Source organism: Diabrotica virgifera, chromosome 10 (genome assembly GCF_917563875.1).
Source record: "Diabrotica virgifera virgifera chromosome 10, PGI_DIABVI_V3a".
Lineage (NCBI taxonomy): Eukaryota > Metazoa > Arthropoda > Insecta > Coleoptera > Chrysomelidae > Diabrotica > Diabrotica virgifera.
Window position 1 is genome coordinate 148,706,293 of NC_065452.1, and position 1,025,358 is coordinate 149,731,650.

A 1,025,358-nucleotide genomic window follows, 5' to 3' on the forward strand; every position below is an offset into this window, starting at 1 on the left:
AGTGACAAAGAAGGATAAAATTAGAAATATGTATATTAGGGGAAGTCTAGGTGTGGCACCAATTGATGCCAAAATGAGAGAGCATATGTTAAGATGGTTTGGTCATGTTCAACGTCGAGACGTTAATCACCCAATACGAAGAATAGTTGAAGTGCAGATTCCTGGAAGGAGTAGGAAAGGAAGACCAAAGAAAACCTGGGGGGAGACGATAAGGCAGGACATGTTGGTAAAGGGGATTGACATTGATATTTATGATCCAAGATAGAATTGTGTGGAGAAATGCAATTAGGGAAGCCGACCCCGCATAGGGATAAGGCAAAGAGAATCATGATGATCTATTCGCTCATCTAAATGCAGTGAAGGCGGCCTCTGTTGTAAAAAAAAGTTTTTTACAACACAGGGGACAACCGTACAAAAAGGGAATACCACCCTTAATTGTCATGGTGAAAACTACAGAGTTGGATACCTGTTTTAAACTTTAGGTAGGTACTGTCCAGTGATATGGACACTCCCATATCACTGGTACTCTCGAAGGTACTATGCAATGACGGACATCATTGGTACTAATAGATACTATAAATAAATTTGCAGACGATGAGATAGGTAAATTTTAATTTGGTTTAGAGATAGGGGTCAGTTATGAATCAGATTTTTATACTAAAGTAAGGACGCCAAATAAGGCCACATTAAATGTCTGTAATATTGTATTTAGCAACAATGTGTGGGTATATACATTGTCTAACATGTTACCTACCGAATTTAAGAATACAATAATATCTAAATAAATATTAAATTATAGCATTATAGTTATAGCATAGCTATAGCGAATATACGATGATAATGATGATGTAGTCGATTTTCCTTACCTTTGCCTTGGAGTTTTCAGACATGATGTTCTTCTTCTAGCAGGACCACGTTTACCTTGCATCTTTCCCCGAATGATCAGATGTAAAAATCATATTTTTCAGGGTGTCCTGAAAATAGTGTGGTCGAAGTATTCCAGTTTGCGTTTCTTTTTAAGTACACTTGCGAGCAAAAAAAATCGGGTCACTCGATGAATTATACACGTTAGATGTTTCGAAGTTCCTAAGCCTGTTGTCCGATTTGAGTGATTTGTTAGTGCGTTATAGCCTTATTATTGAAGAAAATCGACGTAATAATATTTCTGCTAGACAGGTATTATAAATGTCATTTTATACCGGGTGTAACAATCATACTGTGTTTTTTCCTTAAAGTTCGGAACACCCTGTGGAATATTCTAGCATATTATGTAAAATATTGGAATTAAAACTCAATTGTAGCCTTAGGCTTTATTAACATTTTTTTTTTGATTAATTTGCTTTTGTTGGATAATAAAAAAGTTAGGTACGTTAACATCAGCCATGATCTTCATCAATAAATCCTCATTTTCTGCTTAGTTTAATAAACAAGCCTAAAGTAGGCTATGAGAAATTAACAATTTAATGGATGTCAAATTGTTAACAAGTCAAAAAGTGTCTGGTTTGTTGTGAAAATTAGTTTCAATTTCAATCAAAAGAAAAAAGTTTCAATTAAATCCGTTTTTTTTGTTGTTTGGTGGAAATGGAACGCGCTACAAGGAATTTGACCGCGATGAGTGTGTTCAAGCAGTGATCTTACATAGCGAAGAACTTATAGCTACCATGCTATATAGGCTCCTCATATTGGTAACAATTTTTTGCTAATTCACGATAATTCAAGACCTCACGGTCACGAACTGTAACCGAATATTTATAACAGGTAAATCTTCGGACTTTGAATTGGCAATCGCATAGTCCAGATCTTAACCCCATCAAACATTTGTGTGACATAATTGGCAGAAGACTACGACAGCGATTGCCACGTCCTAGAACCTTACAAGAGGTAGAAACAGTAGCTCTCGAGATTTGGAATGATATTGATCAAAACCAAATTGCAAATATACCTCATTTGTAATATAAAAGTACCATTATCTCTTTCATTATCAAACATAAGCGCATGAATCAAAAAACAAAATGTTAATAAAGCCTAAGACTACAATTGAGTTTTAATTTAAATATTTTATATATGCTAGAATACTTCACATAGGGTGTTCCGAACTTTAAGAAAAAATCACAATATGACATACTGTGATTTAGTATAACATCCTAAAAAAATCACGTAAATCGGACAAGTTGAGGAAATTCGAGACATCTAAAGTCTACAATTCATCTAGTGACCCGATTTTTTTCTCGCAAGTCAGCAAGTGTAGGGGAGAGTTGGACAAAACTGGGTGCCAGTCCAAAAACCGTCTGTATTTTGTGCTATGTTAGAGTATCAAACTTTTGCTGCAGATTGAAATATGTATTCTCAAATGACTTTAAGTTGGATATACCAATGTCAACTTTTATAAATATTCTTAAATTTTTAGTTTTTTTTTATTCTTATGAAAATATTGCAAAATACCCGGTTTTGTCCAACCGGTATGATAAAACCGGGTAGTAACTTAATTACCATATAAAAAGACTAATGGGCAGAAAATAAAATATTTATTGAAAGTATGACAGTAAAATATAAATATGTGAACAAAAATCGAAAATCTATGAACAGAAGTCACAAAGAAAAACTTCATCTAACATCATCATAGACACTATATACAGGCTTCATAAGCCCATTTGGTGCAAGACATACATTTTATCCAGCCTTCATTCACCTTAGAATTTTGAAAATAGTTTATTGTAATATATACACGCATCGTCATTATTATCTTCTTCCTCCAAAGTCTCAGAATCTGCAATCGGCAATTTTGGAACCAATTTTGTTTTTGGTGCCTTTTTACTACGTTTTTTCCTTTTTTTGTCCAGTTTGAGAGGACACTTTTTTTACCAGTTTGTTTACTCCAACTTTGAGAGGCTTTTTTGTATACCATCCTATGTTCTATAGCACTTTAACTATTGCATTTTGCATGCTTTCTTGATCTCATGACTGACGAGTAGTTTTTCTTTTCTATTGTTACACCATGTTGTATTAACTAAAAGCAAAAGAACCACTGCAGAAACTGGAAGTATCAACAGGTCTGATAAAATCAGATACCCGGTTTTGTCGATTTTCGGACTACCTGGTTTTGTTAGGCATTAAATATTATTTAAATTTTTAAGTTATGAAATGAAGGGCTTAATGTGAAACAATGACAAGACACACATGAGTTCAAAAAGAGTCATGATTCTTGGTTAAAGTATAATAGTATAACAAGCCACTAACAAATTATCTCAGCCCTTCGTTAATAGATGGCCCGATAAATCTATGGTCACACCTATTGCATAGGCCTAGTTTGTTCTAGTATCTACTCGACATAATGTCAAGCCACATCAAAATGGCGAACATGGGCGGAAGCGTTTCGGATAATTATTGAGTTCTGACGATTCTAGAAAGAAAAATAGCAAAGTTGACTTGACATTCGATAACAGTGACCGTGACCCTGACTATGTACAATCTAGAAGTGACACAGGTAGCGATCCAGCGATATGTAATTTTTTCCTAAATGTGGCTTGTCACATAATTACCATTCAAGATTAATGTAGTGGCTTGTTATATTATTGCATTTGGTTGTAGGATAATGAACAAAGTCCGTCAATAAAAACCAAACACACCCGTCAAAAATTCCAACAAGTTGATGGAGACAAAGAAATAAACACTATTTTAACACCATCCCGAACTCAGTCAATAATAGAAAATTCTGAATCTACATATATCTAACATTTGGGTATTTAAATTGTTAATTGAATAATGTAACAAGCCACATTTTTTTAAATAAAGGCTGTTTTTTCTCGAGTTTCAAGTAATTTGATTAATATTGTTGTCAACTATAGTCCCATAGGGCATGATGCATCGAAATATCTAAACTAAAACAATAAAAGTTGTTACTGGATTTTTTAATATTATTTTTAAAATTCAAAGTCAAATATCTCCCTTTTACCTTTTTGAGGATTGTATCATTGTTTCAAATTAAGCCCTTCAAATAATATTCAAAATTCTTGGCCAAATTAAAGGTAATATATACTAGGTTATATGTATTAAATTTTGAAATGGCCATTAGTTATTCAGTAGGGGAAAAACAACTATAAACTTACCCTAAAAATCGAGTTTGCTGCATCAAAAAACAGGTGCAGGTGAGGTCTTACTGCTCCGGCACAGATTACTCAAATGAAGTAGAAATGAATACACGCAACTGTTGACGGTTTAGGGACACTAATTTTAACATTGTCTGATAGATATCAGCAGTCAGTTAGAAGAATTAAGGGGTACCCGCGGTTTTATCAACCTACCCGGTTTTATCTAACTCTTCCCTACTGTTAAGGATTCTGCTACAATATGACTAATTTAACGAGCAAAAGAAGTCTTACAGTTTTTGTTAAAAATCCCGTAATTTACCTACTCAGGGATGTAGCATGGAACTAAAGGCTAACTTATAAGTTGTTAGTCTTATGTTAATTAAAATGATCAAAAATCATCATGTTCTAAGTATGAACATATTACTATAGTGGCTCTATTTGGTCTGAATCCATTTTAATAATCACCAATTATATTCTCCGAGTATTCCAACAATCGATTGTAGATTATACCAAAAAATAATTTTGTATATTACATTTAGCAATGTAATTGGCCTATAAATCTGGCATTCCCTCTTATCTTCTTTTTTATATATTGGCTATATAAGACCAACACTGTCCATTCCTCCGGCATTTGCTCCTTACTCCTTATTAATGTTATTATAGACAATGAATTCTTCCCCAGAATTCAGATCCTCCATGCATTAGTAATTTTGCTGAAATTCCGTCCATTCCTGGCGCTTTATTTTTTTTTAGTTTCTTTATTATTTAAACGAGTTCTTCATAACTCGGATTTTCAATGTACTGCTTCGCCGTATAATATATTGTCTCGGTTTGATCATTTTAGTTGTCTGCATTTAGGTTTTCTAAGTATTCTTTCAATCTCATTATAATTTTTTGCTTCTCTGTTGGGAGTTTTCCGTCATTGTCTTAGCATATTGTCAATTTTGGTCTAAATGGCTGTGTGCTTTCTTTTATAGAACTTTCTACTTTCTCGTCTGTTGTTATGCTCTAGAATTTCTTGTACTTGTTTTTTCAAAGCCTCTCTTTTTTTTCTTCTGAATATTCTAGTTGCCTGTATTCTCTTTTCGTTATAAATCTCCCTGCTATTTCTTGTGTTTCTTTAAGTTTTTGAGCCTAGCTTGCCCCTTATCCTCTACTCTACTGCAGTTCTGCATTCATCATCATACAATTCCGCATTTCTTTGCCTATTGTCTCTTCCGACAGTTTCCTCTGCAGACTCCATTACTATTGTTGTTTCACAATTCGCATTTACAATATTTTATAAAATTTTAATAATAATACCCAATTAACATATCAGAAAGCTTTAATTTTTATTTAATCCTGAGAATAGACTGAGTTTATTTAAGTAAAATTAATTCTGAACATAAGATCATTAATGGTAAACACTTTCTTTAACAACAAAATTACTGAACACTTTTTTATAACTAAATCTACTAAACTAATCAGTTTCTTTAAATAATAAAATTTTTAAATAATTACAATGAAAAAATTTTTAAATAATTATAATGGATGCACTTTTAGTGATACAAGAATTCAAGCATTTTTTTTAATATTCCATTAGTATGAATAGAAATTTATAACAAAAAATTGCAGGTTTTGCCTAGTTCAAAAATCAAAATGTTATTGATGTGTATTTTTCGGAAGCCTTTATAAATTTTAGGGATTATTTGTACGGTAAAGTACCCCGCACAAATCTTATAGAAATTAGGTCCCAGTGGATTTTGTTCATACTTTGGGAAAATTCTCTTTGAAGCATCCTGATAAAAAGTTCTGATCGGCACAACTCAATCGGAAAAACAAACAAACTCGGAAAATTATAAGAATTACTGAGTATTCCAATTCCCTGAGTTATTGGTTATCTGCCAACATGTAGAAGTTTGAATCCAGGAAAAGTAATAGTAGTCTAGGAATGGCGACCTTTACTTTGACCTTGACCTTCAACGGACGTCATCTTCTAGAGTTTCGAGGGTTTTCGATTTACATTTACCAATACTTTTTATGTAAATAATATACTCTATACTCTTCATTTGTAACGATAAAATCATTAGTTTTCGAGACATTTGAAGTTAATGAAACGATACACAATACATTAATCAAAATAACTGTGCTGTTTCATAATTAACCTCAAATATCTCGAAAACTAATGACTTTATCGCTACCAATCAGGAGAATACAATTTACATAGAAAGTATTGGAGAATCGAAAAATTGCGTTAAAATAGTAATTCCTCCAGTGGCGTAGAATTTGGGAAGGGTCAACCATTCACTATCCCCTGTGGTACGCCTCTGGTAGTAGCTAGAAACGTTTATTTATCACAATTTAATAGGGTGTATAGCAGCCACACTTTCCGCAAGTATGATAAGGATACATCAAATAGTTTTAAAGTACTGGGTAAAAATAGTTTTTAAATAAAACACCCTGTAACTCAGTAAGGAGCCATATTTTATTTAAGTGTTTTGGGTTAAATCTTAATATTTTGAGGTCTAGAATCTACAACTCAGAGATTGGACATTCTTAATGATACACCCTGTAGAGGGTGCTAGCTCATACTTAATTATTTGTCTCCGATGAAAAATTATGAAGTATATAGCTATGAAATTATTTTACAAAAGTAATATTCTCTCATATATGTATGTTTTTAAGATAAACAATAATAATTCATTTATTTACAAAAACAAAACATTATCATACCACATTTTTCTTTATCCATTGTCTATCCCAGTGTGTGTATGGTCTCTTTTAAAATGGGTTTCTTAGAAAATTAATTGTTTTGTTTTTTAATATCTATTCAAATTTGTTTTTATATCATAAGCATCTATAATATAAACTTTGTGTTTTTGTATCACTTAAGTGTACCTTAGTCAAATGTAGCTCCAGACTGTTTAATCTTTCAAGTTTTAGTTCTAATACACTCATCATAGTGCAAACGATATTTCAAATTTTATGAGGTACAGTAGAGCGTCGATAATACGAACTAATTGGTACAGGGGTAGTTCGGATTATCGAACATATTTATGTTCAAAATACGTACAAAGCTCATAAACACAGTACATATTGTACATTGTATATACGTTTTAGTTACAAGAAATAAAACACCTGCATAATAAACAAATATATTGTATGTATTTCTGCATAAACAAAACAAAAATCCGCAGTCATATTTTGCCCATATTGTCATATTATATCCAAAATTCGGTCCGCGATCATATTTTTTAATTTTATAATTTTTTTTGCGTTCGGGTTATTAGGGTTCGGATTATCGACGAGCTACTGTATATTATAATAAGTTGAATACTTACAATTTGACTTGAGAGGATCTGGTCAGTCTCAAATTATTGCCCAAAAAATTCACCATAGAAAATTTAAAATATTTTTCAAAAATACTAACTTGTTGAATACACGTGGTACTTATGTACCTATGCTGTATGCAACATGCACAATTTAACTGCCAAAGACAAGGAGAAGGAAAACTAATAAACATGCATTTAAAAATAAAAACATCAATTTGGGGACAGTAAAATTGTTAACATGATGGTAGGAGAAACAAGATTTATATACACAAAAGGCTGCCATTTACACAGTGGCCATAATTGGCAAATACCAGGACAGATTCACTCCAGGAAAATCAAGAATTTACCACATTCATTCAATAAGACAGATCCTCCGGAAGACATTAGAATTTATCATTGAAACCCTTCACCTATTTGTTGACTGAGAAGCAGCAATGGCAGCTTCAAGGGAACAATACCTACTATACCAATCAATGCGTAAGTTTGATATAGCAGAAGAACTTATTCAGGAACGATAATGTCTAATTTAAAAGCAAGTGTAAGGACGCAGGGAAACAATTCTAGAATTTTTGAGACAAAAAGGATGGACTTATACAAGGGGACATATTATTATGATGACGTGCTTCCTATTTAATATTTCCTACGAAAAGGCAGTCCAAGACATGTAAATTAGAGACAACAGTACTATTGACAATAGATCAATACAAATCGTAGCATACATTGATGATATTGACATTATAATTGGGCATAACAAGCAAGATGTTGAGCAATATTTGAAACAAGTCAATTTAGTCATCAACAAAGACAAAAGCAAATAGGTACATGTTGGATTTTAAAGATCCTTTAGCAAAAAAGAAACAGAAAACAGTCTACTATCAACCAATTGTTTAAACAAGTATCGAAATTAAAAGAACAATAAACCTTACAAATAGGATCCTCACAGACTTAAGAATGGTAGCAAAACATGTCAGTCTAGCCATCAACAAAGGTAAAACCAGATACATGTTTTTACTAAGGATTCTATGCCAATTAATGAGCTGAAAACAGTCTTTAGTGTGAAGTGTTGACAGCTTCACATACCTTGGCTCGCTGGTGACTACTACCACCACAACAAGCAAAAAAATTAAAAGACAAATAAATCTTACAAGAACATGGACCACAATGGATTGTTGAGCCAATGATGATGATGATGAAAATTATTGTTAAAGATTCGGGACAAGATGTGACTTTGCAGCAAATTCGATTTTGTTATAGAAATAGTCTTCAAACATTTTTATTAGAACGAGATAATCAATAACACATATTTTAATACAGTAAAACCTCAATATAACGGACCTCTATTTAACGGACTTCAGATATAACAGACAAAAAAATCCTGCCAAATATGAAAAAAAGTCCCTGTATTTCCCAAAACGTCGCCAAAGAATTTCAATAAAATTTGTATTGTAGCATAATGCGGACATATTTCTAATTATAAAAAAAACGTAAACTTCAAAAGTGCATACAAAACTTAAAATAAACGTTTTTTTTTTATTTATTTTAAACCTATTTTTATACAATGGACTTTCGGCTATAATGGTCACCCCTTCCCCCAATTAGTCCGTTATATCGAAGTTTTACTGTACTTATACAGTATGTCCCTGTAAGTTGTATCCATATGGAAAACTTTTTTATTATTAATTTTACGAAAAAAAGTTATTCTTTATAAAAAGCTCTGCATAGTCCAAAACCTAAGATTTAACCATCAAATATCAAATTTTTTGAATATTATACGAGGTATGTCAAAAAGTTTGAATTTCACTCAAGAGTAAAGTAGCTTTATTTTTCACAATATTGAAAATTGCTATTATGAAAAGTTGTTTGGAATTAAAAACTGTATTCTAGTATGCAATTACATCCTTCTAATTGAAAATTTTTTTTTTGAAAAATTATGGATAACTGACATTATTTTCAGTTATTTTAATTCAAATAACTCTTTTATTAATAATTTTACGAAAAAAGTGATTCTTAATAAAAAATTCTGCATGGTGTAAAATCTAAAATACAACCATCTTTTGTCAAATAAACTTTATCAATTTTATACGAGGTATGTCAAAAAGTATGAATTTCACTCAAGAGTAAAGTAGCTTTATTTTTCGTAATATTGGAAATTGCTATTATGAAAAGTTGTTTGGAATTAAAAACTATATTCTAATATGCAATTACATCTATTTTTTCAGTTATTTCAATTCTGATAACTCTTTTATTATTAATTTTACGAAAAAAACTGATTCTTAATAAAAAGTTCTGGATGGTAAAACTTAAAATACAACCATCTTATATCAAATTTTATCAATTTTATACGAGGTATGTAAAAAAAGATAAATTTAGATCAAAAGTAAAGTACCTTTATAGTTCAGAATATTTCAATTGGAAGGATGTAATTACATACTGAAACGTAATTTTTAATTCTAAATAGTGATGGGAATAATCGAATTAATCTAATAATCGAAAGACGGCTACTCGAGTGATTCTAATAATCGAGTTATCATTCGAATTATGCATCACTCGTATACTATTAATATCTGACGGTCATTTTCTGAACTCGAAACTTGAGAACTCAAGGTCATCGTTACATGATGAACATGCAGAACATGTGAATACAAATATTCGAATGTTTTATTTTCATTCGAATGAATTACTCATCACTCCTCTGGCATCTCCCCTCTCTTCCCATTCAAAAGTCAAATCGGATATTCGAATAAGCTGATTTTCTGAATACAATGTTCGAGTAGTTTGAGTGATCTAATAATTCGAGTGATCTTGTTCAAGTTCTCGAGATATCTCGAGTTATTTCAATAATCGAATGGTCGATTATTTTTCATTCGAATTATCCCATCACTAATTCACTATAATTTCTAAATAACTTTTCATAATAACAATTTTCGATATTGTGAAAAATAAACGTATTTTACTCTTGAGTGAAATTCATATTTTTTGACATACCTCGTATAAAATTGATAAAGTTTATTTGACAAAAGATGGTTGTATTTTAGATTTTACACCATGCAGAATTTTTTATTAAGAATCACTTTTTTCGTAAAATTATTAATAAAAGAGTTATTTGAATTAAAATAACTGAAAATAATGTCAGTTATCCATAATTTTTCAAAAAAAAAAATTTTCAATTAGAAGGATGTAATTGCATACTAGAATACAGTTTTTAATTCCAAACAACTTTTCATAATAGCAATTTTCAATATTGTGAAAAATAAAGCTACTTTACTCTTGAGTGAAATTCAAACTTTTTGACATACCTCGTATAATATTCAAAAAATTTGATATTTGATGGTTAAATCTTAGGTTTTGGACCATGCAGAGCTTTTTATAAAGAATTACTTTTTTTCGTAAAATTAATAATAAAAAAGTTTTCCATATGGATACAACTTACAGGGACATACTGTATATAAATAATAAATATAATTAGGTACAATTGTAAAAAAAATTGATTTGTTCTAATTTTGACACAGTTAAATGATGTAAACAAATAAATGTAATGTAATTACGAGTGGATTTTGTCCAATGCTGATGTATTTGTTTAAATGATTTAATTGGATCAATTATTTCATAAAGAATAACCAAATACAAAATTTTCAGGCATGCTTTAAATTTTATAAATAGTACGATGTAACTGGTGTATTTGTTTAAATAATAATTTAAGTGCATCAATTATTTCATGAAAAATAACCAAATACAAATTTTTCAGGCATGTTTTAAATTCAATAAATAGCATGATGTCACTCTTACTTAATACTATGCTTTTAAACATTTTTATGTTGTAATTTAATATGTTTCAACTGCGTTTAGCAAAACTTTATGTGTGTAGACGAAACTTTTCAGAACATTTTTTATATAAAAAATATTTATTTTATGAATCAATTTAACAAAGTAGGTACTTTCTAATATCTAAGTAAACATTACCAGATAATAGACTAAGAGCTGAGATAGGTGAAATTTGCTTATCATTTTAGGCACCATAAGCCAAGCCGCACACCAAAGAAACATGAAACGAAAAACATGAAACGAAAAACATGTTTCATGAAAAGAAAACACTGCTAAAAAAATCTCAAAGTCCGCCTACTAATGAAACGAGTGTGATTCATGCTCATGACACATTTTTATTTTCGGAGAGTTTCATAAATGGCCGGACGTATATTTGTTTAGCAGTGGTTTATTTCCATGAAACGTAATTTACGTTTCATGTTTCTTTGATGTGCGGCCAGGCTAAGAGTCTAAAGCTTAAATAGTAGAACCTAAAAGAAAACATATGTGATTAAAAGATAATACTCAGCACAAATTAAACCCACCACCCTCTTCCCCCTCTGACCCTCATCAAAAATGTAATTTTTCGTTTTAATTTTTTTTTCGATGGGATGCAATCAGTATTAAAATTTCAAAAATTTACATGCATACAATCTTTTACAAAACATGTCTATTTTTTATGGATCCATAGGTTGAGTGTACACAAACCCAAATTTTTTTTTGGAAAAAACCATATATTTTTTTTAACCTTCCGTTACTCGCGCCAACTTTTTGTGATCGAATACTCGCGCACGGTGCAGAAGACCGGGTCCAAAAATATGGGTCAGCAATATTTGAAAAAAAATTTTTTTGCAAAGTTTTGTACAATTATATTATTTAATGAATATATGATCATATAATTGTGTAAATATGCGTTTGTATCAACATTATATTACTTTAACAAAAAGTAACTTTGTTAATCATCATTTTCATACGTTTCCTCGTCAGTCGATACTTCCTCAAATAATTTTAATAATCTTTGCTTCTCCTTCTCGTAATCCATATCTAAATATAAATAAACAAATATATAAACATTAAAAATAAGAAAAAAACCTTAAATTACCTGACTAATTAAAACTTACTACTTTTAATTACTTGACTAATTAATAGGTCTTGCCTAATAATAAAAGTACAATACACTTTTTTACACTGCACGTGGACTTCACACACAGTTGACTGATGACTGAAGAGGTATAATATGCAGCAGCAATTGAAAATATGCACTAAAATCAGAGTTACAGGCAGTTATTTAGAGGCCCGGTCTCATACACCGTGTGCGAGTAACGGAGGGTTAAGATGGCTCTGCAGGTCTAATTTTTTTACTTTGTGTATTTTATTAACACTATATTTCTAATTTTTCAGATTTTTACGGAAGGTGCTACCTTCAAAAATCCAAAAAACTGTTTTTAGGGGGTTTGAACATTGTATCTTCCATTTTTGAATGCTCTAAAAATCTCAGTTACTTCAATTTACATATTATAACTTATAAAAAAACCTTGATTTGATCTATTTGGAGTCTATAAAATAGGGAAAATCCCCAATAACCCCCTAAAAACAGTTTATCAGATAGCAAACCTTGTGCAAAAATCTGAAAAAAAAACTAGAAATGTAGTGTTTTTATTTCCAAAAAAAAAAAATTTATATGTAATTTTTTGAAATTTTAAAATTGATTGCATCCCACCTAAAAAAAAAATAAAAACGAAAAATTATGTTTTTGATGAGGGTCGGAGGGGGAAGGGGTGGTGGTTTAAATTTGCGCATAGTATTATCATTTAAAGTACTAGTACACTTTAGAAGACCAAAAATAAGCATTTTTTCAAGATTTTTTTTCTCAGAACCTTTATTAAAAATGAATATAAAACTTTTCACATATTAATATCTAACTCTTAGAGAATACAAAAAATATATCTTTTTTCATTTAAGCATGTACACTAATATTGTAGAAGGTGCCAAAATCAAGGCCTAGAAAAAAAGTAGTTCCGATGGCAGACAGTTAATCTCAGGATTGGGATCTCTAAAACAAAAAAATTGTATTGCATTTGAAAAAGAAAGGTTTCTTACGTGACAATTTACCACCATTAGTGAAAAATTTTTGTGAAAAAATCGCCTGTTTTTCTTCAGTTTCTCATGGTTAAAAAATATTTATTATTTGTTCAAATTGTGGTAAATTGTCACGTAAGAAACATTATCTCTTTCAAATGCAGTACGATTTTTTTGTTTGATATCCCAATCCTGAGATTAACTGTCCGCCATCATTTTTCGAGGCTTCGACTTTTGCGCCCTCTACAATATTAGTGTACGTGCATAAATGAAAAAAGATATATTTTTTGTACTCTCTAAACTCTAAGAGTTGGATAATAATATGTAAAAAGTTTTATGTTCATTTTTAACCCTCGTAACGCGGTGCGGGGTGCACGTGCACCCCAGACCTCGTTTTTCTCACCTATCTTTTTTAATAATTTTTTTTGATTTTTGTCAATTTTTTTATTCGTATTAAATTCAATTCTAAACGTATTCCACCCATTACAGCATTTAAAACCCTTTGTGTTTATGTGTTTACGTGCTTTTTTGAAAAAATGACTTTTGTGTGCAAATGATGAAAACATCGTATCCTGAATTGGATGTTTCTGATGTTCCACCTGGAGCTAACAGAGCTACGGGACAAGGTCGGTGTTACTTATGTCAGAAAAAAAAGACGGAAAGTCCCGGCATAATTACTGTATTGTGTGTAAAAACTTTGTGTTACTCATTCTGTGAAAAATTTCATGTGTTTGTCTTGCGACGATAATATTTTTTTTTACGAAAAAATGAGTACTTTTTTTGTAAAATTATGTTTTGTACGATAATAAATAAGTCCTAATTATCTTTCAAATTAATTTCCACGACGTTCACATATAAAAAATGGATATACAGATGGGGTGCACATGCACCCCGCACCGTTGCTTATGTAAGAATCTAAGCACAGCCTTACGAGAGTTAATAAGATTCAAAGATTCAAAAATTTATTGACTACGTTTACAAAAAAAAATTTTTTGAATTGTAGCAAGTCAATTTGATATATATAAAATACATGAGATAATGTGTACATATATACAATATAACATATAGAAATATAAATACATTCACGCACATTTACAAAATATGACATCGGAAAACATAGTGAGTAATATTCATGTCCATGATACTGCTTTAAAATGATCGAAATATTCACTAACAGAGTAAAAAGCAAATCTCACTAGATATTTTTTCAGAATGACTTTAAATTTATTGATTGTAAGGTTTTTAAAATCTATAGGTAGGACATTATATATGTTAAAATCAATTGAGTTTTTTTGTGATTTACTCAAACGATATTTGACTGTTCTGATATTATTTGCACCTCTTGTGCTGTAATTATGAAAGTCAGACTGTTTAACTAAAGTATCTGCAGTTTTGTGTGTTTCCACGAGAACATTGTATAGCCATAGTGTTGGCAAGGGCATTATTTTATATTTAATAAATAATGGTTTGCAAGATTCCAAGTAACCAACTTTTGCAATTATTCTAATTGCTTTTTTTTGCAATTTAAATATTGTTAGTGCATTGCAAGAGTTTCCCCACAAAATAACGCCATAGCTTAAAAACGAATGGAAGAGAGAAAAATAAATTGTTCTTAAGGTATCAACACTTGTAACAAGTTTTAGTTGTCTAAGTAAAAATAAAGTACTGGAAAGTTTGCCTTTCGAGATGGTCAATATGGTTATACCAAGTCAGTGTGTTGTCAATTGTCATGCCCAGCAATTTTACAGTATTTTTTTCCACATGAGCATCGAATGGATTAGTTGAAATGAATAAATTTTGAGTTTTGGTGTCATTTAGTCTAAGTTTATTTGCTGCGAACCATGATTGAGCATTTGAATTTATGTTCCTAGAATTGGTTTCTAAAAGAGAACGATTTCTGCCAGAAAAAATAAAAGTAGTGTCATCTGCAAATAGTACTGTTTTACATGGAGCCATAAAATTGGGCAAGTCATTAACATATATAATAAATAATAGAGGGCCCAAAACAGAACCTTGTGGAACTCCATGCTTAAATTCAGAGAGACAATTTCCGTATCTGACTGCTTGGTATCTATCACTTAGATAAGATTTAATTTGTTCTAGAGGAGTACCTCTGATGCCGTAAAAGTGCAGTTTTTTTAGTAAAATTTCATGAGAAACACAGTCGAAGGCCTTTGAAAGATCACACAACGTTACAGCAGTTTGGTTATGCTTCTCCAGGCCATCCACTATGCCACTCATCACATCTAAGAGTGCATGAGTTGTCGAACGATCCTTTCTAAACCCATATTGTGAACTGGTAAGCAAGTTATTGGTTTCAAAGTACGATATTATGCGTTGTTTCAGAATTTTTTCTATTATTTTACTGAATATGGAAACGATAGAAAATAGAGGTTCTGAGAAAAATATTCTTGAAAAAAATGATTATTTTTGGTTTTCTAAAGTGTACTAGTAAAATCACATAGAACTTAAAAAAATTAAAAAAATTGAATTCTGAGAATGAGTGAGGTTATCCTTTAATTTATTTATCCCATCCATAAGTGAAAAGTTTGATGTGCCACTGTCGATGTATGTGTCACTAAAAAGTGATGGCATAGTGCTCATATGTTTTCTTTTTGGTTCTACTTTTTAAGTTATAGACTCTTATGGTGCCTAAAATGATTAGCAAATTTTACCTATCCTGAATCTTAGTGTATAAAAATCAATAAAAAATGTACATTACTTCTTTACATGTAAATTTTTCTTAAATCTGTTGGAGAAGTTATCATATTACACTGAGGGCACAATTTTTTGACTCCTAAAGTTTGTAACCAACATTCCTCACAATGTACATGCCAGCAACAAACCGAAATCACTGGTGTTCTATACCTTTCCATACATATTAAACACTTAAACACTTCTTCTTTATTTGACACTCTACTCTCCAATTCTGCGATTCTATTTTTCAAAACTTCTAAAATAGGATCTCCATTGGCTTCTACGATTTCTGGATGGGTTCTATGTGGGGCACACTTTTTAGGTTCGACCCCAGTCACAGCAGTACGCAGAGCTTGGTTTTCGGAATTTTCACATGGAAGTATCACATCTGTTTCAGAATACTCAGGAGATCCGTACATTTGGTGGTCATCAACATCAACATTTAATTCTTCATCATCATCGACCATATTAATTGTTGTTCCTAAACTCGAAACGCCTCCTTCTAATAAACTGGTTGCACGGATACGAGACTGTCCAGCCCAATCATATTCTTCAAAGGCTTCCACATCGATATTTTCATCACTTTCACTACTTGCTTCGGATCTTCTAAGACACATTTCAACATGTAATGTTAAATCTTCTTGTACGTCTTGGTTGCACACAGGACAAGTTTCTTCATGTTTTCTTTTCCTGGTTTTCGTTCTTTGCCTACTTTGTCTATTTAATCGTATTTTTTGGAATGTATCCCAATTTTTATCAGAATTCTTTTCTGAGGAATCATTTGAAGAACTGGGGGTGTTTTTTCCATTTAGTTTAACTTTGGTTCCCTGTAGTTTGTTTAGTTTTTCAATTTCGGAATTTAAGTGTAAATTGGCTTCTGAATCTCGTATAGTCACACTGCAGACAGGACAGTAAGTGGGGTAATTTAGTCTTTTTTTAAATCTACAACTCCTAACCTCATCTTCACTTTGACAACTGCTACCTGGGGCAATATCATTGTCTTTAGGAAAACTCATCTTGATTTCAATAAATATGTAGTTAATCACATCCAAATAATGTCTCTGAACGTATTTAATGTACCATTTTTTCATAAGAACCAGATAATACTCAGATGTTTCTTGAATTTTAAGTAAACAACTATGATAGTAGGATTAGTAGGTATTATTCTCTTGGATGTTTTAATGATTTTCTTTAATGAAGATTTGAATTATTCTGTTCCAAATTTAGAAACGTGTTAAAAAATGGGTTGTTTAATCAAATTTGTTAATTAGTACCGGGTTTGAATGGTTCCAATTGTTTCATTTTAAAAACAAAACTTCAGCTTTTCAAACAAAATTAGACATCAATAACAAACATTTTGACTGACGTTTGACGTTAATCGAAGGTGACATGAAACACAGAACACGGAATTATGTGTCATATTTCGATGATAGATTTTTTCGATACCGAGATTCTATGTATTACGTCATTAGTTGAATTTGCCACTGAATAATAATATATAATGAGAAAATCATAATATTAAAAAAGAGAATTTAATCAAATGTTTGATTACTAATTGTAGTAAACGAGACGATTACATTATTTATTATTTCAAGAATAAATTGATGTGACGTTCTGCTTGTTGCCTATATTTAGGGGACAGTACACACATTGACATATTAAGCGTAGACTCGGCATACTCACCAAAAAAGCGTAACTTGGAAACAGCATGAAAACAGTCGATCGGTGGTCTATCTATCTCTTTTAACCAAGCGATACCGCGCATGTGGCTGACAAAGATGGCTAGACCACTCAATCCAATGTCGATGTTACACCTCGATGCATTGAGTGGCATATCTCTAGAGTCTAGCCAAGTCTATCCTTAACATGTCTCTGAGAACACACCCGTAAAATAAACAGAAAAAATTGTATGTTGGCACTCCCATGTTCGTCTCTAACGTCAACCAAACCCCTGTAGAAAGAATGAAGCACTACAACTAGCTCGCCAACATAATAAATAAAAAAATTACCAAAAACCAAGAGATAAGAGCGCGCATCAGAAAACCTAGATCCACCCTCAACCGAATGGGGCTTTCTTCAAGAACCACAACCTCTTTCTTGGTATAAAAGTAAGAATTTTGCGATGCTACGTCTTCTCTATCCTTTTTTATGGTGTTGAATTAGAATTGTGGACCTTGAACGAAGATATGTGCAGAAAATTGGAAGCATTTGAGATGTGCTATATCGGAGAATATGTACTTAAAATCCCATGGACTGACCGAGTCACAAATGTGGAGGTCCCCAGAAGAATGAAGAAAAACCGAGAGGTACTGACCACCATCAAATCTCGAAAGTTACAATACTTCGGACATATTAAGCAAAATGAATCCAGATATGCTATCCTGCAAGGAAAAATATTTGGAAAGCGTAGTCCAGGAAAAAGAAGAACATCCTGGCTGAAGAGCCTCAGAACCTGGTTCAACACAGCATCTGTGTAGTTTTCGCTACTGCAGATAAGATAAAGATTGCCATGATGATCGCCAACATTCGTCACGGAGACATCATTCAACATCAAGAACAATATGTTCGTCTCTGGACCGAAGAATTTTGTAGCTGATGCTCTCTCTGTTTATTATACGGAATAATGCTTTTAGAAAAGCTTCTCCTCAACCGAATTAGTCACAAGATACTAGAAAATGTCCCCATTGAACAAACTGACTTCCGCCCTCATCGAAGCTGTACGGACCAAGTGCTGTCATTAACAACTTTTATAGAAGCTAGTTTTCAAAAGAAACAAAAGACAGCAACAGTATTTATAGATCTAACAGCAGCATATGATACTGTTTGGAGACAGGGATTAATATATAAACTGGCCCGTATTATCCCCTGCAGAAAGATAATTAACCTCATTGACAACATGCTGACAAACAGAGCCTTCCAGGTTATAAAGAGAAAGGAGACGAGTAGACAGATGAAACTTAACAATAGTCTTCCACAGGGTTTTGTCCTTTCCCCTTTACTTTTCAGCCTCTATATTGCTGACATGCCTGAAACCGAATCTCGGAAGTTTGAATATGCTGACGACTGGACCCTTGCAATTGCAACAAGCCACCAATCTTTAGAAACTACAGAAATCACTCTCACGAATGACTTATCCATCCTCAGCGAATACCTTAAGAAATGGAGACTACAACCAAGTACTACAAAAACTTAAGTATCAGCTTTTCATCTCAACAACAAGCTGGCAAACAGAGAATTGCGAGTGTATTTTAATAACAAGCTGTTAAAACACAATAAATACCCGAAATAAATTGGGGTTACTCTAGACAGAACGCTCACATTCAGAGAACACCTGACGAAAACAGCAGCAAAATTGAAAACACGCAACAATATAATACAGAAACTCTGCGGCACTACATGGGGGTCCACAGCATCAACTTTAAGATCCTCTGCTCTTGGCCTGATATATCCGATGGCAGAATACTGTGCACCAGTGTGGCTAAATAGCAGGCATACCCACCTGGTCGACACCCAACTAAACCGTGCTATGCGTATGACAACAGGCACAATTAAGCCCACCCCTACAATGTGGCTACCTACCCTTAGTAATATAGCACCACCCAACCTACGTCGCGAACATGCATTGGTTAAAGAATATAACAAAATCATGGACAGTCGCCAGCTTCTAGTCCACAACGACATCCCCGATATTCTTGGAAACCGTCTCCGATCCATGTTACCCCCTCTACAATCTGCTCAAGCGCTGCAGCAATCCAACTTTGACTTAAATACCCGATGAAGAGAAGATTGGGAAAGTAGGACAGATCCGCATAACCATAGTCTACCGGACATCATAGGAAAACCTGGCGAATTTGAACGTCCCCATAAGATTTGGGCAACCCTTAATCGAATTCGAACAAACTGTGGAAGATGCGCCGACTCCCTCTACAGATGGGGTAAACTCCCCTCGCCTTCTTGTGACTGCGGCACTGCAAGACAGACGATCAGTCACATTGTTCAGGGCTGCCCACGCAGAGCATACACAGGCGATCCTATAGACTGTGTAATGGCAACCGAAGGGTCAATCGAATATATAAAAAACTGGACATCTGTTTGTGATGCATTGTATAATGTATAAATCTAAATATATTCTGTGATGTACTTAAGCTATACGCTAAATAAATAAATCTCCGTTTATTTTCCGGTCAACCTGGAACCCCTATTAGTGAGCTACTGTTATGTTTCGTCAGTCTGTCAAGTTCGTCTCGACTTTCCCATACCAGCCTTATAAGAACCCCATGGCTGTTTCGCAATCTGTAAATATGATCGATTTCGGTCCGAAAGTCCTCTGCTCTTGTAAAGTTAATCGTTTCCGAGTTATAAACAATTTAAAACTGAAAAAAAATCAAAAAATGACGATTTTCTTGGTTAAAAAACACAAGTAAAAAATATTATTTTTGAAACTATAAAATGCCTAAATTAAAGTTGAAAGCTTGTTGTATCAGCTAGCGATAAGTGATTTGGTCTTATTTCATTTTAAAATATCGTTTTTTAGTTGTTAATGCAACCCGATCGGCCGTTCCCTTATATGCGCTTCATTAACAATTAAAAAAACAATGTTTTAGAATAAAACGTACCAAAAATTCTTATTGGGATCTGATAGAAGAAGGTTTGAGCTTGAATTTAGGTACTTCGTAATTTTTGAAAATTATTTTTTTTACTTGTGTTTTTGAACATTAAAAATGTCATTTTTTGATTTTTTTTTCAGTTTTAAATTGTTTATAACTCGGAAAAAATTAACTATAGAGGAAAATGACAAAATACCTTTTTTGTCCCCAATGATCCAAATAACCTAAAATAATATCTGCTGGGCCGAAAAAAATTTATTTTTAAAATTTGCTTAAAATTTTTTTATAATAAATGTAGCAATAACTCCAAAATTATGGCATTTAGGTATAGGGAATATAACATGAAAAATAATTTGTATTTCTTAGGGACTTCAAAACGCAAAAATATACAGGATGTTCTATTTAAAATAAGAAAGTTCATTAGATTTCCAGAAAAACGGAAGATTTGACAACAATGTAATTACCACTGTAATATCGGTCTCATTAGAAGACCTTTACCCACCAAAATCTATAAGAATCGTTCAGGCGAGAAATTACCGTGTTTCCATACTTTATCGCTACCCTCTATAAGAATAAAAGTATATGACATGCACTATCAATAAAACATCAGACAAAGCAGCTAGGGGTAAATAATTCAAAAGATTTTCAGAAGAAATTGATACACAAGAAAAAACCAGAAATATTAGAAGACATAAATAAAACATGGAAAGGAATAAAAAGCTGGATACATTCAGCGGAAAAAGAATGTCTACTGCGTAAAACTCAAAAGAACAAACAGTGGATATCAGGGGAAAGGGGAAACTTTAGAATTAGTGAAAAGAAGAAGAGTTATGATACAATATACCACAAAAACAGGAAACAACACTCAAGAAATAGCGGAGATAAGCGGGAAAATCAAATGTATGTGCATCAAAGATAAAAACAACAATATAAATAACGTATGTAAAGAACTGGACCCCCGTTGAGCTCCCCCCCACTTGAAAAAATAATTAAACAAATAGCGCTGATTTTTCATATTCCGCACATTAAAAATGTTGAGCTCGTTACACTGGGGGATAACCTTCACCGAAATCGAAGGTAATAGTTGATTTTTACCTTCAGTGACTGCACTATACAAAAGAAATTGAAATTTAATGATCTAAATGCGCGTATTTTGCGAGCTCATAGATTATTAAACGATATGTAGTCGCCAAATAATTAATTTATCTCTCTTAAGCCGGGAAGATGGAGTGGTTTTCTTGCGAAGGGGTTGTAGCTCAATAATCGAAATGCGCGTGATTCAAGAGTTTATTCTTAGAGTATATACCCTATTCAACTTATATCCGCGATACGATATATTTTAATTTTTCTCAGCATTTTTTCAAGATTAACCAATTAAAGGGTTGTTGGGGGTGAAGGGGATGGGCTCAAAAATCAAAACTAAATCACTTCGAAAGCCCATAAATAGCTCGTAATTCTGCCGCAAAGATCGATTCAATATCCCTATTTTTAAGTAGTGGGGGGCTGACTCAGCCCCCTACTAAAATATTAAATTCCTGCCCAGTGTAACGAGCTCAAAATTCTTAATGTGCAGAATATGAAAGCTCATAAATAACTCATAAATCAGTGATATTTTTTATTTAATTTTGGCAAGTGGGGGCCAGCTCAACAGGGGTAAGAACTGGAGCAACTTGCTAACCGCCATGAAAGTCATATGAAGCCATCTCCCTCACACAGAATCGCAGCCAATGGAGAAATAGAGCCAGTTGAAATAGAGTATCTATCACGTATCACCACTCCCTGACAAAAGCTCAAGGGATGAGGAAGAGGACAGGAATAAATAATATATAGGTATTTGTTTATATTATATAAAAATATTTATTAAAAAAATAAATTAACATAAATAAAAATAAATACAAATAAATAAATAAATAAATATGTGAAATAAATTATTTAAAACTAAAAGAGATGATCTAATATAAATATATTAGGCATTAGAATAAAAAAGAATATAATTTGACAGTCTTCTTATTTTGACTTTGTACATCATATTTTATAATATACCGGGTGTCCACTTATATTTTCCCCCATTTTAACTGCCTATAACTTCTAAACGGCTCAAGATAGAAATATGCGGTTTTCGCTGAAATGTTTTATTTTAGTAAAAGTTTTGTCTGAATTGATTGAATTTTTATATCGCTTTCAAATACGTAAAACAAAATGGAGGATTGAAAAAAACGTTGTTGACTTTTTTTTAATGGAACACCCAGTATATTTTTTTGTAAATTGATAGAAAGGTCATTCACCTATCCAGCGAAATAAAGTTTTTCAAAATCGGTTGTCAAATCACTGAGTAATTAATTTTTAAATTGAGAGGTGCAACATGGATATATCACATAACATAATATTAATTATGTGATTTCCACATTGCATCTCTCATTTTAAAAATGAATTGCTCAGTCATTTGACAACCGATTTTAAAAAATTTTATATCGCTGAATAGGTAAATGAACATTTTTTTCAAGTTTTTAGGTAAATGATCATTTTTTATATCGCTTTTAAATACAAAATGGCGGAATTTAAAAAAAAAACGTTGTTGACTTTTTTTATTAAAACACCCAGTATATTTTTTTGTAACTTGAAAAAACGGTCATTTACCTATCCAGCAATATAAAATTTTTTAAAATCGGTTATCAAATGGCTGAGCAATTAATTTTTAAAATGAGAGATGCAATGTGGAAATCACATAACATAATATCAATTTGCTTATAATATTATTTAGGTATGTGATATCCACGCTACACCTCTCATTTTAAAAATTAATTACTCAGTGATTTGACAACCGATTTTGAAAAACTTTATATCGCTGGATAGGCGAATGACCTTTCTTTCAATTTACAAAAAAAATATACTGGGTGTTCTATTTAAAAAAAGTCAACAACGTTTTTTTTTCAAAAATCCGCCATTTTTTTTTCGTATTTGAAAGCGATATAAAAAATTCAATCAATTCAGACAAAACTTTTACTAAAATAAAACATTTCAGCGAGAACTCCATATTTCTATCTTGCCCCGTTTAGAAGTTATAGGCAGTTAAAATGGGGGAAAATATAAGTGGACACCCGGTATATTTAAGAATATTAAGAATACCTATAATAAATACTTCAAAGCTTAATGAAACAAATACAACATAAACAAAAAAGTGTAAATAAGGAAGAGGTAAATAGAATTATGTATCCAATTACTAAAGGAGCTGGAATCAGCTCACATTTAATGGACAACACCTGGCTTAGTCCAACAATAATTAAATAATAAATTGATATGTATCGTTTTCTGTTATTGGCGCCTTAAGAAAGTCTTGCTTCTTCCGATTCTTCGCCTGCAAAGGTATCAACAACACCATCCACCACTTCATCAAACACTTCCGTTGATTCTTTAGGTTGTGGTGAAGTCATAACCGTAACTTTCTTTGTTTGAGTGGTTGTGTTTTCTGTTGAGTCAGATATTTCATCTTCTATAGCATCTTCGACCATATCAGCAATAGGATCTTCACTTTCTTCCGAAGACAATTCCTGAACTTTAGTAACTGGAACAATTGTCTGGGACGTTTTAATACTATCAGTAATGCCAGTTCTGATTTTTGGACTAGTAGCTTCAGTTTTTTGTTCTTCTGTCGTTGGAATAGGTGTATCTGGTGGTAGACTGGTAGATATGATTGGATTTACAGAAACATTTACATTTGTATCAGAAGTAATTTCTGTGGAGGGTTGGTTTTGTGGCATCGGTGCGTTCGTAGTCGGTTTAGAAGATTCGGTAACAGGTTTGGTTGTTCTTCTATGATGTGGGATTTTTGTAGCTTTTTTAACAGGTCCCACAGGTTTTTTCGTAATTACAGTTTTGGGTGTTGTGACGGTTTGTTGTAGCTGAGGTTTTGATTTTCTGCGTATCGGTTTCTTTTCAACTGGTTTATGTATAGGTTTTCTTGTATTCCTTCTTAAGGGCTTTGGCGTGGTGGTGGTGGAAACTTTATTTTTATTACTGGAACTTGATGAATCATCTTCCCCTTGGAAGTATTCGCCAATAAAATCATCATCAAAAACACTGTAATCTACGGAATCACCATCACTGTCATCATCGTCATCTCCGTCAAATCCAAAGTCATCATCGTCGTCGTCATCGTCGTCATCATCGTCATCGTCGTCGTCGTCATCATCGTCATCATTGTCATTGTCAACTGGAGGTAGTGGTTGAGGTGGTTCCAACCTTAAACCGTTTGGTCCAAATCGAAAGCAAGAAACTCGGATTGCTGCTTCGACGTCATTAAGGGCTCGAAGTTCCAGGCCTAAGCAAGCATTGAATTCCTCTCCTTGACGACCGATGTTGTAAACCCGACCACAGAATTTTGAAATGCCGCCTGGCAAAGGCATGCAAATAGGAGGAGGTTTTCTTCCTAAAAAGTAAAGAGTATTTCTATTACCTATGCTTAAATCAAGAAAAATATATGAATTTACAAGAGTAATTAACGCTAACCGAAAGAGCTAAAAGATAAATCGAAGACCCTAAACTTTTTTAGCGTCTAAAGAGTTTTTCCGAATGCAATTATTGTGAACCTGTATAGCTCTAGGAAATAGGATTTCTCTCTGAACTGTAACAATTCCGGTCTGAAAATTTTTCTAATTTACTATATTAATTGTGAAATAAGCCACAATTTAAGTGGAAATTAAGTTTATTGACGTTTCCACTTCCGTTGAAACGTCGTTCTTCTTCCGTCGTTTTTCCTTTATCGAAATACAAAATATTAATAAATTAAACAAGTAAATTTGTATTTATGCAATGCATAGATACAAATGTACTGCTTGAGTTTGAAAATATATAATAAAATATCTAACAATAGCACGGGCAAAATACCTAAGCGTGAGCCACGTTCGTTATTCACTAGTAATGTCAACCCGCCTTTAGGCTGTTTTGAACATACATTTTTAAAAAATTTACAAAGGCGTACAGGAAAACGGATTGTGGCGTAGACGCTATAATTTTGAGCTTTACCCAAATAGCACGGAACAGGGTGTATTAAGTCTTTTAAGGATGCTTTAAAACTGTAGAATAAAACTAAAATTAAAACCGATTAGTTTTTAAGTAAACCTTAAGGTTGCAATAAAACCGCTTTCAGCATAAAAGGGCCCACACTGAATGAGGTCAATAAAACCAAAAATAAAAACCTTCTTAAAACTTTGTTTTTTTAAGCAACTGGTTTTAAAGCTGCTACGAAGGTGCTTTTCAACACAATGGTAAAAGACACTTTAAGTGCAGGCAGTTTTATAGCAAACTTAAAAAGGTTTCTTAAATGGAGACTTTTAAAGACAATTTACCATATTAAATGATTTTTTAAACCCATGTACTCCATATAGGCCAACAAATTTTTACATGTGTATTATTTTACAACCATAAAATAATAAAAAGTACTTGGTTATTTCGGACTGTCAAGGTAGAAAAACACTTGCGCACCCAACTTTATTGATAATGTTAACAAAAATAGGTCTAAATAACTCACGCGCCCTAAAATTTCTGACTTTGGGCGATTAAAAAATAATAATAATAAAACAATTTACATTCGAAAAATATTAATTTTAAAGAAAAATAATTTTATCTACAATTTTAATGTTTTAATGTTAAAATAAATTGAATTTATGTCCGTAAGTCGCTTATTTATCATTTTTATGTAAGCCTTATATTGTAATCTATCATGGCTTTTAGCATCTTCAGAAAGCAATATGGCCGAAAACCAAATAAAACTATTTAGTCTATCGACAGAGAATTGTTAAGATCAAATGGTTTTATTTTATACCTTTCCTAGAGAATATTTCCTACAAAAAAGCAAGGTTGCCTTGGAATTAAAACCGTTTAGTTTTAATGCTGCTGTCAATAATGCCACTCGGTTTTAATGTGAATCTAACCTTAAAATCGAGGCGTCGTTGTGCTGTGTGTGTTGTATTCTTTGAAAAATAAGCCGTAATGACCAGTTCGTTTATATTTTAAATACTTGCGACTTATTTCTGCCATACTAACTGTACTTTTTTACAACACACTACACCACTGTTTCGCTCTAAAACAAATGGTCGACCATTTTGGACATGAAGGTAAGGAAGAGGGGATGATATTAGTTTTATTGTTTCTAATAAGAAGCATAGTTTAATCTTTACGATAACCAAATTGATTCAGTTAATAGCGTTTGGTTTTAATATAGCCTAATAATTGCTTTTAAGAAAGTAACTTTAAAGAAAACTAAAAAAAATAGTTTTAAGGCATATGATTTACTGACATAATAGTATTGAGATCAAGTAGTATTAATAATAGCTTTTATTAGCCATAGTAGGAGAATCTTTGAAACTGCAATAAAACTAAAAGGTCACAAATTATAATCTAATAAAACCACACAGTCCGAAAGTTCTTCATAAAACTGATTAGTTTTAAAGTGAACTGAGAATAAACCATTTTAAAACTACAATAAACAAATTATCTATTAAGATTAATTAGTCTTATTTGATATTCTTATTATATACTTTAAAACTAGTGACAAATGCTTAACAGTTTTAAAGTTCTGGCAGTATATCTACAAGGTAACTTTAAAACCATTATCTTCTTATTTACCGCAATAAAACCTTTATAAACCTTAAATAAAAATAAAATGTTTTTATTGTGGTACTTGGGTACCGCCTTTATCGTGAGCGTATGTGTTGGTAGGTTTACCCAAATAAACAGGCTGCTGTGGCTGGGCCACTTAAAGAGAATGAATGAGATGGAGTCGTCAAAACACATTTATAAGCAAAGGCCAGAAGGAGTGAGGAGAAGAGGCAGGCCGAGAGCACGATTTAAGGACCAGGTGGAAGACGACTTACGTGAAGCTGATTCTGGAACAGAATCTTGGCTCTACAACCATGGGTTGTAGAGCCAAGGATGATGATGATACTTTTAGTGTGACCAACTCCAACTCAGTCGAATCCGGGACAAGGCTGAAAAAAATACCTGAAAACCGGGACTTTTCAATGGAAATCGGGCCATTGTTTTTTTCAGGAGACGATAATTCAAATACTTCTTCTTCTTATTCTCATTGTCCTTATGCCCAATAAGAGCGTCGGACTTTGCTATCACCTATCTTTTACCCATTTTTTCCACGCCTTCCGGTCTCCTGTCATTTCCTTCATCTGTTGCGCTGTTTTCCCTCTCTTGGTCCCGATTTCTTAGATTTGTTCCATCCACCCCTTTGTAGGTCTGCCCCTTTTTCTTTTCCCTTGTCTTTTCGCATCTGTCACCTTCTTTACTAGTCTGTTCTCGTTCATTCTAGTTATATGTCCAAATCAATTCAGTTTTCTTTTTTCAATTTTTATTTTGTATTGGTTCCTGTCTTAGCACGTTTCTGATATTTTCGTTCCTTTCCCTGTCCATCTTCGTCTTTCCAGCTATTTTTCTCAGCTGCTTCATTTCTACTGCATTTATGGCACTTTCATGTCTTTTAGTTGTAACCCATGTCTCGCTTGCATATAGAAGAGTTGGTACATACTGTGATTGTATTATATACATTTATTTTTGATTTCCCTTTTTCCCAGTATCGTATTATTAATCGCATAATATATTTTCGCAGCTTTCTTTGTCCTATTTGCAATTTCTACGTCTAGCTTTCCGTCTTTCGATAAAAATTAAAATTAAATTAAAATACAGAAACGAAAAAAAGTCAACCGTTTTAGTTTTTGTAGAACTATAATACCACGATATAAAATGCATGCGTTTTGGATGTGGTATTAGTATTACACTCTAGAAATTGTCGACTTTTTTTTGTCCCACCGATTCAATTAGATGTGAATTCTTAGAAGAATAACGTATTCAAAATTTCAAAATAGAATTTTGCCAAAACGTTGAAAATTCGGATGAACCGGAAGACATGTCCGGTTGTCCGGGACGCCGGGACACGACTTTGTATTTCGGGCCATGTCCCGGATTTTTCGGACTAGTTGGTCACATATAACTGTTGTAAAAAAATGCATAATAACTACCTCTTAAAACCCACAAAATTGCATTACAATGCAATTTTTGCAGTTTCTAGTTGCCAATAGTTTCAGAAAAATCGTAAAAAATGTGTATTTTTTTCAACGCCCTGTATCTTGAAGAAACCGGACGGCGTTACAAAAATTTTTTACTGAGCAAACCCCAATTATTTTTCAGTTTTTTACCTATCCTAGAGACGGTGCTAGCTTTTTTAAAACACCCTGTATATCATACAAGATGAGGCAGATAAAGGGCCTATTAGAAATATCTCGAGAACTAAAGGTAAGAGAATCATGAAAATTGGAATACAGGGGTTTTGAGGTATGAACTATTTAATGAAAATATTTTGGTCTCTTTGCTACTTCCGGTTATACCGGAAGTTGATTGTAACTTCGTTTTTTTAAATGGGACACCCTGTATATTTTTACATTTTTGGATTCTGCTCCATGTCTTCTTTCTTAAAATATGAGGTTTTGTAATATTAACAAAAGGTAGTTTAAAAGATAATTACGGTTTTTTATAAATTTTGTAGCAAACTTCACACCCTGCAAAATTGTACTGATTTGATATCAAAAACTCCATTTATGTTCAAGTGATTTTTAATATAGTCTATTATTAAAAATTAATAATATTTTCGAAATGTTTAATTTTAGTATACAGGGTTGGTCGAAACTCGGAATGAGTATTTTCTGAGTTTTCTTAAATAGAACACCCTGTATTTTTGTACTGTAATGAAATCATATTTTATAGTACGTTTTTATATTTCTTAAGCATTCTCTATACCTAACTGCTTTAATTTGTAAGTTATTTGTAGTTCTTTAAGCCCAACATTAATTGCAACAAAAATTACGTGAAATATTAGGTTTGCCGTGAAAATATTCAATCATAAATAATTTTTCGAAAATAAACACATATTAATCTCGAGTGACCCTTAAGTTATTAATACTGGTTGATATATCAAAATACCTACGTAGTTAAGATTGTTGGTGTGTTTAATATTAATAAAAACATACAATATTCTCTCTAGTTGCCTATGATTTTTACACTAAATATTCTTAAACATTTGCTTTGCTTAAACATTCTACTATTTTTGAAGTTCCATTTGCTTTGCTACCATTACTAATATGAATTTTTCTAATGAGGAACTGATTCCGATGTTTTTTGTTCTAGGAGAGTAGAACAAATAAAAATGTGCTACTAGCAATAAGAATTTATCATCAGCAATTAAATGATAGATGACAACCAAAAAGAAAAACTTTTTAAAATGTACTAGAGCGGTTTCAACGAACTGGACATTTAGATTACGAGAAATCTGATCGAACAAAAACTATTGTAAATGATTAAAATTTAAAATGAATTAAATATTAGTATGGACGTTCTCGTAATCTAAGTATCTAGTACGTTGAAACTATTCTAGTAAACTTTGAAACGTTTCTCTTCTTTGTTGTCGTCTATCAGAGAGTTGCAGTTGCAGATGATAAATTCTTGTTGCTAGTAGTACATTTTTGTTATACTCTTCTAGAACAAAAACTTTACTAGTCAGTTCCCCATTACAAAAATTTATATTAGTAATGGTAACAAAGCAACTGGAACTATAAAAATAATACAATGTCTAATATTTAATCAAGTTTAGTGTCAAAGCCATAGCCAACTAGGTAGAATATGGTTTGTTTTTATTAATATTTTATGCACCAACAATCTTAAAAACGTAGGCATTTTGGTATCTCATTAAATATTAATAAATTAAGGATCATTCTAGATTAACATGTATTTATTTTCAAAAAATTATTTATGATTGATTATTTTCATCGCAAACCTAATAAAATTTCACGTAATTTTTGTTGCAGTTAATGTTTGGCTTAACACGTTCAGTGCCACATGTATCCAACATGGATACACGCGTCACACTGATTTAGTGGACGCGGGTATCCAATGTGGATGCACATGTATTTTTGTATTTTGAGCCGTGTACATCCGCACCAGATACACACTACACACCGTCTAAATATCTTTATGGGTGCTTGTAAGTAGTGGCCTACGAAATCCAAAATCCTGGTTGGCCTGCAGGTACTGCGATGATTTTTGCCTAGACATATTTTTAAACAAAATAAAGGGAAATGAAACAATTTATTTATTTTATACAGAAAAAATATATATATAATAAAACATTTGTGGGTTAAAAAACAAATTTAAAGATAGTATTTTTCGATAAAATGAACGAAATGAAACTGTTTCTAGATACATAAAAACATGTGGCCGGATACATGTGGCCGTGTGTATCCAATGAGGATACATACTAAAAATGACGTCATATAACAATTAAATCATGTTTTTACAGGTTTTTCTTAAAACTTTCTTAAAAAGCATACTAAGACCATGTTTTATATTTGTTTTCTTCATTTTGACAACTTCGGCCTGTGGAACCCTATTTTTGTGTTACCATGGTGGCACTCAATGTGTTAAAGAACTACGAATAACTTACAAATTAAAGCAGTTAGGTATACGGAATGCTTAAGAAATAAATAAAAAAGTACTATAAAATATCATTTCATTACAATACTAAAATATAGAGTGTTCCATTTAAGAAAACTCAGAAAATACTCATTCCGAGTTTTGACCAACCCTGTATATTAAAATTAAACATTTCGCTATATTATTAATTTTTAATAATAATAGACTATATTAAAAATCACTTGAACATAAATGGAGTTTTTGATATCAAATCAGTACAATTCTGCAGGGTGTGAAGTTTGCTACAAAATTTATAAAAAAAACCGTCATTATCTTTTAAGCTACCCTGTATAATATTACAAAACCTCATATTTTAAGCAAGAAGACATCGAGCAGAATCCAAAAATGTAAAAATATACAGGGTATCCTATTAAAAAAAACGACGTTATAATCAACTTCCGGTATAACCGGAAGTAGCAAAGAAACCAAAATATTTCCATTAAATAGTTCATATCTCAAAACCCTTGTACTCCAATTTTCATGATTCTCTTACCTTTAGTTCTCGAGATATTCCTAATAGGCCCTTTATCTGCCTCACCCTATATACAGTATTAAAAATGAAAAGATACTAGAACAAAACTATTATTTAAAAACATCATTGTAAAGTTTTAAGATTAAGAAAAACAAGGATTCTGTCGATTTCGATGTAGATACGCCTCTGGCCTCGGTACTGATAAAGTACTGGGAGATAAACACAGATTCACGTTCATTACCATAGCACAGATATAACAGGTGGATGCACTCGAGAATTAAACCACAAAACAAGTTGAAGAAATGACCTTCACCTTGTTAACCCACACGATCTTCTTTGAACTTAAGTTGAAGATGAAGATGCAAGACAAAAAATGGGAAAGTCAATTAACGCATAAAAACTCTGGTGAATCCTCTTTATGTAAATTTTTCAGAGGTCAATCAGCTAAATAAACATGGTATCAAAAAAAGTTATATTTGAGGAATGTACCATATTTATATTTAATAAAAAGAAGTAGTGTTAAAAAATGCACATTACTTTTAGTATAGAAATGTATGCAAAATTCATTTTTGTATAAATTTAGTAATACTAAATTTGCTAAAAAAAATTAAATGTTGGCGTTTCGAATTGTACCGTTACGAATTGTGGCGTTACGAATATGTATAGTTACGAAGTGTCGCCGTAAGAACTGACGCCGTTACGAATTGTCCGTTACCATTTGTCGGGTTACGAACACTCGCGTTACGAGATGTCATGGAATCATGTTTTAATCAACTATTTTTAATGGGAATAAGCCACAATTTTACCAAAAAAATGATTTTATTAACGTTTCGAAGCCCAAATCGGGGTTCGTTGTTCAAATACAAAATACTATTAAAATAAACAAAAATGTTGTTGCTAAGTAAAAAAATTTTTCTAATAATTTATTTAATCTGACTCATTTATATTGCCAATTCAAACGTATATTATACATTTTAAAGTAGTAGACTTTAAAATGATATCGCCAATATTTATGAGTTCCTTTGCTGGGACGACTTTACTAAAAGATAGTTCATTCGATTACATGAAATCAATCCCAACTCAAGAATATCCGTCACAAAAAAATCATAGCATGTGATCTGTCTTTAAAAAGACAACCAAATGCAACGATGACAGTAAAATTCTCGCGTTAGAGATTCCATAGTAAATCACGAGGGAAAACCAGGAAAAAACCTCGTGATACTATCCCGACATCGTAAGTATTTGGTCTTACATTTAATTTACTTTCAAAAAACTAATACCAAATTCTGATTTTAATATGTTTAAATTATAAATAATATTAATAATAAATAGATATAAAATAAGTAATACTAAAATATAAAATTTGTACTAACTCGATAAGTTATTGACTTACTAATCGTGGTATTTTCTTTCTATTGACTTCCTCTTTCAGTATGGGTAACCACATCCTACTGCATTCTACCGAGGAATTTGCGACACAATTGGTTTCATTTAGCATAATTAAAGCCGCTTCTTTGATTTTTCTCTTTTTACTATCTGATTCTTTCAGGACTATACTTGAATCTCTCCACTGAACTCTTTGTTCATTATCTCACGCGTTTTGACATATTTGAGATCTATCAAATTCTCTATTTTTAATGTAAGACTGATGTTCACTTATTCTAACGTTTAATGGTCTTGATGTTTCACCTAAATAAAATTGTTCGCATTCACAAGGTATTGTATAAATGAAATTCTTTGTTCTTTCTTGTTCATTGTTAGGTTTAGTTTTAGATAGAATAGATCTCAATGTGTTTGTTGCTTTGAATGTTGTTGAAATGTTGAATTTATTTCCAATTGTTTTAAGTTTCTCGGATAGTCCTTTTATAAATGGTATTGATATTTTCCTCGTATTATTTCTTGTGAATGTTGTAGGATCCCGTTCTAAGTTGTCTTAAATATGTCAACACGCATGGGATAATGAACATAGAGTTCAGTGGAGAGATTCAAGTATAGTCCTGAAAAAATCAGATAGTAAAAAGAGAAAAATCAAAGAAGCGGCTCTAATTATGCTAAATGAAACCAATTGTGTCGCAAATTCCTCGGTAGAATGCAGTAGGATGTGGTTACCCATACTGAAAGAGGAAGTCAATAGAAAGAAAATACCACGATTAGTAAGTCAATAACATATCGAGTTAGTACAAATTTTATATTTTAGTATTACTTATTGTATATCTATGTATTATTAATATTATTTATAATTTAAACATATTAAAATCAGAATTTGGTATTAGTTTTTTGAAAGTAAATTAAATGTAAGACCAAATACTTACGATGTCGGGATAGTATCACGAGGTTTTTTCCTGGTTTTCCCTCGTGATTTACTATGGAATCTCTAACGCGAGAATTTTACTGTCATCGTTGAATTTGGTTGTCTTTTTAAAGACAGATCACATGCTATGATTTTTTTGTGACGGATATTCTTGAGTTGGGATTGATTTCATGTAATCGAATGAACTATCTTTTAGTAAAGCCGTCCCAGGAACGCAACTCATAAATATTGGCGATTGTATAATATACGTCTGAATTGCCAATATAAATGAGTCAGATTAAATAAATTATTAGAAGAATTTTTTTACTTAGCAACAACATTTTTGTTTATTTTAGTAGTATTTTGTATTTTGAAAACGAAACCCGATTTGGGCTTCGAAACGTTAATAAAATAATTTTTTGGTAAAATTGTGGCTTATTCCCATTAAAAATAGTTGATTATAAAAATGCCACAAGAAAATAGCTTCAGAACAACATCATGTTTTAAATACTGTCACTTACCTTTGATGGTCGTATTGGTTAAAACTCGATCATTAAAGCTCATAGAAATTGCGAGTTGATCGCCTTGTAAGTACTGAAGTACTGCACATCCTGGACCTTTAAGATTGAGCAATTTGAGATTAAAATCTCTGCAACAGTTACACATTTGTTTGGCACATGTACAAAATCTGTTTGGTGGATTTTGTTGTACCGGCTGTTGAGCCTGGGCTACAACAGTTTGAGATACATTTTGGTTTTGTCTAGTTCGGGTTATTTTTGTTCCATAATGGACCACTTTCTTTTTTGCTTTTATGGATTTATTATCTAAAAATATAATGATTCTTCAATAACTGTAATACATAATATGATTAGATGAATAAAAGAAATCTAAATCAAGAAAATAAGAGTAACAAGAAAGTAGAGATTGGAGAAAAAAGTGTTTGGATATACGTGTGTCAGGTGAAAGCAATGACGTATTGATAACTACAGCAGAAAGATATTGCGTAGTTTCGGTTTGATGAGGAATGTCACCAAAAAAGTCAACTGAAGCACCTTCCAAGAAACAAATGGCTACAGAGTGCCGAACAGGAACAACTGGACCAATATAGAAAAGAAAAACAAGAAGCATTGATACTCTATAGAAGAAAAAAGAACACATGGATCTCTGAACAAATGCAAGAATTAGAAACGAATAATAAAGATAACAAGAAATTGTTCGAATACATAAAACAACAATACAGCACCAAAAACTGTCACAAAAATAACCAAAAATGATTAGGAAAATCATTTCACGGACCTATACAAAAACAACAACAAGGCAGATTCAGAGGATGAGGATATAAGAAATAACAGAGATGAAGAGGAAGGCGCACCTACTTATCAGGAATTCATGGAGGTACTAAAACAACTAAAAGTAAACAAAACGCCAGGGCCAGATGAAATGAACAACGAACTGATCATCAACGGAGGAGAGGAGCTCACGAAGCGAATGCACAAATTAATGGTTACAATAATTTGGAAGGACGAAAGCATGCCCATAGAATGGAAAAACGGACATATCGCACCAATCTTTAAGAAAGGAGATCCAACTAAGTGCTGCAACTACAGAGCAATTATGCTACTAAATACAACGTATAAGATATTGACCACAATTATAAGAACCCGACTAAATCAATACACAGAAAAAATTGTAGGACCATACCAACAGGACTTTAGAAAAGGAAGATCAACAATAGATGCAATACACGTACTAACACAAACAATTGAAAAAGCTATGAACATGACATAGAATTACACATACTATTCATCGACTTCCAACAGGCCTTCGACAGCATATACAGACAACAATTATTAAAGGAAATGAAAAAAATTGAGATACCGGCAAAATTAATAAGACTAACTAGAATGGCAATGAAATACTCAACAGCAAAAGTTAAAACAAATGAGGGAGGGAGATACAAACGACATCAAAATAGAATTTGTGGTAAGACAAGGAGACAGTCTGTCAACGACACTATTTAATATCGCTCTAGAAGGAGTAATTAGGGACACAGGCCTGAAAAAGACATATTCAAAGCTCAACACAGATCATAGGATATGCGGATGACCTAGGACTGGTAGCACGAGATAAAAAAGACTAGAAGAGGCACTTTTAACCCTGGTAAGAGAAGCAAAGACGATCAGATAGCAAATCAATCAGAATAAAACAAAATACCTTTACAGAAATAAAGATAGGTGAAAATACATTCCAGAGAGTAGATTGCTTCAAATACCTGGGGGTGATGGTGGACGGCAAAAACGGAAGGAGTATAGAGATAAACGAAAGGATTAAAGCAGGTAATAGAGTATATTGGAAATATCACCGACTACTCAAGGACAAAAACCTGAGCAAAAAAACAAAATCAAAAATAAATACAGCAGCAATTAGACTAGTGATAGCCTATGGAGCAGAAGTACCTTACAAAAAAAGACGAAAAAAAGTTAAGAATAATTGAGAGAAAAATTATGAGAAGAATACATGGCCCAGTGAAGACAGAAACAGGGGAATATAGAAAGCTGATGAACCATGAAATAATAAATATAACTGAAGGAGAAGATATTTATAGTAAAATTCATTAAAGCACAAAGGCTTAGATGGTTTGGGCAAACACAAAGTAGAGGGGTAGAAGAACTGATCAGGAAGATAATGAACTGGAGACCAGTAACAAATAGACCAAGAGGAAGACCAAAAATAAGATGGGAAGATCAACTGCTAGACGATATATCAAAGATGGAAATTGCAAACTGGAGAGAAAATATTCAGGACCGGAGTGAGTGGAAGAAGATAGTAAAGAAGGTAAAAAAACATCACAACCTATGAACGACGACCTAAAGAAAATTGTGGACTAATCCACCGCGTGAAATGGATTAAAAGAGCTCATAGTATTTGAGCGACCTATACTCTAACAAGAGGGAACAGTCCATACCTATATACAGGGTGATCAACTTCTGTGACAAAGTCCAATATATCTGTTATTATACAATATATGAAAAAAAGTTGTCAATAAAAGTTATAGACACCTTTAATGTACACATTTTAAAATTAGTGAGAAATATACAGGGTCCTCCATAACACGGTGCCAAACCAAAGTTATGTTTTTTTAAATAGAACACCCTGTATTTTATTTAAAATCTGGTTTCTCTACATTTTTCTGATTCTAGAAATATAACACTTGTCTAGGGTTATACTGAGTGTTTCAAAGTTACGAGCACTTTTATTAAAAAATCATACTGATTTGATCGCCCTGTATGTTTCTGACAGTGTAATATAAACTTATTTTTTTAACGCTTTTGACTGTAAATATTAAAGTAGTTTTGCAACAATGTACAATTTTTTTTATAACTACACAAATTGTATACAGGGTAAGTCAAAATGTAAATACAAGATTTTCTTCATAATTTTAAATGGAACACCCTGTATTTTATATTATTATCGAAAAGTTCTATCACTATACTTACATATCTTTTAAATATTCCCTATACCTAAAGTTATTAGTTTTCGAGATATTTTAGTTTTATTGATGATAACAACATGTATTACTTAGTTATTAATAACAATACTTTAATTTATTAAAATTTATTAAAAAACTAAATTAAATAAAAAAATGTTCAACGTACTTCTTATGTTATAAAAGGTGTTCAAAATGACCTCCCATAACGTCTACACAAGCCTGGAGACGAGTTTAGAAAAACCTACTGATGTTTTTAAGAATTTGTTGTGTGACACTTTAAAAGGCGTTTTGAATCCTTATTTTCATATCGTCAACTATTGTTGGAGGTGCCCTATACACTACGTCTTTAATATAACCCCAAAAAAAGAAGTCACCTTCGTTTAATTCTGGTGATCTGGGTGGCCAGTGAACTGGCCCATCTCTTCCTATCCATCTTTCAGGAAATAATTCATCGAGTTCACCGTTGACAAGTGCGTTTTGGTGAGAAGGGGCTCCGTCGTGAAGGTACCACATATGTTGGCGGATGTTTAATGGTACATTTTCAAGTTAGAATAGGTAAATGATTCACTAGAAAATTTAAATAAACCTCACCATTTACCGATTCCTCAAAGAAAAAAGGAACTATAACGTAATTGCCTATGCTTCCACCCCAAACATTTAAGGACCATCTCATTTGACTATGTGTCTGAGCACAGTGCGGATTGGTTGTGGAATAATAATGAAAATTGTGTCTGTTTACACTACCATTTTTGTGGAATGTTGCCTCGTCTCCAAAAAAAAAGGACAAAGTCAAAAAAATCTCTTAGTATAAATATTTGTTTTTGTGACCATTGACAAAATTGTACTCTTCGTTCGAAATCATCCCCAACAAGTTCCTGATGTAATTGTATATGATATGGGTGCATGTTGTTTTTCTTAAGTATGTTTTAGATAGATGCATAACTTATATCTTGCTCTCTTGTAATATTTTGAATACTTGTATGAGGATTTTCTGTAACAGGCAGTAAAATATTTAATTCATTTTCATCCGTAATAATGATTTTTGTTTTTTCTTTTGCTTCATAAACAGAACCAGTACGATTAAACCTGTCTAATAAGTTGTCAAATGCTCTCTTATTTGGTTGTTGACGCTATGGACACCGTTCCTTATAAATTATTGTGGCAACTAATGAGTTTTTGAAACACTCTCCTAAAATCCGTATCATGTCTGTCATTTCTTCACGACTAAAATGCATTGTTAGGTAACAATTATAACAATATGGCAAACAATTATAATCAATAACAAAAGTAAAAACGTACAGATAATTAAAACCTTACATCTGACAGTTCTTGTGTCAATTACTTCAAAGCCACCTTAAACAAGAACTTGCAGCAATTTATAGTTCCCATTTCTTCGCGGAAAATTAATATCATTTTGTTAGTAAATATAAAATTGTCGTTATTGTATAGAATTTACCATAAAATTGGAGAAAAAATGAAATGCAGTCTAATTTTAATTATCATTAACAAACTCATTGGAGGTTTCTAATATTAAGGGTAATTAATTTAGTGTAATAAACGTATCTATGAGTTAACAACAATAAAACTAAAATATCTCGAAAACTAATAACTTTAGGTATAGGGAATATTTAAAAGATATGCAAGTATAATGAAAGAACTTTTCGATGGTAATATAAAATACAGGGTGTTCCATTTAAAAATGTGAAGAAAATATTTTATTTGCATTTTGACTTACCCTGTATACAATTTGTGTAGTGATAAAAAAATTGTACGTTGTTGCAAAACTACTTTAATACTGACAGTCAACAACAGTAAAAAAATAAGTTTATATTATACTGTTAGAATCATACAGGGCGATCAAATCAGTATGATTTTTTGATAAAAGTGCTCATAACTTTAAAACAAGTATAATCCTATACAGGTGTCATATCTTTTTAATCAGAAAAATGTAGAAAAACCAGATTTTGAATAAAGTGTTTCATTTAAAAAAACATAACTTTAGTTTGGCACCGTGTTATGGAGGACCCTGCATATTTCTCACTAATTTTAAAATGTGTACATTAAAGGTGTCTATAACTTTTATTAACAACTTTTTTCATATATTTTATAATAACAGATATATTGGACTTTGTCACAGAAGTTGATCACCCTGTATAATGGACCACTTTCTTTTTTGCTTTTATGGATTTATTATCTAAAAATATAATGATTCTTCAATAACTGTAATAATATAATAATAAAATATGATCAGATGAATAAAAGAAATCTAAATCAAGAAAATAAGGGTAACAAGAAAGTAGAAATTTTGAGAAAAAAGTGTTTGGATATACGTGCCGAAGTGTCAGGTGAAAGCAATGACGTATTGATAACTACAGCAGAAAGATATTGCGTTAACATTAAAAACTTTGAATGATTTGAATATATAAGTATGATAAGTGGTAAGATTCAAGAAGAGAAGAAAATCAATGGAATAATCTTAATGAGTTCTCGAACAGCGTGTTAACGAACAGCTGTCAGAGGAAATTGAAATGAAACGTGGGTTGAGACAGGGATGCGTGTTGTCGCCAATTCTTTTTAATGCCTACTCGGAAGAGATCTTAAAACTTCTCTTGAAGGTGAAACAGCTAAAATAAAGGTAAATGGAGTTTTCATGAACAATATTAGATATGCGGATGACACTGTAATCTTAGCCGAAAATATTAGGGATCGTCAGAAGCTGCTGACCAGAATGCGGAGTTTGGACAAAAATACGGTCTAACAATGAACTTGAAGAAGACAAAATTTATGAGAATATCGCAACCTCAAAGAAATAACGAGAATCTCTTCATAAATGGAACCAATGTCGAACGAGTAGATCAATATGCATATCTTGGAACAATGATCAACTCCACAGGTGATTACTTCCAGGAAACCAAAATCAGAACAGAAAAGGCTAGAGCAAATTTTAACAAAATGAGAGAAAAGTGCTCTGCACAAGAGATTTGAAGTTAGAGCTAAGAGTTTAGTTGGCTAGGTGCTACGTTTTCTCGACTTTGTTTTATGGAATGGAAGCTTGGACCTTGAATGCGACATTAATGAAAAAACTAGAATCATTCGAGCTGTGGGTGTGCTGAATAATTCTGAAAATATCGTGGAACACGTCACAAACAAAGAGGTTTTGACAAAGATGAATAAAGAAATGGAAATCTTAAAAATTAAGATTAATTTATTTAATACCGTCAAAACAAAAAAATTAAAATAGGTATCCAGAGGTGTAACCAGGATGATCCTAAGGGGGGTTACAACTACTTGATGGTCTCTGGGGGGTATGAAATTAGTAATGGTGTTAAGCGTATAGAGCTCAAAGTACATCCAAATAGGAGTTATAACCCCCAAAACCCCCCTGGTTACGCCTATGTAGATATCTCGGACATATTACACGTGGAGAGAGATAAGACTTGCTCCAATTGATTATGCAGGGAAAGACTCAAGGAAAAAGAAGCATAGGGAGACGCAGAATATCGTGGCTGCGCAACCTGAGAGAATGGTACAGATGTACATCAAATTAACTTTTCAGAGCAGCCGTCTCTAAAGTCCGAATAGCTATGATGATTGCCCACCTCCGTCGCGGAGATGTCACCTAAAGAAGAACCTTGTACCCTGCCGTACTGCTCCCTCATAGGTCGATCAGATGCCCGCATATTCCAATCTAAGCGCCAGATTCACATTTAGAATTTTATACTGACGCGTTAGCCTTTTTGTTTTTCCGATGGCCTGGGCTGGGCTTGAACGCACATACCTCACGGCGAAGTGAAGTGTGGGCCAGCCGCTAGTCGCACTGAGCTATCCGATCGACATCGGACTTTGTGAATAAGAAGAATGAGTTCTCAAAAATCTTTAGTACATATGAATATACATATAGAGAAACAAAAACATTATGTAAGTAATCCATTCGTCAGAGATATGACCTCTAACAACGCGACGAAACAGCTGAATTTTGCTGAAAATGTCAATTTACGACATTCAGATTCTTAGTAAATTGTTGTTTTCGTGTCCCCCCGTACGAGAGGTGGTTTTAGGGGAAGCCCGGTGGCAAACTTTTTGCATCTTTTTTCTTCTTCTTCTTCTTTTATATAGGCAGTACTGCCTGTTTTTCTTCAACGGTGCCTTTCATTCTGCCCCTAAATTGTCATTCCATATTTTCCTTGGGCGTCCTATACTTCTCCTGCCTAACGGTGACTTATCCCTGGCTATTCTTACTATCCTTGATTCAGACATCCTGCTTATGTGCTCATTCCACTCTTCTTTTCTGTTCTTTACCCAGGTATTTATATTGTCTACCCCACATATGCGTCTGATTTCCTCACTTCTTACCCTATCCTGTAGTCCTTTTCCAGCAATCCTTCTTAAGATCTTCATTTCGTTGGTTTCCAGATGTCTTCGTGTTTTGCTTGTATCTGGTCTTGTTTCGGCCGTGTAAGTCATAACTGGACTAATAACTGACTTAAACAGTGATGAGCGCGCTAATAACCGGCAAAATAGCGCAAAAGATGGAAAAGATATTACATTGCGAAACAAAGAGAGATGAAACTAGTGGAGGTGGAAATGATCGTTATAAACGTAGAAATTAACATTACATTACATAGCTTCCCACCTTTGGACGTCTGTGACAGTAGTATTTTATAAAATTCTACTATCAGAGTGACAGTTCTCATACTCCTTTGATACGTCTAAAGGTGGGAAACTATGTAATGTAATGTTAATTTATACGTTTATAAAGATCATTTCCGTCTCCACTAGTTTCATTTCTTTTTGTTTTGCAATGTATTATGTTTTCCATCTTTTGCGCTATTTTGCCGGTTATTAGCGCGCTCATCACTGTATATTCGGGCCTTTGTTTCCATTATTAGGTGTTTGTTTTTTCAAATTGTGTCATTTAGGCATTCGGCTATTCTATGGGCTTTAATTATTTGGTTTTTTACCTCTTCTTCGATATTTTTGTCGGCTAATTAATTCCCAGGTATTTGAAAGTCACTTGTATAATTTGATTGTCTAACTCCAATTTGCATCTTATTGTTTGTTTTTTGGGCTAATATTTTTATACATATTCATTTCTTTTGCGTTAATGTTGAACTCGTGCAGTAATCTTTGTAGGTCGTCCTCGCACTCTGGTACTAACACAGTGTCATCAGCGTAACAGAGTATTTTTATCTCTCTATTGCCCATTTTGTACCCTCTTTTTTTTCACTTGTTTTATTATTGCATCCAACATTATGTTAAACAGTGGAGGGCTTAGTGAATCTCCTAGCCTGATTCCTGTGTTTGTTTCTTTTTTAAGATCCCAAAATTAACATTCTCAGCAAAGTCAGCTTGCTCGTATGATTTTTAGAGATTCAGTGGCAGACATGTCAAAGTAATCTGAATGAACAGAGAACAGTTTAAAAGAACAAATAGATAAATAATAAACATATAGAAGAATAAACAATTATTTAGAAAATATTATTAAAATTCCTATAAAATGTTACATCGAAAAAAACAATGAAACAAAAAGTTGCAGTGGAAAGAAGAAGTGGAAATAAAATAGATCAAGATAGAATAATAAAATAAGAGCAGTAAATATGCGTAGCTTAAGAGTGTTATATAAATTACCAAAGAAATAAAGAAGAAATATTAGTTAAACATAAAATAAATAATATAAAAACTCTTTACCTACTGCTGCAGATGCAGCAAATGCTACCAATATAAATATCAGCAACAATTCGAATATAAACGATAGCTTCATCGTTTATATATTTTTGAATGAAATACCTATAAAAAGATTAGATTTGTTATATAAGAATTAATACACATTTCTATATACATACTGCGAGGCATAAGTTAGGGCGTTAGGGGATATAGAAAATGATGCTCATTTTCATAGTTGATTTTTTCGTAAACAGATTAAAGAATTGCGCTATTTTTTTATTATTTTACATTTTTCTTTAGTATGTACACAGTTGGGTAAAGTTCTTTTTTGTACTTATACCGACTGGAAGAAAAGAAATGTTTTTCTTATGTCAAGTTTGGGCAGCCTGTAGGGAGGACGAGGTAGAAATGTGAGTATACATTAGAATCGTATTGTAGTTTTATGCTTTGTGAATATTTTGCTTTTTTAATGTCAATGCTATCTTTAAAAACAAAGAAAATAGACGGTTTTGTAGTTTAACATGTATTTTAACCGAAACAAGAGTCTGAGACACCCTGTAGGCAGAAAAAGATACAAAGATTTTATACATACATCGATATTAAGTTGTAGTCTCATATTTTGTGAACATTTTATTTTTTTAATTTCTCTGATATCTTTAATAACAAAGAAAGTAAAAGGTTTTACTCTTTAATATGTGTTTTAACTGACGACATGCGATACGTGAGAAGGCCATGTCTTATCATACCATTAAGATGAAATTATTTCCTATATATAGTGCGAAAGAAACAGAGTGTTCAAAAAAATCTGAATAATGTACCTCTCGATATTTAAAGAACCCACACGTAGACACCAAATACGTACTTACTCTCAAGAAAATTCCACCCCAAAACAACACAGAGCCTCCATTAAACAATCTCGTCTCTCTTATGTTGCGCTGTGCATACCGCTTATCTGGTCGACAAATAACTCTTACATGTATCGATAAGAACTGTTTACGTTATATGCCTTTTTGTTTTTAAAGTTTTGTTAACTGTTTATTGTTAATTTAGTTTTGTTTCAGTTAAAACACATGTTAAAGAGTAAAACCACATATTATCTTTGTTTCTAAAGATATCAGGGACATTCAAAAAACAAAATGTTCACAAAACATAAGACTACAATACGATTCCGATGTACCTATACTCACATTTGTACCTCGTCCTCCCTACAGGATGTCTCAAACTTAACATAAGAAAAAACAATTTTGTTCTTCCACCCGGCCCGGCATAATAGTCCAGGGCTCATCTGTTTTGAGATGGACGTTGAGAGGTGACTCAAATTTTTTTGCAGAAATTGCTTGAAAATAACTTAAATAATAATATGTGAGTTATCCTCCCACTCAAAATGGTCCGGAACATTGTTTAAATAATCAGAATGTCAAAATATGAAGGAAAAATTCGATTTTTTTATTGGTTTTTTTATTCTAACTTTAAAACTGTTCATTTCTGAGAAAAGTTTTACTAACATAAAAGTTGCGTAATTAAATTTCCTACAATATAGAATTGGTTAAAAATTTAAAAAATAGTCACCCTTGTTGCAAAATAGCAATACTTGCGAAAAAACCATACCAAAACAAGTATTCGCATTTTACGTTTTTCAACCATTTATGCTACACTTAGGACCTTCATATTTTACCCAATAAAACTTTATGATATCATAAAACAACACTGTAAATTTCATTAATATCGGTTTAATAGATTTTGCAAAATAAATTTTGCAATCCAGCTTTCGCAAAAAAAGTTCATTTTTTAAAAATGTTGCAGGACTGAAAATACAGCAGATAGTAAGTTGAATTTGTTTTTGCTTATAGAGGTGTACTGTACTTTTCATTTGCAATTTGCAAAATTAAAATCGAATAATTACCACGGCGTCAGGAAATTTTTTAAATAAACATTAATTTTTGGTGCTACGCGCAGGACAGCGGTGTTCGAATCACACAAGTTGATTTCCACCAAAATTTCTTCTAATCTTTATCTAATATATTATTTTCTTACTCTATATTTTGTTGTATTTTAATATTTTAATTCCAAAAAAATCAAACTAATTTTATTATTGTTTGGAAATATTGTTTAAACAATTGCATATGTTTAAAAATAATAAACTTTTATTCTCTAAGTTAAAATATACGAACAAAGAAAGTTTTTGCTAAAAAAAGTGTTATTTTAAAGGATAAAGTATGTGTTTTTATTTTGCAATTAACAAATCTATTTATTTATATCGAAATGTAATAAAAATTAAAATGTATCAATCATTATTAAAGGTCATTGAAATGCCCAATCAGAGCAAACTATCCGCTGTCCTGCGCGTAGCACCAATAATTAATGTTTATTTAAAAGAATTCCTGACGCCGTGGCAGTTAGTCGATTTTAATTTTGCAAATTGTAAATAAAAGGTACAGTACACTTCTATAAGCAAAAAAAAATTCAACTTGCTATCTGCTTTATTTTCAGTCCTGTAACATTTTGAAAAAACGAGTTTTTTTTGCGAAAGCTGGATTGCAAAATTTATTTTGCAAAATTTATTGAACTGATCTTAATGAAATTTACAGTATTGTTTTAGTGTATCATAAAGTTTTTCTGAGTGAAATATGAAGGTCCTAAGTTTAGCATAAATGGTTGAAAAAACGTAAAATGCGAATACTTGTTTTTGTATAGTTTTTTCGCAATTATTGCTATTTTTCAACAAGGGTGACTATTTTTTAAATTCATAACCAATTCTATTTTGTAGGAAATTTAATTATGCAACTTTTATGTCAGTACAACTTTTCTCGGAAATGAATACTTTTAAAGTTATAATCAAAAAACCAAGAAAAAAATCGAATTTTTCCTTCATTTTTTGACATTTTGATTATTTAAACAATGTTCCGGACCTTTTTGAGAGGGAGGATAACTCAAATATTATTATTTGAGTTATTTTCAAGCAATTTCTGCAAAAAAATTTGAGTCACCTCTCAACGTCCAAATGTACTAATATTTTTACAGATCCGCCCTGGTCTATAAGTATAAAAAAGAGGTTTGAGTAAACCTTTGCACAACTGTGCAAATACTAAAGAAAAATCTAAAATAATATAAAAGAATTAGCGGAATCAGTTAATCTGTTCATGAAAAAATCAACTATGAAAATGGGCATAATTTTCTATATCCCTAACTTATGTTTTATACTTATATTTTGATCGCAGACATTCAATAAAGATGCAACTGAGCTAGTTTTTTAAACAAAAAATATTATTTACTTTAAAAACGACTTTTAAACAAGAATTTTACCTAAGATTACGAATTTTATTATAATAATATATGTAATCGTGGCCTTCGTTTATACGTCAGGATGGTCAAGGATTTTGGGTCAGAGAAAGTGAGTGTTGTTAAGAAAGTCCACTCTTTAGAAAAATGTGTACAACGGACAACGTGCTGTGTAGATAATATACACATATTTATATATAGTAAACCTGTGTCGACGGCTACCTGTCAAAAGCAGCCACCTGTACTAACGGCCAGTTTCAAAATTTACCAAACCAATGATATTCCCTTATTTTTGACCTGGTAATCCTGGTATTAACGGCCACTTTTTTAATACGGACACGGCCAAGTAATCTCAAATTTTTAAAGCCCACATCATAGAAATTTACCTAATTATCGGTTAGTTAATATCGGTTAAAATATTTTTGTCTATTTGTTGATGGAAATACACAATACTATTACCTATCGTATCTATCTAATAAAAATATTACCCTAAACCTTAAAATCAGATTAAGACGCTGTTACATATTCTCCACATTGCTGTATGGCATGGAGAGATGGACCCTTACAGAGACACTAATTGGAGGCCTTTGGAATGTGAATATATCGACGAAATAGTTTTACATCGAATGAAAAAGAGCACAGAAATAACAGAAACAATAAAAATTCGAAAGTTACAATATTTCGGCCATGTAATGAGACCTCCAGAGATATATAACCTTCTACATCTCATAATACAGGTCAAGATCACCGGAAGAAGTGGCCCAGGCCGAAGAAGAACATCCTTGCTCAGAAAACTCCTGCTTGAGCTGGTGAAGACAGTTATTATTGCTAATATGATCGCCAATGTTCGATAATCGGACAGAGTACTGAAAGAAGAAGAAAATCTACGTAAAAAGGGATAAAATAACCTGTATGATTAAAGTCTGTGATCGAAAGGTTCCTAAGGTGCTATATTAATATGATGAAAAATATAATCGCCGAAAGTGAAAAGTATGGTTTAAGTATAACTTATAACTTATATAACTTATCTCATGCTGCTATTTGGAAAAATTTAAAGCTAAAAAATATCCCGCAAAAAATAATTTCCATCATAAAGTCACTGTATACCGAGGCGAAATGTAGCATGACACACAATAGTAACGAATTCAACATACTTACTGGAGTCAGACAGGGATGCGTGCCTTCTCCGTTTCTTTTTAACATAGCTGTAGATGTTCTTTCCAAACTAGACTGCCTCTATACTCCACTTAGGAGTGAAGAATCTTGGAACGCGCATATAGATGTGATCCCGGTGAGGGACTCTGTCTCTGCCCCAAATAAGTTCAATGACCCCAATCAGGTTCGATGCTGTCTTGATACAAGAGCCCTAGGTATACCAGGACCAAATAAATGCAGTAGATAGCAACTTCCGGTTTGACCGGAAGTATTAGAAAGCTATACGTATTTTAGTTATGTAGCTCAGAGACAATTCCACGAAAAAATCTGATTATTTTCATAGAGAAGAAACTTGTCTACATTTTTATGGTTTGTTGGCAGTTTTGGTTGTAGTGGTGGTCTTTTTATTTTACTTTTCAGATCTATTTTTTCATTTTATGGAAATAGTTTATATTAAATGATGGTAATTTAACCGGTAGGTAGGTCTATTAATTAATATAGTCGTACCTTGGATTAAACCAGAAATTTAATAGACGGTTAAATGTTAAACTATAGCACATACCTACCCGTTTTCTTTGTGCATAGTAGGAACAACAGATTACACTGTTGTGACCCCGGAGCTACACCAGGGCTATTAAGGAATGAATTGAAGAGGAAAGAAGGGAATTAAAGAAGAAATATCCCAGATTGAAGTCCGAAAAAACAGCAGAAATATCCGTAAAAATTCAGAACGACAAAAATTTCTTTATAAAACAAACTAGAATAATTTTAAAAAAAATACGCAACACAAAAATAAACAGACAAAATTTTTCTCAATGGAATTAATTAGCATCACTTACAGTTATTTTGCTGTGAGCTAGTACAAATAATAAATAATAAAAATATAAACTGTTAGCTTGTAAAACAGCGTATTTTAAATGGTTTACTTACTAAAAAGTTAAGAACTCCAGTCAGTATTCCAGTGAAATCGCACTTCTTAGTAAAACTACACCACAAGACTGTTCAATAACCGTGAAAATATTGAAGAGTTCTTGGAGATCGGAGGGGGACCAAATGTCGGTCATTGGGTAGGCTATTCGTATAAACTTATACTATACACGTCCTTCCGTTATATGTGCTGTTTTAATTCATAACACAGCTACCTCACGAAACGCCTAAAGTGGAGCATAAGTTGGACAACTGATTTTTTTTAAATATATTCACTTTCCCCTGGAAACTTATAAATATGCTGAATATATCTGTGCCTTTCAAAAAACTTATACAGGGTGTCCAGAAACTCTCTGTCTGAGATTTTTCAGATAATTTTAAGACAGTTTACCCCAATTTACCTAGTGCTTATTAACCAGTGATGTACATCACTGTCCCTAAAGGAGCTATAGCTCTTTTAGTCCAGGGCGGATCTGTTTTGAGATGGACGTTGAGAGGTGACTCAAATTTTTTTGCAGAAATTGCTTGAAAATAAATCAAATAATAATATTTGAGTTATCCTCCCTCTCAAAAAGGTCCGGAACATTGTTTAAATAATCAAAATGTCAAGAATTGAAGGAAAAATTCGATTTTTTTCTTCGTTTTTTGATTATAACTTTAAAAGTATTCATTTCCGAGAAAAGTTGTACTGACATAAAAGTTGCGTAATTCAATTTACTACAATATAGAATTGGTTAAAAATTTAAAAAATAGTTATCCTAGTTGCAAAATAGCAATAATTGCGAAAAAAACATACAAAAACAAGTATTCGCATTTTACGTTTTTCAACCATTTATGCTACACTTAGGACCTTCATATTTTACCCAGAAAAACTTCATGATACAGTAAAATAATACTGTAAATTTCATTAAGATCGGTTCAATAGATTTTGCAAAATAAATTTTGCAATAAAGCTTTCGCAAAAAAAATTCATTTTTTCAAAATATTACAGGACTGAAAATAAAGCATACAGCAAGTTGAATTTTTTTTTGCTTATAGAAGTGTACTGTACCTTTCATTTGCAATTTTCAAAATTAAAATCAATTAATTACCACGGCGTCAGAAAATTTTTGAAATAAACAATAATTTTTGGTGCTACGCGCAGGACAGCGGTGTTCGATTCACACAGGTTGATTTCCACCAAAATTTCTTCCAATCTTTATCTAATATATTATTTTCTTACTCTATATTTTGTTGTATTTTAATTTTTTAATTCCACAAAAATCAAACTAATTTTATTATTGTTTGTGAAATATTGTTTAAACAATTGGATATGTTTAAAAATAATAAACTTTTATTATTTAAGTTAAAATATATGAACAAAGAAAGTTTTTGCTAATAAAAGTGTTATTTCAAAGGATAGAGTATGTGTTTTTATTTTGCAATAAACAAATTTATTTATTTATATCGAAATGTCATAAAAATTAAAATGGATCAATTATTATCAAAGGTCATTGGAATGCCCAATCAGAGCAACCTATCCGCTGTCCTGCGCGTAGCACCAATAATTAATGTTTATTTAAAAAAATTCCTGAGGCCGTGGTGTTAAACGATTTTAATTTTACAAAATTGCAAATGAAAGGTACAGTACACTTCTATTTGTAAAAAAATTTTCAACTTGCTATCTGCTTTATTTTCAGTCCTGTAACATTTTGAAAAAATGAATTTTTTTTACGAAAGCTGGATTGCAAAATTTATTTTGCAAAATCTATTCAACCGATCTTAATAAAATTTACAGTATTGTTTTACTGTATCATAAAATTTTTCAGGGTGAAATATGAAGGTCCTAAGTGTAGCATAAATGGTTGAAAAACGTAAAATGCGAATACTTGTTTTTGCAGGTTTTTTTCACAATTATTGCTATTTTGCAACAAGGGTGACTATTTCTTAAATTTTTAGCCAATTCTACATTGTAGGAAATTTAATTACGCAACTTTTATGTCAGTACAACTTTTCTCGGAAATGAATACTTTTAAAGTTATAATCAAAAAACCAAGAAAAAAATCGAATTTTTCCTTAATTTTTTGACATTTTGATTATTTAAACAATGTTCCGGACCTTTTTGAGAGGGAGGATAACTCAAATATCATTATTTGATTTATTTTCAAGCAATTTCTGCAAAAAAATTTGAGTCACCTCTCAACGTCCAAATGTACTAATATTTTTACAGATGCGCCCTGGTCTATATACTATACACGTCCTTCCGTTATATGTGCTGTTTTAATTCATAACACAGCTACCTCACGAAACGCCTAAAGTGGAGCATAAGTTGGACAACTGATTTTTTTTAAATATATTCACTTTCCCCTGGAAACTTATAAATATGCTGAATATATCTGTGCCTTTCAAAAAACTTATACAGGGTGTCCAGAAACTCTCTGTCTGAGATTTTTCAGATAATTTTAAGACAGTTTACCCCAATTTACCTAGTGGTTATTAACCAGTGATGTACATCACTGTTCCTAAAGGAGCTATAGCTCTTTAAAGATGGCGCCTTGTACCTATATTAGTTTTTTTTAAACACCTCCAAAACGCTTCTGTTTAGAAAAACGAAAACTGATATGCCTATTTATCTTCCAGAAATGAACCGATTTTTAAGCATTTTTGATAGTGCATTATTAAATTGTGAGGTATTCTAGTACTAAATGGTGGTTCGAACCGAGTCAATCTTACTTTACGCCGACGATACTGCACTGCTCACTGCAGGTACTGCACGAGGCACGCTGAGGCACCCCTCTGTCTTCGATAGGGCCCAAACACTACTAAACAAGGTCGTTAAATGGTGCAATAAATGGAGAGTCACCCTCAACCCAGCCAAAACTCAAATGATAGCCTTCAGACACCCTCATAGTTCTAGAAACGAAAGCGCCAGAATAACCCTCCAAGGAGAGGCTCTTGAATATCGCCCGTCGGTGGTCTACTTGGGAGTCCATTTTAGCAGGACGCTCAACTGGAACACTGACATTCAACACACCTTAAACAAGGTAAGAAACAGAGCTCAACTCCTTGGAGCATTATCTGGAACGTTTGGAGGCACATCTAGCAAGACTCTCCTACACACCTATAAAACCTACATAAGGCCCATTATCGACTACAGGGCGCTCCTCTATGCCTCGCTAAATCAAATATATACCAATAAAATCCTCGGATGCGAACGTAGAATTCTTAGAAAGTGCCTCAGGAGGCACTGGAGATATCCGTCGGTATTGGTACACCCACTCGCAAAAATGCCCCCTATCAACGAGAGAATACGTTCTCTCAGCAACAAATACGTCATTCGTACGATTAATGGTAACAAACACAGAGCAAAATATGTCCTAACTACCCCCTTGCAATCGGCAAGGTCACATACTCACCGGGATCCCCAAAAACAAAGTTCCATTCCCTCCGGCCAATCTTCTACAATTGGCCAGAAACGAACTACCCGATGAGTACTACGAAATTCTAGAACAAACTCCCTTAATGTATCGCAGATAACTAAGCTGCATCCCCACACGCTGATCTAAGAGCCGTTCCTCTATGGTGACAGATTTGGAACCTCCTTGACTGACTGGTCGCTTTACTGGGCTACGGCAACTTCTATCTTTCGCTTGTACAGCTTCTGTGCTAAAACCACCTTCTAACCCCATCCACTGGCAACTTTGCCTCTCCACACATCACCTAACATTCAAAAGCTTACTCAATCTCCCCACACTCCTGAAAAAAAGGATCCTTCACCCTGAAGAGGCTTAAGCCTAAACGGGGTATAAACGAAGAGTTTTCATTCATTCACTAAATGGTACCTACTCTTATTTTAAGTCGGCAGGATACACAGTTTTCTAGAAAAATCGATTTGAAATTTTTTTGTTTTTTGAATTTGAAATAAAATTAAAAAATGGTGTATTTTACCGACTTTTAAGAGTAAATTTTAGTACTAGATACCTCACAATTTAAAAACAGTGTCAATAATGCTTAAGACATATTTCAGCCATATAAGAGGTCTTCGTTATAATCTGCTGCGTTTGATTATAAGAGGGTAACATAATAGTATGTATTTGACTTTTGTAGATCTTGAGAAGGCATATGACACAGTCCCGCTAAATAAACTATGGGAAGTCCTGGGCACATCAAACATACATCAAACATTGGTTAGTGCTCTCAAAGATCTATATTACGGTTCAAACTCCCAAATGAAATTCGGAAACCTCTTAGCTGAAAAATTTGCAGTTACTAAGGGTCTTAGACAGGGATGTTGTATCTCTCCGACTCTGTTTAAGATTTATATCTCTGCGGCTCTGAAACAATGGAAAAGGAAAGTCAAAGGAATGGGTATACAATTGAACGATCAGGATTGCATATATACTTTACAGTTTGCAGATGATCAGGTGGTGATCTCAAATAACAAAGACGACATGGAATATATGCTTAGAAAACTGATTGAAGAGTACCATAATAATGGGGATTAAATATCAATTTAGAAAAGACAAAATACCTCTCAATTGGCGCTGAAGCAGAACAACTCGATATCGAAGACAATCAAAAAATAAATCCATGTGACGAATATAAATACCTGGCCATCATCTTCGACCGTAGTGGAAAAGACGAACGAGAAATAGAACATCGCATCATACAAGCACGAAGAGCTATAGCATGTCTAAACGGAGTTCTATGGAGTCAAGAAATATCAAAGAAAAGAAAATGGAACATATGAGACAATCGTTAAAACTAGTACTTTATGGAGCCGAGACATGGAGAATAACCGAGAAATATAAGAAAAAGATCCAAGCCACGGAAATGGATGCCATCAGAAGATCGATGGGAATATCAAGAGACGAAAGAATAAGGAATGAAGTAATAAAACAACAAATGGCTGTAAAGAGCACTATAGTTGAGGATATTGAGAGAAAACAGCTCATATGATATGGGCATGGGGGACGAAAGATTGCCTAAAAAAACTATGATGTGGCAACCCCCAGAGAAGAAAAAACGACGAAGACCACCACAGAGCTGGAATCTGGGAGTTAGGAAAGCGATTAGCGCTCGAAATCTAAATGAAGCCCGAATTATAAAACTTGGCCCTTAATATAGTTATTTTGACATGTTTATGCACTTTTGGATGAATTTTTCTATTGTAGACTTTTTTCCTGCCGTCATCCTGAACGTAATGCAAATAGTTGCAAGTCGATAGGTGCTGAAAACTGATTTATTCCGGTACTTTTTCCGGTACTTAATCTTTTTCTACGGTACTTTTTACCGGTACTTAATCTTTGTCAAAGTGGTGTGCATAGTGAAAGGGAAAAAGCTAGTTTAAGAAACCTCAATAAAGAAATAAAACGAAGATGCAAGGCAGATAAAAACAGTACTATCAAAGCATACGCAAAGAAATAGATACATGATCAGAATAATCAGCCGAGATTTAGAAAAATACGCTACTTAACAAGAGACTTCAAAACCAGAACTTGGGCCATTGAAGACAACACTGGAACTCTGAGAACAAACAGAGAAGATATAGCAGAGACATAGTGATCATATTGCAGAGACCTATATAAAGATGATCAACGCCAAGAAGCTGTTCCAAATCCTTAACAAAGTGGAAGAAGAACCTGATATACTTGAAAATGAAGTAAGACTGGCGATCAGTAAGCTCAAATACAATAAAGCACGTGGTTCAGATATTATAATAACAGCAGAAATGCTTAAAACCACAGAGGAAACTGGCGTAAAATTACTTCATCTACTCTGTAACCAAATATGGCATTCTAAACAATGGCCTGAAGACTGGACAAAAGATACAATAACGACAATTCATAAAAAAAGGCAGCTTCCATAAATGCGACAATTATAGAAATATTTCTCTTATATCACATGCTAGTAAAATAATGCTACTATAATCAATGAGAGACTAAAAACATTCCTTCAAAGAGAAATTCCACAAGAGCAAACTGGATTTACCAAAGGTAGAGGGACTCGGGAACACCTGTTGAATATAAGACAGATAATCGAAAAATCTAGGGAATTCAATATTCCACTGTACATATGCTTTATAGATTATCGTAAGGCGTTCGACAGTGAAACGAAATAAGAAGGCGGACTACCCCAGCTAATTGAAATAATATTCGAAAATATTACCTCAATCATCCAAGATAGCCATCGCTACACCCTTGCTTAGCTCAGTATCTCAGGTGTGTGTTCGTCTTGTTCTAATCTTAGATATGAACTATGAAGATTCAGAATGAAAGCAAACAAAACAATATTTTAACCAATCATGTTTATTGTTCATAAAAATATGACTTATTAATTGCATTAACAAATATATTCAAATTCTTGCCAAAAACTAACAATTTGTAGATTATAGGTACTTATGGCTTTTGGTATTCGGTTCGATGTTAACTTCTTGACACTTATGGCGAATACTAAAAGAAGTAGGCGTACCACAACACCTTATTTCGCTTATAACTGAACTATACGAACACACTACTGGATCAGTTAAAGAGCTTGACACACTTTCAAATGAATTTCATCCAGAACGGGGTGTCAGGCAGGGATGTATACTATCTCCACAATAATTCAATATGTATGTGGAGCATATTATGAGAAGAGCACTTGAAGGATGGGAAAAAGGCATGTCAATAAATGGTCATAAAATAAACAACCTACGTTTCGCAGATGACACAGTTTCTTGCAAATAGTCAAGCAGAGCTGATTGATCTTATACGACTGGTTGAAAACGAAAGTCAAATATTTGGTCTGCAATTAAACATATCAAAGACAAAGATCATGATAGTGGATAGACTACATAACAATCATCCACACATAACCGCAATTGATCGTTTTGAGGTTGTGAGCTCATACTTATATCTGGGATCATTAATCACAAACACAGGGCCACTACAGGAAGAAATAAAACGTAGATGTGATCTAGCAAAAGTCGCCACAGCGAAAATGACCACAATATGGAAGGACTGTCAAATCTCAAGAGCGTTAAAGATGAGGTTGATCAACTGCTTAATATTCCCAATAGTGACCTACGGATGTGAATCTTGGACCCTAAGAAATTCGGAAAGAAGAAAGATAGACGCCACTGAAATGTTCTCTTGGAGACGAATGCTACGAATTCCTTGGACCGACCATAGGACAAATAATTCAATTTTAAGAGAGCTAAAAGTTGACCAACGACTCTCCAGTAAAGTCCATCTCCAACAATTAAAATACTTTGGACACGTTATGAGGGCAAACACAGAAAGCATGGAAAGACTCATTATACAAGGAAAGGTGGAAGGCCGAAGATCACGAGGAAGATCCCCAACAAGATGGATCAATCAAATTACAGGAATATGCAAAAGACCTATGCATGAGTTAAAAGAAATGACCAGAGACAGAGATCTTTGGAGACGGACAAGGACAATACACGCCATCACGTCGACCACTACACTCCCTCCGGGTGGTGAGGATTGAAGAGAGAGATAATAAATATCTTACACTTTTTGACGTTAAATTCCTTTTTTGAAATTACATACTTACACAGACCAGGACATTTAGCACAAAACAAATAAATTTTTAAATACAGCACCGAGAGACTTGCAACTTTTTGCTTTGTGTTTAGGATGATGCCAGGAAAAAAGTTTACTATACAATAATAGGTGAAAATGCATAGTTGCATTTTAAAGTGCATCAAATGCATCTAAAAGTGCATAGACATGTCAATATATATACACTCAGGTGCAAAAAAATCGATCCACTGAAAATTTGGTCATTTTTGATGTCTCGAATTTTCTAAACCTGTTGCCCGATTTAAGTGATTTTTAGCCTTATTCATTAACAATATCGCTGTAATATTGCGTGTATACGGGTAATATGATTTGTCATAATACCCGTTTGCGCGCTACTGGTGAATATTAAATTCTTAATTGTATGTCAAATAATGTGCAATAACTACGTCATAAAACCCACCAAATTTGATTTCCATATCTCAACTGGTTTTAAAGCAATAAATAAATCAGTTTGTAAAAAAAATTGAACATCCCATATCTCGGAAACAAAGCTTTTCCGGCCATATGATTATAAAGCAAACTGTCATTATTTTCATGTGTAAAATTACCCCTTAAAGTTTGTCGCACTTATTTCGAAACACTCTGTACTGATGACGAACATGGCCAGTTGTTAAAGTACCTAATTTTTTTATTATCCAACATAAGCGAATGAATCTAAAAACAGAATGTTAAGAAAACCTGAGGCTATAGTTGGTTTTTAATTTCAGTATTTTATAAACGCTAGAATAGTCTACTGGGTGATGCTAACTTTGAGAAAAAACACAGTTTGATTCGTACACCCGGTATACAATGGCAGTTTACCTGTCTAGTAACAATATTATTATAGCGATATTGTTAATGAATAAGGATATAACATGGTAAAAAAATCACTTAAATCGGCAAACAGGTTTAGGAAATTCGAGACATCAAAAATGACAAAATTTTCAGTGGATCGATTTTTTTGCACCCGAATGTATTTTCAAAAAGAAAACCTTTTTACCACATAGTGGTGTAAGGCGACAATACATTACATTATGTTACATTATAATACAATACAAAAACAACTTAATCTTAAATTTAACTAATAACTGTACATTTATATTATGTACAAATTTGACCCATTCCTTCTTATTTCGAGCAAGCGTCCTTGCTTCTATTCACGTTGTTCCCCTTTTCTCGATTATTTTGCCTAGTGCTCTATTCCATGTTTGTCGTGGTCTACCTTTCTTCGTTCTTCTTTGCGTTTTTGCCTGCCAAATGTCTTACCGGTTTTGTCTGATCCATTCTCTGAAGATGACCCCACCAACTGAGTTGCCTTCTCTCTATAAATTCTAACGTTGACTCGATTTCAAATCTTCTCTTATTTGAGTGTTCCGTAGTCTATCTCTTTTGGTAACTCCTCGAACTCGTCTAACGTATTTCATTTCTACTGCCTGTATTTTACTCTTTTGTCGTTCTGTTAGTACCCATGACTCGCAACCAAAGGTTAATACAGGTCTATATATTGACTTGGAACACATTAATTTTTGTTTTTCGTGTTATTTTTTTTATTTATGAATTTATTGCTCATTACATGGTATGGGTTCATTGTTTTTTGAATGTAATTATTAATTTCTGTTTCCTGTCTTCCGTTGTCTTCTAATTCTACTCCTAAGTATTGGAATGTTCGTGCTTGTTCTATATTTACTTCTTCTACTTTTATGTTTATCTTTTCTTCTTCTTCTTCTTTTTCCCCCATGACCATAACTTTTGTTTTATTTTTATTAATTTTCATTCCATATTTTTTTAGTGTTTCATTCCATATTTCTATATTTCTTTGAAGTTATTTCTCATTTTCGGCCAATATGATAACGTCATCGGCGAATGCTCCTTCTGAAATGTCTACTCTTCTTAAATTTCTATAACCAACATGCATTTTTTCACTTTTACTTTACATTCTTTAATTATCTCATCCATGTAAATTATAAACAGTGTTGGACTTAATCCTCCTCCTTGTCTCAGTCCCTCGTTCGTAGTAAATGGTTTTGATGTTCTGTTTTGGCTGATGATATAATTCACATTGTTGTTGTAAATGTTCCTACCCTTATGTTACCTACCCTTATCATTTTGTTACTTATACCTCTCTTCTCTAATATTTCCCATAATACCGTGTCAAAAGCATTTTCAAGATCTATGTAAGCCATATACATTTTTTTCTCCTGTTGATGATATTTTTCTATTATTTGCTTGATTGTAAATATATTATCCTGGGTGCTTCTGACTTTTCTGAAACCGCTTTGTGATTCCTCTAGTGTGCTGTCAATTTTTCCGATTATTTTTTTGTTAAGTATTTTTTCGTATATTTGTAATGTCAAAGTAAGTGTATTAAGGGCCAGATTTTGTTACTCGGGTTTTTGGGGTCGCTGAAGATGAATACGCCATCAGAACCGACTACCTGAGCACCTGGTACCCAGGGCCACTGCTAAGGTACGTCATCTGAAGTTTTGAGTGTTTTCGGCACTAAATTGATGCACATAGATTACTCGGGGATTTTTGGGGTCGCTAAACAAGAAAACGCAATCAGAACCGACCGCCCGGTACACCTGGTGCCCAAAAACACTCCAAACTCCAGAAGATAGCATGCCTTAGCAGTGACCTTGGGAACCAGGTGGTCCGGGGGACCGGGGGTCGGATCTGATGGCGTATTCGTATCCAGCGACCCCAAAAACCTCCCGAGTAATAAAATCTGGCCCTTAATATACTTATTTTGACATGTTTATGCACTTTTGGATGCATTTTAAAATGCAATTATGCATTTCCACCCATTTTTCTATAGTAGATTTTTTTCCTGACATCATCCAGAACACAATGCAAAATGTTGCAAGTCTCTAGGTGCTACATTTAAAAATGGATTTATTTCGGTGCTTTTAGAGCCAAATGACCCGGTTTAACAAAAGAATAAGATGATTTTTATTTACTTGCAGAATAGATGACTAAAATACTAGTTCTTTTAATGAATCACCCTTGTCTCATTATAGAAATTATCAGTAAGGTACTTTAAGCAAAAATAAGAAATAGTTTAGTTCAGTTTAACTTACCCAAAGGCGCGGTGCGCTTCGCGCGGCGGTTGAAATCAAAAAATGTATACGGGGTGTTCGGTTAGTGGTTCTTATACATCGTTTTCTATAGTAGTTATTTCATGGTATATTGTCTATTAATATTTTACAGGTTTAGTAAATGTTAAAAACTTTTTTAAGTTATATTTAAAGTTCTGGCATTTTTGTTTTCTAAAATTTTGCTCTAAACTTTGATTAATGAATATTTTTGCTTTTTTAAAGTCTTTTTCAATACTTTGTTTAGTCCTCTTCTTCGATATTTTTTCCTTCGTAAGCCTCGCTTTGTTTCCTTCTCTTTGTGCAGTAAGAGTTATTTGTTTAGGAATGTATACAGAAGTTACTACGGATTCTAAACGAGGAACTCTGGCATTTGTAATTGGTTAATTGTGCAATGGTGATGCAGAATATTCTTCAGACGAATTGGTAAGTTTGCACAAAAATATAAAACCATTATTTTGTTGTGATTGTATACAGGGTGAGTCATGAGGAACTGTACATACTCCTACCTCGTATAGAGGCTCCTATGGGGAATAACAAATGACCATTAAAAAGTGTCTGCTCCCATTGTTTAATAATATACAGGGCGAGTTTCGCATTTTGACAGAAATTTGTATTCGCCATAATTTTTGAACGGTCAGATCGATGTGTCTCTTATTTTGGTCAATCGTTACACTATTATCACCTTATCAACTGATTTATTCAAACTAGAAAAAAATCAGGTCCGGCTTCAAAAAAATTAGTTCGTTTGGGTCTTAAAAAAAAATTCACCCTGTATACGCTTTTTGAAAACTATAATATGAATTGTATAAATTAGACAAATAAGCAATTACATTGACATATTTATTTTTTCCCAACATGATTACTTAATTTTTTATAAAAAAAATCAAATTTGACTATGAATTAAAAGGTTGGTAAAGTGAACCATAGATTTAAAAAAATAACTTTTATTACAAAAATTAATTTTTTTTTGAACAAATATTTAATTTATGTTACCACCCAATCAACTGATTTATACAAACTAGAAAAAAATCAGGCCCGGATTTAAAAAATTAGTTCATTTTAGTCTTAGAAAAAATTTCACCCTGTATACGCTTTTTGAAAACTCTAATATGAATTTTACAAATTAGATAAGTAGGCAATTAAAATGGCGTATTTATTTTTTCCCCACATGATTACTTAATTTTTTATAAAAAAATCAAATTTGACTATGAATAATTAAAAGTTTGGTAAAGTGAACCATATTTACTAGAAACCAGATTTAAAAAAAATAACTTTTATTAAAAAAATTAATTTTTTTGTGAACAAATATTTAATTTATGTTACCACCCAATCACCTGATTTATTCAAACTAGAAAAAAAGTCAGACCCGGATTTAAAAAATTAGTTCGTTTTGGTCTTAGAAAAAATTTCACCCTGTATACGCTTTTTGAAAACTCTAGTATGAATTTTACAAACTAGACAAATAGGCAATTAAATGGCGTATTTATTTTTTCCCCACACGATTACTTATTTTTTTATTAAAAAATCAAATTTGTTAAAATCGGAATTTTACCATAAAAATAAAAAAAATTTAAACAACGTTTTTCTTAAAATTAAAATCTTCACCATTTTTTTTCTATACCACGTCTAGATCTAAAACCCATAACACTTTTCTTTGGACTCTATAGTTTAACATAGACGTGATCAAATAGATAAATTCTAAAATGAGACTTAGATAGATAAATTCTAACTTTTATGAGAAGAAGACTGAAAGTCTGCAACAATTTTCATAGTCTTCACAATGGTAAGAGATATGTGCTGTAAACATTTCAGAAAAAAAAATATTAAACTGGAACAGAGTTGTAGCGAGTTAAACCGTGATTTCATTTTTTTTTTCATTTTTAGGTTAAAATTCCGATTTTGACAAATTTGATTTTTTAGTAAAAAATTAAGTAATCGTGTGGGGAACAAAGAAATATGCCATTTTAATTGCCTATTTGTCTAATTTCTAAAATTCATATTAGAAATTTCAGAAAGCGTATACAGGGTGAAATTTTTTCTAAGATCAAAACGAATTAATTTTTTAAATCCGGACCTGATTTTTTTCTAGTTTGAATAAATCAGTTGATTAGGTGGTAACATAAATTAAAAATTTGTTAAAAAAAATTAATTTTTGTAATAAAAGTTTTTTTTTTAAATCTATGGTTCACTTTACCAAACTTTTAATTCATAGTCAAATTTGATTTTTTTATAAAAAATTAAGTAATCGTGTGGGGAAAAAATAAATATGTCATTTTAATTGCTTATTTGTCTAATTTGTAAAATTCATATTATAGTTTTCCAAAAGCGTATACAGGGTGAAATTTTTTTTAAGACCCAAACGAACTAATTTTTTTGAAGCCGGACTTGATTTCTTTCCAGTTTGAATAAATCAGTTGATTAGGTGGTAATAGTGTAACGATTGACCAAAATAAGAGACACATCGATCTGACCGTTCAACAATTATGACGAATACAAATTTCTGTCAAAAAAGAATTTGTCTGATACAAATTTCTGACTTTTATACTACAATCACAAAGAACATAGAACGAAAAATGACGATTTTCAAGACTCAAAAATACAAGTAAAAAACATTATTTTTGTAATCATCGAGTACCTAAATTCCAGTTCAAACATTCTTCTATCAGGTTCCGATAAGAATTTTTACATGTTTTATTCTAAAATATATTTTTATTATTGTTAATGAGGAAGATTCCTTATGGGAAGACGGGCGATCGAGCTGCAGTAACAACTAAAAAACAATGTTTTAAAATGAAATAAATCCAAAATACTTATCAAAAACTGATAAAATAAGGTCTGAGCTTGAATTTAGGTACTTCGCGTAATTTCAAAAATTGAATTTTTCATCATCTTCCTTAGTCTCGGCATCCGTTATGGCTTGCAAATTGTAGAAGCCTCGGAGGTGTTACCAGAGAAGGTTCCATTGTTTTCAGTCTGGTAGGATGTAGAGTTAAGTAGCATTTTTGGATGTTGTTTTATGTGCTATTAAATTGAAAACATAGATTTTTTTTATTGAATTTTTTATTTATGCCTTTGAGCCTTGAAAATCGTCATCTTTAGTTCTTTTTTCAGTTTTAAACTGTTTATAACTCGAAAACCATCAAGTTACGAGAAAAATTACAAATGACCTTTTTTGTTTAGAATGATCCAAAAAATCTGAAATATTATCTGCCGGGTCCAATTTTTTTTATTTATAAAAAGTCATTTTTACACACCCCTTACTATAATTTTTTAAATACAATTTGTAACAACTCGACGGTAAAAATTAGATATCTTTTGATCAACGTGTCCTCCGTTATAATAAACTGGTTAGATCTATGAGTTGCTCCAAAAGTTTAAAATGGTAGATCATTACTGAGCAGTATTTTTTAAGATTTGATCCCTTTTTATATAATATAGAAATATAGTCTTAGGATTTATATCTATAGCATTTTGTAATTTGGTAGACCATGGTGTTAGATTTATACATGAAAAATAGTTGTTCTTCTTCTGCTATTTCCCTATTATTTTCCGGGACAAATATGTGCCGAAAATTGGAAGCATTTGAGATGTGGCTATATCGGAGAATTCTTAAAATCCCGGACTGACCGGGTCACAAATGAAGAGGTCCTTAGAAGAATGGGGAAGAACCGAGAGGTACTAACCACCATCAATTCTCGAAAGCTGGAATACTTTGGACACATTATGCGAAATGAATCCAGATATTCCCTCCTACAAGGAAAAAATTTATTTGGAAAGCATGAAACCATGAAGAAGAAGAACATCCTGGTTAAAGAACCTCAGAACCTGGTTTAACACAACACCTGTGCAGCTTTTCCGGTTGCTGCAGATAAAATAAAGATTGCCATGATAATCGCCAACATTCGTCGCGGATAGGCACATCAAAAAGATTTTCTGTGAAACAATTTTTTTTATAAAATCATACAGAAGTAAAAACTTCGTTTGTACAATGGTATAAAAAAAAAGTTTATTAAAAACTATTAAAAGTCATCCAAAACGATTTGCAAAACGTTTTCAATCTATATCAGATCATCTTCAGTGCGTTCTGCCTAGTACATGGAACTAGCAACCTTATGAAATAATTGGTAACATCGAGAAATATGGTTTACATGATAACTATATAATATTTATAGCGACTCCAAGTCGATGTTAAAGGATTAAATGTTTTAGGAGTGATCAAAGGGCAACATGGTTCCCTGCTCGATAAAAAATCGTGGTTCTTGCCAGTTCAATGGACGGACACAGACCAACAAACTAGTTACCCAAGACTGTTTGTTGGTCTCAAAATCAGACCAAACTGAGTATATATTGTGCTTATATTTCAGACATTTGGTTGACGTATTATGTTATTAATTATTTGGTTTCAGATCGAGTTACCTTTGTTTGTTATTTGACATATTTGTATATTAGAGTATTAGGTTCCCCAAACTGTTGTATCTATGCTGTTGTATCTATGGTAAGTTATTTGCGTGCACAAGGTAAGCAGGCCTAGAAAATTAGGGTTTTATATTTTATTATTGGTTTGATATTTATTTTGTAATATTACTTGCTTGTTTCCCAAATATTTGATTATTTATTCGCTTTATTCCATTTGTTCGGTTAATTTAGGTCATCGTTTCGGTATTTATCTTAGCTTCATTTCTATAACTTTTATTAATTAATTTTGCTTAATTCATCATTGTATTTTCTCTTCGTCAGGCTTGTGCCTATTTATTTATATTACTTTTAATATTTGTCGGTTTTAATTTAGTTGTACGTAGCGGGCGTACTATAACAATTTGGTAGAAATCTCATGTGAGTTGTACCCTATATGTAAGTAAGAGGTACTTATATAATTTTGTAACAGGTACCATTATTGTTGTTATCTTGAATATAACATGTTAAAGTATAACGTATGTCATTTTAGAGTCACATAATATTAAATTTGGTTAAACTCACAGATTGTCAAAAATGTAGTAGTTATTTTTAATAAATATTTACTTATGTTGTATATCATTTATTTTTATTATTCCTTTATGTTCATTATTACTGATTTAATATATTTAATATTTGACAGCAGTGTAAGATACCTGAGAGAGTGATCGAAGATCATTTTCTTGGCGCCCATGATTTGTTAGTTTTATTTAATTTGTTCTTCTTTAGCAATTATTCTCCTTTATATATTTTCAGTACATTATTCTTATTTTATTATTTCACCTTTCAGTCATCATTGCTATCTACTTTGAGCTACTGTTCTTCGACAGGCATGCAAACGAGCCGTATCCATCCTTGAGTGTCAAGTTGTTCTCTTGCATCTCTTGCTAGCCAATTCTATTTAGTTTGCCTCTGTCTCTTCCCACTTCTACGTCTATCCCTTTTAATCCCCCTTTCTTCAGTACTACTGTAAAGTAGTATTTTTCCTACTTCAGCCTCTCCAGCGAGAAGCTATTTTCTGTTTATTTTCATTTTACTTCCCCTTTCTTCCACTACACTATCTTATCACTATTTATATATATCTAGCTTACAGTTACTTTCTTTTTCCTTACTTCTGTTGGAGTTTATCACTCTCTTTACTTTCACTCCAACAGAAGTTCTTCTTTTTTTTTGTTTCACTGACCAAGACAAGTTTGTTTGTTGGTCTGTGTCCATTGAACTGGCAAGAACCACGATTTTTTATCGAGCAGGGAACCATGTTGCCCTTTGAGCACTCCTAACACATTTAATCCTTTAACATCGATTTGGAGTCGCTATAAATATTATATAGTTATCATGTAAACCATATTTCTCGATGTTACCAATTTCATAAGGTTGCTAGTTCCATGTACTAGCAGAACGCACTGAAGATAATCTGATATAGATTGAAAACGTTTTGCAAATCCTTTTGGATGACTTTTAATAGTTTTTAATAAACTTTTTTTATACCATTGTACAAACAAAGTTTTTACTTCTGTATGATTTTTTAATTATGGTATACAGCCAGCTACTGGATATTTTCCCATTGATTTTGTTTTAATTTTTTTTATCTTTGACTCTGATTTATTTTATTATTTAGTTAAGCGACCCATATTCAATAAAAGATAAAATACTTTTTTTTTCAGTATAAATGGTACAAATTCGTCGGTAAGTAGGGAATAAGCTAAGGATATGGCCATCTTAACTTTTCTCTAATCTTTTTTTTTATTTATTAGTTTATTAACCACACAGAGTGTATGTCTTATTACATGTTTAAAAATATAAATCTATAATTATCTATACAGGGTGTTTCATTAATAATTGTCCATATCGTAACTGGAGAAACCTTAGCACTAAATACGAAGATTTAACCCAAAAAACTTAAATAAAATATTCTTCCTTACCGAGATACAGAGTGTTTTATTACAAATGTTCTAAAATGATTTTAGCCCATTGTTAAAGCACCTTTTAATATTTTTTGTTCAAACTTGATACACAGTCTACACATGCTAGGATACTTTAACTAGTGTTAAAAGATAGTTTTCCACTGTTACCAGAGGCGTGTCGTAGGGATAATATACTTCATTTTCGCCCCTTTTCCCCCCTCACAATCTATGTTTTTTTAATTCCTTGTTACTTTTTACATAAATATCATCCTTTTGTCTCATTGCGATAAAGTAAGTAGTTTTCAAGTTATTTGCGTTTGAAGATAATGGATTCCATAAGACTATGTATTTTAAACTACATTCAATAAAATTATGTGTCTAAAATACATAATTTTATTCAACCCATTACATTAAAACGCAAATAACTTGAAAACTACTTACTCTATCGCATTGCGACAAAAGGATGATATTTACATAAAAAGTAACGTATAATCAAAAAACATGCTGAAATGACTATTACGACAGTAGCGTAGATTGTAAGGGGAGAAAGGGGCGAAAAGGAAGTATACCTACAGCATGCCTCTGGTAACAGCGGAAAACTATCTTTTAACACTAGTTAAAGTATCCTCACATGTGTAAATTGTGTGTCAAGTTTGAACAAAAATATTAAATGGTGCTTTAACAATGGGCTAAAATCCTTTTAGAACATTTGCAATAAAACCCTCTGTATCTCGGTAAGGAAGAATATTTTATTTAAGTGTTTTGGGTTAAATCTTCGTATTTTGTGTTAAGGTTTCTCCAGTTACGGTATGGACAATTGTTAATGGAACACCCTGTATATTGTTAAACAGATGACTTTCTCAAGGACATAAAAAATTACAAATTATTTTATTATTATCATTTCCAGCATTGTAGAGGTTTGAATAGTTTTTTATATAGAGGTATTTTAAATTGGACTATTGAACATGGACTATAAGAACAATTTTTCCTGAGCTACAACTTTGCTTCTACTGGGTCGATAGACTTAAGTTTTTTCATTTTTTTTATAAGCTACATTTTTGCTAAGCATATTTTTTCGATCAAATACTTACTTGTTGAGGTATTTGTCAAAAACCGCCTAAAAAAGTGTTTTTTTTTTGTTGAATAATAAACATTTTCACTCTCAAATAGCTCGAAAAGTAGGTATTGACTTGACCACTTCCGTGGTTACACTTAAAATTACACGGTATCGCCGTATTTCACGTTCATTTACTGGGCTATAACACATATAAGTTTTGTTATACAAGTCGCATTTAGTAACTTTTTAAAATAAATTTAAATAAAGTCGCATTTAAAATAAACATAACCCCTAAAGGGGGCCCCATTTCCAATTCTGCGGGGAGGCCCGGCGGAGTTTGTTACGCCACTGAGCAAAATGTAGTGTGTACAGTGTTGAGTCTTCGTTTAGCTGTACCTCCATGCCAGAACATGATTCCCGCCATTTATTCAAGTATTCATTTTCATAGATTTTAAACAGTGTTGGTGATAAGATGCATCCCTGTCGTAGTCTCTTATTCACCATGAAGCTATCGGATAATCTGTTGTTGATTTTTTACGTTTGATTGGGTGTTGTAATAGAATTTTTGCACTGCATTTATTAAAGTTAAATATAGGGGATTTTTCCAGGAGTTGCCATAATTTACATAGTGGCACGGTATCATATGTCTTAGGTTAGATCGACGAATAGTAGATGTATTTCTCTGCCTCTGGCTGCTTTCTTTTCGTGGAGTTGGTTGAGCGTGAAAATATGGTCGATGCAGGATCTTCCTGCTCGGAATCCTGCTTGTTGTTCGATCTCTAGAGCTGCAGATTCATTTTCTATTAGAGTTTTCAAAGTTTATCCATATAATCTGCTAAAGGTGCTGGTTGCAGTAATACAGCGATAGTTATTTGCAGTCTTCCTTGTTATCCTTTTTATGTATAACGGTTATCAACCCTTTTTTCTAATTTTTTGGTATGTTTTAGTTTGCTTAGTTATTGAAAATTAAGGTTATTGATTTAGTCAATTTTGCAGTTCCATTTTTTATAAGTTCCTCTGGGCTTCCCTCAGGATCACACGCTTTTTTATTTTTTGGTGATTTTATCATTCTCTCAACGAATTCGTCATTTAATTCTAACTCTTGCCAATTTAAATTGTAGTGCTTAGGTGATTTATTTATGTATTCCTGTCTTTTCTTGAAGTTCTTCTTTGTAGCGGGTTTTCCACTTCTTTAAATCGATAATTTAAATATTTGTATTATTTCTGTTTATCACTTATTATTTCGAATGAACCTTCAAGTAAATTTGACTTAGTATCAATTTATAAAACTTTGTTTGATACAAGGACCAATTTACATCGTTTAAATTATTTAACAGCTTAAGTGCATTGACAAGGGGATATCTTGTTGCAACAAGATTGTGAGGTATAGTTGATTCGCTAATCTGAGACACAACTGTCTACACTACAATCACAATAAAGATGCACTAGAAATAAACAAACACGAGGAGCACTACTAAATCATGATTCGGGAGTGCTCCTAGAACAGGGGCGTCATTTGCCCCCCCCCCTCCTGACCCTGAAAATGACTGAAATTTACAAAAAATACATCAATTTCATCATTACATCATACCTATATAATATAATGTATACAGGGTGTAACAAAAATACAGGTCATAAATTTAATCACATATTCTGGGACCAAAAATAGTTCGATTGAACCTAACTTACCTTAGTACAAATGTGCACATAAAAAAAGTTACAGCCCTTTGAAGTTACAAAATAAAAATCGATTTTTTCCAATATATCGAAAACTATTTGAGATATTTTATTGAAAATGGACATGTGGTATTTTTATGGCAGTAGTATCTTAAGAAAAAATTATAGTGAATTTTAGACACCCCATAAAAGTTTTATGGGGGTTTTGTTCCTTTAAACCCCCCCAAACTTTTGTGTACGTTCCAATTTAATTATTATTGTAGTACTATCAGTTAAACACAATGTTTTAAAAACTTTTTTGCCTCTTAGTACTTTTTCGAAAAGTCGAGTTTTTATCGAGATATTTTGAATATTTTTCAAATCCACCACATATTTGTATATGTTTAAGTACGATTATGGAGACTTGGTAATAATATGAAAATTTATTTACGATTTACATTTTTAGGTATATTTTGAACCATATTAAAAAAGAAGCCACATCTCGATAAAAGGTGCCTTATCGTAAAAATACAAAGAGGCAAAAAAGTTTTAAAAACACTGTGTTTAACTAATGGTATCGCAGTAATAGTTTAATTGGAACGTACACAAACATTTGGGGGGTTTAAAGGAACAAAACCCCCATAAAATGTTTATGTAAACCTATTAAAAAAGAAGCCACAACTCGATAAAAACTGCCTGATCAAAAAAATACTAAGAGCCAAAAAAGTTTTAAAAATATTGAATTTAACTAATGATACCACAATAATAATTTAATTGGAACGTACACAAAAGTTTGGGGGGGTTTAAGGGAACAAAACCCCCATAAAATGTTTATGGGGTGCACAAATTTCACTATAATTTTTCTTTAAAATGTTCCTGCCATAAGATTGCCACTTGTCCATTTTCGTTAAAAAATCTCTAATAGTTTTCGATATATTTGAAAAAATCGATTTTCATTTTGTAACTTCAAAGGGCTGTAACTTTTTTTATGTGCATATTAGTACTAAGATAAGTTAGGTTCATTCGAACTATTTTTATTCCCAGAATATGTGATTTAATTTATGACCTGTATTTTTGTTACACCCTGCAGATAATGCTTGCATGCCCCCCCCCAATCAAAATTTGAAATGTTGTTTATTTATTTCTATATATGTAGTGCATTTTTATTGTGATTGTAGTGTATACAGTTATTTTGTCTCAGATTAGCAAATCGACTATAGATATATTGAACATTAACGAAGATCGTGTCCGACGAGGAGCAATATTGAATGTAATGAGTGAAAGTATATTATGTGGACTGTTAATCTTATTATTAAATACTTTGTATATAAACATATGACCATAGCGTAGGCGCAAAATTTTGAGCCAAGGCTTTTTAAATGCATTCATTTTTTTTCGAATCCTGAAAAAACTAATACATTTTTTAAAAATTTAAAAGCAGAATGAAAGATTACATTTATTACCAAGGGCCGAAAGTCCTTTAGAATAAACAGAGTTTTTGTTGAATGAGATATTTGAAATTAAAAATCCCACTCAAATTTTTTCTTTTTTTCACCCCTGTAACTTATTAAAATAAACATTATAGAAGTTTTCAGGGACTTTCGGCCCACGGTAATGATGTAATCTTTCATTCTGCGTTTAAATTTTTCAAAGATACTTATTAGTTTTCTCAGGCTTCGAAAAAAATGAATGCATTTAAAAAGAATTGGCCCGAAAGTTTGCGCCTACGCTCTTAAGTCCTTTCTTTGTCCTAAAGAGAATGTTTTAAATTCATTTCTTATGTGTGCCGACCTAACAAAATTGTAATCAGGCCATTTTTTGTATATTTTAAAATACAAATATTGCAGAACTTTATTTTATATATACATTATATTATACAGTGTGTCTGCGTAACTTGGAACCATCTGGGAAACTTTTTTAATATCAATTCTACGAAAAAAAGTTATTTCTGATAAAGTGCTCTGCATAGTCTAAAACCTAAGACGCAATCATCATATATCAAATTTTATCAATAGTATACGAGGTATGTCAAAAAATATGAATTTCGCTCGGGAGTAAAGTGCCTTTATATTTCACAATATCGAAAAGTGTCACTGAGAAAAGTTGTTTGTAATTAAAAATTATGTTATAATCTGCATTTACACTCTTCTAATTGAAAATTTTTTTTTTGAAAATTTTGCTCAAATCACGGACACTCAACATCGTTTTTATTAATGACAGTTATTATTAAATTTACGAAAAAAAAGTTATTCTTTATAAAACGTTCTGCATAGTCTAACTAACAACTAAGATAAAATTATAAGATATTGAATTTTGTCAATTTTATACGAGGTATGTCAAGAAATATTAATTTCGCTGAAGAGTAAAGTACCTTTATTTTTCACAATATTGAAATTTGTTATGATAAAAAGTTGTTCAGAATTAAAAACTATGTTTCAATATGCAATTGCATACTTCTAGTTGAAATATTGTGAACTATAAGGGTATTTTACTCTTAAGCGAAATTCATATTTTTATGACATACTTCGTATAAAATTGAAAAAAATTGATATCTTATGATTGCATCTTAGTTTTTTGACTATTCAGACTTTTTATAGAGAATAACTTTTTTCGCAAAATTAATAATATCGGAGTTATCTTAAATAGAAATGATGTTAGTACGGGTATCCGTAATTTGAGGAAAATTTTTAAATTTTTTCTTTCAATTAGAAGAGTGTATATACATATTATAACATAATTTTTAATTACAAAAACCTTTTTTTAACAACAATTTTTGATATTGTGAAATATAAAGGCACTTTACTCTTGAGCGAAATTCATATTTTTAGACATAGTACCTCGTATATTATTGATAAAATTTGATATCTGATGATTGCATCTTAGGTTTTAGACTATGCAGAGCACTTTATGAAGAATAACTTTTTTTCGTAAAGTTGATATTAAAAAATTTTCCCATATGGTTCCAAGTTACGCAGAAACACTGTATACAGGGTGTCACAAAAGTAGCGGAACGGTCGAATATTTCGCGAAATGAACATCGGATCGAAAAACTGAAAAATACGTTTTCAATAATTTTAAGGCCCGGTCTTTTCATCTCCGAATAAATATTTATTAGGAAGTTTATCCATCCGGCAGATTACATGTAAATCTGTCAAATAAACCTCCGAATAACTTTTATTCGGAGATGAAAAGACCGGGCCTAAAAAATCTATCGTATGACACCCAGCACGACCCCCCCCACTCCATTCCCTGGAGGTGGGGTGGGGTGTAACTTAAAAATCTTAAATGGAAACCCCCAGTTTTATAGTAGATTTGGATTTCTTACGTAAAAGTAAGCAACTTTTATTCGAGACATTTTTTTGAATTGTGGATAGATGGAGCTATAATCGGAAAAAGCGATTTATTGTGATACCGTCGGTAAATTATAGAAACGGTCTGATATCTCTAGAAACCACTTCCAAATGAAAAACCAAAAAACGCGTGTTTAATATTTTTCAAAAACCTATCGAACGAAACCAAACATGACCCTCCACCCCACCTCCAGGGTGTAAAGTGGAGGGTCATGTGTGGTGTCATTTGATAGGTTTTTGAAAGATATTAAACAAGTGTTTTTTGGTTTTTAATTTGGAAGTGTATTTCTCGAGATGTCAGACCATTTCTATAATTTACCTACGGTATCACAATAAATCGCTTTTTCAGATTATAGCTCCATCTATCCACAATTCAAAAAAATATCTTGAATAAAAGTTGCTTACTTTTAGGTAAGGATTATAGCTCCATCTATCCACAATTCGAAAAAATATCTTGAATAACAGTTGCTTAGTTTTACGTAAGGGTCATAGCTCAATCTATTCACAATTCGAAAAAATATCTCCAATAACAGTTGATTACTTTTACGTAAGGAATCCAAATCTGCAATAAAAACTGGGGATTTCCATTTAAGATTTTAAAGTTACTCTACCTCCAGGGAATGGAGTGGGGGTCATGTTTGGTGTCATTCGATAGATTTTTGAAAATTATTGAACAGGTATTTTTCAGTTTTTCGATCCGATGTTCATTTCGCGAAATATTCAACCGTTCTACTATTTTGGGATACCTAAGATATGAAACTTAAAGCTTAAATCAATATCGATAAAAGAATTAATATTAAAATTAAACTCACCAGGCTTCCGGATTGAACTGCATCGATATTTACAGGGCCGAGCTTTCAGCCTCCTTTCTGACATCATTTTCAGGGCTTCCGAAGTCTCAGTCTCCTGAGGCTCCATACACTACACTCACTAGTCACTACAATGTATGCGTTATCAAATAGATCTAGTTTCGATCTACTTTCCATTTTTTTGAAGTTATTTTTCTTTAGACACGAGGGTGAATTTTCACATTACCTGGCGCATGCGCACACCGACAGTATGTTGTTAGTTGCTAAATCATCCAATTTATATATGTATCAGCGCAACTACGGTTTGAAAATAATATATTAGTGTTTTTAGTAAATATATTTATTACAATTTTTGTGTCTTTGGATTTGTCTTCCTTGAGAGTAAGATAATAAGTATTTTAAACATTTTTATATTTAATACTTCACTTGATCTATTTGTCACCGTCGTTTGTAATTACGTCCCAGAAGCCGTAAAAACAAAACCCTGATGGGTTATTGGTAGAGCATTCGACTACATAACGCGAAGGTCCCGGGTTCAAATCCTGACACGGACGATTGTTATCCTTTTTTTTTAATTTTTGGTGTCGTATTAATGAAACATTTTTGAAAGTGGTAATATCAAAATTAGTTTATTAATTAAATAAAATACAAATAAACATTTAAGTATATTTATTTCGTTGAAATCATATAATAGAAGTATAACTTCTTACGTGCGTACAAAGTACACACATTCTTTTTTTGTTTCAAATCGGCCATTAATGCTCAATTTGGTTCTGACAAGTCTATGATCGCTGGTACACGACAATTAGACCGAACTCATTGGACCGAAAAGCACTTACCGAAACCTCACTAGACCGAAATGGTACATAAATTAAAAATATTGCAGTAAATTATGCTAAGATTTATATGCAGAAGGCCCACAAGCCAGAAAAAATAAAGAGATTCCGCTGACAGATTAAAACGCCTCGTCGGTAACTTTGATGTTCATGGTAACATACTTAATTACTTAAGGGGGATGGCACATAATTTTAATTTTTAGTGTTATACATAATAAATAAAAAAATAAACCAAAAACAAATAAAAACAAAAAATAAACAAAAAACAAAGCAAAAAATAACCTCTAAACTTGTCAGTACTTTGTGCTGCCAGTCCTAAGCATGGATAAAGGCAGGTTGATGTTACCCTTGCTCAGATTACAATTCTGTTTGAGCACCCTGTATTATGTACCTAATACTTTTCGGTCTAGTGAAGTTTCGGTAAACTGATTTTCGGTTTAATTTCGGCCTCTTTACAGTAAACCATGATCACTACAAGTTGAGAAGCGGTTCAGTACTCTAACATCTTTAGTGATGTTTTTTTGCGTTGTAAATATGTAATCAATTTCGTTTTTAGTATTTCCATTGGGGCTTATCCATGTCCATCTTCTTTGTGGTTTTTTGTTAAAAAACGAGTTCATAGCAAAAAGTTGTCTCTCCTCCGGGTAGTTCATTAGTGTATGTACCCTATTATTTCTTTCGTCGTATCCATATTCTCCCATTCTGTGTTCTACTTGCTTCTTCTTCTCCTTAATTTAGCGTTGAAGTCTCCAATTATTAGCGTCGATTTTTTAACGTTAAATTAGAAGTTTTCAACGTCTTCATCATTATAGATGCTTGTTGGTGTGTATACCTACCTGTATAACTTTTAAAGACGTTTTTAATTTAAGCATAATGTAGGCAATTAATTTAAGCGTGATGTAATTTTCCAGTATGCCATCTCAAATTCCTAGTGTTTTATGTCTGTTACCTCTTTGAATGAAAATTTTGTCTGTTCCTTTGTCGTCTACCAGAATAGAAGCTTCTTGATTCTAATATAGACGTTGTAAAAGTCACAGATCTTTATCATATATTACGATTGTTTCTAGATACTCGAAGAGCCTATCATGTTGGACCCTATCAAATGCCTTCTCAAAACCTATAAACCAGACGTAAATTGGTTTCTGAACTTCCATCGATATTTGAAGTAATATTAGCATTGAGAACAAAGCTTCCCTTGTTCCCAATCCTTCTCTGCAACCGAAGTGTATAAAAGCATGTTTTACCAATAATATTGGCAGATTTTATAGATAAGTAAAGTATGGATAAGTGGCAGTATGGATTAGTAAATCTAGTTAGTGAACAAGTTATCGGAGAGGCCTTAAAATCAATATTACAAAGACAAAGTGGATGGCAGTTGAAAAGGTTAATATACATAGATCAAGGTCTGCTTTTTCTTCATGGAAAGGAGATATAGCGGGTTAACTATTTTAATGTACCTTGACAGCTGGTTAAAGGGACGATTCCGAACAAGACCGCAAACTGCAAACCGCAGACCGCAGCGACAGACCTACTGGTTCATATGCTTTCTTATGAGCTGTATGTCGAGTAGAGCGGCACTGTCGCCGCCGCACGCAAAACGTCGCCACCGCAGACCGCAGTACTGCACCAGAACCAGAACCAGTAGTGTCGCCGACCGCAGAGCGACAACACATATTTTCGCTGTTTCCAAATTGACTGAAAAGTGAAAAGAATTGAATTTCTTTTGAAAATGAGTATTTTAAATGAAGAAGAAGAGCATTTAATTAATTTTGTAGCAAAATATTCAGTTATTTCCGACGCAAGCTTCCTTAAAATTGTCTACTTTTAAATAGAGACCTAGTTGACTTCCTTTTTCTTTTATAACGCAAAAGTAAAAGATCGTCGTCTTCTTCTTCTTTTATCAAAAGATATAACATTAATTCATCGTTGTTCATTGCGTCTGACATTCTACTTATACGACTTTTAATATTATACTATTATAGATTCCCATCGTGCAATGCTGTGTCGCTATTATGTAGATGCAGTGCAGTTCTGCTCGGAATTTGTCTGACCGCAGACGACACTGTCGCTGCAGTCTGCGGTTTGCGGTCTGCAGTCTGCAGCCACTTTCGGAATCATACCTTAAATGTAAATTGTAACTCTGATGAAGAGATAATAAGTAGGATCATTTACATAAGGCTTTTATGACCTGGAAATTAGTTTTACGTAACAGAAACATGTCGATGAATATTCGCATGAAGGTCCATGAAATGTTATGAGTGGTATATTCCATTGTATGGTTGTGAGACACGGACGTTTAAGCATTCGAATTGTGATGCTATCGATTACTCCTAATAGTCCAAGAGGCAGCGCTGAAAAATTTCTCTGAATTTACTAAAGCTAGTTATTTCACAGTTGATTACTGTGCTGGTGTAGAGAAACATACTGCGGTCGGGCAAGCGAAACGTAGAACAGGTGGTACTGACAGCTTGTTAAAGTTGCTTACCTGCGGAGGTAATTAAATCCATTTACTAAGGCTGAATATCAGTACGCACAATCTAAATTGAATATAACTAAAAGTTATTATAGTCGGTCAGCGGTATGACGGGACAGAGCCAGTCGGTCGGCCCCAGTGAATGTACAGGGTTATTCACTATATTTTGACCCCCTCTAAACTGCTTTATTTACAGAATTAGAAAAAAATGTAAAATACAAAACTTATTCAATTTTCAAATTATGATTTTTTGAATGAAGTAAAGAAACACAGACTTACTTACAATCATTTAATGTACTTCGACGACCGGTTTCAATCTATACAATATACAGATCATCTTCAGGTCGGCGTTACAATCCTCCATCTGTCTAAACACTGTCAAAGTTCCCTCTCAAAGATCAAACACAAAAACCAAGTTTGAGATTTTTTAAAAATAAAAATCGGTTATGTGAATTTTACAAATGTAGTGCTACTCCCTATCAAATTTTAAACCACTTGTTGTCTTGTCTGTGTAATGATAATCGTATGTGTTTTGTTTTTATTTATTTATTTATTTTAAATTTCTCAATGTAAGTGCCTACACCCTGTAATTATTAATTTATTATTTTCTGAACATACACTATCATACAATAGCTTAAACAAACCCCATCCTTTCTCAGATCACCTTTAATAATCTCCAATTTTTCAACCAATATTTTGATTTGACATTCTCTTTATCTAATTAATTTTCTTATATTTCTCTACATTTCATAGATGTCCTAGTGTTAGGCACCTACAAAGATACAAACTGACATCCCTTAGTCCTTTGACTGGGAACAACAAAAACTTGCAACTTATTCTTATTTGTCTTTTTCCTTACTTCGACCTTTGCCCATAGCTCAAAAACATCTAAGAGCAAAGACCTTTACAATCGTACAAGTGCTTACAATAAGTAAATTTACACCTTAGCTGCATTTATGAACATTCCCATCCGAACGTTGTCTTTCTCATAACTAATACATCTGTCTCTGTTTCACATCACACATCTGCCTTCAGGATCCATTCCAATTCACTGTGTTTTGACCTACGAAGCATGTCCGCTTACCCAGTCCCTCACCTAGCTATCCTATTAGCATAATCTGAACGTTTAAACATGTTATCGATGAACTTACAAAGCATCCCTTGTAACGGCATGTAAGTAGATCAAAATTATAAGGGATTTTAATATTTTTTTTAAATTTAATTTAATTTAACAAATAGTCATAAACCGCATACATCTATGTGCGTATGCGTTCTTATGAGTACCTTATATGAGTTCTTATATGTGTGCATACGTATGTATCAGTTTGTTGTTCTGAAGTGTCAACATTTACATACCTCTCAAAATTTTTGGCTTTCTATTTGCATTTTGATACAACCAGACAATGCTCTAACTTTGGCTTTCTTTAATTGTAGCATTTAATCACTTGTAACGCCGACTTGAAGATGATCTGTATATTGTAGAGATCGAAACCGGTCGTCGAAGTAAATTAAATGATTGAGTAAGTCTGTGTTTCTTTATTTCATTTAAAATGAACTCACATATGCAACCCATTCAACATTATGATTTTTTGATATATACAGTATGGCCCTGTAAGTTGTATCCATATGGAAAACGTTTTTATTATTAATTTTACGAAAAAAGTTATTCATTATAAAAAGCTCTGCATGGTCCAAAACCTAAGATTTAACCATCAAATATCAAATTTTTTGAATATTATACGAGGTATGTCAAAAAGTTTGAATTTCACTCAAGAGTAAAGTAGCTTTATTTTTCACAATATTGAAAATTGCTATTATGAAAAGTTGTTTGGAATTAAAAACTGTATTCTAGTATGCAATTACATCCTTCTAATTGAATTTTTTTTTTGAAAAATTATGAATAACTATCATTATTTTCAGTTATTTTAATTCAGATAACTCTTTTATTTTTAATTTTACGAAAAAAGTGATTCCTAATAAAAATTTCTGCATGGTCTAAAATCTAAAATACAACCATTTTTTGTCAAATTTTATCAATTTTATACGAGGTATGTCAAACAATATGAATTTCGCTCAAGAGTAAAATACGTTTATTTTTCACAATATCGAAAAGAAAAGTTATTTAGAATTAAAAACTATGTTTCAGTATGTAATTACATCCTTCTAATTGAAATATTCTTAACTATAAAGGTACTTTACTTTTGATCTAAATTTATCTTTTTTCACATACCTCGTATAAAATTGATAAAATTTGATATAAGATGGTTGTATTTTAAGTTTTAGACCATCCAGAACTTTTTATTAAGAATCACTTTTTTTCGTAAAATTAATCATAAAAGAGTTATCAGAATTGAAATAACTGAAAAAATAATGATAGTTATCCATAATTTCTCAAAAAAAAAAATTCAATTAGAAGGATGTAATTGCATATTAGAATATAGTTTTTAATTCCAAACAACTTTTCGTAATAGCAATTTCCAATATTACGAAAAATAAAGCTACTTTACTCTTGAGTGAAATTCAAACTTTTTGACATACCTCGTATAATATTCAAAAAATTTGATATTTGATGGTTAAATCTTAGGTTTTGGAACATGCAGAGCTTTTTATAAAGAATAACTTTTTTTCGTAAAATTAATAATAAAAAAGTTTTCCATATGGATACAACTTACAGGGACATACTGTATATCGTACTAGTGACGTCAACTATCTGGGTGTGATGACATAATCAACTATTTTTTTAAATGAGAATAGGGGTCGTGTGCTAGCCCATTTGAAAGGTTATTCAATTCCCTATTCAGTAATATAAACATTAACATGATTGTTTATACAGGGTGTCCAAAGAAATTTTTTTAATTAAATTAATTGTTTAATTAATAATTAAAAAAACATTTTTGGACGCCCTGTATAAATAATGATCTTAATGTTTATATTACTGCATAGAGAATTGAATAACCCTTCAAATGAGCTAGCACACGACCCCTATTCTCAGATGGATGACGTCACTAGTGCGATATAAATGTCAAAAAATCATAATTTAAAAATTGAATAAGTTTTGTATTTTACATTTTTTTTCTAATTCTGTAAATAAAGCAGTTTACAAGGGGGTCAAAATATAGTGAATAACCCTGTACATTCACTGGGGCCGACCGACCGGCTCTGTCCCGTCATACAGCTGACCGACTATAATAACTTTTATTTATATTCAATTTAGATTGTGTGTACTGATTTTCAGCCTTAGTAAATGGATTTAATTACCTCCGCAGGTAAGCAACTTTGACAAGCTGTCAGTACCATCTGTTCTATGTTTCGCTTGACCGACCGCAGTATGTTTCTCTACACAATCACGGTAATCAACTGTGAAAAAACTAGCTTTAGTAAATTCAGAGAGATTTTCTGGCGCTGCCTCTCCGTCTATAAAGATATCGTGGGTTCCGCACACTTCCAATGAAGATGTTCTTCAAATTATGAATTTGGCTTATAATACAAGGAAGGGTGGAGGGAAAGAGATGGATTGGTTGAAAGAAACTTTCATGGCTGCGTAATATTGGACAATGGTGTGGTTAAACAGTAGAAGAATTATTTCACGCAGCAGCCGATAGAGTAAGGATTCAGGAAATTGTAGACATGAAGACGACCAACGTTTGAATACGTACATGGTACCTAAACAAGGAGAAGAAGATGGATAAGTAATAAAAGCATAGCATTAAAAATATATGCAGATGTGTTTATTTATATTCATCCTTAATAAAATATACTAGGTATATATGCTCTAAGACTAATAAATGTGTATTAAATTTTATAAAATAATATAAATTGGATAAATACTACACCGAAATATGCAATCATTTATAAAACTTTAAGTGTACATAGCTCTTGGTATTTTATTTCTGAGAACTAAAGCGCTCTCTGCTGAAATAATAGGCAAAGCATTTTCATAATGGAAATCGATGAGATGACTGATGCTGTTGAATATTCTATCTTTCGTCCTTACCTGAAAACAAAAAAAATTAATTATTAAAATTATTTACACTGCCCCGCAAAATTAAACGAATACTATCATAATCAATGGTGCTACAGCTCTATAAAAGAGCTCGACCTTCCAAAGTCTATTACGCCAGTCATTTCTATCCATTGTCAACTGTTGCCAGTTTGCTGCACCTATTTTTTTAACCATCCTCATCTACCCACCCTTCCATCTGAGTTTTGGCCTACCCCTATTTCTACTTCCCACATGTTGTGACATAAGGATTCTTCTAGGAGGGTTGTTCTGCTGTGATCTTGCTAGATGTCCTGCCCATCTTAGTCTTCCTATTTTTATAAGAAATATTACGTATTTACCACCAAATATATGTTTATATATGTGGTATATCTCGTAGTTGTACACCATGTTCACAGATGCCACCGAATATTCCTCTCAGGGTCCTTCGTTCAAATATAAGCCAAAGGTTTTCATCTGCCTTAGAGATGGTCCATGTCTCCGATCCATATGTCAACACTGGTTGTATAAAGGTTTTGTATATGGTTATTTTTGTTATTTGGGTTAAGTTTCTACTTCTCATATGTATCAGCATCATCATCATTGGATCGACAGCCCTTTCTGGGTCTTGGCCTGTTCCAGGATTCTTCTCCACTCTGATCTGTTTCGTGCTTTTTTTCTCCACTTTTTTATTTTTAAGGTATACTTTAGGTAAACTAATCATAGAAAAAGTTAAGGTATACTTTAATAAATAAATTATTTTCAATAAATAATTATCTATATAGTAAAAATAATTTATTTATTAAAGTGTGCTTTAACTTTTTTATGATCATTAATGATACTATGATTAAAAAAATAGATTTTGGAAAAAAACATATATCTTTTCAAGAATTGTTAAACAAATTAGACTGTTTATTAATTAATCAATTTATAAACAAATTGCATTTTTGTAATGTGCGTAGAAATTACAAACAAATTAAAAAAAGAAAGATCAAAATCCATCGAGTTGATCCGGAGATACAGAAAATTGTATTACATAGTTTGAAATCGCTTTTTCGGTATTTTAACTCGGTAGATTTGTATGTTCCCCCTAGTAATCGTTTGAACTACATTTTTAAAAAATCGTGGAGGGTGCTGTGAAGGTACAATGTTTGATGTGGTGCAAATTTTTTAAGAAAAAATACAAACCCCATTATTTAAAATATCATTAATGAGATTCCTTAATTATTATAAACAAAATAGCTGTGAATTAACAAAAACACATGGCTTACTTTGTCCCAAATGAACCCAGGCAAATTTTTTTATGTGAAAATTCGTGTTAAAATTTTCGTTGAAAATTTCGGTAAAATGTTTTCGAATATATAAAAAGATTGTTTCTACGGACAACATTTTTAAAGTTATTCTAAATGTTTATAAACTACAAAATTTCAAAAATTTGGCATTAGGATTTTTGGCTATATTAATTTTTTATCCTTTTTTAATACATTTTGACACAATCACTCTTCTACTTTTATTTGGCATACTCAGAATTGCACTATATTCATTATTTTCTGTCATATTATTGCAAAATAAAAGTCTCTGGGATAAACAAATAGAATAACTCTTAAACTAATTAATGGATCGGTCTCAAATTTTGAGGGTTTTTTCCCCAATGCCCAACTTTAAGTGAAACACTAAAGTTCTAATGTAGTTTTAGTAAAAGTTATTAACAAATAACGAGTTTCACTTATTTTGCAGTTTCCGTAGCAACAAATTAACTTTTTAACTTTCAAAAATCGGCATTTTAAAGGGTTTTCAATGTTCTAAAAAATTAAATTTTGTAATTTTATGTCAACTATTTAGTTTTTGAATGGGGTGCAAAAAATCGAAAAAATCGCGATTTTTGCACTAAATTGTTAATAATTATAAACGGACGTGAACTCTAGGCAGAAAACAGGTAGGTTTTCATCCTATTATAGGTCTACCATAACTAAAAAAGTAGTCAGCTACCTGGATCTTTGAGTGTCCCGAGAAAATCTTTATTGCCCTGGACTATTAGCCAACAAGAACCAAGCACCTCACAACTGGCGGGGTTTTCGATCGCAGCGCATATTTGAAACAGCTGTTGTAAAATAACGAGAAGAGACAGTGACTTCGCGCTGGACAGCTACTGAACGGAGCCGCGCTAGCCCCGCCCCTAGCGGCTACAGATCAAAACGTAACGAAATTTCTGAATATCCCTCGTATGTCCACCATTGGACAAGCGAATATTGAATGGTGATGTATGTTTTTTACAGTAATCGAACAGTATACTTACTATTCCCTGTGGATCTATCAAAAGCAGATGTTTTTTATTGTTATCTTGCATTCCTGAAAGAACAAACTGCCTTTCTAAGGTATTCGTTGATTCTCTGACGAGAAAATCGCCATCTTTTTGAAGTAAAGTTTCTGCTTCTGCTCGGTTAATTTGTCCGTGAAACCATATTTCATTTTCTAGTTGACTAAATTGATCTTGGCTTTTTTCGTAGGCTGAACTCGATGTATGGGTAAATGGTTCTAAAAAACACATTTTAGTTAATAATTATGCGCGTAAATTATGGAAACATCAAGACATCTTTGACAGCCCGTAAGATATAGTAACAAAATGTTGGTTATGTATATTAGATGGGCCAGCGATTTAAAATTTTATATTATTCTGAAGCTATTTATTTGTGGTATTTTGTAATTAATTATTCTAATTGGGAATAACTAATAATGTGGCTAATGAGCCACAATTTAACTTGAAAAAATAATTTTATTAACGTTTTGACTTCCACTTCGGACGTCGTTGTCAAAATACAAAATATTAATAAATTAAACAAAAATGTTGTTGCTTAGTAAAACATCCTTCTAATAATTTAATTTAATCTGACTGATTTATATCGGCAATTCAGACATATATTGTACATTTTAAAGTAGAACAGTTTAAAATGATATTGCCAATTTTTATGAGTTGCATTCCTGGGACGACTTTATTGAAAGATAGTTCATTCGATAACATGAAATCAACTTTAACTCAAGAATATCCGTCACAAAAAAATCATAACATATGATCTGTCTTTAAAAAGACAGTAACATGCAACGGTGACAGTAAAATTTTCGTATTAGTGATTCCATAGTAAATCACGAGAAAAAATCAGGAAAAAACTTCGTGATATTATCCCGACATTGTAAGTATTAGGTCTTACATTTAATTTACTCTCAAAACTAACACCAAATTCTGACTTTATATGTGTTATTTTAAATTATAAATAATATTGTTAATTAGTTTTTTTTTCTTATTTACAATATACAATTGTCCTAGTTATACGTTCTTTTTAATTTATCTTTAGCTTTAGTGGAATTATATGTCAGCTCATTTTTCTTATTAGTACCTTTGCCATCTACAGTTTTTCTTTTGAGGCACAATATTAATATTTCAATATTAAAGCAAGAGTTCTTCTATTTACGATCCTGCACCTGTGTTTATACATCTCTAATTCAAGATCTTTTCAAGATATTTGGACACTTGGTTAACTCAATTGTTAACACAAGTTAACAAGTTGTTTAACCAATCAACTTGTGTTAACTTTTAACCAACTTGTTAACCAAGTTTTTGTAACTCAATTGTTAACACAAGTTGTTTGGTTAAACAACTTGTTAACTTCTGTTAACAACTGAGATAACCAAGTGTCCAAATACCTAAATAAAGTAAAGCTTAAACCATGTGAATACAATTTGTATTCTTTTTTTTTATTCAAATACTTACGCATATCAAAAACATCCCTTTCTCTAACAACCATGACACTATCATTGACATAATCATGGTGGGATCCCTCTGGAATGATGTCAGCATTTAAATCTATGAGATTTGGACTCTGAACCGGTGGTAGTGTTGTGAACGGCGGTACCAGAGAGGGTAAAGGGGGAACTGGTGGAGGTTCACACACATCTGGAGGAACCTTTCCGGGTAAATCGTTGTAATAATCTTTGTCGGCATCTCCACCTGTAGAACCTGAGTAGTGGCCCATTGTAGCACCTAAACTAAAGCAAAATATAATATAAATACAAGTCGAATCAATATGTATTCACATACAAGTGATATGTGAATAATAGAAAAACTTCCAAGAAGTGTGCAATAAAGTACATCCATAGAGAATTAAGTGTAAGATCAAAATGGAGGCCTTCGTCAAATGGAAAATAAGTACTACATAACTATACTATATTAATAACGAAAATAAGGAAATCTGTATGAAGAATAAGGAAGTATCACAATTAATATTTGGTGGAATAAATAACAGTAACACAATTAATATATGGTGCAATCCCATTATTGTCAATATAACTTTGCAATCTTCTGTTTATAAATAGCACCAATCTCATGTTATATTAAGCAAGTTCCTCCCATGCCTACTCAATTGCTTCCCATAGTTCAATTCTATTCCGTCACCTATGGTTTATGTCATTTAATTTTTTTGTCAACTCTCCCACACAGTTTCGATGGGAGAAAGTTCTGGACTCTGGAAAGGCCACGGAAGAACATTAACATGAGTTTCTTCCAACCATTCTCGAACAATTCTACTCATATGCACCGGGCAATTGTCATGTTGGAAGATGAAGTTGTTATTGAGGAATCTGTGGATCACTGATGCCAATATTATTTTCTCAAGAATATGTTTGTACTATATTCCTGTCAATTTTTCTTCTATATGAGAACAAACGACTGAGCCTCCAGCACTTATCCATCCCCATACGTTGACCGAGAATCCTCCACTATTTTTTAAATGAAAAGTATACTGTTCATCAAATCTATAATTCCTCGGCCTATAAACTCTTATTTGACCATTGCTATATCCAACAAAAATCCAACGTTAGACCAAGTTGTCTTCACGGTTTATGAATGTATTACAAAATGCAACTCGTCTTCTCTTGTGATCCTCTGTGAAAAACTTGCTTTAATCCATCTTCGTGCATTGTGAAAGCTGTCTGGAAAAGCTGTCTCTTCGCTAGCTTTTCAAGCTGTGACAAAAGGATCTTCTCTCAGTTAATTTACTAACACCTCATCTTATTGGTCTATGGAGATCTGCTCTCTTGAACCACCCAACGGTGCTATAGAGTGAAAATGATCCCATCTCTGTTTGTTTTCCATATGTACATATTGTTCACGTTCAAGTCTGCACCTACTAGCCTTAGTGACCAACCATATTCGAGTATGGCAATTTCTCTTGTTTTTTTGCACGTCATTCGAATGCATCTAGGCATTTTTGACGCATTTAATATGTAGCTTTTTATTTTATTTTTCAATCAAGAAATTTTTGACAATATCAGCAAATCTGTACGACACTGCGATTTTACAGTAATACAATGTAAAAATCAAGGTGTAAACCATTCAGTGACCGTAGCTGTAAATATATTATTATTATATACTTATTACTACAGCTATTCTTACCCTAAAGGAGTTTTATTCGCAAATTGTTGGAACCTCAACTCAAAAGCTTCACCAATAGTTGATATAACATCTTTTGCTAGACCTCCTCCACATTCCAATACATAACAAGCTCTCACCTCATTTGGATCTTTGGCTATATATCCTACAAAGTCTAGCGCATCCTAAAATAGAAAATATAAAACTGAAGACAGAGATCAAAAGAAGATGGAATCATTCAATGGTTTGTACTGTGTAATTTTCGAATGGTTTATTAAAGAAAATTACTTGATAAATATCAACATTCTAAATGAGTGACTCCATAGAAATTTGGGTAATCCTTAATCCCTTGAGCAACAATAGAATTGATGACTGTATACAAAAATCATTAAGTATATATATATGACAATACAACACCGCAAATAAAAACAGAAGGGAAAACAGAAAAGATAAAACTACAGAGAGGGGTTACACAAGGAGATTCTATCTCACTCAAACTATTTACTTTAGCTCTAGAAGGTATGTTTCGAACTTTGGAATGGGCAAATAAAGGAGTGACAATAGACGGCGAAAACCTGAACCATCTGAGGTTTGCCGATGATGTTGCGCTAATAGGAAAAGACAGAAGAATTACAGGAAATGCTATTATACCTAAATACAAAATCAAAAGAAATAAGATTAAAAATAAATCTAGCAAAAACTAAATATCTAACCAACGAACCTCTAGATGTAACTGAGGATATAACTCTTAAACAATAATGATATAGAAAAGGTTGAGTGGTATATACAGGGTGTCCAGAAACTCTACCGACAAACGAAGACAGAAAATTCCTCAGATAATTTTATGATATTTTAACCTAATTCACTTATTCCGAAAATGCTTCCTAAGGGAGCTAGAGCTCTTTGAAGATGGCGTCTTGTAATTAGTTTTTCTTAAATAACTCCAGAACTCTTCTATTAAGAAAAACGAAAATTGGTACACATATTTATCTTCCAGAGGTAAATTGACTCCATACATTGCGAATTTCTAGTACCGGTCATAGGCGTCCATTTTGGGTAGGGCAACAGTCAGTTTATCGCATAACTTTTTTATCTTTAATTTTTAAGCATTTTTGACTCTGGATTATTAAATTGTGAAGTATTCTACAACTAAAAGGTACTCTTGTTTTAGGTCGATAGGATACACCGTTTTCTAGAAAAATCGATTTGAAAATTTTTCTCTTTTTGAATTTCCAAAAAAAATTCAAAAATAAAAACTATTTAGAAATCCGAAAACTGGTATTGTCGAAGCGAAGATCGGTGGAATATGCGCATTTTATCAATGAAATTCGATATTTTTAACATATTCCAGAAGCCGCTATAGATAAAATGTTTTAACGACATATTAATCATTCATAATTACTCAACGGATATTACTACAGTTAAAATAATTAAGACGATAACCGGACAACATTGATTTAATGAGTAAAATTTAGTTTTTTTTTATTTTAATGACAAAAAAAGCAAGCCCATTAGCAGAACCCAATTAAAAATTATTTTGCACATCATATTTGAAATATTATTTGGTTGAAAAATCTCATTTTTGTTGGCAAAAAAAATATATTAATTTGTCTGGACTAAATTACAGTTATGTTTTTTTTGTTACTATCAACATTTACACAGTGTTGCCAAACTGAATTTTGTTATTTTGGGTGTAAATTTTTTCCACGGATCTCCGAGGGTACTATACGTTTATTTATATTTCAGAGATAAATCGATTTCATTAACTGCGAATTTCTAGTATGGGTCACATGCATCCGTTTTGGGTAGGTCGCATAACATTTATGCGGTATTTTATCGCATAACATTATTGTCTTTAATTTTTAAGCATTTTTGACTCCAGATTATTAAGTTATGAAGTATTCTAGTACTAAAAGTTACTCTTGCTTTGAGTTGGTAAAATACACCGTTTTTTTTTTTGAAATTTTTTTTCAATTTTTATTCAAATTCAAAAAACGAAAAATTTTCAAATCGATTTTTCTAGAAAACCGTGTGTCCTACCGACTTAAACCAAGAGTACCTTTTAGTACTAGAATACCTCACAATGTAATAATCCAGTGTCAAAAATGCCCAAAATTTAAATACAAAAAAGTTATGTGATAAAATTACCGTTGCCCTACCCAAAACGGACGCCTATGATCGGTACTAGAAATTGGCAATAGATGGAATCGATTTATCTCTGGAAGATAAATATACGGACCAATTTTCGTTTTTCTAAATTGAAGCGTTCTGGAGGAATTTAAGAAAAACTAATTACAAGACGCCATCTTCAAAGAGCTCTAGCTCCTTTAGGAAGCATTTTCGGACTAGTGAGCTAAATTGTCTTAAAATTATCTGAAGAATCTCCTGTCTTCGTTTGTCGGTAGCGTTTCTGGACACCCTGTATACTTAGGACAAACAATCGAACTGTGAAAGCTTAACCTAAAGGCTTAAATAGAAGATGTTCTTTGATATGGGCAGTATTTGGTCGATTACAAAAATAGTATTCAAATCAAACTTGCCAAATACTTTAGTACTAATCAGTATAACGTATTGCCAGTTCTGACACATGGAACTGAAACATAGACTCTAACATCAGCGTAGTACACAAACTTCAGGTGACTCAGAGAGCTATAGAACGCAGAATACTCAATATTAAGCTCAGTGATCGCAAATTCCAATGAAGAGGTTAGAAGACGATCAAAAGTAACAGATGTGATCCAAAAGATTGCCATGTTAAAATGTATATGACGTACGGTATAGAACTATGGAGTTGTGCCAGCAAATCAAACACAAAAATTATCCAAAGAACTCAATCAAAAATTCTACGCACCATCGCAAATGCCCCGTGGTACATTTCCAACCAAACCCTTCATACAGACCTAAACACTCCGTTAGTCAGAACAGTAATTCAAGAACGAGCCAACAGACACCACGAGAAATTGGAAGGCCACCCCAACCAATTAATATTACCATTACTGCACCCACTAAATAACAGAAGATTGCGAAGATTATGGCCCATAGATCTTCGCTGAAACTGAGGTGAAACCGCTGGGTGATGTACCTCATAACGCCATTTTAGTGTACAATACTACATTGATATAAGTTATTGTACTTGTTATCAAATTAACTCATAGAATATGTAATTCTGATTGTTAATAAATGCTTACAAAAAAAAATGTTAAAATGGAACTGGGAACGACACATCGGAAGAATTTAGACCACCGTTGGATGAAGCGACCAAGAAGAAGTGAGAGAAGTAGAGGCAGACCTCATACCAGATGGACTGATGACATCAAGCGAATAACTGGCCACGAATGGATGAATGGGCACACCTAAATGGGTTACATCCGAAGATGGATGGAATATCTGTTGATGATGATGATGATGATGATGATGAGTGGAAGCACTTGAAAGTAACATAATTGTTCAAACTACTAGAAGAAAAAATAGAAGTGTAATTGAAGTAGAGACTGCTTTTTTATGCATTTGTATAAGCATCAATTTCAATAAAAAAAGTACTCACTTTTTCTCCTCCAGATGCAAATGATATTCTAGGCATTTCATGACAAGCTATTATTTGATTAGTTTCTATACATGTAAGTGTTAACTTTATACTAGACACGTTTAAGTTAACATACATGCCAGCATAATTCAAATTAGGCACTTCTACTATTGCTTTTAAAACCTTTTTATCCACTTTTCGTTTCTTATCTATATTCTTTAACTTTGAGTATTCACAAACTCTGTTGATACATTCCCTGAAATTGGAAAATAATTAATTAATATACAGGGTGTTTGGTAAAGAATGGGCCATAGCTTAACCTTAGATTCCTGAGCTTAAAATAGGTCGATTTAAGCTAACTTACCTTAGTACAAAAGTTGATAATAACCGAAATACAGGGTGTCAAAGTTAAACATTTATTTTATTTATTTTTGAATATTTCCTGACAGGCATGGGACAACAACACAAAATTTGGTAAGTGGTGCTGGTATTGTAAAATCTACTAAATTATGTTAAACAAACGTTTCTGGCTACTACCAGAGGCGTACGACGGGGGAACGTGAATGGTTCACCCTTCCCAAATTCTACGCCACTGGCGAAATTGCTATTTTAGTGCAATTTTTTATTCTCCAATACTTTATATGTAAAAAACATACTCTTCATTCGTAACGATAAAGCCATTAGTTTTCGAGATATTTGAAGCTAAAAACGAAGGAGCATAATACACTGCGGTGCAAAAAAATCGATCCACTAAAAATTTGGTCAATTTTGATTGTTTCGAATTTCCTAAACCTGTTGTCCGATTTAAGTGATTTTTTACCACGTTATAGCCTTATTCATTGACAATATCTCTGTAATAATATTGTTGCTAGACAGTCAAACTATCATTGTATACTGGGTGTACGAACAGGGCCCCCGCAAGGCTGATTGGCGCCCGCGTGCGGGACATATTTTAGCGCCCTTAAATCTACTATACAGGGTGAGTGGGGAGGAACGCACCAAACTTTAAGACTGTATAATATACGTAGAAATAATAAAAAATAACTCATATGTTGTTATTCGATTTTCATTTGTTTCCGAGATACGGGGTGTTAAAATTTTTCTTACAAACTGACGATCTATTTATTGCTCTAAAACCGGTTGAGGTGTGCAAATGAAATTTGGTGGGTTTTAAGACATAGTTGGTGCACATGTTTTGACACACAATTAAGAATTTTATATTCACCATTGGCGCGCGTACGGGTAATAGTCTAAAATTTTTGAAACAAAAAAAAAATAGTACGCCACTGAGACATTTCAAATTAAAAATTATTTTTTAATTCCCTGTTCAATTTCTGCAAACAATCCATCTTCATGTTTGTTCATACGACGCGACGCTTCGTTTTCGTGCAAAAAATAAAATATCTTCATTCTTCATTTATATAGAAACTTCTTCGAAAACTTTGTAAGCGTTAAGATGTTTTATTTTTTGCATGAAAACGAAGCGTCGCATGAAAAAAAGGGAAAATAGATTTTTTGTCACAAATTGAACGAGGAATTCAAAAAGATTTTTAATTTGAAATATTTCAGTGGCGTACCATTTTTATCTTTAAAAAATTTCAGACTATTACCCGTATGCGGGCAAATGGTGAATATAAAATTCTTAATTGTATGTCAAAACATGCTCAATAACTATGTCTTAAAACCCACAAATCGTCAGTTTGTAGACAAATTTTAACACCCCGTATCTCGGAAACGAATGAAAATCGAATAACAACATAAGAGTTATTTTTTATTATTTTTACGTATATTATACAGTCTTAGAGTTTGGTGCGTTCCTCTCCACTCACCCTGTATAAAACTAATAAATATTTTTGAAAAATTTAAACCCAGAATGAAAGAATACGTTATTACTGAGGCCGAAAGTCCTGAAAACTTCTATACTGTTTGTTTTAATAAGTTACAGGGGTGAAAATAAAAGAGAATATTTAGTGTGATTTTTAATAACTGCAAACATTTAATTCAAAAGAAACTTTTTATTTCTTTTAAGGGACTGTCGGTCCTCGGCAATAACATTATCGTTCATTCTGCGTTTAAATTTTTAAAAAATACTTATTAGTTTTCTCAGGATTCGAAAAAAATGAATACATTGAAAATTTTAACAGGCGACATTTTGCGCCTTCCCTTAAATTTTTTGCAACATTAATGAAGCACCTTGCATATTAAATTAAAATATTCATTTAACTAAATAAACAATAATATTTTGTCACTTCAAAGTCTCCAAACAAATTTTATACAGGATGTCTACATAACTAGGAACCATATGGGAAACTGTTTTATTATTAATTTTACGAGAAAAAAGTTATTCTTCATAAAAAGTTCTGCATTGTCTAGAACTCAGAATGCAACTATCAAATAACAAATGTGATGAATCTTATTTATACGAGGTATGTCAAAAAATATGAATTTCGGTCAAGAGCAAAGTACGTTTAGTTTTCACAATATTGAAAAGTTATTATGAAAAGTTGTTTAGCATTAAAAACTATGTTTCTATATGCAATTACATCCTTCTAATTGAAATATATTGTGATCCAGAAAGGCACTTTACTTTTGATCAAAACTCATATTTTTTTACATATATCTCATATAAAATTGAAAAAAAAATTAATAGGATTTGATTGTTGTATCTTAGATTTTAGACCATGCAAAGCTTTTTAGAAAAAACTTTTTATCGTACATTAATTGTACTTTTCAACAACGCCCTTTTCATTTATTAGAAATAATATGATAAGTCTTTTATTATTAATAATTAGCCCTTTTCAGTTATTCCAAATAATGTGATAACTCTTTTATTATTATTAATTAATTAATCAATAACAATAAAAGAGTTATCGCATTATTCGTAATAAATGAAAAGGGCGTTGGGTATCTGTAATTTGAGAAAAAAAAATTAAATTAAAAGGATGTAATTGCATATCAAAACATAGCTTTTAATTAATTCCAAACAACTTTTCATAATAATAATTTTCGATATTGTGAAATATAAGGTACTCTTGATCGAAATTCATATTTTTGATACTCATAAGATTGACACAATTTTATATTTGGTTGCATTTTAGTTTTTTGACTATGCAAAGCATTTTATGAAGAATACATTTTTTCCCTAAAACTAATAATAAAAAAGTTTCCCATATGGTTCCAAGTTACGCAGACACAATGTCTTAATAATTTTCTTTTTTTTTTCAAAATAAATTGTAAATTGTGGATTTTATTAGAGGAAACCCGATTATAACGATTTAAAATGAATTATTATTATTCTATGCAATGATTATGTTACTTACCATTTTCACAATTAATTTAATTTCCACGCCACTTAAAACAACAACAAATAAAAAAGATTGTCCAATATATTTTACACGAAAACAAAAGTTTAAAATCAGGGCAGAACAAACCCAACGGATATTGCAATAATAGTCGTAGGTAATTATTAACACCAATATAAAATAAAATTTTAAACGTTTCACTGCAGGAAACCACCCGTTCACCAGTAACAGTAAATAATGTTTGTGCCTAATAAACGGATAGACTAGAAGGGAAAAGATACTCAAGTCAAATACATAATCATAATTCATAGGGTATTTATTGTTTACTTAAGGGTAATTATCCTAGATTCGAGTAAAATATTCACTTTATACGAGTAAAACTGCTTGATCCAGCAAGTTGTGTTTTTGTTGTAGTAAAACTGCTAAGTTGCGTTTTATGGGTGTTAATTTATGTTTCTACTCGTCAAGGAGTATGATTTGATGTTTATTTCACTATTTTGAGTGTCACTTTAGTTTACAACATACAATCGATTGGATGGTATCCCAAGCGTAATTCAATCTACTTCAAAGAAAAAAATTAGGAAGGAACAACAAAATGTAATATATGTATTTTTGACGGAGTAAGTTCAACATTTCAGGACGGGAATAATATTTTTTTCAGTAATAACACAATATTTGATTTTTGGGATTTCTCTAGCTGTTCATGAAATAATTAAAATTGTATATAAAAAATGATTATCTCATTTAAAATAAATATTTCTTATTTACCAAACCTTCGGTTTGGCGCCCCTTTGGGGTTACTCCCGCGTGCGCCGCACGCGATGCACGCCCGGTTACTGGGGCCCTGTGTACGAATCAAACTGTGTTTTTTTCTCAAAGTTCGCATCACCCTGTGGACTATTCTGGCATTTATAAAATACTGAAATCAAAACCCAACCACAGTATATAGAGGTTCCACAGTAAAACCACTTCTTTGTCGGCGCTTTGATCTCAAGAAGTAATACCGGCAGTACGCAATTGGTAATTCACCAGTGATGGATGCGGGTTTTCCCTGTTAAAATCCGTACGTTTCTATGCGACTAGCAATGCGAGAACATTGCGCGGTCGCCATGCGCGACTGAAGATTTTACTTCCAATTTTTCGAAGAGTGGTTCTACTGTCCCTCTTTATACTGTGCTAGCATTACCAGGTGTCCCGATTTGAGCGGGACGTCCCGATTTTCAGGGGTCTACGGACGCGTACCGATTTGTACCTGCTCGGGACACTAAATGTCCCGATTTTCACCCACGAAAACCAATTTCAGAAGGACTTGCAGTGAATTTTATAAGTATGTATGTTATAAAAACAAGGCAAAATCGAATGAAAATATAATTTTAATAAAAAATAAATAATTTACTTAATGTACGATTTTTGTTTGTAATTTCGTCTGATTATTATTATTATGTAGGATTAAATACAGATTATAGAAACACCTTGTAGTCCAGTAAATGAACGGAAAATACGGCGATACCGTGTAATTTTCGGGATCAACTCCGAATTGCATGAAAATTTGGGCGGGTTGTGCCGTTGGTTGCTTTTACTTGGGGGATGACAGTCACCCCTAGTTGGGGGTGAAAAACCGCACGTTTAAAATAAGTCCGGAGATGGATAAATTTACTAATTCTAAGCAATTTTAGTTCTATAGAATTTTAACTTAGTTAATACTTTTCGAGTTATTTACGATTGAAAATGTTTATTTTTCGACAAAAATATCACGTTTTTAGGCGATTTTCACAAATAGCTCAAAAAGTAAATATTTGATCGAAAAAAATATTCTTAGCAAAAATTTAACGTAATATAAAAAAATGAAAAAAAATTGTGAACTCGTAAAGTCTATAGACCCAGACCCAGCAAAAGCAAAGTTGTAGCTCATGAAAAATACGTTCTTATTCGTCAAATTCCAAATCAAATATTTCAACGTGAAATAACCAAGAAATGAAGCACTTTTCGGGAAAAACCAATTAAAACTTTTTTAATAAAGCTTTATTTTTATAAATAAAATAAATTTCGACCACGAGTCAGGATTCTGTTAACCGAGATACTATAGTATCAAGCGGCGCCGCTAGGAGGAGCTTCTCCAACAATGCGTCTCAGAATACTTTAAGAACACTTGGTCATTTTGTACTCTAAACCGAGTAAAGCATGAAAAAGAAAAAGAAAATAATCGTTTTCGTTTTGATTCAATTCGAGTCTCTTGCCATCCTCTGACACGGTGTTTCTGGATCTTTATCCTTTATCAAAGAGGCTATTGCAAGTAGACTGAATTGAATCAACTCGAGACGAAGAAGAACTGCATCTATTAAAATATCTGCAGTATATTGTGGTTAGACTGTCCTCTAACGGGGAATGACAAAATAAATAAAATAAATTTCGACCACGAGTCAGGATTCTGTTAACCGAGATACTATAGTATCAAGCGGCGCCGCTAGGAGGAGCTTCTCCAACAATGCGTCTCAGAATACTTTAAGAACACTTGGTCATTTTGTACTCTAAACCGAGTAAAGCATGAAAAAGAAAATAATCGTTTTCGTTTTGATTCAATTCGAGTCTCTTGCCATCCTCTGACACGGTGTTTCTGGATCTTTATCCTTTATCAAAGAGGCTATTGCAAGTAGACTGAATTGAATCAACTCGAGACGAAGAAGAACTGCATCTATTAAAATATCTGCAGTATATTGTGGTTAGACTCGGTTTAGAGTACAAAATGACCAAGTGTTCTTAAAGTATTCTGAAACGCATTGTTGGAGAAGCTCCTCCTAGCGGCTCCGCTTGATACTATAGTATCTCGGTTAACAGAATCCTGACTCGTGGTCGAAATTTATTTTATTTATTTTGTCATTCCCCGTTAGAGGACAGTCTAACCACAATATACTGCAGATATTTTAATAGATGCAGTTCTTCTTCGTCTCGAGTTGATTCAATTCAGTCTACTTGCAATAGCCTCTTTGATAAAGGATAAAGATCCAGAAACACCGTGTCAGAGGATGGCAAGAGACTCGAATTGAATCAAAACGAAAACGATCATTTTCTTTTTCATGCTTTACTCGGTTTAGAGTACAAAATGACCAAATGTTCTTAAAGTATTCTGAGACGCATTGTTGGAGAAGCTCCTCCTAGCGGCGCCGCTTGATACTATAGTATCTCGGTTAACAGAATCCTGACTCGTGGTCGAAATTTATTTTATTTATTTTGTCATTCCCCGTTAGAGGACAGTCTAACCACAATATACTGCAGATATTTTAATAGATGCAGTTCTTCTTCGTCTCGAGTTGATTCAATTCAGTCTACTTGCAATAGCCTCTTTGATAAAGGATAAAGATCCAGAAACACCGTGTCAGAGGATGGCAAGAGACTCGAATTGAATCAAAACGAAAACAATTATTTTCTTTTTCTTTTTCATGCTTTACTCGGTTTAGAGTACAAAATGACCAAGTGTTCTTAAAGTATTCTGAGACGCATTGTTGGAGAAGCTCCTCCTAGCGGCGCCGCTTGATACTATAGTATCTCGGTTAACAGAATCCTGACTCGTGGTCGAAATTTATTTTATTTATTTTGTCATTCCCCGTTAGAGGACAGTCTAACCACAATATACTGCAGATATTTTAATAGACGCAGTTCTTCTTCGTCTCGAGTTGATTCAATTCAGTCTACTTGCAATAGCCTCTTTGATAAAGGATAAAGATCCAGAAACACCGTGTCAGAGGATGGCAAGAGACTCGAATTGAATCAAAACGAAAACGATTATTTTCTTTTTCTTTTTCATGCTTTACTCGGTTTAGAGTACAAAATGACCAAGTGTTCTTAAAGTATTCTGAGACGCATTGTTGGAGAAGCTCCTCCTAGCGGCGCCGCTTGATACTATAGTATCTCGGTTAACAGAATCCTGACTCGTGGTCGAAATTTATTTTATTTATTTTGTCATTCCCCGTTAGAGGACAGTCTAACCACAATATACTGCAGATATTTTAATAGATGCAGTTCTTCTTCGTCTCGAGTTGATTCAATTCAGTCTACTTGCAATAGCCTCTTTGATAAAGGATAAAGATCCAGAAACACCGTGTCAGAGGATGGCAAGAGACTCGAATTGAATCAAAACGAAAACGATTATTTTCTTTTTCATGCTTTACTCGGTTTAGAGTACAAAATGACCAAGTGTTCTTAAAGTATTCTGAGACGCATTGTTGGAGAAGTTCCTCCTAGCGGCGCCGCTTGAAACTATAGTATCTCGGTTAACAGAATCCTGACTCGTGGTCGAAATTTATTTTATTTATTTTGTCATTCCCCGTTAGAGGACAGTCTAACCACAATATACTGCAGATATTTTAATAGATGCAGTTCTTCTTCGTCTCGAGTTGATTCAATTCAGTCTACTTGCAATAGCCTCTTTGATAAAGGATAAAGATCCAGAAACACCGTGTCAGAGGATGGCAAGAGACTCGAATTGAATCAAAACGAAAACGATTATTTTCTTTTTCTCTTTATTTTTATGTTTTAAAAAAGTTTCTAGCATCAAAACTAAGCGAGTTATGCTCAAAATCAAGTTGACTCCTTTTTTTTTTTGATAAAAAAATCGTAAAAATCTCCCCTACTTAGCACCCCAAATGAAATTAATCGTTACCGCTTTACAAACAATTTACTTTACTTATGTATTTTTTGCATGATTGAAACGGCCTAACTAAAACTCACATCACGAGTGTATGCAAAATACGAACAGCCATATTTTAACCAATTTTTGTCTTACAGAAAAACAGAATGAATCTATCATATTTATAAAAGCAAAACCTACCTACTTTTTACTCCTTGAGATTTTTAGTATCCCTAATACTTTTTAAGTTATTTTGAAAAAAGGGCATTTTCCAATATTTTAGGAAAATTTTTTTTTACTATAAATCCAATTTTTTTCAAAACTAAGCACTCCTAACCGGTAAACCTTACAAATCGTATAAACAATACACATATAAAGTAAATGGTAAAGCGGTAATGATTAATTTTATTTACGTTGCCTAAATAGGGGGAGATTTTCACGATTTTTTTTTACTAAAAAGAGGAGCCAACTTTATTTTGAGCGTAACTCGCTTAGTTTTAATGCTAGAGACTTTTATATAAAACAAAATTAAAGATTTTTTTAAATACTTTAAAAAATTTTAATAGGTTTTGTCCGAAAATTACTTAATTTTTTAGTTATCTCAAGTTGAAAAATTCGATTTGGAATTTGACGAATAAGAACGTATTTTTGATGAGCTAGGTACAACTTTGCTTTTACTGGTTTTATAGACTTTCTAACATACAATTTTTTTTGTTTTTTTAAAAGATTCATTTTTGCTAAGAATATTTTTTTCGATAAAATTACTCGAAAAGTATTGACTTAGTTTAAAAATTATATAGAATAAAAGTTTTTCTAAAGTTAGTCAGTTGATCCATTTTGGGACTTAGTTTAAACGCGCGTTTTTTACCGCCGAGAAGAGGTAACTGTAACTGTCACCCCCCAAGTAAAAGCAACCAACGGTACAAGTTTAACTTTGAAGTAGACAGTGAGTAGAACCTAAAACCAGATTTTCATGCAGTTCGGAGTTGAGTCTGAAAATTACACTCCAAAACGGTCATTTACTGGGCTATTGTTGTTTATTTGTCCCGATCTACAACCCTAAATCCCAATTTGTTTTTGCTTATGTACCGATTAAAAACAAATCGGACCTGGCAACAGTAACTGTGACCCAACTATAGCCTCAGGTTTTCTTAACATTTTGTCTTTCGATTCATTCGCTTATGTTGGATAATAAAAAAGTTAGGTACTTTAACAACTGGCCATGTTCATCATCAGTACAGGGTGTTTCTAAAATATTTGCGCAAAACTTTAAGGGGTTATTGTACATGAGAAAATAATGACAATTTGCTTTATAATCATATGTCCGCAAACACTTCGTTTTCAATTGTTTTTTATAAACTGATGATTTACTTATTGCTTTAAAACCAGTTGAGATGTGCAACTCAAATTCGGTGGGTTTTAAGACGTAGTTATTGCACACTTTTTGACATACAATTAAAAATTTAATATTCACCAGTGGCGCGCAAACGGGAATTATGACCTATAATATTACACGTAAGCACGCCAATGGTGAATATAAAATTCTTAATTGTATGTCAAAAAATGTGCAATAACTACGTTTTAAAACCCACCGAATTTGATCTGCATATCTCAACTGGTTTTAAAGCAATAAATAAATCGTCAGTTTGTAAAAAAAATTTGAACGTCCCGTATCTCGGAAACGAAGCGTGTGCGGACATATGATTGTAAAGCAAATTGTCATTATTTTCTCATGTAAAATTACCCCTTAAAGTTTGTCACACTTATTTAGAAACACCCTGTACTGATGACGAACATGGCCAGTTGTTAAAGTACCTAACTTTTTTATTATTCAACATAAGCGAATGAATCGAAAGACAAAATTTTTATTTTTTTTTTATTTATTTATTGGTACACATCACAAACACCAGTCATAAACAAAAAAAAATGTTACAATGGTAATCACAGGTGATGGCAACTTACAAACTAACAAACAAAACAACAGACTAACAATAACAAAAGAAAATACATATATATATATATATATATATATATATATATATATATATATTATATATATATAGTTAGATTTTAATTTCAGTATTTTATAAATGCTAGAATAGTCCACAGGGTGATGCGAATTTTGAGAAAAAAAACACAGTTTGATTCGTACACCCGGTATACAATGACAGATTAACTGTCTAGCAACAATATTATTACATCGATATTGTCAATGGGTAAGGCTATAATGTGGTAAAAAATCACTTAAGTCGGACAACAGGTTTAGGAAATTCAAAACATCAAAAATGACCAAATTTTTAGTGGATCGATTTTTCTGCATCGCAGTGTACATTAACCAAAATAAGTGTGCCTTTTCATTTTTAACTTCAAATATGTCGAAAACTCATGACTTTATCGTTACGAATGAGGAGTATATTATTTGCATAAAAAGTATTGGAGAATCTAAAAATTATGCTAAAATAGCAGTTTTATCAGTGGCGTAGAATTTGGGAAGGGGAGCGTTCAAGTATTACGTAACGCGATTTTTTAAAATTTTTGACCACCCCTCCCCCCCTACGTAACGCACTGTAATGGACGTTTAACTATTACGTAACGCAATTTTCGAAAATTTTTGACCCCCCCCCAACCTGCGTTACGTAATACTTGAACGGTCCCAAGGATCAACCATTCACTTTCCCTGTGGTACGCCTCTGGTAGTAGCCAGAAACGATTATTCAACATAATTTAGTAGGGTGTACAGTGCCTACACTTTCTGCCAAGTATCACACGGATATGTCAAAATATTTTAAAGTATTCTTTTTTTTTAATAATTTATTCTTTATTTAAAACTTTAAGAACTATGTGTGCCCGATACTATAAAACAATTTGACATATCATTATGGTACTTGGCAGAAAGTGTAGGTACTGTACATCCTACTAAATTATGTTAAATAATCGTTTGTGGTTAATACCAGAGGCGTACGACAGGGGAAAGTGAATGGTTGACCCTTCCCACATTCTACGCCACTGATGAAACTGCTACTTGAGCATAATTTTTAGATTCTCCAATACGTTTTATGCAAATAATATAATCGTCATTCTTAACGATAAAATCATGAGTTTTCGAGATATTTAAAGTTAAAAATGAAAAGGAACACTTCTTAGTTTGATTAATGTATTATGCTCCTTCGTTTTTAGCTTCAAATATCTCGAAAACTAATGGCTTTATCGTTACGAATGAAGAGTATGTTTTTTACATAAAAAGTATTGGACAATCAAAAAATTGCACTAAAATAGCAATTCCGCCAGTGGCGTAGAATTTGGGAAAGGTCAAACATTCATGTTCCCCCGTCGTACGCCTCTGGTAGTAGCCAGAAACGTTTGTTTAACATAATTTAGTAGAGTGTACAATACCAGCACCACTTACCAAATTTCGTGTTGTTGGCCCATGCCTGTCAGGAAATATTCAAAAATAAATAAAATAAAAGTTTAACTTTCACACCCTGTATTTAGATTATTATCAACTTTTGTACTAAGGTAAGTTAGCTTAAATCGACCTATTTTAATCTCAGGAATCTAAGGTTAACCTATGGCCCATTCTTTACCAAACGAAGACCGGAGGCGTATTTCCGTTTGCGTGTTCATTTCACGACAACGCAGTTTTCAAATAGACACGGAAACGGCAAGATCTATTTGATTCCGAACAAGTGTTGACTTAAAACAGCTAACCCTCGAACTACGTACGAGTTTGTACCGTAACATGCGGCGTTGGGATGCTACAGACCAGTGCGCAGTACTAAGTATATTCGTTTCACGTGTTGTTTATTAATTTGCATTTGTAATTTCAAATAAATGTATTTGTGTTTTATACTACCTACTTCAAAATTTAAAAAAATTTACGCCATTGTTTACAAATTCACTCTTTACTACCATTATCTCCTATATACCAATTTTATGCAAAATTACATATTTAACCAAAAAAAATTCATTCGTTGGATCTGGGGAAATAAAACATAATTTCGTAAGATCAAAGTTTCCTTTCTTTTTGTTTATAAATTTTCAAAAAACTCGAAATTACCTAGTACTAAAATATCCTAACTTAAAAAACTATTATGATACGTATACATTTTTTTGCAATGCACAATTAATGGTACTTTAATGTTATATTAAAAACACGCACATAAAATCACAAATAGGTCCGTTGCATCGGAATAGCAAAGTTCTAACTGCCTACAGTGCCATTTTTAGTTATGACTGTTTAAAGTTTCTATGTTATGTATTTATTTTACTATTGTCGCCACTTGTATGTGTTAACAATTTAAATTTTTTTAAAAATTAATATATTTTTATTAACAGAAAAAGGTTACTTCAATAGTTAATACAAAGGAGTTCTGATTTGAGAAATGAATTAAACTTATTTAATCAAGTTGTTACTTACTTCCACATATACCCTTGTTTAACAATTAGTATATAATAAAACAACGTCAAGTTATTTAATAGTCTTATTGTCAACTTATAAACACTTTTAGTTCTTGTAGATAGGGCCTTGTGTACTTAGTTGACTGTTTTTTTTTATTTCAGTTAGAACCTTGTTAACTTATCAACATTTAAAATTCTCTCAGATAGAACCCTGTAACTTACGTATTTCAGCCACCTGTTAATATATGTTGGTGCTAGTATCATATTAAGGTGAACAACATAAAATACAACCAAGTTACATAAAAATGAATGTGTGTGTACTCTGTACGCACGTAAGAAGTTATACTTCTATTATATGATTTCTTAAAAATAAATATACTTTAAACAGATTGTTTTAATTTTTTAAACACCAAACTAATTTTGTGCTTACCGCTTTCAAAAAAATAAAAAAAAAAAGTATAGGATTGCACTGGATTCGAACTCAAGACCTCTCGATCTCTGGCCGAATGCTATACCAAATACGCTACGACGACTGTGTCTGTATCCGTTCGGACGTACCTAATGACAATTCACGGTAACAAACAGACAAGGTATAAGTATAATAAATATACAATAAAATGTTTTAATAATACTCATCTTACTCCTGAGGAAGACAAATCCAAAGACACAAAAATTATAATAAATATATTTACTAAAAACACTAATATATTCTTTTCACACCTTTTCTTGCTCTGATATCAGTGTTGCCAATCGGATTTCTCTAGATTATCCGATGATCGCTCGAAAAATATCCGATTTGTCACGAAAAGGTACGCTAGGTCAAAAATTATTCTGTTATTAAAATCAATGTTGCCAATGTTATTCTTTTAGTCCCCTTAACAACCATCAAATAAAAAAATCCGTTGTTCGTACGCCAATCAGTTGATTGTAATCAATTATCATTATGATAATTAACATAATTGATAATTGATTAATTAATCAATTAATCTCATAATTGTAATCAATTATGTTTTCAGCAACCCAATCAAAGTTGACATTGACAGTAATTAAATATTTGATAATGATCAGTTGATTCCATTTCTGATTAGCGTTCGAACAACCGGCCCTTTAATCTACTGGATTCTCTATTTCACAGTTTAAACATTTTCGTTTATAGATGAAAATCTCGTATCCTAGCTGATTATTACCTAATTCATGTATTTAAATACTATTTACTTACTATTATTATATTATTCGTATTTTGTATTATCGTAAGTGTTAAATTCTAAATAAATAAATAAATCTAAATATTTCATTATTTGGATCGTTATATTAATTTGTTATAATTATTTAAGTAAAAAAAACACTTTTAAATATTATTTTATTAAAACGTACGTAAAACTACCTAAAACTAGGTATTGGAAAAATAAATAATAAATAAATCAATACAAAATAAACTACAGGTACATTAATAGCATAGGCGCAAAATTTCTGGTCAATGCTTTTAAAATGCATTATTTTTTCGAGTCCTGAGAAAACTAATAAGTATTATTTAAAAATTTAAACGCAGAATGAAAGATTACATTATTACCGAGGGCCAAAAGTCCCTGAAGACTTCTATAATTTTTATTCTAATATGTTACAGGGGTAAAAGGAAAAGAGAATATTAAGTGTGATTTTCAATTTCAATATCTCATTCAAAAGAAACATTTTGTTTATTCTAAGGGACTTTCAGCCCTCGGTAATAATCTAATCTTTCATTCTGCGTTCAAATTTTTCAAAAATATTTATTAGTTTTCTCAGGATTCGAAAAAAATTAATACGTTTAAAGATTATTAGTCCGAAATTTTGTGCCTACGCTCTTTTAACAACTAAATATTTATTACAACTAAAACAATAGAAATGTATTTGACAGTCTTGTAGTTATTAAGGTAACAAAGTTAGTATCCATAATACCCGTGGTGCGTTCAACTCTTAATGCCCGACTAAATAATTCTTATAGGCAAAAAATTTGAAGGATTTTTGAGTTAATTAGTAGATATCTAGATATTCTATCTAATCAGCCCTAAACATCCATCCTTGGATATAGGCCTCCTCTTCCTTCTTCCATGCCTCTCTATCTTGGGCAATTTGCATCCATTTTGACCCAGTGTGTTTCTTCAGGTCATCTGACCATCGCATTTGTGGCCTTCCCCTTTTTCGTTTGTGGTTCCATGGTCTCCAATGTATTACCATCTTAGTCCATCTTTCATCCTTCTGCCGTAGGGTGTGTCCGGCGAACTTCCATTTAAGCTTTGCTACTTGAGTAGAGACGTCTTTCACTTTTGTTTTGTTACGGATCCATTCGTTTCTTTTCCTGTCTGATAATTTAATGTTCAGCATTTGTCTTTCCATGGCTCTTTCTGTCTTGAATTGGCTAGATATTACTAGTTTCAAATAAGTAGATTTTTCTACAACCACTATTCCAAATGCATTTTTCTGCACAATTTTATGTTAACAAACTTAATATTTTCTCACAGAATAACTGACAGTAGTGTGCAGAAAAGTGACGTTTCTGTGCCGGAAAGTTCTTTTCTGCAGAGTACCATTACATTCCCCAAAAAAATCATAAATATAATTAGGTAAGTATATGTTTTGATGAAATGGTTTTGTTTAAGATATTAGATTTGATAGAACTTTACAAAAAAGAACTAGATTTAACTACATCTCATGTCCGAGAAATCTGGAAACGTTTACTTAAGCACTGCACTACATAAAATACAAATAAAACTAAATCGTGCGTGAATTAGCTTTCATAAGTTTAAAGACTAAAAACTAAAAACTCATAAATAACATCGGACGGCAGACGGTTTTTGAAATGTGAATTGGATTAGTATGCCTTAAGTAGATGCACTTGTGCATTTAAATTCTAAACAAAAGAATCGGCACATGTCCCTTTTGTTAAAAGATGAAAAGTATCGGATGTCACTAACATTCATCCAGTATAGACTATTTATAAAAATTTGGCTGTAACCAAACAAAATTAATGTGTTGTTGGTTTTAGTAATATATGGATGAGAAAGTTTTAGTCGATGGTAGATACACTGAAAAATATCCGCAAATATCCGATTTATTTAAAGATACGAAGAAGATACGACAACTCTCAAAAAGGTACGCAAATCGGATAATTATCCGCCGATTGGCAACACTGTCTGATATATTTATACATAACTAGAAAGATTTAGCAACTAAACGCCATACTGTCTGTGTGCGCATGCGCGCAGTATTACGAAATTTTATTCTCAATCGCGCCTAAAGAAGTATAACTTCAAAAATTTCAGTTTAGACAAAAATTGCAGATAGAACCTTGTCATTCTGACACAACGGGTGTTACACTGTCACGTTTTTTATCCTATTTCGACTGTTTACCACAAATAATTCCTATCTGCAGAATCACAAATTGTTCAACTAAAACTAAAAGATGTTTTTAATAGAACGTTAAAGTATTATTGTGCATTGGAAAAAAAAATGTATACGTATCATAATAGGTTTTAGAGATAGTATTTTGGTACTACTTTGAGTTTTTTGAAAATTTATAAAGAAAAAGGAAGGAAACTTTGATATTACGAAATTATGTTTTAGTTCCCCAGATCCAACGAATGAAAATGTTTTGGTTAAATATGTCATTTTGCATAACATTGGTATACAGGGTGTTTCATTAATAATTGTCCATATAGTAACTGGAGAAACCTTAGCACAAAATACGAAGATTTAACCTAAATCACTTAAATAAAATGTGGTTCCTTACCGAGTTACAGGGTGTTTTATCTAAAAATTTAAAAATTATTTTTGCTCAGCATTTTGAAACTATTCGACGTATCACTACAATACTTGGCAGAAAGTGCAACTACTAGACACCCTACTAGATTATGATAAACAAACTTTTCTAGCTACTACCAGAGGCGTACGACAGGGGATGGTGAATGGTTGACCCTTCTCAAATTGTACGCCACTGGAGGAATTACTATTTTAGTACCATTTTTAGATTTTCCAATACTTTCTACGTAAATAATATACTCTTTAGTGGTAACGATAAAGTCATTAGTTTTCGAGATATTTGAAGTTAAATATGAAACAACACAGTTATTTTGATTATTTTATGATATGATTCATATGATTGAAATTTAAAAATTATTTGTACCCAGTACTTTAAAACTATTTGGCGTATCCAAACTTGGCAGAAAATACAGGTACTGTGAATCGTACTAAATTAAGATAAATTACCGTTTCTAGCTACTACCAGAGGCGTACGACAAGGGATAGTGGCTGGTTGACCCTTCCCAAATTCTACGCCACTGACGAAATTGCTATTTTAGTGTAATTTTTTTATTTTGCAATACTTTTTATGAAAATAATTTACACTTCATTCGTAACGATAAAATGATTAGTTTTCGAGATATTTGAAATTAAAAGTGAAGCGACACAATACATTAATCAAAATAACCGTGTCGTTTCATTTTTAACTTCAAAAATCTCGAAAACTAATGACTTAATCGTTACGAATGAAGAGTATATTATTTGCATAGAAAGTATTGGAGAATACAAAAATTAAACTAAAATAGCAATTTTGCCAGTGGCGTAGAATTTGGAAAGGGTCAACCATTCACTTTCCCCCGTCGTACGCCTCTGGTAATAGGCAGAAACTTTTGTTTAACATAATTTAGTAGCTTGTACAGTATCTATACTACCTATCAAGTATGAAAAGGATACGTCGAATAGTTTTAAAATGCTGAACAAAAATAGTTTTTAAATTTTTAGATAAAACACCCTGTAACTCAGTAAGGAACCACATTTTATTTAAGTGTTTTAGGTTAAATCTTCGTATTTTGTGCTAAAGTTTCTCCAGTTATTATATGGACAATTATTAATGAAACACCCTGTATAGGAGATTTTGGTAGTAAAGAGTGGATTTGTAAATAATGGCGTAACATTTTTTAAATTTTGAAGTATGTAGTATAAAACGCAAATATGTTTAAAAATGTATAAACATTTTCAATTTCAAATATATTTATTTGAAAGTGCTTTTTTTACAAATGCAAATTGATAATAAACACATGAAACGAATAGAGGTAGTACCAACTGCGCACTGGTATGGTGGTATGTAGCATCCCAACGCCGTATGTTTCGGTACAAACCCGTGCGTAGTTCTGGGGTTAGCTCTTTCAAATCAACACTTGTTTGGACCCAAATATGTCTTGCCGTTTCCGTGTCTATTTCAAAACCGAGATGTCGTGAAATTAACACGCAAACGGAAATACGCAGACCGGAGATTCCTCAGATAATTTTAAGACAATTTAACCCAATTCACCTAGTCCGAAAATGCTTCCTAACGGAGCTAAAGCTCTTTGAAGATGGCGCCTTTTAATTAGTTTTTTTTTTAAATATCTCCAGAACGCTTCTATTTAGAAAAACGAAAACAAGTACACATATTTATCTTCCAGAGATAAATCGATTCCATCAATTGTTAATTTCTAGTACAGGTCATAGGCGTCCGTTTTGGGTAGGGCAACGGTTATTTTATCGCATAACTTTTTTGTCTTTAACTTTTAAGTATTTTTGATACTAGCTTTTTAAATTGTGAGGTATTTTAGTACTAAATGGTACTCTTGCTTTAAGTCGTTTTAATTAAAAAAATTTTGTTTTTTGAATTTGACAATATTAAAAAAAACGATGTATTTTACCGACTTTAAGCAAGAGTGCCTTTTAATATTCGAAAGTTAATAAAAGTTGATAAAAAGGTTATGCGATAAAATAACTGTTGACCTATGCAGCTTTCCTATTGGAGCCCAATAGGAAAGAGAAGAAGAGGTAGACCCCGAAGATCATGGAGGATGAAGTGGACGAGGCCATGAAAAAACGAGGCCTTAGAGACGGAGGATGGCAGAACAGAAAGGACTGAAGACTTTGGCTGAAAGAAGGAAGGCAGCGAGAGCTGTAAAAAATCCTTATATAGATAGACCTACCCAAGAAACCTAGAAAAACGAGGTTCAGAAATGGCTGATAAAGAATTATCAAAATAAATGGAGAACCACTCAAGGGCAAATCCAGACTAAAAAAATAATCAAGAATATTAATAAAAACTCTCGAACAGTTTGATGAACCTCAATAAACGAGAGATCAAAACGGTCACTGAAATGGTGACTGGACATTGCCGTTTAAGAAATCACCTATACAAACTAGGTAAGGTGAATGAACCATGGTGCAGAAAGTGCGAAATGGAAGAAGAAACTGCCATATACATACTATGCTATTGCAGTGTGCTAGGTGATGTAAGGCAGGACTTCACTGGTCAAATGAGGTCTGAACCAGAAGAGATCCTAAAACTATCAATAAGAAAACTGTTGGCCTTCGTTGAGGCCACAGGACTTATTAAAGTTTAAGGAGAAGAACAGGGTTTGGTACAAGTGCCAGAGACTAACGAGTCTCGCCTGAGTTAAGAAGAAGAAGAAGACCTACCCAAAATGGACGCCTATGACTGGTACTAGAAATTCGCATTTGATGGAATCGATTCATCTCTGGAAGATAAATAAATCGCATTCTTTAGGAATTAAAAAAAAAATAACAAGCCATCTTCAAAGAGCTCTAGCTCCCTTAGGAACCATTTTCGGACGAGCTGAATTAGGTTAAATTGTCTTAGAATTATCTGAGGAATCTCCGGTCTTCATTTATCAGGAGAATTTCTGGACACCCTGTATATATGAAATACAGTGTGGCCTATCATATATGTGTCAGTGTCTGTACGGAAAACAACTTATTATCCAAAGATTTTTGAAGTTATTCTTCTTTAGGTGCGATTGAAAGTAAAATTTCATAAATCTGCGCGCATGCGCACACAGACAGTATGTAGTTCATTGCTAATCTTCCAAGATAGGTATGTATGTATCTGTATCAGCGCAAATAAGTCATTAAAAGAATTTATATTAGTGTTTTTAGTAAATGTATTATTTATTATAATTTTTGGATTTGTCTTCCTCTGTAGTAAAATAATAAAATATTATGTAGGTATAACATTTTTATGTCACTGTGTTGTGTAATTATATCCGAAACTTACGTGTCACTTACAAGAAGCCCGCTGGCGTAGTTGGTAGAGCGTTGGATCAGAGATCGGAAGGTCGCGGGTTCCAATCCTGAACGATTCATATTTTTTTTAATTTTTGGTTGTTTTAATAAAAAATTTTTGAAAGTGGTAGATAAGAAAGTTAGTTTAATATTTAAATAAAATACAAATAACCTGTTATTTTTACTTAGTTGTTTTTTACTTAGTTTTACTTAGTATATTTACTTCGTTGAAATTATATAATAGAAGAATAACTTCTTATGTGCGTACAAAGTACACACACATATTCTTTTTTCTTCCTAGAATTATACAAAGCCACTAACACTACAATTAAAAAATAATGTGAATTATACAGAGTGCTCCAAAAAGATTGGTGTACAGGTAATATAAGAAAAAATATATATAGTTGGTTCGCTAATCTCAGGCACAACTGTCTAGCAATATTAGTAATTATTTTTTGTGAAGTTAGTTACATTTTGACAGACTAGACATACCTGGGAATTACTATACAACCAAGCACACAAGTTCATAGATAATAAATAATAAAATAAAATATAAAACTTCCGCCAATCAATAATTATTTATTTACACCATAATATAATGTATTCATAACAAATAAGAAAATTATTTATTGTACAAAATAAAAATATTTTAAGAAAATAAATTCCGCAAAATTACACAATATGTCAATCAAAAAAAGTTAAGATAACATGTCAAATACCACTATTTACAATAATTCTTTTTTAATGAAAGAGTAAGTTTATTTGACTGTAAATCGTGTGAGGTAGGAATTTTGTGTTGTATGTTTCCTACTCTGAATATGTCAAAACGCGTCTCGGTTGAGCAAACGGAGTATGCCCCTATTTTGGAGCACCCTGTATATTTCAGAATGACAGAACAAAAAGGGACAAACACTCAAACAGAAGAATGGTGTTTTTAAATTTACTTATTAACCGTTGGGTTTAGATATAGCGAAAACTTATAAGGAATGAAAGATAATTTAAATGTCTTTCAGTATAAAGTATAAGGTATAGAATATAGGGTGTACCATTAAAATAAGAGTATTATTCAATATCACATGTAGGCCAAATTCAACTAAAATAATAAAACACCCTGTGTAATAAAATGATCAAAATTTAAATATTATTGTTGGCTTAGTATCTTGGCTAGGTATATAGCCAGTGTTGATGTGTTATAGATTATAGATAATAAGGACATACTTGACTGTAATTATTGTTAAAGCTTACAAATTACCAGATAGGTATAGAAAACTCTAATACTCTATAGTTTGAAAGCTAAGTAAATTTCTCAAACGACAGATTCATAAAATACAGGGTGTTCCATTTAAAATAAGTATGTTATTACAGCTTTAACGTGCTAATAGAACAATCTAATATTTTGACCTTCTGTAAAAACTTTTGGTATAATAAATATCTTATTTAATGGGACAAATAGTATTTCATTAAGGCCCAAAAACAAAGTTGTCACTAATTCTTAGAATGGTAGATTTTTTTTTAATCTTACATTTTTAGAAAAATCAAAATAAATCAAAACATCCTGTATTTACTTATAAGTATATCTTATTTTATAAAAATATAACTTTGATATACCACTCTTTTTAGGAGCACCCTTTATAATTCACATTATTTTTAAATTGTATTGTTAAGTCCTGTATATTTGTATGAAGAAAAAAACTTTGAATATTAACACGTTAAGCCCCGGCATGAATTTTTTTTGTGAGATCTGTGGACTGGCAATTAATTTTAATAGTGCTGTGAGAGACACAGTAAGGTCACGCAGTCCGCCAAGATCACAGCGCTGTGAGACAGATGCTGTCTCATGGAGGGCTTAATGTGTTAAGTTGTTTTCCATACCAAGACCTACCAGTATGGGACAAACAAATATTTAAAAAATACTTACTTTGCAACACCAGATCTTGTTTTGAAATTCAATTTCTTCATGGAAACTTTAACCTCCAAACACCCCACATACTAAAGCAGAAATCTACTATCAGTAAATATATTTTACTCAAAAATCAGATAAAATAATGATATTGCATTTTATAAATTATTGAAAGTAACTTGGAATATTCTAATCATGTTCCCAATAGGTTGACAACAAAATACCATATGATAATAAAATTAAGGGAAAATGCTAAAATAAAAAGTATTTGTCTTTCTAAAAACTCCTTTTTCTTTCAGGGGTATAGGAGCAGTTCATATTTTTATTTCTGTTATAACCATTCTTCCAGTTTTTCTCGTCTACTCGTCTACAGAACTATATAAATAAAATTTTAATCATACAAACTAGGAACATTAAATAACAAACATTAAAAAAAATGTACAAAACACAAGGATATCAAGTTATCACACACAGTTTTTAAGCTGAGCTTTAAATTCATTTGGAAAACTATAACAATCTAAACCTTCTGAAACCTAGGTGTTCTGGACATGAAGGAGTTGTGTCCGTAGTTAGTGCGATGGGGTCTAATGTAAAAAGGTTGATTTAGCCTTGTTTGTCTACTGGGAACATGGAGGCTAATTTTCTCCAATAGTTGAGGACCAAAATTATTGGAACATAGTATATTGTAAAACATTGTGAGATCCTTATACATGCATCGGATATGGAGAGAGGTTTTGTTGACAGACTTTTCTATATTAGAATAGTTAATTTCATCAACCCTCTGGTTTTGTTTAAATGCAACAAATCTTAATAACTTGTGCTGAACTCTATCGATAGCTAGAATATGGGTTTTATAGTGTGGAGACCAAACACATGAACAGTAATCTAGGTGAGGTCTCACAAGTGAACAATACAATATTTTTATGGATGGGATATTTAGAAAGTCTTTAGCACAACGTTTGATAAACCCTAAAAGTTGAAGTGATTTTAACATTTTAAAGTTTTAACATTAAGTTCCATTCCGTTGCTATCACACCAATAGCTCAACCGATCCAAGTAAGATTGTAATTTTTGATAGTCACCATCATTCTCGATTTTCAAATATAATTTTAAATTGTCAACAAACATTAGGAAAAAAGCAAAGTGGAAACAGGAGGTAATATCATTAACATAGATATTGAATAGAAGGGGTCCCAGATGTGACCCTTGTGGCACTCCTGAAGGTACCTTAATTTCAAATGATTGAAAACCCTGAACATGTACTATAGGTTTGTTCTAACGTGAACTTTTGTACGGTCCAGAAACCGTCACAATGATCACCGTCGTGTGCAGTACCATGAAACGCATTATTTCGTTCCCATAGAACGTTAATTATCTAGTAACGAAACGGTAATCTGACGGTTCTTGGTCGTGTTGGAACAAATCTTATTTGTATTCTTTCAGATAGGTAGGATAATAACCATTCTAAAAGTTCACCCTGGATACCCAGATCTCTCAACTTATTGATTAAAATCTTAAATTATTGAACTGAAATTGAACTTGAATTGAACTCTCATCAGATTAATAAAAATGACTATGGATGGATCTCGAGCTAAAGTAACAAGAGAAGAAGTTAGTGCAAAATCAATTGCAATAGAAAACCAGGAGTGTGTCAAGGCAATTCCCTGTCAGCCACACTATTGACCATTCCAGGTCACATGACTTTGACAGCGTCGCTGAGGGGCAAATATTGTGTTTTCAGTGCTATTTTCTCGTTTTATTATAAAAATTCTGTGGTTTTAACTACAAAAATGTCAATTGGATATTATAACACCTTCACAGGGTATGCAAAAACCCGGCATAATCAGAAAAAATATTCTTGACCCACAATTCCTGTCGTTCTGTTGACAGTGCATTTAAAATGACTCGATCTTGAAATGCGGCCGGTATTCTAAACAAATTCACTTATCTCGTACTTTGTTTACTTTTATCTCGTATTTAAATGTACTTTGTTTACAATATGTTTGCCCCTCAACCACTGTCAAATGACGTCAGTCTATTTAACATACAAGTAGAAGGAACAGTCAAGGCCAGCGGAATTACAGGAACTATAGCCCCCTCCTCAACACAAATAATCAGTACCGGCGCTAGGGTATAAGGCGCCCGCCTGCCAAACTAGCATAGGCGCCCTTCCGTTTCTTTTAAATTAGTATTTTGTATAGCACCAGCAGAAAAAATGCTCATTTTGGCACCCCCCAAACAGGGGCGCCCGCCTGCAGTGCATCCCTTGCAGGCCCGTTATCGCCGGCCCTGCAAATAATTGCATATTCAGATGATTTAGTTCTTATGGGAAGAGACAAGGAAAGATTAAAAGAAGCAGTAACAATCCTGGCAAAAGAAGCATGGAAAAGAGGTCTAGAAATTAACGAAGGAAAAACAAAATATGTACTCTGCTCTAGAAGAGAAGATAACAAAACAAAACAAATCAAGATAGAAAACTACAGTTTTGAAAGAGTTCAACAATTTAAATATTTGGGAATAATAATTGTAAATGGCAAAAATAAGAAAAGTGAAGAAGTAAAGTAGCAAATACTAGCAGGCAACAAAACATACTGGAGATATCATAGGCTAATGAAGGACAAGAACTCATCCAGAAATACGAAACTGAAAATATACAGAGTTGCAATCAGACCAGTAGTTACTTACGCAGCTGAGACAATGTACCTCACAGATAAAGATGACGAAAAATTAATATTATATGAACGGAAAATCCTCAGAATTATGGTTCCTATAAGAATGGTAAACAGAGAAATGAGAAGAAGAATGAACCATAAACTAAGAGACGTGATGAAGGGAGAAAAATGGAGACTGAGATGGCTAGGACACATAGAGAGAAGGAAAAACGACCTACTGATTAAGAAGGTCAAGAGATGGAAGCCAGAAACTGCAAGACCAAGGAAAAGACCTAGAGAGAGATGGGAGTACCAGATCATGAGTAACATCAAAATCCTGAAAGTGAGAAACTGGAGGGAACTATGCACATATCGAAATAAGTGAAAGAAAATTGTAACAAAAGCCAAGTCATACAACAAACTTTGACAATACTACACAAGAAGAATGGAGTGATTTACCACAATAAGTGAAACAGAGAGCTCTTAGGCAGGCCGCACATCAAAGAAACATGAAATGTAAATTACGTTTCATGGAAATAAACCACTGCTAAACAAATATATGTCCGGCCATTTATGAAACTCTCCGAAAATAAAAATGTGTCATGAGCATGAATCACACTCGTTTCATTAGTAGGCGGACTTTGAGATTTGTTTAGCAGTGTTTTCTTTTCATGAAACATGTTTTTCGTTTCATGTTTCATGTTTTTCGTTTCATGTTTCTTTGGTGTGCGGCTTGGCTAAGGCAGACATCAAAGAAACATGAAACGTAAATTACGTTTCATGGAAATAGAACACTGCTAAAAAAATATATGTCTGGCCATTTATGAAACTCTCAGAAAATAAAAATGTATCATGAGCATGAATCACACTCATTTCATTGGTAGGAGGACTTTGAGATTTGTTTAGCAGTGTTTTATTTTCATGAAACATGTTTCACGCTTTATGTTTCATGTTTTTCGTTTCATATTTCTTTGGTGTGCGGCTTGCCTAAGTAAGAGCATCAAACATCCCATCGGGAATGAAAAGCCTTGATGGTGATAATGATGATAATACATCAAATTTAGAAATAAATATTGAAAATTACCTTGACAGTATAAGTAGCCCCTTCAGTTGCAAGAAGCTTTTCAGAATGAATCCAGCCACCAGATGGTTTTATATTAAATGCAGACATCTTTTGTATTGTTTATGATTTGGTACAATTTCATATTTTGTTAAATCTTGTGAATCATAATTGATAAGCACTTAAACTCAATTAATTAATTAAAGTTCTTCCAGGAAGTCATCAATTTCCAGAGATTCCATATCGGAATACTTCAACATCTGAAACTTCTCAGTTTCATACAGAAGGAAGATATTAAAATTTAAATAGTTATTCAAATTAAATCGTAAGATAAGATCGTAAGATAAGATCGTAAGATAAGCAAAATTCACAACAATTGAAATTAAAAATTACTTGAATGAAAGATTCTCTGTGTTTATTTGATTTAGCTGTCACTGTCACTGTGTCACTGTCACTAGTTGGTGTGAAGTGTGAAGTTAGTATCATGGTGTGAAGTTAGCAGACAATGTTTACACTAATCATTTTATTAACATAGGCGTAGATCCGTATTGATTGGGGGGTATTAAAACACACACGTAGAGTAATTTAAAATAAAAATAAAAAATATATAATAATTTTTTCTCTGGAAGCAGTATATCGTACACCTGTCAATTTTAATGAAAAAATAATATATAAAGTAAAATGGAGTTTTAGTATTAAAAATAGAATGAAATGAACAAGTTAAAATTAAAGTAAAACAATGAAATACTAGTTGTGTAAATATTTAACAACAAAATTAGTAAAGATAGTCCTGTTCAAGCGTTAACAGACTTTCTACACCTTCAGTGTTCTAAAAATGCACAGATTTATTTCGAACTTAAGGTCTATAAAGAAGTGATAGCTTCGGAATAGTTATAATAGTTTTGTTGTTATTTATTTGACCATAAAACTAATTTCAACTAAGTAGTACACCCTACAAACTATAAAAAATTGTTTAGTTTTATAATAACCTCTAGAAACAATTCTTAAAATCTCACATAGGATTTTATTAAAAAAAGGTAATTTTGTTTAATTATTTTAGGTAGACCATTTGTTCCCCCACAGTTGAAGACGTATTACATCCATGTGTTTTCGTGGAGGTTTGGATTAGTTTCGAGTATCACCAACTCCATCTCCATCCTACAAATTTATTTGGTGATAAATTTGTAGGCTGGGCTGGATTTGGTGATTTTCAAAAATAATCCAAACCGTCACGAAAAGACCATGGACGGACTGCATCTCCAACTGTAGAGCAAACAAACAATCTAACTGCATCTTGGAACCCAACAACAATTGTTGTTGGGTTAAATATGTCCGATTTGTCACAATTTAACAAACCGGTTTTTCAACAAATAGCTCGAACATTCGATAACTAACGCCTCCTGTTGACAAATAGACAAAGTTTTGCCGTACATTTATTACCGCTGTTGGCATAACTCAAGGTTAGTAAATATACAGGTTGTCTGGTAACTTACACCAATGAGAGTCGAGAATCTAATGGCGTTAATGACGTCACTGAGAATACTACATTTACATTAATTCTCTTTACTCGTTGAAATGGACTCGGAAAGTAGCAATGATTGAAAATATATTAATTTATGTATTTGTAAAAAAAAAACGTTTGGACTTTTAATGACTATTTATTTCATTCGATCTTTAAAAAACGTAGGAGATATTGCAGAGTTACAGAAATCGTTGTAATTGCAACTAAATATATTGTGAACGTAGTATGACTACTACCTAATTAAATTAGAAGTAGATTCTCTCTTGTGTGTATATGTAACTACAAAGCATGCAAGTGTACTATATTAATAATGAGTTGAATACAATTTATTTTTTTTTTTAATTACACTCGCGATCATAAAAAGCGGGTCACTCGATGAGTTATTCAAGTTATATGTCTCCAATTTTCTAAACCTGTTGTCCGATTTGAGTATTTGAGTGATTTTTTTAGCATGTTATAGCCTTATTCTTTAGCAATATCGCTATAATAATATTGTTGCTAGACCGGTAAATTATCATTGTATACCGGGTGTAACAATCATACTGTGTTTATTCCTAAAAGTTCGGAACACCCTGTAAAATGTTTTAGCATAGATAAAATATTGAAATTAAAACTCAATTGTAGCCTTAGGCTCTCTTAACATTTTCTTTTTTGATTTATTTGTTTATGTTGGATAATAAAAGAGTTATGCACGTTAATAACTAGCCATGTTCTTCATCAATACAGGGTGTTTCTAAATAAGTGCGACAAACTTTAAGGGGTAATTCTGTATGAAAAAATAATGACAGTTTGCTTTATAAACATATGTCCGCAAATGCTTCGTTTCCGAGATACGGGATGTTGAAATTTTTTTTACAAACTGACGATTTATTTATTGCTCTAAAACCAATAGAGATATGCAAATGAAATTTGGTAGGTTTTAAGAGGCAGTTATTGTGGATTTTTTGACATACAATTAATAATTCTGTATTTACCATTGGCGTGCATACGGGTATAAGCACTTTAGATACATCCCGTATGCACGTCAATGGTGAATATAAAATTCTTAATTGTATGTCAAAAAATGCGCCATAACTACCTCTTAACATCTACCAACTTTCATTTGCATATTTCAACCGGTTTTAGAGCAATAAATAAATCGTCAGTTTGTAAGAAAAAATTGAACATCCCGTATCTCGAAACTGAAGAATTTGCAGTCATACGTTTATAAAGCAAACGGTCATTATTTTTTCATGCAGAATTGCCCCTTAAAATTTGTCGCACTTATTTAGAAACACCCTGTATTGATGAAGAACATGGTTAGTTGTTAAGGTGCCTAACTTTTTTATTATCCAACGTAAACAAATAAATCAAAAAATAAAATGTTAAGAAAGCCTAAGGCTACAATCGAGTTTTAATTTCAATATCTTATCTATGCTAAAACATTAAACGGGGTGTTCCACACTTTGAGGAATAAAAACAGTATGATTGTTACACCCTGTATACAATGACAATTTACCTATCTAGCAACAATATTATTATGGCGATATTGTTAAAGAATAAGGCTATAACATACTAAAAAAATCACCCAAATCGGACAACAGGTTTAGAAAATTCGAGACATCTAACTTGAATAATTCATCGAGTGACCCGCTTTTTATGATCGCAAGTGTATTTTGAGTCAATAATTTTGTACCCTATAGTTGTATTGCTCTTTCTACATTTACTTCCCCGTTTAGGTTTATTCTTATAAAAGGCTATAGCGGGATAAGATGGTCAAAAATGCCCCCGCACCGATCAGCCCCGCTACTTATGTTTTCGATAAAGGATATAAAATTATGCCCTCACGCAAATTTTTAGCTTCCCAGAGGTCCTAAAACGTCTTAAATCAAGAAAATAAGAATTTTTAGGTCTTATGTTTTTGTGAGCGCCATGTTACTTTAAAAAATCTGAAAAAATTCAAGAGGTTGTATCTTTTGAATACAAAACAACCTAATTTTTTTCAGATTTTTGTAAAAAAAAATGAGCCCAGGAAAAATTTTTGAAGTTTTCGAAAAATTTTTAGGTTATGATAATATGATTTGGCCAACTTTTAAATAGTATTTTTTGTGTACTTTTTGCCGTTCTTTTAAATGGCAAAGGCAGAATTTTTAATATCTGAGCGGAAAGAACGAAAAAATCGAAAAAACCGTTTTTGGCTGTCTTGAGATGCATCTCGGGACAGCCAATTTTAGGATTTAGGATCCTGACTACAACAATTGAAAAGAAAAAACTAAAATTGTGAATTTTGTCATAAAATTTGGTATGTGGGGTTATAATAATATTTGGAACAACTTTTCCAAATAACTTTTATCGATATCTGTAACGCGAAGCAAATCGAATCGCATATCGAAAATTCACTCTGTGGATTCGCAGTAGGCCGCGTTTAAAATTTAAAGTTCAGTTGACTATTTTAAAAATTGTGAACCATCAACCTGTATGACGGTGCAAAATTTCAAATCTGTATACAGGGTGCGCCAAACCTCTGGTTTTCTTTGATTACGGCTAAATTATGGGATATACAAAAAAATGTTTTTAACAAAATTAATGTATATCGAAGCCGTCTATAATTTAAAATTATTTTCGAATATACAGGGTGAGTCAGAACGACGGTACGAACCAAAGTTGTGTTTTTTAAATGGAACACCCTATATATTAAATCATTTTTAAATTTATTTTTTTTAAATATTAAGAATTTATATAAGGTATTATAGGCCTAAAGTTAACAATTTTCGAAATATGTACACTTTTATTGAGAAAAATGGTAATATTCAAAGGGCTGTGAATTAGGCTCTCAAGATAATAAAAATTTAAATGATACGCCAAAGTTTTTTTAGTATACTGTTATTTTTAAATAAATTAACATATTTGACATATAGCCATAGAGTATACAGTGTGATCACTATTTGCAAATACAAAATTTTCTCATTTTTTTTAAATGGGACACCCTGTATATGAGTATTGCCTTTTGTAGTAAATATTACAACCTTTCTTTTGGTATAAGGTTGTATGCATCTAGAATGTTTTATTTTGTAGATATTTTTAAAAAACTATAGATTTTACGTTTTTGCTGATTTTTTATTAAAACATTTTTTTGCAAAAAAAAATAATTATAATCTTGTTTTAGAAACATACATTAAAATATCAAATATGAAAATAAAAACGTAATTAAAGATTAAAATAATTTGTATACTAGTACGATTCAATTGAATTTAATAACTTAAAATTATTTTACAAAAAATATTTTACCATACTAATGAATGCATAAATTAGTTACTAAATTAAATAAACAACCAAATTTGATATCTACCCTAGAAATTTTTCTACCCTAATAACTTTATTGTACCCAAATTTGTTAGTTAAATTGTATATCAGTTTTTAACTTTTTAATTTACCTACATCTTGAGCACGTATAAAGTATGTTTTGAAACAAATGAACGTTATAGAAGTATATTATGACGTAAATAGTATCTACATATATTATGTAGTTGTGTCACAAAAGCTGGTAATAATTTCTAATGGTTCCGCCCAAAACAAATGTCATATCCACCAATTATTGTTCGGTTGAAAAATTGAAATTTAAAATATAAAAAATTGTTACAAAAATTTCAACTACAAAAGTATTACCAGATTTTGTGACACCAGTTAATACTATTTATATTAATAAATAATTTGGTTGATACATTTAACATTCATTTGTTTCAAAGCCTACAATTATGTTCTCAAGATGTAAGTAAATTTATGAGGTAGGTAAATTAAAAGTTTAACTGATCTTACTCGTAAATACAATATACTAATTAACAATTAATTTGGTACAGGAAAGTTTCTGTGGTAGAAAAATTTCTAGGGTAGATATCAAATTTGGTTGTTTATTTAATTTAGTAACTAATTTATGCATTCATTAGTATGGTAAAATATTTTTTGTAAAATAATTAATAAAGTATATAATTAAAAATAAAGTTATTAAATTCAATTGAATTGTACTAGTATGCGATTTATTTTAATCTTTAATTACGTTTTTATTTTCATATTTGATATTTTAATGTATGTTTCTAAAACCAGATTATAATTATTTTTTTTGCAAAAAAATTTTAACGTAAAACGTAAAATATATAGTTTTTTTAAATATCTACAAAACGAAAAATGCTAGGTACATACAACCTCATACCAAAAGAAAGGTTGTAATATTTACTACAAAAGGCAATACTCATATACAGGGCGTCCCATTTAAAAAAAATGAGAAAATTTTGTATTTGCAAAGAGTGATCACACTGTATACTCTATGGCTATATGTCAAATATGTTAATTTATTTAAAAATAACAGTATACTAAAAAAACTTTGGGATATCATTTAAATTTTTATTACCTTGAAAGCCTAATTCACAGCCCTTTGAATATTACCATTTTCTCAATAAAAGTGGAAATATTTCGAAAATTGTTAACTTATTTAGGCCTATAATACCTTATACAAATTCTTAATATTTTTAAAGAATATATTCAAAAATTATTTAATATATAGGGTGTTCCATTAAAAAAAAACACAACTTTGGTTCGTACCGTCGTTCTGACCCACCCTGTATAATCGAAAATAATTTTAAATTATAGACGGTTTCGATATACATTAATTTTGTTAAAAACATTTTTTTTGTATATCCCATAATTTAGCCGTAATCAAAGAAAACCAGAGGTTTGGCGCACCCTGTATATTTTGATAGCCGAAACATAGGGGTGTCTTCATCTTAAATGCAACACACTGTATCTTATCAATTCGATAATTTATTGCAACTAATATAGTCGTATTTTTTATAGATTCAAAATATACAATGAGAATACTGACAATTCACTAATTTAATCATAAAAAGTTCAAATTGATTGCATTGAAATATTGAACCAATTAATGCGTCTTAATAATAATATTATTATAATTATTATAATAAAAGTGAATTTTATGTATAAAAACCCTCAAGTATCTCGGAAACGACTTGCACGTTTTTCATAGGTTTTGGTGGGTAGGGGTTTTCTAATGCAGCCGATATTACATTGATAATTACATTGTTGTCAGATTTTCCTTTTTTCTGGAAATTTAATGAACTTTCTTATTTCAAATAGAACACCCTGTATATTTTTTGCGTTTCGAAGTCTTTAAGATATACTGATTATTTTTTGTGTTATATTCTCTATACCTAAATGCCATAGTTTCGGAGTTATTGCTACATTTATTTAAAAACAAATTTAAAGAAATTATAAAAATCAATTTTTTCGGCCCGTGTAGACATTGTTTTACGTTTTTTGGATCATTGGGAACAAAAAAAGGTATTTTGTAACTTTTCTCTAAAGTTAATCGTTTTCGAGTTATAAACAATTTAAAACTGAAAAAAATCGAATAATGACGATTTTCAAGGTTCAAAAACAAAAATAAAAAACATTATATTTGAAACAGCGGAGTACCCAAAACCCTTCTTCCAGGGGCTCGCTATAAAATTTTTTGGCACGTTTTATTCTAAAACATTTTAACCTTGAAAATCGTAATTATTCGATTTCTTTTCAGTTTTAAATTATTTATAACTCGAAAACGATTAACTTTAAAGAAAAATTACAAGAGAACTTTTTTGTTCCCAATGGTCCAAAGAACGTAAAATAATGTCTACGCAGGCCGAAAAAATTGATTTTTATAATTTGTTTAAAAAGTTTTTTTAAATAAATGTAGCAATAACTCCGAAATTATGGCCTTTAGGTATAGGGAATATAACATGGAAAATAATCAGTATTTCTTAAGGACTTCAAAACGCAAAAATATACAGGGTGTTCTATTTGAAATAAGAAAGTTAATTAGATTTTCAGAAAAACGGAAGATTTGACCACAATGTAAGTATTACTATAATATCGGCCACATTAGAAAACCCCAACCCATCACAATCCATAAAAATCGTGCAAGCCATTTCCGAGATAATTGAGGGTTTCCGTACATAAAACTCACTCTGTATATTATATTATATTATTACACATAATTATATACACATTATTAATACACATTAATTATTAGTACACATTAATAATTGGTTCCATACTTCAATGCAATCAATTTGAACTTTTTATTATAAAATTAGTGAATTGAATCTATAAAAAATAAGACTATATTAGTTGCAATAAATTATCAAATTGATAAGATACATTGTGTCGCATTTAAGATGAAGACACTCCTATGTTTCGGCTATAAAAATATATACATATTTGAAATTTTGCACAGTCATACAGAGTGATGGTTCACAATTTTTAAAATAGTCAACTGAACTTTAAATTTTAAACGCGGCCTACTACAAACAGGGTGAATTTTCGATATGCGATTCGATTTGCTTCGCGTTACAGATATCGATAAAGGTTATTTGGAAAAGTTGTTCCACATATTATTATAACCCCACATACCAAATTTTATGACAAAATTCACAATTTTAGTTTTTTTTCAGTTGTTGTAGTCAGGATCCTAAATCCTAAAATTGGCTGTCCCGAGATGCATCTCGAGACAGCCAAAAACTGTTTTTTCGATTTTTTCGTTCTTTCTGCTCAGATATTAAAAATTCGACATCTGCCATTTAAAAGAACGGCAAAAAGTACACAAAAAAATACTATTTAAAAGTTGGCCAAATCATATTATCATAACCTAAAAATTTTTTTTAAATTTCAAAAAATTTTCCTGGGCTCATTTTTCATTATAAAAATCTTAAAAAAATTAGGTTGTTTTGTATTCAAAAGATACAACCTCTTGAATTTTTTCAGAATTTTTAAAGTAAAATTGCGCTCACAAAAAAATAAAACCTAAAAATTCTTCTTTTCTCGATTTAAGACGTTTTAGGACCTCTGGGAAGCTAAAAATTTGCATGAGGGCATAATTTTATATCCTTTATCGAAAACATAAGTAGCGGGGCTGATAGGTGCGGGGGCATTTTTGACCAACTTATCCCGCTATAGCCTTTGCCGTATCTTTTTTTATTTTCTCTTGATGTGTATCAATCTTTAATCCAGTCACTAAAGTATTGTTTCTGTTCGATTCCTTTTCGAGCCTTTCGAATCTATTTTCTACCTCATTTAGACGTTGCTTTGCTTTTTCTAATTTCTCTTTATTTTCAGCTCTGACTTTGTTAATTATATTATCTATTTTCTTTTCTCATAGCAAGTATGCATCTCCTACGTCTTTCCATCACTCTCAGATTCTTTTCTCTTTCGACTAGTAGGGGATCTTATTGTTTTCTTACTCTTGTTTTCTAAGTCTTTATGAAATGCTGATTAATTTTTATATACAGGGTGATTGATTAGTGTGAGGAAGCTCAGTAGATCTGTTATAGTAAAAATTACAAAAAAAAGTTATTAACAAAAATTGTAGGCAGCTTTAAACTCCACATTTTAAAATTAGTTACAATCTTACAGGGTGTTGTGGCAGACCAAACTTATGTTTTTTTTAAATGGAACACCCTGTATTTTATTTTAAATTTGAAATCTGCTTCACTTTCACATCACAACAATGTAAAGTTTTATTATGTTATACCGGGTACTTAAAAAGTTATAGCCATATTACCTGAAAATCGTATCAAGTTTAACTCCCTGTATAATTAAAAAGGAGTATAGGAACATTGATCTATTGCAACCATAGTTTTTTAATAATTGTTAAAAATTATAAAACATATTCGTTTTCATAATATTCGTTAAATCAAATACAGGGTAAGTCAAAATGCAAGTACATTATTTTCTTGGTAATTTTAAATAGAATACCCTGTATTTTATATCACTATCGAAAAGTACTAATATCATACTTCAAATTTTATAATGTACTCCCTATACCTAAAGTTATCAGTTTTCTAGATATTTTTATTTTTCCATCAAAGTATTAATTTAGTAGATATTTTAACATGTACCAATAATTATTGTGAGTTGGCCATGATTGATTTGTCAGAAACTGACAGTTTGACATTATTGTTTATTAATTCAGTAAAGAAATAACGACACAGAAAAGCAAACAATTTATTTTAAATAAAATTTATAATAAATAACCGACGGAAAATAAAAAAAAAATAACATCACAAAAAAATAAAAAACAACAGTAATTTTAACTTATCTTACTTAAGTAAGGTGTTCAAAATGACCTCCCAAAACATCTATGCATACTTGAAAGCGGTCATTGAAAGAGTTGCTTACATTGCTAAGCATTTGTAAAGAAATATTTTGAAATACAATTCGGATTCTATTTTTCATATCATCTCTTGTTGTTGGAGGTATTTTATATACTTCGTTCTTAATGTAACCCCAAAAAAAATGAGTCCACTTTATTGAACTCTGGTGATCTTGGGGGCCACCTTACCGGTCCATCCATTCCGATCCATCTTTCACCAAACTGATCATTAATTTCACCACATACTAATTCGTTGTGGTGCCCAGGAGCACCGTCATGTAGAAACCAAATTTGTTCACGTATATTAAGTGGAACCTCTTCTAATAATATCGGTAACTGATTTACGATAAAATCTAAATAAATCTCACCATTTAAATTATCTTCAAAAAAATATGGTCCTACTACATGGTTACCGACGATACCTCCCCACACATTTAGAGACTATCTTGTTTGACTATGTGTTACTATGTGGTATGGATTACTTGTTGAATAGTAGTGAAAGTTATGCCTATTAACAGAACCGTTTCGATGGAATGTAGTTTCATCACCAAATAAGACATAATCAAAAAAATCTCTCTGCTCATTAATTTTTTCTAAGGCCCATTCTCAAAATACTATTCGCTTCTGAAAATCATCATTTAATTCTTGGTGCTTTTGAATGTGATAAGGGTGCATCTTGTTTTTAGATAGAATGTTTTGAACGGAGTAGTAACTAAGTTCTTGTTCATTGGAAATACTCCTTATACTTGTGTGTGGGTTTTCTGTAACTGCCATCAACACACTAATTTCGTTTTCCTCTGTCACACTAGTTTTTGTTCGTTCATGTTTTTCATAATTCACTGAACCAGTGCGGTTCAATTGATCTTTCAATTTTTCAAATGTATCTTGTCTAGGTTGCCGTCTTATATGGAAACCGTTATTGATAAATTCTAGCTGATAGTAATAAATTTTTATTGTATTCCCCCAAAATCCAGATCTTATCTACCATTTCATCAGTAGTAAAATTCATTATTGCTAAGTTAAATTGAATTAATTACTGAATTATAAGTAATAATTGTTGCTAATTTACGGTGTACCCCAATACTGAATTAATAAACAATAATGTCAAACTGTCAGTTTCTGACAAATCAATCATGGCCAACTCACAATAATTATTGGTAAACGTTAAAATATCTACCAAATTAATACTTTGATGGAAAAATAAAAATATCTAGAAAACTGATAACTTTAGGTATAGGGAGTACTTTATAAAATTTGAAGTACTATATTAGTACTTTTCGATAGTGATATAAAATACAGGGTGTTCTATTTAAAATTACCAAGAAAATAATGTACTTGCATTTTGACTTACCCTGTATTTGATTTAACGAATAGTATTGTAACAAAATAATTATTGACCTACCCTCGTATACCAGCTCCCGTCTCGGGACAGACAGAACACTATCGATGTTTCGAGATACGCCGATGCAGCGCCGATGACGTGCAAGCGGTCACATGGACATAGCTGGAGATATATAGATATTTCTGGAATATCTGTATCGCATATATAAATAGGACATATTTGTAAATAGAGTTTAGTCTTAAGCTAAAGTTTGTAAAGTAAACTTGTATAAATAAAAATAAAGTCGTATATAAATTACGAACCGCTGGTTTTATTGTAATTAGAAGTAATTACACAGTAAATAACCGCTACAGTGGTGTCAGGTGTGGGGTGTAAATAAATGAAAAGTGAAAAAAAGACTTTTGAACTTTATTCGTCGGGAATAATCGGAGTGCGTTAATTGTTCGGTATTCGGAAAGACTTTTGAACTTTATTCGTCGGGAATAATTGAAGTGCGTTGATTGTTCGGTATTCGGAAAGACTTAGACATTTTGAAAAGTACGTGTGTGCCGACCAAAGATGTTGCTACAAGAACTGACCATAAAACAGCTCCGTGAACAATTAGAAGAGTACGAATTAGACAGCAGTGGGTGCAAGATAGTCCTACAAGCACGACTCAAGGATGTCCTCACGAAGAACGGAGATGACCCAGAGACGTTCCACTTCCAGTCAACAGAACAAGTAATCTTATCGAAATTAAAAACTGTTTCTGAAACGATCAATGAAACTTCTAGAAAAAGCGACGATAAATTCGAAAATGTTGCTAAAAGATTCGATGAGACTTCTCAAATAATTAAAGACGTATGTAGTCAAAACAATGAGAAGTTCGAAACCATTTCTCAAAAGATCGATGAAACTTCTATAAAGAACAACGAGAAACTTGAAGAAGTTAGTAGAAAAAGCGACGAGAAATTCGATAGCAAGGCCGAAAGTTTTAGATGAAGCACTTGCTATTGCCTTGGAACACGAAGCAGCTAGCCAAGCTTCACGAAACAATCGAGTAATAACCGTGGAAAAAGGCGAAAAGAGAAAAGATGAACGTTTGGTGGAAATGGTACGGAGGGTGATTCGTGACACGATGCCGAAGAGACGCATGAAGAGGGCTGGAAGAGTTGGTTCAAATACAGATGCTTCCTCGATACGGCCATGCAGTGAAAGTTGTAATCACCGGCTTAAAGTAGATGAACAGCTTTGCCCTGTGAGACGAACTACCGTCGTTAATGAGCAATGGCAGCCACAACAGTTACAAGAAGCCCAAGAAGACGATCCATGTATAAAAAGAGTATTGGATTGGATGCGTCGAGGTGAGAGACCTAGTTGGCAAAACATTAGTGCATGTAGTCCGGAAGTCAAGGCCTACTGGAGCCAATGGAATTGCCTGATACTAAAAGATGATCTTCTGTACAGAACCTTTGAGAACGATGATGGTACAGAATCTAAGCTTCAGTTGATTGTACCTAAAAGTAAAGTGTCAGAAGTATTGCGTCAGTTGCATGACGGTACATCAGGTGGACACTTTGGTATTACGAAGACTCTGCAAAAGGTTCGAGAACGGTTCTATTGGGTGAACTGTAAAGATGATGTAAGAAGATGGTGCCAGAAATGTGAACTGTGTGCATCCGGTAATGGTCCAGTTGGTAAAAAGAGAGCACCCATGAGACAGTACAATGTTGGCAGTCCTATGGAAAGAGTAGCAATCGACATTGCAGGTCCATTTCCAGAAACTGATGCTGGAAATAAATACATCCTGGTAGCCATGGATTATTTTACGAAATGGACCGAGGCCTATGCATTACCAAATCAAGAAGCTGCTACCGTTGCAGAGGTACTTGTTAAAGAATTCTTCAGCCGATTTGGTGTTGCCTTGGAGATCCACTCCGACCAAGGGCGAAACTTTGAGTCAGCTCTTTTACAAAACGTTTGTAAATTGATTGGTGTCAATAAGACCAGAACAACACCCCTGCATCCTCAATCAGATGGGATGGTCGAGAGGATGAACCGAACGATGGGTAAACACTTGTCCAAAGTTGTATCTGAACATCAGCGAGATTGGGACCAACACATTCATTTATTCCTGATGGCCTACCGCTCGGCCGTGAATGAAACTACAGGTCAAACACCAACCTGCCTGATGTTGGGTCGTGAAGTTCGTTTGCCCTGCGACCTAGAGTTTGGCTGCAGACCTTCCGAGGAATATGTTGCAGGCGAAGAATACGTAGACCGCCTGAAGTTACGAATGAACAACATTCATGAACTTGCCCGACAACACATCCAGATAGCCAGTGACAGAATGAAAGATCAATATGATTCTCGCTGCAAGAATGAAAGCTTCGAAGTAGGTGATCTTGTCTGGCTTTATAATCCACAACGTCGTCGAGGCCTGTGTCCTAAACTGCAAAGACAATGGGAAGGTCCGTATGAAGTTAAGAAGAAAATAAATGACGTAATATACAGAATTAAGAAGTTACCAAACGGTAAACCAAAAGTTATTCACATAAATCGTCTTGCACCATATGCTGGCTCCAATGAAACAGAGGAAGCCCGAGTCCTCCAACAGGAGATGAAAGATGGACCACAGCCAAGTTTTAAGGAATTTATGTCAAATTACGCAGAAAGAAAGAGTGCTAGATTCGGCGTGACCACAGAAGTTCAGCAAGATCTGTTTGGTGTTCCAGAAAACGTCTCTCTGGCCCACTGTGTTGCCCAAGACCTCGAGATGACTAAAGGAATATCGTCCGTATTCAATAGAAAGTTCGGCCGCCTGGACGAGTTAAGGAATCAACAACCTAAAATTGGAAGAGTATTGCGATTGGAAGATGGTCCTCGATCTTTGCTGTATATAGTGACCAGGAAGTCTTATACGGACACGCCAAGCTACGAGAACATATGGCGTGCTCTAACTAATTTGAAGAAAATGGTCTGTAATTATGACATCAAAGATTTGGCTTTACCAAAAATTGGCCATGCAGTAGAAAATCTGGATTGGAAGATTGTGAGAAGCATGCTGGAAGTGATCTTCAGAGAAACTGGCGTACGGATTACTGTGTGTTGCATGAACCCGAAGATGTCATACCCTTCAAAGACAGTAGACTGTTACTTCTTTTCTAGGGGTGTATGCAGAGCTGGAGAATCCTGTAGATTCCGCCATCCTGGGCCATCTAGAGTTGCTGATCGGGACGCTCAGATCTTAAGAGGGGAGCAGTGTAACAAAATAATTATTGACCTACCCTCGTATACCAGCTCCCGTCTCGGGACAGACAGAACACTATCGATGTTTCGAGATACGCCGATGCAGCGCCGATGACGTGCAAGCGGTCACATGGACATAGCTGGAGATATATAGATATTTCTGGAATATCTGTATCGCATATATAAATAGGACATATTTGTAAATAGAGTTTAGTCTTAAGCTAAAGTTTGTAAAGTAAACTTGTATAAATAAAAATAAAGTCGTATATAAATAACGAACCGCTGGTTTTATTGTAATTAGAAGTAATTACACAGTAAATAACCGCTACAGTATGAAAACGAATATGTTTTATAATTTTTAACAATTATTAAAAAACTATGGTTGCAATAGATCAATGTTCCTATACTCCTTTTTAATTATACATGGAGTTAAACTTGATACGATTTTCAGGTAATATTGGCTATAACTTTTTAAGTACCCGGTATAACATAATAAAACTTTACATTGTTGTGATGGTAAAGTGAAGCAGATTTTAAATTTAAAATAAAATACAGGGTGTTCCATTTAAAAAAACATAAGTTTGGTCTGTCACCATCTTATGGAACACCCTGTAAGGTTGTAGCTAATTTTAAAATGTGGAGTTTAAAGCTGCCTACAATTTTTGTCAATAACTTTTTTTTGTAATTTTTACTATAACAGATATACTGAGTTTCCTCATACTAATCAATCACCCTGTATATTCCATATACCTAAATGTCATAATTTCGGAGTTATTGCTACATTTATTAAAAATATGTTTGATTAAATTATAAAAATCAATTTTTTCGGCCCGGGTAGACATTATTTTAGGTTCTTTGAATCATTGGGAACAAAAAAAATAATTTTTAATTTTCCTCTAAAGTTAATCGTTTCCGAGTTATCAACAATTTAAAACTGAAAAAATTCGAAAAATGACGATTTTCTAGGTTCAAAAACACAAGTAAGCAATATTATTTTTGAAACTGCGAAGTGCCTACATTCAAGCTCAAACCTTATTTTAATTACTACCGGTAAGTAATTTGGTTTTGTTTCATTTTGAAACATTGTTTTTAAGTTGTTAATGGAGCCCGATCGCTTGTCCTCTCATATGCTCTTCATTAACAATTAAAAAAACAATGTTTTAAAATAAAAAGTGTCAAAAATTCTTATGAGGAACTGGTAGAAGGTTTGATGTTGAATTTAGGTGTTTCGTAATTTCACAAAATTATTATTTTTTACTTGTTTTTGAACTTTGAAAATCGTCATTTTTCGATTTTTTTCAGTTTTCCATTGTTTTTAACTCGGAAACTGTTAACTTTAGAGAAAAATTACAAAAGACCTGTTTTATTCCCAATGATCCAAAAAAACCTAAAAGAATGTCTATCCGGGCCGAAAAAATTAATTTTTATAATTTGTTCAAAAAATTTTTTTAATAAATGTAGCAATAACTCCGAAACTATGGCATTTAGGTATAGAGAATATAACATGAAAAATAATCACTATTTCTCATGAACTTCAAAACGCAAAAAATATACAGGGTGTTCCATTTGAAATAAGAAAGTTCATTAGATTTCCAGAAAAACGGAAGATTTGACAACAATGTAATTATCACTATAATATCGGCCGCATTAGAAGACCCTTAAGCACCAAAATCTATAAAAATCGTTTTAGCGGTTTTCGATAAATTACCGTGTTTCCATACTTTGTCGCTACCCTGTATATCTTTAGCTTTGTTTTTCTCGATACATATTTGGATTTTATCAGTGGTCTTCTTAGGCTTCCCATCTTTGTATTTCTTGCCAATCTAGCACTCAGTTCCCATTCTTCCTAACCTCACTCATCTATAACCCCCAGATACGTAAAATGGTCCACTCTCTCGAAATAATATTCCCTTGCTTCATTAAATATGAAAGTAAACTGTCCCTCTTCTTTATGCTCTGTATTTCCGAGTATGACTTTGACTTTTCATGGTTTGTTTCTAGATCAAAATAAAGGGTCATTCAGTGAAATGGTACGATTTGGCAACGCTGCTGACAATAAAATAGAGGAGCCGCGGGCTTGCGACCGACGTAAACGTTGTGAATCTCGAAAGTGGGAAGTTTAGTTGTTTAGTTATCATGGATAACTATTAACTGGTCGGGTGAATAACGCTCATTTGCTGTGACAGCTTATTACAAAAGTGGTGAAAGTTTTGTACGAAGATCCCTGCGACAACTCACGTGAAATAAATTTCGCACCGCTTCAATATTCTGTGGTGTGCGAGCAGTTCTGACACTGCACTTTTTTTGTGATGTTGGTTGAACCACTACTTTCAAAGTTCCTAATCCAAGTCTCAATAGCCAGTGGCGGCTCGTGGCTTTAGGGACAGGGTCGGCAAGGTTTTGTCTCCTCAGATAGGTATGCCATCTAATTAAAAGGCTTCGATTTCATAGATTTTTGGTTTTTGTTGGTAGGAGTTTTGGTTGCCTATCGGCTAATATTCCATAGCTTCTTATTACAAGAAAATCTTCAATCTGGGGACGGCTTGCCGAAAACACACAATCGCAATCGGGTGCACAGAAATCACTTAACGTATGGGATCGATCGAATTCTTTTAAAAACAATGAATAAAATTTAGTCTGTATTATCTCACAGAAACGAATATCATCAATTCTGATTAAATTAAATATTTAAAAAAATCTATAATGTGTCCATAAATGTGTGGGTCGGCACTGCCGACCCTGACAAGCCGCCACTGTCAATAGCCATGTTAGACGGAACTGCAGCACGGGGCGGAAAATAGAAGCGTAAACTAAACGCTCGTTGTACACGTACCAAACTTTCACCATTTTTGTAATAAGCTTTCACAGCAAATGGACGTTGTTCACCCGACCACTTATCCATGATAACTAAACTTTCCACTTTCTAGATTCACAACGTTTACGTCGCAAGCCCGCGGCTCCTCTATTTTATCGTCAGCAGCGTTGCCAAATCGTACCGCTTCACTGAATCACCCTTTATTTTACCTTTTTCTAATCTTTTCATAACATTTCTTAAGTCTTGTTTTCGCTAGAACAATAAAGGCCGCGTCCCACCATCAAATAATTTGATCAAACTGGTTTGAGGAAACTGAAAGTGACAGTTAGTGACGTCACATCCTGAGTGTTCATTGTGGATAATAATAAAAAATTTTAATTTTAAATAAAGTACAAACAAGTTAGACAACTCAATACAAAAAATTTGATCAAACTAGACTGATAGTGAGAGCACAGATTTTTAGAATTTCAAAAAACTGCAATTGTGACGTTACTTTGACGTACTTCCGGAGTTTGCTCAAACTGCTTGATCAAATTATTTGATGGTGAGACGCGGCCTTAAGATCACCAGCGAAGGCCAGACATTGATGCTCATTGTTGAAGATGGATCCGGTCATTTTAACTTGGCTTTTTCTGGTTATTGTTTCTAACACGAAGTTAAAAAGCACCGTGGATAACGGATCTCCTTGCCTAAGACCTTTGTTCACTTCAATTCATCCCATGAGAATCCTCTCCACACTACATGATTTCGTGTGCTATTCAAAGTCGTTCTTATTAACCTAATCAATTTTGCGAGTGTGCCCAAGGCAGTGCCGTTTTATCCATTGGGCCGAGCACCCAGGGGCCCGTTGGGACCCTTCCTTTTATTAACAAATTAAAGTCCGCTAAATAATCGAGGACCATATTTTTTTAAATAGAGAAAGAGACTACGAAATACCTGCGATTTCGATATGGTCTGATTTTAAGAGTGATAAATAATAACTGTGACAAAGATGTTTTAGCTTTTAAACCAAAGAGCGATTCCTTAGAAAATTGTAAAAAATGTATGAAGCTGGAGACAAAGCTTATTATAGAAGATTAAATGAAAGCAACTTTTGAGTAAAACACAATGGAGGCAAAGAGAAGTGTTAAAGCTGTTTATTGTTATCCGTGCAAATTATTTTCAATTGAAAAAAATAGTTTAACTGAGTTTGGATATATTTTACCCACTGGAAATATTTGAATAGTTTACTCAAATCTCACGAAGAAAGTAAATTTCATCTGAACTCTATGTTCAGATCATCAGTTAAATTGGAGTTATAGACGCTGGCTTGAAAGAGCAAGTAAAACGCGAAGCTGACTATTGAGTAAAGGTCCTAAGAAGAGTTGTTGTCACCATTAAATTACTTGCTTCTCAAGGACTAGCTTTTCGTTGATCCCATGAGAATTTAACGAGTCGTCATAAGGGAAATTACTTAAATTGTCTTGTATACTTTGCTTTTGACAACTTCTTAGCTCAGCCAGGGCCCCCGCAAGCCTGATTGGCGCCAGCGTGTGGGACATATTTTAGCGCCCTTTAAATCTACTATATGTATAAAACTAATAAATATTTTTAAAAGATTTAAACCCAGAATGAAAGACTACATTATTACTGAGGCCGAAAGTCCCTGCAAACTTCTATAATGTTTGTTTTAATAAGTTACAGGGATGAAAATAAAAGAGAAAATTTAGCGTGATTTTTAATAATTGCAAACATTTAATTCAAAAGAAACTTTTTATTTATTTTAAGGGACTGTCGGCCATCGGCAATAACGTTATCGTTCATTCTGCGTTTAAACTTTTTTAAAATACTTATTAGTTTTCTCAGGATTCGAAAAAAAATGAATACATTTAAAACACATTGAAAATTTTGACAGCTGACATTTTGCGCCATTCCCCTTAAATTTTTTGCAACATTAATGAAGCACCCCACATATTAAATTAAAAATATACATTTAAGTAAATAAACAATAATATTTTGTCATTTCAAAGTTTCCAAACAAATTTTATACAGGGTGTCTACATAACTAGGAACCATATGGGAAACTGTTTTATTATTATTTTTACGAGAAAAAGTTATTCTTCATAAAAAGTTCTGTATTGACTAAAACTCAGAATGCAACCATCAAAAATATCAAATCTTATGAATCTTATACGAGGTATGTCAAAAAATATGAATTTCGGTCAAGAGCAAAGTACGTTTAGTTTTCACAATATTGAAAAGTGATGAAAATTTGTTCAGCATTAAAAACTATGTTTCTATATGCAATTACATCATTCTAATTGAAATGTATTGTGATCTAGAAAGGCACTTTACTTTTGATCGAAACTCATATTTTTTTACATATTATATCTCATATAAAATTGAAAAAAATTGATAGGATTTGATGGTTGCATCTTAGATTTTAGACCATGCAAACCTTTTTAGAAAAAACTTTTTATCTTACATTCATTGTACTTTTCAACAACGCCCTTTTCATTTATTAGAAATAATGTCATGAGTCTTTTATTATTAATAATTAGCCCTTTTCAGTTATTACAAATAATGTGATAACTCTTTTATTATTATTAAATAATTAATCAATAACAATAAAAGAGTTATCGGCATTATTCGTAATAAATGAAAAGGGCGTTGGGTATCCTGTAGTTTGAGAAAAAAAATTTCAATTAAAAGGATGTAATTGCATATTTATTAAAACATAGTTTTTAATTAATTCCGAACAACTTTTCATAATAATAATTTTCGATATTGTAAAATATAATAGTCCAGAAAGCCACTGCGCATCCGCTAGGAAAAATATTCTAATTCGGATTTTTTGCACAATCTTACTCAAAAAGGACTCCTTTTAACAAATTTGCATGTTGCCAGGACCAAAAGGTGGTCAAAAAATTTTTAAACGTTTTTTTTTGTTTTTTTCCTAAAATTATTTTTTTTTGCATGGAAAAAAGTTTTTTTTGGTTTTTTGGATCATTCCAAACAGAAAAGGGCTTTAGTGACTTTTCCCTAAAAATGATAGTTTTTGACATATAAGCGATTAAAAATTGAAAAATTGCGAAATCGGCCATTTTTAACCCTCAAAAACTATGTGAAAAACTGAAAATTTAAATGTTGCCAAAGTAGGTAGATACTCTTTAAACATCGATTGATAAAATCCCGAAGAGTTTTTTGCAATACAATATTCAGAACTCCTTTGTTTTTTAATTTCTAATCACGCGTGCGCGACACCGTTACATGTGTATACAGTATGGTGCAAATGAAAGGATTAAATTCGTTATTTTGTAAACCGGCGACTTTAAGTAAAAAACCCGAAACAGGTCGATTTTTATTTTTAAGTTATGATATTGTGGCATGTATGGTATACTAGTGACGTCATTCGTCTGGGCGTGATGACGTAATCGATGATTTTTTTAAATGAGAATAGGGGTCGTGTGGTAGCTCATCTGAAAGGTTCTTCAATTCTCTATTCAGTAGTGTAAACATTTATATAATTATTTATACAGGGTATTCAAAAAATTTTTATTAAATTAAATTATTTGACAAAAAAAGAAGTAGAGGGACACCCTGTATAAATAATTATATAAACGTTTATATTACCGAATAGAAAATTGAAGACCCTTTCAAATGAGCTAGCACACGACCCCTATTCTCATTTAAAAAAATCATCGATTACGTCATCACGCCCAGATGGATGACGTCATTAGTATACCATATATGCCACAATATCGTAACTTAAAAATAAAAATCGACCTGTTTCGGGATGTTTCCCTAAAGTCGCCGGTTTACGAAATAACGAATTTATTCCTTTCATTTGCACCATACTGTCGATGGAAAATAGTGTCGCGCACGCTTGATTAGCAATTTAAAAACAAAGGAGTTTTGAATATTGTATTGCAAAAAACTCTTTGGGATTTCATCAATCGATGTTTAAAGAGTATCTACCTACTTTGGCAACATTTAAGTTTTCAGTTTTTCACATAGTTTTTGAGGGTTAAAAATGGCCGATTTCGCAATTTTTAATCGCTTATATGTCAAAAACTATCATTTTTAGAGAAAAGTCCCTAAAGACCTTTTCTGTTTGGAATGATCCAAAAAACCAAAAAAAACTTTTTTCCATGCAAAAAAAATAATTTTAGGAAAAAAACAAAAAAAAAACGTTGAAAAAATTTTTGACCACCTTTTGGTCCTGGCAACATGCAAATTTGTTAAAAGGAGTCCTTTTTGAGTAAGATTGTGCAAAAAATCCGAATTAGAATATTTTTCCTAGCGGATGCGCAGTGGCTTTCTGGACTATAAGGTACCTACTCTTGATCGAAATTCATATTTTTGATACTGATAAGATTAACACAATTTTATATTTGGTTGCATTTTAGTTTTTAGACTACCTATGCAAAACATTTGATGAAGAATAAATTTTTTCCGTAAAATTAATAATAAAAAAGTTTCCCATATGGTTCCAAGTTACGAAGACACAATTTCTTAATTATTTTCTTTTTTTTTCAAAATAAATTGTAAATTGTGGATTTTATTAGAGGAAACCCGATTATAACTATTTAGAATAAATTATTATTCTATGCAATGATTATGATACTTACCATTTTCACAATTAATTTAATTTCCACGCCACTTAAAACAACAACAAATAAAAAAGATTGTCCAATATTTTTTACACGAAAACAAAAGTTTAAAAGCAGGGCAGAACAAACCCAACGGATATTGCAATAATAGTCGTAGGTAAACCTTTCACTGCAGGAAACCACCCGTTCACCAGTAACAGTAAATAATATTTGTGCCTAATAAACGCATAGACGAGAAGGGAAAAGATACTCAAGTCAAATACATAATCATAATTCATAGAGTATTTGTTTACTTAAAGGTAATTATCATAAATTCGAGTAAAAGATTCACTTTATACGAGTAAAACTGTTTGATCCAGCAAGTTGTGTTTTTGTTGGAGCAAAACTGCTAAGTTGGGTTTTATGGGTGTTAATTTATGTTTCTACTCGTCAAGGAGTGTGATTTGATGTTTATTTCACTATTTCGTGTGTCGCTTTAGTTTACAACATAAAACCGATTGGATGGTATGCCAAGCGTAATTCAATCTACTTCAAAGAAAAAAATAGGAAGGAACAACAAAATGTAATATATTTTTGACGGAGTAAGTTCAAAATTTCAGGACGGGAATAATTAGTTTTTCAGTAAGAACACAATATTTGATTTTTGAGATTTCTCTAGCTGCTCATGAAATAATTAAAATTGTATATAAAAAATGATTATCTCATTTAAAATAAATATTTCTTATTTAACAAACCTTCGGTTTGGCGCCCCTTTGGGGTTACGCCCGCGTGCGCCGCACGCGTTGCACGCCCGGTTACGGGGGCCCTGAGCTCAGACTCTGACCAAACTGTTGATGAAACCAAAGATTGAAATTATTCATTTTATAACGTTATGCCAAAATTTGAATAAACATTTGAAAATTTGGTGTCATCCAGGATGTCACAACAGGATATCCAACAACTTTTGCCAATTTTTATCTTTACTTCAAGTTTATTTGACGATACCAATATCTAATGCGTCAGGCGAGCGGTCTTTTTTGGCTTTAAAAAGATACATATATTATTCAAGGTCAAAGGGTCAAGAAAAAAGGTGAGCTAATTTTTGTCTTATATATTTTTTAGAATGTTTTTTGTTTGTCATGTGTTGTCCTGTAGAACTTTCTGTTTTTTTATATCTTTAAATGTATTTTTTGGAATATTTTTTACGTTTGCTATTTTTCTCGTTTGTTTTAAAAATCTTTTTTAAAATTTTAAAAAATGTATGGGTTTTACAATAAACGTTTATAGTTAATACATGTGTTTTTTTGTTAAAAAAATTCACCAAGAATAGCAATGAAGGGGGCCCCTAAATCTCTAGTGCCCAGGGCCCGAAATTAGGTTAAACCGGCACTGGTCCAATGAGCTCAGTGCTTCATACATTTTATTCCTTATTATATCATACGCTTGTTTAAAATCTAGGAACAAAGCATGAAGGAGTACCCTCTGTTCATAGCACGTAGTCTGGATTTCTTTTAGTGTAAAAATCTGATCGGTCACTGATCTATTAACTCTAAAACCGGCCTGATATTCACCTAGTTTATCTTCAGCAAATCTGTTCAGTCTCTCTCTCTCTTAGCATCCTGGCTAAACCCTTGTAACTAGTATCCAACAGAGCAAGACCTCTGTAATTTTCACATGCCAATCTATCTCAGGATGTACATCCTTTTTTGTAGTTCTTCCCCTCAATTCTTTCTCATTTCCGCAGCTATTTCTCCTGGTCTTTTGTTATTTTTTAGCCCACTGATTATACTTTTAATCTCTCCTTCACTAGTTTGTTTTTTTAACAAAGAGAAGTGATTCAAATTTACCGCGCTGTATTGCTTGTTTGTAATTGGTCAAACCGCCGGCAAGTTTACTCCACTGTTATAACATTTTGACACTAATGACATTTATCAAATTTTGACACTAGTGACATTTCATAGGTTAATTAAGGTATATCGGCGATTTTTGTGTTTTCTGTGTTATTCCTTTAATTTTTGTATTGTTAGTCTGCTTTTTATATAAAAAGCAGTTGTTTTTGGAACTCTTTAGCGACGTATTAATTTAATATAATATTTATGGATTACCGTTGAGGGCCGACTAGATCAACCAAAAAAGATGTACTTGGTTATTATTCTAGTGACTTTCTTGGGTGTGAATCTGTCTTTTTAGTTTACTCCTCCTGGTTAAAAAATAAACTACAGACAGTTATATTATTATGCCATCATCCTCTATAAAGAAATTTTTATTCTCACCTGTAATTTGCCTATTCAGTAGGTCACTAAAATATCTCTCACATATAGGGCTTTTCATTCACAGTCATTTGTTTCGAGCTTCTGTCATGTGTCGTCTAATATTAATATATCTACGTCATATGTCTTTGGTTTGTATCATTGGTATATACCAATAACGTATGATATTAGACGACATAAGACAGAAGCTCGAAACAAATGACAATCGATGAAAAGCCCTATACCCATCACTGCTTCTTTTTCACTCGTAGGTGCTCCATCTTCTTTTTTCATGTATAAATTGTAATTCTGGTATTCAGTTTTATTCAGTTCAGTCAGAATCTTTCTATTTTATCCAAATATCTGTACACATAGGCAACGTCGCAAACAGGTTTGACACAGTTCGATGTCCTGGATCGGAGATGTTAGCTATCGATTTTATTTCGATACTAACCTTCTTTGATAATGGAGTTCAATAATTTTCTAATTTATTTTGTCTCTTTTTATCACTGTTGCCATTTAACTTATAAATCACTTCTGCCGAACTATTGACTGTTACAAGTCACAGTTTTTGGAGTTGTTTATTAGCCCGATCAAAGAACAATCTTGACCCAAATAAAATAAAGGAAGGATGAAAATTTGGGAATAGATAGATGCAATTGTCTATTATTATATGTATTTTTTTTCCTTAGCTAGAAATGAAATATTCGATTTGAAATTTGACGAAGAAGAACCTACTTTTCATTAGCTACAAGTCTGCTTCTACTAGCTATACAGACTTCATGAATACACGATTTTTTTCACTTTTTTATAAGATATTTACTAACAATATTTTTTTCGATAAAATACTTACTTTTTGAGTTATTTGCGAAAAACGGTCCAAAAACATATTTTTTTTTTTTGTTAAAAATGAACATATTCATTCGCAAATAACTCGAAAAGTATCGACTTAGTGAGAAAACTCTATAGAACAAAACTAGCTTAGGATTAGTCATTTTATCCAATTCCGGACTTATTTTGAATGTATATTTTTTCACCCCCAATTTTTGTAAAATGGAGGGGATGTAGAATTGTAACTTTTTCTTATATAATAATAGATAATTTCAACTACCTATTCCCCAATTTTCATTCTTTATTTTTGAAGTTATACTTTACGTTATTCTTTAGGCGCGATGGGCAGTGAAATTTAATATGCGCGAATTCATCAAAAACCTTGATCCCCGACGCATTATACCTTTGCTCTGATTGGGTGTTCAAATGACATGACAATAATTGTTCAATATGGAGGTTATGGATAAACAAATATTGTATAGGTATATTAGTTTTTATTGTTGTGAGGACACAGACAAAAGCAAGTTTATAATTGTAATAACTTTTTAAATAGTTTTTAAAAGCAACAGGTACGTACTTAATTGTAAATGTTTCAGTATTGTAATAAAAAATTACATAGGTACTTACCTATTTGGAAAATGTATGTACCTATCTAGTAGGTAATGCTTTGCTTTACATAATTTGATTACCAACAAAATTTCTACCACTCTTCATCTAATATACCTAATGTTTTCTTACTCTATGTTTTGTTTTATTTTAATATTTTAATTCGCTTTGTGAATACACACACACAAATAAAACTAATTTGATTAAATTCAGAACTGTCAAACAGTAAAACGTTCAGTTAGCCTATCTTCCCACATGAACGTATAAGTCATTGGCTTCTTTATGTATGAATAGAAAACAAAAAAGTTGTGACTGGCTAATTGACACCCACGTCTATGCCATAACAAAAAAAAAGTCGGGTGACGGGTGTGTAAGTGGATTTCAAATCTAAGCACGCGGGTTCGAATCCCAATGCAAGTTTTTATTTTGTTATACATTTTATGATTGTGAATATATTTGTTATATAATTTTTTTCAGAAAATGTATATTTAGTTAAAATTTTTGCCAACAATTATTGTTCAGAAATCATTTCTTTGTGGCATTTTTCAATGTGTTTGTGTGTGTTTTATTCTTTTAATTTTTGGTATTGTTTTAATAAAAATGTTTGGAAAGTAGTAAGTATTAAAATTAATTTAATATTTAAATAAAATATAAATAAACTGTTTAAAGTACATGGAATCATATAATAGAAGTATAACTTCTTACGTGCGTACAAAGTACACACATTCTTTGTTTTTGAGGTTTTCGTAAAGTTTTGTGTTCTTTGATCGGACTATAAAGACGGTTATAGATTGCCACAAGGTTTTGCAAATAATAGACAAAGTAAATATCAAAACATATTTATCTATTTGTATGTACATTACTTTATACAAGTGAGATAACGGCCACTCACTATATTTTACAATATAAATAGGGCCTCCTCAATAATTAAAAATATACAATTAACTTATAAAACATTTGGTAATTCAAAATGCAATTACTTTGAAAAATTATTGAACGAACACAGTTACATCTAAAATTAATACATTCAAATAAAATAGTCTCAATAATTTTTCAACAATGAGGTTATTAGCGATTCCATGTTCACTCACTCAACTTTTTAAAATATATGTTTTAATCAATAATAAAATATAATTTAAACAATTTAAATTAATTCACATCCATATAAATAAACTATATCCTATCATTCTAGGGATAAAAATTCATGATACACGAATGTCTTTTCGAACTCAGTCACATCTGGCTATATTAATTTTACACAAATATTCCAAGTAAAATATTGAGATCTGCATGTGTATGTTTGGTGTGATAAGTCCAATTAATCAAAACAACCCTTCTGTGTAGCGCATGCGCCGTAGAAACGCCAAGCGTTTCCCTTGATAAACCTCTTAATTCCAATGCTGTGATTTTAGAACTTTTTAAAACCATTTTAATACACTAACTCAAACTCAAAAATATATCATTAACAAATATGATCAATTAATTCTACGTAGATGACAGGAGAGAATGCGAGGAATTTCACAACACAAGAATAAGTTTTGAAAAATAATAACGGTGAATATAATGCCATTATTTATTAAATTAAGGAAGAGAGAACAGATTTGATTCTAAGAATTCTGGGATACATACAAAATATCGACATAGCATCTTTATAGATTATAGCAATCCTTGTGATCTAATAAATTGAGTGAAGATTCTCGCTGGAATGCTGAAATTTATACAATAGCAACAATGTCAAGTATCAAGGGGAATGTAGCACGCACTGAAAGATTCAAGATTCTTAGTTATAAGTACAAATACCGGGTGTCCCCGAAAATAGTGCGTTCCTTTAAGGTATGAATATAATACACAATTTATAACAAAAAAGTCCTATAACATTTTTTTCTAAAGTTAACCGTTTCCAAGAAAAAAATTACATTGTTCTCCATATAAGTGAATTTTTATTTTCATAAATTTTAATGACATGGCAACGTAGTCTAGAAGAACTTGTTGTGACTGTGGAAATTTAACCTAAAAACCCCTTGTTTATTTACTATTTGAGGTGTGATTCTTGGGGTTGTTCACAGGGTAGGTACCTACCTGTAAAATAATGGATATGGGTTTGGTTGATATTTACATTATTTTACCTACCATATGCAACTGACCTACAAACCTACTTTTTTAATCTGTAGATTTTTGAGTTGCGCTTTGTTGCCATACTTCAATTTGCATATCGTCGGCTTACTGCCAAAACCAACCAACTCCACTTTAAAAGTTTTGGGAAATCTACCTTTTAAACTTTAATTTGAAATTGAAAATCGACTGAATTTAAAAAAATTATTTAATAACTGAAAAATATGTTTGTCATACTTTTCAATTGTTAAATCATTATTTAAATTCAGACGATTTTTCATTTTAAATTAAAGTTTAAAGGTAGGTTTCTCAAAACTTTTAAAAATGGAGTTGGTTGGTTTTGGCAGTAAGCCGACGATATCAGAATGTATTTTCGTTTTTTGGTCAAACGGATGATGAATTTAGAAAAAAAATTTATAAGACTTTTTTGCTCTACATTGTGCCTTCTACCTATACCTTTAAGGAACGCACTATTTTCGGGGACAACCTGTATAGGTATACTATAAATAAAATATCTATACAGGGTGTTTGGTAAAGAATGGGCCATAGCTTAACCTTAGATTCCTGAGGTTAAAATAGGTCGATTTAAGCTAACTTACCTTAGTACAAAAGTTGATAATAACCGAAATACAGGGTGTCAAAGTTTAACTTTTATTTTATTTATTTTTGAATATTTCCTGACAGGCATGGGACAACAACACGAAATTTGGTAAGTGGTGCTTGTATTGTACAATCTACTAAATTATGTTAAACAAACGTTTCTGGCTATTACCAGAGGCGTACGACGGGGGAACGGCAATGGTTGACCCTTCCCAAATTCTACGGTACTGGCGGAATTGCTATTTTAGTGCAATTTTTTGATTGTCCAATACTTTCTATGTAAAAAAACATACTTCTCATTCGTAAGGATAAAGCCATTAGTTTTCGAGATATTTGAAGCTAAAAACGAAGGAGCATAATACATTAATCAAAATAAGTGTGCCTTTTCATTTTTAACTTCAAATATCTCGAAAACTAATGATTTTATCGTTAGGAATGAAGAGTATATTATTTGCATAGAAAATATTGGAGAACCTAAAAATTATGCTAAAATAGCAGTTTCATCAGGGGCGTACAATTTGGGAAGGGTCAACAATCCTTTTTCCCCTGTCGTACGCCTCTGGTAGTAGCCAGAAACGATTATTAAACATAATTTAGTAGGGTGTACAGTGCCTACACTTTCTGCCAAGTATCACACGGATATGTTAAATTATTTTAAAGTATTCTTTTTTTTTATTTATTCTTCATTTAAAACTTTAAGAATTATGTGTGGCCGGTACCATAAAACTATTTGACATATCCTTATGGTACTTGGCAGAAAGTGTAGGTACTGTACACCCTACTAAATTATGTTAAATAATCGTTTGTGGTTAATACCAGAGGCGTACGACAGAGGAAAATGAATGGTTGACCCTTACCAAATTCTACGCCACTGATGAAACTGCTGTTTGAGCATAATTTTTAGATTTTCCAATACTTTCTATGCAAATAATATACTCTTTATTCGTAACGATAAAGTCATTAGTTTTCGAGATATTTGAAGTTAAAAATGAAAAGACACACTTAATTTGATTAATGTATTATGCTCCTTCGTTTTGAGCTTCAAATATCTCGAAAACTAATGGCTTTATCGTTACGAATGAAGAGTAGTAGGTTATTTACATAGAAAGTATAATAAAAAAATTGCACTAAAATAGAAATTTCGCCAGTGGCGTAGAATTTGGGAAGGGTCAACCATTCACGTTCCCCCGTCGTACGCCTCTGATAGTAGCCAGAAACGTTTGTTTAACATAATTTAGTAGGGTGTACAGTACCAGCACCACTTAACAAATTTCGTGTTGTTGTCCCATGCCTGTCAGGCAACATTCAAAAATAAATAAAATGAAAGTTTAACTTTGACACCCTGTATTTCGGTTATTATCAACTTTTGTACTAAGGTAAGTTAGCTTAAATCGACTTATTTTAACCTCAGAAATCTGAGGTTAAGCTATCATTCCTTACCAAACACCCTGTATAGGAAAAATTCATAAAATTAGCACAGTTGAAGCTGATTGTGCATTACAATTGAAAAACCTCTATACTTGATATATGTGTGCTTACTGAAAATTATCGGCAATGTGAATTCTTAACATTTACTCACTCATCTAGAATGGAGTCAAAAGCATTTGGATCGTATTTGAATGGAGAAAAACTAGTATTGTCCACAGAAATGGATATACGCGCTTCGCGCTCCCTGCAACTGCTCCAATGGATACGGCACGCGCTCCTCTACATATAAACCGCCACCGCATCAGTTGCAGGAGCGCGAACATAGTTGCTACATGCCTTAAGATTCTTCCTTAAAAAATGCCGTTAATATGTCAAAAAGAAGAAAGACTATATTATTATCAATTAATATTCGTTTACTAACGCTAGATAGTCACATTTTATTGCAGAAAAATTAGAATCCCTGGACTGAAAACTATTTGAACATTGTGCATATCGCCCAGACTTTCCCACTTGTGTGTACCACATATTTGAGTAATTAAATAAGATTAAATTAATTTCAATAAATTCAGAACTAGGACATCTGAGCTCGCATTTTAACACATTATTTTGCAAAACCGATTAATTTATAATTTTCTCGATTATATTGTATTTTCTACGTTTCATTATCACATTTGTGTTTATAACTATAAATAGCAAGCACCACGTATTTAGTAGCCTTTTCTATTCATATCTGCCGAAGAACATTCTTAAAATAAAATCAACAAAAATGGTACAATTTTCATTGCAGAGCAATTAATAGAAATTAATAGATAATTATAGTGAGTTTACATGAAATGGCACTACAACTTAAGTAAAACTATTGCTGGCGTCTGTCGTATCTATATCCCCCACGATCGGGTGGTCGCCAATCGCCCAATGGAAATCGATCCCTAGGAGGAAAGGGCTGCTCAGGTGCATAGCCCTGTCCTTGATTATAATTTGGAGGATAATAACCACCCCCCATTCCCATAGGTTGCCCTCCGGGCATTGGAGGCATTATTTCTCTGCCACGAGGATATTGTCTCCAATCATTATTCTTTTCTGGGGAGCTGAAATCAATAAAAAAATTAATATCACTTACAATGTCACCTAATTTTAAATTATTTATAAGTAAAAACATTTACAGGGGGTATGGTTTGAAATTAACTTTTTTGTTGTTTTAAATGAAAGTGCATAACTTCATGAATACTCTCTGAAAATTTCAGATAGATCGAAGTAAAATTAATAACATAATAATTATTTAACATACAGCATGTTAAATATCCCTATCTCCGACTCGCTTTGCCGCGGCTTCGCGCTAGCACACGAGCGTAGTGAGAAACATTCAATAACTGTTCCCCTTCTCTTTTGTGGATTACTCCGCGATTCAAAAACATATTCCGGTGTGCATCATTTTACGATTTGACAGACAAATCAGTACACGAAGACGACGTTGTCAAAACTTTAAACGCGTTTTTGTACAAAACTATTTTTTCCAAGGCGGTGGAAATTGGAACTCAAAAACTACTCAACCGATCCACCTGAAATTGTGTACAGATATTCTTTAGACATTTCGCCAGGTAACGCTATTTGTTTTTATGCTTATTTTTTGTTTAGCAATAATAAATAATGTTGATTTTCACCCCTTTTGTTACGAAGAATTTCATTTTTTTGACTCCCCGAGTGATACCCATGAACTAAAAAAATCATTAAAAATAAAAAAAAATTGAAAGCACTCGTGGGAGTGCCGACAGAAGTGAAAACTTTTCATACTATATAAATTACGAGCTCAATGCTTTTTCCCCATCCAAAAAGAAGTGCTATACCTATATCATATACGCGATGCATATGCCCTATGCTATTTATGTATACATACACATAATTTATATACGTAAAAAATTTATTTCAGCGAAGTGATGACGGTCAAATTCAATATTTTTCCCCATCCAAGAAGTGCACAACGTCCCTAAAGAAATTTTCATTTCAAAAATTTATTTAGTCGAAGCGATGACGGTCGCTAATTTAATACTTTTCCCCATCCAAAAAGTGCACAACGTCCCTCAAGAAGTTTTCACTTTAAATATTTATTTCGTCGAAGCGATGATGGTCGCGATGACAGTCGCTAATTTAATACTTTTTCCACCTACCTCTACCGAAAGTATACTTTTCCGGACCTGATTGTAGGGAGCAAAGTTGTACTTTTCCTCCCTAGGGAGAAAAAGTAGAAGTGACGTCATGGTATTTGATTCATGAAATATAACTTATTGACGCCCTGTACAATATCTATTTTCTATTACGTAAGTATCTATACATTTTAACGTTTATTTATAATACACCCTGTATTTTGCAGAATGGTAAAAAACAGTAATTGTTATTTTGATTTAACAATGTTTACATTAATAATTTGACTTATATTTGACAGTTGACAGTTATATTGTACCTACTTGTTAGTTTTAATAAATTTTGTTGGTTAGTTACATAAATAAATTAAATAAAAATGAAAAATAATTTGTTATTAATTTGAGGAAGGTGGAAAAACCATATGTATAACATGGGAATAAAGTGCCTTTGCCTCCCTTTTCGATTACTTAAACGTAAACTTCATTCTCGGGAGGAAAAGTAGCACTTTCTTCCTTTGTTATACAAATAGCTATTTCCCATCCAAAAAGTGCACAACGTCCCTAAAGAAGTTTTCACTTCAAAAATTTATTTCGTCGAAGCGATGACGGTCGCGATGACAGTCCCTTATTCAATACTTTTCCCCATCCAAAAAGTGCACAACGTCCCTAAAGGAATTTTCACTTCAAAAATTTATTTCGTCGAAGCGATAACGCTCGCTAATTTAATAATTTTTCCTCATCCAAAAAGTGCACAACGTCCCTCAAGAAGTTTTCACTTCAAAAATGTATTTCATCGAAGCGATGACGGTCGCTAATTTAATACTTTTTTCCATCGAAAAAGTGCACAACGTCCCTAAAGAAATTTTCACTTCAAAAATTTATTTCGTTGAAGCGATGACGGTTGCTAATTTAATACTTTTTCCCCATCCAAAAAGTGCACAGCGACCCTCAAGAAGTTTTCACTTCAAAAAATTATTTTTTCGAAGCGATGACGGTCGCAATGACGGTCGCCAATTTAATACTTTTTCCCATCCAAAAAGTGCACAATGCCCCTAAAGTAGTTTTCACTTCAATACATATACGTACAAAATTTATTTCGCGGAAGAGATGACGGTCGCGATGACGGTCGCAAAATAAATCCTTTTTCTCCATCCAAAAATAGGTTTTACATTTATTTTAAATTTAAATACTTCTGTACAATTTATATATACATACAAATAATATATAGCATAAGCGATGACGGTCGCGAATTCAATGCTTTCTCCCCTATCCAAAAATCGCACAACGTCCCTAAAGAAGTTTTCACTTCAAAAAAACTCGACAGGGTTACCTCGAAAAACTCATAATCTAATAAAATCTTTTTGAATTTTTTGTTTCGCATAATCCAGTGACGAATAATCCATTTTTTTTGGAACTGTGTAAAAATTTACCACTTTGGCCTATTTTTCAATTTCCTCGATTTTTTTAATATACTTTGAATTGTACTTCATATTCTTATTTAATTTAAAAATAAAACAATTGTGCCATAAAAAAATCACAAAAGTGTGCTTGAAATGTTTATTTCAAACCATACCCCCCTTAAGGTACTAGCACACTTTAGAAGACCAAAAATAAGCATTCTTTCAAGAATTTTTTTGTCAGAACCTTTATTAAAAATGAACATAACACTTTTTACAAATTAATATCTAACTCTTAGAGAATACAAAAAATATATCTTTCCGATGGCGGACAGTTAATTTCAGGATTGGGATATCTGAAACAAAAAAATCTTACGGCATTTGAAAATAGAAGGTTTCTTACGTGACAATTTACCACCGTTAGTGAAAAATTCCGCAAAAAAAAGATTTTATGAAAATTTTAAAACTTTTTTGTGAAAAAATCGCCCGTTTTCTTCAGTTTTTCATTGTTAAATATTTATTTTTTATTTTTTGGTCAAATTGTGGTAAATTGTCACGTAAGAAACCTTCCTCTTTCAAATGCAGTACGATTTTGTTGTTTCAGATATCCCAATCCTGAGATTAACTGTCTGCCATCATTTTTCGAGGCCTCGACTTTTGCGCCCTCTACAATATTAGTGTACGTGCATAAATGAAAAAGGATATATTTTTTGTACTCTCTAAGAGTTAGATATTAATATGTAAAAAGTGTTATGTTCATTTTTAATAAACGTTGTTAATAAAATTCTTGAAAAAAAAATTATTTTTGGTCTTCTAAAGTGTACTAGTACCTTAACAAAATATACATCCTCGTCGATAAAGAAGTTAACCTTGATCACAAACCATATCGATAATCTAAAAACATAGGAAGAGTAAATTGAAGAACTATTTAGCGATGAACGACAAGTAAAAGAAATATAAAATTGTACTACAGGCATCACAATAACAATGAAGAATTAGAGAATACAATAAAAATATCCAAAAACAGAAAAGCTGCGGGACAAGATGAAGTACCAACAGAAATACTTAGAATGCTTGTAAATAAAGGGAAACATTCAGTTCTGAGTCTTTACGAAGTACACGAAACAAGAAACAGACTAAGAAAATAATCAAGAATATTGATAAAAAAACTCTAGGACAATATGATGAACCTCGGCAAACAATAAAATGGTTCACCGAAATAGTGACTGGATATTGTCGTTTAAGAAAATACATACAAAATAGGTAATATGAAAAATGCAAAATGGAAGGAGAGACTGCCATATACATCCTATGCAATTTCAATGTGTGAAATGATATGAGGCAGGAATGTACTGGTTAATTGAGGACTGGACCAGAAGAGATCATAAACTACCAATAAGGAAACTGTTGGTCTTCGTTGAAGCCACAGACTTTATTTCCTATCCCTCTTTACATCTTAAATCCATCACAAGTTCATACTAAGAAATTGTCTTCATCTTACCCTTTATCATATCGTTGATAATCCCGGTCTCTATGAAACCCTGCACCTCTATGATAGTCTTGTTGCCTCTTATGGTCACCAGAAAACCTTTCTTGTTGACCACCACTCCATCTATCCTGTGGGGCGTGTTGATCATGCCTATAATTTCCAGGTTTTCTATGTCTATTAAAACGGTATTCTTGATCATCCTCGCTCGTTTCATCTCTACTTCTTTTTTTCTCCTTTGCCCGTCGTTCTTTCCTAAAAAATGCATCAATTAAAATCAAGTATGACGATGAATTAATTATATCTATATCATGAATACTTTTGAAAAGATCCAAATGATCTCAGATGCTAATCAAATTAATTTTATTTAGACCAGGGCGCATGTGTAAAAATATTAGTACATTTGGATGTGGAGAGGTGACTCATATTTTTTTGCAGAAATTGTTTGAAAATAACTCATATAATAATATTTTCGTTATCCTTCCACTCAAAAACGCCCGGAACATTGTTTATAAATAATTAAAATGTCAAAAAATGAACGAAAAATTCGATTTTTTCTTCGTTTTTTGATTATAACTTTAAAAGTATTCATTTCCGAGAAAAGTTGCACTGACATAAAAGTTGCTTAATTAAATTTCCTACAATATAGGATTAGTTAAAATTTTTAAAAATTGTCACCCTTGTTGCAAAATAGCAATAATTGCTAAAAAAAAACTATAAAAAAACAAGTATTTGCATTTTAAGTTTTTCAACCATTTATGCTACACTTAGGACCTTCATATTTCACCCAGAAAGACTTCATGATATAGTAAAACAATACTATAAATTTCGGTAGGATCAGATTAATAGATTTTGCAATCCAGCTTTCGCAAAAAAAATTCATTTTTTCAAAATGTTGCAGGACTGAAAATAAAGCAGACAGCAAGTTGAATTTTTTTTTACATGTACATAGAAGAATACTGTACCTTTTATTTGCAATTTACAAATTTAAAATGGGTTAACTACCACGGCGCCGGCGTCAGGAATTTTTTTAAATAAACATTCATTTTTGGTGCTACGCGCAGGACAGCGGATACGTTTGCTCTGATTGGACATTCCAATGACCTTTGATAATAATTAATAAATTTTAATTTTTAGTACATTTCGATATAAATAAATAAATTTATTTATTGCAAAATAAAAACACATACTCTGTCCTTTGAAATAACACTTTTTTTAAGCAAAAACTTTCTTTGTTCGTATATTTTAACTTAAGAGAATAAAAGTTTATTATTTTTAAACATATGCAATTGTTTAAACAATATTTCACAAACAATAATCAAATTAGTTTGATTTTTGTGGAATTAAAATATGTATTAAAATACAACAAAATATAGAGTAAGAAAATAATATATTAGATAAAGATTGGAAGGAATTTTGGTGGAAATCAACTTGTGTGAATCGAACACGGCTGTCCTGCGCGTAGCACCAAAAATTAATGTTTATTTAACAAAATTCCTGACGCCGTAGTAGTTAACCGATTTTAATTTTGCAAATTGAAAATGAAAAGTACAGTATTCTTCTATATCGACGGTCTAATTCTAATACCCCGTATCTGCAAAAAATCTGAAACAGTTATCCATCTATACACAATACCTCAATCTAAACAAAAAATTCTAAGAACCTCTAATATAGGTCTTCTAATACCCCGTAACTGAATATCTATAAAATTGATAAGAAATTCCCCGTATCATAATAATTTGTTTAAGTCGATACGGGATATTATTACAGCAATATCCCGATACGGGAAATTGCTGTAATTTTTTACGAATATTTTTAAAGATACGGGGTATTGCCAAAAACAGAAAAAACCTCCTACTGTAAAAAACCTCTTTTGTCAGATACGGTCTATTAGAATTAGACCGTCGATATGTAAAATAATTTTAACTTGCTATCTGGTTTATTTTCAGTCCTGCAACATTTTGAAAAAATGATTTTTTTTGCGAAAGCTGGATTGCAAAATTTATTTTGCAAAATATGTTAAACCGATCTTAATGAAATTTACAGTATTGTTTTATTATATCATAAAGTTTTTCTAGGTAAAATATGAAGGTCCTAAGTATAGCATAAATGGTTGAAAACCGTAAAATGCGAATACTTATTATTTTATGGTTTTTTCGCAATTATTTCTAATTTGCCACAAGGTTAAGAATTTTTAAAAAATTTAACCAATCCTATATTGTGGGAAATTGAATTACGCAACTTTTATGTCAGTGCAACTTTTCTCTGAAGTGAATACATTTAAAGTTATAATCAAAAAACGAAGAAAAAATCGAATTTTTCCTTAATTTTTGACATTTTGATTATTTAAACAATGTTCCGGACCTTTTTGAGTGGGAGGATAACTCAATTATTATTAAATGAGTTAATTCCAATCAGTTTTTACAAAAAAATATGAGTCACCTCTCAACGTCCATCTCAAAACAGATGCGCCCTGGACTAATTGGCAATAGAAAAGATGATATTATGGCATAATGACATATACGTATACTCTAATAAGCTATCTAAGAGACACATTACTATTATTTAGCTGAGAGGGGTGCTATTGTTGTAGATGTGAAATTCCATAAACATGGGATCTACCTGTGTTATGGAAGGATCCCTTGTTTATATAATTTCACACCTCCAACAATAGCATCCTGTTGAACTGAATATTAATGAGTATCTTAGATAGATGATAATACTATAAAATAAACTACAGAAGATGAAGTTACAGCAACATGAAAAAATCTATAAAATATAAATGATACTTACTTTTCAGAACGATGTTTTTTCGGCGATTCTTCACTATCACTATCATGTTTTCTTTTGTGTTCTTTTGCGTCTTTCTTTTCCGTCCTTGGTATTTTAATTTTTTTAACTTTATCAGCGCTAGTAGATGCAGTCTCCTAAAAATATGAATTAACAATAATTATCGTATGTTTTTAAATCTATATATTCTCAAACTTACTTCTCTTTCCTTTTCTAAATGCTCTGCTCTTTTCTCCGCCTTTTTCTCCTTTTTAGTCTCTATTTTGTCCGTTTTCTTACAAGCTTTCTTGTATAATTTGTACAGTTTTTTAGCATCGTACTCCGTGAACTTTGATACAAAATACCACAGGTTGCTGAAAAAAAAATACATTTCAATATTAAAACAATGTTCATATATAAACCTACAATTTAGATAATAGTCCCCGAAAATAGTGCGTTCCTTTAAGGTATTGATATAATACACAATTTAGAAAAAAAAAGCCCTATAACATTTTTTTCTAAAGTTAATCGTTTCCAAGAAAAAAATTACATTGTTCTCCATATAAGTGAATTTTTATTTTCATAAATTTTAATGACATGACAACGTAGCCTAGAAGAACTTGCTGTGACTGTGGAAATTTAACCTAGTAACCCCTTGTTTATTTACTTTGAGGTGTGATTTTTGGGGTTGTTGACATCGTAGGTACTGTGACACTATTTAGTCCGCTCACGAATTGGCCTATTTCTTCCCGAAGCTTCTCGGCGTTACGAGACAATACCATTCCTATCCACGGCGTTCGGAGACGACCGCTGCCGAAGTATATATAGAACCGAGATTCGAGCACAGGCCAGTCATTCATTCATCGAAGCGCGTCGTGTAATTTAATGTATTCGAATCGAAGATATGAAATGTATTTATTAGTTATCGGAATTATTATGTTTAGTTAATTAAATCATAAATTTGAGTTTGTAAATAAATTAGATGTGTTAGTTGGTGTTATTTGTAATTATTAAATAAATAAGCGATGTAAATAAAATAATATAAGTAAGTCTTCCTTTATTTAAATTAGTGCCTAAAAATATAAATAAATAAAATAGTAGAGTCCACCGCGTCAAAAAAGACAATTACATCACAGTACCTACCTGCAAAATAATGGATATGGGTTTGGTTGATATTTACATTATTTTACCGACCAGATGCAACTGACCTACAAACCTAATTTTTTAATCTTTAGATTTTTGAGTTGCGCGTTGTTGCCAGACTTAATTTGCATATCAAAATGTATTTTCGTTTTTTGGTCAAACGGCAGAATTTAGTATAAGACTTTTTTGCTCTACATTGTGCCTTCTACCTATACCTTTAAGGAACGCACTATTTTCGGGGACACCCATACTTTTTCTCAGAGGCTTCTTTCAGTGCATCACAGTTTTTCGATTTCTTTAACATTTCTTGTCTAACTCATTAAATTGGAAGTGACGAAAAAAAGGTACGTCCGTGATTATACTCATTTATAACATTTATTCTAGTTGTTTTTTTTTTCGTGGTTTGTGACGCACTGAAAAAGGCATCTGAGAAGCACACATATAGCATGCAGCACAAAACTAATAGAACAAATATTTTCAACAGAGGATCCGTTGGAGGATCCTTGAAATGATGAAAAATTGATTTTCAACAGAGCAATGTTGCCGATTTTAGCGCTTCCTTCACTGTGGTATATCTAATTAGACAGTAATCGCTCTATGTATTGTTGAGGTTTCCATATTTTTCAAAAATAAAACAGAAAATATTAAGACAAAAATCAAATCACCGACCAACAGAAATCGCAACACCCTCTATATTATACTATTTAAGCATTAGATTTAGGAAGTGTTTTTCGGAATTAGTGAATCGTATTCGGTTTAAAGACATTCCCCGAAGAGAATAAAACAATATATTGGTTTTTCTACCGCTTAGTTAAATAGACATTTGTAAACATTCAACGTTAAACTTTCTATTGTACGGCATAACACGAAACGATGAAAAGATTATACAAAAGAATAGTTTTAGGAAATGGTCGTTGGAGAATACGTAATTATCCTTTTTTCCGTAGAAATTAAAAATGTTAATTTGTCTTAATTAAGAATTTCTTACGAATTATTTGATGGTAGAAAGCTGGGTTCTTTGAGAGGACAGTAAAATTGGTGTGGATAGAGATACCTGCTGATGGGATGAGACAGAACGAGGTGGGAGATTTGAGGTTGATACGAGTTTTGCCATGAGAGAAAAGATTTATTGTGAACTGAATACCGGAAGAGGACACTACAGGGTCTGCGGAGACGATGGTGCTAACTTGCCAAGTTTTAGAAAAAAGTATATGTTGTAAAAAGTTGTATTTGTGTGTGGTGGAAGGAGTTCCAACTGTGGTAGCAGATAGAAGAAATAACGGACATGCTGTAAGTAATAAGCAGATGTATCGTTTTATACTGGACCTAGTCGATTAGTTAAGGTATCCTTGTGTCTGGAGAGAAAGGGTTTTATTCATGTAGTCAAGATTTGGAGCAGAGGAATTGGCAGAAGTATTCGGAGAAACTGAAAAGTACGAGCAAGGTGGACAGGACACAATCAAAGGAGAGTGAGAGGAAGTCATCAATTTTGGAGACAAAGGTTAGTTTCGTCATTTTAGTAAACAGAGACTATCAATCACGACCACCTATTTAGATTAAATTAGAGTTATTCATTTTGTTGGTTTTATGGAGAATTAAAATAAATGATAATTTATTGTGAAGCACTAAAATTAACATATATTTAATTTGGATATAAGTTTAATTAATTTGAATTGATAATTTTGGATGTATGATTTGATGGATGTTTGAAATTTTATTATGCTAATCATTGTATATGGTACATGCTTATCCAAAATTTTTACTTTTAATATTTGATTTATTTAAAAATATAACTTTTGCTTTATAATTTCATAAATTTGTTGTACATTTATTTTCTTATTGTCTATCCCTTTTCCTCAAAGGCAACTAGCAAAAAATACTTTGAAGCCACGTTTGTTTTTTGATGAGTAAAAGAGCCCTGAGATATCATATTAATTTTAATTTTATTTAATTTCTTACATTTGAGCAAACCACAACAGTATATATTTTAAATTAATGTGACAATAAGTTTGTAAGTCTTCGTTAAAACAAATAAAATATTCTTACCTTCTCCACTCCTTGATCTTCTCTGGATCGGTGTATTTTAAAAGGCAGGTGTTAATCTGCTCGCCAATTTGAAGTAAACAGTCTCGTGTATGCTGGACTTGTTCCGCCTCGGGCAAAGATTCGTCAGGATTGTCCAACGCTTTCAAAGCTTTTTTGACTGGTCTCATTTTTTCTTTACATTCATTAAATATCAAAGGGTCTAGATCACCCAAAACGTTTAAGGCAACAGGTTCATTTGTAGAGAAATGCATTGGACCAGACGTCTTTTTCTCTTTTTTCTTATCCTTCTTTTTTTCCTTTTTCTCGGGCGAGGATTCTTCTTTATCCTCCTTTTCTTTTTTCACTTCTTTCTTTACCTTTTTAACAACCGGAGCTACTGATACTGTAACTGGAGCGGAACTTGGTAATGATGAAACATCATTTGAGCTTTCATCGTCATCAATAATTTCCTTAGTAAGAACTTTTTGTTCTTTTTTCCTCTGTCTTTTTGGTTTTTGAACCCCCTTCTTTAGATCTAATTGCTTTTTCATAATCTTTAATAAGTATTCTGCTCTTGATAAAAGATGTTTAGCCTGCGGCTTTTTATCTTCATTATTAAGGAAAATTTTATCACCAATGCCTAATAATGGATCCAATTTTATTTGCTCCCATGAGCCAAGACCATAGTGATAAATTCCTTTCAATAACTTAGTGTCCTCTTCCATACCCCAGTCCACATCAAAGTGAGACGACTTCGTTTTTACATCAAAAACCCAACGTAATCGTTCATTTGGATCAGCTGGAATGACTTCATCTAATGGTTCTAACTCTTCCTCACAAGCCATCATCGTTTTGGCATTTACAGACACTCCTCCAATTTTAAACGATGGTCCTCTTTTGCGACCTTTGGGTTCGTCTTGAGTGTTAGACTCTGTATTTTCTTTAGCTTGTTCATTCATAAATGCCCTGCACCTCTCATGAAGAAGTTCTCCCAATTTCCGTAACTCAGCTAATGGTTTTTCTTGCAATTCAGCATCACAAGCAACTGCCTCTAATCGCTTTAAGGGTCCACTAAATTTCTTATAACTTTTTATAAACCTTCTAATCTGAAAAGCAAAGAAATATTTCGTTATTAACTTATAAACTCAATATAACTCGCTTAATGAAGACAAAACATTTGCTTTTATCGTTTATAGATTGATCGCTCTGACTATTATTGTACAATAAGTTTGATGAGTCGCGCACTGGAAATCCTGCTAAAAGTGATTCATAAATTCATAATAGAATATGCAGGAAACTAGATATATACATCAGCGATTCACAATTTGGATTCTGCAAAGGCCTAGGAACAAGACACTATTCGTACTTAACGTCCTATCGCAAAGATGTCGAGATATGAATCAAGAACTGTACGTGTGTTTTATAGACTATAATAACGCTTTTGATAGGGTAAGACATGACCAACTGATTAAAGTATTAGAAAAAAGAAGATTATACCTCAGAGATATAAGAATAATTTCAAACTTATACTATCGCCAAGAAGCAGTAGTGAGAATAGAAGACATAACATCAGAAGAAATAGAAATACAAAGAGGTGTTTGACAAGGGTGTATACCGTCACCAATATTATTTATACAGTCCCGAAAAGATTGGTCATAAATTCTACCACAGATTCTGGGGTCAAAAATAGGTTGATTGAACCTCACTTACCTATATACAATACTACACACAAAAAAAGTTACAGCCCTTTGAAGTTACAAAATGAAAATCTATTTTTTTTTCATATATCGAAAACTAGAGATTTTTTTATTGAAAATGGACATGTGGCATTCTCATGGCAGCAACATCTTAAAAAAAAATTAAAGTGAAATTTGTGCACCCCATAAAAATTTTATGGGGGTTTTGTTCCCTTAAAACCCCCCAAACTATTGTGTACATTCCAATTAAATTATTATTAGTTAAACATAATGTTTTTAAAACTTTTCTGCCTCTTAGTACTTTTTCGATAAGTCAGTGTTTATCGAGATATGTATTTTGAATATTTTTCGAATCCAATATTTGTATATGGTTAAGTACGATTATAGACACCTGTTAATAATCTGAAAATGTATTTATAATTTACATTTTATGTGTATGTATTTTGAAAAAGAAGCCACATCTCGATAAAAGGTGACTTATCAAAAAAAGACTAAGAGGCAAAAAAGTTTTAAAAACACTGTGTTTAACTAATGGTACCACAATAATAGTTTATTTGGAACATACACATACATTTGGGGGGTCAAAGGAACAAAACTCCCATAAAATTGTTATGTAAATATATTAAAAAAGAAGGTTTTGCCTAAGAGGCAAAAAAGTTTTAAAAACGCTCTAATGATACCACAGTAATGAATTTATTTCTAACGTACACAAAAGTTTGGGAGGGGGGGGGGGGGTTAAAGAAACAAAACCCCCATAAAATTTTTATGGGGTGGTCAAATTTCACTATAATTTTGTTTTAAAATGTTCCTGCCATAAGAATGATACATGTCCATTTTCAATAAATAATTTCTAATAACAGTTTTCGATATATTGAAAAAAATCGATTTTCATTTTGTAACTTCAAAGGGCTGTAACTTTTTTATGATCACATTTGTACTAAGATAAGTTAGGTTCAATCGAACTATTTTTGACCCCAGAATGTGTGGTATAATTTATGACCAATCTTTTCGGGACACCCTGTATATTCAGACACATATTAAGTAAGGCAATGGATGAACAAAACGTAGGCTTAGAATTAATGGCATGATCATAAATAGGCTGGAACACCACCCTAAAATACGCTGATTCGTAGTTCTTTTAGACTGACGAATCATATAAAGACCTGCAGATACTGCTTAACAAAGTGAACGCAGTAAGTGAAGAATATGGACGATCGCGTAACATAAGCAAAACGAAATATGTATATGATATTAGAGAGATTTTGCACCTCTTATTTTGCAATTCCGTTATGGTTATCGTTATACTACGTCTGCGCAGTAGCGAATATATGATCCGTTATCGTTATTAAACATAAGGGATTCCGTAATTTACGGAGGTTTAAAGTAGTGCTTATTGTTATCGTTATAGTAATGGTTAAATTGCTTTGTTGCCAGAATGTAAAAAAATCAGTAAAATTACATTTACATAGATTCTAATTTTGATTACGATATGTTTAAATAACGATAACGATGACACGAAAAACCTACTTGACAGGCTGCAAAAACTCTGCTTTTTAACGTTGCCGTAATCGTTATGCTTAATAAAGTTAACAATAGCGGAGCCAAAATCAGCGGTTATTATAAGAGGTGCAAAATCTCTCTAATAACAAAGACAACTCGGGACATTCGTGAGATATATGTACAGAATCAGCCTATTGAAAGAGTCTTCTTCTTCTTGTGCCACTCCTATCGGAGATTGGAAATCATCAAGGCTATCCTGACCTTGTTTACAGCTGACCTAAAAAGTTCATTAGTGGTGCAGCCAAACCACTCTCTCAAATTCCGCAACCATGACATTCTTCTACGGCCTGGATTCCGTTTTCCTTCTATTTTTCCTTGCAATATATTTTGAAGTAATGCGTATTTATGTCCTCATCATCAGGTGACCCAGACATTCGAGTTTTCTTCGTTTTATCGTTAACAAAATTTCTGGGTCTTTTCCTATCCTTCGTAATACTTCAAGGTTTGTGACTCTTTCAACCCAACTTATCTTCAGCATTTGACGTAGCACCACATCTCGAAACTTTCAATATTTTTTATGTTGTTCTGTTTGAGAGTCCATGCCTATACACCATATAATAGCGTGTTAAATACGTAGCCTCTTAGCATTCTTAAGGTCGCGTCATATTATAATGCACGTCGCGTTTTCGGCACGTAGCGTTTGCAGACCGGCAATCGGACTGCCCATTCACATTATCATACATAGAACGTTTACGCTGGTTTCAGTTTGGTGCGGTGCAGATGTGTTTATTGTCACAACACATGTTTACATGACAAATTGCCTCGAAAACTACTTTTTAAATTAGACCGGGCAGTATCGTCGCCCCGGCTAGCGAAATTATTCCGATTCGATATTTTTAAACAAACTTACTCAAAAAGAAGTCCTTATAACATATCCACAGGGTGCCGGGCGGTACCGTGGTCGAAAAATTGTTTAAACATTTTTTTTAAACAAATTCACAAAAATATTTTTTTCATTTCGAGCAATATTTTTTTAGATAAACTGGGTCATTCTGGGCAAAAAAGGTATCTTGTCATTTTTCTCTAAAATTGATTGTTGTCGAGTTACATGCGATTAAAAATTTGAAAAATGCGAAAAGGCCATTTTCAAGGCTTAATAACTCGGTTAAAAGTATTATTATGAATTTCAATAAGTGACCAAATCAAGTTTCAAACCCCTTCTTGAAGGTCCCAAAGAGATTTTTGTCATTATCTTACTACAAAGCTGTTATTTTTAGTTATTAACAATTAGCGCTATAGTCCAACTGTATCGTCGCCCCCGTTAGCGAAACTATTTCGATTAGATTTTTTTGCACAAACTTACTCAAACAGAGTCCTTATAACAAACACATCCACAGGGTGCCGGGCGGTGCCCTTGTCAAAAAATTGTTTTAACAATTCTTATTAAACAAATTCACAAAAATAATTTTTTCATTACGAACGATTTTTTTTTTAGATAATTTGGGTTATTCTTAGCAAAAAACGTATCTTGCAAAAATGCGGAAATGGCCATATAACTCGACAACAATCAATTTTAGAGAAAAATCACAAGAGACGTTTTTTGCCCAGAATAACTCAAATTATTATTAATTTGGGTTTAATTAAATTATTAATAAAAAATTATTTTTGTGAATTTGTTTAACAAAAATTGTTTAAACAATTTTTAGACCACGGCACCGCCCGGAACCCTGTTGATGTGTTATAAGGACCTCTTTTTGAGTAAGTTTGTGCAAAAAAATCTAATTTCGCTAACGAGGGCGACGATACAGTTGGACTATAGCGGTAATTGTTAATAGTTAAACAGCTTTGTAATAAAATAATGACAAAAATCTCTTCAGGACCTTGAAGAAGTTGTTTGAAACTTGATTTGGTCACTTATTGAAATTCATAATAATAATTTTTAATCGAGTTATTAAGCCTTGAAAATAGCCATTTTCGCAATTTTAGAGAAAAATTACAAGAAACCTTTTTTGCTCAGAATTACCCAAATTATCTAAAAAAAAATATTGCTCGAACGAAAAAATATTTTTGTGAATTTGTTTAAAAAAGATTGTTTAAACAATTTTTCGACCACGGCACCGTCTGGCACCCTGTGGATGTGTTATAAGAACCTCTCTTTGAGTAAATTTGTGCAAAAAATCGAATAGGAATAATTTCGCTAGCGAGGGCGACGATACTGACCGGTCTAAATACTCTGTATCAAATTCAAAGAAATACCTAAATAAACAACGAGGGGAAAACGACCCGTAGCTGTCAACATCCGAAAAATATTGTTTTCGAATGAACCGAACGCAGACGTAACGTGTCTTATACGCTACGTTACGTGTCTTATACGCACAATATGAATGGTTCAATTTAAAAACCATTAAATTATATTTTTCGCAAACGAAACGCTACGTGCCGAAAACGTGACGTGCATTATAAAATGATGCGACCTTTAATCGTAGAGGGATGCTTATATCTCTGTTGCAGAAGAATTTTCTCATCTTTATGAAGGTGGCCCTGGCAATTTCGATCCATTTTTTTATTTCATTGTTTTGGTCTCCAGTTTCGTTTAATAAAGTTCCCAAGTATTTGTAATTTGATACTTTTTCAATTTGAATGCCGTTTATGCTAATATGTACTGGTTGTGTCATGTTTTTACTGAAGACCATATACTTGGTTTTTTTTATATTGATGTTTATGCCATAATTGTTGCAAGCAATATTTATGTTTGTAAGAAATCGTTGTAATTCTTCTACTGTTCTTGAAACTAGTACAGTGTCGTCCGCATATCGAATATTATTTACAACCTCTCCATTGATTACGATTCCTTCGTTTGCTTGCAGAAGGGCTTCCTGGCAGATGCTTTCACTATATACATTAAATAGCAGTGGTGACAAAATGGATCCCTGTCGTACTCCTCTACGTATTTCTATTGCTTGTGATGTCTCATTTTCTATTTTGATGTTAGCTTTCTGATTCCAATATAAATTGAGAATTATTGTCAGATCTTTATTATCTATGTCTTTTCTTTCAAGAATGTCTCTTAGCTTATCGTGGCGTACTCTGTTAAACGCTTTTTCAAAATCGATAAAACATGCAAGTACTTCTTGATTAACGTCTAGGCATCTTTGTGTAAGAACATTCAAACCGATGAGAGCTTCTCGAGTACCTAGTCCTTTTATCTTATCTTTAGTAGATGGCTCATTAAAGATATTGTTCGAGGTTCTGAACATTCTTTTGCAATGAATTTCTTTGGTAGTGTAACGAATGTAGACAACAGCCACTCTTACAATACCAGTATTGTATACTGTGTTAAATAAGTGCAATATTATACCTATTGATTCATCATTCAAGAGCTTTAGGAATTCAGTAGGAAGCTCATAAGGTCCATTTGCCTTTCCAGTTTTGCAATTTCTAAGTGCCATTTCTACTTCACATTTTAGGATTTCAGGTCCCGTTTCATCATTTACCTGGACAATGTCATTTCTGTTGTCCTCAAACAATTCTCTTATGTATTCACTCCATCTATTAATTTTCTCTGTTAAATCTATAATAATATTTCCGTCTTTGTTCTTAAGCAAACTTATTTGATGTCTTCTTTGGGTTCATGTAATTTCTTTTACTTTTTTGTGTATATTAAATGTGTCATACTTTCTTTCATAGTCTCCCATTTCTACACATTGTTCTTTAATCCATGATTCTTTGGCCTTCTTTACTCTTTGCTTTATGCTCTTATCAACCTCTCTGTATTTTTCTGCATTATTCTTCATTTTACGTCTTTCATACATTAGTTCTAGTATGTCTGGTGTAATCCACACCTTCTGTTTCTTTGCAGATTTGGTTAGGTGTTTCTTTTCCGCAGTTCTTATTATAGTGTTTATCATACTTAAGTTTTTCATCTATGTTGTCTGTTCTGCGGATTTGACTTTCTGCTACACTGAGGCTGGTGTTTATTTCTTCTCGCAATGTTTGTCGTAGGTGTTCACTTTTAAGATGACTTAAGTCTAACGCTGGGATGATGGTTTTTCTCATTTTCTTTGGTCTAGCTTCTAACACAGATACTATTGGATTAGGATCCGAACCGATATCAGTTCCAGGGTAAGTTTTAGTAGATTTCACAGCATTACGGTATCTTTTTGTCACAATTAGGTATGTAATCTATTTGGTTTCTGATTGAAAGAGTAAGAGAATTCAAATATCTAGGTAGAACCGTTAATGGAAGCAATGACAGCTCTCAAGAAATACAAATCGGAATCGAACAGGCCAGAAGCACATTTACTCGAATGAAGAGGCTTCTCTGCGCTGTCGAGACTTACATCTTGAGTTAAAAATACGACTGCTGAGGTGTTATGTGCTATCCGTACTATACAAAGGGATGCTAGCGTGGACACTGAAGAAAATTGACGTAAGGAGACTGGAGGCATTCGAGATGTGGATGTACCGAAGAATGCTGAAGATCTCATGGATATACTGATAGAATGAATAATCAACGTAGGGGTAATGAGACGTATACATAAGGAAAGAGAAGTGTTTCTGTATTTCAAACAATTAGGAGAAGAAAACAGATATATGGGACATGTGATGAGAAGTACCCCAGGCTGTGGGTGAAAAATAGGTCGATTTCAGGATATAATTCAGGAATTTTTGAAACCTATCAGGTGTTGTAAAGGACGATGCCAGGAATAACTTCTACTAAAATGTAACCAAAAATATTGTGCGCTTTTTTTTATTGCGATTTTCATTTGTTAAATTTGCAATTTTTAATGATTTTTAATTTTGCAGCTTAGGATATTGATTTTAGAGAAAAACTTTTTAACAGAAAGTTGTAGTAAATTAAAAAACCTACAATTTGAGGTACGGTAAGTTTAATTTGGTTAATTGGTTATTGCAAAACAGCCTGCGAAAAGTCCAAAATGGCCGTCTTTTAAAATTGCATTATTTATTGTACAAATAATTTTTTTTATTTTTTAAAGCTTTAAAATGAAGATCTTTCAATTCCAAACATAAAAAAAAAATTGTAAAGCCAGATTAACGAATATGTTGCTTAGATATTATAAATTGTTTATCCCAAGAGGTCAAATGTCGAAGGCTATAACTTTTTGAAAAAAAAATCGTAGAGAGTTGGTGAAACATCTAATCTCCTTCTAAAGAGTTATATTTTCATATTCTGATGTAAATAAATGCGTAAAACATTTTTAAACCTCTAAGTTTTGGGTTTGAAAATAAGGGGGCAAATTTCGTGATAAACATTTAGAGCTGAAGCGGCCCTGTACATCCTGTGAGTTTTTAACTTAGATTATTGTTGCTGAAGATAAACAGAAGATTTATAAAAAAAATAAAAAATTTCTACGACCAACTGAAGCCGAGATAATTTTTGGGTTTGAAAATAAGGGGGCAAATTTCATTATAAACATTTAGAGCTGAAGCGGCCCTGTACATCCTATGAGTTTCTAACTTACAGATTATTGTTGCTGAAGACAAAACGAAGATTTATAAAAAAATAAAAATTTTCTACAACCAACTGAAGCCGAGATAATTGTTTTTTTTTTCTTAAGTCGTAGTGCCTTTATTTATAACAATTAAGAAATTATTTTACAGTCCTTGACTAAAGAAAGACTTATATTATCGTAAAATAAAAATTATTATAAAATATAATTACATTTAATTATTAAAAATTATTTTTAAAATCGGTGCTTTTGCGAGCGACCAAATTTTGCAAATCGCCCGGCTCGCTTCAAATCCGCGCCGTCGGAAAATTTTTACGTAACTTGTATTAAATTATGACAGAAAACAATTTAATAATATTACCATTATAATATACAGTCTATTTATCACTGTATTTGTTTTTCTTGATAAACTTTTATATGTGAAATTTCATTTCTGAAGAAATAATATTATAAAAATGATACATATATATGAAATATATAACTATATTTTTAATTTTTTCATTGTTATATAAATATAATAATAATAATGTTACTTCTTACTATAATATACAATATAAAACTTTTTCTTCTTGTAGTGACTATTCTTTTTGGATTTCACATATAAAAGTTTATCAAGAAAAACAAATACAGTGGTAAATAGACTGTATATTATAATGGTAATATTATTAAATTGTTTTCTGTCAAAATTTAATACAAGTTACGTAAAAATTTTCCGAGCGCGCGGATTTGAAGCCAGCCGGGTGATTTGCAAAATGCGGCCGCTCGCAAAAGCACCGATTGTAAAAATAATTTTTGATAATTAAATGTAATTATATTTTATAATAATTTTTATTTTAAGATAATATAAGTCCTTCTTTAGTCAATGACTGTAAAATAATTTCTTAATTGTTATAAATAAAGGCACTACGATTTAAGAAAAAAAAAACAATTATCTCGGCTTCAGTTGGTTATAGAAAATTTTAATTTTTTATAAATCTTCGTTTCGTCTTCAGCAACAATAATCTGTAAGTTAGAAACTCATAGGATATACAGGGCCGCTTCAGCTCTAAATGTTTATAACTAAATTTGCCCCCTTACTTTCAAACCCAAAAATTATCTCGGCTTCAGTTGGTCGTAGAAATTTTTTATTTTTTTATAAATCTTCATTTCATCTTCAGCAACAATAATCTGTAAGTTAAAAACTCATAGGATGTACAGGGCCGCTTCAGCTCTAAATGTTTATAACGAAATTTGCCCCCTTATTTTCAGACCCAAAAATTAGAGGTTTAAAAATGTTTTACGCATTTATTTACATCAGAATATGAAAATATAACTCTTTAGAAGGAGATTGGATGTTTCACCAACTCTCTACGATTTTTTTTTTCAAAAAGTTATAGCCTTCGACATTTGACCTCTTGGGATAAACAATTTATAATATCTAAGCAGCAAATTCGTTAATCTGGCTTTACAATTTTTGTTTATGTTTGGAATTGACAGATCTTCATTTTAAAGCTTTAAAAAATAAAACAAATTATTTGTACAATAAATAATGCAATTGTAATAAACGGCCATTTTGGACCTTTCGCAGGCCGTTTTGCAATAACCAATTAACGAAATTAAACTTACCATAGCTCAAATTGTAGGTTTTTTAATTTACTACAACTTTCTATTAAAAAGTTTTTCTCTAAAATCAATATCCTAAGCTACAAAATTAAAAATCATTAAAAATTGCAAATTTAACAAATGAAAATCGCAATAAAAAAAAGCGCACAATATTTTTGGTTACATTTTAGTAGAAGTTATTCCTGGCATCGTCCTTTACAACACCTAATAGGTTTCAAAAATTCCTGAATTATATCACGTTTTTCACCCACAGCCTGGGGTAAAGAGATAAACATCTAATACCGGTCATTAGGCAAGGAAAAATCCAGGGGAAAAGATCCATAGAAAGGACACATGGCTGAAGAACCTTAGGGAATCGTTTGGTAAAACTTCGATATCTTTTGATCGGAGTGTCCTATCGACAAAAATCAAAATGCGTTTTTGAGAAGGTGAAGAGTACAGTTTCGTATGCATTTTTGCATTTTGTCGTAAATGAATTTACTTTCTATAAAGCTGTTTAATAAATAAACGGTGCGCGAATTTTGTCAATTATTTATGATTCTCGTGAGATGAGTAAAATTCATTTAGTGATATATTAGTAAAATATAAATCAACCTACCTCAGCATCAGTGAAGTTCTTGAACTTTTCTCTGGGGTTTGCTGGTGGCCTTCCTCGTTTTTTAGGTTTTTCCTCGTCAGTGTCATCATCGCCACTGGAACCTCCCGATTCATCTCCATCTTTCTTCGTTTTCTTCCTACCTTTGCCTTCTTCCCCGTCACTTTCAGATTGATTAATCTGTTGAAGAGTTTTTCGACTTCGCGGAGGAAGATAAAGATCTTCCATTTCCTTGTTCTTTTCCTCTTCCTCTGCCTTGATACGAAGTTTTTCTGGAATAATTTCATCCCAGTCTTTACTTTCATCGTCGTTAACAACATTGTTGACTGGTGAGGGCTCGGCATCTTCGTCAAAAGCGGCGAAACTTGCTACTTTAAATGCCGAAAGTAGTTCATCTCCAACCAATGAAGGAGCTTCATCTCTGGTCTCAGCTCGTCGAAGAATTTCGTCAATATCACACTATAATAAAAAAAATATTTACTACCAAATTATTACATATACAATATGTCCCCGAAAATAGTGCGTTCCTTTAAGGTATGGATATAATACACAATTTAGAACAAAAAAGTCCTATAACATTTTTTTCTAAGTTAACCGTTTCCAAGAAAAAAATTACATTGTTATCCATATAAGTGAATTTTTATTTTCATAAATTTGAATGACATGACAACGTAGCCTAGAAGAACTTGCTGTGACTGTGGAAATTTAACCTAGTAACCCCTTGTTTATTTACTTTGAGGTGTGATTTTTGGGGTTGTTGACATCGTAGGTACCTACCTGCAAAATAATGGATATGGGTTTGGTTGATATTTACATAATTTAACCTACCAGATGCAACTGAAATACAAACCTACTTCTTTAATCTTTATTGAGTTGCACGTTGTTGCCAGACTTCAATTTGCAGACCAAAATGTATTTTCGTTTTTTTGGTCAAACGGATCAATTTAGAAAAAAATGTTATAAGACTTTTTTATTCTACATTGTGCCTTCTACCTTTACCTTTAAGGAACGCACTATTTTCGGGGACACCCTGTATAAATATATAGGTACTAAGATTTCCACAGTTCTCACTGTATTCCTTCACTCGTATGGAGAGGCCACGAGGTAGTCCTTTTTAAAAACTAAAATAAAAAAAACTTACGTTTGGTTCCTCATCGTCATCTTCATCTTTAAATAATTCCTCAGCTCCAAATTTCAAAATCGCCGTCAGATCTTCTTTGTTAAACGGATTATTATTAGAAGACCCCTTTTTGTCCAAAACGGTTCTTCCCGTCGTGTCCATTCTCTGAATTACAAGATGATCCAGTACCATTTTTTGTTTTGCCCTTTCTACAATTTCTTCCTCTACAGATCTAGCAGTAACTAACCTAAAGTAAAAGATACGTATTTTAGTTTCTCATAAAGTTTACTTACAAAAAGCATATATGACAGTCTTCCCTCGGCAAACTATGGTCACAGAATAACTAACCATACAGAAGCGAAACTCAGGCCCAAAATGGTAACATAATTTTCATGCTCATGTGTCAACGTAACTGGTATAACCTCACTTTTAGACTGACAGTGACAGTTGTTTTTAGTTAAATTTTATATTGATATATGTTTTATTTTATAGTTTATTTATATTTTATAGTTAAATTTTATATTTCAAAATTAATTAATAACTACTTGTCAAAAATATCACATCATTTGAATTGGTCTATTCCTTAGAACATCAAGTTCCGTTCTGTAACTAGGGCCCAAGGTCAAATATTTCGGTTCCCACACAATCAATGGAAACGACAGTCAGTTTCGCTTCTGTATGGTTAGTTATTCTGTGCTATGGTCAACCCTACAGCAAACCATCATGATCTTATCAAAGCAATCCAAAGTCTGTATAATGGAACAATTGCAAAAATTAAAACTTGATCAAAGATGTCTGAGAGATTTAAGGTCACGAAAGGACTGAAGCAGGGTTGCTGTATATCGCCTACCCTTTTCAAAATTTATCTGGAACAAGCACTCAAGCTGTGGAAAAGAAAATGTAATGGCATGGGAATCCCTCTCAATGACGAGACCACATTATATTTCGTTGATGGATGCGTGGGACTAGCAATCTCATCATCATACTAGTGATGTTGATAAAGTAACTATTCGTTACAAAGTACTCGTTACTTACGAATACCTAAAGTAACGATTACTATACAGAGAGGCAAATCGTTACTTTGATTACTTCGTACCAATCGTATCAGAGCGAGTACCTATTTGAGTATTGTATCTACAATCGGTTGATATCGGAATCGGACCGGTATTCCACGAGTGTTCGGTATCAGTACAGTTAACTAAAATTTTATCTATGAAGAGCGAAGGCTATGAAGAGTTTTACAGGATTACAGGGCGCTGAGAAGTAGCTGAAACAACAGAGGTAGGTAAATCATAAAAATACGATTTGTCGAGGTAGATAATTCACAGAGGTTTGTTCCTTTGAAAATAAACATGCAACACATTAGATTTTAATAATAAATACACACTATTCTTACCAGGCCTAGAAAAAAAATACCTAGCTTAGATTGACCGGAAAAAATGTAGAAATGATAATATTTCTAGACTATGATCATCAACTTTAATTTTACATGTAGGTATGGCATTGTTTTTATTAGACCACGGCATTTAACACTAATAACACAGGAATAAATCTATTTTTAAATATTATACTAGGTACCTAGAGACTTGCAATTTTTTGCATTGTATGTATTTAGGATTAGACTGACGTCTGGAAAAAAGTCTACAGGAGAAAAATGGGTGGAAATGCCTAATTAATAATTGCAGGGAAAGGAACGAAAACGTCAGCAACGTGCTAAGTCAGGAACCAAGAAAAAAATTGAAAAAAGAAAACTGAATAGGTTTGGACATATAACTAGGATGAACGAGAACGGACTAGTAAAGAAGGTGACAGATGCCAAAAGACATGGGAAAAGAAGAAGGGACAGACCTAGAAAGCGGTGGATGGAACAAATCGAGGAAATCGGGACAAAGAGAGGTAAAACAGTGCAACAGATGAAGGAAATGGCAGGAGACCGAAAGGCGTGGAAGAAATGGGTAAAAGATGGATAGGTGATAACGAAGTCCGACGCTCTTATAGGGCATAAGGACAACGAGAAGAAGAAGAATTATCCCAATATCTCTTTTCTTGTAAGAGCTGTACCATTTTTTGTAAATAAAAACACTGATGGACTCATAAAATAGAGGTTGGACTGATAAGATTGGAATGGCCCGCATGCAGCCCAGATCTCAATCCTATTGAGAATTTATGGAATTACTTAAAAGGTCATCGTATTTTTGTAAATAAAAACACTGATGGACTCATAAAATAGAGGTTGGACTGATAAGAGTGGAATGGCCCGCATGCAGCCCAGATCTCAATCCTATTGAGAATTTATGGAATTACTTAAAAGGTCATCCCAGGCATCCAGAAAATTTGGTACAGCTATGGGCTTGGTAGAGGAATATCGGGCTATTCCCCAGGCTAGGATAACACATATTTATTCGATGCCAAACAGATTGCGAGCAGTCGTTGCTGCCAGAGGTGGACATACCTACCAACTATTGAATTGTTTTGTTTTTTTTTTGTTAAAAGAACCTTCAAAGCAGTGTTTTTATTTACAGATCTTACAAGAAAAGAGATATTCGGATAATTCAAAAACGAAAACCTTAGTGATATCTCCAGGATAATACAAAATGAGTATGAATCAAAATCAGCCCTCCAATTTTTCCACAGAATTTTTAAAGTTGGAGAAAATACAACGCTTCCATTCGCCCCCGTATAATGCCATCTAAGCAAAAAAATGTTGTTACCGGAATAGTAAACAATACAAATACATGTACCTACAAAAATCTTGAAAATCGGAGTACAAATAAGAAAGTTATAGATTGTCAAACTTAATCAAAATTTTTGGGTGGCGGAATTTTGTGCCGGTGAGTGTATAATAATTGTTCAAATTTGAAAAAAGAATGAGGAATGCATTTTACGCTTACCTATAAATGTTGACTTGGTTCTTTTGACCGATCCTATGAGCTCTTGCCTGCGCTTGAAGATCGTTTTGAGGATTCCAGTCCGAATCAAAAATTATCACAGTATCAGCAGTAGCTAAATTAATGCCCAAGCCCCCTGCGCGAGTTGAAAGAAGGAAGCAAAAATCTTGAGACCCTTCAGCATTGAAATGATCTAAGGCTTGACGTCGCAGCTCTCCCTTGATGCCACCATCTAGCCTCTGAAACGGGAAATGTCGAAGCTGCAAATATTCGGCAAGAATGTCCAACATCCGGACCATCTGCGAGAAGATTAGTACTCTATGGCCAGTATTGCGCAAACGGATAAGCAATTTATCCAGAAGCACTAATTTTCCCGAACCTCTGAGAAGTTGCTGCAGAACGTCGTGTTGATTGTATTGTGTTTCAATATCTGGGGGCTTGATCAAAGACGAATGGTTACAACATTTCTTCAGTTCTATCACAATATTTAAGAAGGTTGTTGTGGATCCTTTGACTCCTCTTCTCAAGGCATTATAATTTTTTGTTAATATCCACTTATAGTATTGTTTCTGGATAGACGTCATCTCTACCCTAAGAATTTGTTCTACTTTAGCGGGGAGAGATTTTTCTACATCTTTCTTTACCCGTCTTAAAATAAACGGTTCAAGTTGTTTGTGGAGTTTGGTATAGTTTGTGGAGTTTGTGGTGTTTTCGTGTTCTCTTTTGAATTCGTCCCATGTTTCAAACCTACAATTCAAAAATGCCAATAAAGTTAAATTCGATAAATTTCAGTCTCTTGTATAGTACTACCAACTTTCTAAGATCCTATTGAGCGGGGTGCTATTGTTTCGAGGTGTGAAATTCCATAAACAAGCGATCTACCAGTTTTATGAAATGATCCCTTGCTTATATAATTTCACACCTCAAACAATAGCATCACGGTGAACTGAATATTAATGAGTCTCTTAGATAGATGGTAATACTGTAACAATATCCAAATAAAAGCACTTACTTAGCGGGCATGATAAAATGTAGCAGCGCCCAAAGTTCTTTTAAACTATTTTGTAAAGGAGTACCAGTAATAAGAAGCCTGTGGTTAGTGTCAAATTCCATTAAAGCTTTGTACAACAAAGAATCATCGTTTTTCAACCTGTAAAATATTAAAAATAAATATATTGTTTTTAAAAAAAAGCTTTTCAGGTCATAATAATGAAAAAATCTCCAATGTAATAAAAGTTATACTGAAACGATGGCATCCCCTTATTTAAATTTTCCGGAAGCAAAAAGAGCATCAGTTGTAACCTAAGGTTGCAAAAAAAACAAATTTGATGACAGAAAACCAAGTTAAGGGAGACAGTAATAGCAATAGTCACCAAAATAACAAACGATGAAGTGGTTAAACACTTCAAAAAATCAGGAAAGCAAAACAGTTGGATCAGATGATATTTGTGGATAGTATGTAGTGATTGTAGTGGCAGGAACAAGTTTGCTTACAGGTTTATTTAATATAAATATGGAATTGGGACATGTCAGACGAATGGAGAAGCGTATATTAGTACCTGTTTCCAAAAACAAGGTAGATATACAACAATGTTCAAACTACACGGTCACAAAACTACGTACAATCCGACAAACGATAGCTAGCTGGCTGGTGACCTTGAGCGAAAATACACAACGATAAATACACTTGTCGGATTGAACTTAGTCACACCATAAAAATATGGGTGAGAATAGATGGAAACATGAAGAAATTGAAATATCTGATAATCAGTTTGACTTTATGGAAGGCAGATAACAACAGATGCAATTTTCATTATTTATGAAGCAATTCATGAAAAAATGCAGGAATAAAGAAACAAACGTTCACACGTATTCATTGCTCTTAAGATAATGTAGAGCAAGTTTCAATTTGTGTAAAAAGTAAATTTTTGGCATCAAATTGTTGTTTTGGACGCGCCATATGTGTAAAATATACTATATTTCAATGGGTTTATCAAAATCAAAATCGTGTTATAATATGATATATTTACCTGTGAGCTTCATCTACTAGTAACACAGCCCAGCTGAGACTTCCTAAAAATGCTTTATCCTTCAAAACAATTTCATACGTTGTGAGAATTGCATTGAACTTTAGCCTTTTTGACCCTTCAAAGCACCATTCATATTGGCGAATCTACGACAAATATACCATATATTAAATATTATAATAAAACCATTATCCTCGAAATTCAATAGGATTGTCAGAATATCGTTTCAAAATCTTCGAATATTCTCAATTAATTTCTATATTTTATGACGCAATAATTGATAAGTATGCAATTTATTTAATTTGAAATAAGTAAACTTACGTGCATAGAAATCGGCCCACTTAAAAATTTGGTCATTTTTGATGACTCGTATTTCCTAAACCTGTTGGCCGATTTAAGTGATTTCTTGAACATGTTATAGCCTGGTTCTTTAACAATACCACTGTAATAATATTGTTACTAAACAGATAAATTTTCATTGTAGACCGGGTGTACCAATCAAACTGTGTTTTTTTTTCTCAAAGTTCGCATCACCCTGTGGAATATTCTAGCATATATAGAACACTGAAATTAAAACCAAACTATAGCCTCAGGTTTTCTTAACATTCTGTTTTTTTATTCATTCGTTTATGTTGGATAATAAAAAAGTTAGGTACTTTAACAACTAGACATGTTCTTCATCAATAGGCGGTGTTTCTAAATAAGTGCGACAAACTTTAAGGGGTAATTCTGCATGAAAAAAATAATGACAGTTGGTTTGATAAACGTTTGTCCGCAAATGTTTCGTTTCCGAGATAGGGGATGTTGAATTTTTTCTTACAAACTGACGATTTATTTATTGCTTTAAAACCAGTTGAGATATGCAAATGAAATTTGATAGGTTTTAAGAGATATTTATTGCGGATTTTTTGGCATAAAATTAAGAATTCAATATTCACCATTGGCGCGCATACGGGTAATATGACCGATCATATTACCCGCATGTACGCCAATGGTGAATATTAAATTCTTAATTTTATGTCAAAAAATCCGCAATAACTATCTCTTAAAACCTACCAAATTTCATTTGCATATCTCAACTACTTTTTGCAATAAATGCAAGCATTTGCGTGCATACGTTTATAAAGCAAACTGTCATTATTTTATCATGCAGAATTACCCCTTGAAGTTTGCCGTACTTATTTAAAAACACCCTGTATTGACGAAAAACAGGGGTAGTTGTTAAAGTACTTAACCTTTTTATTATCCAACATAAACGAATGAATCAAAAAACAGAATGTTAAAAAAACCTGAGGCTATAGTTGGGTTTTAATTTCAGTATTTAATAAGTGCTAGAATATTCCACAGGGTGATATGAACTTTGAGAAAAAACAGTTTGATTGGTACACCCGGTATTATACAATGAAAATTTAACTGGTTGGCAACAATATTATTACAGTGGTATTGCTAAAGAATCAGGCTATAACATGTTCAAAAAATGACTTAAATCGGCCAACAGGTTTAGAAAATATGAGACATCAAAAATTACCAAATTTTTAAGTGGGCCGATTTCTATGCACGTAAGTTTAGTATCCCTTTGAAGTGAGGGTTCTTGCGCGACTCTGCCAAGGGTGAGTGGTGGTAGAATAAGTTTTGAGCCCGCCAGGTTTTGACGTTGGAACTTAAAATTTGAGCGCGCTGAAAAATGTGTAGTATCTCCGGTTCCGAAAAATATTCTGCGTCATAAATCATAGGTATTCATTTAAAAAATCTACGAAAATTTCAACTATTAATATTTATAAACAAAAGAGACAACTTTAACTTGCTTCTATGTAAATGGTTCTTTTTTTGAGAAATGTGAGTTTTCAACCAGTTTTTCGGTCCGCCTGATTAGCAGAATGTACCATAAACAATTAAAAAGTTATTCTATTTGTTTATTAGCAAAACCATCACTTTTTGAAGTTATAATTCTTTAGGCGCGTTGGGAGTAGATTTATATGTGCGCCAATTCATCAAAAGTCTTGCTCCTGGGCTAATATGTGTGTAGCGGAACACACCTCATGAGAGGAATTGTCGACTTCAGCTGTCACTTGTCTGGAGGCCGGCAACTGGTATTTAGATAATGGATTATAATGGTAAATTAATAAATAATTAATAAAGTACAATAATGTTGGTTTCATTTAAATAACATTAGAAACCACATTATAACATGGCGCAGTCAGACTAGTCGCTGGCAAATAAGTAATCAGTTATTAAATAAGCGGCAAATTAAGTAATTATGAGTGATGATAGGGGCGTTGCTCCAATGGACATGAGTGGCAATGTTGCTGAAAATTGGAAGATTTGGAGGTCCAGGTTTGAAAACTACCTTATTGCTAGTGAAATGAGCAAGAAAGATGAGGCTATACAATGTGCCCAGGTTCTGCACTACATTGGTGAGGAAGCCTTTCGAATATACACAACATTTGTGTTTGAAGATGAAAAAAAAAATTACAACCTTTATTAGATAAATTTGAGAGTCATTTTTTTGCCAAAAGAAACACCTAGTTGTAGTAGTAATGAGATCAAATATATTGAAATGCCAATTGAGGTTGAACATTCTAGTGAAAACTGTGTAACAGATGATATTATTGAATGTAATAGGCCACAAGCAACAACCTCAAATCGTAAAAATGAAACTCTTCTGGAAAGTGAGAATATTAGTGTAAATTCGGATCCAGAACAGGACAGTGATGAAAGTGAATATGACGAGTGTATTACCATAGTTGTTAATAAAAACAACTCATCTGATTCAGATTCAGACTTGGAGAGAAAAATTATAAAGAAAGTCAATGTTACGACTTCTGGTCGCATGTCAAGTCCTCCTCCAAATTTGAATAGTTTTAAGTAAGTTTAAGTTTTTGTAATGTTATATTTAATGCTTTTAGAAAGGGAGATGTAGTAATATGTGTGTAGCGGAGCATACCTCATGAGAGGAATTGTCGACTTCAGCTGTCTGGAGGCCGGCAACTGGTATTTAGATAACGGATTATAATGGTAAATTAATAAATAATTAATAAAGTACAATAATGTTGGTTTCATTTAAATAACATTAGAAACCACATTATAACATAGGCGCAGCTGAAACGTTATACATGCTTCGATTGGGTATTACAATGACCTGTCAATAATTGTTAAATATGTCGGTTATGGGTAAAGAAATGTTGTGTATATGTATTAGTTTTTATTGTTGTGAGGACAGAGACAAAAGAAAGTTTATATTTGTAGTGACTTTTTAAATAGTTTTTAAAAGCAACAGGTACGTAATTGTAAATGTTTCAGTATTGTAATAAATTGTAGAATGTACCTATTTAGTAAGTAATGCTTTGAATTACATAATTTGATTACCAACAAAATTTCTACCTTCTTCATCTAATATATTGTTTTCTTACTCTATGTTTTGTTGTATTTTAATATTTTAATTCCACAAAAATCAAACTAATTTGATTAAATTCAAAACTGTCAAAAAGTTTAAAACGTTCAGTTGGTCCATATTCCCACATGACAAGTGGTCTAAGTGGCTAAATTCTAAGGTGCTGATTTTAAACCATACAACCCTAATATACGCAGGTTCGATCCCCAATGCAAATTTTTATTTTTATTTATACATTTTATGATTGTAAGTATACTTATTATACAGGGTGTCCCGAAAAGATTGGTCATAAATCATATCACAGATTCTGGGGTCAAAAATAGGTTGATTTAACCTAACTTACCTTAGTACAAATGTGCACATAAAAAAAGTTACAGCCCTTTGAAGTTACAAAATGAAAATAAATTTTTTCCCATATATCGAAAACTGTTAGAGATTTCTTATTAAAAATGGGCATGTGGCATTATTATAGCAAGAATATCTTAAAAAAAATTATAGTGAAATTTGTGCACCCCATAAAAATTTTATGAGGGTTTTGTTCCCTTAAACCCCCCCAAACTTTTATGTACGTTCCAGTTAAATTATTGTGCTACCATTAGTTAAACATACTGTTTTTAAAACTTTTTTGCCTTCTAGTACTTTCTCGAAAAGCCAGTGTTTATCGAGATATTTTGAATATTTGTCGAATCCACCACATATTTGTATATGGTTAAGTACGATTATAGAGACCTGTTAATAATCTAAAAATTTATTTATAATTTACATTTTTAGGTATATTTTGGAAAAAAAAGAAGCTACATCTCGATAAAAGGTGACTTATGAAAAAAAACTAAGAGGCAGAAGTTTTAAAAACACTGTGCTTAACTAATGGTACCACAATAATATTTTAATTGGAACGTACACAAACATTTGGGGGGTTTAAAGGTACAAAACCCCCACAAAATTTTCACGTAAATATATTGAAAAAGAAGCCGCATCTCGATAAAAACTTGCTTATCGAAAAAATACAAGGAGGCAAAAAAGTTTTAAAAATGTTGTATTTAACTAATGGTACCACAATAATGAATTAATTGGAACGCACACAAAAGTTTGGGGGGGGGGGGTTAAGGGAACAAAATCCCCATAAATTTTTATGGGGTGGACAAATTTCACTATAATTTTGTTTTAAGATGTTCCTGCCACAAGAATTATACATGTCCATTTTCAATAAAAAATCTCTAATAGTTTTCGATATATTGAAAAAAATCTATTTTCATTTTGTAACTTCAAAGGGCTGTAACTTTTTTTATGAGCACATTTGTACTAAGGTAAGTTAGGTTCAATCGAACTATTTTTGACCCCAGAATGTGTGATATAATTTATGACCAATCTTTTCGGGACACCCTGTATAATTTTTTATTATACAAATTTTTGCCAACAATTATTGTTCAGAAACCATTCTCTGTGGCATTTTTCAATGTGTTTGTGTGTGTTTTATTCTTTTATTTTTTTAATTTTTGGTATTGTTTTAATAAAAATTTGTGGAAAGTAGTAAGTATTAAAATTACTTTAATGTCTAAATAAAATCTAAATAAACTGTTTAAAGTAATATAATACAAGAAATAAAATAATATAAGAAATCATATAATAGAAGTACAAATTCTTACGTGCGTACAAAGTACACATATTCTTTTTTTTTATATTTTTTTGTTGGGTCTGCATAATTTTGAAAATTAATAGTTTTAAAAAAATGGAGAAATCTTACCGTATCTCTGGACTGAACATCTCCCAAGTATGTGACAAAGTTCAAGTCGGGTGCCCACTGTGTCATTTCCCTCTGCCACGACGTCATTGTAGAAAGGGGCACAACACACAAAAATGGTCCGTGGAGGTGGTGCGTATTGAAGAGATAGTATAGAAAGCAAATTGTCTGAACAAAAAAGTATACCCATTAGAAAATCTAAAACACGCAACTTGTATATAGCTTAATCATTTTACCTGAATCGTTTTACCGAGCCCCATCTCGTCTGCTAATATAACAGAGTTTTCTTTTGACCAGGAATGTATCATCCAGTTGAGACCATGTATTTGGTAATCACGCAGTATCAAAGTCTATAAATAAAAATCATTATAACTTATCAGGTATATTGAACACTAAAAAGAACTAATAGTCTAGGTACCAGCTAGCATATATACATATTATTAACTATAATTTGCATCGAGAGGTTCGCGTGCGTACCTTTACGCTGCGAGCCGATGTTGCGCCCCAGGGCGCGCTATTAAAACATCGATATCTTGGTCAAAAATAAACCTACGAACATTTTTCCAATCTCAAAGTGTTCCTTTTAAGTTCTTCTATCATTACTGTTAGTTCAAGTAAAAATGGTTATTGCTCAAAGTACCCCGCACAAACCTTATGGAAATTAGGTCCCAGTGGATTTCGTTTATACTTTGGGAAAATACTCTTTGAAGCATCCTGATAAAAAGTTCTCATGGACACAACTCAATCGTATGAAGGATTTTCAAGATATAGAGGCAAAAACTTGCCAGATAACCAGTAACTCAGGGAATTTTAATACCCAGTAAATCTTATAATTTTCCGAGTTTGTTCCTCTATCTCTCGAAAATCCTTCATACGATTGAGTTGTGCCAATGAGAACTTTTTATCAGGATGCTTCCCCAAAGTATGAACGAAATCCACTGGGACCTAATTTCCATAAGGTTTGTGCGGGGTACTTTGCTTAAAACCCTTATAAACAAATTAATTTTTTAAAAGAAAATTACAACTTCAAACGGGTATAACTTTAACACAAATAAAGAAAAAGTAATTTAACAAATGTTGGAAAGTACATAAATTCAGCTTTAAAATGAAACTTTGTACAGCTCATTTGAATGCGTAGAAGTCGAGTTACGATCGAAAAGGCGAATACTTACACTTACTAGCAAAAAAATCGGGTCACGCGATGAATACACGTTAGATGTCTCGAATTTCCTAAACCTGTTTTCCGATTTGAGTGATTTTTTAGTATGTTATAGTCTTATTATTTAAGAAAATCGATGTAATAATATTGTTGCTAGACAGGTAAATGTCATTTTATAATGGGTATAACAATCATACTGTTTTTTTCTTAAAGTTCGGAACACCTTGTGGAATATTCTAGCAAATAAAAAATATTGAAATTAAAACTGAATTGTAGCCTTGGGCTTTATTAACATTTTCTTTTTTGATTCATTTGCTTATGTTGGATAATAAAAAAGTTAGGTACGTTAACAACTACCCATGTTTTTCATCAATAAATCCTCATTTTCTGCTTAGTTTAATAACCAAGCCTAAAGTAGGCTATGAGACATTAACAATTTAATGGATGTCAAATTGTTAACAGTCAGAAAGACTCGGGTTTGTTGTGAAAACCAGCAGATTTATTATTTAAAGTTTCAGTTAAGCCCGTTTTTTTTGTCGTTTGGTGGAAATGGAATACGCTACAAGGAATAGGGAACTTGCACTAAAAATTTTTTTTGCATAAAACTGTTAATTTATGTTTTAAAATGTTATATTCAAAATATTACGTCTTAACAATGAATAGTGTACGTACATCTAATCAAAGTTCCGCACCTAAAATTTCCGTTTTAAACAACTTCAAAAGCGAGACCTGGGGTCTGACGTCACAGGTCACATGCCACTCGTATCGTTTGGCCGTTTGGGGTGGGCTATTGTATTTAATGCAGTTTGTCCATAGATAAATAATATAGTTGAAATATCTTGTTTTACTCTGTGGCAAAAATGATTTTTTCTGTGACAGGCAAAATATTAACATTTTATTTCTGTTGACATGTATCAAAAAGTTCTTTTTTATGAAATTACTTTTGTCGTTTCTTGTGTTGAAGAACAAAGAAGAAACAAGTAACTTAAAAATAAACAAAACTTTTAGTAATAAAAGTAAGAGTAACTAAAAAGTATTGGTGCTACTATAGTATGCGGTCTACCGTCGGGTTTCTACTATAGCTTGCGGTCTACCGAGGGATGCGGTGTAAGTATAAGCTGAGATGATAAAGATATTAACTTGTAAAATTACAATAATGATTCTTCTTATTTATGCGTATTATTAACTTTGTAAAGAAGGATTTTGTTGGCTATGTACACGTTCTATCGGTACGTCTGCTAATCACCATAATCTTTTCTCAGAAGGCTTTGAACGCAATAATGAAAGGCTCCAGTAGGTACTAATAAACATTACAATAAAATATAATCTTTATTATAATGCCAATTACACCGTAATCTTTTCCAGGATATACGAAATCCTTCGATTAGAGGTAGGTAGATCAAACCCACGGGGTAAACCGTATACTATAATATAATGGTACCAAACTATTGTTATAAACGGTTTAAACATGCTTATTAATAACTCTTACTGATTTGCCTTGACACCTCGCATTTCTCCAATAGAATAGCTTTCACTACTTTTTATAAAAGTTGCCAAGACGAAGACATCAACGGTAGGTAAGTTAGTCAGATTGACCTTTTGAAAAACCCTTGTCCGTCATATTATGCGTTTTAAACTCTTTACAAAGTAGCACTCAACTTTATCAATTTCAGTTTAAAACTAAGCTGATTGGGGAACTACTTATTACAATATATAAGATGAACATAAATAATACCTAGGAATTTTCCATTAAAGACGATTAAAATGTAATATACCCGTGATACCTACCCTAATCGCGTTGTTTCCGACTAGCTAGCCCGATTGACCGTGGCCCGTGACGTCGAACCAATAGAAGGACGTTCAAGAGCCTCCTAAGATATTCGAATTTTATAGCATTTTCAAAGCGTCATAATTAGCGTATGGGTTAAAAATATGTTTTTTCGCATGCAAGCGTTTTAAGATCATGTTACCTTATGTTTTTTAATATCATTTTAATATTTAAAAATTTATGCAAGTTCCCTATTTGACCCGCGATGAGTGTGTTCAAGCAGTGATCTTACATAGCGAAGGACTTAACTACGATTATATCGGCTCCTTATATTGTTTTTTTGCTAATGCACGATAATGCAAAACCTCACGTTCACGAACTGTAACCGAATATTTACAACAGGTCAGTGGCGTAGCGTAGTGGGGGCGGCCCTTTTTAGGGGGCGGCAAAATTTAACAATAAATAATAAAAATATTTTGTAAATATTTGAACCATTTTATATTTTTATCGCAACTACAAATTCGGACCGATTGAAAGGAGCACGTAATTTTTCATTATTTATTTTATGACGAATTAGGGGAATTCCTTTTCTTTGAATGATATTTTGTAGCGACTGGCAACAACGTCTATAGGTACTGATTTTTGGGATTTCCCCGTTTATGACCAACAATCAGCACAACTTTTTTCGGCACTTTAGAACGCTGCTATTCTTTTTTTTTTCTCATGGACACATCGTTGGGAAGTTCTGATAGCAACTACAGGCAAAAGAAGAATTCAAGACACGCGGTGGAGTGCCAGAGGCGATGCCGTAAATGTGACATGGCATCATTACAAAAACATTCTAGTCACTTTGGAAAAACTGACAGAGGCAGGTGAAAGCTTAAACACTAGGACATATGCAGGTGCTTTACTAGTTTCGATGCAGTCATTTTCCTTTCTTTGTTTTTTGGGCCTGTGGCAACCGGTGCTACGTGAAGTGAATGATGCACAAAAATATTTACAAACAAGGGGACTTGACATAAGATTGTGCGCTCAGAAAGTAAGTGCTTTGCAGATGATATTGACAGATAAAAGAAAGGAATGGACAAATGGCGCTGTAGGTTATGCAAAAATATGTGTGAAGAACTTGGAATTTCCATAAAACTTCGGAGGCGCATAACAAGAAAGCATATTTTTGATGAAGAAACTAGAGGCGCTAAATTGTCTCGTTAAAATGAGTTGGGACGAAAGCTGTTTTCTTCGTTAGATAGAGTTATTGTAGAAATTCGTGAGCGTTTTCAATAGCAACAGAATTTAACGGATAAGTTTGTTTATCTAACGGCGGCTATATTATTAGATCCAGGCAACACTGAATGTAGAAATGTAGACTACGCATCTGACGAAATTAACGAGCAGGGTTTCAAGTTATAAAAACTTCGACTGCGGACTTTCGTTGCTGCTACAGGCAACGAAATTGATGAATGCAGACTCACTTGAATTATTTAAATTTATTGTTAAATCCAAGCTGGACGATACTCTGCCCAATATTTTAATAATATTCCGAATATTTTTCACAGTTGCTATAAGCAATGCCAGCTGTGAGAGGGGTTTTCAAAATTGAAATTGATTAAAAATTATTTAAGATCGACAATGAGTACTAACTAATTTGGCTATTTTGTCTATTTAGCAAGAGGTGTGTGATGCGATAGACATTGACGGTGCAAGACTTGACTTGACCTTTGCTCTTAAAAAAAAGGAGACGTATAAATTTTTAATTGAAGACGGAAGTTTTGTTTTTAATTCTAACAAATACTAATATTACTTCTCAATAAAGATAAAAATATAACATTATAGTATCGTTCTAGTTTTAATTAAAAATTGATTTTATTTAATTGTGTCGATCGTCAAGGTGTACTTAATCTTAAGTGATAAGTACCTAAGTTATACCAATCTATCTAATTGGTTAAAGTAAAGAATTTTTGTATTAATAAACGTGATTGTAAAACCTAGATAGACTTTTTAATTTAAAATCCAACCTGTATAATGCAAAATAATGATGACTGTTCTCGCCAAAAAGTTCTCTATAATTAATGTATGTAATGTATAGTATACAATAAATTAAAATACCTAAATAAGAGGGCGGCATAATTGTCTTCCGCCCCGGGCGGCCGACACTCACGCTACGCCACTGCAACAGGTACATCTTTGAGCTTTGAATTGGCCATCGCATAGTCCAGATCTTAACCCCATCAAACATTTGTGTGACATAATTGGCAGAAGACTACGACAGCGATTGCCACGTCCTAGAACCTTACAAGAGGTAGAAACAGTAGCTCTCGAGATTTGGAATGATATTGATCAAAACCAAATAGCATACCTCATTTGTAATATAAAATAGGTACATAGGTATCTCTTTTATTATCGAACATAAGCGAATGAATTAAAAAAAATGTTAAGAAAGCCTAAGACTACAATTGAATTTTAATTTAAATATTTTATATATCAGGGGTGGCCAAACTGTGGCTCGCGAGTCACATGTGGCTCTTTGAAGGATTATTTGTGGCTCTCAATAAATGTACAATGACTAAGTGTGGACTTTGACAAGGAGACCCCTTATCACCGTTGCTAGTCAATTTGTCCTTAGAATATGTAACAAGTAAAATATCATCTGATTTGACAAAGGGATTTGCGAATCGCTGATTAAAACTATTGTTTGCGTTTGCTGATGATCTAGGTGCAGTCGCTCATTCTACAAGAGACGCGAGAGAGGTGTTTTCACAGGAAGATACAGGTAGTCCGGGCCTTCGAATAAATGAAGAGAAGACGAAATACATGCTAGTAACCAAAAATCCAAGACCAAAAGTTAGGCAGAACATAACTATCAATGACCACAACTTCGAAGAAGTAAAAGAGTTTAAATATCTACGGGCGATAATCGCAGATGACAACCGCATATAAAAAGAGGTCTCCGTAAGGATAGCTGCGGGGAAAAGAGCATTATACTCCCTATCATCATTATTAAGATTTAAGTTACTAACAAGAAAATCTAAATTAAGACTGTACAAGCCAATTATTCGCCCCATGGTTACACATATGGAAGTGAAATATGGTTTCAACATCAGCGGGAAATAAATATGCTACTGGTTTTTAAAAGGAAAGTTCTCAGAATCATATTGAAAAGCCCCCAAAGAGATGAATTGGCAGGAGAGTGGAGAAGGCGCCGCAAAGCTGAATTGGTGACTGTGGATGGTACTGAAAACATTTTTAGACATATAAAAGCTAAGATAAGATGGGCAGGTTGTGTGGTAAGATTAGAGGAAGATAAAGTGACAACGTTTAGCAATGACAGCAAAGTGATAAAGACAACGTTTTTTGAGAGACGGTAGAAGATCAGTAGGCCGTCCTAGAAAAAAATGGAAGGATGATGAAGAATCGAAATATTCTGAAATAGTAAAGGCTGCTTGTAGAATTATTTACATATTTGAAATGACATGTGAACCATTTTATTTACTTTAAAATTCGTGAAATCCAAAAACTGAGAAAAATTGAATACTTTTCTTACACTTTTTAAATAATTGTTTAATTGCGGCTCGCGAGAAATTTCAAATTTTGAAAAATGGCTCGGGCTATCATGGAGCTTGGCCACCCCTGTTATATATGCTAGAATGGGGCCGTTAAAGTATTACGTAACGCAGGCGAGGGGGGGTCAAAAATCTTCAAAAATTGAGTTACGCAATAGTTAAACGCCCATTAGAGTGCGTTACGTAGGGGAGAGGGAGGGGTCAAAAATCTTCAAAAATCGCGTTATGTAATACTTGAACGGTCCCAATATTCCATAGAGTGTTCCGAACTTTAAAGAAACAACACAGTATGATTGTTACACCCGGTATAAAATGACATTTATCTGTCTAGCAACAATATTGTTACATCGACTTTCTTAAATAATAAGGCTATAACATACTAAAAAATCACTAAAATGGGACAAGGGACACTCAATGGAACGTCGGTCATTCATCGAATGACCCAATTTTTTTGCTCGCAAGTGTATTATGCAACCATATTGCACCAATTTTACATCAGAATTGTAAAGGCCATTGTGATCTAGGCTGGTTCCTAGAGTATAAATATTAGATACATTGAATAATAAAATACCTAACAAATATTTAAAACTGTAAATGATAGTTGTATTCGTTACCTGTTCTTTGCCCATCATATATTCAGGCTGGGTCTTGACTTCGTGGAATTTGGGTCTATGTTTGAGTACTTTACAGTGTCTCGTTGGGGTCATACTTGATTGCTCCCTAGCTTCGAATTCATTTATTTGGTCAGGCCATTTTCGTTGAATTAGAACTGAATCTTCCCAAGTCGATTCAGCATATGGAAGACTTTGCCATTTAATATAATAATCTTTACCCCCATCAGGCTTATTGTACTTTGCTGAAATATTTTCAAATATAAATTATGAAAAATAAGAGACTTTCAAACAAGTTTTCTGTTCAAATGAATTATATGAGGACATATTAAACATAAAAGGGACTAGTTGAAAGACTGATAAATTTGTGGAGACTTGAATGAATCAAGGAAGTGAAAAAATAGTAACTGTAAAAAGCAGCTAAGCGCTTATGGTCAATACCAGATAAAAAAGTACCTCTACTTGACGTCATGTGCATCAGCATTTATATACTACTCCAGGGTAATAAGCTAGAAACAGACCATGTTCGGGACACTCAAAGATCCAGGTAGCTGAATACTTTTTTAGTTATTGTAGACCTATAGGAAGAAAACCTACCTGTTTCCTGCACAGAGTTCGCGTCCGTTTTTTAATTATTAATAATTTAGTGCAAAAATCGCGTTTTTTCGATTTTTTACACCCCATTCAAAAGCTAAATAGTTGACATAAAATTACAAAATTTAATTTTTAGAACATTAAAAAACCTTCAAAATGCCGATTTTTGAAAGTTAAAAAGTTAATTTGTTGCTACGCAAACTGCAAAATAAGTGAAAATCGTTATTTGTTAATAGCTTTTACTAAAACTACTTTAGAGCTTTAGTATTTCACCTTAAGTTGGTTATTGGGGTACTTAACAAACCCTCAGAATTTTAGACCGATTAATTAATTAGTTTAAGAGTTATTCTAATTGTTTATCCCAGACACCTTTATTTTACAATAACATAAGACAGAAAATAATAAAGATAATATTATATAATAAAGATAATAAAGGAAAATTCTGCGTATGCCAAATAAAAGTAGAAAACTGTTACTATCAAAATGTACTAAAAAACGATAAAAAATGATCTAATATAGTCAAATATCCTTATGAAAAATTTGTGAAATTTTGTAGTTTAACATTTAGAATAACTTTAAAAATATTGTCCGTAGAAAAAATCATTTTCCATATTAGAAAAGCTGGTATTTTACTCGAATTTTTAAAAATGTAGTTCAATTGGTGACTAGTCGTGGTAAGTGAAGGGGGAGCTGGGAGCCGACAAATGCACGAGTTCAAAAACTAAAAAAGGCAACTTAAAACTACTATCATTTTCCATATCTTGGGATCTATTTAATATATTTTGATCGTTCTTTTTTTAATTTCTATGTAATTTTTCTGTACATTACAAATATGCAATTTGTCTAGACACTTATTAATAATTAATAAACGGTCTAACTTGTTTAAACAATTTTTGAAAAAATCATTTTTTCCCAAAAATCCATGATTTTAATCATACTATCCCTATTAATCATAGAAAAAGTTAAGGTATACTTTAATAAATAAATTATCTTCAATAAATAATTATCTAATAAAAAGCATTTATTTATTAAAGTGTACTTTAACTTTTTCTATGATCATTAATGATACTATGATTAAAAAAATAGATTTTTGTAAAAAAAATATTTTTTCAAGAATTGTTTAAACAAATTAGACTGTTTATTAATTAATAAATTTATAAACAGATTGCATATTTGTAACGTACGTAGAAATTACCTACAAATTAAAAAAAGAAAGATCAAAATCCATTGAGTTGACCCGGAGATATAGAAAATTATATTAGTTTGAAATTGCTTTTTCGGTATTAACTCGCTGGATTTGTATGTTCCCCCTAGAAATCGTTTGCACGTATAATGTTTGTGCAAATTTTTTAAGAAGGAAATACAAATCCCATTCTTTAAAATGGCATTAATGAGATTCCTTAATTATTATAAACAAATTAGCTGTGAATTAAAAAAAAACATATGGCTAACTTTGTCGCAAATGAGCCCAGGCTAAATTGTTTTAATAGAAAATTCGTGTTAAAATGCCATCTTTTCGAATATATAAAAATATTGTTTCTACGGACAACATTTTTAAAGTTATTCTAAATGTTTATAAACTACAAAATTTTAAAAATTTGGAATTAGGATTTTTGACTATATTAATTATTATTTTATCTTTTTTTTAATACATTTTGATACTATCACTCTTCTACTTTCATTTGGCATACTCAGAATTGCTCTATTTTCATTATTTTCTGTCTTATCTTATTGCAAAATAAAGGTCTCTGTGATAAACAAATAGAATAACTCTTAACTCATTAATGGATCGGTCTCAAATTTTGAGGGTTTGTTAAGTACCCCAATACCCAACTTTGGGTGAAACACTAAAGTTCTAAGATAGTTTTAGTAAAAGTTATTAACAAATAACGATTTTCACTTATTTTGCAGTTTGCGTAGCAACAAATTAACTTTTTAACTTTCAAAAATCGACATTTTGAAGATTTTTAATGTTCTAAAAAATTGAATTTTGTAATTTTATGTCAACTATGTAGCTTTTGAATGGAATGAAAAAAATCGAAAAAATCGCGATTTTTGCACTAAATTGTTATATATATAATCTTTAGACCTTCTACCCTCTCGGGTGTAGGTATCACTAAATTGTTAATAATTAAAAAACGGACGCGAACTCTAGGCAGGAAACAGGTAGGTTTTCTTCCAATAGGTCTACAATAACTAAAAAAGTAGGATCTTTGAGTGTCCCGAGAAAATCCTTATTACCCTGGACTGTACAGTGATGAGCGCGCTAATAATCGGCAAAATAACGCAAAAGATGGAAAACATAATAACATTGGCAAGTAAAAAGAGATGAAACTAGTAGAAGTGGGAATTACCGATAGAAACGTATAAATTAACATTACATTACATAGTTTCCCACCTTTAGAAGTATCGGAGGAGTATGACAACTGTCACTGTAACAGGAGAATTTTATAAAATATTCCTGTCACAGACGTCTAAAGGTGGGAAACTATGTAATGTAATGTTAATTTATACGTTTATATCGATAATTTCCACCTCTACTAGTTTCATCTCTTTTTATTCCACAATGTATTATGTTTTTGATCTTTTGCGTTATTTTGCCGGGTATTAGTTACTGTATAATCTTATTATACAGTAGGTTATTACTGTATTATCATGTAAGCGTATGCACTATGTCCTCCGTACAACCCCCAAACAGAAAAAACAGGGAAAAAACGGCCACACAAACGTTACAAACAGATTAAAACGTTTTTCACGGCGTGGGTGTATCACCCAACCGTCATGGTCGAAGAGAAATAGCAGTCAGTTATTTCAGTCTGTAAATAGCCACAAAAAGAGTTTGAAAGAACGGCAAAAATAGGTTAGAGTGAAATTATGGTTTAAATACATAGTTCTATTTTATGATTTTATTAGTGACTTACCTATTATCCTCTCGACCTCGTTGAAACTCTTCAAAAGATCCTGAGATAACTCCATTTGACATTCATAATATTCCACATCCTCAGGAGTAGAATATTTAAGCCACTGTTGAATTTCGACTTCTTTTTTGATATAATTTTCCAATTTTTTCATCCCCTTTACTTTCTGTTCTCGTAAACTTTTGTCTGATTCCCATGTGTTGTGAATATGAGCCCAATCTTTCCATTTGATTAGATACTGATCTTCTGTACTATCTAAATCCTTTTCATCAACTCCTTCATTCGGATCACCATTTTCTTCTACATAGTAGACTGTAGTAATGTTTCCGGTAACTAAAAAATCATGTTACAGGTATTGTACTTAAAAATAAGATGTACTGTTACTACAACGAATCTTTGCACAAACGTAATGATTGATTTGCAAACAAGTTAAAAAATAATCAAAACATTAAGTGAAGCGTATGTCGACATGTACTATCAATGTCATTATTAGAAAATGGCTATTATTCCGGTGGGCGTATTTTATAAGTTATTTCATTGAAGTGTTTGATCTTTTTTCACTATTGAGGAGATTGATGGACTCAACATTAAACAGCTTGAACATCATTCCGGCTATTACTAATATACATAGGCGTAGCGTGACCTAATAATTTGGGGGGGCACGGGGTCTACGGGGGGGGAGTGGTGGTCCCGTGGAAACTTTTTTGAAAACTACCACTTAAGAACTAAAGTAAAGTATATGTGTATTTTTGTTAAACATTGGTTTTAATCAATTTTTACTATATTGATGGATTGTAAAAAGACTCAATTTCAAAATATACAAGTTTATTCTATTCTAGACATAACTGCATGGACATTTATAACACAAAAACAAATTTGTGTACAAGACAAAGTTTTAAGGTGAACAGAACTACAGTAATGGTTTTCAACGAACCAATTTTCGTTAGTTCTAATGAAGCATTAGCCTCCTATCGGCTAGATTTGAAAATCTGTCAACTAACAGATCTAGTTTTTTATCTTTCATGTATTCAGACGTCAATTCTTGCTCAATAGACATCAGGGCAAGCCCACTTAAGCGGTCTTCTGTCATGGTGCTTCGAAGAAATGTCTTTAGCCTTCGTAGTGTAGAAAACGATCTTTCTGCGCTTGCTGTTGTGATAGGCCACGAAAGTGATATTTCTAGTAGCTGCCAAACATCTGGTGCACTGGCTTAAAGATCATTCTCAATAAAAAAATCAGCCAACTCTTGGAACGTTACTCTTGTGGTTGCTTTGTCTGTTTTGACAAAATTGTTCTTTGCATAACAGTGAAAAAACTTAAGATGTGCAGAGAAACTTAAAGACAAGTTATAAAACTTTTGGATTGCCATAACAGCGTTGTTGTCAATTTCGGTCCAATTAAATAGTAACTGGGCAATGCAGTTGATTTTATCATAATCGTTCTTGGAAAAACGAGATTGCAAGTTTACAATTACTGTGTCTAAAGCAGCAAAGTAAATGTCAGTCTTGAACATCTGTTCAGGTGATTGATGAAATGCAGCATCTGAAAAGCTACTACTAGCTTCAAGTTTTTTCGGAATCTTCCGTTTGCGTGGTAGTGAAGGCCTTTCAACTGACAAACCTTTCATACCATATTTGTTACACTGTTCTTCTGACTCATTCCACATCTGAATAAAGCCATCATAATTTCTGTCCAGTTTTAAACAGTCAATGACTGATTCAACTTTTGCAAAAACCTTAGAAATGTCAAGAGATTCACTCTGCAGTTCTTTGGAGAGTATATCAGTCTGACTCAAAACGCTGTGCAATAGTTTTAAACTGAATACAAATTCAAATGTGCTGATTTGTTTGGCTAGACCATCAGCTTCGGCTGCAATTTTACGATTTGATACATCGTTTGCAATAACTTCCAAAGTTTCGTACACTTCAGGGAGCTGCTCTAGAATTACATGGATTGCTTTGTGTCGAACTGTCCATCTAGTTCGAGACAAGCTCACCAGTCTTTTCATTTTTGTTTCTCCGCTTTGCTTACATATTGATTCAAATATTGAAAACCTGTTAGCTGATGCATTAATTAAGTTATACAGGTTATTTACTATGGATAAGCAATTCCGAAGCTGTCTTATTTCTTCACAAAATCTCTGAACAGCCAGATCAAGCAAGTGGGCATGGCAGTGTGTGTACAAAGCTTTAGGCTCTTCTTCTTGGAACCTTGAGGCAACACCTTTGAATTTGCCGCTCATGTTACTAGCTCCATCATATGCCTGGCCGTGCATTTTATTTAAGCTTATACCCAACTGCTGCAGATACTGTTTAATAGTGTGATGTAAATTTTCACCAGTAGTGTCTGACACATCAACGAAGCCCAAAAACCTTTCATTCATTTTAATGTGTCCATCTATTTTAGTAATGTATCGAATGCAAATGCTAAGCTGTTCACGGGTTGAAATATCCGTAGTTTCATCACAAATAATTGAGTAGGCCAAAGCCTCACTCACCTCTTGGACAATTTGTTGAAGCATTTCACTTTTTATGCAATCTATTATCTCATTTTGTACCTGGGCACTTTTGTATGAATGGACTGGGGATTTCATTAATGTTTGGATTCCTTCCTCCATTTCAGTAGATCTCAGTTCTAGCAGTTCTATAAAGTTCCCCCTGTTAAATGAAGCAGTACTCTCATCATGTCCTCTTAAGGCAAGATTCTGTTTTCCAAGGAATAGGATGTTTTCAATTATGAATTTTAAATACCTCCTATTCATCTCAACCATTTTAGTATGTGCCGAGGACAACGAATCTGCTACCGTGCTTCCTGCTTTTCTATACTCATTGAGAAACTGTTTAGATTTTTGATGCATTTCACTCTTCTCATGTTTCCTGAATTTTTCCAAAGCTTTCTTCCAATTGTTCATGCCCAGTTTAGTGAATGACTCCTCCCCGCGACCAGACTTATGTTGACAAAATAGTCGGCATGGGTAACAAAATGCAGCGTCTGTAATGGGGCTATATTCGACCCAATTAAATTCACTGTACCAGGATTCTTTGAACTGCCTCGATTTGGATTGAATCTTGCTTACCTTAAAACAATCAACAGGCTGAAATGCTCCTTTTGCAATATCTGCACTTTGTACTCCCAATGAAGGATCTCTACTTTCGCCCTGGAATGTAGCATCACGATCTGGGCGTAAACAAGATGGCGATTCATCACCAACACTACCTCCAGTGCTACTTCCCGCTAAATGTCTATCTTCATTTACACTTTCACTTGAATTTCCAAGTTTTTTAAAGAATGTTAGTACAGAGGACTGTTTCTTAGACATGATAACAAACGAACATCCGCAAAAATTACACAAACAATAGCAGCTCAGCTAGTAACAATAAGCTTATTGAACGAATAAAACGTGGCGACCACCTACACAACACAACACACGCGCACTGAGCTGGTATGATATCCCTCCGCCAGGCGTCGGCTGGGCTCGGGTGCATTCGATCGGCTGCTCCAGCTCGGGCGCAACCGCACTTGTAAATTTAGTTGTAACACGCGCATACTTTACACACACAGAATCAAATTAGATGCATACAGAAAAATAGACTAACGGGGGATCTATATTAGTTATTCATTCGTAACTTTTAGTGTATACATATACGTAATTTAAAGATAATTTATATTATTTTTTTCTTTTTTTGCATAATGTTGGGGGGGCACGTGCCCCCCCGTGCCCCCCCGGCCCGACGCCACTGCTAATATAAGGATAAATATAGAACGGTAATAAATGAATTAAAAAATATACATAAACAGTAATCTCGAAAATATTACTTGTCTCGTTAGCTTAAAAATAAATAACTACCGGAAGTAATCAAACTAAGAGAGCAACAGTTATTCGTTCTAACAATTTATGTTTGAAAATAAAAATTACAATGAAATGTACAACCCAAGACTATAATAATAATAAAAATATATAAAATATAAATAAACCCAGTTTCTCAAAGTTGTGAGCATGGACTACAACTTGTACGTGAGGTTTGGATTTTTTTTGTTCTTTTTAACACTGTTTTTTTTATAGAAAAGTACAAATTGCAACACTTTTTACAACAATTTACAACTTTAAAATACAAAGATGGAAACTTTTGACAAATTAAAATTAAAATTAGTAGAAAAAAAGAATTTTATCTAACATTTCAGTTCCTTACTTTTTTTTTACTTTTTACAACATACAACAATTGCAAATTTCAACAATTTTACAACTTTAAAATAAAAATATGGAATCTTTTGACAGATTAAAACTAGTAAAACACAAAATTATTTATCATTTCAGCTCATTACTACCTATTCATTAATTCATGTAATGTATGTCTGTTACCATGGATCCACTTTTTAACTCTTTTTTTAAAATTCTTTATAATTGTGTATTACTTTAATGGTAGAAGGTAGGTTATTGAAAATTTTTGGTCCCAAAAAATCAACGCAACGTTGGCCGATTGTTTTTTCTTTTTTTGGTACTAATGTCGTTAAATTTCTATTTCTGGTTTGGTATGTATAGTGGGTACAATCCAGAAATGATTTCTCGCTGTGTAAATACAACAAAGATTTGTAGGAATACAACTGGTTCAGATCCATGAAATGACTGTCTGTAAATAATTGGTCCACGGAAGACCTAATATTCTATATATTACTCTAATAATCCAATTTTGTATAATGTTTAGATTTTTAAGGTGAGCATTGTAGGCTCCACCCCAACCAATAATCCCATAGGCCAATTGTGATTGTACTAGAGATAAGTATAAAGTCTTCAAGTGGTGAACATCCAGGAAGTGGCGAAGATATTTAAATTTTTGATAATAATCCTCGTATTTTTGGACTACATATTTTATATATTGATCCCATTTTAGGTGCCTATCTATTGTGACGAATTTCTAACTGAGGCCGGCCCTGCCCTTAGCAGTCAACAAACAACGGCGACACGTCATCGACGAGTAATGTCTCCGCTAATCCAGAATTTTCCCGATGATAGGCGGAGACCTGCCTCCGGCGTTACAAATGTTCTCGAAGCAGAGCCGTATCTATATAAGCGGATGATTTTTAAGCAGCAGGCAGTCAGTTACTAATTTCGACGCGATATTATATTGTTACGTTTTTGTGAACGGGTTTGAAATGTATTTATTAGTTATTATTATGTTTAGTTAATTAAATCATAAATTTGAGTTTGTAAATAAATTAGATGTGTTAGTTGGTGTTATTTTTGTAAGTATTAAAATAAATAAGTGATGTAAATAAAATAATATAAGTAAGTCTTCCTTTATTTAAATTAAACTTAGTGTCTAAAGATATAAATAAATAAAATAGTAGAGTCAATCGCGTAACACTATTATAATGCCAAGGTACTTAATGCTTTCTGCATCTGGAATTTTTGTATGGTTGTCAATTTCCAGTTGGTTGAAGCATGGCAAATATTTAGTTTTTTCAAAAGTTAACTGGTTATGTTGAAACCTTTTTTTTATTTTTACAAAGTCTATTTCGACATTTCTCTTCAAATTTCCCCAGTTGTTACTGCTGTATCATCAGCGAAACTTACGATTTGGCCTAAGGTCTGTAATGCAAGTAAGGTGTTTATGTAGACAGTGAACAGAAGCGGCCCCAAAACCGTTCCCTGAGGGACTCCGTAAGTCACAGATCTGGTCCCGCTCATTTTACCGTCCACAGTTACCTGTTGCTGTCTGTCACTTAAGTAGTTCTCTAACAAATTTAATGCCACACCTCTTATGCCGTGATTATTTAGTTTGTTTAACAATATCTTCAGTAGTAAGAAGAATAAAAAATGATCACTGGGAACGTTTTTCGAAAGAAATGGAACATGATTTTTATGGTCTCCAAAAGGAAATATGGCGCTTTATAAGAGGTCAAAGAACGGAGGTAAAGGAACTAATAGAACCAAAACACATAGATAGAAAAGGATACATGGATTGACTATCTAAAAAAACTCTATGCAGAGGAAGAACAAATGATGCTAGAACCGGAAATACCAGAAATTACCACAAATGAAGATGTTAATATAAGTGCACAGGAAGTACGAAAAACACTCGAAAAGCTGAAGAACAGAAAAGCTGCAGGTAAGGATGGAATACCAAACGAATTACTGAAATATTGTGGAGCAGCAATGACAGAACAATTAACAACATTAATTAACAAAATCATAAAACACAATAAAATACCGGAAGAATGGAGAACGAGCGAACTAATTCTACTATTCAAAAAAGGAGATAAAAAGCAACCAGAAAACTACAGAGGTATCAACTTGTTAAATACTACCCTAAAACTTACAACTAAAATCTTACAAGACATAATGAATCAGAGGATAAGTTTGGCAGATGAACAGCAGGGTTTTCGTGCTGGAAGATCGTGTACAGATGCAATATTCGTCATAAAGCAAATTACTGAGAAATCACTAGAGTATAATAGACCAGCATTTCTATGTCTGATTGACTTAAAGAAAGCATTTGACAGAGTAAGACTCAGAGATGTAATCCATCTTCTGTATAATATCATAAATACTGCATATAATAAAAACTATTGAAAACATCTACCAAAACAACAAAATGGAAGTCAGAATAGATGGACAACTTACAGAACCTATAGATATAGGCAGCGGAATAAGACAGGGAGACTCATTGAGTCCTATGCTTTTCAATTTAATCATGGATGAAATCATCAAAACCGTCAACAAAGGAAGAGGATATAGAATGGGAAACAAAGAAGTAAAAATACTCTGCTACGCAGACGACGCAATATTGATAGCCCAAGATGAAGATAGTCTGCAAAGATTAGTCCACAGATTTAACATAAGAGCAAACGAATTCAATATGACAATTTCATCTCAGAAAACCAAAACAATAGTAATCAGTAAAGAACCAATCAGATGCAAAATAGAGATTGATGGTATTAGTATTGAACAAGTAATGGAAGTAAAATACCTTGGAATTACATTGTCAAGTTACGGAGACCTAGACAAAGAAGTGAAAAATCAAGTACAAAAAGCAAATAGATTGGTAGGATGCCTTAATAACACTATATGGCGAAACCGACATATTAACACTGAGATGAAGTCAAGAATTTATTAAGCCAGTGTAAGACCAATAATGACATATGCATCAGTAACAAGACCCGATACAGCCTACAGCCACAACACAAAGACTACTGGAAACGGCAGAGATGAGAGTACTGAGAATAATTACAGGAAATACACTGAGAGATCGAAAGAGGAGCGAAGATATTAGAAGACAATGTAACGTACAGTGTATAAACTAAACCAATGGACACTAAATAGAAAAAAACAATGGAATAACCACATAAGTAGAATGGGGGAGACACGTGTGGTCAAAATAGCACGAGATAAATCACCAATCGGTAGAAGAAGTATAAGAAGAACAATATCTTGTGGTTTACAGTGTCAAATGCTTTAGAAATATCTACAAATATACATAAGGAAGCTTTTTTGTTGTCTAAAGAATTATGAACATTTTTGGTCAATTTACCAATTATTGCCTCTTCTGTAGCCCGTCCCTCTCTAAATCCATATTGATTTTCAGATAATATCTGTTAAGATAAAGACTAAAAGATTAAATAAGAAAAGTTACAGTTTTAAACACAACAAATGCGTTAATGTTACTGTAAATAATCAACGTCAACATTATTAGTAAATAATGTATCAAAGACATGCCGTATCGCTTATCTTCGTTTAATTTATTGTGATTTATAATATGGACAAGCGGCTTAATTTTACAATACTAATTTCTGTGAGTAAGAAAGAGATCTATATAGTATAAAAAGTAATTCGTGAATAATTTCATGCAAGTGCAAAGATCTGTTGGAACAAATGTAAATATTTCCTACCTCCAATTTTTCCTCTTCTCGTTGCCAAAATTCTTTCTATTGTTTCACATTTTTCTTCCGGGACAGGTTCTACCGGTTCATTATTATCAACTTCTAGCAAATCCTCGGAATCCGTTTTCTCATCCTCACTTTCTTCCTTGTAACTAACTGTAGTAGCCTTCCTTCTGGACACAGCTCTCCTACTATCCTCATCGCTTTCGTCGCTCGTTTCCTCATCTTCTGAACTGTATTGGCTTCTTTTCTTGGACTTTTTCTTTTTTATCACAGTCGTTCGCGCTCTGGCACCTACGCGTTTACTAGGTGGGGGGCGTTCTTTTACTTCTGGTTCAGACTCTGACGAACTAGCGTCATTGTATTTCCAATCTTCAGCACTTTTGTTGCTTTTATCACTCGAAGCCCTATCACTGTCTTTACTCTGAAGTCTTTCCGGCTCTCTTCGCGACCTAACTGATCGTCTGATGCTAGAGGGATCCGAACTCCTATCAGACTGAAATAAAAAGGACACATTACAAATATTTTGTCATCGATTTTCTGTCTAGGACTTGTGACTAAATTAAACTACGAATTGGCACTTGGAACATCGCATCGTGGAACAAAAGGGAACATGAAGTCGTGCAGGAATTGGAGCTCCATAACATTGATATATGTGCCCTGAATGAAACAAAAAAGAAAGGGAAAGGAAATGTCAATAAGAACAAATTTATGTTCCTGTACAGCGGAGTAGATAAAAACAAACGAGCACATGCAGGAGTAGGCCTCTTAATGCATAATAAATATAGCAGCACCATTCAAGAAATAAGATACATCAACGAACACATGATGCTGGTTTGCCTTAAACTTCACCACACGACACTTAATATTATCCCCGTATATGCCCCAGATAAGAACAAAAACAAGGAAGAAAAAGATGATTTTTATGGACAGCTCCAAGATCTACTGGACACCACAATATCCGGTAGTAAAACAATAATTCTCGGCGACTGAAACGCCAGAGTCGGCAACATACCTGTGGCTGGAGTTACACAAAGATTTAACGAAGAAACGCTCAACGACAACGGAGAAAGACTCCTAGAACTTTGTTTATTGAATAACCTCCGAATTAACAACACATACTTTGACCATCCAATACAGCATAAGATCACCTGGTCAGATACAAGAGGACGTAACTCTATGATTGACTACATTATAACAAACAGACAAATACACCCCAGGGATATAATAGATGTGCGCACTCTATCGTCCGCCAATGTAGGATCCGATCATGGCCTGGTACTAGGGAAAATAAATATAGAAATCAACACACAACGCAAGCGAAATACAAAAGTCGAAGAAAAGTTAAACATAAAAAGCTTAGAAGACGAAGGGACACAAAACTTGTATAGAAACAGACTAACAGAAAAGCTAAACAGACATAACCTAGAGACTAAAAAGGATATAGAAGAAACCTGGAAAATTATTAGAAAAAGTATTCTACAAGCAGCAGAAGAAGCTTTAGGTAAAAGAAAAGTCAACAGAAATAAACGGGAATACAAAACTCCATGGTACGACGAAAGGGTGAAAGCACTACTAGCAAATCAAAAGAAACAAGCTTTCCTAACCTACAAAAGAGTGAAGACACCGGAGGCACGAGACGACTACGTGACAATCAGGAATAGAGTAAACCAAGAAATAGATAACATCAAAAAAGAACACTGGGAGAAATTTACCAAAGATATGGAATACGACCTCTATGGATCCCAGAAAAAAGTGTGGAAGATGATAAGGAGACAAAAAACAGAAATGAATGAATTTGTACGGATAGATAACGTTACAGAGACACAATGAACTGAGCATTTTACGAAATTATATGGAGAAGGAGAAGAAGAGAACAGAGAAATAAACATTAATGAAACACACGGTAGAGTAAAGAGCTACAAGAACGAATAAAAAAAATTAAAAAATAGAAAAGCACCTGGTCCTGATAAGATAAATAATGAACTGCTAAAATATGGAGGAAGAACACTACTCAAATGGCTCCTAAAATTATTTGTCGATAGGTATAATAAATATCGGAGTAGTACCAGCGGAATGCGGAATGGAAGGAAAGTCTCCTGCTACCGTAACTCAAAAAGGGAGACTCGAAAAATCCTGAAAATTATAGAGGCATTAGTCTGATGAACAGCACATTAAAATTGTTGACGGCAGTCATAAAAGATAAAATCGAGGAAAAAGCGAACAAGGCAGATGAACAACAAGGCTTCCGGAAGAACCGCAACACAATAGATGCAATTTTTATTATCAGGCAAATAGTAGAAAAGTCTATTGAATATGGAAAACCAGCATGCATGTGCTTTGTAGATTTAAAAAGTGCTTTTGACAGGGTGAGGCGAAATGATATCTCAAATTTATTACAAGCTGAACAAATAGACCACCAGATAATAAGGCTAATTAATGACAAGAACAATAGTTCAAGTAATGAAGCTTAAAATAGGACAAAACCTCGCAATTTTTACAGAATGGATCGATTTGCTTGAAAATTGATGAATAAGTAGAGGATAGTCCAAGGATCAAAATCTATATCATGCCGAAAGGCGCTTTTACCAGGGGAGTGGTAGCCACCCCATCTCGGGGGTGGAAATTTTTTATTATATTTTGACCGCAAAAGTTGGTAAAAACATTCATTCTAAGCAAAAAACGTTCTATACATTTTTTTGATAAAATTAATAGTTTTCGATTTATTCGCTATCGAAAGTGTTAGTTTTATATCGAAAAAATCAATGTTTTTAATAAGTTTTCTGCTAATAACTCCAAAAGTTTTCGTTTTATCAAAACAACTTTATTTATCAAAAATGTACCTTTTGAACAAATAAACAAACTCGTTTTTTTGATTTTCTTTAAGACCAATAGTAATCGAGCTATACTTTATTATATGTTAGCCTTCTTCGTCAAATGCTAAATATTGTAGTTTCAAAGTCAAAAGACGGGAAAACTATGCATTTTCGAGGATAACTTGTTTAAACTAATTTAAAGTATTTAAAAATATCTATCTCCACAAATAAAAAAAAGTCTCTAGCTCAAAAATTAAGTGACATAATGAACAGAAGCTCAGTTCCTATTTTTTTCAGCGCAAATGTGATCGGGAGCAACCCCCTAATCACCACCCTAATTAAAATTAGTTATTGACCTTATTTGATCTTCTCTATTTATATATATTACTAATAGGTTTTAGAAGTCTGACCGGCTTAGAATAATTAGTTTTTAAAAAAATGGAGTTAAAAGTGAATAACGAATTTTTGTAATTTGAAAAAAAAATGGCTTTTCTTCAGAATAGAAAGATTACCATCAGACATACGAAAAAATGTTTAACTATAAAATTGTACCTTATTTAATTCCCAAGAAGCTGTATTGCAAAAAAATTTTGTGCGGCAAAAATTGAGTGAGCTATTGACAATTAAAACTTGTAATAACATGCAAAAACCACTTTTACCAACTCTTTCAAAGTCACCTCTTTTTGCGGCTGAGGATTTCAAAAAAACTTAATATTAATTGGCTTATAGATCTTATGAAAACTTACAAAATTCTTTTTTATCAGACTTTTTAAGATTAAAAATAAAAAAGTTACGATTAAAAAATCAATATATTTTTTTGAAAAAAAAAAAGGGAAAATCCCATTGGAAGCATTAACAATATAAGGTAGCGGTGTTTTTAGTCATTGGTCTTATTCATTCTTCTTTATTTATGTATTATTAGTAGATTCTAGAAGTCTGACTGGCTTAGAATGATTAGTTTTTAAAAACTGGAGTTAAAAGCGAATAACGAATTTTTGTAGTTTGGTAAAAAATGCTATTTTCTTCAGAATAGAAAGATTGGCATCAGATATGTTTAAATATGAAATTGTAGGGTATTTAATTTCGAAGAACTTGGTTTCAAAAAATTTTTTCTACGGCGAAAATTGAGTAAATTGTAAATGAGTATACCATCGAACAACATTGATTTTTTAGATATAAAACTAAAACTTTTGATAGCGAATAAATCGAAAACTGTTAATTTTATCAAAAAAATGTATAGAACATTTTTTGCTTAGGATGAACGTTTTTATCAACTTTTGCGGTCAAAATATAATAAAAAATTTCCACCCCACAGATGGGGTGGCAACCACCCCCATAGCAAAAGCGCCTTTCGGCAGCATATAGATTTTGATCCTTGGACTATGCACTACTTATTATCAAATTTTCAAGCAAATCGATCCGTTCTGTAAAAATTGCGAGGTGAAAAGCTTCGGTTTCTGGACTACAACAATACCAGAGTTATAATGTCAACAGGAGAAACAGAACGCATAGAACTAAAAGGAGGAATCCGCCAAGGAGACTCGCTCAGCCCATTGTTATTCAATATGGTGATGAATCAAATAATTCACGAAGAAAGAAAACGGCATGGATACCACATGGGAGCGCATAAAATCACGATACTATGCTATGCCGATGATGCAGGACTAATTGCTAATAACGAGGATGACCTACAAAGGCAGCTCCACACTTTCAATATCACAGCAAATAAACTTAATATGAGAATATCAGTAGAAAAAACTAAATATACAGGGTGTCCAGAAACTCTACCGACAAACGAAGACAGGAGATTCCTCAGATAATTTTAGGACAATTTAACCCAATTCACCTAGTCCGAAAATGCTTCCTAAGGAAACTAGAGCTCTTTGAAGATGGCGTCATGTAATTAGTTTTTCTTAAATACCTCCAGAACGCCTCTATCTAGAAAAACGAAAATTGGTGTACATATTTACTTTCCAGAAATGAATCGATTCCATCCATTACGAATTTCAAGTACCGGTCATAGGCGTCCTTTTTGGGTAGGGCAACGGTTATTTTATCGCCTAACTTTTTTGTCTTTAATTTTTAAGCATTTTTGACTCTGAATTATTAAATTGTGAAGTATTCTAGTACAGTCAAACCCGCTTATTAGAATACCTCTTAAAGGGATATCCCGGTTTAAGGAATAGAAATTTGCGGTCCGGAAACGTTTCTACTAGCGACCAATGATCGGTTATTAGAATATCCCGGTTATAGGAATACTTTTGATTGGCACGAAGGTTATTCCAATAAGCGGGTTCGACTGTACTAAAAGATACTCTTGCTTTAAGTCGATAGGATACACCGTTTTCTAGAAAAATCGATTTGAAAATTTTTCGTTCTTTGAATTTCAAAAAAGAAGATTCAAAAAAAATTATTTAGAAAGATGAAAACTGGTACATTTATTTATATTCCACAGATTATTTGATTTCATTAATGGCGAATTTCTAGTTCCGGTCATAGGCGTCCGTTTTGGGTAGGTCAACAGTCATTTTATAGCACAACTTTATTATCTTTAATTTTTAAGTATTTTTGAGACTAGATTATTCAATTATGAGATATTCGAGTACTAAAAGTTACTCTTGCTTTAAGTTGGTAAAATACATCGTTTTTTTTTAATTTTTTCAACTTTTTTTTTCAAATTCCCAAAACCAAAAACTTTCAAATCGATTTTTCTAGAAAACGGTGTGTCCTGCCGACTTAAAGTAAGAGTACCTTTTAGTACTAGAATACCTCACAATTTAATAATCCAGTATCAAAAATGCTTAAAAGTTAAAGACAAAAAAGTTATGCGATAAAATAACCGTTGCCCTACCCAAAACGGACGCCTATGACCGGTACTAGAAATTCGCAATGTATGGAATCGACTCATTTCTGGAAAGTAAATATGTATACAAATTTTCGTTTTTCTAAATAGAAGCGTTCTAGATGTATTTAAGAAAAACTAATTACATGGCGCCATCTTCAAAGAGCTCTAGCTCCCGTAGAAGCATTTTCGGACTAGGTGAATTGGATTAAATTGTCCTAAAATTATCTGAGTAATCTCCTGTCTTCGTTTGTCGGTAGAGTTTCTGGACACCCTGTATAGTGATAAGTAAAGAGCCGCGTAGATGCAAGTTAGAAATAGACGGCAAAATTGTAGAACAAGTAATGAAATTCAATTACCTAGGAGTAGATATCACTAGTGACAGGAATATAAGAACAGAGACCACAACACAAGCAACAAAAGCGGCAAGAGTAAGTGGTTGCCTCCGAGAAACCATATGGACAAACAAATATCTGACCACGGAAAGCAAAATAAAAGTATACAAAACAACAGTAAGACCTATCCTAACATATGCAGCGGAGACAAGGACCGATACAAGAAAGACGAAACAACAAATCAACTATATCGAAATGAAAGTATTAAGATCAATAGCGGGCATATCATTAAGAGACAGACAAAGCAACAGAAGTACACGAGAACGTTGCAAAATTCAAAATATTAACAGGTGGATAAAAACAAGAAAGAAAAACTGGAACGAACATTTAAACCGAATGGAACCAGATAGATTAGCGAACATCTGTAAAAACAACAAGCCGTATAGCAGAAGACCCGTTGGAAGACCGCCGAAAAGGTGGAAAGACAATGTACAGTCAACAACAATTGAAACAGAATAAGAGGTAGACAAACAGGAGTAATCCTAGTCGCGCGAAGAAGAAGGACTTGTGACAGAAAGTAGACTAACACCTTTTGTACAAAATTACATAGGGGAATACCAAGCCAGATTCGGAAAACATATAGACTATAGATCAGATTTTTACTCTAAGGCAGCTACTAGAAAAAGGATGGTAATTCAATAGAACTATCCATAATCTCTTCATAGATTTTGGACAAGCGTACGACAGCATTAAAAGGGATCAGACGTGGAATGCAATAGCAGGTAGATCCACAGTACGAATAGGTAACAAACTCTCAGAATGGTTTGAAATAAGCAGTGGCCTGAAACAAGGAGATGCGCTGTCATATCTCCTTTTTAATATAATCCTGGAGAAAGTAGTAAGAACATCACACTAGAAAAGAACTACTGACAGCAAATGGATCAAAATTACTACTAACATACGCGGATGACATTTGAAATTGTGGAAAACTACAGTCACCTAGGCTACGTGAAGGAGACTTTCAATAAATTAAAGGTAGAGGCAAAAAAACTGGTCTAAGGGTCTATGAAGAAAAAACCAAATATTTATACATTAGACTCATACAACAATAGGGCAAAATGTTACACTAGACCCATACAACTTTGAAAGAGTAGAAAGTTTTAAATATCTCAGAGCGACAATCACTGCAAATAACGATATCACGGAAAAGATAAAAGGGAGAATCCAGACAGCAAATAATAGTGTGTAGCCTTCACAACACTGTTAAATATAAGAGACTAATCATCATCATCAATGGTGCTACAGCCCTATGAAAGAGCCTCGACCTTCCCAAGTCTATTACGCCAGTCAGTCCTATCCATTGCCAACCGTTGCCAGTTTGCTGCGCCTATTTTTCTCCCATCCTCATCTACACCATCCTTCCATCTAAGTTTTGGCGTACCCCTATTTCTACTTCCCACAGGTTGTGACATAAGGATTCTTCTAGGAGGGTTGTTATGCTGTGATCTTGCTAGATGTCCTGCCCATCTTAGTCCTCCTATTCTTATAAGAGATACTACGTCTTTACCACCAAATATATGTTTATATCTGTGGTATACCTCGTAGTTGTACCTCCTCCTCCAAATACCATTTTCACAGATGCCACCGAATATTCCTCTCAGAATCCTTCGTTCAAATATAAGCAGAAGGTTTTCATCTGCCTTGGAGATGGTTCATGTCTCCAATCCATATGTCAACACTGATTGTATAAGGGTTTTGTATATGGTTATTTTTGTTTTTTGGCTTAAGTTTCTGCTTCTCATGTCTACTCAGTCCAAAATAGCATTTGTTCGCTAGGATTATCCTTCGCTTGATTTCTTCCGTCATGACGTTCTCCTTGGTGATCAGGGAGCCTAAGTATGTACTAAGAGACTAATACTAAATAAAAAATCAGGGTATATAAGACAGTGATTAGACCGGTGCTCCTGTATAGATGTGTGACGTGGACGCTGACAAAGGCAATGGAAAGAAAACTCTGGTATTTTGAGAGAAAAATCCTCAGAAGAATCTTTGGACTGTATCAGGACCCGAGTACTAACCAATACCGAATGAGAATAAATGCTGAGGTCAAACAGATGTATAGGGCTAGCGACGTAGTTCAAGAGATTAAATCACAATGTCTAAGATGGACAGGCCATGTCCATAGAATCCCTAATAACCGCCTTGCCATGCTAATCTGGGAGGAAGTCCCGATAGAAAGAAGGCCCTTAGGACGTGGAGAGATAGCATATGGTCAGATTTAAGAACAATAAGGCTACCCACTGATCCAACTATCATGGACGTACGTTCGAGATGGAAGCGAGTTGTGCAGTCAGCCAAGACCCACCCCGAGTTGTAGTGCTAGGGGAAGAATAAGAAGAGATGATAATTATTCGACAACCTGGTGTGAGCTTTATGTTAAGAAGATTGACACAACAGAACTGATGAATGGATTTTAAACTCCCTGTGAAAAAGCTTTTATGAAGAGCACATCAATTTTGGACCCGCGTTGAGTTGCCCCCCCCCCCTCCCACTTGCAAAAATTAAAACAAATAGCCCTGATTTATGAGCTTTCATATTCCGCAAACTAAAAATTTTGAGCTCGTTCCACTGAGCAGGAATTTAATACTTTAGTGGGGGGGGGGCTGAGTCAGCCCTCCCCCCACTACTTAAAAATAGGAATATTGAATCGGTTTTTGCGGCAGAATTACGAGCTATTTATGAGCTCTTGAAATTATATAGTTTCGATTTTTGAGCTCATCCCCTTCACCCCCAAACAACCCTTTATTGATTTAACTTAAGAGAAAAATGCTGAGAAAACTTAAAATATATCGTATTGCGGATGTAATTCCTATAGCTTATATACTCTAAGAATAAACTATTAAATCACGTGCATTTCGATTATTGAGCTACAACCCCTTCGCAAGAAAACCACCCTATCTTCCCGGCTTAAGAGAAAGTTGTACTTAAATGCTTAAATTAATTATTTGGCGACTACATATCATTTAATAATTTATAAGCTTCCAAATTACGCGCATTTAGATCAGTAAATTGCAATTTATTTTGTATAGTGCAGTCACTGAAGGTAAATATCAACTATTACCATCAACTTCGGTGAACCTTCATCGATTTTCACGAAAATTGGTCAGTGGTTAGAGGATACCTCAAGAAACAAAGGTGACATGGTACCATCTTGCGTCTTTACCCTGAGGGTGGATACCACCCCTTCTCGGGGGTGAAAATTATTTTATAAAAAATAACTGCACAAATCTATAAAAGAACAAATTATAAGCAAAATTTATTATATAAAGTTATTAAAATAGGTCAATACTTTTTAAGTTATTAAAGATCAAAAATTTTAATTATTCGTGAAAAAAATGCATGTTTCGAAGCGGTTTTTCGTAAATCACTGAAAAACTAAGTTTTTACAAAAAAGTTAATAGTAGTTTAATTCGTATAGCTTATATTCTAAGAATTCTAAGAATAAATACAACCCCTTCGCAAGAAAACCATCCCATATTCCCGGCTTAAGAGAGAGTTGTACTTAAAATAATTTAAATTAATTATTTGGCGACTAGATATCGTTTAATAATTTATGAGCTCGCAAAATATACGCATCTCAATTATTGAATTGCCAGTTTCTTTCTATAGTGCAGTCACTGAAGGTAAAAATCAACTATGACCTTCAATTTCGGTAAATCTCCATTCATTTTCACGAAAATTGGTGAGCGGATTTTGATGCTATAAACTTTTTCTGGAGCTCATTTTTGATAGGTATTTCTAAGTACTTTGAGAAGTATTTAGTACCTAAGTGTTATAAAATGCATCTCTTTCCCGTTATTTAAGCTTGAATCCTTAGATTTGAACAGTCGCAGAAAAAAATATACATTTATTTACCAATAACTTACTTTAAATTAACATTAAAGGGTTTTTCAAGTAAGCAATTTATTATATTTTTTATTAGCTTCAATTTTAGTGATGAAAACTGTTTTGTAAAAACTTACAGTTTTTGACTTATTTATGAAAAATCGCTTTAAAGCATGCATTTTCTTTCACAAAAATTGGATCTTTAATAACTCAAAAAGTATTGATTTATTAATAACCATTATATAACAAATTTTGCTTACAATTTGTCCCTCTCTCGATTTGTGGGGTTATTTTTAATAAAGCAATTTTCACCCAAGAGAAGGGGTGACATATACCCCAGGCTAAAACCGCAAGTTGTTATTGTCAATTCGTGAAAATGAATGGAGATTTACCGAAATCGAAGGTTATAGTTGATTTTTACCTTCAGTGACTGCACTATAGAAAGAAAATGGCAATCCAATAATTGAAATGCGTATATTTTGCGAGCTCATAAATTATTAAACGGTATGTAGTCGCCAAATAATTAATTTAAATTATTTTAAGTACAACTCCCTCTTAAGCCGGGAATATGGGATAGTTTTCTTGCGAAGGGGTTGTAGCTCTATAATCGAAAGGCGCGTGATTTAAGAGTTTATTCTCAGAATATAAGCTATACGAATTAAACTACATACTATTAACTTTTTTGTAAAAACTTACAGTTTTTCAGTGATTTACGAAAAATCGCTTCAAAACATGCATTTTTTTTCACGAATAATTAAAATCTTTGATCTTTAATAACTTAAAAAGTATTGACTTATTTTAATAACTTTATATAATAAATTTTGCTTTTAATTTGTTCTTTTATTGATTTGTGCAGTTATTTTTTATAAAATAATTTTCACCCCAGAGAAGGGGCGGTATCCACCCTCAGGGTAAAGGCGCAAGGTGGTACCATGTTACCTTTGTTTCTTGACGTATCCTCTAACCCCTGACCAATTTTCGTTAAAATCGATGAAGGTTCACCGACATTGAAGGTAATCGTTGATTTTTACCTTCAGTGACGGCACTATACAAAATAAATTGCAATTTACTGATCTAAATGCACGTAATTTGAAAGCTTATAAATTATTAAATGATATGTAGTCGCCAAATAATTAATTTAGTGCATTTTAAGTACAACTTTCTCTTATGCCGGGAAGATAGGGTGGTTTTCTTGCGAAGGGGTTGTAGCTCAATAATCGAAATGCACGTGATTTAATAGTATATCCTTAGAGTATATAAGCTATAGGAATTATATCCGCAATACGATATATTTTAAGTTTTCTCAGCATTTTTCTCTTAAGTTAAATCAATTAAAGGGTTGTTTGGGGGTGAAGGGGATGAGCTCAAAAATCGAAACTATATAATTTCAAGAGCTCATAAATAGCTCGTAATTCTGCCGCAAAAACCGATTCAATATTCCTATTTTTAAGTATTAAATTCCTGCTCAGTGGAACGAGCTCAAAATTTTTAGTTTGCGGAATATGAAAGCTCATAAATAGCTCATAAATCAGGGCTATTTGTTTTTTGATTTTTGCAAGTGGGGGCTGCGGGGGCAGCTCAACACGGGTCAATTTTGGAGTGAGGTTTAATGAAAGGATAGGGTTTGGTATAAAGCATCCGCAAACAAGTGCCCAAGGGCGAATATAGAATAGAGCATTAATGTTTCGAAGAGCTAATTGATTCGCTGATTGCATATTACTATCACAGTATAAAGAGGGATAGTAAAACCACTTCTCTGCCGGCACTTTGATTTCAAGAAGTAATACCGGCAGTACGCAATTGATAATTCACCAGTGGTGGATGCGGGTTTTCCCTGTTAAAACCCGTACGTTTTTACGCGACTAGCAATGCGAGAGTGGGGCAAAAGCGACTGCCAACATTGCGCGGTCGCCATGCGCGACTAAAGATTTTACTTCTAATTTTTCGAAGAGTGGTTCTACTATCCCTCTTTATACTGTGTTACTATCAACATTGAAGGACTTACACTTAAATCTTTGGTAGTATCGAATTTACTCGAACTATCTGGACTAGCAGGAGGTATAGAGTTTGAATCTTGGCTACACCCGTTACTTTCTTCAAGTACTTCTTCTCCGTCACTTTTACTACTACTTTTATTGGCCGATCCATTTTCTACAGTTTCTTCGCCTGTATCGGAACCGTCCGAAGAAGAACTACCAGAAGCGCTGAAAAGAAAAATGTTTACAATTGCAATTCCTAAAAAGAAAACAAACCGTATGTATGTAATGGTCCCAAATCTTTTTTAAGTGGTCTGATTTACTGATTTTTTTAAAACGAACAAAAATTGCAGCGAGATTGTTCTTTTCCAATTTATTAAAATGCAACCAAACTTATATTGTGTATTTTATTCTTGTATTATATTTCATAGGTATCGATGTAATAAATTTTTTCTTATTGGAGATCCATTGAATCTCAAATATAGATATGTGCGCCGCAAATATCGAAATGCAGAATACAGAGAAACATCAAAAATATATAGAACAACTTGAACAAACCTTGAACTCTGAAATAGTTTACAATGATATAGAAGAGCTGTGGGAAACGACTGCCGAAATAATAACCAAGACTGCCGACAAGATCTTTGGAAGGAGTAGGCAGAAGAGGGCAAAAAGATGGTATGACGAGGAATGTCGGAAACAGCTGGAAAAAAGACAAATCGTAAGGAAGACATGGATACAACTACAAACAGACAAAATTAAAAAGGAATACGACGACTGCCGAAAAGAAACAAGAAAGAAACCCAAAAGGCGTTAAATAAGCTGAAAAATCACAAAGCGCCGGGTACGGACGAGATACCAGCAGAACTTCTGAAATATGGTGGAGACGCACTACATCGCCAAATCCACCACTTAATAACACAAATTTGGTTAGAAGAAAGGATACCAGCAAGATGGAAGGAAAACATCATAGTGCCCATCTACAAAAAAGGGGACAAAACAAAATGCGCAAATTATAGAGGAATTTCACTCCTAAACACGGCATATAAAATCCTCTCAAACATCATTCTTAGTAGACTAACCCCCTATGCTGAAAATGTCCTAGGACAATATCAAGCCGGTTTTAGGGCAAACAGATCCACAATAGATCAACTATTCACGCTTAGACAGCTTCTAGAAAAGGGATGGGAGTATAACAGACCCATACACAATCTCTTCATAGACTTTCGACAGGTATATGATAGCGTAGAAAGAAGCCAAGTATGGAATGCCATGGCGGAGTTGTCAATACCAAAGAAACTCATTCGGATGACTAAAGTATGTATGGAGGGTGGAATATCAAAAGTACGTGTAAATAATAAACTGTCTAACAGATTTGAAATCAACAGTGGACTCAAACAGGGTGTGCATTATCTCCACTACTTTTTAACCTTTTATTAGAGAAAGCCATGAGGTCGGCCGAAATAAAAACAGAACTGCTATCGGTTCAAGGTCCCAAGTTATTACTGGCTTATGCAGATGACATTGATCTCATTGGAGACTCCATATTATCCACGTATCCACTTTCAACAAGGTGGAAGGAGCAACAAGCGAAGTAGGGCTGAGGATTAATGAAGAGAAGACGAAATATATGTGTATAAATAGAACGACACGAAGAGACAGGATAGGACAAAATGTGACGGTCAACACCTTCAATTTCGAAAGAGTACAACGTTTTAAGTATCTGGGGCCGTAATCACAGGTGACAACGATGTTACTGAAGAAACAAAAGACAGAATCCAATCAACAAATCGCTGTCTATTCGCACTGGATAAGCTTATAAAATCAAAAAATCTTACAAGAAGTTCCAAGATCAAAATGTATAAATCCATCGTCAGACCAGTACTAAAATATGGATGCGAAACGTGGACCATGACCAAATCAAACGAAGAAAAGCTCAGACGTTTTGAACGAAAAATAGAAAAATTTTCGGACCTCACCACGACATTAACACAAACCAGTATAGGATCAGAACCAACATCGAATTAAAAGCACTTTACAATGACACCGATATTGTCCAAGAAATTAAATCACAGCGACTAAGATGGGCAGGCCACGTGCACGGACTTCATAACGAAAGACTTGTAAAACTGGTATGGGAGGAGATTCCTACAGGCAAAAGACCATTTGGACGTCCCAGAATGCGATGGAGAGATAACATCCAAGCAGATCTCCGGAAAATGAACATTCTATTTGACCCTAGGTTGATGGAAGACCGAAGAAATTGGAAGAAAGTTGTACAGTCAGCCAGGACCCACCCAGGGTTGTAGCCCTACAGGATGATGATGATGATGATGATGATAGAGCTGAAATTGAATCGGAATTGCGAACAGAGATGGAATGCTCATAAATCCTATTTTGGATTCTATGGTTTGTTTGGCCTATGTAAGATCGGAGGCAGTCTGATGAAAAGGAATTTCATAAACTCTGTGTTGTTCATTTGGATAGTTGTCTTAGGCTGCTCGGACAAGAGATGAAAGTTTTTGTTGGAGGGTAAATGGGTGCCTGGGCTTGGAATTAGAAACTAAACTGAAGATAATAATTGTTAATTATTATTGTTGCTATATTGCTGCAATAATGCTAATTATTGTTATTTACTGTTTGTAATGTACTTTTAATGTACTCTTTACTTATACACAAAACTCAACTGTAATGTAGCCATACGCTAAATAAATAAAGAAATGATGATAAATCACCAGACTAAGACGGTTCTAATGAAAATTAGTTATATTTGTTAAAATATATGTGAACAGAAGAAAGTGTTGATATAAAACCAATAACATATATATGTAGTTACAATCTGCATTCTAACAAAACCATGGCAGTACCGCCACAAAATGACTAATCACAACAAAAAATATCAACATAGTGGTATGTACACAGGAGTTGAATGCACCTCTATACTAAATTTGATAATGCACCTGAATGAAAAAATTAGATTGTAAACAAACAATTCTTTATAGTACGTTGTTTGAAGGTAAAATATTGCAAAACCTCTAAATTTTAAAGAACTGCTTGGATTGACATGAAATTTGGCATAAGGGAAAGTGGGGGAATGGTGCGCGGCGGGTAATCGTGCGCTGCATTGTATTTTAAATTCCGTGGAAGATTTTACGAACTCAAACAGTCCTACACCTTTCAACCGATCTCATGAACAGTTTACGCGATTATCTTCATTCGACCATTGCACGTGGACTAAGTCAGATCCGATTATTGAAAATTGCAAGAATTCTTCTAGTCTTTCTGCTCCAAAAAATAGGAGGGTAAGTCCTTAGGCTTTATTCAATTTCTTTGGACTTATTATGATTTAAATCATGTTGTTTAACGTGTATTTTAGTGCATCTGTTGGTTTATATGATTGAGTAGTTTTCCGTTTGTGATGATGATTAGTATTTAGGGCACAAAGGGGTAATAGTGCGCAGGAGTGCGCACGATTACCCCGCTTAGGCCGTACAGCTGTGTTTCAGGTGAAGTAGAAAAATAATTAAGAGAATGTTGTGTTAACGCTTGCTAAATTATTTTATGGCTAACATAAAGAACTTAGATGATTGATATTCAGGTATGCTGAAGAAAATAATATTCTAAATAATTTTAATAAAGAGAAGAAGTTAGCTAGCAAAGATTCGCTTTATGTGTTTACAAAAAGGAGTCCTGATATAACATTAAGACAACAATTACAAGCACACCAATGAAGACAAAATTGGAGGAAGCCCATGACAAGAAATGATTAATGGACGAGAATCTTAAGAGAAAGGAGGAACAGAAAGCAGCAAGAAAGACAACTGCTGAAGAGGTTTTGATAAAGAATCGCCAGATATCTTGACAGACAGAGAAAAGAAAAAACAAAAAAAGGCAAACAAAAAAGAAGACAGTGCAGAAAGAGCTAACACCTGAGTCGTCTGATGTAACAAACGGTTATTTGTCAGATATTATCATTATCGATGAAGACGAATTAGATGATGTTGAATGATCATTCCACCACCATTAGAAAAACCAGCTGCACGTAACGAGACATGCTCTATTTGTGGGGAAAGAGGGGAAAAAGGATTATGATATACATGTGTGTTATGTGCCTCGGGGAATCACGCAGAATGTACAGGACAGCTGTAAATACCCCAGAAAATTCTTATTTCTTCATAATATTTTTATACTTTTGAAAGAAGTGTTTTTATTACATTAATTTTAAATTAATGTTTTTCTTCTAACATTAATTTAGTGCGTACCATTTCCCAATCTGTGCGCATGATTACCCTCATGGGTGGGGAATCGTGCGCAAAGGCACTTCTTTTCTTTTTTTAATATTATGCTTTTGCACTTTGTATTTCTCTAAAACCTATTTTACATATTCAAAGTAGAATAGTTAGGGCTTACTCTAACGTACTGGATGTTATGATAGATTGAAAGAATTTACAACAGAATCGATTTCTGCTTAAGTGCGCACCATTCCCCCACTTTCCCTTACACATAGCTAATATGTCAAAGAAAAAAAGTGATACTGTGCCGATGTGTGCTTTTGCTCTAGGGGTGAGTTTCAGCCGCTTTTGGGGGTGAAAAATATATGTTCGAAAAGGGTCCGGAAATGGACAAAATGCCTAATTCCAAGAAACTTTTGTTCTATAGAATTTTTTCACCAAGTTAATACTTTTCGAGTTATTTGTGAGTGAATATGTTAATTTTTCTACAAAATAACTACGTTTTCAAACGGTTTTTCGCAAATAACTCAAAAAGTAAATATTTGGTGGAAAAAAAATTCTTATCAAAAATATAGCACGTAAAAAAGTGAAAAACTTGGTGTATATATTAGGTCACTGTATCTAGTAGAAGCAGAGTTATAGCTAATGAAAAATAGGTTCACATTCGTCAAATTCCAAATCGTATATTTTAACGTGCCATAACCAAAAAACGAAGCACTTTCTTGGGGAAAACTCATTTTAACTTTTTTAAAGTGTTTAAAAGCATGCTTATTTTTGTTTTTTAAAAAAAAATTTAGCATCAAAAGTAAACAAGTTACGCTCAAAATAAAGTTGGTCCTTTTTTTGGTGAGAAATCGGGAAAATCACCCCCTAATTAGCATTTCAAATGAACTTAATTGTTATCACTTCACAAGTTTTTTACTCGCGTATGTATTGATCAGACGGTCTGTAAGTTTCATCGGTTCAAAGTCCTTATTTTTGAAAGAGTTTTGTAGTTAAAAGGGCTTGAACGAGTCACTTATCACGAGTGTATGCAAATTTAGAAACACCGAATCTTGACCAATTCTTGTCTTACAGAAAAACAAAAAATACAAAATATTCAGAAAAGTAAAGCAGACTTTTTTTATTGTTTAAGACTTTTGGTATCTCTAATAATTTTAAGTTATTTAGAAAAAAAAGCACTTTTTCAAAATTAAAATTTTTAAAAATTTTACTTTAAAACCAATTTTTTTTCAAAAATAAGCACTTTGAATCGATGAAACTTACAGATCATATAAACACAACATCAGTAAAGTAACTTGTGAAGCGGTAACGATTAATTTCATTTAAGTTGATAATTGGGGGGTGATCTTCCCGATTTTTTTTTGCCAAAACAAAAGGGACCAACTTTATTTTGAGCGTAACCTGCTTACATTTGATGCTAGAAATTTTTTTTATAAAAACATAAATAAAGATTTTTTTTAAACACTTTAAAAAAGTTGTAACGTGTTTTCCCCAAGAATGCTTCATTATCTGGATATTTCACATTGAATTATTCCATTTGGAATTTTTCGAATATGAACCTATTTTTCATTAGCTATAACTCTGCTTTTGCTAGGTATAGAGACCTAATATATACACCTTTTTTTTCACTTTTTTATAGGCTATAGTTTTGCTAATAATATTTTTTTCGACAAAATGCTTACGTTTTAAGTTATTTGCGAAAAACCGTCTAAAAACGTGGTTATTTTGTTGAAAAATGAACATATTCACTTGCAAATAACTCGAAAAGTATTGATTTGGTGAAAAAACCCTATAGAACAAAAGTTGCTTAAAATTAGTCAGTTTATCCATTTCGGAACTTATCTTGAACACATATTTTTTCACCCCCGAGATGTGGTGAAACTCACCCCCAGGGCAAAAGCACACATCGGCACCATATCACTTTTTTTCTATGACATGTTAGCTATGCGTATGTCAAATTTCATGTCAATCCAAGCGGTTCTTTAAAATTTACAGCAAAAACCGTGAAAGAATGGACTATAATGAGTTTATTTACTATGTTTGACATGAGTTTAATGACTATTGAAGATAAAATACATCTGTTTTGTTTTATAATAAATCTTATTAGCCCGATCAAAGATCAATCTCGCCCAAAAAAAATAAAGGAAGGATGAAAATTTGGGAATAGGCAGTTGAAATTGTCTATTATCCTATATAAGAAAAGTTTACAATTCTACATCCCCTCCATTTTACAAAAATGGAGGGGAATACCCCCTCTCGAAGGTGAAGAATATACATTTAAAATAAGACCGGAATTAGATAAAATGACTAATTCTAAACAACTTTTGTTCTATAGAGTTTTTTCGCTAAGTCAATACTTTTCGAGTTATTTGCTAGTGAATATGTTCATTTTTAACAAAAAAAAATGTTTTTGGACGGTTTTTCGGAGATAACTCAAAAAGTAAGTATTTTATCGAAAAAATATTCTTAGCAAAAATATAGCCTATAAAAAATTGAAAAAAATGGTGTATGCATGAGGTCTGTACACCCAGTAGAAGCAGATTTGTAGCTAATGAAAAGTAGGTCCTTCTTCGTCAAATTCCAAATCGAATATTTCAATGTGAAATAACCCAAAAACGGAGCACTTTTCGGGAAAAATTCATTTCAACTTTTTTAAAGTGTTTAAAAAGGTTTATTTTTGTTTTTTAAAAAAACTTCTAACATTAAAAGTAAGTGAGTTACGCTCAAAATATTGTTGGTCTCTTTTATTTTTTGATAAAAAAAAATCACGAAAATCATCCCCTAATTAGCATCACAAATAAATTTTATCATTACCACTTGACAAGTTACTCTGCTTATGTATTATTTATATGATCTGTAAGTTTCATCGGTTCAAAGTGCTTATTTTTGAAAAAGCTTTAGTTAAAATGGCTTAGACTAGTAACTAATCACGAGTTTAGGCAATGTTTGAACAGCCATAACATAACCAATTTTTTTCTAACAAGAAAACAAAAAATAAAAAATATTCAGAAAAGTAAAACGAACATTTTATTACTCTTTGAGATTTTTGGTATTACTAATATTTTTTAGTTTAATTCCATAAAAAATTCCATTTTTTTCAAAATTAAAAAAAATGTTTTATTTTAAACCCAATTTTATTCAAAAATGAGCACTTTAAACCAATGACACTTATAGAAAATATAAACAATACATAAGTAAAGTTTAACTTTTGAAGCGGTAACGATTAATTTTATTTGAGTAGTTAATTGGGGGTGATTTTCGTGATTTTTTTAGAAAAAAATAAAAAAGGCCACAAAATTTTGAGCGTAACTCACTTACTTTTAATGTTAGAAGTTTTTTTTTTTTTAAAACATGAATAAACCGTTTTTTTAAACACTTTAAAAAGTTGTAATGAATTTTCCCCGAAAAGAGCTCCGTTTTTGGGTTATTTCAAATTGAAATACAGTCGAACCCGCTTATTAGAGTACCGCTTATAGGAATATCCCGGTTTAAGGAATATAATTTTTAGGTCCCGAAACATTCCCATTTACTCCTTAATAAATTTAACCGCTTATAGGAATGCTTATAGGAATACGTTTTAGTAAAAGAATATCGTTTTATCGAATAATTTTAAGTTACCAAAAACTTTCTAGGTACAATTTCCTACAAATTTATGTTTTCTGGTTTATAGGACCTGTCGTTAATATATTTTATTACTTACTTTATCATGGACACCAATTCTACCTTCCGCCAAACATTTACCGATCATAAAGTAGGTACCTACTTTTTAAATTGTGTAAATATTCTTATTGCTCACCCACCATCCACGTCGTTGTCTGTTTAGATTTTTAGAAACAGTTTGAAGTCATAACCGCTTATAAGATAAAAACCGCTTTATAATATGTATTATAAGAAGGTTTCTGGAGGGTAAAACCAATGTCAATTTTTTATTTATTATATTTTAGAGAAAACAAATAGTCTCAGATTACCGATTATTTTTCCAGAAAAAAGTAAGTCTGTTGTATGTATTGATGTTAATAAGAAGATATTATGTATTCCATACCTATATCTACATATTGCATACTTTTCATACTTATTTGTGTAGGTATGCATGAACAGATAATGTAGTTTGGTGTTTTAATAAAATAAGTAATAGTTACTCTAGGTACTGTATTATTGACATAAAAAGAAATAAAACCATATACATAATATATGTACATAACGTATGTATGTACATGTACATACATACTAGGTATAATGTACCTACATGTACATACATAGTATGTACATGTACAAAGTGTGTTGTACTATTATGACGTATATTCGGTACATTTATTTCTGCTAGCCACCACTGATCGGTTATTAGAATATCCCGGTTATAGGAATATTTTTGCTTGGCACGAAGGCTATTCTAGTAAGCGGGTTCGACTGTATTCGATTTGGAATTTGACGAAGAAGAACCTACTTTTCATTAGCTACAACTCTGCATCTACTGGGTCTACAGACCTTATGCATACACCATTTTTTTCAGTTTTTTATAAGCAATATTTTTGCTAAGAATATTTTTATTTCGCTAAAATACTTACTTTTTGAGTTATCTGCGAAAAACCGTCCAAAAACATGTTTTTTGTTGAAAATGAACATATTCACTCGCAAATAACTCGAAAAGTATTAACTTAGTGAAAAAACTCTATAGAACAAAAGTTACTTACTTAGAATTAGTCATTTTATATAAATTCAAACTTATTTTGAACGTATATTTTTTCATCCCTGAGAAAATATTTTTCACCCCGTATTTTCCAATTTTTGTAAAATGAAGGGGGTGTAGAATTGTAAACTTTTTCTTATATAATAATAGACAATTTCAACTACAGTTCACCAAATATAGCTGAAATGTGAAATTCCCATTGCCTGCGCTAACAATGAAGTAAGAAGGCACATACAAAATACAAACGGTCTGGACCGTTAGTGCGAGTGCGAGGTCCGTCGTTTGACGAATGCGCATCATGATCGCCACGCGTTTTCAGACTTTCAGCTATATTTGGTGAACTGTACCTGTTCCCAAATTTTCATCCTTCCTTTATTTTTTTTGGAGGTTTTCGTAAAATTTTGTGTTCCCCTGATCGGGCTATATAGTCAAGGTTAATATACAACAACTGTGTTCCATGCTGAAGTTTTTGCTTTGGTGGCTTGCATTGATGAAATCAGATAACCATGCAGCTATTTTGGGTGTAAAGAACCCACTCATCAAATCAAAACTGGTGAGGAACTGCAAAGATCTTCTCAAAAAGCTGGCAAAACATAATAAAGCGTCTTTAACCCTTTAACGCCCAACCTTATGTAGGTTCCATGTATGCCCAAGGGTGGGTAAAAAATGTCCACCTCGAAAATGGCTAATATATTTGATAGTTGTTACACATGTTAGAAATGGATTAAACTTAAGAATATTATGCTTAGTAAACACAGTATCTTCTAAAATATAAACGATGTGCAAACCTTACAACAAAATTAGGATGTACATGAAAATTAAAATATAAATAAAAGCCAGTAATTCAGATTTGTTGACTTTATCCACATTCTCCCTTTCAACCTCCTTAGTGGCGAATAATTATGTCGATTATGTAAATATACCTCGATAATTATGTGGATTATGTTTCTGCCATTGAGAATTTATATAGAAACATTTAGTAATAAGTTTTACCAAGGGTGGATATTTTGTACCCACCCAAATTTAATTTAAAGATATTACTTTTATTTTCAAAAATATCAGTAGAACCAAATTAACATTCGATAAAGGGCTGTCTTTTTAACAATAAACTATTTTTGAAAAATTTTGGAAGACGTAATAAATATTATTATGTTACAAGGGAATACGCATTAGGTGGACTTTTTTTACCCACCCTTGGGAGTTTAAGGGCTAATATGGGTGTCAGGTCATGAAGGGATGCATGGAGATGAACGAGCAGATCTGTTGACAAAACAGGACTAGAGAGAATCCTTTGTACACCCAGAACCATTCTGTGGCGTCACTAAAGATGCTGCAACAACGAGATTCATAAGAAATCATCACAAGAAATGAAGAGTCACTCAAGAGTAAATCGAGACTAAAAAAATAATCAAGAATATTGATAAAAAAACTCTCGAACAATTTGATGAACCTCAATAAACAAGAAATTAAAATGGTCACCAAAATGGTGACTAGACATTGCCATTTAAGAAAACACCTAATAGAGATTTAAAACTTCCGGAAAAATTGGGTGCAGGAAAAAAACCTGTTCTTTCCGAAAAAAAAAAAACAGGAAAAAATGGAAAATATGGAAAAATTGGACATTATTTGTTACAATATATGTACTAAACAAATTCTGCATCCTGTATCAAAATCGATAAATTTAGTAGAATTCGATAGATCCATATTATCAGAAGTGCCTTTTGTCTGTAAGTAGGTATATAAAAGACACAATATAAAAAAATATTCCCCAACAAGTTAACCAGACTTATTCTCTTATCGAAAGCTTGTGGTAGGGGAGCCCAAGCAGGGATTTTTGCAGTTACTCGAGCGCGTCAGATTATCATATGGGGAGAAACCTGGTGCCCTGCAGATGTACCTCTACCATATATTAGCTCTTAACACAGGGGAGTTCGTTAATGGGGGCCCGAAAAAAATCTATCCTTAAAAATACTCGAAATTGTCAGATTAAGATAAGGTAAGTTAAGTACATGCAAAAGAGTGTATTAGTGTATATTTAAAAAATCTGACGACTTGAGCGGGGCGTAGGGAAATGGGTGAGTTAAAAAGTTTCACAAAAAAAGCGAATAATTCGCGAAATGAACGTTAGATCGAAAAACTAAAAAATATGTGTTCAATATTTTCCAAAAATCTATCGAATGATACCAAACATGACCCCCACGGAGAGGGGTAAATTTAAAATTTTAATGGAAAATTAAATCAAAAATGGAAAGTCCTCACTAAAATGGAAAACTTTACTTAACTTTTTTTGGTTTTAGGACCTACTCTTCACAACCCAATAGGTCCCCAAAGCGCTCGAGTGACTGCACATTTAGCATACTTCGCTCCCCTACTATTGCTAAAATATGTATGTCGAAAAACGCTACGAATTTTGTTCTAAGCTGATTCACTTTGCAGCCTCTTGATGCTCGCTTTAAAGAAGAATAATTGAATGAAGACCAACTAATGGAAGCCATAGACTTCATTTCTGAAATGGCTTGTTCACTAAGGTCCGGTCTTTTCACCTCCGAATAACTAGTTATCGGGAAGTTTATTTGACAGATTTATATGTAATCTGCCGGATAAACTTCCCGATAACTATTTATTCGGAGGTGAAAAGACTGGGCCTAAACCTAGATGTAGGGAAGGTAGTGGTAAATCTAGCCCAATTTAGAACAAAAACTGGATTTTTTAGTCGAAATTATTTGGATAGTGCAAATATGTAGTACTAATCCCGTTATATGGTAGCAAGGTTTATGTACATCGCAGCCACTTATGCCAATTGCCTCCCGAATTTCAAATGGACCTCCATCTTCCGCCTCTTCAGAAAGAAACTGGTCTTTACACGGCCTCATATTATATATGTTACAGTTCAAGTTGATTCTCAGTTAGAGTCGACTCCAACTAGTTGGAGTCAACTCCAACTGAAACGAGCAGTACAAGTTGATTTTAAAAATTTAAATCAACTTGTACTAGTTGGAGTTGACTCTTCCTGGATCGATTCAGTAAATGTTGATTATACGAGAATCTCAAGTGCATTTTTGATGAGTGTGCGTTTCTTTGTCTTGACCGTTTTAACTACTTATTAGTAGAGTATGTAAGGTCGTCCCCGTTAGGTTAATTATTCTGATTCGATTTTTTGCATAAACTTACTCAAAGAAATACATCCTTATAACAAATACACAGGGTGTCACGCGGTACCGCTGTCGAAAAATTGTTTAACCAATTTTTGTTAAATTCAAAAAAATAATTTTTATCTACTTTATCTCATATTATGTAAGTAAAGGTTTTATTGTGTGAAAATTGTAAATATAGATAGTAGTACATGAAGGGCTTAAAGTGTGTCTGAAGTAACAATGTATTTTAAATGGCTTTTAATTTTTCGCACTGTTTTTTAGCACACTTTCATATAATTAAACATCCTTAACTTTCGCCTTCGGGAGGAAATCAGACTCGCCCTTGCAACGGCAACTGAAATGCTCACAAAACAGCGACCACGGAAGCAAAGATAGATGACAGAGGAAATATTGGATTTAATGGATAAAAGAAGAAAATTCAAACAGCACAAAGCAATGTATATATATATATATATATATATACATATATATATATATATATATATATATATATATATATATATATATATATATATATATATAACGTTCTACGACGTCTTCCGATTCCCAATCGCCATTGCTCTCGATCGTAGCACATGTCTTCATTCAAGCTTCCTTCTATCCAGCTTTTCCTAGGTCTTCCTCTCTTCCGCCGTCCTTTTGGTGCCCATCGTAGCTCTTGCTTGGGTAATCTGTCTTCTTCCATACGTTGTACGTGGCCAAACCATCTTAGTTGCTTTGTTTTTATATCGTCCATTATTGTATGCTTTACATCCATTATCTCCAATATTCTTGTATTTCTGATTTTTTGTATTCTTGATATACCAGCAGATCTCCAGAAGTCCATTTCAGTTGTTCTGAGCATATTTTCGGATTTTTCTTTAAGTGGCCAAACTTCGCTGCTGTATGTTATAATGTCTTAACAATGCTGTTATAGATGTTACGTTTATTTTCTTTGGAGATACTTTGGTCCCATAGGATTTTGTTCAATAATGCGATAGCTTTTCTTCCTTGTGTGCACCTTTCTTGGATATTCTTGTCCAACGTTCCATCTTGTGTAATTGTAAGACCCAAGTATTTATATTCCTGACAGTGATTAATAGTTATTTCATTTTCCAACGCTAGATCCTGTATACCTCCAACGCACATATATTCCGCACAAAGCAATGTACAAAGCTTTAAATAGAACCATTAAACAAAAAATAAAAATTGCAAAAGAAAAATGGATAACAGAACAATGTGAAGAAATCGAAAACTTATATAAAAAAACATGATGACTTCCATCCTTATAAGAAACTCAGGAATTCACAAGCACGACATATTCACAAGGACTAAATAATCTAATCAACGCAGAAGGCAAACTGATTTCAAGCCCTGAAGAACAAATAAACATGTGGGAAGACTAACGACGAAGCTCTTCCAATACTGAAGTTCGAACTGGAATATGCTCTACGTCAACTAAAAAACAACAAATCTGTAGGAAAAGATGAAAAACCAGCTAAGCTGTTGAAGTTAATCAACGAGAAATCTTAGACCTTCTTCTTGGACTATTTAATAATGTTTACAATACAGGGACTATCCCTAAAATATGGCTTGAATCAGTCTTCATACCACTACCTAAAAAGAAGAAAGCCAAATTATGCCAGGACTTCCGCCTTATAAGTCTATTAAATAACATTCTAAAGCTTTTCTTGCGTATCATACAGAATAGAATATACAGTAGAGTCTCGGTTATCCGCCCTTCATTTATCCGCCTTTCCGTTTTATCCGCCGCTCCATTTAAATAATATTTTTTTTTCAAATTTTTATAACTTTGAAAATATTAAAGAATGAGTAAAAATTTTTTAAGATGAGATAAAATAAGCCGAGCATTCCGAGCAACAAGAAGAAAGAGCTGTCGATATTATGATGCTACAAGATGGCGAGTATTGGCAGCAACAAAACGAGATACATCAGCAAGGCAGATGAAAATCGCTAGTTTTTTTCGTTCATCCTAAATCATTCTATCTACAATGTCCAATGTCAGTCAAAATTAAACTGATTCTCTTCTTCTTTTTCTTGTGCCACTCCTATCGGAGACTGGAAATCATCAAGGGCTCAACTTGTGTTTCATTTAACGCTCCTTATTATCCGCCATTTTTGCTTATTCGCCCTTCCGTCGGCCTGCTTATGGCGGATAACCGAGATTCTACTGTATTATAAAAAATGTGATGAGGTCACCGGTCAAGAACAATTTGGCTTCAGGAAAGGTATGGGGACACGAGAAGCAATATTCTGTCTTCAAACTCTGGCACAAAGATAAGCAAGCAGACCTTTTTATCTGTTTCATAGATTTTGAAAAAGCGTTCGATAGGGTGACGCACAAGACCTTGATAGAAAGATTGAACAACATCGGAGTCGACAAAAGAGATTCTAAAATTATAGAGGCTATTTATTGGAATCAGACAGCAATCATAAAGACCAATGGTAATACGTCAAGGCCAATTGAAATACAACGAGGTGTTAGACAGGGTTGTGAGCTATCACCCATACTTTTAACGTCTACTCTTAGGTAATATTTGAGAACTCTTTATCGCACTCTTCAGAAAGAATCAGGATAAACGGTCAGAGAGTAAATAACATCCGCTATGCAGATGACACAGTATTAATGACTGATTCGGACCATAGTCTGCAGATACTGTTGGACAGGGATACTGAGAGTTGTGAAAAAATGGGAATGAAGATCAATACTGCGAAAACCAAAGTTATAAAAATATCAAGGAACAAAAATTTACCTCTTCCAATAAATATGTGAAACACCAACAGCTTGAATACGTAAGCCAGTACAAATATCTTGATTGCTGGTACAACAATCAACTTGATTATAAACAAGAAGTCAAGAGCGAAAATACAGGTAGCCCGACAGGGGTTTATCAAAATGAAAAGCTTATTTTGTAACAGTAGCATTAATATCAGCCTTAGATGTCGTTTTCTGCATTACTATGTGTGGTCAATACTTTTGTATGGAACGGAGGCCTGGACACAACACAATACTGATGAACAAGTTGGACGCCTTTGAACTCTGGCTTTATAGAAGTGACTTGAAAATACCTTGGACAACCCACACCACCAACGAATATGTTCTGAGGAGAATAGGTACAGGTAGGGAACTGCTAAAAATCATTAAAGTCAGAAAAGTTAGCTACCTGGGACACATAACGAGAAACGAAAAGTACCGCCTCACGCAACTGATCATCCAGGGTAAAATTGAAGGAAAACGGGGTCCCGGTAGGCGCCAGATTTCATGGCTTAGAAATATCAGAGACTGGACCAGCCTTGATTCAACATCTTTGTTTAGAGCCGCATTGTGCTGCAGTGTAGTCGCTAACCTCCACTAAAGGAGAAAGCACCACAAGAAGAAGAACTTTCGCCTTGTCATGGTGATGACATGTGAGCAATAAATTACAAAAAAAGTGTTTTTGTGGTTTGACAGAAGTTTGAATTTTTAAATGTCAAAATGGTGCAATGGTGTATCTCACTCGCACTCACATTGGTAGCTGCGTCAATATGCTCCTAGCGCTCATTGTTAATAATTAAAAGTAACCGCTTAGTTTAGTAATAAAATAATAACAAAAATTTCTTTAGTATCTTGTAGGGGGGTCGTTAAAATTTTATTTGGTGACTTTCGAACTTTCTCGTGACTTTCAGTGACTTTCTCGTCACTTTCGGTGACTAATAGGTATAATTTTTAACTGAGTTATTAAGCCTTGAAAATGGTCATTTTCGTATTTTGAAATAAATATAACAATAAACAAGTATGAACAATAAATTTTACAGAAAAATCACAAAAGACCTCTTTTGACCTTGCTCCGAATGACCCAAATGATGTAAAGAAAATTGTCCTAAATGAATTTTTTTTGAGTTTGTTTAAAAAAGTTGTTTAAACAATTTTTCGACCACAGTACCATCTGACACCCTGTGGATTCGTTATAAGGACCTCTTTTTGAGTAAGTTTGTGCAAAAAAATCGAACTGGAATAATTTACCTATCGGAGGCGACGATACAGCCTAGAATATAAATATCACAATTTGAATATAATTATTTCCAGTAACATTTAATTTCTAGAATGATGACGTCATCTACGTTTTTTTAAAATGAGAATAGGGGTCATGTGATAGCTCATTTGAAAGGTAATTCAATTTTCTATTCAGTAATATAAACATTAACATTATTATTTATACAGGGTGTCCAAAAAATATTTTTTTTGAATTAAATTTTTTGACAAAAAGAAGAATGTGTGTAATTTATTTAACTCATAATACATTTTACTCCTATCAGAAAACAGGAAATAATGTGTATTTGACAAATAAAAATATTGTTTTTTGCTTAAATTCAGTATTAAAGCAGCCACCCACCTTCCTCTTGACAGTTTGAACATTTAATTTAAGCTAAAAGCAATGATTATTTTTCAAATAAACATTTTATTCTGTTTTATGAGAGCAGTAAAATGTATTTTGAATTAAATAAATTACTTGCATTCTTCTTTTTATGTCAGTAAATTTAATCAAAAAAATAAAAAAATTTGGGCACCCTATATAAAAAATTATGTTATTAGTTATATTATTGAATAGAGAATTGAATTACCTTTCAAATGAGCTATCAAAAGACCCCTATTGCCATTTAAAAAATCATCGATGACGTCATCATGCCCAGGTGGGTGACATCACTACTATGGTATATATGCCAAAAAGTCGTAATTTAAAAATAAAAATTGACCTGTTTCGGGATTTTTTCTAAAATCGTCCGTTCTCGAGAAAATGAATTTATTCCAACCTTTACGTGCTCACTGTATATTATGAAAGTCAGAAACTACAAAAAATCAAAGATTAAAGCTACCTCTATAAGATCCTGAAGAAATTTTTGTCATTATTTCATTAATAAGATATTATTTCTAATTATCAACAATGAGCGCTAAGCGCGTATTGAGGCGGCCGTCAATGTGAGTGCGAGTGAGATTCACCATTGGACGGCCCAAATGGTGCATCTCTTTAGCACTCACCATTGACGGCCGCCTAATACGCTCTTAGCGCTCATTGTTAATAATTAAAGATAAAGCTTAGTAATAAAATAGTGACAAAAATTTCTGCTGGATCTTGTACAGGGGGCTATAAACTTTGATTTGGTCACTTTCTGACTTTCATAATAATGGCTTTTAACCGAGTTATTAAGCCTTGAAAAATGGCTATTTTTGCATTTTTCAAATTTTAAATCGCGTATAACTCGACAACAATCAATTTTAGAGAAAAATCACAAAATACCTTTTTTTGCTCAGAATGATCTAAAAAAATTGTTCGAAGTGAAAAAATTATTTTTGTGAATTGGTCTAAAAAAAATTGTTTAAACAATTTATCGATCAAGGTACTGCCTGGCACCCAGTAGATTTGTTATAAGGACCTCTTTTTGAGTAAGTTTGTGCAAAAAATTCGAATCGGAGCAATTTCACTAACGGGGACGACGATACAGCCTAGACTAATTTGAACATATTCAGTAACATTAATTTAATTTCTAGAATCGGCTGTTTGTGTGAATCAGAATCAACTTTTACTAAATGGCATTGGGAAGAGTATACTTTTCCTAGTTGGAGTCTACTTTTACTAGTAAATGTTGAATATAAATCTTCATTTTATATTTATAATCAACTTTTACTGAAACCAGCCGTTAGAGTCGACTCCAACTAGTTGGAGTCAACTCCAACTGGATAATCAACTTGAACTGTAACATATACAAGCAAAAAAATATGTTATCACAGGATAAAATTTATAAGTTGTTGCTATTCATTTAAATTTGGTTATAAACGAAAAACAGATATTTATTTACGATACTAGACCAGATCCACTTTTAAAAGAGACTGACAAAAATCATGTTGTGTTATTCGTTCAGGATGGTGAAGCGGAGATCGAGTCTGAATCAGATGCTTGGTCTGAAGATTCAGATTCAGATAAAAATGTACCACTGAGCAATTTGGTTAAATAATGTGCTTTCTAGCTTTGAAGTTTCGGTTTTTATACTTACAATAAAGTCTCTTAGTTTAAGTACACTCAAGTCTTAATTAAAAAATATTTTCAAATTTTCCCATTTTTTTCAATTTTTCCAATGGTTTGGAAAAAACCTGTTTTTCCCAATTTTTCCCGTTTTTTTCCGATATGTTAATTCTCCACACCTATACAAATTAGGTAAGGTCAATGAACCATGGTGCAGAAAATGCGAAATGGAAGAAGAGACTCATACACATCATAGTATGACATTGTAATGTGAAGTCAGGCTAGAATTTCCTGGTCAATTGAGGATTGAACCAAAAGAGATCCTAAAACTACAAATAAGGAAACTGTTGGCCTTCATTGAGGCCCCAGGACCCATTAGATTAGAGTTTAATGGAAAAAACAAGGTACGGTACAAAGCTCTTACAACCAAGTGCCAGAGTTTTCCAAATTCAATCATGTTTTTTATTGCCATTTTTAGAAAATTAAGTTTATAAAATATCTGGTAATGTGGAACGGTGACAGATAGATGATGCACAATCTAAATAAACGATAAAATGTAAACTTTTTATGCCTGTCCATCAAAAATAAATTGAGAAGTTAATATTTCAAAATTAGTGAAAGTTTTATTGCGCTGATAATTTGAAGTTACATACTTTCAGAGTGGAAAATTACCAAATGTATATTTTGACAAGAAAAAAAAACCAATCAAAATTCTAGAGAATAAAAAAATTGGGAATATTTTTGACGATAGTATTTTCTGAGAATGACCTACCAAAAGTGCAAAAACCAACACAAAATCTAAGATTTTATTGAATATTAATTAAAACTATCTTAATAATAATTTATGCTTCATCTTTGGGGACAAATAAAAAAACACAATATTCTCATTTTCTCAAAAAATAAAAACTTACAAACTTAAACAAAATGAACATTAATTTGAGTCATAAAAAATTACTCATGAGCCCAAAGTATATGGGTCTTCTTCACAGTTGACGTGCTATGCTAAAGCTACCTAATGTGCTGGAAGTTGTTAAAGCATCTGAAAATCCCTTTCCCCTAGTAATAAAACTTTCTAAATTTCTAAAATAATTTCCAAATTATCGTCTATAGTTCTGAATATCATAGATCATAACTCACTATCAATTTTTAAGTAAAATATCTGTCCATCAATAAAACACAACCTCAACCTCGAACACGACAAATTTTTGGGTGAACTAGTATTTTTTTAATTATCTCTAATATATCCTTCACCCTTAAAGGATGAATCTGCAGTACTTGTTATGAGTATTATTATACGGTACACGACAATTAGACCGAAAGCAGTAGACCGAACTCATTAGACCGAAAAGCACTTTACTGAAACCTCACTACACCGAATAGCATTAGACTGAAATGGTAAATAAATTTAAAAAGTTTGCAGTAAATTATGCTAAGATTTTGCATATGTGTTTATTGTATTTTTTTTGTATTATTTTATATATAGACTGTGTAAATTGTTACTCTGTGCAGTCTGATATGAAATAATTTTCATCCGTTAAACAAATTAGTGAAGGTAAAAATAAATTAAGGGCAGAGTGACGTTAACACCATTTTAACTATTTATAATAACCATCCAAATAACATTTAGTTGTAATTGCATTAGTCTTATCTCTTTTACTGCGACAAATAAAAAGAACTGCTTTTCGGTCTTCTGCTGTTCGGTCTAGTAAGGTTTCGGTAAAGTGCTTTTCGGTCTAATGAGTTCGGTCTACTGCTTTCGGTCTAATGATTTCGGTCTCTTTACAGTAAACCTTATTATACTCATTTCCACTTTCCAGTCGTTTAAAGCAGTTTTAATACCATTGGGACATTTTAAACACTATTATAATGTTTCAGATTTGATTACAAAATAGGGCGTCTACGATGTGCTTATACGTATTTCGAATTCAACTTTTTTTGATCAGAGCACCTGAGTAGAAGCACTGGATCAAATCTTTTCATTCTTTCAGTTTAATTATTAAAATAATTACAAAGGATGCAACCGGCACCATCTATGAATCGTTCCTGCCTCATTTTGACGTACTATGATGATTCTTGTAGTTTGCATACTTACTAGCACAAAATTTACAAGTATAAACTACTATCCTTTCAACTTTTTTCAAATCAAGATGATTTCACACATTACTTTTTGGTTTGGTTATTTTTGCCAATTTACCTAGTAAAATGAGGCTACTTTGTGACACTTTTTTAGGTTTTGTGATGATGTAGTATGTACATACACTTTAGGTTTATTATAATTTTAAAAATACCAACTGAAAGCTCAATCTTTCCTCGTATGTTCAGTGAAAACTATAATGCGCTATATGTTATAGAAATCAAGAAACTGTCAAATTTCTGCGATATTTATATGCCATTCTAACTGGCACAAAGAAAAACCCGTACATTTTGCACATACAATATTTTAGTATTAGATTCAAGCAACATATTGTATTAAAATATAAAACTTTGGTAGAAATATCTTCTAAAAAAGTCAAAGTTTACACGCCAAACTAAAATCACCTGTTTTGACGATGATCAAATCAGCTGTGGCATGACGAGCGAAGTTGCACTAAGAACTTTGGATATTGTTCCCTAGATAGCGCACATAGTCTACTATTGAAACAAAACATTTTAACTATTCCAGCATTTCTAATGGCTCGGCCAAGTTAAAAAGTTTAACTTTAGAGGCCACTGTCACAAAGTAACCACATGTGTCACAAAGTAGCCTCACTTTACGGTATTTAATAAAGGAAAATAATTATTACACTGTCAATCGCTTGTTGTGATGCTTGCACATTATGAAACGATAATATTAACAAATAAAAACCACATTGCAAATTCCCCAGTCTGTTTTATTCGATAACAGTTGTTTCCGATGTAAACCATACTGCTTAAAGCATTTTTAGAAAATTACCAACGAGAATTTTCTCCCTGAGAAAATTCTTTGACTATTGTCGTCTTACATCATTACCTTTGATAATTATTTGTTCATAACGGTCCCTCAGTCACTGCTAGCAAATATATAATGGATACAAAAAAAAAAAAGAATGAAACAAGAAAACATATTTATATGTCTTCTACAACTCACTACACCCATACCTCGCTTTACGGCCTAGATACGTTCCACGAAACATGGCCGCAAAGCGAAATGCCGTATAACGAATCAATTATTCTAATACAAATTCATAAAAATTTAATGGGATCGGTTCAAAATTTGTTAAATATGTTACATGGTTTGTCGTTAAAAATGCATTTTATCTGTTTATTTTATTTAAATCAAAAATGTATACAAAAAAGCACATACACTGGTATATAAAATAATAATAGATTCCAAAACCAAAAATAATCTACAAACTCCAAGCTTTCTTGTTGTATCTCCATATAACGGGTAAATGATTTTTATTTAGTCCTGTAATAGGCCTTGGATTTTCGGACCAATATATTAGAAGTGGTTTTAGTGTAAAATCACTAGTGGCATTTGCACCAACTCGACACATTCGAAAGGAAAGTACTTAGGAGAATACTAGGACCTGTGAGGGAAAACGGAATCTTCAGGAAGTCGATACAACGAGCTTTATCAACTTTATAAGGAAACGCCCCTGTCAGACTTCATTAGAATACAAAGATTGCAGTGGGCCGGACATGTGATAAGAATGGGAGAGGATAGGCTACCAAAATGAGCACTGATAGCTAGAATGCAAGGAAAGAGACTGGTTGGGAAGCCATGAAAGCGCTGGGAAAACACAGTAAACAGCGACGCACAAGCCCTTTTAGGAGTCCGTGTATGGAGAAGAGCAGCCACAGACAGGCAAGGGTGGAGGCAAAAAATAAAGGAGGCCAAGGCTCAATTTGGGCTGTAGTGCCGTAGAAGAAGAAGATTTGCACCAAGTAGCAAAGTTAATCGTTCTTTAGACCATTTATAACCAGGGGCAGATTTTTAGGTTTTTGAAATGTACGTGCAATCAGGCATTTGCTTCCAATAAATTCCTGTTTCGTCTACGTTAAACACTTGTTCAGGTTTATAACCACGTTTTTCAATAATCCCCTTTAAAATGTTGATATTATATTCCTTAGATGCGTCCTCATCTCGTTTTATTTTCAAATTATGTATAAACCAGTTAAAATAGAAAAGAGTGTGCATCGAGATTGCGTTTGCTCGAGAATGACAACATAAGGCCGTTATAGCGGAACATTTTAGGCCGTAAATCGAAACCGTGCCGTAATTGAACAGGGCCGTTATAGCGAAATGCCGTATACAGAGCGGCCGTATAGCGAGGTATGGGTGTAGTTTTAAAATTTAATATTGTCTGCTGTAAAAGCATATTTATAATAATGTCAACATGTCTTGAAATTAGATTTATTTTACTTTACTTAACAAACCTAGAGAGAGAGACATACTTTATTGATACAATGTACCAAAAGGCCATCGACCGAAGTCTTTCAGCCATATATAACAAACCTAAATTTTTACTTTATTAAATATCATTCACCATCATCACAGTGCTACAATCCTTAGGCTGTCCGACCATGAAGCTACTAAAAAGAAACTAAAGTAGTTGGAAACTACAATCACCAACTGGTTACCAACTATAAATCACACACTACGCAACTGAAAATTAATAAAAACTAGTCACTTCTCGATTAAAGCTTTGTAATTAAATACAGTGTTTAAATTTTAAACCTTTATTAAATATTATTGATTGTTATTCTCGCATTAAAAATGTCTAGTGATTCAAGTGATAAAGATCCTTTATTATTATAACAGAAGACACAAAAAGGTCAGAATTATCCATTCAACATATAGTCATATAGGCACAGATGTTTTTCCACCTCTTGTACTAATTTTATATTCAACGCCTATTCTGCCACTTTCGTCATATCGTGTGGTAATTTTAACTAATAAAATAATATTAAAACAAACTAGAAACTAGTCCCTAAGCAACATGCACGTCCAATCGCAGACTGATCACTAACGCATTACAGACCAGTTATTCAGCCCTATTCTGTAACTTTTAACAAATCGAATAGAAATGACCAAGTCGAATCGTAATTACCCAAAATCGGAATGTTTGATATCTATCGCGTCATTTTTGTGTTTGGATCGGTATTCTGTAACTCATATCGTAATCGGAATCTCTGACTTCTATTTCACGCGGTTCTGAGGAGGTGGCAGCCGCGCAGTAACCAGCGAAATTGTGTTCTGTGACCTATTTTGTTACTTGAGATATGACACCGTTGCCATTTCCTCAATGTTTTCATACTTTCTTCATACTATCCTCAAAGTTTTGAGAAGTAAATAAAATATTCGTGTAAATACTGGATGCAAAAAGCTTAAAAGAGGATAAATGGTTTTAAATTAAAGTTAATTAAAATTGATATAAAAAAGAAGATAAACTGATAAATAAAAAAGATAAGTGAAGATAAGAAGTATAAATGCTTTTAAATCAAAGATATTTAAATTGATGTTATTAATTCATTATTATTAATAAATTATTTAAAATTGATATTACTAATAATATGCAATCTTTAAGATTCGATTTCAGTTGAAATAACTGCTAAACAACTTTTCCCAAAAATGGCATCTTTTCTATAATTTGTTCAGGCTATGAGCGTTGACTGATAAATATACAAGTATACTGGTATAATATTTATTTATCAAGCTATTCTTGTGGATTATACCATTGATTGCAATTGTACAAGAAATATACGAACAAAATATGGCAACAATGTGAATGGGAAACACTCAGACGCCAAGTAGCAAATAAATAAGGTTAGGTCCAATTATTCATACTCGTACAACATGTCTAAATGAAATATATATAGTTCTCTAAACAAATAACACCACAGACTAAAAATTAAGCAGCTAAAAAAAGGTACAAATACTATAAATAATTATAAATAAGTAGTATGTAATTAATTATTTTTATATATAAAATATAAACGTCAAAACAAAACAAAATGCGCTTGCGTCAACCAGAATTCCGATAATCGGAATCTCATCTCGACAGGGTAAATGCTGTCGAAGTGATTTCTATTCACATTACGATTGTAGAGATTCCGAAGTAGTTATGGAATACGGATTTGGACTATTTCTATTCGACTTGGTCACTTCTATTCGATTTTACTGACTTCTATCATCGAAATGAGTTACAGAATAGGTATGATTAACTAGTGGCACTGTGTGCAGATACTCATTAAAATACATGGACAGCAAGGAATAGTGAGTTTTTGTGCACACAAATACGTAAACGTAACATATATTTTTGACATATACTCATGCGCATTAATGGTTGAGCTAACGATACGTATTACCTAAAGTAACGCTCATGTACGTTAGGACGCATCCCTATCGAAACGAAAGTTACCGAATGCACAAGAGGATCTTGCCAGATTACCTACCAAATCAACATTTCATCAGCGGACCGCCCGTGTATTGTATAAACATTTAAGGTTATATTGATTTAGTCTATTTGAGTAAATTATTCTTTGTTTGTTATTGGAAATTGGCACTTCATAATAGATTAAAGGGGGTATGGTTTGAAATCAACATCTCACACAGCACATTTTTGTAAATTTTTTTCAAAGCTATGGTAGAATTATTTTATTTTTAAATTAAATAAACATATTAAGTACAATTACAAGAATATTTAAGAAAAAATTCAATCCAAAATATTAAAAAATAAGCCATTGGTGACAAATTTTGGCAGGCAGCTCAAAAAAAAATGGATTTTGCGGTGGACATCAGAACTCTTCACTGGATCATACGAAACAAAAAATTCAAAAAGATTTAATTAGCTTATTGAGTTTCACGAGGTAACAACGTCGAGTTTTTTTATTTTTAATGATTTTTGAATTTTTGGTAACACTCAGAAGCCAAAAATACGAAATTTTTGATAAAAATGTGAACACCAACAGATTTATTATTGTTGAACAAAAATTAAGCATAAAACGAAAAATATCTCGACTTTGTTACCTCACGAAATGTCTAAATAAAATCTAAGCAAAATTTCAGGCAGATCGGTCAAGTAGTTTTTCAGTTACAATGTCCACAGCATTTGAAAAAGCAGCTTTGAGAAAAATGCGTTTAAAGTTTTGACAACTGCATCTTCATCTTCTTATTTGTCTGAAAAATCGTAAGTGATGAACATTGGAATATATTTTTTGAATTGCGGAGTAATCTACAAAAGAGAAGGCGAACAGTTGTTTAACGTTTCTCACTACGCTCAAGCGTGCTGGCGCGAAGCTGCGGCAAAGTGGGTCGAAGGTAGGGATATTCAACACTCTGTATCTCGGGTAATTTTACTCCGATCAATCTGAAATTTTCAGAGAGTATTCTTGGAAGTGTGCACTTTTATTTGAAATAATAAAAAAATTAAATATTTCAAACCATACCCCCCCCCTTAAAATTTGATTGTTTTTGAAGATATTCTTCTTTAGCGGCGAATCGATGAGGGTAAAATTTGATTAATCCGCGCGCATGCGCACACCGACAGTATGGTATTAGTTGTTATACGGGCTCTGATTGGGTGTTGAAATTTTGAAATTATCTGTCAATAATTGTTCAATATGGAGGTTATCGGTAAACAAAAATATTGTATAATATTAGTTTTTATTGATGTGTGGACAGAAATAAAATCAAATTTATAATTATAGTGACTTTTTAAATAGTTTTGAAAAGCCGCAGGTACGTAATTCTAAATGTTTCAGTTGGAAATACCTAATAGTTTCAATACCTATCTATTTGGAAAATGTAAACAAAATAATGTAGTTACCTATTAGTAGGCAATGCTTTAATTTACATAATCTTATTACGAACAAACTTTCTACAAATCTTCATCTCATATATCGTTTTCTTACTCTATATTTTGCTGTATTTTATTTCGACAAAAATCAAACTAATAATTTTATTAAATTCATATAAATTTATGGTGTAAACGTTTAGTTTGTGTATATTCCCACATGACGTATACGAGAGTTTGGTGCAGTTTGAAATGGCGTCAACTTTCGTACGGCGCGGTAGACTTGAAGTGGGTTCAAGCCCCAAGCAAGTTATTATTTTTTTATTTTTTCTTTATAGATTTTATGATTGTAAGTATATTATTATATAATTTTTGAAGATATTCTTCTTTTTTGAAAGTGGTAGATAAGAAAGTTAGTTTGATTTTTAAATAAAATAAGTACAAATAACCTTTTAAGTATATTTACTTCGTTTAAATTACCTATTATATAATAGAAGAATATCTTATTACGTGCGTACAAAGTACACACATTCTTTTTTTAAGTTGTCTATTAATAAAGCAAAACAAATAAATCTTGTATTTAAGAAATACAGTGATCACCACAATAAATAGATAAACAAATGACCCAATTTCAGTAAAATTTTCAAATAAATATGAACAAATTATTTACATTTTACTGGAATTCTGATGTAAGTACAATTTTACAACTAAAAAGTAGGTATAAACAAAAATAAAAAATTTAAAACTACGGAAAAATAATATTTTTATATTTAAATAGAAGCAATTAAAACCATACAATTTTATCATTCACATGTATCTTTTTTTACATTTGTATATTAATTGTATATTGTGTGAACATTGTTTTATTTTTTTAATGTCAACGGAATTTAAAAATGACTTTACGTTACGTTAGTGCTTTATGTATAGGGAGATACGTTACGTTAGGCAGTTACAAAAACTCCCTAATAAGCAACTGACTGGTAACTTAAGTATACAACTGGTTTCCTTTTAGTAACTTCATGTGAGGGTGGCCTTAGAAAACCTTGACCTACTCAATCTACACTATTTAGAATTTAGATAATTGTTATAAAGTGTGTATTTGGATTCCGAGCAGTAAAGACGTACCATATCGCTCTCGAGATCCAAGTTCCAAGTTTTTGTGCCGGTCTCGGCTATCGGCCGGGACTAGTTTATGGTAATTAGTGAAATAATAATTAAAAAACGATTTGAGTGATTAATTCTAAATTACTATTTATGTGATTAATTTTTAACTCAGTGGCGTACTATATTAAGGAAATGTACCACCAAAATCAAGTGCCAAATGGGGGGTTGTATAATGTGCCCCAAATATATACACAGCCTCAACAACCTCCAGTAATATCGCCCCCATTTTATGGATTCCCGAGCAGCCAACAGACAACAAACCAATATATCCCGCCTACTCCATTCCCAAACAATAATCACCAATATAACCAAAACCTCCCTGCACCTCAAATGGATCAACCAAATACATCAAATGCTTCCCAATACATCCTCAGTGGAGAGGAACTTGTCATGGAAAACTCAAGCGATGAAGACGACGAAACCATAGAAAATGTCCATGATTGGCAAACAGTCAAAAAAATTACAAAAAAAAGAAAAGCAAACCCCAAAGATGATAACACAACAACAATGCAAGTGAGTACAAACAACAGATTTGAACCATTAGAAAACCTAACTGATAATAATAACACACCAGTAACACCTAAACCTCCACCTATATTTATTTATGGGGTAAATGATATCAAAAAGATGACTGAAAACCTATCGACAGTCATTAAAGCAGAAGACTACCAGTCGAAAGCTCTCCCAAATGACACAATAAAAATAAACACAAAAACTATTGAGTCATACAGAAAACTTATACAGCATTTAAATAGTAGCAAAATAGTTCACCACACATACCAAGCAAAACAAGATAGAGCTTATAGGGTAGTTATAAGAAATTTACACCACTCGATGCCAGTTGAAGAAATAAAAAGTGAACTAGCTAAATCAGGGCATACTGTCCGTAATATCATTAACGTATTACACAGAGTCAATAAATCACCACTGTCAATGTTCTATGTGGACCTAGAACCGAAAGAAAACAACAAACACATCTATACACTGGATTCTATCGGCAATATGAAAGTCAGCTTTGAACCTCCTCACAGAAAGAAAAATATAACACAGTGTCAGCGCTGTCAACGTTATGGACACACAAAAGCGTATTGTACAAGACCTTACGCATGCGTGAAATGTGGAGGAAGTCATCCGACGCCAGAATGTACAAAACCCAGAAATACACCAGCAAAATGTGCCCTGTGTAACGGAGAACACACTGCAAACTATAAAGGCTGCGTAATTTACAAGGACTTGCAAAATGTAAGAAATAATAGACAACGCGGAAATCAGTCAACCCATAATAATCAGAACCCACATCAAAATGTTAACCCAGCACCAACTTCACAGTATCAGAGTCAACAATCACAGTACCAACAACAGAATGGAACCCAATCCTATGCCCAAGCAGTAAGAGCAGGAAATCAAGTAGCTGACATAGGGTCTCAGATGAACTTATTCTTAAACGAATTTAAAGCAATGTTCACCCAACTAATGAATCAAAACAGCATGATCCTTACCACGCTAACAACATTAATTAATAAAATTCATTAGATCTGTTCGAATAGCCGAATGGAACGCAAATGGTTTAGCAAACCATAAAGCAGAAGTAATCCAATTCCTAGAGGACAACATAATAGACATCCTCTTTGTATCCGAAACGCATTTCACAGAAAGAAGCGTAATTAAAATACCTCAATACTCAGTCTACCACACTAGTCACCCAGATGGAACAGCCCATGGAGGATCTGCAATAATTATAAGGAACAATATACAACATCATCAAATGCTGGAACATAAAACAGATAAGCTACAAGCAACAATACTTAATATAAATGCCAGGCCTTGGAACTTCGAAATTGCTGCAATATATAGCCCTCCTAGACATAGAATCACAACTGAAGAATACGAAGAACTATTCAACAAGCTAGGTAACAAATTCATTGTTGGAGGTGATTGGAATGCTAAGCATACGAATTGGGGTTCACGACTCATTACACCAAAAGGCAGAAGCCTACTAGATGCCATCAACAACACAAACTGCACCTACTTATCGACGGGACAACCAACGTACTGGCCGTCCGATACAAATAGACTACCAGATCTACTCGACTTCTTTATCCTAAAAGGAATTGCAGCAAACTACACAAACATAGAAGCAAGTTGGGATCTCTCGTCTGACCACACACCAATCCTAGCAACAATCAGCACCCACATAATCAAACGACCTGAAATACCCAAGTTGACTTCCCCTAAAACTAATTGGTGTGAATTCAAGTACCAGCTTGACACGAATATAAATCTTGGAATCAGACTCAAAGAAAAAGATGACATAGATAAGGCTATAAACCACTTCACCTGTCAAATTCAGCAAGCTGCATATCGAGCTACACCATCAACTCCAAAGCAAGAAAACAAAAATACCACTTCGAATTATATTAGACAACTAATAGTCGAAAAACGAAGAGCAAGAGGTAGATGGCAAAGAAGCCGCAACATTAATGACAAACACGAATATAAACGATTAACCAGACAATTAAAAACAGCGCTAAATGAAGCACGCAATGCCACATTTGAACACTACATTAGTACCTTGTCTAAAGAAGATCACTCAATATGGAAGGCAACAAAACACTTAAAGAGACCTACAGAACACAACTCGCCAATTAAGAAAGATGATGGTACTTGGGGAAGATCAGACGAGGAAAAAGCTTCAGCATTTGCAGAATACTTAGCTGGTATTTTTAAAGAACACCAAGTAGAGAATAATGATGATGGAAACTTAATAAGAGACTTCCTGGATAGTGCTTGCCCTATGACGCTTCCAATAACACCATTCAATACATCAGAAGTTAAACTAGAAATAGAAAAATGCAATAACCACAAAGCACCTGGATTTGACCTAATAACAGGATTAATACTGAAACATCTTCCGAGAAGAGCATTGGTCATGCTAACTACAATATACAATAGTGCAATCAGACTGACATATTTCCCAATCACATGGAAATTTGCGCAAATAATAATGATTCACAAACCGGGTAAACCTCCAAATAAAACATCATCCTATCGGCCAATCAGCTTGTTGCCGATAATGTCTAAGATCTTCGAAAGACTACTACTTGGTAGACTGAAGAATGACATTAACCTAGATGTAGAAATACCCACACACCAGTTTGGTTTTAGAGAGAGACACTCCACAACACAACAGACTCATAGAATTATAACAAAAATCCTTACTGCTATTGAGGAAAAAAAATATTGCACAGCGGCATTCTTAGATGTAGAAAAGGCATTTGATAGAGTATGGCATACTGGACTTTTATACAAACTCAAATGTATTCTTCCAACCCCCTACTACCTAATCATGAAATCCTACATTGAAGATCGTTACTTCCAAGTAAAATATAACACAGCAACTTCCACATATTTTCCCATTAAATCAGGTGTACCACAGGGTAGTGTCCTGGGCCCTCTCCTTTACCTATTATTTACCGCAGATATCCCAACCACTGAAACAACCCAAATCTCAACATTCGCTGATGACACCACCATAATCGCTGTCAATGAGGACCCTATTATCGCGTCTGCACAACTGCAAAACCACCTTGACCAATTGGGAACATGGCTCAACAAATGGAAGGTGAAAGTAAATGAAACGAAGTCAACCCAAGTTACATTTACAAACCGAAGAGATGTATGCCCAACAATAACACTAAATGATACACAATTACCAGTCAGCACACAAGTCAAATATTTGGGACTAACCCTTGACAAAAGATTAACATGGAAGCCGCACATCCAAGCCAAGAAAACCCAGATCAACATCAAAATACGACAAATGAGCTGGCTTATTGGTCGAAAATCAAAACTCAATATTGAAAATAAACTGCTCCTGTATAAAACTATGATAAAACCAATTTGGACCTATGGTGTTCAACTCTGGGGATGCTCAAAGCCATCAAATATCAAGATAATACAAAGAGTCCAATCAAAAATATTGAGGATGATATTCAACGCACCCTGGTATGTAAGCAATAAAACCCTACACGAGGACTCAGCTACACCCTTGGTAGAGGAAGAAATTCCAAGGATCACAAAGAGCTACCTTGATGGACTGAGAAGTCATCCAAATGATGAAGCAAGACTGCTGAACACTCCTCCCGAATTCGCAAGACGACTGAAGAAACTATGGCCAACAGATTTAATAAATTAAATATATACATATTGTGATCAAATGTAAAAAATTATAATAGGAGGGTTGCCACAGGGCAGCTTCTCCCTCATGTATTTAACATTCAAACTATTTGCTTATAGCTTCGATGAAGCAGATTGTAAATGAAAATATGTAATAAAAAAAAAAGATAATTGTTATAAATTTTGGGTACTGATATTTATGAAATCAGGTGTAACATGTCATTCATATATTTATAATGAGAATCAATAGTCTTTAAAGTTATATCACTTACCTTCCAGAGTTGTTACTGGAATCACTTTTGCTCTCATTTTCTGAACCGGAACCAGAAGCTGAATTTTCCGACTCTGAGCCTTCCATCTGTATGAGGAAAAATAAGTTTATGAGAGTGACTTCGATAGAAAAATATCAAATACAAAAAGGTCCCTACAGAAAAACCAAAATACTATAAAAACGTTAACATTGAATTAAAAAACTTCTGTTGTAATTGATATAAATGTTTAATTAAAAATCCAAATGGTTAATGGATTACGATATTAGTTCAGGAACGAACATTTTCAGACTTATCAGTCCACTTTGAAGTCACCTTCATATTTCTATCACCCATACATTAACCCTTAAACGCCCAAGGGTGGGTAAAAAATGTCCACCTAATGCGTATTCCCTTGTAACATATTTATTACATTTTTAAAATTTTTTTAAAAATTATTTATTGTTAAAAAGATATCCCTTTATCGAATGTTAATTTGGTTCTACCGATATTTTTGAAAATAAAAGTAGCATCTTGAGTTAAATATGGGTGGGCATAAAAAGTACACCCTTGGTAAAACTTGTTCCTAAAGGTTTCTATATAATTTCTCGTTGGTAGGAAGACAATCCATATAATTATCGATGTATAATTACATAATATACATAATTATCCGCCAATGAGGAGGCTGAAAGGAAGAATGTGGAGAAAGTCGACAAATCTGAATTATTGGCTTTTACTTGTATGTTAATTTTGATGTACATTGTAATTTTGTTGTAAGGTTTGTAAATTGTTTATATTAATATTTTAGAAGATGCTGTGTTTATTAAGCATAGGATTCTTAAGTTTAATCCATTTCCAACACCTCTCAATAAATATATTAGCTATTTTCGAGGTGGACATTTTTTACCCACCCTTGGGCGTACATGGAACCTAAAAAAGGTTGGGCGTTTAAGGGTTAAAGTGAAGGTATCAATGTTTAAGAAATTTAATATGGCCGCTTTATCATCCATAAATACTTGTAGTATGTTAACAAGTTGTAAATTAGTCATTATTGAACTTAATGTAAACAGTTGCATATTAGTACAGTTAAAATAATTAGACAATAAATATGAATAAAGAAAAAATAAACTTTTTTTTCTACTTTTAATGACAAAAGAATAGAGGTCATTGGCAAAACCAAATTCAAAATTATTCTGCACATTATATTTGAAGCATCATTTGGTTAGAACGTCTCATTTTTGTTGTAAAAAAATATATTAATTTGTCTGGACTAAAGGTGGTATTTGTTTGAATTATACCCACGCACCGTAGGTCCAGGAGTCAACTGTACTTTCTAATAACTGCAAAACCAAACATTGGATGAGTTTAAATTATAGACTGCATACTTAAAAGTATTAAATTAATTGACATAAAGTTATGAAAATGGATATAGCTATATGGGAACATGATGTGTCCCTACTCAAAATAGCAATTACAGCTGTCTTGGAATGCAATAGCCTGCCAACTTATATCCATTTTCATTAACTTATGTCGTTTAGTTTAATATTTTTAAGTATGTAGTCTACAATTTCCAACCACCATTTGGTTTTGCAGTTATTAGCGCAAGTACCTCAAAGTTCACAGAAGATAGACTGATAAGTTTGAAAGCGTTCCTTCTGGACAACTATTGTAATTCATTTGGTTTTTTAATTTGATTTTTAATTAAATACTAAGTTGTTTATTTCAATGTTAAGGTTTTTTTAACTAAATCGTATACAGACAGATCAGCTGCCCCAAGTAGAAACACTGTATATCCATGTTTTTCAAAATCACTTTTATTGCATTTTTGGATTTAGGGTGTTGTTATCTACCATTTACCAAGGAAAAAAATAAAAAATGAGTAGAACCGCAATTTACATTGCTATGAAACACATTACAGTGGAACCTCATTTATCCGTCTCTTCATTAACCATCACCTCTGTTAACCGTCAGGGCACATACACACGTTGTATTGACTACATAAGCAAAAATTTAAATGTAAAGAAATAAAAAAAAAGTTAATTTGATTTGTGATGAGGACACAAACGGCTGCTATCCATTGCTGACAGAGAGAGAGAGAGAGAGAGAAAATTTATTGTTTCTAAAAATGAGTTAACATTTATAAAACACGTGGTATAGTACAAACACAGTACAAGATACATTAAATACTAACTATAAAACTTCCATAATAAAAAAAAATAAAAAAAGCCATCAAATAGCGCAACTGTCCTCAAAAAATTCCTCGATACTATAGTAACACTTAGATAATAAAAACTTCTTGATTGCTCTTCGGAATACAAAAATATTGCTTGAGGATCTTATGTTGAGTGGTAGGTGATTAAACACTTTCTTTCCAGTGTAAATAAATGATTTTTTAATTAGTGTAGAAGAGGGAATTGGAAGTGGAATAACGTAAGTTAGACGAGTGTTATAAAGGGAATCTGTCCGAATATCCTCTTTATGTTTCTTAAAAATTAAGCATGCTAATTCAACGATATATATGCAGGGAAGTGTCAAGATACCATGTTTCCGGAACAGAGGCCTGCATGATGTACCAAACTTGACCCTGCATAAATATCTAAGTGCTCTCTTTTGTAGCATAAAGATTCTACTGAAATGATGAAGAGAACAGCTACCCCAAAAGGCAATACCGTATCTCAAATTAGATTCAATCAGGGCCACATAAACACTTTTTGCAATCTTGAAATCCAAATGGTGTGCAACTGATTTGACAGCAAAGCAACCCGATGATATCTTTTTGCTTAAATATACAGTGTGTTGCTCAAACTTAAGTTTATTGTCAATATAGAGACCTAAAAATTTGTTAACAGTATCAGAACAAATGCCTTCATTACCCAGAGTAATATTGTTTAGATCATTCTTAAAAGAAATTAATTTGGTTTTTGAAAAATTAAATGTCAAATGATTAGCTTTGCACCACTCTAAGATTTTTAGCATATCACTACTAATAATCTTGTTCAGTACCTTAGAGTCCTTGTTTTGCCATAAAATTGTGGTATCGTCTGCAAATATAGTAAACTGGCCATTAATATCGAGGTTAATTATGTCATTAAAATAGATCAAGAAAAAGATAGGACCCAAGACAGAGCCTTGAGGTACGCCACAATTAATAAAGATATTACTAGAATAGCGCTCATTGATTGATACAGACTGGCATCTGTCTTCCAAGTATGAACTGAACCACTTTAGAGTAGTGCCTCTAAAACCATATCTTTCCAGTTTATTTAAAAGTATTTTGTGATTGACACAGTCAAAGGCTTTAGATAGATCACAGAAAACTGCAGCAGCAACGTAATCGTTATTTAAGTCTAAGTATAGCTTTTCCATGAATTCGAAGATGGCATCATATGTACTTTTCAATGACTGGAAACCGAATTGGCAAGAAGAAAGTAAATAGTGTTTTTGTAAGAACGTCATCATTCGGATTTTGACCAATTTTTCTACAATCTTTGAAAGCGATGGTAACAAAGAGATAGGACGATAATTAGCAGGTAAATCGTGGTCACCACCTTTATATAAAGGAATAACCTTAGCACATTTTAAACAATCGCTAAAGTGACCTGTTGAAAAAGATGTGTTAATTGCGTCCGCTATGGTCAGGAACATGATCAGGAAGATGGGATAATACCTTAGATGGGATATCATCCCAAACAGATAAAGAAATCGTTGAAATGGCAACAAAGGCGGACCAAACAGATTCAGAAACTGACACAGACTTGGAATTTGACTGTAGATATGTTGATGAACCTATTGTAGCTGACAAAGATTTGCGTAAATAATCTAGAGAAGCTGCATCGCACATGCAATAATTCATCGAGTGTTATTCTCAACAAGAAGAAGCCAATAAAGTAGATTGCATGATCTTATGCCGACTAAGAAATTCAGCTGTCGCAAAATGTGAAGCAACAGCCAAACAAACAAAGATTTCAGAATATTTTAAATTGATTCGATTGTACGAACAGAAATCCCTCTTATATTGTGAAACAAAACATACAAATGAAATTTGAGAGTTGTACCGTGAATTTTTAATTTTTTTTAATGTTCTATTAACCGTCTTTTCGATTATCCGTCATACCCTTGGTCCGGTGCCCTGACGGATAATAGAGGTTCTACTGTATATCCCATTCCATCTTCACTTCATCACTTTACGTTTTCTACTCTGGTGAACATTTTTCGACTTGGCGCTTACAGTGTTTCTACTTGAGACAGCCAAGATATTAGGAACTATCCTGAATCAACCCAAATACTATAGTTTACACCTCAGAAAAAAAAACAAATTCCTTTTGATGACAAAACACCCAAAAAATGTACTTGCTTTTAACTATAACAACAATTTTTAGACCATTTCAGACATACTTTTCAATGTTACTAACTAAAATCACATTACGGGGACCATGTTTAATACCCGAAACTTACAAGTGAACCATTAAGAATAAAGATCAATAATACTAGCTCATTCCTTTATCCATACTATTAAATTAAAAATAGGTCTCCACAGAGAACTCAAAAGAGTTCCCCTTAAAAACAAAACACACAAAAATATACCACAATAAAATACAATTTAATAAATCCTACTCAAATGTCGAACAACTTTTAATGATAATTGCCCAAAAATGTACGAGCTTTCAACTATAACAACCAACAAATAACCATTTCAGACATTCTTTTCAATTTTACTAATCAAAATGATATCAGGGGGGCATCACATTTTAATACCTGAAACTTATAGTGAATCATTACGAATAAGGAACAATAACTCCTTCCTTTACCCTTGCTATTAAATTAAAAATAGGTTCCCATAGAGAGCAAAAAATTGATTCCCTTAAAACAAAACAAACCCACACAAAAATATAACACTTTTGTTAAATTTTATAAATCCTACGAATATATCGGAACAACTTTTGATGATAATTACCCAAAAAAAGTACTTGATTTCAACTATAACAACTCGCAAAAAACAGTTTTAGATCACTTCGGACATTCTTTTTAATTAACTGATTCCCTTTAAAACAAAAACCCACACAAAAATATACCACTTTTGGTAAATTTTATAAATCCTACGAATATATCGTAACAACTTTTGATGATAATTATCCAAAAAAAGTACTTGATTTCAACTATAACAACTCACAAAAAACAGTTTTAGATCACTTCGGACATTCTTTTTAATTTTACAACTAAAATGACATCACAGGTGGCATCGTAATTAAATATTCAAATGTCGAACAACTTTTGATGATAATTGCCCAAAAAATGTACTTCATTTCAACTGTAACAACCCACAAAAATCATTTTTTGACCATATTAGACATTCTTTTTAATTATTAATTAAAATGACATCACAGGGGGGCATCATATTTCTCTGAATATACAAGAGGAGCATTATGAATCGAGAAAAAAGAACCTTACTCCTTCCTTTATCCTTAATATTACATTCAAAATATGTTCCCATAGAGAACACAAAACAGTTTGCTCTTAAAACCAAAACATATCCACATCAAAATATACCAATTTTATTAAATTTTTATAAATCCTACCCGAATAATAACCAATTTTTGAGAATAAATATCCAAAATACATATTTCCTTTCAACTAAAACATACCACAAAAGATATTTTTGACCATCTTACACATTTTTTCAATTATACTAATTAAACTATCACAGGGGGGCATCACGTTACATACTCTAAACACACATCTAAACCATTATCAACAGTAAAAATTGATACCTGATACATACCTTGACCATTTACACTAAAATCTGAGTCAACAATGTATAAATATGCCCCCTACACAACCCCCCATAATTTAAGAATAAACTAAATGTGATGATTATGAAAAGATTTATTCAGCTAACATTCTAAAAATAAAATTAGTGATGCCGTAATGTACATTTTTTCTTAATTTCGATAAATAGGGTGAGGGGACCACAATGAATTATCTACCCCCCTAACAAGAATTAAAACAAAAAATAAATCTGGGCTATTATGAAAAAGTTTACTCCTTAAAAGGCTTGAAAATACAAGACGAAGGACACAAAATGATTTCCTACTGTACATTTTTGCTATTTATGGGATTAAAAGGGTAAGGGGGTTACAAAAAATTGTTACAACATAAAGTAAACTCTTATTTACAAACAATATTAGTACCTACCCCCCTCATAGTTTACCTCATTACATAATACGTACAACAGATGCCATGTGTTAACAGGAAAATATGTGGTAGAAGCCCATTTAAACAACCCCCCCAACGACAATTAAAAGCAAAAAATTGATCTGGTTATTATGAAAAGGTTTACTCTTTAAAAGGCTTGAAAATCCAAGTACACAAAATGACTTCCTAATGTACATTTTTGCTATTTATTGAATGAAAAGGGTTAGGGGTTTACAACAAATTGTTATAACATAAGTAAACTCTCATTTAGACACAAGATTAGACCTACTCTACTCATAGTTTACTTGATTACATAATACCTACAGCAGATCCTATGGGTTAACAAAGAAACTATGTACCAAATGACCCCCAAACAACCCCCTAAACCTAAAATATGAGCAAAAGTAATCCTGGTGGTGTTGAGAAGGTTTCCTCTGTACCAAGGCCTAAAATCCAACATAAATTGTACATAATACGATACCCTCGTGTATGTAAACATGTATAACATCAATAAAGGTAGTAGCATCAAAAGATAGAGTTAACTTTAGGCCAAAATTACTCAAAAGGGTCCACTTTAAAAATTCAAATTTTCGGCATGAGGGGATGAACAAAGGATCAATTAATGGAAATCTATTGAGAAAAGGTTGGAACACAGTGCCCTAATACCCCAAACAATCAAAAGAACTTAGTAAACAAATATAATCAAAGAAATTGAAAAGAATATGTTACATGTAATACGAACCACGCCCTTGAGTTCACATTGAGATCTTGCCTAAAGGACAACCCCAAACATAAGAAGATATTAATTTACACAAAAAGAAGTAAATAATTTAATATTTAATAGGTTAACTTACCTCTTGTATTTTGTTGCTGAATTTTTCTGATTTTTAGACTTTTCTGCTAAAAAATTACTTTTAAAACAATTGAATAAATAGTATAAACATCCCTCGATGTCACCATAACGTTAAAACAACTAAATATTTACCCAAAGTTAGTTAAAACCACTTTTGAATTTTATACTCGAATCATTCAATTGCACCGTAAGCCGCCATTTTGTACTCACGAAGAAAAGAAATTTAATATTTTAGTTCACCGTAAAAATATGTATGTCTATTTAGTCACAAATTAATTTAAAAATTGTTAAACTTAGGTTAGAATACCTTAATTCACCAATGTATAGGGTTAAGTTTATTATTTGACGGATCACAAATCAACGCAAATGTAATTCGTAGCCATGTTTTAATTTTTGCTGAAACGACACAACGTACGGGAATGCGCAACGTTAGCAAAGTGGTGGGGGGACGAGATGGTGACGATATTCCATGGCCGTAGAGATAAGTGTGCTTACGGTACAAATTTCCGTAATATGAGAAATACTACACAGAGGGAGACGTAGACAGTTGCCGACCAATCAGAAAAAGGTATAACTTGACATCCGTTTCCGCCAAAAATTGTACAAAATTTAAAATATATTCTACGATGAATAATAAATTAAAATATTAGACTAGTATCAGTTTCAAACTAAACAATCATAAAAACTAAGAATTTGATGAGTTATTTTCTATAAAAATTTATAAGATCATTTAAATGTTTTCTTTTAGTTTTATTCACAAATTGCTGACTGCACCATAATAATACACGACATGGACTCAAATCATAATCCACGAAATGGAGTCCATGATGAAAACTTTTAACTGTGAAGTATAGGCAGTTTACAGGATTTACTGTAAATGTTGTTAACGGAAAAGAAAAGGGTAGATTATTAGTTTATATAAAATATATTAGTCTATTAAATAATAACTGGTTAAAATGAAGTAAATAATCGTGAGTTATAAGATGGAATCCCTTTGACGGAAAAATGTTATTTATGGCTGCCACAAGATCGAGTGTTTCCAAATTAGGGAAATATAAAACAAGAAAATTAAGAGGGAAAATGAAAAACCTACAGAACGAGATCATTATATAATTGAATGCTGTTATGACAATACATAACTGATCAATGTTTATTTTACATTTCTTAATAGCTGACTGTATTGTAGAATCTTATCGACACACTGTAAAATCTTGACTCTGGTGAGGTTCGAACTCACAGTCTCTGCATTAAGAACACAGCGCTTTATCCAATTAAGCCACAGAGCCGTTAAGATTTGGTATCGAAGATGCTACAATCGTTCATGTAGTTTAAAATTAGTTTCATTATGCAAAACATAACAGCATGTAGCTAAAAAAGAGACAAATCTCATTGGAACATCAGTTTAAATAATAGCAGAATTTGAAATCTTCGAATGTAAGATGTCTTTTTGCAAAATATGATAACATTGAGTTGTTCACGTGCAGAATAAACAGTATACAAAGATTTAAAAAAGTATGTATTGAAGTCATAAAAATGTTCTAAATAGCAATGATTTCGATGGGAAAAAAGTGAAAAAGAATGTATTAATGATACAAAGACTAGTTGCTGATAAGGCATCAACAAGAATTGTTCCGTACTATCAAGATTTTGAATTGGTTGATTAGTGATGAATTTCATAAAGGTAGCTAGACAAGATCAAAAAGAGCAGTATGGTTTTGATTTACAAAAGTGAAATAGAATGTACCGATATTATATAAACTGTATTTGCTGACAGGCATCAACAAAAACTGTTCGGTACTATCAAGATTTTGAAATTTGGTTGGCGTAGCCTATAAAAACTACATTTACTGACAAGGGATCAACAAGAAATGTTCGGTACTATCAAGATTTTAAAACTTCGTTGTTGAAGTAGCCTTAGTGATGAGTTTCATAAATATCGACCAACAAGATCAAAGAGAGCAGCAAGATTTCAATCAGAAATGTGAAAAAGAATGTATAGATAGATGATATAAAAACTGCATTTGTTGAAATGTTTCAGCAAAAAGAATTGTTTTATCCTGGTACTACCTGAAGAACTGGTACTATCAAGCAAGATCAGAAAGGGCAGCAAGATTTCAATTAAAAAAATTGAAATACGATGTATCGAGAATAGAAAACTAATTTGTTGACAAGGCTTCAACAAGAAGAACTTTTCAGTACTATCAAGATTTTGAAAATTTGGTTGGAGTAGCCCTAGTGAAAAATTTCATAAAGATCGACCAGCAAGATCAAATTGACAAGAGATCAAAGGAACTGTTCGGTACTATCAAGATTTTGAAATTTGGTTGGAAGTAGCTGTTTAGGCAATACGTAAAGTATCCTTAACAATAGTAACCTATACTTATTGTACGGTTATAGAGTATATTCCCATAGGTAAGCTGGTTAAGAGTAGATAACGATTTTTCATATGTAATTTAAAGTATTATCTGCATAAATGGCACAAAGAATATTTGCTACGAGAGGTATATGGTTCAAAATGCATACAGTATCACGACTAATAAGTTATGTTCACATACATGTAGAGTACTTACAGTTTTATTCCTTGATGACGTGTCACATCAGAGCTCTGATTGAATTCCATAATCCATTTGGTTCATTTGTAAGGCACTCACTAATACGCTAAATAAATCATCGTCGATAATACTGAGCAGATTGAATTATCTGAGCGGTATAAAACGATAGCAAAAAAAACCGGTAAAATGCGGCCTTTTTACGAATAGCGGGAGCGTCGATAGATTAGAGATGATTCTCGTTAGGAAGCTTTTGACGATCTGCCCCGGCGAGGGGTTCAAATGCGAGTCTCAACAATAACCTGGAGTTTCCAGAAAGGTTACATAAATACTACTTGAATTTTAAGTAATCAGTAGTACAGGGGCGTAACTAATTATTTTAGTGAGCCGTGTATAATATATTTATTGTACATATTGCCGGGGGCGACAGGCGAGAGAGATGGCCTATATCACCTCGAAGAGAGGGGATTGGCAAAGATGTGCACAACGATAAGAAATGTTTGAAGAAATTAGAGTTTATATACACAAGGGGTAACAACGATAAAATGGAGGAAAACGATAAGTTTTCCCCCTAGGGATAGATTTTAATCTTCCAGGGGAATCACAGCGATTTTCGTAATACCACGAAGAAAATCACCGTGAGTAGTGTGAATCTTGACAGTACGAACTAGACCATCCTTACCAGGCAATACATCTATTACCCTGGCAGTTGGCCATAAGAGTGGAGGAGTACCATCCTCCTTCAACAGAACCAAATCCCCGATCTTGACAGGGTCAGTAGGGTCGGTCCATTTATTTCTTTGCTGCAGGAGGCAAAGATAGTCTTTTTTCCACAATTTCCAAAATTGCTGTTGAATTTTACTAATACGCTGAAAAAGATTCAACCTATTTTCAGGTATCTCTGAAACACTTGGTTCAGGGGGCGCGGTTAAACTTCTTTGAACTAAGAAGTGAGCTGGAGATAGGAAAGCGAAGTCATTGGCGTCAGACGACATCCTAGTGATGGGTCTCGAATTTAGAATAGCCTCGATTTGGCATAATACTGTGTTAAACACTTCAAAGGTGAAGTGGGAATTTCCTATAATTCGATAGAGGTGATACTTCACACTCTTTATTCCTACCTCATGGAGGCCGAATTGATGGGGGTTGCGGGGAACACCCATCTTGAAAGTTATGGAGTTTTGAGTACAGAATTCCTTAATCTGTTCCGAATTATTTTGATTTAAGAAAAAATCATAGAATTCGCGCATTTCATTTTTTGCCCCATGGAAATTTGTGGCATTGTCGCTCCAAATAATACTGGGCGTGGATCTTCTGGCAATAAACCTTTTCAGAGTAAGAATATAGGCTTCTGCGCTTAATCCTGTGACGAGTTCGATATGAACACATTTAGTGCTCATGCAAATGAAATAGGCTACGTATGCTTTGTAAAGCGGTGCCTTCCTCAAATGTGAGGACTTAATTAAGAAGAACCCCCCATAGTCCACTGAGACGACTTGGAAGGGTCTAGTGGGGAGTACACGATCGGGATGCATATCTGCCATCTGTTGAACAGAATTGGGTGTCATGAATCGGAAACAGTTTACACACTTACGAATTAAGCGTTTAATCTGTCTTAATCCGTCAATTGGCCAGTACTTCATTTTGACATACGAAAGTACTGTTTGCGCGCCTGAATGTAATAACTTATGATGAGCTTGAGTCAAGATTAGTTCTACAACTCGACATTTAGAAGGAAGTAGAATGGGGTGTTTTTGATTATACGATATGGGGGCGTGTCGGAGACGTCCTCCCACACGAATCAGCCCATCATTATGTTGTAGGAAGGGGTTGAGTTTACGAATGGCTTTATTGGTCACGAGTTTAGCATTTTTCAATTCAAGAATCTCTTTTTTAAAGTAGATACTTTGGATATACCTGATGATCGCGTGATCAGCGATCTCCATTTCGGGTGGCGTCAATATATCCGTATCTCGTGGAGAGTTATTTATTTTCTTTTTAATATTACTGATGAATCTAAAAAGATAAGCGACAATTCTTTGAATTTTACGAAAAGAAGAAGATTTAGCGAATAGATTTTCAAAGGTGTCGTTGAGTTCGTGATTTGTTGCTATGTTTGAGACAACTAACTTCCTTAATTCAGGAAGATCATCCTGAAAATGAGGAATTTGATGAAGAGAAAAATCGATGGGATTGTCTCTAATAAAGCTAGGTCCGCATAACCAGTCTTCGGTGGTCTGGGGATTATCAAAGACATTTATCCCTCTGGAAGCGGGGTCAGCGATGTTTTCGTGACTTCTGACGAAATGGAAATCACAAGGAAAAGTTTCCAACAAGGAATTGACCTTTTGAATTCTGTTTTGTACAAAAATGTTCCAAATGTGTTTTTTAGAAAGTATCCAAGACAAGGCAATTGTAGAGTCAGCAAAGAGATGAGATGAAGATATACTCAAATTTTTCTTGAAGATGTGAAAAAGTCTATGAGCCAGAGTGACTCCCAACACTATTCCACAAAGTTCCAATTTGGGGATGGTGAGTTTATTTTTTAGCGGAGAAATTTTGTTTTTAGAAGCGATAAGCCGCGACGATACAGAAAAGTCTGAGTATGTCGCTTTGAGATACACACAAGTGCTGTATATTTTTTCCGATGCGTCGGTGAAAATAATTAATTGAACATCAACAACTTTCTTTTGTAAAAGTAAGCATCGAGGTACCTTGACCTCTTCTATAGTTTTGAATGTCGATAAGAGGTTTTGCCAATTTTTCATAATGATGGGTGAGTCAATGGGTTGATCCCAGTCCAATTTCTGGGACCATATTTCCTGTATCAAGAGCTTAGCGTTCACAAGGACAGGGGATAACCATCCTAGCGGGTCATACAAAGTAGCAATGTAGGAGAGAATAGTACGTTTAGTAACAACATTAGCCAATTTGAAGATAGGAGTTTTAAACGAAAAGTGGTCGCGTTCTGAATCCCAGAATATGCCTAAGACTTTATCAGATCCCGTGAGGTTAAGACTGACTTCAGAGACGGGATTTAAATTGTGTTGAGACAGAAATTCTGAAGAACTGCAGTTCCACTTGTGGAGGAGGAAACCATGGGTTTCTAGCAAAGAAGTTAATTGTTCGAAAAGACAACTTAATTCATGAAGACTGTCAGCACCGCTGATCAGGTCATCCATATAGATAGATTCTTGCAGAACACTAGTAGCAAGTTCGTGGGTATGTTTGTTGTTGTCAGCGATGTGCTTGATAACTCTTTGAGCGATAAATGGGCTACTTGGGAGCCCGAAGGGTAATCTTTGAAATTGATAGCACCGTAAAGGCTGCTGAATATTGTCCCTAAAGAGAAAATTTAACAGAAATGTTTCAGTGGGACAAATGGCGATTTGTAGGAACATAGCCTTGATGTCGCCTACTAGTGCGAATTTAAACTGACGAAACTTAGCGAGAATGTCAAAAAGTTCATGTTGGACGACATAACCTTTGTCTATGACGTCACTGAGGGAGATTCCCGTAGACGATTTATTGTTTGGATCGAAAACTATACGAGTGGAAGTAGTAGAGTTGGATTTGAAAACGGGAAAGTGAGGGAGAAAGTAATTAGGTTTACCTGAGTCATTTAGCATTTTTAACGGCACTTGAATTATTTGTCCGTTATTGAGATATTCCGATATAATGTCCTGATATTTTTCCAATAAATCAGGGTTGAGTTGAAAACGTTTCTCGAGACTGAGAAAACGTCTTTTTGCCGAGAGAAACGAATTTCCCATGTCTATATCTTCGATAGGGAGTTTGAGATTGAGTGTGGACTCATATCGTCCATTGGGGAGAACATTAACATGTTTTACAAAATTAATTTCAGCGGGGTGATCATTAATGAGATCGGTGTTCTGAGGAGCGGCTTCTTCCAGCTCCCAGAATTTTTGTAAATGATCGGATAGTTCCTCGTTGGACACTACCGGCTCATTTACGGCGGAAGGAGTGTTATGAGAACAACAAGTAACGAGAGAGTTTGAATAAAATTCCAAAGCCTTTTTAGTATTTTTCGACTTAAGAGCAAAGTCTGGAACTGACCCTGATATCGTGTACCCGAGTAGAGTGCGTTGAAGAACGGGAAGACCTTTTCCCAAACGAATTATTTCAGGTTGAATGATATCGTTATACAGGTCTGCACCGAGCAGGATACCAATTGGGGATGTTACATGGAACATCGGATCACCTAATGGTATCTCTGAGGGTATGTTTAGTTTGCTCGCCGAAATAGAAATTTGAGGAAGCGGATTTGTTATCTTTGGGAGTACAGAGCACGAGATGTCAAAAGGAACGTCGTTAGCGACAGCGAAAATTGTTGTATCTACAATAGATTGAGACGAGGATGAGGTGGAGTTAATTCCATTGATCCGTAATTTTCCATCTCTAGTGGTGAGTGACAGTTCCTTTACGAGGTCAGCACTAATAAATGAAACCTGTGAGGCCGAGTCTAAAAGTGCCTTTGCGAAGACCCTCTTGCCGCTAGGAGCGACAAGATAGACCTGGAGTGTGCTTAATAACACCAAATGATTATCAAGCGAGGCTGCAGATAGAGCCATTGAATGTGGAGTCGAATTTTGAAGATTAACTTCCGTTTCAGGAGCTCTAACATGTGAGGGCCCCTGTTGTGAATTACCCTGTGTATGGGAGTTATTTGAGATAGCGGTTTTATTATGATTATTTGAGTTGTGTTGGCCAACAGCCGCGGAAGGGTTACTATGACCCGTTTTGTCGAAATGGAGCAACGTGTGATGACGAGATTTACAAACTATGCAAGAGAATTTGGATTTACACTGATCGAGCATGTGAGACCCAAGACAATTAATACAAAATTTATTTTGTTTGACAAAACTAAAACGTTCTTTAGAATTCAACTGCTTGAACTGAGGACAAGAGTAGATCGAGTGAGAGTCGTTGCAATAGGAACATTTCTTAGGACCTAAGCGAGGCGAAAGGTTACTGGTAGAAGTGTCTGAGGCTAGGTGTAAAGAGTGTCTGGAAGTAGTAGTCGATTTTGGTTTTGATTGAGATTGAATATTCTCAAGATGAACAACGCGTGTCTCGATTTCCCCTAGAAAATGGACAAAATCAGGGGTAGCTTGGCTACCACCGGATTGGAACTCAAGAGCCCTAATGGTAGGTGCGTCGAGTTTCTGAGTAGCGATATGTATGAGAAGTAAATGCAAGAGATCTGAAGGGGGCCTATTCAAGTTCAATAGGGCCTTGAAATTATTTGACATGACCGTATGAAAATTTCTTAATTGTGAGTGATTTGCGTTTCCAGAAATAGGAGGCGCATCAAGAATTTGAGAGATGAGAGTTTTGATAAGCGATTTAGAGTTGGCGTACCTTTGTGTCAGGTTATCCCGGGCTATTTTGTAATTGTCACCTGTGAGTGGGATATGCTCGAGAAGCGTCAAAGGCTCGGAAGTTAGAAAACTTTTGAGGTAAATGAGTTTTTCCAGATCACTTAATGTAGTATCAGATCCTATTATTGTATCAAAGGTCTCAATGAATGAATTGTATTCAGTAACTAAGCCACTAAATGGTTTTAACTGAATACGAGGGAGGTTTACTGTTCGTTGCCTAGCCATAGACTGTGAGGTTAGAGAAGAATTAGGGTCAAATTGGAGGGAGGGGGTAGCAGTCACATTAGAACTTTCAATGACCTCTAACCTTTCTTCCAATAGAGAAATTGTATCCAAATATTTATCAAAAACCACAGAGGAATCAGTAGAGGGGGTAGGTTCCTCGGGGATCGTCTCCAGCACATTTTGAGCATCGCGGAAAAGTCCGTAAGAATGTTTGAGTTGTGAAATTATTTCACGAATTTTATATTTGTTTAGAGAATTAAGAGTTGTGGGAACCGAATCAGCCAACTTGGTTATATCAAGTTTTGCGGTGAGCCTCTGTCGGTTATATTTTGATCGGTCAGCCATGTTGCGAGAATGTGAGATTAGATAGATTATTTGCAAATGTCTAAACCTATAAATCGATGCGAAAATGAGAGAATATGTACAATATATTATATATTACACGTTTAATAGTGTGAGATTGGCTTAATAGTATCACCCTGTATGAGCGCAGATTAGTATATGAAATGCAAAACTATAAAATTTCAAAATATATGCAATTTTCCAAAATGGGTATTTTTCAGCAAGTGTGAGACACCCTTAACAAGTATTTAAATTAATTAAATTGAAGGAAAAAACAATTATTTATTTTCTATAGTTTTCTAGAAGTGTAAAATGAGCTTAAGCGAAGCTAAATGTAGCAAAAACTTACAATTTATGCAAGAAAACAAAATTATTTTTAATAATTTTTGTAACCTGTGAACCAGGCTTAATCGGATTCAAAATTATAAATTTAATTTAAATCAAAAGGTTGAACAAACAATGTTAAAATTATAACACCCGTACTATCAGCCAAGAAATGAGTACACTTTTTGTATACTATAAACAGAAAAATATATTTACGAAAATAAAATAATGTAATATATGCAAATATTTTTTCATACAAACAAAACGACTCCTTTATTTGAACAAAGCAAGTAGTTTCTGAAATTGCACGTGTAGACCGGGCTTAACAACCTACCAGCTATTGTAGAGACGTGCTGGGTTAAATACTGAGAATTTGAGTGCAGAAAGAGAGGAATATTTTATTTTTGTGCCGGGGCGGCGTGGCTTGGAAATTTCCAAATGCAACAGAAAGACACTATAAATGAAAAACCGTTATTCTCAGAATAGAGATTATCAAAATATGCAAATACGAAGGACCTTGAGGATTTAATTAATAAATAATTAATATGATACGGCTCGATGGAACAGAAATGTTTAGGCAATACGTAAAGTATCCTTAACAATAGTAACCTATACTTATTGTACGGTTATAGAGTATATTCCCATAGGTAAGCTGGTTAAGAGTAGATAACGATTTTTCATATGTAATTTAAAGTATTATCTGCATAAATGGCACAAAGAATATTTGCTACGAGAGGTATATGGTTCAAAATGCATACAGTATCACGACTAATAAGTTATGTTCACATACATGTAGAGTACTTACAGTTTTATTCCTTGATGACGTGTCACATCAGAGCTCTGATTGAATTCCATAATCCATTTGGTTCATTTGTAAGGCACTCACTAATACGCTAAATAAATCATCGTCGATAATACTGAGCAGATTGAATTATCTGAGCGGTATAAAACGATAGCAAAAAAAACCGGTAAAATGCGGCCTTTTTACGAATAGCGGGAGCGTCGATAGATTAGAGATGATTCTCGTTAGGAAGCTTTTGACGATCTGCCCCGGCGAGGGGTTCAAATGCGAGTCTCAACAATAACCTGGAGTTTCCAGAAAGGTTACATAAATACTACTTGAATTTTAAGTAATCAGTAGTACAGGGGCGTAACTAATTATTTTAGTGAGCCGTGTATAATATATTTATTGTACAGTAGCCTTAGTGAAGAGTTTCATAAAGATCGACCAACAAGATCAAGTTGACAAGGCATCAAAGGAAATGTTCGGTACTATCAAGATTTTGAAGTTTGGTTGGAAGTAGCATTAGTGATGAGTTTCACGAAGATCTACAGACAAGATTATAAAAGGCAGCAAAATTTCAATTAATAAAAGTGGAATAGTGTATTGATAATACAAAATCTGCATTTGTTGACAGGGCTTCAATAAGAACTTTTCGGTACTATCAAGATTTTGAAATTTGGTTGGAGTATCTTACAGTCCATTCCGGCGGCATGTACAATACGATAATATATTCGAAAAGATATTTTAATCGAATCCAAGACAGATGCCATGTATGATACGACACTTTATTCCAAAGAAATATGTACTATCCAACCAAATATCTTTAGCCCAGAGTCCTAGTTAGTTTGTGACAAAGGTGAATAATGGAAGTCAAACGAGTTTTTTACGATGTATTAGAACTCAAAACATCGAAAAAGATGAAAAAAAAAGGATTGGGAACATCTGGGAAAATATTATAAAATCATCAAAAGTTACATGTCCACTTTAACCATCTTGTAACTACACTACTTCAAAAATACTAAAGAACTAATTCCAATAAGCATGTAAAATTAACCAGCGGTGATCCAATAAAAAATTATGTATAAACGAGCCGCCAGTACTTAAATGGATGAAAAATTATGTATAAACAAACCATCAAGACAGTACTTAACCTATGTATAAACAAGCCGACAATACTTAAACCAATAAAGAATTATGTATAAACAAAACGACAGTAAACAAATAAAAAGGTATGTATAAACAAACAATGAAAATAGTTTGATAAGAAATGTAAGTAACTAGATCCAAGCGCCACTGAGTCATAGTGGCGATGTGTCACAATCAAGATGCAGTATGAATAAACAAACCAAGACACTTCAATGTTACGAGAAGCACTCCCAAATTATGATTTTCAATGTATGTATATATACATTAGTGGATAGATCACCGATAGACTGCTCTGAGTTACACTATTTTTCTTAGGATGCTTCTCTATTCTTATTATGTCTATGCACGACGGTTTAGGCTGCACCTACATTGGATCCGCATTTCTCCAATCCGACGTCGGATTGAAAACAAACTCAAGGTATTAAAGCGTAGTGCGTAGTATTAAAGCGTAAATCGCTCGATATCGGATCGGGATTCCCACTGCAGTGTAGGCACTACGCTTTAATACCTTGAGTTTGTTTTCAATCCGACGTTGGATCGGAGAAATACGGATCCAATGTAGGTGTTCACTTAGTGACAAAATCAAATAAATTTGGACGTATCCGTTAAAATTTTCGAGCGCGATATACGACCGACTCGACTCATCTAAACGCGTTCACTTAGGACTATGTGTTACTGAGCAATGCGACATTTTTATTGATTCGAACAAAAATTCGAATTCGTACAGTCTAACTGATTGTTAAGCCTCGGTTTCCTGGAAAGCGGCACCGACAAACTGCGAGAGTAACACTGCGATGAGTGACGTCATAAAAAACTGTACCAAGCAAAATAATAGCGGTGAATTCCAAGGATGCGTTTGAAGCCACCGCTTGCTGAGTTTGCACATTCCATTGCCGCAGTGAAGAACCGTGAATTTTTCACCGTAATCTGAGGTAATTCATCGCAGTTTGTCGGTGCCACTTTCGAGGAAACCCAGGCATTAGTGATAGAATTTCATGAAGACGGAAAACCCACAACAAATACAGCAGCATGATTTCCATTAAAAGAAAAGGTATGGACGATATAAAAACTGCATTTGCTGATAAGGCAAGAAGAACTTTTCTCTACTAAAAAGATTTTGAAATTTTTTTGGTACAATTGTACACAAATACCTAAAACCGCGAAGGTCACTCAGGTAGCAAATCAAGGAGAGTGGGCCTCAGTTGAACGCGTTTGTGCACAGAGTAACCATCCATTTAAAATGCATTGTGCACCAAATCAGTGGTTTTGCGGCAATGGCAGATAAAATCGTTGAATAATAGTTTATTTAGAATACATTTAATATTAAAAAAAAACATGAACAGAAAATCTTTTGAAAAAATCAAGACTGTGATTCTCGAATAAAACTCAAAGTTCGACTGCGTTTATCAAAATGCTACGCCTGGTAGACTATTTTTATGCAGTTAAGACGTGGATCCTTAAAACATCAACCATCAATAAATTGGGAGGCCTTTGAAATGTGGATCTACCAGAGAATCCTCAAAATATGGACATCCTCAAACGAAAAAGTGCTGAATAGAATAGGCAAGGAACGTAAACTTTTTAACACAGTGAAAGTTAGAAAAACATCTTACATAGGCCACATATTGAGAAATAATAACTAATAGTGAAAGGAAAAAATCGAGGGAGAAAGTGGACTAGGAAGGAAAAGACTATCGTGGTTTAGAAACACCCAATAATGGACAGAGCTAAATTTAGAACAGCTGAAGATAGAAGAGTTTGCAATAATTTTAGTAGCCAACCTCAATTGAGGAGAGGGCACTTTAAGAAGAATAAACATGAATATTACAAGTGCCGTGGAAAACAGGTCACTAAGTGGAAGGAGAAAGCAGAAGGAAATTTTACTGTGTAACAGGTAATAAATAAAAAACCCAAAACTTTTGAAACCCGATTGATCTGACAACGTCGCGTAGCCCAAGTTTTAAATCGGTCTGGCATTGGCGGTTTCAGATAGTTCTGTCGACCTGTACTTTAATATATGGATATGAAAGATATTTCAAGCAAACCAGAGAAAGATATGAGATATGCGAGCGTATGATGAAATCGCGAGTGCTTAATAGGCAATCCATACGAATGAGTACTGAAAACTATCAAAAAATAAATAAAAAATACAGTCGAACGGAAGATTCACATATTTTTTTCTATAGATTATGAATTAATCATGTAAAAATCTACGTAAAGATTAAATTGAAGTGGATTAATTGAAAAGTAAAATGAAAAAGATGATTTGAATTGAATTTGGAAGATCTGCCACTAAAAGTTTTGGCAGTCATTTCATTAGTATAAAGATGAATTTATTTGATCGAGTTCCATACAACTTTTTTACCCAACCAATTAAACTAACTAAATTAACTAAACCTATTAAAATATGTCCAACACCTGAGAAGACTACTCAGAAGTCATTTTTTACATAAACTAATTTTTTTTAATGATTAGACAAAATAAGATAACTACATCGACAAAGTGATACAACCTAAGATATACTTGAAATCCAGAATTTATTGCATTATGAAATAAACAATGGACAAGTAGCATACCTAAAATAAAACACACATGCACCACCACTGGATTTGTATGAACAGCACATCACCAAACAACAGCTTGATAATATATGTAACTTACAATTTCTAATTATACATCTAGAGCTTTTAACTTAAAAAAAAGGTTATTCTTTATAAAAAGTTCTGCATTTTGTAAAACCTAAAATACAATCATCAAAACATTAACTTTTTTCAGTCCTATACGAGGTTTGTCAAAAAATATGAACACAAAATTCATACTTTTTGACAACTCGCGTATATGACTAAAAAATTTAATACATATCTAATGATTGAATTCTAGGTTTTAGAGAACTTTTTATAAACAATAACTTTTTTCATAAAATTAAAAAAGTTTCCCATAGTGTCCAATCACGTCTGCACCATATGGATTTTTTGGATGGACTTTTTTATTTTTAGTTTATGAAAAAAAGTTAATTCTTTATAGAAAGTTCTGAATGATCTAAAATTTAGGATACAATCATCAAATATTAAATTTTTTCCGTCATATACGCGGTTTGTCAACAAATATGAATTTTATGAAGAGTAACATATTATCCACAATTCATATTTTTTGACAAACCACGTATAGAACTCAAAGCAATTCAAATACATCTGATGATTGTATCCTGGGTTTTGGAGCATTCAGAACTTTTTATAAATAATAATTTTTTTTCATAAAACCAAAAATGGAAAATTTTTCCACATTAATGAAAACTTGTATAAAGCCCTAGAAACAAAAAAAAGCTCCCTATTTGTCACTTATTACACCCTTCACATTATTGTTTTAAGGAGTTTTAATAAACCTGCATTGCTGAAATAAGACTAACTTACAGTAAACTAACACAGCTAAATAACTCACAGTTTGGGAGGTAAATCTGCTGAGCTAAGTCTACTTAATTATACTGACTACCTATCTGAAGCCCTGGAGGAGGGCTTGCAGGTTGATTCAGTGTACACTGACTTCTCTAAAGCCTTTGATAAGATAAACTATGACCTTCTATTACATAATATAAATTACGTTCTTATGGTATTGATGGTCTGGTATTTAGGTGGTTATGTAGTTATTTAGAAAACAGAACTCAACTGATTAGAGTAAATCACTGTTATTCTTATTCCAACATTTTTCCTGTAACTTCAGGTGTTCCCCAAGGTTCACACCTGGGACCGCTACTATTTAATCTATTCATTAATGATATTACCATTTGTTTTTCCCATACAAAAGCTCTCCTTTTCGCTGATGACCTTAAGTGCTTTACAATAATAAGATCTAATGATGATACTCTTGGACTACAATCAGATATTAATAAATTATCCCAGTGGTGTTCTCTTAATGGCATGGAATTAAATGTTGGTAAGTGTTATATTATGCGTTTCTGTAGGAATCACCACTTGCTAACACATGACTATACTATTAACGATCAAGCATTGCAATCATGCACACAAATCAGAGACCTAGGCATAATATTAAACTCTTCACTCAGCTTTAAACACCACATTAGTACTGTTGCCCAAAAGTCTATGAAAATACTTGGTTTCATTAATAGAACATCTCGTGATTTCACAGATATAAATTCAATGAAAATTTTATATTGCTCACTCGTTAGATCTCATCTTGATTTTTGTTCCTCTGTGTGGTCTCCATATTATCTAGTTCATAAAAATAAACTTGATAGAGTTCAGCATACCTTTCTCAGATACGTAGCTTTTAAATAAATTATATATATCGTAGCTACACTGATATTGAATTATTATTGAATATTATTTCATTAGAAACCCGTAGAAAAAGAAAAGATCTGACAATCTTATTTAACATTATTAATGGTAATAGTAGCTGTCCCGATCTGCTGTCAAAAATTAGTCTTTTTGTATCTACTCGGCCAATAAGACAAACCCAAAATTTCACATAAGCTCCCATAGATATACCTATACTTACAACAATTTTTTACCACGAACACTTAGACTTGCGAATTCTTTAAAAATGACTTACTTAAATATATTCTGCAATTCCTTAGATAAGATTTAAAAACCATTTGTTGAACATACAATGTTTATGATATAATTTCTATCAGCAATTTTTAAGCTTAAACTTTGTTTTTTATATCATAATGTTCTTTTTGTTCCTTTAACTTATTAGCTTTGTTATCCAATAGATATTGTAATATTTGTTCTTTGTGTTGCCACTGTTTATGTTTTTGCTTTTGTCTTTGTAATATTTTTTTTTGTAATATTTTCTGAATTGTGCTTGACCGTAAATAAATAAATAAATAAGACATATCGCATGTACAATGATCAATATTAATAAAAATTATTTACAAACCAACAAAGTAGAACCACAAAAAGATTTAATTTTCAAAATAGGGAAAAATCTGAATTTTGTACAAATGTCTCTTCTTTTGGGAGTTTTTCCAGTATATAGTACCAGTTAAGTTATTAGTGTTTATTTTTTGGTAAGTACCTATAACAAATAACCAGTTCAATAAGATAGAGTTGAATGTTCCAATATAATATGAATCTTGTCAAAGTACTTTCGCTCTCAGGGCATCATCAGGGGCATTTCGTCAAAAAAAGAAAGCTATCCAGCACATCCCGGAATGTTATAGACATTTACTTAATAGTACATAATAATATTAATACAAATAAAACACACTGGACAAAGGACAAACAGATTAAAATAATTGAACACGTTTGGAGGTACAATGGTATAATTGGAAGTACAGTAGAGCGTCGATAATCCGAACCCTAGTAATCCGAACGATTGCTAATCCGAACGCAAAAAAAATTAAAATTAAAAAATATGATGGCGGACCGAATTTTTGGATTTAATATGACAATATGGGCAAAATATGACCGCGGATTTTTGTTTTGTTTATGCAGAATATATTTGTCTACTATGCAGGTGTTTTATTCCTTGTAACTAAAATGTATGTACATATGTAAATGTACTATGTTTATGAGCTTTGTATGTATTTTGAACATATGTTCGATAATCCGAACAATTTGATAATCCGAACTACCCCTGTACCAATTAGTTCGGATTATCGACGCTCTACTGTACAATGTACATACCTCCAAACGCTGATAATGTAGTCCTGATTCAATTATTTTAATCTGTTTGTCCTTTGTCCAGTGCGTTATTTGTATTATTATTATCATTTTTAAGTAAATGTCTACGACCTACGATATTCAGGGATATGTTGTACAGTTGAACCCGCTTATTAGAATACCTGTTAAGGGAATATCCCGCTTTAAGGAATAGAAATTTGAGGTCCCGAAACGTTTCTGCTAGCCACCAATGATCGGTTATTAGAATATCTCGGTTATAGGAATACTTTTGCTTGGCACGAAGGCTATTCCAATAAGCGGGTTCGACTGTATTCCTTTTTTTGACAAAATGCCCCTGATGATGCTCTGACATCGAAAGTACTTGGGCAAGATTTAATCACTAACTTTGGTCAATATCTGCCTTTTATTTGTAAAATTCATATAACCAGTTGACAGATCTCGTGAGAATACAAAGTAAGTATGAGTGTATCATACATAGACTGCGAAAGTATCTACGAGTGTATCCACATTTGGTACACATGGTCGTTAAGTGTTAATATGTGGAAACCAAATTATTTTTAAACATGCTGTAGATGTGTATGAGTGAATTGTGTGAACGGAAGAAACACTTAAACAATATATACAGGGTGTTTCATTGGCAAACGGAAATACTTTAATGGTGAATAGAGGTCACCGAGCCAGTTCAAGATATACTACATTTTTTGCCCTACCGACTTGTGTAACCAAGTTAAAGGGTGTTTTATCGATTTTGCCCATTTCTTTCCTAAGCCATAACTTTGGAACCACCCTGTATATTTTTTTTGATATTTGATACACATGTCTCATTCAAAACCCAAACGACCGACATACTAACCATAAGAAAAATCCAGGTCCGGATTAACAAAAAATTATAAAGTAATTTTGACCTTAAAACAACACCCTGTATATTCAAATTTTGAAAATCTGTTCGCATATTTGAAAAGAGCACAAAAAACTAAATTTAATGGTTCGCTTCAATTTTTCGGCCAGACAATTTTATGACTTTAATTTTGAAATTATATTGAATTTTTTAAGAACTCATTGACATTAAAAAGCTGGTATTATTAACTTTTAGTTATAAATAATTAAGGTTAATGAATACTCATTTTAAAAATAATCGATATTTATTTATCACATTGGAACGACCCAATTACTAATTACAAGAAAAGTCCAGGTCCGGATTAACAAAAAAAAATATAAACTAATTGTAACCTTGAAACAACACCCTGTATATTGAAATTTTGAAAATTTGTTTGCATATTTTAAAAGAGAATAAACGACTGCGTTAAAAGGTGCATGTCAACTTTTTGCGCAGATAATTTAATTACGGCAATTTTGAAATCATATTGATTAATTCTATCACGGTGACAAGAAGCTGCCAAAAAAATTACGGTAATTAGAAAATCGATTCGAAATCTGTTAAAACGAGCAAGTAAATGCATCGTCGAACAAAATGACGGACATTTTGGCTTCAAATATTTTTAATTTCTGTTAAATTGTTAAAACGATTTTTTTTATTAGATATAGCTGTTTTTTTAATTCTTTACTAAATCATTAAAATATCCCAATTCTCGCAATTCTAATTTTTAATGATGTGCATACATCTTCAAATCAAGAGAATCCATGAAGCCACCGTGGTAAATAAGTATTAAGTATTTTTAAAATGAGTATTGATCCATTAACATTAAATTATTAAAAGTTAATATTACCTGGTTTTTAATCTCAGAGTTCTTTAAAATTTCAATATAATTTCAAAATTGATTTACCTAATTAAATCATTTGAGCAAAAAATTAAAATAAACCTTTAATCAGAGTTTTTTATGCTCTTTTAAATGCGCAGACAAATTTTCAAAATTTCAATATACAGGGTGTTGTTCAAGGTCAAAATGTCTATTTTTTTGTTAATCCGGACCTGGATTTTTCTTTTCATTAGTAATTGGGTCGTTCTAATGTAGGAAATAATTGATTATTTTTAAAATCATTTTATTCATTAACTTTAATAATTTATAATTAAAAGTTTTTTAATTATAAATGATTTTTAATGTCAGAGTTCTTAAAAAAATCAATATAATTTCAAAATGAAAGTCAAAAAATTGTCTGGCCGAAAAATTAAAGCTAACCAATAAACTTAGTTTTTGTGCTCTTTTCAAATATGCAAACCGATTTTCAAAATTTCAATATACAGGGTGTTGTTTTAAGGTCACAATTACTTAACAATTCTTTGTTAATCCGGACCTGGATTTTTCCAGTGAATAGTATGTCGGTCGTTTGAAATTAGAATGAGACATATGTGTACCAAATATCAAAAAAATATACAAAGTGGTTCTAAAGTTATGACTTAGAAAGGAAATGAGCAAAATCGATAAAACACCCTGGAACTCGGTTATACAAGTCGGTAGGGCAAAAAATGTAGTACAGTAGAGCGTCGATAATCCGAACCCTGGTAATCCGAACGTTCTCTAACCCGAACGCAAAAAAAATTATAAAATTAAAAAATATGACCGAATTCTTGAATTTAATATGACAATATGGGCAAAATATGACCGCGGATTTTTGTTTTGTTTATGCAGAAATGCATGCAATTATTTGTTTATTATGTAGGTGTTTTATTCCTTATAACTAAAACGTATGTACATATGTACTATGTTTATGAGCTTTGTAAGTATTTTGAACATATGTTCGATAACAATTTGATAATCCGAACTACCCCTGTACCAATTAGTTCGGATTATCGACGCTCTACTGTACATCTAGAACCGCCTCGGTGACCTCTATTCACCATTAAAGTATTTCCGTTTCCCAATGAAATACCCTGTATTATGTAGATGATATACAGTTCAGTTTGCAGAAAGTATGGAACTGCAAACATTAAGGACTCACATAACCAAGTTAGTAATTAGATAGCTAGACCTGAATATAAAAGATTTTTTATAAATTATTGTCAGGAAACACCCAAAAATAAATGCTGGTACTAAACAATCAAAAAATTAAAATATTAAGTGCCCACTCATTTTGAACCAAACCTCAGTAACACTGTAAATAGTGGATGGGACCATTCTGTACAGATAAAACAAAGGGTATAAAGGCTGGTGTCTGATCCTAAGACTTTACTCATGACTGACAAAAAAAAATACATATTTAAAATGTGTATAATCAATGGCATACATGTGCGCAGTCCACACACTGGTGAAGGCATCATGTCGTGGCTCACATGTATGTCATCCACACGGAACATGTTACGTTCAAAACAGACAAATCACTCTGCAGCACTACTCTGTGGATCCACAAAGCAGCTTCTCATGATTACACGTAAATTCTTATGTAAATTAAATGTGCCATTCCACACGGATGACAGTGGCTGGCCACAGTCCATTACAAAATCATCGGGGCTACAAAAATCGCCTGTTTCAGCCACTTCCAGTTCCATAATCTAAGAACTTGATCGATATCGACATTCATAAGACTGCTTTGAGCAGCTGTAAATGAAATCAAAAATGGCCAACATCCGGAACTAATAGATACAAGAAGAATTTTAACAAATTATAAAGTTCTGAGTTTTGTTACTATTCTTGGTTTCTACAGTATTGGTTAACAATATACATTTTATTTTTTATTGAAAAAGTTTAGGTATTATCGAACCAATGAATCAAATAATTATTACGAGATCTGGTTCTCTACTCTAGTGGAATGTTCAATTTTTAGTAAGGTTCTGAAACCTTTTTTCTTGAGACATATACAGGGTGTCTGCGTAACTTGGGACCACATGGGAAACTTTTTTAATATCAATTTTACGAAAAAAAGTCATTCTTTATAAAGTGCTCTGCATAGTCTAAAACCTAAGATGCAATCATCAGATATCAAATTTTGTCAACAGTATACGAGGTATGTCAAGAAATATGAATTTCACTCAAGAGCAAACTACCTTTATGTTTCAAAATATCAAAAAAATCTATTATGAAAAGTTATTTGTAATTAAAAACCATATTCAAATATGCAATAACAGCCTTCTACTTGAAAAAAAAAAATTCTGAAATTTTCCTAAATTACCGATTCCGAACATCATTTTTATTTATTAGACATGTAATAATGTTCGGAATCGAAATTTTTTTTTTTCGAGTAGAAGGCTGTTATTGCATATTTGAATATAGTTTTTAATTACAAATAACTTTTCATAATAAAATTTTTTGATATTTTGAAATATAAAGGTAGTTTGCTCTTAAGCGAAATTCATATTTTTTGACATACCTCGTATACTGTTGACAAAATTTGATATCTGATGATTGCATCTTAGGTTTTAGACTATGCAGAGCACTTTATAAAGAATGACTTTTTTTCGTAAAATTGATATTAAAAAAGTTTCCCATATGGTGCAAAGTTACGCAGACACCCTGTATAAGGTAAATACATATTGTGTTCAGATGGAAATAGCCACAGTTGATTGTAATAACAATTACATTTTTACCTAAAATATTTAACGTTTTCAAAATCTTTTTGTAAAAAAATATAATTGTCATTACAAACAATAATTGTGGCTCCTATATGAACATAATATTTAGTTCAATATATACACTAAGTGTCAAAATTATCGCATCACCTTAAAATTGGGACAGTTTTAATGTCTCATATTTCGTAAACCTGTTGTTCGATTTTAGTGATTTTTTAAATATGTTATAGCTTTATTCTTCAAGAATATCGATGTAATAATATTTTTGCTAAACAGATAACTGTCATTGTATACCGGGTGTACAATGATAGTGTTTTTTCCTCAAAGTTTGAACACCCTGTGGAATATTCTAGCGTATATAAAATATTGAAATTAAAACTCGATTGTAACCTTAGGCCATCTAAACATTTTGCTTTTGATTCATTCGCTTATGTTGGATAATAAAAAAGTTAGGTACTTTAACAACTAGCAACGTTCTTCATCAATACAGGGTGTTTCTAAATAAGTGCAACAAACTTTAAGGGGTAATTCTGCATGACAAAATAATGCTTAGTTTCCGAGATACAGGATGTTGAATTCTTACAAATTGACGATTTATTCATTGCTCTACAACCGGTTGAGATATGCAAATGAAATTTGGTAGGTTTTAGGGTCATATTACCCGTATGCACGCCAATGGTGAATATAAAATTATTAATTGTATGCCAAAAAATGCGCAATAACTACCTCTTAAAACCTACCAAACTTCATTTGCATATCTCAACCGGTTTTAGAGCAATTTATAAAGCAAACTGTCATTTTTTTGTCATACAGAATTACCCCTTAAAGTTTGTCACACTTATTTAGAAACACCCTGTATTGATGAAGAACGTTGCTAGTTGTTAAAGTACTTAACTTTTTTATTGTCCAACATAAGAGAATGAATCAAAAAGCAAAATGTTTAGATGGCCGAAGGTTACAGTTGAGTTTTAATTTCAATATTTTATATACGCTAGAATATTCCACAGGGTGTTCCAAACCTTGAGGAAAAAACACACTATCATTGTTACACCCGGTATACAATGACACTTATCTGTTTAGCAACAATATTATTACATCGATATTCTTGAAGAATAAAGCTATAACATTAAAAAAATCACTAAAATCGAACAACAGGTTTAGGAAATATGAGACATTGAAAATGTCCTATTTTTAAGATTGAAAATGTCCCATTTTTAAGGTGATGCGATACTTTTTTGGCGGAGTGTATATATAATGCATCCAACATGGAAATCATTTGTTGAAAATTGTATACAGTAGTGATCGTTGTGACACTCTTACCTCACAGATATAAACCAGAAATCTTCCAAAATTTGTACTTCAAGCTAGGCATATTTGAATAATTTTTGAAAAGAATAACATTTAGGAATGAAAGCAATTATGAGATTTGACACAAAATAAAGTGTGATACTTACCATCATTAATAAAGACAGTGAAAATTGTGAATATCACTATGCATCAAGTGCCTTGAAATCCTTTGTATGTGAGGGGAGGATCACCCCATTCTAAAGAAAAAACTACATAAGTGCTGCTACTACAAAGGATTTTCTGCATAACACTGCCTTCTCCATTTTGAACACAATTTTTATATCTTTCGAAATCCTCTTTCACATTTCCTTCACCCCTCAATTTTAATGACGTTTCATCTGATTTTTTATCAAAATGTAATGAAGGAAAGTAATGACAAGTAAAATATGTCATGCACACTAAGTTTGTGAATTTGAAGGATATAATAAGGCACCAGCGACCTAGTAGAACACTAAGGGTGCGTTCACTACGCAGACCAAAGGATGGTATCCTAGCCCAGAGCATGATATCGTACTCTTCATATTCGTGAATTCTCGCATTTAAAATATTGCATTTATTTTACATAGCGATCGATAATATAGTTTCGATCGCCAGGTAAAATAAATACATTATTTTAAATGCGAGAATTCACGAATATGAAAGTATGATACCATGCTCTAGGCTAGGATACCATCCTTTGATCTCCATAGTAGCACCCTTAGGGTTTGTTCACTACGAGGCACCAAGCCTTACACCGATCAATGTATCGCACCCATGTATCCAATACCAGGTATACTGTCGGCAAACGTACAACAAACACTGAGGGACGACGAAGGGGGACGACAACAACAGATACAAGGCAAGGATACAATCCATTGCTCTCCGTAGTGAAACGACCTTATGATCGGATGTCTGCCAATGGGAAGACCACGAAAGAGGTGGATAGATGAAGAGAGAATCGATGTTAAAGAAATATTAAGGGTGGATAACTGTGGGAGAGCAGCCAGGTAGATACTTAAGAGGCGGATGCTGGGTTCTTGGATCTGGATCCTGGGCGAGGCCAGGACCTGACTTAAGCTGTAGTTCTATAGAAGGGATATAATGGCACCAGTGCAGTGATAAGAAAATGGGCACCATTGATTAAGTGGTGATGTTAATTTTTAGTGTCACACAGCAACCTGCTAGAAGATGCTGGGTGATGCCAGTACCCGACTTAAGCTGTAGTGCTACAGGAGGGAGATAAAGGCACCAGTGCAGTGGTAGGAAAATGGGTACCATTGATTAAGAGGTATGTTAATTTTTAGTGTAGCACAGCATGCTGCTAGAAGTGCTTTGAATATATTGTTTTAAATGTGGATGGCTAAAATGGGCGAATAAGGATTTCTAAATATTTTATATAATAATAGAACGAATAAGTTCATAGCAAAGACAACACTTATAAAAACAGTTGAAAATTAGATAAGGATGAAAAGAGAATAGTGCTAGCAATAAACCAGCACAAGTACATACATGACAATAGGGAAGGACAACACAACTCAGAAAAATATCTAGTAACACAGAACCATAAATTTGAGACTGTATCCACCTTTAGCTACTTGGGAGTAACAATACGGAAAACAGAAAAAGCAACAATAGAGGAAAGAATTCTGGGAGACAAAAAACATACGGAATTAATGGAATGACTAGAAATCTGCTGAGTAGCAAGCCTTTAAGGGCCAGTACTTTATGTCCCAATTCAACCCTGGTTAGCTAACCGAGGTTTAATCGGAAAAGAAAATACCGGCCCTAAGAATAACAGACTTAATAAATACAATTATAATTATTATTATAATTATAGGTAATAATTATAATTGCATTTATGAAGTCTGTTATTCTTAGGGCCGGTATTTTCTGTCCCGATTAGAGTACCGGCCCTAAAGCCGGCCTCAAACGACTCGTGTACTTCGCAAGTACAGAATTATTCACCTACTTGGAAAGTATATGAGTATGCGATTGCAATGACAAACAGGGCACTCACACGACGTTTACAATTTACAAGTATGCGTAAACATTTGGCTTAACGACCTTGACAAATGAATCAGTGGTGTGATTACTAATAAATAGACCAGGCCATTTTGGAAAAAATAAATCGATATTTAAATACAGCACGTAGAAAGTTACAACTTTTTTCATTGTGTTCAGGATGACACCAGTAAAAAAGTCAACAATAGAAAAATGGCTGGAAATGCACAGTTGCATTTTAAAGTGCATGATATGCATCCAAAAGTGCATAAACATGTCAAAATAGGTGTATTAGGGCCAGATTTTGTTACTCGGGGTTTTTGGGGTCGCTGAGGACGAATACGCCATCAGAACTGACCATCGGGGCACCTGGTGTCCAGGTTTACTGCTAAGTAAGGCACGTCATCTAGAGTTTAGAGGGTTTTCGGCACTAAATTTATGCAAACAAGGGGGTCGGTTCTGATGGAGTATTCGTGTTCAGCAGCACCCAAACCCCTGTATAATCCGTTTGGACACCAGGTGCTCTGGGGGTAGGTTCTGATAGCGTAGTCATGTTCGGCGACCTCAAAACCCCGCGAGTAACAAAACTTGGCCCTTAATATGCTTATTTTGACATGTTTATGCACTTTTTAATTCATGTTAAGAACTTTAAAAGCAATTATTAATTAGGCATTTCCACCTTTTTTTCTATTGTAGACTTTTTCCTGACATCATCCTGAACACAATGCAAAACTAGCAAGTCTCTAGGTGGTGTATTTAAAAATCAATTTATTCCGGTGTTTTTAGTGCTAAAGGCACTGGTATAAATGAATAGTTGCAGTAAATGCCAATTATTTATACATTTCGTTTGACCGCCTTTGCAAGTATAGACAAGTATGTACTTCGCAAGTGTGCGAATAATCATGATCCCTTTGACTCAGGTCATTTTTACTAACAGTTGCAAGACGAACGAGTGGTAACAAGTGACAAATAATTGTACGAGTAACCCACTCAGACGACACGGCAAGTATAAGCAAGTAATGATTATTCGCCAAGTACACGAGTCGTTTGAGTCCAGCTTAAGTAAGAGAACGCAGATGAACCTCAAGAAAGAGGAGGATAATCTCCTGAAATTTAAAAGAAATGAGAACGATATTGGGTGCCACAAAGGGTGCATTCAGATGACCTCAGCTGCTGAATGTAAGCACAAAGTAGCATAGTGGTTGTATTCAGCGGCTGAGGTTGTCCGAATATACCCATTGTAACAAGAGAGGGAGAAATAAGAAAGAAAACAAATGCTGAAATTAAAGAAGAATTAAAGGGAGAAAATATAATCAGATACATAAAATCTCTTCGCTTAGAATGGATAGGACATATACAGAGACGTCCATAATTTAACTAGATTTGTTGAGAAGAGGAACTAGCTGGACACCACTATAGCCCATCCTCGCCCAAGAATAGGATTTTGAACGCCATAGCGTTAGCTATAATCCCTAGGAATTGTAATGTTTAATGATAATGATAAAGTTCATATTTCAACATATGCACTGCATTTATCTTAAATTGGATTTTGAAGAGCCACACCCATATTAAAAATATCAGATTATTGGTACTACCTTATACATATTTACACAATTTATATTATTAATCAATGCTACATTTTAATATACAACAAAATCACATCTAATTTCTACACTTACCTCAAAAAAAAACCAGAAATTCTATACAACGTAGAATAATAGTAAATTTCTTACTATCATTGCTGAATGACCTACACTCTACACTACCTAACAAACTAAAATACCATGTAATGTAGATTCTACATGGAATTGGGACTCACCCATACACTATTTAAACAATAAATTTCAACATAATAATTTGGAAAACATAATCTAGATGAAAAATCCGTTCGAAAATATAAAATAAAATAATTCTACATACCTTTCGCCAACCGAAGACCAACCCACAAAGGAAAAGGAAATTGCGAGTTGCGACATATGAAACGTCACAAGTTAAAAATACTTAAGGTATGTTCAGAATATATATATTGAATGCTAAACTCCACAACTTTATTGGAAGCCAGACAAATAAATTACAAAATAGGAAGTATACCACCAATCATAAGGGCTTTAAATCGAGGATTTAAATTACCTTGATTTCAGATTTAAATGGCTTTTCGGTAGATTCCGATTATCATCGAGTCGAATGGGCTACTACAAATCTACTAAAAACCAGTCACGTAGTAAAATTTTCTTTATACAGGGTGTCATAATCGGTCCAATTTATTAAATTTTGGTAAGCTGGATGGCCACGCTACTTGTCCATTGAAAAATGACAATATCTCGAAAACTAATAAATATAGACATAGGGAATAGTGATATAAAATACAGGGTGTTCCATTTAAAATTACTGAGAAAATAATGTACTTGCGTTTTGACTCACCCTGTATTCAATATAAAGAAAATTAGCAATATCAATCATTTATGAAAATTTTCACATTAAGTAAAAAAATATGGCAACCATTGCCGTTGTACTAATTTTTATTTATACAGGGAGTTGAACTTTTGTTACGATTTTCATATAAAATTGGTTATAACTTTGTAAATATCCTGTATAACATACCAAACATTTATATTTTTGTAATGGAGAGTTAAGAAGATTTCGAATATAAAATAAAATACAGGGTGTTCCATTTAAAAAAACATAAGTTTGGTCTGCCACTATATTATCGAACACCCTGTAACATTCTAATTAATTTTGAAATGTGAAGCTCAAAGTTGGCTACAATTTTTGTTATTAACTTTTATTGCTATCTATTACTATAACGATAACGGATCTACGGAGCTTTACCCCACTAATCAATCACCCTGTGTATCATACTTTTAGTGACATCATCTATTTGGGCGTGATGACTTAATCGATGATTTTTTAAATGAGGATAGGGGTCGTGTGCTAGCTCATTTAAAAGGTTATTTGATTTTGTATCCAGTAATACACTCACCGGCATAAAATTCCGTCACCCAAAATGTTTGATTAAGTTTGACAAGTTATAGCTTTATTATTAATTTGTACTCTGATTTTCAAGATTCTTGCATCAGTTTGTAGGTACATGTTTTGATGTCATTTGTAATTATTCCGGTAACAAGATTTTTTTGCTTAGATGGCATTATACGGGGGTGAATGGAAGCGTTTTATTTTCTCCTAGCTTTAAACGATTCTATGGAAAAATTGGAGGGCTGATTTTATTAAATACCCCTTTTTGTATTATCCTGGAGATATCCGTAAGATTTTTTTTTAATTATCTGAACATTTTTTTTCTTGCAAGAGCTGTACAATTTTTTGTAAATAAAAACACTGATTGAGTCATAAACATAATACATATCTAAAATAAGGTTGGATTGATAAGATTAGAATGTCCAGCGTCCAGCCCAGATATCAATCCTATTGAGAATTTATATGGGATGAATTAAAGATAGCTATTCGCCGTCATCCTAGGCCTCCAGAAAATGGGTACAGAGGTACAGAGTTATGGCCCTGGTAGAGGAATATAGGGCTATTCCCCAGACAAGGATAACACATTTTTATTCGATGCCAAACAGATTGCGAACAGTCGTTGCTGCGAGAGGCAGGGGCGTAACAGAGGCCCCCGCAGCGTGAAGCTTGCGGGGGGCCCCGATCGAGCAGGGGCCCCATCTTGTCGTCTGATATTATGTAAAAATCTGTTATAGGTATATGATTTTACTTTGTGGGTTTAAATTTAAAAACGTAAATTTCTAAATAGGCATATTCAGCAAGTGAATCATCTCATATCTAGAAAAATATTTTTCGGTCTCACTAACTTTTATGGGTGGCGACAATAAACTATAATGCTTTGTACGTGACTATTCAAAGATTTGAGAATTGCAATTTGCCTAATTTTAGAACAATATTTCTAAATCTAGAAATGGGTTTTCTGCTTAATCTTTACCTACGTTTTAGTATTTCGATACGATTATCCAGAGGCGTAACAGAGGCGCCTTGCAGGATGAAGCTTACGGGGGCCCCAATATGTCAAGTGCCCCATCTTGTTGTCTAATATATGTAAAAATGTGTTGTTATATTATTTGCATACATACATTTTTTTAAGAAGTGCAGTATTGAAAATGAAGTTGTCCATCCGAATTAATAAAATTGTAGATATATTCGCTGATAGTAGATAGTGCACGAAGAAAGTTGTTCATCTCATAGAATAATACTTATGTAACCATTTAGTAATCTTTGTTCTATTTTATTCTATACCAATAAAGATGAAAAATGTAAGTCGTCATAAACAATGCATGATTACACCAATGCTCAGTAAATCAGAGTTTTGGAGTGAAATTATCAGCGTCGCGACGGACGTATTTGCTTGACAATTTGGATTTAGGTTCTAGTTACACTCCACTTCAAAGTTGGATTTATGCCGTTGGTTGCTTTTACTTCGGGGGTGACACCCCTCATTGGGGTGAAAAACATACGTTTAAAATAATCCCGGATAATAACTTTTGTTCTATAGAGTTTCTTTTTCTATGTTAATACTTTTCAAGTCATTTGCGAGTGAAAATGTTTATTTTTCAACAAAAAAAACAATGTTTTCAGACGGGTTTTTCGTAAATAACTCAAAAAAAGTATTTATCGAATTAAATATTAGATATCGAAGAAATATTTGTAGCAAAAATGTAGCTTATAAGATATAAAAAATGGTGTACTTATTCATGAAGTCTATCGACACAATAAAAGCACAGTTGAAACTCATGAAAAATTATTCTTATTCGTCCAATTCCAAATCGAATATTTCAACCTGAAATAACCAAAACATAAAGCAATTTTCGGGGAAAACTAATTAAAACTTTTTTTAAATGTTTCAAAAAAGCTTTATTTTTATTTCTTTATAAGTTTCTAGCATCAAAACTATACGAATTACGCTCAAAATAAAGTTGGCCCCTTTTTGTTTCGTCAAAAAAATCGTCAAAATCTGCCCCTATTTCGCCCCCAAATAAAATTTATTATAACGCTTTACCATTTACTTTAAATATTTATTGTTTATATGATCTGTAAGTTTGACTGGTTCGAAGTTCTTATTTTTGAAAAAAATTTGATTTCATAGTAAAAACAGTTTTTTTATTTTGGAAAATGCCTTTTTTCGAAATAACTTAAAAAGTATTAGTGATACGAAAAATCTCAAAGAGTAAAGAAATGTAGGTCATGCTTTTATAAATATTTTGGATTTTTTTGTTTTTCTGTAAGACAAAAATTGGTTAAGATATCGCTGTTTAAAATTTGCATATACTCGTGATTAGTGACTCGTTCAAGCCCTTTAACTAGAACCCTTTTAAAAATAAGCACTTTGAACCGGTGAAACTTACAGGTCATATAAAAAAATTAGGTAATTTGTAAGGCGATAATGATTAGTTTCATTTGGGGTGCTAAATAGGGGGAGATTTTCACAATTTTTTTTTACCAAAAAATGGGATTAACTGTGTTTTTAGCGTAACTGGCTTAGTTTTGATGCTAGAAACTTTTGTAAAAAATAAAGCTTATTTTAAACACTTTTAAAAAAAAGTTCTGAGTTTCCCTGAAAAGTATTTCATTTTTTGGTTATTTCACGTTGAAATATTCGATTTGGTATTTGACGAATAAGAAAAACTTTTCAAGAGCTACAACTTTTCTTTTACTGAGTCGATAGACTTCATTTTTGTTAACAATATTCTTTTCGATCGAATACTTACTCTTTGAACTATTTGCGAAACATCGACTAAAAACGTGGTTTCTTTGTTGAACAATAAACATTTTTACTCATAAATAACTCGAAAAGTCTTGACTTGACCACTTCGGTGGTGACACTGAAAATTACACGGTATCGTCATATTTTACGTTGATTTACTGGTCTGTAACACAAAATTATAGGTATTTGTTACACATGTCGCATTTAGTAATTTTTTAAAGGGGGCCCCATTTCCAATTCTGCGGGAGGGCCCCGACGGAGTTTGTTACGCCACTGGCGAGAGGTGGACATACCCGCTATTTAATTGTTTTGTTGTTAATTTTGTTTTGTGTTGTTAATTTTAGTGCATTTGGCATTTGATATTTTTATTTAAATAAATTATCAAAGCAGTGCTTTTATTTACAGCTTTTACAAAAACAGAAATATTCGGATAATTCAAAAAACAAAATCTTAGGGATATCTCCAGGATAATACAAAAAGGAGTATTTAATAAAATCAGCCCTCCAATTTTTCCATAGAATTGTTTAAAGTTAGGAGAAAATATACTTCCATTCAATTCCATTCAATCAATGTAAAAATATACAGGGTGTTCCATTTAAAAAAACATAAGTTTGTGTCACCCTGTCAATACGCACGCCCCTGTACATTTGAAAATATTTTTAAATTATGGTTCTATCAGTGCCCCAACTTTTACCTAAATAACTTTTTTTCGTATCTCTTACGACAAACGAGTAATTGGACTTTGTCACACTAATGCCCCACCCTGTATGTATACCTAACCTGAGTTTTTGTTTGGTTCCAGTACAGTGACCCTGCGCTGTATACACATAGTGTTATAAAGAATGCAACTAAATTTGATAAAATTTCTTTTAGATTCCGTCACTTAGTTACATAGCCACTTAGTTACTTCGTCACTTAGTAACTTTGCATTGCATAACTTCACCTCACCTAATGATGTACCTTTTAGATTGCTAGCCACTCTTTATCCATAGCTGTTTTGATGGATACCTAATACACCATACCTGATTGTACTACAACCAGCATTTTTAACCAGGATTGGATTTATCACCACAGCAGCCCACGAGTTTTTTTGCCGTGTCAAAAGGAACTTTCCTATGGACTTCAACATTTTTAAATAGGGACTGTGAAAGATAAGTTTGTTCAATTATTGATTATTTACTCTTGGTTACTATAGCGGTCATGCTCCTGACCCTTTAAATGAATCACATCATTTACTGCCCCTTTCCGAATTTCATTTTGGAGACGCCCCTGGGAATCGCCCGCGAAACGAAGCGAGAAGAAGGCACCGCGCATGATTTGATAGAATCGAAACAAAATCGATTTTGTCGATCCGATCGGATCGACATGAATCAATTTCATCGAGAAAACGGCAACTAACACGCTGTGTCTAGGTACACGCTAACGTGTACGCAAATAAAAAAGTTAGGTACACGCTTAAACGTCATCAAGTCAATTACGTCATTATTTAGCGTGTACGGTTTTTTGGTACACGCTAATTTGAGCCGCGTGTATGCTAAATATGTATGTATGGTATTAAGTATCTGTGTAAGTATCGCGAATCGCGAGTGTCAGAGTGTGGTTAGAATTTGTCTAATCACGTTATGTTTACACTTTAATATTGATTTGTAAAGAGTTTTTAAATTAACTATGAAGTGTGGACAATTATTTAGTTCTTTTAATGAGTTTAACAACATTCTAAAACAGTATGAAAAAGATAAGGGACAAAAATTCAGAAGTAGCAGAAGTAATAAGATAAAATATACAGGACAATTGATTAGTGTGATAAAGCTCATTAGATCCGCTGCAGTAATAGATAGCAATAAAAGTTAGTAACAAAAATTGTAGCAAACTTTGAGCGCTGTGTCTAGGTACACGCTAACGTGTACGTAAATAAAAAAGTTAGGTACACGCGAATTAAACTTCATCAAGCCAGTGACGTCATTATTTAGCGTGCGCAGTCACTTTATATTTTGGTACACGCTATTTTGATAAGTTTGTTGTTTGTGTGATAGAAAATATTTTTATTAAGGGAAGGGAGAAGGGGAAGGGAAGCAAAACTATTCAGATGTTTCAAATTTATTTGTAATAAAACAATATGTATATAAAAGTATATATTCAGGTTAGCAAAATAAATATTAATTAACATGATATACAAAATACTACTAAAATAATGTTTATACGTAATTTAATACCCGTGTTGAGCTGGCCCCCCCCCACTTGCAAAAATTAAAAAACAAATAGCCCTGATTTATGAGCTATTTATGAGCTCTCATATTCCGCAAACTAAAAATTTTGAGCTCGTTCCACTGAGCAGGAATTTAATACCCTAGTGGGGGGGGCTGAGTCAGCCCCCCCACTACTTAAAAATAGGAATATTGAATCGGTTTTTGCGGCAGAATTACGAGCTATTTATGAGCTCTTGAAATTATATAGTTTCGATTTTTGAGCTCATCCCCTTCACCCCCAAACAACCCTTTAATTGATTTAACTTAAGAGAAAGATGCTGGGAAAACTTAAAATATATCGTAATGCGGATATAATTCATATAGCTTATATACTCTAAGAATAAACTATTAAATCAAGAGCATTTCGATTATTGAGCTACAACCCCTTCGCAAGAAAACCACCCTATCTTCCCGGCTTAAGAGAAAGTTGTACTTAAAATGCATTAAACTAATTATTTGGCGACTACATATCATTTAATAATTTATAAGCTTCCAAATTACGCGCATTTAGATCAGTAAATTGCAATTTATTTTGTATAGTGCAGTCACTGAAGGTAAAAATCAACGATTACCTTCAATTTCGGTGAACCTTTATCGATTTTCACGAAAATTGGTCAGTAGTTAGAGGATACGTCAAGAAACAAAGGTGACATGGTACCACCTTGCGCCTTTACCCTGAGGGTGGATACCGCCCCTTCTCGGGGGTGAAAATTATTTTATAAAAAATAAATGCACAAATCAATAAAAGAACAAATTAAAAGCAAAATTTATTATATAAAGTTAATAAAATAAGTCAATACTTTTTAAGTTATTAAAGATCAAAGATTTTAATTATTTGTGAAAAAAATGCATGTTTTGAAAAGGTTTTTTGTAAATCACTGAAAAACTTTAAGTTTTTACAAAAAAGTTAATAGTAGTTTAATTCGTATAGCTTATATTCTAAGAATAAACTCTTAAATCACGCGTCTTTCGATTATAGAGCTACAACCCCTTCGCAAGAAAACGACCCCATATTCCCGGCTTAAGAGAGAGTTGTTCTTAAAATAATTTAAATTAATTATTTGGCGACTACGACTACATATCGTTTAATAATTTATGAGCTTGCAAAATATACGCATCTCAATTATTGAATTGCCATTTTATTTCTGTAGTGCAGTCACTGAAGGTAAAAATCAACTAGTACCTTCGATTTCGGTAAATCTCCATTCATTTTCACGAAAATTGGTGAGCGGATTTTGATACTATCAACTTTTTCTGCATCTTATTTTTCATAGTTATTTCTAAGTACTTTGACAAGTATTTAGACAAGTGTTATAAAATGCATCTCTTATTTATCTCTATATTTACAAGAAATAATCTCACCTATATTATTAAAATAAAATACCAGAACTTACCAAGCTTGTTAAAGTATTTTATTTAAATAATATCTAAGTAATACTCATAAATTATTCGGAATTCCCAAGTTACAAAAATATGTTATTTTTGCTGTAAAATTTAGTAAGGAAAAGGGATATAAAAAAAGTTATGACAATGTTTTTCTAAATATAGGTACGTGTATTTATTTGTTGTTTCAGATAAAACAGTTATAAACTAATTACTATTTACCTATCTATGCATTTTTCTAACTTTTCTATGATTTGTACACAACGGTACACAACAATAATAAACCATGTTCAGTTTTTTTATTAACACAACACAAAAGTTCTTTCGTTTCGTAACTAAAACAAAACTACACTTTATCAACGAAGGATAAGGAACCAACTTAAATTGAAATTACTAAGAACAAATCGTTAAAGGTAATACAATAAAAAATAAAAACTGTAAACTAATGGAAAATTTTTTCCACTAACTGTCATTACTTTTGACAGAATTGACATTGCCGAGTTAAGCCTCGTTTGATTATTTTATTTATGACATTCAGATATGGCGTTAACATAAATGATTGGTTAAAGTCTTCGTGAGCGAGATAGGCTGTCATTTCTCTTTATTAGCTGACGGTAGTGAAAGTGATGGGGGAAATTCCCCAGTTTGTTCATATAAGATTCCGGGGCATGGACAATGACAAAGACAAAAATGTGAGGTTAAAAATGCTTGAACCAGCGTTAAACCGTCGAATATCGACCGCTCAGCTGAACCCGGGCTTAAACCGAGTTCAAGAATTAGGGATTCCAATGAACTGTCAGTGGTGGCCGGTGGATGGCTAAACTGACATGGCCATAGACATAGTTAAGGGGGGTGGTCATTTCGTATCTAATGTTTACATTGAATATTGACAAATAAAAAGAATATCCTGTTTGGTTTTGTTTTTTTGTTAATTGTGTAGCGAAATTTGTGAAATTGTGATAGCAAATTAAATATGAAGTGGTTTAAACATTGGATACGCCTATGGATGACAGTTTCGCCATCCAGCAGCCATATTATATCACGTGATTTGGAATGCCTAATTAAACTTTGTATGTACAACGCACTTCTTACCCTGAACTCGGTAATGGCGCTGAGCCGGAGTTGAACTTCGATTGTACAACCGGGCCATAGTGTCATACAGCCTTTAGGTTAGATTTTGCCCACACCCGACCATGTTTGAAGTTTCATTGGAATGCCTAATTAAGGTTTCGTGTGTCTATGGCATATCTGTCAGCATGTCAGGTGTCAGTGTCATGTCATGACGTCATGTCCATGGTCCATGTCAGTATTCAAAAAATATGAGTAGGAGATCAGAAGAAGGAATATTTTATCAAAACAAAAATTAAATACCTAGTAATTATTAACACAGTAAAATACCAAAAATGGCATTTAATGCGGATACTGATTTGGAGACAAAAGTTAGAAAATGTAAGTAAGCACGAATTTTAAGTTATTATTATATTTCCAATACTGTTACTGTGTAAAGGAGCATAGGGCATCCAAGAAGCTTCTCTATTGCTGTTTATTTCTGGCAATGGCTGTTCCAGGTTTTCTTCATGCTTTTGTAGTCATCTTCAATCGTGATCCTCCATATTTTGGTCGATCGTCCTCTGCTTCTTTGTCCCATTGCATTCCATTTGAGTGCTTGTTTTGTTGTCTGTATTTTCTTTTCTCAACGTGTGACCCAACCAGTTCCATATTTTTCTCTTAACTGTTGTTCTGATTGGTTCTTGTTTAGTTTTCCTCCAAAATTCTTCATTTATTGTTATGGTGTTGGGCAAATATATCCTCAGAATTTTTCATAGTCATCTATTTACACAAACTTGGACTTTTTTAAATTTCCTTCTGTTATTGTCCATGTCTCACCATATGCCATATCCATATGGTAGTACTGATGTGATGTTACCATTAAATATTATTTTAGTATTTTGGCTAATCTGTGTTGATCTCCATATCGTTGTCCTAATCTGTAAACTGCGTAACTCAATAATTCTCTGAAAATGAGTTGTTACTGCCATCTGTTTCAGAAAGTCCCTTCTTACTTATCGTTTAAAAAAGGATGTACATGCATATTTTACCCAGGTGAGTAAATAGTGACCTCTTCGTATACACCTTATCTCCCTTGCTGACAAATTTAGTATGAAAAATAGGTAACTCCCTAGTTTTATTAGAAATAGCAGATAATACAAGGTACAAATAAAAGGTAAACAAACTAACTATTTTATTTTAACCGAAAAATGTTGATAAGCAAATTCCAACAAGTTTTTCATACCACAGGACCGACCTATCACTGTATATCACACACATATATATATATATATATATATATATATATATATATATATATATATATATATATATATATATATCTATATGTCTAGACCTTGGAGGTAAACTACACTATGCAATTTCGAGCAGCTGTGCAGAGTAGTCTAAATGTTATAAAAATCTGATACCGTAGTTTCGGGTGACTTTGACTCACTTTCGAAGTTTAAATGTAGATTTCAGTTTTTTGGATACATAAAAGTATGTTTCTTTATTTATGGGTATTTGAGTCTATAACTCCTCTTTTAGAAAAATTACACGAAAACACAAAGAAGCGCTTCCTTTATTATAAAAAAAAATTAAAATGTGGTGTGCAAAGTCACCCGCTAGTGTCGGGTGACTTTGTCTCAAGCTACATTTTATATTCATTCTCTGTGATTATTATTGTTTGGGCTAAAGTGACCCTACCAGATGAATCAGAAACAAACATTTTGTTAGGTGAAAAAAAATTTATTTAAATTTCAAACAAAGAAAAACTAAAACTAACATGAAACTTTACATAGGACCCTAGGTTAACAAAAAACATCATTTCTTAACAAAAATTAACAATAAAACGATTTACAAGCTTTTTTTTTTAAATCTGGAAAGAAATATCAGTTATCTCCAAGTTCCAATGGCTCAGTGAAATCAACATTAGCCAAGTGGTAGGATTTTCTTACGGGGACTTCGGGCCATTGCCATAAACTTCTTTCACCCAGTACCATTACTTGCACCCAACCGTAACAGTTATTACTACCTCTTACAAATCCATCGAATTTTCCTGGAAAATGTGTCTGCCGTGTAATATCCATAATTTCTACTACCAGCAGCAACACGTTTGTAATTGGAGGGCATGTAAAAAAATTAAGGTTACTTACGTCGTTAATGCTATAAAGTTAATAAACCCTGCAGTTGTTACAAGGCTAAAAGCAAATTTAAAATCAGCATTTACTTACTTTAATTTAATATAGAAGCAACCAATGACCAAAATCCAACAATCAACAAATTGGGACAAAGTCACCCGAAAACCGTTAAATTTTGTAGCGCCTTGCAAAATAATATCCGACCGTCTTACTGTCTATGTTTAGACTGAAATAACGATGCACAAAGGTTAAGAATTCCCAGATTTTCAATATGCCACTATGCAATTAATCTTACTCTTGGAAGTATTATTGGTTGCCAACCAATTTTTGCAGTCAAAAAATCTTATGTGGAATGACCGAATTTTAGAAATTCGTTTTTTTCGTAACGTAACAAGTATTAGCATAATTTATTAAAATTTTCAAACAGTTCATATGGTACTGATGGTGCGGTTCAATGAAATTTACTTGAAAATTTATTGTACAAATGCACTAGTTACTAAAATATCTTTTTCCCAAAATGAGCCAAAGTCACCCTGGCGGGCCAAAGTCACCCGAAATTACGGTATATCCCATGATTAGGTATAGTACATTCATTGAAGCTTTTTAGCTCATCAGTTTTTTACTATAAACCTATTTACATGAAATTTTGGAATTAGGCTTATCCTATCCTTAACTTTAAAAGTGATATTGACCAGAACTCCGTTTTCACTCTGGGGGTGGTTGACACCCCTTTTTGGTGGTGGAACTTTTTTTACAGATATTGATAGAAGACCTAATTTTAAGTAAAAACTATTGTATAAAGTTTTTTCAAAAACCCCATACTTTTCAAGATATTGGCAATTGAAAATTCGGAACAACAGTTTTTTGCAAATATCTCCAAAAATATGAATTTTAACGATAATATTATACCAAACAAAATTGTAGCAGGTAAAAAAATGAATAAATTGGTTTTTTAAAAAGTGTTCTAAGTGCAGTATGAAGCGAGATATTGAAGATCAAAGCCGTTTTTATTTTGTGTGAAATTAAATCGATGTATTCAATGCCATCTAGCAGAGAGTTAAACTGCTGAGAGTAAACTTTATGCATGCTAATGAGAAAGGATTTTATAGTGCTTAAAATAAGCTTTAAAATTAGCACTGGTAAAAGGCTTTTGTAGGTAAAATGAGTGAGCTGTAATGAAAAATAGAGGAACATCTAATGTTTTTTTTTTAAATCAATGGATTTCATAAGTGCCATTTCCACCAAAATTAAAATTAATTGTATTCCGTCTAGAGTCAACTTTAATATAAAGAGTATGATGGATTTTAGCCGTTTCGCTACTTTGGAACACATATTTTCTGAAAAAATCACGATTTTAAGAAAAAAATTTTTTCAAATTAAAAAAAACACCTTTTTTTCATAATATCTCAACAACAATGAAAGATACGTAAAAAAGTGTAATAATAAAATAAATAGGTTTTTTTTGACAAAAATTTTGTTTTGTTTGTTTTTCCTATCACACAAAAATTGACAAAGATATGATTGGTTAAAGAGCTCACGGTAGCACAACCACAGTCTCTCTCGAGCCCTTTGACCCTTCACCGTTTCAAAATAAAAGGCTTTTCACTACATATTATAATGAAAAAAGTTGTTGGAATGATGTTGATTCTAGACGGAATACGATTAATTTTAATTTTGGTGGAAATGGAAATTATGAAATCCACTGATTTAAAAAAAAAACCATTAGATATTCCTCGTTTTTTCATTACAGCTCACTCATTTTACGTACAAAAGACTTTTAACAGGGCTCATTTTACAGCTTATTTTAGGCACTATAAAATCCTTTCTCATTAGCATGCATAAAACTTATTCGCTCTCTGCTAGATGACATTGAATACATAGATTAAAATCGAAAATCGTGAGAAAATTCTGAATTTTCAATTGCCAATAACTTGAAAAGTATTGGGGTTTTGAAAAAACTTTATACAACATTTTTTGCTTAAAATTAGGTCTTCTATCGATATCTGAGGTTATTTTGAAACAAGAATTTTCCACCACCGAAAAGGGGTGGCAACCACCCCCAGGGTGAAAACGGAGTTCGGGTCAATATCACTTTTGAAGTTACGGGTAAGATAAGCCTAATTCCAAAATCTCATGTAAATCGGTTCATAGTAAAAAATTTTGGAGGTAAAAACCTATTTTATGCTTCAATGACTGCACTAGTATAATTTTCTGAATATCTGAAAGACAATGTGACCATATTTTAATGATAATAGCCAATTTGTACATCATCATCATCATTCTGTTTGCCTTATCCCTATGCGGGGTCGGCTTCCCTAATTGCATTTCTCCACACAATTCTATCTTGGGTCATATCAATGTTAATCCCCTTTACCAACATGTCCTGCCTTATCGTCTCCCCCCAGGTCTTCCTTGGTCTTCCTCTCCTACTCCTTCCAGGAATCTGCACTTTAGCTATTCTTCGTATTGGGTGATTAACGTCTCGACGTTGAACATGACCAAACCATCTTAACCTATGCTCTCTCATTTTGGCATCAATTGGTGCCACACCTAGACTTCCCCTAATATACTCATTTCTAATTTTATCCTTCTTTGTCACTCCACTCATCCATCTAAGCATTCTCATTTCCGCCACATGCATTCGTTCTTCCTCTTTCTTTTTCACTGCCCAACATTCAGTTCCGTGCATCATAGCCGGTCTTATGGCTGTTTTATAGAATTTTCCCTTCAACTTCATTGGAATTTTTCTGTCACATAACACACCACTCGCTTCTTTCCACTTCATCCATCCAGCCCTAATTCTACTGTATGCATCTCCATCTATTTCTCCATTACTCTGTAATACCGATCCTAGGTACTTAAAACTATTGCTTTTCACAATCATTTCACCATCCAAAGATACCATTTTATTTGTAGTAACTCCATCTTTAAATGAACATTCCAAATACTCTGTTTTTGTCCTACTAAGTTTTAAACCTTTTTCCTCCAGAGCTTGTCTCCACTGTTCCAGTTTTTGTTCTAAGTCTCTTTCACTATTTCGTATTAACACTACATCATCAGCATACATTAGGCACCGTGGAATACTACCCTGTAGTTTCGATGTTATCTGGTCCAAAACTAATGAGAATAAATAAGGACTAAGCACCGAGCCTTGGTGCAATCCTACTTCCACCTGAAATTTATCAATCTCTCCCACACCTGTCCTAACACTAGTCGTTACTCCCTCATACATATCTCTCACAATCTTTACATATTCGCCAGGGACTCCTTTCTTATTGAGAGCCCACCACAGAGTCTCTCGAGGAACTCTATCATATGCTTTCTCAAGATCAATGAATACCATATGAGCGTTGGTCTCTTTATTCCTGTATGTTTCCATCAGTTGCCTTACAATGAAAATTGCATCCGTTGTTGATCTGCCCTGCATAAAGCCAAATTGATTATCGGATATTTCGGTTTCTTCACGTATCCGTCTATCAATTACTCTCTCCCATATTTTCATGGTATGGCTAAGTAGTTTTATAGCCCTGTAGTTTGTGCATTGTTGTATGTCTCCCTTGTTTTTGTAGACAGGTACTAATATACTACTTCTCCATTCGTCTGGCATTTGTCCAACTTCCATAATTCTGTTAAGTAGACCTGCTAGCCAACTTATTCCTGTCTCTCCCAATGCTCTCCATACTTCCCCAGGAATATCATCTGGTCCTACTGCTTTTCCTTTCTTTATTTTTTGAAGCGCTTGAGCCACTTCCTCATTTGTTATTCTGGTAACCATTGCTGTTACTGTCTCCGTTAACTCGACAGGCTGTCTGTCAAATTCTTCATTTAATAAACTGTCAAAATACTTTCTCCATCTCTTTTTGTCATCCGTTTCGTGAATTAGTATTTTATTATTTTCATCTCGGATACATCTAATCTGATTAAAATCTCTTGCTTTCTTTGCTCTCTGTTTGGCTATTTTATATATCTTTGCTTCACCTTCCCTGGTATCAAGTTGATCGTATAGGTTTGAATACGCTTCTGCTTTAGCTTTTGCTACTGCTACTTTCGCTTCCTTTTTGGCGACCATATAGTTTTGAAGATCTATATCCGATCTAGTTTCTTGCCACTTTTTATATAATTTTCCCTTCTCTTTAATAGCCAATTTGTACATTCCAACTAATAAAGCAAAACAACACCATGTCGACATAATGTAGTTTACCTCCAAGGTCCAGATATATTCTTATTAAATTATTTCTGGTTTCCAAAGTTTAGGATTTATTTCATTTTCTATTACCATAATTAGTAAACTGAGAAACCATAATTATTACAAATAATTAGCAAAGCAGTTTTCATATTACTACATTTTGAAGTTTTTTTTCACTCTCCTGTAAAATTAGCAAAATGGAGCTTGTCATGTTTTTCCACTGGACCCTTCATATGTTAAAGAGCAGTGGTGACAATATGCAGCCTTGTATTAAACCTACTTCTATTTCTATTTTATGTTATTTTTTGCTCTTTAGTAATACTTGACATGTTGCGTGATGATACATCATTTTGATTATTTTGAGGACCTTAGGCGGTATTCTATTTAGATTTAAGATTTTCGAAATAACTAGGTTTTGTACTATCAAAGGCTTTGGCAAAGTCTATAAAAGTCATTATCAATGCTGCGTTCTTCTCTTTGGTTTCCTCTATGATGATTCTTGCTGTCGAAATTTGTAGATACAGGATCTTCCCCTTCTGAAATCTGCTTGTTCATTTCTGAGAGTTCTATCAATTACATTGTTGTGTCTCTGGTGATAATAAATTCTAATATTTTATTTATGGAACATGTGTGTTATTATTACTTAAGTGAATATATTTTAGCAACAGAAAGAATATCCGAAAATATGCATATAGTAGCTAATGAACCATCCCTAGCATTTTATAGATTGCAGGAACATGTTAGAAAAGCTTTAAATCCCATGGTTGAACGTCGAGTTGATGTTGAAAAGTTACATACTGAACTACAAGGAAGGTGTTATGATATAGAGTATGCTGTGGGGTAAGCAATTTTTGTTAATCACATTCTTCTTGTTATTTTTGCATCATAACCCTGGATGGGTCTTTGCATATCTGGCTATCTTCTTCTATTCAGATCTTTCTTGTGCTCTTCTCCTCCATTGTCTTAAGGCAAAATTACACAGTTCAACCGAATTGGATCACTGTGGTTGAATTGAGCAGAAATAAAAGCAATGCTATTTACATGGTATCTGGAAAGTGAACTAGTCAACACAAATTATTGTTAAACTGTGATAAGACTATCTTCATCTATTTTAGAACCATTCAGTCTTGAAATCTGATCATAAAATGTGGTAATAATTAAATCAAACCACATAGAAACATCAAACTCTGTCAAATTCCTGGGTATCTACAATGACCAATATCTGCAGTGGCATGTAGGTACACTGTACATCTATTGCAATTATGTAAAGAACTGAACTCTACATGTTACTCAATAAGAGGGCTTAACATGTTGAGTACGGTGTGATGCTATATGATGAATTGCTACAACAAGAGCGATCACAGGTACATAAACATATCAACCTGTTTAAAATATCCTGATCCAGAGACTCTATTTGTTATGTACACCAGTGCTCAATGTGTTAAAGAGTACTTACAGCAGGACTCTTCTTATTGTTTATTATTTTAACTTTTACTCTTGGCTAGGACCTTCAAAGCTCCTCTTGGTGGAGTGATACAAATCCACATTTTACGTTGAAATTATATTTTCAACAGTATCACAGAGAAAATAACAGTTTTTTAGTGTAAATGAACAATATTTAATATTTAAAAGTTATTTTTAATTCTAAACATTTTTTTTAACTAATTTTCGATATTGTCTAAAATAAAGATACATACTTTACTTTTGAGTAAACCTGACATCTGATGGTTAGTTGCATGTTAGATTTTGAACCATTCAAAATTATTTATAAAGAATACATTTTTTTCATATACATAATTATATTAAAAAAACTTTCAAATATTCTGCCAAATTAAGTACACACCGTATTTTTAAATTAACTGAAGTATATATTTTTAGAGCCATAAAAGCCATGGGGAATTCTGAAGATAGCTTCAAAAATATCCAAGATAACTTAAAAAATGGAATATTTTTAAAACAACAATTAAAATATGAAGAATCTAGAAGGAAAAAATCGGACACAAGTTCAGTATACAAGCGTCTATCAGCTCACATAACATTAGACTTACCTGAACTACCAGAGTTATCTGATGTTGTGAGAGAAACAGCAAACCGTGTAGAACACATGATGTCCAAGGCAACTCAAAGTTAATCACATATGCTATCAGCTTTCAAATATAGCACTGAGGATATCTATGTAATACCTTTTACAGTCTCAATTTTTATGAGCATAGAACTTTAGTCTTCATATGTACTGTCAAAAGAACTCCATATGTGATGACAAATATTTTAAAACAGATGATTGGATAACTTCTGTTAAAATATTTTGCTTTTCAGATGTTGATTCGAATGAACTGGTAAGGCAGTTAATCCGGCATTGGTCGCTAGATTGGCTTTTACGTGAGTGGTTGCGCGTAAGATTTTGTCTTACATATCCAACTTTTGACTTTTTTTATGAAATAAAATTTTCCAAATATGGTGGTCACTAAATGAGAGAATATCTCACGTGAAGCGCACTGAAACCGTGAGAGAAAATCTCATAGTGACTGATGCTGAGTTAAAAACTAAGTTTTGTCAGTGTCTTATTGTAAAAACAAAAATGTTTCATTTATTTGGCATTATTAAGAGAAACTGACTCTCCTAGAATTTTTAACTTAAACTTAACAACCTTAAAAAGGAACCAATATTTATTTTAATAAATGCAGTAATTAATTAAAAAAGATGTGAGGATCAAATACTCATTAGCCTGATGAGTCACACTTTAAAAATATTCTTAAAAATACTACATCAAAGATTATACAAAAAATGTGAATGGGACATCAGTGATTCTCAGTTTGGGTTTAGGCAAGGTTTGGGAACAAGAGAAGCAATAGTAGCAACACAGGTGTTGGTCCAAAATTGTTACGATCAGAGGAAGGACGTATTCCTGTGCTTTCTAGACTACGAGAAAGCGTTTGATCGTGTCCAACATCACAAGTTAATGCAGATCCTCAAGAAGCTTGATATAGACCAAAAAGACATAAGATGCATTGAAAACTTGTACTGGTATCAGGCAGCACAATTAAAAATAGACAATTCTATATCCAAATCCATACATATAAGAAGGGGTGTTCGGCAGGGATGTGTGCTTTCCCCTCTTTTATTTAACATTTATTCGGAAGCCATATTTCAAGAGTCTTTGGAAGATGCAGAGATGGGAATCAAAGTGAATGGAGTATTAATCAACAACATACGATATGCTGATGATGCTGTCTTAATTTGCGACAACATAGCAGATCTTCAACAACTTGTCCTATAATCGGAGAATACAGTAAGCGAATGGGATTAGAGATTAATACCAAAAAGACCAAATTCATGATCATCTCCAGAAACTTGGATGCATTTGAAAACTCCACCATAACACTGAATACTAAGTCCATTGAGAGAGTGAGCAAATTCAAATACCTAGGAACGTGGCTTTTTGAAGACTGGGCATCGGACAGGGAAGTAAAATGTCGCATTGAGCAAGCTCGACAAGCTTTCGTAAAATTCAGGAAGGTACTGAGCTGCTCAGAGTTCGACTTACTAAATGCTACGTGTGGTCGGTGCTGCTATATGGCATAGAGGGCTGGACACTCAAAACGAGGGATATAAACAGATTAGAAGCCTTCGAAATGTGGCTTTATCGCCGTATCCTAAAGATACCATGGACGGCGAAAGTCACAAATGTGGATGACCTTAAAAGAATCAACCAAGAACGTCAGCTTTTCGAAAACATCAAGAAAAGAAAAACGGCGTATTTGGGTCACATCATGCGAAACGAAAAATACCAGTTCCTTCAACTTATAATCCAGGGTAAAATTGAAGGCAAGAGAGGAATAGGACGCAAGAAAATGTCCTGGCTCCGAAACATAAGGCAATGGACAGGGATTACCGACATACAATCACTGATACACATTGCAAGAAACAGAGAGTTAATGGAAAATGTGATCGCCAACATCCATTAGTGGATTTGCATTTGAAGAAGAAGTAATTAATTTAATTACCATCCCTTCTGTTTCATTGACATAACTTCTTCTTTTTGTGTAGACATAATCGACATTACTGTAAAACTAAATTAAGTTCTAAGGATATTTGAAACCTGGACAACCGAGATAAGGGCAAATTGTGGCAAAAATTCAAAATCCAACCAGACAAATTTGGTTAAGTACACACTGTATACTGTACTTTTAAATCCAATGAAGTATATATATTTAGAGCCATACACCTTGGAAATTTCTGAAGATAGCTTCAAATATATCCAAAATAATTTAAATAATGGAATATTTTAAAACAACAATTAAAACATGAAGAATCTAGAAGGAAAAAATCTGACACAAGTTCAGTAGGTATAAAAGCATCATATAACATTAGAAACAGCAAACTGTGTAAAACACATTATGTTCAAGGCAACTTAAAATTAATGACATAATGCTGTCAGCACATTCATAACCCCCCAAAAATCCAAATTTCAAACAGCAATTCCGAATAGCAACCTAGCGAAGACTAGACAACCTTCTCCACGATCTTTCTAGATGTCTCGATCCTTCCCATCCCCAATAGCCAACCTCCCAGAAAGCTGAACCAACAAGATGGAGGAAAAATTCAAAGTTCTACAAGACAAAAAATTCATCAGTAACTTTTAACGTGTAAGTAAAAACTCCTGTGTGTAATTGGTATAAAATTTAATGAAGAATTATAAATTCTAAAAAATCCAAATGGATTACATTGATTCTTCAAAACGTTTTCGGATTCATTAGTCCACCTTCAGTGAACTCGGTGTCCTTGCTATATAACGATAAAACCAAACAGTGGTTGGATTAAATGTTTAATCTACATTCTAATCCTATCCCCACTATCCAAAATGGGATCGAAACCCTTAGCAACAGGTACCTTCTACACATTTTCGCATCAGCGAAGCATCTTAACTTAGACAACGAACTCCTGATCAGTACTTTGACACCCAAGAAACAGCACCCCTAAAATATCGCAAAAAAAGAGCTTGGCTGTATAGGGACTGTAAAGGGTAGTGGTACAACTAGATAGGGGTGGGATAACTTGGGTTATCTTATGCTTCTTGATCGCTGAAGCAGTAATGGCAGTAACTACAGATCAATAAGCATTTTGTCTTGTATACACAAAACTCAGAGAGTTCAACATGTGACACAATTAATCTAACTTAATGTAATGTATTAATTAAAGAACAATAAAGTTTTCTTTCTTGTAAATCTTTTTTTAACGTTTTTTATTTATTGCAATCAATATAACAATAAACAATATTTCCTTGTGGCATTTTTATGATTAACTATTTATATGGGAAATAAGCCACAATTAAATTGAAAAAATAATTTTATTAACGTTTCGACGCCCAAATCGGGTGTCGTCAAAATACAAAATATTACTAAATAAACAAAAATGGTGTTGCTAAGTAAAAAATTCTTCTAATAATTTATTTAATCCGACTCATTTATATTGGCAATTCAGACATATATTATACATTTTAAAGTAGAAGACTTTAAAATTATATTGCCAATATTTATGAGTTGCGTTCCTGGGACGACTTTACTGAAAGATAGTTCATTCGATTACATGAAATCAACCCCAACTCAAGAATATCCGTCACAGAAAAAGACCATAGCATGTAATCTGTCTTTAAAGAGACAACCAAATGCAACGATGACAGTAAAATTCTCGCGTTAGAGATTCCATAGTAAATCACAAGGGAAAACCAGGAAAAAAGCCTCGTGATATTATCACCACATCGTAAGTATTTGGTCTTACATTTAATATACTCTCAAAGACTAATATCAAATTCTGACTTTAATATGTTTAAATTATAAATAATATTAATATCTAATACATAATATATATATATATATATATATATATATATATATATATATATATATATATATATTACAATAAAAGTAATATTACAATATAAAATATGTACTAACGCGATATGTTATTGACTTACTAATCTTGGTATTTTCTTTCGGTAGAATGCAGTAGGATGTGGTTAACCATACTGAAAGAGGAAGTCAATAGAAAGAAAATACCAAGATTAGTAAGCCAATAACATATCGAGTTAGTACATATTTTATATTATACAGGGTGTAACAAAAATACAGGTCATAAATTAAATCACATATTCTGGGACCAAAAATAGTTCGAATGAACCTAACTTACCTTAGTACAAATATGCACATAAAAAAAGTTATAGCCCTTTGAAGTTACAAAATGAAAATCGATTTTTTCGAATATATCGAAAACTATTAGAGATTTTTTATTGAAAATGGATATGTGGCATTCGTATTGGAGGAGCATCTTAAAGAAAAATTATAGTGAAATTTGTGCTCCCCATAAAAATTTTATGGGGGTTTTGTTCCCTTAAACCCCCCCAAACTTTTCTGTACGTTCCAATTAAATTATTATTGTGGTACCATTAGTTAAATTCAATATTTCTAAAACTTTTTTGGCTTTTAGTGTTTTTCCGATAAGGCAGTTTTTATCGAGTTGCGGCTTCTTTTTTAATATGTTTACATAAAAATTTTATGGGGGTTTTGTTCCTTTAAACCCCCCAAATGTTTGTGTACGCTCTAATTAAAACTATTACTGCGATACCGTTAGTTAAACAAAATGTTTTTAAAACTTTTTTGCCTCTTTGTATTTTTTCGAGAAGGTGACTTTTATCGAGATATGGCTTCTTTTTTAATACGGTTCAAAATATACCTAAAAATGTAAATCATACATAAATTTTCATATTATTACCAAGTCTCCATAATCGTACTTAGCCATATACAAATATGTGGTGGATTTGAAAAATATTCAAAATATCTCGATAAAAACTGACTTTTCGAAAAAGTACTAAGAGCCAAAAAAGTTTTAAAAATATTGTGTTTAAGTAATGGTACTACAATAATAATTTAATTGGAACGTACTCAAAAGTTTGGGGGGTTTAAAGGAAGTAAACCCCCATAAATTTTTTATAGGGTGTTCAAATTTCACTATAATTTTTTCTTAAGATGCTACTCTCATAAGAATGCAATATGTCCATTTTCAATAAAAACTCTTTAAAAGTTTTCGATATATTGGAAAAAATCGATTTTCATTTTGTAACTTCAAAGGGTTGTAACTTTTTTTATATGCACATTTGTACTAAGGTAAGTTAGGTTCAGTCAAACTATGTTTGGTCCCAGAACATGTGATTAGATTTATGACCTGTATTTTCGTTACACCCTGTATATCTATGTATTAGATATTAATATTATTTATAATTTACACATATTCAGAATTTGGTATTAGTCTTTGAGAGTATATTAAATGTAAGACCAAATAATTACGATGTGGGGATAGTATCACGAGGTTTTTTTCTGGTTTTCCCTTGTGATTTACTATGGAATCTCTGACGCGAGAATTTTACTGTCATCGTTGCATTTGCTTGTCTTTTTAAAGACAGATCACATGCTATGATTTTTTTTGTGACGGATATTCTTGAGTTGGGGTTGATTTCATGTAATCGAATGAACTATCTTTCAGTAAAGTCGTCCCAGGAACGCAACTCATAAATATTGGCAATATCATTTTAAAGTCTTCTACTTTAAAATGTATAATATATGTCTGAATTGCCAATATAAATGAGTCGGGTTAAATAAATTATTAGAAGAATTTTTTACTTAGCAACAACATTTTTGTTTATTTAGTAGTATTTTGTATTTTGACAACCACACCCGATTTGGGCGTCGAAACGTTAATAAAATTATTTTTTCAATTTAATTGTGGCTTATTTCCCATATAAATAGTTAATCATAGAAAAAATGACACAGTGGTGAGGATCCTTTACCTATACATATTTAGTTTACATTACCAAATTTCTGACTTTGTTATAAGTGAGTAACTTCTATCTTTTTCCTAGCGGTGGAGAGATCTAGAGCAGTGGTTCCCAACCTTTTTCCCAGTTGTGAATACTATCGCCGCCCCGGTTATGAAGAGATTGTCGTCGTTATTTTTTTAAGTTTTAGATATTCTCATAAATTTTGTCTTTGACGTTCATAAGACCGTATTCTTGTCTAAACCGTATTCCTAAAATGACAGTGTCATCCGCATATATAATGTTGTTAATGGAAACTCCATTTACATTTATTTCAGCTGTTTCACCCTCAAGACCTTTTTTCAAGATCTCTTCCTAGTAGGCATTAAAAAGAATTGGCGACAACACGCATCCCTGTCTCATGTAGTGAAATCCCTATAGTGAACCCTGTAGCATCCCTGTATCTCTTGGTTATGTAGTGAAGATATATGTTGATATATTACTTGGATAACAAAGTGCATGGCAGAATCCCAAGGACGGACATATAAAAGATGGGATAGCGAAGTGGCAGTGAAACCTCACAATTTGCTGAACTTCAAAACATAAAGGTAAGTGGTAGTTTAGGGCATTGTAAGAAGAAAAAGGAGAGAAAGTGAAGGTATAATATATAGTATTAGTTTTATACATTTGCTTGGTATTCTGAATTATAATAAAATATTGTAAATACAAAATACACACATTGAAAAACAATATTTATTGTGTAGCGATATTACAGTTAAAATAAAACTTACAGTTCGATTTATATACGACTATATTTCGACGGCAATCCACATACAAAAAAGCCATAAAGCACTGGGAATAGATAAAATACCGGCAGAACTACTCAAGCAAGGAGGAAGGAATTTGACACAACAGATGTACCAGCTAATACGAGAGATATGGATAGAAGAAGAAATTCCCCAACAATGGAAGAAAAGTATAATCTGCCCTATTCATAAAAAAGGAGACAAACTGTTGTGTCAGAATTATAGAGGCCTCTCTTTACTTTGTTCGAGATACAAAATATTCACAAACATCCTTAATCGAAGACTTCAACCTCTCACGGAAAAAATCATCGGGGAATATCAAGCAGGGTTTAGACAAAATAGATCTACCATTGACCAACTATTTACAGTTAAACAAATACTAGCCAAAGCATGGGAATATGACATGGACGTTTACAATCTCTTTGTAGATTTTAAACAAGCCTATGATTCAATAGATAGAACAATTCTACCTAATATATTGGAAGAATTTGGCATACCATCAAAATTAATACGACTAGTGCAAATGACAATGACAGAAATAGAAGCACAGATATGTATTCAAGGACAGATCACATGCGTTTACGATAACGCAAGGACTGAAACAAGGCAACACGGACTGGCTACAAAGCTTTTTAATCTTATTCTTGAATATGTAATTAGACGGTTGACGGTGAGCGGAAATAACATACTTACAAACAAATCTACCCAATTAGCAGCATACGCAGATGATATAAACATAATCAGCAGAACAATGAATGCAGCGGAAGAAACCTACGTTGAGTTGAAACAGAGTGCAGAAGCAGTAGGGCTAGCAATAAATACAAATAAAACAAAACTACTCATACAAACCAGATCAAATAGACCGGCGCAACAACACTTTGTTGACGATATAGAACATGTGAATAGATTCACGTACCTAGGAATGGATCTGGTTGCAAGCAATGAAGAAGAACCGGAAATAAATAGAAGGCTTGTGCTGGCAAATAAAGCCTATTTCGCGATGGGCCACATATTCAAATCGCGAGACGTACACCGGAAAACAAAACTCCGGGTATATAAAACAATAATCAGGCCCATGGTAAGTTATGGCTGCGAAACATGGGTGTGACACAGAAATCTGCCAATGCATTAGATGTGTTTGAAAGAAAAGTATTGCGTAGGATACTGGGACCAATAAGTGAAAATAACAACTGGCGAATTAGGTATAATAGAGAAATATACGAGCAATATAGCGAACCAACTCTAGCACAATACACTAAACTGCAGAGATTACGGTGGGCAGGGCACGTGGTCCGCATGCATGAGAATAGAATCCCCAGAAAATTGTTGAATGCAAGAATGCAGGGAAGAAGACCTGTTGGAAGACCTTAAAAGAGATGGGAAGACGAAGTCGATGAGGATGCCAGGAACTTCCTGGGAACGCGTTCATGGAAAAGAACAGCGGTAAATCGAAATGATTGGAGAAGCTTGTTGAAGGAGGCCAAGGCTCGATTTGGGCTGTAGTGCCATTGGATGGATTGTAAATACAAAATACACACATTGAAAAACAATATTTATTGTGTAGCGATATTACAGTCAAAATAAAACTTACAGTTCGATTTATATACGACTATATTTTTTATTTACAAGTTTACAGTTCGGAATTCTATCTATAACTCAACTACACCTAAATATGGCCGCGCTTATATACGAATAGGTTATTTTCCAGAAGGTTTGCCCAACTCTAGCCCCCCATGGTCTCGGTGGTCTCGTCTCCAGCCAGCCGCTTCCGGTAACACCTAGAAAGATATCTAGAGTTGCAACTGTTACCGAGGTCGGTCTAAATTATCCTTTTCGCTACAATTGCCTGATTAATTATTGTATTCGAATAAAATTTGGATCAGTATGTATAGCTAAAACATTTGCCAAACAGAGAGTAATGCTACTGGCTCGTATTGTTATCATCATTATTCTCTTTGCCTTATCCCTATGCATTTCTCCACACAATTCTATCTTGGGTCATATTAATGTTAATCCCCTTTACCAACATGTCCTGCCTTATCGTCTCCCCCCCAGGTCTTCTTTGGGCTTCATCTCCTACTCCTTCCAGGAATCTGCACTTCAGCTATTCTTCGTATTGGGTGATTAGCTTCTCGACGTTGAACATGACCAAACCATCTCAACCTATGCTTTCTCACTTTAGCATCAATTGGTGCCATACCTAGACTTCCCCTAATATACTCATTTTTAATTTTATCCTTTTTTGTCACTCCACTCATCCATCTAAGCATTCTCATTTCCGCCACCTGCATTCGTTGTTCATGTTTCTTTTTCATTGCCCAACATTCAGTTCCGTACATCATAGTCGGTCTTATGGCTGTTTTATAGAATTTTCCCTTCAACTTCATTGGAATTTTCCTGTCACACAGCACACCACTCGCTTCCTTCCACTGCATCCATCCAGCCCTAATTCTACTGCATGCATTTCCATCTATTTCTCAATTACTCTGTAATACTGATCCCAGGTACTTAAACTTAAAACTATTGCTTTTTACAATCAGTTCACCGTCCAAAGATACCGTTTTATTTGTAGTAACTCCATCTTTAAATGAACATTGCAAATACTCTGTCTTTGTCCTACCAAGTTTTAAACCTTTTTCCTCCACAGAGCTTGTCTCCACTGTTCCAGTTTTTGTTCTAAGTCTCTTTCACTATTTCCTACTAACACATCATCAGCATTGCTTATAAGCACCATGGAATTGTTACCCTGTAGTTTCGCTGTTATCTGGTCCAAAACTAATGATAATAAATACGGACTAAGCACCGACCCTGGGTGCAATCCTACTTTTACCTGAAATTTAACAGTCTCTCCCACACTAGTCGTTACTCCCTCATACATATCCCTCACAATCTTTACATATTCACCGGGGACTCATATTGAGTGCCCACCACAGAATCTCTCGAGGAACTCTTATGCTTTCTCAAGATCAATGAATACCGTATGAACGTTTGTTTCTTTACTCCTGTATTTTTCCATCAACTGCCTTATAATGAACTGGCTCGTTTTACAGTCTCGTTACTGGCTCGTGATACTGGCTTGTCTTGTTATATGGTGCAGAAATCTACTAACTAAAATTGAAACATTCGAGATATAGATCTTCCACTAATCAGATGTTTCATCTTTATCATCATCAATCAGCCATTCTCGTCCACTGCTGGACATAGGCCTCCCTCAGTTCTTTCCAGTGTTCTCTACACTGGGCCGCTTGTAGCTAGTTTCCCACAACTCTTTTTATGTCGTCGGTCCATCTAGTCGGTGGTCTCCTCGGCTACTTTTATAGTTTCTGTGCCTCCATTCCATGATTCTTCCTGTCCATCTTGTGTTCTAGCTAAGTGCCCTGCCCAGTTCCACTTAAGCGTCGTAGTTATTTCGATGGCGTCTTGAACTACTGATCTTTGCCTGATTTGTTGGTTTGTTATGTGGTCTCGAAGGCTCACGTTCAGCATTGCACGTTCCATGGCTCGTTGTGTAACTCTGAGTTTATTCGCGGATTTTTGCGTCAGGGTTAAAGTCTCTGCTCCATAAGAATTGAACTTTTTAGAATATGTCTTAGTTTGCCAAATGCTGCCCATTTAAGGCCTATTCGCCTTTGTATTTCATGTGTTTGATTCTCTCTGCTTATTTAATCTCGTCTCGTGTACCAGCTATTTGTAAGTAAGTATCTGTTTGTTGTATGGTATTATTGTCAATAGTTATACAGGGTGAGTCTCCAATAACGCGACGGAAGATTACAGCGAAATGGTAAAATATTGGAAAACATTTTTTAATTAGTGGTTTGTAAGTTGATAAAATCTACATTTTAAAATTATTTTGAAATATACTGGGTGTCCCAATAAATGGCGGCGTATCAAAGTTATATTTTTTCTTATGGAACACCCTATATTTTATTGCATTTTTTAATTGTCCGCAAAAAATAAGGTATAGTTTCATAAGGCTTCCCTATACCTATGTACAGAGTGTTCTGAGTTATGGTGACTTTTCTTAAAATGTAAAGTTTTAAAAGAAGGCTTATTCTCAAGAAATTATAAAAAAAATACTTTTACATCTAAATAGTTGGATATTGGTTGAATGTATTCCATGATTGAAAAATATAAACCCAAACTAAACAAAAGACATAAATAGTAACTTATATGCATTAAGTTCCGTATATTTTTCTAACTAGCGTGTTTATTGGGTTGAATTTGTCTATATGTAGTTTTAAGTTTCATGTCAGCTAATACAGGGTGTAACAAAAATACAGGTCATAAATTTAATCACATATTCTGGGACCAAAAATAGTTCGATTGAACCTAACTTACCTTAGTACAAATGTGCACATAAAAAAAGTTACAGCCCTTTGAAGTTACAAAATGAAAATCGATTTTTTACAATATATCGAAAACTATTAGAGATCTTTTATTGAAAATAGACATGTGGCATTCTTATGGTAGTAGTATCTTAAGAAAAAATTATAGTGAAATTTGGACACCCCATAAAATTTTATGGGGGTTTTGTTCCTTTAAACCCCCCCAAACTTTTGTGTACGTTCCAATTTAATTATTATTGTAGTAACATTAGTTAAACACAATATTTTAAAAACTTTTTTGCCTCTTAGTACTTTTTCGAAAAGTCAGTTTTTATCGAGATATTTTGAATATTTGTCAAATCCACCACATATTTGTATATGGCTAAGTACGATTATGGAGACTTGGTAATAATATGAAAATTTATTTATGATTTACATGTTTAGGTATATTTTGAACATATTAAAAAAGAAGTAATATCTCGATAAAAAGTGTCTTCTCAAAAAAATACAAAGAGGCAAAAAAGTTTTAAAAACACTGTGTTTAACTAATGGTACCGCATTAAAAGTTTAATTGAAACATACACAAACATTTGGGGGGTTTAAAGGAACAAAACCCCCATAAAATGTTTATGTAAACATATTAAAAAAGAAGCCGCAACTCGATAAAAGCTACCTTGTCGAAAAAATACTAAGAGGCAAAAAAGTTTTAGAAATATTGAATTTAACTAATGGTACCACAATAATAATTTAATTGGAACGTACACAAAAGTTTGGGGGGGGGGGGTTAAGGGAACAAAACCCCCATAAAATTTTTATGGGGTGCACAAATTTCACTATAATTCTTTTTTAAGATTTTCCTGCCATAAGAATGCCACATGTCCATTTTCACTAAAAAATCTCTAATAGTTTTCGATATATTTAAAAAAATCGATTTTCATTTTGTAACTTCAAAGGGCTGTAACTTTTTTTATGTGCATATTTGTACTAAGGTAAATTAGGTTCATTCGAACTATTTTTGGTCTCAGAATATGTGATTTAATTTATGACCTGTATTTTCGTTACACCCTGTATATTTTCATGTATCACCACTTTTTTTCTTTAATTTTTGACCTTGTTATGGGGAGAAATTTTCCCATTTTCGCTCCCTGTAGATCCACCACTGCAACTATTAAAACCAATCCAAAAAATAATAGAACAAAACAGAATACCCCATCAATGGAGATCAAGCATCTCTTAAAAGAGGGAGACAAATCGGACCCGGAGAATTACAGAGAAATTAACTTATTAAACACAACATTAAAATTAACAACCAAAGTGATAACAAACAAACTAAATGAAATTTTAACATTAGCAGAAGAACAACGAGGTTTTAGGTCGGGAAGATCATGCGCCGACTCTATATTTTTAGTGAGGCAAGTTCAAGAGAAATCATTAGAATACAACAAACCGGCATATTTATGTTTCGTGGACCTCAAGAAAGCATTTGATAGGGTCAAATTAAAGGACATTATCCATTTTTTATACTAAAGAGAGGTACCTCTAGAAATAATTAAAACGATTAAGAATACCTACCAGAACAACACAATAAAAGTAAAAGAAGCAGAAGAACTAAACTGACTCAATTGAAGCTAACAATGGGATAAGTCAGGGGGATTCCATGAGTCCTCTATTGTTCAATCTGATCATGCATGAAATACCAAATGGGAGAAAAACATCTTAAAATAACCTGCTATGCAGACGACGCAATACGAAGATGATTTACAACGTATGCTGCACCAATTTAATATACAGAGAGCGGCTAAATTATGGAATAAGTTCATTTTTAGAAGAGATAATGCCCAGACGCCCAGATGGACGTCATCCATCTGGGCGTGATGACGTAATCGATGATTTTTTTTAAATGGGAATAGGTGCCGTGTGGTAGCTCATTTAAAAGGTTGTTCAATTATCTATTCAGTGATATAAACATTAACATCATTATTGATACAGGGTGGTCAAAAATATGATTTTTGCATTAAATTAATTGACGCAAAAAGAAGAATGTAATAATTTATTTAACTCAAAATACATTTTACTGCTGTCAAAAAATACAAAAAAAATGTTTATTTCACAAATAACATTGATTTTCGCTTAAATTAAGTGTCAAACAGTCTCCCACCTGCCTCTTGCCAAGAGGCTCTTGGCACCTTGAAAAATTAATTTAAACGAAAAGCAACGTTAATTTTGCAAGTAAACATTTTTTTCTATTGTCTGACAGCAGTAAAATGTATTTTGAGTTAAATAAATTACATGCATTCTTCTTTTTGCCCCAAATTCATTTAATTCAAAAATTATTTGTTTAGTCACCCTGTACAAATAATGATATTAATGTTTATATTACTGAATAGACAATTGAACAACCTTTTAAATAAGCTACCGCACGGCACCTATTCCCATTTAAAAAAATCATCGATTACGTCCTTTCAAATGAGCTACCACACGACCTCTATTATTTAAAAAAAATCATCGATTACGTCATCACATCCAGATAGATGACGTCACTAGTATTATATCTATGCCAAAAAATTATAATTTAAAAATAAAAATCAACCTATTTCGGGATTTATCTAATAATTTTAGAGAAAATGAATTTATTTCATAATTTGGCCCCTCTCTGTATATGTATTATATAACCGCTAGAAAATTTAACATGTTAATTTCCCAAAAAATACTTAAACAGCAAATCATCTATACCTCGTCCAATTTACTTAACGTTGCACATCATCCGCGCCATAGCTTGTGACACGATACCAACACGAAATATTTAGGCGGTGGGTGTGTTCTTTTTTAGAATCAAAATGATTCTAAAGGGGAACACACCTACCGCCTAGATATTTCGTGTTGGTATCGTGTCACTGGCTATGGCGCGGATGACGTGCAACGGTAAGTAAATTGGACGAGGTATACTCAGATGTAAATTTAGAGCTGGAGGGTCAGATCATAGAACAAGTCATGGAGTTTAAATATCTAATCTAGGCATCACACTATCTAGCTACGGAAAGCCAGTGGTGGATCTACATATATATTAGGATCTACATATATTTGCCTTGAGGGGGGGGAGGGGGAATTTGCCTTAGGGGAAATTCCAATGAAACACCAACCAAAAGACATATAAAGATAAATCCAAACTAAAAGACATAAATAATAACTTAATATGCATTAAGTTCCCTTAATTTTCCTAAATGGCGTGTTTATTGGTGTGGGTTTGTCTGTCTGTGGTTTAAGTTTCGTGACAGCTAATACCTATATTTCTTTGTTTTAACAATTTTTTTATTTAATTTTGGTCCTTGTTTAGGGGGGAAATTTCCCATTTTTCCGTCCCCGTAGATCCGCCAGTGGCGGCCCGTGAGGTAGTGCCATAGAACCATTGCACTACCTTGCTAACTATGCAGAAACATATTTTTTATCTTAAAAACATTAATGCCTGTTAATTTTTTTTTGTGATTATTTCTGTGTAGCGCAATGCACATCTAACCACCGACTCTGGCCACCCACAGCTGACCGGATCAGGGATGAAGATCATGAAAATCCCGGTGCCGAAAGGTTATAGTGGCTAGTGGCACGTCAGAAAAGAGAAAGATTGTATGAGATGATATATTTCTAGTTTCTTTACGCGTTAGCTTGACGCTATTGTGTTTATTATCTACTACTGTATGGTATATTTGTGTTTATACTCTACTATATTTTTTAATTTGTAATTATTAGTGCGTCGTGGTCGTGGGTGTCGTAGGTATATAAATAATATTTTGATTATTTTCTACGTTTAATTTATTTATTGACAATGAATCAAATTAGTATATTAAAGAACTCTTTTGGTGGTTTTTCGTTAGAAAGAAAAATTCAAAATAAAGAACTCGGTCGGCCTTTACCCGATTTAAAAATTGAAAAACAAAGTGGAAATGGACAAAAACTTCGCTGTCGTAAGTTTAATAAAACTATTTATGATAAAAATAGCTGGTTGTGTGGTTGCGAACAAACTAATAAACTGTTCTGTTTTGTATGCGTTTTGTTTGGAGGTGACGAGATATGCGATGCAGTTTTGTTGCGAATAAAAACAAGGTTTACCTTCTCCGGACATTTAGTTGCTTCTCATTTATTTATGTCAGAGAAGTTTTCTGCTTATAAGGATAAGTTCCCCGAATCATTTCTTAATGAAACATGCACATAATTTTTATTTTTAAACAAAACTTAATTACAAGTATTGTATCAGCGAGACGAATTAAGTACTACCTCTGGGGCTGTTCCGTTATCAGTTTTATTAAATGATGAAGGTTTAAAATTTGGTACATTTGAAGAAACTGTTAAACTTTTAAGTATATTAATAACCATTCCCATGTCAACATCTGAAGCAGAACGTTGTTTTTCAATGCTAAAACGAATTAAGACATTCCTCAGAAATACTATGAAGGAAGAACGACTAAGTGCTTTAGGTATGCTGTATGCAGAAAGACATTTTGTAAATGGCATTGACAATTTTAATAATAAAGTCATTGAAAACTTTGCCACCAAAAAAGAAAGAAGGATGGACTTCACATATCGTAAACTTTAACAGTGATATTAAATAACTTTGTGCGTGTGTGTAAATAATAGAATAGTGTTATTTTTATAATTTTCTAAATAGGCTCTACAGACCAAATCGTAACAACAAACTTCAAGTACATCAGCAGTGGTAGGAAGAATGAAAGATTGACAGCATAGGATTAAAGGACGTGGTGGTCGGATCAGTGCGAGAGACGGAAGCTGATGCGTGATGACGAGCGACTGAGAATCGGGCAAAAGAAGGACATCGGGGAGAAATCATGCCCTAACGGGCGATTCCACCCTGATGCCCTAGTATGAGAGGGGTGGGGTTTAGCTGGTCCCGGCCACATCGGAGTTACGGAGGGCAGGGAGGTCCGATTTAGGGCCAAACTGGTCGACGTGACACTGATGAGGTTTCAGCTCAGGAACCCAGCACTGTTGGAAATGTTTACTTCCGACGTCTGTTTGCAGATTCCCCACCTAGTGATGAAAAAAAAGTACATCAGCAGTAAATACTGGTGGTAAGTTGAGTTTTTTTATTGTTAATTACTTAATTTACGGAACTGTTTTGATAAATTTTGGTCAATTTCTTGGCATCCCAAAAATAGTAATATAAGATAAAAATATCTGCACCTATTTTTTTTATTTCTATTTTATATCCTTTTTGATAATATCGTGAAACCGTCACTAAAAATTTAGGCAGCTGCCCGGATTCTGGCAATACCTTCCTAAAGTTATACGAGCCGCCACTGAGATCCGCCATTGCGGAAAGCTCGAAACAGAAGAGGAAGATCAAGTGAATAAAATAGAATAAAGCAAACAGAGCCGTAGGTTACCTGAATGAAACTGAAACAATATGGAGAAATAAAAATATCGGAAAAGAAATGAAAGGCAGAGTTTACAACACAGTCATTAGACCAATAATGACATTATGCGACCTGATACAGAGAGGACAAAAATAATGCTAGAAACACTGAAACAGCAGAAATGAAAACCCTTAGAACAATCGATGGTAAGACACTATGGGATAGAACTAGAAGTATAGATATACGACGGAGATGCAAGGTGGATAACATTAATAACTGGGTAAGAAACAGAAGAATAGAATGGAACGACCACATAATCAGGATGACAACAAATAGAGTAGTAGGTAAGGACGGCGAGAGACGGTTCCCCAATAGGAAGACGATTAGTGGGAAGACCACGAAAAAGATGGAATGACGACTTACTGGAGACACATTGAACAAATAGGCAGTCATGTCCATGCCTACACAAAAATATGATGACAGTAACGTGGCGCACCAACCGTGCTCTCTTTTATTTTCACTATTACATATTTATTTTTTATCTTTCTTTGCCGACGTAAACTGGTGAAGAGCGCCGCGCCACGGTCCATGGGATCCCGGCTTTACATTGCCGGTAAAAAGAAAAAGCTCCGCCGTTAAGTGCGCACTGAAGAGGTTCCCTATACGAGTAATAGGTGTGTTAAAGAGGTAATGTGTTTGCATGGTACCCAGTTAGTCCAGGAAATTACTACGGGTGATTCCATTTCAAATCACTGAATTTTGGATCAAAAAAACTGTTGGATATCCGATTTGTCTGAAAGTTGGTATGTATTGGGATACACTGCATCTCAGTAATCATCTTATTAAGACAAATTCTTTAATAATTAAATGTCTTTGGTAAAACAAATACGTTTGTTTATAATAAATACGATTGACCTATATTACCACATCAATGCATGCGGTTTGGATACAAGGTCAGTTTGAAATAATAATTAGTATACGTTATTTATAATCTAGTCGATTCAGCAGTTTTAGTATCACTCTCACTTTTTGTTTTAAAAAAAAACAATAAACACGGCAATCCACTTTGAGTTATACTTTCACGGAGAAAAGATTAGTCAATTAGTATTTGAGATCCCAGCGGGCAACATCACATCTATTAAATATTATACCACCAGCTCCTTACCGTTATTAATCCAACGTGCAAATAAATGTATTCACAGTGAGTATTGTTACTTCATCAACCCTTATGGTAGGGGGTAACCACCCCTTAATTATCTGAGGTGGCTCAGAAGCTAGGAGCCACCATAGGTATATAGCATCTGAGGGATGTAGAAATAAAACATTTAAGGTTGAATTGTCTTGTCTTCTTTTTTTTTCTCAAAATGGTATTTTAAGCGATTTTACAGTGATTTGGTATTTATTTAAACAAATTTGCATTTTCTATCATAAAATATTAATAAAAAACATAATATTTTAATAGAAGGGACTCAAAAATGTCATTATATGGCATTATAACAAATTATTTTGATTCAAAAAAAGTTTTTGATCAAATTTTATAGTATAGAAAACGTTAAAATACGTAAAAACGTTAAAATGTAAAAAACGTTAAAAAGTTTTTTACATTTTCCTCCATTCACAAAATAAATCATAATCGATTTGGCTGAAAATTTGCCCACAGATAGCCAAAATATAGGACTTTAAGTGGTTAGAAGGATTTGAATTATATTACAATACCAAAAAAGTTACATGTCATATATAATACAAAAAAAATCATAGTCAAAAATATAGGCATCTACTGTAAGTACAATTAACTCGGAAAATATCAAAGTCACGACAAAAATTGTTAAAAAGAAATTGTAATTGTAAATACGATTTATTTGGAACAATTTCAAATACTTACGATGTCGGGATAGTATCACAGGGTTTTTCCTGGTTTTCCCTTGTGATTTACTATGAGGTCTCTAACGCGAGAATTTTACTGTCGTTGCATTTGGTTGTCTTTTTAAAGACATATCACATGCTATAATTTTTTATGACGGATATTCTTGAGTTGGAGTTAATTTCATGTAATCGAATGAACTATCTTTCAGTAAGTCGTCCCAGGAACGCAACTCATAAATATTGGCAATATCATTTTAAAGTCTTCTACTTTAAAATGTATAATATATGTCTGAATTGCCAATATAAATGAGTGAGATTAAATAAATTATTAGAAGAATTTTTTTTGCTTAGCAACAACACTTTAGTTTATTTTAGTAATATTTTGTATTTTGACAACGGCACCCGATTTGGGCGTCGAAACGTTAATAAAATTATTTTTTTCATTTTAATTGTGGCTTATTTCCCATATAAATAATTAATCATAAAAATGCCACAAGGAAATAGCTTCAGAACAACTTACCATTTTTGTCGAAAAGTTAAAAATGGCGGAGATATTGAGCAAAATGGTTCTCCTTTAAAATCAAGATGGCGGCTAACCTAACGGAGGAATTCATTCGCGATTTAGGCTACTATTATTGACCCCCCTAAAGATTAGAAAAATAAAATTTTGGGCAGCTCGGCATGCAAGGTCAAATCTATTGCTATCTTGACATGCTATGACATGCTATCTTGACTGGACCAATATACTTTTGAGTCTGATATTATTGCATGTAACTTTTTTGGTATTGTAATATAATTCAAATCCTTCTAACCACTTAAAGTCCTATGTTTTTGTTATCTGTGGGCAAATTTTCAGCCAAATCGATTATGACGTATTTTGGAAATGGAGGGAAATGTAAAAAACGGTATTTTAACGTTTTCTTCACTATAAAATTTGATCAGAAACTTGTTTTGAATCAAAATAACTTGGTGTAATGCCATATAATGACAGTTTTGAGTCCCCTATATTAAAATATTATTTTTTTCATTGATACTTTACGATAGAAAATGCAAATTTGTTTAAATAAACACCAAATCACTGTAAAATCGCACAAAATAACATTTTGAGAAAAAAAGAAGAAGACTTTTTGACCTTAAATATCTTATTTTTAAGTCCCGCAGAAGCTATACACCAAGTTTCAGAAAAATCCGAGATCCAAAAGTTTTTGCCTGAGTGATTTGACATGGAATGTACCATTCTAAAACACCCTCATTTGGGTAAATTGTATTATGATTCTATTTTTTTTTCTTTAATCGCTTCGAAATATTATTAGAAATGATAAGTTTTTCACACCTCAAACGGTGGGCTAAATTTTTTTATTAAATAATTTGTGAAAAAAATTAGAAAAATTCAATTATTGTTCTTCATTTCGTTGCTATATCTCGGCAGCTATGCATTTTAGCAAGATTTTGCGAAGACAAAAAGTTTTACAATTAAATTTCCTATTATAAGAAAGAATTGAATGCAAATTTAAAAAAATACTCATTATTATTGCAAAATTAGCAAAAACCATTAAAACAGGGGGTCAAAAATCAATGTTTTTCAATAATCTTTTTCAGATATTTAAAAGCAACGTAGAACCTTCAAAATTTACCCAGGAAAATCTAATTAAAAAAACCCTACACAAATTTTCAGCCCAATCCATCAAGTAGTTTTCTATTGATAAAAATGAGGCAACCGTTCCATTGCTTGGTTAGGCCTTCTTTTCCCTGTCTATATTCTTCTTCTTAGGGTGCCTGTCCGTTCCGAACGTTGGCGATCATTCTGGTTATGATGACTTTGTTAGTTGCTCTACGGAATAGTTGTGTTGAGGTCTTTCTATACCATGCTCTCAGGTTAGCAAGCCAGGATATTCTTCTTCATCCTGGGGCCCTTTTTCCTTCAATTTTACCTTGTAAAATGCACTGGAGTAGCTCGTATCTGCCTTGCTTTCTCATTATATGCCCCAAGTACTTCAGCTTACGGCCCTTCACGATGTTACTAAATCTGCGGTTGTGTTCATCCTCCGTAGTACTTCTTCATTGGTGACTTTGTCTGTCCATGGTATCTTCAGGGTCCTTCTGTACAACCATAGCTCAAAAGCTTGAAGTTTGGATAGAGTTTCCGCCTTCAATGTCCACGTTTCTACTCGTATAGAAGCACTGAGTACACGTAACATTTAAGGAGCCTTATTTTTGTTTTTAGAGTGATGTCATGGCTCTTGAACACAGAGCTCATAGTCAAGAATGCACTCTTTGCCTTTCCTATGCGACATTTAAACTCTTTGAGTATTGTCCCACGACTCATTGATTATAGTTCCCAAATAGTTGTATTGTGAGACACGTTCAATTCTCATTTGGTTCACATACAGATTTACTCCAGTTATGTTTTGCTTGCTGATGATCATTAGCTTGGTTTTGCTGGTGTTTATATCTAGTCCACATGTTCTACTGGTTTCAGTTATGTTATTCATTAAGTTTTGCAGCCCTTCTATGGTATTGGAAAACACTATTGTATCATCTGCATATCGCAGGTTACTAAGCTTGACTCCATTTATTGAGATGCCTTCATCAATATCTTTTAGAGCCTCTTTAAAGATGTGCTCTGAGTTCAGATTGAATATCAGCGGTGAAATTATGCATCCCCGTCTCACTCCCCTTAAGATTTTGACCTGATCTGTATATTCTCCATCTATTCGGATCACTGCTGATTGATTCCAATACAGGTTAGCTATTATTTTCAGGTCTCTTCCGTCAATCCCCGTCCTCTTCAGCACGTCCATCATTTGTTCATGTCGGACTCGATCGAAAGCCTTTTTGTAGTCAATCAGGCATGCAAAAACATCACAGCTGACATCTCTACATTTCTGAAACAACACCTGCACGCTAAATAAAGCCTCCGTCGTACCAACTGCGTTCACAAATCCAAACTGATTGGACGCAATTTGTTCTTCGCATTTTCGGTAAATTCTATTATGGATGACTTTAAAAAACAGCTTGAGAAGATGGCTCATTAGGCTTATGGTCCTATAGTCTTCACAAACTTTTGCTCCTGGTTTTTTGGGCAACGGTACAAAACTCAGATTTGAGCCACTCTGCTGGTATTTTTCCTGCCTTGTATATGTCATTAAATATTTCGGCTATTATTTTTATTTGTGCTCCATCTAATACCTTTAGCAGTTCTGCAGGTGCTTCATCAAATCCCGGTGCATTTCCATCCTTCATTTGTCTGATGCTGTGGTTACTTCTTCTGGTAGGATTTCGGGACCTGAATTATCTTCAATGGTGGGTTCTTTTCCTGTTCTAAGGTCGTGGAAAAGTTTCCCCAAGTATTCTTCCCATGCTTTCTTTTTATCTTCTTTGGTTATGGCAAGATTGCCTTCATCATCTGTTATTTTTCCGCTGCTGCGTTTTCGGAACTTTCCAGCTATTTCCTTCACCTTTCGATGGACATTGAAATTGTCATATCGGCTCTGATACTCCTCTATTTCTTGACATTGTTCTGTTTTTGTTTCTCTTTTGCTTCTCTTATCTTTCTTCTGACTATGGTATGTATTCTTTTATATTCTTTGAGATTTTCTTTGTTCTTTTTTCTCTGATCCATAAGCTCGAGTATTTCATGGTCATCCATGATTTCCGTTTCTCTGTATCTTTCTTCAGGTGTTGTTCTTTTATTTCTCTCACTGTTTGTTGTATGATGGTCAGACTTTCATCTATAGTTCCTGCATTTCTGCATTTTAGCATCTTTGTATCGAGGTTTTCACTCACCTTCAATTGAACATTGGGATCTTTCAGTTTTCTAATATCATACCTCTTCATCGACTTACTTCTAACCCTCTTCATTCTGACTTTGAAATTACCTACAACTGGTACATGATCAGAATTTATGTCTGCCCCCGGGTATGTTTTGACATATGTACAGCTGTTCCTATACCTCTTATTTACTAGTATGTAATCAATCTGATTTCTCACAATCCTTCCCACAGAATCCTGTGGAGATTTCCAGGTGTACAGTTTCCTTGGGTGTAACTATAATCGTCCAATTTATGAAACACACACCATGAAAATATGAGAAAGAGTAATTGATAGACGGATACGTGAAGAAACCGAAATATCCGTTAATCAATTTGGCTCCATGCAGAGCAGATCAACCACAGATGAAATTCACTATAAGCGTCTATAAGGCAGTTGATGGAAATATACGGAAATAAAAAAAACAAACGCTCACATGGTATTCATTGATCTTGAGAAAGCATATGATAGAGTTCCTCGAGAGATTCTGTGGGGGCACTAAATAAGATAAGAAAGGAGCCCCCGGTGAATATGTAAAGATTGTGAGAGATAATGTGTCAGGGGTGGCCAAACTGTGGCTCGCGAGCCACATGTGGCTCTTTGAAGGATTACTTGTGACTCTCAATAAATGTACTTGAATTACTTTTAATTTTTGTGTTGCCAAATGTCTTAAATTACTGACAGCAAATATAAAAGACTAATAATATAAAAGAATATGTAATAAGTAAAATATCATCTCAACTGACAGGAGGATTTAAGAATCCAGGATCAAAACTATTGTTTGCCTTTGCTGATGATATAGGTGCAATCGCTTATTCTACAAGAGACGTGAGAGTGGTGTTTTGACAACTCGAGGAAGAAACAGGTAGTGTGTGCCTTTGAATAAATGAGGAGAAGACGAAATACATGCTAGTAACCAAAAATCCAAGACGAAGAGTTAGGCAGTATATAACAACTATTAATGACCACAACTTCGAAGTAGTAAAAGAGTTTAAATATCTAGGGGGCGGTAATCACAGATGACAACGACATATAAAAAGAGGTCTCAGCAAGGATGGCTGCTTGGAAGAGAGCATTATCCTCCTATTATCATTATTAAGATCTAGCTGCTAAAAAACAATATAAATTAAAACTCTACATCCAATTATTCCCCCAATTGTTACATAAGAAAGTAAAACATTGACTCTACATCAGCGGGAAATAAATAAGCTGCTGGTATTTGAAAGCAAAGTTCTCAAATGATATTTGATGAATGAATGAATGATATTTGTCCCTCAAAGTGATGAATTGACAGGAGAGTGGAGAAGGTGCCGCAAAGGTGAATTGGTGACTGTGTATGGTACTGAAAACATCGTCAGACATATAAAAGCTAAGATAATATAGGCAATTCATGTGGTACATCAGAGGAAGACAGAGTGTTAAAGACAGTGTTTTTTGAGAGACGATAGAAGATCAGTAGGCCGTCCCAGAAACAGATGTAAGGATGATGTAGAATTGGAGTATCCTGAATTAGTAAAGTTTGCTTGTAGAATTATTTGCATATTTCAAACAACGATGTGAACCATTTTATTTCACTTTAAAAATCACGAAATCCAAACAGTGAGAGAGAAATGTAATAATATAATAAACTTTTTTTCACTTTTTAGGTAATTGTTTAACTGCGGCTCGCGAAAAATTTCAAATTTTGACAAATGGCTCGGACTATCAAGGAGCTTGGCCACTCCTGTAATATGTGATATGTATGAGGAAGTAACAACTAGTGTTAGAACAGGTGTGTTACACCTGTCCTGTGTTAGAAAAGGTTCGGTGCTTAGTCCTTATTTTTTTATTCTCATTAGATTTAATTCAGATGACTACAGGGTAACATTCCCTGGTGCTTAATGTATGCTGATGCTGATGATGTGGTTTTGGTGTGAAATATACTGAAGGCGACTTAAAACAAAAACTGGAACAGTGAAGAGCTCTTGAGGAACAAGCTCTTGAGGAAAAAGGTTTAAAACTTAGTAGGGCAAAGACAGAGTATTTGGAACGTTCGTTTAAATATGGAATTACTACAAATAAAATGATATCTTTTCCTTTTGGTGGTGAAATGATTGTGAAAAGTGAGAGTTTTAAATACCTTAGAATCGGTATTTCAGAGTAATGGGGAAATATATTGAGATGCATGCCAGGGGCGGCCCGTCGGGGTAGGCAAGGTAGGCGCCGCCTACCCTCTTCAAATGTACAATAATATAAATTATTAATATAAATTACTTATTTCAAAATTGTAATTTATAAATTTTGACACAATACCTACAATAAAATAGCAAAAATTATCCAAATTATTTTTAAAAATATCCAAAAAATTTTCTCCGTAGTTATAATTATTGTACGCTCCTTTTAGTATCAGTAGTACTGTATAAGATTCTATATTATTCCTTGGTTAGGCACTTGAAAACGTAGCCTGAAATAGAACGACGCCGAAATAGAACACCGAATTGACGTGCGATCTCTCTCTGTTTACGCGAGCAGGCCTGCTGCAGGTCTGCTGGTAGCGACCGTATTCTACGATTTTGAAAATGCGGATAGGCACAGAGTCTTATAGCCGGACCTACAAAATTTTATCAGTTGCTTCTCTTGTGTCTTGTGAAACTGTTTTAAATAATTGTTTTTTGATTTTGGCTGTTATTAGTAGGTTAAGTATTGAATAAAACTAGGTAGGACAATTTAAATTTGTTTATGAAAACTGAATAATAAACAGGTAAATTTGAGATCGGTCTATTGAAGGGCATTTTAATTTTATATTAATTTAGTAAGAATTTACTAACGACAAATAAATCTGTGAATAGTTATTTGTCAGTCGTCCATTATATTTTTATTGTGTTTCAATACAATTTGGATAATTTAAAGTTAAACTGACGAATTGTGTTATTAGATTATATAGATAATTAAAAATTTAAAGCGGGGTTAATTGTTAACTTATCAATTTATTCGAAGAGTAAATTATTATTTGATACATAAATAAAATAAGTAATATTTGACGTTGTTGAAACGTAGGTGTGTTAGTTTTATTGGTGGAAAAACTTTAGTCATCGAATATGAATATTTTAAACGATGTAATATGCAGTTTGATCGAGACGCATTTTTCAAGGCGCCAAAATCAAGAAAGATCAGAAATTATTTCAATGGGCCGGCCTTTACCAAATTTAACAATTTTATCCACAGATAAGACAATCGACCATTTTCGAGATCGTTTAAAACAATATGGTATGAAAATCATAAATGGCTAAGCGGAAGTTATTTTAAAAATTCACTTTTCTGTTGGCCTTGTCTGTTGCTCTCAAATTTGAAGCAAAATGTTTGGGTGAGTCAGGGATATTCAGATTTGAAAAATTTACCAGCTAGTGTAAAAAAAACATGAATCTTCGAAAGAACATTTAAACAATTGCTTAGGTTTAAAACGGTTAGAAAAAAATAAACAAACTATTGACAGTGCTTTAGCTGGACAAATTTCTCTATCTAATAAGATATATAATGAAGAAGTTGAAAAAGATTGAAGAAGTTGAAGATATTGATGTTACAATTCTGTTAGTAAAACAAAAACTTGCATTTCGCGGTCGTGATGAGAGTCATAATTCTTCAAACATGGGTAATTTTAAAGAAATTTTTAATTTAGTAGTTAAACGCGATCAGGAAATCCAGGATCATGTTAAAAAATAGAAGGGGTGTTCACGGGTTTGTCAAAAACAATACAAAATACAAAATGATTTAATAGATTGCCTTGCCGATTACGCAAAAATTAAAATTTCAACAGAAATTAATGAAAGTCAATTTTTTTCTATACTAGCGGACGATACTACTGATATAACCGAAAAATCACAGTGTACTTTAACAATCCGTTTTGTTAACAAAGTTGGTCAGGTAACAGAAAGATGTTTAGGGTTTTTTGATGTTAGCGAGAATAGATCTGCAGACGCTCTATATAGTTTAATTTCAAACGTGCTTGAGCCATATGATTACAAAAATAAATTAATTGCTCAATTTTACGATGGTGCAAGTGTAATGGCTGGCTCTTTAAACGGATTACAATCAAAAATTAAAGTAGATGCTCCAAAAGCAATTTTTACACATTGTTGCGCTCATAGATTACATTTAGTATTGCAAGACGGCTCAAAATGTATTACAAATTGTAGGATATTTTTTGTCGCCTACCCGAAGTATATGTGTAGCCTGCCCGCATACTGAGGTCACGAGCCGCCACTGATGCATGCAATATAATTGGGGTTAGTTTATAATATAGAATCACTGAAGCTGCAAATACATTTCTTCATAAGCCAAGGATTTTTCAAAATATACGCTTTTTCTTTTTAAAACAGTTCCAAATGCGTATTTTAAAAAGTGGAGAACATTTTAAATATTTGTAAATCCATTACATATTTATAAATAGGAAAGTATGATTCACTATGAATGTTTGAATCTGCGAATAACAAGCAAATTCATTTTATGAAATTGTATGACAGCTTTACTGAGAAACAAGAAAGCTTTAAAAACACTTAGTTAAACTAACGTGCTACAATAATAATTTAATTGTTAAGTAAAATGGAGTTAAGCGGTTCTTAGCTCCTAGTGAATTTTTATAGATTGCACAGATTTTGTTACTTTTCTTGAAAAAGATAAAGGTTGTCACTCCATCTTTTGTACGGTCGGCCGATACTTCTACCGACTGGTGATTTTTTATTTCTTGCTATTTTGACTACACGTATCTCCCCCATTCTGCTTAAGTGGTTATTCCAGTCTTTTTTCTATTTACTGTCCATTCGTTTATATACTGTGCGTTACATTTTCTTCTCATGTCCTCTTTCGATCTCTCAGCGTATTTCCTGTAATTCTTCTCAGTACTCTTCTATCTGTGCCGTTTCCAGTAGTCTTTGTGTTCTGGTTGTATCGGGTCTTGTTTTTGATGCGTAGGTCATTATCGGTCTTACACTGGCTTTATAAATTCTTGACTTTCATCATCATCATCATCATCCAGCCCTTTGCGTCTACTGCTGGACATAGGCCTCCCTCATTTTTGTCCATTGTGAGTATCGTGCTCTATTTTGAGCACTTTGCATATAATTTCTAGACATTTTCTTGAGATCGTCAGTCCAACGAGTAGGTGGTCTTCCTCTACTTCTTTTGTCTAATCTCGGCCTCCACTCAAGTAATCTCTTCGTCCATCTCCCATCACTGATTCGGGCGATGTGTCCGGCCCAGTTCCATTTCAGGGTGTCAATTCGGGAAATTACATGGGTAACTCCTGTTCTTCGTCTTAAGTCTTCATTTTTAACTCGGTCACGATATACTCAGCATTGACCTTTCCATTTTCCTCTGGGCTATTTGCAGCATTTTCGAAGTTGTAGCTATCAATGTCAAAGTTTCGGCACCATAAGTCATCACAGGCAACACACGTTGGCCAAATGTTTTAAGTTTTAAAGAAATTGGTATATCGCTTTTAAAGATGTCTTTGAGTTTTCCATGCTAGGTTTATTCTTCTTCGTAGTTCGCATGTTTGGTTGTCTCTTGTGATCTTTATTTCGTGTCCAAGGTATATGTATTTTTCCTCTAGCTCTACTTCGTTGTCTCCAATATTGATATTTCCGCTAGGTATAAGGTTTGCCATGAATTTTGTTTTGGAGATGTTCTACCGTCAATATTCAGGCCTCGCTCTTCCCAGTTAAGTTTTTTACAAGCATATTCTAGTACTTCGGTAAACAGTTTAGGCGATGAGGTATCGCCCTGTCGGACTCCTCTGCCGATTGGGATATGGTCCGTGTTTTTATGTAGTTTCACCGACATAGTTGCGTTCTTGTATGTATTGTAAATTAACCTTGTGTATCGGTAGTCAATGCGGCATGTTTGTAGTGCTTCCAGAGTTTTGTCAAATTCTACCGTATTAAAGGCTTTATGGAAATCTATAAAAGCCAAAACGGCTTGGTCGGTCGATTGTATTCGATAGTCTTTTCTATTGCCGTTTTAATGCTCTGTAGGTGATCATTCGTTCCAAATCCGGTACGAAATCCCGCTTGCTCAATTGGCTGGTAGCAATCAAGTTTGTTCTCAAGACGATTCGTTACTATTCTTGTAAGGAGTTTGTATCAGTGACTAAGAAGGCTTATAGGTCCGTAATTTTCTAATTCATGGGATCTCCTTTTTTTGTGCAATAGAATTACTTCACCCGTGTTGAGATGCCCCCCCCCCCCACTTGCAAAAATTAAAAAACAAATAGCCCTGATTTATGAGCTCTCATATTCCGCAAACTAAAAATTTTGAGCTCGTTCCACTGAGCAGGAATTTGATACTGTAGTGGGGGGGGGCTGAGTCAGCCGCCCCCCCACTACTTAAAAATAGGAATATTGAATTGGTTTTTGCGGTAGAATTACGAGCTATTTATGAGCTCGTGAAATTATATAGTTTCGATTTTTGAGCTCATCCCCTTCACCCCCAAACAACCCTTTAATTGATTTAACTTAAGAAAAAAATGCTGAGAAAACTTAAAATATATCGTATTGCGGATATAATTCCTATAGCGTATATATTCTAAGAGTAAACTATTAAATCACGTGCATTTCGATTATTGAGCTACAACCCCTTCGCAAGAAAACCACCCTATCTTCCCGGCTTAAGAGAAAGTTGTACTTAAAATGCATTAAATTAATTTATTATTAATTAATTATTAATAAATTATTAATTTATTTTGTATAGTGCAGTCACTGAAAGTAAAAATCAACGATTACCTTCAATTTCGATGAACCTGTGGTTAGATTATACCACAAGAAACAAAGGTAACATGGTACCACCTTGCGCCTTTACCCTGAGGGTGGAAATTCGCCCCTTCTCGGGGGTGAAAATAATTTTATAAAAAATAACTGCACAAATCTATAAAAGAACAAATTATAAGCAAAATTTATTATATAAAGTTATTAAAATAAGTCAATACTTTTTAAGTTATTAAAGATCAAAAATTTTAATTATTCGTGAAAAAAATGCATGTTTTGAAGCGGTTTTTCATAAATCACTGAAAAACTGTAAGTTTTTACAAAAAAGTTAATAGTAGTTTTACTCGTATAGCTTATATTCTAAGAATAAACTCTTAAATCACGCGCCTTTCGATTATTGAGCTACAACCCCTTCGCAAGAAAACCATCCCATATTCCCGGCTTAAGAGAGAGTTGTACTTAAAATAATTTATATTAATTATTTGGCGACTAGATATCGTTTAATAATTTATGAGCTCGCAAAATATACGCATCTCAATTATTGAATTGCCATTTTATTTCTATAGTGCAGTCACTGAGGGTAAAAATCAACTATGACCTTCGATTTCGGTAAATCTCCATTCATTTTCACGAAAATTGGTGAGCGGATTTTGATGCTATCAACTTTTTCTGGAGCTCATTTTTGATAGGTATTTCTAAGTACTTTGACAAGTATTTAGTACCTAAGTGTTATAAAATGTATTTCTTTCACGTTATTTAAGATTGAATCCTTAGATTTAAACAGTCGCAGAAAAAAATATACATTTAATTACCAATTACTTACTTTAAATTAACATTAAAGGGTTTTTCAAGTAAGCAATTTATTATATTTTTTATTTGCTTCAATTTTAGTGATGAACACTTTTTTGTAAAAACTTACAGTTTTTGAGTTATTTATGAAAAATCGCTTTAAAGCATGGATTTTCTTTCAAACAAATTAAAATATTTGATCTTTAATAACTCAAAAAGTATTGATTTATTTTAATCACATTATATAACAAATTTTGCTTACAATTTGTCCCTTTCTCGATTTGTGGGGTTATTTTTAATAAAGTAATTTTCACCCCCGAGAAGGGGTGACATATACCCCAGGTTAAAACCCCAAGTTGTTATTGTAAATTCGTGAAAATGAATGGAGATTTACCGAAATCGAAGGTTTACCTCATAAATTATTAAACGATATGTAGTCGCCAAATAATTAATTTAAATTATTTTAAGTACAACTCTCTCTTAAGCCGGGAATATGGTATGGTTTTCTTGCGAAGGGGTTGTAGCTCTATAATCGAAAGGCGCGTGATTTAAGAGTTTATTCTTAGAATATAAGCTATACGAATTAAACTACTATTAACTTTTTTGTAAAAACTTACAGTTTTTCAGTGGTTTACGAAAAGCCGCTTCATAACATGCATTTTTTTCACGAATAATTAAAATCTTTGATCTTTAATAACTTAAAAAGTATTGACTTATTTTATTAACTTTATATAATAAATTTTGCTTTTAATTTGTTCTTTTATTGATTTGTGCAGTTATTTTTAATAAAATAATTTTCACCCCCGAGAAGGGGCGGTATCGACCCTCAGGGTAAAGGCGCAAGGTGGTACCATGTCACCTTTGATTCTTGACGTATCCTCTAACAACTGCCCAATTTTTGTGAAAATCGATGAAGGTTCACCGAAATTGAAGGTAATCGTTGATTTTTACCTTCAGTGACTGCACTATACAAAATAAATTGCAATTTACTGATCTAAATGCGCGTAATTTGGAAGCTTATAAATTATTCAATGATATGTAGTCGCCAAATAATTAGTTTAATGCATTTTAAGTACAACTTTCTCTTAAGCCGGGAAGATAGGGTGGTTTTCTTGCGAAGGGGTTGTAGCTCAATAATCGAAATGCACGTGATTTAATAGTTTATTCTTAGAGTATATAAGCTATAGGAATTATATCCGCAATACGATATATTTTAAGTTTCCTCAGCATTTTTCTCTTAAGTTAAATCAATTAAAGGGTTGTTTGGGGGTGAAGGGGATGAGTTCAAAAATCGAAACTATATAATTTCAAGAGCTCATAAATAGCTCGTAATTCTGCCGCAAAGACCAATTCAATCTTCCTATTTTTAAGTAGTGGGGGGGGGCTGAGTATCAAATTCCTGCTCAGTGGAACGAGCTCAAAATTTTTAGTTTGCGGAATATGAGAGCTTATAAATCAGGGCTATTTGTTTTTTGATTTTTGCAAGTGGGGGGGGGGGCAGCTCAACACGGGTAATTACTTCAGCATTCTTGAGTTTATCTCAGGGTTAATATGTCAGTTTCGCCATATAGTGTTATTAAGGCATGCTGCCAGTCTATTTGCTTTTAGTGATTGATTTCTCACTTCTTTGTGCAAGTCTCCGTAACTGAACAATGTAATTTCAAGGTATTTATTTACATTATTTGTTTAATACTGATACCATCAATTCCCATTTTACATCTGATGGGTTTATTTTTCTACTGATTACTATTGTTTTATTTTTCTGCGATGAAATTGTCATATTGAATTCTTTTGCTCTTATGTTTAATATGTAAACTAATTTTTGCAGACTATCTTCATCTTGGGCTATTAATATTGCATCGTCTGCGTAACAGTTGACGCTTTTGATGATTTAATTCATGATTAAATTGAAGAGCATAGGGCTCAATGAGTCTCAATGTCTGTCGTATTCCGATGGCATCGGAACGATACCTATGTTTATAGGTTCTTGTAAGACACTGTAAGTTGACAATCTATTCTGACTTCCATTTTGGTGTTTTGGTAGATGTTTTCAATAGTTTTTATGATATTTAGGGGAAGTTCTCTATTACACAGAAGATGGATTATATCTTTGAATCTTACTCTATCAAATGCTTTCTTCAAGTCAATGCTGGTCTAATTAGTCTAATATACTCTCTTGTGATTTTTCAGTAATTTGGTTTATGCCGAATATTGCATCTGTACACGATCTTCCAGCACGAAAACCATGTTGTTCATTTCATCATTTGCTTAATTTATTAAAAAAGCTCTATGAAGAGGAAGAACAAATACAGCAAAAGTTACCAAAAATGAAGAAGATTATCACAGAAAGTTCGAAAAACACTAAAAGCCAAAGAACAGAAAAGCTGCAGATAAGGATGGAATACCAAACGAATTACTGAAATATTGTGGAGCAGCAGTGACAGAACAATTTTTCTTCTTCTTGATGTGCCTATCCGTAACGAACGTTGGCGATCATGGCAATCCTTATTTTATCTGCAGCAACGCTGAAAAGCTGCACAGATGGTGTGTTGAACCAGGTTCTGAGGACCTTCCTAGACCTGGCTTTCCAAATATTTTTTCTTACAGGATGGCTTGTAGGAGGGCATATTTGGATTCATTTCGCATAATGTGTCCAAAGTATTCCAATTTTCGAGATTTGATGGTGGTTATAGTACCTCTCGGTTCTTCCCCATTCTTTTAAGGACCTTCTCATTTCTGAGCCGGTTAGTCCACGGGATTTTAAGAATTCTCTGATATAGCCACAACTCAAATCAGTGGCGTAACAAACTCCGTCGGGGCCCTCCCGCAGAATTGGAAATAGGGCCCCCTTTAAAAAATTACTAAATGCGACATGTGTAACAAATTCCTATAATTATGTGTTACAGACCAGTAAATCAACGTAAAATATGACGATACCGTGTAATTTTCAGTGTCACCACCGATGTGGTCAACTCAAGACTTTTCGAGTTATTTATGAGTAAAAATGTTTATTGTTCAACAAAGAAACCACGTTTTTAGTCGATGTTTCGCAAATAGTTCAAAGAGTAAGTATTCGATCGAAAAGAATATTGTTAACAAAAATGAAGTCTATCGACTCAGTAAAAGAATAGTTGTAGCTCTTGAAAAGTTTTTCTTATTCGTCAAATACCAAATCGAATATTTCAACGTGAAATAACCAAAAAATGAAATACTTTTCAGGGAAACTCAGAATTTTTTTAGTGTTTAAAGTGTTTAAAATAAGCTTTATTTTTTACAAAAGTTTCTAGCATCAAAACTAAGCCAGTTACGCTAAAAATACAGTTAATCCCATTTTTTGGTAAAAAAATTTGTGAAAATCTCCCCCTATTTAGCACCCCAAATGAAACTAATCATTATCGCCTTACAAATTACCTAATTTTTTTATATGACCTGTAAGTTTCACCGGTTCAAAGTGCTTATTTTTAAAAGGGTTCTAGTTAAAGGGCTTGAACGAGTCACTAATCACGAGTACATGCAAATTTTAAACAGCGATATCTTAACCAATTTTTGTCTTACAGAAAAACAAAAATCCAAAATATTTATAAAAGCATGACCTACATTTCTTTACTCTTTGAGATTTTTCGTATCACTAATACTTTTTAAGTTATTTCGAAAAAAGGCATTTTCCAAAATAAAAAAACTGTTTTTACTATGAAATCAAATTTTTTTCAAAAATAAGAACTTCGAACCAGTCAAACTTACAGATCATAATATAAACAATAAATATTTAAAGTAAATGGTAAAGCGTTATAATAAATTTTATTTGGGGTGCGAAATAGGGGCAGATTTTGAAGATTTTTTTTTTTTAACAAAAAGGGCCAACTTTATTTTGAGCGTAATTCGTATAGTTTTGATGCTAGAAACTTATAAAAAAATAAAAATAAAGCTTTTTTGAAACATTTAAAAAAAGTTTTAATTAGTTTTCCCCGAAAATTGCTTCATGTTTTGGTTATTTCAGGTTGAAATATTCGATTTGGAATTGGACGAATAAGAATAATTTTTCATGAGTTTCAACTGTGCTTTTATTGTGTCGATAGACTTCATGAATAAGTACACCATTTTTTATATCTTATAAGCTACATTTTTGCTACAAATATTTCTTCGATATCTAATATTTAATTCGATAAATACTTTTTTTTGAGTTATTTACGAAAAACCCGTCTGAAAACATTGTTTTTTTTTTTGTTGAAAAATAAACATTTTCACTCGCAAATGACTTGAAAAGTATTAACATAGAAAAAGAAACTCTATAGAACAAAAGTTGCTTATAATTAGTCAATTTATACATTTCCGGGATTATTTTAAACGTATGTTTTTCACCCCAAGGAGGGGTGTCACCCCCGAAGTAAAAGCAACCAACGGCATAAATCCAACTTTGAAGTGGAGTGTAACTAGAACCTAAATCCAAATTGTCAAGCAAATACGTCCGTCGCGACGCTGATAATTTCACTCCAAAACTCTCATTTACTGAGCATTGGTGTAATCGTGCATTGTTTATGACGACTTCATTTTCAATACTGCACTTCTTAAAAAATGTATGTATGCAAATAATATAACAACACATTTTTACATATAGGGTGTCCCAAAAGTAGTGGAACGGTCGAATATTTCTCGAACTAAACATCGGATCGAAAAACTGAAAAATACGTGTTCAATCATTTTCAAAAATCTATCCAATGACACCAAACACCAACCCCCACTACACCCCCTGGAGGTGGGGTGGGGGGTAACTTTAAAATCTCAAATGGAAACCCCTAGTTTTTCTTTCAGATTTGGACTCGTTACGTAAAAGTAAGCAACTTTTATTCAAGACATATTTTTCGAACTGTGGATAGATGACCCTCCATCCCACCCCCTGGGGACGGGGTGGGGGGTAAATTTAAAATCTTAAATAGCAACCCCCACTTTTTATTGTAGGGTCGAATTCGTCATGAAAAATTTAGCAACATTTATTCGAAACATTTTTTAAAATTGCTGATAGATGGCGCTAATAAATCGTATTTTCCCAATTAAAGCGCCATCTATCAACAATTCTAAAAAATGTTTCGAATAAATGTTGCTTAATTTTTCATGACAAATCCGAATCTGTAACAAAAAGTGGGGGTTGCTATTTAAGATTTTAAAGTTTCCCCTACCCCACCTCCAGGGGGTGGGTTGGAGGGTCATGTTTAGTGTTATTCGATAGGTTTTCGAAAAGTATTAAAAACCTTTTTTTTGGTTTCTCATTTGGAAGTGTATTTCTCGAGATATTAGACCGTTTCTATAATTTACCTATGGTATCAATTATAGCGGTTTTTAATAATGGTATTATGGTTTTTCTCAATTATAGCGCCATCTATCCACAGTTCGAAAAAATGTCTTAATAAAAGTTGCTTACTTTTACGTAACGAATCCAAATCTGCAAGAAAAACTAGGGGTATCCATTTGAGATTTTAAAGTTACCCTCCACCCCACCTCCAGGGGGTGTAGTGGGGGTTGGTGTTTGGTGTCATTGGATAGATTTTTGAAAATGATTGAACACGTATTTTTCAGTTTTTCGATGCGATGTTTAGTTCGCGAAATATTCGACCGTTCCACTACTTTTGGGACCCTGTATATTAGACAACAAGATGGGGCACTTGACATATTGGGGCCCCCGTAAGCTTCATCCTCCAAGGCGCCTCTGTTACGCCTCTGGATAATCGTATCGAAATACTAAAACGTAGGTAAATATTAAAAAGAAAACCCATTTCTAGATTTAGAAATATTGTTCTAAAATTAGGCAAATTGCAATTCTCAAATCTTTGAATAGTCACGTACAAAGCATTATAGTTTATTGTCGCCACCCATAAAAGTTAGTGAGACCGGAAAATATTTTTCTAGATATGAGATGATTCACTTGCCGAATATGCCTATTTAGAAATTTACGTTTTTAAATTTAAACCCACAAAGTAAAATCATATACCTATAACAGATTTTTACATAATATCAGACGACAAGATGGGGCCTCTGCTCGATCGGGGCCCCCCCGCATGCTTCACGCTGCGGGGGCCTCTGTTACGCCCCTGACTCAAATGCTTCCAACTTTCGGCACATATCCTCGTTCAAGGTCCATGATTTAACACCATAAAAAGGACAGAGAAAACTTAGCATCGCAGCATTCATACTTTTATACCAAGAGAAAGGTTGTGGTTCTTGAAGAAGGCCCTATACGGTTGAAGGTGGATCTAGCTTTTCCGATGCGCGTATTATCTCTTGGTTGTTGGTCCATTCTTAATTTATTATAGTGCCGAGGTAGTTGTAGTGTGTCATTCTTTCTACAGGGGTCTGGTTGATGTAAAGTTGGCCTTCTGTTATCTTTTCCTTGCTAATGATGACAAGATTTGCCTTATTTACGTTTATATTGAGTCCATATTTTTGACTGTAATACGTGATTTTCTTCATGAGAACTTGTAGGTCTTCTAGGTTGTCCGCAACTACTATGGTGTCATTTGCATACATGATGTTATTTAGCCGGTACCCGTTTAGTAGAATACATTTTTCAGTTTCGTGCAAAGCTTCGACAAATATTCTTTCAGGGTAGATATTGAAAAACAGAACAATTAACAACATTAATTCACAAAATTAGAAAATAATAAAATACCCGAAGAATGGAGAACGTGCGAACTAATTCTACTGAGTATTCAAAAAAGGAGATAAAAAACAGTCAGAAAATTACAGAGAATAGAATAGAATAGAATAGAAATATGCTTTATTATCACTGAAAATTATACAATTTTATGGACTAAGCTTAACATAGAGTCACAAAAATAATAAATCAGAAATAAAATAAAGAGGCATCAACTTGTTAAATATTACGACTACAATTCTACAAGAACTGATAAATGAGAGGATTTAGATAGTTAATCCATACCTATATCCTTTTCTATGTGTTTTGGTTCTACATAGGTATAGTCCAGGGCGCATCTGTTTTGAGATGGACTTTGAGAGGTGACTCATATTTTTTTGCAGAAATTGCTTGGAATTAACTCATATAATACTAATTGAGTTATTCTCCCACTCAAAAAGGTACGGAACATTGTTTAGATAATCAAAATGTCAAAAAATAAAGGAGAAATTCGATTTTTTTCTTCGTTATTTGATTATAATGTTACGCGATTGACTCTACTATTTTATTTATTTATATCTTTAGGCACTAAGTTTAATTTAAATAAAGGAAGACTTACTTATATTATTTTATTTACATCACTTATTTATTTTAATAATTACAAATAACAGCAACTAACACATCTAATTTATTTACAACTCAAATTTATGATTTAATTAACTAAACATAATAACTTCGATAACTAATATATACATTTCATTAAATCCGACTCGAATACAATTATATCACGCGTCGCGGCTCGTTCATTGACTGACTGGCCTGTGCTCGAATTCCTGTTCTTAAATACTCTGACAGCGGTCGCCTCGAATCGCCGTGGAAGGTCTGGCCTTTACTCGTAACCCCGGGAAGCATCGAGAATAATTAGGCCGGGTTGTGAGGCGTCACAATAACTTTAAAAATTCATTTCCGAGAAAAGTTGCACTGACATACGGCTTCCAATCCCGCAATATCGAGATCTCGGTTTTGCGGGATCCCGCGTCATTTTCCAATCCCGCGTGGTGCGGGATTACAGGCGCGGGATCCGCGGGATTTGTGGGACTAAAAAAAGCGTATATTACTGCTGTAGCTACACTCAAAATTATTAAAAAACTGGAAAAAATTATTCAACGTTAGCTTCATAATTAGCTTTGTCTTTGCGCCGTATTTTACAACGGTAGAGATGTGACTGCACTACTGATTTATCTCCAAAAGCCTCGTAGTCGTAGTTACCAAGCGTCGTGTGACGATGAAACTTTTCATCTCCCACCGAAAAGTTTACTTCGAAAACAAATTAATGATTTTGTAACGGGAATGAACTTCAGCCTTTTAAATTCATCTGAGAGCAATAATGACGAAGAGGCTGATCAAGTAAGAAACACGTGAAAAACAATGTAGAGGTTCCATCATCGGGTTCCGATCTTGATCTTACATTGCAACAGGAGTTAGAGTGAACTATATCGTCAGCATGTAATGTATTTACTTTGCCCGTCGCCATCTCGAGCTAATACACTTGTGTCCATTATTAAAATAGAAATGACTCTCTATGAATCTGGGGCGTCAATGAGAAAATTTCTTACATTTACATATAAAGCCCTAAAAGGAATACCGCCGACGTATGGAAGCCGAAAGGGCATTTTCTGCTGCTTGCTATATTGTGTCTAAAATACGCAGGAGTTTGGCAGATGGCAGTTTAGATTTAGATATTGGCTCGTATGAATAAAAATGAGAATGTAGTTTATACTCCAAATTTTGGAGTATGTACATACTCCACGCAGTAGTATATACTCTTATGTACGGTGAGTAGAAAGTCATCACATCAACATATTTTTATTCATATGAAATGTCGTATAAACTTATACTTTATGCTCATACTCATGAGAACGTACTCAGAGTTTATACTCCATTTTTATTCATACCATGCAATATGTTGTGTTTCATTTACAAACATTTTCAATTGAAAGCTTTAGCTAAATAATAATAACTTATAGCTAAGTAATATAGCATTAGTAAACTATATTAATTTTAGTTGAAAATGGGTTTTTTGGTTGATTTTTAAAATTTTGTTGGTGTATTTTTTGAAGAAGTTAGATTTTTTTTCAGTATTTGTTACTGTTTGTTGTTCTGAACCTATTTTCTTGTGGCATTTTTGTAATTAACTATTTTTAATGGGAAATAAGCCACAATTAATATTTTTTGTATTTTGACAACGGCATCCGATTTGGACGTCGAAACGTTAATAAAATCTTTTTTTAGTAAAATTGTGGCTTATCTCCCATTAAAAATAGTTTGTTACTGTTTTTTGTGAAGAAAAAACAGTTTTGATCTCATACTAATAGTAATACTTAAATAAATCTGGAGTTAATTGATTAATTTATTGTTTTATTTGCGTTATATAAATATGACTATTTTCAATATGCGGGATCCCGCAAATACCGAGATCCCGCGGGATTGAAAATTCGTAGTTCCGCAAATACCGAGATTAAACTCAGGCTGCGGGATTGGAAGCCCTACACATAAAAGTTGCACAATTAAATATACAACAGTATAGGATTGGCTAAAAATTTTAAAAATTGTCACCCTTGTTGCAAAATAGCAATAATTGCAAAAAAAAACATAAAAAACAAGTATTCGCATGTTATGTTTTTCAACCATTTCTGCTACCCTTAGGACCTTCATATTTTAACTAGAAAAACTTTATGATATAATAAAACAATACTGTAAATTTCATTACGATTGGTTTAACAGATTTTGCAGAATAAATTTTGCAATCCAGCTTTCGCAAAAAAAATGCATTTTTTCAAAATGTTGCAGGACTGAAAATAAAACACGTAGCAAGTTGAAATTTTTTTTGCATATAGAAGAGTACCGTACCTTTCATTTGCAATTTGCAAAATTAAAATCGGTTAACAACTACGGCGTCAGGAATATTTTTAAATAAACACTACTATTGGGTGCTACGCACAGGACAGCGGATACGTTTGCTCTGATTGGGCATTCCAATGACCTGTCAAAAATTATCGAATATTGCGGCTACCAATGTTTATCTAATACATATATTATTTTCTTACTCTATATTTTGTTGTATTTTAATATTTTAATTCCTGCGCGTAGCACCAAAAATTAATGTTTATTTAAAAAAATCCTGACGCCGTGGTAGTTAACCGATTTTAATTTTGCAAATTGCAAATCAAAGGTACAGTACTCTTCTATATGTAAAAAAAATTTAACTTGCTGTCTGCTTTATTTTCATTCTGGATTGAAAGCTGGATTGCAAAATTTATTTTGCAAAATCGTAATGAAATTTACAGTATTGTTTTATTATATCATAAAGTTTTTCTGGGTGAAATATGAAGGTCCTAATTGTAGCATAAATGATTGAAAAACGTAAAATGCGAATACTTGTTTTTTTGTGATTTTTTCTGCAACAAGAGTGACAATTTAAAAAATTTTAACCAATGCTATATTGTAGGAAATTTAATTACCCAACTTTTATGTCAGTGCAACATTTCTCGGAAATGAATACTTTTAAAGTTATAATCAAAAATCGAAGAAAAAATCGAATTTTTTCCTTAATTTTTTGACATTTTGGTTATTTAAACAATGTTCCGGACCTTTTTGACTGGGAGGATAACTCAATTTAGTCCCTTTGCCCTTTACCTTCGTTCTGTACAATGTAGCATTTAATTAGAAATACGTGTAACAGTGGCAACAGTGCGCAGCTGATTTACCTCGTCCATGTATTATTAGTCATCGCTGTGAGAATGTAGCAAGCGCGCAAGTTCGAGCGTAAAACTGCGACCAATAGAAGAATAGGCAAGCAATGCAGGCATGAATGAATTGTTTTTGGTTTTTGTGGCGATGACTCATAATTGATTCCCATACACGACTCCAATGATTAGACTTCAATTTTTAGTTATTGTGACAATGTTGCAGCAATTGTTAATATTAACAATTTCTGTTGGCAGTTTGTGGTGAATTTTAGATAAAGTGTTTTTAATGTTTTTGTCAATTTTTGTGTGTTTGTTAAGTTCCTATCGTAATATGTATGTTAATTTAAAAATCTATCTGTTACCAAATATTTGGATGTTATCATCTGTTTAGGCCTGGGGGCTGAAGGATTTTGGTAAGATTTTTCTGTTCTTCTCTATTAACTGTATATACTACTATAATAAAATCAATAGAAGTACCTAAGTGCAGGTAAAAACTGTTTATGTGTCTAGAAACTCTGCTTTATTTGCATTTATTCTATAAAACTAGGTTGAAAGTCAATAATGATGGTTTGTTATCATTTGTTGATGTAATTATATTTACACATTAAGTTACACATTTGTAAAGGTTTCCAGATAATATCAGCTTTTGAAGTATATTATTATATCCAGTGACTTTTAATTTATGCTTATTTAAACAGTATGCGTAACCAAAAGTTTTATTTACTTTGAGATATTGTATAATAATAATATCTATCTGGTAAATATAAAAAAACTAAAGCTTTTAAAATCACATGATATTTATTTTATAATATTGATATAGTTTTTGCTTTATTATTTTGTCCTTCTACATTATAAACACACAACACATCGTGGTGTTTGTTTATAAATAATAATCATTTTAATTTAGAAAAGTAAATTGCTAAATACAGGAACAGTGACAGCAAGAATAATTTTATTCAACGTGTTAATAATTTATAAATCTGAGGAGAGAAGTAGGCCAGACTTTTCAGATCTAGAAAAAATACGATAATTTTTTGTATTTTATATTAATTTTTTATGATGTTACTTATTATTCTTTTCTCCATTAACCAAATGTATTTATTTATTTATTTTTAATTTATGGATTACTGGTACTTAGTCCATTTTTTAACAAGAGGAATCCAAGAGGAGTCCCCGTTAAAATAAATAGGAAAAATGCCTTCACTTTTTACTTTCTATGTGATTAAAAAATTACACTCGGTGCAATTTTAGAATACCACCCCCGCCCCCCTTATTATATCACCACAAACATAATTTTTTCGTTTTTATTTTTTTTTTCGGTGGATTACAATCAATTTAAAAATTTCAAAAATTCTCACGCATAGTTTTTTTTCACGCTTTCTTTTTTAACAAAACTTGTAGAAGGGTACCGGGCGAAATTTTTAGGCAGAAATTGTTGAAACACTTTTTTTTAACAAATTCAAAACATCACGTTTTTTTCCCACGAAAATGTTTGTTTCATTTTTGGGTCATCTTAAACAAAAAATATCTTTTTTCGCAAAAGTTGATAGATTACGAGTTTTAAGCGATTTAAAATCTAAAAAATGCGAAACTAAGCTTTAAAACTCATGTGTAAATAATTATTTTTGAGGTTGTCAAGTGCCTAAATTGAAGTTTAAACATTCAATTTCAAGTTTCTTATAAGTAATCGGACATATTTTAATTTAAACCGTTGTTTTTAATTGTTAATTATACGCGTCCTCTCGACACTTAATCCGCCGCGGCGGTAAGTCGCACTATGTGGTGCGTATCGTACTATATGATTGGCGTATTTAATTAGCACATTGGCAATAATTAATTGAATAAATAAATAAATTATCTAAAAAAACTATGTTAATAATATATTATAAAATTTTAATAAATGTCCAGTATTTGTTGGGAATTTTGGGCATAAGTACATATAATATGTATCCATGCGACAGAGACGCATCATAAATTGCGACGACCGGCGATTAACAATTAAAAAACAACGATCTATATTGAAATAAGCCCCGATTACTCGTTAGAATCTTGAAATTGAATGTATAAGCTTCAATTTAAGCACTAGTCAACCGGAAAACTAATAATTTACACATGAGTTTTCAAGTTTCGAAAATGTGTGTGCGTATTTTCGCATTTTTTACATTTTAAATCGCTTATAACTCAAAAACTATCAACTTTTAAGAAAAATGACAAGAAACCTTTTTTGTTTAAAATCGCCCGAAAAACCTAAAAATATATTTTCGGGCAAAAAGATAATTTTGAATTTATTTAAAAAAATTGTTTTCTATGTAAAAAAATGTTACACCTGTCTGGAATGAGTTTATCATAGTTCAACTAATTTTCATTAGGTAGGGAGTTGAGATTCATCTGTTAGCTCAGATCTGTACCGATTTTTAATAAAGTTCATTCCTGAAAAAGCGGCTACGCACATATAAGTTGACAAACATAGTACACAATTTCATGTCCAAACATTTTCAATTGCAAAACACTATATTCTGAATTTAATCGCAGTCCGCACAAAACTAGCTCACGGTCCGGATGCGGACCGCGGTCCGCTAATTGGTGACCCCTGATATACTTAAGGGGTCTATGATCGCATACAATTTCAAAAGTTCTGCCGTATAAATAAGGTCTAAATGTTTTACAAGCCCAAACGATAGCTAAAAGTTCTTTTTCTATTGTAGAATATTTTTGCTCTGTCTGATTCTTCTTGAGAGTTCTTGAGGCATAAGCTACAGGTAAATCATTTGGTACTGTTCCTTGTGACAAAATTGCACCTAAGGCTACATTCGAAGCGTCTGTAGTCAAAATAAATGGTTTTGAAAAATCTGGGTATCTTAAAATAGGGGCATTAATTAAAAGTTCTTCTAGATGATTAAAAGATTGTTTGAATTCGGGAGAGTGTATTTCTATAATATCCTGCTAATCCTAAAAATGATTTTATTTCTTTTTGTGTAGTAGGAATAGGAAAGTTTTTGACTGCTTTTATCTTATCTGGATTTGGTCGTACTCCGTCTTTCGTTATGACGTGACCTAAGTATGCTACTTCTGTACGTAAAAATTCTGATTTGTCTAGCTGTATTTTTAAATTAGACTGTCTTAGTCTTTCGAAAATTGATTTTAATCTTTTGACGTGTTCTTGCAGTGATGAGGAAAAAACAATTATATCATCTAAATATATATAGCAAAGGCTATAGCGGGATAAGATGGTAAAATCTGCACTCGGCTCGATTCTTACTTGGTATAGGGCAATCGAAAGTACATACCTAAAAACCCCCCTAACCAAAATTTTAGCTCCCTACGTGGCCCCAGGTGTCCCCTATCGGAAAAAATGTGTTTTTTCGAAAATTTTTTTTTTGAGCGAACCTTTGTTTTAAAAACTGTGAAAAAATTTGTGAATATAGATTTTTATGACCAAAAATAAACTAATTTTTTTCAGATTTTTCGGATCAAAATTGAGCTCAGGAAAAATTTTTGAATTTTTCAAAAATTTTTTAGGTTATGTAGATAATTTTTGGCTAGCTGCGAAATAATTTTTTTTAGTCTATTTTTTTCCACTCTTTTGAATGGCGAATATAGATTTGCCATTTTCTCGCCGGAAATTCCTCAAAATTCGAAAAAACTCATTTTTTAGTGCCCCCCCCCCTCATATTTTTAGCGTTTACTGAGCGATCCTTTGCTTTAAAAAATCCGAATAAAATTGCACGTACATTGTTTTGCCCAAAAGCATCCAGATTTTTTCAGAATTTTTTGATTAAAATTGAGCCAAGGAAAATTTTTGAATTTTTCAAAAAAAAAATTAGGTTAGGTACGTAAGTAATTTTTGGAAAATTTCGAAATAATTATATTTTCGTGAATTTTTTTTTTCGTTTTTTTGAATGGCGGGGTTAGATTTGCGATTTTCTCTCCGGAACTTCCTCACAATTCGAAAAATAAAAAAACACTTTTTTGGTGTCTCCCCTCCCCATTTTTGAGCCCATAAACTGCATATCAATAAACAACGATTTTTGCTATTTTGTTGGTTATTATTTCTACTGACATGATCAGGTTTGCCGTTTTCAAACCAAAACATGCTCAAAATACAACAAAAGTTCTTTTTTGATATGTTCTTCCATATTTTAAGCACATAATCTAATTTATACGTGACTCTTTTAATACTTTTTACACCAAAATATTTTGGTAAAACATTATTTTTTCAAACGAGTTAATAACCGATGACAAAAATCTGAAACTTTTATTTCATTTTTTAATAGAAAAACAGATGAAATACGATTATTTGATGATCCAGTTCGTAATTTACTTACTTAGTCCTAAGCCTTTCTACCTTTAGGTGTAAGGCTGGTTCGTAATTTAAATAGACATAATATAACCAATATCTGCGGAATATTGTAGAATGCTATGTATTAAATGGATGATTTAATAATCAACCACACTTCAGTTTATGTAAAAAAGCTTTTCAATGATGAACTTGCTTTGGTTTTTGATGGGACATATTTACGTCGTCAAAAATGTAAAAATAATTACCAAAACCGACACAACTATTATGAGAAAAGTAATGGATGATCCAGTTGGTATAAGAACTGGATAAACGAAGATACATAGTGACGAAGACTCAAACTAGTATTTTAATGTAAATTAGAGCATATAGTTTACTAGGTTGTAATTTTGTAATTATATATTTCATTATTATTAAAAAAAATTGAAACAAAAAAGGTTCAATATGAAAATAAATATATATCTATTAATTTGATCCATAAATTATAATATGTAAATGATAATCACCACTCGAATAAAGGGGGGAGCAAAAATCGTTATTGTCACGCATTAATTTAATTAATGCGTGACAAATATCAAAAAAGAGCGTTTGTTGTACTTTGAGCAGGTTTTGGTCTGAAAATGGCAAACCTGATTATATCAATAGACATAAACAAAATATCAAAAATAGTTATTTATTGACATGCAGTTAATTGACATGCTTAATTGACATGCAGTTTATGTGCTAAAAATGTGAGGAGGGGAAGACATCAATACAGTTTTTTTTTTAATTTTTAGAATTGTAGGGAAGTTCCAGAGAGAAAATGGCAAATCTAGCCGCGTCATTCAAAAGAACGAAAGAAAAAATTTACGAAAATATAATTATTTCGAAGTTTGCCAAAAATTACTTACATACCTAAACTTTTACTAACTAACTTTTACTAACCTAAATTTTTTTGAAAAATTCAAAAAATATTCCTGGGCTCAATTTAAAAAAAAAAACTGAAAAAAATCAGTATTTTTTGGGCGTAACATTGTATGTTCAAAATTTTTTTCGGATTTTTTAAAGCAAAGGATCGTTCAGTAAATGCTAAAAATATGAGGGGGGACACTAAAGAATGGGTTTTTTCGAATTTTGAGGAATTTCCGGCGAGAAACTGGCAAATCTATCTTCGCCATTCAAAAGAGTGGAAAAAAATACACTAAAAAAAACTATTTCGCAGCTAGCCAAAAATTATCTACATAACCTAAAAATTTTTTGAAAAATTCAAAAATTTTTCCTGAGCTCAATTTTAATAAAAAAAAAAATGAAAAATCAGGATGCTTTTGGACAAAACAATGTATGTTTAATTCAAAATATTTTCGGATTTTTTAAATCAAAGGATCGCTCAGTAAACGCTGAAAATATGAGGGGGACACACTAAAAAATGGGTTTTTTCGAATTTTGAGGAATTTCCGGCGAGAAACTGGCAAATCTATCTTCGCCATTCAAAAGAGTGGAAAAAATACACTAAAAAAAATTATTTCGCAGCTAGCCAAAAATTATCTACATAACCTAAAAATGTTTTGAAAAATTCACAAATTTTTCCTGAGCTCATTAATCAAAAAAAAATGAAAAAAATCAGGATACTTTTGGACAAAACAATGTATGTTTAATTCAAAATATTTTCGGATTTTTTAAATCAAAGGATCGCTCAGTAAACGCTGAAAATATGAGGGGGACACACTAAAAATGGGTTTTTTTCGAATTTTGAGGAATTTCCGGCGAGAAAATGGCAAATCTATCTTCGCCATTCAAAAGAGTGGAAAAAAATACACTAAAAAAAAATTATTTCGCAGCTAGCCAAAAATTAGCTACATAACCTAAAAATCATTTTGAAAAATTCAAAAATTTTGCCTGAGCTCAATTTTAATCAAAAAAGTCTGACAAAATCAGGATGCTTTTGGGCAAAACAATGTATGTTCAATTCAAAATATTTTCGGATTTTTTAAATTAAGGGATCGCTCAGTAAACGCTAAAAATATGAGGGGGGGACACTAAAAAATGCGTTTTTTCGGATTTTGAGGAATTTCCGGCGAGAAAATGGCAAATCTATCTTCGCCATTCAAAAGAGTGGAAAAAAATACACTAAAAAAAATTATTTCGCAGCTAGCCAAAAATTATCTACATAACATAAAAATTTTTGAAAAATTCAAAAATTTTTCCTGAGCTAAATTTTAATCAAAAAAATCAGGATGCTTTTGGACAAAACAATGTATGTTTAATTCAAAATATTTTCGGGTTTTTTAAATCAAAGGATCGCTCAGTAAACGCTAAAAATATGAGTGGGACACACTAAAAAATGGGTTTTTTTGAATTTTGAGGAATTTCCGGCGAGAAAATGGCAAATCTATCTTCGCCATTCAAAAGAGTGGAAAAAAATACACTAAAAAAATTATTTCGCAGCTAGCCAAAAATTATCTACATAACCTAAAAATTTCTTGAAAAATTCAAAAATTTTTCCTGAGCTCAATTTTGATCCGAAAAATCTGAAAAAAATCAGTATGTTTTTGGTCATAAAAATCTATATTCACAAATTTTTTCACAGTTTTTAAAGCAAAGGTTCGCTCAAAAAAAATGTTTTTCGAAAAAACACATTTTTTGCGATAGGGGACACCTGCGGCCACGTAGGGAGCTAAAATTTTGGTTAGAGGGTTTTTAGGTATGTACTTTCGATTGCCCTATCCCAAGTAAGAATCGAGCCGAGTGCAGATTTTACCATCTTATCCCGCTATAGCCTTTTATTCTGATATCCTCTTAATACATTATTCATAACTTTCTGAAACGTTGCCGGGGCATTTTTTAATCCAAACGGCATACGTAAAAATTCGTAATGTCCTGTCTCTGTGGAAAATGCTGTTTTCGGTACATCGGCTGGTTCCATTTCTATCTGATGGAAACCATTTGCTAAATCTAATGTGGTAAAATATTGTGCTCTTCCTAGACCATCTAGAATATTATCTATAAGTGGCAAGGGAAATTTATTTTCTATCGTAATGTCATTCAGTTTGAGGTAATCTATAACTATTCTATACTTCTTTTGGTTACTCGCATCCATCTTCTTCTCCATCACCCATATCGGTGAATTAAAAGGCGAATTTGAATCTTGTATTATTCCATTTTTTAACATGTCGTTTATTTGTCTGCTAACTTCTTTCTTATACAGGGTGTTTCATTGGGAAACGGAAATACTTTAATGGTGAATAGAGGTCACCGAGGCCGTTCTAGGTATACTAAATTTTTTGCTCTACCGACTTTTATATCCGAGTTACAGGGTCTTTTATCGATTTTGCTCATTTCTTTCCTAAGCCATAACTTTAGAACCACCCTGTATATTTTTTTAATATTTGGTACACATATGTCTCATTCAAAATTCAAACGACCGACATACTAATCACAAGAAAAATCCAGGTCCGGATTAACAAAAAATTATAAAGTAATTGTGACCTTAAAACAACTATATTGAAATTTGAAAATCTGTTTGCATATTTGAAAAGAGCACAAAAAAACTAAGTCTAATGGTGTGCTTGGATTTTTCGGCCAGACAATTTTTTGATTTTAATTTTGAAATTATATTGAATTTTTTAAGAACTCAACATTAAAAAGCAGGTATTATTAACTGTTAATTATAGATTATTAAAGTTATTGAATAAATACTCATTTTAAAACGAATCAATACTTATTTACCACATTGGAAAGACCCAATTATTAATCACAAGAAAAATCCAGGTCCGGATTAACAAAAAAACATAGAGTAATTTTGACCTTGAGATAACACCCTGTATATTGACATTTTTAAAATGTGATTCCACATTTTAAAGGACCACAAAATTCCGAGTTTATCGGTTTACTTTGATTTTTGTGCAAAAATTTATTACCTTTAATTGATAACCAAACTGACAAACTCAGATTTTTGTGGTGTTTTCAAATGTGCTAACAAATTTTGAAAATGTCAATATACAGGGTGTTCTTTCAAGGTCACAATTACTTTATGTTTTTTTGTTAATCCGGACCTGGATTTTTCTTGTAATTAATAATTGGGTCGTTCCAATGTGTTAATAAGTATTGGCTAATTTTAAAATAAGTATTTATTCAATAGCTTTAATAATTTATAATTAAAAGTTAATAATACCTGCTTTTTAATGTCAGAGTTCTTAAAAAATTCAATATAATTTCAAAATTAAAGTCATAAAATTGTCTGGCCGAAAAATTGAAGTAAACGGTTAGACTTAGTTTTTTGTGCTCTTTTTAAATATGCAAACAGATTTTCAGAATTTTAATATACAGGGTGTTGTTTTAAGGTCACAATTACTTTATAATTTTTTTTAATCCGGACCTGGATTTTTCTTGTGATTTGTATGTCGGTAGTTTGGGTTTTGGATGAGACACATGTGCACCAAATATCAAAAAGTATACAGGGTGGTTATAAAGTTATGGCTTAGGAAACAAATTGGCAAAATCGATAAAACACCCTGTAAGTCGGTTATAAAAGTCGGTAGGGCAAAAAATTTAGTATGCCTAGAACCGCCTCGGTGACCTATATTCACCATTAAAGTATTTCCGTTTCCCAATGAAACACCCTGTATACTTCTGGATATCTATAGTTTCTTGTATAAACTGGGGTATCATTAGTTAAATCTATTTTATGCTTTATTTCATTTGTAAAACTGAGTTCTGTTCCATCTATATAAAAAATATCTCTATATTCATAACATAATTTACTTATGGCTTTGTATTCTTCTTCGTTGCAATGATTAAGTCTAAGTTTCTTAAGATTTTCTTTTTGTAAATAATATATTTCTTCTTCGTCTATGTCCATCTCCTCAATATGATATGACTGAATAGTATTTAAATATTTTTCTTGAATTTGAATATAATCTACATTAAGTGGTTCTGAAAATTGAATTTCTGCTGGGGTTTGCCCTAGGTTACTTATCATTGTAAATGCGTTGTGATTATTTATCTCAACTAAACATGAAGGGATTTCTGCATTTCCGATTTTTGTATAATTTAATATTCCTGTACCGAAGGGCGGATCCAGGACCGATTTTCGGGAGGGGCCATGAACTTTTTTTGGGGAGGTGTACCAGGGGGCCAGGGGGTAATTTTTAAAAATTACGGTTAAAATGGTGAGTTTGAATGCACTCTTTACACACTTTTGACTTCTATAAAGACATTCAAAAGTTATCGTTATTAAAGTTTTTACCGATTCATCCACATTTCTTCGGATCCAAGTGCAGTTCTTTCAACAAGTTTAATACTATTTTTCCAATGCTTCTCCTGTGACTCTGTCAGGCCTTGTTCTTCCCCTCTTTCTTGATTTTCACTAATAATTGTTTTTATGTTCTCATACACGTCAATTAACTTGACCAAGTTTTCACGAATGGGATATGTCGGTTATTTCGTCAAATATGACAGAGTAATAATTTGCACTTTGAACCTGATTCATGTTTTGTTCAATTATTTCTTCACCACAACATGTTATTAATTATTGATTTTGACTGCTGGTACTAATGTATGTTGCTGCGGATAGGTGTCGTTGAATAGTCTTTTCTCCTGATGAGATTTTAAATCTTAACAATTTCCCTCATTGCTAGGTCCAGCATCTTGATCCAGAAGCAGAAGGCCATCATCACGACAGCCTCTTAGAGGAATATTTTGTCGACCTAAGAACACTATAGACTCTACCATTAGTCGTAGTCTTTCTTTATTTTCTTGTATCTGTTTAGACCTTTGAGAGTCTTTCTGGTTTGACTGACTTTTGCGGGTTGTGATAACTTTGTAGAAAATCCACCTAAACCTCAACGCACTCCTTGTGATATGATGTTTTTTCATGGATTTGTATGGCTCCGTCTTTGCCCATGAGTTTGGCGAAAGATGTTAAAGGTTTCATGACAAGGCTTTCGGTTGTCATCCCTTTATTATGACCATATTTTTCATTAGAAAAATAAAATTCAATACTTTTAAAACAATCCCTTTTGACTGTTCGAAAATACCAACCAACTCTTTTGTTGTAAGTTCTGGTGATCCAAGTAACGCTTCTTTTCTTTTTTATTTTTTGTGTGCATAGAATATGGAAATTGATAGGATTTTGATGGCTGCCAAGATCGTTCTAACAATTGGCACTTATCTATATTTTGATTTATAAAACATCTTGTCATTCTTGAAGCTTCTGTTAGTGCTTTTGTTCAATTCTAGTCCAGAAAACATATTTATCCCCTGTTTTATACATATTATATGTGTTTGAAACTAAGAACATTTGAACTGCCAATATTTAAATTTATATTTTTTTAAATTCTCGGAGGGGGCCGTGGCCCCCTCCCTGGATCCGCCCTTGCCTGTAAAAGAGCTTCTGTTAACTAGGACTTTAACTTTTTGAGCAGTTCTAACAGGTACATATTATTATTTTACTGGGCTTAAAATATTTTTGTTTCTTTGGATCTTGTGAAGTAAAAAATATAGGGAGAGAAATATTTGGGGTCTTTAATTCTGAGATTTTAAAATCAATAATAGCATTGATTTGTGACAAAAAGTTGCATCCTAGCACACCGTCAAAATTAGGAAAGAAATCGAATAGATAAAATTTATGAAAATTTGAATTTGCGAAACAAGGGAATATTGGAATGGTCATTGTTACATTATGGACTGATGTAGCGTGTGCACTGTGCACAGCAAATTGCTCAGGAATTATATATTTTGAAAATAGTTGTTTTGCGAGGTCAGGTCTGAAAAAACTTTGTTCCAATCCTGTATCTATCAAAAATGTAGCATTAATTTCTGGGATTATTATTTTAGGTAATTTATCATATTGTTTAATAGCATTAAAGTCTATGTGGCTGTACTTGTTGAGGCTTGGACTGGAAAATTTTCATCATTAGATACTCTTCGTTCACGTTCATTATATCTTCTTTCATTATCATTATATCTTCTTAAATTATTATTATATCTTCTTGAATTATCGTTATATCTTTCTTCTCTTACATTATTGCTTGTTATTTTATGATTAAATAAATTATTTGGAAAACGTCTATTATTTCTAAAGTTATTAACTAAGTAAACTAAAGTTATTGGAACTTGTGTCCATTGGCTCTGGCTGTATTGTATTTCTACTTTGATTTTGGGTATGAATTGATGGCTGATATCTAGGCATTTTTTAAAATTGTCTGGGAAATTGATTATCATTATTATTTCTGTATTGACTAGAACTTTGGGAAGAATGGCGATTTTGAAAATTATTGTAATTTGAAAAATTATGATTTCGAGAATAATTATTTCTATTTGGAAATGAAGAATGTGAATTATTATTTGAATTTCTATGATAATGGTTAGAGGATCTAGAATTATTAAAATTTGAAGGTCTTGTATTATTACATACTTCGATTTTTGTAAGTAATAAAATTTTCCTCCTCTTTAGCGAAAGCCATTGCTTGTTCTATGGAATCTGGATTCTTTAATCGAACTACCAACTGCATGTGATAATTAAGGCCATTAATAAAAGTTTTAAGACGAATATCTTCGTATTGCCGAATCTTTAATAATTTTACATTTAATTGGTCATTAGACATATTAATTTTAGAACAAAGGATGCTTCTAGCATCTTGGATTCTTAAACCAAAATTTTGAGGATTTTCATTCCTTTCTGGTTTCATAGAAATTATATCTTGAACTAAGCAATCAATGGATCTTTGGTCAGAAAATGTTACTATGAGAGAATCTTTAACTTTTACCCAAGAATCGAGTTCGGTTCTTGAAGCAATAAGGTCTGCTGCTCTATCAGTTAATTTACTCAAAACTGTGTCAAAAAGACAAACATTAATAGGATTATTTGCATCTCTGTTGCTATGATTATTTAAAAAAATTTCACATGATCTAATAAATCTGTTTAGTTGCTTTGGGTTGCCATCGAATTTAGGAATATTATCTGCCTGGTATTTTATAAGTTGAAAGTTAGGTTGAGCCATTTCGTTAAATGTTAAATTAATTAAACTTTCTAAAATTTCCTCCAGTATGAATCAAAAATATACAAAATATCACTCTTATAGGTAAAATATGGATTGGTAAAAATAGGAAACACTTACATGAATATTTTCATTTTCTATAGACTTCGGACTATTTTTGTTCTTCCGTCTGCACCAATAGGAATCTGGATGCTGGTTCGTTTTCCCTGGTCTTGGCTTCTCCAAAGGGTTGTGGACAATGCTTGTTCCTAGCCCTGGACGTTTGACCGTTACCGTACCCGAAAATAAAGATTTTTCCGTTAATCTTTAAAAAGAAAAATTGCACGCGAAATTCGGAAAAAGGTTAAGACGAACACTGTACAATTCCGGAAAATCCTACTGACTGCGCCAATTACGAAAGTCAGGGCCGAAAACGGGTTTTTAAAAAATTGTCTTTCGTAATAAAATTTATTTTTTGAGAACGGATTTCGAAAATACAGTAACTAAGTACAAACTAAAAGTTAAAACTAACTAAGAAACGAGAAGCGGCGAAAAGGCCCTGAAAATTATAAAACACTCGTATATATAGTCTCTGTATCCTGCGTCATACATTGGATAATCCAGGGACGTAACACGTGTTCGATTAATGTCACGTATAAACAGAAGCTAGATCAAAATATATTTTAAAATATATGTAGGCACAGCTGCGGTCACCGAATAGTTTACAGTTTACACCTTTAGATATGTACGGGTGCAAACTGTTCAATGGTCGCAGCTGTACAAATGTAATATTTTTACTTTAATTACGCTTCGGAATAAAATGAATGAGTTTTTTAAGTTAAAAACAAATAAATCGTAGTTGCTAATTTGCCAAAGCTGATCCTGCATATAACGTCCCATATAGAATACTACTTATACATTAGTAATATATATAGTGAGTCAACGATGGGACGAACTATCTTCAAACTGATTTAACAAATTTTCAAAAAACAAAATACATTAAAAATCAAATGAACATTGAAAACTTATAACTTTTTTCTATCGAAATGAAAGGGTTATCATTTTATTCTAGACATTTGTGGATAGATGGCGCTATAATCGGAAAAAATTATTTATCGTGATACCATAGGTAAATTATAGAAACGATCTAATATCTCGAGAAATTCACTTCCAAATAAAAACCAAAAAATACGTATTTAATATTTTTCAAGAAACTATGGAATAACATAAAAACGACCCTGCACTCCACCCCCTGGAGGTGGGGTGGGGGTAACTTTAAAATTTATATAGGAATCCCCATGTTTTATTGCAGATTTGGATTCCTCATGAAAAAATAAGTAACGTTTATTCGAAAAAATTTTTAGAATTGTTGATACATGGCGCTAATAAATAGTGTTCTTTTGACTATAGCGCTATCTATCCATAATTCTAAAAAATGTCTGGAATAAAGTTACTTATTTTTACGTAAGGAATCCAAATCTGCTGGGGGGTCCTATTTAAGATTTTAAAGCAGAGGCGTGCGGTCCATGGAAGCAGGGGAAGCGCCGCTTCCCTATTATATACTTCGATATAACAAAATACATTATTAACTAATATTTAATTATCAAAATTTTTCCCCAATCCCAGTAATCTACATATTATTACCTAGGCAATAGGCATTGAAAAATATTAAAAATTAATTGCATAGGAAGGAACTCAATATGCACTATACACACAATTCAACTACTCGGTCCACCCCTGACAGAAGCGCATCTCAAAATCGCCGCTTGTCATGCAGTTGTCCCGTATAAAAATTGGTCAGGGTTCAATGACGGCACCCACTAGTCGCGCGAATTTTGGTACCCTGCAGAAGCGATCGTTCGATCGCCTTCCAAGAGTGGGATGCTCTGACTGTTACTGCTTCTAAGGGGTGCTTAGGTACATACATTCGCTTAAAGAATATTTCGATTTAAATTGTTTGCAGAGATTTTTCCTTTTACTGATCTTTTATTTGACATTTTACAGATGAAGTCAATTGACATTGCATTTTGTATAAGACAAATTGATGACTTTATTAATACGATAATTAAAAAACGAGAGCAGTTTAAAAATATTTGGGATAAAACTGAAAATATGGGGTTTGAACATGAAAGAAAAAGAATGAAGATTGATAATGTCGACAACAGAGAGACCTTTTGATAACATTCTACAAAAAATGAATTTTCGCTTTCAAAATTTTAACGAATTAAAATTTGTAGAATTATATAATATATTCTTATTTAATATTTCTAATTATAATTCATCAAAATTTCCCACAGAGGAATTTATTTCACTACGATTAAATAATGAAAATATTTTGATATGCCAGCTTTGCATTATAAGTTAAGTGTTGTTTATGAAACAACTCACATTAGTGATAAAGATATGTATACTCAGAAATCTGGGTATTTCTTATAACTACTGGTTTAAAAAAGTCCCTGTGTGAAGTGTCCAATACAGATCAATGATAGGTCACTATAGTCACTAGAAATAGCGGCAATAGAGTGCCTCACGCATTGATCGGGACGTCTCACATAAGCACTTTGCTGATAGAGAGCCCCTATAGCGCATCAGAGTGTTATCAGGTGGAAAGTGGCTCGACCCTCGACCCTTAAGAAAATATTTTTATATCCTTATTGAATCGCTTCCCCTTTAGAAAAAGTCACTGCACGCCACTGTTTTAAAGTTATCCCCCACCCCCACTTTCAGGGGATGGAGCGGAAGGTCGTGTTTTATGCTATTCGATAGGTTCTTGAAAAGTATTAAACACTTATTTTTTGATTTTTTTTTATTTGGAAGTGTATTTCTCGAGATATTAGACTGCTTCTATAATTTACCTATGGTATCACGAAAAAATCGTTTTTTCCATCCAAATCTGCAATAACAAATTGGGTTTCCATTTAAGATTTTAAAGTTACCCCCATCCCATTTCCAGGGGGTGTAGGGGGGGTCGTGTTTATTGTCATTCGATAGATTTTTGAAAAATGTTGAATACGTATTTTTCAGTTTTTCGATCCAATCTTCATTTCGCGAATTATTCGATCGTCCCAGGCGACGAGTTCCACCCTGGGCACCAGGTGCCTCGGAGACCATCGCCGTTATGATATTCGTGTTCTGTGACCTCCAAAACCCCTTAAGTATAAAAATTGAACTCATTTTCGAGTTCTAAATTTTTCATTTTCCATCTCTTCGAGATGCACTTTGCAAATGCATTTTCTCACGCACAAAAATTTTTGCCTGAGATCAATTTAGTTCACAAAATTGCCTGACACTCTCTCGAATCGAATGCAAAAAGTTGCATGACGATTTATCTTACTGCACAAAATTACTAGGTTTAATGCTTCGTTGCCTCGTCTAGTAATACAGAACTTTTTAAGATCAACAACTTCTATTTGAAGTCTTTTTTCTAAAATTTAAAAGAAACGTTTTATAAGCAAAAAATGTTTTAAGTTTTTAAGGTTGTTAAAAAAACACAGTAAAATCAGCTATACGTTTTCACGCGAATTTTTCATCAGCTACCCCTCATATACCGTGTAGAACCTCCATATATCTGTATCAGAATTTTTCAGCTTTCTTTCCTCCTTGATTGGGTAAAGCGACTAGGTACTTAAATGAGGGATTAATTAATTTTCACCAACTACACACACCGGCAAAATTAGCCGAACACCTTAAAAATGGGACATGTTTTATGTCTCGAATTTCCTAAACCAGTTGTCCGATTTGAGTGATTCTTTTAGTATGTTATAGCCTTATTAGTTAAGAATATCGTTGTGATAATATTGTTGCTAGACAGGTAAATATCATTTTATACAGGGTGTACCAATCATACTGTGTTTTTTTTTATTAAAAGTTTAGAACATCCTGTGGAATATTCTAGAATATGTAAAATATTAAAATTAAAACTCGATTGTAGAGTTAGGCTTTCTTAACATTTTTCTTTTCGATTCATTTAATTGTGTGGGAAAATAAAAAAGTTATGTGCGTTAACAACTATCCATGTTTTTCACCAATAAATCCTCATAGTAGGGGAGGAAAAGTATGCTAAATTTTCAGTTACTCGAGCGTTATGGGGACCTATTGGATTGTGAAGAGTATGTGCTAAAAAAAAAAGGTAAGTTAAGTTTTCCATATAGTGGGGACTTTTCATTTTTTAATTTAATTTTCCATTGGCATAATCGTTTTTTTTTTTTCGATTATAGCGCGATCTATCCATAATTCGAAAAAATATGTCGAATAAAAGTTGCTTATTTTTAAGTAAAGAATCCAAATCTGCAATAAAAATTGGGGCTCCTATTTAAGATTTTAAATTAAATCCCCCACCCTCGCCTCCGTGCGGGCTCGTGTTTGGTGCCATTCGATAGATTTTTCAAAAATATTGAATGCGTGTATTTTTTGCAGTTTTTCGATCTGATGTTCATTTTTCGCCGATGTTGTATATAAAATTACATGGGGAGAACCTTGTACCCTGTAAATGTATCTATACCATATATTTATTGGATCTTAACATCGGGGAATTTATTAAGGGGGGACCGAATAAAAAAAACTATTAGAAAAACTCGAAATCGTCAGATTAAGATAAGGTAAGTTAAGTGCATCCAAAATAGTGTATATTTCACAAATGTGACGATTTGAGCGGGTAAGAAAATGGGTGAGTCACAAAGTTTCACAAAAAAAAGCGAATATTTCGCGAAATAAACGTCAGATCGAAAAACTAAAAAATACGTGTTCAATATTTTTCAGAAATCTATCTAATAATACTAAACACGTTACCCCACGGAGAGGGGTGGGGGGTAAATTAAAAATTTTAAATACGATATTACGAAATGAACATCAGATCGTAAAACTGCAAAATACACGTATTCAATATTTTCAAAAATCTATCGAATGGCACCAAACACGACCCCCACGGAGATGGGGTGGGGTTACTTTAAAATCTTAAGTAGGGGCCCCCAATTTTTATTGTAGATTTGGATTATTAACGTAAAAATAAGCAACTTTTATTCGCAACATTTTTTCCAATTATGGATAGATGGTGCTATAATCGAAAAAAACGATTGGTGGAAATGGAAAAATAAATTAAAAACTGGAGAGTCCCACACTTTATGAAAAACTTAACTTAACTTTTTTTGGTTTTAGCACCCACTCTTCACAATCCAATAGGTCCCCATAACGCTTGAGTAACTGCAAATTTAGCATACTTTCCTCCCCTATTATGGGGTTTTATTGATGAAAAACATGGCTAGTTGTTAAAGCCCATAACTTTTTTATTTTCCAACATAAGTAAATAAATCGAAAAATAAAATGTTAAGAAAGCCTAAGGCTATAATTTTGTTTTAACTTCAATATTTTTTGTAGGCTAGAATATTCCACAGGGTGTTCCGAACTTTAAGAAAAAAACACAGTATGATTTTTACACCCGGTATAAAATGGCATTTACCTGTCTAGCAACAATATTATCACAACGATATTCTTAACTAATAAGGCTATAACATACTAAAAGAATCACTCAAATCGGACAACTGGTTTAGGAAATTCGAGACATCAAACATGTCCCATTTTTAAGGTGTTCGGTTAATTTTGCCGGTGTGTGTATATCAATTTGAGTATTTGTTGTTCCTATGCGTCACCAGCTGTTAAAAATTTGTATTACCGTAGGTCTTTAAAAGATGCATTAAATTTGCCAGATTGGTTTTATTTAATTAATTGAAAACATCTTGAGAATCATTAAAGCTCGACAAAATTAAGCAAAAAATTTGTATACAGAAACAGGGAAGCGAGTATTTATTTACTCGAAGATGGTTTAGTGAAGACACTAAAATTTTACGAGTCTCTTTGCTATTGTGGGACACACTATATAAAAGCTTTCTTAAAAAGTTCGCACATTTAATGGAGTAGTAAAGTAACTCGTAAATTGGTATACGAACACTTGAAGTTATTTATTACACCGTTGACTCACCCTGTACATAAAAGTTTTTCTGTCTTCCAGATATAGACTGTGACGCTGATTCGCATCGTCATGTCAGTTTGCCTCGAAAGTAGCCAGCCGAGAGACGGTTTGAAGCTACCGCTTAATCGGAGTTTTAGTGAGCCAGGATCTCAGACTTCGCCGTCTCACCTACCCTTGGGTTGCCCGAATCCTAAACGTTTCAAACTGGATACCTCCAGCGTGAGTCTACCTACGAGCCCATGTGCGGAGTCGGCGCACTTACAACGAACATGGGTCCTGAACAATGTTAAGTACATGGACGACGACGCTCTTAAGTCAAAAATGGAGGATCGTAGGCCAGGACCTAAGAGCTACATACTATTAGATTGCAGGCCCTTCATCAGCTACAATATGAATCATATTGCCGGTGCTATAAACGTCAATTGCTCCGATCGATTTAACAGAAGACGTCTTCAGCAAGGCAAAGCAACTTTGGCCGATCTGGCCACGACTAGAGAAGGAAAAGAAGTACTGAAAAAGAGGTTGTTTAGGGAAGTGATTATTTACGATGATTCTACGAGTGATAAAGAGAGAATCACCGTTGGGCATCCGTTGTTGTTAGTGTTGACTTCTTTGGTGGACGACCATAAAGAGCCAGCCTTACTTATCGGTAAGTTTTTACTATTTATTATTTATATACATTAATTTCGTATAAAAATATCATTATACTATTTACATGTATTTTGTCATTTCTATAAAACGTAAACCATGAGTGATTTAAAATATCTGTAAATAAGCATTATGTTTGTAAAAAAAATGCTGATGCAGTGAAACGCTGAAACACTAATTGCAATCACATGCTATTTTGAATAGTTTTGAAAGTTTGTAAATAGACAAAAATAATTTAGTGGACTATTAGTTGGAGCTATTATTGTATACTTTTGGATGGATGTCAAGGACTTTCTTATGAGCACTAAGTATTTTTCACCAGGAAATGCTGCTTCGTAAATTTTTTGTAAGGTTTAGGTATCTTCTTATTTAGTTGCCTCAGAACGAAAGAATTTTGCTGAGTTTTTACAGTGTTTTATGTTTTTATGTATGTGCTAAATGTATATATACTACATCACTTATTCATTTATTGTATTGACTACATTGACTATATATAAATGACCTAAATTTTCATGTTTTTCTTGTCATCCATCCATCCAATGGCACTACAGCCCAAACTGGGCCTTGGCCTCCTTCAGCAAGCTTCTCCAATCATCTCGATTTACTGCTGTTCTTTTCCATAAACGCGTTATTATGAGGTTTTTGGCATCCTCATCTAATTCGTCTTCCCATCTCTTTTTTTAGTTTTCGAACAGGTCTTTTTCCCTATGCATTTAGCAATTTTCTGAGGATTCTGTTTTCACGCAACCGGACCACGTGCCTTACCCATCGTAATCTCTGCAGTTTAGTGTATTGTGCTAGTGTTGGTTCCAGTGACGGTTTAAGGCATCGTGGTGCCCTAGGCGGTCATAAGAAGTAGGCTCCTTTAAAGCGACCATTTACTTAAAACAAATTTACAGATATTTATGTTGTTTTGGAAAGTGATTACAACAAAAATAAATTACGACAATGTAAAAAAGATCATTTTTCTTTTTTACTTCTGTTACTTTGCTAAAGATTTAAGTAAAATAACTGCATCTGATAAATTTATAAATGGAATTTTTAATGTTTACTAGCAGCACTAAAACGTTCTAAAATGTTGGACCGCATAATGGTTAAAAGGGCTATTTGTAACTTGTTCATTTTCATATACTATAACATTTGTACTGCTATAACAGCATCAAATCTAGCTGACCATCTAGTATACGTCTATTGTATAGTATAAACCATCTAGTAAGTCTTTTAAGCGACATTTCTCAACAACTTGTCATTTATAGTCCATTTACTCACGGTTTTTGCTCCGAATACTCGTAGAAAATCGCTTGACTTGTCATGAAATTTGGCATAGGTACACATATTAACTAACATGCCAAAGAATAAAAGTGATATTGTGTTGGTGTGATATTTTGTCCTAAGGATGAGTGCCACCCCTTCGGGTGGCGCTCGTCCTTAGCACTTACTACCTTTCGGGGGTAAAAAACACATTCAAAATAAGTGCGTAAATGGATAAACTGATTAATTCTAAGTAACTTTTGTTCTATACAGTTTTTTCACCAGGTCAATACTTTTGGAGTTATTTCCGAGTTAATATGTTAATTTTTCAACAAAAAAATACGTATTTAGCCGGTTTTTCGCAAATAACTTAAAAATTAAGCGTATACAAAAGTAAAAAATATTGTATGTATGAAATATGTAGATCCAGTATATATAAGCGTAGCTGGAGCTAATGAAAAATGGATTATTATTCGACAAATTTCAAATCCAATATTTCAACGTAAATAATCAAAAAATGAAGCACTTCTCAGTGAAAACTCATCACAACTTCTTTAAAGTGTTAAAAAAGCTTAAAATTTGTTTTTTTTTAGTTTCTAGTATCAAAATTAAGCCAGTTAAGCTCAAAATAATGTTGGTCCCTTTTTTTCTCAAAAAATAAATCTTGTAAATCACCCCCCAGTTTGTACTTATGTATTATTTATATGATCTGTAAGTTTCACTGGTTCATAGTGCTTATATTTCAAAATATTGGGATTTAAAATAAAACATTTTTTTTAATTTCGAAAAAAATGCCTTTTTTTCAAAATAACTTAAGCTCACTAGTATCACTAATTAGTGATACCAAAAATCTTAAAGAGTAAAAAAATATAGGTTTTGCTTTTCTAAATATGTTGGATTTTTTGTTTTACTGTAAGCCAATAATTGGTTAAGATATAGCTGTTCAAAATTTGCATACATTCGTGATTAGTGACTTGTTCAAGCCCTTTCCAGTACAGCCCTTTCATAAATAAGCACTTTATACCGACAAAACTTACAGAGCATATAAAAATGCATAAGTAAAGTAGCATGTGAAGCGGTAACGATTAATTTCTTTTGGGATGCCAATTAGGTGATTTTCACCAGTTTTTTTACCCAAAAAAGGAATCAACTTTTTTTTGAGCGTATCTTGCTTACTGTTTAAGCTAGAAACTTTTTTAAAATAAAAAATAAAGCTTTTTTAAACACTTCAAAAGTGCTTCATTTTTGCTTATTTCACGTTGAAATATTCGATTTGGAATTTGACGAACAAGAACCTACTTTTCATTAGCTACAACTCTGCTTCTACTGAGTCTACAGACTTCACACATGCACCATTTTTTCGATAAAATATTTACTTTTAAGTTCATCAACATCATCAACCCGTACGCGTCCACTGCTGGATATAGATCTCCCTCAGCTCTTTCCATCTTTCTCTGTTTTGTGCGGCTTGCATCCAGTTGCCGACAATACGGTTCAGTTACTTTTCAGTTACGCTTCAGTTCACTTTTAAGTTATTTGCGTAAAACCGTCTAAAAACGTGTTTTTTTTTGAAAAATGAACATATTTTATTCACTCGCAAATAACTCGAACAGTATTGACTTAGTGAAAAAACTCTAAGCAGTATTGCTTAGAATTAGTCAGTTTATCCACTTCCGGACGTATTTTGACCGTATATTTTTTCATCCCTGAGAAGGGGTGATCTTAATCTCACAGAAAAAGTACACATCGGCACAATAACACTTTTTGTCTTTGACATGTTAGCTATGTGTATGCCAAATTTCATGTCAATCCAAGCTCTCTTTAAAATCCAAATGTTCTTTAAGATCCGGAGGTTTTGCAATATTTTACCGTGAGTGAATCATCATGGACTATCAGACATAGACCCATCTGTGGGTAGAAATTGAAGAAAAAAACAAATCGTTCTTGAACCATACCAAAATAATTAACAGCTTCTAAGCAAAATTGATTACTAAATTGAGGGAATGATTAGAACATGGAATATAAAATTCCGTTGGAGATAATTGTTTAATTTTGGCTTGAAGTCAGTTGTTTTTTCCTGACATATTTGAAAGAAGACACAACAAAAAACTGAGTTTGATTAGAAATCATAAATTAACCATTCTCTTTTTTCTTTGACTCCGTTAGCCCTATTTGATTTATTTAACATTTTTCATTTTTTTAAATTACTGCTTAAATAATTCAATATTAATTAACGCATTTGAGTGAAGCGCGGGCCCCATCAAGTGCGCGGGCCCTTAGCGGCCGCCTAGTCCGGCTAATGGTTAATCTGGCGCTGGTTGGTTCGCTATATTTCTTTATTATATCTAAATCGCCAATTGTTATTTTCACTTATTGGGCCCAGTATCCTACGTAATATTTTTCTTTCAAACATGTCTAATGCATTGCCAGATTTCTGTTTTATAACCCATGTTTCACACCCATAACTTTCTATGGGACTTTTTCTTGTCATTTCATAACTTAATTCTTCTCGTAAGTTCCTTGGCAATAATTGCAGTTTTCCTATAGGTACTATTTGTTTTCTGTCATCCTCGGACTTTACATATCCAAACCACGTTGTTGGTATTTTTCTATATCCTCACTCTCACTTATATTGCAGTTCATTTTAATTTCATTTGTGGTCCTTTCAAGCTTCAACCTACTGCAGCTTCGTCTCAAATAATCAGTTCCAAGTTTGTTTCTACCTATGTTTCTGCACCATCATCAGTGGTGCTACAGTCCTAGTTGAGTCTCGATCTTCCCCAGTCTATTTTTCCAGTCGTTTCTGTTCATCGCCAATCCACATTATCATCCCTCCATTTCAGTCTTGGTATACCTCTACTCATATTTCCTACTGGTACCGCTAATAAGAGTCGTCTGGTTTGGTAATTTTCATTTGCTCTTGACACATCTCCAGCCCATTTTCTCCTTCTTCTAATGGCGCTACAACCCTTTGTGAGTCTTGATACTACTTAACAATGTTCTTTCATTCTGCCTCTGCCCTGTCGGGTACTTTCCTTCGCCACTGCCTGACGTTCATGGTTTTAAGATCGTCCAGCCCATCTAAGTCTATCTATTTTTATGAAATATATTACATCTATAATCTATACTATTTATTATTTCTTTATACTACTCATGCAATTCGAAATTATATCGCCTTCTCCGAACACCATTCTCACAGATTGCGTCCATTATTCTTCTTAGTATCTTCCTTTCGAAAACGAGCAGACGATTTGCGTCTGTTTTGGATATGGTCTATGTTTCTGACCCATATATCAACTAACGCCACCTTTCAAGTTACCAAGGAAACTCGGCATCAGGTGAAACGCGGCATCAAGCGCTGTTATGTGTACGGTCACTTTTTTTCTTTCTTCTTTTGCCCTTTAATTCGTCCAATTTTGAACATAGGCTTCCTCCAGTTTCATACATTCGCTTCTGTTTTGTGCTTTCTGCTTCCAGTGTGTTCCTCTTCTCTTTCTAATGTCATCTCCCCATCTCATCGGTTTGTCTGGCGTTATGACCTCTGAAACTCCATTTTAGCCTGGCTATATGTTGTCCTGCGTCTTTATTTTTTGTTTTATTTCTTATCCAGTTGTTTTGCTTTTTGTCTTTTAATTTTACTCCTAACATTGCTCTCTCCATGGCACTTTGTGTCTTCATTATTTTATCCATGTTTGCTTTGGTCAAGGTCCCTGTTTGGCATTCTTATGTCAGAATTGGGAGTATGCACTGGTCAAACACTCTTGATTTTAGGTATTATTGTATTTTTTTTATTCTTTAAGACCCATTTTAATTTCCCAAATCCTGCCCAGGCTAATCTGACCCTTCGTTTTACCTTTTCTGTTTGGTTTTCCTTATTTATTTTTATTATCTGTCCCAAATATATATATAATAATTAACCGCCTCTATTGTGGTGTAGTTTAGTATTACGTAAAATTATTAACAATTTATTATAATTATTAAACTTATAATATAATTATAATATACAGGGTGTTTCATTGGGAAACGGAAATACTGTAATGGTGAATAGAGGTCACCGAGCCGGTTCTAGATATAGTACATTTTTTGCCCTACCGACTTTTATAACCGAGTTACAGGGTGTTTTATCGATTTTGCCCATTTTTTCCCAAGCCATAACTTTAGAACCACCCTGTATATTTTTTTGATATTTGGTACACATATGTCTCATTCAAAACCCAAACGACCGACATACTAACCATAAGAAAAATCCAGGTCCGGATTAACAAAAAATTATAAAGTAATTGTGACCTTAAAACAACACCCTGTATATTGAAATTATGAAAATCTGTTTGCATATTTGAAAAGAGCACAAAAAAGTAAGTTTAATGGTTCGCTTCAATTTTTCGGCCAGACAATTTTATGACTTTCATTTTGAAATTATATTGAATTTTTTAAGAACTTTGACATTAATAAGCAGATATTATTAACTTTTAGTTATAAATTATTAAAGTTGAATGAATAAATACTCATTTTAAAAATAATCAATACTTATTTACCACATTGGAACGACCCAAATACTAATGACAAGAAAAATCCAGGTCCGGATTCAGAAAAAAATATAAAGCAATTGTGACCTTGAAACAACACCCTGTATATTGAAATTTTGAAAATTTGTTTGTGTATTTTAAAAGAGCATAAAAAACTGCGTTAAAAGGTGCATGTCAAATTTTTGCGCAGATAATTTAATTACGGCAATTTTGAAATCATATTGATTAATTCTGTCAAGGTCACAAGAAGCTACCAGAAAAATGAAGAACAATCCCAATGTACTTAGAAAATCGATTCGAAATATTTTAAAACGAGCAAGGAAATACATCGAACAAAATGGCAGACATTTTGAGCAACTGTTATAGTTCAAATATTTTTAATTTATATTAAATTGTTGAATTGTAACGAATTTTTGTTTTATTAGATATAGCAGTTTTTTAAATTCTTTACTAAATCATTAAAATATCCCAATTCTCGCAATTCTAATTTTTAATGATGTGCATATAGCTACCAATCCAGAGAATATATGAAGCCAGCGTAGTAAATAAGTATTAAGTATTTCTAAAATAAATATTGATTCATTAATGCTAAATTATTATTAAAAGTTAACAATACCTGGTTTTTAATCTCAGAGTTCTTTAAAATTTCAATATAATTTCAAATTGATGTAATTAAATCAACGGCGAAAAAATAAAAATAAGCCTTTAACCACAGTTTTTCATTCTCTTTTAAAATGCGCAGACAAATTTTTAAAATTTCAATATACAGGGTGTTGGTTCAAGGTCACAATTACTTTGTATTTTTTTCTTAATCCGGACCTGGATTTTTCTTGTCATTAGTAATTATGTCGTTCCAATGTGGTAAATAAGTATTGATTATTTTCAAAATGAGTATTTATTCATTAACTTTAATAATTTATAACTAAAAGTTAATAATATCTGCTCTTTAATGTCAAAGTTCTTAAAAAATTCAATATAATTTCAAAATTAAAGTCATAAAATTGTCTGGCCGAAAAATTGAAGCGAACTGTTAAACTTACTTTTTTGTGCTCTTTTCAAATATGCAAACAGATTTTCAAAATTTCAATATACAGGGTGTTGTTTTAAGGTTACAATTACTTTATAATTTTTTGTTAATCCGGACCTGGATTTTTCTTATGGTTAGTATGTCGGTCGTTTGAGTTTTGAATGAGACATATGTGTACCTAATATAAAAAAAATATACAGGGTGGTTCTAAAGTTATGGCTTAGAAAAGAAATGGCAAAATCGATAAAACACCCTGTAACTCGGTTATAAAAGTCGGTAGGGCAAAAAATGTAGTATATCTAGAACCGGCTCGGTGACCTATATTCACCATTAAAGTATTTCCGTTTCCCAATGAAACACCCTGTATAACTTTATAATATTAAACTTATAATATATACAATTATTAAACTTATTATAATTGTTAATATAAATTATATAAATTGGTAAAATTAATTTTTAGACTTATTTGTTCGGATTCCTTTTTCCTTTGCTAGTTCGGTTAGCATGGTTTGTAGTTCTTCAAAACTTGATGCCATTATTACTACATCGCATCGTCTGCTAGTGTCTTTCCATTCCACAGGCCCTTTTTTAGAACCTTCAAAATCCTCTACAATATTTTTTCAGGTCTTTGTTTTTCTTTCCTGGCCTAAATCTTTTATATTACAGTCTGAATTTTTTCGATATTAAGATCGGAGCTGACTAATATCGATATTTAGATGGGAGCGATGGTCTGTACAGTGTACACACCTAATTGTTTAGGAGATGTTTTGATGACTAATATCACTGATTGGAAGCTATATATCATAAAATTATCTTCTGTAAATATCACATATAATTAAGATATCTTCTATTTATTCAAAATGATTTTTTACTGCCTGACGTCAGTGGCGGATCTAGACATTTGCCTTGCCGGGGACTTCCAATATGAAACACCAACCAAAAGACATAAAAAGATCCAAACTACATAAACATATGTATAATAATAAAGCCATAAATAATAATAACTTATATGTATATGCATTGACTTCCCTTAATTTTCCTAACTAGCTGGTTTACTGGCTTGAATTTGTCTGTCTATGGTATGGTTAAGATTTTAAGATTCGTGTCAGGTAATATCGGTACTTTGTACTTTAATGATTAAATAATTTTGGACCTTGTTGGGGGGGGGGGCTTTACCCCCTCCCCCCGTAGATCCGCCGCTGTCAGACGTTGTGGTCATGTGATATGATGTAATATAGTCCAGGAAATTTACACGAATTTTCCAAAAAAAAATCGCCTAGATCAATTATGGTCAAAGCTTACTATATTTGGTAGGTCTGAGAATCGGTCGTAATCTATTTTTATGCCCCTGAGTGATAAGGGGATTCCCCTAATATTATGTACACATAATGGGGGACAAATGTACGTCATACAAATAAAAAAAATGGTCAAAATCCATCAACAAGCTCCGGAGATATTAATCGCAGCATATGTTTGAAGAATCAGTTTCATTTTTTGAGTGCAGGATTTTGTAATTCCCCTCCACCCCGTCAATCCGATTTCGTTAGGACTTCATTTTTAAAGCTTTACTGACCGCTTTGTTAAAGTTCAAAGTTTACTCAAACTTTTACACATAAACTGTAAACCTTGAACTTTAATATGGCGCTAGTTAGGTTGCTTAATTGTTATAAACAAAGTAGCTGTGAATTAAATAAAAAAGAGGCTAACTTTGGGCCTAATTGACATAGGCGAATTTTTTTTTGAAAATTCGTGTAAAGTACCAGCTTTTCAAATATAAAGTGGATTTACTGTACAGTGAATATTAACAAAGTTATTCAAATTATTTATAAACCAAAAATTACTCTACTTTGGTAAAATGCTTTTGCAATGGTAAAAATGATTTTATCGATTTTTTTAAATATATGTTGAAAACATATGTCTTCTTCTTTCATGTAGTAGCGGCAGAATCGCTGTATCATTATTATTTTCTGAGCAATAACATTGCAAAAAAAGATCTGTAGGGTAAAAAAATTAAATAAAATTTAAATTAATTGACGAATCGTCTTGAAATTTTTCGAGCATTATAAAGACTACTTGACTCAACTTTTCATGCAATATCAAAGCCCTAGGTTCATTTTTGCAAAAGTTATAGTACATTTTTGATTATTGAAATTTCAGCCTTAATTTGCAATTTCTGAAACAACAAATGATCGGACCAAAATTCAAAAACTGCCATTTTAAACCTTTGCCTATCTGCAAAAAGGTGAATACTCTAAATTCTAAATAATATATTAAATTACCTTATTTGTACTTGTACATTTTTGACCCTTACATTATTGTTAATATTAATAACTATTATATGCCTCCGAACTGTGACTGGCATTTTTGTATTAATAATGTATTAGGTATATAGTACCCAAAGAACCCCATTTGCAACCTGGCTGGGTCAGTGTCCTGAACATGGTTTTTTTTTACTTATTTCTCTGGAGTATTAGTTTTTACCGTAAACTTAAAATATGTTTTGTCCTATATTAAATTAATAGTCCCCTTATTATGCATTTTAAACGTTTTTCTATTCATATCTCTAATACCTACAATTTTCTATTGCACCTCCACTTTCTTTGAAAAGAGCATAGATACATCCTGGTGTACAGGTAAAAAATGACAGTTAAAATTTTATACAATAACAACTGTGATTAATATGTTAATTTTGACAATTTACGTACAAAAAGAAGGTGTTTCTAAGTAGGTATAATACAATACAGTGATTAAGTTTCAGGTCATAGTTTAAGTAAAATGAGAATGAGTCATATCAAATTCACGTTTTAAGGTAAAGCATAATATCTGTTGTAATTGTAAACCAGTTTTAATATGAGAAGGTCACTCATCCTAAACCGCTATATCTAAAGAAGAACGTCTACTAATATGACAACACTGCTTATATTAATAATGTAAATTTGATTACTGTGTGTGGTTCTTTTTGACATAAACATAATGCATTTTATTTCCTTCTTCTTTTGCCTGTGAGAAATATTCGGGAAATCTTCTTGTACATAATATAATATTGACTGTAATTTTGTAAAGATCTTGTTCTGTCCATTAAAGGGATTGTCACAAACAGTACCTAGATCAATTAATAGACCCTGTAGTTTCTCTACATATGTCACTTTTACCATACGTCGACCTTAAAGAAGCATACTATAGTGTCCCCCATCCCCTATATGACTTTGGGAAGCCTTAGAATTAAGCAGTACAGTAAAACCTCGAACCTCGATATAACTGACTAATTGAAGGGACGAGGGGTCCGTTAAAGCTGAAAGTCCGTTATATAAAAATAGGTTTAAAATAAATCAAAAAACTTTTTTTTAAATATGTACACTGTATTATAAATGTTACTAGATCGTCGAGATGCGATCTTACCTCCGATAACTTCATTTTTGGCAGTGTTGTTTTGTCGTCTTCGCTATCTTCACTTCCATTCTCATTTGTTAGGTTCATAACTTTATCTGCTATTTTACTTTCAGTAATGATGTTATATCCAGGGCCACCTTCATCTACTTGTATACTTGTAACCATTGTAACACATCTTACTCAGCTACTTTCTTCTCCCCCTCCGGTACTATTATGTATTGTCCTACAGATACCACTAACTTCCAACCCTTCTAAAACTATTACTGCATCTTGGCCATCAAAGTATAACGTTAACAGAACGTTTTTAATTAGCATAAAGTCAATTAAAGAACTGTACAATGACAGTGCTAGCGAAGAGTCCCCTCTCCCTCGTATCTTTTGAACTGTTATACCTACTTATAATAGTAAAATTTGGAGGGAAAAATAAACGTAGGCTTCTCAAATAGCCATAACAGCTGATGTAATAGTGACAGATGACGTTACGGAGCCACTTTGACGGATACTTTTTAACCTTTAACACGCGCTGGCGTATTTTGTACGCCAGATATAAGAATTCTACTGCAAATATATTTAAAAATTTAATTTTTGACCTTGCTTATCTCTCTAACCTATCACTGGAATGTGCTTTACAATTTGGTTTTAGTTTCGTTATAATCGGAGTTCTGGGAAGATCATAATTTACAGTTTATTATTTGTTGTTTCCGGTGGTGGACCATATACGCCACGATTATATTAATATGAGTAGTAATATAAGTGCATATTTCAATTGTTTTTTAGTCATTATGGCACAAAATATATTTTTCTTTATAAACAATACTTTTTCTCCTGTAAAAATCACATTTCAAAAAAATTTTTATTAATAATTTTATTTATCATGGAATCCAGTTATTCCATGATTCCAGTTATAAATCCCAATTGGCTTACTGAGAAGGAACTCCAAGTATTCAGTGATGCCGAATAAGGTTTATAACAAACAACTAAGTGTACTTTTTCAAAAAAAATAAACAAATCCGCTGTTTTTAAGGGTATTTCCTTGTGGCGTATAAAGTACGCCACGCGTGTAGTTATGTTCTAACTTGATGCGCGGGTAGTTAAAGGTTAAGGGACCTTAAGGCAAAATGATATATTGTTTGAAAGGTATTGAAAATACCTATTCAATCATACTAATTTTGTTCGGGTTTAAGTTGATTTTGATAAATAAATTAAATAAATACTATAATTGTAGTTTCGCATTTAATTAATAAATATTCAAACGCCCGCCTATGGTTATTTGTCAAAAAAGTTGACGTTTTTCAATTATGTAGTTGGTTTTATGTCAACGTCAACTTTTTTGATAAATAACCATAGCGGACGTTTGAATCTTTGTTATTAAATGCGAAACTACAAATATTTAATTTATTCATCAAAATCAAGTTAAAACCAAACAAAATTAGTATGATTGAATAGGTATTTTATACCATCTTTCAAACGAAATATCACTTGCCATACTGTCTCTCGTTTAAAATTATCTACATATATCCGTTTATTTCTTTCCTCCAAATTTCACTACTTATTAACATTATAAGTATAACTGTTCAAAAGATAGGTGGGGGGAGGGAGGGACTTTTGGCTACCACTTTGCAATAATATACAGGCTGGAGTAAAAATAGGGAATAAACCACGGTAGGAATAAACTATGAGAAAACATCAAGGTAACCAAAGGCCTAAAACAGGCACTCCACAATTTCGTTTAAAAAGTTCAAAATCGGTATACATATTATGTAAAAAATGTATTTTCTCGGCTTCCAATGGAGCAATTTTCTTCTTTTTTTAATCCTATGTAACTCTAGGGAGACCTAAATAACGCATTAACAAACCCGAAAGATGCTTTAATTTTGTTATAAATAAATTTATTTATTTATAAAGAAATAAAACTATATATTTTTTCTTATGCTGTAGACTTTTTTTTAAACACTTATCTATCGTGTACCTTTTAATTAACGCTCTAAATACAAAGATTCGTATTTGACATCTGTATAATTATGTAAGCAATCTTTGTTTAAACAAATAAAAAAATAATATTTTTTATGATAAATTAGGCAAGGAAGGAAGAAAAAACGATGTTTTTAATAATTTTTAAACATTTTAATTTTTAAACGCTTTTCTTTAGTTCAATAGTTTGCGTCAAATCTTTAGACGTTAATTTGACTGCCTTTTCTTCAATGCAAATGAATGAAAATTTGCAGACATATGCATTCGCGGGAACAATACACGAATAGTCGATAAAAAATTTTTTATGTTTATTAATTGTTTAAATAAAAAAACACGGTTTGAATGGAAAATGCTTAAATTCTCTTGTTTTTTACAATGTAGAAACTTGAAACTTTTACGGATTGTAGCTAATGATATGAACTATACATATAATTTCACTTTTTACGTTAATTGTTGTAAGTTATGCTTCATAAATAAACAATATAGTTTTAAATTTTGAACGCTAAAAATCGGCGCTTATTCGTGTCAAATTTCAATACGATACGAAACAAAACTTCAACCAAAACTCGAATTCAAAAAATTCGTGTTTTTATCGTAGTCTTAGAAAAACCACCGGTAGAGACGTTTTGTGCTACAATTAACATTAGAACTCGTTTTGGCGTATTAATTAATTAAACGCTTTTTTTTAGTTTAATCGTTTGGGTCAAATCTTTGGACGTTAATTTGACTGCCTTTTTTTCAATGCAAATGACTAAAAATTTGCAGACACATGCATTCACGGGAACAATACACGAATAGTGAATAAAAAAATTCTGTTTATTAATTGTTTAAATAAAAAAACGATTTTAACGGAAAATGCTTAAATTCTCTTGTTTTTTACAATGAAGAAACTTGAAACTTTTACAGATTGTAGCTAATTATATGAAATATACATAATTTTACTGTTTACGTTAATTGTTTACGTTATGCTTCATAAATAAACAATAAAGTTCCAAATTTTTTGCCAATTCCGACTACTTTTCATGTTTGTACATCATAATACGTTTTATACATATTTTAATAAACATGACGATACATTTTAATGTTGGAAAAGTCTAAGACTAAAAAGTAAAAAATAAAAAAATATGAAAAAAATATTTTTAAGAAACGCTTTTCTTTGTTTATGAGTGACTAAAATTAAGAAATATAAAAAAAATCAACTAAAAAGCAAAAAATTAAAAAATTGAAAAAATCTAACACATTCGTTAAAGAGAAGCGTGGGGCGAAAACCGTTTATTCAATGAAGACGCGCCACGCTTTTCTTTGACGAATGTGTTAGATTTTTTCAATTCTTTTATTTTTTGCTTTTTAATTGGTTTTTTTTATATTTTTTTTATTTAATTACTCGTAACTAAAGAAAAGCGTTTCTTAAAAAAATTTTTGAAGATATTCTTCTTTAGCGGCGAATCGATTGAGGGTAAAATTTGATTGATCCGCGCGCATGCGCACACCGACAGTATGGTATTAGTTGTTATACGGGCTCTGATTGGGTGTTGAAATTTTGAAATGATCTGTCAATAATTGTTCAATATGGAGGTTATCGGTAAACAAAAATATTGTATAATATTAGTTTTTATTGATGTGTGGACAGAAATAAAATCAAATTTATAATTATAGTGACTTTTTAAATAGTTTTGAAAAGCCGCAGGTACGTAATTCTAAATGTTTCAGTTGGAAATACCTAATAGTTTTAATACCTATCTATTTGGAAAATGTAAACAAAATAATGTAGTTAAGTACCTATTAGTCAGCAATGCTTTAATTTACATAATCTGATTACGAACAAACTTTCTACAAATCTTCATCTCATATATCGTTTTCTTACTCTATATTTTGTTGTATTTTATTTCGACAAAAATCAAACTAATAATTTTATTAAATTCATATAAATTTATGGTGTAAACGTTTAGTTTGTGTATATTCCCACATGACGTATACGAGAGTTTGGTGTAGTTTGAAATGGCGTCAACTTTCGTACGGCGCGGTAGACGTGAAGTGGGTTCAAGCCCCAAGCAAGTTATTATTTTTTTTATTTTTTTTATAGATTTTATGATTGCAAGTATATTATTATATAATTTTTGAAGATATTCTTCTTTTTTGAAAGTGGTAGATAAGAAAGTTAGTTTGATTTTTAAATAAAATAAGTACAAATAACCTTTTAATTATATTTATTTCGTTTAAATTACCTATTATATAATAGAAGAATATCTTCTTACGTGCGTACAAAGTACACACATTCTTTTTTTTCATATTTTTTTATTAATATTTCCGACCTATTTGATAGGAAGGGAACGTCAATTATTATTATTGAAGTTATCAAACAACTTTTTCTGCAAAAATCAGAATTTCACCTCTCACATCCACCTCAATACACATCATCCCTGGTTTAATTGTTGGTTGGCAAAGGCAGCTATCTTCTTTTAAGTTTGCCTCTTTTGTTACATATTTGCTTTAGTTTTTAGCTTTTATGTCATTTCGTTTTACATTTACATTTTACAGTCAGAAATTCATTTTAACCGTATCAGGTGTTGGGCCAACCATTTAAAAAAAATTATTACCTCTCATGAGACTTCTTTTATTCAGTTATTCATGTCTAGTTGGACAACTTTTCTATTTTGGAAAATTTTTGGGAGGGGGCGTTTCGTAACTATAAAGGTTTCTTAACTTTGGTGCATCCGACAACACTGGAGTACCCTTAAAAATTTGTCGGACAATATTACCAGTCAATTGTAAAAATATTTTTATCAAAAAATCCTGCAAAAATCAGTGTGAGGGTATAAATTAACTCTTTATGAGTTAACCCCCCTCTATTCCTGGCGCACTATTTTGGAAGCTAGGACAAAAAATAATCCCCGGACAAATAATCCCGGACAAAAAATCTCCACAAATTATCCCTGGACAAAAAATCCCCGGTCAAAAAATCCCCGGACAAAAAATCCCCATAAAAATCCCGGACAAATAATCCCCACAAATTTTTTTGGACAAAATATCCCCACAAAAAATCCCGGACAAAAAATCCCCAAGAAATATTTGCTGCTGAAAGTTTTCCCGAAATTTTACCAAATCTCGAATTCCAATTCCATGCTGAAAACTTCAAATTTTACATGACGAAAGAGTGTGAGTTTTTTCAAAAATCGTGGAAGATATAGGGAATGAACTAAGACCGCGTTCTCTTGACGGGCGCGTAACGCGCGTTTTGGTAACGCGCGATTACAACTACATACATTTTATTTGAGACCGTTCACATGTCAACGTCCATTTTAATGACCTAAAACGCGCGTTTTAATGACCTAAAACGCGCGTTGGCATGTGAACGGTCTTCAGTAAAATGTATGTAGTTGTAATCGCCCGTTATCAAAACGCGCGTAAAGCGCCTGTCATGAGAACGGGGCCTTAGCTCATTCCCCATACCTTCCACGATTTTTGAAAAAACTCACACTCTTTCGTCATGTAAAATTTGAAGTTTTCAGCATGGAATTGGAATTCGAGATTTGGTAAAATTTCGGGAAGACTTTTAGAGAACTGTTCGGCAACAAATATTTCTTGGGGATTTTTTGTCCGAGATATTTTGTCCAAAAAAATTTGTGGGGATTATCTGTCCGGGATTTTTTGTGGGGATTTTTTGTCCAGGGATAATTTGTGGGAATTTTTTGTCCGGGATTATTTGTCCGAACCCCCTATGGAGACATAAATTATGATTTTTTTGTAGGATTGTTTGATAAAAATACTTATACAATTTACTGGTAATATTGTCGATATTATTGGTATACATAGAAGCTCTTTATTCGCGGGGTATATAATATGTTCTGTATGTAAATATCCCGCGAATACAGAAACCGTGAATATGGAATGGTGATTTATATGGGATTATAAGGGATACGTTACTAGGTGACGAAATAACAAAGCAAATACTTAAAAAACAGTTTAAGTTTTTTGCCATACATATTGATTCATTATTACATATTATCTTCAGGTTTAGCAATGGTTTAAAAAATTTGGGAATTTTCTCCTGCTTGGCAGTGTTTAAAAACTCCTTCAATTCAGACTGGTATTTAGCAGTGGCATTACCAATTTGCATCTTAAGAATAATGCTTCGTTCCATAGATGGATCAATTTTAATAAAAAAATCACAAAACTCATTTTCCATTCTTAAACCTTAATTAATTTTTTTTTTCAACTTTGATGTCACGTTTCCTGTGCTTGTTAAATCCTCTTTTTTAATGGATTGTGAATTTAACATTTCCTTCATATTGCGATTCAAGCATCTCCTGAACCTCACTTGATTCTATCTGTTCAAACCCATCTCGTTCCATTTCACTTGCAACTTTGGCAATGTTTGCAGTTAAAGTTTGAGCTTGCACAGATTCTTCATCTCCCTCAGTCAGAACAGTTCACAGTTTTTTCCAGAATGATTTGAATGTCAAACTTCAGTTCTTGCAATGATTCTTTTATGTTTACGATTCATTTTGCTACGTCAAATTCCTTCCAGCATTCCATAACATTCAGATCAGGATCACATTCCATGTTATTTAGTATCATTTTGAAAGTTCTTCTAATGTAATAGTAATAGAGCTAAAGGCCTGGATTATGCTTTGGTCCATAGTTTGAATCAAAGCTTACGCCAATCTAGGTATATTTGTAATAAGGTCAATTTTATTTTGTTATTGTCCACTTGCTAACGCGTTGACAAAGGATACCGAATGCTTTTTATTTTGGTATATGTATGTACAGTTGTATCGATTCGATCCGCGAATAAAGAAATCTTAGGTCGTGAATACAGGAATTGGATCGCATTTTTTCAATCCGCGAATAGTGAAGATGCGAATAAAGGAACCGCGAATAAGGAGCTTTGACTCTATTTGTAAGACTCTATTTGTAAGACGAAAATTTCCAAAATAGAAAAGTTGAACGACTCGGCATGAATAACTGAATAAAAAAGTCTCTGAGGAGGTAATCATTTTTTTTTTAATGATGGGTCCAAGAGCTTTATTAATAATGACATAACTCTAACCATATTTTCTGCTTTAAGCTTAGAAAAAAAACTTTCAGGACAAGATCCTTAAGCCATGAAAGTGCTATCATTGGGAAAATTTGCTTTTGCGTATTGACGATTGAAAGGTAAAATATTGTAACCCACTTACCCCTAAAACGGGTTACAACAAAAAATCAACTTGTCCATTCTAACAATAAAACACTGATAACTTTTGTTTTCAATACTTCCATAAAAATTACAATTTAATGTCACTACAGCATTTTCGGCAGAGTGCCTTTCTCAAGTGATATAATTTACAATGTGTCTGCACTTCAAAGTCTCTAACTGAATATAGCCAAACACATAAAAAAGGGAATAACACCAGCTTTCAGAACAAACAACAACTTATGCAAATAAATTAAGATTAACTATTTTGATTGGGAAACAAGCCACAATTAAATTGAAAAACTAACTTTATTAACGTTTCGACGCCCAAATCGGATGTCGTTGCCAAAATACAAAATATTACTAAATTAAACAAAAATGTTGTTGCGTAGTAAAAAGTTCTTCTAATAATTTATTTAATCTGACTCATTTATATCGGCAATTGAGACATATATTATACATTTTAAAATAAAAGACTTTAAAATGATATTGCCAATATTTATGAGTTGCGTTCCTGGGACGACTTTACTTAAAGATAGTTCATTCGATTACATGAAGTCAACCCCAATTCAAGAATATTCGCCACAAAAAAATCATAGCATGTGATCTAACACCAAAATGTTCCACCACGTATATATTTTGAGTTATCTTCTTATTAAAGTGCCGCGCATTTCTGCGTAGGCGTCCGCCGTACATTGTCTGGTCAGGTGAAATGTTAGATTTGGAGTTATAGAATGCATCAAATATTGCTGTTTATTATAAAAATTCTTTAATACTATATACACATAAGTTGAAAACTAGAAACAAAAACTATATTAAGTCTTTTGTACACAATTTTGTGCATATCCCAATTTTCCCATAACACTATTTGGATTAATACAGTGGCGGTCTCAGAGTCAGATTTTGGGAGGGGCGATGGTCTGTTGCAGGGGGTCTGGAGGGTGCAGCCCCCCAGCCGGAAAGGGGGTCCGGAAAATTTTTAAAAATATGGCAAGATTTTGAGAGTTTTAAAGGCATTTTATTCATTTGAACAGTTGATGGACCGAATATGGACTGACTGCCACTTAGTGGTTGTGACGAACGGAGAAAAAGGAAAATCACTTATTATTATTACAATTAGTATGAGTGGAAACAGTTTTACACTATAATAAAAAATAAAAAAGCTAGCCTCTAAAGCTTGTTGTAAATATTGTTCGGCTAACTTACAAATAAAATATTCAAAATATATTTTGTATTCTTGTGATTGTATCAAAAACCAATTTAGAACTATTGAAAACAACTCAAAGTCTAATAGAAAAGGTTTGTGGGTGATAGTATTTTTCAATGGCAAGCCTCTGAAGCAAGTCTCATCTTTCTAAACCTTTGACGATTTAGGTGGTTTTACTTTATCACGAAAAACGTCAAACTTCAGAGGTTTGGTCTGACAATGTTAGTTTTACGCTTGAATTGAAAGAGCTCAAAACACATTTTACCTTTTAAAATGTTAAAATTTACAATAAATATACAATACAAATTAGTCTATTAGAATGGAAAAAAGGAGGTTCACATTATACATTGTAATAGTTTTGTTAGGTTATAAGTAATAAAATAACAAGTTATAAGGTTTTAAAAAGAATGTAATTACAAATCGAATTCAAGTCTTCGATGACCACTTTTGGCGAATCGTTCTAAAACTTTCGTTGGGTCTACAGGGATGTCTCGATGGGCATGGAGTAGAGCAAGTCCAGTCAACCTGTCTTGACGCATCCGTGTTCTTAGCCACGACTTTATTCTCTTTAGAGATTGAAAGCTACGCTCTGCAGAAGCATTGCTGATGGGAAGTGTAGCTAAGACTAGAAGTAGCTTGCTGACTGTAGGGAACAAATCTCTGTTACAACTGTCTAACGCGTCCAGCGCTGTTTTTGGAAATTCGTCCGTGTCTTTCCATTGCATTTCCCAAAGCTGTAGTTCACCTTTCAATAAGCATTTCATTTCAGCTTGAGACATATCAAAAAGTTCACTGTACCTCCTTACTAAACACTCAATTTTTTCAGACATGTCCTGAACAGAGTTGGTTATCAGGTATTCAGGAATGCATACGTGAAGATTGTACAACTCCAATGTTTCTTCAGGAAAACGAGACTTTGTGTCTTCTATTACAGAGTCTAGAATGGGAAGGAACACTGATACTCTAAAGTATGTCTCTGGGTCTTTAGTTGCGTGGTTGGCTCGATTCTTCTGCACTTGTGATATTCTTGGAATACTAATATCTACTTGCCTCTTTTAGTATGCAAATCGCAATATTTTACGATAAATACAAAATAATGAAGGTAAATTTGATAGGCTGTACATAATACGTTGTACTCCGTACCCTCAAAAGGCACTCAGTTTTCTTAAAATGTTACGTTTGTTTGTGAGTTAACAGCCTAAGCGGTAGGCCTGTGAATAATTCTCTATAGCCTACGGTACACCAAAACTACAGGTTTTCTTTTAAATCCTTAAGTTAAACCCAAGGCAGCTAAAGATATAAATACGAATGAGTTAAGGACATAATTAAAACAAACTTACCATGTCGATGTCGTCTTTTGTAGTTGCACATGGAAAAGGAAACGCTTGAGCAAACTGACACTTATAGCCCTTTGACTTTGCCAGGCATTGATACACGGCCAATATGTAGCAACTAGCAAGGCTAGCAAGCAACGTCTGACTGAAGAAGATTTGTTCTATTCTCTGTGATTTATACAGTGTTGCCACTGCCAGTGTGACTTCAACGACAACATTACAGAAACGTCACTGTACCGTATTTGATGTTGTTACGTTATATCAAAACTAACCGTAGGCTATTAAAATAATCTGTCTACGGACGTTTTCACACTGTTAGATTATTTTGTCCAATAATAGCAATGCATTAGTTCGATCTCACACTTCGGATTAATATGTATATTAACTTCTCAATTTTTCAGAAAACTAAGGTTTCTGGGGGGGGGGCGATCGCCCCCGTCGCCCCCCCCCCTTGAGACCGCCACTGGGTTACGCTTCCTAAATATTATAAATTGTACTGGCTAGTAAATTCCATTTAAAAAAAATCCATTATTGTATTGTAATCTAGAACCTAAGGGTTAAGCATGTCCTTCGGACAATTGAAAGTCTCGAACTAAATCATGTAATTCGGCTTGTTGGATGCAATAAGGTGCTTTTTCATCGTTTTCGGGAAAATAAAAATCATTCTTTTCTGATACATCATCAGGTTCACTTTTATCACCATACACTTCCAAATCTTTCTAACAATTTGCCGAGGTCCTGGAACTGGTAAATCTTCTCCATGATAAACCGGTTTTATTGCTGAGGCAATATTTGGATATTCAATTTTATACTTGCTCTTCCTTGAAAACCCGGACACTTTTGTCATGCCGATATAAAGGTCGCGGCAGATTATCATGCACGCATCGGTACCCGGCACGAAGCGTAGTCGGCGAAAAACCTGATTTTACAAAGACGTGTCTGATACGATACGTTCCGGACAATGTGAACTGTTCATATTTAAAACCATTAAAATCGATATTTTTCGGAAACTTTAACGCTACGTGCTGGAAACGATGCGTGCATGATAATCTGCCCCGACCTTAACAGTCGTTAAAATGGTTTAGAACTATACAAGTTTAAATGGGTAGGTTTACTGATTAAGGACTACCTTTGGTTTATTCTTTATTTAAATGTTAATGTGTTACTCGTAGACATTAGATAACCCAGTGTTGCCAAAATGTGCACAATTTTTAGAAAAGACGTTAAGTTGATAAGATCACGCCCCAGTATATTACAAATGACTGTTTTAAAAAATTTTTAGTAAAATACTCATACCTAACTTAAAAATCATAACTCATTTTTTTTTTGAAAAAATCATAACTCAAAAATCTTACGTGTTAGGAACTTTTTACCATCATAATAGACGGAGAGCTAGAGCCGAAAAATCATCGTCATAAGTTTTTCCTGTGAAATGTGTCCATTGTGTATTGACAATTATGACCCCTTTCAGGCTGACACCTCAGTGGATACAGGAAGTAGCAATAAGGGATGAAAGGGGAAAGTTAGTGTAGTCTTAGAAGGTTTTCACCTCCTAATTTGTTAAACCTCCATCGATTTGCATGAAAATTGGTGACTAGTTAGAGCATACCTCAAGAAATAAAACTGATTTGGTGCCAACTTGCACTTTTACCCTGGTGGTGAATACCACCCCTTCCCGCGGGTGAAAACAATTTTATTAAAAATAACCCCACAAATCGATAGAGGGACAAATTTTAAGTAAAATTTGTTATATCATGTTATTAAAATAAATCAATACTTTTTGAGTTATTAAAGATCAAAGATTTGTCTATTTAAGAGCATATGCGTAAAGTTACGGATGATAAAAAGAACATATTAATTAATTATATGTTAGTAAAATATTATTTTCATATTATGTATTTCGATATTTAATTGAATTTTTTCTATCAATATAAACTGAATATATCCAGAAACTGGGGGTATCCAATAATGGGTACATTTGACATATTCGAATACACTTTTGCTAAATTTATAATATCGAAATAATATAAAAATAATATTTTAGTAACATACAATTAATTAATATGTTCTTTTTATCAACCGTAACTTCACGCATGTGCTCTTAAACAGACAAAACTTTGATCTCTAATAACTCAAAAAGTATTGATTTATTTTAATAACTGATATAAGCAATTTTACTTATAATTTGTCTCTCTATCGATTTGTGGGGTTATTTTTAATAAAATAGTTTTCACCCCCGCGAAGGGATGGTATCCACTATCCACCTCCAGGGTAAAAGTGCAAGTTGGCACAAAATCATTTTTATTTCTTGGTGTATGCTCTAACTAGTCACCAATTTTCATGCAAATCGATGGAGGTTTAACAAAATAGGAGGTGAAAACCTTCTAAGACTACACTAACTTTCCCCTTTCATCCCTTATTGCTACTTCCTGTATCCACTGAGGTGTCAGTCTGAAAGGGGTCATAATTATCCGTATACAATAGACATATTTCACATGCCAAACTCCATATTACTTATGACGATGATTTTTCGGCTCTAGCTCTTAGACTATAATCATATTCAGAGAGTACAAATTAACAAAAAACAGCATTTTGCATTCGAGTCGCAAATTGGTTGTAATCTAGTGTTATTATTAAGTTTTATATGTTGTAAGCCACATGAGTTGTTGATTATGACAAATAAAAGGTTGTAAGTGCGATATATACAACCTTTTATCAGTTGAGTCCGTATGACGATGACGTGGGCCTCAGCGTATGATGGTCTGTGCAGGTGCCAAGAATTTTAGTTGTTTATATTCTGTTGCTTGTGATTGTGCGTGTATAAGAACTTGCTAAAACTATTTTTGATTCTAGTTTTTATTTATTAATTATTATTATAACAGTTAAAGTTACTACGATTATGTGGAAATCAAGGAGAGACAGAATTGTTACATTGGATTTCAATTTCCAAAATAATGAAGGTCAGTAGAAGTTTTATTCTAAAAAACTCTTAACATGAAGTAAAAACCACTTCTATGTAATCGGTATATTTATTAAAAATTTTAAAAATCCCAATGGATTGAATAAAATATGTCCAATTCAGAACGTTTTCGGACCTATTACTTCAACATAATGTAGATTGAATTATAATTTTAACCATTGTTTGGTTCTGGGGCTATTTAGCAAGTATTTGAATTCACTGATAATGGACTGCCAAAAACGTTCTGAATTTGACATATTTTATTCAATTCATTGGGATTTTTAAAATTTTTAATAAATATTCCTATTACATAGAAGTGGTTTTTACTTCATGTTAGAGTTTTTTAACTATATGGTGTACAGCCAACCTAGGAAACTACCCCTTTTTAGTAAGTTTTATTCTGTATCATAACCTTTATATAAAGGCCTTAGAGGCCCATGGCTTTAAAAGTTTCTTCATTTTCACTTTTCTTTATGTAGTGAGATCTTCTCTGGCTTGATATGTGATTTTCTCCACTCCTTCCTGTTACTCATTTTCCTTTTCTGGCCTTCTAATCCCATCCTTTCCATATCTTTTTCGACCTCTTCCTTCCATCTATTTTTCGGTCTTCCCTTTCTCTTCTTTGACGCTATAGTGTAGTGTAGCACCCTTTTTGGAGTCCTCGTGTTCGGCATCCTTTCTAGGTGACCTCGCCATCTAAGTCTCTGTGTCTTTACTCCTATTTAGGTTGGTTGTATAATTCCTTTAACTCATTTGATCTTCTTATCTATGAACTGTCCTTTATTATTCTTCCATATATCTTCCTCACATTTTCCTTTCCCAGATCTCCGTAAATTTTGTTCAATTTTTGTCATTGTCCATGTCTCACTGCAGTATGTTACTATTGGTTGTATAGTTATTTTGTATAACTGTATCTTAGCCTTTCTTGATATAAACTTGCTTTTCAACATTCCATTAAGATTAAGTGCATGTACACTTCTATTGCCTGCCATCATTCTAGCTTGTATTTCTTCTTTAACCCTTAAACGCCCAACCTTTTTTAGGTTCCATGTACGCCCAAGGGTGGGTAAAAAAATGTCCACCTCGAAAATAGCTAATATATTTATTGAGAGTTGTTGAAAATGGATTAAACTTAAGAATCTTATGCTTAATAAACACAGCATTTTCTAAAATACTAATATAAACAGTTTACAAACCTTACAACAAAATTACAATGTACATCAAAATTAACATACCAGTAATTCAGATTTGTCGATTTTCTCCATATTCTTTCTTTCAGCTTCCTCATTGGCGGATAATTATGTAGATTATTTAATTATACATCGATAATTATATGGATTATCTTCCTACCAACGAGAAATTATATAGAAACCTTTAGTAACAAGTTTTGCCAAGGGTGTACTTTTTATGCTCATCCATATTTAAACTCAAGATGCTGCTTTTATTTTCGAAAATATTGGTAGAACCAAATTAACATTCGATAATGGGCTGTCTTTTTAACAATAAATAATTTAAAAAAAAAAAAATTAAACACGTAATAAATATGTTACAAGGGAATACGCATTAGGTGGACATTTTTTACCCACCCTCGGGCGTTTAAGGGTTAATGTTCGGTTTACGTGATATTATTGCTCCTAGGTACGTAAATCTTTCTACCATTTCGAATTCGTATGATTTTCCTTCTTCTACTTCTACTTTAAACTTTTCTTCATTTCTGAACTGACCATCTGTCCATTCCATACATTTTGTTTTAGTTTCTTCTGTACCAATATCATAACCTGTACCAAACGGAATAATAATTTTGTCACTATTAAGTGATCACCGTACTCACAAAAATTCTTAAAAAGTCAGATTCGTGGTGTCGGAATGGTACAAGGAAAAATGACTCCCAAATTATATTGTACAATGCTGCAAACAAAAAACATTTGGCCAAATTAAGTTCAAAAAACATAATTTCCTCAAAATATTACAAAGAATACCTTGAAATATCCTGCAGTAACTGAAAAGTGGACGTTATTCATGATGAGTCAACAGATTCAGAAAACAAACTACTTTATAATTTATGATTCTTATATTTGTCTGAATTTTAACAATAAATAAAAATGTTTAATTTTTTTTACTATTATAAAAATAAAAGTTTGAAATAACTGAAAGCTAATTTGATTTCAAAAATGTTGTATGGCACATGGAACTTCGAGGCAAATACCTACAGGTAATATGTAGTCGAAGCAATGAAGCACTGAACCTCCGAAAAAAAACGACAAGACAGATCTTAATAATTCTTTTTGCATTCGATTCGTGAATGCGCCAGGAAACTTTGTGATCCCTAGCCATGAGATAATATTGAAAAACTGCATACAAAAAACGCATTCTTAAAGTGCATCTCAAACAGACAAAAAAAAAATTCAGAACTCGTCAATTATCGGCGGAAATGAGTTCAATTTTGTTACTCGGGGTTTTTGGGGTCGCTGAAAACGAATATGACGTCGTAAGTGATCTCAGGAGTACCTAGTGCCTAGAATACCTACGGTTTACCTCGTCTTGTGGAGTTTTCGACAAATTCATTAAAAAATTAGTCAAAAATCATTACTCGGGGGGCTTTTGGGGTCGCTAACGTCGAATATGACATCGGAAGTGATCTCCGAAGTACCTGGTGCCCAGGGTACCTACTGTTTACCTCGTCTTGTGCAGTTTTCGGCAAAAAATTTATTAAAAAATTAGTCAAAAATCATTACTTGGGTGGTTTTTGGGGTCGCTAACGACGAATATGACATCGGAAGTGATCTCCGGAATGCCTGTTGCCCAGGGTACCTAATGTCTACCTCGTGTTCCGGAGTTTTCGGCAAATTCATTAAAAAATTATTCAAAAATCATTACTCGGGTGTTTTTTGGGTCACTGACGACGAATATGACATTGAAAGTGGTATACGGAGTACCTGGTACCCAAAACCAGGGTACCTACTGTATACCTCGTCTTATGGAGTTTTCGGCAAATTCATTAAAAATTTAGTCAAAATTCATTACTCAGGGGTTTTTGGGGTCTCTGACGACGAATATGACATCGGAAGTGATCTTCGGAGTAAATGGTGCCCAGGGTACCTACTATTTTAATGAAAATTTATTAAAAAATTAGTCAAAAATCATTACTCAGGGGGTTTTTGGGATCGCTGATGATGAATATGACATAGGAAGTGATCTCCGGAGTACCTGGGACCCAGGGTACCTACTGTTTATCTCGTGACTAATGATTTTTTACTAATTTTTTAATGAATTTGCCGAAAACTCCAGAAGACGAGATAAACAGTAGGTAACCTGGGCACCAGGTACTCCGAAAATTACTTCCAATGTCATATTCGTCGTCAGAGACTCCAAAATCCCCCGAGTAATGAATTGTGACTAATGTTTTAATGAATTTGCCGAAAAGTCTAGAAAAAGAAGTAAACAGTAGGTATCCTGGGTACCAGGTACTCCGTAGATCACTTCCGATGTTATATTCATCGTCAGCGACCCAAAACCCCCAAGTAATGATTTTTCATAATTTTTTTAATGAATTTGCCGAAATCTCCACAAGACGAGGTAAACAGTAGGTACCCTGGGCCCCAGGTACTCCGGAGATCACTTACGACATCATATTCGTTTTCAGCGAGCCCAAAAACCCCGCGAGTGACAAAATTGAATTCATTTTCGCCGATATTGATGAGTTATGATTTTTTTTATTGTCTGTTTGAGATGCACTTTAAGAATGCATTTTTTGTATGCAGTTTTTCAATATTATATTATGACTAGGGGTCACAAAGATTCCTGGCGCATTCACGAATCGAATGCAAAAAGAATTATTAAGATCCGTCTTGTCGTTTTTTTTTCGGAGGTAAGGCCGATTTTAGTGCTTTATGCTTCGCCTAATTCTAATATAACTATAAATTAATGCAAAAAATTATTAGGTTACTTTCTCGTAAAATTACTTAAACGAAACGTTTTTCTTACTTCCTGAAAAAAGTTATTTGTGGGTTACAACATCTTACCTTTCATCCGTTCAACCTAGTGTACATACTCTTAACAATATACTGACGGCCAAAAAAATGCAACACGTAGGACAAATATTTTTTTTTAATTTAGGAAGTATATATAATTTGTACATTATAATATTCTTATTATTTGATAACATTATAAATAAATTTGCAACGTGTTTTTCGTCAAAAAATTAATAATGAAGTGGCTGCTTCTTGATTTTCTATACACTCAGTTACTCTATGGCGCATTGATCGAATTAAGTGGTCTATATAATATTGTGGAATACTCATCCAGATTCTTCTTATGCCATGATAAAGGTCTTCTAAGTTTGCTGGAGGACGTGACAATCGATTTAGGTTTCGACCTACCATATCCCACACATGTTCGATGGGTGACAAATCAGCTGATCTTGATGGCAACTCCAAAGTTTCTATACCATTTTCTTGTATGAACTCCATAGTTTCAGTAGCAGTATGAGGTCTTACATTATCTTGTTGAAAAATCGCATTTGAAATGGTTTGTAGGTAGGGATGTAAAACCTGTTGCAGTATTTCACCAATATATCGTCGAGCTATCAGATTGACATTAATAAGAACTGCTTTCCAAACATATAGCACCTTGTACCATAATGCTTGCTTGACTTGTATGACGTTCAACAGCCAAGTGTATATTTCGTCTCTCACCTCGAAAACGTCTTACCCTCACTGGCGAATTCAGGGGGTGTCACGGGGATCATGACCCCCCCCCCATAATTGTAAACCCACGTATCCTAGGGTTGGTAAGACTAAGTGACCTTACATCAGAGATAGGTAATTAAATCACCCTCAAGACCCATGACCCCCCCAAACAAAATTTCTGGATCCGCCACTGCTTACCTTTATGCGCTCACCAGAGCCAGCCAAACAAAACCTAGATTCATCACTGAAGCAGACAAAATTCCATTGGTCGTTCCAGTTTTGCCGAGCTCTGCACCATTCTAAGCGTCGAGCCGTATGCTGTGGTATCAAAGGTAACACCAAAAGCGGACGGTAAGCTCTCAGTCCCATTCCAACTAATCTTTGATTACCTGTTGTTTTTAAGACTACCCTTCCTGTAGTAAAACTAAATCACCTCTTATGATGTACACTGTACGGTCTATTTCTGAGAGTAAGAATCTAAGATGGCGTAGATTGCGGCCTTGCAATATTCTAGAATGTCCAGACCCTCCACGACGCCCAGAAGTCTCATCATTGGACCACCTTCTCCAAATTCTTAATACCGTTGATTGATTAGCTTCAACTGTTGGTGAAATTTTCCGTATAACAATGTATTCTTTATGCTTACAATGCGTCCTTTTTCGAAGTCGCTTAAATGAAAAAATTGCTGAAGACCGCGAACTCTTGATATAAGGAATTTTTTGGTTAAATCAAAAACAATCCAAAATGGCTAAAAATTACAAAAAGAACGCTTGCAGACAGAACCACTTTTTGAAGTCGAAGCCAACCGCAAAAAGTCGCTGGCTTTTGCCGTGGTTCTGATCGACTTCTTTTTGTAGTAAAAGGTACGATTCCGAAAGTGACTGCAGACTGCAGACCGCAAACCGCAGACTGCAGACCGCAAACCGCAGACTGCAGCGACAGTGTCGTCTGCGGTCAGACCAATTCCGAGCAGAACTGCACTGCATCTACATAATAGCGACAACAGCATCGCACGATGGGAATTTATAGGTCTCTATTTAAAAAGAGACAATTTGAAGGAAGCTTGCGTCGTAAATAACTGAATATTTTGCTACACAATTAATTAATTGTTCTTCTTATTCATTTCAATTTATTTTCATGAAGAAATTCAATTATTTTCACTTTTCAGTCGATTTGGAAACAGCAAAAATACGTGTTGTCGCTCTTCGGTCGGCGACACTACTGGTTCTGGTGCAGTACTGCGGTCTGCGGTGGCGACGTTCTGCGTGCGGCGGCAACAGTGCCGCTCTACTCGACATACAGCTCATAAGAAATCATATGAACCAGTAGGTCTGTCGCTGCGGTCTGCAGTTTGCGGTCTTGTTCGGAGTCGTCCCTTAACTGCGGCGACAAAATGTAGTCTATATACAAGCAAAAGGGACGACTCCGAACAAGACCGCAAACTTCAGACCGCAGACCGCAGCGACAGACCTACTGGTTCATATGATTTCGTATGAGCTGTATGTCGAGTAGAGCGGCACTGTCGCCGCCGAACGCAGACAGCAGTACTGCACCAGAACCAGAACCAGTAGTGTCGCCGACCGCAGAGCGACAACACGTATTTTTGCTTTTTCCAAATTGACCGAAAAGTGAAAAGAATTTAATTTCTCTTGAAAATGAGTGTTTCAAATGAAGAACAAGAGCAATTAATTAATTTTGTAGCAAAACATTCAGTTATTTACGACGCACGCAGACCTAGTTGACTTCCTTTTTCTTTTATAATTCAAAAGAAAAAGATCGTCGTCATCTTCTTCTTCCATCAAAAGATATAACATTAACTCATCGTTGTTCATTGCGTTTGACATCCTACTTGACTTATACGAGTTTTAATATTATACTATTATAAATTCCCATCGTGCAATGCTGTTGTCGATATTATGTAGATGCAGTGCAGTTGATGGTTGATGCAGTTCTGCTCGGAATTGATGTGACCGCAGACGACACTGTCGCTGCAGTCTGCGGTCTGTGTCGCTGCAGTCTGCAGCCACTTTCGGAATCGTACCTTAATAATTATGAATTCGAACAAAGAAACATTGCTTTTGTCGCTGCTACCGGCGTTTCAAAGTGGTTTCGTATGAAAAGAGAATCGCTACAATTATTGAGAGGTCAGCCGTCGGGATCGGCGACAACCGACAACAGAAGTTGTAGTGCAGTCGAGAAAACGCCCTTGTGAAAAGGAAATGCGTTTTGCATTGTTGTTAAATGACGACTTCAAGTAGCGACAAACAACCACAAACACTCGACTTTTTGCTGCCGACTTCTACTTCAAAAAGTGGTTCGTCCGTAAGCGGCCTAAACTAAAGTTAAATTCATAGAAAAAAAACTTAAGTGAAACAAAAGTTAGGGGGGTAAAAACTGTATACCATATATTATATTTTTAGATGACATACAAAGAAATACTTTTGATCCAAATAAGTATCCGTAGACAAAGTACTGCATTTTTTTGCCATTAGTGTATACAGCCTGTCGAACTATAGCTTACAAACATAGATACGTGTAATAATTAGCCATTACTCATTGCAAATTAGTAATTTGATGAATCAATCGAAATCTTTCAAGAATCTTGGGGAACACATGCATATTATTATTAGATACAATTACAAAATATTTCTATTCTATTTTATTTTTGTATATATTATATTGGGTGTTTTTTTGGAGGTATAGAACTTTGCACTTATTTTTTTTGCTTTTTTTTCGTATTGTGTTAACTATCATTTCATAACTTTTTTGGCAGAATTTCAGCATTAAAAAAAGAGCAAACTCGTGTTTTAAGGGTCGTAGGACATTGTATTTTTTTTAAATACATGTAAAAATAACATTTCAACGAAAAAAGAATTAACTTCTTGCATGTTGATGCGTCTAAGTTATAAGTGAACCTTCTAGAAATTTTTATAGCTCAATATTTGTGATTTTGTCTGCATTCTCACTCGAAATTACAGTTTTTTGTCCATTTTTAGAAAAGTTATTAATGACTTTTAAAAATCTACTTTTGAATCTATTTTTTCAATAATTAAGCAACAAATTAACAAAAATTAACTTTACAAACTCTTTAATGAATTTTCTATTTTTAAACGCTTTTATTTAGTTCAATAGTCTGCGTCAAATTTTTAGACGTTAATTTGACTGCCTTTTCTCCAATGCAAATGAATGAAAATTTGCAGACATATGCATTCGCGGGAACAATTCACGAATAGTCAATAAAATTTTTTTTTTTTGTTTATTAATTGTTTACATAAAAAAAACGATTTTAATGGAAAATGCCTAAATTCTCTTAAAATTTTCATGTTAGTACATTATATGTTTTATACATATTTTAATAAAGATGACGATATATTTTAATGTTTGAAAAGTGTAAAACTAAAAATTAAAAAATTAAAAAAATATGAAAAAATTTTTTTTAAGAAACGCTTTTCTTTAGTTACGAGTGACTAAAATTAAAAATGTTAAAAAAATCAACTAAAAAGCAAAAAATAAAAAAATTGAAAAAATCTAACACATTCGTCAAAGAAAAGCGTGGGGCGAAAACCGTTTATTCGATGAAGACGTGCCACGCTGTTCTTTGACGAATGTGTTAGATTTTTTCAATTTTTTTTATTTTTTGCTTTTTAGTTGATTTTTTATAACATTTTTAATTTTAGTCACTCATAACTAAAGAAAAGCGTTTCTTAAAAAATTTTTTTCATATTTTTTTATTTTTAGTTTAGTACAATTGTGTCAGTTTTCCATATAATTTACAGGTCTTCAAATTTAGTATTTAAAATCAAATAGAGATCTTACATTGTTTACAATAAATTAAATAAAAAAATATGAAAAAAGAAAATTTAGGAAACGCTTCTATTTAGTTACGAGTGACTAAAATTAAAAATATTATAAAAAAATCAACCAAAAAGCAAAAAATAAAAAAAATTGAAAAAATCTAACACATTCGTCAAAGAAAAGCGTGGCGAGTCTTCATCGAATAAAAGGTTTTCGCCCCACGCTTTTCTTTAACGAATGTGTTAGATTTTTTCAATTGTTTTAATTTTTTGCTTTTCAGTTGATTTTTTTACAATATTTTTAATTTTAGTCACTCGTAACTAAAGAAAAGCGTTTCCTAATTTTTTTTCATATTTTTTTATTTTTTACTTTTTAGTCTTATACTTTTCAAACATTAAAATATATCGTCATGTTTATTAAAGTATGTATAAAACATATGATGTACTAACATGAAAAGTGGTCGGAATCGGCAAAAAATTTGAAACTTTATTGTTTATTTATGAAGCATAACGTAAACAATTAACGTAAAAAGCGAAAATATGTATAGTTCATATTATTATCTATAATCCATAAAAGTTTCAAGTTTTTACATTGTAAAAGACAAGAGAATTTAATCGTTTTCCATTAAAATCGTTTTTTTTTATTTAAACAATTAATAAACACACAAAAAAATTTTTTATTGACTATTCGTGTATTGTTCCCGCGAATACATATGTCTGCAAATTTTCATTCATTTGCATTGGAGAAAAGGCAGTCAAATTAACGTCTAAAGATTTGACGCAAACTATTGAACTAAATAAAAGCGTTTAAAAATGACCTTTAATCATTTGCATATTTTGTTTATTACATAAATATGTATTGTTATCAATAAAGTTATCAAAAGCAGTTCATTTTTAGATACCTGTTGTATCAGAGTTAATTAGTGTCTCAAGAATATCATTACTTCGATGGTCTAATTTGAGTCATGAACATGAATCATTGAAACAGTAGGAAATCTTTTACTTATTTTGCCTCATGCTATAGGGTGTAACAAAACGGTAGGTCATAAATTAAATCACATATTCTGGGACCAAAAATAGTTCGATTGAAGCTAACTTACCTTAGTACAAATGTGCACATAAAAAAAGTTACAGCCCTTTGATATTACAAAATGAAAATCGATTTTTTCGAACATATCGAAACTGTTAAGAGATTTTATATTTAAAATGAACATGTGGCTTTTTTATGGTTGGAACATCTTAAAAAAATAACAGTGAAATTTGTGCACCCATACAACTTTTATGTGGGTTTTGTTCCCTTAAACCCCCCAAATGTTTGTGTATGTTCCAATTAAATTATTATTATTGTGGTACCACAGTATTGTTAGTTAGACACAATGTTTTTAAAACGTTTTTGTCTCTTAGTATTTTTCGATAAGCCAGTTTTTATCGAGATGTGGCTTCTTTTTTAATGTGTTTCAAAATTTCTGAGTACCTAACAAAATGTAAACTATAAAAAATACATTTTTATATTATTACCAGGTCTCTACAATCTTACTTAACCATTTACAAATATGTGGTGGAATTTACTTCTCTTTTTTCTCATAATCCTTAGTGCCCTTTTCTTCCAATCGCTTCTATTGGTGGCCAGGTTCTTCATATCCCTCATACTCATGTATCTCCTTTCACCTATATCCTGGATCTGGTCCATCCATGTCTTCCTCGGCCTTCCCTTTTTTCTTTTGTTTCCCATTTTGGCTTCATGTACCTTCTTTTAAGTCTTTTGTGCTCTATTCGTTGTATGTGTCCAAACCAGCTTAATGGTTTGTTTTCAATCTTCCTCATTATCGGTTCTTGTTCCAGCTCTCTTCTTATATCTTCATTTCTGAATCTATCAAACTTCGTAACTCCAGCTATTCTTCTCATGTATTTCATCTCGGTCGCGTTTATCATTGATTCATGTTTTTTTTGCACAATCCATGTTTCCGCCCCATATGTCATTATCGGATTTACTAAGCTGTTATATACTCTGAGTTTAGTTTTGTCGTTTATTTCTGACTTTCCAAAAATTGTATTATTTAAAGAGTAATACACGTTAGTTGCCTTCTTCAGTTTATTACTTATTGTTAAGTCCATTTTCCCAACATCTGTTATTATATTTTCCAAATATTCAAAAGTAGATACGTGTTCTATTACTTGTTCCCTTACTCCTTACTATTATATTAGTATTCCTTTCTTTTTTCTCATCTTCATTTATTATCATAAGTTTGGTTTTGTTGATTTTCATTTGTTTCATTTGAAGTTGTTCATTTCCATTTTTAATTTCTGTATCTCTTTTTGCCAAATTTCTATTAATTTCTGCATTTTCTCTACTGTGTCTTGATTAAAATTATATCATCAGCGTATAGAAGGGAGTTGACCTTTATTGCATTTAAGTTTTTATATCCTACTATGTATTGAAGGTTTCTTGTTTGATCTTTGGTATTTTTGATTAAAATATCCATGACTATTACAACCAAGAGGGGGCTTAGTCCATCTCCTTGTTTAATTCCCTTATCCCATTTAAAAGTGCCTGATCTTTCTCCATTTATTTGTACTTGGCCTTCTACTTCCATTCCATATACATATATAGATTTTATGACTTTTAATCTTTTTTGGTAGGTATATTATAACTTACCAATATTTTCCACATTATTTCTCTGTTTATCCTATCAAATGCCGCCTTCAGAACATGAGAAATAGTTCATCCCCTTTACGGCATTAGAGAGTTTTAAGCCCCTTATTTCAGCAACGTTTAACGTTATACGCTATTCTGCTCATGCGCATTAACTGAAAAATAACGTATTACTTTATTAGCGGATAAGGTATCCCCTTATTTAGGTAGAAATAAGGTCCACGTTATTAAGGGATTACGTATTTGTAAGTATGCCGAATGTCATATATCTAAATCATAAAAAACGAAAAAAAAGTCATATGAGCTGAACCAAAGACAACTAGAATAAAAAAATATAGTAACGATGTATAAAGCTGTAATCAAAATGTGTTTTTCTTAAAAACTAACAGGTAATAAACATATTATATAATTGAATATAATCTGTTTGCCAACCCTGGTAGAATAATTCTAAATAAACCATTTCTTCAGAAATCTGACACTTGATTGAATTGTCTTGTTACTTAGGATGGATGTTTTGTGTTCCTAAAGTAGTAAATTGTCTTTGGTGAACGTCTTAATACATTTTCTTCCATTATGGCAAATAATTAAATAAAATAAGTTATAACACACAACTGCCGTTTTATAGGTTACGTTTGCCAAGTGTCAATTAACGTTAATCTGTGTGCGTATTTTCTGAAGGGTTTCAAAAACTATTTTAAGCAATAACGTTATGCCTTATTTATCACTCAGTGCGCATGACAAGTATAACGTTTTACGTTTAACGTACGTAAAAAAATAGAGGGTCTAAAATCTCTCTATTGTCTCTCTTTTATATTCGTTATAATGTAGACGTTATAGTTTGTTTGACGGTTTGATCTGAATGCAGCCTGTTCGTCTTCCAAATCTTTCTCTATCACTGATCTTAGACGCTTCTCTATAATTCTCATTTTCTCATGTAGTTAGTCCATGTGGTGAGACCGCTCCCGTCTGAAAAACATTTCTAATTCGGTTTCTGTGCGGATTCATAATTAAAAATGTCCCCTTTAAACAAATCTGAAGGGTGCCGGATGAAATTTTTGGGCAGAAATTGTTTAAACAATTTTTTTAAACAAATACATAAGATCACCTTTTATTGCTCCAAAAAATATATTTTTAGGTTTTTTGGGTCATTCTAAACAAGAAAGGTATCTTATGATTTTTCTCAAAAAAATGACTGTTTTCGAGTTATAGGTGATTTACAATCTAAAAAATGCGAAAATACGCATTTTCGAGGCTTAAAAACTATAAAATATTTAAATTAGTATTTTTAAGGGTGCCAATAACTTGGATTAAAGTTTAAACATTCCTTTTCAAGATTCCGAAGAGTAATCGGGTCTAACTTCAATTTAGACCGTAGTTTTTTAATTGTTAATTATGCGTGTCCATCCGGTATTTTTTGCCGGTGCGGCGCGCACTATTTTCAAAAATCTCCTATTTTCCTCCGAAAAATATGTTTTCTAGATTCTTTGGGACATTCTAAATAAAATAAGTTTCTTGACATTTTTCTCAAAAGTTAACAGTTTTAAAGTTATAAGCGATTTAAAATCCGAAAAATGACAAAAAAACACATTTTCTCATTTTAAATTGCTTATAACTTTAAAACTAGTAATTTTTGAGAAAAATGTCAAAAAACTTATTTTATTTAGAATGTTCAAAAGAATCTAAAAAAACATATTTTTCGGAGGAAAATAGGAGATTTTTGAAAATAGTGCGGGCCGCACCGACAAAAAACCGGATGGACATGCATAATTAACAATTAAAAAACTACGGTCTAAATTGAAGTTAGACCCGATCACTCTTCGGAATCTTGAAAAGGAATGTTTAAACTTTAATCCAAGTTATTGGCACCCTTAAAAATACTAATTTAAATATTTTATAGTTTTTAAGCCTCGAAAATGCGTATTTTCGCATTTTTTAGATTTTAAATCACCTATAACTCGAAAACAGTCATTTTTTGAGAAAAATCATAAGATACCTTTCTTGTTTAGAATGACCCAAAAAACCTATATAATATTTTTTGGAGCAATAAAAGGTGATCTTATGTATTTGTTTAAAAAAATTGTTTAAACAATTTCTGCCCAAAAATTCCGTCCGGCACCCTTCAGATTTGTTTAAAGGGGACATTTTTGAATATGAAACCGCAGAGAAACCGAATTAGAAATGTTTTTCAGACGGGAGCGGTCTCACCACATGGACTAAGTGGAATTTACAAATGTTCAAAATATCTCAATAAAAACTGGTTATCGAAAAAATACTAAGACATAAGGGGCAAAAATGTTTTAAAAACATTGTGTTTAACTAATGGTAACACAATAATAATTTATTGGAACGTACACAAACATTTGGGGGGGTTAAAGGGAACAAAACCCCCATAAATTTTTATGGAGTGCACAAACTTCACTGTTATTTTATTTTTTAAGATATTCCTGCCATAAGAAAGCTACATGTCCATTTTCAATATAAAATCTCTAACAGCTTTCGATATATTGGAAAAAATCTTTTTTCATTGTGTAACTTCAAAGGGCTGTAACTTTTTTATGTGTGCATTTGTATTAAACTAAGTTAAGTTCAATCGAACTATTTTTGGTCCCAGAATATGTGATTTAATTGATGACCTACCTTTTTGCTACACCCTGTAGATGATTTCTTATTTTTAATTATAAAATTTTCGTGCCTGTTTGTTCCTAAATGCAAAAACCTAATTATTATTTAAAACTATCGTGATATAGTTAGTCGAGATAATAACCATGGTCTAGATGCGATAAAAGGTCAACCTGCACCGATCTGTTTAATGGATAAAAATTATTTGATATGTAATTTAGCATGTTAAAAATTATAAAAAACAAGGGGTGCCCCAAATAATTTTGTCCTGACGACTATAATTAACTAATAATTAAAAAATACATTTTTTTATAAATTAAAAACAAATTCGTCCCGGGCAGACATTATTTTAGATTTTTTTGGGTCATTCGAAACAAAAAAGGTCTTTTGTAATTTTTCCCGTAAGTTAATCGTTTTCAAGTTATAAACAATTTAAATCTGAAAAAAGAACGAAAGATGACGATTTTCAAGGCTCAAAAACATAAGTAAAAAATATCATTTTTGAAATTACGAAGTACCTAAATTCAAGTTCAAACCTTATTCTATCAGTTCTTGATAACTATTTTGGACTTATTTCATTTTAAAACATTGTTTTTTAGTTTTTAATGCAGCCCGATCGCCCGTCCTCCCATAAGGAACCTTCCTTATTATTATTAACAATTAAAAAATATATATTTTAGAATAAAACTTGGCAAACATTCTTATCGGGACCTGATAGAAGAAGGTTTGAACTTCAATTTAGGTACTTGATGACTATAAGAATGATATTTTTTACTTGTGTATTTGAGCCTCGAAAACAAGGGCGGACCCAGAAAAGATTTTCGGAAGGGGCCATAAACATTCTTTTGTGGGAGAGATACCGTGGTTCTGGGGGACAATTTTTAAAAATTTGGGTTAAAATGGCGAGTTTTAAGGCACTTTTCACACACTTTTGAGTGCCATAAAAACATTCAAAACTTATCGCTATTAAAATATTTTTATTTTTCTAGCTCAGTGCTCAGTCTGCCAATATTTAAAGGACATCGCACACATCTTATGGAAAATATAATGTCACTCAAATTCAATAAAATGTATACCAATAGATTCGTTTTAAATTAACGATCAAATCTTATCATTGCGCCAACTCTCTATTTTCAAAAATAAGAGCAGAAATTGATATAAATAAATCTGAAATCAAATGGGTAGGTACATAAGTTAGAGAGAGAAAAAATATTTTAAAATACCCAGATTTTCGGTACTCCATAAATCAGCGGATTAGTTTCACTAATCCGCTTAGGCCCAGCGGGATTTAAGCTGTTATGAATAGCACTCAGAGCAATAATGATTGTAAACTAACATTTTATGGACTCCAAAAATGTGATTTCGATAAACTTTAATTGCAATTTGCGCCGTAATTAATCATAATTAAGAGTTGGCGCAATGATAAGAATGGATCGTTATATTAAAACGAATCTAATCGTATAAATTTTATTGAATTTGAGTGACATTATATTTTCCATAAGATGTGTGCGATGTCCTTTATATTTTTTTAAATTCTCGGAGGGTCCATGGCCCCTATGCGCCCCTCTCTGGATCCGCCCTTGCTTGAAAATCGTCATTTTTCGTTTTTTTTTTTTAGTTTTTAATTGTTTATAACTCGACAACGATTAACTTAAAAATTACAAAAAACCTTTTCTGTTTTGAATGATCCAAAAAAATTAAAATATCTGAGCAGGCCGAAATTTTGTTTTGATTTATAAAAAAGAAGTTATTTTCTAATTACTAATTGATTATAGTCAGCACAAAATTATATCGGTCACCCTTTGTTTTTTATAATTGTTAACATACTAAATTACCTACAAAATAATTTTTATCCATCTGTGCTGATCGACCTTATACAATCTTAAGATTAGAATTTAGACTAAGCCCGTTTCACTTTTTACACTAATTTCATGCATTTTTTATAAAAACAAATATACCAAATTTTAAGTACATTAAATAAATCTCTTGGCAACTTTCTTGAATTCACATCGTATTTGGTGTCCTTGGAGACACAAAAAAATCTTTATTTATATTGGGATGACGAATTCGAGTGTTTTGATCATCTGAGAGAGATCACTGTACTGAATTGGCATGGCATCTGCATGACTAACGTTCGTACAGGAGAGGCGCCAGCCCAAACTAGTTAAAAACTCGGCCAGACGTTTAATCAACAGGTGGAAATCATTTTTCAAAATAATTGTTTTATTTACAAATAATATAATTCTATACTCAGATAATATAAAGAGACAACAAATAGTATACGTATACAGTGTGTCAATTTGAAAAGGTACTGTCCTTTCTAATTTGGTCCCTATAGAAAATTAACAAATATGCAAAACACGTCAAATTTATTTGTTGGGGACATTTTGCAAACCAGTTTTTCGCTAAATTACATCAACCCTCTAGCGGGACGGACACAACCCCCAAAATCTTTAATGGAAAGGGGGTTGAGTGGTACCTTATTTTAAAGGTCGTTCAACTACCTTGTCAAAAATTCCTGTTCAGTAATTTTGGAAAAATCTCGTAGTCAATACTGCAAAAAATTTTTGAAGTTCTTAATATTATTACGATTTTACTTGATTTTTCCAAAAATTGAATTGGAAAAGACTGCAAGACTTGTGCACACTTCTAAATAGGTCAAAACGGCAAACAGGTGTATGTTTTCAAAAAACTTTTGATAGTGTGTAAAAAATATTTTATTATCAGCTAAGTACTTTCGACACATAACGTGCCATCATCAGAGCTTAGTCCTCTCATAAAACCTTCATAGAAGAGCAATTGCTAAACGACACAATAAAAAACATGGATACTGGGCAAAAGCCACAGATATAGGGTATAATAACCCTTTAAAGTGAATAAAATCACATCTAAATTCTTTTATTAATTAATAAGACAACATGGCTGAGTCAAACCGTTTTGAGCCCACAAAATGGTGGGCTGATAAACCTTCGTTTATTTTCAGCTGATTTATTTCTGTATTCTCCGTTGTCAGGTATTCAGTTTTCTTTAGGTTTATTTTCATTCCATTCTTTGTATATTCCTGTTCCAGTTTTCTCATCATAAAGCTGGGGTCATTTTCTTCTTGTGCGATCCCTATTTTGTAGTCAGCAAAATTTAGTATATCGGTAATTCTAACAATAAAACACTGAAAACGTTTGTTTTCTATACTTCCACAAAATTTATTATAACTATGTGACTACAGCTGTTTCGGCAGAGTGCCTTTTTCAAGTGATTTAGTTTACTATGTGTTTGCATTTTAAAGTCTTTAACTGAAGAGGTTGAGCAGTGGGGAGCTGTTTGTCCCGAGTTGGTTATTCAGAATTATATCTGTATTTTTCATTTTATTAATTTCCATAGATTCTAATAAAGATAGCTTAAGGCCTTTATTTTGAATATGAAGAACTTGAAACTGTTCATTAAAAGAATGATTATGGTCTAGATTCTAGAAGGTGAGAAGTGCGTATGTAGAATCTGTTTTTCTATTGTTGAAAGCCCCTTTTGTGTTCTACTGTCCGTTTGTCAAAGGTCCTGCCAGTTTGACCGATGTAAGTTTTCGGACAGTCACCACAAGTTAGTTTGTAAACACCACTCTGTACTCGCTTTCTCTTTCGGCTCTTATTGTTCTTAATATATTTGCTTAAGTTGTTGTTAGTTCTGAAAGCTGGTGTTATTCTTTGTTTTTTATGTAGCTGGCTATTTTTGTTGTTATCTTGCCTGTATATGTGATAGAGCAGAAGGTACTGGGTTCTTTCTGTGGTGGTGGAAAGACTAATTTCAGGGCTCTCTTATGGAGTTTTTGGTTTAAAATTTTGTTAATTGTTTTTTAGTTATAGCCATTGTTTACTGCTATTTACTTAATGATGTTCAGTTCTATCTCGAAGTTATTTCTTGACATGCATATTCTATTGTCCGTTTTGATGGCTACTCTATTATTCTTGTAGAGTGATTTTACTGCTTTTATTAATATTCGTGGAACTTCGATGTCTTCCATTGCTTCTCGTAGCTTGATTCTAGGTATCGAGTCATAGGCCTTCTTAAGATCTACAAAAGCCAGATAGACGGATCTATTTTTGGCCATTCTTTTTTCTGTCAGTTGTAAGTTCGACCGTGTAGATAATATCCGTAAAAGTTAGCAAAAATCATTAAAAATAGAGAAATTTAAAGGACCTTGATTAAAATCAGTCCTAGAATCCTCTACTCTACAGTATATCATTTTAATAGTAATTGATTTTTCTTCCTATTAAATGTACCTTTGCATATACATACCAAAAACTGCGTAAAAAAAAGTTATAGAATAATGTTTGCGAAAAATAGGGAAAATTTATCCAAAAATGGTGTGAGTGGCGAATTTTGAAAAATCGTATCTCGGATAATACACTCACCGGCAGAGAAAACGGGCACCCCAAAAAATGGGTCATTTTTAATGTCTTGTATTTCCTAAATCTGATGTCCGATTTAAGTAATTTTTTTAATATGTTATAGCCTTATTCTTTATCAATATCGCTGTAATAATATTGTTGCTAGACAGGTACATTGTCATTGTATACAGGGTGTACGAATCAAACTGTGTTTTTTTCTCAAACTTTGGAACATCCTGTGGAATGTTCTAGCTTTTATAAAATACTGAAATTATAACCAAACTATAGCCTCAGGTTTTCTTAACATTCTGTTTTTTGATTCATTCGCTTATGTTGGATAATAAAAAAGTTAAGCACTTTAACAACTACCCCTGTTTTTCGTTAATACAGGGTGTTTTTAAATAAGTACGGCAAACTTTAAGGGGTAATTCTGCATGATAAAATAATGACAGTTTGCTTTATAAACTTATGCCCGCAAATGCTTCGTTTCCGAGATAGGGGGTGTTGAAATTGTTCTTACAAACTGACGATTTATTTATTTCTCTAAAACGGTTTGTGATATGCAAATGAAATTTGGTAGATTTTAAGAGGTAGTTATTGCGCATTTTTTGGCATACAATTAAGAATTTTATATTCACCATTGGCGTGCATACGGGTATAAATATTTTAGATATATCCCGTATGCACGCCAATGGTGAATATAAAATTCTCAATTGTATGCCAAAAAATGCGCAATAACTAGCTCTTAAAATCTACCAAATTTCATTTCATCAGTTTCTTTCAATTCTTTCATCAGTTCGTACATCTGCTGTCTATTTACTGTGTCGTAAGCCTGCTTAAAGTCTATGAACAAAGCATATAGTACTGTTTTATGTTCGTAACAGGTAGTCTGTATTTCTTTTAAGGCAAATATTTGGTCAGTCGTTGATCTGTTGTTTCTAAAACCTGCCTGGTATTCCCCCAGTATTTTTTCCGAATAATGACTTAGCCTTTTACTTCTACTTTGTGCCAAGATTTTGTAAACTATTTCTAATAGTGCGATGCCTCTGTAGTTTTCGCATAGCATTCTATCACCTTTTTTATGTATAGGGCATATTCTTGCTATGGTCCACTCTTCTGGCATTTTTTCTACTTCCCATATTCTTTTTATCAGATCATATATCTCTTTCTGTAGTCTTTTCCCTCCTGATTTTATCATTTCGGCCGATATTTCTGTTATTCCTGGGCTTTTGTTATTTTTCAAGCTCTTTATTTCGTTCTTTATTTCTTGTTCTGTGGGTATTTCTATTGCTATCTGATCATCTTCAATTTCATGTTTTGTTTCCTTTTGTACTTCGCTCTTATTTAGCAGTTCTGTGAAATAGTTTTGCCAGTTTTCCATTATTTTTTCAGGCTCATTTAGCAACATCCCTTTATCATCTCTCATATATGGGTTGTTTTTTTGATATCCTTTTTTTTGAAATTTTTCTTCTATTTCTTTCAGTTTGTTCTCGTTGTATTTTCTCTTTTTGCTTCTACATTTTCTTTTCATGATTTTTCTCAATTCTCTGTATTCTTCTCTAGTGCTTTCTTCGTCATTTGTGAGATTTTTGAGTCTTACTTTTCTTATTGCTTCTGCTATTTCTTGACATTCTTCATCATACCAATCTTTTGTTTTGTGTTTTCTTTTGGTTTTCGCTAGTATTGCTTTACTTGTGTCCAAGATTGCTTCTTTGATATTTTGCCATTGTTTGTCTGGGCTTGACGTTTCTTGTTCCCTGATTAGTCTGTTGGTTATTCCCTGTTCATACTTCTTCTGTGTGTTGTTATCTTTTAGTAGTCCTATGTTAAATTGTTTTCCAATTTTTTCTGTTGTTTTATTGTTTCGCTTTATGTTATGCTCGATTTTATATTCTGCTCTCACCAGGTAGTGGTCAGAGTTACAGTCCGCTCCTCTCATGCTCTTTACATTTATTACATTGTTTGCATGCTTCTTCTCTATTAAAATATGGTCTATCTGATTTACTGTCTTCTTATCAGGGGAAATCCACGTTCCTTTATATATATCTTTTCGGCGTAATTGTGTGCTTCGTATCACCATTTGCCTTTCTGTTGCAAAGCCTATTATTCTTTGGCCATTATCGTTCGACACCTCATGCTTACTATATTTCCCTATTATGTGTTCGTATATATTCTCTCTTCCTACTTTGGCGTTGCAGTCTCCCATTATTATTTTGATGTCAAACCCTGGTAATTTATCATATTCTCTTTCCAATTGCTCGTAGAATTCATCTTTTTCTTCTTCTGTGGCATCTTCAATCGGTGCGTGTACATTTATTATACTTATGTTTCGTTTGTCCCCTTTTAATCTTATTGTGCATAGTCTATCTGATATTGGTTGGAATGCCATTACCCTTTCCTTCCATTTTCGCTGTATTATAAAACCTGTTCCTAACCTTCTGGTTTCTCCCCCGCTTTTAAAAAATACCACGTCTTCTGTTTCTACTATTTCTGTTTCCAATTGTTTTGTCTCTTGTAAAGCTGTTATTTCTACATTATATCTTTTAATTTCTCTAATTAATTCTTTGAGTTTTCCTGTTTCGTATGTGCCTCTTACATTCCATGTACCCAAGTTGACTTTAGTTTTCTTTTTGTTATCTTTACTTATTGCCTTGTCCATTGCCTGCGTCGTTTCCTTCTTATTTATCCCTGTTGCAAACTGTATCTTGTCATTTTTCGGCTTTTCTTTTTTATTGCTGTCTTGATTTGTTTTATTTCCATAGTTCGTAATCCTATTCTTTGCATTTTTCGTCGTCATTTGTTTCCTTTCATTGCTATTGCTTAGTTTTTTGCTTTGGTCTCTACCACCAACGTTTGGGTCATTCCATCCCAGCGCCATATTTCATGATCGGCATATATTTTCTTATACCCTACTTTCACTTTTCTCCCTTCCTTTCTTAGTTCTTGCGCTTTTTGTCTGACATGTTTCTGTACAATTCTGTCGTTCTTTGATAGGTCATCGTTGATATAAACTAGACCTTCTTCTCGATTTCTCAATTTGGTTTTGTTTCGCATGATTTTTCTTTTATCTTCTTCCTTTTCAAGCTCAACCAGACAAACTTTTTCTCCTAACTTCAGAGCCTTCTCTATTTGTACATCTACTTTTAATTCTGTCTGCATAAAATTTTTCATTGCATGTTTTAGGATATCTGGCCCATTTGTATCTATGTTCAATCCCTGTATAATTATATTTTTCCGCCTTTTTTGATTTTCTAAACTTTCAAGCCGTTCTTCTATTTGATAAACTGCCTGTTTTAGTTTCGTGTTTTCTTCTCTTAATGTTACATTCTCCTGGCGTAGCTCTCTTATTTCATCTCTATATTCTTTCTGCTCTCTACGCATCTCGCTAAGTTCTCTTGATTGTTCCTCGATTTTTAGACTTACTCCTGCCATCATTTCCATAATTTTTTGTATATTCTCCTCCATTTTCTCCTTTCTGTAGGAGGGAGATCTGCTTATTTTTCGACTTTTGTTAAAAGCCCGTTCCAATTCTTCCTCTTTTCTCTTCTTGTCGTTTTCGTCTGTCGTGGTACCGTCACTTTCTGTTCGAAATAATAGCTCTTCGTATTTTTTATCTTCTCTGCTCATTTCAACTGGTTCAACTGGTTTCAAATTTCATTTGCATATCACAAACCGTTTTAGAGCAATAAATAAAACGTCAGTTTGTAAGAACAATTTCAACACCCCCTATCTCAGAAACGAAGTATTTGCGGGCATAAGTTTATAAAGCAAACTGTCATTATTTTATCATGCAGAATTACCCCTTAAAGCTTGCCGTACTTATTGAAAAACACCCTGTATTGACGAAAAACAGGGGTAGTTGTTAAAGTGCCTAACTTTTTTATTATCCAACATAAGCGAATGAATAAAAAAACATAATGTTAAGAAAATCTGTGGCTATAGTTGGGTTTTAATTTTAGTATTTTATAAAAGCTAGAACATTCCACAGGGTGTTCCAAAGTTTGAGAAAAAAACACAGTTTGATTCGTACACCCTGTATACAATGACAATGTACCTGTCTAGCAACAATATTATTACAAAAAGTTGTGGGGCAAGAAACAAAATTGTGTTCTTTCGTGTTTTTCTTTTGCTTCCTTTTTTGACTACAGTAAAACCTCTGTTAACCGAAATAATTGGGGGAGAGGCCGTTTCGGATAACAGGAATTTCGGTTAAAAATAACATTTTTTTTGTATTCTTCTTGTATCAAATGACATAGTATTTTTGGTCAAAGTTGGTATTAAAACATACTACGAGGTGATTTCGTAATGTGTTGTATAATTTAATTGCGTTTTTAGTTGTATGAAAGTAATATTAATGATGTTGACAAATTGACATTCTCATTGTTTCCGTTTTTCGCCATTTCGGTTAAACGATGTTTCGGTTAAAAAGGTTTCGGTTAACGGAGGTTTTACTGTATATTTTTGTAAAAAATATATTTTTGACTATAGAAGGGGAAATTTTGATAGGACATTTAATTTTGAACATTTCTGTAGGTGTATATGGACGAAAAATGTACAGAATTCACTCTAGTGCGTCCTAGTGCATAGGAACGAATTCACCCCTTTCTCAAAAACGCATCCCTTTAAATTGTAGCTCTTCCAGGTTTTTTCATATTTAGGGAAGCATTGACCATATGAAACAATAAAATACCTTTAACGTTGTAGTTCTTTATAAAGTACATAATCAATAACCTATAACATTATAAAAGAAGGAAAATAGGACAAAAGTGATAGACATGGCTATTAGTGAAAGAGATCGAACAGAATGTGACTAAATGGGTATGATATCTATATATAATTAGAAACAAAGAAATAGCGGCTCATTTTAGTCATTTATTTTATTTATTTAATCAGTTAAACCCATCTGTACTAGTGATGTAACGAATATTCATATTCGCATTCGGATTCGCGAATATTCGCATGTTTTTGCATATTCGCATTCGCATCCGCATTCGCGAAATTTGTGCGAATGTTTTGCGAATATGAAAACCAGAAAAAAAAATAATTTTGAGACAATATTAGGTTAATAAATTCAAAATCTATTCACTTCTCATCTTTTTTTATTAAGAAAAGGTAACTTAACCTCAAACATGCAGCTACTCTCAAATGGAAATTTGCAGGACACAACAGCAGACAAAGAAACGGAAGATGGAATGAAGCGATAACTCACTGGAGACCTTGGGACTACAAAAGAGGAAGGGGCAGACCACAGACGAGATGGTCGGATGACCTAAAAAGATACGCAGGGACCAGATCGACAGCATTAGCACTTAACCGAGAAGAGTGGAAAAATAAGGGGGAGGCCTACGTTCAACTTAGGACAAATGAAGGGCAGGCAATAGATAGATAGAACTTAACCTTGTATAATCACATTATCAGCCTTCACTTTTTTATTATTTGGTATTATGTAATAAAGCTTAAGATTCAGATTGATTTACCCTAAATATCAATTAACTTTTCTTTATAAATTTAGGAAACATTACAAAAATAGAAACAAATTTTAAAAAAACTGAATATTCGCATTCGCATCCGCATTCGCGAATGTCGGTAGCAGATATTCGCATTCGCATTCGTATTCGCGAATGTTCAAAAAATGACATTCGTTACATCACTAATCTGTACCTTTCGGTGTTGGGCTGTTTACATCTAGTTCAATACCTACATTTCTATACAATTTAATAATAATTATAAAATACTTATTTTAACAATAAAATTTTAATGAATATAAATTACTTATTTGGCACATCTTTCTGTCCATATATTTTAGTCTTGTGTTGTGGTGCTTCTTTGATACTTCTTTTCCATGCTGTTCTATTTTGAGCTAATTGTTTTACCATACTCCATTGCATTCCTCTCTTCTCTGCTTCCTGTCTAACTTGTTCTTCCCATCTCATTCTTAGGCGGCCCACTTTATTTTTACCTTGTACCCTGACTTCATATAGGTACTTTTTTTGTTGAGTCATACTGTTTTTTAATATATTAAAATAAAATGGATTTTTATGAATAATAAAAACTAGTAACATGACCTTTGAAGTCGTAGATAGTATCGTCCATTGTTTCACCTTCTATAAAATGAGCCATATGTAAAAAATACAGAACAGATGACTAAAAATCCTTCCGTGAAGGAAAGAGGACGGACGTATTTAAAGAATTACTCATATGTAATTAAACCATACCTATACATAACAAAAGTGATACTGTGTATATTATTATAATAGTTGCTATTTGTTGAAACCATGGTATGTTTGTGGTTGAGCTTTTCGGAAATATATTTACGTAGTGCTGAAATTATTTTCAACTGAAAAGTTACCGATTTTAGAAGTAGTGCAATATTTTAAAACTAATGTGGCAATGAGTATGATGACTCAAAACTCATGTTAATGCGTAATGAGTAAATTGAATTTATTGTTATCCTTATACAGATTAGATTAATGATAATTAGTTGACAAAGATAGACACTATCAAAGATGAAATCACATATGGAACACTAGATTGCGATGAAAAATTAACAAATTAGGGTCCAAAAATTTTAATAATAAATAGATAATTCTAAGACTCAAACAGGGTGATGCGTTATCTCCACTACTTTTTAACCTTGTATTAGAGAAAGCCATGAGGTCGGCCGGAATAAAAACAGAACTGCTATCGGTTCAAGGTCCCAAGCTATTACATGCTAGCATACGCAGATGACATTGATCTCATTGGAGACTCCATCCTATCCATAAAAGACATTTTCAACAAGGTGGAAGGAGCAACAAGTGAAGTAGCGCTGAAGATTAATGAAGAGAAGACGAAATATATGTGTATAAATAGAACGACACGAAGGGACAGGATAGGACAAAATGTGACGGTCAATACCTTCAATTTCGAAAGAGTACAACGTTTTAAGTATCTGGGGGCCGTAATCACAGCTGACAACGATGTTACTGAAGAAATAAGTTCCAAGATCAAAATCTATAAATCCATCGTCAGACCTGTACTAACATATGGATGCGAAACGTGCACCATGACCAAACTAAACGAAGAAAAGCTCAAACGTTTTGAACGAAAAATATTTAGAAAAATTTTCGGACCTCACCACGACATTAACACAAACCAGTATAGAATCAGAACCAATATCGAATTAAAAGCACTCTACAATGACACCGATATTGTATATGTATATATTATATCGGGTTTATAGGGTTCTACGCCTTTCCATCCACTCCTTTCTATTGTGGCAGTCTTCCTCTCTTAGATTTCTTTCAGACATCGCCTTGGAGATGCCATTTATCCCGTGTAGTTGCTGGTCTTTCTCGTTTTCGTTTTTCTTTGGGGGTCCATTCTAACACTTTTTTGGGGATTCTCCTTTCCTCCATTCGTCTTAGTTTTTTCCGTACCAAACTAGCTGTTGTCTTTCGATGTCATATATGATTGTTCTTTCTATTTCCATTTGTTGTCTAATGTCGTCGTTTCTTATGTGTTCTAGTCTAGATCTTCTTGCTGACCTTCTCCAAAAATCCATCTCAGTGGCTAGTAATTTATCTTTGTTCTTGTTGGTTAATTGCCAGACTTCAGCTCCATAGGTTAACACTGGTTTTAATATTGTGTTGTAAATTCGTTTTTTATTTTCTGTTCTTATATTTTTTGTCACAGTACCGAATTCAGGGCTCCTATCACCTGTTTTCCTTTACTATCCTTTCCTTAATATTCTCTTCGTTTCGTCCTGTACTAGTTAGTTTTATTCCCAGATATATGTATTCATTGCAGCTTGTAATTGTCTCCTGTTCCAGGTTCAGGTTCTCCGTTGCTTCCCGTCCTACGCATAGATATTGTGTTTTTTTGGTATTCACCTCCAGGCCCCGTTTTCTATATTCCTCTATTAGTTTTCTTGCCATATATTCAAGATCTTCGTTGTCCTGTGCAATTACAATTTGGTCATCTGCATAGTGCAGCGTGTAGAGTATCGTATCTCCTATCGGTAGTCCCATTCCATTGCACTTCTTCTTCCATTGTCTAAGGGCTTCCTTCATCAATATATATATTGAATAATACTGGCGATATACAGCATCCTTGCCTTAGATCTTTAGTGGCCAGGAAACCTTTTGATATTTTATTTCCGCTTTTAATTTTGGATGTCGAGTTTCTATACAGGGTGAGTCATGAGGAACTGTACATACTCCTACCTCGTATAGAGGCCCCTATGGGGAATAATAAATGACCATTAAAAAGTGTCTGCTCCCATTGTTTAATAATATACAGGGCGAGTTTCGCATTTTGACAGAAATTTGTATTCGTCATAATTTTTGAAAGGTCAGCTCTTATTTTGGTCAATCGTTACACTATTGCCACCTAATCAACTGATTTATTCAAACTAGAAAAAAATCAGGTCCGGCTTTAAAAAAATTAGTTCGTTTGGGTCTTAGAAAAAATTTCACCCTGTATAAGCTTTTTGAAAACTCTAATATGTTTTTAACAAATTAGACAAATAGGCAATTAAAATGGCATATTTATTTTTTTCCGCACACGATTACTTAATTTTTTATAAAAAAAAATCAAATTTGACTATGAATAATTAAAAGTTTGGTAAAGTGAACCATAGATTTAAAAAAATTACTTTTATTACAAAAATGAATTTTTTTTTGAACAAATATTTAATTTGTGTTATCACCCAATCAACTGATTTATTCAAACTAGAAAAAAATCAGGCCCGGATTTAAAAAATTAGTTTGTTTGGGTCTTAGAAAAAATTTCACCTTGTATACGTTTTTTGAAAACTCTAATATAAATTTTACAAATAAGACAAATAGGCAATTAAAATGGCGTATTTGTTTTTTCCCCACACGATTACTTATTTTTTTATTAAAAAATCAAATTTGACTATGCATAAAAAGTTTGGCAAAATGCATAAAAAGTTTGGCAAGTTTTTGCATAGATTTAAAAAAATTAACTTTTTTTACAAAAATTAATTAACAAAAACAACGTTTTTCTTAAAATTAAAAGTTTTACCATTTTTTTTTTTTTCTATAACACGTCTAGATCTAAAACTTCCCATAACACTTCTTTTGGACTCTATAGTTTAACATAGACGTGATAAAATTGATAAATTTTAAATTTTTCCCCCTAATTTTTGCGATTTACAAGTTTGCAACTTTTACAAGAAGAAGACTGAAAGTCTACAACAATTTTCATAGTCTTCACAATGGTAAGAGGTATGAGCTGTAAAAATTTCAGAAAAAAATATTAAAATGGAACAGAGTTGTAGCGAGTTAAAGCGTGAGTTCATTTTTTTTTCATTTTGATTTTTTAATCAACCGTGATTTTTTAATAAAAAATTAATTAATCGTGTGGGGAAAAAAATAAATATGCCATTTTAATTGCCTATTTGTCTAATTTGTAAAAATCATATTAGAGTTTTCAAAAAGCGTATACAGGGTGAAATTTTTTCTAAGACCAAAACGAACTAATTTTTTAAATCCGGACGTGATTTTTCTCTAGTTTGAATAAATCAGTTGATTGGGTGGTAACATAAATTACTTATTTGTGCAAAAAAAATTAATTTTTGTAATAAAAGTTTTTTTTTTTAATCTATGGTTCACTTTACCAAACTTTTCATTCATAGTGAAATTTGATTTCTTTATAAAAAATTAAGTAATCGTGTGCGGAAAAAAATAAATATGCCATTTTAATTGCCTGTTTGTCTAATTTGTAAAATTCATATTAGAGTTTTCAAAAAGCGTATACAGGGTGAAATTTTTTCTAAGACCCAAACGAACTAATTTTTATAAAGCCGGACCTGATTTTTTTCTAGTTTGAATAAATTAGTTGATTAGGTGGTAATAGTGTAACGATTGGCCAAAATAAGAGACACATCGATCTGACCGTTCAAAAATTATGACGAATACAAATTTCTGTCAAAATGCGAAACTCGCCCTGTATATTATTAAACTATGGGAGCAGACACTTTTTAATGGTCATTTGTTATTCCCCATAGGAGCCTCTATACGAGGTAGGAGTATGTACAGTTCCTCATGACTCACCCTGTATAATTCTTTGAGTGCCTGTATAATAGATACATTTATGCTGGTCTTTTCTAGTACTTCCCACATAGTCTATGAATGGGGACCGTGTCACATGCCTTCGTTAGATCTACCATGAGTAAATGCAACTCTTGGCCTCTTGACAGCCTTTTTTTCTATTACTTAAGTTATAGAGAAAATGTTATCTATTGTGGATCTACCTGCCCTAAAGCCGCTTTGTTCTCTGATTCGTATGGATGGTACTCTTCACATATTAGATCTTTTAGAATTCTGATATTGTCCAAGAAATTAAATCACAGCGACTAAGATGGGCAGGCCACGTGCACAGACTTCATAACGAGAGACTTGTAAAACTGGTATGGAAGGAGATTCCTACAGGCAAAAGACCACTCGGACGTCCCAGAATGCGATGGAGAGATAACATCCAAGCAGATCTCCGGAAAATGAACATTCCATTTGGCCCTAGGTTGATGGAAGACCGAACAAATTGGAAAACAGTTGTACAGTCAGCCATGACCCACCCAGGGTTGTAGCGCTACGTGATGATGATGAATAATTCTAAGAACTACAATTATTTAACAACCCGTGTATGCATTCTTTCTTCTTCTCATCTTCTTAAGCCTATTCAGGCGTCGAATTGAGATGTTGATTCCTCCTTTACTTAACTCCTCCTTTATGTGCCGTCTTCTACTGATGGTTGGCGATTATCATACCATAGCTTCTCTTTTTGTGCCGCATCGCATGTACTATATTTGAAGCTTTACACATGTAGGTTTCCAGTTGGGATTTTTCTATCTAACCATCTTCTATCTTCAGTCTTACCTTCCAAATATTTCTTTGTCAATAAGTGGTAGTAGGCTTCGTTTATCGCTACGATACACCTGGTCTAGGTATGAAGCTTTCCTCCCTTAACAATTGTCAACAATTCCATCTCTTTACCCATTGTATTCTCAGTATGCGTGGATACAGCCACATTTGCAAAGGTTATAATTTTTTTTAGTTGCTGCTTTTAACTTCCGCCCTTCTACTCCGTAAAGCAAATAAGAGAGTACGTAACATTTCGTGGCACGCCTTCGCGTGCTAAAGCTTTAAATTGCGATTACATACTTTCTCATTTTTATGAATGACGATTTTGCTATTTCAATTCGAATCTTACGGCCGGTTTCACAAAGTAAAGTTAACTTGTGGTTAAGAGATAACCTCAAAATTACCCCAAAATATGCGTTTCAGTTTCATAATTGTTACCCTTCTGGGTATACCCATAAGGGTAACCCACTCCAACCTCTGGTTAAAAAATTCAGTGAGTTAATCATACTTCGCCGTTGACCTGAAACTAAAACGCATATTTTGGGGTAACCTCTGGTTATCTCTTAACCACAAGTTAACTTTACTTTGTGAAACCGGCCGTTAGTCTCTACATCAAAGTTCAACTTTCTCGTGTTAAATATTAGAATCGGTGTACTCTTTTAATATGTTCTTTCTCAATATGCAGGTTGATATTTTGGATGTTCTTATCACATACTAGTTACCATTTTGGGTATCTTTCTGTTGATCTTAAGTTCAAATTAGTTGTCTGTAGGCAGTATCTTTAATCTATTGAGAATCAACTGCAAATTTTTGATATTATCTTCCAGTATAACAGTATCAACCGCATAGGAAAGATTACTAATTGGTACACTATTTATCTTGATTCTTGATGCCTTTATTGTACTTTTCCATTTATTCTACAAGTATTTGTTCCATGTATAGGTTGAACAGCAGATGAGAAAGAATGCAGCCCTGTTTAACTTCCTTATGGCCGGTATACACGACAACGATTTATCGTACCGATGTGAATGTGCCGTTCGTTGGTACAGTTTTATCGAACGTGTGGACACAAATCGACGCAGATTTGTGGTTGGTGGAAACGATCGGTAGTAGATCGCGGCTGCACAGACTGCCAAAGAGATTTCTTGCGCTCTCATCCACAACATCCTTCCATTGCTTTATTGTTCTCCCAATAGGTCTCTCTTCCACTGTATTCTTGTTTTCAACAGTTTTTTGGAAGTCTATTTGCTATATATACTAAAGATTTCCACAGTTTTCCTTGTATTCCTTCACTCAACCGTTTTCTCCAGTTTTTTCTGTTTTACCAGTCCCCTTTCTGTAGATTTCTTCTTTCTATTGCTTCGTCCACTTCATCTCTGAAAGATCTTCGGGGTCTGCCTCTCTTCCTATCGGGCTTTACTCTTTAATTCTATGTATCCAACGATTTTGGTCTGCTCTTCTGATATGTCCGTATTAGGTTAATCTCTTCTGTTCGATGTAGCCTATTATATCTGACTTCATTCCCATTTTTTCTCAATCTTTATGTTATTTATTTATTCTATTTCTTATTGTTACTCTGCAGCTTTGTTGTATCTCTTTTGTTACTCTCGGCTTCTCCTTAGGAATTCCATCTCTGTTGCTCTTATTTTGTTTTTGGTTTTCTTATTTATTGTCCAATTATCACACCCATAAGTGACGATACTTCTTGTCATGGTATTATATATTCTTCTTTTTGTTTTTATGCTGATGTTCTTATCCTACAGTACCGGGTTCAATTTTCGTATGCAGTCTCTTGTTTGTCCTAGTCTATCTTGTATATCTTTTTCCGTTGTTCCTTTGTTTGATATTATGAAACCTAAATACTTGTACTTGTCTGTTTCTTTGATTTGTTTAGCTTCGTCTATTTCCAGCAGTTTTATTTCTGTGTTCTTAGTTTTCTTTAGGTTTATTTCCATCTTATTCTATAATTCTATGTATATTCCTGTTCCAGTTTTCTCATCATAAAACTGAGGTTATCTTCATCTTGTGCGATCACTATTTGGTCGTCAGCAAAACTTAGGGTATATAGATATTCATTTCTTACTGGTATACCCATTCCTTCGCACTTTCTTTTCCATGATTTCAGGGTTTTTCCAGGAATATTTTGAACAGGGTAGAGGGTGTGGAGCAGCCCTGTAGTAGTCCCTTTGTCGTCTTAAACAGACTGGATATTCTATTGCCCGTTTTGATAAGTACTTTGTTATTCTTGTATAGTGCTTTTACTGCTTTCATTAATATTCGTGGAACTTCCGATGTCATCCATTGCCAAGTCTATTTTATTCCATCCTGAATACATGGCATGCCTATTGAAGATGCTGTACGCGGACATATACTAAGATAAAGGTGGTTTTGTTTTATATATTTCGTCATTATATCTGATTCACCACCTGTTGTTCTCACTTATATGGCCTAATAGTGTTCGTCTCAGTACCTTTCTTTCAAAGAACTATACCGTCTTTAACTGTTGCAAAAACTGATTTACAAATACATTACAGTCATAATAATTGCACTAAAGCTAATCTGAAAATACATAACAATAAGTACATACATTTCTTGTTTCTTTTTAGTTTACACCTTTTGTAATATGAGCCAACTGCTTCTTTTTAATGAGCTATGGGCTATTCGCTTCAATACTTTTTATACCCAATACGTGTTATTTCAGTGTTTGGTAAAACCATCTTTTCTACTGATTTCAATATTTAATAGAGTTAAAATGGAATTCCTTGGTGGTATATGTACCTACCTACTTAAAATATAATATAATATATATTATAATATTCCAGTCATTCGTTATTATTAAACGCTTTTCTTTACTTCAATAGCATCAAATCTTTAGACGTTAATTTGACTGACTTTTCTTCAATGCAAATGAATGGAAATTTGCGGACATATGCATTCGCGAAAACAATACACGAATAGTCAATATTTTTTTTTATGTTTATTATTTAAATAAAAAAAAACGATTTTAGTTTTTTACAATGTAGAAACTTGAAACTTTTACGGATTGTAGCTAATGATATGAACTATACATAATTTCACTTTTTACGTTAATTGTTTACGTTATGCTTCATAAATAAACAATAAAGTTTCAAATTTTGAACGCTCATATATTTGTTTATATATAAATCGGCGTTTATTCGTGTCAAATTTCAATACGATAGGTAACAAAACTTCAAATTTCAACCAAAACTCGAATTCAAAAAATTCGTGTTTTTATCGTAGTCTTAGAAAAACCACTGGTAGAGACGTTTTGTGCTACAATTAACATTAGAATTCGTTTTGTCGTATTAATTAATTAAAACGCTTTTCTTTAGTTCAATCGTTTAGGTCAAATCTTTGGACGTTAATTTGACTGCCTTTTCTTCAATGCAAATGACTAAAAATTTGCAGACATATATGCATTCGCGAGAACAATACACGAATAGTTAATAAAAATTTTTTTGTTTATTAATTGTTTAAATAAGAAAACGATTTTAACGGAAAATGCTTAAATTCTCTTGTTTTTACAATGTAGAAACTTGAAACTTTTACAGATTGTAGCTAATTATATGAACTATACATAATTTCACTTTTTACGTTAATTGTTTACGTTATGCTTCATAAATAAACAATAAAGTTTCAGATTTTTTGCCGATTCCGACTACTTTTTATGTTTGTACATCATATGTTTTATACATATTTTAATAAACATGACGATATATTTTAATGTTTGAAAAGTGTAAGACTAAAAGGTAAAAAATAAAAAAAATATGAAAAAAATATTTTTAAGAAACGCTTTTCTTTAGTTACAAGTGACTAAAATTAAACATAATTATAAAAAAATCAACTAAAAAGCAAAAAATAAAAAAAAATTGAAAAGACACATTCGTTAAAGAAAAGCGTGGTGCGAAAACCGTTTATTCGATGAAGACGCGCCACGCTTTTCTTTGACGAATGTGTTCAGATTTTTTTTATTTTTCGCTTTTTTCAATTTTTTTTATTTTTTGCTTTTTAGTTGATTTTTTTATAATATGTTTAATTTTAGTCACTCGTAACTAAAGAAAAGCGTTTCTTAAAAATATTTTTTTTATATTTTTTTTAGTAAATATTTTTCACGGAATTTGTTTGTTTTGTTTAGTAGCAATTGAAGTTGTTTAGCAGAGCTTGCCATCATCACGGTATCGTTATTCTTCGATGTCATATTCTTCTTTTAGCTTCCGCATCATGTAACTCAAGTCGTCATGGTCCTAAGCAATCAGAATTTCGTTATCAGCGAAACATAAAGTGTATAGTATTGTCTCGTCATTGAGAGAGATTCCCATGCCATTACATTTTCCTTTCCACAGCTTGAGTGCTTGTTCCAGATAAATTTTAAATAGGGTAGGTGAAATACAGCAACCCTGCTTCAGTCCTTTCGTGACCTTAAATCTCTCAGACATCTTTGATCAAGTTTTAAGAGGTCTTAATCTTATTTCTTGATTTATATTAGATTCTTGATCGTTTATTAATTTTGTGTTATGAATTATTAATGCTTTTGTTGCTTAGTGATTACAGTTGTTTATCCAGGTTGATGTTTGAATAATACACAAGCATCTCGATTAAGTGGTTCTTTTTGTTGTTCTTTTGATATCTAAATATTGTCACAATTTGTGATTCAGTTCTCCTTATCTTAGGTAATTAATGACGTAATAGAATTGCTATGCTATCATTATCAATTTAAAGTGGCAAGTACAATAAAATTACACTTAAAATCAGATAGAAAAAGGGGAAATATAAGTGCTAAAAATAACTTTGAAAAAATGTAATCAAATTCTGGTGGTATTTTATTGTCTACTTATTTCCATAAGTAGAGAATGATTGTCGTTATTATTATTAATTTCTGATCATTTTATACAAGTTTCTCACTTTGGCTACAATTTGTCCCACGTACACTATGCCAGGAGTTAACAAATCAGGACAAAAAGGCGTAGCAATATTAATTCAAAAACATTGGGCAGATCAGTGACGTAGCCAGGATTTTAGTTCGGGGGGTATCGAAACTTTTAAAGTTCACCCCCCTCACATCACGATGACCACTATACTCCCTACGGGGGGCCAGGACTAAAGAGAGAGAGAGAAAGAGATTTAAAAACTAAATTTATAAATTTACTGTTACTTTTTGGTGACGTCGTATTTAGGTTGGTAACGGTACTGTCTTTTAGTTGTCCTTGTAACCAATGATATTTCAGCAGTTTATGAATACAAAAAATTGGCAGTTTGATAAAAACTAATATTATAAATCTTTTACTCTGTGTGCTGTTGCCTTTAAAACACTTACATAATAGACCAAAAAAATTATCAAAATAAAAGCCACTGCTTTTGATAAATTTGGTGATAACAATATGTAATCAACAAAATATCCAAAGGATTAAACGTACTTTTTTACTTATAAACAATATATAAACAATGTAAGATCGTTATTAGAATTTAAATACTAAAGGTGATTGGTAAATTATAGGAAAATTAAGACAATTTTACTGAAAAATTATAGATAATCCTTTAAAATGAGAGTTTGTAAATAGCTTCAACGGCGATTTTTTGAAAATTTGAACTTATAGTGTTTCAAACTAACACAAATTGATAGCGAGGAAGCTCCAATAATATTAAAATCTGAAGTCCAACATGCTATAAACAACTCAAAATCTGGCGAAGCCCCTGGGCCAGATGAAGTTCACATCGAGCTGATTAGATTAAACTTATAGATGAAGAAAATTTAAGCGCAATAACTATCCTCTTTAATAAAATACACAATTTTGGTGAGATACCTAGAGATTGGCTACTACCGACCTTTGTTCCTCTGCGAAAGAGGTGGTGGTGGTCAAACGAAGTACAGGGAAAAATAAAAGAGAAGAGAAAATTATATAAAAAGTGGCAAGAAACCAGATCCGACACAGATCTTCAAAACTGCATGGTGGCGAAAAAGGAAGCGAAAGTAGCAGTAGCAAAAACCAAAGCAGAAGCGTATTCAAACCTATACGATCAACTTGATACCAGGGATGGCGAAACGAGGATATATAAGATAGCCAAACAGAGAGCAAAGAAAGCAAAAGATTTTAATCAGATTAGATGTATCCGAGATGAAAATAGTAAAATACTAGTTCACGAAAGGGATGTCAAAAAGAGATGGAGAAAGTACTTTGACAGCTTATGAAATGAAGAATTTGACAGACAGCCTGTAGAGTCAACGGAGACAGTAGCAGCAATGGTCACCAAAATAACAAACGAGGAAGTGGTTCAAGCGCTTCAAAAATAAAGAAAGGAAAAGCGGTAAGACCAGATGATATTCCTGGGGAAGTATGGAGAGCATTGGGAGAGACAGGAACAATCTGGCTAGCAGGTCTATTTAATAGAATTATGGAAGTTGGACAAATGCCAGACGAATGGAGAAGCAGTATACTGGTACCTGTTTACAAAAACAAGGGAGATATACAACAATGTACAAACTACAGGACTATAAAACTGCTTAGCCACACCATGAAAATATGGGAAAGAGTAATTGATAGACGGATACGTGAAGAGACCGAAATATCCGAGAATTAATTTGGCTTTATGCTGGGCAGATCAGCAACAGATGCAATTTTCATTATAAAGCAGTTGATGGAAAAATACAGGAGTAAAGAAACAAACGCCTCATATGGTATTCATTGATCTTGAGAAAGCATATGATAGAGTTCCTCGAGAAATTCTGTGGTGGGCACTCAATAAGAAAGGAGTCCCTGGTGAATATGTAAAGATTGTGAGGGATATGTATGAGGTAGTAGCGACTAGTATTAGGACAGGTGTGATGTGAAAGTAGGATTGCACCAAGGCTGTGTGCTTAGTCCGTATTTATTCTCATTAGTTTTGGACCATACTTATGTTTCGTGGACCTTAAGAAGGCATTTGACAGGGTCAAATTAAAGGACGTTATCCATTTATTGACGAAGCTAAGAGACCAAGAGGAAGACCTCAAATGCGCTGGAGCGATGACATCAAAAGAGTCGCAGGACCAATGTGGAAACGCGTCACACACAACAGAGATGAATGGCGAGAAATGGGAGAGGCCTTTATTCGACATTTCAAATAGAAAAAAAGGCTATAAAAAAATCCATTTATGGTACCTCTAGGAATAATTAAAACGATCGAAAATATCTACCAGAACAACACAATAAAAGTAAAAGTAGATGAAGAACTAACTGACCCAATTGAAGCTGGCAATGGGATAAGACAGGGAGATTCCCTGAGTCCTGTTGTTCAACCTGATCATGGACGAAATAATAAAAAAAAGTAAGAACAAAAAAGGATACCAAATGGGAGAAAAACAACTTAAAATAATCTGCTATGCAGACGACGCAATACTAATATCTCAAAGTGAAGATGATTTACAACGTATGCTGCACGAATTTAATATAACCACTAGAAAATTTAACATGTTAATACTAATATCTCAAAGTGAAGATGATTTACAACGTATGCTGCATGAATTTAATATAACCACTAGAAAATTTAACATGTTAATTTCCCCAAAAAAGACTAAATGCATGGTTATAACAGCAGATCTAATAAGATGTAAATTAGAGCTGGAGGGTCAAATAATAGAACAAGTCATGGAGTTTAAATATCTAGGCATCACACTATGCAGCTACGGAAAGCTCGAAACAGAAGTGGAAGATCAGGTGAATAAAGCAAACAGAGCCGCAGGCCTGAATGGAACAATATGGAGAAATAAAAACATCGGAAGGGAGGTAAAAGGCAGAATTTACAAAACGGTCATCAGACCAATAATGACATACGCGGCGGAAACACGGCCTGATACAGAATTTAGGAATAGGAAGACAATCAGTGGGAAGACCACGAAAAAGATGGAATGACAACTTACTGGAGGCACATTGAAAAACAGACAGAGTAATGTCTATATAAAAAGAAGAAGAAGAAGTTTTGGACCAGATAACAGCGAAACTACAGGGTAACATTCCATGGTGCTTAATGTATGCTGATGATGTCGTGTTAGTAGGAAATAGTGAAAGAGACTTAGAACAAAAACTGGAACAGTGGAGGCAAGCTCTGGAGGAAAAAGGTTTAAAACTTAGTAGGACAAAAGAGTATTTGGAATGTTCATTTAAAGATGGAGTTACTACAAATAAAATGGTATCTTTGAATGGTGGACTGATTGTAAAAAGCAATAGTTTTAAGTATCTGGGATGGGTATTACAGAGTAATGGAGAAATATATGGAGATGCATGCAGTAGAATTGGGGCTGGATGGATGAAGTGGAAAAAAGCGAGTGGTGTGTTGTGTGAGAGAAAAATTCCAATGAAGTTGAAGGGAAAATTCTATAAAACAGCCATAAGACCGTCTATGATGTACGGAACTGAATGTTAGGCAGTGAAAAAGAAAGAGGAACAACGAATGCATGTGGCGGAAATGAGAATACTTAGATGGATGAGTGGAGTGACAAAGAAGGATAAAATTAGAAATGAGTAAATTAGGGAAAGTCTAGATGTGGCACCAATTGATGCCAAATTGAGAGAGCATAGGTTGAGATGGTTTGGTCATGTTCAACGTCGAGACGTTAATCACCCAATACGAAGAATAGCTGAAGTGCAGATTCCTGGAAGGGGTAGGAGAGGAAGCCCAAAGAAGACCTGGGGGAGACGATAAGGCAGGACATGTTGGTAAAGGGGATTGACATTTATATGACCCAAGATAGAATTGTGTGGAGAAATGCAATTAGAGAAGCCGACTCCGCATAGGGATAAGCCAAAGAGAATGATGTACTATCCTCTTTAATAAAATACACAATTTTGGTGAGATACCTAGAGATTGGCTACTCTCGACCTTTGTTGCGCTGTGAAAGAGAACAGTAGAAGCTCTGTATAGTTTCACATCTCTTGCCCAAAAATGTCGAGACCAACAAAAAGATCTTCTCGTCGCATTTATAGACTATGAGAAAGCTTTCGACAAAGTTAAACATAACATTCTCATGGAACGTCTAAAGTTAAAAGGACTCTACACAAATGATATTAACATAGTGAGGAATCTTTATTCGAACCAACAGGCTGTTGTAACATTAGGTGGAAATAGCACAGATGTGCAACAGATAAGTAGAGGAGTGAGGCAGGGATGTGTACTTTCACCATTTCTATTTAATATGTACTCCAAAGAGTTATTTACACATGCACTTGAAAAGCACAGGGAGGATCAAGATAAATGATGAAAATACAGGGTGTAACAAAAATGTAGGTCATAAATTAAATCACATATTCTGGGACCAAAAATAGTTCGATTGAACCTAACTTACCTTGGTACAAATGTGCACCTAAAAAAAGTTACAGCCCTTTGAAGTTACAAAGTAAAAGTCGATTTTTTTTCGAAAACTATTATCGATGGTTTAGTGTGAAAACCTTATATCTCATTTTACAGAAAATTTTACAGGAGTGACTTTAAACTGAATTTGTGCATAGTATAACCTAAAATATATGTGCAAAAATATATATGTAACGATCTAGATGTGTGTTCAGAATCAAAAATACGTGAAGTTGGTTGTTTGTTTTTAAGAAAGAGTATGCAGAAATTCAGTTTAAACTCAGTCCTGTAAAATTTTCTGTGAAATGAGATACGCGGTTTTCACACTAAGCCATCGTTATACATTTTTTATTGAAAATGGACATGTGCCATTCTTATGGCAAGAACATCTTAAAAAAATTATAGTGAAATTTGTACTCCCCATAAAAATTTTATGGGGGTTTTGTTCCCTTAAACCACCCCAAAACTATTGTGTACGTTCCAATTAAATTATTATTGTGGTACCATTAGTTACACACAATGTTTTTAAAACTTTTTTGCCTCTTAGTACTTTTTCGATAAGCCAGTGTTTATCGAGATATTTTCAATATTTGTCAAATCGACCACATATTTGTACATACATATATAGTTAAGTAGGTACGATAATGGAGACCTGTTAATAATCTGAAAATTTATTTATAATTTACATTTTTAGGCATATTAAAAAAGAAGCCACATCTCGATATAAGGTGGTTTATCGAAAAAATATTAAGAGGCAAAAAAGTTTTAAAAACACTGTACATATAACTAATGGTACCACAATAATAGTTTAATTGGAATGTACACAAACATTTGGGGGGTTTAAAGGAACAACACCCCCATAAAATTTTTATGTAAACATATTACAAAAGAAGCCGCATCTCGATAAAAACTGGCTTATCGAAAAAATACTAGGAGGCAACAGAGTTTTAGAAACATTGTGTTGAACTAATGGTACCACAATAATAATTTAATTGATGGATTCGACCGTTACTTGATGGAAGTTCATTTTATCTAACAATAAAACACTGAAAACGTTTGTTTTCTATACTTCCACAAAATTTATTACAACTATGTGACTACAGGTGTTTCGGCAGAGTGCCTTTCTCAAGTGATATAGTTTACAATGTGTTTGCCTTTTTAAGTCTTTAACTGAAGAGGTTGAGGAGTGGGGAGCTGTTTGTCTCGAGTTGGTCATTCAGAATTATATCTGTATTTTTCAGTTTATTAAGCCTTAAGCTATCTTTTTTAGAATCTATGGAAATTAATAAACTGAAAAATACAGATATAATTTTGAATGACCAACTCGAGACAAACAGCTCCCCACTCCTCAACCTATTCAGTTAAAGACTTAAAAAGGCAAACACATTGTAAACTATATCACTTGAGAAAGGCACTCTGCCGAAACAGCTGTAGTCACATAGTTGTAATAAATTTTGTGGAAGTATAGAAAACAAACGTTTTCAGTGTTTTATTGTTGGAATAATAATTTAATTGGAACGTACACAAAAGTTTGGAGGGTTTAAGGGAAGAAAACCCCATAAAATTTTTATGGGGTGTACAAATGTCACCGTTATTTTTTGTTAAGATGTCCCTGCCATAAGAATGGCACATGTCCATTTTCAATAAAAAATCTTTAGTAGTTTTCGATATATTGAAAAAAATCTATTTTCATTTTGTAACTTCAAAGGGCTGTAACTTTTTTTATGTGCACATTTGTACTAAGGTAAGTTAGGTTCAATCGAACTATTTTTGGTCTCAGAATATGTGATTTAATTTATGACCTGCATTTTTGTTACACCCTGTATAAATAACATTCGTTATGCCGACGATAGTCTCTCCGTTTAACAGTAAACAAACAGAAAACGAAAACCATGGTGATCAGCAAGAGGGGTAAAGTCATAAAAAGGATCTAGATAAAAAATCAAGATATCGAACAAGTGGACAAAATGAAATACTTAGGAGTCTGGATTGCGGAAGATCTAAATCCGAAATCAGAAATTCGATCATGAATAGAGCAATCAAGAGCAGCATTTTTGAAGATGAGGAAATTTCTGAGTAACCAAAGACTCAATCTTCACATCCGATATCGGATGGTAAAATGTTATATTCACTATATTCTTCTTTATGGTGTCGAAGCTTGGACTGTCAATGTTAACTTATTGAGAAAGTTAGAAGCTTTTGAGATGTGGCTTTTCAGGAGAATGTTGAAAATAGCGTGGACTGATCATATTACTGATATTACGAACGAAATGGTGTTGCACAGAATGGGAAGAGACAGAGAACTTTTGACCACCATGAAAAAGAGAAAAACAGCATATTTAAGCAGTATCTATGTGTTGCATTTTTTTGACCATCAGTATATATCCGTAAATAAAAAATAATAAATAAATATTTTGCAAAAAATAAGCATTAATTGTGTGCAACAGTGTATACTATAATTGGCAGTTTAAACATAACCGACATTTTTTCGATAAATGTTCCTAGAGAAACAAAGTAAACCAGAAATGTGTAATAGTAAAATGTGATTCAAGATTCAAACAAACCGGATCTTCCCAGGAAAAGCACCGCCGAATAGTCTGTTAGAGTCGAACAAACATAAGTTTGGGATTGCGACGTAGCGTTTCGCGCAGACAAGCAAACCATTTCTACCAGTGGCGGACGAAAACAGGCAGATTTGAAATAAATTTTTATAAGTATGTAAATTATAATAGCACCTAAATTATATTTAATTAAAGCGAAGAATGAATTTTTTTCTTTTTATTTTCATAGTTTTTAATAATTATGAAGCTTATAATCAGTTGCATTTGATAAAATAATGAGCAAAATATTAGGAGTACTTTAATATATGACAAATTCCTCAATATTTACAATTATTTAATAACATTATCAGAAAGGAAGGATTTTAACTATAAAAAAAATTAAACAAGTGTTTATTTTTACTAATTCTAATGTATTTATTTTCTAAACAATGATTCTAAACAAAGTTTTAATTACGATTCTTCGGATGGTTCTAAGATATCTATTCTGGAATTTGAAGTATTTCGGAAATCGAATTTTAAACAAATTATCGATTATAAATACTTGGTACTTTTGAAAAAACATTCTTCATAACTGTAAATTGTAGAAAGTTGAACTAAAACGATGTCAACAAAATATCAATTTAAAATACATTATCCATTATACAATTTTATTTTTTAAGCTGAATAATTACTTTTACTATGTTACCTAAAGCCTAATCCAATTATCGTTTTCCTTAATGTTTCCTTTGACCCTGGAAATTCCATTTGTTTGTTCTTTAGTTTTTGATAGATACCTTAATTAAATAGAAATCGTTAAAATATTTGGAAATTAAATCTTCTTTTATACTTTAAGTAAATAAAAGTGTAAAAGAATTGTATCTATCTACCATTTTTGTTAAAAATGCATCTATATCAGTGTGTTTACGAAAAAACTTTTATTTCGTTCTAAACGGGTACAAACAATTGTTTTATAATTTTACTTACTCTATTTTATTTACCATAAAAAATATAGGTATCAATTTCCCATTAACTAATAGTTTTTTAACTTTTAAACTATTTACCATTAATTGTAGGGGATCTTTTCTCGATGGTGTAGAAGTCGTATATAATATTTTTTATGGTTTTCACTTGTCCACTGCTAAATTCAATTTTTTTGGAACGACAACGTTTTCTTTTTGGACTTTTAAAAGATAAACTAGTCGCTTCATTTTTATTTACGTCTCTACCTTCTTTTCTTATTTTGGTTAAGGTGTTTTTGCTTATACCCGTCGCTGCTAGAATCCTATCCCTACAATTACCAATGTTAAATGTTACTAAACGAAAATATTGCGAAAAAAATTGCAAAAGATTGGCGTGAAAGAAGAAACAGTGCCTAAAAACTTGTGTATTTGATCAGAGCATCCTTCCTGTTAGGACGTATGGCTCATAAACATGGACATTAACAAAGGCCAACATAAACAAAATAGAAAGGACTCACAGAAAATATATATTGTATTAATTGATGTTTTATTCCATGTTGGGAATAACACTTCAAGACAGAAAACCAAACAAATGGATAAGAGAGAAAACAAACGTAAAAAATGTAACTGAGCATATTCAGGGTTAAAGTGGAGATTTGCAGGCCACAATGCGAGACAGGAAGATAAAAGATGGAAGGCTGAAATACAAAACAGGAGACCGTGGACGCAGCTGCAGGAACTCACTGGAAAAGCGCAGCCAAGGACAGACAGATATGGAAAGATTTGGGGAAAGCCTATGTTCAAAGGTGGATAGAAATGGGCTAAAGAAGAAGAAGAATCTGATGAAACTTCATAAATACAATTATAATAAGAAAATAAGAATAATAGTAACTTTAATATCAAGAAAATAAAATGTTATTAACAATACTTACGTCAATTTACTTAAAGGTATTAACAGGTTTTCGGTTGTTTTGAAATGTGCTGCCTCTTGTTCCATAAATGTAGTAACATTATAAATGATTGCCTTTGCTTGGCTATTCAATCCCAGCCCTTTGATTCCTATCTTTTTATGAGGCATATTGTTAAATAACTAATGACTTAACTTAACACACTAGAGATACACTAAATGTCTTAATAATACACTAATTACTACTACTAATATACCAAACACTAAGCTAAAAACTATTAATAAAATATCCAACACGATCAAACCAATAAGTAACACTCTCTGCGATACGTAATGCACTTCTAACTACGACACTGGCGATCAGCAAACTGGCCGTTTCCATGGTAACGCTAGTAAACAAGAACCACTGCGCATCATCGAGTTTTGAATCATATTCCCAAACTTATGTTTGTCCGAGTCTACTCAACGCTAACGTGTATCGTGTATGATTCATAACTCTACCCCTTTATAGAAGACTTGAATGAATAACACTGACGACTTTTTAGGAACAGATGCAAGGTTGAGCAATACGCGATACAATAGATTAGTGAACCAAGGGGTAAAGGAGGCATTGAGCCTAAAAATATGTTAAATAATCTTTCTACTTTGACATCTCAGAAAATAATATTTATTAAAAGTATTATTAGTAAAGGTAATTAATAGTAAAAACATTTTTAATGCAGTGAAATCTTTAAATAACGGCCACTAAAAATGAAAGAACTATTGGCCGTTATATAAAGGTGGCCGCTATTGTTAGTGCAGTCATTGAAGCCTTTTAGCTCAGAATTTTTTTACTATAAACCGATTTACATGAAATTTAGGAATTAGGCTTATCCTACCCTTAACTTCAAAAGTGATATTGACCCGAACTCCACTTTCACCCTGGGGGTGGTTGCCACCCTTTTTCGGTGGTGGAAAATTCTTGTTTCAAAATAACCTCAGATATGGATAGAAGACCTAATTTTAAGCAAAAAATGTTGTATAAAGTTTTTTCAAAAACCCAATTACTTTTCAAGTTATTGGCAATTGAAAATTCGGAATTTTCTCACGATTTTCAACAGTTTTTTGCAAATATCTCCAAAAATGTGCATTTTAACGATAATATTATAATGAACAAAATTGTAGCAGGTAAAAAATGAACACATTGGTTTTTTAAAGAGTGTTCCAAGTGCAATATTAAGCGAGATATTGAAGATCAAAGCCGTTTTTTATTTTGTGTGAAATTTAATCGATGTATTCAATGCCATCTTCTTCTTCTTCATGTACCATCTCCTCTAAGAAGGTTGGCAACCATCACGGCAATTCGCACTTTCGATACCGCTGCTCTAAAGAGATCAGCAGAAGTGCAATTAAACCAAGCTCTCAAATTGTTTAACCAGGAGATGAGTCTTCTTCCGCGACTCCTTCTACCCTGTATTCTTCCTTGCATTATTAATTGAAACAAGTTATAACGCTCGCCCCTCATAACATGTCCCAGATATTGTAGTTTTCTGACTTTAACTGTATTTAAAACCTCTTTATCTTTTCCCATTCTTCTCAACACCTCGATGTTCGTGACTCTATCCACCCAACTTATTCTTAATATTCTTCTGTAGGCCCATAACTCGAAAGCTTCTAATCTGTCCGAAACATCCTTCTTTAATGTCCAAGCCTCCAACCCATAGAATAATACGGAGAACACGTAGCATCTCAGAAGTCTTATCTTTAAAGAAATTGTAATGTCCCTGCTACAGAGTACTTTTTTCAGTTTGTTGAAAGCATTTCTTGCCTGTCCTATTCTTGCTTTAATCTCTTCTGTGTACTCATTAGTTTCATTAATTATTGTACCCAAATATTTATATTTTTCAACCTTTTTAATTTGTTCTCCATGTATTGTTATGCTTTCTTGGCGCTGCTGAGCTTTTGTGATTACCATAAATTGTGTCTTTTTTGTGTTTAGGGACAATTCGTTTTCTTGGCTGACTTCTACCACTCTGTCAACCATTTGTTGTAAATCTTCAAGACATTCGGCTAATAAAATAGTGTCGTCGGCAAACCGTATATTATTGATTGGTCGGCCATTTACTTTTATTCCCGTGGTTAGGTCTTCTAGTGCTTCCTGGATTATTTCCTCTGAATACAAATTGAACAAAGTAGGAGACAGGACACAGCCCTGTCTGACACCCCTCTCAATCTGTATTTCATTTGAAAAGGCGTTGTTCTCTTTTACCACAGCGATCTGATTATAATAGATAGCACTAATGATCCTGACGTCCCTCATATCAATGCCATCTAGCGGAGAGCAAATAAATTTTATGCATGCTAATGAGAAAGGATTTTATAGTGCTTAAAATAAGCTTTAAATTGAGCACTATTAAAAGTTTTTTTTACATAAAATGTGTGAGCTGTAATGAAAAAAAGAGGAACATCTAATGGTTTTTTTTGTTAAATCAATGGATTTCATAAGTGCCCTTTCCACCAAAATTAAAATGAATCGTCTTCCGTCTAGAATCAACTTTAATATAAAGAGTTTGATGGATTCTAGCAGTTTCGCTGCTTTGGAATACATATTTTTTGAAAAAATCACGATGTTAAGAAAAATAAAATTTAGAATTATAAAAAAAACCACCTTCTTTTCATAATATCTCAAAAATAATGAAAGATACGTAAAAAAGTGTAATAATAAAAAAATAGGTTTTTTTTGACAACAATTTTTGTTTGTTGGTTTTTCCTCTCACACAAAAATTGACGAAGATATGATTGATTAAAGAGTGCGCGGTATCGCAACCACAGTCTCTCTCGAGCCCTTTGACCCTTCACCGTTTCAAAATAAAAAGTTTTTCACTACAAATTATAATGAAAAAAGTTGTACCTCTTTTAATTACCTTCAAAATGGTTTTTTATAAATTGTGATAGCTTCAAAATTCAAGTAGTTATGGCCCAAAAACTATCGTACTTTTTTTTCTACTTAGTAAATTAAACATTTTTAATATGTATAATCACATATATTCAATGTTTTAATTTAGGGGTAGTTTTAAGGGTTAAAGAACTTGAGCATATGATTTTTCAGAATAGCTTTTTCGAGAACGTGGAACGATTTAAATCCTTTTTAGTTTATCAAAAGAAATTTTTTATACAATTTTTATTCGAGGGGTTGATTTTAAGGGTTGAAAGGGGTTAACAATTAAACAATTTTGTATCTGGGGCTTTTCGTTGTTTTCCTCGTAATACGAGAGATGTCGCTAGATTGCGTCTCAAAAGGTGGGTTCATTGCATCGCGATGGTTTGCCTTAAAAGAGGCAGAATGTTTATGTTCCCTTCAGAGTTGTGACTGCATAAACTTCACTGATGATGCATAAGGATGCTGAAATAGTTGCTATATGGAGATGGTAGTCCAACTCTGAATCGAATATAAACAAAACCTGCCTTGAACCCTTTTTTATCTTTTTCATTTTACTCAGTTTTTGAGTACATATTTAGAAACTGTCTTTCGGTCCTTTTCCTAGACGAAGAGAAGGTAAATGCGTGGCCTAAGTGTCCTCTATTTGCTTTCTCCTATTTTCGTCGTCTCTACGTGATTATATATTGTAAAATCCGGAGATATGGGATGCAGCCAGAAAGCAGTTTATTAACGAAAAGTCTTAGATTTAAAATATTGTTTATTATATTTTTATTTCAATTATTCTAATTGTTTAAAAAGTAGTAAACTTTGTATCTGGGGCTTTTCGTTGTTTTCCTCGTAATACGAGAGATGTCGCTAGATTGCGTCTCAAAAGGTGGGTTCATTGCATCGCGATGGTTTGCCTTAAAAGAGGCAGAATGTTTATGTTCCCTTCAGAGTTGTGACTGCATAAACTTCACTGATGATGCATAAGGATGCTGAAATAGTTGCTATATGGAGATGGTAGTCCAACTCTGAATCGAATATAAACAAAACCTGCCTTGAACCCTTTTTTATCTTTTATAATTAAACAATTATGATAGAGAACGTAAAATATTATTTATTATATTATTTATTCTATTTTTAAGTCTTCTTGTCAAACCAAATTAATTTTTTGTAAATTTTTTCTATTTAGGGGTTGTTTTTGAGGGTTGAAAGGGGGTTAACAATATGATAATTATTAAGATAGAGAACGTAAAATATCATTTACTCTACATTTAAATCTTTTTGTCATACTAAATTAATTTTTTGTAAATTTTTTCGATTTAGAGGTTGTTTGCAAGGGTTGTACGGTTTTCAAGAGGATGAAAATGAGTTTATAGGGCTTGTTTTTACCTCTTAAAAATAAAAAACGGAGTTCGGGTCAATATAACTTTTGAAGTTAAGGATATGATAAGCCTAATTCCAAAATCTCATGCAAATCGGTTCATAGTAAAAAATTTCGGAGGTAAAAAGCTATTTTACGCTTCAATGACTGCACTATGTCAGGTTTTGCAGTCCACAAATACGTAAAAGATATTTGGAAGTTTGTTTAGATATTTTATTTATACAGAAAAAGATACTTTATTTTAACATTTTCTAATAGGATTTTAGAATGTGACTTAGCATTGTCCAGGAAGAGAAGCACTTTTCTAATTTGTTTTTTCATTTTATTGTCAAATTTATGCACCCACCTTGTCATAATTCCTGTTGTCATCCAATCCCTATTGTTAGAAACCCATTCTAAAGTGGCGTTTATTGTGACGATAAATTGCTACGATTTATTGATTTTTTAAAGCTGTTTAGACGCTGCGATAAATTGTTGCGATTTATTATAAATTGAAACAACTCGATCGTTACAATAAATTGATGCAATCCGATACCAACTGCAATGTAGCGCAAATAATGCGCTATCTACAGCAAGTTTGTAGTCTTTTTCATAGTATTTTTATACGCTAAATCGATTGCCACTACTCGTGATAGCTTAAACCACGTTCTGACTTTGTTATTAATAAATTATTGCGGTTTATAGTACGTTTACTCACGGTTTTTGCTCTAAATTAAAAAAAAACCACTTGGATTGACATGAAATTTGGCATACACGTAGTTAACATGTCAAACAAAACAAGTGATCAAACTGGAACATGAAGTAAAAACCACTTCTATGTAAAAGGTATATTTACTAAAAATTTTTAGAATCCCAATGGATTCAATAAAATGAGTTCATCAGAACGTTTTCAAACCTATCGGTCCATCATCAGTGATTTGAATACTTGCAAAATAGCCCCAGAACCAAACAATGGTTGTGATTATAAATAAATCTACATTATGTTGAAATAAATTTAAAATGGCTAAACGCCGATGTTCAAGGATTAAACCTCTGGGAACATGGTGAAACTCTACCCGAGGACCCAATCAACCATCTTCGGTCAACGATGACTACTAAGTGGTCATCGTAGTGATCTACTAGACTTAGTAGTCATCGTTGACCGAAGATGGTTGATTGGGTCCTCGGGTAGAGTTTCACCATGTTCCCAGAGGTTTAATCCTTGAACATCGGCGTTTAGCCATTTTAAATTTATTTCAACATAATGTAGATTTATTTATAATCACAACCATTGTTTGGTTCTGGGGCTATTTTGCAAGTATTCAAATCACTGATGATGGACCGATAGGTTTGAAAACGTTCTGATGAACTCATTTTATTGAATCCATTGGGATTCTAAAAATTTTTAGTAAATATACCTTTTACATAGAAGTGGTTTTTACTTCATGTTCCAGTTTGTTTAACTATAAGGTATACAGCCAATCCAGGGAACTACCCCTTTTTAGTAAAACAAGTGATATTGTACTGATCTGTGCTTTTACCATGGGGGTGATTTTCACCCCCTTTTCGGGGGTGAAAAAAGAAAACCTTTAAAATAAGTCCAGAGGTGGATAAACTGATTGATTCTAAGAAACTTTTGTCCTATACAGTTTTTTCACTAAGTCAATACTTTTTTAGTTATTTGCGAGTGAATATGTTCATTTTTCAACAAAAAAACACGTTTTTGGTGGTTTTTATAAGCACTTTCGAACTAATGAAACTTACAGATCATATAAATATGGCATAACCAGCAACTGAGCAACTTGTGAAGCGATAAGGATTAATTTCATTTGAGATGATAATTAGGGGGTGATTTTCCCGTTTTTTTTTTACCAAAATAAAAGGGACCAACTTTGTTTTGAGCGTAACTTGCTTATTTTTGATACTAAATACTTTTTTAAAAAACAAGAATAAAGTTTTTTTACCAGCTTTAAAAAAATTGAAATGAGTTTCCTCAAAAAGTGCTTCATTTTTTGGTTATTTTATGTCGAAATATTCGATTGGGAATTTGACAAATGTGAACCTGTTGTTCATTAGCTACAACTCCGCTTCTACTGGGTCTATAGACCTCACATTTACACCATTTTTTTCACTTTTTTATAGTCTATATCAGGGTTGTCCAACTGGCGGCCCGCGAGGCTATTTGTTGTGGCCCACGTAAGATTTTCGGAAGCACATATACATGTGAAAGTGCCTTTTCCTCCATGAAATACATAAAAAACAAAAACAGAAGCAACCTTACCGATTCTTCCTTACGTCATCTTATGAGACTGTCTACAACTGAACTGGAGGTGGACATTTCTTCATTGGTGGATGAAGCCGATCGACCACAGTCCTCACACTAATTGGATACATCTTTTTCGTTGCTTTTGCAATGTTTGTCTTGATTATTGAAAAGTGTTATCAATAAATTTTCCGTTTATAAAAAAATGTAGTTGTTGAACAATAAAAGAAATAATACTCTTTTTTGTTTTAATTATTTTTTTACCTCACTTTATTTTGTTATTACTTGTAACAAAATTATTATATGGCCCGCGACAACATCAAAGGTTTTAGTTTTGGCCCTTGAGGCATTGCAAGTTGGACACCCCTGGTCTATATGTTTACTAAGAAAATTTTTTTTGAAAACATACTTACTTTTTGAGTTATTTGCAAAAAACCGTCTAAAAACGTGGGTTTTTTGTTGAAAAATGAACATATTCACTCGCAAATAACTCGAAAAGTATTGACTTAGTGAAAAAACTGTATAGGACAAAAGTTTCTTAGAATTAATCAGTTTATCCACTTCCAGACTTATTTTAAAGGTTTTCTTTTTTCACCCCCCGAAAAGGGGTGAGAGTCACCCCATGGTAAAAGCATAGATCAATACAATATCACGTGTTTTGTTCGACATTTTAACTACGTGTATGCCAAATTTGATGTTAATCCAAGTGGTTTTTTTAAATTTAGAGCAAAAACCGTGAGTAAACGTACTATAAACCGTTATTTTTGCAATAATTTATTAATAACAAAGTCAGAACGTGGTTTAAGCTATCACGAGTAGTGGCAATCGATTTAGCGTATAAAAATAGTATGAAAAAGACGGCAAACTTGCTGTAGATTGCGCATTATTTGGAGCTTTTCGGCGAATAAACAATTATTTTGTTATTAACAAAATAAGAACATATTTTGAGTAATCGCGACTAGTCGTATTCGATACAGCGACCAAAAATACACCAAAGAAGACCTTAACACTATCAATTTATTTACAGGGCTTCTAATAATTCCTGAAAAATACCTAATTTTACTATAATATGTTAATAACAATTAAACGCACCATATTTGGGCTTCCATACCACTTCTATTGGATTCAGCGACCCAAAAAACCTATAATACCACCATCAAATCACGGCGAGCTAGAATTGCCCACGGGACCCACTATGTTGCGACTAGACTAAAAATCAAATACATACACATGAATAAAGTTTGTTATCTTCTTTGTTTTTGCGAAGAAAAAAAGGAAAAAACTCATGTGAAAGAAAAAATAGCGACGTAAAAACTTTATCACATAAAAAGGTATAATATATTTTTAGATGAGACTCGCAAAGAAATAGTTTTCATCCAAATAAATAACCGTATACAAAGTGTTGTATTTTTTGGCCATCAGTATATAAAATATAAAATGCATCTCGAAATAGTGTTCTTGTTTTTTATCCAGAAGTATCTCGATATTACATCTTTTTGTTTACTTTGTGTGCGTCATACAAACAGTTCTGTATTTTTTTTACAATCTCATTAATATGATAATTGTCAAGTAATGATCTGACCTCCATTATTCACCCATTTGGATTGTTGTTTGTAAGAACCAGAGGATTTTAATAGTCGCGGTTTAGACAAAATGTGACGCAGAATTATAAACATACTGGCCTATTTGTATGAATCATTTCCCCCACTCCTCATTCCAGCAGAGCGGACGAATCTCACTTCACTCTACACAAGTGTGAGTGGAAGTGTGTACATTTCAATTTTGGTATGGTGTAGGTCTCGGAAACAGTTGTGTTCGTTTTTGAGTGTTTTACAAACATTGAACAGACAATATGAGGCTCAAAAGGCCTAGTTCTTGTTTAGTTTTAAGGATAGTTCCAGTATCCACACAAAATAGTAAGTTTTTTCTGCTGTAGCAATTAAACAGTTTTAATGTTAACAGTTAAACTTTTATGAGATGATGACAGTTATCAAACCAATTTAATAACAGGTTTGTTTTTCTTTTTTTATATCGATTTGACTTGTATTTCTCTAATTTCACGCGGACGTAAGTAGGAAATATTCTTGGCCAGTTTACTTCCTGGTAGAAATAATGTGTCGTAGGTTACATATTTTACTATGTATGTTCACAAGAATGTAGGTATACCCATACAAAACAACAGACATATTATATTAATTTTAACAACAATGTTTATCCTATAAGTACCTATTGAGCTTATCAACTTGTGAATATTTTTACAATAGTACAGTTTTAGTGTTTGTGAATCATCATAGTTGACATTTATTTTTGTGTTTACTTAAAACCGGTTATCAAAAAATATGACAATAAAACACACTAATGTAAACATGTAGTATGTCTGTTTATAAAAATATAGAAGATCTTCATAAAATAGAGGACTTCATGCATTACGATCGTGTAAAATTTTAAAACAGCCATATTCATACAAATTTAATTTCAGTCAAAATGTGGATACATGACCAAGATCAGGATCTTTTATTGCGTCTGAATTAATCTATTCCACTCCAGTATTTGTATTTCTCCACTTTTTGTTATTTACAAATTTTTTAGATTCAATCTATATTATCTCTCTCCTTTTAAAATCGCTCTCTAGGTCGTTTTAGAACGTCCTTTTTCATTCTGTATTCCTCAACAGGTCTTCCATCAAGATACATATTATTATAATACTTACAGGGTGTTTCAAAAAGGTATGTCATAAATTAAATCACGCATTCCGAGGACAAAAATAAATTGATTGAATCCAACTTACCTTAGTACAAAAGTGTACACAAAAAAGTTACAGCCCTTTAAAGTTACAAAATGAAAATCGATTTTTTTTCAATATATCGAAAACTATTGGAGATTTTTTATTGAAAATGGACATGTATGATTCTTATGGCAGGAACATCTTAAAACAAAATTTGTGCACCCCATAAAAATTTTATGGGGGTTTTGTTCCCTCAAACCCCCCCAAACTTTTGTGTACGTTCCAATTAATTCATTATTGTGGTACCATTAGTTAAACACAACGTTTTTAAAACTTTTTTGCCTCTTAGTATTTTTTCGCTAAGCCATTTTTTATCGAGATGCGGCTTCTTTTTTAATATGTTTACATAAAAATTCTATGGGGGTTCTGTTCTTTTAAATCCCCCAAATGTTCGTGTACGTTCCAATTAAACTATTATTGTGGTACCATTAGGTAAACACAGTGTTTTTAAAACTGTTTTGCCTCTTAGTCTTTTTTTGATAAGTCACCTTTTATCGAGATGTGGCTTCTTCTTCAAAATACATATACCTAAAAATGTAAATTATAAATAAATTTTGAGATTATTAACAGGTATATCATAGGTACTTAACCATATACAAATATGTGGTGCATTCGACAAATGTTCAAAATATCTCGACTCGATAAACATTGGCTTATCAAAAAAGTACTAAGAGGCAAAAAAGTTTTAAAAACATTGTGTTTAACTAATGGTGACAAAATAATAATTTAATTGGAACGTACACAAAAGTTTGGGGGGTTTAAGCGAGCAAAACCCCCATAAAATTTTTATGGAGTGCACAAATTTCACTTAAATTTTTTTTAAGATGTTCCTGCCATAAGAATCATACATGTCCATTTTCAATAAAAAATCTGCAATAGTTTTCGATATATTGAAAAAAAATCGATTTTCATTTTGTAACTTCAAAGGGCTGTAACTTTTTTTGTGTACACTTTTGTACTAAGGTAAGTTGAATTCAATCAATTTATTTTTGTCCCCGGAATGCGTGATTTAATTTATGACATACCTTTTTGAAACACCCTGTATGAGTAAACAAATTTTACTGTTTTAAATTGCAACTTTTTCGGTCTTGATTTTTTCAGTATATTATATAGAATTCAGTTTCCACTTCTCCTGTTTGATCCATATAATTCGTTCGTTTCTTCTTCATGTGCCTCATTCTTTAAGGACATTGGCAATCATCATGGCCCATTTTACTCTCTCTGTAGCGATTCTGAAGAGTTCTAATTTTGTTTTTCCACTACACTGCTTTAAATTTGTCTAGACGATGAAACTCTACCTGTACTACTGGATCTGTTTAATGAAGTATATAAAACCGGAAAAATCCCTCAGGAATGGTTGTTGTCCACCTTTGTAACAATACCAAAAACAATATATGCCAAAGATTGTTCGGACTATAGGACAATATCACTAATAAGCCATACCCTCAAAATATTTCTAAAGGTGATTCATGGAAGATTATACAGAAAGCTAGAAGATGATATTAATGATACCCAATTTGGGTTCCGCAAAGGATTTGGAACAAGAGAGGCATTGTTTGCGTTTAATGTCCTCTCTCAAAGATGCTTAGATATGAACCTGGATATTTATTCCTGTTTCATCGACTTCGAAAAAGCGTTCGACAGGGTCCGACATGAAAAACTAATAGAATTATTGAAAAACAGAGGTATAGACAGACGAGATTTACGAATTATCATCAATCTGTATTGGATTCACAAGGCCAGTGTAAAGATAGAAGAACAAGAATCAGAGAATATTGATATAAAGAGAGGAGTAAGGTAGGGTTGTGTTCTGTCGCCGCTACTATTTAACGTGTACAGTGGAGCCATATTTCAGGAAGCGATAGCGGAGGCTCTATAAACGGAAGAATAGTAAATAACATAAGATTCGCTGATGACACCGTTATAATGACAGACACCCTGGAGTCGCTACAAGAATTGCTAAATAAAATTAACGATTATTGCATTCGATACGGACTAAAAATAAACAAGAAAAAAACTAAATTTATGATTGTCTCAAAAACACAACATGGAAATGAAAGGTTAATGATAGAGCAAACCCAAATAGAAAAAGTAAAGACATACAAATATCTGGGAACCTGGGTTGATGACAAAAATGACCAAACCAAAAAAATTAGAAGTCCGAATTGAAACTGCAAGGCAAGTATTTATAAAAATGAAGACACTGCTTATAAACATAGACCTTCAGTTGCCTCTCAGATTGAGGGCTCTAAGATGCTACATATTTTCTATATTACTATACGGAATGGAAGCTTGGACATTGAAGAGACAACACATGAGAAAAATAGAAGCGTTCGAAATGTGGTGTTACAGAAGAATATTGAAAATTCAGTGGGTTCAAAGGATTACAAATGTTGAAAGCTACGACGTTTAAATAAGGAGTTAGAAATTATGAACAGTATAAAAACAGAAAAACTGGAATATTTGGGTCACATTACCAGAGGAGAAAAATATGAATTGCTGAGAATTATTATGCAAGGAACGATCCCAGAAAGAAGACGCATCTCTTGGCTGAGGAACCTTAGAGAATGGTTTAACTGTAGTTCATTACAACTGTTCAGAGCAGCAGCCAACAAAGTGACCATAGCCATTATGATATCCAACCTCCGATAGGAGAGGAAACTTTAAGAAGAAGAAGCTTTAAATTTTTCCAGGACGTGCGTCGTCCCCAGGTCCTCGGTTTTCTTCCACGGTCCCTTGTATTAATCGCATTAACTCATATTTTTCATTTCTTAGTATGTGACCAAAGTAGCTCATTTTTCTTTCCTTCATAGTGTTGAGTATTTCTTTTTTCATCTTTCTTAATATTTCCGTGTTTGCTACATGATTATTTGTTCCACATTATTCGATGACACCAGATCTCAAAGCGGGCAAGTCTTTTTTCAGTTGCGTCCGTAATTGTCCAGGGTTTAACTCCATATAAAAGGATATAGAGTAGAGAATACGTAGCCTCTGAATAGTCTATTCCCAGTTTTCCATTACATACTGTTTTCATCTTATTGAAATCGTTTCTGGCCATTTCAATGCGTCGTTTTATTTCGAAGCTGCGGTCCCATCGTTCATTTACTCACATTCCAAACAATTGTACCTGATCTATAACATATTATGTCATTGTAGAAATAACATATATAATCTTTACGTAGTCAGGATCCCCAGTACCGAGATATTGATAACAATTGCCAAAGGTCCTAAGTCTAGCCCGCTGGTACTACAAAAAAAAACGAGTACTAATAGACATATTAGCTTAAGAATATCATCCTATCCTAGTATGGTTGTACTGACGATTTTAAAAGGAGACTACCATATCAGTAAAGGAACATCATTATTTGTTTTTACTTCTTGGCGTGAATCCAAAATATTTCGGGCTTTGGATCACATTAATCTTTTACCCGTCTATAGTAATTTGCTGAATAATTCCTTACTTTGATCCAATCGAGGAATGTGTAAGTTAATTTTTATTTAGAAATCATTGAGTATTGTTTCCATACTTTTGGATTCTTTCGCATATACTTAATTGTAAACAATAAGAAATACTTAGTATTTATAGTATATATATAAAACAAAAACAAGATTAAAAAATCCACGAGGAAAAAATTTCCTGTAGTTGGCTGTATACCATTTATTACAAAAAACCATAAAATCCTTTATAAAAAGTATATTTGTTAAAATCTCTATACAGGGCTACATCACAGAACAGAACTAGTTTTCAATCGGTTGACCCATCATCATCAGTGTTTGCCTAAAATGTGTATAACCTGATAAAATAATGCAAAGTATTTAAAATTTTGACTACGATTTTAAAAAGTTATAGGTTATACTCACTTGAATCTAACATGCCAACCACCAAAGTAAAAAAAATAGTTGGGTAAAAACTCTTTACAATTAATCCGTCATAGGAACATAGAAAAATGATGTGAATTTAAACAGGGATGTTTAAAATATCCAATGTTTCATGCTCGAGGTACCATTGAGCTCAATTTCACTTGTTCACATCATGGCTGTATGGAAGAAAGTGGCTTTGATAGCGGAAATTCTGAATGATGGCATGACAGAAATGACAGTTCCGCAGGAAGTTGAAATTTCCCTGTTAGTTTTGTTGGTTAATACAGGATTGTTGGTTATACAATAATATCTATATGAATAAGTAATATTGTCTTATGCATGTCCCAAATCATCATCAACAAGGCTTTTATTCCGGAGGGAATGTTTACCGCTCTTACTTAGAGCTCTCTGATTAGCTTATTGCGGTGAATCACTCCGCATTCCACTTGTGTGTTGTCAAAGTTTGTTGTATGACTTGGCTTTTGTTCCAATTTTCTTCCACTCATTTCATTCTGTGCATAGTTCCCTCCAGTTTCTCACTTTCAGGATTTTGTTGTCCCTCATGACTTGGTCCTCCCATTTTTCTCTGGGCCTTCCTCGCCTTTCAATTTCTGGCTTCTATCTGGTGATCTTGTTAATCAGTAGGTCGTTTTTCCTTCTCTCTATGTGTCATCTCAGTCTCTCCGCTTTAATAAATAAATCTTCTGCCGTAATAGACCAGGGCGCATCTGTAAAAATATTAGTACATTTGGATGTTGAGAGGTGACTCATATTTTTCTGCAGAAATTGCTTGGAAATAACTCACATAATAATAATTGAGTTATCCTCCTAGTCAAAAAGGTCCGGAACATTGTTTAAATAATCAAAATGTCAAAAGATGAAGGAACAATTTGATTTTTTCTTCGTTTTTTGATTATAACTTTAAAATTATTCATTTTCGAGAAAAGTTACACTGACATAAAAGTTGATTAATTAAATTTCGTACAATATAACATTGGTTAAATTTTTTTAAAATTGTCACCCTTGTTGCAAACAAGTATTCGCATTTTACGTTTTTCAACCATTTATGCTACACTTAGGACCTTCATATTTCACCCAAAAAAACTTAATGATATAATAAAACAATACTGTAAATTTCATTAAGATCGGTTTAATAGATTTTGCAAAATAAATTTTGCAATGCAGCTTTTGCAAAAAAAATGCATTTTTTTCAAAATGTTGCAGGACTGAAAATAAAGCAGACATCAAGTTGAAATTGTTTTTACATATAGAAGAATACTGTACCTTTCATTTTCAATTTGCAAAATTAAAATCGGTTAACTATCACGGCATCAGGATTATTTTTAAATAAACAATAATTTTTGGTGCTACGCGCAGGACAGCGGATACGTTTGCTCTAATTGGGCATTCCGATGACCTTCGATATGATTGATAAATTTTAATTTTTAGTACATTTCGATATAAATAAATAAATTTGTTTATTGCAAAATAAAAACACATACCCTGTCCTTTGAAATAATGCTTGTTTTAGCAGAAACGTTGTTCATATACTTATTTTAACTTAGAGAATAAAAGTGTATTATTATTAAACATATGCAATTGTTTAAACAATATTTCACAAATAATAATCAAATTAGTTTGATTTTTGTGGAATTAAAATATTAAATTAAGTATTTTCGATGGGAAATAAGCCACAATTTTATCAAAAAAATGAATTTATTAACGAATTTATTAAAAGAATTTTTTACTAAGCAACAACATTTTTGTTTATTTAGTATTATTTTGTATTTTGACAAAGACACCTGACTTGGGCGTCGAAACGTTAATAAATTCATTTTTTTTTTGATAAAATTGTGGCTTATTTCACATCGAAAATACTTAATTATAAAAATGCCACAAGGAAATAGCTTCAGAACAACATTAAAATATTAAAATACAACAAAATATAGAGCAAGAAAATAATATATTAGATAAACATTGGTAGCCGTAATATTCGATAATTTTTGACAGTTCATTGGAATGCTCAATCAGAGCAAACGTGTCCGCTGTCCTGCGCGTGGCACCCAAAATTAGTGTTTATTTAAAAAAATTCCTGACACCGTGGTAGTCAACCGATTTTAATTTTGCAAATTGCAAATGAAAGGTACAGTATTTTTCTATATACAAAAAAAATTCAACTTGATGTGTGCTTTATTTTCAGTCCTGCAACATTTTGAACAATGCATTTTTTTGGCGAAAGCTGGATTGCAAAATTTATTTTGCAAAATCTATTGAATCGATCTGAACGAAATTTACAGGATTGTTTTATTATGTCAAAAAGTTTTTCTAGGTGAAGGTACTAAGGTAGCAGAAATGGATGAAAAACGTAAAATGCGAATACTTGTTCTTTTATGGTTTTTTTCGCAATTATTGCTATTTTGCAACAAGGGTGACAATTTTTAAAAATTTTTAACCAATCCAATACTTTAGGAAATTTAATTGGGCAACTTTAATGTCGGTGCAACTTTTCTCGGAAATGAATACTTTTAAAGTTATAATCAAAAAACGAAGAAAAAAAATCAAATTTTTCCTTCATTTTTTGACATTTTGAGTATTTAAACAACGTTCCGGACCTTTTTGAGTGGGAGGATAACTCAATTATTATTATATGAGTTAATTCCAAGCAATTTCTGCAAAAACATATGAGTCACCTCTCAACGTCCGTCTCAAAACAGATGCGCCCTGGACTAAATTGTGTCTCTTAGTTCATGGATTCGCATTTCTCCGTTTTTCATTCTTATAGTACCCATAATTCATCTGAGGATTTTCCTTTCGAATATTCTCAATTTTCTTCATCTTTTCCGTGAGGCACATTGTCTCAGCTGTGTACGTAACTACTGGTCTGATTGCAGCTCTGTATATTTTCAGTTTTGTATTTCTGGATAAGTTCTTATCCTTCATTAGCCTATGATATGTTTTGTTGCCTGCTAGTATTCGCTCCGTTACTTCTTCACTTCTCTTATTTTTGACAGTCACAATAATTCCTCTCAAATATTTAAATTGATGAACTCTTTCAAAAGTGTAGTTTTCTATCCTGATTTCTCTCGTCTTGTTATCTTCTCGTCTTCTCTCTTGTTATCTTCTCTTATTTAACATTTATGGTGAGCATGTCATGAGGATGGTTTTAGAAGGATGGGCCGGTGGAGTAACAGTAGCTGGTAGAAAAATCTCCAATTTAAGATTTGCTGATGACACTACACTTATAGCAGCAAATGAGCAAGAAATGTTTGATCTTCTGCGAAAAGTTGAGTACGAAAGCAATAAGGTTGGTCTGGAAATCAATAAAGCTAAGACAAAAATAATGGTGGTCGACAGATTTGACACTATTCAACTGACTAACATATTACAGGAATACCAGATAGTAAACACCTTTGTCTATCTCGGGTCTAGTATAACTAACGTTGGTAACTGTGAAGCAGAAGTTCGGAGACGTATTGGTATGGCAAAAAATGCGATGAGTCGCCTAACTAAACTTTGGAAAGACAGATCTCTCTCTCAAAATATCAAGATGAGACTGGTGAATGCCCTTGTATTCTCAATATTTCTGTACGGAGGAGAGACTTGGACTCTTCGCGCATGCGAGCGCAAAAAAATTGATGCCTTTGAGATGTGGTGCTGGAGAAGAATGCTGCGCATACCTTGGACAGCTCATAGGACAAACGTTTCCATTCTAAACCAACTCAATATTAAAAAAAGGCTGTCCACAATATGTCTGCAACGAATTCTGCAATTCTTTGGTCACGTGGTTCGCAGAGGTGATGACAGTTTGGAGAGATTAATTGTTTCTGGAAACGTTCCGGGGAGAAGATCAAGAGGACGATCACCAACTAGATGGTCTGACCAAATAAAGCATTCAGCTGGAAACTCATTCTGCGAAGCTCTTAGAGCAGCTGAAGATAGAGACCAATGGAGAAACATTGTTAGGAATATTGGAAGAAATCACGAACCTCAGTAATGGGGAAACGACAGGAGAGAGTTATCTTCTCTTCTAGAACAGAGTAGATATTTTGTTTTTCTTTCGTTAATTTCTAGACCTCTTTTCCGTGCTTTATTTGCCAGGGTTATTACTGCTTCGTTTAATCTTTCCTTGTCTCTTCCCATAAGAACTATATATCATCTGTATATGAATGTCCCAGATAAATTAGCAAAAAGTCGTTTGAAAATAAGCATACAGATTTTTAAATCATCCTTTTATAAATGCCATATTTTGAACATGAAATGAAAGAAGAATATTAAAACTTATTTCTTAATCCTGTCATCGTAATATTTTTAAAGCTTTCTTATTTCCTGGATATATTAGTCATTTTGTTAGCAATCGTACCATTATGTTAATTTATTTATTGCTACCTTTAACGTCGAGTATCTTTTCCATATCTGTGGCTAGTTGAATCACTGTATTTTAAATTTCCTGCAAATCCTTTGATAACTTTTAACTGTTAACTGATTTTAGGTGTTCGACAAGTACGTCATATAGTACGTCTATGTAAACACGACAGTATGAGTTTTTAGTCTTTGCTAAAGTTTATTTTTTCTCTTTCTAGAAGTCATTCAGTTCTATATCTGTCTTAGTGCAGCCACTTTACTTATTGAACATCTTCCAAACTGTTACACAGATATATATGTAGATTCAATCAACTGGCTTTTGGACTATTTCCACTGCAACCTTTTAAGATCTATTGTGGTCCTCTAGTCCTAGGTTACATTCTCTAGCCTGACCCTTTTTAATAGGTCTAATAACTGAACTTTACATATTTATAGCTCTTTGCCGCTAGCTTTTCTTCCGCTAGATTTCTGTTTTTACAATTTATTTTGTATATTTTTTATTCTGAAAGATTTTTAACTGTGCTAATATGCACGTGTCGCGTAGTGTGTTAGAAGATTCCGATTGAGTGATAATATTAATCGGTTGCAATGAGTAATGGATAACCCCACGAGCTTATCATTAAAAGGACGGGTGCTATAAACGTGGAGTTACCATATCCAAGAGCCAAGAATGGACTTAAATGACTTTCACTGTCATAGTGTTTTATAATAATACATTGTTTTGCTGGTTTATAGGACGTGAATCTGAAATTATTCCCTCCAGATTTTTTTTAAAGGGTATCTCCTTGATAATCCTTGCTTTACTAAATGACACATAAAGTGACTGAATGGCACATTAACTTCCTGTTAGTCCTTTGTACAGAGAGTTCAAAATTTTTCATTATCGCTCTTTGATTAATTTTAGGTATTTCTCCCAGAACAATGTAGACTTACGCATTGATATTCCTAGTAGTAACTCTTTTACCCACCATCACGGATTCATCAGTGAATAGTATTTCTTAGAACTGAATATCATTCCAGGTATTAACTATAAAGATAATAAATATAATTTTACATTGGAAATATTCCTTTCATGACTTTATTACGTCATTTTTAATATTTTATGAATAATTATTCATTTTAAATTGTACAGTAGGTCTGAGTTACAGTACAGGGTTATTTGAGAAATTAACGATTAATTTCTCTCCTTTAAGAGGAGGAGTAGTTTAACATTCTAAGTGAATCTGCTACTTAGACTAAAAAAACGCTGGTGTCTGATCCAAATATGTAGGAGCAGTACGACAAGAGCTAAGGGCTTGCGACTTGGTGATATTCCTCCATAGAACCGCACCGGATAAGTAGGTGTTTTTGGAAACACTGCAAAAACATTGATGCCAGAAAATACCAAAACAATAGTAATATAACCTATGATTAATAAATTTCTAAGAAAAAGGAGACCGATCCAGCAAACTATAAAGCCCTTTGGTTTTCAACAACAGTCTTTGATTTTCAAGAAGAAGGCTTATAGAGCTGATACGTAAACAAATTATGACGTACATATTTTAGTAGAACATCGTATAAAATAAACAAGAAACCGGAAAAAAAAGCAACCTTGGCATTTTTTCTAGACTTTGGGACTCCACTTGAATTACTAGAAATATTTTACGAGATGCCTAGTATCTATATCTTGAAATACCGGGGAAAATTATAAATATTGTCAAAAGTCTACAAAACTGTGACAGGGATCGTATAGTTCAAATGTCAAATCAAGCCAAAGAAATTGTTGTTTGTTAGGGTTTATATGACTGCGAACATAAATCCATTCCTCAATTTTACATTTTTTTTACTTATTAGTCATTGTTTCATATACATTCTAATCCTAAATCTAATACTGCATAGTATTGATCTCTAATAGTTTTTTTTATATATTTGGTAATTTGTTTATAATTATTTTCTTTGCATTAGGTGCTTCTTTATTTATTTATATATGCAACAGACAATGGGGCCATCAGAGTTCCACAGCAAACTCTTCTGCAGCTCTCTTAATCCGGGAGCTACTTTGCTATAGACTGTCCAAGTTCGGAGTTAAACAAGTAGATAATCTGGGCCCATTATTTATTATTAATGAACACAACATTAAAAAGAATCAACAATCAAGCCATCCAAGAATTACACCGGTCCAAATGGACAACCTTCTGTTTGCGTATAATATAATCTTAATAACAAATTAAAAAATAAATCTGACTAGCCTCATCCTTCTTCGTCTTGTAGTACCTATCCGTTTCGGACGTTGGTGACCATTATGGCAATCTGTACTTTGCACACTGTTGCTCTGAAAAGATTTGTGATTGTTCTGTTGAACCAAGAACGTTTTTCCCTGTAAAATTAGTTGTAGCTGTCCATATCTCTAGCTGTTCCTCATGATATGACCGAGGTATTCGATTTTGGATGTTTTTATTGTGGTTAACAGCTATTTTTCTTTTTGTATTCTTAATTAAACACCCTGATTAGTAATGTGGTCGGTATAAGATATCTTCAGGATTCGACGATAGTGCTGCATTTCGAAAGCCTCAATTTTCTTGAAGGTGGCGTCTGTGAGAGTCCACAACTCAACTCTGTACAACAGTATAGGAAATATATGTAACATCATATTAACCTTATTTTTATGGGTATTGAGAAATCATGGCATTCAGATCATGCTCTCTCCGTCCTACATTTGATTTCTAGGGAATGGTCCTAATTTTCATTGACGTCCCTAATGACTGGCCTAATTATAGTATATTATTCACATGAGATTGATACAAATAGTTTTAGAACCATATTAAAACAATGATGATAAACAAAACACGGGTATATGATTGTTTCATAACAAAAAATTTTTACTACTCAAAAAATAAAACCATTTTAAAAAATATATACCTGAAGAATAAAATGAGAATTTTAAATACGATATCAATCAATATGTTAGTTTTTGGTGTTTTATAAATTTTGATTATAAAAATTAGTAGAAAACACCCATATTATTAATTAGACGATACGGTACTGATTGCCTCCAATGAAGACGACTTGCAACGATTTATATACAGGTGACCGAAACATGTGATGAATATGAGTCAAAACATCATAAGACAAAACTTATGGTTGCCAGCAAATCGGAGTTACAACCAATGAGCACCAGAGCGTATGGAATAAAGTTAGAAAGAGTCCACAATGTCACCTATTTGGGCGCCAACGTTAACGATAACTGGGATATAAATAAAGAAGCAAGAATACGTATTGAAAAGGCCAAAAGCGCCATCTATAAACTAAAGAAAATTCTTATTAATAGAGATATTACATTAAACCTTAAAATCAGATTAATACGCTGTTACATATTCGCCACATTGCTGTATGGCATGGAGAGCTGGACCCTTACAGAGACAATAATGAAAAAATTGAAGGCTTTTGAGATGTGGATCTGTCGACGAATATTGCGGATAAGTTGTATTGATCGAGTAATAAATGAAACAGTTTTACATCGAATGAGAAAGAGTACAGAAATAACAAAAACAATAAAAATTCGAATGTTACAATTAGTCCAGGGCGCATCTGTTTTGAGATGGACGTTGAGAGATGACTCAAATTTTTTTGCAGAAATTGCTTGAAAATAACTCAAATAATAATATTTGAGTTATCCTCCCACTCAAAATGGTTCGGAGCATTGTTTAAATAATCAAAATGTCAAAATATGAAGGAAAAATTCGATTTTTTTATTGGTTTTTTGATTATAACTTTAAAACTATTCATTTCTGAGAAAAGTTGTACTGACATAAAAGTTGCGTAATTTAATTTCCTACAATATGGGATTAGTTAAAAATTTAAAAAATAGTCACCCTTGTTGCAAAATAGCAATAATTGCGAAAAAAACCATACAAAGACAAGTATTCGCATTTTACGTTTTTCAACCATTTATGCTACACTTAGGACCTTCATATTTTACCCAGAAAAAGTTTATGATATAGTAAAACAACACAATAAAATTCATTAAGATTAATTTAATAGATTTTGCAAAATAAATTTTGCAATCCAGCTTTCGCAAAAAAAATCATTTTTTTAAAATGTTGCAGGACTGAAAATAAAGCAGATAGCAAGTTGAAATATTTTGTTGTATTTTAATATTTTAATTCCACAAAAATCAAACTGATTTTATTATTGTTTGTGAAATATTGTTTAAACAATTGCATATGTTTAAAAATAATAAACTTTTATTCTCAAAGTTAAAATATATGAACAAAGAAAGTTTTTGCTAAAAAAAGTGTTATTTCAAAGGATAGAGTATGTGTTTTCATTTTGCAATAAACAAATTTATTTATTTATATCGAAATGTAATAAAAATTAAAATGTATCAATCATTATCAAAGGTCATTGGAATGCCCAATCAGAGCAAACTATCCGCTGTCCTGCGCGTAGCACCAATAATTAATGTTTATTTAAAAAAAAATCCTGACGCCGTGGTAGTTAATCGATTTTAATTTTGCAAATTGCAAATGAAAGGTACAGTACACTTCTATACGCAAAAAAAATTTCAACTTGCTATCTGCTTTATTTTCAGTCCTGTAACATTTTGAAAAAATGAAATTTTTTTGCGAAAGCTGGATTGCAAAATCTATTGAACTGATCTTAATAAAATTTACAGTATTGTTTTACTGTATCATAAAGTTTTTCTGGGTGAAATATGAAGGTCCTAAGTGTAGCATAAATGGTTGAAAAACGTAAAATGCGAATACTTGTTTTTGTATGGTTTTTCGCAATTATCGCTATTTCGCAACAAGGGTGACTATTTTTTACGGAAATGAATACTTTTAAAGTTATAATCAAAAAACGAAGAAAAAAAGAATTTTTCCTTCATTTTTTGACATTTTGATTATTTAAACAATGTTCCGGACCTTTTTGAGAGGGAGGATAACTCAAATATTATTATTTAAGTTATTTTCAAGCAATTTCAGCAAAAATTGAGTCACCTCTCAACGTCCAAATGTACTAATATTTTTACAGATGCGCCCTGGTCTAAATATTTTGGCCATGTAATGAAACATCCAAAGAGGTATAGCCTTCTACACCTCATAATACAGGGCAATACCGCTGGAAGAAGAGGCCCAGGCCGAAGAAGAACATCCTGGCTTCGAAGTCTCCGAGAATGGTGTCAAGAGACCACCGCTAATCTGTTTAGAGCTGCCGTAAACACAGTTATTATTGCCAATATGATAGCCAACGTTCGATTATAATCGGACAGAGTATTGAAAGAATAATAATAATAATAATAATTTTTTAAATACCATTACTTTTGACATTAGTATCAAAATTACTAAATTTAATTGACCCTGTATAAATTTCTATTAAGTAACTTAATTGTAGCAGGAAATTAATAATTATATGCGGTTGCTGCATTACTTCCGCTCGGTTTTTTGAATGGCAAAATTCTATAGTAATTTCACGAAGTCAATATGAATGAGACAACTAAACATTTCATAGGTCAGACACTATTATATACACGGATATGAGAGAATAATCCATAAGCGAAAAAAAACCGTAGATTCTGCAATTTTAGAGTATTTTGGGAAAGTATGGAATTATTTTTTATCCTTGGACATTAATACGCCAGTCAATGGGGCAAAAAACATCCAGCTTCTAAAAGATGTTCGGGGTCCACTGCCTCTCTTCCTTCTTCATATCGAGCTCCACTCTGTTATTCTGTTTATCCAACATTTTTGGTCTGCTCTTCTGACATGTCCGTACCAGGTTAATCTCTTCTATTCATGTAGTATATTATTGAGTTCATTCCCATTCTTTTCTTAATCTCTATGTTATTTATTCCAGTGTTTCCCAAACTTATCTAAAGCGCGACCCCTTTTTGTTAAAAAAATTGTTCACGACCCCCTACTCATCACCCAAACCAAAATAGCGACAAAAATAGCGTGCCTAATTTACAACTGATGGTTTCTCAAATTTTATTTTACTTTACTGTTTAAATTCAAACTAAATACATTTAAAAAATTCAACAATTATTTTAATAATTGCGATCTGTCCCACTAGTACACTAGTAGTACTTCTGCCAGACTAGGATTTACAATAAAAATAAATAATAAAAAGTCGACTGCTCATTGTACACCGCGACATCTTTGTGTCTACATCGCAATACTTTTCCATGATATTCGCGAAGGCTCTACTCCTTACTTCGCTACTAGATGGCACTGGAACGTTCTCGTAGCCTCGTTTTGGCTTTATATAAGCGGTGATGTGCAATGAGACCTCAGTTCGAAACAGCACGTTGTGGCGAATGCAGCGGTATTAAGTAATGAGTAAATATTTTGCGACTTACGTATTCCCGTTTACGTATTTACGTCTACGATAAATTACAAATTATGGATAAGTTTTTAAAAAGAAGTGCAAAACCATCTACGTCTGAAAGTGGCAGTAATAAAAAGAAAAACAGACTTTACAGTGATGAATATCTTAAATATGGTTTTACCATTATTTCCAATAAACCACAATGTGTTATTTGTGGAGAACTATTGTCAAACGAAAGCATGAAGCCATCAAAGTTACTTCGACATTTAAATAGCAAACATCCAGATAAAAAAGACAAACCCGTAGAATTCTTTGAAAGAAAGCTGAACGTCCTTCACAAACAGCAAGATACTTTTCAATTGGCAACCACTACTAACGAAAAAGCATTATTAGCAAGTTATAAAGTTGCTTATCGCGTTGCCAAAACTAGTAATCCGCACACAATTGCTGAAAATCTGATTTTGCCAGCATCTGTTGAAATGGTACATATAATGATTGGTGAAAAAGAGTCTGCAAAGTTAAAAACAATACCTCTGTCAAATAATACTATCCAAAGAAGAATTAGTGATATGGCAGAAGATATTCAAGCGCAAGTTTTGGAAAATCTTAATAAATGCACGTACTTCTCTCTTCAAATGGATGAATCCACGGATATATCTAACTGTGCCCAATTTATTACGTTTGTAAGATATGATACAAATAATGGCATTCAAGAAGATATTTTATTTTGTTCCCCATTGGAGACCAATACCACTGGAGAATGTTTATTCGACAGTTTTGTGAAACGCACAAGTAAATATGTTATTGACTGGGGAAAATGTATTGCTATATGCACAGATGGCGCTAAAGCTATGACAGGACATCAATCTGGTCTTGTCGTCAGATTACAAGAAATAATGCCTAATGCCACATGGAGACATTGTTTTTTACATCGAGAAGCTCTGGCGTCAAAAGCTTTACCTCCTGAAATGGACTGTGTTATGAAATCCATCATTAAAGTTGTAAATTCCATTAAAGGAAAAGCTTTACAGACCCGTATTTTTCGAAAAATCTGCGAAGACATGGGTGCTATATTTCAAAATCTTCTTTATCACACCGAAGTAAGGTGGCTTTCAAGGGGCAACGTCTTAAAAAGAGTATTTGACTTAAGAGCAGAGCTTTTAATGTATTTGAAAGATGAGAAGTCTCCATATGAAAATCAATTTTCCGATCCTATTTGGCTTTTGAAACTAGGTTTCCTTGCTGATATATTCGAACAATTAAATATTTTGAACAGTAATTTGCAAGGTCGCGACATTAATATAATTACAGCCACAGATAAAATTAAGGGGTTTATAAGAAAAATCGATTTATCGTCAACTTCACTTGGCAAAAAGCAGCTCGATTCATTCCAGTGCGTTCAGGAAATTATAGAAAATGTATGTTACAGTGCTACAAATTTTGAACAAGTTTATGCAGGCATGCAAGTTACTTTACTTAATTTAAAACAACAGCTCTGTGATTATTTCCCCGAAGAAATTCAAAACAGTTACGACAGTTGCAGATGGATACTGAATCCGTTTTTAGCCGATTCGTTTCAACATGCTGAAATACCAATAAACATGAAAGAACAACTTATTGAAATATCAAGTGATGGAATGTTGAAGCTCCAATTTTTTTCCCAGAACCCGGACGAATTTTGGACCAAAAAGATGCAGGAATACCCTCAGTTGGCGAATGAAGCTGTAAAATGTTTGGTTCCATTTGTAACATATTTATGTGAGTTAAGTTTCTCGTCTATGACTGCCATTAAAACAAAAGTGAGAAATCGTCTCGTACTTGAAAACGATATAGTTGTGTGTGTCTCAAATACACAGCCTAGATTTGAAAGACTAGTTTTAAAAAAACAGGCGCATGGGTCTCATTAACATTGTAATATTTGACTTTATTTTTTTCTTTTACTTTTAAGGACTTTTAATATTTAGTTTTATGTTTCGTTTGATAATTAATTGTTAATTTTTATTTACGGCTTTATTAAAATAAAAATACATGATTTAACAAAGTAGTGTTTTTGTTTATTTTGGAAATTTCCGGCGACCCCCCTAGTACCTCATTGCGACCCCCCAGGGGGTCGCGACCCACACTTTGGGAAACACTGATTTATTCTATCTCTTGTTGTTACTCTGCAGCTTCTCCTTAGAAATTCCATCTCTGTTGCGCTTATTTTGTTTTTGGTTTTCTTATTTATTATACAATTTTCACACCCATAAGTCAGGATACTTCTTGTCATGCTGTTATATTATATTCTTCTTTTTTGTTTTTATACTGATGTTCTTATCACACAGTACGGGGTTCAATTTTCGTATGCAGTCTCTTGTTTGTCCTAGTCTATTTTTTTATATCTTCAGTTGCTCCTTTGTTTGATATTATGAAACCTAAATACTTGTACTTGTCTGTTCCTTTGATTTGTTTACCTTCGTCTATTTCCAGCTATTTTATTTCTGTATTCTCCGTTATTAGGTATTCAGTTTTCTTTAGGTTTATTTCCATCCCATTCTTTGTATATTCCTGTTCAAGCTTTCTGATCATAAAACTGAGGTCATCTTCGTCTTGTGCGATCACTATTTGGTCGTCAGCAAAACTTAGGGTATATATTTGTTCCTTACTGGTATAACCATTCCTTCGCACTTTCTTTTCCATGGTTTTGAAGTTTTTTCCAGGAATATTTTGAACATGGTAGGGGATGTGGAGCAGCCCTGTAGCAGTCCCTTTGCCGTCTTAATTCTCTTGTCCGTTTTGATATTAATATTCGTGGAATTTCGATGTCTTCCATTGTTTCCCATAGTTTGGTTCTAGGTATCGAGTCATAGGCCTTCTTAAGATCTACAAAAGCCAGACCGTGTAAATGTGATCTAAGCATGCTTTTCCTGCTATGAACCCTGCCTGGTCTCCGATTTTCACCTTTATATTATGTATTTCTACTTTTTCTTTTATGTCTATATGTATTACTTTTTCCATAGACGATATAATGTTAATTCCTTGATAGTTTTCGCAGTTTTTTTTATTTCCTTTCTTATATATTGATGTCATATCGCTGGTACCAATGATTAATGTGATTCCTAATACATTTCCAGTGAAAATAATAACTCTTTGATAAGTGTTGGCGATACAATTTTTTTTATATTCGTATCAGCGAAGATTATAACTCCCAAAATATTTATAACGAAAAGATTTAGTTTATAATAGATGCCGACGAAAATAATTATTTCCCTTTCTGTTTCTGGTTCTGCCGAAGAAAACGATTATTTCTGAGGACTGTTTAGTAGTTATAATTTTAGTGTACCCACAAACAGAAATGATGTTTTTTGCTGATACTCCTCAAAAAATAAATTTTTTCGCTAACACTTTATTAGGGATTATAATTTTCAGAATCATATAATCGAAAATAATATTTTTCGCGGCTTTCATTGAAAGTTCTACTCTTAACGGCATTTTTCTGAGTTATACTCCAAACATTTTGTGTATCATGCGGAATAGCTTTTCCCATCCGATTTTTATCAATTCATTTGGTATTCCGCAGGGGCCTTCTGCTTTTTGTTCTTTAGTGTTTTGATCGTTTTTTTACCTCAGCTATGCTTAATTCGATTTCTTGGCTTAATTGATTTTTTTTAATATAGGTACCCTAAAAACTCAAGGCTCAAAGAATGGATTGCGATTTACCAAAAAATTGGTAAATTGTGATTGTGATTGTTTGAGCAAGTACAGTTTTAAATAATCTTTCTACGGGATAAACAATTGAATTACTTATAAACTATTTGGTTGATCTATTTGAAATTTAGGACACTCTAATAACTCATTAACTGCCACAATTTTGAGTAGTTATATTACATGTCGTTGTGCAAAAAACAAAGTTACTAGCATTTATAAATTACTGCAAAAATAAGGGTTTTTTTGCTATTATCTTAGTCAATTATTTATGTATTTTAATTTAGAAACTCCTAACAGTAAAGAAAATTTTTATTTGAACCATTTTTCTCTAAAATCTAAGAAATGTTTAATAGGCCAAAAATATTTTTTTTTACTTTTTAAGGTTATTTATTAAAAACAAAGCAAAATCAGCTGTACTTCTTCACGGACTTTTCATCAGCTACCCCTCATATATCTTTTAGAACCTTCAAATATCTGTATTATAACGTGAAATCACTGATTTTTCCTAGATAGACTGGTATATTGGATATTAGTAATAACAACAAATCAGTGTTTTAGCTCTTTTGTGATATAGACCGTTAATCATCATACTTTTCTTCTCAGGATGTACTTACACCATATGAGTAATCCCCTCTCGCGTTAGTCATCACCCTATTGGGTCTTTTTCTATATCACCATCAGAAAAACGGTTTTTGTAAAAGTTTGCCCTCATCCTTGGCGCTGTGACTCATCTATTAAACGCATTGCCATTCAATTTTATTCCTTAACAATTAGGGTTGCTTGCATGATGAATCGCGGGTTACAATAGGTCCTATTCAAATTTTGGTGTTTGGATAATTCCTCAGTTTTCATTACGGGGTAGTTCCCTCCGTATCAATTAACTCGCTGGGAGATAAAGCTCGAATCCTTTTTAATCTATAAATATCCAGCTAATATAAATGTGTCCTACACATCGCTGAATGACTCACTCATAACACCAATACAATTAGGGTGATGAAACACTTATTTTAGGTGGTATGTTGTATATATATATTTTTTCAAAAACCCTGTTAAGTGTAGGGCGGCAATACATTATAATACAATACAAAAACAACTTAATATTAATATCCAACTTATTCTTAAACTTAACTAATATTCTGCTATATATTTACATTATATCCAAATTTTACCCATACCTTCTTATTTCTGGCCAGCGTCCTTGCCTCTATCCGTGTTGTTCCTCTTTTTTCGAATATTTTTCCTAGGGTTCTATCCCATGTTTTTCGTAGTCCATCTTTCTCCTTTCTCCTTTGCGTTTTTGCCTGCCAAATTTCTTTTACCGGTTTTGTATAATCCATTCTCTGAAGATGACCCCACCAACTGAGTTTACTTCTTTCTATAAATTCTCAGGTTGACTCTATTTCCAAATCTCTTTTTTGAATGTTCCGTATCTCTTTATCTCTTGGTAACTCATAGAACTCGTCTAAGGTAGGTAGTTTTCTACTGCCTTTATTTTACTCTTTTGTCGTTCTGTTAGCACTCACAACTCACAACCAAAGTAATACAGGCCTATATAGTATTGACTTGAACACATTAGTTTTTGTTTTTCTTGTTATTTCTTTTTTATTTATAAATTTATTGCTCATTGCATTGTATAAGTTCATCGTTTTTTATTAAACGCTTTTATTTAGTTCAATAGTTTGCGTCAAATCTTTAGACGTTAATTTGACTGCCTTTTCTCCAATGTAAATGAACGAAAATTTGCAGACATATGCATTCGCGGGAACAATACACGATTAATCAATAAAAATTTTTTTATGTTTATTAATAATTGTTTAAATAAAAAAAACGATTTTAATGGAAAATGCTTAAATTCTCTTGTTTTTACAATGTAAAAATTTGAAAATTTTACGGATTGTAGCTAATGATATGAACTATACATAATTTCACTGTTTATGTTAATTGTTTACGTTATGCTTCATAAATAAACAATAAAGTTTCAAATTTTGAACGCTCATATATTTGTTTATATAAAAATCGGCGCTTATTCGCGTCAAATTTCAATACGATACGAAACAAAACTTCAACCAAAACTCGAATTCAAAAAATTCGTGTTTTTATCGTAGTCTTAGAAAAACCACCGGTAGAGACGTTTTGTGCTACAATTAACATTAGAATTCGTTTTGTCGTATTAATTCATTAAACGCTTTTCTTTAGTTCAATCGTTTTGGTCAAATCTTTGGACGTTAATTTGACTGCCTTTTCTTCAATGCAAATGACTAAAAATTTGCAGACATATGCATTCGCGAGAACAATACACGAATAGTCAATAAAATTTTTTTTGTTTATTAATTGTTTAAATAAAAAAAGATTTTAACTGAAAATGCTTAAATTCTCTTGTTTTTTACAATGAATAATATGTTTAATTTTAGTCACTCGTAACTAAAGAAAAGCGTTTCTTAAAAATATTTTTTTCATATTTTTTTATTGAATTATATTATTAATTTATGTTTCCTGTCTTCCGTTGTCTTCTAATTCTACTCTTAAGTATTGGAAGGTTCGTGCTTGTTCTATATTTACTTCTTCTATTTTTATGTTTATCTTTTCTTCTTCGGTTTCTCCCATGGTCATAACTTTTGTTTTTTTTTATATCGTCACACCATATTTTTTTAGTATTTCATTCCATTTTTCTTTATTTCTTTGTAGTTGTTTCTCATTTTCGGCCAATATGATGACATCGTCAGCGAATGCTCCTTCTGAAATGTCTACTCTTCTTATATTTCTGTAACCCACATTCATTTTTTCACTTTTACTTTACATTCTTTAATTATCTTATCCATGTAAATTATAAATAGTGTTGGACTTATATAATAATCCTCTTCCTTGTCTCTTACCCTCGTTTGTAGTAAATGATTTTGATGTTCTTTTTTGACTGATGACATAATCCATATTGTTTTTGTAAATGTTCTTAATTACCGTTATCATTTTGTTACTAATACCTCTCTTCTCTAATATTTCCCATAATTTTTGCCATGGTACCGTGTCAAAGGCCTTTTCAAGGTCTATATACGCCATATACATATTTTTTCCTATTGCTGATATTTTTCTATTATTTATTTGATGGTTAATATATATGTATAATCATGGCTGCTTTTGCCTTTTCTGAATCCGCTTTGTGATTCCTCGAATGTGCTGTCAATTTTTCTGTTTGTTCAGTATTTTTTCGTATTTTTTCATGGCAGTGCAGAGTGTTTGTTATTCCTCTGTAGTTGTTACAATCCGTTCTATCGCCCTTTTTATAAATCGGTACTATGTGAGCCTTCTACCAGTCCATCGGTATCTGTTCTTCTCTTCAATTGTCATTAAATATCTCTAGTAATAACTCTTGCATTTTGTCCCATTTTTTCATCATTTCATTGGTTATTCTGTCATACCCTGGTGCTTTTCTGTTTTTAATTTCTGCAATAACTTCTTGCAGTTCATTTTTATGGTTACAGGATCTACAAATCTACATTATCATCAATTAACTCACTGGGATAAAGTTCGAATCCTTTTTAATCTATACATCTATAAATATACAGCTAATATAAATGTGTCGTACACATCGCTGAATGACTCACTCATAAAAGCAATACGATTATCTATTTACAGGGTGATAAACATTCATTTTAGGTAGTATGTTGTAATTGTGGTCTTAATTGGTAATGATAATTCTGAAAATATTTTTTCCTCAATTTTTAATAGTATACTGATCTTTATCTGTTTGTTAGTGCAATGATAATCTAAACAATTAGTCTTCCTGGGTTAGGCGCGTGTTGGTTTACGATGACTCATGCATGAGTTGGCCTTAACGCTCAGCTGTTTTTATTTACTTCTCATGTAGGAAATGGAGATGGATGACAGAACCCTGTATTCACACTATGCAACTATAATACACTGCGCGCCAAAATTACCGCATAATTTTAAAATTATAATTTCAGTCGTAACGAAAAAATTCTTGTTCTTTTTTTCTTTAAGGTTGCTTTTAGAACATTTTTGAAATAAAAAACTTCTCCAGTCGTCATTATTCCAAACACATTTTCACGGGCAAAATGCAATCTTTGCCTTCTATGACCTCTGGTCAATAATGGGTCAGTGGGTGCCCTTCCAGGGCGCAGTCGTTTGCGGCAAATCTTCTCCTTATCGTATTTTGGCTAATTGTAAAGTTGTAACGATCCAAAAATTTATAGAGAGGAGGTGTAGAGGAGTACTAGTAACAAACCTTTGTCTCAATGTACGAAGTGTCAAAAACCGGTTTTGATTCGGAGTTGTAACCCTTCTACGGCCTCGACCGGGTCTTCTTGAGTTACTTCCAGTAACAGTAAAACGTGGTAAGACTCTTGAAATAGTTGACTGAGTGGCATTAAACCGTTCAGCGAGTTCAACTTGACGGTTTGTTTCTTCGCGAGCAGTAATGATTTAATATGTATAGTCACTTTCTGACTAATTTCGATTTTATTGCTACTGGCAGTTAATTTTAAAAGAAACAAAACTTAATAAACTTGAAAAACGCCTTTGAACATTCGGCACAACGTATTCCAACCCAACTAAATTCGAATTAAAATGAAGCACAACTATACCGTTTTTAAACCAGGAGTAAATTCAAAAGTCAGATTCATACCCAATAATGTCACTAGAAAAATCACCACCAAATACATCTTCTATTTCGGTTGATCATGTCGACCTTCGACGGTAATCCATAAATATTATATTACGTCGCTAAAGAGTTCTAAAAACAAACTGTTTTTTGTATAAAAGCAGACTAAGGGCCAATTTCTCACATTGAGTTCAACTCCAGTTTAACCTGAACTTCTAGTAAACGTCAGTTTAAAGTCAAAATCGTCTTTCTCAATTCACGTTCAACCGACGGCAGTTTAAACTTGAACGATGCTTGAACGGTGGAATTCAGCCGTTCAAAGATTTCAGAACTCAGTTCAGATGATTTCATGGACTACGCATGCGTTGTATTAACACGAAACGCTGTCATAATATAAATATATCCTATTTTATTATATTAAGCCTAACGATAAACGATAACTTTTTTTTTGTTTTTATAATATTTATTTATAATTATTAAAATGACTATTTGACTATAAATACTTAAATTTAACTTTATTCAAAAACAGCATAAAAAGGTAGTTCAAAATGGCGACAGTTTTTTACCTTTTGCCATCTATTGGCATTTCTCGAAAGCTGTAGAGCGAGCACTGACATGAACGTGCAATGAGAAATGCATTCCAAACAAAAACGAAGATCACCGGTGAACCTGGTTCAACTGAACCATAGATTACCGCAGGTATGAGAAATCGATCCTAAAAATCTAAAAATTAAAGGAATAACGCAGAAAACACAAAAGTTCGCCGATATAACTTAATTCCTAATAGCCACTTTACACGATGTAACTAATTGCGCAATTAATTGCACAATTTCTTGCAGCAATAGAAAAGCTGCAACTTCTTGCTGCAAGAAGTTGCAGCTAAATAGAACATGTCCTATTTTTCATACAATTTTTTCTGCAATTTGGTTATATTTTTAGTAACTTTTAAGGCTACACTGTTTGTTTTTACTTTTCTGCTGTCAACAAATAAGAGTTTTGATGACTTTGACATTCCGTCATCCTAAATTTCAAACCAAACAATTTTTTACAAAACTAGAGGAACTTTCTACCAATTTCACGCTTCACAGATAATATTATTCTGGTGGATAACTTTAATTATTAGGGATTAAAAAAACTATTTTCTGTTTTTATTTCTTACATGTTTCCTTTTGTAAATGGATTATGTAAATTAAACATGTATTATATACTTAGATTAGGTATTAATTGATTTTGTTATACCTAATACATAATATTATAATTTTCTCCAATTATAATCTAACATCTCTAATCTAATATCTGATAACTCTACTCAAAAAATTACATTTAATTTATAAAAACAACATAACCTAAAATTTATGCTATTTTGCCAAAGTTTCTGTCTATTTCTATTTCATGTCAGTTTATGCAATTGTTTGCACCGTGTAATCACGTTATTGCAGAAAGTTAGTTGCAACTTATTGCACAAGTTCTTGCGCAAGAAATTGTGCAATTACTTGCATCGTGTAAAGTGGCTATATAAATTGCTAGTAGTGTCAAAATGTCATAAATGTCAGTAGTGTCAAAATTTCATTACAGTGGAGTAAACTTGCCTGAGGTTGAACCAATTACAAACGAGCATTACGGCGCGGCAAATGTGAATTGCTCCTTCTAGTTTAAAAACAGGGTATCGCATGTGTTTACTTTGTTTGAAAAAAATTATAAAAATATCAGCGTTTTGTACCGTTCTTTCGATAAATTATACAATATACAAGAGGTAACAACAATATATTATCAATTATCACAAAAATCGAAACATTAAAATTATTTGATTTAACCAGGATTTTTTAAATTATGCGTTAACTTTGGCGCCCAGTGTATTTTATGTTAAGCATGTTTTTTATGTTATAAAGTAGAAAAAAAGCCATAGAAGTTAATGGATTATTATAAATTATATGACTTAATAAGTGTTGGAATTTTTCTAGGGAACTACTTCTAGAAAAGTCGTTTCGTTAATAAATAAGCTGTTTTTCAACATTCAAAACTTTATTAAATTTCTTGACTACACAAAAAAATACAAAATCATCGTTTATAATAAATTATTGTCATTGAAAGTTACTTTTTAAAACGTTCATGGCAAAACTGAACTCTTAACGGTCTCCGAAATGATAAGTGGGGTATTTAGTTTTCTTTTCCACCGTTTTACTAGATTACTATTTTACTAATCGATTACTATTACAATAAATACGAATCCAGAATTCATTTGATATCTTGTTATAAAATATTCATTTACTTTTGAAAACAGGCACTTTTTCTGTCTCTGATTCCTTAGCATTCTAATGCTGGTCTTCCTCAATTGAAGATAGTTTAAGGCCTATTTTGGCCATCTTTCATTCTCATTGCATAAAATCTGGTTGATTCCATTGTAATGTAAGTATCTACGGTATTGTAAATCCTTGCTGTTCTTCTTCTTATTTGTTCATTTGGGATGTGATTAAGTCTGGATATTCGACACGCTCTTGTTACATAATCCATTTCTACTTCTTCCAGTTTTTTCTTCTCTGTCATCCTCATTTGCCAACATTCAGATCCGTACGTCAAAATTGGTTCTACAACTGACTTGTAGACTGTTGTTTTGTTCATAATTTTAGGAGACCAAAGTAAAAAATTTAGTGTTTGTACCACATTTCGGCCCTGTTGTTGTATTTTCTGCTGGAAGTCTCGTTTCGGTGTCTCTTCGCTATCACTGCCCCTAGATATTTAAATTCTTCGCAGATTTTCTTCTTGCTTTTCTTAATAATTTTAATATTTCCCACTTCGCCATAGCCTTTCAAGAGTCGACCGTTTCGTATTTTTAAAGTGTAATATAACAAATGTTGTCTGTCCATGATAAAGTTGGTAAAGTGAGTTAAAAAACCGAAATATTCTGATTTTCAGTTAAGGTATTTTCACGACCAATCCACGTGATATTTTTCCATAAATATTTTATTCATAAAAACGTTTGAATACAATACGGATTTAGCAAAATTAAAGCCAAGATACATTATCATTGTAAACATAATGGTTTACCTGAAATACAATAGCAGTGAGGAAATGCATACAAATGACTTAGCAATAGGGTAACCCTGATATAGACGCCAGTCCAACAATAACTTAATATGATAAATCTGATAATGTAAAAGAAAAGACTAATAAGGCCTACCTTGGTTCAAAAACTATCTGATTGCTAAAATATATCTATCAAATTTGTATTCTTTGCTGACCTTATCGACGTAAGAGAAGACGAAATACATGCTAGTAACCAAAAATCCAAGACCAAGAGTTAGGCAGAGCATAACTATTAATGACCACAACTTCGAAGTAGTACAAGAGTTTAAATATCTCGGGGCGATAATCACAGATGGCAGCCTCATAGAAAAAGCAGTCTCAGCAAGGATAGCTGCAGGCAATAGAGCCTTATACTCCCCATCATCATTATTAAGATCTAAACTGCTAAAAAGACAATTTCAATTAAGACTACATGCCAATTATTCGCTCGGTTGTTACATATGGAAGTAAAACAGGGACTCTACATCAGCGAGAAATAAATAAGCTGCTGGTATTTGAAAGGATGGTTCTCAGAATGATATTTGGCCCTCAAAGGGATGAATTGACAGGAGAGTGGAGAAGGCGCCGCAATGCTGAATTGGTGACTCTGTCATCATCATTCTCTTTGCCTTATCCCTATGCGGGGTCGGCTTCCCTAATTGCATTTCTTCACACAATTCTATTTGGGTCATATCAATGTTAATCCCCTTTACCAACATGTCCTACCTTATCGTCTCCCCACAGATCTTCGTTGGTCTTCCTCTCCTACTCCTTCCAGGAATCTGCACTTCAGCTATTCTTCGTATTGGGTGATTACCGTCTCGACGTTGAACATGACCAAACCATCTTAACCTATGCTCTCTCATTTTGGCATCGATTGGGGCCACACCTAGACTTCCCCTAATATACTCATTTCTAATTTTATCCTTCTTTGTCACTCCACTCATCCTTCTAAGCATTCTCATTTCCGCCACATGCATTCGTTGTTCCTCTTTCTTTTTCACTGCCCAACATTCAGTTCCGTACATCATAGCCGGTCTTATGGCTGTTTTATAGAATTTTCCCTTCAGCTTCATTGGAATTTTTCTGTCACACAACACACCACTCGCTTCTTTCTACTTCATCCATCCAGCCCTAATTCTACTGCATGCATCTCCATCTATTTCTCCATTACTCTGTAATACCGATCCCAGGAACTTAAAACTATTGCTTTTTACAATCAGTTCACCATCCAAAGATACCATTTTATTTGTAGTAACTCCATCTTTAAATGAACATTCCAAATACTCTGTTTTTGTCCTGCTAAGTTTAAAACCTTTTTCCTCCAGAGCTTGCCTCCACTGTTCCAGTTTTTGTTCTAAGTCTCTTTCTCCATTTCCTACTAACACGACATCATCACCATACATTAAGCAACATGGAATGTTACCCTGTAGTTTCGCTGTTATCTGGTCCAAAACTAATGAGAATAAATACGGACTAAGCACAGAGCCTTGGTGCAATCCTACTTTCACATGAAATTTATCAGTCTCTCCCACACCTGTCCTAACACTAGTCGTTACTCTCTCATACATATCCCTCACAATCTTTACATATTCACCAGGGACTCCTTTCTTATTGAGTGCCCACCACATAATCTCTCGACGAACTCACATATGCTTTCTCAAGATCAATGAATACCATATGAGCGTTTGTTTCTTTACTCCTGTATTTGTCCATCAACTGCCTTATAATGAAAATTGCATCTGTTGTTGATCTGCCCTCCATAAAGCCAAATTGATTCTCTGATATTTCGGTCTCTTCACGTATCCGTCTATCAATTACTCTTTCTCATATTTTCATGGTGTGGCTAAGCAGTTTTATAGCCCTGTAGTTTGTACATTGTTGTATATCTCCCTTGTTTTTGTAAAAAGGTACCATTATTTATACTGCTTCCCCATTCGTCTGGCATTTGTCCAACTTCCATAATTCTATTAAATAGCCCTGCTAGCCACCTTGTTCCTGTCTCTCCTAATGCTCTCCATACTTCCCCAGGAATATCATCTGGTCCTACCGCTTTTCCTTTCTTTATTTTTTGAAGCGCTTGAGCCACTTCCTCGTTTGTTATTTTGGTGACCATTGCTGCTACTGTCTCCGTTGACTCTACAGGCTGTCTGTCAAATTCTTCATTTAATAAGCTGTCAAAGTACTTTCTCCATCTCTTTTTGACATCCCTTTCGTGAACTAGTATTTTATTATTTTCATCTCGGATACACCTAATCTGATTAAAATCTTTTGCTTTCTTTGCTCTCTGTTTGGCTATTTTATATATCTTCGTTTCGCCTTGCCTGGTATCAAGTTGATCGTATAGGTTTGAATACGCTTCTGCTTTGGCTTTTGCTACTGCTACTTTCTCTTCCTTTTTCGCCACGATATAGTTTTGAAGATCTTTGACGGATCTGGTTTCTTGCCACTTTTTATATAATTTTCTCTTCTCTTTTATTTTTCCTTGTACTTCGTTTGACCACCACCAAGTCTCTTTATCCTCAAACTTTTTTCCTGACGTTTTCCCAAGTATTTCAATAGCAGTCTCTCTAATTGGTGACTCTGTGTGGTACTGAAAATATCGTTAGACATATAAAAGCTAATCGGATAAGATGGACAGGTCATGTGGTGAGGTCAGAGGAAAAAGCGTGTTGACTGTTGCTCAAAGCAGCCTCTATTTCATTACATAATTGCATCAATGCGGGTTTCATAAACTTTTCCGCTTGTTACACATGCTGAAAGAAGTGCAAAAGCCTTCTGTACCAGAAAACAGACATTGTGACCATGGGCGCCCATATAAAAATTTTCAGGGGGGGGGGCAGACGTGAAGATTTTGCACATTACATTTTGTACACTATGGATAACAATATATAGTTTAAAGTACCCGAAAAGCTAGGGGGGGCACGGCCCCCCTGACCTTGGGTATGGGCGTCTATGATTGTGACACCATAACATTGTGAATTAGATACTAGGATATATGCCATTCACATATGATTCAGAACAAACCAAAAAACATCATAACTGTAAGGTCAACGACAAAAGTATTGTCTACATTCTACATAATATATTACCAACATGTGGGTTTGGGAAGTGATAAAGAAATTGCCAGCGTTTCAAAATTTAGATAATTTATTCAACTTTATATCTTCTTCTTTTTGTATAGACATGACTCTGCCCATTCTTTCAATGTTCCTCCAGTAAGTTGTGGTTCCATCGTTTTCGTGGTCTTCCCACTGATCGTCTTTCTAATGGCGAACCGCCTTTCGCCGTTCATACTACTATATGTATTTGTTGTCATTCGGTTTATGTGGTCGTTCCATTCTACTCTTCTGTTTCTTACCCAGTTATTAATATTCTCCACCTTGCATCACCGTCGTATATCTGCACTTCTGTCCCGTAGTATCTTACCATCGATTTTTCGAAGGGTTTTCATCTTTGTTGTTTCTAGCAATATTTTTGTTCTCTTTGTTAGGTCGTCTTTCTGTCGCATATTTATGTCATTATTGGCCTAATGACTGTTTTATAAATTCTGTCTTTATATTTATTTGAATCTTCTTCTTCTTCTACGGCACTACAGCCCAAATTAAGCCTTGGCCTCCTTTACTTTTTGCCTCCACCCTTGTTTGTCTGTGGCTGCTCTTCTCCATACACGGACTCCTAAAAGGGCTTGGTCGTCGCTGTGTACTGTGTCTTCCCAGCGTTTTCTTGGCTTTCCAACCGGTCTCTTTCCCTGCATTCTAGCATTCAGTGCTCTTTTTGGTAGCCTATCCTCTCCCATTCTTATCGCATGCCCGGCCCATTGCAATCTTTGTATTCTAATGAAGTCTGACAGGGGTGTTTCCTTATAAAGTTGATAAAGCTCGTTGTTGTATCGACTTCTGAAGATTCCGTTTTCCCTCACAGGTCCTAGTATTCTCCTCAGTACTTTCCTTTCGAATGTGTTGAGTTTGTTTTTGGATGTTTCTTTTAGGACCCAAGCTTCACTGCCATAGCATGTTATTGGCCGAATTAACGTTTTATAGATTCTCATCTTTGTATTTCGGTGGACACTTTTAGGGAGATATATGAGACACTCCCATAAATATATGGGAGAAGGCAAAATGGGCTCCGTTTGCCTGCGTTATTCTCTTCCGTATTTCTCCATCTTCTGATCCGTCGGCATAATATATTTCTACTCCCAGGTATGTAAACTTTCCAACCGTTTCAATGTCATCTTCCTGTATAATGTTTTGTGGCGCTATATTTCTTCTCGTCTGAGTCATTATTTTTGTTTTTTTTTTGTGTTCATTTCCAGACCTATCATTTTTGTTTGTGTTTTTAACTCTGCGTATGTTTCCCATGCTCCTGTTGATGTTCTTCTCATAATATTAATATCATCGGCATAAACGGCCAATTGAACCGTTCGGTTGGTCAGTAGGTTTCCTCGTCCAGTTTGCATTTGCCTAACCGCATACTCCAGTACCAGGTTAAACGTTAAACAATGTTGGGGTCAGCCCATGTCCCTGCTTTAGCCCCTGCGAAATTTTGAAAAAGTCTGTCCAGTTTCGTCTGAATCTCAGGCATGTGTCTGAACCATGAAATTTATTTAAATCGGTCATTTTAAAAAGGACATAAATCCACATTTTGTCAAATAAATTTATAACATTGTCATGGGGTTGGTACCAACATCTACTATTTTGTGAAAAAAAATCACACTAATCCGACCCCGAAGGCATTGCGTATATTATATTATAAGTAAGTACCAAGCCACAATAATTATTGTCTCCTCAAACAATATATTGCATTTAAAATGGTTTTTCTCAAAAGTACTTCAGTGGATATTATGTGGTTTTTAAAATGACCGATTCATTTCAGCTTTAGGTCTATAATATGTTAACAGAAACTGATTTTGTTTGTGAGGATTTTTATTGTTTTATCGAGAGACGTTGTTAAATTATTGTTGATTGGTTTTTAGTAAATTATTAAATAAACAATATACCTAATACACATGTTGAAGGTGAGTCACTTATGTTTATACATAGTATGATATAAATGATGCAGCATGCGATAAGGAAAAACAAGTACATACATACATAGTAAAATAAAATTGTGTAAATTCAATACAGTTTATAGAGGTATATGTACATACGTATATCAATTTCAAAATTATTCAAACGACATTCAAATATATTTACGTTCACCAAATGATTAACATTTATATTGAGTATAGAAATTTGAAAGGAACTTAATGTATTATTTATTAACTGACTCACCAGACTATGATATAATTACATACCTACGCGTATATTCACTAGGTACACTTGAAATAATATCCTTTAGGTATCTTAACGTATAATACCTAAGTATGGTTTAAAAACGACATTTTTGTGAAGTAAACATAATATTTTTATTTCAATATGAAAAAAACTTCGTCTTTCTCATAATCTGAATCTTTTTCCATCCATTTCTTCCATACACTTCTATTGCTGGCCCGGTTCTTCATATCACTTATATGCATGTCTCTCTTTTCACCTATATCTTGGATTTGGTCCATCCATGTCTTCTTTGGCCTTCTCATTTTTCTTTTGTTTCCCATTTTGGCTTCATGTACCTTAAGCAAGAAACCCATTATGAACGGCCAGCACGGCACAGCCCGGCACGGCACAGCACAGGCCGGCCCGTCCAAAAACCCATTTGTAACGGCCAGCGCGGCACGGCACCGGAAAAATGATCATTTGCCATAAATGATAATGTATTTTTATTAATAAAATATATACAGAGAGGGGCTAAATTATCGAATAAATTCATTTTCTCTAAAATGGACGGCTTTGGAAGAAAATACCAAAACAGGTCTATTTTTACTTTTAAATTACAATTTTTTGGCATATACAGTGGAACCTCGATTATCCGTCACCTCTGTTAACCGTCAGGGTCCATTAAGTTATATTGTATACACAAGTAAAAATTGAGTCATCAATTCATTTTGTTTGAGCATTGCGATAAGCCAAACGAAATTCATTGAAATGTACACGTGCAGTTATGCCAACACCGCATTTTTTTATGTAAATAATTTTTGTTCTTATTCAGGGCTCTGGATTAAATTTCAATTTAAATAGGTAATGATAAATGATACCATACTTTTAGAGTTCTATTTTTAGAATCGCAAGCCGAAAATAAAAATGTACATCACACAAATTATTAGTTAATATCTGTGTGTCACCATAACAGTATGATTTTTATTTTTTTAATGTTCTGTTAACCGTCTTCTCGATTATCCGTCATACCCTTGGTCCGGTGCCCTGACGGATAATCGAGGTTCCACTGTATTTCATACTAGAGACGTCATTCATCTGAGCTTAATGATGTAATCGATGATTTTTTTAAATGGGAATAGGGGTTGTGTGGCATCTCATTTGAAAGGGTGTTCAATCCTCTATTCAGTAATATAAACAATAATATCATTATTTATAAAGGGTGGCCAAAACAATAATTTTTAAATTACATTAATTGACGCAAAAAGAAGAATGTATGTAATTTATTTAACTCAAAATACATTGTACTGCTGTCAGTAAATAGAAAAAAATGTTTATTTCACAAATAAACATTTCGTTTCACTTAAATTAAATCACAAACAGCCTCCCACCTACCTCTTGACAGTTTGAACATTTAATTTAAGCGAAAAGCAATGATTTTTGCCAAATAAACATTTTTTTCTATTTTCTGACATCATTAGAAAGTATTTTGAGTTAAATAAATTGCATACATTCTTCTTTTTTCGTCAATTAATTTAATTAAAAAAGTATTTTTTGGCCACAAATGAGATGCCACACGACCCATATTCCCATTTAAAATAATCATAGATTACGTCATCACGCTCAGATGGATAACGTCACTAGTATGAAATATATGCCAAAAAATTGTAATTTAAAAATAAAAATCGACGTGTTTCGGGATTTTTCTCCAAAGCCGTCCATTTTAGAGAAAATGAATTTATTCCATAATTTAGCCCATCTCTATAATATATAGGAGAAAAATGTTATGTATTGTTTTAATTTTATTTTAGAAACGCATCATGTCATCTATGATATATTTTAAAAACTATCGTAAAATAAAAGTTTTTAAAAGACATAAACTACACAATTTTAATGAATATATCATGTTAAAAAAACGAATTCATGGTTAAAAGATAATGTACGTACCTGTCCATTGATCAGAATGTTCGGATATTTGTACCTATGCATTGTCCTTTTTCTTGCTATCGTGATAACCTGGGTCCGATGCATCATACAAAAATGGGTATTCTCTGACACTCTCAATTAAAAGTTCGTCCGTATTATTTCAAAAGAAACAACGCGCTTTCAATTAAAAAATCAACAATATAATATTTTATAACAATTATGACACACTGGCGCCGACTGGCCGTTCCTGGCCGTTCGACTCCAACGGATTTTATTCTACTCGGAGAATTTCGGCCGTTCCGTTTGCGTGCTGGCCTGTGCCGGGCCGGGCTGGCTGTTCATAATGGGTTACGTTGCATTTAAAACTATACAAATGAATTTGGACTGTCCTGTGCCGTGCCGGGCTGTGCCGTGCTGGCTGTTCATAATGGGTTTCTTGCTTTATATGTTCGTATCTTTTGCTTCATTCGCTTCATGTGGCCAAACCAGTTCAAATTTTTGTTTTAGATCTTCCTCATCCACAGTCCATGTTTCCGCCCAATGTCATTATCGAATTAACTATACTGTTATATATACTGAGATTAGTTTTGTTCTCTATATCTGATTTCCTAAAAATTGTACATATTATTTAACGAGTAATACACCTTGGTAGCCTTCTTTAGTTTATTACTATTGCTATGTCCGTTTTCCCATCATCTATTATTTTCTTATCAAAAGTAGGTACTTGTTCTATTGTACTGTAGTTTTTCCTTTACCATTAGTTCCAGTTTTGTTTTATTGAGATTTATTTCCATTTTTAAATTCTGTAGTATCTCTATTTGCCAATTGTGTATTACCTACTTTTTGCATTTTTTTCTACTGTGTCTGTCATTAAAACTATATGTATCGTCAGCGAATAGAAGGGAGTTGATCATTATTGCATTAAAGTTTTTGTATCCTACTATATACAGGGTGTCCCGAAAAGATTGGTCATAAATTATACCACAGATTCTGGGGTCAAAAATAGGTTGATTGAACCTCACTTACCTATATACAATGGTGCACACAAAAAAGTTACAGTCCTTTGAAGTTACAAAATGAAAATCAATTTTTTCGAATATATCGAAAACTCTTGTCAAAATACCGTTGTGGGTATTTTGACAACGACACCCGATTTGAGCGGCCAAACGTCAATAAAATTATTTTGTTCAATTTAATTGTGGCTTATTTCCCATCTGAATAGTTAATTATAAAAATGCCACAGGGAAATAGCTTCAAAAAACATTTTATTATGTTTTTGGGCAACAGTAAAATGTATTTTGAATTAAATAAATTACATACATTCTTCTTTTTTTTTTTTAAGTAATTTAATTAATTTTTTTGGAGACCCTGTATAAATAATTATGTAAATATTTATATTACCGAATAGAGAATTGAATATCGTTTCAAATGAGCTAGCACACGACCCCTATTCCCATTTAAAAAATCATCGATTACGTTATCACGCCCAGATGGATGACGTCACTAGTATGACATATCTATGCAAAAATATCATAATTTAAAAATCGACCTGTTTCGGGATTTTTCCTTAAATTCGCTGGTTTACGAAATAACGAATTTATTCCTTTCATTTGCACCATACGTATGTATTGTAAATATTAAAATTTAATGTTATATGTATATGCATAGTGAACATATAAATATTGTTGTAAATTAAAAGTAATTAATAAAATAGTAAATAACCGATTAAGCAATATATTTTGCGTTTCCCAAATTTGCTGTAAAAATCCATTTTCATCATTTGAATTCGCTGTAATGTAGGAGATCCCCCGTTCATTCATCGATGAGAGAATAATTTACATACACATACATAGTTTTATTTACAAACTTAATGTCCACATTTTGTAACTTTAATCATCGGCTTGATAAGATAATTGGTTTCACAATTAGTCACTGTTTATGTAGTAGACGATCTCATAGCGGAAACAAATTTAAAAGTACGTTTTTACGCCTAAAAAGTTGATTGACAATTCTGTGTTATTCATATTTGTCGCAATTTTATTCATAATTGCTATTATGAATAAAATTGAAACCATAACAGTGATGAGAACATGAATAAATACACGATAATTAAACTAATGAGCGCTTAAACTTATGAACGTGAATGTCCTTTTAATAGTCCAGAGTAATAAGGATTTTCTCGGGACACTCAAGATCCAGGTAGCTGACTACTTTTTTAGTTATTGTAGACCTATAGGAAGAAAACCTACCTGTTTCCTGCCTAGACTTCGCGTCCGTTTTTTAATTATTAACAATTTAGTGCAAAAAACGCGATTTTTTAGATTTTTTGCACTCTATTCAAAAGCTAAATAGTTGACATAAAATTACAAAATTAAGTTTTTTAGAACATTGAAAAACCTTCAAAATGCCGATTTTTGAAAGTTAAAAAGTTAATTTGTTGCTATACAAACTGCAAAATAAGTGAAAATCGTTATTTGTTAATAACTTTTACTAAAACTACCTTAGAACTTTAGTGTTTCACCCAAACTTGGGTATTGGCGTACTTAACAAACCTTCAAAATTTGAGACCGATCCATTAATTAGTTTAAGAGTTATTTGTTTATCCCAGAGACCTTTATTTTGCAATAAGATAAGACAGAAAATAATGAAGATAGGGCAATTCTGAGTATGCCAAATGAAAGTAGAAGAGTGATAGTATCAAAATGTATTAAAAAAAGATAAAAAAGTAATTAATATAGTCAAAAATCCTAATGCCAAATTTTGGAAATTTTGTAGTTTATAAACATTTAGAATAACTTTAAAAATGTTGTCCGTAGAAACAATCTTTTTATATATTCGAAAAGATAGTATTTTAACACGAATTTTCAATGTTGTTCTGAAGCTATTTTCTTGTGGCATTTTTATTATCAACTATTTTCAATGGAAAATAAGCCACAATTTTGTTATAAATATATCAGTATTATTTTGTATTTTGACAACGACACCAGACTTGAGGGTCGAAACGTTAATAAAATAATTTTTTTGGTAAAATAATTGTGGCTTATTTCCCATTGAAAATAGTTGATTACGAATTTTCAAATAAAAAAATTTAGCCTGGGTTCATTTGGGACAAAGTTAACCATGTTTTTTTTTAATTCACAGCTAATTTGTTTATAATAATTAAGGAATCTCATTAATACCATTTTAAAGAATGGAATTTGTATTTTTTCTTAGTAGTATCATTAATGATTATAGAAAAAGTTAAAGTACACTTTAATAAATAAATTATTTTTATTAGATAATTATTTATTGAAGATAATTTATTTATTAAAGTATACCTTAACATTTTCTATGAATAATAACGATATCTAGTATGATTAAAATCATGGATTTTTGGGAAAACATTATTTTTTCAAAAATTGTTTAAACAAATTAGACTGTTTATTAATTAGAAAATGTCTAGACAAATTGGTACAGAAAAATTACATACGAATTTAAAAAAAAAACGATCAAAATATATTTAGTAGATCCCGAGGTAGGTATAGAAAATGATAGTAGTTTTAAATTGCCTTTTTTAGTTTTTGAACTCGTGCATTTGTAGGCTCCTCTAGTGATTTCTCAGTTGTTATTTGCTTTATGACGAATATTGCATCTGTACACTATCTTCCAGTACTAAAACTCTGTTGTTGTTCTTTCATGTTAACGTGAATAATTTCTTCACTCTCTCTGTCGATGTCGTATATTTAACCGCTAGAAATCAAATAAAATCGTCATGGGTATGATGTATGATTAGGAAAGTAGAGGGTATTACTAAAACATAAACTATTAATCATCTGATTGTTTGTGGGTCTGTGTAAGTTTCGAATGATTGTCAAGGTTAAGAGGTCATTTTTCTTTCATTATCTCGCTGTACTCTGGCATTCATAAAATATTCATGAACTTTAAGTATTTCAAAAACAACAAATATTCAAAAAGGCCCTTATATTATAGCTGTTGTTAGGTCTTATGCACATTTCGAAAGATTTTTGAGGGAGCGGTTAAGTGCTGTTTTTTGTTTTATATTTAAATTGCTAAAGTTTTGTAAATTTTTTATTTATGATTTTGATATCAAATTTATTCTTCTTCTTCTTCTTACGGCGCCTATCCGTTCCAAATCTTGGCGATCATTATGGCTATCGTAACTTTGCTTGCTGATATTCGGAATAGTCCGGTTGTAGATGTATTCAACCACTTTCTCAGGTTCCGAAGCCGATATATTTTTCTCCCTGGTCCTCCCTTTTCAAATACCTTGCCTTGAAGAATGAGTTGCGACAAGCCATATCTCTGTTCATTCCTCATAGCATGGCCAAGCTGTTCCAGTTTGCACTCTTTGATTGTGTTAATAATCTCGCATTCCTTGCCCATTCTACGTAGGACCTCAACGTTAGTCACATCACCCACCCATGAATTTCTTAAAATGTGTCTATAACACCACATCTCGAAGGCTTCGAGTTTTCTCAAAAAAGATTCAGAAAGTGTCCAGGCCTTTACTTCGTATAACATAGAAAGTACATAGCATCTGTTGATGATAGAGATTTTGGAACCAAGTGGTAAATCGTTACTTCTAAAAAGAAACTTCATCGTCACGAATGCTGATCTTTCTATTCCTATGCGTTTTTTTATTTTAGTAAAGTGGTCCCATTGGCTGTTTCTACAAAGGCTAACAAATATACTGGAACGGCCGAACGAAAAGTGTCCATATATGGTATTAAAATCAACTTAACAAAATTCGTCGTCATTACAAAACTTCCAAAAGACAACGAGACACTCCATATTAATAATATCCATATAGAAAGGGTAGACAAATACAAATATCTAGGAACATTGGTTAGTCAAAACGCAGAACAAACAAAAGAGATTAAAAACCGTATAGAAATAGGAAGGGCAAAATTTGTGAAAATGAAACATCTATTATGTAGTAGAGACCTAAGAATGAATCTAAGGATAAGGTTGATACTAGTCTAGGCGCCAAATAGAGGTCACCGTGTCCTTTTCAATTCTGATGGACAAACTCAACGGTTTCTTATGGATTTTTGGCTGCCGATTACGAATTTCGAGGGTGGATTTCGATCTGAGTGGTCAAAAAATTGTTATAAACAATTTAATTGTTTATAAATTGTTTATAAGGCTCTGGCTCATAAACTAAAAGAGATAAAAAAGAATGTTTTAAATAAAATTTGTTCGTTAATAAAAAACGAAGAAAAAATCGTTTACTAAACTTAAATCCAACAGTTAGAACTCAAGATATTGTAAAATTAGTGCACAATGCAAATTGCAAAATAAGTATTTTTCGAGGCTTTATCGATCGTAATTCGGCTTCTACGCATGTAAATGACCCTTAGAAGATCTCATTTTAAAGCCTAATGAATAAATAGGCTTCCAAACAAAGTTTGTTAAATTACTTTGTCTTCATTTGTTTTAAGGTTATGCCCGTTTGAAGTTATAATTCTCTTAAAAAAATTGTACATTTATTTGTTTATAAGGGTTTAACGCAAATTTGAGCTATAAACATTTATACTTTAAAATAAAAATGTATACCATTCTAACTAAACTACTTCATCTTTCATCTTATTTATTCTTTAATTAACAATAATGATAGAAGAACTCAAAAGGAACATTTTGAGCTTACGAAAATGTTCGTAAGTTTATTGTTGGCCAAGATATCGATATTTTACTAGCGCGCTCCGAGGCGCAGGATCGGCTCACCTCGTAAGGGTTCACGCGCTAACTTCTCGATGCAAATTATAATTTCTATGTATATATACGTTATCTTCATTTTTAATTTTTGAAGATCCTAATATAGTAAACATCAACTCAGATTAAAATGGCAAGCAAACTATTCGCAAACCGAGAGAGGGTCATCGTTCAAACGTTGGCAACCCAAACTTCTTCAAAAAAGATGTTTTTATTCAGAGTCCAACAGAATTTTTATCAATGTACAAAATGAATCTGGCAGACACTCAAAACTGTACTTGCGCTAAATATGGAGACTTGACATATTACATCCTATTAGAATGTTATAACCAACAGGGAAATATTGCAAGTCTTTATGAGGACTTATGAAAACTAAAATGTCTGTTTTCCATTTCACTTGAATGAATTATTTTTCTCTGAAAACGTAGAAATCGTTAATTGTATTTATAGCTTAGGAAATATTTATATCAGGAAATGTAAATATAAACTTTAAACCATATGTACTAACCATAGAATTAAGGCGAAACTTGTAAGCAATCTGCGAACACACCAATATTGTAATAAACGATATAATACAAAAAAATTAAAAAAAAATAAATAAAAAGTAACATAAAAAATTAATATAACTAAGCAAAAGATGACAAAAACAAAATAAAAATAATAAAAAAATATATATACATACATATTATAATTATAATCCATCAGAAAAAAATATTATAACGCAATTAAAAAACAAAACAAAAAAAGGAATTGACTAAAAATAGGTAATAAAAAAGAGAAAAAAAGAGAAAAACAATAACAGTCAAAACAAGTCAATTATATACTTTTAATTTACATTCACTACTAACTAACTCTGATTGTAGATCTGTGAATACAAAATAGTCTGGTCAATTATTGGCTATGCCAAGGCCATTAAATACAAAAAAAGATCCTAATAAAATTGTGTCATATAATTTTTATAATTAAATCATCACCAATTAATACATCGTATCACCTTTCATTCTGTTTACTTTGTCTTCTATTTTTTGTACTAAATGAGAAAAAAACATTAAAAATTATAATAATATTTCAGAAATATAACTAAAAAGTAAGTTGATATTATTTATTAATACTATTTTTACAAATATTTTCTTTCATGCATCTGCATCTAGATATACAGGGAATCTCGGCTTTTTTACATCTGCATAAGTTCTTGAAGCAATTTTTACAGTTGCATGGTGGTACCAGGTCTGTTCTTGTAGGCAGTAAAACTAAAACTTTCTGGGGCTTCAGAGTTTAATTATCTATATAATATCCATATAAAGTGGATCTAATTCTTTTGCAGCATCATCAAGGTACGTCAGTTGTGTGTATGCCGCCACAACATAAATGCTCGTTTATATGGCTATCACATATTGGCTCATTTGCATGCGTAGAAGCCGAGTTACGATCGATAAAGCGTCGAAAAATACTTTTTGACTGTGAGCCGATCTTGCGTCTCATAGCGCGCCATTAAAATATCGATATCTTGACCAAAAATAAACTTACGAACATTTTCATAAGCTCAAATTATTCCTTTGGAGTCATTCTGTCATTATTGTTAATTAAAGTATAAATGTTTATAGCTCAAATTTACTTGAAACCCTTATAAACAAATTAATGTACAATTTTTTTAAGGAAATTATAACTTCAAACGGGTATAACTTTAAAACAAATAAAGAAAAATTAATTTGACTTTTTTTGGAAGCCTATTAATGAATCTTTAAAATGAGATCTTCTAAGGCCCATCCATTTACATGCGTAGAAGCCGAGTTACGATCGATAAATCTTCGAAAAATACTTTTTCGCAATCTGCATTGTGCACTAATTTTACAATATCTTGAGTTCTAATAATTGTTGGATTTAAGTTTGGTAAACGTTTTTTTCTTCGTTTTGTATTAACGAACAAATTTTATTTGAAACATTCTTTTTTATCTCTTTTAGTTTACGAGCCAGAGCTTTATAAACAATGTATAAACAATTATATTGTCAATGGGTATTAAATTGATTAGTTGTTCTTTTTCTGTTACATTTCGAGTTGACTTTATATACGATGAAAATATCAAGTAAGTCTCATCTAGAAAAAAAGAATCTGCTTCGATGACTCAGTATAATGATTAACGTCAAATTCAAGGATCTATTTATGGTAACATTCAAATAACGTAATACATAATACTGTCCAACTATGTATTGAGAGAATATCGGAAAAAATAATTGTTTTTATAAAAATAATTAATTCTGCAATTATCTGCTAAACACAAGTATACCAGGTTGATTATCAATAAATTATTTTACAGGAGGTCACAGGGAATTCCACAGAAAATACAAAGAACTGTGCGAGGACACTCTGATGTCGGCTTTGTCGAATAGGAGCTCACCTTCCTCACCGGCCACTCTTGCAGATGTCGACTCTTTCCCCGCTTCGAAAGTTTTACCCTTTTTGTATCTGGGTAATCTGAAAGATGCGACCGATCCGTCTTGCCTCCGAGGATTGGGTACCACCTGCGTTCTCAACGTCACCTCACAGTTACCGGGGTACCACGAAGAGTACGGCATCACGTACAAACAGATACCCGCTACAGATTCCGAACATCAAAACCTGAAACAGTATTTTGAAGAAGCATTTGAGTTCATTGGTAAGTTTAGTCTTTAATTATTATAGACGGTTTCCGTGGTTTTGATTTAATTCTTCCCTACGTTTTGACAAGCTTATAAATGATCGCAATGTTTTAGAGGCTATAACTTCGTTTTCAATACCAGCGGACACCTACCTAATGATTGGTCCAATTCATTGTTCATATGTCTACTTAAGAAGACAACAGTAAAAACCTGTGCTGATTATAGAACCATCAGTTTGTTAAGCCATGTATTGAAATTTTTTCTAAAGGTAATACAGGGACGGCATCTATAACAAATGCGAGGAATACCTAAGTGACACACAGTTTGGTTTCTGTAAGCGCTGTTTCACATTATAAGAATTTAAACGTGCGAGGGTTAGAACGTACGACGACATTCCAATGGTGGCGCATGTAATCATATGGAGCCTTTCTCACTAGACGGTGGTTGGAACGTTCTGTGAAGTCCCCGTGTTTATGCCGTCCCTCGCTTACAACAACAGACGGCAGCCGTGCCGTCTTTACCCACCCAGTAGCATAGAGGACTTAATGCATCCTTTCATATGATACTGTCGTTCAGTCGCACGAAGGTAGTTTCTTTGGTTGTTTGGTACATTATTTTCATTTACACTTTGTGGTTGTTTAAAGTAGGTGCATATATTTTATATTATGATGTCTCAGATTGCTAGTGAAATATTAATATCATTAATTGAAGCGAGACCTGTTCATTGGAATGGTGTATGCCGTGTACTTAACAGTGCACGAATTAATTTGAATGAATTAATTTGACGAATTAGGTGATAAAGAAAAAACACCATTTATAAGTACAGAAAAATTAATTATATGTTACTGATAACAACAGTAATTAAAACTGCTAAGTATATTATAATAATCTTTATTTTACACAGTTGCAATTAACGTTGAGTATAGAGGGTGTTCCATCAATATGTGTGAATATAAAAATATATAAATCGTATCTTTTTGTGTTAATACGATGGACCCAATGAATTCGGTTCCTCTTATTTCTCTTTCTTCGACGATAAATTAAACACAACGCTATAATTTGATTTCGCTCCATATAAAATATACCTTTCATTCTACGAAATTATATTTAGTTTTATAGGGTAAACAACTCGGTGAAAACTGGAGTAGGGCGGCGGTCACGTCTTGTGTGAAATTATCTAAAAACAAGATTTAAAATGAGAGGAACATTTAAAAATAAATGGATGACAGAGGGTCTTTTAAATTCTGTACATGAAAAACATAGATTGTAATGTTCTGAAGCTGTTTCCTTGTGGAATTTTTATGATAAACTAGTCTAAATGGGAAATAAGCCACAATTTAACTAAAAAAAATTATTTTATTAACGTTTCGAAGCCCAAATCGGATGTCGAAACGTTAATAAAGTCATTTTTTTAGTTCAATTGCGGCTTATTTCCCATTTAGAATAGTTTATTACATAGATTGTATGAGCTAATTAGATGAGCTAATCCAAGATCCCACAAATAACTTAGTAGAACAACGATTATAAAAACAAATTAAGGCTTTTAATAAAAACATAAGAAATAATAAATTACAAAATAGAAATTAAATGATCGAATTACGTGATAAAAATCATGCTATTTAGATCTTTTAACGTCCTGTTTATTGATTGTGCTATTATTTAATTTAAAATTGATACTTCCTAATATCACATTCATAAATACTGATTAAGATTTGTATTTCCTTACCAGAATCTTTGTGGTATTCTTATCAGTTTCGGAATTCCTTGTGTTAACATAATAATTTACTTAAGAAATCGTAAAATACCCAATACCTATAAAAACTGAAATGACTACACAATGGCCACAAAACGGATGCGCACCTGAATGGATAAACCTCTGCATGGGCGGCATCCCAATGAAGTCAGCCAAGACTATATGGACAACAAACATCGAGCTATTGTTTGACATCAGCAAAGGTGTTCCCTGAAACAGAAGTATCCTTTCTCGCCATTCTGGATCAGGTTATATCAACGACAAATTCCCTGGAATATATTGTCGAAGACCAAAACAAGAAATGCTGATATGGATGTCAAGCCTAAGAAACCATCCAATATCTGACCCGGGACTGTCAGGCATTTTCTGCAGCTGAGTATAAGGAACGGCATGACTAAGTAGGAAAGATCCTTATCAAGTGATGGCTAACAAACTTGGACTTCTCTAAACTTCACAGTATGATTTATAATGACAACTACTTTTAGGAAAATAAAGATATTTCAGCGCCCCACGCTTTTCTTTAACGAATGTGTTAGATTTTTTCAATTTTTTTATTTTTTGCTTTTTACTTGATTTTTTTTATATTTCTTAATTTTAGTCACTCGTAAACAAAGAAAAGCGTTTCTTAAAAATATTTTTTTCATATTTTTTTATTTTTTACTTTTTAGTCTTAGACTTTTCCAACATTAAAATGTATCGTCATGTTTATTAAAATATGTATGTAACATAAATGATGTACAAACATGAAAAGTAGTCGGAATCGGCAAAAAATTTGAAACTTTATTGTTTATTTATGAAGCATAACGTAAACAATTAACGTAAAAAGTGAAATTATGTGTAGTTCATATAATTAGCTACAATCTATAAAAGTTTCAAGTTTCTTTATTGTAAAAAACAAAAGAATGTAAGCATTTTCCGTTAAAATCGTTTTTTTATTTATACAATTATTAAACATAAAAAAAATTTTATTGACTATTCGTGTATTGTTCCCGCGTATGCATATGTCTGCAAATTTTTAGTCATTTGCATTGAAGAAAAGGCAGTCAAATTAACGTCCAACGATTTGACCCAAACGACTGAACGACTTAAAAATTCGTTTAATTAATTCGTTAATATTAGCACAAATCGTCTCTACCGGTGGTTTTTCTAAGACTACGATAAAAACACAAATTTTTTGAATTCGAGTTTTGGTTAAAGTTTTGTTTCGTATCGTATTGAAATTTGACACGAATAAGCGCCGATTTTTATACAGGGTGTTTGGTAAAGAATGGGCCATAGCTTAACCTCAGGTTCCTGAGGTTAAAATAGGCCGATTTAAGCTAACTTACCTTAGTACAAAGTAGATACAGGGTGTCGAAGTTTAACTTTTTTTTTATTTATTATTGAATATTTCCTGACAGGTATGAGATAACAACATGAAATTTGGTATGTGGGGGTTTTTTTGGGTCGAGAAAACTAAATTCCCTACCAAAAATGATGTATTGCCCAGAGGGCGCCACATACGCCTTTCAGCACTCATTTATTACGTTCAATTTTTTTTATCCCTCACTCTGTATAATTTTGACATTAAAATTTTTATTCTCCTATTAGTTACTTAAAAAAGGTATACTTCTTTCATCTCCCTAAACTCGACCGTTTTCGAGATAAACGCATCATTTTTAGCATAATATCATTGTAGTTACACCCGAAAAATAACTTAAAACCATAAAATTATCCAAAAATGTATCGCAAATTTCTTCAAATGGAATTTGCGATGCAATGACATAAATTTGAGAACTGGCACAATTATTATGGTTTTAAGTTATTTTTCGGGTGGAACTACAATGATATGTTAAAAATGATGGTGTATCGCAGATTTAAAATGCGTTTATCTCGAAAACGGTTGAGTTTAGGGACATGAAAAAGTATACCTTTTTTAAGTAAAACTAATAGGAGAATAAAAATTTTAATGTCAAAATTATACAGAGTGAGGGATAAAAAAAATTGAACGTAATAAATGAGTGCTGAAAGGCGTATGTGGCGCCCTCTGGGCAATACATCATTTTTGGTAGGGAATTTAGTTTTCTCGACCCAAAAAACCCCCACATACCAAATTTCATGTTGTTATCTCATACCTGTCAGGAAATATTCAATAATAAATAAAAAAAAAGTTTAACTTTGACACCCTGTATCTCGGTTATTATAAACTTTGTACTAAGGTAAGTTAGCTTAAATCGGCCTATTTTAACCTCAGGAACCTGAGGTTAAGCTATGGCCCATTCTTTACCAAACACCCTGTATAAACAAATATATGAGCGTTCAAAATTTAAAACTTTATTGTTTATTTATGAAGCATAATACCTTAACGTAAACAATTAACGTAAAAAGTGAAATTATGTATAGTTCATATCATTAGTTACAATCCGTACAAAAGTTTCTATATTGTAAAAAACAAGAAAATTTAAGCATTTTCCATTAAAACCAGTTTTTTTATTTAAACAATTAATAAACATAAAAAAATTTTTATTGACTATTCGTGTACTGTTCCCGCGAATGCAGATGTCTGCAAATTTTCATTCATTTGCATTGAAGAAAAGGCAGTCAAATTAACGTCTAACTAAAGATTTGATGCAAACTATTGAAGTAAAGAAAAGCGTTTAAAAATCAATTTTCATTTTGTAACTTTAAAGGATCCCTTCAATTTTAGTCTCAGAATATGTGATTTAATTTATGACCTGCCTTTTTGTTACACCCTGTATAATATGCCTTTTCTATACGATGTTTCATTTTTGTAACATTTCCTTTTGTAACAATTTCAAACCTCTTCAGGATTGCGTGTTGTAACTTTCTACAGATTAATTTGAGACCCTGCTCTGGAAAGCATATTTTATTTTCTTGTTATATTTCAGGTTTCATGTATATATTTTTAGCTGCGCCGCTGAGTCACAGCGCGACAGTTCGTCTTCCTGATTTAAACTTTTTTTGTTTACAGTTTAACAGTTGGTCCTTTTGACTGGACTATAAGTCTCTCCAAAAATAATCAGTGTGGTTGATTAGGTAACGAAATTTTCAGATTTATTGCGGTGTTGTTTTATGACTAATTTTTGGGTAGTAAATGTAATAAATGTCTTGCAGAACGGAAAATACCAGATGATTGGAACAATGCGGGTATCGTGCTAATGCACAAAAAAAGAAATAACAGTGAGTTAAACAACTTCTTCTTTTTGTGCTTGTGCCGTCTTTTAACGAAGATTGCCCATCACTTCTTTAAACGCTCCCCTATCTTTTGCAACGTGAAATATCTGTTCAACATTGAGGTTAGATCTTTGATATCGATTTCTTCTTTGGTTTTTCTTTTGATTTGGTTTTCCTTTTGATTTGGTTTTTCTTTTGATTTGGTTTTTCTTTTGAAAAGAAAAAGATGGTTTTTCTCTTCTCTGTTAATAATTTCTGTTAATGAGAATTTGTAAATCGTCTACATTCTCTTCCATGATTGCGGTATCGTCTGCAAATCTTATGTTATTAATGACGCTCCCTTAAAACCTTACACCTTCAATTCTTTCTCATAGTGCCTCCTGAAATATTAGTTGGGAGTACACATTAAATAATCATTGTGGCGATAGCACGCATCCCTGTCTGACTCCTCTTTCAATTTCTACTTGGTTTGTCTAACTATCTGGACGATCTACTGATCTTCTACCATCTGGTTTCTGAATAAATACTGTCTTTAACACTCTGTCTTCCTCTGATCTTACCACATGACCTGTCCATCTGATTCGGTTAGCTTTTATATGTCTGATGATATTTTTCAGTACCATACTGCGTCAACAATTCAGCATTACAGTGTTCTCCACTCTCCTATCAATGCATTTCTTTGAGAGCCAAATGTCATTCTGAGAACCTTCCTTTCAAATGCCAGCAGCTTATTATTTATTTCCCGCTGATGTAGAGTCCCTGTTTTACTTCCATATGTAACAATTGAGGGGTGTAAAATCAAAGGCGGCAGTCTCCACTTTTTCATGTTTTTAGTTAGAGACACCATATGTTGCGTTTTTTATTATCTGTTAGATAAAACTGTTTGTAAGAACCAAAAGCGGTATTATCCTTATACAAATCGCAGTGAAAAATTAGTGTTGGTATCAAAAGCGGCAATCGCCATAGCTGAGTGCGTACCAAACACGGCAATCTCCGCTTCGGCAAATAAGAACCACGCAGTGCTCGAACGTGATCAACACATTATTTTGGAACTTTTGTCAGTATTACAGGAAAAGGAAAACAGATTAGTATGATCAATCCAGAAAAACTTATCCCTGATGCTCACAAAGTAAATAATTTAAAATTGGGTGATGTGCAAAAACATTTTGGTTTAGACTGGGCACAACTCAATTATAAAGAGCATTTTCAACGTTATGAACAAGAACCAAACGAGAGCCTGGAGAATCCTGTTCCAGAGTTAGATTCTGTCGAAACCTGTGAATATGTATATACCTGGAACTTCCGGATATTTTAGTTTAAGTGATATGCATATAAATTGCTTTTACATAATATATTATTGTTCAATGTCAAAATATATTTCTCTTAACCAAGTAACTGGCTCTATCATGTTTTGTTAGTTTAAAAACTGGCAATATCATTATAGATCATTTTCATATCCGGCAATCTTTAAGCATTGCAAACAAAAACGGCAATCTCCAAACTAGAATATTAAAAATTTTTGTTAGTTTCTACAGTTTTTTGCTGTTTCCAAAAATTATGAAAATGGGAGATTGCCACCTTTGATTTTCCACCCTTCAATTGGGGGAATAATTGACATGTACAGTCTTAATTTAGATTTTCTTTTTAGCAGTTTAGATCTTATTAATGATGATAGGGAGTACAATGCCACAGTATAAAGAGGGACAGTAGAACCACTCTCCGAAAAATTGGAAGTAAAATCTGTAGTCGCGCATGGCGACCGCGCAATGTTCTTAGTCACTTTTGCCCCACTCTCGCATTGCTAGTCGCATAGAAACGTACGGATTTTAACAGGGATAACCCGCATCCACCACTGGTGAATTGCCAATTGCGTACTGCCGGTATTACTTCTTGAGATCAAAGCGCCGACAGAGGAGTGGTTTTACTGTGGAACCTCTATATACTGTGACAATGCTCTATTCCCCGCAGCTATCATTGCTGAGACCTCTTTTTCTATGTGGTTGTCATCTATGATTACCGCCCTCAGATATTTAAACTCTTTTACTTCTTCGAAATTGTGGTCATTAATAGTAGTTATGTTCTGTCTAACTCTTGGTCTTGGGCTTTCGGTTACAAACATGTATTTCGTATTCTCTTCATTCATTCGAAGGCTCAGACTACTTGTTTCTTCCTCGAGTTCTGAAAATAGCTCTACCACATCTCTTGTAGAATGGACGACTGCATCTAGATCATCAGCAAATACCAACAATAGTTTTGATCCTCGATTCGCAAATGCACCTGCTCAGATGATATTTTACTTATTACGTACATAATCTAAGACCTAATTACACAGCACCGGTGGTAAGGGGTCTCTGTTTACAGAATACAACCTTCTGGGAAAGTCTCTATGACAGAAGGTTAGTTGATCTCCCAAGAAAAAGACGGAAGGATGCAGTAACCAGTGATCTACGTAAGATGGAGTTACACCAATGGAAGATTATTGCTCAAGACCGGCAAGAGTGGAAGTAAATAGGAAACAAGAAAAATAGAGTTGTAGAGCCAAGAAAGAAGAAGAAGAATAGTATCTTGTAATGCTGTTTTGCTTTGTGTATGATCTAAAGAAATTTACATATTGTTTTTACCAACACTTTTGAATGATTTTCTATTTTTCTTCTGAGTTTCGTTTCTTTTGATGTCTGGATTAGTGAGGACCGTTCCATATTTCATAATCAATAATAAAAAAATTTATAAAATTATAAAAATTAGAATTTAATTCCGAGTTGTCTACTGTTGAGAGCATATTTGAAAAATTGTGCCATAAGCGTCCTGACTATAGGCGGGTAAGACAGATGGTCGAAGCAACAGGAAAACAGAGGGAAACTATGACTCATACTTGAACTAAATCTGTGCATTATCCTGTTTATTTCTAAACCACATTCTAATATTAGCCGACAAGCGACGACATGCCATATGCCTGTCACAAAGCAGCTCACGACAGCCATGTTTTGCTTAAATACCGTAATAGCGGTTTTTGTCAGCAAGGAAAGCATTAAAACATATTTTTTGGCACAAGTTATTTTTACATCTATCGATGTGACATATTATTTTTTAAACAATGGTACGTGCGGTGCGGTGACGACGTTTTAAAGAAATAAAAAAAAATGTGACATGTTTTTTGCCAAATATTTAATTCAGATAAGTGTTTATTAGTTTTTCATCAATTTGTTTTTGAAGTTATGCTTCTTTAGGCACGAGGGTGAATTTTTACATTCCCTGGCGCATGGGCACACCGACAGCATGGTATTAGTCGCTACATCTTTTAAGTTGTGTAGCGCAAATAAGGTGTGCGTGAAAATAATATATTATTAGTGTTTTTAATAAATATATTTATTATAATTTTTGTGTCTGTGGATTTGTCTTCCTCCTAATAAGTATTTTAACTATTTATAATGGGAAATAAGCCACAATATTATTAAAAAATGATTTTTATTAACGTTTCGACGCCCAAATAAGTATTATTGAAAATGTTTATTTTCAATTAATGTAGGTATCTGTCACCGTGATTGTAATTATGTCCGAGAAATGATCGATATCTACCAAATTTTTGGTATTTTTTTTGTTCTTTCTAAAATTAGTTTAATATTTAAATATAATACAAAAAACTGTTTAAAGTAGATAGGTATATTGATTTCGTTGAAATCATAATATGAAGTTAGATTATATTATAATAGAATTATAACTTCTTACGTGCGTACAAAGTACACACACATTCTTTTTTTATTGGCGCCAAAATTGTCATTTATATGTCAACAATTAAGCAATAACGTTTCTTTCGTCTTCATCTTCTTCTTCTTCTTTATAAACAATTCTGGTTGCTCATTTGCGGATTGATACCTCTATGGAAGGTTGTCACTTCATCTATCGGTCGGCCGATACTTTCTCTACCGATTGGTGATTTATATCTTGCTATCTTGCCCACGAGGAAAGCGAAATGTGAGAAGACGAAGAACATCCTGGCTTAAGAACTTACGGGAATGGTTCGAATGCAGTGGTGCATTTAGAGCTATTTAGAGCGGCAGTCAACAGGGTCCGCATTGCCATGATGATTTCCAACCTTCAATAGAAGATGGAACTTAAAGAAGAAGATCTTGCCCACACGTGTCTCCCCCATTCTGCTTACTTGGTTATTCCTTTCTTTTTTTCTATTTGGTGTCCATATTTGCGAACGCTTTATCGCACTCGTCAGAAGGAATCGGGATAAACGGGCAGAGAGTAAATAACATCCGGTATGCAGATGACACGGTATTAATGACTGATTCGGACCATATTCTGCAGATACTGTTAGATAGGGTTACTGAGAGTTGTGAAAAAATTGGGATGAAGATCAATACTCTGAAAACCAATATAAATATCTTGGTCTATAACGAGAATAGAGGTAGCCCGACAAGGGTTTATCAAAATGAAAAGCTTATTTTGTAACAGTAGCAATAATATCAGCCTTAAATGTCGTTTTCTGCATTGCTATGTGTGGTCAATACTTTTGTATGGAACGGAGGCCTGGGCACTCAACACAACACTGATTAACAAGTTAGAAGCCTTTGAACTGGCTTTATAGAAGAATCTTGAAAATACCTTGAACAACCCACACCACCAACGAAAATTTTCTGAGGAGAATAGCTACAGATAGGGAACTGCTAGCTACCTGGGACACATAATGAGAAACGAAAAGTACCGCCTCGTGCAACTGTTCATCCAGGGTAAGATTGAAGGAAAACGGGGTCCCGGTAGGCGCCAGATTTTATGGCTTAGAAACATCAGAGACTGGACCGGCATTGATTCAACATATTTGTTTAGAGCCGCATTGGGCAGAGACAGATTTGCCAGTGTAGTCGCTAACCTACACTAAAGGAGAAAGCACCACAAGAAGAAGAAGTGTCCATTCGTTTATACACTGTACGTTAAGTCGACTTTACATTACATGATTTATCATGTGATTTGTCATATGATTTGGTCATGGAGTGAAATTTACATGTTTACACTGTGTGATTTGTCATATGATTTTGCATTGTTTATACGGCTCGTTTTGTCATAAGCATTGTCATGCGGCTCGTCATGGGAAAAATCATATGACAAATCACATGATAAATCATGTAGTGTAAAGTCGACTTTACATTGCCTTCTAATGACTTCATTGCTCTTTCGATCTCTCAGCGTATTTCCTGTAATTTTTCTCAGTACATACTCTCATCTCTTCCGTTTCTTGTAGTCTTTGTTATATAATACTACTTATACCTACTTTCCTTTCAAATACTAGCAGCTTGTTTATTTCCCACTGATGTAGAGTCCATCAGGACACTTGTTCACTTCCATATGTAACAATTGGACGCATAGTTGACATGTACAGTCTTATTAAATTGTCTTTTAGCAGCTTAGATCTTAAAAATGATGATAGGGAGTTCATCACCCGCAGCTATCCTTGCTGAGACCTCTTTTACTACTTCGAAGTTGTGGTCATTATCACGAGATGCTCAGTCGATATTTTGCTTCAGTTGTTGGCTTTATTCTTACGCTGTATTTCTTAGAATATCTTTTCTTCTGATGTATATTCGATTTCTATTATTTTTTCGTAATCTTCACTGATTTCGTTAATCTGATGATTACTTTATAGATACCATTAAGATATTAGATACCATTAATTTAGCATATCACAAACTTATAGGAACAATGTTTACAAGCTTTTTATGAAATTTGTTTAAATTATAGATACGTAAAATAAATAATGTAGTCTATTAACAATATATTATAACAATTAAACATTAAACATTTCACTAAAAAGTTTCGAATTAATTTGTTTATAAGAGATTTAAGCAAAATTAAGCTACAAACTTTAAAAATTTAACTAACGGAAGTTATAGAACAACTCACAACGAACATATTAAGCTTTAGTAAATATCTCATATGTTAATTTTTTGCCGATATATTGAAAATTGATACACGCGCGCGGTTTACGCGCGTTTGCATTCACTGCAAGCTGACCGTGCGTGTCAGAGCGCGTTGTGAAAAGTTTCATATCTTTCTCATAATAGGGAACTTGCACTAAAAAATTTTTTTGCATAAAATTGTTAATTTATGTTTTAAAATGTTATATTCAAAATATTACGTCTTAACAATGAATAGTGTACGTACAACATCTGATCAAAGTTCCGCGCCTAAAATTTCCGTTTCAAACAACTTCAAAAGCGAGAGCTGGGGTCTGACGTCATGGGCCACTCGTATCGTTTGCCCGTTCGGTGGGCTATTGCATTTAATGCAGTTTGCCCATAGATAAATAATATAATGTAGTTGTAATATCTTGTTTTACTCTATGGCAAAAATGATTTTTTCTATGACAGGCAAAATATTAACATTTTATCTCTGTTGACATGTATCAAAAAGTTCTTTTTTATGAAATTACTTTTGTCGTTTCTTGTGTTGAAGAACAAAGAAGAAACAAGTAACTTAAAAATAAACAAAACTTTTAGTAACAAAAGTAAGAGTAACTAAAAAGTATTGGTGCTACTATAGTATGCGGTCTACAGTCGGGTTTCTACTATAGCTTGCGGTCTACCGAGGGATGCGGTAGTAAGTATAAGCTGAGATGATAAAGATATTAACTTGTAAAATTACAATAATGATTCTTATTTATGCGTATTATTAACTTTGTAAAGAAGGATTTTGTTGGCTATGTACACGTTCTATCGGTACGTCTGCTAATCACCATAATCTTTTCTCAGAAGGCTTTGAACACAATAATGAAAGGCTCCAGTAGGTACTAATAAACATTACAATAAAATATAATCTTTATTATAATGCAAATTACACCGTAATCTTTTCCAGGATATACGAAATCCTTCGATTAGAGGTAGGTAGATCAAACCCACGGGGTAAACCGTGTACTATAATATAATGGTACCAAACTATTGTTATAAACGGTTTAAACATATGCTTATTAATAACTCTTACTTATTTGCCTTGACACCTCGCATTTCTCCAATAGAATAGCTTTCACTACTTTTTATAAAAGTTGCCACCATGAAGACATCAACGGTAGGTAAGTTGTCAGACTTACCCTCGTCCGTCATATTATGCGTTTTAAACTCTTTACAAAGTAGCACTCAACTTTATCAATTATTTCAGTTTAAAACTAAGCTGACTGGGGAACTACTTATTACAATATATAAGGTGAATATAAATAAAAGCTAGGAATTTTCCATTAAAGACGATTAAAATGTAATATACCCGTGATACCTACCCTAATCGCGTTGTTTCCGACTGCTAGGCCGGTTGACCGTGGCCCGTGACGTCGGACCAATAGAAGGACGTTCAAGAGCCTCCTAAGATATTTGAATTTTATAGCATTTTCAAAGCGTCGTAATTAGCGTACGGGTTAAAAATATTTGTTTTTTTCGCATGCAAGCGTTTTAAGATCATGTTACCTTATGTATTTTAATATCATTTTAATATTTAAAAATTTATGCAAGTTCCCTATTAAGGGGATATCCTAGTGTAAAAGTACGAAATTCGATTACTTTTTTTGGGAATTTCTAAAATAAAAAGTACTGCAACAATTGTTTTGAAAATTTGCATGAGCATTTATTATAAAACGACGTACATGCAAAACAATTTTCTTAAAAAAATATGGAAAATTAAACGATTTATCCGCGATCTACTGGCACCATAAAAATAAAAACATGGCTCCACTGCTGCAGTGATTGGGACTAATAGAGATCCTGAAACATAAAATTTCAAAGTGATTATTGAAATATAAGTTATTTCCTATACGATCAACTAGGATTTATGAAATATATTAAAATTTGGAAAAATGACGAAGTGTTGAAAACATTTTTTAAAATTAGGTAAAATATTTTCAGTTTCAAAAACCACCAAATTGACATTTTTTGTATTAAAACACGCCTAGTTGATGGTATAGAAAATAACTTGCATTTCAATAATAACTTTGAAATTTTATGTTTCAGGGTCTCTATTATGTAGTCCCAATCACTGCAGCAATGGAGCTATGTTTTTATTTTCACGGTGCCAGTAGATGGCGGATAAATAGTTTAATTTTCAATATTTTTTTATGAAAATTGTTTAACAGGCAATTCTTTTTATAATAAATGCTCGTGCAAATTTTCAAAACAATTATACTTTTTATTTTAGAAATTGCCAAAAAAGTTAATGAATTTCGTACTTTTACACTGGGATAGCCTTTGATAAAAACATTTACCAAAGCTTAAAAATGTTCGTTTTGAGTTGTTCTATAACACATTTTCAAAGTGTATAGCTGAATTTTGTTTAAATTTCTTGTAAACAAATTAATTCGAAACTTTTTAGTGAAATTTTTAATTTTTTAATGTTATAACTTTTTTATTAATAAAGATAAAATAATTTTGCAAAGTTTTTTTAAAGCTGAAACCATTACCTTTAAAATGAGGGGGTTTTGAAAATTGATGGCATGTATGAAAGCTGTGTATACTTGAAAATCCCCATCGAATGCCTATTTTGCAATTGTTTTTCACGAAATTTGTTATTTGTTATAACTCTGGATCTAACAATCGGATCAAAGTTTACGAAACGCCATTTTGTTGATTTTTACAAAAGGAACAATTTTCATTTTGGTAAAATTAAATATCTCTAATAATTATGGAATTATTTTAATGGATTATGGTTATAAAAGTCATCTGGTCATATTTATACAGAATAAAGTGTATGTAAATTTTATCATATATTTTTTCGTCAATGTGGCGTTAGAAAGTAAATATCTTCAAACACAAATAAACACACAATCAAAAACAAATTATAATGTAGTATGATTCTTTTGTTTTTCTCGTAATCTAAATCAAGAGACTTATAGTCGATTAGAACCTATCTATCTATCTGTTTCTAATAGTTAAGATAATACTCAATGCAACTCACAACTCAACGTGAAATAGCGAAATTTCTCACAAAATTTGTTATTTATGATCCTTAAGCTAATACCCAACCCTATATTTATGGCCCTTGTGAGCGGCGCGTTTTTTCCCGTGAATTGTCGGTAAAATGACACGGTTCAAAGGAATTTAACATACAGGTACTAAAGCGTCCACCAATCCGATGGAGCTGAGGCGCTGATACTATCAGTGTCGTGTTAACTTTAATATGTAGTTGTCTAACCACGTTCTGTTAAGATTTTTATCATTGTATGAATTAACCAACTTAATAAAATTGCTACCGCCCACGCGGGTGGTGTACCGTCCATATAGTAGATAATATATTTTTCTCTATGGCAATATACTAACAAGTGTGTTTTATTTTGCAGAAGCAGCTAGGAAAAGCGGTTCTAGAGTGTTGGTTCACTGCCAAGCTGGAATCTCCCGCAGCGCAACTATAGCCATAGCTTACATAATGAAATACAAACAGATGTCGATGGTGGAAGCCTACAAAAAAGTGAAAGAAGCCCGCCCCATCATATCGCCCAACCTTAATTTTATGGGTCAACTATTAGAGCTAGAACAGAGTTTACGAAATGATACCAGTAGTTCAAGTCACCAGTGTCGCTGGACGCAGCAAAATACGGATGAAGTGACCCCAGGATGTAGTGTGTAATCTAACGTGGATAATAATGGACAATGAAAAGCTTTTTGTTATGGCCCTGTACAGAAATATTTCTCAATTACGGTTTTCGCTACCGAATGAGCGTTATTCCAAAATAGCATGTGTTCCAGTTATATCATAACTTACGGGCTCAGTTACAAGACGGTAGTATCTCATACGAGTTACTGGGGCGAGTACTGGAAGCCAGTGTTTCACCAGAGACTTCGTAGCACCTCAACTAATTACGGGTACCAGCCACCAGCTACCAGAAGCGTGTAACCGGTCTCTATGGTGTTAGTGTGTCTTACAGTCGAGTACTACGTGGGAGAAGTATTGGTGGAGGAACCAAATATTGCTTTACTTATATTTACACGACTGGCATGAACACTCACAGCGAGTACTCTACTCTACTGGAATATAAAACACCAATTTACACAAGGAGAGTACTAAAAGTCAGTACTCGGTTTTAGTGTGCTGACTTTTATTACTCTTATTGTGTAAATTGGTATTTTATGTTAGTACTGTATAGTACTCGCTGCGAGTATTCATGCCAGTCTAGTAAATAGAAAGCAATCCTATTTACTGGAACGAGTAGGTTTCCCCATCAATATTTCTCCCACGCAATACTCGATTTTATAACGCACTAGCATCATAGAGACCGGTAACACGCTTCTAGTAGCTGGTACCAGTGATTGCTGTGATTAATTGAGAAGCTACGAAGTATCTGATAACGCGTCTGCCCATTAAAAAACGATTTTAGGCTGTAGACGCCACTATCCCTGTGAGATACTTGCCTCCAGTACACTCGGTGACTCAGTAGCTCGTACGTGTTACAAGCGTCGTGTAACTGAGCCTTTACCTACATAATCCAGTGAATTTTTTTAAGGAGAGAAACAAATTGGTCAACCTTTGAGAATAAATGATAAATTATTTTTATTACTCTCATTGTTTATAACAGTAGTAAAACTACGTCAAAAACTATTAAATTCTTTAGAAATACAATAAGTGTGACCTAAAACATATTGCATCACTGTGATACGGGATATATAGTAATAAATTATAATATATTAATATTCTGCATAATTATATACACATTAAAAAAACTTACGTTAGGTAGGCAAAATACGTATTTTTCAATTGCTACATACATGACATCAAACAAAAGCACATAACGATAGATACTATGTTTAAATTGATATAAGAACAATCATTTATGATTTAAATATTCTATACTTTATTTGTTTGCAACTGACAGCTCATTACAAATGCAAATCTTCAAATAGAGGTTAAGGGTTAATATGCAAACAAATTTATCCTCTCGTGTTGAAATATAGTTTTAGATATTATTTTTCAAAGAGTCCACCCTGTTTGCATATAAATTAATAACAATATAAACCTATGGATTATATACTCAACAGGTATGAAAATTATTGGTCAGTGTTGGAGAGTCAAAAGAATTTATATGTTAAATAAAATTAATGAAAGTGGATACATTGTATATCTAACATTTAAGCAATGTGCATACATTAATGCTGGGGCCACAGTAACGTCTAATGCCCTTACTGTGGCCACAGCATAAAAGCTTATCGATTTACTTATAAATTATGGATTTTCATCTCTTGTTGTATCTTTCCATAACTTATATCTCGTTGTATCTAAGATACAACTTTGACATAATTCGTACTTTCTATTTTCTTTTTATTATTAGTGTTAGGAGTTTTTAATTTCTTGTGGTCTTTTTTTAAGTAGGCAACGTTGTCTCCAGGATGATCCTAAGGGGGTGGGGGAGGGGGTACAACTACTGTAGGGTCTCTGGGGGTTATGGAATAGTAATGGTGTTAAGCGTAAAGAGCTCAAAGTAAATTCCAAAAGGGGTAGTTATAACTCTCAAAACCCCCCTGGTTACGCCACTGAAAGTAGGCATATGTAACTAAGCAAATTAATGCATAACTCGTAATTTTTCACAAAAACCTTATTGGTTTCAACTACATCCGTACGGCAATGGTTTATGACCTTGACGATAACCCTTAACCTCTATTTGAAGATTTGCATTTGTAATGAGCTGCCAGGTGCAAATAAATAGACTTTAGTATATTAAGATAAAGATGAGATACATGTAGTAGATATATGACCATGATCACCACATATAATACAAATATGACTTGTGATAAAAAAATTGAATGATTATTGACTCGAGTTATTCATCTCACTGAAACATCACGAGAGTTATATAAATACATTATTTCCTAACCTTTATAAGTATTTATCATATGTTATGCTTTAGATGACAAACAATGAAATAAAAAATATTTTCTAAAGGTTTCCAGTCTTACCAGTATAGAGAAAATCAAGTATTAAATTACGGGGGGGGGGGCATTTCAAGCATATTTTTGTGAATTTTTTTAAACTATGATAGAAATATTTTATTTTTAAATCAAATAAACATATTAAGTACAATTAAAAGAATATTCAAAAAAATTTCAAGGCAAAATATTGAAAAATAAGCCAACAGTGCACTCCGGAATATGTTTTTGAATCGCGGAGTAATTTACAAAAGAGAAGGGGAACAGCTGTTGAACGTTTCTCACTACGCTCAAGCGCTCTGGTGCAATGCCGCTGCACAAAGCGAATCGAAGGATGTTCAACATGCTGTATCTCCGGTAATTTTGCGAAAAATCGAAAAATTTTAAACCATACTCCCCCCTTGAGTTTCTACTAAAAGTTATGATATACAATTGCTGCAAACTTGCCATTTTATTGAGGATTATTTCATACAGAGCCTTCATTTTCCGTAAATGACCCGATATAGTCAATAACTCGCCATAGAGTTAAATTCTAGTCTTATATCTTTTTGTTTAAAATGGCTGTGTACCATTAAAGATATTTAATACATTATTGCAGTGAATCATTATTTTTGGCAAATTTATAGAACATTTTAAGCAATGTGCAACTATATAATAATATAATAGCCTTTATACATAATGTAGTACATATTATTTACATTAAATTTATTTGTATTTTTATATCACATACTATTTTTAATTTATTTCAACAAAAAGAAACCAAAACCTCTTCAAACCTCTTTTGGTACCACTACACAAAAACTTATGTACCTACTGTTAAATTGTAGTATTACCAGATTGTATATTACAATCTTCAGTACCAATCACACTCCTTCTGTAAGTTATATTAATGTCTCTCTTCTGATTTCTAGCAATGATCTTCATCCATCGTACCTCTACCTTACTGTATCTATTTCTGAACATAGTCATCCCCTTGTCTCCTCCACTGGTCTCCACCCAGTGCTCTTGTCATGCATCTTGTTTTAACTACTAGATTTTTTGCCTACTACTATATTTTATTATCTCCAAAAATATAACAAAATGCCACAAAAAATTAGTTCAGAACCATATCAATCTTATCTAGCATAGTTTTCCTCTCTTACAATTCACATCGCCTTTATAATATTATCTACTTATTTCACCTCCCATTGTCTTGTTTTGAAATGTCATCATCATCATCTTTCAACCTCTTGCATACACTGTTGACATAGGTCCCCATACTGTTCCACTGTTCTCTATCCTGTGCTTTCTGCATCTAATTTATTGCTGTTTTTCGTAAGTCGTCCATTCATCTTAGTATGAGTCTATCGGTGTCTCTTGTTTTGTTTAGGTCTCCATTCTATGAGTTTTTGGTCCTCCTATTATCATTTAAATGTGTTATATTATAGCCAGTCTATTTGACTTGTACAATCTGATGTTTTAGTCCCCTCTCTTACTATTCTGCTTGGAATCATATCATCTCTTTTTGGTTACTCTTAATTTACTGGCAGATTTTTAGTTCATGTTAATATTACCGGCAGTATAATACATTGGTGGTTAACTTTTGTCTTTAAGCAAATGGGTAGTGTTCCTTTAGAATATGTCGCATCTTACCAGCGCTGAATCTCACAGGGTTGATTGTCTTTTCCTATTTTAATTTCATGTACCTAGTATAGCTATAGCTATATAGCTAAAACCAGATGTAAAGTTTGTTTAGCAGTAAATGGTTGACTTCAATTAAAACATCCTGGGTTAACCGATAATATTATAAAATGCCCGGTTTCAGGTAAAATTTAAATATGTTTCATTTACGTATTTCAGGTAAAAATTTTGTGGATCCTTTGCTTTATTATAGGAGTACCGTCTAGTTAGTGTTAATTGTCAAAAGACCAACTCTGTCTACCTCGTTCGCTTATCGCTCCGGACCGGTCTTAACAATGGGCCAAGTCAGATAAATTTAATAATATTTACGACCGCACTAATTGAAGTCAACCATTTTCTGCTAAACAAACTATAATTGGTTGCCTCCTATTCATATATCTAAACTAAATTGGTTATATATTTTGTTTTTTGAAAGTTTATGTCTTCCATTTCATACCTACTTGTTCTATAGCCTGTTTTAGTTCTTCCATCATTTTGTAAGCTTCATTTTAATTATCTGCTGTCATAACAAGATCTTCTACAAACCGCAAGTGACTTAAGTATTCACCATCACTGTTTAGTCCTCTTTTAGCCCCACCTAATTTCTTAAATACATATTCCTCACTATACACTTCATCTGATTGCCTTCCTGTCTTTGCGTTTGAAAGGTTGGTAGTACTAATGGTGGTGAAAGAGAGTCAAGGATTGCCATGAAGATAATATATGGCATTACTTAAATAGCACAGGACAGTTTTGGTTTCAGGATATTTTCTTTTTGGAATTGAACCACATTACCAAATTACACAATATTGATATAATAGTTTACTACATAGATGGCTTGTTTGACTAGATTCAATTTGAAAATTATAAATTTCCTCTCACACTCGAAAAAAGGATTAATAATATACCACGTGTTGTGTAATTCATCTTTGTATAAAATATTTGTATTTTTGTTCTAAAAATTTGTCATATTATTTATTTGCCATATTTTCAGCAGCTCATAATGATTTACCTTGTATAGTGTAAGGTTTTATTTGAAACATTAATTGGAAACATTCTAAATGCTGCGAAAATATAAGAAAAGCGGCAGTTTTTACATTATTTAATTAAATTATTTATTTATGTTCAGTTAGTTTATAAATGATTCAATTTGTTTTTGTTTTCGGGTTTAATCCGAATGTATAGCTTATTATAAACTGAGGGTGACGTAACTTTTGACAGCTCTTTTATTTATATTGATTTGGTTGGTAGTACTGTCAAGAAAACCGTCCATCTAATACAACTCTTACAGGAAAAATCTAGACTAAACAAAAGATATTAACAATATTTCAAATATCTACTATGATCAACAAACAGTAGTACATATATAACAGCAGACAACTGAAGATATTGAAATAAAGAGAGAGGACGTTATGTACTTTTGCCAATCCTTCTCAACATGTATTCGGAAGACGTTATGAATAACTATAAGAGTCCAAGAGGCAGCGCTGAAAAATTTCTTTGAATTTACTAAAGCTAGATTTTTCACGGTTGATTACTGTGATTGTGTAGAGAAACACTGCGGTCGGTCAAGTGAAACGTAGAACATGGGGTTACTGAGAGGGTATCAAAGTTGCTTTCCTACGAAGGTAACTAAATCCATTTACTAAGACTGAAAATCAGTACACACATTCTAAATTAAATATAAATAAAAGTTATTATAGTCGGTCAGCTGTATGACGGGACAGAGCCGGTTGGTCGGCTCCAGTGAATGTACAGGGTTATTCACTATATTTTGACCCCCTTGTAAACTGCTTTATTTACAGAATGAGAAAAAAATGTAAAATGCAAAAGGTATTCGATTTTTAAATTATGATTTTTTGACATTTTTTTTAAATGGGAATAGGGGTCGAGTGCTAGCTCATTTGAAAGATTATTCAATTCCCTATTCAGTAATATAAACATTAACATCATTGATTATACAGGGTGTCCAAAAAAATTTTTTCAAAAATTTTTTTTGGACACCCTGTATAAATAATGATAACCTTTCAAATGAGCTAGCACACGACCCCTATTCTCATTAAAAAAAAATAGTCGATTACGTCATCACGTCCAGATGGATGACGTCAATAGTACGATATATATGTCAAAAAATCATAATTTAAAAATCGAATAACTTTTGCATTTTACATTTTTTTCTAATTCTGTAAATAAAGCAGTTTACAAGGGGGTCAAAATATAGTGAATAACCCTGTACATTCACTGGGCCCGACTGACCGGCTCTGTCCCGTCATACAGCTGATCGACTATAATAACTTTTATTTATATTCAATTTAGAATGTGTGTACTGATTTTCAGCCTTAGTAAATGGATTTAATTACCTTCGTAGGAAAGCAACTTTGATACCCTCTCAGTAACCCCTGTTCTACGTTTCGCTTGACCGACCGCAGTATGATTCTCTACACAATCACAGTAATCAACTGTGAAAAATGTAGCTTCAGTAAATTCAAAAAAAAATTTCAGCGCTGCCTCTCCGTCTATAAGTTGTTTAGTCAGCCAATACCCACCCCGGGTTGTAGTGCTACGAGAAGAAGTTATGAGTAACTGCAAAAATTCTTAAATTTGTGAGTTTGTGTGGTAAATTCCTCTAAATATACTATTGAAGTAGACTGATATTAATTTAAAGATTTATGTTCAGACAAATGAAGTCAATCCCCAAACTTTTTAAAAGTCATGGACCATTATAAATAGAATAATAATAATAGTCCCCCGTTTTATACCGCTAACGCGGCTTTGGGATTATAGCAGGGTAGTCTGCTATAGCTAGGGCCTAAGGTATACAAGGAAGGCGACAGGGCCAGTGCTACGCTTCAACCGCCTATTATTACCCCTGGTTTTACCAAAGGTACATTTTTATTCAGGCTGCGTCGACCTGGGCCTATATACTATATTAAATATTATTTACTATTTATGATATTGATTAAAAATACCAATCAGAAAGTACTTTTTTTGCTAAAATATCATGAATCAATATAACGTCACATAGAACAGGTTTGTATGGAGTTCGAAGGACCAGTTTGGAATACATTAGATACAACAAGAAGATGCCAAGATATAAAACGTTGAGACTTAGAATCCACGAATGAAAGTACAGAGATAAGTTGACTCAATCTATTTGCTAGCAAACAAATTTGTAAACGGCTTGCCAAAACTGTCTATTATGTAGTTAAGATGTCACCGTCACTTTATAATAAATAAAGTATATTATTGTAACTTAAATTTGTTCGGTGTTAGTCTGATTTTATTGAGCAGTGTATTTAAAACTGAAACGATGCTAAGAACTAAGTAGGAGACAGTTAACAAGCCTTTATTTCCAATACAGTAGAACCACGATTATCCGTGCTCGGATAATCGAAAAACACGGATAATCCGAACTTTTATTTCGTACATATTGATACATTGTAGGTACATACATAGTATTATGGACCTACCACAAAAAGATAACAGAGAAAGTTACTGCATAAATAAACGTTTATACTAAATAAGAAAAATAAAAACTACATAGGTATGCAGATCAACTTGCATTTACATAAAGCGGTTATATATTTTTAGGCTTTTTAAAAAAAGTCAGTCACTTTGGTATGTGTTAAAAGTCTTTGACTATTTTATTGTATGGCATATTCTGCGCAAGTTCAAAATATCAAAATGATCCTAAGGTTCTCGTTGCTCAAAATAGTCTAGTAGAATATTGGCAGCTTCGTCAGCATCCTGACTAGTTACTCTGATTGGTTCCGTCCCATCATTTCTTCATCGTAAGTTTCGTCTTAGTTTCTTTATCATCATCTCCTTTTATCATCTCTTTCAAGACATTGAAAGTCTTCTCTTTTTTCCACTCTATCTATTTGCCACTATACAAATTGCGTCTTTTAAATAAAAATCATTTATTTTAGCCTTTCTAGTTTCATAGGCCTGATGATGGAATACAAATAAGAAATAATTGTAAACTGTGAAACCGGTCGCATAAACACAACATCCTTTGAGATTTACTAAACAAAGATTGTGAGAAAAGAGTTTTCTTCATCCAACACGTTCTTTGCTACAGGCGTCTCATTGTCTCAGTAACACCCTGATCCATTTGTACAGGATTTATATTATCACTCAAAAATAATAGCAATTCATATCGATTTAATTTTTAAAGGTCTTAAACAAACATTATTGTTTATAGTAAAATAACTGGGTGACATTTATTTCACAATGTAGGCCAATCGGTTCGAGAACACCTCAGTCAGCGATTTTGATATTATGAGTATTTCACGGTCACAATCGTGTCGTCAAAATCATAACAAAACAATTACGAGTTTATTTATAGATACGGAGAAAGTATTGCACAGATCAATCTGTATTCATCATTCATTATTTAGACATCAAGTAGTTAGAATATAGACTTTGCCCACCAACTCGTTACTGGTATATTTAGTGTTGGCAATAAATACATGTTTGATAAATAGTGTTTTACAAATCAACCCCCTTGTCGGGGGTAAAGAAGGCGCTAAAGAACCCCAACCACCATACATTGGTTGTATATACAACACCATACAGTGATGTAACATTGGCTGGAAAAAAAAAATTTCGATAAAACCTCAAAAAAATACAATTGGAGTTATGGAAAATCATAAGACGGATAATCCGCGTCCCGGACAATCCGCGTTCCGAATAATCCGCTCACGGATAATCGGGCTTCTACTGTAATTATTAGTTTATACAAAAACATTCAAGTATTTGTAGAAATTTAAATTTTTTCATTAAATATCAAAATATGTTGCCAGTTAATTAGTGTTAATATTGCCAGAGCAGGTTTAAGAGTTATATTGGAGTAGGATTATATTCTTGGATCTTAGATCGTATAAAGAATGGTAACAGTGTCAGTGCTACACTTCAACCCATATTTTTGACCAGGGTGTTCATCTGTTTTAGGCTGAATTGACATAGAGAGCAAAATTTGAGTTACCAAGCTTTTACTTTATGTATTAATTATATGTGAACTTTTTGTAAAAATATTGGTAAATTCGGAAGCGATTTTTTTGTTTTTTGTAATCTCTTAATAAAGTACTTGATGTCTTGATATTTTTTGTGTTTCCTTAAGGCTTACACTGCCGGTAGGCTTGTAGCTGTTGCACCTAAAGTTTCACTGTTGAAGTCATACGTGAAGATTTTTGTAATGAAAGATTTTTGGATTGTATTCTAGCTGAATAATTTGTAACCAGGGTTCTGATATTTAATGTGATTTTCTTAGGTTAGTTTATATAATAATTTTATTGTACTACAAGCACGTGAACGTGTTTGTAGAGATTTTTTTTTTGTTTTATTTCATAAAGGCGTTAACGTTCTTAATGTAAGAGGTGGGAATGAGCTTGCCCACATATATACAGTGTGACTTCTAATAAGTATTTATTTTTGACTTAATTTAAGTTATATATTATGTAACAGTTTCATATACTTAAATATCTGTGCTTGGGTGGTTGTAGGATTGAATCATGTCTCGTGTTGTAGAGTAGAAGCAACGAATACTATTTTTTTCGCAAAGAGGAGGGAGTTGAAAGTTAATTTTGATTTCACATTGTATGTTTTTTCCGTGACAAGACATCTCGTAACGTGACAGTTCGTAACCCCACAAATGGTAACGGACAATTCGTTACTTCATAATTGAATTTTTCTGTTTATTTTTGTTAACGTGGAAACTAACTTTTATTACAGTTACAATAGAAATTACGTTTATTAATTTAACTAACGAACATCAGGATAAATATGTTGTGACACATTTCATATTTCGTAGGAAATTAATTTTTAAAATTATATAATAAAATAAATATAATCTAGTAATGTGAATTATATTAATCATTATAGTAAATGCATTATTTTTATACCTACTGTTTTTATTTGCTTGATTCTTTTTCACACTTAGTTTTACTACTTTAAAGTGATCATTCAAGTTGTTAGATTTAAAAAAAAATCTTTAGTTGTCATATTAACAAGAATATATGCAAAAATATGTGTGTTTTTAAAAAAGTCCCATTACTTTTAATACAGGAATGTATGCAAAATGTATTTTTGTACACTCACCGGCACAAAAAAACGGGCACCCCAAAAAATGGGTAATTTTTAATGACTTTTATTTCCTAAACCTGATATCCGATTTAAAAATTTTTTTAATATGTTATAGCCTTATTCTCTATCAATATCGCTGTAATAATATTGTTGCTAGACAGGTACATTGTCATTGTATACAGGGTGTACGAATCAAACTGTGTTTATTTCTCTAACTTTGGAACACCCTGTGGAATGTTCTAGCTTTTATAAAATACTGAAATTAAATCCCAACTATAGCCTCAGGTTTTCTTAACATTTTGTTTTTGATTCATTCGCTTATGTTGGATAATAAAAAAGTTAGGCACTTTAACAACTACCCCTGTTTTTCGACAATACAGGGTGTTTTTAAATAAGTACAACAAACTTTAAGGGGTAATTCTGCATGATAAAATAATGACAGTATGCTTTATAAACGTATGCCCGCAAATGCTTCGTTTCCGATATATGGGGTGTTGAAATTGTTCTTACAAACTGACGCTTTATTCATTGCTCTAAAACGGTTTGTGATATGCAAATGAAATTTGGTAGATTTTAAGAGGTAGTTATTGCGCATTTTTTGGCCTACAGTTAAGAATTTTATATTCACCATTGGCGTGCATACGGGATATATCTAAAATGTTTATACCCGTATGCACGCCAATGGTGAATATAAAATTCTTAATTGTATGCCAAAAAATGCGCAATAACTACCTCTTAAATTCTACCAAATTTCATTTGCATATCACAAACCGTTTTAGAGCAATAAATAAATCGTCAGTTTGTAAGAACAATTTCAACACCCTCTATCTCGGAAACGAAGCATTTGCGGGCATACGTTTATAAAGCCAACTGTCATTATTTTATCATGCAGAATTACCCCTTAAAGTTTGCCGTACTTATTTAAAAACACCCTGTATTGTCGAAAAACAGGGGTAGTTGTTAAAGTGTCTAACTTTTTTATTATCCAAAATAAGCGAATGAATCAAAAAACAGAATGTTAAGAAAACCTGAGGCTATAGTTGGGTTTTAATTTCAGTATTTTATTAAAGCTAGAACATTCCACAGGGTATTCCAAAGTTTGAGAATTGATTCGTACACCTTGTATACAATGACAATGTACCTGTCTAGCAACAATATTATTACAGCGATATTGTTAAAGAATAAGGCTATAACATATTAAAAAAATTACCTAAATCGGATATCAGGTTTAGGAAATACAAGTCATTAAAAATAGCCCATTGTTTAGAGTGCCCGTTTTTTGTGCCGGTGAATGTATAGACTCAATGCTGATAAATTTGCTAAAAAAAATAAATGTTGACGTTACGAATTGTCGGTTACGAACTGTCGCGTTACGAGATGTCACGGAACCGTTTTTTCAGTGTATATCCTGAGCCGGTATATTTATGCATAAGTATATTAAACGATGAATTGTATTATTATTGTACTACTAATATACTTTATGAAATATATATAGTTAATAAACTTTATGAAATAAAATAAAGTTTTGGTGTAGCTAAGTACCGAAAATATTTCGACGTCTATGTTCTGAAGTATTGTAGAAGTCTATCACGATTAAATATGTGCCTTTTACATTTACATGTAAACTGTATAGACTACAGACTGTACAAAATAAAGCCTTTGATTATGTAAATACAATAAAATGTTATTAACGTCTCGTTTTATTTATTGAACAAATGTTTCCAAGCAAAGTAGTCGTAAAAATACTAAATTATAATTAAAAGTCTAATAAGTCAGGTAATAAAATTCGAAATTATTGTTTATCCTCTGAGCTTTTTAAGTTGGAAAAATAAAGCATAACAGATGAGTGACGAAATACTCGACAAGGGAAATGTAAATTGAATTTCACGTATTTCGCCACACTTAAAAAGCTCAGAGAATAAATAATTTTGAATTTTATTTCCTGACTTATTAGGCTTTTGATTCATAGATGGTGCTAGTAGCACCTTTGGTAATTATTTTGATAATTACCCGGAAAGGATGAAAGGATTTGATTTCAGTTCAGTGCCTCTACCCAGGTGCTCCGATGAGGAAACGTTATTCCGAAATACATACGTATAAGCACATAGTAGAGGCTCTGTACTGTAATCAAATCTGACCCATCTTTTCTTTTCTTTTAGCTCTGTACTGTAATCTAAATCTGAACCTGAACCATCTCTTCTTTTCTTTTAGTTTATACTTTATTCACCTTTGGTGGATATTAAAGGAAATAGTTCGCTAAAATTATTATCACGGTGAATGACAGGACGTGAAATGCAATTTAGATTTCCCTTGTCGAGTATTTCGCCACTCTGTTATGCTTTATTTTTCCAACTTAAAAAGCTCACGAGAATAAATAATTTCGAATTTTATTTCCTGACTTATTAGACTTTTGATTCATAGATGGTGCTAGTAGCATCTTTGGTAATTATTTTGATAATTATCCGGAAAGGATGAAAGGATTTGATTTCAGTTCAGTGCCTCTACCCAGGTGCTCCGATGAGGAAACGGTTATTCCGAAATACGTATAAGCACATAGTAGAGGCTCTGTACTGTAATCAAATCTGAACCATCTTTTCTTTTAAATTGTAATTCTTCTTCTTGTAGTACCGTCTCCTATCAGAGGTTGGCTACCATCACAGCAATCTTAACGTTATTGGCTGCAATTCTGAACAACTGTATTAAACTGCACCCATACCACTCCCTTAAATTTCGCAACCAGGAAATCCTCCTCCGTCCAGGGTTACCAGACCTAGGGAATTTTCCCTAAACCTAGGGAATTTTGAGCCAGCTTAGGGAAAAGGGGAATTTTATTCAATTCTATCAAAAATCTAGGGAATTCTTAATATTTGTAAGACGATTTTAAAAAATCTGTTTGATTTTATAAGCTTTATAAAATTGCACATATATTATTTACATGAAAATCGTTTTATTCCCGAATTCGGGGAATCCCAGCGATGCGTTAAAGTTTAGAAGTGAAGAGAATATGACAGATATCGATTTTTATGATTATCGATTATTCCCCATTTGTTATCAGGGGCAAACAAACATCAATTAGGTTATGTTATAAATCTATAATTAATCGGGGTTTCTGATTTCTGGGTTGTAGGATTAAATTATTATCCATAATATATAAAATCCACGAAGAGATTTCTGTGGGATTGGGTTCTACCTACCATTAACCATAAAAATATTACTAGATTATTAGATAACCATAAATGTTCGATTTTTGATTTGGTGTGTCGCTTGTCAACAATAAACGATTCGAATCGATCAAGAGGTAGTTATTTCACATTTTTTCACATACAACTAAAAATTTTATATTCGCCATTGGCGTGCATACAGGTAATATGATCGGGTAATATGACCCGTATGCACGCCAATGGTGAATATAAAATACATAATTGTACGTCAAAAAATGCGCAATGACTGCCTCTTAAAACCCACCAAATTTCATTTGCATATCTCAACCGGTTTTAGAGCAATAAATAAATCGTCAGTGTGTAAGAAAAAATTCAACACCCGGTATCTCGAAAACGAAGCATTTGCAGACACATGTTTATAAATCAAACGGTCATTATTTTTTCATGCAGAATTACCCCTTAAAGTTTGTCGCACTTATTTAGATACACCCTATATTGATAAAGAACATGGCTACTTGTCAAAGTACCTAACTTTTTCATTATCCAACGTAAGTAAATGAGTCAAAAAGCAGAATGTTAAGATAAGAGAGACTAGGGCTACAACTGAGTTTTAATTTCAATGTTTTTTTGGATGCTAGAATATTCCACAGGGTGTTACGAACTTTCAGGAAAAAACACAGTATTATTGTTATACCCGGTATACAATGACATTTACCTGTTCAGCAACACTATTACTACATCCATATTCTTAGAGAATAAGGCTACAACATATTAAAAAATCACTAAAATCGGACAACAGGTTTAGGAGATTCGAGACATCAAAAATGACCAATTTTTAAGGTGTCCCGGTTTTTTTGGCCAGGAGTGTAGATGGAGATGCATGCAGTAGAATTAGGGCTGGATGGATGAAGTGGAAGGAAGCCAGTGGTGTGGTGTGTGACAGAAAATTTCCAATAAACAGCCATAAGACCGGCTATGATATACGGAACTGAATGTTGGGCAGTGAAGAAGAAGAGGAACAACGAATGCATGTGGCAGAAATGAGAATGCTTAGATGGATGAGTGGAGTGACAAAGAAGGATAAAATTAGAAATGAGTATATTAGGGGAAGTCTAGGTGTGGCACCAATTGATGCCAAAATGAGAGAGCATAGGTTAAGATGGTTTGGTCCTGTTCAACGTCGAGACGTTAGTCACCCAATACGAAGAATAGCTGAAGTGCAGATTCCTGGAAGGAGTAGGAGAGGAAGACCAAAGAATAGATCTGGGGAGAGACGATAAGGCAGGACATGTTGGTAAAGGGGATTGACATTGATATGACCCAAGATAGAATTGTGTGGAGAAATGCAATTAGGGAAGCCGACCCCGCATAGGGATAAGGCAAAGAGAATGATGACATGTGTTGCATAACGTACAGGTGCAAAGATAATGGCAAAATTAAGCATAAATAAATATCACATTGATAAAACTATGAATAATCAGGATGTTTAGCACAAACAATTTGTCGTAAATTCAAAGAAAAAAAACTGTTTTCTTTACTTTTCAGTCATCGGAAAATTTATTCGTAGGCGTCTCGTGTCCCTATTTATAGTAGAGATGCGTGATTCCGTGATTTTCAAACTGTTGTGTTGTGATTACCGCGATTTTTCAGAATTTAAAATAAGATTTGAGATAATAATTTTTACATTTTCAACATTTATTTCGTAAATAATATTTTTACTTACCTATCTTAATTTTTGCATCTTTGACACAAAAGCGGCCCTTCTCCCCTTTCCTGCATAACGTTACCGTTTTTCGTTCAGGTCAATCCAGTGGCGGATCTAGACATTTGCCTTGGGAGGAAAAATTTGTCTTAGGGGAACTTCCCTAGTGGGAAGTGGGAAGAGAGTTTGGCCTAAATATAAACTGTTTAAAAACAAAATACATGGTATTTAGCCGTTTGGCCCATCAAGATTCACGTTTATATGTTGATGGTCATATAATTCAAAGAGTACCCAGTTTTAAATATCTTGGTTGCCATATTACTGAACAACTAGATCCAGATAAAGAGATAAAATGTAGAATCGAGATAGCCCGCACGACATTTTTAAAAATGAGGTCATTCTTCTGTAATGATACCTTGCAACTTCAACTTCGAAAGCGCATGATTAAATGCTACATTTGGTCAGTCTTCTTGTATGGTGTCGAAGCATGGACATTAAAAATATCCACCAGTAACCGTTTGGAGGCCTTTGAAATGTGGCTGCACAGACGTATTCTGAAAATATCATGGACGGCTATGCTGACAAATGTGGCAGTCCTTAAGAGAGCAAATGCTACCCGCGAGCTGCTTGATAACATCAAATATAAAAAGATGGCCTATTTTGGACACGTAGTAAGGGGAGACCGGTATAATATTCTTCAAATTATGATGATGGGTAAAATCGAAGGACGCAGAGGAACTGGTAGAAAGCAGGCCTCTTGGTTGAAGAATATCCGGGAGTGGACAGGAATAAAGAAAGCAGAACACCTATTTAGAATAGCTCGAGACAGAGACAGTTTCGCCATGTTAATCGCCAACGTCAAGGGGACTTGATAGGGCACGTTAAGAAGAAGAAGGGAACTTCCAATGAAACATCAACCAAAAGTCATAAAAAAGATAGACCCAAACTACATAAAAAAACATAAATAATAAGACTAGAAAAAAAGTTAGATTTCTACCAACCCCGAGAACAAGCTGGATTCCGCTCAAAATTCGGAACAAACGATTACCTACAAACAGTAAAAACCTTAATAGAAAAGTCGATAGCATATAACAGACCACTGGTACTTATCTTCGTAGACTTTCACAAAGCCTTCGACACTGTGGAATTAGACAGCATTATAACTGCTCTGAACAATAGTAGAATAGATTACCGGTTTACAAAGTTAGTGCAAACATTATACCAAAACGCCACAATGCGTGTAAAACTGCATGATACTACCAGATAAATTCATATCAAGCGGGGTGTGAGACAGGGCGACACTCTCTCACCTAAATTATTTAAAGCGGTCCTCGAATACGCCTTTAAGGCTGTATGACACTATACATTTTCTTGTATCATTTCTAATATCGTTTCTGATATGTCAACAAAATGCATAGTGTCATACACAGATACAAGAAACGATATCAGAAACGATACAAGAATTTGTGTCAGGCACAGATTATTGTACAAGAACTGCGCCAATTTCTGCGCAAAGAGCAAAAACGTAAAACCTGCTGGTAAAACATCTAAAATGTCAAAATTACTTACTCATAATGGCGGCTGAAATGAAAATGGGATAATGTATTGATGAATTTATTTGTGTTTTTGTAGGTATTATTTATAAATCTTTTATTGATACTTAATATACCGTTTGGTATGGACTACTGTTCTACTAATAACCATATATTTAGCTCCTAGTAAAGTTCAAACTATAAATTTAGGTTTCATGGTGCATAATTTTTTAATAGACGAAAATACAATAGTTCCTAATTTGGATCAAATTAAAGATAATTCTAATGCAAATATTTTAGCACAAATATCAAAACAAAATAAAAACACAAATAATCAACCTCAGTCAACGTAAAATTCTTGTTAACATTAAAATGTTAATTATATAAAAGTTTATAAATTTTATAAAATATTTAAAATCAGCTGTGTCTGTAGATGCAGTACTACCATAACGTGACAAAGGGTGACAAACAAAATTTCGACCAATCACGTGCCGAATTTCATACAATTTTCGATACAAGAACTTGCATAGTGTCATACAGGGCACAAATGTACGTACAAGAAATGATACAAGAAAATGTATACAAGAAACGATATCAGAAACGATATTAGAAATGATACAAGAAAATGCATAGTGTCATACAGCCTTTAAAATGCTAAAGTGGGAAAATAGAGGAATAAAAATAGATGGAGAAATGCTCAATCATCTGCGTTTTGCCGACGATATAGTACTTATTACCGAAGATCTGGGTGAAGCACAACAAATGCTACTAGAATTAGAAAACGTATCTTCAACAATAGGTCTAAAAATGAACATCAGCAAGACCAAATTTATGACAAATTTAGTTCCCAGCGAACACCTAACCATCCAAAATAAAGTGGTAGAATTGACAGAAAAGTACATATATCTCGGTCATGAAATAAGAATAGGCAAGGACAATCAGACTTGCGAATTTCAACGACGAATAACACTTGCTTGGGCGGCGTATGGTTCACTAAGAGACATCTTTAAGAGCAACATCCCGACAGCTATGAAACGGAAGACATTTGACCAATGCGTTCTTCCTATTATGACATACGGAGCAGAAACTCTCTCACAAAAACAACAGCACTAAAAATGCGAGTGGCACAAAGGCGTATGGAAAGATCGATTCTCGGGGTGACAAAAAAAGACAAAATAAGGAACCAAGACTTAAGGAAAAGAACAGGTATCACTGATGTCGTTGAACACATAGCCAAGCTGAAATGGAATTGGGCAGGTCACATAGCGCGACTGAAAGACTCAAGATGGACCAGAAAACTAATTGACTGGCGCCCAACAGAAGACAAACGCAGCAGAGGACGACCACCAACACGCTGGATGGACGACATTAACCGAATATCCAAGAAATGGCAACAAGAAGCACAGAACCGTGAAGAGTGGCGAAGAATGGGAGAGACCTATGTCCAGCAGTGGACAGAAGAGGTTGCATGATGATGATGATTAAGTTCCCTTAATTTTCCTAACTAGCGTGTTTATTGGGTTGAATTGGTCTTTATGTGGTTAGGGTTTCATGTCAGCTAATATATTTTTATGTTTCAACAATTTTTTTCTTTAACTTTGGACCTTGTTAGGCGAGTAATTGTAGATCCCATCATTTCTCGCATTCTCTCATTTGGTATCCGATCTCTGGATCTCTTCTTGATTTGTCTGCTGTTTTTCTCCAGAGGTCAATTTCTGTTACTAGTAACATTTTCTCTGTTCTTTGTTTCATTGGCCGAACTTCACTGCCATATGTGATTACACTTTTCAGTTTGGTATTGTAGATGATATGAATGAGCTGTTTGTTCGCTTTAGATATTGTTTGGTCCCACAGAATGCCGTTCATCATGGATATGGCTTTTCTACCCTGTATGTCTTTTATCGCAGCATCGAGTGTTCCATCTTGAGTTATCTTCATGCCCAGGTACTTGTATTCATCACAGTGTTTAACCCATCGTCTAATCTAATGGAGTGCTTTGTCCCTCCAATACACATAGCTTCAGTTTTCTTGATGTTGACTTCGAGACCCCATTTGTTATATTCTTCTATTAGCTTCCGCATCATGTAACTCAAGTCGTCATGATCCTGGGCAATCAGAATTTGACCATCAGCGAAACATAAAGTGTACAGTGTTGTCTCGTTTATTGAGAGGGATTCCCATGCAATTTCATTTTATTTTCCACAGCTTGTTCCAGATAAATTTTGAAAAGGGTAGACGAAATGCAGCAACCCTGCTTCAATCCTCTCGTGACCTTAAATCTCTCAGTTTTATTTCTCAGACATCCTTGATCCAGTTTTAATTTTTGCAGTCGTTCCAGTATACAGACTTTGGACTGCTTTGATAAGACCATGTTTAGCGTTGGTATGCTGTAGGGTTGACCATGATACTATAAATAACATGATACCGTTGATTGATAAATATAGGTATATATAGGTATATATATTTATGAATCAATGATGATACTATAAATAACAAAATATATTGCACATCCGGAAGTCGTGACGTAAGTGGAGACCGGCAAGTTCGTAATGGTTGGTAATCATTCGTAATGTCCGATTAGTTTGAATTGTTCGTAAGTGTATTTTATATTTTATCTTTGACAGTTATTTTGACAGGAATCTCGACACTAAATTTTTTTCGAATACCATGAAGTTTAATGTTATTTTGCTAATTGAATAATTTCATCACAGAATGCATACAAATCCCATTTAACTTAACAAGAATTCAAATTCAACTTCCGGTCTCCAGTTACGTCATAATGCACGAACTCGGGCGTATTTTGCGCTACGGGAAGGTACTATCTCGTTATTTATAGTATCATGGGGTTGACCATAGTTTGCACTTAGATCTACAGACCGAGCGCGTCTCGTAAATTGCACGGCTTCGCGCAATCGTACTTGAGACTGAGACACTGTGTCAGGTCAAGGTTCATAGATACAAGAATCTACAGGTCGAGCAAGTCTTGTAAATTTCACGATTGCGAGCCACGTTTCACGCAACCGTGTTTGCGTACTTGTGTTTCGAGTTGCGTGGTCGTGCGGAGTTATATTTACCAATTCGCGCAATCGTACTTGAGACGCTGTCAGGTGAGGTGTTTGAAAATTTGTGTAACTTGATTGCTTGATTCTGTGGTGTGAAGGTGGTTAAACTTTTGTTTTATTTTTTTTTGTTTGTTTTTGTTGTTGCGAATATATCGCAGAAAGTTTTTAGATGAAGTAATTGTATGATGAAGATAACAGATAACACAGAAAATACAAGAGGGCAGCATACTTTGCAAAACAATTGTTACAATTTGAAATCAACAATTTGTTAAGTTGTCTTGCAGGTAAAAAAAGTGACTTTTTAAAAAAATTATATCTTGGAAACTAAAAATTATTTTTATTTATAATTGAAACATGTAAAAGTATAGTACTCTCAAAAAAATTTCAGCCAAAAATATTCATTTTTGTAGAGTTGACTGCAATTTTTCGACAACAGCCCTTTTTTGCAGTGAGCAGCATAACAAGTCCAGTCTCATCTGAAATCAAAGTTTCTTGTAGTTTATACCTCTGGCTAGTGAATGAACAAAGGATTTTTTATTAGATGAGGTCATTTTTGTTTTATAAAAAAAACTACTTTAAAAATGAGAAAAATTGGGGTCAAAAATGTGTTTAAACTTATGTAAAATCTTCAAATTTCATTTTTTTTAATTCCTTCATTCATATTCTAGCCAGAGGTATAAACTACAAGAAACTTTTTGATTTCAGATGAGACTAGTTATGCTGCCAACGCAAAAAAAACTTAAACTCTACAAAAATGAATATTTTTGGCTGAAACTTTTTTTGAGACTACCTTAAGTACTATACTTTTACATGTTCCAATTATAAATAAAAATAAATTTTAGTTTTCGAGATATAATTTTTTAAAAAAGTCACTTTTTTTACCCATAAGACCTATGTAACCCCTTAAAAAAATGTTTGGAAGAATATGTTTGATGGCCAAGATGCATACATATATTTAGAAGGAAAGTTCCTGATTTCTGTAGTATAATACATAATACCGAAGAAGAAGTAGCCCTAAGCGCCGGACTCCACTTGCGATTTGTAGTTGTGAAGATTGAACACATTCTTTCAAATAGAAGTCAATCCATGATTATTTAGTCACAAATGGATTGACTTGTATTTGAAACAATGTGTTCAATCTTCCTGATTACAAATCGCAAGTGGAGTGCGGCGGTAATAACACCAAAATATTCCATATAGGTCCATAGAAGGTACACAGACATTGAAAAATTCCTGGAATATCCCCGAAAACATGTTCCCTGAACATCCCAGGAAAATCCTGTCAGCATTTTAAACATTACCTGAATGTCTTATTGGAACATTCCATGAATGTCCACGAATGTTCTCTGGACATTCAAAATATATTTTGTAGACATTCCCTGGATATACCAGAAATACAGTGATGAGCGCTCTAATAACCGGCAAAATAGCACAAAAGATGTATTAAGTAGTGAGATAAAAAGACATGAAACTAGTTGAGCTGGGAAATTTAGCGATATTAACTTATACATTTAGATTGTATTGATTGTGTACCACCTTCAGACGTATCAGACGAGTTTGGAAACTACCACTGTCACAGTGACAGTTTTAGTTGACATACTCCTCCGATATGTGTAAAGGTGGGATCAATATAACGTAAATTTAAAGGTTAATTTCGCTAAATTTCCCAGCTCAACTAGTTTCATTTCTTTTTATCTCACAACTAAATATGTTGCCCATATTTTGCCGGTTATTAGGGCACTTATCACTGTACATCCTTGCTGATGTGACAATACCTCCTATCTGTTTTTTCATGAGTTTTGTATGAGAGATGGAAAAACATGTTTTAAGGTCACCTCCTGTGTTCATATGCAAGTTTTGACTTGTTTTGTAGTTCATAGATAGTTTAATTTACTACAAAACAAGTCAAAAAATATCATATGAAAACAGGAGGTGACCCTAAGACAAGTTTTTAGTCTCTCTTACAAAACTCATGAAAAAACAGATAGGATGTATTATTACATCACTGACGATATGTGGCCATACCAAATAATACATCCTTGATAAATATAAACATTTTTATTGAACAAAATCTTTCCATACATTTTTTTAATGCAATTTACTGATATTCCTAAATATTTCAAAAAAATGTGTCACATTTGCTTTGTAAACCTTTCTTTTGCCTTTCGTAGCCACATATTCCGTTTCCTTCCTGGTTTTTTGTAGACCACTTCTCTCAGCTGATTCTAAAAAAAATGAAATAAATGGTAATTTTTCTATCCTTTACAATTAACAATCAGAAGAAATATTATTTACAGATAATGATATGCATAATAATAATAGGTTTGTTCTAGCATCAGTTTGAAACCATCAGCGAATAGTGGACCAGCGCGAGTAGAGGGGATCGCACTGGTGACTGTATTATGTTCTTTTACTGACCAACTGTTTGCTGATGGTTTGTGACTAGTTTGACTGTTTGCTAGAACAAACCTAATAATAATAAATATTTTGTATTTTGACAATGACATCTGATGTGGAAGTCAAAACATTAATAAAATTATTTTTTCAAGTTAACTTTCACATGCGCGTCTTAAAATTGTACTTTTAATACTTATATCATAAATAACTATTAAAACTATCTTAAGAGGAAACAGTATCGATCAACAGGTAGCGAAAATGTGTTCCAAGATTGCGGCTGTAATTTTGAATATTTTTCAAGATATTTGGCACACATATTCGTAATATAATAAAGAATGGCGGTACAGAGCCCAATTTGAAAAATATATTATTATGTGGAAATTACTCTGTAATTAAATATAATATAAAAAAACGAGCTTGTACCGCCATTAAGAAGAACAAAAAAATACACTTTCTTCAAATACAACTTTTTTATCCGATTTTGTGTTATTTTGGAACTACTAAAATTTTTTATTTCATTAGTAGTTCCAAAATTACACAAAATCTAGGCATCGGATAAAAAAGTTTATTTGAAGAAAGTGTATTTTTTTGTTCTTCTTAATGGCGGTACAGGCTCGTTTTTTAAATATTGTATAATTACAGAGTAATTTCCACATATTAATATATTTTTCAAATTGGGCTCTGTACCGCCATTCTTTATTATTTTACGAATACGTGTGCCAAATGCCTCGAAAAAATAATCAAAATTACAGTGACAATCTTGGAACACGTTTTGGCTACCTGTTTATCGCTACTGTATTACCTTAAAACATTGTAATTTGCTAAACCAGTATATTTTACTCTACTACTACTCTACTAGCTACCTCATTTTCCACTGTTTCTAAAGACTTGTTTACATGGGTAGAGTTTTGAGGAGAGTAGAGTAGCGGTAGTACTCTACCAAAAATGGCTTGATACCATTCACATGAGGAGAGTACAAGTATAGTACTGATGCTAGTATAGTGAAACCGATTTTTGTATTTTTAAACACTCTTGATTATAAGTGCACCTTAAATTCTTAATTTTTTGCTTAAGCTCGTTTACTCCAAAGCCCCCTTTGCCATTCTTTTGACGATTTCATCCTCCGCAGCTTGCTGCAAACTTTTATTTCTGTAGTATACACTACCTAAATTCCATAAACACTGGTATTCGCCGTATTATAGCTCTACAAGTTTTAAAGTTTCATCTTCGGTGAACTTCATTTTCACTATTTACACAAAACACAATTCCAGCCAGAATGACAGCGCCCCCATGTACTCTCCTACCTACTCTATTCTGCCATAATTGAGCGTGTTCCATGGGTAGAGTGTGCAGCCGAGTAGACATTTTGGCAGTAGTGGTGGTCATAGAGTAGTTACTTTGCCATAGGTTGCTAGTCACTCTACTTTAACTCCAACTATAAACTCTACCAGCTATTCTACTGTGCTGAGCATTTTTACAGGTAGTTACTCTACTCTATCAAGTACTTGCATCATTACTCTACCTGTGTAAACAAGTCTTAAATCTACTGAATGAAAATCTACTTAATCTTAATCTACTCTTAATGAAAAATGTCTAAAATCATTTACCCACCTAGTATTATTGTAGAATTTAAGACAGTCCAGTGCCTTATAAATAACTTCAATATGAATATTTTTTCCTTTAATTCTCCTTTGATACCACTCCATTTTAGATTTTGGGGAACTTATTTCATTGTGTTTATAGCCCATATTTATTGAAGGAACCCAATCTGGAGATTGTTATTATCGATTAAGTCGGCTGGTTTTCCTATAAGATTAAAATGTTAACATCTTCAAAAATCATTACTGTTGTAATTGTAACTTACCAGATATAAAATGATTACAGCAGACAGGACAGGAAAATTTTCATTTCGCTAGTAAAACCTGTACATTGTATTGCATTTAACCATTGTTGTCTCTCAGATACCTTATTTAGTTCAGTTTAAAAGTGAACTTTATCTTGACTTTATCACAATTGCATTTCACACTTCAAAACACAACACCAATGAAGCATATTATCTTTCTAAATTAATACTTCCATAGAAAATGTTAAATTAATCTTTGTACAACACAAAATTACAAAGAAATACAACTAAAATTATCTAAAACTCATTAAGAACAGATAGAATAAGATTTATCTTTTACACCCAGTAGCATAGCCACCTTTACTTTACGGGTGGCTATGCCAGTAGCCATATTGACTTAATTTTGACAGCATGTTGGAACGGATTTAAATTTGGTAAATATAACTCCGCACGACCACGCAACTCGAAACACAAGTACGCAAACACGGTTGCGTGAAGCGTGGCTCGCAATCGTGAAATTTACGAGACTTGCTCGACCTGTAGATTCTTGTTTCATAGATAGGGGTTAGGTTATCTCATAACTATGTGGGCGGAAGCGAGAGGGAGGGGAATGCCTACGTCACTCGTACGACAAAGTCAAGTTTGACAGTTGTATGTGGTTATATTTCCGCATATTTTTGTGGAATTTTCTTATAATATCGTTTATTTGTTTAATATTTGTTGAGTTTTTAAGCATATAAGGACTATATTACTATAATTACTTATTTGGGTCCTATACAAAGGCAGTAATGACTTGTGAAGTGTGTTTTCGTAACCGTGTAAGGTTAGTTTAACAATTATAATATTACACATAATAATATGTAGTTTTGTATGTTATAATAATAAAACATTTTTTAGATGAGTGGTGGTAACAATTGTAGCATAGCTATATGTAAAAGCAACTCCAAAATTCCTGAACAAGATGGAAACAAAATAATGTTTTTGGACATTTCCCAAATACCTTAAATTATCAAACAATAATGGATAATAAAATGTTACAAGATAAATGGGCCTCTAAACATAAGAAAATAGGTAGCAAACATTTCCTCGTGTCTGAATATGTTAATATTATGTTACGTCTTTTTTATATTTTAACCTAATAATAAATTATTTATATTATTCGTTCTTTTGTTGTTGCATACCACCAAAAATGATAAAAGTGCTGCACATTCCACGAAAAACATAATAAGTAAGTACCTACATATTAGTATTTTTGATTTTAAACTTTTTCTTCTATTTTTTTGGATTTTTGTGCTAATTAAATTGTTTTCTCCATTTAAAACATACATAATAAGTGTTAAATGAATTCTAGTTTTTTGTTAGCAGACTATTGATTTTTAAGGGAAAAATTGATATAATTACCAATATAAGAACCACTTAAATATACCTATACCCAAGAAAATCTCAAAATATATTGCAAAACCTAAGTTTTTGAACCTTTTATTAGCATTGACTCTTATGACAATTTTAAAATTGTCGTACGGATGACGTATTCCCGCCTTTAAAAAGCCAGCCTTTGATTGGTCTACAGTTATGAGACAACCTACGCCCTAATCTATTAACCTTGGTGTCAGGTGAGGTGTTTGAAAATTTGAGTAAATTGATTCTGTGGTGTGAATTTTCTAAAACTTTTAAGTGTGGTTTTTGACCGTTGTGAGAAATTATTTATTTAGTGTTGTGTTTATAATTTAAACTTTTGTTTTATTTTCAAAGTGTTCTTTTTGTTGTAAGTAGAAAATGAATCGTTGTACTAAGTGTAACATAAACTTTTCGAAATCTTCTAACTTGACGGCACATGTAAAAAGAAAACATCCAGGTAATATCATATTTTATACAGGGTGTTTGGTAAAGAATGTAACAGGGCAAATAAATGATTTAGTTTCTTTCGAAGAATTAAAGGCTGTACAAAAAATTGTAGTCCCGATAAAACCCACCATAGATGCTATAAGAAATCAAAAAGATATCAATTTGGGTTTTCCATATTCCATCCACATCCAGAATACCCTCCAATAAAAAAATTATACCCCAAAGGAAATTTTTTCCAACAAAAAAAAATTAAAATGGCAAAGAAAAGTTCAAAATTGCAAAAGCCGTCCTCAGAAGAAGGCAATATGCTAGCTGCACAAGTTTTAATTCAAAAATAATTTATTTTTTTATGTGTCAGTATAATATAATATATGTTTTAAAATAAGTTTTGTTTTATTTTTTGAGAAAAAATAAAAAATACAGCATAATTAACAGTACTTTTTTTGAAATGCTATTTTCCAAAGTTTATAAAATTTCTTTATATTAATAAAGTTAAAGTGGACTTTAAATTTAAAGTTTTCTTTAACTGTAACAATTACATTTTTTAAGGCAACACACACTTTAACTTTATTATGAAATCGAGCGTTAGTCAAAATTCTAAATGCTCAGTAAATAATAACAACAATTAGGTACTTGTATTGAAAACAACATATTTTGTAAATTGAAACAAAAACAACATATTTGCAACATAGATAACAAAACAACATGCTTTGTTACGTATTTTAAAAAACTCTCCATCATGCATGCTCCATGAGAAAAGAAAATATAAAACTAATTTCATCCTTATCGTGTCTCAGATGGCGTAGCTACTTTTGCTAAACTACTCAACGCTTTGCTACTCTACCTACCTACATACAATTTGTATTATTTTATCAAAAAACAAGCATTTACATGCTCTGCAAATTGTATATTTTGCTTTGCATTTTCATATGAAAAAACCACGGTATTTATCTTGAACTTTTTTTGAACAAGGTGCAATACTTAGGTAATATTATTATTAATAAAACAAAGTATATTAAAATACAATGTTAAAAACTTTAATAATATTAGCAATATTTAAAAACTTTAATATATTATATTATAGTATACATATTATGAATCATGAATCAGTAGAAACGATTATATTTAAATTTGGTAAATTATAACTCCACTCGACCAGAGCACGACCACGCAACTCAAAACACAAGTACGCAAATACGGTTGCGTGAAGCGTGGCTCGAAGCCGTGCAATTTACGAGACTCGCTCGGTCTGTAGATCCGTGTATAGTTTGCTGAGGGGCACCCTGTCATATGCTTTTTGTAAGTCTACGGAGTCTACGTACACCAGGTGAACTTCTTTATTGACGGCTATTTTTTTTCTCAATAACTTGCGTAATAGAGTACATTCTTACTTTATAATATAAATTTGCGGAGGTTGCAAGATGTTTTCATAAATCGCGGTATGAGGAGTCAGAATTTAATTGTATTGATCGATTAAATCGACGTGAAAAGTAAAGTAACAACTTGTTACTAACAAGTTGTCCCATCTCTAGCTTAACATGACACTGACAACCACTGACAACTATCAATTAAGAATTGATTATGACATAGCATATGTTTATGTTCCCTGAAATTCTGCCGTTTTCAGATAGCCTTTGTGCTAGTTTGTCGTTCTAAGATGAATCATTGTTGACTAAATTTAAGTACATATTTAGTAATTGCTCAAAAATAAACTTTTAAATGTAAAAAATATGGCCTATAGAACATTTTATAACATAAAACAAATAGTGTTGTGTGGTAAAATAATGTCACAATTGTTGAATGGTATGGTTGTAAAATTAGTTATGTAAAATTCTTGGTTTGGGGTAATAGATGGAAGACAAGGGGGTGAAACCACGACCTCGATCAAATTCAGCCAGAATATTGGTTTTTAACGAATCAAAACCTGGATTTAGACTAGAGCAAAGACAGAATTCCTGTGCTGAATCATGGATTTCCCGTAAACAACACTCAGGTTTGTTAAATATGTGATTTTGCAATTCAATCAAGTAGCATGCTGTCATTCACCTATATTTCAACAATTATAACAGTTTTGTTATTGTTATATATTTTAAAATTAATTATAAATATGCCTAGGTTTATATAGAGATGGACTAAATAACTCAAATATTTCACCAATTTCTAAAACTGAGGAATTCAAACAATTTTTGGGTCATTATACAAAAATAAATTTGTTGTATGTGTTTGTGAAATGTAAAATAATATGCAAACAATCTTCAACACCTTTAATTCTGATAGAAAGTTAGTCATATCCATTGATAACAAAATAATAACAAATTTATGATAATGAACTTTTTTAGTATATGTACCTATATAAAAAAGAAGTACTATTGTTGGTTATTTGATTTTAATTGCAGTTTTTTGTGGATCAAAATATTGAGTACTGTTTTTCACAAATGTCCAAATTTGTATTAAAATCTTATAATAAAATTGGTAGGATATAGCAAATGAATTATAATTTGTTATTTTTAGCTTCTGTTTATGCTAACCATGTTAGATTAGATTATATTGAAATACATACTTAATTGTTTACCTTTTATTTGAGTAATCTACTGAACTTGTTTCCAATTTTGATATTTGATAGATATGACCCCCTAAATTAAACAGTTTAAACCGGTATTATCTATAGCTAAAATATTATGATTATTAGGTATATAATAATATAATAGTAAAAGACAAAAGACGAAGGTGTAGATTATAAATAAAAGATTTACTTTACTAGATTTTGGTATTTGATTGTTAATTTTATCTTATTAGATGCTAAAAGGCTCTTCCTGTCATTTTTTGCTTCTTCTTTTGGCATCATAACTCTGGATGGGTCTTTGCCTGTCTGCAGGGCCCCGAGAGGGCGGTACAGCCGGTACATTTTACCGGGGCCCGGCCAGGGCTGCTTTATCCATTAGGCAATATAGGCGGTTGCCTAGGGCAGCAAATTATGAGAGGGCGGCAAAAATACTGTACAAAAAAAGAATGTGTGTGTACTTTGTACACACGTAAGAAGTTATACTTCTATTATATGATTATAAACGAAATTAATATACTTTTTATTTATATTTTATTTAAATATTAAATTAATTTATACTTACTACTTCTCAAACATTTTTATTAAAACAGTGCCAAAAAACACATTAAAAATGCCACAAATGATTTCTGAACATTAATTGTCGGAAATTTTTTTAACTAAATACGTATTTTCTGAAAATAAAATTATACAGAGAGAGTCTGTAAAGTGGAATAAATTCAATATCTCAAATACTAATTGTTTTTTTGGAAAATGCTCAGACCCGTCGATTAGTATTTCAAATTGTCCTTTTTGACATTCAATAATAATGTATACAGGGTGTCCCAATTTAGAGATATGACGTCATCGTCGATTTTCGTAAATGGCAACACTGTCATTTTGATAGCTAATTTGATAGGGTTTGTAAAGTTATACATAACTGCAAAATATCAAATTTTTATTCTCTACCATTTACAAGATAATAGAAAATAACAAAGTTATATCTGTAATTTGGAATATATTCAATAATTAAAATACTAACTGTTTTTTTGAAAAATGCTCAGACCCGTCGATTAGTATATCAAATTGTCCTTTTTGACATATAATAATAATGTATACAGGGTGTCCCAATTTAGAGATATGACATCATCGTTGATTTTCTTAAATGGAAACACTGTCATTTTGATAGCTATTTTGATAGGGTGTGTAAAGTTATACACAACTGCAAAATTTCAAATTTGTATTCTCTACCATTTAGATGATAATAAAAAATAACAAAGTTATGAAAAAGAAGTAATCAACTAATAATTGAATTTAATTATTTCAATAAATTAAGCAAAAACTCATAATGTTGCCCTCAATTATTGTCAAATTGTCAATGGGCAACGTTATGAGCATTTGCTTAATTGAAATAAATAAATTCAATTATTATTTGATTACTTCTTGTTCTTCATAACTTTGTTATTTTTTATTATCTTGTAAATGGTAGGGAATAAAATTTTGAAATTTTTCAGATGTGTATAACTTTACACACGCTATCAAAATAGCTATCAAAATGATAGTGTTGCCATTTAAGAAAATCAACGATGACGTCATATCTCTAAATTGGGACACCCTGTATACATTATTATTATATGTCAAAAATGACAATTTGATATACTAATCGACGGGTCTGAGCATTTTTCAAAAAAACAGTTAGTATTTTAATTATTGAATATATTCCAAATTACAGATATAACTTTGTTATTTTCTATTATCTTATAAATGGTAGAGAATAAAAATTTGATATTTTGCAGTTATGTATAACTTTACAAACCCTATCAAATTAGCTATCAAAATGACAGTGTTGCCATTTAAGAAAATCGACGATGACGTCATATCTCTAAATTGGGACACCCTGTATAAATTTTTATTGAATGTCAAAAAGGACAATTTGAAATACTAATCGACGGGTCTGAGCATTTTCCAAAAAAACAATTAGTATTTGAGATATTGAATTTATTCCACTTTACAGACTCTCTCTGTATAATAAATATACTTACAATCATAAAATGTATAAAAAAAAAATAAAAAAATAAAAGTTTCTATTGGGATTCGAACCAACTTACCACGCGGCTGGTATTTGCGTTGTATTGGGATTCACCCGCATTAAAACTTCGCCACAGAGACAGCTTGTCATTATGTGCGAAGATCGTCTAACTAAACAGATTAACCTTTTGACATTTTTAACTTATGTAAATCAAATTATTTTGATTTTGAATTGAAATGATTTAGAATTGAAAAAATACAACAAAACATAGAGTAAGAAGACAATATATTAGGTGAATATTGATAGAAATTTTGATGGTAATCAAATTATGTAAATGAAAGTATTACATACTACTTATGTATTTTGGTAGGTTCAAGGTAGGTATCGGAGCCCGTATAACGACTAATAAATTTCGCAATCACTTGCGTCGTGCAAAGTGGCTATGTTCAAATATCATAACAAAATTTGATCAACTATTTATAAAACACTTACCAGTGAAAGATTCTTTAGCTTTGAATAAGCGAGATCTGCGGCACTCATACTAGGCACAGTTTGATGAGCTTTCACATTGGCATGCAACAATCATCTCTTCTATGTAAATAAGTCCAAAAATATAATATGAAAACTATTTAAAAAGGCAGTATAACCATTAACTAACTTTTTGTTTGTTGTTTCTCTTCCTACAAATTTTAAAACGCAACAAGCATACATTATAACCAAACCATGCACAGTCCCACAGCTGTGCCACAGCTGCCATATTGGATAATTTTTGTCATGTCATTTGAACATCCAATCAGAACAAAGTTATAATGCGCATGCGCCCGGTCGCTAGGTTTTCCCATATAAAATTTCACCGTCATTACGCCCGTAAAGAAGTATAACTTCAAAAATATTTGTATATAAAAATTTAAATCGAATAACATTTAAGTACATGGTGCATCCATCAATGGAATATAAGTGGGCATTCATTTTAGAAAACAAATTTTTCTTAACACTATTCATTCAAAACGGACAGAAGTCGTAAATTTAGGGATTATTGGGCCGTCGGCAGCACCGCAAAGGTGGCAGGCGCACTGTTCTATAATTTTTTTTTTTTAAACTGAATCCTTTTGGGTTATTCGTGGTTGAAAATTTGCCATTTTCATTGAAAAAGGTCGCCATTTCAGACGGTTTTTTGAGAATACCTTAAAAATTATGCATCTACCGAAAAAAACTATATAATACATTTTTGTAGCTTATGAAAAATCAAAGAGATTCGTTCCTACATAAGTCTTCTAGTGATAACATAAAAAGAGATATGGTAGATAAAAAGAAATTTTTTATGCATGCTCAGATAGGTGTGTTAGAGAATAGAATAGAAATATGCTTTATTGCCATGAAAAATTTTACAATTTTATCGACAAAGCTTATAAATAGTAAAAAAAACAAAACAGTAACAATCCAATTTACTAAAATTACATAAATCGTCAATAAGTTAAATAAAATAAATAAATAAATCGAAGTTAAAACAGAAATAATCAATTGCAAAAATTTAAATAAATTGCAAATCCATAGTCTACCTAATAATTAATAAAAAAGGTTTAAAAGTTAAAAAGTTAAGCTGCTGCATATGACACCCAAATATAGTTAAAAAAATAATAAAAATACTACTTGTGCAAAGGGTACTGTAATTTCTTAGTTATTGACTAAAATAATCTTCTACTGAATAATATGGTCTTTCAGACAGGTAGGCTTTTGTCAGTTTACGGAATTTGGGAAAAGATGGTGCAGATTTTAGTTGTAGGGGGAGATGGTTGTACATTTTTTTTGCGGAATATAATATCGATTTCTTTACTAACTCCGAGGACGGGGTCGGCAAATAGACGTCAAACGTAGAATTTCTCGTGAAGTAGTGATGATTAGGTCTTGGTGGAAAGACATGTAGATGTTTACGAATTAAGCAAACAGTTTCTAAAATATACAAAGATGGAAGGGTTAAAATTCCGTGATCTTTGAAGTAACTTCTGCAGTGTGTTGTTCTTCTGAGGCCAAACAGATATCTTATAGCTCTTTTTTGTAATTTGAAAATAACATCGAATTGGGCAGCTGTACTAGAACCCCAAAAAGGAAGACCATAACGAAGATGTGACTCGAACAAAGAAAAATATGTTATTTTGGAAGATGCTAAATTGAGTTCATTCGAAACAGATCTTATAGCATAGCAGGCTGAAGAGAGTTTCTTCCGTAACAAATCGATATGGAGGGACCATTTAAGATTGCTGTCTAAAAAAATGCCAAGAAATTTTACAGAATCAACGGTACTGATCTGGCTGTTATTAAGAGGTAAGGGTTGAAGAGCTCCTTTATAAGACAATGCTACTGTTTTATCTACGTTAAACGAGAGTAAATTTGAGTCAGACCAGGTTTTTATTGTAAGTAGATCAGAAGTTATAGTAGCATGAAGAGTTGCAATATTTGAGTTGCTCCAAGTGATACTGGTATCATCAGCAAAAAGAAAGATGTTTCCATCGATTTTTAAATTAGTGATGTCAACACTTAGTGATGTCGTGTTCAACTTAATAACAGAGAAATGGTCGATTTTAAGGGTATAATGCTATCAATATCTTTTGTAAGTACTGCCTGAAAAGACCTTTAAAACGACAGCACTGTTAAATTTCGATTACATTCAAACTAAGCGAGATATGGTGCAACAAAAAAGGATGACTAATTTATTTTAAGATAAAATGCGAAGTATGTATATTTTAACCCTTCATCCACCAGATTTAAATGCATCGTTTTGCTTCTACAATACCTTTTACTATAGTGTTATTTCTATTTTCAACAAGTTGGATGGGTTTAAAATGTATGGTTTTTGAAAAAATAAGATCAAATTATAGAGAGCATTTTTAATTTTTTTTTAAATCTTCCTTTTTCTCCATGTAACTCGAAAATGATAATGAGATACAGTAGTGAAAGAAAAATAAAATTGTTATCTAAAAGAAAACCTACATCTTCGTCAGGTATTTTTTTACGTATCTCTTATCACTTTCGAATTACATGGAGCAAAAGGAAGATTTTTAACAAAATTTAAAAATGCGTTCTACAATTTAATCTTATTCTTTTCAAAAACCATTCATTTTAAACCCGTCCAACTTTTTGAATATAGAAATAACACTATAGTAGAAGGTATTATTGAAGAAAAATGATGCATTTAAATTCTGGTCGGATGAGGGGTTAAATATACTTCTCATTTTTCCTTAAAATACATTAGTCATAAGTTTTTTTGCACCACATCTCGCTTATTTTGATTGTAACCGACATTTAACTATTCTCGTTTTTAAGGTCTTTTCAAGCACTACAAAAGGTATTTGTAGCATTATACCCCTAAAATCGACAATTTCTCTGTTATTTTAAGTTGAATACACCGATTTGAGCATGCACCCAAAAATAATTTTTCCCCTAACATCTCTTTTTTTTATTAAAACTAGAAGATTTATAAAAAAATGACTCTCTCTGATTTTTCATAAACTACAAAAATGTTTTATATAGTTTTTTCGTTAGATTCATAATTTTTATGGTATTCCCAAAAAACAGTCTCTGAAAAGTGTCATTTTTCAATGAAAATGACAAATTTTTAACCACGAATAACTCAAAAAGTATTGAGTTTTCAAAAAAATTTATAAAACAGTTATTGCTTAGAATTAGGTTATCTGGCCACTGCCGGTATTAGTTTGATAAAAAAAAATTCCACCCCCGAGAACGGATGGGAACCACCCCTAAGTTAAAAGCGTCATAGGATATAATATACTTGTTTCTTGAGCTATTCCCTACTTACAGTGAAAATATCAAGTAAATTGATGAAGTAGGATGGAATTCGGAGCCAAATACCCTCACTGACTGCATTAATAGATACCTACATCATTCATACATGAATGCATTCACTTAAAGGTTCATTTGGATACCACAATAAAAATCACCAATCACCAATAATTGACATATCTAAATATTTAAAGAAGAGTGGATTGAAAGATATTTTCCCTAATTTTGATTCGCTTTGCGCATTTATTTGTGCCTCCCAGTTGCCAACCAACGTGTCTGCTGAAAGGTCATTTTCGAAAATGTCAAAAATTTAAAATAGTGATGAAAATAATTTCCGATCAGTATGGCACAAGAACGTCTTAACAATTTGTCGATTTTGTCCATAGAAAGTGACGTAACAAAGGCGATAAATTATGACGACATTATAGATGATTTTTCCAAAGAAAAAATCACGAAAGAAATCTGATGTGACCGAACTGGAATGACAATTTTTATGTATTCTTATTTAAATTAAAAAATCTGCTTGCAAATTTTTTTTCGCAAAAATGGTACATGCGTGAAGGGCGGCTACTAGAGAATTGCCTAGGGCGTCAATTGACCTAAAAGCGGCCCTGGGCCCGGCGATGTAAGGGGCCCGGCGTCGATCAGACCAAAGACGTAATTTTTCCCGTTTTTTTTTTATCTTCACTTTATGTCCATAATTCGATTGATTTGGTTTAAAATTTTAACAGCAATAAATCACATGAGTTAAATACTACAGTGCAGTCAGATAAAACTATGGTATGGATATGGAGATTAAAAATATATCATTGCTTCTAGAAAATTTACAAAAAAAAGCCAAAGAATTGCAAATCAATTTCAGGAACTCGACTTTTCCTCAAGCTTAAATAGATTCAAGGCCGTATTGTCAAATATCACTTGATGACGGTTATTATCAGTTATTATCAGATGTAGGTACCTACTTTTATGTTTATTATTTATATTATTTGTCTGTGTACTTTAATGTTTAATTGTCTTGTAATTTTTAGCTTATAAATGTTTTATTTTGTTTTAAACCTTTAACATGTTAATTGTATTTTTTTAAATTATCGTACTTGTTTTAAAATTGTACCTACTTATTTTGTAAAATGGGTTCGTCCGTAAATAAATAAATAAAAAATCAGAAGAATCTAAATTAGTTACCAGCAATTATGGAATAAATCCAGAATTTACATCAAATAAAGAAAAACGGCGCAAAAAGCCTGTGAGATTTTTTGATGATTTGCCTGGGCCTAGTAGTGATGCGACTGATAATATTATTTTGAGCCCGATGCAAAATTTCGCTGGGAAATATTTAATATTGTTATACAGGGTGTACAGAAACTCTACCGACAAACGAAGACAGGAGATTCCTCACATAATTTTAAGACAATTTAACCCAATTCACCTAGTCTGAAAATGCTTCCTAAGGGAGCTAGATCTCTTTGAAGATGGCGCCATGTAATTAGTTTTTCTTAAATACCTCCAGAACGCTTCTATTTAGAAAACCGAAAATTTGTATACATATTTACTTTCCAGAAATGAATCGATTCCATCCATTGCCTATTTCTAGTACCGGTCATAGGTGTCCGTTTTGGGTAGGCCAACGGTTATTTTATCGCATAACTTTTTTGTCTTTAACTTTTAAGCATTTTTGATACTGGATTATTAAATTGTGAGGTATTCTAGTACTAAAAGGTACTCTTACTTTAAGTCGGTATGACACACCGTTTCCTAGAAAAATCGATTTGAAAGTTTTTAGTTTTGGGAATTTGAAAAAAAAAAAATTGAAAAAAATTTAAAAAAACGATGTATTTTACCAACTTAGAGCAAGAGTAACTTTTAGTACTCGAATATCTCATAATTGAATAATCTAGTATCAAAAATACTTAAAAATTAAAGACAATAAAGTTATGCTATAAAATAACTGTTGACCTACCCATTATTTTGAATCTGTACATTCTAACACTAATTTAATAATAACAGACTCCTACAAGGAATATGGACTTGAACAATTATGTGTTGATTGTATAACTCTAGAAGAAATCAATATTGCAATTAAGTCTTTAAAAAGTAGTGCAGCTATAGGTGTGGATGGGATTCCTTCTTACCTGTTTGAGGCGTATTCAGAAGTTCTGTTACATCGCCTACAAATGATATTTAATAAATGTTTAGAGACAAGCACGTTTCCGGATGCGCTTAAGGCAGGTAGAATAACTCCTATCCACAAATCTGGAAATACGAGTTTAATATCAAATCATCGTCCTATAACAGTATTGCCTTCTCTTTCAAAAATCTTGGAAAAATTATGTACAATAGACTGTATACTCATGTTTCAAAAACTTTAATGGAAGAACAACATGGTTTCATAAACAAAAAATCAACTCAAACAAATCTGTGCATTTTCAGTCACTATATTGCTTCATCCATAAATAATTCTCAAGTTGATGTTATCTTTACCGATTTAGCAAAAGCTTTGATAGAGTAAATCATTCAGTACTATTAAAAAAACTGAGGTCATATGCACTTTCTGACAAGCTTATAAAATTTTTTGAATATTACCTTACCAACCATACTAATGTAGTCAAATTTGGGAACTGCTACTCAGACAGTTTTATAACCAGGTCAGGTGTACCGCAAGGTTCCATCCTTGGGCCTTTACTTTTTGTTATGTTCATAAATGACATCACCGATTATATAAAGTTTGCCAAGTTTCTTCTATTTGCAGACGATTTAAAATTATTTCTTACAATAAAAAACGAACATGACTGTATTAATTTACAACAAGATATTCAAGGTATATCCACATTCTGTAAAAATAATGATTTGAACTTAAATGAGTCAAAATGTAAACTATTGACTTTTTCTAGAAAGCGAGAAATCATAAGAACAGATTATTTTATTAACCAAGTAAAACTTGAAAGGTTAACAAAAATCAGAGATCTAGGGGTGTTATCCAATAGCAACTTCTCCTTTAATGAGCACATTCTCAAACTAACTAATGATTGCCATAGACAGTTAGGCTTTATCCTAAGATCCAGTAAAGAATTTTATTGTGACACTACAATTAAGCTTTTTAATGCATATGTGTGGTCAAAACTCGAATATTGTTGTACCATATGGAGTCCCTCCACCATATCACATGGTGATATGATAGAGAGGATTCAGAAGAAATTTTTGAGGTCTTTATATCTGAGGAAATTTGGGATTTATCCTTTTAAGGTTTTCTATAACTTGCAGAGAATGCTTTTTGACACTGTGTTATTGAGCGAAAGACGTAGAAATGCCCAAATCATTTTCATATTTAATATAGTTTATCAAATCATAGATTCTCCTACGATTCTTTCATTTATAAATTTTAATGTACCAGACCAAAGACTTAGATGTAGACACACTTTATTTAAAATAACTCCAGAATATGCAAACTCCCCCATGGCAAACTGCTTAATGGCAATGAACGATTTTATCGTGAGTGAAGACCTTGACCTATATAATATGAAAAAGAGTACTATGCTACATAAACTGTGATACCCTTATTTATTGTTTTAACGTGTATTTATTGTATTATATAAATTATTGTATGTTCTTATTACCTTCTATTGACCAACTGTGCATTTATAATTGGCATCATTGCTGTAAATGTGCAGTATAAATAAATAAATAAAACGGACGCCTATGACCGGTACTAGAAATTCGCCATTAATGAAATCAATTAATCTCTGGAATATAAATGAATATACCAGTTTTCATCTTTCTAAATAGTTTTTTTTAAATCTTTTTTTTGAAATTCAAAGAACGAAAAATTTTCAAATCGATTTTTCTAGAAAACGGTGTATCCTATCGACCTATCGAGTAAGAGCACCTTTTAGTACTAGAATACCTGACAATTTAATAATTCAGAGTCAGAAATGCTTAAAAATTAAAGACAAAAAAGTTAGGCGATAAAATAACCGTTGCCCTACCCAAAACGGACGCCTATGACCGGTACTAGAAATTCGCAATGGATGGAATCGATTCATTTCTGGAAAGTAAATAAGCATACCAATTTTCGTTTTTCTAAATAGAAGCGTTCTGAAGGTATTTAAGAAAAACTAATTACATGACGCCATCTTCAAAGAGCTCTAGCTCCCTTAGGAAGCATTTTCGGACTAGGTGAATTGGGTTAAATTGTCTTAAAATTATCTGAGGAATCTCCTGTCTTCGTTTGTCGGTAGAGTTTCTGGACACCCTGTATAATAAGCAATTTAACCAGAAGATTTAATGCGGAAAATAAAATTCATTCGCTATTTAACATTTTATGGATATTCCGAGATGAAGATGACGACAATATTAAGAAGAAAATTAATAGATGTATTGCGATAGTTTTATAAAGAAGACATCAGTGAAAAAATGAGAGATGAAATTTTTCATTTAAGAGCGATATACAAGGATAATATTGGTGAATCTCAACTTTCTCCAATAGATTTGCTTAATAAAATTAAACATCTCAAATTTGAATTGGTATTGTGTTAAGAATATTTTGCACATTACCGGTGACAGTCTCAGAAGCAGAAAGATCCTTTAGTTTTCTTTTTGGCATAAAAAATGCTATGAGGTAATGAATGAAACAGGATCAGTTAGCTGCCGTTCAACTTTGTGAATTGAAAATGATTTGGTAAAATCATGCGATTTTTGCCAAATCAGAAAACTCCAAAAGCACCTGTATTCTAAATAATGTCACTCTTATAAATTGAATAAAATTTTGTATAATCAAAATTTAATAAAATTTATATGTATTTGAAATGTTTCTTATTATTTATTATTTATAATTTTATTTCTATAAAAATTAAACAATTTTTTCGCTCTTCACTTTTTGCCGGGGGCCCGCCCTTCACTTTTTACCGGGGCCTGCTCATCCCTCTCGGCGGCCCTGCCTGTCTGGCTTCCATTCAGACGCCTCTTGTGCCCTTCTCCTACATTGTCTTACATTCATAGTTTTCAGGTTGTTTTCCACACGAGCCAACCATCTTGATCAACTACTGATATTTATCATTTGCAGATGTTTTTGTAGGTAATCCTTGTTTTTGTTGATTTATTTTTTAATACGAATTTTTGGATAATTTGAATTTTTTTAACGGTCCCCTGAAATTCGAATTATCCAAGTTTCATTGTATATAGTTCTATGTAGTATTCATAAGCTTTTTCTTGTATGATTCTTAGTAAGAAAATATTGCTTGTAGTGGCTTTATTTGGCCTGAATCCATTTTGATAATCACCAATTATATTTTTGGAGTATTCTAACAATCTATTATTATATCTTGAAACTATCTTACAGCTACACTTTGATCAAAACACTACTGCAGGTGATGGTGAATACTACTATGATTTTCATGAAGCTAATCTTCCTTGCATTTATCAATACTTAAAAGCAATTGATTGGGACAGTCTTATAAGTGATAAAGAACTTTCCGAGATGATAGGTACTTTCTATGATATTCTTTACTGTGTGCTTAATATGTATGTTCCATTGAAAAAAGTTTGTACAAAGAAATTTCCTGGTTGGTATTCTAGTGAACTTACACAATTAATACGTGAAAAAAAGACTGCCCATTTAATTTACAAGAGTAACAGGTCTCCTGAGAATTATGGAGGTTTTAGTCAACTTAGAGCTCAGTGCAAAATTTTATCAAAAAATTGTTATGCTAATTATATACATTCAACTGAGATTTCGATCCAAGCTAATCCAAAAAATTTTTGGAAATTTGTAAACAGTAAGAAAGAAAATAATAGTATGCCTGTCTCAATGTCACTCAACAATACACTAGCCTCTAATGGCAACGATATTGCAAATTTATTTGCTAGCCATTTCTCGTCAGTTTTTAGTAATAAAACTCTTAAGCATAATGACAATTTAATACAGTCTAAGGTCTGTGTATCTTCCTATATTATACCAATTTCAAAAATATACGAAAAACTTTCAACTCTTAATGTCAATAAGGGACCTGGGCCAGATGGTATTTCTCCCATTTTTCTTAAACGATTCTCTTTTATTCTGTCTCGGCCGCTTTATCATATTTTTAATAAATCCCTTCAGTTGGGGAAATTTCCTGACTTTTGGAAACTATCCTATGTCACTCCAATTTACAAAGCAGGTAATAAAGCTGACATAACGAATTATCGTCCCATATTTCTATTCTCGGCACAATTCCCAAGGTATTTGAGAGTATTGTTACTGATTACCTTAATTATGACTGCTCTTGGATACTAAATTCTCAACAGTTCGGATTTTCTTGTGGTAAATCAGCAGAACTTAGTTTGTTGCTTTATGTTGATACCTTGTCTGAAGATTTGGAGAGGGGGTTGCAGATTGATTCAGTGTATACTGACTTCTCCAAGGCTTTTGATAGGGTGAACCATGATCTTTTGTTACATAAGCTCAAATTATATGGCATAGAAGGTTCTGTGTTAAAGTGGTTGGGCATTTACCTAACAAATAGAACACAGCAGGTTAGGGTTAATCATCATTACTCCAACACTTTTCTAGTAACCTCTGGTGTACCTCAGGGCTCTCATTTGCGTCCACTTTTGTTTAACCTGTATATTAACGACATCGTCACCTGCTTCTCTAACACTTATGCTCTCTTATTCGCTGATGATCTTAAATGTTATCAAATCATTAATAATCAAGATGATGCAATATCATTGCAATCAGATTTAGATAATTTAGCCAACTGGTGTCTTGATAATGGGATGGATTTGAATGTCAACAAGTGTCACATTATCCGGTTTTGTCGGAATCATCATTTATCAGTATTTAATTATACCATAAATGATCAATTATTGGATACGGTAGACTCAATTAAAGATTTAGGTGTTGTTCTTGATTCCTCTCTTAGCTTTAACCATCACATCAACAATATTACTCAAAGATCCATGAAAATGCTTGGCTTTGTTAAAAGGACAACTCGTGATTTCACGAACGTGTTCGCTATTAAAATGCTCTATTGTTCTTTAGTCAGGACGCACCTTGACTACTGTTCTCCAGTTTGGTCCCCACATTATTTACACCTCAAGAACAAACTTGATAGTGTTCAACATAATTTTCTTAGATATATTGGGTTCAAAAAACACATCAATTATAATTATACAGATATGGAACGATTTTTGAATATCTCTTCTCTGGATGTCCGTAGGAAGCGTAAAGATCTTACAGTATTGTTTAATATTATCAATGGCATATATTACTGCCCTGAACTCCTTGCTAAAATATTGTTGTTTGTTCCACCACGATCAACAAGACAAATTCAAACCTTTCATATTTCTTTTCATAGATATAATTACTCATATTTTACTTTTGTTCCTAGAACACTAAGACTTGCTAACTCCCTAAGTGACCTTCTACTTTTTGGTAACTCTGTTGATGTTTTTAAGAACCATTTAACCAAATTAAATATTTAGCAATGTCATAACCTTGTTATTTGTTAGTAATTAATGTTTTGTAATTATTTTACTTTGTCATGTCTTTTTAAATGTTTTGTACTCTCTCATTTTATTCTTATATAATTATCAATTAATGTAATTATCAATATCTTATTAATGTATTACCGAATTGGGCTTGCCCGTATAAATAAATAAATAAATAACACCAGAAACAATTTTGTATTCTACATTTAGCAATGTAATTGGTCTATAATTATGGCATTCCCTCTTATCTGCTTTCTTACATATTGGCTGTATAGGCCAACTACCGATTTCTGTGGCATTTGCTCCTTGGTCCATACTAACCCTTTAGCTGTCACAGGAGGGTGTCTTTAGATGCCATCGGCACAGGCACATAACTTATTAGTATATCGTCAGCCTCAAGTGAACAATGTCTTTCAACTCATCCACAGCGAAAGGGTTAATGTTATCAGATAATGAATTCTTCCCCAGAGTTTGGATCCTCTATTTTAATAATTCTACTGAAATTCCGTCTGTCCCTGGCACTTTATTGTTTTTTAGTTTCTTTATTATTTTATAAGTTTCTATGAATATTACATATTAGATCACCCAGACTTGGTTCTGTTTTGTATATATTTGTATATACAGTAGACTCCCTCTATAACGAGAACTGAAATAACGGACTAATTACCTCTTTATAAGCAGATCTCGTTATATCAGACAACAATAATATTGAAATGTTTTGATGCCTGTTAACGTAGTTTATAAGGTGTCGATGGTCGACCTGAACAATGAGACTTCGCCATCGTAAATTATAAATTTCCTAGAATATTCAATATCGGTTAATAGATAAACATAAAGAAGTCTATTACAGGCGGTGGAGTTTATTACAGCACTGACCTCGATAATAACACAGATGTTGGGCATTTCTATATACAGGCAGTTGGCGTATTTATTTATAGCCGTTACTGCGCTAAAACAGGTAAAGAAACATATTCTTCGATTTCAGTTTTCCTCATTATAAGCAAATATGCCTCGTTATAGAGGTGTTATAGTTCAATAGGGATTTCATGGGACATCTAGTGTACTTCGTTATAAGCGAAAACTCGTAATATCCGTGTTTGTTATAGAGAGAGTCCACTGTAATATTCCCTGATACCTTTCACGAAAAACTTAAAATGGCTTTTGCTTTTTTTGATTTTCCATTAACTTCCAACAAGCATAGAGGTGAAAAATATAGGAATTAAGACAAAAACATTCATAGTATCCATTGATCTTGACAAAGCATATCAATGGCTTAATATGAAAACCTCGTATCTCATTTTACAGACGATTTTACTGCAGAAACAAAAAACTATATTTCTGCATACTCCAACCTAAAAACAAGAAAACTGTGTTTACATATTTTTGATTCTGAGCACATTTAGATCGTTACACATACATTTTTCACATATATTTTAGGTTAGATTATGCAGAAATTCAGTCTTTTGTCTCATCTGTAAATTTGTCTGTAAAATAAGATAAGAGGTTTTCATACTAAACTATAGATATGATAAACATCCTCTATAGGTTCTGTAGTGGACAATCAATAAGAAATTAGTCCCTTGTCTATATGTGAAGATTGTGAGAGATTTGTATGAGGGAGTAACAACAGCATCAGAACAGGAGTGGGGAGATTAATAAATTTCATGTGAAAATAGGATAGCATCGGTGGTCAGTGCTTTTATTTCAGAAACCACTTCTTGTTATAACTGGTAATACTCCAACTCCAGCTAATTGGCTTATTGTACATTTTCCATTTGTGTAACATTCTGCCTTAGGTTTTAGTTTCAATAATTACGTATTGTCTTATGTTCCCTCTGGAGCATATTGGTAGCTCAGTTAAATTAGAAATTGCAAAATTTCTGATGGCTGTTCTGGGATAGAACCATGGCCGTTTGAATAAGTAAACCAGTATCTAGCTACTAAGCTGTGTGATCAGTAGCACTATATATCTATTTGTGATTGGTACAAGTGACTTGGCAATTCAAACAGTTCTTCAAAGTTACTATGCAAAGTTAAAAATTTGCACACTATACACATAAACAGACATCTATATATGGATGTGAACCCACTTAGATCTCAGTATATAAAATTTTGATATTCCAATTTGAAACGTTGAATGTTCATTCCTTGAATGGTGAAATTTTCTTTAATATTGTGGCTCATATATTTTTTAACTATCACCAGTTTTTCTTCCGCAAAAGTTACAGTGATAGTCTTTTTTGTTGGCTCTCTGATTATCTTCAAGGTAGAATGACTCAGCAACTTCTGAAATGTATTTCATTCACAAACCGACCACAAGAGGGATCTGGTTTTTCTAAACACTCCTTTTCAATGGCAGCTAATCTGGAAAGCTCAACATAGATGGCCCTCGTGTAGTTGGAAGTCATGTCAACTGTCCAAATCTATCTATTTCCAAGTAAATACTGCATTTATTTTGCTGTGTGAATTTGGTTTGACAAAATAAGATGCCTCAGTGTTGTGCTGTGCCTTCGTGCCCATCAAGAATATTACGACACAGGTTTCTCAAAGGTAATTTCATGTGAAAAAAGTGGATTGTAGCAATAAGAAGAGATAAATGTGCTGACAATAAATGCCTCTTAGATATTTGTCGAGCAATTTACTCATTGTCATATTAAGTATACAATACAAATATTCCTACCACGCCTTATTACTTACTCACTGAAATAAACTTAGTTGTACAGTAACTTTCAGTTATTTCCAGTAGAAGTAAAATTTTGACCAAAGGCACAAAAAATTAATTATATACTAAATTTTACAGTTGGGACTTGGGTTCAGTGAACAGAGTATATTTGTTGTTACATATTGAGCGAATTAAATCTATACCCCAAGAAACAAAACTCACTATAATTTGATAAAATAAACAGTAAGCACTGTTTCACATTATAAGAATTTCGACCGTGCGATGATTAAAATCTACACAGTGGCTCAAGCAATCATATGGAATCTTTCTCCCTTCACTGAATGTTTCAAGTGGTGAAGGGAGAAAGATTCCATATGATTGCTCGAGCCATTATGTAGATTTTAACCATCGCACGGTCAAAATTCTTGTAATGTGAAAAAGCGCTACGTTATTAAAACTGTTTATTCTAAATTAGAATTATGTTTAGGAAGAGACCTTCAATGAAAATAAGTAAAAAACTATTTCAGAGAATATCTTGAAAATTGATTTTTGGGGTGCACCTCACTTGGATTTATGATGGTTAAGAAATTATATCATATTTTTTTATCCTATGAAAAATTCATGCATTTACTTAATTGATTTCTATAGTTTTGATTTACATTTTACAAAACTCAGTTATTAATCACAATTGACTTGATATAGTATATCAATATGTGCTTAATATTATATAAAATTAATTTTCTAGATACAGAAAATGGATCTTCTAACCTAATACGGATTCGAAAGTCGGCCTTAGGGAAGTCGGCTCCATCTTTGTCCTTAAATATGGTAAGAGTTACTATTGCTTATATGGTACTATTTTGTTAACAATATGGGCAGTGGGGACTAAGGGTACAGCAGACCCTCCTAGGCAACAATGTAATTTCGAGCCTGTTTTTCGGTCATGACATATACTTTGCATTTGGTAGTTTGGTTTCAAAGCATGTAGTAGGTATGTAGTTCTATTTAATTATCGGATTCCAAGAAAAAGAATACAAAAAAAATAATGTACCTACATGTACAACAATTAAATAAACATAATTTACTATAACAAACAATAATACTTAAACAAATATACACAGATTGATTCATTATATTGCAATTTTATCACTTTTAACTTTGCAACCTCGTCAATTAGTTTGTCATAATAATTAATAAGAGTCATGTAATAACTCTTTATCTATATAAAGTAATGATAAACTATTTAATTTTTGTTAGCCTAATGTGGATCTTAAATTTTTTTTTATTCTGGCTATTACTGAGGATGATTCACTGCTTGCATTATTTATTGGAAGGGTTAAATAAATTTGGGAATCTTGCAATAATATTATTTTCTTGAATAATTGACCACATGGATACAGGTTTAATAGATTCTTCAGGAAATAATAGTTTCCTTACATACAGGGTGAGTCATGAGGAACTGTACATACTCCTACCTCGTATAGAGGCTCCTATGGGGAATAACAAATGACCATTAAAAAGTGTCTGCTCCAATTGTTTAATAATATACAGGGCGAGTTTCGCATTTTGACAGAAATTTGTATTCGTCATAATTTTTGAACGGTCAGATCGATGTGTCTCGTATTTTGGCCAATCGTTACACTATTACCACCTAATAAACTGATTTATTCAAACTAGAAAAAAATCAGGTCCGGCTTTAAAAAATTAGTTCGTTTGGGTCTTAGAAAAAATTTCACCCTGTATACGCTTTTTGAAAACTTTAATATGAATTTTACAAATTAGACAAATAGTCAATTAAAATGGCATAATTATTTTTTTCCGCACACAGTTACTTAATTTTTTGTAAAAAAATCAAATTTGACTATGAATTAAAAGTGTGGTAAAGTGAACTATAGATTAAAAAAAAATAACTTTTATTACAAAAATTAATTCTTTTTGAACAAATATTTAATTTATGTTACCATCCAATCAACTGATTTATTCAAACTAGAAAAAAATCAGGCACGGATTTAAAAAATTAGTTCGTTTTGGTCTTAGAAAAAATTTCACCCTGTATACGCTTTTTGAAAACTCTAATATGAATTTTACAAATTAGACAAATAGGCAATTAAAATGAAATCATGGTTTAACTCGCTACAACTCTGTTCCATTTTAATATTTTTTTTTTCTGAAATTTTTACAGCACATATCTCTTACCATTGTGAAGACTATGAAAATTGTTGTAGACTTTCAGTCCTCTTCTCGTAAAAGTTATGAATTTTTAAAAATAAAAGGTGCAGATTCGTGAATTGCAGAGTTAAATCGCAAAAATTAAGTGAAAAAATTTAAAATTTATCTATTTGATCACGTCTATGTTAAACTATAGAGTCCAAAAGAAGTGTTATGGGGAGTTTTAGATCTAGACGTGTTATAAAAAAAAACTGCTAAAACTTTTAATTTTAAGAAAAACGTTGGTTTTGTAAATTAATTTTTGTAAAAAAGTTAATTTTTGTAAAAAAGTTAATTTTTTTAAATCTATGCAAAAACTTTGCCAAACTTTTTATGCATAGTCAAATTTGATTTTTTAATAAAAAATTAAGTAATCGTGTGGGTAAAAAATAAATATGCCATTTTAATTGCCTATTTGTCTTATTTGTAAAATTCATATTAGAGTTGTCAAAAAACATATACAGGGTGAAATTTTTTCTATGACCCAAACGAACTATTTTTTTAAATCCGGGCCTGATTTTTTCTAGTTTGAATAAATCAGTTGATTGGGTGGTAACATAAATTAAATATTTGTTCAAAAAAAATTCATTTTTGTATTAAAAGTAAATTTTTTTAGATCTATGGTTCACTTTACCAAACTTTTAATTATTCATAGTCAAATTTGATTTTTTTTTATAAAAAATTAAGTAATCGTGTGGGGAAAAAATAAATATGCCATTTTAATTGCCTATTTGTCTTATTTGTAAAATTCATATTAGAGTTTTCAAAAAGCGTACACAGGATGAAATGACTAAGACCAAAACGAATTTATTTTTTAAATCCGGGCCTGATTTTTTTCTAGTTTGAATAAATCAGTTGATTGGGTAGTAACATAAATTAAATATTTGTTCAAAAAAAATTAATTTTGGTAATAAAAGTTAATTTTGTTAAATCTATGCACTTTACCAAACTTTTAATTTATAGTCAAAGTTGATTTTTTTATAAAAAAATAATCGGAATAGTGTGCGGAAAAAAATAAATATGCCATTTTAATTGACTATTTGTCTAATTTGTAAAATTTATATTAAAGTTTTCAAAAAGCGTATACAGGGTGAAATTTTTTCTAAGACCCAAACGAACTAATTTTTTTAAAGCCGGACCTGATTTTTTTCTAGTTTGAATAAATCAGTTGATTAGGTGGTAATAGTGTAACGATTGACCAAAATAAGAGACACATCGATCTGACCGTTCAAAAATTATGACGAATACAATTTTCTGTCAAAATGCGAAACTCGCCCTGTATATTATTAAACAATGGGAGCAGACACTTTTTAATGGTCATTTGTTATTCCCCATAGGAGCCTCTATACGAGGTAGGAGTATGTACAGTTCCTCATGACTCACCCTGTATAAGTCTTAAATTTAAATTATAATACTTCATTTTTCAGTTCTGCTAGGTTAAAATCTTGTTCATAGCATTTTAATTCCTCTATTACTCTGAAAAGTCACTAACATCACTATCTTGAAAAATTATTTTGAATTTATTGTTAATAGTTTTATATCCTCCAGTTATTGTTTTTAATGTTGTTAATAATTAAAGAATCGCATACGACAATGCATGCATCTCCTTCTTCTTGTAGTGCCTATCCGTTTCGGATGTTGGCGACCATCATGGCAATCTGTACTTTGCACACTGCTGCTGCTGCTAAAAGATTTGTGGTTGTTGTGTTGAACCGTGGTTGATGTCACCTAGGTACTCGATTTTGGCTGTTTTTTTTTGAACAGTTCTTTTTATTTTTGTATTCTTAATAAAATACCCTGATTAGTAACGTGGTCGGTATAATATATCTTCAGGATTCGACGATAAAGCCACATTTCGAAAGCATACATTTTCTTGTCTGTGAGAGTTCAGGACTCGACTCCATACAATTCTTAGGATTCTTCTTCTTCTTCATGTAGTTCCTTCTCCTATCGGAGATTGGCTATCATCACAGCTATCCGTACCTTATTGGCGGCTGCTCTGAAAAGATCTACTGAGCTACAACTATACCACTCTCTTAAGTTTCTCAGCCAGGAAATTCTTCTTCTACCTATAGATCTTTTACCCTTTATTTTACCTTGCATTATGAGCCTTAATATCTCATATTTCGTACCTCTAGTAATGTGGCCCAAATATTCCAGCTTTCTTGTTTTGAGGTTCTTTATCACCTCACAATCCTATCACCCCAAATTCTTAGGATTTTACAATATTAACAAAAATCTCTTTGAAATATCAATTGTTCGTGATATTAATATGAAATATTAAAAAGGGTTTAAGGCTGGTTTTGTTTATATTCGATTCAGAGTTGGACTACCATCTCCATATAGCAACTATTTCAGCATCCTTATGCATCATCAGTGAAGTTTATGCAGTCACAACTCTGAAGGGAATACAAACATTCTGCCTCTTTTAAGGCAAACCATCGCGATGCAATGAACTCACCTTTTGAGACGCAATCCAGCGACATCTCTCGTATTACGAGGAAAACAACGAAAAGCCCCAGATACAAAGTTTACTACTTTTTAAACAATTAGAATAATTGAAATAAAAATATAATAAACAATATTTTAAATCTAAGACTTTTCGTTAATAAACTGATTTCTGGCTGCATCCCATATCTCCGGATTTTACAATATATAATCACGTAGAGACGACGAAAATAGGAGAAAGCAAATAGAGGACACTTAGGCCACGCATTTACCTTCTCTTCGTCTAGGAAAAGGACCGAAAGACAGTTTCTAAATACTCAAAAACTGAGTAAAATGAAAAAGATTAAAAAGGGTTCAAGGCAGGTTTTGTTTATATTCGATTCAGAGTTGGACTACCATCTCCATAATATGAAATATGTTATTTAATAAATGTTTTATCTTTTAGAAGGAACTGGGTCCGGTAAATCGACGGAATAGCCGATCAGCTGCAATTCATAGGCTAAGTTTTGTTACTAATACAAGTCCAGTGCTACCAAGATCTCATTCTCCTGTATGTGGTAGTCCTATCGATAGCCCTAGAACCCACACCAACTTTAATAACTTTTCTTTTGCCCCTATCAAAAGGTAAGCAATAATAAATTTTTGAGAATATTTAGTTAATCATTAGAGTTAAATAGGACTTGCATGATGAAATAAATATAAGAAGAGGAGTAAGACGAGGCAATATTATACTCTCATTTCTAGCAGAAATGCCAGCGATACCTTAGTTCTGACTAATACTTCTGACTAACTGTGGTTAGTCATGATACATGATTAACCTTGTACCAGTGATGTAAATTTTCATTATTTTTGAACATTTGTATAACGATTCGTTACTTTAACTATCAATACCTGATACTTTATACTCGTTACTTTCGGTACTTTTAGTTTTCAGTTTTCAGTACAATATTTGTGACTTTATTGATTAGTATTTAAAAGGTAATGGTAATAGTTTTTGGTACTTAGTATTAATAAAAATAGTCCAAACTTGGTTAACTGTTGCTAAACATAATAAAAACTTCTTTATTTTCACAAAGTAAAAGAAAAATACAAAATAAAATATAATCGACAAATTAAAAAAAATAAAAATTGCTTATTTTATAAATCATTATCACAATGCAAAAATACTTGGTAGGTTTTCTACATTTTTTTATTTCAATCTGTTTCTGCTTTGGCAAATTTATACAGGATGGGCCAAAGAAAAGAGTTCACCTTGATATTTGGCAGTTAATACATTTTAAGGGAATGCCGAAACAGGTTGATTTTTATTTTTAAATTACAATTATTTTATATAATATATTTCATACGTCTCCATGACGTGTCATCGTCAGTGATGTCATCCATCAAAATAATTTTTGAATTAAATTAGTTGACACAAAAAGAAGTATGTATGTAATTTATTTAAATCAAAATACATTTTATTGCTGTCATAACATAGAAAAAAATTATTATTTGGCAAATACACATTGCTTTTCGCTTAAATTAAATGTTTAAACTGTCAAGAGGTAGGTATTTGTAATTTAATTTAAGCGAAAAGAAATGTTTATTTGTGAAATAAACATTTTTTATATTTTCTCACAGCAGTAAAATGTATTTTTGTTGTAACAAGACCCCATTTAAAAAAATCATCGATTACTTCATCACGCTCTGATGGATGACGTCACGTAGTATGAAATATATCACAAAAAGTTGCAATATAATAAAAATAAAAATGGACCTATTTCGGCATTTCCTTAAAATCTAATAGGTAACTATTGCCAAATATCGAAGTGGACTTTTTTCTTTGGCCCACCCTGTATAAATTTGTATTTATTGTGAAATCTGGTGAAAATACATTAATTTTTATTTCTTTAGACAGTTAATTTGAATTTTAATTACCCTACCCACAAACGCTCAAATTTTGACCGTTTTGATTTTTGACCATTTTTTCAGGCCTGTAACTCCTATATGACGTAAGTCTGCAACTCCAAATTTTTACTTCTAATTCTACTTGCTAGGGGCTAATATTCAGCCAAATTTCAATTTTTTTTCATCCGTGCCCATCAGGGATATAAGGGGTCAAACTGAGATTTTTCAAAAAATTACATTTTTGGGATTTTTTTTTGAAAAAATTTACTCAAGTCTCAAAGCTCAAACTTTTTTTATTTAAAATATGTACGTATGTCTTTTTCAGAAAAAATAACAAACCATTATCGGCTTGCTTTATGCTGCTAAAAAAATGCTGAAAATGGAATTTTATCAGTTTACCTTTTCAAACTTTGAGGTTCATTTGATGCCTTAAGGGTAGTTTTAAATTAATAATACTACAGGCAATTTTTTAGAGCATACTTTTCTAAAAAGTTTGGTTTTTGATTCATTGTTCTAGGCAAACATCAGTAAAAATATTGGCTAAAGAGCGAAGCCATGTTTTCCGTGAAAATGATCGACACGCTTTAACAAAAATGGCCGTCATCGGCAAACTAAATTTTTTTAAAATAAAATGAATGCAATTTTGTACTCTCTATAGACTGAAGTTTAAAAGGTAGAAAAATAAAAAATAGTCAAGCAACCACCTTTGGACCACTTGGCTTGGATTGACCCCACAAGGGGGGATTGTAGGGGCTGTTTAAATCAATATACCTTTTACCAAGACGAATTTTTCATTAAATTTACTAATACAGTGTGTCCACGGATGGGGTGCCCAAGAGAAAAAACTTTCTTATTTTGAATTTTAGCGAAAAATGTCATCTTGATAAAAAGTTTTGCTTGTTCTAAAACCCCATAAAACGAAATCAAATTCAAGTTTTCCAAAACCTGCTTAATTTTGTAGCCTATTTTATGTAAATTTCCTATACATTTTTGCACTAAGTTCTAAATCGTAACAATAATCTAGTGTTGCTAAGCTACAATATTACCTAAGCTACAATGTATCTAGCTTAGTAACTGTCAACTCCAATAAATAATTTGTGAATTGTCATTTTTTTTTGACAATGTTAAGTGTTAAAAAAAAATTTATGATTGGATGCTTAACATTTTCTTGTCGAAAAAGAATGACAATTCGCAAATTATTTATCGGAGTTGACAGTTACTAAGCTACATTGTATCTTAGCAACACTAGATTATTGTTATGATTTCGAACTTGGTGCAAACATTTATAGGGATTTGCATAAAATTAGCTACAAAATTAAGTAGGTTTTGAAAAACTTGAATTTTATTTCGTTTTATGGCGTTTTAGGACAAGCAAAAATTTTAATCAAGAATGACATTTTTCGCTAAAACTGAAAATAAGAAAGTTTTTTCTCTTGGGCACCCCATCCGTGGACACACTGTATAATAATAGTCTCCCGTTTTATACCGCTGACGCGGGTTTGGGATTATAGCAGGGTAGTCTGCTATATCTAGGGCCTACGGTATACAAGGATGGTAACAGGAACAGTGCTATGCTTCAACCGCCTATTATTACCCCTGGTTTTACCCAAGGTACTCATTTTTATTCAGGCTGAGTCGACCTGGGCCCTATAGACATTTTAAAAATGTCTAGATGTTCTCGCCGGCGCTGGGTTTCGAACCCCAGCCTACCTGCGTGGAAGTCAGACATGCTACCGCCTGAGCTATCGGGGCGCATTATACATCAAGTAATACTTTATAGTCCAGGGCTCATCTGTTTTGAGATGGACGTTGAGAGGTGACTCAAATTTTTTTGCAGAAATTGCTTGAAAATAACTCAAATAATAATATGTGAGTTATCCTCCCACTCAAAATGGTCCGGAACATTGTTTAAATAATCAAAATGTCAAAATATGAAGGAAAAATTCGATTTTTTTCTTCGTTTTTTGATTATGACTTTAAAAGTATTCATTTCCGAGAAAAGTTGTACTGACATAAAAGTTGCGTATATAAATTTCCTACAATATAGAATTGGTTAAAAATTTAAAAAATAGTCACCCTTGTTGCAAAATAGCAATACTTGCGAAAAAAACCATACAAAAACAAGTATTCGCATTTTACGTTTTTCAACCATTTATGCTAAACTTAGGACCTTCATATTTTACCCAGAAAAACTTTATGATATAGTAAAACAACACCGTAAATTTCATTAAGATCGGTTTAATAGATTTTGCACAATAAATTTTGCAATCCAGCTTTCGCAAAAAAATTCATTTTTTAAAAATGTTGCAGGACTAAAAATACAGCAGATAGTAAGTTGAATTTTTTTTTTGTTTATAGAAGTGTACTGTACCTTTCATTTGCAATTTGCAAAATTAAAATAGAATAATTACCACGGCGTCAGGAATTTTTTTAAATAAACATTAATTTTTGGTGCTACGCGCAGGACAGCGGTGTTCGATTCACACAAGTTGATTTCCACCAAAATTTCTTCTAATCTTTATCTAATATATTATTTTCTTACTCTATATTATTTTGTTGTATTTTAATATTTTAATTCCACAAAAATCAAACTAATTTTATTATTGTTTGTGAAATATTGTTTAAACAATTGCATATGTTTAAAAATAATAAACTTTTATTCTCTAAGTTAAAATATATGAACAAAGAAAGTTTTTGCTAAAAAAAGTGTTATTTTAAAGGATTAAGTATGTGTTTTTATTTTGCAATAAACAAATTTATTTATTTATATTGAAATGTAATAAAAATTAAAATGTATCAATCATTATTAAAGGTCATTGAAATGCCCAATCAGAGCAAACTATCCGCTGTCCTGCGCGTAGCACCAATAATTAATGTTTATTTAAAAAAATTCCTGACGCCGTGACAGTTAATCGATTTTAATTTTGCAAATTGCAAATAAAAGGTACAGTACACTTCTATAAGCAAAAAAAAATTCAACTTGCTATCTGCTTTATTTTCAGTCCTGTAACATTTTGAAAAAACGAATTTTTTTTGCGAAAGCTGGATTGCAAAATATATTTTGCAAAATCTATTGAACCGATCTTAATGAAATTTACAGTATTGTTTTACTGTATCATAAAGTTTTTCTGAGTGAAATATGAAGGTCCTAAGTGTAGCATAAATGGTTGAAAAAACGTAAAATGCGAATACTTGTTTTTGTATAGTTTTTTCGCAATTATTGCTATTTTGCAACAAGGGTGACTATTTTTTAAATTTATAACCAATTCTATATTGTAGCAAATTTAGTTATGCAACTTTTATGTCAGTACAACTTTTCTCGGAAATAAATACTTTTAAAGTTATAATCAAAAAACGAAGAAAAAAATCGAAATTTTCCTTAACTTTTTGACATTTTGATTATTTAAACAATGTTCCGGACCTTTTTGAGAGGGAGGATAACTCAAATATTACTATTTGAGTTATTTTCAAGCAATTTCTGCAAAAAAATTTGAGCCACCTCTCAACGTCCAAATGTACTAATATTTTTACAGATCCGCCCTGGTCTATTACTAATTTATTCATGGTTAGTGATATAGCAATTTATGTCTTTCTAGTTAGTAGTGGTTGATTAAATTTTATTTAGTCATTTAAAACACACCTTTTTGATTTCACAGAATCGTTGCTGGATATCGAGGAGATGGAAGAAGATGGTCTGTGGCTTCCCTTCCCTCATCAGGATATGGGACAACCCCCGGTAGTTCTAATATGTCGGTAATTATCTTCTTCTGCTTTAGTACAATTTATTAATTCTCTATCCAATAAGTCTTTTTATTCTATTTTTTTTACATCATTTATTTATTGTAATCTCTTTCTGTGTACAAAAAAAAACATTCAACATTTTGTCACAAAGTAACATAGGGGACAAACAAAGGACCCCGCAGAAACCTTATGGGAAATGGCTCTCTGTCAAATGCTCAGAAACTTTGGGCTCTGGTAGTCCTTGATGTGTAGAACAAAAAACTCAATGGGCCCCTAGCTCTAAAAAATCATGGTTTTAAGATATACGCCTTTTAAGTTATAAGTTATATGTAGAGTGAGGACGTTTGAGTTGGAATAAATTCATTTTCTCGATAATGGGCGACTCTGGAGATAAATCCCGAATCAGCTCGATTTTTATTTTTAAATTATAATTTTCTGGCATTTACATCATACTAGTGACGCCATCCATCTAGGCGTGATGACGCAATCGATGATTTTTTTTAAATGAGAATAGGGGTTGGGTGATTCGAAAGGTTATTCAATTATCTATTCACTAATATAAACATTAATATAATTATTTATACAGGGTGCCCAAATTTTTTTGTAATTAAAATAATTGGGAGAAAAAGAAGAATGTATATAATTTAATTCGAAATACATTTTAATGTTGTCCGAAAACAGGAAAAAATGTTTATTTGATGAATTAATATTGTATTCGCTAAAATTCAATATTAAAGCTGCCACCCACCTACCTCTTAGCAGTTTGAACATTTAATTTAAGCGAAAAGCAATGTTTATTTTTCAAGTTAACATTTTTTTCTCTTTTCTGACAGCAGTAAAATGTATTTTGTATTAATTAAATTGCATACATTCTTCTTTTTGTCTCAATTTAATTAAAAAAACATGAGAATTGAATAACCTTTCGAATGAGCTATCACACGACCCCTATTCTCATTTAAAAAATCGTCGATTGCGTCATTACGCCCAGATGGAGGACGTCACTAGTATGAAATATATTCCAAAAAATTAAAATTTAAAAATAAAAATCAACCTGATTCGGGATTTATCTCCAGAGTCGCCCATTCTCGAGAAAATGAATTTATTCCAACTCAAACGTCTTCACTCTACCTATAACTTCAGAGGCTTATATCTTAAAACCATGATTTTTTAGAGCTAGGGGCCCATTGAGTCTTTGTTCTACACATCAAGAACTTCCAGAACCCAAAGTTTCAGAGGAGTTGACAGAGAGCCATTTCCCATAAGATTTCTGCGGGGTCCTTTAACAAATTTCTAAATACCTATGATTATTTAAGACTGAAGACTGGTATAGTCTGTTCGCTAAACTCAGACGCAACTTTCTAGATATTTTAGTCGGTAATTTTGCCAATTTTAGTAAAATTGGCAAAAAACAAAAAAATTATCGACTAAAATATGTAGCCAGTTGCGTCTGAGTTTAGCGAACAGACTATAAGAGCACTCATTTTTCCCATAGCTACATATGCATCTGAAAAATGGACCCTGAAGAGAGAAAATAAGAACAAAATGAAGGCTTTTGAGATGTGGGTATACCGCCGCATGTTGATAATGTCCTGGGTTAAAAATTGAACAAATGTATCCATACTAGAACAACTTAATATAAAAGATAGCTTGCTTAAACAAATATAACAGAGGTACTTATAGTTTTTTGGACACATTGCAAGAACAGGCACGATAGAAAAACTTATCATTGAGGGCAAACTTGAAGGAAAAAGACCAAGAAGAAGATCTCCAAGCCGTTTGGTGGACCAAACAAAAACACGGATCAACCGAAGAATTCAAGATGCGGAACAAGTAGCCCAAAACAGAGAACGATGGAAAGAAATTATAAAAATTTGATGGTGTTACCACATCCCTATAAGGGATTAAGGACTGAGGAATAGGGCAATTATTTGAAATATAGTAATCAGATTCATCTCATTTACCAACTTTCTTGTCTCGAATGTGATGGACAGTATACAATGCGTCCATAAAGTAACGCATAAATTCATTATTAGCTAAATAAACAACATCGTTAGAAATTCCCGAGACAGGTTGAATTTTACTAGTGACGTCATCCATCTGGGCGTGATGACTTAATCGATGATTTTTTAAAATAAGAATAGGGGTTATGTGATAGCTCATTTGAAAGGGCATTTAATTCTCTATTCAGTAATATAAACATTAATATAATTATCGATACAGGGTGTCCACAAAATGTTTTTTTAATTACATTGAGACAAAAAAAAAGTATAGAATTTATTTAATTCAAAATACGTTTCACTGTTGTCAGAAAACGGGAAAAAAATGTTTATTTGACTAATAAATATTGTTTTTCGCTAAAATTCAATGTTAAAGCTGCCACCCACCTGCCTCTTTGCAGTTTGAACATTTCAATAAAGCGAGAATCAATGTTTATTTTTTAATTAAATTTTTTTTCTGTTTTCTGACAACAGTAAAATGTATTTAGAATTAAATAAATTACATACATTCTTCTTTTTTTGTCAATTAATTTAATTAAAAAAAATTTTTTGGACACCCTGCATAGATAATTATATTAATGTGTTTATTACTGAATAGAGAATTTAAACCCCTTCAAATGAGCTATCACATGATCCCTATTCTCATTTAAAAAAATCATCGATTACGTCATCACGGACAGAAGGATGACGTCACTAGTATGATATATATGTCAAAAAATCGTAATTTATAAATAAAAATCTGTACCTGTTTCGAGAATTTCTAACATTGTTGTTTATTTAGCTAATAATAAATTTATAAGTTACTTTATGGACGCACTGTATAGGGCAAACATTGCAAATAAAATAAAGAATAACGCAGCACAAAAGTGACTGCAAATCAGAGAAACAATCTTTTGCAGTAGCACAGCACTCTAACACAACAGGCCACACATTGAATTGATGAAATGTCAAGATCTTGGACAGAGAAAAAAGACTATTTCTCGAAATGTACCACATCAACAAAAACAACAGGGCACAGATTCTAAAGGTGCCGGTGGGGGATGGCGTCTATGCGCAGTATTCTAGTTGGTGTATGAGAAAGTATTCGTAATAATGAAATAACAAATTATATAAAATTTATGTACGTATGTATGTATGTATGTCGCCATCGCCCATCAAAAAATACTGGACCGATTTCGATGAAACTCGGTATTACTAAGTTTAAAAGAATTTTGTCGAGAAACTAAGCTTTTAAAATAAATCTCTCAAATGCGGGCCGAAATATGGGAGTTATTTGTGGCCCATTTTTGCAAATTTTGTATCTTAACGAATGAAACTTGATGCCGATGATATTAATATTATGAGTAGAACATCAACAGGAGCACAGGAAACATACGCAGAGTTAAAAACGCAAACAAAAAGACTATGTCTGGAAATTAACACAGAAAAAAACAAAAATAATGATACAGACGAGAAAACTATAGTCCCACAAAACATAATACATGAAGGTGACATTGAAACGGTTGGAAAGTTTACATACCTGGGAGTAGAACTATATGCCGACGGATCAGAAGATGAAGAAATACGGAAGAGAATAACGCAGGCAAACAGAGCTTATTTTGCCGTCTCCCATATATTTCGGCCTAAAAATGTCCACCGAAATACAAAGATGAGAAGATATAAAACCTTAATTCGACCAATAGCATGGCTATGGCAGTGAAACATGGGTCCTGAAAGAAACATCCAAAAACAAACTCGACACATTCGAAAGGAAAGTACTGAGGAGAATACTAGGACCTGTGAGGGAAAACGGAATCTTTAGAAGTCGATACAACAGCGAGCTTTATCAACTATATAAGGAAACACCTCTGTCAGACTTCATTAGAATACAAAGATTGCAATGGGCCGGACATGTGATAAGAATGGGAGAGGATAGGCTACCAAAAAGAGCACTGAATGCTAGAATGCAGGGAAAGAGACCGGTTGGAAAGCCAAGAAAGCGCTGGGAAGACACAGCAAACAGCGACGCACAAGCCCTTTTAGGAGTCCGTGTATGGAGAAAAGCAGCCACAGACAAGCAAGGGTGGAGGCAAAAAATAAAGGAGGCCAAAAGCTCAATTTGGGCTGTAGTGCCGTAGAAGAAGAAGAAGAAGAATGAAACTTATTGCAAAATTAGTTCATCGATAGGCGAATGGAAATACGGAATTTGACATTTCCAAATTCAAAATGACGGCCAATATGGCCGACCGCCCACCCGGCACATTTCCTTACCTATCAATAAACCTATTTAAGATAAGTTTAATTTGAAAAGATCGTTATATAGTCTGAATATGGGGCTATAAGGAGAATATTATCGTTTTTTAGAAAAGTATGGGTTGCCTATATTTAAGGCGCCAAAATTTGACATAACTTTTGTGTGTCCGGTTACTTTTGCGGGTCAGTGTGTTATAGACAACATATAACTAAAATTTTTGTTTTAGTCAAAATGCTCTAGTCAAGAAAGATTACACCAGTTACCACATATTCCAACTTCCGAAGATATTCGAATACTAACTCATCACTTCTCAAGTAACGAAAGTAATGCGTCCATACCAAGTGGTGAAGAAACCTCATCGGTTAGTCATCGATCACCCCTTCACAGACCACGGTCTAGGAGTTTAAGGTAATCAATTTGTAAAAAAAAGTTTACTTTTAGAAGTTGTAGAGGTCGACAGACATATCTGAAACCGCCAAGATCAGACCGATCGAAAACTTTGGTTACGCGACGTTGTCAGATCAATCGGGTTTTAAAGGTTTTTCGGTTATTTATTTGTTACCGGTTTCGCAGTAAAATTGATAACAATTCTACAATGCTTTTAAACAAAGAAAATATTTAAAATGGTATACCATTATATATAATAATTATATATTACATATATATAATAATTATATATAATAATTAACTTATAAAATATGAATTTTTAGTATATTAACTTTTAATTATTTATTAAAAAAAAAAAAAAAAAATACAGTCGGGTTCGAACTCGGTACTTCTCGATCTGCAGTCTAATGCTCTAACACTGAGCCACCATCAATTTGTTGATATCGATTTGTTGACGTACTTTAAGATGGAATCAAAATGTCATTGCATTAGTCACATTTTTAAAACAGTTTGAAATTTAAAAAAATCGATCTATCCATATATCAGTTAAATATTGCATTGTTAGCTAGTTCTGAGCTATTCTGAAAATTTCAGGTGCCTAGATAGCCTAGAAGTATTTTTAAAATGGATTACAAAATTTGCGGACATAGTGACATAGTTACAAAGACCAAGCCAAGTATATAGAAACGTTTTAATAAACATCTATTGGATGATTTTATCTGACAATGTCGCAAAACCACATATTTCGTCCACAGTGCTTTTTAAATGGATGTTTACAATTTGCGCCAACCCACAGTGGTTCGAAATGCTGAAAACGTGGTTATGAGAAAAAATAAAAAGTCCCTATTTAGGGATTTTCATGTTTACAGTCGTTTTATCATACTATCGTAGAGTCGTAATACGCAGGTATAAGTATCAGTGAGGATCTATTCTTATTCCTAACTCCGGGACAAGTGAGCCATGTACGAACTTATTTTGGCCGGCAGTGAAAGTCAAAAAGAATGCGTATATTGAAAACGCTGTAAAACGTTTTGTAGTTTATCAATTTTATTGCTGGAAAGCAGAGTCTTATTTTTCAAGTATGTATGAATGTAAGATAAAAGTTGACTAAAGATTTGATAACAATAATGTCAATAAATAAACAGTAAAAATATACTTGAAATAAAATCGTTTAAAATAAAATTTTCTAATTTCTTTCGGCCATATAGGATCCGCCATTTTGTTTTTCAAAAAATAATATGTCAGATTCGTAATCAGCGATGCCAAAAAGCCTTAAGTACGAAAGTAATTCCGAAGTGTATGAACAATATACGTTTTTAAAGGTTCATGACCACCTTTTCGGCATTTGGAACCACAGTGCAACGCGTTCAACTGAAGTCGCCTCTCCTTGATTTACTACCTTAGTGACCTTCGCGGTTTAATATATCGCTGTACACTTGTACTAAAACTTGCTGCTTTTTCCTTACAGTAGTCCGAGTAGATCTCCAGTTATAGACAACGAAATATGTATGATGAACGTATTATACAAAGAAAGATTTCCGAAAGCAACCCAGCAAATGGAGGAAAGACTAGCCAATTTCATCGAAGAAAATAAAATTTTAGATTTTGGAAAAGATTGTGATTATTTACCCATCGTCCGTTTCGTCCATCACCAAGTTCTGGAAATAGCTAGAGACTGCTTACACAAATCTCAAAGCAAACTTATTACCAGTCAGTATTTTCATGAGATGTCTGAAAATTTGGAACGGTTATTAACAGAGGTAAGAATAAAGATCTCAAAGGAATCCTTTGGTCTCAAACCTTTCAACACTATATCCCTTCATCTACGTTCTGTCTAATTGATCTAGGATTCTAAGGGTAAGAACAGAGCAAGTGGGTCGCGGTGGAGGTGGAGGTCGCGGTCGATGGCGATATCCATGTAAAACAAACACATTGTAGTGAATGGAAGAGAACAGAGCAGGTAAGTGGCGGTGGAGGTTTAGCGCGATGCCATCCAGGAGGTTTACATCGATGCTTTTGAAAAGAAAATGAGTTTGTTTTACGTGGATGTCTACTGCGCGGTCTACAATGATGCTTCCCTGTGATTGGTCCGTTCGAAACCAAGTTGTCATTACCTGCGCTATCTGAGTTAATACTTTTTATATAATCCCTTTTTTGTATTCAGTTTATTTTTGAATTTCTAAAGTAATTAACTTCAGTAAATTTTTGAAATATGAAGGAGGATCTGATTATTTACAGCTGACATTTCATCACTATCATCATTTGACTGGCACAACATCGCAAAAGCACAGTCTTTTTGTCATTCAAATTTCATTAAACTACTTTACTTGATAGTGGTTCTAGCTCGACTGACAGCGCAGGTGACCTCCTTGCTATGTGCTGTTGACTTACACCTCCACCTCGACACACTTGTTGTGTTCTTACCCTAAGAAAGCTGTTCCTATTGTATTTGCTAATAGTTGCCCTGTTTTTTCTTCTCTGGAAGTTGTTTGTTTGGTGTCGGTTAGACTATAGTCAATTGGCTTCTTGTAACCTTCTTTAATTGTAGCTAATTAGCTATCATACAAATCCTCGAATTTTTGTATTTGACTCTGGTTTGCTCGGGGTTCTTGTATAAAGGTGGAGTCACATCTTATAACACCAAGTTCTGCCGAGGCTGCGTTAGATAGATAGATTTTCCGTTGAGTATTAGCTGCAGTATTCAGTATCTGATACCTCTCATTATACCGGGTGGTGAATCGTAAAACGGGTCATAGAAAACTCAATGTAAAATTCTAAACTGTTGAATTTCTGCTTCCCTAATTATTTTACATCAAAAGTTATGAGAGAATGTTTGTAGAGGATTGAAATCTGAATTACAATCAGAAGTTAAAATTGTTCTACGATTTAAACGCATTCCAAAATTTTGAAAAATATAATACCTACATTTGCCACAGTAGGTATGTGTGTAAAAGGCCACACGTTACTATTTAACTGACAGTGTTCACAACCATTGACTGAATAAAAAATCTTTATTATTAATACTTTCTCCGCAACTGAGGGTATCTTATCAACTGTATTGTTTTTAAACAATAAATGATAAAATAAAAATATTGACAGTTCAAAAATGTGAAAATAATAATTTCATTGTGAATTATTGCACTGTCTGTGGCCTAATTTTGGGCTGAAAAACTGAAAAATGTATTACATTTTTACAAAATTTCGGAACATCTTTAATTCGTAGAACAATTTTAACAGTTGTTTTCAATACAGATTTCAGTATTTTGATGTAAAATAATTAGGGAAGCAAGAATTCAACAGTTTAGAATTTTACATTGAGTTTCCTATGGCCCGTTTTCCAATTCACCACCCGGTATGCCCCAGATATTCAAGTTTTCTCTTTATCATCTTCGTCAAGTCACCTTCGCTTTGACCTATTCTGTTTATGACTCATATGTTTGAAAGGTGTTGAACCCATGATATTTTGAGCATTTTACGATATGACCACATCTCGAACACTTCTAATTTGTTCATCATATTAACCTTCATGATCCTTTCACATCCATTTAGTAATAGAGGATACACATAACATTTTAGGAACTTGATTCTTAGTTTGTAAGTTCAGCTGATAATTGCATAGTATAGATCTAAGTTTCATAAATGGTCCTCTTGCAATTTCTATACGATTTTTAATATCTTCATCAGGATTTAGTGTCTCATCATTTGCATATGCCAAAATTTGGGATGATTTATTAAAAATATTTCCTCTGTTGTCTATTCGGGCAACTCTGACCGCCTTTTCCAGAACTATGTTGAAAAGTAGACGCGCCAACGCATCTCCCTGTCGCAGGTTAACATGCGTTTCAAACGCCTGTGATTGTTCGCCCTGTATTTCGACTTTGCAAACAACTTTACGCATTTTATCCTTAACCAATCTTATCAGTTTATCGGGCATGTAAAATTCATCCATGGCTTCATATAATTTATTTCTTAGGGCACTATCATAGACCGATTTAAATTCTACGAAAAGATGGTATGTGTCGATATTGAATTCATTGGTTTTTTCCAGTATTTGCTTTAGCACACAGATCTGGTGTGTTGTTGATTGACCAGGCCTAAAACCACTTTGATATTCGCCAAGAAGCTCCTCTGAATGTGCACTTACGCGACCATATAAGATCTTCTTCTCCTTCTTTTGCCCTTTAATTCGTCCAATTTTGAACATAGGCTTCCCCCTGTTTCCAGTGCGTTCCTCCTATCTTTTTAATGTCGTCTCCCCACCTCATCTGGGGTCGTCCTCTTGCTCTCTTTCCTGTCCATGGTCTCCATTGTTGTATCGTGGTATTCCATCTATTGTCCGTTTGCCTAGCGTTATGACCTGCGAAGCTCCATTTTAGCCTGGCTATATGTTGTCCTGCGTCTTTGATTTTGTTTTATTTCTTACTCAGTTGTTTTGCTTTTTGTCTGTTAATTTTACTTCTGACATTGCTCTCTCCATGGCTCTTTGTGTCTTCATTATTTCATCCATGTTTGCCTTGGTCAAGGTCCATGTTTGGCATGCGTATGTAAGAATTGGGAGTGTGCACTGGTCAAACACTCTTGTTTTTAAGTATTGTATTTTTTATTCTTTAGGACCCATTTTAATTTCCCAAATCTTGCCCAGGCTAATCTGACCCTTCTTTTTACCTCGGCTGTTTGGTTTTCCTTATTTATTTTTATTATCTGTCCCAAATATATATATATATATATATATATATATATATATATATATATATATATATATATATATATATACAGGGTGTCCCAAAAGTAGTGGAACGGTCGAATATTTCGCGAACTAAACATCGGATCGGAAAATTGAAAAATACGTGTTCAATCATTTTAAAAATCTATCCAATGACACCAAACACCAACCCCCAGTACACCCCATGGAAGTGGGGTGGAGGGTAACTTTAAAATATCAAATAGAAACCCCTAGTTTTTCTTGCAGATTTGGATTCGTTGCGTAAAAGTAAGCAACTTTTATTCAAGACATTTTTTCTAACTGTGGCTAGATGTCGCTATAATTGAGAAAAACGATTTATCCTGATACCATAGCTAAATTATAGAAACGGTCTAATATCTCAAGAAATACACTTCCAAATGAGAAACCAAAAAAAAGGTTTCTAATACTTTTCGAAAACCTATCGAACAACACTAAACATGACCCTCCAACCCACCCCCTGGAGGTGGGGTGGGGGTAACTTTAAAATCTTAAATAGCAACCCCCACTTTTTATTACAGATTCGGATTCGTCATGAAAAATTAAGCAGCATTTATTCGAAACATTTTTTAGAATTGTTGATAGATGGCGCTTTAATTGGAAAAATACGATTTACTAGCGCCATCTATCAGCAATTTTAAAAAAATGTTTCGAATAAATGTTGTTTAATTTTTCATGACGAATTCAAATCTGCAATAAAAAGTGGGGGTTGCTATTTAAAATTTTAAATTTACCCCCCACCCCGTCTCCAGGGGGTGGGTTGGAAGGTCATTTTTGGTGTTTATCGATAGGTTTTCGAAAAATATTTAAAACCTGTTTTTGGTTTCTCATTTGGAAGTGTATTTCTCGAGATATTAGACCGTTTCTATAATTTACCTATGGTATCAGGATAAATGGTTCTTCTCAATTATAGCGCCATCTATCCACAGTTCGAAAAAATGTCTAGAATAAAAGTTGCTTACTTTTACGTAACGAATCCAAATCTGCAAGAAAAACTAGGGGTTTCCATTTGAGATTTTAAAGTTACCCCCCACCCCACCTCCAGGGGGTGTACTGGGGGTTGGTGTTTGGTGTCATTGGATAGATTTTTGAAAATGATTGAAAATGTATTTTTCAGTTTTTCGATCCGATGTTTAGTTCGCGAAATATTCGACCGTTCCACTACTTTTGGGACACCCTATATATAATCATTAACCGCTTCTATGGTGGTGTCGTTTAGTATTCATCATCATCAGTAGCTCGACAACCCTTTTTGGGTCCTGGCTTGTTCTAGGATTTTCCGCCATTCTGTTCTGTTCCTTGCTTTGTTCTTCCAGTCGTTTAGTATTACGTTTCTATTATCTTGTGTGTTTGTCATTGTTTTTGTTTTGGCAAAATTCATTTTTGGACCTATTTGTTCGGATTCATTTGCTCCTTCGGTTAGCATGGTTTGTAGTTCTTCAAAACTTGATGCTATTACTACTACATCGTCTGCATATCTTAGGTGGTTTAGTTTCTTTCCATTTATGTTTATTCCCATGTTTGTCCGTTCCATTGTTTTGAAAACATCTTCCAGTGCTAATGTAAATAGTTTAGGAGAAATAACATCTCCCTGTCGCACTCCTCTGTTAATTGGTATGGGTTTTGTGGTTTCTTCCACTTGTACTATCATTGTTGCTTTCTTATATATATATTATGTATTAGCATTCTGTATCTGGAATCTATTCTACTGTTGTTTATAGCTTTTTCTATTGCCCACATTTCTACGCTGTCAAATGCTTTTTCGTAGTCAACGAACGCTAAGTGCAGATCTATATGGTATTCGTTAGCTTTCTCTATTAGTGTCCTAATTGTTAGAAGATGGTCAGTGGTGCTATATCCCTTTCGGAATCCTGCCTGCTCTACTGGTTGATATGAGTCCAATTTGTGTGTTAGTCTGTTGTTTTTAATCCTCATGAATAGTTTATACGTTTGCGACAGCAGTGAGATGGGTCTGTAATTTTTTAGGTCTTTTCTGTCGCCTCTTTTAAATAGTAGGATTGTAAGACTTTCGTTCCATTCGTCGGGTATTTCTCCTTTATGTATACAGTGATTAAATAGATTTCTTAATGTTTTTAAGATTTCTTCTTTCCCTTCTTTCAACATTTCAGCAAGGATTCCATCTGGTCCCGGTGCTTTGTTGTTCTTTAATTGTGATAGTGCTGCTTCTATTTCATAATTTTCTATTTTTGGTAATGTTTCTGAGTTTACATCCGTGATTGTTTTCTTGATATATTCCTGAGTGTTGAGGTTTGCGTCTTTCGACCATATAAGATACTCGAAAATATTTTGTAAGCTGTATTAAGGAGGGTTATTCCCCTATGGTTCATAGTATCATAGTCCAATACTTATTATATTTATTATACTTTATTTATTATACTTTATTTTAGACTAAGGAAAAATCAGAAGGTGCAGCTAACTTACTGACAAGTTTTATAAAGAAACTTTTGTTAATCATATCTCGGCCGGCCCGTTTATTGGAATGTTTGGAGTTTGATCCAGAAGAATTCTACCACTTTCTAGAGGCAGCAGAGGGCCAGGTAAAAGGTGTTCAAGGCATAAAAGCAGATATTCCACAATATATTATACAGAAACTAGGTTTAAATCGAGACCCGATAGCAGAACTTCAACAGGAACTACGTGATTGTAGTTGGTCGAATGAGAACAAGCCGGTAGTTTTGAACGCTGCTCCCACTATGAGAAAGACCCTGTGTAACCCAAACGAACATGATTTTGAAGTTGTCAAACTGATTTCAAATGGTGCCTACGGAGCAGTATACTTGGTGAAGCATAAACAAACTAGGCAACGATTTGCGATGAAAAAGATCAACAAAAACAACTTGATGTTGCGCAACCAGGTAGAGCAAGTTTTTGCTGAACGAGATATCCTTAGCTTTGCAGACAATCCTTTTGTAGTCAGTATGTATTGCAGTTTCGAGACTAAAAAGCATCTATGCCTGGTTATGGAATATGTTGAAGGAGGAGATTGTGCTAGTTTGTTAAAAAATATTGCAGTTCTACCAGCTGATATGGCTCGTTTTTATTTTGCTGAGACCGTACTTGCTGTTGAGTACTTACATTCTTATGGGATAGTGCATAGAGATTTAAAACCTGATAAGTAAGTTCATATTTTATCTTTTATTTTTATATATGTACACAAAAAACATTTTACTGAGATAAAATTACTATTTACTTTACATTTTATTAATTTAGATAGATATAAATATGGAGGGGGGAAAGTGATACTGGGGAACTGTTTGGTTTAATAATAAATATAAAGAAAACAAAAACCATGGTTATCAGTAAGAGGGGTAACGTCATAACAAGGATCCAGATAAAAAATGAAGATATTGAACAAGTGGAGAACATGAAATACTTAGGAGTCTGGATTACAGAAGATCTAAATCCGAAATCGGAAATTTGATCCAGAGTAAGTAATCAAGTGAAACCTTTTTGAAGATGATTTCTGAGTAACCAAAGACTCAATCTGCAAATCCGATATCAAATGGTAAAATGTTATATCCACTCTATTCTTCTTTATGGTGCCGAAGTTTGGACTGTTAATGTTGACTTAATGAGAAAGCTGGAAGCTTTTGAGATGTGGCTTTTTAAGAGAATTTTGAAAATACCATGGTAGTATGATACAATTGAGCCAAAAGATGGCATAACCCAGACATCCAAAGTGAAAGTTATCCTACAACAATATAAAGGTCCTATACATAGTCCTTCTAAAATGAACGGTTCCAAAGTTACGGAGGTAATAATAATGTAGTATAATTGGTCCAAAAAAAGGCCTAACCCAGACATCCAAAGTAAAAGTTTTCCTCCAACACCAAATTGTTCTATATAGTCCATATATTGTTCAGTAAAAAGTTACACCATTTTGAGCGTCCGGTTTGGGGGGGGATGGGGGAGAAGTCGGTAAATTAGTAGTTTTTCGTCAATATTTCTAAAACTATGTTTTAGTGTAAACAATGTTCTATACAAAAATGTTCTACATACAATTTTAAACAAAAAAGGTCCATACATAATTGTCATAAAATTAACGGTTCCAGAGTTACGGAGAGTGAAAAGTGGATGTTTTCGATACTTTTTATATTTTTTGGGCAATTAATGATGATTTTGGGTGGTGAGGTTGACGTTTCTTCGAGGGCTTATCACTAACATACCATCGGCAACTGAAATAGCAAATTTTATTTACAAAAGACAATCCTGTTAAAGAAAATTTCTTTCATCAGTAATAATAATTATAAATTGTCCAAAAAATGTAAAAAGTATCGAAAACCTCCACTTTTCAACCTACTCTAAATTTTATGTAAAACATTTTTGTATAGAACATTGTTTACGCTAAAACATAGTTTTAGAAATATTGACGAAAAACGTAAAACAATTACTAATTTACCGACTTCTCCCCCATCTCCCCCCCCCCCCAAACCGGACGCTCAAAATGGTGTAACTTCTTACTGAACAATATGTGGACTATATAGAACAATTTGGTGTTGGAGGAAAACTTTTACTTTGGATGTTTGGGTTAGGCCTTTTTTTGGACCAATTATATTATACTACCTCCGTAACTTTGGAACCGTTTATTTTAGAAGGATTATGCATAGGGCCTTTTTTATTTCAAATTTAATGTAGAACATTTTTGTGTTGAAGGTTGTTCATGCTAAACCGCATAGTTTTAGAAATATTGACGAAAAACGTAAAAAACTACGAATTTACCAATTTCTCCCCCTCTCCCTCCAAACCCGACGCTCAAAATGGTGTGACTTTTTTCTGAACATTATGGGGACCATACAGAACAATTTGGTGTTGGAGGATAACTTTCACTTTGGATGTCTGGGTTTGGATCTAGTTATACCATACTATGGACCGATTATATTACGAACGAAATGGTGTTGCGCAGAATGGGAAGAGACGGAGCATATTTGGGGTACATACTTAGATATGATAAGTAGGAGTTGTTACAGCTGATTATGAGGGATAAAATCGAAGGAAAAAGGGTCCTGGTAGACGACAAATATACTGGCTGAAAAACATTCGCAACTGGACCGGGTTAAACACACAGACGCTTTTAGGAAAAGCAGAAGATAGAGACGACTTCACCATGGTTATAGCCAACCTTCATTAGTGGACTCGACACTAGAATAAGAAGATAAATATGAAGTTCCTTCCCCGTAGTCATGTTACAGTCTCATCATCCTCTAGACTCTAGACAAAACCAACAAAAATTCTTTTTTTGAGCCTACAGTGCCCAGTCCAGATCAAATTGTTTACCTTAAATATCAGTTAACTTGTAGCACAGTCACAATGAAATGAGATCCAGAACCGAGTAGGCCAGAGCTGCTTTTAGAAGGATGTCCAAGGTATTATGTAACAGAGACCTAAAATTGGCTTTACGGATGTGCTTACTTTGCTGCTACCTGTTCTCGGTCTTACTTTATGGTGTCGAGTCTTGGACTGTGAATAGTGTAAAATGTGATAGAAATGGCGGTATAAAAGAATTTTAAAAGTTTCTTGGGTGGGGAAGATTGAAAGATAAATTAGAAAAACTGACTTTTTAGTTCAGAATAATATATTTGTACAGGGTGTCCCCGAAAATAGTGCGTTCCTTTAAGGTATGGATATAATAATATATAATTTAGAACAAAAAAGTCCTATAACATTTTTTTCTAAAGTTAACCGTTTCCAAGAAAAAATTTACATTGTTCTCCATAAGAGTGAATTTTTATTTTCATAAATTTGAATGACATGGCAACGTAGCCTAGAAGAATTTCTGTGACTGTGGAAATTTAACCTAATAACCCCTTATTTATTTACTATTTGAGGTGTGATTTTTGGGGTTGTTGACATCGTAGTTGACTACCTGCGAAATAATGGATATGGGTTTGGTTAATATTTACATTATTCTACCTATCAGATGCAACTGATCTACAGACCTACTTTTTTAATCTTTAGATTTTTGAGTTGCGCGTTGTTGCCAGACTTCAATTTGCATATCAAAATGTATTTTCGTTTTTTGGTCAAACGGTTGAATTTACAAAAAAATGTTATAAGCCTTTTTGTTCTACATTGTGCCTTCTACCTATACCTTTAAGGAACGCACTATTTTCGGGAACACCCTGTATAGAGTTTCAGAATTTAAACGTTTGGTTTTTGTTTCAGTCTTTTGATAACAGCACTTGGCCACATTAAACTTACAGACTTTGGATTGAGCAAAGTTGGTCTGATGTCATGTAAGTATATTTTTTGCTTAAACATAATTCATGTGGTATAATTTATTTTAGCCTCGTAAAATGAACATAAAGAACAACATATGGTTGGTACAGTGTAAATATCGTTGCACGTCAGAGATCCAAGTTGACATTGTTGCCAAATTACAAAAAAGTTCTGAATTCGTTTTAAATCATATATAATACATAATTATTGCAGAAGTGAATTATACAACAAAATAAATTATATTCAGTGTAAATAAATAAAAAAATACAAATAGAAAACAATAATTAAGTAATAATTCTTACGTTAAAGTAAATAATAAAAACAATATATATAATACAACAAATGCTTATAGTAAATAATAAAAACAAATCTCAAGTGTCAACACCGCAACTGTGAAATAAGTTACCAATTTATGCTAAGATGTCACCTTCGTTCGATCACAGTTAAAGTGTGATCCGGTCAAATCTGCTTCATAAAACGCACTGTAATCAATTTATACAAATTGTAGCAAGTTATGGTATATTTTTTTAAGTTTATAATTAATAGAAATCTTCAAATATTATTTCTACGTGTATATAATAAAATGTCTAGTGGCTGTAATTCCAATGTACTTGGCTAAACGATTCTAAAATAATGGAACAGACCCACGACTTAAGTATTTTGTGTTGATATCATGTGACGACACTTGGTATGCCACGGATGACGTGCAACGGTATTCATACTGTACGAACGATATTTGGATATTCTGTATCGTAAAATTTTTTTAATAAGCTAAATTACTTATTGATTTGATTACTTTACTAGTTTGTCGCCAGCATCTTTCGAGGATCGTCGTTTTACCTGGAACATTACATTTTTCACTGTTTGCCTATGCTCCTTTATATTGTTTAGTTTTCATCTGTTTTATTACCCTATGCGGGGTCGGCTTCCCTAATTGCATTTCTCTACACAATTCTATCTTGGGTCATATCAATGTTAATCCCCTTTACCAACATGTCCTGCCTTATCGCCTCCCCCCAGGTCTTCTTTGGTCTTCCTCTCCTACTCCTTCCAGGAATCTGCACTTCAGCTATTCTTCGTATTGGGTGATTAACGTCTCGACGTTGAACATGACCAAACCATCTTAACCTATGCTCTCTCATTTTGGCATCAATTGGTGCCACACCTAGACTTCCCCTAATATACTCATTTCTAATTTTATCCTTCTTTGTCACTCCACTCATCCATGTAAGCATTCTCATTTCCGCCACATGCATACATTGTTCCTCTTTCTTTTTCACTGCCCAACATTCAGTTCCGTACATCATAGCCGGTCTTATGGCTGTTTTATAGAATTTTCCCTTCAGCTACATTGGAATTTTTCTGTCACACAACACACCACTCGCTTCTTTCCACTTCATCTATCCAGCCCTAATTCTACTGCATGCATCTCCATCTATTTCTCCATTACTCTGTAATACCGATCCTAGGTACTTAAAACTATTGCTTTTCACAATCATTTCACCATCCAAAGATAACATTTTATTTGTAGTAACTCCATCTTTAAATGAACATTCCAAATACTCTGTTTTTGTCCTACTAAGTTTTAAACCTTTTTCCTCCAGAGCTTGTCTCCACTGTTCCAGTTTTTGTTCTAAGTCTGTCACTATTTCCTTTCTAACACTACATCATCAGCATATATTAGGCACCATGGAATGCTACCCTGTAGTTTCGCTCTTATCTGGTTCAAAACTAATGAGAATAAATAAGGACTAAGCACCGAGCCTTGGTGCAATCCTACTTTCACATGAAAATTTATCAGTCTCTCCCACACCTGTCCTAACACTAGTCATTACTCTCTCATACATATCCCTCACAATTTTTACATATTCGCCAGGGACTCCTTTCTTATTGAGTGCCCACCACATAATCTCTCGAGGAACTCTATATACTCTTAAATATTTTCTTCACGTATCCTTTTTTAATTGTATTTGACGCCTAATTTCCTCCGTTCACATACAGTCATTTTGTTTTTACTGTTACCTTTATTTATACCACACATTTTTCTGCGTTATTATGTATTTCAATGTTTGCCATACTTTCCACATTTTGTTTGTCTCTTATTTTCTATTTCTTCATTAATTGCTTCAGCATATTTCTTCGCTGTATTGTTCAAACGGTATGATTTTATCGTTTTATACCACTTTATTATAGATTTATTACCTTCTTCTTGAAATTTTTTTTGTTCAGTTATTCATGTCGAGTTGGACAACTTTTCTAATTCAGAACATTTCAGTGGCAACCAATCTATATGAAGGATACATGGATACGGACTCAAGAAAATTTTCAGACAAACAAGTTTTTGGTACTCCTGAATACATAGCACCAGAAGTGATCTTGAGACAAGGATATGGAAAACCAGTTGATTGGTGGTCAATGGGAATTATTCTCTATGAATTTCTTGTTGGTTGTGTTCCCTTTTTTGGCGATACCCCGGAAGAGTTATTTGCGCATACTGTGCAAGGTAAGTTTACAATTTTTATGGTTCTTGTAGGTTCTCTTTGACTTACTTCTTAGTTTGTGTATACAAGGTGAGACAGATAAACGGCCAATTAGAAATATCTCGAGAACTAAAGATAACTGAATCATGAAAATTGGCTTTGAAAAGTGAACTGTTTAATGAAAATAATTTGATCTATTTGCTACTACCGGTTATACCAGAAGTTGCTTATAACTTCATTTTTTAATGGGACACCATGTATATTTTTACATTTTTGGATACTTCTCGATGTCTTCTTTTTTAAAATGTAAGCTTTTGTAATGTTATACAGGGTAGTTTAAAAGATACATAATTACTTTTTAAATTAATTTCGTAGCAACATTCACACCCTGTAGAATTGTAGTAATTTCACATCAAAAACTCTATTTATGTTCAAATAATTTTTAATGTAGTCTACTAATCATCATCATCAGTGACGTTACAGCTCTTTATGAGCCAAAGCCTTCTTCAGAACAATCCTCCATTCGCCCCTGTCTTTGGCAACTCTTCTCCATGCTCTAATTCCAATAGCTTTCAAATCATTTTCTAGGTTGTCTTGGTACCTAAGTCGGTCTTCCTCTTGCTCGTTGTTCTATCGGCCCTCTTCGGTTAAACACTTTTCTGACTATGACATCTTCCTCTCGTCTGATTACATAACCTATCCATCTAAGGCGTGCTACCTTAATGAATTTTACAACGTCAGGTTCTCCAAAACTTCTATACAGTCTACTAATATTATTAAAAATTGTTAATAGAGCGAAATGTTTAATTTTACTATACAGGGTTGGCCGAAACTCGGAATTAATTTTCTTAAATGGAATACCCTGTATTTTTGTATTGTAATGAAATGATGTTTTATAGTACTTTCTAGTTTTTAAGCATTCCCTATACTTAACTGCTTTAATTTGTGAGTTATTCGTGATTCTTTAAACCAAACATCTATTTGCAGAAACAGTTACGTGAAATTTTATTAGGTTGGCCGTGAAAATATTCAGTAAAAAATCATTTTTCGAAAAAAAATGCATATTAATCTAGACTGATCCTTAATTTATTAATATTGGATGAGATATCAAAATACCTACGTAGGTAGTTAAGATTGTTAGTGCGTAAAATTTTAATACAAACATACCATATTGTACCTAGTTGCCTATGACTTCGACACTAAACTTGCTTAAACATTCGAGATTATGCTATTTTTATTGTTCCAGTTGCGTTGTTACCACTACTAATATGAATTTCTTAATGAGGTCTTGATTTTTGTGGTAGAAGAGTATAACAAGAATGTGCTACTAGCAATAAGAATTTATCATCAGCAATTCCCAGATGGACGACAACCAAGAAGAAAAACTTGTCAAACTTTACTAGAACGGTTTCGGCGGACTAGACACTTAGATTACGAGAACGGTCGTACTAATATGCAGATTCTCAGTGACACCAAGGATTACATTGAATTCATTTTATTCATTTACAGTAGTTTTTGTTCGATCAGATTTCTCGTAATATTAAGTCTACAACGTCAAAACCGTTCCAGTTAATTTTGAAAAATTTCTCTTCTTGGTTTTCGTCTATCAGGGAATTGCTGATGATAAATTCTTATTACTAGTAGAAAATTTTTGTTATACTCTTCCACCACGAAAAACATATTAATCAGTTCCTCATTAGAAAAAATCATGTTAGTAATGCTAACAAAGTAAGAGGAACTATAAAAATAGTATAATGTCAAAGGTTTAAACTTTATTGTCAAAGTCATAGCTAAGTAGATAGAATATTGTATGTTTTTATGAATATTTTACGCACCAACAATCTTAAGTACGTAGGTATTTTGATATCTCGACCAATATTAATAAATTAAGGATGAGTCTAGATTAATATGTATTTATTTTCTAAAAATTATTTTTTATTGAATATTTTCACGGCCAACCCAATAAAATTTCATGTAATTTTTGTTGCAATTAATGTTGAGCTTAAAAAATCATGAATCTCATAAATTAAAGCAGTTAGTTATAGGGAATTCTTAAGAGATAAAAATGTACCATAAAATATCAGTTTATTACAATACAAAAATACAGGGTGCTTTATTTAAGAAAACTCAAAAAATACTCATTCCGAGTTTCGATCGACCCTGTATACTAAAATTAAACATTGCGCTCTATTAATAATTTTTAACAATATTAGACTATATTAAAAATTATTTGAACATAAATAGAGTTTTTGATGTCAAATCGCTACAATATAGGGTGTGAATGTTGCTACGAAATTAATAAAAAAACGTAATTATCTTTGAAGCTACCCTGTATAATATTACAAAACCTTATATTTTAAGAAAGAAGATATCGAGTAGAATTCAAACATGTAAAAATATATTGGAGGTCACATTAAAAAAAACGGAAGTTATAAGCAAAAAAAGGTATAACCGGAAGTAGCAAATAAATGTAATTATTTTCATTAAACAGTTCACTCTCCAAAACCACTTCAATCCAATTTTCATTATTCAGTTACCTTTAGTTTTCAAGATATTTCTATATGGCCGTTTAAACTGGTATTTAGAAAAATTATATTTTTACAATAAAAACAATCAAAACACCCTCCCTGAACCTGCTGCTGTATCTTTAAGAATGTGGAATATGTAATAAAAAGATTAGGAACATTGAAAGTTTCGCTCTCTCGAAGATTATCAACAATTTTCTATACAAACATGTAATAAAGTAGAACTTCTAGAAAAGAATAGGTAGGTATCATGTGATGGAGAATTGATCACAATAAACAAGAGAAATGCTATTCAGTGCTTTTCTATCTTTTGCGCTATTCGAAATGTGCAAATATTATTAAATCGTTTTCGTTTACGGCCATTAACGTAAATGACACCTTTGTACGCTAACCACTTAAGGGGTTACATAGGTCTTGCGGGTAAAAAAAGTAACTTTAAAAAAATATATCTCGAAAACTAAAAATTATTTTTATTTATAATTGGAACATGTAAAAGTATAGTACTTAAGGTACTCTCAAAAAAATGTTTAGCCAAAAATATTCATTTTTGTAGAGTTGACTGCAATTTTTCGATAATAGCCCTTTTTGTTTGCGGTTGACAGCATAACTAAGTCCAGTCTCATCTGAAATCAAAAAGTATCTTGTAGTTTATACCTCTGGCTAGTGAATGAACGAAGGAATTTAAAAAAATGAAATTTGAAGATTTTATATAAGTTTAAACACATTTTTGACCCCAATTTTTCTCATTTTTTCAAAAATTACCATTTTTAAAGTAGTTTTTTTTTTATAAAACAAAAACAACTTCACCTAATAAAAATTCCTTCGTTCATTCACTAGCAAGAGATATAAACTAAAAGAAATTTTATGATTTTTTGATTTCAGATGAGACTGGACTTAGTTATGCTGCCCACCGCAAAAAAGGGCTGTTATCGAAAAATTGCAGTCAACTCTAAAAAAATGTTTATTTTTCGCTGAAACTTTTTTTGAGAGTTAAGTACTATGCTTTTACATGTTCCAATTATAAATAAAAATAATTTAGTTTTCGAGATATAATATTTTTAAAGTCACTTTTTTTACCCGCAAGACCTATGTAACCCCTTAAAGCATGAAATAAGCAGGAGGCACTCGTTGGTCTTTCCGTGTATGAACTTGACCAGTCCGAGTGTCTGACGAAGCAGGTATGCTGAAATGACGTCACAACATTTTGCTCTTAAATAGACCACATAGTTTTTATGTTCTAACTTTACTAATTTTTAAATTACCTATTTTAGACGAAATTGAATGGCCTGATCACGAGGATTGGCCTGTACAGGAAGAAGCGAAAGATCTCATAATTACCCTTTTACAACACTCGCCTAGAGACAGACTTGGAACAGGAGGTGCACAAGAAATTAAGGAACATGTGTACTTCCATGGAATAGACTGGAATTCTTTGCTTAGGAAAAAGGCTGAATTTATACCTCAACTTGAACATGATGAAGATACCAGCTATTTTGACAGTAAGTATAATAATTTATCGATTTACTTTTAAAAGTATAAACTTGTTCAATTCAAACATATCTTTGGTCAGATTAGGGTAAGAACAGAACAAGTGGGTCGCGGTGGAGGTGGAGGTCGCAGTCGATGTCGATATCCATGTAAAACAAACACATTGTAGTGAATGGAAGAGAACAGAGCAGGTAAGTCGCGGTGGAGGTTTAGCGCGATGCCATCTAGGAGGTTTACCTCGATGCTTTTGAAAATAAAATGAGTTTGTTTTACATGGATGTCTACTGCGCGGCCTACAAGGATGCTTCCCTGTGATTAGTCGGTTCGAAACCAAGTTGTCATTAACTGCGCTATCTGAGTTGATACTTTGTATAATATAATCCCTTTTTTGTATTCAGTTTATTTTTGAATTTCTAAAGTAATTAAATTCAGTAAATTTTTGAAATATGAAGGAGGATCTGATTATTTACAGCTGACATTTCATCACTATCATCACTTGACTGACACAACATCGCAAAAGCACAGTCTTTTTGTCATTCAAATTTCATTAAACTACTTCACTTGATAGTAATTCTAGCTCGACTGACAGCGCAGGTGACCTCCTTGTTATGTGCTGTCGACATCGACCGCGACTTAACTAGTAGCATCCACCGCGACCTACACCTCCACCCACTTATTCTGTTCTTACCCTAAGCCTTGGAAACAAATTGTAATCACTCAACTGACGTTCTGAAATGTTAGTTATGTTTGTACATGTCACACTGATCAGTTCCTATCATTTGTATTTGTAATTTCAAAATGGCGTTTGCTGTTACAATCCGTCCAAATATAATCAGCTTGCGGTCATGTTAACATGTTTTTTAACCGTGAAGGACCCCTTGCTCATGGAGTTTTCGGAACCTAGAGTACATATTAACCTTTAACCTTTATAGGAAAACTTTAAACAAGGTTTATCAAGCAATATGACCAAAACGTTCAGAAAAGCTTGTCATTCTTCTGCACGACAATGCTCTGCTTTATGTCGCCGAAAAAGTGAAAAAATCTACAACGAAAAAAATACAGGATATTAAAGTATCCACGCTATAGTTCCGATTTATGGTTCTATGATTTTCACATCTTTGGGCCACTGAAAATGGCGTTAAAAGGTAATCGTTTTCAGATGGATAGAAAAATACAAAATGCCGTTAACGCATTAACCGCCACACTAAAATTTTTTGTTTGTGCCTTCAAGCTCCACGTGGAGATTCTCAATGAATTATATTTATCTCGCTGAGCGCCTGGGCCATACAAGGACCGAGTTAAATAAAACTCGCCTGGCGTTCAATGTGTTAAAGAATTCTTCGACCTACATCCACAAAAATTCTTTAAACAGGGTATACATCGGTTGGTGGAACAATTGAATATGTATTAAAATAGTAGGAATTATTTGTGGATATGATTACCAATAAATTTTTTCTGGATCAAAGATACTAGATGGAGAGGCAGCGCCGAAAAATCTCTCTGAATTTACTAAAGCTAGTTTTTTCACAGTTGATTACTGTGATTGTATAGAGAAACATACTGCGATCGGTCAAGCGAAACGTAGAACAGGGGTTACAGAGAGGGTATCAAAGTTGCTTTCCTACGAAGGTAATGCAATCAATTTACTAAGGCGGAAAGTCAGTACACACATTCTAAATTGCATATAAATAAAAGTTATTATAGTCGGCCAGCTGTATGACGGGACAGAGCCGGTCGGTCGGCCCCAATGAATGTACAGGGTTATTCACTATATTTTGACCCTCTTGTAAACTGCTTTATTTACAGAATTAGAAAAAAATATAAAATACAAAAGTTATTCGAATTTTTAATTATGATTTTTTGACATATATCTACTAGTGACATCATCCATCTGGGCGTGATGACGTAATCGACTATTTTTTTAAATGAGAATATTGGTCGTGTGTTAGCTCATTTGAAAGGTTATTCAATTCTCTATGCAGTAATATAAACATTAAGATCATTATTTGTACCCAAATTTTTTTTTGAATTATTAATTAAACAATTAATTTAATTAAAAAAAAATTTGGACACCCTGTATAAACAATCATGTTAATGTTTATATGACTGAATAGAAAATTGAATAACCTTTCAAATGAGCTAGCACACGATCCCTATTCTCATTAAAAAAATAGTCGATTACGTCATCACGCCCAGATGGATGACGTCACTAGTACGATATATATGTCAAAAAATCATAATTTAAAAATTGAATAAGTTTTGTATTTTACATTTTTTTCTAATTCTGGAAATAAAGCAGTTTAGAGGGGGGTCAAAATATAGTGAATAACCCTGTACATTCATTGGGGCCGACCAACCGGCTCTGTCCCGTCATACAGCTGACCGACTATAATAACTTTTATTTATATTCAATTTAGAATGTGTGTACTGTGTAAAGTGTAAACAGTACCACCTGTTTACACTTTAGTTTACTTCACAAACAAAATAGCAGACACATATTTGTTTGATTTCTTTTACCAATTATCTCACCACTTTCAAGAATTTCCATAAACTTATTAACCTTTACAATATTCTCCGTCTATTCCAACATATCCCGTTAGCATAACTTGAGCAAGATATCATGTTATTGAATACTCAGGAAGTAGCTCCTTGTAGCCGAATGTAAGTACGACACGTTATCATTGCATGATTACAGACGGCATACATTTGCATGTGTTTGTTAGCTTGGGGACGTTTGTTGCCGCCCCCGAATGTACATGCATATGTATTTGTCTGCTGTCTTAACTACTTTTTATGTTTTTTGTTCAATATTGGCTTGATCTTATGGATCTTTAGCATCTTTTATAACCAGTCACTCTTCTAACTCTGGTTTTTATTTGTAGCATTTAGTGACTTGTAACAGTTGACCTGAAGATGCTCTGCGTACTATAGAGAGCGAAACCGGTCGTCGGAAGTTACAATAAATGATTGAGAGTGCGTCTGTCTTTTACTTCATTTAAAAGTAATATAGTTTGATACAATATTAATGTCAAACTTTTTTTCTAGGCAGAATAGATCGTTATTGTCACGAACTGGAGGATGACACGGATGATACCGACGATTCTCCAGTGTTCGGTTTATTTTCATCATGTTCTCCCCAGTATAAGAAAGTGTCTGAACTAAGTTCTTTGAGCACCACTGATACCGATCCCGAAAATAGTTACTTATCGTTGAAAATGAGTAATTCTGATTTGTCGGTCCCTGGGACTCCTGAGATCGTGGATTCGAGACCTACAATAAAAGTGGCTGACAATTTAGTGCTACGTTCAAGAACATTGGAAAAGAGGAAGCCTGAGAATAAAATGGTGAGGAATGAAGTTAGTTATTCATATTTTTTAAACACTTTTTTAAATTTTCACCGTATCAGCTACATATCTTTCGATAATAGTTTTTTTTATTACATATTTTAATTTACAATCTGCTTCATCGAAGCTATAAGCAAATAGTTTGAATGTTAAATACATGAGGGAGAAGCTGCCCTGTGGCAACCCTCCTATTATAATTTTTACATTTGATCACAAGATGTATATTTAATTTATTAAATCTGTTGGCCATAGTTTCTTCAGTCGTCTTGCGAATTCGGGAGGAGTGTTCAGCAGTCTTGCTTCATCATTTGGATGACTTCTCAGTCCATCAAGGTAGCTCTTTGTGATCCTTGGAATTTCTTCCTCTACCAAGGGTGTAGCTGAGTCCTTGTGTAGGGTTTTATTGCTTACATACCAGGGTGCGTTGAATATCATCCTCAATATTTTTGATTGGACTCTTTGTATTATCTTGATATTTGATGGCTTTGAGCAACCCCAGAGTTGAACACCATAGGTCCAAATTGGTTTTATCATAGTTTTATACAGGAGCAGTTTATTTTCAATAGTGAGTTTTGATTTTCGACCAATAAGCCAGCTCATTTGTCGTATTTTGATGTTGATCTGGGTTTTCTTGGCTTGAATGTGCGGCTTCCATGTTAATCTTTTGTTAAGGGTTAGTCCCAAATATTTGACTTGTGTGCTGACTGTTATTTAGTGTTATTGTTGGACATACATCCCTTCGGTTTGTAAATGTAACTTGGGTTGACTTCGTTTCATTTACTTTCACCTTCCATTTGTTGAGCCATGTTCCCAATTGGTCAAGCTGGTTTTGCAGTTGTGCAGACGCGATAATAGGGTCCTCAAAGGAGAGGGCCCAGGACACTACCCTGTGGTACGCCTGATTTAATGGGAAAATATGTGGAAGTTGCTGTGTTATATTTTACTTGGAAGTAACGATCCTCATTGTAGGATTTAATGATTAGGTAGTAGGGGGTTGGAAGAATACATTTGAGTTTGTATAAAAGTCCAGTATGCCATACTCTATCAAATGCCTTTTCTACATCTAAGAATGCCGCTGTGCAATATTTTTTTTTCCTCAATAGCAGTAAGGATTTTTGTTATAATTCTATGAGTCTGTTGTGCTGTGGAGTGTCTCTCTCTAAAACCAAACTGGTGTGTGGGTATTTCTACATCTAGGTTAATGTCATTCTTCAGTCTACCAAGTAGTAGTCTTTCTAAGATCTTAGACATTGTCGGCAACAAGCTGATTGGTCGATAGGATGATGTTTTATTTGGAGGTTTACCCGGTTTGTGAATCATTATTATTTGCGCAAATTTCCATGTGATTGGGAAATATGTCAGTCTGAGTGCACTATTGTATATTGTAGTTAGCATGACCAATGCTCTTCTCGGAAGATGTTTCAGTATTAATCCTGTTATTAGGTCAAATCCAGGTGCTTTGTGGTTATTGCATTTTTCTATTTCTAGTTTAACTTCTGATGGATTGAATGGTGTTATTGGGAGCGTCATAGGGCAAGCACTATCCAGGAAGTCTCTTATTAAGTTTCCATCATCATTATTCTCTACTTGGTGTTCTTTAAAAATACCAGCTAAGTATTCTGCAAATGCTGAAGCTTTTTCATGGTCTGATCTTCCCCAAGTACCATCATCTTTCTTAATTGGCGAGTTGCGTTCTGTAGGTCTCTTTAAGTGTTTTGTTGCCTTCCATATTGAGTGATTCCATAGTTAGGTGTAAGGTAATATTCTAATAAACTCTCGGTTTTGCCAAAGTGTTTCATTACTTATCTAACAGTAGGATTATATTTTTTGTTTTTTTTATAGGTCTCACTTGATTTATCATGTACAATAAGCACTCCTGAATCCTCGCAAACTGACAGTGATGACGTGTCCCCTCAAATCAATAGAAGAAAAAAGACAGCACATTCAAGAGAATTTTTACCGAAGTTTTCAATATCTGTAGAAGATGACCGCTGTTGTATATCTTCACCTGGAGCAGAAAATAAAGAATTTCCGTCCTTGAGTCAAATAAAAGCCGGATTAATTGGACATTCTTCTAGATCGGTTGTCCGAAGTGCAAGTACTTCTGGATTGTCACTGATGATCCCAACAGGTAATGAAACTACCAAAAGGATATTTATCAAAATGATATATCTTCTAGTCGAAATATACTACTCTGTTTTTTTCAGAAGATATATCAACAACCACCCACTTAATACATTCACCAGGAGCTGGAGGGAGTTCCAGTACAGCAAGTTCCAGAGATACTTCTCCATGTCGTGAGCTTTCACCTTTGGGAACCACGTTAAAACCGCCTATAATTATACGCAGAGGTCCTAAGGGTTTTGGATTTACTGTGCATACAATTCGAGTGTATTATGGAGACACTGATGTATATACAATGCATCATCTAGTTATGGTAAGTACTTAGTATTTTTGGAGGCTTTTCTGTCTGTAGAAGTAAGAATTGAATTCCATTCTTCTTGAGCTCTCCCAGTGTCATAGGAATTTTATTTCTTTTCCGAATATGATGATTTAAATTGTCCCACATATGCTCGATCGGATTAAAATCTGGGCTATATGGTGGCAAATATAATCTTTCAAATTGAATCTCATCATGGTAAGCATTCACTATTCTAGCGACATTCTAAGGATGTGCATTATCATGCATTAGCACAAATCTTTCATATCCAATATGGCCGGCAAAATATGATCTTCTAAAATGTTTTCAATGTTAGCTATCATTCGCCCAATCACCTCCACAAGTTTGATACGGCCTTCTCAAGCTAAACCTTCCCATAGCAATATATCGCCAACACCAAAACTAACGCTCTGTATGAGGTTACACCTGACACACCGTTCACGAACTCTTCTGTAGACGAAGTTTCTTCCATTTGGCTTCTATAACTGAATTGTGGTCTCATCTGTGTAAATAATAAATTTAGCAAGATATTTTATTTATTATTTTTTTTTTATTTAGACAAAGTCGCATCCACCCGAAGGTTATTAGCGACATTTCTGTAACATTTGTAACAATATTAAATCGAAAATTGGTAAAAATGAATTACAATTTGTAGACAATTAAACCTTTGGAACAATAATTGGATTCCACGCACTAACACTTTATTTTTGAAATGTACTTTTAGATCGCTAGCAACACTCTCTTTCTGATGCATCATTAGTGATAGCGTTACGCGCACTAGTATCTCCTTTTTCATATTTCCTTCTATGCCTATGTGGGATGGTATCCACAGGAAGTGGATTCTTCTGAAACTTTCTTGAGCTTCCATTAGTTCGGCCCTGGTTCTTTTCTCATTGGGGTGTTTATGGTATATATTTTGCATAGCTTTGACTGTGCTAAGAGAGTCGGAAAGGACTGGACAACAAGAGAGGTTTTTAATATATATATGTTTGATGGCTTTAAACAAACCAAAGAGCTCTGCAGTATAGATGCTGGAATTCATAGAAAGATGTAGGAGCATAGCAAGGCGATGAACAAAATCCATGAATATTATTTTGAAGTAGAAACTTGAATATTAATGTTGGCTTAATTGAGATGTGTCACTTTCCCAGTCCGATGCCTCACTGCCAAGATAACTATTGATTTTTTTCTTTATGGACGTAAAGTTTCGTTTTATGGATCTTTCCTTTAAATGGGGGTAAACTCGGCTGAGCATATGGGACAAAGCTGATAGGTCTGTGGTATATTCTTGAATTGTGGTTATAGGATCTGTTGATCCAGTGATATTCGTTAGCAGCGCGTTAAGTTGATCAAAGTTTAGAGGGAAAGGTAGAGGGGGATTTTCTATGAAGTTTTTAGCAGGGTCAAGTAAGAGAGAAAATGAGCATTCAGAAGTGCTTGCTGAACCAATTTTAGATTTTTTAAATTTTGCTTGGACTTTAGGTGGTGGAAAAATGTTATATTCTTTTGAAGATGGATCTGCTTCAGGTGAAATAATTTCATCAGAGTTACGTTTTGGTTGATTATTTATGTGACTGTCCTTATTTAATGCATCTACTTGGCTCGGTATCTCCGGGACATTAGAAATAGACATTTGTTCACACTGAGAAGGGTTTGTATCATTGGGTGCTTGCAAAGATATATTTGTTGCGCTGGATACCGACGCTTCATTGTTTTGGTTGTGGTTTAGTTGAGCTAGTGGTTCGGAGCACTGTGATGCAATGTGACCTCGCTTCTTGCATCTAAAGCAAACTAAACTGTCTTGAGAAATGAATATTCTATATATCGTGTTGTCAAAAACAAGAGTAAATGACTCTGGTAGTGTTAGACTGTGAGGACTGATATAGATTTGTCTTCGAAAACTAAGGATGTGATTGAACTCAGGTGTAGAGGCACTAATTTTGAGAAATGTCATGGGGGAGACAGGAACTATGCCGATTTTTTGTAACTCATTGATTAGCAAGTCGTGCGGTATTGAAGGACATACGCCGGAGAGTACAAGTCGTTCCGCTGGTGTAACTAACCTTCTTGCTCTGACAATTTCACCTTGTATTTCTATTTGACCATGATTATTCATAAAATCATCCACTATTTGTTTATTGGATAAATACATACATATGCGATTATTAGATAATCTAGAAGAGAAGATTATATTTTTCGGTTGAATTACATTTCCAGGTGGGAGAAGGTAGTCTTAAAGTTTGGTGTTTTCTAAGGCACTAAAGATAATTGCTTGGGACTTTAAAGGAAATTGCACTCTCGACGCTGCCAAAGAGTATGACTGTGATGCGTTTATTTGACTTTGATGGTCTTGTATTGTAGAACTGTTGTGTGATTCCATGTTTGAATCCATTTCGATAAACGTTAAGTGAAAAGTAAGTCCGACCCTGTACACCTGCTAAAACAGGTGTATCGGTCTTTACTAAAAGTGGTTATTTTGCTGGTAAAACTGGATTTGTTTATTGACAACAATAACAATTAATTGCAATTTGCTGACTTTATTGCTAATTTAACTGGAGATTATATAAAGAGTTTGTACACTTACAGTTTATTTCAATATATCACTGAGATTCACAATTTATAACTTATTTTAAACTTTGTTATTATTAAAAATATTCGGAGCACACGTTGAATACAACATTATAGTTATCGATGCAGGACCGGTCTCCAAGATATTTTATGTTTATTTTAAGTTATGGTACCATAACATAAATATTCCATATTTTTGTCAATATTTCAATATTTAAAATATTATGTTATTCTGAAGCTATTTTCTTGTGGCATTTTTATGATTAACTATTTATATGGGAAATAAGCCACAATTAAATTGAAAAAAATAATTTTATTAATGTTTCAACGCCCAAATCGGGTGTCGTCAAACAAAATACTACTAAATTAAACAAAAATGTTGTTGCTAAGTAAAATATTCTTCTAATAATTTATTTAATCTGACTCATTTATATTGGCAATTCAGACATATATTATACATTTTAAAGTAGACGACTTTAAAATGATATTGCCAATATTTATGAGTTGCGTTCCTGGGACGACTTTACTGAAAGATAGTTCATTCGATTACATGAAAGCAACCCCAACTAAAGAATATCCGTCACAAAAAAATTATAGCATGTGATCTGTCTTTAAAAAGACAACCAAATGACAGTAAAATTCTCGCGTTAGAGATTCCATAGTAAATCACGAGGGAAAACCAGGAAAAAACCTCCTGATACTATCCCTTCATCGTATGTATTTGGTCTTACATTTAATTTACTATCAAGAAACTAATACCAAATTCTGACTTTAATATGTTTAAATTATAAATAATATTAATAATATGTACATAGATATACAATAAGTAATACTAAAATATAAAATATGTACTAACTCGATATGTTATTGACAAACTAATCGTGGAATTTTCTTTCTATTGACTTCCTCTTTCAGTATGACTAACCACATCCTACTGCATTCTACCAAGGAATTTGCGACACAATTGGTTTCATTTAGCATAATTAGAGCCGCTTCTTTGATTTTTCTCTTTTTACTATCTGTTTCTTTCAGGACTATACTTGAATCTCTCCACTGAACTCTATGTTCATTATCCCATGCGTGTTGACATATTTGAGATCTATCAAATTCTCTATTTTTAACGTAAGACTGATGTTCACTTGTTCTAACGTTTAATGGTCTTGATGTTTCACCTAAATAAAATTGTTCGCATTCACAATGTATTTTATAAATGCAATTCTTTGTTCTTATTAAATATGTATTATTTAATAATATTATTTAAAATATTATTTTATCTTACATTATAGGCTGTAGACGAAGGAAGTCCTGCATTTGAAGCCGGGCTCCGTCCAGCAGATTTAATCACTCACATCAACGGTGAAACAGTGCAAGGCTTGTACCATACTCAAGTGCTTCAACTTTTATTGGGTAAGTTTCATTGTTGATTGCCTTTCTTCAAAAATGCATTATCACTTTCATTTCAGGCGGGGCAGAACATGTTAGTCTGAGAGCTACGCCTTTGGAACAAACTTCGATCAAGACTGGTGGGCGGAAAAGAGAGCTAGGTCAAAGTAAGCTGGCTAGAAGAAGCCTAAACAGACAAAAAAAGCAGAAAAAGGAGAGTGATAAAAGAAGAAAAACTTCATTGTTTAAGAGAATCAGCAGTAAAAGAGCTAGTGTAGAGATGCAACAGGTAGATGTCTTTTATCTAAAGTCTATTTATTTGCAACTCGTAGCTCATTACAAATGCAAATCTTCAAATAGAGGTTAAGGATTACCGTCAATGCCTTAAACCACTGGCGTACGGATGTAGTTGAAGCCAATAAGGTTGCTAAGGTTGTAATGAGCTACCAGTTGCAAACAAATAAAGTCTAGAGATAACGAAAAAGATTACACCTGTTTACTTGTTTTAGATATCGGGAAATGCCATACAATCCCCAGTAGGTGTAACTCCAAGCAGAAGTTTTCAGTCATTTACAAGAAGTGCTGACAGTAGCTTCAGCCCGGCCGCAGTGAGACCCGTTGCTCCGAGATCTAATTTAACTACTTCAGAATCTTTCTCACTCTCTACAGTTCAATTTTCTGGTCAGTCCTCTTCATCAGAAAGTCCTTCTCCAACTACAGTTCCTTCCAACCGTAACAGTAAACAACATTATCAAAGGCCTTCAACTTTACATGGCCTAAAGCACAAACTGCATACTACAGGCTGTCCAAAATCATTACATGGTGCTGGGCCCGCCTGTTCTCCGGCTGTACAAAGTAGAAGGAAATCTGTAGGTCACATACCCTTATCACCCTTAGCGCGAACTCCTTCGCCATCACCATTACCAGCCTCTCCCACAAGATCTCCCAGTCCCCTGGCATTCCCCATCGGTCATCAGCCAGGTAGCTCAAATACTACCCAGTCCTATAGTCCAAGTGCTGGTTCTGCTCCGATAGCTATAATAAACCAACCGAAGAAAGGGTTTGCTAGGGCGAAAGGAGGAGAACCTGGTTCGCCATTATTGAGGAGAGCACTCTCGCCTGACAGATTGCATCCAAGAAGTGCTGAAAGCAAATGTTCAATCTCGCCGTTATGTTCGTCAGGAAGTACGTGTAGCCCCAATGTCAAATGTCAAAGTAGGGTTGTTGGAAGTTCTTCTGTTTGGCATCCTAATACTCAACAAGATCGAGATAAAGATAGCGATTTGGATACTTCTACTTCAAGTGAATCAAGTAAGTGTCTAATCAATATAATTTGGTACTTATGAGCATCCAGATTTAAGCCATGCGACTTTTTATTATTAGTATACTGCGACAATTTACTGAACGGCAAGAATAATCAATATCGTGGTTGTTTTAACGTATCAGTGTATGCTTTGATTAATTGTTTTTATAAGCTGTATATTTATATACAGGGTATCCCCGACAATAGTGCGATTCTTACAGGTATAGATAGAAGGCACAATGTAGAGCAAATTAAAGTCTGGCAACACCGTGCAACACAAAAGCTAAAGGTTGACACATTTAAAAATAGTAGGTTTGTAGGTCATTTGTATGTGGTAGGTAGTAAAGTAAAAATGTAAATATCAACCAAATGGCTAGTGTCTACATTTTTTCACCCCGTCCTGGTCCCCTCATATCAAACAAACCAAGAATGCCATCAAAGCAAGAAAGAAACCATTGCTTGATGTTATTGACATTTGAGATTTGGGGTAATTTAGTTTTATTCCAAAAGAACAGGTATTTCTTAACAACGAGGAATTTGTAAAGGATACAGAAAGGGTAAAGGGTACAATATTTTATGAATTACCCAGAACACTAAATGGAGAGGCCTATAAATTTTTTGCAAAATGTTTTGCCGGTACTTCTTGAAGACGTGCAAACACGACGTCAAATGTGGTAATAGTTAAACGTTGTCTGTATTTAATTTCCACTGTAAACTATGTAATTCTGTTAAAACCCTTGCATTCAACACCTTCAAAGCTTAAGAAATACAATAAATACATAATACTAGTTTAGTTAAAAGATAAAGCGTTTCTTATTGTGAATGATTGACATTTTATCAATTCGTAAAATTATTTCATATTTCAATAGATTTCAGAAAAACATTAGATACAAATCATTTTTCCTAAGAGCATTAATTACATTTTAGGAATGGAACCATAGTTATGTACTTAAGTAAAAGTTATAATTTATGTAAAATTTCGAGCCTTAATCCAAAACCTTAATTCATTCGGATATTAATAGCAAAAATGCCACATTATTAAAGCAAGAAATAATTATTTTGTAGGTAGGTACCTACATCTAGGGATGTCAACAACCCTAAAAATCACAACTCAAATAGTAAATAAACAAGGGGTTCCATTAGATTAAATTTTACAGTCACAGGTCTTCTACGCCATGTTGCCAGGTCATATAAATTTATGAAAATAAAAATTTACTCATATGGGAAACAATGTATTTTTTTTGGAAACGGTTAACTTTAGGAAAAAATGTTATAAGACTTTTTGTTCTAAATTGTAGATTACATCCACACCTTAAAGGAACGCACTATTTTCGGGGACACCCTGTATAAAGGGTTGTCTATGTTTCCCCGAATGTTTTTCATCCAGGATATTTGTCGTCTACCAGGATTCATTTTTCCTTCGATTCTATCCTTCATAATCAGCTGCAATAACTGAACAACTCGTACTTATCATTGCTAAAAAGTATGTGCCCCAAATATACTGTCTTTCTCTCTTTTTATTGGTGGTCAAAAGTTCAAAATTCTCGTAACTTTCTCATTAAGTCAACACAAACATTCCAAGAAATAATCAAACACACACCAAAGAAGAATAGAGTAGATATAACATTTTACCATACGATATCGGATTTGCAGATTGAGTCTTTGGTTATTGATTGATATGGTCGCCAAAAAGGAAGCGAAAGTAGCAGTAGCGTATTCAAACCTATACGATCAACTTGATACCAGGGAAGGCGAAACGAAGATATATAAAATAGCCAAGCAGAGAGCAAAGAAAGCAAGAGATTTTAATCAGATTAGATGTATCCGAGATGAAAATAATAAAATACTAATTCACGAAAAGGATGTCAAAAAGAGATGGAGAAAGTATTTTGACAGTTTATTAAATGAAGAATTTGACAGACAGCCTGTGGAGTTAACGGAGACAGTAACAGCAATGGTTACCAGAATAACAAACGAGGAAGTGGCTCAAGCGCTTCAAAAAATAAAGAAAGGAAAAGCAGTCGGACCAGATGATATTCCTGGGGAAGTGTGGAGAGCATTGGGAGAGACAGGAATAAGTTGGCTAGCAGGTCTATTTAATAGAATTATGGAAGTTGGACAAATGCCAGACGAATGGAGAAGCAGTATATTAGTACCTGTCTACAAAAACAAGGGAGACATACAACAATGTACAAATTACAGGGCTATAAAACTACTTAGCCACACCATGAAAATATGGGAGAAAGTAATTGATAGACGGATACGTGAAGAAACCGAAAAATCCGATAATCAATTTGGCTTTATGCAGGGCAGATCAACAACAGATGCAATTTTCATTGTAAGGCAACTGATGGAAAAATACAGGAATAAAGAGACCAACGCTCATATGGTATTCATTGATCTTGAGAAAGCATATTATAGATATCCTCGAGAGATTCTGTGGTGGGCACTCAATAAGAAAGGAGTCCCTGGCGAATATGTAAAGATTGTGAGAGATATGTATGAGGGAGTAACGACTAATGTTAGCACAGGTGTGGGAGAGACTGATAAATTTCATGTGAAAGTAGGATTGCACCAAGGCTCGGTGCTTAGTCCTTATTTATTCTCATTAGTTTTGAACCAGATAAGAGCGAAACTACAGGGTAACATTCCATGGTGCCTAATGTATGCTGATGATGTAGTGTTAATAGGAAATAGTGAAAGAGACTTAGAACAAAAACTGGAACAGTGGAGACAAGCTCTGGAGGAAAAAGTTTTAAAACTTAGTAGGACAAAAACAGAGTATTTGGAATGTTCATTTAATGATGGAGTTACTGCAAATAAAATTGTGTCTTTGGATGGTGAAATGATTGTGAATAGCAATAGTTTTAAGTACCTAGGATCGGTATTACAGAGTAATGGAGAAATAGATGGAGATGCATGCAGTAGAATTAGGGCTGGATGGATGAAGTGGAAAGAAGCGAGTGGTGTGTTGTGTGACAGAAAAATTCCAATGAAGCTGAAGGGAAAATTCTATAAAACAGCCATAAGACCGGCTATGATGTACGGAACTGAATGTTGGGCAGTGAAAAAGAAAGAGGAACAACGAATGCATGTGGCGGAAATGAGAATGCTTAGATGGATGAGTGGGGTGACAAAGAAAGATAAAATTAGTAATGAGTATATTAGGGGAAGTCTAGATGTGGCACCAATTGATGCCAAAATGAGAGAGCATAAGTTAAGATGGTTTGGTCATATTCAACGTCGAGACGTTAATCACCCAATACGAAGAATAGCTGAAGTGCAGATTCCTGGAAGGAGTAGGAGAGGAAGACCAAAAAGGACCTGGGGGGAGACGATAAGGCAGGACATGTTGGTAAAGGGGATTAACATTGATATGACCCAAGATAGAATTGTGTGGAGAAATGCAATTAGGGAAGCCGACCCCGCATAGGGATAAGGCAAAGAGAATGATGAGATTGAGTCTTTGGTTACTCAGAAATTTCCTCATCTTTAAAAAGGGTGCTCTTGATTGCTCTATTCTTGCTCGAATTTCTGATTTCGGATTTAGATCTTCCATAATCCAGACTCCTAATCTTAAGTATTTCATTTTGTATTTTTGTAAGTTTTGCATGTATCCATCATCAACTTTTCCTTGGCCTCTCTTATTTTGTTTTTTAATAATTTATGTTTTTCTCTGTATTTATCTAGCTTTGTGTTTCTATATTCTTCTTTGTTCCATGATTTCCAGTATTTCTTGAGTTATCCAAGGTTTTCGGCTTTATTCTTTCTTTTGTAGAGTTTCTTTCTGTTTCTTTATAACAGAATCTTTAATTTTATCAGTTAAACAGAAGTTTACTCTTACTAGTCAAGTAGTCAAACAGAATAAGTTTACTTTAGAAATTTTTTTAACTCGTTTTTATATTTCAGGCTTAAATTCGAGTACCTCCTCAGAGAACCGTTTATCGCTAAATTTATCAGGTGTTGGTGAGTTACTTCCACGGATAGCTGAAGAGAAAGATTCTCCAACAAATAGCCAAGAAGTGAAATTTAAAAAACCCGCGAAAGGTAGCGAAGATATAGTGAAACTGGATAACCCAACCCAAGACAAGACAGAAAAGGTCAGTAAACGGGATTCCTCCAATTCAGATAAGAATCTTACTAGTAATGTTGGCCACAAAGTAAATGAAATGGTGAAAAAAGATGCAGAACATATGCAGAAAAAAGAAAGCGCCGTAAAGTGTGATATAAGTAAGAAATTTGAAAAGGATAAGAAAAGGTTAGAAGAAGCAAGTAAATTTGAAAAGGAAAAGAAATCTAAATCAGAGGAAGTTCAAAAAGTCGAAAAAGATAAAGATAAGAAAGCGAAGGTGGAAGAGACTCTACTTAAACCTAGCAAATTAGAAGAAAAAGGACAAGGTAAGAAGGCAGATAAGTCTGAGGAAGTTCCAAGTAGAGCCGGAAACGAACCGAAAAAAACTAGTGCAACTGAGGAAATACAGAGTAAAGTAGAAAATAAGAAATCTGAAAGTGAAACGAAAAAGGCAACAAATGAGGAAACGAAGCTAAAAACAGAGAAGTATAAAAAGTCAGGTTCTAGTGAATTTTCTCAGCAAAAGTCGGACAAAAAAGATAATTTAAAATAAGTGGTTAGTATATAGTGTAACACTTGGTTTTAGGTGACTAAAACGTGTAGTAAATTGGTAACAACATACATACAAACATATATGTACCACCTGTCCAATATTCGTCTGAAACTAATTATTAATGCCGCCTGCCATCCATAAAACCTTGATATATTATGAAATTTTAATTAGTTATTTAAACCTTTATATATTATTTTTTAACCTTTTTTGGGGTTAGAAATTTAATGATGCTTCTAATGCTGCATTCGGATCAAGTGAGTCAAAACCATATAGAGTACGTTATTTGGCCAAAAGGATATTGTTTTTCTATTTTTTTAAAAGGTTTTTTCATGAAAATAACGTATTTTTTGGTGGGACACCTGATAAAGTGGTCATTTTGATTTTATGGTTTTCCATCTACCAGAAAATTTTAATTTTTTAATATTTTTTGAGGTTAGAAATTAAATGACACTTGCTTCTAATTGTGCATTCGAATGAAGTGAGTCAAAACACCATAGACTACGTTATTTGGTCAAAAGGTTATTGTTTTTCTATTTTGTAAAAGCTTTTTTATATGAAAATAACGTATTTTTTGGTGTGGCACCTGATAAAATCGTCATTTTGAGGTTATGGTTTAGCATTTTCGCAAAACCGAGATGGCACTAAAAACAGACGAAAAGTTTAACGCCTGGTAAAGTTTTTGTAAGCAAAAATGAAATGGGCAGGAAGGTTCATATTCTATATTATATATATGTATAATTTAAAATTCTTTTTATTAATTTATTTATTAAATTTGTAAGTATACATCCATGTTTATGTATATTTACAGGGGTCTTTTTAGTATTTCTTTTTAATAAGTTAATGCTTGCAGATAAGTTTTATCCTTTAAACGCTCTATAAATGATAGCAAATATTATTTAATATACAGGAAACTAGCATATATAGTTAATTTTAGTTATGCGGAAAAAAAAACAAGACAACAGTTTTCAATTTTCACGCAGTATGGTGATTACAATTAAAAGGTTTTCTGCTGCAGAAAACTATTGAACTAACTAAAACTTTATACAAAAGCTACAATATCTATTCTAATATGAGTCGTAATGACTAACTAATTTAAGAGACTGGTTTGAATTTGGGTTGTCTTGCAGTGTCTGTTCAAACTCTATTCCTATTAGCTCATTGGGGACGAGATTGGTCATCATTTTTGTTTTTCTATGGTTTATCTTTAAGCCGACTCTCTGTGTTACTTGCTGTACTTGTTGTATCATAACTCTAGCTTCTCATAAGTCGTCTGTTATAAGAACAGTGTCATCGTCATATCCTAGATGATTTAGTATCTTTCCATCGGTGAATACACTTTGAGTCCGACTCTAATCGTGTAAATGCGTCCTCAATGACTGCTTTAAATAAATAGTTATTAAATAGTCACAGTATAAATACTTTTGATGACAAAGTATCTCCATGCACCCCCGGTGACAATTTTTATCTTCTCAGTTGCAATGAAGGTTTACAGTTGTCGCATTTTCGTGTATATTTCAAGTGCTTTCAAGGTAGCGACTGTTTCCACTGTATCAAATTCTTTGTGAAAGTCAACAGAAATAAGAACAAGTGATATATTCTATTCGATAGGCTTTTCTGACTAGAGTTTTAAGGCACTGCAGATGGGCGTTTGTTCCGTGGCCTGTTCGAAATTCTTCTGCAATCAGAAGAATTCTTCTGCACAACATACAAATCAACAAAAAATTTCAGGGAGACGATTAGTGCCATCATTCTTCATTTGAAAATGTTTGGTCTTCACTATCCGGCTTCAGATTTATTTTTATTTGGGATAAAGTTACCGATTGTCAATTTGATAGCATACAAAGCAGTATCCTGTATATTATTTTTTGAAAAGTGTTTTTAAAAACGAGATGATGTTGTTTGGGGTAGTATTTTCTAATAAACTTTTATTCCTTATTTATGTTCGCTGCATAATAGCTTTAGCATAACATTGGCTGTGACCAAATATGCTTCATTTATTGAGAACCATTCTTGTTTTGTTTTGTAAGGATGAAAGTTCGACAAGGATAAAAACATTTGTTCGTGTTTCTTATAATTTTATTTGTCTTCTGGATTTATCGGCTCTTACAAGCAGACTGAGCATTAAGTGTTGATAGCTTTTGACCTTTCTTCTATAAGCTACTACTATAAACTCCTTTGTACGTATCACCTTTTTTGAAAACAAACTATGCTGATTGTAATTGTAATTATAACAAGGTTAAAACTTTATTGTGTTTCTCTTACAGCGCGTTTACACGATATCTCTTTTAGTACGTTGTTGCATGCATCAAGAGGCAAGTGACATACATCCTTTACAATTTTTGTATTTTTAATCAGCGTTTAAAACTTAGTTTAGAAAAAGGTAAGGAAAAACTTAGTAGGACAAAAACAGAGTATTTGGAATGTTCATTTAAAGATGGAGTTACTACAAATAAAATGGTATCTTTGGATGGTGAACTGATTGTAAAAAGCAATAGTTTTAAGTACCTGGTATCGGTATTACAGAGTAATGGAGAAATAGATGGGGATGCATGCAGTAGAATTAGGGCTGGATGGATGAAGTGGAAAGAAGCCAGTGGTGTGTTGTGTGACAGAAAAATTCCAATGAAGCTGAAGGGAAAATTCTATAAAACAGCCATAAGACCGGCTATGATGTACGGAACTGAATGTTGGGCAGTGAAGAAGAAAGAGGAACAACGAATGCATGTGGCGGAAATGAGAATGCTTAGATGGATGAGTGGAGTGACAAAGAAGGATAAAATTAGAAATGAGTATATTAGGGGAAGTCTGGTGTGGCACCAATTGATGCCAAAATGAGAGAGCATAGGTTAAGATGGTTTGGTCATGTTCAACGTCGAGACGTTAATCACTCAATACGAAGAATAGCTGAAGTGCAGATTCCTGGAAGGAGTAGGAGAGGAAGACCAAAGAAGACCTGGGGGAGACGATAAGATAATGTTGGTAAAGCGGATTAACATTGATATGACCCAAGATAGAATTGTGTGGAGAAATGCAATTAGGGAAGCCGACCCCGCATAGGGATAAGGCAAAGAGAATGATGATATCTTACTAATTTAATTAATAAATCATCGTTGTACACCCAATTGGATAGACACAAGTAAAAAATTTGAGTTTTGTTGTCCAAAAAGCTTCTGGCACTTACCTGTTAAGTGAATTCTCCATTTTTTTTTTAATTTTAAATGTCATCGCAATGCTTTGCGCATGCCTGTTTGGAGGCGTACTCAGTTGCGTGCCTCGATGCAAGATCATCAGATAGACGAACAGATCGTCGTGTAAATGCGCCATTACTGTCATATTGATTTCCACAGGCGGACAAAGCATATGTAAGCTTCTATTTTATCTTATATAGGGAACATTCCCAGTGGATGGCTGTATATCATAGTTTAGAAAAACTTACAAGGAAGTAGAAAACTTCTTGTGTAATTGGAATATTACTTTTTATGGGACCATGATCAATGATACTTGAACATTGGCCAAAAGCCGCTTACAAGTCGGTATAAGTAAAATATACTGACAATGTTAATGATTATGGATCTAAAAGGGAAGATAATGAGTCCTTACTCGAAAAGGGCGAGTTACCACCCAACTGATAAGACTGTCTTCTGATTGACACCTGATATGGCCGAAAACGTTTTGAAATTTTTGTTAATCTGTTAATTTTTAAAGTTTTATACTTCCTTGTAAGTTTTTCTTCTCTGTTATGTTTTTTATCAAAAGAAGTTTTATCTTTGTATGTGTATAAGGCCCGGTCTTTCACTTCCGAATAACTAGTTATTGGGAAGTTTATCCAGCAGATTACATGTAAATCTATCAAATAAACTTCCCGATAACTAGTTATTCGGAGGTGAAAAGACTGGGCCTAAGTGTATGAAAACGTTTAGTATTATAGATTGAATTGATGTGAGGTAGCTATAACAATATTGAAAAATATTTCATATGTGTTTAAATAACGTGTGATAAATGGTAAATAATAGAATAATTTTGATAAGGATGAACCCTGTAACGAACATTTTAAAGAATTTTCAGTTAAGCACTGGAAAGTATAGATGAACGTGTCGTACCTACAAAAAGGGTCCAGAATCAACAACGTACGGCATATAGATAATCTAATACTTTGATTCAGATGAGGGTCAGAAGAATTTACTGTATAGTGTATCGATAATATGTGAGTTAATATACATAAATCTAATATTATCGTCACCTCTTCTTTTGAGCTATTTCAACATAACAATTTTGACAGTAATTGTTTAACAGCTGTTCCACCTCTCTACGTACCTTCAAATTTACTTCCAAAGCCGTGTAGAATTGGCAACGTTGCAATATCGGTTTAAGGTAGGCAGATCTGCAGTGGGCCATTATAAATATATGTAATGTATATCAAAATGGAGCACTCGTGAGTGTAGGGTCTTTCGGTCAAGTAGGTGGAGAAAAAAGACAACATATTCGGCTACTTTATCTGTTTAAGACGTTTCGTTTACTGCTCAGTAAACATCATTAGTTCATCTACAAAATGAGTGTTATAAGAAACAACATCCAAAAAAGAAGTAAAAAACACTAGTGTTACCTTAAAAAAGACATGTAGCAAGAGATAAGATGTACAAGTAAAAAAATATCTTATCCAATGAACCATCAAAGTAATGTAAAAGTATATAAAACATTTGAGTTTATAGTTAACAATTAAAAAACTTTAGTACAGCTAAAGGCAAGACCATGTGACAAACAGTCACATATAAAAAACAAGTGGAAGAAAAACTAGCTTGTTTTTAATGTCAGAAAAAACCAAGAGTAAACCAAGATTAATAATATTTAAGCATATTTCCAAGATTAATAATATGCTTAAATATTATTAATCTTGGAAGTGTGAATCTGGTTTACTCTTTTTTTTTTCTGACATTAAAAACAAGCTAGTTTTTTTTCACTTGTTTTTTATATGTGACTGTTACCACATGGTCTTGCCTTTAGCTGTACTAAAGTTTTTTAATTGTTAACTACACTCTCAAATATACACTTTTTATATACTTTTACATTACTTTGATGGTTCATTGGATAAGATATTTTTTACTTGTACATCTTATCTCTTGCTACATGTCTTTTTTTAAGGTAACACTAGTGTTTTTTACTTCTCTTTTGGATGTTGTTTCTTATAACACTCATTTTGTAGATCAACTGATGATGTTTACTGAGCAGTAAACGAAACGTCTTCAATAAACAGATAAAGTAGCCGAATTCTTTGTCTTTTTCTCCACCTACTTGACCGAAAGACCCTACACTCACGAGTGCTCCTTTTTTATATTGGAATTGACGGTCGTACTGCTTTTATGACGTAATGTATATCTATATGTATGTGGTAAGTGTGTTTACATATATATAGAGAACGATAAGTTTATATTATTTATTTATCATTCTTTAAGTAATTTGCGCACACATTATCTTTTTTCTGTCATAAGCGCCCACTTTACAGGATGACCTCACTGATATAGAGCCACTGCCAGGAGCAAAACTCCTTTCAGCGTAAAGATATAAAATAAAATTGCATTTTCAATAAAATATTTCACACTTTTGGAATAGCTCTTAACCGTTTACATCCTGGCAGGATACTTTGGTATGGCAAATGTAGACATAGGTCTTATTTTTTCAACTGCCTTTGGTAATTTGAAGTATATTTTGGAACAAAAATCCTTCTCTTGAGCAATCTTCACCCAATTCCCTACGCCCATAACTTTAAAGTATCCTGTTGTATTTAGTCGTGTGATAGATGACCGAAATTAACTTTCAGGGATAACGTGCCCATAACTATTTACGTAAATTCGGTGTGATGGATCTTTCATCGTTATGAGATAGTTATTTCTTCAGCGTTAAAAAAAGAGAAATAACATTTTACTAACAAAGTTTGAAGTAACAAAGAGAACCTTATGTAGAAATAGTACAAGTTGAAGAGAGCGCGAGAGATCGATCGGAAAAGGATCCGAACATGCCACAAGCTTGACAGGATGTGAAGTTACCCATAAAAGCAGCGTTGCCGAGTTGATACAATTGTACTAGTTTGATACAATTAACAACCAAACTTTTGATACTAAAGTATCTTAAAGTAAAAACCTCCAATTTTGTGATATAAGAAATTTGCTTCAAATAACATTAAACGACGTTTTTTTAAGTTTTTGTACAAAATGTGTTGGTTTAGTACATTTTGAGTCACTATTTCAGTCATTCCAGTGCATTTACAAAAATTTCTCTGGTAACACTGTATATGTTTATAAATTTCAACAATTATATTGAATTATCTCGAGTTGATTTTTCTATGATTTTTAAAATTGTATTACCCTTCTACATATTCTTAAATTATTAGCTTTACTTTTTATTGTTAATTATTATATTAATCGTATTATTACCTACAGGCGTGTAATTGTTATTTGAAGTCTATTTTTTTTTATATTTTTAATTTTGTACTGCTTTATATTTTTCATATTAAATTAATAACATGCCGCACAAAATCATAGGACAACATAAAGCAGAGTTATTCGTTGAATATTCACTTGATTTATATCTAAAAACAATTCAAAAGATGAACTAACCTTACATATCCTTACATAACTACAGAGTTTCATAACTTGAGGTTTAACGTCGCGTTATAAAGTGACAGTTGATATACCAGATAACTCAAGAACTGTCAAGAATTAACACAAGTAGTTAAGTTAAATATGATACATCACACCAATTCGAGGATTATAACATAACTACAGGATAACTTTACGGTAACGATAACTTCGGTCATCCATAACACGGCTGATTATCTCACCACCAGAGTCGAAGTCGTCTACGTGATCTTCTTCACATACCGGCCTTAGTATTCTTTTGTCAAAATGTCTTCTGAGGTTTCGTGACCATTAGAGTCTTCTGGACTTTCTTTTATTATGTTTGCGTCTCGATATAGTTCTTCGAGCTCTGTTAGTTCTTATCCTATATTGTCCTGCTGATCCATCAAATTGTATCTTTGTATTTCTTGTTAGTTGTTTCGATTATATAAGATTTTGAAGGCCGCAAAGACATCTGTCGCGGGCTTCTATCCTATTGTTTATTTCTTGTGATTCGCTATTGTCTTCAGTTATTGTTGTTCCAAGATACTTAAAGGACCCCGCACAAACTTTATGGAAAATAGGTCCCAGTGGATTTCGTTCATACTTTGGGAAAATACTATTTAAAGCATCCTGATAAAAAGTGTTCATGGGCACAACTCAATCGTATGAAGGATTTTCAAGATATAGAGGCCCAAAATCGGAAAATTATAAGATTTACGGGGTATTCCAATTCCGTGAGTTATTGGTTATTTGGCAACATGTAGAAGTTTGGATCAAGGAAAAGAATAGTTAGGATTTTTTCCTGGCTATCCAATGGCGACCTTTACTTTGACCTTGACCTTCAACGGACGTCATCTTCTAGAGTTTCGAGGGTTTTCGGCATTCAATTGATATAAACAGATTACTCATGGGTTTTTGGGATCGCTAAACACGCATATTCCATCAGAATTGCCCTCTCGATGACGTGGTGGCCAGGGCCTCTGCAAGGGACGTCATCTTCTAGAGTTTCGGTGGTTTTCGGCATTTAATTGATGCAAATGAATTACTGGAGGGTTTTTTGAGGTCGCTATACACGAATATGCCACCAGAACCGACTCCCAGAGCACCTGATTTCCAAGGTCAATGAAAGCAGCTCCTGGAGTTTCGAGGGTCATTGGTACTACATTAATACAAATGGATTAATTATAGGTTTTTGGAGTTGCTGAACACGAATACGTGATTAGTACAGACACAGGAGCACCTATCGCCTAAGGCACGTCATCTTCTGGAGTTTCGAGAGTTTTCGGTACTAAATTGATGCAAACGGATTGGTACACACCGAGTAGGTACTCGGAGGTTTTCTGAGTTTCTGTTCAAAGAAAGCGTAGAAATTGGTGAAAACTTTTTTCTTGCTATTTGTAGATTTTTTTTAAAACAAATGTTGTGCTATTCAATTGTTTTAATTATTTATAAATATAAACTCAGTTTATATCTGACAATGTTTTTCCTTCATTTATTTTAAGATCAATTTACTATATTCTATTTCGATAATGTTATTCATCGTGGTCACTAGATACTCCAAAGTCTTTTATCTAAGTGATATTCGTGTTCAGCAACCCCAAAAACACAAGAGTAATTCGCTTGCATCAATTTAGTACCGAAAACTCTCGAAACCCCAGAAGATGACATGCCTTAGGCACCAGGTACCCCGGTATCTGTTCTTATGGCATATTTGTATTTAGCAGCCCCAAAAACTAATGAGTAATACCCATCTGCATCAATTTAATGCCAAAACCTGTCGAAACTCCAGAAGAAGACCTGCCTTCGACGGCACAAGGTGCTCTGTGGATCGGATATGATATGGAATTCACGTTCAGCAGCCCCAAAAGCCTGTGAGTAATCAGTTTACATTAATTTAGTACCGAAAGCTCTCGAATCTCCAAAGCATGACGTGCCTTTGGCACCAGGTACTCCGATGTCTGTTCTGATGGGGTATTCGTGTTCAGCAACTCCAAAAACCTATGAGTAATCCGTTTGCATTAATGTAGTACCAAAGACCCTCGAAACTCCAGGAGCCCCTTTCATTGACCTTGGAAACCAGGTGCTCCGGGATTCGGTTCTGGTGGCATATTCGTGTTTAGCGACCTCAAAAAACCCTCCAGTAATCCATTTGCATCAATTAAATGCCGAAAACCATCGAAACTCTAGAAGATGACGTCCCTTGCAGTGGCCCTGGCCACCACGTCATCCGGAGGTCAATTCTGATGGCACATTCGTGTTTTGCGATCTCAAAAACCCATAAGTAATCTGTTTATATCAATTTAATGCCGAAAACCCTCGAAGCTCTAGAAGATGACGTCCGTTGAAGGTCAAGGTCAAAGTAAAGGTCGCCATTGGATAGCCAGGAAAAAATCCTAGACTTCTAGTAGTTTTCCTTGATCCAAACTTCTATATGTTGCCAAATAACCAGTAACTCACGGAATTGGAATACCCCGTAAATCTTATTCTTTTCCGAGTTTGGGCCTCTATATCTTGAAAATCCTTCATACGATTGAGTTGTGCCCATGAGAACTTTTTATCAGGATGCTTCAAAGAGTATTTTCCCAAAGTATGAACGAAATCCACTGGGACCTATTTTCCATAAGTTTTGTGCGGGGTCCTTTTCTGATATAATCGATTGTTATATTCTGTCCGATTCTATCTGTGTTTCAGTTATTGCGGCTGATATACATATATTAAGTTTTGTTTTCATTGATTATGAGCCCCATTTTATTTGCTTCCTTTTCGGAACTGATTATACACTACAATAATATTTGTGTTCATTAATATATTTCGGGAGTCATGAAAATCGATTGACTTTAATTATTAGAATACAAAATTATAGTATAATAAACAAGTAATCATTACTAACCTTTCAATCAGCTCACTTTTTTCCTTTTTGTGGACGTCCATGTCATTTGAGCCACCTTTTTCATTGCGTACGATTATAGGCTTCAACGGAATTATAAATAAGTGAAGCACCATGGACGATTTTTTCTAATGATTGATTCAATTGTGAAGATAATATTGCGTTCTCAGCCGTTGTTGATCAAAATAGTACGAACTATTGAGTTGGGACTATTTCAACATGGCGGCTGAGCTTGCTCTCGTCATATGATAAAAAGACTTACACAATAAACTGTTAAACATGTCTACCTCCAGCGTTGCCAAGTGTACAACAGCACGGCTCGAGAAGTAGAGGTAACTTTAGTACAGTACACTGTTTCTTGTGATACGGTTTTTCAGATATATTTGATGAATGTTGATCGATCAAAGAGTGTGTAGTTATACTATGCTAGACAGACAATTTACGGACTGCCCCTTTATTTAACGTTTTATCCGTAACATGATTAAACAAAAAGTACCTACATCCTTTGTTATTTTCATTGAATTTTTGTTAAATTTTTTGGATGTAAGAACAATATTAAATATTCAAACTTTATAGGTCTGTTATACCTTGTCTTATTTTATATGTGATAACTAGGAATTATCTATGCTTTTTTAAACTAATTTTTTATATATTTAATTGGAAATTTTCTAAGAAATTCGACGCTTTTTGTGTGATTTATCAATTAAATGCAGATTTATTGTGATTTTTTGTAATTTATTTCATTTTAAATAAATTACTAATGATTTAAAATCGTAAAATGTGAAACATACTGTTGATAGTACAGGGTGAGTAGGAAGAATGTTTCAGGAGTGTAAAATAAAATAATTTGAATAAATTCTACTATATTTCATGCGAATAAACCGCAATGTTAATAATTGACAATATATTTCACTTTTTGATTTTAGCTTTTGAAATCGTTCTCAAAACACAAAATAAATAAAGCGATATTAATAATCCTAAAAATAGTAAAAGTAATAATAATCTTTTCAGAATCATATCACGGAGTGTAGATTTCGTATAAGATAATTCATTCTTTCTGGTATTTCGTCTACAACTGTCCCAGATATAAAATTATATACGGATGGCCAAAAAAATGCAACATCTAGCTAGAGAAAGAAATAGCTATTTGTATAACAAGGGAGGAAAGTGCTACTTTTTCTCCCGAGAATGAAGTTTACTGCCCGACGCGTAGCGGAGGGCAGTAATCATTCAAGGGAGGAAAAGGCACTTTACTCCCATGTTATACATATGGTTTTTCCACCTTCCTCAAATAACAAGTCATTTTTTCATTTTTACTTAATTTATTTATGTAACTAACCAACAAAATTTATTAGAACTAAAACTAACAAGTAGGTACAATATAACTGTCAACTGTCAAATATAAGTCAAATTATTAATGTAAACATTGTTAAATCAGAATAACAATTTACTGTTTTTTTACCATTCTGCAAAATACAGTGTTTTTAAATAAACGTTAAAATGTATAGATACTTACGTAATAGAAAATAGGTATTGTACAGGGCGTCAATAAGTTATATTTCATGAATGAAATACCATGACGTCACTTTTACTTTTCCTCCCTAGGGAGGAAAAGTACAACTTTGCTCCCTACAATCAGGTCCGGAAAAGTATACTTTCGGTAGAGGTAGGTGGAAAAATATTTTTTTAAACATTATCCAGATTCTTCTTATGGCATACCACAGGTCTTCTAAGTTTGCTGGAGGACCTGGCAATCGACTTAGGTTTCGACCTTTCATATTCCACACATGTTCGATTGCTGACAAATCAGCTGATCATGATGGCCAGTCCAACGTCTATACAGGGTGAGTCATGAGGAACTGTACATACTCCTACCTCGTATAGAGGCCCCTATGGGGAATAACAAATGACCATTAAAAAGTATCTGCTCCCATTGTTTAATAATATACAGGGCGAGTTTCGCATTTTGACAGAAACTTTACTACCTTGACGGTAGTCGTCATTATTTATGAACGGTCAGATCGATGTGTCTCTTATTTTGGTCAATCGTTACACTATTACCACCTAATCAACTGATTTAGTCAAACTAGAAAAAAATCAGGTCCGGCCTTAAAAAATTAGTTCGTTTTGGTCTTAGAAAAAATTTCACCCTGTATACGCTTTTTGAAAACTCTAATATAAATTTTACAAATTAGACAAATAGGCAATTAAAATGGCATATTTCTTTTTTTCCCCACACGATTACTTAATTTTTTATTAATAATGAAATTTGTCAAAATCGCAATTTTACCATAAAAATAAAAAAAATGAACGTTTTTCTTAAAATTAAAAGTTTCACCATTTTTTTTTCTATAACACGTCTAGATCTAAAACTCCCCATACACTTCTCTTTGGACTCTATAGTTTAACATAGACGTGATCAAATAGATAAATTTTAAATTTTTTCACTTAATTTTTGCGATTTAACTTTGCAATTCACGAATCTGCACCTTTTATTTTTAAAAATTCATAACTTTTACGAGAAGAAAACTGAAAGTCTACAACAATTTTCATAGTCTTCACAATGGTAAGAGATATGTGCTGTAAAAATTTCAGAAAAAAAATTTTAAAATGGAACAGGGTTGTAGCGAGTTGATTTCATTTTTTTTTTTTCATTTTTAGGTTAAAATTCCGATTTTGATAAATTTGATTTTTTAATAAAAAATTAAGCAATCGTGTGGGAAAAATAAATAAGCAATTTTAATTGCCTATTAGTCTAATTTGTAAAATTCATATTAGAGTTTTCAAAAAGCGTATACAGGGTGAAATTTTTTCTAAGACCCAAACGAACTAATTTTTTAAAGCCGGGCCTGATTTTTTTTCTAGTTTGAATAAATCAGTTGATTGGGTGGTAACATAAATTAAATATTTATTCAAAAAAAAAATTAATTTTTGTCATAAAAGTTATTTTTTTAAATCTATGGTTCACTTTACCAAACTTTTAATAATTATTCATAGTCAAATTTGATTTTTTTCAAAAAAATTGAGTAATCGTGTGGGGAAAAAATAAATATGCCATTGTAATTGCCTATTTGTCTAATTTGTAAAATTCATATTAGAGTTTTCAAAAAGCGTATACAGGGTGACGTTTTTTCTAAGACCCAAACGAACTAATTTTTAAAACCGGACCTGATTTTTTTCTAGTTTGACTAAATCAGTTGAGTGGTGGCAATAGTGTAACGATTGACTAAAATAAGAGACACATCGATCATCTGACCGTTCAAAAATTATGACGAATATAAATTTCTGTCAAAATGCGAAACTCACCCTGTATATTATTAAACAATGGGAGCAGACACTTTTTAATGGTCATTTGTTATTCCCCATAGGAGCCTCTATACGAGGTAGGAGTATGTAGAGTTTCTCATGACTCACCCTGTATACCAGATTCTTGTATGAACCCCATGGTTTCACGGGCCATATGAGGTCTTGCGTTAACCTGTTAAAAGATGGCATGTGAATTGTTTGTAGGTAAGGATGTAACACCGGTTGCAATACTTCACCAATATATCGTCGAGCTGTGAGAGTGCCGTTACTAAGAATTAGAAGTAATCTGCTTTCCAACCATGACACTTCCCATGTTCACCTCATACCATAATACTTGGTTGTCTCACTGTATGACGTTCAACAGCCAAGTCTATACAGAGCCACCCAAACAAAACCTAGATTAATCACTGAAGCAGACAAAATTCTAGTGGCCATTCCAGTAAGCTCTCAGTCCCATTCTAAGTAATCTTTGATTAACTGTTCTTCTTGACACTGCCCTTCCTGTAGCTGCAACTATATTTCTCTGACGCCGACAAGTCTAATTAGGTTTGTTCCAACTCGATAAAAAACCGTTCTTGAATCGTTACGCCCATGCGCAATAACGAATGATTATGCGCAGTAACACATTTTTCGTTACTGCGCATACTCGTAACCGTTTAAGACGGTTTTGTATCGAGTTGGAACAAACCTATTATTGCACCATCTCCTCCAAACTCAACACCGTAGGAGAATACCTTACATACTTAATAACTAATAACATAGGCCTCCTCTAAGTTTCTCCATGTCCCTGTCTTGAGCTACCATCATTCAGTTCCCGGCAGTTCTCTTTTCATCGTCACTCCAGCGCGTTGGTGGTCGACTTCGTTTGTTCGCTTGCGTTTGCCATTCCATGTTATCACCGTATCTGCTCCGTATGTTATCACCGGCAATAAGATAATTTGTTACAAACTACAATATGAAAGCGAATATGAACACCGACGACAAACAGTGCGAGAAGAAATCAACACCAGCCTCAGTGTAGCAGAAAACCAAATCCGCAGAACAGACAACGTAGATGAAAAACTGAAGTATATAAGCACTATAATAAGAACTACGGGAAATAAACACCTAACCAAATCTACAAAGAAACATAAGGTGTGGATGACACCAGACATACTAGAACTAATGGATGAAAGACGCAAATTGAAGAATAATTCAGAAAAATACAGAGAGGTTGATAAGAACATAAAGGAATAATAAGGAAGGCCAAAGAATCATGGATTAAAGAACAATGTGTAGAAATGGAAAACTATGAAAGAAAGTATGACACATTCAATACACATAAAAAAGTAAAAGAACTTACAGGAACCCAAAGAAGACATCAAATAAGTTTGCTTAAGGTCAAAGACGGAAATATTATTATAGACTTAATAGAAAAAATTAATAGATTTAGTGAATACATAAGAGAATTGTTTGAGGACAACAGAAATAACATTGTCCAGGTAAATGGTGAAACGGGACCTGAAATCCTAAAATGTGAAGTAGAAATGGCACTTAGAAATTCCAAAACTGGAAATGCAAATGGACCCGATGAGTTTCCTACTGAATTACTAAAGCTCTTGAATGATGAATCAATAGGTATAATATTGCACTTATTTAACACAGTATACAATACTGGTATTATACCTCAAGAGTGGCTGCTGTCTACATTCGTTACACTCCCAAAGAAATCCAATGCAAAAGAATGTTCAGAACATCGAACAATATCTTTAATGAGCCATCTACTAAAGATATTTCTAAAAATCATCCACAACCGAGTTTATCAAAAGTTGGAGTCAGATATTAGTAATACACAGATGGGGTTCAGAAAAGTACTAGGTACTCGAGAAGCTCTCTTCGGTTTGAATGTTCTTACACAAAGGTGCCTAAACGTTAATCAAGAAGTACATGCATGTTTTATCGATTTTGACAGAGTACGCCACGATAGGCTAAGAGACATTCTTGAAAGAAAAGACAGATAATAAAGATCTGCGAATAATTCTCAACTTATATTGGAATCAGAAAGCTAACATCAAAATAGAAAATGAGATACCAAAAGCAATAGAAATACGTAGAGGAGTAAGACAGGGATGCATTTTGTCACCATTGCTATTTAATGTATATAGTGAAAGCATCTGTCAGGAAGCCCTTTTGCAAGCAAATGAAGGAATCGTAATCAATGGAGAGGTTGTAAATAATATTCGATACGCGGACGACACTACTAGTTGCAAGAACAGTAGAAGAATTACAACGATTACTTACAAACATAAATATTGCTTGCAACAATTATGGCATAAACATTGATATCAAAAAAACCAAGTATATGGTCTTCAGTAAAATCATGACACAACCAGCACTTATTAGTATAAACGGCATTCAAATTGAAAAAGTATTAAGTTACAAATACTTGGGAACTTTAATAAACGAAACTGGAGACCAAAACAATGAAATAAAAAGACGTATCGAAATTGTCAGGGCCACCTTCATAAAGATGAGAAAATTCTTCAGATATAAGCATCCCTCTACGATTTAGAATGCTAAGAGGCTACGTATTTAACACGCTATTATACGGTGTAGAGTGTAGAGGCCTGGACTCTCAAACAGAACAACATAAAAATATTGAAAGTTTCGAGATGTGGTGCTACCGTCGAATGCTGAAGATGAGTTGGGTTGAAAGAATCACAAATCTCGAAGTAATACGAAGGATAGGAAGAGACCCAGAAATTTTGTTAACGATAAAACGAAGAAAACTCGAGTATTTGGGTCACCTAATGGGAGGTCATAAATACGCATTACTTCAAAATATAATGCAAGGAAAAATAGAAGGAAAACGGAATCCAGGCCGTAGAAGAATGCCATGGTTGCGGAATTTGAGAGAGTGGTTTGGCTGCACCACTAATGAACTTTTTAGGTCAGCTGTAAACAAGGTCAGGGTAGCCTTGATGATTTCCAATCTCCGATAGGAGTGGCATAAGAAGAAGAAGAAGAGTAGCTTACCAAACGCAGTCCAGCCCAAACCTATTCCGCGCTGTATCTTGTGCATTTTCTTATTCTTTCCAATTTGTATCTCATATCCAAGGTATTTATACACATGTGTTTCAGTTATGTCGGCATCATCTATTCTGATGTTTTGTGCAAGCACGAAATTAATTCTTGTTTACTTTATTTATAAATCAATAAAAATTTTTATATTGTAGTTTGTAACAAATTATCTTATAGGTCTGGATCCCGTGTATGAAAAAAAAAGCTGATTAATAGCAAGCTGAAAATTTGTTAATAGCTTAAGGGTGTCTAGTCGGACAAACTTTGATATATGGGAACACTGGAACAGGAAAAGTTTTAATTGTGGAACAGGTTAAAAATTTGGAACGGTCAGACCATAAAAACGTCACATGTATTTTGTCCGACAGAACTTCCAATTGATTTGTTATCCTTTCATTAAACTCTTATGCAAAAATCAGGCTGCTATTTATCACCAAACGGGCATTGTAATGAGTGGAACACGTAGAATATGCCAAATGACAGGAATTATGACAGGTGATAAATAGCAGTCTGATTTTTGCATGAGAGTTTAATGAAAGGGTAACAAATCAATTGGAAGTTCTGTTGGACAAAATACATGTGACGTTTTCGTGGTATGACCGTTCCAAATTTTTAACCTGTTCCACAATTAAAACTTCCCCTTTTCCAGTGTTCCCATATATCAAAATTTGTCCGACTAGACACCCTTACGCTATTAACAAATTTTCAGCTTGCTATTAATCAACTTTTTTTTCATATGCGGGATCCAGACCTATTACTATTGTTATCAATTGTTCGAACTCGATGGTAATATTTTTAGAAATAAGCGATAATTTTTTATAATATCCCGTCGTCAAGCATTACGTCAGATGTTCTTCGTTATTACGCGAAAATGAACATTCCGTGACATTGCCCTCGTGACACTTTGGCATAATTTCACTCCCCTTCGGGTCGTGAAATCAAAACTGTCAAAGTGTCACTCGGGACACAAATCGATAATTTTAGAGCTCTCGTGCAATTACCACTGATACAATACGCACTGCGCATACACTTTTCTCTTCAAACATATGTGCATATCATTTTTACATATTTCCAGTAGCTTACCAAATCCAGCCCAGCCTAAACCTATTCCGCGCTGTATCTTGTGCGTTTAGCTATTCTTTCCAATTTGTATCTCATATCCAAGGTATTTATACACATGTGTTTCTGTTATGTCGGCATCATCTATTAATCTATTCTGATGTTTTGTGCAAGCACTAATTTTGTCATTATTTGAGTTTTGCTTACGTTTATTCGGAGACCTACTGCAGATCCAGCTTATGTCATTTCTTCAAGCCTATACTTGGCCTCGCCGATGTTATTCGTGATCAGAACGATGCCATCTACGAATCTAAGGTGCATCAATCTTTCTCCATCAATATTAATGCCTGTTGGTCGATATAATGGCCTAAAAAGGCTACTTGAATGCTTTTCCTTATTAGCAACGCACTCAGCCGGATTTTGCTAATGTAAAGTGCAATATTATTGTATTAGCCATTGTATAGTTGCCTGAAACTAAGAGGTACCAACTTAAAGTACGAATATTTTATTTAAGATATTAATAAAGAAAAATTAAGTTATGTATTAAAACGAAGTTAGATTAAACTAAACAAAAGTTTGTAATAATTTGTTTAAAAAACATTTTGCCTCACTCACCCTGTATAAACTACATCACATATGTTGTGTATTTTAAATTAAATAATCTTTATGTATATAAAATTGCTTTTTTTACAAATAAATAGGATAGTCTAACTGCATTTTTTAGTCACTATAAATGTTTTTTGTTTGTGTAAATACATAAAAAAATTGTTAATGTGATTCTTCCAGAAGAAGTAAATTATCACTGTTCGTAATATACCCCACTGAATTGTAACGGTTGTTTTATTTTGACCAAATTATAGTCCTTGGGCCCACCATTAAAAAAATATATTACCTGCCTCATGAGACTTTTCTTATTCAGTTATTCATGTCAAATCCGACAACTTTTCTGTTTCGAAAAATTTTCGGGAGGGGGCGTTTCGTCAATATAGAGGTTTCTAAACTTTAGTGCGTCCGACAATTGGACGCACCCTTAAAAATTTGTCGGAAAATATTACAAGTAAATTGTAAGTATTTTTATCAAAAAATCCTACAAAAAAATCATCATTTATGACTCCATAGTGCGCCCACGCATCATAGTCATAAAATCATACCCTCACATGATTTTTGCAGGATTGTTTGATAAAAATATTTACAATTAACTGGTAATATTGTCCGACAAATTTTTTAAAGGGTACTCCAGTTATTATCGGAAGCACCAAATTTTAGAAACCTTTATATACAGGGTGTTTCATTGGGAAAGTAACATACGTTAACTGTAGAAAGTGGACACTTAGTCGGTCTCAAAAATACCATACTTAATGGGTCTTACTTAATTAATAACAACGATACTGCGGGTGTTTTATCTATTTTGTCATTTTCTTATTTGGTTCATAACGTTTTAACCACACTGTATATTTATTTTATATTTGGCACGCAAATATTCTTTAAGGTGGACAATCAATTAATTAATTTACAATTGAAAAAAATTCAGGTTCGGATTAAAAAATATTGGAAAAATATTCCGACCCAAAAAAAACACACTATGCATTAATTTTTTTAATGGATTTTGCGTTTAAAAAGAGGATGAAAAACTAAATTTAGTGGTATATTTTGAATTTTCGGCAAAAATATTTATCTGGTAAAATTTTGAATTTGAATTCTGAAATTATGCGAATTGCGAGGGTTCGAAATAAAAAAATTAAAATTCGACTTAATTTTAATTAATACTATTATTTAATCTAAATTTTTAAAATGGTAAAATCTTGGTAGTCTTACAGGTAAGAGTCTGGCGTTAGTGAATGCGCTCAAACGAAGAAGAGTTCAAATTGCTTGTATTCAAGAAACTAGGTGGAAAGGTCAAAGGGCGAAAGAACTAGGTGAAGGATACACATTGTGGTATGTAGGGAGTAGAGAAATGGAGTTTGTATAATTGCTGATAGTGAAATGAAAGATAACGTAGTAGAAGTTGTAAGAACGAGTGATAGAATGATGTCAGTGAAATTTGTAATTGATAAAGAGGTATTGAATGTTGTGTGTGTATGCTCCTCAAACAGGTCTGGGTGAGAATGAAAGAAGAGCTGTCTATGACCAATTAGGAGACGTCCTGAGTGATATTCCGTCAGAGGAGAAAGTTATAATAGGAGGTGATTTCAATGCACATGTGGGTCAAGCCAAGGCAGGATACGAAGCAATACATGGGGGATTAGGCTTTGGAACTAGAAATGAAGCTGGAGATGACATGCTTGAATTAGCAACAGCATTGGATGTGGCGATTGTTAACACATTCTTTAAAAAGAGAGAAACTCAACTTATTACCTACAAAAGTGGACAACATTAATCCCAAATAGACTACTTCATGATAAGGAAAGAAGACATACGTGAATGCAAGGACTGCAAGGTAATAGTTAGTGAGACAGTAAGTCAACAACATAAGCTGCTTGTTCTGAACATCGAAGTAAAAAGCGAAACTAAACAAAAATATCGGAGAGGACCACAAAAAATCAAGTGGTGGCTGCTAAAAGATGAGAAAGAAGGTCTATTCAGGAGAAGAATAGAAAAAAATGGTTGGAACATGAAAGGAAGCCCTAATACAATTTGGAGAAAAATGGCCAGTAGTATTAGAGAGACTGCTATTGAAATACTTGGGAAAACGTCAGGAAAAAAGTTTGAGGATAAAGAGACTTGGTGGTGGTCAAACGAAGTACAAGGAAAAATAAAGTAAAATAAAGTGGCAAGAAACCAGATCCGACATAGAGCCTATTTTACTTCAAATCAGGTCCGATGAGGCACTACAATTTTCAGGCCCCTAAATATTAGGTATTTAATAATAATAATAACTTGTTTAAATGAATTAATTATTTAATAGAAATATAGTTGCACCAGAAATTTAAATTTTTATTAACAATAAATAAAATTTATATTTAAACAATTTAACATTGTTTAAATACAGTGTGTCGCATTTAAGGTGAAGATAGTTCGGCTATCAAAATAAATACAGATTTGAAGTTTTGCACAGTCATACATGTTGATTTTACATTTTTTAAGATAGTCAACTGAAATTTAAATTTTAAAGGCGGTCTACTGCGAATCCACAAACAGGGTAAATTTTCTATATTTTGCTTCGCGTTAGATATTTCGGAACAAGTATTTCCAAATCTTATTCTAACCCCACATACCAAATTGTATGACAAAATTAGCACTTTTCATTTTTTTTGGACTTTTGTAGTCAGGACTCTAAAATTCATCTCAGCTGTCCGAGATCTCGGGCCAGCCAATTTTAAGTTTTAGGGTCCTGCCTACAAAAAATAATGAAAAAACTAAATTTTGTCATGAAATTTGGTATGTGGGGTAAGAATAATATTCGGAACAACTTTTTCCGATATCTCCAACACGAAGCAAAATATCGAACATTTACACTATTTGTGGAGTCGCAGTAGGCTGCGTTTAAAATTTAAATTTCAGGTGAGTGTCTTAAAAAATGTGAACATTCAACCTGTATGACTGTGCAAGACTTCAAATCTGTATTTATTTTGATAGCCAAAATATAGGGCTGTCATCTTAAATGCGACACACTGTATATATGTCATTTCCTTTTGTAAATAATTTGGTTGTTGAACCATAAAATGATAGACCGTTCTTGTTATTATTCGTTGAAGAACGTTTCTAGCATTGTTTTTTTTTCTTCTAAATAACTTATTTCCATTAATGTTACAATTTGTCCTGTGGTATTACTTCTCTTGACTAACGTACCAATTGATGAAACATGTTGAATAACTGTCCTATTGATATTTTTCCAGTCATTATACCCATCTAAAGTTAGAAGAACAATAATGGAAGTCCGGCACTGATATCGAATAAGCACACATGCTTTTTGATCGATCCTGACAAATAGTAAATTTAACTTACAAAAACCAATCATAGTATTCTTACACTACGTTAACATCAAGTATAATAGTGTTAGTTAAGTGTGTATAGAAAAACATTTTCTGTGAGTACATATTTTTCTATTAATAAGTATTTCATAACCAAAGAATTTTATAAAACCGTCAATAAACAACACCAGTCATTGATCGACACCAATTTTTTGTCTTTAAAGACAATTACCAAAATCCGAAGCGGAACAGGTCCGTACTTAGGAAAATCAAATGGTGTTGAGAAATGGAATTCGACGTTACTAATAATAGCGATGAATCATTATCGCAATCCACATCACAAAAACCTTTATCTTACTCTGCTGCAGCTAGTAGACAAAAAGAAACAATCTATCCATCCAAGCTACAAGCAGTAGTTTTTAATTCTCTCAACGATGTTAAATTAGAAGAATACTTGTTAGCGGTAGGAGCTTTAGTTAGTCCAAAACACATTATTTTTTCATCAAGAATCACCAACAATCGTATCTGTATCTATTTCTCAACCAAACAAGTCGTAGATGAATTTTTTTCAAACAGTAGAGGTTTCATCACTGTAAACAATACACAAATTCAAGTCCGTAGACTAATTACTCCAAGTGAAAGACTCCTAATATCCAGTGTTTCTCCCACTATCCCGCATAAGGTAATAGAAAACGAACTACTGCTCTTAGGGCTAAAACCAACTTCATCAATGTCATTTTTGCGAATAGGAACCAACAATCCTGAATACAAACATGTACTCAGTTTCCGTCGACATATTTACGTATCTCCACCCACAGGTCCAATTCCCGATACCATTTTAATAACTCATGAAGATACTACAAATCGAATTTTTTTGACATTAGACAACTTATGTTTCATTTGCAAACAACATGGCCATATTTCCAGTAGTTGCTCAGTAAATGTAAATCACTCAGAAACAGCTGTCCCAACTGCTACACTTTCAAACAGAAACGAACCTAGTACAGTAACTTCAACAGAAACGACTGCTATTACACCTTCAACAACATGCACTTCTACAAACATATCAAATAATTCAACGCCACTAACAAAAATATTATCTACAACCAACCTAACACCTCTTGATACATCAACTACAGATAATACAATGCCAGTGATATCTAAACCAAATATATCCACCTCATCAGCCCCCTCACCTCACATAGTCATAACTAACCAGCCTTCATCTTCCAGTCTAAGCAATAATTCTTGCTCGGTTAATGAAAATAAAGAGAATCCAGCACCAAAAGAATTTAGCGTATCCAACGAAGAAAATACATCTAAATCATCCTCCAAACGAACTGTATCTGAAGCAATATCACCCCCGATTGAGACATCAGCTAGTGACGATGTATTTTCAAAGCCAACTCAGAAACAAAAAAGAATAAAAACAAAAATATCAACAATACCATTAGAAACGCTAATGCAACCAATTAAAGAATTATTCAATTCCGAAAAGCAAATATTAACTTTTGAGGAAACAGTTGATTTATTTGAAAACGCTCATGGAACAAAAGATGTTATCAGCGTTGTAAATAAATATACAGTAGACATTCTAGGATTTAAAAAACTCATAACCAAAATTCATTCATATACATCCGATCGCTCATTAAAATTGAAATGTACAAAGCTTAACAAAAAAATTACGAGACAGCTCACAAAAGACAACTACGAGGATGAAGAACCTGACACGGATACATCGACTGAATTATCCCAGGAGCTGAACATTCAATAATTATAACTATAACATTCAACAAACTAACAAAATTTTCTAAATCCTATCATATACTTATATACAGACGCTTCTAAAACATCTACTGGAGTTGGGGCAGCTGTCATTACTCCAAATAGTACACTTGAGTATAAACTACCATCCTTAAGCTGTATACATACTGGCGAGCTATACGCCATCTATCAATCTCTCGTTCATATTAACTCCAGTAATATATCCAATGCTCTTATAATTACCGATTCCCTCAGTTCCATCCATACCATTAACCAACTGTACACGAAGCATCCAATTGCTCTCCTAATTAAAAAAGAAATAGCTACCATTCAAAACAACAACCATATTGTACAATTCCTATGGGTTCCTTCACACATTGGCCTCCAAGGAAATGAAGCGGCGGATCGGACAGCCCAACAAGCCAGGGACAGTGAAACCGCGAGTGAAGTGAGAGATGTAGTTCTTAATGATTTAAAATCATTTATTAAAGTGAAAGTCAAAAATCCGTGGCAAAACCAGTGGGACAGTTCAACTTCAAAACTTCGCGAAGTGAAAACGTTTGTAAAACCGCGGAAATCTCAAATTCACAACAGAACTCACCATGACATTGTTACTCGCCTTCGTCTAGGACATACCCGACTTACCCACGGACACATAATTGGTCACACTAATCCCACTTTATGTGAAAACTGTAATATCCCACTAAGTGTTAAGCATGTACTTGCAGAGTGTCCAAAATACCAGTTGCAGAGACAGAACAACCACATCATCGGATCAACAAGTGAAATCTTAGGAGAAAATTGTAAAATTGAACACTTGGTAAAATTCCTTAAAGATATCAATGTATTTAACAAAATCTAACATCTGTAAATAAATTACCTTATGTATATGTATATGTCGCTAATAACCTCCGAGGTTGATGCGACTATTTTGTAAAATAAAAAAAAAAGAACAATAATTTTCGTGGAAATCAGTTTACAAACCTAACAATAAACATGGCTCCATTTAGGACTGTACACACTAACCACTCGCGAAGAATTTTTTCTCATTATCTTTAATTTTATAAAAAATCACACTTTGCAAATGTCTGGTTTTATTATTATCCAGTTGTGTATGTGTAGCACATTCACTAATTTTATCAATACTTATATTGATTCGGTCGATTATTTATAAAATATTGTTTAAATTCCAGATTTAAATGTTTTGGCCAATCCCCTATATCGCTAGGAAAAGAGTTATTGACATTGTCGTTTTCTATGGGAGATCACGGAGATGCACTTGTGACAGGTGAAGGCGCTTGGAAATCAACAGTGGAGTCATCATTTATCATTTCCTGTTCGTAAAATGAAAGAATTTTGAAAATTTATTTTGTTATTTCAATAAAAAATTTTCCTTCCGGGCCCCATTAAAATGCGGGCCCGAGGCAGGTGCCTCACGGGCCTAGTGGTAAAGTAGGCCCTGATCCGACACAGATCTTCAAAACTATATAGTGGCGAAAAAGGAAGCGAAAGGAGCAGTAGCAAAAGCCAAAGCAGAAGCGTATTCAAACCTATACGATCAACTTGATACCAGGGAAGGCGAAACGAAGATATATAAAATAGCCAAACAGAGAGCAATGAAAGCAAAAGATGTTAATCAGATTAGATGTATCCGAGATGAAAATAATAAAATACTAGTTCACGAAAGGGATGTCAAAAAGAGATGGAGAAAGTACTTTGACAGCTTATTAAATGAAGAATTTGACAGACAGCCTGTAGAGTCAACGGAGACAGTAGCAGCAATGGTCACCACAATAACAAACAAGGAAGTGGCTCAAGCGCTTCAAAAAATAAAGAAAGGAAAAGCGGTAGGACCAGATGATATTCCTGGGGAAGTATGGAGAGCATTGGGAGAGACAGGAACAAGGTGGCTATCAGGTCTATTTAATAGAATTATGGAAGTTGGACAAATGCCAGACGAATGGAGAAGCAGTATACTGGTATCTGTTTACAAAAACAAGGGAGATATACAACAATCTACAAACTACAGGGCTATAAAACTGCTTAGCCACACCATGGAAATATGGGAAAGAGTAATTGATAGACGGATACGTGAAGAAACCGAAATATCCGAGAATCAATTTGGCTTTATGCAGGGCAGATCAACAACAGATGCAATTTTCATTATAAGGCAGTTGATGGAAAATACAGGAGTAAAGCAACAAATGCTCATATGGTATTCATTGATCTCGAGAAAGCATATGATAGAGTTACTCGAGAGATTCTGTGGTGGGCACTCAATAAGAAAGGAGTCCCTGGTGAATATGTAAAGATTGTGAGGGATATGTATGAGGGAGTAACGACTAGTGTTAGGACAGGTGTGGGAGAGACTGATAAATTTCATGTGAAAGTATAGGATTGCACCAAGGCTCTGTGCTTAGTCCGTATTTATTCTCATTAGTTTTGGACCAGATAACAGCGAAACTACAGGGTAACATTCCTTATTGTGCTTAATGTATGCTGATGATGTGTTAGTAGGAAATAGTGAAAGAGACTTAGAACAAAAACTGGAACAGTGGAGGCAAACTCTGGAGGAAAAAGGTTTAAAACTTAGTAGGACAAAAACAGAGTATTTGGAATGTTCATTTAAAGATGGGGTTACTACAAATAAAATGGTATCTTTGGATGGTGAACTGATTGTAAAAAGCAATAGTTTTAAGTACCTGGGATCGGTATTACAGGGTAATGGAGAAATAGATGGAGATGCATGCAGTAGAATTAGGGCGGAATGGATGAAGTGGAACGAAGCGAGTGATGTGTTGGGTGACAGAAAAATTCCAATGAAGCTGAAGGGAAAATTCTATAAAACAGCCATAAGACCGGCTATGATGTACGGAACTAAATGTTAGGCAGTGAAGAGGAAAGAGGAACAACGAATGCACATGTGGCGGAAATGAGAATCCTTAGATGGATGAGTGGAGTGACAAAGAAGGATAAAATTAGAAATGAGTATATTAGGGGAAGTTTAGGTGTGGCACCAATTGATGCCAAAATGAGAGAGCATAGGTTAAGACGGTTTGGTCATGTTCAACGTCGAGACGTTAATCACCCAATACGAAGAATAGCTGAAGTGCAGATTCCTGGAAGGAGTAGGAGAGGAAGACCTGGGGGGAGACGATAAGGCAGGACATGTTGGTAAAGGGGATTAACATTGATATGACCCAAGATAGAATTGTGTGGAGAAATGCAATTAGGGAAGCCGACCACGCATAGGGATAAGGCAAAGAGAATGATGAATAAAAGGAAGGAGTATAGGAATAAGGAGAGTGTCGTGGTTGAAATATTTTAGGGAGTGGTTTAAATGCAGTTCCATAGAACTCTTCAGAATAGCGATAGGCGGAATAAATATTAGTGGATAATGATATCCTACCTCCAATTGGGAGACGGCGCTTAAAGTGCCGTATCTTAGTAAAGCCGTAAGATTATATCGTAAAAATATAAGTCTTTTGGAAGTCAAATTTTTCTTTGGGATGTAGTTTTATTGAGTTATTATGGACGAGAAAGGTCAGGAAGTGGAAACTGAATGCCAGATTGGCAAAAGGAAATAAAAAGATGGGAAGACTAAGACGCTGATATAATCCTAATATGTATCGAGAAAAACAGCTAAGGATATATAAAACGGTAATAAGGCCCACAGTGACGTATGATGACGAAGTATGGACAATGAAAAAAGCAAATAATGAGAAATTGGAAATATAGGATATAGGTAAGGCTATGTATGGAGGCAAAAACAGCGTGGAAGATTGGGTGCGAGGAACAAACACGGAGCTAGAGGAACTGTATAACGATCTAAGCATCATTCGCTTTATAAAGGAACAAAGAGTGAGATGGAAGGGTCACGAGATGAGAATGGAAAGGAAGAGGATGCCAAATATGATCCTAAAATGGAAAACGGGGCAAAATCACGAAAAGAAGGAAAGGAAGGCCATGACACAGCCATGATACTAAATTGCTAAATACTAACATGCTATTTAGTAGGTATCATGACGAAGGTCCAGAGAAAGCTGTAAAAATTGCATTATATTTTGTATTTTTAGCCCCAGACCTTCGACTTCGAAGCCTGTTGAGCTTTATAAATAAATAAATGTATATTTATTGAGGAATTGTGTCTCGTTTGGTACGTAAAAAAAACTGGACAGTTTAAAGGGTCTAAATTAATAAGACAGGCGTCTGATAGTCTGATGACTGTATAACTAAAATAGATCGAGACCATCAATGAAAATATGGATGACATTTTATATACTGTTGGATGTCAATATGTCAAAAAAGTTATGATTTAAATAACAAAGTAAATATTTTTTAATTTAGTGTTAAAATCTTGGAGACCGTATGTTGCAGCAAGGTAATTTATTGTATTAAAATTATATTTGTAATCAATAGTATTCCGGCTGACTTACGAATTAATTATGACACTACATTGTTTACACTATTTCCATGACCCACTATGAAAACAATCCCCTATCGATTTAATTCAAGTTGCATTTAACATAAATAGTAATATTTAATTAAAAGCCTAATTTTTTTCGTTTGTAGTAATAGATGTATGTAGCGAATACACATGCGTTCAATAATTTTGCAATTGACGGAATTGACCAAACATTGCGACGTCGCAAAAATCGGCGCGTGGTGTCAAATTCATACAAATTTATTTGAAATTTAAATAAGAATTAAAAGAACAAGAGCCCCTCGATGTTGCCCCTTAATGTTTTAAAGACCCTTCTAGCACCGATTAAAAAAAACCATTGACAGAAGTCGGGAAAAGTTTTTGTCTGAGTGCGCCGCCTCTTCAATTATTGATTTTGGGTTGGACAAATGTCTCATAGTCCAAAGAAAATTGTGGTCTTGCTGTAAAACACGCACGTAATATGCTGTAAATATTTCTTAAACCCAATACTCTTTGTCAAAAGTTACCACCATCCTTTAACAACCCTAGTTCCTATTTTAAGTATGTTTTCAGTGTTTCTTGACTATTGATTCTTATTTAATGTAATAATTATAAGTGTCAGTGACTGTTAAAATGTTGTTATTGGTTTGATAATTATTTTTTTGTTTTTCAAATACTCAGTTGGATTCTAATGGATTTTATTTAGTTTATTGGGATTGTGATAAAGCCAGATACTGCTCAGAGTAAGTTAATATGTTTGTGGTGATTCATACATTTTCTACCTCACATTTGAATCAGTAACTACAGAATATGGATGAGTTTAGTATCCTTCAATAACATTTAAATATTTTGTTTTACGCTTCAATTTCTCCTGATAAATATTTTTAGGAAATTAGAATGGGATCAATGTGATTTTTGGTAATTTATTCTATATTTTCAACAATAGTTTTTAATTAAACAATTCCTATATTTAGTATTATGACTTAATACTTACTGACTTAAACATATTATCAATAAATTGTCTTCTAACTTATAAAGTGCTTATTTAAAAGCTTTAAAACGTTACATGCGTATAGTACCTACACTTTTCAAAGTTTATAGTACTGTTCAAAATCTATTCATGGTATCTCAGTTTTTTAAATAAACTTTTGCAAAATATATCTTGTACGTAATATATAAAAATTAAACTGTATTTTGACAATTTTGTCCAATTTGGAACTCTCAATGTTAATAAACAGTTTTATATTTTATGCGGTTGCTTTCATGAAATGTAAAAAGATACACATCTTTTTGATTTTTAATAGTTTTTAACTAAATATTTATTTTTCATAAGATGACTAACTCCACATCTGACAATTTTATAAAAACCAATGACTAAAACTTTGTGATGAAAAATAATATTTTGAATGTTTAGTTTATGAACGAATTTATGATATTTCATAGCGTTTGTATCAAGGAGATATACTCTACACTATTTAAACCCATTCTGTAATATGTCATCTCATGATATTGTTATCTACCTAATAACTTTTTGTGATACTGGGCTAAAATGCATATGAATTAGTATTACCTCACCTTTTTTTATTTTTAAATTCTGGACCTCGAAGGTAAATTACATTATGTTGACATAGTGTTGTTTTGCATAAGTTCCTTTAATCCACTTATTTTATTAGTTGGACTATACAAATTTGGTTATATATTATCATTAAAATATGGCTAGATTGCTTTTTCAACAATTATGGGATATATCAGATTTTTATAATATTCAAAGTGCTCTACTGCACAGTAGTTGCTCGAAGTTACACAGTGTAGTTTACCTCCGAGGTCAGAGAATTATGGATGCTCTTCTTTCATACTATTTTTGAAGAGTGGTAGAGAGATTCATGTATGTATATACAGTCCCTGCTCATATTATTAGACTCATTTAGCAAATTCTGGTTTTCTTTGTTTCATATTCACTTATGATTTATAACTATATTAGCTATATACAAGAGGATTATATACATGAAAATATAAACCTCTTTTTCATAATTATTAAACAACAAATTTAAATTATCATATAATTTTACTTTACCTAATATTTTGTAAGGTCACCCTTGGTTTTAAGAAGTGCAGCTACTCTCCTATCCTATGCAGCCTCCTGCTGCTATTTCTTTTAAATGGTCATTATGGTTCAAATGAAAAATGATTCTATCAACTGAACCTTGTTTTTTATTAATTTCTTGACCAATTTCCTTTTTAGACACTCCCAGACAGTTTCGATGGGGTTCATGTCAGGTGAGTTGTCGGGCCGTGGTAATAAAGCAATTCCTTGCCTTATCAAAACTCTTTTAATGCCTTTATCCGTATAACACAGTGTTCCATCACAACGACAAATACTTACGACAATTAACAAACTATTTGTTTATTTGCGGAACCAGTCTTGTTTGCAAGACTCTTTTATACTGGTCCTATCGCATGGTTCCTTCCACCACATATAAACGTACCATTACTTTGCCACGCATAACAGATGAGACCATTACTGAGGTGAGATGTTCCATTGCTTTTATTATACATATACTTATAATGCATAATTTAAAATGTTGCTTTATCTTCATGCAAATTGGTCCAAGCCAAGAGTTTTTTGAGCATTTGCTATGTTAGTTTTGGTTTCTTAACAACCTGTGAATTTGAGCCCCATGGTGTACAGATTTCAGCATACTGAACACCAACACTCTGCATCTTCTAAATTATTCCTTATATCTTTGTGGGCAACTCCTCTATGTTTTACAGCCAAATTCTTTAAAATTTTGCCCTCTGGAGGTGACTGAAAGCTTTCTGCCACATGTACGCATTTGAATCGACATAACAGAACATTTCTCTTTAAATTTTTTACTCAACCTTTAAACCAATGATTGAGGTAGAATACATTTTCTTGTTGTCCATTGCATACATTTTATTTTAGTTCCATTTATTTACAGTCCAATTTTCTTCGCTGCTTTTACTATTCTCTGTGTACTATCTTTTAGAGTCCTTTTTTCCATCTTGCCAGCAACACCACATAATCCGCAAATGCCAAAACCTGATGTTTTTTTTTATATAGGCGTCCTTCTCTATTGATTTTCGCTTCTCGCATTATTTTTTCTAGGCATAAATAAGTTCAAGATTAATAATGATAGATAAAATGATAGGTAATAAACTAAAATTGTTAAGAGCTAAACTATACAATTATAAATCTTTAGATCATTACTATCTTCATTAATTATTTGTTGTGCGTGCATTGTCAAGTAATAGTTTGTCAACAGTTGGGTTAGTTACCTTACCATATTGATAGCTAAATACCAACCAAGTAGTAGGTAGTAACGACACAATAATTAGATGGTAGTTGCCAATACTTATATCATTAGTTTTTTCTACATTTTACCGCAAAAGCTATGCATCATCAAAATTATGCTCATTTTAATAGTTGATTTTCACTTGAACTGATTCTACTAATTTTTTTTATTATTTTAGATTTTTTCTTTAGGATTTACACTGTGGGGCAAAGGTTTACTAAAACTTCTCTTTTGGGCTTATACCAGGTGGAAGGAATTGTTTTTCTTATGTTAAGTTTGAGACACCTTGTGGGGAAGGATAAGGTACCTGACTAGGTAAACATCAAAATCATATTGCAGTCTCATGAAGGGAGTAGATGTAGTCTCTAAGAAAATAGATGGTCTTATGTCTTATTCTTTAACATGTGTCTTAAGTCTTAACTGAAACAATACTAAATTAACAATAAAAGATAATAATAGTTAACAAAGCTTTAAAAAAACGAAGAGAAGCATAATATAAACTAATATCACATGTTTCTTCTTCTACTTCTAATAACAGCTTTTCATCACATATAGGGAACTTGCACTAAAAAATTTTTTTGCATAAAATTGTTAATTTATGTTTTAAAATGTTATATTCAAAATATTACGTCTTAACAATGAATAGTGTACGTACAACATCTAATCAAAGTTTCGCGCCTAACATTTCCGTTTTAAACAACTTCAAAAGCGAGACCTGGGGTCTGACGTCACAGGCCACTCGTATCGTTTGCCCGTTCGGGGTGGGCTATTGCATTTAATGTACTTTGCCCATAGATAAATAATATAGTTGAAATATCTTGTTTTACTCTGTGGCAAAAATGATTTTTTCTGTGACGCAAAATATTAACATTTTATCTCTGTTGACATGTATCAAAAAGTTCTTTTTTATGAAATTACTTTTGTCGTTTCTTGTGTTGAAGAACAAAGAAGAAACAAGTAACTTAAAAATAAACAAAACTTTTAGTAATAAAAGTAAGAGTAACTAAAAAGTATTGGTGCTACTATAGTATGCGGTCTACAGTCGGGTTTCTACTATAGCTTGCGGTCTACCGAGGGATGCGGTGTAAGTATAAGCTGAGATGATAAAGATATTAACTTGTAAAATTACAATAATGATTCTTTTTATTTATGCGTATTATTAACTTTGTAAAGAAGGATTTTGTTGGCTATGTACACGTTCTATCGGTACGTCTGCTAATCACCATAATCTTTTCTCAGAAGGCTTTGAACACAATAATGAAAGGCTCCAGTAGGTACTAATAAACATTACAATAAAATATAATCTTTATTATAATGCAAATTACACCGTAATCTTTTCCAGGATATACGAAATCCTTCGATTAGAGGTAGGTAGATCAAACCCACAGGGTAAACCGTATACTATAATATAATGGTACCAAACTATTGTTATTAACGGTTTAAACATGCTTATTAATAACTCTTAATTATTTGCCTTGACACCTCGCATTTCTCTAATAGAATAGTGCTTTCACTACTTTTTATAAAAGTTGCCACGATGAAGACATCAACGGTAGGTAAGTTAGTCAGATTGACCTATTGAAAAACCCTCGTCCGTCATATTATGCGTTTTAAACTATTTACAAAATAGCACTCAACTTTATCAATTTCAGTTTAAAACTAAGCTGATTGGGGAACTACTTATTATAATATATAAGATGAACATAAATAATACCTAGGAATTTTCCGTTAAAGACGATTAAAATGTAATATACCCGTGATAGCTACCCTAATTGCGTTGTTTCCGACTAGCTAGCCCGGTTGACGATGGCCAGTGACGTCGAACCAATAGAAGGACGTTCAAGAGCCTCCTAAGATATTTAAATTTTATAGCATTTTCAAATCGTCGTAATTAGCGTACGGGTTAAAAATATTTGTTTTTTTCGCATGCAAGCGTTTTAAGATCATGTTACCTTATGTTTTTTAATATTATTATAATATTTAAAAATTTATGCAAGTTCCCTATTATGGAAAAACAAAAATGATGACCAATCTCGTCCCTTATGAGCTAATAGAAATCGAGAAATCGCCCATAGAACTTGTGGAAAAATATGTTTATTTGTATTTGGGTCACGAAATTAGGTTAATGTGAGACAATCAAACATGTAAGCTACTCAGAAGAAAAAGTTTAGGTTGGGCTGCATTGAAGGGAAACGTATTTAAAACAAATATCCCAATCCATTTAAAAAGGAAATCTTTTAACCAGTGCATTCTATCACCCCTCATATACGGAGCAGAAACTGTAACTCTCATAAAAACATCAGCGGAAAAATTAAGAAGCGAAGCAGAGGAAAACCTCTTAACACGATGGATCGACAACCTCAAAAGAATTGTGAGCAATTGGTTAGCAGAGGCGCAGAACAGAACAAGATGGAAATATCTGAAGGAGGCCTGTGTTCATCAATGGACAAATCGGGGCTGATTGATGATGAATGATCACCTAGGCATGCTGGATATTAAGCAGGCTTGTTGATTTTGATCTATGTAGTTTCATGTATCAACAACCGCAGTTTCTGTATATTGCAGAGAGGCAGGAAGGGGCTGATGAAAGACTTAATTTTCTACTGACGATACTATCAACGAACAAAATTTCTGAAGGATACCTTTAGCTAATTAAATAAACTGTACATAATGACACCAAATATGTTCTTGTTGTCATGGAAATTTCACCCCAAAATATCACAGAACCTCCATTAAACAATCTCGTATCTCTTATGTTGCACTGTGCATACCACTCACCTGGTCAATGAATAACTCTTAAGCATCTATCAGAACTGATATTAGAAGTAAAGGGGGAAACACTGATATTAGCTTACATTATGATTCGTTCTGTTTTTAAAGTTGGGTTAACTGTTTTTATTTTTTATTGTTAATTTAGTATTCTTTCAGTTAAAAAACATGTTAAAAAATAAAACTGTCTATTTTCTTTGTTTTTAAAGATGTCCCGGAGATTAAAAAAAAAACAAAATGTTCACAAAACATGAGGCTACAACATGATTTCGATGAATACCTCTCCTTGCACCTTGTCCACTCTACAGGGTGTTTCAAACTTAACATAAGAAAAACATTTTTCCTTTCTTCCACCCGGTATAAGCCTAAAAGAGAAGTTTGAGGAAACTTTTGCTGAACAGTATAATTACCAAAGAAAAAATCTAAAATAATAAAAAAACTAGTGGAATCCGTTAATTTCTTCATGACAAAAATAAAGGTCATAATGACCATAATTTCTGGTGATGCAAAACTTTTACGGTTAAGTTTATAACATATACATCTACAGGGTGATTGATTAGTCTGATAAAGCTCAGTAGATCAGCTAAAGTAAACAGCAATAAAAGTTAATAAGAAAAATTGTAGCCATCTTTAAGCTTCACATTACAAAATTAGTAAGAATGTTCGATAACATAGTGGCAGACCAAACTTATGTTTTTTTAAATGGAATACCCTATATTTTATTTTATATTCGAAATCTTCTTAACTTCCCCATCACAAAAATATAAAAGTTTGTTATGTTATACAGGGTATTAACAAAGTTATAACCAATTTTCTATGAAAATCGTAACGAGTTGAACTCCCTGTATAAATAAAAATAAGCACAACAGCAATGGTTTATTGGTACCATATTTTTTTATTTAGTGTCAAAATTTTTAAGAATGGTTGATATTGCTAACTTTCTTTATATTGAATACAGGGTGAGGCAAAACGCAAGTACATTATTTTCTCAGAAATTTTAAATGGAACACCCTGTATTTTATGTCACTATCGAAAAGTACCATTACCATACTTTAATTTTTGCATAATATTCCCTATGCCTTAATTTGTTAGTTTTCGAGATATTTTCATTTTTCAGAGCAAATTATTAATAAAGTGTCTAAATTTTTACAAATTGTAAGTAAGCCATGACTGAATTGTCTAATACTGACGGTTCACCATAATTGTTTGTATATAGGGCTTTTCATCGATTGCCATTTGTTTCGAGCTTCTGTCATGTGTCACAAAATATTAATATATCTACGTCATACGTCTTTGGTTTGTATCACTGCTATGTACATATATAACAATAACGTATGTCGTAGATATATTAATATTATGTGACACATGACAGAAGCTCGAAACAAATGACTGTGAATGAAAAGCCCTATTGTGTTATTAAATAGTTAGGATAAATTTTACTGTTGATATAAAATGGTATCTGGAATTGGGGAATGCAATAATAAAAATGCCTTATTATCAGTAAGAATCTATCCTGAATGGTTGCCTGAAAGATGACAACCTACAACAGCAAGCTTTCAAAAATTAAGGATTGGTTTTTAACCGCATTGGTTCAGTTTGCATAAAAACACGGATTAACAAAAAGTACTGTAACAGAAGAACACGAAATAATATGTGTTGCTGACAGTTACTGAAAATCAATATACAAGTATACGAAATAAGTATTTCCAAAGCAAACGAACTAATTACTACTCTGTGCAAAAAATTCTTGCAAAAAACAGAATGCACCCTTACCGCATTCAATTGTACCAAGAATTAATTCAGGAAGATTCTAAAAAGAGAATATTATTTTGTGAATGGGCCTTAGATAAAATTAATTGACAGAAAGATTTCTTCGATAATGTTACTAATTGGATTTGAAGCCACGTTTCATAAAAACGGTTCAGTTAATAGGCATAACTTTATTGTCATGTTTTTTTTTAATTGGCTTTGGCATGAACCAATTAGCCAGACTTATTTTTTATTTATGAAATATAAAGGGAGCATTTTTTTTGATCCAATATAAATAAATTGATTTTTCAAATTCTCACACCCTAGGATAAATGTTATTGTGTTAGTAAAATGTGTGTTTCTGTTTAGTGCATTTTTTTATATCTATATTTTTTTTTTATTTTTTTTTAATTATATTTTTGTTTTTTTAATGCTTTATTTATGTAGTCTTTTGTTTAGTTTTATTTCCTTTTTTTTCATTGTTTTTTTTTGTTTTTTTTATTTGTTTATCATTATTTTACTTCTTTTAACTTTTTTTTAAATTTTTTTTAATTATTTTTTTTATGTTAATTTTTTCGTGAACACACAATAATATTTTGTATCGCAGAATTGCTTACAATGGTGTTAGTTTTTACAATTTCATTTTGCAGCGAATTAAATGATTATACAAACATTGATATAAGTTAATATTATTACTAAAAATTATACAATTTAGACTGGTTGGCAAACAGAATTTGAGATTTACCATTTCTTCGAAAAATGATTCAATGCTCTTCTTATTTCTTGAACATTCTAGGATTACATGGTTCATATCACCAACTTCTCCGCATGGACAATATGGGTTTTCATCCAGTCCTATTTTATATTTGTACAAAGGAGTCATAGCATGATTAGATCTTATTCTGTTTATTGTAACAATGAAGTTTCGTTTTGTTAATTCATGAAACCAGCTTTTCAATGGTATGTTATTTTGGTGGCCGACATAGTTAAGCCCTGTGACTGATGAATTATATTCTTGCTGCCACAATTGTTTTAAATGTGAAGTAAACTTGGAGGTAAGATCTGTATATGGAACAATATTGGTGGTTAGATGGTAGCCTGTGTCAGTGGCTGATTTGGCTAGTGTATCCACTACATCATTACCTTTTATTCCTGAGTGCCCTTTAATCCACACCACAGTTATTGTTTTCCTTTGTTTTGTTGCTTCAAAGTTTAGTTTTAACATTTCTGCCTCTATGTTAGTAAGATTTTTCGATGATTTCAAGTTTGTTATTCGGTCATCTGCACTTTTACTGTCAGTGAATATAACATTATTCTGTGTGTTTCTCGACTGGACGTATCTAAATGCATTTGCTATGGCAATTGTTTCGGCGGTATATATGGAACACTCATCTGGTAGCTTGAACTTGTAATATTGGGAAGAGTTTGCGTCATAAAAAGCACAGCCTACTTTTCCATTCAACTTGGATCCGTCAGTATATATGTATTGGTGTTCAGGCCATCTTCCATTAATGGTTTCTAGAAAGTTTTCTTTTGGGTCCAGGTAGTATGTTTTTATATGTTTTGAAAAGAAAACATGGGGAGGTTCGGTGTAGATAGGTATAGTTTTGTTGATAGACAGGGAGTTAGAGATTTGTGCCATTGTGGTATAGCTGTTTACTAGGAGTGGAGTAGCTTTTGAGTGCCAATATGGATGGGTGAGTACTAGGACAGTGAGGTCGTGAATGTTACGAAGATAGCTGGCTTTTTTGGATATGGCTTTAGCCATAAATTTATGACTAATTAGCTGCCTTCTGAAAGATAGTGGAGGTTCTACAGATTCGACTTCTATAATATTTATTGGGGTAGATTTATTGTCATGTTAGACACCTGATTAATAATTTGCTCTGAAAAGTGAAGATATCTCGAAAACTAACAAATTTGGACATAGGGAATATTATACAGTGCTAGTCAAAAGTCTGTTCCCCTCCTCGTATCTTTTGAACGGTTAAACTTACAGTAGTGAAATTTGGACGGAGGAAATAAACGGACGTTAGCTTCTCAACTAGTCATAACAGGTGACGTAATAGTGACAGATGACGTTACAGCGCCACTGTGACAGATAATTTTAAATGGGAGCTTATTGCAAATGATAGCTCGTTTGAAAGGTATTCGCTCTGAGCGTTAACAAAGTGTCAAAGCAAAATCGACCGACCTGCTCATGGTGGCGGTTTTTTGAAATTTTATCAGGACGCTTTGTGTATGTTTAAATGAGACATTTAAAAAAAATGCCGTGTCCCGCTAGTGATATTATGTATTAATATAAACAGAAAATAAAAACGCACTTAATCTGATATAAATTGTTCTATTTCCAATATTGATTATCAGTTTGATTTTGTATACATAACCTCACTATCGCAGTGTATGTCAATAAATCTTTATTAACGAAAAAGAAAATATTTTTGTTGCACTATAAATTACAGTATAAATTAATAACTAATGAATTCTAACAATTGTATTCGGTTATTATCACTACAAAATAAAATATTCAAGTTTAACAAAATAATCCCATAAGACTCAATGTTAAAACGTCCTGACAAAATCTGACAGCGTGTCACGTGACTGTAAGTAGAGGGGAGACGCACGGAGCCAATTGAAAATACCTATTCAACCATACTAATTTTGTTTGGCTTTAAGTTGATTTTAATGAATAAATTAAATAAATACTAAAATCGTAGTTTCGCACTTAATTAATAAAGATCCACACTTCCGCCTATGGTTACTTGTTAAAAAAGTTGACGTTGACCTAAAAACAACTAGAGAGTTGAACAACATACACTTTTTTGACAAATAGCCAGCGGCGGACGTTAGAGTTTTTATTAATTAAATGCCAAACTATAATTTTAGTATTTATTTAATTTATTCATCAAATTCAGCTTAAACCCAAACAAAATTAGTATGGTATATTAAAATTGTAATTTCGCATTTAATTAATAAATATTCAAACGTCCGCCTCTGGTTATTTGTCAAAAAAGTTGACGTTGACGTAAAAACAATTAGAGAATTGAAAAACGTCAACTTTTTGACAACTAACCATAGGCGGACGTTTGAATATTTATCTATTAATTAAATGCGAAACTACAATTTAAGTATGTATGTACTTAATTTATTCATCAAAATGAGCTTGTCAAATAAAATTAGTATGATTGTATAGTTATTGTCAGTACCTTTCAAAAGAGGTATCACTTGCCATAAGGTCACATTTAAAATTATCGGTCACAGTGGCGCTGTAACGTCATCTGTAACTATTACGTCACTTGTCTTGACTATAGTTGAGAAGCTTACGTCCGTTTATTTCCTCCCACCAAATTTCACTATTAAAAGTGTAACCGCTCAAAAGATACGAGGGAGGAACGGACTTTTGACTAGCACTGTATAAAAATTAATGTACGGTTATGGCACTTTTTGATAGTATAAAATACAGGGTGTTCCATTTAAAATTCCTTAGAAAATAATGTATGTACTTGCATTCTGATTCACCCTGTATTCGATATATTGAAAATAAGCAATATCAACCATTCTTAAAAATTTTGACAATCAATAAAAAAATATGGCACCAATAAACTATTGCTGTTGTGCTTATTTTTATTTATACAGGGAGCTGAACTTGTTACGATTTTCATAGAAAATTGGTTATAACGTTGTAAATACCCTGTATAACATAACAAACCTTTATATTTTTGTGATGGGGAAGTTAAGAAGATTTCGAATATAAAACAAAATATAGGGTGTTCCATTAAAAAAAAAACATAAGTTTGGTCTGCCACTATGTTTTCGAACACCCTGTAACATTCTTACTAATTTTGTAATGTGAAGCTTAAAGATGGCTACAATTTTTGTTATTAACTTTTATTACTATCTATTACTATATCAGATCTACTGAGCTTTATCACACTAATTAATAGCCTGTATAGCAAATAAAAATTATGAATGTTTTGAAATTGAGATAATTTCATATGGACCATCAGTAAGTATCTTTCTCAATCACTTCATTTAATGCTACATGACGCAAACATTTACGAAATGTTTACCCTGTTGCTTAGATTATCTCTGTTAGTAATATGCAGAATTCGAAGAAGAAAACCAGCATCTGGAGAGAAGACTAGAACAATAAAATAATGCAACAAAAGTTCACAGTATTTTGGTTTTTCTTTATGTATAATTTGCAAATGGTAATGGTACATTCCATGTCAAATCACTCAGACAAAAACTTTTGAATCTCCGATTTGTCTGAAACTTGGTGTATAGCTTCAGTGGAACGTAAAAATAAGACATTTAAGGTCAAAAAAAATATATTGTCTATGAAACAGACGCAAACGATCTTTTAGCGATTTTCAGAAATAAAATTAGAAGGGATTGGGAATCACTATATACAAGTATTAGTGAAAAATCGCAAAGTCACTATTATAGTATTCATAAAGATTTGCCAAAGAACGTTCCTCATCTCACCTTCCCTGTATCCAGACGATATTCCTCAATCATTACTAGGTTGAAATTACATCACGGTCGTTTCCCGGCTCACTTACACAAAATAAATATAATAGATTCGCCTTTATGTTCTTGCAATAATATGTCGATAGGCGACTTAAACCATATATTTTTCGACTGCACTAAATATACACTTGAAACATTGGAGCTAATGACGGACTTAAATAATATAAAATTTCCTTTTCCAGTAAATATTTCAGCACTCCTTTCTTCATTTGATAAAAGAGTCTATGACATATTAGTTAATTTTGTGATTAGGACGAAAGTAGACATTTGATCTTTCTTACGATATAGTCTGTGGCAAATAGACTTTGTCTGATGCCAAACACACACACACACACAAGGTCAAAAAATATTCTTCCTTTTTTTCTCAAAATATCATTTTAAGCGATTTTACAGTGATTTGGTATTTATTTAAACAAATTTGCATTTTTATCGTAGTATCAATAATGTTTTAATAGAAGGGGCTCAAAAATGTCATTATAAGATATAATAACAAGTTATTTTGATTCAAAACCAGTTTTTTATCAAATTTTTAGTGTAGAAAATGGTAAAATACTTTTTACATTTTCCTCCATTCCCAAAATACATGTCCTTCGATTTAGCTGAAAATTTACCCAAAGATTGCCAAAACACAGGACTTTAAATGGCTAAAAGGATTTGTATAGTTTTACAATACAAGAAAAGCTACATTGCAATAATATCAGAGTCAAAAATATATAGTCCAGCCGGGATAGTATTTGACCTTGCATGCCGAGCTGCCCAAAATTTTACTTTTCTAATCATTAGTGGAGTCAATAGTAGTGTAAATTTAAAATCGTGAATGAATTCTGCCATTGCACTAGACTAGCCGCCATCTTGATTTTAAAGAAGAACCGCTTTTGCTCAATATATCTGCCATTTTTAACTTTTCGGCAAAAAGTGTGAGGACTGAAATTGTTGAAAATGTGATTTTCTATAATTTCTTATATTACAAATTTTTGTACGGTCGATATTTTCCAAGTTACGGGGGAAATATTGACAGACTTTGGTCGATCAAATAAAGACTTTGGTCGATGGCCTTTTGGTACATTGTATCAATAAAGCATAAGTCTCTCTCTGTACCTATACAGAAATGGAGAGAATATAATTTTATACACTTTTGATCTATTTCATTTTTTTGCTAAAATCAATATTTAAGGTAGTACGTATCCCGTAAAGACGCGATACGTACTACCTTAAATTGCATTGGATATGGCGATTGTTAACACATTCTTTAAAAAGAGAGAAACTCAACTTATTACCTACAAAAGTGGACAACATCACCCAAATAGACTACTTCATGATAAGGAAAGAAGACATACGTGAATGCAAGGACTGCAAGGTAATAGTTAGTGAGACAATAAGCCAACAACATAAGCTGCTTGTTCTGGACATCGAAGTAAAAAGCGAAACTAAACAAATATATCGGAGAGGACCATAAAAAATCAAGTGGTGGCTGCTAAAAGATGAAAAAGAAGGTCTATTCAGGAGAAGAATAGTAGAAAAAATATGTTGGAACATGAAAGGAAGCCCTAATACAATTTGGAGAAAAATGGCCAGTAGTATTAGAGAGACTGCTATTGAAATAATTGGGAAAACGTCAGGAAAAAAGTTTGAGGATAAAGAGACTTGGTGGTGGTCAAACGAAGTACAAGGAAAAATAAAAGAGAAGAGAAAATTATATAAAAAGTGGCAAGAAACCAGATCCGACACAGATCTTCAAAATTATATGGTGGCGAAAAAGGAAGCGAAAGTAGCAGTAGCAAAAGCCAAAGCAGAAGCGTATTCAAACCTATACGATCAAGTTGATACCAGGGAAGGCGAAACGAAGATATATAAAATAGCCAAACAGAGAGCAAAGAAAGCAAAGTATTTTAATCAGATTAAATGTATCCGAGATGACAATAATAAAATACTAGTTCACGAAAGGGATGTCAAAAAGAGATGGAGAATATACTTTGACAGCTTATTAAATGAAGAATTTGACAGACAGCCTGTAGAGTCAACGGAGACAGTAGCAGCCATGGTCACCAAAATAACAAACGAGGAAGTGGTTCAAGCGCTTCAAAAAAGAAATGAAAAGCGGCAGGACCAGATAATATTCCTGGAGAAGTATGGAGAGCATTGGGAGAGACAGGAACAAGGTGGCTAGCAGGTCTATTTAATAGAATTATGGAAGTTGGACAAATGCCAGACGAATGGAGAAGCAGTACCTGTTTACAAAACAAGGGAGATATACAACAATGTACAAACTACAGGGCTATAAAACTGTTTAGTCACACCATGAAAATATGGGAAAAAGTAATTGATAGACGGATACGTGAAGAGACCGAAATATCCGAGAATCAATTTGGCTTTATGCAGGGCAGATCAACAACAGATGCAATTTTCATTATAAGGCAGTTGATGGAAAAATACAGGAGTAAAGAAACAAACGCTCATATGGTATTCATTGATCTTGAGAAAGCATATGATAGAGTTCCTCGAGAGTTTCTGTGGTGGGCACTCAATAAGAAAGGAGTCCCTCGTGAATATGTAAAAATTGTGAGGGATATGTATGAGGGAGTAACGACTAGTGTTAGGACAGGTGTGGGAGAGACTGATTTCATGTGAAAGTATCTAAATCGCTTAAAATGATATTTTGAAAAAAAAAAGACGGTTCGACCTTAAATGTCTTATTTTTACGTTCCGCAGAAGCTATACACCAATTTCTAGACAAATCGGAGATCCAAAAGTTTTTTGATCCAAAATTTCGTGGTTTGAAATGGAACCACCCTAACACATTTTGCAAATGAATTGTCACATTTTTTATCAGATTCCCCAATATGCAGTTACTGATTCAGATCTTTTTGATGAACAGTTTTGTTCGTAGGTTTACCGGAAGATTATGGCAATTAAATTTATATGTTTGAAATATTAGAAATGAACAGTTTGACTCTAGCATTAGATAAAATTGATGTATCTGAGAACACTGAACAAATTAGTAAATTATTTCCAAAGTGCAGACCAAGAAGTGATATTAACCTAAATCCAATTGTTGCCTCTGGGAGAGACCATGAATGTATTGAGAATACAACAAATACTATCATGAGTGTAGACAGTGAAAATGATAGGTAATCATCATTATGCTGGTTTATGTTGTTTCACATTTTTGTTTCCTTTTTTTTATTGCACTCGTGAATTGTTTAATATTCTTGCTCTATGCTAATATTTTTTGTTGGTTGCAAGCTGTTATTAGTAGCATCTTAAATACTTTTGTAATATCTGGAAATAATACTACATTACCTTGATCAGAATATCAACAGATTTACTTTTAAATACATATACAGGGTGTTTCATTAACAATTGTTCATATAAATAATTGATGGATTCGACCGTTACTTGATGGAAGTTCATTTTATCTAACAATAAAACACTGAAAACGTTTGTTTTCTATACTTCCACAAAATTTATTACAACTATGCGACTACAGCTGTTTCGGCAGAGTGCCTTTCTCAAGTGATTTAGTTTACAATGGTTTGCCTATTTAAAGTCTTTAACTGAAGAGGTTGAGGAGTGGGGAACTGTTTGTCTCGAGTTGGTCATTCAGAATTATATCTGTATTTTTCAATTTATTAATTTCCATAGATTCTAATAAAGATAGCTTAAGGGGCTATCCTAGTGTAAAAGTACGAAATTCATATACTTTTTTTGGGAATTTCTAAAATAAAAAGTACTATACCGATTGTTTTGAAAATTTTGCACCAGTAGTTACTATAAAAAGAAGTACATGTAAAACAATTTTCATAAAAAAATATTGATAATTAAACTATTTATCCGCCATCTACTGGCACCGTGAAAATAAAAACATAGCTCCATTGCTGCAGTGATTGGGACCAATAGAGATCCTGAAACATAAAATTTCAAAGTTATTATTGAAATATAAGCTATTTTCTATACCATCAACTAGGGGTTTTTTGATCGGATAAAAAATGTCAATTTGGCGGTTTCTGAAACAAAAAATATTTTAGCTAATTTTAAAAATTTTGTTTAACACTTCGTCATTTTTACACATTTTAATATTTTTCAAAAATCCTAGTTGATGGTATAGGAAATAACTTATATTTCAATAATCACTTTGAAATTTTATGTTTCAGGATCTCTATTAGTCCCAATCAATGCAGCAGTGGGGCCATGTTTTTATTTTCACGGTGCCAATAGATGGCGCATAAATCGTTTAATTTTCAATATTTTTTTATGAAAATTGTTTTACATGTGCTTTTTTTTATAATAAATGCTCATGCAAATTTAAAAAATAATCGGTACAGTACTTTTTATTTTAGAAATTCCCAAAAAAAGTATCTGAATTTCGTACTTTTACACTAGGATAGCTTAAGGCCTTTATTTTGAATATGCAGAATTTGAAACTGTTCATTAAAAGAATGATTATGATCTAGAAGGTGAAGTGCGTATGTAGAAATGTCTGTTTTTCTTTTGTGTAAAGCCCTTTTGTGTTCTGCTATCCGTTTGTCAAAAGTTCTGCCAGTTTGACCGATGTAAGTTTTTGGACAGTCACCACAAGTTAGTTTGTAAACACCACTCTGTAATTGTTTTCTCTTTCGGCTTTTATTTTTCTTAATATATTTGCTTAAGTTTGTTGTTGGTTCTGAAAGCTGGTGTTATTCCTTTCTTTTTTTATGTATCTGGCTATTTTTGTTGTTTTCTTGCCAGTATATGTGATAGAGCAGAAGGTACTGGGTTCTTTCTGTGGTGGTGGATAGACTAATTTCAGGGCTTTCTTATGGAGTTTTTGGTTTAAAATTTTGTTAATTGTTTGTTCGTTATAGCCATTGTTTACTGCTATTTGTTTAATGATGTTCAGTTCTATCTCGAAGTTATTTTTTGACATGGGAATTTCTGTCAGTCTATGTATCATGCTATGGTAGGCTGCTAATTTGTGTTGTGTAGAATGGGATGATGAATTGTGTATATTTGTGTCAGTATGGGTAGGTTTATGATATACGGAGAACTCATGTTAGTTGTGTAGTCTGGTGGTAATTGTTACGTCTAGAAAGTTTATGGACTTATTCTGTTCTGTTTCTATTGTGAACTCAATGTTACTATGAAGTGAATTAATGTATGATAGAAATTGGTCAAGTTGCCTGTTAGTTCCTGTAAAGCATACTAGTATATCCTCCACGTATCCCATTGCTATCAGATATATTTATGAACCAGCTTGAAACAACAATTTCTAAACATCCCGTATTTAAACAGTTCTTATATTGGTGAAGATACGTGGATGATATACTAGTATGCTTTACAGGAACTAACAGGCAACTTGACCAATTTCTATTATACATTAATTCACTTCATAGTAACATTGAGTTCACAATAGAACCAGAACAGAATAAGTCCATAAACTTTCTAGACGTAACAATTACCAGACTACACGACAAACATGAGCTCTCCGTATATCATAAACCTACCCATACTGATACAACTATACACAATTCATCATCCCATCCTACACAACACAAATTAGCAGCCTACCATAGCATGATACATAGACTGACAGAAATTCCCATAGAAGTAAACAATGGCTATAACGAACAAACAATTAACAAAATTTTAAACCAAAAACTCCATAAGAAAGCCCTGAAATTAGTCTATCCACCACCACAGAAAGAACCCAGTACCTTTTGCTCTATCACATATACTGGCAAGATAACAACAAACATAGCCAGATACATAAAAAAGAAAGGAATAACACCAGCTTTCAGAACTAACAACAACTTAAGCAAATATATTAAGAACAATAAAAGCCGAAAGAGAAAACAACTACAGAGTGGTGTTGACAAACTAACTTGTTGTGACTGTTCGAAAACTTACATCGGTCAAACTGGCAGAACTTTTGACAAACGGATAGCAGAACACAAAAGGGCTTGCAACAATAGAAAAACAGACACTTCTACATACGCACTTCACCTTCTAGATCATAATCATTCTTTTAATGAACAGTTTCAAATTCTGCATATTCAAAATAAAGGCCTTAAGCTACCTTTATTATAATCTATGGAAATAAATAAATTGAAAAATACAGATATAGTTCTGTATTTCCAACTCGAGGCAAACAGCTCCCCACTCCTCAACCTCTTCAGTTAAAGACTTTAAATAGGCAAACCATTGTAAACTAAATCACTTGAGAAAGGCACTCTGCCGAAACAGCTGTAGTCACATAGTTGTAATAAATTTTGTGGAAGTATAGAAAACAAACGTTTTCATTGTTTTATTGTTAGATAAATTGTCCATATAGTAACTGGAGAAACCTTAGCACAAAATATGAAGATTTAACCTAAAACACTTCAATAAAATATTCCTCCTTACGGAGATACAGAGTGTTTTATTATAAATATTCTAAAATGATTTTAGCTTATTATTTTAACACCTTCCAATATTTTTTGCTCAAACTTAAGAAACGGTTTACACGTGTTAGTATACTTTAACTAGTGTTAAAAGATAGTTTTCTGCTGTTTCCAGAGGCGTGCTGTAGGGATATATACTTCATGTTCCCCCTTTCCCTCCTTATAGTCTACGCCACTGTCGTAATAATCATTTCAGTATGTTTTTTTTATTCTTCGTTAATTTCTTAAATATCGTTTTGTCTCAATGCGATAGAGTGAGTGGTTTTCAAGTTATTTGAGGTTAAAGTTAATGGATTCAAGAATATTGTGTATTTTAAACACATAATCTGATTTAATGTTGAAAATACATAATCTTATTGAATCCATTACCTTTAACCGCAAATAACTTGAAAACTACTCACTCTATCGCATTGAGACAAAAGGATGATATTTACGTAGAAATTAACGAAGAATAAAAAAAAACACGCTGAAATGATTATTACGACAGTGGCGTAGATTATGAGGGGGAAAGGGGAAAAATTAAGTATATATCCCTACAGCACGCCTCTGGTAACAGCGGAAAACTATCTTTTAGCACTCGTTAAAGTATCCTAACATGTGTAAACCGTTTGTTAAGTTTGAACAAAAAATATTGGAAGGTGTTAAAATAATGAGCTAAAATCATTTTAGAATATTTATAATAAAACACTCTGTATCTCGGTAAGGATGAATATTTTATTGAAGTGTCTTAGGTTAAATCTTCATATTTTGTGCTAAGGTGTCTCCAGTTACTATATGGACAATTGTTAATGAAACACCCTATATATGCTTATTGGAGGCCTATTGAAATATGTATCTACTGGAGAATCCAATCTACTACCAATCATAATAATTGGCTCGGCAATCCCCTGTGGGTCTTGATCTGCTCACAGAGAAGTTGCCATCTTCTGGCCCTTGAATCTTAAGGTTTTCTTCCACATCATCAACCCTTTTTCTATGCTGTCGTCCTCTACTTCTTCTGCCCTTTACCTGTAGTTTTCCATCTTTTGACTATATTTCTTACACTATACTCTGACAATTTCAGCATATTCGCGATTTCCGAATTGGATTTTCCAGAATTAAAAAATCTAATGACAATGGAACAAATTTTCTCAACGATTTTACATTTACACGCTACAAAGTTTACCTCGGCCCATTTTAAGATCCATAAACATAAAGCTTTACAATATTACAAAATACATTTGACATTAATTGACAATTGTTTTGATGTCATTTTTCCAGAAAACTACAGAGATGTCAACTTGTTAAATACTACCCTAAAACTTACTACTACTAATACGGACACTTGGACAAATAGACTAGCAGGATGCATTAATAACACTATAATGGTGAAACCGACATATTAACACTGAGATGAAGTCAAGAATTTATAAAGTCAGTGTAAGACCAATAATGATATAGACATCAGAAACCAGACCCGACACACAGGGCCGTAACTACGATGTTGGGGGCCCCGGGGCAAATGTGATCTGGGGGCCCCCTACCGGGAGGTCTGGGGAATTTATCCCCAGCGCAAGGGGGTCCAGAAAAATGTTTGATATTTAACCCCTTAAAAGCGCATTTTCCCTCCTATGTTATCACCACACTTTCTTCTTTCTTTTTTTCAGCATGTCCTGCAATAACAATAAAATTACAGCTTCATCTGTATCTGACATTGCGGAAGGATTATCAACGAATACTTTCGTTCGCTACAATGTAAATGGTCTTACTTTATACCGAACGAATAACCAAGCGAACACCTACGAATTAGTTTCTTCGTTCGTGTTCACTTTGATGTAAAAGCACCTTAAGGTGCCTTAAGCTACTGCAGTGTGAGCCAAGCACACTCAGTGAAGCTGGTCAGTGTACTGGTGATACTGATCCTAATGTGCTCATTTTATCTTATGTACCTATACCTTTCTTTTCAATATGTGGTTCCTTTCACGTACCAAGATGTGGTCTGGAGTAAATTGATTAAGACCAAGGAGCTGGGACCTGGGGTCCCTATTCCAGTTGCATTTTAGTTTTTATTTCGCCAAAATAACTAATTTCCTCAGCTTAGCCCGGTACCCCCTCTTCCAATGGCATTTTAGGTTTTATTACGCCGAAATAAGTAATTTCTTAAGTAATAATTTAAATTTTTATGTGAAGGTCTCGGGGGCCCCAGCTTAGCTCAGGCCTCAGGGGCCTTGTTCTGTTCCAATTGCATTTTAGTGAAATTTCCCCAGTGAAAAATTAAAACTATATTGCGGTCTTTTTAAAATTGTGTCATTTGAAAATATTTCGATGGGATCGGCTTTTAAAATACATATTTTTATTTTCCTCGTTAAAATCTATGCACGGGGTCCCCTTGGTCGGGGGCCCCGCGACAGTGCCCCGGTTGCCCCAATGGTAGTTACGGCCCTGCCGACACAGCCACAACACAAAGACTACTGGAAACAGCAGAGATTAGAGTACTGAGAAGAATTACAAGAATTACGCAGAGAGATCGCAAGAGGAATAAAGACATTAGAAGAAAATGTAACGTACAGTGGTACAGATAGATAACTGAGGATGGCAGCTAGGAGGAAATATGGAAACGTATAATGCTTGCTAACAAAGCATACGTAGATGTTTGGATTCAAAGACATCCATAGGGAAGTAAAGTTTATAATCCAGGGTGTTTATTGGGAAATTAACATACGTTAACTGTAGAAAGAGGACAATTAGGCGGTCTCAAAAATACCATACTTAATCGGTCTTACTTTATTAATAACAAAGATACTGGGTGTTTTATCTATTTTGCCAGTTTCTTATTTGGTTCATAACTTTTTAACCACACTGTATATTCATTTTATATTTGGCACGAAAATGTTCTTTAAGGTGTACAATAAAGTAATTTATTTTCAAATAAAATAATATTAAAATAAATTTATTTAAATAAATTTATTGGATTAAAAAATATTGGAAAAATGTTCCGATCCAAAATAACCACTCTGTATATAATTTTTTTTTAAATGGATTTTGCATTTGAAAAGAGGATGAAAAACTAAATTTAGTATGATTTTTCTGGTAAAATTTTGAATTTGAATTGTCGCCTGTGATTTTTCTCTAAAATTGATTGTTGTCGAGTTAAACGCGATTAAAATTTGAAAAATAAGAAAATGGCCATATAATTCGACAATCTTGAGAAAAATCACAAGAGATCTTTTTTGTTCAGAATATCCCAAATTATCTTAAAAAAATCGTTCGCAATGAAAAAATTATTTTTGTCAATTTGTTTAAAAAAATGTTTAAACAATTTTTCGACCACGGCACCGCCCGGCACCCTGCGGATGTGTTATAAGGACCTCTTTTTGAGTAAGTTTGTGCAAAAAAATCTAATCGAAATAGTTTCGCTAACGGGGGCGACGATACAGTTGGACTATAGCACTAATTGTTAATAATTAAAAATAGCAGCTTTGTAATAAAATAATGCCAAAAGTTTCTTCAGGACCTTGAAGAAGGGCTTTGAAACTTGATGTGGTCGTTTTTTGAATTTCATAATAATAATTTTTAATCGAGTTATTAAGCCTTGAAAATGGCTATTTTCGCATTTTTCAAATTTTTAATCGCATATAACTCGACAACAATTAATTTTAGAGAAAAATGACAAATGACCTTTTTTGCTCAGAATGACCCAAATTATCTAAAAAAATTGTTCGAAATGAAAAAATTATTTTTGTGAATTTGTTTAAAAAAAAATTGTTCAAACAATTTTTCGATCACGGCACCGCCCGGCACCCTGTGGATATGATATAAGAACCTCTTTTTGAGTAAGTTTGTGCAAAAAAATCGAATCGGAATAATTTCGCTAGCTGGGGCGACTATACTGCCCGGTCTAAATAATTTTTGAAGATGGTAATTTTGAATAAGTACTTTAGTTTTGAATAGTTATTATTCTGCAAATTTTCGCTATTTTGTTTTAATTTTTAGATACTTTGTTGATTAAAGTGATGTATTTTTTATTGACTCTGTATTATTTATTCATTATTTAAAGATGAATATTCGCTATAAACTATTTGTCACAAATAATAAAAAGACTCTGAAATGTTACCATTTTACCAATTTAGATTAATAATGGTATTAATTAAAATTAGGTCGTATTGTAATTTTTTTCTACTTAGAGCTCTCGCATATCCCCTAATTTCAGAATTCAAATTCAAAATTTTACCAGAAAAATCATTTTGCTGAAAATTCAAAGTATACTACTAAATTTAGTTTTTATCCTCTTTTTAAATGCAAAATCCGTTTTAAAAAACTTTAATGTATAGTGTCGGAATATTTTTTCACTATTTTTTAATCCGGACCTGGATTTTTTTCAATTTCAAATAAATTAATTTATTGTACACCTTAAAGAATATTTGCGTGCCAAAGAATAAAATGAATAGGTATACAGTGTGGTTAAAAAGTTATGAACCAAATAAGAAACTGTCAAAATAGGTAAAACACCCAGTCTCTTTGTTATTAATGAAGTAAGACCCATTAAGTCTGGTATTTTTGAGACCGCATTTTGAGACCAGTTAACGTATGTTACTTTCCCAATGAAATACCCTGTAGGTATATAAAACCATCATACTACCAATAGCAACGTATGGCGTAGAAACGTAGATCATGACTGAAAAGGCAGTAAACCTTATTAATAATTTTGAAACGAAGATATTAAGGAGGATATTGGGACCCATTCGCGACAATGGTATACGGAGAATAAGGTTCAATCACGAGTTATACCATTATTACAAAGAACCCTCTACATATAGCAAATTATGCAAAAATACAAAGATTACGCTGGGCAGGTTACCTTATAGGAATGGTGAAAGGAAAAAGGCGATAGACTACCCCAGCTAATTGAAATAATATTCGAAAATATTACCTCAATCATCCAAGATAGCCATCGCTACAGCTACGAGTCAGCTTAGCTTAGTCTCTCAGGTGTGTGTTCGTCTTGTCCTAATCTTAGAAATGAACAGTAAAACCTCGATACAACGGACCCCTATTTAACGGACTTTGGATATAACGGACAAATATATGAAAAATGGAATTCTGGATCGCTTGGATTGACTGTTATAATTGTTAGCAAATCTCGTAAACCTAGAGTTGTCAAAGGTATAATGCATCATCTGCCCGTTTTATACTAGAGCTCTAATAAGCATGGTTCACCCCAGATACAAAAATTGGTTTTGTAAAAAATGTGTACCTGCAGTAGTGAGAGAATTTCAAGAGAAGAAACTGGAAACACCGCCTAAAGAGGTGAAATGTTTATTGATTTTAGACAACGCTCCTGCTAATCCCCCTGAAAATATTCAACATGCAGAAGATGGCAACTTTAATGGTATCTTTTTGCCAAAAAATTGGTCGCTTATTCAACCCATGGATCATTGAATAATTTTGCCAATGAAACGAGTATATTGCAGAAAGTTTTTAGATGAAGTAGAAAAGTAAAAAGTAGCAAACAAAACTTGATGCCTTTTTTAACTTACAGATTTGTACGCTGAATCTAAATGCAGTACATATTTTCAAAAATAAATTTCGATTGATTTTAAACCAACTTTTTTATAACGGACTTTCGGCTTTAACGGACATCCCGTCCCACCACTTAGTCCGCTATATCGAGGTTTTACAACTATGAAAATTCGGAATGAAGCAAACAAAACAATATTTTTAACTAATCATGTTTATTGTTCATAAAGATATAATAAAAATATGACCTTCTTAAGTGCATTAACAAATAATATATTCAAATTCTTGCCAAAAACTAACAATTTAACCAATGGTATCTGGTTCGATGGTAACTTCTTGATGTCGAATGGTACAGCTGTTGACTTGTAGACATGGGCAGATGTTGTGGCCCTAGGTCCCTGCAGCTACAGTCTTGGTGGTGTTGTAGATGTTCCATCACCGGTGTGGATGGCTTGAAGCTCCCGAAGGGAGAAAAATGATTTCTATCCAAAACTAGAAGAGTAAAACACATATCAACCATCAAGAAGAAAACCAAATTGTACCTTTGCCGAATAGTATTCAAAAACTAGTAGATGGCAAGGGTAAATTAAATGGAATTAAGATGAGGAGAATAGTTAAATAATTTGATTACTAAACGTGCATATATGTAAATTAAAACGATATATTTAAAGCTAAAATATCAGAACACATACTTTGACATTGGAAGTTAGGTTACATATAAAAAATATTAGAAAAACTGTTATAAGAAACTAAGTATGTATGTAGGAATATAATGATTGTAATGATTAGAATTCTTACCCCAAGAGAGAGATGATTTGAATAAAAATGATTTATTTTCAATCTCCTTTGCCTTTTATGAGTTTACCACCACTATTTTGAGAATTGAAATGACAGCGTGAACTGTAGGAAGTTAGGCATGTTCCGTATTAAAACAGATACTCACAGAGTAAGAATATACGGGGTACGTTCAGTATGATGATTTAGATTTTAGATGAAAAGAGATATAATAAATATAAGATAATAAAAGAGGGCGCCAAACAAGTTTTTAACGAAAAAGCAAGTTAAAACGAATAGAAGATAATTATTAATAAAATATTAAAGAAAATAAAGTAAAATAATTAGTTAAAAATAAAATATCAAAGATGTGACGTTTGTAACGTTACAATGGATAACGACAGAACACCTAGTAGAAAGCTTAGCGGAACTATGATGGGACGTCGACCAGAAGGAGGACCAAGGAAGAGGTGGATAGACGAAGTGAGAACCGATGCTAAAAAGGTATTGAGGGTGAGCAGCTGGAGGAGAGCAGCCAGGGACAGAGATACTTAAAGGCGGATGCTGGGGGAGGCCAGGGCCTGGCTTGGGCTGTAGCGCCATACAAGAGAGAGAGAGAGAGAGTAACGTACAATGTATAAACGAATGGGGGAGACCCTTGTGGTCAAAATAACAAGAGATAAATCACCAATCGATAGAAGATGTATCGACGGGGACCGCGCAAAAGATGTGACAACCTTCCATAGAGGTATCAATCCGCCAATGAACAAGCAGAATTGTTTATAAACAGGGAGAAGAAGACATAAATTTCAAATTCCATAGGTGGGCCAACTGATTCGTAAGAGGCTTGTAGGTACTACTGAATTACAAACTAAGAAGAAAAGGAAATGTAGTCAAATGTCTTTGAAAAAATGGAATAAAGGTATGGATACCGAATGCAACAAAAGCCTAAACCCTGGATTAAGAGGAATTATTTAGATCTTTTAGATAATTTCCCCTTATCACAAATAATTGATTAGACAATTTAAGTAAACCTTTGTTAAAATTATTTTAAGAATCTCTTCAAAACATTTATATCGTATTATCCTACTTTTTATTTTATACCTAACTGGCACTTTTATTCATATTTTTCTTTTTATTTATTGCTTAATTTAATTAAAAATTTTATAGGTTCGCTCTTGTAGATATTGTAGTAGAGGATCCGATATAAGACCGACCTTTACCGATCTGTTTAATGGAAAAAAATTATTTGATATACAGGGTGTTTCATTAATAATTGTCCATATAGTAACTGGAGAAACCTTAGCAGAAAATATGAAGATTTAACCTAAAATACTTGAATAAAATGTGGTTCCTTACTGAGTTACAGGGTGTTTTATCTAAAAATTTAAAAATTATTTTTGCTCAGCATTTTAAAACTATTCGACATATCCTTTTCATACTTTTCAGGATGTATAGGTACTGTACAAGCTACGTAATTATGTTAAACAGACGTTTCTGTCTATACCAGACGCGTCCGACGGGGGAAAGTGAATGTTTAACCCTTTCCAAATTCTACGCCACTGGCGGAATTGATATTTTAGTTCAATTTTTGGATTCTCCAATACTTTCTATGAAAATAATATACTCTTCATTCGTAACGATAAATTCATTATTTTCGAGATCTTTGAAGTTAAAAATGAAACGACACGGTTATTTTGAATAATGTATTGTGTCGCTTCATTTTTAATTTCAAATATCTCGAAAACTAATTATTTTATCATTACGAATGAAGAGTATATTATTTACATAAATAGTATAGAAAAATCAAAAAATTACACTAAAATAGCAATTTCGTCAGTGGCGTAGAATTTGGGAAGGGTCAACCAGCCACTATCCCCTGTCGTACGCCTCCGGTAGTAGCTAGAAACGTTTATCTTAATTTAGTAGGGTGTACAGTACCTACACTTTCTGCCAAGTATGATAAGGATACGCCAAATAGTTTTAAAATACTGGGTACAAATAATTTTTAAATTTTAATCATATGAATCATACCATAAATTAATCAAAATAACTGTGCCGTTTCATATTTAACTTCAAATATCTCGAAAACTAATGACTTTATCGTTACCAATGAGGAGTATATTATTTAAGTAGAAAGTATTGGAGAATCTAAAAATGGAACTAAAATAGTAATTCCTCCAGAGGCGTAGAATTTGAGAAGGGTCAACCAATTACTATCCCCTGCCGTACGCCTCTGGTAGTAGCTAGAAACGTTTGTTTATCATAATTTAGTAGGGTGTATAGTAGTCGCACTTTCTGCCAAGTATGAAAGGGATACGTCGAATAGTTTTAAAATGCTGCGCAAAAATAGTTTTTAAATTTTTAGATAAAACACCCTGTAACTCAGTAAGGAGCCACGTTTTATTTAAGTGTTTCAGGTTAACTCTTCGTATTTTGTGCTAAGGTTTCTCCAGTTACTATATTATGAACAATTATTAATGAACCACCCTGTATGTAATTTATTATGTTAAAAATTATAAAAAACAAAGGTGTGTCCGATATAATTTTGTCCAGACTATAATTATTAATTAATAATTAAAAAATGAAATTTTTTATAAATTCTACTAAAATTTTTTCGACCCGGGCAGATATTATTTTAGATTTTTTGGATCATTCAAAACAAAAAATGTCTTTTGTAATTTTTCTCTTAACGACGTTCTACACCTTCGGCAAAGAATTAAGGATTTGCATGAAATTTTAGTATGTTATCATCATCATCATATATCATACATCTCCAAGTGGAGCAAAGGGCACCTTGCGGTGTTTCAAGTAGCATTTAGTATGTTATAGTTTACATAAAAAAACTAAGACTTGATTTTTTAAAAATTGTTTTACCGTGCCGTTTAATTACTATTATGGGTCAAAGTTAAGTTTTAACATGGGCTCTTATGGGAATTCTTAAAAAGTTAATAACTTTTGACCCAAATTTACGATTTTTAATTATTTGTGCTTCAATTAAAGGTTTTTTTGTAATGAATAACATATTAAAAAATGAGGATTGTTTACCGTACCATTTATTTTTAATTTATTTATTATAATTAATTCCGTAATTTATTCCGTAATTTATTATAATTTATTTTTATAAAGTATTCAATACTGAAACATATAATTTGAGTATTCTGCTATAAATGCATTGTTACCAACTTTCGCTTGCATATAAGTTTCCCCCCCCCTTTCATCTGAGAGGCATACCCCGCAACGAAGGTGTAGAACGTCGAAAGTTGATCGTTTCCGAGTTATAAATAATTTAAAACTGAAAAAAACCAAAATTGATAATTTTCAAGGCTCAAAAACACAAAAAAAAAAGAATGTTTGTGTACTTTTGTACGCACGTAAGAAGTTATACTTCTATTATATGATTATATGATTATAAACGAAATTAATATACTTTTTATTTATATTTTATTTAAATATTAAACTAATTTATACTTACTACTTCTCAAACATTTTTATTAAAACAGTGGCAAAAATTAAAATAATAAAAGAATAAAACACACACAAACACATTAAAAATGCCACAAATGATTTCTGAACATTAATTGTCGGAAATTTTTTTAACTAAATACGTATTTTCTGAAAATAAAATTATATAATAAATATACTTACAATCATAAAATGTATAAAAAAAAAATAAAAAAATAAAAGTTTCTATTGGGATTCGAACCAACTTACCAGCGCTCCTGTTATTGGCGTTGTATTGGGGTTTACTCGCATTAAACGCTTCGCCACGAAGACAGTGTGTCATTATGTGCGAAGATCGACTAACTAAACGGATTAAACTTTTGACATTTTTGAATTAAGTAAATCAAATTATTTTGATTTTGAATTGAAATGATTTAGAATTGAAAAAATACAACAAAACATAGAGTAAGAAAACAATATATTAGGTAAATATTGATAGAAATTTTGATGATAATCAAATTATGTAAATAAAAGTACATATTACATACTATGTATCAATATAACGACTAATAAATTTCGCAATCACTTGCATCGTGCAAAGTGGCTATGTTCAAATATCATAACAAAATTTGATCAACTATTTTTAAAACACCTACCAGTGTAAGATTCTTTAGCTTTGAATAAGCGAGATCGTAGATCGTCCCGGTTGATTGTTGTTATCCACAGTTCTCTACGACTTCGAGCTAATAGGTTTTTTATCAGTAATTTTGCGGCACTCATACTAGTCACAGTTTGATGGGCTTTCATATTGGCATGCAACAATCATCTCTTCTATGTTAATAAGTCCAAAAATATAATATGAAAAGTATTTAAAAAGGCAGTGTAACCATTAACTAACTTTTTGTTTGTTGTTTCTCTTCCTACAAATTTTAAAACGCAACAACCATACATAACCAAACCACAGTCCCACAGCTGCCATATTGGATAATTTTTGTCAGGTCATTTGAACATCCAATCAGAACAAAGTTGTAATGCGACTGCGCCGGGATCAAAGGTTTTAATCCTATTTATATATATTATATAAAATATTATTTTTGTAATCATCAAGTACCCAAATTCAAGTTCAAACCTTCTTCTATCAGGTCCCTTGCCATGTTTTATTCTAAAATATATTTTTTTTAATTGTTAATGAGGAAGGTCCTTATGGGAAGACGGGCGATCGGCCTGCATTCTTCTTCTTTATGTGCCGTCTTCTAACGAAGGTTGGCGACCATCAAACGATAGTTTCTCTGTTTTGTGCCGCATGTATTATGTTCGCAGCTTCTGGTATTTGAAACCATTCACTCAAGTTTCTCAGCCAGTATTTCTTCTTTCTGCCCAAACCTCTTCTACCTTCAATCTTGCCTTCCACGATAAGCTGTAGCAGACTGTCCTTATCATTACGGAACACATGGCCCAGGTATGACGCTTTCCTCCTTTTAACAGTTGTTAACAATTCCACCTCTTTACCCATTCGTCTCAATACCTCTGTGTTGGTCACTCTGTCTGTCCAAGGTATTCTCAGTATGCGTCGATACAGCCACATTTCTAGAGCCGCTAACTTCTTTATAGTTGCTGCTGTCAACGTCCACCCTTCTACTTCGTAAAGTAGCGTAGAGAGTACGTAGCATTTCGTGGCGCGCCATCGGAGGTTAACGCTTAGGTTGCGGTTGCTTAAGAGCTTTCTCATTTTTATGAATTTGGATCTTGCTATTTCAATTCGGATCCTAATCTCTACGTCTGGGTCCCACTTATCATTTACTGTATATCCCAGATATTTAAATCGGTGTATTCTTTCAATACGTTCGGCTTCAATATTCAGGTCGATATGTTGAATGTTCTTTTTACTGATCACCATAAATTTAGTTTTCTTTCTATTGATCTTCAGTCCAAATCGGTTGCCAGTTGTATTTACTCTATTTAGCATAATCTGTAAATCTTCGATGTTATCGGCCTGCATTAACAACTAAAAAACTATATTATATATTTTAAAAGTAAGCCCAAAATTATCAAGACAGAATAAGGTTTGAATTTGAATTTAGTTCCTTCATAATTTCAAAAATTATATTAAAAAATAATATCTTTTACTTATGGTAGGGGAGCCCAAGCGGGGATTTTTGCAGTTACTCGAGCGCGTCAGATTATTACATGGAAAGAAACCTTGTACCCTGAAAATGTACCTCTACCATATATTGGTTCTTAATTCAGGGGAGTTCGTTAAGAGGGGGAGGCCGAAAAAAAATCTATCCTTAGAAAGACTCAAAATCGTCGGATTAAGATAAGGTAAGTACATGCAAAACAGTGTATCTATATTTTAAAAATCTGACGTTTTGAGCGGGGCGTAAGGAAATGGATGAGTCCCAAAGTTTCACAAGAAAAAAGCGAATATTTCGCGAAATGAATGACAGATCGAAAAAGTAAAAAATTCGTGCTCAATATTTTTCAAAAATCTATCGAATGATACCAAACAAGATTTCCCTCGAAGGTAGGGTGGGGGGTTACTTTAAAATCTTAAATGGGAGCCCAAATTTTTATTGCAGATTTGGATTCCTTACGTAAAAATAAGTAACTTTTATTCGAGACATCTTTTCGAATTATGGATAGATGGCGCTATAATCTAAAAAAAAAACGATTGTTGGAAATGGGAAATTAAATTAAAAATGGAAAGTCCCCACTAAAATGGAAAACTTTTCTTAACTTTTTCTGCACATTTAGTATACTTTGCTCCCCTACCATTAGGTATGTTTTTGAACCTTGAAAATCGTCATTTTTCGTTTTTTTTTTTAGTTTTAAATTGTTTATAACTAGAAAACGATCAACGCAAGAGCAAAATTACAAAAGACCTTTTTTGTTTCGAATGATCCAAAAAATCTTAAATAACATCTGGCAGGGTCGATTAAAAAACCTTAAATAATATCTGGTCTGTCTGGTTTTTTAATTTATAAAAAAGTCATTTTTTATGTACCCCTTGTTTTTTTATAATAATTATAACAATTATTGTTAACATACTAAATCACATATCAAATAATTTTTGTCCATTAAACAAATCGGTGAAGGTCGTTCTTACATCGGATCTTAGACTATTAATAAATATTCATGACATGTATCTTTACATTGAGTTCTTATTATTCATAGCCTATTTTTATTCGCCGATATCTGTTCTAAATTTATTTTATTTTATCAGATGGATAGCTGATAGTTCCTGTAACATCAATAGAGATAGTTTAGGTCAGCTCCAACTAACAGATGATGACGAGATTATTATTGAACACAAACACACAGGAGGAGCCTATAAATTACGTGATTCTAGGTACATGTTTTAGATTTGTTACACTTATGATTGCATGTGTTTATACAGGATTATTCATTAAGATTATCCAATCTCTGAGTTGTACATTCTAGACCTCAAAATATTAAGATTCAACCCAAATCACTTCAATAAAAAAATTGTTCTTTTATTTAGATTATAACAAAATGGTTCTTTTTAGAACCGCAATTTGTTTTTAAATGTTAATGCATCTGTTCGTTTCAAAAAATTTCGATAAATTACATTATGTTTTCTTGTTAATAGTGATTAAAATTTTATTTGCGTAATAAATGCAATTATATGACCCAAAAACACCAACATAGTCAATACATTAATCAAAATAACTGTGCCGCTTCATTTTTTACTTCAAATATCTGGAAAAATAATGTCTTTATCGTTAAGAATAAGAATATAGAGTAAGTTATCTACATAGTAAGTATGTATTGGAGAATCGAAACATTACGCTAAAATAGCAATTCCGTCAGTGGCGTAGAATTTGGGAAGGGCCAACCATTCACTTTCCCCTGGTACACCTCTGGTGTACCAGGGTGTACGTGTACAGTACCTACACTTTCTGCCAAGTATGACAAAGGATAATAATATGTCAAATAGTTTTAAAGTACTGGGTACAAATAATTTTTAAATTTTTAAATAAAATACCGTGTAACTCGGTATTATTTAAATGATTTATATTAAACCTTATTAGTAAATAAATATTTATAGAAATAAACCAAAATAGGTAAAAATTTTATTAAAAGCGTAAGAAAAATTTAAATTTTAAACTACTGATGATATTTCTAGAATAAAAAATCCTCATAAAACTTTATATACCTACTCGCATTATAATTCGAAATATATTTACGTAAAATAAAATGAATAATAATCTATTTTTCAAATAGTCCAACAACTTAGTTCTCTTACACAGAAATATAATAAATTAATTATAAATAAATACTACTTCCATATGAATCAACACTAACGAATTCTTAAAATAATACACTACTGCACTGAACAGATATCGATACAGCTAACAGAGAGATAAGAGAATCGTGCTATTACACTTGGAAATCTGACGCAGGTTTGTCAAAATGACAGTGACTATTTCTCTATGTTGCCTAATCAGTTTTTAGTTATAGTATGTTCGATTACTTGTTAGAAATAAAAAAAAATTAGTAGTTCCAATGTGACACAAAAGTTAGGCATGGGATAAAAAAATTTATTTGAAGAAAGTGTATGTTCTTCTCAATGGCGGTACAGGGTCGTTTTTTAATTTTGTATTTAATTATAGAGTAATTTCCACATACGAACATATTTCTCAAATTTGGCTCTGTACCGCCATTCTTTATTATATTACGAATATGTGTGCCAAATATCTCAACAAAATATTTAAAATTAAAGCCCCAATATTGGAACGCGTTTTCCGTTTTGATAATGCGCTACTGTAGCCTCTTAAGTTACATTGATATTGTATTTGACATTATTTTATTTTGAAGAACTGACGTTTTGTTTTATTTAGGATTATCGAAATTGCTGGCGGTCGAGAGATATATTCCCAGAGTAGAAGTAAAGCTCTTAGAAAATCTCGCAATTCTCTAGTGGGAGAAGATGGGGAAAAAAAGAACCAGAAATCGCCTATGAGGCAAGGTGTATGGGAGCTACGTGCCCGAGGGGAGACGAAGAAGGCACAGAATTCCCGCAACTATACCGAGACCGTATTTTCTTCAGAAGTATGTTCAGTGGCTCACGAGAAGAATACTGAAGGTGCTTTGGACAAATCTAGTTCAATAAATATGACATTTCCTGGTGAAGTGGTAGTTTTTGACGATATAGGTGAAACATGGCATAATGAAGAAAATAAGAGTATTCAAACCGAACACTCGCACACTGCCACAAAAACTTTCAATACAAGCGATACTGAAAGTGAAAAAGTTACCAAAGTTATTGGAAATTTGCCCATTGCCGTCTACGAAGGCTCGCCTAGACGATATGGGCAAAGGCATTCCGATACGAACTATTCACACCCCCAGCTTCCTAGTGCACAAAGTTTATTGGCTTCTCCTAGTGTTTATCCACCTCGACCAGGCTTTCCACAACGAGTCGTCAACACACCCAGCCCCGTAGAAAAGGATTTGAATTTAAACATTGAACACAATTCTACTAATGTAAGTATTACATTGCTTTTTTAGTAGTTGATTGAATTGTAAACCTTAAAAACCAGTGTGTTTGAACATTTCAGAGAATTTATTAAAGAATTACATTTTTGCGAAATAATTCAATACTTTCAATGGTTGTGCATCTTTCTTAACCCTGGAATGGTCGCGTTAGAACAAATCTAATCTCCAGCGTGTATAGATGGTAGTGGTAGCTTGTCGGTGGGAGTGCGTGCATACAGAGAGATGACAAGCCGGTGTTAATAGACTAAGAGCCGCTATAGGTGAAAATTCTTAATCATTTTAGGCACGACGGGACCCTATAACTTAAATAGTAGAACCTAAAAGAAAACGTTTGAGCACTGTGCCGTCACTTTTCAGTGGCACATGCGTATACAGTGGCGCATCAAACTTTCCACTTATGGACGGGATACATAAATTAAAAAATACCCTCCCTCATTACCAGAATTTAATTTTTTTTCATTTTTTTTAAGTTTTACGTGATTAAGACATAAGATTCATCGTAATTTTAACCCACCACCCCCTTCTCCCTGCCCCCACCGTCAAAAACTTTATTTTTCGATTTTATTTTTTTTTTGGTGGGATGCAATCAAATTTAAAATTTCAAAAAATTTACACGCATAGTTAAGGCTTTTATAAAACACGTCTATTTTTTATAGACCTGTAGGTTGTGTACATAACCTCAAAAAAATTAAAAAAAATTTTTTTTGAAAAAAAGTATATAACTTTTTTTTGGGAATAGCTGCAGATCTAATTTTTTCTTAGTCTTGTGTATTTTATCAAACACTATATTTCTAATTTTTTTCAGATTTTTCTGTAACGTTAGTCACCTTCAAAAATCCAAAAAACTGTTTTTAAGGGGTTTTGGGGGGTTTGAACGTGTTTTTCTGATTTTTAAATATTCTAAAGAACTCAGTTACTTCAAGTTACATATAACCTATAAAAACAACATTGATTTGATATATTATGAAGTCTATAAAATAGGGAAAATCCCCCAAAACCCCCAAAAAACAGTTTTTCGGATTTTTGAAGGTGGGGAGACTTACGGAAAAATCTGAAAAAAATTAAAAATATAGTGTTTGATAAAACACACAAGATTAAGAAAAAATTAGACCTGCAGCTATTCCTCAAAAAAACTTATACGCTTTTTTGAAAAAAAAATTTCTTTTAATTTTTTGAGGTTATGTACACTCTACCTATGGGTCTATAAAAAATAGGCATGTTTTATAAAAGCCTCAACTATGCGTGTGAATTTTTTGAAATTTTAAAATTGATTGCATCCCACAAAAAAAAAATAAAAACGAAAAATGAAGTTTTTGATGGTGGGGGCAGGGGGAAGGGGGTGGTGGGTTAAAATCACGATGAATCCGATGTGTTAATCACATAGAACTTAAAAAAATAAAAAAAAATTAATTCTGTTAGTAAATTCTGTTAACTTTTAATTTATTTATCCCGTCCATAAGTGGAAAGTTTGATGCGCCACTGTCGACGCATGTGCCACTGAAAAGTGACGGCACAGTGTTCAAACGTTTTCTTTTAGGTTCTACTATTTAAGTTATAGGGTCCCATCGTGCCTAAAATGATTAAGAAATTTCACCTATTAGTCCAGGACGGATCTGTTTTGAGATGGACGTTGAGAGGTGACTCAAATTTTTTTGCAGAAATTGCTTGAAAATAAATCAAATAATAATATTTGAGTTATCCTCCCTCTCAAAAAGGTCCGGAACATTGTTTAAATAATCAAAATGTCAAGAATTGAAGAAAAAATTTGATTTTTTTCTTCGTTTTTTGATTATAACTTTAAAAGTATTCATTTCCGAGAAAAGTTGTACTGACATAAAAGTTGCGTAATTCAATTTACTACAATATAGAATTGGTTAAAAATTTAAAAAATAGTCACCCTAGTTGCAAAATAGCAATAATTGCGAAAAAACCATACAAAAATAGGTATTGGCATTTTACGTTTTTCAATCATTTATGCTACACTTAGGACCTTCAGGTTTCACCCAGAAAAACTTTATGATACAGTAAAATAATACTGTAAATTTCATTAAGATCAGTTCAATAGATTTTTCAAAATAAATTTTGCAATACAGCTTTTGCAAAAAAAATTCATTTTTTCAAAATGTTACAGGACTGAAAATAAAGCAGAGAGCAAGTTGAATTTTTTTTTGCTTATAGAAGTGTACTGTACCTTTCATTTGCAATTTTCAAAATTAAAATCGATTAATTACCACGGCGTCAGAAATTTTTTTAAATAAACAATAATTTTTGGTGCTACGCGCAGGACAGCGGTGTTCGATTCACACAGGTTGATTTCCACCAAAATTTTTTCCAATCTTTATCTAATATAATATTTTCTTACTCTATATTTTGTTGTATTTTAATTTTTTAATTCCACAAAAATCAAACTAATTTTATTATTGTTTGTGAAATATTGTTTAAACAATTGCATATGTTTAAAAATAATAAACTTTTATTATTTAAGTTAAAATATATGAACAAAGAAAGTTTTTGCTAATAAAAGTGGTATTTCAAAGGATAGAGTATGTGTTTTTATTTTGCAATAAACAAATTTATTTATTTATATCGAAATGTCATAAAAATTAAAATGTATCAATCATTATCAAAGGTCATTGGAATGCCCAATCAGAGCAACCTATCCGCTGTCCTGCGCGTAGCACCAATAATTAATGTTTATTTAAAAAAATTCCTGACGCCGTGGTGTTAAGCGATTTTAATTTTGCAAAATTGCAAATGAAAGGTACAGTACACTTCTATATGCAAAAAAATTTTTAACTTGCTATCTGCTTTATTTTTAGTCCTGTAACATTTTGAAAAAATGAATTTCTTTTACGAAAGCTGGATTGCAAAATTTATTTTGCAAAATTTGTTGAACCGATCTTAATGAAATTTACAGTATTGTTTCACTGTATCATAAAATTTTTCAGGGTGAAATATGAAGGTCCTAAGTGTAGCATAAATGGTTGAAAAACGTAAAATGCGAATACTTGTTTTCGTATGTTTTTTTCACAATTATTGCTATTTTGCAACAAGGGTGACTATTTCTTAAATTTTTAACTAATTCTATATTGTAGGAAATTTAATTACAAAATTTTTATGTCAGTACAACTTTTCTCGGAAATGAATACTTTTAAAGTTATAATCAAAAAACCAAGAAAAAAATCGAATTTTTCCTTAATTTTTTGACATTTTGATTATTTAAACAATGTTCCGGACCTTTTTGAGAGGGAGGATAACTCAAATATTATTATTTGATTTATTTTCAAGCAATTTCTGCAAAAAAATTTGAGTCACCTCTCAACGTCCAAATGTACTAATATTTTTACAGATGCGCCCTGGTCTATATAGCGGCTCTTAGTCTATAAGTGCTGGTGATACTATCTTTACACGCCCTTCACTTTGGGAAAGAAATGTAGCATTTTTTTGGGGAAAAACGTAGCAAACATTTTTTATGGCGTGAAAATTTTAACTGTTTTTCAACTGATTTAAATTTTTATCGGTTGGGCAATAACCATTTTCGTTAACTGGTCTTTGATCACCAAATGATTCCACCAAATCAATTGAGACAGTGTGCCAAGGCTTTTCTACAGTGAATGATTTCATTTTCCTGCTGGTTGCATCTGCGACGGTTTATACTGAATTCATTTTCTTGCAGTTTCTGACATTCTTCTTCAGCCTTCAGTAATCCAACTTTGGACATAGGTCTCCCCCAATTCAATCCAGTGTTGTCTATTTTGCGCCACCTGTTTCCAGTTGTGTCCTCCAAACTTCTTTATGTCATCGGCCCATCTCATTTGTGGCCTTCCTCTACTTCTTCCTAACCACGTTCTCCATTGTTGTATTTCGTGATTCCATCTTTTATCCTTCAGTCGGGCATTGTGTCCTGCGAAGCTCCATTTTAATTTGGCAGCATGTTCTCCTGCGTCTTTTACTTTGGTTTTGCTTCTAATCCATGTATTTGTTTTTTTGTCTATGAGCCTCACCCCGAGCACTGATCTTTCCATCGCTCTCTGTGCCTTTACTATTTTATCCATATTGGCCTTGGTGAGTGTCCACGTCTGTGAACACAATGTAAGTATAGGGAGAATACACTGATCGTAAACTCTGGTTCTCAAATATTGTTCTATTTTAGTGTTTTTCAAGATCCAACTCAGTTTTCCAAATTCTGCCCACGCTAACCTTATTCTTCTAGTAATTTCGGCAGTTTGATTTTCTTTGTTAACTTTCATTATCTGTCCCAGGTAGATGTATTCGCTTACTGTTTCTAAATATATGTCATTTAACGTTATTTTTGTAATGTTAGGTGTATTCGTCATTACTTTTGTTTTTTCCAAGTTCATCTTAAGACCTACTTTTTCCGAAGCTTGAAATAGTTGCGTCATCATGGTCTGTAATTCTTTGAAACTTGTAGCGAATATTACAATGTCAACATATCTCAAATGACTCAGTTTTCTTCCATTAACATTTATTCCTTTATCTACCCAGTTAATGTCTTTGAACACGTCTTCAAGTCCCAGTGTGAACAGCTTTGGTGAAATAACGTCTCCCTAGCGAACTCCTCTGTTGATTGGTATAGCTTTGGTTTTCTCATCTATTTGTATTTTCATTGTAGCTTTCTTATAAATATTATGTATGAGCATTCTGTATCGAGAATCTATCCTGCAGTTGTTCATAGCTCTTTCTATTGCCCAAAGTTCTATGCAGTCGAATGACTTTCCAGTTTCCATAATCAACGAAGCCAATGTATAAGTTCAAGTGATATTCATTGGCTTTCTCTAGAGTTCTGACTGTAAGAAGGTGATCCGCTGTACTGTAACCCTTTCGGAATCCTGCCTGCTCTACCGGTTGATAGCTATCAAGCTTCGACGATAGCCTATTAGTTATTACTCTCATAAACAGTTTGTACATTTCGGACAACAGGGAAATTGGTCTATAGTTATTCAGATCTCCCCTGTCTCCTTTTTTGAATTATTGTCAAGCTTTCTTTCCAATCATCTGGGACTTCTCCTTTGTGAAGGCATTCGTTGAAAAGATTTTTCAATTCTTCTAGAATAATTTCACTCTCTCCTTTAACATTTCGGCAAGTATTCCATCTGGGCCCGGAGCCTTATTGTTCTTTAGTTGTGCCATAGCTTGTTTTATTTCGAAGGATTCTATATTAGGGAGTATGTACTTCTGAGTTGACATTTATTATCTTTTTCTAAAGATTTTCCTTTGCAGTGTTATCTGGGTCTTTGTTTGAGGAATATAAATCACGGTAAAATGTTTGTGTAACTTTTTGGATTTTGTTCTTTTCTCTTGTTTCTTTTCCATCTTTATCTTTTAATGAGATTATTAGAGGCTTTCCTATGTTTGGTCTTAAGCCTTTTAGGCCTCGGTTCTTTTCTATAATTTTTTCTACCTTGTTTTCATTGTAGATCCTTAAGTCTTCCTTTACTCCCTTCTTTATTTGTTTATTCAATTCTTTGAAACCGTCGGTGTTTCGCTTTCCTTCGCTTAGAAATAGGCGTCTCTTTTCCATCAACCGTTTTGTTCCAACGCTTATTTTGTCTTCTTTACTTTTCGTTTTCTTTGCCACAGTCAGGCCTGCTTTCAAGAGCTTTCGTTGCATTTCTCTGTTAATTGTGTTCATGTCGGTATTTTCTTGTTGCTTGTTGATAGTATCCTACAAATTCTTCTCGTAAGACTTCTCTGTACTCATCTCCCTTCTGTCGGATTTTAGTTTGATCTATCTGATTACAATTACGTGGCCTGTTTCTACGGGTTTTGGTCTGTTTAAAAACAATCCTTGCTCTTAAAAGACGATGATCGCTGCCAGTTGTGAATTGATTGAGAGCAGTTATGTCTTCAAAAATGTCTTTGTTCCCACATAAGAAGTAATCGATCTCGTTTTTCGTCTTTTTATCGGGAGATATCCATGTCCATTTTCGGTTTACTTGTTTTTTAAAATATGTGAATTATGGCATATAAATTTTGTTCTAAGAAGTTATATAATTTTTCTCCTCTTGCATTTCGTGTGCCATAACCATGCATCCCTATTTTAGTTTTAGTATTTTCTTCTTTTTTACCTAATTTTGCGTTGAAATCTCCCATAATTATATTGTATCTTGTAATTTCTGACATAGTGTGCTATTTATTTGAAGATATCAGGCCAGCAGTATTTTTGCACAATTCGGTAAAAGGTTTTCGTTTCGTAATCCCTAAATGGTCTACTGCTATGTGATGCCTATTCAGTTTCTATCCGGATTCGGTTCCTAACCAATCTTATTTGGTTCTTGTTAGTTCTCCGGGATTTGAAAAAGCCTGTTAGCCTTAATCTCAAATCTTCGACGAGTCCTTTGGAGTCTAAGCCTACCTTTCCGGTTTCGTGCTGTAATTTCTCTTGGACAGGCTATATATTCACGACGTACCTGTCTTGTTTAATAAATTAATTCGTGCTTAATAATTTAAACCGTAGCACCGGTTACTGAGTCTGTCGTTGCTGGATGAAGCAGAGTTTTACTTCTGCTCGGGTGCCAATTTGTGGCGTTCTACTTCTCCTCGGGTACCCATTTGTGACGTAACTCTACTAGTTACCAGACTAGAACGCTGTTGATATCTGCGAAAAAGTAAATATTGACTATGCTAGGATGGTTGAAACGAAACAAATTGACGATGTATTGGTCAGTCCTCAAACACCAGGGAAAGACTAATTAATACTTAGTCTAGGTTCCAGGACAAATCAATACTTGGACGCCGACGGGAAGGATGGTTTGGTCTTTGATCAATACTCAAACACACGGGTTAAGAGCTCTTATCAGATCAGTATTCCAACTTGAACTCCCGGAACGGTTGACTCCGGTCCGAACTCCGTTCTCTGTGAATATCTACGCTGGTGTTCAATCACCAGGGGCGTAACAGAGGCCCCCGCAGCATAAAGCTTGCGGGGGGGCCCAGTACGTCAGGGGCCCCATCTTGTCGTCAAATATATGTAAAAATGTGTTATTGTTATATTATTTTGCGCATACATACGCAACGGTTTTTAAGCAATACACTATTGAAAATGAAGTTGTCCATCAGATAGATACAATGTATATTCGCTGATAGTAGTGCACGAAGAAAGTTGTTCATCTCATAGAATAATAATATGTAATAATGTAGTCGTTTATTAATTTTCTTTCTATTTTATTCTATACTAATAAAGATGAAAAATGTAAGTTGTCCTAAACAGTGCATAAATACACTAATAGCCCAGTAAATGACCGTTTTGGAGTATAATTATCAGCGTCACGACGTATTTGCTTAGCAATTTGGATTTAGATTCAACTTATCCTCCACTTCAAAGTTGGAGTTGTGCCGTTGGTTGCTTTTTACTTGGGGGGTGAAAGTCACCCCTACTCGGGGATGAAAAATATACGTTTAAAATAAGTCCGGAAATGGATAAATTGACTAATTATAAGCAACTTTTGTTCTAATTATAATTCTAGCATTCAAGCAGTGAACATCTATTTCGAGTTTATTATCAGCGAGTAATTATTCTGGCGATACAAAAACCAAACTCATTAACAGTTGAAGTGTAAATATTATAATTTTAATATATTTAAATGTGAATGTGTGTGAATTTCAAAAAATGGATGATTAAGATTACATCCAAGGAGTAGCAAAAACATCTTCGCAGTATGTATAGTCATCCCAATAATATACAGGGTCATCAGAGCGTACCTACATCTGGCAATGTACAATTTTATCCTAATACACAATGCAATACAAATATACAGGGTCAACCAAGCATGTTTATAACTAATACTATGCCTAATTATAATATGATACCAAACTTTAACACACATGGTCAGCAAAATTTTTATACTCCTCAAAACCAATCATTGCAACCTAACACTAACATGCCGAATCCGATAGCACCTGACGTTCCACCAGGACCTTCAGCGTCAACACAGCACATGGATGATTTGGATTGCAGTCATTACTCCGATTATTCAATGAGTAGCAGCGATGATGAAATACAAAATCCAAACCCAGAAACAGACAAACATCCCTGGCAAGATGTTATTAAACAAAAACGAAAAAGGTATAAAAAAGCTAGCACAAATACTGATAAACAAAACACACTTACTTCAAACAAATTTGATGCTTTACTTAGCCTTCATGACACAAATGAGGATACAAGCAAAAGTACAAGCAAATGTAACAAAAGTTACAGAAAATAATAATACAGCAATACAATCCAGCCCTCCTCCTATATACATCTACGGTGTTACTGATTATGCTGCTATGTTAACCAATTTGTCAAACGTTTTAGCGGAAGAAGAATTCCACACTCGAACATTATCCGAAAACACTGTCAAAATATATCCTAAAACAGTAGATATCTACAGAAAACTAGTAAAATATTTGCCAGAAGAAGGAATAGTTCACCACACGTATCAACTAAAAGAGGAACGTGCCTACCGAGTAGGTATTAGAGGACTCCATCATTCTGTAAAAGTTAATGATATAAAACATGAGTTACAATCCAAGGGACACAAAGTTAGAAATATAGTCATACACAGAGTAAGTAAAGCACCTCTACCCTTATTCTTTGTAGACTTGGAGCCTCAAACTAATAATAAGGAAATATTTGATATACAATATTTACACCACACAAGAATAACGGTTGAGCCTCCTAGACCTAAGAATGGAATAGTTCAGTGTATGAGATGCCAGAGGTAGGGACATTCAAAAACATACTGCACAAAACCATTCAACTGTGTAAGATGTGGGCGTGGACATGACTCAAAACCCTGCCAGAAGCCACGTAACACTCCCGCCACATGTGCTTTATGTAACGGAGGCCATCCAGCCAATTTTAAGGGCTGTTCTGTATATCGAGATTTAATTAACAAGAAAACCAACAATAGGGGTCCACCTCAAATCCACCAACAAAACCAAGAAACAGTACATCAAACGCCAACCATTAATACTACGTTCCAAAATCATCATCCGAACATAAAGCCGACTTATTCTGCTATATTACAAAATAATCCCAACAGGCAGATCCCAACAATTCAGAGACATGTTCAACCAGCTACTTAATCAGAACAGCATGATATTAACAATGCTCACAACTGTTATTAACAAGATTGCACACTAATGGCTCCTACACTTATCATAGCAGCTTGGAACTCAAACGGACTTGCAAATCATATACAGGAGATTATTGTTTTTCTGAAAATGCACAAGATTGATATACTTTTGATTTCTGAAAGTCACAGCACTGACAGAACTGTAGTCAAAATACCCAATTATGTAACATATTATGCCAATCATCCCGATGGTGGAGCTCATGCAGGATCTGCTGTAATTATTAAAAACTCTATTAAACATTATGAACTGCAGCCATATATTACAAACAAAATACAAAGTGCAAGAGTAAAGATACAAAGCACAACATCGCATATTACCATAGCTTCACTATACAGTCCCCCTCGACATATGATCTCAACTGAAGAATATAATGAACTTTTTGATTCTCTAGGCTCCCATTACATAATTGCTGGAGATTGGAATGAAAAACACACTACCTGGGGTTCAAGACTTATTACAACCAATTCTGGAAACTTAGAATTCTGGAATTCTTACAAACATCTCCTGGAAACAGTTCAACAAAAAAATCTTAACTATTTATCAACTGGCGAGCCAACTTATTGGCCCACTGATAGAAATAAAATTCCAGACCTATTAGATTTTGCTATAATCAAAAGTATACCAATCGATCGATGTGATATTAAATCAAACTTTGACCTTAGCTCCGATCATAGTCCTATCATCATCAGTGTGAGTAGTGAAATTCTGCAAAAAGTTTTCCCTCCTAGACTGTGTTCTAAACGAACTGACTGGCTAGAATTTCAAGAAATCATAAACACCAACCTAAGTCTCAACGTAAGGCTAAAAACAGAAGAAGAAATTGAGACAGCAGTTCACGATTTCACAAATCTGATGCAAAACGCGGCCTGGAAAGAAACACCTGTACATCATAAGAGAAAGACAGATGATGTTCCCAGATATATTAAGGTGTTGGTAACCGAGAAGCGTAGGGCGCGCAGAATCTGGCAGCACACAAGAAACCCAGCGGACAAAACCAATCTCAATAGACTGACTCACAGACTACATTCAGCACTTCAAGAATCCAGAAATACATCTTTTGAATATTTCATCAAAAACCTGACTCCCAGTGATCACTCATTGTGGAGAGCGACCCAAAAATAGAAAGACCCGTCGTAACAGCTTCTCCATTAAGACAGAACGATAATGCATGGGCTAGATCAAATGAGGAAAAAGCAAGAGTTTTTGTAGAACACCTTGAAAAAGTGTTTGCACCAGTAGATTTATTCGAAGATGAAGAAATAAATAGCTATTTAGATGCTCCCTGTCAACTATCACCACCTGCTAGATCAATTATTCCATCAGAAATTATGGAAGAGATAAAGAAAATCAACTCCCATAAAGCTCCAGGTTATGATCTAATAGTGGGAGAAATTCTCGAACATTTACCAAGAAGAGCTATCGTGTTTCTCACTACTTTATACAATCGAATTCTTCATCTTTCCTACTATCCAACGCAATGGAAATTTGCTGAAATTATCATGATCGCCAAACCTGGAAAGCCACCAACAGAAGCTGCCTCTTACAGACCTATAAGCCTGCTGCCTATACTCTCTAAAATATTTGAGCGACTACTGCAAAGTAGAATAAGTAGTATAACCTCCATAAATAATTTAATACCAAATCGTCAATTTGGCTTTAGGGAAAAACACACCACAACTCGGCAATGCCATAGGATAGTAAATTTAATCAGAGACGGTTTAGAAAACAAGAACATTTGCACTGCAGCATTTCTAGATATTCAGCAAGCTTTTGATAAGGTTTGGCACCAAGGGCTGTTATACAAATTAAAAACAAACATGCCGAGTCAGAGTTACTTACTTTTAAAATCATACCTTTCCGACAGACATTTCGACGTCAGAATGGAAAAAGATAACAGAAGCTACCATATCATAAGCGCAGGAGTACCCCAAGGCAGTGTTTTGGGACCATTTTTGTACTTATTATACACTGCTGATATACCAACTACCAACGAAACAACTATCGTCACATTTGCCTATGATACAGCAATAATTGCGCTTGACCATGATCCAGTAGTGGCCTCTCACAAGCTACAAACACATTTAGATCGATTACAAAACTGGCTCCAAAAATGGAAAATCAAAGTAAACCACGAAAAATCGGCTCACATAACATTTACGAACAGGCATGTAAATTGTCCACATGTTACAATAAACCACCAAGTTATCCCAGTGAAGACCGAAGTCAAATATTTAGGTATTCACCTTGATCAGAAACTAATATGGAAAGCGCATATTAAAGCTAAAAAACAACAACTCCAAATAAAAACCAGACAAATGAATTGGCTTCTTGGTAGAAGATCACAATTATCCATAGAAAACAAACTGGCAATATACAAAATAATACTAAAACCTATATGGACCTACGGGATTGAACTATGGGGATGTACGAAACCATCAAACACCAAAATTCTGCAGACATACCAATCAAAAACTTTAAGAATCATTGCAAGTGCACCCTGGTATATTTCAAACCAAACATTACATGAGGACTTAAAAATACCATTCATAAAGGACGTAATAGGACTGCATGCGACCAAACATAGAAAAAGAAGTATCAATCACAACAACGAGCTGATTTCCACGCTTTCCAATCGTCCATTACCAGTTCGGAGACTCAAGAGACAGTGGCCAGAAGACTTGTGTGAGTGACATTTGTGTTAGTGAATACAGTGGTGAATAAGGTGAACCGGCACTGGCCGGCAACATAATTATCAGTTTTACTTAATACTCCTTTGTACAGAGTAGATTGTAAATTTGCAAGTTTTCAAATAAAAAAAAACTTTTGTTCTATAGAGCTTCCTTATCTAAGTCACTACTTTTCAAGTGACGCGAGTGAAAATGTTTATTTTTCAACAAAAAAAAAACCACATCTTCAGGCGGTTTTTGCAAATAACTCAAAAAATAAGTATTTTATCGAATTAAATATTATCAAAAAAATATTTTTAGCAAAAATTTAAGTAGCTTATAAAAAACAAAAAAAAATGCTGTACCTATTCATGAAGTCTATCGACACAGCAAAAAGAAAATTGTAGCTCAGGAAAAATTGTTCTTATTCGTTCAATTTCAAATTGAATATTTCAACGTCAGATAACCAGAAAATGGGGGGGGGGGGACTCATTGAAACTTTTTTTTAATGTTTAAAAAAGAGCTTTATTTTTATTTTTTATAGCATTTTATAGCAAACTTCTAGCATCAAAATTAAGCGAGTTACGCTCAAAATAAAGTTGACCCGTTTTTGCAAAAAAAGTGAAAATCTCCCCCTAAGTTGGATCGGTTCAAAGTTCTTATTTATGAAAAAAATTGGTTTTATAGTAAAAAAAAATTTTAATTTAGAAAAATGTCCTTTTTTCAAAATAACTTAAAAAGTATTAGCAAGAGCGGCTCCACAGAGCCCCCCCCCCTCGAGAATTTAAAATAATCTAAATTTAAATATTAGCAGTTCAAATGCTTTTTATTTCAAACACATATCCCGCTTACTACGGGAAAAATGTTTTTAGCTTTGTGCTGAACGGTAGTAAAGGATGTGCTGAACGAGGTAAAGTGTGAGGTAACCTAAGCTATGCATGTATCATAAAAAAAGTTCATGGCCTCCCCCGAAAATCGGTCTTGGATCCGCCCTTGAGTATTAGTGATACGAAAAATCTCAAAGAGTAAAGAAATGTAGGTTTTGGTTTTATTTTGTTTTTTTTTTGTAAGACAAAAATTGGTTAAGGTATGGCTGTTCAAAATTTGCATACACTCGTAATTAGTGACTCGTTAGATCCCTTTCAAATAAAACACATTCAAAAATATGCACTTTGAGCCGGTGAAACTTACAGGCCATATAAAAAAAGTTAAGTAATTTGTAAAGCGGTAATGATTACTTTTATTTGCGGTATAAAATAGGGGGAGGTTTTCACAATTTTTTTGCCAAAAAAGGCTTTAACTGTATTTTGAGCGTAACTCGCTTAGTTTTGATGATAGAAATTTTTATAAAAAGTAAAAATACCTAAAGCTTTTTTAAACACTTTAAAAAAAGTTTTAATGAGTTTTCCCGGAAAAGTGCTTCATTTTTTGGTTATTTCACGTTGAAATATTCGATTTGGAATTTGACGAATAAGAACAATTTTTCATGATTAATGAAATGATTTTCATGATTTTTCAAATTATCATTTACTTGGTCGATAGACTTTATTTTTGTATAGTCTACATATTTGCTACTTACTTATACTAAATTTACAATCAAAATGCAGTAGAAATAAACAAACCAAGACACTTCTACTAGGAGCAGTCCTGAATCATAATTTATAATGTATATACATTGTAAATCCCAAATCATGATTTTCAAAGTTTATACATTGTAAATTATGATTCGGGAGTGATCCTAGTAACACTTAACGTGTCTTGGTTTGTTTATTTTTACTGCATCTTGATTGTAAATTTAGTATAAGAATACTTACTTTTGAGTTACTTGCGAAAAACCGCCTGAAAACTTGTTTTTTTTTTGTTGAAAAATGTTGAACATTTTCACTCGTATGAAGTAACTCGAAAAGTATTGACTGGTTGACATTTAAAATTACACGGTATCGCCATATTTCACGTTCATTTACTGGGCTATAACACATACAAGTATTTGTTAAACTTGTCGCATTTGGTAATTTTTTAAAGGGGTCCCATTTGAAATTAATTCTGCGGGGGGGGGGGCGACGAATTTTGTTACGCCACTGTCAATCACCAAATCACCAGGGCGCATCGATAGTAGTGGTAGATCTTTGATCTGAAAATAAGTGCGTACAGAGAGATGACAAGTCTGCGTAAAGTGCTGACGATACAAGCTGTAATTTTGAGTTTTTTATATATGAAATTAATTTGTTTACAAGTACAAAGACTTACCCATTGTTCCAGAAGAAACCCATATCTCCAAATGCAACAACGTCTACGTTCGATTATTTATACGAATTTTCGGAAACTAGAAAAGTGTTGGAAGAATTTTTCAAGTGTCCTCCAACAGATGAAGAAAATCGACTGGAAGTAGAATTTCAAGATTTAGAATATGAATTACGTAGGCAAGCTAGTGAATCTGGGAATTCGTATGTTGGTCAAAGGTTAGCAAAGAATTTACCAGGAGAAAATGATTTTTGTGTTCGAATAGACTCCCCTAGGAAATGTATAAATAATAGTAATATTTCTAATATACAGGTAAGTAATGGTGAATCTACACTCACCGGCACGAAAAACGGGCACCCCAAAAAATTGGCCATTTTTGATGTCTCATATCTTCTAAGCCTGTTGTCCGATTTAAGTAATTTTTTTAATGTTTTAACCTACCAAATTTCATTTGCATATCTCAACCGGTTTTAGAGCAATAAATAAATCTCGGAAACGAAGCATTTGCGGACATAAATTTATCAAGCAAACTCATTATTTTTTCATGCAGAATTACTCCTTAAAGTTTGTCGCACTTATTTAGAAACACCCTGTATTGATAAAGAACATGGCTAGTTGTTAAAGTCCCTAAATTTTTTATTATCCAACATAAGTGAATGAATCAAAAAACATAATGTTAAGAAAACCTGGGGCTATATTTAGGTTTGAATTTCAATATTTTATAAAGGCTATAATATTCCACAGGATGTTGTGAGAATCGAGAAAAGACCCAGTTTGATTCGTACACCCGGTATAAAATGAAAATTTAACTGTCTAGCAACAAAATTATTTTAACTATTTAGAATGGGAAATAAGCCACAATATTATTAAAAAATGATTTTTATTAACGTTTCGACGCCCAAATCGGGTGCCGTTGTCAAAATACAAAATACTATTAATATAAACAAAAATGTTGTTGCTTAGTAAAAAAATTCTTCTAATAATTTATTTAATTTGACTCATTTATATCGGCAATTCAGATACATATGATACATTTTAAAGTAGAAGACTTTAAAATGATATTGCCAATATTTATGAGTTGCGTTCCTGGGACGACTTTACTGAAAGATAGTTCATTCGATTACATGAAATCAACCCCAACTCAAGAATATCCGTCACAAAAAAATCATAGCATGTGATCTGTCTTTAAAAAGACAACCACATGCAACGGTGACATTAAAATTCTCGCGTTAGAGATCTCATAGTAAATCACGAGGGAAAACCAGGAAAAACCTCGTGATACTATCCCGACATCGTAAGTATTTGGTCTTACATTTAATTTACTCTCAAAATTAATACCAAATTCTGATTTTACTATAATTTTGTTTAAATTATAAATAATATCAATAATATATGGGTATATAAGTAATACTAAAATATAAAATATGTACTAACTCGACTATTGACTTACTAATTGTGGTATTTTCTTTCTATTGACTTCCTCTTTCAGTATGGGTATCCACATCCTACTGCATTCCACCGAGGAATTTGCGACACAATTGGTTTCGTTTAGCACAATTAGAGCCGCTTCTTTGATTTTTCTCTTTTTACTATCTGTTTCTTTCAGGACTATACTTGAATCTCTCCACTGAACTCTATGTTCATTATCCCATGCGTGTTGACATATTTGAGATCTATCAAATTCTCTATTTTTAATATAAGATTGATGTTCACTTATTCTAACGTTTAATGGTCTTGATGTTTCACCTATATAAAACTGTTCGCATTCACAAGGTATTTTATAAATACAATTCTTTGTCCTTTCTTGTTCATTGTTAGGTTTAGTTTTAGATAGAATAGATCTCAATGTGTTGGTTGTTTTGAATGTTGTTGAAATGTTGAATTTATTTCCTATTGTTTTAAGTTTCTCGGATAGTCCTTTTATGTATGGTATTGATATTTTCCTCCTATTATTTCTTGTGAATATTGTAGGATCCCGTTCTATGTTGTTCTGTTCCATTCGATCCAATCTTGACAATTCCTTATTTATAAACGATAAAGGATAATCATTTTTTAATAAAACAGATGTTAAGAATTGTTTTTCTTCTAAAAAGGAATTTTCGTTAGAACAAGTAATTTTGGCTCTATCATATAAGGATTTTATGATTCCCTTTTTAACGTTGATGTTGTGATTTGATTTGTAATTGAGATATCTGTTGGTATGTGTTGGTTTTCTATACACTTGAGTCTCATATCCAGTATCCTTCTTTAAAACTAAAACAATCTTATATTAAAAATAGAGAATTTGATAGATCTCAAATATGTCAACACGCATGGGATAATGAACATAGAGTTCAGTGGAGAGATTCAAGTATAGTCCTGAAAGAAACAGATAGTAAAAAGAGAAAAATTAAAGAAGCGGCTCTAATTATGCTAAACGAAACCAATTGTGCCGCAAATTCCTCGGTGGAATGCAGTAGGATGTGGATACCCATACTGAAAGAGGAAGTCAATAGAAAGAAAATACCACAATTAGTAAGTCAATAGTCGAGTTAGTACATATTTTATATTTTAGTATTACTTATATACCCATGTATTATTGATATTATTTATAATTTAAACAAAATTATAGTAAAATCAGAATTTGGTATTAATTTTGAGAGTAAATTAAATGTAAGACCAAATACTTACGATGTCGGGATAGTATCACGAGGTTTTTCCTGGTTTTCCCTCGTGATTTACTATGAGATCTCTAACGCGAGAATTTTAATGTCACCGTTGCATGTGGTTGTCTTTTTAAAGACAGATCACACGCTATGATTTTTTTGTGACGGATATTCTTGAGTTGGGGTTGATTTCATGTAATCGAATGAACTATCTTTCAGTAAAGTCGTCCCAGGAACGCAACTCATAAATATTGGCAATATCATTTTAAAGTCTTCTACTTTAAAATGTATCATATTCATATGTATCTGAATTGCCGATATAAATGAGTCAAATTAAATAAATTATTAGAAGAATTTTTTTACTAAGCAACAACATTTTTGTTTATATTAATAGTATTTTGTATTTTGACAACGGCACCCGATTTGGGCGTCGAAACGTTAATAAAAATCATTTTTTAATAATATTGTGGCTTATTTCTCATTCTAAATAGTTAAAATTGTAAAAATGCCACAAGAAAATAGCTTCAGAACAACATTAACAAAATTATTATATTACAGCAATATTTTTAAAGAATAGGGCATGGAACATTAAAAAAAATTACTTAAATCGGACAACAGGCTTAGAAGATACGAGACATCAAAAATGGCCCATTTTTTGGGGTGCCCGTTTTTCGTGCCGGTGAGTGTATTTCTATTTAAAATATCACAAAACTTTATGTTTTCTGTCATTTATTCCTTCCACTAATTTTTTTTAGTGTTCAGGCCTCCGTTTCATACTTTGAGACCAGAAAAATTAAGCTTTTTTGTAATTTCAATTTGTTGCTTTGATTTGTGTAATTGTATTACTACGTGGAAGAATTAGAGTTTGGTCTGTTTTTCATATTTGTTTAAAATCAGACATTGAATTAGTTTTTCCTTATTTTTAACATCCACAATTAGAATATCATCTACCTTAAGTTTTTTTTACGCAGGAATACCCATGGACAACAAGGAAGATGACCGTGACAGTCCTGGCCACGAGTGATATGCCTAAGTTGTTTACGTTTCATACAAATGTGTGTTTTCCAGTTTAATCTTTGGTCAAGGTGCATTTCAAAGTATTTGACTGTTGCTTGCTGTTTTAGTTATTGGTTGATGATATATACAGGCGGGCAGTGACCTTTGCGGTTTGTAAAGGTAATATGAACTGACTTAGTTTCATTTGTTTGAAAACGCCACTATTTTAGTCAAGTTTGTATTTTGTTGAGGCTAGTTTGCAGAAGTTGAGAAGCTGTCTGTGGGTCCTGGTGTACTGACATCACTGCTGTATCTGCATATGTAGCTGTCGTGGTTTGAAAGTTTGTTGGTAAGTCCGTTGTGTACAATAGGTATAACAGTGGCCCCAAGACACTGCCCTGTGGGACTGCGGATCCAGCTGAAAATAGTGACGTGCGCTCATCTCTATGTTGTACAAAAAAGTAACGGTCATGCAAGTAGGATTTTAGAACTAGGAAATGAGTGAGAGGAAGCATTTTTTTTTTAATTTGTATAGAAGGCCTGTGTGCCAGACTTTATCAAATGCTTGCGAGATGTCTAGAAAGACGACAATACAGTACATTTTGTCTTCCAATGCTCGATTCACAGTTCTGCATATCCGATGACCCTGTTCTATGGTTGCATGTTGGGATCTGAATCCAAACTCGTGGGCAGGGATTAGTTCTCGATCTGAAAGGAGTGATTGAATTCTTGAGGGTATCAATGTCTCCAGGATCTTTGACATTATCGTCAGCAAACTTATGGGTCGATATGATTTGACATCTTCCAGAGGCTTGTCTGGTTTGGGAATTAGAGGAGAAACCAGAGGAGATGGAAATATGCGGTTCTTAATACTGCATTGAATAATTGAGTCAGATACACCACCATTCCTTACCTGGGTAGTTGTTTAATAATTTTGCTTGTTAAGGTTAAGGTCTAAGCCTGGGGACTTTTCGAGCTAAGATTTTGTATTATCTTGATTACTACCTTTCCCTTAAACTTTTCCGGTGGGAGTTCTGGAATTCTAGAAACTGTTGGATTTCTGCTTCAAAGTTTTGATTATTCTCAACTGGGAAAGGTTGGAAGACGTTTGTGATAAAGCAGATTGGATTGTTTAATTATAAAATAACTCAGTGACCCGTATTTTAGGATCAAGATATAACAGAGCGTGAGAACAATTTTTTAGACTTATCCATTGGGACAGGATCTAGTGGTGATTTAGGTGAAACTGAAGTAGGTTTACAAGTAGGACATAGTAGGAATTTTACCCTCTCTCCTGAAACTACAGAATGTGACTCCAATTGTGGAGATTTAGATAGCGAAGCATCTTTAATGTTAATGGAAAATGAAATGGGACCGTCTGGTGGACTGTTAGGTGAGTTTTTTTAATTTTCTTGACTAATAAAATTTGGAAAAAAAAAGAAAAGAAGCCAATAAATTGCACGAATTCATTTATAACATTAAAAAACAAAGATTAATAATGGTCGATCCCGAAGTTGAATTAGTGCGTTAAAATAGTATAATACAAATGAAAAAGTATTTTATGACCTGTGGATGTTTCGGGAAAGGTTCGAATTGGTACTCATATCACTGTAATACAGTATTTGTTACCTACATGCCCTAATAAACATCATTTAAATTTTTAGGAAATTTTACATAAAAAGTTCGTTTTCCTGAAAACTGTTCTATTAAGCGGTATTATTTTATTAAAATGTATTCCTATAAACGAATAAATTTATTTAGGAGTAAATTGAAACGTTTCGGGATCTCAAACTAATATTCCATAAACTAGGATATTCCTATAAACGTTAAAATAGTATTATATAAATGAAAAAGTATTTTATGACCTGTGGATGTTTCGGGGAAGGATCGAATTGGGACTACTAACAATAGAAAAATTTAAGTACCATATGTACAAGATGAATATGATTGAAAGCTAACCATATAAACTAAGGTATAATCTCCATTTGCTACTTTGGTTAAAAATGTTATATTTTCAGGATCAAATACAGATTTAGTTATCCCTAGTGATTCTTTACGCTTATACTCTAGTATGCCAGTGTTAGAAGATGGTTTATCCTCCGGACACGCAAGTGATACCGATAATAATAACCCAACAGTAATGCTTATGAAACGACAAATAACGGAAATAGAAAGAGAAATTCATCAAGGAATTTGTAAGTCGAATTCAACAAAGATCAATGAAAATGGTCTTTCGCCTAAAAACGAAGTACGTAATTCGTCTCCTATTGATATCAATGGTTGTGTTAGTAGTTTTGAAGAACCTATGACTATTTCTCAAACAGACTCACTCGGTAAGACATTGCAATTTTGTTTGGCGTTTGTTTTTATTTAGTGCATGTATTGTAGAATTTATTATGCTTTATTACTGCGTTAAGTATGAACGCGTACGATTTTCCACATTTCCCATTTATCTTTACTGAGCTATTTCAGGTCAAATCAACACACTTTGAATTAATTTTTTCTTGGCCTATTTAGATTTTGTTAAAATTTAGAGTATTCATAGTGGATGATTAGGTGAAGAAAAATACAAAATTTTAAATTTTTATCTTAAGCCGTTTCCAAAATATGGTTATGTAAAGCTTTCCAAAAAGGTCCAAAACACCGCGAAAATACTTTATTGGAATGGTTGTAGAAGCTGACCTGATTGAGCTAGAATGCTGGGAGAGGTGTCATTTTGCAGCATTTTTAAAGCTCTTTACAGTGATATATACAGTTTGATGCTACGATAAACAAGTTTTTCTCAAACAAAAATAAATTTTGATTAAGCTTTTTTTCCAAAAAGTACATAGGTTATTTAAACTTTTCATAATATTTCAAACAAATACATAGTATTGTTGTTAACAACATATAAAAATTTTATCATGGGATGGTGATGGGTTCAACATAAAAAAATTAATTTCACACATACAGTATGGTGCAAACGAAAGGAATAAATTCGTAATGTCGCAAGTTGGCAACTTTAAGGAAAAATCCCGAAACAGGTCGATTTTTATTTTTAAATTGTTAATTTTTGGCATATGTATCATACTAGTGACGTCATCCATCTGGGCGTGCTGACGTAACCGATGATTTTTTAAATGAGACTGTAGCTCGTTTGTTAGCTCTATTAAGTAATATAAACAATAATATAATTATTTACACAGGGTGGCAAAAACTTTTTTTTTAACTAAATTAATTGACAAAAAAGAAGAATATATATGTAATTTATATAATTTAAAATATATTTTACTGTTGCTAGAAAAAGATAAATTACATACATTCTTTTTTTTTTGTCAATTAATTTAATTAAAAAAACTTTTTTTGCCACCCTGTATAAATAATTATATTATTACTGAACAGAGAATTAAATAACCTTTTAAATGAGCTAACGCACGACCTATAGTCTCATTTAAAAAATCATCGATTACGCCATCGCGCCCTGATGGATGACGTCACTAGTATGATACATATGCCAAAAATATACAATTTGAAAATAAAAATCGCTGTTTCGGAATTTTTCCTTAAAGTTGCCAACTTGCGACATTAAGAATTTATTCCTTTCATTTGCACTATATTTCCGTAAGAAACACTCGACAGTAGAACAAGTGCATCGTGTTGTTAACACAATCATCAAAGCATTCTAAGATAAAAGTTACTGTGAATCAGCTTTTTTCGATGTGAGCAAAGCCTTTGACAAGGTGTGGCATGAGGGACTCCTTACAAATTAAAAAAGCAGCTACCAACAACAATATATTTTATTCTAAAATCCTACTTAGAAGAACGATACTTCAGAGTCAGATATGAAAATGAAGTAACTAAACTACGCATCATCAAATCAGGAGTCCCACAAGGGAGTGTCTTAGGCCCAGTCTTATACCTACTCTTCACGGCTGATCTGCCATGTACTGATAACACAGTCACCTCTACGTTTGCTGATGACATAGCTATATTAGCAGTAAACAGAAATCCTGAAGTAGCAGCGACGACACTACAAACCAGTCTCAACAATATAGCAACGTGGGCAAGGAAATGGCGAATTACAATAAATGAAAGTAAATCTGCACACATAACATTCACAAAATGCCATGGTGAAACGCCAAGCATCACATTCAACAATGAACGAATACCTAAAACAGACAGCGTAAAATATTTGGGGATACACCTGGACAAACATCTAACCTGGCGTACCCACATATGGAAAAAAAGAAAGCAGCTGGATACTAAATGGAAAAAGCTGTACTGGCTCCTTGGCAGAAAATCACAATTATCATTGCGGAACAAATTACTAGCTACAATACCGTTCTCAAACCAGTATGGACCTATGGAATCCAGTTATGGGGAACAGCATCTAAATCGAACATTGCTATCATAGAGAGATTCCAGTCAAAAGCTCTGCGCAGTATAGTAGATGCTCCTTGGTTCGTAACAAACCGAGACATTTATAATGATCTAGAGATGCCAACGGTTACTGCAGTGACTAAACAGCTTAGCACAAACTACCTAAGACGCTTAGAGCAACATCCAAACACACTGGCAATTAATCTGCTAGACAACAGTGAAGAAACTCGAAGGCTGAAAATAAGAACACCCTTGGATCTACCATTCCAACAGCAATAATTGTACATATGAAATTAATTTTTAATTGTGATAGTTTTATTTTATTTTTTAATATCAATGTAATAATGTAAAGTTACAAATTTTAATTGTTTTTAATGTAAGAATGTAAAAGTGCATACAGAGAGTGGATCATTGGACAAACTTTCTCTCACGACATTGTACCAATCAACATTTATGCTTATTGTTATTGTATGATGTAACAGATTGCAAAATAAACATTAAAAAAAATTTGCACTATACTGTATGTGTGTTATTAACTTAAATTAAATTTTTATGTTATTAACAACAGTATTATGTATTTGAAGGAATATTATGAAAATTTTAAATTATGTACCTACTTTTTGGAAAAAAACTTCAAAATATATTTTTTTTGTTTGAGAAAAACTTGTTTATCGTAGCATCATACTGTATATATCACTGTAAAGAGCTTTAAAAATGCTGCAAAATGACACCTATCCCAGCATTCTAGCTCAATTAGGTCAGCTTCTACAATCATTCCAATTAAGTATTCCAATTAAGGGTGTTTTGGACCTTTTTGGAAAACTTTACATAACCATATTTCGGAAACGGCTTGAGATAAAAATTTAAAATTTTGTATTTTTGTTTCTCTTTTTAGCCACTGTGAGTATTCCAAATTATAACCAAATCTGAAGAGGGGGCGAAAATTAGGTGTGTTGAGTTGATATGGAATGACCCTACTGCAAGTTTTGCCCATTCGAGGCTAAATCTGGAAAATAGGGCGGATGCGGGAGCAATTCGTAGCATAATTCATAAATTTTTGCCATGGAAACTGTGTGAAATTTTTGCATTGTCTTTTTGTCATCTTGGCCCAATGCTGTCGTTTTTTTTTTCAACTGAATTGACCGAATAAGTTGGTATAATATTCGCCATTGATTGTTTTTACCTTTTGAAGGTAGTCAATGTGGATCATACTGCGTGTATGCCAAAAATCGGATGTGGATCATACTGTCATGACTTTACTGGCTGACAAACCCATCTTTGCTTTCTTTGGCGCCGATTCATCCCGAGAAACCCACTGTTTTGACTGCTTTTTGGCCTTCGATGTGTTGTAGTCAATCCATGTTTCGTCCACAGTTACGACACGGCGCAAAAACTCGTCCATATTGCCAGGGCCCCCGTAAGGGTTATTGGCGCCTGTGTGCAAAAAAGGATTTTGGCGCCCCTTAAGGCATTTTGGATGATGTTTTTTTATTTTTTTTTGGAGGTAGGTAGGTAGGTATTTGCTTAAAATAAAGCAAAAAACTGAACATTAGAAGTCATATATAGTCCATTCACTCACGGTAAAATATTGCAAAACCTTCGAATTTTAAAGAACCTCTTGGATTAGCATGACATTTGGCATACATATAGCTAACATGTCAAAGAAAAAAGTGATATTGTGTCGATGTGTCCTTTTGCCCTGGATGTGAGTTTCACCTCTGGTGAAAAAACATAAGTTGAAAAAAGTCCAAAATTGGATAAAATGACTAATTTTAAGCAACTTTTGTTCTATAGAGTTTTTTCACTAAGTCAATACTTTTAGCGTTATTTTCGAGTAAATATGTTAATTAAAAAAACACGGTTTTTCTCAAATAACTCAAAAAGTAAGTATTTTATCGAAAAAAAAAATATTCTTATCAAAAATAGATCTTATAAGAAAGTGAAAAATATGGTGTATATTTGTAGTCTGTAGACCAGGTAGAAGCAAGTTGTAGCTAATGAAAAGTAGGTTCTGGTTCGTCAAATTCCAAATCGAATATTTCAACGTAAAATAACAATCTTATCGAGGAAAGCTCCTTATAAATTAAAGTGTTTAAAAGAAGCTTTATTTTTGTTTTTTGTTTTTAAGTTTCTAACATCATAAGTAAGTAAGTTACGCTCAAACTAATTTTTTGTTAGAAAAAATTGTGAAAATCGCCCCTTAATTAGCTTACCAAATAAAATTAATTGTCACCGCTTCACCACAAGTTACTTTACTTATGTATTGTTTATATGACGTCTAGTTTCATCTGGTCAAAAACAAAACATCCAAAATATTCAGAAAAGCAAAACTTACATTTTCTTACTGCTTGATATTTTTGGTGTCACTAATAATTTTTAAGTTATTTAAAAAAAATGGAATTTTTTCAAGATTAACAATAATTTCACTTTAAAACCAATTTTTTTTTCAAAAATGCGCACTTTCAAGCACCGATGAAATTTACAGATTATATAAACAATACATACAATACATATAAAATAAATGGTAAAGCGGTAACGATTAATTTAATTTAGGATGCTAATTAAGGGGTGATTTTTACGATCTTTTTTACCAAAAAATGGGACCAACTTTATTTTGAGCGTAACTTACTTACCTTTGATGCTAGAAACTTTATTAAAACAACAAGAATAAATCTTTTTTTAAACATTTCAGAGAAGTTGTAATCAGTTTTCCCCGCAAAAGTCCTAAATTTTTTGGTTATTTGCTATGCTTCTACTGAGTTCACAGACTTCATATTATATAAATCGTTTTTTTCACTTTGTTGTAAATATTTTTGCTAAGAACATTTTTTTCGATAGAATACTTACTTTTTGGGTTATTTGCGAAAAACCGTCAAAAAAGAAGATTTTTTGTTGAAAATGAACATATTCACTCGCAAATAACCCAAAAAATAGTAAAAAAGATTCTAGAACAAAAGTTGCTTAGAGTTAATCAGTTTATCAAATTCCTGATTAATTCTGAACGTGTGTTTTTTTTACCCCCGAGAAGGAGTGTAACTCACCCCTAGGGCATAGCACACATCAGCACAATATCACTTTTTCCTTTGACATGTTAGCTATGTGTATGCTAAATTTCATCTCAATCCAAGCGGCTCTTTAAAATCCCCAACAAAAACCGTGAGTAAATGGACTATTATTTGTAGATTAAAATATCAAAATGAAACAAACAGAATAAAATTATGACTTCATGCAATGCATGACTTCTACTTGTTCTCGCAAATAGGAATCGACAGTAACTGGATTATATAATATGTACTAATAAAATGTCGTGTCTTTTTATACCATCTTCTTCTTTGGGTGCGTGTCCGTGTTCAGATGTTGGCCGTCATCATGTTTACAATTTCCTGAAATCTCGCTCTATCGGCTGCTGCGCGAAATAATTATTCTACTGTGGTTCCACACCATTGTCTAATATTACGCAACCATGACAGTTCCTTTCGACCAATCCATGTCTTTCCCTCCACTTTTCCTTATAGTTATTATAATGCGTAGTAGATGGTATTTAGGTCCTTTAATTATTATGCCGAAATATTTTGTTTTTCTCCTCTTTTTCTCCTATTTATACCTAATCCTATTTACTTTCTCAACTTTTATTTTAAAATTAATTTTTGTTTTTTTGTTTGTTTTTTTGCAACTTTTGAGCCCGGGTTTTAGCGCCCCTATAAGATGGCGCCCGTGTGCATTGCACACTTTGCACATATGGTAGCGGGGGCCCTGCATATTGCGACTGAATAACGCCAAACATTCCTGCGAAATTGTCACACGGTTGCGTTTGTGGTCGACTGTGAGCAAATGTGGCAACATCTTGCAGAAAGCCATCTCATACCCAAATGATCAACCAAAATTGAAATTACTGAGCCATGTAATTTCTTCTTGATGTGCCTATCCGTGACTAATGTTGGAGATCATCAATATTTATTATCAGAGTGCATATATGATTATCTCTGAATAAACTAAGATCCTCTCTGAACAAACTGAAATATACGACGGCTCTTGTTTCGTTATACAACGAAATGATTATTTATTTATATTAGTTTTACCTTATCTGAGTCTGTGGGATCATTTTTCTTTGGAATTTTACCGCGTTGGACAGGCGACAAGTCTGATGCAACTTTTAGATCTCCCTCAGCCTTCTTTGCTCTAGCCATTCGTTGGTTTGCAATTTTTAGAAACCACGAAGGTGTTACCAGAAAATTGGTCCTAATAGAGTTTTGGTTTTGATATTATTTTAATTTTATTAAAAGTACAACTTTCGCCTGTGTTAAGCAGATGTCGCCACGGCATCCGTCTCATCATATTATGTCGCCACGGCATCCGTATCATCATGTTATTTTGTTTTGAATCAATACTCCAGCAGCCTACATGAATTCGCAGCCCGAATTTAAGTTTGTTCAGAGAAAATCATATAATATGCACTATCTGATGATAACCTAATAAGGTTTGAAACCGGTTAGGGTGTTTTTCATGCTCTCTGAATAAACTGAAATGTAAGACGGCTCTTGTTTCGTTTTACAACGAAATGATTATTTATTTACAAACTAAATGACTCAGCTTGTTCAAATTTAGACCTGAGTCAAGTGAGAGTTACCTGTTGACATGGGCACTATGAGCAGTGTTGCCATTTCAATTAAGAGGCGGGAAATTCAAAAAGCCACGGACGTATTGACCCGCCCTCGTATAAGTACAGTTTTGCGGAACATGCGGGACAACTCTCAGGAGAAAATGCGAGACGGGACGTCCCGCATGCATCCCTAGTTGCTGTATTTCTAACCAAACTTTCTACTGTTGCCAAACTTATTAGAGTGCATGAACTAAAAATGTGCATGAACTTGTTAGAGCTTTTTTATTATCTGCATGATTATGATATATAGTTTCGCAAAACCGATTCTGTATTAAAAAATATTGTAGAAAAAACTCCCCCTCCTCCAGCTCCTGCACCACACCGTTTACTGCAGGGAGAAAAGACGAGTGATGTCGAAGCAGCTTTAAAAGATATTAGATTAACTTTACAAAGAACTAAGACGTTGCCGTTACAACGTCATCCTGAAGAAGATTGCGAAGAAAACGCAGCTAGTCCAATATGGGTCCCAAGGTATTATTGACAAACACAGAATGTTTTTATTTTATATTTATAACAGTCATTTCAGGCAACGGGGGCTTTCAACTACGAGTGGGGATTCGGAGCGCAAAGTTAATAGCGGGGGAGAAGAAGGTAAGATTAGGTTTCCGGTAGAAAGTAACGAGCGATCCACAATTATTATCATCAAAGCTATCCGAGCAAAAAATTACGTATGTTTTAATCTGAATTTGTATCATTGGTTTATCAATTAATTTTGATGTTGTTAACATTAAATAACATAAAAATCAGCCAAAACCAAGACACAATCAAAAAAATTAACAAAATTATAAGTAACAATAATAAATAAAATAAAATAAGATGCAGTATACAGGGTGTCCCAGACTAATTTAGCCACGCTATATCTCTTAAACGAATAGAGATTTTCGAATGGGACAAAAAGTGGTCTATTCTACTTGTAATACACTTTAATATGGCGTAGAAAAAAAACATCCCCTAAATATTCATCCCTTAGTTACAACCCCTAACTTTAATTTTTTTAATAGCACCCTGTATATTTTTTTATAGTTTTTGATGTGGTCTTCTATCGTCTATTCAACACATTTTTTGAAAATAAAATCTGTTCGTAAATAACCAAGAAAATATCAGTTTAGTTTTGTTAATTATGTGTCCCAGACTAATTTATCCAGACTATATTTCTTAAACGAATAGAGATTTTCGAATGGGACAAAAACTGATCTATTACATTTATAATACACTTTCATATGGCGTAGAAAAAATTCATCCAATAAATATTCATCCCTTAGTTACAACCCCTAACTTTATTTTTTTTTTAAATAGCACCCTGTAAGTTAGGGATGAATATTTATTGGATGAATTTTTTCTACGCCATATGAAAGTGTATTACAAATGGAATAGGTCAGTTTTTGTCTCATTCGAAAATCTCTATTCGTTTAAGTCATATAGCCTGGATAAATTAGTCTGGGACACACAATTAACAAAAATAAACTGATAGTTTCTTCGTTATTTACGAACCGATTTGATTTTCAACGAAAATGTGTTGAATAGACGATAAAATACCACACTCAAAATTATTAAAAAATATACAGGGTGCTATTAAAAAAATTTAAGTTAGGGGTTGTAACTAAGGGATGAATATTTAGGGGATGATTTTTTTCTACGCCATATTAAAGTGTATTACAAGTAGAATATATCAGTTTTTGTCCCATTCGAAAATCTCTATTCGTTTAAGAGATATAGCGTGGCTAAATTAGTCTGGGACACCCTGTATGTCCACCACTAACATCTCTACATAACGTAACTCTTCTTGACTACTGTAACGTAACGGTTGAGTCTATAACATTGTTTAGAACCCACGGAGTATTATTTAATCCCTCAATATGATTCTCTATTCTTTCAGGGAGTCGAATCACAGGATCGAGGGGGGAATATATTTCAACTTATAGTCCTGTTGTCGAAAAAGTCCATAATAAAATTCAAATTTTGCAGTGTTGTATGAATTCGAGCCCCGTCTTGCTGAAATAATCCCTCTATTAATTAATCATCTATCAATTGATTTATAAATGGAGTTAAATTTTCTTGACGGTATTTTTCAGCATTTAGAATCCCCTTGAAAAATATGGGTCCTACAACCCGTCGCTTTCTTATGGCAGCCCAAACTCTCAAGTTTCTCTGGATATAAAGGCTGATAAAATAATGCGGGTTATCTGCACTCCACATCCTCATTCTGAGAATTTGTGTACCCAAAAAGACGAAACTAACATTCGTCAATAAAAAAGGTTTTACCTAATATGGACCAAGAGCTTCGGAAAAAAAAATCATTTTAAGACGGCTGATTCTTTCATATATTGTTCCCCATGCTTCCTCGAACACCGTACCGGCCATCTGGCTACTGATACAGGTTGCGTTCATTACTGCGCAGCACACTTGTACAGGCAAACATATCGAATTTAAAATTATTGTAAGACGCAAATTTTTTTTGTCATTACTTTTTAAACATTATTAGAAATATGAACTGTAATTGCCAAACATTTCTGTGGTTTAAAAAGTAATGACAAAAAAATTTTTCGTCCTAAAATAATTTAAATTCAATATACAGGGTGATTGATGAGTGTGATAAAGCTCAGTAAATCCGCTATTTATAGTAATAGATAGCCATAAAATTAATAATAAAAATTTTGGCCAACTTTCAGCTTCACATTACGAAATTAGTTAGATTGTTACAGGATGTTCGATAACATAGTGACAGACCAAACTTATGTTTTTTTAAATGGAACACCGTATATTTTATTTTATATTCGAAATCCTCTTAACTTCCCCATCACAAAAATATAAAGGTTTATTATGTTATATAGGGCTTTTACAAAGTTATAACCAATTTTTTATGAAAATCGTAACAAGTTCAGCTCCCTGTATAAATAAAAACAAGCATAACAGCGATGGTTTATTGGTGCCATATTTTTTTGTTGATTGTGAAAATTTTTAAGAATTGTTGATATTGCTAATTTTCCTTATATCGAATACAGGGTGAGTCAAAACGCAAGTAAATTCTTTTCTCAGAAATTTTAAATGGTACACCCTGTATTTTATATTACTATCGAAAAATATCATTACCGTACTTTAATTTTTGTATAATATTCCCTATGCCTAAATTTGTCAGTTTTCGAGATATTTTCATTTTTCAGAGCAAGTTATTAGGGTGTTCTATTTAAAATTACTGTGAAAATAATGTACTTGCGTTTTGACTCACCCTGTATTCGATGTAAAGAAAATTAGCAATATCAACCATTTTTATAAATTTTGACAATCAACAAAAAAATATGGCACCAATAAACCATTGCTGTTGTGCTTATTTTTATTTATACAGGGAGCTGAACTTATTACGGTTTTCATAGAACATTGCTTATAACTTTGTAAATACCCTGTATAACATAACAAACCTTTATATTTTTGTGATGGGGAAGTTAAGAAGATTTCGAATATAAAATAAAATATGGGGTGTTCCATTTAAAAAAACAAAAGTTTGGTCTGCCACTATGTTATCGAACACCCTGTAATATTCTAACTAATTTTGTAATGTGAAGCGCAAAGTTAGCTACAATTTTTGTTATTAACTTTTATTGCTATCTATTACTATAGCGGATCTACTAAGCTTTTTCACACTAATCAATCACCCTGATTTTGTGTTTACCTGTACAGGTGTGCTGCGCAATAATGAACGCAACCTGTATCAGTAGCCAGATGGCCGATACGGTGTTCGAGGAAGCATAGGGAACAATATATGAAAGAATCAGCCGTCTTAAAATGATTTCTCGAAAACGTTGCTAGCTCTTAGACCAATACATCATCATTATTATCGAGATTGTTCAGAAAACAATTACAGAAGGGGATAGTTGTTTAGGGTGATTTCATGGAAGGCTAGTAAACGATACGGATGAAAATGTAAATCTTGCTTAAGAATACGCTGGCAAGGTCCATATGAAAGATCTACGTGTTTATGTAAATGCCGAATTGATGTATGTGGTTGATCTACAATAACTGTTCTGATCAGTTCGATGTTTTCTTCAGTTTGCACCTTAGGCTTGCCTGCCGCTGGCTTTTGAGTTATGGTTTCCGTTTTTTCTATAAATATCTACAACGTGACAAATAGCTCTGCAAAAGATGTGATAATGAACAGTAACATTGAGAAATTCTTCATCAAAATCTTCAAAATCATCTCGGTTGGAGTAAACTCATTCTCCGTTAATTCTTTGGCCATTTCTAAAATACATTTCGAGCAGAGATCGCTTTTGTTTTAATAATAATTGTGTTTACTAAAACTTGAAAAGTCAAAGTTGACGTAAACTGACAAGCATATCTGAATTAATGATAGACATGAGCTATCTCTGTCCTTCAGAGCCCACTGTGATGACAATAATTTTGGATCAATGGATACCTAGATATTTATTTACAAGAAACAGTTCATAACAGAACGCCCTTTTATTGAAGACTGATTTAAGTTATTATTACAGTTAGGGTAGCAGTAAAAATCAGACAATTTTTATTAATGATTTTTGTCGCCTGATTCTATTACTTCGCCGGTAAATAAATAATACCGATGTCTGTTCGAAATGTAGTTATAGTTTATTTGTTTGCAACTGGGAGCTCATTACAAATGCAAATCTTCAAACAGCAGGTATAGTAAAGTGGTCAAACTGAAATCACTCAAAATAATATCCTCTATTGTTGAAACGTCGTTTTAGATATTATTTTTCAAAGAGTCCACCCTATTCACATAGAAATAAAAGTACAAACCCATGGATTATATACCTAACAGGTATGAATATCATAGGTCAGTGTTGGAGAATCAAAAATGGACAGATTTATATGTTAAATAAAATTAATGTTAAAGCGAATAAGTACTTACATTGTATTGATATCTAACATTTAAGCGATGTGCATAAATTAACAACTTACTGATTTACTTATAAATTATAGATTTCCACATCTTCCTCTTCTTCTCTGTCAAATTCCGATTGGAATGATTATAGATTGATAAAGTTCTTTAATGTTATTATCAATAGTCCACAGTCTTCCTTCCTCTTTTTTTACGTGGTTTAAAACATTAGTCCAGTTATCTTTCGTTATATGTTTTATAGAATTTAATAAAAGTTGTCCGACATCCTTCAATTTAAAAGTTATATTTTGTCTGGCCACTTCACATTTTCCTTCATTCCAAATTAATTCTATGATTTAGTTGACAATGATAAGGTGGCAAACGTAATATCCTTATTTCTTTTCAATGTCCATGGGTTGTTTTCCTTCATGTGGTTTTGTCTCAGTAATGTTTCCTTGTTTCCTTTCTCTTAAAAATCTGTAAATAGTTCTTTTACTAACACCTGTCATACCGGAGCGCACAGTCACTATATTATTAACCGTTGTTTTTGTCTCAATTTGAATTCTTCTCTATTTGCCACCAATCGAAGACTCACTCTATTCATACAAAATGAGATTGATGATTGTAAAGATTGGCTTTAGATTACTCAAACCGGTAAGACGACAGTAAAAAAATATTCTATTTTTTTATTTATTCCAGAAGAAAATGATACTGATTTGGAGACGGATCGACTGTTAGGGCAGCAAAGAACTGATGACCAGGGTTTTTACGATGATAAGGTAATGTACAGTTGTTTCTTATTGTTAGTTGAAGAGTTCAGACAATTTTTGGTGTTTTTAATAAACAGTGAAATAAATTAATTGGATTTAACTTATTTGTGATACATTTTTGTTAATTTATTATCATAAGAGTTTTGATTTATTGTCAAATGCTTAAATCAGATATAGATTTAGCTTCTTATTCATTAGTAATACTTAGTGTTAATTGCTATGGCTAACTGACAGAGTTTCTTATTCCTTAGATTTTTCCTTTTTAGGGTTCGCTGTTCCTTGGATCTCCTATCTCTCTTTCCGTCAACTTCTACAGTTCTATCCTTCGTTTCACGTAGTTCTTATCTCTACGTCTTGACGTGACCAAATCACTGCAGTCTATGTTCATGAATCTTTTTTTAAACTGCAGTCATTCCGGATCTTTTCCTAATCATTCCCGTAACCGTAAGCATCTAAACATTCCGTATATGTATTTGGCACCTAGGACTTTTCTATTGGTTCTTTGCAGCACTCGGTCATATTTCAACCAATAGTCGGCGAGGTGTCAAACGCGTATACGGAATGTTATTCGGTGCGAAATTCATATACGGAATGTTAAATATTCGTAGACCGAAAAAGACAACTTTTTATTAGAGTTAGTTAAAAGGAGATTGATTAAAATACTTGTTAATGTATTATTAAATAAAAATAAAACAATTATATAGTATTTGAAATGTTATTTGGTGCGAAATTCATACGCGGAATGTTAAATATTCGTAGACTAAAAAAGACGACTTTTTATTAAGTCAGTTAAAGAAGAGTGATTTTAAAATATTTTGTTAATGTATTATTAATGAAAATAAAACAATTATTACCGATATGGAATGTTATTTGGTGCGCGAAATTCATAAATGGAATGATGTAGATTTGAGAGACATTATTTCTTTATTTGACTATGGTTTCGCTTTAGCCGAATTTTTAATGACTTGCACGTGTTGTTTAGTATGTTTCAGCTATTCAATTCTGTTGAAGTTTAGGGCTGTGTTCTACCAGACGAAAATAGTCTTTTGTGATCTACGAACATTTAATAATCCGTATATGAATTTCGCACCAAATAACATTCCATATGCTATAGTTGTTTTATTTTTATTTAATAATACATTAACAAGTATTTTAAAATCAATTTTCTTTTAACTGACTAATAAAAAGTTGTCTTTTTCCATCTACGACTATTTAACATTCCGTATATGAATTTCGCACCGAATAACATTCCGTATACGCGTTTGACACCTCGCCGACTATTGGTTGAAATATGACCGAGTGCTGCAAAGAACCAATAGAAAAGTCCTAGGTGCCAAATACATATACGAAATGTTTAGATGCTAACCGTAACGTATTCACCGTAACGACCATACCACACTCTTGTATATCTTTTCTTTCAGCCTTTCCCCGATTTTTTCACATTCGCTTCCAATTTAACCAACCAGCCTGTATCTTATGGGAAATTTCTCGATCTAGTGTTGCATTTTCCGTTATGTAGGAGCTAGGGTAATCTAATCTAATAGACGCTAATAGATTACATACTGTCCACAGAACAATCCATCATAAAAGGCGTTACAATACTCGATGAATTTACAACTGGAAGTGATCATAGAATGGTAAGAGTGCAAATAAACATTAATGCTACCCTAGAAATAACCAAGAAAGTAAAAAACAACTAGACATGGCAAAACTAAAACAAAATAAATATGTATATAGAGAAAAAATAGAACAACAATTAACAAAATACCTAGATCCCAACAGCAAACACATAAATGAAATAAATAATGCACACAACAAAATCGATAGTCACGGCAGACAGGGAAATTGTTCAGACAAACAAAGAGAAAGAAAGTTACATTTTGCAAGAAACAAAAGATCTAATGATTAAAAGAAGAAAGTTGGCTGAAACAGAAGAAAGAAAATCAAATCAAGGAAATTAACAAAACCATCAGAAAAAACACACGAAGCGATAGAAAGAAAATTCAAGAAGCGAAAGTGGAAAAACTTATCGAAAAAAACAAGAATATGAAATTCTTAAAATCAAGCCTAGGAAAATTTGAAATAAACAAAATCAAAAATGAAGATCAAATTGAAAGAAACTACAAAGATTAAATCATAGAAATAATTCATAAATAATTTACAGAACTATACCAAACAAAAAAAAACACCAACAGAAGATATCAAGAGAAGGATGCAGATTAAAGTAAAAAAATGTACACTCAGAGATCCAGTCAGAGATTAGTGAATCAGAAATAAATAAAGCGTTGAAGGAAATGAAAAACAATAAGGCGCCTGGACAGATTGGCATGACTGCAGAAATGCTGAAGAATGGAGGAAAGATCGTCATCAATATCCTTCATACTCTTATGAATCAAATAATGCAGGAAAAGAAAATCCCGGTCAACTGGAATGAATCAATATCAATTATCCTACATAAAAAAGGCGATAGATCAGACCTGAAAAATTATCGCCCAATAACACTTCTAAAAATGTTCTATACAAATCATTCACTAAAATATGTACATACTGACAACCAGACTCACAACAAAGTTTGATGGATACCAGTCAAGGGAACCAGCGGGTTTCAGAAAAGGATTTAGCACTTCTGATCATCTTCTAACGATGAAAATCTTAATCTAGAAAGAAAACGAATATCGCATGTCATTATTCATGGCATTCATTGAGTTTGAAAAAGCGTTTGATTGTGTAGAACATTGGGCCATAACAAACTCCTTACAAAACAGCCGAATTGATTACAGATATACAAACCTGATAGAGAACATATATAGGAATGTCTCAACTAGAATACAAGTATATGAAGGAACAGAACCAGTTCAACTAAGACGAGGAGTTAGACAAGGAGATACAATCTCTCCAAAACTATTTAGTCAAGCGCTGGAGGATGTCTTCAAAAAAATTCACTGGGAAGAACGAGGTATTAAAATCAATGGACGATATCTGAACCACCCACGATAAGCGGATGATATAATCTTAATCGCTCATACAAAAGTAGTCTTAAAAACCATGCTAGAAGAATTAAACGATGAAGCACAATAAAACAAAGATTATGACAAACAGACGAAAACTCCTTGATCACATTAGGTCAAAATATAATAGAACAAGTTAAGGAATATATATATATATATATATATATATATATATATATATATATATATATATATATATATATTTAGAATCAGACTGCCCTGGGTAGCATTCGGCAAATTAAGCTACATTTTGAAAAATAAAAAATACCTGCAATATGAAAAAAGGCGAATTTTTAACCAGTGTATACTTCCTGTTTTCACATATGGCTCCCAAGTTTTGACACTTATAAAGGAGAAAACCAATGAAGTGGCAAAAGCGCAAAGATCGATGGAAAGACAGATACTACATATAAAACTTACAGATCGCAAAAGAAACGTCTGGATCAGAGGAGTAACCAAAGTGAAAGACAAAGTGACAGGTGGCAAAACTCATATGGAAATTTGCAGGTCACACCATCCGACAAGAAGAAGAAAGGTGGAACAAGCAAATAATCTGGCGACCATGGGAACATAAGAGAGGAAGAGGAAGGCCTCAGATGAGGTAGATCAACGACCTCAAAAAGCATGCCGGATCCAGATGGTCGATGGATGACCACAGCGCTGGATAGAAACCAGTGGTTTCCCCTAGAAGGGGAGGCCTATGTCAAAAGATGGATAGATTAAGACTCGAAGGTAGATAGAGGACTTAAATTCTCCTACTCGTTCTAGTTTTTCCTCAAGCAATTCCCCAACCGTTTCTGTTCCTCCCAACCAAATAGTACTCTGTTTTTGACCTGCTAACTTTAAATCCTCCCTTTTCAATGGCCGTTCTCCAACCCTCCAACTTTTCCTCCAACATTTCTTTGCTCTCCACCACAAACACGATATCATCAGCAAAAAGCATTGACCAAGGAGCCCCATCCCTTAACTTCTCTGTCAGTGTATCCATAACAAAAGAACTCAGTGAAGAGCTTTGGCGTAAATATCTATTTCAACGAAATGGCCGGTTGCACAATTCTAAGGAATTTTAAACTACACCTCGATACCAACAAGTTTGGAATGATAATCTTGATAATCCGATAATCCGATTATAAGTTTATGCACACAAAATTCTATTACTATCGTGCTCATAAGATCAGATTGATTAGCAGACTTTCAAAATGGGAATAAGGGCGAGGATGTAAACTTGCCAAGGTAACACTAAGGAGCCTTGGGAAGTCAGCATCGAAAAGTACTTGGGAATGATCAGAAAAATCTACGCTTGATAGTTGGTTTTTAACTGGCCATTGTCAACTAAGCAAACACCTCCAGACACTGGGGCTAGTAGACACCTCTGTGCAGGAGGTGTGAATGAGATGACGAAACTGTCGAGCATGTCCTATGTGAATGCCCTGAGTTATCGTCAATACGAGAGTATGCGTTCGGCGAGCCTTGGTCTACACCTGCCGACATAGGGGAGATGTCCCCTGGCGATTTGTCCACCTTCCTGGAAAAGGCAGGGTGGACAATGAGCTAAGGACGCCAGCCCCCTGGGAGGATGCACGATGGGTCAATTGTGGCCTAAGTTCTGTGGGACTTGACTCGCTCTCCTTACTCTACAGATACAGCAGACTTCCAAAAGTCTGCTGTATCCTAATCTTATTCCAAAAGTCTCTATCAAGGGCTAAGTGAACCAAACTAAGGAAATCATTGTTAAATGAATTTCGACTCAATTCAAGCTTTCTGCTTAACCCAGGTATAACATACCAAAAGGCACCGCCAGGAAACATTCCACTTTGCGGTTCAGAGAGCCCATATGAATCGAGTCTTTGTACTCTATGCAGAGTATGGCATTAACAAAATAAAAAAATCTACGGTTTCGTTTTGATTAAAATCTGTCTTCCTCCATCCCCCGATAGCACTATTTCTAGGTCTACCTGTTGTCAAGGAGGCTCTAAGGAAGACAGATTTTTACCATTCCGACCGTAGATTGTCGATATAAATTAATATAATTTATATCGCAGTATGGATAGAACGCCTTCTAACGGGGAATAAGCGAAATGAATTTCGACTCAATTCAAGCTTTCTGCTTAACCCAGGTATAACATACCAAAAGGCACATTACTCTGAACCGCAAAGTGGAATGTTTTCCTGGCGGTGCCTTTTGGTATGTTATACTTGGGTTAAGCAGAAAGCTTGAATTGAGTCGAAATTCATTTCGCTTATTCCCCGTTAGAGGGCGTTCTATCCATACTGCGATATAAATTATTTTAATTTATATCGACAATCTACGGTCGGAATGATAAAAATCTGTCTTCCTTAGAGCCTCCTTGACAACAGGTAGACCTAGAAATAGTGCTATCGGGGGATGGAGAAAGACAGATTTTAATCAAAACGAAACCGTAGATTTTCTTTTTTGAAATCATTGTTATTGTATATACAGGCTGTAACAAAAATATAGGTCGTAAATTAAATCCTATATTCTGGGACCAAAAATAGTTCGATTGAACCTAACTTACCTTAGTACAAATGTTCATATAAAAAAGTTACAGCCCTTTGAAGTCACAAAATAAAAATCGAGTTTTCCCAATATATCGAAAACATTTTGTGGTTTCTTATTGAAAACGGACATGTGGCATTCTTATGACAGGAGCATCTTAAAATAAAATTATAGTGAAATTTGTGCACCCCATAAAAATGTTATGGGGGTTTTATTCCCTTAAATCCCCCTCCCAAACTTTTGTGTACGTTCCAATTAAATTATCATTGTGGCACCATTAGTTAACAAAAATATTTCTAAAACTTTTTTGCCTCTTAGTACTTTTTCGAAAAGCTTGTTTTTATCGAGATATTTTGAATATTTGTCAAATCCACCACATATTTGTACATTTACGTACGATTATAAAGACCTGGTAATAATATGAAAATTTATTTATAAATAATTACAGTTTGAGGTATATTCTGAACCATATTAGAAAGAAGCCACATCTCGATAAAAGTAGCCTTATCGAAAAAATACAAAGAAGCAAAAAAGTTTTAAACACTCTGTTTAACTAATGTTACCGCAATAATAGTTTAATTGGAACGTACACAAACATTTGGGGGGTTTAAGGGTACAAAACTCCGATAAAATTTTTATGTAAACATATTAAAAAAGAAGCCGCATCTCGATTAATACTTATTTATCGAAAAATTACTAAGAGCCGTTTTACATGACCGAGATTTACTTCGAAAATTATTTCAAGAATAATAACGATAATTTATGTAGTAAAATTATACAATTTTTCCATTGTTGTTAAACGCATGCGTAGTGTGTAATGTGACTGACATTAAATAGAATTTTGATATAAATAAAAGGCCACTGATGAAAGAAAACTAAGTTAGAGGCAGTGGATGTGGATGTATTGCTGGTTAGAGGTAACATAAGAAAAGAATAAATGTGAAATGACATTTTCAGGTTATAATTTACAACTTTCATTTGGTTATTTTTTAGTAATATATTTGAACAGGGAAGTAAATTCTGGTGCAAAAATAATTTTCTATATTCTTCTATAAGAAGAGTAACCTGATCTCCATTCCACATGCACATAATTACAGCAAAAACTGTGGAAAAACCAACTATAAATTTTCTTACAGCTTACAGCAAAGATACTTCACTGAAAAAACAAATCAGTATCAGTCATAGACATATTAACGATAGACCAGGCTAGGGATATGCCACTCAATGCATCACGGTGTAACGTCAATAGGGCTTTTCATTCACAGTCATTTGTTTCGAGCTTCTGTCATGTGTCACATAATATTAATATATCTACGTCATACGTTATTGGTATATACCAATGATACAAACCAAAGACGTATGACGTAGATATATTAATATTATGTGACACATGACAGAAGCTCGAAACAAATGACAATCGATGAAAAGCCCTATATCAAGTACGGTGGTCTAGCTATCTTTGTCTGTCGTACGAGTGTGAGCGTATCTACCAAGAGGTGGGAGTAATGGAACGACACAGACACAAAGGTACCGGCCATCATACGCTAGAGAGAAAGCTAAGCGCCGGTAGAGAGAGATATATAGACCACCGACCCGAACTGCTCCGCGTTACGCTATTTTTCGGACCTGGCCCAATCTACGTGTTATTATATCTATGGTATCAGTACGTGTTATATTACACTAAGCACCAAAATTAACGCACCACCTTAAAAATGGGACATTTTTGATGTCTTGTATTTCCTAAACCTGTTGTCCGATTTTAGTGATTTTTTTTAATATGTTATAACTTTATTCTTCAAGAATATTGATGTAATCATATTGTTGTGTGTGTTAGAGCATTATTGGCTTCGGAGTCAATGTCCATTCGCCATCTTACCTTTTTGGGATTATTTGTATTATTTATGCGGAAGCTCCAAAGGAGTGCTTCCTGCTTTCTACTGATTTGTTCAGGTATGTATCCAATCACAATCCTGCTCTAATTTTACAAAGAACTATTTTATATACCTATATCTAATTTTCAACGATTTTTGTTTTTATTTGGAATTATTTCTTTTCATTTTGATTTTTTTTTATCATTTTTTTATGTATTTTTTTTTTATTTATTTATTTTTTTTTTATTTTTTTTATATATATATATATATTTTTTTTGATATTTTTTTTTTATTTTTCATTGTCTTTTTTTCAATATAATTTGGGATATTAGACTAGGACACAATTTGACGCTCAGGGGTCGATCAGAGCATTTAGACGAGACAGGTGGACCTCGGATAGGCGTAGGGCTTAACACGAAAGGAAAAAAAACATAGGTTATAAACTTAATCTAATACATAAAATATGTTTGTACAAAATTTGATAAACATTGAAATCTTCTGCTCTTAATAGTTGAGTTAGGTTATATGGTCTGGTGATTTTGTGTATTTTGGCCATTTCTTCATTTAATAATTTAACCTCGTTTATTATTCTAGAACAGCCTAGGATCATGTGCTCCGCTGTACCTTCTTCTCCACATGAACAATTAGGAGAATCACTCAATTTTATTTTATATTTGTACTGGGGAGTTAAAACATGGTTGAACCTTAACCTGCACAAAACAGAGAAAAACCGCTTGCTTCCCGACAGTCTTGAGAACCAAGACTGGCCAGGAGGCTTGGTAACTATGTTTTTATAAAATTTTCCCTTTGGACTGTTACTATACATTTCTCTCCATTCGGCTAGTATTATGGGTTTTACGTGGCAGGCAATTTCACTGTGGGGACATTTATAACTTAAAAGCTCTCCAGTTCTACTTCCTTTCTTAGCATCTTCGTCCACTTCTTCATTCTCTTTTATTCCACAATGTCCTTTAATCCAAACTAATGATACATTGATTTTTTTTGTTTGTAATTCTTGAAGTTTAATAATTATATTAGTCAAAATATAATTACTACTGACTTGGTGGATATTTTTTATTTTCATAATAGCACTTTTACTATCAGAACAAATTGCAAATGATTCTGCTGTAATTTTCATATTACTTATATACAGGAGAGCTTCTAATATGGCTATTAATTCTGCAGTATATATTGTAAGCTTTTCATTTAATTTAAAGGATTTTTTATGATTTTTATGTGGATCAAATATAGCGCAACCTACTTTCTTGTTGTTCTTTGATGCATCCGTGAATATATATTGACATCTGGGAAGATACTTTTCTAAATCCTCCTCAAATATGTATTGTCTAATCCTTGGGTGAAATTTTGAATAGTCTTGGAGAAAAACACAGTTAATTGGATGGATGTTATAAATATTTATGCTATATAATGGATCTATATCTGAAGAGTATATTTCTTCTATTACGTTATTTATTACATAATATGACTCAGTAATAGTTAAACTTTTTTTCGACTTCCAATAACTATGGGTAAGATCCGATGTAAACAGTATATTGATTTTTTGGACTAAGTTGCTATTTTTAGAACTTAATTTAGCTATAAAATTGGAAGCTAAAATCTTTCGGCGATATTTTAGTGGAGTTTCTGCTACTTCGGCAAATAAGCAATCAATTGGTGTACTTTTTAAAGCCCCTAGGCATAGCCTTAGACACTTATTTACTACGTGATCTATTTTTTCTAGTTGACTTTTGGAAGCTTGGTCATAGAAGAAACTACCATAATCCAGTATTGACCTAATGTAGGATTTGTACAAAAGGATTGCTACGTTTGGATCTGATCCCCATTTTGTTCCACACACTGACCGTAAGATGTTAATTCCTTTTTCAGTTTTCTTGATTAAATAATCTATGTGGTTTTTCCATGTCATTTTTTTATCCAGATACATTCCTAGGTATTTTACAGATGCCCGTACACTATACTTTGTTGTATCCAATGTTATTTCTGTTGGAATGTGTTTTCTTTTCCTCGTAAAAATGCAGACTTCTGTTTTTTTCCTGGAAATTTTTAGGCCATTTTCATTGCACCATTTATTAAGGTTCTTATAGGCTATATTTAATTTTTTGCACCCTTCTTCAATATACTGGCATGGGGAATATATACAAATGTCATCGGCAAATTGTAGTATAGAAACGGTCTCACTACATTTAATTTTACTTTCCAGATCTGCTGTATATATTAAGTATAGTACAGGGCTTAGTATACTTCCTTGTGGTAACCCAATATTGGTCGTTTTAGGTCCCAATGTTTCATCATTTATATTTATTGACACTGACCTATCGGAATATAGTAATCTTATACGTGAGGTCAAAGATTGGGAGATTCCCATTTTTTCCATTTTTTCATAGAGAATGTCTAATATGACGTTATCATATGCTGATTCTATGTCTACGAAAATTGCTGGAACGGAGTTGTTATTAGTAAAGGCGATATTTATATCACTTACTAGGTTGCCGATATTTTCAATAGTTGAGCATCCTCTTCTGAAGCCAAACTGTAATTTAGGTAATTTTTTATTATTTTCGAGCCAATGAACTAGTCTGACTTTGATCATTCTTTCTACAGTTTTTAATACACAAGAAGCTAGAGAAATTGCTCTATATGACTCTGGATCTTCAGCATCTCTATTTGGTTTCAGAATTGGGATTGCTTTATATTCCTTCCAGCTTGTTGGAAATTCTGCCCGATTCCATATTGAGTTAATTATGTTGCGAAAAATTTCAATACTTGATTCTGACAAACTAGCGAGCATTTTATAATAAATGTTATCAACTCCAGGTGCTGTGTTATTGTTTGTTTTAAGGCTTTGTTTTATTTCCATACTTGAAAATTCACTATCTATATCATCCGTGCTCAGTGAAATAGTCGGCCGAATATTTGTTTCCACCCAACTTGGAGCAATTTTATTAAAGAATGTTTCTACCCACTCACCTATTTGGATCCTATTTCTTGGGGGATTAAATGTATTTTTTATTTTCTTTATATACTTCCATATATCTTTTATTGGTGTGTTTCTGTTAAGTTGTTTGCAAAAATCTTGCCAAGAATCTTTTTTGCTTTGTAATATTATTTTTTTGGCGACTGCTACTGAATTTTTATATTTTAAATAGTTAGTTAAATTTGACTGCCTTTTATAAAGCAAAAAAGCTTCTTGTTGACATTTAATAGCATTTGCACATCTCTGATTCCACCAAACTTTGCTAAATTCTGATTTGATCTCTGTTCTCTTCTGTGGGATTGCTAGTTTTGTAGCATGATTTATTGACTCTATAAAACTTTTATATGACCTTTCGTTATTACTTCCATCTAATTGTTCATCTACTATCTGAGAGAAAAAAGACCAGTCAGCTTTATTTAAATTAACTTGGTTTTTACACTTAAAGGATAATTTAGTAGTATTAAAATGTGTTTCAATTAGAACAGGAAAATGATTGGAAGTACCTAATGGTGTAATATCAGTTTTCCAATCACAATTTAAAGTTATATCTCTAGAGCATATTGTAATATCTATAGCAGATTTGTTATTACTTCCAAATCTAGGTATTAATGTTTCGCTTCCTGTATTTAAATAATTTAAGTTACACTCCTCTATAGCACCGAGAAGACTTGAACCCGCTATGTCTGAATAACTATTTCCCCATGCAGTATGATGACAATTGAAATCTCCTCCTACCAAAAATGGCTTTTCTAAGCTATCAAAAAAGGTAACCCAATCTGTTTCTCTAATGTTTAGTTTTGGTTTGGCATATATAGAGTATAGATGGATTTTTATATTTTTATTTATTGAAACTGATACCGACACACATTCGACATCCTTTATCGGAGTAAATTTTGGCTTAGGAAAAAAGGTAAAGTATTTTCTTAATAAGATTGCAACTCCTCCAAAATTGTCATTACGGTCCTGTCTAAATATATTAAAATTATTAATAAAAAAATGTGAAGATTTCTTTAACCAAGTTTCCGAAAGCAAAACTACATTAATTTTATTGTCGAAAATGTATTTTTCAAAGTGACCTTTATTACACAAAATTGATCTAGCATTCCATTGCAGTATATTTAAGTTACTCATAGTCAGATAAAATTTGCGTTATACTGTCTTTTATGTTTTCAATAAGTGTACTATTTTTAATTTCTACATTTGAAAAAGTTAAAATATCTTTGATAAGGTTTAATAATGATTCGCAAGTTTTTATCTGTTTATTTACCGTGTTAGAGTCATCACAACCATTATTATAATTTGGTATATTTTTAAACTTATTGAAAACAGGTTCTGTTAAAGTTTTTGGATTTGAAATTATTTCTTTACGTTTTTCGAATGTTTCATCGATCTCTGGGGACATAGCTAACCTCCTTCTTTTTAAAGTAACAGTATAACGGTTAGAATTTGTGTTATTTTTTGCTACACTTGAAAAACTTGTTTCATGCTTAGAAGACGCCTCGGCGTATGATAGGTTTTCATATACCATTGTTCTTTTTATATTCTTCTGTCTAATAAATTCTGAACAATTTTTTTTATCAGTAGCGCAATGCTTTTCTTTACAATAAATGCATATTGGTTCATTTTTTTGGCAGCTTTCTGCCTTATGATCTTCTCCACAGTTTTTACAACGTTCTTTTGATCTACATTGCAGACTGACGTGCCCAAATCTTAAACAATTCAGGCACTGAATTATTCTTGGCACGTATTTTTCGACATCATACACCATTTTTTCTATTATTACCTTTGTGGGTAAAAGTTGACCTCTAAATGTAACTATAATAGTAGTTGTTGGAACAATTTCATTTTGGTCATTTTTACGTGAAATTCTTTTTACGTGACTTACTTCAAAATTGTTGCCCAATTTCGGTTTAATAATTTCTTTTAATTCCTGTTCCGATAATTCTAAGTCTATTTGTCTTACGACCCCCCTTACATGTGTAAAAAACATTGGGATGTATGTATCGTATTTATCTTTTAAGGTCTGTGCTGTTAATAATTTATTTGCGCTTGTATAAGAAGTTAATTCGACCTTTATTTTATTAGCTCCTATTATTGATATGTTAGCTATGTCCTGTTTAATTTCTGGAACAGAATTAATAATCAGTCTAGAGGTAGCTACCCTATGGAGATTCCCTATTCTCCCTGTTTTACTTTGAACATAAACAAAAAATGGAGCATTATCTTTAGAAGAATATTGATTAATATTTTTAATGACCGTATTTACATCTACATTTTTCCCGGAAACAGTATCAGAATCATTAACAGTACTTATCTGTGAATTGGGATTTTGGAATCCTCTAAATTCCTCCACTGGAGAAGCTGGAAGATCCGGCACTGGCGAAGCTGGATGATCCGGACGGGACACATCCATTGCACACTCTAAATCATCTTTATCGGGGGGTTGTCCACCCCCGCTATTAACGCTCATGATTTAAAAACCACTTAGATTTCACTTTTTTAATATCGATATGTGTACTTTAATATGAATAACTAGTTTTTTAATTACGAGGTGAAAACACCGATTTCTTTAATTAGATTTTAAGTATCGCACGTCTTATCAATTTGAGGAACCGAAACAGACTGTAATCATATTGTTGCTAAACAGATAAGTGTCATTGTATACCGGGTGTAACAATGATATTGTGTTTTTTCCTCAAAGTTTGGAACACCCTGTGGAATATTCTGGCGTATATAAAATATTGAAATTAAAACTCAACTGTAGCCTTATGCTTTCTTAACATTATGCTTTTTGATTCATTAGCTTATGTTGGATAATAAAAAAGTTAGGTACTTTAACAACTAGCCATGTTCTTCATCAATACAGGGTGTTTCTAAATAAGTGCGACAAACTTTAAGGGGTAATTCTGCATGAAAAATAATGACCATTTGCTTTATAAACATATGTCCGCAAATGCTGCGTTTCCGAGATACGGGATGTTGATTTTTTTCTTACAAACTGACGATTTATTTATTGCTCTAAAACCGGATGAGATATGCAAATGAAATTTGGTAGGTTTTAAGAGGTAATTATTGGGCATACAATTAAGAATTTTATATTTACCATTGGCGTACATACGGGTTATATTACCCGGTCATATTACCCGTATGCACGCCAATGGTGAATATAAAATTCTTAATTGTATGCCAAAAAATGCGCAATAACTACCTCTTAAAACTTACCAAATTTCATTTGCATATCGCAACCGGTTTTAGAGCAATAAATAAATCGTCAGTTTGTAAGAAAAAAGTTAACATCCCGTATCTCGGAAACGAAGCAATTGCAGACATGTGTTTATAAAGCAAACGGTCATTATTTTTTCATGCAGAATTACTCCTTAAAGTTTGTCGCACTTATTTAGAAACACCCTGTATTGATGAATAACGTTGCTAGTTGTTAAAGTACCTAACTTTTTTATTATCCAACATAAGCTAATGAATCAAAAAGCATAATGTTAAGAAAGCATAAGGCTACAGTTGAGTTTTAATTTCAATATCTTATATACGCCAAAATATTCCACAGGGTATTCCAAACTTTGAGGAAAAAACACACTATCATTGTTACACCCGGTATACAATGACACTTATCTTTTTAGCAACAATATTATTACATCGATATTCTTGAAGAATAAAGCTATAATATATTAAAAAAATCACTAAAATCGGACAACAGGTTTAGGAAATACAAGACAGCAAAAATGTCTTATTTTTAAGGTGGTGCGTTAATTTTGGTGCTTAGTGTATAAAGTTTTTTTTTTATTTATTTACATAAAGCCGCATCAACCATGGAAGGTTATTAGCGGATGTTGAACAGTTACAATATAATTATTACATTTTATAAAATAAATTTATATCCTTAAGATAATTAATTGTACTGGATAAATATTAATTTAATATATTCTTCAGCTGACTTTTTTCTTCAGAAATGTTATTGATGCTTCGTTCATACGAGTAAAGTGGACATTCTGTAAGAATGTGCTGGACTGTTATCAGGCATCTATAGTATGAGCATTGTGGTGGTAGCTCTTTGGTTATTAAGTACTTATGTGTTAATGTTGTATGCCCAATTCTTAATCGGTTTATTACCACTTGTTCTCTTCTCTTTTCATTATAAATAATTTCATATTATAAAGGTTATGTTATCGTAAATACTACCGCGTTATTCAACGTTCTGCGCAGAAACTCACACAGTTTACTCTGAAAACTTTCTAGAATATAGAACAGGTTCTAAATTTTTATATTGAAAATTATCATAGGAAATTTCAGAGTAAATCTTGTGTTTTACATCTAATATTTTTATTAGATAATTTTTCATGGTACTTATTAGCGTCAGTTTCGAAGTAAATTTCGGTCATGTAAAACGGCTCTAAGAGACAAAAAAGTTTTAAAAACAATATGTTTAACTAATGGTACCACAATAATAATTTAATTGGAACGTACATAAAAGTTTGGGGGGGGGTTTAAGAGAACAAAACCCCCATAAAATTTTTATGGGGTGCACAAATTTTACTATAATTTCTTTTTAAGATGTTCCTGCTATAAGAATGCCACATGTCCATTTTCATTAAAAAATCTCTAATAGTTTTCGATATATCGGAAAAAATCAATTTTTATTTTGTAACTTCAAAGGACTGTAACTTTTTTGTGTGCATATTTGTACTAAGGTAAGTAAGGTTCAATCAAACTATTTTTGGTCCCAGAATATGTGATTTAATTTATGACCTGTATTTTTGTTACACCCTGTATTATCATGTAAATAATAAAAATAGATGAGGCTGGAGAGATGCTAATAGTACAGCGTTCATTTGTTAATACGGTGTTTTTTGAAAGTGCTTTTAGCGATATTTAAATAAATCAAAACAAACAATAGTTCAACTGTGTTGAAATTTGAAGTGTAAAATTAATTATAAATTTTAAATGTGCTTTCGAATCGTGACATACTGAGGGATGATCAACAAAGTTCCAGGACTTATGCTTATAGACATGATTTAAAAATAGTAGTTATGTATATTTTCAAAAAAACCTTTTTACCACATACTGGTGTAAGGCGACAATGCATTACATTATGTTACATTATAATACAACACAAAAATAACTTAATCTTAAATTTAACTAATAACTGCTATACATCTATATTATATACAAATTTGACCCATTCCTTCTTATTTGTAGCCAGCGTCCTTGTTTCTATCCACGTTGTTCCCCTTTTCTCGATTATTTTGCCGTTCTATCCCATGTTTGTCGTGGTCTACCTCTCTTCTTCTTTGCGTTTTTGCCTGCCAAATTTCTTTCACCGGTTTTGTCTGATCCATTCTCTGAAGATGACCCTGCCAACTGAGTTGCTTTCTCTCTATAAATTCTAACGTTGACTCGATTTCCAAATCTTCTCTTATTTGAGTATTCCGTAGTATATCTCTTTTGGTAACTCCTCGAACTCGTTTAAGGTATTTCATTTCTACTGCCTGTATTTTACTCTTTTGTCATTCTGTTAGTACCCATGACTCGCAACCAAAGGTTAATACAGGTCTGTATATTGACTTGAACACATTAACTTTTTTTTTCGTGTTATTTCTTTTTTATTTATGAATTTATTGCTCATTGTATGGTATAGGTTCATTGTTTTTTTTAATTCTATTATTAATTTCTGCTTCCTGCGTTTCGTTGTCTTCTAATTCTACTCCTAAGTATTGGAATGTTCGTGCTTGTTCTATATTTACTTCTTCTATTTTTATGTTTATCTTTTCTTCTTCTTCCTTTTCCTCCATGACCATAACTTCTGTTTTATTTTTATTAATTGTCATTCCATATTTCTATATTTCTTTGTAGTTGTTTCTCATTTTCGGCCAATATGACGACGTCATCGGCGAATGCTCCTTCTGAAATGTCTACTCTTCTTAAATTTCTATAACCCACATGCATTTTTTTCACTTTTACTTTACATTCTTTAAATAGCTCATCCATGTAAATGATAAACAGTAGTCTCTCGTTCGTAGTAAATGGTTTTGATGTTCTGTTTTGGCTGATGATATAATTCACATTGTTGTTGTAAATGTTCATAATTACCCTTATCATTTTGTTACTTATACTTCTCTTCTCTAATATTTCCCATAATTTTTGCCTTGGTACCATGTCAAAAGCCTTTTCAAGATCTATGTAAGCCATATACATTTTTTTCTCCTGTAAAAATAGTATTTAAGTATGTTTATATGGGATTGAGCCACAATTATTGGTGTAATGAAAATTACATTTGTAATTAACTAATGTTTAATATTTCGATTCCACTCCGGAAATAGTTTTAAAAAAAATGTTATTCTAAAAATTCTGGAAAGGTTGTATAACCTATATTTATTAGGTTGTTTTCTAAAATTGACATATTTGGCCTAGATCTTGTAGGCCACAGCAAGTGTGTGGTTGAAAGAATGGCATTACCCTAGAGATTTAAAGTTATAATCAAAAAACGAAGAAAAAAATCGAATTTTTCCTTCATTTTTTGACATTTTGATTATTTAAACAATGTTCCGGACCTTTTTGAGTGGGAGGATAACTCAATTATTATTATATGAGTTAATTCCAAGCAATTTCTGCAAAAAAATATGAGTCACCTCTCAACGTCCATCTCAAAACAGATGCGCCCTGGACAAGAACACATCATCTACATATCTCCACCATACTGTGGGTTATTTTGTTTTGTTTGTGTGCTGTGTTGTGTTCGAAATCCTCCATGAATATATTATGCGGAGTTCCAAAAATTCACAAAAAGAATGTACCTTTCAGACCAATTTGCAGCAGACGGTCAGAGTTCCTCCTAGACATAATGCAACCTTAGCACACAACACAACAACTAACAGAAACAGATTATTATAATTCCAACAATATGCTAGTCAGTTTTTACATTACCAGTCTTTTCACCAATGTACCACTCCTCATTTATTTCCAACACACTCTCTGAAGACTGGAAGCCTTCGAAAAGGAAGCGTATGGTCATGATGTGGCCACAGCTATCCTTCACGTGGTTACTATAGAAAGGCCAAAAAATCTGAAAAATCGTCTTCTGTATGATATATCCGAACTGTGTTCCGTGGCGACGTTGCCACGCAAGTCAAAAAGTCCAGGAACTTATTGATCACTCTCGTATTGTTGCAGTATCATTTGGACGATATAAACTTATCAATGAAATTAAATTTTATTGCTTAGTCAATATACTATATGTTTCCCTCTTTATTAATTATTATTAAATATATAGTTATAGCAAAAATGTTTCATAAAGTCTAACTGAAAGTTGTAGATAAACTAAAATGTCAATTTAAAAATAAAAGATTAAAACGTAGACCAATGATAAAATGAGCATGCTTCTTAACCTTTTTATTTGTATTATCAGGGTTGGAGAAAACCTAAAAGTCGGACTATAATGCCTTCGTTAAATCTAGCAAATCCTAAAATTTTAAATAGTATGGATGAAGGTACCCTTCCTTTAGTCCCTTCTGAAACACAAATTTCTGATCCTTCTTCCCCGTCAGCTGTATCAGAAAAAAGCCAATCGCCTCAAATCCAAAAAGGACCCATATCTTCAAATAGAATTAAAAAGGTGTGAAACTGCGCATGACTATCAGACTTAGAATAGAGAGGCTTTGATCTTTACTAACACTCCTCAATTTTATCTTTTTTTAATAGTCTCAAAAATATTTTGTAGTTAACATGTAGTTACAAGAGTTGCATGCAGAATGCCGATACTAACCATTTATATTTTACTAGTTTGGGTATGAGGTCGTAACAAGACATTTCGTAACGCGACAGTTCGTAACCCCACACATCGTAATGCCGTCAATTCGTAACGGCGATAGTTCGCAACGCCGAGAATTTGTAACTACCACAATTCGTAACGGCATAATTCGTAGTTACGAACTGTCCTCGTTAAGACGTGTCGCCGTTATGAATTTACGGTGTTACGAATTGTCCGTTACCATTTGTGGTATTACGAACCGTCGAGTTACGAGACGTCATGGTACCGTATGAGGTATTGTAGTTATTTTTTGAGTGTAGGTTGAACACACATGCTTGGCCCTTATTGGAACATGCTTGAACGGTATGAAAAGATAAGACAGGCTATATGACATTCAAAATTAATAAAACCTCAATTTTAATGTGGAACCAACTTTTAGAAGCCTTGTGGGGCAAATAACATTTTTGTGTATTGTAATCCCTATATACGTTCACTTGTACTATTATTGAGAGTTATGCAAAATACCAATGTAGAATATTTTGACAAATTCTGAAAATGTAAAAGAAGAAGTAATGAGTAACCACAATTTTGAAATTAGTATGAAATATACTAACCAAAACTTTAACCTATAGTATTTAATAAGCTATCTACATTTTTATTTTATTTAAGAGCGTTAGTACAGGGTGTTAGGGCAGAATATGTTTGTCTCTACGCTTCGTGTTATAGGACGTCCACAAGGAAAAGAAATCATTTTTCCTGTAGCTGGCTGTATACCATCAATCACAAAAATTTTTAATGAAAAATCCTTTGTAAAAGGTATACAATTTATTAAAATCCCTTTAAGGGTTAATCACAAAACTTTGTAGATACATATCTAACCGTTTAGTAACCCACGTGATGGGGGAGTCATGCTGTGCTTAAGGGCTTAATTATTTATAAATGTTAACCATCCGTTTGAATTTTAAGCAAATCTCTTCTTTAAGTGCCATCTCCGCGACGGAGGTCGGCAATCACCATAGCTATTCGGACTTTAGAGACGGCTACTCTGAAAAATTCATTTGATGTACATCCGTACCATTCTCTCATCTCGTACTTATACTGAAATGATGGCATATCCTGAGGTAAAATATACCGGAAGTAAAATGAGGACTATCTCAGGGGGAACACTATTGCAGGTTAGAAAAATCAGGATAGGGTCGTGGAATCTTGGTAGTCTTACAGGTAAGAGTCTGGAGTTAGTGGATGCGCTCAAACGAAGGAGAGTTCAAATTGCTTGCATTCAAGAAACTTGGTGGAAAGGTCAAAGGGCGAAAGAACTAGGTGAAGGTTACAAATTGTGGTATGCAGGGAGTAGTAACACTAGAAATGGAGTTGTTATAATTGCTGATAGTGAAATGAAAGATAACGTAGTGGAAGTTGTAAGAACGAGTGATAGAATGATGTCAGTGAAATTTGTAATTGATAAAGAGGTATTGAATGTTGTGTGTGTGTATGCTCCTCAAACAGGTCTGGGTGAGAATGAAAGAAGAGCTTTCTATGACCAATTAGGAGACGTCCTGAGTGATATTCCGTCAGAGGAGAAAGTTATAATAAGAGGAGGTGATTTCAATGCACATGTGGGCCAAGCCAAGTCAGGATATGAAGCAATACATGGGGGATTAGGCTTTGGAACTAGAAATGAAGCTGGAGATGACATGCTTGAATTAGCAACAGCATTGGATATGGCGATTGTTAACACATTCTTTAAAAAGAGAGAAACTCAACTTATTATCTACAAAAGTGGACAACATCAATCCCAAATAGACTACTTCATGATAAGGAAAGAAGACATACGTGAATGCAAGGACTGCAAGGTAATAGTTAGTGAGACACTAAGCCAACAACGTAAGCTGCTTGTTCTGGACATCGAAGTAAAAAAGCGAAACTAAACAAAAATATCGGAGAGGACCACCAAAAATTAAGTGGTGGCAGCTAAAAGATGAGAAAGGTCTATTCAGGAGAAGAATAGTAGAAAAAATATGTTGGAACATGAAAGGAAGCCTTAATACAATTTGGAGAAAAATGGCCACTAGTATTAGAGAGACTGCTATTGAAATACTTGAGAAAACGTCAGGAAAAAAGTTTGAGGATAAAGAGACTTGGTGGTGGTCAAACGAAGTACAAGGAAAAATAAAAGAAGAGAAAATTATATAAAACGTGGCAAGAAACCAGATCCGACACAGATCTTCAAAACTGTATGGTGGCGAAAAAGGAAGCGAAAGTAGCTGTAGCAAAAGCCAAAGCAGAAGCGTATTCAAACCTATACGATCAACTTGATACCAGGGAAGGCGAAAGAATATATATAAAATAGCGAAACAGAGAGCAAAGAAAGCAAAAGATTTTAATCAGATTAGATGTATCCGAGATGAAAGTAATAAAATACTAGTTCACGAAAGGGATGTCAAAAAGAGATGGAGAAAGTACTTTGACAGCTTATTAAATGAATAATTTGACAGACAGTCTGTAGAGTCAAGGGAGACAGTAGCAGCAATGGTCACCAAAATAAAAACGAGGAAGTGGCTCAAGCGCTTCAAAAAGTAAAGAAAGGGAAAGCGGTAGGACCAGATGATATTCCTGGGGAAGTATGGAGAGCATTGGGAGAGAAAGGAACAAGGTGGGTAGCAGGTCTATTCAATAGAATTATGGAAGTTGGACAAATGCCAGACGAATGGAGAAGCAGTATACTGGTACCTGTTAACAAAAACAAGGGAGATATACAACAATGTACAAACTACAGGGCTATAAAACTGCTTAGTCACACCATGAAAATATGGAAAAGAGTAATTGATAGACGGATACGTGAAGAGGCCGAAATATCCGAGAGTCAATTTGGCTTTATGCAGGGCAGATCAACTACAGATGCAATTTTCATTATAAGGCGGTTGATGGAAAAATACAGGAGTAAAGAAACAAACGCTCATATGGTATTCATTGATCTTGAAAAAGCATCTCGAGTTCCTCGAGAGATTCTGTGGTGGGCACTCAATAAGAAAGGAGTCCCTGGTGAATATGTAAAGATTGTGAGGGATATGTATGAGGGAGTAACGACTAGTGTTAGGAGAGGTGTGGGAGAGACTGATAAATTTCATGTGAAAGTAGGATTGCACCAAGGCTCTGTGCTTAGTCCGTATTTATTCTCATTAATTTTGGACCAGATAACAGCGAAACTACAGGTTAACATTCCATGGTGCTTAATGTATGTTGATGATGTCGTGTTAGTAGGAAATAGTGAAAGAGACTTAGAACAAAAACTGGAACAGTGGAGGCAAGCTCTGGAGGAAAAAGGTTTAAAACTTAGTAGGACAAAAACAGAGTATTTGAAATGTTCATTTAAAGATGGAGTTACTACAAATAAAATGGTATCTTTGGATGGTGAACTGATTGTAAAAAGCAATAGTTTTAAGTACCTGGGATCGGTATTGCAGAGTAATGGAGAAATAGATGGAGATGCATGCAGTAGAATTAGGGCTGGATGGATGAAGTGGAAAGAAGCGAGTGGTGTGTTGTGTGACAGAAAAATTCCAATGAAGCTGAATGGAAAATTCTATAAAACAGCCATAAGACCGGCTATAATGTAAGGAACTGAATGTTGGGCAGTGAAGAAGAAAGAGGAACAACGAATGCATGTGGCGAAAATGAGAATGCTTAGATGGATGAGTAAAGTGACAAAGAAGGATAAAATTAGAAATGAGTATATTAGGGGAAGTCTAGGTGTGGCACCAATTGATGCCAAAATGAGAGAGCATAGGTTAAGATGGTTTGGTCATGTTCAAAGATGAAGATGAGATGTGAGAATATGAGATGTGAGATGTTAATCACCCAATACGAAGGATAGCTGAAGTGCAGATTCCTGGAAGGAGTAGGAGAGGAAGACCAAAGAAGACCTGGGGAGACGATAAGGCAGGGCATGTTGGTAAAGGGGATTGACATTGATATGACAAAAGATAGAATTGTGTGGAGAAATGCAATTAGGGAAGCCGACCCCGCATAGGGATAAGGCAAAGAGAATGAGGATATACATCCGTATCATTCTCTCAGGTTGCGCACTTGCGCAGTCACAATATTCTGGGTCTTCCTAAGCTTCTGTTTCCTTGAATCTTTCCCTGTATAATCAATTGGAGCAAGTTGTATCTCTCTCTACGTGTAATAATATGTCCGAGGTATTCTATTTGTCCTGTTTTGTTGGTTTTTAAGATTTACATTACTTTATTCATCTTTCTCAGAACCTCTTTGTTTGTGGCGTGTTCTGTCCACGATATTTTCAGAATTCGTCTGTTCACCCACACCTCGAATAATTCTAGTTTTCTCATTGATGCTGCATTCAAGGCCTAAGCTTCCATTCCATAAAACAAAGTCGAGAAAACGTAGCACTTAGCCAACCTACTCCTAACTCTTAGCTCGAACTTCAAATATCTTGTCCAGAGCACTTTTCTCATTTTGTTAAAATTTGCTGTAGCCTTAGCTAATATAGCAAATAATTAATAAGCAGATATGCTAATAAAACAATTTTTATACCATTTAAAGGGTTCATACCTTGGTATTTATTTGGTGGCTCAGTTTGTCATGAATCAGTTCTAAACATTGATGATGGTATTTTTAAATATCTACAACGTTCGATGATGTAGCCCTTAAAGGAATTTTAATAAATTTTATACCTTTTACAAAGGATTTTTAATTAAAAAATGTTATAAGAAGTAATTCATTATCCGGCTTGTAACCATATCATGTGTGTATGGCTGATAAATGGCTTAAAACTATAATAGTTTAGGATATCTTTTTTCATGTATTCAACGTATTCAGCAACGCAGTCTATCAGATTTGTTTTAGAAAATAATACCGTGTCTTGATCTCTGAAACTTACTTGGTTGTTCTGCCGATTTTCTTCTATAATATCTGTGATTATTTGTTCCTGGTACTCCTTCTTTTTCCTTTTCGTTAGTTTTCTTGTCTCTGCTCTTGTCTGTTTACACCTTTCACTTTTATTGTGCGAGGAAAATTGTAGCATGTCCCTTGTAGCCATGTTTCTTTCTTTTATGAATTTCAGGCAATGTTCATCGAACCATTTTTTTGTTGTTCTCTTTTTGTATTCTAGATTTCATCTGATCCCGCTTGTCAAAGTTAATTTTATATTTTTCCAAGCAGATGTATAATTTCTTGTAATTCCGTCATTAGATCCTAGAGACCCATGTCTCTACTGCAATTTCATGTGTTTGAACATTGTTGATTTTATTAGTAGGTTGTGGGATGCTGCAAAGTCTATTAACCTTGCTTCATCATCATTACTGACATTATGGAGACTATGGTAACCTATTGACCTATTGTTGTTGGTCTGCATGCTGCTTCCTTCCCAATCTTTGCTTTGAAATCTCCCAAGATAATATGCATATCTTGTTTGAAGGGATTATTTGTCAGTTCCTCTAGTTTCTCAAAGAAATTATCTTTTATTCTTCCTTTTCCTCCATCGGTGCATGAGCAGCAATTAGGGAATAGTTATGCAGTTGTCCTTTTAGTCTGATACAATAGAAGAGCCTTTCGTTAACGGGTTTGAAGGTTATGACTGACCCACAAGACTTTCCTTGACTATAAAGCCGGTTCCGAATTGGTGCTTCTGTTCACTTCCGCTGAAGAATACTACAGATTTATTAGTTTTTAGTATGCCTTCTCCTGTCCATCCAATCTCTTGTAGGGCAGTTAATGTTTCTGGAGAAAAATCCTCAGAACAATCTTTGGACCTTATCACGACCCTAATACCGAATGAAAACAAATGCTGAGATCAGGCAGATGTAAAGGGGAGCGACGTAGTCCAAGAAATTAAATCTCAGCGTCTAAGATGAGCTGGCCGTGTCCATAGACTCCCTAATTGCCTTCCCAAACTGATCTGGGAGGAAGTCCCCACAGGAAGTAGGCCCTTAGGACGCCCATGAATGCGATGGAGAGACAATGTATGGTCAGATATAAGAACAATTGGGCTACCCACTGACTCAATTATCATGAAAGACAGTTCGAGATGGAAGCGAGTTGTGCAGTCAGCCAACACCCACCCCGAGTTGTAGTGCTACCAGAAGAAGAAGAAGAATGTTTCTGGATTCAAGTTCTTTGACCACCTGAGTTAGGGCTCCCGGCTGATATAGTCTTAGTACGTTCCAGATCCCTATATTTATTGCCTTTGTCGTCGTTTTTTCGTCTTAAAATATCCGTCTTTATCCGATGTACGTATTTTTAGACCAGGGCGCATCTGTAAAAATATTAGTACATTTGGACGTTGAGAGGTGACTCAAATTTTTTTGCAGAAATTGCTTGAAAATAACTCAAATAATAATATTTGAGTTATCCTCACTCTCAAAAAGGTCCGGAACATTGTTTAAATAATTGAAATGTCAAAAAATGAAGGAAAAATTCGATTTTTTTCTTCGTTTTTTGATTATAACTTTAAAAGTATTCATTTCTGAGAAAAGTTGTACTGACATAAAAGTTGCGTAATTAAATTTCCTACAATATAGAATTGGTTAAAAATTTAAAAAATAGTCACCCTTGTTGCAAAATAGCAATAATTGCGAAAAAATCCATACAAAAACAGGTATTCGTATTTTACGTTTTTCAACCATTTATGTTACACTTAGGACCTTCATATTTTATCCAGACAAACTTTATGATACAGTAAAACAACACTAAATTTCATTAAGATCGGTATAATAGATTTTGCAAAATATATTTTGCAATCCAGCTTTCGCAAAAAATTCATTTTTTTTTAATGTTGCAAGACTGAAAATAAAGTAGATAGCAAGTTGAATTTTTTTTGCTTATAGAAGTGTACTGTACCTTTCATTTGCAATTTGCAAAATTAAAATCGATTAATTACCACGGCGTCAGGAAATTTTGTAAATAAACATTAATTTTTAGTGCTACGCGCAGGCAGGACAGCGGTGTTCGATTCACACAAGTTGATTTCCACCAAAATTTCTTCCAATCTTTATCTAATATATTATTTTCTTAATCGTATATTTTGTTGTATTTTAATATTTTAATTCCACAAAAATCAAACTAATTTTATTATTGTTTGTGAAATATTGTTTAAACAATTGCATATGTTTAAAAATAATAAACTTTTATTCTCTAAGTTAAAATATATGAACAAAGAAAGTTTTTTCTAAAAAAAGTGTTATTTCAAAGGATAGAGTATGTGTTTTTATTTTGCAATAAACTAATTTATTTATTTATATCGAAATGTAATAAAAATTAAAATGTATCAATCATTATCAAAGGTCATTGGAATGCCCAATCAGAGCAAACTATTCGCTGTCCTGCGCGTAGCACCAATAATTAATGTTTATTTAAAAAAATTCCTGACGCCGTGGTAGTTAATCGATTTTAATTTTGCAAGTTGCAAATGAAAGGTACATTACACTTCTATAGGCAAAAAAATTCAACTTGCTATATGTTTTATTTTCAGTCATGTAACATGTTGAAAAAATGAATTTTTTTGCGAAAGCTGGATTGCAAAATCTATTGAACCGATCTTAATGAAATTTACAGTATTGTATAAAGTTTTTCTGGGTGAAATATGAAGGTCCTAAGTGTAGCATAAATGGTTGAAAAACGTAAAATGCGAATACTTGTTTTTGTATGTTTTTTTCGCAATTATTGCTATTTTGCAACAAGGGTGACTATTTTTAAAATCTTTAACCAATTCTATATTGTAGGAAATTTAATTACGCAACTATGTCAATTATGTCAGTACAACTTTTCTCGGAAATGAATTCTTTTAAAGTTATAATCAAAAAACGAAGAATAAAATCGAATTTTTCCTTCATGTTTTGACATTTTGATTATTTAAACAATGTTCCGGACCTTTTTGAGAGAGAGGATAACTCAAATATTATTATATGAGTTATTTTCAAGCAATTTCTGCAAAAGAATGTGAGTCACCTGTCACCTCTCAACGTGAAAATGTACTAATATTTTTACAGATGCGCCCTGGTCTAATTATTGTCAATAGTTATATTACGCGATTTGTCATAAGTTTAGTTTTCTCAAAGTTCATTTTTTCAGACAGAGAGCTGTCTTTTGATGTATCATAGAAACTATGTCCTGTAAGTTATCTGCGATTAATACAACATCATCCGCAAACCTTAGATGATTTAATCTCTCTCCAGCTATATTGATACCCATATCTTGCCATTGAGTGTTCTTAAATATTGACTCTAGAGCTGCCATAAACAATTGAGGTGAAATATTGTCTCTGCTATAACATAGCTTCCACGAAAAAAATATGTCACAAGAAGTATTAGGTTTCGTTTCTGGCCAAGTTGAATATTTGAAATTAAGAATGCGAGCCATACATTCGTGAACGTATAATCATCATTATGGAGCATATTTATGTGGCTGCGTTATATATTTTTATGAGGAATTAGTTGGTAGTTTATCTTTTGCTTTTAAACCCGATTCTCATTAGACGTGCAAGGAACCGGACCGGCAACGGCAAGGCACATGCTCGGCAAAGATTGTTTCGAAAAGAACGTGGCATGCAAAGCCCGTCGCTTGCCGGAGCCTGGCACGCATAGTGTGAATTACATCCCGTGCAGTGCACAAGATTTTATGTAAAAGTATCTTGCCGAGCCGATGCCTTGCCCATGCCGAGCACTTGCCTTGCGGTATAATTTGTATCTGGCCATACCTGTATTGTAAGTTGAGATATAGTTGTGGATACTTTTACATACTGCATGGCTATTCTGAAGTAAAGAACTTATTTGCCTTTATACCCATTCTAGTTTCATAAGCAACTAAAACATAACCCATAGACTACTAACCTACGATTAGAAACTTAGCTGATCAATGTGAAATGATTATTTATGTCGGAATGTTTATTTTCAGGATAAAGAAAACAAAAAGAAAGGCAGGAATAAAGAAGGTAAGTCTGTTTTCTTAATAATTATAGTTCTTGTATAAAAACAAAATTTTATTTAATTTGCGAAACATTTTTGGAAATTTATGGTAAGTGATATACGGAATGTGATATACAATGTTTATTTATAAAATCACACTATTTAAACCACTACACTTATTGTACACATCACCCTTTTTGTTAAATGTATCCAACATATGTGTACATTTCATTAATATTCCGAATTCTATTCAATTGCGAGGATCATTCGTAAAAAAAAGAAAGTGAAATAGTGCGATGTGCTGGGAGAAATTTGGCAACACTGCCTTACACATCAACTCTCCCTCTCTCCTACCCCACCACTTTTGCCTCGCTCCATTACACAGTGTCGGTATAGCAGCCTTCGAATAGGGAGGTCCCGGTCGGTATTACAGCCAATGTGAAATTCATGCTGCGATACGTTTTTTAAATGCAAAATGGATTGCATGTCTTGATATTCATCGTCAGTTAATCAAAGTTTATGGGTAAAAGTGCATATTATGTTCAACATTTACGCAAATGGTGTATAGAATTCAGTGAAGGCCGAACGGGAATTCACGATGAATCTAAAGGCCTTCCGCTCCGATCATTTGCGAACACGTTGAACAAATATGCACTTTTACCCATAAATTTAGATTGACTAAGGATGAATAACATTGTTTAACAACATACACACCCCCAAACTTATATGGAATCACCATGTATTTCAAAGTAATATTTATTTCTTTTGAAAAAACTTGTTATTGTTGCGAAGATTAAAGGTTTTTATTGAAAATAAACAAATATATAAGACAATCGGATAGTACAGCTCGGTACGGTTGTTATTTGCTTGAGTTGCAAATTGAACGAAAATAAATAAACTAACTTTTGCTTCCAAAAACGAAAATATGCCTTATGTGGGGTTATAGAACCTACAACGAGAAAAGATTATTGGTCTTGTGGAGAAAGTAATGTTCTCAGAGGGACATAGCTGTAGAGCTAGGCGCAATACAGGGCGTTCTGTTAAAAACCTATGCTAGGAAAGCTCAAAAATAGAGCAAGAGAAAGTCGCCAAAAGTAATAACGGCTCTTCACGATCGTTTACTTGTCCAATCAGGTGGAAGACACCCAACCATTTCTCACCTGTCAAAGGCTGCTTTTGGAAGCTACAGGTGTAACTTTTTCAGTTGAAACGATGAGAAAAAGAGTTCGTACCAAGAAGTATACAGCAGGAGATAGTTATGATTTCCCGAGTTATCCAAGGAGCACAAGATTGATCGCCTAAATTGGTGTCTTCACCACCAAAACTGGAACATTGGGAATTGACAAAATGTGCTATTTTCAAAAAAAGTCAGGATTTGTGTAAAATCAGATGACCCACGAAATCGTGTACTTAGAGGTCGAGGAAGACAAGCAAGAACGAATACTGTCAGATCTGTTCACAAATAATTAACTGATCTCAGGTATGTTGATAACCTGTAGTCAGGCTCTGGAGAGGTGCAACAGGAGAATATTTAATTTTATTGCATGATAATGGACCTCTACATACCATTAGAGTGACTACAGATATCATTGAAGCAGAAGGTATCCCTTGTTTGGAGTGGCCTGCTTGCTTACTTGAGCTTAATCCTATCGAGTATTTGTGGGATATGCTTAAAAGAAAAATTAGAGCTCGCCGGGATAATCCACAAAACACCGCACGGCTAGTACAAGCTGCTCTTAAAGGATGGAGCAGCCTACCACAACAAAATGTTGATCATTTGATTAGGAGCTTGCCCACGCAAGCTGAAGCTTGCATAAGGACTAGAGGTGATAACACTGACTACCACAAAATACAAAAAAAAATAAATAAAAACAATTTAAACATTATTCGTTTTACATTGAAATTTTGTATGCTATTGACTTTAAAACAACTACTTTGAATTTGTTTGTTAAATACTGTACTGTTTTATTTAATTGTTATGTATTTGTGATTAAATTGCTTTAAAATAAATATTGTTTGACTTCGTATGTTCGTTTTTTTAAATTCGCACGAAATAGTAAGAAATATCAGATGATTCCATATAAGTTTGGGTGTGTGTATATAATAGCGGTAAAATCCCGGAGAACTGGCCGCAGTCGACATTTATTACAATCCCGAAGAAACCAAATGCCCAGCTCTGTGATGACTACCGAGTTATAAGCCTAATCAATCATATCACTGAAGCGTTTACCAAGATCATTCATAGAAGAATACATATATGATAAATGTGAGTCAAATATTGATAAATCGCACAGAGGCGTAGCTACAGCCGTATTAATTATACGGGGCCCCCGATATTCAGGGGCCCCAGTGTGGCATATCGAAACAAAATTCCATTTACAAAGATTGAACAAAATAATATTCTACAATTATTTCACTATTAAAACGCTTTTGATACAGTGTATATTGTTTGGATATCAACATTTTGCTGTAATGGACTTTTCATCTATGCCTATATAAATCATATTTATCTATTTTTTATTCTCCGCCCCATAAGAACAGAGCTTTTTTGTTTTCAAGCTACCTTTCATTGTCAATTCCATTGGCTGTGTGTGAGTTATTGTATAATGTATAATGCCAAATTGCAATTTTTGTAATCGCTTATCTTTGACTATTTGTAACAGTATGTATTGTTTGGATATATTTTCGTGTATTATATTCTTTATCTATAATTGTATTTATGTATATCTACACTTCTCCAAGAAATTAACGCATCACCTTAAACATTGGTCATTTTTAATGTCTCATATTTCCTAAACCTGTTATACTATTTAAGTGATTTTTCTAATAGGTTATAGCCGTATTCTTGAACAATCTCGCTGTAATAATATTGTTGGCTAGACAGGTAAATTGTCATTGTACACCGGCTGCATACCAAAAAAACTGATTATTTCTCAAAGTTCGCGTCACTCTGTGGAATATTATAGCATTTATAAAATACTGAAATTAAAACCCAACTATAGCCTGATGTTTTCTTAATATAATATTGTTTTATTCATTCGCTTATGTAGGATAATAAAAAAGTTAGGTAATACTTTAACAACTACTTTTATTTTTCATCAATACAGGGTGTTTTGAAATAAGTATGGCAAACTTTAAGGGTTAATTCTGCATTAAAAAATAATGACAGTTTGCTTCATAAACGTATGTCCGCAAATGCTTCGTCTTCGAGAAAGGGGGTGTTGATATTTTTCTTTACAAACTGACGATTTATTTATTGCTCTAAAATCCGTTGATATGTGCAAATGAAAGTTGGTGGGTTTTAAGAGGTAGTTATTGTGCATTTTTTAACATATAATTAAGAATTTTATGTTCACCATTGGCGCACATACGGATCATATTAGCCATATGCGCGCAAATGGTGAATATTAAATTCCTAATTGTATCACAAAATGCGCAATAACTACCTCTTAAAACCCACCAACATTCATTTGCATATTTTAACCGGTTTTAGGGCAATATATAAATCGTCAGTTTGTAAGAAAAATTTTAACACCCCCTATCTCAGAGACGAAGTATTTGCGGACATACGTTTATAAAGCAAACTGTCGTTAATTTTTCATGCAGAATTACTCCTTAGAGTTTGCCATACTTATTTAAAAACACCCTGTATATTGACGAAAAACAAGACTAGTTGTTAAAGTACCTAACGTTTTTATTATCCAATATAAGCGAATGAATAAAAAACAGAATGTTACCTTTTAATGGCGGCTATACGAAATATTTGGAATAAACAGATAATATGTAAAAGGTCTATTGATTTTGACATATTTTAATAGATTTTGAAGTAAAAAAAAATATTGCTGCTGTATTTTGTCTTTATCATGTTGTTCCCATTTTGGGAACGTTGGCATGTAAGGTATTATGTATTTTCTAAAAATAAAATACTTAACTGTTTGAAAAAAGTCTAGTATTTTTATAGTACACAACACAACGCCCTTGGTTAGTGCCTTCGGGAATGTGATTCATCCCGTCAAATTTTATGTCGCTTAGAACAGGGGCAGATGGACCGCCTTTTCTTTTTCTTTGACATGAACCTGCTTTTACAAGGGCTAGAGCAACGTTTCTGCGAAACTCAAGGTGTGTTATATTTGCATTCTCATATTGAAAAAAGCGAAAAGCTGCCACAACCGCCAAATTCAATCCATGAGCAAACAAGTTCCACCACCATTTTTTTGATCTAAGTCGGGGACGATAAGAAGCAGCTAAACGTTCAAAAAGGTCAACCCCACCCATTCCAATGTTATATTGTCTTATCAAATTTGGTTGAGTTACATCTTTTTATGTTCAGACTTCACTCTTCTGGTGGAATTTTGAACAGGGTTACTAGAAAGTGATTACTTGCGACTATTACAGGATAATTGTCATTCCATTTGACACAAATAACATCGCTATCTGATTTGTAATCATAGGTCCCTCGATCTTGTTTTTTGATGGTTGAAGATGAAACTAAAGGACATTTGTTGATCCTATTTTCTCGAACTGTACCACAAGCCCGTATACCGTTTTCTGATAAAGATTTCAGAAGGTAGTAGCTGGTAAAAAAATTATCGAAATATACAACATGGCTGTTCTTATTTTGCAGAATTTCTAGCATAATTTTAGCTGAGTGATGGCCATGATATGGAACCATTGATTCATCAATGCTTACATGTTTATGAAAAACTCCAAACTGCTGAATATTAATTTTTTGAAAAGTGGTCAAACTTTAGCTACTTTTGAGTGAGCTAAATTAGAGTTATCACAAACGTGAAGATATCTTTTTATTATTCTGAATTTTTCACGGCTCATTGTTTTTGCAAGGTTTGGAGCCTGCATGTCATCTGCCGTTGACCAGTAGTCATTTTCGTCGAGTAGATGATGAGTAGCATTATTGTTTTGCAATGAAAATATACGTGAATCCATTTTGGCTAACGTTTCACTTGAAATCAATGGTACAAATATTCCTATAAAATTAAATTCTAAAAACTTAGGCCTTTTATTGGATTCGAGACTAAGGTTTAAAGAACATATATCTCTTAAATTGAAGGCAGCTTATGCAACTTTAAAAATGATTTATGCACAAAGACATTGTTTATCACAGGACGTCAAAAAGCGTTTATGCGATTCATTAGTTTTATCACACTTTAATCACTGCGACGTTGTATATGGACCGTGTTTAGACAGTACTGATTCACGAAGGGTTCAAAAACTGCAAAACTCGTGTGTGCGTCTGATTTGCGGTATTAGAAAATTTGGCAGGATCTCGAGTAAATTCAAACAATTAAACTGGTTAAATATGTACAACAGACGGCAATTACATTTTAGTTGTTTATGTCATAAGGTATATTTAAAAAAAATCCCACCCTATTTACACAACAGGTTAACTTTCAGAACGGATATACACAATTTAAATATCAGACGCAATACTATTCTTCGTGTTCCTAGACATAACAAGGTATTATTTCAGAGAGGTTTTTCCTACAATGTCGCAGTTTGCATGAACAACTTATTTAAATTAGATTCAGGTTTATTAACTACCTCAGCATTCTGGTCCCTTCCAGGGATCCAGGTCCCTTCGTTCTTTGTTTCTTTCTTCCTTCTACCTTTCCACAATTCCTAATATCTTTTTAATTATCGTTTTAATAATTATTAGATTTATTGTTAGCTATGCTCTCGTTTCACTAAATACGTGTTTTAATATGGTAGGTACTGGTGGAAGAACAGAAGTGGACTGGGTAACTGGTCCACGACTGAACCAGTTGTAGCCTTTTATCCACTAACTCAATGTATGTAATTTATTGTAAGCATGTACTATGTTATTGTGGATAATAAATGTATTATCCAGATTTAGCCATACGGCTCACACTCCCTCTAAGGGGGAAATTGACTCATCCCAGATACCTACGGTATCAAAAGGATTGAGCTCTGGTGGGACTCTTTCCGTGTTATCGAGCCCTAGGTGACTTGGTATGCTGGAGTAATGTATTATTATTATTATTATTATTATTATATCCGCTAATCAGGAGCAAGCCAATAAACTGACGAATATCTTCATCAGAAACTGTAAAATTTTGAAAATTTTGATTCCTTCGAGCGTAAGTTTCGCTTTGATTACGTATAAAACTAATAAATTCTGGACTAAAAAACAAAGAGAATATTTTAAACTCCGTTTTACCCATATGCTCGGCTCCTACTTTAGGTGGATCTTGGGCTTCTTGCTGGATTGCCACTTTATCAGATTTCCTCCATTTTTGTGATGCTTGACTTCCAACTCATTCTTCTTCGTCATCTGATTCGGCATCACCATCATGAATTTCTACCTCTCCAGGAACCTCCATTGGCATGTCAACCACTTCCAAAATCTGGTCCTCAATAGTGTCCTCGTCACTAACAATATCTCGGTCTCCTGAAATGGGAGGAAGTATTACAACATCAATGTTAGAGGATAATGAGGTTTCCACATCTTCCAAAGCATCCCGTACACATGTGTTCTTCTTGAACAGCTCTATCGACTGTTTGTTATTCCTAAATTCTTATTATCACTTGAAAGGCGATTGCACTAATCGTTATTGCCCTTGAAAATTTACGAACTAACAGAAACGACATTATAATTTATTAGGGTATATTAGGTACTCAATGATGCCAACGTTCCCATTTTGGGACATGGCTAATTCCGACAATTTTTTTCAAAAAGTAATGAAAGAATTCAAGCGCAGTATAAACTATTTACTAAGGTAGTCAATTGGCTACCTTACTTGAAAAAATAATAGCAATAGAATAATTTTTGCCGACTTGATGACAAAAACCGTAAAACGAATCAAAAAATTGAATTTTTGTGCTTTTTACTTTTTTTTTTTAAGAAAATGAACCCAAATCTAAGTAAAATTTTTTGATAAACTAGCAAGCCCCTTACCTTTACAAAACATTATGTAGTGCGATTTACAAAAATAATTGCATAAACAATCCTAAAAAAATGTTTTAATAGGTGTTCCCAAAATGGGAACGTTGGCAGTTAAAACGTTAAGAAAACATGAGGCTACATTATGTAGTTGGATTTTAATTTCAGTATTTTATAAATGCTAAAATATTCCACAGGGTGACGCGAACTTTGAGAAAAAAATCAAAGTTTGATTGGTATACCCGGTATACAGTGACAATTTACCTGTCTAGCAACAATATTATTACAGCGATATTGTTAAAGAATAAAGCTATAACATATTTAAAAAATCACTTAAATAGGACAACAGGTGTTATGAAATTCGAGACCTCACAAATGGCCTACTTTTAAGGTGGTACGTTAATTTCTTGGAGAATTGTATTTGCCGGCCGCTCGCCGTTATACCATCAGCACAGAGCTTTTTTCTTTGTTTTAGCTCATTTTCAATGCCCATTCATCCTTGCATTGAAAAAACTGAATCTGGTTTCAAACAATGAGTCTCGGCAATTCAAATCTATTTTTCGACTTTGGTTTATTAGAGTTTATTAGGTTTATTATAATTATTATCTATATTTGGGTGTTATACGCAGAACTTATTAGTTCCTAAGGCTGTATTATGTAATTTGCAATTTACATTGTTTTGTTTTATTTCATTATATTTTATTATGTATCTACTAATGTTGACGATTTATGTAATTTCAGTAAACTATATTTGTTTTTGTTTTTTTCTGACTTTTTGTAAGCTTTGTCCATAAGATTGTAAAATTTTCAGTGACAATAAATCATATCTCTATTCTATTCTATACAAGCGTTTTTGCTTCTTTTGTCGCGGGGAAAAAGGGCCCCGTGACAAACTTTGATATGGGGCCCTCGTGGGGCTAGCTACGCCACTGAGATCGCAGTTTGGCCTTCGGAAAGCACTTGGAACTAGAGAGGCAGTTTTCGCGCTCCAAGTGCTTATACAGCGGTGTAGACACGTTGATAAGGATGTGTATTTGTGCTTTGTGGATTTTAGAAAAGCATTTGATAATGTCAATCATGAACAATTAATAGATATTCTGCGAAAGACAGGTATTGATGACAAGGATATTCGAATTGTGACAAACCTATACTGGGGTCAAACAGCAAGAGCAAAAATTGGCAACGAACTTACTGAAAGTGTGAAAATCAAAAGAGGTGTCCGGCAGGGCGTATCTTCTTCCCACTCCGATTCAATATTTATTCCGAGGAAATATTTAAATAATGTATGGAAAATGCAAATGAGGGCATAAAATAAACGGTGAGTTAACCAACAATATAAGATATGCCGATGACACGGTGATCCTTGTCAGTAGCATAAGTGAATTACAACAGGCAATGGAAAGGGTTAATTCAGTTAGTGATGAATACGGTCTGAGCCTCAACTTCAAGAAGACAAAATGGATGCTGATAAGCAAAAAGCAACAACCTGCTCGACAGTTACGGATAAACAACATACTAATTGACCATGTAGAATCTTATGTCTTGGCACCAACGTAAATGCAAAATGGGAACAGGGCACAGAAATTAAGGCGAGAATAGAACGAGGTAGAGCAGCATTTAACAACAGGAAAAAGCTCCCCATAAGCAAAGCTTTATTTCTTCCCCTAAAATTTATCTTCCAACCAATTTACGTCCACTGCTGGACATAGGTCTCCCCCATTTGTTTCCACACTTCACGGTTTTGTGCTGATTATTGCCAGTTTTTACTAATCCGCCTGATATCATCTGTCCATCGTGTAGGCGGTCTTTCTATACTGCGTTTATCTTCTCCCCCCATCTATCTCCCCTAAAATTACGTCTAATTAAATGCTACATTTTTCCGATTTTACTATATTATGGTGTGGAGGCCTGGACGCTGAAAGAGATGCTCACGAAAAAACTAGAAGCATTTGAAATGTGGGTGTACCGGCGGCGCATTCTTCGTATATCCTGGACCGAACTTGTCACCAACATACAGGGTGATTGATTAGTGGGGTAAAGCTCAATAGATCCGCTATAGTAATAAATTGCAATAAAAGTTAATACCAAAAATTGTAGCCAGCTTTGAGCTTCACATTACAAAATTAGTTAGAATGTTACAGGGTGTTCGATAACACAGTGGCAGACCAAACTTATGTTTTTTTAAATGAAACAACCTATATTTTATTTTAAATTTGAAATCCTGTTAACTTCTCCATCACAAAAATATAAAGGTTTGTTATGTTATACAGGGTATTTAATTTACAAAGTTATAACCAATTTTGTATGAAAATCGTAACAAGTTCAACTCCCTGTATAAATAAAAATAGGCACAACAGCAATGGTTTATTAATGCCATATTTTTTTATTTATTGTCAAAATTTTCAAGAATTATTGACATTGCTAATTTTCTTTATATCAAATACAGGGTGAGTCAAAACGCAAGTACATTATTTTCTCAGTAATGTTAAATGAAACACCCTGTATTTTATATCATTATTGAAAAGTAACATTACCGTACTTTAATTTTTGTGTAACATTCCCTATGTCCAAATTTATTAGTTTTCGAAATATTTTCATTTTTCAGAGCAAATTATTTTATGTGTTTAAATTTATCTAAATTTTAAGTAACCCATGACTGAATTGACAATTGACGATTACTGATTATCAATCTGGTAATCAATGTAACAATGTAGCAAATAAAGAAATAAAAATAATTTATTAGTAATACATTTTACAAAAAAAAACACAACCACCACATGCAACATTTTTGAAACAATTAAAAATTACTTTTTATGTAAATATAACAAATAAAGAAAGAAAATTAGTAATAAATTTTACAAAAAAAACACACAAACACAAAATACAACATTTTGTGAAGACAATTAAACACTACTTTTGTATATAAATGTAACAATGTAACAAATAAAGAACGAAAAATAATTTATCAGTAATACATTTTGCAAAAAAACATGTTTGAAAAAATTAGAAGCTACTTTTAATGAAATATTTTTAATATTTAATTACATAAGGTGTTCAAAATTACCTCCTAACACATTTATGCACGCCTGAAAACGATCATTGAATGAGCTACGTACTCTACGAAGCATTTGTAAATTAACACACTTTGTACGTATAAGAAATACACTTTGTATTCTATTTTTCATCTCATCCCTTGTTGTTGGAGGTATTTTATAAACCTCATTATTAACGTAACCCCAAAAAAATCAGTCCAGTTTATTAAATTCTGGTTATTTGGGTGGCCACGCTACTGGTTCATTGAAAAATGAAAATATCTCGAAAACTAATAAATTTAGACATAGAAAATGTTATCTAAAAATTAAAGTACGGTAATGGTACTTTTCGTTTCATTGAAAATTACTGAGAAAATAATGTACTTGCATTTTGACTCATCCTGTATTTGATATATAATAAAAATTAGCAATATCAATCATTCTTGAAAATTTTAACAATAGGAAAAAAAATATGGCATTAATAAACCATTGCTGTTTTGCCTATTTTTATTTATACAGGGAGTTGAACTTGTTACGATTTTCATATAAAATTGGTTATAACTTTGTAAATACCCTGTATAACATAACAAACCTTTATATTTTTGTGATGGAGAAGTTAACAGGATTTCAAATTTAAAATAAAATATAGGGTATTCCATTTAAAAAAACATAAGTTTGGTCTGCCACTGTGTTATCGAACACCCTGAAACATTCTAACTAATTTTGTAATGTGAAGCTCAAAGGTGGCTAAAATTTTTGTTATTAACTTTTATTGCTATCTATTACTATAGCGAATCTATTCAGCTTTACCCCACTAATCAATCACCCTGTAGAGGTAATCCACAGAATCGAAAAAAAAAAGAAATCTTGAGCACAATTAAACAAAAAAAAAACTTGAATATCTAGGCCACGTATTAAGATACGACAAGCACCGTCTACTGCAATTGATTGTCTAGGGGAAAATAGACAGTAAGCGAGGGCCAGGCAGGAGAAGACACTCGTGGCTCCAAAATCTGCGGAAGTGGTTGGGGCTCACATCAGTCGAACTATTCAGAAGTGCCGCACGCAAGATCAGAATTGCCATATTAATAGCCAAGGATGAATGTCAATGAGTGAGTTCCATTTTCCATTTAAAAAACGTATCACAACATGAATTTCACACTAGCGGTAACCAGGACCTCCATCTTCGAAGGCTGATCGTCCGACATTGAGTAATGCAGCGAGGCGAAACTGGTGGGGTAGGAGAGAGGGAAAGTTGATGTGTAAGGCAGTGTTGCCAGATTTCCCCTAGCATGTCACACTCTTTCTCAGCGGCACAGGGAACCTTTTTTTATGAATGATCCTTGTATCTTGTGATCTAGCCGTTATATTCGATATTTTTTCATTCATTGTTTTATGTACCGGCGCGGCGCGGGAAGTAAACTGACGGTTTGATTTATATACACTTTTATTTATTTCTGCAATAATTGCTTTAATAATTCTAAAATATAGACTGCCTCTATACTCTGCCATAACAAAGACCGATTGATAAATACTTATTTAAAAGGTGTTCGACAGGTTTTTCTGGGAAGCCATACTGGCCCAGAAAGTGGTGTCATTTTGTTCGCCATCCTTCTAGGGCTTCTACAGTAGGCATATTTACAAATGCTCCTATACTACGGCACCAGAATGCTGAAATCGGTTATAGACCAGGGCGCATCTGTAAAAATATTGGTACATTTGGACGTTGAGAGGTGACTCAAATTTTTTTGCAGAAATTGCTTGAAAATAAATCAAATAATAATATTTGAATTATCCTCCCTCTCAAAAAGGTCCGGAACATTGTTTAAATAATCAAAATGTCAAAAAATTAAGGAAGAATTCGATTTTTTTTCTTGGTTTTTTGATTATAACTTTAAAAGTATTCATTTACGAGAAAATTTGTACTGAAATAAAAGTTGCGTAATTAAATTTCCTTCAATATAAAATTGGTTGAAAATTTAAAAAATAGTCATCCTTGTTGCAAAATAGCAATAATTGTGAAAAAAACATACAAAAACAAGTATTCGCATTTTACGTTTTTCAACCATTTATGCTACACCTACAACCTTCATATTTCACCCTGAAAAACTTTATGATACAGTAAAACAATACCGTAAATTTCATTAAGATCGATTCAATAGATTTTGCAAAATAAATTTTGCAATCCAGCTTTCGTAAAAAAAATTCATTTTTTCAAAATGTTACAGGACTGAAAATAAAGCAGATAGCAAGTTGAAATTTTTTTTACATATAGAAGTTTACTGTACCTTTCATTTTCAATTTTGCCAAATTAAAATGGATTAACACCACGGCGTCAGGAATTTTTTTAAATAAACATTAATTATTAGTGCTACGCGCAGGACAGCGGATAGTTTGCTCTGATTGGGCATTCCAATGACCTTTGATAATGATTGGTAAATTTTAATTTTTATTACATTTCGATATAAATAAATTAATTTGTTTATTGCAAAATAAAAACACATACTCTATCCTTTGAAATAACACTTTTATTCGCAAAAACTTTCTTTGTTCATATATTTTAACTTAAATAATAAAAGTTTATTATTTTTAAAAACATGCAATTGTTTAAACAATATTTCACAAACAACAATAAAATTAGTTTGATTTTTGTGGAATTAAAATATTAAAATACAACAAAATATAGAATAAGATAATAATATATTAGATAAAGATTGGAAGAAATTTTGGTGGAAATCAACTTGTGTGAATCGAACACCGGTGTCCTGCGCGTAGCACCAAAAATTATTGTTTATTTCAAAAATTTTCTGACGCCGTGGTAATTAATCGATTTTAATTTTGAAAATTGCAAATGAAAGGTACAGTACATTTCTATAAGCAAAAAAAATTTCAACTTGCTATCTGCTTTATTTTCAGTCCTGTAACATTTTGAAAAAATGAATTTTTTTTGCGAAAGCTGGATTGCAAAATTTATTTTGCAAAATGTATTGAACCGATCCTAATGCAATTTACAGTATTGTTTTACTGTATCATAAAGTTTTTCTGGGTGAAATATGAAGGTCCTAAGGGTAGCATAAATGGTTGAAAAACGTAAAATGCCAATACTTGTTTTTGTATGGTTTTTTCGCAATTATTGCTATTTTGCAACTAGGGTGACTATTTTTTAAATTTTTTACCAATTCTATATTGTAGGAAATTTAATTACGCAACTTTTATGTCAGTACAACTTTTCTCGGAAATGAATACTTTTAAAGTTATAATCAAAAAACCAAGAAAAAAATCGAATTTTTCCTTCAATTTTTGACATTTTGATTATTTAAACAATGTTCCGGACCTTTTTGAGAGGGAGGATAACTCAAATATTATTATTTGATTTATTTTCAAGCAGATTCTGCAAAAAAATTTGAGTCACCTCTCAACGTCCATCTCAAAACAGATGCGCCCTGGACTATTAGCCTTTGAAATACACTATTACGCTACAAACCCTCATTGATTTAGGCACCTATTAAATTATCAGACATCTATTAAATTATAGTGTCTAAGTTTTTATTGCAATTAATATTATTGTAGGTATTATATATTTCAATTTATTGTATTCAAATTGAAATGCCGAAACTGCAATAAACCTAGCATACTTAGGTTTATTGCACTTACCGGCCAAATAGCTGATTAAAGTTATTCGACCAATAAACTGACATTTCTCAATTTTACTAACGTCAAATAATAATTATTTTGGCGAGTTAATCTCGCTGTAAATATTTATAAGAAAGTAAATTTGCCAGTTTAACTTTAAATTATCAAAATTATATTGAAACAAAATATAAATATAAACGTCTAATAAATTTTATTCGATTTTGATTTTGAATTTTATTCGCTATTCATTGATTTATTTGTTGTTGGTGAAACCGGACCTTAAAGCTAAGCGTCCACAGACCCGCATCGTACGCAACGGATTTTAGTTTGCCTTACAATTATTGCCGATAATGCGATCCGTACGATGCGGATCAGGGGACGCGGTTACATAAGTTTCTGTACAAGGCAAACTAAAATCCGTTGCGTACGATGCGTACGATGCGGGTCTGTGGACGCTTGCCTTAAGAATGTGTTTTTTGATCCTAACCCGAGAAACAAATAAAACAAAAATTAAAAAAAAAACGCTAATGAATAAAAAACAAATAAATATTTTTTATTTTTATTTATTTATCATCATCATTCTCTTTGCATCCTTATCCCTATGCGGGGTCGGCTTCCCTAATTGCATTTCTCCATACAATTATATATTGGGACACATCAATATCAATTTTTATTATTTATAAGTACAGATATAATTCCTCGAATACAGTGTGTCCATAAAGTAACGCATAAATTCAATATTAACTAAATAAACAACATTATTCGAAATTACCGAAACAGGTCGATTTTTGATTTTAATTTATGATTTTTTGGCATGTATATCATACTAGTGACGTCATCCGTCCGGACGTGATGACGTCCGAAGTGAAGCGAAAGGCAATGTTTATTTGCCAAGTAAAAATTTTATTTCTGTTTTATGAAAGCAGTAAAATATATTTTGAATTAAATAAATTACGCACATTCGTCTTTTTGTGTCAATTAATTTAATATAAAAAAAAATTTGGACACCCTCCATAAATAACTATGTTACCTAATGTTTATTTATATTATGGAATAGATAATTGAATTGCCTTTCAAATGAGGTAGCACATGACTCCTATTCTCCTTTAAAAATCATCGATTACGTCATCACGTCCAGGCGGATGACGTCACTAGTATGATATACAGGGTGAGTCATGAAGAACTGTACATACTCCTACCTCGTATAGAGGCTCCTATGGGGAATAACAAATGACCATTAAAAAGTGTCTGCTCCCATTGTTTAATAATATACAGGGCGAGTTTCGCATTTTGACAGAAATTTGTATTCGTCATAATTTTTGAACGGTCAGATCGATGTGTCTCTTATTTTGGCCAATCGTTACACTATTACCACCTAATCAACTAATTTATTCAAACTACAAAAAAATCAGGTCCGGCTTTAAAAAAATTAGTTCGTTTGGGTCTTACAAAAAATTTCACCCTGTATACGCTTTTTGAAAACTCTAATATGAATTTTACAAATTAGACAAATAGGCAATTAAAATGGCATATTTATTTTTTTCCGCACACGATTACTTAATTTTTTATAGAAAAATCAAATTTCACTATGAATTAAAAGTTTGGTAAAGTGAAGTTATTAAAAAAAAATAACTTTGATTACAAAAATTAATTTTTTTGCACAAATAAGTAATTTATGTTACCATCCAATCAACTGATTTATTCAAACTAGAGAAAAATTAGTTCGTTTTGGTCTTAGAAAAAATTTCACCCTGTATACGCTTTTTGAAAACTCTAATATGAATTTTACAAATAAGACAAAAGGCAATTAAAATGGCATATTTATCTTTTTCCCCACACGATTACTTAATTTTTTATTAAAAAATCAAATTTGTCAAAATCGGAATTTTCTAAAAATGAAAAAAAAAAATGAACTCACGGTTTAACTCGTTACAACTCTGTTCCATTTTATTGTTTTTTTTCTGAAATTTTTACAGCACATACCTCTTACCATTATGAAGACTATGAAAATTGTTGTAGACTTTCAGTCTTCTTCTTGTAAAAGTTGCAAACTTGTAAATCGCAAAAATTAGGTGGAAAAATTTAAAATTTATCAATTTGATCACGTCTATGTTAAACTATAGAGTCCAAAAGAAGTGTTATGGGAAGTTTTAGATCTAGACGTGTTATAGAAAAAAAAAATGGTAAAACTTTTAATTTTAAGAAAAACGTTGTTTTTGTAAATTAATTTTTGTAAAAAAAGTTAATTTTTTTAAATCTATGCAAAAACTTTGCCAAACTTTTTATGCATAGTCAAATTTGATTTTTTAATAAAAAAATAAGTAATCGTGTGGGGAAAAAATAAATAAGCCATTTTAATTGCCTATTTGTCTTATTTGTAAAATTCATATTAGAGTTTTCAAAAACAAACCCAAACAAACTAATTTTTTAAATCCGGGCCTGATTTTTTTCTAGTTTGAATAAATCAGTTGATTGGGTGATAACATAAATTAAATATTTGTTCAAAAAAAAATTCATTTTTGTAATAAAAGTTATTTTTTTTTAATCTATGGTTCACTTTACCAAACTTTTAATTATTTATAGTCAAATTTGATTTTTTTTATAAAAAATTAAGTAATCTTGTGGGGAAAAAATAAATATGCCATTTTAATTGCCTATTTGTCTAATTTGTAAAAATCATATTAGAGTTTTCAAAAAGGGTATACAGGGTGAAATTTTTTCTAAGACCAAAACGAACTTATTTTTTAAATCCGGGCCTGATTTTTTTCTTGTTTGAATAAATCAGTTGATTAGGTGGCAATAGTGTAACGATTGACCAAAATAAGAGACACATCGATCTGACCGTTCAAAAATTATGACGAATACAAATTTCTGTCAAAATGCGAAACTCGCCCTGTATATTATTAAACAATGGGAGCAGACACTTTTTAATGGTCATTTGTTATTCCCATAGGGGCCTCTATACGAGGTAGGAGTATGTACAGTTCCTCATGACTCAGCCTGTATATGCCAAAAGTCGACTTGCTTCGGTAATTTCTAATAATGCTGTTTATTTAGCTAATAATTAATTTATGCGATACTTTATGGACGCACTGTATACTAGTAATTATATCTGTACCTACCTACAAAAATAAAAAATAATATTTATTTCTTTTTTATTCAATGGCGTTTTTTTTTATAATTTTTGTTTTATTTGTTTCTCGGGTTTGGGTCAAAAAATACATTCTAAAATATGCTGGGTTTATTGCAGTTTAGACATTTCTATTAAAAATTTCGACATTTCTATACAACAAGAAATAAAAGTAAAGCAACAAAATGTACCTATGTATCTATAAAAATAATATTGTTGTACTCATGTTATGAAATAAGAAATGTATGACTGTGAATCTGCAATCAATCACAAACAAGTCTAATAATAAAACACTGAAAACGTTTGTTTTCTATACTTCCACAGAATTTATTATAACTAAGTATAAATTCTGTGGAAGTATAGAAAACAAACGTTTTCAGTGTTTTATTATTAGATAAAATGAATTTCCATCAAGTAACGGTCGAATCCATCAATTACAAACAAGTCTGGCTAATTGGCTCTGCCAAAGACATTTTTCAGAAAAGGAAAGACATTTATATTCCTGTTTTTCAAGCAATAAATTGAAATATAAATATACAATACTCACAATAATATTAATTGCAATAAAAACTTAGACACCAAAATTTAGTAGATGTCTTATAATTTAATAGGTGCCGAAATCAATGAGGGTTTGTAGCGTAATAGTGTATATCAAATGCTAATCGATTTCAGCACTCTGGTGCCGTAGTATAGGAGCGTCTATAAATATACCTACCGTACAAGCCCTGTCTCACAATAATCTAGTTTAACCTTTAACTACTCGCGCATCAAGTTATTACACAAGTCCACGCGTGCCGTACTTTATACACCACACTTAGTTCTTTGTTTTGTGTGTTATAAACCTTACTGGGCCTCAGCGAATGCTTGGAGTTCCTTCTCAATAAGTTGATTGGGATTTCTAACTGGAAAATGATCCCTTGAAAAATAAAATTACTAATAAAAAAAGGTTTTTATCTACATGAGAAAAGTATTGTTTATAAAGAAAAATATATATTGTGCCATAATGACTAAAAACCAATTGAAAGATGTGCAGGGTTATTCAATATATGTTGACTTCCCCTGTAAACTGCTTTATTTACAGAATTAGAAAAAAATGTAAAATACAAAAGTTATTCGATTTTTTTTAAATTATGATTTTTTGACATATATATCGTACTAGTGACGTAATCCATTTGGGCGTGATGACGTAATCGACTATTTTTTTAAATGGGAATAGGGGTCGAGTGCTAGCTCATTTGAAAGGTTATTCAATTCCCTATTCAGTAATATAAACATTAACACGATGAATTATACAGGGTGACAATAAATTTTTTTTAATTAAATTAATTGTCACACATAAAAGAATGTATGTAATTTATTTAATTCAAAATACATTATATTGCTGCCAGAAAACAGAAATAAATGTTCATTGAACAAATTACATTTACTTTTCACTTAAATTCAATGTTCAAGCTGCCACCCATCTGCCTCTTGGCAGTTTGAACATTGAATTTAAGCAAAAATCAATGTTTATTTGTGCAATAAACTTTTATTTCTGTTTTCTAACAGCAGTAAAATGTATTTTAAATTAAATAAATTACATACATTCTTTTTTGTGTCAATTAATTTAATTAAAATTTTTTTGGATACCCTGTATAAATAATTATCTTAATGTTTATATTACTGAATAGAGAATTGAATTACCTTTCAAATGAGCTAGCACACGACCCCCATTCTTGAAATGAACATTCCAAATACTCTGTTTTTGTCCTACTAAGTTTTAAACCTTTTTCCTCCAGAGCTTGCCTCCACTGTTCCAGTTTTTGTTCTAAGTCTCTTTCACTATTTCCTACTAACACGATATCATCAGCATACATTAAGCACCATGGAATGTTACCCTGTAGGTTCGCTGTTATCTGGTCCAAAACTAATGAGAATAAATACGGACTAAGCACAGAGCCTAGGTGCAATCCTACTTTCACATGAAATGTATCAGTCTCTCCCACACCTCTCTTAACACTAGTCGTTACTCCCTCATACATATCCCTCACAATCTTTACATATATTCACCAGGGACTCCTTTCTTGTTGAGTGCCCACCACAGAATCTCTCGAGGAACTCTATCATATGCTTTCTCAAGATCAATGAATACCATATGAGCGTTTGTTTCTTTACTCCTGTATTTTTCCATCAACTGCCTTATAATGAAAATTGCATCTGTTGTTGATCTGCTCTGCATAAAGCCAAATTGATTCTCGGATATTTCGGTCTCTTCACGTATCCGTTTATCAGTTACTCTTTCCCATATTTTCCTGGTGTGGCTAAGCAGTTTTATAGCCCTGTAGTTTGTACATTGTTGTATATCTCCCTTGTTTTTGTAAACAGGTACCATTATACTGCTTCTCCATTTGTCTGGCATTTGTCCAACTTCCATAATTCTATTAAATAGACCTGCTAGTCACCTTGTTCCTATCTCTCCCAATGCTCTCCATACTTCCCCAAGAATATCATCTTGTCCTACCGCTTTTCCTTTCTTTATTTTTTGAAGCTTGAGCCACTTCCTCGTTTGTTATTTTGGTGACCATTGCTGCTACTGTCTCCGTTGACTCTACAGGCTGTCTGTCAAATTCTTCATTTAATAAACTTTCAAAATACTTTCTCATCTCTTTTTGACATCCTTTTCGTGAATTAGTATTTTATTATTTTCATCTCGGTTACATCTAATCTGATTAAAATCTCTTGCTTTCTTTGCTCTCTATTTGGCTATTTTATATATCTTTGCTTCGCCTTCCCTGGTATCAAGTTGATCGTATAGGTTTGAATACGCTTTTGCTTTAGCTTTTGCTACTGCTACTTTCGCTTCCTTTTTGGCGACCATATAGTTTTGAAGATCTGTGTCGGATCTGGTTTCTTGCCACTTTTTATATAATTTTCTATTCTCTTTTATTTTTCCTTGTACTTCGTTTGACCACCACCAAGTCTCTTTATCCTCAAACTTTTTTTCTGACGTTTTCCCAAGTATTTTAATAGCAGTCTCTCTAATACTACTGGCCATTTTTCTCCAAATTGTATTAGGGCTTCCTTTCGTGTTCCGACATATTTTTTCTACTATTCTTCTCCCGAATAGACCTTCTTTCTCATCTTTTAGCAGCCACCACTTGATTTTTTGTGGTCCTCTCCGATATTTTTGTTTAGTTTCGCTTTTTTACTTCGATGTCCAGAACAAGCAGCTTATGTTGTTGGCTTACTGTCTCACTAACTATTACCTTGCAGTCCTTGCATCTTTCGTATGTCTTCTTTCCTTATCATGAAGTAGTCTATTTGGGATTGATGTTGTCTCCTTGCCTAATACCTTGCACTATTAATATACATATATTCCGAAAAAAGTTGTGAATAATTGTAAAGTTCAATGGATCATCACAAGACGAGAACGAAGTACAATAGTGTATTCTCTCACTGTGATAATATACCAGGTTAAGCCCTTAGCAAAATGTATATTGGACGAACATGTTCTAACAGGCTTGGGTTATAATGTTATAAGTTACTAACAGATTCAAGTTTAAGACTCTGTAGCAGAAGACCTGAAACAGTGAACCATATCTTGCATGAGTGCAAGGCATTAAATCTCAGGCGGAAAACACTTTTTGGAGACATGAAGTGACTCCAAACACATTATGGTACCCATCCTCTAGATCTGTACAAGCTGATACAAGATTGTAGAATCCTGGAGTACATATGATGATTAATAGAAGATGTAAAATAAGCCAACTGGCTGAAGTACGATCGGTCTATAACATACAGCTTCCAAAAAAAAATCAGTTTAACATTCAGTTGTGGTAAACTGACAACATACTTACTTATGTCACTTCTTCTTCAGATGCAAATCCACTAATGGATGTTAGCGATCACATTTTCCATTAACTCTCTGTTTCTTGCAATGTGTATCAGAGATTGTATGTCGTTAATCCCTGTCCATCGCCTTATGTTTCGGAGCCAGGACATTTTCTTGTGTCCTATTCTTCTCTTGCGTTCAATTTTACCCTGGATTATAAGTGGAAGGAACTGGTATTTTTCGTTTTGCATGATGTGACCCAAATACGCAGTTTTTCTTTTGATTTCTTGATGTTTTCGAAAAGCTGGCGTTCTTGGTTGATTCTTTTAATGACATCTACATTTGTGACTTTCGCCGTCTATGGTATCTTTAGAGTACGGCGATAAAGCCACATTTCGAAGGCTTCTACTCTGTTTATATCCCTCGTTTTGAGTGTCAAACCCTCTATGCCATATAGCAGCACCGACCACACGTAGCATTTAGTAAACCTTAGTCTCAGTGTAAGATAGAACTCTGAACAGGTCAGTACCTTCCTGAATCTTACGAAAGCTTGTCGAGCTTGTTCAATGCGACATTTTACTTTCCTGTCCGATGCCCAGTCTTTAAAAAGCCACGTTCCCAGGTATTTAAATTTGCTCACTCTTTCAATGGACTTAGTATTCAATGTTATGGTGGAGTTTTCAAATGCATCCAAGTTTCTGGAGATGATCATGAATTTGGTCTTTTTGGTATTAATCTCTAATCCCATTCGCTTACTGTATTCTCCGATTATAGTGACAAAATGTTAAAGGTATACTTAGGTCACATCTAGTTCCAAAAATCTCACCAGTGTTTAAGGAATCGGGAAATCACATTACTTATTGTACCTCCTCTTGTTCTACTGTTACTTGTGTTGCTTATTTTGTTTGGTATTTTGCCGTCTTCCATTCTTTCCATATGTTCCATCCAACACAGCCTTCCTACAATATCTGGATCCTGATTTATTTTGTATTGTTCAAAAAAATCTTGTATCTATTTGTTTTGTGAACACTATTAGCGTGTTCCCCCCTCTATAATTTATCAATCAACGCTATTAGTTGTGTTGGATATTAAATTCTTTCATTGTTTGGATTAAAAATTCTCTGTTTATATTGTCATATAAGGCTTTGAAGAGATGACTTGTGTTGATGTTATATTCCTTTGTAGTACAAATATCTGGTCTATTGTTGACTTCTGAGTACTGAAGCCAAATTGGTATTTGCCAACTATTTTTTTCAACGTGTGCTGTAAGCCTTTCATAAACGACATTGAACATTATTTTGTATGCTATACAAGTGATTCCACAGGAGATTCCAAGAGCCTTGTTTGACCATTTCATCTTTTTGATTGGTCTTATAACTCTCGTACCCCGGTACCCATGCTACCGTAACCTTGCTACGATCTCCTAGTTTATTTAGGCACCCACACAATCCTATACTAGCTTAGAATTTATATCGACAGAATGGAGTGCCTTAAGCTTTGCCTGACTATCTGTGAAGTTGGCAATTTGGAAAGATTGGTACGTTCTTTTCTGCCTAGTTGTTTCTTCCACGCATTGATGGATTGCCTGATTAATTGTGACATTCTTTAGATAGACTTATCGGGAAATATAACTCTTGTTTTGTCACTACCACACCGATTTCTACACCCTCCGATATTTTTGAGCCATCAGTACCAGGTATCTTCCGCTGGTATGGGTACATCTTCCTTTCAGTCTTCCCTGCGTGGTATATAAATTTTGAGGTTATTGTCCAAACTTTAATATCTCGTAGCTGTTGCATCGATGGGTTACGCCATTACGATATTTGCTTTTAGTTTCTCGATTAGCTTTCTAATGTCTGCACTATACGCCTGGCTTATGTGATGCTGACTATACATCACTGATCTGGCTTCGCCCTGTGTAAGAATATGAAGTGGTGATAGATTCAGCAGGACTTCCATCGCCTCTGTAGGAGTTGCTCTTTATTTTATAGAGGTTTAGTTTAATACTATCGTCAAAGTTCTCTTGGCAGATGGTAGGATAGTTGAACAATGCGTGAGGACGGGGGTATTTCAAAATGGCATTCCGAAAAACGGTTGCATTACATATTTTTGAGTCTGGCCGTGACATGCGGATACGGGAGCACTACCATATACTATTTTGAGTCGCAAAAACACATTTCGAAGTTCCATTAATTGTTTTTAAATAATACCTCAATTGGATCTAGATATTGTTGAATGTTAGTGTAGGCTTGCATGGTATTGTTGTGTCTAGATAGTATCAGAAAATATTTTTATACCATATGTTTGATCTGATGGTGGTACGATGCAAAAGTACTAAAATGAAATATATCAGTATCGTTCAATTCCTATTCAATGGTTTCATGGTTTGATATATGATTCACAAAATATGTTCCGTAATAGTTTTAAAGGGGCATGATACTGAATAAAGAAAGTGAAAAAATACTAAGTCAAAGTGTGTAAAAAGTATTTATTTCCTTAGCTTTCGACAAAATTGTCATCATCGGAGCTAATGCTACAATAAAAAAGTAATCTTATAAGAGAAAGATGCCAAAGTCCAAAAAAAAAAATGTGTGTTGTACGCACGTAAGAAATTATACTTCTATTATATGATTTCAACGAAATCAATATACTTTAAACAGCTTATTTATATTTTATTTAAATATTAAACTAATTTTAATACTTACTACTTTCCAAAAAAATTTATTAAAACAATACCAAAAATTAAAAAAATAAATAAATAAAACACACTCAAACACATTGAAAAATGAAACAAAGAAATGATTTCTAAAAAATAATAATTGTAGACAAAAATTTTAACTAAATACGTATTTTTTGAAAAAAATATATAATAAATACACTTACAATCATAAAATGTAAAAAAAATACAAATTTTTTGACAGTTGCTTATTCTTTTAGTTTAATCAAATAAGTTTGATTCTTGTGGAATTAAAATATTAAAATACAACAAAATATAGACTAAAAAAAGCAATATATTAGATGAAGATTGGTAGAAATTTTGTTGGTAATCAAATTATGTAAATCAAAGCATTACCTACTAGCTAGGTAGGTACTTTCCAAATAGGTATGTAATTTTTTATTGCAATTCTGAAACATTTACAATAATTACATACCTGTTGCTGTTAAAAACTGTTTAAAAATCACTACAATTATAAACTTGCTTTTTGTCTCTATCCTCACAACAATAAAAACTAATATACACACAATTTGTTTACCCATAACCATTGACGTATTAATAAAATAACCGACATATTGAACAATTGTTGACAGGTCATTGTAATTAACCAATCAGAGCCCGTATAACGTTTAAGCTGCGCCCAGGAGCAAGACTTTTGATGAATTCGCGCACATATAAATCTACTCCCAACGCGCTTAAAGGAGTATAACTTTAAAAATTGAACTTACGTCAATAGAAGGTAAAAGTACCAGTACTTGAGGTTATGTGCATAAGTATTTTAATAGTATCTGGTTGTATTACAAATGAATTCAATATCAACACATACCATCTTTTCGTAGATTTTAGTGTCGTAGAATATCGTAGTGTCCTAAGAAGTAAATTGTATGAAGCCGTGGATGAATTCCACATCCCCGATACACTGATAAGATTGGTTAAAGCTGCAATGCGTGAAGTTGTTTGCAAAGTCGAAATACAGGGTGAACAATCACAGATCACAATTCACGGTTGATAACTCTACCTTTGAAGTGGTAGACAAATTCACATACTTAGGCTCCCTGGTCACCAAGGAGAACGTCATGACGGAAGAAATCAAGCGAAGGATAATCCCAGCAAACAAATGCTATTTTGGACTGAGTAGACATATTATGATAAACGGAAACTTAAGCCAAATAACAAAAATAACCATATACAAATCCCTTATACAACCAGTGTTGACATATGGATCGGAGACATGGACCATCTCCAAGGCACATGAAAACCTTCTGCTTATATTTGAACGAAGGATCCTGAGAGGAATATTCGGTGGCATATGTGAATAGTGTTTGGAGGAGGAGGAGGTAGAACTACGAGTTATACCATAGATTTGGGGTAAAGACGTAGTATCTTCTACAAAAATAGGAAGACTAAGATATGCAGGACATCTAGTAAGATCACAGCAGAACAACCCTCCTAAAAGGATCCTTATGCCACAACCTGTGGGAATTAGAAATAGGAGTAGGCCAAAACTCAGATGGAAGGATGGTGTAGATGAGGATGGTAGAAAAATAGGCGCAGCAAACTGGCAACAGTTGGCAATGGATAGAACTGACTGGCGTAATAGACTTTGGAAGGTCGAGGCTCTTCTATAGGGCTGTAGCACCATTAATAGTTTATTTATTAATAACAGATACAAACAGGTTTCCCTACTTACATGTATCCGTATCTACAATGACAACAGTTTAGTACAACATGCACATAATGTAATAATTCGAGGTATTAGAGACAAAAACGACAGATGTTTACCAGCAAAAACGGTAAAAATAATAAAAAAAAACCTCTCTTTATATTATTCATGCAATAGACGTATAAATAATTGCAAGTTTATTCCAAATAATTCCAGACAAGTGGTTGTTGTTAAATCGTTGTAAATTTGGCACATTTTATTAAGTGGGCTAGAAATATTTATAAAAAATAATATGTTTCTTGGACGGGTTCTGTGATCCGGGACATAAAATTGTATTTGCCCCAAAAGATCAGGCGAGTCTATTAAGTGATTAATAGTTTATAGAGAAAAATTAAACAACGTTGAAGTCTTCTTTGCTCTAATTTTTTTATATTAAATTCTTTTCTTAATGGTTGATACGAATCATATTCTGGCGATATTTTATGCTTTTTGTAAAATAAATATTTAATAAACTTGTTTTGAATTGATTCAATTTGCCGCATGTGACCACTATTTAATAAGGTACTCCAGACAATACTCCCAAATTCTAATTTGCTTCTAACAAATGAATTAAAGAGCCGTTTAATTGAGTCGATATTATGAAATTTATATGTTACACGTTTAATAAGTCCCATCATTTTGTATGACTGAGACATAATATTTTGCACATGTAAGTTGAAACTTAAATTATTTACAAACGTAATACCAAGATCCGTCACTTCATTGACCCTATGTAAGTTATTATTTCCCATATTGTACATAAAATAACTAGGGTTTGCCTGACGACTATATGTCATGATCGTACATTTGTTCAAATTAAAATACAGTTTATTACGTATTGACCAATCATAAATCTCGTTTAAATCGTACTGTAATTGAAAGTAATCATTCAAATATTTAATTTCTCTAAATATTTTTAAATCATCCGCATATAAAAGGCACCGAGATGTAATTAAAGAAGGTAATTCATTCACAAACAGTAAAAATAATAGCGGTCCTAAATTTGAACCTTGTGGTATACCTGATTCCACCAGGAAAACCTCCGATTTATCTCCTTTATATGGTACAAATTGCCATCTATCTGTCAAGTATGTTACAAAAAGTTCTAGCAATGAATTGCTTAGCCCAAAGTACAACAATTTTTCTAATAGAATATCATGGTTGACCTTATCGAAGGCTTTGGCGAAATCAGTGTATACCTCGTCTACCTGGTTCTTGTTGACTATGACATCATTAGCTTCAATAGATTTATTTTTACAAAATCCATATTGTTATGGGCATATCATTTTCTGTACATGTGCATACATTTTTTCATGTAAGATGTGTTCAAAAATTTTTGCTATACAATTCAAAATTGCAATAGGTCTGTAATTTTTGCAATCATTTCGTGAACCTTTTTTATGGATAGGAGTTACCTTAGTCATTTTAAACAATTTCGGAAAATAATTATTATCTACTATTTTTTGGAAGATAATTATTAGAGGATATGTAAGGTAGTCGCGACATGCTTTAAATATACAGGGTGAGGCAGATAAAGGGCCTATTAGAAATATCTCGAGAACTAAAGGTAAGAAGATCATTAAAATTGGAATACAGGGGTTTTGAGGTGTGAACTATTTAATGAAAATATTTTGGTCTCTTTGCTACTTCCGGTTATACCGGAAGTTGATTGTAACTTCGTTTTTTTAAATGGGACACCCTGTATATTTTTACATTTTTGCATTCTCCTCGATTTCTTCTTTCTTAAAATGTAAGGTTTTGTAATATTATATAGGGTAGGTTAAAAGATAATTACGTTTTATTATTATGTAATTTCGTAGCAACATTCGCACCCTGTAGGATTGTAGCAGTTTGACATAATAAACTATATTTATGTTCAAATGATTTTTAATATAGTCTACTGTTGTTAGGAATTATCGGTATGGTTAAATTTTTCATTTTAGTGTACAGGGTTGGTCGAAACTCGGAATGAGTATTTTTTGAGTTTTCTTAATTGGAACAACCTGTATTTTAGTATTGTAATGAAATGGTATTTTATGGTAGTTTTTAATTTCTATACCTAACTGCTTTAATTTGTGAGTTATTGGTGATTAAAGCCAAACATTAATTGCAACACAAAATATATGAAATTGTATTAGGTTGGCCGTGAAAATATTCAATCACAAATAATTTTTTGGAAATAAATACATATTAATCTAGACTGATACTTAAAATTGCCAATAATGGTTGAGCTATCAAAATACCATCGAAGTTAAGATTCTTGGTGCGATTAACAATTAAGCACAAAATAAAGCAGTTAGGTATAGGGAATGCTTAAGAAGTAAAAAGTTCCATGAAATATTATTTCATTACAGTACTAAAATATAGGGTGTTCCATTTAAGAAAACTCAGAAAATACTCATTCCGAGTTTCGACCCACCCTGTATACTAAAATTAAAAATTTAGCTATACTGATCATTGTTAACAATAGTAGACTATATTAAAAATCATTTGAACACAAATGGAGTTTATTATGTCAAACTACTACAATCCTACAGGGTGTGAATATTGCTACGAAATTAATAAAAAAACGTAACTATCTCTTAACCTACCCTGTATATTGTTAAAAAACCTTATATTTTAAGAAAGAAGAAATCGAGGAGAATCCAAAAATGTAAAAAGATACAGGGTGTCCCATTTAAAATTACGAAGTTATAAGCAACTTCCGGTATAACCGGAAGTGCCAAATAGATGAAAATATTTTCATTAAATAGATCAGTCTTCAAAACCCACTTATTCCAATTTTCATAATTAAGTTGCCTTTAGTTTTCGAGATATTTCTAATAGGCCCTTTATCTGCCTCACCCTATATACCCCGGAATACCATCAGGTCCCGAAGAAAACTTTGGTTTTAATTTTGAAAATGCGTTATGTATATCACGCACTGTAACTTTAGTGAAACTGAGCAAAGGAGAATTATTGTGACTAGAATTAATAAAATTTAAATCGTATGTAGAAGATTTATGGTCATATATAGACTTAAATTAATCAGCAAACTCTTGGGAAATTGTTTTACTGTCAGAAATTATTTCATTGTTTCCATTAATTATATATTCAGTGTCAATACTCGCTTTCTTGTTTCTATTTACCAAATTCCAAAATAAGTTAGGGCTAGTATTGATACTGTTTTCGGCATTATGTATGTATGACTCATGCGCTTCCCTCATTCTATTTTTTAAAAGTGCTCGCAGTCTTTTATATTCAGTTACATGATAAACCGCTACATTTTGCATAATGATGATTGTATTACAATTTTTTGTTTAATTATGTACGCACTGTAGTGTTCTTCCGTGCAACCCCCAACAGAAAAAACAAAAAAACGGCCATAAAATCTTTACAAACACATTAAAACTTTTTTCATGCCGTGGGTGTATCACCCAACCATCTTTGCCGAGAAGAAACAGCTGACTGACAAAGCTGGATCTTCAATTCTGCTGAATTGAATTGCACCTGGCAGAATTGAAGATCCAGCTTTGTCAGTCAGCGGTTTTTTCTCGGCCAAGATGGTTGGGTGATACGTTTTAATGTGTTTGTAACGTTTTTGTTGCCGTTTTTTTTCTGTTGGGGGTTGTACGGAAGACAACTATTATAGTCCATGCATGATTCAATAAAAAATTGTAATGCAACCAGATACTATTAAGATGTTCATGCACATAACCTCAAGTAGTGGTACTTCAATCTTTTATTGACGTAAGTTCAATTTTATTGTACTTTGACATCTTTTTATTTTACTTACAGGATACTTTTTGATTGTAGCATTAGCTCCGATGATGACAATTTAGCTAAGGAAATAAACACATAATTTACACTGACATACTATTTCCTCATTTCTTTGATTCATTCAAGTGTGTACAAAATTTATCAGTCTTTCAACTGATACTGAATAATTCATGTCCTCTTATACCAACTTAATATTCTTCTTTCAATCTACTAATTAAATTACCGCCAACTCTTCTTTACAGATGTGATTCAACGTTCAGTGTTGATAGAGGGTGTCCTATTTCGAGCGAGATATTTGGGGTCTACTCAACTAGTATGCGAAGGACAGCCTACGAAGACCACAAGAATGATGCAGGCTGAAGAGGCGGTCTCTAGAATAAAGGTAAAGCATGACTTCTTATATGCATTTGACTCATTGCCTTACCACAACCCCCATAGTTGTTCATGTTGTTGATTTTTTCTAATATAAATCGTGAGTAAGATGTAACCATATTTTTCGCAAGTTACTGATGTAAATTTAACGTTTTAAAAGATAGTAAAAGGTAATAAAAATAAAAATAAAACAAATTCTCACTTTCACCTATACCCTATCCTTCTACAATTTGCAAGGAAAAATGCCGATAAATACATAGACATATGGAATCTAAAATATGCATTCCACAAAACGTCAATGCTTATATTGCCACAATGCCACAAACCTCTGTGCTTATATATTGTAAAAGCCAGGGATTTAGGATGCTGCTAGAAAGCAGTTTCTTTTAACGAAAAGTCTTAGATTTAAAATATTGTTTATTATTTTCAATTATTTAATTATAGTAAACTTTAGCTGTCTGGAGTGGTCCAACTCTGAATCAAATAAAAACAAAAACCGTCTTTTTCCCATTTTCATCTTTACTCAGATTTTGAGTACTCGAAACTGTCTTTCCGACCTTTTCCCAGACGAAAAGAAAGTGAAATAGTGACCGTGTCCTTTCCGCTTTCTTCTATATTCGTCGTCTCTGTGCTTATAAATTGTAAAAGCCAGGGATTTAGGTTGCTGCCAGAAAGCAGTTTCTTTTAACGAAAATTCTTAGATTTAAAATATTATTTTTAATTATTTAATTATAGTATACTTTGTATCTGGGGCTTTTCGTATTTTTCTTAAAAATCCCAAAGATTTCTTAGTTCGGAAACAAATTCTCACTTTCACTTATACCCTATCCTTCAACAATTTGCAAGGAAAAAGGGCGATAAGTGCATAGACATATGCAATCTAAAATATGCATTCCACAACACCTCAATTTATCTAGGTAAAGTTCAAACAAATTTTGATTCCTAGTACTTTGAGTACTAATAAGTTGCGTATTAGTTTTTGTAATAATACAAGGTGACTCAGTGAAACGGTACGATTTGACAACGCTGCTGACGATAAAATAGAGGAGCCGCGGGCTTGTGACGTAAACGTTGTGAATCTAGAGAGTGGGAAGTTTAAGTTTAGTTATCATGGATTCGTGATCTTGTGAAAAACGCGCATTTGCTGTGAAAGCGTATTACAAAAATGGTGAAAGTTTTGTGCGTGTATAACGAGCATTTCATTTAAACTACCATTTGCCGCCTCGCGCTGCAGTTCCGTCTAACACGGCTATTAAGACTTGGTTTAGGAACTTTGAAAGTGGTGGTTCAATATCACAGAAAAGAGTGGCAGTGTCAGAACTGCTCGCACATCACATAGCCCGATCAAAGAACCATCTGACCCCAAAAAAAAATAAAGGAAGAATGAAAATTTGGGAATAGGTAGTTGAAAGTAATCTATTATTATATAATAAAAAGTTTACAATTCTACATTACCTCCATTTTACAAGAGGGGAAAACCCCGCTCTCGAAGGTAAAAAATATACATTCAATACTTTTCGAGTTATTTGCAAGTGAATATGTTCATTTTTAACAGAAAAAAAAACATGTTTTTGGACGATTTTTCGGAGATAACTAAAAATATTAAGTATTTCAGCGAAAAAATATTCTTAGCAAAAATATAGCCTATAAAAAATTGAAAAAGATGGTGTATGCGTGAGGTATGTAGACCCAGTAAAAGCAGAGTTGTAGCTAATGAAAAGTAGGTTCTTCTTCATCAAATTCCAAATCGAATATTTCACTGTGAAATAACCCAAAAACGAAGCACTTTTCGGAGAAAATTCATTTCAACTTTTTTAAGGTGTTAAAAAAGGTTTATTTTTGTTTTTTAAAAAAGATTGTAACATTAAAAGTAGGTGGGTTGCGCTCAAAATATTCTTGGTCCCTTTTATTTTTTACCAAAAAAATCGCGAAAATCACTTCCTAATTAGCATCACAAATAAATTTTATCATTACCACTTTACAAGTTACTTAACTTATGTATTATTTATATGATCTGTAAGTTTCATCGGTTCAAAGTGCTTATTTTTGAAAAAACTGTAGTTAAAATGGCTTGAACGAGTAACTAATCACGAGTTTAGGCAAATTTTGAACAGCCATAGCATAACCAATTTTTGTCTAACAAGAAAACAAACAGCAAAAATATTTAGAAAAGCAAAACGTACATTTTATTACTCCTTAAGATTTTTGGTATTACTAATAATTTTTAAGTTATTTCCATGAACAATTCCATTTTTTTTCAAATTAAAAAAAATGTTTTATTTTAAAACCATTTTTTTAAGTGAGCACTTTGAACCACTGAAACTTATATTTATAAATAGATAATATAAACAATAGATAAGTAAAGTAACTTGTGAAGCGGTAACGATTAATTTTATTTGGGAAGCTAATTAGGGGGTGATTTTCGCGATTTTTGTACCAAAAAATAAAAGAGACCAACAATATTTTGAGCGTAACTCACTTATTTTTATTGTTAGAAGTTTTTTTAAAAAACAAAAATAAACCTTTTTTTAAACACTTTAAAAAAGTTGTAACGAATTTTCCCCGAAAAATGCTCTTTTTTTATTATTTTACATTGAAATATTCGATTTGGAATTTGACGAAGAAGAACCTACTTTTCATTAGCTACAACTCTGCTTCTGCTGGGTCTGCAGACCTCACGCGTACACCATTTTTTTCAGTTTTTTATAAGCTATATTTTTACTGAGAATATTTTTTCGCTAGAATACTTACTTTTTGAGTTATCTGCGAAAAACCGTCCAAATACATGTTTTTTTTTTTGTTAAAAATGAACATATTCACTCGCAAAGAACTCGAAAAGTATTGACTTAGTGAAAATACTCTATAGAACAAAAGTTGCTTAGAATTAGTCATATTATCCAATTCCGGGCCTATTTTGAACGTATATTTTTTCATTCCTGAGAAAATATTTTTCACCCCGTATTTCCCAATGTTTGTAAAATGGAGGGGATATAGAATTGTAACCGCTTCAATGTTCTGTGGTATGCGAGCAGTTCTGACACTGCCAGCTCTTTTTTGTGATGTTGAACCACTACTTTCAAAGTTCCTAACCCAAGTCTTGTGACTTGGTCTTGTGAACGGGGCGGCAAATGGTAGTGTAAACGAAATGCTCGTTGTACACGCACAAAACTTTCACCATTTTTGTAATAAGCTTTCACAGCAAATGCGCGTTGTTCACCCGACCACGTCTCCATAATAACTAAACTTCCCACTCTCTAGATTCACAACGTTTACGTCGCAAGCCCACGGCTCCTCTATTTTATCGTCAGCAGCGTTGTCAAATCGTACCGTTTCACTGAAACACCCTTTATTAATTTTAGTTATAATTAACGTAGAATAAGGTGAGGACAAAACTCACTACAATGAAGTAATATGTAGAAAACATGAGAAACTTAGTGACTCTTGATAGTCTATGTCGTATGTTTCATAAACTTCTTCAGTTCTATGTGAATGGTTACCATTATAAAGTATATTAATAAAAAATAAATTGATAATACCTGTCAGGTTGTCACAAAATGGAAGAAAGTTATGTATATTATCAAATTTTATTAGAAAAGTTAGCAATTATCCATTCATGTAGAACTGAAGACATCTAGGAAATCTGCGGGAAATGTCTTCTATCAAACCAGTGAATTAGTATCCCATTTTTCTTTTCGTTCACCGATTACCTATGGTGAACCACTTAATGAGGTGCTGAACTGTAATCTTTGTATAAAAAATTGTAATTTTAAAAAATGTAATTTGCGAAAAATACTACAATAAGTGTTGTTGATTGACGTTGTCATTTGTTTGCACCTCTCCTGTTTTTTTATTTCTAGGTTACTTATTTTAAAAATTACCAGAATCCTAAATGTACACAATTAAATAAAATATTTTGATTTTAATAAATAATAATTTTGTTGTAAAACGAAAACAAGAGACGTCTTATATTCCAATTCATTGGAAAATTCGTTGGAATTTTTGCAACGCTGAGCAGGCAGAAAGTGAGGTGCAATTCATAGATCTCCCCTAACCTTCTTTGCTCTCAGTATTCGTATGGTTTGCAAATTATAGAGACCGCGAAGGTACCAGAAACTTGGTCCCAATAAAAGTTTTATTTTAATATTATTTTTAATTTTATTAAAGTAAAAGTTTCGATTTTGATATTAATAGTAGACCTAAGAGGTTATTATAAGACATCGACATTCATTTTTTTCTCAACCATTTTGTTCAAAATTATACTGATTAAAATGACCTTATACTACATTATTTATTTTTAATGCTCAAAGGACGTATAGGCATAGGGCTACAATTCATTATACATTCATATACAGGGTGTTTCATTAATAATTGTCCATATAGTAACTGGAGAAACTTTAGCACAAAATGCGAAGATTTAACCTAAAACACTTAAATAAAATGTGGTTCCTTACTGAGTTACAGGGTGTTTAATCTAAAAATTTAAAAACTATTTTTGCCCAGCATTTTAAAACTATTCGACGTATCCTTTTTATACTTGACAGGAAGTATATGTACTGTACAAACTACTAAATTATGTTAAACAAACGTTTCTGGCTATTACCAGAGGCGTACGACGGGTGAAAGTGAATGTTTGACCCTTTCCCAATTCCGCGCCACTGGAGAAATTGCTATTTTAGTTCAATTATTAAATTCTCCAATACTTTCTGTGAAATTAATATACTCTTCATTCGTAACGATAAAGTCATTAGTTTTCGAGATCTTTGAAGTTAAAAATGAAACGACATGGTGATTTTATATTGAAGAGTATATTATTTACATAAAAAATATTGCAAAATCAAAAAATAACACCAAAATAGCAATTTCGTCAGTGGCGTAGAATTGGGGAAGGGTCAACCAGCCACTATCCCTGTCGTACGCCTCTGGTAGAAGCTAGAAACGTTTATTTATCTTAATTTAGTAGGGTGTACAGTACCTACACTTTCTACCAAGTATGATAAGGATACACCAAATAGTTTTAAAGTACTGGGTACAAATAATTTTTAAATTTTAATCCTAAGAATCATATCATAAATTAATCAAAATAACTGTGCCGTTTCATATTTAACTTCAAATATCTCGAAAACTAATGACTTTATCGTTACCAATGAAGATTATATTATTTACTAAGAAAGTATTGGAGAATCTAAAAATGGCACTAAAATAGTAATTTCTCCAGTGGCGTAGAATTTAAGAAGGGGTCAACCATCCACCATCCCCTGTCGTACGCCTCTGGTAGTAGCTAGAAACGTTTGTTTACCATAATTTAGTAGAGTGTCTAGTAGTTGCACTTTCTGCCAAGTATGAAAAGGTTTTAAAATGCTGAGCAAAAATAGTTTTTAAATTTTTAGATAAAACACCCTGTAACTCAGTAAGGAACCACATTTTATTTAAGTGTTTTAGGTTAAATCTTCGTATTTTGTGCTAAGGTTTCTCCAGTTACTATATGGACAATTATTAATGAAACACCCTGTATAATATGTATATTGACCATTTAGGCAGCTTCTAGTCAAATTATGCTCATTGCCTGCTGAAAATCTTATACAGGTATTTAAATGTTTTAAAATGTATATGAGAGCTAGCTAATTACGATTTGAAGACGCACAGCTGATTTTCGTTTGTTTTTTATTAAACCATCGTAACAAATGAAAAAAATAGTTTTTACCCATGAAACGTTTCTTATACATTTTAGAGAAAAATGGTTCAAATAAAAGTTCTATGTCTTAAAAAATTCTTTGATTTGCGAATTTCTAAATTAAAATACATAAACAATTGACCGAGAAAATTGCAAAAAAACCTCAATGATTTATAAATGTTAATAACTTTGTTTTTTTTTTGCATAACGACATGTAATATATGACAACTCAAAATTGTAGCAGTTACTCAGTTATTAAAGTGTGCTAAATTTCAAACAGATCAACCAAAAAGTTATTCAGTTTGTTTATCCCGGAGAGCGATTATTTAAACAACTGTACTTGCCCAAAGTACTTGGATAACAGTAGAAATTCTTGAACTTATGGAAGAACGAAGAAAACATAAAACAAAAGACCCGAATAAATACAAAGAAATTCAGAGAAACATCAGAAAGAAAATTCGAGAGGCAAAAGGGGCCGTTCAACAAGTATTACGTAACGCAAGTTGGGGGGGGGGGGGGGTCAAAAATCTTCAAAAACCGCGTTACGTAATACTTGAACACTCCCAGAGATGACTCTCCGACAGATGCAAAGAAATAGAAGACCTGGATAAAAAGTATGGCAGCTTTAATTCACACAAAAAAATAAAAGAAATGACAGGTTCTAGAAAAAGCACAATAACGAATACCCTTAAAATGATAAAGGGGATATTATTACTAACGTGAAGGAGAGATTGTGTCACTGGACCAATTACATCTAACAACTATTTAATGATGAAAGAGGAGAATTGTCATTAGAAATCAAAGAGGATACCGGACCACCAATATTAAGAGAAGAAGTCATCTATGCCATTAAAAACACGAAAGAGGGTAAAGTTACTGGACCAGAGGATGTGTCCATCGAATTATTAAAACTTATTAATAAAGATGATATTGATGTAATGGTTGAACTCCTTAATCTAATATATCAGACTGCCACAATCCCCAGACAATGGCTACAATCGACCTTTGTAGCAATTCCCAAAAAGTCAAGTGCAACAACCTGCTCGGATCAGAGAACAATATCTTTAATGAGTCACAGACTTAAAACATTTTTGAAAATAATACACAGCAGAATTGTTAAAACTCTCGAATATGAAATCAGTGACACACAATTTGGCTTTAGAAATGGTATGAGCACACGAGATGCTTTGTTCGGCTTGAATGTGCTGGCCCGGAGATGCATGGACATGAATCAGGATATGTACTTACGTTTTGTAGACTTTGAAAAGGCATTTGATATAGTTCAACATAAAAAGTTTGCAGATATATTAAAAAGCAAAAATATTGACAGTCGTGATATGAAAATTATATCTAATATATATTGGAATCAAACTGCCAAGGTAAGCGTTGACAACCAGGACACCCAAGATATCAAAATACAGAGAGGAGTCCGTCAGGGTTGCGTGCTGTCTCCACTACTTTTCAACATCTACAGTTAAGCGGTATTTCACGAAGTGCTCTCAGATTCAATAGAAGGCATATCTATCAATGGAGAAGTTCTGAACAACTTACGTTTTGCAGACGATACGCTAATAATAACGGATAACAACAATGATTTACAGAACGTAATGCAACTCCTTAATGAACGCTGTCATGAGTACGGACTGAAGATGAATTTAAAGAAAACTAAATGCATGATCGTAACTAAATCAGCACATGCAAACATCCCATTAACTATTGAAGATACTGTAATTGAGAGTGTGGATAACTACAAATACTTAGTAACATGGATAACATCAAATGTAGACCAAACCAAAGAAATAAAGACACGTATTGAAATAGCACGTGCATCATTCATTAAACTTGAAAAGTTTCTTATTGTCGGGATATAAGGTTAGAACTACGCCTAAGGATGCTTCGATGTTACGTGTTCTCTTCCTTCTTTATGGCTTGGAAGCGTGGACATTGAAACAAGTCCATTTGAATAAGTTGGCCGCCTTTGAATTTTGGTGTTACAGAAGAATCCTACGAATATCATGGATTCAAAGAATGTCGAACGTTGAAGTAACTAGAAGGATAGGAAATCAACCGGAAATAATACTAACTATCAAAAGACGAAAACTTGAGTACTTGGGACATGTGATGAGAGCAAAGATACTCATTATTACAACTTATTATGCAAGGCAAAATCCGAGGAAAGCGAAATGTGGGAAGACCAAGAACATCCTGGCTTAAGAACTTACGGGAATGGTTCGAATGCAGTAATGCAGAGCTATTTAGAGCGGCAGTCAACAGGGTTCGCATTGCCATGATGATTTCCAACCTTCGATAGAAGATGCAACTTAAAGAAGAAGAAGAACTTGCTCAAAAAGTCACTCTAGAGTCTAGAGGTATTTGGTAAATCTCAATTGATTCTTTAAGGCTTCATTTTAAAGTTATATTAAAAAAACTTTAAACTGTTATTAAATTTGCTATTAAATATCAATTTATACGTCATTGTGCAAAAAGCAAAGTTAATACAAATTTAATAACTTTTTGTAATAAGACGTTTTCATTATTTATAGGACCCAATATAAAATTATAAACTCATATAAATCAAAGAAAATATTTAAAATGGTATAATATATAATATTCATATATAATAATTAACTTATAAAATATGAATTTTAAGTATATTAACTTTAATTATTTATTAAAAAAATTAAAAAAAGATACGTACAGCCGGGTTCGAACTCGGGATCTCTCGATCTGCAGTCTAATGCTCCACCACTGAGCCACCATCAATTTGTTGATATCGATTTGTTGGCGTACATTAAAATGGAATCTAAATTATGTCATTGCATTAGTCACATTTTTAAAATAGCTTGAAATTAAAAAAAATATCGATTTATCCATATAATAGCAGTTAAGTATTGCAGTGTTAGCTAGTTCTGAGATATTCTGAAAATTTCAGGTGCCTAGGTAGCCTAGAAGTATGTTTAAAATGGATTACAAAATTTGCGGACATAGTGACATAATGACAAAGACCAAGCCCAGTATATAAAAACGTTTTAATCACTGCAAAAGAGGGTTTTTTTGCAATTAACCCGGTCAATTGTTTATGTTTTCGACACTCAAAATTAAACAACTATTTATTATTTACAACTTTATTGGAACCATTTTTTTTGCCATACATGCAATTTTTTTTCGCTTTATAAGATTGTTTAAAAGAAACAAAGTAAAATCAGCTGTACGTGAATTAAAGGCAATTTATGTTTTATTTCGATTCAGAGGCAAGGCATAATCTGCAGACAGCCGCTGTTTCTGGTATAACCTTCATCAGTACAGATGCTCGCCCGCCTCTGAATCAACACAAAACCAAATTTGCCTATTTAAGGGAAATTTCAAAGGCAACTTGAAATCCCCTTTGAACCTCTAAATCGAAATAAATTTACTAGTCCATGGCCGAAAAATAAAAACGGGAAAAAAATCAATACAGGTATTTGAAGGTGCTAAATCGTAGGGGGGACATAGTTCATTAAAAATACATACAGAGGTACTCGTAAATCGACCTCATTTTTTTTATAAACAAAGGCCAAAGTCAGAAAATATTGTTTTTTGCCTATAGCATTTTTAGTATCATATTTACAGCAAAAGTTGTTTTATGAAAGTTGTGTATCATAAAAAAACGATTATTTTGAATTTTTATAAGTTAAAGTCCAAACGTTGGACAAGAATATCCAAGAAAGGTGCACACAAGGAAGGAAAGCTATCGCATTATTGAACAAAATCCTATGGGACCAAAGTATCTCCAAAGAAAATAAACGTAACATCTATAACAGCATTGTTAAGAGCATTATAACATACAGCAGCGAAGTTTGGTCACTTAAAGAAAAATCCGAAAATATGCTCAGAACAACTGAAATGGACTTCTGGAGAAGATCTGCTGGTATATCAAGAATACAAAAAATCAGAAATACAAGAATATTGGAGATAATGGATGTAAAGCATACAATAATGGACGATATAAAAACAAAGCAACTAAGATGGTTTGGCCACGTACAACGTATGGAAGAAGACAGATTACCCAAGCAAGTGCTACGATGGGCACTAAAAGGACGGCGGAAAAGAGGAAGACCTAGGAAAAGCTGGATAGAAGGAATCCATAGGGAAATCAGAGAAAGAGGCTTGAACGAAGACATGTGCTACGATCGAGAGCAATGGCGATTGGGATTCGGAAGACGTCGTAGAACGTTATGAACCGATTATATATATATATATATATATATATATATATATATATATATATATAAAGTCCATAAAGAATTAACCGAGATAACTGCAGAAAACCACGTTTTTGCACTATTTTGTAAATGTTAATAACTTTTACCAAATAGGTCGTAAGGAACTTATACCTTGATCATGAGGCAATTAAGTGCCTTTATTAGTGTACAAAATTTCAAGAAGATCTGTTTGTCAGTTTACGAGTTCTGTTAAATGTTTATCCCAGACATCGAACGTTTAAACAATCATTGTTGCCCTAGGAGTATTTTCAGAGCTTTTTGGCAAAGTGCAATGAGTTCTTAAAGACTCAAAGTACTAAGAAAGTTAAAAAAAAAAGAATATATTTGTTTCTTAATTGTTGTTGAACAGGTCGATAAAAAATGGTGAGTTTTTTCCTTATAAACAATTAGAATATCTTTGTTATTTTTTCTGATAAATAATTATAATTGGTTGTATCAAAAAGCTGGTAAAAAATACACATTAAAAAAGAAAAACAACTTTCTTGGACCAATAATAGCCAAGTTATACTTTTTTTTTAAAATCACATCTAGATTGTTTATAAATAGAGTTGAAATTTTTACAGAATGATAATAAATATCTATATTTTATATTTCAATTGATAAGTACGGAATATCTTCTATTTAAAACGAGTAATAACCCTTTAAAGTGAAGTTACTCACGCTGACTGCGCTGGGACCATGTGATGGGAAGATTGTCGGAGTCCAGTTCCGCGCGTCGAGATTTTGCTATAGAAAGTTCAATTTGGAGCGCTTGAAAAATTTTATATCTCAGCTTTCACAGAACGTAGAGCGTTCATTTTTTTTTTAATTTGGGTAACTGGACGAAAGAATAACAACTAGCTAATTTTCATTTACCGGAAAAATCGGAAAATTCTGGAAAATGGACTTTTTTATTCAACATCCATTTACAATGTTAACACTAATATATTTTGATAAATATTTTCATAAAATATTATAAATTTGTAAATAAATATTAAAATATAATTATAGTATATATTATATCTATTTATATACAGGGAGGTTCACTTTATTCGCCTCGGTGTCTTTACGGAAAACGACTTGATTTAAAAAAATTTCTTCATAGACATATACAGGGCAATTAATACTACAATCTAAAAAATAATGTGAATTTTACAGGGTGCTGCAAAAAGAGTGGTATATCAAAGATATATTTTTTTATGGAACATCCTACAACTGATGAAATTTTTAAATTGCCCTTAAAAATAAGCTAGACTATACCTAAGTACAGGGTATTTTGATTCATTTAAATTTTTACAAAAATATAAAATTTTAGAAAAAAATAAATATTTACAAATCTAAGAGTCGGTGACAAATTTTTTCTTAGATCTTCATAATAGACTATTCAGCATTTTTAAACAAACAGGTGTTTATTGTAACAAAATTTATAATTACTTAATAGTACATTTTTAGATTTAAAAACTAATTGAAAACAAAAACCTTCTGAAATTGAAAAAAAATGTGTGTATAGATTATAATTATTGATCTTCATTAATTCTACACAGTTTATGTACAGGTTCATTAATTTCTTATTTCTTCAACATTATCCCTAATGTTTTGAAACAAATCTTCTTCAACTTCCACTTTCGTCATCTATAATAACTGTCAAAAGGTTGTAGCATATTTTTTCGCCAGTGTCATCTTTGCAATTTATGCAAAGCTCGGTACAATTGATTTTATTTCAAGAAATTATGGATAATGTGGAAGGAATTAATGAAGCTGTACAAAAACTGTGTAGAATCAATGAAGATGAATAATTATAATCTGTACATAATGTTTTTTTAATTTGAGAACGTTTTTGTTTTTAATTAATTTTTAAATCTAAAAATGTACGATTAAGTAATTATAAATTTTGTTACAATAAACATCTGTTTAAATATGCTGAATAGTCTATTATGAAGAGCCAAGGAAAAAATTGTCACTGATTTTTAGATTTGTAAATATTTATTTTTTTTTCTAAATCTTTACATTTTTCTAAAAATTGAAATAAATCAAAACACCCTGTACTTAGGTATAGTCTAGCTTCTTTTTTAAGGGCAATTTAAAAATTTCATCAGGTGTAGGGTGTTCCATAAAAAAATATATCTTTGATATACCACTCTTTTTTGAAGCATCCTGTATAATTCACATTATTTTTAGATTGCAGTGTTAATGGCTCGGTATATTTTTTATGAAGAAATTTTTTTTAAATCAAGTCATTTTCCTTACAGACATCGAGGCGAATAAAATGAACCACCCTGTATATAAATATGTATACACACACCCAAACTTATATGGAATCACCTGATATTTCTTATTATTTCGGGCGATTTTAAAAAAACGAACACACGAAGTCAAACAATATTTATTTTAAAGCAATTTAATAACAAATACATAACAATTAAATAAAACAATAACGTATTTAACAAACAAATTGAAAGTAGTTGTTTTAAAGTCAATAGCATACAAAATTTCAATGTAAAACGAATAATGTTTAACTTGTTTTTATTTATTTTTTTTGTATTTTGTGGTAGTCAGTGTTATCACCTCTAGTCCTTATGCAAGCTTCAGTTTGCGTGGGCACGTTCCTAATCAAATTATCAACATTTTATTGTGGTAGGTTGCTCCATCTTTTAAAAGCAGCTTGTACTAGCCGTGCGGTGTTTTGTGGATTATCCCGGCGAGCTCTAATTTTTCTTTTAAGCATATCCCACAAATACTCTATATGATTAAGCACGGGTGAGCAAGCAGGCCACTCCAAACAAGGGATACCTTTTGCTTCAATGATGTCTCTAGTCACTCTAATGGTATGTAGAGGTCCATTATCATGAAATAAAATTAAATTTTCTCCTGTTGCGCCTCTCCAGAGCCTGACACAGGTTATCAACATACCTGTGAGCAGTTAAAGTTGACTGGATGAAAATTAAAGGAGTTTTTTTACGGATCACAATTCCTCTCCAGAACATTACAATTCCCCTTGTACATTTGTGAACAGATCTGACAGTTTTCGCTCTTGCTTGTCTTCCTCGACCTCTAAGTACACGATTTCGTAGGTCATCTGATTTTCCATCTGATTACATTAAATTCTGACTGTTTTTGAAAATAGCACATTTTATCAATTCCCAATGTTCCAGTTTTGGTGGTGAAGACACCAATTTTGGCCATAAATCTTGTGCTGCCTGGATAACTCAGGAACCCATACCTGTCATCTGCTGTATACTTCTTGGTACGAACTCTTCTTCTTATCCTTTCAACTGAAACAGTTACACATGTAGCTTCCAAAAGCTGCCTTTGGAGCTGCAGGTGAGAAATGGTTGGGTGTCTTCCAGCTGATTGGACAATTAAACGATCGTGGAGAGCCGTTATTACTTTTGGCGACTTTCCCTTGCTTTATTTTTGAGCTTTCCTAGTTCCTGTTACCTAGCATATGTTTTGGACAGAACGCCCTATATTACGCCTAGCTCTGCAGCTATGTCCATCTGAGAACATTACTTTCTCCACAAGACCAGTAATCTTTCCTCGTTGTAAGTTCTATAACCCCACATGAGGCATATTTTCGTTTTTGGACGCAAAAGTTAGTTTATTTATTTTCGTTCAACTTGCAACTCAAGCAAATAATCTATACCGTACCGGGCTGTACTATCCGATTGTCTTGTATATTTGTTTATTTTCAATAAAAACCTTTAATCTTCGCAACAATAACAAGTTTTTTCAAAAAAAAAAAAATATTACTTTGAAATGCATGGTGATTCCATATACGTTTGGGTGTGTGTATACTATAATTTTATTTTAATATTTATTCACAAATTTATAATATTTCATGGCAATATTTATGAAATTATATGTGTTAACGTTGTAAATGCATGTTGAATAAGAAAGTGCATTTTCCAGAATTTTCAGATTTTTCCGGTAAATGAAAATTAGCTAGTTGCTATTCTTTCGTCGAGTTACTCCAATTTAAAAAAAAATGAAGGCTGTACGTTCTCTGGAAGCTGAGATATTGTAAAAATTTTCAAGCGCTCCAAATTAAACTTTCTATAGCAAAATCTCGACGCGCGAAACTGGACTCCGACAATCTTCCCCATCACACGGTCCCAGCTCAGTCAGCGTGTGTAACTTCACTTTAAACGGTTATTACTCGTTTTAAATAGAAGATATTCCGTATTTATCAATTGAAATATAAAATATAGATATTTATTATCATTCTGTAAAAATTTCAACTCTATAAACAATCGAGATGTGATTTTTCAAAAAAAAAGTATAACTTAGCTATTATTGGTCCTAGAAAGTTGGTTTTTCTTTTTAGTGTGTGTTTTTTACCAGCTTTTTGATACAGTCAAATATAATTATTTATCAGAAAAAATAACAAAGATATTTTAATTGTTTATAAGGAAAAAACTCACCATTTTTTAGCGACTTGTTTAACAACATTTAAAAAACAAATATATCCTTTTGTAACTTTCTTAGTACTTTGAGTATTTAAGAACTCATTGCACCTTGCCAAAAAGCTCTGAAAATACTCCTAGGGCAACAATGATTGTTTAAACATTCGATGTCTGGGATAAACATTCTTAAAATAACTCGTAAATAGATCTTCTTAAAATTTTGTACACTAATAAAGGCACTTAATTGCCTCGTGATCAAGGTACAATAAGGTCCTTACCTCCTTTTGGGTAAAAGTTATTAACAGTTACAAAATAGTGCAAAAAACGTGGTTTTTTGCAATAATTTCGGTTAATTTTTTATGGATTTTAACTTATAAAAATTCAAATTAATCGTATTTTCATGATACACAACTTTTGCAAAACAACTTTTGCTGTAAATATGATACTAAAAATGCTATAGGCAAAAAACCATATTTTTTGACTTTGGCTTTTTTTTTTATAAAAAAAATGAGGTCGATTTACGAGTACCTCTGTATGTATTTTTAATTAACTATATCCATCATAGCACCTTCAAATACCTGTATTGATTTTTACCCTGAAATCGCTCATATTTATTTTTCTACCGTGGTCTATACTCAGATTGTGAGTACTAAGAACCATTTCGTATACCTTTTCCTAGATGAAAGAAAACGTATTGTGATTGCATATTGTGGAATCCTTTCCGTTTTCTATATTTTTCGTCATCTCTATGCCTTGTAAATTGTAGGAAGCAAAGATTCAGGATGCTAACAAAGAATGGTTCTAATAAGGAAGGTTTTAGATTTAAATTAGTGTATGTTATTTTTAATAATGTATTCTGTATATGAGACCTTCCCCATTTCTATTTTCAGCTGTTTCACTGATTTGAGATCAGCTTCGCTTCATATACCTACCTTTAGGACCTTCAATTATCTGTATAAGATTTTTATGTGAAATCAATGATTTTTCACAGATAGACTGGTCTAAATAGTGTAAGAATGATTAATGCATTGCATATGCATTGGGTTTCACTCGCGTCCTTTTATTTTTGAGATGTAAGAAATATTATTAAAAATGATATAAAACGTAGTCTTTACGTGTCTGTATTTGGTCACAAAAATATTAAACTAAAAAAATTGTAATTTACTCATGGCCAAAAAAAATCCAACACCTAGGACACATATTGTTTTAAATATTTATTTATGGAAGTAAACATTATAATATTCTTATTATTTGATAACATTATAAACAAATTAAAGTAATTTTCGTCAAAAATTAATAATGAGTGGCTGCTTCTTGTTTTTTTATACACTCAGTTACTCTATGGGGCATTAATCGAATTAAGTGCTCTATATTATTTTACGAAATACTCGTCTAGATTCTTCTTATGGCATGCAGTTGGTCTTCTAAGTTTACTGAAGGACGTGGCAATCGATTTAGGTTTCGATCTACCATATCCCGCACATGTTCGATGGGTGAGAAATCAGCTCATCTTGATGGCTACTCCAAAGTGTCTATACCAGATTCTGATTCTTGTATGAATTTCATGAACTGTGAAGTAGACAACATTGTCTGCTTCTGTGATGAATCTAGGTTTTTGATGGATTCGACCGTTACTTGATGGAAGTTCATTTTATCTAACAATAAAACACTGAAAACGTTTGTTTTCTATACTTCCACAAAATTTATTACAACTAAGTGACTACAGCTGTTTCGTCAGAGTGCCTTTTTCAAGTGATTTAGATTACTATGGGTTTGCCTTTTTAAAGTCTTTAACTGAAGAGGTTGAGGAGTGGGGAGCTGTTTGTCTCGAGTTGGTCATTCAGAATTATATCTGTATTTTTCAATTTATTAATTTCCATAGATTCTAATAAAGATAGCTTAAGGCCTTTATTTTGAATATGCAGAATTTGAAACTGTTCATTTAAAGAATGATTATGATCTAGAAGGTGAAGTGCGTATGTAGAAGTGTCTGTTTTTCTATTGTTGAAAGCCGTTTTGTGTTCTGATATCCATTTGTCAAAGGTTCTGCCAGTTTGACCGATGTAAGTTTTCGGACAGTCACCACAAGTTAGTTTGTAAACACCACTCTGTAGTTGTTTTCTCTTTCGGCTCTTATTGTTCTTAATATATTTGCTTAAGTTTTTGTTAGTTCTGAAAGCTGGTGTTATTCCTTTCTTTTTTATGTATCTGGCTATTTTTGTTGTTATCTTGCCAGTATATGTGATAGAGCAGAAGGTACTGGGTTCTTTCTGTGGTGGTGGATAGACTAATTTTAGGGCTTTCTTATGGAGTTTTTGGTTTAGAATTTTGTTAATTGTTTGTTCGTTATAGCCATTGTTTACTGCTATTTGTTTAATGATGTTCAGTTCTATCTCGAAGTTATTTTTTGACATGGGAATTTCTATCAGTTTATGTATCATGCTATGGTAGGCTGCTAATTTGTGTTGTGTAGGATGGGATGATGAATTGTGTATAGTTGTGTCAGTATGGGTAGGTTTATGATATACGGAGAACTCATGTTTGTTGTGTAGTCTGGAAATCGTTACATCTAGAAAGTTTATGGAGTTATTCTGTTCTGTTTCTATTGTAAACTCAATATTATTATGAAGTGAATTAATATATGATAGAAATTGGTCAAGTTGTCTGTTAGTTCCTGTAAAGCATACTAGTATATCATCCACGTATCTCCACCAATATAAGAACTGTTTAAATACGGGATGTTTAGAAATTGTTGTTTCAACTTGGTTCATAAATATATCTGATAGCAATGTGCTTAGAGGATTGCCCATAATAAGTCCTGCACTGTTGTTTGTGTATATTTATACCGAAAGAGCTGTAGTCACATAGTTGTAATAAATTTTGTGGAAGTATAGAAAACAAACGTTTTCAGTGTTTTATTGTTAGAATCTAGGTTTTGTTTGGGTGGCTCTGATGGGAGCATAAGGGTAAGACGTTTTCGAGGTGAGAGACGAAATATAGACTTGGCTGTTAAACATCATACAGCAAGACAACCACAAGCATTATGGTATGGGGTACTATATGATTGGAAAGCAGATCACCTCTAGTTTTATTAACGACACTTCGACAGCTCGACGATATATTGGTGAAGTACTACAACCGATTTTACATACCTATCTACAAACTATTCCAAATGCGATCTTTCAACAGCATAACACAAGACCTCATATTGCCTGTGAAACTATGGAGTTCATACAAGAATCTGGTGTAGACACTTTGGAGTGGCTATCAAGCAGTTTGGATTCCGCGATGCCTTAGGCACCCGAGAGGCTCTATTCGCTGTCCAAGTGCTTATGCGAAGATGCAAGGATGTTGACTGTGACGTGTATATTTGTTTTATCGACTACAAAAAGGCGTTTGATCGAGTAAAACATGATAAACTCATAAACCTCTTGAAAGAAGCGGGAGTAGATGATAGAGACTTGAGAATCATATATAATTTGTATTACAACCAAACTGGCAATATTAAAGTGGATGACCAATTTACAGAGGCAGTCTCCATAGATAGAGGAGTGAGGCAAGGATGCATCCTGTCCCCGGTGCTGTTTAATATATACTCTGAATGTATCTTCGAGCAAGCGCTGGGAGAACTACAGGAAGGCGTATTAGTCAATGGAGTGCGTCTGAACAACATTAGATATGCCGACGACGCTGTAGTTTTTGCAGACAAACTAGATGGTCGCGCATATCAGATATAAGTAGAGAATACGGACTTGATCTCAATACGAAAAAAACAAAGTACATGGTAGTTAGTAAGCGCGAAATATACAGCTTTTGGTTAACCAACAACTAATTGACATCGTCGACAGCTACACATACCTTGGTACCAACATAAACAGCCAGTGGGACCACTCAACTGAAATAAAACAACGCATAGGAAAAGCGAGATCAGCGTTCATAATGATGAAGTTTCTTTTCAGAAGACACGATTTACCTCTTGCTACCAAAATCTCTATCATCAGATACTATGTATTTTCTACGTTATTATACGGAGTAGAGGCCTGGACACTTTCCTAGGCTTCTTTGAGAAAACTCGAGGCATTCGAGATGTGGTGTTATAGGCGCATTTTGAGAATTTCGTGGGTGGATCGTGTGACTAATGTTGAGGTTCTACGTAGAATAGGCAAGGAATGCGAGATTATTAACACAATCAAAGAGCGCAAACTAGAATATCTTGGCCATGTTATGAGGAATGAACAGAGATATGGTTTGTTGCAACTCATTCTTCAAGGCAAGGTATTTGGAAAGAGAGGACCAGGGAGAAGAAGAATATCTTGGCTTCAAAACCTGAGAAAGTGGTTTAATACATCGACCACCGGACTATTCAGAATAGCAGCAAGCAAAGTTAGGATAGCCATGCTAATCGCCAACATCCGAAACGGATAGGCACCTTAAGAAGAAGAAGAAGAAGAAGAAGATGAGCTGATTTGTCACCCATCTAACGTGTGTGTGATATGGTAGGTCGAAACCTAAATCGATTGTCACGTTCTCCAGCAAACTTGAAGATCTGTTGCATACCATAAGAAGAATTTGGATGAGTATTTCGCGATATGGTATAGACCACTTAATTCGATAAATGCCTTACAGAGTAACTGAGTGTATAGAAAATCAAGGAGGAGCCACTTAACTATTAATTTTTTGACGAAAATGACGTTGCAAATTTGTTTATAATGATGTCAAATAATAAGAATATTATAATGTATACTTCTATAATAAATATTTAAAAATTATTTGTTCTTCTAGGTGTAGCTCTTTTTTTTGCCATCAGTATAGTTTCATAATTAAATAAAATTGTACTATAATGCTAAATGTATATAAACCGCATGAGTTGGTGTCCCCGATAAATAACTAATGTTTTCTGATTAATAAAAGTGGCTCCTTGACTTCACAAATATATGTGGAAAGAAGGCATGGAGGCATGGCCAGCACGGGATACTCGTTGTTGAAATAACCGTTATTTTGAAATAACTGCATTATTGTACCCCTTCCTCACTTAAAACTGCTGTACAAGTCGCACTATCTTTGCAGGTTTACCAATTGCAGAAAATTTTGTATATCATATACTGTTATTACAGATGTTTTTAGTAACATACAGGTGAGTCATTCAAATAAATATAATGCAGATATATTTATTAGTTAAAACATTTGATTAAACTATTGTGAAAAGCTTTTCTAAACTTTTCTACAGTCCAAGTCAGGCCCTGGGCTCCCCCCGGCTTACGGTTCCAAGTTAGGGTGGTTCGAAAAAAACTTCTTTTTTCATTTCAGATCGCTATAGTGCACAAAAGTTGCCATTGATATAGACGTGAAAAAAGCGCTAATTAATATTTTTTTATTAATTTGTCTTCCGGTCGCGCAAAGCCATCGAAGTTAGCAAAAAATTTTGAAAAAACTTAATTTTTCATATATTTTTTTAAAAGGCCAGATGATTTTAATTGCCTTCCTATACCATGAATTAACTACTAAAAGTATGTAAAATCAATATATGCACTTACATTTGTATCATATCTTCCGGTCGCGCAACATAATACAAAATGAATAAAATTAGTAGTTTCTGGAAAATTTCAACGTTTGACTGTTTAGTATAATTAAATTATATTAATTAAATTTTAATCATACGACTTTTCGAGATGCTATAGTATAATTATATTACAATAATATATTTAAAATCCAAGCATAAAGATAAACTTTGATATTCAAGTGGAATTCGATCGCTCAGCTTTGTCAACAACAACAGAATACCGAGAGGCGAGGCGAAAGTGGCGAATGTCAGCGAAACGCGTTCAGCCACAAATAGAGATACATGTGGGAATACCTCTACAATGGAGTATTTGTCTTCTCCATTACAACGAACTGCCATTCCGCCACCTTTTACAACACTTGGATGGAAATACAACAGGCCCAATAGGATATTCCGGACCGATTGGAAATGCCCTACGTAATTGTGAAAGACTACCAGTTGTTGATTTTAATTCTATTGATGGTGAGATTCCAAAAGTTGACAAGCGTATTCTTAGCAAGGACCATTTTGTACTTGCTTGAAATATCAGAAGTCATCAATTCAGGACATTGTTCAGAAGACTTTGTAGTACGTTATTCTATCTAATCATACTCACAATTGTAGTCTATTAAAATATATTTAAACAAGTATTTAGGAAAATATATTTATTTTAATACTTAAACTCGTTCACAATGGTCAACAGTAATCACACACCAAATTATAATACCTTTCGCCACGAACTTAGGATACCATTTCAGCTATCTATCGCCTTCCGCTGTGTTTATATCATCACCGCACCACCAGTAGGCCCGTATCGACTCTGTCCCATGCTGTTGACCGTATAAGGAAATGAGTGACTCAAGGCGACTACCGAATTAGGTATTGAGTGTGACTTCTGTCCCAAGCTGTTAACCATATAAGGAAATGAGTGACTCAAGGCGACCACGATATTGAGTGTGACTGCACAATAGGCTTGAAGTCATTGCTTACATACTGTTTTATCTCTTTATTAGTCAATGTTTTTAACAGTACAGGAGGAGTCAGTGTTTTTAACAGTTTGTAGTACGTGATCCTGGCCCAATGTCAAATTCAAGATGGCTTACTACTGCAAACCGAGTTTTGCGTTTCTACATCAGTGTGTTAAGCCCTTATAAAAACCTGAGAGAGATTGTCATATTCGTTCTCAAATGTTATATGCCTATATGGTTTGCCATAAAAACAAACCACTAATTCACAGATGGGTCTAGACATGTTTACAAAATCATTGAATCTACAAGGTACTTACCATGGTAAGTTGTTGATTCCATTTTACAGCGGAATGCTTACTTTGCCCATCCCGAAAATTTATTTTTGGCTATGGTAACTGATGAAAGAAACAATATCCGAGAGCTGGGCTTCGGGCGTATCATGAAGCAAAGCAAGCAATATCTGAAAGTGACTCTATCAGAATCTTTAAACCACCAAACCTAAACTTTGAAGCTGAATAGTATTACGAAATTATCAAATGGAACACCAGTACACTGACTCCTCCTGCACTGTTAAAAACATTGAATAATGAAGAGATAAAACAGTATTTAAGCAATGAATTCAAGCCTATTGTGAGTATGATTAGATAGAATAACGTACTACAAAGTCTTCTGAACAATGTCCTGACTTAAAGACTTCTGTTATCTCAAGCAAGTACAATTGGTCCTTGCTAAGAATAAGCTTGTCAACTTTTGGAATCTCACAATCGATAGGATTAAAATCAACAACTAGTCTTTCACAATCAGGTAGGGCCTTTCCAATTGGTTCGGATATCCTATTGGGCCTGCTGTATTTCTATCTAAGTGTTGGAAAAGGTGGTGGAATGACAGTTCGTTGTAATGGAGAAGACACATGATCCATTGTAGAGGTCTTCCCACATATCTCTATTTGTGGCTGCGCGAGCTTCGCTGGCATTCGTCACTTTCGCCTCGCAGCTCGGTAGTCTGCTGTTTTTGACGAAGATGCGTGACCGAATTCCACTTGAATATCAAAATCTATCTTATATGGTTGGATTTTAAATATATTATTGTAATAGAATTAAACTATAGCATATATAAAAGTCGTATGATTAAAATGTACTAATGTACATAAACAGTCAAACTTTGAGATTTTGCAAAAACTACTAATTTTACTCATTTTGTATTATGTTGCGCGACCGGAAGATATGAAACAATAAATGTATAAAAAGTGTATATATTATATTGATTTTACATACTTTTAGTAGTTAATTCATGGTATAGGAACGCAATTAAAACTATCTGGCCTGCTTAAAAAAGTATGAAAAATTAAGGTTTTTCACAATTTTTTCCTAACTTCGATGGCATTGCGCGACCGGAAGACAAATTAATAAAAAAATAATAATTAGTGCTTTTCTCACGTCTGTAGGTACCAATGGCAACTTTTGTGCACTATAGCGATTTGAAATAAAAAAAAAAGTTTTTTTCTAACCACCCTATTCCAAGTATCTCTGTCTCTGGATGATCTCGTCCAGTTATCCAACCTCAATATCTGTTCAGCGTCAGTTCTCACTTCGTGTATCCACTTCTTCCTTAGTCTTCTTACTATCTGACGACATCTCATCATAGTTCCATTAAGGGTTCTACTAGGTCTTGTCATTATCCTTCTTATAAGATGACTTGCTCAGCGCAATCTTTGCATTTTTACATAATTGGCTATAGAGGGTTCTTTGTAATATTGATACAACTCGTAGTTGTACCTTATTCTCCACATACCATTGTCGCAGATGGGTCCAAATATCCTTCTCAATATATTTCTTAAAAAATATTGATAAGGTTTATTGTCTTTTCTGTCATGATCCATATTTCTACGCCATATGTTGCTATTGGTCGTACGATAGTTTTATGTACATTGAACTTTACTTCCCTATGGATATCTTTGGATCCAAACACTTGCGACAGAGAGAGGTATCCTTTGTTACCAAGCAGAATCCGTTTCCGTATTTCCTCCTACTACTTGCTGCCGTTGTCACCCATCACATGTACGCCCAATGGTCTAAGAGCTAGCAACGTTTTCGAAAAAGTATTTTAAGACAGCTGATTCTTTCATATATTGTTCTCTATGCTTCCTCGAACACCGTACCGGCCACCTGGCTGCTGATACAGGTTGCGTTCATTACTGCGCAGCACACCTGTACGGGTAAATACAAAATCAGGGTGATTGATTAGTGTGATAAAGCTTAGTAGATCCTCTATAGTAATAAATAGCAATAAAAGTTAATAACAAAAATTGTAGCTAACTTTGAGCTTCACATTACAAAATTAGTTAGAATCTTACAGGATAACATAGTGGCAGACCAAACTTTTGTTTTTTTAAATAGAACACCCCGTATTTTATGTTATATTCGAAATGTTCTTAACTTCCCCATCACAAAAATATAAAGGTTTGTTATGTTATACAGGATATTTACAAAGTTATAATCAATGTTCTACGAAAACCGTAATAAGTTCAGCTCCCTGTATAAATAAAAATAAGCCCAACAGCAATGGTTTATTGGTGCCATATTTTTTTGTTGACTGTCAAAATTTATAAAAATGGTTGATATTGCTAATTTTCTTTATATCGAATACAGGGTGAGTCAAAACGCAAGTAAATTGTTTTCTCAGTAATTTTAAATAGAACACTTTAATTAATAACTTGCTCTGAAAAATGAAAATATCTCGAAAACTAACAAATTTAGGCATAGGGAATATTATACAAAAATTAAAGTACGGTAATGATACTTTTCTATGGTGATATAAAATACAGGGTGTTCCATTTAAAATTTCTGAGAAAAGAATGTACTTGCGTTTTGATTCACCCTGTATTCGATATAAGGAAAATTAGCAATATCAACAATTCTTAAAAATTTTCACAATCAACAAAAAAATATAGCACCAATAAACCATTGCTGTTGTGCTTATTTTTATTTATAAAGGGAGCTGAAGTTGTTACGATTTTCATAAAAAATTGGTTATAACTTTGTAAAAGCCCTATATACCATAACACACCTTTATATTTTTGTGATGGGGAAGTTAAGAGAATTTCGAATATAAAATAAAATATATAGAGTGTTCCATTTAAAAAAACATAAGTTTGGTCTGCCACTATGTTATCGAACACCCTGTAACATTCTAACTAATTTCGTAATGTAAAGCCGAAAGTTGGCTACAAGTTTTGTTATTAACTTTTATTGATATCTATTACTATAGCGGATCTACTGAGCTTTATCACACTCATCAATCACCCTGTATATTGAAATGAAATTATGTTAGGACGAAACATTTTTTTGTCATTACTTTCTAACCCACAGAAATGTCTGGCAATTATAGTTCATATTTCTAATAATGTTTAAAAAGTAATGACAAAAAAATGTTTCGTCTTACAATAATTTTAAATTCGATATATTTACCTGTACAAGTGTGCTGCGCAGTAATAAACGCAACCTGTATCAGTAGCCAGATGGCCGGTACGGTGTTCGAGGAAGCATAGGGAATAATATATTAAAGAACCAGTTGTCTTAAAATACTTTTTTTTTTCGACGTTGCTAGGCTTTTGGTCCACAAGTATGTGAGCTGTTTTCAATATTAGCGTCAATTGACAAATTGTGCCAGTTTTGTTGTTTCTTTGTTTTTTAGAGCTTTAGTTTTGTCTACGTTGACGGCTAGCCCTATTTTTTCCGATTTTGCTTCAAGCTGCACATAAAGTTCTGTGATGTCTCTTACTGTCTTATATTGTTGCCGGGTAGTAGCTCCTCAGTTCTTTGTGTTTTTATTTCACAAGTTCAAGTCATTTCTTTTGGAGCCTCTTTAGACGGATTGATGTACACGGTTGGACATATCAGGCACAGCGAAGCGCCTGATATATCCCACCCAGTTGCCATTATTCTTGCTATAAGGTCAACATGTCAGGTTAATAATTATTGATTGAACTGTTTCTTCTTAGTGTGTCTATCCCTTCTAGATGTTGGTAACCATCATAGCAACTCGATTTTTTTTACTTCTGTAGGATATTTCCGGGGCTATCATTCAAGTCCTCAGATTTTGCGTCCTGTGTTATATCAAACTTGCAAAGCGTATGCATTTGACTTGACATTGCTCATTGCGCATGAGCCACGTTAAAAAGAACGTCATCTCGCGATTCTATTGGTTAAAAATCTATATCATAATAAAGCTCATTATGATAGAGGTATTGAAATCATAATTCATATATTAAAGTATGAGAGTAGAAAAAAGTTATATAGGCAATGATATTTTCCAGTACATATTTGTACTTATGCCGAATTCTATAGGGTTATTAATAACTAGGTGCTACAATTACATATTACTACAATTATTAGTAACTACAATTTTTTTAATAGGACACATTCCTCTCATAACCTCTGTTATGAATATGAATATGATGTTTCACACTACTATAAGGCGTATTTTTATTTCGATATCTCTATGAAATAAACACCCCGTATTCAGGGTGTTTTACCCTTAATTTTACATAATAAGGTAAACAATATGTTCTAGTTTTTAAATAAGTTTAACAGATATTCTTTCATTTTTATGAAGCATTCCCTATGCCTAAACTCATTACTTTCTTCTAGTTATCTTTAGTTTTCTTCTTTCGGGAATACCTTCAATTTTCAAATTAATAATATAAAACACATATTATTTTTGTTGAATAAATAACTGATACAAAATATAAACCATAACAATATGCAATGAATGTATAATGTGATATTAAAGAAATATGTCTAAAGTAAATGTTTAAACTGTCCACAAAAATTTTTTTGACAATTTCGGTGATCGCAGTGACCAAACAGTTGGTCCTCCCCTGCCTATCCACCTCGTAGGAAAGTTGTTGTGGCGAGTTACAGGTAAATATAACTCCCGGTTAGATTTATATACGATTTATTTATATAACTTTTCAGTTTGACTTTATCTTATACACACTAACTTTAATATACACGCACCCAAACTTATATGGAATCACCATTATCATCATTCTCTTTGCCTTATCCCTATGCGGAGTCGGCTTCCCTAATTGTATTTCTCCACACAATTATATCTTGGGTCATATCAATGTCAATCCCCTTTACCAACATGCCCTGCCTTATCGTCTCCCCCCCAGGTCTTCTTTGGTCTTCCTCTCCTACTCCCTCCAGGAATCTGCACTTCAGCTATTCTTCGTATTGGGTGATTAACATCTCGACGTTGAACATGACCAAACCATCTTAACCTATGCTCTCTCATTTTGGCATCAATTGGTGCCACACCTAGACTTCCCCTAATTTACTCATTTCTAATTTTATCCTTCTTTGTCACTCCACTCATCCATCTAAGCATTCTCATTTCCGCCACATGCATTCGTTGTTCCTCGTTATTTTTCACTGCCCAACATTAAGTTCCGTACATCATAGCCGGTCTTATGGCTGTTTTATAGAATTTTCCCTTCAGCTTCATTGGAATTTTTCTGTCACACAACACACCACTCGCTTCTTTCCACTTCATCCATCCAGCCCTAATTCTACTGCATGCATCTCCGTCTATTTCTCCATTACACTGTAATACCGATCCCAGGTACTTAAAACTATTGCTTTCTACAATCAGTTCATCATCCAAAGATACCATTTTATTTGTAGTAACTCCATCTTTAAATGAACATTCCAAATACTAAGTTTTAAACCTTTTTCCTCCAGAGCTTGACTCCACTGTTCCAGTTTTTGTTCTAAGTCTCTTTCACTATTTCCTACTAATACGACGTCATCAGCATACATTAAGCACCATGGAATGTTACCCGGTAGTTTCGCTGTTATCTGGTCCAAAACTAATGAGAACAAATACGGACAAAGCACAGAGCCTTGGTGCAATCCTACTATCACATGAAATTTATCAGTCTCTCCCACACCTGTCCTAACATTAGTCGTTACTCCCTCATACATATCCCTCACAATCTTTACATATTCACCAGGGACTCCTTTCTTGAGTGCCCACCACAGAACTTCTCGAGGAACTCTATCATATGCTTTCTCAAGATCAATGAATACCATATGAGCGTTTGTTTCTTTACTCCTGTATTTTTCCATCAACTGCCTTATAATGAAAATTGCATCTGTTGTTGATCTGCCCTGCATAAAGCCAAATTGATTCTCGGATATTTCGGTCTCTTCACGTATCCGTCTATCAATTACTCTTTCCCATATTTTCATGGTGTGGATAAGCAGTTTTATAGCCTTGTAGTTTATACATTGTTGTATATCTCCCTTGTTTTTGTAAACAGGTACCAGTATACTGCTTCTCCATTCGTCTAGCATTTGTCCAACTTCCATGATTCTATTAAATAGACCTGCTGCCACCTTGTTCCTGTCTCTCCCAATGGTCTCCATGCTTCTCCAGGAATATCATCTGGTCCTACCGCTTTTCCTTTCTTATTTTTTGAAGCGCTTGAGCCACTTCCTCGTTTGTTATTTTGGTGACCATTGCTGCTACTGTCTCCGTTGACTCTACAGGCTGTCTGTCAAATTCTTCATTTAATAAGCTGTCAAAGTACTTTCTCCATCTCTTTTTGACATCCCTTTCGTGAACTAGTATTTTATTATTTTCCTCTCGGATACATCTAATCTGATTAAAATCTTTTGCTTTCTTTACTCTCTGTGTGGCTATTTTATATATCTTCGTTTCGCCTTCCCTGGTATCAAGTTGATCGTATAGGTTTGAATACGCTTCTGCTTTGGCTTTTGCTACTGCTACTTTCGCTTCCTTTTTCGCCACCATATAGTTTTGAAGATCTGTGTCGGATCTGGTTTCTTGCCACTTTCTATATACTTTTCTCTTCTCTTTTATTTTTCCTTGTACTTCGTTTGACCACCATCAAGTCTCTTTATCCTCAAACTTTTTTCCTGACGTTTTCCCAAGTATTTCAATAGCAGTCTCTCTAATACTGCTGGCCATTTTTCTCCAAATTGTATTAGGGCTTCCTTTCATGTTCCAACATATTTTTTCTACTATTCTTCAATTCTTCTCCTGAATAGACCTTCTTTCTCATCTTTTAGCAGCCACCATATGGAATCACCATGTATTTCAAATCAATGTTTATTTCTTTTGAAAAAAGTTGTTATTGTCATGAAGAATAAAGATTTTTATTGAAAATAAACAATGCGATAAGACAATCAGATAGTATAGCTCGGTACGGTATAGGTTATTTGCTGGAGTTGCAAATTGAACGAAAATTAATAAACTAACTTTTGCGTCCAAAGACGAAAATATGCATCATGTGGGGTTATAGAACTTACAACGGGGAAAGATTATTGGTCTTGTGGAGCAAGTAATGTTCTCAGAGGGACATGCTGCAGAGATAGGCGTAACAGAGGGCGTTCTGACCAAAACCTATGCTAGGTAACAGGAGCTAGGAAAGCTCGAAAATAAAGCAAGGGAAAGTCGCCAAAAAGTAAAAACGGCTCGCTACGATCGTTTAATTGTCTAATCAGCTGGAAGACACCTAACCATTTCTCACCGGGAGCTCCAAAGGAAGCTTTTGGAAGCTATAGGTGTAACTGTTTCAGTTGAAACGAGAAGAAGATGAGTTCGTGCCAAGAAGTATACAGCAGGAGACAGTTATCGGTTCCCGAGTTATCCAGGAAGCATAAGATTGATCGCCTAAATTGGTGTCTTCTCCACAAAAACTGGAACATTGGGAATTGACAAAATGTGCTATTTTCAGAAAAAGTCAGGATTTGTGTAAAATCAGATGACCCACGAAATCGTGTACTTAGAGGTCGAGGAAGACAAGCAAGAACGAAAACTGTCAGATCTGTTCACAAATATAAAAGGGGAAGTACCTATAATGTTCTGGAGAAGAATTGTGATCCGTAAAAAAACTCCTTTAATTTTCATCCAATTAACTTTAACTGCTCATGGGTACGTTGATAGCTTGTAGTTAGGCTCTGGAGAGGTGCAACAGGAGAAAATTAAATTTTTATGCATGATAATGGACCTACACATACCATTAGAGTGACTTAAGATATCATTGAAGCAGAAGGTATTCCTTATTTGGAGTGGTCTGCTTGCTCACCCGAGCTTTACCCTACTATAGAGTATTTGTGGGATATGCTTAAAAGAAAAATTAGAGCTCGCCGGGAAAATCCACAAAACACCGCACGGCTAGTACAAGCTGCTCTTGAAGAATGGAGCAACCTACCACAACAAAATGTCGATAATTTGATTAGGAGCAGGAGCATACCCACGCAAACTGAAGCTTGCATACGGACTAAAGGTGATAACACTGACTACAAAAGAAACCAAAAAAAAAATAAACAAAAACAATTTAAACATTATTCGTTTTACATTGAAATTTTTTTATGCTATTAACTTTAAAACAACTAGTTTCAATTTGTTGTTTAAATCCTTTATTGTTTTATTTAATTGTTATGTATTTGTTATGAAATTGCTTTAAAATAAATATTGTTTGACTTCGTGTGTTCGTTTTTTTAAATCCGCACGAAATAATAAGAATTATCAGATGATTCCATATAAGTTTGGGTGTGTGTACATCAGCGAGCTCATATTATACGAAATAACGTTATTCTGGAGAATTCTGGACTCGCTATCTCTATTCTACTGACATTCCTGCAATTTCCGCACTCCTCTCCTCTGTGCTTCCTGATTTTTCTCGACTATGTTGAGATGGAACGACCCGTTTGGAACTGTTACTTGCTGCCGGTCGAAATTAATTCTTTCGTCACATTATTATTTAGATGATTGTGAATAAGATCAGTGTGACAAAGAGTAGTTTGACTATGACTTTTCGTAAAGCAGGGATTGCTTGATTCATAGTAATGAAAATGATGCCGATTGACTGTTCCAGTTTTGTGAAATGTAGCCTCATCTCCAAAAAGCACATAATCAAAATAAAAAAAAATCGGTCGCTATACGCTTGCTGCTGAAAGCATTGACAAAAAGCTAATCTGCGATGATAATCACCTCCTGTCAATTCCTGATGTAACTGTATGCGCTAGGGATGCATTTTATGTTGACGGAGGATTTTTGCCGCCAAAGTTTGACTGATGTCACGTTGATGTAAAATTTCACGAGTGTTGGTTTGGGTATATTCAGTAGTAGCTAACTGTACATCATATTCATTTTCTTCAATTATAATAGTTTTGGTTCTGTCATTTTTTTTATATGCAACTGACCCAGTGCGAGCAAAACGATTCATTAATTTTTAAAAAGCTCTTACGTTTGGATTTATCCGTTCAGGATATCGTAGTTGATGTATTCTGGATGCAAGTAGGCAATTTCTCGAACTGTTTTCTCGATCATTTTTTCAAAGCCTACTGTTTTAAGCCGATACAAGTTGCCTTTTACTTATTAATAAGTGCTCGTCAAAATCGACAATAATTACAAAATGTTTTACTAAAAACTTCTTGGCTTAGCAAACTGTACATAAACATTAATCTAAAAACTGTTACAATTAGTGCATATTGTTTTGATTTATGTTGTGTATTAGTAATTTATTGAATAATAACAATTTTGTTATACTATTACACAAGAGTAAGTTATTATTTGGCGGTTGTTGTTTTCCAAATTGACGGGTAACTTACATGGCCTTGATGTTGTAGACAAATTATCCATGGTTTGAATTGAAAATTCTGAGGGTGGTGTTTTTACCCTCAGGATGATAATAAATTCTGATTGTTTTGGGTGTTTATGTATTATATGTGTATTGCGTGTTGTATATATGTTACAGTTTAAGTTGATTATCCAGTTGGAGTTGACTGTTCCTAGTTCGAGTCAACTCAAACGGCTGGTTTTAGTAAAAGTTGATTATAAATATATAAAAATGAAGATTTTTATTCGACATTTACTAGTAAAAGTAGACTCCAACTAGAAAAAGTATACTCTTCCCAATGCCATTTAGTAAGAGTTGATTCACACAAACAACCGATTCTAGAAATTAAATTTTACTGGATATTTGGATATGTTCAAATCGTGATAAGTAGGTGAAACGGTCAAAACAAAGAGACCCACACTCATCAAAAAGACACGTGAGATTATACTCGTATAATCTACATTTACTGAATTGATCCAGGAATAGTCAACTCAAACTAATTAGTAAGAGTTGATTATATTTTCCCCGCGATCTACTCTTACTAACAAGAAGGGTTAGAAAGAGTCTACTTCAACTAGTAAAAGTTTAATTAAATTTTTCAAATCAACTCTTACTGCTTGTTTTAGTTGGAGTTGACTCGAACTAGAAATAGTCAACTCTAACTGAGAATCAACTTGAACTGTAGCATATATATTATGCATAATAGACGGCCGGAGTGTGACGTCACGGCCAACTACGGCAATATTCAGTGTTATGATGATCACTTTCCAAACAAAGAATGTAAACACATTGAAAAGATAGGGTTTACCGAATCTCAAGACTTTTTAATTAGTATAAAGTTAAAATTTTGCTTCCTGTGCTATTTTTTATGTTTAATTATAGGGTTTTTTTAATTTCACTATACTAATTCGGTCTCCTAACCTTACTTCTGTCCCATACATACATTTTACTGCTATTTATATAAAACATCATGCTTTATTATTTACACAACCTTGTAAAATTGTTGTAGTAACTATAACAATACTTACATATTGCAAAAAACGGAAATATTCTCTGTAAAAACTGAAAAAACAATAAAAAATACAAATTTGCCACTCAACAACGTTTGTTTGGCAATGTTTGGAAAAAATCTGACATATATGTCAATAAAAATTGACACTTCTACGTCATCACTCCGGCCGTCTATTCTAGGTGATATGTCTCTGACTTTCTATTAACCCGCTAATGTTGGTAGATTCTTGTTGCTGACTTCTTCTTTTGGTATTAGCAATTAGAGTTTTTTGTATGGTTTACATTGTACCCTGTGCTCATTATCGCAGGCATGTTTGCATCTCTGTGATTTGTCAGTCTCTGTTTTTCGGACATAAAACATACATAAAAAACATACTTCGATAAATCACAGATATGCAAATATGCCTGGGATAATGAACCCAGACTACAGTGGAAAGATTCATCAATAATCATGAAGGAAATAGTGATGTTGATTATAGTTATTTTCGAGTATTCGTTACAAATCGTTACTTTTGTATAAAGTAATCATTTACAATATTCGTTACTTTGATTACCAATTATTAATTTTGCTACTTTTGTATTTGAGTACCGGTAATCATATCGAAAATCGTATTTCTCAGTAGGTAGGTATTTTGTATAAAGTAATCATTTACAGTATTCGTTACTTTGATTACTATGATTACTTTTGTATTTCGAGTACCGATAATCATATCGAGAATCGTATTTCTCAGTAGGTAGGTATTTTGTATAGGTATTCCGATATAACAACGATCTTCACCGATCTGTTTACGAGATAAAAATGATTTGATTACTATGATTACTTTTGTTACTTTTTTATTTGAGTTCCGGTAATCATATCGAGAATCGTATTTCTTAGTAGGTAGGTATTTTGTATAGGTATTCTGATATAATAACGACCTTCACGAAGTACGAAGTAATCAGAGTGATCAAAGTAATCAAAGTAGATACAATAGTCGTTACTCGCTCTGATACGATTGGTACGAAGTAATCAAAGTAATCAAAGTAGATACAATAGTCGTTACTCGCTCTGATATGATTGGTACGAAGTAATGAAGTAATCAGAGTAATCAAAGTAGATACAATAGTCGTTACTCGCTCTAATACGATTGGTATGAAGTAACGAAGTAATCAGAGTAATCAAAGTAGATACAATAGTCGTTACTCGCTCTGATACGATTGGTACGAAGTACCGAAGTAATCAAAGTAACGATTTGCCTCTCTGTATAGTAATCGGTACTTTCGGTATTCGTAAGTAACGAGTACTTTGTAACGAATAGTTACTTTTTCAACATCACTAGAAGGAAACAGACATGAAAAAGAGAAAAATCAAAGAAGCAGCTTTCATCCTACTAAATGAAGAAACATTTGTAACAAATCCATCAGCAGAATTTAGCACTCTCTGGTTGTCAATATTAAATGAAGAACATACCAGCATTTACGTATTAATGCCAGCAACAAGAACATACCAACATTTACGTATTAATAGAAATTCAGAGACACATCATTTACAATTATACATAATATACTTCACACGATACATAAACATATGTGGCTTAATCCCATATAAACATAATATTTAAATTAACACAGATATTCTCTTAGAGATTAAAAATAAAATAGATATCCACACGAAATATAACCCATTCTCGGACACGACTGCATATGCAGACAGTCATTCCCCTTTGTAAGTGTCTGCATATGCAGTCGTGTGTAATGACCTTGAGATAGCGATCTTAGATTCTAGAGATCCTAAATCCCATTTATATTACATATTATAATAAATGTATCTTCAAAATCATTACCGAGAAAAATCTGTGCAACTTTCAGAATGTTCAGTGTTTTATTTATAAAATTCACTTGTGTTTTTATAGCCATAATAACTATTTTAAATTATTATATAAAGTGTTGCTTTTGATTGACTTCCTTGTACAGAAAACACTAAACCCTTTTCTGCAGTGGGAAATCTGTTTGTTATTTGGTTGGTTGCCTGTTACATGTTTTACCTTGCCTCCACTTTGTCGCACCCTTCTCTATCCATTGCTTTGGATGTTTCTTTCAACTGTAAATAGAAATGCACTGAAAACTGAGTTCCACTAGTTGAGGTTTTCTGAATATATTCTGTGTCAAGTTAGAATAGAGAATTCGACAAACGTTTGTTTGACAAAGGTAAACCTTGCAGGAGGTATCCAACCAAATGAATCAAAGCTATGGGCAATCTTATGTACCGAGCAGCCCTGAATGTGGCAGCATCCAGGAAGAGTTGCAAATGGTGCAACAGCTTGGGACCATTACACAAAATTCCTTACAACCTCATACAAGCGGTGAGCCTAATTACTTGTTAATATTTTCGATTTAATACAGTGATGAGTGCGCTAAGACCCGAAAAAATAACGTAAAATATGAAAAACATAATACGTTGTGAAATAAAAAGAGATAAAATTAGTAAAGGTGGGAAATTATAGATAACAACCTATAAATTTACATTACATTACCACTTTCCCTCCTTTAGACGTTAGCTTAAGAGCTAGTTGATTTCAGTCATAATCATATCTACGAATAACGTTTAGTAAAATATTGTACTTGAGTTATTTTTACTATTAGTTTGATTTATAATTAAGACGGCTACTAATTAATGTTTTTTACTAGCATATGTCTTAGTTTTTTATACAATCATTTGTTCTAACATTTGCAATTAAAATAAAATGATTTTCGACGTCATGCGTATAGTTATGACTGAAGTCAACTAGCCACGTATAAGAATGTACGTAAGAATCTCGTACTATCGCACAACTTACTATGTTTTCCATCTTTTGCGTTATTTTGCCGGTTTTTAGTCTTAGTGCACTCATTACTGTATATATAATGGAGTTACATTATAAATTTCGGCATTACATTTAAAACTTTTGTCAAGTTCGATTAAAGCAAAATAGTTATAAAAAAATAAAAATTACAAAGTTACACTTTTGCATATGACAAGGAGTGATTTTATAAGTATATACAATGTAATTTTACATATTTTTTATATTATTTTTTTGTTCATTCATTTTTTAACGATCCAATTAATTCGAAGCATCTCCTGATTGACTTCCAAGTGAAATATACAAACTTGTAAATGAGCAATAGCAATGTTTTAGAGGCTATAACTTCGTTTTTCAATACCATTTATACCGGCGGGCAACTACCTAATGGTTGGTCTAATTCATTGTTTATGGCTCTACCTAAGAAGACAACAGCAAAAACCTGTGCTGATCAGTTTGTTAACCCTTAAATGCATAACCCTTACATATCAAAAAAGGCCTTTAGCAGAAGTTTAGAAATGATGAAAAAATTAGAAAAATAAATTAAGTTTAATTCTAAACACTTGTTTTTGACAATAACAGGTTTGTTGCCAAAATGCTACATTGTGCATACAAGGTCAAGTTAGGATATAAAATCTACATTGTTAATTTACATGAAAATTATAAAAACAATTATTATTTTTATTGAAACACAGTGCCACATCTCATTTCTGACATTTTGTATGTGTAAACCCCTTACAATTGGAATATTTACACTGTTGTTTGTTATCTTCTATAGTCGGCCAGTGTCCATATTGGTTCCTACTAATATCTTTGGGGGGAATGTACTGAGCTGGTCCTCTCTTTTTCTTGTCTTGGATGCCAGCTTCCAATGCACTTGGTCTCCCTCTTTTTGCTGTGGTTGTGCTTATCTTGCACAGACACTGCAAGTTCTGTGCGAAAAGCTGCTGGTGTTAAAAGCTTTGCCTGTGGGCTCTTAGCAACCGTCGGTCTTTTATGGAGTATCCAGGAATTGGCAACTATTAAATCAAGTAAGTGATAAAAAAGCCGGAGGTACCATTTCCTAATTTTTATAGAAATTTAGTATCATCCAATATGACTGTAGATGAGATCAACTCCTCCCATACGGCGGTTATATTCTTTAATTACAAAGGGACAGTCTACTTCGATAGATTTTTTCGCAGTCTTATCAAAGCGTTTTATTTTGTATATAGAAGATATACCTACAAAAGTGGAAAGCAAGACATTTTTATTATCTTTCCATATTGTAGATGAGATATCTACGCCGTCAACCGTTGCAGTATATTCATGACTGTCACCACGAGGAAATTCTTCATATCCGTATGGTAGTTTTCAATATGGTATCCGTTGCCTTTGAACTGTTCCCAATGATAATATTCCCCTTTTAGCATATGCACAAGCAGTGGTACACCTGTATAATAATTATCATGATAAAGACGGAAATTTTGATGCCCTGGAATAATGCGATCCAAAGGAACAACTACATTACCGGTTGCTTCAATAACTACCGATCGTTAGATGGCAAGCACTTTCTAGCATTTCCATATTTTCTATTGTGTCTATCTCCTCTGCCATATCTTTAGCCCCATTGCACATTTCTTCATCAGATTCGTCGCCATAGTTAGGTTCAAATTCAGGGTCTGTAATACTATCTGTGTCGGAGAAATCACTTTCATCTTCACTACTCAGGCCAGTAAAATTTGCCCAATATTCCTGAAAATCCTTTTCTGACAAATAATTCTGACGATGCATTCTGTAATAAAGAATCAGATGGAAATATTCTATATCAGGGATTCTTGAGTGCGCACTGTAGCAAAATAGCAACAAAGAATGTTTTTCATTTTTCTCATGAATGCGGTGAAAACAACAAGAAAGCATAGTAAAAGTAAAAAGTATATACCTTACCTACAAACTAGGATATTTTTTCAACAATAAATCATTAATATTTTAACTAGAAACGACTCACAAACTTCAACAAATAATACACAACGTTACAGGTTAGCTGCCAAACAATTCAATGGGTCGAAGTGCATGTTTATGCCATCTGTGCAAAAAGCGCCAAACTATTTAATATTTACACTGTAGATTACAGGCAACGCCATGCAATTATTTCAAATTCGAATCAGAATAGACATTTTATTCAATTCTTTACCTATGTTGCCGAACGGCAACACGATGGCATTTAAGGGTTAAACCATATATTGAAAATTTTTCCTAAAGAAAATACATGGCCTTATCTATTATAAATGCGAAGAATACCTACGTGACACATGTCTAATTTCCGTAACGGGATTGGAACCAGAAAGCCTTTCTTGCGATGAACTTACTTGCTCAAATATGTCGTGATATATCTGTAAGCATGTACTGTTGTTTTATTGACTTCCAAAAGGCATTTTATAGAGGCACTCTATATTGATCGAAGTTCTAAGAGTCATTGGATGGCAGAGACGTTCGCATAATTGCAAATTTGTATTGGGATCAAACAACATCATAATATTAAAAGAAAAGTACGGCAGGAATGCCTTTTGTCGCTCCTGTTTTGTAACGTTTACTCCGAATAAAAACAAGAAGAAATAATTGTGGACGGTGCTCCTAGCTTCTACTCAAGAAGGTCTGCAAACATTCCTTAACAGTGTCGTTAAGAGCTGCAAGGAAACGGGTCTGGATCTGAACATAAGTAAAACTAATAAAATTGTAATAAGTAAACAAAAGAATATAAAACCGTCTTTATAGGTTAATAGTATCTACCAAACTTGATCAAGTTGATCAAATCGTTTCTGCTCCATAGGTTAGCACTGCTCTTATTATTGTTTTATAGACCGCCACTTTAAAATTTCTGGTTAGTTTTGAGGCCATCTATCTTCTTAAGCCGTTGTACCACTTATTGACAAGCAGTATTCTTCTTTTAATTTCTTCGCTGACGTTGTTATCTTTAGTAAACAGAGAGCATACGTATGTGAAATGTGAAGGTGTCCACATCATGAAGTTCTAAATCGTCTATTATTATTCTTCTAGGTGTCTGTTGGCTTGACCTAACAGTTAACAGTTAACTAAAATTTAAATCCTTGTCTGTGCTAGAGTTTAACAATGTACACCAATTTTTGACAAGGTGCTATGTTATCAATAACGATTTCATAACACAACATAATTTTTAAAATTGTTTGTAAGGATCTGTATAAAATTTTGATACAGCCGTCTGAAATATGTGAAAATCTATATTGATACCATATCTTTTGTGCATAGTCCAGTCGTCACAGATGAATATTTCACTGAATCTCTAGAAACCATACTAGTCCAAGGCGCATCTGTTTTGAGATGGGCGTTGAGAGGTGACTCATATTTTTTTGCGAAATTGCTTGTAATGAACTCATATAATAATAATTGAGTTATCTTCCCACTCAAAAAGGTCCGAAACATTGCTTAAATAATCAAAATGTCAAAAAATGAAGGAAAAATTCAATTTTTTTCTTCATTTTTTGATTATAACTTTAAAAGTATTCACTTCCGAGAAAAGTTGCACTGACATAAACGTTGCCTAATTAAATTTTCTACAATTAAGGATTGGTTAAAAATTTTAAAAATTGTCACCCTTGTTGCAAAATAGCAATAATTGCGAAAAAACCATAAAAAACAAGTATTCGCATTTTACGTTTTTCAACCAGATAACGTTTGAAACACATGAAACGTTTTTTCATATTTTACCCAGAAAAACTTAATGATATAATAAAACAATACTGTAAATTTCATTAAGGTCGGTTCAATAGATTTTGCAATCCAGCCCTCGCAAGAAAATTCATTTTTTCAAAATGTTGCAGGACTGAAAATAAAGCAGATAGAAAGTTGAATTTTTTTTGCATGTAGAAGAATACTGTATTTCAGTATATAATTTCATTTGAAATTTGCAAAATTAAAATCGGTTAACTACCACGGCGTCAGGATTTTTTTAAATAAACATTAATTTTTGGTGCTACGCGCAGGACAGCGGTGTTCGATTCACACAAGTTAATTTCCACCAAAATTTCTTCCAATCTTTATCTAATATATTATTTTCTTACTCCACATTTTGTTGTATTTTAATATTTTAATTCCACAAAAATCAAACTAATTTGATTATTGTGTGTGAAATATTGTTTAAATAATTGCATATGTTTAAAAATAATAAACTTTTATTCTCTAAGTTAAAATATATGAACCAAGAAAGTTTTTGCTAAAAAAGTGTTATTTCAAAGGACAGAGTATGTGTTTTTATTTTGCAATAAACAAATTTATTTATTTATATCGAAATGTACTAAAAATTAAAATTTATCAATCATTATCAAAGGTCATTGGAATGCCCAATCAGAGCAAACGTATCCGCTGTCCTGCGCGTAGCACCAAAAATTAATGTTTATTTAAAAAAATTCCTGACGCTGTGGTAGTTAACCGATTTTAATTTTGCGAATTGCAAATGAAAGGTACAGTATTATTCTTTATGTAAAAAAACTTCAACTTACTGTCTGCTTTATTTTCAGTCCTGCAACATTTTGAAAAAATGAATTTTTTTTTGCGAAAGCTGGATTGCAAAATCTATTAAACCAATCTTATTGAAATTTACAGTATTGTTTTATTATATCATAAAGTTTTTCTGGTTGGAATATGAAGGTTCTAAGTGTAGCATAAATGGTTGAAAAACGAAAAATGCAAATATTAATTTTTTTATGGTTTTTCGCAATTATTGCTATTTTGCAACACGGTGACAATTTTTAAAATTTCTAACTAATCCTATATTGTAGGAAATTTAATTACGCAACTTTGATGTCAGTGCAGCTTTTCTCGGAAATAAATACTTTTAAAGTTATAATCAAAAAACGAAGAAAAAATCGATTTTTCCTTCATTTTTGGACATTTTGATTATTTAAACAATGTTCTGGGCCTTTTTGAGTGGAGGATAACTCAAATATTATTATATGAGTTACTTTCAAGCAATTTCTGCAAAAAAATATGACTCACCTCTCAACATCCAAATGTACTAATATTTTTACAGATGCGGCCTGGTCTATACGAACAAGGTGAATTTTACGGAGAATCTTGAATTTTATTGAGAACCCCAAAAAGATGCAAAAAATGTTAACACTCCTACCTCGGGCTTGACCCTACAACCCTACACGAAGGGGAGAGCGGAAAACATTGATTTCCCAAGAATCTGTACGTTGTATAAAAAATTTTCAGCCAAGAACTGTAGCTTGGATAATTTTGAATAAAAATGTTTATTAGCACGTTTTGCGTAGAATGAGCCGTTCTCTCAGAAACAACGCTTGAAGTGACCAGCGATTTTGAATGTCAGTTACGCGCGCGAAATCAATTTTTTAAATAAAATTTGTATTAAGTCGACGGTAAAAATTCGATGTCCTGTGGTCAAAGTATCCTATTGAAAAAAAGGAAAATGAATTTTAAAGGTAAAGAGTTGTACCTGTCGTGTGCAATGTGTTTATTTTCTTCTTTTTCTTCAAATGCAAATCCACTAATGGATGTTGGCGATCACATTTTCCATTAACTCTCTGTTTCTTGCAATGTGTATCAGAGATTGTATGTCGTTAATCCCTTTCCATTGCCTTATGTTTCGGAACCAGGACATTTTTTGCGTCCTATTCCTCTCTTAATCCTCCTAATAATAATAAATTAACAAATTAATAAATAAACAAATCTGTTTTTCCATGTTTTAGTATTTTGGCATTTCAGTACATGAAGAGGGATAGGAACGAGCATAACTCGTCACAAGAAGAGCAGGAATTTCTCATAGAAAGCAAATTAGTAGCCAGATCACCTCAACATAAAGAAAAGGTAAAACAGCCAGAATCCAGCATGGATGAAATCAAACAAATACTGCGCGATCTTAAAAAAGACTTACATGATGATATGGCACAATTAAAGAGAGAAATTAAAAATGACATCAGGGAAATGAGAGAGGACATAAAGGACACCAAAAAAGGGCTGCAGAAGAACCGAGAGGAAATGAAAAGCATGGCGAAGGAAATCACCCAAATGAAGGAAGAATGGACGAGAGAAAAAGAAGAACTACATAACAAAATAAAGGAAACGGAGAACAAGATGGAAAGGATGGAAAAACAAAAAATTCGAAACAACCTAACAATAACTGGACTTACAACGAATACCGATAATGAAGATACACTCGAAGAAGCTTTGGAAAAAATGTTTCAGACACAACTCTTTTTGAAAACAAAGATACGTAGAGCGCAGAAGATAGGACAAGATAGATGCATAGTCGAAATGGTAGAATGGAATGACAAAATAAAGATACTCCAAGGAAAAGCAAAGCTAAAGGGGAAAGACATTTTCATAGACTCGGAACTTACAAGAAATGAACAAAAAATCCAGAAAAATATAAGAGATATAGCCAGAGAAGAAAAGAAAAAAGGTGCTATGGTAAAAGTGGGTTATCAGAAATTAGAAGTGAACGGGAAGAAAATGAAGTGGGATCATAGGTCCCAGAAACTCACAGAGGCAAACAAGTTAAAAAACTAAAGGCCGAAACGAAACCCAGAACTATGATGACGATTAGGCAAAGAAATTGGAAAAACGAGGAAGAAAATGAATTATCAGATAGAATGCAAAAATCGTACAAAAATAAAACAGATTATTGGAAAAATGAAGAGGACAATCAGGAAACAGAAGAAGAAACGGACTCTCGGGTGCAGAGAGCTGATTACTCACTCACCTTAAACTCTAAAATCAATGAAACTGAAGCGAAGCAAAACAAACCCAATAATACCTTTTATCTCAAAAAACGTTACAGAATCGGAGCTTGGAACGTCAGGACCATGTATGAAGCGTCAAGACTAGCGCAAGTAGTAAAAGAAATGGAAGAATTAAGGATACACATTATGGGGCTATCTGAAATAAGATGGCCTGGGCAAGGAGAGACAACAATATCAAACGGAGGAGTGCTGTTACACTCAGGAAACGATATAAAAGAAGACAGGAGGAATGGAGTTGGGATCCTTCTAAGTAAAGAGGCAAAAAGAGGGCTAATAAAATGTCATCCTATATCAGACTGACTAATAGTAGCACAATTCAATTCTCAAATAAGAAAGATAACCATTATTCAATGTTACGCACCAACAGAGGTAAGCGCAGAAGATAAGAAAGAAAATTTCTACCAACAATTAACAGATACTATCGGAAAGGTGAACAAAGGAGATATACTAGTAGGCATGGGAGATCTGAACGCGAAAGTTGGCAAAGACAACAAGGGAGTGGAAACATGCATGGGAACACATGGACTAGGGAATAGAAACAACAATGGAGAGAAACTCATAGAACTTAGCCTAGAAAACAATCTTGTCATTGGAGGAACGATTTTCCCACACAAAGACTGCCACAAAATAACCTGGATATCACCAGATAATAAAACGCAAAATCAAATAGACCACATTTTGATTAATAAAAAATGGAGAAGTAGCCTTCTAGATATACGAAATAAAAGATCAGCAGATGTAGGAAGTGATCACCACCTACTAATAGCAGAAATAAAAGTAAAAATTAAGGCAAAACGCGGGAGTAAACAATATAACAAACGAAGAAGATACAATATACAACGACTGAAAGACAGTGAAACCCAAAAAATGTGGAGTAACAAAATAAAGTTGAACACAGAAACTGTAAATAACACACAGACAAATATAGCAAACAAATGGGAGATGATCAAAGAGGCTGTACACCAAACCGCGAAGGTTCACACTTCTTGTACACAAGAAGTGTACAGTACTTCCGACACATTATGCGAAATGAATCCTGCAAGCCATCCTGTTTGGAAAGCGAGGTCCATGAAGAAGAAGAACATCTTGGTTAAAGAACCTCAGAACCTGGTTCAATGCAACATCTGTGCAGCTTTTCCACGTTGCTGCAGATAAAGTGAAGATTGCCATGATGATCGCCAACATTCGTCACGGATAGGCACATCAAGAAGAAAGAAGAACTTGATAGGTGTTTCAGTTAGGTGGTACCAAAAATAATAAAAGAATTTCGTGGTACATGACTCAAAAAGGTTGAGAACTACTGTTTTATCATTGTTTCATAAGCTCAAGATATGAGTTATAATTTTTTGGCTCACATTATAAGTAATCTAGAAGTCTATTGCTTAAAAAACTCATGAATAAAACAGTCAGTTACTAAAAAAAACAAATCGGGTCAAACTATGTACATAGTTTAGTGTAAAATAAAAAAACCTATTGCTTTAAGTTTTCAATTAACATTTAGCGACAGTTTCAAACTAATGGTGCTACTGATATCGATATCGTATTTGAAAATAAAATGGAGGGTATTGTTAAATAAGTAATAAAAGTCCAACTGCGTTACTAATTCCAATCATAAAATTTAACCTTGTGCCAGAAATCGGATGCCTTCTCTAGATTCTACATTTCTGAGTTCACTACAACTCTAGTCTAATTTGACGTGGCCGTGGCTGGAACTGATTTATACAACTTATTACTGCATGTAGGTAAAACTTAAGTGAGAAATACACCATTCAATTCGGTTGAACAGTGTGGATGATTCAACCAAAATGAACCATGTATTTTGCAATTCAATAAAAGCGTTCAACAAAATTGAACGTTGAAAGAAGTTGAGACAATTTCTACTTTCGTTCAACTTCGTTGGACAACGGGGGTGATTTGGGGGTGAACAAGTTTGTCGATTGTATTTGATTCAACCGTTTATTTCATTTTGATTTTTGATGTGTGAGTTTCGTACTTTATTGCAAGAAATACGTAATAATTTCATTTAATAATGGTACAGGGTGTTTCATTAATAATTGTCCATATAGTAACTGGAGAAACCTTAGCACAAAATACGAAGATTTAACCTAAAATACTTAAATAAAATGTGGTTCCTTACTGAGTGTTTTATCTACAGGGTACAGGGTATTTTATTTAGAAATTTTAAAACTATTTTTGTTCAGCATTTTAAAACTATTCGACGTATCCTTTTCATACTTGGCAGAAAATGCGACTACTATACACCCTACTAAATTATGATAAACAAACGTGTCTAGCTACTACCAGAGGCGTACGTCAGGGGATAGTGAATGGTTGACCCTTCTCAAATTCTACCCCACTGGAGGAATTACTATTTTAGTGCCATTTTTAGATTCTCCAATACTTTCTACGTAAATAATATACTCCTCATTGGTAAAGATAAAGTCATTAGTTTTCGAGATATTTGAAGTTAAATATGAACGGCACAGTTATTTTGATTAATTTATGGTATGATCCATAATGATTAAAATTTAAAAATTATTTGTACCCAGTACTTTAAAACTATTTGGCGTATCCTTATCATACTTGGCAAAAAGTGTAGGTACTGTACACCCTAATAAATTAAGATAAATAAACGTTTCTAGCTACCACCAGAGGCGTACGACAGGGGACAGTGGCTGGTTAACCCTTCCCAAATTCTACGCCACTGACGAAATTGCTTTTTTAGTGTAATTTTTTGATTTTTAAATACTGTTTATGTAAATAATATACTCTTCATTCGTAACGATAAAACGATTAGTTTTCGAGATATTTGAAATTAAAAATGAAGCGACACAATACATTAATCAAAATAACCGTGTCGTTTCATTTTTAACTTCAAAGATCTCGAAAACTAATGATTTTATCGTTACGAATGAAATTATTTTCATATAAAGTAATGGAGAATCAAAAAATTGAACTAAAATAGCAATTCCGCCAGTGGCGTAGAATTTGGAAAGGGTCATCCATTCACTTTCCCCCGTGTACGCCTCTGGTAATAGACAGAAACGTTTGTTTAACATATTTAAGTAGTTTGTACAGTACCTATACTTCCTGCCAAGTATGAAAAGGATATGCCGAATAGTTTTAAAATGATGAGAAAAATAGTTTTTAAAATTTTAGATAAAACCCCCTGTAACTATGTAAGAAACCACATTTTATATAAGTGTTTTAGGTTAAATCTTCGTATTTTGTGTTAAGGTTTCTCCAGTTACTATATGGACAATTATTAATGAAACACCCTGTATTGTGTAGATGAAAAGACGAAAAGACTCAGATATTTCTCGACTTGTATAAAAATCACGAATGGAATCATCCACATTGTTAAACCGAATTGAATGAAAATAATTGAAGCGTGTATAATATGTATGCTTTTCAATTTGGTTGAACAATGTGATTGAATCATCCACATTGTTCAACCGAATTGAATGGTGTATTTCCGCCTTTAAGAACAACAACACAGGCACTGTGTTTTTCAACTGCTGAATATGCGTGGCCCGTTTGGGGCAGATCTGTTCACACCAACCAAGTTGATACTGCGATAAATGAGACATGCAGGATAGTAACGGGGTGCATGAAACCAATGTTACTCACAAATCAATATACGGCAGCAGCTTTTGTAGAACCCTCAACATGCAGAGATGTTGCAGAGTACATAGAGAAAATTAAACAGATCGCAAACAAGCAGCATGCCCTCTTACTCCGGTCAACTTACACATCCGAGGTTACAAAAATTACCATCAAGCTGAAAATTGGCAGGATTGTTCAAAATACCATCATAAATGAAATCTCAAGAGTCCTCATAAAACCGACCCGAGCTAAAAAATTTACGCGGAATCAAAGGTCCACCGTTTTTTAGATACAACGATTCAAAAAGTTGTTATCGTCATAATATGCGCACACGTTTCCACACCAACCTTGAGGTAGTGTTGTACTTAGCTCGTTTTTTTAACGTGGTTTCCCCAGTAGGCCTATTCCACGGATCTGTTATGATTCTGTTTAATTTGAAGCTATTGAATAATTGATATTGGCAAGGATTAAAAATGATAAAAAGCGGTATAAATTAAAAAAAAAGGAAATTTATCCAGCTGGTTCATAATTTTCTAATACTTCTGCTTCCTCTTCTCCTTGTTCTTCTTCTTCTTCTTCTTCCCCTTCTAGTTCTTCATATTCTTCTTGTTCATCCTGGGTGCAAGTAAATTGCCCCAATAATGACACATCGCATGGCTCCTCGATAGAATCAAATTAATCCTCAATTGTTGGTGATTCAACATTGGAGCACGACCGGTTTTGACAATTAGTGCATGCTACCGAACAAAACAGTTCAAGTTTTTTGCAACCACATTTAGCGCTACATCCCTTTTTACAGTTGCAAAAAGTTGTGTTCAGGAGTTTTTCCGGCGCAGGTGGGAGTAAAGTTTGAATTGGTTCTAATGAACTGTCGACTAATTTCCATCTCCAGTCTTTTGGATCTAGCTGATAACCAAGCCATACTTGAACTTGGTAATATACCCGAAAAAGATGTTGATGAGCAGCCGCTGAGGTTGGAGGAAGACAAAATCATTGCACATGTTTTTTATTTCTAGTATTTTTAAAGAAACATGCATATCGAAACGTATCTAAGCACGTAGTTTTTAGGCGCTCCATACATAGAGAGAAGAAAGCTAATTCCGTTGGAAATAACTTCTTGTGGAGTTGAATTAGTTTTTTTTTTTAAACTTCAGCATATTCAAGTAATATAGGTTTAACACGTATTTTCACTCCGGAGTAGTACTCAAGACTAATTAATACCTCGAGGGTGTCATCTACCTGAAGGATTTCGCCACCAAGGAAGATAAAGGTGTAATTTGCATAATAGTAAACAAACTAAATTTGCATAAAGTTTATTGTATATTGAAATATTTATTTTAGTACTTAGCAATAAACATTTTGCCTAGAAAATTGGCTTTCATTATTATGTTCAAACCCTTCTGAGAAAAGAATAGGTAGGGTGATTAGATTAGCCGACGTACCGATAGAACGTCTTAATTCAGACAAAACCCATCTTTACAAATTGAATAAGACGCATAAGTAAGAAGAATTATTATAAGTTAATACTTTGTCATATCAATCAACTATTTTTGTTGGGAATATTCCGTAAAATTGAAATAATAATTCTTATTATTTTCGCGTTACATTCACCTTGCAAAGATTTTTTTGTTGGCACTGTAATAAAGCTTATACATTGCATCCCTCGGTAGACCGCAAGCTGTAATATTTATAAAATCTTATATTATTATGTGTAATATAAGTTAAGTTGACCAATAAAATATTATGTTTACTTGTATTACAGCTTCAATATGATGGTATTTTGAACAATCCTGGCAATTTTCAGCTTGATGGTAATTATTGTAGCGCCTCACTCCTATTTTTGAGTCTAAATGATACTGGGCCGAAATTTTATGAATGACATGTCCGGACACAATAAAGTAAAGTAAGTAAGGTCCTGAGGTAGAGGTGGCAAACAAATTTACATCTTCTTCGGGGTTCCAAAATTGACATTCTCAGCACCGTTCAGCTTGTTCGTCTTGTTTTTAGAGATCAAATCTCTGACGATTGATAATAACTAATATAACGACTTACCATTTACCCATACATTTCATTGTTAAAAATAAATAGAAAACTTTTCAAACTTCAACGAGAATCCGTTGGGATCTACTGGTACTGTGTTTCGACTTCATTTCCTTGGATCCGTTGAAGTGGATGAGGAAGGGGGTAGAAAAAGAAGAAAGCGACTGAAGAAAAATATGGTAGAAGTAGCTGTTACTAAGATTAAGGTCTGTGTATTTCCCTTCAAACTACCAAAATATTTTTAATGTGGTTATGAAGCTATTTTCTCTTGGTACTTTACGTTTTGAAAAAAATATCTTTTTGGAAATTATCCACAAATGTATTTAGAAATATTTTATTTGACGTTTCGATTTACAGCTCAAAAACCGTTTCAAAATACAATTTTATTGTATTTTAAAAACGTTTTTCGAGCTGAAATTTGAAATTTCTCAGTGGCGGATCTGCGGGGAGGGAAAATGGGGAAATTTCTCCACCTAAAAAGTTACAAAATTAAAGAAAAAAATTGTTGAAACAAAAATAATATATTAGCTGACATGAAACTTAAACCACAGACAGACAAACTCATACCAATAAACACACTAGTTAGGAAAATTAAGGGAACTTAATGAATATATTTCATGTCATTTATGTAGTTTGGGTTTATATTTTTTATGTCTTTTGGTTGGTGGTTGATTGGAAGTTTCCCTAAGGCAAATTCTCCCTCCCAAGGCAAATGTCTAGATCCGCCACTGGATTGACGAGGGAGGTTAAATTATTAGATCGGGAAAGTAACGATTTTCCGAAGACACTCTTTGATACAGGTATCTAAAGCGGCCCGTAGACGGTCAATATATTGTACAATAATATTAGAAGGTCGACCCACACGATGCAATATTATTGCACAATAAATTAGTTCCCGACTGAAACTGGTGCTGTCAACATGTGGAAAATGACAGGGAGTTATGTGGCTATAAAAGCTGCATTAGTTCTTCTTCTTCTTCTTTTTGTATAGACATGACTCTGTCTGTTTTTTCAATGTGCCTCTAGTAAGTTGTCGTTCCATCGTTTTCGTGGTTTTCCTACTGATCGTCTTCCTATTGGGGGACCGTCTCTGGCTGTCCTGACTACCCTATTTGTTGTCATTCGGCTTATGTGGTCATTCCATTCTATTCTTCTGTTTCTTACCCAGCTATTAATGTTATCCACCTTGAATCTCCGTCGTATATCTGTACTTCTAGCTCTGTCCCATAGAGTCTTACCATCGATTTTTCGGAGGGTTTTCATCTCCGCTGTTTCGAGCAATCTTTTTGTCCTTTCTGTGTCGGGTCCTGTTTCTGCCGCGTATCTCATTATTGGTCTGATGACTGTTTTGTACATTCTTCCTTTCATTTCTTTTCCGATATTTTTATTTCTCCATATTGTGTCATTCAGGCAACCTGCGGCTCTGTTTGCTCTATTCACTTGATCTTCCACTTCTGTTTCGAGCCTTCCGTAGCTAGATAGTGTGATGCCTAGGTATTTAAACTCCATCACTTGTTCTATTATCTGACCTTCCAGCTCCAATTTACATCTTATTGGATCTGCTGTTATAACCATGCAATTTGTCTTTTTTGAGGAACTTAACATGTTAAATTTTCTGGAGATTATGTTGAATTGGTGCAGTATACGTTGTAAATCATCTTCACTTTGAGAGATTAGTATTGCATCGTCCGCATAGCAGATTATTTTAAGTTGTTTTTCTCCCATTTGGTATCCGTTTTTAGTTCTTACTTTTTTTATTATTTCGTCCATGATCAGGTTGAACAATAAAGGACTCAAGGAATCCCCCTGTCTTATCCCATTGCCGGCTTCAATTGGGTCAGTTAATTTATCTTCCACTTTTACTTTTATTGTGTTGTTCTGGTAGATGTTTTCTATCGTTTTAATTATTCCTAGAGGTACCTCTCTCGAGTATACCAAATGGGTGACGTCCTTTAATGTGACCCTGTCAATTGCTTTCTTAAGATCCACGAAACATAAATATGCCGGTTTGTTGTATTCCAACGATTTCTCTTGAACTTGCCTCATTATAAATATAGCGTCAATGCATGACCGTCCCGACCTAAAACCTTGTTGTTCTTCTGCTAATGTTATAATTTCATTCAATTTGTTTGTTATCATTTTTGTTGTTAATTTTAATGTTGAGAGGTATTAGGATGGTTGATCTCCATTCTTGTGGTATTCTGTTTTGTTCTATTATTTTTTGTATTAGTTTTAATAGTTGTTTAGTTAGATCTTGTCCTCCGTACTTTAGGAGTTCGTTTGATATTCTGTCCTCTCCTGGAGATTTTCTATTTTTTAATTTTCTTAATGCTTCCTTTACCTCTCCCTCTTCGATGTTTATTTCTTCGTTTGTCGTAACTATAGGTGTTGATGGTTCATTATCGTCGCCTTTAGCAAATAGAGATCGGAGGTGGTCTGCCCATGTTTCCTTCTGAATGTGTTTCGCTTTTATCGCATTATATTGCATATGTTGCATTAGTTGTATCTATAAAAAGGACGAAGGAAAATAAACGCAGGTTGATGAAGGAATAGTTTAAGAAAAGAAATAAGTGTACTCATGAAAATTTATTAAATGATTTAAGAATTACTGAACTAAGTGATTTTCAAAACTTTCTGCATCTGGATAATAAATATTCTTTATATTTTCCAAGCAATTGATCATACTGTTAATTTTTTTTAAATTATGTTACTATAATCTTTTGTCTTGGCATTCCACAGATAGTGCAGTCATTGAAGCGTAAAATATATAAAGCGTGAAATTTTTTGCTATGAACCGATTTACATGAGATTTTGGAATTAGGCTTATCTTACCCTTAACTTCAAAAGTGATATTGACCCGAACTCCGTTTTTTATTTTTAAGGGGTGAAAACAACCCCTTAATGGAAAAATTGACGTTGAGCCATTTTATCGCCAGAAAACGTGTTTAATAATAAAGAGTGGGCATTGCGAAGTGTTTTCTAACACAATAATCTCATGTTAAACCCATTTTCATCCCCTTGAAAACCGTACTACCCTTGCAAACAACCCCGAAATCGAAAAAATTTACAAAAAATTAATTTAGTATGACGTAAAAAGATTTAAATATAGAGTAAATGATATTTTACGTTCTCTATCTTAATTATCATACTGTTAACCCCCTTTCAACCCTTAAAAACAACCCCTAAATAGAAAAAATTTACAAAAAATTAATTTGGTTTGACAAGAAGACGTAAATATAGAGTAAATAATATTTTACGATCTTAATTATTTAATTGTTAACCCCTTTCAACCCTTAAAATCGACCCTTAAAATCAACCCCTCGATTAAAAATTGTATAAAAAATTTCTTTTGATAAACTAAAAAGGATTTAAATATCGTTCCACGTTCTCGAAAAAGCTATGCTGGAAAATCATATGCTCAAGTTCTTTAACCCTTAAAACTACCCCTAAATAAACATTGAATATGTATGATTTAGTTTTTGGGCCATAACTACTTCAATTTTAAATCTATCACAACTTATAAAAAACCGTTTTGAAGGTAATTAAAAGAGCTACAACTTTTTTCATTATAATATGTAGTAAAAAACCTTTTATTTTGAAACGGTGAAGGGTCAAAGGGCTCGAGAGAGACTGTGGTTCGCTACCGCGCGCTTTTTAATACAATCATATCTTCGTCAATTTTTTTGTGATAGAAAAAACAAACAAACCAAAATTTTTTTTCAAAAAAACCTATTTTTTATTATTACACTTTTTTACGTATCTTTCATTATTTTTGAGATATTATGAAAAGAAAGTGTTTTTTTTTAATTCGAAATTTTTTTTCTTAATCATGATTTTTTCAAAAAATACAGGGTGTCCAGAAACTCTACCGACAAACGAAGACAGGAGATTCCTCAGATAATTTTAAGATAATTTAACCCAATTCACGTAGTCCGAAAATGCATCCTAAGGGAGCTAGACCTCTTTGAAGATGGCGTCATGTAATTAGTTTTTCTTAAATACCTCCAGAACGCTTCTATTTAGAAAAACGAAAATTTGTATACTTATTTACTTTCCTGAAATGAATCGATTCCATCTATTGCGAATTTCTAGTACAGGTCATAGGCGTCCGTTTTGGGTAGGGCAACGGTTATTTTATCGCCTAACTTTTTTGCCTTTAATTTTTAAGCATTTTTGACTCTGAATTATTAAATTGTGAATTATTCTAGTACTAAAAGGTACTCTTAGTTTAAGTCGATAGGATACACCGTTTTCTAGAAAAATCGATTTGAAAACTTTTCGTTCCTTGAATTTAAAAAAAAAAGATTCAAAAAAAACTATTTAGAAAGATGAAAACTGGTACATTTATTTCTATTCCAGAGATTAATCAATTTCATTAATGGCGAATTTCTAGTACCGGTCATAGGCGTCCGTTTTGGGTAGGTCAACAGTTATTTTATAACATAACTTTATTGTCTTTAATTTTTAAGTATTTTTGACACTAGATTATTTAATTATGAAATATTCGAGTACTAAAAGCTACTCTTGCCTTAAGTTGGTAAAATACATCGTTTTTTTTTTAATTTTTTTTAACTTTTTTTTTCAAATTCCCAAAACTAAAAACTTTCAAATCGATTTTTCTAGAAAACGGTGTATCCTACCGACTTACAGTAAGAGTACCTTTTAGTACTAGAATACCTCACAATTTAATAATCCAGTATCAAAAATGCTTAAAAGAGTTATGCGATAAAATAACCTTTTCCCTACCCAAAACGGACGCCTATGACCGGTACTAGAAATTCGCAATAGATGGAATCGATTCATTTCAGGAAAGTAAATATGTATACAAATTTTCGTTTTTGTAAATAGAAGCGTTCTGGAGGTATTTAAGAAAAACTAATTACATGGCGCCATCTTCAAAGAGCTCTAGCTCCCTTAGGAAACATTTTCGGACTAGGTGAATTGGGTTAAATTGTCTTAAAATTATCTGAGGAATCTCCTGTCTTCGTTTGTCGGTAGAGTTTTTGGACACCCTGTATAATGTTCTAAAGCAGAAAAAATGCTAGAATCCATCAAACTCTTTATATTAAAGTTGATTCTAGACTAGACGGAATACGATTAATTTTAATTATGGTGGAAATGGCACTTATGAAATCCATTGATTTAACAAAAAAAACATTAGATGTTCCTTTTTTTTTTCATTACAGCTCACTAATTTTACGTACAAAAGACTTTTAACAGTGCTCATTTTAAAGCTTATTTTAAGCACTATAAAATCCTTTCTCATTAGCATGCATAAAATTTATTCGCTCTCCGCTAGATGGCATTGAATACATCGATTAAATTTTACACAAAATAAAAAACGGCTTTGATCTTTAATATCTCGCGTAACATTGCACTTAGAACACTTTAAAAAACCAATTTATTCATTTTTTTACCTGCTACAATTTTGTTCATTATAATATTATCGTTAAAATTCATATTTCTGCAAAATATGGAAATATTTGCAAAAAACTGTTGAAAATCGTGAGAAAATTCCGATTTTTCAATTGCCAATAACTTATTCTACCACCGAAAAGGTGTGGCAACCACCCCAGGGTGAAAACGGAGTTCGGATCAATATCACTTTTGAAGTTAAGGGTAAGATAAGCCTAATTGCAAAATTTCATGTAAATCGGTTCATAATAAAAAATGATGAGCTGAAAAGCTTCAATGACTGCACTAAGAGCTGATGCACACATCAATCCACTCTATAATAAACTTTATTTCTTCCTATTTTCCTTTAGCAACCATATTTTTAACCACACCACGATGTTAACAGCAAGAGTGATAAAACACGACTGAACCAATATTGCGCAATATAGGTACGGTGACCATATCTTTTTAAAGAAAAAAAAGTACAAAAAACAAAAATGTATTAAAAACGCAAAATGTATCCTCTTATTGGACAAATATAACTTTTTGGCATTAAAAATAAATAAACTATGTAGCTAAACATAAAAAAAATGTATCAATTAAACTAAACATAACACATTACATTAACTTTGAAAAAGTTACAAGCCTGTAATTAAGAGTTTTTAGATGAGGGACCTGGAATAGCCTCATCTTCTTCCGGTTTTTTGCATCATTCATATTTTTCTGAACTTAAAATTAATTTAAGAATGTCCGGTTTCGACTGGAAGTAAATGAAACATTTCATACAAATCTCATCAAAATTTGCGTACACCAGCATCGCTGCCTTGGGAGTGGATATGGACATTTGTGACTTTTCCGACGTCCAATAATAATTATTTATTACAGGAAATAAACGATCGATAGCCGCACTAGTACCCGGAAGACAAAAAATAAATGCGCGTAATATTTGTAAGTTTTTCAGTTTGAATTGATCTACACACTTAAAAACTTTAAGCCATCGATCCTGACTATATTTTTCTTCTCTGTTCCAATCAGCAATCTTTTCACTTGTAGCCACGTCTTTCAAAATTCCCAGTTCGCCAAAGAGTTGATCTTCGTTTAACATGGTTGCCTTGATATACAATTTAAAAGCTTCGGGAGAATAACAAACATCGTTCCATGTTATTTCACTTCTTATGCGAGCTCCACACTCTCGCCGAAGTCGATCGAGGTTCAACAAGTACGAGAGTGTAGACGGCCACCTTGTGTAACTTTGCCTCACTTCGTTCTACTTCCATTATCTGTCGGTCTGGTCAAAGGGATCTTTGTCGGTATCGCACCGCTCTTTGTCGGTATCGCACTTCCTCGCGAAGTAGAACGAGTGTGTAGAGAGGGTACTTCGGACTTCGGTCAACTTTGACGAAGTAACTTCGCCGAGAGTGTGGAGCCCGCTTTAGATCTATGCTTTTGAATAGTTTAAATTCACGAAAATTTGTACTCCAGTTTTCTAGGTAGGTTACACATTTGGTGTAAAAATGTTTCACTTGTGCAGTGAAGTTTTGTGTACGACCACCGCACCATAAGCCTGATGTCTCACACACTTAAAATGTTTTTAAAGATCATTCATAAACGCATTTACCAAACACTTGATATGGATATTGAAGAAACCCACTTTGGAGTTACACTACTAATTTAGAGATTCTTGGATGTGAACCAGGATATGTACGTCTGTTTCATAGATTACAACAAGGCTTTCGATAAAGTCCGCCACAAAGAGCTAATGGAGGTCCTCAAAGCAAAACAATTACCATACAATGACCTTTGAATTATATCAAATCTATATTATAAACAGCAGGCACACATACACATTAACGAACACACATCAGAAGAGTTCTAAATTAAAAGAGAAGTGCGACAGGGGTTTGTTTTGTCACTACTACTATTAAATGCATACTCTGAAGAAATTATGAAAACAGGTTTTGAGGGAAAAATAGCAGGAATAAAGGTACCTAAATGGAACGCCAATTAACAATATTAGATATGCGGACGACACTATCACAATAGCGGACAACCTCCAAGACCTCCAAAAGCTAATGAACAAGATAGTTGAGTTTGGAGAACAACATGGATTATCAGTAAATATCAAGAAAACTAAATTTATGAGGATATCAAAAACCAAAATAATGATAAAAGCCTGACAATTAAAGGTAAAACTTTAGAACAAGTTGAAAACTACAACTATCTTGGCACAATAATTATTAATCACACAAAAACGATTACTTCAAAGAAATCAAAGTTCGAATAGAGAAGGCAAGAACCAACTTCAATAAAATGAGAAAGGTAGTTTGTGCAAGAGAACTGAAATAATTAAGACTTGAGAGTTAGGCTGGCAAGGTGTTACATTTTCTCGACTCTGCTTTACGGGATAGAAGCACGGTCAATTAACGCGTCGACTACTAAAAAGTTGGAAGCATTTGAACTGTGGGTGAAGTTATTTACCTGAAGATAGCATGGACCGAGCCTGTAACAAACAACGAAGTCATGAGAAGAGTCAACAAAACAATGGAAATATTGGAAACCATCAAGACACAAAAGCTGCAATACCTTGAATAGTATACAAAGAAATTTGTTTAAAAGTAGTAAAACATAAAAATATTCATTTTTTAGAAAAAATAAGTACATTCGCGTGTCCTTAGAAAAGTTTTAAAGTACATTAGGACAATATTTAAAAATAAGTACTGTCCTACTTAAATAAGTACATATGGTCACCGTAAATATAGGCCACAGACGCTTCAATATTAGTATATTGCACAATAAAAATCAAAGTCCTGTTGATTGACGCAATATATTGTGCAATTGTTCAATGTGATCTACATACGATCAATATATTGTACAATATTAAATATTGTGCAATATATTGACAAAAATATTGAGCATCTAGGGGCCGCTCAACAACTGTGATTAATTTTGATCGATTTGGTGATAAAAATATGTAATAAATAAAATACGCAAAAGATTAAACGTCATTTTTTACTTTATTTGTCTTTAAGTTTCATTAAGCTATGTATTTGACTTTAAATACTAAAGGTGAAGACAGGTAAATTATATGGAAAAGTGACACGATTTTACTGAAAAAGCACAGAGAATCTTTGGAAATGAGAGTTTGTAAAGTTATTTTTGTTAATTTGCTGTTGAAATATTGCAAAAATAGCTTTAAAAGTTGGTTTTTAAAAAATTATTAATAACTTTTCTAAAAATGCACAAAAAACTTAAATTTTAGGTGAGAATAGGGACAATAATATTGATATTATCACAAGTGCTCAGCTATAAAATTACAAAAAGTTTCACTTAATAGTTATTGCAAAATTGAAATTGTTTATCCCAGAAAGCTTTTATCTATAACGTTCTTCTTCTTTAAGTGCCGTCTCCCAATCAGAGGTTGGATATCATCATCACTATCTTTACTCTATCTACCGCTGCTCCGAAGAGTTCTACAGAACTGCATTTCAACCAATCCCTCCAAGGAGAGTGTCAACGATGACACTCTCTTTCTCCTTATACTATACTCCTTCCTTCTCTTATCTTTCCCTGTATTATCAGTCTTCGCAGTTCATACCGCTGTCCTCTCATTACGTGTCCCAGATATTGTAACTTTAATGTTTCGTATTCTTTGCCCATTTCTCGCAATACTTCCGTGTTAGTTTTCTTCTGTGTCCATGTTATTCTAAGTATCCTCCTGTAACACCACATTTCAAATAGTATAATCTCTCAATATTTTTACTTAAAAAAGGTATACTAAATTCATCTCGTTAAACTCAACCGTTTTTGAGATACCTAAACGCATTTTAAATCTTCGAGGCAACATAATTTTTTGCATATGTATTATCATTGTAGTTACACCCGAAAAATAACTTAAGATCATAAAAATTTCGCTGTGTCTAGGTACACGCTAACGTGTACGCAAATAAAAAAGTTAGGTACACGCGAATTAAACTTCATCAAGCCAGTGACGTTATTATTTAGCGTGCGCAGTGACTGTATATTTTGGTACACGCTATTTTGATATGGTTAATGTTTGTTTGATATAATGATATTTGTTATAAAGGGAAGGAGAAGGGAAGCAGAACTTTTCAGATATTTTAAACTTAATTGTAATACATCAATGTGTATATAAAAGCATATTAATTTCTCAACAATACTAATACCCAGTAATAGACTTTCATTTACATATTATAATATACCAATAATGTTGAATTCGACGTAATGGAAATAAATTTTTTTTTTTATAGTTTATTGACTAATCTTAATGTTTTGCGCTTTCTTGCAAATGTATACATTGTGGATATACGACTGTTTACCTCCACGGTACAGAATATATACAGTGCGGTGGAATAAGTGTTGCCCCCCCCCCCCTCTTAACTTGTTTATTTTAAGAATATAAGCAAAACGCTCGGACAGGTCGATTTTTAAACTAATCATAGTATATCATAGCATCAACGTTTCGAACTTTACGCGATCCCTCTTCAGGTGACAGGCATAACTTTGATTTTTTTAAATAGTAAAGTACATCATGTGACACCTCATTAACAGCTTTTAAAATACTGATTTCAAAAATGTATAATACTTTAATCCTTTTTGAGATCGCAGGCCCAAAATTTCGGTCGAACTCTTTTTAAACGCATTTATTTTTTTTGAATTCTGAGAAAACTAATAAGTATTTTTGAAAAATTTAAATGCAGAATGAAAGATTAGATTATTACCGAGGGCTGACAGTCGCTTAGAATAAACAAAAAGTTTCTTTTGAATGATATATTTGAAATTAAAAATAACACTAAATTTTCTCTTTTTTCCACCACTGTGACTTGTTAAAATAAACATTATAGGAGTTCTCAGGGACTTTGGACCATCGAGAATACTGTAATATTTCATTCTGCGTTTAAATTTTTCAAAAATATTTATTAGTTTTTTCAGGATTCGAAAAAAATCATTGCACTTAAAAAGAATTCGACCGAAATTTTGCACCTACGCTCTCAAACAGGATTAAAGTATTATACATTTTTGAACTCAGTATTTTAAGAGCTTTTAAATGAGGTGTCACATGATGTACTTTCCCATTAAAAAAAAATCAAAGTTATGTCTGTCACCTGAAGAGGGATCGCGTAAAGTTCGAAACGTTGATGCTATAATATACTATGGTTAGTTTAAAAATCGACCTGTCCGAGCGTTTTGCTTATATTCTTAAAATAACCAAGTTAACAGGGTGGGGGCAACACTTATTCCACCGCACTGTATTTAGGTAGGCAAAATATTTTTTTTTAGTTGACATGACATGTTACAAAACACTGTTAAAATAAGTTTTATACTTAAGTTAATTATACCAGTTTATAAACCAATGCTGTTGTATTTATTTTTATTTATACAGGGAGTTGAACTTGTTACGATTTTCATAGAAAATTAGTTATAACTTTATCTTTATCTTAACTAAAGTTAAGAAGATTTCGAACATAAATTAAAATATAGGGTGTTTCATTTAAAAAACATAAGTTTGGTCTGCCACTATGTTATCGAACGTCCTGTAACATTTTAACTCATTTTGTAATATGAAGCTCAAATAAGTTTGCTACAATTTTTGTTACTAACTTTTATTGCTACCTATTTCTATTTGCGGATCTACTGAGCTTTATCACACTAATCAAGCGCCCTGTATATTTTATCTTAATACTTCTGCTACACTTAATCACGAATTTTTGTCTCTTATCTTTTTCATACTGTTTTAAAATGATGTTAAACTCATTAAAAGAACTAAATAATTGTCCACACTCCATAGTTAATTAAAAAAAAACACTAAACAAATAAAAAATACGAAAACTCTTTACTAATCAATATTTACTAACCACACTCTGACACTCGCGATACTTACCACAGCATACACGCGGCTCAAATTAGCGTGTACCAAAAAACCCAGTCAGAGTGCACGCTAAATCGTGACGTCACTGACTTGATGACGTTTAAGCGTGTACCTAACTTTTTTATTTGCGTACACGTTAGCGTGTACCTAGACACAGCGTAAAAATTTACAAAAATGTATCGCATATTTCTTCAAATGGAATTTGCAATACAATAACATAAAGATGAGAACTGGCACAATTATTATGGTTTCAAGTTTATTTTTCGGGTCTAACTACAATGATATCATGCACAAAAATATGTTGTATCGCAGATTTAAAATGCGTCTATCTCGAAAACAGTTGAGTTTAGCGAGATGAATGTAGTATACCTTTTTTAAGTAAAAATATTAAGAGAATAAAAATTTTGATTCAAAAAGTATGTAGAGTGGGGGATAAAAATAACCGAACATATTAAATGAGCACTGAAGGACGTTTGTGGCGCCCTCTGGGTAATACATCATTTTTGGTGGTGAATTTGGATTTCTCATCCCTAAAAACTCCCGCTGACCAAATTTCGTGTTGTTATCACATGCCTGTCAGGAAATATTAAAGAATAAATAAAATAAAAGTTTAACTTTCACACTCTGTATTTCGGTTATTATCAACTTTTGTACTAAGGTAAGTTAGCTTAAATCGGCCTATTTTAACCTCAGGAATCTAAGGTTATGCTATGGCCCATTCTTTACCAAACACCCTGTACATTGATACTTATATACATTATTCCTTCACTTTATACAGTGAATAGTAATAGAGAGATAATCCCTGCCTGACTCATCTCCTGATTTCAATTTCCATCTACAACGATATTATGCGTAAACTATTAGGTTTACATGAATTATCAAAGCACAAATTAAGAAAAAGGCGGATTTTATCAAATTAAATCGTTTAACGATTAAAAAATGTTATAATAACAATATTCTCCCGTTTTATGCCGCTCACGTGGCTTTGGGAGTATACCAGGGTAGTGTGCTATATCTAGGGCCTACGGTATACAAGGAAGGTAACAGGGCCAGTGCTACGCTTCAACCGCCTATTATTTTTTACCCCTGGTTTTACCCAAGGTAGGTACTCACTTTATTCAAGATGAATTGATCTGGGGCCTATAAACATTTTAAAAATACAGAGATATTGCACAGTCACTTTTGCACTTGCTGTATTACAGCACGCGTTATTTTGACAGTAGAGCATGCGCAGATGTGATATTTGGCTTACGCTGCGCTATTGGAAATAGTGCCTGCCGTTATTAGGGGAGCCGTTACGCTGTGCGGTATTCGTTGCGCTATTTTCTTTTTAGGTTATGTATGTGGTTTGTCTTTCATTTAAACTAAGTTTATTTGTAATAATTTTCTAAAATAAGTACCTCAGACAGTAGCAAACGAATCAGATTTATGACGATTTGTGTTTATTAAAATAAGTTTTAGATCAAAATCAATTGACCTATCCAGAAAATTGGACGTTAGTTCAGGAAACATGAAAAGTACAACTGGAAAATCTTTTATTTTAAGAACACTAAGGATCATTTGTTTCTCTTGCTCGATATTTGGAAGAAAAATCAAACCTTCCTTCCATTTAAATCAAATTAATTTGAACATGTAATAGGTATGTTCATCATCTCACAGAATGTTATGAAATATGATAAACTCGATGTTTTCATCATTAGCACTGGCCAAAATGAGAGCTTCTAAATTTTCATCCAAAATTGCATACAAATTAGACAAACAAAACTAATCTTAATCGAGCCGTAAAAATACCGCAACCAAAATGTTGAGCAATATCTGTATTTATAACACATCTGAGACATGTCAATTCGGTCAAAATAGCGCGGTGTAAATAGCGCAACGTAGGCTGTGTTAAATTTGCAATATCTCTCTAATGTCTAGTTGTTCTTGCCGGCGGTAGGATTTGAACTCCGGACCACCGGCACGCGAGCCAAGCACACTATTGCTTATCTACGCCGGCCCCGGCCCTTTAAAAAATGTTAAATGTTAAATGTTGTAAAATAGGTTTACAAAAGTACTGTCATTTTAAGCTTTTAAATATTTAAAGTAACTCAGACGCATCAGCAGGTAGGAAGTTAATTTTTTTATTTGAATTGTTCGCATTTTTACACGAATTTAACATAAAATACAATTTTCTACGTCTCTTAGAACCAGAGTTAGCTCGTTATCTTCATTTCTCGATTTTACTACAGTAGACTTGCGTCCGAGGTTATCTGAGCCCCTGCGTTAACCAAGGCAAAAGTCATAAAAGAGTTATAGCTGGTGAGTCACAACTGCGAACTGCGACACATAATAGAAAACAGTATTGTTATTTGTTCTGACTGCAAAAGATAATTAGTCACAGTGTAATACATAGTCCATGTTGTGAGGCCATTTTCATATGAAAAAATTCCTGGTTCGGTTTCTTTGCTGATTTCTATTCAAAAAGGTCCCCTTTAACCCTTAACCACTGACATGCGGTATGCCATACCGCACCGAAAATATATTTTGTTGTAAAACTTGTTTTATAAAAGATTCCTAGAACACCATGTGTACCTTCAAGTGGTGTGTATTGTACCTGGTTTCAACTGCTGCAGTTTTAGTATGGTTTAAGTCTTTGAAGAATAGGCAACGGTATGGCATACCGCATGTCAGAGTTTAGGTCCTGAAACATCCACGTCAGTGGTTAAGGGTTAAACAAATCGGAAGGGTGCCGGGCCTAATTGACCTATAATTGTAGCATTCACAAAACGCACCACAACGCAAAAGTTTAAGGATATTTTTATAAATAGACGTATTTTGTTTATCTGTAATCAACTTAAAAAAAGTAATACAAAATTTGTAGTTTAAGTTGTTGTTTAATATGTCAAAAACCATAAGTTGCAAAAAACAGAAAATTGGAGCAAAAAAAATATATTGCAAATCACCCATGTTTCACATACCACCATAAAATGTCAATACGAAATATAAACTTAAAATAAAGTATGGCCACCACGTTGGTTTATCACAGCTCTACATCTAATGTTCATGCTCCGAATCACATTGTTAATGTCTGCTTGAGGTAGTTGTGTCCATTGTTCTCTCAGAAGCTCTTTTAATTGAAACTCATTGTAGATATTGCCCATATGTGGAGTAATTCTTCGTTGGAGCATGTCCCATACATGCTCAATGGGATTCAAGTCCGGTGATTGTGCTGGCCACGGCAATACATCAATACCCTCGTTATGTTTGTTACAATATGCGCAACATGTGGTCGAGCGTTATCATGCATAAAGTAAAAATTTTCTCCAACAGCAGCAGCAAACGGGCGCACAACAGGTTCAAGAAAAGTGTTCAAATATTGCTGACTTCTGAGAAAGCCACGTGGGAAAATGAGGTCAGTTCTTCCGTCAATCATGATTCCGCCCCATACCATTAATCTACCACCTCTGTATGCATACACTTCTTGAAGATGTCGTAATCGTTCTCCATTTCCGGGTCGTCTCCAAACTCTTGTCCGACGAGAATCTGGATGAAATCCATATGTAGACTCGTCACTAGACAAAACTGTGGCCCAGTCATTGTCAGTCCAATTCTGAAACTCTTGACACCAGGTTAATCTTGCAGCGCGATTGCCTCTAGATAGAGGTGGTTATCTCAGTGGTCGCCGACTACGAAGATTGGCTTCATGGAGACGATTCCTCACAGTACTGCGGCTAATTGTTACATTATGTGCAAGCTGTAATTCATTAACCAATTCGGGTGCTGTGATTGTTGGCTGCCTTCTGGCATTTAAAATTAAATATCGGTCTTGAGCGACGGTTGTACAGCGACCACGTCCTGGATGTTGCTCGGCTTTACTCCCAGTGTCTCTAAACCGACGCCACAAACGACTTACGACGCTTTGGGAGACACCCAGCTGGTCAGCAACTACGGCTCTCTTCATCGCGTCCAACGTTAAATGTTGTCGTTGCATGGTAAAAAGACAATATCTTTAACTCACCTATTAAGTAAGAATGGTATAAAGAGACTAAAATTAAAAATAAACAAAACATAAAAATGTCGATTTTTTTGTCCCTTATAAAAAACATTCTAAAACACGTATTGCTATCAGTTTTACAATTTTTGTTTGATAAAAAGTGAGTGTCTGTATCAACAATTATAGTACAAGCAAATTTATATGTTCATGAAATTTCTGTCATTGGTATTGTCAAATTATTAAAATATCCTTAGACTTTTGCGTTGTGTGTATATATTGGCTGTATAAGGTCAACTGTTCATTCTTCCGGCATTTGCTGCTTGGTTCATATTAATTGTTTCTTTATTATTTGAACTACTTCTTCATAACTCGGATTTTCCATTTGCTTCACCGCCGTATAATATATTATTATCTAAAAAAATTTTGCGAATTGCGAGTGTATTTTAATAACAAGCTGTTAAAACACAATAAATACCCGAAATACCTTGGGGTTACTCTAGACAGAACGCTCACATTCAGAGAACACCTGACAAAAACAGCAGCCAAATTGAAAACACGCAACAATATGATACAGAAACTCTGCGGCACTACATGAGGGTCCATAGCATCAACATTAAGATCCTCTGCTCTTGGCCTGATATATCCGGTGGCAGAATACTGTGCTCCAGTGTGGCTAAATAGCAGGCATACCCACCTGGTCGACACCCAACTAAACTGTGCTATGCGTATGATAACAGGCAAAATTAAGCCCACCCCTACAATGTGGCTACCTACCCTTAGTAATATAGCACCACCCAACCTACGTCGCGAACATGCATTGGTTAAAGAATATAACAAAATAATGGACAGTCGCCAGCTTCTAGTCCATAACGACATCCCCGATATTCTTGGAAACCGTCTCCGATCCAGGTTACCCCCTCTACAATCTGCTCAAGCGCTGCAGCAATCCAACTTTGACTTAAATACCCGATGGAGAGAAGATTGGGAAAGTAGGACAGATCCGCATTACCATATCTACCGGACATCATAGGGAAACCTGGCGAATTTGAACGTCCCCGTAAGATTTGGGCAGCCCTTAATCGAATTCGAACAATTGTTTAAAATTGTTTAAACAATTTCTGCCCAAAAATTCCGCCCGGCACCCTTCTAATTTGTTTAAAAGGGAAATTTTTGAACAGGAATCCGTAAAGAACGGGAGCGGTCTCATAACATGGACTATTAAGTATGCCTCTGCCCTCTATCGGCTGCTGTTGGATTGAGCCGAGGTCGAGCCGGTATTCTCAGAAATTGGTCACCGCCTTATTTCCAGAAATGTATGTGTCGTGTTAAGGCACGTATCCACTATGTTGGTGCTTCGCGCTCCTGCAACTGCTCCCACATAGTGGATACGTTGGCGCTCCCCTCAGTGCAACAGTGGGCGATCGGCCTCGGTGCTCCAATCGGTGGCGGTTTATACGTAGAGGAGCGCATGCCGTATCGATTGAAGCAGATTCAAAGATTCAAAATTTATTGACTACGTTTACAAAAAAAAAATTGAATTATAGCAAGTCAGTTTGTTATATATAAAATATACAGGGTTTTCGTATATGTACACAAAATACGAAGATTTAACTTAAACACTTAAATAAAATGTGGTTCTTTACTGAGTTACAGGGTGTTTTATCTAAAACTATTCGACGTATCCTTTTCATACTTGGCAGGAAGTATAGGTACTGTACAAACTACTAAATTATGTTAAACATACGTTTCTGTCTATTACCAGAGGTGTACGACGGGGGAAAGTGAATGGTTGACCCTTTCCAAATTCTACGCCACTGGCGGAATTGCTATTTTAGTTCAATTTTTTGATTCTCCAATACTTTCTATGAAAATAATTTCATTCGTAAAGATAAAATCATTAGTTTTCGAGATCTTTGAAGTTAAAAATGAAATGACACGGTTATTTTGATTAATGTATTGTGTCGCTTCATTTTTAATTTCAAATATCTCGAAAACTAATCATTTTATCGTTACAAATGAAAAGTATATTATTTACATAAAAAGTATTGAAACATCAAAAAGTAACACTAAAATAGCAATTTCGTCAGTGTAGTAGAATTTGGGAAGGGTCAATCAGCCACTATGCCCTGTCGTACGCCTCTGGTAGTAGCTAGAAACGTTTATTTATCTTAACTTAGTAGAGTGTACAGTACCTACACTTCCTGCCAAGTATGATAAGGATACGCCAAATAGTTTTAAAGTACTGGGTACAAATAATTTTTTAATTTTAATCATATGAATCATACCATAAATTCATCAAAATACCTGTGCCGTTTCATATTTAACTTCAAATATCTCGAAAACTAATGACTTTATCGTTACCCATGAGGAGTATATTATTTACGTAGAAAGTATTGGAGAATCTAAAAATGGCACTAAAATAGTAATTCCTCCAGTGGCGTAGAATTTGAGAAGGTTCAACCATTTACTATCCCCTGCCGTATGCTTCTGGTAGTAGCTAGAAACGTTTGTTCATCATAATTTAGTAGGATGTATAGTAGTCGCACTTTCTGCCAAGTATGAAAAGGATACGTCGAATAGTTTTAAAATGCTGGGCAAAAATAGTTTTTAAATTATTAGATAAAACACCCTGTAACTCAGTAAGGAACCACATTTTATTTAAGTGTTTTAGGTTAAATCTTCGTATTTTGTGCTAAGGTTTCTCCAGTTACTATATGGACAATTATTAATGAAACACCCTGATATACAGGGTGTAACAAAAATACAGGTCATAAATTAAATCACATATTCTGAGACCAAAACTAGTTCGAATGAACCTAATTTACCTTAGTACAAATATGCACATAAAAAAAGTTACAGCCCTTTGAAGTTACAAAATAAAAATCGATTTTTTCGAATATATCGAAAACTATTAGAGATTTTTTATTGAAAATGGACATGTGGCATTCTTATGGCAGGAACATCTTAAAAAGGAATTATAGTCAAATTTGTGCACCCCATAAAAATTTTATGGGGGTTTTGTTCCCTTAAACCCCCCAAACTTTTGTGTACGTTCCAATTAAATTATTATTGTGGTACCATTAGTTAAATTCAATATTTCTATAACTTTTTTGCCTCTTAGTATTTTTTCGATAAGGCAGTTTTTATCGAGTTGCGGCTTCTTTTTTAATATGTTTACATAAAAATTTTATGGGGGTTTTGTTCCTTTAAACCCCCCAAATGTTTGTGTATGTTCCAATTAAACTTTTACTGCGGTACCATTAGTTAAACACAGTGTTTTTAAAACTTTTTTGCCTCTTTGTATTTTTTCAAGAAGGCACTTTTTATCGAGATATTACTTCTTTTTTAATATGGTTCAAAATATACCTAAAAATGTAAATCATAAATAAATTTTCATATTATGTATTACCAAGTCTCCATAATCGTACTTAGCCATATACAAAAATATGTGGTGGATTTGACAAATATTCAAAATATCTCGATAAAAACTGACTTTTGTAAAAAGTACTAAGAGGCAAAAAAGTTTTTAAAATATTGTGTTTTGCTAATGGTACTACAATAATAATTAAATTGGAACGTACACAAAAGTTTGGGGGGGTTTAAAGGAACAAAACCCCCATAAATTTTTTATGGGGTGTCCAAATTTGACTATAATTTTTTCTTAAGATACTACTACCACAAGAATGCCACATGTCTATTTTCAATAAAAGATCTCTAATAGTTTTCGATATATTGGAAAAAATCGATTTTGACTTTGTAACTTCAAAGGGCTGTAACTTTTTTTACGTGCACATTTGTACTAAGGTAAGTTAGGTTCAATCAAACTATTTTGGGTCCCAGAATATGTGATTCAATTTATGACCTGTATTTTTGTTACACCCTGTAATAAGATAATATTATGTAATGTATAATATACAAATAACATATATGTATGTATAAAAATATAAATACATTGACGCGCATGCACAAAGTAAGACATTGTATAGCCATAGTGAGGTCCATGTCACCAGCCCCCCCTTTTTCGATTTGAGGGTCAAAAAAAGCTCATTCGTTTGTATTGCGTTAGTACTGGATTGTATCACCCTTCATTCGTTTGTACTGCCCCCACCCTTTTAAATCTGCCTGGAGGGGCTGGTGACATGCCATCCCCCCCTTTTTCGATTTGAGGGTCAAAAAAAAGCTCATTCGTTTGTATTGCGTTAGTACTGGATTGTATCACCCTTCATTCGTTTGTACTGCCCCCACCCTTTTAAATCTGCCTGGAGGGGCTGGTGACATGCCATCCCCCCCTTTTTCGATCTGGGGGTCCGGGATGGGTATGTTCGTTTGTACTGCGTTAGTATCGGATTGTATCGTCCTTATTTTGTTTGTACTGCCCCCACCCGTCTAGATTGGCCTGGGGGGGCCAGTGACATGCTACCCTCTACTCTGCACTTTTTGCCTTCTGAATGTCGAAAATAGGCTATTTCGTTTGTACTGCGTTAGTACTGGATTGTATCACCCTTCATTCGTTTGTACTGCCTCCACCCTTTTAAATCTGCCTGGAGGGGCTGGTGACATGCCATCCCCCCCTTTTTCGATATGGGGGTCCGGGATGGGTATGTTCGTTTGTACTACGTTAGTATCGGATTGTATCGCCCTTATTTTGTTTGTACCGCCCCCACCCGTCTAGATTGGCCTGTGGGGCCAGTGACATGATACCCCTCTACTATGTATTCTTTGCCATCTGAATGTCAAAAATAGGCTATTTCATTTGTACTGCGTTAGTACTGGATTGTACCGCCCTTATTTTGTTTGTACTACCCCTACCCTTATACATTTAAAACAGAGAAGGATTAGTGCTAGGAGTAAGGACAAAAAACAGCCAAACCTTGCACATAGTAACACCGTGGGTGTAAAATTTGGTAAATTCGTCAAAAATGAAACGAATTAAATTTTGAAACTGAAAAACAGGCTTGCAAGCCACTCTCCACTCTCCATGGGGAATGGAAATTCACCCCCTCAGATGGATCTCGGATAGTAGCGATTTGAAAAATGGTACATGTATTTGTTGGAGATATTTTGAACACCATTTTCAATCAGAAATCAGAGCAGCGACCTTGTCTTTTCCTACTAGGAAGAAATTTATCCATCCCCTCAACAAATTTTACAGTTTCAGACGCTATCGATATGAAAATCAAAGATCTTATGCGGCGCATTCCGAAATGCACTCTTCGTTGTACAATTTCAACCTCTCTGGATAACTGATTAACTGAAACATACATACGGCAGAATTCATTGGAATCGAAAATTATTAAAAGTATTTGGAACATTAAATGAAAAATTCCCACAATCAATATCTTTCTTACCATCTAATGTCAGAGACCAGATAACAATAATTGCAGCTGCTATGTTATGGTAATTTGTTTTCTAGAAAGGTTTGTATTGTTCATTTATGACTGCAATAAGATTCAGAATTTCCGTATTTCATTATTTGTAAAATAAATATAGTGTCAAAAACTTGCTTATACATTTGACGCACTGTCCGTCAACGTGTTAATTGACTCTACACATTCAGTGCCAAAACGAGACATTTTTATAGAAAAATATTTGCAAGTATATTAAATGCCAAACTGACCTATTAAATAAACAATGACATTGCAATTTTCGATTTCTACTATGGAATTATCGCTGTATAGACCAGTGCGGATCTGTTTTGAGGTGGATGTGAGAGGTGCCATTCCGATTTTTGCAGATAAAATTAGGTGACAACTTCAGTAAATATAATTGACTTATGCTCCTTCTCAAATATGTTTGGAACATTATTAAAAAAATTTAAATATTTAAAAATTTCGAAAAACATCGATTTTTTTCAACTTTCATTGCTTGTAACTTAAAAACGATTCATTTTGGAACAAAGTCATAGGGAAATAAAATAAAGATAATTGAATTTTGTATGATATACGACACGACTGGTATAAAATATCTTAAATGATTATCCTTTCTGCAAAATAGCAATAAATACAAAATAAGAGGGCAAAATAAGCCTCTTTTTATTCAATGTTTTTCAACCACTTTGGTTGCACTTAGAACCTTCGTATTTTACTTAGAAAATTCTTACAACATACTCAATCCGTCCACTAAATTTCATTAAAATCGACATAATAGATTTTGCATAATAATTTTGCAATCTAAATTTTTTTAGAAAAAGTTCAAATTTTTTAAAAACTTTCTGAACAAAAAGTAGACCTGTTAGAAGTTTGCTAATTTTTTTACATATCGAGAGGTACTTTACCAATCCAATACACTTTACAAAATTAAAATCGGATTATTTAAGCGGCCTCAGCACTGTTTTAAGGATATAAACAATTTTTTTGCTTATAAACAAATATAGTGAGGACGTTTGAGTTGGAATAAATTCATTTTCTCGAGAATGGGCAACTCTGGAGATAAATCCCTAAACAGGTCGATTTTTATATTTAAATTATAATTTTTGGGATATCTATCATACTACTAACGTCATCCATCTGGATGTGATGACGTAATCGATGATTTTTTTAAACGAAAATGTGGGTCGTGTGCTAGCTTATTTGAAACATTATTCAATTCTCTATTTATTACATAATTATTTATACAGGGTGCCCAAATTTTTTTTAATTAATTGAGACAAACAGAAGAAAATATTTAATTTAGTTAATTCGACATACATTTTACTGTTGTCCTAAAACAGAAAAAAATGTTTATTTCATAAATAATAGAAAAATGAATTTATTCGTATTTATTAACTCAAACGTCTTCACTGTATTTGTTTATAAGCCAAAAAATTGTGTATAACTTTAAAACATTGCTGAGGCCGATTAAATAAACCAACTTAAGTTCTGTAAAGTGTATTACATAGGTAGGGCGTACCTTTATATGTAAAAAAATTAGCAAACTTCTAAATAATGGTCTACTTTCTGTTCAGAAAGTTTATAAAAATTTTTAACTTTTTTAAAAAAATTTAGATTGCAAAATTATTATGCAAAATCTATTAAGTGTATTTTATAGTCCTATATCATAAAAAATTCAATTATCTTTATTTTATTTCCCTACGACTTTGTTCCAAAATGAATGGTTTTAAAAACGATTGAAAAGTTTTCAACAGAGAGGTTGAAATTGTACAACGAAGAGTGCATTTCGGAATGCGCCGCATGAGATCTTTGATTTTCATATCGATAGCGTGTAAAACTGTAAAATTTATTAAGGGGATGGATAAATTTCTTCCTAGTAGGAAAAGGCAAGGTCGCTCCTCTGATTTCTGATCGAAAATGGTGTTCAAAATATCTCCAACAAATACATGTACCATTTTTCAAATCGGTAGCGTAGAACTACTCCGAGATCCATCTGAGGGTGTAACTTTCCATTTCTCATGGAGAGTGGCTTGCAAGCCTGTTTTTCAGTTTCAAAATGTAATTCGTTACATTTTTGACGAATTTACCAAATTTTACACCCGCGGTGTTACTATAATAGTTTTGGCTAATTTTGTGTCCTTACTCCTAGCATTAATCCTCCCCTGTTTTAAATGTAGAAGGGTAGCATGTCACTGGCCCCCCAGGCCAATCTAGACGGGTGGGGGCGGTACAAACAAAATAAGGGCGATACAATCCGATACTAACGCAGTACAAACGAACATACCCATCCCGGACCACCATATCGAAAAAGGGGGGATGGCATGTCACCAGCCCCTCCAGACAGATTTAAAAGGATGGACGCAGTACAAACGAACGAAGAGTGATGCAATCGAGTACTAACGCAGTACAAACGAAATAGCCTATTTTCGATGTTCAGAAGGCAAAGAGTGCAGAGTAGAGGGTAGCATGTCGCTGGGCCCCCCAGGCCAATCTGGACGGGTGGGGGCGGTACAAACAAAATAAGGGCAATACAATCCGATACTAACGCAGTACAAACGAACATACCCATCCCGGACCCCGTGATCGAAAAAAGGGATCCCCCTCGAGTCAGATTTAAAAGGGTGGGGCAGTACAAATGGATGAAGGGTGATACAATCCAGTACTAACGCAGTACAAACGAAATCGCCTACTTTCGACGTCAGATGGCAAAAAGTGCAGATTAGAGGGGTAGCATGTCACTGGCCCCCCCAGGCCAATCTAGACGGGTGGGGGCGGTACAAACAAAATAAGGGCGATACAATCCGATACTAACGTAGTACAAACGAACATACCCATCCCGGACCCCCATATCGAAAAAGGTGGGGATAGCATGTCACCAGCCCCTCCAGGCAGATTTAAAAGGGTGGAGGCAGTACAAAAGAATGAAGGGTGATACAATCCAGTACTAACGCAGTACAAACGAAATAGCCTATTTTCGACATTCAGAAGGCAAAAAGTGCAGAGTAGAGGGTAGCATGTCACTGGCCCCCCCAGGACAATCTAGACGGGTGGGGGCAGTACAAACAAAATAAGGACGATACAATCCGATACTAACGCAGTACAAACGAACATACCCATCCTGGACCTTCAGATCGAAAAAGGGGGGGATGGCATGTCACCAGCCCCTCCAGGCAGATTTAAAAGGTTGGGGGCAGTACAAACGAATTAAGGGTGATACAATCCAGTACTAACGCAATACAAACGAATGAACCTTTTTTTGACCCTCAAATCGAAAAAGGGGGGGATGGCATGTCACCAGCCCCTCCAGGCAGATTTAAAAGGGTGGGGGCAGTACAAACGAATGAAGGGTGATACAATCCAGTACTAACGCAATACAAACGAATGAGCTTTTTTTTGACCCTCAAATTGAAAAAGGGGGGGCTGGTGACATGGACCTGCCATAGTGTTGGCAAGGTCTTTATTTAACAAGGGCTTAACATGCTTAAATTCAGAGAGACAATTTCCGTATATGACTGCTTGGTATCTATCACTTAGATACGATTTAATTAGTTCCAGAGGAGTACCTCTGATACCGTAAAAATGCAGTTTTTTAGTAAGATATCATGAGAAACACGCAGTTACAATTACGGCAGTTTGGTTAGGCTTCTCCAGACCATCAACTATGCCACTCATCACATCTAAGAGTGCACGAGTTGTGGAACGATCCTTTCTAAACCCATATTGTGAACTGGTAAAAATGGTATTAGTGGCAAAGTAGAATTTTTTCGATTATTTTACTGAATATGGAAACGATAGAAATTGGGTTATAATTGTCAACAAGATCACGATCGCCCTTTTTAAAAATAGGAACAATTTTGGAGTATTTAAATGTAGTTGAAAATATCCCGATTGAAAAAATGTTATTAATGAGATGTGTTAAAGGTTCAGTAATTATTTCACAAGTGTTTTTTTTTATAAAAGATGCGTTTAGTTCATTTGTATCCAAACACTTTGAATTTTTTAATGAATCGCACCGAGGGGGAGCGCCAACGTATCCACTATGTGAAGCACCGCGCGGAGCACCAACATAATGGATACATGCCTTCACAGGTCGTGTTTTGTCTACAACTGCTCCAACTCTCCAACCAATAACTAATGTTAAATGTTAATCAGTACGAGTTGAGCTACCAGCGCGGCTACAGTTTTGTTCGCGGTCTTCCAGATCGTCAAATTAAGTTCCTGTAATGTAAAATTGTTCCTTTTGGAAAAATTTTACATTACAGTAACTTAATTTGATGAGGCGTCTAACTAAGCATAAAATTGAGGCGAACCATCGCACCGCCGCCTCAAAAAAAGGAATGAAGCTTAGGTGTGGCTTAGGTACGCAAAAATCAATCAGACAGTAATATTGATAAGGTAAATATTTTTATCTTTTATATACAGTACTGTATTAGTTTTTAGTCATTAAAATAACCACAGTTATCCGTATTTTTACAAAATGAATTTTTTATTTGAAAATCAAATCTATGTGTTCATTTTTCTTGAATTACACTTATTATTTTTACAATTACTTTTCTTGACTGAAAATTTTTTGATGTCTCGAATTTCCTAAACCTGTTGTCAGATTTAAGTGATTTTTTTAATATGTTATAGCCTTGTTATTTAACAATAACGCTGTAATAATACTGTTGCTAGACAGGTAAATTGTCATTGTATACCGGGTGTACCAATCAAATTGTGTTTTTTCTCAAAGTTCACCACGCCCTGTGGAATATTTTAGCATTTATAACATTCTGAAATTAAAACCCAACTATAGCCATAAGTTTTCTTAACATTATATTTTTTGAGTAATTCGCTTATGTTGGATAATAAAAAAGTTAGGTACCTTAACAACTAGCCATGTTCTTCATCAATGCAGGGTGTTTCTAAATAAGTGCGACAAACTTTAAGGGGTAATTCTGCATGAAAAATAATCACCGTTTGCTTTATAAACATATGTCCGCAAATGCTTCATTTCGGAGATACGAGATGTTGAGTTTTTTCTTACAAACTGACGATTTATTTATTGGTCTAAAACCGGTTGAGATGTGCAAATGAAATTTGGTAGGTTTTAAGAGGCAGTTAATGCGTATTTTTTGACATACAATTAAACATTTTATATTCACCATTGTCGTGCATACGGGTAATATGACCCGGTCATTACCCGTATGCACGCCAATGATGAATATAAAATTTTTAGTTGTATGTCAAAAAATGCGCAATAACTACCTCTTAAAACTTACCAAATTTCATTTGCATGCCTGAACCGGTTTTAGAGCAATAAATAAATCGTTAGTTTGTAAGCAAAAATTCAACACCCCGTATCACGAAAACGAAGCATTTGCGGACATATGTTTATAAAGTAAACGGTAAACGGTCATTTTTCATGCATAATTACCATTTAAAGTTTGTCGCACTTATTTAGAAACACCCTGTATTGATGAAGAACATTGCTAGTGGTTAAAATACCTAAGTTTTTTATTATCCAACATAAGCGAATTAATAAAAAAACATAATGTTAAGAAAACCTATGGCTATAGTTGGGTTTTAATTTCAGTATGTTATAAATGCTAGAATATTCCACAGGGTGTGGTGAACTTTGGGAAAAAAACAATTTGATTGGTACACCCGGTATACAATGACAATGTACCTGTTTAGCAACAGTTTTATTACAGCGATATTGTTAAAGAATAAGGCTGTAACATATTAAAAAAATCACTTAAATCTGACAACAGGTCTAGGAAATTTGAGACATAAAAATGACATATTTTGTGGGATGCCCGTTTTCTGTGACGCGCAGTGTATAAACAGGTTAATTCCATAATTTTTATTTATAATTATACAAAGTTTATAATGATATTTTTATAGTTGAATACTTGTGATATTTTCCCTATTCTAATGCGAAATTAAAGTTTTTGTGCATTTTTCAAAACGTTGCAAAATCAACTTTAAAGAAAAAAAATTACTCAAAAAATAAACGACTGCACAGAACTTTACAAAACTATTTTATATATGTACTTGACAGAAAGTGTAGGCACCATACACCCTATTCAATTATGATAAATAAACGTTTCTGACTATGTACTTCCAGAGGCGTAAGACAGTGTATGGTTAATCCTTTCCAAATTCTACACCACTGGCGGAATTGCTATTTTAGCGCCATTTTTCGATTCTCCAACACTTTATAAGTAAATAATATACTCTTCATTCGTAACGATTAAGTCATTAGTTTTCGATATACTAGAAGTTAAAAACAAAACGGCACATTCATTTTGATTAATGTATTCTGCCGCTTCATTTTTTACTTCAAATGTCTCGAAAACTAATGATTTTACCGTTACGAATGAAGAGAATATGTCAACCATTCAGTTTCCCCTGTCGTACGCCGCTGGTAGTAATCAAAACGTTTATTGGACATAAAAGAGCCTTTCTGTTAAGTATGACAAGAATATGTCCAAATAGTTAAAGTACTGGATATAAAATTTATATCCAGTTTTTTTATTTATTTATATCCATTCAACTATTTAATAGTTTTTAAATTTTTAAATAAAACACCCTGTACCTCAGTAAGGAGCCACATTTGATTTATAGACCAGGGCGCATCTGTAAAAATATTAGTACATTTGGACGTTGAGAGGTGACTCATATTTTTTGCAGAAATTGCTTGAATATAACTCATACAATAATATTTGATTTATCCTCCCACTCAAAAAGGTCCGGAACATTGTTTAAATAATCAAAATGTCAAAAAATGAAGGAAAAATTCGATATTTTTCTTCGTTTTTTGATTATAACTTTAAAAGTATTCATTTCCGAGAAAAGTTGTACCGACATAAAAGTTGCATAATTAAATTTTCTACAATATAGGATTCGTTAAAAATTTTAAAAATTGTCACCCTTGTTGCAAAATAGCAATAATTGCGAAAAAACGATAAAAAAAAACAAGCATTCGCATTTTACGTTTTTCAACTATTTATGCTACACTTAGGACCTTCATATTTTAGCCAGAATAACTTTATGATATAAGAAAACAATACTATGAATTTAATTAAGATGAGTTTAATAGATTTTGCAAAATAAATTTTGCAATCCAGCTTTCGCAAAAGATTCATTTTTTCAAAATGTTGCAGGACTGAAAATGTTGTTACAGGACTTTTTGGTGCTACGCGCAGGACAGCTAATAGTTTTCTCTGATTGGGCATTCCAATGACCTTTGATAATGATTGATAAATTTTAATTTTTAGTACATTTCGATATAAATAAATAAATTTGTTTATTGCAAAATAAAAACACATACTCTGTGCTTTGAAATAACACTGTTTTTGACAAAAACTTTCTTTGTTCATATATTTTAAGTTAGAGAATAAAAGTTTATTATTTTTAAACATATGCAATTGTTTAAACAATATTTCACAAACAATAATAAAATTAGTTTGATTTTTGTGGAATTAAAATACAACAAAATATAGGGTAAGAAAATAATATATTAGATAAAGATTGGAAGAAATTTTGGTGGAAATCAACTTGTGTGAATCGAACACCGCTGTCCTGCGCGTAGCACCAAAAATTAATGTTCAATTAAAAAAATTCCTAACGCCGTGGTAGTTAATGGATTTTAATTTTAAAAATTGCAAATGAAAGGTACAGTATTCTTCTATACGTAAAAAAAATTCAACTTGCTATCTGCTTTATTTTCAGTCCTGCAACATTTTGAAAAAATGGTTTTTTTTGCAAAAGCTAAATTTCAAAATTTATTTTGCAAAATCTATTGAACCGATCTTAATGAAATTTACTGTATGGTTTTATGATATCATAAAGTTTGTCTGGGTAAAATATGAAGGTCCTAAGTAAGTATAGCATAAATGGTTGAAAAACGTAAAATGCAAAATACTTGTTTTTTATGGTTTTTTCGCAATTATTGCTATTTTGCAAGAAGGGTAACAATTTTTAAAATTTGTAACCAATCCTATATTAAATTTTTTTTTCAACCATTTCCTAACAATCCTATATTGTAGAAAACTTAATTATGCAACTTTTATATCAGTACAACTTTTCTTGGAAGTGAATACTTTCATACAACTAAGTTATAATTAAAAAACGAAGAAAATAAACGAATTTTTCCTTCATTTTTTGACATTTTGATTATTTAAACAATGTTCCGGACATTTTTGAGTGGGAGGATAACTCAATTATTATTATAGGAGTTAATTCCAAGAAATTTCTGCAAAAAAATATGAGTCACCTCTCAACGTCCACCTCAAAACAGATGCGCCCTGGACTATTAAGTGATTTGGGCTAAACACTAATATTTTGAAATCTAGAATCTACAACTTTCACCACAACTTTTCAACTTAGCTCTGGAGCACATAATCAAGTGCAAGAATCGAAAAACCGAATACAGTATTTAATCGAGAAGGACCAAACTTACTACTGGCATTTGCAGACGATATCGATCTAATAGGAAACACACGATTAAGGATGAAGGAGACTTTCGTGAGGTTCGAGAAGGAAGCAGAGAAGATGGGGCTCTAAATCAACGAAAACAAGACGAAATATATCTACATATATGAGCCGCAATAACCACAGCAGAGACAGAATCGGTCAGAACATCACCATCGATGACTTTAACTTTGAGAGCGTTAGAGAATTCAAGTATCTTGGAATAACAATAACTGAAGACAATAACGGATCACAAGAAATAAACAACAGGATACAGGCCGGCAACAGATGTCTTTTTGTCCTCCAAAACCTTATAAAATCGAAACAACTAACAAGACGTACGAAGATACAAGTGTATCAATCAAGTGAAACAATCATACGACCCGTTGTGATGTATGGAAGCGAAACGTGGACGATAACAATGGCAAACGAAGAGAGACTACTTGTTTAGGAAAGAAGAATCCTAAGGAAGATATTTGGTCCTGTGCTGGATGAAGCATCAGGACAATATAGGATAAGAACTAACAAAGAGCTCGAAGAACTTTACCCAGAAGCCAACATCATAAAAGAAATAAAGTCCAGAAGACTCCAATGGGCAGGACACCTCAGAAGACATTCTGACCAAAGAACAGTAAGACTGTTGTGGGAGGAAGTCCCAACTGGAAGGATACCACGCGGACGCCCTCGACTCTGGTGGCGAGATAATATAGCGGGAGACCTAAGCGCGATGGGCGTGGAGAATTGGATGGAGGTTGCTCAAGGGTTGTAACGCCACGGAGTAAGATCTACAATAGGGATGTTCACTAATTTTTAAATATAGTTAAATTCAATAGATTACAAGGTATATAAAAACGTAACAATCATAAAACTGTTTAAAAATGTATATTTTTTAAGATAAATGAGTTCATAATGTTGATTTTCTTGGAGGCTAGAAAAACGGTACCCTGCAGCGAGGCTACGGTCTGTGACGTCAGCAGTCGTAACGTCTTTGATCGACTAGTTTTGTATACTTATGTACTCAGTGTATTTGAATGTGCGCAGTTTTTTACGTATTTAATTATTAAAAATAAAGCCAAATAAGTGGTGTTTTGTTCCTGGGTGTGTAAATACATCAAAAAACAGTTCTGACAAGATTTTTATTACCGTTCCAGCCAATTTAAAACAGAAAAAGAAATGGTTTGTTGCAGCTAGAACTTAAAATAACTAACTTAAAGAACTAACTTAATAAAATAAACATTATAGAAGTTTTCCAGAGACTTTCGGCCCTTGGTAATAATGTAATTGTTCTTTCTGCATTTACATTTTTCAAATATACTTATTAGTTTTCTCAGGATTCGAAAAAAATGAATGAATTTAAATAGCATTGGACCAAGATTTTGCACCTACCCCCTTAAAGAGTAAATGAAAAAGTTTCGGGACCTCAAATTTGTATTCCTTAAACTGGGATATTCCTAAAAACGGGATTCTAATAATACATACAGTAAAAGTAAACCTTGAAATAACTACATGTGGATGTAGGTATGACTTTATATTATATTAAAATCATTAATAATTTAGTGAAAAGATTGGTTGAAATGAAAATGTATAATACCCAAGTTCAAAAATATTTTTTACCTTGGAACAGTTGTCAACTCGAAATACGAAACAACCGAAATAAGATCTAGAGTTGAAAAGGACATAGCAACATTTAACAACATGCATGAGAAATATTTTCACCCATTGCGACATAATATCTCTCCCACTAAAAATGCGGCTGCTAAAATGTTATTATTTCCTGTCTTGCTATATGGCGCAGATGCCTAGACAATAATGGAAACATTAATGAAAAAGCTAGAGGCATTCGAGATGTGGGTGTACCCACGTATCCTCAAAATATCCTGGGCGACCCACACCAACGTACAGGTATTGCGTCGAATGGAAAAACAAAAAGAAATCTCTTTTACAATTAAGAAACGAAATCTTAAATATTTCGGTCATATCATGAGGCATGATAAATATCGTATACTCCAACTGATAACGCAAGGTAAAATAGAGAGCAAACGCGGACCCGGTAGAAAAGACACTCATGACTTAAAAACTTACGCCAATGATTTGGACAAAAATCGATCGAGTTATTCAGAAACGCCTCAAATGAAATTAAAATTGCCATGATGATAGCCAACGTCCACAACGGACAGGGCACATGAAGAAGAATAACAATATTTTTAATAAACCTAACCACGGTAAAGTAATAACCAGCCAATGTATGTATACAATATGCATGCGTATGCGTACAATGCATGCATACAACTTTCTCTATTTTTTTTTGTGGAGTATTAAGCATTTATTTTTTTAGCTTAAAGAAGACATGGAAAATTATATGGAATATACACTCAGTAAAGCTGTGGTAGATTTATTTTTTACAAGATGCCAATAAATCATACACCATTGTTACATCTACACTACAGTCGGTAGTTTATACGAATCGGCTTTCTGAAAACCTTCTTCCATTTTATTTGTTTATTTTTGTAAAACCCAAAATATGTCCTTACAAACAGTCTATCCACTTTAAACTAAACAAATTCAAATTCACTATAAAACTCCACTTTAACCCTGATAAAACAAGAAGAGAACAAAATAAAATGACCTGAAACGTAAAACAGGTAAACAGTAACACTATGAGAATGACGCGCGCTTGGGGTATGCAACTAGTGACGTCAGGCCAATAGAGAATCGTTCTTGAAATTTAAAATAATGCTAGATTTCTAATAAAGATTTTTTATAGAAAGGCTTTTTCAATTTTGTTGAAATTTTGTACAATTATTCCTAGGATGTTTCTTAATCGTTTTACATGTTTGAAATGACTTTTTAATTTTTTGTGAACATCCCTATTCAGAGATTGTACATTCTTAATAAATCGCCCTGACCGATATACATACAGGTTGATTCATTGATAATGTCCAATCTCTGATTTGTAGATTCTAGACCTCACAACATTAAAATTTAACCCCAATCACTTAAATGAAATGTGGCTCCTTACTGAGGTAGAGGGTGTTTTATTTAAAAATTTAAAAATTATTTGTACCCTTTACTTTCAAACTATTCGACATATTATCCTTGCCATACTTGACAGAAAGTGTAGGTGCTATACACCCTACTAAATTATGTTAAATAAACGTTTCTGACTACTATCAGAGGCGTAGGGCACGGGAAGTGAATGATTGACCCTTTCCAAATTCTACGCCACTAACGGAATTGCTATTTTAGCGAAATTTTTAGATTCTTCAATACATTCTATCTAAATAACGTACTTTTTGTTCGTAAGGATAAAGTCATTATTTTTCCAGATATTTGAAATTAAAAATAAAACGGCACAGTTATTTTTATTAGTGTATTGTGCCTCTTAATTTTAACTTCAAATATCTCGAAAACTAATTATTTTATCGTTACAAATATAGTATATTACTTAAAATATATATAAGAGTATATTACTTACATAGAAAGTATTGGAGAATTGGATAATTCCATGATGGTACAGAATAACCAAAAAAGTTTAGAAAAAATGTAGGTATTCTCCAGGTTTGAAAAATATGACGAATTCTACAGGGTGATTAATAACTACGTGGTAAAGCAAACATACAATTTTTGAAATAGGACACCCTGTATATTTGTGCATAGTTAGATTCCTCTCATAATTCCTGTTCATATATTATTAAGTTTCAAACTACTATAAAGGGCATTTAACGAGTTTTGACAATTTTTATATCTGTGTCGCTATGAAATTTACATCCTGTATATAAAGAAAAAATACATTAATAATTATTCATTTTAGATAATAAGTTAAACAATAGGTTCTAGTTTTCAAATTGAGTTTAACAGAAATCATAGACGAATATTCATATACAGAGTGAACTACGAAAGGAAATTTCTATTTTCTCATATTTTGTTAAATGTAGAATATACCTACAAAAATTTTATTTTTCTTTAAAGTTCACTTTGCTGAAATGTTACAACGAATTTAAAACATAAAGACTGTTAAACAGAAGTAAAGGAGTAGGAAATACTTTTATAAACTTATGAAAGCTACAATAAACTTTTTGTCATTTCAAAGTGTTTTTTTATACAGGTTGTTTAGTGTTTGATTAGATATACGCACTGTAAATGGCAACACTGCTTCCCCGCTGCCCACCTAATGTCGTGCGGATTCAGTCATTCGTCATTCTACAGTGGCTGTGCAACTCGTTCTCATAAGCAACGTTGCCGATTTTAGCGCTTCCTTCATTGGGGTATATCTAATCAAACAGCCTGTATACAAATCCTAAGTTTATATAATATTTAAATTTACCTTGAAATCTGGAGGTATGAAAATCTGCTAGATAATAAGTAAATGTGTACAAATCATAAAAATCTTAACTGCAAGTGAATAAATCTGGTTACATCTGGCTGTACTAACGATAACATTGCATTTTCATAGTATGTATAAGAAATATTTTATATATTAACATTTACTAACACAATATTTATTTTACATCCTGCTTCCCTGGATACATAGGCTTTGGTAAGCATTTTACAATATTGCACTATAACACCTTAAATGTTCGGAAAAATTTCAGGAAGGTATCGCTAAAAATTAGATTGATAGTCCAGTAAAGAAAAAAAATAGCTGAAAAAATCTTTTACACGTTTTTGAAGGTTGTAAAAGGTATATAGTGTGTCAATTTGAGAAGATACCACCCTCTATAATTTGGCCCCTATAGAAAATCTAAAAATATGCAAAAACACATCAACTCTCTAGCGGAGGCGGACACAATTCCCAAAATCTTTAATGGAAAGAGGGATTTAGTGATATCACATTTTAAAGATCATTTAACTATCTTTCCAAAAATACCACATACATTATATTTCTTTCCAGTACTTTTGGAAAAATCAAGTAAAACCGTAAAGATAAGTATCGAATTCGGAACTCCAAAATTTTTTTAGAGTATTGACTCGCAAGATTTTTCCAAAAGTACCGAAAAGAATATGAACATATAATGTATGTGATATTTTTGAAAAGGTAGTTGAACGACCTTTAAAATGAGGTATCACTCAACCCCTTTTCCATTGAAGATTTTGAGGACTGTGTCCGCCCCCGCTAGAGCGTTGATGTAATTTAGTTGAAAACTGATCTACAAAATGACCCCCTCACAAATAAATTTGACCTGTTTGTGCATATTTTTAGATTTTCTGTAGGGACCAAATTATAGGGGGTGGCAACTTTTCAAATTGACACACTTTATAACGGATAGCTGATGACAAATCCTTGAAGACGTATGGATAATTTTGCTTTGGTTTTTTTAGCAATCATAAAAAGTGAAAAACCATTTTTTTGTATCAAATGTTTTTTATAATTTCAGAGAAAGTATATACACATAGTTTCAAAAGTTATGCATCACCCCTCGTATTCACGATGTTTACGCTTTTATAAATCCGTATCTTTATCACATATTTAATGGGTCTTATTTATAAAAAATATACCATTTTTGATTTTTTATTTTATTTGATTACCCATTTAATTGACCTGGTTTTACCAAGGTGTAAACATTTGAAAAAATTATTTTGGTGAAATTTTTGAAAACGCGATTAAAAATGAATCGTATTTTAATTTCTGAGTTGGACCGTATAAGAATTATCGATTTAGTTGAAGAAGGCCATTCACATTGGTTCGTGGAGGAAAGAGTGGGTGTTTCTCAGAGTGATGTCTCACGGATATGACATAGGTTTCTGGAGACAAACTCATACGGAATAGAGCTCGGTCTGGTAGACCCCGAGTTACCAATGATCGACAGAATAGATATATCAGAATTTCCATCCGTAGAAATTCTTCTATGTCTGTACCAGCCCTCCAAAGAGAATTCAGGCATGCTACAGGAGTCAGAGTATCTTTGGCTACAATAAAAAGAAGAATTTTAGACTCAGGTTTGAGGAGTCGTCGACCAATAAGAGTTCCTCAGCTACAACCTAGACATGTTTTGGACCGCCTTCAGTGGGCTCAAGAACAAATACAGCTCCCCCAACTGTTTTGGAATTTTGTGCTTTTTTCAGACGAGACCAGAATCTGTTTAAATAGCGATAACCGGCGAATTTGTACGTGGCGAGAGCCAACAAGAGCAGTACAGCTAGCCACACACGAATTCGCCGGTTATCACTATTTAAACAGATTCTGGTCTCGTCTGAAAAAAGCACAAAATTCCAAAACAGTTGGGGGAGCTCTATGTGTTCTTGAGCCCACTGGAGGCGGTCCAAAACATGTCTAGGTTGTAGCTGAGGAACTCTTATTGGTCGACGACTCCTCAAACCTGAGTCTAAAATTCTTCTTCGTATTGTAGCCAACGATACTCTGACTCCTGTAGCATGCCTGAATTCTCTTTGGAGGACTAGTACAGACATAGAAGAATTTCTACAGATGGAATTCTGATATATCTATTCTGTCGATCATTGGTAACTCGGGGTCTAACAGACCGAGCTCTATTCCGTATCGAGTTTGTCTCCAGAAACCTATTTCATATCCGTGAGACATCACTCTGAGAAACACCCACTCTTTCCTCCACGAACCACTGTGAATGGCCTTCTTCAACTAAATCGATAATAATTCTTATACGGTCCAGCTCAGAAATTAAAGTACGATTCATTTTTAATCGCGTTTTCAAAAATTTCACCAAAATAAATTTTTCAAATGTTTACACCTTGGCAAAACCAGGTCAATTAAATGGGTAATCAAATAAAATAAAAAACCAAAAATACCAACCATTTTTTATAAAAAAAAACCCATTAAATATGTGATAAAGATACGGATTTATAACAGCGTAAACATCGTGAATACGAGGGGTGATGCATAACTTTTGAAACTATGTGTATTTCGTTGATCTGGTTGAAATCTAGTACACTTCAATAACTCATTAATTGCCACAATTTCAAGTACATAGTTACATTATCTGTCATTGCGCAAAAAACAAAATTATTAACAATTATTAAAACAAAGCAAAATCAGCGGTACGTCTACACGTACATATACCTTTTAGAACTTTGAGAGAGCTTTCAAACATAAACAAATTGCAAAAAAATATAGGATCCTTTGTAAAAGGTGTATTTAAAAGACCCAAATAAGGATTACATCACAAAACAAAACGTTTTCGGATTAACAAGTAATCCATCATCAGTGTTAAGCCAATAGCGTTAACCCATGCGTGAGCCACCAAAAAGTTATGGGTAAAAACCCTTTAAAAGTTGTTTAAGATCTTAAATGATACTTCTTCTTCTTCTTCGCGCGACTAGGATTACTCCTGTTTGTCTGCCTCTTATTCTGTTTCAGTTGTTGTTGACTGTACATTGTCTTTCCACCTTTTCGGCGGCCTTCCAACGGGTCTTCTGCTATACGGCTTATTGTTTTTACAGATGTTCGCTAATCTATCTGGTTCCATTCGGTTTACATGTTCGTTCCAGTTTTTCTTTCTTGTTTTTATCCACCTGTTAATATTTTGAATTTTGTATCGTTCTCGTATTGGTACTTCTGTTGCTTTGTCTGTCTCTTAATGATATGCCCGCTATTGATCTTAATACTTTCATTTCGATATTGCTGATTTGTTGTTTCGTCTTTCTTGTATCGGTCCTTGTCTCCGCTGCATATGTTAGGATAGGTCTTACTGTTGTCTTGTATACTTTTATTTTGCTTTCCGTGGTCAGATATTTGTTTCTCCATATGGTTTCTCGGAGACAACCACTTACTCTTGCCGCTTTTGTTGCTTGTGTTGTGGTCTCTGTTCTTATATTCCTGTCACTAGTGATCTCTACTCCTAGGTAATTGAATTTCATTACTTGCTCTACAATTTTGCCGTCTATTTCTAACTTGCATCTACGCGGCTCTTTACTTATCACTATACATTTAGTTTTTTCTACTAATATTCTCATATTAAGTTTATTTGCTGTGATATTGAAAGTGTGGAGCTGCCTTTGTAGGTATTAGGTAATTAAATGATACTACATAATATATTATGATTAAAATATATTCATCAAATATTCCTTGATATTACCCAGGGCAACACAGGACTCTAACCCACGTGGATGTGATATGAGAGGGATGAACCTCACATATTGAAAATTGAGTGTCAACTGATGTGAACATATTTTCAATATGTGAGGTTCATCCCTTTCATATCACATCCACGTGGGTTAGAGTCCTGTGTTGCCCTGGGTAATACCCAGGAATATTTGCAACATCCATCTATTTTAATTATAATATGTAGTATCATTTAAGATCTTGCAACTTTTAAAGTGTTTTTAACCATAACTTTTGGTGGCTCACGCATGCATGCTATTGACTTAGGCTTAGGTAACACTGATGATGGATTACTTGTTAATCCGAAAACATTTTGTTTTGTGATGTAACCCTTATTAGGGTCTTTTCAATATACCTTTTACGAAGGATCCTGTATTTTTTGTGATTTATGGTATACAGCCAGCTACAGGAATTTTATTTTCCTCGTGGATTTTTATAAACCAATTGCTAAAGAAGAGAGGAGAGCAGGAGGGAGGGAGAGAGTGATAGCATCATTGTATAAAGATAAAGGGGACATTCATGACTGCGAGAACTATAGAGGGATAAAATTAATCTCACACACTGAATATTTGTGTGTGAGAGAGAGAGAGAGAGAGAGAGAGAGAGAGAGAGAGAGAGAGAGAGAGAGAGAGAACTGTAGAGCAAAAGTTAAGGAGAGAGACATCGATAGGAGAAGTACAGTTTGGGTTTATGCCAAGAAGAAGAAGAACAGATGCATTATTTGCTTTAAGACAGTCGATAGAGAAATACGGCGAGAAGAAAAGAGATCTACATTTGGCATTTATAGATCTTGAGAAAGCGTATGACACAGTTCCTAGACAAGAACTATGGAGATGTATGAGAGAGAAATGGGTTCCTGAGAAGTACGTAAGTCTCACGAAGGATATACATGAAGAGCTGTAAGGAAACATACAAGTACAAGAGTGTGATGAGACCTGCGTTGGTGTATGTTGGTGAAGTGTGGCCTGTAAAGAAGACTGGAAAAAAGATGGAGGTAGCTAAAATGAAAATGTTACAGTGAATACAGTCGATTAGTGATAGAGCTAGGGTGAATACAGTCTTAATAAAGATTCAAAAACAAAGAGTGCAATGGTTTGGTCACGTTTCGAAACCATTCATGTTATATCTGTGATCATGATTTTAGTCGAATCGATATATTTTGACTTGATATATTTTACGATACCTTCTTAAGATCTCCCACATTTTACTGCAAATAACAAAAAAAAATCATCTGCGACTTTGAATTATAATAAACTAATTAGTAATTTTGTTTTAAACATAGGCACCAGATGGAGAAAGTCAGCCTAGTACAGAAGTTGATTTGTTTATTTCTACAGAGAAGATTATGGTACTCAATACAGATTTAAAAGAAATAATGATGGACCACGCTTTGAGAACTATTTCCTACATAGCAGATATTGGTGACCTAGTGGTGTTAATGGCAAGGTAGGTGATCTACAATATGCATTCAATTTATTTTCATGAACAGCTTTGTTCAGATTATGTAGCTCCTGGTAGCATCTGGAGCAATATTTCTGCGCATTGTTAGATTGAATTTGGAGTATGTGAAGACTCTTACCAAGTTCGTAGGGAAATTCATACATAGATTTGGATATTATGCGGACAACTTTTGTATGAGAGAATTCGATTCTGTGAGACTACCCTCGATACCCTGTTTATTAAACCAGGAGATTTTAGATATAAGTTCAGCCACGATTTTCTGAGTCCTGCCCTTTGCAATACGGAAAGGTTAGAGGAGGTACTTACAATTTGTGAAAAAATCCACAGGTTTCTATTTTCGTGTGAAAATTATATTGTCCACGAAAAAAAAAATGGGGTGTTGCAATAAATTTGAGGTACTTACAATTTGTGAAAAAATCCACAGGTTTCTATTTTCGTGTGAAAATTATATTGTCCACAAAAAAAAATGGGGTGTTGCAATAAATTTCTTAGTCATGCGATATCCACAGAATAACAGGATACTATCGATTTTATGAAAAAAAATTTTTAAATAAAAATTAATTAATTTAAAAAATAAGAACATTTAATTTTAATTTCGTAATTTAAATAATACTAAGGTTCTTATTTTGAGGTTAAATTTTCTTCATAAAATTGATAGTATCCTGTCATTTTATGGGTATGACATGACTCAGAAATTCATTGCAACGCCCCATTTTTTTCATGGAAAATCTAATTTTTACAGGAAAATGTCACAGGAAACTCGTGGATTTTTCTAATTTTTCTACAAATTAGCCGCTTCCTGGCCAAATCTAGCCTTCCATTATTGCAAAGGGCAGGACTCAGAAATTCGTGGCTGAACTTCTATCTAATGTCTCGATGGTTCGATAAGTCTTGGAATTACCTTTCTGATAGAATCCAGGTTTGTCGAGAAAGCTCATTGGCGACAAGGCTCTGACGATTTGGTAAAAGGACCCCGCAGCACTCCTTATGGAAAAGAGGTCCCGGTCAAATTTAACGAAACTTTGGTCAATGATACTTCTCAGTGAGTAGATTAAAAAAGCCCATGGCACCTAAGTCTTAAACACTACTGTTCTCGAGTTACAGCCTTCTGAAGTTCTTGAATTCAGGTACTTGGTTCACGTTAAGTGCACTAATTTACGGTCAATTAAATGAAAATATCTATTATTGAAAGAAGAAAGACTCATTTTCTTAATGCATATTTGCGTGTTGCATATGAATTAATGGTCAAAAATAGATGCATCATATTTTAGTCTTCAGAAAACCTTCGAAAAGTCCTCAGATAACTGAAGAAGTGCGATAGAAAAAGTGCTGCTAGATTGACATAAGAATTATCATGTTTTCATGAATAGTTCACACTTATCCAATACCAGCATAGCTGCAGTTCCACCTTATCTTTAGAAAACTACTGAACAGTGGCGGATGTAGGGGGGATAGGGGAATTCCCCCTAACACGGTCCAGCATTAAAGAAAAAATTAATGAAACATAAAAACTATAAGCTGACATGAAACTTACTACAGACATATTCGACCAAATTAACTCGACAGTTAGGAACATTAACGACGTTCTACACCTTCAGCAAAGAATTAAGGATTTTGTAAAAATAGAAAAATAGACGGTTTCGTTTTGATTTAAATCTGTCTCCTGCCATCCCACGATAGCGCTATTTCTAGGTCTACCTGTTGTCAAGGAGGCTATGCAAGAAGACAAATTTACATCAAAACTTCCGTAGTTCTCGGTATACAATAAAACTATTTATACCGGAGTAAGGTTAGAACGCCCTCTAACGGGGAATAAGTGAAATTAATGTCGACTCGATTCAAGTTTTCTGTTAACCCAGATATGAAAATATCAAAAGGCACCGCTAGGAAAATATTCCAAAAATGCGATTCAGAGAACCTATATGAAACGAGTCTTTGTACTCTCATACAGAGTATGGCATTGTAAAAATAGAAAAATAAACGGTTTCGTTTTGATTTAAATCTGTCTCTTGCCAAACCTGCTAAATCAAAACGAAACCGTCTATTTTTCTATTTTTACAATGCCATACTCTGTATGAGAGTACAAAGACTCGTTTCATATAGGTTCTCTGAATCGCATTTTTGGAATATTTTCCTAGCGGTGCCTTTTGATATTTTCATATCTGGGTTAACAGAAAACTTGAATCGAGTCGACATTAATTTCAATTAAGGATTTGCATGAAATTTTAGTATGTTATAGTTTACTTCAAAAAACTAAGACTTGATTTTTTAAAAATTGTTTTACCGTGCCGTTTAATTATTATTAAGGGTCAAAGTTAAGTTTTAACATGGGCTCTTATGGGAATTCTTAAAACGTGAATAATTTTTGACCCAAATTTACGATTTTTAATTGTTTGTGCTTAAATTAAAGGTATTTTTGTAAGGAATAACATATTAAAAAATGAGGATTGTTTACCGTACCATTTATTTTTAATTTATTTATTTTAATTAATTCCGTAATTTATTATAATTTATTTTAATAAAATATTCAATACTGAAACATATGATTTGAGTATTCTGCTATAAATGCATTGTTACCAACTTTCGCTGGCATATAAGTATCCCCCCTTTCCTCTGAGAGGCATACCCCGCAACGAAGGTGTAGAACGTCGTTAAGGTAACTGATTGCACATGTTATCTATGTTTTTTATGTAGTCTGGATTTATCTATTTTATGTATTTTGGGGTTGATGTTTTATTGGAAGTCACCCCCATCTCCCAAGGCAAATGTTCTGCCACTGCTACTGAAGCGTCGTCAGAAAAATGAGGAACAACCACAATAAGTGCTGGCAGACCAGCACAAAGCACAAGAGTTGTTTGTCTGTAGTTTTTTATTATGTTTTGTTTTGTCTGTAGTTTTTTATTATTTTTTGTTTTTTATTGTATTTTTTTTATTTTGTATAAGCTTTGTCCACAAATTGGTAAAATTTTATGACAATAAAGCATACCTTACTTACTTAAGATATCTCACGTTTTCACGTATGCAGAATAGAGTGCCTCTAAATATGCCGACGAAACAGTAGTTTTTGCAAATAGCTTAAATGGTTTGCAAAGAATAATGCCCCGCATATCAGATATGAGTAACGAATATGGACTTGATCTCAACACGAAAAAAAAAACAAAGTAACATACATGGCAGTAAGTAAACGAGAAATATTAATTACAATCTTCTACGGAAAAATCGGGTTTATGTCATCTTCGACTATTTGTACGTTAAGATTTTACTGATTTTGGTTAGATGCATCATAATATGTCATGTTAACTAACCTGTCGTATCCAGTCTTTCTTTATAAATGTGTTTGGACGGCTCCATCTCTTTCATTCTCGCTATGTAGCCTAGCCACCGCATCCTGCTTATTTTAATGGATCTACCAATACTACATCGATACATACGTGAAAACGTGAGAAGTCTTGTGCGGCTCTAGCACCACTTGTTATGGTTGTTCCTCAGTTTTCTAAAGGCGCTTCATTAGCAGTGGCGGATCTAGACATATTCCCTTGGGGAACTTTCAATGAAACACCAACCAAAAGACATATAAAAAAGATAAACCCAAACTGCTTAAAAGACAGAGGTGCCATAGTTCTCTTTATTTTCCCAACTGTCGAGTTAATTGGGTTGAATTTGTCTGTCTGTAGTAAGTTTTATGTCAGCTAATATATTTTTTATGTTTCAACAATTTTTTCTTAATTCTGGACCGTGTTACTCGGAAATTCCCCTATCCATCTAGATCCGCCACTGTTCAGTAGTTTTCTAAAGATAAGGTGGAACTGCAGCTATGCTGCATAATTGGATAAGTGTGAACCATTTATGAAAACATGATAATTCTTATGTCAATCTAGCAGCACATTTTCTACCGCACTTCTTCAGTTTTCTGAGGACTTTTCGGAGGTTTTCTGAAGACTAAAATACGACGCATCTATTTTTGACTACGCATTCATATACAACACGCAAATATGCATGAAGAAAATGAGTCTGTCTTCTTTCAGTAATAGATATTTTCATTCACTTGACTATGAATTAGTGCACTTAACGTAAACCGAGTACCTGAATTTAAGAAATTCAGAAGGCTGTAGCTCGAGAACAGTAGTTTTTCAGACCAGGTGCCATGGACTTTTTTAATCTACTCACTGAGAAGTATCATTGACCAAAGTTTCGTTAAATTTGCTCGGGCCAATTTTCCATAAGGAGTGTTGCGGGGTCCTTTGCGTTCTTGGTAAATATTTGAAGGAATGTGATCGATTATGTACTTTCTTTCTTTCTCCCCTTCCTTGTACCCTATTAGGGTGTCGGATTCTGTACTTGTATATATTAATTGCAACAATGTGAGATAGGACCTGGGAGGAGACTGGAGTTTGAGCGGTAGGTGAGGCTTGTAACATGGTTGAAGCCTATAGGGCATCTGAGGTAGATGGTGTATGTGAGGTACATTGGATCTTAAATGCGGATCTCCTGTCTTATGCTGGATATCTTTGGAGATTGGGACGAGTTTATAGGGGTGTTGATCTGGTCTTAGTCCGGACCGAGATATTTTTATCTCCGGTGATTGGTAATAAAAAACGATAGTAATTGCCTTATAAACAATGTGTTTTGGGAAAGATGAGATGGGAGAAGGTCTGAAGGTTGGCCTAGGAAAAGTTGGAAAGATGCAGTCAGAGACAATCTGGAGAAAATGGAAGTGGGACAATGGGAAATACACACACCCAAACTTATATGGAATCATCTGATATTTCTTATTACATATTTCGCGCGAATTTAAAAAAACAAACACACGAAGTCAAACAATATTTATTTTAAAGCAATTTAATAACAAGTACATAACAGTTAAATAAAACAAAGTATTTAACAAACAAATTGAAACTACTTGTTTTAAAATCAATAGCATAAAAAATTTCAATGTAAAACTAATAACGTTTAAGTTATTTTTATTTATTTATTTTTTTTTGTAGTCAGTGTTATCACCTCTAGTCCTTATGCAAGCTTGTTTGCGTTGGCACGCTCGTAATCAAATTATCAACATTTTTTTGGGGTAGGTTGCTTCATTCTTCAAGAGCAGATTGTACTAGCCGTGCGGTGTTTTGTGGATTATCTCGGCGAGCTCTAATTTTTCTTTTAAACATATCCCACAAATACTCTATAGGGTTAAGCTCGGGTAAGCAAGCAGGAAATTTCAAACAAGCGATACTTTCTGCTTTAATGATGTCTCTAGTTACTCTGATGGTGGAGGTCCATTACCATGCATGAAAATTAAATTTTCTCCTGTTGCACCTCTCCAGAGTCTAACTACAGGTTATCAACATACCTGTGAGCAGTTAAAGTTTATTGGATGAAAATTATATGAGTTTTTTTACGGATCACAATTCCTCTCCAGAACATTACACTTCCCCTTGTATATTTGTGAACAGATCTGACAGTTTTCGTTCTTGCTTGTCTTCCTTGACCACTAAGTACACGATTTCGTGGGTCATTTGATTTTGCACCAATCCTGACTTTTTCTGAAAATAGCACATTTTGTCAATTCCCAATGTTCCAGTTTTCGTGGTGAAGACACCAATTTAGGCGATCAATGTTGTGCTGCCTGGATAACTCGAGAACCCATAACTGTATCCTGCTGTATACTTCTTGACACGAACTCTTCTTCTTATCGTTTCAACTGAAACAGTTACACCTGTAGCTTCCAGAAGCTGCCTTTGGAGCTGAAGGTGAGAAATGGGTAGGTGTCTTCCAGCTGATTGGACAATTAAACGATCGTGGCGAGCCGTTATTACTTTTTGGCCACTTTCCCTTGCTTTATTTTTGAGCTTCCTAGTTCCTGTTACCTAGCATAGTTTTTGGACAGAACGCCCTTTATTACGCCTAGCTCTATAGCTATGTCTCTCTGAGAACATTACTTGCTCCACAAGACCAATAATCTTTTCCAATTGTAAGTTCTATAACCCCACATGAGGCATATTTTCGTTTTTGGACGCAAAAGTTAATTTATTTATTTTCGTTCAATTTACAACTCAAGCAAATAACCTATACTGTACCGAGCTGTACTATCTGACTGTCTTATTGATTTGTTTATTGTCAATAAAAACCCTTATTCTTCGCAACAATAACAAGTTTTTTCAAAAGAAATAAATATTGCTTTGAAATACATGGTGATTCCATATAAGTTTGGGGGTGTGTAGTAGCACAGGACCGATAAACATAAAAGGCAATAGTAAATGCGTCAAAGGCTCACGAAGAGTTGTAACGCCATTGATGATGATATTGATTATTGGTCTGAGTTTAATCTCGAGTGTAGGAAAAGGTAGTATGAGTGGTAGCAGATTTGGATGGGAGCTCTGAGAACAAGTGTTGTTGACCCATATGCCCCGCTGCGTAGAGGGTCGGTCGTTAAGTTGTGCAAAGGAAAACCAGCCGTGGGTGATGTAGAAGAATTTTTTATATTTTCAACTATTGTTTTCAGTACATCCCTAACGTTATCGTCTGATTGGACCTCGAGTATAATGAATATTGGGACTAAGATAATGGATTTTCGGTCTCGACAAACTAAATGGGCTGTTTTGAACCTCGACAGAATCTAGCGCAGTCTGTTGAAACTACTATGCTCTGGTTTCTGTGTTATGTCGCCATTCAGATGTATATATACCAGAGCTGGGTAGTATCCGGATACTTCTGTATCCGGATACTTTTTATGTATCCGAAAGCTGTATCCGGATACTTTTTAAATTTTGTATCCGGTATCCGTATCCGTGATCAAATTTTAAAGTATCCGCATCCGGATCCTTTTTTTGATATTCGGATACTTTTAAATATTTATCCCCCGTCGATAATTCACCTAACGTAGGCACAACACTGCCATTCCTTGAATCCAGATGTGTCTAATATGTTAAATCCCATTTTTCGTACTCGTCACCGTTATAATATATTATTATATAGCTAATGGAGCTTTGTTTTTAGCTCTAATCAGCTATAAATCTTCATAAGTACGTTCTTTAAGTACAGTTGTTCAAAAGTACAGTTGGAGTTGCTAAGATATTTGGAGGACAAAAGATCCAATTTGAACATCTTGAATACCCAATCTGAAATGAATACCCAATCTTAAAAAGGGTGTCAATAAAGTACAACACATGCTTACCTTCGTCAGCCCCAGTTGAAAGACTTTTCTCTTTTGCAACTATGATTAATACGCCTAAAAGAAAAGCTTTAAGGGATGAACACTTTGAGGTATTGGTACTTACAAAGGCAAATTCAAAGGCACTTCACTTCTGACTTCGTCAGCAATTGGAATACTTTCTGTATTAATACGTTTTATTTTAATTTAATGTTTCCTTATAAGTTTGTGTTCTAGTTTTATTATTCATAAGCAATAAACAATTTTTTGAGTAATTTCTGATTTCTTTCTCCATCATTTAATGTATTTTTATTATTATATATTACATTAAAAATACATGCACATCACATAGTTCTAATACTAATAATTTATGTCCTTAAAAAAGTATCCTTCAAAGTATCCTAAGATGTATCCGAAAAAAATATCCGGATACTTGTATCCGAATACATTTTTAAATGAAAGTATTCGTACTTTTTTAAAAAGTATCCGGATACATTTTGAGTATCCGTATCCGGTATCCGGATACTTTTTTTCAGTATCCGACACAACTCTGATATATACTAAGGATTTCCACAGTTTTCTCTGTATTCCTTCACTCAACCATTCTCTCCAGTTCTTTCTGTTTGGCCAGTCTCCTTTCTGCAGATTTTTTCTTTCCATTGCTTCGTCCTCTTTATCTCTCAAAGATCTTCGGGGTCTGCCTCTTTTCCTTCTTCTATCGGGCTCCACTGTTATTCTATTTATCCAACGGTTTTGGTCTGCTCTTCTGACATGTCCATACCAGGTTAATCTCTTGCGTTCTATGTGGTTTATTATATCTGAGGCCATTCCCAGTCTTTTTTTAATCTCTATGTTATTTATTCTATCTCTTGTTACTCTGCAGCTTCTCCTTAGGAATTCCATCTCTATTGTTCTTATTTTGTTTTTGGTTTTCTTAATTATTGTCCAATTTTCACACCCATAAGTGAGGATACTTCTTTTTATGGTGTTATATATTCTTCTTTTTGTTTTTATACTGATGTTCTAGTACCGGGTTCAATTTTCATATGGAGTTTCTTGTTTGTCCCAGTCTATTTTTAGGTCTTATTCAGTTGTTCCTTTGTTTGATATTATGAAACCTAAATACTTGTACTTGTCTGTTCCTTTGATTTGTTTACCTTCGTCTATTTTCAGCTGTTTTATTTCTGTATTCTCCGTTATTAGGTATTCAGTTTTCTTTAAGTTTATTTCCATCCCATTTTTGTATACTCCTGTTCCAGTTTTCTCAACATAAAACTGAGGTCATCTTCGTCTTGTGCGATCAGTATTTAGTGGTCAGCAAAACTTGGGGTATATAGATACTAATTCCTTGCTGGTATACCCATTCCTTCGCACTTTCTTTTCCATGGTTTCAGATTTTTTCCAGAAATAGTTTGAATAAGGTAAGAGATGTGGAGCAGCCCTGTAGTAGTCCTTTTGTCGTCTCAAATGGACTGCATATTCTATTGTCTGTTCTGATAGTTACTTTGTTATTCTTGTAGATTGCTTTTACTGTTTTTATTAATATTCTTAGCTTGGTTCTACTTAAAAGCTAATAAGGATTCCTGGTGTTGTTGGAATGTTTGTTGTGTATACGTTATACAGTACCGGTGAAAACAACGCTCCCTGTGGCACTCCTGCCCCCGGAGTAAAATTTAAGTTATTATGTAGGAATTTTTACAATTATTGTCATATATGTACCTAGCAATAGAACTCACATTATTTTATTTAGAAGGCGGTTCGTGCCTCATGAAATGGAAGACGCTCCAAAGATAAACCGGACTCCAAAGATGATTTGCCATGTTTTCGAAAGCGAAGAGGCTCAATTTATTGCTCAGTCCATTGGACAAGCATTTCAGGTAGCTTATATGGAATTTTTAAAGGCGAACGGAATTGAAGATCATAGTTTTGTTAAAGAAATGGATTACCAAGAAGTTTTGAATTCGCAAGAAATTTTTGGTGATGAGTTGCAGATGTTCGCCAAAAAAGAAATGCAAAAAGAGGTATGAATGACATTTAATTTCTAATAATTATATAAACAGATGATGGAAATGTTACATATCATAATAGTACTTTCACATTTACTTTAAACTGTTAATTTTCCTTTTTTGATTAAAATCGATTAGAAGAATATAATTATTTTTTCAATTTGCATTTTTGAACTTTTCTTAACAAAATATCAGTAACAAATTTACTAGGTATATCAGAGGTACTCAGAAAAACTTATATCTTGAAAAATGGAGTAATATGTTATACTTTATTTGGTTGTAACTGGCAGCTCATTACAAATGCAAATCTTCACTAATCTGCAAACATCAGATAAAAGTCGTCAAACTGAAATCACTTTTTGTCAAAAAAAAATATTTGACAAATATTCAAAATATCTCGATAAAAACTGGCATTACGAAAAAGTATTAAGAGGCAAGAAAGTTTTAAAAACATTGTGTTTAACTAATGGTATCACAATATTAATTTAATTGGAACGTACGCAAAAGTTTGGGGGGTTTGAGGGAACAAAACCACCATACAATTTTTATGGGGTTCACAAATTTCACTATATATTTTTTTAAGATTTTCCTGCCATAAGAATACCACATGTCCATTTTCAATAAAAAATCTCGAATAGTTTTCGATATATGTATTGGAAAAAATCGATTTTCATGTTGTAACTTCAAATAGCTGTAACTTTTTTTATGTGCACATTTGTACTCAGGTGAGTTAGGTTCAATCGAACTATTTTTGATCCCAGAATATGTGGTGCAATTTATGACCTGTATTTTTGTATTTTTGTTACACCCTGTATAATATAGGAATCTCCTTGTTTAAATAGAACGAAGGAACTTTTCACCGAAGCACGTTTCATTGAAAGTCATCAATTTCTATTGGTTGTATTCCTTCATGTTTTTTTGCCTCAGTAATGTTTCCTCGTTTCCTTTAACTTAAAAATCTGCAAATGGTTCTTTCATTAACACCTGTCGTACTGGAGCACATAGTCACTACATTATTAAACGTTGTTAAAGGTTGTTGATGGACAAGGGAGTCATGAAAATTTAATTCGTTTTTTCTCAGAGAGTACGCTCCGTTTTTGTTAAGTTTAGCAAAAAAAAATTGAAACGATGACGCCATTTTAACGCATCGTTGAACTGCTAACTGATAACACGGGCGGTACCAAATTCATCAAAACTTTCTTTTACTCGGCCGGCAGGTAGACAGGTATCCCAAAGATGATTTATCAAATCAGTTGAAAGTCATTAACACATTGCGTGCCACGTCGCTCATATATGAGAGACACAGATATTTTGCCAGGGGCCACGTCGCTCATTTTGAATCTTACACGTATGACTAATTTTCATGGCCGTGGATATCAATGGCCCCTGAGAGTAGTATCCCGATTAAAGCGTGGCAGGCAATGTGTTAATAAAAAATTATCCCCTAACGAGACAAAGTTTTCTATGAGTGTACTAGTATAGAAAAGAAATGTCTTATAAATCCAAAAATAGTGCTACTATTAAAGATCGGGAGGAGACTACATGCCTTAGATACAACTTTAACAAAATTCAAGCTTTCTATTTTCTTATTATTATTACGCTGTGTCTAGGTACACGCTAACGTGTACGCAAATAAAAAAGTTAGGTACACGCGAATTAAACTTCATCAAGCCGATGACGTCATTATTTAGCGTGCGCAGTGACTTTATATTTTGGTACACGCTATTTTGATATGTTTAGGCGCGGTACTTTATGTCTCGATTAACAGCTTATCTAACTGGGGTTTAATCGGGACCACTTTAGGGTCTCTTGCGTTGTAATAAAGGCAATTACAAGTATTATTAAATATAATTATAAATAAGGATAATAATAATTAAAATTGCATTTATTACAACGCAAGAGACCCTAAAGAGGTCCCGGTTAACTAACCGGCTGTTAATCGAGACATAAAGTACCGGACCTTAGTGTTTTTTGTTTGATAGAAAATATTTTTATTAAGGGAAGGGGAAGGGAAGCAGAACTATTTAATTCAGATGTTTCAAACTTAATTGTAATAAAACAACTGTATATAAAAGTATATATTCAGGTTAGCAAAATAAATATTAGTTAACATGATATTATAAATACAAAATACTGCTAAAGTATTATTTATACGTAAGTTAATTATACCAGTTTATATTGGTGTTTATTTTTGCTGTGGTGTTTATTTTTATTTATACAGGGAGTTGAAGTTGTTACGATTTTCATAGAAAATTGGTTATAACTTTGTAAATACCCTGTATAACATAATAAACCTTTATATTTTTGTGATATGGAAGTTAAGAAGATTTCGAACATAAAATAGAATATAGGATGTTTCATTTCCATTTAAAAAACATAAGTTTGGCCTGCCACTATATTATCGAACGCCCTGTAACATTCTAACATTCTAATTTTAGTAATTTTGTAATATGAAGCTCAAAGTTTGCTAAAATTTTTGTTACTAACTTTTATTGCTATCTATTACTATAGCGAATCTACTGAGCTTTATCACACTAATCAATCACCCCGTATATTTTGTCTTATTACTTCTGCTACCCTTAATCTCGAATTTTTGTCTCTTATATTTTTCATACTGTTTTAGAATGCTGTTAAACTCATTAAAAGAACTAAATAATTGTCCACACTCCATACTTAATTTAAAAAAAACACTAAACAATTAAAAATAAGGAAACTCTTTACAAATCAATATATTATACTGTAAACATAACGCGATTAGACAAATTCTAACCAAACTCTGACATTCGCGATACTTACATATTACAGATACTTAATACCACAGCATACACGTAGCTCAAATTAGCGTGTACCAAAAAACCCAGTCATAGTACACGCTAAATAATGACGTCACTGACTTGATGACGTTTAAGCGTGTACCTAACTTTTTTATTTGCGTACACGTTAGCGTGTACCTAGACACAGCGTTATTATTAGAGTTTTTAATTTCAAGGGGTCTTTTGTTAAAGTAATGAAACAAAGCGCAGTAATAGACGTAACGTTCCAATAAGAAAAGTTTCAGATTTAAATAATTATTAACTATTTTAATTTTTATTTGAATAGTGAATTTTGTGTCTGGGACTTTTCTCTTTTCTTTAAGTGATGTCGCAGTAGCGTCCTAATAGTGGATTTTAAACTATTTTTGAAATCTCACTTAAATAGACAGTTTGGTTTCGTTTTGATTCAGAGGTGTGCACGCAGCTCCACTGAGGACGACGTAAGGCAGAAACAACTGTCTGGAGATTGTGTATCACCTCTGAATCAAAAGGAAACATAATCTGTTTTTTCACTTTTATCTTTACTCAGATTTTGAGTACTAGGAACTTTCTTTCGGACCTTTTTCCTAGACGAATGAAAGCGGAATGTGACTGCATATTGTAGAGTCCTTTTCGCTTTCTTTATTCGTCGTCTCTTGTCTTATAAATTGTAAAAGTCAGAGACTAAGGATGTTATCAGAAAGAAGTTCCAATAAGAAAAGTTTCAGATTTAAATAATTATTTCTCTAGATAAAAGGCATTATATTTAATTTCGATTCAGAGATCATTACCATCTTTCTATGGACCATTTCGAACTCTTTTGTTCTCATCAGGAAAGCACTGTAGTGATGCTCTGAATCAAAAAATAAACACCCTTGCCATTCATGCCAATTACAAAATATAATTAACATTAAGACGCGATAGCGACCTCTATTAACAAAATGTCGAAACCCAAAAGACTCCATTTTCAAACAAATAAATGTTTAAAAATAATAAAATCTTTGGATTTCTTAATTCCATCTTTCTACCATCTTTCTACGGACCATTTCGAACTCTTTTGTTCTCATCAGGAAAGCACTGTAATGGCAGATTTGTTGATCTTTACCTCGGTGAATTGATATGTTGTGGAGTGCAACTATGTAGACTCCCCATGTCTTTACTTTCATCACCCTTTATTCCTTGCAATTTTTAGAAGGATGGGAATAGGTATAAGAGAGAATCTGTTTCCGAATTAAGAAATCCAAAGATTTTATTATTTTTAAACATTTATTTGTTTGAAAATGGAGTCTTTTGGGTTTCGACATTTTAACTATTTACTATTTTAATTTTTATTTTAATAATTAATTTTGTATCTGGGACTTTCTCTTTTCAAATATACTTTGGTTTAAGCTGCATATGATTTTGTAACATTTGGTTTGTCGTCCGAATGTATATTTGGAAGGGCTCTTAAATAAACTTAATAAATTTTTTTAGGTTGTGGTACCGAAAGCAAAAGGCGAAATTTTAGGGGTAGTTATCGTTGAATCTGGGTGGGGATCGATGTTACCAACGGTGGTAATAGCAAATTTGGCTCCTGCTGGCGCTGCTGCTCGATGTGGTCAGTTGAATATTGGCGATCAAATCATAGCGATCAATGGGGTCAGCTTGGTAGGACTTCCATTATCCACATGCCAAACGTACATAAAAAATTCCAAAAATCAAACTGTAGTTAAGTTAACTGTAGTACCTTGTGCACCCGTTGTTGAAGTAAAAATTAAGCGACCAGATACTAAATATCAACTTGGCTTCAGTGTACAAAATGGAGTGGTAAGTTTAATATATATTAATATATAATAATATATATAGGAAGAAAACCTACCTGTTTCCTGCTAGAGTTCGCGCCCGTTTTTTAATTATTAACAATTTAGTGCAAAAATTATTTTTCTATCTTTTTTCGTGATCTGCCAAACTTCTGCTCCATAAGTAATAATAGGCTCTATCAAGGTTCGATAGATTGTCAATTTCGTTTTTTATCTTATATCTTTAGACCATAGTAGAGAGCTTAGAATGTTTACCGCTTTTTTACCGTCTCTTTTGGTAGTGCCTTCTTTAGATATTATAGATCCGAGATATTTATATTCTTTACATGTTTTTGTGGTCCTAATTTCTAACTCTGGATCTTCTTCGTCATCCCCTATCTATTTTAAGATACTCTTGTCTTTGACATATTAATATTGAGGCCCCATTTTTCATATTCTTTTTTTAGTTTTCTAAAAATGTACTCCATGTCTTCCTCATCGTTCGCTACGACTACCTGATCATCTGCGAAAAACAAAGTTGTTAGACATTTACCACCACCTATGTCTATTCCCATTCCGGATACTTGTTTCCTCCACTGCTCTAGCGATGATTGAATATAGATTTTAAATAAGGTCGGAAACAGACAACATCCTTGTTTAAACCGCTTTGTTATTGGACATAATTCAGATATAAAGTTTCCTTCTTTAACGACACTTCTTGAATTTTTGCATATATTTGCGATAGTATCCACATACTCTCTACTGAGACCTACTTTCGTCAATGTTTGAAACAGTTTTTTCAAAGGTACCGTATCGTATGCCTTCTCTAAATCTACAAACAATAGGTGGGTAGATAGATTCCTTTCCTTCCGTTTTTCTATTACCTGCTGCAGAACGAATATATTATGAGTGCATGATCTTCCTGCACGAAATCCATTTTGTTCTTCCATGTCTTCGTAATCTAATTATATTCTTTCTTTTATTATTCGACCGTACGACCTCCCCAATAAGCTGGTAACAGTTATCCCCTATAATTAGAGCATATGCGTTTACCCCTTTTTTGTATATTTAATTTTTCGTTTATTTTTGTTAAACATAGTTTCCCCAAAGATTCCGTTGTTTATTTGATGGTGATATGAACTTAAATATTTATTTCAGATTTGCAGTTTACTTCGAGGAGGAATAGCAGAGCGGGGAGGAGTGAGGGTGGGGCACAGGATAATTGAAATCAATAATCAGAGTGTTGTGGCTGTACCTCATGAAAAAATTGTAAATTTGTTGGCCACTTCAGTAGGCGAAGTAAGTGAATTTTTGCGGTTTTTACAGCTTTGACTTAACGGTCCGCTGTGTTAAGTTAATAATCCCCACAATATTCGAAGACAAGCAAAAATACGGTTTTAACTAATAACGTATTTTACATTCATTTAAAGAAATATATAATTATTATTGCAAAAATAGAAGAAAATTACACATTCTATTATTTCTAAATTGTCGTAGTAAGTAGTTACTTATAAAATAAAGACAATTTTTCTCACCTATTTTTTTCTTCGTAACACTCAAAATTTTTCTTGAAAATGGAACCATATTATTTTCACGCATTCAACATTCTTCTATTAACTTTTCACATTTCCGCACACTTCTTTCCCAAATTGCAGAAGTAGCAGTATTCAATACTTCTTGCTATGTTTCCAAAACTGCTGCGTCAATGTAACCGGTATGTCCAATATAGTTATCGTAGTAAGTTTTGCATATTCCCCAAATATGTTCAATGGGATTGAATTCACGATGATAAAAGGCAGTCTTAATACATTATGTCCAAAACATGAGAAAGCATATGATAGAGTTCTTCGAGAGATTCTGTGGTGGGCAGTCAATAAGAAAGGAGTCCGTGGTGAATATGTAAAGATTGTGAGAGATATATATGAGGGAGTAACGACCAGTGTTAGGACAGGTGTGGGAGAGACTGATAAATTTCATGTGAAAGTAGGATTGCACCAAGGCTCGGTGCTTAGTCCTTATTTATTCTCATTAGTATTGGACCAGATAACAACGAAACTACAGGGGAACATTCCATGGTGCTTAATGTATGCTGATGATGTAATGTTGGTAGCAAATAGTGAGAGCGACTTAGAACAAAAACTGGAACAGTGGAGACAATCTCTGAGGGAAAAAGGTTTAAAACTTAGTAGGACAAAAACAGAATATTTGGAATGTTCCTTTAAAGACGGAGTTACTACAGATAAAAGTATATCTTTGGATTGTGAAATGATTGTGAACAGCAATAGTTTTAAAGCTAGGATCGGTATTACAGAGTAATGGAGAAATATATGGAGATGCATGCAGTAGAATTAGGGCTGGATGGATGCAGTGGAAGGAAGCGAGTGGTGTGTTGTGTGACAAAAAAATTACAATGAATCTGAAGGGGAAATTCTATAGAACAGCCATAATGCATGTGGCGAAAATGAGAATGCTTAGATGGATGAGTGGAGTGACAAAAAAGGATAAAATTAAAAATGAGTATATTAGGGGAAGTCTAGGTGTGGTACCAATTGATGCCAAAATGAGAGAGCATAGGTTAGGATGGTTTGGTCATATTCAACGTCGAGACGTTAATCACCCAATACGAAAAATTGCTGAAGTGCAGATTCCTGGAAGAAATAGGAGAGGAAGACCAAAGAAAACCTGAGGGGACGATTAGGCATGACATGTTGGTATAGGGGATTAATACTGATATGGCCCAAGATAGAAGCTTATGGAGAAACGCAATTAGGAAAGCCGACCCCGCATAGGGATAAGGCAAAGAGAATGATACATTATGTCCAAAACTATGTATAATATCGTTTACTATAAATATTTTTGGTTTTTCGTTCCTTTTGGCTAACTGTAGTAATTTCAAAATTTTGAGCAAAAAATATAAAACTGCTAGTCAAACAAACGTTTCCGCATAAAATGTGCAGTGGACATGAAATTATATCAAAAGGATTTCCTGTAAATAACTTCGTATTGATACTGTAAAAAAGATAATAAAATGTTTTTTTAATTCAGTTTAGAAATGACTTGTTTCATATTTTCATTACTAGAGCAATTTACTTTAGTACTTCTTATGCTGTACAATAGAGTCACCATTGGCTGTTGAGTGTCTAGCGATAATCCAAAACAGCCACAAATTAGTGAAATATACTATATTAGACATGCATATTATGCACTGATTCACTGTTTTAATTTGAGAATAATTTATGTGAATATTGATGTTATAGACTGCACGTCAGAGAAAACCGGCCACCCATAAAATTCAAGAAATTTGATCTTTTTATTTTTTTCTTATTTATATCACATTAAATTTATTGTGTATTGATTTAGTTACTTAATATGATTATTAAATTTAAAAATTAAATAGTTGTACTATAGTTTCAAACAAAAATCACAAAGATGTGCTTGAAATGTTGATTTCAAACCATACCCTCCCCTTAAGGTACTAATCTGCGTTCCACGGTTACCTTTCAGTACAGACTCTTATGAAGAACAGTGTTGCCAAGAGATATTAATATTTATATTAAATAAATTTTAAAGTATTTTTATACCTCACTTGGTCTATTAAATTTGTCAGTATCTATGAGAAATCTTTTAAGGTGTCAAAGCAAAGGGAGTTTAGCTCGGTGGTAGCGCGTTCGACCGGAGATCGAGAGGTCCCCGGTTCGAATCCGTGTGTTATCTAACTTTTTTTTTATTTTTAGTATTGTTTTAATAAAATTTTTTGGAAAGTAGTAAGTAAAAATTAGTTTAATCTTTAACTACAAATAACCTGTTGAAAGTATATTTATCTCGTTGAAATCATATAATAGAAGTATAACTTCTTACGTGCGTACAAAGTACAGGTATTAAAAAGTACATTTTTAAGGCACTCAGGTGAATTGCTTGCCTTAAAATTGTACTTTTAACACTTATATCATAAATAACTATTAAATATAATATTAATCACAGCCTAATTATAATTAATATTTAAATGATATATCTTTAATATCGTATAAATATCTTTCATAGTACCTATCTATGAATTATTTAAAAATAATAAAACCCACAGATTTTCAAATCAAGATGTTTTGGACTTCTGGAATATTCTATTTAGACGGACTTCAAGTTCGTGTGCTTAAAACCGGCAACACTGAGCTGCAAGCTTCCCTAAGTTTTATATTGGGATATTCTCCCACACTGCAAAGTGACTGCGGAACGCAGAATAGTACACTTTAGATTTAGAAGACCAAAAATAAGTATTTTTTTCAAGATTTGCTTTCTCATAACCTTTATTAAAAATGAACATAAAACTTTTTACATGTTAATATCTAACTCTTTTCATTTATGCACGTACACTAATATTGTAGAGGGTGCCAAAGTCGAGGCTTTGAAAAAAAGTAGTTCCGATGTCGGACAGTTAATCTCAGGAGTGGGGTCTCTGAAACAAAAGAATCGTACGGCATTTGAAAAAGGAAGGTTTCTTACGTGACAATATACCACCGTTAGTGAAAAATTCGGCAAAAAAAGATTTTACGGAAATTTGAAAAAATTTTGTGAAAAAATCGCCCGTTTTTCTTCAATTTTTCATCCACCGAAAATATTCCACCAACGCATCTCAATTTACCCATCTGACTCGTCATCATTGTGTACTAGTGTATATGTTACGGTAAAAGTAGATAATTACCGGTAACTCGGTACTTGTATACAATTACCAAAGACCAGTGGTAAAAGTAAGTAAAATGATGAATAAAAATAATAAATTCAAGACATGTGATTTTTATTAAACTGAATTAAAAACAAGAGACATTTTGTTTAACCTGAATTAATACTACTACATTACTTACTTACTATTTGTTGTGACATGACAAACTCTCATGGAACTTGGAATTACACAGCTTTTCATTTTTTACATTTACACTTATCTGTTTTACATTTACTTTTGCAAGCACATCGCTGATAGCCTTGCTCACCCGACAAAAACGTTTTTCTAACATTCTAACATGCTCGCGCAATGAACAATGTTTAGTTTTGGAACTATGTCAAAAGAAATTAAGTACAGTCGCTCTTCTTTAGTACCCAATTCGTATAATTCATTTTTTGATGTTTTGAAACGTTTTTGATCTTTTAAGCATTTTCTTCGCTGGCTTTTCAAGGCCTTCTTTGGACGTGTCCGTTTAATTGCAACTGAATCTCGCCTCTCTGAAATTTGATTAAAAAATAGTTCTTCTAGAATCGCATTATATTAATTCACTGATGGTTGCTCAGGTTTTTCTGGTTCTTGTTCTATTAGAAGCTCCTTTGGTTCATCATCTTCTGCTTCTTCACGTTCTTCAGAATCAGGACCTGACTGAGTTTCTTCTACTTGTTCTTCTATTTGACAGTCTTCTTCAGCTCAAAATTTTCTAAAGGATCTTCTGGCAATGATGAAGTTTTTAAATCAATTTTGGCAGGAACCCCAAACAAAGCTTCATACGGACTGTACTTGATGCCATAAGGGTAAGCTCGGTTCTTGGTTAATTGTATAGATCGAAGACCCTCTTACAACTTGTTTGTTTGCTTGCTTTCCAACTAGGAACTTAGTATATTTTCAATGTCTATTCACAACAGATCCTTGTGACAGTCTTGGCTTACCGTGCACTTCTTTAAATCTTTCCACATGGAGCACATTTCTCAAAGTCACAAAATATGCCAAGAAGAACTAACGCAACTTCTTCTGCACGTTTAGTTTTCAACGGCCATAATTGTACAAATTTTGTTAAGTGATCTTGGCAGCCAAAATGAACTTGAATTATTTATCTGCTTGGGCTTGCATATCTATCAAATCTATTTGACTTCTACTATTCATTTCTTTTTGACAGTATAAGTTTCACAACGACACATTTTTTGGGAACTTTAGATTTTTTCTGGTGTAGTATAATAAGAACCCTCTATATCAGCGGTTCTTAATCTGTGGTACATGTACCACTGGTGGTACATATCATTATTGAGGTGGTACACAAAACGCAAAAACAGCCAAAATCATCACCACTATTATAGTGTTAGATCACTTAGCTAGATAGGTATTTCAGTTAGGTGGTACTAAAAATAATAAAAAGTATTTGGTGGTACATGACTCAAAAAGTTTGAGAACCGCTGCTCTATATAAATCATAATTTAAATATGATGTTATTAACCTTTAGGGTATTGAACAGACATAAAAACAATAGTTTATAGTTTTGTATCGAATGTTTAATATGTGTGAACTTGAACTATATTTGTTATGATTCAGATAGGTATAAAAACATGCTGAGCAATCAGTATGGGGATAGACAGATATTATTATTTGTAGTAGTCATTATTTAAGTAATGTGAAGGCAGGTCGTTACTGTTATATGTAAACACATTGTTATGGTTAATCGTTGATGGAGGTGATTGTAAATATAATGTATTCAAACCAAGATAAGGAGTTTTAATTAGTTTGGACCTAGAAGACAGTAACATCACACTATTTGCGACACTGGCAAGTTTCATACAGATCCAAATAGATCGTTATGATTTCTACAGTAATGTGTATTGTGGCATTCCGCTTGCGTGTCGATCGTTATAATTTGAATTTCTTACTTTTACCAAGATCCTCTGGGAAATGTATACATACAATTACCAGATTATCTCCGTTTACCGTAACATATATGGACCCATATATAACTTTGTAAATACCCTGTATATACAACGTCGGAAAAAAATCATTTTAAGACGGCTGATTCTTTCATATATTGTTCCCTATGCTTCCTCGAACACCGTACCGGCCATTTGGCTACTGATACAGGTTGCGTTCATTACTGCGCAGCCTACTTGTACAGGTAAACATATCGAATTTAAAATTATTGTAAGACGAAAAGTTTTTTTGTCATTACTTTTTAAACATTATTAGAAATATGAACTGTAATTGCCAGACATTTCTGTGGTTTAAAAAGTAATTACAAAAAAATTTTTAATAGATAGCAATAAAAGTTAATAATAAAAATTGTGGCCAACTTTCAGCTTCACATTACGAAATTAGTTAGATTGTTACAGGGTGTTTGATAACATCTAAGCAAACTAAACTTATGTTTTTTTAAATGGAACACCCTATATTTTATTCTATATTCGAAATCCTCTTAACTTCCCCATCACAAAAATATAAAGGTTTGTTATGTTATATAGGGCTTTTACAATGTTATAACCAATTTTTTATGAAAATCGTAACAAGTTCAACTCCCTGTATAAATAAAAACAAGCACAACAGCGATGGTTTATTAGTGCCATATTTTTTTGATGATTGTGAAAATTTTTAAGAATTGTTGATATTGCTAATTTTCCTTATATCGAATACAGGGTGAGTCAAAACGCAAGTACATACATTCTTTTCTCAGAAATTTTAAATGGAACACACTGTATTTTATATTACTATCGAAAAATATCATTACCCTACTTTAATTTTTGTATAATATTCCCTATGCCTAAATTTGTCAGTTTTCGAGATATTTTCATTTTTCAGAGCAAGTTATTAATTAGGGTGTTCTATTTAAAATTACTGTGAAAATAATGTACTTGCGTTTTGACTCACCCTGTATTCGATATAAAGAAAATTAGCAATATCAACCGTTTTTATAAATTTTGACAATTAACAAAAAATATAGCACCAATAAACCATTGCTGTTGTGCTTATTTTTATTTACACAGGGGGCTGAACTTATTACGATTTTCATAGAACATTGGTTATAACTTTGTAAATACCCTGTATAACAACAAACCTTTATATTTTTGTGATGCGGAAGTTAAGGAGATTTCGAATATAAAATAAAATATGGGGTGTTCCATTTAAAAAACAAAAGTTTGGTCTGCCACTATGTTATCGAACACCCTGTAACATTCTAACTAATTTTGTAATGTGAAGCTCAAAGTTAACTACAATTTTTGTTATTAACTTTTATTGCTATCTATTACTATAGCGGATCTACTAAGCTTTTTCACACTAATCAATCACCCTGATTTTGTGTTTACCTGTACAGGTGTGCTGCGCAGTAATGAACGCAACCTGTATCAGCAGCCAGATGGCCGGTACGGTGTTCGAGGAAGCATAGGGAACAATATATGAAAGAATCAGCCGTCTTAAAATGATTTATCGAAAACGTTGCTAGCTCTTAGACCAATACACTGATGACGATTCAGATGGGTATGTGTTGGTGGAATATTTTCCTAAGCGTCTAACTGTATACACTATACTCGCTATTAGAGTACACAGTGATGACGATTCAGATGGGTAAACTGAGATGCGTTGGTGAAATATTTTCCTAACCGTCACCTTTTTGATATTTTTATACCTAGTTTAACAGTTTACTACAATTACCATAAAATAAATTTAAAAAATGGAGAATTATATAAAAAAGTATAAAATTTTCAAATTTTGTGGGTGGCCCGTTTTCTCTGACGCATAGTTTATTAACACTTAATTATTTTGTAGATTCTCATGAAAACAATGCCGACTTCCATGTTTCGTTTGCTTACTGGACAAGAAAATCCTGTCTACATTTAAGTTGATATTAACCGAGGTTCGAAAGTGCCTACTTGTAGTTGATATTGAACTGTCCTTGGGAATTGTTTTGATTTTGATCGTGCTTGAATCGCAGATCAATATATTTTTTATTTTTAGAATAAGTTCAACAGACTGAAGACAATACAAGCAAAGAACTGCGCTCTGCACAAATCTTTTTGCGCTGAGCTTTCGTGATAGACCATATCTCCGCTTTGTCGCGTATTAGTTCCATCTTTTAAGCTAAATCAAATGAAAAATCATATTGTCGTAGACTTATTGTTGACGTTGTAAATTGCTCGGGCGTTTCACGAATCAACGAGCCATATTTCATGGGTAACAAATTATTTTACCTATTAATATTTTATTAATAATGGTATCTTGAACATAATTAAATCAAAATAATATATAAAATTCATAAAATAAATGTGTAATTAAATATTTCCATGTAATATTGCCAACATGTTTTTTATCCTTAAATTCGATTGAAAGTATTAGCTAGTAGCTCATCAATGTAATTTTAAGTGTATTTACCACCCATAGAGAAAACATACTTGAGTAATTCCGTATCAATATCAACATTATTTACACTACGGTATATTTTTCTGCCCAACGCTTCTGAAATTACAATTTTTGTTATACTTAAACTATCAATATATTTGTAGTTGATTAATTGATTTCCTTTTTATGATTCTGAAACTATTTTCTTGTGACATTTTTATATTAACTACTATATTTACTTAATGGGAATAAACCACAATTTTATTTAAATATAGGTCATATTTGACATTTTCATGATGTCTCTGGTAGGGATGGCGGTTGTTGACAAAACACCGGTTTTCGGTTATACCGTTTTTTTTTATCTACGGTTTAACCGGTCAAAAAAACCGGTTACTCCAAAACCCGGTGTTTGGTTTTTTTAGCCATAGTCAATACACAGTAGGTTACATTTACATTGCGCTTTAGTTTACGTTACTCCATTCGAATCGATATCAGTCCATATCAGTATAGAAATCAGTCATCAGTGATGTAAAATCGGTTTCAGTCAGCTTAAAATTTCTCATTTAAGCGCGGGTGGTGAAAAATTTACCCATTTTTTCTCTGAATTCGGTCTTTTTTCCACTTATCCGGGTTTTAACCGGTTATTACTTTAATAGGAAAAACCGGTTATAACCGGCACAAAAAAAAAACAACCGAAAAAACCGATTATTGCATAGGAAAAAACTGGTTTTAGGTTATAACCGGTAGGATTTTCCCATCCCTAGTCTCTGGAGAATTCAATAATTGACACTTTGGGTTTTATGCCTTTGTCGAATGGGACGAATTTTTTTTTCCTCTATGTCTATTCGTTAATGACAATTTCGACAATTTCTGGACTATATTCATATATATTTGACCTTTTCTTCGTTATTATATATTACACTAGGTTGTGTTGTCTTAAATAACCTTGACTTTGTGAAGTCTAAGTCCACTGTTTGGTTTTGGGGCTATTTAGCAAATAAAAAAGTAAGTAATCATAACCACATTTTCTTTTTCTAACAGTCGAAATTTCACCCATATTTTTCAAATTTAATTAAGTGGGATTACTTCCTTCTTTCCAATTACTTCCAATATAAACGTAAAGAAGACAAAGCTTATGATCAAGAAAAAGATAACAGAAGGTCACCTCTACATCAACCAAACCCCTGTAGAAAGAGTGAGGCACTACAACTACCTCGGCACCATAATAAATGAAGATTGGACCAATAACCAAGAGATAAAAGAGCGCATCGGAAAGGCTAGATCAACCTTCAACCGTATGGGGCCCTTTTTCAAGAGCCACAATCTTTCTCTTGGTATAAAAGTAAGAATGCTGAGATGCTACGTCTTCTCTGTCCTTTTTTATGGTGTTGAATCATGGACCTTGAACGAAGATATGTGCCGAAAATTGGAAGCATTTGAGATGTGGCTATATGGGAGAATTCTTAAAATCCCATGCCCTCTTACAAGCCATCCTGCAAGGAAAATATTTGGAAAACGAGGTCCAGGAAGAAGAACATCGAGGTTAAATAACCTCAGAACCTAGTTCAACACAACATCTGTGAAGATAAAGATTGCCATGATGATCGCCAACATTCGTCACGGATAGGCACATCAAGAAGAAGACTTCCTTCTTTGTCGGTTCACTGAAGGTGGACTGATAGGTCTGAAAACGTTTGTTCTGAACACTTACGTAATCACTGGATTTTTTAAATTTTAATTCCTAATTAAAATTATACCAATTACAACAGGAGTTTTGCCTTCGATGTAAAAGTTATGCAATATATTTTTAATTAAAATTGTGAGTTATTCCCATTAAATTATAGCAATTAATACGGTTGACATTGTCGGGCGTTGATTGAATTTAGGACTTAGGAAAATCGTGAAGCGCCTCAGCTCTACAGAAATACTTTCCAATACGCTTAGGTCCTATTTAACGTTCATACACTCTTTCAAACACAGTTTGCTCAAAATAAGCGTTGTGAATTAAAAATAAAGCAGTTTGTCTAATTCATATTTTATTTTTCGAATGAAACATGTAGCTCACTAGATAAAATGAACTGAACTTTGCTACAAACTAAAGTCAAATCATTTTAGGTTGAAAGTTGTGTATGAATGTTATGATTTTTCCAAGAAAACACTTTTGTTCTATAAAATTACAGATGAAGGTACTATTTATCTAGTGTTCAATCAAAATAAATGTTTTCTAATAGAATGAGTAAAGCTATACTATTATAAATATTGTATTAGAGAGCGCGACCTCTGAATACTAATGGAACACTAAACATTATTGTTTGTTGTCCTACGAGGAAGAGGAAAAAGCATAACTCTTAGAAAGCCATGGGACATATTTCTTCCTAGATTGTCTTCTTTGATTCCTTTTTCTGGATAAAAATAATGCAGGTAAAAAGGTTGAAACATTCTTCTAAAAGATATTTTACATTAATAAAAACAACACTACCAACTATTTATCTTCACAAAAAGTTACAAAATCAATAATACCACTCTAATATATTACATTTTTTTTTATTACTGTGTCTCGACTACTTAACGTCAATACAATTTACAGTAATAGGCGAAATGACCATCTTAGTGTAATTTGTCACTCCTTGATTTAACATAACAAATAACCTTTGTTTCTTCTTTTCCCCTCACATCTAACTGATATCTTCAAGTTTTGCAGTGTGAAAGGGATTTCAATTTACTTGGTATTTTCAGTCTTACAATGTGAAAGGAATTGTACCCCATTCCACTGTGTGTTCATAACCCTAATTTTTAGTTCCAAGCGACTATTAGGTCTCATAGGTTGAATCGGAGCAGAACCACCAACAACGAATTAGGTTGGAAATTGACATTGGATCTATATGGATAATGATGATATTTGGTGTACTGGTGTGTTGGATAAAGTTCTTGGTTTGTTTGGTTACTCTGGGTTGTTTCATAAACATTATCCAGAAGACTTGATCTCTTTAAGTGTTACAGTGTGAAAGGAATTGCACCCCATTCCACTGTCTTCACTGTTTCTTATTGAGTTTGACAGTAATTGTCAACAAACAATTTACTTGGTATTTTCAAGTCTTACAGTGTGAAAGGGATTGCACCCCATTCCACTGTGTGTTTACAACAATCAACTAATTTTTTAGAGGCCTTGATAGAATTCTATTGCTAATTCTGTGTTCTATCCTTTAAATTTACTATGATTTCATAATTTAATTATATTCGAATTGAAACTACTTGTCTCTTTGAAGCAGTAACTGTGGGATAACTGATCCGTACGAATAGATGTATAGCCGATTTGGTTGGAAATTGACATTGGATCTACATGGATAGTGGTGACATTTAGTGTTCTGGTTTGTTAGATAAAGTTCTGGGTTAGTTGCCTTCTTCCTTATTCTACGAGATTCAAGGGCATGCTGAGCAGATATTGCATGGAGTTAGTGTATATTCTCTCATGTTTGAAGTGAGTAGACATATTCAAGTTCTTGTTTCTAAAGGAATATACGCTTTCTGCCTTTGAAGAAGTAACTCAGGGATAACTGATCCGTACGTATCCATGTATAGCCGATTAGGTTGGGTTGGAAATTGACATTGGATCTACACGGATAGTGGTGACATTTGGTGTTCTGGTGTGTTGGATAAAGTTCTGGGTTAGTTTGGTTACTCAAAGTTGTTTCATACAATTATAACATCCGAAAGACTTGATCTCATTAAGTGTTACAGTGTGAAAGGGATTGCACCCCATTCCACTGTCTTCACTGTCTCTTATTAAGTTTGACAGTAATTGTCAACAAACAATTTACTTGGTATTTTCAAATCTTACAGTGTGAAAGGGATTGCACCCCATTCCACTGTGTCTTCACAACCATTAACTAATTTTTTAGAGGCCTTGGTAGAATTCTATTGCCAATTCTATGTTATATCCTTTAAATTTACTATGATTTTATAATTTAAATATATTCGAATTGAAACTTCTTGTCTCTTTGAAACAGTAACTGTGGGATAACCGATCCGTACGAATAGATTTATAGCCGATTTGGTTGGAAATTGACATTGGATCTACATGGATAGTGGTGACATTTAGTGTTCTGGTTTGTTGGATAAAGTTCCGGGGTAGTTTGGTTATTCTGAGTTGTTTCATACAATTAGAACATCCGAAAGACTTGATCTCTTCAAGTGTTACAGTGTGAAAGGGATTGCACCCCATTCCATTGTCTTCACTGTTTCTTATTGAGCTTGACGGTTAATTGTCAACAGACAATTCACTTTGTATTTTCAAGTCTTACAGTGTGAAAGGGATTCCACCCCATTCCACTGTGTGTTCACAACCATAAACTATTTTTTTAGAGGCCTTGGTAGAATTATATTGCCAATTATATGTTATATCCTTTAAATTTACTGTGATTTTATAATTTAGTTATATTTGAAACGAAACTATTTGTATCTTTGAAGCAGTAACTCAGGGATAACCGATCCGTGCGTATCCATGTATGGCCGATTAGGTTGGGTTGTAAATTGACATTGAATCTACACGGATAGTGGTGACATTTGGTGTTCTGATGTGTTGGATAAAGTTCTGGGTTAGTTTGGTTACTCTGAGTTGTTTCATACAATTATAACATCCGAAAGACTTGATCTCTTTAAGTGTTACAGTGTGAAAGGGATTGCACCCCATTCCACTGTCTTCACTGTTTCTTATTGAGTTTGACAGTAATTGTCAACAAACAATTTACTTGGTATTTTCAAGTCTTACAGTGTGAAAGGGATTCCACCCCATTCCACTGTGTGTTGACAACCATCAACGAATTTTTTAGAGGCCTTGATAGAATTCTATTGCCAATTCTATGTTCTATCCTTTAAATTTACTATGAAATTATAATTTAATTATATTCGAATTGAAACTTCTTGTCTCTTTGAAACAGTAACTGTGGGATAACCGATCCGTACGAATAGATGTATAGCCGATTTGGTTGGAAATTGACATTGGATCTACACGGATAGTGGTGACATTTAGTGTTCTGGTTTGTTGGATAAAGTTCTGGGTTAGTTTGGTTACTCTGAGTTGTTTCATACAATTATAACATCCGAAAGACTTGATCTCTTTAAGTGTTACAGTGTGAAAGGGATTGCACCCCATTCCACTGTCTTCACTGTTTCTTATTGAGTTTGACAGTAATTGTCAACAAACAATTTACTTGGTATTTTCAAGTCTTACAGTGTGAAAGGGAGTGCACCCCATTCCACTGTGTCTTCACAACCATCAACTAATTTTTTAGAGGCCTTGGTAGAATTCTATTGCCAATTCTATGTTCTATGCTTTAAATTTACTATGAAATTATAATTTAATTATATTCGAATTGAAACTTCTTGTCTCTTTGAAACAGTAACTGTGGGATAACCGATCCGTACGAATAGATGTATAGCCGATTTGGTTGGAAATTGACATTGGATCTACACGGATAGTGGTGACATTTAGTGTTCTGGTTTGTTGGATAAAGTTCTGGGTTAGTTTGGTTACTCTGAGTTGTTTCATACAATTATAACATCCGAAAGACTTGATCTCTTTAAGTGTTACAGTGTGAAAGGGATTGCACCCCATTCCACTGTCTTCACTGTTTCTTATTGAGTTTGACAGTAATTGTCAACAAACAATTTACTTGGTATTTTCAAGTCTTACAGTGTGAAAGGGATTCCACCCCATTCCACTGTGTGTTGACAACCATCAACGAATTTTTTAGAGGCCTTGATAGAATTCTATTGCCAATTCTATGTTATATCCTTTAAACATCCTATGTTATATCCTTTATTTACTATGATTTCATAATTTAATTATATTCGAATTGAAACTTCTTGTCTCTTTGAAGCAGTAACTGTGGGATAACCGATCCGTACGAATAGATGTATAGCCGATTTGGTTGGAAATTGACATTGGATCTACACGGATAATGGTGATTCTGGTGTGTCGGATAAAGCTCTAGGTTAGTTGAGTTACTCTGGGTTGTCTCATAAAATTATAGTATTATCCAAAAGACTTAATCTTTTTTAAGTGTTACAGTGTGAAAGGGATTTCACCCCATTCCACTGTCTTCACTGTCTCTTATTGAGTTTGACAGTTAATTGTCAACAGACAATTTACATGGTATTTTCAAGTCTTACAATGTGAAAGGGATTGCACCTTCGACTCCACTGTGTGTTCACAACCATCAACTAAATTTTTGGAGGCCTTGATAGAATTATATTGCCAATTCTCTGATCTAGCCTTTAAATTTACTATGATTTTATAATTTAGTTATACATATTTTATTTGAATTGAAACTATTTGTGCCTTTGAAGCAGTAACGCAAGGATAACCGATCCGTACGAATCCATGTATAGCGAGTTAGGTTTGCCCTTTTGCCTCAGTCTTCATCGAGACAAGCTTGTATAAGCTCCAAGCGACTATTAGGTCTTATAGGTTCAATCGGAGCTTTATTTTGCCAAGAAGAATGTCAGGTATTTTGCCAACGAAACTGTTTAAGACTCTCACTGTTGCTATTCGTTATTTGATTTTGATTTTGCCAAGGAATATGTCCAGTATTGTTAACATTTTTAATTTGACTTTTCCAGTCTAAAAGCGTATTATCCTCACTATTAGCAGTAGTGGTTTGATTTTGATTTGGCAAATGTAAGTGTCCAATATTGTGACTGTTTATATTGATAATAAGATTTTGATTTTTTCGATGTAAATCCTCAGTACTATGACACTCTGCATGTCTTTTTTATCGTTTTGTGCTGCCTGTTTGCAGTTTTTGTAACTGCAGTAATGTTTGCAATGTTGGGGACACCATCTACGGATATTCTCCTCCTGTCAAGTCCCCTACTGCTACTGGTACTGGTATTTTGATTTGGAGAAATATTAGATTGAATATTTTTAGCACTGGCAGTTTGATAATTTTTAATATTAATTGTATCGGTTGGGATGGAAATTGACATGGGATCTACACGGATAATGGTGACATTTGTTATTCTGGTGTGTTGGATAAAGTTCTGGGTTTGTTTGGTTACTCTGAGTTGATTCATAAAATTATAGCATTATTCAAAATACCAAAATTCTTTTTAAGTGTTACAGTGTGAAAGGGATTACACCCCATTCCACTGTCTTCACTGTTTCTTATTGAGTTTGACAGTAATTGTCAACAAACAATTTACTTGGTATTTTCAAGTCTTACAGTGTGAAAGGGATTGCACCCCATTCCACTGTGTGTTCACAACCATCAACTAATTTTTTAGAGGCCTTGATAGAATTCTATTGCCAATTCTCTGTTCTATCCTTTAAATATACTATGATTTCATAATTTAATTATATTCGAATTGAAACTTCTTGTCTCTTTGAAGCAGTAACTGTGGGATAACCGATCCGTACGAATAGATGTATAGCCGATTTGGTTGGAAATTGACATTGGATCTACATGGATAGTGGTGACATTTAGTGTTCTGGTTTGTTAGATAAAGTTCTGGGTTAGTTGCCTTCTTCCTTATTCTACGAGATTTAAGGGCATGCTGAACAATGGCAAACACAGATTGCATGTGTGGCACTAGAATCTCACATGGAGTTAGTGTATATTCTCCCTTGTCTGAAGTGAGTAGACATATTCAAGTTCTTGTTTTTAAAGGAATATACGCTTTCTGTTTTTGAAGAAGTAACTCAGGGATAACTGATCCGTCCGTATCCATGTATAGCCGATTAGGTTGGGTTGGAAATTGACATTGGATCTACACGGATAATGGTGACATTTCGTGTTCTGGTGTGTCGGATAAAGTTTTAGGTTAGTTGAGTTACTCTGGGTTGCTTCATAAAATTATAGTATTATCCAAAAGACTTGATCTTTTTTAAGTGTTACAGTGTGAAAGGGATTGCACCCCATTCCACTGTCTTCACTGTCTCTTATTGAGTTTGACAGTTAATTGTCAATAGACAATTTTCTTGGTATTTTCAAGTCTTACAGTGTGAAAGGGATTGCACCCTATTCCACTGTGTGTTCACAAATATCAACTAATTTTTTGGAGGCCTTGATAGAATTATATTGCCAATTCTCTGTTCTATCCTTTAAATTTACTATGATTTTATAATTTAGTTATACATATTTTATTTGAATTGTAACTATTTGTGCCATTGAAGCAGTAACGCAAAGATAACCGATCCGTACGAATCCATGTATAGCGAGTTAGGTTTGCCCTTTTGCCTCAGTCTTCATCGAGACAAGCTTGTATAAGCTCCAAGCGACTATTAGGTCTTATAGGTTCAATCGGAGCTTTATTTTGCCAAGAAGAATGTCGGGTATTTTGCAAACGAAACTGTTTAAGACTCTCACTGTTGCTATTCGCTATTTGATTTTGATTTTGCCAAGGAATATGTCCAGTATTGTCAACATTTTTAATTTGACTTTTCCAATCTAAAAGCGTATTATCCTCAATATTAGCAGTAGTAGTTTGATTTTGATTTGGCAAATGTAAGTGTCCAATATTGTCACTGTTTATATTGATAATATGATTTTGATTTTTTCGATGTAAATCCTCGGTACTATGACACTCTGCATGTCTTTTTTTATCGTTTTGTGCTGCCTGTTTGCAGTTTTTGTAACTGCAGTAATGTTTTGCTATGGTGGGGACACCATCTACGGATATTCTCCTCCTGTCAAGTCCCCTACTGCTACTGGTACTCGTATTTTGATTTGGAGAAATATTAGATTGAATATTTTTAGCACTGGCAGTTTGATTATTTTTAATATGAGTTGTATCGGTTGGAATAGAAATTGACATGGGATCTACACGGATAATGGTGACATTTGGTATTCGTGTGTGGGATAAAGCTTTGGGTTAATTCGGTGACTCTGGGTTGTTTCATAAATATTATTCAGAAGACTTTGATCTCTTTAAGTGTTACAGTGTGAAAGGGATTGCACCCCATTCCACTGTCTTCACTGTTTCTTATTGAGCTTGACGGATAATTGTCAACAGACAATTTACTTGGTATTTTCAAGTCTTACAGTGTGAAAGGGATTCCACCCCATTCCACTGTGTGTTCACAACCATAAACTATTTTTTTAGAGGCCTTGGTAGAATTATATTGCCAATTATATGTTATATCCTTTAAATTTACTATGATTTTATAATTTAGTTATATTTGAAACGAAACTATTTGTATCTTTGAAGCAGTAACTCAGGGATAACCGATCCGTACGTATCCATGTATGGCCGATTAGGTTGGGTTGTAAATTGACATTGAATCTACACGGATAGTGGTGACATTTGGTGTTCTGATGTGTTGGATAAAGTTCTGGGTTAGTTTGGTTACTCTGAGTTGTTTCATACAATTATAACATCCGAAAGACTTGATCTCTTTAAGTGTTACAGTGTGAAAGGGATTGCACCCCATTCCACTGTCTTCACTGTTTCTTATTGAGTTTGACAGTAATTGTCAACAAACAATTTACTTGGTATTTTCAAGTCTTACAGTGTGAAAGGGATTGCACCCCATTCCACTGTGTCTTCACAACCATCAACTAATCTTTTAGAGGCCTTGGTAGAATTCTATTGCCAATTCTATGTTATATCCTTTAAATTTACTATGATTTTATAATTTAGTTATATTCGAATTGAAACTTCTTGTCTCTTTGAAGAAGTAACTGTGGGATAACCGATCCGTACGAATAGATATATAGCCGATTTGGTTGGAAATTGACATTGGATCTACATGGATAGTGGTGAATTTAGTGTTCTGGTTTGTTGGATAAAGTTCCGGGGTAGTTTGGTTATTCTGAGTTGTCTCATACAATTAGAACATCCGAAAGACTTGATCTCTTGAAGTGTTACAGTGTGAAAGGGATTGCACCCCATTCCATTGTCTTCACTCTTTCTTATTGAGCTTGACGGTTAATTGTCAACAGACAATTTACTTGGTATTTTCAAGTCTTACAGTGTGAAAGGGATTCCACCCCATTCCACTGTGTGTTCACAACCATCAACGAATTTTTTAGAGGCCTTGATAGAATTCTATTGCCAATTCTATGTTATATCCTTTAAATTTACTATGATTTCATAATTTAATTATATTCGAATTGAAACTTCTTGTCTCTTTGAAGCAGTGACTGTGGGATAACCGATCCGTACGAATAGATGTATAGCCGATTTGGTTGGAAATTGACATTGGATCTACGCGGATAATGGTGACATTTGGTGTTCTGGTGTGTCGGATAAAGTTCTAGGTTAGTTGAGTTACTCTGGGTTGTCTCATAAAATTATAGTATTATCCAAAAGACTTGATCTTTTTTAAGTGTTACAGTGTGAAAGGGATTGCACCCCATTCCACTGTGTGTTCACAACCATCAACTAATTTTTTGGAGGCCTTGATAGAATTATATTGCCAATTCTCTGATCTAGCCTTTAAATGTACTATGATTTTATAATTTAGTTATACATATTTTATTTCAATTGAAACTATTTGTGCCTTTGAAGCAGTAACGCAAGGATAACCGATCCGTACGAATCCATGTATAGCGAGTTAGGTTTGCCCTTTTGCCTCAGTCTTCATCGAGACAAGCTTGTATAAGCTCCAAGCGACTATTAGGTCTTATAAGTTCAATCGGAGCTTTATTTTGCCAAGAAGAATGTTAGGTATTTTGCAAACAAAACTGTTTAAGACTCTCACTGTTGCTATTCGTTATTTGATTTTGATTTTGCCAAGGAATATGTCCAGTATTTTCAACATTTTTAATTTGACTTTTCCAATCTAAAAGCGTATTATCCTCACTATTAGCAGTAGTAGTTTGATTTTGATTTGGCAAATGTAAGTGTCCAATATTGTCACTGTTTATATTGATAATATGATTTTGATTTTTTCAATGTAAATCCTCAGTACTATGACACTCTGCATGTCTTTTTTTATCGTTTTTTGCTGCCTGTTTGCAGTTTTTGTAACTGCAGTAATGTTTGCTGTGGTGGGGACACCATCTACGGATATTCTCCTCCTGTCAAGTCCCCTACTGCTACTGGTACTGGTATTTTGATTTGGAGAAATATTAGATTGAATATTTTTAGCACTGGCAGTTTGATTATTTTTAATATGAGTTGTATCGGTTGGGATAGAAATTGACATGGGATCTACACGGATAATGGTGACATTTGGTATTCGTGTGTGGGATAAAGCTTTGGGTTAATTCGGTGACTCAGGGTTGTTTCATAAATATTATTCAGAAGACTTTGATCTCTGTAAGTGTTACAGTGTGAAAGGGATTGCACCCCATTCCACTGTCTTCACTGTTTCTTATTGAGCTTGGCGGATAATCGTCAACAGACAATTTACTTGGTATTTTCAAGTCTTACAGTGTGAAAGGGATTCCACCCCATTCCACTGTGTCTTCACAACCATCAACTAATTTTTTAGAAGCCTTGGTAAAATTCTATTGCCAATTCTATGTTATATCCTTTAAATTTACTATGATTTTATAATTTAGTTATATTTGAAACGAAAATATTTGTATCTTTGAAGCAATAAAGCAGGGATAACCGATCCGTACGAATAGATGTATAGCCGATTAGGTTGGAAATTGACATTGGATTTACATGTACAGTGGTGACATTTAGTGTTCTGGTGTGTTCTGGGTTAGTTTTGTTACTCTGAGTTGTTTCATACAATTAGAACATCCGAAAGACTTGATCTCTTTAAGTGTTACAGTGTGAAAGGGATTGCACCCCATTCCATTGTCTTCACTGTTTCTTATTGAGCTTGTCGGTTAATTGTCAACAGACAATTTACTTAGTATTTTCAAGTCTTACAGTGTGAAAGGGATTCCACCCCATTCCACTGTGTGTTCACAACCATAAACTATTTTTTTAGAGGCCTTGGTAGAATTCTATTGCCAATTATATGTTATATCCTTTAAATTTACTATGATTTTATAATTTAATTATATTCGAATTGAAACTTCTTGTCTCTTTGAAGCAGTAACTGTGGGATAACCGATCCGTACGAATATATGTATAGCCGATTTGGTTGGAAATTGACATTGGATCTACACGGATAGTGGTGACATTTAGTGTTATGGTGTGTCGGATAAAGTTCTGGGTTAGTTTGGTTACTCCGAGTTGTTTCATGCAATTATAACATCCGAAAGACTTGATCTCTTTAAGTGTTACGGTGTGAAATGGATTGCACCCCATTCCACTGTCTTCACTGTTTTTAATTGAGTTTCACGGTTAATTGTCAACAGAAAATTTACTTGGTATTTTCAAGTCTTACAGTGTGAAAGGGATTCCACCCCATTCCACTGTGTGTTCACAACCATCAACTAATTTTTTAGAGGCCTTGATAGAATTCTATTGCCAATTTTATGTTATATCCTTTAAATTTACTATGATTTCATAATTTAATTATATTCGAATTGAAACTTCTTGTCTCTTTGAACCAGTAACTGTGGGATAACCGATCCGTACGAATAGATGTATAGCCGATTTGGTTGGAAATTGACATTGGATCTACACGGATAATGGTGACATTTGGTGTTCTGGTGTGTCGGATAAAGTTCTAGGTTAGTTGAGTTACTCTGGGTTGTTTCATAAAATTATAGTATTATCCAAAAGACTTGATCTTTTTTAAGTGTTACAGTGTGAAAGGGATTGCACCCCATTCCACTGTCTTCACTGTCTCTTATTGAGTTTGACAGTTAATTGTCAACAGACAATTTACTTGGTATTTTCAAGTCTTACAGTGTGAAAGGGATTGCACCCGATTCCACTGTGTGTTCACAACCATCAACTAATTTTTTGGAGGCCTTGATAGAAATTTACCATGATTTTATAATTTAGTTATACATATTTTATTTGAATTGAAACTATTTGTGCCATTGAAGCAGTAACGCAAGGATAACCGATCCGTACGAATCCATGTATAGCGAGTTAGGTTTGCCCTTTTGCCTCAGTCTTCATCGAGACAAGCTTGTATAAGCTCCAAGCGACTATTAGTTCTTATAGGTTCAATCGGAGCTTTATTTTGCCAAGAAGAATGTCAGGTATTTTGCAAACGAAACTGTTTAAGACTCTCACTGTTGCTATTCGCTATTTGATTTTGATTTTGCCAAGGAATATGTCCAGTATTGTCAACATTTTTAATTTGACTTTTCCAATCTAAAAGCGTATTATCCTCACTATTAGCAGTAGTAGTTTGATTTTTATTTGGCAAATGTAAGTGTCCAATATTGTCACTGTTTATATTGATAATATGATTTTGATTTTTTCGATGTAAATCCTCAGTACTATGACACTCTGCATGTCTTTTTTTATCGTTTTGTGCTGCCTGTTTGCAGTTTTTGTAACTGCAGTAATGTTTTGCTATGGTGGGGACACCATCTACGGATATTCTCCTCCTGTCAAGTCCCCTACTGCTACTGGTACTGGTATTTTGATTTGGAGAAATATTAGATTGAATATTTTTAGCACTGGCAGTTTGATTATTTTTAATATGAGTTGTATCGGTTGGGATAGAAATTGACATGGGATCTACACGGATAATGGTGACATTTGGTATTCGTGTGTGGGATAAAGCTTTGGGTTAATTCGGTGACTCAGGGTTGTAAATATTATTCAGAAGACTTTGATCTCTTTAAGTGTTACAGTGTGAAAGGGATTGCACCCCATTCCACTGTCTTCACTGTTTCTTATTGAGCTTGACGGATAATTGTCAACAGACAATTTACTTGGTATTTTCAAGTCTTACAGTGTGAAAGGGATTCCACCCCATTCCACTGTGTCTTCACAACCATCAACTAATTTTTTAGAAGCCTTGGTAAAATTCTATTGCCAATTCTATGTTATATCCTTTAAATTTACTATGATTTTATAATTTAGTTATATTTGAAACGAAACTATTTGTATCTTTGAAGCAGTAACGCAGGGATAACCGATCCGTACGAATAGATGTACATATAGCCGATTAGGTTGGAAATTGACATTGGATTTACATGTATAGTGGTGACATTTAGTGTTCTGGTATGTGCTGGGTTAGTTTGGTTACTCTGAGTTGTTTCATACAATTATAACATCCGAAAGACTTGATCTCTTCAAGTGTTACAGTGTGAAAGGGATTGCACCCCATTCCATTGTCTTCACTGTTTCTTATTGAGCTTGACGGTTAATTGTCAACAGACAATTTACTTAGTATTTTCAAGTCTTACAGTGTGAAAGGGATTCCACCCCATTCCACTGTGTGTTCACAACCATCAACTAATTTTTTAGAGGCCTTGGTAGAATTCTATTGCCAATTCTATGTTATATCCTTTAAATTTACTATGATTTTATAATTTAAATATATTCGAATTGAAACTATTTGTATCTTTGAAGCAGTAACGCAGGGATAACCGATTCGTACGTATCCATGTATGGCCGATTAGGTTGGGTTGTAAATTGACATTGGATCTACACGGATGGTGGTGACATTTGGTGTGTTGGATAAAGTTCTGGGTTAGTTTGGTTACTCTGAGTTGTTTCATACAATTATAACATCCGAAAGACTTGATCTCTTTAAGTGTTACAGTGTGAAAGGGATTGCACCCCATTCCACTGTCTTCACTGTTTCTTATTGAGTTTGACAGTAATTGTCAACAAACAATTTACTTGGTATTTTCAAGTCTTACAGTGTGAAAGGGATTGCACCCTATTCCACTGTATCTTCACAACCATCAACTAATTTTTTATATGCCTTGATAGAATTCTATTGCCAATTCTCTGTACTATCCTTTAAACTTATGATTTCATAATTTAATTATATTCGAATTGAAACTATTTCTCTTTAAAGCAGTAACTCAGGGATAACAAATCTGTACGAATCCATGTATAGAAGATTAGATTAGAAACTGATATCGGATCTACATGGAAAATGGGGATATTTGTTGTAAAACCTTGAACAATTTTCAAATGTTGAACAGAGTTCTAGGTTAGTGTGTTTACTTTTTTTTGCAGTACTATTTCTTAGTTACTGAATTTCGTACTTTTTTGGTTACCGTTTTAACTATGATCGCTATACCAATATGTATTATTAGTTGATTCATTTGAATTCTTGATATGTTGATTTATGTCAGAATTTTGGTACAATAGTACTGAATTTCATCCTTTATAACCCTTCTAGGAGTTAGTAGTGTTAGCTTTGATTCTCAACACTTATACCAGTTTATATTTAGATTATTTAAAGTGCTACGACAAGAAAACACAGAATTTAAAGTTGATTTAAGTGTTCCCAGGAAAGAAATTTAATCAAGATACCAGTACTGCCTGTCAGGTGTGATAATAGACTGCTCAATGCATACTAATCTATTTGATTCACCACAGTACAGTAAGATTAAATACTGGTTTATGCTTGATCTATCTTCGTCTTTAACCATTAGTATGCCATCACTTTTAGAGTTTTTTGACAGTTACTTCCCGACGGTACGTTCAAGTCCGACTTATTTTTTCGCTCATAACTTTTTAAAATAACCCAAAAGCATACTATAGAGTACCTATAAATGTTATTGTGTATTTAACACGAAATGCTTTGAATAACATTTGAAGTATTAAACATGAGCTGATAAGTAATAAATGATATTTAACGGAACATTCTTAAAAAAATCTACTTCAGCACTTGGGATATAAGGATACCTGAGTTTGTTGGTATGTACTTAAAAGTACCGTCGGTAGACTAAGGGTTAAACCTTTTTTTCTTATGTTACACAGAGGTATGCGCTTTTTTTAATGAGTTAAGTTGATTAGGCTTTTTGGCAGTAGACAGGAATATCTGGAACCAACAAGGTCAGACCGATCGAATACTTTGGTTACGCGACGTTGTCAAATCAATCGGGTTCAAAGGTTTTTCGATTTTTTATTTGTTACCTGTTTCCCAGTAACTTTTCTTTCTGCTTACTCCTGCTAAATTTTAAAACATTGTGTATAATTTCACGAGCTTGTACATTATTTTTTTACGGCACTTTATTCATGTTTATTAAAAAACTATTTCCGTCGACCGTCCATTTATGATCAATTTTAACACCCTCAAAATCATTGATTAATGACCCCTATTAATGAATGATTTTCTATTAATGAACGATTTCATTATAGGCAACACAACATACATTGCTTGCATAAATTAATTAAACGCTGTGATTGGCAGTGACCTGTGGTGTAGGCAACCAAACATATACCTATTTATATTCCCACTAAAAAATTTAAAATCAAGTAGCCGCTGTCGCTGTAGTTTCAAGTTAATGAAAGCTGAAAAAATTGTTGTTTATCGTTAAGTAAATAAAAATTTAAACTAAGATATCTTTATTTCTGAAAAGTACGGTCGACGGAAAAGTTTTGTAACGAACTCGTGAATTAAAATGGCGATTAACAATCTCGAACATTAACGCGCTCGATCCGCTCACGCGTTAAAATATCTCAATTGTTAATCGCCCTTATTAATACACTTGTTGGTTAAATAACTATTAAATGTATTCTAAATAAACTACTATTCAACGATTTTATCTGCCATTGCCGCAAAACCACTGATTTGGTGCACAATGCATTTTAAATGGATGGTTACTCTGCACAAACGCGTTCAACTGAGGTCCCCTCTCCTTGATTTGCTACCAAAGTGACCTTCGCGCTTTCAGATGTTTCTGTACCATTGTACAGAAATATATTGTTTAAATTATTTGCTTTGTTTAATTTTTCTTTCAAATGTGAGTGTAAAGAATAATCTGGATAAATAGTATCGTCCTTTATAAGCCCAACACTAAATAGTAGCTTCTTATTTCTAATACCCATACAGCTCCAACTGAACTAACTGCATTATAGTTGTTTATTCGTTTATTCGGTGAATGTGAAAAGCATACCAAAGACTGTTGGTTGGCTTGAAAGAATATTTCATTTTAAGTCATACAATAAAAAAGACATGAACAAATGTTATTTTGATAAATTATCTGTATTTCACCTAATATTTATTCTGATACATTTTTCATACCTAACCACCAGTTTGAAATAAATGTAATTGACACATTATTACCTGCTGTGCCACCATAAAGACAGGAATAAATCATGTACATATCATCCAAGTTAAACAAATATCCACTTTTCTTGTAACATAAACCATTCTTAATCCTTCGGTATGGACATGTCAAAATTTATGTATGAATATTACATAATGGGTTTAGCACACAGAAAATTAACAAACCTTTCAAAGCTCTAGTGTTTACCCAGTTATTAAAGCCACAATCATGTTAATAGATTTTAGATGCCTCTTGAACATAATTATTCCGATGGTATTTTTTATGTTCAATAAGTAAATTATGCTTAAATTCTCTATAATTTGATTATATAACTAATATTCTTTATATATTGTTGTTTGGTAGGTCCGTATTCATTTGGTGAGACTATACACATGATACAGCGCTGCTGTCTATACTAAAATACACACACTAAAGATACACTAGAAATAAAAAAAAACAGTGCATCTTTATTGTGATTCTAGTATAAATATAAATTGGAGTAGAGATTAGCTTCAACTATTTTTATATTTATACAATGCGAACCTTTAACTATTTTATTCTTTCTTTATTCTCTTCTTTATTTATTTATTCTCTGATACACTATACCAGACAGAAAAAGATTAATTATCCACTATTCAGTGAGCACGTAAAGGTTGGAATAAATTCATTTTCTCGAGAATGGACGATTTTGGAAAAAAATCTTGAAACAGGTCAATTTTTATTTTTAAAGTACGACTTTTTGGCATATATTATATTATATTAGTGACGTCACCCATCTGGGCCTGATGACGTTTTCGATGATTTTTTAAACGAAAATAGGGATCGTGTGATATCTCATTTGAAAGGTAATTCAATTCTCTATTCAGTAATAAAAACATTAACATAATTATTTGTACAGGGTGTCCAAAAAAAATTTTTTTGAATTAAATTTATTGACATAAAAAGAAGAAAGTGTGTAATTTATTTAATTCAAAATGCATTTAACTGCTATTAGAAAACAGTAAAAAATGTTTATTTGGCAAATAAATATTGTTTTTTTGCTTAAATTCAATATTAAAGCAGCCACCCACCAGCCTCGTGACAGTTTGACCATTTAATTTAAGCAAAAAGCCATGATTATTTTTCAAATAAATATTTTTTCGGTATTCTGAGAGCAGTAAAATGTATTTTGAATTAAATAAATTACATAGTCTTCTTTTTATGTCAAGAAATTTAATAAAAAAAAAATTTTTTAGACACTGTATAAATAATTATGTTAATGTTTATATTACTGAATAGAGAATTGAATTATCTTTCAAATGAGCTATTATATGACCCCTATTCTCATTAAAAAAAATAATCGATGACGTCATCACGCTCAGATGGGTGACGTCACTAGTATGATATATATGCCAAAAAGTCGTAATTTAATAATAAAAATTGACCTGTTTCGGGATTTTTTCCAAAATCGTCCATTCTCGAGAAAATGAATTTATTCCAACCTTTACGTGCTCACTGTATATGTGTCCTTTGTATAATTAAATTCTTCGATATATCATTAAGGATTACTTTTTATGGTGTTGAAACTATTTTTTTGACATTCCAATATTTTATACTCTATTTAAAGGCAATAAACCACAATTTTATTTGAAAATACATTATGTTTGATCTTAAGATTTCTACCTCGGATATAACTCCAAAATACAAATTATTACTTGGAAGTCAAAACAAATTTTCTAATAGTTTAATTTTAATTGCTTCATTCAAATATAAAGTAATAAGAGATACGTCAAATATATCGTATTTTTCATTAAAATTGTGGTTTATTCCAACTGAATAAAGTATATGTGATTACTTCTGTTGTCTAAACATTTGAAATGATAACGCTTTTTGTGTATTTCTCGTATCTTTGTTTTCTATTTATATATAATTTATACATATTGTTCATTTCTTATTAAAAATAGAAACTATTATAGAGGATTCCGAAGAAAACAATATACAGTGTGCCTGATACTACATCTGAACAAGAAAGTATGAGGTTGGTTAAAAAAGGTGCTTTGTGATAAAAATTTATTTATTCGTCAATATCTACTTTGGTTTAGACACGCACTTTTAGAGCTTTCCTAGTCACGCAGTATTTATCTCTTCAATCATGGCAAAACCATCTCCCTTTTAGAGATGTATTGTGGTCCATCATTAAGCTTCAGCACCTCGGATAGTTTGATTAATAATATTTCTCCACTGGTCGCAGTCATCTGTTACATGTACTGCCACCGTATACTGTTTTTTAAGAGTCTGCCCATTGCTGTGGAGGTCTGCCGCGTTGGCGTTGACTCTGAGGCCTTCCACCAACCACCAACCGCTCCATTTTGTGATAGCTTCGATGCATATGACCAAAGAACTTTGATATTTCAGAGTAAACAGTACTAGAGAGACGTTGATTGGGTTTATTTTCACCTAGAACAGAGATATTCGTGCGACAAGCATTCCATGGAATTCGAAGCAGTCGTCTCCATGTCCACATTTCAAAAGAGTCAATCCGTCGTCTATCTGATTGATCGACTGTCCATTTCCGGCCCAGGAAAGGACCAGAGTTGAAAAGAGTATCTTCTTGTTTGTCATAGTAATGTGACGATCAAGTCATACTCCTTTAATTCAGTCATTGCTGATCTAGCTAGTTTTATGCGTCTTCGAATTTCAGATTCACAACTGCCTGTGTTATTATTTAAAGTCTAGATCTCCAAGATATATCTTAGAGAAGACTACCTCGTACCCCGCAATAGTTCAAATAGTTTCATAATGTTGTTGGCGATCAATATCCATGATTTTTGTTTTGTTGTAGTTAACCATGAGTCCACTTAGCACTTTCTACATCGAGTTATGTGAATAAGTTAGAAATTTCTTCAGCAGAGGCTAGAAGGATAGTGTCGTCTGCGAAACGCAAGTTAGATATCTTGACACCGCCTAGGTTTATTCCGCAACCATCCAAAACTCTGCACATTATGAACTCTATATAGATGTTAAATAATAAGGGAGTTAAAGTGCTCTTTCACCAAAGTCCATTCGTCAGATAGGCATCCGTCCATTCAATAGCACAAACTCGACAAGCACACCAAAACACATCTAACTCTTATAAATGTTAAAAACAAATTGAAAATACAAAATGGCTGATAATGTCAATATATCTTAAGTACAAGTGTACCAAGATATCTGAAAAAAAATCGAAGGTACATAGCTCGAAAATTTTGCAAAGTCACCTTTTTAACACACCTCTTATAAATGATTTTAAATTTTTCCTATACACTCTTTATATCATTTTCGTAGCTTTTTCTTCTAGCACTGACCCTGGAGTTTTTCGTCTCTACAGTATAAATGGTAACAGACTCTAGCGTTGTATGTATTCAAACTTGTGGCGTTTTTCATATTTTTTTGGTCTTTATTAATTCTACGTTAGACTTCATTCTTTCATTCATAAAACTCTCGTATATTTATAAAACATTAAAATTTTGCTTGTTGTATCCTTCAATGTTCAAATTTTAATTCCACAGAGAAGAACGATGAATAAATAAAAGCAAAAAGCCCAACAAAATAGTTGGTAAAGTTTCTTGAGTCACTTTCATAATATACAGGGTGATCAAGTTTTGTGCAATTATAGGAGATACCAAAAAAGTTATATAAAAATAGGAAGTATCTATAAGCTTCACATTTTAAAATTGGTTACAAATATACAGGGTGTTCCATAATACTGTACTGTATAACATAAAACAATTTTATATTCTTGTAACGAGGAAGTGAATCAGATGTTAAATTGAAAATAAAATTCAGGGTGTTGCATTAAAAAATACATGATGCGACACAGTGTTATGAAAGACCCTGTATATTTGTAACTAATTATAAAATGTGATACCTACACCTTTGTCACAAAAGTTGAACACCCTGTATATAGTCAATTGAAGAGTAATAGAAAATTTGTAAATTATAACTACAATTAACTCAACGTTTGAATCTGGAATGTGGAGTTCCGCGTAAAACAGGCTGTTTTGTCAAGATTAACAACTTGTATAATATAAAATATAATCCTTATATTTATTTGTAAGCGTATTTATGGAATACACTGTATATATAGAATTTACTCGTATACGTTATTATTTAGGCAAATTTTTATCGATCGTTTATATATATGTATATTTGTACTTGTTTTGTAAACTGAACATATTTTAGAATTTTTAGTTGTAAATGTTAAATATGTTATACTTTTATTAAATGTTCAGTTTTGATAATTGCGAATGGAACAGGTAGTAGTGTGGCAGAAGAATCATTTTGAATAACCTTACAGTTATTAAAATATTTTTTATATAAAAGAAACCAAAGTATAGCGTTTTAAAACTGTATATCTATATGAACTGGTTTTGTGTTAAATGAAAAATGTAGTCACATTTGTTTATAATTTTTAGTAATAACTTTTAATGTGTATATATTTAAAAACGATGCTATAACTTAAAAGACAAGGGTAAAAATATTGTAATGTGCACTAAATATTATTAAATCATTACAAACTAACACATTTTTTTATTTCCTTTTTTAATACCACTATACTTTTACTTTTTCAAAAAAAATTATATTTATTAAAATCCTTTATAAAAGATATATCATTTATTAATAAAAGTCCCTTAAAGCTTAAAGGGCTACATCACAATTGAAGAAAACGTTCTGCAATTATGGTGTAGCCCTTTAAGGGACTTTTATTAATAAATTATATACCTTTTATAAATGATTTTAATAAATACACTCACCGGCACAAAAAACGGGCACCCTAAAAATGGGCTATTTTTAATGACTTGTATTTCCTAAACCTGACATCCGATTTAAGTAATTTTTTATTATGTTATAGCCTTATTCTTAAACAATATCACTGTAATTGTATTGTTGCTAGACAGGTACATTGTCATTGTATAGAGGGTGTACGAATCAAACTGTGTTTTTTCTCAAACTTTGGAACACCCTGTGGAATGTTCCAGCTTTTATAAAATACTGAAATTAAAACCCAACTATAGCCCCAGGTTTTCTTAACATTCTGTTTTTTGATTCATTCGCTTATGCTGGATAATAAAAATGTTAGGCACCTTAACAACTACCCCTGTTTTTCGTCAATACAGGGTGTTTTTAAATAAGTACGGCAAACTTTAAGGGGTAATTCTGCATGATAAAATAATGACAGTTTGCTTTATAAACGTATGCCCGCAAATGCTTCGTTTCCGAGATAGGGGGTGTTGAAATTGTTCTTACAAACTGACGATTTATTTATTGCTCTAAAACGGTTTGTGATATGCAAATGAAATTTGGTAGATTTTAAGAGGTAGTTATTGCGCATTTTTTGGCACACACTTAAGAATTTTATATTCACCATTGGCGTGCATACGAGTATAAACATTTTAGATATATCCCGTATGCACGCCAATGGTGAATATAAAATTCTTAATTGTATTCCAAAAAATGCGCAATAACTACCTCTTAAAATCTACCAAATTTCATTTGCATATCACAAACCGTTTTAGAGCAATAAATAAATCGTCAATTTGTAAGAACAATTTCAACACCCCCTATATCGGAAACGAAGCATTTGCGGGCATACGTTTATAAAGCAAACTGTCATTGTTTTATTATGCAGAATTACCCCTTAAAGTTTGCCGTACTTATTTAAAAACACCCTGTATTAACGAAAAACAGGGGTAGTTGTTAAGGTGCCTAACTTTTTTGTTATCCAACATATGCGAATGAATCAGAAAACAGAATGTTAAGAAAACCTGAGGCTATAGTTGGGTTTTAATTTCAGTATTTTATAAAAACTAGAACATTCCACAGGGTTTTCCAACGTTTGAGAAAAAAACAGTTTGATTCGTACACCCTGTATACAATGACAATGTACCTGTCTAGCAACAATATTATTACAGTGATATTGATAAAGAATAAGGCTATAACATTTTAAAAAAATTACTTAATCCGATATCAGGTTTAGGAAATGCAAGTCATTAAAAATACCCATTTTTTGGGGTGCCCGTTTTTTGTGCCACTGTAGAATTTTTTGTGATGTATGCTATACAGCCAGGTACAGGACATCATTTTCCTTGTGGATTTTTCACCTTTTCGTGACCGGAAAACTATAGTTTCCGAGCCCAGTATTGGACTGTGTTCAATGCTAGTTGGTTGTACGTCCACAAGTCATGAAGAGTAAATCTATGCCTCCTGGGGTCGGTTCTGATGGCGTAGTCGTGTTCAGCGACCCCAAAAACCCCTCGAGTAATAAAATCTGACCCTTAATATACTTATTTTGACATGTTTATAGTTTATGGCACTTTTGGGTGCATTTTAAAATGCAATTAATTATGCATTTCCACTCATTTTTCTATAGTAGACTTTTTTCCCGACATCATCCTGAACACAATGCAAAAAGTTGCAAGTCTCTAGGTGCTGTATTTAAAAATAAAAATCGATTTATTCCGGTTTAGTGCTAAATGTCCCGGTCTAAAAATCCAGCAGAAAACCGGAACACCATCAAGCAAACCCGTCGTCAATATGCATATGAAATGTCCAGTTGATGAGTTGGAACTATCGATGAATTGGCTGTATACAATTTAGGTGTATATGAAATATCATTCGATGAGTTGCGCCGCAGTCTAATGTTGCCATCTATCATCGGGTGATCGAAGTTTTAATTCGAGCACGAATATTCTGTCTTATAGCTTTTTGCGATAGGTGTCGCCAGACACGACAATAAATTTTTAAAACTTTAAATATGTAATTTTGGTTTACAAAAAATAGTTTATAATCTTTAAAATTACTTCAGACCTGCTTATATATTTTAAAATAAAAGATTAAAATCAGTAACTGTTCTTTTTCACTATTACAATCTCTACTAATTAGGCAACCCATCATACACAATTAAAACAGAAATTTTGTATTTATCATTTGTTTATGATCTAGTACTAGTATTGAAATAATGTAATTATATAAGTTTATGGAATAAATAAATAATTTGTTGCGTTTTTATCTACATTAGTTGCAGCACATAATCTTATTGAGTGTTATTTAAATACATAATCTTAGCGAATCCATTATCTTTACAAAGCAAATAACTTGAAAACTGTTTACTCTATCGCATCGAAACAAGAGGATATTTACGTAAAAAGTAATCAAGAATTAAAAAAACATGTTGCAATGACTATTACGACAGTGGTGTAGATTGTGAGGGGGAAAAGGAAGTATGTATCCCCACACCAAGCCTCTAGTAACGGCGGAAAACTATCTTAACACTAGTTACAGTATCGTAACATGTATTATAAACTGTTTGTCAAGTTTGAAAAAAATATTGAAAGGTGTTAAAACAATGGGCTAAAAGCATTTTAGAATTTTTGTAAGAAAACACTTTATCTCGTTAAGAGGGGGATTTACCTTGTAAATATCAGTATTTGAAACGCTTTCGTAGTCCCCCACTTTTAAAACTTATTTTTAACTTTAGGATGACGAAAAAAATATGTAATGTAGGTAAAAGCCCAATCTGTGTTCCTATGGCGAGATTTTTTTAAAATTTTATTTAGTTTTTTCTAAAAAAATTGGTAAAATGTCGGTTTTTTACCCATTTTTCTCAATTTTTTTTAAGGAAACCTAAATAAAATTTTTAAAAACTCTCTCCACAGGAACACAGATTGGACTTTTACCTACATTACATAATTTTTTTCGTGAGCCTAAAATCAAAAATAAGCTTTAAAAATGGGGGACTACGAACTCTTTGCAATCCAATATTTTGCTTCTATAAAGTGGCTCCGCCGATTGGAAAGTAAAGGAACTAATATTTTTTAAAGATAATAAACTCATTCACAGATGTTTACATTTTACCGGGGAATGATGAAAAATACTTTTTAATTTTTGCCTTTATTTCTATATATCTTTGGTACCTTCATAAGTAATTTTTGTGTTCTCTTTATATAAAATATTTGTATCGCTACGTATATTTGTATCTTATTTAGTTATTAAAATCTGACATTAGTTTTCAAGTTAAAATATTAGCAAATATTCTAATATATAAAAAAAAATTAGTAATTCAATGCAAAAAATAAAATAATTATTAGGAATCAAATTTTAATAAATCAAATTAACTAAAAACTAAAATTGTTGTTTTTCTGGTGTTGATTTCAAGATTATTTTTTATTGCATTAAATTGGCAATAAAAATAGCTTCAAATGAGGAATCACACTTTGAATTTTGTAAGTAACTATTATTTTTCCCTGTAGAATAAAATATTTGCACCTATTAGGTTTAGTGTCTGACAGTGGTATTTTTGGTATTACAATAGGTCTGTTCCAACTAACAGTCAAACTAGTCAGAAATCGTCAGCAAACAGTTGGCCAGTGCGAGAACATAATGCAGTCATAAGATCGACTATTCGCTGATAGTTTCTGACTGGTTTGACCGCTAGTTGGAACAAGCCTCATAAAAACATCTGCAAGGGATTAAGTATTAATAATATAAATAATCAGCAGGTAGGTTCGTCCCAAGAAAATAGCCGCAACTATTTTCTCCACTCGAACGCACACTGTCCACGCTGCGCTCAAAGCCACCTCCTGACCGCCGACGAGGGACGCAGGTTCGCCTGTCGTTGTACAATGGTTTCTAGGGAGACTGGTCGAGAGCAAAGCACGGACAGTACACGTAAATGTCTATGGAACCAACAATCCATCAAACTTTCTTCTCTGTTGACTTCTTAGCCTTCTGGACACCACCGTCCGGCATAACCCAGGTCCAAAAACACCAGGACACGGCGCTTGCCCCAGTGCGCTTTTCGGACTGTTTGCTTTTGCTGCCAACACTACACATTCACTACAAACCCTGAAGAGGACAAAATCCTAAACGGGGACAATCATTGATCGCATTTCCACATAGCATTTTATCTATACACGCAAATCAAACAATGATAGTAATAGTAGTAGCAGGTAGGTACCGAAGGTAATTATATCATTATCTTTCCTGTATTTGAGCAGTAGTGTCGTGTATTTTTCGGACTTATCTTTGTATTTTTGAGTTTTCGAGTGTTATAATTTTGATATTTTTACGATGCCTCTTCGAAAAAGTGCCCAAAAACGATTGTGGATGTCGTCTAAAAGAGTATCAACGCGATCCCCAAATCGCAAGCGTCAGAAGACATTGAAAGTAAGTAAGAAAAAAGAAAGTAGCGAATAAATTCATATATTACTCAGGTTGTTTCATAAAGAGTTGACTAACTTTAGAGCTGTTAGCAACGTAACTATATGTATACAGTGTGTCCCAAAAGTGTGAAATAAATTCATTATTTTCTAAACTATAAATATTTTCGGGAAACATTATATACCTATAACAATTTAGTAGATAATTGAAATACCCTTCAAACGAGGTAAAGTAATCTTCTTCGCAACTGTGCCATGAAACGTAATTTTAAGAATTGAAATCAACCTGTTTCAGGTTTTTTGAAAATATTTTCAGTTTATGAAATAATGAAGTTATTCCACACTTTCAGGTCACACTGCATAGAACAGTGGTGACAATGGATATCTAGTGAAATATTTCAGATTTTATTGGTTTTCGAAGGGACTATTTTAATTAATATAAGTAATTATTAATAATCACAGTTGAATTGCTTAATTGTGGCAAAATTTAAAGGAAACCCAAAGTTTCTTATTAGACAAAAAGTAATTGGTAGGTACAATACATTCATTTAATTTTTTCTTGTAGTTTTAAAAATAGAAATTATACCCAGGTTTAGCTTTGCTGAGTTAGTCAGGTCTTTACAAAGTACCATATAAAACAAAATGGACACAATGAAACGCCCTATATAAAATTTATGCGATTGTAAAAATCTTATTGTCTATGAAAATGAATTCTATCAAAGTAAAATGGAGAAATTATTGATACAAAATAAGGTTATTTCAGGATAGAGCTTCAACATCTGGACAATTACAACTTCTAGAAGTTGAGGACGATTTGAATTTGCAACATAATAATATGGCAAGTTCTACTCCTGCTATTGAGAATTATACCGAAGAAAGCAATAATTTTATTGATGTAGATAATGTAGACAATATTTATAATAGTTCAGTAGACAATTATATGGTAGAAGCAGTTTTACGTGGTGTACAATCTCTGAGTGAAAATAAAGTTGATTTTGATAATTCTCAACTCCGACATGAAGAAAATTCAAATAGCGGAGCAAACCTTTTTGAGAATTCAAATAGTGGAACAGACCTTTGTGACAATTCAAATAACGGAACAGACCTTTGTGACATTTCAAATTATGTAAACAAACAACTCAAACAAGTAGTAGTTTCTAATGTTAGTGAAAATATGGACGCTAGTGATACTTTTAATTCCGAACTTGGTCAACTTACAGTTTCTAAAAATGTGAAGAAAAATGAAAAAGTAGACTCTGACTCAAAAATAAACCTCGAAGGACGCAGAATACTTGATATTCAATATTTTTTAGATTCCCTGATTTTAATATCAAACCATGCGCCTCACTTTGGATGTTCTCTTCAAAATTTAAAGGTAACAAAAGAAACAAGATTTGGATTAGCATCTAAAATAACATTTAAATGTAATATGTGTCTTTCTACTGAGACTGTGACAACAGTTGAAGATTTCGAAGAAATCAATAAAAGTGCTGTCTTTGGCATTACTAACGTTGGGTCAGGATATGCACATTCAAATGAATTCAATTCTTCTTTAAATATACCAACATTATCCTCTAAAACATATAACAAGATACAGGATAACTTATCGGACCTTTGGGAAGAAGCGGCCCTAGAAGAAATGGCAAAAGCTGCCAACGAAGAAAAAAGATTAGCAATAGAATGCGGCGAACTAAGTAAAGACGGTATCCCTTTAGTTACAGTCGTTTGTGATGGTGTTTGGGCTAAAAGGTCATACAGAATGAACTATAATTCATTTAGTGGGGCTGCTGTAATTGTGGGTTTCAAAACAAAAAAAGTACTATTTTTAACAGTGAGAAATAAATTTTGCATCATCTGCAAAAAATATTCCACTGATACACCACAACATAATTGTTACAAAAATTGGAACGGTTCCTCAAGTGCTATGGAAGCTAACATTATTACTGAAGGATTTATTAAGAGTATTGAAATGTATGGATTAATTTTTAATAAAATGGTTGCCGATGGAGATAGCAGCTGCTATGATGCTATATTGCAAAAGGATCCATATAAAAATTTTGATATTTCTGTTCAGAAGGTGGAGTGCCGAAATCACTTGCTGAGAAATTATCTCAGAAAAATAAGAGGCCTGACTCAACAAAAGGATTCTGGGCCTTTGCAACTCCGAAAAGAAGTGAAGGTAAGATTGTTTTTTTCTTAATTTTCAAGTTATATTTTTTTTTGTAAAGGGCTTTCAGGACATTTTTGATTACAGAAAATAAGCATTTGTCGGTCTTGTGACATGTAAGATTTAGGATACTTAACCTTTTAGTCAGCTTTTGACTTATAACGACCTTTCTTTTAAACAACCTACATTTAGAATTCACAGACATTCTGTTCAAAAAGTTATATCACAAATATTTTCTTTATTTATTCAGTTATTTCGGTTACGTTTACGTACCTTCTAACTTTGTTTTTCAAAATCAGATGTGTTTGTGTTCTATCAACTTGACAACTAATAGCTACCTAATGTGTAAACATTTTATACAGGGTGTTTGGTAAAGAATGGGCCATAGCTTAACCTCAGGTTCCTGAAGTTAAAATAGGCCGATTTAAGCTAACTTACCTTAGTACAAAGTTTATAATAACCGAGATACAGGGTGTCAAAGTTAAACTTTTTTTTATTTATTATTGAATATTTCCTGACAGGCATGAGATATCAACACGAAATTTGGTATGTGGGATTTTTTGGGACGAGAAAACTAAATTCCCTACCAAAAATTATGTGTTGCCCAGAGGGCGCCACATAAGCTTTTCAACACTCATTTATTACGTTCAATTTTTTTATCCCTCACTCTGTATAATTTTGACATTAAAATTTTTATTCTCCTATTAGTTTTACTTAAAAAAGGTATACTTCTTTTATCTCCCTAAACTCAACCGTTTTCGAGATAAACGCATTTTAAATCTGCGATACACCATCATTTTTAGCATAATATCATTGTAGTTACCCCCGAAAAATAACTTAAAACCATAAAAATTTCCAAAAATGTATCGCAAATTTCTTTAAATGGAATTTGCGATGCAATCACATTAATTTGAGAACTGGCACAATTTTTATAGTTTTAAGTTATTTTTCGGGTGTAACTACAATGATATTATGCTAAAAATGATGGTGTATCGCAGATTTAAAATGCATTTATCTCGAAAACCGTTGAGTTTAGGGAGATGAAAGAAGTATACCTTTTTTAAGTAAAACTAATAGAAGAATAAAAATTTTAATGTCAAAATTATACAGAGTGAGGGATAAAAAAAATTTAACGTAATAAATGAGTGCTGAAAGGCGTATGTGGCGCCCTCTGGGCAATACATAATTTTTGGTACGGAATTTAGTTTTCTCGACCCAACAAACCCCCATATACCAAATTTCATGTTGTTATCTCATACCTGTCAGGAAATATTCAATAATAAATAAAAAAAAATTTAACTTTGATTTTATCTCGGTTATTATAAACTTTGTACTAAGCTAAGTTAGCTTAAATCAGCCTATTTTAACCTCAGAAACCTGAGGTTAAGCTATGGCCCATTCTTTACCAAACACCCTTTATAATGTATTTTATTTCAATTTTTAGTATGAAATTATAAATCAACAGTATGAAATTATAAATAAATCAATTACCTACGTTACACGTCCATGAAGTGATAATTAAAGTAGGTACTCGTTTAGATGTTCTTGACTCGGCTCCTTGATCGCATATAAGATCTACTCGTATCAGTTCGCATATAAGATCAATTAATGAAAACCACAATTGGTATTATCAAATTCAAGGTCAATTGCATGTTACAAAAATGGATTTTTGCTACCTTTGCGTTTGGACTCCAAAAGGAATAAAAATAGAAAAGAATCCAAGAAACCAGGTATTCTGGACCCAAAAAATGGAAGAAAAAATAAAAATATTTTATTTGGAGTATGTTTTGCCTGAAATTGTTGACAGCAGGGTTAACAGGGGAATGGCAATTAGAGATAAAGATAATATTAAATAAAGTGTTATTTTTACTGAATGATTTTTTATTTTTATACCCAAGATGGTCAAAAGGGACATGTAAGTCGTTTTTTCTAATTTTGAATTTTTAGGACATAAAAACACAAAACTTTAAAAGAGTGTGATTTTCTAAATTCTGCCTTATTGATAGTACCTAATAATTAAAAAAAATATAACTTTGTCTTGCCATTACATATTGGTACGTCCTGTAATTTTCAAAATAATTCAACTTTTATCTCTGACTGTTAAGATGACAGAGATTTTAAATTTTGTCATAGATAGGTTACTGTGTATATTTTTCCTGTAAGATTTTTTATAAAAGGCAATAATCCGAAACAATATCTCAATATAAAATCATTTAAGAGGGGAATTAACCTTGTAAATATCAGTATTTGAAACGCTTTCGTAGTCCCCCACTTTTAAAACTTATTTTTAACTTTGGGATGACGAAAAAAATATGTAATGTAGGTAAAAGCCCAATCTGTGTTCCTATGGAGAGATTTTTTAAAAAATTTATTTAGTTTTTTCTAAAAAAATTGGTAAAATGTCGGTTTTTTACCCATTTTCCTCAATTTTTTTTAAGGAAACCTAAATAAAATTTTTAAAAACTCTCTCCACAGGAACACAGATTGGACTTTTACCTACATTACATAATTTTTTCGTGAGCCTAAAATCAAAAATAAGCTTTAAAAATGCGGGACTACGAACTCTTTGCAATCCAATATTTTGCTTCTATAAAGTGGCTCCGCCGATTGGAAAGTACATGACAAGGTAATCCTTATTTCCTTATTATTGCAGACTGTGCAAAATAAGTCTTTAAACTTAATACAAAGATTTCAAGTCGTCTCGTATTTATTATACTTAGAGAGAAGGGAGATTATTTTATTGTATGAAACGTAATTTATAGTATTTACGCTCCGCCTATCAGTAGCAAAATATCTACCTCCGCCTTTACCGAATCCCCGCAGGTCTTGCTCTTGATAAGGTAAATCCCCCACTTAAGGAGGAATATTTTATTTAAGTGAATTAGGACAAATCTTCGTATTTTGTGCCAAGGTTTCTTCTTCTTCTTCACGTGCCATATCAGAATTATCCGACGTTGGCGATCACCATTGCGACGGCTTCTGGATCTTCTGCAATATGGAATAATTGTTCTGCATTTGATATCAGAGTCCATTCACGAATGTTTATTAACCAAGAAACTTGTTTTCTTCCTACACACCTCTATTTTGCCTTTAAGGATAAGTTGTAATATTTTATATCGACTTTCCCTCACTATATGTCCCTGTAAGTTGTATCCACATGGAAAACTTTTTTATTTATTATTAATTTTACGAAAAAAAGTTATTCTTCATAAAAAGCTTTGCATGGTCCAAAACTTAAGATTCAACCATCAGATATCAAATTTTATGAATATTATATGAGGTTTGTCAAAAATATGAATTTCGCTCAAGAGTAAAGTAGCTTTATTTTTCACAATATTGAAAATTGTTATTAAGAAGAATTGTTTGGAATCAAGAACTATATTCTAGTATGCAACTACATCCTTCTAATTAAAAAAAAAATTTGAAAATTTTTCTAAATTATTATGGATAACCAACATTATTTTCAGTTATTTCAATTAAAATAAGTCTTTTATTACTAACTTTATGAAAAAAGTTATTCGTTATAAAGTGTTCTTCATTGTCTAAAACCTAAAATATAACCACCTTATATCAAATTTTATCAATTATATAGGAGGTATGTCAAAAAATATGAATTTCGATCAAGAGTAAAATACCTTTATTTTTTACAATATCGAAAATTGTTATTATGAAAAGCTGTTTAGAATTAAACATTTTGATTCAATATTTAATTACATCCTTCTAATTGAAATATTCTGAACTATAAAGGTAATTTACTTTTGATCTATTATATTTTTTGACATACCTCGTATAAAATTGATAAAATTTGATATAAGATGGTTGTATTTTAGGTTTTAGGCCATGCAGAACTTTCTATCAAGAATCACTTTTTTCGTAAAATTAATAATAAAAGAGTTATCAGAATTGAAATATCTGAAAATAATGTTGGTTTTCCATAATTTTTCAATTAGAAGGGTGTAATTGCTTATTACAATATAGTTCTTAATTCCAAACCACTTTTCATAATAGCAATTTTCAATATTGTGAAAAATAAAGCTACTTTACTCTTGAGCGAAATTCATATTTTTTGACACTCCTCGTATAATATTCATAAAATTTGACATCTGATGGTTGAATCTTAGGTTTTGGACCATGCAAAGCTTTTTATGAAGAATAACTTTTTTCGTAAAATTAATAATAAAAAAGTTTTCGGATACAACTTCCAGAGACATACTGTAAATATTTCTCCAGTTACTATATGGAAAATGCTTAATGAAACACCTCGTAGAGTTAGGATGTAATGTAAATCAAAACACCGGTTAAAATGTGAATCTATTCTTTATTTCAATATTTATAAATATCATCAAACAATGTAATATATAATTCGAGTAGAACAACATTTACACCACTCTTTCGTAACCAAAAACTCCGGATACTTACCAAAGATAACACTTTTCTGCAAAATTCGACTTTCAACTAAAGAAAAAGAATATAAACAACAAAACCCATATCCCAAACTTATAAGTAAATGGGTAAATATTTTGTACACCTTTCTATATTATACTAGCAGCAAAAATTCTTTAAAACCAGGAAAATTATATCAAAGATTCTAAATTAAAAACTATTATTCGATATAGATAATGAAAATTGTTTTCTAGACAATAGCCAGCTACATACATACACTTTCACACATACGACTGTACCGTTTGTAAAACCAACCATACCAATGTAATGATCTTAACAAAAATATACAAGATTTAAAGGAAATACACAAGCTAAACAATAACAAAACAACAAAGTAGCTGCTTGCTTAGGAAAAACTGTAAACCAACTTATGTTTATGGTATTAACGAGTTGTGGAAAATATGAATCTCTACACACAATTTAGTAACAATTACAATTATAACAAAAAACATCAAGCTAATTCGAGTCTAAATCCATATTTAGCATAGTTTTTTAGGATAAGTATTTATAATAACGGATTAAATCATGCAGAAAATAAGAGATAAAAAACAGCTATTAGGTGGAACTTGCATGACTAGTAGTCCAGGGCGCACCTGTTTTGAGAGGTGACTCAAATTTTTTTGCAGAAATTGCTTGAAAATAGTTTAAATAATAATATTTTAGTTATCCTCCCATTCAAAATGGTCCGGAACATTGTTCAAATAATCAAAATGTCAAAATATGAAGGAAAAATTCGATTTTTTTATTGGTTTTTTGATTATAACTTTAAAACTATTCATTTCTGAGAAAATTTGTACTGATATAAAAGTTGCGTAATTAAATTTCCAACGATATAGAATTTCTTTAAAAATTTAAAAAATAGTCAGCCTTGTTGCAAAATAGCAATAATTGCGAAAAAAACCATACAAAAACAAGTATTCGCATTTTACGTTTTTCAACCATTTATGCTACACTTAGGACCCTCATATTTCACCCTAAAAAACTTTATGATACAGTAAAACAATACTGTAAAGTTCATTAAGATCGGTTCAATAGATTTTGCAAAATAAATTTTGCAATCCAGCTTTCGCAAAAAAAATTCATTTTTTTTAAATGTTGCAGGACTGAATATAAAGCAGATAGCAAGTTGATTTTTATTTTGGTTATAAAAGTGTACTGTACCTTTCATTTGAAATTTGCAAAATTAAAATCGAATAATTACCACGGCGTCAGGAAATTTTTTAAATAAACATTAATTTTTGGTGCTACGCGCAGGACAGCGGTGTTCGATTCACACAAGTTGATTTCCACCAAAATTTCTTCCAATCTTTATCTAATATATTATTTTCTTACTCTATATTTTGTTGTATTTTAATATTTTAATTCCACAAAAATCAAACTAATTTTATTAGTTTGACTTAGTCAGTGAAATATTGTTTAAACAATTGCATATGTTTAAAAATAAAAAACCTTTATTCTCCAAGTTAAAATATATGAACAAAGAAATTTTTGGTAAAAAAGTATTATTTCAAAAGATAGAGAATGTGTTTTTATTTTGCAATAAACAAATTTATTTATTTATATCGAAATATAAAAATTAAAATGTATCAATCATTATCAAAGGTCATTGGAATGCCCAATCAGAGCAAACTATCCGCTCTCCTGCGCGTAGCACCAATAATTAATGTTTTTTTAAAAAAATTCCTGACGCCGTGGTAGTTAATCGATTTTAATTTTTCAAATTGCAAATAAAAGGTACAGTACACCTCTATACGCAAAAAAAATTTCAACTTGATATCTGTTTTATTTTCAGTCCTGTAACATTTTGAATAAATGAATTTTTTTTGAGAAAGCTGGATTGCAAAATTTATTTTTCAAAATCTATTAAACCGATCTTAATGTAATTTACAGCACTGTTTTAATGTATCATAAAGTTTTTCTGGGTAAAATATGAAGGTCCTAAGTGTAGCATAAATGGTTGAAAAACGTAAAATGCGAATACTTGTTTTTGTATGGTTTTTTCGCAATTATTGCTATTTTGCAACAAGGGTGACTATTTTTTTTAATTTTTAACCAATTCTATATTGTAGGAAATTTAAATACGCAACTTTTATGTCAGTACAACTTTTCTCGGAAATGAATACTTTTAAAGTTATAATTAAAAAACGAAGAAAAAGTTTTCCTTCATTTTTTGACATTTTGATTATTTAAATAATGTTCCGGACCTTTTTGAGAGGGAGGATAACTCAAATATTATTTGAGTTATTTTCAAGCAATTTCTGCAATAAAAGTTTGAGTCACCTCTCAACGTCCAAATGTACTAATATTTTTACAGATCCGCCCTTGTCTCTAGTTGGAGGACATGGAGTTCGAAGACATTTGTCTCCTCACCGAACATAGCAGCCATATGAAAAAAAAAACAAGCTTGCAAAATACTCCAATGGACCTGGAGATAAATCCAAAAAACAAAACTCAAAAAAGAGCAACCAAGAAACTAAATCTGAAATGCACGCGATATATCAGAATTAACCAAAATCAAAACATTTAACAGCTGTATTAAGAGTATATTATTGTATGGCGCAGAATCTTGCACACAGGAAGAGACAACTACCAAAAAATTACAAACCCTTATAAATAAATCGTTGAGAAACATCCTATGAATATACTGGCCGGATAAAATAACAAACGTACATCTATGGAGAAGAACAAAACAAGAGAAAATAACACTAACGATTAAAAGAAGGAAATGGATTAGACATACTCTAAGGAAGGGCCAAAATAATATGACCAGACAGGAGACAGGCACTCGAATACCAACCAGTCGGAAGAGAAAGACCCGATAATAGCTGGAGAAGAACTGTAACAAAAGATCATGAAAAAATTGGTCTGAGATGGGAGAGAAGTCAAGAAGAGAGGAATGGAAAAGACTTATAGAAGAAATTTCGAAAGAATAAAACAGACAGGATCCGCTGATCCAGCCAATCCATCTTAGCGCGATCATCTTCAATCAATATCGCACTCATAGAAAAATGCACGGAATATAAAATTCCGCTCCAGTTTGCATTTGTTGACTTTAATAAAGCTTTCGATTCCATAGATGGGCAATCTTTCATGCATTAGATGACGCCAGGATAGACTCACAATATAAGAGGCTCTTAGAAAACAAATTTACAGGAAAGCAACATTTAAAGTTAAAATAACTGAAAACTTATAATGCAATAGTAATGCGGAGAGTAATCAGAGAAGAAGACACGATATCGCTATAGTCTTAGAACAACTCAAAAAGCTAATGAGAAAATTATAATAAATGTAGGCTTAAGAGGCCATATGAGAAACGAAGATCTAAGAAGAAGAATCAAAGTAAAATATATTATCGAAGCTAGCACAAAATCTAAATGGAAATGGGCAGGTCATGTGGCAAGAGAAAGCAAAGAGAAGTGGACAAAGAGAATAATACAATAGTAAATCAAAACGGGAACTGGTGTATGTTTTCAAAAAACCGATAGTGTGTAAATAAATTTATTAAAATCAGCAGAGTACTTTCAGCATTTCTAATGCCATCATCAGAGCTATCGTCTTGTAATTGTAACTACCTCAAATGAAGAGAAAACTTCGAACAAACTAATTTTAAAAATTAACCCAGGGATCAAACCACTGGTCAGGGTAAAAACCCTTAAATATATAAAATAATCACATTTAATGTGTTTTAAAAATGGCTACCATTTTTACAATCAACAGTAGTAGTCGTCAGTAACAGCTGTTGATTGTAAAAATGGTAGCCATTTTTAAAACACATTAAATGTGATTATTTTATATATAGTCCAGGGCGCATCTGTTTTGAGATGGACGTTGAGAGGTGACTCAAATTTTTTTGCAGAAATTGCTTGAAAATAAATCAAATAATAATATCTGAGTTATCCTCCCTCTCAAAAAGGTCCGGAACATTGTTTAAATAATGAAAATGTCAAAAAATGAAGGAAAAATTCGATTTCTTTCTTCGTTTTTTGATTATAACTTTAAAAGTATTCATTTTCGAGAAAAGTTGCGTAATTAAATTTCCTACAATATAGAATTGGCTAAAAATTTAAAAAATAGTCGCCCTAGTTGCAAAATAGCAATAATTGCGAAAAAACCATACAAAAACAACTATTCGCATTTTACGTTTTTCAACCATTTATGCTACACTTAGGACCTTCATGTTTCACCCAGAAAAACTTTATGATATAGTAAAACAATACTGTAAATTTCATTAAGATCGGTTCAATAGATTTTGCAAAATAAATTTTGCAATCCAGCTTTCGCAAAAAAAATTCATTTTTTCAAAATGTTACAGGACAGAAAATAAAGCAGATAGCAAGTTGAATTTTTTTTTGCTTATAAAAGTATACTGTAACTTTCATTTGCAATTTGCAAAATTAAAATCGATTAATTACCACGGCGTCAGGAAATTTTTTAAATAAACAATAATTTTTGGTGCTACGCGCAGGACAGCGGTGTTCGATTCACACAAATTGATTTCCACCAAAATGTCTTCCAATCTCTATCTAATATATTATTTTCTTACTCTATATTTTGTTCTATTTTAATATTTTAATTCCACAAAAATCAAACTAATTTTATTATTGTTTGTGAAATATTGTTTAAACAATTGCAAAAGTTTAAAAATAATAAACTTTTATTTTCTAAGTTAAAATATATGAACAAAGAAAGTTTTTGCTAATAAAAGTGTTATTTCAAAGGATAGAGTATGTGTTTTTATTTTGCAATAAACAAATTTATTTATTTATATCGAAATGTAATAAAAATTAAAATGTATAAATCATTATCAAAGGTCAATGGAATGCCCAATCAGAGCAAACTATCCGCTGTCCTGCGCGTAGCACCAATAATTAATGTTTATTAAAAAAAATTCCTGACACCGTCGTGTTAATCGATTTTAATTTTGCAAAATTGCATATAAAAGGTACAGTACACTTCTATACGTAAAAAAAATTTCAACTTGCTATCTGCTTTATTTTCAGTCCTGTAACATTTTGAAAAAATGATTTTTTTTTTGCGAAAGCTGGATTGCAAAATTTATTTTGCAAAATCTATTGAACCGATCTTAATGAACTTTACAGTATTGTTTTACTGTATCATAAAGTTTTTCTGAGTGAAATATGAAGGTCCTAAGTGTAGCATAAATGGTTGAAAAACGTAAAATGAGAATACTTGTTTTTGTATGGTTTTTTCGCAATTATTGCTATTTTGCAACAAGGGTGACTATTTTTTAAATTGTTAACTAATTCTATATCGTTGGAAATTTAATTACGCAACTTTTATGTCAGTACAACTTTTCTTGTAAATAAATACTTTTAAAGTTATAATCAAAAAACGAAGAAAAAATCGACTTTTTCCTTAATTTTTTGATATTTTGATTATTTAAACAATGTTCCGGACCTTTTTGAGAGGGAGGATAACTCAAATATTATTATTTGATTTATTTTCAAGCAATTTCTGCAAAAAAATTTGAGTCACCTCTCAACGTCCAAATGTACTAATATTTTTACAGATGCGCCCTGGTCTAATATTTAAGGGTTTTTACCCTCACCAGTGGTTTGATCACTGGGTTAATTTTTAAAATTAGAATGTGTTTGTTCGAAGTTTTCTCTTCATTTGAGGTAGTTACAATTATAAGACGATAGTTCTGATGATGGCATTAAAAATGCTGAAAGTACTCTGCTGATTTTAATAAATTTATTTACACACTATCAGTTTTTTGAAAACATACACCAGTTTACGTTTTGATTTATATAGAAGGGTGTACAAGTCAAACAGTCTGTTTCTATTTATAATACAATAGTGACTAAGAGCACATAAATGAGGCATCGGAAGACAGCAAAAAGATGGATCAACAATATTAAAGAAAATTCAGGAAGAATTGGACCAGAAGAGGCTGCTAAATAAGCCACTATTTAAACCATAATAAGGCTATTATCATAGAGACTAATAAAATTTAAATATGGATCTAAGACCTATATTAGTGATGCCGTATCACATTGGTTCAAAATGCTGAAAACGTGGTCATGAAGTAAAAAAAGCCCTATCGAGGGATTTATGTTTAAGCATATTTTCTCATACTATCGTAGAGTCGCAACACGCAGGTGTAAACATCAGACCGGATGTATTCTTATTCAGAGCTCAGGGACAAGTGAGCCATGTTCGACGTTATTGTGGCCGGCAGTAAAAGTGAAAAAGAACGCGTATATTGAAAAGCTGTAAAACGTTTTGTAGTTTATCAATTTTATTGCTGTAAAGCAGATTTTTCTTATTTAAGTATGTATTAATGTAAGATATATGTTGACTTAAGATTTGATAATAATAATTGCATACAATTTGTTAATGAATAATCAGTAAAAATATACTTGAAATAATCAAAATGTTCTAAAGATACATTCAAAAAGTACGAAGTTCTGCGACAAACGTTTATCCTCAAAATGTACAGTAAAAAGCTACAGAATCACATTGGCTTAGCTGCTCTTAACTGCCCTTGCATTGCTGGCAGTTGTTTGAATACAAAAGTGTGAAATGACGCATATTATATGATTCTGGCGGTTGTTGAGTATGTATTGGCGGTTTTACATACAGGGTGTTAGCTAAAGAATGGGCCATAGCTTAGATTCCTGAGGTTAAAATAGGTCGATTTACGCTAACTTACCTTAGTACAAAAGTTGATAATAACCGAAATACAGGGTGTCAAAATTAAACTTTTATTTTATTTATTTTTGAATATTTCCTGACAGGCATGGGACAACAAAACGAAATTTGTAAGTGGTGCTGGTACTGTACACCCTACTAAATTATGTTAAACAAACGTTCCTGGCTACTACCAGAGGCGTACGACGGGGGAACGTGAATGGTTGACCCTTCCCAAATTCTACGCCATTGGCGGAATTTATATTTTAGTACAATTTTTTGATTCTTCAATACTCTCTATGTAAATAACATACTCTTCATTCGTAACGATAAAGCCATTAGTTTTCGAGATATTTGAAGCTAAAAACGAAGGAGCATAATACATTAATCAAAATAAGTGTGCCTTTTCATTTTTAACTTCAAATATCTCGAAAACTAATGAGTTTATCGTTACGAATGAAGAGTAAATTAGTTGCATAGAAAATGTTGGAGAATCTAATAATTATGCTCTAAAATAACAGTTTCATCAGTGGCGTATAATTTGGGAAGGGTCAACCATTCACTTTCCCCTGTCGTACGCCTCTGGTATTAACCACGAACGATTATTTAATATAAATTAGTAGGGTGTACAGTACCTACACTTTCTGCCAAGTACCATAAGGATATGTCAAATAGTCTTATAGTACCGGGCACTCATATTTCTTAAAGTTTTAAATAAAGAATAAATTATTTAAAAAAAAGAATACTTTAAAATAATTTGACATATCCAAGTGATACTTGGCAGAAAGTGTAAGCACTGCACACCCTACTAAATTATGTTAAACAAACGTTTCTGGCTACTACCAGAGGCGTACGACAGGGGAAAGTGAATGGGTGACCCTTCCCAAATTCTACACCACTGATGAAACTGCTACCTTAGCATAATTTTTAGATTTTCCAATACTTTCTATGCATATAATATACTCTTCATTCGTAACGATAAAGTCATTAGTTTTCGAGATATTTGAAGTTAAAAATGAAAAGGCACACTTATTTTGATTAATGTATTATGCTCCTTCGTTTTTAGCTTCAAATATCTCGAAAACTAATAGCTTTATCGTTACGAACTAAGAGTATGTTATTTACATAGAAAGTATTGGAGAATCAAAAAATTTCACTAAAACAGAAATTCCGCCAGTGGCGTAGAATTTGGGAAGGGTCAACCATTCACGTTCCCCCTTGTACGCCTCTGGTAGTAGCCAGAAACGTTTGTTTAACATAATTTAGTAGGCTGTACAGTACCAGCAGCCAAATTTCGTGTTGTTGTGCCGTGCCTGTCAGGACATATTCAAAAGTAAATAAAATAAAAGTTTAACTTTGACACCTTGTATTTCGGTTAATATCTACTTTTATACTAAGGTAAGTTAGCTTAAATTGACCTATTTTAACCTCAGGTATCTAAGGTTAAGCTATGGCCCATTCTTTACCAAACACCCTGTATAAGTCATAGGTTCTGAATACATTTGTTTTTCAAAAAGAAGTTGTATGAGTAATCAGCAATTTCAAAAGTCCCTTATAATATACAGGGTGTAACAAAAATACAGGTCATAAATTAAACCACGTATTCTGGGACCAAAAATAGTTCGAATGAACCTAACTTACCTTAGTACAAATATGCACACAAAAGAAGTTACAGCCCTTTGAATTTACAAAATGAAAATCGATTTTTTTGAATATATCGAAAACCATTAGAGTTTTTTTGTTGAAAATGGACATGTAGCATTCTTATGGAAAGAACATCTTAAAGAAAAATTATAGTGAAATTTGTGCACCCCATAAAAATTTTATAGGGGTTTTGTTCCCTTAAACCCCCCAAACTTTTGTGTCCGTTCCAAATAAATTATTATTGTGGTGCCATTAGTTAAATTCGATATTTTTAAAACTTTTTTGCCTCTTAGTATTTTTTCGATAAGGCAGTTTTTATCGAGTTGCGGCTTCTTTTTTAATATGTTTACATAAAAATTTTATGAGGGTTTTGTTCCTTAAAACCCCCCAAATGTTTGTGTACGTTCCAATTAAACTATTACTGCGGTACAATTAGTTAAACACAGTGTTTTTAAAACTGTTTTGCCTCTTTGTATTTTTTTGATAAAGCATCTTTTATCGAGATGTGGCTTCTTTTTTAATATGGTTCAAAATATACTTAAAAATGTAAATCATAAATAAATTTTCATATTATTACCAAGTCTCCATAACCGTACTTTACCATATACAAATATGTGGTGGATTTGACAAATATTCAAATATCTCGATAAAAACTGACTTTTGAAAAAAGTACTAAGAGACAAAAAAGTTTTTAAAAACTTGTGTTTAACTAATAGCTCTACAATAATAATTAAATTGGAACGTACACAAAAGTTTGGGGGGGTTTAAAGGAACCAAACCCCCATAAAATTTTTATGGGGTGTACAAATTTCATTATAATTTTTTCTTAAAATACTACTGCCAAAAGAATGCCACGTTTCCATTTTCAATAAAAAATATCTAATAGTTTTCGATATATTGGAAAAAATCAATTTTCAATTTGTAACTTCATAGGGCTGTAACTTTTTTTCCGTGCACATTTGTACTAAGGTAAGTTAGGTTCAATCGAACTATTTTTGGTCCCAGAATATGCGATTAAATTTATGACCTGTATTTTTGTTACACACTGTATAATTTCATAAAATATGCGTTTAACATAAAAGTTTCGAATTTATTTCCTCCATATTAGATCCGCCATTTTGATAAAAAAAAATGTCTGATTCGTAACCAGCGATGCTGAAAATCCCTAAGTACGGAAGTAATTCTGAAGTGTATGAACAATATACGTTTCCAAAGATTCATAACCACGTTTTCGGCATTTGGAACCCCAGTGTGTGGTTCCAGAAAGAAAAGAGAATAAAATATTAATTGAGTATAGAGTTGGTTGTTATATACCTATTTGTGTCAATATCAACAAGTGAGTTATGACCTATAGTATCTGGAATGGGCAAAGGTTTAGCTACACCTATTCTGACAATTCCTTTTGGAGCACCTTTGAGAGCCTGAACAGCTTGATCAAGTGAAGCATTCTCTAATACTGTATCATTAACAAATAACAAGCGATCGCCAGGAATCAATCTACCATCAAGCTGCGCTACACCACCAGGTACTAAACTTCTAATCACAATAACAGTATCATTAGGATCTATTGGATGCTGATAATCTAAAATAGAGAACCCTAAACCTCGTTCTCCTTTAACTAATTCAATTACTTGAGGATCTGAACTCCACATGGCTAATCCAGTTAATGGTTCTAATGACCGAGATTTCATCTTACTAAAAGCTTGGTCAGAAGATCCTAAAATGGTAATACTACTAGCTAAAGACCCATCGGATTTTGCCTTTACTAGTCGATCGGACACAGGAAGAAGATTGTGCAGACTCCGATTCAAAGATCCTCTGTCTGCAATTGGATCGTCACGTTGGGCTAACAAGTTAAATGGATTTCTACCACACACCATACACACATTAACGGGCAGTTCCTTTAAAATGCTTACTACTTCATGATGATTCATTCCTAATAGTGTATGGTTATTCACTTCTAACAACTCATCCCCTGACCTTAAGATACCATTTCTTCCTACAGGACCTTCAGGAAGTATGGATCGGATATAATGATGGGGTCGAACTTCTTGTCCGTCTTCTACATCAACTGTCCCTTCTAAACTGATACCTAATCCACCCTTCTCTGCAAATTTGGTTAACTGTGCTATGATTATCTCGGTGTCTGGACCCATGACCTTCTGCCAGTTCTTCCGGAGAGCCTTTTCAGTTGTTGGGGACAGAGGTTCACTTTTTACATCATTGAGTGGTTCTTTGTGCATCTGACCATTTTCGTGATTACTACTGCCATTTAGAATCAATGTTCCATCTTCCTTGAGAAATCTGAAATTTATATAAAGATGGTAAATTTAGAAAAAATGGAAACGATATCCAGACACCGTGATTAGTACACATGAGGTATGATATTATAACTAGGGTTAATGTGAGTTAGGCCTAGATATAGGAAAATGTGTTCAGATTAAAAAGGCAACTAATTAAAGGGGTAGAAACAGCTTCTCTATTACCGTGGCACATCAGGTGGCGATGCAGATTTTATCTCACTTGCAGCAATTGCTTGTTGTAGTTGCTCATACTTTGGCCCATGGAGATATCTCTCTAAACATAACTTGACAACATTTCCTGAATTTCTCAACACCTCAACGGCTTGAAAGTTACTATATCCTTGTAAAGTCTGGCCATCCACTTCCACAATCCTATCATTGACTTTAATTTTACCACTTAAGTCAGCTGCACTACCTTTACTGACGCTTTTGACAAAGATACCTGAGAGTTCTTCTTTTTCACAAACATAACCAGCTATTGTAATACCTAAACCATTGGCATCTTTCTTTAATTCAACAACGAACTTTTCCATTTCTGGCATTTTGACAACCATGTCCAAATTTAACAAAGGCAGTGAAGGTGAAGCAGGAACCCGAGAAAGTCCAGAAATTCCATATGGCATAGACAAATCTGATTGAAACAATTCTGTGTTAATGCTCTTTTTAAATACGGGGGCGTATTTATGTTGAACCAGGTATTTGTCTAATTCGGTGCAATCATGAAGCAGTCTAGTGGGAACTAGAGGAGCAGAACTTCCTAAGTATTTGTATTCAGTTGAAGATATATCTACTGGTCTGGCTACTATTAATCTAACATGGGTACCAGATTGTCTTAAAACAGAGGCTACTTGTTCAGAATTCATTTCTTGGAGATTTACTTCACCGATCTAAAACAAAAAAGTACAATGTTTTAAAATATACTACATGACATTTCTTTTTAAATTAAATTATTTTTAAAAATTCGGAATGGGACGTTTCATCGCCGCCGTTTCGATGCCGCCGGTTCATCGCCAGTCCATTTCATCTCCGTCCGTTTCATCGCCGTCCGTTTCATCGCCGTCCGTTTCATCGCCAGTTAGTTAGTTGATTTTGTATTATGAAAGATGACACGACACGACGTCAAATTCAGTTCAAAACTTATGACAATTAAAAAGATAAAAAATATTATTATATTTACTGTTCTACTTCCCCTAAACTTTTGTACAGGAATTTTGGGTTCTTTTCGAATTTAAGAAACAATTTCTCTTGGTTGGAAATGTTGACCGTGAAATTTAAAAGATTATCATTATAATATATTTTATATTATATAAGTTTAAAAGTCTATTAAAAGATTAAGTATGGCAACGGGAATGGTCATATCTCGCATTGCCTAGAATTCCTAATTAATACTAAAAATAAATAATAAATGTAACTCTCGAAAATTCGGAAATATATCAGTTAGCAATTAACTGACTGGCGATGAATCGGCCGGCGATGAACTGGCGGCATCGAAACGGCGGCGATGAAACGTCCTAGACCTTTAAAAATTATACATCAAAGGATATTAGAGTATGCGAAAAAAAAATCAGACATACACAGTTTGGTTTTCGTGCAGTGTATACAAGAGAGGCTCTCTTTAGTATACAAGTGCTATTTCAAAGATGTAGAGACGTAAATTGCGATATTTATGAATGCTTCATTGATTACCATAAAGCGTTCGATACAGTAAAACACGACAAGCTGATGGATATATTAATCAATATTGGAATAAAACATCGTCTATCCGGACAGAGGAAGGAGAATCCGACAATATCAAAATCAAACGTGGGGTCTGTCAGACATGACGGATGTTACGGACAATGATGTAAATTGGCCATTGACGTTAAAGACCGGGCATTGTCGTGACTGTCCATTTCCCCTGGTTATTAACAACAATGCCCGACCATTAACGACAATAACATTAGCTATTGGCCAATGCTGTAAAAAAAAATAACCTGAAATTAGAGTTTTCATCAATAACCGGTCAATAACGACAGTGGCCAAAAGGAAATGGCCATTGTTGATAAATAAATAAAATTGGGTATGATGTCGTATTTTTTTTTTATATAAGATAGCTTTTGAAGGCTAATCATTTTTATTTTGACAAGATAGTGAACCATGACATTTTGTAACACTTTTTACATACATAAATTTACTACGAGCAAATATATTAGACTATAATACATACAACTCTTGACATTTCCCATTAATTTTGTGGAAGCAAACAAAATAGCGCCATCTAGTGGTATGAGTTATAACCACAAACTATGCATTTAAAAGAAAGGTATTTTTATAGGATTAAATCAAAATATAATTTTAGTTGTGAGCTATTTTCTTTAATTTTATATTCTTACTTTTTAATTTACATAATTTTTCCTTTTTCCTTGCTTCAATGTACACGTTTTTATATATTTCCCATATACCTTCAATGCTAGATTTTCCTACTGGTTCCAAGTTTCCCACATGCCTCTCCAACGTTTCTTGGTATTTGTTTGTTATACTAGAGTCTCTTAATTTATTTGTATTGAATTTTCTGTTTTTTGTTTGATTTATCGTCGAATCCTGAAGATATCTTATACCGACCACGTTACTAATCCGGATGTATTGTTAAGAATTCAAAAAGAAAAAGAGCTGCTAACTACAATAAAAACAGCCAAAATCGAATACCTCGGTCACATCATGAGACACAGCGAAAGATATGGACTGCTGCAATAATCTTGCAGGGAAAAATAGAAGGGAAAAGAGGACCAGGAAGACGAAGGATTTCCTGGATAAAAAATCTATGTACGTGCTTTAGCACAACAACCACAAATCTTTTTAGAGCAGCAGTGTGCAAAGTACAGATTGCAATTATCGTCGCCAACATCCGAAACGGATAGGCACTACAAGAAGAAGAGACCTGGCGTTGAAAATGCAACACCTAGTAAATATGAATATAACTTAATAATTTTTTGGTAATGTTGACAAACAAAAAAGGAAAAAGACTTCATTATTTCCAATAAAAAAGCAGTAACTAACGTGTTCTTCCTCTTTTTCTTTTGGTGCAGATATGACTCTGTCTGTTTTTCAGTGTGCCTAAGGTCGGTTGTCATTCCATCGTTTTCATGGTCTTCCCAGTGATTGTCTTCCTATTGAGGAACCGTTTCTCGCCGTCTTTACTACTCAATTTGTTGCCATTTGGTTTATATGATGGTTCCATTTTACCTTTCTATTTTTTACACAATTCTTGAAATTCTCCACCTTTCATATCCGCCGTATATCTGTACTTCTAGCTATATGTGTCTTGCCATCGATTTTTCTAACTGTTTTCATCTCTGCTGTTTCTAGCAATCTTTTTGTTCTCTCTGTATTAGGGGCCTAATTATAATTCATTTGGAGGTCGCAATTTAATTTCGACTCCGCCATGACAGTCGTATTTACGTTTACTGAGTGTTCTATTTAACGTCAGAATATTACAAGTATATTGTATGATTACAAAATATTCAAAAGGTTTTAAGATCATTTGAAATTAACGAGCAAAAAAATTGAAAAAAAAGTACCTGTAAAATGTGATCACCGCTTTGTAATCTACCATCACGATCTGCTACACCTCCAGGTAAAATTGTTTTGACTACTACTCCCATATTCCTCATTCCCAAAATGCCAAAACCTAGTCCAGTACCATCGTTGATTAGGTCAATACTCTCTACTTGGGACCATTCACTATTTATTAAATTATCTGGTTCATTTTTCGAATTATTGCTTCCAACAGATGGAGATCGATGAATGATATCTTCATCATTAAAGACAGGAGTATTTTGCAGTACTTGCAGTGACTGAAATAAGTAAGTATTTAAGTTTTTAATTCATTACATATATGTACAAATAAAAGCTGCTATTACAATAAAAAAAAAGAAAGCATAAAAATGTTTAGCTGCCACACAAAAATCAAACATTAGTAATTTGTTAATTTTCACAATAGTTCAAGTGAGAAGATCCCTAGATGCTGTGAAAGCATCGAAAAACATAATTTTTACATTTAGCTTCTTACCTCTGTTCCATTTTTCACAGGCGAAAAATAATATTATATTTTTCCCTGTATTATATTATACTTTCCACCCTCTATTTAAAATTATTACTTCAGACAACCCTGAGTAACAATTCCTACTCCCCATCCTACGTCACTTCTTTAGAAATACAGACATTTCTTAGACATTGTAACTGAAAAATCTCTCTGATTTCTCCTCTTGAAGGAAACAGGCGTGCAAATAACTTTCTATGATTCTGACTCCCGTACAGAAAACATGCTTTCTTCGCTCTTGTATCCTCTCTCAATGATGACTAGCTAAACAAAAATAGTACCGTCATAAGTACCACAAAGCTCTATGATCCCGCTTCTTGTAATAAACAAACGCTTTGTCTCTCCTTGTGAACTAGAGTAAAACGTAAACAGTGACCTGTACACGTCCTCCCATAAAAGCAGACAGACAAGACATCCTGGTTTCCAACGCAATAAACTACCGCGTGTGAAACCTTCCTTTGTGACGATTATAATTTGAAGCACACCTATAATACAGTCCCTAAACGCTGAAATTGTGAAATTATTTTAATAATCTCACATAAATATGTACATGAATCATATAGTCTAAACGATATAAGGGAGCGTTCAAGTATTACGTAACGCGATTTTTGAAGATTTCTGACCCCACCCCTCCCCCCTACGTAACGCGCTCTTATGGAAGTTCAACTATTGCGTAACGTAATTTTTGAAGATTTTTGATCCCCCCCAACCTGCGTTACGTAATACTTAAACGGTCCCTAAGGTCAATTTGTACCGATCTGTTTAAGGTGCTAGTACACTTTTTTTTGCAAGACCAAAAATAAGCATTTTTTCAAGATTTTTTTTCTCAGAAACTTTATTAAAAATGAAACATACAACTTTTTAAATATTAATATCTAACTCTTAGAGAATACAAAAAATATATGTTTTTTCATTTATGCACGTTAGGGTGGGCCGAAACTGGACTTCAGAAAAAAAACGAATCAAACAGGAACGCAATACCCGTAAAAAGATGCGTATATGTGTAAAAAATACTTGTGATTTTTTGTTTTATTTTGAAAAAATGTCTTCAGCCCTCTACCAGCCCTTAAGTGACCTTGAAAAATAAATAAATAAATTAGGAACACAATACCGCTCAAAGTTTGTCTTTTACCGTGTATAAATCTTTTGTTTTTTTCTTATTATTTTAAAATGATTTTATCAGCCCTCTACCACCCTCTAACTAAAATAAAATCTCAATTTTCCAACTTTTTCCAAACACAAAATGTAAAATTAACTCCGTATAACTTTAAAGCATAAAAAGTATAATAATATAATATAAAAGTATTTAATACTGATGGTCTTGGTCGTGAAGCCTCGGATACAATCGAACAGTCCCGGCTGAGATGGATCGTCGAGAGTTATGGTACTTGTCGTCGCTTATCTTCTTAGTGCGAAATAAGCTTTCGGGTGAAACGCATGTTTATTGTTTATTTGTTGAAAGCCAAGACGAATAGATTGTGTTTGTTGTATTTGCGTGAATACCTAGCACGACCATAAATATGGCTGCTTTAAAATTAAATATTACAAGAAGTAAAGTAGAATGTCCAATTTTCGGTAACCCAGTCGACTTAAACTGTCATGTTTTACCAACGATAGAACATGTGCTTCGATGTTATTTGTTTATTCGTTATGAACTGAAGTTTACTAAATATTTTGGAAAGGAACCAAGTTTTAATGAAGTTTGTGAAGTGCTTGTGCCAAAAATCAAAAGTATATGGGAATCAGCGTCAATTCCAACCGTGTCAAAGGACCGCATCATGCAATTATTACGTAAATATCATAATAAATATTTAAACCTTATCAGATATCCAAAAAGCAAAAGAAATGTTCAATATGAGTTAAAGATTACCAGCTTCAAAGAGGAAACAAGGGATAAGTTGTTCGACATTGCTGCCTGTAAGTGTGATTTTTCTGCATGCAAGTGTGATAAATCAAGAAAAGTACCAAAGCAGGAACAGGAATTTCTTTTGGATCAACGGTCCACTAGAGATATGGCTATAGGAACTGTTGATCGTGAAACAACTAAAAAGTTGAATGTAAGGACGGAGAGACAAACAAAAGAAACAGAACGAGTACAAAAATTCAAATCTGAATTTCACAATATTTCTATGCCCAGCTGTTCTACTGAGGTCACTAGGTTATCAACAGACTCTGACAATTCTTCTTCATCTGAAGCCTCACCTAGTGTTGCAAATATTGATTTACCGTCGAAACCATCCTGTAGTCAAATGAGGATAAAGTTGCCCACATTAGGTACCATATGTGACAAATATGGAATTTCTGACAGGTCAGCAGCTGCTGTTGCCACAGCTGTATTAAAAGATGTGGGAATTATTTGCGATAGTGATACCTCAAAAGTAATCGATAAAAATAAAGTTAGAAGAGCTCGTCAAAAGAACAGAAATATCCTTAGTAATGAGTTTCAGTCTACAAATAAACCCATTAAGAGTATTTACTTTGATGGCAGGAAGGACAAAACCTTAGTGCAGGAAAAGAAAGGTGAGAGATATCATAAAAGAACTATTGCAGAAGAACATGTGTCATTGATAGAAGAACCGAATTCTGTTTATTTGGGGCACGTTACCCCATCTGCAGGCTCAGCCAAGTCAATTGGAAAGGCAATAATAGACTTTCTCATTTCAAATAACTTCTGTTTGGATAATTTAGTGGCGATTGGTTGTGACGGAACCATAGTGAATACTGGACATAAAAATGGAGTTATAACATATATCGAAAATGAACTTAAGCGACCTTTGCAATGGTTTGTGTGTGCCTTACATGCTAATGAGTTGCCATTGAGACATTTATTTCAACGTTTGGATGGAGCTACTACTGGACCTCGTCAATTCTCTGGAGTGATCGGGAAATTATTGGAAAAATGCGAACACCTTCCAATCGTAGATTTTGAAATAATTGAAAGTGATCTCCCAGAACTAAAAATACCATCTAAAGAATTAAGCTCAGACCAGTCATATCTGTACGACATATGCCAAGCAATATCAAATGGCAACGTCTATGAAAATTTAGCAAATCGTAGCCCTGGAAAGTTAGCTCATTCCAGATGGCTGACAATGGCAAATAGAGTTCTCCGCCTCTACGTTGGAACCGAACATCCTACATCAAGATTGAAAGATCTTGTTCAATTTATAATTAAAGTCTATGCACCAATGTGGTTTTTTATAAAGCTTAATCCAAGTTGCACACAAGCCAGTTTGCATGTTTTCAAATCCATTACACTATCAAGATATTTAAGAGATGATCTTAAAAATATTATAGATGCAGTTATCCAACGAAACTCCTATTATATTCATCCGGAGAATCTTCTCTTATGTATGTTAACAGATAATCGTCAATGGGTACGAGAATTAGCTTTACGGAGAATTATTAAAGCCAGAAAAGAGAAAAAAGTCGGAATAAGGCAGTTTAAAATACCAGAAATAAACTTTAATGCTGCGGAGTATTTTGAGTTAATAAACTGGAGTGAATGTGAAGTAACGGCCCCACCAATGTTAGCTGACATACCAGATGATGAGCTGAAACAGTTAATTGATAGCTCTATAATTGCAGACTTTGACTTTCCAAAATATCCATGCCACACGCAAGCTGTGGAGAGATGTGTGAAATTGGTTTCGGAATCATCTTTGCTAGTTACAGGGCCAGAACGCAGAGACGGATTTATTCGATCTAAAATAAAATCAAAAGACTTTCTTGTAACTTACGATAACAAAGCACAATTTAAAATTGAATGAACGCATTTTTCTATTGATTTTTATTTCGCATTTTAGTGTGTTTAAAAATAGGATATTTATATTTTTGTTTGTTTTCGGTTTCCAATAAACTTTTAGTTCAGTTCAAATTTTGTTTTATTTCCCAACACCCTATAAAATGTGCAGTAGTTTCCCATATTTACACACAATTTTTCAGAAATAATTGTGAATTTATTATTTTTATTTTTGATTCAAGATCATTATCTGTTGGTAGAGGGTAGAATATCTTATTCTAAATGTATAAAAAAAATAACATGAACTCTTTGCATATAATTGAAACTTTTTACAGGTATTGCTAATTAAATTAAATAATTTTGATTTAGGGTTCACTTTAGGGGTGGTAGAGGGCTGAAGATGTTTTTTTAAAAATCCTAAAAAAAATACAGTGATTATACTTACCAAAAGGCATCTTTTTGGGGGTATTGTGTATTAAAACTAAACAAATAATTTTTTCGGCCCACCCTAATGCACGTACACTAATATTGTAGATTGTGCCAAAGTTGAGACCTCAAAAAAAAGTAGTTCCGATGGCGGACAGTTAATCTTAGGATTGGAATCTCTGAAACAAAAAATTCGTACGGTATTTGAAAAAGGAAGGTTTCTTACGTGACAATTTGCCACCATTAGTGAAAAAATCCGCAAAACAAAGATTTTAGGGAAATTTGAAAAAAAATTGTGAAAAAATCGCCTGTTTTTCTTCAGTTTTTCATGGTTAAAAAATATTTATTTTTTATTTTTTGGTCAAATTGTGGTAAACTGTCACGTAAGATACCTTCCTTTTTCAAATGCAGTACGATTTTTTTGTTTCAGATATCCCAATCCTGAGATTAACTGTCCGCCATCATTTTTCGAGGCCTCGACTTTTGCGCCCTCTACAATATTAGTGTACGCGCATAAATGAAAAAGATATATTTTTTTGTACTCTCTAAGAGTTAGACATTAATATGTAAAAAATTTTATGTTCATTTTTAATAAAGGTTCTGAGAAAAAAATTCTTGAAAAAAATGATTGTTGTTGGTCTTCTAAAGTGTACTAGTACCTTAATAGATAAAAATTATTTGATATGTAATTTAGCATGTTAACAATTACAAAAAACAACGGTTGCCCGATCCAATCTTGTTCTAACTATAATTAATTAATAATTAAAAAATGACATTTTTTATAAATTAAAAAAAATTAGACTCGGGCAGATATTATTTCAGATTTTCTAGGTCATTCTAAAGAAAAAAGGTCTTTTGTTAATTTTTCTCTAAAGTTGATCGTTTTCTAGTTATATACAGGGTGAGGCAGATAAAAGTCCTATTAGAAATATCTCGAGAACTAAAGAAAACAGAATCATGAAAATTGGAATGAAGGGCTTTTGAAGAGTGATCTCTTTAATGAAAATATTTTCATCGATTTGCTACTTCCGGTTATACCGGATAATAAAAAAGTTAGTTACTTTAACAACTAGCAACGTTCTTCATCAATACAGGGTATTTCTAAATAAGTGCGACAAACTTTAAGGAGTAATTCTGCATAAAAAATAATGACCGTTTGCTTTATAAACATATGTCCGCAAATGCTTCGTTTCCGAAATACGGGATGTTGAATTTTTTCTTACAAACTGATGATTTATTTACTGCTCTAAAACCGGTTGCGATATGCAAATGAAATTTGGTAGGTTTTAAGGGGTAGTTATTGCGCATTTTTTGGCATACAATTAAGAATTTTCTATTCACCATTGGCGTGCATACGGGTAATATGACCGGGTTATATGACCTGTATGCACGCCAATGGTGAATATAAAATTCTTAGTTATATGCCAAAAAATGCGCAATAACTACCTCTTAAAACCTACCAAATTTCATTTGCATATCGCATCCGGTTTTAGAGCAATAAATAAATCGTCAGGTTGTAAGAAAAAATTCAACATCCCGTATCTCGGAAACCAAGCATTTGCGGACATATGTTTATAAAGCAAATGGTTATTATTTTTGCATGCAGAATGGCCCCTTAAAGTTTGTCGCACTTATTTAGAAACACCCTGTATTGATGAAGAACGTTGCTAGCTGTTAAAGTACCTAACTTTTTTATTATCCAACATAAGCGAATGGATCAAAAAGTATAATGTTAAAAAAGCATAAGGCTACAGTTTAGTTTTAATTTCAATATTTTATATACGCCAGAATATTCCACAGGGTGTTCCAAACTTTGAGGAAAAAACACACTATTATTGTTACACCCGGTATACAATAACACTTATCTGTTTAGCAACAATGTTATCACATCGATATTCATGAAGAATAAAGCTATAACATATTAAAAAAATCACTAAAATCGGACAACAGGTTTAGGAAACACAAGACATCAAAAATGTCCCATTTTTAAGGTGGTGCGTTAATTTTGGTGCTTAGTGTATTTTATGCTACTTTTTGTTTCTTAAGAATTCCCTATACCGAACTGCTTTAATTTGTGAGTTATTGGTGATTCGAGTCAAACATCAATTTCAACAAAAAATACGTAAAATTTTATTAGGTTGGCCGTGAAAATATTCAATTATAAATAATTTTTCAGAAATAAATACATATTAATCTAGACTGATCTTTAAAATTGCCAATAATGGTTGAGCTATCAAAATACCTACGTAGTTAACATTCTTGGCGCGATTAACAATTAAGCACAAATTAAAGCATTTAGGTATAGGGAATGCTTAAGAAATAAAAAAGTACCATAAAATGTCTTTTCATTGCAATACTAAAATACAGGGTGTTCCATTTAAGAAAATTCAGAAAATCCTCAATCCGAGTTTCGACCAACCCTGTATACTAAAATTTAACATTTAGCTATACTAATAATTTTTAAATATTGAATCTATTATTATTCTATTATTATTATTTTTTGAATTTTGGAAGCATATCTAATTTTGATTAATATTTTCATTAGTTTTTATTTATAAAATTTTTTCAACAAATATTCATAAAGTGCAAGCATCTATTTGCTTATGCATGCTTATGAGTATCTGTTATTCATAAGTGTATATTTGTATGTATCGAATTTCTGAAATGTCAACAGTTGCAAACCTTTATTTCAAAAAATGTTTTCGGGTTTAGCTTTCTATTAACATTTGTGCAACCAGACAATGTTCTAACTCTGGTTTTCTTTAATTGTAGCATTTAACTACTTGTAACGACGACCTGAAGATGATCTGAATAATGTAGAGATCGAAACCGGTCGTCAAAGTATAATTAAATGATTGTGAGTAAGTCTTTGTTTCATTACTACATTTAATAATTTTTAATAATAGTAGACTATATTAAAAATCATTTTAACATAAATAGAGTTTTTGATATCCAACTACTACAATTCTACAAGGTGTGAAAGTTGCTACGAAATTAATAAAAAAACGTAATTAGCTTTTAAACTACCCTGTATAACATTACAAAACCGCATATTTTAAGAAAGAAGACATCGAGTAGAATCTAAAAATATAAAAAGATACAGTGTGTCCCATTTAAAAAAAACGAAGTTTTAAACATTTTCCGGTATAACCGGAAGTGGCAAATTGATGAAAATATTTTCATTAAATAGATCACCCTTCAAAACCCCTTCATTCCAATTTTCATGATTCTGTTACCTTTAGTTCTCGAGATATTTCTAATAGGCCAGTTATCTGCCTCACCCTATATAAACAATTTAAAACTGAATAAAAAAATATTTTTAAGAAACGCTTTTCTTTAGTTACGAGTGACTAAAATTAAACATGTTATAAAAAAAATCAACTAAAAAGCAAAAAATAAAAAAAATTGAAAAAATCTAACACATTCGTCAAAGAAAAGCGTGGTGCGTCTTCATCGAATAAACGGTTTTCGCACCACGCTTTTCTTTAACGAATGTGTTAGATTTTTTCAATTTTTTTTATTTTTTGCTTTTTGGTTGATTTTTTTATAATATGTTTAATTTTAGTCACTCGTAACTAAAAAAAAGCGTTTCTTAAAAATATTTTTTTATTTTTTACTTTTTAGTTTTAGACTTTTCAAACGTTAAAATATATCGTCATGTTTATTAAATTTTTGGGTATTGTAATATAACTCAAATCCTTCTAACCACTTAGGGCAGGTATTTCAATAGCTACTTAAGCTTTTGCTTAGCTAAGCCTGTGTCAAAAGGTAAGGAGAAGCTTAAGCTGGGTGACGTATTTCCATCAGTCTCTTAACTAAACTGATGCTCAGCTGTAAAGTTAATTGGTTTGGTACCTCTGAATACGTCAAAGTGCCAGAGCTAACTGTTCAGAGGTAAAAACCACTACTGTTGACATTTAATTTTATCTTGTCATCTGTATCAATGTTATTTTTACCATAGAAAAAAGTGTTATCTGATTTGGTAGAATGCGATCTTACCCTTCAAAAAATATGTCACGTATTTCAGCACCTGGGAAATTGGAAGGATACTACAAATCTGGCCTCCACATAAGTGGTCTGTAGCTTCGACATGATAGGTGTGAAATTTTAAACGTTCTTGCTGTTGATTGGATAGGAAGGGCAGCGTTATCTAGCCTCCACGCTAGGTACACCATAGCCTCCATACGGTACTTCCAATATTTAATATTATTTTATTAAAGTGGCCAATAAAGGTAAAACACAAACAACTTTTGTTTCTTAATTATTTATTTATACAATAATGTGACATTTTACATAGAAATATTAGTATTTAACTTCGATTAAATATATGTTTACTTGTTGAATTTATCGGCTGCACACAACAGCTGATCGGCCATTAGACCCAACAACAAAACGCGAAATAAAATGTGTATTTTAAAACTGTTGGATAAACAGTACCTACAATCAGAAAAACTTACCTTTAAAAAGGTACTCGATTATGAAATAACAAAAATATCAAAAAACACGACTGAATATCAGCTTTTTATGGTGGCACAAACACAAACACCAAACACATCACATCATAACCGACCATATAAAATAAGTGAACGACAACGAACGAACGAACACGAACACAGATTACAGATTCACAGATAGCGCACGATTTGTCAAAAGTCATGTTCCACCAATCACAATGCCGACATCAGCGCCTCTGACTAAACGGAAGGAAAATAAATACGATTACATGTTTTTTATTAGAGTTAGCGGGGCATGATTTTTACTTCACTTAATTTTGTGTACATGGTACATGTGTTTTTAGTTTATTGTCTATATTTTCTCTGGTTATATTTTTATTGTTATTTTGCATAAGCAATAGATCCGTCTTTGTAATTTTGTTTATTGGATATATTCCTTAAAATGTCAAATTGGAATGTAAGTTTATTTTTGTAAAATAAATATACCTACCAAGCATTGTAAAAATAAACAATTTTCATGTGCCTACACCTTCCAAAAGTAGTAAGAATTTTAATAATCGTTATTACGATTAATAAATTAATAGATTATTATTTAATAATCCAATAATAACGTTATTACTTAAAAGTTGGTTTTCAAAACAACTCTATAATAATTAATAATCTATAGAAATAACCTCAAAAAAACAGAAAACAAATTTTAAGCAAAGGCTTAAACCAACTCCCGCGCGAGCTTAAAATTATTTGGTTTAAGCCTAGGCTTAAGCCTCAAATTGAAGTGGAGATACAGGCATCTAAGCTTAAGCAAAGGCTTAAAGTAAGCTTTGGCTTAAGTGAGGTTGGAAATACCGGCCCTTGAGTCCAATGTTTTGGCTATCTGTGGGAAAATTTTCAGCCAAATCGATTATGATGTATTTTGAGAACGGAGGAAAATGTAAAAAACGGTTTTTTAACGTTTTCTACACTATAAAATTTGATCAAAAACTTGGTTTGCATCAAAATAACTTGGTATAATGCCATATAATGACATTTTTGAGTCCACTCTATTAAAATATTATGTTTTTCATTGATACTTTACGACAGAAAATGCAAATTTGTTTAAATAAACACCAAATCACTGTAAAATCGCATAAAATAACATTTTGAGAAAAAAGAAGAAGAAGAAGATTTTTTGACCTTAAATATCTTATTTTAAGTCACGCAGAAGCTATACACCAAGTTTCAGAAAAATCCGAGATCCAAAAGTTTTTGCCTGAGTGATTTGACATGGAATGTAAATTAACTATTTGAACTCCGTTTCATCCACCTCCACCATTATAATATGTTTCTGTACATTCGTTACATAAAATATTTTAAAAAATTTAAACTAAATATTTGTATGACTTCGACCAATTATTAAGTGTTTTGACTTTTACACAAAGTAAAAACAATTAGTATGTGATCATTACTAATAATATAAGGTTACCTGATTACATTCGACAACAACAACAATTATAAAAGCTTATAATTTTTATTCTTCTTCTTTCAGTACCCTGTCCGGTTATAATCGAACGTTGGCGATCATATTGGCAATAATAACTTTTTTTACGGCAGCTCTAAACAGATTAGAGGTGGTCTCTTGACACCATTCTCGGAGACTTCGAAGCCAGGATGTTCTTCTTCGGCCTGGGCCTCTTCTTCCGGCGATATTTCCTGTATTATTGCTCTAGAAGTCTCATTTCATGGCCGAATTATTCTAACTTTCGAATTTTTATCGTTTTTGTTATTTCTGTACTTTTTCGTTCGATGTAAAACTATTTCATTTCTTATCCGCAATATTCGTCGATAGATCCACATCTCAAAGGCCTCCAATTTATTCGTTAGTGTATTTGTAAGGGTCCAGCTCTCCATGCCATACAGCAATGTGGAGAATATGTAGCAGCGTATTAATCTGATTTTAAGGTTTAACGTAATATCCCTATTAATAACAATTTTCGTTAATTTATAAAAGTCGGCTCTAGCTTTTTCAATGAGTATTCTTATTTCTTTGTTTATATCCCACCCGTGTTGAGCTGCCCCCCCCCCCCACTTGCAAAAATTAAAAAACAAATATCCCTGATTTATGAGCTATTTATGAGCTTTCATATTCCGCAAACTAAAAATTTTGAGCTCGTTCCACTGAGCAGAAATTTAATACTTTAGTGGGGGGGGGGGGCTGAGTCAGCCCTCCCCCCACTACTTAAAAATAGGAATATTGAATCGGTTTTTGCGGCAGAATTACGAGCTATTTATGAGCTCTTGAAATTATATAGTTTCGATTTTTGAGCTCATCCCCTTCACCCCCAAACAACCCTTTATTGATTTAACTTAAGAGAAAAATGCTGAGAAAACTTAAAATATATCGTATTGCGGATATAATTCCTATAGCTTATATACTCTAAGAATAAACTATTAAATCACGTGCATTTCGATTATTGAGCTACAACCCTTCGCAAGAAAACCACCCTATCTTCCCGGCTTAAGAGAAAGTTGTACTTAAATGCAATAAATTAATTATTTGGCGACTACATATCATTTAATAATTTATAATCTTCCAAATTACGCGCATTTAGATCAGTAAATTGCAATTTATGTTGTATAGTGCAGTCACTGAAGGTAAAAATCAACGATTACCTTCAATTTCGGTGAACCTTCATCGATTTTCACGAAAATTGGTCAGTGGTTAGAGGATACCTCAAGAAACAAAGGTGACATGGTACCACCTTGCGCCTTTACCCTGAGGGTGGATACCGCCCCTTCTCGGGGGTGAAAATTATTTTATAAAAAATAACTGCACAAATCTATAAAAGAACAAATTATAAGCAAAATTTATTATATAAAGTTATTAAAATAAGTCAATACTTTTTAAGTTATTAAAGATCAAAAATTTTAATTATTCGTGAAAAAAATGCATGTTCTGAAAAACTGTAAGTTTTTACAAAAAAGTTAACAGTAGTTTAATTCGTATAGCTTATATTCTAAGAATGAACTCTTAAACCACGCGCCTTTCGATTATTGAGCTACAACCCCTTCGCAAGAAAACCATCCCATATTCCCGGCTTAAGAGAGAGAGTTGTACTTAAAATAATTTAAATTAATTATTTGGCATTTTAACTATTTATAAAATTGTAAAAATGCCACAAGAAAGTAGCTTCAGAACAACATTAATTATTTGGCGACTAGATATCGTTTAATAATTTATGAGCTCGCAAAATATACGCATCTCAATTATTGAATTGCCAGTTTCTTTCTATAGTGCAGTCACTGAAGGTAAAAATCAACTATGACCTTCAATTTCGGTAAATCTCCATTCATTTTCACGAAAATTGGTGAGCGGATTTTGATGCTATCGACTTTTTCAGGAGCTTATTTTTGATAGGTATTTCTAAGTACTTTGATAAGTATTTAGTACCTAAGTGTTATAAAAATGCATCTCTTTCCCGTTATTTAAGCTTGAATCCTTAGATTTGAACAGTCGCAGAAAAAAATATACATTTAATTACCAATAACTTACTTTAAATTAACATTAAAGGGTTTTTCAAGTAAGCAATTTATTATATTTTTTATTAGCTTCAATTTTAGTGATGAAAACTTTTTTGTAAATACTTACAGTTTTTGAGTTATTTATGAAAAATCGCTTTAAAGCATGCATTTTCTTTCACAAAAATTAAAATATTTGATCTTTAATAACTCAAAAAGTATTGATTTATTAATAACCATTATATAACAAATTTTGCTTACAATTTGTCCCTCTCTCGATTTGTGGGGTTATTTTTAATAAAGTAATTTTCACCCCCGAGAAGGGGTGACATATACCCCAGGCTAAAACCGCAAGTTGTTATTGTCAATTCGTGAAAATGAATGGAGATTTAATGAAATCAAAGGTCATAATTGATTTTTACCTTCAGTGACTGCACTATAGAAAGAAAATGGCAATTCAATAATTGAAATGCGTATATTTTGCGAGCTCATAAATTATTAAACGATATGTAGTCGCCAAATAATTAATTTAAATTATTTTAAGTACAAATCTCTCTTAAGCCGGGAATATGGGATGGTTTTCTTGCGAAGGGGTTATAGCTCTATAATCGAAAGGGGCGTGATTTAAGAGTTTATTCTTAGAATATAAGCTATACGAATTAAACTACTATTAACTTTTTTGTAAAAACTTACAGTTTTTCAGTGATTTACGAAAAACCACTTCAAAACATGCATTTTTTTTTCACGAATAATTAAAATCTTTGATCTTTAATAACCTAAAAAGTATTGACTTACTTTAATAACTTTATATAATAAATTTTGCTTTTCATTTGTTCTTTTATTGATTTGTGCAGTTATTTATTATAAAATAATTTTCACCCCCGAGATGGGGCGGTATCCACCCTCAGGGTAAACGCGCAAGGTGGTACCATGTCACCTTTGTTTCTTGACGTATCCTCTAACCCCTGACCAATTTTCGTGAAAATCGATGAAGGTTCACCGAAATTGAAGGTAATCGTTGATTTTTACCTTCAGTGACTGCACTATACAAAATAAATTGCAATTTACTGATCTAAATGCGCGTAATTTGGAAGCTTATAAATTATTAAATGATATGTAGTCGCCAAATAATTAATTTAATGCATTTTAAGTACAACTTTCTCTTAAGCCGGGAAGATAGGGTGGTTTTCTTGCGAAGGGGTTGTAGCTCAATAATCGAAATGCACGTGATTTAATAGTTTATTCTTAGAGTATATAAGCTATAGGAATTATATCCGCAATACGATATATTTTAAGTTTTCTCAGCATTTTTCTCTTAAGTTAAATCAATAAAGGGTCGTTTGGGGGTGAAGGGGATGAGCTCAAAAATCGAAACTATATAATTTCAAGAGCTCATAGATAGCTCGTAATTCTGCCGCAAAAACCGATTCAATATTCCTATTTTTAAGTAGTGGGGGGAGGGCTGACTCAGCCCCCCCCCCCAACTAAAGTATTAAATTCCTGCTCAGTGGAACGAGCTCAAAATTTTTAGTTTGCGGAATATGAAAGCTCACAAATAGCTCATAAATCATGGCTATTTGTTTTTTGATTTTTGCAAGTGGGGGGGGGGCAGCTCAACACGGGTTTATATCCCAGTATTCGTTAACGTTGGCGCCCAAATAGGTAATATTGTGGACTCTGTCTAACGTTATTCCATACGCTCTGATGCTCATTGGTTGTAACTCCGTTTTGACGACAACCATAAGTTTTGTCCAAGAAGAAGTATTAAGTTTTAGCCCATATGCATCACAAGATATTTGATTTAGCTCTAGAAGCTATGTTTTGAACTCTGAAATAGGCAAATAAAGGGATGAATAAAAACGGCTAGGCCACATCCATAGAATGAAGGACACAAGAACAACAAAAAAGTATATGAAGTCAGGGTACAAGGTAAAAAAGAGTAGGCAGCCCAAGAATGAGATGGGAAGAACAAGTTAGACAGGAAGCAGAGAAGACAGGACTGCAATGGGGTATTAATGGTAAAACAATTAGCTCAAAATAGAACAGCGTGGAAAAGAAGTATCAAAGAAGCACTACAAGACTAAAATATATGGACAGAAAGATGTGTCAAATACGTAATTTATATTCATTAAAATTGTATTGTTAAAATAACTATTTTATAATTATTAAAATGTATTGAAATGTAGGTATTGAACTAGATGTAAACAGCCCAACACCTAAAGGTACAAATGGGCTTAACTGATTAAATAAAATAAATTAAATAAAATCAAAAGAAATAGGAGTAAAAATAAATCTAGCAAAAACTACATATTTAATAAACGGATCTCTAGCTAGATATAACTGAGGCTATAACTCTAGACTCTAGACGACAAGAATATGGAAAAGGTTGAGTCGTATATATACAGGGTGTAACAAAAATACAGGTCATAAATTAAATCACATATTCTGGGACCAAAAATAGTTCGATTGAACCTAACTTACCTTAGTACAAATATGCACACAAAAAAATTACAGCTCTTTGAAGTTACAAAATAAAAATAGATTTTTTCCAATATATCGAAAACTATTAGAGGTTTTTTAATGAAAATAGACATGTGGCATTCTTATGGCATGACCATACTAAAAAGAAATTATAGTGAAATTCGTACAGCCCATAAAAATTTTATGAGGGTTTTGTTCCCTTAGACCCGCCCAAACTTTTATGTACGTTCCAATTAAATTATTATTGTAGTACCATTAGTTAAACACAATGTTTTTAAAACTTGTTTGCCTCTTAGTACTTTTTGGAAAAACCAGTTTTAATCGAGATGCGGCTTCTTTTTTAAAATGTTTACATGAAAATTTTATGGGGGGTTTGTGCCTTTAAACCCCCCAAATGTTTGTGTACATTCCAATTAAACGATTACTGCTGTACCATTAGTTAAACACAGTGTTTTTAAAACTTTTTTGCCTCTTAGTATTTTTCAGATAAGGCACCTTTTATCGAGATGTGGCTTCTTTTTTAATATTTTTCAAAGTATACCTCAAACTGTAATTTACAAATAAATTTTCATATTATTACGAAGTCTCTAAAATCGTACTTAACAGTACACAAATATGTGGTGGATTTGACAAAATATTCAAAATATCTCAAAAAAAACTAACTTTTCGAAAAAGTACTAAGAGGCAAAAAAGTTTTAAAAACATTGTGTTTAACTAATTGTGCCAAAATGATCATTTAATTGGAACGTACACAAAAGTTTGGGGGGATTTAAGGGAACAAAACCCCCATAAAATTTTTATGGGGTGCACAAATTTCACTATAATTTTTTTTTAAGATGTTCCTATCATAAGAATGTCACATGTCCGTTTTCAATAAGAAACCTCAAACAGTTTTCGATATATTGAAAAAAATCTATTTTTATTTTGTAACTTCAAAGGGCTGTAACTTTTTTTAGGTGCAGATTTGGACTAAGGTAAGTTAGGTTCAATCGAACTATTTTGGGTCCCAGGATATGTGATTTAATTTATGACCTGTATTTTTGTTACACCCTGTACTTAGAACAAAAAATCAATCTGCCAAAGCTTAACCTAAAGGCTAATTTAAGCAGAAGATATTTCTTAGCATGGGCAGCAGTTGGAAGATTACAAACAGTATTTAAATCAAACTTACTTAGTCCACAAACTCCAGGTAACTCAGAGAGGTATGGAACAGATATTGCTCAACAGATCTAATCCAAATGATTGCCATGTTATAATAGAACTTAGCACGATATATACATACACACACCCAAACTTATATGGAATCACCATGTATTTCAAAGTAATATTAATTTATTTTGAAAAAACTTCTAATTGTTGCGAAGATTAAAGGTTTTTATTGAAAATAAACAAATATATAAGACAATCGGATAGTACGGTATAGGTTATAGTACGGTATAGGTTATTTGCTTGAGTTGCAAATTGAACGAAAATAAATAAACTAACATTTGCGTCCAAAAACGAAAATATGCCTCATGTGGGGTTATAGAACTTACAACGAGGAAATAATATTGGTCTTGTGGAGAAAGTAATGTTCCCAAAGGGACATAGCTGTAGAGCTAGGCGTAATACAGGGTGTTCTGTCCAAAACCTATGGGTAACAGGAACTAGGAAAGCTCAAAAATGAGCAAGGGAAAGTCGCCAAAAGTAATAACGGCTCTCCACGATCGTTTAATTGTCCAATCAGCTGGAAGATACCCAACCTTTTCTCACCTGCAGCTCCAGAGGCAGATTTTGGAAGCTGCAGGTGTAACTGTTTCAGTTGAAACGATAAGAAGAAGAGTTCGTACCAAGAAGTATACAGCAGGAGACAGTTATGGGTTTCCGAGTTATCCAAGGAGCACAAGATTGATCGCCTAAATTGGTGTCTTCACCACCAAAACTGGAACATTGGGAATTGACAAAATGTGCTATTTTCAAAAAAGTCAGGATTTGTGTAAAATCAGATGACCCACGAAATCGTGTACTTAGAGGTCGAGGAAGACAAGCAAGAACGAAAACTGTCAGATCTGTTCACAAATGTACAAGGGGAAGTGTAATGTTCTGGCGAGGAATTGTGATCCGTAAAAAAACTCCTCTAATTTTCATCCAATCAACTTTAACTGCTCACATGTATGTTGATAACCTGTAGTCAGGTTTTGGAGAGGTGCAACAGGAGAAAATTTATTTTATTGCATGATAATATCCTATAGAGTATTTATTAATCCAAAACCCAGGGTCAAAAATTGAAAAAACAATTGCAAAAAAAATTAATTTTAAAACAAAAGTTAAGAAATCAAATAGAATTAGGTATAGGTACATACACACGAAACATATTTAAATTAAGTGACAGCGATCTTTTCAAACGTTGTTTTGTTCTTCAAGAACGACTGACAGAGCAGAATAATAAGGATATAAACTTCAATCATTTGTTTTGAAATAGGGGCTTTTCAATGCTTCTCATTTGTTTCGAGCATGTGTCATATGTCGTATATTAATACACTAAGCGCCAAAATTAACGCACCACCTTAAAAATGGGACATTTTTATTGTCTCATATTTCCTAAACCTGTTGTCCGATTTTAGAGATTTTTTTAATATGTTATAGCTTTATTCTTCAAGAATATCGATGTAATAATATTGTTGCTAAACAGATAAGTGTCATTGTATACCGGGTGTAACCATGATAATGTGTTTTTTCCTCAAAGTTTGGAACACCCTCTGGAATATTCTAGCGTATATAAAATATTCAAATTACAACTCAACTGTAACCTTAGGCTATCTTAACATTTTGCTTTTTGATTCATTCGCTTATGTTGGATAATAAAAAAGTTAGGTACTTTAATAACTAGCAACGTTCTTCATCAATACAGGGTGTTTCTAAATAAGTACGACAAACTTTAAGGGGTAATTCTGCATGAAAAAATAATGACCGTTTGCTTTATAAACATACGTCCGCAAATGCTTCGTTTCCGAGATATGGGATGTTGAATTTTTTCTTACAAACTGACGATTTATTTATTGCTCTAAAACCGGTTGAGATATGCAAATGATATTTGGCAGGTTTTAAGAGGCAGTTATTGCGCATTTTTTGGCATACAATTAAGAATTTTATATTCACCATTGGCGTGCATACGGATAGTATGACCGGGTAATATGACCCGTATGCACGCCAATGGTGAATATAAAATTCTTAATTGTACGTCAAAAAATGCGTAATAACTACCTCTTAAAACCTACCAAATTTCATTTGCATATCTCAACCGGTTTTAGAGCAATAAATAAATCGTCAGTTTGTAAGAAAAAATGCAACATCCCATATCTCGGAAACGAAGCATTGGCGGACATATGTTTATAAAGCAATCGGTCATTATCTTTTAATGCAGAATTACCCTTTAAAGTTTGTCTCACTTATTTAGAAACACCCTGTATTGATGAAGAAAGTTGCTAGCTGTTAAAGTACCTAACTTTTTTATTATCCAACATAACCGAATAAATCAAAAACCAAAATGTTAAGGTAGCCTAAGGTTACAGTTGAGTAGTAATTTCAATATTTTATATACGCTAGAATATTCCACAGGGTGTTCCAAACTTTGAGGAAAAAACACACTATCATTGTTACACCCGGTATACAATGACACTTATCTCTTTAGCAACAATATTATTACATCGATATTCTTGAAGAATAAATCTATAATATATTAAAAAAATTACTAAAATGGGACAACAGGTTTAGGAAATATGAGACAATAAAAATGTCCCATTTTTAAGGTGGTGCGTTAATTTTGGCGCTTAGTGGCGATTATACACGGATTATACGACATATGACAGAAGCTCACACAAATGAGAAGCGTTGAAAACTACTAAGCATTAAAGTTATTTTCATTACTTGATGATACTGACCCCTTAAATATTTTACAATATATACAGAGGGTGATCATATTATTAGAGCCACCTAGTAAAATTCAATGTTTTAGAGGAAGGGAATATAATTGAGCTGTATCATATATTAATGCATTTGTTTCCATTTGGCTGTCTTGTTACACTTTATGAAAGTGCAATAAATAGTCTGACAATAGTGGCAACACGCATGTGTGCCAATGCATGACTCAGATGTCATTGTTTGTCAGTGCTGCCCAGCCTAGCTTGCAACTCATGTGCCTATTATTTTGTATTCTTGGTGTTTAGAGTTATAATAAACTTTGTGAGTTTCCATTGCCTTCTAGTGACATTCTGACAGTCCTGTACTATATTTTGTGAATTTAGTAAAAATTGCGCGTTCGTTACACTAGTGGTACCAGAACATCATAGGAAATCCAAAGACATCTCACCAAGGAAAATAGCAGAAATAAAAACTTTAATATTCAATACTAATCATTCCAACAGAAACATAGCATCAATTTCTAAAGTTTCAAAGGCAAAGTGGACCGTATAAAGAAAAAATTTACATACCATTTTTAAACAAAAATTTTCTGAAGTGGCTCTAATAATATGATCACCCACTGTAGGTATTTGCAAACAATTTAATCTCCACCCTTTCAAACGTATGCATTTCACTAAGAATTCTTTTGACATTGTTGTATCTGTATGCTTCAAGATCAATGCTTCAAGAAATAGTGCCTGGGCTAGCAATATTAACAATTGAACAAGAAATTTTTGATGGTATAAATTGTAGCGATGTAATTAATGAATTTTCAACAGCAAAGTCTCGGAAAATATCGCTACTACAATTATTATTAATAGCTATTTTTTAATTTTCTATTGTACCTATATAGTAATATATTATAATATAACATATATTATAATATAATATATTACTATATAGGTATTTATAATATTATAATATACAGTGAGCACGTAAAGGTTGGAATAAATTCATTTTCTCGAAAACGGACGATTTTGGAAAAAAATTCCGAAACAGGTCAATTTTTATTTTTAAATTGCGACTTTTTGGCATATGTATCATACTAGTGACGTCACCCATCTGGGCGTGATGACGTCATCTATAATTTTTTTAAATGAGAAAAGCGGTCGTGTGATAGCTCATTTAAAAGGTAATTCAATTCTCTATTCAGTAATATAAACCTTAATATATTTATTTATACAGGGTGTCCAAAAAAAATTTTTAATTAAATTTATTGACATAAAAAGAAGAATTTGTGTAATTTATTTAACTCAAAATATATTATACTGCTATCAGAAAACAGTAAATAATGTTTATTTGATAAATAAATATTGCTTTTTGCTTATATTCAATATTAAAGCCGCCACCCACCTTCCTCTTGACAGTTTAAACATTTAATTTAAGCCAAAAGCAATGATTATTTTTCAAGTAAACATTTTTTCCTGTTTTTTGAGAGCAGCAAAATGTATTTTGGACTAAATAAATCACATGCATTCTTCTTTTATGTCAATAAATTTAATTTAAAAACCATTTTTTTGGACAGCCTGTATATATAATTATATAAATGTTTATATTACTGAATAGAGAATTAAATTACCTTTCAAATGAGCTATCACACGACCCCTATTCCCATTAAAAAAATCATCGATGACGTCACCACGCCCAGATGGGTGACGTCACTAGTATGATATATATGCCAAAAAGTCGTAATTTAAAAATAAAAATTGACGTATTTTGGGATTTTTTTCCAAACTCGTCCATTCTCGAGAAAATGAATTTATTCCAACCTTTACGTGCTCTCTGTATAATAGCCCAGTAAATGAACGTGAAATACGGCGATATCGTGTGATTTTCAGGGTCACCACCGAATTGCATGAAAATTTGGATTTAGGTTGTAATTCCCTTCATATCAAAGTTGTACTTGTGTCGTGGGTTACTTTTGCTTGGGGGGTGAAAGTTACCCCTTCTCGGGGCTGAAAAAATATAGGTTTAAAATAAGTCCGGAAATGGATAAATTGACTAATTCTAAGTAGCTTTTGTTCTATAGAGTTTTGTAACTACATCAATACTTTTCAAGTTATTTGCAAGTAAAAATATTTATTTTTCAACAAAAAAAAGCACGTTTTTAGGCGGTTTTTCGCAAATAACTCAAAAACTAAGTATTTTATCGAAAAACAAACCATACAAAAAAGTAGCTCATAAAAAAACGAAGAAAATGGTATATTCATGAAGTCTATAGACCTAGTACAACCAAAATTTAAGCTCATGAAAAATACGTTCTTATTCGTCAAATTCCAAATCGAATATTTCTACGTAAAATATTCTAAAAATGAAGCACTTTTCGAGGAAAACTCATTAAAACTTATTATGAGTTCTAAAGTTCAGTTTGTTGCCTTATTTCAAGCACCCACCAAAATACCTACCTACCTTCAAAGAAATAAATAAATAAACATAAAATAAAATGTCTTAAGGGGCGCCAAAATCCTTTTTTGCACACAGGCGCCAGTAGCCCTTACGGGGACCCTGTTAGTGTTGATGTTCACAATTATTTAAATAAAGTTAACATCAGAGGTGGATAGAAAGAGACCAGCAACATTTACTAATTTACCACCATTTGGTGGCGCATATTGTATAGTATAAGAGCGTGAAAAACACAGCATATTTTTTAAGAGCGTGGCGCCTGTCGTGTACTCGCGGAAAAATTCTGAAGTGAGAGTGACGCAACGACCTTGAGAGTTCATCAACCTCTGCTCGTTTATCGCCACGCCACATACGCGTTTTAGTTCCGTTCCGTTCCGTCCTCTTATCAGTTCTAATTGTTTATAAATATATGTGTGAAAAATTGCTGTTTAGTTACATTGTTATAATGAATATACACGAAAGCACAGCTTCAGAACTCAAAAAAATTAAACATAATTTTTTATCCATAGAGAAGTTAGAAATTATTACCCGTGTTGAGCTGGCCCCCCCCCCCCACTTGCAAAAATTAAAAAACAAATAGCCCTGATTTATGAGCTATTTATGAGCTTTCATATTCCGCAAACTAAAAATTTTGAGCTCGTTCCACTGAGCAGGAATTTAATACTCTAGTGGGGGGGGGGGGGTTAAGTCAGTCCCCCCCACTACTTAAAAATAGGAATACTGAATCGGTTTTTCGGCAGAATTACGAGCTATTTATGAGCTCTTGAAATTATATAGTTTCGATTTTTGAGCTCATCTCCTTCACCCCCAAACAACCCTTTAATTGATTTAACTTAAGAGAAAAATGCTGAGAAAACTTAAAATATATCGTATTGCGGATATAATTCCTGTAGCTTATATACTCTAAGAATAAACTATTAAATCACGTGCATTTTGATTATTGAGCTACAACCCCTTCGCAATAAAACCACCCTATCCTCCCGGCTTAAGAGAAAGTTGTACTTAAAATGCAATAAATTAATTATTTGGCGACTACATATCGTTTAATAATTTATAACCTTCCAAATTACGCGCATTTAGATAAGTAAATTGCAATTTATTTTGTATAGTGCAGTCACTGAAGGTAAAAATCAACGATTACCTTCAATTTCGGTGAACCTTCATCAATTTTCACGAAAATTGGTCAGTGGTTAGAGGATACCTCAAGAAACAAAGGTGACATGGTAGCACCTTGCGCCTTTACCCTGAGGGTGGATACCGCCCCTTATCGGGGGGTGAAAATTATTTTATAAAAAATAACTCCACAAATCTATAAAAGATCAAAAATTTTAATTATTCCTGAAAAAATGCATGTTTTGAAGCGGTTTTTCGTTATTCACTGAAAAACTGTAAGTTTTTACAAAAAAGTTAATAGTAGTTTAATTCGTATAGCTTATATTCTAAGAATAAACTCTTAAATCACTCAATCTTAAGAGAGACTTGTACTTAAAATAATTTAAATGAATTATTTGGCGACTAGATATTGTTTAATAATTTATGAGCTCGCAAAATATACGCATCTCAATTATTGAATTGCCAGTTTCTTTCTATAGTGCAGTCACTGAAGGTAAAAATCAACTATGACCTTCAATTTCGGTAAATCTCCATTCATTTTCACGAAAATTGGTGAGCGGATTTTGATGCTATCAACTTTTTCTGGAGCTCATTTTTGATAGGTATTTCTAAGTACTTTGACAAGTATTTAGTACCTAAGTGTTATAGAATGCATCTCTTTCCCGTTATTTTAGTTTGAATCCTTAGATTTGAACAGTCGCAGAAAAAAATATACATTTAATTACCAATAACTTACTTTAAATTAACATTAAAGAGCTTTTCAAGTAAGCAATTTATTATATTTTTTATTAGCTTCAATTTTAGTGATGAAAACTTTTTTGTAAAAACTTACAGTTTTTGAGTTATTTATGAAAAATCGCTTTAAAGCATGCATTTTCTTTCACAAGAATTAAAATATTTGATCTTTAATAACTCAAAAAGTATTGATTTATTAATAACATTATATAACAAATTTTGCTTACAATTTGCCCCTCTCTCGATTTGTGGAGTTATGTTTAATAAAGTAATTTTCACCCCCGAGAAGGGGTGACATATACCCCAGGCTAAAACCGCAAGTTGTTATTGTCAATTCGTGAAAATGAATGGAGATTTACCGAAATCGAAGGTCCTAGTTGATTTTTACCTTCAGTGACTGCGCTATAGAAAGAAAATGGCAATTCAATAATTGAAATGCGTATATTTTGCGAGCTCATAAATTATTAAACGATATGTAGTCGCCAAATAATTAATTTAAATTATTGTAAGTACAACTCTCTCTTAAGCCGAGAATATGGGATGGTTTTCTTGCTAAGGGGTTGTAGCTGTATAATCGAAAGCGCGTGATTTAAGAGTTTATTCTTAGAATATAAGCTATACGAATTAAACTACTATTAACTTTTTTGTAAAAACTTACAGTTTTTCAGTGATTTACGAAAAACCGCTTCAAAACATGCATTTTTTTCACGAATAATTAAAATCTTTGATCTTTAATAACTTAAAAAGTATGGACGTATTTTAATAACTTTATATAATAAATTTTGCTTTTAATTTGTTCTTTTATTGATTTGTGCAGTTATTTTTTATAAAATAATTTTCACTCCCGTAAAGGGGCGGTATCCACCCTCAGGGTAAAGGCGCAAGGTGGTACCATGTCACCTTTGTTTCTTGACGCATCCTCTAACCACTGACCAATTTTCGTGAAAATCGATGAAGGTTCACCGAAATTAAAGGTAATCGTTGATTTTTACCTTCAGTGACTGCACTATACAAAATAAATTGCAATTTACTGATCTAAATGCGCGTAATTTGGAAGCTTATAAATTATTAAATGATATGTAGTCGCCAAATAATTAATTTAATGCATTTAAGTACAACTTTCTCTTAAGCCGGGAAGATAGGATGGTTTTATTGCGAAGGGGTTGTAGCTTAATAATCGAAATGCACGTGATTTAATAGTTTATTCTTAGGCAGGCCGCACATCAAAGAAACATGAAACGTAAATTACGTTTCATGGAAATAAACCACTGCTAAACAAATATATGTCCGGCCATTTATTAAACTCTCCGAAAATAAAAATGTGTCATGAGCATGAATCACACTCATTTCATTGGTAGGCGGACTTTGAGATTTGTTTAGCAGTATTTTCTTTTCATGAAACATGTTTTTCGTTTCATGTTTCATGTTTTTCGCTTCATGTTTCTTTGGTGTGCGGCTTGGCTTAGAGTATATAAGCTATAGCAATTATATCTGCAATACGATATATTTTAAGTTTTCTCAGCATTTTTCTCTTAAGTTAAATCAATTAAAGGGTTGTTTGGGGGTGAAGGGGATGAGCTCAAAAATCGAAACTATATAATTTCAAGAGCTCATAAATAGCTCGTAATTCTGCCGCAAAAACCGATTCAATATTCCTATTTTTAAGTAGTGGGGGGGGGGGGGCTGACTCAGCCCCCCCACTAGAGTATTAAATTCCTGCTCAGTGGAACGAGCTCAAAATTTTTAGTTTGCGGAATATGAAAGCTCATAAATAGCTCATAAATCAGGGCTATTTGTTTTTTGATTTTTGCAAGTGGGGGGGGGGGCAGCTCAACACGGGTGAAATTATTCGAGAAAGGGGAAAATGATGCATATCTTATCTTTTGATAGAATATAATATGACCGGGAGATAAAAAATAGTGATAATAAGACAGAAAGCCAGTTTATACAAGTTCACGCTAAAGCTCGACTCAGAGGAGGGGTCACAAAAAACAAGAACGCAAAAAATGCATTGGGGGTACATTTGGTTTTCACAATGTTTGTTCCAACACAACGAAAAACCGTCATGAAACGATCACCGTCCTGCGCACTAAACAAAATAACCCATGGAACATATTATTTTACCCATGCCATGGAACGTATTATTTTATTTTAACGTGATCGTTACATGACGGGTTTTCGTTGTGTTGTACCAAACCTACAGAGACAAAGTTTAGGGGAGCCTATTTCTGGTCCGTTAATTTGTAAAAAGGAAAATTAAGGAAAACTTGGTAATCCTAGAGACTTTAAAGGAAGCTCAGGTTAGCTCAAAAATTTTAAAATGAGGCATGGCAACGACGAATTAGATAATTGTATGTTCCAGGAGAAAACGAAACCTTAATTCGCACACTTGATCCAACGTTGCCAAGTCACTAAAATCTCAATATTTGACACCAATTTGACAATTGACAGATTATCTTTTAAATAAATAAATAAATGTAAATTGTAAATAGTTATCCTAACTGAACAAAACAAAGTCGGGAACAATGGATTAATGGATATGTAAAAGCCATAAGGAGAACAGAACTAAAATTAAAATATGAAAGAATATGCAATAAACATTGTATAAAAGTGGTAAGTAATTCAATTAATAAGGTTTTTAAAAAATGTCTACAATAATAAAGATGTACCTAAGTAATAATTCAAACTTAATTATTAGGAAAGCCAGCCACTTTAAAAAGATATTCCAAACTAAAACATGGGTTACCAAAGCAGGCAATAAAAAGAAAAGGTGATCTAGAATGCAAGAGAAGAGCTGATGAAAGAAGTAAATGTAAAGAAAATAATGAAGAGACTTCTCTCGACCATGTAAGTATAAGATATTAAGATATAGTTTATTACAATATGGTTAGATGCAAAGCTCACCATGTTTTAATGCATATAGCCTAAACTGTCCTTCAATCTTTTTCTAATGGTGCTACAACCCTTTGTGAGTCTTGGTGTGCTTAACAACATTCTGCCCTACCAGATTTTCTGATGTTCATGGTTTTAAGATCCCCCTCTATATCGTCTATCCATCTTTTATGGGCCCTTCCTCTTGTTCTATTTCCTTGGGGCTTCCATCTCTGGATTACTTGTACAGCTCGATTATCTGGCATTCTTTCTGAGTGATCAAGCCAATTTAGTCTTTGAGATTTTACAATTCTAACAATATCTGCGCTCTGCATTAGTATTATCCAGCTCGTGGTTCATTTTAATTCTCCACAAACCATCACTGCAATGTGTAGATTTGTTTTGTAGATTCTAAGGTTAGACTTAGTAACTTACTTTTCGTCAAGTCTTTGTATGCATAAAATCACTTATTGCTGCTAAGAATCCATGCTTTTCTTGACTGGCGTTGTTGTCATTTATTATTGAGTCTGGGTAGTGAAAATGGGAGGCATATTCGTAGGTATGGTTTTCTACCTTCAGATGTTCATGTTGATTTTACTTTGTGCACTCTATATATTTTGTTTTACTTTCATTTATATATAAACTAAACATAGTAGCTTTCCATTTCAGATCTATAGCTTTTTCTTTTAATACCTTTTTGTTGTGGCTTATTATGGCAACTGCCCTTATATAAAACTAACTAAACTAACCTAAACCTTATAGGTATGACTGTCCTAATATTAAAATACAGTTGTCCCTTGATAGTCCGACAGGTATGGGACCAAAAGGTTAGACTACCGAGCATGTCGGAGTATCAAGTGTGTACTGTACTTTTGTGGTACTTTCCACATTTGTATGATTTTTATGGTACACAACGTAAAATTTTTATTTATGTATTTGTTTTTAGGAACAAACACCAGCTATTTTATATATGTAGAAAAAGGAAAAACTGCTGGAACTTCAATTTAAAGGCTTTTGACTAGTGAAGATTTGGATAAACAACAGGAGTTACTTTGGGCTATAGCTACGTGCAAATTTATTTTCTTGTGGCTTCCTATGTTTATTCTTATTAACTATATCTACACTTTGATATGTTTTTAGTCGCATGAAGATTTTATAGTTTATTATTTTATGTATAGTGTTATATTTGTGTTGAATAAACATTATTATTATTATTATTACTTTAATTTCCATTAAATAAATTAACTGTAATCAATCAATCGTTTTTAATATTGATAAATAAATTATTAATAATGATTCCCAAATATTTTATTTGTTTGACAACTTCTACAAAATAATATTTCGTAGTAATAATCAATGCTTTGGTTTAAGAAATAGACAACTTAGAATAGAAATATGCTTTACTGTCATGGAAAATTGTACAATTTTATAGACAATGCTTACAGAGTCATAAAAAATACAAAACAATAACAAACACAAAAATCAATAACAAGTTTAACTTGAATTGGTGCTCTACACATATTATTACACATACTACATATTATTGAGTGAAAAACACTTTAACCCATTGATAACAAAAACTTTCCATTGAAGGCCACAATTTTTAAATCATATTTTCTTTTAATTGTAAACGGCGATCATATTCTATTGCTTATTATTTTTTCTGTTATAACACCCTATATTATATATTGTTTTATATATTGTTTTATATATTGTTATACTTTGTATTAGAGGTATTTTTTTAAACTGTGTAATTGATTGCACTTGACCAACTTCATGTTTGCAAAATAAATTCGGTACGACTATATACGTTCGTTTTATTGTAATCCTTAAGCCTTAAGATATTGCTTAGTTTGAAAAACACTATTTTGCGAAAAACACAATAAACAGCAAATATGTGTCTGAGTAATATATTAAAGGTCGCTGAGTTAGGCTATCTTTAGCTTATTCTTTCCATTTCACTCCTGTAATAAAAGTTAGTACTTGGTTCTGAATTTACCTGGTATTTACATAGCACCCAGTATCTTACCAAATTCTTTCCCCACTCGAGCCGACAATTTAAAGTAACCCTCTGTTATGGCCCAACAGAACAGGCCATGTCTGAAGTTACCCCTACGAACCAATCTTAATTGCCGCTACGAAGCGATCTGTTTGTTTTTTTTTTCGTAAGCCACTTTCACAAAATTTCTTACAGTTCTTGTACATATATGTATATAGGTCTGGCTCCAGCGTATGAAAAAAAAGTTGATTAAGCAAGCTGAAAATTTGTTAATAGCTTAAGGGTGTCTAGTCGGACAAACTTTGATATATAGGAAAAGGGGTTTTAATTGTGGAACAGGTTAAAAATTTGGAACTGTCAGACCACGAAAACGTCACATGTATTTTGTCCGACAGAACTTCCAATTGAATTGTTACCCTTTCATTAAACTCTCATGCAAAAATCAGGTTGCTATTTATCACCAAATGAGAATTATAAATGAGTGGAACACGTAGAATATGTCAAATGACAGGAATTATGACAGGTGATAAATAGCAGTCTGATTTTTGCATGAAAGTTTAATGAAAGGGTAACAAATCAATTGGAAGTTCTTTTGGACAAAATACATGTGACGTTTTCGTGGTCTGACCGTTCCAAATTTTTAACCTGTTCCACAATTAAAATTTCCAGTGTTCCCATATATCAAAGTTTGTCCGACTAGACACCCTTAACCTATTAACAGATTTTCAGCTTGCTATTAATCAATTTTTTTTCATACGCGGGATCCTGACCTAATAGCTTAAACGCTTGAATAAACTTATTTTAGCTTGAGCTTTATCATGTATGTATATTAGTAAGACATAAATTAAACTTGAAAATATAATATGTATGACGCCCGCAGTTACTGACTACCTTTAATGATTAAATTAATATATTACTAATCATTATATTATGATTGTGTCACATTGTGTGCTGGCACAATGCATCGACTTTTTTAAATTTACCGCGCATTGACTGTTACCCGTACAATTGGCAACGTTGGATCAAGTGTGCGAATTAAGGTTTCGTCAGGAGAAATATCATCTGTCAATAATCCTGCTGCACTGACCTTTAAGGAAAAATTTTTTAACATGGCTATTGAGGAAGGCAAACAATAAATAAATAAATAAACTAGTCATTTGAAATGTGTTGTTACAGAAGGATGCTTATAATTAGCACGGACACAAAAGAAAACGAACACAGAAGTATTGCGTGAAATGGGCAAAGAATACGAAATAATAAACACAATAAAAATAAGAAAGTTACAATACCTGGGACACGTAATGAGGGGACAGCGATATGAAATGCTAAGACTGATAATACAGGGAAAGATAAGAGGCGGAAGGGAAGGAGTATAGGAAGAAGGAGGGTGTCATGGTTGAAAAATTTAAAGGAACTGATTTAAATGAAGTTCCATACAACTTCCTCAGAGCAACGGTAGATAGAGTAAAGATAGTGATGATGATATCCAACATCCGATTGAAAGACGACACTATACGAGTAAGAGCAAAAATTGAAGAGGACAAAAACAGATACGATAATTATAATGCTGATAAAACTAGTGCTGGAGTTCCTTCCACCAGAAGTTACAAGCTTCTCATGGAGAAAAGGCAGTCCTCGCTTGAAGGTTACAAAAGAAAGAGTTTCAGTAGTGGTCTGTGAAAAAGCTTGTGGATGAATACTAACATTTTTATAGAATGGTCTAAGGACACTTCCATTCCAAATGTAAAAAAAAACACAAAAACAGAAAACACAAGAAGCAAGACAAGGCTCTTCGTATTATTGATAAGCTACAACTCGCCAAGCCTTGGAAATGTTTAAATAAAATTGACGCTGAGATTCAAGTAATGTTCCTCCCATCAAATGTTCAATGGTTCAACAGCTCTTGTTAGCTGAGAGGGATGAAGAGAATGAGACTTACTTAACACAACTTGAAAAACACAAGAGAAAATTGGCTGGCAGACTCCTAAAGCTTCAAATGAATGATAAGAAGAGACCAACACTGAAAGTACCGGGTGTCCCAATAAGAATGGCTCTCGGCCATATCTCAGGAACCGTTTATAGTACAGCTTTGAGAAAAAAAAATATTTATAACAAAAGTTGTCCCGGGAAAAGCCTGGAAATTATTTTCATAATTGTAGGTTCACCGCTAGAGGGCGTAATTGAATATCAAAAATTAAAAAATCAAAATTTTACAAAATTTGCCTAATGAAAGTGCACTGGAAATCCGATCGTCGTATTCATCATAAAATTCTGCGCATATTTAATTTCACAAGTTTAAGTCTACCTTTGAAAATGGGGGAGGCGGGAATGAGTGGGAACCTTGTTATGAAAAAATGACTATAAGTACGCTTCTGCTAAATCGAATTTTGCAAACTTGGTCTTGTTGAAAACAGCTCTTTTACAACAGCTGTTGAAAACAGCTTACTAAGTAATATGCCAGCTAGAAGGCGTTATTTAATTTTTTTCAGAAATCTAGTTTTCTTTGGAAAATATTAAATACAAGTATGCATTTTTAATCCTATATTACAAAATTAGACCAAATTAGCAACAGAATAGCGAAAACTGCATGTCATGCTGATACCTTTTTTCTATCTCGAGATATCTTACGAAACGTGTAAATTTAAAAACGTAACTGTTACTGTCACCGGTAAATGAAGTTGAGGAAAAGTAGTGTGCTATGGAAAAAACAAAGTAACATTTTCCAGATATCAACGTATATAATAGGGCTTTCCAACGCTTCTCATTTCTTTCGAACCTCTGTCATATGTGGTACATTAATATTATCACGAACATTTACTCTTTCTAGAGTAGATTGGACAGTAGTCTCATTTTCTGCTCTCGAAATGTTTTCTCGAGTAATGTAGTATCGAAAATGATAGCAACAATTTGAACATTTAGGTCGTCACTAAGTAGCTGTTTTTATTTCTTTGTTATACTTTGTGTTGTTTGTATCTTATTGTTGTATATTTAATTAGTTATATTTATTTACGTTAACATCTGGAAAATGTTTCTTTGTATTTTCCATAGCACACTACTTTTCCTTAACTTAGTTTAGCGGTGACAGTAACAGTTATGTTTAAAATTTACACGTTTCTTTAGATATCTCGAGATAGAAAAAAGGTATCGACATGCGGTTTTCGCTATTCTATTGCTAATTTAATCTAATTTAACGAAGTACAAAAAACTCGAAGAAGTACCACAGAATTTTTATGTAACATAATTTTTATATTAAAAGGTCATACAGTGTATAACCTTTTAATATAAAAATTTTGTGGCACTTCTTCGAGTTTTTTGTACTTCGTTACCTCGAGACCACATTTGACACATATGGATACTTCTCTTCATGTGTTTAATCTAATTTTATAATATAGGATTAAAAATGCATACTTGTATTTAGTATTTTCCAAATTATAATTCTTACATTGACGAAAAAGGTTTGTTTTCAACAAGACCAAGTTTACAAAATTCGATTTAGCAGAACCGTACTTACAGCCATTTTTTTCATAACAAGGTTCCCACTCACCCCTACCTCTTATTTGCAAAGGTAGACTTTTTTAGGCAAATTTTAGGGCAAATTTTGTAAAATTTAGATTTGTTAATTTTTGATATTCAATTTCTAGTAGTGAACCTACAATTATGAAAATAATTTCCAGGCTTTTCCCGAGACAAATTTTGTTATAAAAATGTTTTTCTCAAAGCTGTACTATAAACGGTTCCTGAGATATGACTGAGAGCCATTCTTACTGGGACACCTGGTACATAGGAAGATACAGCTGCTACAGAATATGAAGCTGTGGATCTATTCCAAACATTATATGACTTTAAACAATGTGATGAACTTGATGAAAGAAGGTTGTTTGGAAATGATAGTACTAATGACCTTGATTATCAGCATTCACATAATAACGAAATCATGAATCAAGTACTTGAGGATAAGGACATTATCATCAAAAGCAATACAGACAGTGATGAAGAAGAAATTAGTTTCTACGGAGCTGTACTTCACATGTGGATGCCTACAATGCTTTGGAAACTGCAAAGAACTGGTTAGAATGTCAAGGCTGAGGGTACACCATCTCAACTCATATTTCTTAAACAACTTAGGGACATGACTACAAGGAAACATTTATCAACTTTTGTTCAAAAAACAATAAAGGACTTTTTCACTAATTAAGTGTTTACTTGTAGGTATCCATTTTGATTTTCTTTGTTATTATCCTTAAAAATCAAAGAATTACTGGGCGCTATTTTTCAACTGGAATATCTGGGCAAAGCATATACTATATTATTATTACATTAAAAAAACAATAACATTTTTTTGGAAAAAATTTTGGAGTATAAGTTTTGATGCTATCAACTTCTTCTGGAGCTTATTTGATAGGTATTTCTAAGTATTTTCACAAGTATTTAGTAAGTATGTTATAAAATGCATCGTTTTCCCTTATTTAAGCTTGAATCCTTAGATTTGAGTACTCGCCGAAAAAAAAAAATATATTCAATTATATACCTATAACTCACTTTGAATAATTAATAATAAAAGGTTTTTCAAAGCTTTAATTTTGGTAATGATAACTTTTTTGTAAAAACTTACAGTTTTTAAGTGATTTACGAAAAACCACTCTAAAACATGCATTTTTTTCACGAAAAATTAAAATCTTTAATCTTTAAAACTCAAAAAGTAATGATTTATTTTAATAACTTTATATAACAAATTTTGCTTATAATTTGTCCTTCTATTGATTTGTGAAGTTATTTTTAATAAAATAATTTTCACCCCCGAGAAGAGGTGGTATCCACCCTCAGGGTAAAAGCGCAAGGTGGCACCATGTCACCTTTATTTCTTGAGGTATCCTCTAACCACTCACCAATTTTCGTGAAATCGATGAAGGTTCACCGAAAGTGAAGGTAATAGTTGATTTTTACCTTCAGTGACTGCACTATAGAAAGGAAATTGCAATTCAATAATTTGAACTGTGCGTATTTTGCGAGCTCATAAATTATTAAACGATATGTAGTCGCCAAATAATTAATATAATTCATTTTAAGTACAATTTTTAAGTTTAAAGATGGTTTGAAAATCCCAACAAATCAATAGTCCTGATAGGTCCTGGTCCCAAATGATTTGGATTGTTGATGAAACAACATAATATACTGTTGCATGTTGCAAACAACATGGCTCTTGTATATGAAAAATTCTCTGTACAAAAGAAAACCTGATGCTATCTAACTAAATGATTGGATGTATATTTATAATAAAGGTTGTGTAATACTAACTAATACTAACTTTCAAAATTGTATTATTTAAAACACATACAGTGGAACCTCGATAAGTCAGATTAATCGGGACTGCGGCCGATCGTGGTTATCGAAAATCCAGGTTAGCTGGAGAACATGGTAAAAAATAATAAATACGGTATACTTACAGATAAACTCTATTATAATTTGTAAAAACATGAAATACATATGCACAGTACATCTAAATTACATACAGTTGTACTTATACAGTATTGTTTATTTCTTGGTAAAAAACTCAGTCAAAGTGAAAAAATGTTTGTTTTGTCTGATGAAAATTGATTTGGTTTACCCAGACTTCTGGGTTATCGGGGGCCGACTTATTAGGGTTCCACTGTATTGTGATACTAAACTTGATTTATTTTTAATAAAAAAAACGCTGGACGGAAGGGCCGCCCGAGAACTTTATCGTACCGATCTATTATCGTTATGATACTGGAATTCTATAAAAATAACAAAGTTACTCGTTATTTTGATATTTTAGAAACACCTACTGTATTTAAAAGTATTTTATGGTTCTACGCATCATTAATTCCTGCATTTGAGAAAATGTTCGATGCCATATTTCGGGGACACACTATAGATGTGTAGATTATTGCATAAATCAATAGAATATTATAGTCATACTTTCATTTCAAATTAGTTCATTTTTCTGAGAAAATAGGGAGTTTTTGTTGCTACGTAACGTACGCCTCTCCGTATACGTAAAGCAACTAACGTGTCGTAGAGGATGAATGTTAAAATAGGTAGTTTTTGTTTTGTAACTCCCTTAACGTAACGTAAAGCAAATCGTAAAGTCATTTTTAAATTCCGTTGACATTAAAAAAATAAAACAATGTTCACACAATATACAATTAATATACAAATGTAAAAAAAGATAAATGAATGATGAAATTGTATGGTTTTAATTGGTTCTATTTAAATATAAATATATTATTTTTCCTTAGGTTAAATTTTTTTTATTTTTGTTTATACCTACTTTTTAGTTGTAAATTATTGTACCTACATCAGAATTCCAGTATAATGTAAATAGTTTGGTAATATTTATTTGAAAATTTTACTGAAACTAGGTCATTTGTTTATCTAGTTATTAATTGTGGTGATCACTGTATTTCTTAAATTAATACAAGATCTGTTTGTTGTGCTTTATTAATAGACAACTTAAAAACAATAAAATTTTAAATATATTATGAAGTTCCAATTTCCAATTACAAACAGAATAATTTTACTCAAATAGACTAAACCAATAACCAATATAACCTTAAAATGTTGATAAACGCTGATGAAATGTTCATTTGGTAGAGGTAATCGGGCAAGATCCTCGTGTGCATTCGGTGACTTTCGTCTCGATAGGGATGCGTTCTTACGTACGTATCAGAACGTTACTTTAGGTAATACGCATCGAGATACGGGAGTTCAACCATTAATGCGCAAGCGTACATGTCAAAAAGATGCGTTACGTTTATGTATTTGTGTGCACAAAAACTCCCTATTAATGGTTTACAATATTTGCATTTCATTATATTTCGATTACGCCAGTCAATGCGCGAGATTAAGAACAAGATATTATCTCCAAATTCTATCCTACTGCATGGATTTTAATGAAATTTTGGGAGTAGCCTAATCTCCTAATTCAAAGTCTATCCTATATACTATGGCGCTTTTATCATGGGGGAAGTTCCCACCACTTCTCAGGGGTGAAATATTTTTATTTTCGAATTACATGGAGAAAAAGGAAGATTTTTAAGAAAATTTAAAAATTCATTCTATAATTTGATCACATTTTTTACAAAAACCATTCATTTTAAACCGTTCAACTTTTTGAAAGTAGAAATAACACTATATATATTAAAAGGTATTGTAGAAGGAAAACAATGCATTTAAATTATGGTGGATGGGGAGTTAAATGTATATACTTTTCATTTTTCCTTAAAGTACATTAGTCATATATTTTTTTGCACCATATCTCGCTTAGTTTGTAAGTAACCGACATTTAACGGTGCTCGTTTTAAAGGCCTTTTCAAACACTACAAAAGGTGTTGGTAGCATTATACACCTAAAACCTACCGTTCCTCTGTTATTTCAAGTTGAACACACCAATTTGAGCATGCACCAAAAAACAAACTATTTTCACCTACCATATCTCTTTTTGTATTATAAATAGAACATTTACGAAGGAACGAATCTCTTTATTATTTATAATCTAAAAAATGTTTTATATAGTGTTTTTAGTTCGATGCATAGTTTTTAAGGTATTCACAAAAAAACCGTCCGAAAAGGTGTCATTTTTCAATGAAAATGGCCAATTTTCAACTACGCATAACTCAAAAAGTATTGAGTTCTCAAAAAAAAGTATAGACTAGTTTTTGCTTAGAAATAGGTTCTTTAGCCACTTCCGTGCTTATTTTGACCAACAAATTTTCCACCCCCTTGAAGAAGTGGGGACCGCCCCAAGATAAAAGCGCCATAGTATATAGGGTAGATTTTGTTTCTTGAGCTATTCCCTACTTACTGTGAAAATATCAAGTACATCAATGTAGTAGGATGGAATTCGAAGCCAAATACCCTCATTGACTGCCCTACAATAATGCTCTGCTATGAACGCGTGAGAGAGGACACACATAAGATTATAGCAAAATTTCTATTTACCGTAACTTTTTGAGTTTTTGAGCTACAGCAATGAATTTTATGTCACTGGAAAGGTAATTTTGCATTCTTTCAAAATATGTTAAAATATATAGGGCGTATCTAAAAAAATTAAGATTTTTTATTCATTTCCGGTTCAACCGGAAGCCATATTTTTGGTAAAATTTATTGTGATAATAGATAATAAAGTACTATATATGTCTGCAAAATTTCAAATTTATAGTTTCTATTAAGAAGGAAGTTACGGGCACTCGAATATTTTTTTATAAAAAATTCATAACTCCCCTCCTATGGGGAGTTAAGATATATGACTAATGTCATTCAATTTACTGATAGAATATCAAAAATATATCAAAAAATAAAAAAAATCCTTGGAGCCATTTTTGAGAAAATCTAGTTCAAATTTATGTCAAAATTTGACCCCTTAAATATAGGCAACCTGTAACTTTTTCTGAAAAACGATAGCATCCTTCTTATAGCCCCATCTTTAGGCTATATAACAATATTTTCAAATTAAACTTATCTTAAATAAGTTTTTAGATAGATAGGGAAATGTGTCGGGTGGGCGGTCGGCCATGTTGGCCGCCATTTTGAATTTGGAAATGTCAAATTCCGTATTTTTATTTACCTATCGATGAGCTTACTTTAAGTTGAATTTCATTCATTTCGGTCAACATTGGCAAAAATGGGCCCTAAATAACCCCCCTATTTCGGCCCCCCTTTGAGAGGTTTTTTTTAAAAGCTTAGTTTCTCGACAAAATTCTCTTAAACTTACTCATACCGAATTTAATCAAAATCGGTCCAGTAGTTTTTGCTGGGCGGTGGTGACATACTACGTACATACGTACGTACGTACGTACATACTTCCGACATGTTTTTTTTATTTGCTTTTTAGACTCAGGGGGACTCAAAACGTCGAAAAAAAGTGAAATCTGAAAATTTTTTTGCACGATCCTATAACTTTATCTATTATACTATACTACGTATATAGTACGATAAAGTAAAAATTAAAACACAATGTAGTGGATATAGTGCTGTTTACCTCTTCAAGATCTTTTGGGTCATGATACTAGATGTTTACTAAAAATGCATTATATAATGTTAAACTTTAATTTGTTTTTCCTTCATGACAAACATTACAGGGTAAAGTGTAATACTGTACCCTGCTTGTTTAATACTGGATTTATTTTGTAACTTCCTTCAACCATGTGGACATGAAACGATATACCTCTGTGTACATTGCTTTACAAAAGCCCTTTGCCTCTAAACAAAATGTGACATGTTACTTTTTATAAAGTTCTTATCTTTTTTATTTTATAAAGTAGGACATAGTGCTTTATACCTCTGTGTGGAACTGGAGAAGTATCCATGTAACCACTGTTACCATTGGTAACGGTTAAAAATCTTGCAAATAAATATTTTATGACTACTATGAAACAATTCCATTTATATTTTCTACCAATAGAAATATTTGTTAATAATACCTAATTCAGTTAATAGTCAACTAGATGCACGAAAATATTGGTGAGTTTATGTGAATCCGTTGCACATTATTATGTTGTTACCACTTTTGTTTGTGGTTACTAGGATGTATGCAGGATGATGATCCTTGCTGTCGGTCGGGACTGGCTCGTTTCTGAAAATTTTGAAGGAGGGACGGCTCTAGCAACGGCGTGGGCGGCGCTGTGTATTATCAGTAGGATTGTTACCAATTTTTGTTTTGGTAACGTTGGTTTAGTACCTATTACAGATTACAGTGTGCGTGCATTTAAACATGGAAGAGTGTCGCTGCATAATCGATCAACCACTTGAAAAGTCATGCTCCTTGTATATTTTTTTTATATATAATTTGAAGAAAAAAATGAGATTATTGAAAATGGAAAACTTAAAATATAAACAATAGTTTTCAAAATACGTTCTTTTTCCTACTTGTTCATTTTTTTATGTTAACACATTCGCGGATATGCTGTAATTTTATACACGTATTCCTATGGAGTAAATGACTTCATATGCAGTCATGACCGCGAATGTGTTAATTTTATGGTAGAATAAGCTATTTAGTCTGTTTATTTGTCTATTACATATAATATGGGGATAATGATTTGTTTAATTTTATCCCACAAGATTGAAAACAAAAACTTATATTTGAAAGGTTCAGAATAATTTTTTTTGAATAAGATTTTTTTACATCTGGTTTTGGAAACACTTTAGAAAAAGTCACGGGTTGCCACTGCTGTGTGGAGAATTAAAAGATCAGTATAACTGCAGTATAATCCCAATATTGACAAAAATGGACATAGTGCCCTTTACCTCTGGCATACAGATATTATTATTAATAGTGAATATGTTTTTACCTCTGAATTGCAGAGTCTACTGTTTAGTTTTGGACTATGTACTGCTAATAGCTGGTTGTCTGAGTTATGTAAAAGTGGCACTTGGGGTGAACTAGGTGAGATTGGCGCGGAAGGCACTCTTTGTTCATCAAAATCTCTGTTGTTAGGATAATCCTCTGCGTAATCTGGGTCGTATAGCTCGCCTGCTGGTGGTACATTTAAAACTAACTCTCCTGCAGCTGTAATATCAAAATCTACTGGCAAAATAGAAGGATGTTGACCAAGTTGTTGATTTAACTCGCTTATGGAGTCTTGAACTGTAACAATACTTCTAAATATCGGGTTTTCTAGGACACTAATAAGTAAACTAAGATCCTGAGTCGTGTTTATTTGAAGCTTTGGATCTCCTAAGTCATCCAGAGTTTGTTTAATATCCTCTAAAAGTTGTAAAGCACTAGAAATATCAGCATTCAAATGCATCTTGCCTTTATGGTTAGAATACAAAATAGACATACATCAAACTCAAAATTAAGAAATCTAAACCACATTTAAAACTAAACTAAATATGTGATACGCCTTCACCTTGAGTGAAAATTGTACTGTTTTATTTTCTTCATTACAATTTACAATCTGTCATTGCTCAAGGATCTACAGACCGAGTGAATCTCGTAAATTGCACGTCTTTGAGCCACGTTTCACGCAACCGTATTTGCGTACTTGTGTTTTGAGTTGTGTGGTCGTGATCTGGTCGAGTGGAGTTATATATAATTTACCAAATTTAAATATATGTAATCGTTTCTACTTTCTACTAATTCATAATATGTATACTATAATATAATATATTAAAGTTTTTAAATATTGCTAATATTATTAAGTTTTTAACATTGTATTTTAATATACTTTGTTTTATTAATAATATTACCTAAGTATTGCACCTTGTTCAAAAAAAGTTCAAGATAAATACCGCGGTTTTTTCATATGAAAATGCAAAGCAAAATATACAATTTGCAGAGTATGTAAATGCTTGTTTTTTGATAAAATAATACAAATTGTATGTAGGTAGGTAGAGTAGCAAAGCGTTGAGTAGTTATAGCAAAAGTAGCCATCTGAGACACGATAAGGATGAAATTAGTTTTATATTTTCTTTTCTCATGGAGCATGCATGATGGAGAGTTTTTTAAAATACGTAACAAAGCATGTTGTTTTGTTATCTATGTTGCAAATATGTTGTTTTTTTTTTCAAATTACAAAATATGTTGTTTTCAATACAAGTACCTAATTGTTGTTATTATTTACTGAGCATTTAGAATTTTGACTAACGCTCGATTTCATAATAAAGTGAACGTGTGTGTTACCTTAAAAAATGCAATTGTTACAGTTAAAGTAAACTTTAAATTTAAAGTCCACTTTAACTTTATTAATATAAAATCGAGCGTAAGAAATTTTATAAACTTTGGAAAATAGCATTTCAAAAAAAGTACTGTAAGTATGCTGTATTTTTTATTTTTTCTCAAAAAAATTTATTTAAAATTTTATTTTAAAACATATATTATATACTGATGACACATAAAAAAATAAATTATTTTTGAATTAAAACTTTTGCAGCTAGCATATTGGCTTCTTCTGAGGACGGCTTTTGCAATTTTGAACTTTTCTTTCCCTTTTTAATTTTTTTTGTTGGAAAAAATTTCCTTTGGGGTATAATTTTTTTATTGGAGGGTATTCTGGATGTGGATGGAAAACCCAAATTGATATCTTTTTGATTTCTTATAGCATCTATGGTGGGTTTTATCGGGACTACAATTTTTTGTACAGCCTTTAATTCTTCGAAAGAAACTAAAGAATCAAGTTACTCAAATTTTCAAACGCCTCACCTGACACAGTGTCTCAAGTACGATTGCGGGAAGCCGACGAAGCCGTGCTTTTTACGAGACGCGCTCGGTCTGTAGATCCAAGTGAAAACGTCATTGTCACACGACAGAAATGTCATTGGTTGGTCAAAAATTCTATAACCAAGATCTGTCATAACAAAACAAGCTTCATTATTTGAAACGTATTTGTTGTTGAAAATTTGGACCGCATTAAGAAAAATAATAATAATTATGTCGGGGGATACTCCAAGGAAACTAAAAAGATTCTCTGAATCAGATAGGACGTCCGAATTTGATGCAGCTACCCAAAAAGCTCTGGAGGAGATTGATATCTGTCAGAACGAAATAGATAGCATAAACGAAAAATCTAGTGAAGAAATACTGAAAATTGAACAGAAGTATAATCAGTTACGAAAGCCCTTTTTCGAGAAGAGGAATAATTTAATTAGTAACATTCCTAACTTCTGGATTACTGCTGTATCCTTTTTAGTAATTCCTTGTTATTTCTAACCTATAAGTATTTTGTACTTGGGTATGATCTTTTAATTTGTATTTAAATATGATTTTTACTTTTTACAGTAGCTTGCCAATATTTTGTTATTACAATTTTTACCACCAATGTATTTTATATGGAAAGTGTGTTATTATACCTAACTGTGTAAAATGCTTGACCTCTTTCCTCTTTTAATTCAAAACATGCTCTGTATATATCCTCTAAGTTAGAGGATCTGTTTTTAGTAGTAATCCATTTCGTTTTCTCTAATTTAATTTTTTTTGAGAAACTGTTGTTCCTACCTTAAATCATAGTCTTCTACAAAAGCATATCTTTAATTTTTCATTTCTTTATTTTTGTGTATGGTGTATATAAGGTCATTATAGCCTACTATCAGTAGTATATTATGGTCTTGTGTAAAGCCTATATATGCAGTACTTTATTTTTTCTCAGTTGTAGCAATACTTATACATTTATTTATGAATATATTTAAACCTTGATCCAAATAACTATAGATTACATATACAGGGTGTAACAATAAGACAGGTCATAAAAGAAATCACATATTCTGGGACCGAAAATAGCTCAATTGAACTTAACTTGCCTTAGTACAAGGTGCACATAAAAAAGTTACAGCCCTTTGAAGTTACAAAATGAAAATCGATTTTTTTCCAATATATCGAAAACTTAGATTTTTTATTGAAAATGTGCATTCTTATGGCAGGAACATCTTAAAAAGAAAATAAAAGTAAAATTTGTGCACCTCATAAAAATTTTATGGTTAAACCCACCCAAACCTTTGTGTATGTTCCACTTAAATTATTATTGTGGTACCATTAGCTAAACACAATGTTTTTAAATCATTTTTTTTGCCTGTTAGTACTTTTTTGATAAGCCAGTTTTTATCAAGATATTTTGAACATTTGTAAAATCCACCACATATTTGTAAATGGATAAGATTATAGAGACCTGGTAATAATACATACATACATAATCGGTTGCCTCTTTTACCATTAGGTGTCGAGGAAGACCTGGTAATAATATTATAAAAATAATATTCTATAATATTACTTAACCATTTAAAACTTTATGGTGGATTTTGCAAAGAATGTTTAAAATATTTCTATAAAAACTGGCTGCAAAAAAGTTTTAAAAACATTGTGTTTAACTAATGGTACCACAATAATAATGTAGTTGGAACATACACAAATATTTGGTGGGGTTTAAGGGGACAAAACCCCCATATACAATTTTTATGGGCGCACAAATTTCACTGTTATTTGTGTTAAGATGTTCCTGCCATAAGAAAGCCTCATGTCTATTTTCGATAAATCTTAAAAACAGTTTTTGATATATTAGAAAAAATCTATTTTCATTTTGTAACTTCAAAAGGCTGTAACTTTTTTTATGTGCACATTTGTCCCCACTCAGGTAAGTTAGGATTCACTTTATGGTCCACCTTTTTGTTACACCCTGTATTTGTTTCATGAAGATATTTTTTCTATTAATATTTTCTAAATCAAACTTTGTTTGCCCATACTGAAGTTACAATTAAGGAAAATCTGGGAGAATAATTGTAATTTTTATTCTTTTGCTAAAATAGATTAAAAAATTATCATTCATAAATATAATTTAGTTACCTTAACTATATATCTCTAGATACAAAATCACCCTGATTTAAGTGAGCTACTAGATAATGAAGAAGAAGATTGCCTCCATTTTTTGATAAAGATAGAAGTCCAGGAATTCGAAGACATTAAGTCTGGTTATTGTATCAAGTTTTATTTTGAGGAAAACCCTTACATTGACAACACAGTCATTACCAAGACATATCACTTAGATTGTGGTAAGTTACATTATTTTTTGATGTTTTCTAAATTACTAGTGGTATAGTTGCCCATAAATTATTGCGGTAAAATCTTAATCCTATTACAAAGTCATTAGTATTTGAGTAGTGTAGTTAAGTTTTGAGAGGTAAAGATACTGAATAGCAGGTGTAATAATTAACTGTACAATAGATTAACATTTATTACTTTCTACCTGTGCCGGAAACTTAATCACACCACTTAAATACAAATGACTTTGTAATAAGCTTAAGATTAAGGTTTTTTGCAATAATTTGATGGCAACTATATGTATTTTTAGCTACTCCAACTTCCCAAAGTACCAGAATTATATGGAAGGAAGGCTGCAACATTGGACAAAATATTGAACCACCGAAATCAGGAAGAAAACGCCGTATTGAAAGGTCCAAAACTTTCTTTGGGTGGTTTGTTGATAATGTTGACCCTTACACTGATGATATTGCAGAAGTCATCAAAGATGATCTTTGGTTGAATCCACTGCAGTACTACCTGGTAGCTGATGTAGAGGGGGATGCACATGTAAGTGAAATATCAAGCAGCAATGATGAAGAGGAGGAGGAGGGGGAAGAAGAGAGAAGCCAAAATAACTAAGTCTATTTTTTTACCAATGAAGTATTATTGTCATACTTCCATTTTGATCAGTTGCTGTTGGTATATAATTCTTAATATAAATAAAATTGTGAAAGACTCATTAAAATATAATTGTGCCGCAATCATTTTAATTTTATAAATTGTGTCATCAAATCTCATCTATTCTTAAGAAGTTTTTCCATGTCTATTTTTGAACTAACACTGTCATTCTGTCAAGTAATATTAAAAATCCGTGAATAACATCTTGTGTTTTGATTTGGACTTTAAATATTTTGGATGTTTGGGCCAGGGGCAATCGTTTTAGTAGATTCTCAAATTTTCTGCATATTCTTTTTTTCTTCTTAGTATATTCTCCGTACATCAGGCGAGACACTACATGATTCTAGCACTTGATTGTGAGAACTTTATAGCAAATCCTGCCTTTTCAGGAAAAGTCCACCAAGATTTTCTGTGCTTTTAATAAATTCTAACATCTTTCTAATGAAGAGTTTAAGGATTTCTCTTGACTGAATACTTGTTCCTACAATGTATATTTGACTTATATCACTAAGTATTTTACATTCAAAAAAGGTTTTCTTGGTTGGCAGTATCATCATTATTGCAGCTGATTTCTGCTCCGATCAATTAGACTAGACGAAAACCCAAAAAACTAGGAGATGTGTATTCCTTTTTTATCAACTTTCATTTCATAAGTGAGTTCTTTATCGAAAATATCATTGTCTGGCAGTTGGTAAAGGTATTAATTTTTCCCCCAGTGATCCCTTAATACCATTCGTAAAGCTATCAGTACAAATATGTCAAGCCTGGAACACTACACTGTAAATTCAAAGAAATTGTCAGTCACTCTTTTATAAGTCCAATACACTTAGAGGAGAAGGACTAAATACTACCTTATTTATCACCACACAAATTTGTCTTTCAATTAATCTCTGTTTAGACAAAATTAGACACCATGCAGCTTAAGTATTGAGGTTTTATTCATAGTCAAAATGTACCTGTAGACTACATAATGACAGAGGGAAAGTAAACAAATAATGAAATCAGATAATCTGTAGTATTTCACCTGCACACAGCAAAATGCAAATGAAACAACAAAGGACATTTGTTGATAAAAAAGATAAAAGGCAGTGGTTATCTGTGAGTGTGAGTGGATAAATGAGTTGCTGTATGAGGGACTACATAGAAAAAAATCCAGATACTTGTATGTCGATAGAGGATGTCACAGCATTTTGGGGAAATTTGACCAAGATTTTACAGTTTTCTGAACAATTTATATAATTTAAGGTCACAAAAACTTCACAAAGGTTAAACAAATATTTTATTGGACAATATTACAAAAATATAATCAGATTAGATTATATTGATTTTATTTTAAGACCGCAATGCTCACATTAAATTCCATTCAAGAAGAAATTAATGCAGCTGACAATTGGCGTATTGTAGATCTTTCTGTTAGTCATAACACCAAGTCCACAATTCTGGAGCATTGTGATAGCTTGTTTAGTGGATCCCAGATGTTTTTGAAGTCACTTGGTAGTTTCCAAAAAGTGTTTGCCACTTGGAACCTAGTGCCTAGCAGTCATGCAAGATATGGTTGACCATTTTAGGTTCTCTGCTATTGAGTCTACAACTTGATCCATAATACAGCCCCATTGTATGTAGGTGTCCCTTGACTGTTTTTCTCAGTATGTACTTCATCCCTTTTAGTGCATGCCCGTCCAATATACATTTTTTGTTGTGTGCTTGACCTGGTATAGTTTTCCAGTGAATGTGATTGTAATAACTGTGTGGAGACAGTTATTACAATGTGCAAGTAATTTTCAATATTAAGTAGTTTTTCCTCAAATTTATTTTCTTTTTTTATTATTATTATACACAATAATATGTAAACTTACTAACGTAAACGTTTAGTTTTTAAGATGTGTAACACTTTCAATAAAATAATAGTTTTTCACAAGACTAGAGTTAATATGGAAAAAATCATGGAGGCCTGAATTCTCCAGCGAAATACTTAACTAATGATGTGTCACACTGCTACGGGTACAATGTTTTATTTAGCATTAGGATAAGGATTCTTTATTAAATTTAGATTAGGACTTGAAAGGATTAGGTTGAAAGTCTTCCGATGTTCTTGCCAAAGGCAAAGTATCTTCTGCATATCTTATGTTATTTATTACTTCCCCATTGACGGACGATTATTTCTTCATTTGCATTTGATAAAACTTGATGGCGCATGTGGTCACTATAGACGTTAAACAGTAGTGGCGATAATATACATCCCTGTCTCACTCCACGTGTTACCTTATTACATCTGAAACCTCATCTTCCATTCTTATATTTGCTCGCTGATTCCAGTATAAATTCAGGATTATTCTCAGATCTTTATTATACAGGATGTCCCAAAAGTAGTGGAACGGTCGAATATTTCGCGAACTAAACATCGGCTCGAAAAACTGAAAAATACGTTTTCAATCATTTTCAAAAATCTATCCAATGACACCAAACACCAACCCCCACTACACCCCCTGGAGGTGGGGTGGAGGGTAACTTTAAAATCTCAAATGGAAACCCCTAGTTTTTCTTACAGATTTGGATTCGTTACGTAAAAGTAAGCAACTTTTATTCAAGACATTTTTTCAAACTGTGGATAGATGGCGCTATAATTGAGAAAAACGATTTATCCTGATACCATAGGTAAATTATAGAAACGGTCTAATATCTCGAGAAATACACTTCCAAATGAGAAACCAAAAAAACGTTTTTAATACTTTTCGAAAACCTATCGAATAACATTAAACATGACCCTCCAACCCACCCCCTGGAGGTGGGGTGGGGGGTAACTTTAAAATCTTAAATAGCAACCCCCACTTTTTATTACAGATTCGGATTCGTCAAGAAAAATTAAGCAACACTTATTCAAAACATTTTTTAGAATTGTTGATAGATGGCGCTTTAATTGGAAAAATGCGATTTATTAGCGCCATCTATCAGCAATTTTAAAAAATGTTTCGAATAAATGTAGCTTAATTTTTTATGACGAATTCGAATCTGCAATAAAAAGTGGGGGTTGCCATTTAAGATTTTAAATTTTCCACCCACCCCGTCTCCAGGGGGTGGGTTGGAGGGTCATTTTTGGTGTTTGTCGATAGGTTTTCGAAAAATATTAAAAACCTGTTTTTTGGTTTCTCATTTGGAAGTGTATTTCTCGAGATATTAGACCGTTTCTATAATTTACCTATGGTATCAGGATAAATCGTTTTTCCCAATTATAGCGCCATCTGTCCACAGTTCGAAAAAATATCTTGAATAAAAGTTGCTTACTTTTACGTAAAGAATCCAAATCTGCAAGAAAAACTAGGGGTTTCCATTTGAGATTTTAAAGTTTCCCCCCCCCCCCCACCTCCAGCGGGTGTAGTGGGGGTTGGTGTTTGGTGTCATTGGATAGATTCTTGAAAATGATTGAACACGTATTTTTCAGTTTTTCGATCCGATGTTTAGTTCGCGAAATATTCGACCGTTCCACTACTTTTGGGACACCCTATATAATATGCCTTTAGTATCTAAATAATATTTTTAAGTAAATCATGACGTACCTTGTCAAAAGACTTTTCGAAATCTAAAATAAGTGTGTATCTATTGATTAACGCATAAGCATCGCTGTGTGAGAACATTTAGAGCAAACAGAGCTTCTCTTCTAGTGCCTAGTCCTTTTCTGAATCCCAACTGTGCCTCTAGTCCAGAAAGCCACTGCGTATCCGCTAGGAAAAATATTTTTAACAAATTTGCATGTTGCCAGGGCCAAAAATTTTTTAAACGTTTTTTTTTTGTTTTTTTTTCTAAAATTATTTTTTTTGCATAGAACAAATTTTTTTTATGTTTTTTGGATCATTCCAAACAGAAAAGGTCTTTAGTGACTTTTCTCTAAAGTTGATAGTTTTTGACATAATAAACGATTAAAAATTGAAAAATTGCGAAATCGGCCATTTTTAACCCTCAAAAACTATGTGAAAAACTGAAAATTTGAATGTTGGCAGGTAGGTAGATATTTTTCAACATCGATTGATGAAATCCCGAAGAGTTTTTTGCAATACAATATTCAAAACTCCTTTGTTTTTAAATTGTTATTCAAGCGTGCGCGAAACTATTTTCCACCGTTTCATGTGTATACAGTATGGTGAAAATGAAAGGAATAAATTCGTTATTTCGTAAATCGGCGACTTTAAGGAAAAATCCCGAAACATTTGGATTTTTATTTTTAAGTTATGGCATATAAGGTATACTAGTGACGTCATCCATCTGGGCGTGATGACGTAATCGATGATTTTTTTAAATGAGAATACGGGTCGTGTGCTAGCTCATTTGAAAGGTTCTTCAATTCTCTATTCAGTAATATAAACATTTACATAATTATTTATACAGGGTGTCCAAAAATTGTTTATTAAATTAAATTATTTGACAAATTGACAAAAAATTAAATTGTATAAATAATTATGTAAATGTTTATATTACTGAATAGATAATTGAAGAACCTTTCAAATGAGCTAGCACACGACCCCTATTCTCATTTAAAAAAATCGATTACGTCATCACGCCCAGATGGATGACTTCACTAGTATAACATATATGCCACAATATCATAACTTAAAAATAAAATCGACCTGTTTCGGGATTTTTCCTTAAAGTCGCCGGTTTACGAAATAACTAATTTATTCCTTTCATTTGCACTCTACTGTATACACATGCAACGGTGGAAAATAGTGTCGCGCACGCTTGATTAGCAATTAAAAAACAAAGGAGTTTTGAATATTGTATTGCAAAAAACTCTTCGGGATTTCATCAATCGATGTTTAAAGAATATCCACCTACCTTGGTAACATTGAAATTTTCAGTTTTTCACTTAGTTTTTGAGGGTTAAAAATGGCCGATTTGGCAATTTTTCAATGTTTAATCGCTTATATGTCAAAAACTATCAACTTTAGAAAAAAGTCACTAAAGACCTTTTCTGTTTAGAATGATCCAAAAAACCTAAAAAAAAATTGTTCCATGCAAAAAAATCATTTTAGGAAAAAAACAAAAAAAAAACGTTTAAAAAATTTTTGACCCACTTTTGGTCCTGGCAACATGCAAATTTATTAAAAGGCGTCCTTTTTGAGTAAGATTGTGCATAAAATCCGAATCGGAATATTTTTCCTAGCAGATGCGCAGTGGCTTTCTGGACTACTTGCTAATATCAAGTTTCAACTTTTTGTAAACACGGTTATGAATGATTTTTCGAAACACCTTAAGCAAATGACTTATTAACGAGATTGATCGATGATCGGAACATTCTTATGCAGTATCTGTTTTTGGTACTGGAATGAATGTAGATAACAGCCATTCTTGAGGAATAATACCAGGATTTTATATTGTTGTTCTGAAGCTATTTCCTTGTGGCATTTTTATAATAAACTATTTTTTAATGGGAAATAAGCCACAATTTTACCAAAAAATTATTTTATTAACGTTTCGAAGCCCAAATCGGGTTTCGTTGTCAAAATACAAAATACTACTAAAATAAACAAAAATGTTGTTGCTAAGTAAAAAAAATTCTTCTAATAATTTATTTAATCTGACTCATTTATATTGGCAATTCAGACGTATATTATATATTTTAAAGTAGAAGACTTTAAAATGATATCGCCAATATTTATGAGTTGCGTTCCTGGGACGACTTTACTAAAAGATAGTTCATTCGATTACATGAAATCAATCCCAACTCAAGAATATCCGTCACAAAAAAATCATAGCATGTGATCTGTCTTTAAAAAGACAACCAAATGCAACGATGACAGTAAAATTCTCGCGTTAGAGATTCCATAGTAAATCACGAGGGAAAACCAGGAAAAAACCTCGTGATACTATCCCGACATCGTAAGTATTTGGTCTTACATTTAATTTACTTTCAAAAAACTAATACCAAATTCTGACTTTAATATGTTTAAATTATAAATAATATTAATAATATATAGATATACAATAAGTAATACTAAAATATAAAATTTGTACTAACTCGATATGTTATTGACTTACTAATCGTGGTATTTTCTTTCTATTGACTTCCTCTTTCAGTATGGGTAACCACATCCTACTGCATTCTACCGAGGAATTTGCGACACAATTGGTTTCATTTAGCATAATTAGAGCCGCTTCTTTGATTTTTCTCTTTTTACTATTTGATTCTTTCAGGACTTTCAGGACAATATAAATGAGTCAGATTAAATAAATTATTAGAAAAATTTTTTTACTTAGCAACAGCATTTTTGTTTATTTTAGTAGTATTTTGTATTTTGACAACGAAACCCTATTTGGGCTTCGAAACGTTAATAAAATAATTTTTTTGGTAAAATTGTGGCTTATTTCCCATTAAAAATAGTTCAGTATTTTATATGGCATTAAACAGATGTAATAGAGAAAGAACACTACATGAAATTAATTCGGTATGTAAAGAAAAATCAGAAATGCTTGTTAATCGAAAAAGATGAAATAAGTTGATTGATTAACGAAATATATATACATGCCTCATGCCTACTAATATGTCTCTATATTTCCTTACTTATTACAATATATGCTACGCCGGGGAAGAATGAGCAACTGGACTGCCTCAATATTCACGTGACTATAACTTCCAGGAGTATAAACATATAGATCATGACAGAAAAAACAATGAAACCTTATTAGACCAGGGCGCATCTGTAAAAATATTAGTACATTTGGATGTTGAGAGGTGACTCAATTTTTTTTGCAGAAGTTGCTTGAAAATTAATCAAATAATAATATTTGAGTTATCCTCCCTCTCAAAAAGGTCCGGAACATTGTTTAAATAATCAAAATGTCAAAAAATGAAGGAAAAATTCGATTTTTTTCTTCGTTTTTTGATTATAACTTTAAAAGTATTCATTTCCGAGAAAAGTTGTACTGACATAAAAGTTGCGTAATTAAATTTTCTACAATATAGAGTGGGTTAAAAATTTAAAAAATAGTCAGCCTTGTTGCAAAATAGCAATAATTGCGAAAAAACCATACACAAAGAAGTATTCGCATTTTACGTTTTTAAACCATTTATGCTAGGCTTAGGACCTTTATATTTCACCCAGAAAAACTTTATAATATAGTAAAACAATATCGTAAATTTCGTTAAGATCGGTTTCATAGATTTTGCAAAATAAATTTTGCAATCCAGCTTTCGCAAAAAAATTCATTTTTTCAAAATGTTACAGGATTGAAAATAAAGCAGATAGCAAGTTGAAATTTTTTTTGTGTATAGAAGTTTACTGTATCTTTCATTTGCAATTTTGCAAAATTTAAATCGATTAAGACCACGGCGTCAGGAATTTTTTTAAATAAACATTAAATATTGGTGCTACGCGCAGGACAGAGGATAGTTTGCTCTGATTGGACATTTCAATGACCTTTGATAATGATTGATACATTTTAATTTTTATTACATTTCGATATAAATAAATAAATTTGTTTATTGCAAAATAAAAACACATACTCTATCCTTTGAAATAACACTTTAATTAGCAAAAACTTATTTTAACTAAGAGAATAAAAGTTTATTATTTATAAAATTAGTTTGATTTTTGTTGAATTAAAATATTAAAATACAACAAAATATAGAGTAAGAAAATAATATATTAGATAAATATTGGAAAAAATTTTGGTGGAAATCAACTTGTGTGAATCGAACACCGCTGTCCTGCGCGTAGCACCAAAAACTTGTTTATTTAAAAAATTTCCTGACGCCGTGGTAATTAATCGGTTTTAATTTTGTAAATTGTAACTGAAAGGTACAGTACACTTCTATAAGCAAAAAAAATTCAACTTGCTATCTGCTTTATTTTCAATCCTGTAACATTTTGAAAAAATGAATTTTTTTTGCGAAAGCTGAATTGTAAAATTTATTTTGCAAAATCTGTTGAACCGATCTTAATGAAATTTATAGTATTGTTTTACTGTATCATAAAGTGGTGAAATGTGAAGGTCCTAAGTGTAGCATAAATGGTTGAAAAACGTAAAATGCGAATACTTGTTTTTGTATGGTTTTTTTTCGCAATTATTGCTATTTTGCAACTAGGGTGACTATTTTTTAAATTTTTAACCAATTCCATATTGTAGGAAATTGAATTACGCAACTTTTATGTTACTACAACTTTTCTCGGAAATGAATAGTTTTAAAGTTATAATCAAAAAACCAAGACAAAAATCGAATTTTTCCTTCATTTTTTGACATTTTGATAATTTAAACAATGTTCCGGACCTTTTTGAGAGGGAGGATAACTCAAATATTATTATCTGATTTATTTTCAAGCAATTTCTGCAAAAAAATTTGAGTCACCTCTGAACGTCCATCTCAAAACAGATCCGCCCTGGACTATATTAATACTTTTGAAAGAAAGGTATTCAGGAGGACATTGGGACCCATTTGCGACAATGATATATGGAGAATAAGGTTCAACCACGATACGAGTTATACCGATATTAGGTACAAAGAACTCTAGCAAATTATGCAAAAATACAAAGATTGCGATGGGCAGGCAACCTTATAAGAATGAATGATGACAGAACACTTAGTAGAACGATTAGCGGAACTTTGAGTAGGAAGACCAAAGAATAGATTTATAGACGAAGTGAAAACCGATGCTAAAGAGATATTGAGGGATAACTGAAGGAGAGCAGCCAGGGACAGAGATACTTGGAGGCGGATGATAGGAGAGTGAGAGAGAGAGAGAGAGAGAGAGAGAGAGAGAGAGAGAGAGAGAGAGAGAGAGAGAGAGAGAGAGAGAGAGAGAACTTCCCACATTCTGATAGAACTCATGTGGTGTTTATTTGTTTTATTGTGATCTCAATTTACTATTTTTATTTAAGCATAATCTTAGTTTTTAACATACGTTTATTTTGACGTATTTGACGTTTATTTAAGCATAATCTTAGTTTTTAACATACGTTTATTTTGACGTTTCGATTTAAACTTCGGAAATCGTTTTCGAAATTATATAAAATATAATTATTATAGCTTCAAAAAAATATTGCGATCTTATTGACAAAATATGACTTCTTCGACATTTTATTCAATATTTATAAACTTTGTTCTAATATATTACAGGCTCAGTTTTTAATCTACTTCTTCTTATACTTACGGATACTAATAATCAGAAAAGATGAAAAGTGCCGATACTGCTTTTTAATGACATTATTGTTTAATAGGTAATAAATATGGACCAAAATACTTCCTTATCAGGTGTTAATTACCCATAAAATAATTTATTAGGTACTGTTTAGATCATTACTTTGATTAATTGTTTTCAAACAAGATTAGCACATTAGCTCTACTGATATTTAGTGATTAATCAGCACTATTTTTAATATACCGATGTTAGGAAGGTAAAATTAGGTAGGTACCTATACAAACTGAAAGTTCCAATTGGGTAATTTATCAAATAAATTATCAACCAAGAAATTAAATTACCTTTTTATTGGTATAATTTTCAAGTATTTTAAAAGTGCTCAACGATTGTATTACGTTGGTCTTCCAGTAGTAGACCGAGCTGTATCGTCGCCCCCGCTAGCGAAATTATTCCGATTCGATGCTTTTGCACAAACTTACTCAAAAATGGGTCCTTATAACATATCCACAGGGTGCCGGGCGGTGCCGTGGTCGAAAAATTGCTTAAACAATTTTTTTTTAAAATTCACAAAAATAATTTTTTCATTTCGAACAATTTTTTTTTAGATAACTTGGGTCATTCTGAGCAAAAAAAGTCTCTTGTCATTTTTCTCTAAAATTGATTATGGTCGAGTTATATGCGATTAAAAATTTGAAAAATGTGAAAGGCTTAATAACTCGATTAAAAATTATTATTATGAAATTCAAAAAGTGACCAAATCAAGCTTCAAAACCCTTCTTCAAGGTCCTGAAGAGATTTTTGTCATTATTTTATTACAAAGCTGTTATTTTTAATTATTAACAATTAGCGCTATAGTCCAGGATGTATCGTCGCCCCCGTTAGTGAAATTTTTCCGATTAGATTTTTTTTCACAGAGAGGTCCTTATAACATATCCACAGGGTGCCGGACGGTGCCGTGGTCGTAAAATTGTTTAAACAATTTTTTTAAACAAATTGACAAAAATAATTTTTTCTCTTCGAACATATTTTTTTAGATATTTTGGGACATTCTGAGCAAAAAAGGTCTCTTGTAATTTTTCTCTAAAATTGATTGTTGTCGAGTTATATGCGATTGAAAATTTGAAAAATGCAAAAATGGCCATATAACTCGACAACAATCAATTTTAGAGAAAAAGCACAAGAGACCTTTTTACTCAGAATAACCCAATTTATCTAAAAAATATCGTTCGCAATGAAAAAATTATTTTTGTGAATTTGTTTAAACAATTTTTCCACCACGGCACCGCCCGGCGCCCTGTGGGTGTGTTATAAGGACCTCTTTTTGAGCAAGTTTGTGTAAAAAAATCTAATCGAAATAGTTTTGCTAACGGGGGCGACGATACAGTTGGACTATAGCGCTAATTGTTAACAATTAAGGATAGCAACTTTGTAATAAAATAATGACAAAAATCTCTTCAGGACCTTGAAGAAGGGGTTTAAAACTTGATTTGGTCACTTTTCGAATTTCATAATAATAATTTTTAATTGAGATATTAAACTCGACAACAATCAATTTTAGAGAAAAATGACAAGAGACCTTTTTTACTCAGAATGACCCAAATTATCTAAAAAAATTGTTCGAAATGAAAAAAATATTTTTGTGAATTTGTTTAAAAAAAGTTGTTAAAACAATTTTTCGACCACGGCACCGTCCGGCACCCTGTGGATATGTTATAAGGACCTCTTTTTGAGTAAGTTTTATTCGGAATAATTTCGTGACATATCCGTGTGATACGTGGCAGAAAGTGTAGGCACTGTACACCCTACTAAATGATGTTAAATAATCGTTTCTGGCTACTGCCAGAGGCGTACGACAGGGGAAAGTGAATGGTTGACCCTTCCCAAATTCTACGCCACTGATGAAACGGCTATTTTAGCATAATTTTTAGATTCTCCAATACTTTCTATGGAAATAATATACTCTTCATTCGTAACGATAAAGTCATTAGTTTTCGAGATATTTGAAGTTAAAAATGAAAAATCACACTTATTTTGATTAATGTATTATGCTCCTTCGTTTTTAGCTTCAGATATCTCGAAAACTAATGGCTTTATCGTTAAGAATGAAGAGTATATTTTTTACATAGAAAGTATTGGATAATCTAAAAATTATATTAAAATAGCAATTCCCCCAGTGGCGTAGAATTTGGGAAGGGCCAGCCATTCACGTTCCCCCGTCGTACGCCTCTGGTAGTAGCCAGAAACGTTTAACATAATTTAGTAGATTGTACAATACCAGCACCACTTACCAAATTTCGTGTTTAACCAAAAGTTAACTTTGACACCCTGTATTTCGGTTATTATCATCCTTTGTACTAAGGTAAGTTAGCTTAAATCGACCTATTTTAAGCTCAGGAATCTAAGGTTAAGCTATGGCCCATTCTTTACCAAACACCCTGTATAAGTATAGTAACATCTCAAATTCTTTCAATTTTCTGCACATGTCTTCGTTCAAGATCCACGATTCAACATCATAAAAAAGGACAGAAAAGACATAGGATCACAACATTCTCACTTTTATACCAAGACAGAGGTTTTGGCTCCGGTTGAAGGTGGATCTAGCTTTTCCGATGCGTGTTCTTATCTCTTGGTTGTTGATCTTTCATTTTTTATGGTACCGAGGTTTTTGTAGTGTTTAACTCTTTCTAAAGCAGTTTGGTTGACGTAGAGTTGACCTTCTGTTATCTTTTTCTCACAAACATCATAAAGAGGAGAAAAACAGAATACTTCGGCAATATAATTAGAGGACCTAAATACCATCTACTTCGTCTTATAATACAAGGAAAAGTGGAGGGAAAGAGATGGATTGGTCGAAAGAAACTTTTGTGGTTGCGTAATATTAGACAATGGTGTGGTTCCACGGTAGAACAATTATTTCGCGCAGCAGCCTGAAGAAGATCTTTTTCTCAAAACGATAACCTGACATTTCTATTGCGTTTCGAGTAACATTTGTAATTTTTTATTAACTGTAACATTTGTCGAATTAATGTTTATTTTCATACCAAATTGCTCACAGACTGAGTTGGTCCTGTAGATGAGACGTTGTAGACCCAAGTCGGAATCCGCAATCAACACCGTATCATCGGCGTATCTGATGCTGTTGATATTTACGCCATTCACCGTGACTCTCCTTGAAACCCTCCAGTGTCTCTTTAAATATAAATTCGGAATAAAGATTAAATAGCAGGGGTGACAAAACACATCCTTGTCTAACTTCTCTCCTAATTTCTAATACTGCGCACGTGGAACCTTTCTGAACTGGCTACAAACGTCTGCATTGCTGTTTCGATCCATATATTACTGTAGATTATAGCTAGTATGATGGAAATTTTGGAGATATAAAGAATTATTCTGTGTATAAATACTTCTTTATTTGACATACAAACATGGACCAATTTTTCAGAAAACAGAACATTTTCTAATACTCCACGTACACCTATTTACCACTTATTACGATTATGACATTCTTATCTTAATATATATTAGTTGTTGCCATTAGCTTCTTCTTGATTTTGACTTCGAGCTCTCTGTATCCTAAAAATGACAAAAGAAGTAAGTTTATTAGGCAGTGTGGTGACACATTTCAGAATAAAGGAGGTCAAAAACTTCAAATATTATGATTTTTTTACATCTTATTAGTTTAATTATACTTACACTTGATGCAGTTATATGACCATTGCTTCCATTTCTTACCAAAGGCCTTTGTGTTGAGCTCGTCTCATGTTTCCTCTCAATGCCTCGTTCAACGCTGTAAAAAGTATCTTTGATATATACAGTATGTCCCTGTAAGTTGTATCCATATGGAAAACTTTTTTAATATTAATTTTACGAAACAAAGTTATTCTTCATAAAAAGCTCTGCATGGTCCAAAACCTAAGATTTAACCATCAAATATCAATTTTTTTGAATATTATACGAGGTATGTCAAAAAGTTTGAATTTCGCTCAAGAGTAAAGTAGCTTTATTTTTCACAATATTGAAAATTGCTATTATGAAAAGTTGTTTGGAATTAAAAACTATATTCTAGTATGCAATTACATCCTTCTAATTGAGAATATTTTTTTTGTGAAAAATTATGGAAAACAACATTATTTTCAGTTATTTCAATTCAGATAACTCTTTTATTATTAATTTTACGAAAAAAAGTGATTCTTAATAAAAAGTGCTGCATGGTCTAAAACCTAAAATACAACCATCTTATGTCATATTTTATCAATTTTATACGAGGTATGTCAAAAAATATGAATTTCGCTCAAGAGTAAAATACGTTTATTTTTCACAATATCGAAAATTGTTATTATGAAAAGGTATTTAGAATTAAAAAATATGTTTCAGTGTGTAATTACATCCTTCTAATTGAAATATTCTGAACTATAAAGGTACTTTACTTTTGATCTAAATTTATATTTTTTGACATACCTCGTATAAAATTGATAAAATTTGACATAAGATGGTTGTATTTTAGGTTTTAGGCCATGCAGAACTTTTTATTAAGAATCACTTTTTTACGTAAAATTAATAATAAAAGAGTTATCTAAATTGAAATAACTGAAAATAATGTTAGTTTTCCATAATTAAAAAAAAATATTCTCAATTAGAAGGATGTAATTGCATACTAGAATATAGTTTTTAATTCCAAACAACTTTTCATAATAGCAATTTTCAATATTGTGAAAAATAAAGCTACTTTACTCTTGAGTGAAATTCAAACTTTTTGACATACCTCGTATAATATTCAAAAAAAATTGATATTTGATGGTTAAATCTTAGGTTTTGGACCATGCAGAGCTTTTTATGAAGAATAATTTTTTTCGTAAATTTAATAATAAAAAAGTTTTCCATATGGATACAACTTACAGGGACATACTGTATATTTATACAGGGTGTCCCAAAAGTAGTGGAACGGTCGAATATTTCGCGAACTAAACATCGGATCGAAAAACTGAAAAATACGTGTTCAATTATTTTCAAAAATCTATCCAATGACACCAAACACCAACCCCACTACACCCCCTGGAGGTGGGGTGGGGGTAACTTTAAAATCTCAAATGGAAACCCCCAGTTTTTCTTGCAGATTTTAATTTGTTACATAAAAGTAAGCAACTTTTATTCAAGACATTTTTTCGAACTGTGGATAGATGGCGCTATAATTGGGAAAAACGATTTATCCTGATACCATAGGTAAATTATAGAAACGGTCTAATATCTCACGAAATACACTTCCAAATGAGAAACTAAAAAACAGATTTTTAATCTTTTTCGAAAACCTATCGAATAACATCAAACATGACTCTAAACCCACCCCCTGAATGTGGGGTGGGGGGTAACTTTAAAATCTTAAATGGCAACCCCCACTTTTTATTACAGATTCGGAGCCGTCATGAAAAATTAAGTAACATTTATTCGAAACATTTTTAGAATTCTTAATAGATGGCGCCTTAATTGGAAAAATTCGATTTATTAGAGCCATTTATCAGAAATTTTAAAAAATGTTTCGAATAAATGTTGATTAATTTTTTATGACGAATCCGAATCTGCAATAAAAAGTGGGGGTTGCTATTTAAGATTTTAAAGTTACCCCCACCCCACATCCAGGGGGTGGGTTGGAGGGTCATGTTTGGTGTTATTCGATAGGTTATCAAAAAAGATTAAAAATCTGTTTTTGGTTTCTCATTTGGAAGTGTATTTCGTGAGATATTAGATCGTTTCTATAATTTACCTATGGTATCAGGATAAATCGTTTTTCCCAATTATAGCGCCATCTATCCACAGTTCGAAAAAACGTCTTGAATAAAAGTTGCCTACTTTTACGTAACGAATCCAAATTTGCAAGAAAAACTGGGGGTTTCCATTTAAGATTTTAAAGTTACCCCCCACGCCACCTCCAGGGGGTGTAGTGGGGATTGGTGTTTGGTGTCATTGGATAGATTTTTGAAAATGATTGAACACGTATTTTTCAGTTTTTCGATCCGATGTTTAGTTCGCGAAATATTCGACCGTTCCACTACTTTTGGGACACTATATATAAGAATTACTGGATATTAGTGACTGTCAATATTAACAAAACAACTAGTTTATTAGGGTTGCAGTCAGAAGGTTGGCCAAGATATCAAAGAAACACTCTTATGACTTTTTGCCTAGCCTTCGGGATTGTTTGATCCCTTTATCAAGACTCTGTAGTGTAGATAAGACAAAAATGTAAGTATTTATAAAATATTACATTTGTAGGTATTAGTACACTTACTAGTAGTGAGATTATTTAAAAAAGCTTGAAGGCACTCAACATGTAGGTATAACATAAATATTAAAAAACAGAAGATAATGGACAAAATATATTCTAAAATTCAGTGAGTATAATTATTTTATGTGTTTATTTTGTTACATATTTGGAAAATGTATTTCAACTATGATACATAGAGAATAGAAAGAAAAAGCAATCAAATTAAAATATAATTAGGTGTTCTTATTAGTGTGGTTTTTTAAATTTCAGAGCCCTATAAAAATAAAATAAATATCCATTATAGGATAATAAATAATAACAACTATACTCCAATATATAGGATCGGGGATCCTTTATAGAATAGTCAATTTATTAACAACCTACAAAATGAGATTAATCCATAAATCTATTAACATTAACACAAACCATTAATTAAATTTCTTAGTCTAAACACCATTATAATGTTTCAATTTTGTTACGGTTGAATAAGTACCTACATGGTTTAATAATGTATCTCGAAATTCTGTCATGTAGTGAACTTCAAGATAAAATTACTAAACCATGTACTTATTCAACCATAACAAAATTAAAACATTATAATAGTGTTTGAACTAAGAAGTTTAATTAATGTAGTAATCAGCTAACCAGCTAACATAACACAAGTAATCAAGAACATGTACAGGGGAAATTAAGTATATATAAAAATCGGAAACCAGATAGTTACCGACTTCAAAACAACACAAGGACTATACATACAGGAATTCCCAACGTCACTAACTATTTAGAATATTTTTAGAACACTCACTCAGAGGCGGCTCTAGCCCATGTGGCGCCCGTGTGCAGTCGATGCCCTGGCGCCCTTTGGTAGACACACAGTCAAAATGGAATACATAGTTGAATAGGTATTTACCTACCTAGTACTAGTATAGTCGGTTCACTAAACTCAGACACAACTGGCTAGTGATTTTAATCGGTAATATTTTTGTTTTTGGCCAATTTTGCCAAAAATGGCAAAATTACTATTTACTACTATTTAGTAATTATTAACTAGTTAGTAATTATTTTTTTTGCCAATTTTACTAAATTGGCAAAATTAGTTAATAAATTAACTAGCCAGTTTAGACAAGGCGAAAACGGCGGGTTCGTTGGGAAAAATATTCCCATGAGATTTTTTGCATAATTACATTCGTGAGACATCCCAGAATAAGGTTCAAGAAGTCGCCCACGTGAAAAGTGGGCCAAATTTTTTTTAACAATTTTTTTTAATCAAATTGCAAAAATCAATATTTTTGGCCCGGACAATTTTTTTGTAGGTTTTTTGGACCATTCTGGATAAAAAAGGTCTCTTATAATTTTTCTCTAAAGTTGATCGTTTTCGAGTTATAAGCAATTTAAGATTTAAAAAAAAAAACGAAAAATGGCGATTTTCAAGGCTTAATAACTCGGTTAAAAGTTATTATTATGAAAGTCAGAAAGTGACTAAATCAAAGTTTAATGCCCCCCCTACAAGATCCCGAAGAAATTTTTGTCATTAATTTATTACTAAGCTGTTATTTTTAAGTAATAATATTGAGCGCCATGCACGTGGTACGCGGCCGTAAATGTGAGTGCAAGTAGATGCACAATTGGACTGCCAGAGTGGCATCTCTCTCGCACTCAGCATTTACCGCCGGATACCACGTGCATGGCGCTCAATATTATTACTTAAAAATAACAGCTTAGTAATAAAATGACAAAAATTTGTTCGGTATTTTGTAGGAAGGCATTAAACTTTGATTTAGTCACTTTCTGACTTTCATAATAATAACTTTTAACCGAGTTATTAAGCTTTGAAAATCGCCATTTTTCGTTTTTTTCAATTTGAAATTGCTTATAACTCGAAAACGATCAACTTTAGAGAAAAATTATAAGAGACCTTTTTTATTCAGAATGGTCCAAAAAACCTATAAAAATATTGATTTTTGCAATTTGATTAAAAAAAAATTGTTAAAAAAATTTGGCCCACTTTTCACGTGGGCGACTTCTTGAACCTTATTCTGGGATGTCTCACGAATGTAATTGTGCAAAAATATCTCATGGGAATATTTTTCCCAACGAGTCCTCCGTTTTCGCCTTGTCTAGTTGTGTCTGAGTTTATTTAGCGAACCGACTATACATAGAGTAGGTATTAGAGGGTATTAGGTACGCTTATAATGTAAACAACAATCCGGATGCAAATAGTGCAATATTAAATGATGTTGGGAGCCAATAGGTATTCACGGCATCAGGACAACCTACCCAAATCTGCTAAAAATATTTAATTAAAAATGAACTTTTTTATCTATGAGGTAAGGTTGAAAATTGGTTGAGCAAATTTGACAGGTTTGAGTACACGAGTAAATAGTACTTATAGGAAGGAATTGGTTAGATAAATAAAAAAAAACAACTTTGTGATTTGTGATTATTTAAAAAAATAATAATTTATTAACGAATTATTACAGGACGCACATACTACAACATTGTCGATAAATTCACATTGTCACGATAATTGAAATATCATTGAGATACATTAGAGATACATTAGAGATAAATTAGAGATTAAGAGAATATGAAGTATGTTCAGTCCCAGATAGCACATGACATCCCGAGGACGTCCGTTTCAGGTCCCAATTAAGTCCGAATGTACGGGGACCTCAATCGGACGTTCCCAGGAATTACAAATTAATACGTCCCCAGGAAGTACGATTACGGACGTCCCCAGGACGTCTGTTTCAGGTCCCGCTAAGTCAGAATGCAATGGGACCTTAATCGGACGTCCCCAGGAAGTACGATTACGGACGTCCCTAGGAATTACGAATCCAGACCAGTTCAGGAATGTATCTAATAACCTTCAGTTATTTGGCATTTGCAGTGTTGCCATACTTTAATTGTTTGATTCTTGTATAATTCCAATCAATGGTATAATATACAAGAATAGTAAGATTAATATATAGAGATAGATTTATAATCTAAACAAAATTTATACAGTTTATCTTCATTTATCAGTTGATCTTCCTTTTTATAACAGTGTTGGTTAACTTTGAATATAATCTACTGAATAATTTAAATTTCAATTAATGTCTTAATAGTAATCATTAATAAAAAGAATTTAAATTATCTTTTGATTTAAAAACATTTATACAGTTGATCTTTATTTATCTTTTTTTGTAACAATTTTAATGAACTTTGATTTAAAATGCCTCTTTTGAGTTTTTTCTATCCAGTATTTACACTGATAATGTACTATTTACTTTTTCAAACTTTATTTTTTTGGTGCTTCAAAATTATTGAAGCAGCTATTTTTAAATGTAACTATATGTGACGTGGTTATGTTTGTGAAAAAATTGAGGATACGGCAACGGTGTCATATTATGTCAAGCTAGACCCTGCCTGGCCAATCATAGGATAGGGATTAGATTAACCGTTATAGAAGGAAATGTTAGCAGAGAACAAGGACCACAGAGAAGCGACACGCCTTTGATCCTTCGTGAGCACGCCGCCAATGACCTTGAAAGCAACCTGAACAACCAGCATACCAATAGTCAGTGGGCATGTCACACAATACATATAAATTCGTAAATAAAATTAAGCATTTATGTTGACTTTCAATAAATATAAAATATTGCACCGAAAAAAAAGTTGCGTGCAGGGCCGACTTTTGTTGGCATTCTTTATAATAATGGAATCATTTTTGATTTACAAAAGGTTGCAAATATATCGCACAATGCAAAGTAATGGTGAAAATCATATTGATTGGAACCATAAATATAAATAGCTTTTTGTTTATCGTGATTTTGGCATTGAAAGACCAATAATAAAATATACCTATTTCCTATGGTAGGTGTGACATTCACTGATTGTTTTTGGCTTGGGCTGATACAAGATATAATTTGTTCGTTGGGGTATTTCCTAATAAATTATATTTTTTAATATGGGTTATCGAAAAATAACACAGCCATTGTAACTTCCAGGGAAATGTCACAAACTCTGAAAGTTCCAATTCTCTTTGGGTGACAAATGTTCGTGATCGATAAAAAAACTTTATGTTGAAATCGAATGTCAATATTGTTATTGTCTTGGAAACGTATACCTTCTCTGATATATCTTTGGAGCAAAAGTATGAAGACATTTTACATTTACTTCTCTTCATGTTTCATAATTTGACAATGTTTCTTTAAGCGGAATTTTATCTCTGTAAATATTTTAAATTGGCTCTAAGCAGTACAAATATTGCCGAACGTCAAGAACCTAAAGCTTGTCACGCACGGAAAGCTATACTATAATATACGGTGATGAGTGCGCTAATATCCGAAAAAATAACGCAAAAGACGGAAAACATAGTACGTTGTGAAATAAAACACAAGACTACAATATAATATCGATGTATCCACCTTTGTACCTTTGCATCCACAAAAGACATGTTAAACTACAAAACCGTCTACTTTCTTTGTTTCTAAAGATATTAGGTACATTCAAAAAAACAAACTATTCAGAAAACAACACTACAATACGATTCCGATGTATACTCCGATCCATATATATATAGGTAACCTTTGTTATTTATATTTAAATAATTAAAAGTTGGCAGACAATTTTTGTATACTGCACTGCAAAAGGTAGATAAGTATTTAGTTTTTTCATTATTGAATGTAAGTTTGTTTATTTGCAACCGTGTTTTTGCAATTTTGAAGTCTTGTTCTGCTATAATTTTAAGATTTTCTCAATTATCGGCCCAATTATGTTTCCAACAATTTTTGTTTGAATCGTACTTTGTTTTTGTCGTTTAAATCAGAAATTCTCGTGTATAGAACTCTTTATATATTTTTATTTCGTAAAAATAGGATATCTTGGAGTGCGATAACATACGGAAAACATCTGTTGAATTTTTGACCTGGCTGAACCTTCGTAGACTTGCGTCTGACACCAAATTTAATATTTTTAATTTGAAATATCCCTTGCTTGGCAGAGCGAAGTTTAGTTTTATATGCATTACGTAGGGGTAATTAAATTCAAGAAAATGAATCACTTTCGTCATGATTTATTATCAATAATATTTAATCAAGTCAAAATAAGACTATTAGATACGTAATAACTAACACTTATGTAAAAATTACAAAGCAATAACAATTACCTGTTATTATTCTTACGAAATCTAAATAAACTTATTTCTCTTCCTGTCGCAGATGAACATCCGTGAAACACATACGAGTAACCAGACATTTTAACTATTATAATTATATAAATGCTCAAACAAACTTTTTAAGTCGAGTATTTACCATACACGCCTACGGACTATCGTAAAACAACCAGGAGGGACACAATTAGCATGCTGGTGATACTTAAAGCAACCAGGTTCGCGCATGCGTCTTCAAAAACGGTACACGTTTTTAGTGCGGTTGTGTCGTTTCTCTGTGGTCCTTGTTCTCTGATGTTAGGTTCTATTCATTCTACAAAAGATTAACTTTCTAATGCAAACAGAGGAACAATTTGTACACCTAGATACATTACTTCAGCAAAAACCGGATTTAATCATGGCATAAGTGTTTTTATATAAGGTAGGAACTTAGGTATATTCTTTTATCTACGATTGTAGGTAAAAGAATTATCAAAATTTGGAGGAGAAGGAACATAAAAAGACGTCTTATTGTTTGTTAAAGTTTAATTAAAAATTGTTTGATATATAGGTAATAGGTATGTGTTTTTTCATTTTAAATGCAGATTTCATCTTTAAAAATTATGAGTAAATTTATATAAAATAATTTTAGACTTTTTCAACATAGTTTAATAGTAATTAAACGCCATGTTTAAAATTTCTGAAAACATTTTACATAATGCCCTAAAAAGGTTTGGTCGGAGGTTCCAAGGAGGTTTCGGACGACCGTCCCAAGGAGGTTTTAGTCGGACGTCCCCAGGAGAGTTCGGTCGGACGTCCTGGGCACGGATGATTTTGTAACATCGGACGTTCTCGGTACGTACCGAGGATTTCCCAGGACCTGAAACGTACGTCCTCAGGAGGTACGAATGTCCTAGTGGTACATCCCGGGTACGTCCCAGGGATGTAATTGTGCTGTTTGGGGTATGACTTAGATGTTAGATGAAAAGGGAGATAGGAAATAGAGGATAACAAAAGACGGCGCCAAACAAGTTTTTAACGTGGAAAACAGGTAAAACAAATAGAGATGATAATTATTAATGAAATATTAAAGAAAATAAAATAAAATAATTATTTAAAAATAAAATAGCAAAGATGTGACGTTTGTAACGTTACAACATATACTTATAAAAAAAGATACTTTTCGTGCTTTTGCATTAGTAAAATCTTGAATAATATCGTTTACTTCAATTTTTAGTTCCAAGAAATTTGACCTTTATAGGTTCCACAACTGATTTAGGAATCATTGTCGGTATGTCTTCGAACGAATCAAAAGATTGCCGCCCGTCCGATGGACGCATAGCCGGGCGGGCGGCAATCTATAAAACGCGATTAAGTGCCAATGTAATTTTTCATTAATCGTTTTAAAGCATATTTTATGTTAAAACAACGTAAAGGACCCGCTCTTTGGCGCTCGGCGCCCCCAACATCCCGGCGCCCGTGTGCACCGCACACCCTGCACAATAGGTAAACCCGCCTCTGACTCACTAACAACTTGGAAGTCAAAATGTAGGGGTATGGGAATACCGATAAGGGATGATTATCTCTCGTGTGTTTCGCAGGTAGTGATGGCTCAAGATGAGGAAGGTATCAGTTACATAGTAAAAAAACTAAAAGAGGAATACAGAAAGGTGGGCCTGGAAATAAATATGAAGAAAACGGAATACTTAGCAATATCGGAAGAAGACGTCAAACATTTGGAAATAGAAGAACGCGTAGAAATAAAAGGAACGAAGGATTTTAAATATTTGGGTTTTATAATGTCGAAAAACGGAATAACAGAAGAATAGATAAAAATAGATTGGGATAAACAAGATCTTGTATAAGACAACACCATAGTGTGATCTGGAATAAAAACATCAAAGAACAAATAGCAATAGTACGAAGCAGTGGCGCACCCAGAATTTTCCTCTAGGGGGTTGGCTTCGGACAAATAATCCCTGACAAAAAATCCCCACAAATTATCCCTGGACAAAAAATCCCCAGACAAAAAATCCCCGGACAAATAATCCCCGGGCAAAAAATCCCCACAAAAAATCCCGGACAAAAGTAATCCTCACAAATTTTTTTCTACAAAATATCCTCCACAGAAAATCTCCATGAAATATTTGCTACCGAATAGTTCTCTAAAAGTTTTCCCGTGAACGCAATCGACTCAAATGTTTTTCAGCCTCAGTGCATAAGAGTTATAGCAATGGCCATGAAACCGCTTTTCGGCACGACAATAGATAATGATTAAGTAATTAAGATTAAGCATGAATTATTGTGATTTCGATTACCAAATTTCGAATAGGGCTTTTCATTCACAGTCATTTGTTTCGAGCTTCTGTCATGTGTCACATACTATTAATATATCTACGTCATACGTTATTGGTATCTGGAATGATACAAATCAAAGACGTATGGCGTAGATATATTAATATTATGTGACACATGACAGAAGCTCGAAACAAATGACAGTCGATGAAAAGCCCTGTTCCAATTACATGCCGAAACTTCATATTTTACATGACAAACGAGTGTGAGTTTTTCAAAAATCGTGGAAGATATGGGGTATGAGCTAAGGCTGTGGGAATCATGTTGTAATTATTCGCTTTAAACTTTTGCTCACTCTGCCTTGAATAACTAAGTTCAAAACATTGCCTATTATCATTATCTGTGTGCATCCATGAAAAATTTTTGCGCTATTAAGAATGTTCAGCTTAGTTATGAAAACGCAGAAAACAGGTTTTTGACATAGCTTTTGAAAGCTTTTGAAGCAGGTTTATGAAATGTTGCTTGTAGCGAATTGAAACTGATGACTAAATATTTTTCGTATTACTAAAAAGATTACTACCATACGCCGAAGAAATAGTTGGTGACTACCAGTGTGATTTCAGACCCGGAAGATCGATTGTTGATCAAATATTTACTATTAGTATAATAGTATAGTTGATCCAAAAGATGGCATAACCCAGACATCCAAAGTGAAAGTTATCCTTTAACACCAAATTGTTCTATATGGTCCACACAATGTCCAGAAAAAAGTCACACCATGTTAAGCGTCGGGTTTGGGGGGTAAGGGGGGAGAAATCGGTAAATTCGTAGTTTTTTACGTTTTTCGTCAATATTTCTAAAACTATGCGGTTTAGCATGAACAACCCTCTATATAAAATTGTTATACATTAAATTTGAAATAAAAAAGGCTCTATGCATAATTAAAATGCATGGTTCCAAAGTTACGGAGGTAGTATAGTATAACTGGTCCAAAAAAAGGCCTAACCCAAACATCCAAAGTAAAAGTTTTCCTCCAACACCAAATTGTTCTGTATGGTCCACATATTGTTCAGTAAAAAGTTACACCATTTTGAGCATCCGGTTTGGGGGGCAGATGGGGGAGAAGTCGGTAAATTAGTAGTTTTTTTACGTTTTTCGTCAATATTTCTAAAACTATGTTTTAGCGTAAACAATGTTATATACAAAAATGTTCTACATGAAATTTAAAACAAAAAATCTTGTATACATAATTGTTATAACATCAACGGTTCCAGAGTTACGGAGGGTGAAAAGTCGAGGTTTTCGATACTTTTTATATTTTTTGGGCAATGTATGGTATAACTATACCAAAAACCCAGACATCCAAAATGAAAGTTATCCTCCAACACCAAATTGTTCTATATGGTCTATATAATGTTCAGCAAGAAAGTCACACCATTTTGAGCGTCGGGTTTGGGGGGGGGTAGAGGGGGGAGAAATCGGTAAATATAAAAAGTATAGAAAACCTCCACTTTTCACCCTCCGTAACTCTGGAACCGTTGATTTTATAACAACTATGTATAGAACCTTTTTTGTTTTAAATTTTATGTAGAACATTTTTCTATAAAACATTCTTTGCGCTAAAGCATAGTTTTAGAAATATTGACGAAAAACGTAAAGAAACTACTAATTTACCGATTTCTCCCCCATCTCTTCCTCCAAACCGGACGCTCAAAATGGTGTAACTTTTTACTAAACAATATGTGGACCATATAGAACAATTTGGTGTTAAAGGAAAACATTTACTTTGGATGTCTGGGTTAGGCCTTTTTTTGGACCAATTATACTATACCACCTCCGTAACTTTGGAATCATTCATTTTAGAAGGGTTATGCATAGGGCCTTTTTTATTTCAAATTTAATGTAGAACAATTTTGTATAGAAGGTTGTTCATGCTAAACATAGTTTTAGAAATATTGACGAAAAACGTAAAAAACTACGAATTTACAGATTTCTCCCCCCTCTCCCCCCAAACCCGACGCTCAAAATGGTGTGACTTTTTTCTGGACATTGTGTGGACCATATAGAACAATTTGGTGTTGGAGGATAACTTTCACTTTGGATGTCTGGGTTTGGGTCTAACTATACCATACTATATTAGAAAAATGCTTGAAAGGATTGGGAGTATAATCAAGACGTGCATTAGATCTTTATAGATTTCAAACAGGCTTATGATTCAATTAATCATCCTATACTATGGAATTCAATGGTCGAGCTGGGCGTACCCAAGAAACATAACTGCGGTAACGCAATTGTGTGTAAGTAACTTCTTACAGCACAAATTAGAAGAGGTGGGGTGTCAAATGCTTTCTGCGTAAATTCTAGACTGAGACAGGGAGATTTGTTGTCCCCGTTGTTGTTTAACCTGGCCTTAGAATATGCCATGCGAAAAATTTATCCAAAAATCAAACCAGCCATAGCTGCTCGGGGAGAGGCCAGATTGGAGAAAGTCTGTATAGGACGGCCTAGAAAAAGGTGGAAAGATGCAGTCAGAGAAGATCTGGAGAAAATGGGAGTGAGAAAATGGGAAATAGTGGCACAGGACCGACACATGGAAGGCATTAGTAAACCACTCGCAAGGATAGTCGAAGAGTTATAACGCCATTGATGATGATAATAACTAAATATTTTTGACGTTAAATTTACAAAAAGTAACAGGTTTTTTGCATTACAATCAAGATTACCGTTTTCGGGAGCAGCAGTTCTCATCACGAATAGGCAATGTCTTGAACATAGTTATTCAAAGCAGAGTTAGTAAAAAATTGAAGCGAGTAGTTACAACATGGTTCCCACAGCCTTAGTGCATTCCCGAATTCCCATATCTTCCACAATTTTTGAAAAAACTCAAACTCGTTTGTCATGTAAAATTTGAAGTTTTCGGCATGGAATTGAAATTCGAAATTTGGTCATCGAAATTGCAATTTATGCTTAATATTAATTGCTAATCATTATTTTCGTGTCGAAAAGCGGTTTCATGGCGATTGCTATAGCTCTCACGCACTGGGGCTGTAAAACATTTGAGTCGATTGCATTAACAGGAAAATTTTTAGAAAACTATTCTGCAGCAAATATTTCTTGGAGATTTTTTGTCCGGGATTTTTTGTGGGGATATTCTGTCCAAAAAAAATTGTGGGGATTATTTTTCCGGGATTTTTTGTCCGAGGATTATTTGTCCGGGGATTATTTGTCCGGGGATTTTTTGTCTGGGGATTTTTTGTCCAGGGATAATTTGTGGAGATTTTTTGTCCGGGATTATTTGTCCGGGGATTATTTGTCCTCTTCGCTTGGGCACCGAAATTTTGTTGTATTGTTTCTGAAAGACAAGTTACATTTTCCTACTATTCTTTATATTTTTTTATATGCCCTGGGAGGGGTTTTAACCCCCAAAACCCCCCCTGAGTGCGCCACTGGTACGAAGTATCATGACATATTCAGCAAAAATTTGGGTCATAAACAAAAAAAAAACAAAGAACCATTCTGGCGACCGACATGGAATACTGGAGCAGGTGCTGTGGTCTGACCAGAAGAGACAAAAACCCAAATGGAGAGATAAGGTAAAGAATGGAAGTAGAAAAGGATGCTCTACAATATATAGATGAGAGAAGACTAAAATTATACGGCCACGTCGAAGAGCAGAAAGTACATGGATAAACACGGTTGCAAAATGGAGCCCAAGAGGAACCAGAAGGAGAGGACGACCGAGAAGATCATGGAAGAAAGTCGACGAAGCCATGTCAAAGAAAGGATGGGAAGACGGAGACTGGGAAGATCGTAAAAAGTAGAAGTCCTGGCTGACGAAAGGGAAACGGAAAGGGAAAGGAAAAGGGCAATTTTATGGATTAACATCATGTTGTAAGTTTTTATTATTTATTATCCTTTTTATACAATGTTCTGTCATTTGAATTTCATTGTACCTACTGAAAAGAAATGTGTTCTAGTCAGACGCGGATCCAAGGGGGGGGGGTCAATGGAGTCAATTGCCCCCTCCTTGAGACCTCGCCTGGTGTCTACTGACACTTTCTTTCTTTCTTTCTCATAATCCATAGTACCCTTCAGGGCGTTGGATGTCGGGTTCCGTCTCTTATCCATTTCTTCCAAGCGCTTCTATTGGTGGCCAGATTCTTCAGATCTCTTATACTCATGTGTCTCCTTTCACATATATCCTGGATCTAGTCCATCCATGTCTTCCTCGGCCTTCCCTTTTTCTTTTGTTTCTCATTTTGGCGTCATGTACCTTCTTTGTTTGCTACATTCGTTGTATGTGGCCAAACCAGCTCAATTGTTTGTTTTCGATCTTCCTCATTATCGGTTCTTGTTCCAGATCTTTTCTTATAGCTTCATTTATGAATCTATCAAACTTCGTATGACACTTTTTTTAAGAAAGAGATAATTACGATTTAATAAAACCCCCGAATAAGAGCTGCTTTTAGAAGGATGTCCAAAGTATTATGTAACCGTCACCTAAAATTCGCATTAAGGATCCCTCTACTTCGCTCCTTCGTGTTTTCGGGCTTATTGTATGGTGTCGAGTCTTGGACTGTGAATAAAATCGATCTAAAGCGCCTTGAGGCTTTCGAGATGTGGTGCTGTAGAAGAATTTTAAGAGTTTTTTGGGTAGAGAAGATTCGAAACTCCACAATACTAGAACGTCTCAGCAAGACTACTGAGATTATAAAAAGTATCAAGAAAAGAAAAACTGAAGTATTTCGGACATGTAATGAGAGGTACCAAGTATAAGTGGTTACAAAATAATATGTAAGTGAAAACAGCAGGCAAACGCAGTCTAGAACGAAGAAGAACTTCATGGTTGATTTAGGATGGCAGTGAATAAAATTAAGATAACTATGATGGTAACCAACGTTCTGAAAGGACATGGTTCATGAAGAAGAAGAAAATAACAGCCCACCCCGAAAAAGAATCCTGCGTACGCCAGTGACAAGAACATTTTTATTTCATTGCCCCCTCCTTACAAGGGTGCTGGATCCGCCGTTGGTTTTAGTATATCCTGATGAAGCAAATAAATTTTGCTGATGAAGACCAATAAGTTTGATACGTATTTATTTTCCTTCCATCTTTCATATACCTTTTTCTCATCCTTTTTGCGTACTCTAATGATCAAAATAAGTATTATCTAAGTAGGTCAATGATATTATATCACAGAAGAATAAAAAAGCAAATCAATATCTTAGGAAGAAATGGTTAAAAATATTTTCAGGAATGGACTTTTGTATTATGTATTTAAGCGTAATTTTGTATTAAATTAAAATTAATTTTGTTTGTGTCTGTTCAGCTTCATCTTAAATCTTGATGTTGTTCTTGTACTTTATGATAATAAAGAATATTATTATTATTGTTATTACTATTACCTGTTGCTCCTTGATGATGAACCAGCCTTTTTAAATATACCAGTTATTCTTTCTTTTAAGTCTTTCTTACTCCCTTTGGTATCTTCAACGCTCTCACCAGAAGCAGTCTAAAAATAATTGTCTATACATTTCTATTCCATAAGAATAATTAAAAGAAAATAGATCTAAATGTTATTTATAGCCAGAAGGACATAAAAAGGATTCTGAACCATGATGATGATATGCCCTTGGATAGTATCACTCAAAATCTGGAAGTCAGTATTAAAAATGCAGCAGAAAAACATTTCCTCAAACAAAAAACTATAAAAATATAATATATAGGTAATAGGCAGTGCCGGTTTAACATAGTCTGCCGCCCGGTGCTGATATGGATGCCGCGCCCAGGCTCAAAAATATTTCTTAACTTTATTTCAATTCAACAAAACATATTTTAAATACAAGTTTATTAAAATAAAAAAAAATACAACTTTTTTTGGTTTCAAACTTAAATGAAAACTAACAATATACAAGGAAAAAATTAAGGGCGAACTTCACAAACTAAAATAAAAATTTACTTAATAACATTCAAACAGGTAACATCAGGTAGGTAAGCAAATACCTTTACTATTGAAAAGCTTGTTTTCTTGATTTTACTGAAGCGAAGTTTTCCATGATATCAGTTATATTTAATTCATTTAGCAGGTCCTCGTTAATGGATAAGACTGCTAAGGAGTTCAAATTTTCTTGGGAAATTGCATTTCTTAAGTAGGTCTTTACCCTTTTTAGTGTCGAAAGAGAGCGTTCGCCACTTGCATTTGCGACCATTATGGAGAAAAATACGCAGGCAAATATTACCGTTTGGAAATGAAGATATTAATTTATTTTCGTATAAAGCCTGTACCAATTCTAAAGGAGTGTCTATTTTTAATTGGGGAAGAGACTTTAACAAATGATTTAAATGAACACATTCTTGGGGAAAATACTCGTCCAAATCCTCCTTGTAGTTTTGTTGTAATTCGGTTGCCGATCTGAAAATATCTTCATCTTCCGTAGCTTTTAGTTTAAACAAAAATTCAAATGCTCTTGAACAAGATTTATAACTATCAGATCGGCGAATAATCTCCGACTTAAGATTGTCTATTATACAAACATAACATTATGTTCGCATTTTTTCTTTTTGGCTTAAGCTTGCCTCCGAATTCATTTCTCCTAATTGCATTTTTTTTTTTGATAATCCTCTTCTCAGCATAATTTTCGTTCCCTGTTAACAACATTCCCAAGGCCTCGTAGTGATCAAAACGATCACGTAAGAAATCAAAGTAATCTGCTAAAGATGATAACAGATGAGCGGTTGTGATTTATTCACTTCATTAACCCTTTGTAAAACGTCATGCCAAAATGATAAAATTATTCTGTTTTCCAACAAATCAAGTTTTTCCGATAGAGAAGCTGCTTCAACTCTTACTATGTTTTTCTCATTTATATCCGTTGATATTCCAATCAAACATGTTTTAATCAAACTGTAATTGCTTTTTAACGCTTTTACGGCATCAAAACGAGAAGACCAATGGGTTGTATTCACTCTCTTAGTAACAGTGTCTGCCTCGACTCAGCCGAATCCTTTATTGCACGAGACAATAACTCCCACCTATGTGTAGACACGGAGAAAAAATTGCAGATAGCTTGTACCAACATAAAAAAAGATGTTGCTTCCAAACAACAATCTACTGCATTTTGGACAACCAAATTTAAAGAGTGAGCAGCACACGGCACAAAGAGAGCTAAATCATTGTAAGCTTTAATACGTGCTTGCAAACCAGAATACTTTCCACTCATATTACTGGCATTGTCGTAAGACTGGCCTCTACAGTTCTTAATATCTAATTTCAAAGACTCTAACAGCCCAATAACTGTTTCCTCAAGTTGTTGTGAGCTATGCCCATTGTTTTTATAAAATCCCACGAATCTTTCCACGGGATTCCCTTTATTGTCACAATATCTCAAAATCACTGTAAGTTGGTCATGGTGTGTTATGTCAGGTGTTGAATCTACACTTATAGAATAGTATTTGTTTGCCTTAATTTGTCTAACAATTTCATCAATGACTCGATTGGATAAAATATTCAGTAATTCGTTACATATATCTTTTGATAGATATGACGTTTTGCCCTTGCCTAAATTTGCTCGTTTATTAATATGATCTTTCAAAAATGGATCATATTCTGACAATAGTTCCAGTAAACCTAAGTAGTTTTCATTCCGTTTTTCGCCAATTCTTTCATGAGTACCTCTAAATGCCAATTCCCTGGTAGCCAGAAACTTTATTACACTTATGATTCTGTCTAGTACTTTCACCCAATATTCTTTCGCAGTGCTAATTTCCTTTTCGAGTTCTACATCAACTCTTCTTTGCTTTAATAAGCGAGTCATATATACATTTTCAGATTATCTATATGATCATTGGATCTTTCATGTTCGTCTAATTTTTCCTTACTTTTATTCCATAATGAAAATCCTGTTTTAAATTGGTTCTTTTTATTTCCAAATAATACACAATGAAGACAAAATATATTGCCAGTGCTCTCGGAGTAAATTGCCCAATCGCGGCGAACCACTTCTCCATTAACAAGTCTTTTATAAAATATTTGCTTACCGGCATACCTGTGTTGTTCCCCGAAATTTCTTTTTGACATTGAAAAGTCCATATCTGTAAGATTCTGTTCGACCCATTTTTCTAGAATCATTTCTGCATAATTATGGGAATCTTGCCAAAGTGCCGGATCTTTCTTCTTCTTCTCGTGCCACTCCTATCGGAGATTGGAAATCATCAAGGCTACCCTGACTTTGCTTACAGCTGACCTAAAAAGTTCATTAGTGGTGCAGCCAAACCACTCTCTCAAATTCCGCATCCACGACATTCTTCTACGGCCTGGATTCCGTTTTCCTTCTATTTTTCCTTGCATTATATTTTGAAGTAATGCGTATTTATGACCTCTCATCAGGTGACCCAAATACTCGAGTTTTCTTCGTTTTATCGTTAATAAAATTTCTGGGTCTCTTCCTATCCTTCGTATTACTTCAAGATTTGTGATTCTTTCAACCCAACTTATCTTCAGCATTCGACGGTAGCACCACATCTCGAAACTTTCAATATTTTTTATGTTGTTCTGTTTGAGAGTCCAGGCCTCTACACCGTATAATAGCGTGTTAAATACGTAGCCACTTAGCATTCTTAATCGTAGAGGGATGCTTATATCTCTGTTGCAGAAGAATTTTCTCATCTTTATGAAGGTGGCCCTGGCAATTTCGATACGTCTTTTTATTTCATTGTTTTGGTCTCCAGTTTCGTTTATTAAAGTTCCCAAGTATTTATAACTTGATACTTTTTCAATTTGAATGCCGTTTATACTAATATGTGCTGGTTGTGTCATGATTTTACTGAAGACCATATACTTGGTTTTTTTGATATTAATGTTTATGCCATAATTGTTGCAAGCAATATTTATGTTTGTAAGTAATCGTTGTAATTCTTCTACTGTTCTTGCAACTAGTACAGTGTCGTCTGCGTATCGAATATTATTTACAACCTCTCCATTGATTACGATTCCTTCATTTGCTTGCAAAAGGGCTTCCTGACAGATGCTTTCACTATATACATTAAATAGCAGTGGTGACAAAATGCATCCCTGTCTTACTCCTCTACGTATTTCTATTGCTTTTGATATCTCGTTTTCTATTTTGATGTTAGCTTTCTGATTCCAATATAAGTTGAGAATTATTCGCAGATCTTTATTATCTATGTCTTTTCTTTCAAGAATGTCTCTTAGCCTATCGTGGCGTACTCTGTCAAACGCTTTTTCAAAATCGATAAAACATGCATGTACTTCTTGATTAACGTCTAGGCATCTTTGTGTAAGAACATTCAAACCGAAGAGAGCTTCTCGAGTACCTAGTCCTTTTCTGAACCCCATCTGTGTATTACTAATATCTGACTCCAACTTTAGATGCCGGATCTTTAAAATTAAGTAAATCCTGTTTTGGATCTGAAAAGAAATAAAAAAATTATTTGTCATTTTCCTGTTTTATTTACCATTTGTAAAGGCACCGTTATCTTTTTGCATTTTAGCCTCGTTAAAAAAATTTAAATATGCCTTACCCGAGTTACTGGTGGTTGCTTATTCATATTCTAATACTTTTGAAACAGGTGATACTAAGTGCTCTGGCTCTGGCACTAATTCTGAAGTCTCCAAAATAAGTTCATGTGGTTGAATATGAATATATTTATCACTAGTAGCACTAGAACTACTACCGGGTTGGGAAATATTTGTAGTGTCGTCTTCTTGATTTCCATCAGGTGTAAAAAATGCTGTCATTTTGGGTATACCTTTCAAAATTTTATTTTGTCTTTCTTGCTTTTCTTGTTTCCTTTTACGCCAGAAAGATCCAGGTTGTTTCCGCCCTTCCATATTTTTCTATTGAATATTGATTATATTAATGTTTAATTTACAAATTATAATTACCTATTCAGTTTCTAATGTAAGTCAAACATCTTACCTTAGTTTAGTTGTACGTTTGTAGGTATTTCTATTTCTACTCGTATTTATACAACTGCCTGGTCTGTATTAATAGGATAGAACAAATTTTACTAATCAACTCTACCGACCTACGCCTTATTATTTTCTGGTTCAAGTAGTAAGCAGTTTCTGTTTTATTATTTCGGCGCGGCGCGCCGGCCGGCGCCCGTCAGGCCGTCTGCCAACCCAAACGTGTATTTTGCGGTGTTCGCACATTATTCTTAAACGCTGTAGAATGATATAATTTTACGGCGCGCGGCATGTTTGTACGTTATCTGACATTTAGATAACATATACTGAACACAGTGCATAAACCATATAGGTACGTCGACGTTAATAATAATAATTTATTTATAAATTATTGTTAAGTTTTCAAGTTAATGATAAAACAGAAAAAATTTTATTATTATATCATGTGGATTTGTATGCAAATTTTATTTTACTATAATCATATAATTTCGGAACAGCACGCGCTTCACGCGTACCGCCCTAGAACCTTCAACCGCCCGGTGCTACAGCACCCAAAAGACCCCTGGTTAAACCGGCGCTGGTAATAGGTAAACATATAATAAACTAAAGAACAAATGGTAAACAGAAGAAAACTATCAGTTAGAACTGCGAGTATACCATAACAAAAGAGATAACAAATCTCAAAAAATAACAGAATGTGATTGAGATTAAAAATGCAATAGAAGAAAATCTGAAGGTCCTACATAGAAAAATCCTACATAGGGAGGAAATACAATAAAAAGATCAAAAATTCAGAAAGAAATATTATCACAAAAAGAACAGATTTTGCAGGCAAACGAGTTATTCTATACTAAATTTCAATAAGGGATGCAGTGCATGTAAACAACAATAATTTTAGTTGTTAAATATGTTCAAAATTTATCTACTCCTTCCATAGTAACAGTACTTGTATTATTCAAATCACTTTTTCTCTTTTCTCGATTATTAGTTTTTATTGTATTCTATATAAATTATTGTAATCACTGAATACATAGATGGTGAAAAAATAATACTATTAATTAAATTAATGAATAATTTACGCGATTATACAAGTAACTGTTATCCAAAAATATTCAAAAACTGAACGAAATAGCCATTTCTGTGTTGCTGATGACGACATCGCTGACAACTAATGTTTACATCTCCTGCATAGCTTATATTATGAATAAACTTTGTAAACAACTATATTCGTTAGAAGGAATTAGGTATGAGAAAGTTTTAAACTAAGCAAGGGTCAGAAGATATCCATGACAAAACAGAAAATGAATTATTTCAGCTCCAAAAGAGATGAAAAATATAGAAAGGCACCAGGCCAGGATGGCATTATAATAGAGAGACGAGAAGAAAAACTAATATAATGCAAGATTTTCTGATTATTAAATATATATAAACATAATAAAAAACAAAATGAAAATAATCGGTTTCGTTTTGATTCAATTCGAGTGTCTTACCATCTCTGACACCGTGTTTCGGGGTTTACCCCTTTTCAAAGAGATTTTACAAGAAGACTGATTTGAATCAAAATATAATGAGAAGATGGTATAAATATTCAAACATTTACACCGGAGTAAAGTTAGACTGACCTCTAACTGGGAACGATGAAATGAGTGAAATAAGATAATAAAAAACGTTTTAATTTATTAAAATTTGAACTTTTACCTTTGTAGAGAGCGGCCTCATTGGCGAAAAATTATCTGGATCTTTATCGTCGATACTTCTAGATTTAGTTAGTTTTTTAAGCTTTCCAATGATTCCTTTCTTTTTCTTTTTGTCGCCTAATTCACTTTGCGTGGACCCACTAGATAACCTGCTATCCAAGCTTGCATCTCTTCTCGTTTTACTCGTCTCTATATCAGAATGCAGTTCAAGCGAATTCAAGCTTGACATGCTGTTATCATTGGTCCAAATACTTTGTTCGGTTTGAATAGTATGTTCCAGGGAAATACTTTTACGTTTTAAGCTGCCTGTGGAAAACGCTGAGCTTTTTCTTATCTGGGGTGTCTTGTTTCGGAAAATTACCGATTCATGCTCCGTTGAAGTAGCTCTTCTAATGCCCATGGATCTTCTAACGCGTTCTCTTTCTGCATCCTCTTCAGAGAATCGTTGCAGTCTTCTTAGGTCTTCGGTTGTGTGTACAAGCCTTTGCATTATATACTGAATTTGTTGTTGTTTTTCTTCAGGACCCATAGACGTTTCCCTTCTTTCTAGAGCTGGAGAACTTTCTCTTGATTTAGATTTAGTCCTTCTTGGAGGTGTGGGGGTATATGGAGCTTCACTTTCGCGAGAGAAGAAAAGTTCTGGTGCTAATTGTTTTAATGTATCCATTTGCTCAACCAAAGCATTTATTTTTCGATCATCTTCCAAATCAACACGTTTTTTGCCATGCATTATTGATCTGTGCTCCTCCCTTTCTTTTTCATACCTTTCTCTTTCTCTTCTAAGCTTCTCATTCGTAGTTCTCAACTTAGCATGGGCGTCTCTAAGTTCCAAAAGATCACATTGCAACTCTGTAATCTTCTTTTTGTTTTCATCTTGATCTTCATCAGAAGTTTTCTTTAATTGGTCTTGCTTACGCTTAGCTTCTAGCCTTTCTTTATCCCTTTCCCTTTCTACTTCAAATAACGTTTGTCGCAGGTCTCTTGCAAGCGTTGCCGTTTCTTGAAGCAGCCTTTGCTGCTCTTCTCTTTCTTTTTGCCATGCTAGCTCCATTCTCGTTCGTAAACCTACTATTTTGGTCCTACCGCTACTCAACACCTTTTCTTCTTCTAATTCATTTACTTTGGAATGCATTTCTGATAATTTTACTTCGAAGGATGAACGTTCAGAAACTAACTCAGTTTTAAGTCTTGAACATTCTAGCCTTGCTTCTGAAAGTTCGTCTTCCATACAACTTATTTGTTCTTCAAGGCTTGCTACTCTGGATTTTGAGTCTTCCAGCTAAAAGTAAAATTTTAGGTAAGTAAAAGTTTAATAATAGATTTATTTTTAATCTTACCTCATCATAATTAAGGTTTTTAGGTCCATCTCTGGATAACTTAGGGGATTGTTTGAGATCTCCAATAGTTTTTTGAGCTGTTTCTAGCATGTGTTTATAGGTGTCTTTTTCTCTTTTAAATCTAATAACTTGATTCTGAAGAGATTGTAATTCACCATTTACCACATTGATTTGGCTTTCGTATCTCATCTTCAGTTCGGCGAGATCAGATTTTTTACTTTTCTCGAGATTGTTTAATCTAGAAAATAGTTATTGATTAGGGGATTGAAAAGATATCTTTTGTTTTATCAGCAAGATTAAATAAAAGCATGCTTTAGTTATTAGTAGTTCAGGGAAATGAGTCAGTGTCACAGAGGGGGTATTTTTTTATTATTTCCCTTTTATCATATAGATATATTATACATATTTAAGTTACTTACTTTATCCTCAACTGTTTGATTTCTTTTTCCATTGCATTACTGTCTGCATTAATATTTCTTTGAATTTTGTTAACCTTGTCATAGTCATCCAATTTTCTCTTTAGTTCGTCGTTTTCTTTCCTCATGTAATCCATTTGTTCGTGGATAGCGTCATACTCTTTTTTAATTTGATCATATTCTGATTGCTTCTCTTCAAGTAGAGCTTTCAGTCTTTGCCTATCAGAATCACCACTTCCTGAAAGTGGTCTTGCTTTAAGTTTTGATTCTAAATCTAATTTTTCTTTTATCCAAATATCTTGTTTGGTATTAAAAGCATCTCTTAGAGTTTTTATCTCGTTTTCTAGTTGTTCCATTTCACGTTTTAGATTTCTGTATTGGCTGAAATATCCAAAAGAAAATGAAAAATATTTTTATTTACACTGTATTTCGTTTATTTTGCATATATGTACTTACGATTCTAATGTTTCTTTCTCCATTACTAATTTTGCTTTAGTAATAACATGTTCCTCTTCTAATATTTCATATTTAGCCGTCAGTTCATCATACTTTCTTACTTCCTTAGTAATTTTAGTTTCCAAGTCCGCAATCGATTTTTGCAGGGTTGTAATTTCGGGTGAGCTAGATGTGTTTAATTCCAGTTTTCTGATTTTCTCCCTTAATGCTGTTAGCTCCAGTTCTCTATTCCTCTGTTCTTTCTCGTTGTTAGTCTTAAGGACTTCAAGTTTTTTTCTTTCATTCTAAAATTAAAGCATGATAGTTTTAGCAAATATAACCGAAATACTTTAAAACTACTTTAAAGATACTTTAAAAGGACACCGCACAAATCCTATGGAAAATATGTCAATCAAATTCAATAAAATTTACATGAATAGATTCATCTCGAAACTACGGCCATTTTATATCATTGCGCCAACTCTCAATTTTTCTTGATACAGGCGTACATTTATATAAATAAATCTAAAATCAAAGGGATTTGTACATAAGATACAAAGGGAAAAGAGATTTTATAATTCGACGCTCCATAAATCTTCTACGGGTATTCTTCTTATAGATAATAAATGACAACGGCTTAAGCTCTAATCAGCTTAGCTAATGCTGGGTTTAAGCTATTTTTAATAACACTTAGACAAATAGAAATTATGAATGACATTTTTATGGACTTCAAAAAATGATTTCAATAAACTTTAATTACAATTTGCGCCGTTATTAATCAAAATTAAGAGTTGGCGCAATGATATGAAATGATCGTAAATTCGAGACGAATCTATTCATGTAAATTTTATTGAATTTGAGTGACATTATATTTTCCATAAAATGTGTGCGGTGTCCTTTGAGACAAAATTTACTTGTAGATCAATTTCCATTTGTTTAATTTTCTTTTCGTTCTCCAGCTTTCCATTTTTATTTTCTAATTGACTCTTGGCTAGCTTTTCTTCTAAGCTCTTATTGGACTTGCTTGAACTCTCCAATTCTTCTTTGAGTTTATTGATTTCTTTGCTTTCAAGTTCTCCTCCTCTTCTGTTGGCCTTGGTTACCAGTTCCTTTTCTCTCTCTAGACTAGTTTCCTGAAAACAAATTTTTTACTGCAAATCAAAAATCTGACATGATTTATTTTACCAGTTGTTTGACTAATTTATCTTTTTGTTGAATAGTAGATTCCAAACCATTGATTTTGGTTGTTAATGTTTCAATTTTGCGATTCAATTTCTTCTTCTCTTCTTCCCATTTCAGTTGGTCATTTTCTAATGTTTTCAATTTCGCTCTTTCTTTTTCTATCTAAAATTTTAAAATTTTATAATGAATTACACAAGTATATCCACTCTACAAGAATAACAAAGTAGCTATCAAAACGGACAATACAATATGGAGTCCATTATTTAAGACGACAAAGTGGCTACTATACGATTGCTCCACATCTCCTATTAAAAATATTTCTGGAAAAAATCCTGAAACAATGGAAAAGAAAGTTCGAAGGAATGGGTATACCAGTAAGAAATGAATATCTATATACCGTAAGTTTTGCTAACCACTAAATAATGATCGCACAAGACGAAGATGACCTCAGCTTTATGATGAGAAAACTGGAACAGGAATATACAAAGAATGGAATGGAATTAAATCTTGGAATGGAATGGAATTTAATTAAAAATGGAACATGAAAGGAAGCCCTAACAAAACTTGGAGAAAAATGGCCAATATTAATTGAAATACTTGGGAAAACGTCAGGAAAGAAGTTTGAGAATAAAGAGACTTGGTGGTGGTCAAATGAAGTACAAGGAAAAATAAAAGAGAGGGGAAAATTATATAAAACGTGGCAAGAAACCAGATCGAACATAGATCTTCAAAACTATATGGTCGCCAAAAAGGAAGCGAAAGTAGCAGTAGCAAAAGCTAAAGCAGAAGCGTATTCAAACCTATACGATCAACTTGATACCAGGGAAGGCGAAGCAAAGATATATAAAATAGCCAAACAGGAAGCAAAGAAAGCAAGAGATTTTAATCAGATTAGATGTATCCGAGATGAAAATAATAAAATACTAATTCACGAAAAGGATGTCAAAAAGGGATGAAGAAAGTATTTTGACAGTTTATTAAATGAAGAATTTGACAGACAGTCTGTGGAGTTAACGGAGACAGTAACAGCAATGGTTACCAGTTTACCAGAATAACAAACGAGGAAGTGGCTCAAGCGCTTCAAAAAATAAAGAAAGGAAAAGCAGTCGGACCAGATGATATTCCTGGGGAAGTATGAAGAGACAGGAATAAGTTGACTAGCAGTTGACTATTTAATAGAATTATGGAAGTTGGACAAATGCCAGACGAATGGAGAAGCAGTATATTAGTACCTGTCTACAAAAACAAGGGAGACATACAACAATGTACAAACTACAGGACTATAAAACTACTTAGCCACCACTGGCGAAGCGTCCATGTAACCATTGTTACCATTGGTAACAGTTAAAATTTGCAAATAAATATTTTATGACTACTATCAAATAATTCCATTTATATTTTTAAAAAATAGAAATATTTGTTAATAGTATCTACCTAATTCAGTAAAATAGCCAACTAGAAGCACGAAAATATCAGCGAGTTTATGTAAAATCGGTTGCACGTTATTATAATACGCCCTTACCACAGTATATAGAGGTTCCCTCTTTATACTGTGCCCTTTACTTACCGTGCGCCGCGCCGTTATTTACCACTTCTGTGAGTGGCAACGATTAGGATCTTTGTATCGGTCAGAGGACTGGATCGTCTCTAAAAATTTTGCGGGCACGATGGCTCTTAAGCCGCTGTGGATTAGTATTCGTGTTACCAAATTTTAATTTGGTGACACGGCTAGGTAAGGGCCGGTAGGTACTTTATGTTCCGGTTAGCTAATCGGGACAGAAAATACCGACCGTAAGAATATCAGACTTAATAAATGCAATTTTAATTATTATTATAATTATAGGTAATAATTATAATTCCATTTATGAAGTCTGTTATTCTTAGGGCCGGTATTTTCTCGATTAAACTCCGGTTAGTTAACCGTAGCGGCCCTTTGGATTCGATTATTGCATAATATGCATTATTAATAATTATTAGTTTATAACTTGTAACTCTACTTGCTTACTATACAGATAACATATCTATACCTTTTTATCCTATATAAATCATATTAATCGATTTTAAGTACTTGTCGAAATATATTAATTAACAACAACATTATTATATGACATATAATAATATTGATTATACAGTACATTGTAGTGTATAATCAATAAAATAAAAATTATTTAATATTTTAGGCTAAAAATGACAAATGAATGTACTGATTAGTATACTAATTATACAATTTGGATTTTTTAATAAAGTATAAAGGTGATATAATACATATTTTACCTAAAAACAACAAATATGTTTTTAGTTTGTAGATACTTTATATAGTTACTTAAATTTTTAATTTTTTAATTTTATTTCTGTATTTCATCTATTTTTATAATAGACCTGGATCGCAGGTACCAAAAAAAAGTTGATTAATAGCAAGCTGAAAATTCACGGTGTCTAGTCGGACAAACTTTGATGTATGGGAACACTATATATATAAAAATATTTATAAAATACTTCTGGTTTTGGTAACACTTTAGAAAAAGTCACGCGTCGCCACTGTTAGCCACACCATGAAAATATGGAAGAGAGTAATTGATAGATGGATACGTGAAGAAACCGAAATATCCGATAATCAATTTGGCTTTATCCAGGGCAGATCAATAAAAGATGCAATTTTCATTGTAAGGCAACTGATGGAAAAATACAGGAATAAAGAGACCAACGCTCATATGGTATTCATTGATCTTGAGAAAGCATATGATAGAGTTCCTCGAGAGATTTTGTGATGGGCACTCAATAAGAAAGGAGTCCCTGGCGAATATGTAAAGATTGTGAGAGATATGTATAAGGGAGTAACGACTAGTGTTAGGACAGGTGTGGGAGAGACTGATAAATTTCAAGTGAAAGTAGGATTGCACCAAGGCTCGGTGCTTAGTCCTTATTTATTCTCATTAGTTTTGGACCAGATAACAGCGAAACTACAGGGTAGCATTCCATGGTGCCTTATGTATGCTGATGATGTAGTGTTAGTAGGACATAGTGAAAGAGACTTAGAACAAAAACTGGAACAGTGGAGACAAGCTCTGGAGGAAAAAGGTTTAAAACTTAGTAGGACAAAAACAGAGTATTTGTAATGTTCATTTAAAGATGGAGTTACTACAAATAAAATGGTATCTTTGGATGGTGAAATGATTGTGAAAAGCAATAGTTTTAAGTACCTAGGATCGGTATTACATAGTAATGGAGAAATAGATGGAGTGTAAAGAAGCGAGTGGTGTGTTGTGTGACAGAAAAATTCCAATGAAACTGAAGGGAAAATTATATAAAACAGCCATAAGACCGGCTATGATGTACGGAACTAAATGTTGGGCAGTGAAAAAGAAAGAGGAACAACGAATGTATGTGGCGGAAATGAGCATGCTTAGATGGATGAGTGGAGTGACAAAGAAGGATAAAATTAGAAATGAGTATATTAGGGGAAGTCTAGGTGAGGCACCAATTGATGCCAAAATGAGATAGCATAGATGATGGTTTGGTCATGTTCAACGTCGACACGTTAATCACCCAATACGAAGAATAGCTGAAGTGCAGATTCCTGGAAGGAGTAGAAGAGGAAGATCAAAGAAGACCTGGGGGAGACGATAAGGCAGGACATGTTGGTAAAGGGGATTAACATTGATATGACCCAAGATAGAATTGTGTGGAGAAATGCAATTAGGAAAGCCGACCCCGCATAGAGATAAGGCAAAGAGAGTGATGATGGAATGGAATTAAATCTAAATAAAACTGAATACCTAACAACAGAGAATATAAAAATAAAACAGCTGGAAATAGACGAAGGTAAACACATTAAAGGAAAATACGAGTACAAGCATTTAGGTTTCATAATATCAAACAAAGGAACAACTGAAGAAAAAAAATAGACTAGCACAAACAAGAAACTGTATATGAAAAATTTAACCCGGTACTGTGGGATAAGAACACCCAAAAACAAAATAAGAGCAACAGAGATGGAATTCCTAAAGAGAAGCTGCAAAATAACAAGAAGAGATAGAATAAATAACATAGAGATTAAGAAAAGAATGGGAATGAACTCAGATATAATAGATTACATAGAATAGAAGAGATTAACCTGGTACGGACATGTCAGAAGAGCAGACAAAAAACGTTGGATAAACAGAATAACAGAGTGGAGCCCGATAGGAAAAAGGAAGAGAGGCAGACCCCGAAGATCTTTCAGGGATGAAGTGGCCAAGCAATAAGTATAAAGAAGAAATCTACAGGTGGGGGAGTGACAAAACAGAAAGAACTGGAGAGAACGGTTGAGGGAAGGAATACGGTGAAACCTGTGGAAATCCTTGGTATATACAGGGTGAGTCATGAGGAACTGTACAAACTCCTACCTCGTATAGAGGCTCCTATGGGGAATAACAAATGACCATTAAAAAGTGTCTGCTCCCATTTTTTAATAATATACAGGGCGAGTTTCGCATTTTGACAGAAATTTGTATTCGTCATAATTGTTGAACGGTCAGATCGATGTGTCTCTTATTTTGGTCAATCGTTACACTATTACCACCTAATCAACTAATTTATTCAAACTAGAAAAAAATCAGGTCCGGCTTCAAAAAAATTAGTTCGTTTGGGTCTTAGAAAAAATTTCACCCTGTATAAGCTTTTTGAAAAGTCTAATATGAATTTTACAAATTAGACAAATAGGCAATTAAAATGACATGTTTCAAATCGGAATTTTAACCTAAAAATGAAAAAAAAAATGAAATCACGGTTTAACTCGCTACAACTCTGTTACAGTTTAATATTTTTTTCTGAAATTTTTACAGCACATATCTCTTACCATTGTGAAGACTATGAAAATTGTTATAGACTTTCAGTCTTCTTCTCATAAAAGTTATGAATTTTTAAAAATGAAAGGTGCATATTCGTTAATTGCAAAGTTAAATCGCAAAAATTAAGTGAAAAATTTAAAATTTATCTATTTGATCATGTCTATGTTAAACTATAGAGTCCAAAGAGAAGTGTTATGGGTTTTAGATCTAGACGTGGTATAGAAAAAAAATCTGGAAACTTTTAATTTTAAGAAAAACGTTGTTTAATTTTTTTTATTTTTATGGTAAAATTCCGATTTTGACAAATTTGATTTTTTAATAAAAAAAAAGTAAACGTGTAGGGAAAAATAAATACGCCATTTTAATTACCTATTTGTCTTATTTGTAAAATTCATACTAGAGTTTTCAAAAAGCGTATACAGGGTGAAATTTTTTCTAAGACCAAAACGAACTAATTTTTTAAATCCGGGCCTGATTTTTTTCTAGTTTGAATACATCAGGTGATTGGGTGGTAACATAAATTAAATATTTGTCCAAAAAAAATTAATTTTTGTAATAAAAGTTATTTTTTTTTAATCTGGTTTCTAGTAAATATGGTTCACTTTACCAAACTTTTAATTATTCATAGTCAAATTTGATTTTTTTATAAAAAAATTAAGTAATCGTGTGGGGAAAAAAATAAATATGCCATTTTAATTGCCTATTTGTATAATTTGTAAAATTCATATTAGAGTTTTTAAAAAGCGCATACAGTTTTTTCTAAGACTAAAATGAACTAATTTTTTAAATCCGGGCCTCATTTTTTTCTAGTTTGTATAAATCAGTTGATTAGGTGGTAACATAAATTAAATATTTGTTCAAAAAAAATTAATTTTTGTAATAAAAGTTATTTTTTTTAATCTATGGTTCACTTTACCAAACTTTTAATTCATAGTCAAATTTGATTTTTTTATAAAAAATTAAGTAATCGTGTGGGGAAAAAAATAAATATGTCATTTTAATTGCTTATTTGTCTAATTTATAAAATTCATATTATAGTTTTCAAAAAGCGTATACAGGGTGAAATTTTTTTTAAGACCCAAACGAACTAATTTTTTTGAAGCCGGGCCTGATTTTTTTCTAGTTTGACTAAATCAGTTGATAAGGTGGTAATAGTGTAACGATTGACCAACATAAGAGACACATCGATGTGACCGTTCAAAAATTATGGCGAATACAAATTTCTGTCAAAATGCGAAACTCACCCTGTATATTATTAAACAATGGGAGCAGACACTTTTTAATGGTCATTTGTTATTCCCCATAGGAGCCTCTATACGAGATAGGAGTATGTACAGTTCCTCATGACTCACCCTGTATTATACGAAATATAACTTATTTTGTTTATGTCTACGTTGAAGTTAACGAACAAAGAAAAAAGTACTGACCTCACTTGTGACTTTATTGTAATCATCTTTAAGTTTCTTAATTTCTTTGTCCTTTGTCTCTAGGGACTGTTCCAGAGAATTCGCTTTTTGGGTAAGACTAGTTATCTCACTCTGCCTGGCAGCCGATGATTCTAAAAGATGAAATACTAAATAAATTTTTAATTTAACTTATTATAATAATACTTACTTAGAGTAGCTTGTAGCTTGGATATTTCTTCGTCTAAAGATTTCTTGTCATTATTTAATTTTAGTTTGTCTTTAACTAGCTTATCTACTTCAGTTTGTAAATTAGATTTTTCGTTCGAAGCTTTATCAACAGAATCTTTCAATTTACTTATTGTTTTATTTAATTCTTCCTTTTCCACATTGATTTTACTAGCTTTTAGTCTTTCTTCGTCGCGTTCTTTTACCAACGAATTAACTTTTTTGTTCAGTTCTTCTAATTCCGTGGTAGATTTCTTTACCTTGGAATTAACTTCTTCTTCCAATTTAATTTTTTCGTTTTCATTAGTTTTCAGTACTTGAAGAATTTCTCCTATTTCTTTTTCTAAATCGCTGACCATGGTCTTCATTTGGTCCTTGGAAGTCAGAGCAGAAATTTTCTTAGGGGTTCTTTGACTAAATTTCTTAAAATCACCCTAAAACAGTTTCTCATTTTAGTAAATATTATTTATTGCAGTGGCAGTGTTCCAACACGAAAAGATAAAGAAGATCACCAGAGAATTCATGTCAAGAAACGAACAATCAATATTATTGACTATAGTGAAAAAAACAGAGAAGAGCTGGATAAGAGACGTAAGGGTGAGAAGAAGCTATGAAATAGGCAGTGATCACTGTCTACTGGAAACTACATTTAACAGCCAAGGAACAGAAATAAATAGCACAAAAGACAAGAATAAGAAGTACGAGAAAATAATTAAAATACCTACATAAACCAAGGGAAGAAACAACGAAAATCAGATATAAGGAAGGAGAAGTTAGAGAAAGAAATGGACATAGAAGGGCAAATGGCAGAAATAGTAAAAGAAAAATGGGAAAAATTTAGAAATGCTATGATAAATATACAGCAACACTAGTATTTAGGACCACAAGAAATAATAGGAAAGAGAAACGGATACCATGGAATGGAGGAATAAGAGAGTAAAAATCGAAACAAAAGAAAAGAAGATATTGTGGAAAGAATAAACATAAGACAAAACGCAACAAATTATAAAATATACAAATACAGAGAATAAAACTAAAAGAAATAGTAAAAAATGTGAAAAATAAAAGCTTTGAACAATTCGGAGAAAAAAGGAAGAAAACAGTAACGAAAATATAAAATTGCTTTATACAACACTGAAAAACCTACGAAGCAATAAAGAAAAGAAGCTATAACAAATAATGACCAAAATGGAACAATATTAACCGATGACAAGGATATAATGAGATGAACAAAACATTTTGAACAACTGTTGAACGAAGAGCAAGAAAAAGCAAGAAAGAGCAAGTAGTCGTCAATTTAAAGCTATTTCATTGAAGATATGAGCTGAAACAAAAAAGACGACGCGACGTTGCAAAATAAAAAGATATAAGTTCTCTATAGATATTTAGAAAAAAAATTACCTTTATTAAAACAGAGTCTCTTTTATCAGATTTGTTTAGTAAATCTTCCAAATCTTTAATTTTGTCATTCTTTTCAGATATTTCCACTTCCAGTGTTGCTATTTGGTCGATATATTTGTCAAGATTCTTGTCAGATTTAATACCTTTGACGGCAGTTTTCAATCCTAGTTTTTTATTTTCGTTACCAAGTTTTTCATTTTCTACTTCCAAAGTTTGGACCTTATTCCTTAACACAGTTGCTTCTTGTTCGATTACTTGCAGTTGCCTACGAAGATCCAAAGTTTGTTGATCAAGATCCAAAGATCTGCAACCCAAGAGTTTTGGTTAAGGTACTCTGGATCTTGTATTCATTCAAGCATATAAATACTTACTTGCTTTTCTGCATGCCCTTGGATCTCTTTTGTGTCAGACTTAGTTCGGCATGGAGACGTTCACAGTCTCTTTCTTTCTCGATGAGTTTCTTCCTTATGTCATTTGTTTCATCCTCCAAAACCTAAATCAAACATTATAATTTAATACCGTAATATCAAATTACATTAATGTTGACTAATGAATACAAATTCAAATACTCTCGGGAACACCTGTAACACCTAGAGAGCGTGTCCCCAGGTGGCACATAGGAGACTGTCAAACCAGGTTTACCGATTGGTAGAGGAAAAAGAATACCTCCCGTGGACCAAGAGGTGGTTCAACGAATGATTGCTGGTATCAGCTCTTTCTTTCTGACCAACGGCTTTGGATGGAGGAGTTGGAAAATAGTAGGGCACCCTTTTGTCCTGGGGCTGAGAAATCGGCCCCGAAGGTGGAAGAAACCAAATCATAACGACAGAAGGGTGTAGAAAGCACTACATTGAAGATGCCTATGGATATCCCTAGTAAAATCATCATGGTGTTAGAAACTAACAACGGCATTAATGATCATGGTCCACGGAAGCCAAAATCCGACAGGGATGGAAAAGATAAGGCCTCCCAGGTCGTTATTCAGCGAATTCCTTGTCAGAAGAACGGAGGCGAGAGAATGTTTAACACTAGAATTGGAGCCTGAAATGTTCAAATCATTGTTTTAGCCTGGTAAGATGCAGAATATTCAAGAGATGAACAGGTTGAATATTGATGTACTGGGTATCAGCGAAGCCAGGTGGCCAAATCAGGTTTTTGCTCTTTGTAGTTGTTGTGCTAAAAGAATGGAACCATTAAGCAAGAGATAATCAGAAAACCAGCACAGACAAGAACATGTATGAAAAAATAAACAAGGTGCTATGGGATAGACAGATTACCAGAAATACAAAGAAGAGAATACATAACAGCTTGGTATGTAGTGTGATGATTTACGGAGCAGAGAATTAGGTAATAAAGAAAGGAAACAGGTCCAAATGACAGCAATTGAAATGGAGTTCAGAAAAAGAAGCTGTAGAGTAACAAGACTGCATTGTCTTAGAAATGAGGAGATAAAAAGAATAATGGCAGTAGAACAAGCCATACTAAGGTACATTGAAGAAAAACGTTTAATATGGTATGGACACGTGGAGAAGAACAGATCATACAAGGTGGATATAAAAGATTTCGGAATGGAGCCCAATAGAAAAGAGAAAACGAGGCAAGCCCCGAAAATCATGAGGGGATGGAGTGGATGAGGCCATGAGACGAGACCTCAAAGATGGATAATTGCAGGATATAAAGGACTGGAGACGTTGGCTGAAAGAAGGAATGCCTGAAGTTATATCTACCTTAAGTTTCTGATTCAATAGTGAATTTTCTTTAACCTTTTCGCTAGTCAATAGTGTACGTTTTGTGGTAATTTTGGATGGGGCTTTTTCTTGTAATTCTTTAATTTTGGCTTTTAGTCGGTGATTGTCTCCTTCAAGTTCTTCGACTTTGTGTCGAAGAACGGAAGCTTCCTGCTCACTTAACTCCAGTTGCAGTTTTATCTCTGTTGGGTCGTCTTCTTCGGATATGTCAGATTTTTCTTGTGGTTCTGGGGTTAGTTTCAAGTTGGTAGGACTTAATTTTCGGGCTAAAAGATAAATAATATTATTTCATTTCAAATTAAATTTTAATATTAGTATATAATTTAATGAAAATTACAACATGAAAGGGAGGCATCTGAAATGTCATTGAAACACAATTATTAGAAAGATGTCATCAAACATGGTTACAAAATTTTGGTGTGATTTGGAAAGAGCATATATATGATCTTAAAAATAAAGAATAAAGTAAAAATATACATACTTCTTGCTCTTGTGGCCATTTTCTTTAATTGTAGGACTAGCGATTCATTGTCGTCTTCAATCCGGGATACTTTTTTACGTAATGTTTGAGCCTGAATATTAATAATTAAGAGAGTGAATTATTTATAATAATCATTAAATAATTATGTGAATAATCGAAGAAAGTCAAAAAAGAAAGAGCTGTGTTATTTCCTTCTTTCATTTCTCCTGTCTTTTTTGCGAATCAAAAATATTTTAAAAATTCTCGTAGAAATACAGAATCTCCCGAGTCATACCAGTTCATAACTACGTAAAATCAAAAATAAATAAACCATATAACCCGGTCTATATAGACATTTGAAATAACAAAAATTGCCGGAGAGCCAAATTTTGGTGGAGAGCTAGGGTATACCATAACAAATAAAGTTTTAAAAGTCCCCATCGATCCCATGTGTGCAACAAAAGTTATTCGGGGTCAAAGGTAAAAATTTGAGATTTTATGGATTTTTTTCGAAAACGGTAAGTTTTATCAAAAAAGAACCTTAAACCAAAGTTGTAGATATTAAAATTCTCTACAAAAATAGTATTTGCTATTTTTTTCCTAAGAGTTGCCGTTCCTGAGATATCGCGATTCTAAGAGTCACATTATACATGATATGCACACGTTTCCACACCACCTGAGGTAGTGTACCTGGCGCGTTTTTTTACCGTGGTTTCCCCTGTAGGCCTACTCCTAGTTGACTAGGACAGTTTACTAACTGTTTTGACAATTTTAGGATAATTTAAGGAAACAATACCGGTCAAGTTCTAGATATTACCTTATTATTGATATTGATTATTGATATTGCTATTGATTATTAGGTTAACTATTGTTTTGATTTCTTTAGATATTTTAATCAGATTCATATTCTTGAAAGTCTACTTCAACAGTCAAGTCTTCTTCGATTTCATCTTCTTCCTCTTCCTCTTGCTGGATGTTCAAAAATTGTTCAAATGTGACTGAGTCATTGGTCTCTTAATTAAAATCACAGGAGTCTTCCTCCGTTGTACTAAACTGGACATTTGAGCAAGACTGAACTTGGCAATTGGTACACGCTAGAGAACACAGCAAACCGACTTTTTTACATCCACATTTGGCACTACAACCTTTTTTGCAATTGCAAAAAATAGTGTTAAGGAGTTTTTCTGGAGCAGGTGGGAGTAAGGTTTTAATCGGTTCCAGAGTATTATCTATTAATTTCCAACCCTAGTCTTCTGGATTCAGTTCATTGCCTAGTAATGTTTGAACTTGATAATGTACTCGATACAAATGTTGAAAAGCAGATGCTGATGTTGGATGAAGACATAATAGTTGTACTTGTTTTTTGTTTCGCGTATTTTTTACAAAAGTTAAGTATCGGTATTTATCAAGACAACTAATCTTTTTTGGAGCTCCATAAACCGCAAGAAGAAAGCGAATTCCTTCCGTAATTATTGTTTGCGGTGTGGAATCAAGTTCTGTAAAAACTTTACAGCAGTCAGTCAAATCTTTTTTTTCGAATAATTTAAGTACTAACGTTTTGCCCCTTCTGTACATTGCTGACGTAGTGTCGCAGCCGGTTATCGCATGTAAAAATAAAATGTACTTTTGGCATTTGGGATAAGCTGATAAACTTTTCGAAGAATTTATCTCTTTTCGCTGTTGAGCCCTTCCAGGTTTCAGAAAATAAATAATTTTATCTACTGGAGTCCTTGCAATAACCAGTACTAACAAATCAACATCTTCACCAACTACAATTGTTGTGTTTGTTGCCTTAAATTTTTCAATTGCTGTCTCAATTATAAGCACATCTACGTCATTTTTAGCTTGTTTCACTTAATTTGTCAGTTAGCATGGAAATGAAACGAGATTTATTATTAATGTTAGCGAACAATTGTTGTTGATTCTCTGGAACTGTTCTATTTTCATCAAAGCTAATCTCGGAACCCGATGATGTTTTTGTAGTTCGACGACGTTGTTCTGCAGCTTTAATATTCTTTGTCGAGTCACTGTAGCCGTTAAATACCACTGTCACTGTAAGCCCGTAATGTCTGCTAGTGCTAAATAGTAGATGCTTGTAAGAAGTACTTATATTCACTTGAACTGAACCTTTAGCACTAAAAGAAACAGATAATATGAACAAGACCTACGGACAATACTGTAAGCATTGTTTAGAATAGACAATCTGTTCTTTTTTAAACAATGGTATAGCCAAATGCTTTTCAAGGCCACGTGGATAGAGGAAATTCAGTTTTAGACTGGTCATCTTGTGAAGAAATATTTTCAGAATAGTATAATATATTATATAAAAGAGACACAAATAGGCATTGATACTTGTCTTAAGTGACACATTACGTATATACGTGGCTTATATGTGCATATAATGTATAAAGTAACTTTTAAAATCGCGATATCTCGGGAATGGTAACTCTTAGGAAAAAATTGTAAGGACTGTTTTTGTAGAGAATGTTAAGATCTACAACTTTGGTGTGATATTTTTTTGATAAAACTTACTGTTCTCGAGAAAAATCCAAAAATTCTCAAATTTTGACCTTTGACCCCGAATAACTTTTGTTGCACACATGGGATCGATGGGACTTTTAAAACTTTATTTGTTATGGTAAACTCTAGCTCTCCACCAAAATTTGGCTCTCCGGCAATTTTTGTTATTTGCCAACTATTTTGATGTCGAAGTTGACCGGATTAATACTGGCGGAATAGAAAAATAGAGGTAGAAATCAAATGTAATAGACAATTATTATACCAGCAATATTTAAGTTTGAAATTAATAAAAGATAAAATAAAATCTCTAAGAAGAAGAACGACTCTCAGGAAAGAAACTGAGGTTTCTAACTGAGGTATGAGGAAAGACATAAGATAGAGCATAAAGCCTGAAGACAAGGAAGAGTATTTCAAAGAACTTTTAGTAGAGAAAAGAGTAGAATTTCAAGAACATTGAACCAAAACCAAGATAGAATAATTACAATATAAATTAGGCTCGCCAATAAGATTACCAACAGAAGAAATTAAAAATATATGTGAACATCTGAAGAAAAACGCAACAGCCGGACCAGGGGATATACCCGGAGAGTAATTGTTCAAGTATGGAACATCTTCGGCAACTATTTAAAGAATGCCTATATCACTAAGCAATGAAAAACACCATATCTCAGTATTATACATAAAAAGGGAGACAAAAACAATTGTGAAAATTACCGAGGAATAGTATAATGGGGACTTAAGTTTTGAAGAATGGAATCGAGAAAGAATATTTAGATTTTGAAGCAGAATAAAAAGCAATATTTCATACGGGTGGATCCACGATTGACTACATTTTCTCCTTAACTCAAATAATATAAAAATAGTTCAAATTGTCCAAATGGCACGGAATCAAGAAATTCGCATGTTGTTGTGGATCTACGGAAAACCTATGATACCCTTCCACTGAAAAAGCTGTGACAATCAATGGAAAGTACTATACAATCAACCCATAACAAAAATAAAAACTGGGACACAAATAACAACAGGATTTGTAACTTCAAAGGGATTGAAGCAATGATTGTTGCCTGTCCCCTATTTTAATATACCTCGAAAGTGCTTTGAAAAGATGGAAACAAAAATGTAGAACAAAGGGGGTATCAGTTCACTTACCACCAATATGATACACACACACTTAACTTTGCATAAAATAAACTATACGGCCCGAAAATAAATTGAAGAGTACGATATATGGGTCTTGAAATCAATATAAAGAAATCCGAATACTTCTGAAGGATATGTATCAATATTTTGCACGATGGAACATTAGACCATGCAATAAAGGAAAGAAATATGGCATATAGAAAAGGCATTATCTCATCAACAGACTTATGAATAAAACAACTTATCTGCTTCGGACATAAAAAATAAAAATAATGGATGAACAACGAACACCAAAGGAAATAATAAAATGGCAACCAGAAAGAAAGAAAAAACGAGGTAGACCGAGAACAAGTTGAAGAGAAGGAATAGATAAAGAGGTGAGAGAAAGAAACATAGAAGAGAATCTGTGGAACGATCTAACGAAAATGACGAAGAATGTTATACATCAACATGTAGTAGTAGTAGGGTGGTGTTTCTCCTTTTACTATTTTTTTGAGTCGAAAATTTAGATTTTGCAAAATAGTCAATGTCAAAATTGACCTGTTGTCCATTAATACTTAGCAATGCTATAGATCTGTTTACAGTTCTAAAAACAAATATACACATACATTTTAAGCATTCTTAAACTTTTATACAGATGAAATAAAAAATACTAAAATTAAAAATAAAAAAATATGAAAAAAAATCTTCAAAGAAAAGCGTGGCGCGTCTTCATCGAATAAACGGTTTTCGCCCCATGCTTTTCTTTAACGAATGTGTTAGATTTTTTCAATGTTTTTTATTTTTTGCTTTTTAGTTGATTTTTTTATAATATTTTTAGTTTTAGTCACTTGTAACTAAAGAAATGCGTTTCTTAAATTTTTTTTATATGTTTTTATTTTTTACTTTTTAGTCTTACACTTTTCAAACATTAATATATATCGTCATGTTGATTAAAATATGTATAAAACATATATGATGTACTAACATGAAAAGTAGTCGGAATCGGCAAAAAATTTGAAACTTTATTGTTTATTTATGAAGCATAACGTAAACAATTAACGTAAAAATTGAAATTATGTATAGTGCATATAATTAGCTACAATCTGTAAAAGTTTCAAGTTTCTTCATTGTAAAAAACAAGAGAATTTAAGCATTTTCCGTTAGAATCGTTTTTTATTTAAACAATTAATAAACAAAAAAAAATTATTTACTATTTGTGTATTGTTCCCGCGAATGCAAATTTTCAGTCATTTTCATTGAAGAAAAGGCAGTCAAATTAACGTCTAAAGATTTGACCCAAACGATTGAGCTAAAGAAAAGCCTTTAATTAATACGCCAAAACGAATTCTAATGTCAATTGTAGCACAAAACGTCTCTACCGGTGGTTTTTCTAAGACTACGATAAAAACACGAATTTTTTGAATTCGAGTTTTGTTTGAAGTTTTATTTCGTATCGTATTAAAATTTGACACGAATAAGCGCCGATTTTTACATAAACGAATCTATTATTATGAGCGTTCAAAATTTGAAACTTTATTGTTTATGTATGAAGCATAACGTAAACGATTAACGTAAAAATTGAAATTATGTATAGTTCATATCATTAGCTACAATTAGAGAATTACCATATCGGAAAAACAGGAAAAATTGAAAAAAAACAGGTTTTTTCCTTTTTTTCCAGACCATTGAAAAAATTGGAAAAATAGGAAAATTTGAAAATATTTTTTAATTGAGACTTAAGTGTACATAGTTAAAATAAGAGACTTTAATTGTAAGTGTCAAAACCGAAACTTCAAAGGCAGAAAGCACATTATTTAACCAAATTGCTCAGTGGTATATTTTTATCTGAGTCTGAATCTGAATCTTCAGACCAAGCATCTGATTCAGCCTTGTTCTCCGATTCACCATCCTGAACGGATAACACAAACAACATGATTTTTGTCAGTCTCTTTTAAGTGGATCTGGTCTAGTATCGTAAATAAATATCTGTTTTTCGTTTATTTATAACCAAATTTAAATGAATAGCAACAACTTATAAATTTTATCCTGTGATAACATATTTTTTTGCTTGTATATATGAGGCCGTGTAAAGACCAGTTTCTTTCTGAAGAGGTGGAATATGGAGGTCCATTTAAAATTCGGGAGGCAATTGGCATAAGTGGCTGCGATGTACATAAATCTTGCTACCATATAACGGGATTAGTACTACATATTTGCATTATCCCATAAAGAATTTCGACTAAAAAATCTAGTTTTTGTTCTAAATTGTACTAGATTTGCCACCACCTTCCCTACATCTAGGTTGAGACCCAATCTTTTCACCTCCAAATAAATATTTATCGGGAAGTTTATCCGGCAGATTACATGTAAATCTGTCAAATAAACTTCCCGATAACTAGTTATTCGCCGGTGAAAAGACCGGGTCTTAGTGAACAAGCCATTTCAGAAATGAAGTGTATGGCTTCCATTAGTTGGTTTTCATTCAATTATTCTTCTTTAAAGCGAGCATCAAGAGGCCGCAAAGTGAATCAGCTTAGAACAAAATTCGTAGCGTTTTTCAACATACATATTTGAGCAAGCTTTCGATAAGAGAACTAGTCTGGTTAACTTGTTGGGGAATATTTTTTAATACTGTGTCTTTTATATAGATACCTACTTAAAGACAAAAGGCACTTCTGGTAATATAGATCTATCTAATTCTACTTTTATCGATTTTGATACGGGATGCAGAATTTGTTTAGTATATTGTACCAAATGTCAATGTTTCCGTATTTTTCCATTTTTTCCTGTTTTTTCGGGAAAAAAAACAGGTTTTTTTCCTGTACCCAATTTTTCCGGAAATTTTAAATCTCTAGCTACAATCCGTAAAAGTTCCAAGATTTTACATTGTAAAAAACAAGATAATTTAAGCATTTTCCATTAAAATCGTTTTTTTTATTTAAATAATTAATAAACATAAAAAAAAATTATTGACTATTCTTGTATTGTTCCCGCGAATGCATATATTTGCAAATTTTCATTAATTTGCATTGGAGAAAAGGCGGTCAAATTAACGCATAAAGATTTGACGCAAACTATTGGACTAAAGAAAAGCGTTTAAAAAATAAAATACGAATCCAGACTTTTTCCCATTAGTTCAAGTTTCTGAACTACTTAAAAATTAAAAACAACAATAAAACATTTTACCTCTTCTTCAGCAAATTTCAATTGTTCTCTTAAATCTGCTTCTCTCTCCAGCGAATCTTGAAGATCCCGAAGGAGTTGGACTGGGTCGTCCTGGGAACCTCCTCTGGTAAGTGACTCGCGGGATACTTTCTTTTAAAATGGGAAAGTATATATTAATACTTAAAATATTTAAAAATAAATAATAGGTGTATTCGCGGAGCACATCCTGAACTTACCCAGAGGGAGAACGCCTGCGCATTACAAAATTTGGCATTCGATAAGGTTCGATAAGCTAATCCAGCTAATGCGCAGGTGTTTTTCTCTAAGTAAGTTCAGGATGTGCTCGGAGAATAGATCTATTGATCTGGATTACTTACTCCATCTAAAGAAGGGTTCTTGGCAATGCTTCCTAGTAATGGTGCCTTTTTATTGCCTAATCCCTTGGTATCCTCTACTTTGGAAATTTTTGTTTTAGCTTCATCTAATTCTTTCTGCAAGCGAACAGAGACTTCATTTGATACCTTCAGGTCTTGTTCCAACTGTTTAATTTTTTCTATTTGCGTAACTGTTGAACCGCTTCCTGATATCTAAAATATCTTATTTAAAGTATGATTTAAAACATATTAGGTAATCATTTCTTACATCCTTCATTTTCTTGTCTAACTCTGCTTTTTCAAATTCTAATTGTGCTGCCTTCCTTTCTGATTTTCTTAGTTTGAATGATAGTATTCGACAATTTTTCGTTGTTTGATCTAGATCTTTTTTTAAAGATGTATATTCTACTGCTTGGTCCTCCCTGAAATGAGTATAAATAGTTAGTAATTGTTTATATTATACAAATATTTTCTTAGAATTATAAGATGTTCAACAGTGATGAAGTGTAACAGAAAGTTAGAGAGAAGAAAGAGGCTAGAAAAAGGTATGATACTTTCAAAACAGAGGACCTAAGGACATATATAAGGTAGCAAAAAAGAAAGCAAAGCACGTTGTAGCTACTGCTAAGGCCAGATCGTCTGCACAGCTGAATAAATAGTTGGAAACACCCAAGAGGATGAAAAGGTTATACAGCTCTACTAATGCAAGGGAAAAGTCATCAAAGGACTCTCTCTCCTGTCGTTTCCCCATTACTGAGGATCGTGATTTCTTCCAATATTCCTAACAATGTTTCTAGGTTGGTCTCTATCTTCAGCTGCTCTAAGAGCTTCGCAGAATGAGTTTCCAGCTGAATGCTTTATTTGGTCAGACCATCTAGTTGGTGATCGTCCTCTTGATCTTCTCCCCGGAACGTTTCCAGAAACAATTAATCTCTCCAAACTGTCGTCACCTCTGCGAACCACGTGACCAAAGGAATAAGGTACGCCAAATTAAGAGTGCGGATGGAAGAGAGTTAAGAACCGATGTTGAAATAAAGCAAAGACGGTATGAGTACTTCATAAAGTTGCTAAACGAAGAACATCAGAGGAGGGATAGAAGATGCGGGATCCCAAATGTAATAACGGAGATAGCGAGAGACAATGTTGTCGAGGCGTTAAATAGGATGAAGAATGGTAAGGCAGTGGACCTGATGGAACACCTATGAATGTCTGGAAGGCTCTAGGACAGGGCTTCCCAAACTGTGCGTCGCGACGCCCTGGGGCGTCGCGTATCAGCGCGGACTTTTAATACAGAAAATATATTTATTTGATTTTAAATGAGTATAAAATATATCTTCTTCTTCTTTTTGTATAGACATGACTCTGTCTAGTTTTTTAATGTGCCTCTAGTTAGTTGTCGTTCCATCGTTTTCGTGGTCTTCCCACTGATCGTCTTCTTATTGGGGAACCGTCTGTCGCTGTCCTGACTACTCTATTTGTTGTCATTCGGCTTATGTGGTCATTCCATTCTATTCTTCTGTTTCTTACCCAGTTATTAATGTTATCCACCTTGCATCTCCGTCGTATATCTGCACTTCTAGCTCTATCCCATAGAGTCTTACCATCGATTTTTCGAAGGGTTTTCATCTCCGCTGTTTCCAGCAATCTTTTTGTCCTCTCTGTGTCGGGTCGTGTTTCTGCCGCGTATGTCATTATTGGTCTGATGATTGTTTTGTAAATTCTGCCTTTCATTTCTTTTCCGATATTTTTATTTCTCCATATTGTTTCATTCAGGCAACCTGCGGCTCTGTTTGCTCTATTAACTTGATCTTCCACTTCTGTTTCGAGCCTTCCGTAGCTAGATAGTGTGATGCCTAGGTATTTAAACTCCATCACTTGTTCTATTAAATATCTGATCTTCCAGTTCCAATTTACATCTTATTGGATCTGCTGTTATAACCATGCATTTTGTCTTTTTTGGGGAAATTAACATGTTAAATTTTCTGGCGGTTATGTTAAATTGATTCAGCGTACGTTGTAAATTATCTTCACTTTGAGAGATTAATATTGCATCGTCTGCTTATCAGATTATTTTAAGGTGTTTGTCTCCCATTTGGTATCCTTTTTTAATTTTTAATTTTTTTATTATTTCGTCCATAATCAGGTTGAACAGTAAAGGACTCAAGGAATCCCCCTGTCTTATTCCATTGCCGGCTTTAATTGGGTCAGTTAGTTCATCTTCCACTTTTACTTTTATTGTGTTGTTCTGGTAGATGTTTTCGATCGTTTTAATTATTCCTAGAGGTACCTCTCTCGAATATAACAACGTCCTTTAATTTGACCTTGTCAAATGCTTTCTTAAGGTCCACGAAACATAAATATGCCGGTTTGTTGTATTCCAACGATTTCTCTTGAACTTGCCTCATTATAAATATAGCGTCAGTGCATGACCTTCCCGACCTAAAACCTTGTTGTTCTTCTGCTAATGGTATAATTTCATTCAATTTGTTTGTTATCACTTTGGTTGTTAATTTTAATGTTGTGTTTAATAAGTTAATTCCTCTGTAATTCTCCGGGTCCCATTTGTCTCCTTTTTTGAAGAGTTGTTCTAATTGTTGTTTAGTTAGATCTTGTCCTCCGTACTTTAGGAGTTCGTTCAATATTCTGTCCTCTCCTGAAGATTTTCTGTTTTTTAATTTTTTTAATGCTTCCTTTACCTCTCCCTCCTCGATGTTTATTTCTTCGTTTGTCGTAACTTCAAGTGTTGGTGGTTCATTATCGTCGCCTTTAGCAAATAGAGATCGGAAGTAGTCTGCCCATGTTTCCTTCTGAATGTGCTTCGCTCCCATTAATTCGTTCATTTCCTTTCTTTGCCCTCTGATCATTCTCCATACTTCTTTTTGTGTTCCGTAGAAGACGTGTTCCATCTGTTTTGAGAAACTCTGCCAGTGCTCGCTTTTTATTTGTCTCATTAAAGTATTCATTTCGTTTCTGACTCGTTTGTAGTGATTGTATGTCTGTTGTGCTTCTTTTTTTTCTGTATTGTAAAAATGCTTTCTTCTTTTCTTCACATTTTATCTTCACTTCCTCTCTAAACCACGGGGTTTTCTTCTTTAATATGTTAGTATTCGTTACTTTTCTCTCTCCAAGTGATTATGTTGCAGCGTTGATAATGTTATCTTTGCCACACTTAGAAAAAGAAATGAGAATGGCAATTTCCAAACTGGAGCCCCGGTTTCATAAGCTGTGCTCAAACAACCAAGCACATCCCTCACATTACCCAGCCAGTTACATAAACAATATCCCTTTTTATTTTTGTGCATGTTTCGATCTCGTTCTGAATTTCTAATAAAAATTATAAATGTTCAAATAGTGTTTTTGTTATAACTATAACTTGTTACTAGACTAGTAGCAAAATTGATAAGTAATATTGGGGGCTGGGTTGAGGGGCGTCGCAAAAAATAGCAAAGTCCCCAGGGCGTCACAGTACAAATAAGTTTGGGAAGCCCTGCTCTAGGAGAAGAAGCGGTTGATATTTTGTGTCAAATGATGGATACAGGGTGAGTCATGAGGAACTGTACATACTCCTACCTCGTATAGAGGTCCCTATGGGGAATAACAAATGACCATTAAAAAGTGTCTGCTCCCATTGTTTAATAATATACAGGGCGAATTTCGCATTTTGACAGAAATTTTTATTCGTCATAATTTTTGAACGGTCATATCGATGTGTCTCTTATTTTGGTCAATCGTTACACTATTGCCACCTAATCAACTGATTTATTCAAACTAGAAAAAAATCAGGTCCGGCTTTAAAAAATTAGTTCGTTTTGGTCTTAGAAAAAAATTCACCCTGTATAAGCTTTTTGAAAACTCTAATACGAATTTTACAAATTAGACAAATAGGCAATTAAAATAACATATTTATTTTTTTCCGCACACGATTGCTTCATTTTTTATAAAAAAATCAAATTTGATTATGAATTAAAAGTTTGGTAAAGTGAACCATAGATTTAACAAAATTAACTTTTATTACCAAAATTAATTTTTTTTGAACAAATATTTAATTTATGTTACCACCAATCAACTGATTTATTCAAACAAGAAAAAAATCAGGCCCGGATTTAAAAAATAAGTTCGTTTTGGTCTTAGAAAAAATTTCACCCTGTATACGCTTTTTGAAAACTCTAGTATGATTTTTACAAATTAGACAAATAGGCAATTAAAATGGCATATTTATTTTTTCCCCACACGATTACTTATTTTTTTATTAAAAAATCAAATTTGACTATGCATAAAAAGTTTGGCAAAGTTTTTGCATAGATTTAAAAAAATTAACTTTTTTTACAAAAATTAATTTTCAAAAACAACGTTTTTCTTAAAATTAAAAGTTTTACCATTTTTTTTTTTCTATAACACGTCTACATCTAAAACTTCCCATAACACTTCTTTTGGACTCTATAGTTTAACATAGACGTGATCAAATTGATAAATTTTAAATTTTTCCACCTAATTTTTACGATTTACAAGTTTGCAACTTTTACAAGAAGAAGACTGAAAGTCTACAACAATTTTCATAGTCTTCACAATGGTAAGAGGTATGTGCTGTAAAAATTTCAGAAAAAAATATTAAAATGGAACAGAGTTGTAGCGAGTTAAACCGTGAGTTCATTTTTTTTCATTTTTAGGTTAAAATTCCGATTTTGACAAATTTGATTTTTTAATAAAAAATTAAGTAATCGTGTGGGGAAAAAATAAATATGCCATTTTAATTGCCTATTTGTTTTGTTTATAAAATTCATATTAGAGTTTTCAAAAAGCGTATACAGGGTGAAATTTGTCTAAGACAAAAACGAACTAATTTTTTAAATCCGGACCTGATTTTTCTCTAGTTTGAATAAATCAGTTGATTGGATGGTAACATAAATTACTTATTTGTGCAAAAAAAAAATTTTGTAATAAAACTTATTTTTTTGTAAATACATGGTTCTCTTTACCAAACTTTTAATTCATAGTGAAATTTGATTTTTTTTTATAAAAAATGAAGTAATCGTGTGCGGAAAAAAATAAATATGCCATTTTAATTGCCTATTTGTCTAATTTGTAAAATTCATATTAGAGTTTTCAAAAAGCTTATACAGGGTGAAATTTTTTCTAAGACCCAAACGAACTAATTTTTTTAAAGCCGGACCTGATTTTTTTCTAGTTTGAATAAATTAGTTGATTAGGTGGTAATAGTGTAACGATTGACCAAAATAAGAGACACATCGATCTGACCGTTCAAAAATTATGACGAATACAAATTTCTGTCAAAATGCGAAGCTCGCCCTGTATATTATTAAACAATGGGAGCAGACACTTTTTAATGGTCATTTGTTATTCCCCATAGGAGCCTCTATACGAGGTAGGAGTATGTACAGTTCCTCATGACTCACCCTGTATATGAGGAAGAGAACGCCCAATGCATGTAGAGAGAGTGTGTGTGATTGTATCATTGTATAAAGGTTAAGGGGACATTCAGAATTGTAAGAACTATAGAGGGATAAAATTATTATCGCACACAATGAAAATTTGGGAGATAACTCTAAAGAGAAGGTCAAGAAGAGGAACATCGATAGAAGAACAGTTTGCAGTACAGAAAAGCATACTCACCTAAAATTATCTTGCAACTCATCCATTTGTTCCTCCATATCTCTCAGTTCTTTCTTAATATCCTCATTCTCGTCCATTAATTCCTCACACAAAGTTTCGGCAGCCAGTAGTTTCGATCGTAGATCGTCTGCTACTTTCTGAGCCTCCTGCGCCGTTGGCCTGTTATCCAAATCACTTTCTAATTCTCTTACCTTTAAACTCAGACTTTTCTTTTCATCTCTATAATCTTCCAACTGCTGTTGAAATTCGTTACATTTCTGTTGTAGCTTTAGAACTTCAGAAGCGCTTGTTTTGCTGGTGGTTGTTTCCATAGCCGCTAGCCTCCTGAGAAGAATGTCACTTTTTTCTCTTTCTAGCCTATCGCATTTGGATTTTGTTGTTTCTAGTTCTTTCTTGAGACTCTCCAATTGTTCCCTCAGTTCGTTTTCTTGTACATCTACAAGCGTTGTGTCCGTAGTTTCAGTACCAGCTAGACTTACTGCATCGTCATTGTCGGAATTATCTTGTGGAGGCTCCACATTTTGTTTCGTTTTCACCTAAATATTGTAAAAGATTAGTTTCAAGTATATTTTTAAACCTAAGGCCTCGCTCGTAAACATAGAAAGTGATAATTTAAAGGTGTTATATTAAAAAGACGTATTTTGATCTAAACGAGACTTTACTAAACCTTACAGATGAGAAAAAAGCAGATTTTCACAGAGCAAGAGCACAAACAAGGCGACAACTCAGAACTAAAAAGAGAAGCTACATAGCACAGTAATTACGAGAAATGGACATAAATGTTTGGATGTAAACCAATACCTCTACGTAGGTTTCATAGATTTTGAGAAGGCCTTCGATAAGGTCAGACACCAAAAGCTGTATGAAATCCTAAGAAGCAAAAACATCGACAGTCGCGACATTAACATCATATCCAGGCTGTACTGGGGACAAACAGCAAAAATCAAGGTTGATAATGAGTTAACCGAAGAAATTGAGATTCGTCAAGGTGTGCATCAGGGTTGTGTGCTTTCTCCACTACTATTCAATTTATATAGCGAAACAATATGTCAGGAAGCGCTCCTAGAGCAAAATATTGGTATGAACATTAACGGAGAGTTAATTAACAATATACGATATGCTGATGACACGCTAATAGTAGCAGATAACCTAGCAAATTTACAGTATTTGATGGAAAACATAAACACTCATACCAATAAGTATGGTCTAAAACTGAACTTCAAAAAGACTAAATTCATGATTGTAACAAAGAAGCTATACACCAATGTGAATTTAACCATAAATAATCAGCCAGTTGAAAGAGTTACGTCCTACAAATATTTAGGGGTTTGCTTCACTGATACTAATAACCAGACAAGAGAAATCAAGAGGCGAATAGAGGTAACGAGACAATCGTTTGTCAAAATGAAAAAGTTCCTATGCAGCCGGGATATAAATATAAACTTAAGAACGAGAATGTTAAGGTGCTATGTTTTCTTTGTTCTGCTGTACGGCATGGAAGCTTGGACACTGAAAAAGATAAACATCAAAAACATTGAAGCATTCGAGATGTGGTGTTACAGAAGAATGTGGAAAATACCATGGACAGAAAGAGTAACAAATCAAGATGTTTTGCTGAAGATGGGGAAGGAATGCGAAGTCATAAAAACCATACAAACGAAAAAACTGGAATATCTAGGTCACATAACGAGAGGAGAAAAGTACTCTCTGCTAAGACTCATAATCCAAGGAAAAATCTCGGGAAAGAGAAATGTGGGACGTAGGAGGATTTCCTGGTTGCGAAATTTAAGGGAGTGGTATGGGTGCAGTTCAATACAGTTGTTCAGAGCTGCAGCCAACAAAGTTAAGATTGCTGTGATGGTAGCCAACCTCCGATAGGAGACGGTACTGCAAGAAGAAGGACATAAATGGCGGGAGGAATCAAGTAAGAAAATGCTTTAGGAAAGTGAAGACATTCAGAAGGTGGAACTGTTGGAGTAATACAAGCCCTGAAAAATGAAGAAGGTGAACTAATAATGATAGAAACAGAAATCCTCGAATGATGGAAGGAATATTTTTGGAACTTAATAAATATTGAAAGTGAGATGGAGGAAGCAGATATTACATTCAATTCTGTAGATGTAGATGAGGAAATACCAGCACCAATACTTCAAGAAGTAAAGAATGTGATAGCATCTCTTAAAGATCACAAAGCGCCAGGTAATGGTGGTATAAATGGAGAATTGATAAAATAAGGAGGAAACGTTTTACATCGAAAATTGTATGACATTATTCTGAGAGTATGGCAACAACAGAAAATGTCTAGGGAATGGAATGGAAGCGATATAATACCCATTCATATGAAAGGAGATAAAGAACAATTTCGAAACTATAGAGGCATACTCGTATCTCTTATTAGTAGGTACAGCATAATATAAAGTCTACCAACGCGGCTCTCGTGCTGGTAGGTCAACAATAGATCAAATAAACTATTCTAAATGGGAAATAAGCCATTTCCATAATGTATTAAATAAATTAATTATATTAATTAATATTTAATATTATTAATTTATTAATACATTAATATTTTGTATTTTGACAACGACGTCCGATGTGGACGTCGAAACGTTAATAAAATAATATTTTTAAATAAATTGAGGTGAGGTAAAATAATATTTTAAACAAGAGTGAGGAATATGAAAATCAGCTCACTTTTTAAATTTCAATTGAAACATTTTTTTTGTTTTTAAATATATAAAGGTTTTATCTATGGACAGAGGAGGGGCAGTGGGCGTAGGAAAATAGGTGACGGAACTTCGACTGAGACAACTAAAAATGTTTCTACTGCGCTGTTTGTAATCTGCTGTAACTTGGTTTGAGGAATATTTTGTTTCAATGCGGTTTCAGTAACATTTTAGATTTTAGTAATCATTTAGCCACAATAAAAAAACGCAAAAAAGCAGAACCGGGATGGCGCTCCGGCTCCACTACACCCCTGGGTGTAGATGAGGATGGTAGAAAAATAGGCGTAGCAGATTGACAACAGTACCAATGAATAGAACTGACTGGCGTAATAGACTTGGGAAAGTTAAGGCTCTTTTATAGGGATGTAGCACCATTAATAATGATGATTTCAGAAGGAGCATTCGCTGACACAAATTAAACTGTTTGTTCCTGAGTTAAACTTTCCATCATTTGAGAGCTGCATATCTTTGTAAGTTATTCTTTGTAATTTTCTCTATGGATGTAAGCTCATTTAACTAATTTTAGATGGATGAACTGATGATGTATGTGGATTCATATACAAAACTTCTCCAATAAGGTAGCAAGATTCTTTTGTCTTTCTTCTCCGAAGAGATGTCATGTTTGCAAGCGAGGCCTTTAAATATATTTGCTGATAAAAAATTTGACATTTGCAAGCAAAAAAAATTTCGTTTATTTAGTATGGTTAAAAATGTTATTATCACGACACTCTAAAAAGGTGGTAGTTACGTTTTTAGAAGCATAAAATAGCGAAAGAGAAAGTGTTAGCCCAAATTAGACAGAAATATACAAGGTGATCCAAGTAGGAAAGAAACTGATTTGATAGTTAGAACAAATTAAGAAAGATAGTTAAGAAATGAAGGAATGTAAAGAAGTCAATGTTTTGTAAATCTGAATGAACATTAGAACATTTTAGGGTAAGGTGTGTTTACTTTTGGTACTGTAATGTCCATTTTAAGATTTGTCTGGTGTATATATCTGAAAATAATTTAAAATTTAGTCATACCGATTATTATTCGAAAGCTATTTTGTTCCAGTGAGCCATTTTCCAAAAGAATTATTTAGAACAATATTATTTGACGTTCAAGTTTTCGGTTACAACGGTATGGTTTTAAATTTTACCTTCCATCAAGAAAAAAGGACAAGGAATAGTAAAAATGGAAAATAATTCTACCTGTGTCTATAGTAGAGTATCAGAAGACAAAATAGCAGCTGCAGGTGTAGAAAAAGCCTTCGATAAAATACCAAAACAGCAACTGTGGAAAATACTAAGAGGAAAAGGAATGGACAAGTTAATAAGAATGATACAAAAAATATACAAAGAGAACAACAATGTCGTAATTAGTAATAATTCAAGATTAGACAATAAATGGAGGTTTGGGTTTGAGACAGGGTAGAACACTAGCCCATCACAATTTCTAATACTTACTCACGGACGAAATTATTAAGAAATGCGCAAAGTATAAAAAAACTGAATGTAGGGTATAGGAATCTGCAAAGAGTAAAAATCTCGGTAGGAGTATTTTCTGACGGTTTGATACTAATTGTAAAAACTCAAAAATAACTGTAGAATAAAACAAAAAAGTTATCAATCAAAGTAGCACAGAAAAAGACAATAAATATCGTTCCCAGATTGACAACAGGTGGAATACTTTCTTTGGTTACAACCTCCCGAGATTTTCAAAAATTATAAATCATACAGGATGCCGAGGAAATTAAGATGAGAGAATTTTAAATAATTCACGTCTCATCTGCTCAGCGTGGTAAAAGTTCCAACAAGAAACATTCCTTAGTACTCAACAAAAGAGTAAATGAATTAAAAATGTTTATACATTTTTAATTCATTTACTCTTTTGTTGAGTACTCTTTTGTTGAGTATTAAAAATGTTTATACATTTTTAATTCATTTACTCTTTTGTTGAGTACTAAGGAATCTTTCTTGTTGGAACTTTTACCACGCTGAGCAAATGGGACGTGAATTATTTAAAATTCCCTCATCTTAATTTTCTCGGCATCCTGTATGATTTATAATTTTTGAAAATCTCGGGAGCTTGTAACCAAAGAAAGTATTCCACCTGTTGTCGATCTGGTGGTATGGGAACGATATTTATTGTCGTTTTCTGTGCTACTTATTTTGTTTTTTGGTAGATGGCTCTAGTTCATCCGCGGCATTTCGTTTTTTGCAATTCGGAAGGGCCCAAAGCATGGTACCTGGGGAAATCGGAGAGAATAGGATATGGGACTACTGATGAGGAGGAAAAAACCTCCGAAACCGGTATAGACTCTTCCTGCACTTTCCGATTTAACCAGAGTATTCTGCAGCTGCTGCATTTTTGTGTTGCAAAGAAATTGAAAATGTTTATACACCTTTAGAATAATTTGGAAATATAGTAAGAAGTACTCACTGAAAACGGAATGAAGATAAAGATAAACAAAACAAAAGTTATGTAGATAGGAGAAACAAGAAAAAAACTTAATATATAAATTGAAGGAACAAAAACAGAAGAAGTTAAAACTTGTATATATGTATGTAGTTAGGAGTAATAATAGAAGCAACATGATCTCTAAAAGCCGAAATCATTAGCAGAATGGAGCAAACGTATAACTGTATCATACAATGAATAAAAAAATGTTATGCAGAAAATATATAAGTATCACGGAATACAAAAATGAAAGTTTTCAAAGCAGTTTATAGACCTGTTCTGATTTTGGCAGCGAACCATGGATACTAACTAAATGACAATAGAGCAAGATACAGGCTATAGAGATGAAGTTTTTAAGAAGCGTTAAAGGTGTTACCAAAATTGATTAAATAAGGAACACAAATGGGTTACTGACAAGATTGGTTAAGGCTACAATGCGTAAAGTTGTTTGCAAAGTTGAAATACAGGGCGAACAACCACAAGCGTTTGAAACGCATGTTGGGTTGAGATAGAGAGATGCGCTAGCGTGTCTCCTTTTCAACATAGCTCTGGAAAAGGCGGTCAGAGATACCCGAATAGACAACAGAGGAAATTATTTTAATAAATCATCCCAAATTTTGGCATATGCAGATGACGTGGACCTAGTTGCCCGCACAAACGCAAGCTAGAAGAAATGTATAACACCTTCTCAAATGCCTCAACAAATATGGGCCTGCAAGTAAACGTCGAGAAAACTAAGATGATGGCATAAACACCCAACAATAGAGCCAGAAACATCGGTCACCAATTCACTGTTGATAACTCTACCTTTGAAGTGGTGGACAAATTCACATACTTAGGCCCCCTGATCACCAAGGAGAACGTTATGACGGAAGAAATCAAGCGAAAGATAATCCTAGCAAACAAATGCTATTTTGGACTGTGTAGACATATGAGAAGCAGAAACTTAAGTCAAAAAACAAAAATATCCATATATAAAACCCTTATACAACCAGTGTTAACATATGGATCGGGCACATGGACCATCTCCAAGGCAGATGAAAACCTCCTGCTTATATTTGAACGAAGAGGAATATTCGGTGGCATCTGCGAAAATGTTGTTTGGAGGAGGAGGTACAACTACGAGGTATACCACAGATATAAACATATATTTAGTGGTAAAGACGTAGTATCTTTTATAAGAATACTAAGATGGGCAGGACATCTAGCAAGATCACAGCAGAACAACCCTCCTAGAAGAATCCTTATGTCACAACCTGTGGGAAGTAGAAATAGGGGTAGGCCAAAACTCAGATGGAAGGATGGCGTGGATGAGGATGGGAGGAAAATAGGCGCAGCAAACTGGCAACGATTGGCAATGGATAGGACTGACGGGCGTAATAGACTTGGGAAGGTCGAGGCTCTTTCATAGGGCTGTAGCACCATTGATGATGATGAAGGAACACAAATATATCGAACGAACCGTTAATACAATCCACATTGGAGTTTATAGAACAGAGACAGCTGAGTTGGTGGAGTCATTTACACCGGATGAAAGATACCATACGAATGAGAAGAGTGTGGTAAAATATTTTTGCACATCCCAATCTCGCAAATAATTGTTTTTTGAAATAACGAAAAATTTGAAATTATCATAGAACTGTTAAGCTATATTACCTGTAAATATTTGCTTGTTGCAATTTATATTACAGATCGTAAATCAATGGAAAGTTAAAAATATTGTCTTTTTGTTAGTGTATCTTGGCACCGGTTTTTGAACGTCAAATAAATTATGTGTGTAGAAAGTAGATTTCAATGGAATATTTTTTTGAAATTCGTAGTATTTTGCTTGTTCTGATGATCTAATTAAAATATTATACTACAGGGTTGGTTATGGGACCCTCTACATCATTCTAATACATGCAGGAAATATTATTTTCTTCTATAAATATGTTTAAGAGTTGGGATTAAATTTTGTCTTAAATCTCTCTCCATCTTTGTTTTTTTCCTTCAAGTTTAGTTATTGAAGTTTGGGAAATTCTTATTTATACCTGCAGACTCCGTCAGTGGCGGATCTAGACTTTTCCTTTGGGGGGAGGGGACTTAAAATGAAACACCAACCAAAATACAAACTAGATTAACCCAAACTATATAAAAGACATAAATAATAATAACCATTAAGTTCCCTTAATTTTCCTAACTAGAGGGTTTATTGGGTTGAAGTTGTTTAAATTTCATGTCAGCTAATATATTTTTATGTTTCAACAATTTTTTCTTAAAAAAGGCTAAGTTTTCAATTAAATGGCATATAAAACAACATAACGTTACTCTACATCCCACCAGACTGAAAACAATGGAACCTTCTCTGGTTACACCTCCGAGGCTTATACAATTTGCAAGCCATAACGGATGCTGAGACTAAGGAAGATGAGGAAATTTTACAATTTATAATTCACGTCCCATCTGCTCAGCGCGGTAAAGTTCCAACGAGAATGGTTCCCTTCGTACTCCAATCAGAGTAAACATGTAAATCAAAAATGAATAACCATTTTTAATTTCGTTGCAAAACGAAAATACAGCCGCTACATATTCTAGTTCAATCAGAGAGTGCAGCAAGCTCCTCTACCGGTTTTGAAACTTATTAGTCTCTCATCAGGAGGCACATGTGCTGCTCTCTCTGATCCCACCAAAACAAACCCCGGCGTGCAGTCACGGATTGCAACGAACAAAATGGCATAGATGCCTTAGCGGCAACTGCTAGCAAATTGCTATGCCATTAGATTGAAAACTTAGCCTTTTGCTAGCAGTTGCCGCTAGGTCATCTATGCCATTTCGTTCGTTGCAATCCGGGACTGCACGCCGGGGTTTGTTTTGGTTGGATCAGAGAGAGCAGCATATGTGCCTCCTGATGAGAGACTAATAAGTTTCGAAACCGGTAGAGGTGCTTGCTGCACTCTCTGATTGGACTAGAATATGATGCGGCTGTATTTTCGTTTTGCAACGAAATTGAAAATGGTTATTCATTTTTAATTTTTTCTTAATTTTGAGACTTGTTGGGGGGAATTTCCCTTTCTGACCCTAGATCCGCCACAGGACTCCGAGCATCGAAAAGAATCGGAGACCAACTCTATTGATCTAATATTTTAGAGAAAGTGTTTAAAGACAGCTGATTCTTTAATATATTGTTCCCTATGCTTCCTCGAACACCGTACCGGCCATCTGGCTGCTGATACAGGTTGCGTCCATTACTGCGCAGCACACCTGTACAGCTAAGTACAAAATCAGGGTGATTGATTAGTGTGATAAAGCTTAGTAGATCCGCTATAGTAAGAGATAGCAATAAAAGTTAATAACAAAAATTGTAACCAACTTTGAGCTTCACATTATAAAATTAGTTAGAATGTTACAGGGTGTTCTATAACATAGTGGCAGACAAAATTTTGTTTTTTTTAATGGAACACCCTATATTTTATTTTATATTCGAAATCTTCTTAACTTCTCTATCACAAAAATATAAAGGTTTGTTATGCTATACAGGGTATTTCGATATATTTACCTGTACATGTGTGCTGCGCAGTAATGAACGCAACCTGTATCAGTAGCCAGATGGCCGGTTCGGTGTTCGAGGAAGCATAGGGAATAATATATTAAAAAACCAGTTGTCTTAAAATACTTTTTTTTTCTCTTAGTCCAATACAATACTATTCTATACTCTATTCTATACTCTAGTACAATTTACATTTAAAAGAAATTTGTAGCGGTCCCAAATGATTTACAATATTTGTTCGCGGCCAACAAAAGGGGCGTACCCTGTATATTTTCAAATCATAATTAATCTCTACTGCTACTACTACTTTTTGCATATATAATATTTTGATAAAAAATCAAATAATGCATTGAAGGTGGAGAGGGATAGGTTTCACACAAACAGAACACCGAATTACTTGAATGAGAAATTGTACATCATGATTTGTAGGTTCCTCCGAAATAGTCTTAACTTCTTTTATTTGGATTCTATTTCCTCGTTGTGTACTAGGTGAAGATTCTTTGATTGCTTTTAGTTTATTCGCCCTAGTTGCTAGACTGTCGTTTTTGCTAAACAAAGATGATGGCTTTTCTTTTTGCAAAGAAAAACTGTCTGAAACTAGTAATTGAATAAAACAATAAGATATAATCGTGTCAGTACCCGCCGAGATACGTTAATTTAAATAAACAAATTCAAAATAGTGCACAGCTATATTTCCATATAGGGTGGACCAAAACTCTGGAAAAGCCTAATTATCTCTCAAATGGATGCTCCGAATCCGAATAGTACAAAACCGGGATACGCCTATTCTGTAATATGGAGTTTTCAATTTTGGTGCTTGCAATGTTTCCAGATTTATGATTTCCAGAATTTTGATACACTCTGTATATTACTTTTTTACCTGTTCGCTGGCCGGTATCTAAAGGTTTTATTTTTCTCTTTGGCAATGATATGCTAACTGTTGTGATTGGTTGTGCATCATCTTGCATATTGGCTAAATCTGGAGTGGATATCCACGATGATGGATAATTAAAACTATTACTATCATTGTGACTATTTTCAATTGTGGATAGATTTGTACTAGACATCCAACTTCTGTTTTTGGTCTCACCATCTCTGAAACAAAAAATTGTAGGAAGAAAAAATGATAGAACAAAAACAACAGAGACTATCGAAAAAATCGCGTCGCTAAAATGGAATTAGCCAGGAGACATCGCCAGATTCTCAGACAACCAATAGAAAAAAACGTATTGTCAAGTGGAGGCCAAGATAATAAGCACTACGGAGCAGAGGACTCCTACTAAGCAGATTGACTGACGACCTGAAGCCAATAGTTAGTGAGACAGTAAGCCAACAACATAAGCCGCTTGTTCTGGGCATCGAAGTAAAAAGCGAAACTAAACAAAAATATCGGAGAGGACCACAAAAAATCAAGATGAGAAAGAAGGTCTATTCAGGGAAAGAATAGTAGACAAAATATGTTGGAACATGAAAGGAAGTCCTAATACAATTTGGAGAAAAATGGCCAGTAGTATCAGAAATACTGCTATTTAAATACTTGGGAAAACGTCAGGCAAAAAGTTTGAGGATAAAGAGATTTGGTGGGGGTCAAACGAAGTACAAGGAAATATAAAAGAGAAGGGAAAATTATATAAAAAGTGGCAAAAACCAGATCCGACACAGATCTTCAAAACTATATGGTGGCGAAAAAGGAAGCGAAAGTAGCAGTAGCAAAAGCCAACGCAGAAGCGTATTCAAACCTATACGATCAACTTGATACCAGGGAAGGCGAAACGAAGATATATAAAATAGCCAAACAGAGAGCAAAGAAAGCAAAAGATTTTATTAAGATTAGATGTATCCGAGATGAAAATAATAAAATACTAGTTCACGAAAATGATGTCAAAAAGAGATGGAGAAAGTACTTTGACAGCTTATTAAATGAAGAATTTGACAGACAGCCTGTAGAGTCAACGGAGACAGTAGCAGCAATGGTCACCAAAATAACAAACGAGGAAGTGACTCAAGCGCTTCAAAAAATAAATAAAGGAAAAGCGGTAGGAGCAGATAATATTCCTGGGGAAGTATGGAGAGCATTGGGAGAGACAGGAACAAGGTGGCTAGCAGGTCTATTTAATAGAATTATGGAAGTTGGACAAATGCCAGACGAATGGAGAAGCAGTATACTAGTACCTGTTTACAAAAACAAGGGAGATATACAACAATGTACAAACTACAGGGCTATAAAACTGCATAGCCACACCATGAAAATATGGGAATGAGTAATTGATAGACGGATACGTGAAGAGACCGAAATATCCGAGAATCAATTTGGCTTTATGCAGGGCAGATCAACAACAGATGCAATTTTCATTATAAGGCAGTTGATGGAAAAATAGAGGAGTAAAGAAACAAACGCTCATATGGTATTCATTGATCTTGAGAAAGCATAATGATAGAGTTCCTCGAGAGATCTGTGGTGGGCACTCAATAAGAAAGGAGTCCCTGGTGAATATGTAAAGATTGTGAGGGATATGTATGAGGGAGTAACGACTAGTGTTAGGACAGGTGTGGGAGAGACAGATAAATTTCATGTAAAAGTAGGATTGCAACAAGGCTCGGTGCTTAGTCCGTATTTATTCTCATTAGTTTTGGACCAGATAACAGCGAAACTACAGGGTAACATTCCATGGTGCTTAATGTATGCTGATGATGTCGTGTTAGTAGGAAATAGTGAAAGAGACTTAGAACAAAAACTGGAACAGTGGAGGCAAGCTCTGGCTGGAGGAAAAAGGTTTACAACTTAGTAGGACAAAAACAGAGTATTTGGAATGTTCATTTAAAGATGGAGTTACTACAAATAAAATGGTATTTTGGATGGTGAACTGATTGTAAAAAGCAATCATTTTAAGTACCTGGGATCGGTATTACAGAGTAATGGAAAAATATATCGAGATGCATGCAGCAGAATTAGGGCTGGATGGATGAAGTGGAAGGAAGCGAGTGGTGTGTTGTGTGACAGAAAAATTCAAATGAAGCTGAAGGGAAAACTCTATAAAACAATCATAAGACCGGCTATGATGTACGGAACTGAATGTTGGGCAGTGAAGAAGAAAGAGGAACAACGAATGTATGTGGTGGAAATGAGAATGCTTAGATGTATGAGTGGAGTGACAAAGAAGGATAAAATTAGAAATGAGTATATTAGGGAAAGTCTAGGTGTGGCGCCAATTGATGCCAAAATGAGAGAGCATAGGTTAAGATGGTTTGGTCATGTTCAACGTCGAGATAAGTTAATCACCCAATACGAAGAATAGCTGAAGTGCAGATTCCTGGAAGGAGTAGGAGAGGAAGACCAAAAAAAACCTAGGGGTAGACTATAAGGCAGGACATGTTGGTAAAGGGGATTAACATTGATATGACCCAAGATAGAATTGTGTGGGGAAATACAATTAGGGAAGCCGACCCCGCATAGGGATAAGGCAAAGAGAATGATGATGACTGAAGACCTGAAGCATATAAGCAGTAACTGGATGTAAACCGCACAAGACAGAGACAGATGGAAAGAGCTGAGGGAGACCTATGTCCAACAGTGAACGCTTACAGGTTCATGATGATGACTCTGATACTATCTTTGTACGACTAAATTCCATCTTAGACAATGTACAGATATTTATAGTTTTCAAAAAATTTTACAAGAAAGTGTACTTGGTCAGATACCCTACATTTTATTATGATCGCTCCTCAGCCTGTTCGTCCACTTTTTAAAATATCTCCCCTCCAAAAGTAATCATTGTCTTCTGTTTTGAGCTACTGGAGCTAGTTTCTTCTCATTATCTTTAGAGCATTTATATTGCGACATTGCGTGTATATGCCCTCATTTCTTTACAATAATCATCTTAGAACTATGACAAAGAATGGTTAAGTGCTATGTTTGGTCGGTACTGTGGAATGGTGCAGAAGCGTGGACGCTAAAAGTATTGATCATGTGAAGCATTGTAAATGTGGATTCTGAAGTTACCTTGGACAGCAAGAAAAATTATTGAAGAAGTACTAAGGGAGGTCAACAAAGATAGAGAACTGCTAAAGACTTTTAAACACAGGAAAATGGTGTTTATTCCATATTGCAGAAAATCGAGAAGCCTTCCCAATGGTGATCGCCAAAGTCGGATAATTCTGATATGGCACGTGCAGAAGAAGTATGCGATACCATCCTTCTACTTTGGTTAGTTTTCGTCGCCATTACAACATATTTTTTGCCCAGCCTGAATTCATTTAGTGTTGCCACATGGGCAGCCTACTTTCATTTAGTTTGACATCTTCTTACTCTTCTTCTTATTTTTCAAGCCATATTCGACCAGTCCTGGAGATATACTCAATTTTCGCCTTAGATCTTTGTCATGTACTTAGCATATCAATTATTTTCCTGCTATCGTTAAGATTATAATATATCCATCATCTTTGATGGATTTTCTTCCATCTCTTTTCGTTTATCTCGTTCTGCAATCTGTCAATATACTTGCCTATATATTTTTAGATTATCTTGCCACGTGCCCAGTAATTTTTTGTCACTTCAATCTGTGATTTTGGTTCTGTTTTTGATCTTTTCGTTTCAGAGTATGTCTCACAGTGAAATCCTTAAAATTTTTGCTCCATGGGTCTCTGTGATATTTAAGTCTTCTGACATAGTAATTACCTAGTCAATCTTTCGTCATCTTTCGCACATCTTTTTGTCATCTTGTAGGCCTTCCTTCTCTATTTCGTTTATCTGTTCTTGGCCTCCATTCGATTAACTTGCGAGTTTACCTCTGTCCTTGATCCTTGCCATGCGACCAGACCATTTCCATTTTAATCTGGAATCTCTCTTCACAACATTCCATGTAACTCCCTTTAACTCCTCAGGCTCTTTCCAGTTCTTCTAACATGGTGTTAATTCCGCGTAAGTCAACTCCTACCAAAACTATGTCATCATTATATCTCAGGTGGTGCAGTCTTTCACAACAATGAAAGGAGAATTAGGGAAGAAAATTAGATTAAATGGAAGCTTTTTGAATTTCTATTCCTAGTAACATTTTCTCTGTTCATCAGAAGTCCAGAAACGGACTTCTGGATAAGAGCAGCAGGAAAATCAAGAAGAGATCGGATACCAAATAAGAGAATACGAGAAATGATGGGAATCACGCATACAATAATTGATGACATAAAAACAAAACAAATAATATGGTATGGCCATGCACAGAGAATGCCAGATGACAGGATCTCTAAACAGATTTTGGTGTGGACGCCACAAGGAAGAAGGAAAAGAGGTAGGCGCTGGAGAGAGGGAATTGAAAAAGATCTAGAAGAAAGATAAATCCCTCCAGGTCTAAGTTTAACAGAGAAGAATGGCGGTTAGGAGTCGGAAGGCTGTAAACCGATAGTAATAGTAGAAGTTTTTTGAAAAGAACCAAGAAGAGAAAAGTCAGAAGAAATCGTGGGAAGAATAGAAGAAGATCAGGAAAGGATCATGTTATCATGGTAAGAATGGGGACACCGCTAACAAGGAAAATAATGTCACTAATAATAAATAAATAAATTGACCATAAGCAAATGAAAACTGAGATATCTACGAAGTTTATACGAAGGCTAAAGGGTGCTTCGTTCACACCTTAACAGTAGAAATTTGTTTAAGGCACTTAACACCTACGCATGTTCCGCGCTTAGCTATTCATTTGGCATTGTTAACTGGACTAAAACGGATATAGAAAATCTTCAGCAAAAAGTAAGAACACACCTCACAAAGGCTTAAAAACACCATCCCCGAAGTGCAGTAGAAAGAACTACATTACCATGGAATTTAGGAGGAAGAGGACTTATGGATATAGGTGAGCAATTAGATAAACAAATTGCTAATTTACGAACTTATTTTCAGATGCAGGCTGAGACATCTACTCTACATCGCGTTATCTGTGCAGTAGATGACACAACACAGATTTTCACTACTGAGTAGCTGACACAACACTAAGGGAACCAGATTTTCGCATAAACCACCTTACAAAGAACGAAAAAATGCGCAACTGGATGGGTAAACCTCTGTACGGGCGATATCCCAATGAGGTCAGCCAAGACTATGTCGACAATACAGCGTCGAACTATTGGTTGGCATCAGGAAAGATGTTCCCTGAAACAGAAGGTTCATTACTAGCCATTCAGGATAAGGCTATACCAACCAAAAATTATCTGAAATATATCGTCAAAGAACCTCAGGTCCAAAACAACAAATGCCGATATGGATGTCAAGCCCAAGAAATAATCCAATATCTTACAGGGGGCTGCCAGCCATTTGTTGCAACTGAATACAAGAAACGGCATGACTCAGTAGGCAAGATCCTTCATTAAGAGATAGCTATCAAGCTGGGACTTCTGCAAACGGACCATCTCCCATATTATCAATACGTCCCTGAGAGTATGCTTGAGAATGACAACTACAATCTATACTGGGATGGCACTGTACTCTCAGATCAAACAGTGGCACATAATAGACCAGATCTTGTACGAGTTAATAAATTAACAAGACAAATGGCACTTATTGATGTGGCGATACCTAACAACAATAATCTACGTACTAAATTTACTGAAAAGATCGCCAAGTACAGAGACCTGAAAATTCAAATACGAATACAATGGAGAATGCAAAGTACCCAGACAATACCGATTATTATGTCTACTACTGGAGCCATTCCACCTCCTCGAAAACCTAAAAAAGCTGAGTCTAAATGAACATCTGTATATAAGACCATGCAACGGCCAGATGTGTACGAAAATTTTTGGGAGATACACCTGCATACCAAGTCACCTAGGGCTCGATAACATGGAAAGAGTCCCACCAGAGCTCAATCCTTTTGACACCCTAGGTATCTGGGATGAGTGAATTTTCCTCTTAGAGGGAGTGTAAGCCGTATGGCTAAATCTGGAAGATTATAAATATAAAAAGAGAGTAAATAAGCTTTAACAGGAACTAATAAAGTATAACAATGATGAGCAACACATTAATCCGATTCACGATGCTAAAAATTGCAATCAATTTTACTAATAATATTTACAACAAAGCGTAACTAATTAGATACGCAAGCTCAATATTTATTTTAATTATACTTTTTGAACTCAATCCAAAAATCTCAAAGCAAGCTTATAAATTGAAAATGTTGTGGCATTGTCTTAGATTATATCAAACAACATATAAAATGTACATACCTAGTACTCCATGATAAACTAGGTGTAGAAACAGTGGATGCATCTTTGTGCAGATTTGATTCGCTTTCTCTTTTCTTTCCGCCATGTTCTTTGTAGTCCCTAAAGAGTCAACAGTTATACTACCGTTCTATAATATGTAATGGAAAGTAGTTTTTGTATTTCTTTTGTAAGTAGGTACAGCGATTTGAAATCGAATTAATGTATTGTGATATAGTGTGGGATGGTATGACGTGGATAGCAAACAAAACAATCATACTTTCAACTCATCACCTAAGGATACAATATCTTATATTAGAATCACTTCTTCTGGAGTCAAGAGAGTTTGCTCTGATGAAGGGGCAATTGATGCTTAATCGTGATCAGTAATTGGTCACGTCATCAGTAATATATTAGAACCACTTCTTCTGGAGTCATGAGAGTTTGGTCTGATGGAGGGGCAATGGATGCTTAATCTTGATCAGTAATTGGTCTTCTCCCGTAATTTGGGGCTCTGTAGAATGTTAACATCCGTACCTTAGCTTCTCGTTAGATTAAGATGGACTAGAAACAAACAAAGTAAACGACGAAGGAGAACAATGCAGCCATCCGGAAACTTTGGAACTGGATCAACTTAAAGGCCATACTTCTGAAACTAAAAAGCAACTGCTTAAAAGTAGCCAGAAAAACTAGTACTACCAATTTAACTATCTGCTGAGGCAAGTTCTCAGCCCAAAAGAGGTTCAACCATATAGGTGTAAAAAAGATATTGCAGGTTGCAATATAGAACGACCATTTTCTCTACAATTTACCACACCAGAAACATAAAAAACGGACAAAACCCTTCCTGACTTTTTTAATGAGGTCTCAGTTGACTCTCATTCTTATTTGAACAGTATTTATAAATCACTTACTTAAAAGAGTAAAGCTTGGACTATAAATATTTGTATCCCTCCCAAACAAACTTAGGATACTACTATCTGACAATAAATCTTTTCGGTACGTTTTTTCTGAGCCACACTGAGTTAACAGCAATAATTGATAACAGAGAAACTCAACAATAACAAGTAGGGGAACAAGTAGACCGTCTTAAGAGCCACTGCTCGTGCACTCTGATACTCCATGGCAAATAATGCTTACTCGGTCTGATCCAGATCAACTACAAAAAGTTGTTATCATCCTGAACAAAGCCACCAGACTAAACTCTAGAACCGGTTTTGCTAGCCACAACTGCCGTAGAAAAGCACACGAACTCATAGAACGGACCAGAGAGAATTGATGAACACAATGAGCCACACTCTTTTGAGCCGAATGCAAATCCAAAAGATTCTTGGCTCTGGACCACCCACCTGTCAACTACCCACCCGTCAAGGAGATGCCTAGTGCGCAAACTCCAAGTGGTCAGTATGGAGAAGAACCGGCGAGGCACCAATGAAAAACCGCCAAATGAAGTGGGGTGTGAAGACCGCGTCTCATCATCAAATAATTTGATCAAACAGTTTGAGCAAACTCCGGAAGTACGTCAAAGTGACATCACAATTGCAGTTTTTTTGAAATTCTAAAAATCTGTGCTCTCACTATCAGTCTAGTTTGATAAAATTTTTTGTATTGAGTTGTCTAACTTGTTTGTACTTTATTTAAAATTAAAATTTTTCATTATTATCCACAATGAACACTCAGGATATGACGTCACTAACTGTCACTTTAGTTTGCTCAAACCCAGTTTGATCAAATTATTTGATGGTGGGACGCGACCTTTAGATGCCAAACACACAATAAATATGAATGTCTGTGTAGAAATATGACGTAACATAAAACATCTTCTTCTTCTTCTTCTTTTTATTGTCGTTCTACCTTTTCCTTGGACGTCCTATACTACTTTTGCCTAACGGAGACTTGTCCCTGGCTATTCTTACTACCCTTGATTCAGACATCCTGCTTATGTGTTGATTTCACTCTTTTTTCTGTTCTTTACCCAGGTATTTTATATTGTCTACCCCACAATGCGTCTGATTTCCTCACTTCTTACCCAGTCCTGTAGTCCTCTTCTAGCAATCCTTCGTAAGATCTTCATTTCGTTGGTCTCCACATGTCTTTGTGTTTTGCTTGTGTCTGATCTTATTTCGGCCGTGTAAGTCATAACATAAAATATATGGGAAAATGATCAAAAATAAAAAGAGAATACACTGATATGGATGCAGAAGAACAGGCGAGTTTTAGAGCTGGTAGATCGACCATAGACCACCTTTTTTGTATCACTCAACTTATAGAAAAAAAGGTTGCTGTAGATCAAGAAGTCCACTTTTTGTTTGTTGATCTAAAAAAGGCCAACGATAGCATCCCCCAAAATAAGTTATGGAACACTCTAAGACAAACGAACATCAACTCAAATTTCATAACAGCAGTGGAAAAACTATATGATAACGCCAACGCCAAAGTTAAAATAGGAACGAATGTCTTCAAAGGTTTTAGACAAAGGACTGAAGCAGGGATGCTGCCTAGAGGCGACACTTTTCAAAATATATCTGGAACAAGCATTAAAACTTTGGAAGCGGAAGTGCAGCGGCATGGGTATACAATTAAATAATAACAACCTGTACACTCTATGTTTTGCTGATGATCAAATTGTGATTGCTAATGAATATGATGGTCTGGAATACACGACTCGAAAATTAATCGAAGAATACAAAAAATGGGGATTAGAAGTTAACATAGATCAAAAAATTGTACATAAACATCGGTGGCAACGAATAGAATCTAGTTTTAAACGACGGACAACACATTAAGTACAACAATAAATATTCTTATTTAGGAGTAGAAATCACGGACGAAGGCAAATCAGATCAGGCTATAAAAAAACGAAACATTTAAGGTAGAAGGGCCATATCTCAACTAAATAGTATTATTTGGGATCAACATATATCCAAAAAAAAATAAACATCGAATATACAACACTATTATAAAGAGCCTATTAATGTATGGAAGTGACGTGTGGCAGTTAAAGACAACTACTGAAAGAACACTAAAAGCCACGGAGATGGACTACTGGAGACGTGCCGCAGGAAAATCAAAACTCGGAATAATTAATAACGAACGTATACGAGAGATTATGGCTTATGGGAGTCGCACATACGATTGTCGAAGATATAAGAGTACAACAACTAAAGTGGTATGGACATGTGCAGAGAATGCCAGAACACCGTCTGCCCAAACAGATTCTAGATTGGTCACCACATGGAAAGAGAAAAAAAGGCCGACCCAGAAAGAGCTGGAGAGAAGGAATAGACAGAAAGATCCGAGAGAGAGGTTTAGACGAAGACCTTTGGGAAGATAGAGTTGCATGGAGATTGGACATCGGAAGACGTCGGAGGACGTTTTAAACCGATTATATATCTATATATAAGTCATAACTGGCCTAATAACTTACTTATACATTCGGGGCTTTGTTTCCACTCTTAAGTGTTTGTTTTTCAAAATTGAGTCTTTTAGGCATCCGGCCGTTCTGCTGGCTTTAATTATTTGGTCTTTACCTCTTCTTCGATATTGTTGTCAGGTGATTAATCCCCAGGTATTTGAAATTCATTACTTGTTGTTTAATTACATACATGAATTATACATTATATTACATAAAACATGAAACATGTATAAATACGAAGTAAGGGAACTTTTGACAGAAGAAAACATCGTCAACTTTATCAAGGCACAGAGACTCAGATGGATGGGACATATAGAAAGGAGAAATCCAGAAGCAGTTCTCAAGAAAATCACCAAGTGGAGACCAGTATCAGGTAGACCACGAGGAAGACCGAAAACAAGATGGGTGAACCAGATCATTGCGGACCTTAAGAAAATGGGAGTTGGAGAATGGATAACCATAAGCAAAAATAGGAACGACTGATTCCTCGCGAAAAGAAAATCAGAAAAGTCCAAAAAGGGCGGCAATCACTCACTAGTAGTATACATAAGATGATGATGATGATGATGATGATGATGATAATGATGATGATGATGATACCTATAAACTTAGAAAGCGATTTACCTAAAACATCGTTTACATCTTGTGGGCCATCTTACTTGTGGATGAAATCCTAAAGGACAAAGGGGATCACCACGTACGGAAGGATATGCATGATGCATTATGTCTGACTAGAAATCTGAAACAAAAAATTCGATATGCTATTTTGTTAAAAATAAATCAACACTTTTGCCTTTTATAGCAGTATTTAATTACAAAAAAATAATAAAATCTTCTCTGTACAAAATAGTTTTTAATTATATCCTAAAATTATATAGTTTTTTTTTTCAAAACATGTGCAGAAAATGTAATGGTTTTATTGTGAGGTATGTATTATACAAAAAATGCGTTTTTAAGTAGTTATTGAACAAGATTTTCTTGTTAAGTTTAAAGTAAAAAATAGATTTAGATCAAGACCAGATCAAAGTAAATAGAATCGTTTAAATTCTTGTCAATTGAGAAAGACATTTTGGACGATATTGATATCGAAGAAATTATTAATCAACAAAAAAGCGACTTATAGTCGCTTAATTGCTATATTTTTAATTTCCTTATAAATTAATAATGAAACTAATACAGTAAAACCTCCATTAACCGAAATAATTGTGGAGGAGGCAGGAGGCCATTTCGGATAACATAAATTTCGGTTAAAAATAACATTGTTTTTTGTATTCTTCTTGTATCAAATTACATACATAGTATTGGAGAGATATAGCTGCAAAACACCGTTGTCTAAGGAAAACACAAATGAAAATAGATTTCTTAAAAAAACACCTAAACATGTTCATTTTCCTTAGTTTTATTGCTTTTTTTTTTTAAATTTACTATTTATTGACGAAATTATTGAAACTGTCAGCCATTTCGGTTAAACGATGTTTCGTTTAAAAACGTTTCGGTTAACGGAGGTTTTACTATATTTTATTAAACAATAAACAAAAATTAAACAATAATATATTGTAGACCTGTAGGAAATAAAATACATGATGTGGCAGGGAACTAGAGAGAGAAAGGTTTTACGTGAGAAAGACACGATGGATATAAATGAGTGGCGAAGAAGAGTAAGGAGTAAGACCCCTGAAAAAGAAAAATCTGAAGAAAAAGAAGATTCCAATGCTGATCAATTGATTGTAAAATGTTGGCATAAAGGCTATAGCGGGATAAGATGGTCAAAAATGCCCCCGCACCGATCAGCCCCGCTACTTATTTTTTCGATTAAGGATATAAAATTATGCCCTCTTGCAAATTTTTAGCTTCCCAGAGGTCCTGAAACGTCTTAAATCAAGAAAAGAAGAATTTTTGGGTTTTATTGTTTTGTGAGCGCAATTTTACTTTAAAAAATCTGAAAATATTCAAAAGATTGTATCTTTTGAATACAAAACAACCTAATTTTTTTCAGATTTTTGTAATGAAAAATGAGCCCAGGAAAATTTTTTGAAATTTTCAAACAATTTTTAGGTTATGATAGTATGATTTGGCCAACTTTTAAATAGTATTTTTTTGTGTACTTTTTGCCGTTCTTTTAAATGGCAGAGGCAGAATTTTTAATATCTGAGCGGAAAGAACGAAAAAATCAAAAAAACCGTTTTTGGCTGTCTCGAGATGCATCTCGGGACAGCCAATTTTAGGATTTAGGATCCTGACTACAACAACTGGAAAAAAACCAAAATTGTAAATTTTGTCATAAAATTTGGTATGTGGGGTTATAATAATATTTGGAACAACTTTTCCAAATAACTTTTATCCATATCTGTAACGCGAAGCAAATCGAATCGCATATCGAAAATTCACCCTGTTTGTAGTAGGCCGCGTTTAAAATTTAAAGTTCAGTTGACTATTTTAAAAATTGTGAACCATCATCCTGTATGACTGTGCAAAATTTCAAATCTGTATATATTTTTATAGCCGAAACATAGAGGTGTCTTCATCTTAAATGCGACACACTGTATCTTATCAATTTGATAATTTATTGCAACTAATATAGTCGTATTATTTATAAATTCAAAATATACAATCAAGGTACTGACTAATTCACTAATTTTATCATAAAAAATTCAAATTGATTGCATTGAAGTATTGAACCAATTATTAATGTGTATTAATAAAAAATAATATTTATATAATTATGTGTAATAATATAATATAATATACTGAGTGAGTTTTATGTATGGAAACCCTCAATTATCTCGGAAATGGCTTGCACGATTTTTATGGATTGTGGTGGGTTGGGGTTTTCTAATGTGGCCGATATTATAGTAATACTTACATTGTTGTCAGATCTTCCGTTTTTCTGAAAATCTAATTAACTTTCTTATTTCAAATAGAATAAATACCCTGTATATTTTAAGTCCTTAAGAAATACTCATTATTTTCCATGTTATATTCCCTATACCTAAAGGCCATAATTTCGGAGTTATTGCTACATTTATTTAAAAAACTTTTTAAACAAATTATAAAAATCAATCTTTTCGGTCTGCGTAGACATTATTTTACGTTCTTTGGACCATTGGGAACAAAAAAGTTCTCTTGTAATTTTTCTATAAAGTTAATCGTTTTCGAGTTATAAATAATTTAAAACTGAAAAGAAATCGAATAATTATGATTTTCAAGGTTAAAAAACACAAATCAAAAATATTATTTTTGAAACTGCCAAGTATAGAAATTCAAGCTAAAGCCTTATTTTATCAGTTACCGATAAGTAATTATTTGAGCTAGTTTGATTCTAAAATATTGTTTTTTAGTTGTTAATGCAGCCCGATCGCCCGTCCTCTCATATGCGCTTCATTAACATTTAAAAAGCAATGTTTTAGAATAAAACGTGCCAAAAAATTTTATAGCGAGCCCCTGGAAGAAGGGTTTTGGGTACTCCGCAGTTTCAAAAATAATGTTTTTTATTTTTGTTTTTCAACCTTGAAAATCGTCATTATTCGATTTTTTTCAGTTTTAAATTGTTTATAACTCGAAAACGATTAACTTTAGAGAAAAATTACAAAAGACCTTTTTTTGTTCCCGATGATCCAAAGAACGTAAAATAATGTCTACACGGGCCGAAAAACATAAAAAATAATCAGTATATCTTAAGGACTTTGAAACGCAAAAAATATTCAGGGTGTTCTATTTGAAATAAGATATTTCATTAGATTTACAGAAAAACGGAAAATCTGACAACAATGTAATTATCACTGTAATATCGGCTGCATTAGAAAACCCCTACCCACCAAAACCTATGAAAAACGTGAAAGTCGTTTCCGAGATACTTGAGGGTTTTTATACATAAAACTCACTCTATTATAAATATTATAATGATAATTATAATAATATTATATTAATACGCATTAATTGGATCAATATTTCAATGCAGTCAATTTGAACTATTTATGATAAAATTAGTGAATTAGTCAGTATTCTCATTGTATATTTTGAATTTATAAAAAATACGACTATATTAGTTGCAATAGATTATCGAATTGATAAGATACAGTGTGTCGCATTTAAGATGAAGACACCCCTAAGTTTCGGCTATGAAAATATATACAGGTTTGAAATTTTGCACAGTCATACAGGTTGATAGTTCACAATTTTTAAAATAGTCAACTGAACTTTAAATTTTAAACGCGGCCTACTGCGAATCCACAAACAGAATTTTCGATATGCGATTCGATTTGCTTCGCGTTACAGATATCGATAAAAGTTATTTGGAAAAGTTGTTCCAAATATTATTATAACCCCACATACCAAATTTTATGATAAAATTTACAATTTTAGTTTTTTTTCAGTTGTTGTAGTCAGGATCCTAAATCCTAAAATTGGCTGTCCCGAGATGCATCTCGAGACAGCCAAAAACGGTTTTTTCGATTTTTTCGTTCTTTCCGCTCAGATATTAAAAATTCTGCCTCTGCCATTTAAAAGAACGGCAAAAAGTACACAAAAAAATACTATTTAAAAGTTGGCCAAATCATATTATCATAACCTAAAAATTGTTTGAAAATTTCAAAAAATTTTCCTGGGCTCATTTTTCATTACAAAAATCTGAAAAAAAATTAGGTTGTTTTGTATTCAAAAGATACAACCTCTTGAATTTTTTCAGATTTTTTAAAGTAAAATTGCGCTCACAAAACAATAAAACCTAAAAATTCTTCTTTTCTCGATTTAAGACGTTTTAGTGACCTCTGGGAAGCTAAAAATTTGCATGAGGGCATAATCTTATATCCTTTATCGAAAATATAAGTAGCGGGGCTGATCGGTGCGGGGGCATTTATGACCATCTTATCCCGCTATAGCCTTTGTCAATGTTTTAAATATTTTAGTCTTAAGATCCATGGGGTTATTAACCCTTTCGGCCCCCTCGGGATACATATGTCCCACTAAAAGTTTAAAAATATTTACTGGCTCAAATACGCCCCCTTAAAAGTAGTTTTGCTTTAGTGGTATTATTAGTGCAAAAGCAAGAAAATAAAACTGAATTGACAACACTGGGTGACTTCCGGAATCAGTTACAGAATTATTTTCACATTTTTATTATTTTTCTGCATTTATATCAGTGATACACGATATTCTAAAAATATGGAATAGTGTTTTGATAGAAATATTCCTGATTTTCTAGGAATAACCCTAGTGGGGCACTAATGTCCCAGTGGTATTTTTAAGCGGGACATATTTAACCCATTGGGCTTTTTGCAGTATGTCGAAACTAGGGCTTTCTGAAAAGGAACTTCAATCTTTAGCCGATAAGTTTTCAGATATTGAAAATGAACCGGACCGTTTTGAGACTGAGGACGACAGCGACAAAAACTATGAGACAGGGACAACAACACTTAGACCTTTTTTTCATAGGCTACCACTGGGATACCTAAGTTCCAGTTAACAATACCAATGGGCAGGGCCGCACCAAGGCTTTCAAGCGCCCCGAGGCAAGTAATTTTAGGCGCCCCTTTCCTCCTTCCTCTGTAAGTAGTTTTTTGTAGCTTAGTGAATCGTTATACGGTATACCTACAAACTATTTTTTATGTGTTAGAAAAGTATCATCATCATCATAATCTAACCGTTATCGTCCACTGCTGAACATAGGCCTCCTCTAAGTTTTTCCATGTCCCCCTATCTGGAGCTACCAGCTATCCAGTTCCCGGCAGTTCTCTTTACATCGTCACTCCAGCGCGTTGGTGGTCGATCTCTGCTTCGTTTATCCGATTATCCGCCCGCGGTCGCATATTCCAATAATCTTCTGTTAGTCTAGCTGTTGTTCCGTGTTCTTGCCACATGACCTGCACATCTCCATTTCTTTTTTGCTACATGTTCTACTATGTCTTTGATTTTTGTTCTTTGCCTGATATTATTTGGTATTCTGTCTTCTTGTGATTCTTAGTATGGCCCTCTGAGTAACCCTTATTTTCTGCTCTTAGATTTTCAGCAGCAGGAAAGTAATACACTGATAAGTAGTTATTATGAATAATACAAATATTTACAGAAAACAACGATTACATTATCAGAGAACAAATAAATATAAGTATAATTATTAGTATAGTCCATTTGCTCACGGTTTTTGCTCCATATTTTAAAGAACCGCCTGGATTGACATGAGATTTGGCATACGCATAGCTATAGCTAATTTATATCTAACAAAGAAAAAAATTGATATTTCGTCGTCGGGGATGAAAAAATATACGTTAAAATTAAGTCCGGAATTGGATAAACTGATTAATTCTAAGCAACTTTTGTTCCATATATACAGTTTTTTCACTAAGTAAATATTTTTCGAGTTATTTGCGTGTTCATTTTTCAACATAAAACCACGGTTTTAGACGGTTTTTCGCAAATAACACAAAAGTGTGTATTTTATTGGAAAAAATTTTCTTAGCAAAAATATAGCTTATAAAATTTTTTTAAAAAACTTGTGCACGCATGAAGTCGGTAGATATGTATAGTAGAGGAAGAGTTGTAGCTCGAGAAAAGTGGGTTCTTATTCGTCAAATTCCAAGTCGAACATTTCACCGTGAAATAATAAAAAAATGAAGTACTTTTCGGGCAAAACTCGTTATAACTTTTTTAAAGTCTTTAGTAAAAGCTTTATTTTTGTTATTAAAGAAAACAAGTTTAAGCTTTAAAATAAGTTTAAGCCAGTATAACGCTGAAAATAAAGTTGGTCCCTTTTTTTGGTAAAAACATCGTAAAAATCCCAACTGAAATTAATCGTTACAGCTATACAATTTACTTCACTTATGTATATTTATATGATCTGGAAGTTTCACCATTTTGAAAAAAATTTGTTATAAATAAAAAAAATAATTTGAAATTTTGAAGGAAATGCCTTTTTTTCAAAATTTTTCCTAAGAATATATTTTCGATAAAATACTTATTTTTTGAGTTATTTCTGAAAAACCGTCTAAGAACGTGGTTTTTTGTTGAAAAATGAACATATTGAAATAAAACATAATCTAAAAATAAAAAAAAAGAAATCACGTTTTTTGCGTTTACCTCGCTACAACTGTGTTCGATTTTAATATTTTTTTCTGAAATTTTTACACTATATAGCTGTAACATTTCTGAAGACAAAGGTATCTGCCTCAAGTTTTTATTCTTATCATGATAAAGGTTATGAATTTTTCAAAGAAAAAGGTGCGGATTTGTGCATTGCAAAGTTTAATCGCAAAAGTTGTGTGACGAAGTTTAAAATTTAGCTTCTCAATCACGTTTATTTTAAAGCAAAGAGTACAAAGAAGTTTTCTGGTAAGTTTTAGATCAAAATGTTTTATAGAAAAAAAAAATAGTGCAACTTTTAATGTCAACATTAGAAATCCCCAATATACCACTTATTTTATGAGGGACAGACAATCTACGTTTATAAGCTTTCATTTGACACCTTATTTGTCATTTTACCTAGTATAATGACGGAGAAGTAAACGTTATTATTCTATTATTCTTGTAGGTTCATTTAACATTGATTGAAATTATGAAAGAAATATATAGAAAACAGCATGGCAACACTGTGAAGCACAAACATAAAAATTCAGCCACATTCAGCTGTGCGTTACATAGGGTGCTTTAATATCCAAGATGCCCAAAACTTTATAGAACAACCTTTTATAGTTACTTAAAATTCGTCAGTTTATCCACTTCCGAACTTATATTGAACGCATATTTTTTCACCACCGTGAAGGGGTGGTACTCCCCTAGGAGAAAAGCACACGTCGACACAATATCATTTTCTTCTTTGACTTGTTAGCTATGTGTACGCCAAACAGCCAAGCTGTTCTTTAAAATCCAGAGGTTTTGCAATATTTTACAGTGAGTGAATGCAGTAATAGTTCAGTTTAATGAGAGAAATTATTAATAACGGTTCGTACACTTAGGGGATAAAAGTAATAATAACTGCTATTTTTATATCTACCTACGATTGCTAAATTTTAAATTTTACAAGATAATAAAATATTACTAATATTTCTGCTAATTTCGGTATTGTCAAATTTTTTTTTCGGCACCTGCCGGCGCCTTTTTGGTTCGGCGCCGTGGGGCACCGCCCCTCTCTGCCCTTATGGACGGCGCGGCCCTGCCAATGGGATACATATGTCCTATCTATCAATGTCAAATCTAAGAAAAAAGTCATGAAAACCTGTTTGCGTAACCTAACTACATACAAAAAGCACAGAAATTACGATTTCATCTCCGTTTATTTAAGTAACAAAAGTGGGGCTGAAAGGGTTTTCAAATAATTACGTATGTGACTATGATTTTTTATTACATTCAGAAGATTAATCGCTCTATCGCTCGCTATGGACCACCCCCATGATTGGCGCCAGTTTTTTTTATGATTTTCCGGACCTGAAAATTTCCCCAGTACAAGCCTGATACCAAGCAATCAAAAATCTCAAATGGACTTTTAAAAAAGCTCATTATAACAAAAAATTAACGACAAAATTTAATAACAGTAATTACAATAAATAATATTTAGCAGGAGTCTTGCTAAATATTTAGTTTAAAAGAGAGATAAAAATAAAAATATGTTCTGTAGTATTTGTAACAATACTGATATAAAGAGCTGACCTCGCAGAGGAGGAAATATATTGGGAACAGGAATAGTTTTGCCAGAATAGAAATTTAATAAAGAAAGGAATGTACTTTGACGTACCGATATTGCCTACACGTCGTAAAGTTTAGAAAGCTTCCGATAGAGTTAGGTATATTCTCTGATAGAATTATAGGTATATTCTCTGTATAACCGTTGATTGAGGTATTAACCCATATCAATATTTCAATCAACGGTATAACTATGAGTAGATAACATCTTCACCAAATCTGTGAAAAAATGTTGTTTGTGGATGTTATAAGGATATCGTAATGCTATTCAACACAAGAGATTGAGTGATATTAGAGGACTATTAACGACGTTCTACGCCTTCGTTGCGGGGTATGCCTCTCAGAGGAAAGGGGGAAACTTATATGCAAGCAAAAGTTGGTAACAATGCATCTATAGCAGAATACTCAAATCATATGTTTCACTATTGAATACTTTATAAAAATAAATTCTAATAAATTACGGAAATTACGGAATAAATTACGAATTAATTATAATAAATAAATTAAAAATAAATGGTACGGTAAACAATCCTCATTTTTTAATATGTTATTCCTTACAAAAGAACCTTTAATTTAAGCACAAATAATAAAAAATCGTAAATTTGGGTCAAAAGTTATTTGGGTCACCAATAATTAATGTTTATTTAAAAAAATTCCTGACGCCGTGGTAGTTAATCGATTTTAATTTTGCAAAATTGTAAATGAAAGATACAGTACACTTCTATACGCAAAAAAAATTCAACTTGCTATCTGATTTATTTTCAGCCCTTTAACATTTTTAAAAAATGAATTTTTTTTGTGAAAGCTGGATTGCAAAATTTATTTTGCAAAATCTATTGAACCGGTCTTAATGAAATTTACAGTATTGTTTTACTGTATCATAGAGTTTTTCTGGGTGAAATATTAAGGTCCTAAATGTAGCATAAATGGTTGAAAAACGTAAAATGCGAATACTTGTTTTTGTATGTTTTTTTCGCAATTATTGCTATTTTGCAACAAGGGTGACTATTTTTTAAATTTTTAACCAATTCTATATTGTAGGAAATTAAATTACGCAACTTTTATGTTAATACAACTTTTCTCGAAAATGAATACTTTTAAAGTTATAATCAAAAAACGAAGAAAAAAATCGAATTTTTCCTTCATTTTTTGACATTTTGATTATTTAAACAATGTTCCGGACCTTTTTGAGAGGGAGGATATCTCAAATATTATTATTTGATTTATTTTCAAGCAATTTCTGCAAAAAAATTTGAGTCACCTCTCAATGTCCAAATGTATTAATATTTTTACAGATGCGCCCTGGTCTATTATCCCATTTGAGAAAAAAATTCCATTTTCAAATGGCTGGACAAGTACTTTGTCAATATTTAGAACGATTTTTGGTCTCAATTTCTTCATAAGGCCTCAAATTTTCACGTTTTAAATATTAGTATTGCAACTAATTGTATATGCAATTCATGTATGTATTTTAATAATTTTAGACAATTAAAAAATATGCTGACTATCGAGTTTAATTTGCAATAACTTTTTTGTTTATAAACATTTTTTAATTTAGAAAATCTCATTTTAAATAGAAGGTATTTTCAAGCAAGTCATCTGTTGTACGTTTTCATCTATAATGTATCTATAATGTTTTTTCACAATATTGAAATGAATGAAAAAACCATGGCACAGTCAAAATTTCGATACATACGAGATTTTACGACTTTTCTATTGACTTCTTCTAGATATTCCATTTAAAAAATGCGCCCAGTACTTTTTCGATTTTTTTGGCTTCATTTCTTGTGCTATATATTCACTTTAATCATTCAAAACAAATTTATAATTGCTAGGATAATAGAGAATATGAAATAGAGTATGGAAATAACAGCTCAGATGTGATTAAAATTTATTTTTAATTTATATTTAAAATTTTAGCGTTCAAGATTGCATTTCAAATATACTAAATCCTGTTATCATCACATTAGAGAAAATAAATCGAAATAATTATTCAGTTAAAAATACCTATATTTGTTTATTAACATATGACGCAAGTTTGAAAAACATGCCGGTGAAAAAATAAATCCAGATTTCATTTATAAAATAAACTGCTCGTCAAAATATTATATATTATATTATTATTTTCATAGTAGATTGTTTCGTGAATAATTAACAGATTTCTCTATTTTTTTATTATTTTAGATTTTTCTTTAGTATTTACGCAGTCGAAGACCACAGGGAAAAAACTGGATAAGTCCAATTTTTGACATTTGTCGTTTTTAATACCAATTTGTAGCTTTAATTACATAGTTTCTAAGAGTAACACAATACAGAGTAATAACTTGATAAGTCAAAAGATATAAGTGTTTATAAAAACCCTATACAGGAAAAGAACTTGACATGTCCATTCCAAACAGGGGAAAACGTTGATAAGTCCATGTAATTAATATGCAATATATATACTTAAAAAACTAAATTGTAATTGTAAACCAACCACTAACATATCAATTTTTTTTTCTTTTTAGTAGTAATTAATAATTGTAAGATGTATTTTAATGTTTTAAAATCATAATCACATTTTAAATGTTTTAAACTTTAAAATGTTCTCCTGAACAAAACCAAAAATGTGACTTATCAAGTTATTTTCCTGTGGTCTTCAGTTGTGTTCAAACTTCTTTTTTGTACTTATACCGAGTGGAAGAAAAAAAATGTTTTTATTATGTTAAGTTTGAGACACCCTGTAGGGAGGACGAGGTACAAATGTTATTATACATCAGAATCATATAGTAGTCTTATGTTTTGTGAGCATTTTGTTTTTTGAATGCCCCTGTCCCTGATATCTTTAGAAACAACGAAGATAGATGGTTTTACACTTTGACATGTGTTTTATCTGGAACAAAACTAAATTAACAATAAAAAATAACAGTTAACAAAACTTTAAAAACAAAAAGGCACATAAGGTAAACAGTTCTTATCGACACCTAAAAAAGTTATTTGTCTACCAGGTAAGCGGTATGCACAGCGCAACATAAGAGACACGAGATTGTTTAATGGAGGCTCTGTGAGGTTTTGGAGTGGAGTTTCCTTGAGAATAAGTACGGATTTGGTGTCTAGGTGGAAACTCTTTAAATAGCAGATTTTTGCCTTTAAAAAAACTCTGTTCCTTTCGCACTATATGTAGGAAATAATTTCATCTTAGTGGTATGATAAGACATGGCCTTCTCAAGTATCGCATGTCGTCAGTTAAAACGCATATTAAAGAGTAAAAGCGTCTAGTTTCTTTGTTATTAAAGATATCAACGAAATTAAATATTCACAAAATATGAGAATACAACATAATATCGATGTATACCCACCTTTGTGCCTTTTCCTCCCTACAAGGTGTCTCAAACTTTTGTTTCGGTTAAAACACATGTTAAATTGCAAAACAGTCTATTTTCTTTCTTTCCAAAGTTATCAGGGACATTCAAAAAACAAAATGCTCACAAAACATAAGACTACAATACGATTCCGATGTATGCTAACATTTGTACCTCGTCCTCCCTACAAGTGTCTCAAACTTAACATAAGAAAAACATTTCTTTTCTTCCACCCGGCATAAATACAAAAAAAAGTTGGAGTAAACCTTGGCACAACAGAGTAAATAATAAAGAAAAATCTAAAATAATAAAAAATAATTAGCGGAATTCTTTAATCAGTTCACAAAAAAATCGGCTATGAAAATGAGCATAATTTTTTATATCCCTAACTTTTGACGAGCAGTTTACTTCAAACGTAAGCATTTCATAAAAATAGGTTTTTGAGACAGATAAAACAATTTTATTTATTTACTATCTAGTGTCAATAATAATGAATATATAACATTTTTATAACCAAAAAAAGATTAACGAAGTAAAGAAGAATTTAAGCCGGTCTAGATAAAGAGTAAAAGTGCAAAATGTAGTAAGAAGTAAAATTATGGGAAAGTGGGATCACCCAGACTATAAAAATAGACAAATCAGCAGGCAAAACATTGATCGAAAGGATAACAAAAAATTGATCTAATTTCAGACGGTCAATATAAGCAATTTTATAACGGTTTAAAATAAATATTAGGATAATTTGTAGTTTTCTTACGTAAGTAGGATCTTTAAGTTAGAGAATTGTGTTGCGTTGTATTATTCCCGAGATTTAGTCGGTTTATAGGTCAAAAAGAATAAAATTGAACATTATAAAACGAAAAAATATGAACATTAAGTGTAATAGTTACAGTCTCCTACTTTGAGTTGTGTCTATATATAGACTCAGCTTATTAACGCACTGATGTATCGGCTGTTAAACTGAAAAACTAGTATAAATATAAAACACTCACATTCACAGGTTATTCTTGTAGGTTAATCAAAAATACACTAGACTTTTCACTTTCAAAGAATAGTCTTCAGTCACAATCAGTAAAAATAACATTTTCCAACAGAACATGAGTGCCGATTGAAAATTACATAACAAAGACGTGGATTAAGCGTAGAACTTTAGAAGGAAATTGAATTTTTTTGGAAAAACTACGAACACATACACGCGGTGTTAGATACACAGTTTTAAGCTGAGGAAAAGCGCCGTCGTCAGTGCTAATACACAGTGACCGACGTCACATTTTCCTGCCAGATTTCTTGCTGGGTACCCACAATGTTGTAGCTGAACGCTTATCTAAATTCGGGACATGAGCCAACTCTTTCTAAATCCTTGTTTTTTCAGAACAAACACATCTCGCATATAAGTTTGAAGTTACTACACGATTGCAAAGATGGCGCATAACTGAAAAGTAAGTCAGGGACAACTATTAACGCCGGTTTCAACCAGACGGTCTCCTAAGGAATTTTTTTGACTGCTATTTTGACGATAGCATTGATTCTTTATTATTGATTTCTATTTTTAATCCGTTATTAACAGATTTTGTCTAGAGTTATCCCATATATAAGATAGAACCACATTTCTTCAAGAAATTTACTCACAAATTAATATTTTTAGAAAATTATCGCCAATCCAAATAAACGTGCAGTGTTGTACTATATTTGGAGAGCCCTCTATATAATATTTTTCTTCCTCTTTTGGCATCATTATCCCTAGATGGGTCTTTACGTGTCTGGCTCTGACCTTCCATTCCATTCATACCTCTTCTGTGCCCATAGTGCCACTGTCGCGACTTTCTGTCGCAATTTTGCCCCCACAAGATAGTGATTTGAGTCAGAGTTCTCTTCGCGATACGTTTTGACATTAGTTGTCTGTTGTCCATCGTTTTGAGATGAGGATGTGATCAATTTGATTGCCTTCGTTGGTTGCTGGTATTTACTACGTTCCTATATGGATATCTTTTCTTTAGAAGTTAGTCCTGACATCATCATCCAGCCCTTTGTGTCCACTGCTGGACATAGGCCTCCCTCATTTTTGTCCATTGTCCATATTTTGAGCACCTTGCATCCAGTTTCTAAACATTTTCTTGAGATCGTCAGTCCAACGAGTAGGTGGCCTTCCTCTACTTCTTTTGTCTAATCTCGGCCTCCACTCAAGTAATCTCTTCGTCCATCTCCCATCACTGATTCGGGCGACGTGTCCGGCCCAGTTCCATTTCAGGGTGGCAATTCGGGAAATTACATCGGTATCTCCTGTTCTTCGTCTTAAGTCTTCATTTCTAACTCGGTCACGAAGCGATATACTCAGCATTGACCTTTCCATTTTCCTCTGGGCTATTTGCAGCATTTTAGAAGTTGTAGCTGTCAATGTCAAAGTTTCGGCACCATAAGTCATCACAGGCAACACACATTGGTCAAATGTTTCACGTTTTAAAGAAATTGGTATATCGCTTTTAAAGATGTCTTTGAGTTTTCCATAGGCTGCCCATGCTAGGTTTATTCTTCTTCGTAGTTCGCATATTTGGTTGTCTCTGGTGATCTTTATTTCGTGTCCAAGGTATATGTATTTTTCCACAGTTCTGACAACTACATAATTATTTAGTGCTCCTCCATTGTGTTACATCCACAGTTTTCAGGTCGTTACCCAACCAGCAATGTAATTGGCCTGTAATTCTGGCATTCCCTCTTATCTCCTTTCTTATATATATTGGCTGTACAAGGGCAACCGCCCATTTCTCCGGCAGTTGCTCCTTAGTTCATATTAAATTCTTCCCCAAAGATTGAATCCTGCATGTTTTAATAAATCTGCCGAAATTCTGCCCTTGCGTGGCTCTTTTAGTGTTTTTTAGTTTCTTTGTTATTTGAACCACTTCCCCATAACTCGGATTTTCAATTTGCTGCTTCACTGTATTATATATTGTCTTGGTTTGTTCATTTTCATTGTCTTCGTTTAGGTTTTCTTTGAAGTATTCTTTTTATCGCCTTACAATTTTTTGCTTCCTCTGTTAGTGGTTCCCCGTCCTTGTCTTTGCATATCGTCGATTTTGGTCTAAATGACTATGTGCTTTCTTTTATAATTTTATATAATTTTGTGCTTTCCTGTGTGTTTGGTATGTTCTAGGATTTCTTCTTGTACTTATTTTTTCAAAGTCTCACTTTTTTCTTCTGTATATTCTAGTTGTTTATAATTTATTCTCGATATAATTTTCCCTGCTATTTCTACTGTTTCTTTGAAAATGATTAAGTCTAGCTTCTCTTTTTCCTCTACTGTAGTTCTACATTCATCATCATACCTCTGCATTTTTGTCTCTTGGCTTTGTCAACAGTTTCCTCTACAGATTCCGTTATTATTGTTTTAATTGTCTCCATTCCTCCTGTGCAGGTCCTGTTCTGTTCCCAGCTGGTTCTGTTAAGTTTTACTTGGAGAGTGCTTCGGCATTCTGGTTTCTTTGTTGGGTTTGTAAATCCTTCATCATTCCATTTTTTAATTTAACTATTTGTCCTTTTTGCCACTGTCGCGATTTTTTGTCACAATTTTGCCCCCACAAGATAGTGATCTGAATCAGAGTTCCCTTCGCGATACGTTGTGACATTAGTTACGTCTGTTGCCCATTTTTTGAGATGAGGATGTGATCAATTTTGATTGGCTTCGTTGGTTCCTGGTATTTTCCTCGTTCCTTTATGGATATCTTTTCTCTGAAAGTTAGGACTGACAACTACTTAATTATTTGGTGCTGCGAATTTTGCAACGATAAGTCGAATTTTGACTTGACTTTGACGATTTAGTATGCAAACCATGTTTCCCAAATACATTTACAAAAGTTTCTTCTTTTCCCAGCTTAAAATTAAAATTGAATTAGAGATGGATTAAGGATAGAATTTTAGAAGGAAATTGATTTTTTTTTGGAAAAACTACGAACACATACAAGCGGTGTTAAATACACAGTTTTAAGCTGAGGAAAAGTGTCGTCGTCAGTGCTAATACAATTTTCCTGCCAGATTTCTTGCTGGGTACCCACAATGTTGTAGCTAAACGCTTCGGGATATAAGCCAACTCTTTCTTAATCCTTGTTTTTTCAGAACAATTCAGAACTAATTTGCTTTGCTCTATGTAATCATCATAGTAGCGTTGTTCCAGTCTGTAGGAATATTGGCGGTATAAAAGCAGATATTAAAACGTAGTTCAATTTTTTCAAGGAATATATCGTCGCTGATTTGCAAAAAGGGGCCAAGGAATATTTTTATATTTTTACTAAGTGGAACTTAGCTCCTTTTTTCACAACCAGTTTAAAAAGATGTTACTTGGCACCAAAAAATTATGAGACTATCTCAACAACAATAAGTAATACACTTGACCCCTTTTTACAGAATAGGTAGAACCTTCGTACCTATCATTTTTGCACATAACCCCTCTTTTGAACAAAATGTCACTTGGCACCTTTTTGCAAATCAACGACGATATTATCTCCAATTTTTAGTGCTTCTGATACTATTCCATCTTTGCCTGGGGTTCGATTATTTTTCATTTTCTTCAGGGCCTCTTTGACTTCTATTTTGTTATACAGGGTGTTTCATTGGGAAACGAAAATACTTTAATGGTAAATAGAGGTTACCGAGACGGTTCTAGATATAGGTACTACATTTTTTGCCCTACCAACTTTTCCTTTTTTCTTTCTTTCCTAAGCCATAACTTTAGAACCACCCTGTATATTTTTTTGATATTTGTTACACATATGTCTCATTCAAAACCCAAACGACCGACATACTAACCATAAGAAAAATCTAGGTTCGGATTAACAAAAAATTATAAAGTAATTGTGACCTTAAAACAACACCCTGTATATTAACATTTTAAAAAACTGTTTGCATGTTTCAAAAGAGCACAAAAAACTAAGTTTAACGGTTCGCTTCAATTTCTCGGCCAGACAATTTTATGACTTTAATTTTGAAATTATATTGAATTTTTGAAATTATATTGAAGAACTCTGACATTTAAAAGCAGGTATTATTAACTTTTAGTTATAAATTATTAAACTCATTTTAAAAATAATCAATACTTATTTACCACATTGGAACGACCCAATTACTAATCACAAGAAAAATCCAGGTCCGGATTAACAAAAAAAATATAAAGTGACCTTAAAACAACACCCTGTATATTGAAATTTTGAAAATTTGTTTGCGTATTTTAAAAGAGCATAAAAAACTGCGTTAAAAGGTGCATGTCAAATTTTTGCGCAAATAATTTAATTACGACAATTTTGAAATCATATTCATTAATTCTGTGAAGGTGACAAGAAGCTGCCAGAAAAATTAAATTTAAATGTATATAATTTAAAAAATTAATCAAAAAATAATTTAAATGATACATATGTGTACCAAATATCAAAAAAATATACAGGGTTGTTCTAAAGTTATGGCTTAGAAAAGAAATGAGCAAAATCGATCAAACACCCTGTAACACGGTTATAAAAGGGCAAAAAATATAGTATATCTAGAACCGCCTCGGTGATCTCTATTCACCATTAAAGTATTTCCGTTTCCCAATGAAACACCCTGTATAGGGCATTAAATCTGATCCTTGGTTCAATACCTCAGTTTTTACTATAATTGGAGGTTGCGTAGTGTTATTTTTTCTCTCTATCTATTCAGCTCTGTGTAAAGCTCTTCGACTATTGTTAATATTTCATCTCTGTTCGTAGTTTCGTCTTTAGCTCCGTTTTGTGAGTTTGTTAATTTCTATTTTGCCCTTTTGCACGCTCCTTCTCAAAACTTTCACGCCCTTATTTTGCTCTATTGCTTGTTTAGTTTTTTCTACTTATGTAGTTTCTTATGTCTTTTCTTGTTGCCTTTGTGATCGTCTTATTTATTTTATTTAGCGCTTTTTGCGTATATTGTTATCTCCGTTTATCTGTCGCCTTAGTTCTATAAGGGTTTTCGTAGGTTGACTTAGTTTTTCATCCTTTTTGTTTGTTGGACAATATTTTTTTGTTTATCCACAAGGAAAAATTTCCTGTAGATGGCTGTATACCATTAATTTTGCCGAGTGGCCGTTTGCCAAAAGCTGATATGTCCACTTTCGATATTTTTCAGAAGAGCAAACTCAAATGTCCACGATGTCCATAAAATCACAGTTTTTGAAATATCATATTTGGTTTTGAGTTTAATGTTTATACAGCTATTTATGTGAGTTGACATATAAGAAAAAACTGTAATTGTATGGCAGTCGTGGAAATTTGAATTTGCTCCCCTGAAAAGTGCCAAAAATGTACATATCTGCTTTTGGCAAACGACCACTGAATTACAAGTAAATTTAATGAAAATTTTTCTTAGTAAAAGGTATATTTATTTAAAAACACCTTAAAAGGGCCACAACTATCACAACAGAACGTTTTCGCTCTCTAAAAAGAGCATCATCAGTGTTACAAGCTTAACATGCTGAGCCACCCAAAAATACAATGGTTAAAACCCTTTAAAAGTTTACTAAATGTCTTACATAGTTAAATAAATTATGGAATCCAAAGGATGGATATAATCCCTATGGATAAGGCCCTGGGGCAACATATGACTCCCACGAGGCACGTGGGTTGCTGCTAGGTTATAATTAAGTCATCACGTTGAGAGTGGTGAAAGGCAACTAAGTCATGAATGAGATCGGCACAGTTAAACTTCTAGCTGAGCCTGGAATCATTGCTGGAGCCATGTAGGTAGTGAAACACCAAATTTACAATGATACGAATTTATTTAAACTGTCACTATGACCCGGGGCAAATACAAAGTTTAAAGTTGACAGTAACAAGATCTAACTGCTAATAATAATTAATGATAATGATTCGAGACTACATCTTGTCTCTATGAAGTGAATCTAAAGAATGAAAACTCAGTTGCCTTTCACCTCTCTCTCAATGTGATGACTTAATTATAACCTATAGCAACCCACGTTGATACCTACACCCGAGAGGGTAGAAGGTCTAAAGATTATATATACAGGGTGAGTCACCACTAACGGGACGGAAGATTACAGCTAAACGATAAAAGATTTAAAAAAAAACTTAAATTGATTAGTTTGTAAGTTGATAAAAGCTACATTTTAAAATTATTTTAAAATATACAGGGTGCCCCAATAAATGGCGGCGTATCAAAGTTATATTTTTTTTTATGGAACACCCTGTATTTTATTGCATTTTTTAATTGTCCGCAAAAAATAAGGTATAGTTTCATAAGGCTTCCCTATACCTATGTACAGAGTGTTCTGAGTTATGTTGACTTTTCTTAAAATGTAAAGATTTAAAAGAAGGCTTATTCTCAAGTTATTTAAGAAATTATAAAAACATTACTTTTACATCTAAATAGTTGGATATTGGTTTAATGTATTCCATGATTAATTATTATACATTTGTCTACAGGGTGTTCAAAATTTACAGTTTCATTATAGGAGTATTCAATGTGTCATATGATGCTTATTTTAAATGGAACACCATGTATATTAATAAATAATTATACTAACCAAATTTACCTCTTTCGAATGGTATATGAATGTCCTATACCTAAGTGTCATAGTTTTTGCGTAATTTACAATTATTTAAATTCTTAATCTGTAAATCGATTTTAAAACAAAAGATTAATGTCATTGTATGACATTGTCAGTTTATGACAGTACGGTCTGGTAATTATCAAAACTATAAACATCCGTGTATGATATTTAATTTTTTTTACTTAAAAATGGCTTTGGAAGAGCCAATTACATTCAAATTTAATTGTTCCTAAAAATGAATAATCACATTATCTATGAAAGAGTAGACATGCTACTTTGCATTGGGGAATATTTTTAAAATTTTCTCTTAGCTTCTAAAGTTTACGCTTAAAAGTATCCTAATAGAGGACACCCAAAAAAAGGACGTTTTTGAGAAATTTCTCGATAGATTCCGTGCTGCTGGTAATTTTGCATAGGTAGGAAAAGCTAAATAAAGTAAACCATTTATTTTTTATGACGTCAACGAACTTGATGTCCTGCTTTCTGTTACGGAGAACCCAAATACTAGTACCTACGTGAAAAATGTCGAGTCAATTGGAGAGCAGTCTAACAAGTGTATGTAGAATACATAAGAAAAACCACTATCATCCGTATAAAACTCAACTACACCAGCATTAGACAGAACAGGAACGTTTAACTTTTCGTTTATAGACTTTAGAATTTGGAGAAGATCCTGATTTTTTTTAAGAATGTATTATGTACAGACGAATCTACCTACTTTTAATAATAATCGTCTAGTTAATAGACATAGCTTTCATTTTATTATGATACAGTAAACAAACATTTTAATGTTGATCGCCAACACCGATGAAGTGTTAATGTTTGGGGCAGTATTCTGAGCCAGTACGTTATCGACCCATATTTTTTTGACGAAAATCTGAATGGAGCAACTTTTTTAAATTTCTTAAAACATGTTTTTTGAATCCTTCTTAAAACCTTCCACTTAGCGTGCGAACAAACATGTGGCTCCAAGTGGACGGAGCTCCTGCTTATTTTTGACGTGATGTTAAGAACAACCTCAACATAAAATTTAGAAATAAATGGATAGATTGATTCGGTCCATATATTTGGCCACCTAGGTCACCAGGATTGACCAAGATGATTTTTTTTAAATAAGGTTATATTAAAAATATTGTAAATGCTGCACTTCCTAACCCAGAAACCTGTGTTTAGTACAATCTTTGATTAATATACATGGTGTTCTAATAAAATACCCATCATATTATGCTACATTGAATAATCTAATAATGAAACTGTAAATTTTGAACACCCTGTAAATAAATGTGTAATAGTCAATCATGGAATGCATTAATTATAAGATAATTACCAGACCGTATTTTCATGAAATGACAATGTCATACAATGACATTAATTAACTTCATTTTTTGTTTTAAAATCGATTTACAGAGTAAGAATTTAAATAATTGTAAATTACGCAAAAACTATGAGACCTAGGTATAGGACATCCATATACCATTCGAAAGAGGTAAATTTGTTAAGTATTATTATTTATTAATATACATGGTGTTCCATTTAAAATACGCATCATATGACACAATGAATACCCCACTAATGAAACTATAAATTTTGAACACCCTGTAGACAAATGTGTAATAATTAATCATGGAATACATTCAACCAATATCCAACTATTTAGATGTAAAAGTGATGTTTTTATAATTTCTTAAATAACTTGAGAATAAGCCTTCTCTTAAAACTTTACATTTTAAGAAAAGTCGACATAACTCAGAACACTCTGTACACAGGTATAGGGAAGCCTTATGAAACTATACCTTATTTTTTGCGGACAATTAAAAAATGCAATAAAATACAGGGTGTTCCATAAGAAAAAATATAACTTTGATACGCCGCCATTTATTGGGACACCCTCTATATTTCAAAAAATTTTTAGAATGTAGCTTTTATCAACTTACAAACTATTCAATTTAAATTTTTTTCAAATCTTTTACCGTTTCGCTGTAATATTCCGTCCCGTTAGTGGTGACTCACCCTGTATAGCAACCCACGTACCTCGTGGGAGTCATATGTTGCCCCAGGCCCTATGGCATAGAGGTTATATCCATCCTTTGGATTCTCTTCTTCTTCTTCTTATTTCTTGTATGTAGGCTTTAAAGCCTGTTTCTTCTTCAATATTAGCTTCCTAAATTGTTTAAGTTATCGCACCATCTTTTTCTTGGTCTGCCAATACTTCTTCGTTCATTTGGTGACTTATCTCGTGCTATTCGTACTATCCTATCCTCTGCCATTCTACTAATGTGTTCGTTCCACTCCTGTTTCCGTTTTGTCACCCATCCATTTATGTCTTCTACATTGCATGATCTTCTTATGTTTTCGCTTCTCTCCCTATCCAACAGACTTTTCCCTGATATTCGTCGGAATATTTTCATCTTTGTTGTTTCTAGTAGTCTTCTCGTTTTAGATGTGTCAGGTCTTGTCTCCGCTGTGTATGTCAATATAGGTCTAATTGTTGCTTTATAGATTCTTGCTTTTGTGTTTTGTCTTAGGTGTTTGTTCTTCCAGAATGTGTCATTAACAGATTCCGCCGCTTTACCTGCTTTTAAGCTTTGTTGTCGTACTTCCTCTTCAACATCTCTGTAACTGGTTATATCTATTCCCAGATATCTAAACCTTGCTTTCTGCTTTATTATTTTCCCATCAATTTCGATTTTACATCGTAGTGGGTATTGAGATGTTGTCATACATTTCGTTTTTTCTGCTGATATTATCATTTTGTATTTCTTGGCTGTTGTATTGAAGATGTGTGTTAATTTTTGGAGATCGTCTTGTGTCTCGGCGATTATTGCGGCGTCGTCTGATAACATAATATTTGGATTTCTTTATTCCCCATTCTGTAACCATGACCTTTAAGTACTGCTTCTATTATTCCGTCCATTATTATATTAAAGAGCAGTGGGCTTAATGAGTCACCTTGTCTGACTCCGCTTTGTACTGGTATAAACTGCGTTAGTTTTCCATTTATCTTTGCCTGTATTCGATTATGAAAGTAGATGTTTTCGATGGTTTGTATAATATTGATTGGTATGTTTCTTCTATACAGTAAATGTAAGACGTCTTCGACTTGGATGCGATCGAAGGCCTTTGTCAGGTCTATAAAACATATATGCTGGTTTATTGTACTCAATGGCCTTTTCTGTGATTTGTCTCAGTACAAATACGGCGTCTACGCAGGATCTTCCGGATCTGAATCCTTGTTGTTCATCTGATAAAGTTGTTAGTTTTGGATTCCATAATCGAAGGCCTTTGTCAGGTCTATAAAACATATATGCTGGTTTATTGTACTCAATGGCCTTTTCTGTGATTTGTCTCAGTACAAATACGGCGTCTACGCAGGATCTTCCGGATCTGAATCCTTGTTGTTCATCTGATAAAGTTGTTAGTTTTGGATTCCATAATGTTTTTAACTATGTAAGACATTTAGTGAACTTTTAAATGCTTTTAAAACTTTTAACCTTTGTATTTTTGGGTGGCTCAGCATGTTAAGCTTGTAACACTGATGATGCTCTTTTTGGAGAGCGAAACCGTTCTGTTGTGATATTTGTGGCCCTTATAAAGGGTTTTTAACCCTCTTTAACCCAATGTATCTCACAAGATACATGACTTTATAATTGATATTTTTATATATTGCGGGCTTTTTCAATAGTTCAAACCTTGGCTGTCACATTCAGATGTCCTTTCTCTATACAGTTGTCAAGCTCTGTTTGATTTAAAAGGTGTCAAAGTATTAACCCGCGAGTAGTCGCGCCGTTAAATAGAATCTCACATTTTATCCTTTTTCGCGATAACTTGATGAAAAATTTTGCAATCTTGAAAAAATTTCGTAAGTGCCTCGAGGAAGGGTGTAGTAAATACGTAGAAATTTTTTTTTATTTTTTTTTTATTTATTTTTTTCTTCTTCTTTTTGTGGAATTTATGGCTTTGGGGAGCGCCAATTAGCTTTAATAATTGTTAGAAATAATATTTCTAACAAAGCAAGTAAATAAAAATACTATAAAATAAAAATTTGTTGTAAATCCGTATTTAAGTATTGTTGATTTATTTTCTTGTTATTTAAGTACGCGCCATTTTCAAGCCATTAACACAAGAGGTAAGTTCAGTTTACTGTTACTAAGTATTCTATTATATGTTCTTTATGAAAACTAATTCAAGTCGCTTATTATTTTAAAAAGATAATAATCATTTCTTTTTGGTTCAATTCGAGTCTCTTGCCATCCTCTGACATCTGATGTTTCGGAATCTATTCCTTGTCAAAGAGGCTTTACAAGAAGACTGAATTGAACCATAACGAAACGAAGAGAAAGTGCAAATATTAAAATATTTGCACCGAAGTATGGTTAGACTGTCCTCTAACTGGGAATGATGAAATGAGTGAAAAATAATTTACATTCCAATAATTTCCGTTCCAAAACGAAATGATTATTATCTTTGTGTCATACCTTACTCGGTTTTAGAGTACAAAATGACCACGTTTCACATAAGTAATCTGCGACGCATTATTGGAGTGTTCTCCTAGCGGCGCCGCTTGGTACTAGTGTATGGTTAACAGATTACTTGGACGTGGTCGAAATTATTTTTCGCTTATTATTTTGTTATGTAAGTTTGATCATTCACAAGTTTTAGGCACTAATACTGTATGGTTCATTTGCAATATACTTTTATAAAATGTATCTTACAGTTCCCATTGGGCAGCATGATCCTATTTGGGACATTGTCAATTCGTATACATGTTACAGTTCAAGTTGATTATCCAGTTGGAGTTGACTTTTACTAGTTCGAGTCAACTCTAACGGCTGGTTTCAGTAAAAGTTGATTATAAATATAAAATGAAGATTTATATTTAACATTTACTAGTAAAAGTAGACTCCAACTAGGAAAAGTATACTCTTCCCAATGTCAATTAGTAAAAGTTGATTCTGATTCACACAAACAGCCGATTCTAGAAATTAAATGTTACTGAATATGTTCAAATTAGTATAGGCTTTATCGTCGCCCCCGTTAGGTAAATTACTCCTATTCGAATTTTTTGCACAAACTTACTCAAAAACAGGTCCTTATAACAAATCTACTGGGTGCCAGGCAGTACGTTGATCGATAAATTGTTTAAACAATTTTTTTTAGACAAATTCACAAAAATAATTTTTTAACTTCGAATAATTTTTTTTTAAATCATTTGGGTTATTCTGAGCAAAAAAAGGTATTTTGTGATTTTTCTCTAAAATTGATTGTTGTCGAGTTATACGCGATTTACAATTTGAAAAATGCGAAAATAGCCATTTTCAAGGCTTAATAACTCGGTTAAAATTTATTATTATGAAAGTCAGAAAGTAAATCAAAGTTTATAGCCCCCTCTACAAGATCCAGCAGAAATTTTTGTCACAATTTTATTACTAAGCTGTTATCTTTAATTATTAATAATGAGCGCTAAGTGCGTATTAGGCGGCCGTCAATGGTGAGTGCTAAAGAGATGCACCATTACGGCCGTCCAATGGTGAATTTCACTCGCACTCTCATTGACGGCCGCCTCAATACACGGTTAGCGCTCATTGTTGATAATTAAAAATAATATCTTATTAATGAAATAATGACAAAAATTTCTTCAGGATCTTATAGAGGTAGCTTTAATCTTTGATTTTTTTTTAGTTTCTGACTTTCATAATATATAATATCGTATGGCATTTTTGTCTTTCGGACAGTTCCGGCGCCAATTACATCTTTAACCCTGTTTCAAGTAACTAGTGTCGATGTACACTAACCCAGTGGGACCGACGGCTTAACGTGCTCTCCGAGGCGCGGTGAGACGGCTCGTGTCATTATTGTAAATGAAAATGGTTTGTCTTTGGCAGGGCTCGAACCCACGTGCACTGGCGTATGAGGCCAGCGATTATGCCGTTACTCCACGGCCGCTCGCTCGACTTTCACAATAATTATCTTTAACCGAGTTATTAAACCTTGAAAATGGTTATTTTGGCGTTTTTCAAATTTTAAGTCGCTAATAACTCGACAACAGTCAATTTTAGAGAAAAAAGGCCCAAAGGATCTAAAAAAAATTTGTACGAAGTGAAAAAATTATTTTTGCGAATTTGTTTAAAATCATTGTTTATCGCTAAACGTCACTAAAATCATTCATTATTGTACTCATTTGCCCTCATTTTCGGCAGTAAAGTAACACTTTGTTGTATTGAAAGAAGAATGTTACTTTACCTGCCAAGATTACTAACCCGTTCTCAGTAGTTACTGAGAGTTTCTCAACTCTCAGTATCCCTATCCAACAGTATCTGCAGACTATGGTCCGAATCAGTCATTAATACTGTGTCGTCTGAATAGCGGATGTTATTTACTCTCTGACCGTTTATTCTGATTCCTTCTGAAGAGTGCGATAAAGAGTTCGCAAATATTACCTCAGAGTAGACGTTAAAAGTATGGGTGATAGCACACAACCCTGTCTAACACCTCGTTGTATTTCAATTATTGACGTATTACCATTGGTCTTTATGATTGCTCTCTGATTCCAATAAATAGCCTCTATTTTTTTGTCTCTTTTGTCGACTCCGATGTCGTTCAATCTTTCTATCAAGGTCTTCTGCTTCACCCTATCGAACGCTTTCTCAAAATCTATGAAACAGATAAAAAGGTCTGCTTCCTGATCTTTGTATCTTTGTGCCAGAGTTTGAAGACAGAATATTGCTTCTTGTGTCCCCATACCTTTCCTGAAGCCAAATTGTTCTTGACCGGTGACCTCATCACATTTTTTATAATATATTCTGTTCTGTATGATACGCAAGAAAAGTTTCAGAATGTTATTTAATAGACTTATAAGGCGGAAGTCCTGGCATAATTTGGCGTTCTTCTTTTTAGGCAATGGTATGAAGACTGATTCAAGCCATATTTTAGGGATAGTCCCTGTATTGTAAACATTATTAAATAGTCCAAGAAGAAGGTCTAAGTTTTCCTCGTTGATTAACTTCAATAGCTCAGCTGGTATTTCATCTTTTCCTACAGATTTGTTGTTTTTTAGTTGACGTATAGCATATTCCAGTTCGGACTTCAGTATTGGAAGACCTTCGTCGTTTTCGGTATTTAATGTAGGAGGTTATCTGATGTCATAGAAGAGTTTCTTTATATAGCCTTCCCACATGTTTATTTGTTCTTCAGGGCTTGAAATCAGTTTACCTTCTGCGTTGATTAGATTATTTGGTCCTTGTGAGTATGTCGTGCCCGTGAATTCCTTGAGTTTCTTATACAGATGGAAGTCATCATGTTTTTTATATAAGTTTTCGATTTCTTCACATTGTTCTGTTATCCATTTTTCTTTTGCAATTTTTATTTTTTGTTTAATGGTTCTATTTAATACTTTGTACATTTCTTTGTGCTGTTTGCATTTTCTTCTTTCATCCATTAAATCCAATATTTCCTCTGTCATCCATCTTTGCTTCCGTGCTCGCCGTTTTGTGAGCATTTCAGTTGCCGTTGCAAGAGCGTGTCTGATTTCCTCCCGAAGGCAAAGGTTAAGGATGTTTAATTATATGAAAGTGTGCTAAAAAACAGTGCGAAAAAGTAAAACCTATTTAAAATACATTGTTACTTCAGACACACTTTAAACCCTTCATGTACTGCTATCTATATTTACAATTTTCACACAATAAAACCTTTACACATAATATGAGATAGAGTAGATAAAAATTATTTTTATGAATTTGATTAACAAAAATTGGTTAAACAATTTTTCGACCGCGGTACCGCGTGACACCCTGTGTATTTGTTATAAGGATTGTTATACGGATGTATTTCTTTGAGTAAGTTTGTGCAAAAAATCGAATCAGAATAATTTGCCTAACGGGGGCGACGTTACAGACTGTACTAATAAGTAGTTGAAACGGTCAAAACAAAGAAACGCACACTCATCAAAAATGCACTTGAGATTCTCGTATAATCAACATTTACTGAATCGATCCAGGAAGAGTCAACTCCAACTAGTAAAAGTTGATTTAAATTTTTAAAATCAACTTTTACTGCTCGTTTCAGTTGGAGTTGACTCCAACTAGTTGGAGTCAACTCTAACTGAGAATCAACTTGAACTGTAACATACATATTTGGTTTCATGCAAAGAGTAGAATATTATTTTTTATAATTCGCATATTTTTAAACTTACCTACATTATTTTGGTTGTTTATTTTTGAAGTTTGTTTCTGTTTTGAAATGATAATTTTTTTGTTCAGATTTTTACTTTTGGCTCTCAATTATGTTCAAAAATAAATTTAATTGGTGGAATATAACGGCTAAGTTCAATTTAAAATATTTTAATAATCTCAAAAGTTCTTTTGATGATGTTTATGAGTTATCTTATCTCTTTTCTGCAAACCGAATTGAAATTTGAACCACCAAATTTTTGCTACATTATTCACTG

General features: G+C 33.1%; 13 protein-coding genes, 3 long non-coding RNA genes and 1 other non-coding gene across 37 annotated transcripts; 8 read left to right on the plus strand and 9 right to left on the minus strand.

Annotated features, from left to right (window-relative positions):
* Positions 1-5,394: 5,394 nt before the first annotated feature.
* LOC114331291 (E3 ubiquitin-protein ligase Rnf220-like) lies at positions 5,395-17,340 on the minus strand. The gene has a single exon (XM_050663240.1). It carries the CDS (start codon positions 17,065-17,067, stop codon positions 16,006-16,008), a length of 1,062 nt encoding a protein of 353 aa, XP_050519197.1. The 5' UTR covers positions 17,068-17,340; the 3' UTR covers positions 5,395-16,005.
* A 5,076-nt stretch (positions 17,341-22,416) lies between these two features.
* On the minus strand, positions 22,417-48,507 carry LOC114331292 (phospholipase D C-like). Its single transcript, XM_028280816.2, has 4 exons — positions 48,391-48,507; positions 43,051-43,149; positions 34,394-34,696; positions 22,417-25,009 (listed from the first exon to the last, which is right to left on the minus strand). The coding sequence occupies exons 2-4, from the start codon at positions 43,121-43,123 to the stop codon at positions 23,907-23,909; spliced, it is 1,479 nt and encodes a 492-aa protein (XP_028136617.1). The 5' UTR covers positions 43,124-43,149; positions 48,391-48,507; the 3' UTR covers positions 22,417-23,906.
* Positions 48,508-79,272: 30,765 nt separating this feature from the next.
* Positions 79,273-113,939, minus strand: LOC114331293 (SHC-transforming protein 1). The gene is made up of 7 exons (XM_050663243.1): positions 113,527-113,939; positions 109,810-109,880; positions 88,512-88,746; positions 84,992-85,152; positions 83,312-83,586; positions 81,842-82,080; positions 79,273-79,560 (listed from the first exon to the last, which is right to left on the minus strand). Exons 1-7 carry the CDS (start codon positions 113,611-113,613, stop codon positions 79,426-79,428), a joined length of 1,203 nt encoding a protein of 400 aa, XP_050519200.1. The 5' UTR covers positions 113,614-113,939; the 3' UTR covers positions 79,273-79,425.
* A 25,729-nt stretch (positions 113,940-139,668) lies between these two features.
* On the minus strand, positions 139,669-245,194 carry LOC114331294 (chromodomain-helicase-DNA-binding protein 1). Its single transcript, XM_050663241.1, has 18 exons — positions 244,785-245,194; positions 237,763-237,848; positions 206,347-206,545; positions 194,473-194,959; positions 186,589-186,918; positions 183,077-183,318; positions 176,212-176,325; positions 175,979-176,143; positions 170,847-170,989; positions 169,829-169,966; positions 168,820-169,563; positions 165,950-166,175; positions 164,812-165,267; positions 153,965-155,049; positions 150,996-151,149; positions 150,800-150,933; positions 148,022-148,261; positions 139,669-144,073 (listed from the first exon to the last, which is right to left on the minus strand). The coding sequence occupies exons 2-18, from the start codon at positions 237,846-237,848 to the stop codon at positions 143,842-143,844; spliced, it is 5,175 nt and encodes a 1,724-aa protein (XP_050519198.1). The 5' UTR covers positions 244,785-245,194; the 3' UTR covers positions 139,669-143,841.
* An 801-nt stretch (positions 245,195-245,995) lies between these two features.
* On the minus strand, positions 245,996-246,069 carry Trnak-cuu (transfer RNA lysine (anticodon CUU)). The gene has a single exon. It is a non-coding gene; the product is annotated as a tRNA-Lys (tRNA).
* Positions 246,070-279,436: 33,367 nt separating this feature from the next.
* LOC114331296 (BLOC-1-related complex subunit 8 homolog) lies at positions 279,437-290,936 on the plus strand. Its single transcript, XM_028280819.2, has 3 exons — positions 279,437-279,786; positions 286,374-286,551; positions 287,590-290,936. The coding sequence occupies exons 1-3, from the start codon at positions 279,741-279,743 to the stop codon at positions 287,840-287,842; spliced, it is 477 nt and encodes a 158-aa protein (XP_028136620.1). The 5' UTR covers positions 279,437-279,740; the 3' UTR covers positions 287,843-290,936.
* Positions 290,937-293,945: 3,009 nt separating this feature from the next.
* Positions 293,946-489,031, plus strand: LOC114331297 (dual specificity protein phosphatase 10-like). Of its 2 annotated transcripts, none has more exons than XM_050663242.1 (4): positions 293,946-294,126; positions 345,845-346,454; positions 462,453-462,791; positions 477,018-489,031. In XM_050663242.1, the coding sequence occupies exons 2-4, from the start codon at positions 345,875-345,877 to the stop codon at positions 477,302-477,304; spliced, it is 1,206 nt and encodes a 401-aa protein (XP_050519199.1). In that variant the 5' UTR covers positions 293,946-294,126; positions 345,845-345,874; the 3' UTR covers positions 477,305-489,031. The 2 variants fall into 2 exon arrangements, with proteins under 2 accessions (XP_050519199.1, XP_028136621.1); XM_028280820.2 differs by lacking the exon at positions 293,946-294,126 and adding an exon at positions 327,726-328,001.
* On the minus strand, positions 410,826-412,497 carry LOC114331298 (uncharacterized). The gene is made up of 3 exons (XM_028280821.2): positions 412,066-412,497; positions 411,236-411,462; positions 410,826-410,968 (listed from the first exon to the last, which is right to left on the minus strand). Exons 1-3 carry the CDS (start codon positions 412,209-412,211, stop codon positions 410,877-410,879), a joined length of 465 nt encoding a protein of 154 aa, XP_028136622.1. The 5' UTR covers positions 412,212-412,497; the 3' UTR covers positions 410,826-410,876.
* A 9,807-nt stretch (positions 489,032-498,838) lies between the features above and the next one.
* Positions 498,839-501,553, minus strand: LOC126893254 (uncharacterized). Its single transcript, XR_007701097.1, has 2 exons — positions 500,804-501,553; positions 498,839-499,020 (listed from the first exon to the last, which is right to left on the minus strand). It is a non-coding gene; the product is annotated as an uncharacterized LOC126893254 (long non-coding RNA).
* Positions 501,554-501,607: 54 nt separating this feature from the next.
* LOC126893253 (uncharacterized) lies at positions 501,608-502,193 on the plus strand. Its single transcript, XR_007701096.1, has 2 exons — positions 501,608-501,858; positions 501,933-502,193. It is a non-coding gene; the product is annotated as an uncharacterized LOC126893253 (long non-coding RNA).
* Positions 502,194-504,490: 2,297 nt separating this feature from the next.
* On the plus strand, positions 504,491-587,162 carry LOC114331299 (microtubule-associated serine/threonine-protein kinase 3). Of its 3 annotated transcripts, none has more exons than XM_028280823.2 (17): positions 504,491-504,873; positions 522,115-522,197; positions 526,471-526,649; positions 531,569-531,665; positions 536,110-536,291; positions 537,739-538,030; positions 543,420-544,147; positions 547,195-547,265; positions 549,524-549,751; positions 553,525-553,752; positions 556,787-557,085; positions 558,928-559,216; positions 559,293-559,522; positions 563,380-563,500; positions 563,557-563,765; positions 563,986-564,787; positions 568,689-587,162. In XM_028280823.2, the coding sequence occupies exons 1-17, from the start codon at positions 504,732-504,734 to the stop codon at positions 569,402-569,404; spliced, it is 4,896 nt and encodes a 1,631-aa protein (XP_028136624.1). In that variant the 5' UTR covers positions 504,491-504,731; the 3' UTR covers positions 569,405-587,162. The 3 variants fall into 3 exon arrangements, with proteins under 3 accessions (XP_028136624.1, XP_028136625.1, XP_028136626.1); XM_028280824.2 differs by having other exon boundaries at positions 559,296-559,522; XM_028280825.2 differs by lacking the exon at positions 522,115-522,197 and having other exon boundaries at positions 504,740-504,873.
* A 9,132-nt stretch (positions 587,163-596,294) lies between these two features.
* LOC114331300 (amyloid-beta A4 precursor protein-binding family A member 2-like) lies at positions 596,295-848,628 on the plus strand. 15 transcript variants are annotated; one of them, XR_007701099.1, is made up of 19 exons: positions 596,708-597,171; positions 611,681-611,921; positions 628,147-628,272; positions 629,786-630,431; positions 644,510-644,803; positions 649,300-649,525; positions 650,151-650,465; positions 657,439-657,622; positions 657,669-657,742; positions 662,703-662,782; positions 680,583-680,789; positions 689,835-689,871; positions 718,790-718,929; positions 804,085-804,248; positions 813,152-813,422; positions 817,673-818,005; positions 819,136-819,276; positions 826,472-838,633; positions 841,027-848,628. XR_007701099.1 is itself a non-coding variant. In XM_050663246.1 (18 exons), the coding sequence occupies exons 2-18, from the start codon at positions 611,713-611,715 to the stop codon at positions 826,541-826,543; spliced, it is 3,516 nt and encodes a 1,171-aa protein (XP_050519203.1). In that variant the 5' UTR covers positions 596,706-597,171; positions 611,681-611,712; the 3' UTR covers positions 826,544-848,628. The 15 variants fall into 15 exon arrangements, 11 of the variants coding, with proteins under 11 accessions (XP_050519210.1, XP_050519203.1, XP_050519201.1 ...); XR_007701098.1 differs by having other exon boundaries at positions 826,472-835,373; positions 837,710-848,628; XR_007701100.1 differs by having other exon boundaries at positions 826,472-835,335; positions 840,065-848,628.
* A 5,150-nt stretch (positions 848,629-853,778) lies between these two features.
* LOC126893255 (uncharacterized) lies at positions 853,779-857,306 on the plus strand. Its single transcript, XM_050663256.1, has 2 exons — positions 853,779-855,444; positions 856,877-857,306. The coding sequence occupies exons 1-2, from the start codon at positions 854,101-854,103 to the stop codon at positions 856,940-856,942; spliced, it is 1,410 nt and encodes a 469-aa protein (XP_050519213.1). The 5' UTR covers positions 853,779-854,100; the 3' UTR covers positions 856,943-857,306.
* Positions 857,307-859,730: 2,424 nt separating this feature from the next.
* Positions 859,731-913,169, minus strand: LOC114340254 (patj homolog). The gene is made up of 4 exons (XM_028290973.2): positions 912,526-913,169; positions 874,034-874,309; positions 870,660-871,363; positions 859,731-870,477 (listed from the first exon to the last, which is right to left on the minus strand). The coding sequence occupies exons 1-4, from the start codon at positions 913,015-913,017 to the stop codon at positions 869,457-869,459; spliced, it is 2,493 nt and encodes an 830-aa protein (XP_028146774.1). The 5' UTR covers positions 913,018-913,169; the 3' UTR covers positions 859,731-869,456.
* Positions 899,804-901,427, plus strand: LOC126893257 (uncharacterized). Its single transcript, XR_007701103.1, has 3 exons — positions 899,804-899,955; positions 900,041-900,189; positions 901,160-901,427. It is a non-coding gene; the product is annotated as an uncharacterized LOC126893257 (long non-coding RNA).
* Positions 913,170-914,257: 1,088 nt separating the features above from the next.
* On the plus strand, positions 914,258-917,566 carry LOC114340255 (protein SET). The gene is made up of 3 exons (XM_028290974.2): positions 914,258-914,852; positions 916,528-916,714; positions 917,014-917,566. The coding sequence occupies exons 1-3, from the start codon at positions 914,607-914,609 to the stop codon at positions 917,322-917,324; spliced, it is 744 nt and encodes a 247-aa protein (XP_028146775.1). The 5' UTR covers positions 914,258-914,606; the 3' UTR covers positions 917,325-917,566.
* Positions 917,567-929,876: 12,310 nt separating this feature from the next.
* LOC114340256 (centrosomal protein of 290 kDa) lies at positions 929,877-1,010,660 on the minus strand. Of its 4 annotated transcripts, none has more exons than XM_028290979.2 (24): positions 1,010,347-1,010,660; positions 997,971-998,085; positions 993,956-994,054; positions 987,624-987,838; positions 987,141-987,340; positions 978,053-978,588; positions 972,690-972,843; positions 972,425-972,634; positions 972,069-972,197; positions 965,262-965,352; positions 964,760-965,046; positions 963,404-963,525; positions 963,033-963,297; positions 961,615-962,065; positions 961,428-961,573; positions 955,175-955,333; positions 954,904-955,122; positions 954,011-954,294; positions 953,558-953,935; positions 953,139-953,376; positions 951,803-953,080; positions 945,582-945,688; positions 930,185-930,278; positions 929,877-930,064 (listed from the first exon to the last, which is right to left on the minus strand). In XM_028290979.2, the coding sequence occupies exons 2-24, from the start codon at positions 998,066-998,068 to the stop codon at positions 930,026-930,028; spliced, it is 5,799 nt and encodes a 1,932-aa protein (XP_028146780.1). In that variant the 5' UTR covers positions 998,069-998,085; positions 1,010,347-1,010,660; the 3' UTR covers positions 929,877-930,025. The 4 variants fall into 4 exon arrangements, with proteins under 4 accessions (XP_028146780.1, XP_028146779.1, XP_028146776.1 ...); XM_028290978.2 differs by having other exon boundaries at positions 963,033-963,336; positions 987,159-987,340; positions 1,010,347-1,010,659; XM_028290975.2 differs by having other exon boundaries at positions 963,033-963,336; positions 1,010,347-1,010,659.
* Positions 1,010,661-1,025,358: the final 14,698 nt, after the last annotated feature.

Excerpts from the sequence above, each read along its gene's own strand:
- LOC114331294 (XM_050663241.1), bottom strand. The coding sequence starts at position 237,848 with ATGGAAGGCTCAGAGTCGGAAAATTCAGCTTCTGGTTCCGGTTCAGAA. Across the intron at positions 150,934-150,995 it reads ATTTAGAAAAGGAAAGAGAA|GAGACTGCATCTACTAGCGC; the intron begins GTAAGTTTGAGA and ends TCATATTTTTAG. Across the intron at positions 148,262-150,799 it reads AAAAAACATCGTTCTGAAAA|GAAAGAACGACGGGCAAAGG; the intron begins GTAAGTATCATT and ends TGCATTTTTTAG.
- LOC114331291 (XM_050663240.1), bottom strand. The coding sequence starts at position 17,067 with ATGAAAAAATGGTACATTAAATACGTTCAGAGACATTATTTGGATGTG.
- LOC114331292 (XM_028280816.2), bottom strand. The coding sequence starts at position 43,123 with ATGAAGCTATCGTTTATATTCGAATTGTTGCTGATATTTATATTGGTA. Across the intron at positions 34,697-43,050 it reads TGCTGCATCTGCAGCAGTAG|ATAATAAATCCATAAAAGCA; the intron begins GTAAAGAGTTTT and ends TTATATTTTTAG. Across the intron at positions 25,010-34,393 it reads AACCAATACGACCATCAAAG|GAAGAAAACCTCCTCCTATT; the intron begins GTAAGTGACAGT and ends TTTACTTTTTAG.
- LOC114340256 (XM_028290975.2), bottom strand. The coding sequence starts at position 998,068 with ATGCATCATGCATATCCTTCCGTACGTGGTGATCCCCTTTGTCCTTTA. Across the intron at positions 955,123-955,174 it reads ATAAATTAGTCAAACAACTG|GAAACTAGTCTAGAGAGAGA; the intron begins GTAAAATAAATC and ends ATTTGTTTTCAG. Across the intron at positions 930,065-930,184 it reads GTCATATAACTGCATCAAGT|GATACAGAGAGCTCGAAGTC; the intron begins GTAAGTATAATT and ends TGTCATTTTTAG.
- LOC114331293 (XM_050663243.1), bottom strand. The coding sequence starts at position 113,613 with ATGTCTGCATTTAATATAAAACCATCTGGTGGCTGGATTCATTCTGAA. Across the intron at positions 109,881-113,526 it reads GGGCTACTTATACTGTCAAG|TATGTGGGGTGTTTGGAGGT; the intron begins GTAATTTTCAAT and ends TTTCTGCTTTAG. Across the intron at positions 82,081-83,311 it reads AAGGGATGTTTTTGATATGC|AACCATTTACCCATACATCG; the intron begins GTAAGTATTTGA and ends TGTGTTTTTTAG.
- LOC114340255 (XM_028290974.2), top strand. The coding sequence starts at position 914,607 with ATGTCGGGGGATACTCCAAGGAAACTAAAAAGATTCTCTGAATCAGAT. Across the intron at positions 914,853-916,527 it reads CTAACTTCTGGATTACTGCT|ATACAAAATCACCCTGATTT; the intron begins GTATCCTTTTTA and ends ATATATCTCTAG. Across the intron at positions 916,715-917,013 it reads GACATATCACTTAGATTGTG|CTACTCCAACTTCCCAAAGT; the intron begins GTAAGTTACATT and ends ATGTATTTTTAG.
- LOC114331296 (XM_028280819.2), top strand. The coding sequence starts at position 279,741 with ATGGCATTTAATGCGGATACTGATTTGGAGACAAAAGTTAGAAAAT. Across the intron at positions 279,787-286,373 it reads GGAGACAAAAGTTAGAAAAT|CAACAGAAAGAATATCCGAA; the intron begins GTAAGTAAGCAC and ends AATATATTTTAG. Across the intron at positions 286,552-287,589 it reads GATATAGAGTATGCTGTGGG|AGCCATAAAAGCCATGGGGA; the intron begins GTAAGCAATTTT and ends ATATATTTTTAG.
- LOC126893255 (XM_050663256.1), top strand. The coding sequence starts at position 854,101 with ATGGCAAGTTCTACTCCTGCTATTGAGAATTATACCGAAGAAAGCAAT. Across the intron at positions 855,445-856,876 it reads AACTCCGAAAAGAAGTGAAG|TATGAAATTATAAATCAACA; the intron begins GTAAGATTGTTT and ends TTCAATTTTTAG.
- LOC114331300 (XM_050663244.1), top strand. The coding sequence starts at position 611,713 with ATGTTTGAAATATTAGAAATGAACAGTTTGACTCTAGCATTAGATAAA. Across the intron at positions 644,804-649,299 it reads GTAATATTTCTAATATACAG|GATCAAGATATAACAGAGCG; the intron begins GTAAGTAATGGT and ends CCCGTATTTTAG. Across the intron at positions 818,006-819,135 it reads TCAGTGTACAAAATGGAGTG|ATTTGCAGTTTACTTCGAGG; the intron begins GTAAGTTTAATA and ends TATTTATTTCAG.
- LOC114340254 (XM_028290973.2), bottom strand. The coding sequence starts at position 913,017 with ATGTCTATTTTGTATTCTAACCATAAAGGCAAGATGCATTTGAATGCT. Across the intron at positions 874,310-912,525 it reads GTAGACTCTGCAATTCAGAG|TCACTGCAAGTACTGCAAAA; the intron begins GTAAAAACATAT and ends TACTTATTTCAG. Across the intron at positions 871,364-874,033 it reads GCGGTGATCACATTTTACAG|ATCGGTGAAGTAAATCTCCA; the intron begins GTACTTTTTTTT and ends TTTTTGTTTTAG.
- LOC114331297 (XM_050663242.1), top strand. The coding sequence starts at position 345,875 with ATGTCAGTTTGCCTCGAAAGTAGCCAGCCGAGAGACGGTTTGAAGCTA. Across the intron at positions 346,455-462,452 it reads AGAGCCAGCCTTACTTATCG|GAGGTCACAGGGAATTCCAC; the intron begins GTAAGTTTTTAC and ends ATTATTTTACAG. Across the intron at positions 462,792-477,017 it reads AGAAGCATTTGAGTTCATTG|AAGCAGCTAGGAAAAGCGGT; the intron begins GTAAGTTTAGTC and ends TTTATTTTGCAG.
- LOC114331299 (XM_028280823.2), top strand. The coding sequence starts at position 504,732 with ATGGAAGACAAGGGGGTGAAACCACGACCTCGATCAAATTCAGCCAGA. Across the intron at positions 526,650-531,568 it reads TCTTTTGCCCCTATCAAAAG|AATCGTTGCTGGATATCGAG; the intron begins GTAAGCAATAAT and ends TTGATTTCACAG. Across the intron at positions 557,086-558,927 it reads GGAAGCCTGAGAATAAAATG|GTCTCACTTGATTTATCATG; the intron begins GTGAGGAATGAA and ends TTTTTTTTATAG.
- LOC114331298 (XM_028280821.2), bottom strand. The coding sequence starts at position 412,211 with ATGCCTCATAAAAAGATAGGAATCAAAGGGCTGGGATTGAATAGCCAA. Across the intron at positions 411,463-412,065 it reads ATACCTTTAAGTAAATTGAC|GGATAGGATTCTAGCAGCGA; the intron begins GTAAGTATTGTT and ends TGGTAATTGTAG. Across the intron at positions 410,969-411,235 it reads AAGATCCCCTACAATTAATG|GTATCTATCAAAAACTAAAG; the intron begins GTAAATAGTTTA and ends TATTTAATTAAG.